The sequence below is a fragment of the Lithobates pipiens genome, unplaced genomic scaffold (genome assembly GCF_037356315.1).
Source record: "Lithobates pipiens isolate NorthernLeopardFrog02 unplaced genomic scaffold, aLitPip1_a1.2 Scaffold_23, whole genome shotgun sequence".
In the NCBI taxonomy this organism is placed as follows: domain Eukaryota; kingdom Metazoa; phylum Chordata; class Amphibia; order Anura; family Ranidae; genus Lithobates; species Lithobates pipiens.
Genome location: NW_027507785.1, coordinates 122534754 through 123688186, shown reverse-complemented (window position 1 = coordinate 123688186; position 1153433 = coordinate 122534754). Strand labels below are relative to the sequence as shown.

General features: G+C 46.3%; 2 protein-coding genes and 2 long non-coding RNA genes across 6 annotated transcripts; 1 reads left to right on the top strand and 3 right to left on the bottom strand.

Moving 5' to 3' along the window:
* Window positions 1-17495: 17495 nt before the first annotated feature.
* LOC143927869 (uncharacterized) lies at window positions 17496-30329 on the bottom strand. Its single transcript, XR_013262334.1, has 2 exons — window positions 29649-30329; window positions 17496-29562 (listed from the first exon to the last, which is right to left on the bottom strand). It is a non-coding gene; the product is annotated as an uncharacterized LOC143927869 (long non-coding RNA).
* An 11079-nt stretch (window positions 30330-41408) lies between these two features.
* DDX17 (DEAD-box helicase 17) lies at window positions 41409-72238 on the bottom strand. 2 transcript variants are annotated; one of them, XM_077452302.1, is made up of 13 exons: window positions 71969-72236; window positions 64526-64661; window positions 60327-60423; window positions 60097-60230; window positions 59063-59128; window positions 58845-58986; window positions 54983-55143; window positions 54380-54552; window positions 54030-54140; window positions 53221-53282; window positions 52608-52667; window positions 49606-49839; window positions 41409-42734 (listed from the first exon to the last, which is right to left on the bottom strand). In XM_077452302.1, the coding sequence occupies exons 1-13, from the start codon at window positions 72001-72003 to the stop codon at window positions 42322-42324; spliced, it is 1824 nt and encodes a 607-aa protein (XP_077308428.1). In that variant the 5' UTR covers window positions 72004-72236; the 3' UTR covers window positions 41409-42321. The 2 variants fall into 2 exon arrangements, with proteins under 2 accessions (XP_077308428.1, XP_077308429.1); XM_077452303.1 differs by lacking the exon at window positions 41409-42734 and having other exon boundaries at window positions 49689-51675; window positions 71969-72238.
* A 233664-nt stretch (window positions 72239-305902) lies between these two features.
* Window positions 305903-1097085, bottom strand: DMC1 (DNA meiotic recombinase 1). Of its 2 annotated transcripts, XM_077450999.1 has the most exons (14): window positions 1096970-1097085; window positions 1047356-1047414; window positions 956617-956661; window positions 839260-839406; window positions 758381-758463; window positions 733532-733584; window positions 726476-726517; window positions 697324-697396; window positions 649830-649921; window positions 619718-619791; window positions 490760-490874; window positions 434587-434647; window positions 330439-330555; window positions 305903-306629 (listed from the first exon to the last, which is right to left on the bottom strand). In XM_077450999.1, exons 2-14 carry the CDS (start codon window positions 1047407-1047409, stop codon window positions 306560-306562), a joined length of 1026 nt encoding a protein of 341 aa, XP_077307125.1. In that variant the 5' UTR covers window positions 1047410-1047414; window positions 1096970-1097085; the 3' UTR covers window positions 305903-306559. The 2 variants fall into 2 exon arrangements, with proteins under 2 accessions (XP_077307125.1, XP_077307124.1); XM_077450998.1 differs by lacking the exons at window positions 649830-649921; window positions 697324-697396.
* A 43426-nt stretch (window positions 1097086-1140511) lies between these two features.
* LOC143927867 (uncharacterized) lies at window positions 1140512-1145524 on the top strand. Its single transcript, XR_013262333.1, has 2 exons — window positions 1140512-1140826; window positions 1144773-1145524. It is a non-coding gene; the product is annotated as an uncharacterized LOC143927867 (long non-coding RNA).
* The last annotated feature ends 7909 nt before the right edge of the window (window positions 1145525-1153433 follow it).

Here is a 1153433-nt window from a genome sequence, read left to right as displayed (position 1 = left end):
TTTTCTTGGTGGCAGTGACGTCGGCCAAAAGGGTGTCGGAGTTGGCGGCTCTGTCCTGTAAAGAACCTTATTTGACCTTGCACCAGGATAGGGCGGTTTTGTGGACACAACCAGAAATTTTGCCCAAGGTAGTGTCCAGTTTTCATCTAAATCAGGATATTATTCTACCTTCCTTTTTTCCGAATCCACAGTCTGCAAGAGAGATTAGTTTATTCTCCCAACGTAGTACGGCTATCAGAGTATGTCTGAGAATGTCAGCTCAGATGTGGAAGCCTGATGTTCTGTTTTTATATTGCCAGAAGGTCCCAAGATGGGACAGGCAGTAGATCTGGCAGGTGATTGTTCAGGCGTATGGTTTAAGGGGTAAGGCTCCGCCTTTTCCAGTAAAAGCACAAGTTACCAGAAGAGTGGGTGCTTCCTGGGCAGTTCGTCATCAAGCATCGAAGGCTCAGATTTGCAAGGCTGCTACTTGGTCTTCGGTACATACATTCACTAAGTTTTATCAAGTAGATGTTAGAACTCAGGAGGATATTGCATTTGGACGCAGTGTACTGCAGGCAGCAATATAGATCCTGTTGTTATGAAGGTGTTTTCTTTGGTAATAATGGGTTCCCTCCCCTCAAAGAGCATTGCTTGGAGATGTCCCAGTTAGTTATGGCTGCTTTGTGTCTCGTGATGTATAGTAAAGGAATTAGGATTTTTACTACAGCTTTCCTGTAAAATCCTTTTTTTGGAGTGCATAACGGGACACAGAGATCCCTCCCCTTTTGTCTGGGAAGTTTATTGCTTGTTACAAAACTGAAGTGCTTCCTGTTTAGAAGGGGTTATATAAAGGGGGACTTCCTGACTTTTTTTGGTTTGCCAGTGTCCATTCACCTATAGGTGGCGTATAACCCAGTTAGTTATGGCTGTTCCGTGTCCCGTGATGTACTCCAATAAAAGGATTTTACAGGTAAGCTGTAGTAAAAATCCTAATTTCTTTATCGTACATCATGGGACACAGAACCATAGTTATTAACTTAATGGGTATATAGGCACCTTCAGGTGATGGACACTAGTATATCCATACAGGAAATTCACTCCCCTATATAACCCCTCCTCCTTCCAGGAGTACCTACGTTTTTTCACCAGTGTCTAAGGTGTTGGTCATGAGTGAAGATGTGCTCTGAAGAGCTCCAAGCTGGAGGGATCCCATGCTGGATTTAAACAGCCTCCATAGACCGGATCCATACAAAGTGCCACTACGGCCAAGGTGGATGGTACCTGGGGCTTGTATACGAAGCACGAGGTTTTGCCTTTAATGCCTCTCTTTGCAGGGCTGGACCCCAGGACCCAGGACTTTTTTGGTCATGCTACATTACCTAAAATTTTCCTGAAGGGTACTATACAGGTCCAAGGCAGTGGCCCCCCTATAATAGGGACACGGTCCTTGAAGGTTTCCAAATACAGCCCGCCGTGATGCGTGAAGTTTGGATCTGTCTGTTATGGCAGTATCCTGCAGCAAGGAAAAGGTAAGGGAAGAAGCCCAGGAACTATAAAATGTCCACCTATGCTTTTTTATTACATAAGTAAAAATGTTGTTATGCCTAAATTCTCCACTAGAGGGAGAAAATGCATACCTTAGTACATTGCTTCTCAGTCAGCTCAGAAGTCCCAGCTAAACAGTACGTGTGTGGTCTCAGCAAGCCAGGGGGATCCTAATCCTGAACATTTCCCCCTGGGAGAGGGAGGTACAACTGAAGCTTTTATCCCTCCCTCAGGGGGTGTGGCAGTGGCAGAAGCTTTTTCATTTAGAATTTATTTCTATTTCCCCACAGAAGGTTTTTTAAAACTTCCCGCCGCCCAGCCCTTCCTTGCCCCCCCTTGCTCAAAGAGCATGTCAGCTGTCCGCGAGTGCGCGGACTAGTGCTACTTAAAAACAGAGGGGGGTGTCCAAATGTGACCCGATAAGGACATGCTGGCAAAGAGCCCTGCTTATCCTGACACAATCCACAGCCATCCTATCCAAAGTACACCCTGGTGAGCCTCAAACTACCCTGTCTTCCCTGGGCATCCCCTGCCTCAGCCCCAGCCTGAATTTTGGAGCCCAGCCAACCAGCTGTGTAGTTATACAGCGCGCTGCCCTCTCCACACATCTGGGACCAGCTGCCATTTTGAGGCCTATGGAGCCTGCGGATCCCAGGTCCCAGACCACGGGACGGGCGGACGGGGGTTGAATGAATTAATGAATGACTTGTATAGCGCTACCTATACGAACTGAATCGCCTCAGGGTGCTTTTCTTGCCACCGGTGTCCATCTGCAGCTATTTATGTGGTCCTTTAACATGTGGAGTCCCAACACACTTACAACATTGACATACACATACACATGTTATGGCCAATTTTTTTTTGGACAGGGTCTAATTAACCTACCAGCATGTCTTTGGAGTGTGAGAGGAACCGGAGTACCCGGAGGAAACCCACGCAGGCACAGGGAGAACATGCAAACTCCAGGCAGATAGTGTCATGGTCAGGATTTGAACCAGCAACCCTACTGCTGCTAGGTGAAAGTGCTAACCACTACACCACTGTGCTGCCCCTTGATGGTTGATCGGGTGGTCCCCCCAACCTACGTGGTGGAAAGGGCCCATAGAGTCCCAACTGACCAGGGCACCAAGGCCCTTCCTAGCGAGGTTTCTCAACTACAGAGACCATGATCGCATCCTCCGTGAAGCCCACAAACATCTCCCGCTCCCCTTTGAGCATACAGTGGTGTATCTTTATCCTCACTTCTCCGTGGACCTGTAAAGACGTCGCAAAACTTTCACTGATGTCAGAAGACGACTCAGAGAATGCGATATGAAATACTCCATGCTCTCTATCCAAGTTGCCTGTGAGTTCAACATAGTAGTTCGGTGAATTTTTTTGAATCCCCCAATGAAGCAGACACCTGGCTACTATCTTTGCAGTAACTCTAGTGCTTATTCTCCAATCTACAATCCTGGCTGTTGTTGTTTTTGGCTCCAAGGTCAGTTTGTTTATGTTCCATGGATGTTGGCTTACCCCAGCATATTACAACGTGTGGTGAGTTGCTGCTCTCCCATGGAGGGGCCATACAGGGTAGACTCATCTACCCAACTGTCTACCATCCTCCTCCATTCCTGTGTCCACCTAGCGGGACTGCCCGGATGCCTTCTGAGCATGCTCCTGGGGTCTCACAGCAAGTTCTTTCCCATGGTAAGTGACTGTTGCAGATCACTTCCCTAATTGGGGCAAATTTACTCTTCTGTTCTTCCCTGATCCTAACTAATTGGAGCTACAGCAAGATAAATCAACACACCTTCCCAATGACAATTTGCCCACGTTGGGTGTCTATGGAATATCTGGTCTCCTACTGGATGTGATTAGACATACGTTCCCCCACCCTTGCCTTTTGTTACAGGCCGGACATCATCAGGGAATTTCCCTGGAACTTTGAGCCTCACGTAAGTGATTTCTGTTGGTATTAAAGTTTAGGGATTATCATTTCAGCATTTCCGGGGGCGTGACCGGATGGTGATGGCGGCGGCAGCGTGTGAGGAGTGTGAGGAGTGAGAGAGGTGTGTGCTCTCACCGCTATGCCGATGGCTGAAGCCTGTGCGTGGCTGACTGTATAGCAGCCTGTGGTGTACTGTCCTCGGGAAGGGAAAGAGAGAGGCTCATGCTGTTCTAGCCAAATTGCTTCCAGAACTTTATTTCATACCCCCTGAAGTCCTTGAAGCGCTGGCCGTACTTGGTGTGTGGAAACCCCTCGGTTGTCGTGGTGCGGGGGATGCCGGTCTGGCTCGGAGACCGTAGCGGCGCTGCTGGGAGGATCGCCTGAGGGTCTGTGCAGAGCTGAGAGCCCGGAACGCCGAGATCTCGCGAGACCTTGGTCTTGGTGAGAGGGAGACCAGGAGGTGAGAGATTGATGAACAAAGCAGTCCAGGCTTAGAACGCCGGCTCATGCATTAAATATCTTGGCCATCAGCAGATTAAACAAAGAAGGGAGACCTCTGGAGGATACTTGCATTACAGCCCGGCATTCAGTGTATGTATCGTTTTTTTCTACAGTAATACATTAATAATGTGGAAAGTCCCTGAGAGTCGTTTCTCCCTATCTTAGTTTCATATGACTGTGAGTTGCTTACTGTGCTTTAAGGGGAGGAAAGAACGCACGGAGGAGTGAAACCCGCATTGCACTGTTAATTCTTTTATATATATATATTTTTTTTTTTTTGTATCAACCTGCTAACCAGTGCTAACCTATGGATAATGTTTTGATCGAACTTTGAAAACCTGCTGCATTTGCCACAGCGGCTCCTGTTGATGAGAGGGAGGGACTTTGGCTGGACAGCGGAATTGCAGTAGTTATCGGAGGTTATATACTTATAGTAAACCCTCATTGTGGTACTGTGGTAACTGTGGTAACTGCGTCTGGGAACCATCTTTCCCTCCCCCCCCCTTTTTTTTTTTTTTTTGGACTATATATTGAATTAAATTATGGCAGCAAGAAGGAGAGGAGAGGAGACTGCAGGACAGGAGAATGTCGGGATACAATCCTTAAGGTCAGCTAAGGATAAAGATAAGGAGAAGGGCTCCCAGGCCACAGCAACAGGGACATCAGCAGCAGCAAAATTAGAAAAGTATGCTCATACCCCAGATCACACGCCAATTAAGGGAGCACAGGCAAAAACATCAATGGATAGAAAGAGCCAAGGGCAATCAGCACTGGCGGGAGGAAAGAATGTAGCCAAACCAATGGCAGGTGCAGTAGGAAGATCTGAAACAGTGCTTATACAGATCCCCCTGACTGATGGAGAAGAAGAGCCAACATTAAAGGAGGTGTTGGGGGCAGTTAATATATGTAAACAATCTCTGGTAGAGCTGTGTGACCAAACAAGAGGCATTAAGGAGGAGATAGCCTTGATGCGGCAAGAACTACAAAACACAATTGATAGAATATCAGCAGCAGAAGGGAGGATATCTCAGATCGAAGATGAGGTATACCCATTGAATCAAGAGGTCAAAGACCTAAAAACACAGATGGGGAAGTTCGTAGGGAAATTGGATGAAATGGAGAATCGACTCCGGAGGGACAATGTGAGGCTGGTAGGTCTCCCTGAAAAATGTGAAGGCCCTGACCTAATTATATTTCTGGAAAGATGGTTTGTTGAAATTTTTGGAAGAGAAACTTTTTCCCAACAGTTCGCAATAGAAAGGGCGCATAGAGTTCCGATTAGAATCCCGAACCGAGGGGGCAAGCCTAGATCTATTCTACTGAAATTCTTGAATTACAAAGACAAAGCAGCTGTGCTCCGAAAGGCCAGAGAAACGGGAAGTATCACTTATAAAGGGACTAAAGTTTCATTTTATTCTGATTTTTCTCCAGATCTGCAGAGGCGCAGAGCAGAGTTTATTGAATCTAAGCATAAACTTCAGAAACTGGACGTTACATATGCTCTGCTGTACCCAGCTCGGTTACGTGTTGTAGCATTGGGAGAGACCTTATTTTTTGACTCTCCAGCTGGCGTATTAGCCTGGGTGGAGGAGAAAGGGGACCGGTTGATAAGGAGATGATGGGTTAGAGGGGAAGGGGGATAACTTCAGCCCCCCTTCCCCTCCTCTTCTTTGTTCTTATTTTTTGTCTTTGTGTGTTTTCTTCTTTTTTTTTTTTTTTTTTTTTTTGCTTCTTTTTCTTTGCCCCTTCCCTTTCTCTCTCTCTTCTCCCCTGACCTCCCCTGTTGGGGGGAGGGGGAGGAGGGACAGGGGGATATAGCGGGTACAGTGCACTCGTATTTTGGGCACAATGTATATGTTTACGTATTAGTGGGCGGTGGGACACATACAGGATAAGGGAATATATGAATGAGATTAAGAAGGGGAAAAAATGAGATACAGGTTGAGTTTAAAAGTAGGGAGGAGGGGAGGGGGGTAGGGGAGAAAGTATGGGAGTGGAAGGGAGGGAGGGGGGAGTATGAAGGTATGGGTGGGGATGTTTCGGTCACAGGAAAAGCCCCTAGGGGTAACCTAGAAGGGTACAGGGGGGGGAGGGGGGGAGGAATAAGGAATAAATGGGGAAATAATGTACAGGAAAAGGAAGAAGTTTTCATAGATATAGAGGATAAATTAAAATTTGGAATATACAAAAAGTTTATATTTTTCTCACAGATGGGAAGTTTAGGTTGGAATGTTATCACAATATTTGAGAGGACACATAAAGACGTTATAATTTTTATTTTGAGTAAGTTTTTCTCTCTCCTTCTGTTCCCTCATATCTCTCATTTTCTTTTAGATGGGGCGCAGAGAATGTACCCATGAGATTAACTATAATATTGAGACATCTTCCTCTCTCTGTTTTTGCTGCCTTTTTGGAGAGGGTAGGGGGGAGGGAATAGGGAAAATGGAAGCACATAAACTTCAGGACAAGGTAAAGCGTAATACTTGCACAGTTATAGATGATAAATTAAAAGAAATGAGTAAACACGGGGGAATAGTTTGTATAGATAGAAAGTTTAGATCTCACCCTCACAAGGGGAGACTGAGAAGGGATGACACTATGAAGTATAAACGATTGTATAACTCTATTAAAGTATTCACTGAGTGGGATTGCACTTTTTTTTTTTTTTTTTTTTTTTTTTTTACATCCCCCTCTTGCACTCTCTTCCTCGTTATGAACTATAGGGGGAGATGCAGGGACTATTTCTGCTCAACGTCAGGGAATTCAGGGAATTTAAATGTTAAGTTTGAGCCTCCAGGTTTTATTCTTTTTACGCTCTTCATCTATCTTTTTCCGCACTTCCTAGAGTCATGCAGTCTAGAGTTTTGAATATCGGCTCTTGGAATGTCCGAGGGCTGGGAGCCTCTGTAAAAAGAGCAGTAGTGTTTGACACCCTGGAAAGATGTAAGGTAGGATTGATCTGCCTACAGGAGACACACCTAACTGAAGAAACCAAATTAAAAAGTCAGAGTAGGAAATTTCAAGCCCAGTACCATTCAGTCCACACCTCCTATTCGAGGGGAGTGGCCGTGCTGGTTAGGAGAGGGGTGGCGTTCTCCTGTCGGCAGATCAATATAGATAAGGAAGGGCGGTTTATCTTTTTACACTGTGTAATTGAAAATCAGGAGTATGTTTTTGCAAATGTTTATATTCCTCCCCCATTTAAAATGGAAGTTCTATACTGTTTGATGGAATTTATAGTGGATAAATCGGGGATCCCTGTTATAGTAATGGGAGATTTTAATGAGGTTATAAATAAAAACCAGGATAGGTTTCCGCCAGGAATATATATGCAAACGGAGGCTGAGACTCGGCTGTCTCGATTTTTGCTGGAGGGGGGCCTGTTTGACATATGGAGAATGCGTAACCCGGACCAGTTGCAATACTCATGCTTCTCAAGCTCATACTCCTCACTCTCAAGGATAGATTTAGTCCTTGGGAATGAGGAGGCAAGCCGTGTAGTAAGGGAAATAGTTTATCAACCTAGAGGGGTGTCGGATCACTCATTAGTGACAGTATCGGTAAACTTAGGGGGGATAAAACCCCCAAGAGTACGGAATATGAATCCAGTATGGTTTGAGTTAATCGGAGACCCCGATACGGTGCTATTTAAAGTGGCAGAGTTTATGGAGTTTAACAGTGGGTCTGCAGAAGTAGGAGTAATATGGGACGCATTGAAGGCCTATCTTAGGGGTATTCTTATTCAACAGGTAGCGAATGTTAAGAAAACATCTAATGAATTGGAGAACAGGGTTAAAAGGGACCTAGTAATAGCAGAGAGAGCATATATAGAAAACCCCACCCCAGAGAAAAAAAAAATATGGTTAGAGAAACAACAGGAACACAAGGTAGTGGTCACCAGGAAAATAGAGAATAAAAGATTGTTCCAGAAACAAGTGGAATATGGGGAAGGGGAAAAAGTAGGAAAGATGCTGGCACAGATTGTAAGAAGTAACTCCTCGCCATCCACTGTCCCAGTGATAAGGACTGAGAAAGGAGAAATTTCAGCACAGAGCTCAGTGATTACTGATACTTTCAGGGTATTTTATGCCAAACTGTATTCTTCTCGGGGGACAGAGGTTGGCGAGGATATGGATAGGTTCTTTGCGAATATCAAAATGCCGTCCCTAACAAAGGAGGAGAGTGAGATAATGGAAGCCCCATTAACAATTGAGGAAATCCAGTGCGCAGTAGCAGAAATGGCCAATAAGAAATCCCCAGGACCAGATGGTCTTCCTGTGGAAATTTATAAATATTATGGTAAAATATTGCTTCCAGAGCTCCTTAAAGTATTTAACTGGGCAAAAAAGGAGGGGAGATTGCCGACCTCAATGACTGAGGCAACAATAATAGTCTTGCACAAGGAGGGGAAAGATCCATTGGAAACACAGTCCTACCGACCCATTTCCCTTCTCTGTGCGGACGCTAAAATATTAGCCAAAGTATTGGCTATCAGATTGAATAAAATTATTTCCAGGCTGATACATCCCGATCAAACAGGTTTTATCCCGGGCAGATCTACAAGCACGAACATAAGAAGATTATACCTTAATATGCAGGTACCTATAGAGAACGAAGGTAATAAGGCAATAATGGCTTTGGATGTAATCAAAGCCTTCGATAGTTTAGAATGGCCCTATATCTGGCGGGTACTGGGGGAATTTGGGTTTGGCCCTAATTTTATTGCTTGGGTAAAAACCCTGTATAACGGCCCTAGTGCTAGAATTAGGGTGAATAATGAATACTCAAATAGGATTTTCTTAGAGAGGGGGACAAGACAGGGGTGCCCCCTGTCACCCCTGGTCTTTGCCCTGGCAATAGAACCATTAGCTATTGCAATTAGATCTAATAGGGATATGGTCGGTTTTCAAAGGAGGACGAGGGAAGAGAGGATAGCGCTATATGCGGACGATATTCTTCTCTTCCTGGGGGACACAGAGCAGTCCCTCAGACAAGGGATGAAACTTATTACAGATTTTGGGAGGTTCTCAGGCCTGGAGATAAACTGGGAAAAATCAGCTCTTATGCCATTGGATAAAAGTAGGGACCAAAGCCCAGGGATAGATGCGCAGCTGGAAGTAGTGGAGTGTATGAAATACCTGGGGATACACATACAAAGAGATCCTAATAAATATATAAGTGATAACGTGGTCCCATTAATAGCTAAATTTAAAAATAAAATCGAAATCTGGAAAAGACTACCATTATCGAATGCAGGGAGGTGTAATTTGATTAAAATGGTATGGATGCCTCAGTTATTGTATGTGTTACACAATTCCCCGATTTGGGTAGATATAATGTGGTTTAGGAAAATGGAGGTATTATTTCGAGAGCTTATATGGAAAGGGGGAGTATCCAGGATTGCTTTACAAACTTTGCAATCACCCACAAGAAAAGGAGGAATGGCAGTTCCACACCCAAGGAGCTACTTTTTGGCTGCTCAATTACAACACTTGGGAATGAGTGAGGAGATGGGTGGGGGAACTAACAGGGCCCTAATACTAATGGAGACACCCCATAAGAACATGGTAGAAGCCCTGGAGGCAAATTCATTTCCCAAAAAAAAAATACCTACAATAAAATTAGTAGTAAAAGTGTGGAAGGCAGTTAAGGCGATTAAAGGCCTGGGAGGCTTAACTCAGTATACCCCACTGTGGGATAATCGGAACCTACAGGAAATGGAAGAAATAGGGGTATATAAAGAATGGGAAGTTAAAGGGATAGATAAGCTGGCCCAGTTATACACAGGGAAAATATTAAAAACATTTAGCGCTTTAAGATCAGAGTTTGATATATCAAAACAATCTTTTTATAAATACCTCCAAATTAGACACGCTCTAGGGAAACAATTCAATAGGCAAGGTCCTGTGTGGAATAACTCCCCTATTTTTAGTAGATTAAATGCCCCAGTAAGTTCAAAAGGATTTATAGCGGATGTATATCCAGTCATATGTGAAGGTAGTATAGGAAGCCCAGAAAGGTTTAAATGCAGAAGGAAATGGGAGGAGGAGTTGGGAATATTTACGGACGAACAGTGGATGAAAATACTGGAGGATGGTTATTCAATCTCAGTCTCGCCTGCCCAGAAGATGTCTCACTTAATGCTGCTACATAGAGCCTATTATACACCAAAAAGACTGTTTAGGTTTGGACGTAGAGCAGATGACAAATGCCCTAGATGCCAAGAGTCTGGAGACCTGGCACACATGTTCTGGCGATGCCCAAAATTGTTTCGCTACTGGTCAGAGATTGTTATCATCCTGAATGAAACATTTGGTGTGGCGATCAAGGGGGATCCCAGGATATGTGTGCTGGGCCTGGGAGAAGCAATAGGAAGATCGCGACACATAAACAAAGCAATACTGAGATGTCTGTTTCAGGCAAGAAAATTGTTAGCTCAAAGGTGGCAAGCAAAAAATGCCCCTTCAGTAGCAGACTGGCAGTTAGTGATCATGGAAACAATATGGAAAGAGAGGGTGATATATTTAAGGAGAGGAAATTTTAAAGAATTTAAAAAGATGTGGAAACCCTGGCTGGATAGAATGAGATATCCAGAATGAGGCAAGGGAGAGGAGGAGGACGGGTAGAGAGAGAGGAAGTAGGAGGGGAGGGAGGAATATTTGAGCTATGAGTGAAAAGTGAGGTTAGATAGAAGAATTATTGACACATTATGGATAGGAATGTTTTCTAAAGGTTTTATTCCGTTCTATAGTATTACTGTATCTGTAACGGTGAAACAAGTGTTATACGTGTTATAGAGAATGTTTTTCCTGCTTTTATTATGTAAAAAAAAATGTTGAAAATGAATAAAGATTATGAAATTAAAAAAAAAAAAGTTTAGGGATTAAACTACAAGCCCGGTTACGTTCGGATATTGGCTAAGACGTAGGGAGTTTTTTTTACTAAGGTTATATCTGCTTGGTTGTCTGATTACTGTCATGTTTATCTTTATTTCATCTCCTTATCTACATCACTATACACTGGGGGAGTTTTTTCTGGGGCCATGACTGAAAGTTTTAACGATGGTCTCCACTAACTACCTGAAGTTATTGTACAATGGCTATGTCTGATGTTAAACTGGTTTCCTGGAACAAGGCCTGAATGACAATTTTAAACATTCGTTAATGTTCAAATTTTTAGCGTCCCACAAGCCACATATCCTATTTCTACAGGAGACTTATCTTGTGGGAAGTAAGATATTGGTTCTGCATAGATCTTGGGTGAGGCAAGCCTTTCATGCCACATACTCCACCTATGCAAGAGGAGTCGGAATCCTAATAAAGCCCTACTGTGAAAAGTTGAGAGAGTGATTTCGGACCCCAATGGCAGATATATAATTTTATTACTGGAACTCCATTCAGTTCTTTGGGCTTTTGTAAATGTCTATTTGCCCCCTCCTGTAGATCCCACTCTACTCTTCTCCATTAGCAAGAAACTAGCTCCCCTCCCCTCTACACACATCATCTTTGCTGGTTACTTCAATTCAATCCACGACCCAGCCCTAAATTCCTCTAACCCCCAGTGCACTGTTTCCCCTGACCTCGCTCAATGGGCGGACATCTTTGCTCTATCTGAGCTATGGAGATGGAAACATACTAACTCCCAAAGTTTTTTCACATCTGTCCACAACGCATAAATCTGTCTCCAGAATAGACTCCGCTTTTGGTAGGACCTCAGTGCTCACTAAAGTTTCTGGGGCCTTGTATCTCCCAGCAGGACTCTCTGACCACTCTCCACTTGAAATATGCCTCAGGTTGGGTAGACGGAAAGATTCAGGCACCTGGAGGCTAGCTCCCAGATGGATTAACAATGATAGTGTAGCTGAACTCATATCTCCGCAACTAGAAGACTACTAGTCTGGGGGCGTGGCCAGGAGTGCAATGAAGTAGGACGCATGTAGTGGGTGCTCCACTTGTCCATACTCCTTTACCAGCCATCCTGCATTAATCCTGCTAATCCTGCTCACTCTCTGCCCTTCATCTGGCCTACCGCTCTCCCTGCAGGATCCTAGGAGCCTTCCATCTGCTCTGGATGCCACTCGGAGCCGCTCCCGGAGGATATCCCCACCCGGGGACCGCCTGTAGGACAGACCGCGGCTCTGGCCTAGTTTCCGGAGTGGCAGCCATCTTGCTGCACCCAGCAGAGGCCTTTCCCTGGTCTGCCTGACTACCCGGAGACTATTTTTTACTTGCCGCGGCCACCGGATCACCTGTGGCCACCAGTGCGGTGCCTGTGTACACTGCAGTAGCCGGTGGGACGGTCTGCAGCTCCGGCCTGATCCCAGGAGCAGCGGCCATCTTGCTACACCTGGCAGCAGCCCTTACAGGTCTCCCTGGCATGCCTGACCACCTGTAAGAAACAACACAGCGCCTTTTTATCCCACAGTAACCGGGGGGGCAGTCTGTGGATCTGGCCTGGGCCTTGGAGTGGTGGCCATCTTGCTCCACCCGCCGTGGACCTGCACAGATACCGTACATCTCCCTGACCACCCTGGGCCCAGTTGTCTCCTGCTGCAGCCACTAGCCCTTACAGGTACTCGGCCATTACTTGTGGTTCCCTCTGCAGCACTCTACAACTGCGGTGGGAGGGGTCAAAGAGTTTGGCCTTGTGAACAGCAGCCATATTAGTTTAACCCGGGGTACCCTAGACCGTTTCTGGAACATGTCGCGACCTAAAAAGATCTCTGAAGCTACTGATAAGCTTGCCATGTACCGCCGCCTTGAGGGGGACTCTCAGGCCAGAGATGGTGCTGGCGCCTCCTCGGACGCGGAACACTCTATGGCGGCCACTAATAAAGTGCTTGATGCTATTGTCCTGTGCCAGAGCACCCTCACCACCAAAATTGAGGAGGTAAAAATTGACGTGTCCCTCATCCGACATGATCTCTCTGCCCTGCGGGACCGCATGGCAGAGACAGAGACCCGCATTAGCAGAACAGAAAACATCCTCCAACCACTACAACATGCTACTAAAGAGGTGCGCCGCCAGCTGCAACAGATCAGCGTAAAACAGGACGACATAGAGAACCATGTCCGGAGATGTAATCTCCGCTTTATCGGCCTCCCTGAGACAGCTGAGGGCAACGATCCGGCGAGTTTCCTTGAAAAACCCCCTGACATCCACCTTTGGAAGAGATGCATTCTCGGTGATGTTTCCAGTGGAGAGAGCTCATCGAATTCCTGCCTGTCCTCCTCCCCAGGGGGCCCCACCTCGCACTCTGATAGCAAAATTCCTCAACTTCAAGGACCGTGACAAAATCCTTCGTCTGACCAGGGAGAGGGGAAACATCCCCCATGCCAACGCGCACATGGCCGTTTTTCTGGACTTTTCCAACGAGGTACAACGACAGAGGTCCAGGTTTCAGGATGTCAAACAACACCTTTGAGTGCTACACCTGAAATACGCTATGTTATATTCTGGGAAGCTTCGTGTGGAATACGAGGGCCGAACCCATTTTTTCGAGGACCCTGCGCTGGCATCTACTTGGATTGATTAGAGGGAACGCCAGGACTGAGCATACCATCCCATCTACAAGTTGTGAATACTTCTCCTTCTTTCCCCCCTATTCACCCATGTGCCTGCGGTGCCGCCTTCATGGGCACACCACATGTATATGTTCTTTGCAGGTGCAGGGGACAGACCTGGGAATTCCTTCCTGCCCTATACTGGATCTTGCAGCATACCTACTGTCTCTGGGTGACCCTACTAACCCACGATCCCCGTCTCTCATACACTCGAGCAAAGCTTGCTAAAGATAGTAGCTCAAACGTCACTAACAATTTTTCAACCCTATTCTATCTACTATCCTTATGACAGGCGGAGCTTTTCCCTACATAGCCGTAATGGTGCTACACCTTTGTTGCTCCTGCTCCCCATGCACTTCTCAGAGAAGAAGTCGCCCCCTTAGGATCTATGTGTACTTTTTCATCCCCCATTTGCTGGACTGTTTGCTTCTCCCCTCTGTTTTTTTCTTTTTATTATGGGCATCTATACTCCTCTGAAATTAAGCTCCTTGCCTCCAATTGGTCCTAAAACTTTGGATGTCCCCCGTTGATACCTGGTTATGGGATACAATGTCCATGCCGATTTGAGGTGGCGCTGGACTGAGAGGGAGGGGAAATGTTGTGGTTATTGTTTTTTTCACACCACCATGCTTTTATTTATGATAAAGGTACTATGTTATTGTCATACATGCACTATTGTTATTGGTTGTTACTGTGTTTTATGCTATCCACTGTGGCTATGTCTGCTCTGCTGGTTCTGGTCCAACTATAGTCTATTATATATGCCCTATACCCGCCATGAGTTCTCTGAAGTGATAAAATAACCTGGTTGAGGCAGGAAGCGAGAATCTTAGCCAGTATTTTAATGTTGACCTATAGTAAGGAAATAGGTCTATACGATTCCGGATATTTGGGGTCCTTTCTGGGTTTGGAGATTACTACAATTTGAGCTTCTCTCATAGAGGGGGGCAGGATTCCTGAGTCAAATATGGAATTATACAGGTCATAGAGTTTAGGGATTAAAATTTCAGAGTAGGTGGCGTAAAATTCAAGTGGTAAGCCATCTGACCCTGGTGCTTTAGAAGCAGGCAGGCTGGAGATGGCCTCGGAAATATCCTCCTTAGTGATGGGAGCCTCTAAGAGTTCACGTTGGACGCCTGTCAGTTTAGGGAGAGGCATGCGAAATAAGATCAAACACACAGCCGTCCTGACTTTCCTCAAGTCCCAGCGTGGTGACATTATTACACTTGTTGAAACCCACGTTACAGGCCATCTTCAGTCCTCTCTCAAAAAGCCTTGGATAGGTTGAGCATATCATGCCACCCACACATCGCATTCCAGAGGAGTATCGGTTCTAATCGCTAAAAGGGTGCCATTCGACCTGGTGTTTCTCCAGATGGACCGGCAGGGCAGATATGTATTTATACACGCCACTATTAATGGATCCCCTATCCTGATATTAGCCTGTTATATCCCCCCTGCATACAACTCAGTTGTAATTAAAGAGGGCTTTGCCTTTATGGCACAGTACCCCTCTGTACCAGCAGTGTGGATGGGGGACTTTAATATGACCCTCACACCCGCACTAGACCGTATGGGCACACTGGACCCCCCCACCAACCCGCCAGCCCATACCAGACTGCACAGCATTTTGACCGACTTTGCTCTTGTAGACACTTGGCGCCACAAACACCCGCACGCTAAAGTCTTTTTGTGCTTCTCAGCCAGCCATAACGCAATGTCCCAAATCGACTTTATTCTCATCTCAAGGACCCGAACACCCAAGCTGGGAGATGTGGGATTCGCTCTGAGAATTCTCTCGGATCACGCCCTCTACTGGATTACGATGCAGCTCTTGAAGGCCTCTCCCCCCCCCTCCTTGGCGGCTGAACCCATTTTGGTTGACTGCTTTGCAGGACCAGGATGATATCCCCACGGAATTGCAATATTATTTTACAGCCAACAGGGACTCAGCTACGTACGACATAGTGTGGGAGACATTTAAACTCCACGCCTGCTCCCTGCTCTCCACATGTATTAATAGGCTCAAGTGGTCATCAAAACTTGTTGTCTAGCGGGCTGCGGAATACCTACAGGTGCTGGAGGAGGCGTTTTACTGGGACCCCTCCCCCAGCACTGCCAATAATCTCAAGATTCACTCGTGACAGGTTTCCCAGTTGCATATTGAGAGAGCCAAGCAGCGCATATTTTTCTGTAGGCAATGGATATTTGAATATGGAGAAAGATCGGGCAAATTGCTTGCGTATCTTGCCCATCTAGACTCACGTCCCCCGGTGGTGGTGTCATTGACAAATGCTCAGGGGAACGATATTGCGGATCCACAGCAAGTAGCGGAGGAATTTGAAGGATTTTATCGTACACTCTACACCTCTCGGGTCAACCACACTTCCCAAGATACCAGAGATTATTTAGCGAGAATTACATTTCCTAAACTGACAGACGTCCAACGTGAACTCTTAAAGGCTCCCATCACTAAGGAGGATATTTCCGAGGCCATCTCCAGCCTGCCTGCTTCTAAAGCACCAGGGTCAGATGGCTTACCACTTGAATTTTACACCCCCTACTCTGAAATTTTAACCCCTGAACTCTATGACCTGTATAAATCCATATTTGACTCAGGAATCCTGCCCCCCTCTATGAGAGAAGCTCAAATTGTAGTAATCCAAACCCAGAAAGGAACCCAAATATCCGGAATCGTATAGACCTATTTCCTTACTACAGGTCGACATTAAAATACTGGCTAAGATTCTCGCTTCCGGCCTCAACCAGGTTATTTTATCACTGATCTATCCTGACCAGGTTAACCAGCAATAACCAGGTTTTATGCCAGGAAAAAACATTGCTATGAACATTCGCTGCCTACTCATGAAGATTCAGGGATCCCACAATGAAGTCGGCTCGAGGGTCGTGGTGGCCCTAGATGCCGCCAAGGCCTTCGATTCCGTGGAGTGGAACTACCTGTGGGAGTGCCTCACAGGATTTGGACTTGGCCCCAACTTTATTCCCTGGGTTCAGCTCCTGTATCAATCCCTAAAGGCTAAGGTGTTTGTAAACGGCTGGCTCTCTGACCAATTCCCACTGGAGAGAGGGACCTGACAAGGCTGCCCCCTTTACCCCATGCTGTATACACTGGCTGTGGAGCCACTGGCTATTATGGTTCGTGCAGACACCAATATCCGTGGCCTTAGGATAGGGAATATGGACGAAAAGATTGGGATGTACGCTGGCGATACGCTCCTATACTTAGCCGACTCGGGTCCCTCCCTTGTTGCAGCCCTCCATTCCATAGAATGCATTGGTAGCCGCTCGGGTCTGAGTATTAATTGGTCTAAGTCCCAGATCTTCCCGCTTGATCATTTCTCCCCTGTACCCATGTCCCCCCTCTGATTCTCCCTAGGGTCTCTCTGATCAAGTACCTTGGAGTGCAAGTTACTAGATCACTTACGGACTATGCACCCCTGAATATTCAACCCCTGTACACCTTAATCAAGATGCAAACTTGTGCCAGACTACCCCTGGGTGTTATGGGACACATTAGTCTGGTCAAGATGATACTCCTCCCAAAGATACTCTACTTGGTGTGGCATGCCCCCCTGTATATACACCACAAAATGTTTTCAAAGCAATTGAATCAATTCTTAATTCGTTTATATGGGGTCATAGCAGACACAAATTATCTTGGAGGGCTCTGAAGAACCCAGTGAGTTTGGGAGGGGCTGCTCTTCCAGACTTTCAGGATTATTATCTTGCTTCCCAATTGTCCCACTTCTATTAGTTTGACAAGAACAAACTACTAAGAAAGCAGCTGTTACTCTGTAAGCACCCTCACGACCCAGCCCATACCCCACTTCAGTCAATTGTTAGGGCCCCACTGACAAGGCGCCCCTCCCAACACAAAGTAGACATGTTGACACACCATCAGAGGATATGGCGGAGGGCCCTGTCAGAAACCATGAAACAGACTGAGACAGAAGTACAATAAAATCACACTTGTTTATTAATAAATAAAAAAAAGGTAAATAGAAACAATAAAAAAATAAAATAAAAAGGTAAATAGAAAAAAGCGTAGCCAAGCATAGCCAGAGTCCTGTAGCCAGATCGGGTAGTCAGCCAGTCCAAAGTTCATTAACCAGATCGGGTAATCAGCCAGGCCGGAAGTCAGGGATCCAAGGAGAGCAACCGCAAGCAGGATAAGAAGCCAGGTGGGATGTCAGCAAGCCAGTCTTGAAACAAACAGCAGGAGATGGTTCCCTGTGATGTGACCAAATGTGAAGGCAAAGGAAAAGTAAGTTAGGAGGCTTTAAATAGGCAGGTCAGACAAGCATCATCGGGAACAGCTGGTAACTGTGGAAAGAGAAGAGAGCTGGCAATTAGCCGACAGTTGAGCGGCCAGCCCAGAGGAGGAAGGGCTAAGCCAGCCCTAGCAGTACCCCCCCCCCCCCCAATGACCCCTCTCCCTCGGAGGGCCACTGGGCTTGAGGGGAACCGTCTATGGAACTTGCGGAGGAGGACAGGGACCTGTACGTCAGAGGATGAAACCCAGGAGCGTTCCTCCGGACTGTACCCCTTCCAATGCACCAGGTACTGTATGCGCTCATGGAAACTACGGGAGTCAACAATGGATTATATCTCATACTCCTCATGATTCTCAACCTGAATAGGGTGAGGACGTGGCACCGAGGTGGTAAATCGGTTACAGACCAACGGTTTTAAGTAGGAGACATGAAACACATTTGAGATGCACATACTAGGAGGAAGGTCCAACGAATAAGCTACTGGGTTAATCCTGCAAAGGATATGGAAAGGCCCAATAAACTGAGGTGCAAACTTCAGTGAGGGAAAACGAAGCCGGAGGTTGCGAGATGACAGCCAGATCCTGTCCCCAACCTGGTAGGAAGGCGCAGGCAGGCGTCTGCGGTCAGCATGGAATCTGTACCGATCATTAGCATGACGCAAAGCCTCCTGGCCTTGTACCCAAGTGGAACGAAGTCCACGGAGATGCTCCACTAATGCAGGATTACTCTGCGGAACAAACGAGTCAGGCAACAAGGAAGGTTGGAAACCATAATTTGCCATAAATGGAGACAATCGGGAGGCAGAATTCAAGGAACTGTTGTGAGCAAACTCTGCCCAAGGTAATAGGTCAGACCAGTTGTTATGATGGTCATAAATATAGCAACGTAGGAACTGCTCCAAGGACTGATTGGCTCGCTCTGCAGCCCCATTAGACTGCGGGTGATACGCAGAAGAGAACGCAAGCTGGATTCCCAACTGTGCACAAAAGGCTCGCCAAAACCGGGAGACAAACTGACTGCCCCATCTGAGACAATCACCTTGGGTAGCCCATGTAAGCAAAAATGGAAGCCAGTTCCTTAGAGGTGGACAACTTCTTAAGTGGAATACAATGACACATCTTTGAGAACCGGTCAACCACCATAAGGATAACAATGTTGCCTTGGGAGTTGGGCAATTCCACAATGAAATCCATAGACAGGTGAGTCCAGGGCCTCTCTCCATTGGGTATGGGTTGTAGGAGGCCCACTGGAAGGTGTCGTGGAGTCTTACTCTGAGCACACACGGGATAGGCAGCTACAAAGGCAGTAACATCAGCCCATAGACTGGCCACCAGAACTGTTGGAGATGGCCCAAATTAAAACATAAAACCCACGGGTCGAGGCCACTGTAGGACTGCCGACAGTTTCTCTGGGTCTATCGAAAAACCAGCAGTGGAAATGACATAGCCCAGGAATGTAACCTGTTCACGATGGAACTCGCACTTCTCCAGTTTACAATAGAGATTGTGTAAACAGCATTTCCCCATTCTGCCTAGCAACTAGTGACGCTGATCTCTGCTCCATGCGATTGGAGCATAGATCAGTGTTCACTAAATTAAAGCCCAGCCCCCGCACAGTTAGTAACACACCACTAGGAACACTTAACCCCCTACACTGCCACCCACTGGTTAACCCCTTCACTGCCAGTGTCATTTACACAGGAATCACTGCATTTATATAGCAGTGCTATTATACAGCTATATTGCTGTATAACTGACAATGGTCCCAAAAATGTGTCAAAAATGTCCGATGTGTCCGCCGCAATGTCGCAGTCACAATAAAAAAATCGCTGATCGCCGCCATTACTAGTAAAAAAAAAAAATAATAAAAAATTATTAATAAAAATGCCATAAAACTATCCCCATTTTGTAAACGCTATAACTTTTGAGAAAACCAATCACTAATCGCTTATTGCGATTTTTTTTTACCAAAAATATGTAGAAGAATACGTATCGGCCTAAACTGAGCGAAAAATAATTTTTTTATATATTTTTGGGGGATATTTATTATGACAAAAAGTAAAAAATAATGTGTTTTTTTCAAAATTGTCGCTCTATTTTTGTTTATAGCGCAAAAAATAAAAACCGAACGGGTGATCAAATACCACCAAAAGAAAGCTCTATTTTTGGGAAAAAAAGGACGTCAATTTTGTTTCGGAGCCACGTCGCACGACCGTGCAATTGTCAGTTAAAGCGACGCAGTGCCGAATCGCAAAAAGTGGTCTGGTCTTTAACCAGCAAAATGGTTCGGTCTGTAAGTGGTTAAAGGACGCCACAAACTGAGGGTAACTCAAGACAACAGGTTTTTGCGTCTCCCATAGAGGGTTAGCCCAGGCCAAGGCTCTCCCAGAAAGCAAAGATATCACGAAACCTACTTTGCTTCTGTCCGTGGGAAACGCCTGGGGCAGCATTTCGAAGCATATCTCAACCTGATTGAGAAACCCTCTGCATTGAACTGGATCGCCCCCAAATCGCTGGGGAAGCGGAGCAGAACCAGACACACCTCTTAAAGAGGTAATACTCGAGGCGGGTGCCTGCACAGAGACTGGCGCAGCAGCAGGGACAGCCTGCAACTCAGGTTGTTCCGGAGCAGCCACCATGGGGGATTCCAGGTGAGCCATGCGATTCATAGTTACATAGTTAGGTTGCATAAAGACACCAGTCCATCCAGTTCAACGTGAGTGAGGTGTCTACAATTGTCCCTATCCATGTACATTGCACACTCACATCAGTCCCTACCCTCAAGGAGCCCACAATCCAAGGTCCCCATTCATATACTAGTGTCAATTTTGGACAGAGGCCAATTAACCTACCTGCATGTCTTTGGAGTGTGGGAGGAAACCGGAGTACCCAGAGGAAACCCACGCAGTCACAGGGAGAACATGCAAACTCCAGGCAGGTAGTGTCCTGGTTGGGATTCAAACCAGCGACCCTTCTTACTGCTAGGCAAGAGTTCTAACCACTACACCACTGTGCAGCCATCAATTTCAGGAGCGTAAGGCCAAGGCAAACTGATCCATGCGGTGATCTTGCTCATCCAATATGGAAAAAATATTACCAACAAGTGGATTGACTGTATCTTCTGAATTCATGGCCTTCGTGTACTGTCAGAAACCATGAATCAGACTGAGACAGAAGTACAATCAAATCACACTTGTTTATTAATAAAAATAAAAAGGTAAATAGAAAAAAGCGTAGTCAAGCATAGCCAGATTGGGTAGTCAGCCAGTCCAAAGTTCATTAACCAGATCGGGTAATCAGCCAGGCGGGAAGTCAGGGATCCAAGGAGAGCATCCGCAAGCAGGATAGAAGCCAGGAGGGATGTCAGCAAGCCAGTCTTGAAACAAACAGCAGGAGATGGTTCCTTGTGATGTGCCCAACGCGAAGGCAAATTAAAAAGTCAGCAGGAAGGCTTTAAATAGGCAGGTCAGACGAGCATCATCGGGAACAGCTGGTAACTGTGGAAAGAGAAGAGAGCTGGCAATAAGCAGACAGCTGAGCGGCCAGCCCAGAGGAGGAAGGGCTAGCATCCACCCTAGTATGGGGTTTGTCTTCCAGTAAAAGTCTGTCCTGTGAGTCTGGGGCTGCATACTCTGTCCTGTGATGCTGAGCTGAATACTCCTGACACTATGGGTGGAAGCAAGTGGAATACAGGGGATGAAGTGGGTGGATTCGAATAAGGGGGGCTTATGACACGTGGGGGGGTCAAAAAGGAAGGGTAGGGTCTGGCACTCCCTTCTTAAAACTTCACCTGCCACCACTGGTTTGTAGAACTGCCTTTGCTTATCTACTTCCTGAGTTGTGTCTGCGGGACAAATGTTATTCTTGCCACTCGGCCTTGCATGGTGGCCTACCTCGCATTGACCTTGGATTAGGTAATACTGCCAGGCTTTATGTACTGGATTGTGCATACAAACTTAGCCTCCTCTCAGGTCACTCTTCATTTTGGGTGTTTCTGGCTGCATCTGACTCATCTACTAGGCCCTTATGGCGAGTTAATCAATTTAAGTTACTACTGTACTGATTCCTGACACTGTCCTTAAAGCATTGGCTGAATTTCTCCAGCTTAATACGAGATCCGCTACGGAGGATATTATTTGAGACTCTCTCAAGGCGTTCTTAAGTGGTCTTTTCATTCAAGAAATTACCGGTATCAAAGGTCTTGGGCATGGGTGCTCAACCTGTGGCCCTCCAGCTGTTGCGGAACTACAAGTCCCATCATGCCTCTGCTCTTGGGAGTCATGCTTGTAACTGTCAGCCGTGCAATGCTTCATGGTACTTGTAGTTTCACAACAGCTGGAGGGCCACAGGTTGAGCTCCCATGGTCTAGGGCAGGGATATGCAATTAGTGGAGCTCCAGCTGTTGCAAAACTACAAGTCCCAGCATGCCTCTGGCTTTGGGTGTCATGCTTGTGGCTGTCAGAGTCTTGCTCTGCCTCATGGAACTTGTAGTTCTGGGAGTACCTGTGTATTGTCTTGCGTATTCGTGTCAGGAAGCTAGTTGTTAGGTAATTTGGACAGGGTATAATCCTCATTAAAATTTAATAGGTACGATGCCCAGCAGGTGTGGAGAGGCAACTTGTTGTACATCTTGCAGCATATATGCGTTCCTTGATCATCCGATCAAGAGTGAATACTGCTGTGCAAAATGTAAGCGCATTGTTTCCCTAGAAGCCCAGGTTCTGAATTTGGGGAAGCAACTGTCAGCACTGAGAAGTCCCTCAATACTAAAGGAACAATACAAGCCAGGAACGTACACGGCAGGTGCCGGCAGTGGCCAGCACAGAGGCGGGTAGTGACAAAGAGGTGCAGGCACTAGCAAAGAGTAGGGATGAGCCGAACACCCCCCGGTTCGGTTCGCACCAGAACTTGCGAACGACCCCCGCGTTCGGTACGAACGTTAGAACCCCATTGAAGTCTATGGGACTCGAACGTTCGAATTGGAAAGTGCTAATTTTAACGGCTAATATGCAAGATAGTGTCCTAAAAAGGGTTTGGGGACCTGCCTCCTGCCTCAGGGGACATGGGTCACTGCAAAAAAAAGTTTTAAAAACTGCCGTTTTGGCGGGAGCACTGATTTTAATGACGATTAAAGTGAAAAAAAAAAAGTGAAATATTCCTTTAAATATGGTGCCTGGGGGGTGGCTGTAGTATGCCTGTGAAGTGCCACGTGTTTCCCGTGTTTAGAACAGTCCCTGCACAAAATTACATTAAACGGAAATAACACCATTTAAAACTGCTTGCGGTTTTAATGTTATATCTGGTTCCTGCAATATGGTTGAAAATCATTGAGAAACATGGCATGGGTAGCCCTCCCTGCCCATTACCAGCCTATTTGGGTCTTGTACGCATATTAAGGGGAACCCCGTACCCATATTAAAAAAAGGAAATGCGTGTGGCCTCCAGGCCCTATATACTCAGAACAGCAGTATACAGGCGGTGCAAACAAGACAGGGACTGTGTAGGTTTGTTGTGTTAAGTTGAATCTGTTTGTCATTTTCAACCGGTACATTTTTAAAGTGTAGCTCCAGTCAAAAAAACTATCTTTAAGCTTTTTGGAAAACATAGGGAAGGGTTATCACCCCTGTATAATTTGTTTTGTCGTCCATCTTTTTTCATCTCACTTGCTGCTGTCTCCTTGCGTTTGCAAGTAGGAGATGTTTGTAAGTTGGATGTTTGAAAGTAGGGGCCTGCCCTATATTATAGCGGTATGTACTGGGTACAGAGCACGCAGACAGCACGCACTATCTCCTAACACTACTGACTGCAAGCTCTATTATTAACCACTTGTTAGCCCAATGTTTGCATAAAGTGAAAGATGAAGTTATGCTGAGTAAATAGATATCAAACATGTCACTCTTCAAAATTGCACATGCCCGTGGAATGGCGCCAAACGTCGCTACTTAAAAAATCCCCATAGGCGACGCTTTAATTTTTTTTTTACTGGTTACATGTTTTGAGTTGCATAGGAGGTCTAGGACTAGAATTATTGCTCTCGCTCTAACATTCTCGGCGATACCTCACATGTGTGGCACATGCGAGCACATGGGGACATGGGCGCTTTAATTTTTATTTTATTTTTTTATTGTTCATTTTACTTTATTTATGTTAGTTTGACATTTTTTTCCCAAAAAATATATTTTTGATCACTTTTATTCCTATTACAAGAAATGTAAACATCCCTTGTAATAGGAATATGGGGTGACAGGTCCTCTTTACAGTGAAATCTGGGGGGTCAATATGACCCCACATCTCACCTCTAGGCTGGGAAGCCTGAAATAAAAAAATAAAAAAAAGATTCTGGCTTTGATCGTACTGGCGAGTTGGTAGAAGCACCGGAGGGCGGTGAGGGGTGGGGGGCGTCTATGGCTGGGTATTTCAGGGTATCACCGAGTATGGCTGGGTATCTCTGAGTATGGCTGGGTATGGCAATTTATGGCAGGGTATTACAGAGTATTGGCGGGGTACTACAGAGTAATAGCAGGGTACTGCAGAGTATTGGGGGGTACTACAGAGTAATGGCAGGGTACTGCAGAGTATTGGGGGTACTGCAGAGTAATGGCGGGTACTGCAGAGTAATGGCGGGTACTGCAGAGTAATGGCGGGTACTGCAGAGTAATGGGGGTTACTGCAGAGTAATGGGGGTTACTGCAGAGTAATGGCAGGGTACTGCACTGCAGAGTAAGGGCAGGGTACTGCACTGCAGAGTAATGGCGGGGTACTGCAGAGTAATGGCAGGGTACTGCAGAGTATGCACTGGTATTGCAGAGTATTGGCAGGGAATTGAGGGGTTAAATTCGGTGAGCAGCGATGTGGGCACTGCAGATGCAGCCCACATCGCTGCTGACACCGATCTCTTTCCCCTCCGCTGTACCGATCGGTACAGAGAGGGGAGGGAGGAACAGGCGTCATAACATGACGCCGGTTTGTTTCCAAGTGATCACTCCGTCATTTGACGGAGCAATCACGTGGTAAACGGCCGCTATGAGCGGCCGTTTACCGTGATCCGTGATGCGACCCGGCGGTCACGGATGCTCTCGAGTGCGCACACCTCGGGGCACACGAGAGCAGAATTCTGGGAGGCCGTTAATTAACGGCCTCTCAGAGTTAAACAACCGCCCTGAAGCCGTTAATCGGCAATGGGCAGTTGTTAAGTGGTTAAAGCTAGATCACTAGCTATATAGGTGAGGTGAATATAGTGGTGTATACTGCAGTCAGGGCACAGACAACAACCACTACACAGCAGCAAGATAGGAAATCAGCCAAAAACGATTGGTGTGTACTGTGTTGAAGGTACACAGAACACCCACTGCTTCAGATGCATTGTGGTCCGCGCGCGCGTCACTCGAATTTTGACGCGAACGGCCCAAACGTTCGGAATTCGCCGAACGGCCGAACAGCCAATGTTCGAGTCGAACGTACGTTCGACTCGAACACGAAGCTCATCCCTAGCAAAGAGTAGATGGGTGACAGTCAGGAAGGGTAGAGGGGAAGTGCCAGGGAGGCCGATCCAGGGCTGGAGCATCCCAATAATTACGCTCCATTGAGTGACATTGGTGAAACCAGCACTGCTGTAGCTGAGGGACTCTCCTAGCTGCTAGGGGAAGAACTCCTCCAGTGAGAGTGGGGGGGGGGAGCAAAGGGAAAGGAAAGACAGATTCTTGTGGTAGGGGACTCAATTCTTAGAAGGACAGAGAGGCCAAGCTGTAACAAAGACCTGAAGCACCAAACAGTATGCCTATTGGGTGCTTGGGTTTGGCACATCATGGATGTGGTGGACAGATTACTGGGAGGCAATGGGGAAGACCCAGCAGCCATAGTGCATGGTGGCACCAATGACAAAGTCAGAGGCAGATGGAGTGTCCTAAAAAACGATTTTAGAGACTTAGGAGCTAAAGTGATGAAAAGGACCTCCAACGTAATATTCTCAGGAATACTACCGGTACATCAAGCCACACCAGAAAGGCAGAGGGAGATTAGGGAAGTAAACAAGTGGCTGAAGAGCTGGTGTAGTAAGGAGGGGTTTGGGTTCCTGGAGGACTGGGCCAACTTCTCAGTCGATAACCGGTACTATAGAAGGGACGGACTGCACCTAAATGAGGAGGGTGCAGATCAGCTGCGAATAAAGATGGCCGAAAAGTTAGAGGGGTTTTTAAACTAGGCGATGGGGGGAGGGTCCAGAGGTAGATAGTCAGCATGGAACATATTCCCAAGGGTGTAGTATTGGGGACATTATACAAAAACACAAATAGGAAACATAGAGGGGGAATACAAAGACACTGAATTTCAAAAGAGCCAACTTCTCTAAACTACAAATCTTACAAGAAGGCATAAAATCTTAAGAACAAAGAATGCAGAGGAGAGATGGGTTTTCTTTAAGAGCATATTAAATAAGGGCATTAGCCAATGCATCCCACTGGGTAATAAATTTAAAAGAGCCAACAAAAGTCCTGGATGGCTTAACTCCAATGTAAAAATGCATATAACAGCAAAGGAGAAGGCCTTCAAAAAATACAAGGCTGAGGGATCATCATCAGCATTCAGACTTTATCAAGAATGCAACAAAAAAAATGTAAGGGTGCAATAAGGACAGCTAAGATAGAACATGAAAGACACACAGCAGAGGAGAGCAAAAAAAAATCCCAAGAAATTCTTTAAGTATGTAAACAGTAAAAAAGGGGAGGACAGACCATATTGGCCCCATAAAGAACGAGGAAGGACATCTGGTTACAAAGGATGGGGAGATGGCGAAGGTATTGAATTTATTCTTCTCCTCAGTCTGCATAAGGGAATCGGGGGCTTCAGTAACCAAGACGGCACTGTTTATCCTCATGACACATCACAGGATGCACCTCCATGGTTAACAGAGGACAGAATAAAAATTAGACTTGGAAAACGTAACATTAATAAATCACCGGGACCAGATGGCTTGCACCGAGGGTACTTAGGGAACTCAGTCAAGTAATCTACTAACCTTTTATGAGGAGGTGAGTTGCCAGCTAAAGGAAGGCCCGTAGACATGGTGTATCTGGATTTTGCAAAAGCATTTGACACAGTTCCCCATAAATGTTTACTGTACAAAATAAGGTCCGTTGGCATGGACCATAGGGTGAGTACATGGATTGAAAACTGGCTACAAGGGCGAGTTCAGAGGGTGGAGAAAAATGAGGAGTACTTGGAATGGTCAGGGGTGGGTAGTGCTGGGACAATCCTATTTCATTTGTTCATAAATGACCTGGAGGATGGGGTAAACAGTTCAATCTCTGTATTTGCGGATGATATTAAGCTAAGCAGGGCAATAACTTCTCTGAAGAATGTGGAAACCTTGCAAAAACATCTGAACATGTTAATGGGGTGGGCAACTACATGGCAAATGAGGTTCAATGTAGAAATATGTAAAATAATGCATTTGGGTGGCAAAAACATGAATGCAATCTATACACTGGGGGGGGGGGGGAGAACCTCTGGGGGAATCTAGGATGGAAAAGGACCTGGGGGTCCGATAGATGATAGGCTCGGCATGGGCACTAGTCCTCAGGAAGGATATACTGAAAATGGAGCGAGTACAAAGAAGGGCAACAAAGCTAATAAAGGGTCTTGAGGATATTAGTTATGAGGAAAGGTTACAAGCACTGAACTTATTCTCTCTGGAGAAGAGCCGCTTGAGAAGGGATATGATTTCAATATACAAATACCATACTGGTGACCCCACAATAGGGATAAAACTTTTTCACAAAAGGGAGTTTAACAAGACTTGTGGCCACTCATTAAAATTAGAAGTATAGAGGTTTAACCTTAAACTACGTAGAGGGTTCTTTACTGTAAGAGTGGCAAGGATGTGGAATTCCCTTCCACAGGCGGTGGTCTCAGCAGGGGGCATTGATGGTTTTAAGAAACTGTTAGATAAGAACCTGAACGATTGCAACATACAGGGATATACAATGTAATACTGACATATAATTACACACATAGGTTGGACTTGTGTCTTTTTTCAACCTCACCTACAATATAACAGCTGGAGGTCTGCTAATTGCATATCCATGGTCTAGGGAGTGGGGAGATAATGTCCGGAATGAAATGCAGCATAGGGAGATGGAGCTAGTGGCCAACCCTGCTCCAGCTGTTTACAATAGATGAGTTGAAGCTCAGTCCCTGTACAACTAAGAGGTTTTGTCAGCAGCGGATAAAGAAAAAAAACCGGAAAATTTAATACTCACCTTTCCATAATTTTCCTTTCCTGGTGCCTACCCATGACAGCATACCAATGGTTGATGGCTCTGCCCTCGATCAACCCACAGGACCACGTAACTTTATAAAAAAAAGAGTTACTCCACCCTCAGGTATTCTTTGTAACTAGTCTTTCAGAACATTAAGGGTTATTAAAGGGAGGGTGTATGCTGCCACGGGTAGGTGCCAGGCATGGAAAATTACGGAAAGGGGAGTATTACATTTTCCATTTTCCTGGTGCCTCCATGGCAGCATACCTATGGTAAATAACTCGCTTACAGGGAGGGTACTGCAATAATGATTTTTAATGGTTTTACAGAGCTGATAATTCTAAGTTTTTTTTTGCCAAAATCTCGGGAGGTGAGGACTGCCGGATCTAGGCTATAGTGCGACATGAAGGTGTTGAAGGATGACCAACTAGCCACTCTGCAAATTGTCTCAGGGGAGACCCGTGCCAAGGCTGCCCAGGAAGGGGCCATTCCCCACGTCGAATGAGCATTCACCGCAACTGGGACCCCACTAGCCCAATATGCCCTCTGAATTAGTTTTACGATCCAGCTGGCTAAGGTCATCTTTGAGGCCGCCATTCCTTTCCTTGAACCTTGGGAATAATAAACAGATGTTGATCCTTGCGTAATTGCTGTGTCAACTCTAAATAATGCCTCAGGGACCTAGCCACATCCAATTCATGTAGTTTTGAAGAGGTTGGATCTTCTCCGAAGGCTGGGAGAACCCATTCTTGATTAAGGTGGTGAACTGATGGTACCTTTGGGACAAACTGATGAATAGGCTGCAGAACCACCCTATCTGGAAAAAAAAGTGACATAGGGTTCTCTAGCTCCTAAAGCTTGAATTTCTGACACCCTGCGCCCTGATGTAATGGCGATCAGAAATGTCGTTTTCCAGGTAATATCTTCCAATGTACACTCTTCAGTGGGTGCAAAGGGTGGACTGGCTAAAGACATTGAGGACAACCGTCAGATCCCACTTGGGGTAAAGAGTTTTCCTAGGAGGACGCAACCTTAGTACCGCTTTTAAAAAGCAGTCTACGAGGGGCTCCAGTGTCCAGCGTGTGTCTGTTAAGGCCGAAACCTGAACTTGGTTGGTGAGAGGGCCCCTCCTCCGCTCTTTCTTCCACAGGTGGAACTAATTGATCTTGAGACAGGGCTAATTCCCGAATGGACTCTTTGATTAAATCTTTAATTGAATCTATGGATCCCTGCTTAGCCGCTGTGGCTTCCAAGAGGCACTGACTGCATGCCAATTTATCCGGGAGAGCTTGCTTCCCACAGACCCAGCAGGCCTTCTTCCCTGGATGTGCCCACCTGCCCTGGGAATTATGCCTGCTTGAGACATGTTGGGGTGATCTCTGACTGCTGGGGGGGAAGCATGCGCAGAAGATAAGTGCAAATGTCCAGAGCTTCTGTGACCTCTTGGCACAATCTCTGTGGGAAGATCTGCAAGATGATTCTCGGTGCAGGCTGTGGAAATAAAAGAACAACGAGATATTTCCAAATGCCCCGAGAAAGCTCTTTTATGAGACTTACCTAAATGTTGCAGACCTTACCTAGTGGGATGTTAAGGATCTTTTTTATTATGCGGCATGATGATTTCAGGGGCAGCTAGGAATGGGAAGATAAAATAATAATAAAAAATAAATATATGCATGCGCATATGTGTATATATATATATATATATATATATATATATATATATACACACACACACACATACATACATATACATACACACACACACACACACACACATCAGGACTCTACCTTGGCCAGGGTCCATCTAGAGAGAAAAGGTGGATAAGACACTCAGAGATACCTACCCACTGACAGCTTGGCTAAAATGATACTTCAGGCTGTTTAACCACTTAACGACCGCCGCATGCCATTGTACGTCATCACAATGGCATGTACAGGCACAAGCACGTACATGTACGTGCTTGCCTTCCAGCGGGTGGGGGGTCCGATCGGACCTCCTCCCGCTGGATGCGGCTGTCCGGTTCGCTTCAGGAGCGATCCGGGATGAGGGGATGGCCATCCCCTCTCGATCGCTCCTGGCGAATGAGAAGCTTCCTCCCACTGTGTATTGTATACACAGGCAGGGAGGAAGTGATGTCATTCTCCTCGGGGCGGTCTTATTGACCGGACTACGAGGAGAGGACACAGTAAGTCTGCATCAAACACTACATTGACACTAACTAACACACAGGCACACAAACCCCCCCTCCCCCCCCCCCCCCAGTCACAGCGTCACTGATTGCAGTGATCATTTATTTACTGATCACTGCATTCAGTGTCAGTTGTAAAAGTAAACAGTGTCAGGGCAGTTAGTGTTAGGTCCAGGGTAGCCCCCTACCACCTCCCAATAAAGATTTAACCCCCTAATTGCCCTTAGAGTTAACCCTTTCACCCCCTTTTGCCAGTGTCACTAAGCAATCATTTTTCTGATCGCTGCATTAGTGTCGCTAGGTAGCTAGTTATTTTTTTTTAGGTTCACCGCCAGGTTTTTATAGTGCTAGGTACCCCGATATACTACCCAATAATGGTTTTAACCCCCTGATTGCCCCTAGTTAACCCTTTCACCCCCTTTTGCCAGTGTCACTAAGCGATCATTTTTCTGATCGCTGCATTAGTGTCACTAGTGTCGCTAGGTAGCTAGTTATTTTTTTAGGTTCACCGCCAGGTTTTTATAGCGCTAGGTACCCCCATATACTACCCAATAATGGTTTTAACCCCCTGATTGCCCCTAGTTAACCCTTTCACCAGCGATCACCGTATAAGTGTCACTGGTGACGCTGGTTAGCCAGTTAGTTATTTAGGTTCCCCGTCAGGTTTTTATATAGCGCCAGGGATCCCCATATACTACCTAATAAAAATTTTAACCCCCTGATTGCCCCTAGTTAACCCTTTCACCAGTGATCACCGTATAAGTGTTACGGGTGACTCTGGTTAGTTAGTTTGCTTTTTATAGCATCAGGGCACCCACCATTTATTACCCAATAAAGGTTTAACCCCCTGATCACCCGGCGGGTGATATCAATTAGGTTTTAGGGTCAGGGTCTGCGTCGCCCCAGGCAGCGCTAGGTTAGTGCCAGTACCGCTAACACCCACGTGCAAAGCATACACCTCCCGTAGTGGTATAGAATCTGAACAGATCAATATCTGATCTGATCTATACTAGCGTCCCCAGCAGTTTAGGGTTCCAAAAAAACCGCATTGTTAGCAGGATCAGCCCAGATACCTGCTAGCACCTGCGTTTTGCCCCTCCGCCCAGCCCACCCAAGTGCAGTATCGATCGATCACTGTCACTTACAAAACACTAAACACATAACTACAGCGATCGCAGAGTCAGGCCTGATCCCTGCGATCGCTAACAGTTTTTTTGGTAACGTTTTATATTTAAATCCGGAAGGCAGTGCTTGGTTTTCGGGGTCCAGTACGTGGCTAGGCTCCCAAAAAGTCCCCCACGTGTGGTATCCCCGTACTCGGGAGAAGCAGCAGAATTTATTTTGGGGTGTAATTTGACTTATGCCCATAGCATGTGTGAGCAATATATCATTTAGTGAAAACTTTGTGCAAAAAAAAAAATTGTAATATTCCTGCAACTTGTGGCAAAATATAAAATATTTCATGGACTCAACATGCCTCTCAGTAAATAGCTTGGGGTGTCTACTTTCCAAAACGGGGTCATTTGGGGGGGGGGGGTTTGTGTTATTTTGGCATTTTATGGCCTTCGAAACTGTGAAAGGTAGTGAGGAGTGAAATCAAAAATTTGCACCCTTAGAAACCCTGAAGGCAGTGATTGGTTTTCGGGGTGCCGTACACGGCTAGACTCCCAAAAAGTCCCACATATGTGGTATCCCTGTACTCAGGAGAAGCAGCAGAAAATCTTTTGGGGTGCAATTCCACATATAACTATGGCATGTGTGAGCAATATATCATTTAGTGACAACTTTTAGTAAACTTTTTTTTTTTTGTGTCATTATTCAATCACTTGGGACAAAAAAAAAATATTCAATGGGCTCAACATGCCCCTCAGCAATTTCCTTGGGGTGTCTACTTTCCAAAATTGGGTCATTTGGGGGGGTTTTGTGTTATTTTGGCATTTTATGGCCTCGAACAACTGTGATAGGTAGTGAGGAGTGAAATCAAAAATTTGCACCCTTAGAAATCCTGAAGGCAGTGATTGGTTTTCGGGGTGCCGTACGCAGCTAGACTCCCAAAAAGTCCCACATATGTGGTATCCCCATACTCAGGAGAAGCAGCAGAATATATTTTGGGGTGCAATTCCACATATAACTATGGCATGTGTGAGCAATATATGATTTAGTGATAACTTTTTGTAAACTTTTTTTTTGTGTCATTATTCAATCACTTGGGACAAAAAAAAAAATATTCAATGGGCTCAAAATGCCTCTCAGAAATTTCCTTGGGGTGTCTACTTTCCAAAATGGGGTCATTTTGGGGGGGGGGGGGGGGTTGTACTGCCCTGCCATTTTAGCACCTCAAGAAATGAGATAGGCAGTCATAAATTAAAAGCTGTGTAAATTCCAGAAAATGTACTCTAGTTTGTAGACACTATAACTTTTGCGCAAACCAAAAAATATACGCTTATTGACATTTTTTTTTACTAAAGACATGTGGCTGAATACATTTTGCCCTAAATGTATGACTAAAATTGAGTTAACAAAAAGTAGAAAATATCCTTTTTTCTCAAAATTTTCGGTCTTTTTCCATTTATATCGCAAAAAATAAAAATTGCAGAGGCAATCAAATACCACCAAAAGAAAGCTCTATTTGTGGGAAGAAAAGGACGCAAATTTCGTTTGGGTACAACATTGCATGACCGCGCAATTACCAGTTAAAGCAGTGCAGTGCGAAATTGTAAAAAGACCTCTGGTCCTTAGGCTGTTATTTGGTCCGGGGCTGAAGTGGTTAAATAGGAAATTTCAGCTTGGGGGTACCAAGATGGCCGCTGTCTGGCTACAGCAGGCTACTGGGCATGCTCCAAGCGTTCCGCTGTAGCCCAGCCCCCCCCTGGGGGAAGCAGGAAGAGCACTGTGATGGCTGCTGCTCATCCCAGGGAGCCAGCCATGAGGAGGAAAATAGCAGCATATTGGCCTGGCTGATTAGAAACAGGTATCTTGTGCTAAAGGCTCCCCCGCCGGGGGAATTCTGTGATAGGCAGAATGCTGCCTGGATCTCTCTGCCCCAAAAAGATCCACAGAAAAACAAACTCCTATACTTATCTGGTGCATTTAGCAACCCAATTAATGAGACTCCATACTTTGTCCCCCAGACCACTAGGGACAAAGGGGATGTGAAATAATTACATACAGCAATGTAATCTGTAAGATTACATTATACTGTATGTATACTGTGTGTTTCACCTTTTGAATTTGGTGCCGTTCTCCGTCCCCGTGCGTCGCAACGCTCACAGGGAATGGAGATCGGCTCCATGATGAATCGAGCGGAGGACGAGCCGCTCATAAAGCGGGGGGACATCGCTGGATCCAAGGGAAAAGGTAAGTAACCTCCTCCTGCATTCAGCGAAGAGGTCCCGAGTCTGGCTCGGGGGTTACCGCTTTTGGTATAAAACTTCCACTCCGAGACAGACTTGGGAACACCGCCAGGGGGGTTAATTCTGAAATAGTGTCCATATTTCATAGTTTTTACACAGCTCTGTATTGCCTCTAAAACTCAAGCTACGTCACTTGAAATTGCACTTTTTTACAGGACTGTCTCCTTCCCCTGTTGTTTGCATCTAAAAGGGCTTCACTAAATTCTCCCATTACCATTGAAGAATTAGGAGGAATAAAGAAAAAAAGGAGATCAGAAAATATTATCTATAAGAGTACCCCTTCTTCTTATATGAAATCATTTTTATTAAACCCAGATGGCATAAGAATCATCTCTTTATATAAAAATGATTAGCTCTCCTTAGATTGAATGTTCCATCTACTTATTATTTAGAAGTGTTAAATGCTGGATTCTTCTTTTTATTTTTATCTTTTGTTCTTCTTTTTCATTTTTATTGTAACCTTCATTTTATTTGATGTATTATTTTCATTTTTTCAATATATATTTATAAATATAAATTTTCTTATCTCTCATAATCTTGTTCACGGTTTATTATTTTTCATCCTTTTTTTTTTCCCACATTCTTTTTTCCAATTAACTTATCAGGAAGATGTGCGAAACATCTTTAGTGTTACCTTGTATTGTCATGGTCCACTTTTTTTTTTTTTTCAGCCAATACATTACATCTAGCCCATTCTTTGCTAATTGTTAGTTCTATCAGCCTATTACAATTCCCTTCCAGTTCTTTCCTTTATAAGACAGGCAGGTTTGTCCACCAATTAGGTCTGATGAAGCAGCAGTAGCTTCTAAATGCATTACCTCTCCAATAACGTCAGCACACAAAGAACTTTGTTCCTGTGACATCATGTCTGACCCAACGCCATCTTGCGGTCCACGCTAGTTACAGTGTGATTGGCTATGAACATCTGACTTCTAAGTACATCTTGGCTGCTGCAGCTTTGGACACTTGTTGTGTCATCAGGACGGTCTTGAGAGACTGTGGGGGTTATTTACTAAAATGGGAGAGTGCAAAATCTGGTGCAGCTCTGCACAGAAACCAGTCAGCTTCCACGTTTTATTGCCCAAGCTTAATTGAACAAACTGACGTTAGAAGCTGATTGGCTAAAATACACAGCTGCACCAGATTCTGTCCTGCATCCCAAGATGTAATTGAGAAAAAAAAATACAATTTACTGGCTGAGTTCAAACTTCTGCAAATTAGATGCGGATTTCACCGCAGCTTTTGGTCTGTTTCAGGTCCATATTCAGCTCAAAATTCAGACCTGAAAATGTGAATGGAGATGCACCGGACTCCTGCTGTGAGCCGCTGCATGTTCCAGTGATATCAAATAAGGGACAGGGGATGGACATGGACCTTTTGGTCAGTATTGCACACAAATAAACAATTTGTAAACATTCAAAAAGATGGCAAAAAAGTTTAAAAAGACACTCCTGGGATACCAGCCATGACACTTCAACCATGCAAGACACTAAACAGGTTAGTAAAGATGACACGTGAAAAGGGGGTCTAGAGGGGTCCTGGGAAACCTACAGGCCACTTGCAGCTACATGCTATGTGCCTACCTTTAGGAAATCCAGGCCCACTGTATACCCTGCGTCTCCGGTATTGGTAAAATCTATGCCGAACCTGCAATCATGTACATCTTATCCTGACAGTGTAAAAACGTAATGGATGACACCTACAAATGGGTCTGAAGGGCTCCTGGGAAATGCACAGGGCACTTGCAACTATGCTAGGCCCTACCTTGAGGGCATCCAGGCCCACTTATGCCCTGTCATTATTAAGTGAAAGGACGGAGTCCGTGGTGGACTAGCACACAAATACATTATATCCAAGTTCTGTGGTATTCACCAATTCAAAGCCACTGCTGTCTGCATGAACCCAACAAAGGGTAGCAACATAAGGGCCCAAAACCGAAATGGAGGGGATTCACTAATGTCACAAGATGTATGACACAGGGATGAATGATGCAAATAGTGATGGGGCAATTCAAGTGTTGTCACTGGGTATCAAAATGCACCTCCAGGCTATTCACATAGATTTGTGACACAATCTGTGATCACTGCTAGTGTCACCCCAGTCTGCAGGAAGCCCTCACTAAGATGCACAGGGCACCAACAATATTCCTCTTCAGTGAGGAGGTAGGACTCACATGTAGTTGTTCACCATCTTCCATGGTGGGGGGGGAGCCTTCCTCCTGCATCCACTTGTCGCTGTTACCCGCTGATATTGGTGCTGCCAGTCACTCAGGTTCCCCTGTTGCAAGCTTAGTGCACATCCATCTCCGGCCAGCTGCTCTCTTCTGGTTTTACGCGATTTTCACTTCCTGTTTGTCGTGATAGGATATTGGCAGATGGTAGATCGACTGGGCATGGTTGGATAAACGAGAGTGCGTGGGGCGCTACATGAATGCGTTTCACCCACCTAGCACATGGGTTTCATCAGCGTGGGGTGACACCAAATTCCCTGTCTCTTGAGCTTAGAAATGACCCCCTCAGGGGATATCCTGTGACATCACTTCCTGCCCATTTTGATTAGTCTAACCCCTCATTGGGGTTCTGGTTGCTGTCTTGGCTAGATAATGGTGCATACTGCCATCTTGTGACCAATTTTAAGATCAATTTGGCACACCCTCTTCACTATTTATCTTCTTGTTGTAGTAATCCATACTCCCCTCAAAAGTGTTCCTCTCCAGGGGTCAAGCAAATATAGCTGCTCTGTATACACAATCTGTGCCAGATGTATATATTCAAGCTGTATGTGCATTTAATGGTAGATATTTGATGTGTAACTCACTGTGCCAAAGTGATCACAAATTCTACCACAAGATGGCAGTATACACACTATTACTAAGCCAGATGTACATATTCAAGCTGTATGTTTGTTTAATGGTAGATGTTTGATGTGCAAGTCATTGTGCCAAAGTGATCTTAAAATTGGCCACGAGATGCCAGTATTCACCATTATCAAGCCAAGACCCCTGAGGGGGGTCATTTCTAAGCCTTTATAAGAGGCAGGGACTTTGGTGTCACCCCACCCTGATGAAACCCACATGCTAGGTGGGTGAAACACAATGGTGTAGCGCCTCACTCACTCCTCTTTATCCAACAATGCACAGGCGATCTACCATCTGATTGCCAATATCCAATCACAGCAAACAGGAAGTGAAAATCACAGAAACCAGAATTGAGCAGAAAAAAAACAGAAGTGAGCGGCTGGCTGGAAATGGACGTGCACAAACCATGCAACAGGGGAACCCGGGTGACTGGCTGCACCATCAGCAAGAGTGGATGCAGGAGGAAGGCTACACTACAGAAGACAGTGGACAACTACATGCAAGTCCTACCACCTCTCTGAAGAGGAATATGGTCAGTGCTCTGTGCATCTTAGTGAAGGCCTCTCTGCAGACTGGGGTGACACTGGCAGCGATGTGATCACCCATTGTGTCATGAATCTATGTGAATAGCCTGGAAGTGCACTGATACCCAGTGACAACACTTGAATTGCCCCATCACCATTTGCATCATTCATCCCTATGCCATACATCTTGACATTGAATCCCCCCCCCCCCATTTCGGTTTTGAGCCCTTTTGTTGCTGCTCTTTGTTAGGTTTGTGCAGACAGCAGTGGTTTGCACTTAACAGTGATGGCATAAGTGGGCCTGGATGCCCTCAAGGTAGGCACCTAGCATTCAGTTGCAAGTGCCAAGTGGGTTTCCCAGGAGCCCTTCAGACCCATTTGTAGGTGTCATCCATTAAGTTTTTACATTGTCAGAATAAGATGTCAATGATTGCAGTAAACATTTTACTAATACTGGAGACACAGGGTATTCAGGAACCTGGACGTCCTAAAGGTAGGCACATACCATGCAGCTGCAAGTGCCCCAATAGGTCTCCCAGGACCCCTCTAGACCCACTTTTCACGTGTCATCTTTACTAACCTGTTTCGTGTATTGTATGGTTGGAAGTGTCATAGCTGGTATCCCGTGAGTGTTTTGAGAAGGACAATATTGTAGTTATAAACTTTTTTGACATCTTTTGTGAATGTTTACAAATTTGTTTATTTGTGCGCACATTTTCAATAAATCTCATCTTAGGAGTACTCCGCTGTGTGTTCTCACCTCTCTTCTTGAGGGTACGGACCCTCAAGTAGTAATTTATCTTCATAGATTTCTTGAGGGATATGTCAATAAATATTTCTGTCCCAAGTGGAGGCGCTTCTCCAACCCAGTATTGCAGGAGGCCCCCATGCAGCAGATCATTCTCATCACAACATGAGAAACACAGAGTCAGGCATGGATCAATTCTCTGAATAGACAATAAAAGCTCCCCTTCTGGAGTGGATGGAAAGGTGAAAAAATAATCTTGTACAGGTTAACGGTCAGAGAAAATATGATGAAGGCAGATTGGATTGCAAAAGTCCCTCCCCTTGGGACAGAAATATTTATGAACAATCTCCCTTATTAAAATCTATGAAGAGAAATACATTTCACTTTTTCAGACTGCTTGAACATTGTATGAGTTTTGACTTGACTTAATGAGGACTTTTCTAGTGGGCAGATTATACAAGTGAAAGCCAAACACCTGAAAGACAGCATATGTAATGTACTTTGTATGTCAAGGGTTGTGAGCTTGTTGCTAGGCTGTATGAGGTGGGCTCACCAAATCAAAGCTTGCCTGGGTGCTTAGAATCTAATGAACAGCTGTTTAAAGTTTGCATTGTTTAGGATAACGTGATCAAGCTCTTATTGGATTTTGTGTGGTATAAATTGTTAACCACTTACCATCCAGGCCAATTCTGACATTCTCTCCTACATGTAAAATTCATTTTTTTTGCTAGACAATTACATAGAGCCCCCAAACCTTCTATTTTTATAGCAAAGACCCTAGAGAATACAGTGCCAGTCGTTGCAAGTTTTTATCGCGCACGGTATTTGTGCAGTCATTTTTCAAACACTTTAATTGGAAAATAAACCCAGTTTCATGCTTTAAAAAAAAAAAAACACACATTAAAGTTAGCCCAATTTTTTGCATAATATGAAAGATGAAGTTATGCCAAGTAAATAGATACCCAACATGTCATGCTACAAAATTGCACACACTCGTGGAATGACGCCAAACTTCGGTACTTAAAAATCTCCATAGACGACGCTTTAAAAAAAAGTTTACTGGTTGCACGTTTTGAGTTACAGAGGAGGTCTAGGGCTAGAATTCTTGCTCTCGCTCCAACGTTCGCGGAGATACCTCACGTATGGTTTCAACACTGTTCTCATATGTGGGTGGGACTTGCGTATGCATTTGCTTCTACGTACGGGGACAGCGACACTTTACAATTTATTTATTTTTTTATTGTCAATTTAACTTTTTTTTTTGTCTGACACCTTAAAAAAAATTGATCACTTTTATTCCTATTACAAGGTAAGGAATGTAAACATCCCTTGTAATAGGACTATGGCATGATCGGGTCCTCTTTGCAGTGAGCTATGGGGTCAAGCAGGGGGTGGCGAGCAAAGCGGCCTACCACAATACTCACACATAAATGGCTGCAGCACTGATCCCAGCTGCAGCTGGCACCTGTAGCCTCTAAGACCAAGAACTGAGGCATTATTAGCACTGCTAGCTCAACTCTCAGTCCTCTGCCTGATGAGAGCTCTTTCAGACAGAGCTGATCACAGTAAAAAGGGCCAATCACAGTGGCCCTTTACCAAATGATCAGCTGTGTCCAAACACAGCTGATCACTAAGTAAACACTTGCTGATTATCGGCAGTATTTCCCTCATGCGCTCTCCCAGCGTGAGCAAAACAGAGTCGGTAATTGGCAAGTGTCAGGGACATGTACACAGATAATCAGGGCACTGATTATCTGTGCAGGAAAAAAATGACTGGCAAAATTTTGTAAGAGAAAATGTTTATTTTCAGATTTTTTTTTTTTTCCTTCATTTGTTTAGCAAAAAAAAAAAAAAACCAATGACCATTAAATACCACCCAAAAGAAAACTATTTGTGTGGGGAAAAAATAAAAAAAATAAACAAACATTTTCATATGTATACAGTGTTGCAAGATTGCGCATTTGTCATTCAAAGTGTGTGGAGGGGCCTGGTCAGGAAGAGGGTGAAAGTGACGTCGTTAATGGCAGCACAGACAGCAAAAAAAAAAAATAAAAAAAAAAAAAAAAAAAACCCTGACAAAGCATTCTAATCCCTCTGAACTCCATCCAAAACTAAAATGAAAGTTTTGCATTTAGTTATATTTCAGAAAGGCGAAGAAGAATGTTTTTGCTTGCAACCAAGGCAGTCTATTAATCAAAGGATTCCGGAAAGCTAGTGTTGTATCCCAGTAAGAGAAGATGCAAATTCCTCCCCTTGACACAAAGAAGACGGAGAAAGGTTCCTGAGAACTAGTGTAAAGACCAGACCAGTGAGTGGAATCCAAGGTATATGGAACAAACTGACCCGAGTATACAGTGCAAGGGAAGCTCCAGTCCAGGTTCCTTCTTACATCAAGAAATATGGGAACGCTCTCCACCTTCTCTGGGTAGCCAGGGATGTGGGCTTGTTGACAAAGAAAATTGTGGGAAAATTGACAAAATATTACAAACTCCAACCAGCTCAAAAAAACATGGCCTACTCACAATACAGAATGACTAATACTAATGAGCAGCCTGTCAGCGGAGATATGTCTGTACCCTCAGAACAAGGTAGCAGCTTGTAACCCACTATGTCCTACCTTTTCTACCTGTGGTCCATCTCCCTGTAACAGCGGTGTACAGTAGTACTTATCCAATCCAAGATCCTCCACAGAGCACACTGGCTCAGTAAAACAGATGGTTCCGTTGTACTGGAAGTCAATATGGTGGCTGCTAGCCAACTCCACTACACCCGTAAAATCAATGGCTTGCACCGCAGCACCCTCTATGCTCCCAGCACTCATCTCCCTGCCTTTGGCAGCCAAGAACCTTCCAGACTGTACCTAAGCTCCACCACTGCGATTTGGAACACAAGAAATGTAAAAACTTCAGTGAAAGGAAGGGCGAGCGCACAAGGACATTTGGGACCAGGAAACAAGGGGACCTTCTTGTCTTAAAAAATAATAATACCATCCCAACTATGTATATCTTCAGTTTTTTTGCATACTATACATATCTTCAGTGTCCAACCAACTGAAGCCAGTAACAGCCTAACTCGTTAAAAGTATGACGATACCCAGTGTCCCTGGGATCTTCTATAAAGTAAACCATGCCCCTTACAAGTCTCCCATGTAGGGCCGTCATGCTGCTGGGAGTTTGTCCTCCAAGGTGATATCAGATACACAACAGTATTACACTGATCGTGTGAATGCAATTAAACAAATGCCTCAAAAAGGGTGTTTGGAAGCAAATTTTACAATAAAAGCTATTTTGAAGTATTCACACTGAAAGCGCGAGCCGTTAGCAGTAGAGCGCTGCTAGTTTTAGAAGCGCTTTTGGGCCGCTAACCGGGTGCTTTTAACCCCCCCCAAAAAAGGGGTTAAACTCCCGTGTTGCAGCATTTCCGAATCGCTTTTCAGATGCTTTGGAAGCGCTGCCCATTCATTGCATTGGGCAGGGTCATTTTGGGAGCACTGTATACAGCGCTCCCAAACTGCCCCAAAGATGCTGCTTGCAGGACTTTTCCAAACATCCCGCAAGTGCACAACCCTGGTGTGAAAGCACCCAAACCACACAAAACAAACCACACTTTTGGACATTTTATTTACAAAACCAATTGGCTGAACAAAGCTGAACCAAAAAAAAAAAGAAATATGAAAAAAAAAAAATATGAAAAGAAAAACTATTCTGCAGCAAGATGGAAATATAGAGAAATTGCTGTGTGGAACTTAGCACCCATTATATATAAAAAAAAAAAAAAAAAAAAAAAAAAAAAAAAAAAAAAAAAAAAAAATAAAAACACAAAAATAATATTATCGAAAGAAAAAAAAATAAAAATACTATGGGAGGGAAAAAAGGTCCCAAGAGAGCCATGGTATAAAGGGCCAAGCAAACAAAACACACAATAAATGGATGGACCTACCTGTGTATTTAGTGGGAAAAAGAAAAACCAACCCCCAAACCCCTTCTCCACCCGAGATATTGGTCAGGACACCACTGCATGGCAGGGTCTACTTCCTTAAAAATGTTACCAAGGTTTCTGCAATTCTTCTGTTGGAATGGTGATGTACTAAATGAACCATGAATACTAACAACAGCAAGATGGGGGGAGAATGTCAATGGGTTTCATTGTAACGAAGCCTTTACCTACCTGCAAAAGTTAAAAATGAAAATAAAAATCTTCTAAATATTGATACAACAGTCCTTGAATGCATCACACATTTGGCAGGACTGAGTGGGAAGGGGTAAGGTCAGGTGTATAAAGATCTGACCATTTACCATAATTCAAAAGATTTCTAGTGCAGATGATCACAATTACCAACAAAGCAAGCTATAAAAAGACTGGTCCTGAAACCCTGGATCACACTGAACATGAGGTACTGACAAACTGCTCCCTCAACTTCAGTTTCTTACTCAAGATAAAAAGGGAAAATTGACAAAGAACATTACAAACTGAAACCAGATTAAAAAAAATAAAATGATACAATCCAACTACAGGCTCACTTTCGAGAGGGGGGAGGTGGAGGGGGGGGAGGGGGTGGGTACTGATAACTAGTTGCTTGATTCATGTAGTTCAGTAAAGAGCCCCCGGGCGGGGCGAACTGCTGGGACATCAGCGGCTGTGGTGCTTGACTGTATGCTGCTGCACCATAGCTTGCCGGTGCCCCTGCCGTAAAAGCGCCCTGCCCGTAGCCATACTGGGTAGGTGGAAAGTTTGTATTCTGCCCTCCATAGCCATAGCCCTGTCGACCTTGGTCCCTTCCAGACCCATTGCTAGAAAGCCCAACATCTCTGTTGTTCCGCATATCACGTCTGCCCATTTCTTTGCCACGCATTCTTCTCTCGCATTCTTCTTGGTACATCATGTTTGGGTTGTTATTAGTGGGGATAGTGCGGTACCGAGAGCGGCCACCTAATGGGAAGAGGAAAAAAAAAAAGTAAAATAAAAAAAGGCACACACACACACTTTTTTTTATTTTTATATAAGATTTACTGTTGTAAGCTGGAATATACAAAGAAATTCACCGTAAAAAACAGTGTCTACCAAATTACAACAAAACATTAGCAGCTCAATTCTCTATGGTGAAAAGCAAGTCGTAAAACAGAATTCCAGCCTCATCTTGGCGTATAATTTGGAAATGGTGCTTGGTGGAAAATTTTGTTGGTCTCCCATTTCCCTCTAACGGGGTGCCTCTGAATTTACACTGAAGGAACTTGCGCACTGTGTCTCTAATTCCCAATCTCCCACAAGACCCACTGACTCTCAAGACGTTCCTCTGGGTTAAAGGGAGTGTCATTCACAGCTACTGCATCTTCTGTGGTGATCACAAAATCCATACAGGCACTTTCACATGGGTGCAGAAAGTAAAACCCACCCTTTATCCTGTTCATACTAAATCTCTGCATTCAGGAATTTCTGTACGCTCTCATTATTATCCATTGTAGGCTGTTTTGCTAGGTGTTCAGGGAGCAGAAAAACGTGCCCCCAAATGCATTTCTGAATGTTACGAATACTACACCTCGTAAGGTACATTTTCGTACATGGAGTCGGGCGAATCCTTCCCTTCTTGCAGCTGGGTCTGGACCAGTGTTTAACTTACAGCAGCCAATTACCTCTCACTCCTTGGATTTCCCCCATACAGTCCCCTGTGCCCACAGTGGGATCTGAATCTGGTTCACTGGCATGCGAGACATTACACACTCTGATCCACAAGCGGATGTTTCTTTTAACCATCAGCTCTGCAAGGCAAGTGTCTAAACTGGTGGTCTTGGCCTGAAAGAAAACTCTTATTTTGCCCAGGATCCAAGGTACTGTTTAACCACTTATTGCCCACCCACCGTCAAATGACAGAGGGACGGTGCGGCTCTTGCTCTGGGAGGACGTCCGCTCCCCAGAACATCCGCTATTGTGCGCCCCGTGGTGATTGTGTTGCTAGAACATGGCGTGGCCGCAGCTCTTTAACCATTTGATCAGCGGTGTCCAATTACAGCCGATCACATGTAAATACGGAAGTGCCATGAATCAGCAAGCCTACTGCCAGAGTGTGTGGCAAGGAGTACCGATTATCACCAGCAGGCAATCAGGGCACGGATCATCAGTGCTTTAAAAACAGGTAAGCCCAAGCAGTGCATATCAGTGATGCCACAACCTTCTGCATTTTCTTTTTTTGAAAAAAAAAACAAAAAAAAAAATTAATCCCAGCAGTGATTAAAATACCACCAAAAGAAAACTCTAGTTGTGTGAAGAAAAAAAAATAAAAAATCATTTGGGTACAGTGTTGCATGACTGCACAATTGTCATTCAAAGTGTGACAGCGTGAATGCTAAGAAATGGCCTGGGCAGGAAGGGGATGAACGTGCCCTGTACTGAGGTGGTCAAGTTCAGCATAAAAAAAAATATATATATAAAAAATATATATAATAAAATATAAATATATATAAAAAATATAAAAAAAAAAAAAAAAACAAACACACACACACACACACACACACACACAGTATCTCACAAGAGTGAGTAAACCCCTCACTCACATTTTTGTAAATCTTATCTTTTCATGTGACAACACTGAAGTGCCGCTTTGCTACAATGTAAAGTAGTGAGAGTACAGCTTGTATAACAGTGTAAACTTGCTGTCCCCTCAAAATAACTAACTCCACATACAGCCATTAATGTCCAAACAGCTGGCAACAAAAGTGAGTACATCTCTAAGTTGCACTCCTCCACCTTCCGTTTGAGGATGTCCCACAGATGCTCAATAGGGTTTAGGGCTGGACACATGCTTGGCCAGTCCATCACCTTTACCCTCAGCTTCTTTTGCAAGGCTTGGAGGTGTGTTTGGGTTCGTTATGTTGGAAAACTGCCCTGCGGCCCAGTCTCAGAAGGGAAGGGGGGTGATGCTCTGCTTTAGTATGCCGCAGTACATGTTGGCATTCGTGGTTCTCTCAATGAACTGTAGCTCCCCAGTTCCGGCAGCACTCATGCAGCCCCAGACCATGGACAATCCCACCACAATGCTTGACTGTAGGAAAAAGACACACTTGTCTTTGTATTCCTCCCCTGGTTGCCACCATACTCACACGCTTGACACCATCTGAATCAAATAAGTTAATCTTGGTTTCATCAGACCACAGGACATGGTTCCAGTAATTCATGTCCATAGGTCTGGTTGTCTTCAGCAAACTGTTTGCGGGTTTTCTTGTGCATCATCTTCAGAAGAGGCTTCCTTTTGGGACGACAGCCATACAGACCAATTTGATGCAGTGTGCGGCGTATGGTCTGAACACTCACAAGCTGACCCCCCCCCACCCCTTCAACCTCTGCACCAATGCTGGCAACACTCATACGTCTATTTCCCAAAAACAACCTATGGATAGGACGCTGAGCACATGCATTCAACTGCTTTGGTTGACCATGTCACAGCCTGTTCAGAGTGAAACCTGTCCCGTTAAACTGCTGTATGATCTTGGCCACCGTGCAGCAGCTCAGTTTCAGGGTCTTGGCAATCTTCTTATAGCCTAGGTCATCTTTATGTAGAGCAACAATTCTTTTTTTCAGACCCTCAGAGTTCTTTGCCATGAGGTGCAATGTTGAACTTCCAGCGACCAGTATGAGAGCGATAACAAAATTTAAGACACCTGCTCCCCAGTCACACCTAAAACCTTGTAACATTAATGAGTCACATGACACCGAGGAGGGCAAATGGCTAATTGGGCCCAATTTGAACATTTTTACTTAGGGGTGTACTCACTTTTGTTGCCAGCGGTTTAGACATTAATGGCTGTATGCCGAGTTATTTTGAGGGGGCAGCAAATTCACACCGTTATACATTCTGTATACTCACTACAGCCACGGCTCCTTCAGAGAAACCGATTCCTTTAGTATTCCAGATGGATCCCCATAAGGGTGGACCAGCCTTTCATCTTTAGGCGCAAATTTATGATTAGGTTCCAACCTTTCCCGTAAAGGCATATGCCACAAGATCTGCGAATACTTCTTGATCTTTTTAACATATAGCATCCTTTCCAAACTTGCATGGCTACCACCTAGTTTGTTATACCAGGCTGATTTTCAGCCCCCAGCCTATGCCAGCTTCATTCGTTGGGTCCTTCATGTGGATTCATGAGCTGCAGGAAAGATCAAGTTTTTTTTCTAGGGTAGGTTAGCCCTTGTTTCTATGCTGCCCACCCATTTGCTGCACTACTTTTGGACAGGTTGACAGTCAAAGAATTTCCTATATAGTAAATAGGATTTATTTTTTCCTTGGCAGCTACTCTGAGGGTTTATGCTCTTATCACCACTTTGCTACAAAAAAAACTGAGGTATGTTGGGAGTGGGTGGGGGTGATCCTGGTGGTGGCTAACTATTTTTGGAATAGGATTTTATGGAGTGCACAAAACTGAGGTATCTTCATTTTAGGTGGTGTAACTATAGAAACTGAACACTGAAATCTAAAGAGATTTTACAGTATAGGCAATTACATGTTATACTTACCTGATGTGTGAAATGGTTTTTCACAAAGCAGCCCCGATCCTCCTGGACAGTCCCCCCGCCAATGGAAACACAGGGCTGGCCCAGGGGCGAACATGCAGGGGTGCCCCCATAGCAAGCAGTTCCTCGGTGGCAGGAGCCAGGAGAGCTGGTGAGGGACCTGACAAATGGAGGATCGGGGCTGCTCTGTGCAATACCATTGCACAGAGCAGGTAAATAGGACAGGTTTATTATTTTTAAATGGAAAAAAAATAAAAATTTACGTTTACTATCACTTTAAGCTGAAGAATAATAATAATATGGTTGCATAAGTGTGCACATCCTAAAACTACTTTGTTGAAGAACCTTTGATTTTATTACAGCAGTCTTTTTGGATACGAGTCTATAAGTATGCCACATCTTGACTTGGAAATATTTGCCCACTTTTCTTTGCAAAAACACTCCAAATCTATCAGATTGCAAGGGCATCTCCCATGCACAGCCCTCTTTAGATCACTCCACAGATTTTCAATTGGATTAAGGTCTGGGCAATTCCAAAAAAAAAAAAATTTAATCTTCTTCTGGAGAAGCCATTCCTTTGTTGATTTGGATGTATGCTTTGGGTTGTTGTCATGCTGAAAGATCAAGTTCCTCCTTACGTTCAGCTTTCTAGCAGAAGCCTCAAGGTTTTGAGCCAATAATGATTAGTGTTTGGAACTGTTCATAAATTCCCTCTACCTTGACTAAGCTAAAGAAAAACAGCCTCAAAGCAGAATGCAGCCACCACCATGCTTCACTGTGGGTATGGTGTTCTTTTGGTGATGTGCAGTGTTTTTGTGACAAACATATCTTTTGGAATTATGGCCAAAAAGTTCAACCTTGGTTTCATCAGACCAGAACACATTTTCCCACATGTTTTGGGAGACAGATGTGCTTTTGCTAAATGTAGCCAGGCTTGGATGTTTTTCTTTATAAGAAAAGGATCCCGTCTTGCCACTCTACCCCATAGCCCAGACCATCTGCCCCCACTGCCACATATCAGTGCCACATGTCATCAGTGCCACATAGTGCCACATATTAGTGCCATCTGTCATCAGTGTCACGGGTCATCAATGCCAGGTATCAGTGCCATCAGTGTCACGTATTAGTGCCATCTGTCATCAGTGCCATGTCGGTGTCACGTGTCATTGTCCTGGTGCTCCAGGGCCTTCAAAAGTGTAATAGGTAGTCAACAAGTTAGATGTGTAATTTATGCTCCTAGAACACGTGACGGTGCTCCCTGCATGTTGGGCCTCTCTATGTGGTCAGGCTGTGGAAAAGTCCCACACATGTGGTATCGTAATACTCAGGAGGTGTAGCAGAATTTATTTTGGGGCATTATTTGTGGTATACACATGCCACGTGAGAGAAATAACCTATTACAATGACAATTTTGTGGAAAAAAAATGTAAATAAAAAAAAATATCTTCATTTTGCAAAGAATTGTGGGAAAAAAATGACAACATCAAAAAGCTCCCCATGCCTCTTACTAAATACCATGAAAGGTCATTTGGGGGGTATTTTTTACTTTCCTGACTTCACGAGAAATGAGATAGACCACCAGTACATCAGATGTGATCAATTTTGTGCGATTCGCACCACAGCTTGTGGACTCTCTAACTTTCACACAGACCAAATAATATCCACTCATTTGGGTTATTTTTACCAAAGATATGTAGCAGTATAAATTGTGGCCAAAATTTATGAAGAAAAATAATTTGAAAATTTTTATCACAGAAACAAAGAAAAATGCGTTTTTTTCTTCAAAATTTTCGGTCTTTTTTCATTTATAGCGTAAAAAAACAAAAAACAACAACACCACACAGAGGTGATCAAACACCACCAAAAGAAAGCTCTATTTGTGGGGGGGAAAAAAAAAAAGAAAAATTTCATTTGGGTACAGTGTTGCATGACTGAGTAATTGTCATTGAAAGCGTGAGAGCACTGAAAGCTGAAAATTGGTCTGGGCAGGAGGGGTGTTTAAGTGCCCAGTAGGCAAGTGGTTAATGTTGCTGTAGGCCTCTTGACAGCCTTCCTGACCAGCTTTCATCATGTCTTTTCCATCAATTTTGGAGGGATGTCCAGTTCTTGGCAATGTCACTTTTGATGGTCTTCACGTTACTGAAATTTTTTTGGACCCTTTTCCTGACCGATACCTTTTAACGAGATCCCTCTGATGCTTTGGAAGCTGTCTGAGGACCATGGCTTTTGCTATAGGATGCGACTAAAAAAAAAATTGTCAGGAAAGACCTACTAGAACAGCTGAACCTTATTTGGGGTTAGTCAGAGGCACGTTAAATGATTGCTTAATTCTGAAAACAGCTACATCCCCATTCTTAAAGGTGCACACTTATGCAACCACATTATTTTTACCCCCAAAATATTTCAGTTTGTTCTTCAATTGAGTTGTGCAGTTTTATAGGTCACATTAAAAAGGTGGAAAAAGAAATGATTTATCTTTGTCTCATTTTTTACATCACAGAAACCGGACATTTTATATCCACTGTATGTGAAAAAAACATGCATATCATCAACTCTCCATGTTGATATAAAAACAAAAAAAAAACACAAACAAAAGACACATCCTTAATGGCAGCACCTCTCACCTGTACGTGTTACGCTCTCGGATGAGCTTCTTCAGCAGGCTCTCTGAAGAAGCTCATCAGAGAGCACAATGCGTACAGGTTTAAGGTGCCGCCATTCAGGAGGTTTGTTATTTCATTTTTATATCAACATGGAGAGTTGATTATATGCATGTTTTTCACATACCTAAGCGAGTATTTTTATCCCCATGTATATTTTAATAAATATTTGAAGCAGAGCGCACTTTTATTTCCCCTTGTCATTCTATGGCCACACGTGATTGATCAAGATCCTAGGAGGAGGTCAATGTGGTCCAGGGACGCCGAGGATCCCCCCCCCCCCCCCCCATGGCCATCTGAAAGACATACTATCAGGCGTTTGGGACTCTGTAGTGGGGTCAATATCTGGAGGCGAGTAGGCATTCCAGCTAGAGATGGTGGTCACTGAATATTATGAATTATTAATTCTATAAACTATCACCTAGAGTTGCACAACGCTGGAACTTTCACATTATTGGGACTTTAAGTTTTGATTGTGTTTCATATTGGTTGCGCTACACTAGTTTTGTTCATATTTAAACGGCAGCAAATAGGTATTACATTAAACCTAAAAAATAAACATTGAATGTCTATACCTGGTCATAGTATTACTTTAAGTTTGAGACAGATGTCAATATCCACACTTCTTTACCTACCTCCTCCACCTCCACGACCATGATCCACCAGTTGCATAAGCTTAGGATTTATAGTTTGATTAGCTTCCTGTAAAACTTTGACCAACTCACGAGCTTGCTTCAAGTTTCCAGGGGTGAAAAATGTGTAAGCTGTACCCTTATTTGTACTACGAGCTGTACGTCCAATTCGGTGCACGTAATCTTCTGAGCTATTTGGGTAATCATAGTTAATGACGAACTTGATATCTTCCACGTCTGTTTATTGATCGGAAAAATTGACGTGTTTGAAAAAAACAAAAAACACATTGGGAAAGAAAACAAACAAACAAAAAAAAAAATTCAAGTTAGACAGAGCCAAAAAGTGGATTAAAAAATAAAAAATGTTTTTAAAAAAATAAAAAAAAAGTAAAAAAAAAAAGTTACAAAGTTTCTACAATATGGCAGTAGATCTAAACTTAGTGGGTACATAACCTAGAATGGGATAGTACAGATTTCCCCTGCATACTACAGCTGCCTTTTAAACATTTTTACTTTACTAAAATCAAATTACTGTACTCTGAAAACAGAAAGATTACTTTTTCACACTCATGTACCGAATAAAAAAAAATAAAGAAAACATTTTAAAATCCGGTGAAAGTTTTTCTAAATGTTGATCCAGAATTCTGGATTAAGATATGGGGAGCGAGGGAGAGTCTTTCCAAATAAAAGTTCACCGGACATATTTTCATAGGTTGGGGCATATATGCATAAAATATATATAATATATTTTTGAAATGCATGCTTAACCCATAACCATACAGTGGAATACCAAATGTTATATAACAGAAAAAAAAAAAAAAAAAAAACAGTTACAAAAGTTCACAAAAAAAAAAGAAAAAAAAAGAAAATAAACCAAATTTGAGCTACTTCATGGGATTCATCCTCGGGTGAGCTTATGTCCGGACCGATGCACACTCCCCTCAGCGAGGTGGGGAACCAGCTGTTGCCAATCCCATCCTTTTAGCGGTCTTACCGCCTTCATCCATGGACACAGGACCACCGTGGTGGGGAGCATGCATCAATGGTCCAGGCGCAGCAAGAGGTCCCATCACGTGCACTCGCTTGGCTAGACGATTCTGTGGAAGAGCCACTAGCTTCAACTTCTGAGAGCCTGTCAATGAGCAAAGAGAGACCCCATCCTCCAACACTTAACATCTGCTGTGAACAGTTAACTAAACTGTGAAGTGAAAACCCCAGTTTCATATGTCTTATTGTGGGAATGAACAAAATTATTACTTTGCATTAAGGAGGTCTGTTTCTTATTACAGAAGATCACTTAGCTGCAGGTAACGGGTTTCAGTGTATATAGTTTATGTGGGGAGGAAAAGTGGCCAGGGAAAAAATAAATAAATAAATAAATAAATAAATAAATAAAAAAAAAGTACAACATTTTGGGATATGAAAAAGAGGGCAAACTAGGCTTACAAAGTAGCTAGGGTGCAATAATTTGGGTTTAACCAGGTTAGGGCTGGGGATGTCAAATTGGACGTGACAAGAATCTAAAGACTTTATATGTTCATTGCTGTCCCAAATAAATAGGAAGTAAAACATACCTTGCATTTTAGCTCCCTCTATTTTTATCAAGAAGCTTTATTGGAAATAAAGTTAAGTCACAGTGGTCTGAGGACATACAGCAGAAGGGGCTATTCCTCTGCTTCAATAGCCAATAGACTTCCCAAAGTCTTCCATGGCTTGGGACTTCCCCACAGCTGCTCAGGGCATAGCATAGTGGGAAGCACCAGTTGATCTCCCTTCTAGAAAGGTGGTCCGTCTATACAATAAGACATGATATTCAAACCAGTAGCCATAAAGGTGAGGGGCTGTAGACCAATCTCGGTCCTCAGGATGGAAAGCACACATTTTGCACCCCAACGTAGAAAGGGAAAGTTTAGGGGGTTGGAGATGCAGACCGAAAAACTGCCTCTTCAGTACAAGACCTTTGCGAGGGAAGAGTGTGAGAAGCCAGTGCCCCTTAGGTGGGCAGCTTCCAGCGTTCAATCCCCTCTATTTTCGTCAGGCCCCTGGCCCTGTACTGAGAGAGATCTGCAGCTTCTGTCAAAAACAAACAACAACAAAAAAAAAGGTAAGATTTATTATTGCAAACTACTTTAAAAAAAAAAAAAAAAAAAAGGTATATAGTAAATAACCTAAATTGAGCACAGAAAACCTCAATAACGTAACAGCAACTTACCTGTCGCCTAATGCAAACTGACTGCAGGAAATGGTAATGCACAGCAGATAGCAATGCATTTTATAAATAAATCACAACAGCAATTGAGCGGTCAGCTGAAAATAGTTAATTACTCTTTTAAAAGGCCTCTAGTTCTCCACACACTGCAGGTATTAACTTTACATGTGGAAAGTCACTGCTACACACTGTTCAATACTAGTGAACCACCTTTCCATTGGGGAGAAGGAGACCAGGAAGTGTTCTATATTAGAATTGATATCTTTTGTCACTTTGACAATGGCAAACTTGAGCAAGCTCTCCAATGCCGAGAACATCTAATTAATAATAGCATCTTTTTACAACCTCCAACACTACAAGAATAAAGAAAACAAAACGAAGACTAGAATGGCTACAAGTAACAAGAAACAGACTGAGGGATTTTTTTTTTTTTTTTTTTACATTGCAAAAAGGCTTTGGTTGTAACTAGATTTTTTTTTTGAAGAAAAGCAGCATGTTAATATACATAATAAATTACTAATAACTTTACAAGATCAGAACAATGAAACCCAGTAAATGTATTAAAAAATGCAAATGAACGCAACAAAGTGCTCTGTATAAATGCAAAATATTTAAAAAATAATATTATAATGTTAAAAAACTAAATAATTTAACGGTGGTGGGGGACACCACACATGTAAGCAGCGTTCAACACCCTAGATTTGAAAACACCACCACTATCACAGAAACACATCCACTTCAATTGAACTTAGAATTTTTTTTATATATAAATACGCTGAACCTGAAAGTTACAAACCTAGACCTCGAGAAGCAACATCTGTGGCAATTAGAATTGGGGCTTTTCCACTGCGAAATTCTGGGAGGAAGGGAAAAAATAAAAATAAATACATTAAAAAAAAAAAAAATTAAAAAAAAAAAAAATTGCAGGGGCAGAGCAGTTGAAAAAGTGATACCCTTTCACAGAAAGCTATGTGGAATGGGTGTACGCAATATGGTTCAATCTAGAAACTATTAAAACATTTTTCAACCTGGCCACACCTAAACTCAAATTTATAATACTGTAACATAGAAAAGACTCTGTTAAACTTTACATTTAAGGCTTCATTTTTGCAACTTTGGACATCAAAGTCGCATGACAAGTCGCAGCTGATTCTTTTCAATGGCACCCATTCAAAAATCGGTGCCACTTTGAAAAAGTTGTGTGCACTATGGTGCGACTGGTCCAGGGAGCATAAAGTCAAATCAAAGTTGCACTGGAAGCCATGTGACTTTGGAGTCATTCTAGCATGAACATTGAAAATAGATTTTTGTGCAAGTATTATAATCATTCCTTTGCAACAATTCTATTGCAAAAAAATAAATAAAACAAGCTAATTACATGTAAATATAGACTTAAACTGAAAACTCACCATTCAAGACCCAGTCACGCTCCTGTTGACTCTTATCACCATGAATACACATAGCAGGCCACCTACAGATATGAAGCAAAACATAGGAAATTTAAACTAGAACTTACAAAACTGAAACAACGATTGCCTTACAAAAGGCAGCTTTTTCAGGAATAAAACCAAGGCCTCATTCACAGAGGTGCAGAGTCCCATACAGTGAGAATAATGCATTTGCTTACACATGTGGAGCCGCATATACACAGTCTATGTATAAAGACACACTGGCTGTATGGACACAGCCACACAGAGTTTGATGGGCATGCTGGGATGAGTCTCTGACCCCAAACATACACTGTCTGCATTCGAGGTAATGTTCCTGCCCACCTATCAAACTTGGATGTACAGCTAGCTGTGTCCGTACAGCTTCCGAGTCTTCATTCACTAACATAGGTTGCTGCCTGCATGCCACTCCAGAAAAAACATAAATTCACACGGTTTTGCGCCTGTGCGAAAATACCTAAAAAGAACTAATTTTCTACTTTCCAAAACAGGTACCTAGCAGCAAAAGAAGCCATGATTTTACATTACAACTTTAAAAGCACAAATTCACCTTTTAAATTAAACTAAATGCACATCTTTTAGCAGGGGGATAAAAATAATAATAATTAGGGTAAAGGCAAGCAATTACTGAATGACAGGAAGAACTAATGGACTGCAAGAGCATTTACCAGCATCCTTGCAGTTAACTGAAAACTACAAGCCATCAGCCGCAATGTCTGACGGTACTTAAAAGGCATTTATTCACAGGGTGGGGGCCATTAAAATCTTACCCGTCGCGTCTCATTCTGCGAGTTAGGTCGTCACACCGGCGTTTGGTTTCAACAAAAATAATAGTCTTATTTTCCTTCTCTGCCATTATTTCTTCCATAAGTTGGATAAGCCTGTAAGAAATAGGACATACATTAAACCAGAAACGGACAAAAGCAAATTTCTAAATGGGAACCAGTCTTGGGAAATGCTTTGACTAATGATGCGCTACAGCATATGGCAATTAACATATCAAGAGGCCCAGTCAATTATTTCATGCAGAAGACAAACATTCTAAAACATCAGCGTCAAAAAGTTATCAAAACTACATCAACTAATTTGCAACATTATAAATGCAGAGTAAGTGACATACTTGTGATCTTTTTCACTTTCCTGGCATACATCAACAATCTGGAGGATATTATGATTTGCAGACAGCTCCAAGTTTCCCACATTGATCTGGACATAGTCCCTTAAGAAGTCCTCAGCCAGTTGACGCACCTCTTTGGGCCACGTTGCACTCCACATCAGAGTTTGCCTATCAGGCTGAAATTGGCCAAATGTTAAAAAACAAAACAAACGGACATTAATCCAAAGATGAAACCATTAGGGCCGGTTCACACAGGGGGCGACACGAGGCGACACGACTTGCCGTGCCGCGATCTGACAAGTCGCCCCCGTTCTGTACAATGGAACCGTTCTAAGAGGAGCGACTCGAGTCACTCCGTCTTAGAAAAAAGGTTCCTGTACTACTTTTGGGCGACCTCGGGGCGACTTGCATTGACTTCTATACAGAAGTCATTTGCAAGTCACCGCTGAGGTCGCGGCGAGGCAAGTCGTGTCGCCTCGCATCGCCCCCCAGTGTGAACCGGCCCTTAGTTAAAATGACTAATTCTTGACTGTGAGCTTCCGCTCTCAGGGTACAGCAAAATTGTACTTTTGTTTTTGGCACAAAAATGTTAATAATAGTTCATACCCTGATCTGGTCAACAATCTTGCGAATCTGTGGTTCAAAACCCATATCAAGCATTCTGTCTGCTTCATCAAGTACAAGATAGGTACAACGTCTCAGGTTAGTTTTCCCAGTCTCCAGAAAATCAATAAGTCGTCCTGGTGTGGCAATGCATATTTCAACACCTTTAAAAAAAAAAAAAAAAAAAGGGGGGGAGTGGGGTGAATACATAAAATATCACAACCCAATAACCCATGCAGACTTTAATTTTGTCTTAGATTTGTTGTCTTAGTCAATCAGGAGAGAGTCTCGGATGGCTGACACTCTCGTGGACATCACTGGAGAGAGATGGGGCTCAGGTAAGTACTACATGTATGGTGGGGCGGCTGCTGCACACAGAAGGCTTAATTTAACTAACTTCTGACTTTACAACTCCTTTAATAGTCATTACTATATGGGTTATGCTGCCACCTTCAGGTGAAGACACTGACCATAAGAAAGAACCACCTAGGCTAGGCTGAGCTGGGAGGGCTTATGCCTCAATTTTGTAGCAAGCAATAAAGGAATACAAGTCAGAGGAGAGGGATTTCTGCACACCCTGTGATGTAACCTGAAGTAAATTTTACAAAAGGATTTATATAAAAATCCCAATTTCTTAAAAAGGTATATCACAGCGCACAGGGGAGTTAATGGCCATTACTTAATGAGATGTCCCAAAACAAATCTTAACCACTTTCAGACTGAACCATTTTTGCTGGCTTAAGACCAGACCACTTTCATATATATATATATATATATATATATATATATATATATATATATATATATATATATATATATATATATATATATATATATATATATATATTTTTTTTTTTTTTTTATTACACACACACACACTTTTTCCCCTCAGTTTAGGCTGATATGTATTCTTCTACATATTTAAAAAAAAAAAAAATTGCAATAATCGATCGGTTTGCGCAAAATCTATAGCGTTTACAAAATAGCGGATAGTTTTACGGCATTTTTATAAATTTTTTTTTCTTTTTTTTTTACTAGCAATGGCGGTGATCAGCGATTTTTATTGTGACTGCAACATTATGGTGGACACATCGGACATTTTTGGGACCATTGTCATTTATAAAGCAATCAGTGCTATACAAATGCACTGATTCCTGTGTAAATGACACTGGCAGTGAAGGGGTTAACCAGGGAGTGGCAGTGTAGGGGTTAAGTGTGTCCTAGGGGCGTGTTACTAACTGGGGGGGGCGTGGCTGTCTGATAGTGAACACTGATCTCTGCTCCAATCACATGGAGCAGAGATCAGTGTCATTTGTTGCTAGGCAGAACATGGATACGCTGTTTACAATGGCATCGCCCCGTTCAGCCTCCCATGAGATGATCGTGGGTATCCCCATACCCTCGACCAGACTACCTGTGTGTTCCCCCGTCGCGCGCCGTCGCATACAGCCCCTCCCCCTTGCTCGGGGAACTTTGATAGACAGATCCCCGTCCAGATTGGACGCGGGATCTGTCTATCAAAGTTCCCCGGACAAGGGGGAGGGGCTATACGCGACGGGGGAACACACAGCTTTTGAAATTAAAGCTGTGATGTTCCCGGTGCTCTATTGAAACAGATGGCAGAGGCGGCTCTCCTCTCTCTTTGCTGCTTCACTGGCGGCACGGGGGCATCACTGTCTACACAGGGGACAACACACTGGCTGCATGAGGGGACAACACACTTATCTTTTATCATGTCGCCAGTCTCTGTCCACCTCCTGTACCATGTCGCCAGTCTCTGTCCACCTCCTGTACCATGTCGCCAGTCTCTGTCCACCTCCTGTACCATGTCGCCAGTCTCTGTCCACCTCCTGTACCATGTCGCCAGTCTCTGTCCACCTCCTGTACCATGTCGCCAGTCTCTGTCCACCTCCTGTACCATGTCGCCAGTCTCTGTCCACCTCCTGTACCATGTCGCCAGTCTCTGTCCACCTCCTGTACCATGTCGCCAGTCTCTGTCCACCTCCTGTACCATGTCGCCAGTCTCTGTCCACCTCCTGTACCATGTCGCCAGTCTCTGTCCACCTCCTGTACCATGTCGCCAGTCTCTGTCCACCTCCTGTACCATGTCGCCAGTCTCTGTCCACCTCCTGTACCATGTCGCCAGTCTCTGTCCACCTCCTGTACCATGTCGCCAGTCTCTGTCCACCTCCTGTACCATGTCGCCAGTCTCTGTCCACCTCCTGTACCATGTCGCCAGTCTCTGTCCACCTCCTGTACCATGTCGCCAGTCTCTGTCCACCTCCTGTACCATGTCGCCAGTCTCTGTCCACCTCCTGTACCATGTCGCCAGTCTCTGTCCACCTCCTGTACCATGTCGCCAGTCTCTGTCCACCTCCTGTACCATGTCGCCAGTCTCTGTCCACCTCCTGTACCATGTCGCCAGTCTCTGTCCACCTCCTGTACCATGTCGCCAGTCTCTGTCCACCTCCTGTACCATGTCGCCAGTCTCTGTCCACCTCCTGTACCATGTCGCCAGTCTCTGTCCACCTCCTGTACCATGTCGCCAGTCTCTGTCCACCTCCTGTACCATGTCGCCAGTCTCTGTCCACCTCCTGTACCATGTCGCCAGTCTCTGTCCACCTCCTGTACCATGTCGCCAGTCTCTGACCACCTCCTGTACCATGTCGCCAGTCTCTGACCACCTCCTGTACCATGTCGCCAGTCTCTGACCACCTCCTGTACCATGTCGCCAGTCTCTGACCACCTCCTGTACCATGTCGCCAGTCTCTGACCACCTCCTGTACCATGTCGCCAGTCTCTGACCACCTCCTGTACCATGTCGCCAGTCTCTGACCACCTCCTGTACCATGTCGCCAGTCTCTGACCACCTCCTGTACCATGTCGCCAGTCTCTGACCACCTCCTGTACCATGTCGCCAGTCTCTGACCACCTCCTGTACCATGTCGCCAGTCTCTGACCACCTCCTGTACCATGTCGCCAGTCTCTGACCACCTCCTGTTTAAAAATATTTTGGGCTGCTTAAGAAAGGGGTGGGGCCACATGCACGTATTGGCCCGCCCAGATCCCATTGGCTGGTGTTGGATAGCTGGGTCCCGCCCAACCCCGACATCCAATTTTGACAGCTCCTCTCCACACACACAGTTTCACACAAAAGTTCTGCCTCTTAGAGTTCAGTTGCATCTTGATATAGTGCGGTCCTTTACCCAGCAGGGTCCCGACGTGCTTGCACACATTAGGGCCAATTTATAGACTGGATTTGATTAACCTACCAGCATGTCTTTGGAGTGTGGGAGGAAACCGGAGTACCTGGAGGAAACCCACGCAGGCACAGGGAGAACATACAAATTCCAGGCAGATGGTGTCATGGTTGGGATTTGAATCAGCTACCCTATTGCTGCTAGGTGAGTGCTAACCACTACACCACTGCGCTGCCCATATACCCCTTTAATCCTTTCTGCCACAAGATTGACGGGAAGCAGGAATTTCAAGGGCACTCATCAGCCCTATGATGAGATATAACCAGGTCCAGCATTCCAAAATCAGACTTAGGAAAAGCCCATCTAGATAGCAGCATAAAGACCCAGGCAGCACCTATGTAGAAGGAACCATCATTGAAGAAAGAAAAAAAATAGCCATCAAAAAAAAAAAAAAGTATGACTTTGTTTTTAGGACAGCAGAGCAAAGTCTTATACTAGGCTGGCCCTAAATTGTTTGCCAGTATCATAGGCTCCTGTAGGTTGCAATATTACCCAGTCTGAAATTCAGGTCTGTCAATGCACAGGAAAATAATTCTTGCAATTTCAACGCAGGCTGTAGTCTCACACAAAAGATTTACTTGTTCCAATTAAAATGTTAACCTTACCTCTCTCTAGATCTCTTATCTGTGGACCCTTGGGAGCTCCACCATAGATACATGTGCTTTTTAAACGGGATGACTTTCCATAATCATCAGCGACTTGCTGTACTTGCTGAGCCAACTCTCTGGTTGGAGCGAGAACTAAACACTGTAATGCAAAGTAGGATTAGCTTCAATTAAGCCATTTTGTCACAGGGCTACAATGATAATAAAACTATACTTACAATTGGTCCATCCCCACGCTCCAGATAAGGCTGGTGGTTAATGTGTACCATAGCAGGGAGTAAATACTTTAGAGAAAAAAAAAAAAAAAAAAAACAACATGAACCCACGATATTGAGAAGTGTGGCACTCTAAAGCTGACCTCTCTAGGTAAAAGCTAAATACAAAGCTGAAATACACAACAGCTTTTTAACCTACCAAATGATTTGTATTAATGAGAATCTCTTGTTCTTTAGTGCATACATCATTATTCATTTTGAATTGGTTGGCAAAGCACCTTAGCACGTGAACAGATTTACCTTCGCTAGTTTTGGAAACGTAATGCATCAAAGCACAAAATAATAACTTGTATTGTAGTAAGGTATAGTGCAGGTGTTTTCCTCCCAATTCAGAATGCCATGGAAACTCTTACTTGTTACCGCAACACACAAAAGTCTGCATTTGCCCCATAATGATCAAATAGCTGTAATAATGGTGCCGATTTAATAAAACTGGAAAGTGTAAAATTAGTGAAGCTCTGCATAGAAACCAATCAGCTTCCAGGATTTTTTGTCAAAGCTTAATTGAACAAGCTGAAGTTAGAAGGTTAGATTGGCTAAGATGCACAACTTAACCAGATTTTGCACTCTCCAGTTTTAGTAAAGCAACCCAAAATGTGTCCTGCCTGGGGTTGAGATCAGCTTCCAATGAAGCTTCTCTTAAAGTGAATCAAATATACTTGACTGAACTACAATTTCAAGTAATATTAAAAGTGGGCTTTTTCGAATGCGGTGATAGATCCTTACAGTGTATGGATCTTCTTCCCTTTCCAGAATCAGGGCAATTCCTTTCCATTACATAAGCCTATAGAGCCACTCTTACATGCACACTCCCAGCCTGGGACGAACGCTGTGTGCACCCACTCAAAATAACAGCCCCAAAGAAAGCCACTACTCTGTGCTAATTTGGCCAATGAGCGCATGTGGAAAATGCCAAAGTAATTGGTTAATACATTGCCGAATAGGAAACAGGTAGCTTTATAAGAATCATCACATACCGCAAGTGTTTTGCCAGATCCAGTCTGGGCTATGCCCACCATGTCTCGGCCACTTAAGGCAAGGGGAAATCCTTGGCACTGAATAGGTGTGGGTTCTTTAAAACGCTGGTCAAGGAGCGCATCCATAACATATTCTGAAAAAAAATAAAAAATGTATGTACATGTATACATTCAAAATGAAGTACGTAACAAATCTGTACAAAAAAAAATAAAAAAATAAGCTAACTTACGTGGAAAATTGGCCTGATGGAAATCATATATAGGTTTTGGACAGTTTATACCTCTGGTCGTAATTTCTTTCTTCCTGCGCAGTTCATCTACATCATGCTGCACAAGGGAAAGGCAAAATAAATAGACAGCAAAAATATTTCCCAGGCAATCCATGCTTTTTAGCCTAAAGGGTTATAATGTCACATTCTGCTATATCATAAACTTCAACAGTAGCCAACTGTTTTGCCCTTAACCCCTTCACTGCCAGGGATGTTTTTTGTTTTTTTTTGACACACGTGTTTAATCACTTAACGCCAAATCGTATACATGTAAGTCATTTGGCATTAAGTGGTTATTCTGGGATGATGTCTGCATCTACAGGCATCACCCCTATATTGTTTTTTTTCAGTCGGTGTTTGGTTTCTTGTAAAAGCAATCTTAGCAGTCAATTAGCTGCTGGGATTGCTTTTACATGCAGTGGGAGGGGCTGTTCCCCCTCCTATGACTCTCCTGTCCCACCAGGAGACCCGAGTGTTCAGCCGGCTTACAATAAAGCTTGTGGAGGATTGGAAAGCCTCTAATGAGCTCAATTCTATAGGAAACCGGAAGAGATAAGCAATTTCATCATCACTTCTGACTTCTCGGATGTAATTGGTGCCATTTTTTAAATAGTTTTTTACATAGTTTGTAGGTGCTATAACTTTTGCGCAAACCAATCGATATATGCTGATTGCGATTTTCTGTTTAACCAAAAATATGTAGAAGAATACATATTGGCCTAAACTGATGAAGAATTTTTTTTTAATTGGGGATATTATTTGTTTCAAAATTGTCACGCTTTTTGTTTAGAGCATCAAATACCACCAAAAGAAAGCTCTATTTGTGGGGGGGGGAAAAAGATGCAAATTTTGTTCGGGTACAGCGTCGCATGACTGTGCAATTGTCAAAGTGACGCAGTGCCAAATTGTAAAAAGTGCTCTGGTCAGGAAGGGGGTAAAATCTTCTGGGGCTGATGTGGTTAAAGTGTTACTAAACCCAGTAATATGAAAATAGATCACTAAAGTGCCCACAGCTTATAAATCTTTTTACATTAAAATAATGCCACCATATACCTTTTTGGATGATCTGCATACCACGATTGCATGATAAATTGCACAGTTACTCCAGTGCTGAAAGTTCAGGTAGATTTCCACGCCACACCCACATGTGTGATGTCAATATGTGACCTAGGGCAAGCTCTGAGAACAAGTAAATGTTCTCTCTAGAATAAGGCTGCTTTCACACTGGGGCGGGAGCAGCGTCGGCGGTAAAGCGCCGCTTTACCGTCGTTTTAGCGGCGGTGTGCGGGCGCTAGCGGGGTGGTTTTAACCCCCGCTAGCGGCCGAAAAGGGGTTAAACCCGCTGCAGCGGCGCTTTGCCGGCGGTATTGCCGCGGTGTCCCATTGATTTCAATGGGTAGGAGCGGTATAGGAGCGGTGAATACACCGCTCCTTCACCGCTGCAAAGATGCGGCTAGCAGGACTTTTTTCACCGTCCTGCCAGCGCATCGCTCCAGTGTGAAAGCCCTCCGGCTTTCACACTGGAGTTAAAGGGGCCGGTTTTTTTCAGGCGTTACACAGGCGCTATTTTTAGCGCTGTAACGCCTGAATACCGCCCCAGTGTGAAAGCAGCCTAAGACAACTGAGCATGTGCAGGTCGCCTACCCTGCCTGTATTACCTGGCCTTCCCCAGATAGACAATGCAGGAGGGGGGAGGATCTATGCATACAGGATAAAACAGTCTTTTTACACAATGCAGAGATTAACCCCTTAGATTCCACAGTGAGTATAATAAGCATGCTTTGATGCATATACAGAAGATTTCTCTGTTGGGGGTTTAGTATCACTTTAAGGTTTAAAAAAAAAAAAAAAAAAAAAAAAGCTTAGGCTTCAGAAAGACTTTAATCACTTCAGCCCCGGAAGATTTGGCTGCCTAATGACCAGCCATTTTTTGCAATACAGCACTGCTTTGCTTTAACTGAAAATTGCTCAGTTAGTCATACATTTCATGTCATGTTGTACCCAAACATTGACATTCTTTTTTCCCCACAAATAGAGCTTTCTTTTGGTGGTACTTGACCAGCTCTGCGCTTTTTATTTTTTGCGCTATAAAAAAAATTTTTGGGGAAAAAAAATAAAATAAACCACAATATTTTCTACTTTTTTCCTTAACCTCCCTAGCGGTAATCTCGAGTCTGGCTCAGGTTGGAATTTTACTAACAGGAGCGGTAACCCCGAGCCAGACTCGGGATCGCATCGCTGGATGCAGGGAGGACACAGGGAAAGTTACTTACCTTGTCCCCTGGATCTGGATGTCCTCCGCGCTGTGTGATCGAGCTGTCCTGCAGAGCGGGGAACGAGGGGGGCTTCGTTCCTCTGCATCGCTGGACCCTGGGACAGGCAAGTGCCCAATTATTAAAAGTCAGCAGCTGCAGTATATGTAGCTGCTGACTTAAAAAAAAAAAATTTCTAGGGGGCACCCCACTTTAACCGGTTCCAGACCAGCACACGCCGATGTACGTCAGCAGAATGGCACGGGCAGGCAAATGGGCGTACCTGTACGTCCCTTTAAATTTGCCGTCCTGCCATCGCACCGCCGGCGGCACGCTCGCGTGCTGGTCGGGACCCCCGTGAGTCGCGGGTCCCGCGGGCATACCTTCAATCGTCTCACGGGGCGGCTGAACAAGGAAATGCCGTTGTAAACAGCATTTCCCCGTTCTGCCTAGCAACGCTGATCTCTGCTCCATGCGATTGGAGCAGAGATCACTGTTCACTAAATTAAAGCCCAGCCCCCAACAGTTAGTAACACACCCCTAGGAACACTTAACCCCTTCACTGCCAGTGTAATTTACATAGGAATCACTGCATTTATGACAATGGTCCCAAAAATATATTATATATAATATATATAAAATCGCTAATCGCCGCCATTACTAGTAAAAAAATAAAAAAATTATTAATAAAAATGCCATAAAACTATCCCCCATTTTGTAAACGCTATAACTTATGCGCAAACCAATCAATCGCTTATTGCGATTTTTTTTACCAAAAATAGGTAGAAGAATACGTATCGGCCTAAACTGAGGGAAAAAATGTTATATATATATATATATATTTTTTTTTTTTTTTTTTTTTTGGGGGATATTTATTATAACAAAAAGTAAAAAAAAAAAATAAAAAAAAATAAATCGTTTTTTTCTTCAAAATTGTCGCTCTATTTTTGTTTATAGTGCAAAAAATAAAAACCGCAGGGGTGATCAAATACCACCAAAAGAAAGCTTTATTTGTGGGGGGGAAGGGACGTCAATTTTGTTTGGGGAGCCATGTCGCATGACCGCGCAATTGTCAGTTAAAGCGACGCAGTGCCGAATCGCAAAAAGTGGTCTGGTCTTTGACCAGAAAAATGGTCCGGGGCTGAAGTGGTCAATAAACATCCAATTTTTTAAAGCAAATTTTTATCCTCAGTTTAGGCCGATATGTATTCTTCTACATATTTTTAGTAAATCACAATAAGCGCATAGATTGGTTTGCGCAAAAGTTATAGCATCTACAAAATAGGGGGAAGATTTATGGCATTTTTATTTATTTATTTTTTATACTAGTAATGCCTGTGATCAGCGATTTTTAATCGGGACTGCGACATTATGGTGGACAGATCAGACACTTCTGGCACATTTTTGGGACCATTGGCATTTATACAGCGATCAGTGCTATAAAAATGCACTGATTACTGTGTAAATGTCACGGGAAGGGGTTAACAGGGGGCGATCAAGGTGTTAATTGTGTGTCCTAGGGAGCAATTGTAACTGTGGGGGGATGGGACTGTGAGACTGTTTGTTGTTCATACTTATGAACAACAGATTACTCTCCTCACCCCTGACAGCATGGAGATCTGTCTATTTACAAATCTTCGTTCTTTCTCTGTGTGGAGTGATCGCAGGTTCCCGGCAGTCGCTATGGCTCCGGTGTCACAGGCACGCACCCCTAGTGGTCAAAAGGCGAACCTACGCAAGTTAACATTGTTTCACCAACGAGAGCCAACCTGCCGCAGTACAACTGCGGTAGCTGGTAGGGAAGGGGTTAAGATATCAGTTGAAAATCCATATAAGAAAATAAAATCAACTGTCTTTTGCTTGCCTCTCAAATTTTTACAGAGTGCCAGTTGTTTCTTCCTAACTTACTATTGTCATACGTGAAACTTCTGGGTGTTCTTGGTAGAAGTTTTTCTCAAATTTTGGAAGTTCATTTAAATCCCATCTTTTTTTGCGAAGACGTTCACCTGGATTACCAAACTTTGGAAACCGGGGGCCACCCATGCTGGAAAACCAATAAAAAGAACAAAAAACAAACATTAAAATACAGACATTAAAGTGCAAGTCCACCCTAAAACGAAAATCCCTCCATCTACAGACATCCACATTCTAAGCCCTTGTACAGACGGTCGGAGATTCCGACAACCAAATCCGTCGGATCTTGTCCGAAACTGTTGCATACACACGGTCGGACAAAGTTGTCAGAAAATCGATCTTTCAGAGCACGATGACGTAGTTTCGTTACGATGGGACTACGTTCAGGCTAGTAGCCAATAGCTTTGATGTAGGAATTTGATCTGAGCACGCGTGGCACTTTGTCCGATCGGAATTCTCTACACATGATCGGAGTATGTCCGATCGGAGCATTGTGTCGGAAAATATTTCCGGCAAGTTGGAAAATTTTGTCTGACGGATATTCTGACGGAAACAGTCCGATGCAGACCACACACAGTCGGAATATCTGACAAATGCTCTGATCGGACACATTCCGTCGGAATCTCCGATCGTGTGTACAAGGGCTAAGACTAACCTATCTAGCCCAGCAAAGAAGAAATCAGTATACATACCCTTTCTGAAGGCGATCCAACCCGATTGCAGAATACTAATTTCTTCTTTGTAGTTAGATTATGTAGTTAGGTTAGGGTTAGATCGTGGATATCTGTATCTTCTGGGATTTTAGTTTTAGGATGGACTTCTACTTTAAGTTATTTCTTTATCGCAGACCTACAGTTTTTCATATTAAGTGCTTGCTAAGCAATGTTGAAAGTGTAACAAACGTATTTATTACCTTAAAAATAAGATAGGATTTTTGTACTCACCGTAAAATCCTTTTCTCTGTAATTCGCCGACCGACACAGCTCCTCTCTGTAACTAAATGGGTTTGTTAGCCTGCCATTAGGAGAACACAATACACAGAACTTTCAGTCCCGCCCCGGGGGGGCGGACCCTGTGCTAACAACCCTCCCTGCTGCCCCAGCAGACTCAGTACGTCAACAAGCAGTATAACGTAGAGAAAATGAGGGGTGGGTGCTGTATCGGTCGGTGAATTACAGAGAAAAGGATTTTACGGCGAGTACAAAAATCCTATTTTCTCCGACCGACACAGCTTTGAAGACACGTCGACCATGTGTGGAGGCACAGCCTGATCGCTCTCAATTCGAGCAGATCGATAACTTGGATTCGTCCGTCAACCAGAGGCCCCGAGCCGACTGAATCCCCATCACTCCACCCCAGCCCGATAGACTGGCGTCCACACAGTGATCACCGTCCATTTCAGAGGAAGGAAGAATTTTCCAGACTGAATCACCAGGAACCTCAACCACCAGATCAGGGAGTCCCTGACTGGCTGGCTCACCTGGATCTGTCGATCCAGGGACAACAGAGATTTGTCCCATTTTGTCAAAATCTCCTTCTGCAGGACTCTGGTGTGGAACTGGGCATAAAATACAGCCTCGAAAGAGGCTACCATGAGCCCCAGCACTCGCATGCAAAAGCAGAGCGACGACCACTTGCAGTTCATCAGTAGTTTGACTGCAGATCTGAGAGTCTGCAATTTGTCTGAGGGGAGAAAGACCCTCGCTTCCCTGGAGCCCAATAGTAAACCGACTTCTTTAGGTTCAACAGCCACCCAAATTCTCGCAGAGTCTGCATAGTGATCGCCACATCCTCCTCTAATTCTGAGACATAAGATGCTCTCAGGAGATTGTCTAGGTAACCCACGATCCTGCGTTGTCACAACAACGCCAATACTGGAGGCAGTACTTTGATAAAGACTCGGGGGGCTGATGCCAGGCCAAAAGGAAGAGCCACAAATTGGTAGTGGGCTTCCGACTGCCAAACGCAGAAATTTCTGATGCCGAAGGCATATGGGTATGTGCAGGTATGCATCCTGGATGTCCAAAGACGCCAGGGAGTCCCCTTGATGGAGTCCTGCGACTACTGAGCGAATCGATTCCATTCTGAACCTCTGCACTTTTACAAAGTGATTGAGGGCTTTTAGGTTCAAGATTGGATGTACCCCTTCCTTCTTGAGAACCACAAACAGATTTGAGTAGAACCCCTGGAAGTGTTCCGATTCCAGAACTGGTACAATCACCCCGATTCAGCAAGTCCCTCACCGCCCCTAACAGGGCCTCCCGGCAAACCGGGGACGCAGGTATGCTGGAGGGGAAGAATCTGTTCGGCGGCCAAGAGAGAAACTATCTTGTAGCCTGTGGAAATCAGGTCGCAGAACCATTGGTCGGATAACCGGAAGGACGGCCTCTCGGGCTGGGAACGTTTTGTCGAAGCACTGGGCGGACGAAAAAGCCGATTGTGAGCAGGAAAAAGAGGGCTCTTGCCTGCAGCGTGGCTCCTTAGCCTTCCTGGCCTGTGGGAGTAGTGTACTCTTACCACCCGTGGCGTTTTTAATAATGTCATCCAACTAAGCTCCAAAGAGTCGATCACCAAGGAAGGGAAGATCCGTCAGGGCTTTCTTGGATGCCTGGTCAGCAGACCAGCATTTTAGCCAAGTCAGGTGCCTCAGCACCATAGCTGACACTGAAGCCCTGGATAACGGGGGGAGAGTATCCAGGGACGCGTCACAGACGTACTTGAGGCCTTGCACTAGTTGATCTGCTAGTTCCACGCAGACAGGGGAGGCGTTTTGCTCTCCCAATTCGCAGTGCAAAAGTTTTGCCTACTCAGTCAGTGTCTGCGACACCAGTGCGGATGCCAGTACTGGTCGCACAGCTGACCCCACAACCGTAAACAAGGAATGAGCCACCGCTTCGGCCTTCCTATCCGTGGGTATGTGTTGCAGAGTATTGGCAGGGTATGTGTTGCAGAGTATTGCTGGGATGGCTGTGGCTGCTATCCAATTTCTCCCCTTCACTGTACAGCTCAATACAGAGAAGGGAGAGAGGAACTGGCGTCATCATGGCGCCGGTTTGTTTACAGGTGATCGCTCCGTCACGGAGCGATCACATTGTAAACGTCGACAAGTGTACCAAGATGGCCACCGCTCCGGAACTAGGCCGAAGCCACGGCCTTTCCTAAGGCCGAGACCGCCGAACGTTCCGCGGATCACGGCGTGTGCCGATCCGGGCGGGGTGACCCGTTCGGATCGGTGCCAATCCGTTGCACCCCTAGTACTTACCAGTCCTGAAGAGCTGGGAGACATTCCATCACAGACCCACGCCTGCGCAGTTACAGGGTGGCTGCTGGCCCAGTATACTGTGATCCAGACATCAGTAGCCCAGTCATATGTATACCCCGGAGTATTGAAGCTCACCAACCACCTCTGGAGCTGAGGTATGTCGTGGCCTGCCGAGCCTTAGCTGTGACCTGCACACGCTCGATGGCCAGACTGGGGGGGGGGGGGGGGGGGGACTACAAAAGGATAACGCAACCAGCCTGTCGCCCAGCCGGCAGTTGATGAAAGATCCTGGGATCTTCTATCTTGCGCAAAAGCATCAAACAAAATGGACCAAAGGGCCCGCAGGGTTCCTAGGTCATTCTCTTTCACTAGGCAAAATAAAACTGAGTCTGCTGGGGCAGCAGGGAGGGTTGTTAGCACAGGGTCCGCCCCCCAGGGCGGGACCGAAAGTTGTGTATTGTGTTACAATTTTGCCTAGTTCTCCTAACGTTTGCAGGCTAAAGCCTCATGCACACGAGACGCAGTTAAACGCGCGTTCAGATGCAGTTGGACAGTTTTTTCAACTGCACCTGAACTCATTCAATGTTATCCTATGTGTCCATGCACACAGTCTCGTTTTTTTCCGTTTATATGCAGTTGCGTTTAATCTCGTTTTTCCAGAAGCAAAAAAATGCGTTCAGAAACAAAAATTTCTGCGTTTCAGACGCAAAACGCGGCAAAACGCGGTAAAACGCGGCAAAACGCCGCTACCGCGTTTAGCCGCGTTTGCGTTTATATGCGTTTTTAAAGGTGACCTTTTTTTTTACATTAAAAATCTCAAAAATGATTGCAAATGATGAAAAACCATTAGAAAAATATTTTAAACAATTGCAATTGCAAGTGGACAATCCACAACTTGTGGCAAGTGACGTGGCAAGTGGACAATCCACAACTTGTGGCAAGTGACATGGCAGGTGGCAAGTGATGTGGCAAGTGGACAATCCACAACTTGTGGCAAGTGACGTGGCAGGTGAAGTGGCAAGTGACGTGGAAAGTGGACAATAGACAACTTGTGGCAGGTGACGTGGCAAGTGACCTGGCAGGTGACGCGGCAAGTGACTTGGCAGGTGACATGGCAAGTGGAAAATCAACAACATGTGGCAGGTGACTGGCATGTGACGTGGCAAGTGGACAATAGACAACTTGTGGCAGGTGACGTGGCAAGTGACCTGGCAGGTGACGCGGCAAGTGACTTGGCAGGTGACGTGGCAAGTGGAAAATCAACAACTTGTGGCAGGTGACTGGCATGTGACGTGGCAAGTGGACAATCCATAACTTGTGGCAGGTGACGTGGCAAGTGACGTGGCAAGTGACGTGGCAAGTGGACAATCCACTTGTGGCAGGGGACGTGGCAAGTGACGTGGCAAGTGGACAATCCACTTGTGGAAGGTGATGTGGCAAGTGACGTGGCGAGTGGACAATCCACAACTTGTGTCAGGTGACGTGGCAAGTGGACAATCCACAACTTGTGGCAGGTGACGTGGCAAGTGATGTGGCAGGTGATGTGGCAAGTAACGCGGCAAGTAGACAATCCACAACTTGTGGCAGGTGATGTGGCTGGTGACGTGGCAAGTGGACAATCCACAGCTTGTGGCAGGTGGCATGGCAGATGACGTGGAATGTGGACAATCCACATCTCGTGGCAAGTGACGTGGCAGGTGATGTGGCAAATGACGTGGCAAGTGGACAATCCACAATTTGTGGCAGGTGACGTGGCAGGTGATGTGGCAAGTGGACAATCCACAACTTGTGGCAGGTGATGTGGCAAGTGATGTGGCAGGTGATGTGACAAGTGGACAATCCACATCTTGTGGCAAGTGACGTGGCAGCTGACGTGGCAAGTGACGTGGCAGGTGACGTGGCAAGTGACATGGCAAGTGGACAATCCACATCTCGTGGCAAGTGACGTGGCAGGTGATGTGGCAAGTGACGTGGCAAGTGGACAATCCACAACTTGTGGCAGGTGACGTGGCAGGTGATGTGGCAAGTGACGTGGCAGCTGACGTGGCAAGTGGACAATCCAAAACTTGTGGCAGGTGACGTGGCAGGTGACGTGGCAGGTGACGTGGCAAGTGATGTGGCAAGTGGACAATCCACAGCTTGTGGCAAGTGACGTGGCAAGTGGACAATCCACAACTTGTGGCAGGTGACGTGGCAAGTGAACAATCCACAACTTGTGGCAGGTGACGTGGCAAGTGACGTGGCAGGTGAAGTGGCAAGTGACGCGGCAAGTAGACAATCCACAACTTGTGGCAGGTGATGTGGCAAGTGACGTGGCAGGTGATGTGGCAAGTCACGTGGCAAGTGGACAATCCACAACTTGTGGCAGGTGATGTGGCTGGTGACGTGTCAAGTGGACAATCCACAGCTTGTGGCAGGTGGCATGGCAGATGACGTGGAAAGTGGACAATCCACATCTCGTGGCAAGTGACGTGGCAGCTGACGTGGCAAGTGACGTGGCAAGTGGACAATCCAAAATTTGTGGCAGGTGACGTGGCAAGTGATGTGGCAGGTGACGTGGCAAGTGGACAATCCACAGCTTGTGGCAAGTGACGTGGCAAGTGGACAATCCACAACTTGTGGCAGGTGACGTGGCAGGTGACGTGGCAAGTGAACAATCCACAACTTGTGGCAGGTGACGTGGCAAGTGACGTGGCAGGTGATGTGGCAAGTGACGCGGCAAGTAGACAATCCACAACTTGTGGCAGGTGATGTGGCTGGTGACATGGCAAGTGGACAATCCACAGCTTGTGGCAGGTGGCATGGCAGATGACGTGGAAAGTGGACAATCCACATCTCGTGGAAAGTGACGTGGCAGGTGATGTGGCAAGTGACGTGGCAAGTGGACAATCCACAATTTGTGGCAGGTGACGTGGCAGGTGATGTGGCAAGTGGACAATCCCCAACTTGTGGCAAGTGACGTGGCAAGTGGACAATCCACAACTTGTGGCAGGTGCCGTGGCAAGTGACACGGCAAATGCAAGTGTACAACTGCTCTCTATGCTGCTGCTGCTCACTCTGATCAAAATAGCAGAAATAGTTAAAAAAAATGCTTTGAGAGCTTGGGGAGGGTCTACATGATGTTATCTTTATAAACGCGTCTAAACGCAAACGCGTCTAAACGCGTCTAAACGCGACATGCAAACGCGGCAAAACGCGCGTTTCTAAACGCGCGTTTCAGCTTTTTTTTAACAGAGGTTTCATCTGCGTCTCGTGTGCATGAGGCCTAACAAGCCCAAACCCATTTAGTTACAAAGAGGAGCTGTGTCGGTCAGTGAATATAAGAAAATAAAATGATGACAGTACTCCCCCTGACAATGCGATCTCAATTCAACCCCTCTCACAATCTTGTGTGGAGTGGATGTAAACCCAATTCATGAAATTTGAGCTGGGCACAACTGTAGTGTTTTCTTATATCTCTCTGTCCAGTAACTGTCTCTTCCCTCACAACTCTGTAATCAGCCTGATAACTTTTCACAATCAACTTGTATCCAATTAGGCAAGCCTCTTCCGCTAGTTGCTGGGAGATCAAAAGCTAGCTAGTCTACAAGATCTATCTTCAGACTTTACACAACTATAAAACATAAAGGGACAAAAACTAAATGCTTGCTATATTCAATTTGTTTTAAATCACACTACATGGTTGATCTAAAGATTACAGATTGTGTAGCGCATGATCAGGGATTGTAGCGTGTATACTCAGATCGTACAGTATATGGTCTGATTGTAGGATGTATGTGTGTTGGACGTTACATAGCCCCAGATGGCAGTCAAAAACCCATAGGAGTTCTAATTCTTTGACTCTAGAAGCAGAACACTAGTTTGACTTTAATTCCATGTACAGCACAGATGGGGATGTCGTTCTTCCGGTCTTGTCCCCCACACAGGATGGGCAATGTGATCGGACGATGCCAGGCCGCCTCTTAGGAGCTCCCAGCTGCAGGCAGATGTTACCGCCACAAGTCTCAGCATGGCTGACCTTGCATAGCACACAGTCGTCGTCATCCGGCCTACAGAATGGCCGCCAACACTCCGCACAACCGCACTCACCCTTCTACCAATACACCACTCTGAGACCACAACAAGCACACTTCCTACACAGACACCGCCATTTTACAAGAACACCTTCTCCTCACCCGCCTCGGTCCCGGTCCATGAAGCTTCCCCTCATTGTGTCGTCGCGCAGCACCCAACCACTTCACACGGTAAAGGTAAAGAACTGGTTACTATTGTGGTAAAATGAAGAGGACAGTTCTGACGTTTTTTCACGTTCTGAAGTGAAGTTGTTTTAGAGACAAGGACATGAACCCCAGGCCAGCTGATATCGTCCTGGAAAGCGCCAGCACAAAATGGCCGTCGTCGTCTTCTTCCCCTGTTCTCCGTCAATTGCTTGAAATGGCGCGCAACGCTATTGGCGTAGTGTAAGGTTGCTCTGCTGCGAAGAAATTCGTAAGTCGGGCGAAGAATAGGAATCCGCCCCAAAATTACGTCACCCGAAGCCTAGCATTGGCCAAAAGTGGGCGTTGCCAGATGGCGGTGAAAAGTTTCGTGGAGTGTGTGCTGGTGTGGTGAACGGGCGGGAATGCTGGACACTATTATGTAATCATTTCTAGCAAGAAACTCCATTCGTTGATTGTTATAAACTATAAAATAATGTTCATGTATAGAAAAGTTGTCACATTAAAATAACACTTGTCAAATATTACATAATACATACACGCCCAGGGGTCAAGTCCTGAGGGGAAAAAAAGTGTGGGAACTCACCCAAGATTCCCCACCCAACCTCAAAAATAAAAAAAGTGTGTAATATACGCACTCCTTTTTTAACAAATATAGTGCAACATTTATTGTAAAGTGACAGTTTACGAGGACACCTCCAAAATTCACATGCATGAAAAAAATAAATATAGAACAGATTTAAAGCGGAGCTCCACCCTAAAGTGGAACTTCCGCTCATTGGAACCCTCCCCCCCTCCGGCGCCACAATTGACACCTTTCAGGGGGGAGGGAGTGCAGATACCTGTATAGCACAGGTATTTGCACCCACTTCCGGCATAGATATCTGCAGATATTTACGCCACTTCCTGCGGATCCCCCGCTGTCTGCTGGGAAACACACGGATCCCAGAGACAGCGGGGACCATCCCTATTGCGCAGAGCGACTCGCGCATGCGCAGTAGGGAACCGGGAAATTAAGCCGCAAGGCTCCACTTCCTGATTCCCATACCCAAGATGGGGGCGGCAGCATCTGAGAGCCGATCGAGAGATCGGCTTCTGGTGCCAACATCGTGGGTGTGCTGGGTGGGTAAGTGTCCTTATTTTAAAAGTCAGCAGCTGCAGTATTTGTAGCTGCTGACTTTAAAAAAAAAAAACAATGGAACTCCCGCTTTAACAACAAAACAATTTAACCTGCATGCTATACCAAAAAAAAAAAACCACAATGTGTGATAATGGCTCAATGCAGCCTCACTATGCCCATCAATTCAGCCTCACCGTGCCCATCAGTACAGCCTCACCGTGCCCATCAATGCAGCCTCACTGTGCCCATCAATTCAGCCTCACCTGTGCCCATCAGCAGGGCTGTCTTTAATATAGATTGGACCCTGGGCATAATTTTTCTTGCCCCCCCCCCCCCCCCCCATGCAATTTCCCTCTCCACCTACTCTGAGACATACAATAAATAGAAGCTAGACTTAAAATCAGTTTTCTGTATCAGCTCAGGCAGCAATTGCGATTGATTCCCAGCAGTTACAGCATATCATTACTGCTTACTGACTAGTTTCTAGAGGTTACAGCACACATTACGGCTCACTGATTGGATGCTAGAGGTTACAGCACATCATCTCCTCACAGCAGGGGAGCATGATATACATAAGAATGCCGCCTTTATTTACATATCAATGCAGCCAGACGCAGCTATTTACTCAGTCTTGTCACCGCTATTTACATATGAATGCCGGTTATTTACATGTAAACACATGTCTGCAGGCGAGTCATCTGCACACAACAATAGGGCAGAGCTGAGCAGCATTAGTAACAGCACTTCACACTGAGATATCGGGACACAGCACAGGAATGAAACTTCAAGGGACAAGGAAATTTAAACCTGGATAGTTGGCAAGTATGAGGCAGCTGTTTTTGGCCCCACAACAATGACAGGGCCCAGGGCAGCTGCCCCTTTTGCCCTGACTTAAAGACGGCCCTGCCCATCGGTGCAACCTCACCTGAGCCCATCATTGCAGCATCACCTGTGCCCACCATTGCAGCCTTACTGTGTCCCATCAATGCAGCCTTACTGTGCCCATCAATGCAGCCTCCCCCCAAGCCCAAGGTGGAAAGCGCTGCAAGCCAATGGGAATTTGCAAAAATCTAAACACATGCTGTCCTTCTCAGTGGCGGAGTGTTGCTTGTGTAGTACTGCAGCAATGGTTAATAGATCATTGGGCACCCGCCAAGCTCATGCTGTTCACTGCCAGATTGTCAGGCTTGGACTGACCAACGCAGTTATATACCACCAGACAGCATTGACCACAGTGGGAGCGGCACCCGTAGTCCCATCCACCACTAGAGAGTAGTGGGCGGTACTACGGGCATCGTTTCCAGTGTGCTCAGTGCTGCTTGACAGGATGGGCAGGACTACGGGCGGCGCTCCTGCTGTGTTTAATGCTGCCTGGCAGTGTAGAACCATGTCAGTCAGCCCGAGCCCAACAATCTAGTAGTGAACAGCATGAGCTCGGCGAGTGCCCAATGATCTATTAAGGCCCCTTTCACACTACCGATCCGTTCAGATCCGCCTGTCAGTTTTTCAGATGGACCTGAACGGATGCTCCATAGAGCTCTATGGAGCGTCGGATGTCAGCGGTGACATGTCTGCTGACATCTCACCCACTCCGATCCGAAAAGCTATTTTTCCATCCGTCATCGGATCGGGTGACGACGAACACTGCAGTCGGTCGTCACCTGATCTCCCATAGGGGAGATCGGTGCTGTGACAGGTCCGTCCCTGCACAGTGTGCAGAGACGGACCTGTCCTTTCCTGCTCAGCGGAGATCGCGCCGGCGATCCCCGCTGAGCAAGCGGATATCCACAGGGCGGATCAGCACTGATCCGCCCGTGTAAAAGGACCCTAACCCTTGCTGCAGTTTTACACATGAGGAAGAGTTAGGGCAGGGTCGCCCCCCTGCAGCCACAGTGCAAAGGGAACGTCATTCCTGATGTAGAAAAAGTACAGGAACGACGTTCCCATGCGTTCCTGCAGGACTCGAGCCCTCTACATGCCCTCCCTTTCTCTGGCCCTATGCAATGGAATTTTAGGCTGCATTCATAGCCAGGTGTTTTGAGAATGCACAAAAAATTGTGCCAGGTTTGTGTGTATTTTTTGCAGGGTTGTCTTTAAGGCACTGCAAAAGGGGCAGCTGTGCTTGGCCCCATCATTCTTGTGGAGCTCAGAGCAGCTGCCTCATACTTGCCAACTATCCCAGTTTAAATTCCCTGGTCCCTTGAAGTTTTAGTTCCTTGCTGTGTCCCAATATTTTAGTGTGAAGTTCTGTTACTAATGCTGCCCAGCTCTGCCCTATTGCTGTGCACAGATGACTCACTTGTGGCACCTGTGTTTACCTGTAAATAACCTGCATTGATATATAAATAGTTGCGGCATTACTATGTAAATAGCCGTGGACCAGCGACAACGTTGATGTGTAAATAGAGGTGGCATTTATATGTATATAATTTCCCCCTGAGGTCATATCCACCTTTACTTTTGAATGCTGCCCACTGGGGAATTAAGGGGCATGCCTGAAAGTCCTGGCTACAACTATGGTCATTAAACTTAATACGCACATCTCGGCAGATGCATGAGGGTGGCATTAACAATTAACGCCACTGTTGTATATCTGCTAAAGGGCAGTATTTTTCTGTGGTGTCAGGAAAGCGATTTTTTATGCGTTGCAGACACAAAGGAATGTGAACACAGGCTAAATGTCTCAGTTACATTGGTGGTCAGTGTAACTCTTCTCATTACATTGGGGCTTGGTGTCTTTTCATTCACACCAGTGGCCAGATCTTCCAAATCTCGTCGACAATGATTGTCAGTGTAAATTCCCCCTTACATGGAGGTCATTGTATATCCCCCCCCCCCCTTACACTGGGGGATGATGTAAAAGCCCATATTACATTGGTGTCAGTGTAGAAATCGCTCTTTATATTTGAAGGGTGGCGTAAAATCCACTGTTACAAGGTTGTCAGTGGAAATTCCCCCTCACATTGGTGGTCAGTGTAAAATCCCCCACTATATACTTGCCAAACATTCCCAGCTTTGCTCTACATGATTCAGAATTTGCCACAGTGTACTGCCTCCTAACTAATCCCATCCCCTACCAATGCCACTGATCCTATCAACCCCCCCAGCATTTCCACTGAACACACACCCCTCCCCCCCAGCATTGCCACTGATCCCAGGAGTCCTAGGATCCCTAGGAGTTTTTAGTATATTGATGGGTCCCTTCACCTCCCTAGTCCATGGTGTGCAGGCAGTGAGGAGATGATGTGCTGTAACCTTTAGCAACCAATCAGTGAGCAGTAATGATGTGCACTAACCTCTTGCAACCAATCATTAAGTAGTAAGGATATACAGCAACCAATCAGTGAGCAGTAATAATGTGCAGTAACCTCTAACAACCAACTAGTGAGTGGTAAGGATGTCCAGGAACCTCTAGAAACTGATCAGTGAGCAGTATTGATGTACAGTAATCTCTAGCGACCAATCAACAAGCAGAAGTCATGTGCTGTAACCTCTAGTAAATAATCAGTGAGCCATAATATGTGCTGTAACCTCTAGCAGCCAGTCAGTGAGCAGTAATGATACACTGTGACCTCCACGAACCAATCGCAATCACTGCCTGATGTGATCCAGTAAACTGCTTTTGAGTCTAGCTGCTATTTATTGTATGTCTATTGTATTTATTGTATGTCTCAGAGCAGATGGAGAGCGAAATTACATGGCACGAGGGCCCAAGAAAATGTATGCCCTGGGTCCAATCAATATTAAAGTGGTTGTATACCATTTTTTTATTTTTTTTACCAAAGTTTTACCAAAGTTGTATACCTTTTTATATATATATATATATATATATATATATATATATATATATATATTTTTTTTTTTATATAGGCTTACCTGTAGGTAAAATGAATATCTCCTAAACCTGTATGGAGATATTCACTTTGCATGCAGACGCTGGTGGACCTTGCTGGAAAGAAATCTCCAGCTTGCATGCACGGGAGTGACAACATTGCGGCTCTGGCCACTCACAGCACCAGAGCCACGAACCCAGAAGACACACCGAGGGGAAATGTCAGCTCCCTCGGCAGTGACCGGGGGTCAAGGCTGGGCTCAGCCCTTTCTTCTCTGAGCTGGTCGCTCAGCTGTTGGCTAATTGCCAACTCCCATCTCTCTTCACAGTTACCCAGCTGTTGATCCTGCTTGTCAGTCTTGCCTGCTTAAGGCGTCCAGTCCAGAGGAGCTCTGCCTTCGCCTTGATCACATCACGTCAAGAAACTACTCCAGATCCTGCTTGCTGTTCCACTAATTTTATCCCTGACTTCTGCTTGGCTGACTATCCCTTCCGGTTACTCAACTTTGACTATGTTTTGATTACGTTTGTTGTTTTTACTTTTATTATAAACAAGTGTGATTTAGGGCCGGTTCACACTGCGAGCCGCGGCGAGGCGTCTCCGACTTCCTCGCCGCGACTTGCAGGGGGGGTCAGCGGCGACTTGCAGAGGACTTCTGCATAGAAGTCAATGCAAGTCGCCCCCGAAGTCGCCCCGAAGTAGTACAGGAACCTTTTTTCTGAGTCGGAGCGACTCGAGTCGCTCCTCTCAGAACGGTTCCATTGTACTCAATGGGGACGACTTGCGGGAGCGAGGCGAGGCGAGCCGTGTCGCCTCGCCTCGCGCCGCAGTGTGAACCGGCCCTAACTATATCTTCTGAATTCATGGCCTTTGCCTACTGTCAGAAACCATGAAATCAGACCAAGACAGAAGTATAGTTAAAGCGGAGGTCCACTCTAAAGTGGACCTTCCGCTCATTGGAATCCCCCCCCCTCCGGCGCCACAATTGGCACCTTTCAGGGGGGAGGGGGGTGCAGGTACCTGTACAGTACAGGTATCTGCACCTACTTCCGGCATAGCTATCTGCGGAAAGGGGCGTAGATTACACCCCTTTCCGAAAGTCCCCCGCTGCCTGCTGGGAAACACACGGATCCCAGAGGCAGCGGGACCATCCTTATTGCGCAGCGCGACTCGCGCATGCGCAGTAGGGAAGCGGGAAATGAAGCCGAAAGGCTCCACTTCCTGATTCCCATACCCAAGATGGCGGCGGCAGCACCCGAGAGACGATCGAGAGATCGGCTTCGGGTGCCGACATCGCGGGCTCGCTGGGCGGGTAAGTGTCCTTATTTTAAAAGTCAGCAGCTGCAGTATTTGTAGCTGCTGGCTTTAAAAAAAAAAACGGCGGAACTCCCGCTTTAAATCACACTTGTTTAATAATAAAAGTAAAAAAGAACAAACGTAGTCAAAACATAGCCAAAGTTTAGTAACTGGAACAGACAGTCAGCGAGGCAGAAGTCAGGGATCAAAGTAGTGTAACAGCAAGCAGGATCTGGAGCCAGAAGGGATGTCAGCAAAGCCAGTCTTTAGGCCCCTTTCACACTGCCACCATTTTTCAGACGCTACAGCGCTAAAAATAGCACCTGAAAAAAGCATCTCCTTTCACTCCAGTGTGCCTCTATTGCCAAAATAAAAGTCAGAAAACAAATAAATTGAAGTATCTGTGGATCACAGATTCCTCTATCACCATGTGTATTGCAGCCTCAAGTAAATCCTTTACTGCCACCATAGAAATGTCTCACTTACCAGATAGAAAGACCCCTTATTACATTGTATATGAAGGTCAAATGCTCTTGTACTACAATCATGCAGGGCTCGAGTCCTGCGGGAACGCGTGGGAACGGCGTCCCTGCACTTTTTTCACAGCAGGAACGCCGTTCCCTTTGTAGGACCAGAGCCGCCCGAGGCTCTAGCACAGACTGCTAGCTGTGTTGTCTTCACGGAGCTGACATCGGAAGAGCAGCACAGTGATACACGGAGGGCAGGGGCTGGCTCAGTTAACTGATTGGTTAATAGAACTGCTCTGCATTCTATCAACCAATCAGTTAACTGGGGCAGGTCCCGCCCTCTGTCCATCCCTTTGCTGCACTTCCGATGTCATCTGCTGTGCTGTGTCCTGTGTAAGGTAAGACAGGGAAGAGGGCACTGTTATGAAGGAGGGAGGGGGAAAGTATCAGAAACTGAAAGGAATGAGGAGGGGTGATATAAAAGGGAGGCAGGGCAGGAATGTGAAGGGGGGTTCTACAAAGGGGGTGAGGACAGGAATGTAAAGAAGGTGCCATAAAGGGGCTGAGGACAGGTTTACATTTTAAAACTGGCTACTTGGTCATCTTCCGTACTATGTCGCATTCACAGTCTGGTCATCTCCTATAGTCGCATTCGCAGTCTGGTCATCTCCTGTAGTCGCATTCGCAGTCTGGTCATCTCCTGTAGTCGCATTCACAGTCTGATCATCTCCTGTAGTCGCATTCACAGTCTGATCATCTCCTGTAGTCGCATTCGCAGTCTGGTCATCTCCTGTAGTCGCATTTGCAGTCTGATCATCTCCTGTACTATGTCGCATTCGCAGTCTGGTCATCTCCTGTAGTCACATTCGCAGTCTGGTCATCTCCTGTAGTCGCATTCGCAGTCTGATCATCTCCTGTACTATGTCGCATTCGCAGTCTGGTCATCTCCTGTAGTCGCATTCGCAGTCTGGTCATCTCCTGTAGTCGCATTCGCAGCTGGTCATCTCCTGTAGTCGCATTCGCAGTCTGGTCATCTCCTGTAGTATGTCGCATTCACAGTCTCATCATCTCCTGTAGTCACATTCACAGTCTGGTCATCTCCTGTAGTCGCATTCGCAGTCTGGTCATCTCCTGTAGTCGCATTCGCAGTCTGGTCATCTCCTGTAGTCGCATTCGCAGCTGGTCATCTCCTGTAGTCGCATTCACAGTCTGGTCATCTCCTGTAGTCGCATTCGCAGTCTGGTCATCTCCTGTAGTCACATTCACAGTCTGGTCATCTCCTGTAGTCGCATGTCTGATCATCTCCTGTAGTCACATTCGCAGTCTAGTCATCTCCTGTACTATGTCACATTCGCAGTCTGGTCATCTCCTGTAGTCACATTCGCAGTCTAGTCATCTCCTGTACTATGTCACATTCGCAGTCTGGTCATCTCCTGTAGTCACATTCGCAGTCTGGTCATCTCTTGTAGCATGTCGCATTTGCAGACACTGTATTTTATGTGAAATATATATATATGCATATGAGTGTATCTTTTTTTTTTTTTTTTGGTGGGGGAGTGGATCTTGGGTGGGAGTTCCCACACTTTTTTCCCCAGGACTTGACCCCTGCAATCATGGGTATAAAGGTAGCCGGAGAAAGATCATTCAGGGTTCAAATTCTCTCCTCAATCACTTTGGGATGTTCATTATGCCATATGACCCACTGGCGTGACAGTGATTTCTTATCATCATAATCTTTGTAGATGAAAGATCCTGCTTTTAATAACGAAAGTAAAGTTTTATGGATCAAAGATTTCTCTTTTTTACTTTGCCACTGGATGGTGCTCATCTCATCCTATATATATATATATATATATATATATATATATATATATATATATATATATATATATATACATATATACATATATACATATATATATATACATACATATATATATTGTAGACATGTCACTGGAGAAGTGATCGAGGGGGTGTACATCTCACCTAGGTTGCTACACAGTGTGAGATGGTAAATCCAGGATGGATCAGTTTCTCAGCAGCGATATGCTGCTGAGTTGTTATTTAATTTTGCCGGGCCTGGGTTTATATGGAATGGCAGGTAGGTTTGGTAGAGGGACCTGTCATTCCACATCCCCCGATCCAGTTCTGGGTTTGGGATCAGGTGAGCTTTGATCCTAATTAGCCTGGGAAGCTAAAGGCACTGCAGGGTCTGCAGGTGGTTGCTCTCAGCCAGGGAACGAACAATCTGTGTGTTGAAGGAAGCTGCAAGCACAGCCACTGCTGGAGCTAAAACTCACCCTGCGATATCCAGGCGAAAGACGCTGTGTTTGTAAGTGTCAGATAGGTGAGCAGAACCTGTTAGTAAGCGCCCAGCCGGGCTAGGACTTTTATTTTTGTTGTACTTAGAAAGCACGGTGTTGCTGTATATTTTGTTTGCTGGACTGTTTGTACCACGAATAAACGCCAAGATCTGCTTTATCAAATTCCAAGTCTGCTGTGAACTGTGTCCAAACACACCCTACCCCGGGAAGATCCCTTACAATTGGTGGAGGTAGCGGGCAACGCGGTTGCTAGGGGCAACGGTGTGGACAGACTTGGCTACAGCTGCTGATGCCCAGGGTAGATGAGTTGATTGAGAAGTTGGGTAATGCCAGGTACATAACCACTCTCGATCTCACAAAGGGCTACTGGCAGATTCCACTTTCTGGTGAGGCTAAAGAGAAAACTGCATTCTCCACCCCTGATGGGCTATTCCAGTATGTAGTGATGCCATTCGGGTTACATGGAGCGCCTGCAACTTTCCAGAGGTTGATGGACTTGATTCTGCGACCACATCGTGATTACTCAGCTGCCTACCTCGATGATGTGGTCATTTTTAGCCCTGATTGGGAAAGTCACCTCTGTAAGGTACAGGCCGTGTTGGATGCCATAAGTGATGCGGGGTTGACCATAAATGCCGAGAAGTGTGCTCTAGCCCTAGAAGAGGCCAAATATCTGGGCTACATTATTGGGAGAGGGTTGATTAAGCCACAGCTAAATAAAATTGAGGCAATACAGAATTGGCCTAGACCCCTGACAAGGAAACAGGTTAGAGCTTTCCTGGGTATTACGGGGTATTACCGTAGATTTGTGCCGAACTTTGCCTCAGTTGCTGCTCCACTAACTGACTTGACAAAGGGCGGAAAGACAGCAATGGTCACGTGGACCCCAGAGGCCGAGAAGGCTTTCCAAAGCCTTAAGTCTGCCTTGTGCCAACCACCTGTGTTAGTCACCCCCGATTTCAGGCGAGAATTTCTGGTCCAGACAGATGCCTCTAGCACAGGCTTAGGTGCAGTACTCTCACAAGTAGTGAATGGTGAGGAGCATCCAGTGACGTACTTGAGTAGAAAACTAACCCCGGCCGAGAAAAATTATGCCATTGTGGAGCGAGAATGTTTGGCAGTAAAGTGGGCCCTAGAATCGTTAAAGTATTACTTGCTAGGCAGGAAATTCAAGTTGATGACAGACCATGCCCCCCTAACATGGATGAAGTTAAACAAGGAGAGAAATGCAAGAGTGACTAGATGGTTTCTCTCCCTACAAAACTTTAATTTCACTGTGGAACACAGGCCAGGGAAATTACAGGCAAATGCTGACGCATTGTCAAGGGTAAGTTGTCTGTGGGGACAAAAGGCTCAGCCCTCCGGTCTGAAAAAGAGGGGGGGGGATATGTAGACATGTCACTGGAGAAGTGATCGAGGGGGTGTACATCTCACCTAGGTTGCTACACAGTGTGAGATGGTAAATCCAGGATGGATCAGTTTCTCAGCAGCGATATGCTGCTGAGTTGTTATTTAATTTTGCCGGGCCTGGGTTTATATGGAATGGCAGGTAGGTTTGGTAGAGGGACCTGTCATTCCACATCCCCCGATCCAGTTCTGGGTTTGGGATCAGGTGAGCTTTGATCCTAATTAGCCTGGGAAGCTAAAGGCACTGCAGGGTCTGCAGGTGGTTGCTCTCAGCCAGGGAACGAACAATCTGTGTGTTGAAGGAAGCTGCAAGCACAGCCACTGCTGGAGCTAAAACTCACCCTGCGATATCCAGGCGAAAGACGCTGTGTTTGTAAGTGTCAGATAGGTGAGCAGAACCTGTTAGTAAGCGCCCAGCCGGGCTAGGACTTTTATTTTTGTTGTACTTAGAAAGCACGGTGTTGCTGTATATTTTGTTTGCTGGACTGTTTGTACCACGAATAAACGCCAAGATCTGCTTTATCAAATTCCAAGTCTGCTGTGAACTGTGTCCAAACACACCCTACCCCGGGAAGATCCCTTACAATATATATATATATATATATATATATATATATATATATATATATATATATAAATGAGCACCATCCAGTGGCAAAGAAAAAAGAGAAATCTTTAATTCATAAAACTTTAATAAATGGTTTTATGGCATTTTTGGGCAACAAATGGTGGAGCTCTTTATTTATGCATGCTAGATGCTTATGTGGTCATTGTTTGCAGTGAGATTATCCTGCATGACCAGTGTTGCAGACTTTCGAGCAAGAGTTCAAGTGACATTTTCCCAGCGGATGACAAACGAAGCCCCCAGAGAATCTTCAAACAGCGACACAGGGGCTCACACTGTGAAGGCTATCCCATCCCAGCAGGGGCAGGGTATCTGGTGAGGGCAATATCAATATTTGTCACACGCATCGGGAAGATTTTCACTAGTGGTGACACATCTTCTGCACAGTCTACTTCTACATTCTTTGGGACTTTTTGGAATTTCCATCAGCGTTTTCTTGCATTTATATTATCGCATGTTTTCTGGTGATTTATTGACTGACTTTACCCTTTTCTATTATATGTATTTTTGTCACAAGTACTTATGTATAAGATTTTTTACAGTGTGATTTCAAAGGGGATCTATTTATATACACGTACACTAATATTATAGATATAAAATAATAAAAGTTTTTTTTTTTTGCTTTTCTTTTCACATGTGGTAATCTCACACTTAAATCAACCCCAATTTAGGGGATTTGCAACTATTGAGTTCTCTATTTGTATTGTGGATTTTCACCCCTCACCTCTCTTTTTATTTTCATTTCAATTTATTAGTTTTATTTTTCATTATATAGTTTTTGATATTAAATTGTAAGGAGCACAATTACCATTTAGTTGTACCATAGTTTATGGCTTAAAGGTATAGTGCCAGGTCTACTTTTCCTTTTTTTCACTAGTTTATTTTCATCCGTTGGGTGGTAATATTAGGTAGAGGCAGCTCATACCAACAATATATTTGCTTTATCCATAGCGCAATCCCCCTTTTTATTTTTTTCATATATATATATATATATATATATATATGTATGTGTGTGTGTATATTTTATATTTCCGATTTTATTATTATGATGCGAGTCCTTTTAATAAATTTGATCGAACACTATGGATGATTAGTATATACAGTGCCTTGCGAAAGTATTTGGCCCCCTTGAACTTTTCAACCTTTTGCCACATTTCAGGCTTCAAACATAAAGATATAAAATTTTAATTTTTTGTGAAGAATCACCAACAAGTGGGACACAATTGTGAAGTGGAACGAAATCTATTGGATATTTTAAACTTTTTTAGCAAATAAAAAACTGAAAAGTGGTGCGTGCAAAATTATTCGGCCCCTTTACTTTCAGTGCAGCAAACTCACTCCAGAAATTCAGCGAGGATCTCTGAATGATCCAATGTTGTCCTAAATGACTGATGGTGATAAATAGAATCCACCTGTCTGTAAACAAGTCTCTGTATAAATGTACCTGCTCTGTGATAGTCTCAGGGTTCTGTTGAAAGCGCAGAGAGCATCATGAAGACCAAGGAACACACCAGGCAGGTCCGTAATACTGTTGTGGAGAAGTTTAAAGCCGGATTTGGATACAAAAAGATTTCCTAAGCTTTAAACATCCCAAGGAGCACTGTGTAAGCGATCATTTTGAAATGTAAGGAGCATCAGACCACTGCAAATCTACCAAGACCTGGCCGTCCCTCTAAACTTTCAGCTCAGACAAGGAGAAGACTGATCAGAGATGCAGCCAAGAGGCCCATGATCACTCTGGATGAACTGCAGAGAACTACAGCTGAGGTGGGAGAGTCTGTCCACAGGACAACAATCAGTCATACACTGCACAAATCTGGCCTTTATGGAAGAGTGGCAAGAAGAAAGCCATTTCTCAAAGATATCCATAAAAAGTCTCGTCTAAAGTTTGCCACAAGCCACCTGGGAGACACACCAAACATGTGGAAGAAGGTGCTCTGGTCAGATGAAACCAAAATTGAACTTTTTGCCCACAATGCAAAACGATATGTTTGGCGTAAAAGCAGTACAGCTCATCACCCTCAACACACCATCCCCACTGTCAAACATGGTGTTGGCAGCATCATGGTTTGGGCCTGCTTTTCTTCAGCAGGGACAGGGAAGATGGTTAAAATTGAGGGGAAGATGGATGCAGCCAAATACAGGACCATTCTGGATGAAAACCTGTTGGAGTCTGCAAAAGACCTGAAACTGGGACTGAGATTTATCTTCCAAGACAATGATCCCAAACATACAGCAAAATCTACAAAGGAATGGTTCACAAATAAACTTATCCAGGTGTTAGAATGGCCAAGTCAAAATCCAGACCTGAATCCAATCGAGAATCTGTGGAAAGAGCTGAAAACTGCTGTTCACAAATGCTCTCCATCCAACCTCACTGAGCTCAAGCTGTTTTGCAAGGAAGAATGGGCAAGAATTTCAGTCTCTCGGTGTGCAAAACTGATAGAGACATATCCCAAGTAGGGATGAGCTTCGTGTTCGAGTCGAACGCATGTTCGACTCGAACATCGGTCGTTCGTGCGTTCGCCGAATTCCGAACGTTTGGGCCGTTCGCGGCAAAATTCGTGTGGCCCACAATGCACTGCGATGGCGCAATGCATTGCTGTCTCACGATTGGCCAAGCATGCACTGTGACCCGCATGCTTGGCCAATCGCAGCGCCAGTAGCGGGAAGAGCAATGGTTGGCCACAGGCATCTTGCCTGTGGCCAATCATAGCTCAGACTGTGTAGTGCACGCCCCACACTATATAAAGCTGCCTTTCAGGCGGCCTCGTGTAGTGTTTGTTAGCATCTGAAGCAGTGGGTGTTCTGTGTACCTTCAACACAGTTACACACCAATCGTTTTTGGCTGATTTACTATTTTGCTCTTGTGTAGTGGTTACTGTCTGTGCCCTGACCGCAGTATACACCACTATATTCACCTCACCTATATAGCTAGTGATCTAGCTTTAATAATAGAGCTTGCAGTCAGTAGTGTTAGTGCGTGCTGTCTGCGTGCTCTGTACCCAGTACATACCACTATATACACCTACATAGCTGTTCTCTATTTGAGCCCGATTGTCATTTGCTGGAGTTATTGGAAGTTGTGTGTGCCTCCAGCACAGCACAGTATACATCTGTATATACCCCTTTAACTCTGCTGTTTTCTTGTTATTGTCTGCGTGCCCTGACCGCAGTATACACCGTGATATTCACCTCACCTATATAGCTAGTGGTCCATCTTTAACAATAGAGCTTGCAGTCAGCAGTGTCACTCAGGAGATAGTGCGTGCTGTGTGCGTGCTCTGTACCCAGTACATACCGCTATTATCCACCTACATAGCTGTTCTCTATTTGGGCCCGATTGGCATCTGCTGGAGTTATTGGAAGTTGTGTGTGCTTCCAGCACAGCACAGTATACATCTGTATATACCCCTTTAACTCTGCTGTTTTCTGGTTATTGTCTGCGTGCCCTGACCGCAGTATACACCGTGATATTCACCTCACCTATATAGCTAGTGGTCCATCTTTAACAATAGAGCTTGCAGTCAGTAGTGTCACTCAGGAGATAGTGCGTGCTGTTTGCCTGCTCTGTACCCAGTACATACCGCTATTATCCACCTACATAGCTGTTCTCTATTTGGGCCCGATTGACATCTGCTGGAGTTATTGGAAGTTGTGTGTGCTTCCAGCACAGCACAGTATACATCTGTATATACCCCTTTAACTCTGCTGTTCTATAAAAAAGGCATCTGCAGGAGTTAGTGGGTGTTGTGTGCCTCCAGCACAATATAAACTACCCAACTACTGTTTTACCCAACTCCCTTCAGGCCATTACCATGTCTGGAAGGCCAGCAAGGAGAGGCAGACAGGCGCGAGCCGATAAAAGAGGGCAAGCAGGCTCTGTGTCTAGAGACAACAGTGCTGGTCGGGGACGCGGTGCATTGTCATCAGCACGTGGCCATGGGACATGCTTGTCCTTCTTTTCTGCAGCTGGACATGTTGAACCGCAACATGCCAACGACTTGGTAGAGTGGATGACCAAGCCCTCTTCATCTTCCTCATCCTCTCTCACCCAGTCTCAGGGTAGTAGAAAAGCAGCTGCCAACACATCGTCGTCCCTCCTCTCAATGTCATCATCAGTGACTCCTTCCCTAGACCCACCACGTCCTCCTGAGGAGTCTCCTGAACTCTTTGAGCACAGTGTTGGGTACATGCTCCAGGAGGATGCCCAGTGTTTGGTGGGCTCTGATGATGACACTCAGCTAGAGGAAGGCAGTAGCGTGAGCACAGAGAGAGGGGATGCTCAAGAAGGACAGCAATCTGGCAGTCATGTTCCACAAGCTGCAGCATACTGCCAGGTTTGCTACAGCGATGAAGAGGGAGGGGATGATGAGGGCACTGACTCCACGTGGGTGCCTGGAAGGAGGGAGGAGGAGGAGGAGGCACATGTCCAACGAGGCAGGATGCCCTCTGGGGGCCAGCTTAGGGGCAGCACACCGACTGAATCACACCGCAGAGCTCCGCCTGCGCAGAGCGCTTCCTCTGCGCAGAGCGCTTCCTCTGCGCGTTATTCTAAAAGTTCTTTGGTGTGGGCCTTTTTTGAGACGAGTGCATCAGATCGCACCGCTGCTATTTGCAACATATGTCTCAAGCGTATCTCACGTGGCCAAAACATCAGCCGCTTGGGCACCACATGCTTGACCAGACATATGTTGACCTGCCATGCAGCTCGTTGGCAAGCATACCTCAAAGACCCACACCAAAGAACAAAGCGGACCTCTCCTTGCTCCTCATCAGCTGGCATCTCCAACCCCACTAGACCTTCAGTCCTCTCTGAAACCTGCTCTGAGAGGAATGAAGGTGTAGAATTAGGTGTGTCACAGCCAAGTGCTTCCGGGAACTCTGCTAGTGGTACATCCACGTCCGATTATAGCAGACAAATGTCCCTGCCCCAGCTGCTGGACCGGCGGAAGAAATTTACTCCCAGCCATCCACATGCCCAGCGGTTGAATGCTAGCTTGGCTAAATTGCTAGCACTTCAACTGCTGCCTTTTCAGTTGGTAGACTCGGCCCCCTTCCGTGAGTTTGTACAATGTGCGGTTCCTCAGTGGCAGGTCCCCAAACGCCACTTTTTCTCACGGAAGGCAATTCCGGCTCTCTACCGGCATGTGGAAGGCAATGTCCTTGCCTCGCTGGACAAGGCGGTCAGCGGTAAGGTGCATATTACCGCTGACTCATGGTCCAGCAGGCATGGACAGGGACGTTACCTGTCTTTCACGGCCCATTGGGTCACTCTTCTGGCTGCTGGGAAGGATGCAGGACAAGGTGCAGTAGTATTGGAGGTTGTTCCGCCACCACGCCTCCAAAATGCTACTATTGGTTGTGACACACCTCTCTCCTCCACCCCCTCCTCTTCTTCTTCCTCCATGGCCTCTTCCAGTGCTCTGTCCTCAGAACCAGCGGTGCTCCGTAGGCATTGCAGGGGCTACGCAAGTACGCAGGCAAAACGATGCCATGCCGTGCTTGCGCTGGTTTGTTTGGGGGACAGGAGCCACACTGGGGCGGATGTTTTTTCAGCTCTGCAGGGGCAGGCCGAGAGGTGGTTGACGCCACGCCAGCTTAAGCCAGGAATGGTGGTTTGCGACAATGGCACCAACCTCCTCTCCGCCCTCCGACAGGGACAACTGACCCATGTGCCCTGTGTAGCTCACGTCCTTAACCTGGTGGTGCAGCGGTTCTTGGGCAGGTACCCCGGCTTACAGGATGTCCTGAAACAGGCCAGGAGAGTCTGTGTGCATTTCCGCCGATCATTTAATGCCTGTGCTCGGCTGGCTGAGCTCCAAAAGGAGTTGAACCTGCCCAAGAACCGCCTTATATGTGACATGCCCACCAGATGGAACTCAACATTGGCCATGCTGCAGCGGCTGCACACGCAGCAGAGGGCCATCAATGAGTACCTGTGCGACTACGGCACCAGGACAGGGTCAGGAGAGCTTGGTTTTTCCTCACCACGCCAGTGGGGCATGATCAGGGATGCATGCACTGTCCTGTCACCGTTTGAGGAGGCCACAAGGATGGTGAGCAGTGACAGTGCATGCATCAGTGACACTATACCTCTTGTCCACCTCTTGGAGCATACGCTGCGTGGAATAATAGACAGGGCACTTGAGGCAGAACAGAGGCAGGAAGAGGAGGACTTCCTTGCCTCTCAAGGCCCCCTTTATCCAGACAGTGTTCCTGCTGTGCCACCCATCACACAGGAAGAGGGTGAGGAGGAGGAAGAGGAGGAGGAGGATGATTGTGTCAGCATGGAGGTGGAGGCTGGCACTCAGCATCAGCAGCAGCAGTCTTATAGGGATGATTTACAGTCCCAAGAAACACGTGGACTTGTACGTGGCTGGGAGGAGGTAGCTGCGGATCATGTTGTCCTTAGTGACCCAGAGGACTCCGGACCGAATGCCTCAGCTAACCTACGCTGCATGGCCTCCCTGATCCTGCAAAGCCTGCGGAAGGATCCTCGTATTCTTCGGATCAAGGAGAGGGACCATTACTGGCTGGCCACTCTCCTTGATCCACGGTACAAGGGTAAGGTTGCCGACCTTATCTTGCCATCGCAGAGGGAGCAGAGGATGAGACATCTCCGGGAGGCCTTGCAGAAAGCTCTGTGCAACGCGTTCCCAGAGACTGGGAGGTCACAAACTCCTGGTCCTGGACAACGTGTTGCTGAGGCATCAGTCAGAAGGAGCGGTGGAGAAGGTGGCCGTCTGACTGATGCTTTCAGACAATTTTTTAGTCCGCAGCCCCAAGGTATGATTGGTTCCAGCACCCATCGCCAGCGTCTAATTTACATGGTGCAGGAATACCTAGGGGCAAGGTCAGACTTGGACACCTTTGCCACTGAAAATCCTCTGGCTTACTGGGTCTTGAGGATGGATCACTGGCCAGAGCTTGCACAGTATGCAATTGAGCTACTGGCCTGTCCTGCATCCAGCGTTCTTTCGGAACGCACCTTCAGTGCTGCTGGTGGCTTCGTTACCGATCACAGGGTGCGCCTGTCCACCGAATCAGTTGATCGACTGACCTTCATCAAGATGAATCAGTCTTGGATCACCCACAGCTACCAAGCACCTGAAGCTGATGTAACCGAATAATTTTTTTTGAAATACCACATCCCTTCAAGACTGCCTATGCTGATGCTGAGTGACTGTCCTGTTATGTTGATTGTCTATCCTCTTCCTCCTCCGCTGATATGTTGGAAGAACATTTTTGGTTCTGGGTGATGCCAACAGCCCAATTTTTCTACCCCTGTTTAACAGGGGCGTTTAAGTACAATTTTTGATGCAATGCTTTGCAGCAGGGCTAATTCCTGCAAAAAAACTAGAGTGTATGGCAGAGGTTGCAGTGTGATGGCACCAGTGCCTAAGGCCCAATTTTTCTGCCCCTGTTTAACAGGGGCGTTTAAGTAAAATTTTTGATGCAATGCTTTGCAGCAGGGCTAATTCCTGCAATAAAACTAGAGTATATGGCAGAGGTTGCAGTGTGATGGCACCAGTGCCTAAGGCCCAATTTTTCTGCCCCTGTTTAACAGGGCCGTTTAAGTACAATTTTTGATGCAATGCTTTGCAGCAGGGCTAATTCCTGCAATAAAACTAGAGTGTATGGCAGAGGTTGCAGTGTGATGGCACCAGTGCCTAAGGCCCAATTTTTCTGCCCCTGTTTAACAGGGGCGTTTAAGTACAATTTTTGATGCAATGCTTTGCAGCAGGGCTAATTCCTGCAATAAAACTAGAGTATATGGCAGAGGTTGCAGTGTGATGGCACCAGTGCCTAAGGCCCAATTTTTCTGCCCCTGTTTAACAGGGGCTGTCACGTACCTGGTAGGCGAGCCCGGAATGCAGGAAGCGGCCCCTCGTAGCCCCTGGCTAAAGAACCCCTGGAGATGGTAACAGAAGCTCAACAGTTCAGGGGGCACAAGTGCCTGGCAGGTAGATGCTGGTCCGGATGGGCAGCAGGACACCAACAGCAAGCAGATGAAGCTGAAGACAAGAGACTGGTGTAGGCAGGCACAAGTGGTAGACTGGCTGGCAGACGGACGTCAGCAGATACAGCAGTCACAGGATATCCAACCAGGTAGGTAGGAACAGCGGAGTCGGGTACAGGCCGGGTCAGCAGGTAGCGGTCAGCGTGGTACAAGAGGGATGAGGCAGAGGCGTAGTCAGGCAAGCAGGAGGTCGTGGGCAGGCAGCAACGGATCAGGGTCAAGGTCAAGCCGGGTAACAGGAACTCAGGTAGCAGATACAGGTATAGGGTAGTAGGATCTCCGAACGCGCTGTAGACTGGTCAGCACGAGTGGAAGGGAGCAAGTGCCTTAAGAAGACCGTAGGGCGCCAAACGGTCGCACGACGAGTCAGCGTGCGCGAGTGGACGTGCGCCCGTTCATGCCCCCACGTGCACGCATGCGTTCGTTCAGGGCGCGAGTGCGTCCGATCGCTCTAGCGCGCGTTAACGGAGCGCGACGGGTCCTTGACAACGAACTTCTCTGGGTAAGTCTCTCGTGCGCAAACGAGGCGCCAGGACGATCGTGACACTGCCCCCCCCCAAAGGGCAGCCTCCGGATGCCCAACCGAGCCATCTTACTCGGATGGGAGTTCTTAAAGGCACGGATGAGTCTTTTAGCATGAATATTAGATTCTGGCTCCCAGGAATTCTCCTCCGGGCCGTACCCTTTCCACTTGACCAGAAATTGGGTCTGGTTTCGCCTTTTCCTGCAATCCAGTATGGACTCGATCTCAAATTCAATTTCTCCATCGATCATCACGGGTTCTGGAGGGCCGGCCATCCTGTCAACGAAGGGGTCCGGGACTGCGGGTTTGAGTAGTGACACGTGAAAAACTGGGTGGATCCGGAAGGACTCGGGAAGCTTAAGTTCGAAAGCCACGTTTTTCAGCTTCCTTTTGATCGGAAAGGGGCCCACAAATTTCGGACCCAACTTCTTAGAGGGGCAGGACAATCTGAGGTTCAAGGTAGACAACCAGACCTGGTCCCCAATCTTGAGATCCAGCTCCCCCCTCCTTTTCCTGTCAAAAACTTCCTTGTTGTGCTCTTGGGACTTGGTTAGGGTCTCTTGTAGAAGCTTGTTGTTTGATTCAAGGAAGTTAAGACGATCCTGTACTGCTGGTACCGAACATTCAGGGAAGGTGCCAGGCAAGAATACTGGGTGGAAGCCGAAGTTCGCGTAGAAGGGGGACTGTTTGGTGGCAGAGTGGACCGTGTTGTTGTAGGCGAATTCGGCCATAGGCAGGAGAGAGGCCCAGTCGTCCTGGGAGAAGGAGGAGAAACAACGGAGGTACTGCTCCAGGGTCTGGTTCGTCCTCTCAGTCTGGCCGTTGGTCTGTGGATGGTAGGCTGAGGACAGACAAAGATCGATCTTTAAGGCTCCGCAGAGCGCTCTCCAAAATCTCGAGGTGAATTGCACCCCCCTGTCTGATGTGATGTTAACGGGAATGCCGTGGAGTCTTACGATTTCTTTGATAAAAGTGTTGGCTGTCTCTGTAGCTGAGGGAGTGCCCTTCATGGGCAGGAAGTGAGCCATTTTGGTAAGTCTATCGACTATAACGAAAATCGTAGAATAGTTCTCTGACGGGGGAAGTTCAACGATGAAATCCATGGAGATCATCCTCCATGGTCTATCAGGAACAGGCAGCGGTCTTAGCAGGCCCCAGGCTCTTGACTTGCTGCCTTTGCTTCGGGTGCAGATGACACAGGTTTCCACGTACCTCTTACAGTCGTCCTTCATGCGAGGCCACCAGAATGTGCGTTGGAATAGTTCCAGAGTCTTGAATACCCCAAAGTGGCCGGCCAGTGGGTGATCATGACAGGCGGCCAGGACTGGGGTCCGAACTTCTTGGGGAACGAAGATCTGATTCCCATGCCACAAAAGGTCATCGCTGGAGGACAACGGGATACCGGGTGGAGGTGTTAGGCCTACGGAAGCCTGCTTAATTTGGGCGAGCACATCCCCCTGGAGCAGAAGGAAGTTCCCCGTAGAGAGGATGGTGTCTGTGGATGGCGAGCTTTCCGATTGGTTGTACATGCGGGAGAGAGCGTCTGGTTTGGTATTCTTGGATCCGGGACGGTAGGTGATGTGAAATGAAAATCTGGAGAAGAAGAGTGCCCACCTGGCTTGACGGGGCCTCAATCTCTTTGCGGTTTTCAGATACTCCAAATTTTTGTGGTCCGTATAGACCAGGATCGGATGGGTGGCTCCCTCCAGCAGGTAGCGCCACTCTTCAAGTGCGGATTTTATCGCCAGTAACTCACGATCCCCGACGTCGTAGTTTCTCTCCGCCTCCGACAACTTACGGGAAAAAAAGGCAACTGGGTGGAGTAAGGACTTGGCCCCCTGCCTCTGGGAAAGTATCGCTCCTACTGCAATCTCTGAAGCGTCGACCTCGAGGATGTATGGAAGAGCAGGATTGGGATGTTTCAGGACAGAAGCGGATATGAACAAATCTTTTAGGGTTTTAAAGGCCTCTTGTGCTTCAGGAGTCCAATGAAACTTCCGAGACTGCTTCGTTAGTCCGGTGATGGGGGCGATAATTGCAGAGAAGCCCTTAATGAACTTGCGGTAGAAGTTCGCAAACCCCACAAATCGCTGAACTCCCTTCTTATCGGAGGGGGCAGGCCAATCCTGAATTGCGGAGATTTTCTGGGGATCCATCTCAATTCCCTTTACCGAGATAATCAGGCCGAGGAACTGGATGCTCGATTGTTCGAAAACACATTTTTCGGGCTTAGCGTATAGACCGTGAAGACGGAGACGGGTCAGGACCTTTCTTACGTGTACCCGGTGATCTGTTAGAGAGGGGGAGAAAATCAGAATGTCATCAAGGTAGACAATTACAAACAGGTCAAGGTAATCCCTAAAAATATCATTAACAAAGTGCTGGAACGTGGCAGGAGCGTTACACAGCCCGAACGGCATCACTCGGTATTCAAAGTGCCCGAAACGGGTACGAAAGGCAGTCTTCCACTCGTCCCCTTTCCTAATGCGGACGAGGTTGTAAGCCCCCCGAAGATCCAGCTTAGAGAATATTTTAGCGGAACCTAGTCTCTGAAACAGTTCGGGAACCAATGGCAAAGGGTAGCGATTTTTGATCGTGATTTTGTTCAACGCCCGATAGTCCACACATGGCCGTAGAGAGTGGTCTTTTTTTTCCACAAAGAAAATCCCCGCTCCAGCTGGGGAAGTAGAGGGCCGGATAAATCCCTTTTCAAGATTTTCATCCAGGTAGGTTTTCAGAGTGCTAAGTTCTGATTCAGACAGAGGGAAAATTCTTCCAAAGGGAATCTCGGCCCCCGGGAGTAGTTCGATAGGGCAGTCATAGGTCCTATGAGGTGGTAGGGTTTCAGCCCCTTTTTTACTGAACACGTCTAGGAAGTCGTGATATTCTCTAGGCACGGCTAGCCGGGTGTCATCATCTGCTTCCAAACAGAGGAGAGCCGGAGAGTCCCCGTTAATTGCTGGGTAGCAATGCTGGAGGCAGTAGTCCGAAGGGAATTCGATCTTTCCGGTGGCCCAGTTGATACGTGGATTATGTGCCTTCAACCAAGGCATGCCTAGAATGATGGGGAACAGGGGAGATTTGATGACGTCTAGGCACAGAAATTCTTGGTGGGTCCCGGCGATGACAGCAGAGAGGGGACTAGTCTCCTGAGTCACCGGTCCAGATTCTAGAGCGGACCCATCGGCCAGGTATACAGAGAGTCCCTTTTCTCTCGGTCTAAGGGGAATCTTGTTCTTCAGGGCAAAGGATATGTCCATAAACCCACTGCATGCCCCCGAATCAATAACTGCGTGGGTTGAAATAGTCCTTCCTGGAAGCTGCAAGAGAACAGGAACAGCCAGGTGAGAGGAGTTTTCAGACAGCACTGACGAAGGAACAGGTGGAACAGGTAGGCACTTACGTATCTTGGCTGGGCAGGAGCGAACAAAATGTCCTGATTCTCCGCAGTACATACAGAGGTTGTTGACCCGGCGTCGTTGGCGTTCCTCTGGGGTCAGTGATGGACGGAGTAGCCCTAGCTGCATCGGTTCTGGGGGATCCAGCGTGGCTGTGGCAGGAACTGAAGGAGCTGGGTGAGCGGAACTAGGTACCCGTGGCAACATCCAGACAGGGCGTGCGGTTGAAGAGGAACGTTCTTGGCGGCGTTCCCTCAAGCGCCTATCAATTTGAACGGAAATGTCTATCAAGCCCTCCAGGGTTTCGGGGATGCCAACACGTGCCAACTCATCCTTCAAAGGCTCGGACAGGCCCATGCGGAACTGATATCGCAGGGCGGCGTTGTTCCAGTCCGTGTCAGCGCTCCACCGACGGAACTCCGACACGTAGTCCTCCACAGGCCTGCGACCTTGCTGCAGAACGTGTAGGGCTGCCTCTGCGGTTGCTGCAAGTTGGGGATCCTCATAGAGTCTTGACATGGCCATAAAGAAGGTGTCTAAGGATGGATCCTTGCGTTCCAGTAGGCGATGTGCCCAGGCTTGGGGTTCGCTCGTTAGGAGGGAGATAACGAACCCCACCTTGGTCGCCTCGAGGGAGAAGGTCCTCGGTTGCAGGGCGAAGTAGAGCTCACAAGAGTTACGGAAGGCTCTAAACTTGTTCCGGTCGCCAGTGAACCGCTCGGGGGTTGGTACTCTGGGTTCAGGTGGCATCATGACCACTGAAGGCGGGGTGTGGCCCCCTGGAACAACGGGCGGAGAAGCAGATAGTGCTTGGACTTGCTCTTCCAGTCTGCCGTAGCCTTCCTGTAGGCTCTTTACTGCCTGGGTAAGGCCGGCCAAATGGCGGCACAGTTCGTCCATGGGGGAGGCTCCCTGCGCAGGCTCGGACATGGCTGACCAGTACTGTCACGTACCTGGTAGGCGAGCCCGGAATGCAGGAAGCGGCCCCTCGTAGCCCCTGGCTAAAGAACCCCTGGAGATGGTAACAGAAGCTCAACAGTTCAGGGGGCACAAGTGCCTGGCAGGTAGATGCTGGTCCGGATGGGCAGCAGGACACCAACAGCAAGCAGATGAAGCTGAAGACAAGAGACTGGTGTAGGCAGGCACAAGTGGTAGACTGGCTGGCAGACGGACGTCAGCAGATACAGCAGTCACAGGATATCCAACCAGGTAGGTAGGAACAGCGGAGTCGGGTACAGGCTGGGTCAGCAGGTAGCGGTCAGCGTGGTACAAGAGGGATGAGGCAGAGGCGTAGTCAGGCAAGCAGGAGGTCGTGGGCAGGCAGCAACGGATCAGGGTCAAGGTCAAGCCGGGTAACAGGAACTCAGGTAGCAGATACAGGTATAGGGTAGTAGGATCTCCGAACGCGCTGTAGACTGGTCAGCACGAGTGGAAGGGAGCAAGTGCCTTAAGAAGACCGTAGGGCGCCAAACGGTCGCACGACGAGTCAGCGTGCGCGAGTGGACGTGCGCCCGTTCATGCCCCCACGTGCACGCGTGCGTTCGTTCAGGGCGCGAGTGCGTCCGATCGCTCTAGCGCGCGTTAACGGAGCGCCACGGGTCCTTGACAACGAACTTCTCTGGGTAAGTCTCTCGTGCGCAAACGAGGCGCCAGGACGATCGTGACAGGGGCGTTTAAGTACAATTTTTGATGCAATGCTTTGCAGCAGGGCTAATTCCTGCAATAAAACTAGAGTGTATGGCAGAGGTTGCAGTGTGATGGCACCAGTGCCTAAGGCCCAATTTTTCTGCCCCTGTTTAACAGGGGCGTTTAAGTACAATTTTTGATGCAATGCTTTGCAGCAGGGCTAATTCCTGCAATAAAACTAGAGTGTATGGCAGAGGTTGCAGTGTGATGGCACCAGTGCCTAAGGCCCAATTTTTCTGCCCCTGTTTAACAGGGGCGTTTAAGTACAATTTTTGATGCAATGCTTTGCAGCAGGGCTAATTCCTGCAAAAAAACTAGAGTGTATGGCAGAGGTTGCAGTGTGATGGCACCAGTGCCTAAGGCCCAATTTTTCTGCCCCTGTTTAACAGGGGCGTTTAAGTACAATTTTTGATGCAATGCTTTGCAGCAGGGCTAATTCCTGCAATAAAACTAGAGTATATGGCAGAGGTTGCAGTGTGATGGCACCAGTGCCTAAGGCCCAATTTTTCTGCCCCTGTTTAACAGGGGCGTTTAAGTACAATTTTTGATGCAATGCTTTGCAGCAGGGCTAATTCCTGCAATAAAACTAGAGTATATGGCAGAGGTTGCAGTGTGATGGCACCAGTGCCTAAGGCCCAATTTTTCTGCCCCTGTTTAACAGGGGCGTTTAAGTACAATTTTTGATGCAATGCTTTGCAGCAGGGCTAATTCCTGCAATAAAACTAGAGTGTATGGCAGAGGTTGCAGTGTGATGGCACCAGTGCCTAAGGCCCAATTTTTCTGCCCCTGTTTAACAGGGGCGTTTAAGTACAATTTTTGATGCAATGCTTTGCAGCAGGGCTAATTCCTGCAATAAAACTAGAGTGTATGGCAGAGGTTGCAGTGTGATGGCACCAGTGCCTAAGGCCCAATTTTTCTGCCCCTGTTTAACAGGGACATGTAATTACAATTCTTGATATAATATTTCACAGGAGGGCCCCTTCCTGTGCCCACCCAGAGTAACTGTGAGGACTTATAGTGTTGTGGCACCAGCACCACAACCACCAAAGGTCAATTTTTCTACCACTGTTCAACAATGGCATGTAATTACAATTCTTGATATAATCGTTCACAGCAGGGCGCTCCAGCGGCCACCAAGAGTCACTTTGAGGGCTTACAATGTTGTTGCAAAACCAACACCTTGTTCCGCCATTTCTGCAGAGCATATAGGGCAGGCCCCTACTTGCAAACATCCAACTTACAAACATCTCCTACTTGCAAACGGAAGGAGACAACAGCAAGTGAGATGAAAAAAGATGGACGACAAAACAAATTATACAGGGGTGATAACCCTTCCCTATGTTTTCCAAAAAGCTTAAAGATATTTTTTTTGACTGGAGCTACACTTTAAAAATGTACCGGTTGAAAATGACAAACAGATTCAACTTAACACAACAAACCTACACAGTCCCTGTCTTGTTTGCACCGCCTGTATACTGCTGTTCTGAGTATATAGGGCCTGGGGGCCACACGCATTTCCTTTTTTTTAATATGGGTACGGGGTTCCCCTTAATATGCGTACAAGACCCAAATAGGCTGGTAATGGGCAGGGAGGGCTACCCATGCCATTTTTCTGAATGATTTTCAACCATATTGCAGGAACCAGATATAACATTAAAACCGCAAGCAGTTTTAAATGGTGTTATTTCCGTTTAATGTCATTTTGTGCAGGGACTGTTCTAAACACGGGAAACACGTGGCACTTCACAGGCATACTATAGACACCCCCCAGGCACCATATTTAAAGGAATATTTCACTTTTTTTTTTTCACTTTAATCGTCATTAAAATCAGTGCTCCCGCCAAAACGGTAGTTTTTAAAACTTTTTTTTGCAGTGACCCATGTCCCCTGAGGCAGGAGGCAGATCGCCAAACCCTTTTTAGCACACTATCTTGCATATTAGCCGTTAAAATTAGCACTTTCCAATTCGAACGTTCGAGTCCCATAGACTTCAATGGGGTTCTAACGTTCGTACCGAACGCGGGGGTCGTTCGCAAGTTCTGGTGCGAACCGAACCGGGGGGTGTTCGGCTCATCCCTAATCCCAAGCGACTTGCAGCTGTAATCGCAACAAAAGGTGGCTCTACAAAGTATTAACGCAAGGGGCCCGAATAATTTTGCACGCCCCACTTTTCATTTTTTTATTAGTTAAAAAAGTTTCAAAAATCCAATAGATTTCGTTCCACTTCACAATTGTGTCCCATTTGTTGGTGATTCTTCACAAAAAATAACATTTTTATATCTTTATGTTTGAAGCCTGAAATGTGGCAAAAGGTTGAAAAGTTCAAGGGGGCCGAATACTTTCGCAAGGCACTATATATTTAATTAATTGCAGTACTGAATATCTGTTGTATTATAATAGCAGTTTCACCAAAGTTGTTGTATACCCTTTTTTGTATGTATGTATATATATATATATATATATATATATATATATATATATATATATATATATATATATATATATATAAATATTTTTTTTTTTATAGGCTCTCTCCACAGTTACCCAGCTGTTGATGATCCTGCTGGTCAGTCTTGCCTACTTAAGGGGTCCAGTCCAGAGGAGCTCTGCCTTCGCCTTGGTCACATCACAAGAAACTATCGCCTGCGGTAGTCATCTGGTTAAGATGCATTTGTTTCCATGGTGGCAGTGAAGGATTTACTTGAGGCTCACACAAACAGTGCCTTGCAAAAGTATTCAGCCCCCTTGCCATTTTTTGTGTTTTGTTGCCTCGCAACCTGGAATTAACATGGATTGTTTGATGATTTGCATCATTTATTTTACACAACATGCCCACAACTTATGACAAAATAACAGAAAAGTCAATGTGCATAACTATTCTCCCCCCTAAAGTCCATACTTTGTAGAGCCACCTTTTGCGGCTATCACACCTCCAAGTCGCTTTGGGTAAGTCTATGAGCTTGCCACATCTTAACACTGGGATTTTTGCCCATGCCTCCTTGCAAAACTGCTCCTTCAAGTTGGATGGTTTGCGCTTGTGAACAGCAATCTTTAAGTCTGACCACAGATTTTCTATTGGATTGAGGTCTGGGCTTTGACTAGGCCATTCCAACACATTTACATGTTTCCCCTTAAATCACTCAAGTGTTGCTTTAGCAGAGTGTTTGGGGTCATTGTCCTGCTGGAAGGTGAACCTCCATCCTAGCCTCAAACCACACACAGAGTGGTACAGGTTGTGCTCAAGAGTATCCCTGTATTTTAGCACCATCCATCTTTCCCTCAACCTTGACCAGTTTCCCAGTCCCGACTGCTGAAAAAAATCCCCACAGCATGATGCTGCCACCACCATGTTTCACTGTAGGGATTGTGTTCTTTGGGTGATGTGATGTGTTGGCGAAAGACATAGCGTTTTCTTTGATGGCCAAAAAGTTACATTTTAGTCTCATCAGACCAGAGCACCTTCCTCCATATGTTTTGGGAGTCTCCCATATGCCTTTTCGCAAACTCAAAACGTACCAGTTTGTTTTTTGCTGAAAGTAATGGCTATCTTCTGGCCACTCTGCCATAAAGCCCAACTCTATGGTGCGTATGGATTATTGTCGTCCTATGTACAGATACTCCAGTCTCTGCTGTGGACAGGGTCGGTGCTGGACTATTTTGCACCCTAGGCAAGACCAGCTACTTGCGCCCCCCCCCCCCCCCACTCCAAAAAAAAAAAGAAGAAAACTACCATTTAAAAACAGTAGAAAATATTAAAACATCTAACTATAAAACTGCTACATGTCTTTCATTCAGACAGCCCAATCCAGCAAAAAAAAAGAAGAAAACAGCCCAATCAAGCAAAGAGACAGCTAAATCCAGCAAAGACACATCCCCATATAACAAAGACGGTCAAATCCAGCAAAGAGACAGCCCTATCCAAAGAGAAATCAAAATCCAGCAAAGAGACATCCCCATATAAAAAAAGACAGCCCAATCCAAAGAGACACCCAAATCCAGCAAAGAGACAGTCCTGTCTAGCAAAGAGACATCCAAGTGCGATAGGTGGGGGAGAGTGTGACAGGTGGGAGGTGGCAGGTGGAGGGCCAGTGTGACAGGTGGTGGATGGCAGTGTGACAAGTGGTGGTGTGGGACCAGTGTGACAGGTGGTGGTGGGGGGGGTTCATGTGACAGGTGGTGGTTGGAGGGCCAGTGTGGCAGGTGGTGGTGGGGGGCAGTGTGGCAGGTGGTGGTGGGGGGGCAGTGTGACAGGTGGTGGTGGGGGGGACAGTGTGACAGGTAGTGGTGGGGGGGACAGTGTGACAGGTAGTGGTGGGGGGGTCAGTGTGACAGGTGGTTGGGGGCCAGTGTGACATGTGCAAGAACTTCACTCACTCAAGACAGCCCAATCCAAAGAGACACCCAAATCCAGCAAAGAGACAGTCCTGTCTAGCAAAGAGACATCCAAGTGCGATAGGTGGGGGAGAGTGTGACAGGTGGGAGGTGGCAGGTGGAGGGCCAGTGTGACAGGTGGTGGGGGGCAGTGTGACAAGTGGTGGTGTGGGACCAGTGTGACAGGTGGTGGTGGGGGGGTTCATGTGACAGGTGGTGGTTGGAGGGCCAGTGTGGCAGGTGGTGGTGGGGGGCAGTGTGGCAGGTGGTGGTGGGGGGGCAGTGTGACAGGTGGTGGTGGGGGGGACAGTGTGACAGGTAGTGGTGGGGGGTCAGTGTGACAGGTGGTTGGGGGCCAGTGTGACATGTGCAAGAACTTCACTCACTCTATTGGCTGTTAGTGTCAGCTTCTCAAGAGGCAGTCACGTTGCATGGAATCCTAGCTCAGAAATAAACAGCCGTCAGAGCAGCCAATCATGGAGTCATATATGCTTGTGTATCCACGACCAATCGATAGCAGGGGCGGGCGTTCCGTGTGGTGGTGAGCGTGGCCAATAGCTACCAGTGTGCTTTTCTGTCCCAGGGCTCAAGTCAGCGTTGAGTAGAGGCAGGAGGGTGGCGGCGAATGTATTGTCACCTGTTAAGTGTTCCTGCCCCAGGGCGGGATGGGACGACCTCCCCTGTTATTGGGATGGGATGGGATTCCCACACTTCTCTCGCTTCTCCCTTTCAGTAAACAATGAGAAACGTCCCGAAGTGAAGGCAGACGGGAGGGGGAGCGGAGCGCCCACAAACATGCGGCTCTCTGTGTGTGAGTGAAGCTGACGCGGCCGGCCGTGCTAGTGTGCTGTCATTGTGCGCGCCCTCTGCATGCTGGACTATGGAGAACGAGGCACTGACAAGCTCCCAGCGCAAAGTAGGGAAACCAGCGGTCCTGGCTGCGCCTTAGGTGGCAGTGCGCCTTAGGCGGTTGCCTAGTCCGCCTAGTGGTAGCACCGGCCCTGGCTGTGGAACTCTGCAGCTCCTCCAGGGTTACCTTAGGTCTCTGTGCTGCCCATCTGATTAATGCCCTCCTTGCCCAGTCCGTGAGTTTTGGTGTGCGGCCATCTCTTGGCGGATTTGCTGTTGTGCCATGTTCTTTCCATTTGGTTATAAAAGATTTGATGGTGCTCCTAGGGATCATCAAACATTTGGATATTTTTTTATAACCTAACCCTGACTTGTACTTCTCAACCTTGTCCCTTACTTGTTTGGAGAGTTCCTTGGTCTTCATGGCAGTGTTTGGTTAGTGGTGCCTCTTGCTTATGTGTTGCAGCATCTGGGACCTTTCAAAAAGTTGTGTATATGTAATGACAGATCATGTGACACTTAGGTTGCACACAGATGGACATCATTTCACTAATTATGTGACTTCTGAAGGTAATTGGTTGCATCAGAGCTTTTTATGGGCTTCATAATAAAGGGGGTGAATACATACGCACACATGCCAATTATCAGTTTTTATTTCTGATAAATAGTTTTATGTATATATTTTTCTAATTTTACTTCACCAACTTAGACTATTGTGTTCTGATTCATCACATATTCAGATTTAAAAAAAAACATTGAACTAAAGGCTGTAATGTAACAAAATAGGTAAAAAGTCAAGGGGGTGAATACTTTTGCAAGGCACTGTAGTGGTTGAGGAATTTGTGACTCACAGATACTTCAATTTTATTTGTTTTTGTACTTTATTGAACTTTTCTTTTGGCAACAGTGACTTTTGTTTTGGCAATAGACACAAAATATCTATTTTTCCAGTAGTTGCACTGTGGACTTTGGAAAATTTTCGAATTTTATGTTTTTAATTTCTTGATTTTGTTTGTCCCAACATTGTTTTTTTGATTTTGTACTACAACAAAGCTATCACATTTAAAAAGGCAGCGCTATACATATAAGTATAAGAAAGTATTCCTGCGCCTAATCAAGGTAAAGAACTAAGGAAAGAAGCCGTACTGCTGCACACACTGGAGTGGGGTACCTGAACCCCTGTGGCGAAAACTAATAGACAGAGGTAGTGGTGCGCTGCACTATGACAGAAGGTCCAGCCTAAAGGCTGGTGGGCTGTATAGGCACTTGAATAATATAAAGTTATTAAAAGACTAGTTTGTCGTCAAATATGACAAAAACGTATATATAGGTCAGTGTGCGCTTTTGTGGGGGAGATAGTGGAGAACCCTCAAGAGCACTGTAACATTCCTTATAATATTAAAGGTATATTCAAATGTAAGTGAAAAATGCAGAACAAAACACAGTCAAAATATTTAAAACCGGGGCGCATGCGTGGCGCGGAGCGAGCAGGAGGCTAAACCTAGGAGCTCCGGGGACGACGGAGAATCTAAGCACTCCCCAGGACGATTTTGCACACCGATCTCAACACAAAGTGTCTCTCCTTCCTGTGGGACCATTTGTGCATGCCGACATCCAAGAAAGGCAAGCGGAAAACCGCCCAACGATCCCTTACTAACTATCTTTTGAGAGTTACTGAGCGGCCGGAGATGTCCCAAGATGGCGCCCAGGCCTACACAGACGCGGAGGCCTCGCGGTCGGCGGGCTCTCCTACAGGTACCGGGGACGCCCCCTTGACAAAAGCAGATTTGGAAGACAGTCTGGCCAGTATGTACGACAGATTGGCCAGGAAATTCCAGGCGGAATTACACAAATCTACTAGCACACTGTCGCAGGAGCTAGCGTCCCTGGGGGGTAGGACAGACCGCCTAGAAGTCAAGCATGACGAACTGCACTTGGCCTACACAGATCTCCGGAGAGACCATGGGGCGCTGGGGGACACGGTTGTCCAGCTCCAGAACCACTTGGAAGACCTGGACAACCGAAGGAATAATGTGAGGGTGCGGGGGTCCCCGAAAGGGTGACCGACATTTCGGCTGCAATTACTAAGCTGTTTCAGCAGCTTCTACCAGACCGCCCCGGGGATTCCTTCATTTGCGACCGCTTGCATAGGGCACTGAGACCCAAACCTCCTCCGGAGAGACCCCCCCGGGGACATTGTTCTGTGCCTCAAGGACTTCCTTGTGAAAGAAGATATCCTCAGGGCTTCCCGCACCACACCTCGCATTCAATTAGATGGGGCCCTGATTCAAATTTTCCCGGATATAGCCCCTGCAACGCTGGACAAAAGAAGAAGGATGCGAGAAGTCACCTCGGCCTTACAAACAGCGCAGATACGCTACCACTGGGGCTTCCCATTTAAATTGATTGTACTGCACAATGGGACCACTCACATCGCTACTACAGTCGCAGAAGGTAAGGAGATCTTGGTGCGGCTGGGCCTGCAAGAACGACAGCAAACGCCGAGACACCCCCCAACCCCTCGCCCGTATCCCATTTGGGCCACCCCATCGCCTCAGAGGGATAGACGTTCCCGTAGACTACAACCGCTGCCTGAAATTTGACCATACATCAATGCATACGGGGCTCATTTTAATGTCAGAACAATGACAGCAGGGTACTAGCGATTACCATTAAGACTAGAACCGGAGACATTTCCCCTTTTTCAGACTGGTGGGAGCCCCCTCTTCTACTACACTGAATGGATATGGCTATATTCACTACCTTGATTCTCCTAGTCCCCAGGGAGGATTTTGTTTTTGTTTTTTCCTTTTTTTTCCCTGGTACTCTTTTTCGATTCTTTTTTGGACTCGCCTCACTTCCCCCCCTCCAAACTTGCCCACCACTCTCCACCTTATCCTCTTTTCAGATTCTCAATTCTAACTTCCCCATTGGACTGGGGCTCTCTTATTTTTGTTTTTCTCACTTTTGTTTTTGACTGGCACTTTTTTGGCGGAGGGTCATACCCTCTTGGACCTTTTTCACCAACCACCTCGGTGGTGGGGTGTGAGTGGAGCAAGTGGAAGTACAGGCCGGAAGGCCTAGTTGGTTACACCGTTTTTGTCGGGATGGATTTTTCGTCTCGACCCCATAGAGTTATAAGTTTTGTTACCTTATGGTTTTTTTGTTCTCATGCTGACTTTACTGCTAGACGTTTTATAGATTTGAATGTACTGCCTATTGTTAACCCTTATTATTGTGGGCTCTTTGGCCGGGATCGGGGTCGGATGGGCCACTCCCGACTGGGGGTGCTGGTAGCTCCTCTGGCGTTGGACTCTGGTGTGCGATTCCGAACTCCCTTCAGATAATTCTCAGCTGCACTTATATACTAAATAGACATTATGGGTCTGCAGGTTATCTCCCATAATGTGAGGGGTCTAAATTCCCCCCAGAAGCGGAGGAAGGCCTTTCGCTGTTATAAACGAATGGGTGTTGACATTATTCTATTACAGGAGACCCATTTCTCCTCAGTGGCCTGCCCAAAATTTTTTGATAAATCTTATAGACTACACTATTGCACCACGTTTGAGTCCAGGGCCAGGGGAGTTGCGGTGTTTATCCGTAACTCTGTCCAGTTTGAACCTTTCCATATCTACAAGGATCCTGGTGGTAGATTTATTATTGTGCAGGGACTGATACAGGGCAAAGCGATAACTATTGCTAATTTGTATGCGCCAAATACAGCGCAAGGGGCCTTCTATAGTGCATTTTTACGCACGCTAGATAGATACATCTCCCCCCATTTGATCGTGGGTGGGGATTTTAATCTAGTGGCAAGCCCATCCCTGGACAGGAGCAAACCGTCACACAGTGCTAAAGCGTTCCCCAAATTTCTTACCAAATCTTTTGATAAATTTCAACTCATTGACACCTGGAGGGCATTGAACATTGGCGCAAAGGAATATACTCATTACTCCCATCCACACGATAGCTACGCAAGACTTGATTAAGTTTTTGCCTCACCTATTCTGTTAGCCAACTCAGCTCTGGCGACCATCCACCCGTGCCCATGGTCGGATCACCAAATGGTGGCCTTTCACACTTCCCATGTCGGCCTTTCCCCCGCAGTCGCCTCATGGAGGTTGAACGACTCTTTATTAACAGACCCTGACACATACACCCGCATAACAAGTCATCTAGATGATTATTTTAATATTAATGATATAGATAACATCTCCCCCCAAGTTCTCTGGACCGCACATAAGGCGGTGATCCGTGGCCATCTGATTGAGATCGCAGTCACTAAAAAAAAACAGAAACCCCAAAAGATTCGAACACTCACCCGGGACTTACGCACACTATATCAGGCCCATGCTAATACACAATCAGCAGATACGCTACTATCAATCAACCAAAAAAGGGCTGAATTAGACACTATACTCTCAGAACATACAGAAAAATCATTGCGTTGGTCCAAAGCCAAGTTCCTCTTGCATAGTAATACGGCCTCGGGCATGTTCTCACGCAAACTTCACCAATCATTGCAACCTACACACGTCTATAAATTGAGAAACGATTCCGGCCACCTGGTTACCCATCCTGGCGAGGTTCTGAACATTTTTAAATCCTTTTATCAACATTTATTATCCCCCCCCCTCGCAGCCTACCCCTCGTACTGCTGACCAATGGTTGTCTTCTTTATCCCTCCCTTCCCTTTCAGATGCTCAGCTGGCAACCTTAAACGCCCCCTGTACCGACCTAGAGGTTATGGCCACCATTAAGTCACTTAAATCTTCGACCGCACCCGGCCCTGATGGCTATACATCTATGTATTATAAAAAGTTCTCCCAGATACTGGTCCCTAGACTGACAAAACGTATTAACCAAATGTTACAAGGACATAAACTACCAGATGAAATGTTATGTGCTAACATGACATTGATCCCCAAGCCGAACAAGGACCACACCCTACCCCAAAACTATAGACCTATTTCGGTTTTGAATAACGACATTAAAATCTTAGTGAAAATATTAGCGAACAGATTGGCCCCCATCATTGGTACCCTTGTAGGCCCAGAACAAACGGGTTTTATCCCTGATAGGCAAATTACAGATAATATTAGATTGGCCACAAATATAATCCAAGACGCAAAACTTTTCTCTCGCAAAGTCCTGATTTTGGGGTTAGATATTCACAAAGCATTTGATAGTATTCTCTGGCCATATTTAGATTTGATTCTGACTAAGTTTGGTTTCTCAGGTGAATTTGTGAATGGGTTTAAGGCACTGTATCATAGCCCCCAGACTAAGATAAGGCTACCTGGCTGCTCTTCGGATTATTTTCCGGTGGGCAGGGGTACCCGTCAAGGGTGTCCCCTGTCCCCTCTGATATTCGCCCTGGCCTTGGAGCCCTTGGCTAGGGCGGTCGTGGCTAGTCCGGATGTCGGAGGGTATATAAAAGGGGAGGGGGAGTATAGGATAAGCCTCTATGCGGATGATGTCCTCATGTTTTTGCCCAATCCGGTGGTGTCGATACCTAACCTTCTAGGGATCCTTCGCTCCTTTCAGGGGTTCTCTGGGTTGGGGGTCAACCTAACTAAATGTTCTGCTCTACCAATTAATTTCACCCCTCTTGAGATAGATAACCTACAAAACTCATTCGGAATCTCCATGTCTAATCGCACATTACAATACCTCGGAATTCAATTGGCCCCTTCCCTGGAAGACATATATAGGGCTAATTACCCCCCCGCCTTTATTGCGGTCAGAAGATGGCTGAAATTATGGTCAACGTTTCGGATACCTTTAATGGGTAGAGTGGTAGCTATCAAGATGTCTATTTTGCCAAAATTATTGTATTTTTTCAGAGCTCTCCCTCTATATGTCCCCCGCCAATCCCTCACTACACTTCAGAGGGACATTAACAATTTTATTTGGCAAAACAAGAGGCCAAGGTTTGGGAAGCCCATGCTGCATCGCCCTATGCCACAGGGGGGCCTAGGATTGCCCGATATTTGGTTATATTATCTGGCGGCTAGATTGGCTCAGACGGCACAATGGCATGCACCCACGGGAGGGGTGACCTGGCTCAAATTTGAAACTCAATCCATACGCCCGTACTTTCTCCCGGGCCTCTTGTGGCAGGAGGGACTGAAGCCGGGAGAGCTGGCTCCTCTTAATACCATTGTCAGCCGTTCGTATTACCTATGGTCTCTTTATCGTCCCAAATTTAAATTAAGCCCTGATAGGCCCCGGATGGCATCGTTTCTAGGCGATAGGAGATTCCCTCTGGCTTTTGAATCTCCTGGCGCCTTCAGATGGTGGGTCCAGAACTCATTGGTCACCTTGCGGGATCTGCACATCAACACTGTCAACTTTATCTCTTTCTCGCAGCTTCGTGCACGATATGAGATACTGCACGGGGAGTTTTATAAATTTCTTCAAATTCGCCATTTTTTTCACACACACTATAGGACCCCCCAGGTTCCAGTCTGTGCACAGTTTGAATCTATATGTTATCGCCACTCAAGGGATAGAGGTATTATCTCTACTTTGTACAAATACCTTATTGAAACACAGCAACCGGGGAAGTCCAGGGCCATGATCTTGTGGGAAACGGATCTGGCCACGGAGTTCTCAGATGAGGAATGGCGAGCTATGTTTCAGAATATGCATAGATGCTCCAAATCAATGGCCATAAAAGACACTGTGGTGAAACTGCATACACGCTGGTACCTAACCCCCACTAGAGTTCATAAGTTTTATCCTTCGGTCCCTGACCTCTGTTTCAGAGGTTGCCCGACGGCGGGCACATTGATGCATATCTTTTGGAGCTGCCCCCTACTACGGCCCATCTGGGACCAGGTCGCTACCACAGTGACCACCATTCTAGGACATAGGATTGATCTCACGGCCACACACTGCCTATTATTTGCACCGATCCCAGGGATTCCGCTAACAGACCAGAGATGACTCCATACCCTATTCTGTGCCATTCATTGGACGGTAGCCCTACACTGGCGTACACATTTGCTTCCCTGGGCACAGGTTCTCCATAGGATGGATTCTATCCGCCTTATGGAGCGCATCCATCATACTATTATGGATACTATGCACAGGCATACTGCTAAATGGGCCAAATGGCCTACCAACAATGAACCTGCTGGAGTGGGGCCTCTACTCGGTCCCCCTCCGGAGGTTGTTTAAGATCTAGATGGAGTTGGCCTCCAACAGAGTTGAGATTGGTCTTCTCTTTCCACCGCTTCGGCCTCTGAATATACACTGCCAGTTGGAGAGGACCACCGATACACACTGAGCGGTATTCAGACGAGTTATCGAAGTGCAGAAAAACGATCCGAACAGGTTCCTACATGTATAGTCAGCGTTATAGTTTAACATTTGTTTCAAGTTAAGTTAATTTGATGCGGATAACCCGGCTATTTATGACTGATATTCTGTAATACGACTAGTCAGGGCTAGTCAGGAAGGATCTATAACGAGTTTTCCTTTTGCTCTTTCTTTGGTCTTTTTTTTCCTAACGATGCTGGATAATTTCTTTTGTTTCACCTATTTTGCATATCAATGGAATGTACCAGAATGTTAACCTATACTACAGCATTGTATCTGCTTTTGTTATTTTGTTTGCTACTTTACGACCAACAAAATAAAAACTTTTGTATTAAAAAAATATTTAAAACCAGTGATTCCCAATGCGATTTGTTATAGCTGCCAAAAATCGCATAAAGTGCCAGTGCCAGAAAAAAATCAATACTAAAATAATAAGTGCAAAATTCATCTACACCCTGAAGAATACTGAAACAATACAGATAAAACAATGAATAGAATATCTGTTCTACTGTGCAAACTGTGGCAATAACATCCAAAAAAATCGCATAAAGTGCCAGTGCTGAGGGAATAAAATATAAGTGCAAAATCCCTCTAAAATAATATTAAAACTATGCAAATACAATGGCAACAGAAAAAAGAAAAGATAAAATTACCAGAAAAATGTCCGTTACAGTAGTGCAAAAGGTGGCGATTATATCGAAAAAATCGCATAAGGTGCTAGTGCTTAAAGAGTAATAACATGTGCACAATATTAGTGAACACAATGCAATTGATGGTGATGCTGGTGATGGTGGGTATATCCCTTGTGATCCTGTGTGGTCAGGTTATGGGTGTCCCCTTACCTTACAGCTATAAGGTAACAGCATGTAACATGTATATCCTCGGTGTCCCTGGTGCTCTTTGCCTTTGAGGTCCTGCTGTGGTGTCCCCAGATCCTGATGTTAGTATCCTGACTATTGCGCTGTATGGTCCCTTTAAATGGTAACTCAGCAGCATTCAGCGTGGGGGTGCCTCAGCGATTGGTGTATATGTAGGGTTAAAGAGATGTGGTGGAAGGATGCCCCATAGTGTAGTAATTTTTAACCATAAACATTTTATTTTAAAGTCAGATAAAATACTCACAAACAAAAAAGATATTTCAAACGCTGTATAAACGAGCACCGAGCTCGATTTACGTCACTTCCGGTAGCTCTCGTCCCGACGCGTGTTCGCCACGGTCACGTGACTTCATCAGGGGATGACTAGTGCTGGTGGAAGTGTCTTTAAATAGAAGGAGCAATTAATTCTATGGCGGCCATTTTGGTGAAGACCCGAAAGTACCTCGGTGGCCATTTTGCAGTCTATCTTTATTATGTTTTTTACATGTTCTTTCACACGTACCCTAAGTGGTCTCTTGGTGCGGCCTATGTATTGAAGGCCGCAGCTGCATTCTAACGCGTATACGGCTCCGACAGTATTGCAGCAGATAAATTCTTTGATATCATAAGTATTGCCTGTACTGGTTGAGGTAAATTCTTTTTTCTTTTCGTTGGGGCGTCTTGTTCTGGTACATGCGTAGCATCTCTTACAGGGAAAGAACCCTTTTCCTGTAAAGAAAGATAGTCCTCTACCTGGTGGGTCTGGAATACTTTTCACTATTTTGTCCCTAATAGTAGGGGCTCGCCTGTAGACGAATTTTGGACGGGTAGGTAAGATATCTTTTAGGCGTATATCCGCTCGTAATATGTCCCAGTTCCGTTTAATGATCTTTTCTATCTGTTTAAATTGCACATTGAAATCCAGAATGATGGGGATATTGTCTTGTACTATCTTATTGTGAGGTTTGCTTTTAATGAGGTCTTTGCGATCCATCTCTGCTACTTCTGATATCTTCTTGTTGATGAACCCCTTTTCGTAGCCTTTTTCCATAAATTTCTGTTGCATGTTTCTAGCCTGATCAAAATAATGTTCTTCCTGTGTGCAATTGCGTCTCAAGCGCATTAATTGGCCTTTCGGTATGTTGTATAGCCAATTTCGGTGATGGCAACTTTCTAGATCACATTCATTTTTTACCAGGTCTCCGCTTGTTATTACAGACATTTCCATGCCCCGCTTTAAAATTGCCATGTTTTTTGCATATTTTTTATTTAGTAATATTTTATTTATTATTTTTTACCTTTTATTTTTATTTTTATCTTGTCTCCTTGCCTGACATCAATAGTCCTGTCCATAATTTACAGTCTTATGTAATCCTTCCTGCTCTAAGGTTTGTTATTAATAGAGTGTCCGCAATATAACTATAACAACCTTAGACAAAGGGGGCGGCAACATCTCCATAAAATCCGGATGTTGTCTGTGGAGACACTAATCAACAGCATCACCATCAATTGCATTGTGTTCACTAATATTGTGCACATGTTATTACTCTTTAAGCACTAGCACCTTATGCAATTTTTTCGATATAATCGCCACCTTTTGCACTACTGTAACGGACATTTTTCTGGTAATTTTATCTTTTCTTTTTTCTGTCGCCATTGTATTTGCATAGTTTTAATATTATTTTAGAGGGATTTTGCACTTATATTTTATTCCCTCAGCACTGGCACTTTATGCGATTTTTTTGGATGTTATTGCCACAGTTTTCACAGTAGAACAGATATTCTATTCATTGTTTTATCTGTATTGTTTCAGTATTCTTCAGGGTGTAGATGAATTTTGCACTTATTATTTTAGTATTGATTTTCTTCTGGCACTGGCACTTTATGCGATTTTTGGCAGCTATAACAAATCGCATTGGGAATCACTGGTTTTAAATATTTTGACTGTGTTTTGTTCTGCATTTTTCACTTACATTTGAATATACCTTTAATATTATAAGGAATGTTACAGTGCTCTTGAGGGTTCTCCACTATCTCCCCCATAAAAGCGCACACTGACCTATATATACGTTTTTGTCGTATTTGACGACAAACTAGTCTCTTAACTTTATATTATTCAAGTGCCTATACAGCGCTATACATATGTTTATACATAATGTTTGAATGTGTTTGTGGATTTTTATGTGAGTAGCTGCCTATATTATTATAAGAGCACTCTAAATTGTAGTAGTTTTTTTGACATTAGTGCGGAGTTCACTGGGGTTTAATATTTTATAGCATATCCTGGTCATAACTCAGGAATACAGTGACACATAGAAATCATACAGGATTACATAAAGGCCCTGAGTCATGTTCGCGCTAGGCCTCCCCACAGTGCATGCGCAACATAACATCATGCGCACACACTGCGGAATGACGAGACGCATGTGTGCCCCACTGGCATGGATGTGTCTCCAGGTAAACACTGAGCGGTTGCCCTGGAAACCAGATAGGAGTGGCCAATGTAGATGGAAAAACATGTCACTCCTGAAGAGCGCTCAAAAGAGAGCATCTTTGCCGTGATGGGCACACGTGATTGGACAATGGTAGTATGTCTTCCCAGGGCTAAATCAGGATTGCATGTCTGCATGCTCCTAATATGTTGGTAAGCTCATTTCCAAAATTTGAGATCTGTCTTACCGACATAGAAGCAACCACAGTCACATCTTAACAGATAAATCACACCAAATGTCCTGCAGTTCGCAAAAAAGGCTAGGGTTGAAAGCTCTACCATCCCGCAGGATTGTTTTTTGTTAGTATCCATATACTTACAGTAGCCACAAGAACCAAACATATATATATATACATACCTCTGTATTTACAGTATTCAACACCCAGGTCGCTTTTGAACTCACTCTTCAATAATTTGGAGGCAATGGAAGTTGCTCTCGTAAATGTAAAGAGGGGAGCCTCAGGAATCAAACAATCCAAAGAAGGGTCCATTGTTAAAACATGCCAAAATTTGGAAACAATTTTCCTAATCTTGAAATGCTGGTTGCAATATTTAGTAATGATTCTCAAAGAGTTATCTTGACTTGGGGGTTTATGAGAATACAGGAGATCCTGCCTAGTGCGTGAGGTGGCTCGTCTGAAGGCTTTCTTGAGCGAACTGTGGGAATAGCCCCTCTGCAACAGTCTGTCACGCAATCTGCCAAACTCTGCTGTAAACGTATCGTCATCAGTGCAGTTCTTTCTTACTCTGAGGTACTGACTGTAAGGTATAGATCTAACTAGAGACTGTGGGTGAAAACTTGAGGCATGTAATATGGTATTACCCGAGGTGGCCATACGGTACGGTAGAGAGTGCCTGTCAGAAACCATGAAACAGACAGAGACAGAAGTAAGAAGTACAATCAAATCACACTTGTTTATTAATAAAAATAAAAGGTAAATAGAAAAAAGCGTAGTCAAGCATAGCCAGAGTCCAGTAACCAGATCGGGTAATCAGCCAGGCCAGAAGTCAGGGATCCAAGGAGAGCAACCGCAAGCAGGATAAGAAGCCAGGAGGGATGTCAGCAAGCCAGTCTTTGAAACAAACAGCAGGAGATGGTTCCTTGTGATTAGGGATGAGCTTCGTGTTCGAGTCGAACATACGTTCGACTCGAACATCGGCTGTTCGCCCGTTCGGCGAATTCCGAACGTTATGGGCCGTTCGCGCCAAATTCATGTGGCGCTCACGGCCCACAATGCACTGCGTCATCGCAGTGCATTGCTGGCTCATGATTGGCCAAGCATGCACTGTGACCCCGCATGCTTGGCCAATCACAGCGCCAGCAGCGAGGAGAGCCATGATTGGCCACAGGCAGGATGCCTGTGGCCAATCATAGCTCAGGCTGTGTAGTACACGCCCCACACTATATAGGGCCGCCAGCGCGGCGGCCTAGTGTAGTGTGTTGGCGTCTGAAGCAGTTAGTGGGTGTTCTGTGTAGCTTCAACACAGTACACACCGATCGTTTTCGGCCGATTTTCGATCTTGCTGTTGTGTAGTGGTTGTTGTCTGTGTGCCCTGACCGCAGTATACACCGCTATATTCACCTCACCTATATAGCTAGTGATCTATCTTTTATAATAGAGCTTGCAGTCAGTAGTGTTAGGAGCTTGTGCGTGCTGTCTGCGTGCTCTGTACCCAGTACACACCGCTATATCCACCTACATAGCTCTTCTCTATTTGAGCCCACTTGCCATCTGCAGGAGTTATTGGAAGTTGTGTGTGCCTCCAGCACAGCACAGTATACATCTGTATATACCCCTTTATCTCTGGTGTTCTATAAAAAAGGCATCTGCAGGAGTTAGTGGGTTTTTTGTGCCTCCAGCACAATATACACCTGTATCTACCCTTTATTGCTGTTCTCTAATAGAGCCATCTGCAGGGCTTAGTGGGTGTTGTGTGACTCAATTACAGTATACCCCTTTATCTCTGGTGTTCTATAGTAAAGGCATCTGCAGGAGTTAGGGGGTGTTGTGTGACTCCAGCACAATATACACCTGTATCTACCGTTTATTGCTGTTCTCTAATAGAGCCATCTGCAGGGCTTAGTGGGTGTTGTGTGACTCCATTACACTGCTGTTTTACCCAACTCCCTTCAGGCCATTACCATGTCTGGAAGGCCAGCAAGGAGAGGCAGACAGGCGCGAGCCGATAAAAGAGGGCAAGCAGGCTCTGTGTCTAGAGACAACAGTGCTGGTCGTGGACGCGGTGCATTGTCATCAGCACGTGGCCATGGGACACGCTTGTCCTTCTTTTCGGCAGCTGGACATGTTGAACCGCAACATGCCAACGACTTGGTAGAGTGGATGACCAAGCCCTCTTCATCCTCCTCATCCTCTCTCACCCAGTCTCAGGGTACTAGCAAAGCAGCTGCCAATGCATCGTCTTCCCTCCTCTCAATGTCATCATCAGTGACTCCTTCCCTAGACCCACCACATCCTCCTGAGGAGTCTCCTGAACTCTTTGAGCACAGTGTTGGGTACATGCTCCAGGAGGATGCCCAGTGTTTTGTGGGCTCTGATGATGACACTCAGCTAGAGGAAGGCAGTAGCATGAGCGCAGAGAGAGGGGATGCTCAAGAAGGACAGCAATCTGGCAGTCATGTTCCACAAGCTGCAGCATACTGCCAGGTTTGCTACAGCGATGAAGAGGGAGGGGATGATGAGGGCACTGACTCCACGTGGGTGCCTGGAAGGAGAGAGGAGGAGGAGAAGGAGGAGGAGGCACATGTCCGACGAGGCAGGATGCCCTCCGGGGGCCAGCTTAGGGGCAGCACACCGACTGAATCACACCGCAGAGCTCCGCCTGTGCAGGGCGCTGCCTCTGTGCGTTATTCTAAAAGTTCTTTGGTGTGGGCCTTTTTTGAGACGAGTGCATCAGATCGCACCGCTGCTATTTGCAACATATGTCTCAAGCGTATCTCGCGTGGCCAAAACATCAGCCGCTTGGGCACCACATGCTTGACCAGACATATGTTGACCTGCCATGCAGCTCGTTGGCAAGTGTACCTCAAAGACCCACACCAAAGAACAAAGCGGACCTCTCCTTGCTCCTCATCAGCTGGCATCTCCAACCCCACTAGACCTTCAGTCCTCTCTGAAACCTGCTCTGAGAGGAATGAAGGTGTAAAATTAGGTGTGTCACAGCCAAGTGCTTCCGGGAACTCTGCTAGCGGTACACCCACGTCCGATTATAGCAGGCAAATGTCCCTGCCCCAGCTGCTGGACCGGCGAAAGAAGTTCACTCCCAGCCATCCACATGCCCAGCGGTTGAATGCTAGCTTGGCTAAATTGCTAGCACTTCAACTGCTGTCTTTTCAGTTGGTAGACTCGGCCCCCTTCCGTGAGTTTGTACAATGTGCGGTTCCTCAGTGGCAGGTCCCCAAACGCCACTTTTTCTCACGGAAGGCGATTACTGCTCTCTACCGGCATGTGTGAGGGCAATGTCCTTGCCTCGCTGGACAGGGCGGTCAGCGGTAAGGTGCATATTACCGCTGACTCATGGTCCAGCAGGTATGGACAGGGACGTTACCTGTCTTTCACGCCCCATTGGGTCACTCTTCTGGCAGCTGGGAAGGATGCAGGACAAGGTGCAGTAGTGTTGGAGGTTGTTCCGCCACCACGCCTCCAAAATGCTACTATTGGTTGTGACACACCTCTCTCCTCCACCCCCTCCTCTTCTTCTTCCTCCATGGCCTCTTCCAGTGCTCTGTCCTCAGAACCAGCGGTGCTCCGTAGGCGTTCCAGGGGCTACGCAAGTACGCAGGCAAAACGATGCCATGCCGTGCTTGCGCTGGTTTGTTTGGGGGACAGGAGCCACACTGGGGTGGATGTTTTGTCAGCTCTGCAGGGGCAGGCCGAGAGGTGGTTGACGCCACGCCAGCTTAAGCCAGGAATGGTGGTTTGCGACAATGGCACCAACCTCCTCTCCGCCCTCCGACAGGGACAACTGACCCATGTGCCCTGTGTAGCTCACGTCCTTAACCTGGTGGTGCAGCGGTTCTTGGGCAGGTACCCCGGCTTACAGGATGTCCTGAAGCAGGCCAGGAAAGTCTGTGTGCATTTCCGCCGATCATTTAATGCCTGTGCTCGGCTGGCTGAGCTCCAAAAGGAGTTGAACCTGCCCAAGAACCGCCTTATATGTGACATGCCCACCAGATGGAACTCAACATTGGCCATGCTGCAGCGGCTGCACACGCAGCAGAGGGCCATCAATGAGTACCTGTGCGAGTACGGCACCAGGACAGGGTCAGGGGAGCTTGGTTTTTTCTCACCACGCCAGTGGGGCATGATCAGGGATGCATGCACTGTCCTGTCACCGTTTGAGGAGGCCACAAGGATGGTGAGCAGTGACAGTGCATGCATCAGTGACACTGTACCTCTTGTCCACCTCTTGGAGCATACGCTGCGTGGAATAATGGACAGGGCACTTGAGGCAGAACAGAGGCAGGAAGAGGAGGACTTCCTTGCCTCTCAAGGCCCCCTTTATCCAGACAGTGTTCCTGCTGTGCCACCCATCACACAGGAAGAGGATGAGGAGGAGGAAGAGGATGATTGTGTCAGCATGGAGGTGGAGGCTGGCACTCAGCATCAGCATCAGCAGCAGCAGCAGCAGTCTTTTAGGGATGATTTACAGTCCCAAGAAACACGTGGACTTGTACGTGGCTGGGAGGAGGTAGCTGCGGATCATGTTGTCCTTAGTGACCCAGAGGACTCCGGACCGAATGCCTCAGCTAACCTACGCTGCATGGCCTCCCTGATCCTGCAAAGCCTGCGGAAGGATCCTCGTATTCTTCGGATCAAGGAGAGGGACCATTACTGGCTGGCCACTCTCCTTGATCCACGGTACAAGGGCAAGGTTGCCGACCTTATCTTGCCATCGCAGAGGGAGCAGAGGATGAGACATCTCTGGGAGGCCTTGCAGAAAGGTCTGTGCAACGCGTTCCCAGAGACTGGGAGGTTACAAACTCCTGGTCCTGGACAACGTGTTGCTGAGGCATCGGTCAGAAGGAGCGGTGGAGAAGGTGGCCGTCTGACTGATGCTTTCAGACAATTTTTTAGTCCGCAGCCCCAAGGTATGATCGGTTCCAGCACCCATCGCCAGCGTCTGATTTACATGGTGCAGGAATACCTAGGGGCAAGGTCAGACTTGGACACCTTTCCCACTGAAAATCCTCTGGCTTACTGGGTCTTGAGGATGGATCACTGGCCAGAGCTTGCACAGTATGCAATTGAGCTGCTGGTGGCTTTGTTACCGATCACAGGGTGCGCCTGTCCACCGAATCAGTTGATCGACTGACCTCTTATCAAGATGAATCAGTCTTGGATCACCCACAGCTACCAAGCACCTGAAGCTGATGTAACCGAATATTTTTTTTTGAAATACCACATCCCTTCAAGACTGCCTATGCTGATGCTGAGTGACTGTCCTGTTATGTTGATTGTCTATCTTCTTCCTCCTCCGCTGATATGTTGGAAGAACATTTCTGGTTCTGGTTGATGCCATCAGCCCAATTTTTCTGCCCCTGCTTTGCAGCAGGGCTAATTCCTGCAATAAAACTAGAGTATATGGCAGAGGTTGCAGTGTGGTGGCACCAGCACCAGTGCCTAAGGCCCAATTTTTCTGCCCCTGTTTAACAGGGGCGTTTAAGTACAATTTTTGATGCAATGCTTTGCAGCAGGGCTAATTCCTGCAATAAAACTAGAGTATATGGCAGAGGTTGCAGTGTGGTGGCACCAGCACCAGTGCCTAAGGCCCAATTTTTCTGCCCCTGTTTAACAGGGGCGTTTAAGTACAATTTTTTATGCAATGCTTTGCAGCAGGGCTAATTCCTGCAATAAAACTAGAGTATATGGCAGAGGTTGCAGTGTGGTGGCACCAGCACCAGTGCCTAAGGCCCAATTTTTCTGCCCCTGTTTAACAGGGGCGTTTAAGTACAATTTTTGATGCAATGCTTTGCAGCAGGGCTAATTCCTGCAATAAAACTAGAGTATATGGAAGAGGTTGCAGAGTGGTGGCACCAGCAGCAGTGCCTAAGGCCAAATTTTTCTGCCCCTGTTTAACAGGGACATGTAATTACAATTCTTGATATAATATTTCACAGGAGGGCCCCTTCCTGTGCCCACCCAGAGTAACGGTGAGGACTTATAGTGTTGTGGCACCAGCACCACAACCACCAAAGGTAAATTTTTCTACCACTGTTCAACAATGGCATGTAATTACAATTCTTGATATAATCGTTCACAGCAGGGCGCTCCAGCGCCCACCAAGAGTCACTTTGAGGGCTTACAATGTTGTGGCAAAACCAACACCTTGTTCCGCCATTTCTGCAGAGCATATAGGGCAGGCCCCTACTTTCAAACATCCAACTTACAAACATCTCCTACTTGCAAACGGAAGGAGACAACAGCAAGTGAGATGAAAAAAGATGGACGACAAAACAAATTATACAGGGGTGATAACCCTTCCCTATGTTTTCCAAAAAGCTTAAAAATAGTTTTTTTGACTGGAGCTACACTTTAAAAATGTACCAGTTGAAAATTACAAACAGATTCAACTTAACACAACAAACCTACACAGTCCCTGTCTTGTTTGCACCGCCTGTATACTGCTGTTCTGAGTATATAGGGCCTGGGGGCCACACGCATTTCCTTTTTTTAATATGGGTACAGGGTTCCCCTTAATATGCGTACAAGACCCAAATAGGCTGGTAATGGGCAGGGAGGGCTACCCATGCCATTTTTCTCAATGATTTTCAACCATATTGCAGGAACCAGATATAACATTAAAACCGCAAGCAGTTTTAAATGGTGTTATTTCCGTTTAATGTCATTTTGTGCAGGGACTGTTTTAAACACGGGAAACACATGGCACTTCACAGGCATACTACAGACACCCCCCATGCACCATATATAAAGGAATATTTCACTTTTTTTTCACTTTAATCGTCATTAAAATCAGTGCTCCCGCCAAAACGGCCATTTTTAAAAACATTTTAGGCATTGACCCATGTCCCCTGGGGCAGGAGCCAGGTCCCCAAACCCTTTTTAGGACAGTATCTTGCATATTAGCCGTTAAAATTAGCACTTTTCATTTCGAACGTTCGAGTCCCATAGACTTCAATGGGGTTCTAACGTTCGTTCGAATTTGGGGTCCGTTTGACAGTTCTGGTGCGAACCGAACCGGGGGGTGTTCGGCTCATCCCTACCCTCCAGTGTCCCTGTGTGTTTCCCTTTGTGTGTCCCTTCTCCCTCCAGTGTCCATCTGTGTGTTTTCCCTCCAGTGTCCCCCTGTGTGTGTGCGTGTCCCCCTGTGTGTTTGTCCCTTCTCCCTCCAGTGTCCCCCTGTGTGTGTTCTCCCTCCAGTGTCCCCCTGTGTGTTCTCTCTATCCAGTGTGCCCCTGTGTGTGCTCTTCCTCTAGTGTCCCCCTGTGTGTGTGTGCTCTCCCTCTAGTGTCCCCCTGTGTGTGTGTGCTCTCCCTCCAGTGTCCCCCTGTGTGTGTGTTCTCCCTCCAGTGTCCCCCTCTGTGTGTTTGTGTATGTTCTCCCTCCAGTGTCCTCCTGTGTGTGTGTTATCCCTCCAGTGTCCCCCTGTGTGTGTGTATGTTTTCCCTCCAGTGTCCCCCTGTGTCTGTTCTCCCTTCAGTGTCCCCCTTTGTGTACGTTATCCCTCCAGTGTCCCCCTGTGTGTGTGCGTTCTCCCTCCAGTGTCCCCTTGTGTGTGTGCGTTCTCCCTCCAGTGTCCCCGTGTGCGTGTGTTCTCCCTTCAGTGTCCGTGTCCCCCTGTGTGTGTGCGTTCTCCCTCCAGTGTCCCCTTGTGTGTGTTCTCCCTCCAGTGTCCCCCTGTGTGTCTGCGTTCTCCCTCCAGTGTCCCCCTGTGTGTATGCGTTCTCCCTCCAGTGTCCCCCTGTGTGTTCTCCCTCCATTGTCCCCCTGTGTGTGTTCTCCTTCCAGTGTCCCCCTGTGTGCGTTCTCCCTCCAGTGTCCCCCTGTGTGTGTGCGTTCTCCCTCCAGTGTCCCCTTGTGTGTGTGCGTTCTCCCTCCAGTGTCCCCTGTGTGTGTGTGTGTGTTCTCCCTTCAGTGTCCCCCTGTGTGTGTGTGTGTGTTCTCCCTCCAGTGTCCCCTTGTGTGTGTGCGTTCTCCCTCCAGTGTCCCCCTGTGTGTGTGCGTTCTCTCTCCAGTGTCCCCCTGTGTGTGTGCGTTCTCTCTCCAGTGTCCCCCTGTGTGTGTGCGTTCTCCCTCCAGTGTTTCCCTGTGTGTGTGCATTCTCCCTCCAGTGTCCCCCTGTGTCTGTGTGTTCTCCCTCCAGTGTCCCCCTGTGTGTGCGTGTTCTCCCTTCAGTGTCCCCCTGTGTGTGTTCTCCCTTCATTGTCCCCCTGTGTGTGTTCTCCTTCCAGTGTCCCCCTGTGTGCGTTCTCCCTCCAGTGTCCCCCTGTGTATGTTTGTGTATGTTCTCCCTCCAGTGTCCTCCTGTGTGTGTCTTATCCCTCCAGTGTCCCCCTATGTGTGTATGTTTTCTCTACAGTGTCCCCCTGTGTCTGTTCTTCCTCCAGTGTCCCCCTGTGTGTGCGTTCTCCCTCCAGTGTCCCCCTGTGTGTGGGCGTTCTCCCTCCAGTGTCCCCCTGTGTGTGTGCGTTCTCCCTCCAGTGTCCCCTTGTGTGTGCGTTCTCCCTCCAGTGTCCTCCTATGTGTGTGTGTTCTCCCTTTAGTGTCCCCCTGTGTGTGTGCGTTCTCCCTCCAGTGTCCCCTTGTGTATGTGCGTTCTCCCTCCAGTGTCCCCCTGTGTGTGCGTTCTCCCTCCAGTGTCCCCCTGTGTGTGTGCGTTCTCCCTCCAGTGTCCCCCTGTGTGTGCGTTCTCCCTCCAGTGTCCCCCTGTGTGTGTGCTCTCCCTCTAGTGTCCCCCTGTGTGTGTGTGTTCTCCCTCCAGTGTCCCACTGTGTGTGTGTTCTCCCTCCAGTGTCCCCGTGTGTACGTTCTCCTTCCAGTGTCCCTCTGTGTGTGTCCCCCTGTGTTTGTGTGTCCCTTCTCCCTCCAGTGTCCCCCTGTGTGTGTGCGTTCTCCCTCCAGTGTCCCTGTGTGTCCCTTCTCCCTCCAGTGTCCCCCTGTGTCTGTGTCCCCTTGTGTGTGTGTGTGTCCCTTCTCCCTCCAGTGTCCCCCTGTGTGTGCGTTCTCCCTCCAGTGTCCCCCTGTGTGTGTACGTTCTCCCTCCAGTGTCCCTGTGTGTCCCTTCTCCCTCCAGTGTCCCCGTGTGTGTGTCCCCTTGTGTGTGTGTGTCCCTTCTACCTCCAGTGTCCCCCTGTGTGTGTGTGCGTTCTCCCACCAGTGTCCCCCTGTGTGTGTGCGTTCTCCCTCCAGTGTCTTCCTGTGTGTGTGCGTTCTTACTTCAGTGTCCCCCTGTGTGTGTGCGTTCTCCCTCCAGTGTCCCCCTGTGTGTACATTCTCCCTCCAGTGTCTCTGTGTGTGTGTGCGTTCTCCCTCCAGTGTCTCCCTGTGTGTGTGTGTTCTCACTTCAGTGTCCCCCTGTGTGTTCGCATTCTCCCTCCAGTGTCCCACTGTGTGTGTACGTTCCCCCTCCAGTGTCCCCCTGTGTGTGTGCGTTCTCCCTCCAGTGTCCCCTTGTGTGTGTGCGTTCTCCCTCCAGTGTCTCCGTGTGCGTGTGTTCTCCCTTCAGTGTCCGTGTCCCCCTGTGTGTGTGCGTTCTCCCTCCAGTGTCCCCTTGTGTGTGTGTGTGTTCTCCCTCCAGTGTCCCCCTGTGTGTCTGCGTTCTCCCTCCAGTGTCCCCCTGTGTGTATGCGTTCTCCCTCCAGTGTCCCCCTGTGTGTTCTCCCTCCATTGTCCCCCTGTGTGTGTTCTCCTTCCAGTGTCCCCCTGTGTGCGTTCTCCCTCCAGTGTCCCCCTGTGTGTGTGCGTTCTCCCTCCAGTGTCCCCTTGTGTGTGTGCGTTCTCCCTCCAGTGTCCCCTGTGTGTGTGTTCTCCCTTCAGTGTCCCCCTGTGTGTGTGTGTGTTCTCCCTCCAGTGTCCCCTTGTGTGTGTGCGTTCTCCCTCCAGTGTCCCCCTGTGTGTGTGCGTTCTCTCTCCAGTGTCCCCCTGTGTGTGTGCGTTCTCTCTCCAGTGTCCCCCTGTGTGTGTGCGTTCTCCCTCCAGTGTTTCCCTGTGTGTGTGCGTTCTCCCTCCAGTGTCCCCCTGTGTCTGTGTGTTCTCCCTCCAGTGTCCCCCTGTGTGTGCGTGTTCTCCCTTCAGTGTCCCCCTGTGTGTGTTCTCCCTTCATTGTCCCCCTGTGTGTGTTCTCCTTCCAGTGTCCCCCTGTGTGCGTTCTCCCTCCAGTGTCCCCCTGTGTATGTTTGTGTATGTTCTCCCTCCAGTGTCCTCCTGTGTGTGTCTTATCCCTCCAGTGTCCCCCTATATGTGTATGTTTTCCCTCCAGTGTCCCCCTGTGTCTGTTCTTCCTCCAGTGTCCCCCTGTGTGTGCGTTCTCCCTCCAGTGTCCCCCTGTGTGTGTGCGTTCTCCCTCCAGTGTCCCCCTGTGTGTGTGCGTTCTCCCTCCAGTGTCCCCCTGTGTGTGTGCGTTCTCCCTCCAGTGTCCCCCTGTGTGTGCGTTCTCCCTCCAGTGTCCCCCTATGTGTGTGTGTTCTCCCTTTAGTGTCCCCCTGTGTGTGTGCGTTCTCCCTCCAGTGTCCCGTTGTGTATGTGCGTTCTCCCACCAGTGTCCCCCTGTGTGTGTGCGTTCTCCCTCCAGTGTCTTCCTGTGTGTGTGCGTTCTTACTTCAGTGTCCCCCTGTGTGTGTGCGTTCTCCCTCCAGTGTCCCCCTGTGTGTACATTCTCCCTCCAGTGTCTCTGTGTGTGTGTGCGTTCTCCCTCCAGTGTCTCCCTGTGTGTGTGTTCTCACTTCAGTGTCCCCCTGTGTGTTCGCATTCTCCCTCCAGTGTCCCACTGTGTGTGTACGTTCGCCCTCCAGTGTCCCCCTGTGTGTGTGCGTTCTCCCTCCAGTGTCCCCTTGTGTGTGTGCGTTCTCCCTCCAGTGTCTCCGTGTGCGTGTGTTCTCCCTTCAGTGTCCGTGTCCCCCTGTGTGTGTGCGTTCTCCCTCCAGTGTCCCCTTGTGTGTGTGTGTTCTCCCTCCAGTGTCCCCCTGTGTGTCTGCGTTCTCCCTCCAGTGTCCCCCTGTGTGTATGCGTTCTCCCTCCAGTGTCCCCCTGTGTGTTCTCCCTCCATTGTCCCTCTGTGTGTGTTCTCCTTCCAGTGTCCCCCTGTATGCGTTCTCCCTCCAGTGTCCCCCTGTGTATGTGCGTTCTCCCTCCAGTGTCCCCTTGTGTGTGTGCGTTCTCCCTCCAGTGTCCCCTTTGTGTGTGTGTTCTCCCTTCAGTGTCCCCCTGTGTGTGTGTGTTCTCCCTCCAGTGTCCCCTTGTGTGTGTGTGTTCTCCCTCCAGTGTCCCCTTGTGTGTGTGCGTTCTCCCTCCAGTGTCCCCCTGTGTGTGTGCGTTCTCTCTCCAGTGTCCCCCTGTGTGTGTGCATTCTCTCTCCAGTGTCCCCCTGTGTGTGTGCGTTCTCCCTCCAGTGTTTCCCTGTGTGTGTGCGTTCTCCCTCCAGTGTCCCCCTGTGTCTGTGTGTTCTCCCTCCAGTGTCCCCCTGTGTGTGCGTGTTCTCCCTTCAGTGTCCCCCTGTGTGTGTTCTCCCTTCATTGTCCCCCTGTGTGTGTTCTCCTTCCAGTGTCCCCCTGTGTGCGTTCTCCCTCCAGTGTCCCCCTGTGTATGTTTGTGTATGTTCTCCCTCCAGTGTCCTCCTGTGTGTGTCTTATCCCTCCAGTGTCCCACTGTGTGTGTACGTTCGCCCTCCAGTGTCCCCCTGTGTGTGTGCGTTCTCCCTCCAGTGTCCCCTTGTGTGTGTGCGTTCTCCCTCCAGTGTCTCCGTGTGCGTGTGTTCTCCCTTCAGTGTCCGTGTCCCCCTGTGTGTGTGCGTTCTCCCTCCAGTGTCCCCTTGTGTGTGTGTGTTCTCCCTCCAGTGTCCCCCTGTGTGTCTGCGTTCTCCCTCCAGTGTCCCCCTGTGTGTATGCGTTCTCCCTCCAGTGTCCCCCTGTGTGTTCTCCCTCCATTGTCCCTCTGTGTGTGTTCTCCTTCCAGTGTCCCCCTGTATGCGTTCTCCCTCCAGTGTCCCCCTGTGTATGTGCGTTCTCCCTCCAGTGTCCCCTTGTGTGTGTGCGTTCTCCCTCCAGTGTCCCCTTTGTGTGTGTGTTCTCCCTTCAGTGTCCCCCTGTGTGTGTGTGTTCTCCCTCCAGTGTCCCCTTGTGTGTGTGCGTTCTCCCTCCAGTGTCCCCCTGTGTGTGTGCGTTCTCTCTCCAGTGTCCCCCTGTGTGTGTGCATTCTCTCTCCAGTGTCCCCCTGTGTGTGTGCGTTCTCCCTCCAGTGTTTCCCTGTGTGTGTGCGTTCTCCCTCCAGTGTCCCCCTGTGTCTGTGTGTTCTCCCTCCAGTGTCCCCCTGTGTGTGCGTGTTCTCCCTTCAGTGTCCCCCTGTGTGTGTTCTCCCTTCATTGTCCCCCTGTGTGTGTTCTCCTTCCAGTGTACCCCTGTGTGCGTTCTCCCTCCAGTGTCCCCCTGTGTATGTTTGTGTATGTTCTCCCTCGAGTGTCCTCCTGTGTGTGTCTTATCCCTCCAGTGTCCCCCTATGTGTGTATGTTTTCCCTCCAGTGTCCCCCTGTGTCTGTTCTTCCTCCAGTGTCCCCCTGTGATTGCGTTCTCCCTCCAGTGTCCCCCTGTGTGTGTGCGTTCTCCCTCCAGTGTCCCCCTGTGTGTGTGCGTTCTCCCTCCAGTGTCCCCCTGTGTGTGCGTTCTCCCTCCAGTGTCCCCCTATGTGTGTGTGTTCTCCCTTTAGTGTCCCCCTGTGTGTGTGCGTTCTCCCTCCAGTGTCCCGTTGTGTATGTGCGTTCTCCCTCCAGTGTCCCCCTGTGTGTGTGCTCTCCCTCTAGTGTCCCCCTGTGTGTGTGCGTTCTCCCTCCAGTGTCCCACTGTGTGTGTGTTCTCCCTCCAGTGTCCCCGTGTGTACGTTCTCTTTCCAGTGTCCCTCTGTGTGTGTCCCCCTGTGTTTGTGTGTCCCTTCTCCCTCCAGTGTCCCCCTGTGTGTGTGCGTTCTCCCTCCAGTGTCCCTGTGTGTCCCTTCTCCTTCCAGTGTCCCCCTGTGTCTGTGTCCCCTTGTGTGTGTGTGTGTGTGTGTGTCCCTTCTCCCTCCAGTGTCCCCCTGTGTTTGTGTGTCCCTTCTCCCTAAAGTGTCCCCCTGTGTGTGCGTTCTCCCTCCAGTGTCCCCCTGTGTGTGTACGTTCTCCCTCCAGTGTCCCTGTGTGTCCCTTCTCCCTCCAGTGTCCCCGTGTTTGTGTCCCCTTGTGTGTGTGTGTCCCTTCTACCTCCAGTGTCCCCCTGTGTGTGTGTGCGTTCTCCCACCAGTGTCCCCCTGTGTGTGTGCGTTCTCCCTCCAGTGTCCCCCTGTGTGTACATTCTCCCTCCAGTGTCTCTGTGTGTGTGTGCGTTCTCCCTCCAGTGTCTCCCTGTGTGTGTGTGTTCTCACTTCAGTGTCCCCCTGTGTGTTCGCATTTTCCCTCCAGTGTCCCACTGTGTGTGTACGTTCCCCCTCCAGTGTCCCCCTGTGTGTGTGCGTTCTCCCTCCAGTGTCCCCCTGTGTGTGTGCGTTCTCCCTCCAGTGTCCCCCTGTGTGTGTGTCCCTTCTCCCTCCAGTGTGTCCCTGTGTGTGTGCGTTCTCCCTCCAGTGTCCCCGTGTGTGTGAGTTCTCCCTCCAGTGTCCCCCTGTGTGTGTACGTTCTCCCTCCAGTGTCCCCGTGTGTGTGTGCGTTCTTCCTCCAGTGTCCCCGTGTGTGCGTTCTCCCACCAGTGTCTCCCTGTGTGTTTGTGCGTTGTCTCTCCAGTGTCCCCATGTGTGTGTCTCCCTGTGTGTGTGTTTTCCCTCCAGTGTCCCCCTGTGTGTGTTTTCCCTCCAGTGTCCCCCTGTGTGTGTGTGTTCTCCCTCCAGTGTCCCCCTGTGTGTGTTTGTCCCTTCTCCCTCCAGTGTCCCCCTGTGTGTGTTCCCCCTCCAGTGTCCTCCTGTGTGTGTTCTCCCTCCAGTGTCTCCCTGTGTGTGTGCATTCTCCCTCCAGTGTCCCCCTGTGTTTGAGTGCTCTCCGTCCAGTGTGCCCCTGTGTGTGCGCGTTCTCCCTCCAGTGTCCCCCTGCGTGTGTGCGTTCTCCCTCTAGTGTCCCCCTGTGTGTGTTCTCCCTCCAGTGTCCTCCTGTGTGTGTGCGTTCTCACTTCAGTGTCTCCCTGTGTGTGTGCGTTCTCCCTCCAGTGTCCCCCTTTGTGTGTGTCCCCCTGTGCGTACGTTCTCCCTCCAGTGTCCCCGTGTGTGTGCGTTCTCCCACCAGTGTCTCCCTGTGTGTTTGTGTGTTGTCCCTCCAGTGTCCCTGTGTGTGTGTCTCCCTGTGTGTGTCCCTTCTCTCTCCAGTGTCCATCTGTGTGTGTGTTTTCCCTCCAATGTCCCCCTGTGTGTGTGTCCCCCGTGTGTGTTTGTCCCTTCTCCCTCCAGTGTCCCCCTGTGTGTGTTCTCCCTCCAGTGTCCTCCTGTGTGTGTTCTCCCTCCAGTGTCCCCCTGTGTGTGCATTCTCCCTCCAGTGTCCCCCTGTGTGTGAGTGCTCTCCGTCCAGTGTGCCCCTGTGTGTGTGCGTTCTCCCTCCAGTGTCCCCCTGTGTGTGAGTTCTCCCTCTAGTGTCCCCCTGCATGTGTGCGTTCTCCCTCTAGTGTCCCCCTGTGTGTTCTCCCTCCAGTGTCCTCCTGTGTGTGTGCGTTCTCACTTCAGTGTCTCCCTGTGTGTGCGTTCTTCCTCCAGTGTCCCCCTTTGTGTGTGTGTGTCCCCCTGTGTGTGTGTGTTCTCACTTCAGTGTCTCCCTGTATGTGTACGTTCTCCCTCCAGTGCCCCCGTGTGTGTGCGTTCTCCCTCCAGTGTCCCCGTGTGTGTGCGTTCTCCCACCAGTGTGTCCCTGTGTGTTTGTGCGTCGTCCCTCCAGTGTCCCTGTGTGTGTGTCTCCCTGTGTGTGTCCCCTCTCCCTCCAGTGTCCATCTGTGTGTTTTCCCTCCAGTGTCCCCTTGTGTGTGCGTTCTCCCTCCAGTGTCCCCTTGTGTGTGTGCGTTCTCCCTCCAGTGTCCCCCTGTGTGTGTGCGTTCTCCCTTCAGTGTGTCCGTGTGTGTGCGTTCTCCCTCCAGTGTCCCCTTGTGTGTGTGTGCTCTCCCTCCAGTGTCCCCCTGTGTGTGTGCGTTCTCCCTCCAGTGTCCCCCTGTGTGTGTGTGTTCTCCCTCCAGTGTCCCCTTGTGTGTGTTCTCCCTCCATTGTCCCCCTGTGTGTGTATGTTTTCCCTCCAGTGTCCCCCTGTGTCTGTTCTCCCTCCAGTGTCCCCCTTTGTGTGCGTTCTCCCTCCAGTGTCCCCCTGTGTGTGTGCGTTCTCTCTCCAGTATCCCCCTGTGTGTGTGTGTTCTCCCTTCAGTGTCCCCCTGTGTGTGTGCGTTCTCCCTCCAGTGTCCCCTTGTGTGTGTGCGTTCTCCCTCCATGGTCCCCCTGTGTGTGCGTTCTCCCTTCAGTGTGCCCGTGTGTGTGCGTTCTCCCTTCAGTGTCCCCTTGTGTGTGTGTGTTCTCCCTCCAGTGTCCCCCTGTGTGTGTGCGTTCTCCCTCCAGAGTCCCCCTGTGTCTGTGTGTTCTCCCTCCAGTGTCCCCCTGTGTGTGCGTGTTCTCCCTCCAGTGTCCCCCTGTGTGTGTTCTCCCTCCATTGTCCCCCTGTGTGTGTTCTGTGTGTGTATGTTTTCCCTCCAGTGTCCCCCTGTGTCTGTTCTCGCTCCAGTGTCCCCCTTTGTGTGCGTTCTCCCTCCAGTGTCCCCCTGTGTGGGTGGGTTCTCCCTCCAGTATCCCCCTGTGTGTGTGTTCTCCCTTCAGTGTCCCCCTGTGTGTGTGCGTTCTCCCTCCAGTGTCCCCTTGTGTGTGTGCGTTCTCCCTCCAGTGTCCCCCTGTGTGTGCGTTCTCCCTCCAGTGTTCCCCTGTGTGTGTGTGTTCTCCCTCCAGTGTCCCCCTGTGTGTGTGCGTTCTCCCTCCAGTGTCCCCTTGTGTGTGTGCGTTCTCCCTCCAGTGTCCCCCTGTGTGTGCGTGTTCTCCCTCCAGTGTCCCCCTGTGTGTGTTCTCCCTCTATTGTCCCCCTGTGTGTGTTCTCCCTCTATTGTCCCCCTGTGTGTATTCTCCTTCCAGTGTCCCCCTGTGTGCGTTCTCCCTCCAGTGTCCCCCTGTGTATGTTTGTGTATGTTCTCCCTCCAGTGTCCTCCTGTGTGTTTCTTATCCCTCCAGTGTCCCCCTATGTGTGTATGTTTTCCCTCTAGTGTCCCCCTGTGTCTGTTCTCCATCCAGTGTCCCCCTGTGTGTGCGTTCTCCCTCCAGTGTCCCCCTGTGTGTGTGCATTCTCCCTCCAGTGTCCCCCTGTGTGTGTGTGTTCTCCCTCCAGTGTCCCCTTGTGTGTGTGCGTTCTCCCTCCAGTGTCCCCCTGTGTGTGCGTTCTCCCTCCAGTGTCCCCCTGTGTGTGTGTGTTCTCCCTTCAGTGTCCCCCTGTGTGTGTGCGTTCTCCCTCCAGTGTCCCCTTGTGTGTGTGCGTTCTCCCTCCAGTGTCCCCCTGTGTGTGTGCGTTCTCCCTCCAGTGTCCCCCTGTGTGTGTGCGTTCTCCCTTCAGTGTCCCCCTGTGTGTGTGCGTTCTCCCGCCAGTGTCCCCTTGTGTGTGTGCGTTCTCCCTCCAGTGTCCCCCTGTGTCTGCGTGTTCTCCCTCCAGTGTCCCCCTGTGTGTGCGTGTTCTCCCTCCAGTGTCCCCCTGTGTGTGTTCTCCCTCCAGTGTCCCCCTGTGTGTGTTCTCCCTCCAGTGTCCTCCTGTGTGTGTGCGTTCTCCCTCTAGTGTCCCCCTGTGTGTTCTCCCTCCAGTGTGTGTGCGTTCTCACTTCAGTGTCTCCCTGTGTGTGTGCGTTCTTCCTCCAGTGTCCCCCTTTGTGTGTGTGTGTCCCCCTTCAGTGTCTCCCTGTGTGTGTACGTTCTCCCTCCAGTGTCCCCGTGTGTGTGCGTTCTCCCTCCAGTGTCCCCGTGTGTGTGCGTTCTTCCACCAGTGTGTCCCTGTGTGTTGTCCCTCCAGTGTCCCCGTGTATGTGTCTCCCTGTGTGTGTCCCTTCTCCCTCCAGTGTCCATCTGTGTGTTTTCCCTCCAGTGTCCCCCTGTGTGTGTGCTTGTTCCCCTGTGTGTTTGTCCCTTCTCCCTCCAGTGTCCCCCTGTGTCTGTTCTCCCTCCAGTGTCCCCCTTTGTGTACGTTCTCCCTCCAGTGTCCCCGTGTGTGTGCGTTCTCCCTCCAGTGTCCCCTTGTGTGTGTGCGTTCTCCCTCCAGTGTCCCCGTGTGTGTGTGTTCTCCCTTCAGTGTCCCCCTGTGTGTCTGCGTTCTCCCTCCAGTGTCCCCCTGTGTGTATGCGTTCTCCCTCCAGTGTCCCCCTATGTGTGTTTTCCCTCCATTGTCCCCCTGTGTGTGTTCTCCTTCCAGTGTCCCCCTGTGTGCGTTCTCCCTCCAGTGTCCCCCTGTGTGTGTGCGTTCTCCCTCCAGTGTCCCCTTGTGTGTGTGCGTTCTCCCTCCAGTGTCCCCCTGTGTGTGTGTGTTCTCCCTTCAGTGTCCCACTGTGTGTGTGCGTTCTCCCTCCAGTGTCCCCCTGTGTGTGTGCGTTCTCCCTCCAGTGTCCCCTTGTGTGTGTGCGTTCTCCCTTCAGTGTCCCCCTGTGTGTGTGTGTTCTCCCTTCAGTGTCCCCCTGTGTGTGTGCGTTCTCCCTCCAGTGTCCCCTTGTGTGTGTGCGTTCTCCCTCCAGTGTCCCCCTGTGTGTGTGTGTTCTCCCTCCAGTGTCCCCCTGTGTGTGTGCGTTCTCCCTCCAGTGTCCCCCTGTGTGTGTGTGCGTTCTCCCTCCAGTGTCCCCTTGTGTGTGTGCCTTCTCCCTCCAGTGTCCCCCTGTGTGTGTGTGTTCTCCCTTCAGTGTCCCCCTGTGTGTGTGCGTTCTCCCTCCAGTGTCCCCTTGTGTGTGTGCGTTCTCCCTCCAGTGTCCCCTTGTGTGTGTGCGTTCTCCCTCCAGTGTCCCCCTGTGTGTGTGCGTTCTCCCTCCAGTGTCCCCCTGTGTGTGTGCGTTCTCCCTCCAGTGTCCCCCTGTGTGTGTGCGTTCTCCCTCCAGTGTTCCCCTGTGTGTGTGCGTTCTCCCTTCAGTGTCCCCCTGTGTGTGTGCGTTCTCCCACCAGTGTCCCCTTGTGTGTGTGCGTTCTCCCTCCAGTGTCCCCCTGTGTCTGTGTGTTCTCCCTCCAGTGTCCCCCTGTGTGTGCGTGTTCTCCCTCCAGTGTCCCCCTGTGTGTGTTCTCCCTCCATTGTCCCCCTGTGTGTGTTCTCCTTCCAGTGTACCCCTGTGTGCGTTCTCCCTCCAGTGTCCCCCTGTGTATGTTTGTGTATGTTCTCCCTCCAGTGTCCTCCTGTGTGTGTCTTATCCCTCCAGTGTCCCCCTGTGTGTGTGAGTTCTCCCTCCAGTGTCCCCCTGCGTGTGTGCGTTCTCCCTCTAGTGTCCCCCTGTGTGTGTTCTCCCTCCAGTGTCCCCCTGTGTGTGTGCGTTCTCACTTCAGTGTCTCCCTGTGTGTGTGCGTTCTTCCTCCAGTGTCCCCCTTTGTGTGTGTGTGTCCCCCTGTGTGTGTGCGTTCTCACTTCAGTGTCTCCCTGTGTGTGTACGTTCTCCCTCCAGTGTCCCCGTGTGTGTGTGCATTCTCCCTCCAGTGTCCCCGTGTGTGTGCGTTCTCCCACCAGTGTGTCCCTGTGTGTTTGTGCGTTGTCCCTCCAGTGTCCCCGTGTGTGTGTCTCCCTGTGTGTGTCCCTTCTCCCTCCAGTGTCCATCTGTGTGTTTTCCCTCCAGTGTCCCCCTGTGTGTGTGCTTGTCCCCCTGTGTGTTTGTCCCTTCTCCCTCCAGTGTCCCCCTGTGTGTGTTCTCCCTCCAGTATCCCCCTGTGTGTGTTCTCCCTCCAGTGTCTCCCTGTGTGTGTGCATTCTCCCTCCAGTGTCCCCCTGTGTGTGCGTTCTCCCTCCAGTGATCCCCTGTGTGTGTGCTCTCCCTCTAGTGTCCCCCTGTGTGTGTGTGCTCTCCCTCTAGTGTCCCCCTGTGTGTGTGTGTGCTCTCCCTCCAGTGTCCCCCTGTGTGTGTGTTCTCCCTCTAGTGTCCCCCTGTGTGTGTTTGTGTATGTTCTCCCTCCAGTGTCCTCCTGTGTGTGTGTTAACCCTCCAGTGTCCCTCTGTGTGTGTGTATGTTTTCCCTCCAGTGTCCCCCTGTGTCTGTTCTCCCTCCAGTGTCCCCCTTTGTGTACGTTCTCCCTCCAGTGTCCCCCTGTGTGTGTGCGTTCTCCCTCCAGTGTCCCCTTGTGTGTGTGCGTTCTCCCTCCAGTGTCCCCGTGTGTGTGTGTTCTCCCTTCAGTGTCCCCCTGTGTGTGTGCGTTCTCCCTCCAGTGTCCCCCTATGTGTGTTTTCCCTCCATTGTCCCCCTGTGTGTGTTCTCCTTCCAGTGTCCCCCTGTGTGCGTTCTCCCTCCAGTGTCCCCCTGTGTGTGTGCGTTCTCCCTCCAGTGTCCCCTTGTGTGTGTGCGTTCTCCCTCCAGTGTCCCCCTGTGTGTGTGTGTTCTCCCTTCAGTGTCCCACTGTGTGTGTGCGTTCTCCCTCCAGTGTCCCCCTGTGTGTGTGCGTTCTCCCTCCAGTGTCCCCTTGTGTGTGTGCGTTCTCCCTTCAGTGTCCCCCTGTGTGTGTGTGTTCTCCCTTCAGTGTCCCCCTGTGTGTGTGCGTTCTCCCTCCAGTGTCCCCTTGTGTGTGTGCGTTCTCCCTCCAGTGTCCCCCTGTGTGTGTGTGTTCTCCCTCCAGTGTCCCCCTGTGTGTGTGCGTTCTCCCTCCAGTGTCCCCCTGTGTGTGTGTGCGTTCTCCCTCCAGTGTCCCCTTGTGTGTGTGCCTTCTCCCTCCAGTGTCCCCCTGTGTGTGTGTGTTCTCCCTTCAGTGTCCCCCTGTGTGTGTGCGTTCTCCCTCCAGTGTCCCCTTGTGTGTGTGCGTTCTCCCTCCAGTGTCCCCTTGTGTGTGTGCGTTCTCCCTCCAGTGTCCCCCTGTGTGTGTGCGTTCTCCCTCCAGTGTCCCCCTGTGTGTGTGCGTTCTCCCTCCAGTGTCCCCCTGTGTGTGTGCGTTCTCCCTCCAGTGTTCCCCTGTGTGTGTGCGTTCTCCCTTCAGTGTCCCCCTGTGTGTGTGCGTTCTCCCACCAGTGTCCCCTTGTGTGTGTGCGTTCTCCCTCCAGTGTCCCCCTGTGTCTGTGTGTTCTCCCTCCAGTGTCCCCCTGTGTGTGCGTGTTCTCCCTCCAGTGTCCCCCTGTGTGTGTTCTCCCTCCATTGTCCCCCTGTGTGTGTTCTCCTTCCAGTGTACCCCTGTGTGCGTTCTCCCTCCAGTGTCCCCCTGTGTATGTTTGTGTATGTTCTCCCTCCAGTGTCCTCCTGTGTGTGTCTTATCCCTCCAGTGTCCCCCTGTGTGTGTGAGTTCTCCCTCCAGTGTCCCCCTGCGTGTGTGCGTTCTCCCTCTAGTGTCCCCCTGTGTGTGTTCTCCCTCCAGTGTCCCCCTGTGTGTGTGCGTTCTCACTTCAGTGTCTCCCTGTGTGTGTGCGTTCTTCCTCCAGTGTCCCCCTTTGTGTGTGTGTGTCCCCCTGTGTGTGTGCGTTCTCACTTCAGTGTCTCCCTGTGTGTGTACGTTCTCCCTCCAGTGTCCCCGTGTGTGTGTGCATTCTCCCTCCAGTGTCCCCGTGTGTGTGCGTTCTCCCACCAGTGTGTCCCTGTGTGTTTGTGCGTTGTCCCTCCAGTGTCCCCGTGTGTGTGTCTCCCTGTGTGTGTCCCTTCTCCCTCCAGTGTCCATCTGTGTGTTTTCCCTCCAGTGTCCCCCTGTGTGTGTGCTTGTCCCCCTGTGTGTTTGTCCCTTCTCCCTCCAGTGTCCCCCTGTGTGTGTTCTCCCTCCAGTATCCCCCTGTGTGTGTTCTCCCTCCAGTGTCTCCCTGTGTGTGTGCGTTCTCCCTCCAGTGTCCCCCTGTGTGTGCGTTCTCCCTCCAGTGATCCCCTGTGTGTGTGCTCTCCCTCTAGTGTCCCCCTGTGTGTGTGTGCTCTCCCTCTAGTGTCCCCCTGTGTGTGTGTGTGCTCTCCCTCCAGTGTCCCCCTGTGTGTGTGTTCTCCCTCTAGTGTCCCCCTGTGTGTGTTTGTGTATGTTCTCCCTCCAGTGTCCTCCTGTGTGTGTGTTAACCCTCCAGTGTCCCTCTGTGTGTGTGTATGTTTTCCCTCCAGTGTCCCCCTGTGTCTGTTCTCCCTCCAGTGTCCCCCTTTGTGTACGTTCTCCCTCCAGTGTCCCCCTGTGTGTGTGCGTTCTCCCTCCAGTGTCCCCTTGTGTGTGTGCGTTCTCCCTCCAGTGTCCCCGTGTGTGTGTGTTCTCCCTTCAGTGTCCCCCTGTGTGTGTGCGTTCTCCCTCCAGTGTCCCCTTGTGTGTGTGTGTGTTCTCCCTCCAGTGTCCCCCTGTGTGTCTGCGTTCTCCCTCCAGTGTCCCCCTGTGTGTATGCGTTCTCCCTCCAGTGTCCCCCTATGTGTGTTTTCCCTCCATTGTCCCCCTGTGTGTGTTCTCCTTCCAGTGTCCCCCTGTGTGCGTTCTCCCTCCAGTGTCCCCCTGTTTGTGTGCGTTCTCCCTCCAGTGTCCCCCTGTGTGTGTGTGTTCTCCCTTCAGTGTCCCCCTGTGTGTGTGCGTTCTCCCTCCAGTGTCCCCTTGTGTGTGTGCGTTCTCCCTCCAGTGTCCCCCTGTGTGTGTGCGTTCTCTCTCCAGTGTCCCCCTGTGTGTGTGCGTTCTCTCTCCAGTGTCCCCCTGTGTGTGTGCGTTCTCCCTCCAGTGTTCCCCTGTGTGTGTGCGTTCTCCCTCCAGTGTCCCCCTGTGTATGTTTGTGTATGTTCTCCCTCCAGTGTCCTCCTGTGTGTGTCTTATCCCTCCAGTGTCCCCCTATGTGTGTATGTTTTCCCTCCAGTATCCCCCTGTGTCTGTTCTCCCTCCAGTGTCCCCCTATGTGTGTATGTTTTCCCTCCAGTGTCCCCCTGTGTGTGCGTTCTCCCTCCAGTGTCCCCCTGTGTGTGTGCGTTCTCCCTCCAGTGTCCCCCTGTGTGTGTGCGTTCTCCCTCCAGTGTCCCCTTGTGTGTGCGTTCTCCCTCCAGTGTCCCCCTGTGTGTGTGCGTTCTCCCTCCAGTGTCCCCTTGTGTGTGTGCATTCTCCCTCCAGTGTCCCCCTGTGTGTGTGCGTTCTCCCTCCAGTGTTCCCCTGTGTGTGTGCGTTCTCCCTCCAGTGTCCCCCTGTGTGTGTGCGTTCTCCCTTCAGTGTCCCCCTGTGTGTGTGCGTTCTCCCACCAGTGTCCCCTTGTGTGTGTGCGTTCTCCCTCCAGTATCCCCCTGTGTCTGTGTGTTCTCCCTCCAGTGTCCCCCTGTGTGTGCGTGTTCTCCCTCCATTGTCCCCCTGTGTGTGTTCTCCTTCCAGTGTCCCCCTGTGTGCGTTCTCCCTCCAGTGTCCCCCTGTGTATGTTTGTGTATGTTCTCCCTCCAGTTTCCTCCTGTGTGTGTCTTATCCCTCCAGTGTCCCCCTATGTGTGTATGTTTTCCCTCCAGTGTCCCCGTGTATGTTCTCCCTCCAGTGTCCCCCTGTGTGTGCGTTCTCCCTCCAGTGTCCCCCTGTGTGTGTGCGTTCTGCCTCCAGTGTCCCCCTGTGTGTGTGCGTTCTCCCTCCAGTGTCCCCCTGTGTGTGTTCTCACTTCAGTGTCCCCCTGTGTGTGTGCGTTCTCCTTCCAGTGTCCCCCTGTGTGTGTGCGTTCTCACTTCAGTGTTCCCCTGTGTGTGTGCGTTCTCCCTCCAGTGTCCCCCTGTGTGTGTGCGTTCTCCCTCCAGTGTTCCCCTGTGTGTGTGCGTTCTCCCTCCAGTGTTCCCCTGTGTGTGTGCGTTCTCCCTCCAGTGTCCCCCTGTGTGTGTGCGTTCTCCCTCCAGTGTCCCCTTGTGTGTGTGCGTTCTCCCTTCAGTGTCCCCCTGTGTGTGTGTGTTCTCCCTTCAGTGTCCCCCTGTGTGTGTGCGTTCTCCCTCCAGTGTCCCCTTGTGTGTGTGCGTTCTCCCTCCAGTGTCCCCCAGTGTGTGTGTGTTCTCCCTCCAGTGTCCCCCTGTGTGTGTGCGTTCTCCCTCCAGTGTCCCCCTGTGTGTGTGCGTTCTCCCTCCAGTGTCCCCTTGTGTGTGTGCCTTCTCCCTCCAGTGTCCCCCTGTGTGTGTGTGTTCTCCCTTCAGTGTCCCCCTGTGTGTGTGCGTTCTCCCTCCAGTGTCCCCTTGTGTGTGTGCGTTCTCCCTCCAGTGTCCCCTTGTGTGTGTGCGTTCTCCCTCCAGTGTCCCCCTGTGTGTGTGCGTTCTCCCTCCAGTGTCCCCCTGTGTGTGTGCGTTCTCCCTCCAGTGTCCCCCTGTGTGTGTGCGTTCTCCCTCCAGTGTTCCCCTGTGTGTGTGCGTTCTCCCTTCAGTGTCCCCCTGTGTGTGTGCGTTCTCCCTCCAGTGTCCCCTTGTGTGTGTGCGTTCTCCCTCCAGTGTCCCCCTGTGTCTGTGTGTTCTCCCTCCAGTGTCCCCCTGTGTGTGCGTGTTCTCCCTCCAGTGTCCCCCTGTGTGTGTTCTCCCTCCATTGTCCCCCTGTGTGTGTTCTCCTTCCAGTGTACCCCTGTGTGCGTTCTCCCTCCAGTGTCCCCCTGTGTGTGTGCGTTCTCCCTCCAGTGTTCCCCTGTGTGTGTGCGTTCTCCCTTCAGTGTCCCCCTGTGTGTGTGCGTTCTCCCACCAGTGTCCCCTTGTGTGTGTGCGTTCTCCCTCCAGTGTCCCCCTGTGTCTGTGTGTTCTCCCTCCAGTGTCCCCCTGTGTGTGCGTGTTCTCCCTCCAGTGTCCCCCTGTGTGTGTTCTCCCTCCATTGTCCCCCTGTGTGTGTTCTCCTTCCAGTGTACCCCTGTGTGCGTTCTCCCTCCAGTGTCCCCCTGTGTATGTTTGTGTATGTTCTCCCTCCAGTGTCCTCCTGTGTGTGTCTTATCCCTCCAGTGTCCCCCTGTGTGTGTGAGTTCTCCCTCCAGTGTCCCCCTGCGTGTGTGCGTTCTCCCTCTAGTGTCCCCCTGTGTGTGTTCTCCCTCCAGTGTCCCCCTGTGTGTGTGCGTTCTCACTTCAGTGTCTCCCTGTGTGTGTGCGTTCTTCCTCCAGTGTCCCCCTTTGTGTGTGTGTGTCCCCCTGTGTGTGTGCGTTCTCACTTCAGTGTCTCCCTGTGTGTGTACGTTCTCCCTCCAGTGTCCCCGTGTGTGTGTGCATTCTCCCTCCAGTGTCCCCGTGTGTGTGCGTTCTCCCACCAGTGTGTCCCTGTGTGTTTGTGCGTTGTCCCTCCAGTGTCCCCGTGTGTGTGTCTCCCTGTGTGTGTCCCTTCTCCCTCCAGTGTCCCCCTGTGTGTGTGCTTGTCCCCCTGTGTGTTTGTCCCTTCTCCCTCCAGTGTCCCCCTGTGTGTGTTCTCCCTCCAGTATCCCCCTGTGTGTGTTCTCCCTCCAGTGTCTCCCTGTGTGTGTGCGTTCTCCCTCCAGTGTCCCCCTGTGTGTGCGTTCTCCCTCCAGTGATCCCCTGTGTGTGTGCTCTCCCTCTAGTGTCCCCCTGTGTGTGTGTGCTCTCCCTCTAGTGTCCCCCTGTGTGTGTGTGTGCTCTCCCTCCAGTGTCCCCCTGTGTGTGTGTTCTCCCTCTAGTGTCCCCCTGTGTGTGTTTGTGTATGTTCTCCCTCCAGTGTCCTCCTGTGTGTGTGTTAACCCTCCAGTGTCCCTCTGTGTGTGTGTATGTTTTCCCTCCAGTGTCCCCCTGTGTCTGTTCTCCCTCCAGTGTCCCCCTTTGTGTACGTTCTCCCTCCAGTGTCCCCGTGTATGTTCTCCCTCCAGTGTCCCCCTGTGTGTGCGTTCTCCCTCCAGTGTCCCCCTGTGTGTGTGCGTTCTGCCTCCAGTGTCCCCCTGTGTGTGTGCGTTCTCCCTCCAGTGTCCCCCTGTGTGTGTTCTCACTTCAGTGTCCCCCTGTGTGTGTGCGTTCTCCTTCCAGTGTCCCCCTGTGTGTGTGCGTTCTCACTTCAGTGTTCCCCTGTGTGTGTGCGTTCTCCCTCCAGTGTCCCCCTGTGTGTGTGCGTTCTCCCTCCAGTGTTCCCCTGTGTGTGTGCGTTCTCCCTCCAGTGTCCCCCTGTGTGTGTGCGTTCTCCCTCCAGTGTCCCCTTGTGTGTGTGCGTTCTCCCTTCAGTGTCCCCCTGTGTGTGTGTGTTCTCCCTTCAGTGTCCCCCTGTGTGTGTGCGTTCTCCCTCCAGTGTCCCCTTGTGTGTGTGCGTTCTCCCTCCAGTGTCCCCCAGTGTGTGTGTGTTCTCCCTCCAGTGTCCCCCTGTGTGTGTGCGTTCTCCCTCCAGTGTCCCCCTGTGTGTGTGCGTTCTCCCTCCAGTGTCCCCTTGTGTGTGTGCGTTCTCCCTCCAGTGTCCCCTTGTGTGTGTGTGTTCTCCCTCCAGTGTCCCCCTGTGTGTCTGCGTTCTCCCTCCAGTGTCCCCCTGTGTGTATGCGTTCTCCCTCCAGTGTCCCCCTATGTGTGTTTTCCCTCCATTGTCCCCCTGTGTGTGTTCTCCTTCCAGTGTCCCCCTGTGTGCGTTCTCCCTCCAGTGTCCCCCTGTTTGTGTGCGTTCTCCCTCCAGTGTCCCCTTGTGTGTGTGCGTTCTCCCTCCAGTGTCCCCCTGTGTGTGTGTGTTCTCCCTTCAGTGTCCCCCTGTGTGTGTGCGTTCTCCCTCCAGTGTCCCCTTGTGTGTGTGCGTTCTCCCTCCAGTGTCCCCCTGTGTGTGTGCGTTCTCTCTCCAGTGTCCCCCTGTGTGTGTGCGTTCTCTCTCCAGTGTCCCCCTGTGTGTGTGCGTTCTCCCTCCAGTGTTCCCCTGTGTGTGTGCGTTCTCCCTCCAGTGTCCCCCTGTGTATGTTTGTGTATGTTCTCCCTCCAGTGTCCTCCTGTGTGTGTCTTATCCCTCCAGTGTCCCCCTATGTGTGTATGTTTTCCCTCCAGTATCCCCCTGTGTCTGTTCTCCCTCCAGTGTCCCCCTATGTGTGTATGTTTTCCCTCCAGTGTCCCCCTGTGTGTGCGTTCTCCCTCCAGTGTCCCCCTGTGTGTGTGCGTTCTCCCTCCAGTGTCCCCCTGTGTGTGTGCGTTCTCCCTCCAGTGTCCCCTTGTGTGTGCGTTCTCCCTCCAGTGTCCCCCTGTGTGTGTGTGTTCTCCCTTTAGTGTCCCCCTGTGTGTGTGCGTTCTCCCTCCAGTGTCCCCTTGTGTGTGTGCATTCTCCCTCCAGTGTCCCCCTGTGTGTGTGCGTTCTCCCTCCAGTGTTCCCCTGTGTGTGTGCGTTCTCCCTCCAGTGTCCCCCTGTGTGTGTGCGTTCTCCCTTCAGTGTCCCCCTGTGTGTGTGCGTTCTCCCACCAGTGTCCCCTTGTGTGTGTGCGTTCTCCCTCCAGTATCCCCCTGTGTCTGTGTGTTCTCCCTCCAGTGTCCCCCTGTGTGTGCGTGTTCTCCCTCCATTGTCCCCCTGTGTGTGTTCTCCTTCCAGTGTCCCCCTGTGTGCGTTCTCCCTCCAGTGTCCCCCTGTGTATGTTTGTGTATGTTCTCCCTCCAGTTTCCTCCTGTGTGTGTCTTATCCCTCCAGTGTCCCCCTATGTGTGTATGTTTTCCCTCCAGTGTCCCCGTGTATGTTCTCCCTCCAGTGTCCCCCTGTGTGTGCGTTCTGCCTCCAGTGTCCCCCTGTGTGTGTGCGTTCTCCCTCCAGTGTCCCCCTGTGTGTGTTCTCACTTCAGTGTCCCCCTGTGTGTGTGCGTTCTCCTTCCAGTGTCCCCCTGTGTGTGTGCGTTCTCACTTCAGTGTTCCCCTGTGTGTGTGCGTTCTCCCTCCAGTGTCCCCCTGTGTGTGTGCGTTCTCCCTCCAGTGTTCCCCTGTGTGTGTGCGTTCTCCCTCCAGTGTCCCCCTGTGTGTGTGCGTTCTCCCTCCAGTGTCCCCTTGTGTGTGTGCGTTCTCCCTTCAGTGTCCCCCTGTGTGTGTGTGTTCTCCCTTCAGTGTCCCCCTGTGTGTGTGCGTTCTCCCTCCAGTGTCCCCTTGTGTGTGTGCGTTCTCCCTCCAGTGTCCCCCAGTGTGTGTGTGTTCTCCCTCCAGTGTCCCCCTGTGTGTGTGCGTTCTCCCTCCAGTGTCCCCCTGTGTGTGTGCGTTCTCCCTCCAGTGTCCCCTTGTGTGTGTGCCTTCTCCCTCCAGTGTCCCCCTGTGTGTGTGTGTTCTCCCTTCAGTGTCCCCCTGTGTGTGTGCGTTCTCCCTCCAGTGTCCCCTTGTGTGTGTGCGTTCTCCCTCCAGTGTCCCCTTGTGTGTGTGCGTTCTCCCTCCAGTGTCCCCCTGTGTGTGTGCGTTCTCCCTCCAGTGTCCCCCTGTGTGTGTGCGTTCTCCCTCCAGTGTCCCCCTGTGTGTGTGCGTTCTCCCTCCAGTGTTCCCCTGTGTGTGTGCGTTCTCCCTTCAGTGTCCCCCTGTGTGTGTGCGTTCTCCCTCCAGTGTCCCCTTGTGTGTGTGCGTTCTCCCTCCAGTGTCCCCCTGTGTCTGTGTGTTCTCCCTCCAGTGTCCACCTGTGTGTGCGTGTTCTCCCTCCTGTGTCCCCCTGTGTGTGTTCTCCCTCCATTGTCCCCCTGTGTGTGTTCTCCTTCCAGTGTACCCCTGTGTGCGTTCTCCCTCCAGTGTCCCCCTGTGTATGTTTGTGTATGTTCTCCCTCCAGTGTCCTCCTGTGTGTGTCTTATCCCTCCAGTGTCCCCCTGTGTGTGTGAGTTCTCCCTCCAGTGTCCCCCTGCGTGTGTGCGTTCTCCCTCTAGTGTCCCCCTGTGTGTGTTCTCCCTCCAGTGTCCCCCTGTGTGTGTGCGTTCTCACTTCAGTGTCTCCCTGTGTGTGTGCGTTCTTCCTCCAGTGTCCCCCTTTGTGTGTGTGTGTCCCCCTGTGTGTGTGCGTTCTCACTTCAGTGTCTCCCTGTGTGTGTACGTTCTCCCTCCAGTGTCCCCGTGTGTGTGTGCGTTCTCCCTCCAGTGTCCCCGTGTGTGTGCGTTCTCCCACCAGTGTGTCCCTGTGTGTTTGTGCGTTGTCCCTCCAGTGTCCCCGTGTGTGTGTCTCCCTGTGTGTGTCCCTTCTCCCTCCAGTGTCCATCTGTGTGTTTTCCCTCCAGTGTCCCCCTGTGTGTGTGCTTGTCCCCCTGTGTGTTTGTCCCTTCTCCCTCCAGTGTCCCCCTGTGTGTGTTCTCCCTCCAGTGTCCCCCTGTGTGTGTTCTCCCTCCAGTGTCTCCCTGTGTGTGTGCGTTCTCCCTCCAGTGTCCCCCTGTGTGTGCGTTCTCCCTCCAGTGATCCCCTGTGTGTGTGCTCTCCCTCTAGTGTCCCCCTGTGTGTGTGTGCTCTCCCTCTAGTGTCCCCCTGTGTGTGTGTGTGCTCTCCCTCCAGTGTCCCCCTGTGTGTGTGTTCTCCCTCTAGTGTCCCCCTGTGTGTGTTTGTGTATGTTCTCCCTCCAGTGTCCCTCTGTGTGTGTGTATGTTTTCCCTCCAGTGTCCCCCTGTGTCTGTTCTCCCTCCAGTGTCCCCCTTTGTGTACGTTCTCCCTCCAGTGTCCCCCTGTGTGTGTGCGTTCTCCCTCCAGTGTCCCCTTGTGTGTGTGCGTTCTCCCTCCAGTGTCCCCGTGTGTTTGTGTTCTCCCTTCAGTGTCCCCCTGTGTGTGTGCGTTCTCCCTCCAGTGTCCCCTTGTGTGTGTGTGTGTTCTCCCTCCAGTGTCCCCCTGTGTGTCTGCGTTCTCCCTCCAGTGTCCCCCTGTGTGTATGCGTTCTCCCTCCAGTGTCCCCCTATGTGTGTTTTCTCTCCATTGTCCCCCTGTGTGTGTTCTCCTTCCAGTGTCCCCCTGTGTGCGTTCTCCCTCCAGTGTCCCCCTGTTTGTGTGCGTTCTCCCTCCAGTGTCCCCTTGTGTGTGTGCGTTCTCCCTCCAGTGTCCCCCTGTGTGTTCTCCCTTCAGTGTCCCCCTGTGTATGTGCGTTCTCCCTCCAGTGTCCCCTTGTGTGTGTGCGTTCTCCCTCCAGTGTCCCCCTGTGTGTGTGCGTTCTCTCTCCAGTGTCCCCCTGTGTGTGTGCGTTCTCTCTCCAGTGTCCCCCTGTGTGTGTGCGTTCTCCCTCCAGTGTTCCCCTGTGTGTGTGCGTTCTCCCTCCAGTGTCCCCCTGTGTATGTTTGTGTATGTTCTCCCTCCAGTGTCCTCCTGTGTGTGTCTTATCCCTCCAGTGTCCCCCTATGTGTGTATGTTTTCCCTCCAGTGTCCCCCTGTGTCTGTTCTCCCTCCAGTGTCCCCCTATGTGTGTATGTTTTCCCTCCAGTGTCCCCCTGTGTGTGCGTTCTCCCTCCAGTGTCCCCCTGTGTGTGTGCGTTCTCCCTCCAGTGTCCCCCTGTGTGTGTGCGTTCTCCCTCCAGTGTCCCCTTGTGTGTGTGCATTCTCCCTCCAGTGTCCCCCTGTGTGTGTGCATTCTCCCTCCAGTGTTCCCCTGTGTGTGTGCGTTCTCCCTCCAGTGTCCCCCTGTGTGTGTGCGTTCTCCCTTCAGTGTCCCCCTGTGTGTGTGCGTTCTCCCACCAGTGTCCCCTTGTGTGTGTGCGTTCTCCCTCCAGTATCCCCCTGTGTCTGTGTGTTCTCCCTCCAGTGTCCCCCTGTGTGTGCGTGTTCTCCCTCCATTGTCCCCCTGTGTGTGTTCTCCTTCCAGTGTCCCCCTGTGTGCGTTCTCCCTCCAGTGTCCCCCTGTGTATGTTTGTGTATGTTCTCCCTCCAGTGTCCTCCTGTGTGTGTCTTATCCCTCCAGTGTCCCCCTATGTGTGTATGTTTTCCCTCCAGTGTCCCCGTGTATGTTCTCCCTCCAGTGTCCCCCTGTGTGTGCGTTCTCCCTCCAGTGTCCCCCTGTGTGTGTGCGTTCTGCCTCCAGTGTCCCCCTGTGTGTGTGCGTTCTCCTTCCAGTGTCCCCCTGTGTGTGTGCGTTCTCACTTCAGTGTTCCCCTGTGTGTGTGCGTTCTCCCTCCAGTGTCCCCCTGTGTGTGTGCGTTCTCCCTCCAGTGTTCCCCTGTGTGTGTGCGTTCTCCCTCCAGTGTCCCCCTGTGTGTGTGCGTTCTCCCTCCAGTGTCCCCCTGTGTGTGCATTCTCACTTCAGTGTCCCCCTGTGTGTGTGTGTTCTCCTTCCAGTGTCCCCCTGTGTGTGTGCGTTCTCACTTCAGTGTCCCCCTGTGTGTGTGGTTTCTTCTTCCATTGTCCCCCTGTGTGTGTGTGTGTCCCTGTGTGTACGTTCCCCCCTCATTGTCCCTGTGTGTATGTTCTCCCTGCAGTGTCTCCCTGTGTGTGTGTGCTTTCTCCCTCTAGTATCCCCCTGTGTGTGTGCGTTCTCCCTCCAGTGTCCCCCTGTGTTTGTCCCTTCTCCCTCCAGTGTCCCTCTGTGTGTGTGCATTCTCCCTCCAGTGTCCCCCTGTGTGTGTTTTCCCTCCAGTGTCCCCCTGTGTGCCTGCCCTTTCCCTCCAGTGTCCCCCTGTGTGTGTTTTCCCTCCAGTGTCCCCCTGTGTGTGTGCGTGTCCCCCTGTGTGCGTGTCCCTTCTCCCTCCAGTGTCCCCCTGTGTGTGTGCGTTCTCCCTCCAGTGTCCCCCTGTGTGTGTGTATTCTCTCTCCAGTGTCCCCCTGTGTGTGTGTGTGCTCTCCCTCCAGTGTCCCCCTGTGTGTGTGTGTTCTTCCACTAGTGTCCCCCTGTGTGTGTGTGTTCTCCCTCCAGTGTCCCCCTGTGTGTGTTCTCCCTCCAGTGTCCCCCTGTGTGTGTATTCTCCCTCCAGTGTCCCTGTGTGTGTGTGTTCTCCCTCCAGTGTCCCCCTGTGTGTGTGTTCTCCCTCCAGTGTCCCCATGTGTGTGTTCTTCCTCCAGTGTCCTAGTGTGTGAGCATTCTCCCTCCAATGTCCCTGTGTGTGTGCATTCTCCCTCCAGTGTCCCCGTGTGTGTTCTCCCTCCAGTGTCCGTGTGTGCATTCTCCCTCCAGTGTCCACCTGTGTGTGTGCATTCTCCCTCCAGTGTCCCCCTGTGTGTTCTCCCTCCAGTGTCCCCCTGTGTGTGTTCTCCCTCCAGTTTCCCCCTGTGTGTGTTCTCCCTCCAGTGTCCCCGTGTGTGTTCTCCCTCCAGTGCCCCCCTGTGTGTGTGTTCTCCCTCCAGTGTCCCCCTGTTTGTGCTTTCCCCCCACAGTGTTCCCCTTTATTGGTATTTGGATTTTTATGTTACTTTGCAACTGTGTTTTGTCGCACATTATAGCCTCACAAGACACATTCCTCTTCTCTATGCCATTTAACCGCTTCCCGACCGCCGCCTATATATATTACGTTGGCAGAATGGCACAGCTGGGAAAAGTAACTTACCTATATGTTACTCTGAACTTCCTACCGCGTGCATGCGCGCCTGCAATCATGTCACGGAGCTGAAGAGCGGGGAGATGCCGATGTAAACACAGCATCTCCCCGTTCTGCCTAGTGACAGGACACTGATCGCCTGCTCCATCTTCGGGAGCAGTGATCAGTGTCGTGTCACTGCTAGCCCATCCCCCAGGACACACTTAACCCCTCTCTGCCCCCTAGTGGTTAACCCCTTCACTGCCAGTGTCATTTTTACAGTAATCAATGCAATTTTATAGCATTGATCGCTGTATTAATGCCAATGGTCCCAAAAATGTGTCAAAATTGTCCCATCTGTCCACCATAATGTCGCAGTCACCATAAAAATCACTGATCGACGTCATTACTAGTAAAAAAATATATATATTAATAAAAATGCCATAAATCTATCCCCTATTTTGTAGACGCTATAACTTATGCGAAAACCAATCAATAAACACTCATTGCAATTTTTTTTACCAAAAATATGTAGAAGAATACGTATTGGCCTAAGCTGTGCAAAAAAAATGTTTTTTTTATATATTTATTGGGGATATTTATTATAGCAAAAATGAAAAAAATTATAACATTTTTTCAAAATTGGCGCTTTTTTGTTTATAGCGCAAAAAATAAAAACCGCAGAGGTGATCAAATACCACCAAAAGAAAGGTTTTTTTTGTGGGAAAAAAGGACGCCAATTTTTTTTGATTTACAACATCGCTCGACCATGTAATTGTCAGTCAAAACGAGGCAGTGCCAAATCTTAAAAATAGCTCTGGTCAGGAAGGGGTTAAATCCTTCCGGGGCTGAAGTGGTTAATCTCTTTCCTCACATTTTTTTCTCTATCTTAAAATCAGCCTTCAGTTACTATACTCTCACTTTTTTATTTATTGTGACCTAATCATGTGTGCCCGACACGGCAAAGGCGCTCTCTTTTGAGCGCTCTTCAGGAGTGACATGTTTTTCCATCTACATTGGCGACTCCAATATTGTTTTCAGGGCGACCGCTCAGTGTTTGCCTGGAGACACATACATGTGCATGATGTTATTTTGTGCGCGCGCTATGGGGAGGCCAGGCGCGAATGCAATTCAGGGGGCCTTTATGGAATCCTGCATGTTTTCCCATCACACGCAGCTGTCCCTCATTGTTGGGCGATGCTCCAGACCTCAATATATGTATAAATACTCAGGTGTCACAGGCTCACAGGCATGGTCAACAGGTGGACACATCCGAAGATGCTGATGGGAGATTGAACACGTTCACAGTGAGTTATAAAGGAGAACTTTTTGATCTCCTTTCTCTTGCTATTGCAGTAGGGGCGGCTATTGATTATATTTTTGTTTCTTTGCGTCTTTTTTCTAATTTGGGACCTTGAACAGTCCTTCAATGCAACAGTGATTGGATCACTTTACAGTATCTTCTGATCTTTCTGTCCTTCCAAGCCTGGCTGCCGGTGTTTTGATGTAACCTCACATTTTAGGTACGTTTGATCATAGGATAACCTTTTTTTGGACTATGGATATACACTTACATCCCTCTTCTTTTTCTTATATATTTTTTATTACATATTTTTTACAGGATTTCTGTCACTTACCCGAAGGGAGACTGAAATGACGAGGTCGACCGGGTGTGCGCACAGGCGCACGCCAGGAGATTGCTACTGGTTTCCTTACATTGCCCACCATGCAACTCTTCTCAGGGTGGAGGCAAAGATAGGCTTGAACCAGTCGTGGAGCGTGCACATTAGAGGAAGGTTCCCAAGAATTATCTTCAGGGCCATAGCCCCTTCACTTAATGGCCCCTTCTCTTCCTGCAATCCAGGACAGCTTCAACCTTGAATTCCTCATTTCCTTCAACCAGCAGTGGAGCAGGTATCTCAGGTTCTCAATCAGGAAAAGGATTAGCCACAGATCGTTTCAAGATACACACGTGAAACACTTGGTGAATTCTTATGCCCCATACACATGGTCAGAAATTCTTATGGAAAAAGTCCAATCGGATTATGTTGTCGGAAAATCAAATCGTGTGTGGGCTCTATCGGACTTTTTCTGTCTGAATTTCCGACGGAAAAAGTTTGAGAGCTGGATCTAAAATTTTCCGACAACAAAATTCCCCCCCCCCCCAGAATGTACTTGCGGTTTTGTGCCTGTCCTGGTTGTTGCCCCTTTTCAAGCCGCGGGGCCATCCACCTCAGCTCCCGGTTGGAGCCATATCCCGGACCACCTGCAGGGTCCCATCACCACACCATCAATACATTTAATTCTAGTAAGTAAGCCCTGGTTATGGAGGTTTTCTACTCTACCCCTAACCTTGTCTTTCCATTCATATATTATAAATATATTTCCCCAAAAAAAGGTAGGAGGGGCTTGGTCGGATGTAAGCTGTGGAGTTATGTGAGATGAGAGGCGCTGTGTGGTTGTCCCTGCCCTGACCTGATATGCGGGCGGTAGCCACCGAGCGGTGGGAGGGGTGAGTGCTGTGGAGCCGGTGTTCTGCCGTATAGTGTCCGGCCATGAAATAGTGTCCGCCCCTTACTGCGCATGCGCAGTACGGAGCAGACGAAGCTTTGGAAAATTTCCGAAGCTGAACGGCGCCTGCGCCGTGAGTGGAGGTGGTAGCCCCACCATCCAAGCGGACATAGGGTTGTGAGTATTAAAGCGACCCTCGTGGGCGAGCCTCGCTCGCCACGCTTCAGGCTCGGCCTCGCTGCGCTCGGCTCTTTTTTATTCCTACTCTATGTCCACTTGGATAGTGGGGATAGAACCTGGACTCACGGCGCAGGCGCCGTTCATCCTCTGCAATTTTCGGAATCTGCTCAGTACACAGTGGATACTATCCGATGGAGGACGTTATTAGACAAGACACCGGCGAGCCCTGTACCTGAGCGGCATGGAGGGAAGTGACGGCATGCCCTCCATAGTTTTCCGGAGATTCGCAACCTGTTCCGAGGAGTCTCTAGCTGCTCCGAAGGTATCCGAGTGACATCACACGACACACGCTGCTGGAGAAGAACCCGGTGAGCAGCGAGCACTGTCCCACAGCAGCGGGAGACAAGGGGCGGCATCAGAGGGAGACAAGGAGGAGGCAAGGATCTGTGAGATCTTGGATTGGAGGCCCTGGAGGTACGGGTGTTGGACTGGAGGAGCCCCCCATGAAAAGATCAATGGTGGTGTGAAGGAGCAGAGCCTAGAGCCCAGAGCCCTATATTTTGGAGTGGCCAGAAGGTTATGTGAGTAGAGGGGAGTGTTGACTAGTTACACTTTCTTAAAAATATAAATGCTGATAAAGGCTGACCTAGAGACTGTGTATATTGAGAAGCTACAACTGCAATAGCTTGAGGTTAGTCTTATAGAGAGTTACAAAGACTTGGTTGAAAGGATCACATTAGTCTGAAATAGGCTGTGAAAGTACCTGTAATAAACCCAGGACAGTGTCACTTACCATTGATGTCTTGGATATAGCTATATATATATATATATATATATATATATATATATATATATATACATATATAATATCTTAATACATAGGACTGATTTTCTATACCTGGTTTGAAGGAAGTGGAGAAGTTTTTACTCCATGGATTTTTAGCAACCTACTGTGTGGCGCACTGTGCTCTTGGGGTGCTTGAGATTGCAGACATCAAATTGTTGTAGTCTTTTCCCTTCGCTTCTGCTACTTTAAATTTAGAGGCCAGGTGAATCCCTTGGTAATTAAAGAGTAATTAAAGAACATAAGATGCAGCAACTATGCTCCTCAAAGGAGAAGGAGAAAAACTCACAGAATATATCAGCAGCTGCAAAATTGGAGCAATATGCACACTCCTCTGCTCAGCCTCCACCTAAGAAGGGTTCACAGACCAAAGTACAACAGGGGCCCTCCCAGATAGAAAGAGCCAGGGTCAGCTAAAGCTGTTATTGCACCACCCGTTGTGGCAACAAAAACCCTGAGTAATAAGAGATCAGGACTGGTTGAGCAAAATGTAAATTAAATAACTGAGCCTCCCTTACCCATAGAGAATGAGCCGACAATAAAGGATGTATTTTTGGCAGTGAATGCATGTAATGGATCGCTAAAAGAACTTTGTGATCAAATGAAAGGGGTAAAGGAGGACCTGATATTGGTCAGACAAGATCTAAAAAAAACAGCGGAAAGAACAACTGCCCTGGAAGCTAGGACTAGTCAATTAGAAGATGACATAGCTCCATTAATAAAAGAGGTGAAAAGTATGAAAGAACAGATGACCAGATATGAGATAAAAATGGACGAGATGGAGAATAGGCTCCGAAGGGATATTTTGCGGATGGTGGGGCTACCTGAAAAGACTGAGGGGTTTAATCCTATTGAGTTCTTGGAAAAATGGCTGGTTGAACTTTTTGGGAGAGGCTCATTTTCAACAACGTTCTCTATTGAAAGACCGCATAGAGTTCCTTTTAGGGCCCCGCCAGGGGGTGGCTATCCTAGACCACTCTTGATGAAGTTTCTCAATTACAAGGACAAAGTGACATTGCTGCGAAAAGCAAGAGAGGCGGGAAATATTTTTTTTAATGGTATCAAGATATCATTATATTCTGACTTTTCACCAGAACTCCAGAGATGTAGAGCAGAGTTCATACAGACTAAGCGCACTTTGCAATAAATTAAGTTGACTTATGCCCTTCTCTACCCGGCAAAGCTACGTGTAAACGTGCTGGGGAGAACTCAGATATTTAGCTCTCCAGCTGAGGTAGAGAAGTGGTTGAAAAAAAAATAAGGAAACATTTTTCTAAATATATATAATTTAATAAATATTAGATAAATTAAAAGGTGATAGGAGGGTAGAGAAGTAACGTAGTGATTTTTTTTTAAATTTTTTTAAACATTATGGGGGGTGGGGGGGTAGAATCACACAGACATTGTATGAGAAGTGATGGATGGGAGTGAACAGGAGGAACAAATGGTGTGGGATAAGGTCACTAAAAAGCCCCTTAGAGTGCACCTAGGTAGGTGGGGGGGAGGGGCGGGAGTAGGAGGCAGTGGAAAAGGGAGTGAAATACAGGAAAAGGTAGACCATTAAAGCGTAGTTTCAATAATGGGAAAATTACTATGCAAGGAAATAGTATAATGCCGCATACACACGACCGGACTTTTCAAGGGACTAGGTCCGACGGCCTTTCCAACGGACTTTAGGCGGAGTTCCGACGGACTTTCCGAATGAACAGACTTGGCCACACAGCATCACACCAAAGTCCGACGGATTCGAACGTGATGACGTACGACTGGACTAGAATAAGGAAGTTCATAGCCAATAGCTGTCCTAGCGTCGGTTTTTATCTGTCGGACTAGCATACACACAAACGGATTTCTCGGTCAGGGCAGAGTTCCGGTGGAAAAATGTAAAACATGTTCTATTTCTAAAGTCCGCCGGATTTTTGGCAAGCAAAGGTCTGATGGAGCCCACACAAGATCGAATTGTCCGACGGACTCGTTCCGTCGGACCTTTGCTGTCAAAAAGTCCGGTCATGTGTACGCGGCATTAGAATCACTATAAGAAAATATATCGGTTGTTTACACGATAATACACAAAGCAATAATTATGGATATAGAAAAAATGGTGTTTGAAATTCGTTGAGTTCTTTTTTGGAAAGCATGCTCATGTTTGTTGGATATCTTGGTAAAAAGTATAAAAGGTAAATATAACACAGATGGAAGCATGGGGAGCTCAATACAAGGGTGTGGGAATAGAGATTAGGTAAGGTCTAATAATAAATGCAGCATGGAGTAGGCGTTTTCAACAGCTTTTTATATATTACCTGCCTATATATGCAATTTAAAACACTCAATGTAGGATCCTGGAATGCTAGGGGACTGGGGACATCAGCCAAAAGAGCAGCAGTGTTCTCTATGATGGAGGGTTGTGGAGCAGGGCTGGCCTGCCTATAGGAAACACACCTAACTAAAGATACAATAGATCAACTACAGAATTAAAAATATCAGTGTCTTGGCTGGGTGCGCAGGCTATGGCTACTCAGCTAACTCTACAGTTGGCGGAAAATAAGAGATTTTTTCTGCAACAAACACATTTTGAGGAGGGCGAATCTACTGGTCACATGCTGGCTGTGCTGGCGAGAGCACAGGGATCCGCTCCGATGGTTTCCTCCCTGTGTGATACACAGGGGGCACTCCACACGGACACTCCCTCTATATTGCAAATCTTTCGCTCATTTTATGCTGATTTGTATGCCTCCAAGGTTCATCCCGGCGCAGAAGAGATTGATGCTTTTCTGGCTCGGAGTGACCTACCTTGCTTATCTGCTTCAGATGCTTGTGAGCTGGATGCCCCATTAACTATAACCGAACTTGCTCTAGCACTGGAACAAACCCACAACAATAAATCTCCAGGGGCAGATGGGCTTCCTTCTGAGGTGTATAAGCGATATGCGGCCACCTTATTGCCAACACTTTTGAGAGTTTTTAATAGTGCATTGGAATCTGGCACGCTTCCAGATTCCATGAATGAGGCAATTATAATTGTGTTATTAAAGCCAGGTAAAGAGCCCACGTCCCCTGACTCCTACCGGCCTATCTCCCTACTTACAACGGATGTTAAGTTGCTGGCTAGAGTCATGGCGACCAGATTGTCTCACGTTATTCAGAAGTTAGTGCACTATGACCAGGCAGGTTTTATACCCACGAGATCCACGGCACACAACATACGACGTCTCTATTTAAATATTCAAATCCCTGTACTGAACCCTGGTAACCGAGCCATCCTTTCGCTGGACGCAGCTAAGGCCTTCGACAGTGTCGAGTGGCCTTACCTGTGGAAGGTTTTGGAAAGGATGGGCCTAGGCAAACGGTTTATTAGTTGGGTCAGACTACTTTATGCTAACCCTGTAGCTAGGATTTGGGTTAACTCTGCAACGTCAGAGCCCTTTCCCTTGTTTCGTGGTACCAGGCAGGGATGCCCTTTATCTCCCTTGCTCTTTGCCCTGGCTCTAAAGCCTCTTGCCGCTAGGATAAGGGGAGATGCTGGTATTAAAGGATTTATTCGTAACACGGGTGTGGATGTGGTATCGCTCTATGCAGACGACACTTTATTATACCTAGGTGACACACAGGGCTCCCTGACGGCCGTTATGACCCTAATTACGGACTTTGGCGCTCTTTCTGGCTTTTCTATTAACTGGAATAAGTCAGTACTCTTACCCCTAGACCCCATACCGACTCCCCTCCCTGACTGTGCAGCTATGATTCAAGTAGTGTCCACTTTTAGATATCTGGGGGTGCAGGTCTCCTGAGAGGTCGCACATTATGTTCAATTAAATCTGGTCCCCCTACTGACTAAATTTAGGGAAAAATGCAAGGCTTGGTACAAATTACTGTTATCAGTGGTGGGGCGGGCTAATCTTATAAAAATGGTCTGGGCTCCCCAATTACTATACGTTTGCCACAACTCCCCGGTGTGGATACCCAAATACTGGTTTGACAAAATAGATTCCCAATTCAGAGAGTTAATTTGGCGTAAAAAAGCTGCCAGGATTAGTTTGCGAATACTACAGTATGGTAAAGAGGCAGGGGGTTTGGCCGTCCCACATGCCAGGGCCTATTTTTTGGCTTCCCAACTACAGCAGCTGGGTGGATGGGGACTGGAAGATTCGCTGGACCCTATTCGCAAGTTGCTGAGCCATACGGCTCACCACCGTGTAGCATTCTCAAACTTAGAAGCGGGCTTCCCCTATCTTCCTAGGGGGGCTCCGACTGTGGTCTTATTGAACACACTCTGGAAATATGTTAAGCGGCTGTTGAAAATCCAGGGCTTTTTTTCTCTTACCTCTATTTGGGACAATGGTTCTTATCATCAGCTGCTGAGACTCAAGGGTTTCCGCAGCTGGCAGGTGAAAGGTCTGGAATATTTGACCCAATTATACAGTGGCTCTACACTTAAGTCCTTTTTGGAGCTACAGGGGGAGTTCGCACTACCACGCACTGATTTTTTCAAATACCTTCAATTGAGACACGCTTTACAGTCTCAGTCCAGAGCTACCCCACTTGCCTTGGTTGACCATGCGATCGTGCACTCTATCATGATGACAGCCAGTAGGAGGGGTATGATTTCTAAGGGGTATGCCATTATTACCGGGGCGCTCCAAGACTCGGCTATGTTGCCAAGCAGGCGTAAATGGGAAGGGGACCTAGGACCCCTAGATGGTGAGACCTGGGATCTCTGTCTTATATCTGCCCACCGGGTATCAGTGTCGGCCTCCCAGAGACTTTCACATCTTTATTTGCTACATAGAGCCTATAAGACACCGGCTAAACTGTATGATTGGGGCCTCCGGGACTCCCCCTTGTGCCCTAAATGTAAAAGAGACCACGGAGACCTTCTCCATATGTTCTGGAAGTGCCCTAAACTGACTCGTTATTGGACTGCGATTTTAGAGACTATTCATCAGGTGTTCAGAATCATGATTCCCACAAGCCCAGTGATCTGCCTGCTGGGGGCCCTGGACGAAGAGTCCCTTACCCCAGCCGTCCACACGGCAATTCTCAGGTTGCTTTATGTGGCTCGTAAATTGATAGCCCAGATGTGGATCACGCCCAGGGTACCCAGCAGGCAACAGTGGATTGATCAGGTTAATAGGATGCTGATACGTGAGAGGCTGGCATACCAACATAGGAACACCCCCCAAAAGTTTTATAATATGTGGCAGGACTGGTTGGACTTACCAGGCCTGGCACCGCACCAGTTGATTCAAAATAGGTTGCTGCAGGGCTGATCTGACCTCGACATCTGCCATGGGTTCTAACTTACCTGTTTAGAATGTTTGTATACAACTGTTGAAGCATGCTATTGAATGCTAATAGTTGTGGGTATTATGTACGGTACTACTTCCATGTATTCTGTCTCTCAGGGATCTCTGACTATCTCTCCCTCCCCCTAGTCTATTCTGCTTTCTTTTTTCTTTTACTCTTTTATTTTGTTTCTTTTGAATAGAAAATGGAAAATTCGAGTACTGTGACTGCACGGAAGATTTCTCCTTCTTCCCTCTTGCTTATTATGTTGATGTCATGTTTGCTGACACCCTGTCTATTTTGTTTGTACAACAAAGCTCCGGTCACCCTTATTCTCATTTACTGTACCTCCTGGATTTACTACTTATGGGAAGATTATGATTGTTAATCTGATTTCATAATGTGTGCGTTGTTATTGTGTGAGGCCATCGTCATGGATGTCTTGTACCATTATGTTTTCTAATAAAAACTTTTTCTGATAAAAAAAAAAAAAATATCAGTGTCAGTACCATTCGGTATACTACACGTATAGTAGGGGAGTAATTATTATGGTGAGAACTGGGGTGAATTTCTTTTGCAGACGGGCCAGCATAGATGAGAAAGGTCGATATTTTTTTTGCACTGTTTAATCGAGAATAGAATGTACATTGTGGCAAATATCTATATTCCTCCACCGTTCAAAATGGATATTTTGTTAGTTTAAACAAATTTCTGCCGATCATAGTAGTAGGAGATTTCAACGAGGTCCTAGACAAAAATCTGGACAGGTTTCCCATAAGGATAGTCTGCAGAGCAGCATCGATTGAGCCAATTTTTAGATGAAGTGGGGTTAAGAGATATTTGGAGAGCGCAGAATCCGGGAGTCCAGCAATATTCCTGTTTCTCAACCTCATATTCCACACTCTCCAGGATAGATATGGCGTTAAATAGATAGAGTGTCACAGATTATAGATAAAATTTAATATTGGCCAAGAAGGATATAAGACCATTCTCCAATGGTAATTACATTGAAACTAGAGGGGATAAGAACACAGAGGGTGTGGAAAATAAATCCATACTGGCTTGAATTGATAAAAAAAAGCAGACGGGATCCTGCCTAAATTGAAAGAATTCCTAGAATTGAATGAAGGTACGGCGGCAGCTGGGATATTGTGAGACACCTTGAAGGCATTTCTAAGCCCTTGTACACAGGGTTGGAGATTCCGACGGAATGTGTCCTATCGGACCGTTTTGTTGGATATTCTGACTGTGTGTGGTCTCCATCGGACTGTTTCCGTCGGAATATCCGACGGACCAACTTTTCCAACTTGCCGGTAAAATTTTCCGACAAAATGCTCCAATCGGACATACTCCGATCATGCGTAGCCTACTCCGACGGACAAAGTGCCACGCGTGCTCAGATCAAATTCCTAGACCAAAGCTATTGGCTACTAGCCTGAACGTAGTCCCGTCGTAATGAAATAACGTCCTCACGTTATGTACAATCGGATTTTCAGACAACTTTGTCCAACCGTGTGTATGCAACAGTTTCGGACAAAATCTATCGGACATAATCCGTCGGACAAAATCCAACAGATTTAGTTGTCAGAATGTCCGACCGTGTGTGCAAGGGCTTAGAGGTGTCCTAATTCAACAGGTGGCCAAATTTAATAAAGATGCCAGAGCATCGGAGGAAAATATCAATAGTGGGGTGGTAGAGGCTGAAAATAATTACATTACAGATCCAATACCCGGGAAGGAAAAAATATGGCTAGATAAATAGTGATGTAAGTAACTCAGTTAAAATAAACTGCGTTACTTAACGCAGTTATTTTAGAGGGTAACAAGTAATCTGATTACTCTTCCCCCTCATGGTAACACTGTTCCCATTACTTGGGCGGCGTTACCGCAATTACATCCTGTCTGAACCGCCCCATCCCGCCCCACCATGCCTATCCAGAGAGAGAGAATATAGGGAGGCAGGGCGGACACTGAAAAATGAAGTCAGCTGACCAGCTTCATTTTGAACGTTACTCCAGGTAGACGGGACTAGCGAAGGAAATGAATGTCGCCGCCTCCGGGGGATGCTGGGACTGTGACATCATAAGGGGCGGGGTCACCATGTGACATTACCCAGTGACCCCACCCCTTATGCCTATATAAGTCGCCGCACAACACGTCCCTGCCATTACGGCCGGAGAGAGCGTTGTGTCAACATCGGAAAGAATAAGAAGAAGAAAAGAAGAAGGCGGCGACAGCAACAAGCGTCAGCGACAAGACCGGACCACCATTAGTAAAAAAGCTTATTAAAGGGGACTCCCGGATTCTGATAAGCCCCCCGCCTGCAGACCCCGACAACCAACAGGCAGGGTTGTTGGGAAGAGGCCCTTGTCCTCATCAACATGGGGACAAGGTGCTTTGGGGTGGGGAGGCCGCAGGGCCCCATTCCGTAAAGCACCCCCCCATGTTGAGGGCACGTGGCCTGGTACAGTTCAGGGGGGGGGGCACTCGCTCGTCCCCACTCCCTTTCCTGACCGGCCGGGCTGCGTGCTCAGGTAAGGGTCTGCTATGGACTTTGGGGGGATCCCCACTGTGTTTTTTTCGGTGTAGGGGTTCCCCTTTAAATCCATACCAGACTACGGGGTTCGCGAGGTGTCAATCTCGCCGATGGAGGTGGCGACATTCACTTCCTTCGCTAGTCCCGTCTATAGAATATTAAAAAAAAGTCACAGTTACTTTGCTGAGTAACTAATTACTTTTCCAATGTAGTAACTGAGTTACTAACGCAATTACATTGTGGGAAAAGTAATTTGTAACTTAACTAATTACTTTTTTAAAGTAAGATTACCAACACTGTAGATAAATAACAAGAGTATAAGTTAGTAATTATGAAGAGGGTGGAGACTAGGCGACTCCTTCAGCGACAGTCTACCTTTGCAGAAGGTGAGTGTATAGGTAGGATGTTGGCGCAGTTGGTGAAGTCTAATGCGCCACCATCCACTTTTCCTACTATTAGATCCACTGAAGGTGAGATTATATCTAATACCACGAAGATAGTGCAGATATTTAGGGCCTAGTATAAAAACGTATGTAGCGGTGGGCTCCTGAAGAGCACGCGCTATGCGTTTTTCAAAATTAAACTCTACCTAAGCTGCAGTTAGGTTTGAGTATCATTTGTCTAAAGTTGACTTCTGTGTCAGTCTGACTGGACTGTGAAATATTCAGCCTGGCCACAGGGGGCACTGTCTCTTCTGGCAGGCGTGGAACTATGGTCTGGTCAGGTGTTTAAATTACTCTCTCCCTCAGAGCCAGGTCAGTGGGAGTAGCCCTCTCGCTGTGCCCTCTGGGAGAGGGTATTTAAGATGTGGACATCACGTAGTTCGGGGTTCCGGTCCAGTGATGTGCTGATTACATGGTCCTGGTCCTCCTGACCAGCCCCCAGGAAGGCTATGGCCTGGGGTGCGGATCCACTCGACTGTGATGACTCGGGGCTGGCTAGCCCAGGGTAAGGAAACTAAAGGAGGATTCTGAGGTGGTTGGGTGCCGTCTCCGGTTCGGGAGAGACCCATTGTAGTTTGAGCATTCCAGGGGAGGACTCTTTAGAAGAACACCACGTATGGGTTGGTTTTCTTATCAAGAGCCTGATAATGAAGTTACCGAGAGAATCCGGTTCTGTGGATATCACCAAGCAGGCTGAAAGATATCAGGTATCCTACAAGTGTTCTAAAGCTTAGTTTCCCTACATGTTCTGCAACAACTTCTGTGACAAAGACTTTGTTCCTGAGTAAGCACCTTGTTGGCTGCTAGGCCTTGTGAGAGAGGGACTGTCCAACCTGGGTGTTCATCCAGCTGTGAATGGCTATTTTCTGGATGCAGTCAAAGTAAGCAAGTTCTTAAATTTTTTTTTTTTATTTGACATTGAGTGTACCTGAACTTCCTTTTCCAACCCTCTGATCCCAAGTTGAAAGACTGTTCAGTGGTTTGAGTTTTGCAAATAAAATCCATTCAAGTGGATCTATTGTCAGTCTCAGGTTACTGGGTCATCTACCACGGGACATCCCCTAGACGTGCCACAAGGAGAACAGAAGGTAACGGTAATCCCAAAAATAACCAGCAGCTCCTTCGGGGGTTAGTACTACACTTATATACAGCTCAGAAGGTGGGGGTAAAAGGTGTAATGGAGGACTTCCTGGGAAACCTAGAAATAACTCCTATTACACAAAGAGAGGAGATGGACGCTACAGTAACCATGCTGGAACTCCAACAAGCAGTAGCTAGTATGGCAAACCAAAAATCTCCTGGCCCAGATGGCCTTCCCATTGAGGTCTATAAAAATTATGGAGGAATATTACTCCCGGAGCTATTAAAAGTATTGGAGGGAGTGGTCAGGCAAGGGTAAACTACCTGACTCAATGTTAGAAGCAACCATCATAGTGTCACCTAAAGAAGGGAAGGATCCTCTAGATGTGGCTGAACATAGGCCAATTTCCCTCCTATGCTCGCAAAGAAAAAAATTTTTGCCAAGGTTTTGGCGGCTAGGCTGAATAGAATTATCCCAAGACTGATACACCCAGACCAGGCAGGATTTATAGTTAATAGATCTACAAAAAAAGTTTTTTCGGGAGCAGTGATTTTAATGATGCTTAACCACTTAACAACTGTCCCATAGCCGAATGACGGCTACAGGGTGGTTGCTTAACTCTGAGAGGCTGTAATATGACGTCCTCCCAGAATTCCGCTCTTGCGCACCCCCTGGGCATGCACTCGAGAGCATCCGTGTCATGTTATGATGCCGGTTCCTCCCTCCCCTCTCTGTACCGTTCGGTACAGCGGAGGGGGAAAGATCGGTGTCAGCAGTGCTGTGGGCTGGATCTGCAGTGCTCACAGTGCTACTCACCGACAATTAACCCCTCAATTCCCTGCCAATACTCTGCAGTACCCAGCAATGCCCTGCCAATACTATGCAATACTCAGCAATGCCCTGCCAATATTCTGAAATACTCTGCAATGCCCTGCCAATACTCTGCAATACCAGCAATGCCCTGCCAATACTCTGCAATACCCTGCCAATACTCTGCAATACCCAGCAATGCCCTGCCAATACTCTGCAATACCCAGCAATGCCCTGCCAATACTCTGCAATACCCTGCCATTACTCTGCAATACCCAGCAATGCCCTGCCAATACCCTGCAATACCCAGCCATACTCGGTGATACCCTGCAATACCCAGCCATACTCGGTGATACCCTGCAATACCCAGCCATACTCGGTGATACCCTGTAATACCCAGCCATACTCAGTGATACTCTGCAATACCCAGGCATACTCTGTGATTTTCTGCAATACCCAGCCATGCCCGGTGATACTCTGCAATACCCAGCCATACCCGGTGATACTCTGCAATACCCAGCCATACTCGGCCATGCTCAGCCACACTCTGTGATACCCTGCAATATCCAGCCATACTCGGCCATGCTCAGCCATACTCTGATACCCTGCAATACCCAGCTATACTCGGCCATGCTCAGTCATACTCGGTGATACCCTGCAATACTCAGCCATACTCGGTGATACCCTGCATTACGCAGTGATACCCAGCCATGCTCGGCCATGCTTGGCTGTACTCGGCCTCTGTATGTTGCCAGGCTGTGGAAGTGTCACATATGTGGTATTGCCGTACTCAGGAGGAGTAGGAAAATCTATTTTGGGGTGTCATTTTTGGTATGTACATGCTATGTGTTAGAAATATTGTATAAATGGACAATTTTGTGTTAAAAAAAATGCATTTTAATTGCCCGCCAGCCGTCATATGATGTCCTTGAATTTGTGCGGGGATATCTGAATGATGCCTGTAGCTACAGGCTTCATTCAGATATCAGCTTTTTCAGCCGGCGATTCCCTACACCATAAGAACAATCATAGTGGCTGTTCCGCTGCTTGATCGTTCTTACAGGAGGCGAGAGGGGACGCCCCCCCCCCCGCTGCCCTCCGGTGCTTCTACCGACTCACCAATATGATCAAAGCCAGAATCGTTTTTTTGTATTTCAGACTTCCCAGCCTAGAGGTGAGATGTGGGGTCTTATTGACCCCATATCTCACTGTAAAGAGGACCTGTCATGCCATATTCCTATTACAAGGGATGTTTACATTCCTTGTAATAGGAATAAAAGTGATCAAAAAATTTATTTTTGGGGAAAAAAATGTCAAACTAAAATAAATAAAGTAAAATGAACAATAAAAAAAATAAATACATTTAAAGCGCCCCTGTCCCCATGTGCTCGCATGCAGAAGCGAACACATACGTAAGTCCCACCCACATATGAAAACGGTGTTCAAACCACACATGTGAGGTATCGCTGTGAACATTAGAGCGAGAGCAATCATTTTGGCCCTAGACCTCCTCTGTAACTCAAAACATGTAAAAAAAAATGACCACCATTGTATTCTCTAGGGTCTTTGCTAAAAAAAACATATATAATGTTTTGGGGTTCTATGTAATTTTCTAGCAAATAAATCATGATTTTTACATGTAGGAGAGAAATGTCAGGATTGACCTGGGTGCTCCAGAACGCCTGATGGTGCTCCCTGCATGTTGGGCCTCTGTAGGGATGAGCTTCGTGTTCGAGTACCACAGAGCAGCGGTTTGGCCCCATCTAACTCTCCAGCCCTGTGTGATTACTTCCGGAGTTCACCGGAGAGTAATCACGAGAGTTCGACTAGAACATCGGCTGTTCGCCCGTTCGGCGAATTCCGAACGTTATGGACCGTTCGTGCCAAATTCGTGTGGCGCTCACGGCCCACAATGCACTGCGTCATCGCAGTGCATTGCTGGCTCATGATTGGCCAAGCATGCACTGTGACCCTGCATGCTTGGCCAATCACAGCGCCAGCAGCGAGGAGAGCCATGATTGGCCACAGGCAGGATGCCTGTGGCCAATCATAGCTCAGGCTGTGTAGTACACGCCCAACACTATATAAGGCCGCCAGCGCGGCGGCCTAGTGTAGTGTGTTGGCGTCTGAAGCAGTTAGTGGGTGTTCTGTGTACCTTCAACACAGTACACACCGTTTTCGGCCGATTTTCGATCTTGCTCTTCTGTAGTGGTTGTTGTCTGTGTGCCCTGACCGCAGTATACACCGCTATATTCACCTCACCTATATAGCTAGTGATCCATCTTTTATAATAGAGCTTGCTGTCAGTAGTGTTAGGAGCTTGTGCGTGCTGTCTGCATGCTCTGTACCCAGTACACACCACTATATCCACCTACATAGCTCTTCTCTATTTGAGCCCACTTGCCATCTGCAGGAGTTATTGGAAGTTGTGTGTGCCTCCAGCACAGCACAGTATACATCTGTATATATCCCTTTATCTCTGGTGTTCTATAATAAAGGCATCTGCAGGAGTTAGTGGGTTTTTTGTGCCTCCAGCACAATATACACCTGTATCTACCCTTTATTGCTGTTCTCTAATAGAGCCATCTGCAGGGCTTAGTGGGTGTTGTGTGACTCAATTACAGTATACCCCTTTATCTCTGGTGTTCTATAATAAAGGCATCTGCAGGAGTTAGTGGGTGTTGTGTGACTCCAGCACAATATACACTACCCAACTGCTGTTTTACCCAACTCCCTTCAGGCCATTACCATGTCTGGAAGGCCAGCAAGGAGAGGCAGACAGGCGCGAGCCGATAAAAGAGGGCAAGCAGGCTCTGTGTCTAGAGACAACAGTGCTGGTCGTGGACGCGGGGCATTGTCATCAGCACGTGGCCATGGGACACGCTTGTCCTTCTTTTCGGCAGCTGGACATGTTGAACCTCAACATGCCAACGACTTGGTAGAGTGGATGACCAAGCCCTCTTCATCCTCCTCATCCTCTCTCACCTAGTCTCAGGGTACTAGCAAAGCAGCTGCCAACGCATCGTCTTCCCTCCTCTCAATGTCATCATCAGTGACTCCTTCCCTAGACCCACCACGTCCTCCTGAGGAGTCTCCTGAACTCTTTGAGCACAGTGTTGGGTACATGCTCCAGTAGGATGCCCAGTGTTTTGTAGGCTCTGATGATGACACTAAGCTAGAGGAAGGCAGTAGCGTGAGCGCAGAGAGAGGGGATGCTCAAGAAGGACAGCAATCTGGCAGTCATGTTCCACAAGCTGCAGCATACTGCCAGGTTTGCTACAGCGATGAAGAGGGAGGGGATGATGAGGGCACTGACTCCACGTGGGTGCCTGGTAGGAGAGAGGAGGAGGAGGAGGCACATGTCCAACGAGGCAGGATGTCCTCCGGGGGCCAGCTTAGGGGCAGCACACCGACTGAATCACAGCCTGTGCAGGGCGCTGCCTCTGCGCGTTATTCTAAAAGTTCTTTGGTGTGGGCCTTTTTTGAGACGAGTGCATCAGACCGCACCACTGCTATTTGCAACATATGTCTCAAGCGTATCTCGCGTGGCCAAAACATCACCTGCTTGGGCACCACATGCTTGACCAGACATATGTTGACCTGCCATGCAGCTCGTTGGCAAGCGTACCTCAAAGACCCACACCAAAGAACAAAGCGGACCTCTCCTTGCTCCTCAACAGCTGGCATCTCCAACCCCACTAGACCTTCAGTCCTCTCTGAAACCTGCTCTGAGAGGAATGAAGGTGTAGAATTAGGTGTGTCACAGCCAAGTGCTTCCGGGCACTCTGCTAGCAGTACACCCACGTCCGATTATAGCAGGCAAATGTCCCTACCCCAGCTGCTGGAGCGGCAAAAGAAGTTCACTCCCAGCCATCCACATGCCCAGCGGTTGAATGCTAGCTTGGCTAAATTGCTAGCACTTCAACTGCTGCCTTTTCAGTTGGTAGACTCGGCCCCCTTCCGTGAGTTTGTACAATGTGCGGTTCCTCAGTGGCAGGTCCCCAAACGCCACTTTTTCTCACGGAAGGCGATTCCGGCTCTCTACTGGCATGTGGAAGGCAATGTCCTTGCCTCGCTGGACAGGGCGGTCAGCGGTAAGGTGCATATTACCGCTGACTCATGGTCCAGCAGGCATGGACAGGGACGTTACCTGTCTTTCACGGCCCATTGGGTCACTCTTCTGGGAGCTGGGAAGGATGCAGGACAAGGTGCAGTAGTGTTGGAGGTTGTTCCGCCACCACGCCTCCAAAATGCTACTATTGGTTGTGACACACCTCTCTCCTCCACCCCCTCCTCTTCTTCTTCCTCCATGGCCTCTTCCAGTGCTCTGTCCTCAGAACCAGCGGTGCTCCGTAGGCGTTCCAGGGGCTACGCAAGTACGCAAGCAAAACGATGCCATGCCGTGCTTGCGCTGGTTTGTTTGGGGGACAGGAGCCACACTGGGGCGGATGTTTTGTCAGCTCTGCAGGGGCAGGCCGAGAAGTGGTTGACGCCACGCCAGCTTAAGCCAGGAATGGTGGTTTGTGACAATGGCACCAACCTCCTCTCCGCCCTCCGACAGGGACAACTGACCCATGTGCCCTGTGTAGCTCACGTCCTTAACCTGGTGGTGCAGCGGTTCTTGGGCAGGTACCCCGGCTTACAGGATGTCCTGAAGCAGGCCAGGAAAGTCTGTGTGCATTTCCGCCGATCATTTAATGCCTGTGCTCGGCTGGCTGAGCTCCAAAAGGAGTTGAACCTGCCCAAGAACCGCCTTATATGTGACATGCCCACCAGGTGGAACTCAACGTTGGCCATGCTGCAGCGGCTGCACACGCAGCAGAGGGCCATCAATGAGTACCTGTGCGACTATGGCACCAGGACAGGGTCAGGGGAGCTCGGTTTTTTCTCACCACGCCAGTGGGGGATGATCAGGGATGCATGCACTGTCCTGTCACCGTTTGAGGAGGCCACAAGGATGGTGAGCAGTGACAGTGCATGCATCAGTGACACTGTACCTCTTGTCCACCTCTTGGAGCATACGCTGCGTGGAATAATGGACAGGGCCCTTGAGGCAGAACAGAGGCAGGAAGAGGAGGACTTCCTTGCCTCTCAAGGCCCCCTTTATCCAGACAGTGTTCCTGCTGTGCCACCCATCACACAGGAAGATGATGAGGAGGAGGAAGAGGAGGAGGAGGATGATTGTGTCAGCATGGAGGTGGAGGCTGGCACTCAGCATCAGCAGCAGCAGTCTTGTAGGGATGATTTACAGTCCCAAGAAACACGTGGACTTGTACGTGGCTGGGAGGAGGTAGCTGCGGATCATGTTGCCCTTAGTGACCCAGAGGACTCCGGACCAAATGCCTCAGCTAACCTACGCTGCATGGCCTCCCTGATCCTGCAAAGCCTGCGAAAGGATCCTCGTATTCTTCGGATCAAGGAGAGGGACCATTACTGGCTGGCCACTCTCCTTGATCCACGGTACAAGGGTAAGGTTGCCGACCTTATCTTGCCATCGCAGAGGGAGCAGAGGATGAGACATCTCCGGGAGGCCTTGCAGAAAGGTCTGTGCAACGTGTTCCCAGAGACTGGGAGGTTACAAACTCCTGGTCCTGGACAACGTGTTGCTGAGGCATCGGTCAGAAGGAGCGGTGGAGAAGGTGGCCGTCTGACTGATGCTTTCAGACAATTTTTCAGTCCACAGCCCCAAGGTATGATCGGTTCCAGCAACCATCGCCAGCGTCTGATTTACATGGTGCAGGAATACCTAGGGGCAAGGTCAGACTTGGACACCTTTCCCACCGAAAATCCCATCCCTTCAAGACTGCCTATGCTGATGCTGAGTGACTGTCCTGTTATGTTGATTGTCTATCCTCTTCCTCCTCCGCTGATATGTTGGAAGAACATTTCTGGTTCTGGGTGATGCCATCAGCCCAATTTTTCTGCCCCTGTTTAACAGGGGCATTTAAGTACAATTTTTGATGCAATGCTTTGCAGCAGGGCTAATTCCTGCAATAAAACTAGAGTATATGGGAGAGGTTGCAGTGTGGTGGCACCAGCACCAGTGCCTAAGGCCCAATTTTTCTGCCCCTGTTTAACAGGGGCATTTAAGTACAATTGTTGATACAATGCTTTGCAGCAGGGCTAATTCCTGCAATAAAACTAGAGTATATGGAAGAGGTTGCAGTGTGGTGGCACCAGCACCAGTGCCTAAGGCCCAATTTTTCTGCCCCTGTTTAACAGGGGCGTTTAATTACAATTTTTGATGCAATGCTTTGCAGCAGGGCTAGTTCCTGCAATAAAACTAGAGTATATGGGAGAGGTTTCAGTGTGGTGGCACCAGCACCAGTGCCTAAGGCCCAATTTTTCTGCCCCTGTTTAACAGGGACTAGTAATTACAATTCTTGATATAATATTTCACAGGAGGGCCCGTTCCGGTGCCCACCCAAAGTAACTGTGAGGATTTATAGTGTTGTGGCACCAGCAGCAGAACCACCAAAGGTCAATTTTTCTACCACTGTTCAACAATGGCATGTAATTACAATTCTTGATATAATCGTTCACAGCAGGGCGCTCCAGCGCCCACCAAGAGTCACTTTGAGGGCTTACAATGTTGTGGCAAAACCAACACCTTGTTCCGCCATTTCTGCAGAGCATATAGGGCAGGCCCCTACTTTCAAACATCCAACTTACAAACATCTCCTACTTGCAAATGGAAGGAGACAACAGCAAGTGAGATGAAAAAAGATGGACGAGAAAACAAATTATACAGGGGTGATAACCCTTCCCTATGTTTTCCAAAAAGCTTAAAAATAGTTTTTTTGACTGGAGCTACACTTTAAAAATGTACCAGTTGAAAATTACAAACAGATTCAACTTAACACAACAAACCTACACAGTCCCTGTCTTGTTTGCACCGCCTGTATACTGCTGTTCTGAGTATATAGGGCCTGGGGGCCACACGCATTTCCTTTTTTTAATATGGGTACAGGGTTCCCCTTAATATGCGTACAAGACCCAAATAGGCTGGTAATGGGCAGGGAGGGCTACCCATGCCATTTTTCTCAATGATTTTCAACCATATTGCAGGAACCAGATATAACATTAAAACCGCAAGCAGTCATTTTGTGATGTGTCATTTAATGTCATTTTGTGCAGGGACTCTTCTAAACACGGGAAACACGTGACACTTCACAGGCATACTACAGACACCCCCCAGGCACCATATTTAAAGGAATATTTCACTTTTTTTTTTTCACTTTAATCGTCATTAAAATCAGTGCTCCTGCCAAAACGGCCATTTTTAAAAACATTTTAGGCATTGACCCATGTCCCCTGTGGCAGGAGCCAGGTCCCCAAACCCTTTTTAGGACAGTATCTTGCATATTAGCCGTTAAAATTAGCACTTTTAATTTCAAACGTTCGAGTCCCATAGACTTCAATGGGGTTCTAACGTTCGTACGAATTTGGGATCCGTTCGAAAGTTCTGGTGCGAACCGAACCGGGGGGGTGTTCGGCTCATCCCTAGGCCTCTGTATATGTGGCCATGCTGTATAAAAGTTTCATACATGTGGTATCGCCACACATGGGAGTAATAGCAGAATGTGTTTTGGGGTGTAATTTGTGGTATGCATATGCTGTGTGTGAGAAATTTATGACAATTTTGTGAAAAAAAAAAAAAAAAGGAAAAAAAAATCTTGATTTTGCATTGTGAGAACAAATGACAACTTAAAAAAACTCATCATGCCTCTTACTAAATACCTTGGAATGTCTTCTTTCCAAAAATGGGTCATTTGGGGGGTATTTGTACTTTTCTGGCATGTTAGGGTCTCAAGAAATGACATAGGCCATCACTACTTCAGGTGTGATCAATTTCCAGATATTGGCACCATAGCTTGTGGACTCTATAACTTTCACAAAGACCAAATAACATCCACCAATTTGTACTTATTTTTACCAAAGATATGTAGTAGTATAAATTTTGGCCAAAATTTATGAAGAAAAATTACTAATCTGCTAAATTTTATAACAAAAACAAAGAAAAAATAATTTTTTTACAGAATTTTCGGTCTTTTTTCTGTTATAGCACAAAAAATAAAAAAAAACAGCTGTGATTAAATACCACCAAAAGAAAACTCTATTTGTGTGAAAAAAAGGACAAACATTTCATATGGGTACAGCGTTGTATGAGTATTGTCATTCAAAATGTGAGAGCACCGAAAGCTGAAAATTGGTCTGGTTATTAACCACTTGCCGACCAGCGCACGACGATGTACGTCGACAGAATGGCACGGACAGGCAAATGGGCGTACATGTACATCCCTTTAAATTTGCCGCCCTGCCATCAGGAGCGCGCCGCCGGCGGTGCACTCCCGCGCTGGTCAGGACTCCCGTGAGTCCGGTCGCGGGACCTGCGGACTCGATCGCCGCGGGCATACCCGTGATCGTCTCACGGAGCGGCCAAATGAAGAAATGCCGTTGTAAACAGCATTTCTCCATTCTGCCTAGCAACTAGTGACGCTGATCTCTGCTCCATGTGATTGGAGCAGAGATCAGTGTTCACTAAATTAAAGCCCAACCCCCCCACAGTTAGTAACACACCCCTAGGAACACTTAACCCCTACACTGCCACCCACTGGTTAACCCCTTCACTGCCAGTGTCATTTACACAGGAATCACTGCATTTATATAGCAGTGATTACTGTATAAATGACAATGGTCCCAAAAATATGTCAAAAATGTCCGATGGGTCCCCCACAATGTCGCAGTCACAATAAAAAATCGCTGATCGCCGCCATTACTAGTAAAAAAATAAATAATAAAAAATGATTAATAAAAATGCTATAAAACTATCCCTATTTTGTAAACGCTATAACTTTTGCGCAAACCAATCAATAATCGCTTATTGCGATTTTTTTTTTACCAAAAATATGTAGAAGAATACGTATCGGCCTAAACTGAGGGGAAAAAATGTTTTTTTAGATATTTTTGGGGGATATTTATTATAACAAAAAGTAAAAATAATGAGTTTTTTTCAAAATTGTCGCTCTATTTTTGTTTATAGCGCAAAAAATAAAAACCGCAGGGGTGATCAAATACCACCAAAAGAAAGCTCTATTTGTGGGAAAAAAAGGAGGTCAATTTTGTTTGGGAGCCACGTCGCACGACCGCGCAATTGTCAGTTAAAGCGACGCAGTGCCGAATCGCAAAAAGTGGTCTGGTCTTTGACCAGCAAATTGGTCCGGTCTGAAAGTGGTTAAGGGTGTTTAAGTTTAAAAAAAAAAGTGAAATATTGCCTGTAAAGTGGCGCGTGTTTCCTGTGCTTACAACAGTCCCTGCACAAAATTACAGTTTTAAAGGAATAAAAGTCATTTAAAACTGCTTGCGGCTTTAACCACTTGCCGACCGTGCCATAGCTGAAAGACAGCTACAGTGCGGTCATGTTTTTCTGGGTGGACGTCCTCCCAGAATCTTGCTCTTGCATGCCTCCCACAAACATCCATGCGGATTGCGGTAAATAGCTGCTGGTAGCGGTTGTTAGCCGTTTACTACGTGATCGCTCCGTCAAATGACAGGGCGATCACTTGTAAACAAACCGGCTTCATGTCATGACACCGGTTCCTCCCTACCCTCTCTGTGCCGATCGGTACAGTGCGAGGGGAGAGCGGGAGAGATTGCAGCAGTGGGCTGGATGTGTAGTACCCACAGCGCTGCTCAGTGCCAATAATCTGCAGTACTCTGCACATACTGTGCAATAATCTGCCAACATTGTGCAATACTCTGCTGATACTCTGCAACACTGTGCAATACTCTGCAACACTCTGCCAATACTCTGCAACACTGCAATACTCTGCAAATACTCACCAATATCCTGCCAATACACTGCAATCAATTTTAACAGAAACAAAGAATTATTTTTTTTACCGAATTTTCAGTCTTTTTTGATTTATAGTGCAAAAAATAAAAAACCCAGCGGTGATTAAATACCACCAAAAGAAAGCTCTATTTGTTTGAAAAAAAGGACAAAATTTCATATAGCTACAGTCAGGGGCGTAACTAGAAATCACAGGGCCCCATAGCAAAAGGTTGCATGCCCCCCCCCCCCCCCCCCCCCACAAATGAACTAATGCCATTGAACAACAGATTACCACATTCATGTAGCACAGTGCCCAGGCGACAGCTTATATTAATTTCAACCAACAAAGTATACTGTATGCAGCCCCTGAAGGACACACATGCATACCCCCATCAGTGCAGACCCCCCTCAGTGCAGACACCACCCTCAGTGCAGGGCACCCCCAGCAGTGCAGGACCCCCCCAGCAGTGCAAACCTACCCCATCAGTGCACACCCCCTCAGTAGTACAGACCCCCCAGCAGTGCAGACACCCCCCTTAGTACATACACCCCACTTAGTGCAGACCCCCCCTTCAGTACAGACACCCCCCACCTCAGTGCAGAACCCCACAGCAGTACAGACACCCCTCATAAGTGCAGACACCCCCACCTCAGTGCAGACCCCCAGCAGTACAGACACCCCCCATTATAGACCTCCCTTCATTGCAGACACCCCCCCATCAGTACAGACCCCCCACCCAAGTGCAGACCCCCAATCAGTACAGACACCCCCACGTCAGTGCAGACCCCCATCAGTACCGATACCCCCAGCAATGCAGACACCCCCTTAGTACATACACCCCCAATAACAGACCCCCCTCAGTGCAGGGCCCCCCAACAGTACAGAGCCCCCCAGCATTGCAGACACCCCCTCAGTGCAGACCCCCCTCAGTGCAGACTCCCCCTCAGTACAGACCCTCCCTCAGTAGTGCAGACTCCCCTCAGTGCAGACTCCTCCTCAGTACAGACCCTCCCTCAGTAGTGCAGACCCCCCTCAGTGCAGACTCCCCCTCAGTAGTGCAGACCCCCCAGCAGTGCAGATCCCCCTCAGTAGTGCAGATCCCCCTCAGTAGTGCAGACCCCCCCTCAGTGCAGACTCCCCCCTCTGTAGTGCAGACCCCCCTCAGTAGTGCAGACTCCCCCTCAGTAGTGCAAACCCCATTGAAAACGTCACGTATGACGAAACCCGTATGGGGGGGCACGCTGTAACGTCACCACGTGTTACGAGAGGAGGACGGGCTCTCGTTTTTTGCCGGCCGGCTTGTTTTTACATGCGGAAATCGTTCGTTTTTATGTAAGTGCATTGAAGTTTTTTACACTATGGGAGGCTTCTTTTCTTTTTACATTATGAACGTGAAACTGGGTTACTAATGAAAATGTGGAGCGGCTTCAGTGTATGGATCGTTCGTTCCTGAGAAGACAGAGTGTTTGGTGAAGGCGAGGAGCTGTCGGTGGCTTGGTACTCTAAACGCTCCTTGTGCTTTTACCGTCTGGTAAGCGCACTTTTTTGTCGGTGGTGGGACACTATAGTGATAAGGAAGTGTGGAATCACTGTGGTGCGATCGTCTTCCTTCTTTGAACAACATAAAGTTTCCATGGACTTTTCTTTATAGTTGTATGGTTTACTGATTCATATTATTTGGCGCAGCTCTTTTTCTTTATTTTTTATCTATGACTGAGTAATTGTCATTCAAATTGTGAGAGCACTGAAAGCTGAAAACTAGTCTGGTTAGGAAGGAGGTTTAAAGAGGAAGTAAAGGCACTGACATTTTTAGAAAAAAAAATGCAACCTGCAAGGCAAAGGCATAATGAGCTAGTATGCATAGCATACTAGCTCATTATTAATAACTTACCTGAGAAGCGGTCCTCCTTCTTCATCTTCACCGCTGCCATGTATCCCGGAGTGACTTCCGGGTCTCGCTGCTCCGGCGCTGTGATTTGCTGGAGCTGCGATGATGTCACTCCCGCGCATGCGAGCCGCCAAGAGCGGCATAATCTGCGGCATGCTTAGTGCACCGCTGTCTACGGCGCATGCGCCGTAGACAGCAGTGCTTGTCTTTTTGTAAATATCTCCTAGACCGTGTAGGTATAGGAGATATTTCTTGGACCTACAGGTAAGCTTTAATCTAGGCGTACCTGTAGGTCAAAGTGGTTTGTAAGCCCTCTTACTAAACACCTTGGAATGTCTTCTTTCCAAAAATGGGTCATTTGGGGGGTATTTGTACTTTTCTGGCATGTTAGGGTCTCAAGAAATGACATATGCCATCACTACTTCAGGTGTGATCAATTTCCATATATTAGCACCATAGCTTGTGGACTCTATAACTTTCACAAAGACCAAATAATATCCACCAATTTTTACTTATTTTTACCAAAGATATGTAGTGGTATAAATTTTGGCCAAAATTTATGAAGAAAAATTACTAATCTGCTAAATTTTATAACAGACACGAAGAAAAATTCTTTTTTTTTTTTACAGAATTCTCTGTCTTTTTTCTTTTATACCACCAAATGAAAGCTCTGTTTGTGTGAAAAAAGGACACAAATTTCAAATGGGTACAGTGTTGCATGACTAAGTAATTGTCATTGAAATTGTGAGAGCACCGAAAGCTGAAAATTGGTCTGGTTATTAAGGGTGTTTAAGTGCCCAGTGGTCAAGTGGTTAAAAGAGCGTGTTTCCCCCTTTCCTGTCACGGCTCGTTCTACCGGGGCAATTGGAACCTCCTGGGCTTCCGGAAATCATCTGTCTGACTCCCAGGTGTGTAAGGTGGCGACTTGGTTAATTTTTTTACAGAATTTTCGGTCTTTTTTCTTTTATAGCACAAAAAATAAAAAAAAACAGCGGTGATTAAATACCACCAAAAGAAAGCTCTATTTGTGTGAAAAAAAGGACAAACATTTCATATGGGTACAGTGTTGTATGACTGAGTAATTGTCATTCAAAATGTGAGAGCACCGAAAGCTGAAAATTGGTCTGGTTATTAAGGGTGTTTAAGTTTAAAAAAAAAAAAAGTGAAATATTCCTTTAACCACTTGGGTACCGCGCTATTGCCGAATGACGGCATTAGCGCGGACCTAGATTGCCGGGACTACGTCTATTGACGTCGTCCCGGTTACGAGCGGCCTGCGCGCCCCCTGAGGGGCGCGCGCGGCGCGCTCTGTGATCGGCGAGTCCGTGAGACTCGCCTGATCACCGATCCGTGTAAGGGGTCGATCCCGACCCCTTATCACGTGATCAGCTGTCAGCCAATGACAGCTGATCATGTGATAAAACGGAGTCGGTAATCGGCTAGTATTCCTCCTCGCGCTGACAGCGCGAGGAGAAAAAAAAAAAGCCGATCGCCGGCGGCCGTGTTCGGGACATCAGTCCCGATCACGGCCAGCAATTCAAGCGGACACCTGCCCCCTGCCAGTGCCCACCTGCCACCCGCAGTGCCATCCTGAAATAAAGTAAGTGCCCCCCTGTCAGTGCCACCCAGCAGTGCCCATAGTGCCCACAGTGCCACCCAGCAGTGCCCACAGTGCCACCCAGCAGTGCCCACAGTGCCACCCAGCAGTGCCACCCACAGTGCCACCCAAAATCTGCCTCAAAGGTGCTGCACCCCAGTGCCGCCCATCAGTGCCCAGCAGTGCCGCCCATCAGTGCCCAGCAGTGCCGCCCATCAGTGCCCAGCAGTGCCACCTATCAGAGCCACCTATCAGTGCCACCTATCAGTGCCCATCAGTCCCATCTATCTGTGGTACCTATCAGTGCCCATCCGTGCCACCCATCCGTGCCACTTATCCGTGCCACCCATCCGTGCCATCTTATCTGTGCCCATCTTTGCCCATCAGTGCCGCCTTATCTGTGCCCATCGGTGCCGCCTTATCTGTGCCTATTAGTGCCCCCTTAACTATGCCTATCAGTGCCCACCAGTGCAGCCTATCAGTGCCCACCAATGCAGCCCATCAGTGCCCACCAATGCAGCCCATCAGTGCCCACCAATGCAGCCTATCAGTGCCGCCTAATCAGCGCACTTCAATGAAGGAGAAAAATGACCCGTTTGCAAAATTTTATAACAAACTATTAAAACATGATTTTTTTTTTTTTTTTTTTTTGCATCTTTTTTTGTTTGTTTAGCAAAAAATAAAACTCCGAGCTGTAACTAAATACCACCAAAAGAAAGCTCTATTTGTGGGAAAAAATGATAAAAATTTCATTTGGGTACAGTGTTGTATGACCGCGTAATTGTCACTCAAAGTGCATCAGCGCTGAAAGCTGAAAATTGGTCTGGGACTGAGGGGGGTTTAAGTGCCCAGTAAGCAAGTGCTTAAAAATCATAGCTTAAGGTGTCTATAGTATGCCTGTAAAGTGGCACGTGTTTCCTGTGCTTACAACAGTCCCTGCACAAAATTACAGTTTTAAAGGAATAAAAGTCATTTAAAACTGCTTGCGGCTTTAACCACTTGCCGACTGAGCCATAGCTGAAAGATGGCTACAGCGCGGTCGTGTTTTTCTGGGTGGACGTCCTCCCAGAATCTTGCTCTTGCATGCCTCCCGCAAACATCCCTGCGGATTGCGGTAAATAGCTGCTGGTAGCGGTTGTTAGCCGTTTACTACGTGATCGCTCCGTCAAATGACAGGGCGATCACTTGTAAACAAACCGGCTTCATGTCATGACACCGGTTCCTCCCTCCCCTCTCTGTGCTGATCGGTACAGTACGAGGGGAGAGCGGGAGAGATTGCAGCAGTGCTGTGGGCTGGATGTGTAGTGCCCACAGCGCTGCTCAGTGCCAATAATCTGCAGTACTCTGTCCCTGAAGGACACACATGCATACCCCTATCAGTACAGACCCCCCTCAGTGCAGACACCACCCTCAGTGCAGGACACCCCCAGCAGTGCAGGACCCCCTCAGTGCAGACCCCCCCAGCAGTGCAAACCTACCCCCCATCAGTGCACACCCCCTCAGTAGTACAGACCCCCCAGCAGTGCAGACACCCCCTTAGTACATACACCCCACTTAGTGCAGACCCCCCCATCAGTACAGACACCCCCCACCTCAGTGCAGAACCCCCCAGCAGTACAGACACCCCTCATAAGTACAGACACACCCACCTCAGTGCAGACCCCCAGCAGTACAGATACCCCCATTATAGACCCCCCTTCATTGCAGACACCCCCCATCAGTACAGACCCCCCACCCAAGTGCAGACCCCCCATCAGTACAGACACCCCCCACTTCAGTACAGACCCCCATCAGTACCAATACCCCCAGCAATGCAGACACCCCCCTTAGTACATACACCCCCAATAACAGACCCCCCTCAGTGCAGGACCCCTCAGCAGTACAGAGCCCCCCAGCATTGCAGACACCCCCTCAGTGCAGGACCCCCTCAGTATAGACTCCCCCTCGGTAGTGCAGACCCCCCCTCAGTAGTGCAGACCCCCCCTCAGTAGTGCAGACTCCCACTCAGTAGTGCAGACTCCCACTCCCCCTCAGTAATGCAGACCCCCCACAGTAGTGCAGACCCCCCACAGTAGTGCAGACTCCCCCTCAGTAGTGCAGACCCCCCTCAGTAGTGCAGACCCCCCTCAGTAGTGCAGACTCCCACTCCCCCTCAGTAATGCAGACCCCCCTCAGTAGTGCAGACTCCCCCCTCAGTAGTGCAGATCCCCCTCAGTAGTGCAGACCCCCCTCAGTGCAGACTCCCCCTCAGTACAGACCCTCCCTCGGTAAAGCAGACCCCCCTCAGTGCAGACTCCCCCTTAGTATTGCAGACCCCCCAGCAGTGCAGACCCCCCTCAGTGCAGACTCCCCCTCAGTAGTGCAGACTCCCCTTCAGTAGTGCAGACCCCCCTCAGTACAGACCCTTCTTCAGTAGTGCAGACCCCCCTCAGTAGTGCAGACCCCCCCTCAGTAGTGCAGACTCCCCCTCAGTAGTGCAGACCCCCCTCAGTAGTGCAGACTCCCCTCAGTAGTGCAACCCCCCCCTCGGTAGTGCAGAGCAGACCCCCCTCAGTGAAGACCCCCCTCAGTAGTGCAGAGCAGACCCCCCTCAGTAGGGCAGACCCCCCTCCGTAGTGCACTTCCGGGTCTCGCTGCTCTGGCGCTGTGATTCGCTGGAGCCGCGATGACATCACTCCCGCGCATGTGCATGGGAGCTGCCGAGAGCAGCATAGCGGCGTTATCTGCGGCATGCTCAGTGCGCCGCTGTCTACGGCGCATGCGCCGTAGACAGTGGTGCTTGTCTTTTTGTAAATATCTCCTAAACCGTGTAGGTATAGGATATATTTTTTGGACCTACAGGTAAGCTTTAATCTAGGCTTACCTGTAGGTCAAAGTAGTTTGTAAGCCCCCATACACACGGTCGGACATTCCGACAACCAAATCCGTCGGATAAATTCCAAAGGATTTAGTCCGGAAGTGGTGTTGCATACACACGGTCGGACTAAGTTGTCGGAATTTCCGGTTGCCAAGAACGCGGTGATGTAAGCCACGTACGACGGCACTAGAAAAGGGAGGTTCAGCACCACGTTCTGGCACCCTTTGGGCTCCTTCTGCTGATCTCGTGTTTATCGCGTGTTAGTAGAAGTTTGGTTAGAGACGATTTGCGCTTTTCAGATTTGTGCTTCAGTTCGTTACTGCTCTTCAGTTTGTGCTTGTTGGTGTGTGTCTGCTTATCAGTGTGTGTAGTCAGTTAGCATTTGTTGCTCATTGTGGACTATATCTTGGTATAGTATGCTTTGATTTTCATTGCTTATTTGTCATGGCTGGCCTAGCCCTTCCTCCTCTGGGCTGGCCGCTCAGCTGTCGGCTAATTACCAGCTGTTCCCGATGATGCTCGTCTGACCTGCCTATTTAAAGCCTTCCAGCTCACTTTTTCCTTTGCCTTCACGTTGGTCACATCACAAGGAACCATCTCCTGCTGTTTGTTTCAAGACTGGCTTGCTGACATCCCTCCTGGCTTCTTATCCTGCTTGCAGTTGCTCTCCTTGGATCCCTGACTTCCGGCCTGGCTTATTACCCGATCTGGTTTATGAACTTTGGACTGGCTGACTACCCGATCTGGCTACTGGACTCTGGCTATGCTTGACTATGCTTTTTCCTATTTACCGTTTATTTTTATTAATAAACAAGTGTGATTTGATTGTACTTCTGTCTCAGTCTGTTTCATGGTTTCTGACATTATTGTCTGCTCGTTTCTGGTTTTCAGGTCGTTCTTTCAGGCATTGCTGTTTATCGGTGATTTCTGTTGTCCGTTCTGACCAGCCAACCGTTTTCAAGCCATGTTTCATGTACGTACTCGTCGTAGAGTTTGTGCTGTGCAGGGGCTTGGTGTTGGGCTTTTAGCTTTGACACAAGCCTGGTCCATGAACAGGGCGAGGAGGAGTTTGTGGACCAAGAATTAGTTGCGCCAGCGTGCCAAGTTCTCGCACATGCCTTTGCTTTGTGAGACCCGGGAGAATAATTCTGATGATTTCAGGAATTATCTCCGGATGACGGACACAGTTTTTCACCATCTGCTGGCTTTGCTGTCCCCTTATATCAGCAATCAGGATTCCTGTATGCGGCAAGCCATCACTCCGGAGCAGAGGCTCACCTCCATGTTGCGCTACTTGGCAACAGGGAGAAGCCTTCAGGACCTGAAGTTCTCCACAGGCATCTCCCCCCAGGCTCTGAGGATCATTATTCCAGAGACCTGTTCTGCCATCATTCAGGTCCTGCAGAAGGACTATATGAAGGCAAGTTTTCTCCTTTAACATCCCATTCTATGTATTTAATGATTGCTAATGTATTGGATTTCTTTCCTCATTCCCTAATTACCATGATTGGAATATGCTCTAATTGATATGCTGTGCCCCTTTGTCCTCATGCATGCTGGAAGCTTTTCAATCCGGTGTGCCTAGAACCCCCAGAAAGCGAATCCCAGGATTACTGTGACAAACTGTCGGATTTTTTCATCGATAAAGTCAAAACCATCAGGGAAACAATTTGTCAGAAGAAAACATCCAACCTCAGCCAACAAATACATAAAGAGGATGTCTGCACCAACATACCGCAACCGCCAAAATTTTCACTATCTCCAATTACCGTAGACACCGCAAAAAACATCATTAATAAACTGCGTGACAGTACCTCACCTATTGACATCATCCCCACAAAACTACTGAAAGAATGCTCCGACATCGTGGCTCCAACCATAACCCACCTCAGAAACCGATCATTCCATGAAGGGATTGTTCCCAGCATCCTCAAACAAGGCATCCTCAAACCTCTACTCAAGAAACCAAACCTGGACCCTCAGGATCCAAACAACCGTAGGCCAATTACAAGCCTCAACATCATTTTTAAGATTATGGAGAAAGCTGTAGTACATCAGCTACAACTTCACCTGGATACTCACAAACTCCTGGACCCGCTGCAATCAGGCTTCCGCCCGGGTCATGGAACAGAAACAGCTCTCCTCAAGATTTGGGATGACGCCCTCGAAGCAGCAGATGACGGAGAGCCGTGTCTCCTCGTACTGCTAGACCTAAGTGCAGCGTTTGATAAAGTAGATCACAATACTCTACTCGTCCGCCTCACAGAAGTAGCCGGAGTCCAAGACATAGATCTCCAATGGTTCGCGTCCTTCCTAGGAAATCGGTCACAGACAGTGAAACTAGGAAAATTCCTCTCCGAAACTCGGGCAGTCACCTGCGGAGTCCCTCAAGGCTCTCCGTTGTCACCCGTTCTCTTCAACATTTACATTCGCCCACTCCTTCAAATCATCAGATGCTCAGATCTCTGCTTCCACTCTTACGCTGACGACACGCAACTTTATTTCCGGATCAATGGAAAAAAAGATCACCAACAACAACTTGAAAACTGCCTCAAATCAATAGAGGACTGGATGACCACCAACTCCCTCCAGCTGAACCAATCAAAGACAGAGCTTCTTATCTTACACCCAAATCATAAGCCCGCAACCAAAACCTCCTGGTCTCCACCAACCGTCTTTGGGCAGACTATCTCCCCAAAGACCAAAGTGAAGAGTCTCGGGGTTATTTTAGACGCACAAATGTCAATGGATGCGCAAATAGGATCTGTAGTCAGTCGATCTCACCATCTGCTGCGCATGCTTCGCAGACTCATCCCTTTTATCCAAAAGAATGACAAAGCAGTGGTAGTTGGAACAATCATTAATTCACGACTGGACTACGCAAACTCGCTTTACATAGGATTACCACAATATCAACTTGCACGATTACAACTGATCCAAAACACGGTGGCAAGGCTGATAACAGGAAAAAAACCCTGGGAATCCATTTCTCCTTCACTGAGGAGCTTACATTGGCTAACCGTAAAAAATCGGATCACGTTCAAGACCCTTTGCCTCACCCACAAATGCGTGCATAGAGAAGCTCCGCAATACCTAATGGAGAAAATAAATCATTACACACCAAACCGCAGTCTTCGATCAGCCAACAAAAACCTCCCCCTCGTGCCCAAAGCCCGGTATAAATCCAAGGGTGATCGGAGATTCGCTGTCCAAGGTCCTCGGCTATGGAATGCTCTACCAATCAACATCCGCCTGGAAGAAAATCACCTGGCTTTTAGGAAAAAACTCAAGACCTTCCTCTTTTAGCAGATGATCAAAGCTCGCCACAGCGCCTAGAGGCGATTCAGTTCGCATTGTGCGCTATACAAGTATTTCATTCATTCATTCATTCATTCATTCAAGTTCCTTTTTTGTCTTTCATGCATATTTGCCTTCACTAACTTCCCCAGCATGCTCTTCTGGGCCCATAAACCTATAGTCTATTCATTTAGCAATGTATTTTGTTAGCTCCATAGTATTGCTTTCCCCTAAACACCCCCTAAAATGTGTAAAAATGTTATGTGTGTGCTTAAATTCATGCAGAGTGACAGATTTTTTTTTTGGTTTGGGCCAAACTCATAAACTCATTAGGAACCCCCCCCCCCCCCCAACTGCTAGGTCAGCTGATAGCAATCCTCTATCTGCTGACTTTGCCAAACCCAATACACACTATACCTACCTTTTTTCTGGTCAGATTTATGGGTGAATTGACCAAAGCATGTAGTGCACGGGCCTGCCTCAATACTTTCGAATGCTACAGTTTTACGTTTTGTTTTTTTCCTATTATTATCTTGATAGGTAATAGCAGAATGTCAAAATGTGCTTCCATTTGTTCCTTTTTTTTGTATTATGACACTTCTTACCTGTCCGGTGGGCTGCCAATAGTGTAAGTAAGCAGGGGCTGGCCAAAGTATCACACATTATTTCTGCATTCAGCTCTCAATGAAGTGGAGAGGGTTACCTGTCCAAAACATCCCCCCCCTCATTTTTTGCAATGGCCCATCAGATGGGGGGGGGGGGGGGGGGGTGATGAATCTGATAAGGGGACCTTATACTTTAGACTTTAAATACTAATTTCCCAAATGGTTATATTGATATTGTCCAAAAACGTTTGTGTCTAATCTACTTGCAATGTTGATGTGCAAAATTACAAATTTTTTTCTTGTTTCACTCCACAGTTTCCTTCAAAGCCACAGGAATGGCAGACTGTGGCCTCCCACTTTGCAAGCTGTTGGGGCTTTGCCAATTGTGGAGGTGCAATTGATAGGAAACACGTCCACATCGTCCCACCCCCCAACTCGGGGTCGTACTATTATAAATACAAGGGGTTTAATAGTATTGTGATGTTGGCGGTGGTGTCAGCGACCTATGACTTCCTGTATGTGGACGTGGGGCAAAATGGCCGGATGTCAGATGGTGGAGTGTTAGCACGGACAGAATTCTACTGGCGTCTCCAGAGTGGCAGTCTCGGCTTGCCACCTCCAGAGGAGAATGTAGAAGAACTCCCGTTTGTTTTCGTTGCGGATGAGGCGTTTTCTCTGGCAAACCACCTGATGTGGCCTTTCCCGATGAGGACCCTCACCCCAGATCAGAGGATCTTTAATGTGCGGCTGGCCAGAGCCAGAAGAGTCGCGGAGAACACTTTTGGAATAATGGCCAGCCGGTTCCGCCTATTTTTGACGCCAATACACATGGCGGAATATAAACTAAATCACATTGTGCTTGCCTGCTGTGTTCTGCACAATTTTTTGAAACAACATTCATCAAACTGTGTGGTCTCAGTTGGCCCAGATGCAGACTTGCCGGAAAATGACAACCTCACGGCCCTTGAAGCTGCTCGTCCTGGCTCCCCCCCCCCCAAAGCGCCCACGAGGTCAGAAACCAATACATGGAGTACTTTGTGGGTAGGGGGGCCATTGATATGCCAGACAATGTCTGAGAGGCATTATTTTAATACATTTTTTCTTGAAACTCCAATAATCTTTGTTTTCATTTACTGCTTGGCTTTGTTTTAGGTGTCTCATAGGTATTTTTGCTGTTTTTATTTTATGGGCCTTTTTTAACAACAGTACAAACCAAAGTTCTGAGCAAGATGAGGCGACAGTTTCTTCTTCAGATAATTTTATTATGTTGTGGGTCTGCTACACACACACACCTTGTTTTTGTTGATAATGTATGTAGTGCATTACTGACAAAAATATTGCTAATTTTCAGCACCATTGCAGAAATATGTGGGGTCATGAAAATGGCGTGATTGGGGAAACTTAAACATCACTGTGGGTGGTATTTTCTAAAGGCACATCCACTATGCAGTACAAGTGCACTGCAAAAGTGCACCTGAAACTGCACTTGGAGTGCAAAGTGGATTTGCCTTTAGTAAATAACACCCATTGCCACAGAAAACATCAACTTTACTACAAATACTGCTTTTGCGCATTGAAAAAGGAAGCCACACATTTTTGATAATTTCACTTTTTACTCAAAGCACATTCACATGTGCGTTTTGAAAAGGGTTTTACAACAAACCAACATATTTTGTCTATAGAAAACATTATTTTGGTTAACATTTTTATAACTTGGCGTTTTTGTGTAAACAGGCATGTATCAAAGCATAACATACAGAACACAGGAACTTACAATATTCAACTTTGAAAAGTGAAGACAATATCAGACATGAGTATGTACAAACTGTGCTGATATTGCCTTCATCAGATGGGGTGTCACCCCTGGAAAAGCCAAATTTGGAAGATGCACACAAATTGAGAATCAAAAAGTGGCCAGTTTCCTTCTGATCCCATGCCTAATGTCAACATGTGCTATCTCCCATCATGGGGTATCAATGTACATGTTTTGAGGGTGCAACCTCTTCATCTCAGCCACTTTAGTAGCAAGGAAGGGGTTGCACCCACAAAACACGTACATTGATCCCCCATGATGGGAGATAGTACATGTTGACACACTGTGCGCATCTTCCAAATTTGGCTTTTTTTAAAATATAAAAGTGTTTTTGTAAATTTAAAAACTATGCTAGCTAGTTTGGGGTGTTTCAGACTCATTGTTCTTCATTTTTTATTGAACATTGATGTTTTTCTGTATATTCTCTAAATCGCGATTGCACCCCATTATCTCCCCAATGAGGATCTGGTCACTTTCACTGGTAAAATGTGATTCTTCTTCCACATCACCTAAAAAAAAAAAAAACACACCATGTATTATAAATATGCAGACATACATTGATTAGCTTACCAGAAGCTGTGGTCTCTGACCCTCACCTGTTGTGGTGACAATTTGGCCAACTTCAACAATCTCTCCTTCCTCCTCCTCTGCTTCTGTGTTGGTATTTCCCCTTCTTTGAGAGGTGTGGGGTCCTTGGTGTCCTGAGACGCCCCGAGTCTTCTCTCCCTTATGAGAATGTAAAAAAGGAATACTTGGCATACAGAGGGCAGAAATAGGAATATGAACCATAGCTTGGAAGTGTCCTACAATTGAGTTTTTTGGCAGAGTTCAAAGGTGAAAGCATTATTTTTGACACTTTCGAAAGCTGCAACACTTACCTGTTGTGTGAACAAATGTAGTGAAGTGCAATTTGGCAAAACATCGATTTGGTGTGGGCTAACGAATGAGGTTTATTATGAATGATTGAACCCATGAACTTGAAAATGGCCATTTTAAACTGTACAACATTAAATCAAAGCACATGGAGCAGTATGCAAGCAATAATAATAATATGAACACACTACAACTACTTACTTTTTTTGAAGAACACGCTTGATCCTTCAGTACTGATCGTGCTCCCTCAGTTTCAGGTCTGACCAGCGTTTTCTTAGTTGATCCTTGGATCGTTGTACCCCAAAATTCTTCTGAAGACTCTTCACAACTTTAGTCATGATCTTCAATATGTTCATCATCTCCAACATCTCTCCAAAAGACATATTTGAGGGCTTAAACTTCTCCTCCAGGATCAGGACGTTTCAGGCTCCGGGCTTTCCTTGCCCTCCTCCTCGTTAGTGGAGCTATTAGTGCGCACCTGCTGTGTCTCCGCCATGTGCTCTCCCCACTGCGCCAAAAGAGAAGGGGCAGGGAATAATCTAGAAAGAACGTCAGGGGTGGGCGGAGTTTCACGCATGCTCACTGTATATAAAACGCAACACGCGTGTGTCGTACATACGATCTGTGAGCAGAGTGAGGAGCTGAGGCGCCGATCATGCAAACGAAGGTACAATTTTTAACTTGGTACATCACTAGCCTATACTGCTTCTATATAGGCCTTTGTTGGGACAAGATTAGGAGAGTTTAGCCTGGCATTATTATTAAGGTTTTTCTTGTGTTTCTTGCAGACAAGATGGATCCCTTCAAGGAATCTAATTTTATGGGGCTATTCATTGATCTGCTCAGGGAGGTGCCCTGCCTGTGGCAGAAGAACAACCCCTTTTATAAGGACCTAATAAAGAGGAAGGCAGCGCTGGAAAAACTGCTTGTTTTGGTGAAGATTATGGTCCCCACGGCAGACATGACCTATGTGAAGGGCAAAGTTGGTGCCCTGAGGAGTATATATCTCAGGGAGCGAAAGAAGCACCAGAATTCCCTGAGATCATGAGATCCAGATGACATTTATTACCCCAGGATGGTGTACTACGAGAGGCTGCATTTTCTGGCAGACCAGGGGGAAACCACGCCACCACTCTACAGTCTTCCTTCAAGGCTTCCTTCACCCCCAGCTGAGGCTTCTGATGTCAAACCTGGGCCTTCCAGGCAGCAACATGTGGAGGGGCCCAGCTTGAGACAGGTATAGGATTGTTGAACATATTTCTTGTACATTTAATGATGTTAACTAGATGTTATTATTGATCAGTAAGTTGTGATTTAACAAAGTGGTTTACATATCAATAGACAGTAGTGACCAAAAATGATTGGGACAAGAATGAAAAATGCTGGGCTCAGAATGATAGTCTGTTCTATTTGGTAACATTCAATTTGCAACAGTCATGAGCACAAAATTGTGTGATTGATGACCAAAAAACGAAAACTATGTCCCATTTTCATACACAGGAAGACCTCAGCCGGGAGGAGGCTGTGGCAAGTGGCATCTGGGAGGTCGGCCATCGTCCTCCTCCTCCTGCCACAACTACAGGAACCGTGCCACAGCCTGGAAGGAAGTGCCCAAGGAAGATCAGAGAGCGATGGCCTGGGTTCAGTCTGGTCTCACAGAAGATGCAGCCTCTTATAGGACCACAGCCTGGGGACATAGATGTCATTTGCTCGTCCTGATCTCTTGGACTTCTGGACCAGACTGCTCTCCCTGAGATATGTACTCCTCAGGCCACCAATTTAGCATTTTCAAATTAGTTCATGTATGCCCTGGGGGCTAATAGCTTCGCCAAATTGACCAGTTTCTCCAGCGTTGCATTCCTGTTTATTTGTTACTGACACATAAATGAATGTTTTTTTTTTGGTTGAAGAAATACTTGCCTATGTGTTTTACTTCAAAAAGGACAGTTTGTGAGTAGGCAGGTACATTTCAAAAATACAAAGTCAAATGAATAACAAGGGGCACCAACACCAAAACAACCTCCTGTAGATTAAAAAAGAAAACAATACATTTAAAAGATAATAATGGTGTTGTTGTAAGTTGACACACAAAACACACAAAAAAAATTTCAAAGATGAGCAAACTGTCAAAAAAGGAGATGTTGATTAAAAAAAAAAACAACCACAAAATTATAAAGTGTGTGTGAATATGAGCAGCAAAACAACTTCATTCTTGTAGCATTGTAAAGAAAAAGAATGCACTGCATGAAAGAATTTTTAACATTGTACCGTTACGAATGTGCTATATCGATTACGAGCAGTAGTTTTACCTGACCGAGCGCTTCATCTCAGAATTTTATTGTGAGCATGCGTGGCACCTTGTCCCTCGGACTAGGCTACACACAATCGGAACTGACCTGATCGGATCATGTTGTCGGAAAGTTTTATAGCCAAGCTCTCAAACTTGGCCCGTCGGATATTCCAACGGAAACAGTCAGATGGAGCCCACACACTGTCGGATTATCCGACAACATGGTCCTATCGGACATTGTCCATCGGAATATCCGACCTTGTGTACAAGGGCTAAGGGTTTACAACCACTTTAAGTGCCCAGTGGTCAATTGGTTAATGTAATGTCTGGTCCCGGCAATATGGATGAAAATCAATGAGACAAACGGCATGGGTACCCCCCCTCAAGTCCATTACCAGGCCCTTTGGATCTTGTATGGATATTAAGGGGAACCCCACACCCAAATTTAAAAAAGGAAAGGTGTGGGGCCCCCAGGCCCTATATACTCTGAACAGCAGTATACAGGCGATGCAAACAAGACAGGGACTGTAGGTTTGTTGTTAAGTAGAATCTGTTTGTAATTTTGAACTGGTACATTTTTAAAGTGTAGCTCTAGTCAAAAAATCTATTTTAAAGCTTTTTGGAAAACATAGGGAAGGGTTATCACCCCTGTAACATTTCTTTTTTTTGCTGTCTGTGCACCTCTTCAGAAGATTTCATCTCACTTTCTGTCCCAATGAGAAATGTTTTTTGAAAATTTGGGTTTTTTAGTGAAACAAGGATTGGTGATAAAGCATCAGTGGAGAGGAGACACTTTTTTCCCATATCAACTCTTAGCCCTTGTACACACCGTCGGTCATTCCGACCACAAAATCCGTCTGATTTTTTCAGACGGATTTTGTCCGAAACTGGTGTTGCATACACACGGTCGGACAGAGCTGTCGGAAAATCCGATCGTTTGGAACGTGATGACGTTCGTTCGTTACGACGGTACTACGTTCAGGCTAGTAGCCAATAGCTTTGGTCTTGTAATTTGATCTGAGCATGCGTGGCACTTTGTCCGATCGGAATTTTCTACAAACAATCGGACAAAGTCAGATTGGATCATGTTGTCGGAAAATTTTATATCCAGCTCTCAAACTTTGTTGGTTGGACATTCCTATAGAAAAAGTCAGATGGAGCCCACACACGGTCGGATTATCCGACAACACGGTCTGATCGGACATTTTCCGTCGGAATGTCCAACCTTGTGTACAAGGGCTAACAGGAGAGAATTTCCCTTCCTGGGGTAGATTTCATCTCATTTCCTGTTGTCTCCTTCCGTTTGAAAGTAGGAGTCGTTTGTAAGTTGGATGTTTGAAAGTAGGGGCCTGCCCTATATGCTCTGCAGAAATTTGGGCCTAAGGTGTTGGTGTTGCCACAACACTGTAAGTCCTCAAAATGACTATTGGTGGGCGCTGGAACGCCCTACTGTGAACTATTATATCAAGAATTGTAATTACATACCATTGTTGAACAGTGGTAGAAAAATTGGGCCTTTGGTGGTGGTGGTGCCACAACACTGTAAGTCCTCACAGTTACTCTTGGTGGGTGCTGCAACGGGCCCTGCTGTGAAATATTATATCAAGAATTGTAATTACATGCACCTGTTGAACAGGGGCATAAAAATTGGGCCTTAGGTACTGGTGCGACAACACTGCAACACCTCACAGAAACTCTAGTTGGAGCGCAGGAATGAGCCCTGCTGCAAAGTATTGCATCAAAAATTGTAATTACACGCCCCTGTTAAACACTGGTGGTGGCACCCAGAACCTAAAATATTATTACAAGCTATCAGCATGATCATTGAGGAGGAAGAAGATAATCACTCAACATCAGCATAGGCAGTCTTGAAGGGATCTGACATTTAAAAAAAAATATTTGGTTACATCAGCATCAGGTGCTTGGTAGCTGGTGGTGATCCAAGACTGATTCATTTTTATGAAGGTCAGTCGATCTACAGAGCCGGTGGACAGGCGCACCCCGTCATCGGTTACAAAGCCTCCAGCAGCACTGAATGTGAGTTCCGAAAGAACGCTGGATGCAGGACAGGCCAGTAGCTCAATTGCATACTGTGCAAGCTCTGGCCAGTGATCCATCCTCAAGACCCAGTAAGCCAGAGGATTTTCGGTGGGAAAGGTGTCCAAGTCTGATCCTGCCCCTAGGTATTCCTGCACCATGTAAATCAGATGCTGGCGATGGTTGCTGGAACCGATCATACCCTGGGGCTGCGGACTTAAAAATTGTCTCAACGTATTGGTCAGACGGCCACCTTCTCCATCGCTCCTTCTGTGACTGACGAAGCCTCAGCAACATGTTGTCCAGGACCAGGAATTTGTAAACTTCCAGTCTCTGGGAACGCGTTGCACAGACCTTTCTGCAAGGGATCCTGAAGATGTTTCATCCTCTGCGACGGCAAGATAAGGTCCGCAACCTTACCCTTGTAACGTGGATGGAGGGTTGCCAGCCAGTAATGATCCCTCTCCTTGATCTGACAAATACGAGGATTCTTCCACAGGCTTTGCATGATCAGGGAGGCCATGCAGTATAGGTTATCTGAGGCATTCAGTCCGGAAGTCCTCTGGGTCACTAAGGATAACATGATCTGCAACCACCTCCTCCCAGCCATGTACAAGTCCACAGTTTTCTTGGGACTGTAAATAATCCCTAAAAGACTGCTGCTGATGCTGAGTGCCAGGCTCCACCTCCATGTTGACACAATCCTCCTCCTCGTCCTCTTCCTGTGTGATCGGCAGGCCAGCAGGAACACTGCCTGAATAAAGGGGGCTTTGAGAGGTAAGGAAGTCCGCCTGTTCCTGCCTCTGTTCTGCATCAAGTGCCCTGTCCATTATTTCATGCAGCGTGTGCTCCAACAGGTGGACAAGAGCGACAGTGTCACTGATGCATGCACTGTCACTGCTCACCTTCCTCGTGGCCTCCTCAAATGGTGACAGGACAGTGCATGCATCCCTGATCATGGCCCACTGGCGTGGGGAAAAAACCAAGCTTGCCTGACCCTGTCCTGGTGCCATAGTCGCACAGGTACTCATTAATGGCACTGTGCTGCATGTGCAGCCGCTGTAGCATGGCCAACGTTGAGTTCCACCTGGTGGGCATTTCACAGATTAGGTGGTTCTTGGGCAGGTTTAATTCCTTTTGGAGGTCAGTCAGCCGAGCATTGGCATTATATGACCGGCGAAAATGCACACAGACTTTTCTGGCCTGCCTCAGGACATCCTCTAAGCCTGGGTACCTGGCCAAAAACTTCTGCACCACCAAGTTAAGGATGTGAGCCAAACAGGGGCGTGGCCGGATGGAGGTGTGAGTGTGTGTGAGTGGTTACAGATGCACCGTCCTACCGCTCTCCCTGATGGAATCCGGGTGTGAGTGCTGAGCCACCCGATGAGCCCTGCCGCCTGATCCACCTGAGCCGCCTTGTACCTGCTCCGTCCCTGAATCGTGTGCCGAGAGGAGCTGAAACTGAGTACCGAGCGGGGGCTCGGAGGAGCTCAGAGGAGCTGAGGGAGATGTCGCCGCTGCTCGGGTTCCCACGAGGCTTCCGGAGCGGTGGAACGCAGCGTGGAGCGCAGAGTGCGGAAGTGTGAGAAGAGCGGTCCCATTGCTGACAGAGTTCGGGACTTCGGTGGGATACCCGGAGAGATTCAGCACAGTGAGGAGAAGGGCTGCGCTGTGGAGGACTGGACCTGTTTACTGGAGGTACCTGTGGGGGAGTGAGTGGGGGAGCCCCTGGGCTACTGGGGGCGCTATTGACAGAGCAAGTGGCACCTGGCCTGAGGGTAGAGGGGTGCTCCCCCCCCCTTTTTTTTGTGTAACCTTATTCAAAAATATACCCACTTATATCAAAGGAAAGGAAACCAGGTTCTGGATCTCCAAAAGGTGCTATGAGTAAAAAATCTTTACAAATAATGTGATACTCAGTGCGACTTGGATTTAAAGTCGCATAGGTATTTTTTTTTCCTCCTTTTACAGAGCTCGCAGCATTACAGGCTTTTACCCTTTTATGGATAGGCTGTCAGCCTAGTGAACTAGGGCATTGCATTTTTATACTGACACTAGAGAGGACGGATTGGAGGCTGTCTAAGTGGGAATAAGGTGTTGCTCCCCCCCACTTCCGGCGCTCCCTTTTTCAAAACCCCCTCCCTTTCTTTTTTGCTTGATTTTTTTTTTTTTGCAATATAAATTTATATTTATGCTAAGCAAGAGGTCCACCGAAGACATGTCGCATGGTGAGGGGAGCCATAAAACGCGGGCAGCAAAGGAGAAAGCGAACCAGGTCTCTGCGATGGCAGCAGCCGCAAGACTTGAACGCCCATGCAGCCTCACCACCAAAAGGAGGCCATCATCAGCTGGCGGGGCAAACAAAGGTGCAGGCTGCAAGTTCAGACAGGAGAAGTGCAGGTCAACCTGTACCAGGCTCCGCTACCCCAAGCACCAGGAAAAATGCGAGCAATCTAGGCTCAGGGGATGGTAAGACTGCCTATGGTATAAGCAACCCAGTAGAACCTCCAGAAATTGAGGATGGTGAACCTACACTGCGGGATATACTCCTAGCGGTAAATGAATGTAAGGACTCTATCTCTGGCCTTAATAACCAATTGAGTGGTATAAAAAGTGAATTACAATCAATGAGCCAATTGCTGAGCGATACCATTGAAAGAACTGCTGCACTTGAAGGTAGACTAAGCTCGGTTGAGGATGAGCTACCACCACTACAACAAAAAGTTTTGGTACTACAGAATCAAATTGCTAAGCAGGCATATAAGCTTGATGAAATGGACAATAGAAATCGCAGGAACAATGTGCGTTTGATTGGGCTGCCGGAGGGTAACGAGGGCTCTAACCCCATAGCCTTCCTAGAAAGCTGGTTGAAAGAACATTTAGGGGATACCTCTTTCTCTCCATTATTTGCAATAGAAAGAGCGCATAGAGTCCCTGCTAGGTCTCGGCAGCCAGATGAACGCACTAGGCCAGTGATGGTGAACCTTGGCACCCCAGATGTTTTGAAACTACATTTCCCATCACCCTCATGCACTCTGCAGTGTAGTTGAGCATCATGGGAAATGTAGTTCCAAAACATCTGGGGTGCCAAGGTTCGCCATCACTGCACTAGACCATTATTATTTAAACTGTTGAATTACAACGACCGGATGATTCTGTTGCAAAAGACCAGAGATATGACAGACATCTTCTATAAGGGGACTAGAGTATCGTTCTATTCAGACTTTTCACCGGAGTTGCAAAAAAAGCGGGCAGAGTTTATCCCTGTTAAGCGCATCCTTCAGAAATTTAAAATAACTTATGCTCTGTTGTATCCGGCCCGACTACGGGTGACTGCCTTGGGCTCAACCCTCTTTTTCAATACCCCAATTGATGTTGAAAGATGGCTGGAGGAACATAAAGGGGACTTCTAATGATTGTTACGTTCCAGAAATTGTGATCTCTCCCCCCCCCCCTTTTTTTTGTGTGTTGTTTTGTTTGTGCTTTGAAAAAAGCAGAGGGGAGTTGTTAATTAGAAGTTGCTAAAGCATTGGGTGTGGTGTGTTTAGTTGTCAGTTAGATAGCGATTAAGCAGGGGTCGGGGGGAGGTGGGTGGGGAATATACACGAGGTATTATTTTATAGGGTAAGAATGTACACCACATTTGTTTATGCAAAAAATGTTAAGAATCAATCCAAAACTTGTTTATTTATTCTATTCCTTCCACGTGAGGTGTAGGAACATGGGCACTTAGAAAAATTTGCAAAAAGAACAAAAGAAAGGGAATATAACAAAAAAAATTATTTTGGTTTTATTAAAGGTATTGAAATGCACTGTATTGAAAATGTTGGTATGAGGGGTGCCACATTATGTCATGTCACGAACCGGAAATGTATCACAAAGGGGAGAGGGGTGGGGGGTGAGGGGTTTGTGATAGGCGGAAATTTTAAATATGCATAATTATGGTATATTAACATATATGGTGAATGGGGGGGATGAGCTGTTTTTTTACCTCCTCCCCTCCATTGGAATTTTTTTTTTCTTTCTTTTCTCCCCCTGTTTTTTTTTTTTTCTTTTATTTGTATCCTTGGTTTCATTTTGGTTTTATTAACGGTATTGAAATGCACTGTATTGAAAATGTTGGTATGAGAGGTGTCACGCTATGCCATGTTATGAACCGGGAATGTATCACAAAGTGGAAATTTTAAATATGCATAATCATGGTATACTAATATATATGGTGAATGGGGGGGATTAGCTGGGTTTTTTTTCTCTCCCCCTTCTCTCTCTCTTCCTTTTGGAGGGGATGAGGGATCAGCGCTAAAGGGGGTGGGAATTTGATGTTTAATAGTTTGATTGATTTTGGGCAGGTGGGGCTTATAAAAGAGGGGGAGGGTGGAAGGATGGGACGGTGCTCTGGGATTAGGGTGTATAGAGAATGCGAGGGCCATGGCAGAGACCCCTAGGGGAGACCCAAGTGGGTAGGGTTGGGAGGGTGGGGGGGTGGGTGGGGAAAGCTAGGGCACACTGTTCGGGTCAGGAGGGGTGGGGATGTGATGGGGATTGGGAGGCGGGGGTACGGGCTGTGCAGCTATTAAACGGGTGCTGTTCCCCTTCACCGCAGTTTTTTTTTCCCTCTCTCTTTTTGCTTTTCTTGTTTGCTCTTTTGCCTTTGCTTGATTTAGATTTTTTTTATGCAAGCAAACAAAGTTGACATCATCTCATGGAATGTGAGGGGACTGGGCGATGTAAATAAAAGAGGTGTGGTGCTGGCTGTGTTGGAGGGGAGGGGTCCTGGCCTGCTTCTCTTGCAGTAGACACACTTGACCCCTAATACAGCCTCCCAATTAACAAATCGTAAATTCCAAACCTATTATCATTCCTTCCACTCCTCCTACTCAAGGGGAGTGAGTATTCTAGTAAAGAGGGGGACAGACTTTTCTTGCAGGGAGTCCTCCATCGACACGGAAGGTAGGTACATCTAAGCAGAACTATATCTTGGCAAATGTTTATATACCCCCTCCTTTTAAATTGGAGGTGATGTATAAGCTTTTTGCATTTAGCCTGGATAAATCAGGGACTTCAATAATAATTCTGGGAGATTTTAATGAAACATTAGATAGGAATTTGGATAGATTCCCTGCACCGGGTGGGGACAGGGCTGTAAGGGCTGGCCGTCTACAATAATTTTTGATGGAAACAGGATTAAGTGATTTATGGCGTGCACGATATCCACGGGAAAGACAGTACTCCTGTTTTTCAAGTACGTACCATACTCTTTCGTGGATAGATATGGTCTTGGGGAATAGGGAGGCATCAGGGTTGGTGCAGGATATTAAATATGGGACAAGGGGGATCTCAGACCATTCTCCCTTGGCCATATCGGTAAGGATAGGTGATGGAGCCACTCGTGGGGAGTGGAGAATAAACCCTAGTTGGCTGGAGCTCATTGGAAGCCCTAGTCTCTTGATATATAAATCAGAAGGTGAATACGAAAATAAAATGAATAATCAGAGAAATCAGAAATAATCACCTTGTAGCGCTAAACTGCTAATAAACTGGAAAAAAGTTGTGCACATTAATTGCAAAACTATAACACCCCCAAAAATTATATACCTTCACGTGTGCATAATCAATGATACAATAGTAATAAATTATACTGTGATCCAATGCAAAATGTGAAAAAATAGTGAGCTAAATCCAAAGCAAAGAATATATATATAGTCCAAAAACAGAGTACAGAAAGCTCTCTTTTACGTGAAAAATAAAGTGTCCATATATCAAAAAGCCTTCACCACACCCTTGGTGTTCGTGACCCCGCTCGTTTGAAGCACTCACCAGCTGTACTGCTTAGCACTCTCGTGTTGAGCCAGAAAAGCGTTTTTAAGATCTTATGAATGGTGTTGATCAGTATCCAGCAATCACTTGCAGTTTAATTCCCATCAGATATTAATAGAATTTCATCTCAAACATACCTCGGGGAGACAGAAAGACTTTCCATAGTGTAATATTCTAAAACTCTTTTAATCTCAATAAAAACCAATCATTATCTCACTCACATGAACCAAACTTGTAAGAAGGCACTTCAGAAAAAAACACTTCACTTCTTAACAACAGCTTCCTTTCCTCAGAGGCCTCGGTGAGCACACTGGATACTGGCAGATTTAACAGTATAAGCACTGTCTCTATTAATGATTGCTGTGTGGTACCTGACAGCAGGACATCAAATTGAAATCAGCGCCAAACAATCACGTCCAGTCCTCTCTCCTGTGTCCTCCTCCCTCCGCCTTAGCTTTGCTCCTTAGTGTATAACAAGATAGTTGCCAGATAGCCACGCCCCCTCACGTGTGTGCAATCTCCAAACACGTACATGCAGATTAGTTGTTAAACATCCACCGATCACCTGTACGATGTGCGCATCCACCGCGCATGCGCGGACTTCCGGAATTGCCCTTTAACCTCACATCATCATTGGCCCTCTCGCTCATCTCCTATACGCTGTGCGCGTTTACCGCATCGATCGCGTGGAGTTCCGGACCCGCCCACTACACCCAAATCACACTCGGTACTCAACACCTGCGCAGGCGCCATCCATCTCATTGCACCAGCCCACAGCCAGCGCAACACAGCGGAGCTCCTGGCCTCCTCCTCACCGACGTCACCAGTCATCTACATACGATCCCCATTCGCCAGTTGACGCAAAGGGGCAGGTCTACCTCTCGATCCAACTCCTCTCAGTGACTGGGTTCTAAGCATCTCCCTCCCCCCTTAACGGGCGATCAACCACACATACTTTGCCCAACCTAGCAGAGCAATACACATCGCCACCATCCTAGACATCATTCATCAGCCAGGTTGAATGTTTATGTGTGATTGTGATGCTAACCCTCGTGTCTGGGTAAATGTATTGGAACCCACAACATACGTGAGGCGAGTACTTAATATTTCAAAAATGTAAATCCGCATATCGACCAGAACCTGAATATTTACACAATACTGTGAGTAAAAATTCAAAAATTCAAAAACAAAAACAAAAGGCAATATTGCGGTGAAGGATATCCCACAGAAGAATATGGTGAAAGCTAGCTTTCTACCCCCTCCACTCATATTATAAATATTCCAAAAAGCAATATCCATAAAGCTTATAGCTAACTCCACCAGCTGCCATATCCTTATGCCACCAATGCCTGAGAGTTTACATTAAAATAAATGCCTCCACATATACTACTATTTCCTTACATCTCTGAGGACGCATTTTCTCCCACACAAATTAAAATGCACTCTCAGAACAAAAAGCGGCAAATCTCAATACAGTTATACAACTGATAACATTCATGTGAATTGATTACCTCAAACACATCTAATTATTTGTACATACTAAATGTGCATATTATTAAAAATACCAGATGTGTAAATTTATACATCTATCTAGCTCCACAGCTAAAAATATCGCTAAAAAATTAAATTAAATAATCCAATGATTCATACTGGTTAATAAAAATTATATTATCAACGGATTGTAGAAACAGATGAACGTGGCAAAAATGCCATAAATAGAACCCCCAAATTACTCATAATACCCATCTTTATATCAAGGACCTAATTATTATGTATTATTAAAATAATACCCACTATGTACTCAAAGCAGGGAAGAGAATATTATCCCTATTAAATGGCTATCAAGAATTGTTAATGAAGCTATTAACATCCAATTCGATGTTCATTCCCATTGGTGTCAAGCTCCTCATCAAAAATATCCATTTCGTTTCCCTTTGGGACAAGTCCCTTATTCGGTTTGAGCCCCTCCAAGAGGGATGGACCTGATCTATGCCACAGAACTGTAAAAGGCTTGGGTCCTGCTGATGACATTCCTTAAAATGCATAGATACACTATGGTATTTGTACCCCTTCCGTATATTGGCTAGGTGTTCCGAAATCCGAATCCTCAGCAACCTCTTGGTGCGTCCCACATAAAAGAGGTTACATGGGCACCATAGCAAATATACCACATATGGCATGTTACAGGTCATAAATTCCTCTATCTTAAAGGATTCCCCCACTCCATTAGTAACTGAGGTAATACCTCTATTTATTTGTTGAACAGTTCTGCAGCAAATGCATCTTCTGCATGCATAGAATCCTTTTAAATCTCCTGAAATAGTTTGTCTTACCGGGGGGTCTAATACCTTCCTGACAATTTTATCCCCAATATTGGGTGCCCTTTTATAGATAAACTTGGGACAGGATGGTAGAATTGGACCCAGATGCTTGTCCCTACCTAAAATATGCCAATGTTTGGCAAAAATCTGTTCTATATCTTTGTATTGATGGTGGTAACCTGATAAAAACTTAAATTGATGTTGTGTCTCATCCCTCATCTTAGCATGTCCCTGAAGGCATACATTCCTAGGAATATTCCCAACTTCCTCTATAATAGTGTCAAGACAGGTGACATTGTATCCCTTTTGTAAAAATCTATCCTTCAATACACCAGACTGGGCCACAAAGTCCATGTCTGTAGTACAGTTACGACGGACCCTCAGAAATTGTCCCTTCGGAATGTTCCTTATCCAAGTGGGGTGATGGCCACTCCTCGTGGACAAGTAACTATTTCGGTCTGTGGTTTTGAAGAACACAGTTGTCTTCAATTGATCCACATCCCTTTCTATAGTGAGGTCCAAAAAATTGACACTTTTAGGACTGATACTGAAATCCAACCTGATGTTGTTAGAGTTGGAATTCAATCTCTCCATAAACATTTTAACTGTTTGTTCAGTGCCCACCCAAATAAACAACACATCATCTATAAATCTCCGATAGAAGATCAACTGTTGAGGTTTGTTTAAAAAGACAGCCCTATCTTCCCACTCCGCCATAAAGAGGTTGGCGAGGCTCGGGACATACTTAGCCCCCATTGCGACGCCGACACTCTGGGAATAGAATATTCCCCCATACCAAAAATAATTGTGGGACATACAAAAATCTAACGCATGGCCCACAAACACCTTCCGGGCATGAGGGATATCATCCCTTCTGCTCATGGCCCAATTTAAGGCCAGTAACGCATCCTGGTGTTGGATAATGGTATACAGACTCGCCACATCAGCTGTCACCAAATACAGTTCAGCTTCAGGGGGGACCTTTATCTCACTTAATGCTTTTAAGAGATCAGTTGTGTCCCTCAAGTATGCCCTCGTGTTTCTTACACTAGGTTGAAGAACTCTGTCCAGATACTCCCCTAACCTTGCCGTTACTGATCCTATCCCATTGACAATTGGACGTGGTGGAGGGGTCACCTGGTCCTTGTGTATCTTAGGTAGGGTATAGATCACTGGTATCCTACAAGCACTCGGAACTAGGTATTTAGTGTCTTTCATATTTAAAACCCCTTTTCCATATCCCCATTGAATTAGGGCCTTCAATTGATTTTGATATTGATCAGTAGGATCTATATCTAATCTTTTATATGTAGTCGTGTCACTAAGTAATGCCTTTAACTGGTTGTCATAAAAAGATCTGTCCAAAATAACAACCCCCCCCCCCCCTTATCAGCGGGGCGTATAATGATTTCTTTCTTGTCCTCAAGGGACTTAATCCCATCTTTAAAGTATCGGGCATTAACAGCTTTCTTAAGGGGTAATGCATCTAAATCATTTAGTACTAGATTTTTAAACACTTCTACAAAGTGGTTACTAGGAATCTGAGGGTTAAATAAGGATCGATTCTTTAATCCACTGTCACTTTGAGTGACAGTTGATCTATCAATTGGGCATCTCTTAAAGGGATGCATCAAGAAATGCTTCTTGATGTTCATAGTTCGTACATATCTATGCACATCCATCTAACTTCAAATTTATTCATCACTTTTCTCGGGGCACATTTAAGACCTGCCTTTAAAATGTTTAACTCATTGGTATCTAATTGAACCTCACTTAAATTAAATATACCACCATCTACATGTCCCTCATTCTCTTTCTTGGATTGTTTGTATTGTTTATGCCTTCCTGCCCGGCATCCTCTCCGTTTCTTCCTATTGGGCCATTGTGCTGAAGAGGTACATTCCTTTGACCAGTATGTATCCCTGAGCCCCGTCCCCTCGGAGTCCCTCCTCCCCGTCCTTCTCTCCCCCTCTGATTTAGAAAAGGTGGAGGAGGAGGGTGGTAAGGCGGGTACACATTGTCACTATACCTTCTACCCACGTCTTCCTGTCTTAATGGTGCAAACCTATTATACAGTGGTAACGGAAAACCCCTACTATTCTCAAATCCTTCTTGTGACCACCTTTGATCACCATAAGGTGAATATGGTGTTGGATGTGGGTACCCACTCATCTGCGGTGGTTGAAAGTCATAATGTCTTGGTGGAAACCCATCCAATCTTTCCATCGGTGCTACTCTCGGTGAAAAATAACACCCCTGGGGAGCTGATCTTCTCTGATGATCACTACTCTCTCTTGAATCCATAACCTGAGGTGTGGGTACTCTGTTGTTGACCTTAGTATTGATCTTTCCTTTTCCCTCTTTCACTTTAGCACCTTGTTTAAGTTCTTCCCCTCCCCTGTTTCCCCCATCAGGGTTTCCTTGAACATTTCTTTCAACTAGGGCATTAGCCTGCCATGCATAGACTTTATTGTTCTTAAAATCTGATGCATCCCTATTATATTTTTTAACTTTTTTCTTTTGTGTTTCCTTGTCCCACTTTTCTAATTTCTTCTTCATCATAACATTAAAATCCTTCATCTGGTTAGTTTCACCTAGGGGTTCTAATTTAATCTTTATTTGTTCAATCTGTTCCTTCAACTTCATTAATTTAATCCCCTTTCTTTTCAATATCAAAGCCTGTAACTCTATTCCCATTTTATTAAAAAATGTCAACCATTCATCCAACCTGGCTGATGAATGATGTCTAGGATGGAGGCGATGTGTATCGCTCTGCTAGGTTGGGCAATGTATGTGTGGTTGATCGCCCGTTAAGGGGGGAGGGAGATGCTTAGAACCCAGTCACTGAGAGGGGTTGGATCGAGAGGTGGACCTGCCCCTTTGCGTCAACTGGCGAATGGGGATCGTATGTAGATGACTGGTGACGTCGGTGAGGAGGAGGCCAGGAGCTCCGCTGTGTTGCGCTGGCTGTGGGCTGGTGCAATGAGATGGATGGCGCCTGCGCAGGTGTTGAGTACCGAGTGTGATTTGGGTGTAGTGGGTGGGTCCGGAACTCCGCGCATGCGCGATCGATGCGGTAAACGCGCACAGCGTATAGGAGATGAGCGAGAGGGCCAATGATGATGTGAGGTTAAAGGGCAATTCCGGAAGTCCGCGCATGCGCGGTGGACGCGCACATCGTATAGGTGATCGGTGGATGTTTAACAACTAATCTGCATGTACGTGTTTGGAGATTGCACACACGTGAGGGAGGGGAATTGGGCGGTACCGGACGGTGAGTGATTCGACGTAAGGGGCTGACACCCAATCGGCTTTAATGATAGAGGTGGAGTTTTTTTGGGATATTATGGGATGGTTGCCTGTCAATTTAAATAAAATGGTTGATCTGAGAGCTGGATAGCCAATCCCATGGGGAAGTCTTGTGACGAAACATGTTGGGGGCGTGGCTATCTGGCAACTATCTTGTTATACACTAAGGAGCAAAGCTAAGGCGGAGGGAGGAGGACACACAGGAGAGAGGACTGGACGTGATTGTTTGGCGCTGATTTCAATTTGATGTCCTGCTGTCAGGTACCACACAGCAATCATTAATAGAGACAGTGCTTATACTGTTAAATCTGCCAGTATCCAGTGTGCTCATCGATGCCTCTGAGGAAAGGAAGCTGTTGTTAAGAAGTGAAGTGTTTTTTTCTGAAGTGCCTTCTTACAAGTTTGGTTCATGTGAGTGAGATAATGATTGGTTTTTATTGAGATTAAAAGAGTTTTAGAATATTACACTATGGAAAGTCTTTCTGTCACCCCGAGGTATGTTTGAGATGAAATTCTATTAATATCTGATGGGAATTAAACTGCAAGTGATTGCTGGATACTGATCAACACTATTCATAAGATCTTAAAAACGCTTTTCTGGCTCAACACGAGAGTGCTGAGCAGTACAGCTGGTGAGTGCTTCAAACGAGGGGGGTCACGAACACCAAGGGTGTGGTGAAGGCTTTTTTATATATGGACACTTTATTTTTCACGTAAAAGAGAGCTTTCTGTACTCTGGACTGTTTTTGGACTATATATATATTCTTTGCTTTGGATTTAGCACACAATTTTTTCACATTTTGCATTGGATCACAGTATAATTTATTACTATTGTATCATTGATTATGCACACGTGAAGGTATATAATTTTTGGGGGTGTTATAGTTTTGCAATTAATGTGCACAACTTTTTTCTAGTTTATTAGCAGTTTAGCGCTACAAGGTGATTATTTCTGATTTCTCTGATTATTCATTTTATTTTCGTATTCACCTTCTGATTTATATATTTACACTTTTAAGTAGCAGTTGGAGGGAGGGGTGGCTGAGCGCTGTGATGATACACTAAGGGGTCGGTTTGTAAAGGGTGTATCCAGGTTTTTATAATTTATTGTTTAACCACTAGCAGCTGGGGAGGATACGTTTATTTCATTGAGTGATTACACGTTAAGGGCTGTATGATGGAGGCTATTAACTATCTTGCGTCACGACAGATTAATCCTGAAAATATCTTCTCTAATAACTATGAAATGATGGAGGAGGAGGAAGACATTTCAGGACTCCTTAAAAGCCTCGATCACTTATTAGAGAAACAGGTTAAAACGTGGTGGGATGTACTCACCTTTGAACAATATTTGAAGGAGGGCCTGATTTTTAGAAGCCTTAGGTGGGATGTCCCCCCACAGGATGGTTTAAATGACCAACCACTAGTGGATGAATGGTTGACATTTTTTAATAAAATGGGAATAGAGTTACAGGCTTTGATATTGAAAAGAAAGGGGATTAAATTAATGAAGTTGAAGGAACAGATTGAACAAATAAAGATTAAATTAGAACCCCTAGGTGAAACTAACCAGATGAAGGATTTTAATGTTATGATGAAGAAGAAATTAGAAAAGTGGGACAAGGATACACAAAAGAAAAAAGTTAAAAAATATAATAGGGATGCAGCAGATTTTAAGAACAATAAGGTCTATGCATGGCAGGCTAATGCCCTAGTTGAAAGAAATGTTCAAGGAAACCCTGATGGGGGAAACAGGGGAGGGGAAGAACTTAAACAAGGTGCTAAAGTGAAAGAGGGAAAAGGAAAGATCAATACTAAGGTCAACAACAGAGTACCCACACCTCAGGTTATGGATTCAAGAGAGAGTAGTGATCATCAGAGAAGATCAGCTCCCCAGGGGGGTTATTTTTCACCGAGAGTAGCACCGATGGAAAGATTGGATGAGATTATGACTTTCAACCACCGCAGATGAGTGGGTACCCACATCCAACACCATATTCACCTTATGGTGATCAAAGGTGGTCACAAGAAGGATTTGAGAATAGTAGGGGTTTTCCGTTACCACTGTATAATAGGTTTGCACCATTAAGACAGGAAGACGTGGGTAGAAGGTAGAGTGACAATGTGTACCCGCCTTACCACCCTCCTCCTCCACCTTTTCTAAATCAGAGGGGGAGAGGAGGACGGGGAGGAGGGACTCCGAGGGGACGGGGCTCAGGGATACATACTGGTCAAAGGAATGTACCTCTTCAGCACAATGGCCCAATAGGAAGAAACGGAGAGGATGCCGGGCAGGAAGGCATAAACAATACAAACAATCCAAGAAAGAGAATGAGGGACATGTAGATGGTGGTATATTTAATTTAAGTGAGGTTCAATTAGATACCAATGAGTTAAACATTTTAAAGGCAGGTCTTAAATGTGCCCCGAGAAAAGTGATGAATAAATTTGAAGTTTATATGGATGTGCATAGATATGTACGAACTATGAACATCAAGAAGCATTTCTTGATGCATCCCTCTAAGAGATGCCCGATCCTTATTTTTTTTTTTTTTTTTTTTAAATTCTTTTTATTGAGTTTGCAATTAAAACATAGAACAACTTACAGCCTATTGGGCATACCCAGGCTGATTACTACTACAACCCCCTGAGTCAACAATAACAAACAACCCCCCCCCCCCCAATAACCGCCACCGGCGTATACAACCAAAGAAAGAGAAAAAAAAACAAAAAAAACAAACCCCCCCCCCCCCCCCACTGTACACTCTAGCACCACTGCTCACTTGCTCAGGACAATCTTCTAGTTCACTCATACTCTACTGCAGGCCATAGGCCATCCCAGGAGGAAACATGCAAACCCCCACCCCCCCAACCAACCCCTCACCGCCCCTGTACGGAGGACCCAGGGCTACAGACATGTTAATACCCTAGAACGCCACCACTAAGTCCTAATGAAACCTTGTCAGTCGGCACTCGAGTCAGCATTGGTGTCTCTTGACTCCGTCCAGATATCCCATACTTTATGAAATTTAGCTCCGCAGCCACGTGAAAGATAGGTGGCCTTGTACAGTGGAAGAGCCGTGTTCACTAAGCTCTTCCAAAAATTTATAGAGGGGGCCAATGGAGCCTTCCACTTAAGAACAATAGATTTACGGGCATAGTATAACAATAATCCCAGGAGTGTCCTGAGCGCTCGGCGTGGGGCCAGCGATCCGACCAAACCCAAAAGACATATTTCAACAGACAGAGGTACCGTTACGGTGGTAACCGACCGAATAAAGTTAGTCACCTCCACCCAAAAATTAGCTATTTGAGGACAGCCCCAGAATACATGTATAAAATCCGCTGAGAGTGAGTTGCATCTCCAACAGGAGGCAGGGACAGACTGGTAGATTCTATGGAGACGTTGCGGAGTATAATATATCCTATGCACTATTTTAAATTGCACTAATCTATCCCTGGCTGACACTAACTGCAAGAAAGGATACTCCCAGACGTCCTCCCAGTCCTCTGTGTCCAAAGAGGAGGAATCCGCCTCCCACTTTGCCCTCAGGATTTCAAGACCGGTGTGAACATTCGGGAGCAAAACCTTGTATATGGCCGACAGAGGTTTAGAGAGATCATCATCCCTGAGTAGTGTTTCTAGCCTCGAAGTGTAGAACGCCACTGGGGCATTTCCAAACTGTGTTCGAAAGGCATGGTTAAGTTGCAGGAATCTGAATAAATGTGAGTTAGGCAAAGCGTACTGTTGCTTCAGCCTGTCAAAGGTCTGTATTTTACCCTCAAAACAAAGTTGCTCGATATATTTGATACCCCTGTTGGCCCACACACCCGGATCAGGAACAGAACCAAATTCCGGTAAGTTTGGGTTAAACCAAAGAGGACTATGCGGGGAGATGTGCCCCAAAGGTACGGGGCGCATCGAGCTAGCTACGTTCCATGCCCTCACAACCGCTCGCATTGCGGCAGTAAGAGGGAATGGGGCCCGAAGACCACGATACATCAAGTTTCTCAGTGCTTCATACGACCCCAACCACGCCGCCTCCAGAACCACCGCTGCATTGGACTCATCCGAAACCAGCCAATTGTGGGCATGGGACAGAAGGGCCGCCATATAATAGGAGTGTAGGTCCGGGCACGCCAAACCACCCTCCCCCCAAGGCCTCTGCAACACCGCCAGTCGAAACCTCGGCTGACCCGCGCCCCAGAGAAACGACACCAGGAGAGAATTGATCATGCTGAATATTTTTTTGGGAATCCAGATCGGAGCATGTCTGAGAACATAGAGGAAGGCAGGTAAAAGCTTCATCTTAAATAAATTAATCCTCCCAATCAAGGTGAGAGGGAGATGTGACCATGCCTTCAGTCTAGTCCTCATCTTCTGCACCAATGGATCCAAATTAAGGGCACAAAAATCAGAGGTAGAGGAGGAGATATAAATCCCCAAGTATTTGATTGTGTCCGTCCACACCAATGGTAGGTCGGGATCCGCTGCCGCCTTAGCCTCCCTGTCTATGGGCATGATTTGAGACTTATCCCAATTTACCTTCAACCCTGAACACTCAGTGAAGTGGGAAAGAATGAGTAGTGTCTCCCGGAGAGACTGGGCAGGGTCACTTAAAAAAAGTATGAGATCGTCTGCATATAAAGCTACCTTTTCGTGTATGGAACCCACCCGTATCCCACGAACCCCCTCCGCCCTCCTGAGGGCCGACGCAAGCGGCTCCATCGCCAGGGCAAAAAGAGCCGGTGACAATGGGCAACCCTGCCTCGTTCCCCTCCGGACCGCGAAAGGTGCCGACAAGGCGCCGCCTATCTTAATCTGTGCCAAGGGCTCCCTATATAAAACGTGAATCCATCTACGAAATTCCTCTCCAAAACCCATAACCTCCAGCACCAGGGACATAAACTGCCATGCCACAGAATCGAAAGCTTTTTCGATATCCAATGACACTATTACCCTCGTGGAAGACTCAGTGGTTGGCAACTGCAAATGAGTAAAAACTCTTCGCAAATTTATATCTGTGGACTTCCCTGGCATAAATCCGGTCTGGTCTATATCAATCAGGGAGGGCAGGACCGTTCGTAACCTGGTGGCCAGCATTTTTGTCAAAATCTTCAGGTCAAAATTTAGCAGGGAAATCGGTCTATAGGAGGCACAAAGGGAGACATCCTTGCCAGGCTTGGGGATAAGCACTATGTGTGCTTGATACATGGACGGAGGGAGTGCCATCTGAGTTTTGCTGTCAGAGAACACTTTCAACAATTTGGGAGCGACCAGCGGGGCGTACAACCTGTACCACTCGCCAGGTAGGCCATCGGGTCCAGGTGTCTTCCCGCCAGGGAACGAGCAAATTGCCTCTTCTATTTCCTCCAAGGTAAAATCCTGGTCTAGAAATGCACAATCCTCTTGTGATAGAGTGGGCAAATCCAGAGAGGAAAGAAACTCCCTCTGCTCCTCCACCGATCCCCCTGGGACTGCTGCATACAGTTTTTCATAAAAGGTTTTAAATTCAGTAAGTATCTGATCAGGTGCGGACACTAACTGACCATCCGACCCTCGGAGCTCCGAAACCACTGTCTGAAATTTAGAATCAGCCACTAAATTCGCAAGAAGCTTACTGTTTTTGTCCCCGGATTCAAAGATTTTCCCCGCCAGGGACTTCAAATCTAAGTGAGTAGCCTCAGCAAGGTGAAGGGACAAGGCCCGCCGTGAGTCAGCCAATCGAGTAAAGCGCTCCAAGGTCGGCGAGTCGGAAAACGCCTCAGCCGCCTCAGCCTCGCCCCCCTCGAGCGTCCGCAACTGGGACGACAGCTCAGAGCGGACCGCCTTGATAGCTGAAATATATTCTCCTCTGGTGTTGGCCTTAAAGGCGTCCCAAACCATCTGTGCCGAGGTAGAACCTTCGTTCAACTCCCAGTATTGTTTCAGTTTAGGGGTGACCTCCTCCTCCACCCGCAAATCCTGCAGCCATTTGGGCGCCAGGCGCCAACAAGCATTACCTCTGACGTTCGACAACTGTAAGGTAACCTCCAAAGGTGCATGATCAGAGAGACCTGCAGGCAAATACAGTGCCCCCCTCACCGATGTCAGGGCCCCAGAGTTGCCGAAGGCCATGTCTATCCTGGAGCCCGATTTATGTGTGAGAGAGTGGAAAGAGTAAGCCCTAGCACCCGCATGCTTCCATCTCCAGATCTCAGTATAGTTAAAAGTTTGAGCCCATTGCAGTAGCTCTGGCGAAAATGCCCTATTCGGGTTGGACGAATCCAGAGATGGATCCAAGATGGAATTAAAATCCCCTGCTATATACAACCTGGAGAATTGGAGGGGAGCCAGCAGTTCACTAATCCTATACAAGATCTGCGGATGGAAGGGGGGGGGCAGGTATACATTAACAAAGGCATAAACCACCTGTTCAATCTCTAATAACAGGATAAGGAATCTGCCCCCTTGATCAGTGTGCAGGTGAACAACTTTATAAGCCAAAGACTTACTTAGCAAGATGGCCACACCCCTCGCATAGCTAGAATACGTAGCATGGAACGCTTGTCTCACCCAGGGCCTGCGCAATGCTAGTATTTTGTTCCCCAGAAGGTGAGTCTCCTGGAGAAAAAGGACATGGGGTCTATGACTATTCAGGTATTTAAACATCAGGGCCCTTTTAACCTTATCATTAAGACCCCGAACATTCCAAGACACCAATCTCAAATCCATTGAAACAGCTGGGAACATGTTATAACATAGCAATACCTACACCATAACCCCGTAACCCGCCAGTGAGCATGACACATGGAAGTAAAGCATACAGAACAGATGCGATAAACAGTGGATTCAGAGTGCACATTGAAAAAAAAGAGAAGAAAACAAGGGAAATTAAAATAACAAAAGAGAGGAAAAAAGGAAAACCCACAACTCCCTACCGGCCAAGAGTGCCCCAATTGGGGAAAAACAAAAAACAATTGGGCACTAAAAAACATGGCCAGTTTGATACCCAAAACCTAACCAAAACTTAAACCTCCAGACTTTAAAACAAAAAAAGTTCCGAAGCAGCGGCCACTCTAAGCCGCTTACACCTGTCCAGGTCAAAAAACCCTGTAATGAGGGGAAGAACTGATAAGTCCTCAAGTGTCCCGCGCCCGGGGAGCTCCGAGCTAAAAGGAAGTAGCCAAAAAGACAAGACCTGTAACTAAAAAAACAAAAAACAAAACAAAAAACAAAGCGGAGTCAGGATGGCTCAGCTCGAGCAGTAGCAAAGCACCGCAGGCGCCCTAGGAGAGGCGGAGGTCAGTACGCCATCCGCTGGCAGGAAGGATGAAAAAAACGCCCACCCATCCAGTGGGTAAGTAATATCCCGTGAGTTCCGCAGCAGCAGTATCAACAACCCGCCAGCAAAAACAAAAAACAAAAAGAAAAAGGCCGGGAGCCCATGACAGGATAATAATCCAGACAATTAGTACCCCCCATCAACGTAGGGATAGCTGTAGAAAATCAACGTAGAGTGATCAGCCAGTCATTGGCTTCCTCAGGCGTGTCAAAGAATTTCACCGATCCATTATAAGGCACCCGAAGGCGACTGGGGTATAACATACTGTATTTAATATCCTTTTCCCGTAGGCGCCTGCGGACATCATTAAAGGATCTCCTCTTGCGCTGCAAGTCAGCCGAGAAATCCGGGAACAGTAGGATGGAGGAGTTTCCATATGGTAGAGAAGGGAGCTTACGAGCTGCGGAAAGGATTCTATCCCGGTCCCTAAAGTTCAAAAAGCGGACCAGGAAGGGTCGGGGATTTGCCCCTGGGATGTAACGTCCTGTAGGAACCCGATGAGCACGCTCGACAACATATGTCGGGGAGACTTCCGGGAGGCTCAACAGCTTCTTGAAAAAGTCCTCAGCAAACTCCGCTGGTCGGTCACCCTCCTCCCCCTCCGGCAGACCTAAGACACGGATATTGTTGCGTCGTGCTCTGTTCTCCGCATCATCAGCCTTAGCGACGAGCAGTTGCACCGTGCGTTGCAAGTCCGCTATATTGGTGGTGTGGGTAGCCGTAAGGTCCTCAGCGGCAGAGATACGTGATTCTGATTCAGTCAGCCTGCCCCTGATCTTGTCCAGGTCATTCCTAATAAGATTACATTCTTCTGCAAGGTGGTCCATTCTTACCAGCATAGAGGTTTTACTCTGTTCAATAGCAGCTAGTATCACCGCAGTACCGTCCTGGGATGAAGGGACAGGCAAAGCCACCCCGGAGGAAGAACCAGACTCCATGGCCAATTCCGCAAGCAGCGACTGCACCCTCCCAATAAGAGAGGGATCTGGTTGAGCGGGTGGATCAGGAGCAGGACAGCTCAGTGCAGAAGAGCTCTTAGGCCGGTGTTTAGGGCCCATGAAGGGATGTGGGCTGCAGGCGTCCGTGGGCCTCCGCTCCTCACAGTTGCAAGCCCACGGCAGCAAGGCTCAGTCAGTGACACTATATAACAGGGCCCAGGGAGCTGGATGGATGGATGCAATGCTTGTCAGAGAAGGGTGATTGCTGGGACTCTCAGACTGTGCACCAGAACAGCCCCCCTAAAAGGGGTAGCAGTGTCCAGGAAGAGAGCAAGGGAGCCGGTTAGAAAATTGCAGGGATCAGGCCGACCACAGCACTCCACCTCCAGCCACAGGGTAAGGGCTAAAATGGACTCCCAGGCTGCGTTAGGCCAGGCTAGGCCGGGGCAATTATGATGTCTCCACAGCCCCCCCCCAGGATGATCATGCAGGTGAGGGTCCCCCACCAGCCAACAGCCCCCTCCGCCGCTCCGCTGGCCGATCGCGGCGCTCCCCCGCCGGCCGGCCGTCCAGGAAAGTCCGGTCCGCGGCAGGCTTCACTAGGCCGCGCTAGGCCGCAGGCCCAAAACTCAGCGCCGGCCTTCCCCGGAAAAACAGGAAAGTCCAGGGACACAAGGGGGCAATGGATGGATGGAGAGGAGCTGCCTACCTCTCCCACAGGCCTCGGATCAGCCCCGATTGTCCCGCACAGGCCGGGAAGATGGCGTCCGGCACGAGGAGGATGAGCGGCCGAATCCTGGGCTCCACGGTCCCCTCACTCCACAATTTCCCCGCAGGGTAAAGCACAGTAGGGCAGTAGTTCCTCTGGCCAGAAAATCTTTCAGTTTGGGCCGACAACTGAGCAGGATGGCATAGGATGATGAATCGGACGGCCGGAGCTCCCCAGACACACGTCCGCTCTCTCTTACATCCGGACACGCCCCCGCCCGATCCTTATTTAACCCTCAGATTCCTAGTAACCACTTTGTAGAAGTGTTTAAAAATCTAGTACTAAATGATTTAGATGCATTACCCCTTAAGAAAGCTGTTAATGCCCGATACTTTAAAGATGGGATTAAGTCCCTTGAGGACAAGAAAGAAATCATTATACGCCCTGCTGATAAGGGGGGGGGGGGGGTTGTTATTTTGGACAGATCTTTTTATGACAACCAGTTAAAGGCATTACTTAGTGACACGACTACATATAAAAGATTAGATATAGATCCTACTGATCAATATCAAAATCAATTGGAGGCCCTAATCCAATGGGGATATGGAAAAGGGGTTTTAAATATGAAAGACACTAAATACCTAGTTCCGAGTGCTTGTAGGATACCAGTGATCTATACCCTACCTAAGATACACAAGGACCAGGTGACCCCTCCACCACGTCCAATTGTCAATGGGATAGGATCAGTAACGGCAAGGTTAGGGGAGTATCTGGACAGAGTTCTTCAACCTAGTGTAAGAAACACGAGGGCATACTTGAGGGACACAACTGATCTCTTAAAAGCATTAAGTGAGATAAAGGTCCCCCCTGAAGCTGAACTGTATTTGGTGACAGCTGATGTGGCGAGTCTGTATACCATTATCCAACACCAGGATGCGTTACTGGCCTTAAATTGGGCCATGAGCAGAAGGGATGATATCCCTCATGCCCGGAAGGTGTTTGTGGGCCATGCGTTAGATTTTTGTATGTCCCACAATTATTTTTGGTATGGGGGAATATTCTATTCCCAGAGTGTCGGCGTCGCAATGGGGGCTAAGTATGTCCCGAGCCTCGCCAACCTCTTTATGGCGGAGTGGGAAGATAGGGCTGTCTTTTTAAACAAACCTCAACAGTTGATCTTCTATCGGAGATTTATAGATGATGTGTTGTTTATTTGGGTGGGCACTGAACAAACAGTTAAAATGTTTATGGAGAGATTGAATTCCAACTCTAACAACATCAGGTTGGATTTCAGTATCAGTCCTAAAAGTGTCAATTTTTTGGACCTCACTATAGAAAGGGATGTGGATCAATTGAAGACAACTGTGTTCTTCAAAACCACAGACCGAAATAGTTACTTGTCCACGAGGAGTGGCCATCACCCCACTTGGATAAGGAACATTCCGAAGGGACAATTTCTGAGGGTCCGTCGTAACTGTACTACAGACATGGACTTTGTGGCCCAGTCTGGTGTATTGAAGGATAGATTTTTACAAAAGGGATACAATGTCACCTGTCTTGACACTATTATAGAGGAAGTTGGGAATATTCCTAGGAATGTATGCCTTCAGGGACATGCTAAGATGAGGGATGAGACACAACATCAATTTAAGTTTTTATCAGGTTACCACCATCAATACAAAGATATAGAACAGATTTTTGCCAAACATTGGCATATTTTAGGTAGGGACAAGCACCTGGGTCCAATTCTACCATCCTGTCCCAAGTTTATCTATAAAAGGGCACCCAATATTGGGGATAAAATTGTCAGGAAGGTATTAGACCCCCCGGTAAGACAAACTATTTCAGGAGATTTAAAAGGATTCTATGCATGCAGAAGATGCATTTGCTGCAGAACTGTTCAACAAATAAATAGAGGTATTACCTCAGTTACTAATGGAGTGGGGGAATCCTTTAAGATAGAGGAATTTATGACCTGTAACATGCCATATGTGGTATATTTGCTATGGTGCCCATGTAACCTCTTTTATGTGGGACGCACCAAGAGGTTGCTGAGGATTCGGATTTCGGAACACCTAGCCAATATACGGAAGGGGTACAAATACCATAGTGTATCTATGCATTTTAAGGAATGTCATCAGTAGGACCCAAGCCTTTTACAGTTCTGTGGCATAGATCAGGTCCATCCCTCTTGGAGGGGCTCAAACCGAATAAGGGACTTGTCCCAAAGGGAAACGAAATGGATATTTTTGATGAGGAGCTTGACACCAATGGGAATGAACATCGAATTGGATGTTAATAGCTTCATTAACAATTCTTGATAGCCATTTAATAGGGATAATATTCTCTTCCCTGCTTTGAGTACATAGTGGGTATTATTTTAATAATACATAATAATTAGGTCCTTGATATAAAGATGGGTATTATGAGTAATTTGGGGGTTCTATTTATGGCATTTTTGCCACGTTCATCTGTTTATCCGTTGATAATATAATTTTTATTAACCAGTATGAATCATTGGATTATTTAATTTTATTTTTTAGCGATATTTTTAGCTGTGGAGCTAGATAGATGTATAAATTTACACATCTGGTATTTTTAATAATATGCACATTTAGTATGTACAAATAATTAGATGTGTTTGAGGTAATCAATTCACATGAATGTTATCAATTGTATAACTGTATTGAGATTTGCCGCTTTTTGTTCTGAGAGTGCATTTTAATTTGTGTGGGAGAAAATGCGTCCTCAGAGATGTAAGGAAATAGTAGTATATGTGGAGGCATTTATTTTAATGTAAACTCTCAGGCATTGGTGGCATAAGGATATGGCAGCTGGTGGAGTTAGCTATAAGCTTTATGGATATTGCTTTTTGGAATATTTATAATATGAGTGGAGGGGGTAGAAAGCTAGCTTTCACCATATTCTTCTGTGGGATATCCTTCACCGCAATATTGCCTTTTGTTTTTGTTTTTTAATTTTTGAATTTTTACTCACAGTATTGTGTAAATATTCAGGTTCTGGTCGATATGCGGATTTACATTTTTGAAATATTAAGTGCTCGCCTCACATATGCTGTGGGTTCCAATACATTGGCCCAGACACGAGGGTTAGCATCACAATCACACATAAACATTCAACCTGGCTGATGAATGATGTCTAGGATGGTGGAGATGTGTATCGCTCTGCTAGGTTGGGCAATGTATGTGTGGTTGATCGCCCATTAAGGGGGGAGGGAGATGCTTAGAACCCAGTCACTGAGAGGGGTTGGATCGAGAGGTGGACCTGCCCCTTTGCGTTAACTGGCGAATGGGGATCGTATGTAGATGACTGGTGACGTCGGTGAGGAGGAGACCAGGAGCTCCGCTGTGTTGCGCTGGCTGTGGGCTGGTGCAATGAGATGGATGGCGCCTGCGCAGGTGTTGAGTACCGAGTGTGATTTGGGTGTAGTGGGCGGGTCCGGAACTCCGCGCATGCGCGATCGATGCGGTAAACGCGCACAGCGTATAGGAGATGAGCGAGAGGGCCAATGATGTGAGGTTAAAGGGCAATTCCGGAAGTCCGCGCAAAGAGTTTTACAATATTACACTATGGAAAGTCTTTCTGTCTCCCCGAGGTATGTTTGAGATGAAATTCTATTAATATCTGATGGGAATTAAACTGCAAGTGATTGCTGGATACTGATCAACACCATTCATAAGATCTTAAAAACGCTTTTCTGGCTCAACACGAGAGTGCTGAGCAGTACAGCTGGTGAGTGCTTCAAACGAGGGGGGTCACGAACACCAAGGGTGTGGTGAAGGCTTTTTGATATATGGACACTTTATTTTTCACGTAAAAGAGAGCTTTCTGTATTCTGGACTGTTTTTGGACTATATATATATTCTTTGCTTTGGATTTAGCTCACTATTTTTTCACATTTTGCATTGGATCACAGTATAATTTATTACTATTGTATCATTGATTATGCACACGTGAAGGTATATAATTTTTGGGGGTGTTATAGTTTTGCAATTAATGTGCACAACTTTTTTCTAGTTTATTAGCAGTTTAGCGCCACAAGGTGATTATTTCTGATTTCTCTGATTATTCATTTTATTTTCGTATTCACCTTCTGATTTATATATTTACACTTTTAAGTAGCAGCTGGAGGGAGGGGTGGCTGAGCGCTGTGATGATACACTAAGGGGTCGGTTTGTAAAGGGTGTATCCAGGTTTTTATATTTTTCTAGTCTCTTGATAGATGGGATCAGGGAATTTCTCCAATTTAATAGAGGCTCAGCAACACCTGGAGTGGTCTGGGATTCGCTAAAGGCCCATCTCAGAGGGGCATTAATCCAGCAAGTAGCAAAAATTAAGAGGGAATCTCGGGAACAGGATAGAGAAATAGAAAAGGCTGTTGCTTACACCGAAAAAGCATATATTGATGACCCGACCCTCGAAAGACAGAAGGAATGGCTGGATACTCAGCGGGGGCATAAAATGATGCTCATGAAAAGGGCCGAGAACAAACGAATATTCCAACGCCAACATTACTTTGGTGAAGGGGAGAGGGTGGGGCGTGCCCTCTCACTTCTGATTCAGGCAAATAATTCCTCTGACTCGATCCAGGTAATAAAAGCACCGAATGGGGACCTGGTATCTAGCCCACCAGAGATCATGAATGTACTCGCTGATTACTGCGAAAACCTATATAAATCGTCTACAAGGGGTCGAGGTAGAATAGCAACTGATTTTTTGCATCAAACAATAATTCCAACCCTAGTAGATGAGGGTTGGAATGTAAGCCTTGATGCGCCTCTTACACTGGAAGAATTGAAAAGTGCAGTGATGGGAATACCTAACTACAAATCCCCCGGCCCAGACGGGCTACCAATAGAGATCTATAAGCGCTATGGGGATGTACTCCTACCGGAACTTTTGGAAACATTTAATTGGGCATTGGATGAGGGTAAGCTCCCTACTTCCTGTTGGAAGCCAATATTACCTTAATTCTTAAAGAGGGGAAGGATTATCAGGAGGTCTCCTCATATCGCCCGATTTCTCTATTGTGTTGTGACGTTAAAATCTTAGCTAAAGTCCTGGCGACCCGTCTAAACAAGTATATTTGCAAATTAATACACCCAGATCAGTCTGTGTTTATTCCAGGTAGAACAACCAGTACCAATATTAGAAGAGTTTTTGTCAATATACAGATGCCAACTGATAACGAGGGCCCCAGTGCGATATTAGCCCTGGATGTTAGTAAAGCTTTCGATAGCTTGGAATGGGACTATTTATGGGGAGTGCTGGAACGATTTGGATTTGGCCCACTATTTATTAGATGGGTCAAACTGCTCTATAGTAAACCTAGAGCAAAAGTTAAAATGGGTACTGCACTCTCTAGGACATTCCAGCTGGAAAGAGGGACGAGACAGGGATGTCCCTTGTCTCCCCTCTTGTTTGTGCTGGCCATGGAGCCCCTGGCTGTCCTGACGAGAGCACGCCCGGATATCCAGGGTTTCCGTTGTAGGTCGGGGGAAGAAAAAAAATCGCTCTGTTTGTGGATGATATCCTCCTTTTCATTGGGGATATAAAGTCTACCCTGAATAAGGTAATGCAGATGATGGGTGAGTTTGAACAACAGTCGGGCTTGGGAATTAATTGGAGCAAATCAGCACTGTTACCACTTATTAGAGCAGGGGACCAACCGATACCAATGATCCCTGGTCTGGCAGTGGTAACCAAGTTAAAATATTTAGGTGTTTGGGTTTCTGGAGATGTAAATTATTATGTTAGTGAGAACTTGGTACCACTATTGGCCAAGCTAAAACAAAAAACGAGTATTTGGTGCTGCCTCCCCCTTTCGGTGGCGGGGCGCTGCAATTTAATTAAAATGATTTGGTTGCCGCAAATATTATACATTTTACATAACTCCCCGACCTGGATTAACCAGAAGTGGTTTAAGAAATTAGAATCGTTATTCCGAGAATTGATCTGGAAGAAAGGTCAAGCTCGGATTAGCCTTCAAACATTGCAGCTCCCGGTAAAGAAGGGAGGGATGGCAATACCACACCCAAGGCTATATTTTTTGTCAGCCCAGCTTCAGCATCTGGCTGGGGCTGGTATTAATGGCAGAGAATATTCAAGCAATAAAATTATGATTGAGAAATCACCTCATAAGCTAGTGGTTGAGACCTTGGAGGCTAATTTGTTCGCTTATAAATGTCCTACGACTATCTTATTGAGGAAAGTGTGGCAGGCAACTAAGCTAATCATGGGATATAATGAGGTGACTGACTATACCCCTTTGTGGTATAATGAAAACCTAACAGAGTTAAGCAGTATTGATAGATCTCTATTGATAGCAATGAACTGGCAGGCTAGGAACCCCCCCGCATTTGAGGCATGGGTAAATGCTATTGATAATACAATCTGGTGGGAAAGAGTGGTGTACATAAAACAGGGTAATCTAAAGAAATTTGGGGAGCTATGGAGCCCTTGGTTGAGCGAGGAGGGTTGCCCGGTGGGTGTCAGCGGAGGGGTGGGGGTAGAGGTTGTGGTTTGACCGACTCCCCCCCTGTATTACCCCCTCGGCCTCCCTCCCCTCTGGTCGTTTTCCTTTCTCGGTTGCCTCCCTTCCTCTCCTAGTCAGCCAAACAATATTTGGCGGGACTGCCGGCGCGAACAGTGTGCACGGGGGTGGGGGGGGGATGGGTGTAATGGGTTGATTTAAGGGTAAGGTTGCAATAACTTGAATGTGGCACATGACTCCTATGTTTGTTTTATTTATTTTGTTGTTGCTGTTAACTTTGATTGGGACAACGGCGTCAGTGTGCTATGTATACCTTCCTTGTTGTCATTCTAATGGTTGATAATTGAATTAAAAAAAACAAAAAAGGATGTGAGCCAAACAAGGCACATGGGTCAGTTCTCCCTGTCAGAGGGCGGAGAGAAGGTTGGTGCCATTGTGCCTGGCTTAAGCTGGCGTGGCGTCAACCACCTCTCAGCCTGCCCCTGCAGAGCTGACAGAATCTCTGCCCCTGTGTGGCTTCTGTCCCCCAAGCACACCAGTGCAAGCAACGCATGGCATCTTTTTGCCTGCGTACTTGCATAGCCCCTTGAACGCCTATGGAGCACCACTGGTTCCGAGGACAAAGCACAGGAAGAGGCCTGGAGGAAGAAAAAGAGGAGGGGGTGGAGGAGAGAGGTGTGTCAGAATCACCAGTAGTAGCATTTTGGAGGTGTGGTGGCGGAACAACCTCCAACACTACTGCACCTTGTCCTGCATCCTTCCCAGCTGCCAGCAGAGTCACCTAATGCACAGTGAAAGATAGGTAACGTCCCTGTCCATGCCTGCTGGACCATGAGTCAGCAGTAATATGCACCTTACCGCTGACTGCCCTGTCCAGTGAGGCCAAGACATTGCCTTCCACATGCCGGTAGAGAGCCGGAATCGCCAAAGTGGCATTTGGGAACCTGCCACTGAGGAACCGCACATTTCACAAACTCACAGAGGGGGGTGGGCAGAGTCTACCAACTGAAAAGGCAGCAGTTGAAGTGCTAGAAAATTAGCTAAGCTAGCATTCAACCGCTGGGAATGTGGATGGCTGGGAGTGAACTTCTTTCGGCTGTGCAGCAGCTGGGGTAGGGAAATTTACCTGGTACAATCAGACATCGGTATACCAATAGCAGATTGCCCGCAAGTACTTGGCTGTGACACACCTAATTCTCCATCTTCATTCCTCTCAGTGCAGGTTTCAGAGAGGACTGAAGGTATAGTGGAGTTGGAGATCCCAGCTGATGAGGAGCAAGGAGAGCTCCGCTTTGTTCTTTGGTGTGGATCTTTTAGGTATGCTTGCCAATGGACTGCATGGCAGGTCGACATATGTCTGGTCGAGCATGTGGTGCTCAAGCGGCTGATGTTTTGGCCACGTGAGATACGCTTGAGACATATGTTGCAAATAGCAGTGGTGCGATCTGATGCACTCGTCTCAAAGAAGGCCCACACCAAAGAACTTTTAGAATAACGCACAGAGGCAGTGCCCTGCACATGTGGAGCTCTGCGGTGTAAGGCAGTCGGTGTGCTGCCCTTAAGCTGGCCCCTGGAGGGCATCCTGCCTTGTTGGGGATGTGCCTCCTCCTCCTCTCAGGCACCCACATGGAGTCAATGACCGCATCATCCCCTCCTTCTTCATCACTGGAGAAAACCTGGCAGTATGCTGCAGCTGGGGGAACATGACTGCCAGATTGCTGTCCTTCTTGGGCACCCCCTTTCTCTAGGCTCACGTTACTACCTTCCTCTAGCTGGGTATCATCATCAGAGCCTTCAAAACACTGGGCATCCCCCTGGAGCATGTACCCAACACTGTGCTCATACAGTTCGCGGGACTCCTCAGAAGGACATGGTGGGGCTAGGGAAGGAGTGACTGATGCCATTGAGCCGAGGGAAGAGGCCGCCTTGGCAGCTGCTTTGCCAGACAAAGTACCCTGAGCCTGGGTGAGAGAGGATGAGGACGGCTTGGTCATCCACTCTACCAAGTCTGTAATTACTGCAGCTGCCTGTGGTATAGGATCAGAAGAACACCAGCAATTGGGGTAGCTTTAAGTGCACACTGTGCCAAGTACACCAACTGTAATTACTGCAGCTGCCTGTAGTATAGGATCAGAACACCAGCAATTGGGGTAGCTTTAAGTGCACACTGTGCAGAGTACACAGTACACCAACTCTATTTACTGCATCTGCCTGTGGTATAGGGCAAGAAGAACACCAGCAATTGGGGTAGCTTTAAGTGCACTCTGTGCAAAGTCACAGTACAAAGGAACAAATCTAGCTAAACTGAATACAGTGTGTATATATATATATATATATATATATATATATATATATATATATACACACACACACACACACACAACACCTATGATGCATATATATACATAATACAGCAGCTAACTGACTCGCCTCCTGCCTGTTCCAACTCAAATTAAATTACACTGCCTATCTCTCTATCAGCACGCCAGAACACACTACACCAGGCGCCACGTAGGCGGCCTTATATAGTGTGGGGCGTGTACTAACCCTCCTGAGCCATAATTGGCCAAAGCCACCCTGGCTTTAGCCAATTACAGCTCGCTGTACAGACGGGCACTGTGATTGGCCAAGCATGCGGGTCATAGTGCATGCTTGGCCAATCATCAGCGGGCAATGCACTGCGATGCCGCAGTGAATTATGGGTCGTGACGCGCCACTCGAATTTGTCGCGAAAGGCCCATAACATTCAGAATGCGCCGAATGGGCAAACAGATGATGTTTGAGTCGAACATGGGTTCGACTCTAACACGAAACTCATCGCTAATCTTTAGCATAGAGTGTTTTTTTGATTTCTGATTAATCATTAATTCTATTGCGAAGATGAGATGATGGTTAATTGCTTTCTCGTTCCTTTGTTTTTTTTTGTATTGTATATTTTTGTAATTGTGATGGAAAAGAATTTAAAATATAAATATATTTCTTCCTATCTTACCTTTATAATATGCTTCTATAGATTTTGCATGCACTTTCTCCTGACGAGTGGCATGTAAGCCACGAAACCCGTAGAGCTACCAGTTGCCGTGTCTTTACCAACTTCATCGAGACTTTCAGGTTCAGTGAGGCCATAGGTCCAGCAGGGAATTTCAAGATTTCATACCATGTGATTTTACCATTCATTTTATTGTTACTATCTTGTTTATTATTATCACATGTTTATACGGACTGTGTTAATGATCTAATTAATATTTGTACTATTATATGTATGTTACCATGTACCATCGTTAACGACAATTGTATGCTTACAAATTTGTTTCCTAATAAAATTCCTTTACATTCACCCAATTATCCTTTTGCTGCTATGTGCTTCATACAAAGTCCCACCTTCCCTGTAAATAAACCCCTTTTCTTTCTAGGAATACCATGTAGATGCACCACTTCCTTGACAAAAGAAGAGTCAGTCTCTGCAACAGAAGGGGTACCCTTTAGGGGCACAAATTAGTCATCTTGGACAAGCGATCTACTATTACAAAGATGGTGGCAAATCATGCTCCATAACTTATCTGGTACAGGAAGAGGCTCCAATAGACCCCAATTCTTAGTTTTAGCAGACTTATTCAGTAGGCATGCTGTGCAAGACCTCACATAGTCCCTGCAATCTTGTATCAAATCTGTCCACCAGAAAGAATGAAGGGCTAGTTTTGAAGTTTTATGTACTCCAAAATGGTCTGCCAGGGAATGATCGTGGCACATGTAGAGTACTGCTGTCCATAACTGTTCCAGAACAAAGATCCGCCCACCATGGAAGTAGAGACCCTCCTTAAGTTGGAGGTGAAGTTCTTGAGCAGGAGGACGATCCAGGACTGTTGTCTTGATTTGGGAGACGAGATTGGTCTGTAATAAAAAAAGTTTTTAGCAGGTAAAATGGTATCAGATTTAGGGAATACTTTGGTGTCTTGAAACATGCATGAGAGAGCATCCGACTTCCCATTCCTGGATCCGGGCCGGTAAGTGATGTGGAAGCAGAATCTTGGAAAAAAGAGGGCCCATCAGGCCTGGCAGGGTGTTAATCTTTTGGCTGCTCTCAAATATTCTAGATTCTTGTGATCAGTGAATACAAGAATGGGGTATGCGTCCCCCTCAAGCAGATAATGCCACTCTTGAAGGGCTGATTTAATGGCGAGTAATTCTCGATCACGACATCGTAGTTCCTTTCAAGGGTACTTCGTTTCCTAGAGAAGAAAGCAACAGGGTGAAATAGAGATTTTGTCCCTTGTTGTTGGGACAATATGGCTCCTACAACAATTTCAGAGGCATCAACCTCAAGGACAGGATCTGGGTGTTTCAGAATGGGTGCGGATGTAAACAGACCCTTCAGTTTCTCAAATGCTGTTTGAGCCTCTGAGGTCCATGAGAAGGTCAGTTGTAGCTTGGTTAATTGAGTGATAGGGGATATAATACTGGAAAAGTCCTTAATGAATTTCCTGTAAGTTGGCGAACCCCACAAATCGCTGCACAGATTTTTTTTTAACAGTGGGCGCAGGCAAATCGAGTACTGCATCTTCTGTGGATCCATGGAAATCCTGTCTGCAGAGATAATGAGGACCAAGAACTAGATGGTGCTTTTCTCAAACTCACACTTTTCTGCCTTGGCATAGAGATGTTGTTTCCTCAGTCTGCTTAACACCTTCTTCACATGGACCCGAAGGGACTCTAGAGAAGCAGAAAAAATTAGGATGCCATCCAAAATACAATAGTAAACAGATCAAGAAAGTCCTGAAACGCATAGTTTACAAAATGCTGGAAGGTGGCTGGTGCATTACAGAGTCCAAAGGGCATCAACAGGTACTCAAAGTGCCTAAAACAAGACCTAAAGGCCATATTCCATTCATCACCTTCCCTTATTCTGATCAAGTTGTAAGCTCCTCTTAAGTCTAACTTGGAAAATACACAAGCTTCTCGTATTCTCTGGAACAACACAGGGATAAGAGGTAAGGGGTACAGATTTTTAATGGTCACTTTATTTAAGTCCCCATAATCAATACAAGGCCATAGAGAGTGATCCTTCTTTTCAACAAAGAATATTCCCGCTCCAGCAGGGGATGAAGATGGCCGGATAAACCCCTTGTCAAGATTTTCATCAATGTATTTCCGTAACTCCTCTAGTTCAATTTCCGAGAGCTGGTAGATCCTGCCAAAGGGAATTTCTGCACCAAGTAAGAGTTTGATAGGACAATCGTAAGGTCTGTGAGGAAGAAGAGTGTCAGCATTCCTTTTATTTAAAACGTCCAAAAAATCATGATAAACAGAAGCCACAAGTTTAACTGTTTCAGAGTCCATATTGATGCAGAGAAATGATTCTCCAGGACTGGGTGTAGGAGGAAGGCAAAATTCCCTGCAGTAACTCCCCTGTGGCCCAATTGACGAAGGGGTTATGTGCCTTCAACCAGGGCTGCCCAAGGAGGCCAGTGAATAGAGGGGATGTAATGAAATCCAAACGTAAAAGCTCCCGATGCCCAAAAGCTGTGAGACACAGGATAGGTTCAGTCTCTGAGGTGATCGGTCCCAATTTGATACCTGAACCATACGCCAGTTGGAGCGTGAAGCGGTTTCTTTTACCACACAGGGGCAGTTCATGCAGGGTTGTGAAGGAAGAGTCCACAAAACAGCTACAGGCCCCAGAGTCCACAATGGCGGAAACGGTGTTCTTCCAGCTAACTGAAAAGAGACTGGCAGCAAGATATGGTTTTTGCTGGAATTTAGTGCGCTAACTGTAGGAGGAGGCAGAGAAGGTCTCCTACAATGTCTTCAGGCACAAGTCTGTAGAAAATGCCCCTCATTGCCACAGTAGAGACAGAGAATATTGTAGTGACATTGGGACCGTTCTTGTTTGGACAGAGGAGGTCTAGGAAAACTGGTATGTGGAATCCTCTTGAGGTCAGAAGCATTTTTAGGCATGGTCGAGAAGGAGGCAGGCGATGAGTCCACGGAGCGGACAGGCATTAGGTGAAGGTTCCCGGCGAAAAGGGTCAGCATATAGTTGAGCCATGGCAGCAAAAAAAGGAGTTGACTGAAGCCAGGATAGGGTCATGCTGGTCCCAAATCTGATATGCCCAGGCCTTGGGTTCTTCCAGCAACAGGGAAATGAGAAATCCTACCTTCACTTCCTCAGTAGGGAATGTGCAATGCAGCAAGGAGAAATACAGTTCACAGGCATTCTGAAAAGTCCTGAATTTCTTACGGTCCCCAGAAAAATGCTTGGGCAATGGTACCCTGAGCTTAGGAGGGTAAGGTAAGTAAGCTTGGGCACAGGTCATGGTTTGAACAGAGGAATCCTTGACTCTAGAATTCTCAGAGGTGGAGGTCAAGCTGGATGCACGCTGTAGTTGGTCATGGATGCAAGCAAAATCCATATGCAACCCTTGCACTACATGGGACATTGCGGTAACAGTCTGGCAAAGGGTTGATAGCAAAGATCCTCCCTTTCAGACACCATCACTGGCTGACTGGTACTGTCATGAACTTGAAGGGAGACTGAAATGATGAGGTCGGCCTCTCTTGTATCTCCAGCCCAGGTCCCACTGAGAATGGAACAAATGGAGCCGGGGGTCAGGAGGAACATGAGTGCCTGTAGGTGAAGAACCGGAAACTTGTTGCAGGAAGTCGCAGGACTGTAGTTGCAGACACTCGGATGGAAGTGCTGAGCCAAACAAGACACAGGAGCAAGATCACAAGGATAGCCGGGTTCATTAACAGACAGGCAGTAAGGTATCAGGACCATCAGGCAGAGGCAAGGTCAGATGGTAAACCAGGATCAGAAACCAGGGATCAGGTATAACACAGTCCAGAAGCAAGGTAAAAAGGAGAGCCGCAATCAGTAGCTAGAGATCAGATATAACAGAATCCAGAAGCAGGGTCAACAGGAGCCAAGGTCAGCAATGGGTAATCAGACAGGGAAATCACAAGATTCAGGGTATCAGGAGCACAGCTGAAAGACCAGTCAGCACTGATCAGTGGTTAAGGAATGCTTTAAGTAGGTCGTCTAGCTCCAATTGGTACTAGGGTCACACTCTTGCACATGCACGCCGCGCATGTGCATAAGAGCGTACGGGTATTTGCAGTCGCCCGTGTGTGTGCGCGTGTGCGGCAGGCGATTACTACTGGTTTCCTTACAATTCCCGTGCTGTAGGCCCCAGTATATGTGGCCTCGCCACAATTAGGGACAAGCCCCTCTCTATTGATTAGGAGCATAGTCCTTATATATATTCTTTCATTATATGTTCTGGGCTGGAGATACCTCTTTCATAGAGATTTACTTCAAGCAGTGATAATGTGGGCAGGATGGTTGGATGATTCCATGTGACAGTGTCTCTCTTTTTAAAATGAATATGGATGATCTCATGTATGTGCAATTGAATAAGATATAAGTCCCCGGCACTTTAGGCCTTTTTTGGCTATGCATTTTGGGATGACTATAATAACTTACTATTGATTATTTGTATTTGAATTTTATAGATTATATTTTTCCTGTTAACCCCTGATGGAAACAACATTCATCACAGAAACGCGTTGGGTATAGGATCTTTGTACCATCAATTTGCATATCTTGATTTTCCAATGTGCATGAGTTTGTTTAATATTTAATGTATTTTTGTACAAAATGATTATTCTTAATTTTCATTTGTCTGTTGGTAGTGCCTAAAAAATCCCACCCCCAGGGGCTATATTTCTATTTTTCATGCAATGTGGCACACAGTAATCAGTGCAAGTGTGCTTTCAAGTTGTGTGCAAGAAAGCGAATTGGGATGCAGGAAGCGGCGCGTCAAGGGCAGAGTCTGTACATGTGCTGGGAGAGGAAATGTCTGCCATGCAGCTAGCAAAAGTGGGACAGTTTACAGCAGCAGTGAAAAAGTGAGGCTGGCATGTGAACAAGAGAATGCAGCCAGGGCTCAAGTATCAGCAGATGAGTGTATGTCTGTGGCACTACAGTACCATTCATGGAAGCTAGGCAACATGATAGCAGCAGTGAAGGGGTTACTGTACCGTGCAGGAGAGAGCGAGCTAAAGAGATCTGCCTAGCAGCAAGAGCCATGGCCAGAGAGTCAGCTAGTCTGGGCCCATGGGCGGAGTTGCCACTCATGGGCAGCCAATCACAGGAGGGGAAGAGCGCTAGGATGTCACTTCTGCCTTTGGGTGTTGCTGCAGAGAAGACACGTGCGAGGAGTAGCAAGATGGCGAGACCTGGAGCGTGGATACTATCGCACGTGTTGGTGGGGAGCCTGCAGAGTGAATTGAGTTGCAGAATCCAACCATGTGGGTTACAGGGGTCCGATTAATGCCCAAGGGAAAACTGGCGCTGTGCAGCGAAGCAGACACAGAACATCTTGGGTTGGTATGTAGCAAGTGCCTGAATGTATACGCGAGGCTGTGAGTGTGGAGCCAGTGTGGGCACTGCAGTAAAATGTTGCTGCAACTGGAGCAGAGTGATTGTAACTCCAGGAGGCTGTATGTGAACTGAGAACCACTTCGGAGACACTGACACCTATAGTGGCTGTTCCATTTGGGAGAGGGCAGGGAGTGCCAAGAACACTGCCAGGGGACGGGACCAGTGTGTCAGTACTAGAATCCCTTTAGGACCCAGCACAACTCACCTGACACAGCCTGTGTCTGGGAAACAACAGTGATTGGCCAGCTCACGTTTAAATCACCTGTATCAGCATTCAGTCAGTGCTCGTGTTAGAGTTCACTCGTGTTTGATCCAGCTGATATTTGCTCTGTGACTTTCGTGTTTGACCCGGCTTGTTTGACCCTTCTTACTCGCTTCTGATTCTGTACCGTTTGGATTCTGATCTGCCTGTGTATGACCCAGCTTGCCTAGACTACGCTTTGCCTGATTCTACTAGTACCCTCTGTTAGAATATTAAAATTTATATATGGTTTGGGTCTTGAGTATGATTGACTTGCTAGTGTATATCATTATATATTCTAGATATGGATAAAGTGAAATGGGTGTATATGTGTATATATATGTATGTGTATGTGTGTGTACATATATATGCATATATATGTATATTTACATATATTTATGTAAAAGTGTTTTTAAAGCTTCATATGCATTTCATGGGAAGTAGTTCTATGTACATTTCACATATGGCTGTAATTTAGAGCCAGTTGATCATTCCCCTCCCCCATTTTAAGAGGTAATGTTACATTATTGTTCAAAGACAGAGTTTCAGTATGATACATGTTATTTCTTTATATTACAGTATTTCCTGATTAGGATTATCATTACGTACATTGCATTTTAAACGTATATAATCTATTTACTGATATATGTAGAATTTGGTTTAGAAGATAGGAAACTTGTATTGTATAACTTAAATGGTTTAATACATGGCAGTTTTGCCATCTCAATTGAATGTTTTGATTAGAGACGGTTTTGTATTTCAACATCCTGTTGGATGAGGTGGGAGGGAATTTGCTCATTCAGAATTCGCGGGCTTTCCCTGTGGTACAACAGAGCTCAGAAATTGTTAAACCATTCTTAATTGGTAAAAGGGTGGGGGTTTTTAGTTTTAGGGGTAGAAAATACAGACAGGCAGTTTCTAGAGAGCAGACTTGCAGAGACACAGACTGACACAGACTTGGAAGGAGAAGCTGACAAACTTTCTCATACACACACACAAGGATAAATTTATACAATCTTCATTTTAAGAATAAGAAACTTATCGATGCTATTTTATATTCTACATTTTGACACTGTCCTTGTAATATTGTGCTATTTTTATTATTAAATCAATTTTGGTATTTTTACACGAGAACTGAACGGATTTTCTTGGAACTTTCCTCATCAATATGAATTATTGAAATATAGTTATTAATACAGTAATAACTCAATTTCTACATTTTTGGCGAGCCTTGCCAGTGTCAATTTATCCGAATATCGAACTTTTTTTGAAAAATTTCTACTTTCGCTTGACGAGAGGGAATAGAAGCACAAACATTGACTATTGAGTCAAGCTTCAGAAGAAATCGAAAAAGCACATTTTCGGCATCAGTGAAATTGAACTTGGAAGAAAAAGAATTATCAAAATTGGTGAGACGTTTGCGCACGTGCAAGAAAATCTGTTTCTTGATGAAGTAATTTCCCGCCAAGAGAGGGAACACGTGTTACATGAATGAAGCTTATCCTACATTGGTAAGTATGAATCTTATTCATGAATTGTCTGATGAGAGTGAATTAGAATTTAAAAATCTGTCAAAGTTTGTTAAAGACGATGAATTATGGTGTTACATGTTCAATGAATGCTTACAAGCTAATATCAAAATACAAAAGTCAAAATTTACTTTTAAGAAATTCAGCAAACAGGTTAGGAATTTGATTAAATTGATTAAAGTTTATGATACAATGATATCAGGAGTTCCTGAAAAAAATGTAGTTTGTACTAAGGGGAAAACAGAGACTCAGGTATGTTTGTCTGAGCGGATAGATGATTTGCAGAATGCATTCAAATAAAGGATATTCAGTTGTCTGAGTTACAGAATAATGTAAAGTTTAAAACAGAGTCAAGCAAGAGTTTAGAGATTAATAATGCAGACTCTATGAATGTTAATGCGGATTCTATGCAGGAGTCTTTTGTACAAGATAAGCGGTCTATCAAGGTTGATGACCAAGAACAGAAAGGTTTGTTTAAACCAAAATTATCTTCGGTACCAGTTAAGCGGTCTATAGGAAAATATGACCAGGAACATGAAGTTTTGCTTAAAAGAAAAATATTAAATAAAGTTTCAGCATGTAGACATATTTTAGACAAACAAAGAGAAAATGGCATTCAAAGAGTTGCCACGTGTGATGCCACACCCAGAGATGATGAGCTACACGTCACAGGCGGAGCTAAAGGTTCAGAGCAGACAGGAAATGTTATTCCCATACATAGTACACAAAGGAAAACTTTGGAAGTAGAAAATACAGAACATATTTCTGAGCAATTTATTCTTTCTTCTTCAAACAATAGTTTGATTGATTTGCCTTATGCCTCAGAAGTCAAACAGATCAGTACATTGACTGTGAATGACAGTTCAATCAATATGACAAACAATGATGAAAATGAGAGGGATGGATTACTTCCATCACCATCAGGATTTAGGGAAAAAGGTTCTGAGTCACCTCCATGATTAAAATATGTGACTTCACTTTTAATAGATGAAAGTGGAAGGCCATGGTTACATGGTTTATTAAATGGTAAGAATACTAAATGGTTAATAGATTTAGGATCTGAACTCAGTTTAACTAAACACAAATTAGCTGTGAATATTGATTCTCCAAAATGTAATTTAATTGATTTCAATGGAAAAGAAAATACAGTTGCAGTTAAAGTTTCTGATGTGACTCTCGAAATTCCCGGAATTTTAAAAACAAATATAGACATATGGTGTTGCCAAAATACAGAGAATATTTTAGGCATGGATGTGATTAGTAAATTAGATTGGATTATTGATTTAAGTAATTCTACTATATGGAAAGATTCATCTAGGCCCAAATCTATGTTAATAGATTCCTCAAAGTACAGTAACGTTGGAAGTATTTGTACAGCAGTCGCTGACATGTCTTCAGATTTTAATTGGCCACACACAGGAACCAATCTCGAATTGGAACAATCAGTTAGAGCACATAAAAGTCTTTGGAGTCAGACCAAAATGGATACAGGTTTGTTTAAAGATATTGAGATAGAAATTGAGGGAAGAGATCCGAAGCCCCAAATTCAAAATAAGTTGCCACAAGAATCAATAGGTCCTGTTTTTGACATTGTACAATCATTTTTACAGCAAGGAATATTAAGGAAGGCACAATCAGTAGTAAATAATTGTATTTGGCCTATCAAGAATGCTGATGATTCGTATTCTATATCAGTTGATGTAAGATCACTGAATAAATGCATTACAAATAACAAATTTATTGTTCCTAATTTAAATTTTATGTCACAAATGGATGCCAAGGCCAAAGTATTTTCAGTACTGGAAATAGCCAATAGTCATTTTTCAGTACCTTGACAAACAGCTGTCATTATAAACTTGCTTTCAGCTTTGATAAAGAAACTTATGCATTCACTAGAATAATTCCAGGATTAGATATCAGTGATGGTTTAGTACACGAGTGCTTGGAGAAAGTTTTATCAAAATTTTCTAGACCAAAATGTATTTTCCAACATGTGGACAAAATTTTGCTGTCTACACAAAATACAGAGGAACATGTCACTCTGTTGATGGAGTTATTTACTTTGTTACAAACAGCAGGGTTGAAATTGAACACAGAGTCAGTTCAGTTAATGAAAAATAAAGTCAATTTTCTTCATATGCAAATTAGTCAGGGACAGAGACAGTTATCACAGGAAAAAGTTAGAAACATTTCTGCTATTCCAATTCCAACATCTTACAAGGCATTATATCAATTTTTGAGTGAAGTACATTTATGTAAAGAGTTTTTACAGGAATATGATGATAAAGTTAAACTATTAATGGATTTCTTGAAACAAAAAGATGTGTTTGATCAATGGACTCAAACCCAGACAAATGCCTTTGAAATGTTGAAAAAAGATTTGCAGAATGCTGTCTCATTGCATGCAATTGAAATTGGAATATCTACACCTGTTCTAATGTCTACTAAGATATCTGAGAATTCCATATCAGTGATTTTGTCCCAGGTAAAAGATGGTGAACCGGAAATAATAGGTTTTTTCTCCAGAGGATTGACGAATATGGAAAAGATTTTTGACACAAATATGAAGCAATTGTTAAGTGTTTATTTTGCAGTCAAAGTAACCGAAAAGATTGTGAGATCTAGTAGGATCATATTACAGACACCTTATCGGTCAGTAAAAATTCTTTTAAAGAGAATTCATTCAGGTGAATTATGTGACAAATATTGCCCATTTTTTAAAACTTTACAATCTAAACCCATACAGGTAGATGTGATAACAGAACATTCTCAGTTAAATGTATTTAGAAAGCCTGTAAATGGTATTGTTAGAACAAGTGCTGAGAGAGGCTTTGAGCCAGGATTTGTTAATGCTATTAAGAATTGTTCATCAGGTATGTGTTACCCAAAGCATGGTTATACTATTCAGCAAAAGTTCTACAGAAAATGCTGAATTGGAAAATGCTAGAAGTACAGTACAACACGCATTACTCTGAAATATTAAAGAGGAGAAGTAAATATATAGTTTGCTTCAATCTTCTACGGTTGAATTAAAACCTTTTCTTTCGTTTGATAAAACAAAGGTTTTATATCATGACAAAAAAAGAGAAATTGCGTCTTGTTATAGTTTAAATACACAAACTAATAAATTAAGGAGTATTGGTCAGTTTAAGAAAAATAGAGCAAAGTAAGGTAATTAGAAATGTTATTATTAAAATATGTTTAGTATGTCATAATAAAATATTAGAATTTTGGTATGTTAAATGAATAAATAAAAGAAGGTATATTTTGCATTTATTTAAATTCAAAATAATGATACTGCATTCTTTTTTAGGATCTGACTTGTAAGTCACCAAAAGAAAGAAATTTTATATTTCTAGACCTTCCAGATGAAAACAAAATATTGAAATTTAAGAATATCAGTTCTGGGAGAAGAATTGACAGAAGAGATTCATTCGTTATAATTATTGTTGTCTTTCTATGTTCAATAAAGTTTTTCAACTTTACAGAGTGCAGCAAGAAGAAGAAAAAAAACCCTCAAGAGAACCTCTGATAAGAGAGGACATTTTAAAAACAATGGACTTTTGATTTTTTGACTACTGATGAAATAATTTATCCATCAGATATTGCAGTTTTTTATATATTATTTTTATGTGACAAAATATGGTTCTCATATCAAGATGAGATATTTTTTACACATCGATTTTTATAAACACATGTAGTGTATTTTCAGAGTTGAAAGGGTTAAACATCCTTACAATAGAGTCATTCTAGTTAAAGGGAACATCTGGTGTTAATTAAGACAGAGTGCATTTTTCTTAAAAGTCATATAGACAAGTTAGGAGTAACTTTTACATTGTAATATGTAACTATTTAGTTTTGAAATCATCTCACATATATGAACAAATTGAAGTTAAAGCGGGAGTCCACCGGGACTCCGCGTTTTTTTTTTTTTTTTAAAAAATACTGCAGCTGCTGACTTTTAAATAGTGACACTTACCTGTCCAGCGCGCCCGCGATGTCGGCACCCGAAGCCGATCGCTCGCTCGGCTGCCGGGTCCCGCCGCCATCTTGGGTATGGGAATCAGGAAATGGAGCCTTTCGGCTTCATTTCCCGGTTCCCTACTGCGCATGCGCGAGCCGCGCGGCGCAATCCGGACGGTCCCCGCTGCCTCTGGGAGCTGTGTGTTTCCCAGCAGGCAGCGGGGCACTTGCTGAAGGGGGCGGGCGCTTGCGGAACGGGGGCGTAACGTACGCCCCGTTCCGCAGAGAGCTAGCCCGGAAGTGGGTGCAGTTACCTGGATTATCCAGGTAACTGCACCCCCCTCCCCCCTGAAAGGTGCCGATTGTGGCGCCGGAGGGGGGGGATTCCGATGAGCAGAGGTCCATTTTAGGGTGGACCTCCGCTTTAAGAAACATATTTTATGTTTAATTTTGACAAGGTTTATGCTAAACATAATTTGGAGGGAAAAAATATGAATCATACATTTTTGAAGTGATATTCATATTTCAAAGTATTGTACAACAATGTTACATTTATGAATTATGAAATTAAGGGGATTGATTTATTTGGTAAAAGAATAAGAAAATAATAAGGGTGAAAATATTTTTTATGGTATATGAAGCAAAAGGTTTATGAAATTCACTTTTCCTTGTATAGAATCAAAATTTGAAAATATACATTTAAGTCAATTATCTTAAGATCTAATTGTATGGATGAATACAAATGTGATGCGTTTGAGGTATGAATGGATTTAGAAATGGATTTAGATTTAGATTCAGATTTAGATTCAGATTCAGATTCAGATTTTGATAACAGATTTAAAATGAAAAGATTGTTTAATCATTCATTTTGAGAGGGAATTGTTAGAATATTAAAATTTATATATGGTTTGGGTCTTGAGTATGATTGACTTGCTAGTGTATATCATTATATATTCTAGATATGGATAAAGTGAAATGGGTGTATATGTGTATATATATGTATGTGTATGTGTGTGTACATATATATGCGTATATATGTATATTTACATATATTTATGTAAAAGTGTTTTTAAAGCTTCATATGCATTTCATGGGAAGTAGTTCTATGTACATTTCACATATGGCTGTAATTTAGAGCCAGTTGATCATTCCCCTCCCCCATTTTAAGAGGTAATGTTACATTATTGTTCAAAGACAGAGTTTCAGTATGATACATGTTATTTCTTTATATTACAGTATTTCCTGATTAGGATTATCATTACGTACATTGCATTTTAAACATATATAATCTATTTACTGATATATGTAGAATTTGGTTTAGAAGATAGGAAACTTGTATTGTATAACTTAAATGGTTTAATACATGGCAGTTTTGCCATCTCAATTGAATGTTTTGATTAGAGACGGTTTTGTATTTCAACATCCTGTTGGATGAGGTGGGAGGGAATTTGCTCATTCAGAATTCGCGGGCTTTCCCTGTGGTACAACAGAGCTCAGAAATTGTTAAACCATTCTTAATTGGTAAAAGGGTGGGGGTTTTTAGTTTTAGGGGTAGAAAATACAGACAGGCAGTTTCTAGAGAGCAGACTTGCAGAGACACAGACTGACACAGACTTGGAAGGAGAAGCTGACAAACTTTCTCATACACACACACAAGGATAAATTTATACAATCTTCATTTTAAGAATAAGAAACTTATCGATGCTATTTTATATTCTACATTTTGACACTGTCCTTGTAATATTGTGCTATTTTTATTATTAAATCAATTTTGGTATTTTTACACGAGAACTGAACGGATTTTCTTGGAACTTTCCTCATCAATATGAATTATTGAAATATAGTTATTAATACAGTAATAACTCAATTTCTACACCCTCATCTGCAGCGGTGAACTACAAGGTCCAGCAATCATCTATCCTCATCTACAGCAGTGAACTACAAGGTCCAGCAATCATCTATCCTCACCTACAGCAGTGAACTACAAGGTCCAGCAATCATCTACCTTCGTCTGCAGCAGTGTACTACAAGTCCCAGCTGACCTGCTCTGCCTAGACCTGCTCATGGTATGTGCTTTGAACTCTTTGTATAATCAGCACACCTGAACTGTTACTTGTTATCTGCACCTAGCCTGACATTAACACGAGCCAATACATAAAGGGAAACCTATCATGAATCCTGAACAGGCTCAGTTGTTTACACAAGAACTTTGCCGTTTATCACATCAAGTTCAGGAAATGGCCACAGAGCTCACCAAGGTGCAATCTTCTTCTACTACCACCATTACTAAAACCCCATCTGAACCAAAAATTCCTTTGCCCGACCGGTTTTCTGGTGACCGTAAAGCGTTTTGCAACTTTAAAAACAGCTGCAAATTATATTTCAAGTTGAGGCCATCCTCGTCTGGCCCTGAAACTCAGAGGGTTCAAATCATTATCTCTCTACTACAGGGTGACCCCCAGGCTTGGGCCTTTAACCTGGAACCTAACCATCCAGCCTTACTAACAGTAGATGCCTTCTTTGAAGCCCTTGGGTTGCTATATGATGATCCAGATCGTGCTGCTACTGCAGAATCGACCCTGCGTAACTTAAAACAAGGAACTACCACAGCTGAAATGTATTGCTCAGAGTTTTCGCAGGTGGGCCCCGGAATCTGGCTGGAATGATGCAGCTCTCCGCAGCCAGTTTAGAATTGGCCTTTCAGATGCTATTAAAGACGCTCTGGTCAACTTCTCCTACCCAGCCTCACTGGAGGAGGCTATGTGTCTAGCTATTAGAATTGACCGCCGCCAGCGAGAGAGAAGGCGAGAACAAACAATGGCTGTGGCAAACTGTATACCTTCCTTACCACCTGATTATTCCATCTCCAGTGCCAAATCTGAGGAAGAACCTATGCAGTTAGGCTCCACCCGGTTATCTGCCCAGGAACACAAACGCAGGCGTAATATGGGACTCTGCTTATACTGTGGCCTCAAGGGTCATATGCTCTGTTCGTGCCCTACACGTCCGGGAAACGCCAGGACCTAGGTGATTGCGGGGAGGTCACCTTAGGTCTACTCTCATCTCCCCAGGGGGACAATCGTATACTTTTACCCGCTGTCATTCACTTTGGGACAGGGGCTTATGAACTGCTGGCCTTGGTGGATTCTGGAGCAGCCGAGAATTTTATTGATAAAACCCTGATCACCTCTTTGTCCCTGGAAACTCATGCTCTAGATTGTCCAGTCCGCCTGATCTCCGTGGATAATCGGCCTCTCTCACAAGACCTAGTGATCGAATCCACCAACCCTTTCCAGTTACAATTAGGGGCTTTGCATTGGGAGAAGATTTCTTGTCTTGTCATTGACTCTCCAGCCACTCCTTTGATCCTAGGCCTTCCTTGGCTTCAGAAGCACAATCCTGTAATTGACTGGCCAACAGGAGATATTCTGGCTTGGTCCAATCAGTGTAAAAAGAGCTGCATCCAACACCTTGTTCGACTTGATACCTGTCAAGTGGGAATAGAACAGATTCCACTTTGTTATAAGGACTTTCGGGATGTGTTTTCTAAAGGAATTGCTGACACTTTACCTCCTCATCGCAGTTATGATTGTCCCATTGACCTCTTGCCTGACACTACACCTCCTCGAGGGAGAGTCTTTCCACTGTCTGAACCAGAGAATCTTGGTTTGCAAGAATACATCCAGGAAAACCTAGCTAAGGGTTTCATCTGTCCCTCCACTTCTCCCGCAGGAGCAGGATGCTTCTTTGTCCCGAAGAAGGATGGAGGACTGCGACTTTGTGTTGATTACAGAGGTCTAAATAAAATAACCGTTCCCAATCGGTATCCTCTCCCTCTCATCACAGAGTTGTTCTCTCAAATCCAGGGAGCCAAAATCTTCTCCAAACTGGATTTAAGGGGAGCCTATAATCTGGTGCAAATCCGTGCAGGCGATGAATGGAAGACGGCCTTTAACACCAAGGATGGTCATTACGAATGTCTTGTCATGCCCTTCGGCCTCAGGAATGCACCAGCCGTCTTTCAGAACTTCATGAATGACATTTTCCGTGACATGATGGGTCGCTTCATGCTTGTTTATTTAGACGATATTTTGATTTACTCTCCCAATCTTGAAACACATCAGAAGCATGTCTGCTCGGTATTAGCCCGACTAAAGACTCACTCCCTTTTTGTAAAGCCTGAAAAATGTCTTTTCCATGTTAAACAAGTACCTTTCCTGGGTTACCTAATTTCTGACACAGGCCTCACCATGGACCCAGCCAAGGTTCAAGCCATTTTAGACTGGGCACCACCTTCAGACCTGAAGGCAGTTCAACGCTTCCTGGGCTTTGCAAATTTCTATAGAAAATTCATTAAGAACTTTGCCACCATTGCACATCCCATCACCTCTCTCACCAGGAAGACTCCTAGTACATTTAAATGGACTACTGAAGCCCAGGCAGCCTTCACCCAGTTAAAGAAAGCCTTTACCTCTGCACCAATTCTACGCCATCCTGTTCCTGAGCTACCTTTTATTGTAGAGGTAGATGCATCTGAAGTAGGAGTGGGGGCGCTTTTGTCACAAAAAGATCCTGTAAGTGCTGCCATCCACCCTTGTGCCTTCTTGTCCCGTAAATATTCCCCAGCAGAGCGCAATTACGATATAGGCAACAGAGAACTTTTAGCCATAAAGCTAGCTTTAGAGGAGTGGAGACATTGGCTGGAGGGAGCTCGCTATCCATTCATAGTTCTGACTGACCACAAAAACCTTGAATATATCCGTTCTGCTAAAAGACTGAACTCGCGTCAAGCCAGGTGGTCATTGTTCTTCTCCAGATTTGACTTTACAATTTCTTATTTACCAGGTCCAAAAAACATTAAGGCCGATGCCTTGTCTCGCAGCTTTTTATCAGAGTCTCCTCCTCCGCTTCCTCCTCAACCCATTATCTCTGAGGATAGGATTTTGGCTTTTACCCAGACTGACATCTCTGAGGCCTTGTTACCAGCACAGGCTGAAGCCCCTCCCTCCACTCCCTCTGGTATGCTCTTTGTGCCCCTGGATCTTCGTTTGCAGGTATTGCAACAAGTACATGCATCAAAACCTGCAGCACATCCAGGGTTTAGACAAACTTTTGAGATTGTCTCTCGCAACCTCTGGTGGCCATCGCTTAGGCAGGATGTGTTAGCCTTTGTCCAGGCCTGTGAAGTTTGCGCCAGAAGCAAGAGCAGTACCTCTAAGCCCCCCGGTCTCCTTCGTCCTCTACCAATACCTACCTGTCCCTGGACCCATTTATCTATGGACTTTATCACAGACTTGCCTCTGTCCCAGGGATTTTCCACGATCTGGGTGGTGGTAGACAGGTTCAGTAAGATGGCCCACTTTGTTCCGCTTCCGAAGCTTCCATCTGCTAAAGAACTGGCATCTTTATTCATTAAGCACATTTTCAGGCTCCATGGGGCACCAGTTAACATTGTCTCTGACCGTGGCTCTCAGTTTATAGCCCAGTTTTGGAAGGCCCTTTGCTCTCAGCTGGGGATTAAATTATCATATTCTTCAGCATATCATCCTGAGACTAATGGCCAAACAGAAAGGACTAATCAGACTCTAGAGAAGATGGTACGTTGTCTGATGGCCAAAGATGAGGTGGAGTGGGTCAACATCCTTCCATGGGCAGAGTTTGCCTTTAATAATTGTGCCAGCACATCTACAGGGACCTCTCCTTTCTTTTGTGTTTACGGGTTGCATCCTCGTGTGTGCTCCTTTGATCTTCCACCCTCTGATGTTCCAGATGCCAACACCACGATTGAACATTTCTCCAAAATCTGGTCCGATGTAAATCATGCTATTTCCCCGCTCTGTGCAGGCTTTTAAGAAAACTGCTGACAAGAAGCGCTCAAAGGCACCAGGATATAAAGTTGGTGACAAAATGTGGTTATCATCTCGGAATCTGTCCCTGCATGTTCCATCTAAAAAGCTTGGCCCAAAATTCATCGGGCCTTATGAAATCTCGGAGATTGTTAATCCTGTGTCCTACAGATTAAAACTGCCCCCATCCATGCGCATTCCAAATGTCTTTCATGTTTCATTGTTGAAACCTGTTCATTCCAGCCTTCTAGTAAATGAACCAGAACCTGTGGATGTGTTGGACAGTCAAGAATATGAAGTGGCATTTATTCTTGATTCCAGACGAGTGCGCAATTCCTTACAATATCTTGTTCATTGGAAAGGGTTTGGCCCAGAGGATCGATCTTGGGTACCAGCTCGCGATCTTCATGCTGATCGACTTAAGAAGAAGTTCCATCTCCGTTATCCAAGTAAGCCTGGGGGTGCAGGAGCAACCCCTCGAGAAAGGGGGGGTACTGTCAGTACTAGAATCCCTTTAGGACCCAGCACAACTCACCTGACACAGCCTGTGTCTGGGAAACAACAGTGATTGGCCAGCTCACGTTTAAATCACCTGTATCAGCATTCAGTCAGTGCTCGTGTTAGAGTTCACTCGTGTTTGATCCAGCTGATATTTGCTCTGTGACTTTCGTGTTTGACCCGGCTTGTTTGACCCTTCTTACTCGCTTCTGATTCTGTACCGTTTGGATTCTGATCTGCCTGTGTATGACCCAGCTTGCCTAGACTACGCTTTGCCTGATTCTACTAGTACCCTCATCTGCAGCGGTGAACTACAAGGTCCAGCAATCATCTATCCTCATCTACAGCAGTGAACTACAAGGTCCAGCAATCATCTATCCTCACCTACAGCAGTGAACTACAAGGTCCAGCAATCATCTACCTTCGTCAGCAGCGGTGTACTACAAGTCCCAGCTGACCTGCTCTGCCTAGACCTGCTCATGGTATGTGCTTTGAACTCTTTGTATAATCAGCACACCTGAACTGTTACTTGTTATCTGCACCTAGCCTGACACAGTGGTGCGCATCCGCACTACCATCTCTCAGACCAGGGAGATTCATGTGTCTGAAGTACAAAGTCTGCAGGCCACGAGGGCCGAGTCACAGCCACAGGGTGCTTCAGTAACAGGCGCAGCAGCTAAAAGTCCAGCTTTTAAAGAGGCAGATGGATGTCAATGGATCCAGAAGTGGAAGTCCTCCAGCTCAGTCAGTGAGGAGGCAGGGATCATTGAAGTGGGGACACTCCAATTTGAGCACCCATTTGGGTCTCTGGAAGAGGGAATTGGTGATTGGAGATCAGAGGCAGAGACTGAGTGGGATTGAGGTCAGGAGGGAAGAAGCCCCTCAAGCTCTAGTTCCCTCAGTGAAGACACAGAGGCGGCCCTTGTTCACATAAGGTGTGCAAGGAATCTGGGGTTCTGAAATGCCAATGCCACAAAGGTCCCAGATCTATCCCCACCCCGCACCTATGTTTAGGCTCTAGCACATAACGACACATATGTAAGTCTGATCATCAAGGTGGAGACCCCCTATACCCCACGTGGGAGAGGGGATAGGCAGAAACTCCCAAGGTACTCCCATTTTCAACAACACATACAGAGAAAGGTGGCCATGGAATATGGATACGACTATCCATATGCCCCAAAGAAGACCATGGAGGAGATTGAGAGCAAGAGGGATATCTGGTGTGATGAAGCTTTCTGGGACTTCCTATATATCCCCAAGCCACACCGGAACTTGTCCAGATCACCTCTATGGGATACCGTCTTTTCCATCAAACAGAACTGGAATCTGGGACGGTCGATACGTATTGACCGAGTAGAGATCAATGCCCAGATGGGAGAGGCATAAATCCGGAAGGCAAGGTAGTGCAGATCTCTCATCCAGACCACTATTATTGAGGAATACCAAGTCCAAGCCAGATTCAAGAACTGTCAGAAAAGGGGCTGTTGAGCCTGAAGAATTGCCACATTTGGCCTGTTATTCACAGGGTTAAAGGCCCTATTCATCCCAGTTTCCCCTTCCCTTCTATCCCTGCAAATGAAGGAGGGAACTATTGAAGCTACAAATGTTTCATCATCTGGGAGGAAAATCCTTTTGCCACAGAGGATTCCTCCTGATAAAACCAGGTGCTGCTACCTGGAGGGGGTAAACCCCTAGTTCACAAAGACACTTTGCGAAGATACTTTGCTAAGGACACTTTGTGAAGATTTTTGGGCAAAAGGGCCCTTATGTCTGCTCAAGTGTTCAGAAAAGAAAGGGAAATGACACTTTGCAAAGATTCCTTTGGGCCAGTGTAATGTGTACGAGTTGCTACCCTGTAAAAAGGGGGGTAGTGGCTCATTGTTTCTTCAGAGAAGGAGTGCCAGAAAGAAAGGGCTCCCTTGAAGAATTTCTGCAAACTTTCACAAGTAGGCCCGCTATTGCTTGGGCTCCAACAATAACAGCCAGCCACCAGAAGAAGTGTGTTGCCTCTGTGCCACAGAGGAAGGGACATTGCATACATCAGTCAGATGGACTCTGCACCTCTTCATCCTAACTTGTGGATCTGTGATAAAGGGTGCTCCCAATACAATCATTAAAAATACAAATAGTGATTTATACAAATAGTATGTATACATTCAAAACTGTGTGTGAATGGCTTTGCTTTATACATGTGCACAAATGTTTCAGAAAAAAATAATATATTTGTACTCGGAGTCAATCTGTGGATAGTATGGAAAGGAACAAAGAGCAACAAAGAACATAGACCTGAAGTGTGCCGGGGTCACGTGGTCAGTATGCCTAAAAGGGGGCATACCCAAGTATGAAATGTAATAAAAGAAATGGAAAGAAAAAGGGAATGGGTGGGTGGGACACAAGAGCCAGCATATAATGAGAGGAGGAGGCAGAGGAGGGCAGGCTTTATGCAGCCTGACACCTCCCGCAAATACAGGCTGACCTGCGGTCAGCCTTACACTTGTACTCTGAGTCAATCTGTGGATAGTATGGAAAGGAACAAAGAGCAACAAAGAACATAGACCTGAAGTGTGCCGGGGTCACGTGGTCAGTATGCCTAAAAGGGGGCAAAAATAACACAGTAGGATGAAAGCTTAACAACTAGCTTACACAGTGAATTAACATCTAACCTTGGGCGGCGGCAATGAAGTATATACTTCGCTGCAGAAAGGGGAGCACTAGGAAAAGGCAGAAGAGGACCATCCCAGGGTTTGACAAAGTAAACACTGACAAGCCGGTATAACCAACCCCAAGCACCACACCTTGCCAGGCTCCAAGAACCTGATAACAGTGCCGCCCCCGAATTCTGCATCTTTACGAACATGCAGCTGTAACAGAAAAGGCTGGGGTGCCAACCAGTTGATTGGCTAAAGTAAGCGAGACCCTTGGCCAGAAGCCCACTCCCCTGACCTTAGGAACCACAAAAAGTCAGCTTTAGCACTGCCTCGAGTCCCAAGCTGGTAGGCAATGTAAAAGGAAACCTGCGGGCATGTCAGATACATCACAAAAATAAGACTCACAATGGGAAGTCAGCTGAGCACAGCAGCGGGTCCACTCTGCTGGAACCCTGAGGATGGCTTCAATCGAAAGAACAGAAAATAAAACAACCTGATAGGTCATCCAAACCGGCACGTCCTGAAAGTTCTGTGCGCTGATACGAGCTGGAAGAGGCAAAAAACAAATAGGAACTGGATATTAACCATCAGGACTGAAACCTAGACCGGAAGCCTGAAAAACATGCCAAGCAGTGTCATGATCCTTCCTGGTATACAAACAAAACCTAATGATCAGGGCTGCTGCGTCTGCCAAAAGGAAAACCAATCCATCAAAACAAACTGTAACTAAAAAGAAAATGTTTTTTTTTTTTTTTTTTTTTTAATATATGGATGTTGTTTTGTCTGTTTTGAATCTTATACACACCGCATTTGGATGTAATTAATAATTAATGATCTGGCTGATCAATTCAAACTCGATCTGCCTCTTTGTAACAGTCTAATTTGCTTAAAAAGAATTATGTATATTTTGAGTTCACTGTAATTATTACTTCATCAATGCTTAGGTTTTTTTATTTTTTTTTTTTTTTTTTTTACTATTCCTTGACCACAATGTGCGACCACGCGAGCGCGACCCCTAATTACCCCATTTGGGATATGGGGTTTGGCGCTCTACCATAGGGACTTGTGGGCTGTTCTCACAGTCCCTTCTGGTACTGTCCCCATTCGCTGCATCGGAACGAGGCCCCCCACTCCACCTCCGCAGATCGGGGAGGAACCTTTAAGGTGCTCCTCCCCTATCTGGTGCACGTCTGTTCGTTACATTGGCCAGACGTAGGTGTTTTCTTTGGCCTCACGAACGTACACACGTGCTCTACGCGAGGACGTTGCACGTTCGTGTGTAACGTCGGTATCAACCGAACGCATCGTAGGAGACGTTGGTCGGGTAGATGAACGTCACTTCCGTCGAGTGCGGATTGGCGTCACTACCGGGACGGATGTATATAAAAGGACACACGTGGCTGGTGTCCATGAATGGCGGCCATCTTCTACACACAAAAAACAATATGAGAGGGGTGAATGGGCCGATTAGTCTGCCTCTTTGATTCCCCCTTTACTTTCCTCCTTTACCCAGTGGGAATTTGATCCGTTTTTTGCAACTTGAGGTAATTGGTTTACACACTTTTATATATGCTTTTATTTGATATATTTTTTTCATCTCTTCTAAATCCATTATGGTGTAGGCACTATTAATAGCTTAGCTTTAGCATACACTGCACAATTCCTCCTTGCTGGCCCTCTTTCTTTCTTTGCTGTTTAAATAATTGATGTTTCACTTATATAGTGAGTCCATATATATATATTTTTTCTTATCCTTATGGATATATTTTTTTATGTTTTTGGATATTATTTATATATTCTAAAAATCCCCACTTTTCTATGGTTTTTTTTTATCTCCTAATTATACAGCTCAGGAGATACCAAAGAGTATCCATCACGGATTTATCTGTGTTCACTTACGCCTCAAGAATTTTTACTAAACACACTGAAGATTTAATCTTTATGAGGTGAATACACCTTTATAGCGATTTCACTAAGTTCAAAAAATATATTTCTTTATTTAACTTTTGTTTATATACTTGCTCAACAATTGTTTTTCTTTTTTCTTCCTCTCCCCCTCCTTCTCTTCCCTTTCTTGTTTCCCTCTGTGGAGAAAAGTTTTGTGTAATCAATCGTACCAATTTCCTCCTTTGGAAACGGTGATCTCCCTATTTGGGACACACTTTTAAGGAATGTAAGTATCGAGTGGCTGATACTATATGGCATTAAATAGGAATGTTATACCCGCCCCCACATTGTGGTCTCAGGAAAAATCCCCCTCTCCCCCCCCCCCCTTTTTTTTTTTTCTACACCTTAGTATCTTGATGGGTGATATAACGAAATTTGTTGGATATATGTATGTTATTTATACGAATGTTTATAGATGTATGTTTTTTCTTTCTAGTATTTTATACACATATCTGTTTTTCTTTTACTCATTTATATTCTCTCCTTAGAATTCAGAACATTATTATCAGCTCCTGAAGAAGTGTCACTGTAGACACGAAACATGTAGAGCACCAAAAATATATGTAACCGTTGACTGTATGATTGATATCCTTGATCCCTCATTTGTATAGATATATACTTTGGTTTTTTTTTTTTCTTTTCCTTTTGGAAATTTGAAATGGTTGTTATTATGTTTAATAGGATGTCAATTAGGTCTTAATTGTGCAATTTTAAGGAGGAAACTTTTTCCCTTTTTCTGTGTAAAAGGGAAATTGAACTTTTTCCTGTTCTTTTTAAATTGTCTTTTTTATTTTGAATAAATAGAAATAATTATTTTTTATACCGGTTGTGTTTACAACTTTCTTTATGCCTAAAAAGTCCAACTGAACCCACAATTTTTTTTTGAGGTCTTTTTGTGTGAAGGTTCTTTTATTTCCTTTTTTTTTATTTTTTTTCCCTCATTTTCCCCTTTTCCCTGTCAATATTTACATTTAAAAAGAAAATGTGATGCCGTCACCTGCTTCCAAGACCCAAGCCTACTGATAACGGCCTAGGCCCAGAGAGAGTTCTGGAATCCACCAAAGCCCCTGAGCCAGTAGAAGCTGCAAAAGGCTGACTTATCAATCATCCCATACCATAGCGCAACTCCTGGCCGGATGCAGCTAGGAAATAAAAGGTAGTGAGGAACAACACCCCACTGGTCAGGAACACAATTGCGAAAAAATGTGAGCAGACCAAAGAAACCTGTAACCAGAATGTACCCTGCGAAAAGGAAACGTGACTGAATGGGAAACATGAGTAGTGCAAGCTGATACAAACGTGACCAGCATAAAACCGAGGCTGCAAGAACACACCACCTGCACAAGAAACGCAGGTTGCATGAGAACGTGAACAGATGAAACCACGAGAGAAAGCCAGGGGACACAAGAGAAACCTGGAAAGCAAGAGAAACCTGGAAAGCAAGAGAAACCTGGAAAGCAAGAGAAACCTGGAAAACGAGAGAAACAAAAACTGCGTGAGAAACGTAACATTGCATGAGAAAACGTAACATTGCATGAGAAAACATAACATTGCATGAGAAAACATAACATTGCATGAGAACCGTAAATTGCACAAGAAACGTAAATTGCACGAGAAACGTAAATTGCATAAGAAACTTACCTACATAAGAACTAACCTCATAAGAAACGTGACTTAGAATAAAATGTGAGTGGTGAAAGAACAGATGAGGAGACTTGCCACCGAACAAGCCAATTAAAAACAATCACCTCAATCTGTTAACCCATAGGCGTGATGGGTAACCCACAGTGGAAGAACATGGCCAACCCAGCTGTGTGAAACAACCAGAAAACATAAGACAACCCCCCCCCCCCGTGACATAACAAACCTCCGGGTACCTGACAAGTTTAAGAACATGGGTGCCGAAATGACAGGACCAGCAGCGCATGAATGCGAACCTAATGACAACACCACCCTAGTGTATGCAGAAGTGAGCCCGAGCAACCTGCGGCGCCCAGACAGGAAATTAAAAATGAACACTCAGGGCTAAAGAAACCACAGACCGTGGTGGGTAGAAGTAAAGGTATAATGGTGAACGTATGACGTATGGACTACAGGCGAGAAGATTGTGGGACGACAATCAATTACCAACAAAAATCTCAGCCCGTATGGACCTGTAGACGTGACAGATCCTGGATGTAAGCACCAACTAATGAAAATGCAGCGAATGAAGGGCAAAAACATGAAAGGCATATTGTCACGGTCCCTACCGTGTATTTTGGACAGCCAGGTGTAGTCACGCCTCAAGTGGCTCTGGGTGGTATTGAACTCATGACTGCAAGTAGTTGTTCCCGTTACCTTACCTCTGAGCCACACCTCAGTTCTATTCTGCCTGCTTTCCAGCCATGTCTAGTTTTGCATAAGTACTGTGGGCAATTCTGTTTGTACCTGTCACTCTTGGATCAGCTGTGGCAGGTTACCTAATCAGCTAGGGTATAAAACACTGCCTCACTCTGAGGGCTTTGTCAGTTCATTGTCTCTTGTTGCCAAAGGTTCCTGAGTTCCTGAGTTCCAAGACTGACCCCGGCTACCGACCCTGGCTTGTATATCGTTTATTCTGTCTTCTGGAATCCCTGACTACGGCTTTACCTGGACAATCCTTTGGCAAATTCCTGTCAAGCCCCCGTGCACAGATTCACAGCCCAGGTAGCTTATCTGTTTGTTACTGTGGGCTGTGTTTATTTGCAAGGGTGAGCCTACATCTCTGCAACATGGACTCCAATCTAGGTAAGCCCTTACATAATGAACTGACCAACAGGGAGTCCGCAGAGATGTACAGGATGCTCACCTCCCTTGCTCTACAAATCTCCAGCTTGGGCCAGACCATTGCTGAGCTGCAGCAAGAAGTCCGTTTGTTTAGAGGCACAGTACACCCAACCCTGGAACCTGCATGTCCAGAACCGTTTGTTTTGATGCCTGAGAAGTTTGATGGTAATCATGCATCCTTCTTTTGTTTTAAGATGGATTGTGAGCTGTTGTTTGCCCTTAAGCCTAGGACCTATGCCACTGACTTTATTAAGATTCGTGCTTCCATCAACCTGCTCACTGGACAATGCAAAACATGGGCTCATCAGCTTTTACAGGAAAGGAGTCCAGTCTTGGATAGCTGGGAGGCATTCATGTTTGCTCTGGATTCTTACATTCGTGTTTCTAAGACCAGAGTTCCCAAGTCTACTCTTTGCTCACGTGGCCTGCGGGAATCCAAGGACAGAAGTACCCGGTACAGATACGACTCCATGCCATCACAGTATGTTCCAAGTCATGAAGCTGAAGTCCTTACCCCACAAAGCCTAGACGCTCCTAAGGTCACACGCACACCTTCCCTGGGAGACGTAGAACCCATGGAGATAGGGGCCATCCGGCTCAAGCTATCCCAAGGTGAAAGAGAGCGGAGGAGAGCCTGTGGTCTTTGTTTTTACTGTGGGGGGAGAGGGCATCTTATATCTCTCTGTCCAATTCGCCCACCTCGGTCTAAGGTTCTCCAAGTGGGTACTTCTAGGATCCTTCCTGCTGTCCCTGAATCTCTGCCTGCTATCCAGCTCGAAGTGTCGGTGCCTGTTTCCCCAGTTGAAGTGTCGGTGTCCCCGCTTGAAGTTCCTGTGCCGGTGACCCCGCTTGAAGTTCCTGTGCCGGTGACCCCGCTTGAAGTTCCTGTGCCGGTGACCCCGCTTGAAGTTCCTGTGCCGGTGACCCCGCTTGAAGTTACTGTGCCGGTGACCCCGCTTGAAGTTCCTGTGCCGGTGATCCCGCTATCTCCTGACTGTACGTATGCCTCAAATGGCACCATAGTCCGTAAGCAGGACCTGAAGACTTTCGAAAGAGCCTTGCGAGCGACGAAAGCCTACCCAACTGGAACTTCTAAAACTAAGAAAGCCCAAAAGAAATAGGATGTTCCATGCTCTGAGGGCATTCCTAAGGGGAGGGAACTGTCACGGTCCCTACCGTGTATTTTGGACAGCCAGGTGTAGTCACGCCTCAAGTGGCTCTGGGTGGTATTGAACTCATGACTGCCAGTAGTTGTTCCCGTTACCTTACCTCTGAGCCACACCTCAGTTCTATTCTGCCTGCTTTCCAGCCATGTCTAGTTTTGCATAAGTACTGTGGGCAATTCTGTTTGTACCTGTCACTCTTGGATCAGCTGTGGCAGGTTACCTAATCAGCTAGGGTATAAAACACTGCCTCACTCTGAGGGCTTTGTCAGTTCATTGTCTCTTGTTGCCAAAGGTTCCTGAGTTCCTGAGTTCCTGAGTTCCAAGACTGACCCCGGCTACCGACCCTGGCTTGTATATCGTTTATTCTGTCTTCTGGAATCCCTGACTACGGCTTTACCTGGACAATCCTTTGGCAAATTCCTGTCAAGCCCCCGTGCACAGATTCACAGCCCAGGTAGCTTATCTGTTTGTTACTGTGGGCTGTGTTTATTTGCAAGGGTGAGCCTACATCTCTGCAACATGGACTCCAATCTAGGTAAGCCCTTACACATATGACATAAAAACGTGCGAGACATGGGAAAACGTGCGAGACATGGGAAAACGTAAGAAAGCATGGGAAAGCGTAAGAAAGCATGGGAAAGCGTAAGACAACATGGGAATGCGTAAGAAAACATGGGAATGCGTAAGAAAACATGGGAATGCGTAAGAAAACGGGAATGCGTAAGAAAACATGGGAATGCGTAAGAAAACATGGGAATACGTAAGAAAACATGGCAAAACGTAAGAAAACATGGCAAAACGTAAGAGACATAGGAAAACGTAAGAACACATGAGAATACGTAAGAAACCATGAGACTACGTAAGAAACATGGAAAAACATAAGAAACAAACCATACCTTGCACGAGAAACCATAAATTGCATGTATGACCTATCGGACCACAAGCGAGAAGATAGTGGGCCAACCATCAATATATAATGGCACCTCAGCCCTATGGAACTGTAAACGTGACAGATCCTGGACGTGAGCACTAGCTAATGGAAAAGCAGCAAGCTAAAGCCATGTGACACAAAACATGAGCATCATGGGAACCGCGAGCAAACATGGGAACCGCGAGCAACGTGAGAAAAAAACGCAAGCAAACATGAGAACCTGAGACACACGGGACACGTGAGAAACACGGGATACCTGAGGGGACACGCAAGAAACACGGGACATGCAAGAACATGTGAAAAGTAAGAAAAACATGAATTGGCGTTAGAAGCGAGAAAAATAAATAAATACAAAACTGCATGAGAAACCGCAACCCACATGAAAACCACAAGCTGCATGAGAACTGCAAATCGAAAGTGAACCGCAAATAGCCAAACTGCGAATTTCACGAGAACCGTGCATTGCATGAGAAACGTGAATCGCATGAGAAACCATGCATCGCATGAGAAACCGCGCATCGCATGAGAAACCGCGCATCGCATGAGAAAACGCACAATTGCATGAGAAAACGACGATGCAACAAAACCCCAGGCAAGCATGATCATTCCACCCACACAAACAGGCACACACGCAGGACAGACACCGAGCCAAACCCTTCCTGGCAGTGACTCAATCCCTCACCCCTGGTGGCATGAGGTATATGCAACCCACCACCAATGAGGCCCTGCCATTCTGCCCCAAACATATAGATCTCCCTGCCAGACCAATCCACCCAACAAAAATACACCCCTCACATCCCACGTGCACCGAACACATCCAAAGCATGCCTTTTTTTTTTTTTTCCTTTTTACCAACGGTTATGTTAAAACATGAAAATGTTCTGGCTTTATAGCTGCTGACAATAAAGGTAACATAACATACATATATATATATATATATATATATATATATATATATATATATATATATATACATATATACTTGACATGATAACTTTCTGGATAATCAAATGCACAATTATCTTACTGCCATAGCTGTTGAAATACCTTGCCCAACCTCACTCGTGCAGCCACACCCCCCCTACCAGACAGCCGCAGGGCGAAGCAGGGGGGCAGGAGAATCGGCTCCCTCGGAGACAGGAGCCCCCAGGCAGTCAAACCCCACCTCCCAGGGAGAAAACACTGGGAGAAGCAGGCGGCTGTTCCCCCCCGGCAGAAACCCCGGAGACCAGGAGGCGGGCGGGAGAAGTGGCTCCCTTGTGGATGCAGGAGCTGCCACACAGACCAACCCCCCCCCCTCTCCCGGCAGAACGCCGGGAGAAGCAGGTGGGTGGAAACAACGGGTGGGTGGAAACAACGGGCGGGCAGGTGGGAGAAGCGCCCCCCTCGCGGAGATGGATGAGATGCCAGGCACCCGAAAACCCCCCTCTCCCGTGAAAAACCCCAGAAGAAGCGGGCAGCCGAGATCCCCTCCCAACGAGCGGAGCCGGCGGGGGCCGAAACACCCCCCCTGCACGAGAGCCAGCGTCCAATGAGAGGAGGAGGCAGAGGAGGGCAGGCTTTATGCAGCCTGACTCCTCCCACAAATACAGGCTGACCTGCGGTCAGCCTTACACTTATAATTGCTATAACAAATATATCATGAAAAGTTCAAAATAGCTCCAAAATTCTTTCTAAATAATTCCACTCCAACACCATGTGAGAAATAAAATCTGTGTTCCAAATAATATTTGTAACTTTTCACCCAAAGTGACAACAAATTGCGCTCACCAGGTGGCTCTGGCCAGCAAGTGACCATAAGACACGAAGGAAGTACCTCCTCAATTCCTGGAAACCATTCAACAATGATTTTTCCAATCAATCATTCACATGTATGGTGAAATTGGTCAAATAAGCTCGGGAACAGCTAGATCAAATCTTTGTTATCTACCCTGCGTCCCAATCTCCTACATCTCCTCAAGTCCTGGAAACCATGCAACAATCTTTTTCCAATCAATCATTCACATGTATGGTGAACTTGGACGAATAAGCCCGGGAACAGCCAGATCAAATCTTTGTTATCTAACCTCCGCTCCAATCTCCCACATCTGAAAATCAAGCTCCGCCAAAAAGAGCCAGGGAAGGCAGATATAGTGTAGTATCATTTGTTTATTATTAAAAACTGTCTCTTCCAATATTTCCAGCAGGGGAGTGCATCAGTATATTGGAAATGCCTGCTGTGGTGAAAGTCCATTCAGACAGCCCTATCTGACCACCAGTGTATGCTATGCATTAGGCTACCCCCCAGAGAAAGTAACATGCAGTGCGTGTCAGACCTAGATTCTATGCATTTCGCATTCCAGCACGCATCATCAGGAAGTTGTGTTGCCTCTGTGCCACAGAGGAAGGGACATTGCGGACATCAGTCAGATGGACTCTGCACCTATTCATCCTAACTTGTGGATCTGACTAGGATAGAGAAGAGTCAGTACCCTGGTAAATGAGTGGGGCTGAGTCTATTGCTAGTCATATGGTTCAAATGTGAAATGTGTCCACTTAGTCAGACTAGGGCCGCGTACACACGGGCGGATTGTATGGCCTACTTAGTCCGTCATACAATCCGACGGACAGTCCGTCCTACTTTCGAATGAACGGACTTGACCACACACGGATGCACAAACAGTCCGTCGAAAGCTTGCGCGATGACGTGTACAGCAGGTACGACGGGACTAGAAATAGGAAGTCCAATACACAGCAATGCAACCTTTCGTCGTGTAAATCCTTTCTGAGCATGCGCCATTCTTAGTCCGTCGAACTAGCCTACTCACGAGCGGATTGTCCGCTGAAACCAAAGTATGACGGACAGAATTACGGAAATTCCGAAATACTTAGTACGCCAGACTGCACGCTGAAAAAGTCCGCTGAAGCCCACACACGAGCGGACTGTCCGCTGAAATGTGTTTCGTCGGACTAAGTAGGCCATACAGTCCGCCTGTGTGTACGCGGTCTAGGATGTTGTTCTGTTTTATTCATTACAGGAATACTACAGGACGACGAGTCAAGAGTTGCCCTTAGGGGGCTGGATACATATGTAATTTTTACGTGATGATTAGTGATAGGGATTGGTAAAAGTGAGAAGATTGCCTGAGGAGAGGGCAATCTCACTGTAAGTGTATAGGGTGAGGGATGCTACATACTTGTGTTTCTTTTCTTTGCGGTCCTGCAAGAAATCTACATCTGTCTACGTAATTTTTGTGATAACTGCCCCTTGGCACTGTACATATGTCATTTCCTCTTTCCAAATTTGTGGGCTACTCGTATATTTTTGTACAGGTATTTTTGTAGGGGCAGATGCCCGAAGCCAAAAAGGACATGGCTTGTTTTGGTGGGGGGTGGATGTAGAACCCTCCTAGGTAGGTGCTAGAAGAGAGTATTGTTTTTGGTCTTTCTGCTTACCAGGAAGATGGTCAGGTAAATGTGCTCTCTGCCTACCAGAGAGCAGGATCTATTGGTTAGGTCTGCTCATTGTACTCAGGTGCAGCTCAGCTTGTTCTGTCTGTCAGGGCTGGCTTAGCCCTTCCTTCTCTGGGCTGGTCGCTCAGCTGTCGGCTAATTGCTAGCTCTCTTCTCTCGCCACAGTTACCAGCTGTTCCTGATGATGCTCGTCTGACCCGCCTACTTAAAGCCTTCCAGCTCACTTCACCTCTGCCTTCGCCTTGGTCACATCACTAGAAAGCATTGCCTGCGGTTTGTTTAAAGACTGGCTTGCTGACATCCCTTCTGGCTCCTTATCCTGCTTGCTGTTGCTCCACTTGGATCCCTGACTTCTGGCCTGGCTGACTACCCTATCTGGTTACTGGACTCTGGCTATGCTTGACTACGCTTTTTCTATTTACCTTTTTATTTTTATTAATTAACAAGTGTGATTTGATTGTACTTCTGTCTCAGTCTGATTCATGGTTTGTGACAGTAGGTGAAGGCCATGAATTCAGAAGATACTGTCAATCCACTTGTTGGTACTATTTTTTCCAGATTGGATGAGCAAGATCACCGCATGGATCAGTTTGCCATGGCGTTACAAACGCTCCTGTATCGCACGGCTCACCTGGAATCCCCTACGGTGGCTGCTCCGGTACAACCTGAGTCGCAGGCCGTCCCTGCTGCTGTGCCAGTCTCTGTGCAGGCACCCTCCTCGTGTATTACCTCTATAAGGGGTATGTCTGGTTCTGCTCCGCTTCCCCAGCGATTTGGGGGCGATCCAGTTCAATGCAGAGGGTTTCTCAATCAGGTTGAGATATACTTCGAGATACTGCCCCAGGCGTTTCTCACAGACAGAAGCAAAGTAGGTTTCGTGATATCTTTGCTTTCTGAGAGAGCCTTGGCCTGGGCTAACCCTCTATGGGAGACATAAAAACCTGTTGTCCTCAGTTTGTAGCCTCCTTTAAAAAGGTATTTGATGTTCCTGCACGCTCTGCTTCTGCTGCGAAGTGCCTCATGTCCATCAAACAGAGTACGAGAACTGTTGCCGACTACGCCATTGAATTACGTACTCTGGCAGCAGAGGTTGCTTGGAACAATGAGGCCCTCGTGGCTGCTTTTTCTTATGGTCTCTCGGATTCCATCAAGGATGAGATGGCAGCCCGAGATATACCCACTGAGCTGGAGAGCTTGATCTCGTTTGCCTTTGCCACGCTTTTTCTATTTACCTTTTTATTTTTATTAATAAACAAGTGTGATTTGATTGTACTTCTGTCTCAGTCTAATTCATGGTTTCTGACACTGTCCCCCGCTGGTCCGATAGGGAAGCATATTGGATATTGGGAGGGGACTTGACAAGTGAGTGCACAGGCTTTGTTACAGCCCTGGCAATTGGCTGAAGGAGAGTGCTGCTTTGCATTGTGGGATACCGTGTATATATAGCCAGAGTACATGTGCTCAGAGTTAGCTGAGCCGGGGAACAGAGCACAGGAGGGAAAGGAGCGGCTGCCCTCTCCACTGCAAAGGCAGTCATGCAGCCCTGAGTGGTCGACCCATGGGCCAAGAGAGAGAAGCTGAACTCAGAGGTCCTGCAGAGCTGGAGGGGAGGACCTAATTCTGCCCCTTCAGCTAGAAGAGTTAGTGGACGGGTGTCAGTAAAGGGGATGCTAGAGAGTGCCCTGAAGATAAAGTAGTTCATCAAGTCTACTGCTAGTGAGAGCAAGAAGATTTAATTCCTCCATACATGTGGCTGTATGGTTAAAGCATCTGCTTCCACAGATAATCCAATGAGGTCAAGTGAGAGTTGTCCTCATCCATTGTGAATAGATCAAGTTGGAATATCCCACTTATCCCTTCTCCCATCCAAGAAGGGACATACCCCGAAAGCTTTTTTCTGAAAAATTGTAAGTTAGTGCAAATAAAAAAAGTATCACGGACAGTACTGAATTTTCCAATCCAAGTTCCAAATAAAATACAAAAACCCAAATACTCTGGACTGGTCATTGAGTAACAAGCAAGGGGGAGTAAGGGTGGGACAACTGAGAGCTCCTAGCAACCAAGCGAGAACCCCTAGCAACAGAGATGGGAAATCCTAGCAACCGAGTGGGAACCTTAGCAACACAGTGGGAGACCCGTAGCAAATAAGTAGGAACCCTCTGCACCTGAGTGGGGACCCTCAGGAACTAAGTGGGAAAACTTGGCAACCAGATGCAGGTAACCAATCAGAGAGAGGTCTATGAAGTCAACACTTGGCAAGCCGTACGGGGACAGTGCTACACTAAAAGGATGAAAACACATATTCTCCAGCTTGGTAATCTCTTCTAATTGCTCTCACCTGCACCAGCACTAGAAGAGGAGATACAAGGATTGTGGAACATATTGTTTCTTTACAGAAAGTGTTAGTTCTTAGACTACAGTCAGAAGTCATGCATCAACCTGAACAGTGCCATTCTGCATGCCTCATGTTTCAAACAAATGATGATACTATAGGCTGTGCGTATGGAGCAACAAATAACACCATGAAACCACATGATAAGTGCACGGCTTATTCAGGTAGGAAGGGTTATAATGCCTTTAAAAACAGTTTATATCTCAATTTAGAAATGGATGAAAGCGGGGGGTGTGGCCGGATGGAGATGGGCGTGAGTGAGTGAGCAGGAGTGCGAGTGTGTCCGAGCTCCTAGCCTCCGCCCTGCGATGCGAGGAACGTAGCTCGCTGGTGGATACAGCTGCCGCTCCCTGGCTCCCTCTATCGTAGCTCCGTAACGAACGATTGACTTGGAGCGTGCGTTATCACGACGGCTGCACAGCACGGACGGAGATCATTGGAAGAACCCGAGGAGGATTCCGTGCTGGGTTTCGCTACCGCGGGAGCCCGGTCGGAGATCCGACCGGAGATCCGAGGATAGACGAACGCTTACAACGCCGCACGAGGGCACGCGGAGAGAGCACTACGATCGCCTCGGACGAGCAAATCTCCCGGAGACATCCGCCAGCTATGGATGAAAGAACTTTGGTTGCAGTGTGGTGAGAAACGCTATATAACTTAGTGGGATGAAAGTTAAGAACCTGTGTAGTAGAGACTTGGTTACTTCTTAATGTTTGCCTCTCCCTATCTGCTTTACTTCTGATAATCGCTGGCTGAAGCAAGTCTACCCCATAAATGTAAATATAATTAATCTAGGATCCAGGTGCCACGCGCTTGGTGAATTGACTGGCCCTCCCTCAAGGTCCTTTTGCTGAAAAATCAGGCCTTTTTGTTGGGAGAATTGATTTAGCGATACAAACTGCTTTATTACTACCTTCCGCTGGTTTGGTGACTCCTTTACGTGGACTTTACCATGCTTAGCAAAAGAGCGATAGAAGATACATCCCATGGAGAGGGACATCAAAAAACACGTGCTGCCAAAGAAAAGCTAAATCAAGCCTCCGCGGCCTTGAAACTCGAGCGCTTTGCTCATGCAACTTCTCCAGGCAGGAAAGTTCAACATCATCTACCAGGTCAATTTAAAACGCAGGGGCCAGTGGGGGACAGAAGGAGTGCAGGTCGCCCCTCACTGGATCCTGGTACCCCACTGCCGGGAGGTGGGGTAGGTGAGCCATCCCAGGAGGACAGTAGTACGGCCCAAAAACCTGGGGGGGGTGGGGAACCGACTTTACGAGAGATACTGCTGGCGGTTAATGACTGTAAGAATTCTATTTCTGGGCTGGACAGTCAACTGAGTAATATCCAAAATGAACTGCACGCTATGAGTCAACAATTAAGCAATACCATCGACAGAATAGATGCCCTAGAGGGAAGATTAAGCACGGTGGAAGATGAACTATCTCCCCTCCAGGAAAAAATAGCCACTCTCCAGAAACAAATTGTCGCACAGGCATCCAAAATTGATGACATGGACAATAAGAACAATGTGCGACTAATTGGCTTGCCAGAGGGAAGCGAGGGTTCAGACCCCGTAATTTTTTTGGAAACTTGGTTTAAGGAATTACTGGGAGATGTCTCCTTCTCCTCGCCCTCCAGCATCGAAAGAGCCTACAGAGTTCCTCCTAGATCTCATTTCTCGGAGGGACGCTGTAGGCCAATGATATTGAAATTTATCAATTATAACGATCGAGTGATCTTGATGCGGAGGGTTAGGGGATTGGGAGACATCTTCTACAAGGAGACTAGGGTGTCATTCTATCCAGATTTTTCACCGGACTTACAGAAACTGAGAGCGGAGTTTATTCCTGTTAAACGCACCCTGAAATTGCATAAGATAATGTATGCCCTATTGTATCCAGCCCGACTCCGAGTGTCTGCTTTGGGCTCAACAATTTTCTTTAACTCCCCGCAGGAGGCCGTGAACTGGCTGGAGGAACACAAAGAGGCCCTTTAATGATACTTAGAGTCGGCCTGTATTAGCCCCCTTTTTTTTTTTTCTTCTTTCTATTATTGGGGGGGGGGAGAGGAGAGGTTGTTTTTTCTGGAGAGGCGGGAGAGGGGGGTGTGGGGGTTGGGGGGGGGTTGTAAGGGGGAAGGTAAATTTTTGTGTATGTATTTTTGAAAATACGAACACACGCTGTGAGTAACGGTGCAGCGATGAGGGGCAGGTTGAGAAGGGGAGTGGCGATGGGGGGAGGAAGCGGTTCCCTCTCCCCCTACCCCCTCCCCTTCATGGGCATATTAACCACTGGAGTCGATGAGTGGGAGGAATATCATTGGAGTCGATGGGTAGGTGGAATATAACCTCGTGGAACGTGAGGGGCTTGGGAGACCCTAAGAAACGGAGGTCTGTGATGTTGGAGTTGGAGGGTAGAGGACCTGGTTTACTCTTTTTGCAGGAAACCCATCTGACTCCACCTACGGCCCCTCTGCTCCATGATCGGAAATTTCAGGCATACTAACACTCCTTTCATTCATCGTACTCCCGCGGCGTGAGTGTGTTGGTATGGAAGGGCACGGATTTTTTATGTAAAGAGTCCCAGATAGATGGGGAGGGGAGATTTGTTTTCTTGCACTGTCAGGTGGCTGGGCAAGAATGTATACATCTATATACCCCCTCCTTTCAAATTAGAGGTTATGGATACATTTCTCATGTTCAGCCTGGGTAAAATGGGTGTCCCATGGATAATTGCTGGGGATTTTAATGAAACTATAGATAAACGCCTAGATAGATTTCCTTGTCCAACTGGGAATAGAACAGGTCGATTACACGAACTTCTTATGGAAGTTGGTTTAAGAGACATCTGGCGTATGCGACATCCCCAGGATAGGCAGTACTCCTGTTTCTCCAGTACCCATCAGACGCTGTCAAGAATAGACATGGGTTTGGGAAACAATGAGGCAGTGGGAGTGGTGGTAGACATAGAATATGGGGTACGGGGGATCTCAGATCATTCCCCTTTGACTATAATTTTGAACACGGGAGAGTGCGCCCCACTGAGAGAATGGAGAATAAACCCCGCTTGGCTGGAACTAATTGATAGATCCAATCTTCTGGGAGATCAAATAGGGGAATTTCTCCAGACTAACAGGGGGACAGCGGCACCTGGAGTGGTTTGGGATTCCCTAAAAGCCTTTCTTAGAGGAATACTCATACAGAATATTGCAAGGACAAAACGGGAATCCCGAGACCAAGAGGGGAAAATCCGAAATGACGTTATTCAGGCTGAGAGAGAGTTCGTGGAGGATCCATCGCCGGGGAAACAACAGATTTGGGAGGATAGCCTACAGATATATAAAATGGCACTTCTAAAAAGGGTAGAAAATCAACGCATTTTCCAACGCCAATATTATTTTGGTGAAGGGGAGAAGGTGGGTCGAGCTCTTTCTTTATTGACTCGTACCAATAGCTCCCCCACAGGAATACAGGCAATTAAAACACAGAAGGGTGACCTTGTCTCTATGCCCTCCGAGGTCATGAAGGTGCTGGGCGAGTATTACAGAACCTTATATAAATCAAACACACAGGGATGGGAGGCTCTGGACACTAACTTTTTGCAGCAAACAGGTATTCCCGTGCTTTCAGACCAGGATAAATTGAATTTAGATCTACCACTTACTTTGGAAGAACTAAAAGGTGCAATGAATAGTATGCCCAATTGTAAATCTCCTGGTCCCGATGGCCTTCCAGTTGAAATTTATAAGCGATACAGCGAACAGCTGATCCCGGCACTACTGGAAACGTTAAACTATGCACTAGAGGCGGGGGAACTCCCCGCTTCAATGAGCGAGGCTAATATCACTTTATTCCTTAAAGAGGGGAAGGACCAATATGAGGTCTCGTCATACCGGCCGATATCTCTGCTATGCTCAGATATCAAAATCCTAGCCAAGGCCCTAGCAATTCGTTTAAATAGTTGTATACATAAATTAATACATCCAGACCAGTCTGGGTTTGTCCCAGGCAGAACTACTAATACTAATATTAGAAGGGTTTTTCTAAACCTACAAATACCTAGAGATAGTGATAACCCAGGTGCCATACTAGCGTTGGATGCCGCTAAGGCTTTCGACAGCCTGGAGTGGGACTATCTTTGGGGTGTATTAGAACGTTTCGGCTTTGGCCCCCAATTCATCCAGTGGGTAAAACTACTATACAGGGGACCCAGGGCCAAGATTAAAATGGGGACCCTATTTTCTGAAGTGTTCTATCTAGAAAGAGGTACGAGACAGGGATGCCCACTGTCTCCCCTCCTGTTCGTGCTAGCTATGGAACCCCTGGCTGTGATGGCGAGAACACGCCCGGACATCCGGGGATTCCGGCGCGGACTAGAGGAGGAGAAGCTGGCTTTGTTTGCAGACGACGTCTTGTTTTTTCTTGACGATGTGCGCTCCACTCTGAATAGGGTAGTACGGCTGATGGACGAATTTGGGCAGCAATCAGGTTTGGTCATCAATTGGAGTAAATCAGCCCTTATGCCACTATCGGAGTTTGAAGACCAAACATCGTCTATAGTTGAGGGACTAGAAGTGGTACCCAAGCTGAAATACTTGGGTGTCTGGATTTCCAGAGAGATAGACCAGTATGTTGAGGAGAATCTGGTACCATTATTGGCAAAGCTGAAACAGAAGGTTAATAGCTGGTGTCGCCTCCCCCTGTCGGGGCGTTGTAATTTAGTAAAAATGATTTGGCAGCCACAGATCCTATATATCCTCCACAATTCCCCGGTCTGGATCAACCAGAAATGGTTTAACAGACTGGAGGGATTAATTCGAGAATTAATATGGAAAAAGCGACAGCCTCGGATTCGGCTGCGGACGCTGCAGCTCCCGGTGGAAAAGGGAGGAGTAGCGCTGCCACATTTAAGAACATACTTTCTATCAGCCCAGCTCCAGCATTTGACTGGGGCTGGACTGGAAGAGGGTGGCTGTCCAAATCATAAATTGATGATTAATAAGGCATATCATAGAACTCTAGTTGAAGCTCTAGAGGCTAATTCATTCGCTTGTAAATGCCCCACCAATACCTTGGCGAGGAAAGTATGGCAGATAGCTAAGCAACTCTTGGCCTATGGGGGGGTAACTGAGTATACCCCCCTATGGAACAACGGAGAACTGGCTGAACTAAACTGTATAGCCCGGTCCCAGGAGTGGGAGAGGAGGGGGATTAGAAGACTGGTGCATCTTTACCAGGGGAACACTATGAAATCTTTCGAAGATCTCCGCCAGGAATACGACATCTCCAATAAAACATTTTATATATATTTGCAAGTGAGGCATGGGATACATTCACAGTTTGGCACACTTACTATCGAGAGGACAAAGAACCCCTTGTTACAGAGATTTCTTGAGCAAGGACAAACAAAGGGCCAGATCTCTAGCTTGTATACAAAACTCAGGGATAAAGTTTTGAATGGAGAAGGACTGGACAAGAGCAGGAGGGGATGGGAGGAAGACCTGGGACTAATTGAGCAGGAACAATGGGACGAGATCCTAGCACAGGGGAATTTGGTGTCTATCTCCCCATCGCAGCGTATGTCCCATAAGCTTTTTTTATATAGGGCATACTATACCCCCAAAAAAATGCGGAGGATAAGCAATAGGTCCAACGGGGAGTGCCCTAGATGTAGAGCACCAGGAGACCTGCTCCATATGGTATGGAAGTGCCCAAAACTGTATCGGTACTGGATAGAAATTGTGCACAGAATAAATAGAATTTTTAATACCACCTTAGAACCTGAAGCTAGGACTTGTCTATTAGGGATTATGGAAAGGGGTGGAATCTCTGCTGCAACAAAAACATCTATATTAAGATGCCTGTACCAGGCCAGACGCTTAATCGCGATGAATTGGCAGGCAAAGAATCATCCAGCACTGCAAGCATGGATAAATGCCATCAATTCCATAATTTGGTGCGAATGGGCAATGTATATTAGACAAAATAACCTTAAAAAATTCAAGCTGCTATGGAATCCATGGTTGAGGGACATCGGCTTCCCCCCAGATGAGATAGTGGAGGATGGGACCTAGAGGGCACCTATCGGTCTCAGGCCGGGGGCGGCCTGGGAGCCTACTGGAAGCTCCTTATTTCTGTCCCTGAATGGATTCGCCACTTCGTTATCGGCTATCCAGATAAGCTTGTTTGGATTTAGCAGCGTGTGTTCGAAGAACAGGGGTAAGGGGGGGAGGAGGGGTTAGCCCTACAGGGGCGTTAGTGATAATTAGAGGGATAGATATGACTATGTCATTGGTGTTAAGCAGTCTCTTTTGAAGAAAAACTCAGTATTTTTGGCTGACATGTATACCCCCTCTATGTATGTAAAACTATGTTTTATTTATGCATGTATAAGTGAAACTCTTTTTTCAATAAAAAACAATGAAATTAAAAAAAAAACTGTTTTATATCATTGTACACAGCAAAAGCAGTTGGCCACCCTGAGTTTTGGTTTAAATTACCAGTATGATGAATTGTATCCTTCTGCATTGGTTTAATCACAACTGTAAGGCAGACTTCAAAATTTCTACTCACCTGCTCGCATTTCGCTAGTGAAAATTAGTTGGGGCTGAGTGTGGAGCAGGAGCGGACTTGGCTGACAGTTTCCTGGCTGATCGCTTCTGGCAGAAGCGCTTCAGTCTTTTTTACAGGACATCAGAGAAGCCCAGGGGTAATTGCCTCCCTGCCCCCTGGGCTGCTCTGAAAAAAGGCCACACCAAACCTGATAGAAGTGATCAGCCAATAAACTGTCGGGAGGATTGCTGGTTGGATCACACAGAGAGGATCTCCCGCTGTGACACAGCTTGGATATGAAACGCCAGCCGCTGTCAAACAAAGTCCTGCCTCCTATGATAGACAGCACACTGGTCCAATGCGGGTCCAGGAGGTGAAACTTTGACAGCGGCCTACAATTTATATCCAAGCTGTGTCACAGCGGGAGGTCCCTGCTCTGTGTGATCCAGACAGAAATCCCCTCTGTGATCCCTGCTGCACTTATGGGCACTGATAGGCTGCATTGATGGGCACTAAAAGGCTACACTGATAAGGCAGCACTGATGAGGCTGCACTGATGAGCACTGATATGTTTATGTTAATATTGTTAAAGTTGTTGTTGTTAATATTCATTTTTATAACTTAAAGAGGAAGTAAAGTCTTCGGCCTCTTTCACACTGACGTCCCGTTCAGGCCCGCCTGTCAGTTTTTCAGGCGGACCTGAAGGGTGCTCCATAGAGGTCTATGGAGCGTCGGATGTCAGCGGTGACATGTCCGCTGACATCCGACCCGCTCCGATCCGAAAAAGTGTAACGGAGGAAAAAGCTATTTTTACATCCGTCTGCGGATCGGATCGGGTGACGACGGGCACTGCGGTCCGTCGTCATCCGATCTCCCATAGGGGAGAGCGGCGCTGTGACAGATCCGTCCCTGCGCAGTGTGCAGAGACGGACCTGTCCTCTTCCTGCTCAGCGGGGATCAACGGAGTGATCCCCGCTGAGCAAACGGATATCCACGGGGCGGATCAGAACTGATCCGCCCCGTGTGAAAGGACCCTTCCTCTTTAATTGTATTTACAGGTAAGCCTACAATACGGCTTACCTGTGGGTACTGTAAATATTTCCTAAACTTGCACAGTTTAGGAGATATTTACTATATACGCTGACACCAACATCATCGGCGCATGCGCACTGACGGAACGGCCCGCTCGTGCTGTTTCTTCAGGGCCCGTGCCGTGACTGGCGGCACCTGTGGGAGTGACGTTGTCGCGGCTCCGGCCAATCAGAGCCAAAGCCCATGAACCCGGATGTATCTTTGGGAAACATATCATCCATGTTAGTGGTGTGCCGGCGCCGATCCAGGGCTTCGTTCCAGGTAAATATTTTATAATGAGCTAGTATGCAATGCATATTAGCTCATTATGCCTTTGTCTTGCAGGGTTTGGGGGGGGTTGGAGGTTTACAACCTGTTTAATTCTGCATAAAACATTTTAAGTGTAATTTAATGGGATAATTTACGAGGGCGTGTTTAGGGGTGGAATTAGGGGCAGGGTAGGGGTTGGGTGGGGTAACTGATGGTATCTCTTAAGGCCTGGCTATTTGCTCAGTACTTGAAATTTTGAACGCCACTGTAAGGTATGCATTGCCTACAATTTTGTTTGCATATCTGTACATCCTCACTGGTGCTGTTATAATATTGACATTATTAACTTGCCTACTGGGCTAATTCGGACCTTTCTTTCATACATGTAAAAATCAAAATTTTTTTTTTTGGCTAGAAAAATACTTAGAACCCCCAAAGAGAAAAAAATTGAGGGTGTTGTAATTTATTTTGTCACATGGTATTTGCACAGAAGTTTTTCAAATGCAGTTTAAAAAAACAAAAAAAAAAAAAAACAGGGTTTTTGTACTCGCCGTAAAATCCTTTTCTCTGAAGTTCATTGACGGACACAGCTCCTTTAAATCTTGACCTTAGGGTTATATCGCCACCTTCAGGAGAGGACTAGACAGAACATGTAAAACATGTATAAACAGCAAAACTGCATAGCACCGCCCAGGGGGTGGTCCCACTGGCTATAAACCACTCACCCTGCAGCTCAGTTTGTCAAAAAGCAGTACAACCAGAAACAGGAGGGGTGGGTGTTGTGTCCATCAATGAACTTCAGAGAAAAGGATTTTACGGTGAGTACAAAAATCCTATTTTCTCTTTCATTCATTGACGGACACAGCTCCTTTAAAGCTTGACCATATGGACCTCCCCAAGCACTGTCGAAAAAACGAAGGGTGGAAACAGCAAAAAAACTATTTCACCCACAAAGAGGAACTTCTCAAACAGAGGAGTTACCACCTTAAACCTGCGGCCATGTATGCATCCAAGGATGCATTCATAACAACTTGTAACTCAATGAAAGTGTAAATTGCAACTTTACACAGCCGTCTGCAAAAACTTTGCGGCCAAAGCAAGTATCCGAAGATGCGCTCACATCAACCTTGTAAGATTTAGTGAAAGTGCGAAACGACGACCAAGTCGCCACCTTACACACCTGAGTCAGACAGATGATTTCCGGAAGCCCAGGAGGTTCCAATTGCCCCAGTAGAACGAGCCATGACAGGAAAGGGGGAAACACGCTTTTTTAACCACTTGACCACTGGGCACTTAAACACCCTTAATAACCAGACCAATTTTCAGCTTTCGGTGCTCTCACAATTTGAATGACAATTACTCAGTCATGCAACACTGTACCCATTTGAAATTTGTGTCCTTTTTTCACACAAACAGAGCTTTCATTTGGTGGTATAAAAGAAAAAAAGACAGAAAATTCTGTAAAAAAAATGAATTTTTCTTCGTTTCTGTTATAAAATTTAGCAGATTAGTAATTTTTCTTTATACATTTTGGCCAAAATTTATACTACTACATATCTTTGGTAAAAATAAGTACAAATTGGTGGATGTTATTTGGTCTTTGTGAAAGTTATAGAGTCCACAAGCTATGGTGCCAATATCTGAAAATTGATCACACCTGAAGTACTGACGGCCTATCTCATTTCTTGAGACTCTAACATGCCAGAAAAGTACAAATACCCCCCAAATTACCCCTTTTCGGAAAGAAGACATTCCAAGGTATTTAGTAAGAGGCATGATGAGTTTTTTGAAGTTGTCATTTTTTCCCACAATTCTTTGCAATATCAAGATTTTTTTTTCCTTTTTTTTTCACAAAATTGTCATATTATCAGGTTATTTCTCACACACAGCATATGTATACCACAAATTACACCCCAAAGCACATTCTGCTATTACTCCGATACCACATGTGTGAAACTTTTACACAGCCGGGCCACATACAGAGGCCCAACATGCAGGGAGCACCATCGTGCGTTCTGGAGCACCCAGGCTAATTCTGACATTTCTCTCCTACATGTAAAAATCATCATTTATTTGCTAGAAAATTACATAGAACCCCAAAACATTATATATGTTTTTTTAGCAAAGACCCTAGAGAATACAATGGTGGTCGTTGCAACTTTTTTATCTCGCAATTTTTTTTTGTGCTTAAAAACAAACAAACAGTAAAGTTAGTCAAATGTTCTTGCATAATGTTAAAGATGAAGTTACGCAGAGTAAATAGTAGATACCTAACATGTCACCCTTCAAAATTGCACAGGCTCGTGGAATGGTGCCAAACTTCTCTACTTAAAAATCCCCACGCTTTAATTTTTTTACTAGTTACATGTTTTGAGTTACAGAGGAGGTCTAGAGCCAAAATTATTGCTCTCGCTCTAACGTTCGCAGTGATACCTCACATGTGTGGTTTGAACACTGTTTTCATATGTGGGCGAGACTTACGAATGCCTTCACTTCTGCATGCGAGCACATGGGGACAGGGGCGCTTTACATTTTTTTTTTTATTGTTCATTTTACTTTATTTATTTTAGTTTGAAATTTTTTTCTCCAAAAATAAATGTTTTGATCACTTTTATTCCTATTGCAAGGAATGTAAACATCCCTTGTAATAGGAATATGGCATGACAGGTCCTCTTTACAGTGAGATGTGGAGTCAATAAGACCCCACATCTCACCTCTAGGCTGGGAAGCCTGCAAAAAAAAACAAAAAACGATTCTGGCTTTGATCGTATTGGCGAGTCGGTAGAAGTACCGGAGGGCGGCGGTGGGGGGGGGGGGTCCACTCTCACCTCCTGTAAGAGCGATCAAGCAGCGGAACCGCCGCAATGATCCTTCTTATGGTGTAGGAAATCGCCGGCTGAAAAAGCTGATATCTGAATGATGCCTGTAGCTACAGGCATCAGTCAGATATCCCTGCACAAATTCAAGGATGTCATATGACAGCCGGCGGGTGGGAAGTGGTTAAAATGCATTTTTTTTAACACAAAGTTGTCCATTTATACAATATTTCTAACACATAGCATGTACATACCAAAAATTACACCCCAAAATAGATTCTCCTACTCCTCCTGAGTATGGCGATACTACATGTGAGACTTCCGCAGCCTGGTCACATGCAGAGGCTGAGTACAGCCAAGCATGGCTAAGCATGGCCGAGCATGGCTGGGTATCACTGAGTATTGCAAAGTATCACCGAGTATAGCTGAGCATGGCTGGGTATCACTGAGTATGGCTGAGCATGGCTGAGTATGGCTGGGTATTGCAGAGTATCACCGGGTATGGCTGGATATTGCAGAGTATCACCGACTATGGCTGGGTATTGCAGGGTATCACCAACTATGGCTGGGAATTGCAGAGTATGGCTGGGTATTGCAGAGTATGGCTGGGTATTGCAGGGTATCACCAAGTATGGCTGGGTATCACCGACACCGAGTATGGCTGGGTATCACCGAGTATGAATGGGTATGGCAATTTATGGCAGAGTATTGTCAGGGTATTGCAGAGTATTGCTGGGTATTGCAGATTATTGCTGGGTATTGCAGAGTATTGGTAGGGCATTGCTGGGTATTGGCAGGGCATTGCTGGGCATTGCAGAGTATTGGCAGGGCATTGCAGAGTATTGTCAGGGTATTGGCAGGGCATTGCTGGGTATTGCAGAGTATTGGCCGGGTATTGTAGAGTATTGGCAGGGCATTGCTGGGTATTGCAGAGTATCGGCAGGGCATTGCTGGGTATTGCAGAGTATTGGCAGGGCATTGCTGGGTATTGCAGAGTATTGGCAGGGTATTGCAGAGTATTGGCAGGGGATTGCTGGGTATTGCAGAGTATTGGCAGGGCATTGCTGGGTATTGCAGAGTATTGGCAGGGGATTGCTAGTTATTGCAGAATATTGGCAGGGCATTGCTGGGTATTACAGAGTATTGTCAGGGAATTGAGGGGTTAATTGTTGGCGAGCAGCGCTGTGGGCACTGCAGATGCAGCCCACAGCGCTGCTGACACTGATCTCTCCCCTCTCACTGTACCGATCGGTACAGAGAGGGGAGGGAGGAACCGGCGTCATAACATGTTTGTTTACAAGTGATCGCTCCATCATTTGATGGAGCGATCACGTGGTAAACGCCTGCGATGATGCCCGGCCGCAATGATGCCCGTCGGTCACGGATGCTCTCGAGTGCGTGCCCCAGGGGGGCGTGCCAGAGCGGAATTCTGTGAGGACGTCATATGATGGCCTCCCAGAGTTAAGCAACTGCCCTATAGCCATCATTCGGCTATGGGCCGTTTGTTAAGTGGTTAAGGCATAAACCTGAACCACGATCTGTCTGTTCCACCGAGCAACAGTGGTTGACGAGACCGCCAGACCTTTTTCAGACCAGCCACCTAGACAAAGAGTCTGACCTCTGGAAGGGAGCCGTAACAGACAGATACACCCTTTGAGCCCAGTCCATGACCCGGGAATGTAAAGCAACTTCTATCGGATGTGTAGGACATAGTGATGGCAACACAATGTCTTCATTTAGACGAAAGGCCGAAACCACCTTTTGAAGAAAGGAGGGCTGCAGACGTAGCACCGCCTTATCCTTGTGGAGAACCAGGTAGGGAGGCTTGCAGGACAAAGCTGCCAATATAGAAACTCTCCTGGCAGCTGTAATTGCCACTAGAAAGACTACTTTGTGAGAAAATAGTCAACGAGGGATTTTCCCTAATAATTTTCAAATGGCGGTTTCTGAAGAACCGATAGTACTAGATTCAGATCCCACGGAGGTAGCGGTGGTCGAACCGGGTGGGGGGGGGGCTACGTGTCAAAATCCTTTGCACAAATGTACTCACCAGTGAGTGAGTCACCAAGGCACGTTGAAAGAAGACAGCCAAGGCTGACATCTGCCCCTTGATGGTGCATAAGGCAAGTTTCTGATCCACTCCTCGCTGTGCGCAGATGCCACCCTATCTCCTCACACATGGAGATGTAGGTCTTCTACGTACGATGATAAATCTTCCGAGAAGATGACTTCCGTGCCCTCAGCATAGTGGAAATGACTGAGTCTGATAGACCTCGATCCCTTAACACCTGGCTTTCAACAGGCATGGCGTTAAAAACAGTGACGGTAAAGCAGGATGAAATATCGGACCTTATGACAGAAAGTCCTCTTGCATCGGCAGCCGACAAAGAACATCCGCCACCAGTCGTACTAGGTTGGCGTACCAAGGACGCCGAGGCCAATCTGGGGTAATCAGAATCACCGGAAGCCACTCGGCCTCCATTCTGCATAGCAGGCATGGCAGTAGTTTTTTGTGGGGGGAAGGCATGATCAGCTGATAACGCAAAGGTAAGAGAGAGAGGTGCCTCTGAGTGTAGACTGTAAAATTCTTATTTAATGCACAGGTGGTTAAAAACACTCACATTAAGTAGTACATTAACAGGCAATGTGAAGATTCCAAACCGGAGGGAGACCCTCGATGTGTCATCTGTATCCCTTGCGCTGGAGGAGTCCAGAATTTAGTGGCCTCAATAATGAAGGAAGCCTGACGGGCATTCATTAGAGGATCACTGGTCAGAAAATGTTCGAGAGCCGTAATGCCAAAGGAGTGTGGGATTGATGTGTATAATGAGCTAACATCTAGGGACACCCACATGTATGTGGGTTCCCAGGTGTATGAGGACAAAAGTTCCAGGAGGTGGGTTCCGTCTCTGATGTATGACGGAAGGGATTGGACTAAAGGTTGTAGAAATTGACACAGGAAAAGGCGCTTGTAGGAGCCTCTCTCTCTTATCTTTACAGTACTAATTGGGAACCTGTTTCAGTTTCCACTGGATGGCTGCCGTGTTTGGACCGTACTTTTACCCCCCTGAGAGTGATTAACCCCTTCCCTGTCGGATTTTAGACCTAGTTAAGGAAGGGGTCCTCTCCTTACTTCCGCCCCTTTCACTCCCATTCCCCTCGTCCCTTTCCATTCCTCCTCTTGTGCTGATTGCACCTATAGCATTATTACTTGCAGCATTATCATTATGCCTTCTAAATATGTTTTTTAAATATTGTGTTTATTAAGTGTTTTTCACTTCTTGAAAAATAGTGATAGGCGGGTGGGTGTTTTTATGAGCGCCATAATACTTGTATATATCAGCTGATAATGCCCCTGTGGAGCCACCAACGCATCTGACACTTCCCCCCCAAGGGTCTCTTGTCCCAGAGACAAACCTCTGTACCTTCCGATTGAGCCGAGAGGCCAAGAGATCCACATCTGGTGTGCTCCACCTTTGGTGAATGAGCCGAAATACATCCGAATGTGACGACCATTCCCCAGCATTTGACGACACAGGTAGTGTCAGGAACTTACCAGCAATAGACAGGTACAGCTGCGTGCACACAGGCGTCGGCGTGTGTCTTCTGCGCGTTCGCGTACGCGTTCGCGTGCGCGTTCGTTTACGCGTTAGTGTGCACGTTCGCGAGTGGCGTTCGTACGCGCGCTCGTCCACGTGGTCGTGCGTGGCGTGCGTGCGCTCCTTCCCGCCACTGAGCGTTTAAAGGACTCTCAAGTGCGCCGGTGCGGCGCTGTTTCGTCTCAGCTTCCGTGTGTCTGAATATCTGATCCTGAACCCGGTTACCTTTGAATACCTGATCCTGAACCTGATTACCTGCTACCGTTATCGACCCGGCTTGCTTGACTTCTCTGCCTTCTCCAATCCCGACCCGGCCTGCCTGACCTCGAAACCTCTTCTGCTTGTGATTCCGTTGCCGACCTCTGCCTGCTTACCGACACCTCTTCTGCCTTCCGTTACCATCAGTCTGCTTACCTTCTGACCCGGACCGTCTGACTCTTCTCCAGCCTGCTGCCAGTTCCAACCTTCGGTCTCTGAAGCTACTGCCTGCATTTCTCAGCTCCCAGCAACCCGCAGTCCACTCAGCCTTCAGAGGGATCTCCGCTCTTCTACCAGCTCCAGCGGCTCTATCCAGCAGGCCCTCCTACCCACTGTGCTCTCGAGACCGCTGTTCCCATTCCAGCGGCTCCTGAACCAGCGCTGTAAGAGAGGTCTCCTCCTACAAGTCGGGCTCCACATCTGGACTCTAACAGTACGAAACAGCCATGACTGAGCCCGCAGGAGAGACCTCTCCCATGAAGGAGATCTGCACGCACCTGTCGGCCCTTACCCAAGCGGTAAAATCGCTTCAAGATAGCTACGCCAGGCTTGAAGGACAGGTCCAGGACCTTACAGATACTGGTCACATGGCCTCTGCTCCTGCCTCCTTATCGGCACCGCCCGTCGCCTCACCATCCGTTGTCATGCTTCCACCTGAACCAAGGGTACCCATTCCGGAAAGGTTTTCTGGGGATCGAACCAAATTTCGGGCTTTTTGGAGCGCCTGTCAACTCTATTTTGCCCTACAACCACGGACCTTCTCCCTGGAAGCCACGAAGGTAGGATTTGTAATCTCCCTCCTACAAGGAGAACCGCAGACCTGGGCCCACCGTTTACTTGAAGGAGATTCACTCGCAACCTTCTCTCTGCAATCCTTCTTTGAGGCCATGGCTCAGCTTTACGAGGACCCCCAAAAGATTGCCATGGCTGAATCTGCTCTGGTTGCGCTCCAGCAGGGCCGCAGACCGGCTGAGGATTATGTCTCGGACTTTCGACGCTGGAGCGCAGACACGGAATGGAATGATGCGGCTTTAAGGCATCAATTTCGCATGGGGTTATCTGAAGGACTTAAGGACGAACTGGCTCGAGTCGGTATACCAGAAACCCTGGAGGCCCTGATCTCCTTGGCAATCCAGATTGATCGCCGTCTCAGGGAGCGAAGATCAGAGCGCTCCGCTCAGCAAGTCCGTCCAGTCTGGATGACAGCGAGAGCCCCAATGCCTGCTTCTCGCTATGTATCTCCGTCCAGCCCTATTCCGCCCTGCACGGCTCCTGACACCTCCGAGCCCATGCAATTAGGACTACTGCGCCCCGCTTTGCTTCCAGAAGAGCGTGCACGTCGCCGGCAGCAGAATCTCTGCCTCTACTGCGGTGGTTCGGGTCACTATGTCTCTAATTGCCCTGTCAAGACAAGTAAGTGTCTACCTTCTGCTTCTACCAGTCTCTCTGCATTGACTGCCAATTCAACCCACCTTGCTGTTCCTCTCTCACTACAGCTCCAAGGAAGGACGGTGACAGTCAACGCTATCATTGACTCCGGGGCATGCCGCTGCTTCATAGACTCCACCTTTGCGGGCCGACAGGGCATCCCGTTACGAGGCAAGGCTCATGAACTCTCAGTTTTTCTGGCCGATGGGTCTAGCATCAGTTCTGGAAAGGTAACTCAAGAGACTCTCCCTCTACCTGTCATTATTTCCTCTCAACACAAGGAATTCCTGACGTTGGATGTCATCTCCTCTCCAATGTTCCCAATCATTCTGGGCATACCCTGGCTCCAGGCCCACAACCCCTACATCAATTGGGTTACCAGAGAAGTCACATTCCCATCTTCCTATTGCTTGAAACACTGCCTAACAGATTCCACCAAGCCTTCCGCCACCCTTTTATGTGTAGACTCTGATCAAGACCTACTGCAGACTGTGCCCAAGCACTATCATGACTTTATTGATGTGTTCAGTAAAAAGGGAGCAGACACTCTGCCTCCTCATCGTCCCTATGATTGTCCGATCGAACTACTCCCTGGGGCCGAGATTCCTTTCGGACGCATATTCCCTTTATCAGAAAAGGAGCAGGGGGCACTGAAGACCTACTTGGACGAGAACCTAGAGAAGGGGTTCATCCGTCCTTCAACTTCCCCAGCAGGAGCTGGAATCTTTTTTGTCACTAAAAAAGATCAGTCCCTCCGTCCATGTGTGGACTATAGAGACTTAAACAAGATTACGGTTAAGAACCGCTACCCCTTACCCTTGATACCCGAACTCTTTCAGAGACTGAGATCCGCTAAAATATTCACCAAGTTGGATCTAAGGGGGGCGTATAACCTAGTTCGCATCCAGGCCGGGCATGAATGGAAAACAGCCTTCCGGACCCGATTCGGTCATTATGAATATTTAGTGATGCCCTTTGGGCTCTGCAACGCCCCGGCCACATTTCAACACCTAATCAATGACGTGTTTAAGGATTTCCTCGACGTGTTCGTGATTGTCTACCTGGACGACATTTTAATATTTTCCAACTCTCTTGATCAGCATCGAGAACACGTCCGTAAAGTCCTAGACCGCCTTCGCCAGCACCGACTCTACGCAAAGGCTGAGAAATGCGAATTTGAGTTACAGAGCATCCGATTCCTGGGACTAGTGATCTCTCCAACGGGTATCAGGATGGATCCCCAAAAGGTGTCTGCTGTACTAGATTGGCCAGCGCCTCTGGATAAGAAGGGTGTACAACGCTTCATCGGTTTTGCGAACTTTTATAGAAAGTTCATAAGAGACTTTTCAGCTATAATTGCGCCCATCACGCAACTGACCAGACAAAACTTCCGCTTCTGCTGGACTCAGGAGGCCCAGAGTGCTTTCGAAAGACTTAAAAAACTCTTCACGTCCGCCCCAATTCTCAGCCATCCGGACCCGTCTCTACCCTTCATCCTCGAGGTAGACGCCTCTGAAGTGGCCGTAGGAGCGGTCATCTCCCAACGTCAAGGCAACAAGGACCTAATGCATCCCGTGGGGTTCTTCTCCAGGAAACTCTCTTCCGCGGAGAAGAATTACGACGTAGGCGACCGAGAGTTGCTCGCCATTAAGGCCGCCTTGGAGGAGTGGAGATACCTATTGGAGGGCGCTGCTCACCCGGTACTAATATACACAGACCACAAGAACCTAGAATATCTTCGGTCTGCCAAGCGACTGAGACCCCGACAAGCCCGCTGGGCCCTGTTCTTTTCACGTTTCTCCTTTCACATCACGTACCGACCCGGATCGAAGAACGTGAAACCGGATGCGCTGTCACGGATGTATGACAATCCTAAGGACTCATCTGTTCCTGACACCATTTTACCTGCCGGGAATTTTTTACTTTTACAGCCTGACCTCCTCTCTCTGATCAGAGAAGCATCCTCTGACTCCTCAAGACCCCCCGGAATCACCTTAATGTCCAGAGATGGCTTGTTCTGGAGGGGAAGTCAAATTTTTGTCCCCAAGAATGTCCGAGTTAAGGTGCTGTCCCTTCTTCATGACCACCCACTGGCAGGCCACTTTGGGGTCCGTAAGACCCTTGATCTGGTACAACGCACGTTCTGGTGGCCCAATTTGAAGGACTTTTGCGAAAAGTACATCAGCTCTTGCCCCGTCTGTATCCAGAACAAGACACCCAGGAACCGGGCTTGGGGACTGCTGAAACCCCTACCTGTACCCGACAGACCCTGGAGAATGATTAGTATGGACTTTATTGTCGAGCTTCCATGTTCTGAGGGATGTTCAACTATTTTTGTGGTTGTAGACCGGCTATCCAAAATGGCCCACTTCTCACCCTTAAAAGGCACCCCATCTGCCGTGGAGACTGCCCACGTGTTCATTAAGGAGATTGTGAGGCTACACGGGATTCCAGCGAATATAGTCTCCGACAGAGGAGTGCAGTTCACCTCACGCTTCTGGAGGGCCCTGTGCGAGATCCTGAAAATTGAGCTGGCACTGTCCTCGGCCTATCATCCCCAAACTAATGGGCAGACAGAAAGGACCAACCAGACTCTTGAGCAGTACATTAGGTGCTTCACATCATTCGTACAGAATGATTGGGTGTCCCTGCTGCCTTTGGCAGAATTTGCCTACAATAATGCTTGTCATTCGGCCACCGGTCAGTCCCCTTTTTTCGCCAATTATGGCTTTCATTTAACCTTTTTGCCTGATTTTCTTCCAGAAACCTCAGTTCCAGCGGTCCAGAAGACAGTGGATTTCCTCAGCCACAATAACCGGGTGTTGCAGGAAGCAGTGGCCAAGGCCCAGGCAGACAGTAAGAGAGCCTTTGACCGGAGAAGAAGAGGGGAACTGATCCTACAACCTGGCGACCAGGTATGGCTTTCTACCAATAACATTAAAATGGCTTGTCCCTCCAGGAAACTTGCACCTAAATTTATGGGACCATTTCCGGTTAAGAGGAAAATTAATGAAGTTTCCTACGAGCTAACCCTGCCTGAGTCGCTTAGGATTCATCCTGTGTTCCATGTGTCACTGCTGAGACCTGCCACCCCTGATCCCTTTCCTGATAGAGGAACTAGACCTCCAGAACCCATCTTAGTGGATGGAAACGAGGAGTACGAGGTGGAGGCCATCCTCGATTGCAGAAGAAGACAGGGACGCATCCAATTTCTGATCAAATGGAAGGGATTTGGGCCAGAGAACAATTCCTGGGAACCAAACAGCAATATCCATGCCAGGCGGTTAATTCACGCATACTTGTCTGCCCATCCAGAAAAGAGGAACCTGTTGGGCATCCGGAGGCTGCCCCTTGGGAGGGGGCAATGTCAGGAACTTACCAGCAATAGACAGGTACAGCTGCGTGCACACAGGCGTCGGCGTGTGTCTTCTGCGCGTTCGCGTACGCGTTCGCGTGCGCGTTCGTTTACGCGTTAGTGTGCACGTTCGCGAGTGGCGTTCGTACGCGCGCTCGTCCACGTGGTCGTGCGTGGCGTGCGTGCGCTCCTTCCCGCCACTGAGCGTTTAAAGGACTCTCAAGTGCGCCGGTGCGGCGCTGTTTCGTCTCAGCTTCCGTGTGTCTGAATATCTGATCCTGAACCCGGTTACCTTTGAATACCTGATCCTGAACCTGATTACCTGCTACCGTTATCGACCCGGCTTGCTTGACTTCTCTGCCTTCTCCAATCCCGACCCGGCCTGCCTGACCTCGAAACCTCTTCTGCTTGTGATTCCGTTGCCGACCTCTGCCTGCTTACCGACACCTCTTCTGCCTTCCGTTACCATCAGTCTGCTTACCTTCTGACCCGGACCGTCTGACTCTTCTCCAGCCTGCTGCCAGTTCCAACCTTCGGTCTCTGAAGCTACTGCCTGCATTTCTCAGCTCCCAGCAACCCGCAGTCCACTCAGCCTTCAGAGGGATCTCCGCTCTTCTACCAGCTCCAGCGGCTCTATCCAGCAGGCCCTCCTACCCACTGTGCTCTCGAGACCGCTGTTCCCATTCCAGCGGCTCCTGAACCAGCGCTGTAAGAGAGGTCTCCTCCTACAAGTCGGGCTCCACATCTGGACTCTAACAGGTAGTCCGCGTGCCAGTTTTCTACGCCCGGAATGTATACAGCCGACAAGGCCGACACACGGCGCTCTGTCCACTGTAGGATGTGAGCGACCTCCTGTGCTGCAGCCGAGGCCCTTGTTCCTCCTAGATGGTTGACATATGCCAACGCTGTGGCGTTGTCCGACTGGATCCTGACCGAACGCCCCTGCAGCCTCTTTGACCATGTCGAGAGGCACCGTCTGATCGCCCGAAGCTCGAGCACATTGATCAGCAGGTGGGATTCTTCCCACGTTCAAAGGCCCAGGGCTGACTGTATGGCAAAACTCCTCCCCAAACGGTCAGGCTGACATCTGTTGTGATCACCATCCAATGGAGGGGAAGGAATGATTTTTCCCGGGTCGGAGACTTCAGCCACCAGAGCAGGGAATCCCTGACTAGCTGGCTCACCCGAATTTGACATTCCAGGGATGGGGGAGATTTGTCCCATATTGACAGGATCTCCCTCTGCAAGATTCGAGTGCGTAATTGAGCATACGGTACCGGCTCGAAAGTGGCTACCATGAGACCCAGCACTTGCATGCAGAAACGCAGTGACGACCACCTGTGGGACATCAACAACTTCACCGCAGCTTGAAGAGTCTGCAGCTTGTCCGAAGCAAGAAGACTCTCGCTTCTGAGGAGTCCAGTAGTAAGCCCAGGTACTCCAGACGTTGAGTCAGCACCAACCCCAAATCTTTTAGGTCCAGTACCCAACCAAACTCCCGAAGAGTTTTCATGGTGATCGTAAATCCTCCCTTAATTCTCAGGTGGAACCTGCTCCCAGAAGGAGGTCGTCCAGGTAACCTAGGATTGAGATCCTGCGTTGCCTTAACAATGACAGAATGGGGTTAACACCTTTGTGGCAAAGGGAGAGCCACCAATTGGTAGTGCTCTTCCCCAACTGCAAATCGCAGAAACCTCTGATGCCTGAGGCATATGGGTATATGTGTCCCTGATGCCCAAGGACGCCAGGAAGTCCCCCTGATGGAATGCAGCGACCATGGAGCGAACTGATTCCATCCTGAGCCTTGCACTTTCACAAAGCTGTTGAGGGCTTTAAGGTCCAGTATTGGATGGACCCCTTTCTCTTTCAGTACTACAAACAGATTGGGGTAGAATCCCTGAAACCTTTCCAGCGTCGGTACAGGAACTATCACCCTGTGCAGAAGCGGGTCCTGTACAAGCCCAAACAGGGCCTCCCGATGAGCCAGAAGCAGATGAAGGTTGGTGGGAAAGAATCTGGTGGACAAGAAAGAAACTATCTTGTATTCCAATGAAACCAGGTTGTAGACTCATTGGTCAAACCGTAGGGGGGTCCACCAAGCTACAAACTCTCGAAGTTGACCCGTCACCCGAGAGTCAGGCGGGGCAACCTTCATGTGGTAACATCTTTGCTTGCAGAATTTGTTTGGCTTGTGAAACCTGGAGCGCTTTCGTCCCTCTGCATGCGCCTTGTCAGGCTGGGAGTGCTTACCTACCAAACCCGGACATGCAGAAAAGCCACTTCAGAGTGAAAAGAGAGGGCCCATGCCCACGGCGTGGCTCCTTACCCTTCCTGGACTGTGGGAGCAACGTGCACTTCCCACCGGTGACATTCTCAAAAATGTCATCCAGCGAGGCTCCAAATAGTCTCTCACCTTGGAAGGGCAAATCCTCCAGTGCTTATTTGGATGCCTGGTTCGCAGACCAGCATTTCAGCCATCAGGCGCCGTAGCACCACTGCTGATACTGATGCTCTAGAGAGCGGGGGACCATATCCAGGCCGCATCACAGATATACTTAAGGCCATGCACCAACAGGTCTGCCAGTTCTACACAGACCGGGGAAGTTTGTTGCTTCACTTCCCGTTGCAGCAATTTTGCCCATTCAGTAAACGTCTGCGACACCAAGGCCGCGGCCAACTCTGGTCGTAACGCTGACCCCACTACTGTACACATGCAATAGAGAGGGCTGTCAATGGGTCAAAAGGATCTGGTGAGGTGGTCCCATCCCTAATGAACTACAGAAAGAAGAAGGACCCCCCTATTGGAGTGGGATTTAAAATGACCACCAACATCAAACACCAATTAAAACATATACATACTTTATTGATAATTACAAAACAAATACAAAATACAACCAAAGAGACACATAAGCTGCCAGTGTCTCTGTGGCATATCTACAAATGTACAAATACATGGGTAAATACGATAAGCCAACCAATGAATGATTAAAATACTCTTCTCTTATAACCCACACCCAACGCGTTTTTATCAGGGGTGAAGAGCTCACACGCCCTGCACGAAGGAACACCTGTCCACCAGGAAGCAGGCTCACGGGCTTCATTCTCAGCTCCTCGTCTGGTTTACTCTTTGAGGAGGGACGAGGTAACTCTGGGTCCAGTGAGGATATTTGCTATTTTAGTTTTAATCTGCCATAAAGAGAACAGAGACAAATGTGTATACATGAAGCAATCCTCTCCCTTCCATAGATACCATTGGGTAAGGTGGATCTGGATGTACATATGGACCGGGCCACCACCTCAGCCCTCCTATCGGTAGAGTCCTTGGAGACAATTTTACTGGAATACCGGAATCCCGGTTACTTTATTGAACCTGGATACCGGGGGTCAATGATTGGAGGAGATGGCAATTTTTTCAGGAGGCTCTCCATAAAGGGGTAAAGCACCGCCATCCTTCTCGGGACCATTGCGGTTCCCCCATTCCTTGTATATAAACTTCTCAAAATAAGTTAAATATGGAAACACCTGAGCAGTGCGGGTCGGTTTGCAGGACCTAAAAATGACTGTCACCTTTGTAGATGCCCGGCGGTATCCTGTCTGTTCAGGGTACCCCGCACTGCTGTGATAAGTGCTCCTACAAGCGCCTTTTCCTGTGTTAACCTGGACACTGTTATTCTCACTCTCTGCATGGTCTCGGTCCACATCCTCTGACACGTCAGAACAGGGGCCGCCTGTCACCATGGTGCCTGAGTCTGAATCAGAGCTTTTCCAAGAAGACGGGGTAGGGGGCGTTCTTTTACCCCCCTTGCGCCCACACACTGCTTCCACCCTGGCAACGAAAATCTCCAGGACCACCGACAAAGCGCCCATGGGCACCACAGGTGCAAGTGAGCCAATTGCAACAACAGGGATGTCTGCGGAAGAAGCGCCAGCTTCTGACACTATGCTGACCCTCACTTGCCTGTCAGCACTCAGGGACCTAAGGCAAGGCACACAAATCCCACCCTCCTAGCTGCTTCACAGACTGAGGGACGCCCCTGCAGGACTCACCACCCTGACCCAGGTACTGTGCCATGCCGTTGCTGTCCGCTCTCCTCTGTGCCAAGCTTGGGGTGTACTGAGTAAAAATTGAGCCATTGCAGATGCAGTCACCAGCGCTAAGGTAAAAACAAGCTGAGGCTACAAGAAAATGGCCATGGCCTCTGGAAAATGGCGGCGCCCCCCCGCCCCCATAGCAAACGTCCGAACACCTCACCATGACCAGAAAAAACAGGGAAAGAAGGAGCGGACCCTAACAGCCAGCTCAGCCCCCCGCCAAGGCCCGGAGCCCCCCCGGCCAGGTACGTACAGCGCACCTCATGGCCAGTCACACAGCAGCCCATAGCATGGGGAGGAGGGAAAGAGGGACACGGAGTGAAGAAAGGGAACATGAAAGACCCCCTAGTCGACCTCCCAGAGAATACCCAGCTGCTCCATCCTGCCGAGACAGGTGGAGCCGTACTTACCCCTCCTGTCAGGACCACTGGACGCATTCCACCACAGACCCATCACCCCAGCAGTACGGGGTGTCTGTCGGCCACAGCACACTGTGACACGGACAGCAGTAGCCCGGTCATATGTGTGCCCCGGAGCATATAGTTCACCGGCCGCCCCTAGATCAGAAATGGGCATGTCGTGGCCAACCCAACACGTAGCTAGGGTCTGCTCATGCTCGATGGCCAGGCTGGGGAGACCACAAGGATCTATATTATCCAGCCTGTCACGCAGCCCAGCAGTTGATTGTAGATCACATCAAAAAATGCTGAAAAAATGAAAAATTTGCAAGACCAATAGTCCCCTCAGGGAGCCAAGTCCTTCTCTGAGCTGCAGGAAGCAGCGTGAGGGGTTATAGCCAGTGGGAGCGCCCCCTAGGCAGTGCTATGCAGTTTTGAATGAGTTTTGGCAGCCCTGAAGATGGCAATATAACTCTAAGGTCAAGATTTAAAGGAGCTGTGTCCGTCAATGAACGAAAGAAAAAAAAAAACACTTTAAAATATTTTTTTTTTTCAAATAACGTTTTATTAACTATCAGTGAAAGCATGGGTATATAAACAGTACAGAAGTACAATGAAAGGCAAACAATGGTAGAGCTGTGCCAAAGTAAATATAGATATGCGACTGGCAGCAACAGATCACAGGCATGTGTAATAGAATCCAGTAGTTCGGGCGACAGAGTGCTAGGGGGCGGAGGACACCAGAAGTCCGCCGCCCACCCCACAACCCCCATGGCCCAGTGTGAGCTGCCATGTGGCCCATGCAAAACACAAAATGCATAGCAGATAAGATCCGCTATAAAAACAGAAGAGGTGAGAAGGGAAAAGAGAGAGGAGAGAAAGAAAAGAAAGTGCCAGAGATCCAGGTCGCCATACCTTAAACACTTCGCCCCTAGTCTTCCCGCAGCCGCCATCTCTCCCATACTCGGTCAAATTCCTCCAGCCTGTCCCTCACTCTGGCCGTCATCTTCTCCATTAATTCCACGTTTTTAATCCTGGAGTAGAGGGCCTCCATAGATGGGGCCAGTCGACTCTTCCAGTTAAGGGCTATTAGACAGCGGGCTGCGGTAAGAATATGCCGCAGGAGCTGCCGGGACGGCTTAGCCATCCGCGGTTGGGATAGGCCAAATAGAAAGAACTTGGGCACAAACGGGACAGGCACCTCAAATACCCGGACAAGGAGCTGTTGGATTGATGTCCAGAATGGGGCAATCAAAGGGCAAGTCCAGTATATATGGAATAAGGTACCCCTGTCCTGTAGACAGCGCCAGCATCGATCAGAGGCGGAGGGATACATTTTTTGGAGCACAGCTGGGGTCTGGTACCAGTGGTAGAGAATTTTATAAAAGTTTTCTTTATACAGGGAGGATTTGGCCGCCTGCCTCCATATCCCCTGCCAAGCTTCCAGTGGAAGTTCCTCACCCAACTCTCTCTCCCATCGCAGCATATACTTGTGCTTGCCTTTTGCGTGAAAGTGGTGCGAGTTAAGGATGCGGTAGAGGTCTGATATCATTCCCCTGCGGTTCCGTCCCTCGAGTATAATCAGTTCGAAGGGGGTGGGCGGGGAGAATTGAAGTCTCGGTGCTATTGTTTGCGCAAAATGTCTGATCTGTAGGTAGCTGTAGAGCATCCGCTGGGGGAGGTCGTGTTTAGTCTGCAGCTCCGAGAAAGACAACAGTTTTCTCGATCTGGGGTCCACTAGGTGTCCCAGATGAAATAAACCCCGGGACACCCAGGGCCAAGACATCTGGTGGGTAAGGCCGTCCGGGAGTTTTGGGTTACAAAGAAACGAGGTTAGCAAGGATGCCTCCGAGTGGAGCCTGTGTTCCCGGGAGAGTTTCCTCCAGAGCTGATTAAGCTGAGCCATCGGCCCCAGTAAGCGGTTCGTATCAATCTGTGTTTCTGTGCCCCAGAGCAGGCTATTCGGGTGCACCGGTGCCAACCATAGCTTTTCTATCTCTGACCACTTGTTGTACGACCGCTGCGTGAACCATGAGACTATAGCCTGTAATTGCGTCGCTTGGTAGTACCTAACCAGGTCGGGAAACGCCAGGCCCCCGTCCGAGCGCAAGGCAGTCATAACGGAGGCAGGAACCCGGTGTTTTTTGTGATTCCACAGGAACTTCAGCAAGTCCCTCTGGAGCATACGGAGGTGCGCGTAAGGGATCGGGAGCGTCTGGAACAAGTAAAGGAGTTTGGGGAGAATTACCATTTTGATAGACGCGAGCCGCCCTAAGAGCGATATTTGGTGAGCCTTCCATTTATGGAGAAGTGCCCTGATCTCCCTATAGAGGGGGGGAAAGTTGGCCTGGTAGAGGGTATGGTAGGACGGGGTAATGAAAACCCCCAAGTATTTAAGAGAGGAGTTCACCCATCTGTAGGGAAACACCGAACGTAGGTGAGTTATATTAATCGGGAGGGCCACTGATTTGGAGGCATTAATTTTGTAGCCCGAGATCTCCCCGTATCGCCGCAGCTCCGCACTTAGGTTGGGCAAGGACGTCCTAGGCTGAGTCAGGGTGAGGATAACATCGTCCGCGAATAAAGATATTTTAAATTCCCTATCCCGAACCAAAATTCCCTTGACATCCTGATTGCTTCTAATGGCCTCCGCCAGGGGCTCCACACAGAAAGCAAACAGCAAGGGAGATGGGGGGCAGCCCTGGCGGGTGCCATTGGCAATAGAGAAGATCGGAGATGCAGCATAAGGGGTTTTAACTTGCGAGGTGGGGGTGGTATAGAGGTGTTGTATTGCTTGCATGAAGGGACCCTGAAATCCCATGTGGCGTAGAGTCGCCGTCATGAATGGCCAGCTCAGGCGGTCAAATGCCTTTTCTGCGTCTAGACTCAGGACCAGGGAGGGGAGAGCAGTCTTGTTAGCTACGTCAATAAGGTCAATGACTTTCCTGGTGTTATCGCCCGCCTGTCTGTAAGGTACAAAGCCCACCTGGTCCTTATGGATCAGGGCCGGAAGAATCGCGTTGAGGCGGTTCGCTAAGATTTTTGTAAAAAATTTTAAATCTGAGTTCAATAGAGCAATAGGCCTATAGCTGGCACAGAGAGTCGGGTCTTTATCCGGTTTCGGGATGACAGAAATAAAGGAGGCCAGCATCTCAGTCGGGGCCGGGGAAAGTGTAAGTAAGGAGTTGAACAGCTTGGTCATGTAGGGACTCAGAATAGGTAGAAATGTCTTATAATACTCGTACGGGAATCCGTCAGGTCCCGGGGATTTGTGAGCCGGGAGTGCTTTCACAGTCACTAGCAGTTCCTCATCTGTAATTTGGGCGTTAAGGTCTAGGAGGTCCGAGTCCTTCAGTCGGGGCAGTGTCACGCTGTCCAGATACCTATTAATGTGGGCAGTCAATGCGGGGGATGGTGGATTGTGGGATATATCCTGCTTATAGAGATCAGTGTAAAAGGCTGCAAACGTGTCCGCGATGGCCTGCGGGTGAGACAAAAGGTCTCCTTTATTGGTTTTGATTTGGGAAGGTGTAGAAGCTTGTGTTTGATCAGCCAGTTTCCGAGCCAACAGGGTCTGCGCTTTATTCCCCTTATCATAATATAGCTGTCGCAGACGGATAAGCGCCTTCTCCACTGATCCCAGAGCAAGATCCCTTAGAGTCATTCTCGTCTGTACAATTTCCTTAATCAGTGTCAGGGAAGGGGCTCCCTGAAGCCTAGCCTCAAGGGTCTTCAATCGACCCTCGGCCAGCCGCTTGGCGGCCTGTGCGTCTCTCTTCAGTGCCGAGGAGAGGGCAAGGCAGCGGCCCCGTATAACGGCTTTGTGGGCAGCCCACAAGGTGGGGAGAGTAACGTCTGGAGTATCATTTTCAGCGAAATACAGTTGGAGCGAAGATTCCAGCTCCGCTTTGGAGGGGAGATGTTGCAATAGGTAGCTATTCAGTCGCCAGTTACAGGGCTTGCGAAGTGGGACCCCAATGTCTAGCGTCATGGTTATCGGGGCGTGGTCAGACCAGGAGATAGGCAGAATGTGTGCGGAGCGGACAGCCCTCAACGTGTTATTGTTTACAAAAAAGTGATCAATGCGCGAGTGAGTGCGGTGGGGGGCCGAGTAGAACGTATATTGGCGATCCTGGGGGTGCAGGGTTCGCCAAACGTCAAACAAAGCCCGTCTTCTGGTGATCTGGCGGAACAACTTAGAGTCCCTCAGGACTCTGGGCTGGAGCGCCTGCGGGTTCCCCACATGGCGATCCTGTGTGACTGACTGAGCAAGGTTAAAGTCCCCCCCTATCACCAGAAGCTCGGAGGGTGTCCTAAAGAGGCGGGACAAGACACTGGACAGAAAACGGTGCTGGCGTGCGTTAGGGGCATAAAGGGCACAAAGGAAAAGGGCCTGCGTGTGCCAGGTACCTCGGAGTATAACATAGTGGCCCTGAGGATCTAGGTATGTCGATGTGCACGTAAAGGGGGAACCCTTCCGGACAAGTATGGCCACCCCCGCCCGCTTGCGTGTGCTAAAGGCCTGAAATGCCTGAGGGAAATGTCTAGAGGCAAACTTAAAGGAATCACCCCGGTTGAAGTGAGTTTCCTGGACCATCACTATGTCTGCCCCGGATTGCCTGAATTCCCGAAGCGCAAGATGGCGTTTTTTGTTGGAATTTAGACCATGGACATTGAGCGACAGTATCTTAGCCATAATCGGGGGGATGGTCGGGGATAGTCATACTTAACTGAAACCGATGGAGAGAAGCATGTCCCGGGGAGAGAGGCGACTGTCGGAGAAGGACTGGCGACCTAGACGACCTCTTAGCGAAATCCACACAGAGGGCGGGGTAGAGAGAGAATCTAGAAAAGAGAGAGAAGAGAGAAACATAGACAAAAAACATAACTAGTAATAACTGTAACATGCGCTAGGTCCGGATGCCCTATAGGGACACCGAGCCTGAACGGTTCTGGTAGGTCTCCTGGCCCAGGAAAAAAAAAAAAGCCGGGCAGGTAGACACCAACAGTTTATAGTCTCTGAAGGAGCCAAGGGGTGGAATGAACCACAGGGGGGTCAGTAACCTGGGAGTCGATCTGTCCTCGGACTCTACCTAGGCCAGCCCTGGGTAAAAGACAGTTCAAAGTAGAAACCTTGTAAAGCTCAGGCCCTCGGGGGAGGGAAGGGGGAGCAAACCCCATAATGGGGGAAAAAAAAACGAGAGAGAGCACTCCGGGGAGAGCAAAAAAAAAAGAAAAGAGAAAGGAGAAAACCGGGTCAAAAATAAACTGCAGGGAGTTCCACCGGTGGAGGTATCCATGTCAGTTGTGCGTAGGCGGTCTGCGGTCCGGATCCGGTCCTCTGTGTCTCTTGGCCGAGGGTACCTTCTGCCAGAGCACCGGCGGAGGTGGCGGGGAGGCTATCAAATCCCAGGCAGGGAGTTTAGGGACAGGTATGCCCAGAGTGTCACAAAAGGAGTCAAGGTCCTCGGGGTAGCGAAGGGAGGCCGATTTCCCTTGATGTCTGGCCGTGAGGCAGAAGGGGAAACCCCAACGGTAGGGCATATTTCTGTCTTGCAGGGTGCGGAGGAGAGGCTGCAACATACGACGTTTTTGGAGGGTTATCCAGGAGAGGTCCGGATACACCTGGACCGGGGCGTTATCAAACATAAGGTTGCGAATAGAGCGGGATTTAGTCATAATATCTTCCTTAAGGGGGAAGGAGTGTATCCTGCAGACAACGTCCCTTGGTTTGGAAGCGGGGCCTTTGGGACGGAGGGCCCGATGTGCTCTGTCCATCTCAATATGTTTGGCCGGGTCCTCTCCTAGCATTTCGTTAAATAGCGCTTGCAATGAGGCCTGTAGGTCCTCGGGTCCATCCGTCTCCGGGAGGCCCCGAACACGAATGTTGTTCCTCCGACCTCTATTATCGAGGTCCTCTACATGGCGCTGCATGTCCCGCAGAAGGAGGCGGTGATCCGAGTTCTCCAGTTGAGTGCGGTGTACTGCCAGCTTAGTCTCCTGAATCTCCTCCTCCGCCATCTCGACCCTTTCAGCTAGGTGTTTGAGGCCAGCATGCAGAGTCTGGATTTCAGCTCGGCAGGTGGCTTTCACATCCGCCACCAGTTGTTTAAAGTCATCTTTAGTTGGGATAGCGGTCAGATATGCGTGCCAAGGAGGGTGACCATCCCCATGTTGCTCTGTGGGGGAGTGAGGGTCCGAAGGACGGTGGGGGGAGCCTCCCTGCGGGGGTCCAGTGGCCTTGGAGGGGGGCCAAGAGGACACGGGGTGCCCGTGGTCCGGCCAAGACGTGACATGGGGAGAGTGGGTCAAAGGGTCCGGAGAGGCCCCCTGGGATCGCGGGGAGCGAGGGTGGGCTACCTGGGCGTAAGAGAGACGGCCGGCCTCCTGGCCTCTGGAAGTGCTGGCTTCCCGGGAGCGGGGCTGTCTCTGGGCCTTGGGAGGTGCGAGTGGTCTCCAGACATCTTGGGCCCTCATATCAGACAGGGGGAGAGCCGCTCCCTCCGCTCGGCTGGGAAGGCTTTGGGGGTCTCCTGGGGCGCCTAACAGGGTGGGGATAGGGGACCCACCTAACGCCGGGTCTGAGGCCGTCCGCAGCAATCGAGGAAATGCGTCCGAGCATTGTGTGGAGGGCAGAAGGGGCTGCAGAGTGACGGTTTGAGTCCCTGGAAAGGTGGGGGGCGAAGCGGGGGGGGGGGGGATTGGTCACTCACCCCCCGTGCTGATCCGGCATGCAGATGCTCCTGTTGGGATCTCCGTCCATCCCAGGATCCCGTGTGGTCCGGGAAGTGTAGCTGCTCCGTGTGTCTGCGCTGGGCCTCCAGGCCTGCAGGCTCCATACTGTCCATGCGGCCTAGGCCGGATCGCGGCCCGCGCCCGGAATCATGCTGCTCACACGGGGGGCAGCCCAAATCCTCCACCCCTCGGAGGGGCTCCACGGCAGACGGGTGCGGGTGCTCCGCTCGGCGGTCGCACATCAGCAGCGGTGGCGGAGGGAGGTCCCGCGGCAACGCGGTCGGACTGTCCGGCGCCATCTTGCGGCCTTCGCCCGGCGGAAGCACGGGCGGCTGGAAGTAGGACTTGAGTGAGGAGGACGAGCCCGATGGCGGCTGAGATAATCCCCGGGTGGACGAGGACCTGGTGGCTCGTGATCTCCCCATCGTGCGGTGCTGTAAACCCCCGAATCAGGCCGTTGTAGTGCTGGGCTGGAGGAGAGCTCTCACTCACAGCGTCCTTCCAGCTCGGCTTCCGGTCACGCCCCCTTTAAAATATTTTAGTGCACACAAACACAATAAAATACCGGATTTATTTGGTAAAATATAAAAGATGATATAATTCCAAGTAAATAGATACCAAACATGTCATACTTTAAAAATGTGCATGCTCGTGGAAAGGCGTCAAACTATAATACATTAAATTCTCCATAGGGGATGATTTTACAAGCCTTTACAGGTTACCAGTTTAGAGTTACACAGGAGGTCTGGTGCTAGAATTATTGCTCTTGATCTGATGTTTGTGGCGATACCTCACATGTATGTCACTACTGCCATTTACATATGCAAGCGAGACGGGCACTTGCGTTTACCTTTGCGCATGAGCACAGGGGTGCTTTAAAAAAATAGATATATTTATTAATTTTACACTGTACCTTTATTTTTTTTATCACTTTTATTGGTATCATAAGGCATGTGTCAGGAAAGGTTCCCTCCGCTGGTAATATCAATCATTTGGCATGCAGTACTGCGATCCACCAGCAGGTGTCTCCTGCTGGAATTATGTCATCTTTGGTCCGCAGTACTGGTGTCCACCAGCGGAGGGATCCTGGCAGTATGGAGCAGGTATTGCCCTCTGCAGTCAGGCGTCACATGACTGACAGCAGCCATTATAAATACCCGGCAAGTTCATATACACTTCGCCTTGGTATTGTCCTTGAGCCCTGACCTGCAGCCTGTTTGATCCCTGATCCCTGATCCCCGATCCCTGTTTCCTGCCTCTTGTACCTGTTCCCTCTCTCCTTGTCCCCCTATTCTGCTTACCTCCTATTTATGACCCCGGCCTGGCTTGACTACGATTCTGGTTCTCCCTTTTGTTACATTATACTGGTTTACTTGCTTATCTGCACTGTTTGGTTGTTAGTTTGTTCACTTAGTTTGTATTGGTGGTGTGTTCACATTTATATGCGTTTGCTTAATAAATTTACCTTCACTTATTTGTGTCTGGTTCACTTGTCGCAGTCACACAGTTCTGGTCACATCTTGTTCATGACAGAATACCAAGGCCATTCCTGACCAGAAGTGGCTGCACAGGGGAACCATTTGCTTTAGTTTGGTTGCAAACATGAATGCTGATGAGATCTTTTATTTTTCTCTGCTGGCATCTGAGAGTGGTGATTATTGCCGCCAGGTTTTGAAAGAATGGTCTAGTGACCAGTTGTTTGCAGCTATGCGTTTGGCTCACTCCCTGGTCGATCAGGGTTATACATTGTTTGAGGAGGTGCAGCCTTTGATAAAGATCTGTACTGAGCTAGCCTTGCCCTGTATCCCAGATGGCCGTGATGATTTCACTCCTCCTTTTGATATGAATCAGGTTGTATCTTTAGTATGGCTTTTTGAAGATGATCCTTCTGATTTTTGTGAACACTACTCAGCCTGTTCCCCACAGGTGATTGCTGAGTGCATTGTATCTGCTCAGTCTTTGGTTAGACAGGGAGGCTTAAAACTTCAGTTTGTACAACCCATACTTTCAGCATGGTCTGACATGGTGCAATCAGCCCCAGCCAAACAATCCACCTCTGCCATCAGGTATGAGCCTACCCAAAAGTATGTTTCCCCACCAGCCATGTCAGCCTCAGTTGCAGCCCAGTACACGCTGCTCCCAACCAAATACTCCTATCCAGTCTCTACTCCCTGTACTTATCCTGCATTCAACCCACCTGCTTCCTCTCCGCTGTCTACAAACCCACAAGTTCTTTCCCCAGCTACTGGTACCTCTTCTCTGCCATATCACAATCCTCCTTTCCAGTCTGCTGCACCCCTTATTTACAGTCCTGTAGTCACCTACAGAGCTTCAGTGGCTAAGCCAAAGAAAAAACGAAAGTTTTCCCAACCAAAATGGTCTTACCATTAACCCAACCTGCCTCCACACCTACCAATCTGTCCCAGCCCGGAGCGCCAGAGCCAGAGCTCCAGCCCGGAGCGCCAGAGCCAGAGCTCCAGCCCGGAGCGCCAGAGCCAGAGCTCCAGCCCGGAGCGCCAGAGCCAGAGCTCCAGCCCGGTGCGCCAGAGCCAGAGCTCCAGCCCGGAGCGCCAGAGCCAGAGTTCCAGCCTGACGCCTTCCAGCCTGATGTCCCGGCCTTCCAGCCTGACGCCTTCCAGCCTGATGTCCCGGCCTTCCAGCCTGACGCCTTCCAGCCTGATGTCCCGGCCTTCCAGCCTGACGCCTTCCAGCCTGATGTCCCGGCCTTCCAGCCTGACGCCTTCCAGCCTGATGTCCCGGCCTTCCAGCCTGACGCCTTCCAGCCTGATGTCCCGGCCTCCCAGCCTGACGCCTTCCAGCCTGATGTCCCGGCCTCCCAGCCTGACGCCTTCCAGCCTGATGTCCCGGCCTCCCAGCCTGACGCCTTCCAGCCTGATGTCCCGGCCTCCCAGCCTGACGCCTTCCAGCCTGATGTCCCGGCCTCCCAGCCTGACGCCTTCCAGCCTGATGTCCCGGCCTCCCAGCCTGACGCCTTCCAGCCTGATGTCCCGGCCTCCCAGCCTGACGCCTTCCAGCCTGATGTCCCGGCCTCCCAGCCTGACGCCTTCCAGCCTGATGTCCCGGCCTCCCAGCCTGACGCCTTCCAGCCTGATGTCCCGGCCTCCCAGCCTGACGCCTTCCAGCCTGATGTCCCGGCCTCCCAGCCTGACGCCTTCCAGCCTGATGTCCCGGCCTCCCAGCCTGACGCCTTCCAGCCTGATGTCCCGGCCTCCCAGCCTGACGCCTTCCAGCCTGATGTCCCGGCCTCCCAGCCTGACGCCTTCCAGCCTGATGTCCCGGCCTCCCAGCCTGACGCCTTCCAGCCTGATGTCCCGGCCTCCCAGCCTGACGCCTTCCAGCCTGATGTCCCGGCCTCCCAGCCTGACGCCTTCCAGCCTGATGTCCCGGCCTCCCAGCCTGACGCCTTCCAGCCTGATGTCCCGGCCTCCCAGCCTGACGCCTTCCAGCCTGATGTCCCGGCCTCCCAGCCTGACGCCTTCCAGCCTGATGTCCCGGCCTCCCAGCCTGACGCCTTCCAGCCTGATGTCCCGGCCTCCCAGCCTGACGCCTTCCAGCCTGATGTCCCGGCCTCCCAGCCTGACGCCTTCCAGCCTGATGTCCCGGCCTCCCAGCCTGACGCCTTCCAGCCTGATGTCCCGGCCTCCCAGCCTGACGCCTTCCAGCCTGATGTCCCGGCCTCCCAGCCTGACGCCTTCCAGCCTGATGTCCCGGCCTCCCAGCCTGACGCCTTCCAGCCTGATGTCCCGGCCTCCCAGCCTGACGCCTTCCAGCCTGATGTCCCGGCCTCCCAGCCTGACGCCTTCCAGCCTGATGTCCCGGCCTCCCAGCCTGACGCCTTCCAGCCTGATGTCCCGGCCTCCCAGCCTGACGCCTTCCAGCCTGATGTCCCGGCCTCCCAGCCTGACGCCTTCCAGCCTGATGTCCCGGCCTTCCAGCCTGACGCCTTCCAGCCTGATGTCCCGGCCTTCCAGCCTGACGCCTTCCAGCCTGATGTCCCGGCCTTCCAGCCTGATGTCCCGGCCTTCCAGCCTGATGTCCCAGCCTTCCAGCCTGATGTCCCGGCCTTCCAGCCAGACGCCTTCCAGCCTGATGTCCCGGCCTTCCAGCCAGACGCCTTCCAGCCTGATGTCCCGGCCTTCCAGCCAGACGCCTTCCAGCCTGATGTCCCGGCCTTCCAGCCAGACGCCTTCCAGCCTGATGTCCCGGCCTTCCAGCCAGACGCCTTCCAGCCTGATGTCCCGGCCTTCCAGTCTGACGTCTTGCAGTCTGATGTCCCGGCCTTCCAGTCTGACGTCTTGCAGTCTGATGTCCCGGCCTTCCAGTCTGACGTCTTGCAGTCTGATGTCCCGGCCTTCCAGTCTGACGTCTTGCAGTCTGATGTCCCGGCCTTCCAGTCTGACGTCTTGCAGTCTGATGTCCCGGCCTTCCAGTCTGACGTCTTGCAGTCTGATGTCCCGGCCTTCCAGTCTGACGTCTTGCAGTCTGATGTCCCGGCCTTCCAGTCTGACGTCTTGCAGGCTGATGTCTCGGCCTTCCAGTCTGACGTCTTGCAGGCTGATGTCTCGGCCTTCCAGTCTGACGTCTTGCAGGCTGATGTCTCGGCCTTCCAGTCTGACGTCTTGCAGGCTGATGTCTCGGCCTTCCAGTCTGACGTCTTGCAGTCTGATGTCTCGGCCTTCCAGTCTGACGTCTTGCAGTCTGATGTCTCGGCCTTCCAGTCTGACGTCTTGCAGTCTGATGTCTCGGCCTTCCAGTCTGACGTCTTGCAGTCTGATGTCTCGGCCTTCCAGTCTGACGTCTTGCAGGCTGATGTCTCGGCCTTCCAGTCTGACGTCTTGCAGTCTGATGTCTCGGCCTTCCAGTCTGACGTCTTGCAGTCTGATGTCTCGGCCTTCCAGTCTGACGTCTTGCAGTCTGATGTCTCGGCCTTCCAGTCTGACGTCTTGCAGTCTGATGTCTCGGCCTTCCAGTCTGACGTCTTGCAGTCTGATGTCTCGGCCTTCCAGTCTGACGTCTTGCAGTCTGATGTCTCGGCCTTCCAGTCTGACGTCTTGCAGTCTGATGTCTCGGCCTTCCAGTCTGACGTCTTGCAGTCTGATGTCTCGGCCTTCCAGTCTGACGTCTTGCAGTCCGATGTCCCGGCCTTCCAGTCTGACGTCTTGCAGTCCGATGTCCCGGCCTTCCAGTCTGATGTCTTGCAGTCCGATGTCCCGGCCTTCCAGTCTGATGTCTTGCAGTCTGATGTCCCGGCCTTCCAGTCTGATGTCTTGCAGTCTGATGTCTTGCAGTCTGATGTCCCGGCCTTCCAGTCTGATGTCTTGCAGCCTGATGTCCCGGCCTTCCAGTCTGATGTCTTGCAGCCTGATGTCCCGGCCTTCCAGTCTGATGTCTTGCAGTTTGATGTCCCGGCCTTCCAGTCTGATGTCTTGCAGTTTGATGTCCCGGCCTTCCAGTCTGATGCCTTCCAGTCTGATGCCCCGGCCTTCCAGTCTGATGCCTTCCAGTCTGATGCCCCGGCCTTCCAGTCTGATGCCTTCCAGTCTGATGCCCCGGCCTTCCAGTCTGATGCCTTCCAGTCTGATGCCCCGGCCTTCCAGTCTGATGCCTTCCAGTCTGATGCCCCGGCCTTCCAGTCTGATGCCTTCCAGTCTGATGCCCCGGCCTTCCAGTCTGATGCCTTCCAGTCTGATGCCTTCCAGTCTGATGTTCCGGCCTTGCAGTCTGATGCCTTCCAGTCTGATGTTCCGGCCTTGCAGTCTGATGCCTTCCAGTCTGATGTTCCGGCCTTGCAGTCTGATGCCTTCCAGTCTGATGTTCCGGCCTTGCAGTCTGATGCCTTCCAGTCTGATGTTCCGGCCTTCCAGTCTGATGCCTTCCAGTCTGATGCCCCGGCCTTCCAGTCTGATGCCTTCCAGTCTGATGCCCCGGCCTTCCAGTCTGATGCCTTCCAGTCTGATGCCCCGGCCTTCCAGTCTGATGCCTTCCAGTCTGATGCCCCGGCCTTCCAGTCTGATGCCTTCCAGTCTGATGCCCCGGCCTTCCAGTCTGATGCCTTCCAGTCTGATGCCCCGGCCTTCCAGTCTGATGCCTTCCAGTCTGATGCCCCGGCCTTGCAGTCTGATGCCTTCCAGTCTGATGTTCCGGCCTTGCAGTCTGATGCCTTCCAGTCTGATGTTCCGGCCTTGCAGTCTGATGCCTTCCAGTCTGATGTTCCGGCCTTGCAGTCTGATGCCTTCCAGTCTGATGTTCCGGCCTTGCAGTCTGATGCCTTCCAGTCTGATGTTCCGGCCTTGCAGTCTGATGCCTTCCAGTCTGATGCCCCGGCCTTCCAGTCTGATGCCTTCCAGTCTGATGCCCCGGCCTTCCAGTCTGATGTCCCGGCCTTCCAGTCTGATTCCTTCCAGTCTGATGTCCCGGCCTCGCAGTCTGATGCCTTCCAGTCTGATGTTCCGGCCTTGCAGTCTGATGCCTTCCAGTCTGATGTTCCGGCCTTGCAGTCTGATGCCTTCCAGTCTGATGTTCCGGCCTTGCAGTCTGATGCCTTCCAGTCTGATGTTCCGGCCTTGCAGTCTGATGCCTTCCAGTCTGATGTTCCGGCCTTGCAGTCTGATGCCTTCCAGTCTGATGTTCCGGCCTTGCAGTCTGATGCCTTCCAGTCTGATGCCCCGGCCTTCCAGTCTGATGCCTTCCAGTCTGATGCCCCGGCCTTCCAGTCTGATGCCTTCCAGTCTGATGCCCCGGCCTTCCAGTCTGATGCCTTCCAGTCTGATGCCCCGGCCTTCCAGTCTGATGCCTTCCAGTCTGATGCCCCGGCCCTCCAGTCTGATGTCCCGGCCTTCCAGTCTGATGCCTTCCAGTCTGATGTTCCGGCCTCGCAGTCTGATTCTTTCCAGTCTGATGTCCCGGCCTTGCAGTCCGATGCCTTCCAGTCTGATGTCCCGGCCTTGCAGTCCGACGCCTTCCAGTCTGATGTCCCGGCCTTGCAGTCCGACGCCTTCCAGTCTGATGTCCCGGCCTTGCAGTCCGACGCCTTCCAGTCTGATGTCCCGGCCTTGCAGTCCGACGCCTTCCAGTCTGATGTCCCGGCCTTGCAGTCCGACGCCTTCCAGTCTGATGTCCCGGCCTTGCAGTCCGACGCCTTCCAGTCTGATGTCCCGGCCTTGCAGTCCGATGCCTTCCAGCCTGACGTGCCGCTGCCCGCCTTCCAGCCTGACGTGCCGCTGCCCGCCTTCCAGCCTGACGTGCCGCTGCCCGCCTTCCAGCCTGACGTGCCGCTGCCCGCCTTCCAGCCTGACGTGCCGCTGCCCGCCTTCCAGCCTGACGTGTCGCTGCCCGCCTTCCAGCCTGACGTGCCAGCTTCCCGGCCCGATGTGGTTCTGTCTGCTGCCCAGCTTGAAGTGTCTGTTACCCAACCTAATGTGACTTTGCCCATAGCCCAGCTTGACGCAGTGGACTTTCCCCAGCAACTGCTAGTTGGAGCGTCCGGAGGTCGCTCCTTTGAGGGGGGGTACTGTCAGGAAAGGTTCCCTCCGCTGGTAATATCAATCATTTGGCATGCAGTACTGCGATCCACCAGCAGGTGTCTCCTGCTGGAATTATGTCATCTTTGGTCCGCAGTACTGGTGTCCACCAGCGGAGGGATCCTGGCAGTATGGAGCAGGTATTGCCCTCTGCAGTCAGGCGTCACATGACTGACAGCAGCCATTATAAATACCCGGCAAGTTCATATACACTTCGCCTTGGTATTGTCCTTGAGCCCTGACCTGCAGCCTGTTTGATCCCTGTTACCTGATACCCGATCCCTGTATCCTGCCTCTTGTACCTGTTCCCTCTCTCCTTGTCCCCCTATTCTGCTTACCTCCTATTTATGACCCCGGCCTGGCTTGACTACGATTCTGGTTCTCCCTTTTGTTACATTATACTGGTTTACTTGCTTATCTGCACTGTTTGGTTGTTAGTTTGTTCACTTAGTTTGTATTGGTGGTGTGTTCACATTTATATGCGTTTGCTTAATAAATTTACCTTCACTTATTTGTGTCTGGTTCACTTGTCGCAGTCACACAGTTCTGGTCACATCTTGTTAATGACAGCATGGATCGAGACAGCTCCTCTTCGTAGTGGGGTCTATTTAACTCCCTGTTTGTCTGCGTTCACACTGATATATAAGCAAGTATTTCTGGACACAATTACATCATTACTCCTGTCAACCATTTGAAAGTGTTCCCCGCTTTTGTCCTCAGTCAACTGTAGAGAACTCTATGCTCAGGCATGGTTTGCACTCACAATGAAGTTAACCATAGCACACCACAATTGTCCAGAAGCACCTCATCCAAATGGTACCAGGTACGGCATACCATTCTCAAGCATGGTTTGGAGCACACACACTACACAAACAAACCATACCAGGGAGGTAAACCGCACCCGGTTAAAACTGCCAGAGTGCAACCTTATTTTACTCCATGTGTTATTTTATTTAATCAAAACAAATGTGTGCAATCTCCTAAAGTTAGTTTAGCTTTAGAGAGCAGCCTGAATAGAAAAGTCTGTCACCTGCCTGCATGCTGCAAAGCAGGACCTTTGCTCTCTGTGTGTAAGCAGTGGTATCACTGCAGAAGTCCAAAACAATCCTGACTAGAAGCAGAAGCTGTTCAGAAAATCATTTTATATACAGCCCTTTGATTTTTCCATCAAAGGATGTCAGGAATGAGCGTGCCAATAGAGTAATTTTTGATCGGTATTGAACAAAGATTACTCTGTGTATGGTCAGCTTTTCTTTTGGTGCCCACTTTACACAGTAACTTTTCTGGCACAGTGTCAGGGCCCCTAAAAGATCAGATAGAAAATCTGTGTGTCAATTGCCAGCAGTTTCATCCAGCTGTTTTTACTCAGTGCAACTTAGAACATCCAAGTGAAAAATATAACACCAACATGTAAGGAAAAAAAAAAACAAATCAAGACCAGAATCCCTGAGTTGGAAAAAGGATCACCCCTTCGTGTGAGCATTTTGTTGAACCACTGTTTGCTTTAATTACAGCCTTTAGTCTGTTGGGATATGTCTCTAACTTTGCCCCTCTCAACTTTATAATATTTGCCCACTCTTCTTTGAAGAACTGCTCAAGTTCAGTTAAATTTGATGGTGACCGTTCATGGACTGCAGTCTTAAAGTTATTTCACAGATTTTCTATGGGGTTTAGGTCTGGGCTCTGACTAGACCATGCAAATACATTCAACTTTTTTCTCCTTCAACCACTGTGTGGTCACTTTTGCTGTGTGCTTTTGGTCATTGTCACGTTGGAAGGTAAACCTTCTTCCCATTAACAACTTTCTGGCAGAGGGCAGCAGATATTCCTCAGGAATTTGATGGTATTTTGCCCCATCCATTTTTCCTTCTATCCATACAAGTGCTCCAGTCCCTGCTACAGAGAAATGACCCCATAACAGTATATTACCACCTCCATGCTTTACTGTAGGTATGGTGTTATGTGGATAGTGAGCTGTATTGGATTGCTTGGGAGGGTCTCCTTTATGCCTTGATAATCTTCGTTTGAACAAAACTAGTCAGGAGGAGCTACAGCGGTGAATTTATAACACCCATTGGGATGTCTGCATGTGATTGATTGCTTTATATGTGATTGTACTCCTGCCTTCTAGTAAGTAGTTTTAACCTTCACTAAAAAGCCTGGATTTTCAATCACTAAACTATGAATTCCTCCCTTGTCTCTAACTTTTGCTGACTCCACTGTTGAACATTCTGGTTGTATGGTAACCCAATCTGGCATCTTGGCTCCTGATATCCATCCATCCCATGGAGATACTGGGATAAAGTGCAGCCAGACCCCCATCTTGGGGTCAGAGTAGCTGGTAAGCGGCTTGAGAGTGGGGTGTGCACTCTTAGGTGTGAAGATTTTGCTATCCACACTGAAATATGGATTTTTGTTGATACCATAGGCGTATATATATATATATATATATATATATATATACACACATGCACGTGAACTTTAATGCCATCTCAGTCTTTGTCCATAGGGTTCAATATTGAGTTGGCAATTTTTTATTTTGAGAATCTTGCAAACAAGAAACACATTCCAACTTTTTTATACAAAAATAAATAAATATTATATATACATTTTTTTTTTTTTTTTTTTTTTATATATACATATACACATATGCATAACATCTTGTATACACGACCAAACATAATAATAAAGGCTTACTTCAACCTATAATACGAGAAACAAAAAGGTTTTTCCCAACCAAGAGAAATATCTCTGTATTATACCATATATACACATACACATTATATATACATACACACACATACCCATTACTCAATTTGATTACCATTCAGACCAAGAAACATAGATTATCATGTGCATGTAGCCTTTCTTCAAAAAAATATGTTTAACTTTGAAAATCTAAGGGAGTGTCCAGAGAGAAAACAGGGAAAGAACCCAACACCCAGAGATCAACAAACAGCAGCTACTGGCCTGATATTCCTCCACGCCTTTATCCAGACCCTTTGCCGCCATCTGTCTTTCTCAAGACCCCGAATTTTCCCTACCTCACCAAGAATCTCACACACCACCACCAGAACAGGAAGGACTTTCTGCCGAAGTGATACCTGACACCGTGCATTCCAGGTGTAATATCGGACTACTAAGCTGACTAAAAAAAGAGTGTCCAAATCAAATCCCTTGCGATTCTGCAATGCTCCATACACCCACTCAGCATAAGACATGCTAGCCAGGAAAGGAATATTCAGAGCCCTTCCCACCTTTTTATAGACCTCTATATTGAAAGGGCACTGAAGCAAGAAGTGGTCCATGGTTTCCACCTCACCCTGACACTCCGCTCTTGGACAACCACGATTGTCCAAAGAGCGGCACTTCACGTTCCCCCTCACATAGAGCCTACCGTGAAAAGCGAGCCAGGCCTGGTCCCTAAATTTCAAGGGAATCCGCTCAGAATTTATTAAACGTAAACCCTCCCTCATAATATGACCTGGGCAATCCCTTAAGGCCAGTGGCGCATGAAAGACAGTACCCACGATCTTCTCACCCAGGAGTCTCCTAGGAAGGGACCTGATATCCTCCACTGTCACATGCCACCGTCTAAGAATTTTCAGGCACGGGGCAACATAAGCCGGGAGCTTACCATGCTTGATCCTCAGGCTTTTCACTGGGCCGCCACTCTCCCAACAGCCCAGAAAAGGTCTAAACCAGATCTGGAAAATACCTACCCATCCAGGCGGTCTCTCTGCTAGCATGTTACCAAAATTGTGCTTCAAAAACATCAGAGAGAAGAATACAACCGGGTTGACCATCCCTAGGCCACCCTTCTGCCTAGATAGGTAAGTCACATTCCGTTTCACAAGATTCAGCCTGTTCCCCCATAATAACTGGAAGAAACAACTATAAATCCTGGTATAGCAAGACTCTGGCAAGATGCAAACAAAGCTGACATACAGAAAGGTAGGAATCAGGTAGGTCCTAATCAAGTCCACCCTTTCCCTCAAGGAGAGCCGCCACCCCTTCCAGCATTTCACCTTGACATCAGCATCATTCAGCCTGGCTTCCCAATTTGACTTACTGTAATCATCAGGGCCAAACTCGATGCCTAATACTTTGACTTTCTGCTGAGGCCTGGGGAAGGTGTCCGGAAGTGCAAAGCTCTCACCTCCCTCGCTCATCCAAAAAACTTCACTCTTATCATGGTTGACCTTGGAGCCTGATGCCTCAGAATACTGCTCTATAACTGAGACAACCTCTTGCGCCTCCTCTGTCCCAGAAACAAAGACAGAAACGTCATCAGCATAGGCTACAACCCTCAAGGGCGGCTCACCGGTAATGCCCACCGGCACCCCGCACAACGGTCCGCTCTCTAGTCTTCTGATGAAGGGGTCGATTGTGAACACGTATAGCAAAGGGCTCAGTGGACACCCCTGGCGCACCCCCGATCCAACCCTGAAGGGCCGTCCAACCCAACCGTTAACAAGCATGAAGCTCTCTGCCTCTCTGTATAAAGTCTTAAGCCATCCAATAAACCCACCCTCCAGGCCATACTTGTCAAGGAGAAGCCAGAGGTACTCATGATTGACACGATCAAAAGCCTTTGCCTGATCCAATGCCAGCAAATACTTTCCCCAGCCTTCAGCCCTGCAATGTTCCAGAGCCTCCCGGACAGCTAAAACCGCTGAAAAAGTGCTTCTGCCCTGGACCGAACAGTGCTGCTGACGAGAAAGAAGTTTGTCTGCTACTGACGACAAGCGCCAGAAAATTATCTTTGCCAGAATCTTTCTATCGACATTGAGAAGGCTAATGGGGCGCCAATTCTCAATCATCGAGGGATCCTTGCCTTTTGACAACAGAATCACAGCAGATTGTCTCATGGAGGGAGGGAGTGAACCCTCCTGCAGACAGCCATTAAATACCTCCACAAGATAAGGTACCAAGCTGGATTTGAAAGTCTTATAAAATTCAGCCGTCAATCCGTCTGGCCCCGGGGTTTTCTTAATAGCCAGACCATCTATAGCTTTGACTACCTCTTCTGCTGTGATTTCCCCTGTCAAACTTGCCAACGGAATGTTATTTCCCAGACCTGGTGTAGAATCCAGAAAACTCGACATCCTTGCCCGATCGAGGTACTTCTCTCCCAGAAGATCTACATAAAAAGACCTTGAGACCTCCAGGATCCCTGACCTGGATTTTGTCAAAGAGCCCGTACTGTCCCTTAGCCCAACAACCGTCTTAACTGCTGCGCTTTGTTTGCAGTTCTGATAAGGGTCGGGCGAGTGATATTTCCCATAGTCCCTTTCCAGAACCAAAGAAGCGTGCCGGTCATACTGATACTTTCTAAGGAGAAGTTTCACCTCAGAGATTGCCCCTGAATCTCCACCACTCGAGACAAGGCGATCAAGTTTTCTCCGCAGCTGCTGGTAGGCAATGTACTTACCAAGCTGTTTCCTTTTTCCTATGGCCTTGAAAAACCCACTAATCTGGCTTTTGGCAAGCTCCCACCACTCCGACTTACTGCTGCAGAAATCCAGGACGGTTACCTGAGCCTGAAAAAAAGCCTCAAAGGATTGTCTTACCTCCTCATCATCCAGCAGAGCCGAATTCATCCTCCAAATACCCTTTCCTTTAGGTGGCATATCTGAAGCATTGAGAATAACAGACAGCAAAAGGTGATCAGAGAACTCCACCATACGACACTCAGGAGCCGAAAAGGCAGAGTCCCCCTTAAAAAAAACCCTATCTATCCTGCTCTCACAACTGCCTCGCTTAAACGTGTACCCCGTGCTGTCTGGGCAACGCTTAATATGCGCATCTTCCAGACCTGCTTCCCTGGCTATCGTATTGAGAAAGACGCTATCATATCTCAGACTGTCAGTGGAGCCTTTCCTGTCTTTGGGCCTAGTAACGGTGTTAAAATCACCTCCAAAGACAACTTGCCGAGATGTAAAAAGGAAAGGCTTAATCTTTGTAAAGAGGCATTTCCTCTCCCATCTAGTTTGTGGTCCATAAATATTTATTAAACGCAGATCATGCCCCTTCACAGAGACGTCCAGGACCATACACCTTCCAATCTCTACCTCGATAACCCGCCGACACGTTACCATGCCAGTAAAAAGTACTGCAACTCCGCTGTAAGGCTCAGCCGCAAGAGACCAGAAGGAGGGCCCACGCCTCCACTCCCTCTTTGCCAGTTGGACATCGGCAAGGCTGTTTAGCCGGGTCTCTTGCAAAAATAAAATATCGGCATCCATCTCGCTGAGCAAAAATAAGGCCATATCACGAGCCCTTACAGATTTTATGCTGGCAACATTAATCGTTGCCACCTTTATCGGAGTGGGAACTGCCATCAGGATGATTGAGGTAGGCGTTTCTTAGCCTGAGCTCCCTCCCCCCTTACTGGAGACCTTAATCTCTTTAAGGAACACTCTACCTCATCCTCCTCCATCTGAGACACGGAAGACACCTCCTCCCCCTCAGATAAGGACCCAAACTTGTTTCCCAGAGGTAGGTCATCTACCTCTAAAGAGGAAACCGAGGAAGCAGAGGTCAGGACTACCTTATTCCTCCTTCTCCCCACCTTGGTCCACTCTCCCTCCTCCCCTGAAACATTACCCTGAAAGACCTCATCTAAGTCATTAGCAGTGACAACTTCCCCCTTCTTCACCTTAGAACCCCCACTAGAGGTCTTACGCTGCCTTAGGGAAGGCCCAGATGAAGCTGCCACCTCAGATCTGCATGAATCTGCCCCTTTGGCAGCCTCAGCCAATCTGGATGACTTGTTTACATTCGGAACACTGGGCACCTGAAACACTGGGGAAGAACACACAACAGAAGTAGACACGGACACAGTAGGGAGCACAGACTGGGGAACAGACACAAGAGGGGTCACACCTTCAGGTTGGGAAACTGACTCCTGGGGGGGGCCCTCAGGACTAGCTGAAACAGTTCCACCAACCCCTTGCTGCTCCCCACGTTCCTCCTCCTCCATCCTCAGCAGTTCTTCCACAACCTCCGGCTGATTATGGAGGGCTTCAGGGCAAAGGCTATAGGGGTGACCTAACTTGTAACAAAGATTACAACGTATTCTATTGCAGTCCTTTGCAACATGCCCTAAGCCCTGACAGAGGGAACATTTCTGCACAGAACATGAACTGGAAAAATGCCCCTTTTCTCCACAGCGATGGCACAGCTTTGGTTGGCCTGCATAAAAGGTAATAATCCTGTCACGACCTATAAAGGCAGAGGAAGGGATGTGCTTAACAACATTACCCGTGACATGCAGTTTTACCAACACTGTCCATCCTCCTGTCCATATCCCCCTATCATCCACAACTTTCCTCAACGGGGCTTGGACATCCGCATATCTCCCCAACCACACCACCAGATCCGCAGCAGGAATAGACTCATTACATACTAGAATGGTGACGTTCTTATATAATGGCTGGCGAGAAATTACTTTGGGTGACAAACCTGCCCATCTTGGGGACTCCTTCCACCTCTGCTCATACCTCTCCCAAAAGATATCTAACCCTTCCGCCTTGACAAAGGAGAGATCATACTCATATGACCCAACCGGGCTGATAAGTGCAAAAATCTCCTCCGCTTTGAACCCCATCCCCAGAATACGGTCCACCACATCTCTCCTATTTGGGGGGGGGGGGCCTTCTCCAATCCACCTCAATTGGACCACATTGCGGCGTTTAAAGGAGCTACCAGATGGTGTTAGATTAGCTGGACCTTCACTCACATCACCCCTAGCAACTGCAGAATAACTGGCCCCACTTACCCTTGGGACAGGTGCAGCCAGCGCTGCAGCATAGGAAATAATCGCACTCCTTGCAACATCCCCTACATCACTTTTAGATAAAGCAGTAACAACGTTATTGTCAGGAACAGATGGAGTAGAGACTTCTGACAAAGAAATATTTACATTACCCTTGGTAATTCTTACTTCATTACCAATAACTAAAGGGTTACCAACAGTGGAGATGTCCTTATCAGCACTCTTCACAGCAGAGTCTGCACACCCTTCACTGACTGGCTGTACACAGGTGGAAGTCTCAGCCAGGAGATGCGCTTGCTCTCCACTGCCCTCTACTGCACCATCCATAGAAACTACACCTCCATTATGTTGTACAGGCAAGTCATGAACAAAACCAGATTTTTCTGTCATCTGATGTTTCAAAGGTTTTGGGGGGACATCATTATCCTCTTCTTCATCCTCGGATGATCCAGACATGGCACACTTGCAACCATGCAAAGGTGATTCCATTTCTGAAATGAACTTTAACATACCTGTTCCCTTCACAGGCTCAGATGGATCATCTTGCTCCATAGCCTCCTGCTGCGGTGAGAAGGGCACAGAACTTCCTTGGCCTGATGACAGATTACCAGTCAAAACATTTGACTGCTGATCACCTGCAACTTGTGCACCAGAGCTTTCCCCATTTTCTGCCGGCATATTCATACTTGGCACAGGAAGCAAAGATTTTCCAGCATGCTGGCCAGAAACACAATCCAAGCCCACAGAAATGTTTTTGGTTTGCACTGACCTTGGATCTTCACACTCTGGTGATGCCTTCCCTCCACTGGCCTCTATGGCCCCTCTGCGCATTGTACGGAAGCGATCATCATTGCCATACTTCTCCTTGAAAGCACCGCTGGTTTCTTTTAATGTGGCCACCAGCCGACTCTGTTTTTCTATTTTGGCCTCCAAAGCCATCAACTCAGGCCGCATCTGTCTTCTCTTAGAGCTGTGAAGCCGGTCATTTGCAATTTTTTTATGCTTGAAGTCCAACTTTAACTTCGCCAAAACCTCTTCCTCCTTGGCGATTCTCGCAATCCTAGCACAGACTTTCTTTCTGTAGGCCGACAGGCTTTCACCTTTAGCTGGGCCATTTCCCAGGTCCTCAAACACTGGTATGGGAGGACCGGTACTCTGGCCATCTGGGGGATCCTCCCCTGGGTCCACCCCAGGTTCCTGCATCCACTCTGGGTATAGGGAGTAATCAAGCTCCCTGGATCAGTAGGCCTCACTGGAGCTCAGGAGATCAGCAGTAGTGCAGCCACACCCTTTGCAGCTATAACAGCTTCAACTCTTCTGGGAAGGCTGTCCACAAGGTTTAGGAGTGTGTCTATGGGAAAGTTTGAGCATTCTTCCAGAAGGGCATTTGTGAGGTCAGGCGCTGATGTTGGACAAGAAGGCCTGGCTCGCAGTCTCCACTCAAATTCATCACAAAGGTGTTCTAGTTCGGGTTGAGGTCCGGACTCTGTGCAGTCAAGTTTTTTCACCCCAAACTCACTCATCCATGTCTTTATGGACCTTGCTTTGTGCACTGGTCCAAATAATTTGGTGGAGGGGGGGTTATGGTGTGGGGTTGTTCTTTGGAGGTTGGGCTTGGCCCCTTAGTTCCAGTGAAGGGAACTCTTAAGGCGTCAGCATACTAAGACATTTTGGACAATTTCATGCTCCCAACTTTGTGGGAACAGTTTGGGGATGGCCCCTTCCTGTTCCAACATGACTGCGCACCAGTGCACAAAGCAAGGTCCATAAAGACATGGACTTAGCAGGGGTGGTGGGATAATTTACATTAAGATTCTAACCGTAACTAAAGCATATATAATTAAGTGTAACACTCTAAAAAATAAAAATTCCAAGATGCTATAATGGTGTGAACCTCCCAACTAAAATGTTGTTGCACTTGAAGGTAATTTGTATTGCTATTATCTGTAGAGGGGTTTCCACCATCCCTGCTAAGGCAGCACTGATGGGCACTAATAGGCTGCACTGATTGGCAGCATTGATGGGCACTAATTGGTAGCACTGATGGGCAGCACTGATATGCATCACTGATGGGCTCTGATTGGTAGCACTTATGGGCACTGATAGGCTTTGATGCGCAGCATTGATGGACACTGATTGGTACTGATGGGCGCTAAATGTCAGCACTGACTTGCACTGATGGGCGGCACTTACGGGCACTGATGGGCAGACGAAAAAGCCTACGGCGTGGCTCCTTTGCCTTCCTAGCCTGTGGGAGTAGTCTACTCTTACCACCTGTGGCATTCTTAATAATATCATCCAATTAGGCTCCAAAGAGCCGCTCACCAAGGAAGGGTAAACCCGTCAGGACTTTTTTAGATGCCTGGTCAGCCGACCAGCATTTTACCCGAATCAGGCGCCTTAGCACCACTGCTGACACTGAAGCCCTGCTTAACAGAGGGAGGGTATCCAGGGCCACGTCACAAACGTACTTAAGGCCTTGCACTAACTAGTCTGCTAGTTCCACGCAGACAGGAGAAGCCTGCTGCTCCCCCAATTTGCGGTGTAAAAGTTTTGCCCACTCAGTAAGTGTCTGTGACACAAGTGCGGATGCCAGTACTGGTCGCATTGCTGACCCCACAACCGTAAACAAGGAATGGGCCACTGCCTCTGCCTTCCTGTCCGTGGGGCCCTTAAAGGCAGGAGTCCCCTCTACCAGGATCGTGGTTACTTTGTTTAACCTGGATACTGGGGGTCCACGACCAGAGGAGCTGACCACTTTTTGAGAAGGCTCTCCTCAAAGGGGTAACGCACCGCCATGTATTTGAGGACCGAAAAGGTCAGTTGCGGTCGTCCCCATTCCTTGTATATGAACTTATCGAAATAAGTCAGATACGGAAACACCTTAGGTGTACGGGTTGGCTTACGGGACCCGAAAGGGACCACTACATCAGCAGAAGGATCTGCTGTATCCTGAATTTTCAGGGTATCATGCACAGTTGTGATAAGTGCTCCAACAAGTGCTTTGTCGCGCGCAGACCTGGACAGGGACTCATCTTCACTGTCCGATCGGTCCTGGTCACTGTCATGTGAAACAACAGAGCAGGGGTCACCAGCCTCAGTGGGGCTGGAGTCTGCGTCAGCGCTCTCCCTGGAGGGGGGGGGGCGCTTTTTACCACCTTTGCGCCCACGCACCGCCTCCATCTCGGCAACGAACGTGTTAAGGACCACCGACAAAGCGCCCAGGGGCACTTCACTGTCTGCAGGCGAACCGGTTGCAATTGCCTGAATTTTGGGGGAAGAAACACCAGTTTCTGAAGCCATGCTGACCCTGCCCTGTCTGCCACCTGTTGGGGACTTAAGACAGTGATGGTCCCACCCTCCTAACTGTTGCAGGCTGAGGGGCCCCCACTGCAGGACTCACCACCCTGACCAAGTTCTGCACTGTCCAGCTAGGTGTGCCTGTGTCAGTTCCCAGATGCCTGTGAGAGAAAACCGTGCTGTGCTGAGTATCAGAGAACAGCTCTGAGCCTGAAAAACATGTTTAGGCTTCAACAAAATGGCCGCCGAGCATCCAATACATAGGACATAAACACAGGGAAAATGGCCAAAAGACTACAGCAAAATGGAGTCTGACCAGCTTCTGCCTGGTCACACCAAAAATGGCCACCGAGCACTGTATACATGAGAGATAGTGAAAAAAACAGGCAGAGGAAATGGCGCCAAACAGTGCTCCAGCGATCAGCAGACACAGACCTCCAGGGGAGAGACATTACAGACATCTAGGGCACAGCCACCCAGCGAAGCTCCCACCTAAGGTGAGAGACCCCCCAGGGGCCCCTGTCTATGTGGCACACACACCGCTCAGCAGCCCATGCAGCATCCCCCCACGGGGGGAGGGAAGATAGGGACAGGGAGAGAAGAGAGGGAGGTGAAGGACCCCCGAATCGAAATCCCAGGGAATGCCCAGCTGCTTAGCCACATGAGGCAGGGAGAGCTGTACTTACCAGTCCTGAAGTCCTGACGAGCTTGGGAACATTCCATCACAGACCCACTCTCTGATCAGTACAGGGTGGCTGCTGGCCTGGCACACTGTGACGCAGATGTCAGTAGCCTGGTCATATGTGTGCCCCGGAGCTTTACGTTCACTGGCCGCCCCTGGAGCCTGGGGGGCATGTCGTGGCCGACCCAGTGTGGAGCTCTGGTCTGCACGCACTCGCTGGCCAGGCTGGGGAGACTACAAGGATAAGGGTATTCAGCCTGTCACCCAGTCGGCTGCTGATAGCAGATCACAGGATCAAAATCTTGCACAAAAGGCAAACTTCTGCAGAAACAAATCCATGGACCGATGAGCCCGCAGGTCCTTCTCCTTCACTAGGCAGAAAAAAACTGAGGCTGCAGTATGCAGGCTGGGGGGGGGGGTAGTTACTGAAGAAACCGACCCTTGGGCGGAACTAGAAAGTTCTGGTTTTGTTGTACATGTTAACATGTTCCTCCTAGTCCTCTCCTGAAGGTGGCATAACAACCCGATGGTTTAGGTAAAGGAGCTGTGTCAGTCAGTGAACGTAAGAGAAAACTTTCTGCCTCAACCTTTCTAGCTAAAAGAAAGATCTCCTGGATCATGAACCAGGAGAAGATGGCAGGTGTAATTCTGGACCGCGCCAACAAATTGAACCAAATATGGGAAGCCTGGGCAACATTTGTAGTAGTCAACCTTTATCATTAACTTCAAGAGTAATTATTTCTCACTCATACCCTCCCAGTGGACTACCTCTCTGAAGGGATATTTAGCTTAACCGCTTTCATTCTTTAATAAATTTGGTTTCCATTTTGTGTCTCTCTCTAACATCCACCTCACAAAATGTATGCTCAAGTTTTGCTAGTCTAGTTTCGTTTCCCATGTTACTGTTATCTTATTTAGTTGTTTTGTTTCTTGGAAAGAACATGATTTTAAGGAATTGCTAGTTTCACTTTTATTGTAGGCTGTACTTGTATATGATTGGATAATCTGTATGACACGTTCAAAGGGCGGAACTTTCTGAAAGCCCCCTTTAAATATTCACACCAAAGAATAAAGATTTAGATTTGCTCGGAGAGACTTTGTTGTTTTGTGTCATTGTCTCAATGGGCTAATCTCCCAGGCCTGTGTGGGGATTGAACATCACACTTTGACAGACATGAAGGGGTTAAGAAATCACCTTTAGACAATCTACATTTCCTTCAGTTTGGGGGCTCGTCCGGGGTCCGTTATAATATATGTCTATATGGTGAGTTGAATTGATATATGTATCTCTCACTGTGACATCTATTTAGAAATCATTCTTTGAACCTGTAATTTATGTAGACATTGTTTTTCAGACCTCGTTGATAAGCAGTAAAAAAGGCTGTTCTGAGTTAACAGTGATAAAGCCTTGGGTGGGCTTTAATGGACTCTGAGAAGTTCATTTAATAAGACTGCTTTAAGAAGCAGCACCTGTTCCCGTGTGAACAGGTAGAGAAGCCTTGGGTGGGCTTTAATGGACTCCGAGAAGTTCATTTAATAAGACTGCTTTAAGAAGCAGCACTTGTTCCCGTGTGAACAAGGAGAAAGCTCTGGGGGGGCTTTCACGGACTCTGAGAAGTTCGTAGGAAAATGATTTATACAGTACTGTAATTATAAAAAAAAAAGTCTGCTAAAGTGTGACTGACAAAACCCAACTCTTTGCTTATCTTCCTATCGCCCGTAGAAGTTTATAAGATGATTTAACTGTTTGTGTGGAATTTGTCAGCGTTGTAAGGTAAGACAACGCTTTCCACTGCACTGTGTTATAAGGGTACGTAAATAAAAGGCGACAGACGCATCTTGCGGTGAACTCCCGCCTTCTTTTTGTGATTGATGGAAGTTCCCCAACCGAAACGTAGAGCGATGCTACAGTATCCGGTGATGTATTTATGTTTTCTCTTAATGATTTACATATGAATGTTTTGACTCCAATGTATGAGATAGTGAGCATAGTAGCAGTGTTAATAACACTCTCTTAAGGTAATACATAAATTGGCATAGTCGGTAGTATACTCTGAGGCTAACTTTTGATCAAAACATGCTATTTGAATAATTCTTTTTGCTACTGACATCTCTTGCACAGGGGAAGCCAGGTGCAAAATTTGGACATTTGGCTTTTTGCCAACAGGGTTCAAGTGCTAATATCTCACTGACCGTAATAGAAAGTGAGGAATTGTTTGCAACATTGGTACTACAGCAATTGAAAGTACTGTTTGAACCTGTTGGCACTCTGCCAAAAAAAATTGAAATATAAATAAAAATTGTTTGGTTATAAAAATAAGAAAAGTAATAAAGCACAAAGCTTGCTTGTGATCAGGGGAACCTGTGGCCATAAGGAGTGCATATTGGCATTTTGCCAAGAAAAAAGTAAAGGAAATAAAAGTCAGAATGTTTAGAAAAATAAATAAAATAAGGATGAAAATAAACATGCTGTGGAGATCCCCGGCTGGACCGAGGCTCCCTATAGCATCCTAGCCAAAACATTGTCCACGATGGGTTTAACAGAGACATGAGATGGTGGATTTAAGGGTTAAATCAACGTTTTCTATGCATGTACCATGCGCCCCCCTCCTCCCCCTTACATTCCACAACCAGATAAGAGTTTCACGAAAGACTTCATTACATGAGGACACACTGCAAATATCAGAGTGGGCTACAAGCACAATAACTGATTTCTGACAGCGAAGGATGCTGCAGGATGTTTTGACATCCTTAAGCAAACACCAGTGCAGACACATTAGCAAAATGGTTTCTCAGGAAATAAAAGGGGTAACTTTTATAAAAGGGAGGGGGCAAAGGCCAAAGAGGGGGTTACACACAGAGACAACCAAGAGGGAAATTGTCTCACCCTACATTAACATTAACCCAGTAAGAAGGCAAATGGTGACTATAGGTTTGTACAAGACCTAAGGGCCATCAATAGCCTAATGGTACAGATTGCCCCAATAGGGCCTGATGTGTCATCAATACTGCCATACCACAGGATGCAGAGTATTTTACTGTGATTGATTTATTGAATGCATTTTTTTATTTCCGTCCCTGTGGATGAGGAGACACAGCCAATCTTTGCTTTCTAACTAACATACATGGTGTAGAATGCCCCAGGGCTATGTAGACTCCTCTGCAGTTTATCCTATTGTCCTCCAAACTACTCTCAGAGCTTGGATACCAGGACACTGTTCATCCCCGCTGCAGTATGTGGCTCCTCATCTTCAGTTCTACTCGGTGGCCACCCTGGAGGATGGGAGGGATCTTCTGAAATGTTTTTTTGAAAGTGGTCACAAAGTGTCAAAGAAATTATTGCAATGGTGTCAGGAAATGGTTGTATATCTTGGTTGTGTACTCTCAAAAGAAGAAAGGAAAGTCAATCACAAAAGAGCTATGGTTCTTGTGGGTCTGCCCCGCCCACTTACTAAGAAAGACATGCTTACCTTTCTTGATATGATTGATTACTGCCGCTAATGAATACCTGACGGTTCCTACTATGACAATCTCCTGAGACAAGCCACAGGTTCAGACATGCCAGACTGTATAAAATGGTCAGATGCAATGTGCAATGTTTTTGTGTATTTGAAAAATGCTATGGTAATGGCTCCAGGGCTCGGCCTCCCTAATTATGGAAAAAAATGTTTCATTTGTTTGCAAGGGAAAATTGTAAGACTTTGTCAGGTGTCCTCGCTCAGGAGCATGGAGGCAAGTTGTGCCCTATTGTTTTTTTTTTCCTCAAAGATGGTTCCGGTGCAGGTTCAGGGCATGCCTGTGTGTCTCAGAGCTCTCGCGTCCTGTGCGATGATGGTTTAGATGACCACTTCTTTCACTCTGGGGCACGACACCACACTTCACACCACCAACAATGTATCAATCCTATTGAAAAATGTACATACACAGCACATGTCTGCTCAGAGGTTGAGCAGCTATGAGGTGATCGTGCTGTCTAATCCAAAATTGCACATCAAATATGCTTCTCCCACTGCAGGAGTAGCACCAATCTTAAATGCCCTTTAGAATTAAAAAAGGAGAGCAGGATGAGGTTGTGCCACAACATGATTGCATAAACCTCATTCACCAAGACACATCACCCAGGTCTGATTTATCTTTCACAGCACTGCAGAGCACACACAGGCCAACAAACAGATAGCCAAGGGAAATGCTCTGGCTGGTTTAGCTGCTAAACAAGCTGCTATTTCACAAAATGCACAGATCTAAATGCCCATGCTAGCCCCAGAATTGCCCTTCTTTGACCAGGTTCTTTCAGATTTGCAGGGATGTGCAGAAGAAGCTGATCTCAGAGATTGGGACAAAATAGGTGTGCAGAAAGATCCAAAAACTGGACTTCTCTGCAAAGAGGGGAAGCCATGTATACCAGTAGCTAGTGCATCACTTTTTATTTCCCAGTACCATGGAATAGGTCAGAGAGGCTGGAAGGCCACTTGTGAACTATTGGAGAAAGATTTTTATTTTCCAGAACTTTTCTGGAGGGTTAAAGATTATGTATCAAGATGCATCACATGTATCAGGAGCAACCCACACGAGGCCAAACACTCCTTTTACACATTTGCAGATTGACTTCACACACATACCCAAACTAGGCAAAAGACAGAAATATCTTTTGGTAATTGTGAACATGTTCTCAAGATGAGTTGAACTTTTTGTAACCACAAAAGAAGATGCACAAATAGTAGTGAGGATCCTCATTCAGGAAATCATTCCTCGATGGGGATGCCCACTTCAAATAAACTCAGACAATGGACCTACATTTGTATCAAGGGTCTGCCAGGACTTGGTAAAAACTCTCAAGATAGAATGGAAGTTTCACATTCCCTACCACCCTCAAAGCTCAGGGATAATAGAAAGAATGAACAGAACAATTAAAAAAGACAAAATAATAAAGGCCACAGGAGGAACCTTTGCCAATTGGAAGAAGGTCCTCCCAGCAGTCCTGGCAGAAATAAGAATGACCCTTCCAAGACAACAGGGTATTCACCTTTTGAAGTCTTGATGGGTCTACCTTTCCCCACCCCATAGGCCAGAGCACATTTAATGATAGAAAAGGGAGATTTAGACTTAATACAGGAAGAATATGAAAGGAAATTGGTTTAAACATTGGATAAAGTTGAGAGAAATGTTGTTTGCACCTCTCCTTTTTCTTCACAGGAAGCTACTCACCCCTTCAAGGTGGGAGATACTGTGGTGGTCCAATAGCTGAACAGAAGTAAGAAGCAAGAGTATCCCTTTGGACCTCCTACCACAGTGGTTGCAGTGACCAGAACAGCCATCCTAGTGGAAAATTGCCAGTCCTGGATCCATGCCAACAGAGTGAAAAAGGTTGCCCAAAGCCCCAAAAGCAGGAAGGAGATTTTGGATACAAGAGGCCCTCAAGCAGAAGTCCAAGCACAGGAAAGAGGGGTTTTTGGGAAAGCAGGTCCGGCCAGAGAAGATGACCTTGCTTATTTCACCACAGACTTCTGGCAAGGCATTTTGCCTCCTGATCCTGATCTCTCTGACAGTGTTCCTACCCACCTGAAGATTTGAGTGCAATTAAAAGTATCTGTGGGAACACACACACACACACATATACACACAAGAGAGCATTACAGTGACACAAGCTAGAATCAAGAGAGAGACTGGAGATAGTTTTACTGATAAGATGCTTTTGCTAAAATTTAAGTATGCTTATGCTCGGAAAAAATCAGGGTGTGAAGAATGTAGGATATATAGCAAATTACATCCTAGCACTGCCCTAATTTCCCTTTTGTCTGTACCTTTAAATATTTCCTCCTTTCTCAATGAGACTCCTCCTGTATTACTGACTAACATATCCACTCTGTACATAAACAACTTTGTTACCTTTCCAATAGCAGGTAGAAGTAATTCCCCTGATTGGTGTTTTAATTTAGGGAATGAGACACAGACTAACCCTTCTTTCTGCAGCAGGTCAATATTTAACATCAAGATGTGAGAATGCCTGCTCACTGTTTCAAGTATCTGACCCAGGGCTAAACTGTACTTTGCATAACTTTTCTTCTTTCCCTAAAAATGTAGGTGAAATATTGCAACAATTTATCGTGACACAGGACAAGTACACTCATGAGATTGTTGCTAAGAGACCTTTTGCACTAGGACAAAGTATTTATGTATGTTGTGGGAAAGTGTGTTATCCCTGGGTGCCCCTTCGTGTTAAGGGATGGTGTTACCTTGCATACTTGGTACCTGTCATGGGAGTGGTAGGGGATGATAAAAGGGGACATCCCTTAGAGGTCAGCTCCAGCAGGAAGCTAGGGACATTGCTAAAACATGGGCTTGGAGGTATATTTTAATGGTTAAAAGACATTGTCCTTGTTATTGTTATGATATTTATCCTTGCTCTGATTCTTTACCTCTGCTTTAAGTGTTGCACTTGCATAGTTGCATGCCTTCAATCTCCTAATGATAAGGTTCTATCCTACATGACATACATGAAGAGTCATCAGGCAATCAATGCCACAATCCCAAAGAAGTATTAAAACACAACACAGAATGTAGAGATCATCTTATATGATCTAAGAGGGGATTGAAGGGATATTTAGCTTAACCGCTTTCATTCTTTAAGAAATTTGGTTTCCATTTTGTGTCTCTCTCTAACATCCACCTCACAAAATGTATGCTCAAGTTTTGCTAGTCTAGTTTCGTTTCCCATGTTACTGTTATCTTATTTAGTTGTTTCGTTTCTTGGAAAGCACATGATTTTGAGGAATTGCTAGTTTCACTTTTATTGTAGGCTGTACTTGTATATGATTGGATAATCTGTATGACACGTTCAAAGGGCGGTACTTTCTGAAAGCCCCCTTTAAATATTCACACCAAAGAATAAAGATTTAGATTTGCTCGGAGAGACTTTGTTGTTTTGTGTCATTGACTCAATGGGCTAATCTCCCAGGCCTGTGTGGGGGTTGAACATCACACTTTGACAGACATGAAGGGGTTAAGAAATCACCTTTAGACAATCTAAATTTCCTTCACTCTCCTATCTACTTCCTTCTTCATCTCTTTCTTCCTTTCCTTTTTTTCTTTCTCTCTCTCCTACCTGTTCATTTTAGCTTCTGGGCCTAGGCAATTTTCCAATAAGATCTAACAAAACCAAGGTCACTTGTAGCCCCGGACTCAGTCTGTACATATCCTTCTTAATTTAGAATCTCCCTGATAACCTTAAAACAACAGCTATAAGCTGCACCTCCTTTTTTTCACCAGGATTTAATAATTAATAGTTTTCCTACTTTGAATCAGACCAGATGTTTTCTGCGAGCCCAGAGACTACTTGACACGTTTAGTCATTTGATGTTTTTTAGGCCTGGCCGGGGTAATCTCAAGTGTATATATTTCTCAGTAATGTTAGGGTGGGGGTAATGGAATCTGCGGAGACCTGCCAGTGTGATCCCTTTTGGGTGGCGGAGCTTCCCCCCCATTACCCCCTTCTCAAGACATGGTTATTAATTAACAGACACCAAGACGATACAAGCTATCCTGAAATTCTGACAATTTTGCACTGCAGATTGTGTATGTTACTTGTATTTTTACTAGCTTAGTCCGTCTTTACCTGTATGTTACCTGTGTAACTATGCCAGTCGATTAGGGCCGCTGGCCTTTATTGTATTGTATTGTTTTATTTACATCTCTGTTTACTGTTATTTCTATCATGTGGTAAGTAAGATTTAGGCCTCTTGCACACAGTACTGATGTTTGAATATCTGCTTTTTTGGCCGTAATTTCAGGCATTTGTTTTGCGTGTATTTTTGCACATATTTGCAAATACAAATACGTGTAGAATACATTCCTAAAGAAAATTAATCAATATTCATGCTCATATACCTGTATTTGTGTCCATGGAAACAAAATACTGACCGGGAAAGCAGATTTTTCCTTTTAATCAAGAATACACAGCGCTTGTTTATGCACCTGTGCGTACATAAAAATTGTAAACAATGGGCTGCATTTTAGATCAGTTTTGTACTGAGCTTTTTCAAGCTGCAGTGTGCAAGAGGCCTTTGTATGAGAGAATGATGAGAAGGCAAGAATGAGTAGGCAGGTGTCCCAATTTATTATGATATACATGCCTACTTACTTCCTAACTTAGGTTACAATTTGGTGCAAATCCTCATAATATAGAGTCATTTACAGCTGCATAGATCACGTGTTGCCAACACCAGCTACGACAGTAGGAAAAAAAAAAAACAGAGCAACTGTTTATCTTTTAATACATGTATTATATCATTCTTCCAAGAATACATCCATAGAAATATATTAAGTGAACATTAACTTAAAAAAGAGGATTCTAAAACAAGAATGTTTCCTATCACATGCTTTCATTATTGTAAATTATAGATCTAAGCCCCAACACTAGGTAACATTTTGTTTGCCAAACCTTTGCTTAACATAAACACTTAACCTTTTTTTTTTCATGAAATATGTTTTTTCCTTTTTTTCACATAAGTGCTGTTGACCTAATCCAAACTTTTTCAGTCTAAATTCATCAACTGTACAACATTGCTCTGGATTGGATTCTGGATACTGAAAAAGCTGAACCACAGCTGTGTAACGTGTAAGAATACAAACCCTAATAATCACAATCAGGGGCATATGTGACAGTGTGACAATGCAGGAGAACATTTGGCTGACAGTTGCCAAATCATTAAAGCAAGTGCATAAACAAGAATTTTCAAGGCTGGGTTACTTAAAGCTACATATTTAAAAAATTGAAAGACAACTTTTAAATTACACGTACATGTTATTTAGTGACTGAGATTAGATCTACTTAAGTAAAAGCATAAACTGAAAAAAAAAAAAATGTTTTTCTAAATGTTAAACCTTATGAATAAAAATTCTTTGAAAGCTCGTAGTAATCACTCTTTTGCATCACTAATACCACCAGCTGTGATAGCGAATGTGGCTTCATTTTCTGGCATTTCTGGGCTGTAAGGGTGAAAAAATATAAACATTATATATAAGATGAAATATGGGATGTACTTGTTTTATATTGAATAACAATTTGTTAATTAAATGGGAATAAGAAAATGTATTATTCAAGCGTTACCTGTGGCTATAGGGATGAGTGTACTATATACATTATAATATATATAGTGCAAGTGATAAAAGTGACAAAAGTGACATATAATCTTCAGACTGAATAGATAAACGCACACAATTAATATTGCCCAAATATAAAACTCTTCAAGTGAATATAAAAGTGCTCCAAGAAGATAGTGTCCATATAGATGAGTAAACTGAAGCTGTGAAGTGCTGCTCCAGTAAGCACTCTGTGCGGAGAATGTAAACAGTGACTTAGTGGTTGATTTCTTCAGTGCACTTGCACCTTTGTGTGAATTAGCCCCTTACCTTACTGCTGTAAGGTAACATTGTGAAAGAAAAAATAGGATTTTTTGTATTCACTGTAAAATCCTTTTCTCTGTAGTTCACCGACTGACACAGCTCCTCTCTTAGATCATTGGGTTGTTACGCCACCTTCAGGAGAGGAATAGGCATAACATGTTAACATGTAATATAAAAACTAGAACTGCCTAGTTCCGGCCAAGGGGTGGTTCCTTAGGGAACAACCCCACAGCCTGCATTGCAGCTTCAGTACGTCAACAAGCAGTATAACGTAGAGAAAAATAGGAGGGGCGGGTGCTGTGTCAGTTGGTGAACTACAGAGAAAAGGATTTTACGCTGAGTACAAAAAATCCTATTTTCTCTTACGTTCACCGACTGACACAGCTCTTCTCGTAGACCATCGGGACGTCCCCAAGCAGTGGCAAAAACGAAGGGTGGGAAAACAGCATAAAAAAACTTCACCCACCATGGCATGTGGGAACTAGTATAAAACTTTACCCACAAAAAACAGTGTGTGGGAAAACAAAACCTTTTGTACCCACAAAAAACAGAGTGCTCCTCATCTGGGAGTCACTACCTCCAAAACGCCTCAGAACTGCGGTAACAAATGCAACAGTGCATTTACATAAGGTACTGTGTTTTTACCAAAAAAACTGAAAAAATATACTTTGCAGCCAAAACAGGCATCAGCCGATGCACTGACATCTACCTAGTATAATTTTGTAAAGGTGTGAACAGACGACCAAGTCACCGCTTTACACACTTGAGCGACAGACGCTTGATGTCGGAAGGCCAAAGACGTTCCGATTGCCCTTGTGGAGTGGGCCATGACTGGAAAGGGGGGCACCTGCCCCTTCAAGGCATAGGCCCATACTACTATCTGTCTGATCCATCTGGAAATGGTGGCCAACGAGACCGCCATGCCTTTTTTCGGACCAGCCACCAAAACAAACAAGGAGTCTGACTTCTGAAAGGGAGCCGTGGCAGACAGATACACCCTCAGAGCCCTACCACATCCAGGGAATGGAGGGCCACTTCTTTAGGATGTGTCGGTTTAGGACACAGAGATGGTAGCACAATGTCTTCATTGATGTGGAACGCCGAAACCACCTTCGGCAAAAAGGAAGGTTGCGGACGCAACACCACCTTATCCTTGTGGATAACCAGATAGTGCAACTTGCAAGACAAGGCCACAAGTTCCCAAACCCTCCTGGCCGAAGTAATGGCCACTAGAAAGACCACTTTCTGGGAAAGAGTCAACAGAGGGATCTCCCTGATATTCTCAAATGGCGGTTTTTGAAGTGCCGATAACACCAGGTTCAGATCCCAAGGGGGTAACGGTGGATGCACCAAGGGACTACATGTCAGACCCCCCAAAAGTGCTCACTAGGGAGTGAGACGCCAGGGGTCGCTGAAAAAAGACAGCCAAAGCTGATATTTGTCCTTTAATGGTGCTTAAATCCAATTTCTGGTCTACTCCTTGCTGTAGAAACAGCAGGATCCTGGATATAGAAAAGGAGCGAAGACGCCATCCTTTCTCCTCACACATGGAGATGTAGGCCTTCCAGGTACGATGATATAGCTTCCTAGAAGATTTCCGTGTGCTCAGCATAGTTGGAATCACTGAGTCCGAAAGACCCCGGTTCCTCAACTCCTGGCTTTAAATAGCCATACCGTTAAAACCAGCCATGGTAAAGCAGGATGAGGAATCAGACTTTAAAAAGTCTCGTAACGGCAGTCGCCCTGGGGCGTTCGCCACCAGGCGTACTAGGTCTGCGTACCAGGGATGCTGGGGCAAATCTGGGGCAATCAGTATTACTGGAATCCCCTCGGCCTCCACTCTGCAAAGCAGACGTGGTAACAGTTTCAGCGGAGGAAAGGCATAGATCAGCTGGTACTGATTACACGGAGCCAACAGCGTGTCTGATGCGTCTGCCCAAGGTTTTGCAAGACACCGGCTGGACGGACCTCTTATCCTCTTCCACAACTTCATATCCCTAAGTGTAGTTCTGGGTAAAACAACTATTAAAGTTCCAGCTCATTTGAACTTCTTCCCCAAGAGGGGACTGCAGATTTCTCTTCACATTACCTCTGCAGGACTTCTACAATTTCTATTGGAGTATAGACAGACTGGGGGATGTACCTCAAGCACTGGTGGAGTTAAACATACCTATATGGTCCTGTATAATTACTTGTTTTTATCAAATGGTGCCCAGAGGCTATTGCCATACCTGTTAGCAGTATTATTCTACAAAAACTTTGTATTTACACACCCCTGAAGAAGGACATGCTTTTACAAGCTCCGAAACGCGTTGGGTAATTCTTGTTCAAATGAATGATACGACGTAATCAAACATAGCATCAATACTGGTTGTATATATACCTGTTGGTGTACTTTTTAATGTATACTGTATACTTAACTGCTTTTTGTCTGTTTTATGTAATAAAATAATTTGTATATCATTATAATTTTTACGTGCCTTAAAAGTCCACCCCCAGGGGACCCTTTCTTCTGTGCCCAAGGATCTCTTGTCCTGGATACGAATCTCGTCACCTTCCGATTGACTGGAGGCCAGAAGATCTACGTCTGGCGTGCCCCATCGCAGGCACAGTAATCCGAACACCTCCGGATGCAACGTCCATTCTCTTGGGTCCAGCATCTGGCGACTTAGGTAGTCTGCCTGCCAGTTCTCCACTCCCGGGATGTAAATGGCTGGAACGTGTCGCTCTGCCCACTGAAGGATATGAGCAACCTCCCGTGCGACGGCTGAGCTTCTTATTCCTCCTTGGTGATTGACGTTAGCCACCGCCGTGGCGTTCTCTGACTGAATCCTGATCGGACGCCCTTGAAATCTTATTAACCATGTGGAGAGGCATAGCATGATCGCTCTCAGCTCGAGCAGATTGATTGGCAACTTGGATTCCTCCACCGACCGAAGGGCCTGGGTCGACTGAACTCCCATTACTCCACCCCAGCCGGTTAGGCTGGTGTCCGTTGTGATCACTGTCCATTTCAGAGGTAGGAACCACTTCCCGGACCTCAGCCACCAGAGCAGGGAGTCCCTGACTGACTGGCTCACCTGAATCTGTCAATGCAGGGACAACGGAGATTTATCACATTTTGTCAAAATCTCCTTCTGCAGGACTCTGGTGTGAAACTGGGCATACGGTACTGCCTCGGTACACCTTCAGAGCCCTACCACATCCAGGGAATGGAGGGCCACTTCTTTAGGATGTGTCGGTTTAGGACACAGAGATGATAGCACAATGTCTTCATTGATGTGGAATGCCAAAACCACCTTCGGAAAAAAGGAAGGTTGCGTATGCTCCAACACCTTATCCTTGTGGATAACCAGATAGGGCGACTTGCAAGACAAGGCCACAAGTTCCCAAACCCTCCTGGCCGAAGTAATGGTCACTAGAAAGACCACTTTCTGGGAAAGAGTCAACAGAGGGTTCTCCCTGATATTCTCAAATGGCGGTTTTTGAAGCGCGGATAACACCAGGTTCAGATCCCACGGGGGTAATGGTGGACGCACCAAGGGACTACATGTCGGACCCCTTGAACAAAAGTGCTCACTATGGAGTGAGATGCCAGGGGTCGCTGAAAAAATGATATTTGTCCTTTAATGGTGCTTAAAGGGGAGCTCCACCCTAAGTGGAACTTCCGCTCATTGGAACCCTCCCCCCTCCGGCGCCACAATTGGCACCTTTCAGAGGGGAGGGGGGGTGCAGATACCTGTATAGTACAGGTATTTGCACCCACTTCCGGAATAGAGATCCGCAGAATCTGCGGATATTTACGCCACTTGCCGTGGGTCCCCCGCTGTCTGCTGGGAAACACACGGATCCCAGAGACAGCGGGGACCATCCTTATTGCGCAGCGCAACTCGCGCATTGCGCAGTAGGGAACCGGGAAGTGAAGCCGCAAGGCTCCACTTCCTGATTCCCATACCCAAGATGGCGGCGGCAGCACCCGAGAGCCGATAGAGAGATCTGCTTTGGGTGCCGACATCGCGGGCGAGCTGGGCAGGTAAGTGTCCTTATTTTAAAAGTCAGCAGCTGCAGTATTTGTAGCTGCTGACTTTAAAAAAAAAAAAAACGGCGGAACTCCCGCTTTCAATCCAATTTCTGGTCTACTCCTTGCTGTAGAAACAGCAGGATCCTGGATATAGAAAGGGAGCGAAGACGCCATCCTTTCTCCTCACACATGGATATGTAGGCCTTCCAGGTACGATGATATAGCTTCCTAGAAGAAGATTTCCGTGCGCTCAGCACCCCGGTTCCTCAACTCCGGGCTTTAAATAGCCATACCGTTAAAACCAGCCATGGTAAAGCAGGATGGAGAATCGGACCTTGAGACAGAAAGACCTCTCGTAACGGCAGTCCCCATGGGGCGTCCGCCACCAGGCGCACTAGGTCTGTGTACCAGGGATGCTGGGGCCAATCTGCGGCAATCAGTATTACTGGAATCCCCTCGGCCTCCACTCTGCAGAGCAGACGTGGTAACAGTTTCAGCGGAGGAAAGGCATAGATCAGCTGGTACTGATCTCACAGAGCCACCAGCGTGTCTGATGCACCTGCCCAAGAATCTCTTGTCCTGGATACGAATCTCGGCACCTTTCCAATTGACTGGAGGCCAGAAGATCCACGCAAGGCGTGCTCCATCGCAGGCACAGTAACCGGAACACCTCCAACCACCAACGCCCATTCTCCTGGGTCCATCATCTGGCGACTTAAAGAGGGATTCCACCTAAAAAAAAAATATTAAAAGCCAGCAGCTATAAATACTACAGCTGCTGACTTTTAATAAATGGACACTCACCTGTCCCGGGTTCCAGCGATGCCGGCAGCCGAGGCCGATCGATCGCTCGGCTCTCGGCTGCTGCCATCACCATTCTAGGTGAGGGAATCAGGAAGTGAAGTGAATCGGCTTCACTTCCCGGTTCCCTACTGCGCATGTGCGAGTCGCGCAGCGCAATAGGAATTGTCCGCGCTGTCACTGGGACCCGTGTGTGTCCCAGCAGACAGCGCGGCAGGACAGGAAATGACATAGACTCCCACGGGAGTCTATGCCCAGAAGTGGGTGTAAATACCTGTCTTTGACAGGTATCTACACCCCCCTCCCCCCTGTAAGGTGCCAATTGTGACACCGGAGGGGGGGAGGGTTCCGATCAGCGTAAGTTCCACTTTAGGGTGGAACCCCGCTTTAAGTAGTCTGCCTGCCAGTTCTCCACTCCCGGGATGTAAATGGCTGGAACATGTCACTCTGCCCACTGAAGGATATGAGCAACCTCCCGTGCAGTGGCCGAGCTTCTTATTCCTCCTTGGTGATTGACGTATGCCACCGCCGTGGCGTTGTCTGACTGGATCCTGATCGGACGCCCTTGAAATCTTATTGACCATGTGGAGAGGCAAAGCTTGATCGCTCTCAGCTCGAGCAGATTGATCGGCAACTTTGATTCCTCCACCGACCAAAGGCCCTGGGTCGACTGAACTCCCATTACTCCACCCCAGCCGGGTTAGGCTGGCGTCCGTTGTGATCACTGTCCATTTCAGAGGTAGGAACCAGTTCCCGGACCGAAGTGCCGGGGACCTCAGCCACCAGAGCAGGGAGTCCCTGACTAACTGGCTCACCTGAATCTGTCAATCCAGGGACAACGGAGATTTGTCCCATTTTGTAAAAATCTCCTTCTGCAGGACTCTGGTGTGAAACTGGGCATATGGTACTGCCTCGAAGGAGGCCACCATGAGTCCCAGGACTCGCATACAGAAGCGTAGTGACGACCACCTGCGGTTCACCAACAGTTTGACCGTGGCTCTGAGAGTCTGCAGCTTGTCTAAAGGGAGAAACACTCTCGCTTCCATGGAGTCCAGCAGTAAGCCTAGGTACTCCAAACTCTGAGACGGTACAATCACCAACTTTTCTAGGTTCAACAGCCACCCAAATTTCTGCAGGGTCTGCATGGTGATCGCCACATCCTCTAACTCTGAGGCGGAAGATGCTCTCAGGAGAAGATCGTCTAGGTATCCCACGATCAAGATCCCGCGTTGCCGCAGCAACGCCAAAACAGGAGCTAATACCTTGGTAAAGACTCGGGTTGATGCCAAACCAAAGGGGAGAGCCACAAACTGGTAGTGGGCTTCCCCAACTGCAAATCGCAGAAACCTCTGATGCCTGAGGCATATGGGTATGTGCAGGTACGCATCCTGGATGTCCAAAGACGCTAGGGAGTCCCCTTGATGGAGTGCAGAAACTACTGAGCGAATTTCTATTCTGAAACTCTGTACTTTTACAAAGTAATTGAGGGCTTTCAGGTCCAAGATTTGACATACTCCTTCCTTTTTGGGGACTACAAACAGGTTTGAGTAGAAGCCTTGGAAACGTTCCGATTCTGGAACCGGTACTATCACCCCGCGACTGAGCAGTTCCCTTACCGCCCTCAATAGGGCCTCCCTGTGAACCGGGAGTACGGGTATGCTGGAGGGGAAGAATCTGTTTTGTGGCAAGGAGAGGAATTCTATCTTGTAGCCTGAGTAAATCAGATAGCAGATCCATTGGTCGGACAGCCGAGAGGCCCACCGGGCTGCAAACTCCCGAAGGCGACCCCCCACCCATGTTGCGGATGGGGGAAAACCTTCATGCGGTAGCACGTTTACTCGCAGGCTTGCAGTTCCAGCGACGCTTTGGTCCTTCAGAGGTTGTCCTGTCAGGCTGGGGCCGCTTGGTCGAAGCCCCGGGCGGACGAAAAAGCCTACGGCGTGGCTCCTTTGCCTTCCTAGCCTGTGGGAGTAGTCTACTCTTACCACCTGTGGCATTTTTAATAATGTCATCCAATGAGGCTCCAAAGAGCCGGTCGCCAAGGAAGGGTAAATCCGTCAGGGCTTTTTTGGATGCCTGGTCAGCACACCAGCATTTTAGCCAAATCAGGCGCCTCAGCACCACTGCTGACACTGAAGCCCTGTATAACAGAGGAAGGGTATCCAGGGCTGCATCACAAATGTACTTCAGGCCTTGCACTAGTTGGTCTGCTAGTTCCATGCAGACAGGAGAAGCCTGTTTCTCTCCCAATTTGCGGTGCAAAAGTTTTGCCCACTTGGATAGTGTCTGAGACACAAGTGCGGATGCCAGTACTGGTCGCATAGTTGACCCCACAACCATAAACAAGGAACGAGCCACTGCCTCAGCCTTCCTGTCTGTGGGGTCAGCATAGAGACCGACCCTGTTCACCTGTCTGCTTAAGTAATTTTCCCTCAAGCATGGCTCCACCCCAGCCTCTAACTGGGAACACTATATTAAGCACCTAAGCCCCGGACCATGCCCTTTGCGGTGAGCCACTGCGTCGCTTTAACTGACAATTGTGCGGTCATGCAACGTGGCTCCCAAACAAAATTGGTGTCCCATTTTTCCCACAAAAAGAGCTTTCTTTTGGTGGTATTTGATCACCTCTGGTTTTTATTTTATTCGCTATAAACAAAAATAGAGCGACAAGTTTGAAAAAAATTCAAAATTTTTTACTTTTTGCTATAATAAATATCCCCCAAAAATATATAAAAAACATTTTTTCCCTCAGTTTCGGCCGATATGTATTCTTCTACATATTTTTGGCAAAACAAAAAAAAATCGCAATAAGCATTTATTGATTGGTTTGCGCAAAAGTTATAGCGTCTACAAAATAGGGGATAGTTTTATGGCATTTTTATTCATTATTTTTTTTTTTACTAGTAATGGCGGCGATCAGCAATTTTTATTGTGACTGTGACATTATGACAGACATGTCGGACAATTTTGACACATTTTTGGGACCACTGGCATTAATACAGCGATAAGTTCGATTAAAAATGCATTGATTACTGTAAAAATTTCACTGGCAATGAAGGGGTTAACACTAGGGGCAGTGAAGGGGTTAAGTGTGACCTAATGTGTGTTTCTTACTGTAGGGGGGCATGGCTTAGCGTGTGACATCACTGATCGTCGTTCCCTATGACAGGGAACAGACGATTAGTGACAGGCAACTAGGAAGCATGGGGAGAGGTTTGTTTACACTTACCTCTCCCCGTTCTTCAGCTCTGTGACCCGATCGTGGGACACTAGTGGCAATCGGGTCCACGGGTCCTGCGGCCGCAGTCACGGAGCTCTGGACCGGGTTGCGAGCGTGTCGTCAGTGGCGCATTAGCGACCCACGGCTGGGCTCTTAAAGGGCAATGTACACGTACGGTACGTGCTTGTGCCCAGCCATGCCATTGTGCCGACGTATATCGGCGTCAGGCGGTCCTTAAGTTATTAACCTGTGTACTGCAGCCAAGCCTAGCTGATCATTATTGTGTGTGTGGCTTCCTGTGTGCTTCTTGTCGTGTGCTCTATGTCTGATTCTGTTTAAAATCCTTGACTTTCCTTGTCTGCTTCATACCCTGACTTTTAGCGTGTTCCTTGACTACTCCTGTCTGCTTGTTGCCCCGACCTTTTGGCGTATCCCCTGGCTATCCTTTGTTGTGCCGGTCTGCTGCTTGCTCTCTATCCTCCAGTAAGCTACGATGAGCGTGAACTGGGAGACCCTGGGGGCCGTGACCTGGAGGCAGTTGCAGCAAAGTCCATACCAACCACTAGGGGCTCTGGTGAACATCTGCTGGCTCTTAGACTCCGTGCCCTGGGGAATGTCATGCTCTAGCTCCCAGTGGGATCCGTGTTGGTGCTCCAGAAGACCTGCTTTCCTGAACCACTCTGGTGCATCATCCGCGGCAGTCAGCCGTAAGGTCTACTACCTTAGCAGTGCACTCCTGACCCCAATGGCGTGCATGTGCCATCTGGCCCCAGGTGACCTGACACAGTCACCCTGGCAGATGACACAGGCTCACCTGAGGGGCGGAGTCTAAGTACTAACCGGTGTTCGCCAAAGCTCATGATGTTGGAGATGGATTTAGCTGCGTGCTAGTACCAGGTCGCGGTCCTCAGGATCGTCCCACCAGGAGGGACCCCAGTGAGCTGGGGTCCAGTAGCAGATAAGGATCAAACAGAAGCGTGGTCAGTAAACAAGCCAAAAGGTCGGTAACGAGTAGTTGCAGGTTGGGATCAGGCAGAAGAGTAGTCGAGGAACAAGCAAAGGGTCGATATTTAGTGGTAGCAAAATATGGACGGCAACAGGGAAGACAAGAGCAAGACACTGACTGAGAAAGCACAATAACCTGGCAAAGAGGAAGTGCAGAGACAGAGGAGCAAGGAGTTCAAGGTTCAACAGCAAACAAAACACAGGGCAGGGTTGTCAATGGATCAGGCAGGATTGTCCAATAAATCAGGCAGGGAGCTGTCCAGCATTCCAGATAGCTAAGTGAAAAGAGTCAATGACGAACATAGACGAGGCCAGGGGTTGGGTCCAGATCCTGACAGGTTATTTACATTTTTGCATATGTTCAGTTTTCACCATTTAGCTAAAAGGCGTGATTTAAAAATGACACATATTTGTTATTTGTTAATTCAATACAGGTTAGGCTTTTATATTTAGTATGAATTTTGTAAAATGTGCTATGTTTTTATCTGCTAATAATGATTTTAGTGTATTTTTAACAAAAATATTGTTTTGATAAACCTTTGTGCAAATATATTTGGGCCCTAAAAATCAGTAGCACCTTATCTGTATTCTACTGGTCATGTGCTTTCAAGCTGTAAGGCAAAAATATAAAAAGCAAAGTCAAAATTTCAAAAATGGCCTGGCTATCTGAGTTTAAAAGTGGAGCACAGGGCCTGGCAGCAAAAGGATTAATGTGAGCTACATGACTGCACTAACCTATCATTAACATTGTGCATTTATTCTTTTGCAATAAATTACCCCACATGTCCAACTACAGCTGCACCATTCTGAATGAAATGAGAATCACAATTTTTTTGCTTAGAATAAAGATCACAATTCACTTGCGATTCTCGGTGTAACATCTTCTTTCCCATAATACAAAAAAAATTGGGCTAACTTTACTTTTCTTTTTTCATATTCATTAGAGTGTATTTTTTCCCCAAAAATTGCATTTGAAAGACCACATTTTATGTCACACAGCAAATGCAGTATATGCAAATATTGCAATGTCCACCATTTTATTCTCTAGGGTCTGCTAAAAAAAATATATATATGTTTGGGGTTCTAAGTAATTGAAAAAAAAATACAGATTTTTACTTGTAAGCAACAAGGTTTTAAGTCTTTAATTGGTTAAACTGACCTCATTTGCAGACCCAAGTTCATTCCTTTGATCTAAAGCAACCAAATGATACAATGTTCCTTTTTATCTCTCAGCGATGAAGAATGTTGTGTTAAACTTTACCCTTTTTTTTGACAACTCTGAGCAGAGAACGCTCTGCAATTATTACATGAATCGTGAAAATAACAGATTAACCGCTTCAGCCCCGGAAGATTTTACTCCCTTCCTGACCAGAGCACTTTTTGCGATTCGGCACTGCGTCGATTTAACTGACAATTGCACGGTCATGTACATTGCATCCAAACAAAACTGAAGTTCCTTTTTTCCCACAAATAGAGCTTTCTTTTGGTGGTATTTGATCACTTCTGTGGTATTTATTTTTTGCGCGATAAACAAAAAAAGAGCGTCAATTTTGAAACGCATTATTTTTTACTTTTTGCTATAATAAATATCCCCCAAAAATATATAAAAAGTTATTTTTTTTACTCAGTTTAGGCCGATATGTATTCTTCTACATATTTTTGGTAAAAAAATAAATCGCAATAAACGTATATTGATTGGTTTGCGCAAACGTTATAGCGCAGCTCCATTGACCTTGACCGTAGGGTTATTATGCCACCTTCAGGAGAGGATTAGACAGAACATGTAAGACATGTGAAAAACAACAGAACTGTACTGTGGCGGTCCCTCTGGTAATAACCCCTCAGCTGCTTCCAGCAGCTCAGTACGTCAACAAGCAGCATAACGTAAACCAATAGGGCGGCACAGTGGTGTAGTGGTTAGCACTCTCAGCTAGCAGTAAAAAGGGTTGCTGGTTTGAATCCCAACCACGACACTACCTGCCTGGAGTTTGCATGTTCTCCCTGTGCCTGCGTGGGTTTCCTCCGGGTACTCCGGTTTCCTCCCACACTCCAAAGACATGCAGGTAGATTAATTGGCTTCTGTCCCAAATTGGCCCTAGTATATTAATGGGGACCCTGGGTTGTTGGATCCTTGAGGGTAGGGACTATTGTAGACACTCACTCAGGTTGAACTGGATGGACTGGTGTCTTTATTCAACCTTACTAACTATGTAACTATGTAATAGGAGGGGAGGGTGCTGTGTCCGTCAATGAACTTCAGAGAAAAGGATTTTACGGTGAGTAAAAAAATCCTATTTTCTCTTTCATTCATTGACAGACACAGCTCCATTAAAATTGACCGTAGGGACATCCCCAAGCAGTGTCATAACGAGGGGTGGGAACAGCAACATAAATTCACCCACAACCAGAGGTGCTCCCTAATGGGGGAGTCACCATCTGAACCAACCACATCAGAACTTGCGGTCAACATATGTGCATTGACAATCAAAGGTAACTTTCTCTTAACAAGAAGAAAGAATCTAAAATTGCAGCATTACACGGCCGCCTGCAAAACTTTGTGGCCAAATCAGGCATCAGAAGATGCTCTTATGTCAACTTTGCAGAACTTTGTAAAATTGTGAACGGACAACCAAGTCGCCGCCTTACACACCTGAGCAACTGACGCTTGATATCGGAAGGCCCAAGAGATCCCAATTGTGACAGGAAAGGGAGGCAACTGCCCCTTCAAGGCGTGAGCCTGGACCACGATCTGTCTGATCCACCTGGAAATGGAGGACGACGAGTCCGCTAGTCCTTTTTTCGGACCAGCTACCAAAACGAAAAGAGAGTCTGACTTCCGGAAGGGACAGATATACCTGTAGAGCTCGGACCACATCCAGGGAATGGAGGGCCTCCTCCTTAGGGTGTGTTGGTTTTGGACACAGAGATGGTAACACAATGTCTTCATTGAGGTGAAAAGCCGAAACCACCTTCGGCAGAAAAGAAGGGTGCGGACGCAACACTACCTTATCCTTGTGGATAACTAGATAGGGCGACTTGCAAGACAAGGCCGCCAGTTCAGAAACCCTCCTGGCAGATGTAATGACCACTAGAAAGACCACTTTCTGAGAGAGCATCAACAAAGGAATTTCCCTGATGCTCTCAAATGGCGGTTTCTGAAGCACCGATAGCACCAGGTTCAGTTCAGGTAAAGGTGGACGCACTGGAGGGACTACATGCCTGACCCCTTGTACAAAGGTGCTCACTAAAGAGTGAGACGCCAGTGGCCATTGAAAAAAGACAGCCAAGGCTGATATCTGTCCCTTGATGGTGCTTAAGGCCAACTTCTGATCTACCCCACGCTGTAAGAACAGCAGGACCCAAGTAGGTGTGTGGATGCCACCCCATCTCCTCACACATGAAGATATAAGCCTTCCACGTATGATGGTATATCTTCTGAGAAGAAGATTTTCGTGCCCTCAACATAGTGGAAATTACAGAGTTAGACAGACCCCGATTCCTTAGCACTTGGTTTTCAACAGCCATGCTGTTAAAACCATAAAGCAGGATGGAGTATCGGACCTTGTGACAGAAGGTCTTCTAGCATCGGTAATCACCAAGGAGCATCCACCACCAAGCATACCAGGTCGGCGTACCAAGGATGCTGAGGCCAATCTGGGGCAATCATTTAGACTGGAATCCCTTTCGCATCCACTCTGTGGAGCAGGCGTGGTAACAGTTTTAGCGGAGGAAAGACGTAAATCAGCCGGTACTGCTCCCATGGAGCCACCAACACGTCTGACGGGATCTCTTGTCCTGGACACGAACCTCCGCACCTTTCGATTTAGCTGAGAGGCCAGGAGATCCACATCTGGTGTGCACCACCGCAGGCAAAGAAGCCTGAACACCTCCTGATGCAGTGACCACTTTCCTGGGTCCAGCATCAGGCGAGTTCGATAGTCCGCCCACCAGTTTTCTACTCCCGAGATGTATATATGGCCGACATGGCCGGTACATGTCGCTCTGCCCACCGAAGGATACGAATGACCTCCCGTGCTGCAGCCAAGCTTCTTGTTCCTCCTTGATGGTTGACATATGCCACTGCCGTGGCGTTGTCTGACTGGATCCTAAACGGACATCCTCGTAGTCTCATCGACCATGTGGAGAGGCATAGCCCGATCGCTCGAAGTTCGAGCAAATTGATCGGCAACGGGGATTCCTCCCTCGACCAGAGGACCTGGGTCGATTGTACTCCCAGTACTCCACCCCAGCAGGTCAGGCTGGCATCCGTTGTGATCACTGTCCAATGAAGAGGTAGGAACGATTTCCCAGACTGAAGGGCCGGAGATCTCAGCCACCAGAGAAGAGAGTCCTTGACTAACTGGTTCACCTGAATCTGCTGATCCAGGATTAACGCACATTTGTCCCATTTTGCCAAAATCTCCTTCTGCAAGACTCTGGTGTGAAATTGGGCGTACGGTACCACCTCGAAGGAGGCCACCATGAGGCCCAGGACTCGCATGCAGAAAAAGAGCAGCGACGACCACCTGCAGTTCATCAACAGCTTCACCGCGGCTCTGAGAGTCTGCAGTTTGTCTGAAGGGAGAAACACTCTCGCTTACACGGAGTCCAACAGTAAGCCTAGGCACTCCAGGCGTTGAGTCAGCACAAGTACCGACTTTTTGAGGTTCAACACCCACCCAAATTCCTGCAGGGTTTGCATGGTGATCGCTACATCCTCCCTTAATTCTGAGGCGGAAGATGCTCTCAGGAGGAGATTGTCTAGGTAACCCAAGATTGCGATCCCAAGTTGTTGCAACAATGCCAAAATTGGAGCCAATACCTTGGTAAAGACTCGGGGTGCTGAAGCCAAGCCAAAGGGGAGAGCCACAAACTGTTAGTGGTCTTCCCCTACTGCAAATCGCAGAAACCTCTGATGCCTGGGGCATAATGGGTATGTGCAGGTATGCGTCCTGGATATCCAGAGATGCCAGGGAGTCCCCCTGTTGGAGTGCAGTGACTACAGAGAGAACTGATTCCATTCTGAACCTCTGAAAGCAATTGAGGGCTTTTAGGTCCAAGATTGGACGTACCCCTTCCTTTTTGGGGACTACAAACAGATTGGAATAGAATCCTTGAAACCTTTCTGTTTCTGGGACAGGCACTAACACCCTTACTGCCCCAAACAGGGCCTCCTGGCGAGCCAGGAGTAAGGGTATGCTGGAGGAGGAGAAAAATCTGTTTGGTGGACAAGAGAGGAAATCTATCTTGTAGCCCAATGAAATCAGTTGACAGACCCATTGGTCAGGGAGCCAAGAGGCCCACCGGCTGCAAACTCCCGAAGGCGACCCCTCACCCGTGTGACGGGCAGGGGGCAAACCATCATGCAGTTGTACTTTTGCTCGCTGGCTTGCGAGTCCAGGGACGATTCTGTCCCTCAGTAGGTGCCATGTCAGACTGGGAGTGTTTTGCTGAAGTCTCGGGCGGACGAAAAATCCTCTTTTGAGGGAAAATGAGGGCCCTTGCCTGCAGCGTGGCTCCTTCCGCTGACTGGACCATGGGAGCAAGGTGCTCTTCCCACCTGTGACATTCTTAACCACTTCAGGACCGCCGTATTGCCAATGTACGTCAACACAATGGCACAGGCAGGCACAATCACGTAGATGTACGTGCCTGCCTTCCAGCGGGTGGGGGGTCCGATCGGACCCCCTCCCGCTGGTTACGGCGGTCCGGTTCGCTCCAGGAGCGCTCCGTGATGAGGGGATGGCCGTTGGTTTTCGGCCACCCCCTCTGGATCGCTCCTGGCCAATGAGAAGCTTCCTCCCACTGTGTATTGTTTACACAGGAAGGAGGAAGTGATGTCATTCTCCTCGGGGCGGTCTTTTTGACCGGACTACGAGGAGAAGACTAATAGTAAGTGTGCACCAACACTACACTGACATGTAGGAACACACAGGCACACAAACCCCCCCCCCGATCCCCCCCCGCCCCCCCTCCCCCCCAGTCACAGTGTCACTGATTGCATTGATCATTTCTTTACTGATCAATGCATTCAGTTCAGTTGTGACAGTAAAAACTGTCAGGACAGTTAGTGTTAGGTCCAGGGTAGCCCCCTATCACCCCCCAATAAAGATTTAACCCCCTGATTGCCCCTAGAGTTAACCCTTTCACCCCCTTTTGCCAGTGTCACTAAGCGATCATTTTTCTGATTGCTGCATGTGTCGCTAGGTAGCTAGTTATTTTTTTAGGTTCACCGCCAGGTTTTTATATCGCTAGGTACCCCGATATACTACCCAATAATGGTTTTAACCCCCTGATTGCTGCTAGTTAACCCTTTCACCCCCTTTTGCCAGTGTCACTAAGCGATCGTTTTTCTGATCGCTGCATTAGTGTCGCTACAGTCGCTAGGTAGCTAGTTATTTTTTTAGGTTCACCGCCAGGTTTTTATAGCGCTAGGTACCCCGATATACTACCCAATAATGGTTTTAACCCCCTGATTGCCGCTAGTTAACCCTTTCACCCCCTTTTGCCAGTGTCACTAAGCGATCATTTTTCTGATCGCTGCATGTGTCGCTAGGTAGCTAGTTATTTTTTTAGGTTCACCGCCAGGTTTTTATATCGCTAGGTACCCCGATATACTACCCAATAATGGTTTTAACCCCCTGATTGCCGCTAGTTAACCCTTTCACCCCCTTTTGCCAGTGTCACTAAGTGATAATTTTTCTGAACGCTGCATCAGTGTCGCTAGTGTCGCTAGGTAGCTAGTTATTTTTTTAGGTTCACCGCCAGGTTTTTATAGCGCTAGGTACCCCGATATACTACCCAATAATGGTTTTAACCCCCTGATTGCTGCTAGTTAACCCTTTCACCCCCTTTCACCAGCGATCACAGTATAAGTGTCACTGGTGACGCTGGTTAGCCAGTTAGTTATTTAGGTTCCCCGTCAGGTTTTTATATAGCGCCAGGGACCCCCATATACTACCTAATAAAAATTTGAACCCCCTGATTGCCCCTAGTTAACCCTTTCACCACTGATCACCGTATAAGTGTTACGGGTGACTCTGGTTAGTTTGTTTTTTATAGCATCAGGGCACCCACCATTTATTACCCAATAAAGGTTTAACCCCCTGATCACCCGGCGGGTGATATCAATTGGGTTTTAGGGTCAGGGTCTGCGTCGCCCCAGGCAGCGCTAGGTTAGTGCCAGTACCGCTAACACCCACACGCAAAGCATACACCTCCCGTAGTGGTATAGAATCTGAACAGATCAATATCTGATCTGATCAGATCTATACTAGCGTCCCCAGCAGTTTAGGGTTCCAAAAAAACGCATTGTTAGCGGGATCAGCCCAAATACCTGCTAGCACCTGCGTTTTGCCCCTCTGCCCAGCCCACCCAAGTGCAGTATCGATCGATCACTGTCACTTACAAAACACTAAACACATAACTGCAGCGATCGCAGAGTCAGGCCTGATCCCTGCCATCGCTAACAGGTTTTTTGGTAGCATTTTATATTCAAATCCGGAAGGCAGTGCTTGGTTTTCGGGGTCCCGTACGTGGCTAGGCTCCCAAAAAGTCCCCCACATGTGGTATCCCCGTACTCGGAAGAAGCAGCAGAATTTATTTTGGGGTGTAATTTGACTTCTGCCCATAGCATGTGTGAGCAATATATCATTTAGTGACAACTTGGTGCAAAAAAAAAAAAAGTTTGTAATATTCCTGCAACTTGTGGCAAAATATAAAATATTCCATGGACTCAACATGCCTCTCAGTAAATAGCTTGGGGTGTCTACTTTCCAAAATGGGGTCATTTTGGGGGGTTTTGTGCTATTTTGGCATTTTATGGCCTTCGAAACTGTGATAGGTAGTGAGGAGTTAAATCAAAAATTTGCACCCTTAGAAATCCTGAAGGTGGTGATTGGTTTTTGGGGTGCCGTGCGCGACTAGACTCCCAAAAAGTCCCACACATGTGGTATCCCCATACTCGGGAGAAGTAGCGGAATATATTTTGGGGTGCAATTCCACATATAACCATGGCATGTGTGAGCAATATATCATTTAGTGACAACTTTTTGTAAAAATTATTTTTTTTTTTTGTCATTATTCAATCCCTTAGGACAAAAAAAATTAATATTCAATGGGCTCAACATACCCATCAGCAATTTCCTTGGGGTGTCTACTTTCCAAAATGGGGTCATTTGGGGGGGGATTTGTACTGCCCTGCCATTTTAGCACCTCAAGAATTGAGATCGGCAGTCATAAATTAAAAGCTGTGTAAATTCCAGAAAATGTACTCTAGTTTGTAGACGCTATAACTTTTGCGCAAACCAAAAAATATACGCTTATTGACATTTTTTTTACTAAAGACATGTGGCTGAATAAATTTTGCCCTCAATGTATGACTAAAATTTAGTTTATTCGATTTTTCTTATAACAAAAAGAAGAAAATATCTTTTTTTTTCAAAATTTTCGCTCTTTTTCCATTTATATCGCAAAAAAAAAAATCGCAGAGGCAATCAAATACCATCAAAAGAAAGCTCTATTTGTGGGAAGAAAAGGACGCAAATTTCGTTTGGGTGCAATATTGCATGACCGCGCAATTACCAGTTAAAGCAGCGCAGTGCGAAATTGCAAAAAGACCTCTGGTCCTTAAGGTGTTTATTGGTCCGGAGCTGAAGTGGTTAATAATGTCATCCAGCAAGGCTCCAAATAGCCGCTCACCAAGGAAGGGCAAATCCATCAAGGCTTTTTTTAGATGCCTGGTCTGCAGACCAACATTTGAGCCAGATCAGGCTCCGCAGCACCACTGCTGATACTGATGCTCTGGAGAGCAAGGGAAGTGTTTCCAAGGCCGCGTCACAGACATACTTAAGGCCGTGCACTAACTGGTATGCTAGTTCCACGCAGACAGGAGAAGACTGCTGCTTCTCCAATTCACGGTGCAATAGTTTTGCCCACTCAGTAAGTGTCTGTGATACCAATGCTGTGGCCAGTACCGGTCGTATCACTGACCCCACTACAGTAAACATGGACCGGGCCACTGCCTCGGGCTTTCTGTCAGTAGGATCCTTAAAGGGGTTGTAAAGGTAAATGTTTTTTCACCTTAATGCATTCTATGCATTAAGGTGAAAAAACATCTCACACTGCCGGCGCCCCCAGTCCCCCCGTTTTACTTACCTGACCCCTCGAAAATACCGCGCTCGCCCCCGCCGTCCTCTTCGCCGCTCAGCCTGGCCGCTGATTGGCTGGAGTGGATGGATTGAAAGCAGCGCAGCCATTTGCTCGCGCTGCTGTCAATCACATCCAATGACGCAGCGCGCCGGGGGGCGGGGCCTTGTGATAGAGCGAGCGGCTATAGCCGCCGGCTGTATCACGGGAGCGCGCCCGCAGTGCTTCTCACCAATGCGAGGGAGCTCGCATTAACGTGAGAAGCACCTGCGGGAGGAAGCAGAGACAGCCGCCGAGGGACCCCAGAAGAGCAGGTTCGGGGCCACTCTGTGCAAAACGAGCTGCACAGTGGAGGTAAGTATGACATGTTTGTTATTTTAAAAAAATAAAAAATTTTACTTTACAACCCCTTTAAATGCAGGAGTCCCTTCTGCCGGGATCGTGGTTACTTTATGTAACCTGGATACTTGGGGGTCCATGACCAGGGAAGCCAAACATTTTTTAAGAAGGCTCTCCTCAAAGGGGTAGCGCACTGCCATTCTTTTTGGGACCGAAAAGGTCAGTTGTGGGCTTCCCCATTCCTTGTATATGAACATATCTAAATAAGTCAGATACAAAAACACCTTAGGTGTACGGGCTGGCTTACGGGACCCAAAAGGGACAACTACCTCAGCAGAGGATCCTGCTGCATCCTGTATTTTCAGGGTAATACAACTGTGATAAGTGCTCCAACTATCGCTTTGTCCAGAGTGGACCCGGAATCATCCTCGCTGTCCAATCGGTCCTGGTTAGCATCCTCTGACACTTCAGAACAGGGGTCGCCGGTCACTGCAGGGCCTGAGTCTAAGTGAGAACCCTCCGCAGAGGACGGGGGAGCAGGTGCTGCTTTTTACCGCCTTTGCGCCCACACACCACCTCCACCCTGGCAACGAACGTTTCAAGGACCGCCGACAAAGCGTCCAAAGACACTGCACTGTTTGCAGATGAGCCCGTTGCAATTGCAGGGAGATCTGGGGAAGAAACGCAGTTTCTGACATCATGCTGACCCACCCTGTCTGCCACCCTTGAGGACTTAGGACAAGGTGCTCAATCTCACCCTCCTAGCTGCAGCAGACTGAGGGGCCCCCACTGCAGGACTCACCATCCTGAATGAGTGCTGTGCTGTTACAGATGCCTGTGCCCAGTGTCAGCTCCCAGGTGTCCAGAACAAAAAAAAGCGCTGTTCTGAGGTACAGGAACTAGCGCTGTGGAGAAAAAACACTCTGAGGCTACAAGAAAATGGCCCCGGGCGCCTTATATAGAGAAAAATCACAGGAAATATGGCCGCCGAATTTCAACAAAATGGCCAACGAACAACTGTACACAGAGAATGTACACAGATAATGGCGGCAGCACACACAGAGCACACAGACACCAGCAGAGAGACCAAAGACAGCCCAGGGACACAGACAGCCAGCGCAGCCCCCAATCAAGGATCAAAGCCCCCCGGAGGACCCCTGGCTTAGGCACACACACCGCTCAAACAGCCCAGTCATGCAGCATCCCCCAGAGGGGGGAGGGAAAACAAGGACAGGGAGAGAAGAAAAGGAGGAGAGGGACCCCCTAATCGACCTCCCAGGGAATGACCAGCTGGTCTATCCTACCGAGGCAGGAAGAGCTGTACTTACCATCCGGATGAGCTGGAGGCACCCCATCACAGACCCACACCTGAGCAGTACGGGGTGGCTGCGGGCCATGGCACACTGTGACAAAGACATCTGTAGTCCGGTCACCTGTGTGCCTCGGTGCATTGCACTCACTGGCCTCCCCTGCAGCCTGAGGGGCATGTTGTGGCAGACCCAGTGCTTTGCTGTGATCTGCACACGCTCGATGGCCAGGCTGGGGAGACTACAAAGATCTATATTATCCAGCCTGTCACCCAGCCTGCTGTTGATAGAAGATCACAGGATCTTAAAATCTTGCACAAAAGGCAAAAATTCTGAAAAAATCCCCAGGACTAATGGTCCCGGCAGGGAGCCTAGGTCCTTCTCCTTCACTAGGCAGAAAAAAACTGAGCTGCAGGAAGCAGGCTGAGGGATTGTTACCAGAGGGACCGCCCCCCTGGGCGGAACTGTACAGTTCTGTTGTTTTTCACATGTATTACATGTTCTGCCTAGTCCTCTCCTGAAGGTGGCGTAATAACCCTATGGTCAAGATTAATGGAGCTGTGTCCGTCAATGAACGAAAGAGAAATAGGGGATAGATTTATGGCATTTTTATTATTAATTTTTTTTTTACCAGTAATGGTGGCGGTCTGTGATTTTGGTGGACAAATCGGACAATTTTGACACCATTGGCATTAATACAGCGATCAATGCTATAAAAATGCATTGATTACTGTAAAAATGTCACTGGCAGTGAAGGGGTTAATACTAGGGGCGATCAAGGGGTTAATGTGTTCCCTAGTACGTGTTATAACTGAAGGGGGGAGGGGAATGTGCAGGGGAGATGACAGATCGCTGTTCATACTCTGTATGAACAGACGATCTGTCTGTTCTCCCCTCAGAGAACTGGAAACTGTGTGTTTACACACAGATCCCAGTGCTCCATGTGACAGCGGCATTTGCGGGAGCTCGACGGCGATCGTGACCGCCAGGCACTTGCATCAGCTCTGGGGGCGTGCGCCCCCTACTAGCCACAGGGCAAAGCGACGTTACATAATGTAGTTTCTCCCAGACGTGCCATTCTGCCGCAGTATAACGCCGACACCTGGTCGGCAAGTGGTAAAGATTGTGAGAGGGGTTGAATCAAGGTCGCGATTTTTTAATGATTAATCGTGCAGCTCTATGTCCAGCCTAATAATATTCTGGAGGAAAGCTTCTTATCCAAGACCCTTCTTAGCTCAGGATATAAAAGAATATAACCCATGCATTTATATATAAAAAAGAAATGTAGGCATTACTTTTTATGTCGAAGATGCCTTTTAGCTTATCCAAACCACTTCTTCAGTTCTAATGTGTCAGGAACCTCAGCATATACATCCACACAGATAACACAGGCACCTTAAAGCTGTATTAAAGCCAAAATGGATTGTATTGCAGCTTAGCAATTTTTAGATGTGGTGGCTGCATTTGTTTTCTTTTTGGGGCTTTCTATCCTTTATTTTCACCTGGTGATCCTGGCAGTAAGTCTAAAAGAAATAAAAATCCTGTGAGCCTCACTGTACCCTTGTGCCTAATGGACACCACTGCTTAGCTGCATGCGTTTAAACACGTCTCATACATTCGTGCAAATGACAAAGTAAATAGATAAATTTAACGCCACGCTAAAGCGCACTACAACATGGTAGCCTGTATTCTGGACTATCAACTTGTGTACCTACAGGACCATGTACTAATAAACAAACAATCAGTGAAAGATGCATATAGACAATTATTAACCTTATGTGAATAATTTTAAATAATAAATAATAAATCACTCCTATAATCCTAAATAACCTGTGATACTTGTATGGTTCACTGGGGGCATACACAATCCCCCTATAACTCAATAAATGATTTCATGATAAATAAATAAATAAAATGTGCCAAACTTATTGTGAAACCATAAAAAAACATGTATGAAGTGCATATACAAAAGTCAATTCCATAAAAATATTAAATTCCAAAAAAGTAGTAAATTCAAAAATAGGTGCTTCTGTGCCACAGTCCTTATTGTGAACATTTTGTAACAATCCTGTGAATAGTTCAATCGAAAGAACGTATCAAAAGTGCTTGTGCGTGAAATCCAGTTATATTGTCATCAATATGCTCTTATATTCCTTCATGCTGCAGATCATGCATTGGTGCAATCCGGTGACCCCTTAGTAATGCACGCTCACCTTAAAGCGTGTAGCAGTAAGTCTGTTGCTTTTCAAAAGAACAAGTTCTCTTGTAGATGTAGCAGTTAGAGGACTGAGACAAACCATTTACTTCTGAAAGAAGTGCTTGCAATGATCATCTTTTATTTATTTGTGTATACCTTTACCACAAAAGGAAAAAAACGGTTGCTGTAACTGCTTAAAAAGTGTTAGCTGAAGTTCAGTTTCAACTTGTTTTACGTATCTTAATCAGCTATTCCATATAACACACCTCTCCCCCTAGTCTGACAATGCTGCTGTCCAAAGGTGCCCCTGTGCTCATTCATCTAGAGTGGGGGCACTCTAATACAGGAGGTGTGTCACTGGCTAGATCACCAGGTGAAAAAAGCCTAAAAAATAAAACAAATGATTGCTAAGCTGCAATATATTACATTATTAGTTTTGAGTTTAGTACCACTTTAATCCAATCACCATGGAAAGACAGATTTTGATTGTCCGAAAACAGGAAGTGTGAAAATTGCAGAACCACCCTGTTCTAGTTACTCAGTCCCATCCCTTGGGGTTTGGAAGTTTACATGGGTGCTAATCAATCGATTTACATGGTAAAAGGTGTAATTTATTGTTAATTTGGGATGGAATATGTAACTAGAAAAAGAGTGGTTACTTCATTTTCACACACCCTGTTCTCGGACAATCAACATCTGTCTTGACACATTCTATGCTGACTGGATTAAGGTGATTGTGCTGTGTGCATAAAACTGCTGGGCTATGTTCCTGACACTCATTATGCCCCGTACACAGAATGTTGGGAGACATTTGCTGGTACAAAAAATACCAGCCGACATTCTGCCCGTGTGCATGTCGGTCTGTCGTCAGAAGCTGGACATTCAGCCGTCTTCTGTCGGACGTGCATGTTAAAAAACCAGCAGCCGCCCCCCTGTCAGAACACAACTGCTCAGCGGGAGAGATCGCTGTACTAACCTTGCATGGTTAGTACACCAGCTCCCGATTGGAGCTGCCAGCTTTTTCCGTGCAACCCACAGGGTTGCATGAAAAAAAGCCTGTAGTGTGTACCATGCTTTAATATCGAAGAAGTGGCTTGTAAAAGCTGTGAAACATCTTCAACATTACAGAACAAGTTGATTTGATTGTGATTCATACCATCTGTGCCATGACCTGGATGAATGAGAACCTTCACAGACATACAGTATTTTTTTAATACTATTATTTAGAAAAGTATTTAGCATTTAATGCATTTTTTTCATACAATAGATTGGGGGGGTCGGCAATGAACAATCTGAAACATTTGTGAAAGGGTTGATGAACTGAAGAGTTTGGAAACCCCTGCATATGAAATTACCTGTCATAGATTTTAGCAATGCGTAGCTCCCCTCTACCTTTTCTTAAGCTGATTCTTGTTGTGGAAGCATGTGCAAGTATATGACCTCCAATTGGCTTTTTTGGGTCAGCTTGAAAACTATAAATGAAACAAAACAAAAAAAACTTCTGCGACTTAATGATATATAATTTTATATTTAGAGAGTGAATTTAGACAGAGCAAAGAGCTGTGTAGAAGAAGATTGTTGCTTAGCAGTCTAACAAAAGGTCCACTTTGGGTTTCCTGGCACACACGTGTATTTTTTTAGTAATGCAGTACATGCAAGTCTTCCCAAACAGCGTTATATATACGACAGAACCACTGCCAGCACTGCATTCATTCTCTTAAAAGGTGTAAGTGTAGCTAAAATGAAAAAAACAAACAAAAAAAAAAACATTCAAATTAGCACTAGAAACATAACTTATAATCAGTAGGATGTTTCCCTTGTACTGATTCCTCTTCTTTTATTTGAAGTTGTTTTCCACTGAGCTACTCCATTTAAAGAAGCCATTACTACAGCTTCTATGAAAGTAGGATCTCTGAATAGAGGGCGTGAGGCTATCAATCATCTGAATACATAAAAATGAAATAGAATATGGGGCCCACTATCCACTGAAAGTGTATCAGTATTTAATTAAATGACACCGATTCGTCCCTGAGGACCGGACGAGATGTCTTCAAAAAGAATAGCAAAAAGGAGGATCAACCACAGTATATCAAAAAGTGACCAGGCTTTATTGAAAGACAGTACTATTATTACTATTGGTGATATTAGCACCAATTAAGTGGGATCAACCCCCCAGTGTACCCAAATATAAAAACCACATACAAAATGACAATGTTGTTACAATATGGCACCAACACCTGGGCCCCACACACACTTCATGCATTACCACATTGAAAGGGCTGATGCTGCTCAGAGTCACTAATCCAAGAGTATAATGAAAATTATTGAACTTCATTTTAGGGCCATCTAGTGGTGACAGATCATGTTGTAACTATTCATAGACGGGGAAAGAGGAAAAGGAATTGTACATGGCAAATTAAATATCCAATATGCAAACAGCATATATAAAAAAAATGTATATATATATATATATATGTGTAGCTCCCTGCTCCTGATGAGCAGACACTATTGTTTTTTTAATTTAATTATCTGAAGCTGTAATTTGGCTCAGACTAATTTCTGCACCAGTCCAGTTGGGTTGCACTGATTCCCAACTGACCGTAGGTGTCGCTGTCACCGTCAGTGGGTGTGGAACAGCAGCAGGCTGGATGTATTGAATACCGCTTCTTGCTCAGAAATGGTTCAGTGGGTGTGGTTTCCCTGCTGTGCATTCTGGGAGAGGGTATTTAAGATACCGACGTCATTTTTCTGTGTTCGTTGTTTTCCGGGGTCCGTGATCCCGACCCCAGGGCCCTCCTGGCTTGGGGTCTGTGTCGCATGGTCTTGCGCCTCAGGGTCTGCTGGCCCGAGGCTCTGCAGCTGAGAGTATGGGCCCAGGAATGTCTTGGGACCTACTGATCCAGGGGTGATCCTGTGCTGTCTCACCTGCTGGGAGAAGCTGAGGAAAGCTGAAGGATCCAGGGGAGGATTTTTCCAGTGGAGGACTAAGCGCAAGGCTGGTGTCTCTGGAAGAGCCTGGAAACTCAGTTTGAGGACACATCCCGGATCAATATCCTTACAGTATCGCTGGGTGGGCTGAAAGAATCAGGTACTGTATGGTAGTTCTTCCTAAAAACTCTCAAGAATCTCTAAGTTTAATTAACAAGTCTGTGGCAGAGACTTTGTTGTGCATCTACTCTCAAGAACCACTAAGTTTCCCTAACAAATCTGTGGCAGAGACTTTGTTTGGCATATCATCGGCTGCTAGGTCAAATGAGAGGGGCCTATCTGGTGACTGCTGGATCCAGTCTGTGGAGCTGTTTTGTCCTCTGGATCTGACTGATACCTCTAACCCGCAATTACTAGGTGCCTGAACTCCCCTTATCCTCTAACCCTCTATTGAAGGACTGTGTCTCGTGTCTTTCTTTGGTGTTACTCCTCAATAAATCTTCAAAAAGGACCACGTGTCTGATATATCTTCATTTGGGCTACTTTCCACGGGACCCCCCTAGGATGAAGAGCCGAGCAGAAGAGGTAACAGTAAGCCTGAATAAAACCAGCAGCTACTTCGGCTGTTAGTGCTACATGTGGGGGCTCGTACATCCAGGATTTGCCGTTACTCTCGTAATTGGAGGAAACTGTTTAAAGTCTACACAATAGAGGGTTTTTGACTGTGCCATGTTTTATTTATAAGGGGCTAATTGCGGGTTACTACCTGGCATGTGAGCTGTGGGTGGAGTCAAGAAAAGCCCACGAGTTACGTGACCAGAGGAGCCAATAGGAGGAGCTTCTCTGTCTATTTGCTGCATGAGGCACCGCGTTTCTGTGTGGGACACTGAAGAGAAGAGTCCATAATGTTGCTGAGAAAATGTTCAGAGTACCAGGATTACCATCTGTTATGGGACCCAGGATGCCTTCTGGGGGTACCACTATGAGTATCAGACTGCCTGAAACTCTGCTGACTGATACAGGAATTCGCTTGAGACCGCAGGGGCGTTTCATCCTGTATACTACGGGAGATGTTGAGGCCTCAGGCATGCTGTGCAACAGGTGCAAGGGACTGGTCGCCAACCCCCGCCCGTATATTTCGATGTCTGCATTGCGGGGAGTACCTGTTCGCAGTGGAGCAGCCTACCGTGCCACCTCGTGCCTATAGAATGGACTGGGCTACGGGCATCGCCACTGAGGAGACCGCTACATTTGCTCCTGTGGCCGGGCCTACATTTACTAAACCTACCCGCTGCAATCAGTGTTCCTGAGGGAGGTGGTACTGTGACTGCCCTCGGAGGAACAACCGTGGATATCGTGAAATCTGTTTCTTCCACCACCACTCACCTTCCTGAACTCCCCTTATCCTCTAACCCTCTATTGAAGGACTGTGTCTTCCTTTGGTGTTACACCTAAATAAATCTTCAAAAAGGACCACGTGTCTGATATATCTTCATTTGGGCTACTTTCCAGGGGACCCCCCTAGGATGAAGAGGTGAGCAGAAGAGGCAACGGTAAGCCAGAATAAAAACGGATGCTCCTTCGGGGGTTAGTGCTACATATATATATATATATATATATATATATATATATATATATATATATATATATATATATATATATATATATATACACATACACAGGATATGGGTGTAAGTTGTGGCGATTAATGCAAGAATGGCAGGTTATAAAATTTACTTAAAAATAGCCGTTTCATAAATACTTTTAACATTGTGCATTGTGATGTCATCACATTATACTAGGGTTCAAGAAAGATCTTGAGGCTTAACTCGTTGTTTAAGCCTCTAGGTGACAGACTGCCCAGCCAGAATATCCAGGACTTTTCTCTCCTAAGTAGAATAGTGTCAAAGTCACTGCTATGATTATTCAAATTCAGAACAAAGAACCTCTTAACTCCCAGGCCAGTGGGTTTCCCACCATGGTACGCTACAAAATGTTGTGATACGTGGGTATTCTCTTTTTGCTTAATGCTCTCTTTAGGTGTTCACCAGATCTGACGTGCAGCTGACGTTTAGTTTTACCTAAATACAGCTTTTTACACAGGCATTCCATGATGTAGAGAACCCACTTTGTAGCACAGTTAATAAACAGTTTGATCTCACACTCCTGTAGTCCTTCGAAGTCTGTGAAAATCCTAGATCGATCAACAGCTACACATTCTTGTTTTGTGGGCGATCAAACTCAAACTGAACTAGGGTGTCATTAAGATTCCTGGCACATCTTGCAACCATTTGGGGTCTTGAGCCAACTATGGCCTCCATAACATCAGAGCGTGCAAGTATGTGCCAGTGATTTTGTAAGATCTTACCAATTTAATCTCACTATGCACCATACTGAGTGCGGCAGGAGTAAACTCTTTCCCTAAAGCGTCTATAGAGTCCCTCTGCCTCACATCTATAATCTACCTTAGTGGAACAGTTCCTACGAATCCTGAGGAACTGTCCCACCGGAATCTCACGAATCAGTGGTTCTGGGTGGTGGCTGTCAGCAGAAAGGAGGAGGACTATTAGCTCCTTTTTTCTTCCTATACGTTTTGGTTACTAATTTCCCCATCTCCAGCCTAATGGAGAGGTCAAGGAATGAGAACTCATAAGAGTCCATCACATATGCCAAACTGATATTGTGACCAAGTTCCTCCTCAAATTCCCTGAATTCTATTCTGGAGCCCTCCCACACCATCAGGACATCGTCAATGTACCTTAGCCAGGTGTAGGTATGGCCCAGGTACATTGACGAGGCATAGACCACCTCCTCCTCCCACCATCCCAAGTAAAGGTAGGCTTATACCGGTGCCCAGGGTGCACCCATTGACGTGCCTCGTATTTGTTGGTAATTAAACCCTACAAATTGGAAAAATAGGATTTTTGTACTCACGTAAAATCCTTTTCTCTAAAGTTCACTGTCGGACACAGCATCTTCATCTTGACCTTAGGTTATATCGTCCCTTTAGGAGAGAACTAGGCAGAACATGTTAAAAAACAGCAAAACTGCACTGTACCGCCCAGGGGACAGTCCTACTGGCTATAACCTCTCACACTGCATCCAGCAGCTCAGTTTGTCAAAATCAGTACAAACATAAATAGGAGGGGTGGGTGCTGTGTCCATCAATGAACTTCAGAGAGAAGGATTTTACGGTGAGTACAAAAATCCTATTTTCTCTTTCATTCATTGACGGACACAGCACCTTCATCTTGACCTTAGGGACGTCCCCAAGCAGTGTCAACAAAACAAGGGGTGGGAACAGCAAGAAAATAACTTCACCCATAACAACCAGAGCTCCTCAACGGAGGAGTTGCAACCTTAAACAGCCGCCTGCAAAACCTTGCGGCCGAAGCAAGCATCCGAAGATGCGCTAACATCAACCTTGTAAAATTTAGTGAAAGTGCGGGCGGGCGACCAGGTCGCCGCCTTACACACCTGAGAAACAGATGCTTGATGTTGGAAAGCCCAAAAGGAACCAATTTCCCTGGTAGAATGTGCTGTGACAGGAAAGATAGGTGCCCAGGACAGGAAATGGTGGCCGACGAGACCGCCAGGCCCTTCTTCGGACCAGCCACTGATACAAACAGCGAGTCCGAACTCTGAAAAGGAGCCATAGCAGACAGATACACCCGCAGAGCATGGACCACATCCAAGAAATGCAAAGCAACCTCTTTGGGGTGTGACGACCGAGGACATAAGGACGGAAGCTCTCAGGACCTGGACTTAAACCTGGGACCTCAGCTGTGTCTGGCAATTAATCTTCTCACTGAGCTATCTGAGATGCTGGAGAGTGCCCTGTCAGATCCTTTAGACAACCCTGCCTTGTACCTTGATTTCAGCTGAACCTTGAACTCTTTGTATCAGCAAAGAGGTACTCACCGATGGCCAAGATGCAGAGAGCGTTGGCTGTTGCGACTCAGCGTACACCACCCCTGGAGGTGATACAAGGAGTGGGTTGCACCAAGAGGCACAAGCCTCCAGCGGGATACCTGACTTGTGTGAAGGTCTGGAAGAGGACTTGTGCAGGATGGACTGGACCAGAAGGTAAGTAGCCAGCAGGTCTGTAAAACAGGTAAAGAAGGTGTAGAAACAGGCTGAGGGTCAAACACAGCAAACAAAGTCAAACAAAGTAATCAGTCCTGGAGCCAGCAAGGCTGAGTGCTGAGGTTAATCTGGAGGCAGGCCGAGGGTCAAACACAGGTATCAGTCCGAGAGCCAGCAAGGCTAAGTGCAGAAAGTCTGTTAAACAAGCCAGGGGTCAGGTCAGGAGAGAATCAGCATAGTCTTCAGGCAATCCGGCTCACAACAGGAAGTGGCAAACAGGAAGCAGAGGAACACAGGTGAGCTGAGACAAACCAGCAACTTGTCTGTGTGCTAAGGATCCTTTTATAGGCTGGTCAGGGAATTCACGTTATGCGTGTGCTTGTGCGCACCCGGGCACGCCTCTCAGTGGGGCTGCGAATGTGCGTGTGCCGGAGCGCCGATCTATGGCAAATTTGTGTGCGTCTTTGCGCAGGGAGATGGTGAGTTTGATACAAATTACTTCCCTGATACTTTGCCCCCCCCCCAAGGGGTGGCCTCCGGACGCCCAAGCTGGCCATCAACTCCGGATGTTCCTAAAGAAAAGCTCTAATCAATCTTGGAGCATGAAGATTACCAGAAGGTTCCCAGGAGTTGTCTTCTGATGGGTACCCTTTCCATTTTACTAGGTACTGAAGTTGTCTGCAAAACAAACAGAAATTTCACCGCTCCAAGTCAAAACCACTGACAGGCTGCTAACTCTCCAAATGGATGGGGGTTCCAGGTGCAGGCTGATTGCATAAGCCAAATGTGTAGAAACAGAACGAAACTCTGGATAGCCGCACTCCGGATTGTGTAAAAATTAGATGCCTTTATTTCTTCAAAATGCAAGTGCAAAACTCCGTTGAACAAAACATCACAGCAAAAAGGGAACAAAAAAGGATTTTTGACTAAAATTTCTAACGCGTTTCATGCTACAAACAGCGCTTACTCATAGCTCATGAGTAAGCGCTGTTTGTAACGTGAAACGCGTTAGAAATTTTATTCAAAAATCCTTTTTTGTTCCCTTTTTGCTGTGATGTTTTGTTCAACGGAGTTTTGCACTTGCATTTTGAAGAAATAAAGGCATCTAATTTTTACACAATCCGGAGTGCGGCTATCCAGAGTTTCATTCTGTTTCTACACATTATACTGAAGTTGTCTGCCCGACTTTCTGCAGCTAAGTATGGCTTCCACTTCAAATTCGTCCTCCCCATCTATTACAACTGGAGGCGGGGGAGGCTCCTCTCTTCCGGGAAATGGACTAGGTACCACTGGTTTTAAGAGAGATACGTGAAAAACCGGATGTATTCTGTATGATCTGGGTAAGTCTAACTCGAAGGCCACAGGATTCACCATTCTCTTGATTGTGAATGGGCCTATAAACCTAGGACTTAACTTACGTGAAGGGCAGGGTAGTTTGAGATGAGTAGAGGCTAGCCAGACCTTCTCGCCAATTCCAAGAGCTGGATTCTCCTTTCTCCCTTTGTCGTAGTACTTCCTGTAGTCGTCTTGAGCTCTTTGCATGGTTTCTCAAATCTTTTGAAAATTTGATTGGATAGAAACTATCCGATCCTGAACAGCAGGGACTGACGTTTCAGGGATGGAGTTGGGGAGGAAGGAGGGATGGAATCCAAAATTCAACCAAAACGGTGTTTGGTTAGTAGCCATGTGTACAGAATTGTTGTATGCAAATTCTGCACAAGACAGAAGGGAAGACCAGTCATCCTGGGAGCCGGAACAGAAACAGCGGAGATATTGTTCTAGAGATTGATTTGTCCTTTCTGTCTCACCGTTGCTGTGAGGATGGTATGCGGATGAGAGACAGACCTTGATTTCCAGGGCCTTACAGAGTTCTTTCCAGAATTTAGAAGTAAACTGAGCACTCCTATCTGAGACGATACTGTTAGGTACTCCATGGAGTTTGACTATTTCCTTAATAAAGGTATTGGCAGCGTCCAAGGCAGAGGGAGTACCAATCATGGGCAAGAAGTGGGCCATCTTTAAAAGACGGTCAACCATGACCAGGATGGTGGTAAACCCTTCTGAGGGTGGCAGGTCCACAATAAAGTCCATAGCGATGTCTGCCCATGGCCTTTCAGGGATAGGTAGGGGTCTCAGTAATCCCCAAGGTTTGGCTTTAAATCGTTTGTTGCGTTGGCACGGAATGCATGAGGAGAGAAATTTCTGACAGTCCCGCCTCCAACCAGGCCACCAGAAGGAATGGGAAATCAATTCTGACGTCTTCCGTATTCCGAAGTGGCCGGCCAACTTGTGGTCATGAAAAGTCTTTAAGATTGCTGGCCTTACTTCCTGAGGGACAAAGATCTTATCCTGTGCCCAAAGTAGATCATTGCGTTTCTTCAATGAAGACACTACGGGATCGGTACAGTGGCTTGAGGCTGTTTTAATGGCGGTTACCAGGTTGGTTTGTGTAAGCAGGAGAAAATTTTGCGGTGACAGAATGGTGCTGGGCTCAGTAAACTGGGGGGATTCAGGGAACATCCGGGAGAGTGCATCCGCTTTGCCATTTTTGGACCCGGGACGGTAGGAAATGTGGAAGTTGAACCTAGAAAAAAAAGTGCCCAACGGGCTTATCGTGGTCTTAAGCTCTTGGCTGTTCTGAGATATTCCAGGTTCTTGTGGTCCATAAAAATTGCAATAGGATGAGTTGCGTCCTCTGTGCCCTTGTACACACGGTCGGAGAATCTGTCGGAATGAGTCTTATCGGACCGTGTCGTCAGATAATCCGACTGTGTGTGGTATGCATCCGACTGATTCCGTCCGAATCTCTGTCCGACCCAATTTTCCAACATGTTGGAAAGATTTCCCGACCAACTGGGCCGGACGGACCTAATCCGATCATGTGTAGAGCATTTTCATCGGACCAAGTGCCACACATGCTCACATTCAAATTCCGACACGGAAGTGCTCGTTCAGGTAAAACTACTGCTCGTAAGCGATATAGCACATTCGTCACGCTGCAATGTTAAAAAATCATTCATCAAGAGCATTCTCTTGTTCTTTACAATGCTGCAAGAACCAACTTCTTTTGATGCTCATAGTCACACACACTTCTCCCGAACGGATTTCATTACTTTTTTTTAACCATTTCAGCAATACAATTTTAGTTTAAGTCCCATGTACACAATGTTTTTTTTTTTTATTAATTTTTTTGGATGTTTTTTGGGGGGGATTCCCTAAAAATTTCCTTTAAAGACACTGCTCATTTCTCCTATTTTTTACTTTTTATTTTTGTGTGTAAACTTACAACAACATTATTGTATTTTTTAGATTTTCTTTTGCTTTTTTAATCTACAGGAGGTTGTTTAGTGTTGGTACCCCTTGTTATTTATTTCACTTTGTATTTTGGAAATGTACCTGCCTGCTCACAAATAAACTCTACTTTTTGAAGGAAAACACATTACACAAGTATTTCATCAAACAAAAATAAAATGTATTTTTTTTGCTCGAAAATAAAACTAGGAACGCTGGAGAAACTTCCTTTGGTGTAGCCTTTGGCCCCCAGGGCAGACATGACTAAATGAGATATAAAAAAATTGGTGGCCTGAGGAGTAGATATCTCAGGGAGAGAAGTCTGCTCCTGAAGTCCTAGAGAGCAGGAAATTCAGATGCCATTTCTGTCCCCAGGATGGTGATCTTGAACAGGCTGCATCTTCTGGCACACCAGACTCATCCCAGGCCATCACTCTCTGGTCTTCCTTTGTGACTTCCCACCAGGCATCCTTCCAGGCTGTGGCTGGGCTCCTGTAGCTGGGGCAGGAGGAGAAGGAGGGCGTTGTTGGATCTCCTGGCTGCCACTTGCCACAGCCTCCCCCGACTGAGGTCTTCCTGTGTATGAAAAGGGGACATAGTTTTAGTTTTTTGATCATCAATCACAACATTTTGTGCTCCTGGCTTTTACTATTTGACTGTTACCAAATAGAACAGACTATCATTCTGACACCAGCATTTTTCTTTCCCCGTCCCAATCATTTTTGGTCACTACTGTCTATTGAGATGTAAACCACTTGGAGAAATCACAACTTACTGATCAATAAGAACATCTAGTTAACATCATTAAATGTAACACAAGAAATATGTTCAACAATGCCATACCTGTCTCAAGCTGGGCCCCACCACATGGTGCTGCCTGGAAGGCCCAGGTTGGACATCAGAAGCCTCAGCTGGGGGTGAAGGATGCCTTGGAGGAAGCCTGGAGAGTGGTGGCCTCAGTGGTGGCCTGGGTACCCCTTGGTCTACCAGGAAATGCAGCCTGTCAAAGTGCACCATCCTGGGGTAGTAAACAGCATCTGGATCTCCTGCTCTCAAGGACTCCAGGTGCTTCTTTCTCTCCCTGAAATATGTAAGCTTCATGGCCACAATTTTGCGATTCAGATATGTCATGTCTGCTGTGGGGACCCTGATCTGCACCAACACAAGCAGTTTCTTAGGTGCTGCGTTCCTCTTTGATCTGTCATAATAAAATTTGTTGTGGAACTGCCACAGGCAGGGCATCTCCATGTAGAGCTTGAGGAAGAGCCCCATAAAGTTGGGATTGTTGAATGGGTCCATTTTGTCTGCAAGACACAACACAAGACAAACCCTCAAATACTAATAATGCAATTAAAATCCCTCCTAATCTTGTCCCAACAGCGGCCTAGATACAAGCAGTCTAGTCTAGTGAAGCACAAATTTAAAAATGTTACCTTCGTTTCGACGTTCGCCGCGTCCGTGACTCACACTCTCCTCCCAGATCGTACGGACGATACACATGTGTGGCGTTTTATATACAGTGCGCATGCGTGAAACTCCGACCGCCCCTGACGTTCTTTCCGGACTATTCCCCGCCCCTTTGCTTCCCGCGCAGTGGGGAGAGCACATGGCGGAGAGAACGCAGGTGCGCAATAATAGTTCCACTAACGAGGAAGAGGGTGAGGAAAGCCCGGAGTCTGAAACGTCCCGATCCAGGAAGACAAGATTTAAGGCCTCAAATATGTCTTTTGGAGAGATGTTGGAGATGGTCGACATATTGAACAGGACCGACTATGATGGGAAGTATGGACCTTACCCAAACCCAAATATCAGAAAGGCCAAGATCATGAATAAAGTTGTGAAGAGTCTTCTGAAGAATTTTGGGGAACGCCGATCCAAGGATCAACTGAGAAAATGCTGTTCAGACCTGAAACTGAGGGAGCATGAGCAGTACCTAAGGATCAAGCGTGTTCTTAAAAAAAGTAAGTAGTTGTCGTGTGTTCATATGATTATTTTTGCTTGCATACATGCTCCATGTGCTTTGATTTCATGTTGTGCATTTTAAAATGGCAACTTTCAAGGTCATGGTTTAGTTCGTTCGTAGTAAACATCGTTCTGCAGGGAAGTATTCCAGCTTAACAAAGTGGCCCCAATAATGTTCTCACCTTGTAACTTGGCCCAAAAAAACAATTGTACAACACTTCCAAGCAATGTTTCATATTCATATTTCTGCCCTCTGTGTGCTAATTAATCTTTGTTTACATTCTCATAGGGGAGAGAAGACTCGGCAAGTATGAGGACACCAGGGACCATGAGGACACCAGGGACCACACCCCACCCAAAGAAGGGCAACTTCCAAAAGAAGAAACAGAGGAGCAGGAGCAGGAGGAAGAGGAAGAAGGAGAGATCGTGGAGGTTGGCCAAATTGTCACCACAACAGGTGAGTGTCGGAGAACACAGCTTCCGGTAAGCTCATCAATGTATATCACCATATTTGGATTACATGGTGTGTTTGTTTGTTTTTTTTCTAGGTGATGTGGAGGAAGATTCCCGTTTTACCAGTGAAAGTGCCCAGATCTTGATCAGGGAGATAATGGGGTGCAATAGGGATTTGGAAATTGTACAACAAAACATCAATGATGTTAAAAATAAAATGAAGAACATCATTGATGTTTTGGGGAGAGTGTGAAAACGAAAAAACTAGATAGGGTTTTATTTTTTTTAATTTTTTTAAAAAAAGTGTATTTTGCATAATTCCAAATTTGGAAGATGCACAGAGTGTGTAAACATGCGCTATCTCACATCATGGGGATCAATGTACATGTTTTGTGGAAAGTGTCTGAGATGAAGGGGTTGCATCCCCAAAGCATGGACATTGATCCCCCATGATGGGAGATAGCACATGTTGACACACTGTGTGCATCTTCCAAATTTGTATTTTTCAGGGGTGACACCCCATGTGATGAAGGCAATATCAGCCCAGTTTGTACATACTCATGTCTGATATTGTCTTCACTTTTCCAAGTTGAACTTTGTAAGTTCCTGTGTTCTGTATTTTACGGTTTGATACATGCCTGTTTACACAAAAAAACAAGTAAAAAATAAATATGATTAAACTGGGTTTTGGATACCCAAAATATCTTGGTTTGTTGTAAAAACCTTTACTAAACGCACATATGAATGTGCTTGTATTAAAAAGTTGAATTCTCAACAATGTGTGGCTTCCTTTTTCATTGGGCTTAAAATGTATTTGTAGTGAAATTTTAGTTTGTGCTGAGAAGGAGTGTGATTTACTAAAGGCAACTCCACTTTGCACTCCAAGTGCGGTTTCAGGTGTACTTTTGCAGTGCACTTGTAGTGCATAGTGGATGTGCCTTTAGTAAAAAGCACCCAGAGTGAGGTGTAAATTTGGACAATCATGCCATTTTCCTGCCATGGTGCTGAAAATGAGCATGATTTAGATTAGTAATGCACTACACATTAGTTAACAAAAAGAAGGTGTGTGTGTAGCAGAGCCACAACATAATAAGATTATCTGAAGAAGAGACTGTCCCCTCATCTCACTCTGAACTTGGGTTTGCACTGTTGCTGAAAAAGGCACAACTTGATGAAAAATGGCAAAGTGGGAGGCCACAGTCTGCCATTCCTGTGGCGTTGAAGGACACTGTGTAGTGACACAAGAAAAAAAACGAGTAATTTTACAAATCAACATTGCATGCAGATTAGACACACACATTTTTGGACAAAATTAGTATAACATTTTTTAAAATGAGTATTTAAAGCCTAAAGTATAAGGTCCCCTTATGAGAGTCCTAACCCCCCCCATCCCCCCATCTGATGGACCCTTGATAAAAAATGAGGGGGGATGTTTAGGAGAGGTAACCCTCTCCACTTGATTGAGAGCTGAATGCCTAAATAATGTGTGATACTTTGTGAAGCCCCTCCTTAGTTACACTATTGGCAGCCCACCAGACAGGTAAGAAGTGTCATAATAACAAAATGGAAGGACATTTTGACATTCTGCTATTACATAGCAAGAAAATTAATGTGTTAAAAAAATAAAACTAGCATTTGAAAGTATTGAGGCCCTTACACTACATGCTTTGGTGAATTGTTCCATAAGGCCCCTTTCACACTGGGGCGGTGCGGGCGTCGGCGGCAAAGCGCCGCTATTTTTAGCGGCGCTTTACCGTCGTTTTAGCAGCGGTCTGCGGGCGCTACCGGGGTGGTTTTAACCCCGCTAGCGGCCGAAAAAAGGGTTAAAACCGCCCGCAAAGCGCCGCTGCAGCGGCGCTTTGCCGGCGGTATTGCCGCGCTGTCCCATTGATTTCAATGGGTAGGAGCGGTTTAGGAGCGGTGAATACACCGCTCCTTCACCGCTCCAAAGATGCGGCTAGCAGGACTTTTTTCACTGTCCTGCCAGCGCACCGCTCCAGTGTGAAAGCCCTCCGGATTTCACACTGGAGTGAAAGGGGCCGGTTTTTTTCAGGCGCTACACAGGTGCTATTTTTAGCGCTGTAACGCCTGAATACCGCCCCAGTGTGAAAGCAGCCTAAATGTGATCATGAAAAAGGTATTTAGAGTGTGTATTGGGTTGGGACAAGTCATCAGACAGAAGATTGCTATCAGCTGAGGTAACAGTTGGGGAGAGGGGGGTTCCTAATGAGTTTGGCACAATTCCAAAAAACAATAAAAAGGTCACTTTGCATGAATTGAAGCACACACATTACATTTGTAGAGATTTTAGGGGGTGTTTAGGGGAAAGCAATACTATGGTGCTGCCAAAAGACAATGTCAAGTCTAGAATTGACTAGACTATAGTTTTAGGGGCCAAGAAGAGCATGGTGGGGAAGTTAGTGAGGCAAATCCGCATGAGGACAAAGGGGCAGAGCATATGAATTAGAGCATATTGCAATGATGGTAATTAGGGAATGAGGAAAGAAATGCAAGACATTAGCAATCATGAAATACATAGAATGTGATGTTTAAGGTTAAAAAATAGCATAATATAGTCCTTCAGCAGGAGCTGAATGATGGCAGAACAGGTCTGTGGAATAATGATCCCCAGAGCCTGGGGGGAGATGCCTGTAGAGAACTTGAGGTCCTGAAGGTTCGTCTACATACTCATCGTACAGTTTGTGCTGTGCAGGGGTTCTTACTTTGACTTTGACACAAGCCCTTTGGCTGGGGTCAAAGTCAAAGTAAGAACCCCTGCACAGCACAAACTGTACGATGAGTACGTAGACGAAACATGTTTGGAAAACGGTCGGGTGGTCAGAACGGACACCAGAAAGCAACGCTAAACAGCAAGGCCTGAAAGGACGACCTGAATAGCAGAAGCAAGCAGACAATAAAAAATGCCTTTCAAAGCGTACTATAACAAGATAGAGTCCACAATGAGAAGCAAATACTTAATGACTGCACGCACTGATTATCAGATACGCAAAGATAAGCAGAAACTGAAGAGCAGTAGCGATCTGAATCACTAATCTGAAAAGCGCGAATCGTCTTTCACCAAATTTCTACTAAAACACGAGATCAGCAGGAGCCAAAAGGGTGCCGGACGTGGTGCTGAACTTCCTTTTTCTAGTCCCGCCGTACGCGGCTTACGTCACCGCGTTCTTGGCAACCGCAAAATCAGACAACTTGGCCCGACCGTGTGTATGCAACAGTTTCGGACACAATCCGTCGGACTAAATCCGACGGGCAAAATCCAAAGGATTTGGTTGCCAAGATCTCCGACCGTGTGTACGTGGGCTAAGAGATACCTGCATTCTTCTAAGGCAAACTTAATGGCCAATAGCTCTCGGTCACCGACATCATAATTCTTTTCTGGAGGATTTAGCTTTCGGGAGGCAAAAGCTACTGGATGCAAAAGGGCCTTGGGGCCCCGTCTTTGTGAAAGAATGGCTCCAGTGGCGGTTTCAGAAGCGTCAACTTCCAACACAAATGGCAAAAGTGGGTCTGGATGCTTTAGAATGGGTGCTGAAGTGAACAAAGATTTCAGTTTAATGAAGGCTTCCTGAGCTTCCTGGGACCACTGTAAGCGTCCATGTTGACGGGTCAGCTGCGTAATCGGAGAAACAATGGATGAGAAGCCGGCAATGAATCTTCGATAGAACTTAACAAAGCCTATGAATCTTTGCACAGCTTTTTTGTCCCCTGGAGTGGGCCAATCAAGAATCGTCTTGACCTTTTGGGGGTCCATGGCGATCCCCTGAGTGAAAATGATGAATCCGAGAAATTGGACAACGGTCTTCTCGAATTCGCATTTTTCTGCCTTAAGGTATAGTTTATGTTTCCTAAGAATGGCAAGGACCTTTCTTACATGGTCTCGGTGTAGTTTGAGGGTGGCAGAAAAAATGAGAATGTCATCTAAATATACGACTACAAAGTTGTCAAGGTAGTCTCTGAAAATGTCATTCACCAGGTGTTGAAAGGTGGCCGGGGCGTTGCACAGACCGAAGGGCATCACTAAATACTCAAAATGCCCAAACCTGGACCTGAAGGCTGTTTTCCATTCGTCATTGGTACGAATCCGGACAAGGTTATAAGCGCCTCGTAGGTCAAGTTTGGAGAAGATCTTGGCAGTCCGGAAGCGCTGAAATAGTTCTGGGATGAGCGGGAGTGGGTATCGGTTTTTGACAGTTATTTTATTGATTTCTCTATAATCGATGCAGGGTCTGAGGGAGCCATCTTTTTTCTCATCTTTAGTTCAGTCTCGGATAGAGGGAATATGCGCCCAAAAGGAATTTCAGATCCAGGTAACAATTCGATGGGGCAGTCGTAAGACCGATGAGGTGGTAGACAATCGGCCTTCTTCTTATCAAAAACAGCCTTAAACTCAAGATATACTGGAGGGACATGCTGAAGACTGTCGGATGCAGGAACAACTGCCATACAAGTAGCTGGAACTGGAGGAAAACAGTGCTGAGAACAGTAAGAGGATGTAAAAGAGACCTTCTTTCTGCCCCATTTAACTTGGGGGTCATGGGCCTGCAACCAAGGGAGTCCTAAAATAATAGGGAACATGGGAGAAGAAATCAAATCAAAGCGTAGGAACTCCTGGTGGCCCGAGTCCGTGATGGTGAGATGGTGGGTCTCTTGTGTAACTGGTCCGGAGCGAGGTAAAGACCCATCAGCCAAGTGGACAAGAAGATTTTGTTTTTTGTCTTGGAGAGGGATGTGAAGTTTTTGAGCCACAGAGATGTCCAGGAAACAACTGCATGCTCCGGAGTCAATTACGGCCGGTAGTTGAATCCTCTCTTCCGCCAGCTGCAGAGAAACAGAAAGAGTAACATAAGACTGGGAGAGGTTTGTGGCTTGATAGTTCATAACAAATTGCAGAGGTGGCTTACAGGGTCTCACTGGGCAGTTGCGAAGGTTATGGCCAACCCCTCCGCAGTACAGACATAGGTTGGCCTGTCGTCTTCGTTGCCTTTCATCTGGGGTGAGACGAGGGCGAACAAGTCCTAGCTGCATGGGTTCCCCTTCTGCGGCCAAGGGGCCGGCAGGGACCGGAATTGGAGGGTAACGAGTGGTCGACTTGGGGAGCATCCAGCTGGGCCGAGGGGTCTGAAGGCGCTCAGAGCGACGCTCTCGCATGCGCCTGTCCAGCTTGGTGGCTAATTGAATCAGGTCCTCCAAAGAGGCGGGGGTCTCCACTCTAGCTAATTCGTCCTTCAAAGTTTCGGAAAGGCCTTGTCGGTATTGGTACCTGGGCGCGGCCTCATTCCAACCGGTGTCAGCTGACCACTTACGGAACTCAACGGTATAGTCTTCCACTGGTCTCTTTCCTTGTGTTAAGGTGTGCAGAGTGGCTTCAGCTGTAGCAGTACGTTGTGGGTCACATATAACTGACCCATGGAGCTAAAGAAGGACTCCACAGAGTTCTGGAGAGGACTTCTTTGTTCTATAAGGCTATGTGCCCGTGCCTGGGGTTCTTTGGATAGTAAGGAGATGATAAATCCAACTTTCACTATTTCAGAAGAAAAAGTCCTTGGTTGCAGGGCCAGATATAAGGAGCAGGCATTTTTAAATGCTCTGAATTTTTTTTTCGGTCGCCCGAAAATCGCTCGGGCGTAGGTACCCTTGGTTCAGGAGTCGCCATCATCAGGGCAGGTGGTGAATGGGCCTGTGGTAGGGAGGCCCCGCCAGGGGGTGCTGGTGCTGCGCTAACTGGTGCAGGTGTTCCTGCTAATTGCTGAAGATGGCTGTCGATTTGGGTGTACCCTTCTTGCAATTTCTGCACAGCGTCTGCAAGGGCTGTAACTTGCTGGCACAACATCTCCAAAGGTGAACCCACTCTGTTGGCCTCTGACATGGCTGGTTTGTACTATCAGCAAAGAGGTACTCACCGAGGCCAAGATGCAGAGAGCGGTGGCTGTTGCACCTCCACCGCACACCACCCCTGGAGATGATACAGGGAGTGGGTTGCACCAAGAGGCACAAGCCTCCAGCGGGATACCTGACTTGTGTGAAGGTCTGGAAGAGGGCTTGTGCAGGATGGACTGGACCAGAAGGTAAGTAGCCAGCAGGTCTGTAAAACAGGTAAAGAAGGTGTAGAAACAGGCCGAGGGTCAAACACAAGTAATCAGTCCTGGAGCCAGCAAGGCTGAGTGCAGAGGATAATCCGGAGGCAGGGCGAGGGTCAAACACAGGTATCAGTCCGAGAGCCAGCAAGGCTAAGTGCAGCAGACAGAGTATAATCCAGAGGCAGGCCGGGGGTCAAACACAGGTATCAGTCCAGTGCGCAGCAAGGCTAAGAGCAGAAAGTCCGTTAAACAAGCCAGGGGTCAGGAGAGAATCAGCATAGTCTTCAGGCAATCCGGGTCACAACAGCAAGTGGCAAACAGGAACAGGAAGCAGAGGAACACAGGTGAGCTGAGACAAACCAGCAACTTGTCTGTGTGCTAAGGATCCTTTTATAGGCTGGTCAGGGAATTCACATTATGCGTGTGCTTGTGCGCACGCCTCTCAGTAGGGCTGCGAATGTGCGTGCCCCGGAGCGCCGATCTATGGCAAATTTGTGTGCGTCTTTGCGCAGGGAGATGGTGTGTTTGATACAAATTACTTCCCTGATACTTTGCTCCTCCCATGAACTTTCTGATATAAGCCATTTCTCTGCACTTCCCCCTTGCCAGAATATTGTGCTATCTCCAGCCTGTATCTCGCTCCTGTCTTCCCTGCTGCCGTTTAGATTTGCTACTGCTTGTTATCGACCCTTGGCTTGTTGCACGACTACGCTTCTGCCTGATCCCAACCCACAACAACTCGTTACCGACCTTTTGGCTTGCTTACTGACCACGCTTCTGTTTGATCCTTACCTGCTCATCTGCTACTGAACCCCGGCTTGCTCACCTCTTGGTGGGGCGATTCTGAGGACTGCGACCTGGTACTAACACGCAGCTAAATCCATCTCCACCATCAGGAGCTCTGGTGAAAACCGGTTAGTACTTAGACTCCGCATCTCAGGTGAGCCTGTGTCATCTGCCAGGGTGACTGCCTGTGTACCTATCCTGCTTGTTAGTGGTAGTCCTGCAACTGCTATAGCAATTGGTCTTCGAGCCTAACCCCTGATCGTAACAGAAAAATCAGTTTGGCAGACAAGAAAGAAACTATCTTGTATCCTGATGAAACCAGTTCGCAGACCCACTGTTCGGAAAGCAGGGAGGTCCACCGAGCTGCAAACTCCCGAAGGCGACCCCCCCACCCGAGAGTAGGGCGGGGGCAAACCTTCATGCGGTAACAGATTTGCTCACAGACTTGTTAGGCTTCTGAACAATGGAACGCTTTTGTCCATCAGCAGGCACCTTGTCGCACTGGGAACGCTTACCTACCGACCCAGGCGGATGAAAAATCCACTTCTGAGCGGAAAAGGAGGGCCCTTGCCTAAAGCGTGGCTCCTAACCTTTCCTGGACTATGGGAGCAACACTCTTACTCCCAGCAACATTCTTAATAATGCCATCCAGCGAGGCTCCAAATAGCCTCTCTCCCTGGAAGGGCAAGTCCGCCAGTGCTTTCTTAGATGCCTGGTCCGCAGACCAGCATTTCAGCCAAATCAGTCAATGTAGCATTACTGCTGATACTGAGGCTCTAGAGAGCAAGGGGGAATCACAGACATACTTAAAGTGGTTGTAAACCCTTACAAACCACTTTGACCTACTGGTAAGCCTAGATTAAGGCTTACCTGTAGGTCCAAGAAATATCTCCTAAACCTACATGGTTTATGAGATATTTACTAAAGACAGTCACAGCTGTCTACGGCACATGAGCCGTAGACAGCTGCATGCAAGCGCACTATTGGCATGCTGCTAACGGCAATATGCCTTTAGTGGCAGCTCCCGTGCGCATGTGCGGGAGTGATGTTATCGCTGCTCCGGCGCTGTGAGTGGCCGGAGCAGCGATACCCGGAAGAAGATGGACGCTCCGTACTACAGGGGACAGCGGCGACATCGCTGGCTCCTGTGTCAGGTAAGTGACACATGCGATGCATAGCAGCCCATGAGAACATGGTGAAGGCTTTAGCAAAAAGGATAACTGCAGGAGGAGAACCACCCCATCCCGAAGAAGAACCAAAAAACAACAAACAGCAACTAGCTCCAACACCTTGCATGCCGAGGTAATGGCTACCAAAAAAGCCATCTTCTGAGAATGCATTAACAAAGAAATTCCCAAATGGATTCAAAGGGAGATTCCTGAAGGGCAGAAAGAACCAAATTCAGGTCCCATGGCAAGAAACAGGGTCTAGAAAGGGGGACAACCCAAGTAACCCCATGAAAGATGGTACGAAGACAGGTCAGTTGGTGTTAATATTGGACAAACAGGGCAGAAACCTGACCTTTGTGGTGCTGAGGGCCAGACGTTGGTCCTCTCCATGTTGTAGAAAAGCCAGAATCTGAGGTACATAAAATCTGCAAAGATCAATACTCAGTGATTTGCATCAGGCGAGGCAGGCTTTTCAGGTAAGATTGTAAAGGAATCAAGAGGTGAACTTTCAGGCTTAAAGCATGGTGGAAATTTCATTTGAGGAGAGACCACTGACCTTCAAAACATGGATTTCAAGAGCCAGGCAACCGTAAAGCAGGCTGAAATATCGTGCCTTGAGATAGGAGGTCGAGGCAAAGTGGAAGGTGCCACAATACATCACGGACCAGACGTATGAGGTCTGTGAACCATCTGGAGCTGCCAGGAGCCCATAATGCCCCCCCTTTGTAGCCTCCTTAGAAACTGCAGGAGCTTCTGCATCTGCTGGATCCCTAAAAGAGAATGTTCTCCACAGAAATAAAGGTGTACAAGTTAAGTCTACCGATAGGGGGATCAACCACCCCGTGATTAGACTAACTTTTTCTGTCATTGTCAGGATCAGAGACCAATAGTTATAGCAGTAGAGATACTTCCACCAACCAGCAGGATAGTTATACAAGCAGGTCACCCTGGCGGATGATGCAGGCTGGCCCGAGGTGCAGGGTCTAAGTACTAATCAGTATTCACCAGAGCACCTGATGGTGGAGATGGGTTTTACTGCATGTTAGTACCAGGTCGCGGTCTTCAGGATTGCCCTACCAGGAAGCTAGCAAGCCGGGGTCCAGTAGCAGATATAGCAAGTAGGGATCAAGCAGAAGGATAGTCAGCAAACAAGTCAAAGATCGGTAACAAGTGGCTGAAAGTTGGGATCAAGCAGAAGAGTAGTCAAGAAACATGGCAAAGATCGGTAATAAATGGTAGCAAAGATACAGCGGCAGGAGGAGTAATAAGAGCGAGATATTGCCTGGAGAGAGCACAATAATCTGGCAAACAGGAAGTGCAAAGGCATGGCTTAAAAAGTAAGCTCATGGGAGGACCAAAGGGTTCAAGCTTAAAAAGAAACAAGACATAAGGCAAGGTTGTCTAAATAATCAGGCACAGAGCTATCCAGCATCTCAGGTTGCCAGACACAGCAGAAGTTCAGGTCCAGTTCCAGACCCAGACAGTGTCTTTCAAAGAGTAGCGTACATGCAAAGCATTTTGGTAAGGTAAATGGCTTAGCCAGAAATTCATCCAAACCTTGTGAATTAAATAATCAAAGAAGGAATCACAGGGGAAAACCTTAGAGGATTACCCATGCTTATGGGTCTCAGAAGAGAAGTTAAATCCATGGAGCTTAACGGAAACTCTTCAATCTTTAACACTTTAGTTGCCAGAGCCATTTTTGCATTTTTTTGCACACATTTAAAAATAGGATTTTTGTACTCACCGTAAAATCCTTTTCTCTGTAATTCACCGACCGACACAGCTCCTCTCTGTAACTACATGGGTTGTATAGTCCGCCATTAGGAGAAACTAGGCAAAATTGTTACACAATACACAGAACTTTAATCCCGCCCTGGGGGGGGCGGGCCCCGTGCTATCAACCCTCCTCCTGCTGCGCGTGCTATCAACCCTCCTCCTGCTGCTAGCAGCTTCAGTACGTCCACAAGCTGTATAACATAGAAAAAGGAGCGGTGGGTGCTGTGCCGGTCGGTGAATTACAGAGAAAAGGATTTTACGTTGAGTACAAAAATCCTATTTTATCTTATATTCACCGATCGACACAGCTCCTCTCTGTAACTACACGGGACGTCCCCAAGCAGTGCCAAACAAAGAGTGGGAAAAAACAGCATTAAAAACTTCATCCATGAGGGGGCGTGGCCGAGCAGAGACCCGAGTGGACGTGCCTGGGGTGAGCTCCGGCTATTAGAGCGCACACCCAGAGCCTTCCCGTCCACCATCCCCATGGAGGCCCTGGGCACATCAGGAGGAGCTGGGGATACGGTTGCCCGGCAGGACAGTCCGAGACTTCAGCCTGCATCGAGGAGTGGCGGCCATCTTGCTCCACCCGGAGGCCGTGCTCCGGCAGACTGCAAAGCCCAGGGGCATTTTCTTCACCTGCAGGTTGCCGGGGACATCCAGCCTGCCACCTAGAGCCCGAAGTCCTCCCTGAGTCGCCCTGGGATCATCCAGAAGGGTCCTAGTAATTCCGTCCCCATCCACCCTCAGGAGCACTCTAGCCTGATCACCAGAGACCCCCAAAGGGGTTATTAAGGGGGCATGTACTTTTATCTGGCTGTATTTGCTGTCGGGGCCCTGGCTTCAGAGAATTAGATGGGCGGCCATCTTGCTACACCTTCGTCTCTTCTGGGCCCCATCCTAGACTCACTAACCCCCTGGAAATCCTGGCCTGGTGGCCTGCAGAATTAGACCAGGATACCCTCGAGGATCAATCAGCCCTTAATACACGGGCTGCTGATACTGTGCCAGAAACAAAGAAAGGCGACCATCTTGGTTCACCCAGGCTGCTGTATGCACACACACTCCTGAGCTCCCTCATCCCTATGAACCTGGATCTCTACATACACAGCCACAAAAGCAGTCCAATCAGATAAGTGCCCACCTGGGGTCTCCATCCGTTCAACTCCGCAGAGAAGAGGAATGATCATGTCTGGCTAAAGAAATGTCCGGCTGAGCCCTGTGACCGCCCGTAGCGGACAGGCTATACCTCAGACATTGCACATCCCTGAAAAGCATGTCCACGCACAGCTCTTGATCTACCGAATCAGCGGATCTCCAGCGATACCTGCTCCGCACATCTCAGTCCGATCCCCGCACTCCCAGAGACAAGATGGCACCAGCGAGTAATCCAGGGAAGCGCAAACTTCCTCCTCCTACTCAACCGACAACGGACAGCGGCGAGGAATCAGATGATCAAGTGTTGCGTCCAGATCTAGCACCTCTATTGTCCTGCTTCCAGATGCAGGCCCTGGAGCCGTGGCCCCTCCAACATCAGGAGAATTACCTAGGTCTGAAGCCTCGACTCTTCTAGTGGCCTTCCGAGCGGAGTTTGAGTCCTGGGCAGTCAAAATGGAGTCCTCACTCCACAAAGACCTTCAGGCCATCCAACAGCAGGTCTCTACCAATCAGACCGCAATCTCTGCCCTAACTGATACTCAATCTGACCATGCAGCCCGCATCACATCCCTTGAGCGGGCCTCCAAGGAACACCTGCACCGTATACGTCAACATCAACTGCGCATAGAAGACGGGGAGAATAGGAGCCGCAGGAATAATATACGACTACAAGCCATACCGGAGGCCATGGCGGATACGGACTTGAAAACAACTGTCACTGCCATCCTCAATCTAGTCCTGGGAAGAGAGACTTTGTCCCCTATTGAGATAGACCGGGTGCATAGGGTGGGGGGCCCAGGAGGGAACATAGTGACCGCCCACGTGATGTCCTATGCAGGGTTCATTATTTCACCCTTAAAGAAGAAATTATGCGCAAAGTGTGGCGCTTGGGTCCTGTGGACTTTGACGGTTCATCTATCCACCTATACCCAGACCTTTCTCGCAACACTCTCCACATGCGCCGAATGGTCCGCCCACTGCTAGACCCGATACGCCAAGCCAGATCATCATTATTACAGGGATTGATCTCGGGCCCCCTGTTGGGGTATGTGGATAACATATGTTGAAAATGTTTGCTCCCTTCCTGTGAGGTGTCTCACGGACTGATGTCTCCTCTGTGGAAGGGGGAGACTGGGCTGGTATGGAGCTATTTGCCCATGCGGACCGTCGCCCCTTTCATGGAGGATCTGATGTGTGCTCTGTATTACTATCTTGCTATACTAATGTGCCTCAGTGAAGTTTTACATGCCTGTCGTGCTACTGGGCTCACGGCTCTGGTTCTCCGCTTCGGCCCTCCACCCTCAATAGGCCGGGCACGAATAGTGCCTGTTTACGTGAAGTTTCACGTGGTGTCCCATTCTCGTGGACCCCTTAGATTTGCCAGGCTCCTTACCTAGGTGCCCTCCTTCTTTAATTTTGTACTAGTACACTTTCTGCTACCTTATAAGTTCCCCCTTCCCTTCTCCTCCTTCCCCCCCCCCCCCCCCCACTGTCTATAACCTGATTTTCTTATCCTCATTCCACTATGGCCCACACAGTACTGTCTCGTCCTCGCCTGAAGTGTTGCTCGTACAATGTAAATGGCCTCAATATTGCATCCAAGGGAGGACAAATCTTTTACCAAATGCACAAACAGCAGGTCAACGTATTACTGTTACAGGAAACACATTTCCACACAAACTCCACCCCTTCCTGCTCCAACAGGTACTTTAACCACTTTCAGACCGGACCATTTTGCTGGTAAATGACCAGAGGTCTTTTTACACTTTGGCACTGCGCTGCTTTAACTGGTAATTGCGCGGTCATGCAATGTTGTACCCAAACAAAATTTGCGTCCTTTTCTTCCCACAAATAGAGCTTTCTTTTGATGGTATTTGATTGCCTCTGCGATTTTTATTTTTTGCGATATAAACGTAAAAAGACCGCAAATTTTGAAAAAAAATGATATTTTCTACTTTTTGTTATTAGAAAAATCCAATAAACTCAATTTTAGTCATAAATTTAGGCCAAAATGTATTCAGCCACATGTCTTTGGTAAAAAAAAAGTCAATAATTGTATATTTATTGGTTTGCGCAAAAGTTGTCACATCTACAAACTAAGGTACGTTTTCTGGAATTTACGCAGCTTTTAGTTTACGACTGCCTATCTCATTTCTTGAGGTGCTAAAATGGCAGGGCAGTACAAAACCCCCCCAAATGACCCCATTTTGGAAAGTAGACCCCCTAAGGAAATTGATAAGAGGCATGTTGAGCCCATTGAATATTTTATTTTTTTGCCTCAAGCGATTGAATAATGACAAAAAAAAAAATTTTTTTTTTTTTTTACACAAAGTTGTCACTAAATGATATATTGCTCACACATGCTATGGGCGTATGTGAAATGACACCCCAAAATAAATTCTGCTGCTTCTCCTGAGTATGGGGATACCACATATGTGGGACTTTTTGGGAGCCTAGCCGCGTACGGGGCCCCGAAAACCAAGCACCGCCTTCAGGCTTTCTAAGGGCGTAAATTTTTGAGTTCACTTCTCACTACCTATTACAGTTTTGAAGGCCATAAAATGCCAAGATGGCACAAAACCCCCACAAATGACCCCATTTTAGAAAGTAGACACCCCAAGCTATTTGCTGAGAGGCATGTTGAGTTCATGGAATATTTTATATTTTGCCACAAGTTGCGGGAAAATTACAAACTTTTTTTTTTTTTTTTTTTTTTTAACAAAGTTGTCACTAAATGATATATTGCTCATGCATGCCATGGGCATATGTGAAATGACACCCCAAAATAAATTCTGCTGCTTCTCCTGAGTACGGGGATACCACATATGTGGGACTTTTTGGGAGCCTAGCCGCGTACGGGGCCCCGAAAACCAAGCACCGCCTTCAGGCTTTCTAAGGGCGTAATTTTTTGATTTCACTCCTCACTACCTATTACAGTTTTGAAGGCCATAAAATGCCAAGATGGCACAAAACCCCCACAAATGACCCCATTTTAGAAAGTAGACACCCCAAGCTATTTGCTGAGAGGCATGTTGAGTCCATGGAATATTTTATATTTTGCCACAAGTTGCGGGAAAATTACAAACTTTTTTTTTTTTTTTTTTTTTTTCACAAAGTTGTCACTAAATGATATATTGCTCACGCATGCCATGGGCATATGTGAAATGACACCCCAAAATAAATTCTGCTGCTTCTCCTGAGTATGGGGATACCACATATGTGGGACTTTTTGGGAGCCTAGCCGCGTACGGGGCCCCGAAAACCAAGCACCGCCTTCAGGCTTTCTAAGGGCGTTACAGTTTTGAAGGCCATAAAATGCCAAGATGGCACAAACCCCCCCCAAATGACCCCATTTTGGAAAGTAGACACCCCTAAATTTAGGGGTACACTAGTGAGACTAGGTAATAAATGGCGGGTGCCCTGAAACTATAAAAAAATAACTAACCAACCAGCGTCACCTGTAACAGTTATATGGTGATCACTGGTGAAAGGGTTAACTAGGGGGCAATTAGGGTGCTTTATGCGGTAGTATATGGGGGTCCCTGGCGCTATAAAAAGCTGCAGCGAACCTAAATACCTACCTGCCTAACTAGCGTCACCTGTGACACTAATACAGCGATCAGAAAAACGATCGCTTATTAGGCTGGGTTCACACTGGAGCGATGCGGGAACGCCACGAATGCGCGGCGGGTTCCCGCATCGCATGCCTCCCGGCGGCAGTTCACACTGCCCTATGCGAACTGCTGGGAGTGTCAGTGAAATGTTACTGACACCCCCAGATCAGTTCGCATATCGCAGTGCGATCTGCAAACTCGGATCGCATGGTGTGAACACCCATGCGATCCGATTCTGCTGCGGGCCAAAAAAAGGGTCCCGTGCGAATTTGCGGCGGGTGCGGCGGGTGCGGCGAATGGCTGAACTCGAATCGCACAGAGATCGGATGTGATTTGCACTGCAGTGCGGTGCGAATCACATCCGTTCTCATAAACCGCTGCAATGTGAACCCAGCCTTAGTGACACTGGCGACAGGGGGTGATCACGGGGTTAAACCTTTATTGGGGGGGTTAGGGGGGTACCTTAGAACTAAAGGGGGCTAACCCTAACTGCCCTAACAGTTATTAGTCACAAATGACACCCGCCGGGTGATCAGGGGGTTAAACCTTTATTAGGTAATAAATGGCAGGTGCCCTGAAACTATAAAAAAATAACTAACCAACCAGCGTCACCTGTAACAGTTATATGGTGATCACTGGTGAAAGGGTTAACTAGGGGGCAATCAGGGGGCTTTATGCGGTAGTATATGGGGGTCCCTGGCGCTATAAAAAGCTGCGGCGAACCTAAATACCTACCTGCCTAACTAGCGTCACCTGTGACACTAATACGGCGATCAGAAAAATGATCGCTTATTAGGCTGGGTTCACACTGGAGCGATGCGGAAACGCCGCGAATCCGCGGCGGGTTCCCGCATCGCATGCCTCCCGGCGGCAGTTCACACTGCCCTATGCGAACTGCTGGGAGTGTCAGTGAAATGTTACTGACACCCCCAGATCAGTTCGCAAATCGCAGTGCGATCTGCAAACTCGGATCGCATGGTGTGAACACCCATGCGATCCGATTCTGCTGCGGGCCAAAAAAAGGGTCCCGTGCGAATTTGCGGCGGGTGTGGCGGGTGCGGCGAATGGCTGAACTCGAATCGCACAGAGATCGGATGTGATTTGCACTGCAGTGCGGTGCGAATCACATTCGTTCTCATAAACCGCTGCAATGTGAACCCAGCCTTAGTGACACTGGCGACGGGGGGTGATCACGGGGTTAAACCTTTATTGGGGGGGTTAGGGGGGTACATTAGAACTAAAGGGGGCTAACTCTAACTGCCCTAACAGTTATTACAGTCACAAATGACACCAATGCAAAAAAAAAAAAAAAAAAAAAAAAAATGACATTGGTGTCACTGTGACTGGGGGGCAGGGGTAATTGGGGGGGGTGATCGGGGGGTAAAGGGGGGGTGTGAGTGTGCCTGGCATGTTCTACTGTGTGTGTGAGTGTTGGTGCAACTTACTGATCCGCTCTCCTCCGTGTCGGAACGAAAAATACCGACACGGAGGAGAGAATACATCACTTCCTCTCCTGTGTTTACATTACAGGAGAGGAAGTGATGTCACCGGGGATTTCTATTCGTCGGGAGCGATCGCGAGGGGGTGGCCATGAATGAATGGCCGTCCCCTCGTCCGGGATCGCTCCCGTACGAATACCGACCGCCGCAGGCACCGGGCGGGGGCCCGATCGGGCCCCCGACCCGCGGGAGGCAAGGGACGTACATGTATGTCCTTATGCCTGCCCGTGCCATTGTACCGACGTACATCGGCGTGCGGCGGTCGGCAACTGGTTAACAGATGGTTCCACAGTACAAACCCCTCTCAGAAAACTAAAGGCGTTTCTAGTGCCTTCCACAAAACGCTCCCGATTGACCTGATAGACCAGCTATCGGACCCTCAGGGAACGTATGTGTTCGTAAAGTTCTCCCTATGGGGCACCAAATTCACTATGGCGCTTATACCTATATGTGGGGACTAGTAGTGTGTTGGTGTATAAAATGTATTGTATTGTATAGGTCAATTTTCACATGTGTGGCAATATATAATTCTTAAAGTGCTGACTAATTTTGGGCCAAAGTGTATATAATATATATTTTCCAGCGTGCTGGTTCAAAACCCAAAATTTTAAAATTAAATGAAAATTAAATAAAAATACAATAAACTCAAAGTGCACGCCAATGGCAACAGGTTACAATGTAGCAAACCATATAACTTATTAATCTAAATAGCAATATGCAGTTATTAAAGTATTAATCTAAATGGCAATATGCAGTTATTAAAGTGCGCGTGCAAATAAATTCTTACAGACCTATAGGTGAAGACTAATTGTGATAGCTGGTGGATTAGTCGTGAAAAAAGAATATTAAAGTATATTACGTATACTGTGGTGCCAAACTATAATAAATAAACATATATGAAATATCACGGTGGTAGCATAAACTGGTCTGATAGTGATGCTTTACATAAATTAGTATAAAATTAATAAAAATTAAAAATTAAAATACCATCTACATGAAGCATAAATGTGCTAAAATGATAAAACACAGAAAAATTAAAAAATCCAAAAAACGTGCAAAATTAGTGCAAGAAAATGTGCAAACAATGCAGGCAAATTTTAAACATTGGACGTGATGGAGCAAGTCTCTATTGGGTGGCGGAAAAAACCGCAGGTGCAGAAAAGGAGGGGGGTGATGTTTTCCAACTGTGTTCTTCACATTCGGTGGCTTAAAAGGGTGTTAAAATTATTATGCTCTCACCAGAAGGAGGACCCCATCCGGGGTGGATCAACATTCACAATATTAGCTATTGTGCGGCTCTCTGGCTTCCTTCCACTTTAAAGATTAGGGATCCCTCGTTCCTCCGTGAGTAGCAATAAGCCCCGTTTATATGGAGTAGAGAAGAGGCACAACCATAGTGTGATACCGTTTTTAAAGAATTTTATTGCAGAAAATAGTTAAAAAATTACTCACAAACAACTGGTTTAAAAGTGCGGTGTGTACAGCTTTTAAAATTCCCGCTGTTGCAATCTCCGTCTGAGCTCGAGGTGTACGCTGCCTGGCCACGCCCTACGCGTTTCGTCACACGGACGTCATCTGGCTCCAGATGACGTCCGTGTGACGAAACGCGTAGGGCGTGGCCAGGCAGCGTACACCTCGAGCTCAGACGGAGATTGCAACAGCGGGAATTTTAAAAGCTGTACACACCGCACTTTTAAACCAGTTGTTTGTGAGTAATTTTTTAACTATTTTCTGCAATAAAATTCTTTAAAAACGGTATCACACTATGGTTGTGCCTCTTCTCTACTCCATATAAACGGGGCTTATTGCTACTCACGGAGGAACGAGGGATCCCTAATCTTTAAAGTGGAAGGAAGCCAGAGAGCCGCACAATAGCTAATATTGTGAATGTTGATCCACCCCGGATGGGGTCCTCCTTCTGGTGAGAGCATAATAATTTTAACACCCTTTTAAGCCACCGAATGTGAAGAACACAGTTGGAAAACATCACCCCCCTCCTTTTCTGCACCTGCGGTTTTTTCCGCCACCCAATAGAGACTTGCTCCATCACGTCCAATGTTTAAAATTTGCCTGCATTGTTTGCACATTTTCTTGCACTAATTTTGCACGTTTTTTGGATTTTTTAATTTTTCTGTGTTTTATCATTTTAGCACATTTATGCTTCATGTAGATGGTATTTTAATTTTTAATTTTTATTAATTTTATACTAATTTATGTAAAGCATCACTATCAGACCAGTTTATGCTACCACCGTGATATTTCATATATGTTTATTTATTATAGTTTGGCACCACAGTATACGTAATATACTTTAATATTCTTTTTTCACGACTAATCCACCAGCTATCACAATTAGTCTTCACCTATAGGTCTGTAAGAATTTATTTGCACGCGCACTTTAATAACTGCATATTGCCATTTAGATTAATACTTTAATAACTGCATATTGCTATTTAGATTAATAAGTTATATGGTTTGCTACATTGTAACCTGTTGCCATTGGCGTGCACTTTGAGTTTATTGTATTTTTATTTAATTTTCATTTAATTTTAAAATTTTGGGTTTTGAACCAGCACGCTGGAAAATATATATTATATACACTTTGGCCCAAAATTAGTCAGCACTTTAAGAATTATATATTGCCACACATGTGAAAATTGACCTATACAATACAATACATTTTATACACCAACACACTACTAGTCCCCACATATAGGTATAAGCGCCATATCTATTACCCCCCTTTGTCTTTGCATCGTTCCACCCGCGGGTGGAAATCAATAGAGGCTGCTCTTACCTTTTAACTTTTCTTTCCTTTTCCTTTCTACATTCACTCTTAAGGATCCATAGCGCAACCCACCCCCCAGTTATACACCAAATTCACTATAGCCAACCTCTACCTACCAAACACTAACCAAATCTCGACTGCTCTGCGATACATGAAGATCTTGTCAGAATTCGCAGAAGGTAAACTACTCATAGGCGGGGATTTTAATGCCCCCCTAGACCCACTCTTAGACTCGTCCACCTCTCGCTCATCCATCTCCTTTACTAAGTTGAGGGCTTTTAAAAGGGCTATATACGACCTCCGTCCACTCGACATATGGTGGGTTCTGTTTCCAACAAATCGCAATTATACCCATTTCTCACAGGTCCATCACTCCTATAGTCGTATGGACTACTTCCTTCTTGACCATAGCTGCTTAGATTGGTCACCTGAATGTGACATAGACTCAATGGTCTGGTCTAACCACTCACCTATATATCTGACACCATCTAGCCCTTCCACACCGGTGAGGGAATGGACATGGAGGCTGAATGATTCCCTTCTCGCAAACCCTGAGTGTTCCTGCAAGGTCTCAGAAACTATCTCTAATTTCTTAATAGATCATGCCACAGACACCACCTCGCTACCCTTCCAATGGGAGGCGCTTAAAGCTGTCCTGCGAGGGATCTTCATTCAGATGGGAACCCGCTTGAAAAAGACTCATTCAGCTGCAATAACCTCAGGAACACAAAAGCTTCAGGACCTTGAGATCCAGCATAAACGAGCCCCTACGCTGGTGACTCTGACAGAGGTCTCATTGGCCTGATCCCAACTCAAGGACCTGTACGAGGCCTCAGCTCGTACTTATGCGGACAAACTTGCTTTACATCACTACCGATTTTGAGATAAATGTGGTAGACCGTTGGCCCACACCCTCCATCCAAACACGTCTTCCACATTTATACCTCATATTCGGGCCCCTTCTGGAGAAATGCTTAACGGGCCCTCCAAGATATCACAAACATTCAGAGATTTCTACCAAACACTGTACAACATACAGACCGGCGTCACCTCTAGCCCATCCCACACTCCTGCACCCGACGGACAGTCCTATATCGAGGAAACTGAGCTCCCTATACTAGATGGCGATACTGTAGAAGAGCTAGAGCAAGTAATCACAGCGGGCGAGGTAGTGGGATCAATAGTGGCCACCCCTTCCAGTAAAAGCCCAGGACCCGATGGTTTTACCCCTAAATTCTACAAAACATTTGCTCCTCTACCGACCCCCTTTATGGCTAAGGTGTTTAACTCTCTATCGGAAGGCTCAGCGTTTCCTCCACAAACGCCTGAAGCCCACATTACCATTATCCCAAAACCAGACAAAGACTCTACCTTGTGTGCAAATTATAGGCCCATATCATTAATTGGAGTGGACCTGAAAATATATGCCAAAATATTAGCTACTAGAATGCAACCGCTACTCCCCTGCCTTATACATCTGGACCAGGTGGGTTCTGTAAGTGGCCACGAGGCAAGGGATAACACCCTGAAAACCCTGATTCATACCGACTATGCTCGCACCCATGAAATCTCTCTATGCCTTTTGACGGTCGACGCCGAAAAGGCATTCGCCCGGGTTGACTGGCAATTCCTTTGGATGTCTCTACAACAGATAGTCCTGGGTCCCAAAATGCTATCCCGAATTATGTCCCTTTACTCCTCACCTTCCGCCAGAATTCTGGTGAATGGTTCACTGTCACCTACATTTGACATTCATAATGGGACACGACAGGGCTGTCCTCTATCTCCCCTTCTATATGTCCTTGTCATGGAACACCTAGCAATAGCCTTATGCAATAACCCCAACATCTCAGGTGTATCGATAGGCCCCATTCATTCTAAGCTGGCGCTCTTTGCGGATGACCTGCTATTGTTCGTAACCCAACCCCACCTATCTTTACCACATATATTGCAGGAATTCATGAGGTTTGGCATGCTGAGCAATTTCAAAGTAAACCATACTAAATCAGAAATCCTGAACATCTCACTGTCCCAGGAGGTCCTCCGCCAGATCTCCACTAGGTACCCATTTAAAAAACAGGCTCTACCTCCATCCGCTACCTCGGAATCCAAATACCCATGGAAATATCCCATTTATTCTCTTTGAATTATGCACCCCTGCTGCTTAGAACCAAGACAGATCTATCAAACTATGCAAAGAAATGCCAATCATGGCTAGGCAGAGTAAATGCCCATAAAAATGGACGCCCTCTCTCGGTTTCTCTATTTGTTCCAAACAATTCCCATTTCCATATCCTCCTGTTTTTTTAAGAAGCTCCGCCAACTATTCTCCTCCTTTATTTGGGGAGGGGCTCGTCCCCGGATACGCTATGAGACCTTATCGCTCCCCAAGATTCGTAGCGGAGCAGGAGCCCTGGATGTCTCCTTATACTATAGAGCAGCTGTGCTCATGCGTATGCTTAACTGGTTCCATCATTCCCTCTCCAAATTGTGGGTACAAATAGAGAGACATATTAACCCAATAGATCTCTGTGCGTTGCCGTGAACACCTACTGAATTCCTGAAAGGAGAGATACCCCTGAGCGACCTCACCTGACAAACCATACAAATCTGGACCCGAACGAATTCCTCCAAGACCCTATCTCCCCTGAAGGGACCCATGACTCCACTGTTTGGGACTCCGGCTTTTCCATCGGCCCTACAGGGAGCGAGTTTTGGACCTTGGTGTAAGGAGGACCACAGACGACTTGCCCAAGTCCTACGTTCAGACCCCTCTCTGACTCATGACGTTCCCTCTGACCCATCTTCTCATGCCTCTACGCATTGGCTGCAGAGGCAACAGGTGATTTCCTTCATTTGCACTTTCCCATTGTTACCTAATGTACTCACTGACTTAACAGACTTGGAGGGCATGCTGCTCCAGGCCACTCCTCCTACACATGTAGTCTCTCAATTATATTCTCTCTTACATATGGCTTATAATCCTGACCTTCCCCCATACACACAGGCATGGAAAGAAGACCTGGGCCACTCCATCTCACCTGTAGACTGGCAAAAGTGCTTCATACTGACTCACAAAATGTCCCTAGCCTCCAATTCTCAAGAAAAGGGGCTCAAGCTGTTAACTTGTTGGTACAGATGCCCTTCGACTTTGCACCGAATAAACTCAGCGCTTCCGGGTACTTGCTGGCGTTGCTTGTCATCTAAGGGAACCTTACTTCACTTGGTGGGGATGCCCCCCTGTGAGGAAGTTCTGGCAAAAGATCCTCGACTTGTACTGCAGACTCATGGCGACCTCAATCACACCCTCTCCTGAGGTGGCTCTGCTATCTCTGCTCCCGGGACCACTTAAGTCAGTCAAAAAAGACGTTCTGCGTCACTTTTTGGCGGCTGCTAGAACGGTGTTGCCCAGACATTGGAAGTTGACGAGCATGCCTTCCCTGAAGGATTGGGCAATTGAAGTGGACCGAATTAATAGTTTGGAAAGAATGTTGTCGCAGGAAACGGGTAAGGAGGAACAATTCTCCAAGACCTGGACTATGTTTCGATATTCCTCAGAGTTTATCTCATGGGCCACAGAGGACTCTACCGATACACCTGTGTGATCAGGGTGGAATGTCTACCTCTTGATCCCTAAGCTCTTTACTGTCCTGACCCCTCTTTTCTTACTCTCTTCCCCCTTTCTTCCCTTCCTTATACATTTTGCAGTAATACCCGATTATTTAATTTATGACCTCCAGTCTCAGACCGGAATGGTGGCACATACAGAGCTTCCTCCCCCCAGAGAGAACGTAGCCAGAATAGGAACAATAGCCCTAGCCTACTTGTAATGAGTGGGCATCACTCGTTGAGAGGATAGTGGTGCGCACACACCCACTTTACCTTGGACTAAACATTGTAGGAATACAGGCTCTTCTACCATACTACACAAATCAAAGCTCAAAAATCATTTTAACCTCGTGATTGTTTGACACCACTGTAGTAGAGTTGGATTTTTTTGTTTATGTATCAATGTAAAACGAATATGTTGGATTATTCTGTACCTCTTTTTTTTCCTACCTTGCTTTATATCTCAATAAAATAAGATTGAATTAAAAACTTCATCCACCATGGCAAGTGGGAACTAGTGAAACTAAACCCACAAAAAAACAGCGTTATATGGAAACCAATCCACCACAAAACTGGGCATTTTCAACAGGAGTGATCCCCCAGACCGCAACCTTGCGGAAGTAATGTAACAGTGCGATAACGAAACAGTACTGTGTTTTTATCGAAAAACCAGGGAAAAAAACTCAATAACAACTACACGGCCGCCTGCAAAACTTTGCGGCCAAAACCCACATCAGCCGATGCACTGAAGTCTACCTTGTAAAACTTGGTAAACGTATGGACAGACAACCAGGTCGCTGCCTTACACACCTGAGCGACAGACGCTTGGTGTCAGAAGGCCCAAGACGTTCCGATTGCTCTTGTAGAGTGGGCCGTTACTGGAAAGGGAGGCACCTGCCCCTTCAAGGCGTAGGCTTGGACTACAATTTGTCTGATCCACCTGGAAATGGTGGCCGACGAGACCGCCATACTCTTCTTAGGATCAGCCACCGAAACAAACAGTGAGTCTGACTTCCGAAAGGAAGCTGTGACAGACAAGTACACCTTCAGAGCCCTAACCACATCGAGAGCAAGAAGGGCCACCTCTTTGGGGTGCTTTGGCTTAGGACACAACGATGGTAATACAATGTCCTCACTGATATGAAATGCCGAGACCCTGTGGATGACCAGATAAGGCGACTTGCAGGACAAGCCCGCCAGTTCCGAAACCCTCCTGGCTGATGTGATGGCCACTAGAAAGACCACCTTCTGTGAAAGGGTCAACAGAGGAATCTCCCTGATATTCTGAAATGGCGGCAACACCAGGTTCAAAACCCACGGAGGCAATGGAGGACGCACCGGAGGGACTACATGGCTCACCCTGAACAAAAGTACTCACTAGTGAGTGAGATGCTAGGGGTCGCTGAAAAAAGACAGCCAAAGCTGAAATTTGCCCCTTGATGGTGCTCAACGGCAACCTCTGGTCTACACCTTGTTGAAGAAAAAGCAGGATCCTGGATATAGAGAAGGAGCATGGATGCCACCCTTTCTCCTCACACATGGAGATATAAGCCTTCCAAATACGATGGTATATCTTCCTGGAAGAAGATTTCCGCGCTCTGAGCATAGTCGGAATCACAGAGTCCGACAGACCCCGGTTCCTCAATACCTGGCTTTCAACAGCCAGGCCGTTAAAGCCAGCGATGGTAAAGCAGGGTGAAAGATTGGACCTTGAGATAGGAGGTTCTCTCGCAACGGCAGCCGCCAGGAGCGTCTGCCACCAGGCGCACCAGGTCTGCGTACCAGGCCCGCTGAGGCCAAACTGGGGCAATCAGGATTACCGCAATCCCCTCAGCTTCCACTCTGCGAAGCAGACGTGGCAACAGTTTCAGCGGAAGAAAGGTGTAGATCAGCTGGTACTGATCCCACCGAGCCACCATCGCGTCTGACGCGTCTGCCCATGGATCTCTTGCCCTGGACATGAATCTCTGGACCTTCCGATTGAGGCGGGAGGCCAATAAATCCACATCTGGTGTGCCCCATTTCAGGCACAGCAGCCTGAATACCTCCAGATGCAATGCCCATTCTCCTGGGCTCAGCATCCGTTGACTCAGATAGTCCGCCTGCCAATTTTCCACCCCCGGGATGTAAATGGTTGACAGGGCCGGAACATGTCTCTCTGCCCACCGAAGTATGTGAGCGACCACCCGAGCAGCGGAGGAGCTTCTTGTTCCCCCTTGGTGATTTATGTATGCCACAGCCGTGGCGTTGTCTGACTGTATCCTGGTCGGATGCCCTTGAAGACACGTTGACCACGCGTGGAGGCACAGCCTAATCACTCTCAATTCGAGCAGATTGATCAGCAACTTGAATTCTTCCATCGACCAGAGGCCCTGAGCCGACTGAATCCCCATCACTACACCCCAGCCGGCCAGACTGGCGTCCGTAGTGACCACCATCCATTTTAGAGGAAAGAACGATTTTCCGGCCGGAATCACCGGGGACCTCAACCACCAGATCAGGGAGTCCCCGACTGGCTGGCTCACCTGGATCTGCCGATCCAGGGACAACGGAGATTTGTCACATTTTGTCAAGATCTCCTTCTGCAGGACTCTGGTGTGGAACTGGGCATAAGGTACTGCCTTGAAAGAGGCTACCATGAGCCCAGCACTTGCATGCAAAGCCGAGTGATGACCACTTGTGGTTCATTAGTAGTTTGACCGCAGATCTGAGAGTCTGCAATTTGTCTGAGGGGAGAAAGACCCTCGCTTCCCTGGAATCCAATAGCAAACCCAGGTACTCCAGATGCTGGGTTGGCACAACCACCGACTTCTTTAGGTTCAACAGGCACCCAAATTCTTGCAGAGTCTGCATGGTGATCGCCACATCCTCCTCTAATTCTGAGGCGGAAGAAGCTCTCAGGAGGAGAGCTCTCAGAAGCTCTCAGGAGGAGATTGTCTAGGTAACCCACGATTCGCGATCCCGCAGCAACGCCAATACTGGAGCCAGTACTTTGGTAAAGACTCGGGGGGCTGATGCCAGGCCAAAGGGAAGAGCCACAAACTGGTAATGGGCTTCCCCGACTGCCAAACGCAGAAATTTTTGATGCCGAAGGCATATGGGTATGTGCAGGTACGCATCCTGGATGTCCAAAGACGCCAGGGAGTCCCCTTGATGGAGTGCAGTGACTACTGAGCGAATTGATTCCATTCTGAACCTCTGCACTTTCCAAAGTGATTGAGGGCAAGATTGGACGTACCCCTTCCTTCTTGGGAACCACAAACAGATTTGAGTAGAACCCCTGGAAGTGTTCTGAGTCCGGAACTGGTACAATCACCCCCTGATTCAGCAAGTCCCTTACTGCCCCTAGCAGGGCCTGCCGGCGGACCAGGGAGGTGGGTATGCTGGAGGGGAAGAATCTGGCGGCCAAGAGAGAAACTTTATCTTGTAACAGATCGCAGACCCATTGGTCTGATAACCGGGAAGTCAAACGGCTGCAAACTCCTGAAGACGATCCCCCACCCGAGACACGGGTGGGGGCAAACCTTCATGCGGTAGCACTTTTGTTCATAGGCTTGTTATGCTTGCGGTTCCAGGGACGCTTCTGACCATCCGTGGATGTCCTGTTGGGCTGGGGTTGTTTTACCGAAGCACCGGGCGAAAAAGCTGCTTGTGAGCGGAAAAGGAGGGCCCTTGCCTGCGGTGTGGCTCCTTAGCCTTCCTGGCCTGTGGGAGTAGTGTGCTCTTACCATCCGTGGCGTTTTTAATAATGTCATCCAACGAGGCTCCAAAGAGCCGTTCGCCAAGGAAGGGAAGATCTGTCAGGGCTTTCTTGGATGCCTGGTCAGCAGACGAGCAGCCAAATAAGGCGCCTCAGCACCACTGCTGACACTGAGGCCATGGATATCAGAGGGAGAGTATCAGACAGGGATGGCATGCTGCTCTCCCAATTCGCGGTGCAAAAGTTTTGCCCACTCAGTCAGTGTCTGCGACACCAGTGCGGATGCCAGTACAGGTAGCACGGCTGACCCCACAACCGTAAACAAGGAACGAGCCACTGCTTTGTCCTTCCTGTTCGTGGGATCCTTGAATGCAGGAGTCCCCTCAACCGGAATCATGGTTACTTGACCGGAGGAGCCGTCCGCTTTTTCAGAAGGCTTTCCTCAAAGGGGTAACGCACTGCCAAGTTTTTGGGGACTGAAAAGGTCCGTTGCGGGCGACCCCATTCCCTGTAGATGAATTTGTCAAAATAAGTCAAATACGGGAACACCTTAGGTGAACGTGCTGGCTTGTGGGACCCAAAAGGGACCGGAACATCAGCAGAGGAATCCGCTGGCTCCTGAATCTTCAGGGTATCATGCACAGCTGTGATAAGTGCTCCAACAAGCGCCTTGTCATGCCCGGACCCGGACGGGGAATCACTGTCCGAACGGTCCTGGTCAGCCACGTCTGATAGGTCAGAGCAGGGGTCTCAAGCTACAGCGTCTGCATCAGAGCTCTCCTCAGAGGACAGGGGCCTCTTACGTGCACCTTTCCTGCCACATTCTGCCTCTATCTTAGCAACATAGAAGTCAAGGAATGCCGTCAGGGTGTCCATGTGCACCGCACTAACCGTAGGTGACCCGGTTGCTATAGCCTGGATTTTGGGGGAAGAAACACCAGTTTCTGAAGCCATGCTGAACCATCCTGTCTGCCACCTGCAAGGTGACTTAGGACAGTGAAGGTCCCACCCTCCGGCTGCCACCGCGTGGGGGGGGTACTTATCGCTAGACTCACCACCCTGGGGCGATCTGTGAATGCCAACAATAGTGCCTGCAGTCCCTAGGAGGTTCCTAGATGCAGAGAGGAGAAAAAACGGTGTCAGCAGCAGCAGCAGCAGCAGCAGCAGCAGCAGCTCTAACAGCGGTGTAATGATCTGCAGAACAGCTTCAGCGCTCAGCACAGAGCCATCCAGTGTCCCACACACACACAGTGGATACAGGAAGTAACAAGAGAAAACACATGTCATGCTGTCACAAGAGGCCAGCGGTGAAGAAAGCATTCAGGCTTTCACAAAATGGCCGATAATCAAATCAATAGGAATCCTAAGGAAAATGGCTGCTGAAGCTCCCAAGGGGAATCTATAGCTTTCCCAAATCCAAGATGGCCGCCGGAACGGCGCCATGCGGTGAAGAGAGCAAAAATAAAAACAAGCTGCCTGCTGACAGCAGACAACCTCCACAAAAACTGCTTTTTTGGGACCCCCAGACCTGGATCAGGACTGAACAGTAACCGCACAGAGCCCCCACAGGTGAGAAACAGCGACCCCACATCAACACATACACCACCCGCAGCGCATGCAGACATCCCCCTCAGAGGGGGAAGGGAGTTGGGAGAGAAGATAAGGAGGTGAGGTGGCCCCCGAATTGACCCCCCAGGGAATGCCCAGCTGCTCCCCCCACTGAAGCAGGGAGAGCCGTACTTACCAGTCCTGAAGAGCTGGGAGACATTCCATCACAGACCTACACCTGCGCAGTTACAGGGTAGCTGTTGGCCTCGGTATACTGTGATCCAGACATCAGTAGCCCAGTCATATGTATACCCCGGAGCATTGAAGCTCACTGACCACCTCTGGAGCATGAGGTATGTCGTGGCCTCCCGAGCCGTAGCTGCGGCCTGCTCACGCTCGATGGCCGGACTGGGTAGACTACAAGGATATCATTAACCAGCCTGTCACCCAGCTGGCAGTTGATATACGATCTCAGGATCTCTCATCTTGTGCAAAAAGCAGCAAACCTGCAGTAAAAATATGGACTGAGAGGCCCGCAGGGTTTCCTAGGTCATTCTCCTTGCTAGGCAAAATAAAAACTGAAGCTGCTAGGGTTCTTCAGCCAGAACATGTCGGTGCCACGCACGCCCTGAGTGAGACTCCTCACTCACTTCTGCTGCGGCTGCCAATACACAAGCCCGCCTAGAGAGTGACAGTCTGAGCAAGCAACTCTATGGGCGTCTGCACACTGTATCCTCCGCCGACCAAGCGCATGAGGGGAGGAGGGATCTCCACTAATGGAAGGGGGTCTGCACTGATGGAGAGGGGTTATCCTGAGGGAGGTCTGCACTGATGGATGGAGGGTTGTCCTGAGGTCGGGGGGTCAGCACTGACGGAGAAGGGTTATTCTGAAGAGGGGGTTATCCTGATTGGGTCTAAAATGCCTGGGCAGCTGCTGTAACAAAGTTCTGCCTCTTAGACCTGCTATTGTGATAGATGGAACACTGGCGGCAATTCAAATCCAAGCTCCGTGACACAGTGGGAGATCGTGATCCAGACACTGGTAGGCTGCATTTGGTGAGCATTGCACTGATGAGGCTGCATTTGGTGGGCACTGCACTGAGACTGCATTTGGTTGGAACTGCACTGATGAGGCTGAATTTGGTGGGCACTGCACTGATGAGGCTGCATTTGGTGGGCACTGCACTGGTGGGGCTGAATTTGGTGGGCACTGCACTGGTAAGCTGAATTTGGTGGGCACTGCTCTGATAAGCTGAATTTGGTGGGCACTGCACTGATGAGGCTGCTTTTGATTGGCACTGCACTGATGCGGCTGAATTTGGTGGGCACTGTACTGATGAGGCTGCATTTGGTGGGCACTGCACTGAAGGGGCTGCATTTGGTGGGCACTGCACTGATGAGGCTGCATTTGGTGGGCACTGCACTGATGAGGCTGCATTTGGTGGGCACTGCACTGATGAGGCTGCATTTGGTGGGAACTGCACTGATGAGGTTGCATTTGGTGGACACTGCACTGATGAGGCTGCATTTAGTTGGCACTGCACTGATGAGGCTGCATTTGGTGGGCACTGTACTGATAAGGCTGCATTTGGTGGGCATTGCACTGATGAGGTTGCATTTGTTGGACACTGTACTCATGAGGCTGCATTTGGTGGGCACTGCACTCATGAGGCTGCATTTGGTGGGCACTGCACTCATGAGGCTGCATTTGGTGGGCACTGCACCGAAAAGGTTGCATTTGTGGGGCACTGCACCGAAAAGGTTGCATTTGTGGGGCACTGCATTGATGAGGTTGCATTTGGAGGGCACTGCATTGATGAGGCTGCATTTGGTGGGCACTGCACTCATGAGGCTGCATTTGGTGGGCACTGTACTGATGGGGCTGCATTTGGTGGGCACTACACTCATGAGGCTGCATTTGGTGGGCACTGCACCGAAAAGGTTGCATTTGTGGGGCACTGCATTGATGAGGTTGCATTTGGAGGGCACTGCATTGATGAGGCTGCATTTGATGGACACTGCATTGGTAGGCTTCATGTGCGTGCATGTGTCTACCTGTGTGTTAATGTTGGTTTGTATGCCTGTCTGCAAGTGTGTTAAACTGGAATTTTGTGCGTTTGTATGTCTGCCAATGTGTTAATTTATGATTTTATGTTTGTCTGCTAGTGTACTAATTTGGGATTATGTGTGTATCTCTGAGTGGGCAATGTGTGTGTCTGGCAGTCTGTTAATTTAGGATTTTGTGGGTATTTGTGTGTCTGCAAGTGTGTTAGTTTGGGATTGTATGTGTGGGTGTCATTGTGTTCATTTGTGAGTTTATCTATCAGAGTATATATATATATATATATATATATATATATATATATATATATATATGTGTGTGTGTGTGTGTGTGTGTCACACAAAAACAAACAAACAAATACATACTGACATACACACACACACACATAGAAACCATGAAACCTAAACAATAGAAAAAGGTTAAGAAACACTGCCATAGAGAATAAAATAGTGGTAGCTTAATTTTTTTAGTTCACATAATATTACCATGAAGGTCTAGGAAACGCAATTTTTCCCAAAAAAATACACTAACGTTAATTTTAGGGCATACAAACATAAAAAAATCACCCTTTTTTTGATAAAATATAAAAGACAAGGTTGCACCGAGTAACTTGATACCCAACATGTCTAGCCTTAAATTTGCGTGCTTCCATGAAATGGCAACAAACCTCAGTACCCTAGATCTGGCTGCTCAATGACCAGGCCAATTTTTTGTGATTCAGCACTGCGTCGCTTTAACTGACAATTGCACGGTCGTGCGACTCTGTACAAGCGAAACATTACAGAATGCCAACCACATTGATACCCTAATACGTTTCAACCCATGTAGTCATGGTCTTCCTCAGGGGGATTATTTATTCTAAAAAGAGATATCAAGATACTCAGAATTCAAACATATCATAATATATAGACATCTACAAATGTAGTAATGGTATATTTACTGCTAGAGAGTAGAAATTGAAAAGAGATCCTATAACCAGAGACTTAAAAGAAGTTGGGCGATTTTCCACGATAAATCCAAACTACGGGCCTGGCCCCGTCTGCCGCTGGGGGTTTGGGGCCGGATAAACCTCATCAAAATGGTCCTCCTACCCAAGGTATGCCATATTCTCTGGCACTCCCTGGTATATTTACCCCTGAAGCATTTTAAATCCCTTGAGGCCCTGCTCAAACCCTTTGTGTGGGGAAACAACAGACACAAATTATCTTGGCAGGCGCTTAAAAACCCCACGGACCTGGGGGGCACAGCCCTCCCTGATTTTAATCTCTATTATATTGCGTCACAATTATCCCAACTGTATCATATTGACAAGATGGTCAGGGGGCGGTTTCTCCAGCTGCTCTGCCCGAGGTGGGCTCGACGCAATGAGAACTCAATTTACGTGCTGGGCTCTAGTGGTGCGAGTCAGGGGGACAACAGACAGACCCTGTTATACCATTACAGACGTATATGGGACTTAGCTTCTGCCAAGCTAGGGATACCACTCTGTAATGATTATACTCCATTATGGTATAATAAAACTCTGCCAGAATTCCTGCAACTTCCTGATACAGATCTCTGGTCTACTCATGGTATTCTCTGTATGCACCAACTGTTTATCGACGGAACCCTTAAAACCTTTGCCCTGCTTAAAGAAGAATTTTCACTTCCCAGGTCCATGCTCTTTCGATTTTTACAGGTGAGACATGCGGCCCAGGCTCAGTTTTCGGAATCCACCCCACAGTCTGCCCCTAATGCACTAATGGCCATAACCAAGAGTTATGACCCCCGTAAATTAGGCTCGGTTCACACAGGGGGCGACTGCGATCCGACTTCAGGTCGCTCTAGGTCGCCTCAAGTCGCCTCCAAGTCGCGCTGTAGAAAAATGAATGTGAGTCAATGGAGCTGTCTTCATATACGCTACTGCAGTAGCTCCGACTTTAAAAGTAGTACAGGAACCTTTTTTTAAAGTCGGAGCTACTGCAGTAGCGTATATTATGACAGCTCCATTGACTCACATTCATTTTTCTACAGCGCGACTTGGAGGCGACTTGAGGCGACCTAGAGCGACCTGAAGTCGGATCACAGTCGCCCCCTGTGTGAACCGAGCCTTAACCTCATCCTTCTACGGCGTGCTCACTAACCCCATTTCCACTAAATTGGCATATAAACGCAAAAACCTCGATGGGAGAGAGCGATAGGCCCTCTGGGGGACGTGGAATGGGAGGAGGCTTTGGAATCCTGCAAGGCTGTCTCACCCAAGCTCGCTGACAGACTGACTCAAATTTATATTATCCAGGCATATCTCACCCCGCTTCGGGTTGCCAGATATACCAGAAGCACTCATCTACCCTCTGTCAGATGTATGGGAGGGAGGTGGGTACGTTCTTTCACTTAATATGGTCATGTCCCAAAATACAAGGCCTGTGGCCGCAAGTTGTAACCTTCCTACACAATCACATGGACTCTCCGGTCACATTAGACCCAAAACAGTGCTTACTTGGGGTGCTTCCAGATACCAGACAAATACACAAAGACATTTCTGCACAAGACCTTGTTCTCAGTGCGGAAGGTTATTGCCCGGAATTGGATGCGACCCATACCCCCTAAGCTGGTGGAGTGGAAAGTGGAGGTCAATAATAATTTACCATATAAAAAGGTTATGTATATTAACAGGGAATGCCCGGCCAAATACGACAAAGTATGGGATCATCGGTTACAAGACTCTGCGATACCCGCACGTAAGGCGCCTTGAATCTATGCTGCCAGATGGGTGGTTTGCCCCTAGCTATGTGTCTTGTTAGAGGTCGAAATTACCCAAATGGTTGGCCCCTTCCCTATTTTTGTCCTTTTTTTTACATATGTTGTTACTCATGACACCGGTTTTGAAATATCTGTACTTTACTCACTGTACACCCTTCTGATATCAGTGACACTTTGAATGTATGTAATAATATGTATGCACTTCTTTCATGTTTTTTTTTTTGTTTTTTTTGACCCAGAAGTCTCCACGATCCATCCCCATCCTCCCAGGGGGAATTCAGCTCCAAGTGGCTTGCAAGAAGCCACACTCTTAGCACCTTCAGAGGGAGAGACAGACAACACCCGCAATGCAATTCTCCAAATGTTAACAGTAAATAGGTAAAATGTAGATCACATTACTTTAGTAAATGTTGACAGAATAGAAGATAATGCCAGACTAGCAAGAGAATGTTGATTATATTGTTCATATTAATTCATTTTCATTTATAAAATACTATCATGTGATATACATATAGATTTTTGCCATTATCCCCTTCCCGCCGAGCGTACGCAGATCTGCGTACTCGGCTTCCGGGGGGTATACCGGGATGATGCCCGCACCTGCAGGCGTCATCCCGGTACCGTTTTTTACAGCGGGCGATTGGCTTTCCAGCCATAACAACCGATGCGGCTAAAAGCCGCTCGGCTGTTATGCCGGAGGAGCGGGAGGGGACGTCCCCCCCTCCCGCCGCCTCTCGCCGCTGTTACCGGTGCTCCCGCTCGATCGGGAGCACCGATTAGCGATCCGTCGGCTCTGGCTGCTGGGGAGGAACTGGAACAAAGCCGTAATCGGCTTCGTTCCAGTCTCCTCATCGTAAACACGGAAGCGACGTCATGACGTCACTTCCCGTTTACTCTGCTGCCAATGGCGCCGGTTTAAAAAAAATATCCGGTATTCAGAATCGCCGTTTTCGGTGATCTGAATACATTGAAGTGTAAAGGAGGGGTGGGGGGTCTTTTAGACCCCCGATCCCTCCATAAAGAGGACCTGTCACCACCTATTACTGTCACAAGGGATGTTTACATTCCTTGTGACAGCAATAAAAGTGATCAAATTTTTTATTTTTTTTAAAAAACAATTTAGTCATTTTAAAATAAATAAAAAAAAAAAGAATTAAAAAAAAAATTTCAAAGCGCCCGCCGTCCCCGCGAGCTCGCGAAGCAAAGAAAACGCATACGGAAGTCGCGCCCGCGTATGTAAACGGTGTTCAAATCACACATGTGAGGTATCGCCGCGATCGTCAGAGCGAGAGCAATAATTCTACCAGTAGACCTCCTCTGTAACGCTAACCTGGTAACCGTAAATTTTTTTTAAAGCGTCGCCTATTGAGATTTTTAGGTACCGTACTTTGTCGTCAATCTACAAGTGCGCGCAATTATAAAGTGTGACATGTTTGGTATCTATTTACTCGGCGTAACATTATCTTTCACATTACGCAAAAAAATTGGGCTAATTTTACTGTTTTTTTTTTTTTTTATTCATGAAAGTGTCCCTTTTCCCAAAAAGTTGCGTTTAAAACACCATAAAATATTGCAACAATCGCCGTTTTATTCTCTAGAGCCTCTGCTAAAAAAATATATATAATGTTTGGGGGTTCCAAGTAATTTTCTAGCAAAAAATATGGATTTTAACTTGTAAACACGAAATTCCAAAAATAGGCTTAGTCATGAAAGGGTTATTTTTCTTTTATATCATTATTTGTCTTTTATGTGCATCTTATTCAATGTAAAATATGTATATATAAAAAGTATATGTGAAAAAGAGTTGAAGAGTTTTCTTGAATGGTTTGTTTGTTGATTAGGAGGGAAACCCTCAACTTGATTAAAATAAATATGTGAGTAAGGGGGTGTAAGCAATATCCATAGTGCTTGCAATAAGGGTAAGGCCAAAATATCATGTGTGAATAAGTGAAAAACTTTCTAAGAAGCCAAGAATGTGAACAATTTGTGACTGATGTAACCTACTAAAATAAAGCCATAAATTACTCTGCTGAAAAGTAGGAAAAAGAGTATTTAACCACTTCAATACAGGGCACTTTCGCACCTTCCTGCACAGGCCAATTTTCAGCTTTCAGTGATGTCACTTTTTGATAATTGCGCGGTCATGCTACACTGTACTCAAACTAAATGTTTTATTATTTTGTTCCCATAAATAGAGCTTTCTTTTGGTGGTATTTGATCACCTCTGTGATTTTTTTTTTTTGCTAAACAAATAAAAAAAGGGGGCGTGGTTTGCCGTGAGGAGAAATGGCCGCCTGAATCCAGGGCTCCGTCAGACCTTGGCCGCTTATTGAGCTTTGTTCGGGGAACACAGCTTTTTCTCTGCTTCCCGTCATGGGCACCTCGTCCCGTGGGCACTCGACATCCAGGTCCCTCTCTGCGAGGGAAATCAACAACCGTAGCGCCCAGAATATACCGGAGATATTCCGGTCTCAGAGATCTAACATGGCGGCCCCCCCTCCCGCAACACAACCTCCTCACAGCCACACCGGGATCACACTAACGCCGACAGATCACTGTCCTCCCCCTGGGGGAGATAACCAGCCATCACCCCAGGCTCCAACCTTGAATGACTTACGAGCAATAGCTACGGACATCAAGGACACTCTCTCTGCAGCCATAACAGATCTTCGTCATGAGATGCAGGCTATTGTAGGAAGAGTGCAGAGAATTGAGCTGACAACCAAGCAGCATCAGACGGCAATCACCCAGATACACTATACAGTGGATGAGCACACTCTGCAACTCCGTGACATGCAAAGACATGTCGAAGAATTGGACAATAGTGGGCACCGCCATAACCTGAGGGTGAGAGGTCTCCCCAAATCCGTCGAACAGGATCAACTTCTCCCGACGATCACAGCCTTGTTTAACTCCATTCTCGATCAACCCCGTCAAACCCCTACTGCCATGGAACGTATCCATCGGGCCCTCCGGCCTAGGGGTAGGGACACAGACCCCCCGAGGGACATCATCTGTCATGTAGATGATTTTGCGACTAAAGAGGACATCCTCCGCAAAGCCAGAGACAAGCAACGACTGGAACATGAGGGACATATCCTCCACATTTACCAGGATCTCTCCGCAATTACTGTCCGCCACCGCAGGGACCTCCGCCCACTCCTAGAGGTACTGCGCGGTAGAGGAATAAAATACCGCTGGAAATTTCCATTTGGTCTCCTAGCAATCCATAGAGGCCACTCCACCCTCCTAAGAGTCCCAGAAGAACTAGAAGATTTTTGCCAAACACTGGACATACCGTACGTAGCGGTCCCAAATTGGTATGAGGATTTCCAAACTCCCAACCGCGGCCAACATTCACCTAGGGAAGAGCCGATGGAAGCCCAGGACGCCAGAGGCCGCAGACTACGCTCTCCTTCATCCCCCAGATCCAGTCCAGCCTCGACACAGCGCTTCCAACATCTGCATTCACCCTCCGCTCCCCTGCCTCGCAGGGCTCGGCGCGATCGTTAGGATGCCATTGATAGAAGTCGCCAGGGACTAGTGGACTGTGACCCACACATGGAAACCCAAGCGATACTCCACGCACCCAGCTACTTCCTACCGGTATAAAATGACTACAGAAAGACCAGTTATGCTGATTATCTCTTTTCAACGAGACCAGTTTTCTGTAGCCAGGTACTTCTCATATACTTCCCACGCACGATGCAAGTCTTAACCTTCACCATTCCCAATGAACAGATAGACTTATGATGACTATACACTCAGGTGACACGAAATAACCCAATACTACTGGTCATTTACCTCATACCACGGACTGAGCTGGACTAAAAGAGGCTCATATTGCCCATCTGTCTAACGAGATGTATACCCCCTCCTTTGCCTCAGATACAGTGGTGTGAAAAAGTGTTTGCCCCCTTCCTCATTTCCTGTTCCTTTGCATGTTTGTCACACTTAAGTGTTTCGGAACATCAAACCAATTTAAACAATAGTCAAGGACAACACAAGTAAACACAAAATGCAATTTGTAAATGAAGGTGTTTATTATTAAAGGTGAAAAAAAATCCAAACCATCATGGCCCTGTGTGAAAAAGTGATTGCCCCCCTTGTTAAAACATACTACAACTGTGGTTGTCCACACCTGAGTTCAATTTCTCTAGCCACACCCAGGCCTGATTATTGCCACACCTGTTCACAATCAAGGCATCACTTAAATAGGAGCTGCTTGACACAGTAAGGTCCACCAGAAGATCCTTAAAAGCTACACATCATGCCGAGACCCAAAGAAATTCAGGAACAATTGAGAAAGAAAGTAATTGAGATCTATCAGTCTGGAAAGGGTTATAAAGCCATTTCCAAAGCTTTGGGAATCCAGCGAACCACAGTGAGAGCCATTATCCACAAATGGCAAAGACATGGAACAGTGGTGAACCTTCCCAGGAGTGGCCGGCCGCCCAAAATTACCCCAAGAGCGCAGCGACGACTCATCCAAGAGGTCACAAAAGACCCCACAACAACGTCCAAGGAACTGCAGGTCTCACTTGCCTCAGTTAAGGTCAGCGTTCATGCCTCCACCATCAGGAAAAGACTGGGCAAAAATGGCCTGCATGGCAGAGTTCCAAGGAGAAAACCACTGCTGAGCAAAAAGAACATCAAAGCTCATCTCAATTTCTCCACAACACATCTTGATGATCCCCAAGACTTTTGGGACAACATTCTGTGGACCGATGAGACAAAAGTGGAACTCTTTGGAAGGTGTGTGTCCAAGTATATCTGGCGTAGAAGGAACACTGCATTTCATAAAAAGAACATTATACCAACAGCAAAATATGGTGGTGGTAGTGTGATGGTCTGGGGCTGTTTTGCTGCTTCAGGACCTGGAAGACTTGCCGTGATAAAAGGAACTATGAATTCTGCTGTCTACCAAGAGATCCTGAAGGAGAATGTCCGACCATCTGTTCTTGTACTCAAGCTGAAACGAACTTGGGTTCTGCAGCAGGACAATGATCCTAAACACACCAGCAAGTCCACCACCGAATGGCTGAAGAAAAACAAAATGAAGACTTTGGAGTGGCCTAGCCAAAGTCCTGACCTGAATCCTATTGAGATGTTGTGGTATGACCTTAAAAAGGCCGTTCATGCTCGAAAACCCTCTAATGTAACTGAATTAGGACAATTCTGCAAAGATGAGTGGGCCAAAATTCCTCCAGGACGCTGTAATAGCCTCATTGCACGTTATCGCAAACGCTTGGTTGCAGTTGTTGCTGCTAAGGGTGGCCCAACCAGTTATTAGGTTTAGGGGGCAATCACTTTTTCACACAGGGCCATGATGGTTTGGATTTTTTTTCACCTTTAATAATAAACACCTTCATTTACAAATTGCATTTTGTGTTTACTTGTGTTGTCCTTGACTATTGTTTAAATTGGTTTGATGTTCCGAAACACTTAAGTGTGACAAACATGCAAAGGAACAGGAAATGAGGAAGGGGGCACACACCACTGTATATATCTCCACAAGAGGTTTGTTCTGTTAACGTTGTATTAATTGTTATGTTATTGACCTTCTGCGTATTGACTTTCACTCCCATTAGAACTCACGGTGACCAAACGACTGATCTACGACCCACACGACATATACCTATATTAACCTGCTGACCCATACAAAACAACTGATCAGGCACCTTTCAGACACAACATCTGGCCAGCTCCATACCGCGGAGAAGATAGTTAAGGACAAAAGACAAAGATGGAGGTAGCCGACACCCAATAGGAAGCACCCATGTTGACAATATCTCGCTGGCTCATTATAGACACCTATATGGCCCACCCCACCTATAGCTATATTCGGACTAACACACAGACACAAAGGACTATTGGTCACACCACACCAAAAGACGTAGCTATTTACCCCCGGGGTCACGACAGAATTTTTAAACACCCTATGGCTACCCCACCACGATGTGAGACCCTCTCTCAAACCCGATACGTTGACCCAGACAACCCGGAGGACTTGCACTTCTTATATGATCCACATGCACTACCTCCGAGCTGACTTAGAGATTGGTTTATAATTTTACAACTAACTTTTTATGGTTTATGGTTTACTTTTATTATACTGTTGATGAAGTTTGGTTGAATGTGTTAATGTACAGACTCACTACACTGAAGCGGAAACAAACTCGCACAATGATGTGTAACCTATAATTAACATTACACCCCACACATTGTTCCCTCATGTGAAGGTCCCCAGTAAGCCTCATTAGCACCGCATGCCACATCAGCACTACTCACCTCACTCGACAACGTATGACATCCGTTTCTTACTCATAGTCCACGCATATACAGTCAGTACCTCATCCTGACCTACCCAACCATTGCCTATAGATGTCTTTCGCATTCTTTACCCACCTCATTGGTGATGTTTCCACATACATGCCCTTATCCCCGTATTCACCTCTTAAACCAAATATGGGCAAAGGTCTGGCGGACCAGATTCCTCGTTCACTCTTCTTAGACACACCACCCCCACACAGTGGTACATTACCACTGACTCCTTCCGGTACACCCGACGCGGCCCTACCCCCCCTTTGAGTCAAGTGATCCATTTCTCACTTGCCACCGGATTACCCCCCCTTCCCCCCACCAACCTCATTTACCCCCACACACGCCTCTCCACGTAGCATACTGTATACATATCCGCTCCCTTATCCAATACCCACACCACCCCTGCTCATCCACTATACCCAATCCCACAACTCCGTCTCCGTTGCAGTCCCGTGGAGCCCCTTCATCTAATACGGAGGTAAAATCTCTTGGCACAGAACCAATTATGGTCGCTCAATCTCCTAGTCCACCCGCACACACACTCAAAATAATCTCACTTAACATTAAAGGACTCAACATACCGGAAAAAAGATCCCAACTCCTTTTAGCCATGCACCGTGAGAAAGCCGACATTATATTCCTACAGGAAACTCATTTTCGCACAGACTCGCTCCCTAAAGTACAGAATTATCACTTCCCTACGGCCTTTCATGCAACAAATCCCCTTTCTAAATCAAAAGGGGTGTCAATTATTATTGCTAAGCACTGCCCATTTCAACCTACCGACACAGTCTTTGATGACTCTGGCAGATACATCTTCTTAAAAGGCTCATACCTGGGTAGAAAACTTACTTTGGCCAACATTTACGCACCTAACACAGGCCAAGTGCCTTTCTTTCACACCATCTGTGATGCTCTGACCACATTTCAGGAGGGTACTTTAATACTAGGAGGGGACTTCAATGTTCCCCTCAACCCCACACAGGACACATCCACAAATGCATCGTCCCTCCCCTATAAAGCCTTACGGAAAATCAAATCTCTCCTCCAGAATCGATTGCTTCACGACACCTGGCGTACCCTACATCCCAATGGCCGGGATTATACATTTCTCACCTCCTCACAACAAGCACTCTCGAATAGATTATCTGTTCCTATCACAAAAGGACCTCCCCATGCTCCAATGCGCCTCCATCAACCCTACATTCCTTTCTGATCACAACCCCATCTCTTTGCAGCTGAAATTCCCAGTCTCAACCCCCCGAACACAGATATGGAGACTTGATACCTCCCTCCTAACCGACGCTTCCATAGAGGCGGAAGTTAGACTCCGCATTTCACAATACTTTCAGGAGAACAAACCTTCAGACACCTCTCCACTCATGACTTGGGAAGCACACAAATGTGTGATCCGGGGAATCCTCATTGCAGCGGCGGCCAAGCGCAATTGTGAAAAACAAAAATGTTATAAGGATCTCACAGACAAGATCAGACGTTTAGAACAAGTTCACAAGCAATCGCAAGCTCTTGGTAACCTATCCGACCTGATACAAGCCAGATCCGACTTATTAGAAATGCTAGGTAAACAAATAAGACGCAAATATATATTGACAAAAAAAACGTTTTATGAATATGGAAACAAGGCCAGTAAATTACTTGCGAAAGCATTGCAAGCGAACAAGGCTAGCACAACGGTACATTCTGTGACCGACTCGTCGGGACGTAAACACACTTCAACCCCGGACATAGCCGCGCAATTTGTGAAATATTTTTCACAACTGTACAATCTACCAAAAATGGACTCCTCCATTCCAGATACTATGAGAAAACACATGATTATGGAATTTCTAAAACAATATAGCCCAACCCCTATTTCTGAATCTATGGCTCAAACACTAGACTCTCCCCTTACGCAACCAGAAATAGACCTTGCACTAAAACAATTGAAAACGGGTAAAAGCCCTGGCCCCGATGGATTGACAGTAGCCTATTACAAAACATACACAGACCTCCTCTCCCCATTCTTCCTAAAAGCTTTCAATTCTTTTATGACACCCACGATACCTCCACGGGACCTCCTATCCGCACATATCACCGTTATACCAAAACCAGGAAAAGATCCTGCAGCTGTCACTAGCTACAGGCCAATTTCCCTACTGAACGTAGACCTCAAATGGTATGCCAAAACACTAGCGAATTGTCTCCTTCCCCTCCTGCCCCAACTAATTGATTTGGACCAAGTGGGCTTCATTCCCGGCAGGGAGGCGAGAGATAATACTCTCAAAGCCATCAATATCCACCACTGGCTCACATCCTCCCAGAACCAAGGATTCCTGCTTTCTCTTGATGCGGAGAAGGCGTTCGACGGAGTGGCCTGGGACTACATGACAGAGACCCTGAAAGCGGTGGGCATTCCCCCTAAAATGCTCAACTTCATTCTAACTCTATACTCTAACCCCACTGCAAGAGTCCGCGTTAATGGCCACCTGTCGGACGCCTTCTCCACTTCAAATGGAACCCGCCAGGGGTGTCCTCTCTCTCCCCTCATATTCGTCCTTACCCTAGAACCCCTCTTACGCAGGTTACGGGCCAACCCTGACATAAAAGGCATAGATATCCAACACCGCACCTACAAAATAGCCGCTTTTGCGGATGATATACTACTTTTTCTCAAAGATCCCATTACGACTATCCCCAACCTACTGAAAGACTTTGGCACATTCAAAATATTGACCAATTTACAAATCAACTTCACAAAATCCACTGCCCTAAATATCACCCTACTCCCGGCCATACTTACCCAATGTCAAGCCAATTTCCCTTTCACATGGAAAAAACATGCTATAACTTACCTAGGCATACAACTCCCGGCCTCCTTGCTAAACCTATATGCCTTAAATCACGCAAAACTAATACACACCATCTTACAAGATTTAAGGAAATGGTCGACGAAACTCTTCTCCTGGTTCGGCAGAGCAGCCATTATCAAGATGAATATCCTCCCTAGGATCCTCTACCTCCTTCAAACGATCCCAATAAAACTACCACCCACATTTTTCTCGACTTACCGAAAGGCATGCTCAGAATTTATTTGGGATAAAAAACGCCCTCGGCTTAGTTTCTCTAGACTCAATGCCCCTAAACTTAAAGGAGGTATAGGTTTACCAGACATACACAAATATCATCTGGCAAGTCATCTTACTAGAATCATAGACTGGAACATTCATTCCCAACATAAGGACTGGGTCAACTTAGAACACGCTCTGACCTCTATCCCAATAGCACAACTCCCCTGGACGTCCCCAAAACATATTCCGCCCGAATGTCGACTCCACCCGCTCATATATCCGACAATCCTCTCCTTCAGAGAGGCCTGTACCAAACACGGAATATCCTCATTACTAGGTCCAATGACTCCGCTACGTTATAACCCTGATTTTTTACCGGGGATGCATAAATCTTTCTTGGCTGATTTCTGGCCCTACCCCCTCATTAGAGCACACCAATTTTTTGACAAAGGTTGTCTTCTCTCCCAACATGATCTGACCACTAAATTGTCCATCTCTTCATTTCCCTTTTGGACCTATTTCCAAATCAGACATTTTTTGGCCACCACTACTCCCAAACCTGAGTGGTCCAGAAACCTTACTACTTTTGAATCACTCTGCCTGCAGATGGAACCACAAAGACACCTCATCTCTTCTACTTATGTATTGTTATTCTCAGAACACACTCCAAAACTACACTGGACTTTCCAGCGGTGGGAACGTGAACTTTCAATCAATCTTACGGATGCAGAATGGGAAACTATTTATCAACATATACATAAGGGCACGGTAAACACACAAACGCAAGAATCTGGCTTCAAAATACTCTCCCGATGGTATAACACCCCCCTCAAACTTCACCACATATCCCCTTCAATCTCCCAACAATGTTGGAGATGCAACAAAGATGTAGGCTCCTTTCTTCATATCTGGTGGACATGTGACAAAATCCAACCCTTCTGGGAAAAAGTTCACAAGCTCATCTCCAAAATCACCACTTACACGCTTGATTATACACCAGCCCAATTCTTGCTCCATCATATGACTAATCCCACACGCTCCTACTATCGTTCTTTAGCAATGCACATGGTCAATGCAGCTAAGATGTGCATTCCATGCAAATGGCAATCCACGGACCCACCATCAATCTCACAGTGGTTTAAACGCATACAAAAAACAGCAGAAATGGAAGAACTGATTCATCAAGTCAAAGATACACCTCACAAATATACCAATACTTGGGCTTGCTGGACACATTTCACTACCTCTGAAGAATACAAATCAATACTATGTTAAGAAGGCTCAGTGGACTGCAGTGGAGACGGAAAACACCCCCACCCCTATCTCTACTTCCCCTCACATTTTCTCCCTCCCCCTCCTCCGTCCCATAGACTTTTTTAATAACATTTACTCAAACACCTTACATAGATTACACACCCACGATGATACATCTCCTCACTATTAGCCCCCCTTTCCATCTTGTACCCCTCTCCGCATTTATGGGCTATGCACAATCATCCCCACTCACATACCTCAATGTGAGATAAACATTAACACAAGAAAACAACATATCTGCTCCGCCAAATGTTATTGACGCCTACCATTGGTATGCAGGAATGTCCCCCCCATACACATATCAATTTACATTACCTTAGACAGCCTTGGAATTGCACTGTTTATCCTGCTCTGTACACACATATTTTATTAAGTATACGTATGCTTTTATTCAATAGCGGCTGCGACCACATTTCCTTATTTCCTGATACCCTGTTTTGATTTTTGTTCCTTTGATTTGTTTCTTTATAATCAAATAAAAACGTTTGGAACAAAAAAAAAAAAAAAAAGACCGAAAATTTAGAAAAAAAATTATTTTTCTTTGTTTTTGTTAAAAAGTTTTGTTAATAAGTATGTTTTCTCCTTCACTGATGGGCACTGATAAGGTGGCACCTATGAGGTGGCACCAATGAGATGGCACTGATGGGCACTCATAGGTGGCACTGGTAGGCACTAATGGGCACTGATAGGTGACACTGCTGGGCACTGAAAGGCTGCACTGATGGGTGGCACTGATAGACAGCACTGCTGGGCACTGAAAGGCGGCACTGATGGGCATTGATGGCTGGCACTGGATTTCAGTGATAGGCATCACTGGAAGGAATTTTTCAATGACACTGATTGGCAGCTGCCTGGGCACTGATTGGCATTTCCTTGGTGGTCTAGGGTGGCATACCTGGTGGTCTAGGGTGGCATACCTGGTGGTCCAGAGTGGTGGCCAAACCTGGTGGTCCTGGGCAGGTATCTGAGGAGGGACTGTGCTGATAAACAATCAGCACAGACCCCCCCCCCGCCAAGAGAGCAACCGATCGGCTCTCCTCTACTCACATCCGTCAGACGTTAGTGAGGAAAAGCCAATCAACGTCTATTCCTGTTTACATCATGATCAGCCATGATTGGACAAGGCTGATCACATAGTAAAGAGTCTCTGTCAGAGACTCTTTACCTAGATTGGAGTTACAACGAACGCTGTGATGCATGCCCCCAGGGCGCACAGTGGCTTGATATCTTGGCGACGTCATATAACGTATTGTCAGGAAATCCCAACCGCTTTGCCGATGTCATATTGCTATATGGCGGGCGGGAAAGTGGTTAAGCACCAAGTTTCCTGTGGATCAGTAGATGGTTCCATGGGCGCTGTTGATACAGGCGGTTGACACATATTGGTGGTACAATGTAGGTACAGATTTTCGGAAATGCCAGACTAACTTGTTCAAACCTGTATGCCATTGCTATAATATATTGAACCTTTAGAGCAGTTCATATGACTCTCTGGCTCTATTTTTACTTTCAGCGTATCACCCAAATTGCACACTGCAGTACGGTGTCAATTTATATTCAATTGTTGGTTATAAGAGCCACTTCACTTTTTAAGATAATTGAGTTCATTTTTCCTTTGTTTGCACTGTCAATTTTTTTTTCACTTTTTCCCTGCTTTTCGGTGGGGTAATTTGCGGCTTTATTTGGGTTAGTTACATCAGTCACAAACTGTTCACAGCACACAAACCCATTTATTTTTAGTTGAAGGTTTCCCTCCTAATCAACAAATACACCAATTTTTTTTTCCTACACTTTTTCACATATACTTTTTATATATACATATTTTACATTGAATAAGATACACATAAAAGACAAACAATGATATGAAAGAAAAATAATAAGAAAAATCTATACGTATATCACATGATAGTATTTTATAAATTAAAATGAACTAATATCAACAATATAAATCAACATTCCTTTGCTAGTTTGGCATTATCTGCTATTCTGTCAACATTATTAAAGTATGATCTTCTACCTTTTATTTATTTACTGTTAACATTTGGGAACTGCATCGCAGGTTATGTCTGTATCTCCCTCTGGAGATACTTAGCCCCCGTACACACGGTAGGACATTCCGGCAACCAAATCCGTCGGATTAATTCCGACGGATTTAGTCCGGAAGAGGTCCGGAAGTGATGTTGCATACACACGGTCGGACTAAGTTGTGGGAATTTCCGGTGGCCAAGAACGTGGTGACGTAAGCCGCGTACGACGGCACTAGAAAAGGGAAGTTCAGCACCACGTCCGGCACCCTTTGGGCTCCTTCTGCTGATCTCGTGTCTATCGCGTGTTAGTAGAAGTTTGATGAGACGATTTGCGCTTTTCAGATTTGCGCTTCAGTTCGGTACTGCTCTTCAGTTTCTGCTTGTCTTTGCGTATCTGATTATCAGTGCGTGTAGTCAGTAAGCATTTTTTTCTCATTGTGGACTATATCTTAGTATAGTACGCTTTGATTTGCATTGCTTATTGTCATGTTTCGTGTATGTACTCATCGCAGAGTTTGTGCTGTGCAGGGGCTTGGTGTTGGGCTTTTAGCTTTCACACAAGCCCCGTCCATGAACAGGGCGAGGAGGCGTTTGTGGACCAAGAATTGGTTGCGCCAGCGTGACCAGTTCTCGCACATGCCTTTGCTCCGTGAGATCTGGGAGAATAATCCTGATGATTTCAGGAATTATCTCTGGATGACGGACCCCGTTTTTCACCGTCTGCTGGTTTTGCTGTCCCCTTATATCACCAGGCAGGATACCTGCATGCGGCAAGCCATCACTCCGGAGCAGAGGCTCATCGCCACGTTGCGCTACTTGGCGACAGGGAGAAGCCTTCAGGACCTGAAGTTCTCCACAGGCATCTCCCCCCAGGCTCTGGGGATCATTATTCCAGAGACCTGTTCTGCCATCATTCGGGTCCTGCAGAAGGACTATATGAAGGTAAGTTTTCTCTTTTAACATCACATTCTTTGTAGTTAATGCTTGCTAATGTCTTGGATTTCTTTCCTCATTCCCTAATTACCATGATTGCAATACGCTCTAATTCATATGCTCTGCCCCTTTGTCCTCATGCATATTTGCCTCACTAACTTCCCCACCATGCTCTTCTGGGCCCATAAAACTATAGTCACTTAACAATGTCTTTTGTCAGCTCCATAGTATTGCTTTAACCTAAACACCCCCTAAAATGTCTACAAATGTTATGTGTGTGCTTCAATTCATGCAGAGAGACCTTTTTTTTTTTTTTTGGTTGGGCCAAACTACTTAGGAAGCCCCCTCCCCCCCAACTGCTAGGTCAGCTGATAGCAATCCTCTATCTGCTGACTTTACCAAACCCAATACACACTCTACCTACCTTTTTTATGGTCACATTTATGGACGAATTCACCAAAGCATGTAGTGCAAGGGCCTGCCTCAATACTTTCAAATGCTATATTTTTTTACCCTATTACTATCTTAGGTAATAGGTAATAGCATAATGTCAAAATGTGCTTCCATTTTGTTTTATTTTTGGTATTATGACACTTCTTACCTGTCCGGTGGGCTGCCAATAGTGTAAGTAAGGAGAGGCTTCCCAAAGTATCACACATTATTTAGGCATTCAGCTCTCAATCAAGTGGAGAGGGTTACCTGTCCAAAACATCCTCCCCCCCTCATTTTTTGCAAGGGCCCATCAGATGGGGGGATGGGGGGGGTTAGGACTCTCATAAGGGGACCTTATACTTTAGGCTTTAAATACTCATTTTAAAAAATGTTATACTAATTTTGTCCAAAAATGTGTGTGTCTAATCTGCATGCAATGTTGATTTGTAAAATTACTCGTTTTTTTTCTTGTGTCACTACACAGTGTCCTTCAACGCCACAGGAATGGCAGACTGTGTTTTATTTTTGGTATTATGACACTTCTTACCTGTCCGGTGGGCTGCCAATAGTGTAAGTAAGGAGAGGCTTCCCAAAGTATCACACATTATTTAGACATTCAGCTCTCAATCAAGTGGAGAGGGTTACCTGTCCAAAACATCCTCCCCCCCTCATTTTTTGCAAGGGCCCATCAGATGGGTGGGATGGGGGGTGGGGGAGGCATGGGGGGGTGATGACTCTGATAAGGGGACCTTATATTTTAGGCTTTAAATACTCATTTCCCAAAATGTTATACTGATCTTGGCCAAAAATGTTGGTGTTTAATCTGCTTGCAATGTTGATTAGCAAAATTACAAATTTTTTGTCTTGTTTCACTCCACAGTTTCCTTCAACGCCACAGGAATGGCAGACTGTGGCCTCCCACTTTGCCAGTCCTTGGGACTTTCCCAATTGTGGAGGTGCAATTGATGGGAAACATGTCCGCATCGTCCCAACCCCCAACTCAGGGTCGTACTATTATAATTACAAGGGGTTTAATAGTATCGTGATGTTGGCGGTGGTGTCAGCGACCTATGACTTCCTGTATGTGGATGTGGGGCAAAATGGCCGGATGTTGCATGGTGGAGTGTTCTCACGGACTGAATTCTACTGGCGTCTCCAGAGTGGCAGTCTGGGCTTGCCACCCCCAGAGGAGAATCAGGAAGGACTCCCATTCGTCTTCGTCGCGGATGAGGCATTTGCCCTGGCAAACCATCTGATGCGGCCTTTCCCGATGAGGACCCGGACCAGAGGATCTTTAATTTCCGGCTGGCCAGAGCCAGAAGAGTGGCGGAGAACACTTTTGGAATACTGGCCAGCCGGTTCCGCCTTTTTTTAATGCCTATCCACATGGCGGAATATAAAATCAATCACATAGTGCTTGCCTGCTGTGTTCTGCACAATTTCTTGAAAAGACATTCAGCAAACTATGTGGTCTCAGTTGGCCAAGATGCAGACTTGCCTGAAAATGATAACCTCACGGCCCTTGAAGCTGCTCATCCTGGCTTGCCTCCCCAAAGCGCCCATGAGGTCCGAACCCAATACATGGAGTACTTTGTGGGTAGGGGGGCCATTGATATGCCAGAGAATGTCTGAGAGGCATTTTGTATACATTTTTCTTTGAAACTACAATAATCTTTGTTTTCATCTACTGCTTGGCTTGGTTTTAGGTGTCTCCTAGGTAAATTTCTGATTTTTGATGTTGTGCCTTTTTCTACAACAGTGCAAACCCAAGTTCTGAGCGAGATGTGGGGACAGTCTCTTCTTCAGATAATCTTATTATGTTGTGGGTCTGCTACACACACCTTGTTTTTGCTAACTAATGTATGTAGTGCATTACTGACAAAAATCTTGCTCATTTTCAGCACCATGGCAGAAATATGTGGGCTCAGCAAAATGGCATGATTGTGAAAATTAACACATCACTGTGGGTGTTATTTACTAAAGGCACATCCACTATGCACTACAAGTGCACTGCAAAAGTACGCCTGAAACTGCACTTGGAGTGCAAAGTGGAGTTGCCTTTAGTAAATAACACCCATAGTCACCGAAAACAACAATTTTACTCCAAATACAGCATTTGCGCATTGAAAAAGGAAGCTACACATTTTTGATAATTTAACTTTTTAATCAAAGCACATTCACATGTGCGTTTAGAAAAGGGTTTTACAACAAACCAACATATTGGGTGTATCAAAAACATTATTTAAGGTAATTTTTTTGTAACTTGGTGTTTCTTGCGTAAACAGGCATGTATCAAAGCGTAAGCAGAACACAGGAACTTACAAAGTTCAACTTTGAAAAGTGAAGACAATATCAGACATGAGTATGTACAAATTGGGCTGATATTGCCTTCATCACATGGGGTGTCACCACTGGAAAAGCCAAATTTGGAAGATGCACACAGTGTGTCAACATGTGCTATCTCCCATCATGGGGGATCAATGTACATGTTTTGGGGCTGCAACCCTTTCATCTCAGCCACTTTCCACAAAACACGTACATTGATCCCCCATGATGGGAGATAGGGCATGTTGAAACACTGTGTGCATCTTCCAAATTTGGCTTTTTGTAAAATACAAAAGTTGTTGTTTCAAAACACAAAAATAAAACCCTAGCTAGTTTGGGGTGTTTCAGACTCTCCCCAAAACATCAATGATGTTCTTCATTTTATTTTGAACATCGTTGATGTTTCTCTGTATATTTTCTAAATCCCGATTGCACCCCATTATCTCCCCAATCAGGATCTGGGCACTTTCACTGGTAAAATGTGATTCTTCTGTCACATCACCTACAAAAAAAAGCAAAAAAACACACCATGTATTATAAATATGCCGACATACATTGATTAGCTTACTGGAAGCTGTGGTCTCTGACACTCCTGTTGTGGTGACAATTTTTCCCAACTTCAACGATCTCTCCTTCCTCCTCCTCCTGCTCCTTTGCTTCTGGTGTTGGAATTTCGCCTTCTTTGGGAGGTGTGGGGTCTCTGGTGTCCTCAGACTTCCCGAGTCTTCTCTCCCCTATGAGAATGTAAAAAAATAATACTTAGCACACAGAGGGCAGAAATAGGAATATGAAATATTGCTTGGATGTGTGGTACAATTGTGTTTTTTGGCCGAGTTCAAAGGTGAGAACATTATTGTGGACACTTTGTTAAGCTGGAATACTTACCTGCAGAACGATGTTTCTTACGAACAATTGAACCCATGAACTTGAAAGTGGCCATTTTAAAGCGGTCCTCCACCCTGAAGTGGAAGTTCTGCTCATCTGATCCCCCCCCCCTCCGTTACCACAATCGGCACCTTTCAGGAGGGAGGGGGGTGCAGTTACCTGGATAATCCAGGTATCTGCACTCACTTCCGGGACAAGACCCCCGCAGATGCCCCGCCACCCCCGTTGTGTTCTGGGAAACATACAGTTCCCAGGACACAGTGGGGACCAGCAGAGATGCGCAGCATGACTCGCGCATGCGCAGTAGGGAACCGGGCAGTGAAGCCGCAATGCTTCACTTCCCGATTCCCTGACAGAGGATGGCGGCGGGGCAGCAGAGAGACGAGGGACAGGTAAGTGTGAATTTATTAAAAGTCAGCAGCTGCAATATTTGTAGCTGCTGGCTTTTAATATTTTTTTTAAAGGTGCAGAACCACTTTAAACTGTACAACATGAAATCAAAGCACATGGAGCAGTATGCAAGCAAGAATAATCATACGAACACACGACAACTACTTACTTTTTTGAAGAACACGCTTGATCCTTCTGTACTGATCGTGCTCCCTCAGTTTCAGGTCTGACCAGCGTTTTCTCAGTTGATCTTTGGATCGTCGTACCCCAAAATTCTTCTGAAGACTCTTCACAACTTTAGTCATGATCTTGGCCTTTCTGATATTTGGGTTTGGGTAAGGTCCATACTTCCCATCATAGTCGGACCCCTTCAATATGTCCACTATCTCCAACATCTCTACAAAAGACATATTTGAGGCCTTAAAGTGGAAGTAAACCAATGGATTTAAACAGTTAAAAAAAAAGGCATGCCGGGAATGCTAACTGCACATTGGCTGTGCTCTCAGCCAAACTATCAAACCATCCAATGGCTGGTGTCATAACGAATCACATGTGCAGTACCATAGCAGTTGAAGATTAAACAGAGGCAAAGATGGCAGCTTCCTTGGCTGAAAATGATAGGGGAGTTTACTTCCACTTTAAATCTTCTCTTCCAGGATCGGGACGTTTCAGGCTCCGGGCTTTCCTCGCCCTCCTCCTCGTCAATGGAACTCTGATTGCGCACCTGCGTTTTCTCCCCCATGTGCTCTCCCCACTGCGCCGAAAGAGAAGGGGCGGGGAATAGTCTAGAAAGAACATTAGGGGCGGGGTGGAGTTTCACGCATGCGCACTGTATAGAAAATGCAACGCGCGTGTGTCGTACGTACGATCTGTCAACAGAGTGAGGAGCTGACGCAACGATCGTGCAAACGAAGGTAAAATTTTAACTTGGTACATCACTAGACTAGACTGCTTCTATCTAGGCCTATGTTGTGACAAGATTAGGAGGGTGTATGATGGCATTATTAGAATTTTAGGGTTTGTCTTGTGTTGTGTCTTGCCGACAAGATGGATCCCTTCCAAAACGCCAATTTTAGGGGGCTATTCATTGAACTGTTCAGGGAGCTGCCCTGCCTGTGGCAGATCAACAACCCATTTTATCATGACCGAAGAAAGAGGAAGGCAGCGCTGGAGAAACTTCTTGCTTTGGTGCGGATCATGGTCCCCACGGCAGACATGACCTATGTGAAAATTGGTGCCATGAAGAGTACATATGTCAGGGAGAGAAAGAAGCACCTGGAGTCCCTGAGATCAGGAGATCCAGATGCCATTTATTACCCCAGGATGGTGTACTTCGAGAGGCTGCATTTTCTGGTAAACCAGGGGGTACCCAGGCCACCACTCGACCGTCTTCCTTCAAGGCTTCCTTCACCCCCAGCTGAGGCTTCCAATGTCCAACCTGGGCCTTCCAGGCAGAAACATGTGGAGGGGCCCAGCTTGAGACAGGTATTGCATTGTTGAACATATTTCTTGTCGTACATTTAATGATGTTAACTAGATGTTATTATTGATCTGTTGTGATTTAACAAAGTGGTTTACATCTCAATAGACAGTAGTGAGCAAAAATGTTTGCGACGAGAATGAAAAATGCTGGGCTCAGAATGATAGTCTGTTCTATTTGGTAACATTCAATTTGCAACAGTCATGAGCACCAAATTGTGTGATTGATGACCAAAAAACTAAAGCTATGTCCATTTTCATACACAGGAAGACCTCAGCAGGGGGGAGGCTGTGGCAAGTGGCAGCCAGGAGGTCGACCATCGCCCTCCTTATCCTCCTCCTGCCACAACTACAGGAGCCCAGCCACAGCCTTGAAGGATGTCTGGCGGGAAGGGCCTAAGGAAGACGAGAGAGTGATGGCCTGGGTTCAGTCTGGTCTGACAGAAGATGCAGCCTCTTGAAGAACCACATCCTGGGGACATAGATGGCATGTGCTCTTCATGATCTCTAGGACTTCTGGACCAGACTTCTCTCCCTGAGATATGTACTCCTCAGGCCATCAATTTTTCTTTTTCTAATTAGTTCATGTCTGCCCTGGGGGCCAAAGGCTTCGCCAAACTGACAAGTTTCTCCAGCGCTGCCTCCCTCTTTTTAGTTGTTTGACACCTAAATACATTTTTCTTTTGTTTGAAGAAATACTTGCGGATGTGTTTTACTTAAAAAAGGACAGTTTATTTGTGAGTAGGCAGGTACATTTCAAAAATACAAAGTGAAATGAATAACAAGGGGCACCAACACCAAACAACCTCCTGTAGATTATAAAAGAAAAACAAAATACAAAAAAGATAATAATGGTGTTGTGGTAAGTTGAAACCCAAAACACACCCCAAAAAATGCAAAGATGAGCAAACTGACAAAAAAAGGAGATGTTGATGAAAAAACCAACCACAAAATTCCCCCCCAAAAAATTGTGTAGATGTAACGATTTAAAATATTGTATTGCTGAAATGAGTAAAAAAAGACTCAAGAAATACGTTCGGGAGAAGTGTGTGTGACTATGAGCATCAAAAGAAGTTTATTCTTGCAGCATTGTAAAGAACAAGAGAATGCGCTTCATGAAAGAATTTTTAACATTGCAGCGTGACGAATGTGCTATATCGATTACGAGCAGTAGTTTTACCTGAGCGAGCGCTTCCGTGTCCGAATTTGATTGTGATCATGCGTGGCACCTTTTTACCGACCAGTTGGAAAAGTTGGTCCGTCGGATATTCCGATGGAAACAGTCCGATTCACACAGTCGGACTATCCGACAAAACGGTCCGATAGGACACATTCCGTCGGAATCTCCAACCGTGTGTACAAGGGCTAAGAGGGTGGCTTCTTGCCAGCCTCTTGGAGCTGGATTCCCCCCTGGGAGGATGGGGACGGATCGTGGAGACTTCTGGATCATCCAGGTTCTTTTAAATCTCTGGTTATAGGATCTCTTTTCAATTTCCATTCTCTAGTGGTAAATATACAATTACTACGTTTGTAGATGTCATATATTATGATATGTTTGAATTCTGAGTATCTTGATATATCTGTTTAGAATAAACAATCTTCCTGAGGAAGACCACGACTACATGGGTCAAAGCTTGTTGGGGTATCAATCTAGCTGGCATTCTGTAATGTAATGTTTTGTTCCACTGTGGTAAAATTGCTATGTTTAATGGAATGTGTCCCTCAATGCATAACAAGAGCTCATATTTTAATCCTAGTCATAATTTTGAATTCTTTTTTGTACAATAAAAAGTTTTTTATATAAAAATTATCTTTTTTGATCAAGTCAAGTTGCTCCTAAAAACCCCTTGGGGGAACCATATCATATTGCAATTTTCCAGGGTGAGCAGCTCCACTATTTCTCATACGCGTTTCTCCATTATTGACACTTTAAAAGAACACTTGCCCTTCAGTCAGAGGCCAGAGACCTGAAAAGCACAGCAGCAGTACTCTTGGCTCCAGATCTGATTTTGTCCATGCACCATGTAGAACTGCCCCTCCAGCACCCCAGCATGCAGCGCTTCCAGGGTAAATACACTGGGAACATGGCAGCCACAGTGAAAACCCACCCAAAACTCAGTAGTAGTACAGAGCTCTATAGCATCACCTAGTGGTCACTACATTAGAACTGCAGCAAAGTTCTGATGGGATGGGAGCACAGCCTTGGGACAAAGGAAATCACAGAAAATCAGATGTACCCAATTCAGGGAGAGCATATTCACGTAAGCCATGCTGGTATATGTAGTTCTACAGGATCTTCTGATGGCCGGTGTCTCCAAGGATTGCAAACTTCTCCTGGTGTTGATCTGCCCATCCATGGCATTGCATGCCTATTCATGGCACAGTGACAGAACAAGGCTAGAAGAACCATCGTACATGTCCACTGAGGGTAGGTAGCCTCTGAGCACTCTGCTTCCGCAGAGTTGTTGCAGCTGATCCCACCAGCACAGAGAGCTGCATACGTTCAGGGCGGTGTTGGGGGGGGGGGGCACCTGGATCTACAGTATATACTGTATATCTAGCCTTTTACCCAGCATTGCATTTGATTAACCACTCGCCACCAAATCACCTACATGTACGTGATTGACTGCAAGTGGTTATAACGGGGTTATGACTGCAGCTCTACAAAGTACAAGAAATCCTAGCTTCTAATTAGCTGCTGGATTGCTTTTACAGGTGGCAAAAGCCCCCCCCCCCTCCTGCCACCCTCAGGTGCCTCCCTGGGTTCTATCATCCAAGTAGGAAGCCTGGCATCCGATCTAGTAGTAGCGTCAGCTTACAATAAAGGTGAACGAAGACTGGATCATCTCTGATCACCTCTATGGTCTAGGAGACTAGAACAAGAATTTTCATCACTTCTGGTTTTCCAGATGTAAACAACACCATTTTTAAATAATGAAAGCATCTGATCACACCGATCTTGGCTCGATCAGATGCTTTTAAGACTTGTCAAGCTTCACAAGTTTGTTGCACAATTGCAGCAAGTCCGCATTGCCTAAATCCAGATCAGCTTTCTTTGCAAACATTCTGCAAATCTGCTGCAAGTTCTGGTTCAGTTATGTTGTGCAATAGTCATCCCACCACAGGGGTCACTGTGGGGGAATTTTCATGCTTTAGACTTGCAGAACTCTTGCTGTACTCACCACTGCAACTTTGCTCTTGCTAGAGACTTGCCACGCAAATTTGCTACAAATTGGAAAAGTATCAAGTAGAACTTGTGCTTCAAGTGCTCTGCCAGTGGAAATGTGCAGCAAGTTAACAGACTTACAATTCAACACTGCCACAAATTTGTGGCAAGTTATCCTTGTTATCTAAACTTTCTAGCAAAAATACCTGATTTTTACATGTAAACAAAAAATGTCAGAATAGGCCCGGTCTTCAAGTGGTTAAAGACAAAAAATAGTTTGACAGGGACAGTAAAGCCTGAAAATAGGTGGAGAAAATATTTCTGGGTCCTAGCTCCTAAGTGCTAGTAAAAAATTATATGCGTGTTGCAGATGGGGGTGTTTGACCACCAGCAGGGGCTGCCCCTGGGTTGGATTCATATTTTTTGCTTTTACCTAGCGTCCCAATCTTGCAGGTGGTCTAGAAACCCAATGGTCTACCGATACAGCTGTGTCCTTCAATAAACGAAAGAGAAACACTAATACATCCCTAATAAAACAGTTAAGATCAATGCCAATAATTTCGTTTGAAAAACTGCACTTTGATTCTCTCTTGCTTAAAGTGATACTAAGGCCCCTTTCACACTGGAGCGGTAGGAGTGCCGGCGGTAAAACGCCGCTATTTTTAGCAGCGCTTTAACCCCAAATTTGCGGCGATATTCAGCTGCTTTTACTCCCCCGTTAGTGGCTGAGAAAGGGTTAAAACCAATGCAAAGTGCTGCTGCACTGTGAAAGTGTGAAAGCCCCGACACAGCAGCGGCTTTCAGGGTGCTTTGCAGGTGCTATTTTTATCGCTGGAGCACCTCCAAAGAGCCCCAACATGAAAGGGGTATAGCCTATTTTTTCCTTTAATTCAAAATAACAAACATGTTATACCCACCTGCCCTGTGCAGTGGTTTTGGATAGATTATGTTTTTTATACCCTATCTTTATTGTATACACGTGTTCTCTCACGTCTTTTGCCAAAGTCCTCAATGTACTGTATGCCCCACATACTGCAATCAGCATTTTGCATTTGCTCCTTAAAATATTATTAACCCCATTCTTACATGTACCACCACGCACACAGAAATCTTTCCCCTCAAGCAATGATATAATTGATTTCTTTACAGAGCCCATTATATTAAAAAAAAAAATAATAATATTTGTTAGGCATGATCAATAAGCTTTTGTTGGTAGGCACTTCAGTTATTTACATATTCAGTTCACTGAAAAAAAAACTTTGACTGCAGAATTAACCAGTCTTTGTATATCCTTCAGTCTACGGAGGAAAGATCTTTGCACCTGAATCATCAACTCTACCCAATGACTATTAAGAAGGGTCCTATCTGTTTTTTTTTTATCTACTTTACCATTCAAAGAATGCAGCAGACTGAATGAGAGTTCATAAGGAAAGAGAATAGAGCTGTGAATCTATTGAGATTCCACTGCTATAGTTGCTGCGAGAGATTGAAAAACCTGTGCATGATTTAGCCCATGAGTATCCAACCATAACTGAAATATTTGTTTAAGGCGGAAGCTTTAACCACTTACTTACTGGGCACTTAAACCCTCCTGCCCAGACCAATTTTCAGCTTTCAGCGCTGTCACACTTTGAATGTCACGGTACTACTTACAGCGAACCCTCAGGGGACACGGGATCCCCCAGGGCGTGAATCTAAGTGTCAGCCGGTGTTCTGCCAGTGACCCTCTCACAAAGGTTTGGACTTAGCTACGTGCTGACTCCAGGTCACGACTCCCGGGTTCACCCTGCTCGCTAGGGAAGTACCCGAAGACACTGTAGACAATGATGGATGAATGAAGCAAGGAAAGCCAGGTAGTGAGCCAAGGTCAGGGCGGGCTGCAGACAACGTAATCAGAACAAGCCGGGTCGGTACACAGAAGATCAGATCACGAGAAGACAGGTAAACAGGTTACACAGGGGAGCTAGGAACAAACGTTGCTCAAGCAACCAGTAGCAGGTTTGAAAGGGGTTTAAATAGAGAAGCAGGACATGAGGGCTGGACAGGAAGTAGCAGGAAGGAATCATATATTAGGCAACAGGTGAAGGGCGTCGACACCCATAGCTGGAGAGTGCACAGAGCTGAACACCAGACAGTGGACAACAGATGCCAGCTGACCCACTGCAGTAAAGGTGAGACACAGATCAGCTCCGCAGCTGATCTGTGACAGTACCCCCCCTCTTACGAGGCCTCCCTACACGTCTGGGGGCTGGCTTGAAAGGAAATTTCTGATGGAAACTGGTCACCAGACGTGGGGCACAGACATCAGTGGGAGGGACCCAAGACCTCTCCTCTGGACCATAGCCCTTCCAATCAATGAGATAGAATAACTTCCCCTGGGAGTACTTGGAGTCCAATATTACTTTAATCTCATACTGATCCGAGGTATCAGACACAGGAGCAGGGTGAGAAGAAGGGCGAGAGAAGCGATTGAGGACCAGTGGCCTGAGCAGGGAGACATGGAAGGTGTTGGGTATCCTGAGATGAGAGGGTAGACGGAGCTTGAAAGCCACTGGATTGATCTGGTGGAGAATAGGAAATGGACCAATGAAATGAGGGGCAAATTTCATCGAGGGTACCCGGAGTCGGATGTGCTTGGTAGAGAGCCAAACTCTATCGGCAGGCAGGAACTTAGGAGCTGGACGGCGATGACGATCTGCCGCCATTTTATGCCTGGAAGCAGCTAGATGAAGATTGCCAGAGACTTCTTTCCAGATAGAGTTGAAGGACCTTTAGGTCTCGGCTGCTGCTGGTACCACAGGAGAAATGGGAACAGGAAAGGGAACTGATGGATGCTGCCCATAAACTGTGAAGAAAGGAGATTTCACAGAACTGGCATTGGCGTGATGGTTTAAAGCAAACTCTGCCCAGGGCAAAAGGTCCACCCAGTCATCTTGGTGAGCAGAAATGAAGGCACGGAGAAGACGTTCTACATTTTGATTGACACGTTCCGTTTGCCCATTGGACTGGGGATGAAAGGCAGATGAAAAATCCAATTTAATCCCAAAAGAGCTAGCCAGGGCTCTCCAAAACCAAGCAGTAAATTGAACTCCTCTGTCAGAGACAATATGGGAAGGCATCCCATGAAGATGAAAGATCTCCTTTATGAAAGTTGTGGCAAGACTGGGAGCAGAAGGTAGGCCTGGGAGAGGAATCAAGTGACACATTTTGGAGAACCGATCCACCACTACCCAGATGACTGTAGCACCTGTTGAGGGAGGCAGATCAGAGATAAAGTCCATGGCAATACAACGCCAAGGTACATCAGGCACTGGTAAGGGCAAAAGCAACCCAGCAGGGGCGGACATGGAAGATTTGGAAAGTACACAAACCGAACAAGCTTGAACGTATTCCTTGACATCCTTACGAAGAAAAGGCCACCAACAATGACGCTGAAGAAGGTCACAAGTATGAGGAATGCCAGGATGTCCAGAGAACTTGGAGTCATGTGCCCAAGCAAGGAGTTTGGGACGAAGTGCAGGGGCTACAAAAGTTTTACCAGGAGGAGGCTGCGTAGACTGGAGCTGAGTGATGGCTAGAATACGATGCGGAGGAATGATGGGACCAGGATCTAGGTGATTCTCAGAATCATTGACATCAAACGCCCTGGACAAGGCATCGGCTCGAAGGTTCTTGGCACCTGGACGGAAAGTGTTAAAATTGAAGCGGGCGAAAAAGAGGGCCCAGCGAGCTTGACGTGGGTTCAAGCATTTTGCGGATTGTAAATACTGCAGATTTTTATGATCAGTATAGATGGTAATACAATGGGGAGAACCCTTTAGAAGATGTCGCCATTCTTGAAGAGCTAGTTTAATGGCAAGTAGCTCACGGTCCCCAATGGTATAGTTTTTCTCAGCATCAGAAAACTTCTTGGAAAAGAATCCGCAAGGTTGAGACTTGCCCTGCTGAGCTTGGAGTAGGACGGCCCGACTCCTACAGAAGAGGCATCTACCTCCAAAGAAAAGGGTTTAGTAATGTCCAGGTGTAGAAGAATAGGGGCAGAGAGGAAGGCTGCCTTGAGTTTGCAGAAAGCTTTAATGGCTTCAGGGGACCATAGCCGAGCATTTGCACCTTTGCGGGTGAGCGATGTAATAAGAGCCACCAAGGTGGAGTAGTTGCGAATGAATTGGCGGTAGTAATTGGTGAAGCCCAAAAAGCGTTGGGTGGCTTTAAGACCAGAGGGCTGAGGCCACTTGGAGATGGCCCGAAGTTTGGCTGGATCCATGAAGAGACCTTGTGACGAGATTATATAGCCCAGGAATGGAACTTGTGTTTGTTCAAATAGACACTTCTCCAATTTTGCATATAGACAATTGTCCCGTAGACGCTGTAGCACAGTTTTTACGTGAAGACGATGGATAGGTAAGTCTGGCGAGAAAATTAGAATATCATCCAGATATACGATAACACAGACATACAGAAGGTCATGAAAGATCTCGTTAACAAAATTTTGGAAGACCGCTGGGGCATTGCATAAGCCGAAGGGCATCACAAGATACTCATAATTCGTCTCCTTCCCAGATTCTTATTAAATTGTAGGCCCCTCTAAGATCCAATTTAGTAAAGATATGAGAACCTCGCAGTCTGTCAAAAGCTGCGTACACATGACCAGACTTATGTCCGACAGACTTTCGAAGGAGTTCTGACGGAGTTCCGGCAGAGTTCTGACGGACTTTCCGAATGAGCGGACTTGGTCACACACAATCACACCAAACTCCGACGGATTCGAACGTGATGACGTACGACTCGACTTGAATAAGGAAGTTCATAGCCAGTAGCCAATAGCTGCACTAGCGTCGGTTTTAGTCCGTCGGAATAACATACACACGAGCGAATTTCTCGGTAGGAACTGGGTCCGGCAGAGTTCTGTCAGAAGAATTTGAAGCATGTTCCATTTCAAAAGTCCGTTGCAGCCCACACACGATCGAATAGTCTGATGGAATCATTCCGTCAGACTTTGGATGTTGAAAAGTCCGGTCGTGTGTACGGGGCAAAAGAGTTCGGAAATTAAAGGAAGAGGGTATCGGTTCTTCACGGTGATGGTGTTTAAGACCCCTGTAGTCGATGCATGGACGGAGTGAACCATCTTTTTTCGCTACAAAGAAGGACCCGGCTCCGGCAGGTGAGTTAGATTTCCTGATGAAACCCTTTTGCAGGTTTTCCCGAATGTATTCAGACATGCGGTCCCAGGTAAAAGCTCAATGGAGCAGTCAGTCTCTATGAGGAGGAAGGCGATCGCTGCCTTTTTGCAGAAAACATCTTGGAAGGATTGATATTGGGCAGGCAACATGGGAGTAGTGGAGGTCTCAGCAAGAGGAATGGAAGAAGGAGGTAGCACCCTGGAAATACACAGATGTTGGCATGGAGGGCTCAAAGCCAATACTTGTCCAGAATTCCAGTCCAGATGTGGGGAGTGTTTCTGCAACCATGGGAGGCCCAGGATGATGGGACTGGAAGATTTAGGCAATATTAGAAAAGAGATCTCCTCTCTATGCAAAGCCCCAATGCGTAATTCTATAGGAGAGGTTTTAAAACGGATTGGCAAGAAGGAGCCATCTACTGCGGGCACAGAGAGAGGCATAGCCAAGGCAACAAAGGCGATGCCCAACTCGGAAGCTACAGACTGTTCAATGAAATTCCCGGCAGTTTCTTGCTGACGAAGACGAAGGAGGGCCCCAGCAGATGAAGACGCTCTGCCAGGCTCATCAAAAGTTTTCCGAAATGCATCCAAAAAGAGCTGGAGGTCAGAGGTGATAGGAGCGTGTGATTCCCAGAGTGGAGAGGCCCAAGCTAAAGCATCATCGGAGAGGAGAGAGATGATGTATGTGACTTTGGTGTGATCAGTAGGAAAATGGTGGCTGGAAAGTTTGAAGTGGATGGAACACTGATTAATGAAGCCCCGACAAGCCTTAGGATCACCGGAGAACCGAGGTGGTGATGGCAGATGCAGGCAGGGATTGCCAGGTGCAGCAGGTAAGACCAGAGCAACTGAAGCGGGAGCAGGAACGGGAGGAGCTGAAGTTGCAGCGAGTTGCAGACGATCCAGACGAGAGCCCAGATCCTGGAGAACCAGCATTATTTGCTCTTGATTAGCTTGCTGGGAGTTAAGTCTCTGAACTAGATGTTGCATGGGATCCTCGGTCAATGGTCGATTCTCAGAGACGCTCATGGCTTGAGCAAACTGTCACGGTACTACTTACAGCAAACCCTCAGGCGAGCAGGTGACACGGGATCCCCCAGGGCGTGGAATCTAAGAGTCAGCCGGTGTTCAGCCAGTGACCCTCTCACAAAGGTGTGGACTTAGCTGCGTGCTGACCCCAGGTCACGACCCCCGGGTTCACCCTGCTCGCTAGGGAAGTACCCGAAGACACTGTAGACAAGGATGGACTACACTAATAGTACACTAATTGTGTGAAAAAAAGCTTTCTTTTGGTGGTATTTAAGCACTTCAATACCCACCTATTGAAACATGACGTCCACAGATGGGATCTCCAACCCTGAGCTGGTGTCATATGACGTCCTCGGCTTCCTGGTGGTATAGAGGGTGCGTGTGAGCCACAGTGTCACCGAAGAGCTGATGCAGGTGCCCGGCGGCTGCGATGTCCGCCGGGCACCCGAGATCGTTTGTGACAGAGCAGGAACCTGGATCTCTGTGTGTAGACACAGAGATCCATGTCCTGTCAGGGGAAAGGAGACAAATCATGTGTTCCTAGTATACAGGAACACCGATCAGTCTCCTCCCCTTGTCAGTTCCATTCCCCCCCAGTTAGAATCACTTCCTATGTAACATATTTAACCCCTTGATCGCCCCTAGTATTAACTCCTTCCCTGCCAATGACATTTATACAGTAATTAGTGCATATATATATATAGAACCGATCACTGTATAAATGTCAGTGGTCCCGAAATAAATGTCACAGTCATGATAAAAATTGCAGATCACCATCATTACTAGTAAAAAAATTAAAAAAAATGACATAAATCAATAACCTATCTTATAGGCGCTCTATTTCTGGCGAAAAAAATTATAAAACATAAATTTCTGTACAGTGTTGCATGACTGCGCAATAGTTATTCAAAATATTACAGCACTGAAAGGTGAAAATTGGCTTGGGCAGGAAGGGGGTGAAAATGCCCTGTATTGAAGTGGTTATTCACTACTGGGGTTTTATTTTTTGCTAAATAAACAAATAAGGCACCATTCACACCAGGCAGATCCGCTGCCATGGAGTCCGTCAGCTCAGCGGGAGATCTCTCCGTTGATCTCCGCTGAGCCAGCGGATGACAGGTCCCTCTCTGCTCACTGAGCGGGGAGGAGCTTGTCGAGCGCCGCTGCTTGCAATGGAGAGATCGGACGAAAATGGACAGCATGTCCGTTTTCATCAAAACTCACCCGATCCAGTTGGGACGGATTCAAACATAGGGCCATCCATCTGATTTTAGCGGATTGGACTGGGTCGGATGTCAGCGACATGTCACGGCTGACATCCGTTGCTCCCGAGTGCCCGTTCAGGTCCACTGACAAAATTGACAGGTCAGACAGTGTAAAAGGGGCCTAAAGATGGAGAATTTAGAAAAAAAAAAACATGTTTCATAGTTTGTTATAAAATTTTGCAAACAGGTAATTTTTCTCCTTCATTGATATGCGCTGATGAGGCTGCACTGATGGGCACTAATAAGCACAGATAAGGCGGCACTGATGCCCACCGATAAGATGGCACTGATGGGCCCAGATAGGTGCCACTAATAGGCACTGGTAGGTGGCACTGATGAACATGGGTAGGTGGAACTGATGGGCAGCACTGGTGATGAGGCACTGATTGGTGACATTGATAGGTGGCACTGTGGGCACAGATGACACCGCAGCTGTCTCCTTGATTGGGGCCGATGTCCCTCTGACAGCCACCGGTGATGGACTTTTTTTTTTCTCCTCAAGCTATCAGCGCGAGGAGAAAAGATAGCCAGTTATCGGCTCTGTTTACATCACATGATCAGCTGTCATTGGCTGACAGCTGATCAAGTGGTAAGGGGTTGGAATCTGTCATCAGTCGAATCTCACAGACTCTCCGATCACAGAGGGCACAGGCCGCTTGAGCATAGGAGGACATCTATTGACGTCCTCCCAACAAAGTAGGTCTGCGCTGTAGCTGTCATTCGGCTATAGTGCAGACGGGAAGGGGTTAATATGCATTATTCAGGTCATTCGTATACATATATTTTTTAATAAAGGAGAAATAAGTTTACGTTTGATGTATGGATGTATCTCTTTAACCTCCCTAGCGGTAATCCCGAGTCTGGCTCGGGTTGGGATTTTCATTACAATAGCGGTAACCCCGAGCCAGACTCGGGTTTGCACCGCTCGATGCAGGGGAGGACACAGGGATCGTTACTTACCTTGTCCCCTGGATCCAGCGATGTCCGCCGCGCTGTGTGATCGAGCCGTCCTGCGCTCGATTCACAGTGCCGAATGCCGCCGAGCTCCGTTCCCTGCGACGTTACGACGCACGGGAGCGGAGAACGGCGGCAAATTCAAAAAAGTAAAAACACACAAAACACACACAGCACTGTAATCTTACAGATTACAGTGCTGTAGTAAAAAATACACACCCCCTTTGTCCCTAGTGGTTTGTGCAATGCCCTGCATGCACTTTTATATTATAAATACTGTTTTTTACTGCTTGGAATTTGGAGATTGTCCATAGCAACCAAAACATGTCCCTTTTTCAGTTTTTTTTTGGATTTGATTACATTATTGAATAATTTTTATTATTCTTTATTATATTATAAACGTTATCATACCCGGGATGTCCGCTAGACTCTGGTTTGAAGAGATTTCAGAGCGTTATTCCTAAGAATTACAGGACTACAAAATAAAAGCCAGATTTCCATGCAAAATAATTGTACCGCTTTCAGCACCTTATTCCAGACTGAATCATACCGCCAGGGAGGTTAAAAAAAAACAACTGATTATTTAAAGTAGAAGCACAGTCAAATGCTAACTATACTTAAACCGGCTCCCACTCCCAGAGGTGTAACTAGAACTTTCAGGGCCCTGCTGCATGAAACCATGAAGGGACCCCCTGGCCTGGGGTCTTTACTACTGATCCCGTGGGCCTTTACTCCTGTTGCAGGGTCCTTTATTACCCTTTCACAGGTTCTGCAGTGGGCCCCCTTCCTGCCCTCACATTAGCGTCCCACCTTACATCAGAGTTCACAGAGCCCCCTTTACATCAAAATTCCCTTTTACATTAAATCAGAGTCCTTGGGGTTCTCCCTTACAGTGAAAGGGTTAACTCTATGGACCCTACACTGACTTACAGAGAAACTCTGGAGAGCCTGATGTAAAGGGGAACACTGTGGACTGTGATATAACGGGGAATGTGGCAGACACCGGGGTAAAAGAGGAACTCTGATGTAAGAGGTTCTCTGGTTACCAGAGCCCCCTTTACCTCAGAGTGTGCAAAGTTTCCCCTTGCACTGTGAGGGTGAACGCTGCTGACTCTGATTTAAGGGGGGATGCTGGGAGCTCTGGTCACCAGAGACCCATTTATATCAGAGTTCCCCTTTACACCAGGGTCTGCAGAGTGAATGCACTAAGGTAAAGGGGTTCACTAATGTAAGAGGGGAGTGGGGACACTGATATAAGGGGGAACCTTTATATCAGTGCCTCCCCTTACCGTAGGGTCTTTACTTCCCCCTACATCAGTGACCACCCCCCCCAATAGAGTGACTGACTGCCCCACATACATAGCACATGGTGTGGCACGATTTTACAAAAATGTTTTTTCTTGCGGATAGGGCAGCCCAATAAAATGAATGGGCTGCCCTACCCACGATGTGCATGCACATATCTGAACCCAGCCTCATATCAAAATCACGTTCTTACATGAGCACCCTCTGCACCCCTTTCACATCGCAGTCACTCCTCTTCATCTTACTGTCCTTAGCCACTCCGTTACTGTCCTTAGCTCCCCCCCCCATTAATGTCCTGAGCCCCCCATTACTGTCCTAAAAGCCACCATTACTGTTCTTAGCCCCCCATTACTGCCCACAGCCTCCCATTACTGTCCTGAGTCCCTCCTATTACTGTCCTAAAACCTCCCATTACGGTCTTTAACCCTTCCATTACGGTCCTCAGCCCCCCATTACTGTCCTCAGTTTTCATACCATTACTATCCTCAGTCCCCCCCATTAATGTACTGAGCTCCCACTACTGTCCTAAACCCCCCATTACAGTCTTTAAACCCCCATTACTGTGCTCAGCACCCCCTCCCCCCATTACTGTCCTCAGCAACACCATTAATGTTTTCTGTCCCCCTCCATTACTGTCCTCAGCCCCCCTCTATTACTGTTATCACACCCATTACTATCCTCAGCCCCCCCCCTACACCCCTTTGCTGTGCTCAGACCACCATTACGAATCTCAGTCCCCACTACTACTGTCCTCAGTGACCCCAATACTCTCATAAGCCCCCCTTATTAACGCCCTCAGCTCCACACATTAATTTCATTAGTGACCCCTCCATTACTATCCTCAGCAACCCCTTTAATGTCTTCAGCCTCCCCCCCATCACTGTCCTCAGACTCCCCATTAATGTCCTCAGCTCCCCTATGACTGTCCTCAGTGATCCCATTACTGTCCTCAGTAGGGTTGAGCCGTATGTTAAGGTCGAACATGAGTTTGACTCAAACATTGGCTGTTCGATCGTTTGTTGAAATACGAACATTATGGGGCGTTCGCGCCAAATTCGAGCAGCGCATCATGCCCCATAAGGCACTGCGACATAGCAGTGCTATTCTGTCTTATGATTGGCCAAGCATGCACTATTACCTTTGGCCAAGTCCACGCCCCACACTATATAAGGCTGCCTGCACGTTGGTCCTGTGTAGTGTGTTGCTGGCATTGACCGAGAGAGAGCGTCAGATCATTTAGATGAGTAGGCAGGCGATTCAGTTAGCTGCAGTGTATCCAGTATATTATATATATACATCCAGGCTTGCATATATTATATATATATATATATATATATATATATATATATATATATATATATATATATATATCCGTTCCTGGTGTACTGTTTCTAATATACAATATACTTCAGGCAGGCAGGTGATTCAGGGAGCTGCAGTGCATAAAATATATATATAGTCTCCTACACACACATATATATTGTAAGGGATCTTCCCGGGGTAGGGTGTGTTTGGACACAGTTCACAGCAGACTTGGAATTTGATAAAGCAGATCTTGGCGTTTATTCGTGGTACAAACAGTCCAGCAAACAAAATATACAGCAACACCGTGCTTTCTAAGTACAACAAAAATAAAAGTCCTAGCCCGGCTGGGCGCTTACTAACAGGTTCTGCTCACCTATCTGACACTTACAAACACAGCGTCTTTCGCCTGGATATCGCAGGGTGAGTTTTAGCTCCAGCAGTGGCTGTGCTTGCAGCTTCCTTCAACACACAGATTGTTCATTCCCTGGCTGAGAAGCAATCACCTGCAGACTCTGCAGAGCCTTTAGCTTCCCAGGCTAATTAGGATCAAAGCTCACCTGATCCCAAACCCAGAACTGGATCGGGGGATGTGGAATGACAGGTCCCTCTACCAAACCAACCTGCCATTCCATATAAACCCAGGCCCGGCAAAATTAAATAACAACTCAGCAGCATATCGCTGCTGAGAAACTGATCCATCCTGGATTTACCATCTCACACTGTGTAGCAACCTAGGTGAGATGTACACCCCCTCGATCACTTCTCCAGTGACATGTCTACATATCCCCCCCCTCTTTTTCAGACCGGAGGGCTGAGCCTTTTGTCCCCACAGACAACTTACCCTTGACAATGCGTCAGCATTTGCCTGTAATTTCCCTGGCCTGTGTTCCACAGTGAAATTAAAGTTTTGTAGGGAGAGAAACCATCTAGTCACTCTTGCATTTCTCTCCTTGTTTAACTTCATCCATGTTAGGGGGGCATGGTCTGTCACCAACTTGAATTTCCTGCCTAGCAAGTAATACTTTAACGATTCTAGGGCCCACTTTACTGCCCGCATTCTCCACCAATTGTAAGGGATCTTCCCGGGGTAGGGTGTGTTTGGACACAGTTCACAGCAGACTTGGAATTTGATAAAGCAGATCTTGGCGTTTATTCGTGGTACAAACAGTCCAGCAAACAAAATATACAGCAACACCGTGCTTTCTAAGTACAACAAAAATAAAAGTCCTAGCCCGGCTGGGCGCTTACTAACAGGTTCTGCTCACCTATCTGACACTTACAAACACAGCGTCTTTCGCCTGGATATCGCAGGGTGAGTTTTAGCTCCAGCAGTGGCTGTGCTTGCAGCTTCCTTCAACACACAGATTGTTCATTCCCTGGCTGAGAAGCAATCACCTGCAGACTCTGCAGAGCCTTTAGCTTCCCAGGCTAATTAGGATCAAAGCTCACCTGATCCCAAACCCAGAACTGGATCGGGGGATGTGGAATGACAGGTCCCTCTACCAAACCAACCTGCCATTCCATATAAACCCAGGCCCGGCAAAATTAAATAACAACTCAGCAGCATATCGCTGCTGAGAAACTGATCCATCCTGGATTTACCATCTCACACTGTGTAGCAACCTAGGTGAGATGTACACCCCCTCGATCACTTCTCCAGTGACATGTCTACAATATATATATATATATATATATATATATATATATATATATATATATACACACTGCATTCCTCCGAGTCTGCCCCTGCAGAGCTGACAGAATCTTTGCCCCAGCGTGGCTCCTGTCCCCTAAGCAAACCAACTCGAGCACTGCATGCCATCTTTTTGCCTGAGTGCTTGCGTTAGCCGCTTGAACGCCTACAGAGCACTCTGCAGAGGAAGAGGCCATAGAAGAAGAAGAAGAGGAGGGGGTGGAGGAGAGAGGTGTGGCAGAATCACCACTACTAGCATTTTGGAGGCGTGGTGGCAGAACAAGCTCTAAATGTACTGTACCCTGTCCTGCATTCTTCCCAGCTGCCAGAAGAGTTACCCAGTGCTTTTTGAAAGAAAGGTAATGTCCCTGTCCATGCCTGCTGGACCATGAGTCAGCAGTAATATGCACCTTACCGCTGACCGCCCTGTCCAACGAGGCCAAGACATTGCCTTCCACATGCCGGTAGAGAGCCGGAATGGCCTTCCGTGAAAAGAAATGGTGTTTGGGAACCTGCCACTGAGGTACCACACATTCCACAAATTCACGAAAGGGGGCAAAGTCTACCAGCTGAAAAGACAGCAGTTGGAATGCTAGCAATTTAGCCAAGCTGCTGAGCATGTGGTTGGCTGGTACCGAATTTCTTTTGACAATTTAGAAACTGGGGTAGGGAAATTTGCCTGCTACAATCGGATGCTGGTTTAGCGATAGCAAATTGCCCGCAAGTACTTGGCACATCTAATTCTACACCTTCATTCCTCTCAGTGCAGGTTTCTAAGAGGACTGAAGGTATAGTGATGCCACGCCAGCTTCAGCCAGGAGTGGTGGTTTGCGACAATGGCATCAACCTCCTCTCCGCCCTCCGACAGGGACACTTGACTTATGTTCCATGTTTGGCTAACGTCCTTAATTTGGTGGTGCAGCGGTTCTTGTGCAGGTACCCAGGCTTACAGGATCTCCTGAGGCAGGCCAGGAAAGTCTGTGGGCATTTAAACCATACATATAATGCCAGTGCTCGGCTGGCCGACCTTCAAAAGGAATGCCACCTGCCCAAGAATTGTCTCATTTGTGACATGCCTAACAGGTGGAACTCAATGTTGGCAATGCTGCAGTGGCTGCACACACAGCAGAGGGCTATCAATGAGTACCTGTGTGAGTATGGCACCAGAACAGGGTCAGGGGAGCTTGGCTTTTTTCACCATGCCAGTTGCTACTGATCAAGGATGCATGCACTGTCCTGTCACCATTTGAGGAGGCCACGAGGATGGTGAGCAGTGACAGTGCATGCATCAGTGAAACTGTTCCTCTTGTCTTCTTGTTGGAGCACACGCTTCGTGGAATAATGGACAGGGCACTTGAGGCAAAACAGAGGGAGGAAGATGAGGACTTCCTTACCTCTCAAGGCCCCCTTTAACCAGAAAGTATTCCGGCAGGCCCGCCAATCACACAGGAAGAGGAAGAGAAGGATGAGGATTGTGTCAGCCTGGAGGTGGAGCCTAGCAATCAGCATCAGCAGCAGTCTTTAAGGGATTGTTTTCAGTCCCCAGAAACCCATGGACTTGTGCCTGGCTGGGAGGAGGTGGCTGTGCATCATGTCATCCTTAGTGACCCAGAGGACTCCGGATCAAATGCCTCATCAAACCTTCGCTGCATGGCCTCCCTGATCCTGCAAAGCCTGTGAAAGGACCCTTGGATTTGTGGTATCAAGGAGAGGGATCATTACTGGCTGGCAACCCTTCTTGATCCACGTTACAAGGGTAAGGTTGCAGAACTTAGAAATGTAAAGATTAGGTTATGGCGCTAAACCTAAAATATTATATACCTGGTATATTATCACCTGTCTTGGAGAAGGGAATAATACTAGTTCATGTAGTGATCTATGTGCAAAACATATTCATGTGTGGATATGCTAGTGTCTCAAAACTATAATAAAATATTAATTAGACAATAAAATATTAATTAAATATTAATTAAATAGTGGTGATAATTAAACATGTGCTAACACAAATGTGCCAATAAAAATTAATATAGATAAATTATATGTAACCATTATAAAGTCCATTCAAAATTATTGTGAAAAAACTATTACGTGTGAAAAAAACATTCAGACACACGTCCTAGGATCACTGAGAAAATGTCCCATGTAACAACGTCCCATGTAACGGTGAAATAAAGTGACAAGTGCAAACGTGCTAATATCTTCAATGTAGAGAAAACACTCTTCCCCGGTGCGCCACTTAGTGCTGTGGTATTGTGAATGCTCTCACCAGAACTTATACCCCTGCGGGGTTGGATGGGCTTTCACAGTATGAGCCACTGTGCTGCTATCATGCCTCTGCTGCTGGGGCACTGGGGGGGATGTTCGCTCTTAAATTTATATTGTCTCCATTGGTGTATGCATTGAGAGAAGTCCAGAAGACATCACTCTGACGAAACGCGTAGGACGTGGTCACGTTACGTGCATCTTCCCCACAGTCAGCAGCGGCCGGCGGATGTTTTGTATTCAGAGCGATCGTTCTATTTTCCACATGTGAGTAGGTTTTTTTGCATTTTAAATAAAGTAATTGCTCATACATACTACACCTTGGATGTCTTTCTTCCCTCAATGCATACACCAATGGAGACAATATAAATTGAAGAGCGAATATCCCCCCCAGCGCACCAGCAGCAGAGGCCAGATAGCAGCACAGTGGCTCATACTGTGAAAGCCCATCCAACCCCGCAGGGGTATAAGTTCTGGTGAGAGCATTCACAATACCACAGCACTGAGTGGCGCACCGAGGAAGAGTGTTTTCTCTACATTGAAGATATTAGCACGTTTGCACTTGTCACTTTATTTCACCGTTACCTGGGACGTTGTTACATGGGACATTTTCTCAGTGATCCTAGGACGTGTGTCTGAATGTTTTTTTCACACGTAATAGTTTTTGCACAATAATTTTGAATGGACTTTATAATGGTTACATGTAATTTATCTATATTAATTTTTATTGGCACATTTGTGTTAGCACATGTTTAATTATCACCACTATTTAATTAATATTTAATTAATATTTTATTGTCTAATTAATATTTTATTATAGTTTTGGGACACTAGCATATCCACACATGAATATGTTTTGCACACAGATCACTACATGAACTAGTATTATTCCCTTGTCCAAGACAGGTCATAATATACCAGGTATATAATATTTTGGGTTTAGTGCCATAACCTAATCTTTACATTTCTAATTCCAGTACCCCCCCCCCCTTTTTTTAGAGTGGAGGTTTCTAGGTAGAGGCAGCTCTAACCCATTTTTATTCATTTTTACAAATTTTCGTTCAATTTTACCCACTAAGTGGGCTGTCCGTAGCGCAACTTTATTCATTTGTGTAAGGTTGCAGAATTTATCCAGCCTTCGCAGAGGGAGCAGAGGATGAAACATCTTTGGGAGGCCTTGCAGAAAGGTTTGTGCAATGCGTTTTCAGAGCCTGGGAGGTCACAATTTCCTGGTCCTCCTGGACAACATGTTGCTGAGGCTTCAGTTAGTCAAAGAAGGAGCAGTGGAGAAGGTGGCCGTCTGACCGATGCGTTCAGACAATTCTTTAGTCTGCAGCCCCAAGGTCTGGAGCCCCAGAAACCATCACCAGCATCTGATTTACATGGTGCAGGAATACCTAGTGGCAAGATCAGACTTGGAGACCTTTCCAATCGAAAATCCACTGGGTTACTGGGTCTGGAGGATGGATTACTGGCCAGAGCTTGCACAATATGCAATTGAGCTACTGGCCTGTCCTATGTCCAGTGTTCTTTCTGAATGCACATTCAGTGCTGCTGGAGGCTTTGTAACCGATCACAGAGTGCACCTGTCCACAGACTCAGCTGATCAGCTCACCTTCATAAAAATGAATCAGTCATGGATCACCAGCTACCAAGCACCTGATGCTGATGTAACCGATTTTTCAATGACTGTGAGATCCCTTGAAGACTGCCTATGCTGAGTGAATATCCTGTTTGCTGAGTGACTATCCTATTCCTCCTCAATTTTCACGTTGATAGCTCCTAAGAACATATTTGTTTCAGGGCGCCACTACCAGTGCCTAAGGCCAAATTTTTCTGCCCCCGTTTAACAGGGGTGTATAATTATAAATTTTGCTGTAATATTTCGCAGCAGGGCTCCTTCTTGTGGTCAACTAGAGTGAGGGGTTGCAGTGTTGTGTCACTAATACCAGTGCCTAAGGCCCACATTTTCTGCCCCTGTTTAACAGGGGCATGTAATTACAATTGTTTCTCTAATATTTCACAGCAGGACTCATTCCTGAGCTCAACAATAGAATCTGTGAGGGGTTACAGTGGCCCTAGGCACTGATGGTGGTGCCACAACACTGCAACCCCTCACAGATACTCTAGTTGCGTGCAGGAACAAGCCCTGCTGTTAAATATTTGATCAACATTTTTAAAAATGTTTACAGTGTTTTACAGTGTTGTGGCACCACCACCACGCCACCACCAAAGGCCCGATTTTTTGCCCCTGTTCAACAGGGGCATGTAATTACAATTCTTGATATAATATTTCACAGCAGGGCCCATTCCAGCACCCACCAGGAGTAACTGTGAGGGCTTACTATGTTCTGGTACCACCAACACCTAAGGCCTAATTTTTTGCAGAGTATATAGGGCAGGCTGAATAGAATATATACTACTATATATATACTACTTTCAAACAACCGACTTACAAACGACTCCTGCTTACAAACTGAGGGAGACAACAGGAAGTGAGAGGAAATATACCCCTAGGAAGGGAAATTCTCTCATGTAAGAGTTAATATGGGAAAAAGGTGTCTCCACTGATGCTTTATCACCAATCCTTGCTTCCCTAATAAATCCAAATTTTCAAAATCCAATTGTCATTGGGACAGAAAGTGAGGTGAAATCTTCTGAACAGGGGCACAGACAGCAAAACAAATGTTACAGGGGTGATAACCCTTCCCTATGTTTTCCATTTTTATTTTTTCACTTTAAGCATTTTTTTAAATCACTGCTCCCGAAAAAACAGCCGTTTTAAAAACTTTTTTTTGCATTGATACATGTCCCCTGAGGCAGGACCCGGGTCCCCAAACACTTCTTAGGACAATAACTTGCATATTATCCTTTAAAATTTGCACTTTTTCACGCTCGGGTCCCATAGACTTTAACAATGTTCAAACAAACTTTCGGTCCATTCGCATGTTCTGCCACAAACCATGGAGTGTTCGGCTCATCTCTAGTCCTCAGCACCCCCAATTAAGGTCTTCAGCTCCCCCAATTACTACAGCTATCCCATTACTGTCTTAAGTTCCCATCCATTACTGTCCATCAGTGACCCCATTACTGTACTCAGCCTCACCATTAATATCCTCAGCCCCTCCCCCATTAATGTCACCAGCAATTTCATTACTGTCCCCAGTTCTCACTGCTCTCAGACCCCCCATGAATGTCCTCAGCGACCCCATTACTGTCTTCAGTCCCCCCCATTAATGTGCTCAGTTCCCCCTATTACCGTCAGCTCTCCAATAATGTCCTCAGCCCCCTCTCCATTACTCTGCTCAGTGACCCCTGTCAATTTTCCACATTGCCCCCTCCTCCTCCATTCGTACCTTACACAGACAGTGTGGAGGGCTTTGGACAGAGGGCGAGAGCTACAAGCTGGTGATTGGTTGCTAGGACCGCCCTGCATCCTAACAACCATTCACCTGCTTGTTAACTTGGGCAGCCCCCGTCCTCCATCCAGAGCTATCCTGCCTCCCACTAAAGTGACTAAGAGAATGACAGTGGCTCATAAATGGCGGGACTGTGGCCCATGGCCCATCATGATGCCTGGTCTAAAGCTACGTGACATGGAGGCTGCCCGGGCCCCCTAGAACATGGGAGGGGTTGCAAATGTGACCCCTGATGCTATGCTAGTGCCCACCTGAAGCCCTATTTTAACTTCCCTGTAAAGCAGGACTATCCAAGCTTTTGACCTTTCTGGGCCACATTGGAAAAAGAGGAATTTTCTTGGGCCACAAATAAAATGTGAGAAAGAGAGAGCCACCGCTCCAGGCCAATCCACCAGAAAAATGGTTTGATTTCCAGGCGAAGGAGTCCCAGGTGCTGGCTATTTGCACAAGCAAATAGATAGGAAGAGAAGAAACTCTGGACAGCCACACTCCGGATGGAATTTGTAGTAACTTGTGCCATTATTTTTTAAGTAAAAATTACATCACACGAATCACAGCAAAAGAGAACATAGAACAAAAACTGGCGCGTTTCACACTGAAATCAGTACTTACTCATAGCTAATTATCAATCCAAATAGGGGACAAATATATACTCTATAGGTGGTATCATGTGACCTTGTAATCAATGGTGAAAATCTATGGCAGCTGCCAGACCATTAGCTTGAAATCTCCACACATGTGATCCCTATATTAAGTCCCTAATTTAAACCAGTGATCATGTTTTATAAAACCAGTGAAAAAATTATGAATTAAAGAAAAAAAAAAAAACTAATTTGAATTGAAAAGAACCTCAAACTAAACAAATTGCTCAAAGATACATGTGTAAAAAAAAAAAATCTGATATATATATATATATATATATATATATATATATATATGTGTGTGTGTATCCAGAATTAATCATGATCTGTTATATGTGCTAAAGGATATATATAAATGTGTGCAGTGATAAAAATGCCACGTGTGAAAGCAAACACACAGAAAACAAATACATACACAAAATGGTGAGTGAATGGGAAAAAAGAAAAGAGAAAAAAAAGAATTATCATATGAATGAAAATTGTATCCATATGATGCTACTTAATGTTGGACCAATATGTGCATAAGAACCATGTGTGCACGTGCTATGTATAGTGAAAAATGGTGATTGAATGTGTGATGTGAAATATGGTCTCTAATAAGTGCACTAAAAATTTGAAAAGAAAAAAAAAAAAATATAAAAAATGAATGCCTACTATATATATATATATATATGTGTGTGTGGAAAAAAAGAAAAAGAAAAGGGGGGGACAAAGTAAAAAAAATCTTAAAATCGAGTGTCATAAAATAAATATTTGTTTAAACGTTCATAATAATAATATCATGATAATGGCAGGTTTATTATTAAAGTGTCTACATGGACTCATATGTGGATAGTAGTACAATTATGAATGAGACTGAGGAATGTGTAACAAAATATGACGGGGGCTGTCTCATAGAGTTAGCCCCATAAAGATGTCCAACATGCCCTTCATTTAATCCCATAAAAAAGTTTTTGTTGTTTGTATTAACTACTATGTAATCACATATTATATATCGACATCTACTCAGGGTGAAACATCATGAAAGCTAAAGTTAACGGTTCACATGTCTGGAGATCTCCATACGCTTAATAAACAGTAATCACTGACAGCTGTTTACACATCCCCACATACAAGGGCCTACTCTAAGGCTGCTTTCACACTGGGGCGAGAACAGCGTCGGCGGTAAAGCGCCGCTATTTTTAGCGGCGCTTTACCGTCGTTTTAGCGGCGGTGTGCGGGCGCTAGCGGGGTGGTTTTAACCCCCGCTAGCGGCCGAAAAGGGGTTAAACCCGCCCGCAAAGCGCCGCTGCAGCGGCGCTTTGCCGGCGGTATTGCCGCGGTGTCCCATTGATTTCAATGGGTAGCAGCGGTATAGGAGCGGTGAATACACCGCTCCTTCACCGCTGCAAAGATGCGGCTGGCAGGACTTTTTTCACCGTCCTGCCAGCGCATCGCTCCAGTGTGAAAGCCCTCCGGCTTTCACACTGGAGTTAAAGGGGCCGGTTTTTTTCAGGCGTTACACAGGCGCTATTTATAGCGCTGTAACGCCTGAATACCGCCCCAGTGTGAAAGCAGCCTAAATCATTTTATATAACAGGTACAACCAAACCTAGCCGTGCGTGTAGCACGATCGGCGTGGACATGAAAATATTAAAAGAACATTTAAACGCAAGTGACTTGATAGTAAATAACCCAATATTGCACATAAAACAGAAGAAAAACATTTTGTATCAAAGTTAAATGAACATTAAATGGGGGCATGTCCGGAATGGCCGACTGAGAGGACGCACAGTGAGTGAGCTCCGGCTGAGTGCCCCGTTCTATTGACTTAATCCCTGCAATCTAGCTGCCCTGCTCGGTGTACCACCGCACGATCGCTCCCTGAAGGGGATGACCAAAGGACAGAGCTCATCGAACACCCGGAGGAGCTCCGCGGCGGCTAAATCTAAACCCCGGACTAAGTCGGGCCCTCTCTCAGGCCCGCAGCCCCTGCAGCACATGGCGTCTCAGACGGAGTGCCCGGACCCTGCCCTGACAGAGCAATCCAACTTCGCTGCACTTATGCAGGCGATCGCGACTTGCCAAACCGCCCTGACGGGTAAGATAGAGTCAGTACAGATGGATGTCGGCTTAATCCGCCGCGACATGGACACTTTTCGCGCCCGGCTGACGGAGGCGGAGCGCCAGGTGGGGGACGCGGAGGACACCCTGCGGGAGCACTCCGGTGCCGTGGGGGTTTTGGTCATGATCTTGTTTGCAGAGTATGGCTTATTTATGCATTATATGTCATGTCTCAATATTGTTTTCATTACCTAGCGGATGGAATATCACTCCTTATGCTACACTGGTGGGGAGGGGGGTTCCGGTATAGAGTGGGTCCTGGGGTCTTTTTGATAGGGGTAGGGGTAATGAGTAGGTCCCCTGTAATTATGTCCACTGACTTGCCATGGTACCCCTGAAGGTTCTTTCCTGGAATGTTAGGGGGATGAACTCTAAACACAAGAGGTCCTTGGTTTTTACATATGTTAAGAAATATGCACCCCACCTCTGCATACTCCAGGAGACGCATTTAGTGGGGAGCAAGATATTGGCCCTCAAAAAACCCTGGGTGGGCTCCTACTATCATGCCACCTACTCTGCATATTCTAGAGGGGTTAGTGTTCTCGTGCATAAGTCCCTTCGCTTTACTCTCCTAGATCTCCATCTAGACCCGGGGGGTAGGTATGTGGCCCTGCACGCGGTGTGTGAGGGCACAGAGGTGCTGCTTATTGGACTTTAAGCTCCCCCCGGGGCTACCATGGAGCTCATGCATAGACTGACCCCCGTTATGGCGCTATACCCGGGGGCCGGGGTGCTGCTGGCCGGAGATTTTAACATGGCGCCTGCTCCCTCTGTAGATAGATTACAGGCTGGCGGAGCGGGAGACTCTCCCTTGCTGAGGTGGATGGGGACGTACGGGCTAACTGATGTATGGAGATGGAAGTGTCCGGGTGTTAAGTAATTCACGTGCCACTCTGCCACACATGCTACTTTTTCCAGAATTGATTTAATGTTGGCTTCGGATATGTTGATCTCTCGCACCCTTGGGATAGAAATCCTTCCTAGAGGCATATCAGATCATGCACCCCTGTTGTTACAGCTGGAGATGGGTCTTCCACCTGGGATGGCCTTATGGAGGCTTTCGGGTTACTGGGTGACTGATGAACGGGTAGCCCCGGAAGTGGCGGTGGAGTTGGGGGCCTTCTGGGGACATAACAAAGACACAGCTGGGCCGCCTATATTATGGGACACATTTAAAGCCTATGTTAGAGGGCAGTATCAAACGTCCATTGCCAGAGCTAGGAGGGACACCAGACTGGCATTGGAGGTGGTGGAGGGGCGGGCGTTGAGGCTTGAGTCCAGCTATGTGCATGGGGGAGATGGAGCGACTTATGCGGATCTCCTGAGAGCACATAGGGAAATCTCGCTGCTCCGCACCGAAGCCACTAGAAAAATCCTTCTCAACCAGTCACAACGCATATTTGAGCAGGGTGAGAGGACGGGTCGGCTTCTGGCTTGGTTGGCCAAGAAGCGATCGACCGCTTCCCATATTGCTCATATTAGAGGGGAGCAGGGGGAGCTGATTTACAATCCGCAGCTAATCAATAGTCGTTTTGCGGACTACTATCAGGCCTTGTACACATCTAGGGCCACGGCCGCCCCTGAGGCACTGGAGGATTTTCTGAACCGTATGGCCCTTCCGGCGCTCTCTGAGGCGAACCGTATCAGATTGGATACCCCCATTACGCTTAAGGAGGTACAGAGGGCGGTGGCTACACTCCAGTCGGCGAAGACCCCGGGCCCGGATGGGATTCCCGCGGAGTTTTATAAAACTAACGCTGAAGTGGTGGTGCCCCAGCTACACGCCCTCTTGCTCTCCATGCTGCGGGAGGGGGAGCTACCGGCTACGATGTCCGAGGCGATCATTGTGGTGATTCCCAAACCTGGCAAGGACCCGAGTCTGTGCTCCTCATACCGCCCAATCTCACTACTCAATGTAGATGCTAAAATTGTCACTAAAATCCTAGCTACTCGACTCAATTCGGTCATTTTAACACTGATTCAGGGTGATCAGACGGGGTTTATGCTGGGTAAGGGCACCGACATAAACCTCAGACGTTTGTATACTCATATTTCCCTTGCTGCCGCTGAAGATTCACAGAAAGTCGTCGCCTCCTTAGACGCCGAAAAGGCGTTTGACTTGGTTGAGTGGCAGTTCCTTTGGAAAGTCCTGGATAGGTTTAACTTTGGACCCCAATTTATTTCCTGGGTTAGACTGCTCTATAGGGCTCCCACTGCCAGGGTGCGCACCGACGGCCTACTATCTGAAGGCTTCTCATTGGGTAGGGGTACTAAACAGGGATGCCCTCTTTCCCCGGGCCTGTTCGCACTTGCCATTGAACCCCTGGCGGTGCTGTTGCGTGACTCAGTGGAGATGGGGGGGCTGTGGGTGGGACCGGTGTGTGAAAAGATTTCGCTTTATGCGGACGACACACTCCTTTATCTCCCAGATGCTTCCTCGACATTGGACACTGGATGACCTTTCTCCTGAAATCTCTATATGTCTTTCGTAATACCCATGTCCCGATCCCAAATTCCTTTTTCAAGAAAATAGATCAGGTGGTGTCTACCTTCGTATGGGCTGGGGCGACCCCCAGGATAGCGCAAGCTACCCTCCAATTACCCCTGTCCCTTGGAGGCCTAGCCCTTCCCTGCCTTAAAGAATACTACTGGGCGGCTGTACTGGTCACAGTGCGGTGGTGGTTCAAGCAGATCCGCTCTAACCCATCTGTCAATTTGGAGGCGGCGATTTTAGGCTCCCATGCTGAGTTGAGTACCTTGGTATACAGAGGGCCGAAGGCTCGCCCTGAGGTCACTACCCCTATGTGAACCACGCTTCGGGTTTGGGCTCAGGTTGCGGCTCGATTGAACCCGCCCGCCGCACTGTCGCCACATACCCCATTATGGGGTAATCCACGACTGAAGCATCTCCAGTCGGTCCCTGATCCTGCTTTATGGACTAGATATGGTGTCACTACTCTGCAGCAGGTGATGCCTGGGGGCTCGCTTATTCCCTTTGATTCCCTTAGAGAAGAATATCAATTCCCCTCTAGAATGATTTTTCGCTATATACAACTACGCCATGCCCTAAGAGCGCAATTTCCTGCAGGAGTAAGCCTACACTCCAACAACGTTGAGAGATTTCTCATGGCCCAGGATGCGGATCGTGTCCTCTCATCTCTTTACCTTAGGATTTCAACGGAGTCGCCCGGGGTGGGGGGGGGGATCTAGCCTCTTCCAGAAATGGTTGGAGGACCTCCCCACCCTGGCGACTGATGACTGGGAGGAGGGGCTACAACAATACTTGCCACTGATGATATCAGCTAAGGACAGGTTCATACAGTTGAAATTTATTCACAGGGCGTACTATACCCCGCAACGCCTGTCTAGAATATACCCGGGACACTCGGATAGATGTCCGAAGTGCACCACTGCAGTGGGCTCTTTTTTGCATGTGGTGTGGGAGTGCCCGGTTATACGACGATTTTGGGAAGGTGTGGTGCGGGAGATCAACGAAGTTGGGGACCTCTCGGTGGGCTTGGATCCGGTAGTCTTATTATTGGGTGTGTGTGACAGGGTGGCACCGAATATACATAGACAGCTGTTTGTGTTCTATGCAGCATTTTACGCCAGAAAGGCTATCCTTATGCAGTGGAAGAAGTCGGACCCACCTAGTATAACCCATTGGAAGGCCTTAATAGATTATGCCCTTCCGCTGTATAAGCTTACTTATATGAGTCGTAAATGCCCTAAAAAGTTTACTAAGATTTGGGGTTGTTGGGTGCAGGAGTGAGGCAAAAGCCTGTCCGCTCCTGCTGGAATAGTCCTCAGTTTTATGGATCCCCCCGTTTCTAGAGGCCCCCCCTCCCCTCGCCATGACTTAGTGTAGAAGTCCGAATATCCGACTTAGATTACGTGGCCTGGAACTCTGCAACAGCCAAACTAAAGTGTTGTCCCCTCTGGATACTGGATCAGGTGGGGGGAGGATGTACTCTGCAGACTGTGAATGCTAAGTTTGTCTATACGCTATGAGCTACTGAATGATTTTGCTCTGCTGATTTGTGAGTTTTCTTTTTTTTTTGTTCTCTATGCAACTCTTGTTATGCTGTATTTTATATGTAAAAACAAGCTGTGATGTATTGCTGTATCCGTTCAGAGACCAATAAAAACATTTCTGTTAAAATGAACACTAAATGTAAAACAACTTAATTTGCACAGGGATCTTAACCACTTAAGGACCGCCGCATGCCAATGTACGTCATCACAATGGCATGTACAGGCACAAGCACGTACATGTACGTGCTTGCCTTCCAGCGGGTGGGGGGTCCAATCGGACCCCCTCCCGCTGGATGCGGCGGTCCAGTTTTGCTTCAGGAGCGATCCGGGATGAGGGGACGGCCGTTGGTTTCTGGCCATCCCCTCTCGATCGCTCCGGGCGAATGAGAAGCTTCCACCCGCTGTGTATAGTAAACAAAGGCAGGGAGGAAGTGATGTCATTCTCCTCGGGGCGGTCTTTTTGACCGGACTACGAGGAGAAGACTGAAAGTAAGTGTGCACCAACACTACACTGACATGTAGGCACACACAGGCACACAACCCCCCCGATCACCCCCCCGATCGCCCCCCGCCCCCCCTTCCAGTCACAGTGTCACTGATTGCAGTGATCATTTATTTACTGATCACTGCATTCAGTGTCAGTTGTAAAAGTAAAAAGTGTCAGGGCAGTTAGTGTTAGGTCCAGGTTAGCCCCCTACCACCCCCCAATAAAGGTTTAACCCCCTGATTGCCCCTAGAGTTAACCCTTTCACCCCCTTTTGCCAGTGTCACTAAGCAATCATTTTTCTGATCGCTGCATTAGTGTCGCTAGTGTCGCTAGGTAGCTAGTTATTTTTTTAGGTTCACCGCCAGGTTTTTATAGCGCTAGGTACCCCGATATACTACCCAATAATGGTTTTAACCCCCTGATTGCCCCTAGTTAACCCTTTCACCCCCTTTTGCCAGTGTCACTAAGCGATCATTTTTCTGATTGCTGCATTAGTGTCGCTAGTGTCGCTAGGTAGCTAGTTATTTTTTTAGGTTCACTGCCAGGTTTTTATAGCGCTAGGTACCCCCATATACTACCCAATAATGGTTTTAACCCCCTGATTGCCCCTAGTTAACCCTTTCACCCCCTTTTGCCAGTGTCACTAAGCAATCGTTTTTCTGATCGCTGCATTAGTGTCACTGGTGCCGCTAAGTAGCTAGTTATTTTTTTAGGTTCACCGCCAGGTTTTTATAGCGCTAGGTACCCCCATATACTACCCAATAACAGTTTTAACCCCCTGATTGCCCCTAGTTTACCCTTTCACCCCCTTTTGCCAGTATTACTAAGCGATCATTTTTCTGATCGCTGCATTAGTGTCACTGATGCCGCTAGGTAGCTAGTTATTTTTTTAGGTTCACCGCCAGGTTTTTATAGCGCTAGGTACCCCGATATACTACCCAATAATGGTTTTAACCCCCTGATTGCCCCTAGTTAACCCTTTCACCCCCTTTTGCCAGTGTCACTAAGCGATCATTTTTCTGATCGCTGCATTAGTGTCACTAGTGTCGCTAGGTAGCTAGTTATTTTTTTAGGTTCACCGCCAGGTTTTTATAGCGCTAGGTACCCCCATATACTACCCAATAATGGTTTTAACCCCCTGATTGCCCCTAGTTAACCCTTTCACCAGCGATCACCGTATAAGTGTCACTGGTGACGCTGGTTAGCCAGTTAGTTATATAGGTTCCCCGTCAGGTTTTTATATAGCGCCAGGGACCCCCATATACTACCTAATAAAAATTTGAACCCCCTGATTGTTACGGGTGACTCTGGTTAGTTAGTTTGCTTTTTATAGCATCAGGGCACCCACCATTTATTACCCAATAAAGGTTTAACCCCCTGATCACCCGTCGGGTGATATCAATTAGGTTTTAGGGTCAGGGTCTGCGTCGCCCCAGGCAGCGCTAGGTTAGTGCCAGTACCGCTAACACCCACGCGCAAAGCATAAACCTCCCGTAGTGGTATAGAATCTGAACAGGTCAATATCTGATCTGATCAGATCAGATCTATACTAGCGTCCCCAGCAGTTTAGGGTTCCAAAAAAACGCATTGTTAGCGGGATCAGCCCAGATACCTGCTAGCACCTGCGTTTTGCCCCTCCGCCCAGCCCACCCAAGTGCAGTATCGATCGATCACTGTCACTTACAAAACACTAAACACATAACTACAGCGATCGCAGAGTCAGGCCTGATCCCTGCGATCGCTAACAGTTTTTTTTGGTAGTGTTTTATATTTAAATCCGGAAGGCAGTGCTTGGTTTTCGGGGTCCCGTACGTGGCTAGGCTCCTAAAAAGTCCCCCACATGTGGTATCCCCGTACTCGGAAGAAGCAGCAGAATTTATTTTGGGGTGTAATTTGACTTATGCCCATAGCATGTGTGAGCAATATATCATTTAGTGATAACTTTGTGCAAAAAAATTTTTTTTAATATTCCTGAAATTTACAGAATAAAATATTTAAATATAAAATATAAAATATTTCATGGACTCATCATCAGTAAATAGCTTGGGGTGTCTACTTTCCAAAATGGGGTCATTTGGGGGGGTTTTGTGCAATTTTGGCATTTTATGGCCTTCGAAACTGTGATAGGTAGTGAGGAGTGAAATCAAAAATTTGCACCCTTAGAAACCCTGAAGGCAGTGATTGGTTTTCGGGGTGCCGTACGCAGCTAGACTCCCAAAAAGTCCCACATATGTGGTATCCTCGTACTCAGGAGAAGCAGCAGAATATATTTTGGGGTGCAATTCCACATATAACTATGGCATGTGTGAGCAATATATCATTTAGTGACAACTTTTTGTAAACTTATTTTTTTGTCATTATTCAATCACTTGGGACAAAAAAAAAAAATATTCAATGGGCTCAACATGCCCCTCAGCAATTTCCTTGGGGTGTCTACTTTCCAAAATGGGGTCATTTGGTGGGGGGGGGGGGGGTTTGTACTGCCCTGCCATTTTAGCACCTCAAGAAATGGGATAGGCAGTCATAAATTAAAAGCTGTGTAAATTCCAGAAAATGTACTCTAGTTTGTAGATGCTATAACTTTTGCGCAAACCAATAAATATACGCTTATTGACATTTTTTTTTACTAAAGACATGTGGCTGAATAAATTTTGCCCTAAATGTATGACTAAAATTGAGTTTATTCGATTTTTCTTATAACAAAAAGTAGAAAATATCTTTTCGGTCTTTTTCCATTTATATCGCAAAAAATAAAAATCGCAGAGGCAATCAAATACCATCAAAAGAAAGCTCTATTTGTGTGAAGAAAAGGATGCAAATTTCGTTTGGGTACAACATTGCATGACCGCGCAATTACCAGTTAAAGCAGTGCAGTGCGAAATTGTAAAAAGACCTCTGGTCCTTAGGCTGAAAATTGGTCCAGGGCAAAAGTGGTTAAGCTATGCTTGTTCCTCGGCTGTAAACTCTAATCCTCCTTAGAAGGTACATATGCATATGTAAAATGATGAAATCCCATTTATAAAATACTGTATTTATTGGCGTATAACACTCACTTTTTCACCATGAAAATCGGGTGCAAATAGCGTGTGCGTGTTATACGCCAATACAAAAATTTAAGTTTTTCCTGAAACTTCCCTCTTAAAATAAACGTGCGTGTTATACGCCGATAAATACGGTACATTATCATATAATAAACCACTATAGACCATATGTCTGTGCTTATAAGGAAAGTTATTATTATATATATCCATGTATAAATAATCGGGTGAGAGAAACAGCCATATAAAGAAGCAGAACCCTTACAGGCAGTAAAGTCAAGACAAATGCAGGCATTCAAAAACAAAAAGTAAAAAGTAAAATCAAGACAGATGCAGACAGTCAAAAACAAAGACAAAAAATGTACAAAGATCAATTATCTTGTATATATTAGTCCAATTCAGGTGATGAGAAAAGTTAAAGAAATGTCTTGATTTAAGGCATTAGTTTTAAAACCAATCCTGGAATGAGTGTCTAAGCGTAGGGAGGACATGAAAAACAGATAGTAAAGTATGAACATATATGCTAACCTCCATATTAGTGTGACATATGGAATGACCATGACCCATATAAATGCATGCATATAAACGTGTTTTCTTGGTCGATGTGTACGTGCATTGACAATAGTCCGCACAATAGCAACATCGATGCATGTAATAGCAACGGGTCGTTCAGAGCCAAGCCATTTGTAAACTCATGTTAATGCATGTGTATATATATATATTTTTAAATAATTGATGTGAACATGTATGGACAAATCCACATAACAACTACACCAATATATGAAACAAAATCGGGTCACTCAGATCCAAGCCACACAAGACAAAGCAAATATGTTTAAAGTATTTTGACTTTTACAGAGATATGTAAATAAAACAAACACATAAACCTCTATGTTAATATAACATGTAACAAATGTCAAAAAATTCAGAATAGATGAGAACCATGGCCAGTTTTGGAGTACATATGTGAACGTACATAGGTAACCGATAAACCAGTGCATGAATAGTAATCTGCACTATGACTGCATCGGTACACATAACGACATCGGATCAAATCGGAACCGATGTTGTTGTACCACACAAGACCAAACCGATATCCCTCTGTGCTGCTACAATTCTAAATACAAGGTATATGTGTGGGACATATGACTCTAGGGACCTTGAAGGCCATGCATGCAAGTATATATATACAACTCACCGAACCATGAGTCCTGTTAGTTGTATATGTATACTTTATCGGTTACCTATGTACGTTCACATATGTACTCCAAAACTGGCCATGGTTATCATCTATTTAGATTTTGTGACAATTGTTACATGTTATATTAACATAGAGGTTTATGTGTTTGTTTTATTTACATATCTCTGTAAAAGTCTCTCATATTGCACCAGATGCTGGGCTAACTGTCCGGTCACTTCAGGCTGGTACATTAATTACTGCCTTAATGGCAGCATTATTGGTCAGTCTTCCTTGGCTCACCAGGTTGTTGCTGTTGTTAGGCAGCCTGGACTTGTGGTTCTTCGGTTAGCTGCTTGAAATAGATATATTGTAGCCATAGTTGTCTGCTGGAAGGGCTACTTGTGGTTCAGCACTCAGGGTTGTCATGACCTCTACTAAAGTCATTGGGGTCTGAGCTGTCTTTTGGGGGTGGGTGTTCAGGCCAAAAGCTTCCTTCACCCAGGATGGGTTGGGTTGGGCTGGGATTTGTAGTTCCACAAAGTATGGCTGCTTAGAGCTCCTCATTTCTTTAGTATCGTCCATCCGTGCAGCTACGGTTAGGAGGGGGTGGGAGTAGGCACAGCTTAATTCTTAGTTCCCAGAATAAGGGGGGGGGGGAATGGAGGGGGAGGGTTCTCAACATTTTATAGCTCAGGTAATGTGAGGATGTCAGTTCTGGTGGGTCCGTTGCTACACTTGTACTAGCGTACTAGCTTTCTGAGTCTATCGCTGTTTTATTATGTAATTTATGTACATTTAACAGTGTCCTTTTTCATATTCATTTAATTTCCATGTCTTATCATAACCTTCAAGGTTCCAGTGGTTGGGGAAGGGAGGGAAATCACTGAGAGTAAGTACGAAGAAGGGAGGGCTGATTGATGATTGATGGGGAAGCTCCACTGACGTGGTTATTTTTTATGTGACTCCATGCCATCACTTCTGTTGAACCATTTCTGTCATGTGGGGGTTGCATTTGGTGTTGGGGGCTCATGCAGCTCACTTCCATTCACCTCTAGATGGGGGGGGGGGGGGGGCGTATCAGCATTCCAGGACCCGCTAATGTAGGGCTGGTATACGGGTAGGCCAACTTCTCATTGGGAGCAAGAAAAAGTTAGGGTCTGGAAAAACCATTCTACCACCTCCATCCTTACAATAAACAAAAAAGAACAAGAGCCCTAGGACTTTGAGTGAGGTGGGAGAAATTTGGCAAACGTTCACAAAAAAATGCAATAAGGTCAATTTATTAATTACAAAATGTTGCATAACCAATGGGAACAGCAATAAATGTGCGTTACCCGGCATAGTGGCCCAGTTAAGAACACAAGCAAAGATAAATATCAAGTCATTACATTGAATACACATCCATTAAATAATAAAATTGATTTACATTGGTAAAAACAATTGATATATATACATCATCATAGGAGGTAGAAATTGTACATGCGTAAATAAAACACTATGTAAACAGTAGTAACACACTGCAAAAAGTGCCCAGCAGTGTAAACATAACAGGAAGCATCGATCGTGCCCTACGCGTTTCGCGAGTCTATTGCTCGCTCTTCAGGGGCAGATGCATTATTCTCTGAAACAAAAAATATATATAATGCAGAATTAATATAAAAAATAAAAATTGAAAAGGGGAAGGTTTGGTTGGCAGGAGGGGTCAAAAAGACGAGAGCCTCCTACTTACCAATCCGCTGGGCTAGGTCTCCAAAAACTGATGACAAGACGGCGGCAGTAGAAAGTGTCCAAGTCGGGGACTGAGGGGACGCAGCAAGTGAACCGCAGAAGGAAGGAACCAGGACGTCCAGCACAGGCTGCACAAAGCACTCGGTCAGCGGTCTCTAGTATATCAAACACGTATCTAGAAGGTATGTGTATATAGATGTATAAGGGTATGAATAGATATGCACATGTCTAAAGAGACAGAATGAAACCATAGAGAAGCATAACATACTAAACTTCAATGATAGGAGTCAACATACTTGTCTAGGTTCATACAGGTTAAAATGCTCCATATCTCTGTATGCATATAGTAGTCAATACTCTAAATGGTATGGGGGCTGTGCTAAATTAAAATAAATTAAACAAACAGACAATACAATATGGGTGGATAGGTAGTATTGAAGTAAATCCATGAGTCTGCTTGATGTATTACCTTGAGAAACTAAAAAGAGCCACAGCACGGGACGTGCATGCCTAAACCTGTGACCACTACATCAGACCGACATCCCGCAAATGCAAGTTGCAGCCGCGCCGGACATCCGGATATACCCACGGCAAGTCCACAAACTCCGCCCCCAGCGTCATGTACGGATAGTGATGTGCTGGCGTCAATGGCGCCAACCATCACAGGGGGTGTGCACCTGCAATCACCCAACCTCCATCCGAGATGTTCCACACAGCCCACGGTAATGTGAAATCGAAGGACATCACAGTGTGGGCGTGGAAAACATGTTCCCATTGGTTATGCAACATTTTGTAATTAATAAATTGACCTTATTGCATTTTTTTGTGAACGTTTGCCAAATTTCTCCCACCTCACTCAAAGTCCTAGGGCTCTTGTTCTTTTTTGTTAACTTCTCATTGGGCGTATTTCATCTCTAGGTTTCGTCACTTTGGGTATCATGTAGTTACGGCACACACTAGTATTCTTTTCTATCCTCATAAGCATGTCTATTTCTACCTTTTGTTTGGTTATTTTCTTCACATATACATGTGATATTGATTTAGGTGGTTCCCAGCTTATACGCAACGCCAGCAAGGGGTGTGTGTTCCTTTTGTCACAGGTATAGTTAGCTAGTGCTCACATCTCAGGATCTGTCACATCTACAGATCCATAAAAGCTGAGGTTTAGTTTTGAAATTATTGTTGGACCACAATCTTCTCGCCAGTATACCATATGTCATACAATGCACTTTCACCTCATCACACCTTTACAACTACTCACCATGGTCTGTGGGTACCTTAGCCCTGAGTGTCAGTTTTTAATTACCTGTCTTTGTGATGCAGGTTCCTCAAGCTCATGTACTGCATACACTAGGGTGGTGTTTGTCATTCGGTTAATATTCACGCGCTGTTGGTCTTGTCATTTCTGTACCTACAGCCATATAATTAGTTTTGCGTTTTGTTGTTTTTCATGTTTCTGGTAGTTCTCATTTTCTCTAGTTTTTGTTTCCTTGGATCAGGGCATGTCGCACATTTCAGAAAGCAACAAATTCGCAATCATCCCTCTAACCCCGCGTGGGGATTCAAAACATGGTAGCACCCCATCGTTAAGGAGTTGGACTATTCCTAAGCTCATAGCTGAGCTTCATCACAGAGATATACAGTGGTGTGAAAAAGTGTTTGCCCCCTTCCTCATTTCCTGTTCCTTTGCATGTTTGTCACACTTAAGTGTTTCGGAACATCAAACCAATTTAAACAATAGTCAAGGACAACACAAGTAAACACAAAATGCAATTTGTAAATGAAGGTGTTTATTATTAAAGATGAAAAAAATCCAAACCATCATGGCCCTGTGTGAAAAAGTGATTGCCCCCCTTGTTAAAACATACTATAACTGTGGTTGTCCACACCTGAGTTCAATTTCTCTAGCCACACCCAGGCCTGATTATTGCCACACCTGTTCACAATCAAGGCATCACTTAAATAGGAGCTGCTTGACACAGTAAGGTCCACCAGAAGATCCTTAAAAGCTACACATCATGCCGAGACCCAAAGAAATTCAGGAACAATTGAGAAAGAAAGTAATTGAGATCTATCAGTCTGGAAAGGGTTATAAAGCCATTTCCAAAGCTGTGGGAATCCAGCGAACCACAGTGAGAGCCATTATCCACAAATGGCGAAGACATGGAACAGTGGTGAACCTTCCCAGGAGTGGCCGGCTGCCCAAAATTACCCCAAGAGCGCAGCGACGACTCATCTAAGAGGTCACAAAAGACCCCACAACAACGTCCAAGGAACTGCAGGCCTCACTTGCCTCAGTTAAGGTCAGCGTTCATGCCTCCACCATCAGGAAAAGACTGGGCAAAAATGGCCTGCATGGCAGAGTTCCAAGGAGAAAACCACTGCTGAGCAAAAAGAACATCAAAGCTCGTCTCAATTTCTCCACAACACATCTTGATGATCCCCAAGACTTTTGGGACAACATTCTGTGGACCGATGAGACAAAAGTGGAACTCTTTGGAAGGTGTGTGTCCAAGTATATCTGGCGTAGAAGGAACACTGCATTTCATAAAAAGAACATTATACCAACAGTAAAATATGGTGGTGGTAGTGTGATGGTCTGGGGCTGTTTTGCTGCTTCAGGACCTGGAAGACTTGCCGTGATAAAAGGAACTATGAATTCTGCTGTCTACCAAGAGATCCTGAAGGAGAATGTCCGACCATCTGTTCGTGTACTCAAGCTGAAACGAACTTGGGTTCTGCAGCAGGACAATGATCCTAAACACACCAGCAAGTCCACCACCGAATGGCTGAAGAAAAACAAAATGAAGACTTTGGAGTGGCCTAGCCAAAGTCCTGACCTGAATCCTATTGAGATGTTGTGGTATGACCTTAAAAAGGTCGTTCATGCTCGAAAACCCTCTAATGTAACTGAATTAGGACAATTCTGCAAAGATGAGTGGGCCAAAATTCCTCCAGGACGCTGTAAAAGCCTCATTGCACGTTATCGCAAACGCTTGGTTGCAGTTGTTGCTGCTAAGGGTGGCCCAACCAGTTATTAGGTTTAGGGGGCAATCACTTTTTCACACAGGGCCATGATGTTTTGGATTTTTTTTCACCTTTAATAATAAACACCTTCATTTACAAATTGCATTTTGTGTTTACTTGTGTTGTCCTTGACTATTGTTTAAATTGGTTTGATGTTCCGAAACACTTAAGTGTGACAAACATGCAAAGGAACAGGAAATGAGGAAGGGGGCAAACACTTTTTCACACCACTGTACCTTTCCTGGCTACAACCAGGGAGGCAGTACCCTTTAGATTGTTATTCTCAACTCCGTCCCAACCTCTTCCATCCACCAGCGCAAAACATGTTTCTGTGCATAACTTAACTCAGATTCACATGGTGCTTAATACACTCTTAACACCCATGCTACAAGTGCAAAACAGTATGAAGGTGATGAAACCCCGCTCCACCTCCACGCTAGAGCTGAGGTGTCAGCTGTGCCCCCAGCTCCTGCTCTTCCAAGTGCTCTGGCAGGTAATTTTGTAATTTCCTTACCTGTGGTAGCTCCTTCACCGTCACATACCGGCACATGCACTGCGAATGCGCAAGTTTTTGTTTTTATCGATACAAGCAGAGCTTTTATCCTATCCTTGCAAGGAGTTATTTTATACAATTGGAATTTGTTTGATACGTCAATAAACTTTTAAAGGAATCTCTGCACTATTGGATTTCCTTTTCTTTCCATATCCTTTATGGTGAAGTTATCAAGTGCTGTGGAGGTACCTATTTTGTTGCTTACCTGCAAGTGCGTTATGGAAGGCGTCTCTCACTTCTGTCTACCGGCCATCTGGAAGTGAAATTACTGTAATTCCATACAGCGTTCCTGGTTTCCCTCATCTAAGCCTGTTTTGACCCCCCAGAACAAGGGCGGTCGCAGGCTTTCCGGTAAGCCTCCATTGCTTATTGTAAGGTGACAACACTAGTGGTGCAAAATATAGATCTATGGTTTTGCACCAGAAAAATACTTCCAATATTCTTCGTTTGGACACTTTCACTTATGAACACTTTGTGATCACAATTTTGTGTGTATATGCATGTATTTTGGTAATATATCGTTTATTTTGGATATTTTTTTGATGGTTGTTTTACACTTGACTACACATGGACTATTTTCAATTCATGTTTTTTTTTTTTACATTTGATTATGTACACTAATGCTTTATTGTAAATTCATTGTTTATGTTGTTATTATATTTGGTACATATATTTTTTATTAGATGTCTTATCCAGCGTTGCACTACTTTTTTTACTTAATGGCATGGTATAACATGGTACAAAAGTTATTTGCCTCTTGCCATGAGAAGCATTCCTACCAAGGGTAGAGCTGTTGTTCCAGGTTACTGGTCCTTCCCCTGTATCAGGACTCTGACTCAGTTGTCAGATTACAAAGAGATGCATGAGCCAACCTAATCATGTGGGACCAGTTCCCACGTATCTAGAATGGCATCTCCATGTTCATTGCACAACCAACGAGCAGGTCCCCTACAGTGTTTTTCAGATGCTGCTGCCTTAGTCGGTTTGTAGCCATCTTTGGAAGTGAGTGGTTGGCTTTGTCTGCCCAAGTTTGTGCATATTTCGGCATTGTTTGTTATTTACCATATAATGGCAGTTACAGTCACATGGGGACTGGTTGGTCAAGGAGCTCAGTGCTGTTCTTTACAGATGGTTTGGCCACAACCTAATTATTAATAAGGTAGATCAGGTCCCTTCTCATCATGTCCTTCATGCGAAGGTTGACATGGCTAGGCCTGACGTACAAGTTTCATTATCTAGAATACTCTGAAGGCAAATACCAAGGTTTGGAAGATTTTTCTCAGGTTCATGACTCTGGCTTTTGCTGTATATTGCCACAGCAAATTGGCCTAATCCGTCAACACTATCAAGTATCGATCAGGTGTCCAGCACTTCAGACCCCTGCAAACTCCTGACAATCTGTCCATTTTTGCAGCTCCCCCTCTCTAAGCCATGCTAAGGAGTATTCAGAGAAATCAGGGATGATCACATTTGTCACGGCTACCAGTTCCCATTTTGGCGCAGGACCCAGTTAGTGCTCAAGGCAGTTCCCTCTTCACTACGTTTCACTGTAACAATTTTCAGAACTACAGTAACTGGTGTCCGATTGAAATGTTTGACCTTCTCAGCAATCATTTTGCAGTGGCTCCTCTGGACAACCCTTTGCTCCCTTTTCTCATGCACCCTCTCACTGCAAAGCAGTTCGTTCTCATGTCTGGATTTACTCACCAAATTAGGCTTCAATCCAAAACCATTTTCTGGATATTTGTTTAGGTTCGGGGTAGCTTTCGCAGGTTCCAAACAGGGGGTCCCTTTTTTATCATCAAGTTCATGGGAGTTCATCCTGTTATAGCAGTTACGTACCGGAACCCTACACTGAAGTTACCCTGACATTCGCTACTTTACTAGACTGATGATTTTTATCTGCTCTTCATCAAAGCTTTCATATCACACCTACTTTTGTGTCTTTTTGCCCTCTTTTAGGTGTACTGCCCAGCTAGGCCAAGGCACACCTCAGGTCTTGGTAATTAGAGTTATTGCACTTCCAAGAAGACTCTGATTACAAGGTAAGAAGGCTGGCCTCTGTCAAAGATCCGTGTCGGCTCGTCTTCATGGTTCCAACCCACCTGTTTCCCCCAAAACCTTGAAATATACATATACACATCACACACTTTTCATATTCATACATTCTGGGTATGCCCTCTTTTAGGCGTACTGATCAGCAAGGCCAAGGCACACCTCAGGTCTTGGTAGTTAGGGTTATTGCATTTCCAAGACTTTGACTACAAAACTTATAAAAGTCCAGTAAAGAAACACTGTTGAATCTTTTTTTGGTACCCTGTGTTCACTAAATGTAAATGCATTTTTACAAAAAAATTTAAACAAAAATCAACATCTACCCAGTGACCGGCTTCAGTGAAGTGGAGAGATCAGCTGCAGAGCCTGGGCGGTGATGTCACCCATATGCTTACAATTGGGCATCTGTTGTCGGCTGTCCCTCCTCTACACTGAAGCTAGTGCTGGGGGTGCCTTCAGAATAGTTAAGTATAGACATCTTTCCTCTACGGGGTAGTTAGACTAGGGCTTAGAATGAGGGTGGGAGTAGGTTTAGGAATAGTTAGTATTTGACTGGACTTCCACTTTTATACTCTACAAGACTAAGTTTATAGAATTTACATTTATATATATATATGTCATATAGCTTACGTCATTGTTGCACCAGGGTCAGAAGTCATTTGATTAGTGATAAAAACAGCAACATTGTATTCTGAAAAGAGAGAGAATAATAAAATACCTGTTTTAAAGTTAATTGTTGAGGTTAGAAGCAGACATAAGTTGACATATTTTTCAAAGTAAGAAGAAAAAAAAAAACGTTACAGATTCCAGCAAGACTGAAGTATAGGAAACCTGTACAGAATAGAAATATGAGGTTGCCATTTCTGAACTCTTCTACTGAAAATACTTTCTACATGGATTTCTTTAATACTTTCTGAGTCTGCGAGTGAGCCCTCGTGGAGGGCTTTATGCTTCCTTTTCCACCATTGTATGGTTGATCAGGCAGCTAATTTCCAGAGAGGTCAGCAGGTCAGCTTGGCAACTAACATTTGCAGAATAACAAGACAGTAAAAACTTCAGATATGGATAGGTCACATTTGTGGTAAGGTATACATATCCGATAACACCACAGAAATAAAGATTTAACGTTGACCAGAATGCAAGGACATAAAAAACAAGCAAGACTTATTTTTGCACATAATGCAAAATTCGCAATTCGCAAATAATTAGCTAAATTCGCAAATAGTTATCTCCACTTTACAAGTTCACATAACCAACCTGTACTGAGCCCGTCAAATGCCTTCTTAACCACTTGCTGACGCCGATATATGTCAGCAGAATGGCGCTCCTGTGCAAACTGACATATCTGTACGTCAGTCTATAAAAGCAGTATAGCGGGTGCGCACGTGCCCGCCGCAGGTCCCGTGGACCCGATGTCTGCCGGCGGCCCGTGACCGTGGCGAGGAGAGGCAGAACAGGGAACTGCCTATGTAAACAGGGCATTTCCCTGTTCTGCCTAGTGACATGACAGGGATCTACTGCTCCCAGTGATCTCTGTCATGTTTAAGTAAGCACACCCCCCCTACAGTTAGAACACGCTGAGGTACACACTTAACCCCTTGATCTCCCCCTAGTGTTAACCCCTTCCCTGCCATTGTCCTTTTTACATTGATCAGTGCATTTTTATATCACTGATCAATGTAATAATGTAACTGGTCCCCTAAAAGTGTAATTTGGGGTCAGATTTGGCTGCCGCAATGTCGCAGTCCCGCTAAAAATCGCTGATCTTTTTTAGCAAAAATATGTAGAAGAACAGGATTTTTAAAACAGCTTACCTGTAAAATCCTTTTCTTTGATGTACATCAGGGGACACAGAGCCATAGTAGTTACTATGTGGGTTACATGGACCACTGATAGGTGGTGGACACTGGCACGCACCTAAGGCAAGACGTGTACTCCCTATATAACCCCTCCCACTACTGGGAGTCCTCAGTTTTGTAGCCAAGCAATACAAGTGTACACCAAGAAGGGATGGACCTCTGTGTCCCCTGATGTACATCAAAGAAAAGGATTTTACAGGTAAGCTGTTTTAAAAATCCTGTTTTCTTTTCTTACATCAGGGGACACAGAGCCATAGTAGTTACTATGTGGGATGTCCCATAGCAATGGCAACTGAAGGGGTGGGAGACATAACAAAAAACAGGAGGCCAGAGGACTCATACTGCAGCCTGCAGTATACTGAACCCAAAGGCAATATCCTCCTGACCTTTAATATCGATTTGATAAAATCTGATAAACATATGAACCGAAGACCAAGTCGCGGCCTTACAGATCTGAGCCATAGAGGCCTGATGATGCACCCCCCAATAGGCACTAATTGCCCTGGATGAGTGTGCTCTAGCATAAGAAGGAAGAATTTTCTTCTTAAGTCGAAGCTTGCACAATCACTTGACAAATCCATTTGGAAAATAGTAGATCTTGACACTGCCTGTCCACATTTTGGACCTTCTGGCAGTACAAACAAAATGTGTTTTGCGAACCTGAGCGGTAGCCTTTAAATAGACTCTGATCATTCTTACTACATCAAGGGAATGTAGTGCTTTCTCTTCCCTAGATTGAGGCTCTGGGGAGAAAGAAGCAAGAATAATATCTTGGTTTAAATGAAAAAATCATCAACCTCATCCTTATGCATGATCAAATATGGCTCTTTACAAGACAGAGCCGCTAGTTCCGATACTCTTCTAGTAGAAGAAACGGCAACCAGAAAGATTATCTTTCTTGTCAAAAGAACCAAGGAAATTTCTCATAAAGGTACAAGCGGCTGATTCAGCAAAGCCGATAAGTCCAAATTTAAATCCCAAGGATTTAGAGGTGCCTTGATAGGGGGAATAATCTGTGTTACCCCCTGAATAAGCTACGCACCAAGATTGGGAAGCAAGAGGCCATTGAAAAAACACTGACAAGGCCGGGATCTGGCTTTTGATAGAAGTCAAGGCCAGCTTCATTTCAGATCCCATATGCAGGAAATCCTGCCTATGACATACTTCCTGGGATGCCAACCCCTGGATCCACACCAAGAAAGAAATGCCTTCCAGACTCTATAGTAAGCTATTCTGGAAGCCGGCTTCCTGGTATTAATCAAAGTAGAGGGGGCGTGGCTTGGCGCATGGAGGAGACGGCAGCTTGAGACCTCAGCTCCCGCTCCACACCACGAAACGGCGCACAGCCATCCATCGCCTCGCAGCCTTTCCACATGACCAGGAGAGGGACCGGAGACACCCCCCGTACCTCGGGGAACCACAAATCCGGGGAAATCGGCAGTTATTTCGCCACAAAAGGTCCCGCAGGCCGGACCACGCCGGCTTCCAAGATGGCGGCGGCAGCACAAGCGGCCCTCACTGCCTCACAGGTACTCGCTCAGCAACCTGCACCCTCCCCTCCCTCACCGCAATCCCCCGGGCCAGGAAATCAAAGCCCCCACAGCCCGCAGTGTCCCGGGAGCCTTCCGCCCCAATCACACACTCAGCCAGGGACATGGGATATGGAGAGTTACATTAAAGCCCTCCCCACTAAAGGGGACATTGAGGCCTACATCAGCAGGCTAGAGCGCTCCTATAAGCGTGAAATCACTGACCTACGCCACGATATAGGACAGCGCTTTGATGATATTGAAGCTACTGTGGAGGAGTCTGTGACCAGAATCATTGAACATGATCGCATCCTACAAGAACATACAAATCAGATCCAACAACTGTTTTACGGTCTCGACGACCAAGAGAACAGAAGTCGCCGCAATAATATTCGCATCCGAGGGGTACCCGAATCGGTTGAAAACAAGGACCTTGCTAAAGCAGCCACTACAATGTTTAATCAGCTACTGAACAAGCCTAAGGAAGATCATCTGGAAATTGACAGAATTCATAGGTCCCTGGGCCCCCGCAAACCGAACCCCGCTTACCCCAGAGACATTATCTGCCGCATTCACTTCTTCCATACCAAGTCTGAAATCATGCAGGCCGCCCGGAATCAGGAATCCATCTTGTTCAATGGCTCTCCCATCATGCTTTTGACAGATCTCTCACGGCAGACTCTACTTATGCGGAAAGCCCTGAAACCGCTCACGGATGTACTCCACTCCAAGCAAATTAAATACAGATGGGGCTTCCCTTTCCACTTGCTTGCATCTCACGAGGGTAAATCAGCCACCTTTCGCACCCTGGGAGATTTACCTAACTTCCTAGGAGTATTTGAACTGCCGCAGATTAGGATTCCAGACTGGCCATTGGAAGCGGCCACTCCAGGGTTCCCTAAAGCCCCTAGATGGGAAAAGCAATCCAGGAAGAAGAGATCCAGATCTCGTACATCTAAATCTCCACCGGGATGATTCCCTTGTCTCTTTTTTATGGGGGTCCCCCCCCTGAGTTTTTTCCTTTACTGTTGTTGTTTTGAAGTCCTGGCCCTCCTTTTCACAGTGGCCGACGGTGGGTGATTCCTCCTCTCCTTTCCTAGGAGACCATTGGACTGGCCTATGAACTCTGACGATACGTTACAGCCTGAGAAGCTTTGCCTTCTCTACAGGACTACCTCCCTGCCTACTAGTTCTACCTGTTTCTGCCAACTCTTTGGAAAGCTAGACTCGACATAGGCCCCTCTGTTGGCCACTTAGGCCACGGTCGGGTACCTGCTTTGAACACGGACATGGGCTGTAATTCAGTCACTTTGTTACTAAGTTTGCACTGTTAACTATTGGTTTAAGCTCTCTCAATGCACTGTGCTGTGCGCTTTAGACAAGCATTTTTTTTCTATTGTTTGTTTTGCCATGTTGGGGCGGAGCCCCTGAGAATCGCCTTACCAGGTTCCCCACGTTAGGGCGTGCAGAGTCTTTATTGCCTCTGTTTCTTGATATTTCCTAGAAATACTGCGTAGTGTTCATTCCCCTTCTCCCCATTGAATACTAGAGGGTGTGGTTTGACTGCACCCTACCTACCCTACCCGAGGGCACCATATCCCAACATATTCACACGGGCTCACCGGGGCCCTCTTGAGGGTGACGGTGCCCCTGTGTGCTTCCTCTGGACGTTAGTACCAGGCCCCTCTGCTGGAGGTGGTAACTTTTAATTTTTCTTGACGCCCTCCCCTCTCCTGAACCTACACTCCACTCACTGACCCTTTGCTTCTCAAGTTGGAGGCTACCTCCTCCGGCTCCCTTGACAGGAACCCTAGCACCCCCCTCCTGTCCCCCCCTTCTGCTATGTCTCCCTTAGAAATTAAAATCTCCTCTCTCAACTGTAGAGGGTTCAACACCCCAGAGAAGCGTAGACAGCTTCTACATCACTTTCACAAAGCTAAAACGCAAATTTTATTACTGCAAGAAACTCATTTCAGGTCAGATAAACTCCCTTCCATCTCTGACAAACGCTACCCGGCTTGGTTTCATAGCACCAATCCTGACGCTAGAACAAGGGGGGCCTCCGTGGCCTTCCATAATTCCTTTAACCCAACCGTACTTGATCAGGAAATAGACCCTAGAGGTAGATATGTGTTTTTGAAACTACAGGTTCAACAAACTGTTTTAACCATTGTTAATGTTTATTTCCCTAACCAGAATCAGTACCGATTTCTTTCCTCCGTGGCATCCCGCCTCTGTGTATTTGGAACTCACAATTTGATCCTAGGAGGTGATCTGAACGTACCACTAGTACCGAGACTGGACTCTTCCACTGGTAAGTCAAACATACCACCTTCCACACTGACTAATATACGCTCCGCTCTGAAAGACCTGTCCCTTGTAGACCCATGGCGGGTACTCCATCCGTCTGAGCAGGATTACACTTACTACTCTCCTGCACATAACTCTTACAGTCGGCTCGACTATATTCTAGTCTCCCAATCACTATTGGACTGTGACCCTACCTGCGAGATCGGCCTGAAAATCTGGTCTGACCACGCCCCGGTGCATTTGACACTAGGGAATTGAACTGAATGACTGAATGACAATCTCCTGCATGACTCTGTGTGCAATGCGGCGATAAACGCGGCGATCACGGAGTTTAATCTGACCCATGCTCATGACGAAACCTCAAATTTAACCAAATGGGAGGCACTTAAATGTGTTCTACGAGGCATTTTGATACAGCATGGTTCTAGATTAAAAAAAGCCCGCACAGCCGAAATTAGCCGACTGTTCACATTGATATCTACTCTCGAAGATTCCCATAAACGTTCCCTGGACTCTAGGACACTGGCAGAACTCTCTAACGCACGTAGGGACCTCAAACAGATATTCATGGAACGATCTGTGAATGCCTGTACTAAGGGCAGACATGTCTACTATGCTCACGCAAACAAATGCGGGAGACACCTAGCTCGCACAATCCACCCCCAACAACGTAGACAAAATATCTCCCACCTTATATCCCCTTCCCACGTAAAACACTCCAAAAACTCGGAAATAGTTTCGGATTTCCATGACTTTTACTCATCTCTGTACAACCTCCCAGCAGCCAACACGCCCACCCCCTCCTCGCAATTAGACCTCTTACAATATATACAAGACACAGCATTACCTCAGATAACCGGAGAAGCGGCAGCAGACCTGGAACAACCACTGACCACGTCTGACTTTTTAAATGCCATAAAAGGGCTTAAGAAGGGCAAAAGCCCTGGCCCTGACGGCTACACACCTCTGTTTTTCAAGCAACACGCCCAACAATTAGCCCCATTGATGGCAAAGGCATTTGAGGAGGTAGACGACAATCACCCACTATCCCTCGCACTTCTGCAAGCCCAAATAGTGGTGATCCCCAAACCCGGGAAAGATCACACATTATGCGGTAACTATCACCCTATATCTTTATTGAACGTCGACCTGAAGCTTTACGCTAAAATTCTAGCTACACGCTTAGCCCCCCTTCTTCCTTCTTTGATACACGGGGACCAAGTGGGGTTTTTCCCGGGCCGAGAGGCCAGGGACAACACCACGAAAACACTCCACCTAATTTCTTATGCTAAAAAACATAATATTCCTACCTGCCTCTTGGCCTGCGACGCTGAAAAGGCGTTCGACAGGGTGAGCTGGCAGTTCCTCAAAGCATCCCTGCAACAAATAGGCTTAGGTCCCAAATTACTCTCGAAGGTCATGGCCATGTACTCCCAACTTACCGCTCGAGTTACAGCTAATGGGGAATCGTCCGCACCATTCCAAACTAGCAACGGTACAAGACAGGGCTGCCCTCTTTCGCCCTTGTTGTTCGCAATCACGGTGGAACACCTGGCACAGGCTATACGTAACAATGCTTCTATTCATGGTATCCCCACTCCCGCGGCTCCCCGCAAGCTGTCACTCTATGCCGATGACTTACTTCTGTACGTCACGAAGCCCCACACTAGTATACCGCTTATTCTAGCGGAGTTAGACCGCTTTGGTAGCTACAGTAATTTCAAACTTAACATCATGAAAACGGAAGCCCTAAACATTTCTCTACCCCAGCAGGAATTGACGGCCCTCCAAGGATAATTTCCGTGGTGGCAATCGCGTTCAGTTAAATACCTAGGGACCGCCATCCCTAGGGACTCTCAGGACATCTACTCCTTGAACTTTAGCCCACTGTTGACTAACCTTAGGCGCTCTCTCGAATAGTGGCACAAATTGAAACTTACTTGGTGGGGGAGGATGAACGCTATTAAAATGGATATACTGCCCAAAGTTTTATATTTGTTTCAAACACTTCCCATACTTCTCCCCAGGGCTTTCTTCCTCTCCCTCCGCTCTTCGATAATTAAATTTATATGGCTACACCACCCTCCCAGACTGAAACATAAAGTCCTCTGTGCCCCCAAGGTTAGAGGTGGTACTGGCTTACCCGACTTTCAATTGTATCACACGGCGTCCTTATTATCCAGACTCCTGGAATGGTTCCCGAGACCCCTGTCTAAACCCTCAGTAGCTATTGAACAAGACATGATCCCAATTGACCTTAGAGCCCTTTTATGGGGACACCACGCTAAATTTCGCTCGCTTCGACGGATTTCTCCACTAACGGTCGCGGTTCTGACCAAATGGTATGAAGTGTCTTGTAAACTGGGCCTGTCTACGGACCCCAGCCCTCTCTCCCCCCTCTTTGATAATGCACAGCTACCCACTTTCCTCTCAGCAACCCATGCTGGGGCATTCCGTAGAGAGGACTGGCCCACGGCTAATCAATTTGTTCACCCTTCCACAGGTCAACTAAGGGAACCGTCAACATCATTACCCTCGTCCAGCTTGGACTGGCTTTCCAAGCGATCCCTAAACCAATTTTGTAAATCGCTACATATCTCCGGTAATATCCATAGGCCGCTCACCCTGTTTGAGGAATTTTGCACCCTCCCCCACACTCCTAAACATACTCTATCTCTTCTTTTTAAGGAGATCCAATCATTCACCTACACCTCTCTTCCTCTATACACTAACAAGTGGTCCAGTGATGTTGACGCAGAGATTACCCCAACACAATGGCATACAGCCTTTATACTTACCCATCAATCCTCCAGATCAGGATTCACTCAGGAGAAGAATTACAAACTGATGTCACGGTGGTACAGAGTTCCAGTCTCGGTGCACAAGATGTTCCCCCGGATCAACGGATGTGAGCATTTCTTCACATATGGTGGGAATGTGTCAGGGTCCGTCCTTTCTGGGATAAGGTCTTTGAGATGTATAATGCTATGTATCAAACTGCCATGTCCCCTTCGCCCTTGGTCGCTCTCCTGTCCATCATACCGGGCTCCATTAAATCGCACAAAAATTGCCTCCTTAGATTCCTTCTTTCCGCTGCCCACCATAACATCACCCTTTATTGGAAAAAAGATGGAAAAAAGATCGTACCCTGTCTGTGATTGGCTGGGTCGACATTCTTAATGATATGATGACCATGGAGGAACTACAGGCGAAGGTTGATGACAGGTATGACAAGTTCGTCACCCTGTGGTCCATATGGCACCATCACTCAGCCTCGCTAAGCTTCCTAGATGGTTTACACTCAGGAGGCGAATCGAGCTGAAATTAAGTGTTTATTTTGAGAATTATCTAGAGGGCCACACGGCTCAGATGTCGGCTCTCTTGGTTTCCCATACATACTCACTTTTACTGGCTTTTTCTCCCCGTCTTTGAGACAATCTATGCTAGCTGTTAGAACACTGCCCTGAGCCTGTTCCGGGGGTGGACAAAGTTTATTGCAATTATGCCACAAGACGTATGATATCTGTTTTTTTTTATTTTTTAAATCAAATAAGTTTTTATTGCAAAACACACATGGTACAAATCAAACGTAGAAACAAAGTACAGTCGTACAGCAGCATTGGTTGTTACATCCAAAGGTATACAAGGAGCACAAAGTACAAATTGACCCGGTTTGTAAACCACTGAGACATAGAAAATGTCAACGAAACTAAAAAAAAAAATAAGAAAAATGAACCAAGAATAGAAATAAAAGTAGAAGTCTCTCAGAGATCACATTGCGTCAGGAGACAACCATATAATTACAATGACTATGCACTGCGATCAGCGTCCCCCCACCCAGTCCTGCTGGTGTCTCCCTACACCCCTTACAAACACCGGGTGAGGGAGAGACTTAGAAGTAGCCCCTTAACGAGGTCAAGAGTGTTTATGTGCCACCATGCATATGGCCCTGGACCGTATGATATCTGTTATGTAGTTTTTTTTTTTCTTTTTCATTGTCACAAGGTATTGGGCCCTAGGTTCACTGATAGTGTCCCCACCAGTAATTGCAGATGCCACAGGGATGTAGGGCCCACACCTTGTTTCTGTGTTCTCAAGCACTCACCATCTCTAGGGTTCCTGTCTACCTTGCTTTTCCCCTTCCCCCTTCCCACCCCCCTCCTCCCCTCCCTCCCTGCTAACCTATCTCTCCCTCTATATGTGTTTAAAAATGGATGTTAATAAGTTATGTTACACACAAGGTTCTCCATATTTATGTACCTCGGTACTTGTGTATTTTTGTAATTTTGTATTACTGAACTTTCATTAATCCTGGAAATAAAAATATGTTCAACCTTAATCAAAGTAGAGACTACCGAAGGAGATCACCCATGATCTTTTATAGAGTGGGATTCAACAGTCAAACCTGTTAAATTTTTGGTCCGTAAGGTAGAATGAAATACCGGACCTTGTGCGAGAAGGTCTGGCTATAATGGCAGCCTACTGCCCTCTTTATGATCTCGGTAAATCAAGATTTTCTGGGACCCACTGGGGCTGCCAGAATTCCCTCCTTTTGTTCCAGCATAATCCTGTGGAGAAGGCAGGGAAGTAGCAGAACTGGAGGAAATGCATAGATCAGTGAAAACTGATCCCATTGGAAGACTAATGCGTCTCTTCTACCTGTTAGCGGATCCCTTGTTCTCAACACAAAGTTGTCGACTTTGTTGATGAATCTGGACGTGAATAGGGCCATGTCCGGAATACCCCATCTCTGACATATCGCTAGGAAGATGTCGGGGTGAAGAGATCATTCTCCCCCAGAAATAATTGTTGGCGACTCAAGTAGTACGCCTGCCAATTAGCTATTCCTCAAATGAAAATTGCCGCTAGGCAAGGAATGTTGTGTTCTGTCAAAGCTAGAACATTATTCACCTCTTTTTGGCCTGCACGGCCTCTCGTGTCCCCCTTGGTGATTGATGTAAGTCACAGCCATGGCCTAGTCAGACTGAACCCTGACAGGACAGTCCCGTAGTCTGACCGTCCCAGATTCTAGGGCCAGACGTACTGCCCGAATCTTCCAAAAAAGTTGATAGTCAAGGTCCTCTAACCTAGACCATCTCCCCTGGACAGAATCTTCTTCCAGGGCTATTCCCCAGCCTAGAAGGCTGGCATCTGCTGTTAACACCTTGCAGGATAAAGATTTTCCCTTCTGCTGGATAACAACCACCAATTTAGGCTCTGACTTACGTTGGGAGCCAAGCATATTGGAAACAAACAAGGCCAGAATCTTTTTATTCCAAGCTGGCAGGATGGTGTTTTGAAGCAGTTTTTGAGTAAAAACTTCACGTAAGGGACGGCCTTGAGGGAGGCCACCTTTTCCCCTAAAAATCTCCTGTACAGCCAAATAGAAGGAAATTTTCCTTTGTTTTGATAAGTTAAATTAGTCCTACAATGGAACTGATTCTTGTCTGTGGTAAGAATACCTTCTGCTGTATGGTATCTATAACCAGCCCCCAAGTACTGTAATCTCCTTGATGGTTGTAAGGAGAATTCAGAAATCCATCTGTCTTGACATTGTGCCTGCCAGATCTTGAGAATCGCAGGACCTTTCCCCTCACCCAAACAAGTGGGGATGCTGCTTCATGAGAAGGCTTTAGCATTCTGCTTTGTGGGATTTCTGCACCAAGATCTCTTCTGACCCTGGTGCTGCCCTTGGGGACTTTCCTTTGAACCTGACAGTTGAGGCCATCGAGACTGCCTAGAGGCAGATGCCCCATGGCATAGGAGAGGCAGCACGATAAAAGGAGAAATGTTTGAACCTTTTGTTTACTAGTAAAAGAGAACTTTCCCCATTAGAGGTCCTTTGGATGTACTTATCCAGATCGTCTCTAAATAGCCGTACCCCATGAACGGGAAACAAACTGGCTAAGAGTTTTTTACACGTGCTTCAGCAGATCAATATTTCAGCCACAGAACTCTGCGAAAATGCACTAGTCCAAGCATAAGCCATAAGGCTTAAATGATAGAGTCTTTCATAGCATCTACTGTGAGACATAGTGCGTCAGATACACCAGCCCATTGCCAGGCCTGCTGATCAGGCAGAATTTCAGGTATCTCCACAAACTGTTCCTTAATGGACTGAGAAACACCAATTGCAGAACCGCTACTGCGCTACTGAACTTGCAAAAGACATATTGTCTTTAAAAAGACATTATCCACCGGACATGTGAGACTCTGCTCATTGAGGTGATTGCAGCATCAATTGCTGGACCCCCCCCCCCCTCCCCATTTTCTTCATAGAAATCCTCTTTCATAGATAAAGTGTGGAGAATTTCTTAGGAGGATAGTATTGTTTATCTGGATGTTACCATTCAGAATACATAAGCTTTTTTAGCCATGCATGAATAGGAAAAAGCATCCCCAGATGGGGGAGGTTCTAATGAACCCAATTAGAGGTAGGTACCTCAAGAGCCTGTACTGCAGGCAGCAAAAAAGGTTGAGTAAGGGAGTACACAAGCAACCTGTCTTGTGATGCTACTCCTTCCATATTAGGATCCTCCAAAGAGGATAAATATGTATCTTCCAAATATTTGGGAAGATCTACCTGATCCCCAGCCTCCTGCCCCTCAACAAGAGGGTCATGAAGACTAGATTGGAATCTGCTATGTTTAGTTCCACTATGGAGAGACATCATAGCATTAATATTCTTTCTAATTTACAAATGGTAGAAGAAAAAAACCTTTTGTATGCAACAACAGTTTCCCTCTATACCCCCAAGGGGGAAACCAATTTTGGGGGCAGAGGAAGAGAGGAAGAGAAGCAGACCCCCCTTCTTACCGGAGGATCTATTGCGGCTGGAGGAGAGGAAAATGAAGGCTTCTGTGCTGTTTCCAGCATCAGGACAGTGAGTGCTCAATACAGGCCCCAGTGGTGACACATAGGCATGTCAACATTATACATAGAAGGAGAAATCCCTGTGAAAATCTCTCTTACCTTATCCTCGCAGCAGAGTTTTATCAGAGATAAAGACCCAATCTTCACCCTTCACGGTGGGCTCCGAAACCTTTTAGGAAATCTTCAGGAACCAGGGAACCTTGGGTTACCCACAATGCTGGACCTGCAACAGCACCCTGCCAGTAAAAACTTTATGGCCTTACTACCAAAAGTACTGGATCCTAGGGCCCAGCTCTCAAAGAGAAAACGCTCGCAAGCAAAACCTTGTTTCTTCAGACACGAGGCCCGGGTACCATTCATTTAGCCCATGAAATGACATTAGAACAGATCCGGTCAGCATGGCTAGCCCCAGCAAGGATTGCTTCCAGTGGAGATCAGCACAGCATATCTTTATTTGTGACCAACACCTTAGACACTGGCGAAAAAACTGAGGACTCCCAGTAGTGGGAGGGGTTATATAGGGAGAAAGTATTTTTCAAAATTGTCGCTCTTTTTTGTTTATAGCACAAAAAATAAAAACGGCAGAGGTGATCAAATACCACCAAAAGAATTTGTGGGAAAAAAAAGGAAGACAATTTTGTTTGGGTACAGTGTCGCAGTTAAAGTGACGCAGTGCCGTATCGCAAAAAATGCTCTGTCATTAAGGGGGCAAATTCTTCCGGGGCTGAAGCGGTCAAGAAAGTCAGTAACATCAGTCTCCGTGTTTATTAGATCAAGTAAGACGATAAAGAGTTCTGATCTCACTTGGTATATATTCCCCGGGTCAGTGATTCAAAGTCACAGTCAGCAATCGTTTTCAGAATGAGATCAGCAGTGGCAGCTTATATATATCTCCCAGCACATGTTTCTTGTAGACTGGGATAACACTGATGTGATGCATCACACTGCATGTGATTCGCACAGGAATCACACCATATTCCTGTGCATATTACATGCTATTCTGTGCATAATTTTGGCTCAAGACGCACCACGTCCACAAGAAAAAGGTGCAGGTTCCTTTTTTTGCTGCACTGTCCGATTGTAGAATATGATATGCACTGTATTCTGCGACTTGCTTTTGGGGCGTCGTTAACTTTTAATTGACACCCACAGCAGATCGCATGAAAGTGCAATTGCTATGCGGTGTGATGTAGGAAAAGTAGCCATTCCTGTGCATTTCCCGCATCGCAACAGTGTGAACTGAACCTTAAATTAAAATAAGGACAATTCACTAAAGCCAAATAGGCTTTTTACATTGCAAGGGAAGTTGCTCTAGAGCTTAGGTGAATGAGGCAAAGCTCTGCTGACTTCATCCATGTGATTGGGCATTTATTGCAAAGCTCATCACCACTTTCATTAAATGGGCGTTCTGGAAGCTATTTATTTTTTTTTAAAGTTGGGGCAGCCCGCCAAAGAGGAGGAAGAGCTACGGAAAAGGAAGAGGCAGATTAGGAAGACTGTCTAGTAACAGCGGTTTCAGGTAAGTTAAAAAAAATTTTTTTTTTTATCATTTTTTTTTTTTTTATGTAAGAATTTTAATGCCATTTTTTGTTTAAAGAAAAAAAAGGGGGGAAAACTGCGCTAAGGTGAAAAAATAAATGTGTGAATATGTGAAATATATAAAGTAAATATGAATTTCTTATATATGAAGATATTCAGCTGCGGCTTTACTATGTCACATACATGCAGAATAGGTAAACGAAAAATCATAAGCCGCGCTAAACAAATACAAAAGCAAATACAACCAACTACTCGTGCAGTAATATTGGAATAAATGTTAGAATAAATATTATATAGGGTATAGCAACCCTATATATATATACACGTGATACAAGACACATAAAGCCGCGTACACACGGGCGGACTGTATGGCCAACTTAGTCCGTCAGACAATCCGACGGACAGTCCGTCCTACTTTGAATGAACGGACTTGACGTCACACGATGAACAAACAGTCCGTCGAAAGCTTGCGCGATGACGTGTACAGCACGTACGACGGGACTAGAAAAATGACGTCCAATACACAGCAATGCAACCTTCCGCCGTGTAAATCCTTTCTGAGCATGCGCCATACTTAGTCCGTCCAACTAGCCTACTCACGAGCGGATTGTCCGCTGAAACCAAAGTCTGACGGACAATATTACGGAAATTCCGAAATACTTAGTCCGCCAGACTGCACGCTGAAAAAGTCCGCTGAAGCCCACACACGAGCGGACTGTCCGCTGAAATGTGTTTCGACGGACTAAGTTGGCCAGACAGTCTGCCCGTGTGTACGCGGCTTAAGTGTTAGAATTTCAAACCCAAAGTCTCGCCACTGCAATTTAACACATACAATAAGAGTCCATGACATAAACCTATAAGTACAAAAAATATATATAAAACATAAACACCCAGTGTATAAACAATGAATCCGTGTATGAAACACCAAAAGTAATTGACGTGAAACTGTAAATGAAAGTCCTCTAAAAATAAACCGCAATGTTCCTAGGAATCCAAATATGGGAAGAGTTGTATTCAATCCACCACCAACATACGATAAGATTTACTGCTTACCAGATAGACATGACCCCCCACTACAGAGGGTCACACAGGACTTTATGAAAATAGACGCCACTTCCAGCTGTGGGGGGAGGGGGTTTCTAGATGTCCTTCTGGCTTCACTGCTTCAAGGAATCTTGGGAAGGAAACTCACTCCCGGACACTCAACTCAAAGGTCCAAGGAAAGGACTCAGAGTCAGGGGCAGCAAAATCATAGAGGAAAAATAAAACTCAAAATAGTGTAAAACCCTTTTTTATTGTAAGGATAAAAATATAAAAATACACTTACAAGTGTGTAAAAGAAAACACGCCTTAAGTCCGTGGCGCCGGCCGGACGCACACGGACAGACCCGTTCTCCTGGAACCCGTCACAAATACGAGGTGATAAGTAGCGTACCGCTCAGCCCTACGCGTTTCGCAACAAAATTGCGTCATCCAGGGGCACGAGCGGCACGCTCTGTCACCTCCATTTATATGTCTCCAATCATCCAAACCTCACTCTGGGCACCTGGCTTTTCCCGCCAAAACCAAGCCTCATCCTGAAATCAGCACCTGATTTGTCAGGCAATGACTCCAAAGGCCAATCAAAAAGCTGAACCCACCCATATGACAGCCCTCATAGGTAGCCTATCATGTCAATTCTAATAGTCAGCTAAATTAAATTAGACAGATGAAACTGTATCCCACTGTGCTATATGGGCCATGCATCCCAACTGCACAAATGCATACCTCTGTACTAGCAGAGAAACAAGGAAGGAGGGAGAAGAATGCACGTGGAACGCCCAAAAAAACAAAAACAAAAAAAAAAACATCTCTGGCCCCACTTCCGGTTCGTGACCTTCCCGGATATCCAAGCCTCACTGTCACTCCCATGTGACTTCCGGTCCTGCGTGGCCCGGTTAGTCAACTCTTAGTATTTGACACATAAACTCCCCAATATACTTCCCCCTCCACACAGATACAAGTCACCAGCCTTTCCAAATGGCACAAGTCGGAAAACAACATCCGATGCGAGCCCGGGCACCCCGTCGAGATTACCCATGCCCCACTTCCGGTTCATGGCTCTCGGACGTATGCCCCACTTCCCGTTCTCGCTGACTTCCGGTCCCGTGTGCCCAATCAAAAGCTGCGCCCACATCAACCAAGCCTCATTCGCGCCACATGAGGTCACTTCCGGTATGCGACTGCAATGGTCCCGCCCACACAGCTCCACGCCGCATCCGGCACCCGGCCAGACGGAGCAAAACTCCCAACAACTCAACCTCATCAGCCCACATCCTCCCCCGTGCATGCACAGGGCCGCTGGCAGTATCAGCAACACACCATATCAATCCCAATCGCAACAGCCAAAACTGCGCCCCCCAGTGTACTGATGCCGGAACCGCACCCACCACACACAACAAACCCGCATCACTGATCCACATTGATGGTATCTAAACCCCTACACTGGATAATTAATCTATAGTGTTCAATGCTCTCTAAAAGATCGTTCAACAGTAAATGGTGGGTTTCTACGTTACAGCACCATGCGTCTCCTACGTCATAACTGCGAACTCAGGATATGTCAGAGATTCACCATACTTATGACTATAGGGACACCATCAGAGATGTCCTCAAAGTTGTCTTAAAGCCACCGGCCCAGAGTGCGAGTCTGATGAAAAGAGCTCACAATAAATGAAACAGAACAATAAAACAAAATACCTAATGGCTGACATTGGTGGACTGGTGGTAAAAATTACGTTCATCATTCTTAAAATCATATCCATCAAAGAACATAATAAAGTTGTTTTTAAATATTTTCATAATAAATATCCATAATGGATCTGACACGGTCCCCCATACAGACTTCACACTACATGGGACACCTAACTCCCTCGAGGGCATCCATGGAGTGACCAAGAACTAGAAGTATGTAGCAAGGACGTGGGCGCCCTCACGAATTATTTATGAAGGCGTTCACATCCGTGTCAACATTCAAACCAAAGGGCACATAAGTTTTGAGCCTGTAAATTCAGGCCATTTCTTGTCTAGAGATCTCCCTGACAAGTGACCCACCCCTCCAATGGGGTCTATACTTGTCAATACCCACATACAATGTGTTGGAGGGGTCTCTATTGTGTGCTTGGTCAAAATGGCGTGACACCGGATGCTTGTCAAAACCTCTCCTGATATTACCAATATGTTCATTGAGCCTCGTCTTCAGTGCCCTTTTGGTCCTCCCCACATATTGGAGGCCGCAAGGGCACTGTATCAGGTACACAACTCCCTCAGATGAACAAGTGATAAATGATTCGATATCATAGGATCTTGATGTACTCGTAGATGAAAACTTGTAAATCCTCCTGTCCTTGCAACTATTTAAAGTACAAATCTGACAGTTTCTACACTTATAGTAGCCTTTCATATCCTGAAAGAAAGATCTAACCGCCCTTGGTGGGTCGTGTACACTTGGTGCCACGCGACTCCCCAAGGACGATGCTCCCTTAAAAATCACTTGTGGTTTAGGTGGTAGAATAGTACCTAGAACCGGATCGCTTGTTAGCAGGTGCCAATGTTTTTGTATCAGTTGTTTAATGTTACGATGCTGTACTGAAAAAGTGGTAACAAATGGGATTCCATTTGTTGCCACTGTATCTGCAGATCTACTCTCCTCTAACAGTTCTGCCCTATCTTTTTCTCGAACCAATTTGAGGGCTTTTGACAAGTTCTCATCACTGTATCCCTTTTCCAAAAATCTGTTTGAAAGAAGGATTTCCTGATCTTCAAAAACACTCATTTCAGTACAGTTACGTCTCAGGCGCGTGAACTGTCCCTTAGGTACGGCCCTCAACCAAGGTTCGTGGTGACAACTGTCTAAGGGGATATAGGAATTCCGATCAGTTGTTTTAAAGAAAGTTGATGTTATGAAGCGGTCATCCTCTATCTTAATTCTGAGATCCAGAAAACAGATCTCTGTTTGACTGGCCTCAAAATTAAACTTAATGCCCCTATTATTAACATTAAGATTGGCCATAAAAGATTGTAATTCGATCTCTGTTCCGTCCCACAGGAGGAGGACGTCATCAATGTACCGTGTCCATAGGACCACTTCCGGTCTCCTAGGGGCATCGATGACGTCCTCCTCCCACTTGGCCATGAACAGATTGGCCAAACTGGGGGCATATTTAGCCCCCATGGCCACTCTCCTATCTTGACGGTAGAATTGGTTATCGAACCAGAAATAGTTGTGGCTTGCTGCATATTCCAAAAGTTCCATGATGAACTCGATCTGTGTGGGTACGAGACCCGATCCCCTCTCTAGGTATAGTCTGACCGCTTCCAGGCCCAGTTGGTGTGGGATAATGGTGTAAAGTGACGTCACGTCAGCTGTTACCAGCCACAAGCCCCTCTTGGGGGTCAGGCCGGCCAAGGTGTTAATAACTTGTTTCGTGTCCTTAATGTAGGACGGCATGGTGTGAACCAGTGGCTGCAAAAAATGATCGATGTACTTGCCCACCCGGGATGTGACGGAGTCGATACCGCTCACTATCGGACGTCCCGGGGGGCAAGTAACACTTTTATGTATCTTAGGGAGATAGTAAATAACGGGCGTACGAGGAGCCCGTGGTACCAAAAACAACCTCTCCTTCTCGTTAAGAATCCCTTTTCGAAAACCCTGGGCGACAATATTTTCAAGAGTCTTTTTATACTGTAGGACAGGATTTCTATTTAAAATAGTATAGGTCTCGTTATCCTCTAAGATACGGTGCATTTCCTTTAAGTAATCTTCACGGTCCAACACCACAATCCGCCCCCCGTATCTGCTGGTCTAATGACCAAAGATTTGTTGGTGCACAATGAATCTAGCCCGGCCTCAAGGTCCCTCTGCATCCTGACCTTCCTCACTTTAAGGGAATCCAGGTCACGCAGCACCACATCCCTAAAAACCCTGATGTTGGGCGGTATGGGGCCTGGGGGGTTGAAAAGAGAAGCGTTGGAAAGATTAGAGTGTTGAAACTCAGACCTAGTTCTTCCTCCATCAGAGATTGGGTTATTAAGCATATACCTTTTGATATTGAGTTTACGAACGTATTTATGAATGTCCATATAAGTCTGAAACTTACTTATATTCCTTGGTGGGGCAAATTTTAAACCTTTGTCTAATAATCTTTTCTCAGGGTCTGACAGAGCCTGTTTACTCAGATTAAAAATCCCAGACCCTATGGTCTCCTTCTTTTTAGCTGACTGGATTCTCCTCCCCCCTCTGCTTCCTCTCTTCGTTCTACGGGCCTTTTTATGCCCCCTGTTGTCCCTGGGAAAATCCAAATTGTGGCCGCCTCTCCTTCTGGGGGAGTCTGGAAATTGCGGGAGCCTACAGTCATCCTGTCTCCATCCAAATCCTCCCCTTCCCAAAGAATCTGGGTGATGGGGAGGTCCCCTACCTCTGGCATCCTGTGTGTAACCCGAATAATGGTGAATTCTAGGATTATCACTATACCCCCCTCTATTACTTGGACCATCGGTCTGTCTGACATAGTCAGATGTTTCTAGATCGGACAGGGGGAAAAAATGATTTTGAGTATTGATCCCTACATCGTAACCGTCACTCTCCCTATTATGAAATGGCACCTGAGTCCGATCAAATCCCTGTGTCAGATTACGTGGGGGGCGTCTATTTTGAGGACCACCATGCATCCACCTCATATTTGGATGTTGGTATAAGTCAGGGCCATAGGCCATGTCCCTTCTCCCTTCCCATTTTTTGTTTAAGGCTGGCCTGCCACTTTAAGCTCTGGGGCAAATACCCTTTCCCTTGCAAAGTGAACAACCTATCTGAATTTTTCCAACCTATCTTGGAATGTCAACCCCTTTGTTCAGGTCTCTCTCTCATTTGTGCAGAATAGAGTCAGTTGCAAGTTACATCATACAAATTAATAATTATCTTCACTTTTCGTGTTCACATAACAATCCTTGGCTTATAAAGGTACCAATGACAAAACAAACTAAAAAGAATCAAGAGAAACTGTACTGAAGCCGTAAAATGCTGTTTTACAGAAGGTTGGTAACAGTAGTCTCTGTGTTCTCTCAAAGTTTCCTTTAAAGTTTATATAAAGGCAAAAACACAGTCATAATTACCTATAATGTACACTCTTTAAATCTACCTATTTTGAAAAGAAATAGCTCAACATTCTGTTGAAAAAATAGGAGGATCATTCGTATAATAGGACTTTAGTACTCACCATAAATCATTTCCTTTTTTGGCACCAGGGACCAGTTTCAATATTCCCAGGGAGCAGGAAGGGGGGTTTGTGGTGGACAGGTCAGGGGACGGGATATTCACAGAGTCTGTCCACAGTCCCCCTTCACATCCCAACCCTCCTTTACAACACAGCCCCCCCTTTATATCAGTGTCCACAGTCCCCCTTTACATCACAGTTCAGTCTTTAAATCAGTCCCACAGTGCCCTCAGTTCCCAATCAGATCGCACCCCTTTACATTAATGTCACAGGGACTTCTCTGTAAAGGGGGCACTGTAATGTAAAGGGGGGCTGTGATGTAAAAGGGACTTCACTGTAAATGGCACACTGTGATATAAAGGGGACTGCACTGCAATGTAATGTAAAGAGAGGCTGTGTTGTAAAGGGGACTGACCTCTAAAGGGGGCACTGTGATATAAAGGGGAACTGTAATGATTACAGTGTCCCTTTATAGTGCAGTCCCCTTTATAATACAGAGCCCCTACCAATCACAGCCTCCTCCTTCACAGTGTCCCTGCAGTCTGCACTCCTCCTTCTTTCCTTTCTGCCTCCGGCGGCCAGGGGCCCGCAAGCCACTGGTCCCCGAAAATAGCAGAGAAGCCTACCGAAGCGGCGGCATCCGAAAAAACCCTGGGGGAATCTGACGTAGGAGCATGAATGAACAAAGAAATCCCATTCCAATCACACAAGAACCAATCCCACATGAGAGGATCGGCCCTAGCATCAGCCCGCAACCGCACTACCGAATCTGCTTCTCGGAAGAGCGGGAGGAGGGCCAGGAGTCTAGACACAAATGACCTGCCTTGAGGAATGATCCTCATGGCAAAATTGAGCATACCCAAAAGCGACTGCAGCTCTTTTTTTGAGCACACCGGAGACCTGACCAACTTGTGAATGAACTCGCGGATCCTCACCAGCTTGTCCTGCGGTAAGCTAGCCATCATATGGACAGTGTCCAAAGTGATCCCCAAAAAGGTAATCACTGTGGATGGTCCCTCGACCTTGTGGGTAGCCAAGGGGACATTCAGATCCCCGAATAGCTCGGTGAGAACCGCGAGATCCTTGGGTGGCTGAGCAGGGAATTCCAGCAGCAAGAAATCATCCAGGTAATGAATAACCTTGCCACACCCCAACTGCGTAGACAAAACCCAATTGAGCGCAGAAGCAAATTTGTTGAAAATCCAAGGGCTACTATTGGAGCCAAATGTAAGCTTGGTAGCGAAGTAAAACTGCCCCCGCCATTTGAAACCATGCCACTGCCAGAGCGATGGTCTGATCGGGAGGAGCTTGAAAGCATCAGAGATGTCTGCTTTCGACAACCATGTCCCCCTGCCTGACTGCAAGATATGTTGAATGGCACAATCCACTGATGCGTACTGCAAGGAAAACTCCTCAGATGGGATAAGAGAATTTAAACTAGGAATATGAGAAGAATGAGGAGCTGACAGATCGTAAATCAAACGATATTTATTGGAAAATTTCCCTTTTACAATACCAATGGGGCTGACCCTCCACATACTGAATGGCGGGGACAAAAAAGGCCCAATCACAAACCCCTTAGACAGCTCCTCCTGTAACAGCCGGTCCACCACACTGGCATTGTCGGCAGCAGAGACCAAATTGGCACATTCGTGAGACTGCAACGGGAGGGTGATTAAACCCGTGTGAAACCCCTCTGAAAACCCATCCACCAAAAACCACCTGAAACCCGGGGAAGGATGATGGCACCACCAGAAATCCAACCTGGGAATATTGACCCGGCTCAGTCAAGACGCCCCGGATGGCTTGATTGGACAAGCGGTTTTAGGATGAGCCCTAAAGCAGTTGGCACACACATGCAGCAACCTACATTGATTGTAATTACAGGTTGTATAATTGAAATTGTTACAAAGCTGAGCTTTACCCAGCAAATGGATGGGCCTGCCGAGCTTGTCAAACTGCCCCGAAGGCCCAGAGGAAGGACCACTAAAACCTGACCTGTGAGTCCCAGAAACCCCTGGGTGGTCCAGATTGCGACACGAATTGGCGGTGTGGGCCGCTGATTGACAGTTAGCACAAGTAGGAGATTTCTGACTAGCAAAGTGCCTACAGAACAACTCTGTGTCAATGTTACTCTAACATGTGACCAACTGGAACTGAGCCCACATAGCCGCCACTTTGGAAGAGAAAGACCTATGATAATCATAGAACGTGGAACCACCATATTTGTGGGCCAAATCAACCACCTTGTGTAGGTAGAGGTCCAGCTCCTCCCTCCTGCCGGGACTAACCGTGCAGATGACATCCCTAAAAATACCGAAAGCCAGTACGAATTCAGCAATGCTCAGCTTGCGGTTAAGCCTGGGATCACGGGTTCTGAGGACCACCGAAACTTCCCCGCAAGCATAAGCTTTGTTCTCTACCACATCCTGCGATGCAATGAGTAGAGACGCCAGATTGACATCTTTCCCCTCCAAGATGTCCTCCTTCAGATTGGCCGGAATGAAATGAGCAGGAGAAACTGAGGGCAACAAAGCAGAAGCTGAAGGAACTACCAAAGGAACAGGCCCACTGCTGTTACCTGCAGATGGCACCAGACCAGGGGAAGCCACCGGCAACACCACACTGACTGGACGGGCCTCCAGTACATCCATCATGTCCTGCAACAGCTGAACAGAAGTGGACAAGGTATTCAATACCGCATGGATCTGCACTAGTGACCTGACCAGGGATGCCTGATCCGCGCTGGCGGCGGGCTGTGGCTGGGAAGGAACTGGAAAGAGGAGTCTAAATAATTCCGCTTTCCTGGCTGAGGCTGGGAAAGGAATGTCTTTGCCACAGAGTCCAGCCATGAGCCTAGGAACAGTCCAACTCCTCAAAGATGGTGTACTGCCGTGCTTCCGAAGCCCTAGCCGGAGTGGATGGGATTAACGCAAATTCGTCACTTTCAGACACGTGTGACATGATCCAATCTGTAGAAAAACCAATCAAAAACATCAAGCACAACCTGACATGTCCAAACCTACCTAACCTAACCGATATGGTGAGTGGTGCTGAAAACACAGAACATAGTGCATAAGATGCTAGTGACCATGACCCCCTGCGTGAGTGTAGCACGAGCCCGAGCAACCTGTGGCGCCAGAACAGGAAATTAAAAACGAAAAACTCAGGGCTTAGTACCCACAGACCGTGGTAGGTACAAAATAAGAATGTAAGTGACGTGCAACGTATGACGTATGAGAGTACAGGCGAGAAGATTGCAAATACAATCAATTAAAAACGAAACCTCAGCCTGTACAGATCTGAAGACGTGACAGATCCAATTATGTAAACACCTAACTAACCCCTGGGCAAGAAACAAGTGAACACACCTGACGTTCCTGAAAGAACAGAAGAATCCACCCGCGACATCACTATGAAAAGACCTGAAAACAATAACGAAAATGCAAACGACATTACCCTAACCAAAAATAACCGAACCCCAAGGAAAAAACCCACCCGAACAGAGAAAACGTGCTCTGTGGTGGGAAAACCCCAGGGTAAGAACAGCGGCAACAGAGCCCCTGAAACAAGAGGCCAAGAGCCAACCCAAACCCACCAGGCTGGAACAACCCCCAGCCCCCCACACCTGCAACCACCGTGACCCCCAGAGCCGTGGTCCTCCCGTGAGAGCTGAGTGGCAGCCCGAATGAGGGGCTAACCGTGCCCACACAGCTGAGGAATGCCCGAACCCCATGGAGAAACCTGTGCACCCCAACTCATGTGCACTTAAACTTGACAGAACTGACCCCAGCCTGTGCCAGCACCGATTGGACCCAGAGCAACAAAAACCACGATGACCCCCCCCCCCCCCTCCAGCCAACCCATGGACCTACTAACAACAACACCAGAAACCCTGAACCCCCAAAGGGATAGGTACATGAACTCCGCTACTCACCCCCCTGTTTATTTATTTATTTTTAAAACCGTTTTTTTTTCCCCTCACTCACCTTGACCAACAAACTGTATACCAATTGATACTCCTGTGAAGAAAGAAAAACACCCTGTGTGTGGGGTGGAAACACCAATGAACCCCTGCAGCAGATTAACAGACACAAAAAATGAACAGGACAGACATGATTGACCTCACACCTGTAAAAACCGTCAGAAACCCAGACCAACAAATGCAAACACCCTCCCCTCCCCACCCCATCCACCTGCACAACCCGCAAGCTGTAACCCCTGCCCAGAGGCGACCCCCCATCCCCAGCACAACCAGCAACCCCTGCCCAGAGGCAACCCCCCCAACCCCTTGGCCCCAGACCTACCTGCACCGCTAGCAGAGTCACTACCCACCGCAGCTGAACCCCCTGCACACAGGAACTGCACCACTAGCACCGACCAGAAGACTGGAGCGACCTGCCGTTGATCCCTGGAACGAGCCTGCATGAGGGGCGATAGGAGAGTGAGCATCTCCCCCGACCGATCGATGAGGCAAGGACAACTGCAGACACCCACCGACCCCCCAGGAGGACAGCGCAGAACGTCCACGCTGTTCGGCCGACTACCGCACAGAGCTGACCCGGAACCGGAAATGACGCTACGCTCACCAACGACCTGGAAATGCAGCCGACGAGATCATAGGGGGAGAGGAGGGGATTAAGAAGCCCCACACTCCTCCTACAAATGCAGGCTAACCAATGGCCAGCCTTCTAACTTGTCACCACCTTCCAGGACATGTGAAGACTTGAGGTTCACCAAGTTCAGAAGAGGCGAATGATTTCTGCCCTGGACCTGCTGATCGGTTCTGGTGAATAAAATGCCTCCCCTGCCTGTGTAATTGTAAACACAGGCAGGATAAGCGCTTTCATCTGCCCTTGTGGAACTCTTTTTGGTTCCAGAAAGAGGAGAGAGGACGTCTAAGCCCTTGTACACACGGTCGGAGATTCCGACGGAATGTGTCCTATCGGACCGTTTTGTCAGATATTCCGACTGTGTGTGGTCTCCATCGGACTGTTTCTGTCGGAATATCCGACGGACCAACTTTTCCAACTTGCCGGTAATATTTTCAGACAAAATGCTCCGATTGGACATACTCCGATCATGTGTAGCCTACTCCGACGGACAAAGTGCCACGCATGCTCAGATCAAATTCCTAGACCAAAGCTATTGGCTACTAGCCTGAACGTAGTCCCATCGTAACGAAATAACGTCATCACGTTGTGTACAATCGGATTTTCCGACAACTGAGTCCGACCGTGTGTATGCAAAACCACTTCCGGACCTCTTCCGGAATTAATCCGTCGGAATTACTCAGACGGATTTGGTTGTCGGAATCTCCGACCGTGTGTACAAGGGCTTACTTACCCCCCCCCCCCCCCCCGAGTTAACCCCGTCACTGTGTACAAAGTGCAGTTTTCTGATTTTTCACTGTACTGGTACATTTGTGACACTAATCAGCATTAGGGCAGTTAGTAGTAGGCCCAGGTACCCCCTAACCCCCCCAATAAAGGTTTAACCCCTTGATTGCCCCCCAGTTAACCCTTTCACCCCGTCACTAATATAGCGTACAGATCTAATTTCTGATCACTGTATTTAGTGTCTCGGATGACACTAGTTAGCTAGTTACTGTCACCGTCAGGTTTTTATAGCGTCAGGGTACCGCCATATATTGCTGAATAAAGGTTTAACCCCCTGATCGCCCCCAGTACAGGTCTTAGCGCCAGGGTCAGCATCAGCCCCAGGCAGAGTCGGATTAGTGCCAGTAGCGCTAACACCCACTCACACACAATACACCTCCCTTACTAGTATAGTGTTTGAACGGATCAATATCTTTGATCTGATCAGATCTATACTAGCTTCTGCAGTAGTTTAGAGTTCCCAAAAATGCAGAATTAGCAGGATCAGCCCAGACACCTGCTAGCACCTGCGTTTAGCCCCTCCGCCCAACCAAGTGCAGTATCAATCGGTCACTGTCACTTACAAAACACAACGCACATAAGTGCAGCGTTTGTACGGTCAGGCCTGATCCCTGTGAACGCTTTGGTAGTGATTGAAGTAGGCTCTGACAACCAGCTGCTTTTCTTTGCCTGCGAGTCACACTAGCTGTACCTGTAAATTTAGAAGCCACAATGTCCAAACGAAGGTACACTAGTGAAGAGGCCTACACGTTTCTGAGCATGACAGATGAGAGTGAAGAGGAAGTCACCCATCTGTCAGATTCAGGCACAGAATACAATCCAGTAGACAGCAGTGGCACCCTGACAGAGAGCTCTGATGACGGAGTAGTGGTCCCTGCCAATGTCAGGTTTACCTTACCCGTTCTTCTTCTGCTGTTGAGGTGCAAAAACCACAGGGCTCTCGTATGGAGCAGAGAGCCAGTACTAGTGCCGTTCATCCTGGTGAACTGGCAAGAACCAGTGGCCTAGTACATAAGTGCAATTCAAGCTGGTGCAGTGGCTAGTACAAGTAGCGTCCTGCAGCCACCAAGAAGACAAACACAGGCCCATTGAGCCCATAGTGTCCTTCCCGCTGCATTTGCCAATCCTAATTGGTAGCCCACCACTTCTGCAGCGCCGTACTTCCCCGATTCACTGGCCAAACCAGAATTCAGGTGGAAACAGTTGATTTTACGTTGCTTGATTTTTATTTGCTGTTTTTCACAGAAGATCTATATAGATCTATTGTGGACCAAAGCAACTTGTATGCTGGTCAATTCATCGCCGCTAATCCCCAGTTGACCCTTGCCAGAGAATGGAAACCTATGACGGTTTCTGAATTTAAGACCTTTCTGGACATATCCCTCCTCATGGGCATACTTTAAAATGTGAGTTGCGGTCCAATTGGTCCGCTGAACCACTTCAACCAAGTTTGCAGCCTTGTTTACTCCTGATCAAGTTGTCTGCATTGATGAGTCCCTTATTACATTTTCTGGCTGCTTGTCTTTCAAACAGTATCTTCCCAGCAAGCATGCCAGATATGGGGTGAAGTTGTATAAGCTCGACAACTGCCCAAACTACATAGGGAACGCTGGTAAGATTGTGTGGGACTTGGTGTCACCTTTATTCAAAAAGGGGTACCACTTGTACGTGGACAATTATTACACAATCGTGCCACTTTTTAGTTGCTTGTTTGATCATAGAATTGGCACATGTGGTACCATACGATCTAATCACCAGGGCTTACCCCAGCGGCTTGTAGTATCCCGACATAGACTGGGGAAGAGAGCCTGCTTGAAGTGTAATAATTTGCTCGCAGCGAAGTGGAGGAATAATTGGAATGTTTTTGTTCTGTCCTCCCTTCACGCAGATACAACTGACCAAATTCAGACAGCGACTGGGGGTGTGGAGAAACCCCTCTGTGTCTACTAATACAACTTAAATATGGGAGGAGTGGACTTCCTCGACCAGTTGTTGGTACCGTACCTAATTGCCCATAAGGCCAGACGCTGGTACAAAAAAGTGTCTGTATACCTATTTCAATTGGCTCTGCTGAACGCTTATGTGCTATATACAAGGCGTCAGGATTACTAAATCCTTCCTTAAATTCAAAGAAGAGATCATCACAGCCCTTCTGTTTCCAGATGGTGCTGTGGCCCAACTTCCCAATGCAAATGCAGTGAGCCAGCTGCATGAGAGGCACTTCCCAGAAGTCCTCCGTGGTACCTCAGGCCAAAGAACACCCCCAAAAAGATGTTGTGTCTGTAGGAAACGCAGATACGGGCATGACACCCGCTTTTATTGTCCCTCCTGTCCTAACCAACCTGGTCTCTGCATCGGTGAATGTTTCCAGTTCTACCACACACTAGTGGAGTATTAGCATAGGGTACAGCACTGCACAGTCATAGGACACACTTTCGCAGGGTCTCCAAATATACCATCGTATTTCTAGAGACCTGAACCTGGAACCTTTACAGTAACAAATAAAAGTGTAATTAAAAAAAATTATAAAATAAAAAAGCCAAAAATAGCTGTTGTTTTTTGTTCTCTCTCTATTCTCTCTCTATTGTTCTGCTCTGTTTCACTGTAGTTTATAACTGAAAAGTTTTAATGTTACTGTTTTATCATGTTTATTTTGCAAGTATGTAAGTGTTTTAAACTTTCCTGTTTACTGTGTTCTATTGTTAACTATTATTTTCTTTGTAGGTACACCATTCAGCTGCAGCACTGATTTATTTATCTTGACAGCAACAGCGTTTGCTCTGACCATATGTAAATCAGCGGCTGTAGGAGGTAATTTCACCACCACAGTTAAAAAAAAGAGCATGGAGGGCGTGGCTTCGGCATGAAGGAGTGAGGACGCACATTTTCAGAGCTCCCGGGCCGTGACCCCTCCACAGCCCTATTTCACAGTCTGGCCGCATATTTTGGCATTGCCGACATCGCTACGCACCAGCGGAACACAGCCAGCCCGGCGGGGATCGTTGTTACCGGCATGGACAAGTACCTGGTCCCGCTGCAGCCTCCGGCCTCCACGCCGGATCCAGCCAAGATGGCGCCCGCGGCCTCCGGCGCTCCCGGACTAGCAACACCAAGAGAAGGTGAGCGGACCGCTGTGCAGGGGCACGACATGCCCCCGTTCTCCCCGCCTAGTGACTTGTCCCCATGTCTCCCCCGCTCGCTATCCATGGCTTTGCTGGGCAGCCCAGACCATAGCGGCCTGCCACCCTGGTTCCCCCACAACTCCCAACTATCCCAGAGACCCTCCCGCGGTGGAACCCTCACCCCAGAGCCACACAGCCAGGCTGCATTTGCCTCAGGCACCCAGAGGGACCCACAGCCGCCACCAGCAACAGCATTATTGGGAGACAGGACCATATGGACTTTACTCCAAAACATTCCTACTAAGGAAGACTTTAGCTGCATGGCGGCCAGGATTGAGACGACCCTCAGACATGAAATCGCAGGGGTCAAACGAGAAGTGTCGGCCATGAACGAACGGGTGGCTACCCTAGCATCGGATGTGACTTCCCTGACCACTGATGTTACGGGCCTGAAAGACGCACATGATACCCTCACAGACAGAGTCGCACAGTTGCAACTTTTAGTGGATGACCTTGAGAATCGCAACCGCAGGCGCAATATAAGGATCAGAGATTTGCCACCGGTCAGGCCGACCTCAAGGCTACAGTCACGGCCATATTTAACGCCTGTCTGGACCGCGCTGCTGACACAGAAATAGCCATTGATAGAGTCCTCAGGACCCTGGGTCCCAGGAGCCCCACAGAAAACCGGCCACGTGACGTTTTATGCTGTCTCCACAATTACTCAGTGAAGGAGGATGTCTTGCAAGCAGCATGGCGCAAAGGCAGCATTGACTTTGACGGGGCCCAGGCCACCCTGCTGCCGGATGTCTCCCGGAAGACCCTTCAAATGAGACGCTGTCTGCAGCCCCTTCTGGAACAACTAAATGAACGGAGGATCTCCTACAAGTGGGGTCACCCTTTTCACCTTATAGTGCGCAAAAATGGCAGGCCCCTTGCGCTACGACATCCTTCGGAGGTTCCGTCCTTTTTGGAAGCCATGGGCCTACCCCCGGTTCATGTCCCCGACTGGTTGGCTCTTGTTGTCCCCCAGGGAGCTGTGGCCCCGATGAACAACCCACCGACCAGACCACAGAGAGTGAGGCGAAACCGTCGATCCCAACGTCAGAGGTCGCAAGCCCTTCAAGATCATGAACCCTGAGAGAGTACAGCTTTTTTTTTACCAGCTTTGACAACTGGAATATACAGCCTTTTGTTACTTGTTATACCCAGGGACATCGACCCCACCCTCCCCGCCTCGGGGGAGAGAGGACAAAGGGAGAGCAGGCTTGGACTCTGCACCCCCTGGAAAAGGCTCTGAGCTGATGACAGTGCTATATGACCTGTTAATTACTGTTTATCTGCAGGCCCCCTAAGACGTCTGTGTTGAAAGGTTTAATACGTTTGTCTACTTTTACATTGTTATACTGTTGTTAACTGTCCGATACTGGCTGTCCGATACTGGCTGAAGTGATGTTTTATGCTGCATATGATCCCGCAGCTGAGATGCCAAAGAAGTTCCGTGCACGCCCGATTGAGGCTGCATGGACCATGGGCTGCTGGAGGGGTACTGCACTGGCGAGTTCCTCCCTCTGCAGTGCCCTACCTCTTCCCCCACTAGGCCCCTCTGCCCTAACCGGCAGGTTCTCTCCGATAGGAGCATTAGAAATTCCCCGACCCATCCTCACCCCTCTTGCCCTCCCCCCTCCCAACTAGCCTGAGACCTTCTCCACTTCTTTACCACTTTTCTTTTCTTACCTACCCTTCCTTTGTGCTTGGGCTCTATTTTGACCCCTGACTCTGGTGGGGACCGTCAGACGGGTACGGCGGCCATCATGGCCCTGAAGCTGGTTTCCTGGAATGTGAAAGGGCTGAATGTACCTGAGAAAAGGTCCAGCTGCCTAAAAGAGTTGTGGCGGATGAGGCTCCAAATAGTTTTCCTCCAGGAGACCCATTTCAGGACAGATCAAATACCGCGGCTTTACAGTAAGCACTTCCCTCTGGCCTACCACAGCACATCCCCTACTTCCAAATTGAGAGGAGTTTGTATCCTTCTTGCTAAAAACTTGCCGTGGCGCCTGTTAGCTATCCAAACCGATAGTGAAGGGAGATATCTCTTCCTTAAGGGAACTCTCCACTCACAAACATTTACTCTTGCTAACTTATACATGCCGAATGTGGACCAGCTGCCGGCCCTAGAAGCATGCTTGGATGCCCTGGCTGCATTCTCGGAGGGTACCTTGATCGTTGGAGGGGACTTTAACCTCACCTTGGACCCCCGCAGAGGCTCATCAGCGGGCACCTCCACGGTATCTGCGAGAACACGTACACACATAAGAGAATTGTTACACTCTCACCGACTGATAGACGTGTGGCGTACGCTTCACCCACAGGAAAGGGACTATACATTCTTTTCCACCGATCATGGTTCCTACTCACGTATAGACATGTTTTTAATCGCCCATAATGCTCTACCGGCGGTCACTGACGCTCGGATAGGACATATAGCCCTGTCCGATCATGCCCCGATTTCCTTGATACTGAAGCTGCAACAGGAATCGCGTGGCCAGTCCTGGTGGAGGCTGAATGAGTCTCTCCTGAAGGATCCTGAGACCCACTGAGACCTACTTAGGGAACTAGAAAGTTACTTTGATAATAACCGTGATTCGGTCTCAAACCCCCTCATGATATGGGCATCTCATAAATGCTACATTAGGGGCATTCTTATTAAACATGGTCATAGACTCAAAGTTGCCAAAACTGAGGCTCTCTCCCAACTTATCGCCAAATTACATGCGTGTGAACAACGACACAAATCCCAGCCGACTGATGCTCTGGAGGTGAGGGATCTTAGAGAGAAAATCAGAGATTTCTCTCTCTTTCAGGCAAAAAACAGACTTATGTGGGTTCCCAGAACAGACTATGAATACGAGGACAAATGCAGTAGGTCTCTAGCGAACTCCCTACGTAGCCAACGCAACGCGTCCTTTATTCCAACCATTACCTCCCCTTTGGGAGCCAAACTTCACGATTCGCGAGAGATAGCGGAGTGCTTCCGATCTTTCTATGAAGTCCTCTATAACTTGCACCCCCCAGGACTCAGGAGACGCCCTCCAGGCCGGTTCAGCGTCCATCGACGCATATCTAGCTTCAGCAAACCTCCCTTCGCTGACATCGGAGGAGATTGAGCTGCTCTCGCAGCCAATCTCCCCGGAAGAATTGTCGGCGGCGTTAGTGGACTCACCCAAAGGCAAAGCACCTGACCCAGATGGGTTTACGGTCCCTTACTATAAGACCTTCCTCTCCTTGTTGTCCACGCCGTTTGTGTCGGCTTTCAACGACCTATTGGAGGGTCAGACCATTCCGCCAGAGCTCTTACAGGCAAGCATTTCGGTCATACCCAAGCCGGAGAAGGATCCGCTTCTCTGTGCTAGCTACAGGCCCATCTCCTTATTGAATTGCGACCTTAAACTCTTTTCCAAAATACTGGCGGAACGGATGGCGCCCATTCTCCAACGCCTGATACCCTTGGATCAGGTGGGATTTATTCGTAACAGGGAAGCCCGAGACAACACTACCAGGACAGTCAATGTCATAGAACGCGATAGGCGCCTTAAATTACCGATTATGTTTCTATCTGTAGACGCAGAAAAAGCGTTTGACAGGGTGAGCTGGCCTTTTTTACTAGCCACCCTGCGACGCCTGGGATTACCCCCCATGCTATCATGGATCACAGCTCTTTATTCATCACCCACGGCGGTGGTCAGGGTCAATGGGTTCGCCTCGTCACGTTTCACTATTGGCAATGGAACGAGGCAGGGATGCCCATTGTCCCCCCTTCTGTTTGTGTTATCTCTCGAACCCTTGCTACACCACATCAGACAGAACATAGACATTAAGGGGCTGGAAACCCCCTCACACCACCACAAAGTCGCTGCCTTTGCAAATGACCTCTTGTTCTATGTCTCGGGAGCCACACATTATGTTGCCGACGTTACGGAATTCTATCAGATTTTAAAATTAACTTGCAGAAATTGGAGGCACTTAACGTCTCCCTGTCTACCAATGCTCAGAGGAGTCTAAGTACTAATTTTCCCTTTCGCTGGGTAACTAATGCTATACAATATCTGGGAACCAAGATTCCCCCAGACCCACATCTTGTTTTCCAACTGAATTTCCAGCCCCTCCTGAAAACCTTTACCGTGGATCTAGAAAGATGGTCAAAGTTGGCAACCTCATGGTTTGGAAGATGCAATGTGCTCAAAATGAATGTAATGCCAAGGCTCTTATACCTTTTGCAAGCCTTACCGATAAAAATCTCCCAATCGTTTTTTAAAGCCCTGCGCTCCGTCTTTATTCGATACGTGTGGCAGGGCAAACCTTCAAGACTCAGCCGTGCCTTACTGCTCAGACCGAAGGACAGGGGAGGGATTGGCCTCCCGGACCCGGCATGGTACTATACAGTGGTACACATGAACAGGGTAGTGGACTGGTGCAGGCATCTGGAGGATAAGCTGTGGGTCTGTCTGGAACATGAATCCATACCATTCCCACTTGAAGGTTTGCCCTGAAGTGGACCGGCTGGTCAGGAGTAACACGGGCGCACCCTCTCATTGAGCCAACATTGCAAGAGCTAGACAGATATTTCACACTGGCGGGTGTGCCCAGTTTCCCTTCGCCCATGACCCCTATTATTGGACAACCGCGTTTTGAACCCGGCATGACAGACAAGTCCTTTCGCATTGACCCCAAACGGGACCTGGTGCGAGCCTCTTCTTTCCTAGGCCCAAGGACATGGAAGACTGTCTCAACTATGTACGAGACGTTAGAAAACACGGCCCTGGGCAAGTGGAAGCTTGCCCAACTCTCTCATTTCCTAAAATCTTTACCAAATAGTGGCGGATTCCGCAGACCTCTAACGTCGTTTGAAGAGTTGTGCTCAGGAGAGGGACCGACCCGGGGGTCTCTTTCCCTTTTCGATCGCATCCTATTGGACCATCTATCCCAAGGTGATCTGTTGTTCATGGAAAAATGGGAGCGGGACCTGAACGTCAAGCTCTCGTCAAACCAGAAGAATCGCGCACTTCTTTTTGCGCACAAGTCATCCTTATGTAGTAAATACCAGGAAATCGCTTATAAAATTTTGACCCGCTGGTACAGGACTCCCACTGTCCTGGCAGCTATGTTTCCCGGTCACAGCCCATTGTGCTGGAGATGCGGTGAACAGACCGGTACGTTACTACATATCTTCTGGGAGTGCCCTCAACTGACCCATTTTTGGAGACAAGTTCTCAATATTATTTACGACCTCACAACTATCGATCTTCGGAACAATTCGGCGTTGATCTTTCTCAATCTGACCCCGCTGTCGAGCAAGAAGTACCATAAATCTCTATTAAAACACCTTCTGAGTGCGGCCAGGGCATGTATACCTAGCATGTGGAAGCAGCAGGCCGCTCCGACAGTGTCTCACTGGTTTGCAAGAGTTTGCGACATCTACCGCATGGAACAGCTCACATCGGCGTTGGGCGACAGGGAGGAAGAACACACTACTCGATGGTTGCCTTGGAGCCTATTTAGGTTTTCCGACGCATACAGAACCTATATGTAAGCTCTGGCAAGAGAGCAGAGGGAAGGACCCGGCCGTAGGAAACCACCAGAGTCCTTTTTCTTTCTCTCCCTTCTCATGGACCACTCTGGCCCACTCTCACCCCCTTGACCCCCTCCTGCCTCTTGGCATTATTAACCCGCTCTTTCTTTCTTTCTTTCTACCCCTATCCCCTTCTCCTGCCCATTTGCTCCCCCCCTCTTTTTTCCTTTCCCCTAACCCCCAAGTATAATTAAAATAATTGGTGATTGCCAGGACTTTACCATTCTGTTCTCTCAGTTTCCCAGCCAGGGATTGGCGGCCCTTGAGGTGATCCCGGTTGGGCTCCATAATCTACAGAATGAAGGCGACTGATGATGGAGGCCCCTCAGATTGGGCCTGGAGAGGGATCGCCCCGGGGACCGCCCTGGCTAATAAGTGGTCACTGGGGAGAAGGATCATTGACGTGAGATAATGTAGTGGCCTAGACATGTTTAGGGCCACTGCTGCCGTAATGTAATAGGTTTCCTCCGGTCCCCCACGATGTACTAACTGTGTATTTTTGATATATTGGAAAACGGAGTGATTTGTGTCTTCTACAGTTTGTCTCTGTATTACCTGCAATCCGTAAATAAAGAATTAAAAAAAAAAAAAAAAAGAGCATATGTGCCGTAGCATGGGGGCAGGGGTGGAGGGGCTATTTGCTTAAAACATTAAGGGAGGATTGCCCCCATGCTTTGGCATATATTTTTTAGGCACAGATTGCAATAAAAAAATAAGTTATTTTATTGAGTTAATGTTTTATTGTTACTATTGTTTGCTTTTCAGGCAAGCCATTCAGCTGCAGCACTGATTTATTTATCTTGACAGCAACAGGATTTGCTCTCACAATATGTAAATCAGCAACTCCAGCGCTGTAGGAGGTGATTTCACCATCACATTTAAAAGAGAACAGTGCGGGACGTGGCCTGGACATGGCCGAGTGAAGCAGGTTCTTTACAGAGCTCCCAGTTCTGACCTTCCTCACCCAGCATCTCCGTGGCTAAAAACCGGTATGCTACCTGCCAAGAAACATAGAATGAGAGCAGCAACCCGAGGGACCCCTGTCGCCAATAATTCGGGCAAGATCTACTGTTTTTTTAAGCAATTACAGAGCCCTTCATCGGGCACCCTGGTCGCGGCTCCTCGAGGCACTGCAGTGACGCTCTGCAGATGACCCGACCACAGAGCAGCGGTTTGGCCCCATCTAACTCTCCAGCCCTGTGTGATTACTCCCAGGGTTCACCGGAGAGTAATCACGAGAGTTCGACTCGAACATCGGCTGTTCGCCCGTTCGGCGAATTCCGAACGTTATGGGCCGTTCGTGCCAAATTCGTGTGGCGCTCATGGCCCACAATGCACTGCGATGGTGCAGTGCATTGCTGGCTCATGATTGGCCAAGCATGCACTGTGACCCCGCATGCTTGGCCAATCACAGCGCCGGCAGTGAGGAGAGCCATGATTGGCCACAGGCAGGATACTGCCACGTGGGTGCCTGGTAGGAGAGAGGAGGAGGCACATATTCAACGAGGCAGGATGCCCTCCGGGGGGCAGCTTAGGGGCAGCACACCGACTGAATCACACCGCAGAGCTCCGCCTGTGCAGGGCGCTTCCTCTGCGCGTTATTCTAAAAGTTCTTTGGCGTGGGCCTTTTTTGAGACGAGTGCATCAGATCGCACCGCTGCTATTTGCAACATATGTCTCAAGCGTATCTCGCATGGCCAAAACATCAGCCGCTTGGGCACCACATGCTTGACCAGACATATGTTGACCTGCCATGCAGCTCATTGGCAAGCGTACCTCAAAGACCCACACCAAAGAACAAAGCGGACCTCTCCTTGCTCCTCATCAGCTGGGATCTCCAACTCCACTAGACCTTCAGTCCTCTCTGAAACCTGCTCTGAGAGGAATGAAGGTGTACAATTAGGTGTGTCACAGCCAAGTGCTTCCGGGCACTCTGCTAGCAGTACACCCAGGTCCGATTATAGCAGGCAAATGTCCCTGCCCCAGCTGCTGGACCGGCGAAAGAAGTTCACTCCCAGCCATCCACATGCCCAGCGGTTGAATGCTAGCTTGGCTAAATTGCTAGCACTTCAACTGCTGCCTTTTCAGTTGGTAGACTCGGCCCCCTTCCGTGAGTTTGTACAATGTGCGGTTCCTCAGTGGCAGGTCCCCAAACGCCACTTTTTCTCACGGAAGGCGATTCCGGATCTCTACCGGCATGTGGAAGGCAATGTCCTTGCCTCGCTGGACAGGGCGGTCAGTGGTAAGGTGCATATTACCACTGACTCATGGTCCAGCAGGCATGGACAGGGACGTTACCTGTCTTTCACGGCCTATTGGGTCACTCTTCTGGCAGCTGGGAAGGATGCAGGACAAGGTGCAGTAGTGTTGGAGGTTGTTGCACTACCACACCTCCAAAATGCTACTATTGGTTGTGACACACCTCTCTCCTCCACCTCCTCCTCTTCTTCTTCCTCCATGGCCTCTTCCAGTGCTCTGTCCTCAGAAACAGCGGTGCTCCGTAGGCGTTCCAGGGGCTACGCAAGTACGCAGGCAAAACTATGCCATGCCGTGCTTGCACTGGTTTGTTTGGGGGACAGGAGCCACACAGGGACGGATGTTTTGTCAGCTCTGCAGGGGCAGGCCGAGAGGTGGTTGACGCCACGCCAGCTTAAGCCAGGAATGGTGGTTTGCGACAATGGCACCAACCTCCTCTCCGCCCTCCGACAGGGACAACTGACCCATGCGCCCTGTGTAGCTCACGTCCTTAACCTGGTGGTGCAGCGGTTCTTGGGCAGGTACCCGCGCTTACAGGATGTCCTGAAGCAGGCCAGGAAAGTCTGTGTGCATTTCCGACGATCATTTAATGCCTGTGCTCGGCTGGCTGAGCTCCAAAAGGAGTTTAACCTGCCCAAGAACTGCCTTATATGTGACATGCCCACCAGGTGGAACTCAACGTTGGCCATGCTGCAGCGGCTGCACACGCAGCAGAGGGCCATCAATGAGTACCTGTGCGACTACGGCACAAGGACAGGGTCAAGGGAGCTCGGTTTTTTTCTCACCACGCATGCACTGTCCTGCCACTGTTTGAGGAGGCCACAAGGATGGTGAGCAGTGACAGTGCATGCATCAGTGACACTGTACCTCTTGTCCACCTCTTGGAGCATACGCTGCGTGGAATAATGGACAGGGCACTTGAGGCAGAACAGAGGCAGGAAGAGGAGGACTTCCTTGCCTCTCAAGGCCCCCTTTATCCAGACAGTGTTCCTGCTGTGCCACCCATCACACAGGAAGAGGATGAGGAGGAGGAGGAGGATTGTGTCAGCATGGAGGTGGAGGCTGGCACTCAGCAGCAGCAGTCTTGTAGGGATGATTTACAGTCCCAAGAAACCCATGGACTTGTACGTGGCTGGGAGGAGGTAGCTGCGGATCATGTTGTCCTTAGTGACCCAGAGGACTCCGGACCGAATGCCTCAGCTAACCTACGCTGCATGGCCTCCCTGATCCTGCAAAGCCTGCGGAAGGATCCTCGTATTCTTCGGATCAAGGAGAGGGACCATTACTGGCTGGCCACTCTCCTTGATTCACGGTACAAGGGTAAGGTTGACGACCTTATCTTGCCGTCGCAGAGGGAGCAGAGGATGAGACATCTCCGGGAGGCCTTGCAGAAAGGTCTGTGCAATGCGTTTCCAGAGAATGGGAGGTTACAAACTCCTGGTCCTGGACAACGTGTTGCTGAGGCATCGGTCAGAAGGAGCGGTGGAGAAGGTGGCCGTCTGACCGATGCTTTCAGGCAATTTTTTAGTCCACAGCCCCAAGGTATGATCGGTTCCAGCAACCATCGCCAGCGTCTGATTTACATTGTGCAGGGATACCTAGGGGCAAGGTCAGACTTGGACACCTTTCCCACCGAAAATCCTCTGGCTTACTGGGTCTTGAGGATGGATCACTGGCCAGAGCTTGCACAGTATGTAATTGAGCTACTGGCCTGTCCTGCATCCAGCGTTCTTTCGGAACGCACCTTCAGTGCTGCTGGTGGCTTTGTTACCGATCACAGGGTGCGCCTGTCCACCGAATCAGTTGATCGACTGACCTTCATCAAGATGAATCAGTCTTGGATCACCCACAGCTACCAAGCACCTGAAGCTGATGTAACCGAATAATTTTTTTTAAAATATCACATCCCTTCAAGACTGCCTATGCTGATGCTGAGTGACTGTCCTGTTATGTTGATTGTCTATCCTCTTCCTCCTCCGCTGATATGTTGGAAGAACATTTTTTGTTCAGGGTGATGCCACCAGCCCAATATTTCTGCCCCTGTTTAACAGAGGCGTTTAATTACAATTTTTGATGCAATGCTTTGCGGCAGGGCTAATTCCTGCACTAAAACTAGAGTATATGGGAGGGGTTGCAGTGTCGTGGCACCAGCACCAGTGCCTAAGGCCCAATTTTTCTGCCCCTGTTTAACAGGGGCATTTAATTACAATTTTTGATGCAATGCTTTGCGGCAGGGCTAATTCCTGCACTAAAACTAGAGTATATGGGAGAGGTTGCAGTGTCGTGGCACCAGCACCAGTGCCTAAGGCCCAATTTTTCTGCCCCTGTTTAACAGGGACATGTAATTACAATTCTTGATATAATATTTCACAGGAGGGCCTGTTCCTGTGCCCACCCAGAGTAACTGTGAGGACTTATAGTGTTGTGGCACCAGCACCACAATCACCAAAGTTAAATTTTTCTACCACTGTTCAACAATGGCATGTAATTACAATTCTTGATATAATTGTTCACAGCAGGGCGCTCCAGCGCCCACCAAGAGTCACTTTGAGGGCTTACAATGTTGTGGCAAAACCAACACCTTGTTCCGCCATTTCTGCAGAGCATATAGGGCAGGCCCCTACTTTCAAACATCCAACTTACAAACATCTCCTACTTGCAAACGGAAGGAGACAACAGCAAGTGAGATGAAAAAAGACGGATGGCAAAACAAATTAACCTTCCCTATGTTTTCCAAAAAGCTTAAAAATTGTTTTTTTGACTGGAGCTACACTTTAAAAATGTACCAGTTGAAAATTAGAAACAGATTCAACTTAACACAACAAATCTACACAGTCCCTGTCTTGTTTGCACCGCCTGTATACTGCTGTTCTGAGTATATAGGGCCTGGGGGCCACACGTATTTCCTTTTTTTAATATGGGTAAAGGGTTCCCCTTAATATCCGTACAAGACCCAAAGGGGCTGGTAATGGGCAGGGAGGGCTACCAGTGTCATTTTTCTCAATTATTTTCAACCATATTGCAGGAACCAGATATAACATTAAAACCGCAAGCAGTTTGAAATAACGTTATTTCCGTTAAATGTCATTTTGTGCAGGGACTGTTCTAAACACGGGAAACACGTGGCACTTCACAGGCATACTATAGACACCCCCCAGGCACGATATTTAAAGGAATATTTCACTTTTTTTTCACTTTAATCGTCATTAAAATCAGTGCTCCCGCCAAAACGGCAATTTTAAAAAACATTTTAGGCATTGACCCATGTCCCCTGGGGCAGAAGCCATGCCCCCAAACCCTTTTTAGGACAGTATCTTGCATATTAGCCGTTAAAATTAGCACTTTTAATTTCGAACGTTCGAGTCCCATAGACTTCAATGGGGTTCTAACGTTCGTACGAATTTGGGGTCCGTTCGAAAGTTCTGGTGCGAACCGAACTGGGGGGTGTTTGGCTCATTCCTACACAGAGTACACAGGGAGTGACGATGGCTGTCAGCCCAACACCCGACCTTAATTTAGTGGACCAAGACATTAGAACTCTCCTCCAGGCCCTCCCCACCAGATCTGATATTGAGGCATTGATTTTATGCCTCAAGTAAACCCACCGGAGAGACATCCAGGAGGTGAGGGGAGAGGTCTCGAATCTTTCGGAATGGGTGTCAATGGGGGAAGCCTTGGTTTCCTCGTTGGAGGGCAGGGTATTAGTGCTGGAACGGGCAAGAGACCAACATCGGGACACCGCCATTGCTCTCCAGCTTCATCTCGAAGACATGGAGGACCGTAGCCACCGTAACAATCTGTGGCTCCGCAGGATCCTGGAGTGCTCAGATTCTGAAGATCGTGAATCCTTGGTGCAGAGAATCTTCCGCACAGTAACGGCAAACCCAGAGCTGATATGTGAGTTGGACAGAGTCCATAGATCGCTGGGACCAAAGCTGACAGACCCAAGCAGACCCCGTGATGTAGTGTGCAGAATTCACCGCTACGCCCAAAAGGAAAACATCCTGCGACGAACATGGGAGCACGGCGATGTGGATGTGGAAGGTTCAAGTGTGAAACTTCTCCCGGACCTATCCAGAGCAACCCTGAGACACAGGGCTTCACTTCACCCCCTTCTGGATTTAGCGAAGCAGAGAGGATTCACCTACCGTTGGGGCTATCCCCTCTCTGTGATCTTCCGTAAGCATACTAATGCCTACAGACTGAAAACCCCCGCGGACCTGCCGGCCCTCTTCCAGCTCTTGGACACCGACCCGATTCCAGTCACTAACTGGCTGCAGATTCTCCCTCGTCTGACTGGCAGATCGGGTGCTTTCCTGATCCGTGGCCCGCTGCCGCACCACCAGCAGAGAGCTGGACGAAGGCGCGATCAGCCTCAAGAGAAGTTCCACGTGAGTAGCCTCACTAACTTCCATTTCTGCCTACCACCACACGCCCTAACGTTATCAATTGTCCCCCACGTATATTGCCTTTGATGTAGTCCACATGTTGCAGATCCTGGGGTTTTTCTCTTTTTTCCTTTTTTTTTTTTAGCCTTGGCAGAACTGACCTCAGTCATGGACATCTCCTCCTATGGTGCTGCCTCCCCCACACCTTCACCCCATACTAACTCTGCAGTCCTAACGGTATAGAGTCCACTTCTCACAACCAGCGGGGAACCATGTCACTGATCAGAGTCGCCCCCCAGGGTTCCGGCTCCTCTGGGATGCTTTGAGGTAATAGCCGAGTGTCTGGATGCTACGTTCCCACCCTAAACTTTTGTGGCTTGACAGTCTCCGCTGGCCGGCTGGTTCAGGGAGGGTTGGGGGTTTTCCTTTTTTTTTTTGTTGTTTTTTGTCCGCCCCTCCCCTGCCCCCGTGCATAGCTTAAGTCAGTGGTGTGCTGTCCGCTAATGTCCCCCCGGGCTTTGACCGAACGCTCCGCACTGCTACCTGGGGGATTCCTCCTCCTTACTGTGTGGAAGAAGAAAGGCAGAAATCTCCTAACACGCAAACAGTGTATTCCCCCAGTTTGAATGGTCTTGGAGTCTTTGGACGCTCTCATCCCTACCACAAAAGCCAGGTGTGTAGTTTCTTAGACTAGGGGGCCCGGGGTGTGGGGAGGGGGGTGGCTACCTACACATTTACCTGATGGCATATTGAAAACCCTGGATAAAGACCGACACAGAGACTAGTGCCTAACCTGCTCCTGGGACAAATTATCCTTTTTTTTTTTTGTGTTGTGTTATTTCTCTTGAAGGGTCTGCCATATGTTGTTGCGGTGGGGCTTAACTTTTGGTTCGTTATAATGGGCGGTGGGAGGAGAGGTGACTTATAAAGCTGATTAAGTTTATATATGTGATCGGCCCTTATATTTATCTTTTGGCTAGTTGATGTTACAATGGTAAGAGAAATCTTTGAGACAGATAGTCTTGGATTTTCGGTTTTCTCCCTCAGATGCTTAATATTCTCTACAGTTAAGTCGTGGGATTTATTTTCTCTGTTTTTGTTGCTAGTTCTTTTCGGTTTACCGGCACATGAGGGGAAAGGATGCGGGAGTTCGCTCTCCGTCTCCGTTTGTCCACCAACCCACATAGGAACACGCTCAACATCCAATAGTTTACTGGCGAGTGCATTAGCAGTTTCCTGCTGTTTTAGTACTCCCTTAGCCACACACTCTAGTGACGGCTATCTGACTTTTTCCCCTTCCCTATTGGGCCTACTACCCTTTACCCTACATCTCTCCGTTCCCCTTCCCACCTTCCCCCCTCTGTTATGCTCCTAGATACTGTCCACCCTCTAATTTTCCTGGAGTTCTTAGCCTCCCCCCCACCCCCTTGAGGCGCGATGGCAGATTCGATCACAGAGACCTCCCTTAATACGAGGGGACTGAAGACCCCAGAAAAAAGACGTATGCTAATGAGAGACCTTAAGTTGTTACACATCGACGTGGCCTTCATACAAGAAACTCACTTTAAAGACGATAAGCTCCCCCGACTCCAAACCAGACATTTCCCCCAGGCATACCTTTCCACTAATCCTATTTCCAAGACCAAGGGAGTGTCCATTCTGATCTCTAGCAGATTGCCATGGCGCTACCAAGACGTACTGGCTGACCCTGGGGGTCGATACATCTTCCTTAAGGGTCAGATTGGGGATGCACAATTCACACTGGCAACGCTATATGCCCCCAACGTTCACCAAGACAAATTTATTAAGACGACTCTAGATTGTCTGATGGAATTCAGGGAGGGTCAATTAATACTGGGAGGAGACTTTAACCTCCCATTGACCCCCTCAACTGACTCCTCCACAGGTAGCTCCTCGATCCCAGTGGCGAACAGACAAGGAATAACACAATCTTTACTTAAGGCCCAATTTATTGATATTTGGTGCTTACAACACACTGGGGAAAGGGATTACACCTTTTATCCCCCCCCACATAAGTTGTATTCCAGGATAGATCTTTTTATGATACCACATGACCAACTTCACTTAGTGAGCTCCTCCTCCACTGGACTAATTTATGTGGTCAGACCACGCACCCATCTCTCTCATTTATACCCTTTCCGCTAGTCCCTCACCCAGATCCATGTTCTGGCACTTGAACGAAAGTCTCCTCCAAACAACTGATGTCTTGACAGATGTGACTAAAGAGATAGATAATTATTTCAGAGAAAACGCCACGCAGGGTTGCGACCCTGGGATGTTATGGGAGGCTCACAAGTGTGTCATCCGGGGATCCTTATCAAACATGGAGCACGGATTAAAAAAGCTTGGAATGAACAACTTGCTTCACTACTCTCGAACCTGGCTTCTCTTGAAGCTAAACACAAACATGCCCCCTCACGTTCCCTAGACATAGAGGTGGGGACCTTACGCACACAGATTACAGATCTGTTACATTATAAAGCAATTATCTACAATCCTCCAGGTGGGTAACATTCACTGCAAAATATCGGCTTATGCTGACGATATGCTGTTTACTCTAACAAAACCCAGAATCTCCCTTCCGAATCTCCTTTGTGAATTTAAGACCTACGGAACTCTCGCACACTTAAAGATACATTTCTCCAAATCTGAGGCCATGGGGGGTGGCAATGTCCCCTCAAACATTGTTGGATATGCAATCTAATTATCGCTTCAAATGGACCGCTTCTGCCCTAAAATACAGGTCCTTCTAAAAAAATTAGCATATTGTGATAAAGTTCATTATTTTCTGTAATGTACTGATAAACATTAGACTTTCATATATTTTAGATTCATTACACACAACTGAAGTAGTTCAAGCCTTTTCTTGTTTTAATATTGATGATTTTGGCATACAGCTCCTGAAAACCCAAAATTCCTATCTCAAAAAATTAGCATATTTCATCCGACCAATAAAAGAAAAGTGTTTTTAATACAAAAAAATTCAACCTTCAAATAATTATGTTCAGTTATGCACTCAATACTTGGTCGGGAATCCTTTTGCAGAAATGACTGCTTCAATGCGGCGTGGCATGGAGGCAACCAGCCTGTGGCACTGCTGAGGTGTTATGGAGGCCCAGGATGCTTCGATAGCGGCCTTAAGCTCATCCAGAGTGTTGGGTCTTGTGTCTCTCAACTTTCTCTTCCCAATATCCCACAGATTCTCTATGGGGTTCAGGTCAGGAGAGTTGGCAGGCCAATTGAGCACAGTAATACCATGGTCAGTAAACCATTTATCAGTGGTTTTGGCACTGTGAGCAGGTGCCAGGTCGTGCTGAAAAATGAAATCTTCATCTCCATAAAGCTTTTCAGCAGATGGAAGCATGAAGTGCTCCAAAATCTCCTGATAGCTAGCTGCATTGACCCTGCCCTTGATAAAACACAGAGGACCAACACCAGCAGCTGACATGGCACCCCAGACCATCACTGACTGTGGGTACTTGACACTGGACCTCAGGCATTTTGGCATTTCCCTCTCCCCAGTCTTCCTCCAGACTCTGGCACCTTGATTTCCGAATGACATGCAAAATTTGCTTTCATCCGAAAAAAGTTCTTTGGACCACTGAGCAACAGTCCAGTGCTGCTTCTCTGTAGCCCAGGTCAGGCGCTTCTGCCGCTGTTTCTGGTTCAAAAGTGGCTTGACCTGGGGAATGCGGCACATGTAGCCCATTTCCTGCACACGCCTGTTCACGGTGGCTCTGGATGTTTCTATTCCAGACTCAGTCCACTGCTTCCGCAGGTCCTCCAAGGTCTGGAATCGGTCCTTCTCCACAATCTTCTTCAGGGTCCGGTCACCTCTTCTCGTTGTGCAGCGTTTTCTGCCACACTTTTTCCTTCCCACAGACTTCCCACTGAGGTGCCTTGATACAGCACTCTGGGAACAGCCTATTCGTTCAGAAATTTCTTTCTGTGTCTTACCCTCTTGCTTGAGGGTGTCAATGATGGCCTTCTGGACAGCAGTCAGGTCGGCAGTCTTACCCATGATTGCGGTTTTGAGTAATGAACCAGGCTGGGAGTTTTTAAAAGCCACAGGAATCTTTTGCAGGTGTTTAGAGTTAATTAGTTGATTCAGATGATTAGGTTAATAGCTTGTTTAGAGAACCTTTTCATGATATGCAAATTTTTTGAGATAGGAATTTTGGGTTTTCATGAGCTGTATGCCAAAATCATCAATATTAAAACAAGAAAAGGCCTGAACTACTTCAGCTGTGTGTAATGAATCTAAAATATATGAAAGTCTAATGTTTATCAGTACATTACAGAAAATAATGAACTTTATCACAATATGCTAATTTTTTGAGAAGGACCTGTACCTCGGCACGTACATCCCAACGGACATTTCACGTACATTTGAGCTGAACTTTCCCCCATTGCTGATCAAGACACGCAGCTTGCTGGAGAAATGGCATACCGGTCTCCACTCTTGGTTCGGGAAGTGCAATCTCATTAAGATGAGTATACTCCCTAAGTTCACCTACCTCATTCAGGCCCTCCCAGTGCATATCCCGTCCTAATTTTTTAAGCGAGCACAAGCCCTGATCACCCACTTTATTTGGGCCCACAAAAAACCCAGACTTAGACGTTCACAAATGAGACTCTCTAAACAACACGGAGGGCTAGCGCTACCTGACTTTCGACGATATTTCTTAGCTTCCCACCTTGGTCGTATTCTTGATTGGAACCGTAATATACCCTTCAAGCTTTGGGTATGGATTGAACAATCTCAGACACGCATACCGTTGAAAAGCGCCTTGTGCTTTAAAGACCTACCCCCAACACTGAAATCTCACCCGACCATTGGTAATACCGTGAAACATAGCCACCAGGCGGCTATTCAAGCAGCCCTCATGTCCCCCTCCTCCCCTTTACTCCCCATACTCGGCCACCCGAAATTTGAACCAGGATTACTTCTTTCTGAATATGCCTCTCTCAGAAACTCCAATCTCAACCACACAGCAGGGTTTATTACCGAGGGGAAGTGGCCGTCCATTCCAGCCTTGACCGACTTAACGGGCACCTTTAGAGTACCTTTCTGGGGGGCAGTACAATTACACCATTTTCTCCATTCCATCCTCAATCCCCAAGCCTTCACTTGACAACAGACGACGTTCGAGGATCTCTGTACGGGCACAGGCCCACTGCCTCATACCCTCTCCCAAATGTACTCCCTTCTGAACACACCATCAGACCAGCCACAACTACCCTGCCTGTCCAAATGGGAAAAAGATCTAAATTGCACGTTTTCCCCTGCACAGGGACAGCGTATACCTTGGCACTTAAAACCTCACTGTGTACTAAAATTCAAGAATCAAATTTTAAGCAGTTCTCCCGCTGGTACCTGACACCTTCCAGACTACATAAGTGCTTCCCCTCTTCCTCCGACCGGTGCTAGCACTGTGGAGACGAGGAGGGCACTTTGTTACATATTTTCTGGTCCTGTCCTAAGGTGACGGACTTCTGGAGGGATGTCCGCTGTATCACGCGGAGATTTATGGAGCTTCCTATACAGGAAGAGCCCGCATTTTTCCTCCTGCACCTCTCTCAGATTCCCATTAAAACGTATTAAAAATCGATACTAAGACACCTATTGAACGCAGCTAATTCTTGCATCCCTCTTCTGTGGAAACAATGCTCTTCCCATCTACAACACTTTGGATTCGGAAAGTTGAGGAGATAAAGAAGATGGAGGATTTAATCCTCACATCACAAAATAAACAAGAAGTTTTTAAAAAAAAACTTGGGACAATTGGAATCTCTTTATCCTCTCAAGTGAGGGTCGCCGTCTTATGCAGACTTAGAGTCCCTTGCTAACCCGCTTCAGTCCTTGTTCTCTAGCTGCCGTCATGTCTTTTGCCCCCCCTCCGGCCTCCCCCCCACACCCCTCTTCTCTTCCTTCTTTACCTGTCCTTTCCCTCTCTACTCCCCCTGAGAAAAGGGAAAGGTTGGGAGTAAGGGCCCTTACTCTCCCCTAGACGGAAGTGAATTGATTCCGTTAGAGAAGTCCCTAGGCGTTCTGGGCTTCTGAAGGTGGATATTATGTATGGGAATACTGTGATTTGTTTATTGCGTTTTTTTGTGGTAACTGTATTAGTCCTATTACTGGAATGTGATGTAATCTTTATTTGTACTGTGGGGACCCTCTCTCCCTTGTGTTGGAGCTGAATAAAAATTATATTTAAAAGAGAACGGTGCATGTATGCCCATCATTAGAAGTGGATGGATGCAGGGCGGTATTCTAATGATGGGAATACCCACCGATCAATCTATTTATTTTGTCCAGCCCAAAGGCTGCATGAAAAAAAGAATATTACAATATATGCCCAACAAGGACCAGCCACGTACTGGTATGTTGCTGGACTTTGAGTGGTTATACCAAATTGATGCCTGCAGGTTTAGGTATCATCACTGTATCATTCTTTTCAGCCAGTGGGTGGCTTTCATGTAAAAGCAATCCTCGTGGCTAATTAGCTTCTAGACTGCTTTTACAAGCAGTGGGAGGGAACAGCCCTCCTCTCCCGCCATCTTCCATGGTTTTCTTAGGCTCTTATGTCCCACCGGGAAACCTGATAATGCAGCTGGTGGTTTAGCCAGCTGACCATAGAGCTGATCGAAGACCGGAATGGCTCCAATCATCTCTATGGCCTAAGAAACCGGAAGCTATGAGCATTTCATGACTTAGGTTTCACCGGATAAAAACAGCACCATTGGGAAATTGGGAAAGTATCTGATCACACCAATCTTGGTGTGGTCAGATGCTTTGAGGGCAGAGGAGAGATCTAAAGTCTAATAGACCCCAATTTTTTTTTTTTTTTAAAAGAGTACTTGTCACTACCTATTGCTATCATAGGGGATATTTACATTCTATGTGATAACAATTAAATTGATTAAAAAAAAAAAAAAAAAATAGGATTTTTTGTACTCACCGTAAAATCCTTTTCTCTGTAGTTCACCTACTGACACAGCTCCTTTCTTAGACCATTGGGTTGTTCCGCCACCTTCAGGAGAGGACTAGGCATAACATGTTAACATGTGATAATAAAACTTGAACTTTCTAGTTCCGCCCAAGGGGCAGTCCCTTAGGTAACAACCCCTCAGCCTGCTACTGCAGCTTCAGTACGTCAAAAAGCAGTATAACGTAGACAAAAATAGGAGGGGAGGGTGCTGTATCAGTCGGTGAACTACAGAGAAAAGGATTTTACGGTGAGTACAAAAAAATCCTATTTTCTCTTAGGTTCACCTACTGACACAGCTCCTTTCTTAGACCATTGGGACATCCCCAAGCAGTGCCAAAACGAAGGGGTGGGAAAACAGCATAAAACTTCACCCACAATGGCATGTGGGAACTAGTATAAAAACTTTACCCACAAAAACAACAGTGTGTGGGAATCAGGGAAGTCAGGGAACCCAATCTGGGGCAATCAGTATTACTGGAATCCCCTCGGCCTCCACTGTGGAGCAGATGTGGTAACAGTTTTTGCAGAGGAAAGGCATAGATCAGCTGGTAATGATCCCACAGAGCCACTAGCGCCTCTGATGCGTCTGCCCAAGGATCTCTTTTCCTGGACACGAATCTTGGCACCTTCTGATTGAGACGGGAGGCCAGAAGAGCCATGTCTGGTGTGCCACATCGCAGGCACAGTAGCCTGAACACCTCCAGATCCATTGTCCTGGGTCCAGCATCTGGTGACTTAGTCCACCTTAGGTAGTCCGCCTGCCAGTTCTCCACTCTTGGGGTGTAAATGGCCAACAGGGCCGGTACATGTCACTCTGCCCACTGAAGGATGTGACCTCTTGTGCGGCGGCCGAGCTTCTTGATCCTCCTTGGTGATTGACGTATTCCACCGCTGTGACGCTGTCTGATTGAATCCTGATCGGGCGCCCTCGATGTCTTATCGACCACATGGAAAGGCATGATCGCACTCAGCTCGAGCTGATTGATCGGCAACTTGGGTTCCTCCACCGACCAGAGGCCCTGGGTCGACTGGACTCCCATTACTCCACCCCAGCCAGTCAGGCTGGCGTCCATTGTGAGCACTGTCCATTTCAGAGGTAGGAACGACTTTCTGGACCGAATTGCCCGAGACCTCAGCCACCAGAGCAGGGAATCCCTGACTAACTGTCTCACCTGAATCTGCCGATCCAGGGACAACGGAGATTTGTCCCACTTTGTCAAAATCTCCTTCTGCAAGACTCTGGTGTGAAACTGGGCATACGGTACTGCCTCGAAGGAGGACACCATGAGTCCCAGGACTCGCATGCAGAAGTGTAGTGACAACCATCTGCGGTTCATCAGCAGTTTTACCGCGGCTCTGAGAGTCTGAAGCTTGTCCGAAGGGAGAAACGCTATCGCTTCCAAGGAGTCCAGCAGTAAGCCTAGGTACTCCAAATGCTGAGTTGGTACAATCACCATCTTCTTTAGGTTCAACAGCCACCCAAATTCCTGCAGGGTCTGCATGGTGATCGCAACATCCTCCTCTAACTCTGAGGCGGAAGATGCTCTCAGGAGGAGATCGTCTAGGTAACCCACGATCGCGATCCAGCGTTGTCACAGCAATGCCAAAACAGGAGCCAATACCATGGTAAAGACTCTGGCTGATGCCAAACCAAAATGGAGAGCCACAAACTGGTAGAGGGCTGCAAAACACAGAAACCTCTGATGCCAAAGGCATATGGGTATGTGCAGGTACGCATCCTGGATGTTCAAAGACGTCAGGGAGTCCCCTTGATGGAGTGCAGCGACTACCGAGCATACTGATTCCATTCTGAACCTCTGTACTTTTAAAGTAATAGAGGGCTTTTAGGTCCAAGATTGGACGTACCCCTTCCTTTTTGGGGACTACAAACAGGTTTGAGTAGAACTCTTGGAAACTTTCTAATTCCGGAACAGGTACTATCACCCCGCGACTCAGCAGGTCCCTTACCGCCCCCAATAGGGCCTCCCGGCGAGCCAGGAGTATGGGTATGCTGGAGGGGAAGAATCTGTTTTTCGGCCAAGAGAGGAACTCTATCTTGTAGCCTGAGGAAATCAGATCACAGACCTATTGGTCAGATAGCCGAGAGGCCCACCAGGCTGCAAACTCCTGAAGGTGACCCCCCACCCATGTTGGGGCAAACCTTCATGTGGTAGCACTTTTGCTCGCAGGCTTGTGGTTCCAGGGACGCTTTTGTCCTTCAGAGGTCGTCCTGTCGGGCTGGGGACGCTTAGCCGAAGCCCCGGGTTTATGAAAAAGCCACTTGTGAGCAGAAAATGAAGGCCCTTGCCCACGATGTGGCTCCTTAGCCTTCCTGGCCTGTGGGAGTAGTGTACTCTTACCACCTGTGGCATTTTTAATAATGTCATCTAATGAGACTCCAAAGAGCCGGTCGCCAAAGAAAGGAAGATCAGTCAGGGCTTTTTTAGATGCCTGGTCAGCCGACCAGCATTTTAGCCAAATCAGGCGCCTCAGCACCACTGCTGACACTGAAGCCCTAGATAACAGAGGGAGAGTATCCAGGGCCGCGTCACAAATGTACTTAAGGCCTTGCACTAATTGGTCTGCTAGTTCCACGCAGACAGGAGTAGCCAGTTGCTTTTCCAATTTGTGGTGCAAAAGTTTTGCCCACTCAGTAAGTGTCTGTGACAAGTGCGGATGCCAGTACTGGTCGCATTGTTCACCCCACAACCATAAACAAGGAACGAGCTACTGCCTCGGCCTTCCTGTCCGTGGGATCCTTAAAGGCAGGAGTCCCCTCTACCGGAATTGTGGTTACTTTGTTTAACCTGGATACTGAGGGGTCCACAACCGGAGGAGCCAACCACTTTTTGAGAAGGCTCTCCTCAAAGGGGTAATGCACCGCCATGTATTTGGGGACTGAAAAGGATTGTTGAGGTCGACCCCATTCCTTGTAAATGAACTTATCGAAATAAGTCAGATACGGGAACACCTTAGGTGTACGGGCTGGCTTGGACCCAAAAGGGACTGCTACATCAGCAGAGGGATCTGCTGGCTCCTGAATTTTCAGGGTATCACGCACAGCTGTGATAAGTGCTCCAACAAGCTCTTTGTCGCGCACGGACCCAGACGGCGACTCATCCTCACTGTCCGATCGGTCCTGGTCATCGTCATCTGAAATGACAGAACAGGGGTCACCAGCCTCAGCAGGGCCCGAGTCTGCATCAGAGCTTTCCCCCGGAGGACGGGGGGGGCAGGGGGCGTTTTTTTACCACCTTTTGCGCCCATGCACCGCCTCTATCTTGGCAACGAACGAATTGAGGACTGCCAACAAAGCGTCCAGCAGCCCATGCAGCATCCCCCACAGGGAAGGGGGGAGGGAAGATAGGGACAGGTAGAGAAGAGAAGGAAGTGAGGGACCCCCGAATCGACCTCCCAGGGAATGCCCAGCTGCTCAGCCCCACCGAGGCAGGAAGAGCTGTACTTACCAGTCCTAAAGAGCTGGGAGACATTCCATCACAGACCCACTCTCCAACCTGGTCATATGTGTCCCCTGGAGCATACACGCTCACCGACCACCCCTGGAGCTGGGGCATGTCGTGGCTGCAAGGATAAGATTATCCAGCCTGTCACTCAGCCGGCTGTTGATAGCAGATCACAGGATCTTTGATCTTGAAAGCAAAGATTCTGCAGAAAAATTCACGGACCGATGGGCCCGCAGGGTTCCTAGGTCCTTCTCCTTCACTAGGCAGAAAAAAACTGAAGCTACAGTAGCAAGCTGAGGGGTTGTTACCTAAGGGACCGCCCCTTGGGTGGAACTAGAAAGTTCTAGTTATCACATGTTATGCCTAGTCCTCTCCTGAAGGTGGCGTAACAACCCAATGGTCTAAGAAAGGAGCTGTGTCAATTGGTGAATGTAAGAGAAAATTAAAGTATTAGTGCAAAAATAAAATAAATAATTAAAATAATAATAATAATAATTGTCCCCCTGTACTCCCACGCAAAGGTGAACACAAGTGTCGGTCTCGTATCGTATGTAAACAGCAATTGCACCATGCATGTAAGGTATCACCGTAAATGTCAGATCAAGGGCAGTAACTTTAGCAGTAGACCTACTCTGTAAATCTAAAATGGTAACCTGTAAAGACTTTTAAAAATGTATGTAGTTTGTTGCCGCTGCACAGTTGTGTGCAATTTTAAATCATGTCATGTTTGGTATCTATGTACTCGGCATAAGATCATATTTTATATTTTACTCAAAAATTTGAAAAAAGGGTTGTTTCCCCAAAACATTGCATTTGAAAAAAATCGATGTGCAAATACTGTATGAAAAAAGGGCCTTTGCTTTAACATATATATAATGTTTTGGGTTCAAAGTCATTTTCTAGCAAGAATTTTTTTTTGTCATGTAAACAAAATTGCCAGAAAGGGCTTTGTCTTTAAGTGGTTAGAAGAGTTGGTGATGTGTGGCATACGCTTCTAACATTGTGCATAAAATACCAGGACAGTTCAAAAAACCCCAAATGACACCTTTTTGCAAAGTAGACACCCTAAGCTAATTGCTGACAGGCATGTTGAATCCATGAAATATTTTATATTTTGCCACAAGTTTTGGGAAAACTAAATGATATATTGCTCAAACATGCCATAGGCGTATGTGAAATTACATCCCAAAATACATTCTGCTTCTTCTCCTGAGTACGGGGATACCACATGTTTGAGACTTTTTGGCAGTCTAGCCGCGTACAGGACTTCGAAATCCAAACACCGCCTTCAGGATTTCCAAGGACGTAAATTTGTGATTTCACTCCTCACTACCTATCACAGTTTCTGAGGCCATGAAATGCCAAGATAGCACAACTCCCCACCCCCAAATAAGCCCATTTTGGAAAGTAGACACTCAGTCAGTAATCTCAGTGACAAATTTGTGTAAAATGTATTTTTTTGTTGTCATTTTTCAATCACTTGACAAAAAAATATAAAGTATTCAACGTGCTCAACAAGCCTCTCAGCAAATTCCTTGGGGTGTCTACTTTCCAAAATGGGGTCATTAATGTTTTATTTATTGTTTTTTAAACATAACAAGTATACACAAGACCCAATGGGCCACACACAAAACAAACTATTTACATTTCTTCAGTATTGATTATTCCTGCTTCTAGACCCTCACTCAGTGAAAGGATCAAAATAATGATAAGGTCCCCCTTTTCTAATGACAGTCAATAGTACATTCCAATATGTCAAATAGTTACATACATGTTAAATCTCACAACAGGTGCATGCCATTAGGTGCCACTCAATCCGTCTCTGTAGTTTCACTATTCATTCAGCTGCCCCACACGTTATCAATTTTCTGTGGTATGCCCCTGCTAATGTATGCAGCCTTGTATAAAGGTGCAGTCCTATTAACCACACCCTTCCATGCTGATACAGATGGAGGATTGGGCTTTTTCCATGATAACACTATCATCTTTCTATCAGAATAGATTAGGATCATCACTGGCCTGCCATTTTAGCACCTCAAGAAATGAGATAGGCAGTCACAAACTAAAACCTGCGTAAATTCCAGAAAATGTACCCTAGTTTGTAGACATTATAACTTTGTGCAGAAAATGAATATACGCTTATTGAATTTTTTTTTTTACCTGAGACATGTGTCTGAATGCTTTTTAGCCTAAATGTATGACTAAAATTTTGAGTTTATTGTATTAGTAAATATCAGTTCTTTCAAAAAAAAAATTAGTTTATATCACAAAAAATAAAAATCGCAGAGGTGATAAAATACCACCAAAAAAAGCTCTATTTGTGGAAAAAAAGGACGCAAATTTAGTTTGGGTACAGCATTGCATGACCACACAATTACCAGTAAAAGCAGAGCAGTGTCAAATTGAAAAAAAAAAGTGCTCTGGTCAGAAGAGGGGGGAAACCTTCCAGGGATGAAGTGGTTAGGGATGCGCTTAGGCATGTTCGCAGCTCCACATGCCCGAGCCCACCAGGAAGCTTACACTGTGCAGTGCTAATCACAGGCAGTGAGACATTTCCCGATCTGCGGCTGCACAGACCAGGAAATGTCTCACTGCCTTTGATTAGCGCTGCACAGTGTAAGCTTCCTGGCAGGCTCGGGCATGTGGAACTGCGAACACGCCTGAGCCCATCCTTACAATGATTGTTCTTACGGTGCAGGGAATCACCAGCTCTAAAAGAAGATATCGGAATGATGCCTATAGCTGCAGGCATCATTCAGATATGCCCACTCAAAGTCGACAACGTCATTGGATGTCATTGGGCGGGAAGTGGTTGAAGATATAAATACATGGTCTGTTCCCAGTTTCTGTGTTTAGCTACATTTATCTGGTCTCCCAGCTGCTAAATCCTAACACAGAGTTTGGCAAACCAAAGTCACAGCTAAGAAAGAATTAAAAGCAGGACCTGCCAGTGTCAACAGAGCTCTAGAGGGGGCTTCAAACTGCTTATTAGTTAGGTCCTTAAAGTGGAATATCACCCAGAACAGGAAGTTTAGCTCCTCCGCCTTCCCCCCACAATAACCCTAGACAGTTGCGTACTAACGAGAGGGGTGGTCCTTACTGTGGGGGTGGCCGGTACCCCTAGCACCCAGGGTCGACTGCCAGATTGACTCCACCGCTCATAGCAGAGCGGATCAGGAGAATGAAGACACTACACTTCTGTACAGCAGGGGAGAGAGACAGAGGAACAGCGCTGAATAGAGGATGGGAAATGCCGGTGTTCACTTTCCAAGTTAACCAGCAGGTGCTTGGTTGATAGGTGGTCATAGCAACCAATCAGCTCGCTAATATGAAAAATTACCTCCAGCAGCTCCCGCCCTATGTTCAGCGTTGTTGTGTTTTTTTTCGCTCTGCATGCCTGAGTAAGATAGCAAGGGGCAAAGCTGGACCCATATAATGCCCAAGGACTCAAAGGTGCACGGACTATGTAATGTAAAGAGGACCAGAGGTGCAGGGGCTGTGTAATGTACAGGGGTCAAGAGCTGTGGGGTGGCTATGTAATGTAAAGGGGTCCAGAGATGCAGGGTTGTGTAATGTAAAGGGGCCCAGAGGTGCAGGGGGCTGTGTAATGCAAATGGGTTCAGAGGTGCAGGGGCTGTGTAATATAAAGGAGTCCAGTGATGTGGGGCTGTGTACTATAATGGGGGTTTTCCTACATTTTACCTGCAGTTATAGCTGCAATCCTATAGATTTCTATTAGGTTGCATGTTTTTTTTCTGCATTTTCTGAAAACGCACCGGGCCTGTGGGGTATGCATGTGCAGAGCAAAGGGGGTGGAGTCAGGGGCAGAGCCAATGGGCGGCAAAATTAGGTTTTGCCTAGGGTGTCAAAAACCCTTGCACCAGCCCTGCTTAGGGGTTTCAGGCCAGGGCTGCTTATTCACTTGCAGTGTCTGGGCTGGCACCTGGCCGGATATATTTATTTTCCCTACCTGTGTTTTGGTCGCAGCATTGCCTTCATTTGTTTAGGAGACTGTGGGCAGGCCTGCAGCCAGACTCAAATCCTTGTAGGGAGCCGGCACAAAACCACGCACTGACCCCGCCCCTCCATCAGCGGCACAGCATGCTTTGCTGGGTATATATTGTCTGTGGCAATTTACTTCACAGGATGGTGGCACGGCTGCAAGAAGAACTCTGCACTGTGAGTACAACAGTAATTGCAACAGAATTGTGTTACAGAGTTGGTGAGTATTGGTGGCAGAGGGGTACAGCAGGAGTGTTTTTGTGGAGAGGGGGTACACAGGAGTGACAAAGAGATATTAGGGGTGCAGAAGTATGCAGGGGGCACAGTGGGGTGTTTTTACATTTTAAAGTTGGGGGGTGGTGCCAGATATAGGATCCTCCCCGGGTGCCAAATGCTATAGGGAAACCCCTGCCCCTAAGCGATCTGAGTGGAAGTTTAGTCCCCTCACCTGCATTTTTCTGGGACATGTCAGGAGGACCATTCACAGGGCACAGCGTGGCTCGCACATGCACAATAGGAAGCCAGCTGTGCAGCCACAAAGAGACACAGCTGGCTTACCACAGTTAACATGCTGGTACCAAGGAAACCGAAGGTCGCTGAAGAACCAGTCCAGATGAGGATAGCGCAGGATCCCTGGACAGGTGAGTGTCTCTTTATTAATGGTCAGTAGCTACAGGTTTGGTAGCTGATGACTTTTAATTTTTAAAACCTGGCTGAAGAACCTCTTTAAAGACAGGTACATCCTCCACCGGAATGGTGGTCACTTTGTTAAGGTGGGACACTACTGAATATACAGTGACGGCAGACCACTTTTTAAGTCTTCTTCAAAGGTATACAATGCAAATAAGTATTTGGTGGGAGCAAACATCCTGTCAGGGTGTTTCCAATCTCAAAACAGCAGACGCACCAAGAAAGTATTTGCAGTCTCACAGGCTCTAAAGTACCCAAGACTGGGAATAGCACTGGTAAAAGAAACAGGTACTCTCATTTCTGTGTGGTGTTCACTGGATTAATAGGAGCCCAAACAATCTCTTTTAACCTGACCTGACTTAACCTTAGATAGCAGTATAACACAAAGGTTAAAGACTTGCTGTGTCCCTCATTAGATGAGAATGAAATATATATATCTTTGGAATAGACTATATGAGATAAACAAATATCCTTACCTTCTGAGATTTTTTGAAGCCTAGACAGCATCTGAGCTAGCTTTTGCTGTCTCTCAGCCAACTCGCCCCTACCACTGAAATCCACTCGAAAAAGAGCCATAATAGAATCAATAATCTAAACATATAAGAAGAAAAATATATTATGATTAGTCTTCTTTCTCTGAGATTAATTGTAAATTCTGATTGCAATTCCAAACTTTAGTCACAAAGGTTAGTCAAGTTAATATGCCAGAATAAAAAGAGAAACTAAAGAGAAACTACAATTCTTCATAGTTACATATATAGTTACATTGCTGAGGTCAAAAAAAGACACAAGTTCATAAAGTCCAAACTATGTATGTGATTATATGTCAGTATTACCTTATATATCCCTGTGGTCGTTCGTGTGATTATCTATTCATTTTTTGAAACTATCGATGCTCCCTGCTGAGACCACCGCCTATGGAAGGGAATTCCACATATTTGATATTTGCCACTCTTACAGTAGAGAACCCTCTAGGTAGTTTAAGGTAAATCCCTTTTCTACTAACTTTAATGAGTGGCCACGAGTCTTGTTAAACTTCCTTTTGTGAAAAAGTTTTATCCCTGTTGTGGGGTCACCAGTACTGTATTTGTAAAATTAAATCATATCCCCTCTCAAGCGTCTCTTCTCCAGAGAGAATAAGTTCAGTGCTCGCAAGCTTTCCTCATAACTAATATCCTCCAGACCCCTTATTAGCTTTGTTGCCTTTCTTTGTACTCGCTCCATTTCCAGTACATCCTTCCTGAGGACTGGTGCCCAAAACTGGACAGCATACTCTAGGTGCAGCCAGACCAGAGTCTTGTAGAGCGGGAGAATTATCGTTTTATCTCTGGAATGAATCCCCTTTTTAATGCATGCCAATATTCTGTTTGTTTTGTTAGCAGCAGCTTGGCATTGCATGCCATTGCCGAGCCTATCATCTACTAGGACCCGCAGGTCTTTTTCCATCCTAGAAAAAAAAACTAAAAAACTAAAAATGTATTGTTGCAGGTTACCAATCATTAGTTATGGTGACTGCATCAGTGTTCTTTTCTTTGGCTTTTTTCCCTTTTTTTTTACCAGGTGGCCCTATGTTATAACAATGAGACACCCCCAATATGAGGTTACCACCCCCAACTCCGTTTCTCTACAGCCCCCAGCCCTATAGTTCACAATCAGGCCTTAACTCAGATTTAAGTAACGGTCATAATTAGGGTTGGGGCTATCCCACCCGCCACCCCTTTCCCTGAGCCAGTTATGGCGGGGGTCAGGGAATTGCCCTTTTAATGATGTTGACTGACATTATTTTTGTTGGTTACCTTATGGCATGATCATTTGTTACCCGTTTAGTATGTTACACACAGTATCTCTATATACAGTATCTCACAAAAGTGAGTACACCCCTCACATTTTTGTAAATATTTTATTCTAACTTTTCATGTGACAACACTGAAGAAATAGCACTTTGCTACAATGTAAAGTAGTGAGTGTACAGCTTGTATAACAGTGCAAATGTTCTGCCCCTCAAAATAACTCAACATACAGCCATTAATGTCTAAACCGCTGGCAACAAAAGTGAGTACACCCGTAAGTGAAAATGTCCAAATTGGGCCCAATTAGCCCTTTTCCCTCAGTGTCATGTGACTCGTTGGTATTACAAGGTCTCAGGTGTGAATGGGGAGTAGGTATGTTAAATATGGTGTTATCGCTCTCACTCTCTTATACTGGTCACAGGAAGTTCAACATGGCAAAGAACTCTCTGAGGATCTGGAAAAATTGCTGCATAAAGTTGGCCTAGGCTATAAGAAGATTGCCAAGACCCTGAAACTGAGCTGCAGCATGGTGACCATACAGCGGTTTAACAGGAAAGATTCCACTTAGAACAGGCCACGCCATGGTCAACTAAAGAAGTTGAGTGCACGTACTCAGCGTCATATCGAAAGTTTGACTTTGGGAAATAGTCGTATGTGTGCTGCCAGCATTGCTGCAGAGGTTGAAGGAGTGGGGGGTCAGTCTGTCAGTGCTCAGACCATACGCTGCACACTGTATCAAATTGGTCTTCATGGCTGTCATCCCAGAAGGAATCTCTTCTAAAGATGATGCACAAGAAAGCCCACAAACAGTTTGCTAAAGACAAGCAGACAAAGGACATGGATTACTAGAACCATGTCCTGGGGTCTGATGAGACCAAAAAAAAATAATTTGGTTCAGAAAGTGTCAAGGGTCTATGGTGGCAACCTGGTGAGGAGTGCAAAGACAAATGTGTCTTGCCTACAGTTAAGAATGGTGGTGGGAGTGTCATGGTCTGGGGCTGCATGTGTGCTGCCGGCACTGGGGAGCTACAGTTCATTGAGGGAACCCTGAGTGCCCATATGTACTATGACATACTGAAGCAGAGCATGATTCCCTCCCTTCGGAGACTGGGGCGCAGGCCAGTATTACAATATGATAATGACCACAAACACATCTCAAAGACAACTGCCTTGCTAAAGAAGCTGAGGGTAAAGGTGATGGACTGGCCAAGCATGTCTCCAGACCTAAACCATCTGTGGGACATCCTCAAATGGAAGGTGGAGGAGCGCAAGGTCCCGAACATCCACTAACTGCATCATGATGTCATGAAGGAGTGGAAGAGGACTCCAGTGGCAACCTGTGAAGCTCTGGTGAACTTCATGCCCAAGAGGGTTAAGGCAGTGATGGAAAATAACTTTGGGCCCTATTTGGATGTTTTCACTTAAGGATCTACTCACTTTTGTTGCCAGCGGTTTAGACATTAATGGCTGTGTGTTAAATTATTTTGAGGGGACAGTGAATTTACAGTTATACAAGCTGTACCCTACTTTACATTGTAGCAAAGTGCAATTTCTTCAGAGTTGTCACATGACAAGATATAACAAAATATTTACAAAAATGTGAGGGGTGTACTTTTGTGAGATACTGTACAACGTTGTATTCTGAGCATTGCAACTCCCTATGTTTGATTTATTTGAGGTGGCAGGGCACCCTCCATCACACCCACTGCTCATGATCACCTGCTCCCTACAGGGTCTTTGTCCTTTTCTCTCCACATTGGGGGAGGGAGTGGGAAAGTCTTCTAGTTTTATATGCTGTGCCTTGGAGACTTTACGTTCTGTTTTAATTTGTTTCATGTTGGCCCCGTTTCTAAAATAGAGTTAAACATCCTCCCACTGAGAGTCCCAAGTGGGCGTACAGACCAGCCGATGCCCCATAAGCATATACAGGCACAAGCCTTTCATTTTGTAATATACTGAAAATCCTTGTGGGAGGCCCTTGTTCCCTCTTAGTTTCATCCATCTTCTTTTACTTTACCCAGATTTCCTTGGTTCTTTTTCCTTATGGCTACTGCACATTTAATGTAAAAAGTTTCAACCAATCCAAAAAGTGCTCAAAGATCCTTTATCAGGCCCATAAAAAGAAGGTAAATATTCTGGTCATGCAGAAAACACACAGACCCACATCCCCTACCTTTTGCAGTAAATAATTATTCTTAATTGATCCACTGCTCCAACCCTGGTTAATAGGAGGTGTCTCTTCATTTTTCTCAGAAGATAGTCTTATACAGTATATTTTACAAATATTTTTATAGGATATATTTTTATGTAGAGGCATAAACGGCTTCCATGCTTTATGTATGGATAGAGTCTAGATATAAAAATGCCCCGTACACACGATCAGACATTGATCGGACATTGAGACAAAAAAATCCATGAATTTTTTCTGACAGATGTTGGGTTCAAACTTGTCTTGCCTACACGTGGCCACACAAATGTTGTCGGAAATTCCGACCGCCAAGAATGCAGTGATGTACAACACGAATGACGAGCCAAGAAAAATGAAGTTCAATAGCCAGGGTGGCTCTTCTGCTTGATTCCGAGCATGGGTGGAAAATGTCCGATGGAGCCTGCACACGGTCGGAATTTCCGACAAAAAGCTGCCATTGAAAATTGTCAGGGCTGGCTTAGCCCTTCCTCCCCTGGGCTGGCCGCTCAGCTGTCGGCTAATTGCCAGCTCTCTTCTCTTTCCACAGTTACCAGCTCTTCCCAATGATGCTTGTCTGACCTGCCTATTTAAAGCCTTCCAGCTCACTTCTTCTTTGCCTTTGCGTTGGTCACATCACAAGAAACCATCTCCTGCTGTTTGTTTAAATACTGGCTTGCTGACATCCCTCCTGGCTTCTTATCCTGCTTGCAGTTGCTCTCCTTGGATCCCTGACTTCAGGCCTGGCTGATTACCCGATCTGGTTACTGGACACTGGCTATGCTTGACTACGCTTTTTCTATTTACCTTTTTATTTTTATTAATAAACAAGTGTGATTTGATTGTACTTCTGTCTCAGTCTGATTCATGGTTTCTGTCAGTACGTAAAGGCCATGAACTCAGAAGATACAGTCAATCCACTTGTTGGTAATATTTTTTCCAGATTGGATGAGCAAGATCACCGCATCAGTTTGCCTTAGCGTTACAAACGCTCCTGAATCGCACGGCTCACCTGGAATCCCCCACGGTGGCTGCTCCGGTACAACCTGAGTTGCAGGCCGTCCCTGCTGCTGCGTCTGTCTCTTTGCAGGCACCCGCCTCGAGTATTACCTCTATAAGAGGTATGTCTGGTTCTGCTCCGCTTCCCCAGGGATTTGGGGGCGATCCAGTTCAATGCAGAGGGTTTCTCAATCAGGTTGAGATATACTTCGAAATGCTGCCCCAGGCGTTTCCCATGGACAGAAGCAAAGTAGGTTTCGTGATATCTTTGCTTTCTCAGAGAGCCTTGGCCTGGGCTAACCCTCTATGGGAGATGAAAAAACCTGTTGTCTTTAGTTACCCTCAGTTTGTGGCCTCCTTTAAAAGGGTTTTTGACGTTTCCGCACACTCCGCTTCTGCTGCCAAGTGCCTACTGTCCATCAGAGTACGAGAACTGTTGCCGGCTACGCCATTGAATTCCGTACTCTGGCAGCAGAGGTTGCTTGGATCAATGAGGCCCTCATGGCTGCTTTTTCTCATGGTCTCTTGGATTCCATCAAGAATGAGATAGCAGCCCGAGATATACCCACTGAGCTGGAGAGCTTGATCTCATTTGCCATCCTCATTTACTCCAGACTCAGAGAAAGACTTTCTCTTAAGGAGCGCTTGCAGAAGCCTCCTGTACGTGGCCAGGCAGATCACTTTTTGAAGTCTTGTCCTATCCGTCCAGGACAGACCTTAGGTGGCGTTGTTTCGTCCCCAGTTATCCAGAAGGATAAGCCCCTGCTTTTGGTCACCCTTTCTTGGGCTGAGTCATCCATCGAGATACAGGCTCTAATCGACTCTGGGGCTGCAGGCTTGTTCATTGATGCTGCATTTGTTTCGCAGCACTCGATTCCGCTGCAGCTGCGTGACACTCCACTTGCCATTTAAGCTCTTGATGAGAGACCTTTACAGCCTGCCCATGTGACTCATGAGACGGTTCTGTTTTCCATGGCCGTAGGGGCTCTTCACCATGAGATAATCAAATTCCAAGTTATTTCCTCACCCAGATTTCCGCTGGTTATTGGTTATCCTTGGTTACAGAGGCACAACCCCTCTTTTGATTGGCTCCGTGCTGAGGTTCTCTCCTGGTCACCACAATGCAGTGAGACATGCTTCTTGAAGGTATCCAAGGTCCTGTGCACCGCTTCACTCCCCTCCCTGCCGGAGGAGTACCGTGATTTTGGTGATGTCTTTGATAAAGGTCAAGCCAGTAGTTTGCCTCCACACCGGCCTTATGATAATGCAATTGACCTTCAACCAGGTGCCATACCTCCTCGTGGCCGGGTTTACCCTTTGTCATCTTGGAGGATAAGGCCATGGAGGAGTATGTTGCTGACGCACTTTCTCGAGGTTTCATCCGCAAATCCTCGTCTCCTGCTGGTGCTGGTTTCTTCTTTGTGAAAAAGAAGTGCGGTGAACTGAGACCTTGTATAGATTATAGGGGTCTCAATCGTGTCACGATTAAGAATGCCTACAGATTCCATTGATTACAGAGTTATTTGACCGCCTCAAGGGAGCAACGGTTTTCACAAAGCTTGACCTGAGAGGGGCATACAATCTTGTGCTCATTAAGGAGGGCGACGAGTGGAAAACTGTGTTTAATACCAGAACAGGCCATTATGAATACCTGGTAATGCCGTTTGGCCTTTGTAATGCCCCGGCAATTTTCCAGGAATTTATTAACGATGTCCTCCGAGATTTGTTGCAATTGTGTGTGGTGGTTTATCTCGATGATATCCTCATATTTTGCAAGTCCCTGGAGAGCCACCACACAGATGTCTGTCGTGTACTTCAGAAACTAAGAGAGAACCATCTCTATTGTAAACTGGAGAAGTGTGAGTTCCATCGTGAACAGGTTACATTCATGTCATTTCCACTGCTGGTTTTTCGATGGACCCAGAGAAACTTTCAACAGTCCTACAGTGGCCTTGACCCATGGGTTTACGTCCTCTGCAGCGTTTCCTGGGCTTTGCCAACTACTATTGGAAGTTTATTCGTAACTTCTCGTCTCTGGTCAAGCCTCTGACTGATATGACCAGAAAGGACGGTAACCCACAGAGTTGGTCTCCGGAGTCTATTAAGGCCTTTGAGACACTCAAGGTTGCCTTTGTTTCTGCTCCTATGTTGGCACATCCTGATCCTACGTTGCCTTTTATCCTAGAAGTTGATGCTTCTGAGACTGGAGATGGCACCCTTCTATCTCAACGTCCTAACTCTGAGAGCGCTATGCATCCGTGTGGTTTTCCAAGAAATTGTCACCTGCTGAGTGCAATTATGAGATTGGTGACAGAGAGCTATTGGCGATCATTTTAGCCCTGAAAGAATGGAGACATCTCCTTGAAGGTTCCACTGTGCCCGTTCTTATTCTTACTGACCATAAGAATGTTCCATTCTTGTCTGAGGCTAAGCGACTCTCTCCCAAGGGTGCAATGGGCTCTTTTCTTGTCAAGCTTTAATTACATTGTCTCATTCTTACCCGGTACTAAGAATGTAAGGGCTGATGCCTTATCACGACAATTTTCCTCCACTTCCAATTCGGAGTCGGTTCTGGTTCCTATGATTCCTCCTGATCGTATCTTGGCTACGATTCACACCAGTCTTACTTCTCCTTTGGGTGACACAATTCTTGCTGCTCAGGTCCATGCTCCTCCTGATAAACCTTGTGACCGCTGCTTTGTCCCAGAGAGTCTCCGTACTGCAGTGCTCCAGACTTACCATTCTCCCAAGGCAGCTGGCCATCCTGGGAAGAATCAACTCATTTGGGCCATCTCCCAAAAATTCTGGTGGCCGAGTCTACGGGCTGATGTTACTGCCTTCATAGCTGCCTGTCCCGTGTGTGCTCAGAGTAAGACTCCACGACACCTTCCAGTGGGCCTCCTACAACCCATACCCAATGGAGAGACTCACCTGTCTATGGATTTCATGGTGGAATTGCCCAACTCCCAAGGCAACATTGTTATCCTTATGGTGGTTGACCGGTTCTCAAAGATGTGTCATTGTATTCCACTTAAGAAGTTGCCCACCTCTAAGGAACTGGCTTCCATTTTTGCTAGGGAGATCTTTCGCTTACATGGGCTACCCAAGGTGATTGTCTCGGACAGGGGCAGTCAGGTTGTCTCCCGGTTCTGGCGAGCCTTTTGTGCCCAGTTGGGAATCCAGCTTGCGCTCTCTTCTGCGTATCACCCGCAGTCTAATGGGGCCGCAGAACAAGCCAATCAGTCCTTGGAGCAATTCCTACGTTGCTATATTTCTGACCATTATAACAACTGGTCTGACCTATTACCTTGGGCAGAGTTTGCTCACAACAGTGCCTTGAATTCTGCCTACCGATTGTCTCCCTTTATGGCGAATTATGGTTTCCAACCTTCCATGTTGCCTGACTCGTTTGTTCCGCAGAGTATTCCTGCCTTAGAGGAGCATCTTCGTGGTCTTTGTTCCACTTGGGTACAAGTCCAGGAGGCTTTGCGTCATGCTAATGATAGGTACAGACTTCATGCTGACTGCAGGCGCCTGCCTGCCCCTTCCTACCAGGTTGGGGACAGGGTCTGGCTGTCATCTCGCAACCTCCGGCTTCGTGTTCCCTCCTGAAGTTTGCACCTTGGTTTGTTGGGCCTTTCCGTATCCTTCGCAGGATTAACCCAGTAGCTTACGGGTTGGACCTTCCTCCTAGTATGCGCATCTCTTTTTTTTTTTTTATTAATTTCTTTTTATTACATTTTTAAGCACGAGTTAACAATAAATTTCACACTTTATAAAAACCTTCAACTCATGCATAGATAACACAAAGGCAAAACTGTATTCAACACACAAGTTGTCGCAGACTCGCAATATAATTATCCCCCAACCCCCCCACCCCCCTCTTCGAATACACACTGCTAGCTCCAGCCACTCCAATAATGGTTGACTGGTTGGGCAGTAAAGGATGCCGGCCAGGAGCAGGGGAAAAAGGGGTAAAGGGCGAACCCCCCCACCCCCCGAGCGACACACCCATGGGATAGTCCAACAAGGGGAGAGCGGCAGAAGCCCCCCCACCCGGACGCAAACCAGCCAGATGGGTACTAAGCCTGCCCCTCAGTGGCCCCACCGAGGGGGTAGCCCATGTCGCTCAGCCAAGGGTTCCACAGCGCTCCCAATTTCTTTAAGTTGTTTTGCTTTATAAACATCACTCTTTCACACCAAATTGTGGAACTAATTGCATTGGCCCATATTTCAAATGCAGGGGGATTTCTGGCTTGCCAGTTTATTGCTATTAACCTCCTAGCCTGATACAGGCACCTTAGTACAGACGTCCTTATTGGGGAGGGAACTCCACCCTCTAAAATCCCCAGTAGGCAGATCTTAGCTTCTGGTTTCAAGGTAGTCTTAAAGATCCTATTTATTCTATCTACTATTTCTATCCAGTACCTATATAATTTTGGGCATTTCCACACCATGTGGAGAAGGTCCCCTGACGCTTCACATCTGGGGCAATCATCACTAGGTTTCCTGACCATTTTCCACATCTTTGAGGGGTGTAATATGCCCTATAGGTAAAGAGCAAGTGGGACACTCGCTGTGATGGAGATATGGATACCAAGCTCCCCTGTTCTAGGATTTTATCCCATTGTTCCATAGATATCGGCCCTACATCCCTTACCCATCCCCTCCTGCTCTTTTCAGGTCCCTCTCCCTTCAGGAGTTTGTCCCTAAGTTTAATATATAGCCTAGAGATCTGACCTTTTACTTACCTCTCAATAACCTCTCAATAACTAATGACCCAAGCTGGGCTTGAATTCCATGCCTTAACTGTAGGTATTTATAAAATGTCTTGTTAGAAATACTAAATTCTTGCCTAAGGTCTTCAAAGGATTTCATTAGGTTCCTTTCATATAATTGCACTAGCCTACTAATCCCTTGCCTCTCCCATTCCAAGGATCTGTCTATGCTATTTAATTCAGCCAAATTTCTATTATGCCATAAAGGGGTATAGTTTGCCACTCCCGCATATCCCATAAGTTGCTTTGCTGTCTGCCACACCTTCCTCATTAATACACTAGTAGCACACCTATGGGTAAATGAATTGGCCTCCAAAACTTCAGCCAATACTTTATGGGGTGCATTCTCAATCATCATTTTGTGATTTGGGCACCCTCCACCTTGGAGCCCAGCCCCAGCTAAATGCTGGAGTTGGGCTGACAGAATGTATGATCTCGGATGTGGTATCGCCACTCCTCCCCTTACGACGGGGAGCTGCATTGTCTGTAGTCTAATCCGGGCTTTCCCCTTCTTCCAAATTAGGTCCCGAAATAGCGATTCCAACTTCTTAAACCATTTCTGGTTAATCCAAATTGGAGAGTTATGTAGAATATATAACAACTGTGGCTGCCAGATCATTTTAATTAAATTTCAGCGCCCCGCCACGGAAAGAGGAAGGCAACACCAGGTGTTAACTTTCTGTTTCATTTTCATCAATAGTGGTGCCAAATTATCATTGACGTACTGATTTACTTCTCCGGAGATCCAAATCCCCAAGTACTTCAGCTTAGATACCACCTCTAGGCAAGTAATTATAGGCGGTAATAGATCCCCGGGTCTGATCAGCAGCAGGAGGGCTGATTTGCTCCAATTAATTACCAGCCCCGATTGTTGCTCAAACTCCCCCATCATCTGCACCACATTGTTTAGGGTAGAGTTCATGTCCCCAATAAAGAACAGAACATCGTCCGCAAACAAGGAGATTTTATCCTCCCCCACTCCACGTCGGAATCCCTGGATGTCCGGACGCAATCTCGTCAGGACGGCCAGGGGTTCCATAGCCAGAACAAACAGGAGGGGAGACAACGGACACCCCTGGCTCGTCCCTCTCTCCAACTGAAACGCCTCGGAGAATGCAGTTCCCATTTAAATTTTTGCCCTAGGTCCATTATAGAGTAATTTTACCTATCGAATAAACGAAGGGCCAAAACCAAAGCGCTCCAACACTCCCCATAAATAACTCCATTCCAGGCTATCAAAAGCCTTAATGGCGTCTAGAGCTAATATAGCTCCAGGTCCATAATTATTCCTGGGTATTTGAATATTAAGAAAAACTCTCCTGATATTAGTACTAGTTGCCCTGCCCGGGATAAAGCCAGACTGGTCTGGGTGTACTAGCTTATGGATATAATTGTTTAAGCGGGCCGCTAGGGCCTTAGCTAGTATTTTAACATCGGTGCATAGTAGGGATATTGGCCGATATGATGAGACTTCCTGTTGGTCCTTCCCCTCTTTAAGTATTAGAGTGATGTTAGCCTCCAGCATTGAAGCGGGAAGTTCACCCACCTCTAATGCATGATTTAGTGTTTCCAGGAGTTCTGGCAACAACGCTTTGCCATAGCGTTTATAGATTTCTATTGGTAGCCCATCCGGGCCTGGGGATTTGTAGTTGGGCATTTCAGCAACTGCGTTTTTTAGCTCTTCCAACGTAAGTGGTAATTCAAGACTCATTTTATCGTGTTCTGATAAAGTTGGGATTGCTGTTTGATGTAGAAAATCAATAGCTGGACTACCCTGGCCCCATGTAACTGATTTATATAGCTTTTTATAATAGTCAGCAAGTACCTTCATAATCTCCAAAGGGCTGGAAACAAGATCCCCATTCGGTGTTCTAATCACCTGTAACGCTGTAGAGGAGCTATTAGTTTGAACCAAAAGGGAGAGGGCACGACCCACCCTCTCCCCTTCGCCAAAGTAATGTTGGCGTTGAAATATGCGCCTATTTTCCGCCTTCTTCAAGAGTGCCATTTTGTATACTAAAATTTTGGGGGGTTGACAGAGTGCACCCTAACTGGCGTGGATCAAATATGGTCCGAGAAATTTCTAAGAAAGAATCTCAATGGATATACCGATTGAACACTTTAACTCCCAATGGATTGAACTTCGAATTAGACGTAAATTGTTTCATTAGTGATTTTTAGTATAATAATGAAATATTGTGGGTAGATCTATGAAATACAGTGGCAGATAAATATTTAAAGTAAGGTCGCTATTTATCCTAATAAAATAAAATAGATTTCTATTTTGGGGGAGAGAGGAGTGATTTTTATAGAATAGTTGGGGTAATACACAGTTTCAGATATCAAGTGTAGTATAACCTCTATGATTATGGTGTAGAGGCTTGATCTAGTTGAATGTCGGTGCTTTAGTGTAGGCATATTTATGTATATATATATAGGGAGAATTTATTTTTATATATATTATTAGATTTTTTAGAAATACTTTTATATAATTTTATAATTTTACATACTTTCAATATATGGGTCTAAGTATATAGTCGCTTATATATATATATATATATATATATATATATATATATATATATATATATATATATATATAGGTAAGAACTAGTGTTTCTTTGATGCAGCTTCCCCATTGGGGTTCAGTATAATTGTATTATTATCTCACTTATTCGATTAATGTGTATGATGGCTCTTATGAATATGTACATATGTATGTCAAGGGGAACCAGCTGATTATTGAACGAGATGGTTTTTTTATATAACCAAAACGCACCTTTTCCTTTTAAATTAATGAGGGAGATCGTTTTAACATACGGATAGTTTTAAATTTAATCCCTTCCTCATTTTGTCGGTATTTTTTATAATTTTTATTCATCTTTTGTTTACTATTATTTTTTACTTTTTATACTTCAGTAGATTAAGATAAGTGGGGTAAATGTAAAAATATCTTGATTTTATGTAGTTTTAAAATATCTAATTTGAGATACATCGGCTGGGCATAGTCATTTTAGAGAAATATACAATTGTCACAGTCTCCGCTTGCTAAGAAATCTAATTCAAGATGAGCTACGAATACCTGAATCCGATCCAGTTTTATGTGGTGTCTATAATAGACCCCGAGGAGAAACGGATTAATAGATTAAAGGACTGATATTCAAGGTGTAGCCCACTACAATCAGTATGACCGCTAATCGGAATTCCCCACTTACAATTGCGATCGGGCAGTGTATTGTCCAACTCTAAAGAAGATGAACGAGTGCTCAGCGGAAGTCTTCGGGTGGAGGCTAAGTATTTGTCTCTAGCGATAGGGAAAGATGAATGAGTTATTCATTGATGGTGATAGGATTGGATTGCCACCAAATAGTTAAAATCTCACAGCGTGTGTAAAGCTGGATGAGAAGTTGAACACAGTCAGGCTTTACGCTGTTTCCCATATAAAGACTCTACTAAGGTGATTATGCGCCTGAGTATAGGTTGTACATAGTTACATAGTTAGTCAGGTTGAAAAAAGACACAAGTCCATCCAGTTCAACCAAAAAAAATAAAATAAAAATAAAATAAAATAAAATATACTATACATATATATATATACACACATACATACATATATATACATATATACATATACCAGCCCATATACCCAATTCTATACCCACAGTTGATCCAGAGGAAGGCAAAAAACCCCAGCAGAGCATGATCCAATTTGCTAAAGCAGGGGAAAAAATTCCTTCCTGATCCCCCGAGAGGCAATCGGATTTTCCCCGGATCAACTTTACCTATAAATTTTAGTACCCAGTTATATTACGTACACTTAGGAAATAATCCAGGCCTTTCTTAAAGCAATCCACTGAGCTGGCCATAACCACCTCTGCAGGGAGTCTATTCCACATTTTCACAGCTCTTACTGTGAAGAAACCTTTCCGTATTTGGAGATGAAATCTCCTCTCCTCTAGACGTAAAGAGTGCCCCCTTGTCCTCTTTGTTGACTTTAAAGTGAATAACTCGACACCAAGTTCCCTATATGGACCCCTTATATATTTGTACATGTTGATCAAATCCCCCCTTAATCTCCTCTTATCAAGAGTGAATAAATTCAGTTCCTCTAATCTTTCCTCATAGCTGAGTTGCTCCATGCCTCTTATCAGTTTGGTTGCCCTTCTCTGCACTTTCTCCAGTTCCCCGATATCCTTTTTGAGAACTGGTGCCCAAAACTGAACGGCATATTCCAGATGAGGTCTTACTAATGATTTGAACAGGGGCAAAATGATATCTCTCTCTCTGGAGTACATACCTCTCTTAATACAAGAAAGGACTTTGCTCGCTTTGGAAACCGCAGCTTGGCATTGCATGCTATTATTGAGCTTATGATCTACCAAAACCCCAAGATCCTTCTCCACTATGGATTCCCCCAGTTGTACTCCCCCTAGCGTGTATGATGCATGCATATTCTTAGCCCCCAAGTGCATAACCTTACATTTCTCAACATTAAACCTCATCTGCCACATAGTCGCCCAAATAGACAGAGCATTGAGGTCTGCTTGTAAATTGGTGACATCCTGTAAGGACGTTATTGCACCACATAGCTTGGTGTCATCTGCAAAGACGGAAATGTTACTCTTGATCCCAGACCCAATATCATTTATAAAGATATTAAAAAGTAAGGGTCCCAGCACTGAACCTTGGGGTACACCACTCATAACCTTAGACCATTCAGAGTAAGAATCATTAACCACTACTCTCTGAATTCTGTCTTTTAGCCAGTTTTCTATCCATCTACAAACTGATGTTTTCAAACCTGTAGACTTTACCTTACACATGAGCCGTGTGTGCGGAACAGTATCGAATGCTTTTGCAAAATCCAAATATATTACGTCCACCGCCACCCCTCTGTCCAAGGTTTTACTTACCACCTCATAAAAAGAAATCAGGTTTGTCTGACAACTCCTGTCTTTCATGAATCCATGCTGTCTGTTGCTCAAAATATTTTTTTCCTGCAAGAACTCATCTATGTGGTCTTTTATTAATCCCTCCAGTATCTTCCCAACTATAGAAGTTAAACTAACGGGTCTATAATTACTTGGTAAAGACTTTGTTCCCTTTTTAAATATAGGCACCACATTGGCCCTGCGCCAATCCAGTGGTACTATTCCTGTCATTAATGAGTCCCTAAAAATTAGATACAATGGCTTTGAAATTACAGAGCTCAATTCTTTTAGAATCCGTGGGTGGATGCCATCAGGTCCAGGTGCTTTCTCCACCTTTATTCTGTCCAAATATTTCTGGACCATATCACTTATGAGCCATTGTGGATTAGGGGCTGCGTCAGTACCACCCCCATTGTGGACATGAGCTCCCCCATGCTCCTTTGTATACACAGAGCTGAAGAAAGTATTTAATAAGTTAGCCTTCTCTTTGTCCCCAGTCACCCACTCCAGATTATTTTGCAAAGGGCCTACATGCTCAGACTTAACCTTTTTACTATTAATATATTATATATATACATATATTTCTGTGGAGTAAATATTTTGTTTCACACAGAACACATGTGTAGCGAATACATGGGAAGTGAATATGTGTCTATGTAGTGTTGTTTCATATATATATATTTCTCTGAAGTGATTACCTTTTTTGCACGCAGAACATTTTCTGTGTGCGATACTCTAACCACATATAATTGGTAGCATGAGCGGTATGTCTCCAATTATGTGATCCAATATCTCCGTATCGGTAAATGAGTGAGGGCATAGGGTCGGGATTAATTGTTTTAATTGAAGTAAATGAGAATTACAATTTTTAAGTGAAGCTTGCCACGTCCTGTGTCTGTTAGTTAGTGAGAGAGCTGAATATGCAGTAGAGAGGTGCAGAGAACATTTAATGATAAAATTTTATGAAGGGTTAATAACATGGGCCCTAGATACGTATAAAAAAGTGATGGGACCGTAGTACTCCACCCTCAGATGATGTCAATACGACGAAACGCGTCAGCGTGGAATCATACAATACGAGCAGAGTGGAATTGACAGGAGGAAAGAAAGACAACCAGCCAAAACCGTGAGCCATTAGTGGTAACAACTTGGAGCTGTGAATGATAGAATTGTCTCTCATCCTGATCGATTCAACTAACCATTTATTCAGAATGGAGGGGAGGGGAGTTAGATTGCGCTATGGACCACTTAATTTAAAAAGTATTGAATTTATGATGTAGGAAATGTATAAATTGAAAAAAATATATAAAACATGAAATATGGGAAATTAGGTAAGAGCAGCCTCTATTTATTTCCACCTTGACAGGTGGAAAGATACTAAAAAGGGGTGAGGAAAAATAGACCTGGCGCTATACCCTTTCCTACTGGGAATCTGTACGTTAGGATTCTATGACATATAATTTCCAGTGTGCTGGCAATTAAATGAAAATAGTGAATATAATGAAAACAATAAAAACCACTAAATAGCAAATGTTTACCATAAATAGTTCTAACAATATGTTATTATTATTAAGTAAATAAAGTGCAAGTGCCAATAAATTACATGTGCCACAATCTATATACTGTCATACATAGAAAAAACTATTAGGATAAAAGTGAATAGGAAAATGAAATTAAAATTAAAATTAAAACAAGAAGTGATGGCTTGGTCTTGCCTTTGAATATAGTGACTGTGCTTAGTCTATTAGAAATTTTGCAAAAAGTGTCATGCTGAATATAATCAAGATAGAATAGCGTGATGGCTAGCACACTGTGAATAAAATAAACGTGTGCAGTGCAAATTAAAAACAGTATTGAGATTAACATTCACAGTGAACCATATACATTTAAATTGTGAATAGTCTCTAGTGAGTGGCGGAATCTTCCGTGCGTGAGGGAAGAGGAGGGGGGTGATTTCCAATAATGTTCCCCGTGTTCAGTGGTTACTTCTATAATATGATCTCACCGGAAAAAGTACCCCACCCGGGGTGGATCGACCTTCACAATATCAGCTATTGTGTCGCTCTCTGGCTTGCTTCAGATGCAATGCTGGGGATCTCTCGTTTTTCCGTGAGTGTAGTGTACCACGTTGTGTATGTCAAAAGAGAGGCATATCCATAGCGTAATAACGTTTAAAAGTTAATATTTATTTGAAAAAATGGATTAAAACTACTTACAAACGTAGATATTGCAATTGCGGTTGTGTTACAGCTTTAAGGCAGGTTTAAAAGTCCCGCTCAGCTTCCTGGTTTGTGCTAGAGGTGTACGTCGTCTGGCCACGCCATCACGCTATTCTATCTTGATTATATTCAGCATGACACTTTTTGCAAAATTTCTAATAGACTAAGCACAGTCACTATATTCAAAAGCAAGACCAAGCCATCACTTCTTGTTTTAATTTAAATTTTTATTTCATTTTCCTATTCACTTTTATCCTAATAGTTTTTTCTATGTATGACAGTATATAGATTGTGGCACATGTAATTTATTGGCACTTGCACTTTATTTACTTAATAATAATAACATATTGTTAGAACTATTTACGGTAAACATTTGCTATTTAGTGGTTTTTATTGTTTTCATTATATTCACTATTTTCATTTAATTGCCAGCACGCTGGAAATTATATGTCATAGAATCCTAACGTACAGATTCCCAGTAGGAAAGGGTATAGTGCCAGGTCTATTTTTCCTCACCCCTTTTTATTTATTCAGAATGAACCAATGTTTTTAAAGTCTTTACGTTTGTTAAGGCAATATTTTTGGGATCTTTTTTTAAATTAAATAAAATTTTGTGCCCTTCACAAAAAGGATTTGGACCCTGCTGTTTTTGTTCAGCTTTCCAATGCCCGCAGGGACCTACTCCAGCTCCTAGACGCGCACTCCCTGATCGCCAGGGATAAAGCGCGGAACCACTTCTACTCACTGGCAAACAAGTGTGGTAAGCACCTGGCTAGGATCATTCATCCTAGACCCCCGCGACATTCTATCCCCTTCATCGTTCAATTGGACCATATGAAAACATTTAACACCTCTGGGATATCTGCATCCTTCAGGCAATACTACTCACAGCTCTATAACCTTCCGCATGCAACCCCCCCAGTTAGGTCCCCCCCATCTTCTGACCCCACGCAAGCTTATATCCTGGAGACCGCTCTACCTACTGTTGATACTGTGGACGCGACGACCTTGGATGAGCCCCTAACTACCTTTGAATTTTTACAGGCTATTAAAGTCCTTAAAGTGGGAAAATGCCCGGGCCCTGACGGCTTTACACCCCGGTTTTACAAAACTTTTGCCCCCCAGCTTGCACCCCTTCTGACAAAAGCCTTTAACTCGGTAGACAGTTCTAACCTCCCATCCAAGGAATCTTTATCTGCTAACATCTCTATTATCCCTAAACCAGGCAAGGACCCATCCCAATGCAGCAGCTATCGGCTCATCTCCCTGCTCAACATAGATATTAAGCTATTCGCAAAAGTCCTAGCTACCCGTCTGTCCCCTCTATTACCTAAAATTATTCATAATGATCAGGTGGGGTTTGTCCCTGGCAGGGAGGCAAGGGACAGCACCACCAAGACGATACATCTCATATCCCTGATCCAACGTAAAGGCATGAGAGCTTGCCTCTTATCTTTCGACGCTGAAAAGGCCTTCGATAGGGTCAGTTGGAGGTTTCTACAGCTGTCTCTAGAACAACTTGGCCTCGGAGCTCCCTTCATCTCTAAAGTTATGTCCCTATACTCCCGACCCTCAGCTGCGGTCCTGGTCAACGGTACCACATCAGCTCCCTTGGACATTGCAAACGGTACCCGACAGGGCTGCCCCCTGTCCCCCCTCCTCTTTGTCATCATCATTGAACATTTGGCCTGTGCCATACGACAAAACCCCTCCATTCTCGGTATTCAAACTCCGTCTGCACATCACAAACTTTCCCTGTATGCTGATGACCTCCTTGTGTATATTCAGAATCCACACATCTCCTTACCATCCCTACTCAGAGAATTTCAACGTTTTGGTATCTATAGTAACTTTAAGATCAACATCTCTAAGACAGAAGCCCTCAACATATCCCTCACCCCCTCCACACTGTCCCTTCTGAAATCCAACTTCTCATTTAAATGGCAGGCCAAGGGGATCTCTTGCCTAGGGGTCATTATACCCTCCAACCTAGCTGATTTGTTGTCCCTGAATTATGTCCCCCTGCTTAATCGTATACGGAAGGACCTTGAGGAGTGGGGAGGATCTCCCTTGCCCTGGTTCGGACAGATTAATATCCTAAAGATGGACACTCTACCCAAGTTCCTGTATTTATCTCAAACAATCCCCATCCACGTCCCCAAATAATTTTTTATCTCCCTATGCTCGCTGGCAATCAGATTCATGTGGAACAGGGGCCTCCCCAGGGTTAAATTTAAACTGCTAACGCTCCCGAAGACTATGGGAGGAACAGGCCTCCCTGACTTTGAGACTTACCATACAGCTGCTCATATGACTCGCATCATAGAATGGTTCTCTCGTCCTCCCTCTGTGTCTGTTGAACAGGACCTTTCTCCTGTAGATCTCCGAGCTCTTCTATGGGGTTATAAACAGGACTACTCTCGTATGACATCCTTATCCCCACTGACTTTGGCCTCCTTGAAGATGTGGTATAAGACAGGGCTAAATACCACCCTCTCCTCTGATCCGGGCCCCCTGACGTCCCTCTTTGACCATCCTGCTTTACCACAAAGCACAGGGGCAGCCTCCCTAGGACCCTTTAAGCGTACGGAGTGGCCGCAAGCCCGCACATTTGTGCATCCTTCCCAGGGGACCCCGGTCTCCATGGCAGACTCCGGAGATTGGCTCACGGCCCTACATGTGTCCACATTTACCAAACGCCTACACTCTGTGTCTGTTGAACAGGACCTTTCTCCTGTAGATCTCCGAGCTCTTCTATGGGGTTATAAACAGGACTACTCTCGTATGACATCCTTATCCCCACTGACTTTGGCCTCCTTGAAGATGTGGTATAAGACAGGGCTAAATACCACCCTCTCCTCTGATCCGGGCCCCCTGACGTCCCTCTTTGACCATCCTGCTTTACCACAAAGCACAGGGGCAGCCTCCCTAGGACCCTTTAAGCGTACGGAGTGGCCGCAAGCCCGCACATTTGTGCATCCATCCCAGGGGACCCCGGTCTCCATGGCAGACTCCGGAGATTGGCTCACGGCCCTACATGTGTCCACATTTACCAAACGCCTACACTCCTCCTCTCAAATACATCGCAAGCTTACCAACTTCGAGGAACTGTGCTCGCTTCCAGAAACTCCAAAACACTTACTATCCTCCTTATATAACCTACTACAGACTTTAGCACATGATCAACTCCCACATTACACCAGGCTGTGGTCTGCGGATTTGGGTGAAGACATCTCTGTGCCGGAATGGCAAACCTCTTTTCATTTCACACATAAGTCAACCATCTCCTGCTACTCCCAAGAAAAGAACTACAAACTATTGTCCAGGTGGTAAAGGGACCCTGCTACTTTGCGCAAAATTTTCCCGTCTACCCCAGCCACCTGCTGGCGCTGTGAAGCTTCAGTCGGAACTTATATGCATGTCTGGTGGGACTGTGAGAGGATCCGCCCCTTCTGGTTTTTGATTGTTATAATCTCTTAGCTGATACTCCGGTTCCTATCTCTCCGAAAATTGCATTACTCTCTATACTGCCCGGGTCTATTAAATTGCAGAGACAAAGATTGCTCCGTTTCTTTATGTCCTCTGCTAGACAACTGATACCTGCTTATTGGAAGACGACGAATACTCCCCCATTGTCACGGTGGGTATCGATTATGAATGACACCATGAGAATGGAGGAGATGTTGGCACTGGACAATGACACTTACGCCAAATTTATTTCTCAATGGTCGATCTGGCTCCACTTCTCTTCCTCTGACACCTTAAGGAACCAAATCTTGAACGCATAGGGACACTGTGGGCTCTTTCTTACCCTACCCCCCTACCCATCTTCCTTCCCCCCCCCCCCTTCCCTCCCCTCTCCTCTCCTCTTGCTATTCAGCTTTCCCCTCTACCGCCTTGCTCCTCTTTACTTTGCTCCTCTCTTCCCTTCCCTCTTCTCTCTATCTTTTTTATGTTATTGATTAAATATTGTCTCATGTAGTAACCCATGAGTATTTCTCGCTACTGTGGCCTCGTGGATCGGTGAGCAGGTCGTCTTCCCTACTCTCCAAGCTTCCCGTCAGGGACCGGCTGTGGCCGATAGTCATTAGCCGCCCCCCGTAAATGTACTCCTGTTACTGTTCCTGCTTGCATTTGCCTCATGATGGTTACTGTTTTATTGCCTTTACTTGAAATGTTTCAATAAAAATATTTTCAACACTAAAATTTTGTGTATAACGGAATTACACTATGTGTGCTTTTTAAAATTGCCCTTCTCCGAGATTCCGAACACCTGCGGTCTATGATGTTGACGGAACCCAGCATTAGGAACCAGCAAAAGTGATCTGTAAAGGCCTGTGAAACCAGCTGAGTCTGGTAAGAGCAACACCAAAGGGGGATCTCCTCACTTTCACATATCCCCCAGTGTGGTTTTTGTGTATACTTGTGCACATGTGGAGGTGTATTCCTGGTAGAAAGGCTATATAATTGATGAATATTGAAGTGGAACCACAAGTTGGATACATGTGCCGCTTTTATGAAATGAATGCACACTAAGGACTTATACCGGACTATTATATATATATATATATATATATATATATATATATATATATATATATATGATTTGATACAGAGGATCGCACCTTACCATTATTTATTGCAAACGTAGTGATACGCGCTGTTTTCTATTGGTGGATTGATTTATCGTTCGATATATTTATTCATTTTATAGATTTTTTTTGCATTTTGTATACTTGTTGACTATCCAGCCATACCTTCTGCCTATCAAATGATGGATCTTCTATATACGCTCGCTCTGCATGAGTAACATCGCTTCTTATTGCCTTCTCCTGCTCTCGAGTTTTCCTCTTAGTTATTGCAATTTGCTGTATTAATATACCTCTGATATAGGCTTTTAGGGAGTCCCAGACTATTCCAGGCATTGCTGAACCTTTATTGATTTGAAGAAATTCCCTAATCTTATCCAAAGAGGCACTTGAACTGCTGATCAGTTCCAACCAGGCAGGGTTTACTCCCCTGGGCCAATTCTATCTCCCATACTCACAGTGATAGACAAAGGGGAATGATCTGAGATCCCCCTGACACCATATTCTATTTCCTGTACCAGCCCCGAAGCCTCCTTATTCCCAAGGACCATGTCTATTCTTGATAAGGTATGGTGGGTGTTGGAGAAGCAGGAGTACTGCCTCTCCTGGGGATGTCGCGTTCGCCATAAGTCACTCAGTCCTATTTATGATAAAAATCCTTGTAGCCGACCTACCCTAATCCCGTCGGGGCTAGGAAATCTATCCAAGCTCCTATCCAATGTTTCGTTGAAGTCGCCTAATATTATCCACGGCACACCTGGTTTATCCAAGCTGAACGCGAACAGTTTATACATAACCTCCAGCTTGAAAGGAGGGGGTATATAGATATTGGCTAGAATATAATATTGCCTACCAATCATACAGTACAGAAAGACAAATCTACCTTCCTCATCAACAGAGGACTCCTTAAGGAAATCCATTCCCTTCTTTACTAGGACACTCACTCCCCTTGAATACGATGATTGGAAAGAATGGTAATATGCTTGGAATTTCCGACTATTTAACTGTGGCTGTATTAGGAGTCAAATGCGTCTCCTGTAGAAAAAGTAAGCCGGGTCCACTTCCCTCTGTTTCTAACATAACCGCAGCTCTCTTATTTGAGTCTCCCAAACCCCTCACATTCCAAGATATAATACTTGCTCTACTCATTGACGTTAATATTTGCTAAACCAGCAGGGAGCAAAGGGCGGCGGGAAGAGGGCCGCACCCCCTCCCCCGCGTCCGCCACTCCCCCATTGCATACAGCGTGTATTCGAAGACCTGCCCACCCCCCCTAGCCACCCACCCACCCACCCCTACCCATCAGAGCGTCCCCTAGGGGTCTCTATTGTGGCCCTCTTGCTCAATGCACATCCAACATCACCCGGACACTACACCCCCCTAGTTGGGCCGTAGGCCCAACCTCCCTAAACTAGGAACAACACCAAATGTCATGGCCATTTTTATGGCATTTAATTAATCCCCCTTCTTCTCTAAATCACTAGAAGGAGAGGAAAGGGGAGAAGAAGGGAGAGGAAGAAAAAGAGAAAGGGAGAGAGAAGAAGAGTGGGGGAAAAAAAAAAGAGGTGAAAAAGGGGGGGGACACCCCCCATCCGATAAGTGAGAATCCCCCCACTAATCAAAGTCCGTCTGTGACGTCCTTCACAGCTTGAGTATACCATGTAGTTCGCACTACATAGTCTCTCATTTCATACCTAACACCCAATGATCAGTAAGATATTCACCTTCCCCAATCTATTTATCCCCAGCATCACTCAGATGTTGCATTCCTAAAAAAAAACCATATATAATATTATTTGTGCCTCAATTCTATCCACATCTCCCCCCCCCCGCCCCATAGTAAATACCGGTTGATAACGCGACATGCTCCATCAATTAATTACAATTATTTGTGAAATCAATATTACCGATAGTGCAAAAAAAATAAAATAAAAAATAAATAAAAGGGGGGTAAAACCCCCTGTCCAAGATATGAAAAAAACCCCTCCCAGTCAAAATCCAATGTAATTCACACTATTTAATCTATCATTTCGTAGCTAGCGCCCAATTATCAAAAAATAATAAATTAAATGTTCACCCTCCCCAATCTAATTGCCCCCCGTGTCACCCAAATGTTACGTTCTTAAAAGACATATATAATGCTATTTGTGCCACGATTCTATCCATTTCCCCCTCCCCCCACCCCATAGTAAATACCAATTAGTGACATAACATACCCTATCAAATAATCTCAACTATTTGTAAATTCAAAAGGGAAACCACCCCCCCTCTCCTCCTCCTCACTAAGATTAACTTTATAAGCAAAACATTTCTACATAGCTCTACAAGGTCCCTTTATGTTCCTCCAACCAACTTGCAGCCTCAAGTGGTGTATTAAAAAACAGGGTTGAGCCCAAAGCAGACACTCGTAGTCGAGCAGGGTACAATAATGCATATGTTATCTTGTATTTTTGCAAGGTGCATTTGATAGAAGTAAACTCAGCTCGGTGTTTCTGCAAGTCCAATGAATAATCCGGATAGAATGATACTCTAGTCCCTTTATAAAAAATGTCTCCCGGTTTTCGAGTTCTTCGCATTAAGATCATTCGGTCATTGTAACTGACAAATTTCAATATCAAAGGCCTACAGCGTTCCTCTAATGACCGAAAACCTAGAGGGAATTATGTGGGCCTTTTCTATGGAGAAGAGTGGGGAAAAAGGGGTATCTCCCAGTAACTGCTTAAACCAACTCTCCAGAAAGGCTATGGGGTTAGAGCCCTCACTTCCCTCTGGCAGGCCAATTAAACGCACGTTGTTCCTGCGATTTCTATTGTCCATGTCATCTATTTTTGATGCCTGTATAGCGATTTGTTTCTGTAGTCCAGTTATTTTTTGCTGTAATGGGAAGAGCTCATCCTCCACCGTGCTTAATCTTCCCTCGAGTACAGTCATTCTATCAACAGTGTTACTCAACAATTGGCTCATAGAATGTAATTCATTTTTGATATTGCTCAGTTGGTTATCAAGACCAGAAATAGAGCCCTTACACTCATTAACTGCCTGCAATATCTCTTGCAGCGTGGGTTCGCCAGCCCCCATCTCGGGGGGTTCTGGCGGTTCCACGGGGGTATAAAGCGTCTTATTCTCCCCTAGGGGTAAATTGCTTGCCTTACTTCCTAAGGATGGAGTAACAAGATTTAAGGGCAAATGACCAGTACTTCTCCTATCCCCAGTTGTCGCCTGTGGCTTTGTTTGCCCTGCTGGATTGGAGTGTCCTTTCCTGCTTGGAGAGGTCGCATTGGGCAAAACGCTCAAGTTTAGCTGCTGCTGCAGAAGCTTGATTTAATTTTTCCTTAGCAGCTCGTGTTTTATGGTTCCCTTCCCCATGCGATACATCCTCAATGGCTCTTTTGCTAAGCATGGTGTTATCAGCGTAATATAGGCGGATCAATAATGTAGGAAAATAACAGTGTAACAAGCCCTCACAGCAGAAGAGAGCACAACCAGTAATAGGGGAAAGGGAAACACAGCAGCTGTTCCTTCCTTGATTTTACTCAGTTCCTCACCTGCCCCAACTATAATCAATACAATGATACAGTCAATGAAATATAGAATACTTGATCAAAAAAAAAAAAAACTCCCACAAGCTGGCCACTAAAGGGGGGAAGAAGGGAGGGGGGAGAACATTCCACCAGGAAAGAGAGAGTACCAGATCACTTTCCTTCTTCTCAGGTGTTAATAGTATCCATAGTCCCAGCTTTCACCTCTCCCCCACCTCGCTCCCCCGGGTTACCGTTCGCCTAGACTGCTGTCTTAGGCTGTTCGCTGTCCAAGCGCTCCACTGCTCCCATCCGTTCTTACTCGCGGGTCATACGAGGCTCAGGGCTCAAATGGTGTCCACCATAGCGCATAGGCCAGCTGTATAGCAGAGGCGGCCCCGCTCCACTGGTCTCCGCGAGGCGTCCTGCATCAGCTCAAGTCGGCAGTTGCCTTCGGGTATTTACTCGGGATCTCGCGATAACCCGAGCCGGCAGCGAGACCTCCTTTGGATGCTTTCGGCTGTGTCCGCAGAGGTAGGCGGGGATAAGCACAGCAATCGTCCCGAGGTTCGTGGGGCTCAGTGGAGAGCGAGGACGGAAAAGTCAGGCTGCAGGAAAGATAGTCACACGAGCAGCGTACATTTTCCCAGTCAAAGGGAGAGGGGAAATACAGAGGCAGAGAGCCCGGGTGCTCTCGTCTCGCTCTCACTCACTCACACATGCCTCCATTCCCGCCACGCCCCTGCGCATCTCTAATGTGTTTCATGTCAGGTCTGTAACCGATTTACCCCCTTGGTGCCATGTCCTCACCCTATTAAGGTTGAGAACCACGAGGAGTATGAGGTACAATCCATTGTTGATTCCCGTAGGTTCCGTGGGCGCATACAGTACCTGGTGCATTGGAAGGGGTACGGTCCGGAGGAACGCTCCTGGGTTTCATCCTCTGACGTACATGCCCCTGTCCTCCTCCGTGAGTTCCATAGACAGTTTCCCCTTAAGCCCGGTGGCCCTCCGAGGGAGAGGGGTTATTGAGGGGGGAACTGTCAGGGCTGGCTTAGCCATTCCTCCTCTGGGCTGGCCGCTCAGCTCAGCTTTATTTTTATTAATAAACAAGTGTGATTTGATTGGACTTCTGTCTCAGTCTGATTGATGGTTTCTGACAAAAATATTCCGTCAGAAAATCTGACCGTGTGTACGGGGTATAAGATGTTTTTTAGAATATATTAGAAATACAGCTTTATTGTTTTATGTGCATCTTATAGAGCAGGGATATGCAATTAGCGGACCTCCAGCTGTTGCAAAACTACAAGTCCCATCATGCCTCTGCCTCTGGGTGTCATGCTTGTGGCTATCAGAGTCTTGCTATGCCTCATGGGACTTGTAGTTCAGCAACAGCTGGAGGTCCGCTAATTGCATATCCCTGTTATAGAGGATGTTTTAGAAACTGTATTTTAAATATGGGTTTGTGCAATCAAATGGCATGCATGGATTTATAAGTATGTTTAACCACTTCAGCCCCGGAAAAGAATTGGCCCCTCAATGACCAGAGCACTTTTTACAATTTGGCACTGCGATGCTTAAACTGGTAATTGCGCAGTCATTCAATGCTGTACCCAAACAAAATTTGCTTCTTTTTTTATCCCCACAAATAGAGCTTTCTTATGATGGTATTTGATTGCCTCTGCGATTTTAATTGTTTGCAATATAAACGGAAAAAGACCGAAAATTTTGAAAAAAAAAAGATACTACTTTTGTTATAAAAAAAAAATCCAACAAACATAATTTTAGTCATACATTTAGGCCTAAATGTATTCAGCCACATGTCTGGTAAAAAAAATTTTGATAAGCGTATATTTATTGGTTTGCGCAAACGTTATAGCGTCTACAAACTAGGGTACATTTTCTGGAATTTACGCAGCTTTTAGCTTATGACTTTTTCATTTCTTGAGGTGTTAAAATGGCAGGACAGTACAAAGACCCCCCTCCCTATGACCCCATTTTGGAAATTAGACACCCCAAAATTGGGAAATTGCTGAAAGGCATGTTGAGCCAATTGAATATTTGATTTTTTTGTCACAAGTGATTGAAAAATGACAAAAATAGGATTTTTGTACTCACCGTAAAATCCTTTTCTCTGAAGTTCACTGACTGACACAGCTCCATTATTCTTGACCATAGGGTTGTTACGCCACCTTCAGGAGAGGACTAGGCAGAACATGTTATACATGTAAAAAAAAAGGAACTTTCGAGTTCTTCCCAGGGGGCGGTCCCTTCAGTAATAACCCCCCAGCCTGCTTCCTGCAGCTTCAGTACGTCAACAAGCAGTATAACATAAATAAACAAGAGGGGAGGGTGCTGTGTCAGTCAGTGAACTTCAGAGAAAAAGATTTTACGGGGGGGTACAAAAATCCTATTTTCTCTTTCCTTCACTGATTGACACAGCTCCATTATTCTTGACCATAGGGACGTCCCCAAGCAGTGTCATAACGTGGGGTGGGAACAGCATAAAAAAACTTCACCCACAACCAGAAGTGCTCCCTAACAGGGGAGTAACCACCTCATCTATCCGCATCAGAACTTGCAGTTAACAATGCGACAGTGCATTATACACAAAAGTAACTGTATTTTTAGAAAAAAAAACAGAAAGAAATGCAATTGAAAAATCACACGGCCGCCTGCAAAACTTTGCAGCCAAAGCAAGCATCTGAGGATGCGCTGACATCCACTTTGTAGAATTTGGTAAACATGTGAATGGACGACCAAGTCGTCGCCTTACACACTTGAGCAACTGGCGCTTGATGTCAGAAGGCCCAAGAGGTTACAACTGCCCTGGTGGAATGAGCCATGACAGGAAAGGGGGACACCTGACCTTTCAAGGCGTAGGCCTGTACTACGATCTGTCTGATCCACCTGGAAATGGTGGTTGACGAGACTGCCATACCATTTTTTGGACCAGCTACCAAAACGAACAGAGAGTCTGATTTCCGAAAGTGAGCCGTAGCAGACAAATACACCCTTAGAGCCCGGACCACGTCCAGAGAATGAAGGGCCACCTCCTTAGGATGTGTCGGTTTAGCGCACAGAGATGGCAACACAATGTCTTCATTGATGTGAAACACCAAAACCACCTTCAGCAGAAAAGAAGGTTGCAGACGCAACACCACCTTATCCTCATGGATACCCAGATAGGGCAACTTGCAAGACAAGGCCGCCAGTTCCGAAACCCTCCTGGCCGATGTAATTGCCACCAAGAAGACCATTCTCTGGGAAAGATTCAGCAAGGGAATTTCTCTGATGTTCTCAAATGGTGGTTTCTGAAGCGCCGATAACACCAGGTTCAGATCACATGGAGGTAACGGTGGATGCACCGGAGGAACTACATGCCGGACCTCCTGAATAAAAGTGCTCACTAGAGAGTGAGATGCCAGGGGTAGCTGAAAAAAGACAGCCAAGGCTGATATTTGTCCTTTAATGGTGCTTAAAGCCAATTTCTGGTCTACTCCTCGCTGCAGAAACAGCAGGATCCTGGAAGCAGAATAGGTGCGCGGATGCCATCTTTTCTCCTCACACATGGAGATGTAGGCCTTCCAGGTACGATGGTATATCTTCCGAGAAGATTTCCGTGCTCTCAGCATGGTTGAAATCACTGAGTCCGAGAGGCCTCGGTTCCTTAGCACCTGGATCTCAACAGCCATGCCATTAAAACCAGCGATGGTAAAACAGGATGAAGAATTGGACTTTGAGACAGAGGGTCTGCTCGCACCGGTAGTCGCCAGGTAGCATCCGCAACCAGACGTATTAGGTTGGCGTACCAGGGACACCAAGGCCAATCTGGGGCAATCAGAATTACTGGAATCCCCTCAGTCTCCACTCTGCGGAGCAGACATGGTAGTAGTTTTAGTGGAGGAAAGGCATAGATCAGTCGGTACTGATCCCACGGAGCCACCAGCGCGTCTGATGCATCTGCTCAAGGTCTTCGTCCTGGATATGAATCTCGGCACCTTCCGAATTGAGATGGGACGCAAGAAGGTCCACGTCTGGTGTGCCGCATCACAGGCACAATAGCCTGAACACCTCTGGATGCAACGACCACTCTCCTCGGTTCAGCATCTGGCGACTTAGGTAGTCCGCCTGCAAGTTTTCCACTCCTGGGATGTAAATGGCCAATAGGGCCGGTACATGTCGCTCTGCCCACTGAAGAATGTGAGCGACCTCCCGTGCTGCAGCCGAGCTTCTTGTTCCTTCATGACGGTTGACATATGCCACCACCGTGGCGTTGTCTGACTGGACCCTGATCGGACGCCCTTGAAGTCTCATCGACCATGTGGAGAGGCATAGCCTGATCGCTCGAAGCTCGAGCACATTGATCGCCAACTTAGATTCCTCCCTCAACCAGAGGCCCTGGGTCGACTGTACTCCCAGTACTCCACCCCAGCCGATCAGGCTGGCTTCCATTGTGATCACTGTCCAATGTAGAGGTAGGAACAAAGTGCCGGGGACCTCAGCCCCCAGAGCAGGGGGTCCCTGACTGACTGGCTCACCCGAATCTGCCAATCCAGGGATAACGGAGATTTGTCCCATTTCATCAAGATCTCCTTCTGCAAGACTCTGGTATGAAACTGGGCGTACGGCACTGCCTCGAAGGAGGCCACCATGAGCCCCAGGACTCGCATGCAAAAGCATAGCAATGACCACCTGCGGTTCATCAATAGTTTTACCGCAGGTCTGAGAGTCTGCAGTTTGTCAGAGGGAGAAACACTCTCGCTTCCACAGAATCCAGCAATTGGCCTAGGTACTCCAAGCGCTGAGTTGGTATAAGCACCGACTTCTTCAGGTTCAACAGCCACCCAAAATCCTGCAGGGTTTGCATGGTGATCGCCATATCCTCTAATTCTGAGGTGGAAGATGCTCTCAGGAGGAGATCGTCTAGGTAACCTACGATCGCGATCCCGCGTTGTCGCAACAACGCCAAAATTGGAGCAAGTACCTTGGTAAAGACTCGGGGGGGGGGGGGGGCTGATGGCAAACCAAAGGGGAGAGCCACAAACTGGTAGTGGGCTTCCCCAACTGCGAATCACAGAAACCTCTGATGCTGGAGGCATATGTGTATGTGCAGGTACGCATCCTGGCTGTCCAAAGATGCCAGGGAGTCCCCCTGATAGAGTGTAGCGACCACTGAGCGAACTGATTCCATTCTGAATCTCTGTACTTTTACAAAGCAATTGAGGGCTTTTAGATCCAAGATTGGATGCACCTCTTCCTTTTTGGGGACTACAAAACAGATTGGAGTAGAACCCCTGAAACCTTTCCAACTCCGGAACAGGTACTATCACCCCGCGACTTAGCAGGTCCCTTACCGCCCCCATGAGGGCCTCTCGGCGGGCCGGGGGTAAGGGTATGCTGGAGGGAAAGATGTTTGGTGGCCAAGAGAGGAACTCTATCTTGTAGCTAGAGGAAATTAGTTCGCAGACCCATTGGTCGGACAGCCGAGAGGGCCCCCCCCGGCTGCAAGCTCCCGAAGGCGACCCCCCACCCGAGAGACGGACGGAGGCAAACCTTCATGCGGTAGCAAATTTGCTTGCAGGCTTGCGGTTCCGCTTTTGTGCCTCAGAGGTCATCCTGTCGGGCTGGGGGTGCTTAGCCAAAGCTCCCCCAATTAGTGGAGCAAAAGTTTTGCCCACTCAGTAAGTGTCTGCGACACAGGTGCCGAGGCCAGTACTGGTCGCATTGTTGACCCCAGAACCGTAAACAAGGAATGGGCCACTGCCTCTGCCTTTCTGTCCGTGGGGTCCTTAAATGCAGGAGTCCCCTCTATTGGGATCGTGGTTACTTTATTTAACCTGGATACTGGGGGGTCCATGACTGGAGGAGCCGACCATTGTTTTTAGAAGGCTCTTCTCAAAGGGGTAACGCACCGCCATACTTTTTGGGACCAAAAAGGTCCGTTGCGGTCTTCCCCATTACTTGTATATGAACTTATCAAAATAAGTCAGATACGGAAACACCTTGGGTGCATGGGCTGGCTTACGGAACCCAAAAGGGACCACTTCAGTAGAAGGATCTGCTGTATCCTGAATCTTCAAGGTATCACGCACAGCTGTGATAAGTGCCCCAAATAGCGATTTGTCGTGCGCAAACCCGGACGGGGAATCATCCTCACTGCCCGATCGGTCCTGGTCAGCGTCATCTGAAATGACAGAGCAGGAGCCGCCAGGCTCAGTAGGGCCCGAGTCTGCGTCAGAGCTCTCCACGGTGGACGGGGGAGCAGGGACCGCTTTTTACCACATCTGCGCCCACACACCACCTCCATCCTGGCAAGGAACGTATCAAGGACCGCTGACAAAGTGCCCAAAAGCACTGCATTGCTTCCAGACGAGCCGGTTGCAATTCCCTGGAGTTTGGGGGAAGATACACCAGTTTCTGAAGCCATGCTGACCCACCCGGTCTGCCACCCTCGGAGACTTAGGATAGGTGCACAGTCCCCCCCCCCCCAGGTGCTGCAGACTGAGGGGCCACCACCGCAGGACTCACCACCCTGACCGAGTTCTGCGCCGTTCAGCTACTAGTGCCTGTGTCCTGTGTCAGCTCTCAGGTGTCCTGAGTGAAAAACCGCGCTGTTCTGAGCAGCAGGGACCAGCGCTGAGCATAAAAACCGCGCTGAACTACAACACAATGGCCGCTGAACGTCCAGTATAAGGGACATAATCACAGGGAAAATGGCTGCCTAACTACAGTAAAATGGTTCCTGACCATGCTTCCCACTGAGGCACACCAAACATGGCCGACAAACAACTGTACACAGGGGAAAGGCAGTGAATAGATAGTGAAAATGGCGGTAGAACAGCACTATGGCGATCAGCACATGCAAACCTCCTGACACCCAGCGGGGAGACTACAGGCACCCAAGGACACAGCCACCCAGCGCAGCTCCCATCCAAGTGAGAGCCTCCCGGTGAAACCCTGGCTATAGGCACACACACCGCTCAGCAGTCCATCTGCAGCATCCCCCACAGGGGAGGGGGGAGATAGGGACAGGGAGAGAAGACAGGGAGGAGAGGGACCCCCGAATCGACCTCCCAGGGGATGCCCAGCTGCTCAACCCCGCTAAGGCAGGGAGAGCTGTACTTACCATCTGCACGAGCTGGGGACATTCCATCACAGACCCACTCCTGAAGAATATGGGGTGGCTGCTGGGCACAGCACACTGTGACGCAGACATCAGTAGCCTGGTCATATGTGTGCTCCGGAGTGCTGCACTCATCAGCCACCCCTGGAGCCTGAGGGGCATGCCGTGGCTGACCCAGCGTGTAGCTATGGTCTGCACACGCTCGATGGCCAGGTTGGGGAGACAAGGATCTAGATTATCCAGCCTGTAACTGTCAGAAACCATGAATCAGACTGAGACAGAAGTACAATCAAATCACACTTGTTTATTAATAAAAATAAAAAGGTAAATAGAAAAAGTGTAGTCAAGCATAGCCAGAGTCCAGTAACCAGATCGGGTAGTCAGCCAGTCCAAAGTTCATTAACCAGATCGGGTAATCAGCCAGGCCTGAAGACAAGGATCCAAGGAGAGCAACTGCAAGCAGGATAAGGAGCCAGGAGGGATGTCAGCAAGCCAGTCTTGAAACAAACAGCAAGAGATGGTTCCTTGTGATGGGACCAACGCGAAGGCAGAGGAGAAAAGGCTTTAAATAAGCAGGTCAGACGAGCATCATTGGGAACAGCTGGAAACTGTGGAGAGAGAAGAGAGCTGGCAATTAGCCGATAGCTGAGCGGCCAGCCCAGAGGAGGAAGGGCTAAGCCAGCCCTGACAGTACCCCCTCCTCAATGACCCCTCTCCATCGGAGGGCCACCGGGCTTGAGGGGAAACCATCTATGGAACTCGCAGAGGAGGACAGGGGTATGTACTTCAGAGGATGAAACCCAGGAGCGTTCCTCCAGACCATACCCCTTCCAATGCACCAGGTACTGTATGCGCCCACGGAACCTACGGGAGTCAACAATGGATTGTACCTCATACTCCTCATGGTTCTCCACCTGAATAGGGTGAGGACGTGGAACCGAGTTGGTAAATCGGTTACAGACCAACGGTTTCAATAAGGAGACATGAAACACATTTGAGATGCGCATACTAGGAGGAAGGTCCAACGCGTAAGCTACTGGGTTAATCCTGCGAAGGATACGGAAAGGCCCAATAAACCGAGGTGCAAACTTCAGCGAGGGAACACGAAGCCGGAGGTTGCGAGATGACAGCCAGACCCTGTCCCCAACCTGGTAGGAAGGGGCAGGCAGGCGTCTGCGGTCAGCATGGAGTCTGTACCTATCATTAGCATGACGCAAAGCCTCCTGGACTTGTACCCAAGTGGAACTAAGACCACGGAGATGCTAATCTAATGCAGGAATACTCTGTGAAACAAACGAGTCAGGCAACATGGAAGGTTAGAAACCATAATTCGCCATAAATGGAGACAGTCGGGAGGCAGAATTCAAGGCACTGTTGTGAGCAAATTCTGCCCAAGGTAATAGGTCAGACCAGTTGTTATGATGGTCAGATATATAGCAATGTAGGAATTGCTCCAAGGACTGATTGGCTCGTTCTGCGGCCCCATTAGACTGCGGGTGATACGCAGAAGAGAATGCAAGCTGGATTCCCAACTGTGCACAAAAGGCTCGCCAGAACTGGGAGACAAACTGACTGCCCTTGTCTGCCAATGTAAGCGAAAGATCTCCCGAGCAAAAATGGAAGCCAGTTCCTTAGAGGTGGGCAAATTCTTAAGTGGAATACAATTCCACATCTTTGAGAACCGGTCAACCACCATAAGGATAACAATGTTGCCTTGAGAGTTGGGCAATTCCACAGTGAAATCCATAGACAGGTGAGTCCAGGGCCTCTCTCCATTGGGTATGGGTTGTAGGAGGCCCACTGGAAGGTGTCGTGGAGTCTTACTCTGAGCACACACGGGACAGGCAGATACGAAGGCAGTAACATCAGCCCATAGACTAGGCCACCAGAATTGTTGGGAGATGGCCCAAATGAGTTGATTCTTCCCAGGATGGCCAGCTGCCTTGGGAGAATGGCAAGTCTGGAGCACAGCAGTATGGAGATTCTCTGGGACAAAGCAGCGGTCACAAGGTTTATCAGGAGGAGCATGGACCTGAGCAGCAAGAATTTTGTCATCCAAAGGAGAAGTAAGACTGGTGCGAACCGTTGCCAAGATACAATCAGGAGGAATCATAGGAACCGCAACCGACTCCGACTTGGAAGTGGAGGAAAATTGTCGTGGCAAGGCATCAGCCCTTACATTCTTAGTACCGGGTAAGAATGAGACAATGTAATTAAAGCTTGACAAGAAAAGAGCCCATCGCGCCCTTCTGGGAGAGAGTCGCTTAGCCTCAGACAAAAATGAAAGATTCTTATGGTCAGTGAGAATAAGAACGGCACAGTGGTATCTTCAAGGAGAGGTCTCCATTCTTTCAGGGCTAAAATGATCGATCGATGGATGCATAGCGCTCTCAGAGTTAGGACTTTGAGACAGAAGGGCGCCAACTCCAGTCTCAGAAGCATCAATTTCTAGGCTAAAAGGCAACGTAGGATCAGGATGTGCCAACACAGGAGCAGAAACAAAGGCAGCCTTGAGAGTCTCAAAGGCCTTAATGCACTGCGGAGACAAACTCTGTGGGTTACCGTCCTTTCTGGTCATATCAGTCAGAGGCTTGACCAGATGAGAAGTTACGAATAAACTTCCGATAGTAGTTGGCAAAGCCCAGGAAACGCTGCAGAGGACGTAAACCCATGGGTCAAGGCCACTATAGGACTGCCGAAAGTTTCTTTGGGTGCATCGAAAAACCAGCAGTGGAAATGACATAGCCCAGGAATGTTACCTGTTCACGATGGAACTCGCACTTCTCCAGTTTACAATAGAGATTGTTCTCTCTTAGTTTCTGAAGCACACGACAGACATCTGTGTGGTGGCTCTCCGGGGACTTGGAAAATATGAGGATATCATCGAGATAACCCACCACACACAATTGCAACAAATCTCGGAGGACCTTGTTAATAAATTCCTGGAAAATTACCGGGGCATTACAAAGGCCAAACGGCATTACCGGGTATTCATAATGGCCTGTTCTGGTATTAAACACAGTTTTCCACTCGTAGCCCTCCTTAATGAGCACAAGATTGTATGGCCGCGTACACACGCGCGGACTGTTCGCCCAACTTTGTCCGTCCAACAGTTTCGGCAAACAGTCCGCTCAAACTTAGCATGGACGGACATGGCCACACACGACGGACGAACAGTTTGCTGAAACCGTGCGCGATGACGTTTCGGCACGCACGACGGATCGAAAATTTCGACGTCCAATACACTGCAATGCAACCTTCCGACGTGGAAATCCTTTCTGAGCATGCGCGAGACTTAGTTGGCCGAACAAGCCTACACACGAGCGAACAGTCCGCTGAAACCTTGTTTCAGCGGACAGTTTTTCGGAATTTCCGTAAGACCTTGTTCGTCCAACTGTCCGCTGAAGCCCCACACACGAGCGGACTGTCCGCCCAAACACTGTTCAGCGGACAAGGTTGGGCGAACAGTCCGCCCGTGTGTATGCGGCCTATGCCCCTCTCAAGTCAAGCTTTGTGAAAACCGTTGCTCCCTTGAGGCGGTCAAATAACTCTGTAATCAATGGAATCTGTAGGCATTCTTAATCGTGACACGATTGAGACCCCTATAATCTATACAAGGTCTCAGTTCACCGCACTTCTTTTTCACAAAGAAGAAACCAGCACCAGCAGGAGACGAGGATTTGCGGATGAAACCTCGAGAAAGTGCGTCAGCAACATACTCGTCCATGGCCTTATCCTCCAAGACCGACAAAGGGTAAACCCGGTCACGAGGAGGTATGGCACCAGGTTGAAGGTCAATTGCATTATCATAAGGCCGGTGTGGAGGCAAACTACTGGCTTGACCTTTATCAAAGACATCGCTAAAATTGCGGTACTCCTCCGGCAGGGAGGGGAGTAAAGGGGTGCACAGTACCTTGAATACCTTCAGGAAGCATGTCTCACTGCATTGTGGAGAGAACCTCAGCACGGAGCCAATCATAAAGAGGGGTTGTGTCTCTGTAACCAAGGATAACCAATAACCAGTGGAAACCTGGGTGAAGAAATAACTTGGAATTGGATTATCTCATGCTGAAGAGCCCCTACGGCCATGGACAATGGAACCGTCTCATGAGTCACATGGGCAGGCTGTAAAGGACTCCCGTCAAGAGCCTCAATGGCAAGTGGAGTGTCACGCAGCTGCAGCAGACTCGAGTGCTGCGAAACAAATGCAGCATCAATGAACAGGCCTGCAGCCCCAGAGTCGATTAGAGCCTGTATCTCGATGGACGACTCAGCCCAAGAAAGGGTGACCAAAACCAGGGGCTTATCCTTCTGGATAACTGGGGATGAAACAACCCCACCTAAGGTCTGTCCATGACAGGACTTCAAGGTTCGGGCGCTCCTTAAGAGAAAGTCTTTCTCTGAGTCTGGAGTCAATGAGGATGGCAAACGAGATCAAGCTCTCCACTTCAGTGGGTATATCTCGGGCTGCTATCTCATCCTTGATGGAATCCAAGAGACCATGAGAAAAAGCAGCCACGAGGGCCTCATTGTTCCAAGCAACCTCTGCTGCCAGAGTACGGAATTCAATGGCGTAGTCGGCAACAGTTCTCGTACTCTGTTTGATGGACATGAGGCACTTGGCAGCAGAAGCGGAGCATGCGGGAACGTCAAAAACCCTTTTAAAGGAGGCCACAAACTGAGGGTAACTCAAGACAACAGGTTTTTGCGTCTCCCATAGAGGGTTAGCCCAGGTCAAGGCTCTCTCAGAAAGCAAAGATATCTCGAAACCTACTTTGCTTCTGTCCATGGGAAACGCCTGGGGCAGCATTTCGAAGTATATCTCAACCTGATTGAGAAACCCTCTGCATTGAACTGGATCACCTCCAAATCGCTGGGGAAGCAGAGCAGAACCAGACATACCTCTTATAGAGGGAATACTTGAGGCAGGTGCCTGCACAGAGACTGGAGCAGGAGCAGGGACGGCCTGCGACTCAGGTTGTACCGGAGCAGCCACCGCGGGGGATTCAAGGTGAGCCGTGCGATTTAGGAGCGTTTGTAATGCCAAGGCAAACTGATCCATGCGGTGATCTTGCTCATCCAATCTGGAAAAAATATTACCAACAAGTGGATTGACTGTATCTTCTGAATTCATGGCCTTCACGTACTGGCAGAAACCATGAATCAGACTGAGACAGAAGTACAATCAAATCACACTTGTTTATTAATAAAAATAAAAAGGTAAATAGAAAAAGCGTAGTCAAGCATAGCCAGAGCCCAGTAACCAGATCGGGTAGTCAGCCAGTCCAAAGTTCATTAACCAGATCAGGTAGTCAGCCAGTCCAAAGTTCATTAACCAGATCGGGTAATCAGCCAGGCCTGAAGACAAGGATCCAAGGAGAGCAACTGCAAGCAGGATAAGGAGCCAGGAGGGATGTCAGCAAGCCAGTCTTGAAACAAACAGCAGGAGATGGTTCCTTGTGATGTGACCAACGCGAAGGCAGAGGAGAAGTTAGCTGGAAGGCTTTAAATAGGCAGGTCAGACGAGCATCATTGGGAACAGCTGGTAACTGTGGAGAGAGAAGAGAGCTGGCAATTAGCCGACAGCTGAGCGGTCAGCCCTGACAGTAACCCAGCCAGCTGTTGATAGCAGATCACAGCATCTTAAAATCTTGCGCAAAAGGCAAAAATCCGAGATTCCCAGGACAGATGGTCCCGCAGGGAGCCTAGGTCCTTCTCCTTCACTAGGCAGAAAAAAAAACTGAGCTGCAGGAAGCAGGCTGAGGGGTTATTACCAGAGGGACCACCCCCTAGGTGGAACTGTAGGTTCTGTTGTTTTTCACATGTATTACATGTTTTGCCTAGTCCTCTCCTGAAGGTGGCGTAATAACCCTAAGGTCGAGATTACTGGAGCTGTGTCCGTCAATGAACGAAAGAGAAAATTTATTTTTGTTCTTTAAGAGTATAAGAGTATCCAGCCTGTCATCCAGCCGGCTGTTGTAGATCACAGGATCCAAAATCTAGCGCAAAAGACAAACATCTGCAAAAAAATCCCAGGACCGATGGTCCCGCAGGGTTCCTGGGTCCATCTTCTTCACTAGGCAGAAAAAACTGCCTAGTGAAAAACTGAAGCTGCAGGAAGCAGGCTGGGGGGGGGGGGGGGGGGGGTTGTTACTGAAAGGACCGCCCCCTGGGCGGAACTAGAAAGTTCTTTTTTTTTTTTACATGTATAACATGTTCTGCCTAGTCCTTTCCTGAAGGTGGCATAACAACCCTATGGTCAAGAATAATGGAGCTGTGTCAGTCAGTGAAAAAAAAAAATTACAAAAAGTTGTCACTAAATGATATATTGCTCACAAATGCCATGGTTATATGTGGAATTACACCCATAAATACACTGTGCTGCTTCTTTTGAGTATGGGCATACCACATGTGTGAGACTTTTTGGGAGCCTAGCCACATACAGGACCCCGAAAACCAAGCACTGCCTTCAGGATTTCTAATGCCCCGTACACACGATCGGATTTTCCAACAACAAAACTGATGGATGTTGGCTCAAACTTGTCTTGCATACGCACGGTCATACAAATGTGTCAGGCCACCTGAGACCAGGTGACAGATGCACACCGTGGGATCAGGAGTGCACAGCAAGGTAGTGGACCCTACGGCTGACTGCTGCAGATGGGAGTCAGCGTGGTAAAGGAAGGCAGGGCCGCTAGAACACCAACATGGATCCCACTGGGGTTAGAGTGTAAGATTCCCTAGGGCGCGGAGTCTAAGAGCCAGGTGTTCACCAGAGCCTCTAGTGGTGAGGATGGACTGGGCTGCAAATGGCTCCAGGTCACGACCCCCTGGGTCCCCTAACTCTCGTCCACAGTTGGCAACAGGAGGATAGGGATAGTAAAGGAATAATCCAAGGTCGGGGTGACTAGCAGACAAGGACAACAGAGTACACACCAAAGGTCACAGGCAAACAGGGATAGTCGGGGACATGCCAAAAGGTCAGGGTCACGAGAAGACAGGAATAGTTGAGAACACACCAAGGTCGGTAACCATAGAACATACGGCAAGCAGGAAACAGAAGCCAGGTCAAGAACGCGGTGATGTACGAGCTGAGAAAAAGGAAGTTCAAGGAAGTACAATAGCCTGTGCGGCTCCTCCTGCTTGATTCAGAGCATGCGAGAACTTTTGTGCGACAGACTTGGTACACACAATCGGTCTTTCTGACAACAAGTTTTGTTGTCGGAGAATTTGAGAGCCTGCTCTCAAACATTTGTTTGCGGAAATTCCGACAGCAAATGTTCAATGAAGCATACACACGGTCCGACTTTCCGACAAAAAGCTCACATCGAGGATTTCCCGTCGGAAATTCAGATCGTGTGTACGCAGCATAAGTGTGGAAGTTTTTTATTTCACAAGATAGCACACAAACCCCCAAATGACCCCATTTTGGAAAGTAGACACCCCAAGCTTTTTTCTGAGAGGCACGTTGAGTCCATGGAATATTTTATATTTTGCCGTAAGTTGCGGGAAAATGTATTTTTTTACAAAATGTTGTCACTAAATGATATATTGTTCAAAAATGGCATGGTTATATGTGGAATTACACCCCAAAATACATTCTGCTGCTTCTCCTGAGCACGGACATACTACATGTGTGGGACTTTTTGCAGTCTAACTGCATACAGGACCCCCAAAACCAATCACCGCCTGTATGTAATGTTCCCGAAACTTGTGGCAAAATATAAAATATTCCATGGACTCAAGTGCCCCTCAGCAAATAGCTTGAAGTGTCTACTTTCCAAAATATCATGGAAAGTAGGTGTCATTTGGGGGGTTGTGCTATCTTGAAATTTTATGGCCTCCGAAACTGTGATAGGTAGTGAGGAAGTGAAATCACCATTTTATGTCTACTTTCCAAAAATGGAAATGGTGTTATGCACAACATCAGAAGCATATGGCACACATCACCCACTCTTCTAACCACTTAAAGACAAAGCCCTTTCTGACACTTTTTGTTAACATTAAATTTTTTATTTTTTTTGATAGAAAATTACTTTGAACCCCCAACATTATATATATTTTTAAAGCAAAAGCCCTACAGATTAAAATGGTGGGTATTGCAATTTTTTTTTCACACAGTATTTGGCAGCGATTTTTCAAACGCAATTTTTTGGGGAAAAAAAACACTTTTTTAAATTTGAATGCACTAAAACACACTATATTGCCCAAATGTTTGATCAAATAAAAAACATGATCTTATGCCAAATACATGGATACCAAACACGACATGCTTTAAAATTGCACACAAACGCGCAGCGGTGACAAACTACATACATTTTTAAAAGCCTTTACAGGTTACCACTTTATATTTACTGAGGAGGTCTACTGGTAAAATTACTGCTCTCAATCTGACATTTGCGGTGATACCTCACATGCATGGTGCAATTGCTGTTTACATATGACACCAGACCGATGCTTGCGTTCCCGTTTGGCATAAGCAGGGGGGGGGGGGCAGGGCTGGTTTTTTTATTTTTTTTATTTTGCTTTTTTAGTTTAATTTTTTTGCTGTTGTTTTTTTTTTTTTAAATCAATTTTATTGTTATCTCAAGGAATGTAAATATTCCCTATGATAGAAATAGATAGTGACGGGTACGCTTTTTAAAACAAATTGTGGTCCATTAGACTATAGATCTCTCCTCTGCCCTCAAAGCATCTGACCACACCAGGATCTGTTTGATAAAATGCTTTCCTGACAGACTCCATGCCAGCCTACATGTAGGTTAACTCCGCCTCCTTTGCTATGCGACCCCATTCAAATAAATGAGCACTCACCACTAGGTACTACGTTCCATTTTTGTCCTCCTCCAATGGAAAATACACATGCTGTTCGCGTCCAGTCGGATGGATTCTGAAGATGTTAGCATACCTGTTGCAGTGCAGCTCAGAAGCCCAGCCATGGGCGGCGAGTAGCTTAGAGGCCATTGATACCCTGGTGGTGTGGGGTGGTTGCCTCTGTATGCATGATGGATGGACGAACGGACAGCGGGATGCACAATGGCTGGCAAGGTCTGGAAATCATCTGCTTTTCTCCATGGCAGTCACCTCTTTGTATTACATGTCTTTGTTTGTCTTTTCCCTATCATGCAGAGTGTCTCTATTCCCCTCATGGCGTCTGGAATGCTTCTGCGTTCCAGCTCACCGTGGCTTCCGGGTAGCAACCGTCTATGCCGCTCGTGCATGTGCAGTAGCTTCCTCGAGATCGAGGCTTGGCTTGAGCATGCACGGGCCGGACGTTTTTCGCCGATCGCGCAGGCGCCATTTGGATACCCCCTTCTGCGCAGATGCGCAAAGGGGACCTCTCCCCTTTGCGCATCTGCGCGGAAGGGGGTATCCAAATGGCGCCTGCGCGATTGGCGAAAAACGTCACGGGCGGGGGGATTTAAAAGCTGCTTCCAGCTCCTGTCATTCGGGTTTCCTTGACAGTGAGCGTAAGCAAGTGGATTCCCCCAGCCCTGTGCTCGTTTGAATTGATGAGTGTCCTTATGTTATTTCAGGCGGAATGGTTCATTTTTTTATTAAAAAAATTAATAATAATAATAATAGTAATATTCTTTTTCTTAGCCCTTTTCTTTATTTTAAATTGCTATAATTTTAATCATTAAATTATTGGGCGCTTATTCTGAGGGTGATATTAGGGTCTACTTACCATTTCTCTCTGTAGACTGCACAATTGGTATTTTTTTGTCCAGAAAACTATGGACAAGTCACCGCCCTTAGGTGGCCAGCCCTCACTCACAAGGTATGTGCAGATGAGGGGTGGGGATTGCCGTTCAGTCGCAAGTTTGTTCCTTGCGCTCTCTGATGCATGTCGCTGTCCCCTCCCCACTTTCTTTTGCAGCCCTTCCAGATAGGATAGTAGAGACCTTGCCAGACCACATCATCATTGGTCTTCAAGATCTAGACGTGGTTCTCCATCGGAAATACACCACCAGAGGAGACGCTCTCATTCCTCCTCCAGACACCGCTCCCACCGCCAGGACAGCCGCTCTGATCGCAGAGCTTGCTGGGGATGTGGGACACGAGTCCCGGAGGGCAAGTCCTTATGTGATGGTTGCTTTGCCCAAGCGGTTGGGAAAAAGGAGACAGAAAACCAGAGTTTGGAGTCTCTCGTGAGGCAGGTGGTGCACCAATCTTTGAAGGAAGTGGAAGCACCTCATACTCTGAGCCAATCTACTCGTTCGGGCTCCCCGGTTGCTGAGTCACATGAGGTGGCAGGCCCCTCTCAGCCTTACGTCTTCACAGACTCTTCGGATGATGAAATTGACGGTGAAGAGGATATTGTAGTTTTGATTTTTCCTTGGTCTCTCCTTTAATCAAGGCAATTAAAGAAGCCCTTAAATGGGAGGATCCATCCACCCCCCAGCCAAGCAGAAAAAGTTTTTTAAACAGCAGGGAAAAGAGCGCGCAAACTTCCCGCTCCTTACTAAATTAAAGGACATTATTGAGGAAGAATGGGGCAAGGTGGACAAGAAGTCTTCAATGTCTAACAAAACATCCAGACTATGGCCTTTCAAAGTGGAAGAGGTGAAGAATCTGGAAAATGCCCCTCTTGTGGATGCGTCTTTGATGCGCTTAGCCAAGCATGTTACTCTCCCTCTGGAAGATGCTGTATCTTTTAAGGATGGTCTTGCAAGGAAGATAGACCAGGATGTCAAAAAGATCTAGGGGCTTGCTGGTTTAGCCTGCAAACCTACCTAGGCCTTAGCGGCCATGTCCAAGGCCATGGAAGCCTGGACAAACTGACCTACCTCAACAAGTTCATAAAACATGGGAAGTTCAAAATGGAGACTCTGTCAACCATTCAGCAAGCCGTACAGCTAGGAGATTGGCTGATTTCAGTCGACTTAAAGGACGCTTACTTCCACGTCCCAATAGAAAGAGTTTCACAAGTTTCTCAGGTTTCAAGTAGGGGAAGAAAATCTACAATTCATCTGCCTTCCCTTTGGGCTAACAACGTCCCCTAGCGTATTCTCAAAGGTGCTGTTGGCCGTAGTGGCTCTCATCAGACTAAAGGGTATACGGCTTAATGCCGCGTACACACGACCGGACTTTTCGAGGGACTAGGTCCGACAGACTTTCGACGGAGTTCTGACAGAGTTCTGACGGACTTTCCGAATGAACGGACTTGGCCACACACAATCACACCAAAGTCCGACGGATTCGAACGTGATGACGCACGACTGGACTAGAATAAGGAAGTTCATAGCCAGTAGCCAATAGCTGCCCTCGCGTCGGTTTTTGTCCGTCGGACTAGCATACACACGAGCGGATTTCTCGGTAGGAACTGGGTCCAGTGGAGTTCTGCCGGAAAAATTTGAAACATGTTCCATTTCTAAAGTCTGTCAGACTTTTGCAAATCAAAAGTCCGCTGCAGCCCCCACAAGATCGAATGGTCTGCCGGAATCATTCCGTCTGACTTTTGATGTTGAAAAGTCCGGTCGTGTGTACGCGGCATTACCATTACCTCGATGACCTCCTAGTGTAAAAGAGCAGTTACTGCTCCACAGGGAATAGGTCATTTCCACTTTGTCCAGTTTCGGGTGGCTTCTGAATTTGGAAAAAAGTCACCTAGTGCCAACTCAACATCTATTCATATATGGGAGCTCAATTCGACACTGTAAAGCCCCATACACACTATCAGATTTTCTGCTGATTTTTGTCTTCAGATTTACCAAAACCATGTAGTGCAAGGGCCTGCCTGATTGCATACACATTGAAACTCCTAAGGTTTGACCTCATATTATATGGTTTTGGTAAATCTGAAGGAAAACATCAGCAGAAAATCTGATAGTGTGTATGGGGCTTAAGAAATACCATCTCCCTCCCACTAGAAAAAATTCCAGTGATCCGGGAGAGAATGTTGCGGGCATTACACACGTCACATCTGAAGGCCTCTCAGTGCCTGGAAATCATAGGCCCAATGGTCTCTACGACTCTGATGGTCAAGTGGGCCCTGTGGAGGTTACATCCTTTCCAGTCAGGATTCCACCTTCAATGGAAGTCAGGAGACAAGAACAAGTTTATTCGGATATCCACAGCAATGAGGAACAGCCTATTCTGGTGGCTTCTTCGCAGCAACCTGTTGAACTGCCACTCTATTGCCTCCATCTACTGGGTTACGAACAACGCCAGCGGTATCGGTTGGGGGGCCTTATGCGGGTCAGCCCTTGGTCAATGCAAGTGGGACACTCATCTGCTCGATCCTGGGTCGAATGTTCTAGAGCTTCGAGCAGCATGGTATGCTCTCCAGTCCTTCTCTCACCTTTTGAAAAGAGAATTGGTGTTGTTAAGGATGGACAACACCACGGCGGTATCCTATGACAAGGAGGTACATGGACCTCCACACTCCTTTGAGAAGTCAAACCCATCCTTTTGGCCCAGAAGAATCTGGCCTGCATCTCGGCAGTGTTTGTTCCCGGGGTCTAGAACTCTCAGGTGGATTTTCTTTCATGCAATCAACTAGACAACGAGTGGTCTGCAAAGAAATTGGAGTGGGTTCTGGCGATAGGATTCATTCCAGAAGTGGATCTTTTTGCCTCTCCCTGCAACTTCAAAGTAAAGAAATTTTACACTCGAGGTCGTTGCAGCCAGGTGTTCGGAACAGATGCCCTTACGGATCACTTGGAGTCCATCAGGAAAGGAAAATTACGGTAAGTATTTGACAATAAGTTTCCTTTTTCCCAATCACACTGTTTATATCTGGCGAAACCTAAGTCATGAAATGCTTGTATCTTTTGGTTTCTTAGGCCAGATACAAGCCAGGTCTCCGATCAGCTCTATGGTCAGCTGGCAGAACCACCGACAGCATTCTCGGGTTCCCTGTTGGTACAGGAGAGACAGAGAAAACCATGGAAGATGGGGGGGTTCCCTCCCACTGCTTGTAAAAGCAGTCTAGAGGCTAATTATTAATTAGGATTGCTTTTACATGAAAGCCAACCGCTGGCTGAAAAGAATGATACCAAGATATTGTAATGTTCTTTTTTTCATGCGGCCTGTGGCCTGAACGAAAGAAAGAGAGTGATCAGTGGGTATGCCCGGCATTAGAATACCACCCTCGATCCACCCACTTCTAAGGATGGGCATACATGCACCATTTTTTTTTTATAACTGTGGTGGTGAAATCACCTCCTACAGCACTGGAGTTGCAATTAACTCAATAAAACAACTTGCTTTTTTAACGCAATCTGTGCCTAAAAAATATATGGCGAAGCATGGGAGCAATCCCCCTCTAATATTATGAGCAACTCGCTCCCCCACCCCTGCCCCCATGCTTCAGCATATACAGTGGGGATGGAAAGTATTCAGACCCCCCCAAAATTTTAATATTTTTCTCCAGAATAAATAGGCTAAAACGAAAGTCTACCACTATACAACTCACATCTGACAAACTGTGGGACTTAGAAGAGGCCTATAGCTCCAGCCCAATCCTTGAAAACCTGGACAGAGTGAAACTGCAGACCTGCCTAGTCACACAACTGCACACAGAGAAGGCGTGTTTTTTTTCGGTAGGCAGAGGGTGTATGAACAGAGAGAAAGGGTTGGGAGACTGTTGGCCTTTCTGGCTCACATGGACGATAAGCCCCCAGTCGACTGACGTAACATAACAGACCCAGGACAGATGACAGCTCAATTTAGGCAATTCTATGGCAACCTATACAAATCCCAGAACACGTACACACAAAGCGAGATTTGCTCGTATTTATCTTCCATACAGTTCCCCTGGCTGAATTGAGAGCAAGTTGAGCATCTTGATGCACCTATTACAGAACATGACTTTGCAGAAGCAATCGCACACCTAGCCAAATCTAAAGCTCCAGGGATGGACGGACTGCCTCTGGAAATTTATGCAACTTACTCAGATATCTTGGTCCCCAAGCTGAAAGCCTTATACCAGTCTATTTTTGATCAGAACTCACTCCCCGCGTCTATGCGAGAAGCCCAATTCATAGTTCTCCCCAAACCAGAAAATACTCGCACTTCCCTGAATCCTACAGGCCTATCTCACTGCTACAGGTAGATATTAAAATCTTAGCTGAAATCCTGGCCTCTAGGTTAAACACTGCTATCTTACCTTTAATTAAAAGGGGCCAAACGGGCTTTATGGCGGGGAAAAACACAGCCATAAACATCAGGCGACTATACATGAATATCCAAGCCCAACACAATAACTCCGTAGAATAGCCATATTTGTGGGAACGTCTGCATAACTATGGTTTTGGGTCGCGCTTCATAAAATGGGTACAGCTCTTATATCAGACACCAAGGGCGAGAATCTTTGTGAATGGATGGCTCTTGGAGCAGTTTCCATTAGAGAGGGGTACCCGACAAGGATGTCCCCTCTCTCCCTTACTGTATGCGCTGGCTGCTGAACCACTGGCCATTCCCATCAGAGCACACCCTGATATTCAGGGTCTGCGCCGAACCCCCACGGTCGACAAAATAGGAATGTATGTCCATGACACCATATTATACCTAGCGGACCAGGGACCATCACTCCAAGCTCCATTAAAAGACTTATTAAACAAATGGGTGGATACTGGGGCCTGCGTATAAATTGGGACAAGTCCCAGATTCTTCCAATCGATGTGTTCCCCCCCCCCTTTCACAACCCCCCTACTACCGCTCGCTAGGGTATCCAAGATTAAATACTTGGGTGTGGAGGTGACCAGGGACCTGGTTGACTACACACCCCTGAATGTAGCTCCTTTGTTTGATTTACTAAAAAGCAAAATGCAGAAGTGGTCCAGATTGCCATTAGGGGTGATGGGGCGTGTAAATTTAATAAAAATGATCATACTGCCCAAGATTCTATATCTGGTGTGGCATGCTCCCCTATACATCCCCTTAAAATTCTTTAAGCAGATGGAAGCTATTCTAAATGTATTTGTCTGGGGGAATAGTAGATACAAACTAGCATGGCAAATCTTAAAAAAAACACAGATATATGGGGGGTATCCCTCCTGGACCTACAGGACTATTACCTAGCCTCACAACTATCCCACATGTACCACTTCCACACTTTGGCAATGCAGCGCTACAGATCTTTGGTTTGTGACAAACCAGGACATCCGACATATACACCCATTCAGGCTATCCTTCGCAGGAAAAAAGCACCAGGTCCAATTGGCGGTACAACTCGGGCATGTTGATACATCGCCAAAGGGTATGGGAAATATCTCTTAAAAAGCAGAATGTGGTGAAATTTCATTCTCAGACCCAGTGGCGTAGCGTGGGGGGTGCAGGGGGTGCTGTGGCGCCGGGCGCGACATTTAGGGGGGCGCCAGTATGTGTCACTTCTGGCTGCCTCTCCTCACTCTGGCCACCATATTTAATGTCTGGCACCCTGTGATTGGGAGTATGGGGGTCATGTGAGGCGTAGCACTGGCCTGTCCTGTGGTTGCTCCTGAAGTCGCACCTCCGTACATGACCCCCATACGCCCAATCACAGTGCGCCAGACATTGAACATGGCAGCAGCAAGAGCGCGGGGGACATAAGCAAAATTTAAGCCTCCGCGGCTGCTGTCTTTTGAGAAGACTCTTCTCCTCCAGACCGATGAAGGCCAGGACTGCGGACAAGAGGGTGAGTGAGACTCCCTGGTGAGAGTCGTGTTACTTGGGGGGGGGGGGGGGCAGAGAGAGATGGTCAGTGTAGTGTAGTGTAATATAGTGGTCAGTGTAGTGTAGTACAGTGGTCAGTGTAGAGTAGTACAGTGGTCAGTGTAGAGTAGTACAGTGGTCAGTATAGTGTAGTGGTCAGTGTAGTATAGCATAGTGGTCAGTGTAGTGTAGTACAGTGGTCAGTGTAGTACTGTCTGGACTGCCCCGTCTATCCAGAGAGAGAATGTAGGGAGGCGGGGCAGACACTGAGAAATTAAGTCAGCTGACACCAATTGAGTGAAGAGGAGGGTCTCTTTCTCTCCCCATGAGGAAAGGCATCCCTGGAGGCATTCAAGTAAGTGACTGATGATTCGAATTGCACTGCAATCGATCCATCCCAAGTGCTCCACCACCTCTGCTTCTTACTGATCCCATCCCTACCCACCCACCATCACTTCTACAACAGAGGTGATGGGGGGGTAGGGATGAGATCGTGGTGGTGGGGGATGGGATCAGTAAGAGGCAGAGGTGGTGGTGGTGGGAGAGGATGGCACCACCACCGCTGCCACCACCCCAAGTACACCACCACCGCCCCCCAAGTACCACCGCTGCCACCCCCCCAAGTACACCAGCACCACTGCCACCCCCCCAAGTACCCCCGCTGTCACCCCCTCAAGTACCACCACTGCCACCCCCCTCAACATTTGGGTTCAAATAAATACCAAATGTTCTAAAACACTGTATATAGTGTTTTTATTCTTCAATCAGTTAATATAAACATCTTTGATATTAAAGATGTTATAGAACGTAATTGCATTATAGAATAAAAGTCACGGTTACTTTGATGTCAGACGGGGAACAGTGTCCATAAAGTGGTTCATTTGGTCACCCTGCTACAACACCACAAAATCCCTGGCTTCCTCCTTTCACTTGATCTTTACAAAGCGTTCGACTACCTACTTGCGATACATGCTACAACGTTGGGGCTTTGGGGACTTGATTCTCATATGGTTGGCAGCCCTTAACTCGTCTCCCTCTGCCAATGTTAGCTACGCTGGTTGTCTCCAAACCTCATTTCCCTTTTACAGAGGAATTAGACAGGAGTTCCCCTGTCCCCTGTCCTCTTCATTTTTGCCTTCAAACCCCTGACCATTACTCTGAGAACTAGACAGGTCACACTATTCATTCAAACCTGCACTGGTTCTGGTCAGAAACTTTTGGCTCTCTTACCTTCTGTTTGGGGATGCCCCCATTGGGGCTCTTTAGCAATTTGCTGGATGTTTATTATAACATTCCCCATCATATATTGATCTGACTTCATGGGCAGCAGCATACACATCATTTTTTCGTCATTCTTTCGTGTTGGAAAATACTTGGGAGACTTTCCTTTGGGCGGTATTATCCTACTCTGAACCTCTATAGAGAAAGTGTTACCATACTTTGGGGCTGTTATATGACGCTCCCACCACACATACCTTTACAAAGAACTGCTTGGATATACCTCTCTCCACAGCCCTGATGAAAGTTCTGCCATTGCGGAGACTGGAAACGTGTCGGGGTTTGGGATATATTGAGAGTTACTTTGTACATGTATTTTCTGTGTATGGGTTTGGGACATTTTGTGAGTTATTCTGTATATACGTCTTTTCATGTATAATTATTTGATATTTTATCAGAGATACTATGTGTCTGTAAGTTTCTCTTTTTTTAAATTTTGTTATATGAAATAAATCACTTATTTATTTTATAATTTATTGGTATTGATGGTCCATTTAAAGTCCCACTAAAAAACAGGTGGAATCTCTTTTGTCTATATATTCCAGGGATGGGACCACCCTACCTGATCTTTCTGACACACTGATAGCCCCGCACCTTTTTGTCTTACTCTGAGAACTGATCCCAACTTTAACCACTTAACAACCGGCCCATAGCCGAATGACGGCTACAGGGCGGTTGTTTAACTCTGGGAGGCCGTCATATGACGTCCTCCCAGAATTCCGCTCGGGCACGCACTCGAGAGCATCCGTGACCGTCCTGTGGACCCGGCGCATCACGGATCACGGCAAACGGCCGCTCATCGCGGTCGTTTACCAAGTGATCGCTCCGTCAAACCGGCGTCATGTTATGATACCGGTTCCTCCCTCCCCCTCTCTGTACCGATCGGAACAGCGGAGGGGGGAGAGATCGGTGTCAGCAGCGCTGTGGGCTGCATCTGCAGTGCCCACTTTGCTGCTCACCGAAAATTAACCCCTCAATTCCCTGCCATTACTCTGTAATACCCTGCAATACTCTGCAGTACCAGCAAATACTCTGCAATACCCGCAAATACTCTGCAATACTCTGCAATACCCACAAATACTCTGCAATACTCTGCAATACCCTGCAATACCCTGCAATACTCTGCATTACTCTGCAATACCCTGCAATACCCTGCAATACTCTGCATTACTCTTCAATACCCTGCAACACTCTGCAATACCCTGCAACACTCTGCAATGCTCTGCAACACCCGCCAATACCCTGCAACACTCTGCAATGCTCTGCAACACCCGCCAATACCCTGCAACACTCTGCAATGCTCTGCAACACCCGCCAATACCCTGCAACACTCTGCAATGCTCTGCAACACCCGCCAATATCCTGCAATGCTCTGCAACGCAATACTCTGCAACGCCATACTCTGCAACGCCATACTCTGAGATACCCTGCAATACCCAGCCATAGACATCCCCCCCCCCCCTCCCGCCGCCTTCCGGTGCTTCTACCGACTCGCCAATACGATCAAAGCCAGAATCTTTTTTTTTTTTCAGGCTTCCCAGCTTAGAGGTGAGATGTGGGGTCTTATTGACCCCATATCTCACTGTAAAGAGGACCTGTCATGCCATATTCCTATTTCAAGGGATGTTTACATTCCTTGTAATAGGAATAAAAGTGATCAAAAAATTTATTTTTGGGGAAAAAAATGTCAAACTAAAAATAAATAAAGTAAAATGAACAGTAAAAAAAAAAACTAATTTTTAAAGCGCCCCTGTCCCCATGTGCTCGCATGCAGAAGCGAACGCATGCGTAAGTTCCGCCCACATATGAAAACCGTGTTCAAACCACACATGTGAGGTATCGATGCGAACGTTAGAGCGAGAGCAATAATTCTAGCCCTAGACCTCCTCTGTAACTCAAAACATATAACCAGTAAAAAAAAATTTTAATCGCCGCCTATGGGGATTTTTAAGTAGCGACGTTTGGCGCCATTCCACGAGCGTGTGCAATTTTGAAGAGTGACATGTTAGGTGTCTATTTACTCAGCATAACTTCATCTTTCACATTATGCAACAATTGGGCTAACTTTACTGTGTTTTTTTTTTTTTTAAGCACAAAACTGTTTTTTTTTTAAAAAAAGCATTCGAAAAATTCCTGCGCAAATACCGTGCGAGATAAAAAGTTGCAACAACCACCATTGTATTCTCCAGGGTGTTTGCTAAAAAAAACATATATAATGTTTTGGGATTCTATGTAATTTTCTAGCAAATAAATGATGATTTTTACATGTAGGAGAGAAATGTCAGAATTGTCGTGGGTGCTCCAGAACGCCTGATGGCGCTCCCTGCATGTTGGGCCTCTGTATGTGGCCACACTGTGTAAAAGTCTCACACATGTGGTATCGCCGTACTCGGGAGTAATAGCAGAATGTGTTTTGGGGTGTAATTTGTGGTATGCATATGCTGTGTGGGAGAAATAAACAGATAATATGACAATTTTGATTTTGCAAAGAATTGTGGGAAAAAATTACAACTTCAAAAAACTCATCATGCTTCTTACTAAATACCTTGGAATGTCTTCTTTCCAAAAAGGGGTCATTTGAGGGGTATTTGTACTTTTCTGGCATGTTAGGGTCTCAAGAATTTAAATAGGCTTTTAGTACTTCAGGTGTGATCAATTTTCAGATATTGGCACCATCGCTTGTGGACTCTACAACTTTCACAAAGACCAAATAATATCCACCAATTTGTACTTATTTTTACCAAAGATATGTAGTAGTATAAATTTTGGCCAAAATTTATGAAGAAAAAATTACTAATCTGCTAAATTTTATAACAGAAACAAAGAAAAATTCATTTTTTTACAGAATTTCTTGTATTTTTTCTTTTATAGCACAAAAAATAAAAAACCGAGCGGTGATTAAATACCACCAAAAGAAAGCTCCATTTGTGTGAAAAAAAGGACAAAAATTTCATATAGGTCCAGTGTTGCATGACTGAGTAATTGTCATTCAAAATGTGAAAGCACCGAAAGCTGAAAATTGGTCTGGTTATTAAGGGTGTTTAAGTGCCCAGTGGTCAAGTGGTTAATGGAATTCCATATGCAGGCAGATGCCATAAAGTAATATGTTTGCAGACGACCCCACCCCAACCTGCAAACTTTTTTTACCCGGATCACCGCCATGCTGGGCTCCGAGTTAACCCACACAAAACAACTGCCTTGAACATCACCCTCCCAGATTCCCTACCATTAATCAAGCTTCCTATACCACTGGGGGAGCTCCTCTCAACAACCTGGGGATTAAACGGACTTCTTCCTACTCCTCCCCTTTGCCACCAACGTTAATCCTCTCCTAGGCACCATCACAATCCTTATGGCATCTTAGCAGTTTCCAACACTATCTTGAATTGGCCCCATCCATGCAGACAAGACGACCACCCTCCCAAAGATTTTATACTTTTTATGGACCCTACCAGTCCGGGTCCCTACGTTCTACCTATGGCTTCTCCAGAGTAAACTCCTCTCCTTTATTTGGGCCTACAAGAGCCCCAAGGTCTCCCACTCTACCCTATATACCCACAGGTTGCATGGCAGCACAAATCACTCACCATGCTCAAGGCTACAACTGACATTCCACTCTGGGTCCTATTGGATCTTCCCAATTATGCACCGGTTCCTGTCTCTGCTCTCCTGTGGCTCCCACCTAAACTGCGCCCCCTCCGTCAGCCCTTTCATGGCACATAGCATGAAGCTTTGGGACTCCAGCAGGCTCATGTCACCGTTTCTCCCCCTCTTCCTTTTCTTGAACAATCCAATGTTCCCACCGGGCCTGGAACAACCACACACTTTCTTGTAGGGGTGCAGCGGATCAAAAACTCACAGATCGGATCGTTCCTCGGATCAGCAAAAGAAAAAAAAGACAAGACAAATCTTGTTACACCCACCAGAGTTTGAGATTTCAGTTATTTTCAACACAAAACAGAGCTTATATGCTTAACCAGTTGCCGACCGCCGCACGCCGATGTACGTCGGCAGAATGGCACGGGCAGGCATATTGGCGTACAAGTGCGTCCATGCCTTTCCGCGGGTGGGGGGCCCGGTGCCAGCGGCGGTCGGATTCCGTGCAGGAGCGATCCGGGATGAGGGGGCGGCCCACTTTGCTGCTCACCGAAAATTAACCCCTCAATTCCCTGCCATTACTCTGTAATACCCTGCAATACTCTGCAGTACCAGCAAATACTCTGCAATACTCTGCAATACCCGCAAATACTCTGCAATACTCTGCAATACCCACAAATACTCTGCAATACTCTGCAATACCCTGCAATACCCTGCAATACTCTGCAATACCCTGCAATACCCTGCAATACTCTGCATTACTCTTCAATACCCTGCAACACTCTGCAATACCCTGCAACACTCTGCAATGCTCTGCAACACCCGCCAATACCCTGCAACACTCTGCAATGCTCTGCAACACCCGCCAATACCCTGCAACACTCTGCAATGCTCTGCAACACCCGCCAATACCCTGCAACACTCTGCAATGCTCTGCAACACCCGCCAATATCCTGCAATGCTCTGCAACGCAATACTCTGCAACGCCATACTCTGCAACGCCATACTCTGAGATACCCTGCAATACCCAGCCATAGACATCCCCCCCCCCTCCCGCCGCCTTCCGGTGCTTCTACCGACTCGCCAATACGATCAAAGCCAGAATCTTTTTTTTTTTTCAGGCTTCCCAGCTTAGAGGTGAGATGTGGGGTCTTATTGACCCCATATCTCACTGTAAAGAGGACCTGTCATGCCATATTCCTATTTCAAGGGATGTTTACATTCCTTGTAATAGGAATAAAAGTGATCAAAAAATTTATTTTTGGGGAAAAAAATGTCAAACTAAAAATAAATAAAGTAAAATGAACAGTAAAAAAAAAAACTAATTTTTAAAGCGCCCCTGTCCCCATGTGCTCGCATGCAGAAGCGAACGCATGCGTAAGTTCCGCCCACATATGAAAACCGTGTTCAAACCACACATGTGAGGTATCGATGCGAACGTTAGAGCGAGAGCAATAATTCTAGCCCTAGACCTCCTCTGTAACTCAAAACATATAACCAGTAAAAAAAAATTTTAATCGCCGCCTATGGGGATTTTTAAGTAGCGACGTTTGGCGCCATTCCACGAGCGTGTGCAATTTTGAAGAGTGACATGTTAGGTGTCTATTTACTCAGCATAACTTCATCTTTCACATTATGCAACAATTGGGCTAACTTTACTGTGTTTTTTTTTTTTTTAAGCACAAAACTGTTTTTTTTAAAAAAAAAGCATTCGAAAAATTGCTGCGCAAATACCGTGCGAGATAAAAAGTTGCAACAACCACCATTGTATTCTCCAGGGTGTTTGCTAAAAAAAACATATATAATGTTTTGGGATTCTATGTAATTTTCTAGCAAATAAATGATGATTTTTACATGTAGGAGAGAAATGTCAGAATTGTCGTGGGTGCTCCAGAACGCCTGATGGCGCTCCCTGCATGTTGGGCCTCTGTATGTGGCCACACTGTGTAAAAGTCTCACACATGTGGTATCGCCGTACTCGGGAGTAATAGCAGAATGTGTTTTGGGGTGTAATTTGTGGTATGCATATGCTGTGTGGGAGAAATAAACAGATAATATGACAATTTTGATTTTGCAAAGAATTGTGGGAAAAAATTACAACTTCAAAAAACTCATCATGCTTCTTACTAAATACCTTGGAATGTCTTCTTTCCAAAAAGGGGTCATTTGAGGGGTATTTGTACTTTTCTGGCATGTTAGGGTCTCAAGAATTTAAATAGGCTTTTAGTACTTCAGGTGTGATCAATTTTCAGATATTGGCACCATCGCTTGTGGACTCTATAACTTTCACAAAGACCAAATAATATCCACCAATTTGTACTTATTTTTACCAAAGATATGTAGTAGTATAAATTTTGGCCAAAATTTATGAAGAAAAAATTACTAATCTGCTAAATTTTATAACAGAAACAAAGAAAAATTCATTTTTTTACAGAATTTCTTGTATTTTTTCTTTTATAGCACAAAAAATAAAAAACCGAGCGGTGATTAAATACCACCAAAAGAAAGCTCCATTTGTGTGAAAAAAAGGACAAAAATTTCATATAGGTCCAGTGTTGCATGACTGAGTAATTGTCATTCAAAATGTGAAAGCACCGAAAGCTGAAAATTGGTCTGGTTATTAAGGGTGTTTAAGTGCCCAGTGGTCAAGTGGTTAATGGAATTCCATATGCAGGCAGATGCCATAAAGTAATATGTTTGCAGACGACCCCACCCCAACCTGCAAACTTTTTTTACCCGGATCACCGCCATGCTGGGCTCCGAGTTAACCCACACAAAACAACTGCCTTGAACATCACCCTCCCAGATTCCCTACCATTAATCAAGCTTCCTATACCACTGGGGGAGCTCCTCTCAACAACCTGGGGATTAAACGGACTTCTTCCTACTCCTCCCCTTTGCCACCAACGTTAATCCTCTCCTAGGCACCATCACAATCCTTATGGCATCTTAGCAGTTTCCAACACTATCTTGAATTGGCCCCATCCATGCAGACAAGACGACCACCCTCCCAAAGATTTTATACTTTTTATGGACCCTACCAGTCCGGGTCCCTACGTTCTACCTATGGCTTCTCCAGAGTAAACTCCTCTCCTTTATTTGGGCCTACAAGAGCCCCAAGGTCTCCCACTCTACCCTATATACCCACAGGTTGCATGGCAGCACAAATCACTCACCATGCTCAAGGCTACAACTGACATTCCACTCTGGGTCCTATTGGATCTTCCCAATTATGCACCGGTTCCTGTCTCTGCTCTCCTGTGGCTCCCACCTAAACTGCGCCCCCTCCGTCAGCCCTTTCATGGCACATAGCATGAAGCTTTGGGACTCCAGCAGGCTCATGTCACCGTTTCTCCCCCTCTTCCTTTTCTTGAACAATCCAATGTTCCCACCGGGCCTGGAACAACCACACACTTTCTTGTAGGGGTGCAGCGGATCAAAAACTCACAGATCGGATCGTTCCTCGGATCAGCAAAAGAAAAAAAAGACAAGACAAATCTTGTTACACCCACCAGAGTTTGAGATTTCAGTTATTTTCAACACAAAACAGAGCTTATATGCTTAACCAGTTGCCGACCGCCGCACGCCGATGTACGTCGGCAGAATGGCACGGGCAGGCATATTGGCGTACAAGTACGTCCATGCCTTTCCGCGGGTGGGGGGCCCGGTGCCAGCGGCGGTCGGATTCCGTGCAGGAGCGATCCGGGATGAGGGGGCGGCCATTCATTCATGGCCACCCCCTCGCGATCGCTCCTGACGAATGAAATGCTAGCACTACATCACTTCCTCTCCTGTATTGTAAACACAGGCAGAGGAAGTGATGTAATCTCTCCTAGTGTCGGTCTTTTTCATTCCGGCACCGAGGAGAGAGGATCAGTGAGTTGCACCAACACACTACACTAACAGTAGAACACGCCAGGCACACTTTCACCCCCCCTTCATCCCCCGATCACCCCCCCATTCACCCCTGCACCCCCAGTGACACCAATTGTATTTTTTTATTTTTTTATTATTGCATTGGTGTCATTTGTGACTGCAATAACTGTTAGGGCAGTTAGGGTTAGCCCCCTTTAGGTCTAGGGTACCCCCCTAACCCCCCCAATAAAGGTTTAACCCCGTGATCACCCCCCGTCGCCAGTGTCACTAATAAGCAATCGTTTTTCTGATCGCTGTATTAGTGTCAGGCCGCGTACACACGCGGGGACTGTTCGCTCAACTTTGTCCGTCAAACAGTTTCAGCGGACAGTCCGCTCAAAATTAGCATGGACGGACTTGCCCACACACGACGAACGAACAGTCCGCTGAAACCGTGCGCGATGACGTGAACGGCACGTACGACGGTACTAGAAAACGACGTCCTATACACTGCAATGCAACCTTCGGCGTGTAAATTCTTTCTGAGCATGCGCGAGACTTAGTTTGACGAACAAGCCTACACACGGGCGGACTGTCCGCTCAAACCAAGTTTCAGCGGACAGTTTTTCGGAATTTCCGAAAAACTTTGTTCGTCAGACTGTCCGCTGAAACTGTCCGCTGAAAGCCCACACACGAGCAGACTGTCCGCCGAAACACTGTTCAGCGGACAAAGTTGAGCGAACAGTCCCCGCGTGTGTACGCGGCCTCACAGGTGACGCTAGTTAGGCAGGTAGGTTTTTAGGTTTGCCGCAGCTTTTTATAGTCAGTAATGGCTGTGTGTTGAGTTATTTTGAGGGGACAGCAAATGTACACTGTCATACAAGCTGTATACACACTACTTTATATTGTAGAAAAGTGTAATTTCTTCAGTGTTGTCACATGAAAATATATAATAACATATTTACAAAAATATGAGGGGTGTACTCACTTTACGAGTTAAAAAGTTTTGAGACCCGCCAACAGATGGCAGCACAAGGCTGCATGCAGTGTCACAGGGAGCACCAAACTTTGTAAGTCTGTGTGTCAAAAGACATTGTCCTGTGTACATTGAGAGCTGTGCAACTGGTAAGTAAGTTAGAACAAAGAGCATACATGAAATTCTGCGTGAAACTGGGCAAATCTACCACAGGTAGACATTTGACATTATTCGGCATGCTTTCGACGATTCTGCAATGAGTTGAAGATCCAGCTTAAAGGTTGATGTTTCTACACCATTGTGGAGATCCAATGGAAATAGCAGAAGGTGCTTGAGACTCTTCCAAAAGACGACTTCCAGGACACATTCCTGAAGTGGCAGGAATGCTGGGAGCGCTGTATTGCTGTGCAAGGGGACGGTTTTAAATGTGATAGCCTGTAAACATAGATAAAGTGCTTTGTTTTAAAAAGAGCTAGCCTCCAAACTTTTTGATACCACCTCAGTTTCTATTACTGCCAAGTGCGCAATTGCCAGGGCCTGGAGAAAGCCTGCCGTTTCATTTTCAGAGGTGAAGAGCATCCTAACGACCCTTATGAGTAATGCAAAGATGACCAGTACCCTCCACAATTCCCATGCCAAATTTCTTAAGGTGTGGACCCCATGGCGGCCCTATGCTCTTCCAACCTTGCACCCAACCAGCTTGGTCCTCCCTAATTGTTTTCCACCCCCCAGCCTGAGGGAACTCTTTATCCTCTTTTCTTTCCTTTTCCTCCCCTCTTTCTCTGTGACTTTGCATCCTTCCTTCTACTTTTCATTTCGTTATCTTGACCGCTCCTCCTCCTTTCTCTCCCCTCATCCTAAAACCCTCCTTTTTTCAGATTTTTTTCTTTTTGTTTGTGTTCGGTTTATTTTTTAAGTGGACCCCTCCACTCCCATTGCCTATTTCAGTCTCTGGGCTCAGGCACCCTGTGATGACCTCCTGGCCAAGGTCGGAAGATCATTGTTGCTTGATCATTCATACTCGTAGGCACATTCTGTTTGTGGTCTTATGTAGTTCTACAACATACTTACTGTTTATACCCCTGCGTGGGAATATTGTGGTTGTAATTTTCAATATACTTTAATAAAAAAATATTATACCATAACTCCAAAACATATATATTCTTTAGCAGAGGCCCTACAGAATAAAAGGAGGGGTTTTGAATTTTCTTATGTCACGCAGTATTTGCGCAGCGGTATTTCAAACGCAAAATTTTGGGAAAAAATTGACTTTCATGAATTTCAATGCACACAAACAAATTATAATATCAAATTTTTTGGTAAAGTATAAAAGATGGTGTTACGGAGAGTAAATAGAGTAAATAGAGTAAATAGATACCTAACATGTCACACTTTAAAATTGTGCATGCTCGTGGAATAGTGACAAACTATGGTATTTAAAAATCTCCATAGGCGATTAGTGGAAATACCTAGCATATGTTTACATTTTTTTTTTTACACTGTTTCTTTACATTTGTTAGACACTTTTATTACTATCACAAGCAATGTAAACATCCCTTGTGACAGCAATAGGCACAGTGACAGGTACTCTTTATGGAGAGATCTATTAGACCCCCGATTTTTCTTCTGCCCTGAAAAGAATCTAATCGCAACACATAGCGAGAGCCATGCGCCCAGCTGAGGATAAGGGGGCTGGCAGCACAAACCCTACCACTAAACTGATCTGCCATACGGTAGAAAGGTAGAGGTGGTAAGTGGATTGGAGGGCCTGTCATTTAGTAAATCAAAGAGGTTGGCCTGATGCAAATAACTTGGAACAAAGACAGACAGTTGCAAGTAACGGGATTCAGTCGCTTTAGCCCAATTTACGGCAATACCCATTAGCCTGAGTTAGCTCTCTTGCAATATGGGTAGGTGGATACGATATGCTGTCAGTCACTTGCGACATATGTTCTCTAATGGTGCATTGCGATCCTTTTTGGAACTGCAGACCATGTTTCACCAGCCCAGCTCTATGCAGTTCTATAACATACAGCTGCAGCATGCGTAACAGGAGCAATAGGGGGCTGACCTCTGGACACAATTGCCTACCCCAATATTTAATTATATGTCGGAAGTGATCTCTGGCACTGTCCCGCTGGGAAAAAGATGTAGGGGCATTTGAGGATGAACAATGGGAGTAGACCTTGCTAGCGATTCAACAATGCTCCTTGAATGTGGCTCAACACCTTTCACAACTATACCTGCTTCTAAGAGTACACTACACCCCAGCGAGATTGTTTTGTATGGGAATTAGAGATAGCCCCACGTGTACTAGGTGTAGTAGGGATCATAGAGATTTAATCCATTTGATGTGAAGGTGCCTCAAACTTCATAAATATTGGAAGGAAGTTATAAAGATCATAAATACAGTCTTTCAGACCTCTCTACTGGAGGACCCAAAAGAGTGTGTGTGAAATTTTGTGTGATCCCCCATAGAAGATGGGCAATAGCCAGAGCTCTTTTCCTGGCCCGCACATTTATTTTAAGGCATTGGACCTCCACTGATCCCTCTACAGTGAAGGAGTGGATATCTCTAATGGGAGACACCCTACGTCTTGAATGGTATACTGTATATGGCAACACAGGGGCTGTTCTGGGAATTTTTTAAAACTGTGGGCCCCATGGCTAGCTACTCCGGGTCTAGCCCTAGTTGAACTTGTTCTGCATCGTTTACTGATTTGATAATATCTACACTACTATTGTTTATACCTATGCATGTGGGGATTGGTGGGTGTTATTTCTGGTTTATGTTACTCCACAGTACAAACATAAATAGTAGGGGTGGGTGCTGTGTCCGTCAATTAACTACAGAGAAAAGGATTTTACGGTGAGTACAAAAATCCTATTTTCTCTATCATTCATTGATAGACACAGCAGCTCATCTTGACTTTAGGGACGTTCCCAAGCAGTGTCAAATGAGACCGCCAGGCCCTTCTTTGGACCAGCCACTGATACAAACAGTGAGTCTGACCTCCGAAAAGGAGCCATAGGAGACAGATACACCCACAGAGCCTGGACCACATCCAAGGAATGCAAAAGCACCTCTTTGGGGTGTGACGGCAGAGGACATAAGGACGGAAGCACAATGTCCTCATTTAGATGAAAGGCCGAAACAACCTTTGGAAGAAACGAAGGCTGCGGACGCAGCGCCGCCTTATCCTTGTGGAGGATCAAGTAGGGAGACTTGCAAGACAAGGCCGCCAACTCAAAAATCCTCCTGGCAGATGTAATGGCCACTAGAAAGACTACTTTGTGAGAGAGTGTCAAAAAGGGAATCTCCCTAATGTTTTCAAATGGCGGTTTCTGAAGCACTGAGAGCACCAGATTCAAATCCCATGGAGGTAGCGGTGGTCAAACGCAGGGGCCACATGTCGAACTCCCTGAACAAACATATTTACCAATGAATGAGTCGCCAAGGGACACTGAAAAAAAGACAGCCAAAGCTGATATCTGCCTCTTAATGGTGCTTAACCACTTCAGCCCCAGACCATTTTGCAGGTCAAAGACCAGACCACTTTTTGCGATTCGGCACTGCGTTGCTTTAACTGACAATTGCGCGGTCATGCAACGTGGCTCCCAAATAAAATTGACGTCCTTTTTTTCCCACAAATAGAGCTTTCTTTTGGTGGTATTTGATCACCCCTGCAGTTTTAATTTCTTGCGATATAAACAAAATTAGAGCGACAATTTTGAAAAAAACTCATTATTTTTTACTTTTTGTCATAATAAATATCCCCCAAAAATATATAAAAAAACATTTTTTTCCCTCAGTTTAGGCCGATACGTATTCTTCTACATATTTTTGGTAAAAAAATCGCAATAAGCGATTATTGATTGGTTTGCGCAAAAGTTATAGCGTTTACAAAATAGGGGATAGTTTTATGGCTCTTTCATTAATATTTTTTTTTACTAGTAATGGCGGCGATCAGCGATTTTTATTGTGACTGCGACATTATGGCGGACACATCGGACATTTTTGGGACCATTGTCATTTATACAGCAATCACTGCTATACAAATACAGTGATTCCTGTGTAAATGACACTGGCAGTGAAGGGGTTAACCAGTGGGTGGCAGTGTAGGGGTTCAGTGTTCCTAGGGGTGTGTTACTAACTTTTGGGGGCTGGGCTTTAATTTAGTGAACACTGATCTCTGCTCCAATCACATGGAGCAGAGATCAGCGTCACTAGTTGCTAGGCAGAACGGAGAGATGCTGTTTACAACGGCATTTCCTCGTTCAGCCGCCCTGTGATACGATCGCGGGTAAGCCTGCGGCGATCAAGTCCGCGGAACCCGCAACCGGACTCACGGGGGTCCCGACCAGCACACGAGCGCACCGCCGGCTGCATGCGAGCGATGGCAGGGCGGCAAATTTAAAGGGACGTCCAGGTACGCCCATTTGCCTGCCCGTGCCATTCTGCCAAAGTACGGCGTGCGCTGGTCGGGAACCGGTTAAGGCAAGTTTCTGATACACTCCTCGCTGCAAAAACAACAGGATCCTGGAAACTGAATATGTACGTGGATGCCACCCAATCTCGTTACACATGGAGATGTAGGCCCTCTGCGTACAAGGATAAATCTTCCGAGAAGATGACTTCCGTGCCCTCAACATAGTGGATATTACCGAATCCGACAGACCTCAGTCCCTTAGCACCTGGCTTTCAACAGCCATGCCATTAAAGCCAGAGATGGTAAAGCAGGATGAAGTATTGGACCTTGCGACAGAAGGTCCTCTCACATTGGCAGTCACCAAAGAACATCCGCCACTATTCGTACTATGTTGGCGTACCACTGACGCCGAGGCCAATCTGGGAAAATCAGAATTACTGGTATCCCCTTGGCCTCCATTCTGCGAAGCAGACGTGGTAGAAGTTTGAGTGAGGGAAAAGCATAAATCAGTCAATAATGCCCCCATGGAGCCACCAATGCATCTGCCACGTCCACCCAGAGATCCTTTGATCTGGCTACAAGCCTCCATATCTTCCGATTGAGTTGAGAAGCCAAGAGATCCAGATCTGGTGTGCCCCACCTTAAGCCAAGGAGCTGAAATACATCCAGATGTAGCGATCATTCCCCTTGGTACAGCATCTGATTACTTAGGTTGTCATAAGATGCGCAGGGGTAAAGCGCTCTGGCGCACAGTTGTGTGCAATAGGAATGCGCTAAAGCACACACACACACACACACACACACACACACACACACACACAGAGTGTGACCCCTCACTGACCTATAAAGGAAGTGAGGTCATCCAAACACACTGCTGGTTCGTCTTCAGCTTCCTATGATTCCCACGTCTGCTCTTGTGATCTGTATTACCCGTTGTGACCCGAATTGCCTCGTCGACCTCGCTGATCTTCTCCTGACCCACTGGTCGGAAAGTAGGGAAGTCCACCGGGCTGCAAACTCCTGAAAACAACCCCCCACCTGAGAGTCGGGCGAGGGCAAACCTTCATACAGATTTGCTTGCAGGCTTGTTTGGCTTGCAAAGCCAGGGACACTTTTGGCCCTCAGCAGGCACCTTGATGGACTGGGAACGCTTACCTGCCAACCCAGGCGGACGAAAAATCCGGTTCTGAGCGGAAAAGGAGGACCCTTGCCTACAGAGTGGCTCCTTCCCTTTTCTGGACTGTGAGAGCAACGTACTCTTACCCCCAGTAACATTCTTAATAATGTCATCCAGCAAGGCTCCAAATGCCCTTCCAGGGAGAGAGGCTAAGTCCGCCACTGCTTTCTTAGATGCCTGGTCCGCAGACCAACATTTCAGACAAATCAGGAGATGTAGCACTACTGCAGATACTGAGGCTCTAGAGAGCAAGGTGGCCATATCTAAGGCTGCATCACAGACATACTTAAGGCCCTGCACCAACTGGTCCGCCAGCTCCACGCAGACTGGGGAAGCCTGTTGCTTCTCTAATTCACGATGCAACAATTTAGCCCATTCAGTAAGCGTCTGGGACACCAGTGCCGTAGCTAACACTGGCCACAATTCTGGCCCCACCACCATAAACATGGACCAAGCAACCGCCTCGGGCCTTCTGTCGGCCGGGTCCTTGAAAGCAGGAGTCCTTTCCACCGGAATCGTGGTTACCTTATTTAATCTGTATACCAGGGGGTCAACAACTGGAGGAAATGTCCTATTCTTCAGGAGACTCTCCTCAAAGGGGTAAGTAATGCACTGCCATGCATTTCAGGAATGACAAGGCCCGCTGCGGTTTTCCCCACTCTTTGTAAATAAACTGATCAAAATAAGTTGGGTAAGGAAACACCTTAGCCGCGTGGGCTGGCTTGTGGGTCCCGAAAGGGACCGGCACCTCTGTAGATGCCCCGCTGTATCCTCCATTTTTAGGGTAACCTGCACCATTGTAATAAGTGCTCCTACAAGCGCCTTTTCCTGCGCTGACCCAGACACGAAGTCATCCTCACTGTCTGAACGGTCCTGGTCCGCATCCTCTGACACATCAGAACAGGGACCACCTGTCACAGCGGCGCCCGAGTCTGAATCAGAGCTTTCCACAGAAGACGGTGGGGGAGGGGCGTTTTTTACCCCCCTTGCACCCGCACCCTACTTCCACCATGGCAACAAAGGCCTCCAGGACCGCCGATAGAGCGTCTATAGGCACCGCAGGTGTAGGGGAACCAGTTGCAATAACAGGGATGTCTGGGGAAGAAGCGCCAGCTTCTGACGCCATGCTGATCCACACTCGCCTGTCACCACTTAGGGACCTAAGGCAAGTCACACAAAAAGTCCACCCTCCTAGCTGCCACAGACTGAGGAGCCCCCCCCACAGGACTCACCACCCTGACCCAGGTACTGCGCTGTGCTGCTGCTGTTCGCTCTCCCCTGTGTCATCCATGAGGTGTCTGTGTGGAAAGCGCACTGTTCTAGAAAGAAACAAGCACCCAGCGCTAGAGGCAAAACTACCAGAGTCTACTAGAAAATGGCCGCCTGCCTCCTCAGCAAAAACATCTGAGAGTGCCAAGAAAATGGCCACCGAACTACTAGAAAATAGCCGAAAGTCAAAAAACTGCCTGTGGCTACCAAAAAATGGCGGCGGCCCCAGGAAAATGGCTGCAGAGAGCGCGGCAGCCTCCCCATATGTCACACACAGCACAAACACCCTGTAACGATATCACGTCCGAGACAGGAGATATTGTAACTAGTTGCCATTTTGTGTGGAACGCAGCCATGACAGCTTGGCTACCTTGTAAACTTACAGAAGAATCTAAAATCCCCCTCCCTGTATTAGGAATCCAAAGCTTTTAACATTTTCAAAAGGAAAGAAAGGTTATCTCAGCAGAGAAAACAGAACCAGGCTAGGTCAATAAACAAGGCTCAAGTTGCCTGGTAAGATATTCCGGCCTGTTGTAAAACTGTCACTTTCTCCATTCAGAGAACCAACAGATACCCGTCGTAAATTCCTCATACCACATAGCGTGCAGACAGATTAGTAAAGTTTTGAAACTTCAAAATTTTTTATAACTTTCAAAGTAATCATAGCACAGCCATAATATGGATATATTTAGTTTCCTCAGATAATTCTAACATTTCAAGTCTAGACACCCCTATGTCAGGTCATATGGGAAGCCACTGGGACCCCTTACTCCTCCTAGGTAACCCTGAAATGGGAAACCTGTCATGTGTGGACTTGTTTTGAAGCAAATATCATGCTGATCACTAAAATGGATATCTGCAGTCTATAAACAATAGAGAGGCAGAGATATGAATATGTATCACAAAGTGTTCCTGGGACAGGGTCATGAGTGTAGACACCTTCCAGCAACCAAGCCCTAAACAAGATGACCAGACGATTGGTCACTGGTCGCTGTCAACACCCCCTTTGATTTGACAGAAAAGACGAGAGGCCAAGGCAATGGTCAGTTCTCCTTTTACCATCCAGGCAGGAACATCTGCCAAGTTTGAGAATCGATTACCTTTGCTCATCAATCGAACTCTGATCAACCCTCGGACATTAATTGCAAGTATTCTTCCTTCCCAATTCTACCTTATTTCTTTGTGGCTGTATATTTTCTTTATTTTTTGAAACATCCTTTTTCTGTAAATGTTTTATTCGCACCAACCTTGACCTTTTCATAATAAATCCTTATGTTGAAAAGTGTTAACCTTGTCTTTAAAGCTCTTGATGCAAACTATAAACGAACCTGTCTCTTAAAAGGGCGCTACTGTGGTAGAGTAAGGCACTGAGCAGACCTGTCTGTGGTGGCAGTGTGTGTTGCAGGCTCTTATTCTAAACTTATAATTGGTATTGCTAAAATTACGAGTCCCCCGGCTCTGTCTTTAAACGGGGGTGGTGGCAGTTAAAGGGTTGATTGTGTAATTAGCCCAGTGACAATCGCTCTCAGGCTGCCCGCACCTAGATTGTGGTCCCGCAAGCTGGAAAATCTTTGTGCTGGGTGCAGCTGAGTGTGGCATTGTTACATAAGTGACAGCGTGGTGTGAGGTCGGCCGTTCCTTTGTCGTCAGTTAGCGAGGAGGGCAGGGATCTGACACCCGCGTTCGTCACACACCCCACCGTGGCCCAGAAACGGAAGGGGACGAGTGGACCCCCCAATACCCAGCGCAGCCCCCTGCCAGGACCCAGAGCCCCCCTGGAAGACCCCCGGCAAGGTATGTGCACCGCAACCCCGTGTGCCCAGTCACACAGTGACCATAGCATGGCGAGGAGGGAAGGGAAAGGGAGAGAAGAAAGGGAGAGGGAGAGACCCTCTAATCGACTTCCCAGGGAATGCCCGGCTGCTCCATCCTGCTGAGTCAGGTGGAACCATACTTACCCCTCCTGCAGGGACTGCTGGACGCATTCCACAGACAGACCCATCACCCGAGCAGTACAGGGTGGCTGCTGGCCATGGCACACTGTGACACAGACAGCAGTAGCCCGGTCATATGTGTGCTCCGGACCATATAGCTCACTGGTCGCCCCTGGAATAGACAGGGCATGTTGTGCCCAACCCAGCGTGTAACTTGGGCCTGCTCACGCTCGATGGCCAGGCTGGGAAGACTACCAGGATCTATATTATCCAGCCTGTTACCCAGCCCGGCTGTTGATTGTAGATCACAGGAATCAAAAAATGCAGAAAAAAGAAATTCCCAGGACCAATGGTCCCACTGGGAGCCAGGTCCTTCTCCTACACTAGGCAGAATAAAACGAGTTGCTGGATGCAGTGTGAGGGGTTATAGCCAATAGGACCGCCCCCTGGGTGGTACTGTGCAAGTGTTGCTGTTTTTAACACTTTCTGCCTAGTCCTCTCCTAAAGGGGTGATATAACCCTAAGGTCAAGATGAGCTGCTGTGTCCATCAATGAACGATAGAGAAAAAAGAATCTGATCACACCAAGGTCAGTGTGATCAGATACTTTCCAAATTTAACCACTTGACAACTGGGCTAACCCCCCCCCCCCCCGCCTCGTAACTAGACCAATTTTCAGCTTATAGTGCTCTCACACTTTGAATTACAATTACTGAGTCATGTAATACTGTACCCAAATTCATTTTTTGTCCTTTATTTCATAATAGAGCTTTCTCTTGGTGGTATTTGTTCACCTCTGGGGTTTTTATTTTTTGCGCTAGAAATGAAAAAAGACTGAAAATTTTGAAAAAAACATTTTTTTTCTTTGTTTCTGTGACAGAATTTTGCAAATTATTAATTTTTCTTCATAAATTTTAGACAAAATTTATACTGCTACATATCTTTGGTAAAAATAACCCAAATTAGTGGATATTATTTGGTCTTTGTGAAAGTTAGAAAGTCTACAAACTATGGTGCAAATCATAAAAAAATTGATCACACCCGATGAACTGATGGCCTATCTCATTTCTTGCGACCCTAAGGCTGGCCATACATTATACAATTTTCTTCTATAGATTTCCTTTAGATTTACCAAAACCATACAATATGAGGTCAAATCTAAACACTTTCAGTTTGTATGCAATCAGGCAGTCCCTTGTACTACACAGTTGAAGGTACATTTAAAGGAAATTGAATAAGAAAATTGTATGGTGTATGGCCAGTGTAACAAGCCAGGAAAGTACAAATATCCCCCAAATGACCCCTTTTTTGAAAGTAGACATTCCAAGGTATTTAGTAGGATGCATGGTGAGGTTTTTGATGTTGTCATTTGTTCCCACATTTCTTTGCAAAAATACGTATTTTTTCCCCCCAAAAATTGTCATTGTAATAGGTTATTTCTCCCCCATGGTATGTGTGTACCACAAATGACACCCCAAAATACATTCTGCTACTCCTCCTGAGTATTATGATACCACGTGTGGGACTTTTTCATAGCCTAGCCACATAGCGAGGCACAACATGCAGCGAGCACCATCAGGTGTTCTAGGAGCATAAATTTCACATTTAACTTGTTGACTACCTATTACACTTTTGAATGCCCTGGAGCACTAGGACAATGACACATGACACTGATGTGGCACTGATGGCATGTGACACTGATGTGGCACTGATGACAGATGGCACTAATATGTGGCACGGATGACAGATGGCACTAATACGTGGCACGGATGACACGTGGCACTGATGACAGATGGCACTAATATGTGGCACTGATGACATATGGCACTGATACGTGGCACTGATGACAGATGGCACTGATATGTGGCACTGATGACACGTGACACTGACAGGTGGCACTGGGGACAGGTGACACTGGGGACAGATGGCACTGTGTTGTGTTAGTGTAACAGATTTTTTTCACTCCCTCTGCAATGCGGAAGCTCTCCCTCCTCACACACTGTCTGTGTGAGGAGGGAGAGTTGGCGATGAGAAATGATCTCATATATTTACCACTTCCTCAAACTTAATCTAAAACCAAGCTCTTAATATTTCCTCCTCCATGTGCCCCTTCCCCTGCCTTCTCTGTCAAGATCAATGGCACATCTATCAGTCCGTTCCCACATGTCAGGGTGCTAGGGGTAACCTTAGACTCTGAACTGTTCTTTCAGGCCCACATATAATCCCTGTCCAAATCATGGTGCCTTAGGCTCCGCAACATTTCCAGAACATGCCCCTTTTTAACTAATGACACCACCAAGCTTATAATTTATTCCCTGGTCATCTCTCGCCTCAACTACTGCAACTCCCTCCTCATTGGATTACCTTTACACAGATTATCCCCCCTTCAGTCCATAATGAATGCCGCTGCCAGACTCATCCACCTTACCAGCCATTCAGTGTCCTACACCCCTCTCTGCCAATCCACTGGTTTCCACTCACCCAATGAATAAAATTCAAAGTACTAACAATAATTTACAAAGCCATCCATAACTCTGCCCCTAGTTACATCGCTAACCTAGTCCCAAAATACTAACCAAGCCGATTTCTTCGGTCATCCCAGGATCGTCTGCTCTCTAGCTCCCTTGTCACCTCCTCCCACAATCGCCTTCAGGATTTCTCCAGAGCTTCTCCCATCCTTTGGAACTACCTACCCCTACCCCAATCTGTCCGACTGTCCCCTAATCTATCCATCTTTAGGCGATCCCCAAAAATCCTTTTCTTCGCCTATCCTGCTTCTAACCAACACTGTTTTACTTCCTCCATCAGCTCATCCCCCCCACAGCTATTACCTTTTGTATCAATTGACCCTTCCTTTTTAGATTGTAAGCTCTAATGAGCAGGGCCCTCTGATTCCTCTTGTACCAAATTATAATGTAACTGTAATGTCTGCCCTCATGTTGTTAAGCGATGCGCAAACTGTTGGCGCTATATAAAACCTGTATAATAATAATAATAATGATATGAGATTATTTCTCATTGGACACTCTGATCGAGTGCTAAATGGCCACTGTGATTGGTCATTTAGCATGATCTGTGATTGGCTGTGTCCAAGGGACACGGCCAACACAGATTTCCCCTGCCGTGCGCCCAGAGACGCCCTCCCAGCAACTGAGTGCCGTGCTGTATCTGTCTTTCGACGATAGCGCGGGCGCAAGGTGGTTGAAAATAGTGCTGTTTACATCCGGGAAACCTGATGTGATGAAAATGATTGTTGCTTACAGTTTCCTATACCATAGAGCTCATCTGGGACCTTCTGGTTAAGATTTATGCTAAGCCAGTGGAACCAACAATAATAAAAACAATATTGAGATGATGCCTATAGCTGCATCCTGGTATAATCACTTGAAGTAATCACGTACATCTAGGTGACTTGGCTGCAGGTGTTTTATATAATATTACAGGAAAGTATTTTAGCCCGAATCAAATCCTACATTGAACACAAGTTCCTACCTACCCTACCCTTGGAAACTATTGACGAACTAGAAGCAGTTTTCCAATACAGAGTTCTGACTTGTGATATCTTCCATCCTGACCAAGAAAAGTCAAGAGTCCCGACGGCTACTTTTCCAGGTTTTATAAGGCCCTTCATTTAGCACCTTTTCTCCTACAAACGTTCAACGCCATCTAGCCGCAATTCCTATTCCTCCCCCAGACCCTAGAAGTGCAGATCACCCTTATCCGCATAGCGGGAACAGATCCAATGAATTGAGGAAGTTATTGGCCTGCCACGCTCATCAATATAGATGTCAAATATTCTCCAAACTGATAGCCAATTGCAAACAACTTCATTTGCCCTCCTTGGTCCATGGTGACCAAGTAGGATTCATTACAGAGAGGAAAGTGAGGGATAACACCTTGAATGCTGAATACCTTTATGCCACATTCATGCCCACCGTCTGGCTTTATGCCTCCTGACCAGAGATGTGCGCTCTACAAAAACAATATTATCACAAAGTCTCTCTTTATATGTGGACTTTGTGATAATATTGTTTTTGTAGAGCAACAGATGGACTACACATATGCGTTTATGTTTATTCTTTTTAACAGATTATTTGTTATGGACTATTTGAAATAATTAGATTTATTCCCCATATACTCATACAGTATATAGATCACACTGTTTGAATCTTTGTTTTTTCACAGAAAAGAATTAGATACACAAACCAGGGGAGGGCTGGCAGCCTTAGGCCAGGGGGGCAAGTCCAGTCAAGTGGCCCATTGAACCACCGAATTAGCTCACTGAGGGCTCCATTCAAAGCAGAAGAACCAAAATGCAATGCAGGCCCATTAGGGGCACCAGGGCGCCGCCCCTCTCTCCTCTCCACCCCCTATATGCATCTTGCTGCAATTCCCCTGCTGCCTGACCCACCACTAAAATAGGGTAAGTGGCAGGCATGCAGCGGGCGGGTGTCCTCCCAGATCAGTCCGCTCCACTGACCGGGGGGGTCTAGGGGGGTGGCTGTGTGCATCTGTGCTGCTGGTCGTGCGTGCAGGAGAGGGGGGGTTGGTTGGGCTAGTCCGCTGGTGGGGGGGTGTTAGATAAGTCCGCTGGTGGGGGAGGGAGGGTGTTAGATAAGTCCGCTGGGGGGGGAGGAGGGTGTTCCGCTGGTGGGGGAGGAGGGTGTTATCTAAGTCCGCTGGTGGGGGAGGAGGGTGTTATCTAAGTCCGCTGGTGGGGGAGGAGGGTGTTATCCAAGTCCGCTGGTGGGGGAGGAGGGTGTTATCTAAGTCCGCTGTGGGGGAGAAGCGTGTTAGATAAGTCAGCTGTGGGGGAGGAGCGTGTTAGATAAGTCCGCTGTGGGGGAGGAGGGTGTTAGATAAGTCTGCTGTGGGGGAGGAGGGTGTTAGATAAGTCCGCTGTGGGGGAGGAGGGTGTTAGATAAGTCCGCTGGTGGGGGAGGAGGGTGTTAGATAAGTCCGCTGGTGGGGGAGGAGGATGTTAGATAAGTCCGCTGGTGGGGGGGAGGATGTTAAGTCTGCTGGTGGGGGGTGTTAAGTCCGCTGGTAGGGGGGTGTTAAGTCCGCTGGTGGGGGGGAGGGTGTTAAGTCCGCTGGTGGGGGGAGGGTGTTAAGTCTGCTGGTGGGGGGGTGTTAAGTCCGCTGGTGGGGGGGTGTTAAGTCCACTGGTGGGGGGGAGGGGGAGGGTGTTAAGTCCGCTGGTTGGGGGGTGGGAAGACCTCAGAAAGACATATCATGCACACAGAGCTTTCCAGCATACAAAGGGTTATTCCGCCATTTTAGACAATAGAAGTTACATGGAAATAACCTTAAATCTTTCATAAGACAATTTTTAAAGATACGAATGATTATTATTGTACTATTTTTTGTAAGTTTTCTTTTCTATTTAAATGTGTACAAATAAATACACATTTTTGAATTACGCTGACTCAGAACTAATTAAGGAAATTCGTCTCACAATTATCAATCGATCTCACCATATATACTTAAGACTTTGAAATATTTATTCATTACAAGCAATATTTTTACATTGGCTCAGCCATCCAGTCAATCATAAGTCGGAAGTTTTTTTTTTCAACTTCCATCCTTTGATCAGAGGGGAAGTGATGAACAGAGATTAAACTTCGCAAAGATTGAAAAGAACCTAGAAGAAAAATCGATCGATTGATTGTGAAAGACCGTAGAATTTCAGATATACAGAAGTCTTGAAAGACGGTGGACAGCGGGAAAACTGACGAGTTTTATATTTGGTGAGTAGAAAAGTAATATGGAATTTGTAGATGTTTTAGCCGATGAAAGTACATTAGAATTTAAAGGTTTATCGAAACAGGTCTCTGATGCTGTTTTATGGAAATCAATGTATGATCAATGCTTTCAGGCAAATGCTGACATTGAGAAGGATAGATTCTCATTAGTTAAAACAAAGAAAAAAGTACGTAATATAATGAAGCTTGTTAAGAGTTATAATACTATGGTGTTTGATATGCCAGGAAAACAAAGTCAAAGTGTAACTGAAAATGTACTTTTTGAACCTTGTTGTTCAAGTTGTGAAACTTTTTGCACGTATATTGAGCATTTAGAGAATGCAATAGAAATTGCAGCAAAGCAGGAGAAGAAATATACTGAACAATTATTGACTGAAAAAATTGAATTGGAACATAAAATTGATGCATTATTGCAATCTCTTAAAGAAAATGAAAATCAAATAGTTTTTTTGACTCAGGAAAAGGTTGAACATGAAAATATTCTAATTATGCTTAAAACCCAATTACTGCAAGCTGAGTTTTTTGCACATGCTCAGTGCTCAAAAATGGAGGATGGTGAACATGTGACAAAGGCAGACGTGAGCGTCATATCCTGTGATGAGTCAAATGTTAATATTTCCTCAGACAATGAGAGTGGGAAGTCAGTTGACTTCAATAATACTGATATTAAGCAGAAATGTAAATTTTCATCGCCATATGCTCAGAGAAAAGTTTATACAAAGTTGACAAATAATAATAATAATAATACACAAAAGAGGTTGTATTATCCGAAAATTTTGCCCAGGCGTCAAGAGGTTTATTCTGTACGTTGGCACAGTAATCTGAGGTATAGTGGTCATAATAAGCAAATTTATTTTTCTTCTAAGACCCAAAGACAAAGATTGCAAACTGAAAATAGTACATTAAGACAGGAAAGGTCTCATTATGTAGCATATAACACTCTGAAAACAGTTAGTAGTTTTTAAAATTAACTGCAGATATGGTAAGAATTTTCTGGTTGATGTTTACTGGCTATGAATAAAGGATTGATTTGAGTTTAAATGATTTGGTATTGACGTTTGGAATATTATTGAGGACTTTGATATAATTTTAATATTTTCAAGGATAATCTATTGGATTATTATTTTTTTTATCAATGTTTCATTGTCATGAGTATTAAGTTTTTATTTTTGTTTTGTTCTGGCTGAACATTGAAAGGTTTAGTTCACTTGAAAAGAAGAGTAAAAAATAGTTTTGTATTCAGTAACTGAAGACATTTTCAGCATGGTACTCAATTAGCAACTGAATGAATAAGACAACAAAGAGAGACAGAGAAAATTGATGAGCTTGTATTTGTTAATGGTTCAAAATATTGTATGTCAGGCAATTATTGCAGTAGGTATTCAATTTGGTATTCTAAACTTAATTTTGCCATACAACATAAGTTGCCAGGACATTTTTCAGCTCAACGAGCAGAACTTGAAGCAGTAAAAACTGCATTGATTATTGACAAGGAAGAGAAGAAAGGTTCATTAAAGCGGAGGTCCACCCTAAAATGGACCTTCCGCTCATCGGAATCCTCCCCCCCTCCGGCGCCACAATTGGCACCTTTCAGGGGGGAGGGGGGTGCAGTTACCTGGATAATCCAGGTAACTGCACCCACTTCCGGGATAGCTCTCTGCAGAAAGGGGCGTAGATTACGCCCCTTTCCGCAAGTGCCTGCCCCTTTCCGCAAGTGCCCCGCTGCCTGCTGGGAAAACACACAGATCCCAGAGGCAGCGGGGACCGTCCTTATTGCGCAGCGTGGCTCGCGCATGCGCAGTAGGGAACCGGGAAATTAAGCCGAAAGGCTCCATTTCCTGATTCCCATACCCAAGATGGCGGCGGCAGCACCCGAGAAACGATCTACAGATCGGCTTCGGGTGCCGACATCGCGGGCGTGCTGGACAGGTAAGTGTCACTATTTTAAAAGTCAGCAGCTGCAGTATTTGTAGCTGCTGGCTTTTAAAAAAAAAAAAAACGCGGAGTCCCGGCGGACTCCCACTTTAATGATTTATAGTGATAGTTCATATGTTGTACGTTCTCTCACTGATCATTTACCTATTTGGAAACGTAGAGGTTTTGTGGATTCATCCAATAAGACTCTTGTGCAGAAAGAGACATTAGAAGCAGTTTTTGACCTTGCAGAGAGTAATTCTCTTGTATATGCTATTGTAAAAATTCCAGCACATAAAAAGATGATAGTGAGTTATCTGTAGGTAATAGAACAGCAGATTTATTGGCAAAGGAAGCAGCTTTTGCATGGAGAGTTAGTAGTTCAACCTGAAATGGTATCAATTAATGTTGTGAAGAAAATAAACACACATATTCCTTTAATTTCAGAGGAAAAAAAGGTTACGACGTTTTTTGTCCTCATCGGATGTCACAAAATTATCATTTTGGTCATTAGACCATAAGTTTGTGTCATGACTAAAAAGGATTTTCGTGTTTTTTATATATCACAGCACCTACAGGTGGGATTCACTAATGATGATGCTTTAACTATTGTTTAGATGTTGATTAATCATGTTTTTCTAGTTTGGGGTATATCAGCAAACACCAGTAGTGACAGAGGATGTGTAATATCTTAGGAATAGAACAGAGATTTCATGTATGATAGCATCCACAGTCTGCAGGTATTATTGTGAGGATGTATTGGACAATTAAATCTAGGATTGAAAATAAATGTGGTTGGACAAAGGAAATATTTGGGTTGATGTTGTTCCAGTTATTTTTAATGGATGTAAGAAGCACAATTTCTGTTGCTACAAAGTATTCTCCTTTTGAGTTTAAAAGAGAGAGGAAAATGGCGTTTGTGTTGCCTTGTGAAGTCAAAATTGGTTGCAGATGTTATACAAAATGGTTTCTCTATATATTTTCAGTGGAGAAAGTAAAATGGCGTTTGTGTTGCCTTGTGAAGTCAAAATTGGTTGCAGATGTTATACAAAATGGTTTCTCTATATTTATTTTCAGTTGAGAAAAGAAGTTAATTCATGATAAAAAGTGTCTTTGTTCTAGCTAAAAACATAAGTTTTTATATTACAATGTTTCTTGATTAAGAGATTATTAAGAAATAATTTGTATATATATTGATAAGGTAAAAAGGTTTGTGTATGTTTAAAATGTTTTTATACAAAGGGTTATTCATAGCAACCCTTAGGAATTTAGAATGAGTAACACCCATTGTTTTAGAAAGGTGGGAGGGAAAATGCTCATTCTGTGGAACTGTCCTGCTCAGATGAACCTTTGAAAGGAAAATAAGGTGGGGGCTGTTTTTTTGTTTTAGGAGTGATACTCAGACAATTAATGGAGTACACACATTCCATTGAAATTTTCATTCCAGTACACATAAGACATATATATATATCATGAAGAATGGTTATTAAATCCACGCATATATTGGATTTAGTCTTCATAATATTCTACAATTGATATTGTTTTTTTGTAACATTTTGTTATTTTGTTGTTAAACCAAAATTATCTTTTATACAAGATAAGCGGTCTATCAAGTAGACCAGGAACAGAAAGGTTTATTTAAAATAAAATTAGATATTGTTGACACAAGTCTAAGACAGAAAAGATAAAGATGATTAAAGAATTGTTACATGTGAGGTCACACCCAGAGATGGTGAAATGCACGTCACAGAGTTTCAGGAGTTGAAACATGGAAAAGTAATTGGGAAAGTTCATGGACATTTTGGGATGTTCAAGGGGTACAAATACGTTCTCAAGTTCAGTGAAACATGTATGTAGAAAAATGTGGGTATAACAAATGTTATATTCCGAGATAATGATGCTGCATTCTTTTTTTCAGGAATGAATCATAAAAATCTAATCTGGAGGAATCATGGATCCCAAAAAGATGAAAAGATGTCGGATCAACAAAAGAAAAGTTTTAAAGAGAGAAAGTGTATCATCATTACAGGATGCATCTTTTCCCTAGTGACAATTTTATTTGTGATAAGATATATCAAGTTATGCAAAGACTAACAGGAATGAAGAATTACACAACAAAGATCATATGTTATTCAGAAATAAGAGAGATGTAGACATTGATATCAATGCAGATGAACTGAAAAATAAGAACATTGATATCATTACAAAGGACAAAAATGATAGAGTTATTGATATTAGTGCATATGATAAAAATCATAATTTTAGAGATGTTGATATTAATACAGCAGAAGATTTGTATGGATTTTTATGTATAGGAGACGGATATCATTGTTGTTTACAATTGTATTTCATTCACAGCAATAATATTGAAATCAAAGTTAAAATAGAATCCAAAACAAAGTTTGTTAAAATGCAGGGATCTTATAGACTAAATAACAAAACCGGAACTTTTAAATGGAACATATTGTTGAGGAGTTTCTGGTCTATATATTTAAAAGGTAATGAGTCAACAATTTGGTCTGGAGATGTGGATAATAGTATTTCAAGATCTGGAAAATCACTTTATCCATTAGATCAATATTTTTATCTTTTTCAAAGTTTCGTAAAAATATTAGATCCAGAACATCTAAACATCATTGGAGATGAAAAAGGAGACGTTGTAAGAACATGGGATTTTAAAGTAACAAAGAAATTTACTCAAATAGGTGTCAAAATTGATATCTTTATAGTTGATAAGATTGTTCCAGAAATTAATATTTTCCCACAATCTTTGAAAATTATGGAAGATAAAGATAATTTGCATTTGATATGTGATACAAAAATATCTTTACCTCAAAATTCATTGTTAACTTGGAAAAGGAATGATGAGTTTTTGGGTAGTTTTCTTTATAGTTCTACTATCATAATTCATAAAGGAATTTTTGGTAGTGTGAATTGGATCAATGATACATTTGTTTATCAACAAATGAGAGTATCTTTGAATGATACTGGCATATATGAATGTTGCATATCAATAGAAAATTATCCCGTGAAATGTGCAAAGGAAAGTGTTATTGTTATGTCTCCAAGGAAAACTCCATGTGTCAATAAGAAAAGTTTCTCTGCAAGCCCTTTTCAGATTAACCATTTCCAATCCAGAACTCTTTTGAGAGAAGGAAAATTTGTCATTATTTTGTGGAACTTTAATGTTTCAGAATGGAAAATTTCTACAAGGTTTCCACAATGTCAAGGACATCTGGTTAATATGGAATTGGGTATTGAGAGATGGTTTGGAATTAATAATAGAAATCATAACAGAAATAAACGTGGTATTGTTGAAGGTATTTTAGGAGGGATTGGCACAATCGGGAGTATAACAAATAGTATGGATATTAATACTTTAAAGTCTGATCTAGAAACCGCTGGTTTAGTGGGAAGTAATGGTATTAAAATACAAAGACATTTAAATCAGATTTTAGAAAATATGGTAATTAAAACTGCTAATATCATGGGTCCATCTATTTTACATCTTCAAAATATTACTCTTGATTTGATGAGAAGTGAACAACATTCTCATATAGCCAGAGCATGCTTAGAGATTCAAACGGAATATTCCACTAATTTTAAAATAATTGCGCAAGCATTTCAGAGTGGAATAACTCCTCTTGGCATTTTACAGTATTTGCCCAAAGAATATTTATATGCGATAAATCAAACAGATTTATGGGTAAATAAATGGATAGGATGCAAGCAGGACATATGTTATAGTTCTTCTATGATTCCAATAGCCGGAAAAGAACAAATTTTGGTTCCAATCACTGTTTTGGGATTACCTGTCAGTAATACAAAATTATTATACTATAAATTACAGTATACAGATTTTGTATTTAACAATGAAAATTCTGAATTAGAACAATTAGATTTGTCATCATGTTTACAATTCCAGTCTAAAATTATATGTTTACCTAATCAAGATAAAAGCATATTTCATTCTTGTTATCATAACCACACATTATGTTCAGCAAGAATTGAAAATAGAATAAGTTCTGAATTAATTACTCGTGTAGATAAAAAGAAGGTTTGTTTTCAGATTATGTCAGATACAGAAAGGGTTAAAACTTTTCTCTTCTTGTACAAATACAGAAAACCTAAATCAAGGGTTGTATTGTATAGAAGGAGACATTGTTGCAATAAGTATTAATGGGTTGAGAATAAATTTAACAAATATGTTTATGAAAAATATTAGCGCTCTTCCTACACAGTATAATATTTCCCAAATAGATGAATTTCCATGGGAAAAATGGGCAAATATAATTCAAAAGGATCAAGGTTTATTAATAGCTTTGGCTAAGGAATTGCAGAATGCAGAAGTATTGTTTAAACATGAACAAGGTAATTTGCAAGAAATATCGCATCAATGGTCAGAATTTTCAGGAAGTAATTGGTGGAAAAAATTTAGTAATAGTGTATCCATGTGGGGAAAAACTTCGATAACTTCAGCAGCAGGAAATATTTTATCACATCCTATTGTAATTATTTTTATTATTATCATGTTATTTCTTATATTCCAGTTATGTTTGATGTTTAGAATGAAAAAAATTATATTATCGAATTAGAAGTGATATTAAGAAAGGAGATGATTTGTTACAAAGTAAGTTGAAAAGGAAAATTGATTTTGAAGGTACGAATTCAATTGTACATGACAAAACATTTGGAGTTATTGAATCAAAGTCTGTTTGAATGTGACATGAATGGTGATGAATGAATTTTTAATCTGAAAAATATGATTAGTATTCATATTTCAGAGGGGAATGTTATATTCTTAATATCTAAATTTTAATTGGCTTTATTATACTTTATTCAGAATATAATTTTTCCATATTGTGTGAAAGAGAACTCTGAATCAATTAATTCTATGTTATGACTTGCGATAATTGAAGAAGTAAACATTTAAAACCTGTCAGAATTTTGAGGAATATTGTATATTTTATATAAGCTTTTCTTAAATGTAAGTGAAAGTTTGCATAGAGTCTGAAATTCTCCCTTCCCCCTACATCCTGTCATTTTAGGCTTTGGAGCTGTGTTAAGTGTTAACATATGGTGACTTGACTATAGTAACCACTCATTAGCTCACACTTTTGTAAAGGAGGAGCTATCTTTCGGCGCCAAAATTAGGAATCTCGGCTGATATAGTCATAAGATTTGGGGTCTGGCCTTCTCTTGAACATTTCGCCTGCTAGAGGGAAGACCTCAGAAAGACATATCATGCACACAGAGCTTTCCAGCATACAAAGGGTTATTCCGCCATTTTAGACAATAGAAGTTACATGGAAATAACCTTAAATCTTTCATAAGACAATTTTTAAAGATACAAATGATTATTATTGTACTATTTTTTGTAAGTTTTCTTTTCTATTTAAATGTGTACAAATAAATACACATTTTTGAATTACGCTGACTCAGAACTAATTAAGGAAATTCGTCTCACAATTATCAATCGATCTCACCATATATACTTAAGACTTTGAAATATTTATTCATTACAAGCAATATTTTTACAAGCAGCACCATCGAGCCAGCCAATCGGCGGTGGCTGCGGGGGAGGCTGTTAAGAACTGTGTGACCCAGGCCACTCCCGTCACAGCATTAAAAAAAAAAAAAAAAAAGAACAAACAGCAGCCGTTTAAACATAATGTAGATGTCGGCCTGGGGGGGAAATTTCCACCCTGCCCCCCGGCCCAGCCCGCCCCTGACACAAACAATTAATTAGCACTGCTAAATCTGTGTGTTTAGAGATTTATGTAAAATATTAAGTATAACATTATTCTTGTGAATGTGTTTGTAAGCAGCATCTGGAATTGTTTTTTAGTTTTTTGAGTTTCTCTTCTTTTGGCGTCTGTATTTATAGAAAACAGGGCGAGAGTTGTCTTATAAATTATTTGAGAGATATTCGATCAGGTGAGTTGGCCATTTCTTGAGGCTTCCCTGAGTCAAACTGGCCTGTGAGATACTCTCATGCAAAAATGATGGTGCTTTAGAACAACTCCTTGGCGAGGATATGTGCAAATGGAACTCTCTCTGAACACTTCTCGATCTACAACACCCATCAGGGGTGTCCCCTCTCTCCTCTACTGTATGTCCTCATTATAACACCTAGCAGTGGCCTGGCAAGCAAATTATGCCATCAAAAGAGTCCAAATTGGCACTGACACCCATAAATTGGTGTTCTTCGCTGATCATCTTCTCCCTTTCCTCAGTCATCCAGCTATCAGTCTCCCCAAGGTCATGGCCAAATTTGAACAGCTTGATTGTCAAAGTAATTTAAAAGTGAATGCTTCCAAATCTGAGATACTGAGCGTATCCCTTCCCCTCCAAGTAAGAACCCAACTCCAACATGACTTTCTTTTTGTTTCAAATTTCTTTTTATTTCTATCTAAAAAAAACATACATTAACATTTATCCACTAATAAGTCTCACAACATATTGACATTTATCCAACACACCAAAGCGCTTACCCCGACTTGTTCAAGCCCAGACTTAGTTGGGGTAGGCGGAACACTTTGGTGGGGGTGGGTCAGCCTGACACTTGACCTTTGGGGACACGCCCCCTGACCTTTGGGGGGAGGTCCCTATTTAAATCCCTGAGTCCTAACCTTGTTCTTCTAGGGGAAACCCTAACCCGAAACCCTAACCCTAAATAACCTTTGACATATGAACTTTAACCCTAACTCTAAGTGTATCTCCACTTTATGACTCCCCCACCCTAAAACCCCTACCTTTCCCTGATCACGTTCGGTTTGTCGGAAAAAGGGTAAAACAATTTTTTTTAGGCTCGGTCGCTAACGCTCCCTCGCCCCGTAGAAACTCACTTCTTTATGCCCTGACTTACTTGGGGTAGGGCGGAACACTTTGGTGGGGGTGGGTCAGTCCGACACTTGACCTTTCACCTCTAGGGACACACCTCCTAACCTTTGACCTTTCGGAGAGGTCCCTATTCAAATCCCTGAGTCCTAACCTTGTTCTTCTAGGGGAAACCCTAACCCGAAACCCTAACCCCACATAACCTGACATATGAACTTTAACCCTAACTCTAAGTGTATATCCACTTTATGACTCCCCCACCCTAAAACCCCTACCTTTCCCAGATCCCGCTTGGTTTGTCGGAAAAATGAAAAAAAAAAAATTTTTAGGCTCGAACGCTATCGCTCGGCAGCCTTTTTAAAAACACATTTGCGCTAAGCGCAAATGCGTACAAAAAGCGCTTACCCCGACTTGTTCAAGCCCCGACTTGTTCATGCCCCGACTTAGTTGGCGTAGGCGGAACACTTTGGTGGGGGTGGGTCAGCCCGACACTTGACCTTTGACCTCTGGGGACATGCCTCCTGACCTTTGAAGGAGGTCCCTATTCAAATCCCTGAGTCCTAACCTTGTTCTTCTAGGGGAAACCCTAACCCGAAACCCTACCCTAACCCGAAACCCTAACTCTTAACACTGACCCTAAGTCTTAACCCTAAATAACCTTTGACATATGAACTTTAACCCTAACTCTAAGTGTATCTCCACTTTATGACTCCCCACCCTAAAACCCCTACCTTTCCCAGATCCCGCTTGGTTTGTCGGAAAAAGGGTAAAAAAAGTTTTTAGTTGGTCAGTGAAGATGAACCCATGCACCTGGGCTTCACGCGTCTCTCTGTGGATAAGAGAGCCTCTAGGAGGAGGGAGAGATTGTGGCCAGGCAGGCCACTTTTTGAAGATGGTTCCGTTGTCCATGGCCGTAGGGGCTCTTCGCCATGAGATAATCCAATTCCAAGTGATTTCCTCACCCAGGTTTCCGCTGGTTATTGGTTATCCTTGGTTACAGAGACACAACCCCTCTTTTGATTGGCTCCGTGCTGAGGTTCTCTCCTGGTCACCACAATGCAGTGAGACATGCTTCCTGAAGGTATCCAAGTTCCTGTGCACTGCTTCACTCCCCTCCTTGCCCGAGGAGTACCATGCTTTTGGCGATGTCTTTGATAAAGGTCAAGCTGGTAGTTTGCCTCCACACCGGCCTTATGATTGCGCAATTGACCTTCAACCTGGTGCCATACCTCATCGTGGCTGGGTTTACCCTTTGTCGGTCTTGGAGGATAAGGCCATGGAGGAGTATGTTGCTGACGCACTTTCTCGAGGTTTCATCCGCAAATCCTCGTCTCCTGCTGGTGCTGGTTTCTTCTTTGTGAAAAAGAGCGGTGAACTGAGATGAGACCTTGTATAGATTATAGGGGTCTCAATCGTGTCACGATTAAGAATGCCTACCCAATTCCATTAATTACTGAGTTATTTGACCGCCTCAAGGGAGCAACGGTTTTCACGAAGCTTGACCTAAGAGAGAGGCATACAATCTTGTGCGCATTAACCACTTGCCGACCGCCTCACGCCGATGTACGTCGGCAGAATGGCACGGGCAGGCATAAGCACGTACATGTACGTGATTTGCCTCCCGCGGGTCGGGGGCCCGATCGGGCCCCCGCCCGGTGCCTGCGGCGGTCGGTTTTCGTTCGGGAGCGATCCCGGACGAGGGGACGGCCATTCATTCATGGCCACCCCCTCGCGATCGCTCCCGACGAATGGAAATCCCCGGTGACATCACTTCCTCTCCTGTAATGTAAACACAGGAGAGGAAGTGATGTATTCTCTCCTCCGTGTCGGTATTTTTCGTTCCGACACGGAGGAGAGCGGATCAGTGAGTTGCACCAACACATCCCACACACAGTAGAACATGCCAGGCACACTCACACCCCCCCTTTACCCCCCGATCACCCCCCCAATTACCCCTGCCCCCCCAGTCACAGTGACACCAATGTCATTTTTTTTTTTTTTTTTTTTTTTTTTGCATTGGTGTCATTTGTGACTGTAATAACTGTTAGGGCAGTTAGGGTTAGCCCCCTTTAGTTCTAATGTACCCCCCTAACCCCCCCAATAAAGGTTTAACCCCGTGATCACCCCCCGTCGCCAGTGTCACTAAGGCTGGGTTCACATTGCAGCGGTTTATGAGAACGAATGTGATTCGCACCGCACTGCAGTGCAAATCACATCCGATCTCTGTGCGATTCGAGTTCAGCCATTCGCCGCACCCGCCGCACCCGCCACACCCGCCGCACCCGCCGCACCCGCCGCAAATTCGCACGGGACCCTTTTTTTGGCCCGCAGCAGAATCGGATCGCATGGGTGTTCACACCATGCGATCCGAGTTTGCAGATCGCACTGCGATATGCGAACTGATCTGGGGGTGTCAGTAACATTTCACTGACACTCCCAGCAGTTCGCATAGGGCAGTGTGAACTGCCGCCGGGAGGCATGCGATGCGGGAACCCGCCGCGGATTCGCGGCGTTTCCGCATCGCTCCAGTGTGAACCCAGCCTAATAAGCGATCATTTTTCTGATCGCCGTATTAGTGTCACAGGTGACGCTAGTTAGGCAGGTAGGTATTTAGGTTCGCCGCAGCTTTTTATAGCGCTAGGGACCCCCATATACTACCGCATAAAGCCCCCTGATTGCCCCCTAGTTAACCCTTTCACCAGTGATCACCATATAACTGTTACAGGTGACGCTGGTTGGTTAGTTATTTTTTTATAGTTTCAGGGCACCCGCCATTTATTACCTAATAAAGGTTTAACCCCCTGATCACCCGGCAGGTGTCATTTGTGACTAATAACTGTTAGGGCAGTTAGGGTTAGCCCCCTTTAGTTCTAAGGTACCCCCCTAACCCCCCCAATAAAGGTTTAACCCCGTGATCACCCCCCGTCGCCAGTGTCACTAAGGCTGGGTTCACATTGCAGCGGTTTATGAGAACGGATGTGATTCGCACCGCACTGCAGTGCAAATCACATCCGATCTCTGTGCGATTCGAGTTCAGCTATACAGATAGTATGGCTGAATTCGTGTCGCACCCGCCGCACCCGCCGCAAACTCGCACGGGACCCTTTTTTTGGTCCGCAGCAGAATCGGATCGCATGGGTGTTCACACCATGCGATCCAAGTTTGCAGATCGCACTGCGATATGCGAACTGATCTGGGGGTGTCATTAACATTTCACTGACACTCCCAGCAGTTCGCATAGGGCAGTGTGAACTGCCGCCGGGAGGCATGCGATGCGGGAACCCGCCGCGCATTCGTGGCGTTCCCGCATCGCTCCAGTGTGAACCCAGCCTAATAAGCGATCGTTTTTCTGATCGCTGTATTAGTGTCACAGGTGACGCTAGTTAGGCAGGTAGGTATTTAGGTTCGCCGCAGCTTTTTATAGCGCCAGGGACCCCCATATACTACCGCATAAAGCCCCCTGATTGCCCCCTAGTTAACCCTTTCACCAGTGATCACCATATAACTGTTACAGGTGACGCTGGTTGGTTAGTTATTTTTTTATAGTTTCAGGGCACCCGCCATTTATTACCTAGTCTCACTAGTGTACCCCTAAATGTAGGGGTGTCTACTTTCTAAAATGGGGTCATTTGGGGGGGGGGGTTTGTGCCATCTTGGCATTTTATGGCCTTCAAAACTGTAACGCCCTTAGAAAGCCTGAAGGCGGTGCTTGGTTTTTGGGGCCCCGTACGCGGCTAGGCTCCCAAAAAGTCCCACATATGTGGTATCCCCGTACTCAGGAGAAGCAGCAGAATTTATTTTGGGGTGTCATTTCACATATGCCCATGGCATGCGTGAGCAATATATCATTTAGTGACAACTTTGTGAAAAAAAAAAAAAGTTTGTAATTTTCCCGCAACTTGTGGCAAAATATAAAATATTCCATGGACTCAACATGCCTCTCAGCAAATAGCTTGGGGTGTCTACTTTCTAAAATGGGGTCATTTGTGGGGGTTTTGTGCCATCTTGGCATTTTATGGCCTTCAAAACTGTAATAGGTAGTGAGAAGTGAACTCAAAAAATTACGCCCTTAGAAAGCCTGAAGGCGGTGCTTGGTTTTCGGGGCCCCGTACGCGGCTAGGCTCCCAAAAAGTCCCACATATGTGGTATCCCCGTACTCAGGAGAAGCAGCAGAATTTATTTTGGGGTGTCATTTCACATATGCCCATGGCATGCATGAGCAATATATCATTTAGTGACAACTTTGTGAAAAAAAAAAAAAAAAAAAAAAAGTTTGTAATTTTCCCGCAACTTGTGGCAAAATATAAAATATTCCATGGACTCAACATGCCTCTCAGCAAATAGCTTGGGGTGTCTACTTTCTAAAATGGGGTCATTTGTGGGGGTTTTGTGCCATCTTGGCATTTTATGGCCTTCAAAACTGTAATAGGTAGTGAGGCGTGAAATCAAAAATTTACGCCCTTAGAAAGCCTGAAGGCGGTGCTTGGTTTTCGGGGCCCTGTACGCGGCTAGGCTCCCAAAAAGTCCCACATATGTGGTATCCCCGTACTCAGGAGAAGCAGCAGAATTTATTTTGGGGTGTCATTTCACATACGCCCATAGCATGTGTGAGCAATATATCATTTAGTGACAACTTTGTGTAAAAAAAAAAAAAAAAATTTTTTTTTGTCATTATTCAATCGCTTGAGGCAAAAAAATAAAATATTCAATGGGCTCAACATGCCTCTTATCAATTTCCTTAGGGGGTCTACTTTCCAAAATGGGGTCATTTGGGGGGGTTTTGTACTGCCCTGTCATTTTAGCACCTCAAGAAATGAGATAGGCAGTCGTAAACTAAAAGCTGCGTAAATTCCAGAAAACGTACCTTAGTTTGTAGATGTGACAACTTTTGCGCAAACCAATAAATATACAATTATTGACTTTTTTTTTACCAAAGACATGTGGCTGAATACATTTTGGCCTAAATGTATGACTAAAATTGAGTTTATTGGATTTTTCTAATAACAAAAAGTAGAAAATATCATTTTTTTTCAAAATTTGCGGTCTTTTTACGTTTATATCGCAAAAAATAAAAATCGCAGAGGCAATCAAATACCATCAAAAGAAAGCTCTATTTGTGGGAAGAAAAGGACGCAAATTTTGTTTGGGTACAACATTGCATGACCGCGCAATTACCAGTTAAAGCAGCGCAGTGCCAAAGTGTAAAAAGACCTCTGGTCATTTACCAGCAAAATGGTCCGGTCTGAAAGTGGTTAAGGAGGGCGACGAGTGGAAAACTGCGTTTAATACCAGAACAGGCCATTATGAATAACTGGTAATGCCTTTTGGCCTTTGTAACGCCCCGGCAGTTTTCCAGGAATTTATTAACGATGTCCTCCGAGATTTGTTGCAGTTGTATGTGGTGGTTTATCTCAATGATATCCTCATATTTTCCAAGTCCCTGGAGAGCCACCAAACAGATGTCTGTCGTGTACTTCAGAAACTAAGAGAGAACAATCTCTATTGTAAACTGGAGAAGTGCGAGTTCCATCGTGAACAGGTTATATTCTTGGGCTATGTCATTTCCACTGCTGGGTTTTCAATGGACCCAGAGAAACTGTCGGCAGTCCTACAGTGGCCTCGACCCATGGGTTTACGTCCTCTGCAGCGTTTCCTGGGCTTTGCCAATTACTATCGGAAGTTTCTTCATAACTTCCCGTCTCTGGTCGAGCCTCTGACTGATATGACCAGAAAGGACGGTAACCCACAGAGTTGGTCTCTGGAGTCCATTAAGGCCTTTGAGACTCTCAAAGCTGCCTTTGTTTCTGCTCCTGTGTGGGCACATCCTGATCCTACGTTGCCTTTTATTTAGAAGTTGATGCTTCTGAGACGGGAGTTGGCACCCTTCTGTCTCAACGTCCTAACTCTGAGAGCGCTATGCATCCGTGTGGCTACTTTTCCAAGAAATTGTCACCTGCTGAGTGCAATTATGAGATTGGTGACAGAGAGGTGTTGGCGATCATTTTATCCCTAAAAGAATGAAGACATCTCCTTGAAAGTACCACTGTGCCCGTTCTTATTCTTACTGACCATAAGAATCTTACATTCTTGTCTGAGGCTAAGCTACTCTCTCCCAGAAGGGCGTAATGGGCTCTTTTCTTGTCGAGCTTTAATTACATTGTCTCATTCTTACCCCGTACTAAGAATGTAAGGGATGATGCCTTGTCACGACAATTTTCCTCCACTTCCAAGTCGGAGTCGGTTCCGATTCCTCCTGATCGTATCTTAGCTATGGTTCGCACCAGTCTTACTTCTCCTTTAGTTAACAAAATTCTTGCTGCTCAGGTCCATGCTCCTCCTGATAAACCTTGTGACCGCTGCTTTGTCCCAGAGAGTCTCCGTACTGCAGTGCTCCAGACTTATCATTCTCCCAAGGCAGCTGGCCATCCTGGCAAGAATCAACTCATTTGGGCCATCTCCCAATAATTGTGGTGGCCTAGTCTATGGGCTGATGTTACTGCTTTCGTAGCTGCCTGTCCTGTGTGTGCTCAGAGTAAGACTCCACGACACCTTCCAGTGGGCCTCCTACAACCCATACCCAAGACAATATGAAAAAACATGCTCCTCTGGGGGGAGGACTTTAACATGGGCAGGTGGCCATACAAAGTATACAAAATTGGATCAAAATAACAATACGTAGTTTAATAGTAGTAATTAAAAATAAACAGTATGAAGATACCATACAAATCACATATATTTACAAACATGAAATAACAATGTGTACAAAGTGCATATCCTGTTATATTGTATATTTCCTTGGTCCAACCGTATGGCGATACCCTACAGTGGACGAAGGGCAAAAAAACCCAACGCGCTTCGAGATCATAGGTGTACTCTCTTCATCAGGGGTATGAATACATTGCATTGTACAAAAAACAGGAGATCTAAAAACAAAGTGACACAAAATTTCGATATCTAAAAAATATACATATAAATAATAATAAGTAAGAACTAAGGAATTACCAATTTGAAGAAAAAAGAAAAAAAAAAAAAGGGAGGGAGAGAGGGGAAGAGACATAACTCACCACTATAATAACCAGAGTCAATGCACCGGGTAAAATAGGGGATATAAGAAGGTAAATGTCGGAGCCCTCTATCCAAAAGCTCGGAACTGGATAATGCACAAATGGAGTCATCGACCATCACTCTAGTGACCCGTAAGACAGCGTACTCACAAAGGACAATCAATATAACCCTATAGGATAAGTAATACATTTTAGTACGAGATGGTATATTTGGTACATTGCAAATGAATATTGCGATATACCAAATGTGTATAACAGTGTATAAATATAAAAAAAAAAACATCTCCTGTAAAGGGATGAGGATGATCATACACATAAAAAAAAAAAAAAAAAAGAGATAACAGCTCATCCAGGGAAAGATTAGCAAATGCTAAATCCACCCAACATTGGTAGCATGTATGTAACAGATTCATAAATTGAAAAATAGAAACATGTCAAATATATAAATTGGTTCAAACTAAGACATGGAAACGAAATGCCTCCAATATATAGCAAAATGTGCAAGATAGGCATATTAAAGTAGAAGATATAAATGTGAATATATACCTAGTCTTTAAGTGTTAACCAAATAGGTGAATGAGGGGAGCCCGAATTTCGTTCCTTTGCACCCAGCAATATACCGCCCAACATGGACAGCCGGCACCAACTGGCAGGTTTGATGTGTAGTACAAGCAAGCCCTGAATGACAGAAAGCATGTATAGGTACTCACATCTCAAACATTAAGTACTGGTCCTAAAGTGCATGCATGAGTTAATAGCCTCAATGGCTATACATGGACTGCTATAAAAATTATTCATACAGGATTCAAATGTAACTCACAGCACAGAAAGCATATGCACACGCCGGGCTCACGTCCTAGAGCTTCAAGGACTGAGCACCGACTAAATACGGCCAGTGATTAAAAGGCAGGCGGGTCAGGGGGTGGTGCCATGTCATAGGGACGGCCAGTGAGGAAAGCTGGGGGGCGATTACAGACAAACTGGCGCGAAATAATAAGAGCCACGCCCACCTTAGTTATGGCAACGTATAAAGCGTCTGAATCTGATGCATAAGGTCCGATGATACCATCACACTGCGCACGGCGTGGCACGCAAGCCCGCCATCGCCGTGGATACGAATGCACCATAAATGAATTGGACACATCACCGGGTGGATCGTCCCTCGGGGCGGAGGTGTCCAGCGACACGATCACTACAACAAGAGTAGGCGGCCGTCTCCTGAAGCCCAGACAATGCCAAGTGTGGCGGTGGGAGTGCGACAGCAACATATGTTGGACAAACACCGCCCCGCGGCGCAACTACATCAGGGTGTGCGATCCAAGACAGCTCGATCGCACAACCGGATGATACAAGGAGGCAACCATGTCAAGAGAAGAGGCTGCCTCACGTGCGCCGAGTGAGGACGGTGCCGCGGGTCCAAACAACGAGGCCATTGAAATCCATTGGGCAACATCAAAACCCAGAGCAAAAATGGGGAGAGGGGGAAAAAAAAAAAGAGAGATTGTATCTCTTCATTACCCCTCTCTGCCTAATTCTAATTACCTCCAACCCTTCACTGCTCATTAGTAGGTTCCCATTCACAACCACCCGAAGCAAAACCCTCCAAAAATGGTCTAAAATATAAAGTACCATTTAACCCAGGAGGGTGGGTGGCTTTCAAGCGAAAGATCCAACGCTGTTCACGCTGGAGTAATGTCCGATTGGGATCACCTCCCCGTATTTCAAAATGAACACGGTCCAGAATGACAAAGGAAACTTTGGCACATACTCCAGCGTGAACAGCAGTGACATGTCTCCCCAGGGGGAGAGTGGGGGTACAAGATTGTAGAGAAATTAAATGCCGATAATCCCTTTTCCAAAACTCTTGGATCGTTTTCCCTACATAAAAGCAGTTGCAACTGCACAAAAGTAGGTAAACAACACCTGGTGTCTTACAATTAGCATAATGGCGAGGTCTGTAACGCTCGCCATTAGGTAATATCAGATTAGGGGTAGTATTCATGAACCGGCAATAATTACACCCGCCACATGTAAAAGTGCCAAAAGGTTTGCATTGATCCCCGCGGTTCTCACCCCTAAATTCGCTTGATACTAGTTGGTCTGGCCTTCCTAAAAGTAAAGGATGGAGTCTTTGAGACAAATTGACCAATGGTCGGGTCCATGGTAAGGACATGCCAGAACTTGCCTATTATGGCCTGAACTCTTTTAGACTGATTAGAATAGGTTGTAATAATGGATATTGGATTCGATTTTTTGATTTTTGAAGAAGGGTTATCAAGTAAATCTTTTCTAGTTCTCCCACAAGCCTGTCTGAAAGCCTTCTTGAGACAGGTATTAGAATAACCCCGTTCCAGAAGGCGGGCTTTCAGAGAGTCCGCCTCCTTCTTGAAAACATGATCGTCTGAACAATTTCTCCTAATCCTGAGATATTGGCCATACGGAATGGAATTAATGAGTGTAGGTGGGTGGAAGCTCGATGCATGCAAAATAGAATTGCCTGCCGTGGGATTTCTATAGAGGCTACTGGTAAGCAGTCCCTTTTCATCTTTGTGGATGGTTATGTCTAGAAATGTGATACTGTGCCGATCAGAGGTCATAGTAAATTTGAGATTAAACTGATTCTGATTCAGTTTCATAATAAATGACTGTAATAATTCAGTCGGGCCATTCCACACCAATAAAATGTCATCGATGTAACGTGCCGACATGGACACATTCATCATGAGTGGGCTAAGATCCACATCATTATTGATGGCCTGTTCCCACTCCCCCAGGTACAGATTGGCGTACGAAGGGGTACACAAAGTCCCCATCGCAACGCCCTGTACCTGGAGGAAGTGGGAACCATTAAAAACAAAATGATTATGGTGGAGGATGAAATCAAGAGGAAGATCATTCTCCCAAGGCAGCTGGCCATCCTGGCAAGAATCAACTCATTTGGGCCATCTCCCAATAATTGTGGTGGCCTAGTCTATGGGCTGATGTTACTGCTTTCGTAGCTGCCTGTCCCGTGTGTGCTCAGAGTAAGACTCCACGACACCTTCCAGTGGGCCTCCTACAACCCATACCCAATGGAGAGAGGCCCTGGACTCACCTGTCTATGGATTTCATGGTGGAATTGCCCATCTCCCAAGGCAACACTGTTATCCTTATGGTGGTTGACCGGTTCTCAAAGATGTGTCATTGTATTCCACTTAAGAAGTTGCCCACCTCTAAAGAACTGGCTTCCATTTTTGCTCGGGAGATCTTTCGCTTACATGGGCTACCCAAGGTGATTGTCTCGGATAGGGGCAGTCAGTTTGTCTCCCGGTTCTGGCGAACCTTTTGTGCACAGTTGGGAATCCAGCTTGCGTTCTCTTCTGCGTATCACCCGCAGTCTACTGGGGCCGCAGAATGAGCCAATCAGTCCTTGGAGCAATTCCTACGTTACTATATTTCTGACCATCATAACAACTGTATTATTGTGCCTCAAATACTTTAAAGAAAATATAATAAAATATATGGTATCCTCATCCTTATATATTTGGTGTAGAGAAAAGAATTATAGGGGAGGGAGGTCTATACGTGGAACACTATAACCACGACCGACCATACATCCCCCAGTAAAGTGAAGGACTGTCTTGATACCCAAAGATTATACCAAAAAGTAATTAAAATGATTTTTATTAAATACAATTTAAAGAAAATATATATAAACAACAATTAAAAGTTTTGATTGATACACGGTGTGATTATAACATATACATGTATATTACGGCAGTATTTAGTATCCGATTCGGTCTTTATTCTACTAGTTTTGCGACTTTTCTGTCGCTTCTTCAGGAGACCTTGATATTATCTAAAATTAAACATACCATGTCAACATTTTTTATATCCACATTAATACAATTCCAAACATATAGTGTATTACTGTTCAAAGAAAATTGGAGAGTGAGTAGCTCACCACTATGGAAAAACCGTATTGCAGAAAGACCTTAGAGCCAGGGCGGTCCCTGCCTACCAGGCTTTGACCACCCTTGGGGCGGACACGGGAGATAATAAGAGCCAGCTGAAAAATAAAGAAAAAGGCATTTTGCCAAATAAATAGATAGATAAATAGATGGGTAGCTCATTTTGTCACTGGACATAAGTCCATTATTGCTGATATATAAATACACACAGCCGTGACATTAGTGTCCCCAACATTTAATCTCAACATCTACGTACCAATATATTTAGCAATTTTCAGGCAATACAGTGGGGATGGCCATGCACAAAATCCATAGGGGTAGAGACGGAATGTAAGTGGTTATATGCAGAGAGAAATCCTGTCATCCATCTAATTCAGGATAGGTTTGGTTTTAAACACCTGACAGTTGATCCTGGCAAAAACATAAGCCATATCAAACACTGCCAGATATAGGCAAAAAATAAGACAGATCAAATTATGTAAAGGTAGCCAGGAGTTATAGTTACCAGGGTATAGGATTTCACCTCGTTCCCAGTCGTCTAGTTCAATCAAAAGACCGTTCTAGCAGGGGATTTGCTGGTCATCCATTGCGCCGCTCTAGAAGGACGCCATAATGGCACCCTTTTAACCTCCAACCCGGCGGCGTCAGAATATCGGCGCCAGGCGCCGAGTTACGTCGTCGCCGGGTCCGCCGCTCCATGTGCGCATGCGCCACGACGTGGCAACGCGCCCAAGCTTCAGGTCACCGTGGAAACCACCACGTGACTCACTGCTAGCAGACCGGGCCCCTCCCTTTGACCGGAGCTGTCCAGGTCCGCTGGAGAGGCGCGTGCCCGCCCCTAGGAGTTTCCTCCTATGCTCCACAGTCCGCATAGGGATTCCATAGCGTGTGGCCGCTACACTCACCATTACATAAAAAAACATGATAAAGAATAAGTAAAGAAAAAATAAACATTAGAACATTTAAACACATACAAAGTGGCATTTATTTGTGGTCTCACCATATTCTTAGACATGTCTGGAAGGAGATATACAGACAATATTAGGAATGGATTAGATTGTAGCAACATAGTTATATCATTAAAGAACTATTTAACCAAATATTGGAAGAGTAAATAGTACCATTAGAAAGTCGCAGCAAAATCAATGCAGCTGAGAAGTCAATTTGCACAGTCCATTTCTACCAGCAAAGTGAAAGAAGGGAGAAGGAAAAGAAAAAGAAGAATTAGAAGAGATAGGGAGGGAGGGAAAGGGAGGGGGGGGGGGAAGAACCCATACAAGGTTATTCTCACTTAAGGAAGTATTTGTATGTTTTAGTTTCATTTAACCCAGGGGGTATTAGAGCGTCTAATCGTTCTATCCAATAAGTTTCCCGTCTTAACCACTTGAGATCCGCGCTATAGTCAATTGACGGCTACAGCGCGGATCTCCTTTTCTGGGACTACGTCTATTGACGTCGTCCCGTGTATGAGCGGCCTGCGCGCGCCCTGAGGGGCGCGCGCGGCACGCTCTGTGATCGGCGAGTCCATGAGACTCGCCTGATCACCGATCCGTGCAAGGGGTCGATCCCGACCCCTTATCACGTGATCAGCTGTCAGCCAATGATTCCTAGTATTCCTCCTCGCGCTGACAGAGAGAGGAGAAAAAAAAAAGCCGATCACCGGCCAGCAATGCAAGCGCCCACCTGCCCCCTGCCAGTGCCCACCTGCCCCCTGCAGTGCCACCCTAATAAAAAGTAAGTGCCCCCCGTCAGTGCCACCCAGCAGTGCCCATAGTGCCACCCAGCAGTGCCCACAGTGCCACCCAGCAGTGCCCACAGTGCCACCCACAGTGCCCACAATCTGCCTCAAAGGTGCTGCACCCCAGTGCCGCCCATCAGTGCCGCCCATCAGTGCCCAGCAGTGCCGCCCATCAGTGCCCAGCAGTGCCACGTATCAGAGCCACCTATCAGTGCCACCTATCTGTGCCCATCAGTCCCATCTATCAGTGGTACCTATCAGTGCCCATCCGTGCCACCCATCCGTGCCATCTTATCTGTGCCCATCTTTGCCCATCAGTGCCGCCTTATCTGTGCCCATCGGTGCCGCCTTATCTGTGCCTATTAGTGCCGCCTTAACTATGCCTATCAGTGCCCACCAGTGCAGCCTATCAGTGCCCACCAATGCAGCCTATCAGTGCCCACCAATGCAGCCCATCAGTGCCCACCAATGCAGCCCATCAGTGCCCACCAATGCAGCCTATCAGTGCCGCCTAATCAGCGCACTTCAATGAAGGAGAAAAATGACCCGTTTGAAAAAATTTATAACAAACTATTAAAACATGATTTTTTTTTTTTTTGCATCTTTTTTTGTTTGTTTAGCAAAAAATAAAACTCCGAGCTGTAATTAAATACCACCAAAAGAAAGCTCTATTTGTGGGAAAAAAATGATAAAAATTTCATTTGGGTACAGTGTTGTATGCCCGCGCAATTGTCATTCAAAGTGCATCAGCGCTGAAAGCTGAAAATTGGTCTGGGACTGAGGGGGGTTTAAGTGCCCAGTAAGCAAGTGGTTAAAATTTCCCTGTCCCAATCCCCTCCACGTGTATCCTCACGGATCACCTCAAGAACAAAAAACTTCACCACTTCTGGCTGGTATCGATGGTGGATGCCGATATGGTGACCCACCGCGGTAAGTTTACCACCCGAGGAGTAATAAAGATGGTCCCCTATCCATTGGCGCAGCTCCCTGATGGTCTTGCCCACATAAAATGTGGGCAAGACCATCAGTTTAGACGCTCTAATACCCCCTGGGTTAAATTAAACTAAAACATACAAATACTTCCTTAAGTGAGAATAACCTTGTATGGGTTCTTCCCCCCCCCCTATCTCTTCTAATTCTTCTTTTTCTTTTTCGTCTATTTTCTTTTCCTTCTCCATTCTTTCACTTTGCTGGTAGAAATGGACTGTGCAAATCGACTTCTCAGCTCCATTGATTTTGCTGCGACTTTCTAATGGTACTATTTACTCTTCCAATATTTGGTTAAATAGTTCTTTAATGATATAACTATGTTGCTACAATCTAATCCATTCCTAATTTTGTCTGTATATCTCCTTTCAGACATATCTAAGAATATGGTGAGACAACAAATAAATGCCACTTTGTATGTGTTTAAATGTTCTAATGTTTATTTTTTCTTTACTTATTCTTTATCATGTTTTTTTATGTAATGGTGAGTGTAGCGGTCACACGCTATGGAATCCCTATGCGGACTGTGGAGCATAGGAGGAAACTCCTAGGGGCGGGCACGTGCCTCTCCAGCGGACCTGGACAGCTCCCGTCAAAGGGAGGGGCCCGGTCTGCTAGCAGTGAGTCACGTGGTGGTTTCCACGGTGACCCGAAGCTTGGGCGCATTGCCACGTCATGGCGCATGCGCACGTGGAGCGGAGGACCCGGCGACGTCATAACTCGGCGCCTGGCGCCGATATTCTGACGCCGCCGGGTTGGAGGTTAAAAGGGCGCCATTATGGCGTCCTTCTAGAGCGGCGCAATGGATGGCCAGCAAATCCCCTGCTAGAACGGTCTTTTGATTGAACTAGACGACTGGGAACGAGGCGAAATCCTATACCCTGGTAACTATACCTCCTGGCTACCTTTACATAATTTGATCTGCCTTATTTTTTGCCTATATCTGGCAGTGTTTGATATGGCTTATGTTTTTGCCAGGATCAACTGTCAGGTGTTTAAAACCAAACCTATCCTGAATTAGATGGATGACAGGATTTCTCTCTGCATATAACCACTTACATTCCGTCTCTACCCCTATGGATTTTGTGCATGGCCATCCCCACTGTATTGCCTGAAAATGGCTAAATATATTGGTACGTAGATGTTGAGATTAAATGTTGGGGACACTAATGTCACGGCTGTGTGTATTTATATATCAGCAATAATGGACTTATGTCCAGTGACAAAATGGGCTACCCATCTATTTATCTATCTATTTGTCAAAATACCTTTTTCTTTATTTTTCAGCTGGCTCTTATTATCTCTCCCGTGTCCGCCCCAAGGGTGGTCAAAGCCTGGTAGGCAGGGACCGCCCTGGCTCTAAGGTCTTTCTGCAATACGGTTTTTCCATAGTGGTGAGCTACTCACTCTCCAATTTTCTTTGAACAGTAATACACTATATGTTTGGAATTGTATTAATGTGGATATAAAAAATGTTGACACGGTATGTTTAATTTTAGATAATATCAAGGTCTCCTGAAGAAGCGACAGAAAAGTCGCGAAACTAGTAGAATAAAGACCGAATCGGATACTATATATTGCCGTAATATACATGTATATGTTATAATCACACCGTGTATCAATCAAAACTTTTAATTGTTGTTTATATATATTTTCTTTAAATTGTATTTAATAAAAATCATTTTAATTACTTTTTGGTATAATCTTTGGGTATCAAGACAGTACTTCACTTTACTGGGGGATGTATGGTCGGTCGTGGTTATAGTGTTCCACGTATAGACCTCCCTCCCCTATAATTCTTTCATCATAACAACTGGTCTGACCTATTACTTTGGGCAGAGTTTTCTCACAACAGTGCCTTGAATTCTGCCTCCTGATTGTCTCCATTTATGGCGAATTATGGTTTCCAACCTTCCATGTTGCCTAACTCGTTTGTTCCACAGAGTATTCCTGTGTTAGAGAAGCATATCCTTGGTCTTCGTTCCACTTGGGTACAAGTCCAGGAGGCTTTGCGTCATGCTAATGATAGGTACAGACTCCATGCTGACCGCAGACGCCTGCCAGCGCCTTCCTACCAGGTTGGGGACAGGGTCTGGCTGTCATCTCGCAACCTCCGGCTTCGTGTTCCCTCACTGAAGTTTGCACCTCGGTTTATTGGTCCTTTCCGTATCCTTCGCAGGCTTAACCCAGTAGCTTACGCGTTGGAACTTCCTCCTAGTATGCGCATCTCAAATGTGTTTCATGTCTCCTTATTGAAACCATTGGTCTGTAACCGATTTACCACCTTGGTGCCACGTCTTCACCCTATTCAGGTTGAGAACCATGAGGAGTATGAGGTACAATCCATTGTTGACTCCCGTAGGTTCCGTGGGCGCATACAGTACCTGGTGCATTGGAAGGGGTACGGTCCGGAGGAACGCTCCTGGGTTTCATCCTCTGACGTACATGCTCCTGTCCTCCTCCGCAAGTTCCATAGACGGTTTCCCCTTAAGCCCGGTGGTCCTCCGAGGGAGAGGGGTCATTGAGGGGGGGTACTGTCAGGGCTGGCTTAGCCCTTCCTTCTCTGGGCTGGCCACTCAGCTGTCGGCTAATTGCCAGCTCTCTTCTCTCTCCACAGTTACCAGCTGTTCCCGATGATGCTTGTCTGGCCTGCCTATTTAAAGTCTACCAGCTCATTTCTCCATTGCCTTCACGTTTGGTCACATCACCAGGAGCCATCTCCTGCTGTTGTTTCAAGACTGGCTTGCTACATCCCTCCTGGCTTCCATCCTGCTTTCAGTTGCTCTCCCTGGATCCCTGACTTCTGGACTGGCTGATTACCCGATCTGGCTTATGAACTTTGGACTGGCTGACTACCCGATCTGGCTATTGGACTCTGGCTTGCTTGACTATGCTTTTTCCTATTTACCTTTTTATTTTTATTAATAAACAAGTGTGATTTGATTGTACTTCTGTCTCTTTTATGGTTCCTGACAGGTTCTCCCCATTGTAGTACCATCTATACTGATCATAAAAATTTGCAGTATTTACAATCCGCGAAACGCTTGAACCCACGTCAAGCTTGCTGGGCCCTCTTTTTCACCCGCTTCAATTTTAACATTACTTTCCGTCCAGGTGCCAAAAACTTTCGAGCCGATGCCTTGTCCAGGGCGTTTGATGTCAATGATTCTGAGAATCACCTAGATCCTGGTCCCATCATTCCTCCGCACCATATTCTAGCCACCACTCAGCTCCAGTCTACGCAGCCTCCTCCTGGTAAAACCTTTGTAGCTCCTGCACTTCATCCCAAACTCCTTGCTTGGGCACATGACTCCAAGTTCTCTGGACATCCTGGCATACCTCGTACTTGTGATCTTCTTCAGCGTCATTATTGGTGGCCTTCTCTTCGTAAGGATGTCAAGAAATACATTCAAGCTTGTGCGGTTTGCATACTTTCCAAATCTTCCACGTCCGCCCCTGCTGGGTTACTTTTGCCCTTACCAGTGCCCGATGTACCTTGGCGTTGTATTGCCATGGATTTTATCTCAGATCTGCCTCCCTCAACAAGTTCTACAGTCATCTGGGTAGTGGTGGATCGGTTCCCCAAAATGTGTCACTTGATTCCTATCCCAGGCCTACCTTCTGCTCCCAGTCTTGCCACAACTTTCATTAGGAGATCTTTCGTCTTCATGGGATGCCTTCCCATATCATCTCTGACAGAGGAGTTCAATTTACTGCTCGGTTTTGGAGAGCCTTGACCAGCTCCTTTGGGTTTAAATTGGATTTAATCCCAAAATTGGATTTAATTGGAGTCCAATGGGCAAACGGAACGTGTCAATCAAAATGTAGAACGTTTTCTCCGTGCCTTCATTTCAGCCCACCAAGATGAATGGGTGGACCTTTTGCCCTGGGCAGTTTGCCTTAAACCATCACGCCAATGCCAGTTCTGGAAAATCTCCTTTCTTCACAGTTTATGGGCAGCATCCATCTGTTCCCTTTCCTGTTCCCATTTCTCCTGTGGTACCAGCAACAGCTGAGGCCCAAAGGTCCTTCAATTCAATCTGGAAAGAAGTCTTTGGGAATCTTCATCTAGCTACTTCCAGGCATAAAATGGAGGCAGATCATCATCGCCACCCGGCTCCTAAGTTCCTGCCTGGCGATAGAGTTTGGCTCTCTACCAAGCACATCCTAGTCCGGGTACTCTCAATGAAATTTTCCCCTTGCTTCATTGGTCCACTTCCTATTCTCCGCCAGATCAATCCAGTGGCTTTCAAGCTCCGTTTACCCTCTCATCTTAGGATACCCAACACCTTCCATGTCCCTGCTCAGGCCACTGGTCCTCAATCGCTTCTCTCGCCCTTCTTCTCACCCCATCCTGTGGCTGATACCTCGGATCAGTATGAGATTAAAGTAATATTGGACTCCAAGTACTCCCGGGGGAGGCTATTCTATCTCATTGATTGGAAGGGCTATGGTCCGGAGGAGAGGTCTTGGGTCCCTGCCACCGATGTCTCTGCCCCACGTCTGGTGACCAGATTCCATCAGAAATTTCCCTCCAAGCCAGCCCCCAGATGTGTCAGGAGGCCTCCTAAGAGGGGGGGGGGGGTACTGTCACAGATCAGCTGCGGAGCTGATCTGTGTCTCACCTTTACTGCAGTGGGTCAGCTGGCATCTGTTGTTCCACTGTTGGGTGTTCAGCTCTGTGCACTCTGCAGCTATGGGTGTCGCCGCCCTTCACCTGTTGCCTAATATATGTTTCCTTCCTGCTACTTCCTGTCCAGCCCCTCATGTGCTTCTTTATTTAAATCCCTTTCTAACCAACTACCATTGCTTGAGCAACGTTTGTTTCTGAAGCTCCCCTGTGTAACCTGACTTCTCGTGAACTGATCTTTTGTGTACCGACCTGGCTTGTTCTGATTACGTTGTCTGCAGCCCGCCCTGACCTTGGCTTACTATCTGGCTCTCCTTGCTTCATCCATCCATCCTTGTCTAACAGTGTTCTCTGGTACTTCCCTAGAGAGCAGGGTGAACCCGGGGTCGTGACCTGGGGTCAGCATGCAGCTAAGTCCAAACCTTTGTCAGAGGGTTCCTGGCGAACACCGGCTGGCTCTTAGATTCCACGCCCTGGGGGATCCTGTGTCACCTGCTCGCCTGTGGGTTTACTGTAAGTAGTACCATGACACTCCCCCCTCCTCTTACATATATTCTTTCAAATTCCCTGAGGTACATAACTCCTCCCATCTTTTCCAAAATTTTGAAATGTGATTTTCTACGTAACCCTCTTCTCTTATTTTTTTCTCCATATAATATACTTCGCTCATCTCACATTCCATTACTGTTGGACCATTTATTTTTTTACATTTACGTGCTATTACTACCTTTGCTACTGAGGTCATATGATGCAAAAACTCTATCTCCTTCTGTTTTAATATTTTTGGAATAAGGGAGAATAACACCATATTTGTATCTGGTTTTAACTCTATTCTTGTCACCTTCTGGTATATTTACATTATCTTATCCCAGAATCCTCTTATCTTACTACAGCCATACCATATATGTTCTAATATTCCCCTTTCTACCTTACAACTCCAGCAGTTTTCAGAGTTCCCTTTATTTATTATATTCATTAACACTGGGCTCCTATACCATCTTATTGCAATCTTATAATTCTTTTCTTGATGTTTGGATGCTATCGATAATTTATGTATTCTTCCGAATATTTCTTCCCATTCTTTCTCCAGGAGTTTTTTCCCTGTTTCTTCCTCCCATTTTTTTATCTTTATCTTTATATATTACTATTTGTTCAAATTCGGTTATTTGCCTATTAATTATCATTACAATTGGATCAATAAATGTTCTCAACTGACAATATTGTAGCCATTTATTTTTATACTCATGTCCCAATTCCTGGAACATTTGCATTTTCCCATCAACTAAAATTTGTATTATCCGTTCATGCTCATTCCTATTCCATTTTAAGTAATTTGTGACTTTCAGAGCTCGCTGAAAAATCGGGATTAGCAAATAGTGGAGTCATAGGACCTATCATAGAAGATAGGTTTCCTTTTTTTATTATAACATCCCAGATTTTTTATGTATTTTTTACAAAGATAGGTAACTCCTTCTCTTCTGGTCTTAAGTTAGGTTTTATCAACGGTAAATATTTTAATTTCACCCCTATCATATCTTCTTCTAACTTAACCCATTGCTTATTTTTCGCATTATGCTGCCAATCTATTATTCTCATTAACGAGGCTGCTTGTAGGTATTTAAATAAATCAGGTAATGCCAATCCTCCATTTTTTTTGTTCTAATTAATATTTCTCTACCTACTCTAGGCACCTTATAGGACCATATAAAACTTTCCACTATTCTTCTCAATTCCCTCATTAGTTTATTTGATGGTATAATAGGTACTGTTTGAAAAATATACAACATAATTGGTAATATCGCCATCTTTACATTACTTATTTTCCCTAACCATGAATATGTTATTTTATCATATTTTTCTAAGATTTTTTTTATCTTATATACTGCCACATTATGATACATATCTTGTAAATACTTTAAATCTTTTGGAATATAAATTCCCAAGTATTTAATTGCATCTTGTTTCCATTTAAATGGGAAATCCTTTTTGTAAAGTTTTTTGTATATTTTCTTCTAACGCAATGCTCATCAATTCAGATTTATCATAATTTACTTTAAAGTTGCTCAATTTCAAAAATGTCTATCCAGTTCTTTTATTAAATTTGGTATGGTTATTATAGGGTTAGTTACGTATAGTAAAAGATCGTCTGCATATGCAGACAATTTATATTCCTTACCCTTAACCTTTATCCCTTTAATATCCTTATTTTCTCTTATAGCTTCTATAAGATGCTCCATTACTAATACATGCAGTAATGGGGATAAAGGGCCACCTTATCGGGTCCTGTTTGAGATTTTTATATACTCTGATAGTATTCCATTTGTTCCCACTTTAGCTCTAGAGTTTTTATATAGTGCTACAATCCTTCCTAACATTTTTGGCCCCATTCCTGCTTGCTTTAATACTTCCTCTAAGAACTGCCATCCCACCCTATCAAATGCCTTCTCGGCATCTATAGCCAAGAGGCATGCTGGGACGGCAGTTCTCTGAGCGTATTCCATCAGCGTGCATGTTTTAATGATATTATCCCTTGTTTCTCTCCCTTTCATAAATCCTGTCTGTTCCAGGTTTATATGTTCTGAAATGATCGCTTTCATTCGTTTAGATAAAATTTTTGAATACATTCTTATATCTATATTTGTCAGAGATATGGGTCTATAGTTCTTACATAATGAGTTGTCTTTTTCAGGTTTTGGTATTAATACAATATGGGCTTCTGTACTTTGTACCACAAATGGCTGCATTTCAGATATAGAATTATATATATTTTTTAAGTATAGGTATAATTAAGTTCTTAAGTGATTTATAGAATCTAGCGGTATACCCCTCTGGGCCTGGGCTTTTCCCTAGAGCTAACTCTGTAATTGCTTGTTGTATCCCTTACGTTGAAATTTCCTCCTCCAAATCTTCTGTACTTTCTTTTGGTAATTTAGGTATGGCTGTTTCCTTTACATATTTTCGTATTTCTTCTCCCTTATCCCCTTTTTCCTTATATTCCTGCTGCTCTTTTATATTGTATAATTTGGAATAATAAGTATGAAAAGTTTCATATATTTCTACTGGGTCATATGTAATTTCCCCATTTGATTTTAATATTTTTTCTATATGATATAGAGGCAGCTGTTTTTTTAATGTTCTAGCTAAGATTTTTCCAGATTTATTTCCAAATTTATACCATTGTGCTCTATTTTTATCTCTTATCTAAAGGGATTCTTCGCCAAGCACCAGTTGCATCTCCATTTGTTTTTCCTTTAATTTTATTCTATCATGCTCTGCTTATGTATCTTTATTAGTTTTTCAATCTCTGATTCTAGCTGAAGTTTTCTTTGTGCCTTTTCTTTCTTTATTCTTGATCCGTGCTTGATGAATACTCCCCTCAAAACACATTTTAATGCTTCCCATTGAATTGGGGGTGAGGTTTCATCTCCTTCATGGATTATTAGGAACTCCTTTATAATTTGATGAATCTCCATCTCACATTTTTTATCTTTAATTAGATTATCATTTAACCTCCATACTCCATTCCTTTTCTTTATTTCATTTACAAATCTGGGGCATGGTCTACAAATATTCTACAAATATTGGGGCATGGTCCGACCATAAAAACCCCCCAATCTATGTTACTGGTTTCATCATCAGACCATGCTGGTTCACAAAAAAATAATCTAATCTGTGATAAGAGTTATGAATATTCGAATAATATGTATAAATTTTTTCGGTTTGATTCTGTTCCCTCCATATATCAATTAATTGATATTTTTTCAATAATTTTTTTAATTCCTTTATTTTAAGATTATTTTACCTTTGAGTGTTAGTTGTATCTTTTTTTAAATCCATTAAAAAGTTTAAATCTCCACCCACAACTACTGTTCCCTCCACTTTCTCTATTGCGTCCGATAGGGCTTTCATTCGAGCCTCTATTTGCCCATAATTAGGTAGGTAAAGGTTAATTATTGTAATTTTTTTACCATACAGCATCACTTTTATTATTAAAGACCTTCCATTCTTACCTTTGTATTCTTGTATTATTTGGCATGGTAGATCCCTATGGAACGCAATCGATACTCCTTTTGATTTGGAATATGAAAATGTATCATGTATCCATGTACTATAGTTTCTATTATTTATTTTGGGTATGTGATCTGAGCGAAAGTGAGTTTCTTGAAATAAAGCAATATCTACTTTTTGCTTATGAAGAAAATGTAATATTTGATTTCTTTTGGGGAGTTAAGACCTCATTAGAGGAACAAAATTTTACAATTCCCATAGAATAAGAAGAAGGGAGGGGAAAAAAAAACCCGACACAATAAAAAAAGAAAAAAAAACCTTTCCAATCTACTTCCCTCCCACCCACACCACTCTCTCTATCTCGTTCACATTCATATACCCTACCCTTATCACACCTCTTATGCCCTATCTATTGACTACAGTAGTCAAACTTACTAAAAGTAAGATCCCTATTGAGGGGGGAACAGGAGCTACCGATCCAAATCTGCTACCGCTCGGCTTTCTCATGCTGTTTTTCCTCTTTTTATAATTCTTCTTCACTCTCCCTTCTCTCTCTCTCCCCACATCTCCTCCATCCTTCTATTTGCTTTTACCATTCAGATTTATTTTCCCTATTTGATTTAATCCAGCTAATCTTTCACCTAAGATAAGTAAAGACAGGGAGAAAGGGAGAGAGGAGGACTGGGAAAAAAAAAGGGGAAAAAAATAATAATAAAAAAAAAGTAGAAGGGGGGGGGGGGAGAAGAGTGCCCATATAACTATATACATTATATACATTCCTATGATTAGTGATCTATTAAGATTATAAAGTTAATAATTTTATTTATGTAAGTAATAAAGGTGATTCTCCCCATATTTAATCTTTTATAATGTCCTCCTCACCCATGATTTATAAAATATGCTGTGCTATATACAATCAATATCATAAAATATTATATCCCTTTATGTGTTAAAATATTAATAATACCATTCCCTATTACATTCCGTGAAAATTAACTATATATTTTTTATAATCCATAATTCATCTTGAGATGTGTAGATATTTTACCTCCTCTTTTACCCCTTCTCCTCTACCATCCCTTTCCCCCACCCATCTCCCACCCTACATTACCTTCTCTCACCCCTCTCTACTGCCCCATGATCCCCCACACCCCAGTCCATTCTCTTAATTTCTTTAAGATTTTTTTATAATTTCTCTTAAGTTCCTTAGGCCACTCTAGTATATTTACTTTTGAAAGCTGCAGGGTTTTCTGAAAATCCACTAGATCGTCCAAATCCCTAAGAATTACGGTTTGACCTTCATTCTGTACCTGTAGTTGGAAAGGAAATTTCTATCTATATTGTATATTCTTCTTTATTAATTGTTCCACTAGGGGCTTTAGCGCTCTTCTTCTGTCCAATGTGAGTTTAGATAGATCCTGAAAAAATAATCTTGATCCTTCATACTCTATATGATTACTTTTCCAGACGGGAGACATAATTTTATAAATTTACATCTCTAGGCTTGCTTAGATCTGCTTTTCTTGGCCCCATAACTCTGTGTACTCTATCAATTACTATTTCTGGTTTAGATGGATCCTGTATTATATCTTTAATTATCTTCTGTATTACTTCTGGTAATTCTTCTGTAGTCACACTTTCCTTTAATCCTCTTATTCTTATATTATTCCTTCTGCTCCTATTTTCCTGCTCATCCATTAGCTCATTATCTTGCTCTTGCATTTTTTTCTTTACCTGCATCATTTCCTTTTCCAGGTTTTTCATTCTTATATCCATGTTTTCTATCTTTTCCTGTGTCTTTAAAGTAATTGCTTTTATTTCTTGAATTTCTGTTTTATATGTTTTTTCCAGTCTTTGGACATAATGATCCATATCTGCCCTAGTGGGTAAAGAAGCTATATACGTTCTCATGTCCCATTTTTCTTTCTCTTTCTCTTTCTCCTTTTTATCTTTTCTTTCTATATCCAAAATGTTTATTGGAGAGCTATTTATAGGATGACTTATCACTTCCTCTCCTGATGTTCCCGAAACTAAGGATGACTTCCCTGAGTTTATTACATCTTGAGAAAACTGTAGCGCATGTATTGTCTGTGATGATTGCAATTGTGATTGCAGTTGTGAGTGAGGTTGTAGTTGTTGAAAAAATTCTTTAATGTTAGTAGTTTGTGTAGCTTGAGTTCCATTGGCGCTTTTGCTTATACTATCCTTTTTTTCTTTCTTACTCCCACTCACATATGATGGTTTATTCCCCTTTTTTGGTGCCATCTTTTTTTTCTTTACCTATAATATATTTTTTCTTCCCTTTCTTCTTCCTCCTTATCAATCACAGTCTCTATCTCACTATTTTTTACCACCGTACAGCTCCCCTAGTGTGTCTTATCCAGTTTCACCATCCTTTATTCATCCTATTATCTAATAGACACAGCTCCTTTTCCTTTCCTTTTCCCTTTTTTTTTTTTCTCCAACCAAGAAATACATAGGAGTATGCAGGAAGCAGATCCAGGTTATCCTTACATTGGCGTGTGATTAAATACGCAAAAAGGAAAAAAAAAGATATACAGTCTATCTCCTATTTGATATGCATATTAACCACTTGCTTACTGGGTACTTAAACCCCCCTCAGTCCCAGACCAATTTTCAGCTTTCAGCGCATTTTGAATGACAATTGCGCGGGCATACAACACTGTACCCAAATGAAATTTTTATCATTTTTTTCCCACAAATAGAGCTTTCTTTTGGTGGTATTTAATCACAGCTGGGAGTTTTATTTTTTGCTAAACAAAAAAAGATGCAAAAAAAAAAAATCATGTTTAATAGTTTGTTATAAAATTTTGCAAACATGTCATTTTTCTCCTTCATTGAAGTGCGCTGATGAGGCGGCACTGATAGGCTGCACTGGCGGGCACTGATGGGCTGCATTGGTGGGCACTGATAGGCTGCATTGGTGGGCACTGATAGGCACAGATAAGGAGGCACCGATGGGCACAGATAAGGCGGCACCGATGGGCACAGATAAGGTGGCACTGATGGGCACAGATAAGATGGCACGGATGGGTGGCACAGATGGGTGGCACGGATGGGCACTGATAGGTACCACTGATAGATGGGACTGATGGGCACTGATAGGTGGCACTGATAGGTGGCTCTGATAGGTGGCACTGCTGGGCGGCACTGCTGGGCACTGGTAGATTACACTGATGGGCACGGATATGTGGCACTGGGGTGCAGCACCTTTGTTGAGGCAGATTGTGGGCACTGCGGGGTGGCACTGTGGGCACTGCTGGGTGGCACTGCTGGGTGGCACTGTGGGCACTGCTGGGTGGCACTGATGGGGGGCACTAATTTTTTATTATGTATAGTTATGAGGGGGCAGGTGGGCACTGGCAGGGGGCAGGTGGGCACTGGCAGGGCTGGCCGTGATCGGCTTTTTTTTTTCTTCTCGCTCTGTCAGCGCGAGGAGGAATAATAGCCGATTACCGGCTCCGTTATATCACATGATCAGCTGTCATTGGCTGACAGCTGATCATGTGATAAGGGGTCGGGATCGACCCCTTGCACGGATCGGTGATCAGGCGCGTCTCATAGACTCGCCGTTCACAGAGCGCGCCGCGTGCGCCCCTCAGGGGGCGCGCAGGCCGCTCGTGCACGGGACTACGTCAATAGACGTAGTCCCGGCAAAGGAGATCCGCGCTAAAGCCGTCATTCGGCTATAGCGCGGGTCTCAAGTGGTTAAAGAGGAGTTCACAGGGTAATATATCTATTTATAAGATTATGAGCTTGTGAGATTATGCATCAATTTCTCCTTACTCTATGAGCTTACAGTTGCTTCTCCAGGGGGTTTCCTTTTTTTTCAACAAGTGTACAGATGTATATAATTCATAAAAAGAAGAAAAAAAAATCATTCACTCACCCCTGTTTCTTCTGAGTTTTTCTTTTATGAATCAGAAAATATTTACTCACATATTCCTAAGCGAGTTCAATACATCTTTGCCATTTTTATAATCCTCTGAACCTTTGGCTCACCGCCTGTATTACTGTGCAGAAGTATCTTCAGCACAACTCGGTATGCCACCTATTTTATTTCCTTCTCCCCTCTTCACGAAAATCCGCTCTTCTCTGAGCTTTCCGGGGCTTTCCAATACCTTTTCCATGGTTTACCGAAGGTTACCGAAGCTTTCCGATGATCTCCCGATCATTGCCGATCTCTGCCTGACTCCTTTCCGATAGCTACAAGGAATACCAGGAGGATCACGACTGTCGGATCTGTCTCCGATCTTAGCTGACACGGAGAGACGGACAGACGCTCAGATCCACTCCTAACTCCGTCCTCCCTCGGTCAGGCGGCCTCTTCAACCTACGAGATACGGCACCCCACGGGCTCACGCCTTCATCCACGCCAGGCTCCTCACTTCAGGTAAATGAGAAAAAAGGTGGCAGGTCTCGTTCAGCAACTTATCTCCGCCAATGACTCAGCTAGATAGTTCCATGTCTATAAATAGATTATCCAGCTCAAACAGCGCACACTTGTTCAGGTATTCCCTGCCTTTAAAGATCTGAATGGCAGTCCTTTTAAAATCCTTTCCACATATATACTCGTTTATAAGGAGAGAGAGATAAGCTCCATCTGCAGCAGCATGTCAGCGTGCCCCAGGACTTTCTTTTTAAGGTCAAGAGTGACCATATTACCTATTTGGGTACCCATATCCCCAGAGACCTCTTGGTCCTTTACCGCTTGAATTATATGCGAATACAGAATTCTTCAAAGTTTTAGGATCAGCGGAGAGCGTCCCACATCTAATGGTTTGGTCATAACAATACACTGAAAATGGATATTGATAAGAAATACGCAAAGAATTACAGGTGATATCGATGTTTGCCTTGTTCCTTGTGTGTACTTTGTGTAACTGAAAAGGCCCTGGCTTATTGTTTATGCAACTTTTTCAGGTCCTGACTAGGGATGAGCCGAACACCCCCCGGTTCGGTTCGCACCAGAACTTTCGAACGGACCCCAAATTCGTACGAACGTTAGAACCCCAGGGTTGGGGGACCTGGCTCCTGCCCCAGGGGACATGGGTCAATGCAAAAAAAAGTTTTAAAAATGGCCGTTTTGGCGGGAGCACTGATTTTAATGAAGATTAAAGTGAAAAAAAAAAGTGAAATATTCCTTTAAATATCATGCCTGGGGGGTGTCTATAGTATGCCTGTGAAGTGCCAGGTGTCTCCTGTGTTTAGAACAGTCCCTGCACAAAATTACATTTAACGGAAATAACGTTATTTCAAACTGCTTGCGGTTTTAATGTTATATCTGGTTTCTGCAATATGGTTGAAAATCATTGAGAAAAATGGCATGGGTAGCCCTCCCTGCCCATTACCAGCCCCTTTGGGTCTTGTACGGATATTAAGGGGAACCACGTACCCATATTAAAAAAAAGAAATATGTGTGGCCCCCAGGCCCTATATACTCAGAACAGCAGTATACAGGCGGTGCAAACAAGACAGGGACTGTGTAGATTTGTTGTGTTAAGTTGAATCTGTTTGTAATTTTCAACTGGTACATTTTTAAAGTGTAGCTCCAGTCAAAAAAACTATTTTTAAGCTTTTTGGAAAACAAATCACCCCTGTATAATTTGCTTTGCCGTCCGTCTTTTTTCATCTCACTTGCTGTTGTCTCCTTCCGTTTGCAGTAGGAGATGTTTGTAAGTTGGATGTTTGAAAGTAGGGGCCTGCCCTATATGCTCTGCAGAAATGGAAGAACAAGGTGTTGGTTTTGCCACAACATTGTAAGCCCTCAAAGTGACTCTTGGTGGGCGCTGGAGCGCCCTGCTGTGAACGATTATATCAAGAATTGTAATTACATGCCATTGTTGAACAGTGGTAGAAAAATTGACCTTTGGTGGTTGTGGTGCTGGTGCCACAACACTATAAGTCCTCACAGTTACTCTGGGTGGGCACAGGAACGGGCCCTCCTGTGAAATATTATATCAAGAATTGTAATTACATGTCCCTGTTAAACAGGGGCAGAAAAATTGGGCCTTAGGCACTGGTGCTGGTGCCACGACACTGCAACCTCTCCCATATACTTTAGTTTTAGTGCAGGAATTAGCCCTGCCGCAAAGCATTGCATCAAAAATTGTAATTAAACGCCCCTGTTAAACAGGGGCAGAAAAATTAGGCCTTAGGCACTGGTGCCACGACACTGAAGAAAAATTGGGCTGATGGCATCACCCAGAACCATAAATGTTCTTCCAACATATCAGCGGAGGAGGAAGAGGATAGACAATCAACATAACAGGACAGTCACTCAGCATCAGCATAGGCAGTCTTGAAGGGATGTGATATTTCAAAAAAAATTATCCGGTTACATCAGCTTCAGGTGCTTGGTAGCTGGTGGTGATCCAAGACTGATTCATCTTGATGAAGGTCAGTCGATCAACTGATTCGGTGGACAGGCGCACCCTGTGATCGGTAACAAAGCCACCAGCAGCACTGAAGGTGCGTTCCGAAAGAACGCTGGAAACAGGACAGGCCAGTAGCTCAATTGCATACTGTGCAAGCTCTGGCCAGTGATCCATCCTCAAGACCCAGTAAGCCAGAGGATTTTCGGTGGGAAAGGTGTCCAAGTCTGACCTTGCCCCTAGGTATTCCTGCACCATGTAAATCAGACGCTGGCGATGGTTGCTGGAACCGATCATACCTTGGGGCTGCGGACGAAAAAATTGCCTGAAAGCATCGATCAGATGGCCACCTTCTCCACCGCTCCTTCTGACCGATGCCTCAGCAACACGTTGTCCAGGACCAGGAGTTTGTAACCTCCCAGTCTCTGGAAACGTGTTGCACAGAGCTTTCTGCAAGGCCTCCCGGAGATGTCTCATCCTCTGCTCCCTCTGCGACGGCAAGATAAGGTCGGCAACCTTATCCTTGCACCGTGGATCAATGAGAGTGGCCAGCCAGTAATGGTCCCTCTCCTTGATCCGAAGAATATGAGGATCCTTCCGCAGGCTTTGCAGGAATCAGGGATCAAGGATCAGGGAGGCCATGCAGCGTAGGTTAGCTGAGGCATTCGGTCCGGAGTCCTCTGGGTCACTAAGGACAACATGATCCGCAGCTACCTCCTCCCAGCCACGTACAAGTCCACAGGTTTCTTGGGACTGTAAATCATCCCTACAAGACTGCTGCTGCTGAGTGCCAGCCTCCACCTCCATGCTGACACAATCATCCTCCTCCTCTTCATGTGTGATGGGTGGCACAGCAGGAACACTGTCTGGATAAAGGGGACCTTTAGAGGCAAGGAAGTCCTCCTCTTCCTGCCTCTGTTCTGCCTCAAGTGCCCTGTCCATTATTCCACGCAGCGTATGCTCCAAGAGGTGGACAAGAGGTACAGTTGAAGTCTACACGACGTAACGCATAGGAACCCGGAAGTGACGTCCATATCCGGTCTGCTGCTGTATCTTTGTGCATTGTTTTAAGCTTCGTTTGTGAGTAGTATTCACCTTCTTTTAAATAAACATTACATGTTTTAAATACTACACTATGGCAGTCCTCTCTGATCTATTCCTTTGAGTGTACCCTATATCACATACAAGGAAGCTGGTGGAATCTCTAAGAGCCTGCTACATAGCCACCCCCGTGATCGTCCCTGGTTACCTGATTGCCCTGTACTAATTTCGCTGTCTACCTCACAGCGTTGAGGTAATTGCATTTTATTAGCATCACTTGCACGGACCATCGCAGAAGGATTGCCGGCTCAGCACATTGCACTTTAATTTAGTGTGTTTATTAAGCCACATTATTTGATCATGTATGGGACACTTTTATGTGCTTCACTATAACCACGCAGATCTGGTTTTCTTTACATTTGTCACCTTTTGTTATTAACTATTTTTTTGTTTGTTTCCACGGAATTAACTACCTTTTACACTATACCTGCGTTTATGTATTTTTGGTGTATGTAGCATAACATATGCACCTAGTCACTTTCGAGACATTTTTATTTTTATACTTTATAAACATTATGCACCCGATCACTTTCAGCAATATTAATGCACGTTTGCACTTTTAATATTGTATAATTTTTTTCCTCATTTTATATCTGCACTTTATGAAGTGTTTCTTATTTAGAAGGTTTAGTTCACTTATCCACTATTGTTTTATATGTATGGCTGGAAATTAGCGCAACACACCTCTATTTTGTTTTATCCCTACAAGACTGCTGCTGCTGAGTGCCAGCCTCCACCTCCATGCTGACACAATCATCCTCCTCTTCATGTGTGATGGGTGGCACAGCAGGAACACTGTCTGGATAAAGGGGACCTTTAGAGGCAAGGAAGTCCTCCTCTTCCTGCCTCTGTTCTGCCTCAAGTGCCCTGTCCATTATTCCACGCAGCGTATGCTCCAAGAGGTGGACAAGAGGTACAGTGTCACTGATTCATGCACTGTCACTGCTTACCATCCTTGTGGCCTCCTCAAACGGTGACAGGACAGTGCATGCATCCCTGATCATGCCCCACTGGCGTGGTGAGAAAAAAACCGAGCTCCTCTGACCCTGTCCTGGTGCCGCAATCGCACAGCTACTCATTGATGGACCTCTGCTGCGTGTGCAGCCACTGCAGCATGGCCAACGTTGAGTTCCACCTGGTGGGCATGTCACATATAAGGCGGTTCTTGGGCAGGTTCAACTCCTTTTGGAGCTCAGCCAGCCGAGCACAGGCATAAAATGATAGGCGGAAAGGCACACAGACTTTCCTGGCCTGCTTCAGGACATCCTGTAAGCCCGGGTACCTGCCCAAGAACCGCTGCACCACCAGGTTAAGGATGTGAGCCACACAGGGCACATGGCTCAGTTGTCCCTGTCGGAGGGCGGAGAGGAGGTTAGTGCCATTGTCGCAAACCACCATTCCTGGCTTAAGCTGGCGTGGCGTCAACCACCTCTCGGTCTGCCCCTGCAGAGCTGACAAAACATCCGCCCCAGTGTGGCTCCTTTCCCACAAACAAACAAGCGCAAGCACGGCATGGCATCGTTTTGCCTGCGTACTTGCGTAGCCCCTGGAACGCCTACGGAGCACCGCTGGTTCTAAGGACAGAGCACTGGAAGAGGCCATGGAGGAAGAAGAAGAGGAGGGGGTGGAGGAGAGAGGTGTGTCACAACCAATAGTAGCATTTTGGAGGCGTGGTGTCGCAACAACTTCCAACACTACTGCACCTTGTCCTGCATCCTTCCCAGCTGCCAGAAGAGTGACCCAATAGGCCGTGAAAGACAGGTAACGTCCCTGTCCATGCCTGCTGGACCATGAGTCAGCGGTAATATGCACCTTACCACTGACCGCCCTGTCCAGCGAGGCAAGGACATTGCCTTCCACATGCCAGTAGAAAGCCGGAATCACCTTCCGTGAGAAAAAGTGGCGTTTGGGGACCTGCCACTGAGGAACTGCACATTATACAAACTCACGGAAGGGGACGAGTCTAACAACTGAAAAGGCAGCGGTTGAAGTGCTAGCAATTTAGCCAAGCTAGCATTCAACCGCTGGGCATGTGGATGGCTGGGAGTGAACTTCTTTTGCCGGTCCAGCAGCTGGGGCAGGGACATTTGCCTGCTATAATCGGACGTGGGTGTACTGCTAGCAGAGTGCCCGGAATCACTTGGCTGTGACACACCTAATTGTATACCTTCATTCCTCTCAGAGCAGGTTTCAGAGAGGACTGAAGGTCTAGTGGGGTTGGAGATCCCAGCTGATGAGGAGCAAGGAGAGGTCCGCTTTGTTCTTTGGTGTGGGTCTTTGAGGTACGCTTGCCAACGAGCTGCATGGCAGGTCAACATATGTCTGGTCAAGCATGTGGTGCCCAAGCGGCTGATGTTTTGGCCACGCGAGATACGCTTGAGACATATGTTGCAAATAGCAGCGGTGCGATCTGATGCACTCGTCTCAAAAAAGGCCCACACCAAAGAACTTTTAGAATAACGCGCAGAGGCAGCGCCCTGCACAGGCGGAGCTCTGTGGTGTGATTCAGTCGGTGTGCTGCCCCTAAGCTGGCCCCCGGAGGGCATCCTGCCTCGTTGGACATGTGCCTTCTCCTCCTCCTCTCTCCTACCAGGCACCCACGTGGAGTCAGTGCCCTCATCATCCCCTCCCTCTTCATCGCTGGAGCAAACCTGGCAGTATGCTGCAGCTTGTGGAACATGACTGCCAGATTGCTGTCCTTCTTGAGCATCCCCTCTCTCTGCATTCACGCTACTGCCTTCCTCTAGCTTGGTATCATCATCAGAGCCTACAAAACACTGGGCATCCTCCTGGACCATGCACCCAACACTGTGCTTAAAGAGTTCAGGAGACTCCTCAGGAGGACGTGGTGGGTCTAGGGAAGAAGTCACTGATGATGACATTGAGAGGAGGGAAGACGATGCGTTGGCAGCTGCTTTGCTAGTACCCAGAGCCTGGGTGAGAGAGGATGAAGAGGGCTTGGTCATCCACCAAGTCGTTGGCATGTTGCGGCTCAACATGTCCAGCTGCCGAAAAGAAGGACAATTGTGTCCCATGGCCACGTGCTGATGATGACGATGCACCGCGTCCACGACCAGCACTGTTGTCTCTAGACACAGAGCCTACTTGCCCTCTTTTATAGGCTCGCGCCTGTCTGCCTCTGCTTGCTGGCCTTCCAGACATGGTAATGGCCTGAAGGGAGTTGGAAAAACCAGCAATTGGGTAGTGTATATTGTGCTGGAGGCAAACACAACTTCCACTAACTCCTGCAGATGGCTAAAATAGAGAAGAGCTATGTAGGTGGATATAGCGGTGTATACTGGGTTCAGAGCACGCACAATCTCCTAACATTGACTGCAAGCTCCATTTAAAACGAGCAAGATAATTAGCTATATAGGTGGATATAGCGGTGTATACTGGGTTCAGAGCACGCAGACAGCATGCACAATCTCCTAACACTGACTGCAAGCTCTATTTAAAACAAGCAAGATAGTTAGCTATATAGGTGGATATAGTGGTGTATACTGGGTTCAGAGCACGCAGACAGCACGCACAATCTCCTAACACTGACTGCAAGCTCTATTTAAAATGAGCAAGATAGTTAGCTATATAGGTGGATATAGCGGTGTATACTGGGTTCAGAGCACGCAGACAGCACGCACAATCTCCTACCACTTGAGTATATATCAAAGGTGGTAGTAAAGGCGCACACCTGCTATTGTTTAATTGTACTTGCTGCAGGCACCTGCTATTAAGTACATTTTATATTTACAAGAATCTGTGTAAATGTGTGGGAGAATAGAAAGTGTGACATAAAAATGTCTACGTGATAATGTCTCTCATGAAATTATGAAAAGATTCTAATAACAGATGATAAACCAATATAAGTATGAAGAAACCAATGATGTGTGGAAAAAACGCACAACAAATATTCTGCAAATATGAATCGCTGACAATATGCGCAGGGGTATTATGAAAGCCCTACTACACGTATGAAAATTCTAATATACTTAGTGCAAAATGTACTTTAGTGCAAAACATTCAATGCAAAGTGCACAGTGCTTAAAAAAGTGCTGGAATGACAATATCTTAGTGGAAAAGTGCTGTGTGCTATTTAAAGTGCCATGATTTATATGTATTTACAGTCCTTATGCATTTATAAAATCGCCAAATGGAAGCATGCGGTATAAAAGTTAATATAAAAAGTCCAACGGCAGAAAAGACAATAAAGCTCCAGTAAAAAGTTCTTCTAAAACAAAGGTGACAGTGTGCTTCAGTTCCCACTGGATTCCTGGATTGCAACCGGTGCAATTTTCGTGTAAAAAGACAATAATCCGCACTCACCAGCTCCCCCTCCCCTTAAGGGGTTAATGCGCCTCCACAGTGTGAGCCCCTGTACCGCTATACTGAGCTGGTCCAGTTAATTATCCAGTGACAATCCAAGGATTTCCAGTTTCTGTAGAAAGTCTAGTGCTGGTACTTCTCTTTTCAAATATCATAGCAAGAGATTTTCCTTGTAGCAGCGGCAAATACTCTCCCTTTTCTTTTATCCTGTTTTCAAATCAGCTGCAACCCAAAGAAGATACTTGATTTCTTCAGCACAGTAGTTTTTAAGGGTTAATAGATCACGTCCTTTCAACTGTGAATGAGTTTGGGAAAATCGACTTCTTGTGTACAGATTCACTTCTGGGCCAATGTATATTGCTTCCTGCTTCAGTGTTTGTGTGTATATATATATGGATATAGCTATATATATATATATATATCAATAGATGTAGGGTCTTGTGTCAAAGCAAGTACAATTAAACAATAGCAGGTGTGCGCCGTTGCTACCACCTTTGATATATACTCACGTTATTCACCTTTGGGTGAATTTAAATGGTAGTGGCAGGCCCTTTTTCTTACCACTAGGGTTTTATTTTTATTTTTTGTAGTTTGGATTGTTCACCTCCAGGTGTAGTTTTATTAATAATCTAAGGTCCATAGCGCACCTTTACCCCTTCTTCCTTTTTTTCAATCTCCTACCACTGACTGCAAGCTCTATTTAAAATGAGCAAGATAGTTAGCTATATAGGTGGATATAGCGGTGTATACTGGGTTCAGAGCACGCAGACAGCACGCACAATCTCCTACCACTGACTGCAAGCTCTATTAAAAAAAGAGAAATATAGCTAGCTATATAGGTGAATATAGCGGTGTATACTGCGGTCAGGGCACGCAGACAGCACGCACAATCTCCTACCACTGACTGCAAGCTCTATTAAAAAAGAGAAATATAGCTAGCTATATAGGTGAATATAGCGGTGTATTCTGCGGTCAGGGCACGCAGACAACAACCACTACAGAAGAGCAAGAATGAAAAATCGGCCGATAACGATCGGTGTATACTGTGTTGAAGGTACACAGAACACCCACTTACTGCTACAGACGCCAACACACTACACAAGGCCGCCGCGCTGGCGGCCTTATATAGTGTGGGGCGTGTACTACACAGCCTGAGCTCTGATTGGCCACAGGCATCCTGCCTGTGGCCAATCATGGCTCTCCTCGCTGCCGGTGCTGTGATTGGCCAAGCATGCGGGGTCACAGTGCATGCTTGGCCAATCATAAGCCAGCAATGCACTGCAATGGCGCAGTGCATTGTAGGCCGTGAGCGCCACACAAATTTGGCGCGAACGGCCCATAACGTTCGGAATTTGCCGAACAGCCGATGTTCGAGTCGAACGTATGTTCGACTCGAACACGAAGCTCATCCCTAGTCCTGACCAAGGCCTGGGGCAACACTTAAGAAACTAGCAGATATTACCAAATTAGGAAAGCTTGTGAAGGCACTCTGGCTTTGGCAATAAAGCTGACAATGCACCATGAGTCACCAGTGTGCCTTAGCCGATGGCAGGTTGCCAAATACTACTATAAAGTAACTATGTACATATTTCCTGGTGTGATTTTTGCTGTGGATCTTCTGCTGGAAGGGTCCCTCATCCGTTTGTACTGTACATCTGTAATAAATCTGTCTTCTAATCAACATGACTGGAGTTGACTGATCAGTAAGAGGAATGGAATTTTACTGACATCATGGTCCTTTCGAGCCGGAAGCAAGGATTAGGTGGTGGATCGAACGGTTCCGTCCAAAATATCGGTGAGTATCAGACTCCCTCTCGCCGAGACCTAGGGCGCCTCCCACTCACGTTAAGTGGTAAAAAGAGGCTGGTCGGTTCCGGAACCACACCTAAGCTCTGCTACTGAACTTATTCGATCCAGTCCTCCGTCTGTGAAAGGTAAGACAGATCTGTTCTTTTCTCTTCTACTCAAGGTGATTTGGGTTTTTCAATTTATTGAGTATGCCGGCACTGTGGTTAGGTGACACAGGGGCCGAAGACAGAGGCACTTGGGGACGTTGCCTATGGTAGACGTAGCCCACTGTCCGAGACAGATTACAAAAAATATAAGGTACCGGAAGATGATTGATAATTGTTGTGAATAGTGACTACAAGTATTCTGTATAGATTACAGAGAGTCACGGTGGCCATTTCAGGTTTTTGATGATTGGGACATAAGAGGAAGTGAATGTGTGAGTAGGAACTTTCTCAGCAACACTTCCCCCCCCCCCCCCCCCCATAGATCGATTCTTTTTCTCTCGAGAGCAATATTTACAGCACTGTTCCTTTTGCTGCATTTGTTAACACATGAGACTAACTCTCTTGGTCTTTCTTCCTCATGTTTAACCTTACTGCAGCGATTTTTTTTTTTTGGATTCTCTAATGAGTGTGGAGTGTCTTGATATTTTTGCTTTTCTTGTATTCTTATTGTTCATGATCCAAGGGTTGCTAGTCTGGTGGTTTACAAATTGATAAAAGGCCCGCTTAAATGCTAATGGTAGGGAATTTGTTTGCTAAGGCACTTCCCTTTTTTGTGTGTGTGTGTAAAAAAAAAAAAAAAAAAAAAAAAAGAGAGAGACATGGGGAATAGACTCTGCAAAGGTATTTCTTGCGCTTGTTTGTGTTGTTGCTGTGTACCAAATGTACCATTAGAAGGTGATAAGAAATTTATGCATGGTAAAAGTCCAAAGAATGTTAAATATTGCCGTAAGTGGGAAAAGGACTGTGGGTTTAATGGGAAACTAACAGTGAGGGGTTGTCAAGCTTTAGTAGATAGAATTAAAATGTTTGGACCAAAGGATCAGAGGCGATATGGACTTCAAGTAGCAGAGGAATGGTTGCACCAAGCGCAGAGTAGAGCAGAAAGTAAAGCTAAATCAAACCAAAGGAATAAATCCCAAATGCAGTTGCCTTTGGTTGATGGAGAAGATGATACTATGTATAGTGCAGCAACCACCGCCCTATCATGCCCCGCCCCCTCCACAGCCAACATATCCCACCCTGCCGCAGGGGGCTGGAACTAACCCCTTCATCCTGCAGTCACACCCTCTTCCCCTGCAAGCTTCCACCCCCCAGAAGGGACCCAACCAGCCCCCACAGGAAGGCTTGGGCATATCCCCTATTGCACAAGCAGCCCATGACAGCCCTAGGTTAAACAGATCCATCATAGAGACATTAATGGAAGCCATTGCTAAGGGGTGGGCACAGGCGGGGGAAACAGCCCGAAATCGAAGAGCTCCCACAAGATACCCTGGGGAGGACGAGGAGGAGAATATGTGCCCTCTGATTGAGGTCCCTAATCCAATGGCAGGTCAAAACATAAATGGACAAGTCCAGCCTCTTACTATGACCATATATCGGCCCTGGAATGAAAGTGATGTACAAAAAGCCACCGAACATATTAAGCACCCCAAATTAGGTCCAGCAGAATTTGTTGAAAATATTCAAGGGCTACGAGATAGCTATAAACTAAATGGGGTGGAGGTAGAGCGGGCAATCAGACGTGTATTGGGGCCAGATTGGGTCTCAGTAAAAGGAGACTGGGAACCATGTGCAGTGGACCACCAAGGGAATAGGGGACTCCTTGCTCCAAATCATGCAGATTTAAATGCGAGAGTAAATAATCTTCTCCAACGAATAACTAATAGATTCATCCAGCGCACAGATTGGCAAAAGATCAATATGACTGCATAAGAGGATAAGGAAAACGTTAACGATTATTTAAATAGATTAAGGGAAATTTTCAAATCATACTCCGGGTTACCGGAATCAGAGGACATTAATAGTGCATATCAGCAACAGCTGAAGATTACTTTTGTTAATGGATTAAAACCAGAGCACAAAGAGTATATCACAAAAAGTATGGTCACATATAGAACAGCTGGAGTGTTAGACACATTACAATGGGCAAAACATAATGAAAGGTGGCTTAAGGAGAAAGGAAAGAAGAATGTGAAAGTGAAAGTTTTCTTGCAAGGTGACAATAATGAGGATGATGGGGAGGAATATACTGTTGATGCCGCGCCCGAGAACAGAGGGAGAGGTCGGGCGGCAACAGGGGGAGAGGAAGGGGCAGGTATAGAGGAAGAGGTAGGAATGAAGGGAACAGAGAAGGATGGCAAGATAGGGAATGGGTAAAAAAAATAGAATGTTGGACATGCCCCCGACAGGGACCTCTGGCCAGAGACTGTCCAGAGGGAGGACAGAATGACTAGACATCGAGAGCATAAGTCACCTGGGTAGGGTAGGATATGTGGATAACCTACCGCAGGTGACCCTGAAGATTGTTTTTGGTAGATTCTGGAGCATCCAGGACATTAATACATCCAGAGGACATACCACAAATAAAACAATCCACAAAATCAATTTTGGTACAGGGAGTAAATGGTACACCAGTAAGAGAGGCCCTGTCTGAATATGTCACAGTAGAACATCCCAGGATAGGGATGCGAGTAACTACTAGGGTAATCCTATCAACTGTATGCCCAGTAAACTTGCTAGGAAGAGATTTGATGTCAGCAATACACATGTCAATACATGCACAAGACACGGGGTTCACAGTGAAGGTGGGGAAAGAACTTGTTCTCCACCCATGGGATGAAAACTATTACTATTACTCACTAGATGCATACCTTAAAGACAAAATTAAATGGTTAAACATACAAGGGAAGTCATGGGGTCTAAAAGGTCAGTAGATTTCCAGCCAATGGGCAGAGTGCATTGCACTATGTGGGTTAAAAAGACACCAGGACCGGACAGAGACTATACCTCACACTTCTTTTTGAAAAAGGAAGTGGTGTTACAGTTAACTAATGTCTATTGGAACAATGAAGGGTTTTGTGCATCATCTTGTGCTCTGCCACCAGAGGAAAAAGGATTTGTTTAAGGAAACCCCATCTGTCCCTCAGTAAACCGAAAGATAGGGCTTGGGTGGATTGTGGGGATTTTGTAAAACAATGCCAGGAATTGCAAGACTGGAAGCAGACAAGGATACCAGACATGTATGAAAGTTATTCTACTGGCTACTTCTGTCAGCGACCCAGGGGAGATGAGGTCACCACTACACCATCTGCCCATGTGCGAAAGTCCATAACACCATGATATTTGGTGACTGATGCTGATCCTTTGGACCTGGTTCCAGAGAAACTCTGGACCAAGGGACCGGCAGATGTAGGACTTATTAAGGGAGTCCAGCCAGTGACTATCACTCCAAAATCACACCACAGACCCCATCAAAGACAGTACCCCCTGAGGAAGGAAGCAGAGGAGGGCATATCCCTGGTGATACAGGACCTTTTAAAAGCAGGGATAGTTATACCCTGCCCAGACAGCCCTTGCAATACCCCTTTGTTTCCTGTGAAGAAACAACCACCCTCTGTGGGGTGGAGAATGGTACAGGACCTTCAAGCTGTAAATCAGGCAGTGATACCCCGAGCGCCAGTGGTGCCAGACCCCCATACTTTGCTCAATGACCTCTCTCCAGACAGCAAGGTATTCTCAGTTATAGATATCAGTAATGCCTTTTTTAGCATACCAATTCACCCAGACCATCAGTTTTGGTTTGCTTTTACCTACAAAGGAAAAAGATATACCTTCACAAGATTATCACAGGGGTATTGTGAATCGCCCACTATTTTTGCACAGGCAATGTCAGCGAATTTAGCACAGTTTGAGCCACCAGGAGGCAGTCAGCTTCTACTTTATGTAGATGACATTCTCCTGGCGTCTCCAACAAAAAAAAATTGTGCATTAGACACCATAGACCTTTTGCAGTTTTTATGTGAGCAGGGCCATAAAGTAAATAGGAAGAAATTGCATTTCTGCCAGGATAATGTTAGATACCTGGGATATAACATTTCAAAGGATCGGAAACATTTAGATGATGAAAGGATACAAGTAATTCTCCAAGTGCCAAAACCAAAAACAAAGAAGCAGATGATGTCATTTCTGGGTATGGCAAACTTCTGTAGGACCTGGATTCCCAACTATTCAGTCTTGACTGCACCTTTAGTGCAGGCAATACATGGGGAACCCATGGCCCCCCAGGATGACATACAGTGGAATGAAGAAAGTGAGACAGCTTTTACTGAATTAAAAAGAACATTAACAAGCACCTCAGTGCTGGGACTACCCAACTATGTGAAACTGTTTGAGCAAACTGTAGATTCAAGAGATGAACACATGACATCAGTACTGACACAGACACATGGGGGTAAACAAAGACCAATCGCATATTACTCCACTAAACTTGATAATGTGACAAGAGCACTTCCCCCATGTGTGCAGGCAGTGGTCGCAGCAGCAGAAGCGATTAAGGCTTCAGCCTCCATTGTACTGTATCACCCGCTCATATTAAAGGTCCCACATGCTGTATCAGTAATATTACTACAACAGAAAATTTCACACCTTAGCCCAGCAAGACACTTATCCTGTATGACTGTGCTTTTGACACAACCGCATATAACCATCCAAAGGTGCACTACTTTAAACCCATCCACACTTCTGCCAATACCAACAGACGGTGAAAAACATGATTGTACGGCTGCTATTGCTGAGAATGTATTACCTAGGAGTGACCTTAAAGACACCCCATTACCATATTCTGACATGACACTTTTTGTTGATGGATCCAGCAGAAAGAATCCTGATGGCACAAATGCTACTGGATATGCAGTCGTCACACAGAGGTACTGGAAGCTGAAATGTTACCTAGACATTACTCAGCACAAGTGAATGAATGAATGAATGAATGAAATACTTATATAGCGCACAATGCGAACTGAATCGCCTCTAGGCGCTGTGGCGAGCTTTGATCATCTGCTAAAAGAGGAAGGTGTTGAGTTTTTTCCTAAAAGCCAGGTGATTTTCTTCCAGGCGGATGTTGATTGGTAGAGCATTCCATAGCCGAGGCCCTTGGACAGCGAATCTCCGATCACCCTTGGATTTATACCGGGCTTTGGGCACGAGGAGGAGGTTTTTGTTGGCTGATCGAAGACTGCGGTTTGGTGTGTAATGATTTATTTTCTCCATTAGGTATTTCGGAGCTTCTCTATGCACGCATTTGTGGGTGAGGCAAAGGGTCTTGAACGTGATCCGATTTTTTACGGTTAGCCAATGTAAGCTCCTCAGTGAAGGAGAAATGGATTCCCAGGGGTTTTTTTCCTGTTATCAGCCTTGCCGCCGTGTTTTGGATCAGTTGTAATCGCGCAAGTTGATATTGTGGTAATCCTATGTAAAGCGAGTTTGCGTAGTCCAGTCGTGAATTAATGATTGTTCCAACTACCACTGCTTTGTCATTCTTTGGGATAAAAGGGATGAGTCTGCGAAGCATGCGCAGCAGATGGTGAGATCGACTGACTACAGATCCTATTTGCGCATCCATTGACATTTGTGCGTCTAAAATAACCCCGAGACTCTTCGCTTTGGTCTTTGGGGAGATAGTCTGCCCAAAGACGGTTGGTGGAATTAATCGCTCTTACAAGAATTAATCGCTCTTACAAGAACGTGTACCCTAGCTGAAGGGAAAAAGGCCACCATCTACACAGACAGCCAGTACACATTTTCTACAGTGCATGTATTTGCCCAGCAATGGAAAAACAGGGGAATGGTCACTTCTGGGGGCAAACCCATTTCACATACTGATTTCATTTTAGGATTACTCAATGCTATCCAGCTTCCAATGGAGCTGGCAATATGTAAATGTCAGGCCCATACAAAAGGCAAAGACCCAATATGTGAGGGGAATAAAAAAGCAGAGAAAGCTGCTAAACAAGCAGCTAATCAATCTACACAAATCTTAGTACAACAGGAAGATATACAATTAGATCACAAAATTTTGAAGGATATGCAAAGTTGTGCACCCCCATCTGAAAAACAACTTTGGGTCACAAAAGGATGCACCCTCCAGGAGGACATATATATCTCTCCAGAGAACAAACCAGTCCTGCCAAAGTCTTTATTTAAGTATGCAGCATTCTTGACCCATGGAGTAACACGTGTCAAACAGCAGGATGAGTGAGATACTAAACAAAGTGGTAGCAGCCTATGGCTTTACAAACTACTCAAAAACTTTTTGTTCTCAATGCATTATATGTGCAAGACACAATGCTCAGGGAGGCATAAGACCATGGAAAGGGAAGTTCCCCACACCTCAATATCCATTCCAACACATTTGCATGGATTTTATTGAATTAGACAAATGTGAAAGGAAGAAATATTGTTTGGTAATCATTGATGCATTGACCAAATGGGTAGAGATATTACCCACAGGAAGTGCTGATGCCTTAACAGTATCCAAAGCCTTACTAAAAGATATTCCACGATTTGGGATACCAGAGAAGATTTATAGTGATAATGGTCCACATTTTGTAAATCAGACCATAAAACTTTTAACAGAAGTGATGGGTATAGAAGTAAAGAATCACTGTGCATATCACCCTCAGTCAGCAGGGCTCGTAGAAAGACATAATGGGATATTAAAGAGCAAGCTAAAAAAGGCTATGGCAAAGACAGGGAAATATTGGATGTACTGTCTCCCACTAGCTATTTTAAGCATGCACATCACACCCACTAAGGAGGGGCTGAGTCCATTTGAAATGATGTATGGTAGACCTTATAAAATACCTTTATTACCAAATTAAACCCACATAGAGGAAGTGGAGAGAACCTTAGCAGAATACATGTCAAGGTTATTAAAACAGAAACAAATTAACCAAGTGTGTTCCATTCCAGAAGGAGAGCCTATAGGAGAAGACGAAGTACAAATCGGAGACTGGGTCCTCATCAAGGTGATCAAAAAGAAGCACTGGCACTCCCCTAAGTGGGATGGACTATATCAAGTACTCCTTACTACTCCCCCCGCAATAAGAATTGCTGAAAGGACTACCTGGATTCACCAATCCCACTGTAAAAAGGTAAACATAGGCAGAGTAGGGACAGAAAGACTGAAAGAGGGGGAATGTCCAACTACAAAGGGAGGCAGATAAAAGGTCTGCTTGTCTCAACCTTGGTGAAGAAAAGGCCCTATTTAGGCCCCCCTCACTTCAGATAGGATGGTAGGGATTTTGTTCCTCATGGCAGCATTGGTGACTCTAGGTGAGGCCTCTATATGGGGAGGTAGGAGACATGGGAGGATAGTGGAACCAATCAATTGGGAAGAGACAGGAAGAGCATTGAACCTCACCTTTGTTGAGGGAACCACCAGTACTATACAGGTGGATTTCTGCCAGATGACAGATTGTGGAGATAAAGTAGAAGCAGGTAAGCTGACCTGCGCAGACAAATACGTGTGCTACTTGGCTGGAACTACCGGGTGTACTACTTGGGATTCAGTCATGTGGACAACTGCAGCCCAGGATTGGGGATATGAGATCCCAGCAGCAGGAGATTTAAAGAATAGATTAACCATAACTAAAGCGGCCCACTCTCCCTGTACGGAACCAAAGAATTGCAATATATTATTGATTTCCCTGAAGGAGCCTAAACTAGAAGATCATAGGTTATACCGTATAGGAGCTTGGATATCAGGAACTGACCCTTTGGGAAAATTCTTCCTTGAAGTCAAACCCAAGAATGAGACAAACAAGAAGAAAGAATTAGCTAATGAGGACCAACTTACAGTAGAGGTATTAGGACCCACAGTGAGATTCACCAATCTCACAGTGGAAGAAACTATAATATTAGAAACAGGATACCAGGATAAGAATGAATGGCTTAAATGGTCACTATATACTGCTAATACCCTTAAAAAAGAGAACTGCTTGGTCTGTGCAGGGGCCAGACTCCAGCTAGCTACAGTGCCCTTTCCCTTAAATAATAATACAGATCCAGATGGCTTAGGGTGTATGCTAAAGCTGTATCAAAAAACATACAAACCTGACACCACTTCCTGTCACACGTTAAGTTTGTTGTTTCCCCAGGTTCAGAGACCTCAGATACCCCCAGCTGTCATGGCATACCCTGGCAACTTTAATTGTTTTGCACTTCCGGGGAATGAGAGTGGCACAGATTTGGGGTCTTTACCGGATGACTACTGCATGGAGAGGATTAACAAAATTGTAAAGGGAGAGGGTGACGACTGGGTTGAGCACGATACGCAGAGGGTGGACGTCTGGTGGTTATGCAGAGATAAGAGTCTCAGAGCGAGAATCCCAGCCAATTCCCGAGGGGATTGTGCCCTGGTACAGCTGGCAATGCCTCTGCGCTTACTGTCAGAGTCCCCTTGGAAGAAGGGTCACCAGAGGAGCAGAAGGGACACCTCTCCTGCAGGGTCTTTTGACCCCCAGATCTACATGGATGAGATTGGGGTTCCACGTGGAGTGCCGAGCGAGTTTAAGGCTAGGAATCAAGTGGCAGCTGGATTTGAGTCTCTTCTTTGGTGGGTGACAGTAAACAAGAATGTTGACTGGATTAACTATATATACTATAACCAACAAAGGTTTGTAAACTACACCAGGGATGCAGTTAAGGGATTAGCAGAGCAATTAGCCCCTACCTCTTTGATGGCATGGCAGAATAGGATGGCATTAGATATGATCCTAGCAGAAAGAGGAGGGGTCTGTAAAATGTTTGGTGGTATGTGTTGCACCTTTATTCCTAACAATACAGCTCCTGGAGGAACCGTGACTAGAGCCCTCGAAGGATTGACAGCTTTATCAAATGAATTCGCAGAAAACTCGGGTATTAATGATCCATTCACAAATTGGCTTGAAGGTTGGTTTGGGAAATGGACTGAACTTGTCACCTCATGTTTGATTTCTATCGCCGTGGTTTTAGCCATCTTAGTCATTTGTGGATGTTGTTGTATTCCCTGTATTCGAGGACTCTCTCAAAGATTAATTGAGACAGCCATGACCAAGACAATGTACCACACAGTTCCCCAAGGAGAAGATATCTATGATGATGAGAGTACTCCTCTGAATGAAGTAAGGTCTGAAAACCCAGTTGTGGAACGGACCTGCACTGAAATAATAAATTGAGGAGGCAAATATAGATATCAGAGGAGGGAATGATAATAAACACGCAAAGAATTACAGGTGATATCGATGTTTGCCTTGTTCCTTGTGTGTACTTTGTGTAGCTGAAAAGGCGCTGGCTTATTGTTTATGCAACTTTTTCAGGTCCTGACCAAGGCCTGGGGCAATATTTAAGAAACTAGCAGATATTACCAAATTAGGAAAGCTTGTAAATGGCACTCTGGCTTTGGCAATAAAGCTGACAATGCACCATGAGTCACCAGTGTGCCTTAGCCGATGGCAGGTTGCCAAATACTACTATAAAGTAACTATGTACATATTTCCTGGTGTGATTTTGCTGTGGATCTTCTGCTGGAAGGGTCCCTCATCTGTTTGTACTGTACATCTGTAATAAATCTGTCTTCTAATCAACATGACCGGAGTTGACTGATCAGTAAGACGAATGGAATTTTACTGACAGATATCCTCCCCTGCATCTTTTACAATGCCTTAAAAAAGTATTCATACCCCTTGAAATTTTCTATATTTTGTCATGTTACAATCAAAATCGTAAATGTATTTTATTGGGATTTTATGTAATAGTCCAACACAAAGTGGCACATAATTGTGAAGTGGAAGCAATTTGTTAAATGGTTTTCAAAACTTTTTACATAGAAATATGTGAAAAGTGTGGCGTGCATTTGTACTCAGCCCCCCTGAGTCAATACTTTGTAGAACCACCTTTCCCTGCAATTACAGCTGCAAGTCTTTTTAGGGATGTCACTCCCAGCATTGCACATCTAGAGAGTGAATGTTTTGGCCATGTGAGCAGCAATTTTTAAGTCTTGCCACCGATTCTCAATTGGATTCAGGTCTGGACTGTGATATTCTAACACATGAATACGCTTTGATCTGAACCATTCTATTGAAGCTCTGGTTGTATGTTTAGGGTCGTTGCCTTGCTGGAAGTTGAACCTCCCCCAGTCTCAAGTCTTTTGCAGACTCCATCCATCTTCCCATCAACTCTGACCAGCTTTCCTGTCCCTGCTGAAGAAAAGCATCCCCACAACATGATGATGCCACCACCATGTTTCACGGTGGGGATGGTGTGTTCAGGGTGATGCGCAGTGCTAGTTTTCTGCCACACATAGCGTTTTGCTTATAGGCCCTCACATGGCTTCTTGCAAACTGCAAACAGGACTTCTTAAGGCTTTCTTTCAACAATGGCTTTCTTCTTGCCACTCTTCCATAAAGGTCAGATTTGTGGAGTGCACGACTAATAGTTGTTCTGTGGACCATATAGTTATGTATGCACATTTTATGTATGCACTTTTAATCCTGATGCCCATATGTGTACAATGAGAACCATTTTTTTTATTATTTACTTGCTTGTTCATAGCTCATGCTCAGATCGCTTTTCGGAGGCATTTGACAGCCAGTAAAGAGGCAATATGTTGCCTACTGACCACCTGGTTTAACCCCTTAAATGCATCATCGCTATGCTGCAGGTGCATGCAAAGCACACAGTTGCAGGGTGTTTGCAGTGCAGCCCCATTCACCTAGTGGTATACTTCAAGGGAGCCCTGACTGGAAAACGATTGAAAAACACAGACATAGAGAAACCGATTTCTCAATTTTCCTTTTCAGCAGCCGCTGAATGCCTGTGGAAGGGAGAGGAGGAGAAGTGGGAGGAAGTGGAGAAATAGGTTCCTTTATATGCAGCCACCCACTTGTGACTAGGCCCTGGTGTTCCGCCATTGGGCTCAGAGGAAAGGGCCCTGTCCGGGGGTCAGGGAGGCCCTCCATGGTTTTTTGCATCGGGGCCCTGAGGGTTCTAGTTAAGCCACTGACAGGTGGATTCTATTTACTAAATAGGTGACTTCTGAAGGCAATTGGTTCCAGTAGATTTTAGTTAGGGGCATCAGAGTAAAAGGGGCTGATTACAATTGCACGACACACTTTTTAGATATTTATTTGCAAAAAATAAATAAAGTGAAAACCATTTATTGTTTTCCTTTCACTTCATAATTATATGCCACTTTGTGTTGGTCTATCACATAAAATCCTAAAAAAATACATTTATATTTTTGGTTATAACATGAAGCAGTATATGTATAACTTTAAGGGTTTTGTAATACACAAAAGATCCCAAAGGAACAGATCTTTTTGTATTCTTTTAAAAGTGGCACACCTCCTATCTTTAACCACTTAAGGCCATTTTTTGCAATATGCCACTCAGTCGCTTTAACTGACAATTGCGTGGCTGTGCGATGCTGTACCCAAACAAAATTGACATACTTTTTTACACAAATAAAGGTTTTTTTTTGGTGGTATTTGATTACCTCAGCGATTTTATTTTTTGCACTATAAACAAAAAAAGGCCGACAAAAAAAAACAATATTTTTTGCATTTTGCTATAATAAATATCAAAAAAAAGTTTAAGCCAAAGAAAAGAAAAAAAACGCAATAAGCGTATATTGATTGGTTTGCACAAAAATTTATAGCGTCTACAAAATAGGAAATATATTTATGGCATTTAAATTTTTTTTACAAGTAAGGGCGGTGATCAATAAATAAATAAATAAACAATAAATGGTTTTCACTTTATTTTATTTTTTTAGCGGGACTGTGACATTGCGGCGGAAAGATCAGACATTTTTTGGGACCAGTGACATTTATACAGCGATCAGTGCTATAAAAATGCACTGATTACTGTATAAATGACACTGGCAGGGAAGGGGTTAACACCAGGGGCGATCAAGGGGTTAAGTGTTCCCTAGGGAGGTGTTTCTAACAGTGGGGGGGGAGTAGACAGAGTACAGAGAGATCACTGTTCTTGATCACTAGGAACGATCACTCTGTACTCCCCTGACAGAACGGGGATCTGTTTGTTTACATTGACAGATCCCCATTCTGACTCTTTGTGGAGCGATCGCGGGTGGGAGGCGGACATCGCGGCCGATGGCCGCACACATCAGCTCCCTCCACCGTCCAGTGAGGGCGTGTGCGTGCCTGCTATAGCTGTTAAAGGGACCGCCATAACAGTACGGGGATTAGCGGGAACGAGCAGACCTGCCACAATGTAATGACAGTGGCTGGTCGGCAAGTAGTTAAATAATGCTTAGATACAGGTTTCATCAGCAAGTTGTAATTTTGTGTTCTAATCTTTAAACACGGATATACATTTCTGTGTTAGTATAGTAAATATAAATACAAAAATGTTATACATTTCTAAGCAGTTATTAGTTATGGCAGAGTATTTACCAAGAGTTTAAAAACACCAGCATTCCTAAATAATGCTTAGATACGGGTTTCATCAGCAAGTTGTAATTTTGTGTTCTAATCTTTAAACACGGATATACATTTCTGTGTTAGTATAGTAAATATAAATACAAAAATGTTATACATTTCTAAGCAGTTATTAGTTATGGCAGAGTATTTACCAAGAGTTTAAAAACACCAGCTTCCTCGTGGAATTTAGCTGCTACATAATCCAAAAGCTCCATCTGATGTTCACCTAAAACGAAAAAGTAGGTGAAATCAAGACCTTCTCATGTGAGCAATTTGATTTTAGAGTTGAACGTGGCAGAATATTATAGCCAATCCTTCAGGGTGATGGTAATAAATGTATAATATGAACATATGCTTTATTTAATGTTTCCAATATTTGTATATCTTTTTTTTTTTAATCACACACATCATAAATCAAAGTGTGCAGTATTGATGAAAGAGATCCAATAGTCAGTATAGTCAGTATTACAAGCGTCAGGAAGATACCTCATCATTTACTGTATATCCTGTATATACAAGGCTTCAAAGTTGTCAGGAGGAGGAAATAATCTCTCCAAGTTTGGCCAATTATTGTATAAGGCCCAATAGAGTAGGAAAGGGCTTTCTACAGAAAGCCACTTTTTTTAGTTAATGGTAACCAACATATGGCAAAAAGATCAGAAAATAACTTATGTAGGTTATGGTTTTTAATATCTTGAGTCGCTTCTGCCAGAATGTCTATATCCTTTTGGATTCTGCAAAATAGCATGTCAGGGCCTGGGCCACCTGCTGGTGGCACTATGCTTCCCAGAACGGAAGATTGTAATTTTAGTGTCCCTCAGCAGATCCCATTAATCAGTTTCCACTTGATGTTAGCTGCTGGTATTTAGATCTCATCTCCCCCCTCCCCCTACTACTGCCCTTTGCGCCACTGTCTTACTGCTGCCAGATTCTGTTTTCCATTGATCTTCTTCTTCCTACTGCCTGTATCTGCTCTCTCTTGTTCCTGATTCCAGTTAAGGTTCCCCCTTTCCATCTGCTCCCTGCGTTACCCATTTTTTGTATATATTGTATATAATTAGTTGTTAGGCGTTCTGTTAGTTAGGTTGATTAGTTAGGTATTCTGTCACTGGGTTTAATCCGTGTAGAAACAGAGATACCGTAATTTTTCAGAGTATAAGACGCTACTTTTTCATAAAATAGTTAGACTGAAAATTGAGCAGCATCTTATACACGGTCAGTCAGCCTGGGAGAGCCACGTGAGTGTGTAGCTGCCCATAGCTTGTCAAATGGCTTCGTCCAATCATGAGCCGTATGTTATGTCAGCTGGAGGTGGAGAGTGCGCAGATGCGATCCCATTGGAGGTGGAGAGTGCGCAGATGCAACAGAGACCGATGCGTTCTGAGCTCAGGATGTCAGAAAATAATAAAAGTATGTGATTGTCTTAGCCCCTGTACACACGGTCGGACATTCTGCCAACCAAATCCGTTGGATTTTGTCCGAAACTGTTGCATACACACGATCGGACCAGTTTGTCGGAAAATATTTCCAACAAGTTGGAAAATTGGGTCCGACGGATATTCCGACGGAATCAGTCCGATGCATACCACACACAGTCGGATTATCCGACAACACGGTCCGATAGGACACATTGCGACGGATTCTCAGACCGTGTGTACAAGGGCTTACTCTGCACAATTCAAACTGAATGTAGTAAGCTATGCAAAAGAGCATGGAAATAGAGCTGCAGAGATACAGTTTGGACCCACTGAATGTATGATCATACAGTGGAGACAACAGGAAGAACAACTCCTTAAGATGCCAAAAAAGAAGGGGGCCTTAAGAGGAAAACCAGCAAAATAGCCAAATTTGGAGCAAAGGCTTAAGACTTGGATTATGGAGCAGTGCCAGAGTGGCTAATGTGTGTCAACCAAGCTTATTCAATGTCAGGCAAGAATGTTTGCAAGCAAAATGAACATTGTTGATTTTACAGGAAAGGCAAATTGGTGCTTCAATTTCATGAGGAGAGAAGGGTTTCCATGAGAATATGAACAAAGTTAGCTCAGAACATGCCACCAGTTTATGAGGATAAAATCCAGCAGTTTCACTCCTATCTCATACAACTTCAGAAAACATATGCATAATTTAATGTAAACATTACCTGCTGTAATAATTAAATAAAAATGGGTTCTGTTTAACCTATGTTTAAAAAATGTATTTCTTAAAGTGGAATTCCACCCCCCAAAAATATATTATTACTGTTAAATAATAATATTACTGTTATAATAAATAAATAAACATTTGGATACATTTTTTTTACTCACCTCTAAATGCCTGTTACTAGGAGGTCCCTTGTCTGCCTCCTTCGGCGCCTGGGCTCCTGACATCAAGTTCCTTGGAGCAGGAAGGGAGATTGCCTCTCTCCCCTCCCTCTTGTCAATCATCTGGGACATGTGACAGGTCCCAGATGATTGTGCGGGCAGTCACGGTGCACGGCATGGCTCGCGCATGCACAGTGGGTGCCTGGCTGTGAAGCCACAGCCAGGTGCCCACAGTTAAAATTCCGGCGCCGCCGAGCAGATGGGGGGGGGGGGGGGCGAGCGGGGTTTTGATCCAATTATTAAAATTTAGCAGCTGCAGTATTTGTAGCTGCTGACTTTTAATTTTCTTTTTTAAGCAGAACACCACTTCAATTATGGGTTGGAAAAGTGGGGGTGTCTTTTATAAATAGTGGCGTCTCGTATACAGAAAAAATTGTATTTTTGTAATCGCCATAAAATCCTTTTCTCTGAAGTTCACTGACTGACGCAGCTCCATTATTCTTGACCATAGGGTTGTTACGCCACCTTCAGGAGAGGACTAGGCAGGACATGTTACACATGTACAAAAACAGAACTTTCTAGTTTCGCCCAAGGGACGGTCCCTTCATGTACAACCCCCCAACCTGCTTCCTGCAGCTTCAGTATGTCAACAAGCAGCATAACGTAATCAATAGGAGGGGAGGGTGCTGTGTGAGTCAGTGAACTTCAGAGAAAGGGATTTTATGGTAAGTATAAAAATCCTATTTTCTCTTTCGTTCACTGACTGACACAGCTCCATTATTCTTGACCAGGGTTGTCCCCAAGCAGTGTCATAACAAGGGGTGGGAAACATCATAAAAAACTTCATGCACAACCAGAAGTGCTCCATAACAGGGGATTTATCACCACCTTATCTCACCGCATCAGAATTTGCGGCTAACAATGCAACAGTGCATTATACTCAAAAGTAACTGTATTTTCTTTTCAAAAAACAGAAAAAAATAAGTGCAATTGCAACATTACATGGCCGCCTGCAAAACTGTGGCCAAAACAGGCATCAGAAAATGCGCTTACATCCACTTTGTAGAATTTGATAAAAGTGTGAAAGGTCGCAGCCTTACGCACCTGAGCTACTGATGCTTGATGTCGGAAAGCCAAAGAGGTTCCAATTGTCCTGGTGGAATGGGCCGTGACAGGAAAGGGGGGCACCTGCCCCTTCAAGGCGTAGGCCTGTACCACAATCTGTCTGATCCACCTGGAAATGGTGGCCGACAAGACCGCCATACCTTTTTTCGGACCAGCTACCGAAACAAATGAGTCTGACTTCCGAAAGGGAGCCGTGGCAGACAAATACACCCTTAGAGCCCAGACCACGTCCAAGCAGTGAAGGGCCACCTCCTTAGGATGTGTCGGTTTAGGACACAGAGATGGTAACACAATGTCTTTATTGATGTGGAACGCCGAAACCACCTTCGGCAGAAAAGAAAGTTGCGGACGCAGCACCAGCTTATCCTTATGGATAACCAGATAAGGCGACTTGCAAGACAAGGCCGCCAGTCCGAAACCCTTCCGGGCAGATGTAATAGCCACTAGAAAGACCACTTTCTGAGAAAGGGTCAACAAGGGAATTTCTATGATGTTCTCAAACGGCGGTTTCTGAAGCGCTGATAACACTGGGTTCAAATCCCAAGTGGGTAACGGTGGACGCACCGGAGGAACTACATGTCGGACCCCCTGAATAAAAGTGCTAACTAGTGAGTGAGACGCCAGGGGTCGCTGAAAAAAGACAGCCAAGGCAGATATTGGTTATATTAGATATTTAATGGTGCTCAAAGCCAATTTCCTGGTCTACTCCCCGCTATAGAAACAGCAGGATCCTGGAAACAGAATAGGTACATGGACACCATCCTTGCTCCTCACACATAGAGATGTATGCCTTCCAGGTACGATGATATATGTTCCGAGAAGATCAAGAAGAACATAGCTGATATCACCGAGTCCGATAGGCCCCGGTTCCTTAGTACCTGGCTCTCAACAGCCATGCCATTAAAACCAGCGATGGTAAAGCAGGATGGAGAATCAGACCCTGAGACAGAAGGTCTTCTCGCATCGGTAGTAGACAGGGAGCGTCCGCAACCAGGCGTACTAGGTCAGCGTACCAGGGGCGCCAAGGCCAATCTAGGGCAATCAGAATTACTGGAATCCCCTCGGTCTCCACTCTGCATCGCAGACGTGGAATTAGCTTTAACGGAGGAAAGGCGTAGATCAGTCGATACTGACTCCATGGAGCCACCAGCGCGTCTGCCCAAGGATTTCTTGTCCTGGATATGAATCGTGGCACCTTCTGATTGAGACGGGAAGCCAGGAGATCCACATCTGGTGTGCCCCACCACAGGCACAGTAGCCTGAACACCTCTGGATGCAGGGCCCATTCTCCTAGGTCCAGCATCTGGCGACTTAGGTAATCTGCCTGCCAGTTTTCCACTCCCGGGATGTAAATGGCCGATAGGGCCGGTACATGTCGCTCTGCCCACTGAAGGATGGGACTCTGGTATAAAACTGAGCATATGGCAATGCCTTGAAGGTGGCCACCATGAGCCCCAGGACTCACATGCAGAAGCATAGCGGTTCAGCAATAGTTTCACCACGGCTCTGAGAGTCTGCAGCTTGTCTGAAGGGAGACACACTCTCTCTTCCTTGGAGTCCAGCAGTAAGCCTAGGTACTCCAAGCGCTGAGTCGGTATAAGCCCCGACTTTTTTAAGGTTCAACAGCCACCCAAAATCTTGCAGGGTTTGCATGTTGATCGCCCCATCCTCCTTTAATTCTGAGGCGGAAGATGCTCTCAGGAGGAGATCATCTGAGTAACCTACGATCGCGATCCCGCGTTGTCGCAACAACGGCAAATTTGGAGCCAATACCTTGGTAAAGACTCGGGGTGCTGATGTCAAGCCAAAAGGGAGAGCCACAAACTGGTAGTGGGCTTCCCCAACTGCGAATCGCAGAAACCTCTGATGCCGGAGGCATATGGGTACATGTAGGTACGCATCCTGGATGTACAAAGATGCCAGGGAGTCCCCTTGATGGAGTGCAGTGACTACTGCACGAACTGATTTCATTCTGAACCTCTGTACTTTCAGCAATTGAGGGCTTTTAGGTCCAAGATTGGACATACCCCCTTTCTTTTTGGGGACTACAAACAGATTGCAGTAGAACCCCTGGAACCTATCCGACTCCGGAACAGGCACTATCACCCCGTGAATTAGCAGCTCTCTTACCGCCCCCATGAGGACCTCCCAGCGAGCCAAGAGTAAGGGTATGCTGGAGGGGAAGAATCTGTTTGGTGGCCAAGAGAGGTACTCTATCTTGTAGCCAGAGGAAATCAGTTTGCAGACCCATTGGTCACACAGCCGAGAGGCCCACCGGCTGCAAACTTCCGAAAGCGACCCCCCACCTGTGTGACGGGCGGGGGCAAACGTTCATGCACTTTTGCTCGCAGGCTGCGGGCGTTTAACTGAAGCCACGGGCGGACGAAAAAGCCACATATGAGCGGAAAATGAGGACCCTTGCCTACGGTGTGGCTCCTTAGTCTAAATACAAAAACGAAGAGAGGGGCGCCTCTGAGTGCAGATTTTTTTAAAACTTCATGAATTTATTAATAAACAAACAATTTTGCACTCACATATTCCACGAGAAAAACGGACATTAAAATTAGGGTCATATGATTCATTCCGTCATATAGGTGGTCCAGTCCGCAGATGTCCTGTTGCTCCTCTGGGCGTCTCCACTGTTTGTTGTTGAATTTGCCGGCTACAGTGGACGCAGAGTGTGTTATCCTAGGTATCGCCACATTTACTGATATCAGACACTGTGGCGGGTAAAGTGGCTCTAATCTATATCTTGGATGTGTGTATGTAGCCGAGTGTCCGGAGTTCCTCTTTAGGTTGATGGATGTTCCTGGAGGTGTCAGTGTATCTCTTCCCTCCCACATCTGCTTTCCTCTCCAGAAGGACTGCACCATCTGTGTTCAGGCATCATCCAGTGTCACCTGGACTATAATGTTAATAACCCAATAATTCTGTGATCATCTCACGTCATAGCTCCGCGTCTTGCTTGTCACAGCGTTCCAAGCCTCCCTTTAGGATAACACACTCTGCAGAGAACCAGCTTCAGCGGGGCCCGCGTCTGCATCAGAGCTCTGCCAGGAGGACGGGGGTTGGGGGCAGGGGCTGCTTTTTACCACCTTTGCAACCACACACCGCCTCCATCCTGGCAACGAACCTATCAAGGACCGCTCACAAAGCGTCCAAAGGCACTGCACTGTTTGCAGATGAGCCGGTTGCAATTGCCAGAATTGCCAGGAGTTCGGGGGAAGAAACACCAGTTTATGAAGCCATGCTGACCCACCCTGTCTACCACCTTTGGGGACTTAGGACAGGTGCACAGTCCCACCCTCCTATCTGCTGCAGGCTGAGGGGCCCCCACTGCAGGACTCACCACCCTGACCGAGTTCTGCGCTGTTCAGCTACTAGTGACTGTGTCCTCTGTCAGCTCCCAAGTGTTCTGAGTGAAAAAAACGTGCTGTTCTGAGCCTCAGTGACCAGCGCTGAGCATAAAAACCGTGCTGGGCTACAACAAAATGTCCGCTGGCCATCCAGTATAAAGGACATAATCACAGGGAAAATGGCTGGCGAACTACAGTAAAATGGTTCCTGACCATGTTTCCCACTGAGTCCCACCAAACATTGGCCCCTGGAGCCTGAGGGGCATGGCGTGGCCAAACCAGCGCATAGCTATGGTCTGCACACGCTCGATGGCCAGGCTGGGGAGACCACAAGGTTAAGAGTCTCCAGCCTCTCACCCAGCCGGCTGTTGATAGCAGATCACAGGATCTCATATCTTGCGCAAAAGGCAAACTTCTGCAAAAAAAGTAAATCTCCTTCACTAGGCAGAAAAAAACTGAAGCTGCAGGAAGCAGGCTGGGGGGTTGTTACTGAAGGGACTGCCCCTTGGGCGGAACTAAAAAGTTCTGTTTTTGTACATGTGTAACATGTTCTGCCTAGTCCTCTCCTGAAGGTGGCGTAACAACCCTATGGTCAAGAATAATGGAACTGTGTCAGTCAAAGAACGAAAGAGAAATACGGTATGTCAAAAGATAGCTCTGGGAGTTGGAAATAGGCATCCCTATGAGCAACAATAGTACTCCTCTTAAAATCATATCTGCAGGAATTGAAATTGCCGTCCCTAGAGACGGTAAGAACGATGTAGGCTAGCAGGACTTGCTTATTGTTGCTGGAGCAAAGGATTCCTCCGGGCACAGTTAGAAGCTTGAAGGTGACTGAATGACCCACATGGCCTGAAGTGCTTGACCTGAGGGTCCAACCATCTGACACAAAAGCTGTATCTTCCTATCAGAAGAGGAGAAATCAGGTACCCATAAGATATGAATGGGTGGCACAAATATTAACCACTTCAGCCCCGGACCAATTGTCAGAGGTCTTTTTACAATTTCGCACTGCACTGCTTTAACTGGTAATTGCGCGGTCATGCAATGTTGTACCCAAACGAAATTTGCATCCTTTTCTTACCACAAATAGAGCTTTCTTTTGATGGTATTTGATTGCCTCTGCGATTTTTATTTTTTGCGATATAAATGGAAAAAGACCGAAAATTTCGAGAAAAAAATATATTTTCTACTTTTTGTTATAAGAAAAATCGAATAAACTCAATTTTAGTCATACATTTAGGGCAAAATTTATTCAGCCACATGTCTTTAGTAAAAAAAATGTCAATAAGCGTATATTTATTGGTTTGCGCAAAAGTTATAGCGTCCATTTAGAGTACATATAGAGTACATTTTCTGGAATTTACACAGCTTTTAATTTATGACTGCCTATCTCATTTCTTGAGGTGCTAAAATGGCAGGGCAGTACAAACCCCCTCAAATGACCCCATTTTGGAAAGTAGACACCCCAAGGAAATTGCTGAGGGGCATCTTGAGCCCATTGAATATTTTTTTTGTCCCAAGTGATTGAATAATGACAAAAAAAATAAAAATAAAAAGTTTACAAAAAGTTGTCACTAAATGATATATTACTCACACATGCCATAGTTATATGGGGAATTGCACCACAAAATATATTCTGCTGCTTCTCCTGAGTACGGGGATACCACATATGTGGGACTTTTTGGGAGTCTAGCCGCGTGCGGCACCCTGAAAACCAATCACTGCCTTCAGGATTTCTAAGGGTGCAAATTTTTGATTTCACTCCTCACTACCTATCACAGTTTAGAAGGCCATAAAATGCCAAAATAACACAAACCCCACCCCCAAATGACCCCATTTTGGAAAGTAGACACCCCAAGGAAATTGCTGAGGGGCATCTTGAGCCCATTGAATATTTTTTTTGTCCCAAGTGATTGAATAATGACACAAAAAAAAAAGTTTACAAAAAGTTGTCACTAAATGATATATTGCTCACACATGCCATAGTTATATGTGGAATTGCACCCCAAAATATATTCTGCTGCTTCTCCTGACTACGAGGATACCACATATGTGGGACTTTTTGGGAGCCTAGCCGCGTACAGCACCCCAAAAACCAATCACTGCCTTCAGGATTTCTAAGGGTGCAAATTTTTGATTTCACTCCTCACTACCTATCACAGTTTCGAAGGCCATAACATGCCAAAATAGCACAAAACCCCCCCAAATGACCCCATTTTGGAAAGTAGACACCCCAAGCTATTTACTGAGAGGCATGTTGAGTCCATGAAATATTTTATATTTTGCCACAAGTTGCAGGAATATAACAATTTTTTTTTTTTTTTTGCACAAAGTTGTCACTAAATGATATATTGTTCACACATGCTATGGGCATAAGTGAAATTACACCCCAAAATAAATTCTGCTGCTTCTCTCAAGTACAGGGATACCACACGTGGGTGACTTTTTGGGAGCCTAGCCACGTACGGGACCCCGAAAACCAAGCACTGCCTTCTGGATTTAAATATAAAACGCTACCAAAAAAACTGTTAGCGATCGCAGGGATCAGGCCTGACTCTGCGAACGCTGCAGTTATGTGTTTAGTGTTTTGTAAGTGACAGTGATCGATCGATACTGCACTTGGGTGGGCTGGGCGGAGGGGCAAAACGCAGGTGCTAGCAGGTATCTGGGCTGATCCCGCTAACAATGCGTTTTTTTGAAACTGCTGGGGACGCTAGTATAGATCTGATCAGATCAGATATTGATCTGTTCAGATTCTACACCACTACGGGAGGTTTATGCTTTGCGCATGGGTGTTAGCGGTACTGGCACTAACCTAGCGCTGCCTGGGGCGACGCAGACCCTGACCCTAAAACCTAATTGATATCACCCGCCGGGAGATCAGGGGGTTAAACCTTTATTGGGTAATAAATAGTGGGTGCCCTGATGCTATAAAAAGCAAACTAACTAACCAGAGTCACCCGTAACACTTATACGGTGATCACTGGTGAAAGGGTTAACTAGGGGCAATCAGGGGATTCAAATTTTTATTAGGTAGTATATGGGGGTCCCTGGCGCTATATAAAAACCTGACGGGAAACCTAAATAACTAACTGGCTAACCAGCGTCACCAGTGACACTTATATGTTGATCGCTGGTGAAAGGGTTAACTAGGGGCTATCAGGGGGTTAAAACCATTATTGGGTAGTATATGGGGGTACCTAGCGCTATAAAAACCTGGCGGTGAACCTAAAAAAATAACTAGCTACCTAGCGACACTAATGCAGCGATCATAAAAATGATTGCTTAATGACACTGGCAAAAGGGGGTGAAAGGGTTAACTAGGGGCAATCAGGGGGTTAAAACCATTATTGGGTAGTATATCGGGGTACCTAGCGCTATAAAAACCTGGCGGTGAACCTAAAAAAATAACTAGCTACTTAACGGCACCAGTGACACTAATGCAGCGATCAGAAAAACGATCGCTTAGTGATACTGGCAAAAGGGGGTGAAAGGGTTAACTAGGGGCAATCAGGGGGTTAAAACCGGTTTTGGGTAGTATATCGGGGTTCCTAGCTCTATAAAAACCTGGCGGTGAACCTAAAAAAATAACTAGCTACCTAGCGGCACCAGTGACACGAATGCAGCGATCAGAAAAATGATCGCTTAGTGACACTGGCGAAAGGGGGTGAAAGGGTTAACTAGGGGCAATCAGGGGGTTAAAACCATTATTGGGTAGTATATCGGGGTACCTAGCGCTATAAAAACCTGGCGGTGAACCTAAAAAAATAACTAGCTACTTAGCGGCACCAGTGACACTAATGCAGCGATCAGAAAAACGATCGCTTAGTGACACTGGCAAAAGGGGGTGAAAGGGTTAACTCTAGGAGCAATCAGGGGGTTAAACCTTTATTGGGGGGGTAGGGGGCTACCCTGGACCTAACACTAACTGCCCTGACAGTTTTTACTGTCACAACTGACACTAAATGCAGTGATCAGTAAATAAATGATCACTGCAATCAGTGACACTGTGACTGGGAACGGGGGGCGATCGGAGGGGGTGATCGGGGAGGGGGGATTCGTGTGCCTACATGTCAGTGTAGTGTTGGTGCACACTTACTTTCAGTGTTCTCCTCGTAGTCCGGTCAAAAAGACCGCACCGAGCAGAATGACATCACTTCCTCCCTGCTTCTCATTCGCCAGGAGCGATCGAGTGGGGATGGCCAGAAACCAACGGCCATCCCCTCATCCCATATCGCTCCTGCAGCGAAACGGACCGCCGCATCCAGCGGGAGGGGGTCCGATCGGACCCCCCGCCCGCTGGAAGGCGAGCACATACATGTACGTGCTTGTGCCTGTTGGTGCCATTGCACTGACGTACATTGCCATGCGGCGGTCCTTAAGTGGTTAAAAAAGGCTAGTAAGCAACCCCTCCCCCGGAAGTGGAGCTCTTTGCTGACTACTTGTTTGAGGACTTGCTCTCTTCACTTCTTTCTGGACTCCAGGCCAGAATGTCAGGAGCAAAACTTTTTGGAGTTAAACACTGACTCTTGAACCACAATCCTCTTTCATTCAGCGCAGACATGTACTCTGAGGCAGGAGGCCAGACTAAACACAGCTTTTAGCGTGTCAAATAAAGCTAGGCCTTGAAGGAGACTTTTTAGACTCTCACAATGCAGACAAGATTGTCCCACTGGTAGAATTATTCCCAGCTAATTGCTATCAAATGAAGCTAGCCCTTTAAGCGTACTGCTAGACTCGCAATGCAGACATGATTATTCTACTTGTAGAATCATCTCCACCTATTTGCTATCAAGATAAAGCTAGCCCTTAAAAAAGGGCCATTTTAACCACTTCAGCTTCAGAAGGTTTTACCCACTTCCTGACCAGGCCATTTTTGCGATACTGCACTGCGCTGCTTTAACTGACAATTGCGCTGTTGTGCGACATTTTAATCAAATAAAATTGATGTCCTTTTTTTTCCTACAAATAGAGCTTTTTCTTTTGGTGATATTCGATTGCCTATGCACTTTTAATTTTTTGAGCTATAAACAAAAAAATACAGATAATTTTAACCACTTGCTTACTGGGCACTTAAACACCCTTCCTGCCCAGACCAATTTTCAGCTTTCGGTGCTCTCACACTTTGAATGACAATTACTCAGTCATGCAACACTGTACTCAAATTAATTTTTTGTCCTTTTTTTCCCACAAATAGAGCTTTCTTTTGGTGGTATTTGATCACCTCTGAGGTTTTTATTTTTTGCGCTATAAATGAAAAAAAGACCGAAAATTTTGAAAAAAAACGCATATTTCTTTGTTTCTGTGACAGAATTATGCAAATTATTAATTTTTCTTCATAAATTTTGGCCACAATTTATACTGCTACATATTTTTGGTAAAAATAACCCAAATTAGTGGATATTATTTGGTCTTTGTGAAACTTAGAGAGTCTACAAGCTGTGGTGCGAATCGCACAAAATTGATCACATCTGATGTACTGGTGGCCTATCTCATTTCTTGCGACCCGAACAAGCCAGGAAAGTACAAATACCCCCCAAATGACCCCTTTTTGGAAAGTAGACATTCCAAGGTATTTAGTAAGAGGCATAGTGAGCTTTTTGATGTTGTCATTTTTTTCCCACAATTCTTTGCAAAATTGAGATTTTTCATTTTTTTTATTTTTCTCCACAAAATTGTCATTGTAATAGGTTATTTCTCTCACATGGCATGTGTATACCACAAATAACACCCCCCAAAAAATTCTGCTACTCCTCCTGAGTATTACAATACCACATGTGTGGGACTTTTTCACAGCCTGACCACATAGAGAGGCCCAACATGCAGGGAGCGCCATCATGTGTTCTAGGAGCATAAATTACACATCTAACTTGTTGACTACTTATTACACTTTTGAAGCACCAGGACAATGACACGTGACACTGATGACAGATGGCACTGATACGTGGCAATGATGACACTTATACGTGGCACTGATGACACGTGGCACTGATGATAGATGGCACTAATATGTGACACTGATGATACGTGGCACGTATACGTGGCACTGATGACACGTGGCACTAATACGTGGCACTGATGATACGTGGCACTAATACGTGGCACTGATGACAGATGGCACTAATACGTGGCACTAACACGTGGCACCGATGACAGATGGCACTAATACGTGGCACCGATGACAGATGGCACTAATACGTGGCACCTATGACGCGTGACACTGATGACAGATGGCACTGATAAGTGGCATTGATGACACGTGACACTGACAACAGATGGCACGTGACACTGACAGGTGGCACTGATGACAAATGGCACTGATACGTAGCACTGATGACAGATGGCACTAATACGTGGCACTGATGACAGATGGCACTATGTGGCACTGATGACACGTGGCACTGATGACAGATGGCACTGGGGACAAATGGCACTGGGGACAGGTGGCACTGGGGACAGATGGCACTAACAGGTGGCACTGGGGGCAGGTAGCACTGGGGTGGATGGCACTGGGGCGGATGGCACTAGGGCAGGATGGCACTGGGGGAGGATGGCACTTTTTTTTTTTTCACTGACGGCCGCTGCAGCCGTTCATCTCTCCCCTCTCACACTGTCTGTGTGAGGAGGGAGAGCGGCGCTGAGAGATGATCTCATATGTTTACATATGAGATCATTTCCCATTGGACACGCCGATCGCGCTGTAAACGGCCGCTGTGATTGGCCGTTTACAGCGATCTGTGTTTGCCTGTCCCCGGGGGACACAGCAAACACAGTACTTCCCTGATGCGCGCCCGCGGCGGCGCGCATTGCGGAAGTAAACATTAGGACGTCCAGGGACAGCCTCCTGGACGAAAGCGCCCGCTCTACGGCCGTCATTCGGCTATAGGGCGGGCGCGAGGTGGTTAAATAAAATACAATATTATTTACTATCTGCTATAAAACATTCTCAATAAAAAAAAATCTAATTTCTTCATAAATTTAGGCCAACATGTAGTCTGCTACATATTTTTTGTAAAAAAAAAATCCCAATAAGTGTATATTGATTGGTTTTCCCAAAAAGTTATAGTGTCTACAAAATAGGGGATAGATTTTTTTTTTACTAGTACATTTTTAGTGGGACTGCGACATTGCGGCGGACAAATCTGGCACTAAGTGATGCTTTTTGGGGACCAGTGACACCAATACAGTGATCAGTGCTATAAAAATGCACTGATTGCTGTATAAATGACACTAGCAGGGAAGGGGTTAACACTAGGGGTGATCAAAGGGTTAAATGTTCCCTAGGGAGGTGTATACTAACTGTGTAGAGCAGTGTCACACTGAAGGAAAAGAGAGATCTGTGATTGAGCTTAGAGGAATCAGAAGATCTCTTTCCCTTCCTGACAGATCCACCATTTGCCTTGTTTACACAGGCAGGCGGCTGATCCGTCTCTTTTGTGAATGATCAGTAGGTCACGACGGCCATCACTGTGTTCAATCACAACGGGAGCGGCGCAAGCGCGACCCAAAAACCACAAGCAAGAAATCACGTACCTGTACGTGATTTTGCGCAGCCAGGCCGCCCTGCTGCAGTATATATGCTGTAGGTGGTCCAGAACTGGTTAAACTCTTGCAGTGCAGACCAGATTGTCACACCAGAATGTTTCTTTAGGATAGAATTAACATTTTTGATCCCAACTTCCATTGCATTGAAAGAGAAGCAAGGGTTAAGGCAGGCTCCCAGGCTGCAACTGCAGACAGATATACCCCGTAGGGTACATTTTCAGGCGTTTTTGAAAGAGAGGGGGGCGAGGATTGGGTGGTCCATCTGCCTCTCCTGGCCATGGGACAGCGCTGCCAGGCCAACTCCAGATAACATTACTGCCGGGCGCCTCCCACACACACCCTCCCCCATGCCATTGTATGGCAATTCAAACCCCTCCACCAATGCCGCTCTCCTCCTCCCGCTCCGCCCCTTCCTCGAGTGTAGCTTTTGATTGGAGGAGAGCGGTCATGTGACCGTCAATGATTCAGAGCAGAGATATGTCACATGACCGGGTCCACGGCGCCAATGGACGTGTTCAAAAGATCCACAGGTGACACAGGAGGAGCGGCGCAGGAGAAGGGGCCGGCAGCGCTGGCAATGCAGGTATTCAATAGCTCCGATCCAGACTTGGGGGTCTCCTGGGAGTGCAGAGGAGGAGGAGGGGGGGCTTTATAATGAAAGGGGCCTGTGTACCATGTGGGGGCTCAGTGTGTCATGCAAGGGGCTCAGTGTGTCATACAGGGGGCTCAGTATACCATGCAGGGGGCTCAGTGTACCATGCAGGGGGTCTGTGTGTTCTGAAGGGGGTCTGTGTGTTATGCCGGGGGTCTGTGTACCATGCAGGGGGCTCAGTATGTTATACAGGGGGTCTGTGTGTTATGCCGGGGGTCTGTGTACCATGCAGGGGGCTCAGTATGTTATACAGGGGGTCTGTGTGTTATGCAGGGGGCTCAGGGGTCCGTGGAAAGTTTTTTCCTGAAACTTCCCTCTTAAGGTTAAGGTGCGTGTTATATGTCGGTGCGTGTTATACGCCGATACATACGGTAAGTATTTTTGTGTATAATAGATGTGTATAATTTAGTTAATATGAAGAGTTTAAAAAAAAAAGGCAATTTATTCTTAAATATCTATATGCAGTGGTAAATATAAATAACCAACTATATGGTTAGAGAGCAAAATATCTAATCCACTAGATATTAGACATTAGAATAATAAACAGAAGAGATATACTGTATATATACTATTAGAGGTTGGGTCCAGTAAATATCATTGGACTCAGAGATCTAATTTTTTATTTAAAGAAAAAAATAAATCATAGATTGTTTTACCAATTTTCAGACAGAACTGTAATATATAAGACAGACTCCCTTGTCATAGGCAGGTGGCTTGATAAAAGCTAACTGTACCTGTGTCGAGTGTAGCTTGTGATTGGAGGAGAGCGGTCATGTGACCGTCAATGATTCAGAGCAGAGATATGTCACATGACCGGGTCCACGGCGCCAATGGACGTGTTCAAAAGATCCACAGGTGACACAGGAGGAGCGGCGCAGGAGAAGGGGACGGCAGCGCTGGCAATGCAGGTATTCAATAGCTCCGATCCAGACTTGGGGGTCTCCTGGGAGTGCAGAGGAGGAGGGGGGGGGCTTTATAATGAAAGGGGCCTGTGTACCATGTGGGGGCTCAGTGTGTCATGCAAGGGGCTCAGTGTGTCATGCAGGGGGCTCAGTATACCATGCAGGGGGCTCAGTGTACCATGCAGGGGGTCTGTGTCTTCTGAAGGGGGTCTGTGTGTTATGCCGGGGGTCTGTGTACCATGCAGGGGGCTCAGTATGTTATACAGGGGGTCTGTGTGTTATGCCGGAGGTCTGTGTACCATGCAGGGGGCTCAGTATTTTATACAGGGGGTCTGAGTGTTATGCAGGGGGCTCAGGGGTCCGTGGAAAGTTTTTTTCCTGAAACTTCCCTCTTAAGGTTAAGGTGCGTGTTATATGTCGGTGCGTGTTATACGCCGATACATACGGTAAGTATTTTTGTGTATAATAGATGTGTATAATTTAGTTAATATGAAGAGTTTAAAAAAAAAAACGCAATTTATTCTTAAATATCTATATGCAGTGGTAAATATAAATAACCAACTATATGGTTAGAGAGCAAAATATCTAATCCACTAGATATTAGACATTAGAATAATAAACAGAAGAGATATACTGTATATATACTATTAGAGGTTGAGTCCAGTAAATATCATTGGACTCAGAGATCTAATTTTTTATTTAAAGAAAAAAATAAATCATAGATTGTTTTACCAATTTTCAGACAGAACTGTAATATATAAGACAGACTCCCTTGTCATAGGCAAGTGGCTTGATAAAAGCTACCTGTGCCTGCTGTCACTTATGCTGACCATACAAAAACAATGTCTTCCTTCAAAAAAAATAAAAATCATTTTAAGAACGTTTGTTCAATTTTCGAATCATTAGTGGGGTCCAATCAATGTTCGTTTTTGACCACAGTGATGGGAAAATTTGAAAGAGAATAATAGAAAACGTTTTGGTCAAAATAATCTTCAGACAGTGTATGTGGTTTTCGATCAGAATTGACATTCATTTTAAAACTGAATGTTAAAAGCAAGTGAAATTTTCAAACAACATTTTTTCGTTCAGCAAATGTACAAAGAATTTTCATATGAATATTCTCATCCAAAAATGAATACCTGTATGGCCAGCATAAGGCTTGGTTCACACCTATGCAGTTTGCTTTTGATCCGTTTCTGCAATGTTTTTGTTGTGCAATTTTGCACACACTATTTTGCTGCAAATTGCGTTTTGCATTCTTTATGCTTTTTTTGGGCCAATTTGTTATTAGGCAGATTAAAAACCTGCAAATTGCAGCAAAAATGCACTACATGCTTTTCTGAAGCTTCTCCATCAAGGTCTATTGAACCAAAAAATGCATACGTACAGTAGGTGCGAACCAGGCCTAAGACATTTAGTAGCAGCAGCATGCTTTTTTTGCATCACCTGTTATAATAACAGCTAAAATTATATATAGTATAAAAAATAAAACAGATAATCGCTACTATAAGGGGTTCATTTATACTGTGAAACAGTGAAAGTAATAATATATATTGTGTTACTCGTGCTTTCAATAGTCAGACAAGGGAACTGTAACTTTGTCAAGCCTCTGCTCCAAGCTGTGTCAAAGATAACATCCCCAGTTTCAATTGATTCATATCAATTAAGATCTGCCGCTAAACATCAAGACTTTATTCCTTCATTACCCTTAAGCCGCGTACACACGGGCGGACTGTCTGACCTACTTAGTCCGCCGAAACACATTTCAGCGGACAGTCCGCTCGTATGTGGGCTTCAGCGGACTTTTTCAGCGTGCAGTCTGGCGGACTAAGTATTTCGGAATGTTGGAAATACTGTCCGCTGGACTCGCATTTCGGCGGACAATCCGCCCGTGTGTGTTCCAGTCCGCCGTACTTTTGAAATGAGCGGACTTTTCCCGCCCGGAGAAAAGTCCGCTCATTTCGAGCGGGTATCCAGGTAGGCGGGGCCCGCGACGGACCTTGTCCCCATGTTGATGAGGACAAGGGCCTCTTGCCGACAACCCTGGCCGTTGGTTGTCGGGGTCTGCGGGCGGGGGGCTTATCGGAATCCGGGAGCCCCCTTTAATAAGGGGGCCCCCGGATACCGGCCCCCCACCCTATGTGAATGAGTATGGGGTACAATGTACCCCTACCCATTCACCTGTGGAAAAAAAAGTACAAAAAAAACACAACACAGGGTTAAAATATTTTATTGCACAGCTCCGGGGGTCTTCCATCTTCGGGGGTCTTCTCGCATGGCTTTATGTCACATGGGTTGGTCACATGGTGACCCCGCCCTCTTACGATGTCATAGTCCCCATGTGACATCAACCCATGTGACCAACCCATGTGACATAAAGCCATGTGACACCGCCCCATTGTCCCTATATAAGTGGCAGCGGAGCGCGTCCCTGGCATTCCGGCCGGAGAGATCGTCGAGGCAACATCTCCTGGAGAAGAAGAAGAAGAACGGAAGGCGGCGGCGACAGAAGATCGGGCCACCGCCTGTAAAAGAGCTATAAGAAGGCGTGGTGGCCCGGCAGAAGAACCGAAGAGGGGGACAAGACCCCCGATGTCGGGAGAAGAGGCCGGCGGTGAGGAAGAAAGCCGGACTCCTCCGCTAGCAAAAGAGCTACAAGAAGATAGCGGAGGAGTCCGGCGAGAAGGCCCCCGAAGACGGAAGACCCCCGGAGCTGTGCAATAAAATATTTTAACCCTGTGTTGTTTTTTTTGTACTTTTTTTCACAGGTGAATGGGTAGGGGTACATTGTACCCCATACTCATTCACATAGGGTGGGGGGCGGTATCCGGGGGCCCCCTTATTAAAGGGGGCTCCCGGATTCCGATAAGCCCCCCGCCCGCAGACCCCGACAACCAACGGCCAGGGTTGTCGGGAAGAGGCCCTTGTCCTCATCAACATGGGGACAAGGTGCTTTGGGGTGGGGGGGCCGCGCGGCCCCCCCTTCCCCAAGGCACCCCCCCATGTTGAGGGCACGCGGCCTGGTACGGCTCAGGAGGGGGGGCGCTCGCTCGCCCCCCTTTCCTGGCCGGCCGGGTAGCGTGCTCGGACAAGGGTCTGTTGTGGACTTGGGGGGGACCCCCACGCCGATTTTTTTCGGCGTTGGGGTTCCCCTTTAAGTCCATACCAGGCGGCGGGGTCAGCGACGTCTCCTTCGCGGGCCCCGCCTACCTGGAGACGCGCTCGAAATGAGCGGACTTTCGTCCGCGTGTGTGGGCGAGTCCGTTCATTTCAAAAGTAGGGCGGATAGTATGGCGGACTTAGTCCGCCGTATTAGTCCGCTCAAAAAGTGCCGTGTGTAGGCAAGTCCGTTCATTCGAAAGTATGACGGACTGTCCGTCGGATTGTCTGACGGACTAAGTTGGCCAGACAGTCCGCCATGTGTGTACGTGGCTTTAGCAACAATGGCTTCTTACAACCTTTATACAAACTGCACTTTTCCTGCATTTAACCCACTGACAGCTCCTCCTACAGTTCCTTTACTAATTGTAACCTCTGTACTGTTACTACTTTTCCACTAGAAGAACAATCTGGTCAGCCCCCTGCAACTACTTGCAGGATGCTAGAATTTAAATTGAAAGAGGAAAAAAAGTTGTTTCCTACTCATACAACTCTGCCACTATCCATGCAGCCTGCTGATGGGATCCAGTCCACCCCTATGCTGCATATTGATGGGGTCCAGTTTGTCTCCATACTGCCTTCCAATAGGGTCCAGCTGGCCTCCATGCTGCCTGCCGATGGGGTCCAGTTTGCCTCCAAGCTGCCTGTCGATGGAGTTTAGTCCATCTCCAAGCTGCCTGCTAATGGGGTTCAGTCTGCCTCAGTACTTGCCGATGGGGTTCAGTTTACCTCAATGCCTGCTGATAGGGCTCAGTCTACCTCAATATCTGCTGATATAAATTTTGACCCAATGCCTGCTTCTGGAGGTCCTCTGTATGCTGCCAAGCCTGCCACTGGTGATCCACTGTTTGCTGTCAAGCCTGCTTCTGGTGATCCGCTGTCTGCTGCCAAGACTGCCTCTGGTGGTCCACTATCTGCTGCCAAGCCTGCCTCTGGTGGTGCGCTGTCTGCTGCCAAGCCAGCCACTGATGGTCCACTGCCAGTTGTCAAGCTTGTGATGATCCGCTGCCAGCTGTCAGATGGTACTGATTCCCTGGTCGCTGCTTAGCCAGACTTTGCTGATTCCCTGGCCGCTGCCCAGCCAGACTTTGTTGATTCACTGGCCGCTGCCCAGTCAGTGAATTTGCTGATTCCCTGGCCACTGCTCAGCCGGACTTTGCTGATTGCTAGGCCGCTGCCTAGCCAGACTTTTGCGGTTTCCCTACCTGCTGCCATGTTAGACTCTTAAGGGGATGACCAATTAGCTTCTGGACGCCGTCTGGGGCTACAATAGTGCATGCAGAGGCTGCTTCTTAAAGGAGGGAACTGTCAGGACCTGTATCACTTGCTGGTGGCACTGTACTTGGGATGTTGTATCTTTGGTGTCCACCAGCGGGTGTCTTCCAGCAGTAATAATAATTTTCTACCTTATGCTCGCTGCTGGGAGGGTTTAGATCCTCCCCTATTACTGCTTCTTGCACCAGTATTTTGCTGCTGCCAGTTTTCTGTTTGCCATTGACACTGATATTGACACCTGCCCTGTAGTCTTGTATCTGCTCTCCCTTGTTCCTGATCCCAATGTTGGTTCCCAATTCCTATCTGCTCCCTGCACCTCCAGTTTTCCCCTGATTTTCTGCGTTCCCTATTTTTGTAGTTGTTAGTAAACCCTTGTACACACGGACTAAAAATTGGCAAAATAGGAACCGGCAGACTTTAGGCCCAAGTGTATAGCTGTCTGTTCTACAGAAGCCAGTCTCACAACAGCCTTCTGTCAAATAGGGAAGCTGGAAAACAGCATCAAATCAGCCTGGCAGCTCCGATCAGTGTGTTTTGGTGGGGAGAGTTCCACTGTCAGAACACAAAGGCACAGCAGGAGAGATAACGTCACTAACATTGCTTGAGTTAGTATGGCAACCTATCAGTTTTTTTCATTCAGTCTACTGGGTTGAAAAAAAAAAAAAAATTCTAGTGTGTAACAGGCTTTAGGCTTTCTGTTTATTACGTTGAATAGTCAGGTATTCTGTCACAAGGTTTTTTGGTTAACTTATATGTTTATATTTGCTGTGTGTTGGTGTTTGGATGGATGGATGGATTTTGTTGCGCTGTAAAAAAAAAAAAAAATCTAACTTCATAATCAAAGCATACGCAGACCCAGCCATCCCTGCTGCTGATTCCTGACAGTGGGTGTGCCAGGCAATTCTGGTGTTAGACCAAGAATATATAGCTGTAAATTCTGCAGTAGTCAGATGGTAGTATGTTGAGCGTCCATGAGGGAGCAGGAGTCAAGGGATGGAACAATGTTGGTGTTGAACCCTGCACTAGATGGGGGAACTATGATCAACTTGTTAGGAACTTTAAAGCGGGATTCCACCCTAAAGTGGAACCTCCGCTGATCGGAACCCCCCCCCCCTCCGGTGTCACAATTGACACCTTTCAGGGGGGAGGGGGGTGGAGATACCTGTCAAAGACAGGTATTTTCACCCACTTCCGGGCATAGACTCCCACGGGAGTCTACGCCATTTCCTGCCCTGCCGCGCTGTCTGCTGGGACACACACGGGTCCCAGTGACAGCGCGGAGATCTCCTATAGCACGGCGCGGCTCGCGCATGCGCAGTAGGGAACCGGGAAGTGAAGCCGATTCGCTTTACTTCCTGATTCCCTCACCTCGAATGGCGGCGGCAGCAGCCGAGGCCCGAGCGGTCGATCGGCCTCGGCTGCCGGCATCGCTGGAACCCGGGACAGGTGAGTGTCCATTTATTAAAGGTCAGCAGCTGTAGTATTTATAGCTGCTGGCTTTTAATATTTTTTTTTTGGGCGGAATCCCTCTTTAAGTTTCCTTAGGGCCTTCCCTACAATCAGCTGTTAAAGCTTTCCTCATTGAGCTCTGCAGACTTTAAATTCAGCTCTCCAGCCCCTTTTTTCGAACAGTTCAGACAAGCTTTATCAATTCTGGACTTTAAACGGATGTAGAGAAAAGAAGACTGCAAATAAAAAAGGTACAACTTGTGTAGGAGGATCTGTTTAATCTGTCTACCACCTGAACCCAGTGACTTCACTGGGTATATGTAAGGGTTTACAACCACTTTAAGCATGGTTGTGATAACAGAATCTTAAATGTTCCTTTATTTTCTGAAATTCAACATCCAGTCCAGCAAAGCCAGCAAATGAGACGCAGAGGGAAAGACTGTCCCTTGAAATATCAGATCTGGCTGATCTGGAAGAGACCACAGAGCGCTTGCTAACAAAGTCAGCATACAACACCCTTGGAGGCCAGTCTCGAGCTATGAGAATGACTGGAATACCTGCAGCTTCAAATTAGATGAGGTAGAGATTTCAGCAGAGCAAAGGTATAACTTAGGGCATATTGAACCTACAGCAGCACTAGGGCATCTGCTGCATCAGGTCCTACATTCTGAAGACAAACCTATCCAGTTTGTTGCTGAACCGAGTTGTTGGACACACATCTAGCTTCCCCAATGCGGGCAGAAAGGAGGTCAAGAGAAATAACGGATGAATTGTTTGTTACTCTAGGATGTCTAGTGCCGCGTACACACGATCAAACAAGCGGGTGGAAAAGTCCGGCAAACTGAAGTCCACCAGACAATCCCCCCGTGTGTAGCCTGCGGCATACTTTTTTGACCCGAAAGTACGGGTAGTTTTACACTCCAATCTTCCCGCCGGACTCGCATTTCGGCGGACAATCCGGCCGTGTGTGTGCCAGTCCGCCGTACTTTTGAAATGAACGGACTTTTCCCGCCCGGAGAAAAGTCCGCTCATTTCGAGCGGGTCTCCAGGTAGGCGGGGCCCGCGAAGGATACGTCGCTGGACCCGCCGCCTGATATGGACTTAAAGGAGAACCCCAACGCTGAAAAAAATCGGCGTGGGGGTTCCCCCCAAGTTCACATCAGACCCTTGTCCGAGCACGCTACCCGGCCGGCCAGGAAAGGGGGGACGAGCGAGCGCCCCCCCCCCCCTCCTGAGCCGTACCAGGCCGCGTGCCTTCAACATTCGGGGTGCCTTGGGGAAGGGGGGGCCCCGCGGCCCTCACCCCAAAGCACCTTGTCCCCATGTTGATGAGGACAAGGGCCTCTTGCCGACAACCCTGGCCGTTGGTTGTCGGGGTCTGCGGGCGGGGGGCTTATCGGAATCCGGAAGCCCCCTTTAATAAGGGGGCCCCCGGATACCGGCCCCCCACCCTATGTGAATGAGTATGGGGTACAATGTGGGATGTTGATTGGAAGCTTTGATCCCTCTTGGGACAATTGGCGTGTAATAATTTTAAATATACAGAATAGGTATACCACATAAAAGATGCTTTTGCAATAATATTGTATTCAGCTCATAAGCACAATTATACAATAGATACAAATATCTAAGCTATAAGAACCTTGAAGAAGCTTGAGCACCACTTAGTCATATAACAGCTGATTTACAGGAATTTAGTAGTTTACCTTTTAATTTTTTGTGAAAAGGTGAAAGAATACAGCATCTACTACAGGAATGGTCAAAGCTTTATTTATGCAAGACACAGGTGGGTCAACTATAGGAGGAATAGAATGACAAACTCCTCTGCAAGGAGACAGAGTGCCAAGAACCATTTAGGGGCATAGTGCAGATAGAGTTTACAGATGCATATGCGTGCGCATGCCAGGAACTGGCCAAACAGATGTGCACACACCGCGGACAAAGACTGTATAGGATGTAACATGCGTACAGGGGGAGGAGCTATATTGTGGCCATGGGCATCCGCAGGTAGGGGCAAGGGGGGTCCAGTGCCCCCCCCCTGAATCAGGGATCGGATCTTAAATTCAGCACAGTTGCGTTGCTATCAGGGTGCGGGCAGCCAAGGTGCTGTCAAGCCCCTCCATCAGTGAAGTGTGACTTTGGGCTCTTTTCCCTGCTCAGTCCAGGAGAGAACTCGGCGGCACTGTGAAAGGAGAATGGCGAGCTCCGGGCTATCAGAGGTTTCCCCTGCTCACCCCCCTTTCTCCTGTCAGGGAAAAGAGACGATGGCTCTCACCAGGTTCCCTGCCCAGTTTCCTGCCTGCTCTGTTCCTTTCCTATTGGCCATAACTGAGGGCCAATCAAAGGAGACTAGGAGAGGAGAGCATCATGGGACATGCAGTCCCAAAGATTGGTGGCCCCATTTTCCACAGGGAGGAGGCTACAGCTTGATCTAGAAAGAGATTGAGAGCCTGGAAAAAAGCTGAGGGAGAGAGTGCTACAGGGCAAAAAATAAGGAGTGTGCTGGGCGGAAGCCAGAGAGAGAGCCACACTGCCCAGCGCTACCAGAGAGAGAGCCATGCTGCCCAGTGTCACCAGAGAGAGAAAGACAGAGCCACTACCAGGGTACAGACATGCTACACTACTGACCAGAGTCGTCCCCGGGGAACCCAGAGTCAGCAATTGTCCAGCCAGAGGGATCACTGCTGTAGTTTCTATGGGTCTGGTAAGTACATTGTTGAAAAGGGGAGGTGCATGGGTGACGCTGAAATGATGCCCCCACTGAAAAAAGTTCTGTGGATACCCATGGTTGTGGCCGTTGCCCGCTGTCTTACCATTTTTAAACTATAGTGTCACCTTGCGGCTATTTACATTTACAGAACACTATTCAGATTTTTGTGTTTCCGTGGTATTTATATTTGCTGACTGTTACCATTTTATTGAGCCGGGAACTGTTTTATTCAATAAATGATCTATTAAGGCTACATTTAGATTTTTCTCTTTGTTCATGCTGGGGGTTCCTTGCTGCTGGAGTAAGCTCTTTGTACGCATCCTGCCTGTATTGCTAGATTGGTGCTACTGGATTTATACGTCAATCTCACCCCATGTGCAGTACAAGATTTATATGTCAATCTCACCCCATGTGCAGTACAAGTGTATTTGACCACCAGATCATACAGTGGATTTTATGGTTCCGTGCTGTTGGAGGGATTTATCTTACCACAGCCTGTCCTTATCTGTGGATTGGTGCTGCTGGATCCATTCATCATCCTATGTGTGGAAATAAGCCTATTTGACCATTTGAACATTCAGTGGTCCATCAATTAGGGTAAGAGTACCCTATACTGACGGTGGAAGGATTGGTCACTTTGAATATTGTATATCAGTGGAAGATCTCTTTCTCACGTGGTGGCTTCATCTCTTTTTTCTGTACAACATCTGACTATATATTGTATGGACTTATTTTGCGCTGCACTATTTTTATATTTTTTGTTACATATGCACACACGCATATCCACGCACGCCTGTCACCAATACTGGCACCAAACAGCTAATTTAAATGGGGCTGCTGTCCCGGACTAAATTCTGTTTGGTCTACAGTGATCTGTGGTTTTGTTCTCAATTCCTGTGCCTGGCCTCAGATCTTGGCCTGGCTTGCTCCTGACATTTGTCTGCTAACTACCTTGACTTTGTCCCCAGATTCTGCCTCACCGACTACTCTTCTGCCGGCGTGTATGCCAGATCTGCCTGTCTGTTACTGACCCAGCTTACTTGAACCCGCATTCTGCTCATCCGGCCTGTTCCATTTTCTTCAGTTCTGCACGCTTCAGCTGGCTTCAGCTTCCTGCTCTGCATCCGCAGCCCGCTGCCAGCCAAGCACCATGCCAGTGTGTCACTGGCCAGTCCAGCCTGCTACATTCACCTGCTGTCAGCTGCTCCTGTTTCCTGGCATTCTCACAGTGATGTATTGGCTACTACCAGCACAGACTTCTGAACTGATCACAGGCACCATATCTCACTGTGCTTTAGTGGCTACTGTTCCACTATCAGTGGCCCCAGAGCCAGAGCTGTAAAAGAGGCCTTCCTCTTCACGTCAGGCTCACCAACCAAGTACATGACAAATTGTCTGTATGGGTGTTACAAAGCTACAAAATCCAAACACTAGAGATAATGAGATAAATCCTTGGTGGAACATTTGGGTCTATGAGAAACAGATAATGTGTTAAGAAAAAGTCTCTTCTAGGAAGGTGGACGCAGAATCTGACAACAAATTACTTGGAGGATCCCCAACAGAATCAGAGATTTTAGACATCTCTGTGTCAGACTCCACCAGCTACGGTGGGTGTTTTAAACCCATGTGATTATGGGGAGTCAAGTTGCACCAACTGAATCATAAAGCCATGCATAACAGAAGAAAACACCTCTTTTGGCCATTGATGCAATAGATGAGTATAGCAAAAGCTAAACAATAAAGAGGAGGTTTACCCATTCTTCTAATGAAATTGACAGGTAAAGTGATATAATAGCGATAGAGAGGGATTTTAATCCCTGGCAATAGTGCCTAGCCAGATTCAGAACTTCATTAACAAACACTATACACATAGCCTCAGGTTTAAAAACAGGAAATATCCTCAACACAGCAAGTCGGCTGCTAACCACTTTAAACAGTATGTCTTCAGAGATGGCGACATATGAAACCTAAAAAGTGGAGTTCTGTGCCAACTGGAACACAGACTGGTTATTACTAATAACTGCAGGACTGCTGAAGAGAGAACACCAGTATACTTAATGATCTGTAACCTGTTCTTATTGGCTAACTGGAAATACAGCCTGAATCTAACACTAAGTAAAATTGAGCAGGTGTGGCATAATAGGCGAAATGGCCTTAAAGAAGCTTGCCTTCAGTTTTTTTGTTCCCAGTGTCTATTTTTCCTGTCAACAGCAATATACAGTACTAGAATTCTTAATAGCAAGCTGTGTCCCTCAGAAAACAAACAAGTTAAAATGTGCTTTGTGATATAATCAGGGAATTTTTTCCGATACGGCACTGCGTCGCTTTAATGGACAATTTCACAGTCATGCGACGCTGTACCCAAACAATATTGACGTCCTTTCCCCCCCACAAATAGAGCTTTCTTTTGATCACCTCTGCGGTTTTTATTTTTTGCGCTATAAACAAAAAAAGAGCGACAATTTTGAAGAAAAAAAATCTTTTAATTTTTGCTACAATAAATATCCCCAAAGTGTTTTTAAAAAAACTAATTTCTTTCTCAGTTTTGTCACTGGCAGGGAATGGGTTAACACTAGGGGACTAAGGGGTTAATTGTATTCCCTAGTTAGTGTTTCTAGTGTATCGGGATAGGACTGACTGGGAGAGGAGACATATTGTTGTTCCTACTTAGTAGGAACAAACAATATGTCTCCTCTCCCCTGAAAGAAGAGGGATTTGTGTGTTCTCACACACAAATCAATGTTTCAGCTCTCATGCACGTGATCGTGGGTGGCCGGCGGCGATTGCGCCCACCGGCCACGCGCATCGGGGTTCCCCGCCGTGCAGCGGCACGCACGCGCCTGCTATCCCCTTTAAAGAGACAGATGTACCCATTTGCTGATTTACAGTAACGAACTACTTCGCCGACGTATATCGGCGTGAGCCGATCAGCAAGTGGTTAAATTGTTACTACTACCCTGCATTCACTATATCTGGTCTCCCACAGTACGCGGAAATTATTTTAGGAAATATAAACTGTTAAATAACTTTTCTGATCAGCAGTATATAACAGTCTTGTGACTTTGATTGTGTATGGTTAAAGCTTGTAGGAGTTTTCATTCTACTCTGTCTGTGTGAGGCAGCATGACCCCTGAACCTCTGTGGACAGTGTTATATGGGCCCTGTGCTGATCACTTGCACTCTCCAAAGAAAAAGAAAAAACTCTCTAGCAATACACACCAAACTGAACATGTGGAGAGTGCCCCCAATACTCTGTACTATCAGGAGAGGTGGATTGGGGACATTGAAAGGTAAAATCAGAGAAGACAGGATCAAACAGCCTTTTTACACAATGAGGGGGATTAACCCCATTTAGGTACCACAGTGAGTATAGATGCATGCTTTACTGCATATACATACTGATTTTACTGTTGTGGATTTAGTAACACTTTAATTGATAATAATACATTTTTTTATGTAGGTGGCCGCAGATGCAGTGAATAATACAGATAGCAAATACTTTAGGCAGTTATTGGAGGACCTTAACATTAATCTAGATGGAAACTGACCAAAGGAAGTACATATATATGGCTTTATTAGTCGCCATTCATTAGGTTTAACTTTTCATTAAAACAATTAATAATTTTTCTGAAAAATAATACATGAATTAAATTGTAAAAAAAAAAAACACAAGGAAATTACAATTTTTGATGCTTAGCTATAAGAATTGCACTTCTCATGTACCAATTAAATATGAAAAAAAATCTGGTCTGCACGGTTAGGCTCCGCTTGATCCACTTATCTCCTCCCTCCATGTCCCCATGACGCTGGCTGCTGAAACTACTTAAAGCGGATTTCCACCCAAAAATGTAACTTCCGCTTTAAAGGAGATGACCCCCTGACATGCCAAATTTGGCATGTAATTTTTTTTTGGGGTGGGGCCAGGACCCTCTTTTCAGAGGGTCCCAGATCCCACTTGTTCCTGGAGCACCACTGCGCCGGGAGACCCCCTTCTCCCCCTTCCCTCTCGGCAATTATTTGGGACATGTCACAGGTCCCAGATGATTGCCTGGCCAGTCACGATGTGCTGTGCGGTTCACGCATGTGTAGTGGGTGCCCGGCTATAAAGCCACAGCTGGGTGCCCACACCTACAGTGCCATCACTGCAGAGAGGAGGGGGAGAGTAGCGGGGCTTCACTCCCCCACATCGCTGGACCCTGGGACAGGTAAGTGTCTGATTATTAAAAGTATTTGTAGCTGCTGATTTTTCATTTTGATTTTTTTAGCAGAACTACACTTTAAGTCTCTTCTGCAGATGCTCCTTTCTTCAGTGTTTTGCTTTGTCAGATGTAAATGCCATTTATTCTGCTCGTTCTCTTGTCCTGCATCTTGCTGCCTTATATCTACCCCCCTTATTTCTGATCCCAGCTCTGATTCCTCCCCATCTTTGCTTGGATCTCTCGTATTCCCTGCGACCTGTGCTCCTCCTCTTGTATATCCACTTGCTTACCGGGCACTTAAACCCCCCTCCTGTCCAGACCAATTTTCATATTTTAGCGCAGTCACTCTTTGAGAGATAATTGCGCGATCATACAACACTCTAACTAAATTAAATTTTTATCATTTTTTTCCCCCACAAACGGTGCTTTCTTTTGGTGGTATTTGATCACCTCTGCGTTTTTTGTTTTTTTGTTAAAAAAATGTAAAAAGACAATTTTTTTTATATTTTGTTATAAAATTTTGCAAACAGGTAATTTTTCTCCTTCATTGATGTACGCTGATGAGGCGACACTGATGGACATTGATCAGCACTGGTTGGTTATCCTGATAGGCACCACTGATTGGCACCACTAGTGGGCATTGATAGGTAGCACTGGAGGGCACTGGCAGGGGGTACTGGTGGCACAGATGAGGCAGAATTACCCTTTCGGGACCGATGTCCCTTGCACATAAGCTGGTGATCGTCTTTTTTTCGACAGCTTGAGGAGAAAAAAAAGATTACCAAGCTTTTGTTTACATCATGTGATCAGCTGTCATTGGCTGACAGCTGATCACGTGGTAAGGGGCCGGGATCGGGCTCGGATCTGTGATCACCCGAGTCTCAGTGACTATACATAGTTTGAAGTTAGGCTGCCTGTTAGGTTTGTGGTAAACTTTTATTTTTATGTTCACTGTTTGCTGGTGCGCGCATGTCTTTTCTTTTACTAATAAAACATTTTCTTTACTATATATAGACTGGTCTCAGTTTCTAAGTGTAGCCACGCAGATCTGGCCATCTCTGCTGTAGATTCCTGAACACGAACTGTGGAGACAATATTCACTCTTGCTGATATATTGTATTTTGTAATCTTTTAAGGCAGTAGTAACGCAAAAAAAAACCCCCAAAAAAACATGCAAGACAATAGCATAATGTGCTAGTATGCACAGCATACTAGCACATTATGAAATACTTACCTTAGAACAAAGCCCCCCGCAGCGGCGCCCAGTCACTGCTGAGGTGGCTATGTTCCCCTGGTGTCTCTTCTGGGTTTCGCAGGCTCTGGTGCTGAGTGGCTGCAGCCGCGATGACGTCCCTCCCGTGCATGCATGTGGGAGCCCTCTGTTTCAGCAAAGAACTCTAAAGTTCCGACCTTTACAGTGCATGCATGCAAGGTGAATATCTCCTAAGCGGTGTATGTTGAGGAGATATTCATTTTACCTACAGGTAAGCCTTATTAAAGGTCACAAAGCAAGGTATAAAGCTGCTTTAATAAAAATGTTTATGGTTAAAAAAAAAAAAATCACTAAAAAATTACAGGTTATCACTTACTTGTGTATGCTCGGGCATATAAAACATTGTCTAACATTGCATCATGATCCACACCAAATCGGTCGGCTATATCTCGGAGACGATCTGGGCGGCTGAAGTCAATAGTTTCAAGGAAGCAATGTGTGATTTTTATTTTTTTCTCCTTTTGGGATAAATACAATATAAAAGTAAGGCTGGGTTCACATCTCCTTGAGGAGCAGCTCACAGTAGGACTCCAGCACGTCCCTGTTGACAAATTTGGGTCTGATTTCGGTCCGAATGTTTGGCTGAATTTGGACCTTAAACAGACCAGAAGACGCACAAGACTCCTGTGCAATTTGCTTCACAGCAGTTATGGAGCTATGTGAACCAGCTTCATTGACATGTGAATTTGCAATAGAAACCTCCATTGTATGGGTTCACTTTAGGAAAAATGTCTGAAATGTATTTAGAAATATAGTGCCTACAATAAGTTTGTAAAAGTAAACAAAATCCTTTTCTAATGTAGCAACTGGAGGTCACAGCACTTCTATAACTTTCTGCCTGTAGATATACAGCAACCTTGCCAAGTTTGAGCACTATGCCAGCAAATAACAGACTAGCTCCCTCTAGTGTCTCTACCCCTGTACATATTATACAGTTCAGCTGTATCAAGAAGTAAAAAAAAGGAGAAGGGAACCATCGCTTTCAGGCCTCATGTACACTGTAGCTGGTAAACTGAAGTTTAGGAGTAGTTTAGTGGGTTTTTTTTTTAGTAGCCCCTGAATTCTCCTCTATGTTATCTTATCAGTACATGTACACAGAGTTGTTTATAGCAGTTTCTAGGCAGTTAAGTTTAGAAGCATTTTTTTTTATAAGCAAAAAAATGTGTTCAAAAGCATTTGAAACGCTGAATGCTTGTAACAGCGCAAAATGCTTGAGAGAGAGAGAGATCTCCCATTGCAAATGGTCAGAAAAGATTTCCCATTGAAAACGCTTCTAAACTAAAATGTTCATTACTGCAATGTGGCATAACTGATGTTTTTGAATGTCGGTTAATAGCTGTCAAGTTACAACGTTCAAAAGAGGTTTTGAAACATCCAGTGTACATGAAGCCTAAGGGCACTTTCACACTGGGGCAGGGGGCGGTAAAGCGTTGCTATTTTTGGCTTTTAACCCCCACTAGTAGCTGATGAAGCCTGCAAAGCACTTCAGAATCAGTGCTTTGCGGCACTATTGATCACACGGCTGCCTGCAGGACCTTATGTCTGAAACTAGCATCCACTGATGTATCCACATCTACCCTAGCAATCAAAAGCTAGGCAACAAATGCCAAATGGCTAAATAGTTACATAGTTACCCAGGAATGCCCAGAAAGTGTCCATCACTATGAAAGAATGGAGAGTAGCGACAGGAAACTGAGACTCCCAATGTTTTAAGGCATCAGTCTTAGGAATGACCTGACACATCTATTGGGATATGGTTATACTAGAAGCATACATCTGGAATGACGCAAACAGGGAATCTGTCTTCCTAATGTAGAGTGCAACTTTCCTAAGATGAACTAGACTTGGACATAAGGAATGAAGTATAATCTCTACATTAAAATGAGGACACTACCTTGGGCAAAAAAAATGTCTGACTCAGGACAACACTACCTTAACTTTAAAGGGGTTGTAAACCCTTGTGTTTTTTTACCTCAATGCATTCTATGCACTGAGGTGAAAAACCTCTTGCAGTGCTTCAGCCCCCCCCCCGTGCCCCCGTTTTACTTACCTGAACCCTCTTTTTTTCGCCCCGGGGACGAGCACACCAGCTCTAGCTGGTGTCTTGTGTCCCGATTGGCTAGATTGATAGCTGTGCAGCCATTGGCTCCCACTGCTTTCAATCAAATCCAAAGACGCGGACGCCAGGGGTTGGGGCCGAGTTCAGCATTCGTGTCAGTGGACGCAAATGCTGGACTCAGGAGCATGCTCGCAAGGTAACCACCTCGGGGAAGCGCTTCCCCTAGGGGGTTATCTGACATGGGGAGGAGCCGCAAGAGAGCCACCGGAGGACCCCAGAAGAGCAGGTTCGTGGCCACTCTCTACAAAACGAGCTGCACAGTGTAGGTAAGTATGATATGTTTGTTATTTTAAATAAAAAAAAAACCCTTACAATCACTTTAATAACATGAATAAGTACCTATCAAGACAGGGATGTATTTTCCAAATCCATTGGAGCTCAAGGGATAGCTACAAGAAAAGCAACCTTCTGGGACAGAGCCAGCAAAGACAATTCCTATACAGGTTTGAATGGAGGCTTTAGAAGAAAATGTAGCAGGCAGAGGTTTCACAGAAGAAAAAAAAATGTGAATGGCCCAATGGACAAACATATGCGCCAAAGATTAATTCATCTGCCAGTGGATCCCTGAATCTGATGCCACGTACACACGATCGGAATTCTCGTCGGAAAAAGCTCTGATGGTTTTCCCAGCGGAATTTCAACGGAATTCGGCTCAAGCTGTCTTGCCTACACACGGTCACATCAAATTCCGATCGTTTATAACGTGGTGACGTACAACACGTACGACATGACTAGAAAAAGGACGTTCAATAGCCAGTAGGCAATAGCTTCTGTCTCATAGTTGAATCTGAGCATGCGTGATTTTTGGCATGTCGGAATTACATACACACGATCGGAATTACCGATAGAAAGTTTTTCCGTCTGGAAAATTGAGAACATGCTATAAATTTTTGGCTGGCGAAAATTCGGACAGCTAAATTCCGATGGAGCATACATAGGGTCGCATTTTCCGATGAAAAGCGCTCATCTGTCTTTTTCTGGCCAGAATTCTGATCATGTGTACGCGGCATTACAGTTAAATCATCTACATTATCATTGAGAAGAATAGCCTTCGGGTTCACACCTCTAGTCTGCTAGCCATGAAAAATCTGCTAGAACTCCTGGTGGAGAGATCACTCTCACAGATCCATACTTTGACAATTAAGGAAGTCTGCCTACCAACTGTCTGCTCCTTGAATGTGGACCACCATCACAGCCAGAACCAGATGTTCTGCTTATCAAAGAATATTTTTAACTTCTTGATTCACATGGAGACTTCTTGTACTGCCCCGTTCATGTATACCACCACCATAGCAGGGTTAAGCCGCGTACACACGGTCGGAGAATCCGTCGGAATGCGTCTTATCGGACCGTGTCGTCAGATAATCCGACTGTGTGTGGCATGCATCGGACTGATTCCGTCCGACCCAATTTTCCAACATGTTGGAAATATTTCCCGACCAACTGGGCCGGTCGGACGTAATCCAATCATGTGTAGAGAATTTTTATCAGACCAAGTGCCACGCATGCTCAGATCAAATCAAAGCTATTGGCTACTAGCCTGAATCTAGTCCCATCGTAACGAAATTACGTCATCACGTTCTGAAAGATCGGATTTTTCCACAACTTAGTCCGACCGTGTGTATGCAACAGTTTCGGACACAATCCGTCAGACTAAATCTGACGGACAAAATCCGACGGATTTGGTTGGCAGAATCTCCGACCGTGTGTACAGGGGCTTAGACTGGACTTACCACATTGTCGGAAGATACAGTGCCTTGAAAAACTATTCATACTCCTTGAAATTTTCCACATTTTTCATGTTACAACCAAAAACATAAATGTATTTTATTGGGATTTTATGTGAGAGACCAACACAAAGTGGCACATAATTGTAAAGTGAAAGGAAAATGAAAAATTAAAAATGGTTTTCAAAAAGGTTTACAAATAAATATCTGAGAAGTGTGGCGTGCATTTGTATTCAGCCCCCCTGAGTCAAAACTATGTAAAACCTCCTTTTGTTGTAATTACAGTTGCAAGTCTTTTTGGGTAAGTCTCTACCAGCTTTGCCCAACTATAGAGGGACATTTTTGCCCATTCTGCTTTGCAAAATAGTTCAAGCTCTGTCAGATTGGATGAAGAGCATCTGTGAACAGCAACTTTCAAGTCTTACCACAGGTTCTCTATTGGATTTAGGTCTGGACTTTGACTGGGCCATTCTAACACATGAATATGCTTTGATCTAAACCATTCCATTGTAGCCCTGGTTGTATGTTTAGGGTCGATGTCCTGCTGGAAGGTGAACCTCTGCCCCAGTCTCAAGTCTTTTGCAGACTCACTTACAGGTTTTCTTCTAAAAAATTAAAAGAAGTTCCTGGAGGGCCTCACGTCAGAGAAATTGCATCTTTATTGGTCAATAAAATCCAAATGCAGTTACATATCATCTTTATTGGTCAATAAAATCCTAATGCAGTCACATATCAAATATGGAAAAACAGGATAAAATAGCTAACGCGTTTCACACCTTGTTATGACGCTTATTCATAGCTAAGGATAGAGAGCGAAATCACAATAGCCAATCAGACATCACAAAATTAATTGCAGGCTAGAGTATGCACGCCTCTATTATACTTCACCTGGAAAATAGAGTACACCTGAGCCAAAAAGAAAATAAAGGGAAAAAAATCCATAAAGATACTTATATACAGGCTTTGTGTAAACATCTATGAACCAGGAAGAAGCAAACAGTACACAAAAATAAATAAAAAACAAAAGACACACACAGCATCCTAAGGCATGTTGAAAAGGGTTTTCTTCTAAGATTGTCATATATTTGGCTCCGCCTCTGACCAGCTTTCTGGTCCCTGCTGAAAAAAAGAATCCTCACAACATGATGCTGACTCCACCATATTTTACAATGGGTGATGTGCAGTGTTAGGTTCCCCCCACACATAGCATTTTGCTTTTAGGGCAAAAGGATACATTTTGGACTCATCTGACCAGAGCATCTTCTTCCACGTTTGTGGTTTCCCCCCACATAGTTTCTCACAAACTGCAAATGGGAATTTTTATGGCTTTCTTTCAATAATGGCTTTCTTCTTGCCACTCTTCCATAAGGGCCACATTGGTGGCGTGCACGACTAATAGTTGTCCTGTGGATAGATTCTCCCACCCGAGCTGTAGATCTCTGCAGCTCCTCCAGATTTACCATGGGCCTCTTGGTTGTTTCTCCGATTAATGCTCTCCTCGCCCAGGGTGTCAGGTTAGGTGGTCGACCATGTCTTGGTAGGATTGCAGTTGTGCTATACTCTTTCCATTTTCGGATGATGGATTGAACAATGTTCAAAGCTTGGGGTAACTTAACACTGCTTTAAACTTCTCCACAACTGCATCCCTGACCTGTCTGGTGTGTTCCTTGGCCTTCTTGATGCTGTTTGTTCACTATGATTCTCTAAAAAAAAAACCTTTGAAGGCTACACAGAACAGCTGTTCTTATACTGAGATTAAATTATACACAGGTGGACTCCTTTTACTAATTAGGTGACTTCTGAAGGCAATTGCTTCCAGTAGATTTTAGTTAGGGGTATCAGAGTAAAGTGGGCTGAATACAAATGCATACCACACTTTTCAGATATTTATTTGTAAAAAAAAATTGAAAACTATTTATGAAATTTTCCTTCCACTTCATAATTATGTGCCACTTTGTGTTGGTCTATCACATAAAATACCAATAATATACATTTACATTTTTGGTTGTAACATGACAAAATGTGGAAAATATTAACGTATATGAGTACTTTTTCAACGCACTGTATGTCCAATCCATCAGTGCTAAATTAATTTCCTGCAGCTCCAACAGATTTATGGGCAATCTAGTTTCTGTTATGCTGCGTACACATGATCGGACTATCTGGCGGTTTGCAGCGGAGGTCCGCCGGACTTTTTCCGAATGAGCAGACCTGCCCACACACGACCGGACTTTGCTGGGACTGTGACGCCATAAGGGGGCGGGGTCACCATGTGACATCACCCCGTGACCCCGCCCCTTGTCCCTATACAAGTCCCTGCACAACGCGTCCCTGCCATTGTGGCCAGAGAGAGTGTCGTGTCAACATCTCAAGGGAGAAGAAGAGAAGGTGGCGGCAACAGAAGACCGGGCCACCGCTAGTAAAAGAGCTATAAGAAGATAGCGGAGGCACGGAAAGAAGATCCAAAGAGCGGGACAAGACCCCAAAGAGGGGGACAAGCCTGGCCTTTCCTGACCGGCCAGGCTACATGCTCGGATAAGGGTCTGATATGGACTTTGGGGGGACCCTCACACCTTTTTTTGGCATAGGGCTTCCCCTTTAAGTCCATACCAGGTGGTAGTGACGTGCCAATCTCGCTGATGGAGTCGGTGACATTGGATTTCCTTCGCTAGTCCCGTCTACCTGGAGCCACATTCAAAATGAACGGACTTTTCTCAGTGTGTGGGCAACTCTGTTTATTTCAAAAGTCCGGCGGACTAGCGCACAGACGGCCGGATTGTCCGCCGGACTGCCGAGTCTGGTGGACAATTTTGAGTCAAAACCGCTGGACTTTTGAGGGAAAAAAAATTAGCCGGAGCCCACACATGGGCGGATTATTCGGCGGACTCTGGTCCGCCAGATAGTCCGATCGCGTGTACAGGGCATTATTAAAGCTGCACTGAATGAATGCACTGAGTGAATGGGCTATCTCCCCAGCCAGACAGATGCCTCTCAGGTAAAAATCCTTATCACGGGAAGTGAAAGAAAGACTTGCACAAGGTCACGATCGGAAACACCTGGGTAAAAGCAAATTCCCTGGCAATAAGGATTGGTCCCTTTTGCTGAGATCTCACTCTAGAGAGATCTAGTGTAGAACTAAACTAAGCAACAGAAGCTGCCTCAAAAATGTCAACTATCAACCGCAGGATCCAAATACAGCACCAGAGATAATTTCTATTGTCTTCAAAGCAGTAGAATGTAAAGTATCAGCATTCTCCTTTGGTAGAAATAACTTCTCAGGGATGGTATCCAGAATCAGCCTAAGTATTTCAGATATAGGGTTGGGACGAAAGAGGCCTTTTGTATGCTTAGAAGCTACTGAAAGTCCTCCAGATACTGTAGAGCAATTCGATTTTTGGCTTTATACACCTGAGACAGCAATGTCCTGAGCAGGAGGTTGTCTATATAGTCGATCACTGAGATGCCCTTGAACTGCAATAGTGCCTGTACCAGGGCCAAGGCCTTGTTTAACATTTAGAGCAGATGTTGTCTCACACAGTGGAAAGTGCCACAGATTAAAAGTGATATTGACTTACTGCAAAGTACAGAAAGCACCGGTGTCTGGGAAAGTTAATGAGCACAACCCCCTCACCAATATGAGTGTAGGTGGGGCAGGCCTTCATGCAGAAGAGGCCTGGTTAGTGGATAATTAAAACTTTTGAACTCCAGGGCTGCTTAAAGCCAGTCAAGGGGCTGTCTTTGGTATCCTGCAAGATATGGAAAAGTCCTTTCCTACACTTAGTCTTTGCTGAGAGCGATAAGTACTTTTTGAGTGAGTACTCACTGCTGTTTTAGTACTGTCCACTGCAGCATTCTAATTAATCTCATTAAGGGATTATTATTATAATACAGGATTTATATAGCACCAACTGTTTGCGCAACTCTTTTCAACATGAGGGCAGACAGTACATTTACAATACAATTCAATACAGCAGGAATCAGAGTTCCCTGCTCATTACAGCTTACAATCTAGAAGGCAGGGTAGTGTGAAACAAAAGGTAATAACTGTGGGGGTGAGCTGATGGAGAAAAAGAAAATACAGTTAGGTGTAGGTAGGATAGACTTCTCTGAAGAGGAGTTCCATAGGATTGGAGAGGCTCTGGAAAAGTCCTGGAGGCGAGCATAGGAGGTGGTGAAAAAGGAGCTAGAGAGCAGGAGGTCTTGAGAGGAACAATGAGAACAATTATGCCGCATACACACGACCAGTTTTCCGCTGAAACTGTAGTGCGTACACATGGTCACACCAAAGTGTCATACAGCAGGTACGACGGGACTAGAAAAAGGAAGTTCAATAGACAGTAGCCAATAGTTTCCGTCTCGTACTTGCTTCAGAGCATGTGTCGCTTTTGGTCCCTCAGAACAGCATACAGAGGAACGGTTTTCCCGATAGGCGTTGGTTCCGTCGGAAATATTTAAAACATATTGTATTTCTAGGTCCATCAGGAGTAGCAGACACAGAGCAACTGGTAAGGTGTATGAGTCTGGCAGCATGACAGATTGAAGGGGGGGGGGGGGGGGCAGACTATGTAGAGGTAAGCTAATGAGAAGGGAGTTGCAGTAGTGGAGTTGAGAGATGACCAGACAGTGAATTAAGAGCTTTGTTGTGGCATTTGTTAGAAAGGGGCATATTTTAGAGTTGTTGCAGAGGTTGGGGAGGCAAGATTTGGACAGTGATTGGACGTGAGGCTTAAGGGAGAGTTCAGAGTTCAGGACTACACCTAGGACCTTGGCATGCGGGGATGTGCAGATAGTTGTGCCATCAATTTTGTCAGAGAGATCAGGGGAAGGGGCACATGGGGGAGGAAAAATTATAAGTTTAGTTGCTGTAAACAACAGGTACCCAAAGAAGGGAAGATGGATTAGAGACTTCTTGGAAATCTGGTCAACCTTTCAGCCAAAGTACCCTAAGTATAAACAAAAAGCCCAAAGATGTGGGCTACCAGATATTTTACCACCTGCACAATCTGTTCTGTCAGGAATATGAAACAGTGGGAAGTGCTTTCTTGACCCATTTCTTTCTAGAAAGAACATCAGAACCCTAGGACACAAATGTTAGTGATTATGGCACAGGGAGGCTACCTGTGGGTGCCCCCAAAGGTTCAAGGGCTGGTTTAAAGTTGGAAAAGATGCAGGCACATCATAGGAGTATCTGCAGGCATAACATCACTGAGACTACACTACAGACTATCAAGGACCTGGTAATCTAGCTGTCGAAAACTGCTTGATAGGAACATTTTCTGAAGATTTATATAAAAGTTATCATACCTTCTCAAAATACTAAGCTAAACTGAGCTCTAACGCATGTGTACAATAATAGCCAGAAGAGGAAGATGGCCCATGTTTTGTTGGCATAGAGTCTAAACCTCTTAAAGGTGGCAGTATATTCACAGGTAGAAGACAGAAGTGCTCTATCCTCCCTAAAACATTGGAGTAAACCGTTTGCAGTTTACCCGCCACACCAACATTTGCAAAACTAGCCCATACACAATAAAATTACTCAATTATAATAATTTACACAATATCTATCATTATATCCTCTTCACAAAAATACATAAGTTTACCTTAAATAATCATACTTAATGCTGTAATTATAAACTTGCACCAAAAATGTATGAAAACGTATTCATAAATGTTGCCCCAATATTTTCAAGAAAATTAGGGCCTAAGGTACTTGAGCAGAGTTGTCACCCTCTCCCTAGCATGCTTTCCATCAATGGCTGCATGACATTTTTATAGGCAGGTCTCCTGACTGCAACAATAGTGGAACATATCTGTAAAATGTCTTGAAATTGCCACCTGTAAGCTTCACTGGAAGCCTATGTGACAGGATGACAATACATTACCACCAAAGGGAAGCGGGGCAGAGTGTTATCACTCATAAAACAGGAAAAGTCCAAACAAGGACCTTAATAGCAGGATAACCAGGTATTATTTTAATAAAACCTGCAGATTTAAAAATAATTAAGTTAATTTTGAAATTACATTTACATGCTTTTAAGATAATTTTTACTGTTTGGGAGTTCTTACAGCGAATAGAGTCCTTTATCTGAATTTTAATGAGCAACTTGTGAAATTTCACCCCTAAGTTCATGTTTTTCCCAAATTATTGTATTCAAGGTTCTCACTACATATTAATATTCTGAATTTAAAGATAAATCTGCTTAAAATACAGGCAATACTGTGTTAATAGGATTACTGCTGTACTGTGCATGCTCACTCTACTTCTTCCTAGCACTTAGAGATATTCTGAAAATCTTGTCTTGTAATGCTCAGCTAATGTATGTTGTCTCTCCTCTGTAAACAGGTCATGCTCCCATGAGACACACCGGAGGGTTCAGGATTGGTGTGGAAATTCAGTGGTGAATTCAGCAAAGTGTGTGCACACACAAGCAGGAAGTGCTGAATATACAGGGAAATTGGAATATGGCTTCAAAATGAGGGAAAAAGTATTGTCGTGAGGGTTATAGAGGATGTTAACCCTCACATTTACCCAGTGAAGTGAACAGCCTCAGATCATACACAGAGATGAAACAAATCTCCCCACATACGTTTTACAAAAATATCTGCTCTCTTCAGCCAGCTATATTTTTTAGAAAGTGCACATCGTTAATTGGATGAAGGGAAGATTCTGGACTACCTATCACATTTTTGAAGGCCCTGTGGCACCAGGACAATGGAAACACCAACAAAATTACCACATTTTGGAAAGAAAACACCCCAATGTATAGTCTATGAGGCTCAATTAATCTTTTGAACATGTCATTTTTTTTCCATACGTTTTTGGAAAACGTGGAGGAAAAAAATTAAAACTTATTTTTTTTACACAAAGTTGTAAATTTTTTAAATATTTCTAGCACATAGCATGTACATACCAAGAATGACACCCTAAAATACATTCTGCTACTCCTAGGTATGGCGATACCATACGTGTGAGACCTTTACACAGCCTGGCCACATACATAGGCCCAATATGCATGTAGCACCTTCAGGTTTCTAACACATAGCATGTACATACCAAGAATTACACCCCAAAATACATTCTGCTTAGCAAAGGGTAATAAAAAGGATTACCAGTGATTTTAACAGGCATAGGAAGAATCTTGATTGCTGGCAATATATTGGCCGGAGTAAAGATTACACCGCTCCGCAATATAATTCAGCAGATCATCCATGAAAAATAAATGGAAATAATAAATTGGAGTTACCGTATATACTCGAGTATAAGCCGAGATTTTCAGCCTCTTTTTTGAGGCTGAAAGTGCCCCCCTCGGCTTATACTCGAGTCATCGCTGTCTGCCCGCTCGATCAGCGTGTCGAGCAGACAGACAGCGGCCATTCTATTCAAAAGCCGCGCCTCCGGCTCCGCCTTCGCCTGTGATAGGCGGAACACTGAATTTCCCAGCAGCCTGTGTTCCGCCTATCACGGACATCGTATCATCCTCGTACTACGGACGAGGATGATACGACGTCTGTGATAGGCGGAACACAGGCTGCTGGGAAATTCAGTGTTCCGCCTATCACAGGCGAAGGCGGCGGCGCAGCTTTTGAACTTTACAATGGCCGCCGACGAAGAGGGCACGGGACGGAGGCAAGGGAAGGCACGGCACGGGACGGGACGGGACGGCGGCGGCAAGGCACGGCACGGCACGACACGGGACGGATGCAAGGAGGCAAGTCACGGCACGGGACGGAGGCAAGGCACGGGACGGAGGCTCGGGACAAAGGTAGGCTGGACACACACACACACACACACACACACACACACACACACACACACGGATGGAGACACACACAGGGATGGATGGATGGATGGATGGAGACACACACACACACAGGGATGGATGGATGGATGGAGACACACACACACAGGGATGGATGGATGGAGACACACACACACAGGGATGGATGGATGGATGGACACACACACACAGGGATGGATGGACGGACACACAGGGATGGACGGACACACAGGGATGGACGGACACACAGGGATGGACGGACACACACACAGGGATGGACAGGCATGTCTCACCCTCGGCTTATACACGAGTCAATAAGTTTGCCAGTTTTTTTGGGGGTAAATTGGGGGCCTCGGCTTATATTCGGGTCGGCCTATACTCGAGTATATACGGTACACTTTCTGTTTGTTTCTAAGAGCCTGGCTGTGCTGTAAAAGGGGGAATTACTGCCGAAGTAGCGGGCAGCCATGTAGGATACAATAGAACGTCTGGGATGCTAGTGTGGGCCCTGCCTCATTGTGGATGGAATGCTCTTTTACTAGCATCTGGAAATGTTGCTCCTCTTGCCACTGCACAAGGACTTGCAGAACTACTGGTGGATGCCTGCCTATTATCTTGGAGAGCTGTGCTGCTGGTGGATGCCACAGGTTTTATTGAGATGCTGGTGGATGCATGTGCCTCCTCAAATCTCCTCAGCCTCTTTGTTAGGATTCTGTCCCACTCAGTTTCCATTTCAGAGCTACTGCTTTCTTTTGCTCACACTTGCTATCCGAGTCTGACGGAGAGCGCTCCCTGCTACTCTTGTCCGACATACTCTGGAGTATATGTAAAGCCTCCTCACAGCTGAATAATTTGTTTTAGCCATGTTGACAGATTACAGCAGATGTGACAGATGTTGATCACTGGGACAGATGTGTGCAGATAGGCACTGGAACTGATGTGGCAGATGTTCACTGGAACCGATGTGGCAGATGTGGACAGATGATCACAGACAGATGTGGCAGATATAAAGGCACACATCAGAAGGAATGGGATTTTTAAGGTGTGTATAAGACAACCAAAAAGATATATATACAAATATCAAATTTTTATTAAGACAGACAGACAGACAGACGTCTTAAAATTCAACATACTACTGTCGAAAACAGATCATACAGTACATAGGAAGATACATCTGAATACATCTCTACATGTTTAACTAGCGATGGCTTCTTCAGGAGTATATACATATTTTTTCAATAAATGTTTATTAAAATTTTTCAGACATACATTAAATCCCAGATATCAGGTATACAATCAATAAGTCGTACAATAAACATGTATAGCAGAAATATAATAACAAGTTCAGAACATGGCCAACTGAGCCTCTTACTAGGTCACCTCTGCAATGGTGGTGCAGGTGAAGGTCCGACCCAGTAAAGTCTGCCTCTGGTAAAGCGGGAATACAATAATTAACAAGTGTATTAACTGAGGATCATTAAGCATCTCTGTGTGAGGGAGAAAGGGTGGGGGTAGGGGTCAAATCGGGGTAATGTTATGTATCGATCAAAGCCACCCTTGAACCCATTCACCCCTAAAGGGTTCCAACTGTGAATGGGTGGGGGTGAAGGAGTTACGTTGGTATCAAGTTGAGAGGGTGTGGAGACCACCTAAGTAGGATCGGTGAGGATCAATTGCGTAAGAGGAAGGGTATGCACAGGAGGGAGGACACGATAAGCCAGACACTATGACGCTTCAGAGACAGATCAGCATCTATCATGGCTGAGAGGTTGGGTCACCGGGCGGAATGATCTGCGTCGAGGATACTCTAAAGTGCAACCAGCAAGCCCATGTTGTACTAAATTTTGTCAGATTGTCTTTTGCTTGGTAAATTAGTTTTTCCATCTCGGCCGTTCTATCGTCTCTTTTGAACCATTCAGTCACTGTGGGTGGTGTGGAGCTCCTCCAGTGAACCAGGACACAGATTGGCTGCATTGATAAGGTGTAGGGTAAGGGATTTTTTGTAGAAGGAGAGGGGCATAGAGGTCTGATGGAGCATATATTGGGCCGGAGTGAAGTCTGGGGAGTAAGAGGTAATCTGGGTGATAAGACAATGAATTTCTGTCCATAACGGTAGGATAAGAGGACACTCCCACCAGATATGAATGAGGGTGCCATTGCAATGCCAGCATGTCGGGGGGACCGAGGGGTGCATTTTGTGGTTTTGCATTTTGTGCATTTTATCAGGTGTCCTATACCAGTTGGTGAATATTTTGTATCCGTTTTCCTGGGTGGATACATTAATAGAGCCCTTATGAATAACGTTGTGTACAGTGCCTTGCGAAAGTATTCGGCCCGCTTGAACTTTTCAACCTTTTGCCACATTTCAGGCTTCAAACATAAAGATATAAAATTTAAATTTTTTGTGAAGAATCACCAACAAGTGGGACACAATTGTGAAGTGGAACAAAATCTATTGGATATTTTAAACTTTTTTAGCAAATAAAAAACTGAAAAGTGGTGCCTGCAAAATTATTCTGCCCCTTTACTTTCAGTGCAGCAAACTCACTCCAGAAGTTCAGCGAGGATCTCTGAATGATCCAATGTTGTCCTAAATGACTGATGGTGATAAATAGAATCCACCTGTGTGTAATCAAGTCTCTGTATAAATGCACCTGCTCTGTGATAGTCTCAGGGTTCTGTTGAAAGCGCAGAGAGCATCATGAAGACCAAGGAACACACCAGGCAGGTCCGTAATACTGTTGTGGAGAAGTTTAAAGCCGGATTTGGATACAAAAAGATTTCCCAAGCTTTAAACATCCCAAGGAGCACTGTGCAAGCGATCATTTTGAAATGGGAGTATCAGACCACTGCAAATCTACCAAGACCTGGCTGTCCCTCTAAACTTTTAGCTCAGGCAAAGAGAAGACTGATCAGAGATGCAGCCAAGAGGCCCATGATCACTCTGGATGAACTGCAGAGAACTAAAGCTGAGGTGGGAGAGTCTGTCCATAGGACAACAATCAGTCGTACACTGCACAAATCTGGCCTTTATGGAAGAGTAGCAAGAAGAAAGCCATTTCTCAAAGATATCCATAAAAAGTCTTGTCTAAAGTTTGCCACAAGCCACCTGGGAGACACACCAAACATGTGGAAGAAGGTGCTCTGGTCAGATGAAACCAAAATCGAACTTTTTGCCCACAATGCAAAACGATATGTTTGACGTAAAAGCAACACAGCTCATCACCCTCAACACACCATCCCCACTGTCAAACATGGTGGTGGCAGCATCATGGTTTGGGCCTGCTTTTCTTCATCAGGGACAGGGAAGATGGTTAAAATTGAGGGGAAGATGGATGCAGCCAAATACAGGACCATTCTGGATGAAAACCTGTTGGAGTCTGCAAAAGACCTGAAACTGGGACGGAGATTTATCTTCCAACAAGACAATGATCCCAAACGTACAGCAAAATCTACAAAGGAATGGTTCACAAATAAACATATCCAGGTGTTAGAATGGCCAAGTCAAAGTCCAGACCTGAATCCAATCGGGAATCTGTGGAAAGAGCTGAAAACTGCTGTTCACAAAAGCTCTCCATCCAACCTCACTGAGCTCGAGCTGTTTTGCAAGGAAGAATGGGCAAGAATTTCAGTCTCTCGATGTGCAAAACTGAGAGAGACATACCCCAAGCGACTTGCAAGGTGGCTCTACAAAGTATTAACGCAAGGGGGCCGAATAATTTTGCACGCCCCACTTTTCATTTTTTTATTAGTTAAAAAAGTTTCAAAAATCCAATAGATTTCGTTCCACTTCACAATTGTGTCCCACTTGTTGGTGATTCTTCACAAAAAATAAAAATTTTATATCTTTGAAGCCTGAAATTTGGCAAAAGGTTGAAAAGTTCAAGGGGGCCGAATACTTTCGCAAGGCACTGTATATGTTCCCTATGGCCGCCACAGGGTTCTCAGGTGATAAAGGAGAGGAGGTTTTAGAGAACATATTTTCTGGGGGATATATAATAGGGCAAGGGGAACTCTCAAAGAAGCGGGAGCGCTGGGTGGTGGGATTTGGGTGCGTAAATGCATCATTACAAAAACAGTATGTAAGAACCATCATATAGAAACATTGGGAGTTCTGAAACCACCACTCAGCCCCAACACCGGAAGGCACCCAAATCGCCATCAAAGACTAACCCGGCTAAATCCAGGATTTGTAAAAGTGGGTGTCCTCTCATGGGCCAAGTGTTGGCCTCAGAGCATGTGAGGTATTTAAATAGAGGTCATTTATAGGGCATAGAAACATCACAAAAATCTCAAAAGAGGGATTGAACACGTTAAACGGAGTAACCTGTAAATAAAAAAGTAAATCAGTCAGCAAGCTGACCATGCATTCAGTGACAGATTTTCGACTAGAAAGTCTGAGTATTACTAGACTTGTAGACTAGAAGCTTTACCGTAGAGTAAGTGCGAAATATACCTCATACCTCGCCATGTAGTCTTATATGCCAGCAAGTGTGATTGGGTACAGTTACAGGGCAGTTGGTGCACTCTGCATTATCTTTCAGGTAGGTACAGCAGCAGTTCCCACCGGATAGTGCTTGGATGGGGCATATAGACGGAGGGGGGTAGTCCGTGTAGCTTCCTCAGGAAGTACACGAGTCATTGCAGCCAGAGATGGGGTGGAAGAGGAGACTGTGCGAGACACGGCTGTGAAGTCAGCATTGAGTGCGATGATCTGTGTGAGGCGTTGTCCGGGTAAAAGTCGCATCATTCGTCTGACATTCTGGAGGCGTTTCCCCAGTGTCAGGGAGCTTTTATGCAGAAGTGACACTGTACAGATGTCTGGGTAACAGTCGCAGCATTCGTCGGATGTTCTTGAGGTGTTACAGACCGCAGGGTGTTGTGGCATATGTCGTTTTAGGACACTCCACTAGACATATGGGCGGTGTTCCTTCTTTGGTTGAGTCCTACTGCTTTCCATCTAATCTTGCAATGTCCATGACAGGGACACAATCCGAACCCAGTACAGGAAGAAAAACGATTGTCCTGAATATCTCTTGAAGAAAGTCAGTCACAAACATTGAAATCCAGGTTAACAGTGTGAAAGAACTGATTAAAGTTGAACAGGGAAAACTGAGATTGCATTGTAGTGGGTACCTGGGGCTTGTTAACGGTGTCTGTGAGCTCTCCTGAGCCTCAGCAAGTTTGTGGGGCTGCCCTCCTGATAGTGAGTGCGGGCACCAGTAAGGTGTCTGGGGGCAGATGGAGACCTTCGAATACTGTACCTGGAATCTTGCGCCTCCATAGGTTCTTCTTGAGGTGCTTTGCTTGTCACTGAGCAGCGAAACTCTGCATACCAGTTAGGGACATCTAAAAAAAATAAAATGCCCAGGGTTCCGCAGAAGTGTGGGAGATCCTCTGGTACTCTCAGGAGATCCGTGCGGCCCTAGGTGGAAGCAGAAAGGCAAAACGGGAATTTCCATTTATATTGAATAACTTTCATGCAAAGGGCGTCCAGCAGGGGCTTCAGATCACGCCTGTGCTGTAAGTTGAATCCTGAGAGGTGCTGATAGAGTTGAAGTGCTCTCCCCTCATGGAGTATTTGAGGCCTGCTTCTAGCTTGTCTGAGAATTTCCTCCTTCAGCTTGAAGTCTATTATGCAGCAAATTATGCCCCTCGGGGGATCCGTCTCCTTTCCCTTGGGATGTAAGGCTCGGTGGATCCTTTCAATGTCAATGGGCATATGAGGTGGTCTATTAAGCAGAACATTGAAGATTCCAGTCACAGTGGGGGTTATTTGTTCTCCCTCGATGGCATCTGACTCTGAGATTATGGCGCCGACCTCTGTTGTCGAGGTCTTCCAGATGGTGTTGCATATCTCTCATTTGTAACGTGTGGGAGCCAATGCGATTTGCAGCTTTGTAAATAGTCGCATCATGGCGTTCAGTCACGCTTTCAACTGTAAGGACTCTGTCACCGAGTGCACGGATATCGAGCCCAAGCTCCGAAATGGCAGCAAATAAGGTGTCTTTGATATCCGCTGCGATGGTCCGCAGGTCCTGCATGTTTAAGTGCGGCTGAGGTGAGAGTTCAATGACATTTCTATCTGTGTGAGGGCTTGGAGATCCTGCGTGTGGCGGTTCTGTCAGTGCCGCCTCAGAAGCCTGAGAGAAAGAGTGCCTGTGGTGGAAAGGCGCCATGTTCCCTTTGCCGGTATAAAGCATTTCAGGAATATTATGACCCCTATTTGTTCGCAGGGGGAACGGGAGGCGGAGGAATTCCGTGATGCAGTCCCGAGGATTTGGAGGTGTTCATGGGCAACCTCAGATTCCAGTCAGCTTCTCCCTGTGGCGACAGTAGCTCAGGGATTAGGTATCCATCTTGCTGCTAAGTCAGGTCATGCCACCCAGTCAACTGTATATATATGATCACTATAAACAATACAGCGCCTTGCAAAAGTATTCACCCCCTAGGCATTTTTTGTGTTTTGTTGCTTCACAACCTGGAATTAATATGGATTGTTTGAGGATTTGCAACATTTAATTTACAGAACATGCCCACAACTTTAATGTTTTTTTTTATTCTGAAGCAAACAACAAATAGGACAAAATAACAGAAAAAGTCAGTGTCCATAACTATTCACCTACCTGAAGTCAATACTTTGTAGAGTCAGCTCTTGTGGCAATCACAGCTCCAAGTCGCTTTGGATAAGTCTCTATGAGCTTGCCACATCTTATCACTGGGATTTTTGCCCATTCCTCCTTGAAAAACTGATCTGGCTCCTTCAAGTTTGATGGTTTGCACTTGTAAACAGCAATCTTTAAAGCCCTGTACACACTATCAGATTGTCTGCTGAGTTTTTCCTTCAGATTTACCAAAACCATGTAGTAGAAGGGCCTGCCTGATTGCATACACATTGAAACTCCTAAGGTTTGACCTCATATTATATGGTTTTGGTAAATCTGAAGGAAAAACTCAGCAGACAATCTGATAGTGTGTATGGGGCTTAAGTCAGACCACAGATTTTGTATTGGATTGAGGTCTGGGCTTTGACTAGGCCATTCCAACATATCTACATGTTTCCCCTTAAACCACTCAAGTGTTGTTTTAGCAATGTGTTTGAGGTCATTGTCATGATGGAAGGTGAAAATCCATGTATTTAGCACCATCCATCTTTCCCTCAACTTTGACCAGTTTCCCAGTCCCGACTGATGAAAAACATCCCAACAGCATGATGCTGCCACCACCATGTTTCACTGTAGGAATGGTATACTTTAGGTGATGTGATGTGTTGGGTTTTTGCCAGACAGCGTTTTCTTTTTCAATTTTAGTCTCATCAGACCAGAGCACCTTCTTCTATACATTTTGGAAGTCTCCCACATACCTTTTCGCAAACTCAAAATGTGCCATTTTGTTTTTTGCTGAATGTAATGGCTTTCTTCTGGCCACTCTGCCATAAAGCCCAACTCTATGGCACTTGCGGCTTATTGTCGTCCTATATACAGATACTCCAGTCTCTGCTGTGGAACTCTGCAGCTCTTCCAGGGTTACCTTAAGTCTCTGTGCTGCCTCTCTGATTAATACCCTCCTTGCCCAGTCCGTGAGTTTTGTTGTGTACGGCCGTCTTTTGGCAGGTTTGCTGTTGTGCCAAGTTCTTTCCATTTGGTTATGATAGATTTGATGGTGCTCCTAGGGATCATATAACATTTGGATATTTTTTTTATAACCTAACGCCGACCTGTACTTCTCAAAAAACATTATCCCTTACTTGTTTGGAGAGTTCCTTGGTCTTCATGGCAGTGTTTGGTTAGTGACTATATAATGACAGCATATGTGACACTTAGATTGTACACAGGTGGACATAATTTCACTAATTATGTGACTTCTGAAGGTAACTGGTTGCACCAGAACTTTTTATGGGCTTCATAACAAGGGGGTGAGAATACATACGCACATGCCAATTATCAGTTTTTTTTATTGCTGAAAAATTGTTTTATGTACATATTTTTCTAATTTTACTTCACCAACTTAGACTATTGTGTTAAGATCCATCATATATAATTAGGATTAAAAAACAAAAAACATTGAACTAAAAGCTGTAATGTAACAAAATAGGTAAAAAGACAACGGGGGTGAATACTTTTGTAAGTCACTGTAACATAGTTATTAGACTCAAATAGTACTCAATACATAAATCCAAATATAAACATATCACATTCTCAAATGTAATTGCCCTGAATGAGTGGGAAAAGGAGGGGACCAAACCCCGGTTCCAAATTACCTATAAATTTGATGAGGCTCAAATCATATATGAGAGGGCAAGCAAAGGAACATTTGGTAGAACCACAGAGGTGGTGTCAGGGCTGGGCTCAGCCCTTCCTTCTCAAAGCTGGCCGCACAGCTGTCAGCTAATTGCCAGCTCCTGTCTCTCCACAGTGACTCACCTGTTGATATCCTGCTCGTCTGCCCTGCCTTCTTAAGCCATCCAGCCCATATGATCTCTGCCTTCGCCTTGGTCACATCTCTAGAGACGCTCTCCTGTGTTCCTGGAAGACTTGCTTGGCTGACGCTGCTCTCCGGCTCTCTGATGTTTTGGCTTGTGTTTCGGTTCCTGAACTCTGGCTATGTTTTGATTATGCTTACTCTGTTTACCTTTTTTTTTATTATTATTAAACAAGTGTGATTTAACTGTACTTCTGTCTTCGTATGATGCATGGTTTCTGACAGGAGGCTAAAACCACCTCCTATAGGTCCATCTATATGGAAGATGAAGTACATGCTAATGAACAACGGATCAGAAAGACCTATAGTTTATAAACAAGATCATTTCAATAGCTGCATACCTGTGGGTGGCAAGCGGCAGGAACAACATCTTGTAGGGCTATAAAAATGTTATGTCCATTGGAAGGTTTCCCTTTAGAGAAACCAAGGGTAGAGTAGGGATTCCAACAAAAGTTTCCAAATTGGCTTCCAAAAATTGACATCCACCCAAAAACAAGGGGTCTAAATAAGCCCAAAAGGGAATAAGTCTTATAGGTATATTGGCCATGGATATGCAGTTGTACATCAAAAGTCAGCTAAATTGCATTATACTTACACAGGTCAGTACTTGAGCTTGCACTCCCTCTCCCGTCCTGGACCATGACAAGTATGTCACAATGGGCGTGCCGAAAAGCCCCCTCCACATTTGTTAATGACCAATGGCACTGACCGAGGCATGGACACCAAAATAGAGGCACGTGCGCATGCATTGGGTCGCACTGGATGTGACGGACAATGCCAGCAGCGTGTCAGATGTTGCGTCAAAATACAGTGCCAAGCTGGAAACAATGCCCTTAGAAGGGTGGGGCCAAAAGGCAACACACCAAGGCGAACAGGTAATTGGACGATATTTCATCCAAGCAATAGTCATCACTAAGGGGTCCATATACAAAAGGAGTCCAAAGACCACAAGATGATGGCACCCTGGGCGTCTATGTGGTCACCTGATCCCATTTCATCTCTCCCGTTTCTAATATAATTTTAGCAATACTAAATCGATTTTGCCTCTGAAGAATAAATTCTTCCAATAAGGGGTAATAGGAATATATTGAATTTATATAGAATACAATTCAGTTAAAGGAGCCTTGAAGTGGGTGAAAAAAATCATCCTATATCCAAGGGAACTAGAAAAAAAGGGGGAAAGGAGCCAGGGTAAGTAAATTAATAGATGACTATCTACATTCCCATTAGCTCGTATATCCAAGACATAGTTGACCTCTTGAGAGCTCTTAATGGGACTGTGCCAAAAGGAGCCTGGCTGGTGGCAACCGATGTTGAGACCCTCTACAACTTAATTCCCCACCAATTTGGGGTATGGGTTGTAGAGGGCTTCATTTTCGAGAGAGACTTGAGAGCAGACTACTACAACAAATTCATCTTGGACCAGCTTTACTTCATCCTCACCACTAATATCTTTCTGTTTCACCGCTCCCACTACCTCCAGGTGCAGGGCGTTGTAATGGGGACCAAGTGTGCTGCGTCGTAAGCCACTCTGTACCGGGGGGGGGGGGGGGGGAGCATGAGATTTTCTCATCAGATGATCTACAGGAAGACATTTTCAAAAAGTTTTAATTTGGCGTTGGTTTATCTACGATATTTATATCATCTGGACAGGATGAGAGATGAACTTCTGGGGCTGAGCATGCAGCATCCCCCCAGGGAGCGGGGGGGAGGATAAGGACAGGGAGAGAAAAGAGGGAGGTGAGGGACCCCCGAATCGACCTCCCAGGGAATGCCTCACCTCCCTCTCTTCTCTCGCGGGAGTGACGTCATCGAGGCTTCGCTGAATGACAGCGGCGGAGCTGCGAGACTCACCGAGCAGATGGATGCGCCGGACAACAGTGGACAGCGGTGACTTCGCTGGCTCCTGTGTCAGGTAAGTGACACATAATGAGCTACTATGCGATGCATAGTAGTCCATTATTCTTTGCCTTTGCAGGGAATGAAAGAGGAAGTAAACCCATCAGGGTTTACTTCCTCTTTCAGGACTCCCCACCGAAGCAGGGAGAGCTGTACTTACCAGTCCTGAAAGAGGAAGTAAACCCTGATGGGGTTTCCAGCCTGTCAACCAGCCGGCTGTTGATAGCAGATCACAGAATCATTCATCTTGCGCAAAAAGCCAAGCTTCTGCATAAAAAAAAGCATGGACCGATGGGCCTGCAGGGTTACTAGGTCCTTCTCCTTCACTAGGCAAAATAAGACTGAGGTCTGTTGGGCAGACTGGAGTGTTTTTGTCCAAGGGACCGCCACCTGGGCGGAACTGAGAGTTCTGAGTGTTGTGTTACAACTAATGCCTAGTATCTTCTAGTAATAGGGCAAACAACCCAATGGCTAAGAGAGGAGCTGTGTCGGTTGGTGAATATAAGAGAAATATACATTTTCTTGAACATCACCATCTATGTTAACCCTGATGGAAGTATAGGTTCCCTCTTTATATAGAAAACCCTTGGCAGGAAATACGATCCTCCATGACCCCAGCTCCCATCCAAAACCTCTAGTTCAAAACATACCCTTCAGCCAATATTTGAGGCTTAGAAGAAATTGTAGTCCTGATGCCAACTTTGAAGTAGAAGCTAAAGCTCTACAGACCCATTTATTAAACAGAGGATACAGTCGATCATGCCTAAAGAAAGCTGATCATACAGCAAAGTCAAACAATAGAGAGAATGTAATACATTCTTAAAAACAAAAATTGGTAGATCAAGAGGTCAGGCTAATAATGCGGTATGCAGGTCAAAACAGTAAGGTTCACAATATTATTATTAAGTACTGAAATTTATTGGTCACGGATGAGGTGGTGTCAAAATATGTGAGCCCATACCCTCAAATTACCTTCAGGAGGTCCAAGTCTCTGAAGGATAAGTTGGTACATAGCCACTTTGACACCAAAGGAGGAGCGAGTGCGCAACGGGGTACTGCACCCTGTGGTACTAGTGGGTATTGCAGATTTTTTATGAACTCATTGTCTGTAGGCCCCCACCAAATGGGGAGGAATATAGACTAAAGTTCTTTGGAACCTGCCAGTCAGTAGGAGTGGTCTACGTAATGAATAAGCGTACCTGTTAGTGTGTGAAACGTGTCTACCATTTGAACTGTTTGTAACATTTGGGATGTTTGTTTATTAAATAATTTTGATGGATCTTGGAGTGCAGCCATTTCTTCAGTGTTGGAGGAGTGGTCTACTACATGGAGTGTGATTGCAAAGCATTCTATGTAGGAAAGTGTCAGGGCTGGCTTAGCCCTTCCTTCTGTGGGCTGGTTGCTCAGCTGTCGGCTAATTGCCAGCTCTCTTCTCTCCACAGTTACCAGCTGTTCCTGATGATGCTGGTCTGACCTGCCTACTTAAAGCCTTCCAGCTCAATTCACCTCTGCCTTCGCTCTGGTCACATTACTAGAAACTATCTCCTGCAGTTTGTTTAAAGACTGGCTTGCTGACATCCCTTCTGGCTCCTTATCCTGCTTGCTGTTGCTCTACTTGGATCCCTGACTTCTGGCCTGGCTGATTACCCGATCAGGTTACTGCACTCTGGCTATGCTTGACTACGTTTTTTCCATTTACCTTTTTATTTTTATTAATAAACAAGTGTGACTTAATTGTACTTCTGTCTCAGTCTGATTCATGGTTTCTGACAGTAGGCGAAGGCCATGAATTCAGAAGATACAGTCAATCCACTTGTTGGTAATATTTTTTTCCAGATTGGATGAGCAAGATCACCGCATGGATCAGTTTCCCATAGCATTACAAACGCTCCTAAATCACACGGCTCACCTGGAATCCCCCACGGTGGCTGCTCCGGTACAACCTGAGTCGTAGGCCGTCCCTGCTGCTGCACTAGTCTCTGTGCAGGCACTCGCCTAGAGTATTACCTTGTTAAGAGTTATGTCTGGTTCTGCTCCGCTTCCCCAGCGATTTGGGGGAGATCCAGTTCAAAGCAGAGGGTTTCTCAATCAGGTTGAGATATACTTCAAGATGCTACCCCAGGCGTTTCCCACGTACAGAAGAAAAGTAGGTTTTGTGATATCTTTGCTTTCTGAGAGAGCCTTGGCCTGGGCTAACCCTCTATGGGAGATGCAAAAACCTGTTGTCTTGAGTTACCCTCAGTTTGTGGCCTCCTTTAAAAGGGTATTTGACGTTCCCGCACGCACCGCTTCTGCTGCCAAGTGCCTCATGTCCATCAGAGTACGAGAACTGTTGCCGACTACGCCATTGAATTCTGTACTGCTGCATTTGTTTCGGGGCACTCGATTCCGCTGCAGCTGCGTGACACTCCACTTGCCACTGAGGCTCTTGTATGGGAGACCTTTACAGCCTGCCCATGTGACTCATGAGACGGTTCAGTTGTCCATGGCCGTAGGGGCTCTTTCCCATGAGATAATCCAATTCCAAGTTATTTCCTCACCCAGGTTTCCACTGGTTATTGGTTATCCTTGGTTACAGAGGCACAACCCCTCTTTTGATTGGCTCCGTGCTGAGGTTCTCTCCTGGTCACCACAATGGAGTGAGACATGCTTCCTGAAGGTATCCAAGGTCCTGTGCACCTCTTCACTCCCCTCCCTGCCAGAGTACCATGATTTTAGCGATGTCTTGATAAATGTCAAGCTGGTAGTTTGCCTCCACACCGGTCTTATGATTGCTCAATTGACCTTCAACCTGGTGCCATACCTCCTCATGGCCGGGTTTACCCTTTGTCAGTCCTGGAGGATAAGGCCATGGAGGAGTATGTTGCTGACGCACTTTCTCAAGGTTTCGTCCACAAATCCTCGTCTCCTGCTGGTGCTGGTTTCTTCTTTGTGAAAAAGAGCGGTGAACTGAGACCTTGTATAGATTATAGGGGTCTCAATCGTGTCACGATTAGGAATGCCTACCCGATTCCATTGATTACAGCGTTATTTGACCGCCTCAAGGGAGCAACGGTTTTCACAAAGCTTGACTTGAGAGGGGCATACAATCTCGTGCGCATTAAGGAGAGCGACGAGTGGAAAACTGCGTTTAATACCAGAACAGGCCATCATGAATACCTGGTAATGCCTTTTGGCCTTTGTAACGCCCCGGCAGTTTTCCAGGAATTTATTAACGATGTCCTCCGAGATTTGTTGCAGTTGTGTGTGGTGATTTATCTCGATGATATCCTCATATTTTCCAAGTCCCTGGAGAGCCACCACACAGATGTCTGTCGTGTGCTTCAGAAACTAAGAGAACAATCTCTTATGTAAACTGGAGAAGTGTAAATTCCATCGTGAACAGGTTACATTCCTGGGCTATGTAATTTCCACTGCTGGTTTTCGATGGACCCAGAGAAACTTTCGGCAGTCTTACAGTGGCCTCGACCCATGGATTTAAGTCCTCTGCAGCATTTCCTGGGCTATGCCAACTACTATCGGAAGTTTATTCGTAACGTCTCGTCTCTGGTCAAGCCCCTGAGTGATATGACCAGAAAGGACGGTAACCCACAGAGTTGGTCTCCGGAGTCCATTAAGGCCTTTCAGACTCTCAAGGCTGCCTTTGTTTCTGCTCCTGTGTTGGCACATCCTGATCCTACGTTGCCTTTTATCCTAGAAGTTGATGCTTCTGAGACTGGAGTTGGCGCCCTACTGTCTGAGAGCGCTATGCATCCGTGTGGCTACTTTTCCAAGAAATTGTCACCTGCTGAGTGCAATTATGAGATTGGTGACAGAGAGCTGTTGGCGATCATTTTAGCCCTGAAAGAATGGAGACCTCTCTTTGAAGATACCACTGCGCTTGTTCTTATTCTTACTGACCATAAGAATCTTACATTCTTGTCTGAGGCTAAGCGACTGTCTCCCAGAAGGGTGCGATTGGCTCTTTTCTTGTCAAGCTTTAATTACATTGTTTCATTCTTACCCGGTACTAAGAATGCAAGGGCTGATGCCTTGTCACGACAATTTTCCTCCACTTCCAAGTCGGAGTTGGTTCCGGTTCCTAAGATTCCTCCTGATCGTATCTTGGCTACGGTTCGCACCAGTCTTACTTCTCCTTTGTGTGACAAAATTCTTACTGCTCAGGTCCATGCTCCTCCTGATAAACCTTGTGACCGCTGCTTTGTCCCAGAGTCGCCGTACTGCTGTGCTCCAGAATTACCATTCTCCCAAGGCAGCTGGCCATCCTTGGAAGAATCAACTCATTTGGGCCATTTCCCAACAATACTGGTTGCCTAGTCTAGGGGCTGATGTTACTGCCTTCGTAGCTGCCTGTGTGCTCAGAGTAAGACTCCACGACACCTTCCAGTGGGCCTGCTACAACCCATACTCAATGGAGAGAGGCCCTGGACACCCCTGTCTATGGATTTCATTGTGGGGTTTCCCAACTCCCAAGGCAACACTGTTATCCTTATGGTGGTTGACTGGTTCTCAAAGATGTGTCATTGTATACCACTTAAGAAGTTGCCCACCTCTAAGGAACTGGTGTCATGGTTATGCAGTGATCTTCCTCTGTTTGCTTACCTCCCCTCATGTGTTCTGACTAAGAGGCCAGCCACTTCCACCTGGTGGTTTTTATAACCTCTCCTCTAAGCATGGCTCCACCCCAGGCCCTATCAGGGAACCCTATATTAACCTGTGCACTGCAAGCCAGCGGTGCTGATCAACCATTGTGTGTTTGGCTTCCTGTTTGCCGTGTGCTCTACGCTTGACTCTGTTACCGACCTTGGAGTGTTCTCTACGATTCCTGTCTGCGTGCGACCTTGACCTTTTGCATGTCTCCGACCATTCCTGTCTGCCTGTGACCCTGAACCTTTGGTGTGTACTCTGTTGTTCCTGTCTGCTAGTTGCCCTGACCTCTGCCGTATCCCCTTACTATCCTTGTCATTCCAGCCTGCTGCTTCCTTCTCCTGTAGTCTACTGTGAGTGTGAGCTGTGAGACCCTAGGGGTCGCGGCCTGGAGCCAGACTGCTTCGAAGTCCATCCTCACCACTGGAGGCTCTGGCGAACACCCGCTGGCTCTTAGACTCTGCGCCCTGGGGAATTTATGCTCCAGCTCCCATTGGGATCTGCGTTAGTGATCCTGTAGACCTGTGTCCTGAATCTCCCTGGGTACAATCCGCAGCAGACAGTCCTAAGGTCCACTACCTAGCTGTGCACTTCCGACTCCTACGGAGTGCATCTGTCACCTGGTCTCAGGTGACCTGACAACTGGCTTCCATTTTTGCTCGGGAGATCTTTCGGTTACATGGGCTACCCAAGGTGATTGTCTCAGACAGGGGCAGTCAGTTTGTCTCCCGGTTGTGCACAGTGGGGCCGCAGAACGAGCCAATCAGTCCATGGAGAAATTTCTACATTGCTATATTTCTGACCATCATAACAACTGGTCTGACCTATTACCTTGGGCAGAGTTTACTCACAACAGTGCCTTGAATTCTGCCTCCGGATTGTCTCCATTTATGGCGAATTATGGTTTCCAACCTTCCATGTTGCCTGCCTCGTTTGTTCCGCAGAGTATTCCTGCGTTAGAGGAGCATCTCCTTGGTCTTCGTTCAACTTGGGTACAAGTCCAGGAGGCTTTGCGTCATGCTAATGATAGGTACAGACTCCATGCTGACCGCAGACGCCTGCCTGTGCCTTCCTACCAGGTTGGGGACAGGGTCTGGCTGTCATCTCGCAACCTCCGGCTTCGTGTTCCCTCACTGAAGTTTTCACCTCCGTTTATTGGGCCTTTCCGTATCCTTCACAGGATTAACCCAGTGGCTTACGTGTTGGATCTTCCTCCTAGTATGCGCATCTCAAATGTGTTTCATGTTTCCTTATTGAAACCGTTGGTCTGTAACCGATTTACCACCTCGGTGCCACGTCCTCACCCTATTCAGGTTAAGAACCATGAAGAGTATGAGGTACAATCCATTGTTGACTCCCATAGGTTCCGTGGGCGCATACCGTACCTGGTGCATTGGAAGGGGTACGGTCCGGAGGAACGCTCCTGGGTTTCATCCTCTGACGTACATGCCCCTGTCCTCCTCCGCGAGTTCCATAGATGGTTTCCCCTCTGAGGGAGAGGGGTCATTGAAGAGGGGGTACTGTCAGGGCAGGCTTAACCCTTCCTTCTCTGGGCTGGCCGCTCAGCTGTCGGCTAATTGCCAGCTGTCTTCTCTCTCCACAGTTACCAGTTGTTTCTGATGACGCTCATCTGACCTGCCTACTTAAAGCCTTCCAGCTCACTTCACCTCTGCCTTCGCCCTGGTCCCATCACCAGAAACCATCTCCTGCGGTTTGTTTAAAGACTGACTTGCTGACATCCCTTCTGGCTCCTTATCCTGCTTACAAATAAATATTGTTGCGCTCAAAAAAAAAAAAAAAAGCCAGCTCGCACTATATTGCAGGGAACAATATGCACAATATAAACAAAGAAAATGCGGCGCACAAAACAAAAAATATAAACGCATTCATGTGTAAAAGTCCAAAACAGGTACTGAAAGTTCAGTGAATCTACAACAGATCTCCCTCCACCTCATTCAGCAGAGATAAGGATAGTAGGGGTCCCATCACCATCACCCAACACGACAGATCCTTACCATCAGTGCAACGATAATGCACAAAATAGAAAAGCCACTTTGCTCCACTACTTCTCACAAGCAGTACACTGGAACCAGAAATCTCTCCAATCATGAACAGGTATTAAGATTCCCATGCAGTTCAGCAGTCATGTGGATATAGAAAAATAACAACGCTCATTGCGCAAATATCTTAAACGATGCCCAATTTATTAAGAAAAAAACAATTCCACTCACATTTAAAGTGGAGGTCCACCCTAAAGTGGACCTTCCGCTCATTGGAACCCTCCCCCCCTCCGGCGCCACAATTGGCACCTTTCAGGGGGGAGGGGGGTGCAGGTACCTGTACAGTACAGGTATCTGCACCCACTTCCGGCGTAGATTCTGCAGAAGGTACGCCCCTTTCCGCAGAATCTACGCCCCTTTCCGAAGGTCCCCCGCTGCCTGCTGGGAAACACACGGATCCCAGAGACAGCGGGGACCATCCTTATTGCGCAGCGTGACTCACGAATGCGCAGTAGGGAACCGGTAAATGAAGCCGAAAGGCTCCACTTCTTGATTCCCATACCCAAGATGGCGGCGGCAGCACCCGAGAGATGATCGAGAGATCGGCTTCGGGTGCCGACATCGCGGGCGCGCTGGGCGGGTGTCATTATTTTAAATGTTAGCAGCTGCAGTATTTGTAGCTGCTGGCTTTTAAAAAAAACAAAAAAATAAACGGCGGACTCCCGCTTTAAGTTGATTAAAATAGCAAAACAACTGAAGTGTCCAGCGCTTCAGTGATAGTCGCTGTAGTGCAGTCTGTCCAGGTCCCTCGTTAAGCCAGGCTCTTCCCAACGTTTCGTCACTTCAAAGTGCATCATCAGGGACATGGCTAAAGCGTCTATAGAGACAATGTTATATAGACAGACTGACCCGGAACAGGAAGTGCCCTGTGTTCCACACATCAAACAGGAAGAACCAGCAAGACAGGAAGCGATCTCAATCAAGGGTCACAGTTGTTCCACCGCAAAAAAAAACCCAAATAATAATAAAAAAACGAATAAAAAAACAAGGTACCATAAGTACTCAGTGATAAACTTAACACATGCCCCATAAAAATGAAGGCGTCATGTATAAAGTTCTTTTAAATTGCTTAAAAACTTTGTCAAAACAACCAGATTAGCATGAGGTATAGACTGACCACAGTACAGCGAAATCTTGTGGTGAAATAGTAAATTTATACACAAAACATTAATTACCAACAGATTATATATATATATATATATATATATATATATATATATATATAAACAGAGCATATAAAAAAATGGAAATATTCCACTAAAACAATATGAACACAATATAAGTACGTCAAGAAATTATACATACTACAAAAGAAAATCCTAAAAAATGAATATAAAGAGGAAAAAATAATAACAATGATACTGAGGGGAAAAAAAAAAAAGGTACAAGAATAATAATACATAATAATAAACAATGCAACTGAAGTGAACACCATAATAATGAGAAAAAAAACAACAGGGCTAATATAGACAAAATCCATTAATAACATACCATCACACATGGAAAAAAATTCAGCTATTATTGATGAAGGCATTTAAATCCCATTCAATGTTCATTCCATGTGGATGGTATGTCTGGGCCTGATAGATCCACTTGGTTTCTAACTGTGAGACCCCCCGAATGTTGCTGCCACCCCTCCAATGACCAACAAACTTGTCAATACCCAAAAAGGTGGTACCCTCCGGGTTATGTTTTAGCGCATAGTGTTCTGACAAGCTATGCTTCGGGTATCCCCTCTTATTACCCACATGTTCACCAAGCCTGATGTGTAACATGCGTATCTTGCGTCCAATATATTGCAATCCACAGGGGCACCTAATCACATAGAAAACATTCTTTAAAGTACATGTAATGAAGGGTCTTATAGGAAAGGTCTCCTGAGTGGAAGTGGCAACAAAAGACTGGGTACGCCTACATTTGTTGGCGTTAATTTTACAAATAGGGCACTTCCGACAAGGAAAGAAACCCTCCATATTCTGAAAAAAATAAATGTTTTGTTTAGGTGGATCCACAACATTCGGGGCTATTTGTAAGCCCAATGAGGAAACCCCCCTATACACAATCCGGGGTCTATCTGGTAAATTAGGGCCTAAATAACGATCCCCCTTCAAAACTCTCCAATGCCTCTGTATGATCTTGTGAATATCATAGTGTTGAGCGGAATAGGAAGTTATAAATGAAAATCTAAATGAATCGTCAGCCTTTTTGGGCTTAATAGTTAACAGAGAATCCCTATCTGTGGCAAACACGACCGCAGCATCCAATGCCTCTACAGTATACCCCTTTTCCAAGAGCCGGTCCCTGAGAACCAGAGATTGAGATACAAAGTCATCAAAGTTAGTGCAATTTCGTCTGAGTCTCAGGAACTGCCTCTTGGGTATTGACGCTAACCAAGCATTATGGTGACAACTTTTAGTGTTAATATAACCATTTCGGTCTGTTTCCTTAAAAAACGTGCAGGTAACTAATCATCCTTCTATAATCCTAATTCTCAGGTCGAAGAAATGGATCTCAACCTTGCTTGCCTCACATGTCATGCAATTACCCCTATCATTTGAATTGAGGCTGGAGATGAATGCAGACAGAGAGTCCGAATCGCCATCCCATAGGAGGAGGATGTCGTCTATATATATCTTTTCCAGAGTACCAGTTCCTCCCGGGACTCATGATAGACGACATCCTTCTCCCATTTAGCCATGAAAAGGTTGGCCATACTAGGGGTAAACCTATTTTGAACATAATACGATCCCTTATACCAAAAATAGTTGTGTTGCATTGCATAATGCAACAAAGTGAGTATGAAGAATTGCTGCTGAACATGAAGTGTGTCTGTTTTCAAAAAATGTTCAACTGCTTCTCTACCATGGGCATGAGAGATGACAGTGTACAGTAAAGACACGTCTACAGTAGGGAGTATATACGAATCTTTCCACTGTATGTCTTTCAATAAGTAAATCACCTGTGTGGAGTCCCTCAAATATGATGGAGATTCCACAGCGAGTGGTTGCAAATAATGGTCTATATATTTGCCCACCCTGGAAGTAAACGAGTCTATACCACTGACAATCGGCCTTCCAGGGGGGCAAACCGGATCCTTATGGACCTTCAGAAATGTGGATTCACTGAACTTTCAGCACCTGTTTTGGACTTTTAAACATGAATGCGTTACTTTAATTTTTTGTTTTGTGCGCCGCATTTTCTTTGTTTACCTTATCCTGCTTGCTGTTGCTCTACTTGGATCCCTGACTTCTGGCCTGGCTGACTACCTGATCTGGTTACTGGACTGTGGCTATGCTTGACTACGCTTTTTCTATTTACCTTTTTATTTTTATTAATAAACAAGTGTGGTTTAATTGTACTTCCGTCTCAGTCTGATTCATGGTTTCTGACAGAAAGACCAAAAGAAATTTTTTTCACAGGATCAGAGATCATGTTTCCCTTGTAATAAAGAAAATAGAAACCCCAATCAGTAGGCACGTGGGTTTATTCCACTCTTTCAAAGTGTCAAAGATGAAATTCTTTGCATTTTTGCATGTTCCCACACATGAAATGGGGGGGGGGCGGGGGGGTGTAGACAAAATTCTTGTACAGCGGGAGACAAAATGCATTTATACCCTGTCAGCTATTAGTCATCCAGGGATGGACAAATCTATCAGCTTCAAGCCCTTTCTATAGTGTTCTGGTTTCTTTACTGGGATATAGACCATTATAATTATTATTTTTCTCAAGTATTATTTTTGTTACATTTGTCTCTTAGCAAAAAAAAAAAAAATTTTACCTGGATTTGTGGGGAGGGGTATACCTCACCCTAGTTCCTTTTCCCCTTTTTTCAAGTTCCATTGGATATAGGATGATTTTTTCACCCACGTCAAGGCTCCTTTAATTGAATTGTAGTCTATAAAAATTCTATATATTCTTATTAGCCCTTATTGGAAGAATGTATAGGCAAAATTGATTTAGCATTGCTAAAATTATATTAGAAACAGGAGAGGTGAAATGGCATCAGGTGACCAAATGGACATCATCATCGTGTGGTCTTTGGACTCCAGGGGGTAGTGCCAATTGGCTGTGCTTTTTCATATGGACCCCTTAGTAATGACTGTTGCTTGGATCAAATATTGTCCAATAACCTGGTCGCCCCTTGTTCTTGGGTGGATGTCAATTTCATGGAAGTCAATTTGGAAACTTTTGGTGGAATCCCTACTCTACCCTTGGTTTCTCTATAGGGAGACCTTCCAATGGACATAAAATCTTTGTAGTCCTACAAGATTTTCCTGCCGCTTGACACCCACAGGTATGTAGCTATCGAAATAACCTTGGTTATAAACTATAGGTCTTTCTGATCCGTTGTTCATTAGCATGTACAATATAGATGGATCTATAGGAGGCGATTTTAGCCTCCTCTGTGGTTTCACCAAATGATCCTTTGCTTGCCCTCTCCTATATTTATTTTATTTATTTAAGGTACTTAGATAGCACCGTCAATTTATCTAGCACTTTACATATAAATTGTACATTCACATTGGTCCCTACCTTCTAGGAGCTTACGCTCTAAAGTCCCTATAACTCACATTCATATACTAGGGCCAATTTAGACAGAAGCCAATTAACCTACCAGCATGTCTTTGGAGTGTGGGAGGAAACTCATGCAGACACAGGGAGAACATCCAAACTCCAGGCAGGTAGTGTCGTGGTTGGGATTCAAACCAGCGACCCTTTTTACTGCTAGGCGAGCATGCTACCCACTACACCGCTGTGATTGGAGCCTTATATTCAGATCTGCGGTTTGGTCCCCTTCTTTTTCCTCTCATCCAGGCCAATTCAGTTTTTAGATTGTGATATGTTTATGTTTGGATTTGTGTATTAAGTACTATTTGAGTCTAATAATGGGATTTTTATATACAGCTTACCTGTAAAATCCTTTTCTTGAGAGTACATCACGGGACACAGGAGCTTCATTACATAGTGGTTATATAGGCACCTCTGGTAATTGGACACTGGTTAACCCCAATTAAGGAGAATTCCTCCCCTATATAACCCCTCCCATATGGGAGGCACCTCAGTTTTGTAGCAAAGCAATAAGAAACCACGTAAAACCCAAGAGGGACGGGAGCCCTGTGTCCCGTGATGTACTCTCAAGAAAAGGATTTTACAGGTATGCTGTATATAAAAATCCCATTTTCTTGATCATACATCATGGGACACAGGAGCTTCATTACATAGTGGGATGTCCCAAAGCAATGCTCAGATTGAGGGGAGGGAGACACAGATCATAATTATAGACCGCCAGGGAGCGGAGGACCTAAACTTCAGCCTGCAGTACACTGCGCCCGAAGGCGATATCCTCTTGCCCTCTGACATCCACCTGATAGAATCTGGTGAATGTGTGGACTGATGACCAAGTTGCAGCCTTACAGATCTGAGCCAGGGAGGCCTGGTGATGCACTGCCCAAGAAGCACTTACAGCCCTAGTAGAGTGCGCTTTCACTTGAAAAGGAGGAATCTTCCCTTTTACACTATAGGCCTGAGAAATAACCTGTCTAATCCACCTTGAGAGAGTGGATTTTGACGCCGCCTTGCCCTTCCTAGGGCCTTCCAGCAAAATAAACAAGCAATCAGTTTTCCTTATCTGAGCAGTTGCCCGAAGATATATACTGATTGCTCTAACCACATCCAAAGTGTGCAAAGATTCTTCTTCTGCGGACTGTGGGTCTGGAAAAAAGGATGGTAGGATTACGTCTTGGTTCAAATGGAATCCCGAAACCACCTTAGGTAGAAAGGACCTGTAGGGACGCATGACCACCCGGTCCTTATGAATAATTAGATATGGCTCCTTGCTGGAAAGAGCTGCTAGCTCTGATACTCTTCTAGCCGTAGATATGGCTACCAAGAAGACCAATTTTTTAGTCATGAGAACTAATGAAGCCAGATGCAAAGGTTCATATGGTTGCCCCTGCAAAGCCGAGAGAACCAAATTCAGATCCCATGGGCATACCGGAGGTTTGACTGGCGGTCTCATCCGCATGGCCCCCTGGATGAAAGCCCGCACCAGGGAATGCGATACAAGTGGCTTCTGAAAATATACTGACAGGGCCGAAATCTGCACCTTGATAGTGCTTATGGCCAAATTCATTTCTAGGCCTGACTGGAGAAAGTCCAAGATCCTGCTAATGACATACTTTCTAGGATGCCATTTCCTGAGTTCACACCAGGAAACATATACCCTCCAGATTTTGTAATAAATAAGCCTGGAGGCCGGCTTTCTGGCATTGATCAGATTAGAAAGGACTGGCCTCCGAAAGGCCACGGTCTCTCAAAATGTGGGCCTCAGCAGCCAAACCGTCAAATTCAGACTGCGTAAAGCAGGATAGGGAGGCCGGAGAGGGAGGATCCATGGCCTGCCTACTGCCAACTTCATGATCTCTGCGTACCACGGTCACCTGGGCCAAGCCGGGGCCACCAAAAGGACTGATTTTTTTCTCCCTCTTGACTTTTCCCAGGAACCGCGACAGAAGCGGGCTCGGGGGGAAGGCATAGATCAGATTGTACTGATCCCAGGGAACTGTCAGAGCATCTAACCCCTGAGCAAGTGTATCTCTTGTCCTTGACACAAAATTGTCCAGTTTCCTGTTGAACCTGGACGCAAACAGATCTACGTCTGGAGTACTCCACCTGTGACATATGTTCCGAAACACGTCGGGGTGCATAGCCCATTCTCCTGGGCACAACTGCTGGCGGCTCAGAAAATCGGCTTGCCAATTTTCCACTCCTGGAATGAAGACTGCAGAAAGACACGGAACATGCTTTTCTGCCCAGACAAGTATGCGATTCACTCTTTTTGGGCCACAGACTCCTGGTACCGCCCTGGTGATTGATATAGGCCACTGCTGTGACATTGTCGGACTGAACCCGAACAGGGAGACCTTGTAGTCTGTTTGAGAGCCATATAAATTGCCCGGATCTCCAGGACATTTATGGATAATAGCTTCTCGATCGCAGACCATTTCCCCTGTGAGCACGTCTCCTCCAACACTGCTCCCCAGCCTGTCAGGCTGGCATCTGTCGTGATAATCTTCCATGGAAGAGGAAGAAAAGTTTTGCCCTTCAGCAAATGCTTGGTTTGTAACCACCAGATGAGACTCCTGCGTGTCCCTGGGGATAGACGCATAGGAAGATCCAAGGATTGGGGCTTCCTGTTCCAAGCCACAAGGATGCATCTTTGCAGAGGCCTTGAGTGGAACTTGGCGAATGGGACGGCCTCGAAGGAGGCGACCATTTTCCCTAACCGTCTCATGCACAACCGAATGGGGGAAGTTCTTCTGCCCAGAATTAGGCGCACCAGATCCCCAATGGCCAAGGCCTTTGGTCTTGGAAGAAACACCTTGCCCTGAGCGGTGTCGATGATCATACCCAGGTATTTCAACCTGGTGGCAGGCTGTAGGGATGACTTTTCTAGGTTTATGATCCAACCTAGGCGTTCCAGGTGTTCTAGCGTTCTGGTGACGCTGTGGTTCAGGAACGCTACTGTTTTCTCCATGAGAAGCAAATCGTCTAGATAAGCCATGGCGACTATACCCTGAGCTCTTAGGTTTGCCAAGAGAGGGTCCAGAATCTTTGTGAAGACTCGAGGGGCCGTAGCAAGCCCGAACGGCAAGGCCACAAATTGAAAATGGCGCCGCTCTACCGCAAACCTTAGAAATTTTTGGTGTGTGGAAAAAATTGGCACATGGAGATATGCATCCTTGATATCTATTGATGCCATAAACTCTCCCCCTTGCAGGGAGGAGATCACAGTGCGGATTGACTGCATTCGGAAGGACCGGATGCGTAAAAAACGGTTCAGATCCTTCAGATCTAGGATAGGTCTGACACTTCCATTTGGCTTTGGAACGGTGAAGAGATTTAAGTAAAACCCTGAACCCTGTTCTTTTGGGTCCACTTCTACTATCACCCCCTGGGATAGTAAGTGATCTAAGGCCAGAAATAGCGGTTTTTGCTTTACTGGATCCCTGGGGATCCTTGACCTTAGAAAGCGAGAAGGTGGAAACTCCTGAAACTCTAGCCTATAGCCCAGAGATACCGAAGAGATCACCCACTTGTCCCGGATCTCTTCCCGCCAGGCTCCTGCAAACTGAAGGAGCCTTCCCCCCACTCGGCCGAGTGGGGGCACCCCTTCACAAGGAAGCTTTTGGGCTCTGCTTGGCAGGCTTTCGCCCCCAAGTCTTTTTCTGCCCCTGGGCCCGGCCCTGAGCCTTTCCTGTAGAGGAGGGTTGAGAAGGCCGTCGCCACTGCTTAGAGCTTGATGCTCCGGGAGAGAGAGCACGCCTGAATGAAGGACGCTTGCTCCTTTTGACTGGAAGGAGAGTAGATTTACCCCCTGAACTTTTTTGGACGAATTTATCTAATTCCTCTCCAAACAAACGTTCCCCTTTAAACGGGAACCCAATCAAATGCTTTTTGCATGACAGCTCAGCTCATAGGGCCCTTCGCATGTGTACCAACATGAGGGACAAACGTGATGCTTGTTGGACAGAATCCAAAATCGCATCAATCATGAAACACAGAATATGAGGCATCTCTGCATACTTCTCTACTTCCTCGCTGGGAAGGATCCCAAGCATCTGCTTAACCTGTTCCTTGAGGAACTGGCACAACCCCACGGCTGCGACTGTAGGTTGCACTACAGCGCTAGCCATGGAAAAGGAGGCTTTTAACAAGGTTTCCAGCTTCTTATCAGTTGGATCTTTAAATACCTGCGCATTATCCAAAGGACAAGTCAGGTTTTTATTCACGCAAGAAACAGCCGCATCAACAGATGGGACCCCCCACTTCTTGGTGAAACTTTCCTCCAGAGGATAATGCATAGAAAACCTTTTAGGGGGAGCAAACAGTTTATCGGGATGTCCCCAATCCTCATACAACAATTCATCCATTAAGGGATGAATTGGAAAAGAATAGGCAGTCTGTGGGGCTTTCCTGACTCCCAGGGAAGAAACAGAGGACGTAGCGACTTCAGCAGCAGGCATTCTGAATGTGGTACGCACCAATTCAGTATAATACTGCACCTGTTTTCTGAGCGCCTGGGAGGAGGGGACTCTCTCCTCTTCCTCTGAATCATCCGACTGCTTCTGATCCCTGTCCCAAGACAGGGATCTCTCCTCATTTTCAGAAGAATCATCTGAGAGAGGAATTTCAGCAGAGGGAGGGAATCTACCCCTTTTCCTGCTATCTTTCAGGGAAGCAGAAATAAAATTCATTATTCTCCCTTCAAAACCCTCCAATGCAGCCCTAAGGGAGTCCTCAGTGACAAACGGGGGCTGGAACATTAGGAGAGGCTGCAAAACCTGACAGGGGCACTGACTCGTCTTGAGAGGCTGGCTCCAGTCTTGCAGGGGGGGATGGTAACTTACAGGCACTTTTAGAACCCCTGGACCTAGGTGGTGATTTACCAGTGTCCTTGCTACCTCCCCCTGAGACCCTCTTACGAGGAGACATAGTCCTAAGCTACAAAGCAGAGGTACTAGTACAAGTGCAATCACTGTTGTGCTTAAAGTCTCACAATAAATATATATGCCTAAACTGCACAACCTGATGCTGAGTAGGTGTCTAAGGTTTGCCTGGATCCAATCCCCTCGGATGCTTACTGCCCACAGCTCCTGTGTCTCTCACTTAGTCCCCTGACGCTCTGGGCTTTTTAAATCTGCCGCCCGGCGCCTGCGCAGTACAGCGCCGTGCACGGCTCACAACCACACCCCCCCTCCTCCATGAGGCCGGGAACGCGCCCGGCGCGTGTGCGTGCACGAGGACCGCGGGATCCAGGGGGGAAAGGAGAACTCCACAGGAGCTGCGTGGGACCCCTGTTTTACCTTGATGTGGCAGGGACTGCAGTGGAGACATGAGACAGCTGGAGAACCAGGCTTCACTGAGCGTGTGTACTGAAAGGCATGTAAGTATGCATCAGGCTGCTCTTACTCCCTCTAGTGGTGGAAACCAGGTAAGACAAACAGCTACTCAAAATGAAGAAATCCATCATATAATTATATATATATATAGGATTAACTTCCCTTACCTGTCCTCGCCGCAGGAATTGCTGAAACAGACAAATTCCAGCCTTCACCCATCACGGCGGGCAGTGTTAGCCAACCTTCAGGCTTATCTGGGGCTCTTTCTAGGAAAAGAGCCTCCTACCTGGACCATGTAAAAGACTCTGCCAGAAACTTTTGTGCGCTCTGTATAAACAGTACACCAAGTCTGGTTTTCCCAGAGCCCAGTCTTCCAATAGGAGAGGACTTACAGGCCAAACTTCGTTTCTTCGGCTGACGAGGCCCGGGTACCATTCCATCTTGGGAGTCAAATATCGGCCTGAGGTATGGATCTGGTTTGTTGTAGCCCTTAGGCCCCCGCAGGGACCTGCACAGAGCTAAAGTTTAACGTGACCAACCACCATAGACACTGGCAAAAAAACTGAGGTGCCTCCCATATGGGAGGGGTTATATAGGGGAGGAATTCTCCTTAATTGGGGTTAACCAGTGTCCAATCACCAGAGGTTCCTATATAACCACTATGTAATGAAGCTCCTGTGTCCCGTGATGTATGATCAAGAAAACTGTTATTCTTTATAGTGATCATATATAGAGTTGACTGATAAGGAAGTCTCCTGAAGAAGTCATTGCTATGGCGAAACATGTATAGATGTATTCAGTTGTATCTTCCTATGTACTGTATGATCTGTTTTCAGCAGTAATATGTTGAATTTTAAGATGTCTGTCTTAATAAAAAATTTTTATTTTTATATACAGTATCTCACAAAAGTATACCCCTCACGTTTTTGTGAATATTTTATTATAACTTTTCATGTGACAACACTGAAGAAATGACACCTTGCTACATTGTAAAGTCGTGAGTGTACAGCTTGTATATTAGTGTAAATTTGCTGTCCCCTCAAAATAACTCAGCACACAGCCCTTAACCACTTCAGCCCTGGACCAATTTTCAGCCTAAGGACCAGAGGTATTTTTATAATTTTGCACTGCACTGCTTTAACTGGTAATTGTGCGGTCATGCAATGTTGTACCCAAACGAAATTTGCGTCCTTTTCTTCCCACAAACAGAGCTTTCTTTTGATGGTATTTGATTGCCTCTGCGATTTTTATTTTTTGCGATATAAATGGAAAAAGACCGAAAATTGAGAAAAAAAGATATTTTCTACTTCTTGTTATAAGAAAAATCGAATAAACCCAATTTTAGTCATACATTTAGGGCAAAATTTATTCAGCCACATGTCTTTAGTAAAAAAAAATTTCAATAAGCGTATATTTATTGGTTTGCGCAAAAGTTATAGTGTCTACAAACTAGAGTACATTTTCTGGAATTTACACAGCTTTTAATTTATGACTGCCTATCTATTTCTTGAGGTGCTAAAATGGCAGGGCAGTACAAACCCCCCCCCCCCCAAATGACCCCATTTTGGAAAGTAGACACCCCAAGGAAATTGCTGAGGGGCATGTTGAGTCCATGAAATATTTTTTTTTGTCCCAAGTGATTGAATAATGACAAAAAAAAAAAAAAAAGTTGTCACTAAATATATTGCTCACACATGCCATAGTTATATGTGGAATTGCACCCCAAAATATATTCTGCTGCTTCTCCTGAGTATGGGGATACCACATATGTGGGACTTTTTGGGAGTCTAGCTGTGTACGGCACCCCGAAAACCAATCATTGCCTTCAGGGTTTCTAAGGGCGCAAATTTTTGATTTCACTCCTCACTACCTATCACAGTTTTGAAGGCCATAAAATGCCAAAATAACACAACCCCCCCCAAATGACCCCATTTTGGAAAGTAGACACCCCAAGCTATTTACTGAGAGGCATGTTGAGTCTATGAAATATTTTATATTTTGCCACAAGTTGCAGGAATATTAAAATTTTTTTTTTTTTTGCACAAAGTTGTCACTAAATGATATATTGCTCACACATGCTATGGGCATAAGTCAAATTACACCCCAAAATAAATTCTGCTGCTTCTCCCGAGTACGGGGATACCACATGTGGGGGACTTTTTGGGAGCCTAGCCACATACGGGACCCCGAAAACCAAGCACTGCCTTCCGGATTTAAATATAAAACTCTACCAAAAAAAACTGTTAGCGATCGCAGGGATCAGGCCTGACTCTGCGAACGCTGCAGTTATGTGTTTAGTGTTTTGTAAGTGACAGCGATCGATCAATACTGCACTTGGGTGGGCTGGACGGAGGGGCAAAACGCAGGTGCTAGCAGGTATCTGGGCTGAACCCGCTAAAAATGCATTTTTTGGAACCCTAAACTGCTGGGGACGCTAGTATAGATCTGATCAGATATTGATCTGTTCAGATTCTATACCACTACGGGAGGTTTATGCTTTGCGCGTGGGTGTTAGGGGTACTGGAACTAGCCTAGCGCTGCCTTGGGGCGATACAGACCCTAAAACCTAATTGATATCACCCGCCGGGTGATCAGGGGGTTAAACCTTTATTGGGTAATAAATGGTGGGTGCCCTGATGCTATAAAAAGCAAACTAGCTAACCAGTCACCCGTAACACTTATACGGTGATCACTGATGAAAGGGTTAACTAGGTGCAATCAGGGGGTTCAAATTTTTATTAGGTAGTATATGGGGGTCCCTGGCGCTATATAAAAACCTGACGGGGAACCTAAATAATTAACTGGCTAACCAGCGTCATCAGTGACACTTATACGGTGATTGCTGGTGAAAGGTTTAACTAGGGGCAATCAGGGGGTTAAAACCATTATTGGGTAGTATATGGGGCTACCTAGCGCTATAAAAACCTGGCGGTGAACCTAAAAAAATAACTAGCTACCTAGCGACACTAATGCAGCGATCAGAAAAATGATCGCTTAGTTACACTGGCAAAAGGGGGTGAAAGGGTTAACTAGGGGCAATCAGGGGGTTAAAACCGTTATTGGGTAGTATATCGGGGTACCTAGCGCTATAAAAACCTGGCGGTGAACCTAAAAAAAATAACTAACTACCTAGCGACAATAATGCAGCGATCAGAAAAATGATCGCTTAGTGACACTGGCAAAAGGGGGTGAACGGGTTAACTAGGGGCAATCAGGGGGTTAAAACCGTTATTGGGTAGTATATCGGGGTACCTAGCGCTATAAAAACTTGACACTAAATGCAGTGATCAGTAAATAAATGATCACTGCAATCAGTGACACTGTGACTGGGGGGGGGGATCGGGGGGGTGATCGGGGGGGGGGGGTTGTGTGCCTGTGTGTTAGTGTCAGTGTGGTGTTTGATGCAGACTTACTGTGTCCTCTCCTCGTAGTCCGGTCAATAAGACCGCCCCGAGGAGAATGACATCACTTCCTCCCTGCCTGTGTATACAATACACAGTGGGAGGAAGCTTCTCATTCGCCAGGAGCGATCGAGAGGGGATGGCCAGAAACCAACGGCCATCCCCTCATCCCGGATCGCTCCTGAAGCGAACCGGACCGCCGCATCCAGCGGGAGGGGGTCCGATCGGACCCCCCACCCGCTGGAAGGCAAGCACGTACATGTACGTGCTTGTGCCTGTACATGCCATTGTGATGACGTACAATGGCATGCGGCGGTCCTTAAGTGGTTAATGTCTAAACCACTAGCAACAAAAGTGAGTACACCCCAAAGTAAAAATGTCCAAATTGGGGCCAATTAGCCATTTTCCTTCCCCGATGTCATGTGCTACAAGGTCTCAGGTGTGAATGGGGAGCAGGTGAGTTAAATTAGGTGTTATCACTCTCACTCTCTCATATTGGTCACTGGAAGTTCAACAAGGCACCTCATGGCAAAGATCTCTCTGAGGATCTGAAAAAAAAAAAAGAATCGTTGCTCTACATAGAGATTGGCAAGGCTTTAAGAAGATTGCCAAGACCCTAAAACTGAGCTGCAGCATGGTGACCAAAACCATACAGTAGTTTAACAGGACAGGTCTCACTCAAAACAGGCCTCGCCATGGTTGACCAAAGAAGTTGAGTGCATGTGCTCAGCATCATATCCAGAGGTTGTCTTTGGGAAACAGACATAGGAGTGTGGCCAGCATTGCTGCAGAGGTTGAAGGGGTCAGCCTGTCAGTGCTCAGACCATACACCACACACTGCATCAAATTGGTCTGCATGGCTGTCAACCCGGAAGGAAACCACTTCTAAAGATGATGCAAAAGAAAGCCTGCTAAAGACAAGCAGACTAAGGACATGGATTACTGGAACCATATTCTGTGGTCTGATGAGACCAAGATAAAAGTATTTGGTTCAGATGGTGTCAAGCATGTGTGGTGGCAACCAGGTGAGGAGTACAAAGACAAGTATGTCTTGCCTATAGTCAAGCAAGATGGTGGGAGTGTCATGGTCTGGGGCTGCATGAGTGCTGCCGGCATTGGAGGGATACAGTTCATTGAGGGAACCATGAATTCCAACATGTACTGTGACATACTGAAGCAGAGAATGATCCCCTCTCTTCGGAGACTGGACCGCAGAGCAGTATTCCAACAACCCCAAAAACACCTCCAAGATGACCACTGCCTTGCTAAAAAAGCTGAGGGTAAAGGTGGTGGACCAGCCAAGCATGTCTCTGGGACCTAAACCCTATTGAGCATCTGTGGGACAACCTCAAATGGAAGGTGGAAAAGTACAAGGTCTCCAACATCCACCAGCTCTGTGATGTCATCCTGGAGGAGTTTAAGAGGACTCCAGTGGCAACCTGTAAAGCTCTGGTGAACTCCATGCCCAAGAGGGTTAAGGCAGTGCTGGAAAATAATGGTGGTTACACAAAATATTGACACTTCGGGCCCAATTTGGACATTCTCACTTAAGGGTGTTGCCTGTGGTTTAAACTTTAATTGCTGTATGTGGACTTATTTTGAGGGGTAAGCAAATTTACACTGTTGTAAAAGCTGTACACTCACTACTTTACATTGTAGCAAAGTAATTTCTTCGGTGTTGTCACATGAAAAGATATAATAAAATATTTACAAAAATGTGAGTGGTGTACTCACTTTTGTGAGATACTGTATATATTTTGTTTGGCTGTGTTATACGCACCTTAAAAATCCCATTCCTTCTGATCTGTGCCTTTATATCTAAACAAAGAGATGCGGTGCCAATGAATACCCAGACAGTCAATAACCTTTGCTTCAGATGTGGCAGATAATCATGAACAAATGTGGCAGATGATCATGGACAGATGTGCAACAGATGTACGCCGATGATCACGGACAGATGCGTGCAGATGGTCATGAACAAACGTGGCAGATATCCACAGACTGATGTACACAGATGACCAAAGATAGATGTGGCAGATGATTACGGACAGATGTGGCAGATGATCACAAGCAGATGTTCACTGGGACAGATGTGGCAGATTATCACTGGGAAAGATGAGGCAGGTAATTACAGACTAATATGGCAGATGATCGTGGACAGATGTGCACCAAACGATCACACAGATGTTGCTAATGATCACAGACAGATGTGGTAGATGATCATGATCAGATGTGCGCAGATGTTCACTGGGACAGATCATTTTACTGGGACGGTTGTTTTTTACTGTGTGGGGACACGGTTTTGGGGACAGTAGCTGGGTGATCAGTGTGTAAATAGCTGTAAAGAACAGCTCATACACACTGATCTCTGGCTTGAAGCATAGATTCACTCTCCTCAGTGACAGACTCTGTGTGAGGAGAAGGAGAGCCGATAGCCTGGCAATGGCTCTCTATTTACATTACATGATGGTTGTGATTAAACACAGCCATCATGTGATCAGGAGGGCCAATCACAGAGCCCTCCTGCCAATCAGAGATGCGCTATGGCTGGAGAATATGAGTGCATCAGGATCACGTGACTGCGCAATCCCGCTCCTTCTGAGAGGAGTTCAGGAACTTCCACTCAGAAGGACGGCATGCCCACCCGGCAGTATATATGCAGTGGCTGGGTGGAAAGAAGTTAAAGGGACTGCTCCTAATCTCAGCTTGTTATCTGTATAAAAGACACTTGTCCACAGAAGCAATCAGACTATGGCCAAGACCAAAGAGGTGTCCAAGGATGTCAGGGGCAAGATTGTAGACCTTCACAAGGCTGGAATGGGCTACAAGACCACCACCAAGCAGCTTGCTGAGAGGATGGCAACAGTTGGTGCGATTATTCGCAAATGGAAGAAACATAAAATAACTGTCAAAGACCCTGGTGTGGGGCTCCATGCAAGAGCTCACCTTGTGGCGTTTCAATAATAATGAGAACAGTGAGGAATCAGCCCAGAACTACAAGGGAGAATCTTGTCAATGATCTCAAGGCAGCTGGGACCATAGTTACCAAGAAAACAATTGGTAACACACTGCGCTGTGAAGGACTGAAATCCTGCAGCACCCGCAAGGTCCCCCTGCCCAAGAAAGCACATGTACAGGCCCGTCTGAAGTTTTCTAATGAATATCTGAATGATTCAGTGTAGAACTGGATGAAAGTGTCAGATGAAACCAGAATCAAGCGATTTGGCATTAATTACACTCACCATGTTTGGAGGAGGAATGCTGCCTATGACTCCAAGAACACCATCCCCACCGTCAAACATGGAGGTGGAAACATTATTCTTTGGGGGTGTTTTTCTGCTAAGGGGACAGGACAACTTCACCGCATCAAAGGGACTATAGACAGGGCCGTCAAATCTTGGGTGAGAACCTCCTGGATTGGATTGTGGGCTCCTTGAGGGTAGGGACCAATGTGAGTGTGTGAGTGTGATGTATGTGTGGAGCTCTGCGTAAAAATTCACGGCACTATATGGATACCTTAAATAAAATAATAGATGAGCATCTTAATGAGACACAATGTACAGGGATAGGGACAATTGTAGACACACACCTACACTCACTCAGGTTGAACTGGATGGACTGATGTCTTTATTTAACCTTACTATGTAACTATGTGGCTTCTCAAGTCCCCATATGCGAACATTGTGACCTAGCCAGTCACCAGCCCCTATTCCCATAGAAAATACAGTATCTCACTAAAGTGAGAACACCCCTCACATTTTTGTAAATAACTTGTTATATCTTTTCACCTGACAACACTGAAGAAATTACACTTTGCTACAAAGTAGCGAGTGTACAGCTTGTATAACAGTGTAAATTTGCTGTCCCCTCAAAATAACTCGACACACAGCCATTAATGTCTAAACTGCTAGCAACAAAAGTGAGTACACCCCTAAGTGAAAATGTCCAAATTGGGCCCAAAGTGTCAATATTTTGTGTGGCCACCATTATTTCCATGCTCTGCCTTAACCCTCTGGGCTATGGAGTTCACCAGAGCTTCGCAGGTTGCTACTGGAGTCCTCTTCCACTCCTCTGACATCATGGAGCTGGTGGTCGTTAGAGACCTTGTGCTCATCCACCTTCCGTTTGAGGATGCCGCACAGATGCTTAACAGGGGTTAGGTCTGGAGACATACTTGGCTAGTCCAGCACCTTTATCCCCAGCTTCTTTAGGAAGGCAGCAGTCGTCTTGGAGGTGTGTTTGGAGCTGTTATATTGTAATACTGCTCTGGGGCCCAGTCTCTGAAGGGAGGGGATCATGCTCTGCTTCAGTATGTCACAGTAATTATTGGTATTCATGGTTCCCTCAATAAACTGTAACTCTCCAGTGATGGCAGCACTCAAGCAGCCCCAGACCACGCAACTCCCACCACCATGCTTGATTGTAGGCAGGACACACTTGTCTTTGACCATCTCACCTGGTTGCTGCCACACACGCTCTGAACCAAATAAGTTTATCTTGGTCTCACCAGACCACAGGACATGGTTTGAGTAAGCCATGTTCTTAGTCTGCTTGTCTTCAATATACTGTTTGCAGATTTTCTTGTGAATCATCTTTAGAAGAGGCTTAATTCTGGGACAACAGCCGTGCAGACCAATTTGATGCAGTGAGCAGCACATGGTCTGAGCACTGACAGGTTGATCCCCCCCCACCCCTTCAACCTCTGCAGCAATTCTGGCAGCACTCATCTATTTCCCAAAGGCAACCTCTGAATAAGACGCTGAGTGCATGCACTCAACTTCTTTGGTCGACCATGGCGAGGCTCAATCTGAGTGAAACCTGTCCTGTTAAACGGCTTTATGGTCTTGGCCTCCGTGCTGCAGCTCAGTTTCAGGGTCTTAGCAATCCTCTTATAGCCTATGTCATCTTTATGTAGAGTTCTTTGCCTTGAGGTGCCATGTTGAACTTCCAGTGACCAGTATGAGAGAGTGAGAGCGATAATACCAAATTTAACACACCTGCTCCACATTCACACCTGAGACCTTGTAACACTAAGGAGTCACATGTCACCGGGGAGAAAAAATGGCTAATTGGGCCCAATTTGGGCATTTTCTCTTAGGTGTGTATTCACTTTTGTTGCCAGCAATTTAGACATTAATGGGTGCATGTTGAGTTTTTTTGACAGCAAATTTACACTGTTATACAAGCTGTACACTCACTACTTTACATTGTAGCAAAGTGTCCTTTCTTCAGTGTTGTCACATGAAAACATAATAAATTGTTTACAAAAATGTGAGAGGTGCACTCACTTTTGTAAGATACTGTATGTGGAGGGAGCTGAAGGTTCGAAACTTTAATGGCTTGGAGACAATCTGCAAAGGATTGGGACAAAACCCATCCTGCGATATATGCAAACCTGGTAGCCAACTACAAGAAATGTCTGACCTCTGTGATTGCCAATAAGGGCTTTGCTACCAAGTACTAAGTCATGTTTTGTAAAGGGGTCAAGTACTTATTTCACTCATTAAAATGCAAATCAATGTATAACTTTTTTTTAATGATTTTTTTCTGAAATGTTTTTGTTGTTATTCTGCCCTTCTCTGTTAAAATAAACCTACCATTAAAATTATAGGCTGATCATTTCTTTGTCACTGGGCAAACGGTACAAACTCAGCAGGGGAGTAAATACCTTATTCCCTCACTGTATTCTATCTTTCAAAGCTTTGTCACTCATTAAATGTCATCCTCCTTTTTCTTCTATAGCTTGATATAGCTTAATGTATTTCCTAAATGTAATGTCCTTGCTAGAAAGGATACAATGTGTTTTCTGTATCAACAAATATCACCTTTCCTCCAGAATATCCATTTTGTCCAGAAAGTTGTGCAGTTACTAAAAGAAACAGGTATATGTTCTGTTACATAAATTAATATCAAATCAAATGGAAAACTGCAGTCAAAACTGAGAAAAAGTTGATCTTTGTTTTACCTATAAAATATTTTTCTTGGAGAACATTAAAGCGGTGTTCCAGTTTTTGTGTTTATTACGTTAGCAGCTGCCCCGGTGGCGATGATCAGAGGTGTGGGACGGGTCTCACAGCCCTTTTATTTGTACAGAGGCACATGACAGGGGTGTCCTCTGTCCCCCCTCCTCTATGCTCTCGCCATCAGCAGCCATGATCCCCTCAAACTCCAGTATCTGTGGATTCCAATATGGAAGGTTACAGAAGTAAATTCTGCTGTAAGTTAATGGCATCATGCTCCTTTTGGGAGACACCTCTGAATCTCTGAGAGAAGCAATGTCGGTTCATTTTAGCAATTGGAACCTACTCAGGATTAGTTATTAATTGGACTAAATCCTCTATTATCTTATTGGATGCTACTCCTGATAGTAGGGTAACTACCTTGCAAAACATCCCAGTGACTATGTCTATTAAATACTTAGGCATTTATGTCACTCCTAAACCCCTGAAATATGTCTCTCTCAACATGTCCCCTCTTCTAGGGTGCATTATAGATAAAGCCAAGGTATGGTCCAAACTCCAGTTATCAGTGGTTGGGAAAGTCAACCTTATTAAGGTTTTTATGCCCCAGCTTCTTTACATTCTACACAATGCTCCAATGGTAATTCAATTAAAATTGTTTCACGTTATTAAAAGAAAAGTATGTTTTTTTTTTTTTGCACATTTATATTTACCTAGGTAGATGTAGCATCATACCCATGCTGCAACTGTCCCCCTGCGCCTCTTTACTGAGAACCGAACCACTGAACACCGCCAATGGCTCAGTTCTCTCACCTCCCCGAGCGGAGAACTCCTGACTGTCAATCAGCATCTCTCCTGCTCTGCACCTCCACGCTCACTGGAGCGATGAGCTGGGGAGGGGCATGGAGTAGCTGTCGCAGCGGCCACTGAGAGGCTGAGACATCAGTCCAGTCAGGTCCATAATTCCTACGTCGGGATGATGTGCTGCCTGGACTGATTCCAGTGACGTCGGCAAAGAGCTTCAGACCGCTCTCCGCCAAAAATGAGTCACAGGAGCGCAAAACGAATTGCACTCTTGTGACCCATAGGAGAAGCCCAGCCTAAAAAGCTCAGGCTGGACTTCTCCTTTAATCCAATATTTCAATCCTTCTTGTGGTTAACCAGACCTCTGTGAGTTAAACTGGAACTTCAGAAGCCCAAAGATGCGGGGGGACTGGCCTTGCCCAACCCATAGTTATATTATCTGGCAGCTCAGTTACAACACTATGCTTGAGTTCTGACACTGGATCGGGTAGAGGTGGAGGGGAGTGAGGATTCCACTACCGTCTTACTGGGTTATGTGACTGGGACTAGTGATGGGGCTAGAGGCATTGGCATACGCCAAATCTAATAAGCGATTTCCCACGTTTTTTTTATGCAAAAGATATGGAACAAGACCAGACAATTGCAAAATTTCACTGGCTTCACTAAACTACAGTCCCATTTGGGACAACAAATATTATCCTGGACAGTAGACCCAGGTGGAAGAAATATGGGATTGCTCGTCTGAAACATATCATTAGCAATAGCAAGTTATCCTCTTTCTCTGATTTACAACACAAATTCAATTTACTGCAATCTATGTGTTTTTACTATCTGCCGCTGCGACATGCTATTAGGGCACAATCTGAGGGGGAACTGTGATTACAATCCTCGACTCCTATATTTTACTATATGGCCGAGGTCACCCAACTCAAAGGGTTTAACTCCAATTGCTACGTGATGCATTCCTCTATTTTCTTATGCAGTTTCCCTTCTGCAGCTATGAGTAAATGAGAAAGAGATGTAGGTATGTTTGAGGATGAACAATGGGAGGAGTTTATGCAGGCAGTGCAAGAATGCTATCTTAACGTAATACAGCGATTGTCCCAGTGCTACATAGTCCTGTGGGTGCACTTAACGCCTGCTCGGTTGTGTAGAATGGGGGTGAGGGATGACTCTACGTGCACCAGGTGTTCTAGAGACCACGGTGATTTAATCCATCTACTATGGCGATGTCCAAAACTCCATCTATATTGCTCTGGGGTATTATCCACCATTAATAAGGTGTTCCAAGTTACGGTCCTTGCTGACACAAAACATTGTATAGTAGGTATCCTAGATGGGTTTATAATTGAGGACCATTCTAAACAGACCAGGGCACTCTTTCAGGCCCACTTATACTCAGGCACACAAAGAATGGATCTCGCAGATGGGCAATACTTTGTGGTTGGAAAAATAGGATTTTTTGTACTCAGCGTAAAATCCTTTTTCTCTGTAATTCACCGACAGACACAGCTCCTCTCAGCCATTGGGCTGTTATGCCACCTTTAGGAGAAGACTAGGCATGACATGTTATGAAAAACTCAGAACTTTTAGTTCCGCCCAAGGGGTGGTCCCTTAGGTAACAACCCCCCAGCCTGCCATGTACGTCAACAAGCAGTATAACGTAAAGAAAAATAGGAGGGCTGGGTTAATTACAGAGAAAAGGATTTTACGGTGAGTACAAAAAATCCTATTTTCTCTTATATTCACAGACTGACACAGCTCCTCTCTTAGCCATTGGCCCATGTCCCCAAGCAGTGCCAAAACGAGGGGTGTGAAAACAGCATAAAAACTTCATCCACGAGGGCGCGTGGCCGGAGACGGACATGTAGACAGCACGCCTTAAGAGCTCCTCCAAAGCACAGCATCCGAGCAGTGTGACCTGTCTACACCTACGCAGACTGCTCCGGTAACGTCCCTACAACCACCGGGACCCGAGAGAATGGGTTGGAACGAACCGGCCGGCCACAAATCCGCGATGGAATGAGCGACGTCGCAGGCCGCGAACAGGGCCAAAGATGCCGCCGGCTCGTCTTCCTCCAGTAAAAAGCTGCCGAAGGACAAGCCGCAACTCAGGGGTGAGTCTAGCTCTCAGGCCTGCTCACAAAAGTCCTCAGGTACTGTTACAAAGACTAAACCACAGACCACCATTAGAGAACACTTTGCAGGCTCACCGCACAGTCAGCACACACCAGCGCTGGTGGTAACCCATGCGGTGGAGGGATCAGAGCCATGGGAGGAAGCAGGAGCCTGGGAGGAGTATAGTGAGTTAGGAGAACTCTCACAGAGCGCTTACCAGAAGGCAAGGGCGGAAGCGGAGCTTGAGGGCGAGGAAGAACATGTAATGGAGGCTATTCATCAATGTCAGACCACGTTAACGACACAGATAGAATCAGTCAGATTGGATCTATCCATTGTTAAACATGATATGCAGAAGATCCGCTCTAGGATCTCCACTGCAGAACAACGAATCAATGACATGGAAGACAGCATACAACCCATGTCTGCTACCATCCGTACACAACAAGATATCAAGGAACATGCCTTGAAATTGGGAGACCTGGAGGACTGCATACGCAGGAACAACCTGCAGTTTGTAGGCTTTCCAGAAGGTGTAGAAGGCAAGGATACTGAATTTTTCTTGGAGCAATGGCTGAGAAACCTGCTTGGAGGAGAGTCCCTATCACCTTTATTTGCGATTGAACGGGAGCACAGAGTGCCTATGCGACCCTTGCCCCCGGGAGCTCCACCAAACCCTATATTGGCGAAATTGCTCCATTTCAGGGATAAGGAATCCATAATGCGCACTGCTCGCAATCTCCAAGACATTCAGTACAATGGCAATAGAATTTTGATTTTCCCTGACTTTTCTTCCACTACTCAGAAATAGAGAGCAGCTTTTACTACTGTGAAGAAGCGATTGCAAGATAAACAACTTGCTTACAGCATGTTATATCCTGCTAAACTGAGAGTTGTTAATTATGGCAAGGTCCAATTTTTTCCCTCTCCTGTGGAGGCCTCGGAGTGGCTGGATGGTCTACAATAAGTTTCTTTGCCCACAGTAAAGAGTAGACAGTGGCAGTGTCTGCTCTGACTGGTGATGCAGAGCTGTTGTACTATTTCCGTGTTACTGTATATGATTAACAAGTCATGCTTCTGATATCCTAGCTGGGAGGAAGAAATTACTGTGTAATATTGAACTGTCGATAAGTCAACTGTGACCCTCTTAGATGGATGGCCCTCCCTTCACCCCCCCCCTTCCACCCCCTTTTTTTTATCAGGGAGGAGTCTCCTAGATTGATATGATGCCTCTCGGGCACCCTCTTACGGCTGACTACTGGAGGAGTATCTCCATTGGACCAGCAGCTGTATGCTAAAATCCAGAATAGGATGCACACTTGACAACTTTGAAATCCCCCTTACAGGTGCCTCTATTGCTCAATATGACTTTCTGATTCTTTAGTTGAACTACTAAGTTTACGATACTAACTTACCTAGGAGATACGTCTGGCCACTCCTCAGTTTAGTTTTCTGTTTTTTGGGATGAAGCTCGCTACACTTTGGGGCAATGAGCAGGGAAGGGAAAGTTTACATGTTTAAGTTTGGTTCTTCTTTTTAATTTATATTGCATGTACACTGCACAGATAAACCGGATGGGGGTAAGATCAGAAACAAATGCACCCAGTATTCAGTTAACTTAATTATTATCATTGCTATATCAACAACAGGGGTAATGTGGGGGCCATATAAACAACGGGAAAGCCTCCCACCCCCCACTGAACCATGGTCTCTCCATCCTATAGATGAGTTTTAATTGTATTACCTGGAATATTAGGTCTAAATTCAAAGATTAAGAGATCTCTCATCTTTGATTACCTAAAACGTACAAAAGAGCAAATTATTTTTCTCCAACAAACTCATCTAGTGGGATCCTGAATCGGCATTAAAGAAACGCTATATTCCACATGCTTTTCATGCAACCTATTCTAGTTACTCTAGAGGAGTTTCTATACTCATATTGAGGTCTTTGCCGGTCCAAGTATTGGAGGTCAAAACTTACCCACAAGGTTGTTACATTGCTGTGGTTTTTAAATGCCAGGGAATATTGTACACAATAGTGAATTTATATGTTCCACCACCCTTTGGCTCACAAAAGGTTGGAGGATTGTATGTCTATAATACTCCCCATGGTACAAGGTCACCTCATCATTGGAGGTGACTTTAACAAGGTTATGAATGCCGAGGTGGATAGGCTCCGATGTGCCGGACCACAATCCCCTGCCTTTAGAGACTGGGCGAATGCCTATGACTTAACGGACATATGGCGCTGGAAACAGATAGGAGAGAGTTTTCTTGTGCATCGGCATCCTATAGGTCTCTGTTTAGGTTGGACATGTTTTTCCTGTCAAGAGATACGTTGCAGAGGGTGAAGGAGGTTTCCTACTTACCGAGAGCAATCTCTGATCACTCTCCCCTGCAATTGACCATAAGTGAGTCTAGAGCGTCAGGTAATCAGGTAAGGCAGATGAGTCCTTATTGGCTGCAGGAACCAATGGTGCTTTACACATGTAAAGATGCTGTGCCTAGGTTCTGGCAGGAAAATGTGGCAGAGGTTTCAGAATTAATTACATGGGACGCCTTTAAGGCAGTGTCCAGAGGGGCTTATATGAAGGGGGTCCTCGACCTGCATAAAGCAAATGGGGAGCGAATACAAGGGTTGGCCTCTAACTTAAAGGAGGCAGAGAATCACCATGTTAGAGATCCTTCCCCAATTTGTTGCCAGCACCTAAAAAGAGCCAGTAGGGAATATGACCTGGCACTTCTATCGAAAACCCAGAAAAAGGTACTGTACCAACGTCAGAGGATTTTTGACATGGGAGAGAGGAGCGGAAAGCTGCTGGCATTTCTAGCTGCGCCGGTTCCTGATCCCATAGTTATCCCTTGCATTTACGATGACTCTAACACAATTAGAGACTCCTAGGAGGAGATTATGGGGACCTTAATGAAATTTTATACAGACCTGTATTTATCCCAGGCTCACTATACCCCCCCCCCCCCCAGAATTATATGAATACATAGACGCTATTGACTTCCCCGGGCCCAGACGGATTTCCAATCAAATGGTATTTGGAATACCAGGAAGCCCTAGTCCCAAGGCTGCATAAACTTTTCTCTACTATTTTCAAACAGCACTGTCTGCCCTTATCTATGAAAGAAGCTCTAATTGTACTAATTCTCAAGCCCAATAAGGACCCTCTTCACTGTGAATCCTATAGGCCAATCTCCCTAATTAACACAGATTTGAAAATTCTATAAAAATGTTTAGCCTCCCGTATAAATTCTGTAATCCCCACCTTAGTAAACCCGGATCAAACTGGGTTTATCCCGGGGAGATCTACATATAGTAACATCCGTAGATTATTCACAAATCTTCAGGCCCCAAATACACTAGCAGTCCCCAGAGCAATAGTGTCTCCTGACGCTCATAAGGCATTTGATTCAGTGGAATGGAATTATCTCCTCTACATTATGGAAAAATTTGGATTGGGAGACAACCTTATTACCTGGATTAAAATATTATATGATCAACCAACAGCCCGCATTAGGATTAATGGTACAATATCTAGGCCCTTTAGAATTTGCAGAGGCACTAGGCAAGGGTGTCCTCTATCCCCTCTATTTGCGTTGGCTGTGGAACCCCTAGCCAGATTAATCAGAGCTTCACCTGACCTACAAGGGATGTGGATAGGCTCGTTGGAGGAGTGTATATCATTGTATGCAGATGATATGCTGCCTGCTTTATCTATCGGATCCAAAACATACGATCCCCAAACTTCTCAACCTAATCACTGACTTTGGTGCATACTCCAGTCTTAAAATTTATTGGACTAAATCCAATATATTCCCTATAGACTCTGACTTACCCTCTGATCTCCCACAAAACTGCTCACTACAGGTTGTCACAATGTTTAAATACCTGGGAGTTACAATTCAATTACCAAACACTATATTCCAAACAACTTTCTACCCTGTATAGACTCCCTTAAAACCAAACTGAATAGTTTGGTCAACCTACCATTAACACTGATGGGTAGAGTTAACCTATATAAAATGGGGTTTCTCCCCAAACTTTTATATATTCTACCAAATTGCCCGGTTTACGTTCCAAAGAAGATTTTTCAGGAGATTGATTCCTTACTATCCACATTCCTTTGGTTCCCTAAAGTCCCAGAATAGCGCTGACTACCCTACAATTACCCGTGACCAAGGGAGGACTGGCCCTACCAAATTTGAGACTTCATTACTATGCCTCGCAATTGGTCTATATCCACTGTTGGCTTTTCCCACAGCTGAACAACGCTGCTACCACAGCAGAGGCGGCACTACTCTGCTCCTACGAAGCTCTGACTAATATAATATTTAGGAAGACAGTTCGGGGAAAAGGCATGGACATAATAAAGGTCTCCCTCAAAATATTTAAACAGTGTCAGTCTCTAGTCCCAGAAGACCAGCCCTCCATATCGCCCAACCAGCCCATCTGGTATAACCCCACATTCCCACACTTCTATGACTTGCCTAAAGCCTGTATGTGGGCAATGAAGAGCTTAAAATACGTGCATCAACTGTATGAGAAAGGTATCTTTAAAACATTCCCCATACTGCGACGGGAGTTGGGGATAACTGAGAATTGGAGTTTCAGAAATCTTCAGCTAAAACATGCCGCCGGAACCCAACTGGGACTTAGAAATGTCTCTTTTCAGAACTACACGCTAGAAGGGGCACTGATACGACCAGAACACACAAAACTGATTTCCACTTACTATAAATTAATAGGTGAGACTAGGTCTACTCGACTGCAAACTTTAAAGCACCACTGGAAGACAAATATACCAGACCTTTCAGATGATAATTGGGAAGAACTTCTTAGTACATACTTTGTTACTGCTATTTCAGCCAGAGGTAGAATGATACAGATACATATATACTATAACCCACAACGACTCTTCCAGATGCGGAAAAAACCTAGCCCACTGTGCCATAAGTGTGGCAGGAGTGTGGGGAACTTGCTTCACATGCTTTGGAGCTGTGAGAAAATAAGACCATTTTGGTCCCAGGTGACTCACTTTTTTGCAACTACCTTTAACCTACCCAATATTTGCAGTCCTAAATGGTGTCTGCTTTCAGTTTTTGAAGAGGTGGAACTCATACTTATCTCGTACTTGTACTTATCGCAAACAGTTCCTGCGCTTCCTGTTACACTATGCTAGGAAATCCATACTACTACAGTGGACACAATCAGCAACAATCTCCCTAAATCAATGGAAAACTCTGATTAATCAAGCCATACCGATGTACAAAATCACATAAGAGACCAGGGGATGTGCAGGGATATTTTTGAATATATGGGGAGAATGGGTTGAGAAGGTAGAAACATGTGAAGTAGAAGAATATTAAGGAAGGTTAAATGTAATGTGGCTCTACAGAAGGTCCCTTGCTACTTATGGAGACTGGAACACAACTACTGGTAATAGGAACCAGACATCCGGGCTGTACATGCAAGTGTTTAGTTGTTTAGACTTGTTTGGGGAGGGTAGGGACGGGGAAGAAAATGACCATAAAGTATGCTTATTTTTTAGAGATTATACGATTTGATTTCTCAACAAATAGCAGGTACAGCAAAACGCCAGAAGTATGTTGATATGTTAATGGTACAGCATTTATTCTATTGAATTGTTATAAGCACAATGCTAATATGTAACATGTATATTGAATGTCACCTGTATACGATTGTTAATAATAATAATAATCGTTTTTTTAAAACTTCATCCACCATGGCAAGTGGGAACTAGTATAACTTTACCGACAAAAACGACAGTGTGTAGGGAAAAAAAACACCACATAAAACAGAGTGCTCCTCAACAGAGAAGCACTAACCTCAAACCTCACCAAAACTGCAGTAACAAATGCAACAGTGCATTAACTTATAGGTACTGCGTTTTTACCCAAAAACCAGGAAAAATGAAAAATTGCATATGCAATTGCAACCATACAGCTGCATGCAAAACTTTGCGGCCAAAACAGGCATCAGCCGACGCACTGACATCTACCTTGTAGAACTTTGTAAAAGTGTGAACAGACGGCCAGGTCGCCGGTATACACACTTGAGCGACAGGTGCTTGATGTCAGAGGGCCCAAGACGTTCCGATTGCCCTTATGGAGTGGACCGTGACCGGAAAGGGGTGCACCTGCCCCTTCAAGGCATAGGCTTGTACTACAATCTGTCTGATCCACCTGGAAATGGTGGCCGACGAGACCGCCATGCCTTTCTTTGTACCAGCCACCGAAACAAACAGGGAGCCTGACTTCCGGAAGGGAGCTGTGGCAGACAAAAACACCCTCAGAGCCCGAACCACATCCAGAGAATGGAGGGCCACCTCCTTAGGATGTGTCAGCTTAGGACACAGAGATGGTAACACAATGTCTTCATTGATGTGAAACGCCGAGACCACCTTCGGCAGAAAAGAAGGTTGTGGACGCAACACCACCTTATCCTTGTGGATAACCAGATAGGGTACTTGCAGGACAAGACCGCCAGTTCCGAAACCCTCCTGGCCGATGTAATCGCCACTAGAAAGACCACTTTTTGGGAGAGAGCCAACAGAGGGATCTCTCTGATATTTTCAAATGGCTGTTTTTGCAGCGCCGATAACACCAGGTTCAGATCCCACGGGGGTAACGGTGGACGCACTGGAGGAACTACATGCCGCACCTCTTGAACAAAAGTGCTCACTAGAGAGTGAGATGCCAGGGGTCGCTGAAAAAAAAAAGACAGCCAAAGCTGATATTTGTCCCTTAATGGTGCTCAAAGCCAGTTTCTAGTCTACTCCTGAAGAATCGCTGAAGAAACAGCAGGACCCTGGATATAGAAAAGGAGCGCGGATTCCATCATTTATCCTCACACATGGAGATGTAGGCCTTCCAGGTACGATGATGCATCTTCTGAGAAGAAGATTTCCATGCTATCAGCATAGTTGAGATCACCAAGTCTGAAAGACCCCGGTTCCTCAACACCTGGCTCGCAATAGCTATGCCGTTAACACCAGCCATGGTAAAGCAGGATGGAAAATCGGACCTTGAGACAGAAGGTCTTCTCGTAACGGCAGTCGCCAGGGAGTGTCTTCCACCAGGTGCACTAGGTCTGTGTACCAGGGATGCTGGGGGCCAATCTGGGGCAATCAGTATTACTGGGATCCCCTCGGCCTCCACTCTGAGAAGCAGATGTGGCAACAGTTTTATTGGAGGAAAGGCATAGATCAGCTGGTACTGATCCCACGGAGCCACAAGTGCGTCTGACACGTCTGCCCACGGATCTCGTCCTGGACACAAATCTCGGCACCTTCCGATTGAGACGGGAGGCCAGAAGATCCACGTCTGGTGGGCCCCACCACAGGCACAGTAGCCTGAACACCTCCGGATGCAACGCCCTTTCTCCTGGGTCCAGCATCTGGCAACTTAGATAGTCCGCCTGCCAGTTCTCCACTTCCGGAATGTAAATGGCCAACAGGGTCGGTACATGTCGCTCTGCCCACCGAAGTATGTGAGCGACCTCCCACATGCAGCGGCCGAGCCACAGCCGTGGCGTTGTCTGACTGGATGCTGAACGGATGCCCTCGCAGACTTATCAACCATGTGGAGAGGCAAGGCCTGATTGCTCTCAGCTTGAGCAGACTGATCTGCAACTTGGATTCCTCCGCCAACCAGACGCCCCGAGTCGACTAAATTCCCATTATTCCACCCCAGCCAGATAGGCTGGCGTCTGTTGTGAGCACTGTCCATATCAGAGGTAGGAACGACTTCCCGGACTGAAGTACCGGGGACCTCAGCCACCAGATCAGGGAATCCCTGACTAACTGGCTCACGTGTATCTGTCGATCCAGGGATAACAGAGATTTGTACCATATTGTCAAAATCTCCTTCTGCAGGACTCTGGTGTGGAACTGGGCATATGGTACTGCCTCGAAGGAGGCCACAATGAGTCCCAAGACTCGTATGCAGAAGCGTAGCGTCGTCCACTTGCGGTTCATCAGCAGTTTTACCATGGCCCTGAGAGTCTGCAGCTTGTCTGAAGGGAGAAATACTCTTGCTTCCATGGAGTCCAGCAGCAAGCCTAGGTACTCCAAAATGCTGAGTCGGTACGATCACCGACTTCTTTAGGTTCAACAGCCACCCAAATTCCTAGTTCCATGCAGAAAGGAGAAGCCTGTTGCTCTCCCAATTCATGGTGCAACAGTTTTGCCCACTCAGTGTCTGTGACACAAGTGCTGATGCCAATACTGGTTGCATTGCTGGCCCCACAACCGTAAACAAGGAACGAGCCACTTCCTCGGCCTTCCTGTCCGCGGGATCCTTAAATGCAAAAGTCCCCTCTACCGGGATCTTGGTTACTTTGTTTACTGGGGGGTCCACGACCGGAGGAGCCGACCACTTTTTGAGAAGGCTCTCCTCAAAGAGGTAATGCACCGCCATGTATTTGAGGACCGAAAAGGTCCGTTGTGGTCGACCCCATTCCTTGTAAATGAACTTGTCAAAATAAGTCAGATATGGGAACACCTTAAAAGGGACTGCTACATTAGCAGAGTTATCTGACGGCTCCTGAACCTTCAGGGTATTACGCACAGCTGTGATAAGTGTTCCAACAAGCGCTTTGTCGCGCACGGACCCGGACGGGGACACCTCACTGTCCGAACAGTCCTGGTCAGCGTCACCTGAAACGACAGAGCAGGGGGTCACCAGCCTCAGCAGGGCCAGAGTCTGCGTCAGAGCTCTCCCCAGAGGACAGGGGGGGGGGGGGGGAGGGGCCGCTTCCTAGCACCTTTGCACCCACGCACCGCCTCCATATTGGCAACGAACGAATTGAGGACAGCCGACAAAGCGTCCAGGGGCACTGCACATTCTGCAGGCGAACCGGTTGCAATTGCCAGGATTTCGGGGGAACACAGCCCAGTTTCTGAAGCCATGCTGACCCTACCCTGCCACCTGAAGGGGACTTAGGACAGTGATGGTCCCACCCTCCTAACTGCTGCTGGCTGAGGAGCTCTTTCCCTCAGGACTCACCACCCTGACTTGTTCTGCACTGTCCAGCAAGTAGTGCCTGTGTTTCTTGTCAGCTCCCAGGTGCATAGGAAATCACACTGTGTCATCCAGAGCTGCTGCTTATGGCGCTGAAACCGATCTACAGTGTGCTCAGGCTTCAAGAAAATGGCCGCAGAGCGTCCAGTATAAAGGACAAAACCACAGGGAAAATGGCTGCCAAGCTACAGGAGAGCATGCTGCTCTTTGCCCTCACCTAAGATGGCTGCTGAACATGGAATACCATGAGGGACAGTGGCAGAAAATGGCGGTGAACAGTGCTGCAGGGATCAAAGACACAGCCTCATCAGGCACACCCAGGCAGAGAAAAACACAGGGCACAGCCAGCCAGCACAGCCCCTCCCCAGGTGAGAGCCCCAAGGAGAGCCCCTGCACATGACACACACACCGCTCAGCAGCCGCATGCAGCATCACCCACAGGGAGGGGGAGGGAAGATAGGGACAGGGAGAGAAGAGAGGGAGGTGAGGGACCCCGAATCGACCTCCAAGGGAATGCCCAGCTGCTCAGCCCCACCGAGGCAGGGAGAGCTGTACTTACCAGTGCAGAGCTGGGATACATTCCATCACAGACCAACTCTCCGATCAGTACGGGGTGGCTGCTGACTTGGCACACTGTGACGCAGACATCAATAGCTCGGTCATATGTGTGCCCCGGGGCATTAAAGCTCACGACCACCTCTGGAGCTGAGGTACATAGTGGCCGACCCAGCACGGAGCTCTGGTCTGCTCACGCTCGCTGGCCAGGCTGAGGAGACTACAAGGATAAGGGTATCCAGCCTGTCACCCAGCCAGCTGTTGATCACAGATCACAGGATTTATAGTCTTGCGCAAAAAGCAAAGCTTCTGCAGAAATAAAATTCGGACCGATGGGCCCGCAGGGTTCCTAGGTCCTTCTCCTTCACTAGGCAAAATAAAACTGAGTGTTGAGTGCTGCATGGCAGGCTGGGGGGTTGTTACCTAAGGGACCGCCCCTTGGGCAGAACTAAAAGTTCTGTGTTTTTCATAACATGTTATGCCTAGTCTTCTCCTAAAGGTGGCATAACAACCCAATGGCTAAGAGAGGAGCTGTGTCAGTCGGTGAATATAAGAGAAAGTACATTTACCAACACAGAGGGAGTCCGCTCAAGTTTAATAGCCTATGGGACCCATGGCTGGGTACCCCTGGGCTATCCTCGATAGATCTAGTTCTGGATAGATTGTTGTGGTAACCCTCTTGTGCATAAATATGTCAGAGTTTCTTCGGGTACAAGATCAATGCCTTGTTTTATACTACTTCATATGTGTTGGTCCACCGGAGGGCAATTGACTATTTGTTGTATTAAGGGAAAGGGCATATATTTCATGCAACAGACTGTCTGAATTCTGTAATGCCGTTTCTCAATCTTGACTTCATAATAAAACTTATTCTTGATTAAAATAAAAAAGAAAAGTCAGCAGCTACAAAACGTGTCACTGCTGATTTTAAACAACCAACCACTCACCTGTCCCAAGATCCAGTGGTGCACTCACCCCAGCCGTTTTCACCCTGTGTCCAGCGGCACCAGCATCTTCACTATGGGCACCCGGCTGTGACAGCTTGGGTCTTCACAGCCGGGTGCCCACTGCGGCGTGGCGCTCTGTGACTGGTTTCCTTCAGGAATCAAAACTTCCACTTGCCTATGGTGACTGGTACGGAAGTGGGAGGGGAAACCTGACAAAATCGGGTACCCGCACCCCCCTCCTCCCCAAAAGCTCAGTTTCATACAACAGGAGCTGGGGAGGAGGCCTTAAAGAGGAAGTAAAGGTTATTTTTTTTTTTTAAATGCAACCTGCAAGGCAAAGGCATAATGAGCTAGTATGCATAGCATACTAGCTCATTATGAATAACGTACCTGAGAACTAAGCCCCCAAAGCGGTCCTCCTCCTTTATCTTCGCCGCTGCCATGTATCCCAGAGTGACTTCCGGGTCTCGCTGCTCCGGCCCTGTGATTCGCTGGAGCCGCAATGACGTCACTCCCACGCATGCGCACGGGAGCCAACACAAGCGGCATATCGCCGTGATCTGCGGCGTGCTCAGTGCGCGCCACTGTCTACAGCGCATGCGCCGTAGACAGCAGTACCTGTCTTTTTGTAAATATCTCCTAAACCGTATAGGTTTACGAGATATTTCTTGGACCTACAAGTAAGCCTTAATCTAGGCTTACCTGTAGGTCAAAGTGATTTCTAAGGGTTTACAAGCACTTTAAAGCGGAACTTTCCTTTTTGGGTTGAGCTCTACTTTAAAGGACACGATAGTATTATTACCGACACCTTCAGGAGAATTGAACACTGGCAAAGCAAAGTTGTAAGGGCAGCTTAATATAATCTCTCTCACTCCCAGCATGCCTAAGTTTATTGCCTCAGTTTAGTAGCAAGCAATGACAGGAGTAATGTCACGATTATGCAATAGAGTTGGTCTGTCTCCATGTGTTCATCTCTAGAGACCAGCCGACTCTAAACTGACTGCTTTTATAATCCCTCCTCTAGCATAGCGCCACCCTAGCTCCTATCAGAGAACTCTATATTAACCTGTGCACTGCAGGCCAACCCTGCTGATCAACTTTTGTGTGTTTGGCTCCCTGTTTCCTGCCTGCCGTGTGCTCTACATTTGTTTCTGTTAGCGACCTTGGTGTGTTTTCTAATATTCTTGTCTGCTCATGACCCTGACCTTTTAGCGTGTCCCTGACTATCCCTGTTTGCCTCTGACCCTGAAACTTTGGCGTGAACTCTGTTGTCCTTGTCTTTTTGTGACCCCAACCTTAGCTTATTCCCTTACTGCTCGATCCTCCTGTTGCCTACTGTGGGCGTTAGCTGGGGAACCCTGGAGGTTGCAAGCTGGAGCCAGTTGCAGCCCAGTCCATCCTCACCACTAGAAGCTCTGGTGAACACCTGCTGGCTTAGTGTCAGGGCTGGCTTAGCCCTTCCTCCTCTGGGCTGGCCGCTCAGCTGTCGGCAAATTGCCAGCTCTCTTCTCTTTCCACAGTTACCAGCTGTTCCTGATGATGCTCTTCTGACCTGCCTATTTAAAGCCTTCCTGCTCACTTTTTCATTTGCCTTCGCGTTGGTCACATCACAGTGAACCATCTCCTGCTGTTTGTTTCAAGACTGGCTTGCTGACATCCCACCTGGCTTCTTATCCTGCTTGCGGTTGCTCTCCTTAGATCCCTGACTTCCGGCCTGGCTGATTACCCGATCTGGTCAATGAACTTTGGACTGGCTGACTACCCTATCTAGCTACAGGACTCTGGCTATGCTTGACTACGCCTTTTTCTATTTACCTTTTTATTTTTATTAATAAACAAGTGTGATTTGATTGTACTTCTGCCTCAGTCTGTTTCATGGTTTCTGACACTAGACTCTGCCCCTAGGGAATCTTACGCTCTAACCCCGGTGGGATCCATCTTGGTGTTCCAGCGGCCCTGCCTTCTTTACTACCTTGACTCCCATTCACAGCAGTCAGCCGTAGGGTCCATTACCTTGCGGTGCACTCCTGATCTCAAAGGTGTGCATTTGTCACCTAGCCTCAAGGTGACCTGACAAGTAAATCATAAGAACGTAAGAGAAGTATTGGAGTCCTGTGATTTACTCCTAAAAAAAGATTTTTCAGGTACAGACAAAAATCCTATTTTCTTAGTCATGCATTATGGGACACAGGATAGTATTCTGAAACACTGGGACATGCAAAAGTAGTCCGACTGAAGGGTGGGCATCTGCAAATGAAAGGCTAACAGGTCCACAAGGAAAACACTATTAGGTAACAAGGGAGCCTACAGAACCATTTGAAGAACCTTACAACCAAAGGTAGCATGATGAATTCACCTAGTCAAAGTGGAACAAGAAGCAGACTGTCCTTTATGGGGACCTTCAGGGACAAGAAAAAAGAAGTCAGACTGATGAAAGAGCTGTAGTTGTGCGATAAACCACATTCAGACAATGGAGAGAAATCTCATTAGAATGCTTAGGAACAGGCAGGACAGATATATATCCTGGTTAAGTGAAAAAAAACAAAAAAAAACAGAAAAAGGGTCCTGGGCATCAAAACAACCTTGTGTTTTGTGTAGCACAAGAAAAGATTTTATCTCCAACTCAAACTCCCCTTGCAGAAGTGATGGCAACAAGAAATAAAACCTTGCACTTAAGGATAGCTAGAGGAATATCCCTAATGGTTTCAAAGTGTGTTTTTGTCAACAGAACTAGGTTGAAGTCCCACTGAGTCATTAGGGAATGTAGAGGGGGAACAATGTAAGCAATACCCTGCACAAATGCCTTCACACGGAAGTGATAAGAGGTTTCTGAAATCTCTACGGCTGACTGTTGATGGTACTCATCAGACTAGAGGAACAACAAAGTTTATCCATAGAGTACTTTCTGGTATGGAAATTTATGGCAATACAACAGAAATACACTTTCTAGGTGCCATGGTAAAATTTGCAAAAGGTCAACCACTCTCTGAAGTCCAGACATCGATTATTGATGAAGAGACGGCCAAGGCACAGAGGGCTAGAACATGACTATCTGTAGAGAGATGGAACACGAGACCTTCACTGCTACCGCATCCTGGTTGAATGACCTCGGAGTCATGAGGTCCAACATTAAAAGGAGAAGTGAATCGACCTGTGCCCTAGATCGATAGGGATGATCAGGAGACAAGTTTTCCCTCGTGACCAAGTCCCTTGCATTGAGAGACTATCAAGGACCTTCCAGACCATCAGGAGGAAGGATTTTTCTTTCTTCCAGCAACTTGTGATCCACCAAGCCAACGCAAGCCTGGTTTTGGAGGTCAGACAGGTATGGTAGTCCAGAGACTGAACCTGCCTGTCCCATTCTGCTACAGAGCATTGTGGAGGTTGCCACACTGGAGATAACGTTTAGGAAATAAGCATGTAAATTGTCCTGGGAGAGAAGATGGCCATGAAGGACAAAAAACTCTGCGCCCCCCCCCCCCCCCCCCGATAGATTTGGTCTTTTAAATTGTTAAAGGAAGAGAAGTATAATCCCTTCACCAGTATTCAGCGCGTAGAAACAAGCACACCACACCACATTAAAATCCAATCTGCTTACCAGAACTCAGCATATAATAGGCAATGGTTAACAACTTCCCAAGGGATCGCAGCTTCACTCCTCAATCACTGAAATCACTGATATGTAGATGTCTCAATCATAATAGAAAGCTTGCATCCGTTTACTTTTCCCAGAAAGCAAAACAGCAGCAAACATCCAACAGTCAGTGGGCGTCGAAGTCTGGAGCACGGGTGTCAGAAACCATGAATCAGACCGAGACAGAAGTACAATTAAATCACACTTGTTTATTAATAAAAAATAAAAAGGTTAATAGAGTAAGCATAGTCAAAGCATAGCCAGAGTACAGTAACCAGATCGAGTAGTCAGCCAGTCCAGAGTTCAATAACCAGATCGGGTAATCAGCCAGGCCAGAAGTCAGGGATCACAGTGGAGCAACAGCAAACAGGATAAGGAGCCAGAAGGGATGTCAGCAAGCCAGTCTTTAAGCAGGAGATGGTTTCTTGTGATGTGACCAAAGCAAAAGCAGAGATGAAGTGGGCTGGACAGGTTTAAATAGGCAGGTCAGATGAGCAAGATCAGGAACAGCTGGTAACTGTGGAGAGAGATGAGAGCTGGCAATTAGCCGACAGCTGAGCAGCCAGCCCAGAGAAGGAAGGGCTAAGCCAGCCCTGACAGTACCCCCTCCTCAAAGACCCCTCTCCCTTGGTGGGCCACTTAGCTTGAGGGGAAAACGTCTATGGAACTCACAGAGGAGGACAGGGGCATGTACATCCGAGGATGAAACCCAGGAGCGTTCCTCCGGACCGTACCCCTTCCAATGCACCAGGTACTGTATGCGCCCACGGAACCTACCGGAGTCAACAATGGATTGTACCTCATACTCCTCAACCTGAATAGGATGAGGACGTGGCACCGAGGTGGTAAATCGATTGCAGACCAACGGTTTCAATAAGGAGACATGAAACACATTAGAGATGCGCATACTAGGAGGAAGGTTCAATGTGTAAGCCACTGGGTTAATCCTGCAAAGGAGAAAGGCCCAATAAACCGAAGTGCATACTTCAGTGAGGGAACACGAAGCCAAAGATTATGAGATGACAGCCAGACCCTGTCCCCAACCTGGTAGGAAGGGGCAGGCAGGCGTCTGTGGTCAGTATGGAGTCTGTACCTTTCATTAGCAAGATGCAAAGCCTCCTTGACTTGTACCCAAGTGGAATGAAGACCACAGAGATGCTCCTCTAAGGCAGGAATGCTCTGCGAACAAACAAATCAGGCAACATGGAAGGTTGGAAACCATTATTCGCCATAAATGGAGACAATCGGCAGGCTGAATTCAAGGCACTGTTGTGAGCAAACTCTGGGTATAGGTCTGACCAGTTGTTATGGTGGTCAGAAATATAGCAACGTAGGAATTGCTCCAAGGACTGATTGGCTCACTCTGCTGCCCCATTAGACTGCGGGTGATACACAGGAGAGAAAGCAAGCTGGATTCCCAACTGTGCACAAAAGGCTCGCCAAAACCCGGGAGACAAACTGACTGCCCCATCCGAGACAATCACCTTGGGTAGCTCATGTAAGCGAAAGATCTCCTGAGCAAAAATGGAAGCCAGTTCCTTAGGGGTAGGCAACTTTTTAAGTGGAATACAATGACACATCTTTGAGAACCGGTCAACCACCATAAGGATAACAGTGTTGCCTTGGGAGTTGGGAGACTCCACAATGAAATCCATTGACAGGTGGGTCCAGTGCCTCTCTCCATTGGGTATGGGTTGTAGGAGGCCCACTGGAAGGTGTCGTGGAGTCTTAATCTGAGCACACACGGAACAGGCAGATACAAAGGCAGAAACATCAGCCCTTAGACGAGGCCACCATAATTGTTGGGAAATGGCCCAAATTAGTTGATTCTTCCCAGGATGGCCAGCTGCCTTAGGAGAATGGTAAGTCTGGAGCACGGCAGTACGGAGACTTTCTGGGACAAAGCAGCGGTCACAAGGTTTCTCAGGAGAAGCATGGACCTGAGCAGCAAGAATTTTGTCACCCAAAGGAGAAGACTGGTGCGAACTGTAGCCAAGATACAATCAGGAGGAATCACCGGAAACGACTCCGACTTGGAAGTGGAGGAAAATTGTCGTGACAAAGCACCAGCCCTTACATTCTTAGTACTGGGTAAGAATGAGACAATGTAATTAAAACTCAAGAAAAGAGCCCATTGTGCCCTTCTAGGAGAGAGGCTCTTAGCCTCAGACAAGAATGCAAGATTCTTATGGTCAGTAAGAATAAGAACCGGCACAGTGGTAACTTCAAGGAGATGTCTCCATTCTTTCAGGGCTAAAATGATCACCAACAGCTCTCTGTCACCAATCTCATAATTGCACTCAGCAGGTGACAATTTCTTGGAAAAGTAGCCACACGGATGCATAGTGCTCTCAGAGTTAGGACGTTGAGACAGAAGGGCGCCAACTCCAGTCTCAGAAGTATCAGCTTCTAGGATAAAAGGCAACGTAGGATCAGGATGTGCCAAAACAGGAGCAGAAACAAAGGCAGCCCTGAGAGTCTTAAAGGCCTTAATGGACTCCGGAGACCAGCTCTGTGGATTACCATCCTTTCTGGTCATATCAGTCAGGGGCTTGACCAGAGACGAGAAGTTACAAATAAACTTCCAATAGTAGTTGGCAAAGCCCAGGAAACGCTGCAGAGGACGTAAAACCCACAGGCAGGGGCCACTGTAGGACTGCCGAACGTTTCTCTGGGCCCATCGAAAAATCAGCAGTGAAAATGACATAGCCCAGGAATGTAACCTGTTCACGATGGAACTCGCACTTCTCCAGTTTACAATAGAGATTGCTCTCTCTTCGTTTCTGAAGCACATGACAGACCTCTGTGTGGTGGCTCTCCAGGGACTTGAAAAATATGAGGATATCATCGAGATAAACCACCACACATAACTGCAACAAATCTCGGAGGACATCGTTAATAAATTCCTGGAAAACTGCCGGGGTGTTACAAAGGCCAAAAGGCATTACCAGGTACTCATAATGGCCTGTTCTTGTATTAAACGCAGTTTTCCACTCGTCACCCTCCTTAATGCACACAAGATTGTATGCCCCTCTCAAGCCAAGCTTCATGAAAACTTGAGGCAGTAAAAAAACTCTAATGGAATCGGGTAGGCATTCGTAATCGTGACACGACTGAGACCCCTATAATCTATACAAGGTCTCAGTTCACCACTCTTCTTCTTCACAAAGAAGAAACCAGCACCAGCAGGAGATTAGGATTTGCAAATGAAACCTTGAGAAAGTGTGTCTGCAACATACTCCTCCATGGCCTTATCCTCCAAGACCGACAAAGGGTAAACCCGGCCACGAGGAGGTATGGCACCAGGTTGAATGTCAATTGTGCAATCATAAGACCAGTGTGGAGGCAAACTACCGGCTTGACCCTTGTCAAAGACATCGCTAAAATCGCAGGGAGGAGAGTGAAGAGGTGCACAGGACCTTGGATACCTTTAGGAAGCATGTCTCACTGACCAGGAGAGAACCTCAGCACGGAGCCAAAAGAGGGGTTGTGCCTCTGTAACCAAGGATAACCAATAACCAGCAGAAACCTGGGTGAGGAAATAACTTGGAATTGGATTATCTCATGGTGAAGAGCCCCTATGGCCATGGACAACAGAACCGCCTCATGAGTCACATGGGCAGGCTGTAAAGGACTCCCGTCAAGAGCCTCAATGGCAAGTGGAGTGTCATGCAGCTGCAGCGGAATCGAGTGCTGCGAAACAAAAGCAGCATCAATGGCCAGGCCTGCAGCCCCAGAGTCGATTAGAGCCTGCATCTCAAAAGACGACTCAGCCCAAGAAAGGGTGACCGAAACCACGGGCTTATCCTTCTGGATAGCTGTGGAAGAAACGCCACCTAAGGTCTGTCCATGACAGGACCTCAAGGTTCGGGCGTTCCCTGGACGGGTAGGACAAGACTTCAAAAAGTGACCTGCCTGGCCACAATAAAGGCACAATCTCTCCCCCCTCCTAAAGGCTCTCTCATCCGCAGAGAGACGCGTGAAGCCCAGGTGCATGGGTTCATCTTCACTGACCAACTCTGTACCAGGAGGCAAGGGAGCCACGGGTGGGACTGCAAAGCTGCGGAGGCAAACGTACAGGAGGCTTCCGCAAGTGCTCCTTAAAAGAAAGTCTCTCTGAGTCGGGAGTCAATGGGGATGGCAAACAAGATCAAGTTGTCCAGCTCAGTGGGTATATCTCGGGCTGCTATCTCATCCTTGATGGAATCGGTGAGACCTTGAGAAAAAGCAGCCACGAGGGCCTCATTGTTCCAAGCAACCTCTGCTACCAGAGTACGGAATTCAATGGTCGGCAACAGGTAGTCGGCAACAGTTCTCGTATTCTGTTTGATGGACATGAGGCACTTGGCAGCAGAAGCATGCGGGAACGTCAAATACCCTTTTAAAGGAGGCCACAAACTGAGGGTAACTCAAGACAACAGGTTTTTGCGTCTCCCATAGAGGGTTAGCCCAGGCCAAGGCTCTCTCAGAAAGCAAAGATATCATGAAACCTACTTTGCTTCTGTCAGAGGGAAACGCCTGGGGCAGCATCTCAAAGTATATCTCAACCTGATTGAGAAACCCTCTGCATTGAACTGGATCACCCCCAAATCGCTGGGGAAGTGGAGCGGAACCAGACCTACCTCTTATAGAGGTAATATTCGAGGTGGGTGCCTGCACAGAGACTGACGCAGCAGCAGGGATGGCCTGCGACTCAGGTTGCACCGGAGCAGCCACAGTGGGGGGTTCAAGGTGAGCCGTGCGACTCAGGAGCATTTTTAATGCCAAGGCAAACTGATCCATGCGGTGATCTTGCTCATCCAATCTGGAAAAAATATTACCAACAAGTGGATTGACTGTATCTTCTGAATTCATGGCCTTCGCCTACTGTCACAAACCATGAATCAGACCGAGACAGAAGTACAATTAAATCACACTTGTTTATTAATAAAAAGGTAAATACAGTAAGCGTAGTCAAAGCATAGCCAGAGTCCAGTAACCAGATCAGGTAATCAGCCAGGCCAGAAGTCAGGGAACCAAGTGGAGCAACAGGATAAGGAGCCAGAAGGGATGTCAGCAAGCCAGTCTTTAAGCAGGAGATGGTTTCTTGTGATGTGACCAAGGCAAAGGCAGAGATGAAGTGAGCTGGACAGCTTTAAGTAGGCGGGTCAGACGAGCAAGATCAGGAACAGCTGGTAACTGTGGAGAGAGATGAGAGCTGGCAATTAGCCGACAGCTGAGCAGCCAGCCCAGAGATGGAAGGGCTAAGCCAGCCCTGACAGTGGGTCCGCATTGTTTTTCCTGAACATCTAGAGCCCTGCAAACTTCTCGAAAACCCTGCAGCACGCTCACGTGAGGGGAGTTACGTGCATGACTCAGCTTCTCCTACGCATTCACCGTGGTTGACGCCGAAGCTCGAGTGGCCATCTCTGAGGGGGGAACCAGGAGCCAGAACTTGGTCCAGAACTTATGGCAGAACTGGGATTCAGTCTAATGCCCCGTAGACCCGATCGGACTTTCCGACAACAAAACCGTGGATTTTTGTTTCCAAGGATGTTGGCTCCAACTTGACTTGCATACATACGGTCACTCAAATGTTGGCCAACAATTACAAACATGGGAACGTGGTGACGTACAGGACGTATAACGAGCCTGGAAAAATTAAGTTCAATAGCCAGTGCAGCTCCTTCTGCTGGATTTCGAGCGCACGCAAACTTTTGTGCGTCGGACTTCTGTGCACACGATCGGAAATTTCGACAACAACGTTTTGTTGGCGGAAAATTTGAGAACCTGCTAGCCAACATTTGTTGGCAGAATATGACAAAATGTTCGATGGAGCATACATACGGTCGGACTTTCAGTCAACAAGTTTACATCCAACATTTGTTGTCAGAAAATCTGATCGTGTGTACGGGGCATAAGCTTTAGAAGACTGAAATAAGTTTTTTCATTTAGAACTGGAGCTTTAGCCACTTGAGTTTTTCCTTCTTTTTTGGAGCAAAAGGGAACTCTACTTCCCTGTGATTTCCTTGATAACATTGTCAAGGAATTAGCAAAAAAAAAAAAAGGCTTTCCCCAGAAGTTTTTTGCTCTGTAGACCTTTCTTTTATTCACAAATTCTTTATTTAGGAAAAGTAGCAGTACAAATCAGTAGCATACATGGTATCACAAAGTATCAGTTAAAGAGGGATTTCACTGTGAAAAAAAATATTAAAAGCCAGCAGCTACAAATACTGCAGCTGCTGACTTTTAATAAATGGACACTCACCTTTCCCAGGATCCAGTGATGTCGGCAGCTGAGGCCGATCGATCTCTCGGCTGCTGCCGCCACCATTCTAGGTGAGGGAATCAGGAAGTGAAGCGTTGCGGCTTCACTTCCCGGTTCCCTACTGCGCATGCGCGAGTCGTGCAGCGCAATAGGAATTGTCCGCGCTGTCTCTGGGACCCGTGTGTCCCCCAGCAGACAGCGCGCAGGGACAGGAAGAGGCATAGACTCCCGTGGGAGTCTTGTCCCAGAAGTGGGTGTAAATACCAGTCTTTGACAGGTATCTGCAGCCCCCTCCCCCCCTGAAAGGTGCCAATTGTGACACCGATGGGGGGAGGGTTCTGATGAGCGGAAGTTCCACTTTAGGGTGGAACCCCACTTTAAGTTGTCTTAGAACAAGCAAGTCAAGGGGGCTTGTAATGCTTAATGTACATTAGCTGCATGATTCTGGAAAAAAATGTAATCACAATCACCCAAGGTTGCAGGAAAGAAATGTGTTGCGTGTATGACCGGTGTAAATGATCTCTTAATTCTAAACAGCAAAAGACTGCAACTCAAGGATAATCTCCTTAGGTAGTGATTGGGACGGCTCTGAATCAACACTAAAACTAATTGCTCATAGCCATCTAAAGCTGGGGGCAGATCAGCTATAAGATCTAACCAGCCAGAAAGTGGGTAAAGTGGACCACAAAGTATCATAGACAAAGTCACAGAGACACTGGCTGACAGGACTCTAATGATGAGTTAGACCCTTTAATAGTAGGGTAACAGGATATCAGTTTGATGGGGATGTTTGCACGGAGCAAACATCCCCGAAACTGTTAAAGGATTGTGAGCTGGAGTCACCCATCATAGTGGGAACATCCTCTCTCTGACTAAAAGCAAACATATTGTGACCATAAAGCAAAAAAGCTCAGGCTTCGAGTACTCACAAAACCTTGACAGCTGGCCGGAGGTGGCCACAGTTGGTTAGATGCTTCCTTGATGCAAAATGGTGGAAAGGAGGGTACAGAGTGTGAACGTAAAACTTCAGAGGCTGACATCAGAGCTTACCCCAATAATATTAACCCCTTTTTCAGAAGATAAAGACAGAAAGCGAAGATGTTAAAGGCTCCCAGTGATTCAAACAAATAAGTTCAATTTGTGTGCTCAACCGGATTTAGCTACAGTGCCTTGAAACAGTATTCATACCCCTTGAAATTTTTATTGGGATTTTATGTGATAGACCAAGGATCCTCAAACTACGGTCCTTCAGTTGTTGTGGAACTACACATCCCATGAGGCATTGTAAAACTCACATTCACAGACATGACTAGGCATGATGACAATTGTAGTTTCTGAAAAACTGGAGGACCATAGTTTGAAGACCCCTGTAATAGACCAAGACAAAGTGGCACATAATTGTGAAGTGGAAAGAGAATGATACATTTTTTCACATTTTTTTACAAAAAAATATGTGAAAATTGTGGCGTATATTTGAATTCAGCTCGAGTCAATACTTTGTAGAACCACCTTTTGCTGCAATTACAGCTGCAAGTCCTTTTGGGTATGCCTCTACCAGATTTGCACGTCTAGGGAGTGAAATTTTTGCTCATTCTTTGCAAAATAACTCAAGCTCTGTCAGATTAAATGGAGAGTGTCTGTAAACACCAATTTTCAAGTCTTGCCACAGATTCTCTATTGGATATAGGTCTGGACTTTGACTGGGCCATTCTAACAACACATGAATATGGTTAAATCTAAACCATTCCATTGTAGCTCTGGCTGTATGTTTAGGATCATTGTCCTGCTAGAAGGGGAACCTCCACCCCAGTCTCAAGTCTTGTGCAGACTCTAACAGGTTTTCTTCTAAGATTGCCCTGTATTTGGCTCTATTTTCCCATCAACTCTGACCAGTTTCCCTGTCCCTGCTGGGGAAAAGCATCCCCACAACATGATCCTGCCAACATCATGTGTCACAGTTGGGCTGGTGTGTTCAGGATGATGTGCAGTGTTAGTTTTCTGCCATACATAGCATTTTGCTTTTAGACCAAAAAGTTACATTTTGGTCCCATCTGACCAGAGCTCCTCCTTTCACATGTTTTTAGTGTCCCCCACATGGCTTCTCGCAAACTACAAACAGTATTTCATATGGCTTTCTTTCAACAATGGTTTTCTTCTTGCCACTCTTCCATAAAGGCCAGATCTTTGAAGTGCATGACTGATAGTTGTCCCATGGATAGAATCTCCCACCTAAGCTGTGGATCTCTGCAGCTCCTCTCCTTGCCCAGCCTGTCAGTTTAGGTGGATGGTCATGTCTTGGTAGGTTTGCAGTTGTGCCATACTCTTTCCATTTTCCCAGTTGCTTGGGATATTCTTTTTTTATAACCTAACCCTGCTTTAAACTTCTCCACAACTCTTTTCCTGACCTGTCTGGTGTGCTCCTTGGCCTTCATGATGCTGTTTGTTCACTAAGGTTCTCTAAAAAACCTCTGAGGGCTTCATAGAACAGCTGTATTTATCCTGAGATTAAATTACACACAGGTGGACTCTATTTACGAATTAGGTGACTTCTGAAGGCAATTGGTTCCACTAGATTTTAGTTAGGAGTATAAGAGTAAAGTGGGTTGAATACAAATGCACACCACTCTTAACATATTTATTTGTAAAAATTTTTGAAAAACATTTATCATTTTCCTTCCACTTCATAATTATGCGCCACTTAGTGTTGGTCTATCACATAAAATCCCAATAAAATACATTTACGTTTTTGGTTGTAACATGACAAAATGTGGAAAATTTCAAGGGGTATGAAGAAAGGGCAATCATTGAGGTAGTGCAAACAGCTCTGGACCTAAGAAACGCTCCTCTGCTAACTTGTTACCAGAACAGGTTCTGGAAAGCACCTTGTGCGGAGCCCAGTGCCCAAGATCACTTCCAAGCTAGTCCTGCAATATCCAGTCCAGGCTGAGGGTAGGCTACGACAGAATGCTGCAGTCATATATATACCAGCTCTAGCTGCTATATAGAAAAGTATCTTGCTTGAAAAAAAAAAAATGCAAGCTACAAATAGGTTCGTTTTTTTCCTGGATATGCTGAAGGCCATCCTGCCACTAGCAAAAAAAAATGATTGTAACGGGGGATCTTTGGTTTCTGTTTATGCCTCTGGTACTGCTTGCTACACAACTGAGGTGTGTTGGTAGTAGAAGGGGTTATCCTGGGCTGGCCTACAGTTTTTTTTTTTTGCCAATGTTCAATCCTTCTGTAGCTGGCAGTATAAACCTGAAGGTGAAAGTATTCCTGTGTCCCTCAAACAAAGCCCAAACACCTGTATGCCTGTGTTACAAGAATGTACTTCTTATCCCCACATTCAATGAGATGTCCTTCACTGAAAGGTTAGAAATGATCCACTTTCAGCCAGCATATAATGAAAAAATGATCATATATCACTGTCCCAAATCCCATGTGACTTGAGTTACAAAGTAAGATATGTATTGTAACATATCTCTGATCATGAATGTCGGTTGGAGCATTTCGCAAGGCGAGTGAAGACTGCTGAAGACCCAGCCCACTATCTTGTGTGTGAGAGCAGAAGTCCAATTGTTCATGACATACTGCCAAGACATGGTATTTTAACCCTTGCTGTAGCAGTAAGTATGTAAAAAAATAAAAAGAAAGGCATAGTAGTAGTAGGCCTGACTGTCTAAGGCCGCGTACACACGCGCGGACTGTTCGCCCAACTTTGTCCGTCCAACAGTTTCGGCAAACAGTCCGCTCAAACTTAGCATGGACGGACATGGCCACACACGACGGACGAACAGTTTGCTGAAACCGTGCGCGATGACGTTTCGGCACGCACGACGGATCGAAAATTTCGACGTCCAATACACTGCAATGCAACCTTTCCGACGTGGAAATCCTTTCTGAGCATGCGCGAGACTTAGTTGGCCGAACAAGCCTACACACGAGCGAACAGTCCGCTGAAACCTTGTTTCAGCGGACAGTTTTTCGGAATTTCCGTAAGACCTTGTTCGTCCAACTGTCCGCTGAAACTGTCCGCTGAAGCCCCACACACGAGCGGACTGTCCGCCCAAACACTGTTCAGCGGACAAGGTTGGGCGAACAGTCCGCCCGTGTGTACGCGGCCTTATAGTAACAAAAATTATGACAAGAAAAAAAATACCTTAGACCCCAGTTTCCAGTCTGTTTTCACATGCAAAGATGTAATTACCGTATTTGTCGGGGTATAACACGCACCGGCGTATAACACGCACCCCAAGTTTAGGAGGGCATTTTAAGGAAAAAAGTTTTAGGAGGGAAGTTTAAGAAAAAAAACAACTTACATTTAAATGCCCGTCAATGCAGCCTTATCAGTGTGCATCTGCAGCCTTGTCCATCATTGCAGAATGATCAGTGTCATTTGCAGCTTGCCCACCGCTGTTTGCAGCCTTGCAGAGTGTCATTTGCAGCTTGCCAGTGCCGTTTGCAGCCTTCCATGTTTAAATATCCCGCCGCCGAGACAGACCGAGCGAGCGCCGCCGAAAAATACTGAGCGGCGCCGAAAAAGACCGAGCCGTCTGCTCGTAGTCCCGCCTTCCCTGCTGTTTCTGGAGCGAGCGCTGCTGAAAAAGACCGAGCCGACTCTACTGTGTATTCGGCTTGGCTCGGCTCGCAGTCCCGCCCAGTATGGGCGGGACTGCAAGCCGAGCCAAGCCGAGTACACAGTAGAGTCGGCTCTGTGTTTTTCGGCAGCAGTCGCAGAAACAGCAGGGAGGCGGGACTACGAGTGGAGCCGAGCAGACGGCTCGGTCTTTTTCGGCGCCGCTTGGTCTTTTTGCCTCACAGACAGTGGGGATCGGCGTATAACACGCACCCACGACTTTCCCCCGATTTTAAGGGGGAAAAAGTGCGTGTTATACGCCGATAAATACGGTATGTGCCTTTATCAAGAAGCACATATGCGATTTCTCATGAGATTTGTAATCCTCAACTTTCCAAGGATCCTGTGAGAAGGCCATATGAGGGCACCCTCATCTAGGGTGAACAAGCCAATAGCCAGGCTATAAGGTAAGTATTTTCTAACTTTTTTGGTAATTATCTTTCTTTCAAATTGTGGACAGACAGGGGGAGGCATCAAAGGCTTGGTTATTGCACACTGTGGAATCCACTTCTAATGCCGCATACAGACAATCGGAATTTCTGACAACAAATGTTCAATGTGAGCTTGTTGTTGGAAATTCCGACCATGTGTAGGCTCCATCGGAAATTTTTTGTCTCCGACCAACAAAATTTGAGAGCTGGTTCTCAAATTTTCCAACAACAAAATCCGATCGTGTGTACAAAATTCCGACGCACAAAATTCCACGCATGCTTGGAATCAAGCAGAAGAGCCGCACTGGCTATTGAACTTCATTTTTCTCGGCTCATTGTACGTTACCACGTTTGGCATTTCTGATAACATTTGTGTGACCGTGTGTATGTAAGACAAGTTTCAGCCAACATCCATTCAAAATAAATCCACGGTTTGTTTGTCGGAAATTCGTCTGTACGCGGCATTAGACTTTAATGAGCTTATGTTTTAGGGCAGGGTGTTTTATATGTAAAAAACACAAAACATTTCTTGTTAGAAGCTATAAGTGTAGAATAATTTACATACCACAAAGTGTATGAGACAGCTGGGTTTTTCCAGTTCGGAATTCTAAGCATTAAGAAAAATATGTGTGTGAATATGTGGTTTTGCAGCTCGTTCATAATTGTAACAAAATCTAAAAGAATGCTAAAGAAAGAAAGTCTAAAATGTCATGCTAAATGTCTTACCTGATTTGTATTTCAATCTAATTTTATTGTAAATTATTATACAAACAAGTTCAGACATACAAAAATACATACGTATATAGAAAGCATAGTTGTTTCATCCCACAAATTATGGATACTTTTTCACACAACCATCGAAAGGGAAAAAAATAAAAAATATCTTATATTGAAAATTTGCCTAGCACATTCATAGTCCATTTTTTTTTTTCCTAGAGGTTTTTCTAACTTCTCGTTCTTTCCCTATACCGCCTCCAGGGCGCCCACATCCGGAGACATCTCTCGTGTATATCTAATTCATGTGCTAAAAGTGTCTCCATTCTTTCTATACTATCCATTTCTAAGGCCCATTCGTTGACCGATGGAGACTGTTGACCGCCAGTCTCGCTGCTGTCAACCAATGTCCAAGAAGACTCCTTTTAATGTTTTTATATGGTCCTGGTAGCATAGAGAGAAGGGTAATTTGAGGCGTATTAGCAATTAACTCCCCAGTAACTGCAGTATACAATTGCATAATCTTTTCCCAGAAGCAAAAGATTTGGGGGCATTCCCACCAGATTTGAAGCAGAGAACCCTTATCTGCATGGCAACGCCAACATATATCTGATTTATCTGTATATATACGCTGGAGTGATAGTGGACTCCAGTACCATCTTGAAAGGAGCTTATAGCTCATCTCTTTTGCTTTAGTTGTTGGTGACAGACAGTGTGTTAGGTCGAATGCCTTCTCCCGTTCCTCAGCCTCAATTTGAACATGGATTTCATTCGCCCATTAGTTTATGTATTCCGGGGGCTCAGGATGGTTTTTAATGATAAACATCTTATATAATGTTGATAGGACATGTTTTGGTTTAGGGTCTTGTATCAAAAGAGTTTCAACTTATGTTAAATCTCTACCCAAGGATTTACTTGAGGGGATAGAAGACCAAAATGACAGTAATTGTCAATATTCCAACATTTACGTAGATGAGGGTCGCTGTGTAGGGAATAAGTTTAATAAAGACGGGACTGTTCCTTGGCATAGAATCTGGCTCTATCTGTGATGAAACTCTTTGTTCCATATGAGGAAGTTTGTCCGGTTTAATGCCGGTGGGAAGTAGGGGTTACCAAATAAGGGTGTCATAGGTCCTACAAAAGAGGACAGTTCTAACTGAATAGCTGTTTTAGCCCATGCATTTAATAGATGAGATGTAAGAGAAGGCATAGTATCTAATAACTCTCGATGAGTATTGCTGGTAGATAGGTCTAACCAGGGCAGCACCTTAAGATCAAGTGGGTTCAACCCTTACTCTATTATTACCTATTGTTTAGTGTCGGGATAATGAAACCAGTTCACCAGTCTAGTCAGAACTGTTGAAGCGTAATAGAAGTACAAGTCTAGTGCGCCCGCACCTCCTTTCATTTTTGGCAGTGATAATTATTTCTTATGTAATCTGGGTTTCTTATATCCCCAGATAAAGAGACAAAAACAGGAATAGTTTGAAAAAGGTACAAAAACCATGGTATTATATCCATTTTCAGTACATTAATCCTCCCAAACCATGAGTGTTGGTTAGCATCATATTTTTTAAGATCCTGTAGAGTACGTTGCAAAAGAGGGATATAGTTCGTTGAGTATAAGTGGCTTGGAAATTATAACACCTAGATATTTTAGTGCCGAGGAACAAATTTTAAACTAAAAGTTATTTCTCAGTACCATAACTTGTTGTGATGTAAGTGACACATTAAGGATTTCTGATTTTAATACATTTACTTTAAAATGACTCAAAGTCCCAAAACGCTGAAATTCAGATAATATAGAGGGTAGCGAAATATGTGGGTTAGTAACAAAGTAATAAATCATCGGCAAACAAAGATAATCTTATTTCCTTTTGCTTTATCTGTACAGTATGCCAGCAATGTAAGGATTCTGTCTAAGTAATGGAAGGATTCTGCTAAGTGCTCCGTTACTATGACAGAGTAAAGGGGATAGTGGACATCCCTGGCGGGTACCATTTTGTATAGTAAAACTTGTTGCCAATGATCCATTAATCTTTATTCTAACCACTGGTTTAGTATATAGCGCCAAGATCTTATGAAGTAGATTTGACCCTAGGCCTATTTGCATCAAAGAGTGTTTAAGAAAGGGCCATCCAACCCTGTCAAATGCCTTCTCTGTATCGACTGAAAGAAAGCATACTGGTATTTTAGCCTTTTGAGCATGATTCATTAATAAGAAAGTTTTTATTGTATTATCGCGTGCTTCTCTTCCTTTAACTAATCCTACCTGGTCAAAATGTATTAAGCTCGGAAGAAGAGGTTGAAGATGGAGCGCAATCAATTTAGCATATATTTTTATAGCTATCCCAATCAGGGATATAGGTCGATAGCTAGAGCAAAGTGTTAAATCGTTTTCTGGTTTCGGAATCAAGGAGATATGGGATTCTAGAGTCTGTGTTGGAAAATTGGTTGTTAGGGGAAATAGAGTTAAACACTTGAAGCATAAATGGGGATAAATGTTCTTTATAAGTTTTATAGAATTTTGGGGTGAATCCATCTGGGCCCGGACTCTTGTCTGTTGGAATATTGGCAATTACGTCTAATAGTTCTTCATGCAAGAAAGGAGAACCCAAGGATTTCTTGGTATCATCATCATCTAATGTCGGGATAGCATTTTCCCATACATAGTCTTCAATATATTGATTTCCAGCTCCTTTATCCTCCAAAGATGGTGGTGGAGCCAAGTTATAGAGGGCCGAAAAGTATTCCCTAAAAGTTTGTTGAAGGGATTGTGGGTCTGATGTAAGTTCTCCCGATTACTTCTTTATACTTGGTATAAAGGTCTGGGAGGGGTGCGGGTGCAGTATGCCAGCTAACAATCGCCCACATGTTCTCAAATCTTTACCTTCCCACAGCGCGTCTTTGTTGTTATGTGCTATAGGATGTTTCAAAAAGCTGTAATAGAGACGTCCTTGTAGATGATATGTTAGTTGATGTTTCTACAGAGAGGTGGGCTTTGTGTAAGGTTTCTAGAGTGTGGATTTTTAACAAGGTATTTTCAGTGGTTTTGGATTTTTCTTTTTTTAAGGCACAAACCATGTTGAATAAATACCCCCCGTATTACCGCCTTTAAGGCTTCCCATTTTAAAGGCAGTGCAGTTTCGTCCTGTTCATGATCAGAAACAAAACCGTTGATTGCCTCCACAATTGCCTTATGACAGATTGGATCATTCAAACACTAGGACCAATTTGTACCCTTAATCTGAGGAGGAGTTATTGTTAAAAATACTGGTGAGTGGCCAGACCATATGAATGATCCTATTTCCATTAAGGGATTCTATTCTAACATCTTTGGGCCTGTTAGAAAATAATCTAGCCTGCTATATGATTTATGGGCTAATGAAAAATATGTATAGTTGCGATCTTTAGGGTTTAGGATACACCATAAGTCAAGTAACCTATGTTCAAAGAATACATTTTTGAGTGCCCTCAAGCGAGAGTACGAGATATTCGATCGTTGAGCTGAGGTGTCTAGTGTAGGATCCAAGGCTAGATTAAGATCTCCCCCACAAGTATAGTACCTTCTGAAAAGTCTGCTAAAAGATTTTGTCGTGGTTTGATCATAGTTTGGAATATAAAAGTTTGCGATTGTAAAGATTTTATTCCATAACCTGATTTAAAGAAAAAGATATCTACAATTCGGATCAGCTTTATGTTTCAGGTACTGTATCGGTAAGTGTTTATGAAAAGTGATGGATACCCCTCTTGCTTTAGAACTAGGCATAGTACTATGAAACCATTGAGAATAATGTTTACACAAACACACTGGAGTATTACCACTGCGGAAGTGGGTCTCCCGGAGGAGTATATCTACCTTAGCTTTATACAAGTTGTATAAAATCTGACCTCTTTTTGATTCATTATTAAGGCCTTTGGCATTGTAGGTACAGAGTTTCAATGATGCTGGAGAAGAGAAATTTGTTGCCAGAATAAAAAAAATTATAAGGAAAAAAGGATAAGGTAGTAAAATTAGAGAGGCTCCCTCTCTCAAGTCTCTGGGCTACCCAGAGAAACGTAGACTAGTAAAACTAGGAAAGAAAAAAACGAAGGGGAAAAATACCCCCCAAAAAAACCAAAACAAAAACACAGCAGGATATGGAATGTATCCAAAAAAAACACACCAAGCCCTACCAGAGGGCTGGTGTACCTACAAGGGGAGAAAGTTGGTGAGCAATGAGGGTACCTCACCGCAGGAACTCTGAGCAGTCAAAAAAAAAGGTGAGTACTATATTTGAGTACTACTATATATATTTTTCCTCCTCCACCTTCCCTCCCCTCCCCTCAAGTAGAGAGAACAGTGCCATAAATCATGTCCTTCATAGTAAGCGATAATAGGAAAAAAATATATATAAACCATAAACCCAGGGCTTGCATTGAGGCCACGCCCTCGTGCGTCCCAGAAGTTGTGGTCACATGTCAGACCGCATAGGAAGTCGCATAATAGATTGCAACCTATTGAAGGTAATAGTGCAACTCAAATTTTGATAATTCTATTTTGATATTACATAGTATAATTCCTGTTCTATCTTTTACAGTGGCCCCAATAGGCCTCCGGGTTTAAAGCCACACAGATGTCCATCTGGCAGTTCACGAGTCTACGCTACACTGACCTCTTCTGAGTCGCAGCAAGTCAAATATATTAACACAACTTTTAGGAGCAGCGCCAATGCGAGCCCTGGCGCAGATCAGCAAGCTGACAAATAAATGATTCCCCCATTATGGGCAGTAATTAGATATCAAATAAATTGTTTATCCACACCTCTACAACATTTACCTCCCAACAATTCTTCAATACTACTACTAAAAAAAAAAAAAAGGAAGGGAGGTGGGAATGATAGAAAGGAAGAAGGGAGGGGGGAAAAGGGAAAGAGGGAGGGACAAGAGGAGAGCCCAAGAGAGCTCAAAGCTCAGAAACCCAGTAGAAACCCTAAGAAGAAAAAGAAAAGAAAAAAAAAAAGGAAAGAAAAAAAAAATTCCAAAAAAAAAACATATATTTTTTTATTTTCTCTTTTGCATTGTTCATTTTAGATGTAGCTATCTCATCCTTTACCCTTTCACTTATCTGCTTATGAAATAAAATACTAATTTTCGAATTCATCCACTGCATCTCATGCACAGAACACGTGATAGATTTTAGGTATCATTAGAACTTGCTTACAGCTACCAAGCAGATTCAATCCAAAAATTGAGGTTTGAATGTTACTGGTGATACACCAAGCGGGGAGAAAAAGGGCATTACGCAACACAGATTCGCATGCACACCCAACCACTCCAAATGTGAAAAGTTTTCTGGAATCTTGCTGCTCCATGAAACTCAGGACTGTAATAACCTGACTGTACTTTAGGGTCCTTTCACACTGATACGTTTTTTCCTGTGTTTTTCTTGAAAGGTAAAAACGCAGGAAAAATATTTCCCTTTAAATCCTATGGGGCTTTTCACACCATTTCACTGTGGGTGCGGTATGTTTTGAAAAGTGCTGCATCTTTGGTGCAGTTTTAAAAGCTGCAGCTTCCCATTGAAATAACGGTAAAAACGCACCTTCAATTTGAATTTTTTGTGCAATTTTGAGTCACATGTCCATTTTTCATAGGTGTGGACGCAGGAAAAATGCACCAGAAATGCAGGAGAAATGCATCTCAAACACAGCAAAATCGTTGTAAAACCGCATATGCGATTTTACCAATAGCGAAGTTTGACTTTAATGCAGCTTCAGTGTTTCCTGGATAGCATTAGCACTATATAGACTGATTGCATTAATGTTTCTCCAGGCAGAATCAAAAGCACCCAATGATGGAATAATACATTCATTTAAAAGTATTAATACTTTTCAGTTGGTAAAAGTACCTGAATTGTTATCAGCTTTCTGTAATTAATTTAGCGAAAAGGGGCAGCAGTGTTAGCCAGTCAGACTCTACTGTGTAGACAGCACTGTCAATTTAACACAAGGAACATTCTTACAGTAGTGGAAGACACACAGATACACATGCAATGCCCCATAAAATAATATTTGATGGAAAAAAATGCAATGCATTGCATTTTTTTATTTTATTGATATTTTTTGAGGGAAAAAAATGCAATGCATTGCAGCACATTATGTGTTACACTGCACACCAACACAAAAATTTTATGCACACAATATCATGCGTGCTGTGGTTTGAATGAGCAAGCAGGTCCTTAATCTATAATCTTCACAGAAGAAAGGTGTAAAATAAAAAAAGTGCACCATTCCTAGCCTTACGCAAGCATCATTACTAGTGATGCACCGAAAATTCGGCCACCAAAAATTGTCGGTGGAAAATAGGGTTTTCAGCGTTTGGCTAAAAGAGAAAAAGGTGACAATGGTTCCTGAAAACGCCCACAATTTTGTCGCGTTTATGGTGTGTTTTTCATAGATGTGACTCAAAAAATGCATCAAAAATACAACACAGGTGTATTTTTTATGCATTCTTGCTGCGTTTTCAATGCATTTCATTGGGGAGGTGCATTTTTGGGTTTGTTCTTTTTTTTTTTCATGACCAAATATGCACCAAAAATGCAGCAAGCAGGATTTTTAACACCACATCAAAAGGTGTTGATAATGGCTGAAAATAAATCCATAATAATTTATATTCATGATATTAATTAAAAAGTCGAATATAATACAATTATTTATAAAAATATATATATATTTTTTAAAAAATATTAGTTTTGGTTTCAGTTTCAGTCAAGTACATCCTGAATTTTCAGTTTTGGTACTGGAATTTTCTATTCGGTGCACCACTAATCATTACAGGTCCCTCCGCCCATGCAATTAATTCTAAGACAGCAGATATTTCCAGTCCAGTGTTAGTTCTTATATACAGTTAAATTTTGAAGAATTACCTCCAAAGGTCTCTGTTATTGCCATACTTTCAATTCCTCCTCCTAAAAGCTTGCTGGAAAATAAAGGTGCAGACTTAAAATTATTGTTTTTACTGCTTTATACATAGTCTACAGTGCTGACAATGTGAGGACATAATGCTGTAATAACGACATAAAATTTATTTGGATGTCTAAACAAGCTTCTGATCTACAAGAAAACGTGATAACTATAATAAATAGGATTTTTACTTGCTATAAAATTTTTGTTTTGGGTCCATTGAGGACACACATTTATGGATAACAAGCAATCAAAGGAACCGCCACAGTTACCTACTGCCGAGCTACGGAGGTACAGTCGAGCCTCACTCACCCCACACCGACCACACAGCATGGGGACAGCCTCCGGTACCTCGTCAGCATTTCGGTCCCGCTCCCCCCACGAACAGAGCGGGGGAATCAGCCAGAACATCCCGGAGATGTTCAGATCACAGAGGGGCAATACAGGCACCCTCCCGACACCCCGTCAGCCGCCATTTCAGAGCTCCGGCTGGACATACACACTCTGGCTGACAGGGTTCAGGTAGTGGAGACTGTCACAAAGCAGCATGACACGGTCTTCCGCAGAGCCACTTAGTGGGTAGACACTCACAGCCTTCAACTCGGGGAGCTGCAGAGGCATATGGAGGACTTGGACAACAGGGGGAGACGCCACAACCTCAGAATCCGTGGCATGCCTGAATCCTTTGAATCCGATCAGCTCTCCTCCACTGTTGTGTGCCTGTTCAATGACATCCTTAACAGAACATCAGAGACGCAAATTGCTATGGAACGGATCCACAGAGCCCTTAGACCTAAAGGTAGGGATACCAATCCCCCCAGAGATATCATCTGCTGCATAGTAGACTATAAAGTTAAAGAAGACATACTGATGCAGGCCAGAAGTAGAACACAGGTACTCCATGCAGGAGTACACATCCAGATCTTTCAGGATCTCTCCAGCATCACCCTGCAACACTGTTGAGACCTGAAACCTCTGCTAGAAATACTACTCACTCAGGGAATACCTTACAGATGGACGTTCCCCTTCTGTCTTTCTGCTACCGCACAGGGCCGTACCGCATTGCTGAAGGTACCTGAAGACAACACCTGCAACACCCTAGGCATCCCGCTGATTGATTTTCCTAACTGGTACTCACAATTCCGTCGTACAGTGACCAGGAAAGATCCGCAACCGGAGGAGCCCATGGATGCACAAAACACCCGGTACCGCAGACGCCGATCCCCCTCAGGAACACTGAGCCACCCAGGCACACACAGTTCCTGCCATGATGCAAGCCCAACCGACTTGCCGAGAACAAGGAGGGCCCGACGTGGCCGCTAGCGCCAAATCGGGACCCCCTGAATGACTGGTTCTACAAGTTCCTATTGACTGTTTTAATTGACTTTGTCTTCTTAACAACACTCTGTTTTGGTATTGCGGACCATAGTACTCTTAACTATGCTTGCCTTCACTCCTCACTAATTTTTCTCCACGTTACGGCCGCCCACATACACGGACAAAAACCACTGAGATCCTGCAGTGAACGGCCGAAACTACAATTTCCACAAGACCCTGCGGCCTGCCACCGGTCCTATGCAGGAAGAACTGAGCGCACCCTACCTCAGGCTTTGCACTCTCCAGGAAACAACACAGCGCAAGGACCATCTCTCCCACATCGCCACGAATATGGACAGGGGAAGGGATGTTTCTACCCAGAGCGCAACCTTGACAACACCTGCATGGACGGAAGCGAGACTCATCGGCCCTCTATCCTAAGGTACCCCAACGACTATGCTAATTACGAATCTTCATTCTCCCAGCAACTGTAATAGTGACATCAGATAGCGGGTAGAACTGGCAACCCTCACACCCAATTTACCAATGGAAGCTTTACTATAATGCCAACCCTACCAGCCTTCTTCTTACTGTCACTAGGCTTACCTGACTGAGATCATCGGCTCCTTCCGCAGCTTCTCTTGGTTGCCCCTAACCTCTGACACTTTGTGGGAGAATGATCTAACTACATAGCGTGAATACCTAACCTGCTAATGTGGTATATGCTATATAGTCAGGAAACAGGTATTTAGCCTATTTGGCACAAACTGTGGGCTGCATAAACTTTTTGTTAAGGTATTGTGACCAGGTACTTCTCTTTTGTCATCTTAATAGTTTAAAGTTATTGTAGTTTCATGAAGCTGTTTGACTGTTAGGTCAAAAAAACGTAGGTTTTTGGCATCCAAGTTTTAAGTTTATGGGTTACTAGGTTCTTGCTCTGATATCACCATACAGCCCACACCCTGGACTTTCCGCTGAAGACTTTCTGGATGCTCAGTGGCAACTCCTGAGGTTATTCCCCTACCCCAGCAAGACAGGGGTATGCAATTACAGTAAGCGCTCATATAACATTGACATAGGTCACTCCTCCTCCCACCTGTGTCCCTCTAATTCTACACTCCAACTTAAAGGAGCAGTGCCAATCCCACACACTCCCATAGGGAACTATCTCTATCCTCCTCCATAGCTATCCCATGACATGTGACGGTGGGATACCCGAGATCTACAGACACTTTCCCTTGCTAGGAACTAGCCAACCACCACACAGCAGTGAAACAGTGTGTGCACCCCGATTTAGGGTGCGCACACCGCTTTTGCTCTGTAAATTACCGATTCTACTAGATAATGAGGCAGGCAGACAGATTCCCCTTCGCCTCATTGGTACTCCTGTAGTTTTACTACACCCGACTCAAATCTACAACCAATACAACAGGACTCCCCCCTTGTTTTTATTTTCTCTCCCTGACTACCCCCTATACACCCCCCCACACCCCTCCCCTCATGGCGGAGAACATTGGTCCACACACCACGCTTCACAGCGCGACTCAACCCCACACACAACTCAAGATTTGCTCTGTAAACAACCGTGGACTCAACACCCGTGAAAAGAGAACACAATTACTTTACTCTCTCCAGAAAACTAAAGCGCACATAGCTCTTATTCAGGAAACCCATTTTAGAACAGATATTATATCCAAATTGCACAACAAACACTTTTCAGCGGTCTATCATGCGTCAAATAAAGACACCAAATCTAAGGGAGTATCTGTTCTAATAGTCAAACATTGCCCAATCCAAATATCAGAAGTCCAAAGGGACCCACAGGATAGGTTCTTATTTTTCAAAGGCGCATTTTATCATAGGCCCATCACGATTGTAAATGTTTATGCCCCAAACACTCAAGTTAACTTCTTCCACAAAACATTCCGGCAACATCTAACATTCCAATCAAGCACTCTAATCGTCGGTGGTGACTTTAATGTAGCCCTAATCCCCTCCATTGACACATCTAATTGCCTGTCATCCCTAAATTACAGACTCCTCCGAGCAATAAAATCACAATTCAGCAACCTAACGCTACATGACACTTGGTGCACACACTGCATCCTAACGATAAAGACTTCACCTTTTTTTCCCCACCACATAACAAGTACTCCAGACTTGATCACCTCTTCCTCTCCAAAAATGACCTAACCTTTCTTGCTAAAGCCTCTATTGAACCCATGATACTTTCAGACCACAACCCCATCACCATGACACTAACTCTCCCTATGACACGTCAGATCTAATAACTGGCGCCTTGACACTTCCCTCTTAACGGATCTGGAATGATTAAGAGCCTTTCCCATTACTTTACGGAAAACTTAGCGGCAGACTCCTCCCCGGCAACAATTTGGGCTGAGAACAAGTGTGTAATTAGGGGTGAATTCATCTCTTTGGCCACCAAAAGCAGTAAACTCAGGAAGGTGCGAATTGATGAACTCACTAAACGTATCCACAAATTGGAACAAACGCACAAATATTCTTTGGCCGCTAACTCCTTGACTGAACTGATACAAACCAGGGAAGAACTCCTGGGAGAATTAAACAAAATGCTAAACCGTAAATATGCCCTTACCCAAAAATGATTTTATGAATTTGGCAACAAATCTGGGAAGCTGTTAGCAAGAGCCCTACAGGTCAAAAAAGCGGCCCACACTATCCACATGATAAAAGACCCCTCTGGCAACACCTTGGCGACATCAAAAGACATTGCAGATCAATTTGTACAGTACTTCTCCAAATTGTACAATCTCCCCATCTCACAAACGACAACCACCCCCAATGACTGGACGGCAGCAATTAAGGACTTCCTACAACAATACAGCCCAACTCCTCCCCCTATTGAAGAATCGACAGGCCTAGACCTCCCACTCTCTGTAGAAGAGACCCTGACAGCATTGAAACAATTAAGACAGGCAAAAGCCCAGGCCTGGATGGCCTGACTGTGAGCTATAAGTCTTTCCCCGACGCCCCTCATCCCCCAGCTGGTTAAGGCTTTCAACAACCTCTCACCCTCTAACATCGCCCACAGAGATATACTAAAGGCCCACATTACCCTAATTCCAAAACAGGGCAGAGACGCCACGTTGGTATCAAACTATTGCCCCATATCGCTTCTTAACGTAGACGTGAAACTTTATGACAAAGCTCTAGTAAACCACATTCTTCTTCTGCTCCAGAGATTAATCTCTCTGGACCAAGTTGGTTTTGTCCCTGGTAGGGAGGCCAGACATAACACCACTAAAGCTCTAACTATTCACCATTGGCTATCAAATACATCAAATGTGAAATGTGTATAAGAACTCCGTGCCAAAACTCATTAAATAACAAATAAATCGCAAATAATAATTGAGCTGCTCCTCTGATTGCACAATGTGGTCAATATGAAATAGTGATGCATGGAGGGTGCTGGTGTGTAAAGTGATAATACTAGCAATAATGGATAATACTATAAAAGTGCTAGCGATTGTACATATTGAAAAAATGTATATATAAATTAGTAAACAATGAAACATGCTAAATAAATCTTATATATATGATCCCAACACGTGAAACTCCAAAAAAAGTGCTACTTAGAGATACAACAAAATGTGCAACAACGGTGATAGTTCACACTACTGCGGAAAAAGTCCCAATAACGTTAACCACAAAAAATGTGGACACTAAAGTCTTCTGAATACATGTAAAATCTTCTACGTGGATAGTAGAAATTCCTTCACCATAAAGAGAAAGACGTCACCCCACAGTGCTAGGTAAAAGAACTGCTTACCAGATGCCAATGACTTATTTAATTAAAAAGAAAGTCATAATGGCTTGTATAGGATTGTGCCTGTTCACATATGCAGATTAGAAAAACAACTCCTCCCCAGATGGTTAGGAATGGGATATAAAAAGACAATAGATGCTTCCATAGCATAATACAGTTTAATAATATAGGTTTAAAAACAAGCTAAAACGGCCAAATGGCCCCTTACATTTGTAGGTGCCCACCCGGCACTGAGGCTGCTCGCTTGTCAGTAATGGTACTAAATATATTGGCCGTGAACCACCAGCGTGCGTTCCACCAGACGATCGCAAAAAGCCAGAGATACCGGAAGTGAGGCAGAATCAGCATCTTCAGGGATGGGAGGAGTTGTTTTTCGTATCTGCATATGTGAACAGGCACAATCCTGTAGCCACTATGACTTTCTTTTTAATCTTTTACCTAGCACTGTGGGGTGAAGTCTTTCACTTCATTGTGAATGAATTTCTACTATCCACATAGAAAATTTCAGTGTCCACATTTTTTGTGGTTAACATTATTGGGACTTTTTCCGCACTAGTGTGAACTATCACCATTGTTGCACATTTTGTTGTATCTCTAAGTAGCACTTTTTTTGGAGTTTCACGTGTTGGGATCATAACGAGCAGGGCCCTCTGATTCCACTTGTACCAAATTGTAATGTAGCTGTAATGTAATGTAATGCCCTCATGTTGTAAAGCGCTGCGCAAACTGTTGGCGCTATATAAAACCTGAATAATAATAAATATATATTATATATACATATATACAGTGTCTTGCGAAAGTATTCAGCCCCCTTGAACTTTTCAACCTTTTGCCACATTTCAGGCTTCAAACATAAAGATATAAAATTTTTATTTTTTGTGAAGAATCACCAACAAGTGGGACACAATTGTGAAGTGGAACGAAATCTATTGGATATTTTAAACTTTTTTAGCAAATAAAAAACTGAAAAGTGGTGCGTGCAAAATTATTTGGCCCCTTTACTTTCAGTGCAGCAAACCCACTCCAGAAGTTCAGCGAGGATCTCTGAATGATCCAATGTTGTCCTAAATGACTGATGGTGATAAATAGAATCCACCTGTGTGTAATCAAGTCTCTGTATAAATGCACCTGCTCTGTGATAGTCTCAGGGTTCTGTTGAAAGCGCAGAGAGCATCATGAAGACCAAGGAACACACCAGGCAGGTCCGTAATACTGTTGTGGAGAAGTTTAAAGCCGGATTTGGATACAAAAAGATTTCCCAAGCTTTAAACATCCCAAGGAGCACTGTGCAAGCGATCATTTTGAAATGGAAGGAGTATCAGACCACTGCAAATCTACCAAGACCTGGCCGTCCCTCTAAGCTTTTAGCTCAGACAAGGAGAAGACTGATCAGAGATGCAGCCAAGAGGCCCATGATCACTCTGGTTATACTGCAGAGAACTACAGCTGAGGAGGGAGAGTCTGTCCGTAGGACAACAATCAGTCGTACACTGCACAAATCTGGCTTTTATGGAAGAGTGGCAAGAAGAAAGCCATTTCTCAAAGATATCTATAAAAAGTCTCGTCTAAAGTTTGCCACAAGCCACCTGGGAGACACACCAAACTTGTGGAAGAAGGTGCTCTGGTCAGATGAAACCAAAATCGAACTTTTTGCCCACAATCCAAAACGATATGTTTGGCGTAAAAGCAACACAGCTCATCACCCTCAACACACCATCCCCACTGTCAAACATGGTGTTGGCAGCATCATGGTTTGGGCCTGCTTTTCTTCAGCAGGGACAGGGAAGATGGTTAAAATTGAGGGGAAGATGGATGCAGCCAAATACAGGACCATTCTGGATGAAAACCTGTTGGAGTCTGCAAAAGACCTGAAACTGGGACGGAGATTTATCTTCCAACAAGACAATGATCCCAAACATACAGCAAAATCTACAAAGGAATGGTTCACAAATAAACGTATCCAGGTGTTAGAATGGCCAAGTCAAAGTCCAGACCTGAATCCAACCGAGAATCTGTGGAAAGAGCTGAAAACTGCTGTTCACAAACGCTCTCCATCCAACCTCACTGAACTCGAGCTGTTTTGCAAGGAAGAATGGTCAAGAATTTCAGTCTCTCGATGTGCAAAACTGATAGAGCCATACCCCAAGCGACTTGCAGCTGTAATCGCAGCAAAAGGTGGCTCTACAAAGTATTAACGCAAGGGGGCCGAATATTTTTGCACGCCCCCCTTTTCATTTTTTTATTAGTAAAAAAAGTTTCAAAAATCCAATAGATTTCATTCCACTTCACAATTGTGTCCCACTTGTTGGTGATTCTTCACAAAAAGTAAAAATTTTATATCTTTATGTTTGAAGCCTGAAATGTGGCAAAAGGTTGAAAAGTTCAAGGGGGCCGAATACTTTCGCAAGGCACTGTATTTAGGATTTATTTTTCATTGTTTACTAATTTATATACATATTTTCGATATGTACAATCACTAGCACTTTTATAGTATTATCCACTATTGCTAGTATTATCACTTTACACACTAGCGCCCTCTATCCATCACCATATCAAATACATCCACTCAGGGCTTCTTCTTATCACTAGATGCGGAGAAGGCATTCAACAGAGTGGACTGGGACTATATGGAGGCGACACTACGCGCGATGGGACTACTTCAGATGATCCTAGCTCTTTACTCCTACAGCTAAAATCAGAGTTTACGGCCATCTGTCGAACACCTTCTCCATTTCAAATGGCACTCGCCAGGGATGTCCCCCTATCCCCCTTAATTTTCATACTCACCATGGAACCTTTACTCCGCAAACTGAGAGATAACTCTGACATCAAAGGCATTGATATCAACGATAAAAGATATAAAATAGCGGCCTACGCGGACGATATTCTACTCTTTTTGACGGACCCTTTAACCACTTGCCGACCGCCGCATGACGATGTACGTCCTATTTTTGAAGAGGGATATCTCGGCAACGGCAGCAGCTGCTGCCACAACCGAGATATCCATCTCTTCAGGCGGCGGTCGGCTGTACGATAATGGTGGTCTCCGCGGCGGATTTGCCGCGAGATCACCGCTATCGGCGGCGGGAGAGGTGCCACCCCCCTCCAGCCGCCCTCCCGCACCTTCCGCCGCTTACCGGAGCCGTCGGTAGCGGCGGAGGCGATCGGGTCCTCTTCAAAGCTGGGGATAGAGACAAGTAAGGCTAAGATGGCCCCCACTCGTCTCTATACCATAGGAGGGCAGAAGCGACGTCAAAACGTCACTTCCGCCCATACCTCTTAAAGGCATATTTTTCTTTTTTTTTTTTTTTTTTGCATTTTAGCCCAAATATGAGATCTGAGGACTTTTTGACCCCAGATCTCATATTTAAGAGGATTTGTCATGCTTTTTTCTATTACAAGGGATGTTTACAAGTGATCCATTTTTTTTTTTTTAAAACAGTGTAAAAATAAATAAAATCAATTAAAATAAATAAGAAAAAAAAAAGTTTTTTTAAAAACACCCCGTCACGACGAGCTTGCGCACAGAAGCGAGCGCATACGTGAGTAGCGCCCGCATATGAAAACGGTGGTCAAACCACACATGTGAGGTATTGCCGCGATCGGTAGAGCGAGAGCAATAATTCTAGCACTAGACCTCCTCTGTAACGCAAAAAATGCAACCTGTAGAATTTTTTAAATGTCACTTATGGAGATTTTTGAGGCTAAAAGTTTGACGCCATTCCACGAGCGGGTGCAATTTTGAAGCGTGACATGTTGGGTATCAATTTACTCGGCATACCATTTTCTTTCACAATATAAAAAAAAATGGGCTAATTTTACTGTTGTCTTATTTTTTTATTCAAAAAAGTGTTTTTTTTCCAAAAAAAGTGCGCTTGTAAGACCGCTGCGCAAATACGGTGTGAAAAAAAGTATTTCAATGACCGCCATTTTATTCTCTAGGGTGTTAGAAAAAAAACAATATAAAATGTTTGGGGGTTCTAAGTAATTTTCTAGCAAAAAAAACTGTTTTAAACATGTAAACGCCAAGTCTGAAAAAGAGGCCTGGTCCTTAAGTGGATAAACACCATCCCCAACCTCCTCAAAGACTTTGCGCTTTTCAAGACACTCTCTAATCTGCAAATTAATTTTGGCAAAGTCTAAAGCTCTGAACATCACCCTCCCGACTGCACTTGTTACACAATGGACAGTAAAAGCAATTTCCCCTTTTGCTGGGAACCCCAGGCTATCACTTGAGGATCAAAATCCCTACCAGGCTAAATGACCTCCATGCACTAAACTTTCAACCTGTTCTCCAAGCCATCCAGGTCCAAGACTTCTCTATCTCTTTCAAGCAATCCCCATCAAACTCCACTCCTCCTTCTAATCTTACAAAAAAATGTGCAGAAACCTCATTTGGACCCCTAGAACACCCAGACTAAGCTGGGGAAGATTGACTCTCCCCCAAACTGCAAGGGGGACTAGGCCTTCCAGATATACAAAAATATCAGTGGGCATGTCACCTGGACTGGATTCAGCTTGAGAGTTCCTTTGCTCAGATCCCACTATCCCATTTGCCTTGGATTAACAACATCCATATCCCTAAAAAATTTGCGTCACACCCACTAATTAATGCCACCCTGCTGCACTTCAGAGCTGCCTGACAAAAACTGAATTTAAAGCCTTCACCAGGACCCATGACCCCTCTAGACAATAACCCAGATTTTCCACCGGGCCTGTCCCTACACAACCCAACCGGCGTACCACACAGACCCCATGTAAAAGCTCAGGAATTATTCAAGAACAACCTCAATCCTACCAAACAATATCTTCTAAATTCCCAGACTATAACTGTCATGGTTATGCAATAGAGTTTGTCTGCTTACCTGTTTCCATGTGTTCATCTCTAGAGACCAGCCGACCCTCACCTGACTGCTTTTGTAATCCATCCTCTGGCATGACTCCACCCTAGCTCCTATCAGAGAAGTCTATATTAACCTGTGCACTGCAGGCCAACCCTACTGATCAACTATTGTGTATTCCTTTGTGTGTTTAGCTTCCTGTTACCTGCCGTGTGCTCTTCTGTTGTTCCATTACCGCCTTTGGCGTGTCCTTGACTATCCCTGTTTGCCTGTGATCCTGACCTATTGGCGTGTCCCTGACTATTCATGTCTGCTTGTGGCCCGACCTTGGCTTTATCCCTCATTATCCCTGTCCTCCTGTTGCCTACTTTGGGTGCGAGCTGGGGGACCCTGGGGGTCGCGACCTGGAGCCAGTTGCAGCCAAGTCCATCCTCACCACTAGAGGCTCTGGTGAACACCTGCTGGCTCTTAGACTCCGCGCCCCAGGGAATCTTATGCTCTTACCTCGGTGGGATCTGTCTCCCGTCCGCAGCAGTCAGCCTTAGGGTCCACAACCTTCGGTGCACTCCTGATCCCTTCGGTGTGCATCTGTCACCTCGCCTCAAGGTGACCTGACAATAACATCCCCTTCTTTAAATTCCTACAACTCCGACACTTCTTCCAAAATACCAAACCCAACAACGTGGCATCGGGGATGCGCACCATCCGAGCTACTGTGTAACAGTGAAGAACCCCAAAGACACCTAATCTCAACTATGTATGCGCTCCTCTTCTCGAACCACAACATCAAAGAAGACAAAAATTGTCCCACAATGGGAATCAGATCTCTATATAGATCTATCCAATGAGGAGTGGGAACGCATATACAGTCAGATCCACAAAGGTTCCATCAATGTTTCTACCCAAGAAAGCAGATACAGTGGGACAAAAAAGTATTTAGTCAGCCACTAATTGTGCAAGATCTCCCACTTAAAAAGGAGGGAGGCCTGTAATTGTCATCATAGGTATACCTGAACTATGAGAGACAAAATGTGGAAAAAAATCCAGACAATCACATTGTCTGATTTTTGAAAGAATTTATTTGTAAATTATGGTGGAAAATACCGTATTTATCGGCATATAACACGCACAGGTGTATAACACGCACATTCATTTTAAGAGGGAAGTTTCAGGGAAAAAAATTAAATTTTTGTATTGGCGTATAACACGCACACGCTGTCCTCCACTCATTACCTGTATTAATGGCACCTGTTTGAACTTGTTATCAGTATAAAAGACACCTGTTCACAACCTCAAACAGTCACACTCCAAACTCCACTATGGTGAAGACCAAATAGCTGTCGAAGGACACGAGAAACAAAAATTGTAGACCTGCACCAGGTTGGGAAGACTAAATCTGCAATAGGCAAATAGCTTGGTGTGAAGAAATCAACTGTGGGAGCAATAATTAGAAAATGGAAGACATACAAGACCACTGATAATCTCCCTCAATCTGGGGCTCCATGCAAGTTCTCACCCTGTGGGGGTCAAAATTATCACAAATCCTAGAACCGCAAGGGGAGACCTAGTGAATGACCTGCAGAGAGCTGGGACCAACGTAACAAAGGCTACTATCAGTAACACACTACAACGCCAGGGACTCAGATCCTGTGGTGCCAGATGAATCCCCCTGCTTAAGCCAGTACTTGTCCGGGCCCATCTGAGGTTTGCTAGAGAGCATTTGGATGATCCAGAAGAGGATTGGGAGAATGTCATATGGTCAGAAGAAACCAAAGTAGAACTGTTTGGTTGAAACACAACTCGTCCTGTTTGGAGGAGAGAGAATGCTGAGTTGCAACCAAAGAACACCATACCTACTGTGAAGCATGTGGGATGGCAACATCATGCTTTGGGGCTGTTTTTCTGCAAAGGGAACAGGACGACTGCTCCGTGTACATGAAAGAATTTATGGGGCCATGTATCATGAGATTTTGAGCGCAAACCTCCTCCCATCAGCAAAGGCATTGAAAATGAAACATGGCTGGGTCTTTCAGCATGAAAATGATCCTAAACACACTGCCCAGGCAACGAAGGAGTGGCATTATAGAAAATTTTAAGGTCCTGGAGTGGCCTAGCCAGTCTCCAGATCTCAACCCCATAGAAAACCTTTGGAGTGAGTTGAAAGTCCATGTTGCCCAGCGACAGCCCCAAAACATCACTGCTCTAGAGGAGATCTGCATGGAGGAATGGGCCAACATACCAGCAACAGTGTGTGACAACCTTGTGAAGACTTACAGAAAACATTTGACCTCTGTCATTGCCAACAAAGGATATATAACAAAGTATTGAGTTGAACTTTTGATATTGAAAAAAATACTTATTTTCCACCATAATTTGCTAATAAATTCTTTAAAAAAAAAAAAAAAAAAAAAATCAGACAATGCGATTGTCTGGATTTGTTTCCACATTTTGTCTCTCATAGTTGAGGTATACCTATGATGACAATTACAGGCCTCTCTGTTGGTGACTAAATACTTTTTTGCCCCACTGTACAAGGTATTAACCAGGTGGTACAGGACACCCGATAAGATCCACAAATTTCATCCCAGTCTTCCCCACTACGCTGGAGATGCAATTAGGCACAAGGCTCCCTATTACACATATGGTGGGAATGTTCGCTCATAAAACCATTTTGGATAGAAATCCACTGCCCAATTACCCAAATCACTACATACACCCCAGACTTTACGCCTGCACAATGTCTACTTCACTACACTTCCATTCCTCTGTCAACATACAAAAAAAATCCCTGGTTCTACACCTAATGCGGCCAATCAATTTATCCCGGTCCACTGGAGGGGTACTTCACTCCCTACGGTTACTGAATGGTTCCAACAGGTTGATAGAACAGCAGAGATGGAAAACCTCATACACCAAGCCAGAGACAACGTGACTAAATACAGGGAAACATGGACATGCTGGACATGCTTCAGAGAATCCAGAGAGGCTAATAATAATAATAATAATAATGATTCACCCTCCACAACACAGAGATATCCATCTCTAGACCCACCATGGATCTCCAACCCCCCACCCCATCCTCTGACCCCCCCCCCCCCCCAATTTACTGTTGACAGACTATTTTTACCAGACATCTGACCAACAATTTTATCGGCCTCCACAGCTAGTTATACATACCTACCTGGTTTTTAGAGCTCTGCACCGCATACCTCTCCCAGGCTTTTTACACCTGGGCCCCACTCACTTATAAATCGGGCTAATCTAAACAATGCAGTATTCTGAGCTTACTCACTTCACATATACACATGCGTACAGCCCCCACCCAGTCACAGTCAGATCCCTTTAGCGGTGACTGTGGACAGGGCCAGTTGCCTTCGGTATAAATCTCTCCTTGGCTCCAAGCCCAACACACAATAAAATAACATCACCATAACCTTCCAATACGGGGTTACATTGAACACCTCATAACCACATCCATAACGGCCAAACTACCGACACAGGGATACAGACATAACTGACTACGATAGTTCAATTCACCTCATGTGTCAGGACTGTCAAGATGTTAACCAACCACTCCTTTCTTTTCTCAGTTTCTTTGCTGACTATTTACTGTACTCTATCCCTCCGATTACTGTAAACCTGTAAAACTTTTTTTTTTTTCCAAAGAAATTTTAATAAACAATCAATCTGTTACAATTGCCTAGTGAAATGGACACAGAAACCAAAAACCAGCCCCTAGAAGCTATAACTATTCCCACCTCACACCTGCTCAGATTGTAGCAAGCATTATAAGGCCGGGTTCACACTGGTATAACACGACAGTCACCCGACTGTGGATCCGACTTTGCCCTGCGACTTGAAGCCCGACATCCATCAAACTTCAATGAACGGGGGATCTGACTTTGAACCCAACAATGCCAGGCACTTTGTGTCTGGTATAAATATTTAGGGGAAACTCCATGCCAAATTTAAAAAGAAAATATGGCATGGGTTCCCCCTCCAAGACCATACCACACCTTTCGGTCTGGCATAGATTTTAAGGGGAACCCCACACTAAAATAACGGAATGGGGTCCCACCAAAATCCATACCAGACCCTTATCCGAGCACACAGCCCGGCAGGTCAGGAAAAGGGAGGGAACAAGCTTCGCTAACCATACCTGGCCACATACCCTCAACACGGGAAGGTGGATGCTTTAGGGTAGGGGGGCCTGCGCACTCACCCCAAAGCACCTTGTCCCTATGTTGAGGAGAACAAGAGCCGCTTTCCAACTACTCTGGCCAGTGGTTGTCTGGGTTTGCGGGTGGGGGGGGGGCTTATCAGAATCTGGAAGTCCCCTTTAACAAAGGGGGCCCAGATCCTGGCCCCCCTCCCTATGTAAATGAGTATGGGGTACATTGTACCCCTACCCATTCACCTAAAAAAAAGTGTAAAAAATAAAAACGCAGTACACAGGTTCTTAAAGTAATGTTTAAAGGCAGCTCCGGCGTCGCTTCTGATTTCTTCTGCCCTCTCCGGTTCTTCTCCCTCCTCCGCTGATGTCTTCTGCCTCTGCCAATTCTTCTCAGCTCTCTGTTCTTCCTCCGATGTTGACTCAACTCTCTCTCCCGCTCTAATTCTGAGTGCATGGTGTGCCGCTACTTATATTGGAATGGAGCCGGGTCACGTCACCCGGAGGCCCCGCCCCTATTGACATCACCGCCCCATCGTGGCCCAGGCAGTGACATCATAAGGGGGTGGGCCTACAGATGGCGTCACGCAGTCACCCTGCCCAATGCCAATATAAGTAGTGGCACACAGCACACCCAGCATTAGAGCGGGAGAGAGTGTTGAGTCAACATCGGAGGAAGAACAGAGGGAGAGTGCAGAGAGGAGACCCGGCAGAGGCAGAAGACAGCAGACAGAGGGAGAAGACATAAGCAGAGAAGACCCGGAGAAAGGAGAAGAACTGGCTGAGGGCAGAAGGTATCAGCCGAAAAGGCAGAAGAAGAAGCCGGAGCCGGAGAGGGAAGAATAAATCAGAAGAGACGCTGGAGCTGCCTTAATTAATTTAAAAATCTGGCAGAAAGGGTATAAATACCAGAGCCATATTTTTTTCATTTCTTTTTCATCATTTTTATTTTATTTTTGTTTTGAATTTTATTTCGATTTTTATATTATTCCTTAATTCTTACTATCATTATTATTAGTATTTCTTATTTTCCTATTTATTTTCATTTCATTTTATTTCATTTTTATTTCTATTTTTATTTCAATTTATGTTCTTTTTTTATTCTATTTTGGTTGTTTTTTGGTTATTAATTCAATGTTGTAGTTATTCTATTTTTATTCCCACATGTGCTTTAATGATAATTGACTGACCTGTCAGGGTTTTTATATTGGTAATGTAAGACAGTCATTCCCTTTATGGGTGTGTTTGAAGTCGAGTACACCCAAGGGAAATGAGGTATGGTTATGTGAGAAGCCTGAGACAAGAAATGAGGAAACGTTTCCTATTTGGATGTATTCAAGGCAGGGTACACCCAGGGGGAAATAGTGTCATGGGCATGTGAGTGGGCGGAGCCCGCACTTGGCTATAAGTATCACAGCGATGCTGTGAGTCTCGTCTTTGATAACGCCTTGCTGGTGGGGGGAAAGCACAGCTTGCGGCACCGCGGTGACATCACATCTATTGTTTGTTTGATTAGAGTTAGATTGTGAGAGAACCTATTGATCAATGGGCTGCTAATTGATGTTTCATCCGTTTGCCCTCCACTTTGGAACCCTGTAAAGATTGATTTTAAGACTGGAATTCTGATTGATTTTAATGAATTAAACAAGACATACTTCACTATGCAGCTCCTTCTCCATATGTTTGTGCCTGAAAACACCCCAGGAAGGATTGCACCCAGGAGTTGGCGTTTCCATTATACTGCTCACAATATTAAACCTGTTTGGCCTGCAACAAAGTACTGGGGTGGATCCAGTGTGCACCATTGCATGTTTTTTAGCACAGCAGCACTTTTGTAAGGAACTTGGGAAAGGAACTTATCAATTGAGAACTATTATATGCTTATTTGCAGGTCGTTTTGACCTTTCATTGGCCACATGCTTAATATTAATTTGCATTATTTCATAGCACAGTAGCACCCATGGAAGGCACCTGCGAAAGGAACATTCCAACAAGTTTATGCTTATTTGCACGTGTTTTTATGTTTTTACTGGCTACATACTTGATATTTTTTGTACTGTTGGATTCATTTTGCACTTAATTTTTTATGCACAGCAGTTGCACTTTATTATATTCATTCAGGCCCGTCAGCGCTGTGGTATTTAAAGTATCTCACAAAAGTGAGTATACCCTCAAATTTTTGTAAATATTTTATTATATCTTTGTGTGTGACATCACTGAGAGCCCATTCACACAGGGGCAACACGACTTGTAGGCGACTTGAGTCAGGCAACTTGGACACGACTTGAGTTAAGATCACAGCGCGACTTGGGACGACTTCAAAACGACTTGTGATGACTTCAAGCGCGACTTGGGACGACTTACAAGTCGCCCCAGGCCAGGCGACTTTTGCAGAGGCCAAGCAGAGAATGAGCTCAAGGGGGAACTCCACGGCAAATTTCTGAAAAAAATTTGGCGTGGGTTCCCCCTCCGAGAGCATACCAGGCCCTTAGGTCTGGTATGGATTCCAAGGGGAACCCCCTACGCTGAAAAAACGGCGTGGGGGTCCCCCCCAGATCCACACCAGACCCCTATCCGAGCACGCTACCCGGCCGGCCAGGAAAGGGGGTGGGGACGAGCGGGCGGCCCCCCCCTCCTGAGCCGTACCAGGCCGCGTGCCCTCAACATGGGGGGGTGCCTTGGGGGAGGGGGGGCGTGCGGCCCCCCCACCCCAAAGCACCTTGTCCCCATGTCGATGAGGACAAGGGCCTCTTCCCGACAACCCTGGCCGTTGGTTGTCGGGGTCTGCGGGCGGGGGGCTTATCGGAATCCGGGAGCCCCCTTTAATAAGGGGGCCCCCGGATACCGGCCCCCCACCCTATGTGAATGAGTATGGGGTACAATGTACCCCTACCCATTCACCTGTGGAAAAAAAGTACAAAAAAAAAAAACACAACACAGGGAAAAAATATTTTATTGCACAGCTCCGGGGGTCTTCCGTCTTCGGGGGTCTTCCGCCGGACTCCTCCGCTATCTTCTTGTAGCTCTTTTGCTAGCGGAGGAGTCCGGCTTTCTTCCTCCCCGCCGCCGGCCTCTTCTCCCGACTTCGGGGGTCTTGTCCCCCTCTTCGGTTCTTCTGCCGGGCCACCGCGCCTTCTTATAGCTCTTTTGCAGGCGGTGGCCCGGTCTTCTGTCGCCGCCGCCGCCTTCCGTTCTTCTTCTTCTTCTTCTCCAGGAGATGTTGACACGACGCTCTCTCCGGCCACAATGCCAGGGACGCGCTCCGCTGCCACTTATATAGGGACAATGGGGCGGTGTCACATGGGTTGATGTCACATGGGTTGGTCACATGGGTTGATGTCACATGGTGACCCCGCCCCCTTACCATGTGACATCAACCCATGTGACCAACCCATGTGACATCAACCCATGTGACACCGCCCCATTGTCCCTATATAAGTGGCAGCGGAGCGCGTCCCTGGCATTGTGGCCGGAGAGAGCGTCGTGGCAACATCTCCTGGAGAAGAAGAAGAAGAAGAAGAACGGAAGGCGGCGGCGACAGAAGACCGGGCCACCGCCTGCAAAAGAGCTATAAGAAGGCGCGGTGGCCCGGCAGAAGAACCGAAGAGGGGGACAAGACCCCCGAAGTCGGGAGAAGAGGCCGGCGGCGGGGAGGAAGAAAGCCGGACTCCTCCGCTAGCAAAAGAGCTACAAGAAGATAGCGGAGGAGTCCGGCGAGAAGACCCCCGAAGACGGAAGACCCCCGGAGCTGTGCAATAAAATATTTTTTCCCTGTGTTGTGTTTTTTTTTTGTACTTTTTTTCCACAGGTGAATGGGTAGGGGTACATTGTACCCCATACTCATTCACATAGGGTGGGGGGCCGGTATTCGGGGGCCCCCTTATTAAAGGGGGCTCCCGGATTCCGATAAGCCCCCCGCCCGCAGACCCCGACAACCAACGGCCAGGGTTGTCGGGAAGAGGCCCTTGTCCTCATCGACATGGGGACAAGGTGCTTTGGGGTGGGGGGGCCGCACGCCCCCCCTCCCCCAAGGCACCCCCCCATGTTGAGGGCACGCGGCCTGGTACGGCTCAGGAGGGGGGGCCGCCCGCTCGTCCCCACCCCCTTTCCTGGCCGGCCGGGTAGCGTGCTCGGATAGGGGTCTGGTGTGGATCTGGGGGGGACCCCCACGCCGTTTTTTCGGCGTAGGGGGTTCCCCTTGGAATCCATACCAGACCTAAGGGCCTGGTATGCTCTCGGAGGGGGAACCCACGCCAAATTTTTTTCAGAAATTTGCCGTGGAGTTCCCTCTTGAGAGCTGATAGTTCTGTCAAAGTCGCCTCCGTATAGACGGAGATCCGACTTGGAGGCGATCTCCATTGAAATCAATGGGTACCGGTCGCCTACAAGTCGGATAGAAGTAGTACAGGAACCTTTTCTGAAGTCGGAGCGACTTCAGTAGTGTGCATTAAGACGGCTCTCATTCACTTACATTGCTTTTTAAATGTTGTCCGACCTGAGGCGACCTGAAGTCGGATCAGGAGTTGCCCCTGTGTGAATGGGCTCTGAAGAAAGGACACTTTGCTACAATGAAAAGTAGTGAGCGTACAGATTGTATAACAGTATAAATTTTCTGTCCCCTCAAAATAACTCACACAGTAATTAATGTCTAAACCGCTGGCAACAAAAATGAGTACACCCCTAAGTGAAAATGTCCAAACTGTGTCCAATTAGCCATTTTCCCTCCCTGGTGTCATGTGTCTCAGTGTTACAAGGTCTCAGGTGTGAATGAGGAGCAGGTGTTTTCGCTCTCACTCTCTTACTGGTCACTGGAAGTTCAACAAAGCACCTCGTGGCCAAGACCATACAGCAGTTTAACAGGACAGGATCCACTCAGAACAGGCCTCACCATGGTCAACCAAAGGATTTGAGTGCACATGCTCAGTATCATATCCAGAGATTGTCTTTGGGAAATAGACGTACGAGTGCTGCCGGAATTGCTGCAGATGTTGAAGGGGTGGGGGCGGCGGGGTGTCAGCCTGTCAGTGCTCAGACCGCACGCCGCACACTGCATCAAATTAGTCTGCATGGCTGTCGTCCCAGAAGGAAGACTCTTCTAAAGATGATGCAAAAGAAAGCCCGCAGTTTGCTGAAGACAAGCAGACTAAGGACACGGATTACGGGAACCATGTCCTGTAGTCTGATGAGACAAAGATAAACTTATTTGGTTGAGATGGTGTCAAGCGTGTGGGGTGGCAAACAGGTGAGGAGTATAAAACAAGTGTGTCTTGCCTATAGTCAAGCATAGCGGTGGGCGTTTCATGGTCTGGGGCTGCATGAGTGCTGCCAGCACTGGGGAGCTACAGTTCATTGAGGGAACCATGAATGGCAACATGTACTATGACATACTGAAGAAGAGCATGGTCTCTTCCCTTCGGAGACTGGATCGCAGGGCAGTATTCCAACAGGATAACAACCCCAAACACACCTCCAAGATGACCACTGCCTTGCTAAAGAAGCTGAGGCTTAAGATGATGGATTGGCCAAGCATGTCTCCAGACCTAAACCCTATTGAGCATCTGTGGGGCATCCTTAAACGGAAGGTGGAAGAGCGCAAGGTCTCTAGAATCCACCAGCTCCGTTATGTCATCATGGAGAAGAAGAAGAGGGCTCCAGTGAAGCTCGGGTGAACGCCATGCCCAAGAGGGTTAAGGCAGTGTTAAAAAATAGGATTTTTGTACTCACCGTAAAATCCTTTTGTCTGAAGTACATTGACTGACACAGCTCCAGTAATCTTGACTGTAGGGTTATTACGCCACCTTCTGGAGAGGACTAGGCGGAACATGTAATACATGTGAAAAACAACAGAACTTTACAGTTCCGTCCAGGGGGCAGTCCCTCTGGTAATAACCCCTCAGCCTACCTGCTGCAGCTCAGTACATCAACAAGCAGTATAATGTAAACCAATATGAGGGGAGGGTGCTGTGTCAGAGACACACAGAAAATGGCCAACAAGCAACTGTACACAGTGAATGAACAGAGATAATGGTGGCAAAACAGCATTATGGTGACAGCATATGTAGAGCCTCCAGACACCCAGTGGAGAGACCACAGACAGCCAGGGACACAAACAACCAGTGCAGCCCCCAATCCAGGGTCAGAGCCCCCTGGAGGACCCCTGGCTCAGGTAAACACACCGCTCAGCAGCCCAGCCATGCAGCATCACCCACGGGGGGGAATAGGGACAGGGAGAGAAGAGAGATAGGAGAGGGACCCCCTAATCGACCTCCCAGGGAATTTCCAGCTGCTCAATCCTGCCGAGGCAGGAAGGGCTGTACTTACCATCCGGACGAGCTGGGGACATCCCATCACAGACTCATTCCTGAGCAGTATGGGGTGGCTGCGGCCACAGCACACTGACAAAGACATCGGTAGTCCGGTCATATGTGTGCCCCGGAGCGTTGCGCTCACCAGCTGCCCCTGGAGCCAGAGGGGCATGTCGTGGCAGACCCAGTACGTAGCTAGGGTCTGCACGCGCTCGATGGCCAGGCTGGGGAGACTACAAGGATCTAGATTATTCAGCCTGTCACCCAGCTGGCTGTTGATAGCAGATCACAGGATCTTAAAATCTTGTGCAAAAGGCAAAATTCCGAGAATCCCAGGACCGATGGTCCCGCAGGGAGCCTAGGTCCTTCTTCACTAGGCAGAAAAAAACTGAGCTGCAGGAAGCAGGCTGAGGGGTTATTACCAGAAGGACCGCCCCCTGGGCGGAACTAAGTTCTGTTTTTCACAATTATTACACGTTTTGCCTAGTCCTCTCCTGAAGGTGGAATAATAACCCTACGGTCAAGATTACTGGAGCTGTGTCCATAAATGAACGAAAGAGAAAATTATTATTATTTTTTTTTAATGGGATATTTATTATAGCAAAAAGTAAAAAATAGTGCTTTTTTTTCCAAAATTGTCAGTCTTTTTTTTTGTTTATAGCGCAAAAAATTAAAACCGCAGAGGTGATCAAACACTACCAAAAGAAAGCCCTATTTGTGGGGAAAAAAATGATCATATGGGTACAGTGAGCATGGCCGCACAATTGTCATTCAAAGTGTAACAGTGCTGAAAATTGGTCTTGGCAGGAAGCGGGTGAAAATGCCCAGGGTGGGGGGATAAAGGGACGGAAAAGAACACAAACCAGGGAGGGAAAAAGTGTAAATAATGGAGATTGGAAAGGGGGGGGGGGAAGAGGGAAAGCGGGGGTGGGGGTGGGGGAAGGGAAACAAGGGGGGAGAAAAAGGAAAGGAAAGGGAGGCAGGAGGAGGGAAAGGGCATAGTATATACTTGATATGCAGATACAAATGGTTTAGGGGTCCTGGCAAATGAAAGCCCGCTGGAGATGGGGGTACTCATATTGAGCAGGATTTACACCACTACAGGGGAGAGGTAGGAAGTGGGGGTGCGTGTAAGCACACTTCTACCCACTGTATACAACCTAGAGGGAAGAAGACAATGGCCACAGATGGATTAGAAAACATATTTGCAGCTCCATAGATAGGAGCAACAAAGTAGCTGTAGTGAGAGGCTGTAACTGTGAGACATTCTTATGCCCCGTACACACGGTCGGACTTTCCAACAGAAAATATGCGATTGGATCATGTTGTCCGAAAATCCAATCGTGTGTGGGCTCCATCTGACTTTTTCCATCGGAATTTCCAACACACAAAGTGTAAGGATAGGAAGAGACACCTTTTAAGTTTATACTCCTCTTATTACATTTAGAGTCTGCTTGCAAAAACAGATATATTTAAGAGACAAAACTGCTCTACATGCTATACTTTGCAAGTTTCTTCTGAAGTGCAAGTTTGCAAGAAGCAGGATGCGCTTGCGGTCGCAGCTGACATTTGGGTTTTGCGTACTTAGAACATATAGGGCGAAGTAGAAACATTGGCCTGCGGTTTTATGTTCCAAATATGATAAGAGCGTAAAGGTTAAAAAACATATTTTGCTTACTGTATGGCTAACATATATGTGGATGTATATGATTGGTTGTCCAAGGGGCCTTCCCCCTTCTACTTTGTGTAATCTCTAAGTGCATATATTCAATGTTCAGGAAATAAAGAATTGTACTCTTGATGAACCATACATCGTGCATGGTGTCTTGATTACCCAACCGGTTAAAGAGTCTTTCCAGTGACCACTAAAGTCCAGCTCGAGCAGAACCAGAGGGGCGCACCTTACAGTAAGTTTGAGAGCTGGATCTCAAATTTTCCGACAACAAAATCTGATCGCGTAAATTCTGATCGTGTGTAGACAAGTCCGACGCACAAGTGCCACACATGCTCAGAATAAATTGTAAGGAGGAAGCGCTCGGTCTGGTAAAACTAGCATTCGTAATGGATATAGCACATTCATCACGGTGCAATGTTAAAAATTATTTCATGCAGCGCATTCTCTTTTTCTTTATAATGCTAGGAGAATGAAGTTGTTTTGCTGCTCATATTCACAGACATCTGACAAACTTCTTTCTTATTATCTTTCACGATTTCATGAATATAATATTTTTGTTTGTCAGATCTCCCCTGAATAATTATTTTAGTTTTATGTTTTAATATTTTTAAGTATTTTGTGTTTTTTTTAATTCAAGATCTCTATTTTTTTGGTCATCAGGACCCCTAAACCATTTGTATCAGCATATCAGGTATATACTATGCCCTTTGCTTCCTCCCGCCCCCCCCTTACCTTTTTCTCCCCCATGGGCCCCCCCTTCCCCTCCCCCTTTGCAATCTCCTTAATTTCTACTTTTTCCCTCCCTGGTTTGTGTTCTTGTCCTTTCCTTCCCCCCCCCCCCCCTTTTTTTTCTCCTTTTTAAACCTTTATCTTTTCTTCTTCCCTTTTCTCCCCTTTCTTCTCCACCCATACCGCCCTCTCCCATTCTCCTTTGCTTTTCCCTCCCTCAAATTTCCCACTGACTCCACACTTCCCCTTTCCCTACACAACGTTTTTTTCTCCCCTTGTCCTTTCACTTTCTCACCCATAATTTCCCAACCCTTTCCTCCCCTCTCCCACTTCTTCACCACAGTCACACTCATCTACCCACAGCTCTTTCAAGCGCATGGTCCACTCATTTCAACTGTTTCACCCTATCTATTCAGATACCAGTCCATTGATTTGCATGCCCCCCCCCCCCTAGTCGCCACAGGGGAACTTTGGTGACGTCCTATGTCCTGTGCCTGCCAGGGTTATAGGTAAGCAGCTCTGCTCTTTCTCCATACATACCGTATCATTGTGTGAAATGTATTACTTTGGTCAATTGTATTGTTATTGATCACCTGTCAATCAAATTACAGGTATCCTCCTGACGAAGTGGCAAAACTAGTTGAGATGTTATCCGTGACCAACTATCCCACTGTGATCCTCCCCATTTGGGGACCATTATATTGGTGATACACATGGATTGTTAGCTTTCTTTTAATCTGTATTTGGTTATTTGTCATGTTTTATTGATTGTGTACTAATAGTTACATTTCTTTATATTTTTCTATATATTTGTTAATTTGTTTGGTGCGTTTTATTTTTGACACTTTTTTTTCTAAGGTGAATGGGTAGGGGTAGGATACTCATTCAAATAGGGTGGGGGGGCGCCTGGGCTCCCCTTGTTAACGCTGTGTCTCGCCCGATCTGTGACAGCGCGGGGATCCGTTCCCTGTGAGCGTGGCAAGGCATGGGGAAGGAGTTCGGCGCCAAATTCAAAAAGTAAAATACACAGTATATATACAGTATACCGTTTACATCAAAAGTGGTTATAGAACAGCTAGAAAACAGCGATAATAAATTAGAATCACTCGCAGAATTGAGCGATAGTAATTTGTGGGCAAATTTGTCATCAAACACTAAAAGTAATGACAGCGACAATTCAGCAGCTCAGAATATCTCAGTGTTTTTGATTTGATTACATTATTGAATAATTTTTATTATTTGTTATAATTATTTATAGTTATTTCTTTTATTATAGTTATAATTTATGATTTCATATTTCAAATTTTATCATACCTGGGATGTCTATTAGACTCTTGTTTGGACGGATTAAATGAATTATTTCTAAGAATTACAGGCCTACAATATAAAACGACAAATTTCCATGCAAAATAATGGTACCCCTTTCAGCGCCTAAAATCTGAAATAATCATACCGCCAGGGAGGTTAAAAGAGAAGATTGGGTATTGAGGTTTCTCCATAATCATATTTGGGTGGATCTGTCCCCCGGCGCCTCTACACTGAGAACCGAGCAATTGAACAACCCAGATGGCTCGGTTCTCACAGCAGAGAGCTGCTGACTGTCAAAAGTAGCTCTCCATTCTGCTTCTCCTCGCTTACTGGTGCTCTGAGATGTGGAGGGGTGGGGTGCAGCCGCCTCAGGCTCTCAGCGGCCTGCTGAGATGAGTGTCAGTCCAGGCACCTGACAGATCCAGACTCCCACTGTTGGGATGACGTGGTGTCTGGACTGATTTCTGTGATGTCAGCAGACAGCGGATTTCAGCCCGCTCTCTGGTGAAAACAGGTCACAGGAGTGCAAAGCGAATTACACTGCTGTGATCCATAGGAGAAGCCCAGCCAAATGAGCTTTGGATGGACTTCTCCTTTAATACACATAACATAACATGCTTTAACAACAAATATATTTATGTAGCCATTAATAATTTACTCAAGTTCCTGGCTTCCTGTAGAGATGTGAAACACCATCTTCCTCTTGATGCTATAATCAAATGCTGTCAGGAACCCAGGCTCCTAAAGAGTATATAAGAAGATAATCACCATAGAGATCATTATTTATTACACAACTTTATCAGTTTAATTTTAGTATCTTCTCATCTAGACTTCTGAAGTGCAAGACTGCAATCTGTCGTAGCTGGGAGCAACAAGGAATACCATGTTAGTAAACACTGTGCCATACACCATTATATTTTATTTCTTGTTGCAAAGGTGATTTAAAGCGGGAGTAAACCCAGTTTAAAAAAACCACTTACATTCCCGGCATGCGGGAAATGCTAACTTTCACATTGGTTGTGCTCTCAACCAAACCTTCAAACCATCCAATGCTGGTGTCATAACTGATCACATGTACAGCATTATGTCAGCTGAAGAATTATTAGAGGCCAAGATGGCCGCTTCCTTGACTGAAACCGATAGGAGGGTTTGCTTCCACTTTAACCACAATAAACGGTGGACTTATTACTTAATATTATTCTAGGCAACATCATTGCAATACAGCTACGAGGCTACAGTAATTTTGAATTTTATACAGGGAATAATGGGTCCACAGCAAAAAAGATTTTTTTGTCCTGACTGTAAAATCCTTTTCTACAGTGATTTGTAAAAGTATTCACCCCCTTGACATTTTTTTGTGATTTGTTGCCTCACAACCTGGAATTAACATGGATTGTTTCAGTATTTGCATCATTTAATTTACAGAACATGCCCTTTTGAAGATTTTTATTTTTTGTATTAAGAAGCAAACAACAAATAGGACAAAATAACAGAAAAAGTCAATGTGCATAACTATCCCCCCCCCCCCCCCCCTAAAGTCAATCCATTGTAGAGCCAGCTTTCAAAGCTCCAAGTCACTTTGTATAAGTCTCTATGAGCTTGCCACATCTTACCACTGGGATTTTTGCCCATTCCTCCTTGCAAAACTGCTCCAGCTCCTTCAAGTTGGATGGTTTGCACTTGTGAACAGCAATCTTTAAGTCTGACCACCGATTTTCTATTGGATTGAGATCTATGCTTTGCCTGGGCCATTCCAACACATTTACATGTTTCTCCTTAAACCACTCAAGTATTTCTTTAGCAGTGTGTTGGGGTCATTGTCCTGCTGGAATGTGAACCTCTGTCCTAGCTTCAAATCACACACAGAGTGGTACAGGTTTTGATCAAGAATATCTCTGTATTTAGCACCATCCAGCTTTCCCTCAACTCTGACCAGTTTCCCCCCGACTGATGGTGTTCTTTGGGTGATGTGATGAGTTTGCACCAGACATAGCTTTTCTTTGATGGCCAAAAAGTTCAATTTTAGTCTCATCAGACCAGAGCACCTTCCTCCATACATTTTGGGAATCACCCACATACCTTTTCGCAAACTCAGAATGTGCCATTTTGTTTTTTGCTTAAAGTAATGCCTTTCTTCTGGCCACTCTGCCATAAAGCCCAACTCTAAGGCGCGTACGACTTATTGACGTCCTATGTACAGACACTCCATTCTCTGTTGTGGAACCATGCAGCTCCTCCAGGGTTACCTTAGGTCTCTCTGCTGCCTCTCCGATGAATGCCCTCCTTGCCTGGTCCATGAGTTTTGGTGTGCGGCCGTCTCTTGGCAGGTTTGCTGTTGTGCCATGTTCTTTCCATTTGGTTATGATAGATTTGATGGTGCTCCTAGGGATTATCAAAGATTTTTTATAACCTAACCCTGACTTGTACTTCTCAACAACACTGTCCCTTACTTGTTTGGAGAGTTCTTTGGTCTTCATGGCAGTGTTTGGTTAGTGGTACCTCTTGCTTAGGTTTTGCAGCCTCTGGGGCCTCTCAAAAAGGTGTGTATATGTAATGAAAGATCGTGTGACACTTAGATTGCACACAGGTGGACATCATTTCACTAATTATGTGGCATTTGAAGGTATTTGGTTGCACCAGAGCTTTTTATGGGCTTCATAACAAAGGGGGTGAATACAAAGGCACATGCCAATTATCCGTTTTTTATTTCAAATAAATAATTTAATTCAATCTTAATTTTATTCAGGAGAAAGGTTGAGAAAGAGAAGTTAAACATTACAAACAATAACAAGATACACCAACAATATGCATCATATGTGTCTTAACAAAAACATGTCCATGGTACAGATAAAAGGATTGAGAGCATGCATAGAAAGCCTATCAAGGGGGGCGTGACCGGAAGCCGACCTGGACGGACGTGTGGCTTGAGAGCTCCTGTCCAGCCCAGCGATACACAGGCCACAAACGGGGGCAACAATCAGCATCTATGGGTCGATCACGGACCACCCGCTCTGCATCCACCCGGGGGTCATCGCAACCGCCCCCGGGCTCCTCGGCAGCATTCCGGGGCTACTTTATCCTGCCCGAAGACTCCCTGGATGGGAGTAGCAAGATGGCGCCAGCCGCTGCCACGCTACACCAGCCTTCTCAGATGCCGCCGCTCTCCACCGCAAGCTCCCCGCGGCGCAGCGGGGATACCGCCCGCGGATCCCTAACGCCGGCTGAAGTGCTCCAGGGGGTGAGTCTTCTGCATGACCCCCCCTGCTCCCCCGGTTCCTCATCCGACCATCCGAGGGACAAGGCCGCACCACGACCTCCGGGGAGTCCCAAGATGGCGCCGGCCGCCGCAGCCACACACCATGAGCGCTGCACGCCGCCACCCGCTGGCCCCCACAGCTCCCCAGGGGGAGACACCTATCCCGGGCGCAGCTTTTTGGCCCCAGCCGACCCACACCGGGGGGTAGACCCTCAGCATCCATCCCCCTGCTCACCCGGCCCTCCATCCACCCATTCGGAAGCTAGGCTCCCATACACACAGTGTACTGCAGGTTACCCCCAGCTGTTCCATATCTGCTCGGACCCGGGGGCCCTTGCTGCGAGCAGCCCCCCCTCAGATTTGTCCGCAGAGCTGGAGGATTTCCTGGAGCTGATACACCCCAAGCACCCCCCGCTGACGTCTGCTTCGACAGGGGGATGGGGGCAGTTTTCTGAGGGGCCAGGCCCCACTGCTCCTAAGGTCCAAAGGCCCCAATGCTCCAGAGACCACAGTGAGTCAAGGGGGCACGCGCTTACACCCCCCTCCTACGCACGGATGGCACAAGCTCCCCTTTAACTAGAGGAAGAGACCCCCCTGAGCCATCGGTGCTATCTTCTTGCGGAGAGGCCTTGTCTGAGCCGTGGGACCCCCGACCCTCTCCATCCCACCTCCAGCACCGGGGTCCCCATGCTCGGGTCCCCCAGATGCCTCCTCCCCCTACCCCTGCGACCCGGGGTCAGACCGTAGGAATGGACTCTCACTGGCAAGCTTATTTACAAGCGATCCTGACTAAAGACGATTTTAAGCAACTTATTGCTGACGTGCAAGCCACATGTCGAGCGGAAATCCAATCTTTACATGCCGGCCTCAAGCACTTAACAGACCGGGTGGAAATGGTAGAAGAAGAATTACAAGACATGAAACTGACAGTCCACCAGACCCAAATGCAGGGATCTGACCACCGCCTTATGCTCCGGGAACTACAGCGCCAAGTGGAGGACTTGGACAATAGGGGGCGCAGAAACAACATCCGCGTCCGTGGCCTCCCAGAATCGGAAGGTTCTGAAGACCTCCAGTCTACGCTACAGGAGTTGTTTAATGGAATGCTGGGAGAGCCCGCAGACAAACCTATCGAAATGGACAGGGCCCACCGAGCCCTCCGCCCTACAGGCTCCTCATCGCAACCCCGGGACATTATCTGTCGGGTCCACTCTTTTCCCCTGAAAGAAGATATCATGCGGAAGGCACGTACCATCCGTAACCTTACCTTTGATAACTCCCCACTGCAGATATACCCAGATCTATCCTGGATCACGCTCCAAAAGCGCAGACTACTGCAGCCTCTCCTGCGCACACTCCAAGACAAGAGTATTGCCTACAGATGGGGCTACCCCTTCAGCTTGACCGCTAAACACCAGGGGAAGATGGCCATCCTACGTTATCCGGAAGATCTGGACTCCTTCTGTGACGCCTTGGAGATCCCCGCCCCCAACTTGCCTGCCTGGGACCTGCTGGCCACGCCGCCTCCACCGCCGCTGGTCTGGCAGAAGGTCTCTTCCACTAAACGCTCCAGGGGCCCTGAGCACCCGCGCAGACCCCCCCAAACACAGCATGAGATGAGCCCGCAGGAGGAGCCACACGGAACACTGCTTTTTCTGCCCTCCCAACCAGACATCGATCACAATGACCCTGCCCTCCTGAGTTCCCACGAACACCACTACGTCTCTTTCCCCCCCCCCCTTTTTTTTTGTCTTGTTTTTTCTCTTGTGCCCCCCGTTGGCCTATAGCCTACCTAATTCCACTACACGAACTGGGCTGGCCCTGGACTCCTCTTGGACAGGCCGGTTTCGGAGTTACCCACCCTCCGTGGTTAGCCACCTGATAGTTCCCTGCCTCTCCCCCCCCCCCTTTTTTTTTTGGCGTTTTTGCCACCTGTTTTTGCATTTCCTTATGGACTCCTGTTTTTCCAGGCCTCCCTGTCTGGGACCTGCCTCCCCGGATTTTTCTACCCCCCCTTATTGTTTGGGAGGGAGCCCGGGGAGCCCAGCCGGGGAGCCCAATTGGAACTTGGCCCTGGGACACCTCGGTTCCTGTAGGTCAGACTGTCAATGACTATGTTATTATTTAATTGTATATGTTTTCTAACTCTTTTTCTTCACCCTAGGCTTCTACCCCCTCCCGCTCTATGGTCCTCCTTATCTGGCACGTCGCCTGACTTCCTCCCCTGGATGCCGCGCTCCCGGATCACGCTTTGCTACTGTTGGCCTCAGCTAAGTATGCTTTTTACCCACTCCCTATATGGCAATGGCTAAGGTACTATCACTAAATGTCCACAGGCTTAACTCAAACAAAAAAAGACGTCTGGCGCTCCGGGAGTTCCGGCAATCACGGGCCGATATCATTATGGTTCAGGAAACACATTTTGACAAGGGGGACTCTTTTGCATTCGCATCCAGTTACTACCCACAGGCCTACCAAGCTTTTAACCCGCGAAAGAGAGCGGGGGTCGCTATCCTTTTTATAAAAGGGGCCCCCTTTACCTGCTCTAGCGTATATCTTGACCCACTTGGACACTTCATTATTCTCAGAGGCACCTGGCAAGCGCAGGCCATTACCCTGTGCGCCCTGTACGCACGCCAACACAGCTTTCTGGCCAAGGTTCTTACCCGCCTATCCCGCACGCCCTCAGACCTTCTTGTGCTAGGAGGAGACTTTAACCTATCCCACTCTGCTGTCCATGACCGTCTGGCAGTGGCCCCTCAAACCCCACAGACAAGGGTCCTTAGGGACTCCAAACTATTCCACCAGCTGACTAGGAGACACGGTCTTTTTGACGTTTGGAGGGCACTTCATCCGACCGACCGCCGCTATACCTTCTACTCTGCCCCCCACCAGACCCACTCCCGTATCGATTACTTTTTTGTAAACCACAACGCACTACGTATTGTCGATTCGGCGCAGATTCTCCCCATCTCATGGTCGGATCATGCCCCCATCGCTCTCTCGCTGAACTTCGGTACCCCCTATACGACGGCTATGTAACTGGTGGCTAAACAACTTTCTCCTACAGCACCCCCCATCCAAAATCGAACTAGAATCCACTCTGGAACACTACTTTAGGGAAAACGGCACCCGACGTCTCGCTCCAGACCTTATGGTCGGCCCATAAGGCTGTCCTGCGGGGTCGCTGTATTGCCCTTTCTTCGGCTATGAAGAAGGATGCCAGGGCAGCCGAACAGGCGGCTACCACAAAACTGAAGTCCTTGGAGGCGAAACTCCAAGTCTCCCCCTCTATCTCACTCCTCCGACGGATCGTTCGTGTACTGGCAACCCTTCGGGACTTAGCCATGAGCCAGGTGGAAAAAGCCCTGGTCCGCCTGAAGCAGGTGTACTACGACAAGGGCAACAAGGCACAGTCACTCCTGGCCCGTAAACTGGCGGAACGAACTCATATGTCTGTGCCCCACCAGATTAAGGACAGGCGAGGTGTTCTTTTGACCCATCCCCAGGAAATTGCGAACGCCTTCTCTGACTATTACACGGATCTCTATAATAAAGCCGAGATACCGCACAATCCCCCGTCACCTGATCTGACGGACCGTATCGCTCGTTACCTAGAGCACGTGCAATTGCCCCGACTGCGGACGGAAGACTTGCTAGGTCTTAATGCCTCTATTACGGCGGAGGAGCTGGAGGAGACGGTGAAAGGCTTGCCCGCCCATAAGTCCCCCGGTCCGGACGGGCTACCGTATGAATACTACAAGGCCTTCCTTCCCCTACTTAGCCCCCACATGACTAAACTATACAATGCCTTTCTCCACCAAACTCCGGTCCTTGCCGACATGCAGAGATCCTTTATATCCCTGATCCCGAAGCCGGACAAAGACCCAGCGCTATGTGCCAGCTACAGACCCATCGCCTTGCTGGACTCTGACTTGAAAATATTCACTAAGATCCTTTTGAATAGATTGAGCGCACTCCTCCCCGCTTTAGTTCATAAGGACCAGGTGGGTTTTGTCCCCTTGCGCCAGGCGGGGGACAATACTCGGAAAATCATTGACTTAATTGATGTAGCCAATAGGGAAAACATGGCATCGGTACTCCTGAGTCTCGATGCCGAGAAGGCGTTCGAACGCCTGAGTTGGCCCTTTATGATAGCCACACTGCGGCACCTGGGCTTCGCGGGACCCTTTCTGCAGGCGGTAATTAATCTCTATACAGCTCCTACATCTCAAGTTAAAACCCCCTTTGCTACTTCACCCGTATTCCGGGTGACTAATGGTACCCGCCAGGGATGCCCTCTTTTTCCCTTGCTTTTTGCACTGTGTGTGGAGCCGCTGGCGACGGCCATTAGGGGCAACCCGGATATTAGAGGGGTGTCGGTGAGAGGCGAGGAATTTAAGGTGTCCCTGTTTGCGGACGATGTCATTCTGACGTTGACCCACCCTAGGATCTCCCTGCCCAATCTTTACACGGAATTGGCTGCATATGGAGCACTTTCAGGGTACAAGATAAATGCGACGAAATCCGCAGCCCTCCCCTTGAATATTCCGGCAGCGGAGGTTGATCACCTACAGTCCACCTTCACTTACAGATGGGAAACCGCCTCCCTTAAATACCTAGGGGTCTATATCACTCCCTCCTATAGTACTTTATACCACGCCAACTTCCCGCCCCTGTAGAGTTCGATAAGAGCCTTTCTCCAAAAATGGAGGCCCCACCGGATCTCTTTACTGGGCAGGATCGCATCTATTAAGATGGTTATCTTGCCGAAGCTTCTTCATCTCTTTCAAACTCTACCCATCCCCGTCCCCTATGCCCACTTGCGGAAGCTTCAGGGGGACGCGTTGAGCTACGTATGGAACCATCGGAAACATAGAATACCAAGCTCCGTTATGACCGCGTCCCGGGCTGATGGGGGCTTGGCATTCCCGAATCTAGTGAAATACTATCAGGCATCCCAATTACGGGGGATCCTTGCGTGGTTCCCGCAGCGGTCCTACAATAAATGGTCGCAAATTGAGAAATTCTGGTTGGCCCCAATTCACCCTAACAGCCTTTTATGGAACATGCAGGTAACGGTGCCTCCCGACCGACTGTTAGGTCCGATGTCCCACCTTCGGCAGCTCTGGCGCAGGTTGTCTGGCTCCGGGCTGCTGCAGTCTAAATGTTCGGTCATGAACTCGTTTCTCTACAATCCCGAAATCCTGGTCAGCCTCACTCACCAGATGTCCTGGCCCTGGGCCTATAGAAATCGGCCACTTGGTTCATCCTGTAACCCGCAGGCTGCTGCCATTCCCGGAGCTCCAGACCAAATTTGACCTACCAAGCCGAACCCTCTTTAATTACCTCCAGATCAGACACTTTGCCCAGACTATAGCCCCCACCCTGCAATTTTCCCCTCCAACTCTGTTTGAACGGATAATACTCGAGGGACGTAACCGTAGGGGTCTCATATCTGACATATACCAACTTCTTAATGCATTCCCAATGGACGCGAAGGGCAAACACGCATACATGTTGAGATGGGAGAGAGAGCTGGGGGAGGTTCTTCCGATGGAGGCATGGCAGACAGTCTGGAGACAGGCAGCCAAAAGCTTGATGTGCACTCTCTATAAAGAAAATTCTTATAAGATCCTTTATTTTTGGTATCAGACTCCGGACCTCCTCCATAAAATATACCCCTCCACCTCCGACCGGTGTTGGCGCTGTCAGCGTGACAGGGGCTCTCTCTTCCATATCTACTGGATGTGCCCCCTAATAGCTTCCTATTGGACTTCGGTCCGACACTTATTGACCCGCCTCTTTGACGCACCTATACCCTTCACGCCACAATTTTTCCTGCTTGGCCTATCGCACCCGAAGATGGCCAAGCCGTCCAGGAAGTTGCTCCGGCACATACTCACGGCTGCCCGCTGCCTGATAGCTCTAAATTGGAAAAAAAATACACCCCCGTCCCAAGAGGACCTGTACGCTAGAATTAAGGATGTTGAACTGATGGAAAAGTTGACGGCTAGGGTAAGGGACAAGCTGGACGAGCATGGTGTGGTCTGGGAGCGCTGGCATCTTCGGGAGGACACGAGGTGAGAGGCCCTGGAAGCAGGGATGCTAATCTACCTAACCTTCTATTCTCTTCCCCTCCCCTTCTCCTCCTGCCCCCCCCCCCTTTTTCCTCTCTCTCTTCTACCTCCCCGTTCTTTTCTTCCTCTTCTCTTGTTACTTCTGTTTGTAACTAACGCCGTGAGCTACAAGTTGGTACTCGGTGTTCCCTGCCTACTGTTTCGGTAGGGCCTGCTGTGCCAGTGATTGCTGATTTTTTCTCTTTAACCAGGCACAGTGGTGTCCATATCTGACAGTTCTATTTTGTATGCCCATCCTGCCGCTGTGCCCTCGGCATGTAATGTTTCTGATTTTGTTGTTGTATATTCTAATAAAAAAACGTTAATTGAAAAAAAAAGAAAGCCTATCAGGAAACCTTTAATGATAATAATCCTTGTTTGGGGGAAAAGGGGGCAAAGAAAATGAAAAAAAAAAAGAAAACAACATGTAATTAATATATATATATATATATATATATATATATATATATATATATATATATATATATATATATATATATAGACTAAAATAGATAAAGCATATAAGCTAAAGAACCCTTCGTCTTCCGTTCAGCCAGGGGGGATCAAGGCTGACCACTGCGCAGAGTAACAGACGAAATTATATAGAAATCTGTAGGAAAATATTACGTGGGGTTCTTACATCGATTCAGGAACAACAGATAAGCCGAAGCCATGGTACATTAGCTAGATGGATTCCTAGGGGTGTATGGAAATATACAGAAAAGAAAAAGGATCAAGGGCATATAAGAGGGGGCATAGAGATAGGGGACAAGGGTCACTCTATCATGGTCCCAGGGCGACGTCATCCAGGCCATGTTCAGCCCAGGAGATAAACTCAGAGGAGTATCGGAACATGGACCATGATGTCCAGGTGAGAGTAAACTGTTAATTTTTACCACATTCCTCTGCCAACAGACGTTCCAGGTCCCTTATGCGGTCCACCTCCGTCGCCCAGTCCCCCAGGGAAGGCATGACCGTCGATCTCCAATGATGGGGAATCACTACCCTGGCCGCCACCAGGAAGTGTCGTAAAATATCTCTTTTGATGGATTTGAATGTACCAGGGAGTATAGATAAGAGAGCCACCTCAGGTGAGGGGTGTAAAGAGGTCGCCATCAGCTTGCAGTAAAGTTTGAATATCTGTTGCCAATACCTTTGAACCGGAGGGCATTCCCACCATATATGGAGCATGGTTCCCCGGGAGCTAAGACACCGCCAGCAGGTATCTGGTACTTCCGGGTTGAAATGGTGTACAGTCGATGGGCATCTGTACCATCTCGTTACCAGTTTAAATCCCTTTTCCTGGGTCTTAATGGCCTGGGATATTTTGTGTGTCAGGATAAAACTTTTTTGCCAGTCAATAGGGGAGATAGGGTGTTGTAGTTTCCCAGGCCACGGTAAACGGAGGGAGGTCAGGGAAAGAGATATTAAGCAAGAGGGAGTAAAGTTGAGATACCACATGTGTTGGAGGTTCTGCCTGCAAGATCAGTTCCTCAAACCCTGTCGGTTCAGCAAGGATATCTGGAATGGATGGGAAAGTGCGCATGTAGGAGATAGTCTGTTGTCTCTGCATCCACTGCATGGGATGTCGGGAGGTTAGACTGGTAGGGGTATCTGTCCTTAAAGTGGGATCCGCCCGAAGGACTTGGGCAAGTCTCCTATGGTCTTCTCTTTGCCATGGTCCGAATTTTGATACCCCCATAGCTGGAGGAAAGGCCGGGGTCCCAAAGAAGGGAGTCATAGGTCCCATGTATTTTGATAAGCCCATTTTGGTCAGCATACGGTCCCAAATCTGGATTGTGTGATAAGTAAGGTTGTTGAGGGGGCCCGACCCCCCCCGGACCATGGGCAAGGTCCATGGGAGGGCGGAGAGATCTATTGGGTTCATATGACTTTCCAACTGAACCCAAAGCTTGGTGGAAGAGTGGTGGAACCAATCTAGTATGCGCGTGAGCACTGCAGCTTTATGGTACAGGGAGGCGTCCGGGGCTCCGGCCCCCCCCCCCCAAACCCTTGGACGAGATAATGTTTCATACCGTATTCTAGGGCGAGCAGCATTCCAAATAAATTTGGAGAACAGTTGGCTTAATTTCCTAAAGTACGAATTAGGTATGTGGATAGGAACGGTTTGAAACAAATATAGGAAACAAGGAAGAACGTCCATTTTCAAAGCATGCACTCTACCTAGCCATGAGAGCCGTTTGGACGTATATGTAGCTAGATCTGCCTGGGCCCTAAGGAGTAGGGGGGAAAAATTCTGAGCAAAGAGCTGGGACGCGTCCGCCGGTATTTGAATTCCGAGATACCTAATGGAAGAAGAAAAAGTTTTAAAGGAGAAAGTAGTCGAGAGTCTTCGTATGGCCGACTTAGGCATGGATATGTTAAGGATTTCTGATTTACTATAATTAACTTTGAAGTTGCTAACCGCTCCGAATTTTTGGAATTCTTGCAGTACTGAGGGTAAGGATGTGCGTGGGTGAGTCACGTACAGGAGCAGATCATCTGCGAATAGGGCGAATTTCGTATGAGTGGGTCCGACTGTTATGCCTTGGATAGAAGGATTGTTGCGTAGAGCAATAGCCAAGTGTTCCATAGTTAGGACATAGAGGAGGTGGGACAATGGGCACCCCTGACGTGTCCCGTTGGAGATAGAAAAGGCTGGAGATAATGAACCATTCAGTCTAATCCTAGCATACGGAGAGGAGTATAGGGACATTATTCTCGCTACCATATTAGTTCCCAACCCTATTTGTTGCAGGGATAATCGGAGGAACTGCCAGTCTACCCGGTCAAATGCCTTCTCCGCATCAACTGTTTAGAGGCATAGTGGAATATTATGGGACCGGGCATAATTAGTCAGAAGGAGGGTCTTTAGAGTATTGTCCCTAGCCTCCCGGCCGCTCACAAAGCCAACCTGGTCTAAGTGTATTATTTTGGGCAGCAATGGTTGCAATCTATTGGCTAGGATTTTGGCAAAGACTTTCAAATCGACACCAATCAAGGATATCGGCCGATAGTTTGCACAGAGAGTGGCGTCTTTGTCTGGTTTTGGGATGAGGCAGATGTGGGCCTCAAGCGTTTGTGGAGGGAACTTAGATCCCTCTGTCAAAGAGTTGAACATCCTAGTTAGAAAGGGTGTGAGGAGGGTGGCGAAAAGTTTGTAAAACTTAGGAGTGAAGCCGCCGGGGCCTGGGCTCTTTCCACTTGGCGTTCCCGCTATGGCTTTGGCAACTTCGTCCTCAGTGTTAGGGGTTTCCAGGTCTGCAATGGTGTCACCATCTAATGTAGGGAGCGCGGTTTTCGAGACATAGGATAGTTTGTCTGCCAACTCGATAGAAGGGGAACCTACTTGTCGAGACAGACGGATATTGTACAAAGATTGATAGAAGTCCCTAAATTCCTCAGCCATCTTAGAGGCTGAGGAGACCAATTCCCCCCGCGCCCCCTGAATATGGGGCACAAAAGCGGAAGAAGCTTTGGGATGCAGGGATCGAGCCAATGACATACCACATTTATCCTGAAACTTGTATTGGTGGAAAGCAAGCTTATCCGAATATGTACGTGCGGAGGTCTCATAGTTCTCAGAGTTGAGATCGTGCCCTAGAAACGTCCGCCAGCGTGGTCACTGTCGGGGATCGTTTATGTTCAGTTTCTAGGTTTCTAAGAGTTTGGATTGCAGCCGTGATAGCGGCCGAACGTTCCCTCTTTAGGCGTGTACCGAGTTGGATGAAGGTTCCACGTAGGACTGCTTTTAATGCCTCCCATTGAAAGGGCAGCGACGTCGTATCAGAGGCATGGTCAGCAAAAAAGTTAGATATGGTATCCGTAACCCTCGCCACACACTCCGAGTTTGTAATCAACGAATCGTTCAATCGTCATGTCCACTCCCTAATCGGAGTGGAGGGGATTGAGAATGTCATGTGAATGGGAGAGTGGTCAGACCAAACCATAGGGTCTATGGTGCATTCAGGGGACCAAACTAGGCAGCTGTGGTCACACATTAAGTAGTCAATGCGACTATAAGTGTGATGTACGTGAGAGAAGTGGGTATAGTTACGGGATGTGGGGGTGTAGCACCCTCCAAACGTCAACAAGACGCAGATCGTAGACTGCACGTTTCAGTGCCCTCAGTTTGGGGAACGAGAGACATGATCGCTAGGTGGAGGAATCCAAGAGAGGTTCTAGAGGTGTGTTAAAATCCCCTCCCAAGACAAGCTTACCCTCCAGGAATCCTGACAGAATCTTCAGGTACTGCAACGCAGATGATACTGGATTGACATTTGGGAGGTAAATATTAGCTATCGTAAATTTGGTGCCCCATAACATGAATTTCACGAAAACATACCTTCCCTGAGGGTCAGACAGATGATCAAGCACTTCTATAGGGAGCGTCTTATGAAAGGCAATAGACACTCCCTTGGTTTTCTGGGTCGGGTTAGTACTATGGAACCATCTGGTGAAGTATCTGCTGGAACAAGAAGGAGTGGAGGCAGAGTGAAAATGTGTCTCCTGTAGCAGAAGCACATTAACTAGGCGTTTGGGCATCTGGTAAAGGATTTGCCCTCTTTTAGCGGCAGTATTGAGGCCATTCGCATTGTACGAACAAATGTATCCTGGGTTGAGACGTCGCTGTGTGGGCCATGATAGAGCGACAAACAAAAAAAATAAAATAAAAAAAAATAATAAAAAATAAAAAACAAAACAAAAACAATTACGACAACAGGAAGGGTAGCAGAGCACAGGAAGAGATGTCCAAAGACAGACGGGGAGGGAGAAAGGAGGGGGGAGAGATGGAAAAGAGGCAGGTCAGAGAGAGCCCCTGGGGTAAGGCGGCTCCAGAAGAATCCTAGAGTGTCCGTGAAAACGTAACACTTTTGTGAAACGAATTGTGCCAATCCTATTTAGGGGGAGAGAACGAGGTTAGATTAGCTGAGTTGTGATCCCGACAACTTAGCAGGCATATATAGCATAAGTGTAACATACCCAAGGACCATGGCGTCTAATGCTCAACTTCGTAGGCACTAAAAAAATAGAATGTATAGCTAATACCATGGTACCCTCGGGCTACAGAAACATTATAGGAGTATAAACAAAAAACAGCAGTGAAAAACAAGGTAGGAACTGGCTGGGGACAACATAAAGGCTCAGGTATTCCCATGTGGTCCCGAGGAGGTTGAACACACCAATTACCACAGTCATAACAGCTTTATCCAAAATCGTTGTCTTAGTCTAGCTCAGATAACGGTGTAAACGTACATCAGTTGCCCCTGACAAAGGCTACTGGGCTCGAGCCCCAGATAAATTTAGGGTTGGTTCTGAGGAGAGACTTGGAATCCCCAGGACAAACCAGGGGACCGTAATTGAGGCATGTCAAGTCAATCCGCAGGCCCAACATTGTAAGGAGACATAATGAGTGTGTCCACTGCAACTCAATAAGCAACATCAGTGGTAATGTCCACCCTTCCATAGCCCCAGCAGTACAACTGCACCAGTGGAGGGCAATGGAAGAACCCACGAGCCTAGCCAGACAGCTAAACCACCCATAGCATTCAAATTACACAGTTAGCAGGAGTCAATGGCAGGGGAACAAACGTACAAAGGGGAGGAAAAAACCAGAGCGTAGGGAACATTGTTAAGGCAAACCCGGCCTGTATCAAGGACAAGACCCGTAACCTCCTAGTGGAGAGAGAGAGTTCAGGTTAGTCTTCTGGTGATGTGGCTCTCCGTATTCTGGGACTGTCTCCGGCATTGCAGAGGAGGACCCGGTAGTTGCTGACGGTCATCTGGAGGATCCAGCCAATTTGGGACGGTGATAGGGTCTCGGTCCAGGAAGAGAAAGAAGGCAGGAAGCTGGTCTGGGTCTGATAGGACAAATTTGTGGTTGTCCTCCCGGGTCACTTTGATGCTGAAGGGGTGGCCCCACGTGTACGTTGCACCTACTGGGCGACTCAATTCCAGCAGTGGGCAGACCACCCGCCGCATGTACAGCGTGTTGCGGGAAAGATCTGGGTACAGGTGTATGGAGGATCCATGCAAGTCCAGTGGGCCCAGGCGCCAGGCCCTGCGTAAGATCTCCTCCTTCAGAGTATAGTAGTGTACCCGGCAAAGGACATCACGAGGGCGATCCCTGCCGTCCCCACCCCCACCCCCAACTCTGTGCACTCTATCCAATTCGATAGGGGACGTAACTTCACTCTCCAGGACCTGATTTAGGATAGCAATAATAGTGGGTTTGAGGTCAGTACCCGAGGTTGCCTCCAGGACACCCTGCAGCCGGATGTTATTCCAGCGGCTCCGGTTTTCACTGTCTTCTATTTCGGAGCTGGTGTTGCCGCAACCGGGAGAGGTGAGCCGTAGATGCAAGTTCAAGTGCCATTATACGGGCCGTATGGTCTTCTTGGGGGTGGCCATTGTGGTCTCCGATGCCGAAACTCATTGTTTGAGGGCATTCAGCATTCAGTTCACTTTGGAGAGAAATTTCCATTTTGGAGGCCCAGGAATCAGTCAGCCCTGAAGGCAGAAAGTAGGGCAGTGGATGTGGAGCCCGGAGCCCTGCTCAAGGCTGAGGAAGACATCTCTTCTGGAACAACTTCTACATTTGTGGTAGGGGACAGTGCAAATCCGGCCAGGGGATCCGGAGGGTCCATCGGGGGATTTGGCTGTACAACCGAGTTGTTCCCAGTGGTAGGGCAAGCCACTGTAGTCGGTGGAGGATGCTTCAGTTTGCCTGGGGTTCGGCTCGTCGAGAGCCTGTCTTTCCCTGCATGGGAGTCTTGTGAGGTTGTACGAAGTAGGTAACGTTGGATAGAGCCTTGTTTTAGTTCAGCAAAGTCAGCAGGATGAGAGCTGGAAGCCGCCATCAGCAAGTTGGGTATGATTAGTGGGGAACACAGCCTGCAGTTGTCAGGATATCACAGAGCTCAGCGGTACATATCGTCAGCCGGCCATCAACAGCCACATGCACCCATAGGTGAAGTGGGAAAGCAGCTAATGCGGTCCGTGTTGGCGGTGGAAGTGGGCTCTTGTTGCAGTGTTAGTGTCCGGGTGGAGCAAGATAGCCACAGGATTGGAACTGGGAGCAGCCCTCCTTCCAGGCATTTGTAAAAGCAGGGGGGAGCAGGGGAGAGCTGGAATAAGTGTTGCAGGGCAGCGGTATGACAGTCTGGGGTGCTCTTGGGGCCGAGGAGGGGGGCGGACTATGGCTAGGCATGAATAGCAGCACTGGGTGGAGCAAGATGGCCGCTATAACAGCAATGAGCCAGAAGCCAGGTGGAGCAAGATGGCCACTGCTAGTCCAGGGGCTGTGTTACCTTTTTGCAGGCACTTTGGGGACTGAGGTATAGATGTGCCACACTATAGACAGTGGTGTGGCAGCCTGGGCATCTCCATCAGGCGAGGGAGGGGCGTGACCTGGCTATGGGCGAGCTGCAGCCCCACGCCCGGGTGTACCAAGATGGGCGCTATACCACCCAGCCACAAGCATTCGGCTGCTTTATTAGGCCTGGATCCGTCCCCCGTCCCTCCCAGTACTGTATATACCTGGGATGGAGCCTTGTTCGGGCGAAGAGAGGGATGGCCCACTCCTCCGAGCCAAGGCCGGTCGCACCTCCGCGGGATGACCGCTGTAGGACACACCGGGGATCCGCAGGCCCTACTAGGCCGCACTAGGCCGGACCAGGCCTCCACGAGCGTCCCCGGAGCTCAGCCGGGCCACCGGAGGGTACAGAGAGGATGCAGGAGAGGGATATGAGGGTGGATGAGGATCCTCTACCTCCCGGTTTGCGTGGATGAAGGCCGGTGTTGGCAGGCCTCGGAGCTGCAAAATGGCAGCCGCAATTGTCCAGGAAAAAGGGCTCTCAGGCCGTCCAGAGCAGGATCTCCGGGCAATATTGTCTCCAAACCCCACAGGGCACCCAGATGGTCAGCTGGGTAAGGTGTCTGGCTCCCAACAGGTCCAAGTAAGTGCGGATGGCAGCGGATTAGGTTGCAGGATTAGCGGAGCTCTCACAATAGACGTCCGCCACTGTTTACATCCGGACACGCCCCCCCCCCCTCATATAAATAATTTTATGCATATATTTTTCAAATTTTACTTCACCAACTTAGACTATTATGTTCTTATCCATCACATATAATTCAGATTAAAAAAAAGCATTGAACTAAAGGTTGTAATGTAACAAAATAGGTAAAAAGCCAAGGTAGGTGAATACTTTTGCAAGGCACTGTAATATTTAATTGGGAGACACAGGAGGTCTTCTACTGTTGGGTTATACTGCGGTCTACAGGAGGTTTGAACACTGGCAAACAAATTATAGGTCAGCCCAGGACAGCCCCTTTAACTCCCAGCACGCTTATGTGGCAAGGCAGTACCATGAACATAATTATAAACACAGTGAGGTGGGCCCCTCATGGGATGCCAAGGAAAGGATTTTACAGTGTGTATAAAAATTGTGTTTTATTTTTTGCCTATTGAAGGAAATAGGCAGTTTTGTACTTTCTGGATGCCTAGAAGCAGTCTTCTGGGGTGGACAACAGCAAACAAAATGCTAACAGGTCCATAAAAAAACAAAAAAACTGGACACTGGTTGCAGCTCAAAAATCCACCTGAAAGACCTTGTTCCTGTACCTAGCATCTGACGATGTTTGCACTTCTGCCCGGTAAAACAAAGAGAATGTTTAAACAGAAGACCAGGTGGCAACCTTGCAAATATGAAAACAGTAGCAAGTTGAAGAGCCCAAAAGGCACTTGCATATCTAGTGGAGTGTGCTTTGACAGGAAAGGGTGGCATCCGATCTTTAAGACTGAGCATGGATGGACAGTCTGTCTGAGCCACAAGGAAATGGTTGAACAATTAGCTGCTCCACCTTAAGGGGGACCATCAGATATGAAGTTAATCTTTCAAAAGAAAGTGGTGGCTGTAAGATAAACTCTCACAGCCAGATCTACAGTACATCCAGGCAATGGAGGGAAATTTTCCGAGGAACTGAGTCAGAGGAACAGAACAATGTCATGATTGAGACGAAAGGCCAAAACTATCTTACGTAGGAAGGAAGTTCTAGACCTTAAAACCAATTTGTCCTTGTGCAAGAAGGGTTAATGCCACCAGCAAACACTTACCTTGAAGAGGTTATGGCAGCAAGAAACACAGCAAGAGTGGAAGAGGTAAATCCCTGATAAGTACAAAAGGCATTTTTTGAAGAGTCAAAATAACAACATTCACAGTCAGGGGAGCAAACAGAGGGAGCCACATGGGTGACAACCTACACAAAGGTCTTTATCATAGAATAAGGAGCCAGGGGTCTCTAGAACAAGACTGCAAGTGCAGAGACCTGATCCTTGATGGTGATGAGGGACATGTGCTGGTCCAAATCCACAGAGAATTTCTCAAGAGTGAAAGCGTCTCACCCTGCACTAAGTAAAGTATGCTTTCCACATATATCCTCGTGATAGACCCTGGGAGAAGTAGACTTCCTAGCTTTAACTATTGCGGAAACTACCAATTCAGAAATGCTTTTGTCTCTCAGAACCTGGGCCTTAAGGTGGTGGTAAATAAATCAGCAGGGTGGTAAGTAAATCAGCCCTCAAGACAAAAGATCTGAACCATCTTGAAAAGCCCACAGAGCATCAGCTACAAGTGGTGTCAGGTACCACATTTGTCTGGGGCAGATTGGAGCTATGAGGTTGGAATACAATATCCGCCTAGGTGAGCCTGAAGCAATGAGGATTACCAGAATTCTCTCCAATCCGACCCTGTGAAGCAGACACGGAAGAAGTTTCTTTTACAAAAGTTTTTCTTTTACAAAAGCGGAAGAAGTTTCAATGGAGAAAAGGTGTAGATCAGGGTGCACTGATCCCATGGAGCCACCAGAACATCCCTTGCTTCCGCTAATGCAGACATGTCCAAAGTCTAGCCCGCAGGCCAATTGTGGCCCGCTTTCCGGTTTACAACAGCCCCATTGGTAATCTGGCTTTGTGGCCCCCAACGGATCCCGGAGCGCCGCAGGGGCCACAAAAGAAACATACCCGTATTTATGTGTGTCATATATATATATATATATATATATATATATATATATATATATATATATATATATATATATATATTTTGTACTCACCGTAAAATCCTTTTGTCTGTAATTCACCAACCGACACAGCTGCTCTCTGTAGCTAACTGGGTTGTATAGCCTGCCATTAGGAGAAACTAGGCAAAATTGTTACACAATACACAGAACTTTATTCACTGACAGACACAGATCCTCTCTGTAACTAACTGAGACGTCCCCAAGCAATGCCAAACGAGGGGTGGGAAAAAACAGCATAAAAACCTCATCCACTATGGAAAGTGGGAACTAGTGAAACTAAACCCACAAAAAACAGCAGTGTGTGGAAAAACACCACTATATAACAGGGTATCCTCAACAGGCGTGATCCCCAAGACCGCAACATTGCAGAAGTAATGCAACAGTGCATTAACAAAAACAGTACTGCGTTTTTATTGAAAAACCAGGAAAAAATTAAATTGCAACTACACGGCCGCCTGGAAAACATTGCGCCCAAAACAGGCATCAGCTGATGCACTGACGTCTACCTTGTAGAACTTGGTAAACATATGGACAGATGATCAGGTCGCCGCCTTACATACCTGAGTGAGACACGCTTGGTGTCGGAAGTCCCAAAACTTTCCGACTGCTCTTGTAGAGTGGGCCGTGACTGGAAAAGGGGGCACCTGCCCCTTCAAGGCGTAGGCTTGTACTACAATCTGTCTGATCCACTTGGAAATGGTGGCCGACGAGACCGCCATGCCTTTCTTAGTACCAGACACCGAAACAAACAGTGAGTCTGACTTCCGAAAGGGAGCTGTGGCAGACAAGTACACCTTCAGAGCTCTAACCACATCGAGAGCTTGAAGGGCCACCTCGTTGGGGTGCTTCGGCTTAGGACACAACGATGGTAATACAATGTCCTCATTGATATGAAAAGCCAAAACCACTTTCGGTAGAAAGGACGGTTGCGGATGCAACACCACCTTATCCCTAATGATGACCAGATAAGGCGACCTGCAGGACAAGGCCACCAATTCTGAAACCCTCCTGGCCGATGTGATGGCCACTAGAAAAAACACCTTCTGTGAAAGGGTCAACAGGGGACTCTCCCTGATATTCTCAAACGGCGGCTTCTGAAGCGCCGACAACACCAGGTTCAAATCCCATGGGGGAAACGGAGGACGCACCGGAGGGACTACATGTCGCACCCCCTGAACAAAGGCACTCACTAATGAGTGAGATGCCAGGGGTCGCTGAAAAAAAGACAGCCAAGGCTGAAATTTGCCCCATAATGGTGCTCAACGCCAATTTCTGGTCTACTTGCTGAAGAAACAGCAGGATCCTGGATATAGAAAAGGAGCGCGGATGCCACCCATTCTCCTCACACATGGAGATGTAGGCCTTCCAGGTATGATGGTATATCTTCCGTAAAGAAGATTTCCACGCCCTCAGCATAGTTGGAATCACCGAGTCCAACAGACCCTGGTTCCTCAGCACCTGGCTCTCAATAGTCATGCGGTTAAAACCAGCGATGGTAAAGCAGGGTCAAAGATTGGACCTTGAGATAGGAGGTCCTCTCTTAGTGGCAGTCGCCAGGGAGCATCTGCCACCAGACGCACCAGGTCTGCGTACCAGGGCCGCTGAGGCCAATCTGGGGCAACCAGGATTACTGGAATCCCCTCGGCTTCCACTCTGCGAAGCAGACGTGGCAATAGTTTCAGTGGAGGAAAGGCGTAGATCAGCTGGTACTGATCCCAAGGAGCCACCAGCACGTCTGTCGCGTCTGCCCACAGATCTCTTGTCCTGGACACGAATCTGGGCACCTTCCGATTGAGACGGGAGGCCAATAGATCCACATCTGGTGTGCCCCACTTCAGGCACAGCAGCCTGAATATCTCCGGATGCAATGCCCACTCTCCTGGGTCTAGAATCTGTCGGATAGTCCACCTGCCAATTTTCCACCCCCGGGATGTAAATGGCTGACAGGGCCAGAACGTGTCGCTCTGCCCACCGAAGTATGTGAGTGACCTCCCGAGCAGCAGCTGAGCTTCTTGTTCCCCCTTGGTGATTTATGTACGCCACAGCCGTGGCGTTGTCTGACTGTATCCTTATCGAATGCCCCTGAAGACACATCGACCATGTGTGTAGAGACAGCCTGATAGCTCTCAATTCGAGCAGATTGACCGACAACTTGGATTCTTCCGTCGACCAGAGGCCCTGAGCCGACTGAATCCCCATCAATCTACCCTAGCCGGATAGACTGGCATCCATAGTGATCACCGTCCATTGCAGAGGTAGGAACGATTTTACGGCCTGAATCACCTCAACTACCAGATCATGGAGTCCCTGACTGGCTGGCTCACCTGGATCTGCCGATCCAGGGACAACGGAGATTTGTCCCATTTTGTCAAGACCTCTTTCTGCAGGACTCTGGTGTGGAACTGGGCATAAGGTACTGCCTCGAAGGAGGCTACCATGAACCCCAGCACCCAAGCTACTCTCAGGAGTAGATCGTCTAGGTAACCCAGGATCGCGATCCCACGTTGTCTCAACAGCACCAATACTACCGCCAGTACTTTGGTAAAGACTCGGGGGGGCTGATGCCAGGCCAAATGGAAGAGCCACAAACTGGTAGTGGGCTTCCCCGACTGCCAAACTCAGAAACTTTTGATGGCGAAGGCATATGGGTATGTGCAGGTAGGCATCCTGAATGTCCAAGGACGCCAGGAAGTCCCCTTGATGGAGTGCGACTACTGAGCGAACCGATTCCATTCTGAACCTCTGCACTTTTACAAAGTGATTGAGGGCTTTTAGGTCCAATATTGGACGTACCCCTTCCTTCTTTGGAACCACAAACAGATTTGAGTAGAACCCCTGGAAGCGTTCCGATTCCAGGAACCGGTACAATCACCCCCGGATTCAGCAAGTCCCTCACCGCCCCTAACAGGGCCTCCCGGCGAATCGGGGACACGGGTATGCTGGAGGGGAAGAATCTCTTTGGTGGCCAAGAGAGAAACTATCTTGTAGCCTGTGAAAATCAGATCGCAGACCCATTTGGATAACCAAATTGTTATGACTAGTTTCTGATTGCGACTCTAAAATAAATCTTTTATCCAAATGTTAAAATTGTATGCAACCCATAGCAACGCTAGTGACTGCTGGGTGTATTCTCACTTACACCCCCAAAACAGGAACAATACCTATGATAGCAATGCCTCTCAAATTCACTGATCTATACAGGACCAGAATAAATGGCTCATACATAGTCTCCACAGCTAATGAGCACATATCAGTAACTTTGATGGTTTCAAAACAGAAAGACACTCCACAGATTTGTTTAAACATTACATGCCCATTTAACACTAATGCCGCGTACACACGATCAAACAAGCGGGTGGAAAAGTCCGGCAAACTGAAGTCCGCCAGACAATCCCCCCGTGTGTAGCCTCCGGCATACTTTTTTGACCCGAAAGTAGTTTTGCCCTCCAATCTTCCCGCCGGACTCGCATTTCGGCGGACAATCCGGCCGTGGGTATGCCAGTCCGCCGTACTTTTGAAATTAAAGGACCTTTCCCGCCCGGAGAAAAGTCTGCTCATTTCGAGCGGGTCTCCAGGTAGGTGGGGCCCGCGAAGGAGACGCCGCTGGCCCCGCCACCTGGTATGGACTTAAAGGGGAACCCCAACGCCAAAAAAAATCGTCGTGGGGGTCCCCCCTAAGTCCACAACAGACCCTTGTCCGAGCACGCTACCCGGCCGGCCAGGAAAGGAGGGGCGAGCGAGCGCCCCCCCCCCCCTCCTGAGCCGTACCAGGCCGCGCGGCCCCCCCACCCCAAAGCACCTTATCCCCATGTTGATGAGGACAAGGGCCTCTTCCCGACAACCCTGGCCGTTGGTTGTCGGGGTCTGCGGGCGGGGGCTTATCGGAATCCGGGAGCCCCCTTTAATAAGGGGGCCCCGGATAACCGGCCCCCCACCCTATGTGAATGAGTATGGGGTACAATGTACCCCTACCCATTCACCTGTAAAATAAAGTACAAAAAAAAACACAACACACAAGATAAAATAGTTTATTGCACAGCTCCGGGGGTCTTCCGTCTTCGGGGGTCTTCTCGCCGGACTCCTCCGCTATCTTCTTTTGCTAGCAGAGGAGCCCGGCATTCTTCTTCGTCGCCGCGGCCTCCTCTTCTGACTTCGGGGGTCTTGTCCCCCTCTTCGGTCTTCTGTCGCCGCCGCCGCCTTCCGTTCTTCTTCTTCTTCTCCTTCTCCTGGAGATGTTGACTCAAAGCTCTCTCCGGCCGCAATGCCAGGGACGTGCTGCGCAGTGACTTATATAGGGACAAGGGGCGGGGTCATCGGTTGATGTCACATGGGTTGATGTCACATGGGTTGACGTCACATGGCGACAGTCCCAGCATCCTCCGGGACTGTGACATCGTATGGGGGCGGAGTCACCATGTGACATCAACCAATGACCCCGCCCCTTGTCCCTATATAAGTCACCGCGCAGCACGTCCCTGGCATTGCGGCCGGAGAGAGCTTCGAGTCAACATCTCCAGGAGGAGAAGAAGAACGGAAGGCGGCGGCGGCGACATAAGACCGGCTGTAAAAGAGCTATAAGAAGGCGTGGTGGCCCGGCAGAAGAACCGAAGAGGGGGACAAGACCCCCGAAGTCGGAAGAAGAGGCCGCGGCGACGAAGAAGAATGCTGGGCTCCTCCGCTAGCAAAAGAGCTACAAGAAGATAGCGGAGGAGTCCGGCGAGAAGACCCCCGAAGACGGAAGACCCCCGGAGCTGTGCAATAAACTATTTTATCTTGTGTGTTGTGTTTTTTTTGTACTTTATTTTACAGGTGAATGGGTAGGGGTACATTGTACCCCATACTCATTCACATAGGGTGGGGGCCGGTTATCCGGGGGCCCCCTTATTAAAGGGGGCTCCCGGATTCCGATAAGCCCCCCGCCCGCAGACCCCGACAACCAACGGCCAGGATTGTCGGGAAGAGGCCCTTGTCCTCATCAACATGGGGACAAGGTGCTCTGGGGTGGGGGGCCGCCTTCCCCAAGGCACCCCCATGTTGAGGGCACGCGGCCTGGTACGGCTCAGGAGGGGTGGCCGCTCGCTCGCCCCTCCTTTCCTGGCCGGCTGGGTAGCGTGCTCGGACAAGGGACTGTTGTGGACTTAGGGGGGACCCCATGCCGATTTTTTTCGGCGTTTGGGGTTCCCTTTTAAGTCCATACCAGGTGGCGGGGCCAGTGGCATCTCCTTCGCGGGCCCCGCCTACCTGGAGACGCGCTCGAAATGAGCGGACTTTCCTCCGCGTGTGTGGGCGAGTCCGTTCATTTCAAAAGTAGGGCGGATAGTACGGCGGACTTAGTACGGCGTATTAGTCCGCTGAAAAAGTGCCGTGTGTGGGCAAGTAGCCCGTTCGGAAAGTCAGACGGACAGTCTGGCGGGAAGTCCGCCAGTCTAAGTCCGTCGGATGGTCGGCTACGTGTGTACGCGGCATAAATGTACACGGTTGGGCAATTCAGATTGCACCGAAGCAAAGATTACAGTTCATGGAGGAAACCATGGTTATTATATCCCAGATCCAGAACTAAATAGAACCCTTTATAGTACAAACTGCTCACAGTTCCTAATATGTGAAAATTTCGGTTACCTGAGATTTCATGTTATTGCTTCTAGTTTTTTAGGAGCAGGTATACCATCCATACGTAGAGGGTTATATTATATATGTGGAAATAAAGCTTACACCTGGCTTCCTACTAATGTTACAGGTACATGTTTTATTGGGAAGTTAGCACCTGCTTTGGCTGTTCACAAAGATACAGTGCGACCAGATCAAAATCCAGAATACCCTTTAGTGTTCAGAAGAAAGCTGTTCACTGAAGGCGACATGGCACGGTCATTGTTCCCTTCCTGGACAGGATGGGGAATTGAAGCAATGAAAAGAATAAATAATTACACTAGAATTGTAGATGAGATTATTAAGAGGTCCACCGGGCTGCAAACTCCCGAAAACGACCCCCCACCCGAGACATGGGTGGGGGCAAACCTTCATGCGGTAGCACTTTTGTGCGTAGGCTTGTTAGGCTTGTGGTTCATGGGGCGCTTCTGACCGTCCGTGGGCGTCCTGTCGGGCTAGGGGCATTTTGCCGAAGCACCGGGCGGACGAAAGAGCCACTTGTGAGCAGAAAAAGAGGGCCCTTGCCTGCGGCGTGGCTCCTTAGCCTTCCTGGCCTGTGGGAGTAGTGTACTCTTACCACCCGTGGCATTTTTAATAATGTCATCCAACGAGGCTCCAAAGAGCCTTTCGCCAAGGAAGGGAAGATCCGTCAGGGTCTTGGATGCCTGGTCAGCAGACCAGCATACGAGGCACCTCAGCACCATGGCTGACACGGAGGCCCTGGATAACAGGGGGAGAGTATCCAGGGCCACGTCATCAACATACTTAAACCTTTCGCCAAGGAAGGGAAGATCCGTCAGGGTCTTGGGTGCCTAGTCAGCAGACCAGCATTTCAGCCAAACGAGGCACCTCAGCACCATGGCTGACATGGAGGCCCTGGATAACAGGGGGAGAGTATCCAGGGCCACGTCACCAACGTACTTAAGCCTTTCGCCAAGGAAGGGAAGATCCGTCAGGGTCTTGGATGCCTGGTCAGCAGACCAGCATTTCAGCCAAACGAGGCACCTCAGCACCATGGCTGACACGGAGGCCATGGATAACAGGGGGAGAGTATCCAGGGCCACGTCACCAACGTACTTAAGGCCATGCACTAGTTGGTCTGCTAGCTCTACACAGACCGGGGAGGCGTTCTGCTCTCCCAACTCGCAGTACAAAAGTTTTGCCCACTCAGTCAGTGTCCTCGACACGAGTGCGGATGCCAGTACAGGTCGCACGGCCGACACCACAACTTTAAACAAGGAACGAGCCACTGCCGCGGCCTTCCTTTCCGTGGGATCCTTGAATGCAGGAGTCCCCTCAACCGGAATCGCGGTTACTTTATTTAACCTAGACACTGGAGGGTCCACGACCGGAGGAGCCAACCACTTTTTGAGAAGGCTTTGCTCAAAGGCGTAAAGGCACCGCCATATTTTTGGGGACCGAAAAGGTCCGTTGCGGGCAACCCCATTCCCTGTAGATGAATTTGTCAAAATAAGTCAAATACGGGAACACCTTAGGTGAACGTGCTGGCTTGCGGGACCCAAAAGGGACCGGTACATCTGTAGAGGAATCCGCTGGCTCCTGAATCTTCAGGGTATCACGCACAGCTGTGATAAGTGCTCCAACAAGCGCATTGTCGCGCCCGGACCCAGACGGGGAATCATCCTCACTGTCTGAAGCTCTAGACTCACTTCCCTGGGGCGTTCTGTGAAAAGCCACAAGCAGTGCCTGTAGTCCCTAGGAAGTTCCCAGTTGCAGACAGGAGAAAACTGTGTCAGCAGCAGCAGCTATAAACAGCGGTGCAACGATCTGAAGAGCAGCTTCAGCATTCAGCAAAGAGCCATCCAGCATCCTGCACACACAGTGGACACAGGAAGCAGCAAGTGAAAGCACATGTAATGCTGTCACAAGAGGACAAAGCACTCGGGCTTTAAGAAAATGGGCGCCAATGTAATCAATAGGAAATCCTCAAGAAAATGGCTGTTGAAGCTCACCAGGGGAATTTACAGCTTTCCCAAATCCAAGATGACCGCCGGAATGGCACCATGTGGTGACGGAACAAAAATAAAAACGTGCTGCCTGCTAACAGTTAGAACAACCTCCGCAAGCATGTTTTGGGACCCCCAGACCTGGACCAGGACTAACACCAGCCACACAGACCCCCCACAGGTGAGAAACAGCGACCCACACACCACACCACCCGCAGCACATGCAGACACCCCCCTCAGATGGGGGAAGGAGGGGTGATAGGGAGGTGAGGTGGCCCCCGAATCGACCCCCCCAGGGAATGCCCAGCTGCTCACCCCACTGAAGCAGGGAGAGCCGTACTTACCAGTCCTGAAGAGCTGGCAGACATTCCATCATAGACCTACTCCTGTGCAGTTACAGGTTAGCTGTTGGCCTCAGTATACTGTGATCCAGACATCAGTGCCCGGTCATATGTATACCCCGGAGCATTGAAGCTTACCAACCACCTCTGGAGCTGAGGCATGTTGTGGCCTGCCGAGCCTTAGCTGTGGCCTGCTCACGCTCGAAGGCCGGACTGGGGAGACTACAAGGATATCATTAACCAGCCTGTCACCCCAGCCGGCAGTTGATAGAAGATCTCAGGATCTTACATCTTGCGCAAAAAGCAGCAAACCTGCAGCAAAAATATGGACCGAGAGGCCCGCAGGGTTTCCTAGGTCATTCTCCTTGCTAGGCAAAATAAAAACTGAAGCTGCTAGGAGCAGTGGGAAGGGTTGATAGCACAGGGTCCGCCCCCCTGGGGCGGGATTAAAGTTCTGTGTATTGTGTAACAATTTTGCCTAGTTTCTCCTAATGGCAGGCTATACAACCCAGTTAGTTACAGAGAGGAGCTGTGTCAGTCGGTGAATATAAAAGAAAGTGCTGCGGCCAGTGTGTAAGCACATAAACGTAACAAAACTTCACCACAGCATAAAATAATTAATATAAAGTGCAAATCAATTTCAAAAGTGCAAACAATAGTGCAATATAAAATTTGTTAATGTCCAATATTCTCATAAAGTGCATACAACATAAAGTGCAATGTCCAAGAAGTGCAGTCAAGCTCCAATAGGGCTGCAACTAACGATTATTTTCATAATCGATTAGTTGGCCGAGTATTGTTTCGATTAATCACCTTTAAAAAAAAAAAAAAAGTGCGTCAAATTGATGTTCATTTTCAACCACAGTGATGGGAAAAATTAGAAATAATAGAAAACTTCTTAGTCAAAGGAATTTTCAGACAGTGTATGTGGTTTTCGTTCAGATATTACATTTGTTTTAAAAAATGAATGTTAAAAACAAGTGACATTTTTGCATTTTTTTTTAGGCAGATTAAAAAACACAAATTGCTGCAAAAACGCATTACATGCTTTTCTGCTTTTCCATTGAAGTATATTGAACCAATAAAGCACCATTTTGCGTTAAAAGTCCCTGACCCTTTCAGATGTGAACGTGTCCCATAGGAAACCATGTAAATGAACTGTAGTGCATTTCTGCAAAAAGCACCAATAAATACATAGATGTGAACCAGGTCTAAGACGTTTACTAACATAATGGGGTTAAAAAAACTAAAATTAGCCCTTTATAGTAGAAAAAAGCAAATAATCACTACTGGAAGGGGTTCATTTTTTTTTTACTGTAGAACAGTGATTAATATTTACAGTAGTGATTATTAGGGCTGAAACAACTAATCAATTATGAAATTAATCGATTACTATTTTCATAATCCATTAATCGGCCAGTAGCATAATGGGGTTAAAAAAACCTAAAATGAGCCCTTTATAGTACAAAAAGAGCAAATAACCGCTACTGTAAATAGCACTTTCACTGTTCTACAGTAAAAAATTAACCCCTTACAGTAGTGATTATCTGATTTTTTTTTGTACTATAAAGGGCTAATTTTAGTTTTTTTTAACCCCATTATGTTACTAAACTTAGTCTTAGATCTGGTTCACATCTATGTGTTTATTGGTGCTTTTTGCAGAAATGCACTACAGTTCATTTACATGGTTTCCTATGGGACACGTTCACATCTGAAAGGGTCAGGGATTTTTAACGCAAAATGATGCTTTATTGGTTCAATATACTTCAATCGAGAAGCTGCAGAAAAACATGTAATGCATTTCTGCAGCAATTTGTGTTTTTTAATCTGCCTAAAAAAAAAGCAAAAATGCAAATTGCAGTAAAATCACATGCGCAAAAATCATTGCAGAATCAGATCAAAAGCAAACTGCATAGGTGTGTACCGAGCCTTATGCTGGTCACATGGATCAATTTTCAGATGAGAATATTCAGATGAAAAATCTTTGTACATTTGCTGAATGAAAGAATTTTGTTTGAAATTTTCACTTGTTTCATTCTGTTTTTAAAATGAATGTAATATCTGAACGAAAACCACATACACTGTCTGAAAATTCCTTTGACTAAGAAGTTTTCTATTATTTCCAAATTGTCCCGTCACCGTGGTTGGAAATGAATGTCAATTTGACCCACTTTTTTTTAAAGGTTATTAACCGATTAATCGAAACAATACTCGGCCAACTAATCGATTATGAAAATAATCGTTAGTTGCAGCCCTAGTGATTATTTGCTCTTTTTGTACTATAAAGGGCTCATTTTAGTTTTTTTTAACCCCATGTTACTGGCCGATTAATCGATTATGAAAATAATAAATCAATGAATTTCATAATCGATTAGTTGTCGATTAATTGATTAGTTGTTTCAGCCCCAAGCTCCATATAATTGTTCATGCAAAAAAGAAAAGAGAAAGTGCATGTGCAATAAATTTGATCGGTGTCCACTTCTTCCAATCAATAACACCATTCACAGTGCCCCACTTGTTTCCCCCAGTTTTTAGTGACGCGTTACATCACTGAACACGTGACTTCATCAAAGGGTGATGAAGTCACGTGTTAAGTGACGCAACGTTTCAGGGAGGAGCCAGGTGTCATCATTTCCGGTCACAGCCCGAGACCGGAAAACTGTTGTAGCTGGAAATAGGAATTTTAAAATGTAATTACTGCATTTGTTTTTTTAATAAAATTGTTTGAAATACTGCCCAATGGAGCTCCCCCTTTCTACTTCATGTCATCACCGCATTGGTTAAGCTGGAAGCCATCTTCCAAAACCCCTCCATTGCCGTGTCGATCATTGGAAGTCAATTGATTGCTGGTATCTGGTTCCATTTCATATAAAGGCTCGATTTGACCCGCATGGGTCTCTATTAGAGGTGAGAGGCTGGGGGAAACGAGTGGCGCACTGCGGATGGTGTTATTGATTGGAGGAATTGGACACCGATCAAATTTATTGCACATGCACTCTCTTTTTTTTTTTTTGCATGAACTATTATATGAAGATCTGCTCCCATTTTATTGGAGCTTGACTGCACTTCTTGGACATTAATTGCACTTTATGTTGTATGCACTTTATCAGAATATTGGACATTTAGACCCATTTCACACCAGGACGTTTTGCAGGTGCTATAGCGTTAGAAAGAAGCGCCCTAAAGAAGCTGCACCTTTGTTTGTAGTGTGAAAGCCCGAGGGCTTTCACACTACAGCGCTGCGCTGACAGGACGTCAGGGAAAAGTCCTGCCAGCAGCTTCTTTGGAGCAGTGAAGGAGCGGTGTGTTTACCGGTCCTCCACCGCTGCTCCCCATTGAAATCAATGGGGCAGTGCAGTATTACCGCCGGCAAAACGCTGCTATTGTGGCGTATTGCCGGCGGTTTTAACCCTTTCTCGGCCGCTAGCGGGGGTAAAAGCGCCCCGCTAGTGGCCGAAATGCACTGCAAATCCTCTGATGCTGCAGATGGGCATCGATCAGGCTGCACTGATGGCAATGGTGAGGCTGCATTTGTGGCAATGGTGAGGCTGCATTTGTGGCAACGGTGAGGCTGCATTTGTGGCAACGGTGAGGCTGCATTTGTGGCAAAGGTGAGGCTGCATTTGTGGCAAAGGTGAGGCTGCATTCGTGGCAATGGTGAGGCTGCATTCGTGGCAATGGTGAGGCTGCATTCGTGGCAATGGTGAGGCTGAATTCGTGGCAATGGTGAGGCTGCATTCGTGGCAATGGTAAGGCCACAGATGAGCACCTATTTGACTGCATTGATCAGCACTGACCCTTATTTTGCTTCACAGTTCTTTATTTAAAATTTAAGTTATTTCCTGCCAGGGCTGGGCTCAGCCATTCCTTCTCTGAGCTGGCCGCTCAGCTGTCGGCTAATTGCCAGCTCCTATCTCTCCACAGGTACTCAGTTGTTGATGATATCCTGATTGTCAGTACTGCCTACTTAAGCTGTCCAGCCGTGAGGATCTCTGCCTTCGCCTTAGTCAACATCACAGAAACGCTCTCCTGCATTCCTGTTTAAAGACTTACTTGGCTGACCTCCCTTCTGGCTCCAGATCCTGCTTGCTGTTTTACTACACTCATCTCCAGCTCCCTGACCTTTGGCTTGTCTGACTATCTGTTTCAGTTTCTGAACTCTGGCTATGTTTTGACTACGTTTGTTCTATGCGCTGACAGGATGTCAGGGAAAAGTCCTGCCAGCAGCTTCTTTGGAGCAGTGAAGGAGCGGTGTGTTTACCGGTCCTCCACCGCTGCTACCCATTGAAATTAATGGGGCAGCGCAGTATTACCGCCGGCAAAACGCCGCTATTGTGGCATATTGCCGGCGGTTTTAACCCTTTCTCGGCCGCTAGCGGGGGTAAAAGTGCCCCGCAAGTGGCCGAAATGCACTGCAATTTCGGCGGTAATACGCTGCTATAAATAGCTGCATTTTACTGCCCACGCTATGGGCGGTGTGGTGTGAAAGGGCTCAAACAGACTTTATATTGCATTGTTTGCACTTTTGAAATTTACTTGGACTTTATATGAAATTTATATGAATTATTTTATGCTATAGTGAAGTTTTGTTATATGCATTTTTGAAATTTACTTTCACTTTATATGAATTCTATGCTCTAGTGATGTTTTGTAAATTTGTGAAGTTATGTGTTTATACAATGGCCGTGGCACTTTTTGGTAGTGGCTTGCCGTCATTGTATATATATTTATATTTTTTTCATTTTAGTTAGCGCCAAATAATTTTTATTTGCATCAATTCTTTGTGTGGGAACATTTCTCTAAGTTGGCGGCTTCTCACATCCTTTAATTTATCCATCCGAGCGAGTTTGGTCTTGCGCATTAATTCCCCCTTGTTTTATATGTATACAGTGGTGTGAAAAAGTGTTTGCCCCCTTCCTCATTTCCTGTTCCTTTGCATGTTTGTCACACTTAAGTGTTTCGGAACATCAAACCAATTTAAACAATAGTCAAGGACAACACAAGTAAACACAAAATGCAATTTGTAAATGAAGGTGTTTATTATTAAAAGGAAAAAAAAAATCCAAACCATCATGGCCCTGTGTGAAAAAGTGATTGCCCCCCTTGTTAAAACATACTATAACTGTGGTTGTCCACACCTGAGTTCAATTTCTCTAGCCACACCCAGGCCTGATTATTGCCACACCTGTTCACAATCAAGGCATCACTTAAATAGGAGCTGCTTGACACAGTAAGGTCCACCAGAAGATCCTTAAAAGCTACACATCATGCCGAGACCCAAAGAAATTCAGGAACAATTGAGAAAGAAAGTAATTGAGATCTATCAGTCTGGAAAGGGTTATAAAGCCATTTCCAAAGCTTTGGGAATCCAGCGAACCACAGTGAGAGCCATTATCCACAAATGGCGAAGACATGGAACAGTGGTGAACCTTCCCAGGAGTGGCCGGCCGCCCAAAATTACCCCAAGAGCGCAGCGACGACTCATCCAAGAGGTCACAAAAGACCCCACAACAACGTCCAAGGAACTGCAGGCCTCACTTGCCTCAGTTAAGGTCAGCGTTCATGCCTCCACCATCAGGAAAAGACTGGGCAAAAATGGCCTGCATGGCAGAGTTCCAAGGAGAAAACCACTGCTGAGCAAAAAGAACATCAAAGCTCGTCTCAATTTCTCCACAACACATCTTGATGATCCCCAAGACTTTTGGGACAACATTCTGTGGACCGATGAGACAAAAGTGGAACTCTTTGGAAGGTGTGTGTCCAAGTATATCTGGCGTAGAAGGAACACTGCATTTCATAAAAAGAACATTATACCAACAGTAAAATATGGTGGTGGTAGTGTGATGGTCTGGGGCTGTTTTGCTGCTTCAGGACCTGGAAGACTTGCCGTGATAAAAGGAACTATGAATTCTGCTGTCTACCAAGAGATCCTGAAGGAGAATGTCCGACCATCTGTTCGTGTACTCATGCTGAAACGAACTTGGGTTCTGCAGCAGGACAATGATCCTAAACACACCAGCAAGTCCACCACCGAATGGCTGAAGAAAAACAAAATGAAGACTTTGGAGTGGCCTAGCCAAAGTCCTGACCGGAATCCTATTGAGATGCTGTGGTATGACCTTAAAAAGGCCGTTCATGCTCGAAAACCCTCTAATGTAACTGAATTAGGACAATTCTGCAAAGATGAGTGGGCCAAAATTCCTCCAGGACGCTGTAAAAGCCTCATTGCACGTTATCGCAAACGCTTGGTTGCAGTTGTTGCTGCTAAGGGTGGCCCAACCAGTTATTAGGTTTAGGGGGCAATCACTTTTTCACACAGGGCCATGATGGTTTGGATTTTTTTTCACCTTTAATAATAAACACCTTCATTTACAAATTGCATTTTGTGTTTACTTGTGTTGTCCTTGACTATTGTTTAAATTGGTTTGATGTTCCGAAACACTTAAGTGTGACAAACATGCAAAGGAACAGGAAATGAGGAAGGGGGCAAACACTTTTTCACACCACTGTATATATATATATATATATATATATATATGTGCCTTGGAGGGGACAGGAAGGGGGCATGACGAGCGCTGACAATATATACAGTGCAAATTTCCTGTTTACACAGCGGCCTCTGTAATATGAAGTCCTGTCTCCTGGGCTGCCATTGGATGACTGTTCTGTCAATTACAGGAGGCGGGTCTTTGTATAAAAGTGGCCGCCGAGAAAACAGGAGATTCTTGTGTATGTAATCTGTTGGCGTTCGTCTTCCTCCCTCCTTGTCCCCTCTGATGCTGCAGATGGGCATCGATCAGGCTGCACTGATGGCAATGGTGAGGCTGCATTCGTGGCAATGGTGAGGCTGCATTTGTGGCAAAGGTGAGGCTGCATTTGTGGCAATGGTGAGGCTGCATTTGTGGCAATGGTGAGGCTGCATTCGTGGCAATGGTGAGGCTGCATTCGTGGCAATGGTGAGGCTGCATTCGTGGCAATGGTGAGGCTGCATTCGTGGCAATGGGGAGGCTGCATTCGTGGCAATGATGAGGCCACAGATGAGCACCTATTTGACTGCATTGATCAGCACTGACCCTTATTTTGCTTCACAGTTCTTTATTTAAAATTTAAGTTATTTCCTGCCAGGGCTGGGCTCAGCCATTCCTTCTCTGAGCTGGCCGTTCAGCTGTCGGCTAATTGCCAGCTCCTATCTCTCCACAGGTACTCAGTTGTTGATGATATCCTGATTGTCAGTACTGCCTACTTAAGCTGTCCAGCCGTGAGGATCTCTGCCTTCGCCTTAGTCAACATCACAGAAACGCTCTCCTGCATTCCTGTTTAAAGACTTACTTGGCTGACCTCCCTTCTGGCTCCAGATCCTGCTTGCTGTTTTACTACACTCATCTCCGGCTCCCTGACCTTTGGCTTGTCTGACTATCTGTTTCAGTTTCTGAACTCTGGCTATGTTTTGACTACGTTTGTTCTATTTTTTTTTATTATTAAACAAGTGTAATTTAACTGTACTTAACTTTACTTAACTGTGTCGTCTTCTATTTTGCTAGCTCTTTTACTAGCGGATGACCCCGTCCCTTATGATGTCACAGTCTCAGCATCCTCTGAGACTGAGACATCATAAGGGGCGGGGTCACCATGTGACATCACCCGGTGACCCTGCCCCTTGTCCCTATATAAGTCGCCGTACAACTCGTCCCTGCTATTGTGGCCAGAGAGCGTTGTGTCAACATCACAAGGAAGAAGAAGAGAAAAAGAGAAGAAGGTGGCGGCGATAGAAGACAGGGCCAATGCTAGTAAAAGAGCTATAAGAAGATAGCGGAGGCCCGGCAAGAAGAACAGAAGAGCGGGACAAGACCCCGAATTGGGAAGAAGACCCCCAGACGTCGGCGACGAAGAAGAAAGCCGGGCTCCTTTGCTAGTAAAAGAGCTAGCAGAAGATAGCGGAGGAGTCCGACAAGAAGACCCCCCAAGACAGAAGAAGAGAAGACCACCGGAGCTGCCTAATTATTTAAAAAACTTGTGTTGTTTTTTTAATTACACGTTTTTTCCACCAGGTGAATGGGTAGGGGTACATCGTACCCCATACTCATTCACGTAGGGTGGGGGGCCGGTAACTGGGGAGCCCCCTTAGTAAAGGGGGCTCCCGGATTCCGATAAGTCCCCCGCCCTCAGACCCCAACAACTAATGGCCAGGGTTGTTGGGAAGAGGCCCTCGTCCTCATCAACATGGGGACAAGGTGCTTTGGGGTGGGGGGGGCCTTTCCTGCGTGCTCAGATAAAGGTCTGCTATGGACTTTGGGGGGACCCCCACACCTTTTTTTGGTGTCGGGCTTCCCCTTTAAATCCATACCAGGTGATGGGGCTAGCGAGGTGTCAATCTCGCCAATGGAGGCAGCGACATTCACTTCCTTCGCTAGTCCCAGCTACCTGGAGCCAAGTTCAAAATTAATGGACTTTTCTCCGTGTGGGCAAGTCCGTTCATTTCAAAAGTCCGGCGGACTAGCACACAGACAGGCGGATTGCCAAGTCCAGTGGACAATTTTGAGACAAAACTTCTTTCCAAGTCCGCCGGACTTTTGTATAGAAAAAGTCCGCCGGAGCCCACACACGGGCAGATTGTCCAAGTCCGCCGGATAGTCCAATCCTGTGTACGTGGCATAAGCCTCACTGTCACTCTGCTATGATCTTAGATGTGACCTTCCCAACTTTTCTACCGAGTGCATTTCCATAAGCACTTCCTCTCCTGAAATTTGAATGGGTTACCGCTGATCTTTCTACCAACCCTTCTGCCTCCAAGCTTCAGGTTCCCAGGTTTCCCAACAACTTTGGACACCATATTATCATATACCTTCAACAAATTATTTGGTTCATCATTGACCGACATATTTAAACCAACATTACACCTCTCAATGTTGCCCAGGTCACCAATGCCTTTTTTTTCAGCATTTGCTAGGGCAGTGTCTGAAGAGGGCACACATACTTCATCACCCACGGGAACCTCACAGGATGTCACCCCCCCCCCCCCCTCCCGGGTTCCCCCACTCTGCAGGCAGCTGTCCTACCACTTGACCTGTTCTGATGCCTTCTGTATTTTTATCCACCTGAACAGACAAGCTCTCAACTGATCCACATACAATTTTTACCGTACTCCTCATCTGTTCCCCTGTCTCTGGGACCTTATTAGGTTTGTCACCTAAACAAAACATTGGACGGGGGACCCCAGTCTCTTTAACCACCTTCATTTGAGCCTCGGTCAGGATCTCTGCTGCTTTCGGGTCCAGACTTGGCCCTTCCCTCTCGTGTGTTTTCTGCACTGGTGCAGTATATGTGCCCTTCACTGACAACTGACCAGCACTACCCTGGACCATAGCAACAGAAACGCTTTCCATCTGGCTGTTAGTAGGAGAAACCACAGACATTTTAGGCTTATTTCCCATTTCTCCAAAGTTTTTCTCAACAATTATTTTTTCTGGATGTAATCCAGCAGCATACACAGTGGCAACTTTTAACAAAAGTAACACATTCAGGAATAAACCATTACTGTCCTTTGTTCTGTACAGCCTGCCATTCAGTGCTCCACCTAGTGGTACTCCGCAGTACCAGACCGTTAGACTATGGAGGAGATACACTAGTATAGATTGGCTAAATATCCCAAAGTTCAAGCATCTCTTTTAAAGCTTTGGTTATAAACCAGGCCCTTGATTCCAGACCCAAATCCTTCCTGGGGACTTTCATAACACTGGCGATGAAGACAGATTCATTTGCTGAGACTTGAGAAGTTGCAACTTTCAAACGAACATCCTCCAAGCTGGAGGTAACCACAGCCTGGTGCTCAGGATCAATGAACTGCTCCAGATTATCCTTTGCAACAATATCACTTGGACACTTCATGTCAATCTCAGTTTTGTGGGTCACAGACAATGTCTCTGCTGTGCGCTCGCCATTATTTTTATTGTTACCCATGGTAACCAAACTACCAAAAATTGCCAATGCACTACATTTTTCATCATGGTCAAAAATAAATGCATTTGTTATATTTCATTTCCCCAATGTTCGGCAGGGCAGTGTCTGGAGAGGAACTGCACCCAGCGGAGTGGTCGTCTACGGCAGCTTCAGTATACACCAACTCCACTGGCATGGGATCCTTTGCCAGCAACTGTCCTGACCCCCGACGACCATCACATAAAACATTTGGACCTGTGACTACAATCACTTCATGTATTTCTGTGCTGTCTGGCACTTCCACCAACCCTAGCTCGTTTGGCATGGCATCAACCATTACATCATTAGGCCCTATGTGGATCACAGACATGACCTCTTCTGTGCATTCGCCCTTACTTGGCGTTTCCATCTTGTGAGCAGCATCTGCAGTAGCAAGTGCACCCTTGTATACAAGTTGCTCTGCAGGTCCTTCATCTGGCCCTGCAGAAAACATGTCTGCTACACGCTTACCAACAGAGGCCTTTTCCAACAAAGCCAACAGGCTTTTGCCCACCTGTACCAGTCTGTTATCTCTGCGCTCCCAGAGGGACAGAGTGGCTCAGCAACAGACACATTGCACATGTCATTTTTGTTCAAACCAGACTGTTGTAACACATTTTTAACCAGAGTAGGCTGCAATACCACACTCTCACCACCTCGCTCTGGTGGCGTTTCATTAAATGCATAAACGCTTTCATACCTGTCCCTGCCAGACTGCAATAAACCATTTCCACCATGATTGTTTTCAAACATTTCAGTTTTAGCATTTAACATCCTGTTGTAGCTAGGTTCAGGTACCCTCTTATCCCTCAGAGTGGCACCATAGCTGTCCCAGGCAACCTCCGGCTCCAAAATGCAGAGTTCCCGGGGGGTTTCTAGGGACACCTCTGTGGCCTTCGTCACCATTGCTATGGGAGATAGCACATCTTTAACCGCATTCATAGCAATGTTATTACCTCTAGTGAGCTGTACTAGCCCATTAGCAACTGGACCATCAACTTTAGCCAACACAATATTAGCAGTTTTACCCATCACATTGTCATATTAAAGTTTACCACTTGCCTCCCCACTGGACACTGCAGCGAGGCAAGTCTTTTTCCACACAGACAGTGGATCTCTCATTTGGTGTCACCTCTACACTAGTGTGCACGGCCACATAATCAGTCTCCTTCATGCATTTACCAGTAACAGTCTTACCCACCGCAGTAGTTGGGGTCACCATCTTCATTTGAGTATGGCGTCTCAAGAACCAGTCCTCTGCTGCACTTTTACTGGCCAACTCCCCCTGGTGGCCACGGGATGAAACTACAGCTGGTATCTCCCACTGTTTAGCACCCCCTGCGGACACAAAAGGAAACTCCTTGTTGCTAGGGGTGACTGCAAACATACAGTGCCTTGCGAAGGTATTCGGCCCCCTTGAACTTTTCAACCTTTTGCCACATTTCAGGCTTCAAACATAAAGATATAAAATTTTAATTTTTTGTGAAGAATCACCAACAAGTGGGACACAATTGTGAAGTGGAACGAAATCTATTGGATAATTTAAACTTTTTTAGCAAATAAAAAACTGAAAAGTGGTGCGTGCAAAATTATTAGGCCCCTTTACTTTCAGTGCAGCAAACTCACTCCAGAAGTTCAGTGAGGATCTCTGAATGATCCAATGTTGTCCTAAATGACTGATGGTGATAAATAGAATCCACCTGTGTGTAATCAAGTCTCTGTATCAATGTACCTGCTCTGTGATAGTCTCAGGGTTCTGTTGAAAGCGCAGAGAGCATCACGAAGACCAAGGAACACACCAGGCAGGTCTGTAATACTGTTGTGGAGAAGTTTAAAGCCGGATTTGGATACAAAAAGATTTCCCAAGCTTTAAACATCCCAAGGAGCACTGTGCAAGCGATCATTTTGAAATGGGAGTATCAGACCACTGCAAATCTACCAAGACCTGGCCGTCCCTCTAAACTTTCAGCTCAGGCAAAGAGAAGACTGATCAGAGATGTAGCCAAGAGGCCCATGATCACTCTGGATGAACTGCAGTGAACTACAGCTGAGGTGGGAGAGTCTGTCCATAGGACAACAATCAGTCGTACACTGCACAAATCTGGCCGTTATGGAAGAGTGGCAAGAAGAAAGCCATTTCTCAAAGATATCCATAAAAAGTCTTGTCTAAAGTTTGCCACAAGCCACCTGGGAGACACACCAAACATGTGGAAGAAGGTGCTCTGGTCAGATGAAACCAAAATCAAACTTTTTGCCCACAATGCAAAACGATATGTTTGACGTAAAAGCAACACAGCTCATCACCCTCAACACACCATCCCCACTGTCAAACATGGTGGTGGCAGCATCATGGTTTGGGCCTGCTTTTCTTCAGCAGGGACAGGGAAGATGGTTAAAATTGAGGGGAAGATGGATGCAGCCAAATACAGGACCATTCTGGATGAAAACCCGTTGGAGTCTGCAAAAGACCTGAAACTGGGATGGAGATTTATCTTCCAACAAGACAATGATCCCAAACATACAGCAAAATCTACAAAGGAATGGTTCACAAATAAACGTCAAAGTCCAGACCTGAATCCAATCGAGAATCTGTGGAAAGAGCTGAAAACTGCTGTTCACAAACGCTCTCCATCCAACCTCACTGAGCTTGAGCTGTTTTGCAAGGAAGAATGGGCAAGAATTTCAGTCTCTCGATGTGCAAAACTGATAGAGACATACCCCAAGCGACTTGCAGCTGTAATCGCAGCAAAAGGTGGCTCTACAAAGTATTAACGCAAGGGGGCCGAATAATTTTGCACGCCCCACTTTTCATTTTTCTATTAGTTAAAAAAAGTTTCAAAAATCCAATAGATTTCGTTCCACTTCACAATTGTGTCCCACTTGGTGATTCTTCACAAAAAATAAAAATTTTATATCTTTATGTTTGAAGCCTGAAATGTGGCAAAAGGTTGAAAAGTTCAAGGGGGCCGAATACTTTCGCAAGGCACTGTATTTGAACAGGAACCAGGGCTTGAAGAAAAATACTTTTGCCCGGTAGCGCTATCACCGGTAGTATTCCACAACCTGGGACAAGAAAACATGCCATGCCCCAGCTGGCCACATTCCAAGTGTGGTACTGGGTGATTTTTTTCCAAAGCAATTCCCTCTTGGAGATTCCCAGCTGGCTGGATCTTCATTGCAGCTCCTCCTTTCAGGCACAACTTTCACTCCTATTGCCATGGGAGATCGCACTCTCCCAGCGGAGCTTTGCTGGATCTCTTAAACATGCTGTATTGGCTCCTCCGGAAGCCACTTGCCATGATCTTTGTTAGACATACCCCATGGACAGCCCGACTCGCCTCCTTTGCGTTGCTATGGGCCACCACTCTCAATCCTGGCCTTTGGTCAGCCTCTCTTCTGGCACATAACACAAGCTTCCCTCCGCTGGCCCCTCACTCAAGCTGTGTCACTTTCACACTTTTCGCAACAGCTGCTGGTTTAACTACAATAGTGTTGCCAGGGGCAACAACACCCCTCTCCTAGGTATGAACATCTGGCAGCTCTCTCTTTGTAACGAAGGTTGGCTTGCCTTCCACTGTAGCTTGGTCCATTCCTGCCAGGTGCCGCTTGCACCAATCCACTACCGATTCAAACAGTGGTGGACTCTCCATATTTGCAGTCACTCCACTGCACAGAGCAACAACAGGAGTAGTGTCCGTTTAAAGGGACTCTGCCTGTGCTCTGCAGTGTGTGCAACAGGTGGTGTACCTGGAAGGGAGTTTCTGGCAATAGCTCACTGGTATATGCGAGGATCTTCAGTTATGCCCATATTCTCCACCACTTGTGATATTTATATTGTGATATATATGTGATTTATATTTATATTGTGACATTAGGGTTGCCCACACAAGGGTATCAGCTTTCGACAGCAAACACTGTAAGTTGAACAGAAAATACCAAGCCATCTGGCTCTTTAGCAGCACTGCTGCTCAGGCTTATGCTTCAGCCCTCTCGGCTCTATAACGGAGTTCCTGTACACTCTGTACCTCAGCACTCTTCCAGCTTCCTTGCTGTTCCAGCCCACAGGCTTGGACCCTCTGTCTGCTCTCCCTTGCTTGCCTGGACTCCTCTGGAGGGTGGAGCCCAGAACCCTGGTCTTGGCTCTGTTATAAGCCCAGGACCCACCTGTTCAATCAACCACCCAGACTCCTGGCTGTTCCCAAAACCCAGTCCCAGGATTGGAGATTCTGTGCCACCCATAACTCTATGGAATTTCCAGGCTCCAGGTCCCCAACTGGATTTTAGTAACCAATGAGGAAACTGAAAAGCCAGTTTCCTCCCAAACAGCAAAAGTCCATAGTAATAGCAATCATGTGTTAATGGTGTCTTCATGTATGGTGCACACACAACCCCCACCGGGTAAATAATAAGCCTGTAATAGATAGCAGTAGCCTGCAGAGATCCTCCTTTACTTCCTTTATCCTATACGGGTTCGTGGAACACTAATATGGAACACAGGACACTTGCTCCTTCCGATGATAACCCAGCTCAGAAGTCTCTATTTTCTCCTGGTATGTTTCAGAAAATCTCCTCATACATCACATGTGGGAAATGACAGAGGCAGGCAATCACATGATACCGTTTAAAAAAAATTTAATTGCGCATAAAACTCCACATAACTGACATTTCAAATAAATAAAAATGCCTTTTAAAAGTGCTATAGTGCTAAGGGGTAATAGAGTCGCCTGTGGTCTGGCTCTTCAGCCCCGGTTTTCATGGCATTCCCCCTGTCTTATGCCAGCTTTTGTGCACTTCCTGGTAGCTCTCTCGTCAGCCGATCAAGCTCCCAGAGGAAGTCACAAGAGTGACGAAACCGGTAGGAGAAGCTTGATAAGAATATGCATGCATAATATATGCAAGGGGGAGTACAACTGGGGGAATTCGTAGTGGAGAAGGAGGGGGTTTTGGTAGATCATAAGCTGAATAATGGCATGCAATGCCTATCTGCAATTTCCAAAGCAAGCAAAGTTCTTTCTTGTATTAAAGAGAGGTATGGACTCCAGAGAAAGAGAGAGATATACAATTTTGCCCCTGTTCAAATCATTAGTAAGACCTCATCTGGAATATGCAGTTCAGTTTTGGCACCAGTTCTCAAAGAGGATATTGGGGAACTGGAGAAAGTGCAGAAAAGGGCAACCAAACTGATAAGAGGCATGGAGGAACTCAGCTATGAGGAAAAATTAGAGGAACTGAATTTATTCACTCATGAGAAGAGGAGAATAAGGGGGGATATGATCAACATGTTCACATATATAAGGGGTCCGTATAGTGAACTTGGTGTTGAATTATTCACATTACGGTCAACATACAGGACATGGGGGCACTCTTTACGTCTAGAGGAAAAAATATTTCATCTCCAAATACGGAAAGGTTTCTTCACAATAAGAGCTGTGAAAAAATGGAATAGACTCCCTCCAGAGGAGGTTCTGGCTAGCTCAGTAGATTACTTTAAGAAAGGCCTGGATACTTTCCTAAAGGTAGGGAAAGTTGATTCAGGGAAAATCCAATTGCTTCTTGGGGGATCAGGAAGGAATTTTATCCCCTGCTGTAGCAAATTGGAGCATGTTCTGCTGTTTTTTTTTTTTTGCTTTCCTCTGGATCAACTGTGGGTATACAATTGGGTACATGGGATTGTATGATATTTTTTAATTTATTTTTTTATTTTTTTGTGGTTGAACTAGATGGACTTGTGTCTTTTTCAACCTATGTAACTATACTGTATATGTTATAGATATCTTTGCTATATATAATTTATTACATTTATTATTTACATTAGAGCTGCAGTATATATATTTTTTGTCTTATCACAATGTGGGGAAGTGTGGGTAGTGCAGGCAGCTGATTATTTTGTGTTTATTCAGGATATTTAGGTTTAGGGTGGCAGCTCACAAGCTTTCACCTATTGGTTTCTCATATTTACCAAGTCCCTGGAGAGCCACCACACACGTCTGGCGTGTGCTTCAGAAACTAGGAGAGAACAATCTCTATTGTAAATTAGAGAAGTGCGAGCTCCATCGTAAACAGGTTAAATTCCTGGGTTATGTCATTTCCACTGCTGCTTTTTCGATGGACCCAGAGAAACTTTCTGCAGTCCTACAGTGGCCACGGCCCGTGGCTGCCTTTGTTTCTGCTCCTGTGTTGGCACATCCTGATCCTACGTTACCTTTTATCCTTGAAGTTGATGCTTTTGAAACTGGGAGTTGGCGCCCCTTCTGTCTCAACGTCCAACCTCTGGGAGCACTTTGCATCCTTGTGGCTAATTTTCCAAGAAATTGTCACCTGCGGAGTGCAATTACGAGATTGGTGACATACCTGTTGGCGATCTTTTTAGCCCTGAAAGAATGGACACGTCTCCTCGAAGGTACCACTGTGCTGGTTCTCATTCTTACAGACCATAAGAATCTCATGTTCTTGTCTGAGGCTAAACGCCTCTCTCCCAGAAGAGCACAGAAGGGCGCAATGGGCTTTTTTCTTGTCAAGTTTCAATTACATTGGCTCATTCTTACCCGGTACTAAGAATGTAAGGGCTGACGCCTTTTCATGACAATTTTCCTCCACTTCCAAGTTGGATTCGGTTCCAGTTCCTGCGATTCCTCCTGATCGTATTCTGCCTACGGTTCGCACCAGTCTCACTTCTACTTTGGGTGACAGAATTCCTGCTGCTCAGGTCCATGCTCCTCCTGACCAAACCTTGTAATCGCTGCATTGTCCCAGACAGTCTCTGTACTGCTGTGCTCCAGACTTACTATTCTCCCAAGGCTGCTGGCCACCCTGGGAAGAATCAACTTTTTTGGGCCATTTTCCAACAATTCTGGTGGCCTAGATTATGTGCTGATGTAACCGCCTTTGTAGCTGCCTGTTCCATGTGTGCTCAGAGTAAGACTCCACAACAATGGGGCGTGGCCTGGAAAGGGGGCGTGGCCGGAAGGGACGTGGCCTGAGGGGGCGTGGCCCGAAGCTGCATGGCGTAGGGCGCATCTAGTGAGAGCTCCGGCTGCCTAATATCCTGCTTTTATCCTAGTGGACTGATTTTGACCCCCTTGAGGGCAATTCCTACTGCCTCCCTTCAGTGTGCACCCCGGGGGCATGTCGCCGACCAAGAGGGCCCAGAGCGCGATTGCGAAACTCGGGAAATTCCGGGCAGACGGCCCGGACCTCGTGGAGGAAGATGGCGCCGCATCGGGTCCGAGCGCAGATACTCCGGCATTGGATGACACCGCGCGTATCCTGGAGACTGTTATGCTGTGCCGCACTACTCTTACCTCCAGAATTGAGGAGGTTAGGGTAGACATGTTCCTTATCCGTCAGGATCTACACAAATTGCGGGAACAAGTCGGCGAAACAGAACGCAGAATCGGGCAGGTGGAGGATGACATCCCTCCCCTCCAAGTCACCACCGAACGGCTGCAGCACCAGCTACAGGTCGTACTGAGCAAACAAGATGACATCGAGAATAGGCTGCGCCGGTGTAACCTCCGGTTTGTGGGGCTGCCAGAGAGGGCCGAGGGCTCGGACCCCCCCCGCGTTCTTGGAGCGCCTGCTCATAGCCACATTCGGTAGAGAGGCCTTCTCCACCACCTTTGCAGTGGAGCGAGCGCACCGCTTGGCCTCTAAACCCCCGCCGGCTGGAGCCCCTCCCCGTACCTTCATTGCGAAGATGCTGAACTACCGCGACCGGGATGCGGTCTTGCGCCTCACCCGGGAGAAGGGTAATATCCCCTATGAGAACCAGCGTATCGCAGTGTTTCCGGACTTCTCCGCCAAGATTCAGCGGAGGAGGGCACAGTTTTCCGAGGTGAAGCGCCGGCTTCGTGCCCGACATTTGGTTTACGCGATGCTGTTCCCTGCTAAGCTACGGATCAACCGAGATGGTAAGGCGCATTTTTTTGAGGATCCCAGTGCGGTGCTCTCTTGGCTGGAACAGGCCCCTGCAGATGTCCAAGTGTGAACCGCTGCTCCTAGGGTGTTTTAGCTCATATGCTGCCCTCTGCCCTTAGGATGTTGAGGGAGATGTCTGCTGCCTAACCTGTGAGTTACCCGTGACTGTTGCCCCCCGGGGATGGAACTATATGGAAGCACTGGTTCCTGGTGTTGACTGTCCATTTGTTATGTGCACCACGGTACTTACCTCTTCCCTCTGCTTATGCGGGGGGTTTTTCTTACCTTTTTTTTTTACATTCTTTTTGATTTTTACATTTTCATATCTTGGATCGGTCCCTTCTTTCCATAGACGTTTCTGGCAGCCGGATTCTTGCACCCCGTCCTTTGTTGGTGTTGGATGTTGTACGCCTCCACCTGGCTGTGCAGCACAGTTAACTCTTGTTCGTCACTTTTGCAGGTGGCGGACGCACCCGGCCTTCATTTCTACTTGTCATCCTGTGCCTTCCATAAAAGTTGTAGTGGCCGGATGCGGGCGCCACTGACTGTTCAAGATGAGTTTCCCTGGCCGGCCTCGGCCCACGAGGAGAAGGAGGGTGGCGTGGAGCTCGGGTTGTTTTGCCGGTCCAGAGTAGATACCGTTATTTTTGCACTGTTTAGTTATTATATGTCTGTTTTTTTCCAAATCAATGTGTCTGACTGCTGCTCAAGTGTTATGTGCTTGCTGTATTGTTTTATTTGGTGTGGGAGAGACCTCGGGAGGGGGGTGGTCTGGTTGGCTCCCTCTGTTCAGGTGAATTTCTGGGCCTCGACTTGGGGTGACCCGCAGTTGGAGTACAAGTTCTGTGTGAAACACCTGGATGGCGATGGGAACACTTAAATTGGCCACCTGGAATGTGAGGGGTTTGGGGACCAGACAGAAACGTGTGGCTGTCCTGTCGTGTGTTAAGCAGATGCGTGCAGATATTGTTGTTTTGGTTGAAACTCACATGACGGGCCAGCTACAACTGTCCCTTAAAAGACCGTGGGTGGGGTGGATGTACCATGCTCCCTACACGAGTAATTCTAGGGGGGTGGCTGTTCTGGTGGCCAGGGGTACTCAGTTTTATCTACACAGCCTGCGATCGGATAGGCAAGGGAGATACCTCTTTTTACATGTTACGGTGGGGGGGTTGGAGTTCCTCCTGCTTGCTTTTTATATACCCCCCCCTTTCCATTTTGGAGTACTTCGGGAGGGGGTCCAATATATGTTGCAGCACCCTGCGTTACCTGCTATATGGGTGGGCGATTTTAATGCGGTGATTGATCCCGTCCTTGATGGGGTCACTTACTCTGCTGGGCATCTGCCCCGCCCCTCACTCACTAGATTTGGCAAATTCCTCTCTGAGCTCGCGCTGACGGACACCTGGAGGTATAAACATCCTACTAAAAAGGCGTATTCCTGCTTTACAGCGGCACACAATGCCATGTCCCGTATAGATATGGTCCTGCTCTCCCCTGCCCTGCTCCTGTATTTACGGGAGGTGGGTTTTGGAGTCAGGGCCCTGTCAGACCACTCGCCCTATTGGGTCCGTATCGGACTACCAACTGTCCCCACTGCTCGCCTGTGGAGGCTGAGCCCATTTTGGTTGACGGTCCTTCCGGATCTGGACGCTGTTCAGCGGGAGTGGGCCTACTATTTCCAAACCACCGTGGGATCGGTCTCGTTTGGCTCAGTTTGGGAGGCCTTTAAATTGCACGCTCGCACGATTTTATCTACTCGTATTAGCCGTCACAGGGCCTCCTCGCGTCTGGTTATAAAGCAGGCTGAGGAGACGCTGGGGGAGCTGGAAAGGGAGTTTGTGGCGGATCCCACGCCCTCGAACTCTGCCAGGCTGCGTCTACATTCCAGGCTTACGGATCACCTGCACTATGAAAAATCTGACAGGACCATATTCTATAGTAAACAAAAAACCTATGAATATGGGGAGAGGGCGGGGAAGATACTGGCCTACCTGGCCCGAATGGACCATAGCCCTCCTGTGGTTGTTCAGTTGACCTCAGCTGCGGGGGAACTATTGTCTGATCCAGTGGAGGTGGCGTGTGAGTTCCGTCGCTTTTACATGGATCTCTATGCTTCGGGAGCTAGCGGCTCTCAGGAGCAGTTGGGTGCCCTGTTGGACGAGATAGATTTCCCTGTTCTCACGGACTCTCAGGCTGAGCTCCTTGATGCCCCCATCACCGAGGAATGCATTGCGGAGGCCATGGTGTGCTTGGCGCCAGCTAAGGCTCCGGGCTCCGATGGCCTCCCTCGGGAGTTTTATTCCCAGTTCCAGGAGGTGTTGATCCCTAAGCTCCAGATGCTCTATTCCCATGTGTTTGCAGCCGGATCCCTCCCCCGTACCATGAGTGAGGCCCTGATTATTCTCATCCCGAAACCTGATAAAGACCCCCTTTGCCCCGAATCGTACAGACCGATCTCCCTATTGCAATTGGATGTTAAAATATTAGCCAAAATTTTAGCCCTTAGACTTAATAAAGTAATTCTCCATCTTATCCACACAGATCAGACTGGCTTTATGCCCACGAAAAACACAGCGTTTAACCTGCGGAGGCTCTTCATGAATTTACAGGCTCCCCATGATAACTCTGGTGCCAGGGTGGTGGTTAGCCTGGACGCCGCTAAGGCGTTTGATTCAGTGGAGTGGGAGTATTTGTGGGAGTGCCTCCGCAGGTTCGGATTCGGCCCTAAATTTGTGCGCTGAATTCAGCTTCTTTATCAGGCCCCCACTGCTCGTATATTGGTAAATGGCCAGATATCCGACTCCTTTCCACTATCACGCGGCACGCGCCAGGGTTGCCCTATCTCGCCTATGTTGTATGCGCTGGCTGTGGAGCTTCTGGCTATCGCTATCAGAGCTCACCCAGACATTCGGGGTCTCTGTAGGGGGCGGGTGTCGGAGGTTCTCAACCTCTACGCTGACGACATGCTGTTGTACCTGGAGGATGCTGGCCCCTCATTGACAGCGGCTTTGGAGTTGATCCAGAGATTCGGCAACTTTTCGGGCCTACGAATAAATTGGTCTAAGTCCCAAATCCTTCCCATAGATGTGACTGCTCCCACGTCGTTGCAAGCGGCGCTTCCCCTTGTGCGGACGGACCGGATCAAATACTTGGGAATACAGTGCTCCCGCTCCATTGCGGATTACATCCGTTTGAATATACAGCCACTCTTCCCCATTCTAAAATGTAAGACTCAGGTTTGGTCTAGATTGCCTCTTGGGGTCATGGGACGGTTGGGGCTCGTGAAGATGATTCTTCTTCCCAAATTGCTTTATATCTTCTGGCACGCTCCGGTATCTATCCCAGCCCATATCTTCCGTGACATGGAGTCTATCTTAAACTCATTTATTTGGGGGTCTTCCAGGCATAAGTTGGCTTGGCAGACTCTCAAATGTCCTGTCCACTTGGGTGGGGCAGCATTGCCGGACCTGGCAGCTTATTACATGGCTTCCCAACTGTCCCACCTTTACTATATTAACACCTATGATAGGCTTCGATACTCTACTCTGGTATGTACGTCAGTCACGGATGTGGTTGCGCACCCCTTTCAGATCCTATTTTGTAGTCATCGGGGGCTTTCGCGCTCGGAGATGGGACATCCCATGCTTCTACACCATAGTAGAATTTGGAGTGGGGCGCAGAAATTGACTGCGGCCCCCATCCTGCATGCCCACACGCCTCTGTGGGAGAACCCCTCTCTACCCGAGATGCTGAAGGTGCCGGATTACAAACTGTGGATATGTAGAGGGATAGTATATTTGTCCCAGCTGTATGGGGCTCAGGGCATGAAAACTTTTCAGCTGCTCAAGGAGGAGTATGACCTTCCAAATCATATGCTGTTCCGCTACTTGCAGGTCCGTCACGCAACTCAGACCCAATTCGGGCGCTCCTCTCCACCACTGGAATCCACAGCCTTGGCGGACCTGGTGTTTGGAGACGACTCGAGGAAATTGATCTCTTGTTTTTACCAGCTTATCATTACCCCCCAAGCCACGGCTAGAGCTTACAGGCTGAAGGCACGCTGGGAGGCTGATGTTGGGAGTATGGAGGATGACCAGTGGAGTGATATTCTAAATGTATCTAGGGTGTTATCTCCTAAGCTGTCAGATAGGCTCACGCACCTCTACATGCTCCATCGCACATATCTTACCCCTGGCCGCCTGTCTAAATTCAAGCTAGACTCTAATCCCACTTGCCCCCGATGTGGTGACGCCAACAGCTCTTTTTACCACCTCATCTGGGCCTGTCCGCCTGTCCAGGGTTTCTGGGAGCAAATAGTCAAGTTTCTGCATGACCATATGGGCTCCCCCCTCACATTATGCCCGTGGCAGTGTATCCTTGGTCTTCTTCCTCTTCCTGAGGAGGACAAACACTTTAGGACGTTTTTACAAGAGGTCCTCTTCACTGCTCGGATGCAGATAGCCTTGTTGTGGCTTAGGCCTAATTCCCCTACGATCCAGCAGTGGAAGAGGGCTGTGAACAGCGTTTTACCGTTTAAAAAAGTAATCTATGCCAACCGAGGGTGCCCAGAGAAATTTTGTAAGGTGTGGGATAGGTGGATGGGGAGCATAAATAGCTGCTCAAGCTGAAGTGCAGTTACCACACCGTAGCAGAGTCCGACCTCCCCCTCAGCCACTCTCGATGCCCTGGCTTCTTGGGGTATTTGTTCCTGAACACACCTGCATGGGATGTTCGTATGTGCGGCAGTCAGGATGTTTCGCTTTCATATGTCAGACATAGGATGTATATTTTATTATTCTATGTATATATTGGTGCTTGTTGCACTAGTGTTTATGCATATGTATGATGACATTCTTATTTCTATGCTCAATAAACTTGATTTTGGTTTAAAAAGACTCCACAACATCTTCCAGTGGGCCTCCTACAACCCATACCCAATGGAGAGAGGCCCTGGACCCACAGATTTCATTGTGGAGTTACCCAACTCCCAGGGCAACATAGTTATCTTTATGGTGGTTGACTGGATCTCAAAAATGTCTCATTGTATTCCGCGTAAGAAGTTGCCCACTTCTAAGCAACTGGCTTCCATTTTTAAAGAAGTGTAAACTCCCGCGCTTATGGTATAAAAAACAAAGTATATAAAAAGATCTGCAGCCTCGATAAATAAATTCACCCTAGGGTGGAATTAGAATAATATGGGAAGAGAGGGATAGAAGTTGTGCTGTTCTTACTATGAGTTATTCAAAAAACTCTAAATGCTAGAGGGATTCTTTTAGTATGTGCAAATGTGCAAAGAATTAGTAGTAGAAACACAAAAAAAAAAAAAAAAATACAAAAAACACTAGTATCCACACTCTTATATCCTACTGTGTGGTGGTGTATGTAAGCCTCCTAATCAGAGCACCACTATCTGTGATGAATACTCATAAAAAAACGAAATCAGAAAGAACATATGTGCATTCAAATAGTAAAAATATATATTCCTGTGTAAAACCCACAATATAACCAGAGTATAACGCTGTGGTACTGGACTCAACATGCATATGAAGTCCTTGGTTACTGATGTGTTAAAAAGTCCAAAATAAAGTGACAATGTGCTCCTTCAAATTATTCTGTGCTTCTTAGAAAAGGTGCCCCATAGGAAATGCACTCACCGCTATTATTTACCCCACAAGGAGGTAATTCACTTTCACAGTATGAGCCACTGTGTAGCAAGCGGAATAGGAAAGCCTCATGTCCTATGTCCGCAAAGTGTTTGTGTCTGCAGGGTAAGTGGTCTCCTTGCGACTAGCCCAGGGCTCGACAAACCCCAGGCGCCAGGTCGCCAATGCGACCAGAAATCGCGACCTGGCGCCTAAGCTGCCACCAGCCCACTCACTATCGATGCCCCAGACATGCAGCAGCATTAACACTGACTGCCGTCCTCCTCCCTCCTTCACACTCGGCAGCACTGCGCTGTGTGTGAAACTGACACGCAATGGAGAGAGGAGGATCTGTCAGCCTGAAGTCGGGGTGGGCGGGACCCGGCCGGGGTGGGGGCGGGACCCAGCAAGCTATCAAACACCAGCCAATGGGATCTGGGCGGGTCGCTACGTGTATGTGGCCCGCCCCTTTTCTTAAGCAGCCCAATCGTTGGCTGGTGTTTGATAGCTGCTGAGTCCCGCCCACCCCGACATCAGGCTGAAATCTGACATATCCACCTCTCTGTTACTTGTCAGTTTCACACCCCGGCAGGGTCCCGCCAGCTCCTCTGTTACATTTCAGTAACAGAGTGCTCCGTGTGAAACCTGCCAGTGCCAATCAGTGCCACCTGCCACCAATCAGTGCCAACCAGTGCCACCTCCAATCAATACCACCTGCAACCAACCAGTGCCACCTGCCAGCGCCAACCAGTGCCACCTGCCAGCGCCAACCAGTGCCACCGCCAATCAATACCACCTGCCACCAACCAGTGCCACCACCAATCAGTGCCACCGCCAATCAGTGCCACTTGCCACTGCCAATCAGTGCCAGTGCCAACCAGTGGCACCTGCCAGTGCCACCACCAATCAGTGCCACCTGCCAGCGGCAACCAGTGCCATCTGCCACCGCCAATCAGTGCCACCTGCCACCACAAATCAGTGCCACCTGCTAGTGCCAACCAGTGCCACCGCCAATCAATACCACCTGCAACCACCACCCAGTGCCACCTGCCACCACCCAGTGCCAGTGCCAATCAGTGCCACCTGTCAGTGCCACCTGCCAGTGCCGAGTGCCACCTGCCACCGCCAATCAGTGCCACCGCCAACCAGTGCCACCTACCAGTGCCACCTGCCACCACCTACCAATGCCACCACCAACCAGTGCCACCTGCCACCGCCAATCAGTGCCACTGCCAATCAGTGCCACCTGCCAACACCAACCAGTGCCACCGCCAATCAGTGCCATCTGCCAGTGACAACTAGTGCCATCGCCAACCAGGGCCACCTGCCATCACCAACCAGGGCCACCTGCCATCACCAACCAGGGCCACCTGCCAGTGCCAATAGTGCCACTTGCCAGTTCCAAACCAGTGTCACCTGCCAGTTCCAAACCAGTGTCACCTGCCAGTTTCAAACCAGTGTCACCTGCCAGTTCCAAACCAGTGTCACCTGTCGGTGCCATCTGGCAGTTCCACGTGCCTTCCAGTGGCAACCAGTGCCACCTGCCAGTGCCAGCCAGTTCCATCTGTTGCCAGCCTTACTCTTTCTGGTCAGCCCATACCCCTGATGTAACAGCGTTTCAATGGAGTTATTGACTGGGTGTTCCATTGTGAGTTAGGGATAGGGGGTGAAAATGAGTGGCCTTACCCCGGGAGCTGAAAAAAAAACTGGCTCCTAACTTTTTTAACTGGCTCCTAAATTCAAAGCAAATTTGTCAACCCCTGGACTAGCCTCTTATATTGCCCACATATAGAGAAGAAAGAAGCTCCATAGTGTATTACTGTAAAAACATCTAAGTATTTATGCACATAGTTGATGGGTACTCACATTATTAGGAAATTATAAAGCAAAACGTTAAAATCAGGAAGCCGGGACGATCTGCGCTCCCCGGCCCAAAAACCGGAAGTAATGCAATGGCGCTGTTAGCCCCACGCTACGCATTTTCGTCACTGGGATGTCATCTGGAGTGGCACCATCTTGCTACACCATCCGTTTTTTATGGTATGGGGTGTATCCCAATTAGTGGCCATGTGACCGCGGCCATTTTTGGTTAGTCCAGACTTCGGCATGGCGCTTCCTTTTTATAGTAGTGTGATTCAAGGAGCCAATATATAAACAACACTACTCCGCAGCATGACGAACCATAACTTTTTAAAAAGGACTACTTAATCCAAATTGAAAACAGACACACTGCATATTAATATAATAATGAAAGCAATGTTACATAATCTTAATACAATTTAAAATAAATGAAATAAAACCGTAACGGCATCATTGCCAAGATAAAACATTAATGGCTTCATTAATATATATATATATATATATATATATATATATATATATATACACACACACACATACACACACATACACACACACATATAGCAACATTTTTTTTTTTTTTAAACACAGAAAATTGCGAAAATCGCAAAAACTGCAATCATCCAAAGAAAATCGAAGGAAAGTTCTGAAGGAATGCAAAGAAAGGACATATGCAATAAAAATTCAGAGACAGAAGGTTGAAAAAAATGCTGTCTATAATTTGGAAACCTTTAATATAAAAACTTCCAAAAGGCGAGTTAATGTGTCTAAAGTAAAGATCTACCTGGTCTCATTTTGAGAGATTTTTTGTTCTCTTATTATTGCTGCTCCAATGTCCTTTAATCTTGTCTATACCATAGAAAACAAGACCGGATGGATCCCCATTATGACACCCTTTGAAATGTCTGGATATCCCATGTTTTGTAAAGCCTGTTTTTATTATATGTGTGTGTGTGTGTGTGTGTGTGTTCCCCAATTCTGACAAATAGGGGTCTGGTGGTTCTACCAACATACTGTTTTTGGCAAGGGCATTCCAAGACATATGTAACGTCTGCTGGTGCACGTTATTAAGTCCCTAATTTCGTATTCTTTCCCTGTAACAATGGATCTAAAAGGGAATATTTAGACACCTTTCTACAGCCACTTGTACCAGAGGACAAATCCTACTTGAAGGATAGTAAACAGTTAATTTCAGATTTAAAAAATATGGAGGTAACAGATCAAGATTTTCTAGTAACAATCAATGTAAATTCACTGTATACCAACATTATACAAGAAGATGGCATAAGTAGTCCAGAATGGGCCTTGCAAACTTAAACAGGCCGAAATTAACTACATTTTAGAAGACCTAAGGATGGCAATGAGCCATAACTTCTTCTGGTACAAGGGAGAATACTACATGGAAACTAAGAGAGTATCTATGGTGGCCAAATATGCCCCCAGTGTAGCAAATCTATTCCTTAATAGATAGGCAGAGGAACAAATTTACGGAGTGAGAAGAGACAACCTGAAATTGTACAACGGTACATTGATGATATTTTTATTATCTGGAGGGACACAGAGGATGACCAGAAGAGTTTTCTTGAGGAAATAAACCAGAATATTTATGATATTACATTCACAGGAGTGTGGGATAAACAAAGTATTGATTATTTGGATCTCCAATACGAACAGCTGTCATCACCCTAAATGAGTAGTATATGTACCATAAGGTCAACTTATGTGTATCTGCCGGAATTGCAGTACCCTCCAAGATTATGACAGTCAGGCCAATGTACTCATTGAGAGAGTCGTGAAAAAAGGATACAAAAAAAGAACCTGAAATCCCTAAACAATCATTCAACATTAAATTAATGGCTAGAAACATGATAAAACAGAAGAAGAATGAGGAAAAAAAAACAGTACAATGAGATTGCCTTTCTTACAAGATTTAGTTGTCAACACAAATTAGTAGAAAAGGTTCTGAAGAAACATTGGGCGATTTTACAGTCTGACAATATTTTAAAAAATATATACTTCCAAGTAAACACTCTTATCTATAGAAGGGCTCGCACTTTACGAAATAGGTTGGTGCCCAATGCATTAGATCCTCCTAAACAAATCAAGATTTTCAGAGACCCAAAAGATTTTTTCTAAATGTGGAAAGTGTCTTCCTTGTAGAAAAAGTTAAAACGGGAACAGAAAAAGGTGGCTTTTAGATCCATTGTTACAGGGATCGAATCCGAAATTAAGGAGTTAATAACGTGCACCAGCACACAATACATGTGTCTTGGAATGCCCCTGCCAAAAACAGTATGTTGGTAGAACCACCATACCCCTATTCATCAGAAGTAGGGAACATATAAATAATATAACAACAGGCTTTACAAAACATTATTATTATACACGATTTATATAGCACCAACAGTTTACGCAGTGCTTTACAATGTATAGGGGGGACAACACAATTATAGTACAGTGAAAAAGGTACAGGAGGGCCCTTCTCGTAGAGCTTACCTTCTAAAGGGAGGGGGCGGTGGTGCAAAAGGTAATAGCTGCAGAGAATGATTTGATGGGGTGGCTCGGGGACAGTTGTTGGTGGGTGTGGGATAGGCTTCCCTGAATAAATGAGTTTTCAGGGATCTCCTAAAGGTGGACAGGGTAGGGGCTGATCGTACAGACAGGGGCAGAGTTCCAGAGGATGGGAGAGGCTCTGGAGAAGTCTTGAAGGCGAGCATATGAAGAGGTAACAAGGGAGCTAGAAAGCAGGAGGCCCTGGGAGGAGCGGAGGGGACGATTTGGGCGATATCTGCAGATGAGGTTGGTGATGTAGATGGGGGCGATGCTGTGGATGGCTTTGTATGTTATAGTTAGCATTTTGAATTTTACACGATAGGGTAGAGGAAGCCAGTGAAGGGATTGGCAGAGAGGGGTGGGCAGTCGAAGAAAGATTAGTGAGGTGTATTAGTCTAGCAGCAGCATTCATAATAGAGTGATAACATGGGGTATCCAGACATTTCAAAGAGTGTCATAATGGAGATCCATCCGGTATTGTTTTCTATGGTATAGGCAAGATCAAAGGACATTGGAGAGGCAATAAGAGGATAAAAATCTCTCAAAACGAGACCAGGTAGATCTTTACTTTAGACACTCTTCAGCCTAAAGGCCTGAACAATGACATTGATTTGAACTGCTTCCTCACTAGCTTTTAATTCTCAGTAATGTAGTTTTTACCATCTGTAGTTTATCTCCTATATAAATTAACTCACCTTTCGTAAGTTTTTATATTAAAGGTTTTCAAATTAGACAGCATTTTTTTCAATCTTCCGTCTCTTTGAATTTTTATTGCATGTCTTTTGTTTGCATTTATTCAGAACTTTCCTTTAGATTTTCTGCAGAGGATCTATATATATATATATATATATATATATATATATATATATATATATATATATATATATATATATATATATATATATATATTTTTTTTTTTTTTTATATATATTTTTTTTTTATTCTGTAGATCTTTAGTAAGGGCATTTATGTCTACTCTCGGGTGGATATTGAATACATTTCATATACCGCCTCTAGTTTCATCCTAGTAATGAAGCCATTAATGTTTTATCTTAGCAATGACGCCATTAATGTTTTATTTCATTTATTTAAATTGGATTAACATAATGTAACATTGCGTTCATTGTTGTATTAATATACGGTGTGTTCGTTTTCAATTTGGCGTTAAGCAGGCCTTTTTAAAAGTTAGATTTCGTCATGCTGCTGAGTAGTGTTGTTTATATATTGGCTTATGGAATCACACTACTATAAAAAGGAAGCAGATAGAGGGTAAAAAACTGTGCTAATCAAAAATATTTAGGTGAACCAACCCTACAGCAGAAATTAATGTGGGATAAACACAGATAAAAATTAAAAGGAGAAAATTGTGCTATTATAGTCCAAAATGAAAAAAATTATAACTATAATGAATATGGTATTCAAGATGTTTGTACAGCTAGAAATGAGTCCAACGTTCCTAGTAAAAAGAACACAAGGGAGTGTGTCATCAACTTATGAAACATGCTCACCAGATTGTAAGCCAAATGCGCGGGTGGCTTTAACCCAGCCCGGGCTAGTGGTCTAGGAAGACAGTCTACTGTGATGCTGCGACGTATGGTTCTAGGCCTCTTAGCGTAGATTGGCATTCAGTCCATAAATCATAATTTCATATCACCCGAAAAAAGGAAAAATATGCACTATAGCGTAATATTTCCAAACTTAATTGAAAAAAGGAGGCCCAGTAACCACTTGCTTACTGGGCACTTAAACCCCCCTCAGTCCCAGACCAATTTTCAGCTTTCAGTGCTCTCACATTTTGGATGACAATTACTCAGTCATGCAACACTGTAACCAAATGATTTTTTTGTCCTTTTCTTCATACCAATAGAGCTTTCTTTTGGTGGTATTTGATCACCTCTCGGTTTTTTATTTTCTGCGCTATAGATGAAAAAAGACCGAAAATTTTGAAAAAAATTAATTTTTCTTCGTTTCTGTGACAAAATTTAGCAAATTAGCCATTTTTCTTCATAAATTTTGGCCACAATTTATACTACTACACATCTTTGGTAAAAATAACCCAAATTTTTGCATATTATATGATCTGTGTGAAATTTATAGAGTCTACAAGCTATGGTGCAAATCATAAAGATTTGCAAAAAAAGATCACATCTGATGTACTAAGGCCTATCTCCATTCTTGAGACCCTAACAAGCCAGGAAAGTACAAATGCCCCCCAAATGACCCCTTTTTGGAAAGTAGACATTCCAATGTATTTAGTAAGAGGCATGGTTAGTTATTTTAAGTTGTCATTTTTTCCCACAATTCTTTGCAAAATTACGATTTTTTTTTTCCCCCCCACAAAATTTTCATTGTAATAGCTTATTTCTCCCACACGGAATGTGCATACCACAAATAACACCCCAAAATACATTCTCCTACTCCTCCTGAGTATAACGATACCACATGTGTAAGACTTTCGCACAGCCTGACCACATACAGAGGCCTAATTTTGAAGTAGCACCTTCAGGCATTCTAGGAGCATAAATTACACATTTCATTTCTCAACCACCTATTACAGTTTTGAAGGCCCTGGAACACCAGGGCAATGGAAACGTCCAGAAAATGACCCCATTTTGGAAAGCTAACACCCCAACGTATAATCTATGAGGCATAATGAGTCTTTTCAATGGTTCATTTTTTTCCAGAAGTTTTCGGAAAATGTGGAAAAAAATGAAAACGCATTTTTTTTTACACAAAGTTGTTCGTTTATAAGATATTTCCAACGCATAGCATTTACATAGCAAAAATAACACCCCAAAATACGTTCTACTACTCCTCCTGAGTATAACGATACCACATGTGTGAGACTTTTACACAGCCTGACCACATACAGAGGCCTAATTTTGAAGTAGCACCTTCAGGCATTCTAGGAGCATAAATTACACATTTCATTTCTCAACCACCTATTACAGTTTTGAAGGCCCTGGAACACCAGGGCAATGGAAACGTCCAGAAAATGACCCCATTTTGGAAAGCTAACACCCCAACGTATAATCTATGAGGCATAATGAGTCTTTTCAATGGTTCATTTTTTTCCAGAAGTTTTCGGAAAATGTGGAAAAAAATGAAACCGCATTTTTTTTTACACAAAGTTGTTCGTTTATAAGATATTTCCAACGCATAGCATTTACATAGCAAAAATAACACCCCAAAATACGTTCTACTACTCCTCCTGAGTATAACGATACCACATGTGTGAGACTTTTACACAGCCTGACCACATACAGAGGCCTAATTTTGAAGTAGCACCTTCAGGCATTCTAGGAGCATAAATTACACATTTCATTTCTCAACCACCTATTACAGTTTTGAAGGCCCTGGAACACCAGGGCAATGGAAACGTCCAGAAAATGACCCCATTTTGGAAAGCTAACACCCCAACGTATTATCTCTGAGGCATAATGAGTCTTTTCAATGGTTCATTTTTTCCAGAAGTTTTCAGAAAATGTGGAAAAAAATGAAAACGCATTTTTTTTTACACAAAGTTGTCCGTTTATAAGATATTTCCAACGCATAGCATTTACATAGCAAAAATAACACCCCAAAATACGTTCTACTACTCCTGAGTATAACGATACCACATGTGTGAGACTTTTACACAGCCTGATCACATACAGAGGCCTAATTTTGAAGTAGCACCTTCAGGCATTCTAGGAGCATAAATTACACATTTCATTTCTCAACCACCTATTACAGTTTTGAAGGCCCTGGAACACCAGGGCAATGGAAACGTCCAGAAAATGACCCCATTTTAGAAAGCTAACACCCCAACGTATAATCTATGAGGCATAATGAGTCTTTTCAATGGTTCATTTTTTTTCCAGAAGTTTTCGGAAAATGTGGAAAAAAAATTAAAACGCATTTTTTTTTTTACACAAAGTTGTCCGTTTATAAGATATTTCCAACACATAGCATTTACATAGCAAAAATAACACCCCAAAATACATTCTACTACTCCTCCTGAGTATAACGATACCACATGTGTGAAACGTTTACACAGCCTGGCCACATACAGAGGCAAAACATGCAAGAAACACCGTCGGCGTTCCAGGGACACATAGCCGGCACATACCAAGAATTACACCCCCAAATACATTATGCTGAGCAAAGGGTAAAGAAAAGATTACCTGTGGTTTTAGAAGCGCAGTTGTCCACAGGAGGATATCACTGGTCCAGGCAGCAGGCAGGGACTTGGTCAGCAACAGCGAACACAGTTTTTTAGGCAGCAGGCAGGGATACTGTCCATATTACAGTCCAGGGTTAGTGCAGAGATGTCAGCAGTGCCAAAAATATTGGTCCTGGTAGTAGGCAGGTCCTTGTGGTGTGGTCAGTGCGGCATGATGGCAGTAAGTCCTACAGGCAGCAGACAGAAGTAGAGCCTCGTTCAGGACAGAATGGGGATAGGGGTAGAGGCTTCTCCTTCCCAAATCTCTTTGAAGCCTCCGAGTCTCCAGACCCTAATCTAGGAATAAGAAAACAAAGAAAATTGTTTTCTTCTTCTAGAAAAACTATACTGGAGCCCCTCACATATGTGAGACCCCGTGTTGAATGCCACTAGTCCAGTTGCAGAATACAAGATCAGTCCAAGAGGCAGGCAAATATCGTGGTCAAACAGTCCAAGGTCAGTTCCAGATCAGGCAGAGATATGTACAGAATCGTTAGACAGAAGCATGGTCGAATAACAGTCCAGGGTCAGTTCCAGATCAGGCAGCGGTATGTACAGAATCGGCAGGCATAAGAGTGGTCAAATAACAAGCCAGGGTCCGTTACAGAGCAGGCAGTGGCATAAGGGGTGTGAAGGTGTATGAAGGCAGGAACTGAGGATTATGTTTACCATACTTCACTAAAAATTTATTGAAGTATGGTAACGCCGAAAACAGTCGCCTATACAGAGGCCTGGTTGGGAAGGACATTGTGCACAATAATAAGATGTGTCTCTTCTGACTCCTGCTTTGGTACACACCTTACATCTTTTTTGGCGTCTTTTGCCTGTTGGTGTGGGGGGGATTTTATCCGGAAAGTGGCGCTCGGAGAGTCGACTAACAACGTCTGATCTAATATTTTCTGGTGGGCCGTTTGGGAAAATAAGGGCTGTGAAAACTTCCTCCTGGTAGCCAAAGAAACGTTTGGGGTTTTGGGTGGCGTTGCGGTAAATGACATATGAATTATAAATGGCCAATTGAAAAAAATAAATTGTTACTTTTTTGTACCAATGATATGTCCGTCTTGTGACCAGATATGGTTCCATCATTTGGTCGTTGAAGTCGACTCCTCCCATGAACAAATTATACTCGGAAATGCTTTGGGGTTTCTTTACGGGGCCATTCCTTCTGGGGATTTCCACGAAGGTATCGTTGTGGATAGAAGACAGCATATACACATCCCTTCTGTCCCTCCACTTCACTGCCAGAACCTCCTTGTTTCTTAGACTTGCGGTTTCTCCTTTCCGCAGCTTCTTGTTCACCAGACTTTGAGGAAAGCCCTTCCGATTCTTTTTTACAGTGCCACATGCTGGCGTCTTCTTCCGGTGAAGGTTGTGGAACAGGGGCAGAGATGTGTAGAAGTTATCTACATAGAGGTGGTAGCCTTTATCCAGTAGGGGGTATATGAGGTCCCAAACAATTTTTCCGCTGGATCCCAAATAGTCCGGACAATTAGGGGGCTGTAGCTGGGTGTCCTTCCCTTCGTACACCTTGAAGGAATATGTGTACCCTGTGGCTCGGTCACATAATTTGTAGACCTTCACCCCATAGCGGGCCCTTTTGCTGGGCATAAATTGCTTCATCCTAAGCCTGCCACTAAATTTAATAAGGGACTCATCCACACATATGTGTTGGTCCGGGGTAAACAATTTGGGGAATATTTCTGAAAAATAATTTAGTATTGGTCGAATTTTGTAAAGGCGGTCATAATTTGGATCATTTCGTGGAAGGCACTGGGAATTGTCACTGAAATGTAAGAACCTCAGGATCATCTGATATCTGGTTCTGGGCATTACCGCGGAGAAGAGCGGTGAGTGGTGGAGGGGGTGGGTTGACCAGTAGGTACGTAATTGATTTTTTTTGTTGAGTCCCATATTAAATGTGAGGCCTAAAAAAAGCTTGAACTCCTCCACCGTTAGGTCTCTCCATTCGTAGGGACGGGCATAATAGGAGGTCGGATTTTGAAAAATAAATTGTTGTGCATACAGGTTGCACTGGGCCACAATTGACGCCAACATGTCCTCCGTAAAAATTAAATTAAAAAAATCGATAGGGCTAAAATCCTCCGTGTCCACCTGGACTCCTGGCTGGGCGGTGAAAGGGGGAACATTGGCCTCTCCTGAATTAGGAGGAAGCCACAAGGGGTTCTGAAGGGCATAGGGAAGGCCAGCATGGCTCCTAACCCTTTGGGGCTGAGATGACACCCCACTGGTACTTGGCCTTTCTTGCTGGGGCACTGCGGTGCTGGTGGACGGCACTGCGGTGCTGGTGGACGGCACTGCCTCACTAGAACGCCTTCGCTTAATGGGCCGGATATCTTTCTCCTCGGATTCATCAGTCAGTGTTTCACTGCTGAGGACTGGCTCATAATTTACGTTGGCTTCAGAATCCGAATCCGAAAAGGAATCTGAAGAGGAGAGCTCCCCGTTGCTCTCGTCGGCCGCGGAAATAATTTGGTACGCCTCCTCAGCGGAAAAGACACGTTTAGCCATGGTAGCACTGATGGGCACTGATGAGGTGGCACAGATGGGCGCTTTTGAGGTGGCACAAATGGGCACTGATGGGTCGGCACAGATGTGCACTGATTTATTGCACAGATGTGCAGATTTATTGCACGGATGTGCACTGATGAGGCGGCAGATGGTCACTGCTGAGGCGGCAGATGGGCACTGCTGAGGCGGCACAGATGGGCACTGCTGAGGCGGCACAGATGGGCACTGCTGGGTCGGCACAGATGTGCACTGATTTATTGCACGGATGTGCACTGATGAGGCGGCAGATGGGCACTGCTGAGGCGGCAGATGGGCACTGCTGAGTCGGCACAGATGGGCACTGCTGAGTCGGCACAGATGGGCACTGCTGAGTCGGCAGATGGGCACTGCTGAGTCGGCACAGATGTGCACTGATTTATTGCACGGATGTGCACTGATAAGGCAGCAGTTGGGCACAGACGGGCACTGCTGAGGCAGCACAGATGGGCACTGCTGAGGCGGCACAGATGGGCACTGAGGTGGCACAGATGGGCACTGCTGAGGTGGCACAGATGGGCACTGCTTAGGCGGCACAGATGGGCACTGCTGAGGCACAGATGGGCACCGATTGGTACAGATGGGCACCGATTGGCACTGGCGGGCACTGACGGGCACTGGCGGTGCACAGATGGGCACTGGCGGGCACTGGTGGTGCACAGATGGAGCACTGGCGGTGCACAGGTGGGCACTGGCGGTGCACAGGTGGGCACAGGTGGCGTAGATCTTATTTTGCATTGTGTTTGCATTGTAGCCAGCCGGCTGTGCAATTTTATGCAAGATTTTAAACATCTGTTTGTAAGTGTATACATTTTTATTCTATTAAAACAAATTATCTAAAGGTGTGATGCGCTAATTTCCAACCATACATATAAAACAATAGTGAATGAATAAACTAAACCTTCTAAATAGACAAACGCTTCATACGGTGCAGATATAAATGCGAAGAAAAAATTATTATTTATACAATATTTAAAAGTGCAAAACGTGCATAAATATAGCTAAAAGTGATCCAGTGCATGATGTATTATAAAGTATATAAAAATAGCTCCAAAGTGGCTAGGTGCATATGTTATGCTACACACATCAACAATGCATAAACGCAGGTATAATGTAAAGATACCGTGAAAAGAAAAAAAACTGTTTATACCAAAAAGTGACAAAAATGATATGCAAAGAAAACCAAATCTGCGTGGTTAAAGTGAAGCACATTAAAGTGTCCCATACATAGTCAGATAGTGTGACTAAATAAACACACTAAATTAAAGTGCAACGTGCTGAGCCAACAATCCTTCTGTGGTGGTTCGTGCAAGTGATGCTAATAAAATGCAATTACCTCAACGCTGTGAGGTAAACAGCGAAATTAGTACAGGGCAACCAGGTAGACCAGGGCGATCACAGGGATGGCTATATAGCAGGTTCTTAGAGATTCATCCAGCTTCCTTGTGTGTAATATAAGGTGCACTCAAAGAAATAGATCAAAAGAGGGCTGCCATAGTGTAGTATTTAAAACATGTAATGTTTATTTAAAAGGCTAAATACTACTCACAAACGAAGCTTTAAAACAATGCACGAATATTACAGCAGCAGACCGGATATGGACGTCACTTCCGGGTTCCTACGCGTTACGTTTGTTGACGGTATTACGCTATGGGTTACTATATCCTTCTTTGGGTCATTACGATTGATACCTATGGATACGTCTTTCTGCTGAGAGTTCCTCTTCTTGTCAAATTGCAAGCCATTTTCCTGCTGAGGATTTATTCTCTTAAAGTGATATCTGCCTTTTTGGTCCGACATCTGGTAAGGAGGCCCTCTGTGTGGCGGCAGTATACACATATTGCTTTATAGCCACTGGGTTTTTTTTTCCGTGCAATTTTTGTTTCACACATTTTGCATGCCTGGTTCCTGCTCAATTTTTAAAGAGACATCTGCCTTTGTGGTTTTGGCATCTGGTAAGGAGGCCCTCTGTGTGGTGGTGGTGGTGGTATATTTAATTGTTATTTATCCACTGGGTGGTTTTTGTTTGTGAAAAAAAAATAAAATAAATTTACACTTAAGTGGTACTGTACATATTGCACTTTTTCAATTAAGTTTGGCAATATTACGCTAGGGTGAATATTTTTCCTTTTTTCGGGCGATATGAAATGATGATTTATGGACTGAATGCCAATCTATGCTAAGAGGCCTATAACCATACATCGCAGCAGCACAGTAGACTGTCTTCCTGCAAAAACCACTAACCTGGGCTGGGTTAACCCTTTCATGACTAAGCCTATTTTTGACATTTGGTGTTAAAATCCATATTTTTTGCTAGAAAATTACTTGGAACCCCCAAACATTATATATATTTTTTTAGCAGAGACTCTAGAGTATATTGTAGATTGTTGCAATATTTTATGTCACACGGTATTTGCGCAGCGGTGTTTTAAACGCAACTTTTTGGGAAAAGGGACACTTTCATGAATTAAAATAAAAACAGTAAAATTAGCCCAATTTTTTTGCATAATGTGGAAGATAATGTTACGCCGAGTAAATAGATACCAAACATGTCACACTTTATAATCGCACGCACTTGTGCATTGACGACAAAGTAGGGTACCTAAAAATCTCAATAGGCGACGCTTTAATTTTTTTTTTACAGTTAACAGGTTAGGGTTACAGAGGAGGTCTAGTGCTAGAATTATTGCTCTCGCTCTGATGATCGCGGCGATACCTCACATGTGTGATTTGAACACCGTTTACATACGCGGGCGCGACTTCCATATGCGTTTTCTTTGCTTCGCGAGCTCGCGGGGACGGCGGGCGCTTTAAAAAATTTTTTTATTTTTTTATTTATTTTATTTATTTTAAAATGACTAAATTGTTTTTAAAAAAAATAAAATAAATTTGATCACTTTTATTGCTGTCACAAGGAATGTAAACATCCCTTGTGACAGTAATAGGTGGTGACAGGTACTCTTTATGGAGGGATCGGGGGTCTAAAAACGGCGATTCTGAATACCGTATATATTTTTAAAACCGGCACCATTGGCAGCCGAGTAAACGGGAAGCGATGTCATGACGTCGCTTCCGTGTTTACTATGAGGAGACTGTAACGAAGCCGATTACGGCTCCTCCCCAGCGGCCGGAGGCATCGCACACGGAATCGGTGCTCCCGATCGAACGGGAGCACCGATAACAGCGGCGGGAGGCGGGGACGTCCCCTCCCGCATAACAGCCGAGCGGCTTTTAGCCGCATCGGTTGTTATGGCTGGAAAGCCAATCGCCTGCTGAAGAAAACAGTACCGGGATGATGCCTGCAGGTGCGGGCATCATCCCGGTATATCCCCCGGAAGCCGAGTACGCACATCTGCGTACGCTCGGCTGGAAGGGGTTAAAGCCACCTGCGCATTTGGCTTACAACCTGGTGAGCATGTTTTTCATAAGTTGATGACACACTGCCTTATGTTCTTTTTACTAGGAATGCTAGACTAATTTCTAGCTGTACAAACATCTGGAATACCATATTCATTATAGTCATAATTTTTTTAATTTTGGAATATAATAGCGCAATTTTCTCCTTTTCATATAAAACGGAAGCACCATGCCGAAGTCTGGACTAACCAAAAATGGCCACTTTCACATGGCCACTAATTGGGATACACCTCATACCATAAAAACCAGATGGTGTAGCAAGATGGCGCCACTCCAGGAGACGCCCCAGTGACGAAACGCGTAGGGAGGTACTAACAGCGTCATTACACCACTTTCAGTTTTTGGTGCCGTGGAGGGCAGATCATCCAGACTTTCTGATTTTAACTTTTTGCTTTGTAATTTCCTATTAAATGTGAGTACCCATCAACTATGTGAATATTTGGATGTTTTTAAGGTAATACACTATGGAGCTTCTTTCTGCTCTATATCTGGGCAATATAAGAGGCTAGTCGCAAAGAGACCACTTACACCGCAGACACGGAAGCACTTTGCGAACACAGGACAAGAGGCTTTCCTATTCCACATGCTACACAGTAGCTCATACTGTGAAAGTGATATACCTCCTAGTGGGGTAAATAATAGCTGTGAGTGCATTTCCTATGGGGCACCTTTTCTAAGAAGCATAGAATAATTTGAAGGCGCACATTGTCACTTTATTTTGATCTTTTTAACACATCAGTACCTAAGGACTTCATATGCATGTTGAATCCAGTACCACAGCATATACACTGGTTATATTGTGGATTTTGCACAGGAATATATTTTTATTATTTTGTGTTTGAATGCACATGTTCTTTCTAATTTCGTTTTTTACGAGTATTCATCACAGATAGTGGTACTCTGATTAGGAGGCTTACATACACCACCACACAGCAGGATATAAGAGTGTGGATATTAGTGAATTTTGTATTGTTTTGCTTTTGTTGTGTTTCTACTACTAATTCTTTACACATTTTGCACATATTAAAGGAATCCCTCTAGCATTTAGAGTTTTTGGAATAACTCATAGTAAGAACAGTGCTATTTCTATCCCTCTCTTCCCATATGGCTTCCATTTTTGCTCAGCAGATCTTTCGCTTACATGGGCTACCCAAGGTGATTGTATCGGACAGAGGTAGTCAGTTTGGGTCCCGGTTCGGGTGAGCCTTTTGTGCACAGTTCAGGGAATTCAGCTTGCTTTCTCCTCTGCGTATCACCCGCAGTCTAATGGGGCTGCAGAACGAGCCAGTCCTTGGAGCAATTCCTATATTGCTATATTTCTGAGCACCATAACAACTGATCAGACCTATTACAGTGGGCAGAGTTTGCTCATAATAGAGCCTTGAATTCTGCTTCCCCCATTGTCCCCATTCATGGCGAACTATGGTTTCCCACCTTTCACGTTGCCTTACTCCTCATTTGTTCCGCTGAGTATTCCTGCATTAGAGGAGCATCTCCTTGGTCGTTTCACTTGGGCACAAGTCCAGGAGGCTTTGCGACATGCTAACGATAGGTACAGACTCCATGCTGATAGATACCTGCCTACCTGCGCCTTCCTACCAGGTTGGGGACAGGGTCTGCCTGTCATCTCGCAACTTCCGACTTCATGTTCCCTCACTGAAGCTTGCACGTCGGTTTATTGGGCCTTTCCATATTCTTCGCAGAATTAACCCAGTGGCTTACGCATTAGACCTCCCTTCTAACATGCGTATTTCAAATGTATTTCATGTCGTCTCATTAAGACCTATGGTCTGCAACTGCTTTACCAGCTCGGTGCCTCGTCCTCGCCCTGTACAGGTTGAGAACCATAAGGAGTGTGAAGTACAGTCCATTCTTGACTCCCTTAGACGCATACAGTACCTGGTGCATTGGAATGGATACGGTCCGAAGGAAGGCTCTTGGGTCTCATCCTCTGACGTACATGCCCCTGTCCTCCTTGATTTCCATAAACGTTTTCCCCTCAAGCCCTGTGGTCCTCCGAGGGGGAGGGGTCATTGAGGAGGGGGTACTGTCAGGGCTGGGCCCAGCCCTTCTTCTCTGAGCTGGCCACTCAGCTATTGGGTAATTGCAAGCTCCTATCTCTCCACAGGTACTCAGCTGTTGATGATATCCTGCTTGTCAGTCCTGCCTACTTAAGCCGTCCAGCACAGAGGATCTCTGCCTTCGCCTTAGTCAACATCACAGAAACGCTCTCCTGCCTTCCTGTTAAAAGACTTATTTGGCTGACATCCCCTTCTGGCTCCAGATTCTGCTTGCTGTTTTACTACGTTCATCTCCGGCTCACCGACGTTTGGCTTGTCTGACTATGCATTCCGGTTCATGGAATTCTGGCTATGTTTTGACTACGTTAGTTCTATTTTATTATTATTATTATCATTAAACAAGTGTGATTTAACTGTACTCCTGTCTTGGTCTGATTTCATGGTTTCTAACATTTCCTCATTTGTTGGGGGCCACAAAAGAGAATGAATATTATATATATATATATATATATATATATATATATATATATATATATATATATATATATATATATATATATATAATTATTTTTTTCTCCAAATAACACACCTGAACTCATCTCTTCACCCCACACAGCCACAAAGGCAAGAGAATTATTGTTGGGCAGTGTATTAGTGTTTAGACCTGAATTTTAATGGTTCAAAGAATGTCAGGCAAAATGGTTGGAGTTCACACATGTTCACTTCATCAAATATGGCCCTCTTTGAAAAAAGCTTGGACACCCCTGCGCTAGTGGATTCTTGCACCTGGAAACAAATCTGCTCAGTTTGCTGTTGAATCTTGAGACCAAGAGATCCATATCTAGAGTTCCCCCTGTGACACAGGTCCTGGAGGTCCTGGAACACCAGTACAGGAACCATTGGCCTGTAGTCAGACGCTGCTGACTGAAGTAGTCTGCCTGCCTATTCTCCATGCCTGGGGTGCAGATGGCGGACATGGCTAGAACATGAACATCTGCACAGAACATGATTGTGTTTACCCATCTTGCTGCAGGGAGACATTTGGTTCCTCCCTGATAGTTAATATAAAGTACTAAACCTTGTCTGATCAGATGATCCAACACCTGGGAGGTAAAGTGTTGCAGAAGCAACCAAACTGCTCCACGTTCAAGAATGTTCATCAGAAGATGAGATTCCTCTGACATCTACATACAGTGCCTGCACTGACAAGGTGGCATCCAACATAAGGACCTCCCAGAAGACCAGAAGTAACTACTTTTCCCGAGCAGGATTTATGAGCCACTAAGTCATGGAAAATCTGGTCTTTGATGCCAGATGAATCGTCTGTTATACTGACTTGTCTCGTGATGACAGGATGTTGTGTTGTAAGGGTCTGGGGTAGAACCAGGCAAAAAGGACTGCCTTGAAGGAATCTACCATCAGCCATGGGACGTTAATGCAGAAGCAAAGAGTCTGGCAACTCCTGGAGTGAAAAGTTCAAATTTAGGGGCAGAGAATTTAAATGATTAAACCCAAAAGCAGACATTATATTTCAAGTTACCAATTCTTAGATGCATTTGTTTTCTTTTTTAGGCTTTCTTTCTTCTATTTTCATCTAGTGATCTAACCAGCAAGCCTGTTTCTCAAAAGAACAAGCTCTCTTGCAGTGGAAAAGAAGTATTCCTGCGCCACGTCAGGGAAATAGAGGGAGATAGGGTACTGCTGCACACACTGAAAGGGAAATATCTGAACCCCCGGGGAATAATGAATAAGAAAGGTAGTGGTGCTCTGTACACAAAGAGGATATATCTATTGATAAAAGCAGTATATAAAATTCGCAATGGGGGGATATCCAGTAAACAATACAGGTCTGGGTATGTCTATGTGACTAGTTTAAACAGCAACACTCATTTCTACTAATAGTCCACAACATAAATACATAAAATAGTGAAAATTCATATAAAATCCAAAGTGCAACGTGTTGCGATCCTGTAGTCGCATAAAAGTGCAAATATTCCAATGTGCCGCTGTGGCTGATAAAACAATAATGCTCGTTGCTATTAGTGTAAAATCTACAACATGAAACCGTGAAACAAGAAAAAAGAAAAAACACAATATAACATTCAAAAAAAGTGCAGCGTGTTGCGATCCTAAAATCGCATAAAGTGCAAGTGTTCAGCTGTGGTGCACATAGGCAAACCTTCAAACATAAATGATAATTAAGTGACAAAAAATATGAGTGTATCAGACACAAAGTCCATTTTCAGTGCAAAGTGCTGCGATTAAACCCAAAAGCAGACATTATATTGCAAGTTACCAATTCTTAGATGCATTTGTTTTCTTTTTTAGGCTTTCTTTCTTCTATTTTCATCTAGTGATCTAACCAGCAAGCCTGTTTCTCAAAAGAACAAGCTCTCTTGCAGATCTATTAATTACAGGGATGGCACAAACACTGTCAGGGGTACTTACAATGAGCAGCTTTTATATATTTATGTAAATATGTATTTATCCCAAAAAGAGAAAAACTGTTTACCGTAGCTACTTATAAAGTGTTGGCTGGAGGTCATCTTCAATTTGTTAATGTATTTAAATCTGCTAGTACATACAACACCATCCTCCCAGACCAACAATGCTGCTATCCAAGGGTGCTCCTTCATCCAGAATGGGAACACCATAATACAGGAGGTGTGTTAGTGGCCTGATCACCATGCGAAAACAGAGGGGAGAAAAAAACTAAAAAAAGATAACAAATGCAACTGCCACATCTAATGATTGCTAAGCTGAAATATATTACATTTTTGGTTTAATACCGATGTAATGTTTCTTTTGGGAAGAAAAACTATGGTTTGAGCTGTGCCTAGGACTAGACCCAGATATTTCAAACAATGAGTATTTTCCAAAGCCGATTTCTGAAGGTTAAGGATCAGCCACAACCTATGCAAGGTCTAGGTGGTCAGGGCTACATTGTCAAACAATACTTGTGCTGACTATTCCCTCAGCAAGAGGTCATCTAGATATCCAAAAATAGGAATGCCCAAAAAGTGAAGAAAGTCTAGCATAGGGGCCCTGCCAACACCTTAGTAAACACCCGAAATGCAATAGATAGGCCGAATGGGAGGTCCCATAGAAAAGTGTTGATATCACTGAAGCGCTGGAAAAGTGAGGACACGCAAGAATGCACAGAGGCCAGGAAGACTCCCAGATGAATGGAGGCTATAAAAGCCCTGGTGGATCCCATGCAAAATTGGGACCAACTAAATACATTTTTGCCCTGGAGATCTAAGATGAGTCTGATGCCACCTTTGTTTGGGTTCTGTAAACAGGTTGGAGTAGAATTGCTGGAACTGTTCTGCCGCAAGGACTGCCATATTGACCCCCTACTGTTGACTGCATGGAGATCTGATAATCTGTTCGATGACACAGGCAAGTTGGGATTAATGGGGGGCTAGCAGAAACTCTAATTTATAGCCCCTGGAAACCACCTCTGCACCCAAGCTTCTGAGATGCAGGCTGTCCAAGTGTCTGCAAAGACAGATGTCCCTCTACTTTGGAAAGTGAGGGTGCACCCTCATGCTGAAGACTTATTTTAGGGTTTGAAGAACTTATAAGTCCAAGATGTGCAGGAAGACTGGATGCCAGGCGTGGGATTTGGACTTGTAGTCTGAGGCCATAAAAACAACATAAGGGCTTTTCTTGGACTCTGACGAGGGGTTAGTCTTCCCAGACTGAGCCCTAGACTTCTTTTGTTGAAGAAAATGGGTACTGTTGAAACTGGAGGCATCCTAATGAGGGCATCTAGGGAAGCCTGAAAAGGCATGTGGAGTAAGTGCATTTTCAATGCATGCTCCACAGTCGAACGCTTTAGTCAATAAGCCTGTCTTATTTTGACTGACAGGAGATTCATACAGGAGATGAGGCAGTAGACCCCCAACATCTTGTCTATGCTGTAACTCAAGGCTGGTAATCAGAGGTTTTTTATTTTCATTCAACCTGCTGGTTGAATGGGAAAAAAAAGTCAAGAGTGTATACCATGCTTTAGAAGGTCAATTAAAGTTTGACAGATGAAGGTCACAGCCAAAGTTGTCATGGAAGGCCTGACAAAGAGAACAAAGATCTAGATAGGGCCCCAAGCTGTTTGTTGATGGAAACATTGAAGACAGGTGAATCCTTCACTGGGATGGTGGATTCTTTGTTAGGACAGGATACTGCCAGATACACATTTTAACAAAAATAAATAACTAAATACACAATCCATAGAAGGTCCACTTTTTAACAAATTTGTCCTCAAATAGATAAAAGGCGCTTGGGAGGTAATAACATCCTGTCAGGATTTATTCAGCCCCATAGACTGTGGAGAGTGGGTGTACTACAAAAGTCCTGGCAGCCTTATCTCCATAAAGGAACCTAGACCAGGACAGGACAGCAATGGTAAAGGCTGCTCCCTAAGTTTTGAAGTGGTGTGCGTACCACATCAATAAACTAATAATCTCTTTCGGTTTTAAGTAGAATGAAACAGGGGTGTTTTATGCAAGCAGTGGGCCTGTTTGAAGAATTCTAAATTGGGACCTGCTGAGAAAGAAAAAATAGGATTTTTATAACAGCTTACCTGTAAAATCCTTTTTTTGGAGTACATCATGGGACACAGAGCCACAGAAATTACTGTATGAGTTATATAGGCACCTTTAGGTGAGGGACACTGGCACACCCTAGACAGGAAGTTTAGCCCCTTACTGGGAGTACCTCAGTTTGGAGCAAAGCAATATACGTGTATTAGAAGAGGGGAGGGAACTCTATGCCCCATGATGTACTTCAAGAAAAGGATTTTACAAGTAAGCTGTTCTAAAAATCCTATTTTCTTTATTGTACATCATGGGAAACAGAGCCACAGTCATTACTGTATGGGATGTCCCAGAGCAATGCTATTTGATGGAAGGGAGACAAAAACAAAAGTAGGGTGCAATCAGACCTGAGGACCTTTACTGCTGCCTGCATCACACTGCGCCCAAAGGCAATATCCTCATGCCTTCTTACATCCACCTGGTAGAATCTGCTGAATGTATGGACTGAAGACCAAGTTGCAGCCTTGCAGATTTGAGCCATGGAGGCTTGGTGATGCACTGCCCACGAAGGACTAACAGCCCTGGTGGAGTGCGCTTTGATTTGAAAAGGTGGCACTTTCCTCTTCAAACCATAAGCTTGAATAATTATGCCGAATCCACTTAGCAATAGCAGATTTAGACAATGCCTGTCCTTTTCTAGGACCTTCAGGTAACACAAACAAAACATCAATTTTCCAAATCTGAGCAGTCGCCTCCGGAATAGATTTTTACTGCTCTCACTACATCCAGAAAATGTAGTGACGTTTTGTCATGGTTATGCAGTGATCTTCCTATGTTTGCTTACCTTCCCTCATGTCTTCAGACTAAGAGGTCAGCCACTTCCACCTGGTGGTTTTTATAACCTCTCCTCTAAGCATGGCTCCACCCCAGGCCCTATCAGGGAGCCCTATATTAACCTGTGCACTGCAGGCCATCAGTGCTGATCAACCATTGTGTATTCCTTTGTGTGTTAGCTTCCCGTTTCCTGCCGTGTGCTCTGCTTCTGTTTTCCGTTACCGACTTTGGCGTGTCTTGACTATCCCCGTTTGCCTGTGATCCTGACCTTTTGGCGTGTAACCCGACTATTCTTGTCTGCTTGTGGCCCCGACCTTGGCTTTGTCCCTCACCATCCCTATCCTCCTGTTGCCTACTGTGGGTGTGAGCTGGGGGACCCTGGGGGTCGTGACCTGGAGCCAGTTGCAGCCAAGTCCATCCTCACCACTAGAGGCGCTGGTGAACACCTGCTGGCTCTTAGACTCCGGCTTCTTGTTCAGCACCTTCGGTGACCTGGCCTCACCCTACTGCTACTATGTCCGTTCAAACCCGTTTAAGAGGCTCAATTCATCTTTTGGATAGAATACCTCATTCGGCCAGGAGGGGTTTTCAATCTTTTTCTCAGGGTTCTCTGCATTCTGTTTGTGTAGCAGCTATCCAGCTTGACTCTTGTGACATGTCACTTTCTAACCAACCTGACCTCAGGGATCCACTGACCTCTGCCCAGTCTGGTGGTCCTGTTATGGATGCCTAGCTCATCTTTAAGGGTGTGGGGGACCCTGCTCAGACTCCTGATCTTCTCATGCCCTTACCCATTCCTAAAAAGCCTTTAGTCCTCAAGTCCTCTCGTCCTCTCCCTACCTCTGTTTCGGTCTCTGAGGATAATCTAAAATACGAGGTTAGTCAAGTTTTGGATTCCCGGCTCCGTAAAGGCATTCTTCAGTACCACGTACTTTGGAAAGGGTTGGGTCCTGAGGAGAGGTCTTGGATCACTGCATCTGAGGTCTTTGCTCCCTGTCTGTTAAGGAGGTTCCATCTGGAGTTTCCCTTTAAGCCTGGACCCAGGCGGGGGAGGGGGAGGCCTCGTAAGAGGGAGGGTACTGTCATGGTTATGCAGTGATCTTCCTGTGTTTGCTTACCTTCCCTCATGTCTTCAGACTAAGAGGTCAGCCACTTCCACCTGGTGGTTTTTATAACCTCTCCTCTAAGCTTGGCTCCACCCCAGGCCCTATCAGGGAGCCCTATATTAACCTGTGCACTGCAGGCCATCAGTGCTGATCAACCATTGTGTATTCCTTTGTGTGTTAGCTTCCTGTTTCCTGCCGTGTGCTCTGCTTCTGTTTTCTGTTACCGACTTTGGCGTGTCTTGACTATCCCCATTTGCCTGTGATCCTGACCTTTTGGCGTGTACCCGACTATTCTTGTCTGCTTGTGGCCCCGACCTTGGCTTTGTCCCTCACCATCCCTATCCTCCTGTTGCCTACTGTGGGTGTGAGCTGGGGGACCCTGGGGGTCGCGACCTGGAGCCAGTTGCAGCCAAGTTCACCCTCACCACTAGAGGCGCTGGTGAACACCTGCTGGCTCTTAGACTCCGCACCCCAGGGAATCTTACGCTCTAACCCCAGATCTGTCCCCTGTCTGCAGCAGTCAGCCGTAGGGTCCACAACCTTGCGGTGCACTCCTGATCCCTACGGTGTGCACCTGTCACCTCGCCTCAAGGTGACCTGACAGTTTGATCAGCCATGGACCCAGCTGACGTGCCGCTTCCTGCAGATGATCCATTGCAGAGCTTAGTTCGGCGACTTGAGACCCAAGGATCGCATCAGACCCAGGTGATGCGATTCCTTTAGGATTTGGCATCCCGTGTTGAACAGGTTCAGGCCTCAACTGCTATCTGCCGCTGCACCTATTGCATCAGTCGCAGCCACACATTCATTACAACTACCAGCTCCGGTCCGTTTCTCTGGGGACTCCAAGGCTTGCAGGGGGTTCCTTAGCCAGTGCACTATTCATTTTGAACTTCTGCCCCAAAACTTCCTGTCCGATCGGGCAAAAGTCGCATATATTATATCCCTCCTGTCCAGCGAGGCGTTAGCTTGGGCCGCCCCTCTGTGGGAACTGAATGATCCAGTGGTTTCTAGCCTGTCTGATTTCTTGAAACTTTTTCGGAATATCTTCGAGGAACCGGGTCGTGTCTTCTCAGCGGCTAGCGCTCTTTTATGTCTCCGTCAAGTCTGTGTCTGTGGGATCTGTATCTGTCCCCCGTCTGCAGCAGTCAGCCGTAGGGTCCACAACCTTGCGGTGCACTCCTGATCCCTATGGTGTGCACCTGTCACCTCGCCTCAAGGTGACCTGACAAGTTTCTTCCTTAGAACAGAGTTCTGGAGAAAATGAAGGTAGAACAATATCCTGGTTTAGATGAAAACCTGAAACCATCTTTGGCAGAAAGCTAGGATGAGGACACAATACTACTTTATCCTTAGGAATAATTAAATATGGCTCTTGACAAGAAAGAGTAGCCAATTCTGATACCCTTCTTGTGGAAGATATGGCTACCAGAAAAACTAGCTTCCTTGTCAAAAGGACCAAGGGGATACGTTGTATCAGCTCAAAAGGCCTGTTGAATGTTGATGGACAAGGTTCTTTCAGTTCTGGACCATTTCCCTTGGACAGTCTCTTCCAGGACTGCTCCCCAACCCCAAAGCCTGGCATCTGTTACCACCTTCCAGGTAACTGGTAACAAGGATTTCCCCTTCTGCAGATTCTCGGGTATCAACCACCAACTGAGGCTCTGGCGCACTATTGGCGACAAACGCATCAGAAAATCTAGCGCTGGGACCTAATTGTTACAGGCAGACAGGAAACTTTTTTTGCATCAGTCTCAAATGAAACTGAGGATAGGGAACCACTTCGAATGAAGCCACCATCTTTCCCAAAAACCTCATGCAAAGGCGAACAGAAGGACCCTTCTTTGCCCTGACCACTTGAACCAGCTCCTTTATGGCGCTGATCTTTGCCTGGGCTAAAAACACCCTCTTCTGACAGATTCTCTACTAAGTATAATTATGGGAGAGGGCCGCTCTAAACTCATATCGAACCAGTACTATGCTCTCAATAGGCAGAGGTCGCTAACCAATGCACAGAAGGCAAAAGTAGATTGGGAGCAGGATGCAGGCCAAGTAGAAGACAAAGACTGGGATGAAATACTGGGAGGAACTAAAACAGCATCCTCCAAGCTATCGGACAGACTGACACAACTATATATCATACATAAAGCTTACCTGACTCTGGTAAAAAAGGCAAAGTTCCTAAGTACATATGATCCAAAATGTCACTTGTGTCACGCAGCCCTGGGCATTTTCTTTCATCTAATATGGAGTTGCCCAATTGTTCAAGCATATTGGATACAGATTGTCCAATTTTTACATGACAAAATGGGATCCCCTGCAGTCCTAGACCCTAAATTGTGCCTGTTAGGACTACTACCAGGTGTAGAAATTGACAAATACCAAACTACATTTTTACATGAACCTTTGTTCATAGCACGCAAGGTAAGAGCAAAGGTATGAATGCAGGCCTTGCCTCCTACGATATGCCAATGGAAGGAGGACGTCAATGATGCACTACCATTTAAAAAATTTGTATATGCCCATAGAGGATGTGCCCATAAGTAGTCAAAAGTCTGGGGTAGATGGCAGGAGGAAACGTGTATGAAACTTCCCAAACCTTAGATTTAGGCTGGCCTTAACAATAGTAGGGAGCTAATGTTTTATGAAGGTGCAAAACTTGAAAACCATAGCCAGGAATCTTTTGGTACTGAGATACAGAAAGTCTCTTATGCATATAATTGTCACATATACACAAACCTATGCCTTAAAATGTATGTACACTGAAACACACATAGAATGTTTTGTGAAAAGTATTTTTATTTCCATTTGTAAACAATCACTTTGTAAAATGTGCTTTATCCAAAATAAAGTTGGCTTTTTCCAATAAAAATAAAAAAAACACCCTCTTATAGGTTGTATATATAACCAGACCTAAGTACTCTAGACTTCTTACTGGCTTTAAAGAAGATTTCTTTAGGTTGAGGACACAGCCTAGGTTTTCCAGGTAGTTGACTGTGGTGACCAAGCAGGTCGTCTAGGGAAGCTATAATCGTACATACTTTTTCGTATATACTTTGGGCTCTAATCTGGCCAGAGGACGGACTAGGACCTTTGTAAACATCCGAGGTGCAGTAGCTAGACCAAAAGGCAGAGCTACAAACGGAAAATTACGCTTTTCCACTTCAAAACGCAGATATTTCTGATGAGCGGGGAAAATATGTGCATGCAGGTATGCATCCTTGATGTTGATTGATGCCAGAAGTTCTCCTCCTTGGTGGATGGAGACTACTGACTGGAATGATTGCATGCGAAAAGATAAATTTTTCAGGAGCTGGTTTAGATTTTTGGAGATCTAGAATGGGTCAGACATCTCCATTTGGTTTTGGCACCGTGAAAAGGTTTGATTAAAACCCCAACCCTGTTCTTCCATGGAGACCACCATGATCACTTTCTGTGACAAAAGCTGGTCTAAAGCTTGAAGGAGAGGCTTCTTTTTCTCTGGATCTTTGGGAACATTTGACCTGAGGAAACAAGGAGACAGGCATTCTCAGAACTCTAGTTTGTAACCTAGAGCTATTGTAGCGACCACCCATCGGTCTTGAAAATCCTCCTGCTAGACCCTTAAGAACTGTAGCAATCTTCCATCCCACTCGAGCGAGTTGGGGCGCCCCTTCATAAAGAGGCTTTAGCGTTCTGTCTTGTAGGTTTCCTCCTCCAGCACTTCTTTTGTCCCTGGGGTTGACTCTGAGGTTTACCTCTTGAACCCGACGGTGGAGGGACGTTTGCTCCTTTTCTTAACTGGCAAAAGGGTACTTTTCCCACTTGATATCTTTTGGATATAATTGTCCAAATCATCCCCAACCAGCCTTTCACCGTGAAAAGGAAACCCAGCCAAGAGCTTTTTGCATGGTGCTTTTTTCAACCAAAAGATTCTATGCATATGCACCAACTCAAGCGCAAGGCGAGAGGCCTGAAGGATAGAATCTCTGATTGCGTCAATTGCAAAACACAAAGCCCCTGGCAGCTCGGCTAAATCCTGGGCCTGTTGTTCAGGGAAACCTTGAGCACCTGTTTCAAGTGGTCTCTCAAGGTGTTACACACTCCAATTGCCACCATTGCAGATTGAACTATTGAAACTGCCAAAGAAAAAATATTTTTTAACAGGAATTCCAACTTTTTATCGGTTAGATCCCTAAGCATTTGAGCGTTGTCAACAGGACAAGTCAAACGTTTATTTACAGAGGATATAGCAGCGTCAATTGCTGGTATACCCCACATTTTTGTAAAATTTTCCTTCATAGGATAAAGTATTGAAAACATTTTAGAAGGGAGAAAATGCTCATCTGGGTGATCGCACTCAGAATTTATAAGCTTTTCCAGCAATGAATGGACAGGAAAAGCACGAAAAGCTTGAGGAGGCTTCAGTGAACCCAAACAAGAAGTGGGCTTTTCAACCGACTCAGTTACGGGTAACTTAAATGTAGAGCGGACCATTTCAGTAACAGATTGCACAGGCAATTGTTCAGCCTGTGAAGCTGAAGAAGGTCCATCTCCACTCGATTTCTCGGAAGAGAAATAATCAGTCCCTTCACGGTCCCCTGAGGGAGCATCATCTTCCCTCTCCCACTGTTCCTCTGTTTGAACGTCCTGTCCTGGGTGGTAGAAGTGGACCTAATGCCTTTTCTTCTCTGTGAAGATGCAATTAAAGCCATTAATCTTTCCTCAAAGCACAAATGCAGAGGTACTACCAGAAAATGCACCCACTGCTGAGCAAAACAGTCCAGTAACTGCCGCTGCTATCAAGGCGCGGTCTGATCCTAAGTAAACGTGCCCTGGGAATGTCTGTCACCCACACTCACATGCCATCCGTCTGCTCTGTGCCGCTCCTTCAGTTGTATGCACCTGCAAAAAGTGCACCTTAAAGCTTTACACAGCCCGCGTTGTGGATGCTAGGAGGCCCCGCCCTCCCTTCCTCCAACCTGCCCCCCCCCCCCCCAATCATCTTTTTGAAAAAAAGAGACTGTTTTCCGGTATGAGCGGAGCTCCTATCTGACCGGATCACACGTGGAGGGGGGGGGGGGGGGGGGCTGGGGTGGAGGAGAGGAGGAGAGCTGCTGTATGGAGAACCGCTGTAATGGCGTCAGCAGCCGGAGTGGTGCAGCATGCCGCCAACTGACCCGCGCTCCCTCTGCCTGCTGGAAAGAAGCTGTCCAAGTGGGAGGACATTCAAATGGAAAAAAAACCCTTCCCACATCCTATGTGGGATCTTCACTACTCAAGGTGGGCTCCATTACAAAACCTTCAGTCAGAACCTCGTTTCTTCCGACACAAGGCCCGGGTACCATTCAATTCGGCCTGAAAATTTTGAATGGATCCGGTTGCATGGCTTGCTCCAGCAAGATTTTTCCGTGGAGCCCAGCGCAGCACATCTTTACTCGTGACCAACACCTAAGTCACTGGCGAAAAAACTGGAGGTACTCCCAGTAAGAGAGGGGTTATATATACAGAGCTAAACTTCCTGTCTAGGGTGTACCAGTGTCCATTACCTAAAGGTGCCTATATAACCCATACAGTAATTTATGTGGTTTTGTGTCCCGTGATGTACAAGAAAGAAAGTGTGGCACACACAGCGAGCCGCAGAAAAAAATAAATGGGTGTGTTTGGCTGAATATTGGCTGTGGCCAACAGGGAAACAGAGATCAATAGTAAGTGACACAAAGTTCAGAGATCAGTGGGAAGTTATGGAGAATTTAGAGAACAGTAGGATGTGACACAGAGTTCAGAGATCAGTAGGAAGTGACGCAGAACTCAGGGTTCAGTAGGAAGTGAGGCAGAGTTCAGATCAGTAGAAAGTGACAGAGCTCAGTAAAAAGTTATACAGAGTCCAGAGATAAGTAGGAAATGACACAGAGTTCAGACATCATTAGGAAGCAATGCATAGATCAGTATGAAAGGATTCAGAGTTCAGTGTTCAGTAGAGAGATTCCAGCAGCATCTCTACAATGTAATCAGAGGGCGCTACTGAAGCGAAGCTGGTTACCTGACAACGATCATCTGGAGAGGAAGGAATGTTTTTAAATGATCCTCTCCCCCGACACCTGATCTTCTCCACATAACAAGCACTAGAGCTGCAAAGATTAACATAGCAGCATAGTGCTTGTGATGTGGAGGAGATCAGGCACAGGTAGGGGGGCAGGGAGAGAGAATCTGGTGAAACATTCTCACCTCTCCAGATGACAGCTATTAAAGAGGAAGTAAACCCTGATGAGTTTACTTCCTCTTTTTTTCCCTGCAAAGGTAAAGCATAATGGACTACTATGCATCGCATAGTAGCCCATTATGTGTCACTTACCTGACACAGGAGCCAGCGAAGTCGCCGCTGTCCCCTGTAGTCCACCGCATCCATCTTGCTGGTGGCGTCTCGCAGCTCCGCCGCTGTCATTCGGCGAAGCCGTGATGACGTCACTCCCGCACATGCGCACGGGAGTCGACAAATGCGGCAGCTCCATTCTTGGAACTGCCGCGCTCAGTGCGCCTGCGCGCCGCTGTCTACGGCGCATGCGCCGTAGACAGCGGTGCCCGTTTTCGGGCAAATATCTCCTAAACCATATAGGTTTAGGAGATATTGCTTGGACCTACAGGTAAGCCTTAATCTAGGCTTACCTGTAGGTCAAAGTAGTTTGTAAGGGTTTACAACCACTTTAAGCAATCAGCTGGCAATTCGGTAGCACCTGCTGGTTATATAGTATAGTTGTGACTAGCTGCTGAGTGGTTTGGCTTCCCTGAGCTCCATCTCCAGCAGGTGAGGCTTAACTGTTATGCACAGCCCACTTCCTTGCCTAGACAAGAAAAACTGGGAACTGGCATTTCCCCATGTTGTACAATGTGTAAGGGCACAGTGGGCCCACAGTTCTACACATACACACCGTGGATGAAAATAGTCTCTGGTTGTAAAGGCAGTTTGAGGGTAATGGCAGAAGACTGCAACTTCTCAGATGCAGGATGCATATTGCTGCATACACTGGAGTAAGAGCAATAATTTCACAATTAAATAAATGGAAGACCTGTAGGGGCTTCTTAGAGCTTATGAATAATATATGGTATCTAATCTAGGGGTTTCATGTGTAAAGCTTGAAATTTTAGGTATCTATTTGATCTGGGGTCTCTGCTTTCAGAAAATATATAACGTTTGGGGGGTTTTATGTTCAGGTCCAAAATTAATTTCATACCTGGGTCCCAAAAACACAAAAACCTCTCTAGAAGCCAAAGGGTTAAATAATATTTTGAAAATTACCCCGTGTATCTTAAACTACCTTGGGTCAGTTTGTGCAGAAGCTGAAACATGTTACTATGAGTGGAAAATGTAACATGTTCCCATGGTGAATAGCTGTTAAAAAAACTATATGGGCCTTCTGTATTGTTTTTAAGTAGAATTAAAACCATGTTAATTTTGCAAAATCACTACTCAAAACAAATAATTTAGAAATTGCTATCAGTTTGCAACTCACTATTAACTTGTTTGCAGCTTCTTTGATCTTCTCCACTTTAGCCTCAGACAGACCTTTTATGTTACACAAGGCCTTTTTGGTGGTCATCTGAATACCTTTTATGGTGCATATCCCCACAGATTTTAACTTCTTAATGTCTGCTACATTCTATTGGATAAAAACAAGATGGTTATAAGTACTGTAGGATGATTAATATTATACTACTACATTTTATGTATTTATTTTTATTTTCATAAAAATTTGTATCTGAAGTGCTCTGTAGAAGATGGCCTGTAACCTCAAAATGCCTCAGCAGTAGTTTGATTCATGTGAGGACCCTGTGTGTTCTATCTTTTGGATCACCGCTCTGTTTCCTGGGTTGTGTACTACAGTTTAATACCGCGGCTCTTGTGGGTATGTACTCGCTTGTTTTTACATTAAAAAAAAATGTAACAGACAGTGGTAGGTTTTTTAGCTTAATGCAAGAGAGTGTGTTAACCACTTCCCGGCCAGCGCATGCCAATGTACGTCGGCAGAATGGCACGGGCAGGCATATTGGTGTACAGGTATGTCCAATCTTAAATGCCGCCCTGCCATTGCGCCACAGTCAGCGCGCTCGCGTGCTGGTCGGTACCCCCGTGAGTCCGGTCGCGGGTCCCACAGACTCAATCGCCGGGGGCATACCCGCGATCGTCTCACGGGCGGCTGAACTGGGAGATGCCATTGTAAACAGCATCTCCCCGTTCTGTCTAGCAACAAGTGACGCTGATCTCTGCTCCATGTGATTGGATCAGAGATCAGTGTTCACTAAAAGAAAGCCCAGCCCCCAACAGTTAGTAACACACCCCTAGGAACACTTAACCCCTACACTGCCACCCACTGGTTAACCCCTTCACTGCCAGTGTCATTTACACAGGAATCACTGCATTTGTATAGCAGTGATTGCTGTATAAATGACAATGGTCCCAAAAATTTGTCAAAATTGTCCGATGTGTCCGCCATAATGTCGCAGTCACAATAAAAGTCGCTGATCGCCGCCATTATATTATGTATATATATTACTATCCCCTATTTTGTAAACGCATTAACTTTTGCGCAAACCAATCAATAATCCCTCATTGTGATTTTTTTTTACCAAAAATATGTAGAAGAATACGAATCGACCTAAACGGAGGGGAAAAAAATGTTTTTTTTATATATTTTTGGGGGATATTTATTATAACTAAAAGTAAAAAATAATGTGTTTTTTTCAAAATTGTCGCTCTATTTTTGTTTATAGCGCAAAAAATAAAAAACGCAGGGGTGATCAAATACCACCAAAAGAAAGCTCTATTTGTGGGAAAAAAAGTACGTCAAATCAGATTGTCTGCTGAGTTTTTCCTTCAGATTTACCAAAACCATATAATATGAGGTCAAACCTTAGGAGTTTCAATGTGTATGCAATCAGGCAGGCCCTTCTACTACATGGTTTTGGTAAACCTGAAGGAAAAACTCAGCAGACAATCTGATAGTGTGTAAGGGGCTAAAGTTTAGCCAGCCCTGACTGCTGCTGTAATGTAAAAAAACCTGGGAGCTGCTATGAACTAAAATATATTCGGTTAGACCCTCCAGCTGCTAGTACCCACCCACACTCTCAAATGTAACTCAAAACAGTTTAAGACCCCATTCACACCTGAGCGTTTTGTAGCTTGACGCCTGAAGCTACAAAACGCTGGAGGGGAAAAAATCCATTCTCAATGGAGATGGTTCACATCTCCACTCCAAGTCGCCTGAAGCCCTACGCCTGAAGCTCAAACAAGTTCCGGACCCTTTTTTGTCACGCGAATCGGGCTGATTTGGGCGTTTTTCTTCTTTTAACATTGGTGACCTTTTGCCCTGATCAAATTCACGGCAAATCGCGGTAAAAAACACCACAAATCGCGGTAAAAAACGCTGCAAAAAACACTTGAAAACGCTACGCTCAGGTGTGAATGCAGCCTAACCACTTCTCGTCCATAGGCCGTCATATGACTTCCTGGACTTTGGGTACATCTGAATGATGCGTGCAGCTAAGGCAACTGCCAGATATCTATTTCAACCAGAGATTCTGTGAACCGTAAGAACAATCATAGCGGCAGTTCAGCAGCTTGATCATTCTTACAGGCGGCGGGAGGGCCCTCTGGTGCCGCTGGAAGTTGAGCATAGAGATTTCTGGTGACCAGATGGTCCCGTCATCTCCCCGCGTGCACAGAAGCGAACGCATATGTAAGTAGTGCCCACATATGTAAACATATGTTACAGCGAAAGCAAAAATTCTAGCCCTAGACATCCTCTGTAACTCTAAACAGGTAATCTGTAAAAAAAAAAAAAAAAAATGTAAGTGTCGCGTATGGAGATTCCTATGGAGATTTTTAAGTACCAAAGTTTGGTGCCATTCCACAAGTGTGCGCAATTTTAAAGCGTGACATGTTGGGTATCTATTTACTCATCTAACATTATACGAAAAAATTGGGCTAACTTTATTTTCTTTTTAATTTATTATACTGTTTTTTTTTCTCCCCAAAACACTTCTTTCAAAAATTGCTGCGCATATACCGTGTGACATACATGTGTAACGACTGCCATTGTATTCCCTAGGGTCTCTGCTAAAAAAACATATCTAATGCTTGGGGGTTCTGCGTAATTTTCTAGAAAAAAATTATGATTTTTACATGTAGGAGCGAAGTGCCAGAATTGGCCTGGATGGGAAGTGGTTAAACACACAAAAGGTACAACGCTTTAAGGATAAGTTCACCTTTGCTCACTTTTTTTTTTCATTTTTATTTATTATATTTATTTTTTTATTCCAGCTCCCCTATGTACCAATATAGCATTAATGCAAAAATATCAAAGCTTTCCATTAAATCTACAGACACTAACTTCACTTGTCCTCATCCATGTTTCCAAATGTATCCATTAATTTTGCCTTACTTCCTGGTCTGACTATTGGTCATGATACAGGAAGGAGTTGACCAGCTGACCCTGTATCATCCACCCTACGACCTACCTACCCACTCCCAGCTGCATGTTTTTGAAATGAAAGGCAATCAATCATTGATTGCAATTACTTCACTGTCCTCATGGATGTTTGTACAATCAGATCGTATAATGTATGGTCATCTTTATACACCTAAAATTACTAGTTGCGCTTTCAGTGCCATTATTATCTATTGACACAGAAAGCAGGACTCAGCCCCACCCCCCGGAGCCTGCATCATTGGATTTGATTGACAGCAGTGGGAGCCAATAACTGCGCTGCTATCAATCTATACAATCAGGACACAAGACACAGGGCAGAGCTGGTGTGCATTAAGATGAAAAAACACAAGGGTTTACAACCCCTTTAATATTATCTTGATACACAGGGGAGCAGGAATTTAGGGGAAAAAAAAAAAAAAAGTGAACTTTTTCTTTAACTCTCTTACGGCTCAAACGCATATGAAAATGCAACACCTTCCATAAAACAATACAATACAATATTTCAAACAAAAAACAAAACAATAAAGTATCTTGAAATCAAACTTTGTGGAGTTTCTTGTTTCCAAGAAGCTCAATAGATCCAATGTTTTTTATGCAAAATTAATGCAGTTGTTATAATACCTGATTGAAGCTGTGCCAGTCATATGACTAAAAAAACCAAAAGTTTCAGAAGAGCACCTCAAAAATTATAAATCTCAAATAACTGTTTTACAGTTCCCTATGAATATTTATTGAACAAAATGTATATTTTTTATACATTAAAGACCACCTACTGCAGATACACTGGATAAGGGCGGCTCTATTGCGCGAAACAACGTACCTGTACGTCATTTCGTGCAATAGACAGTGGGTGTGATTGGACAGAGGGGGAGTCAATCAGCAGGTCAGGCAGACCCAATGTTCGCCGGTCACCCACGATCGCTCCACAGAGAGGCAGATTGGTGATCTGCCTATGTAAAACAGGGCAGATTGCCGTTCTGACAGGCATAAAGATAGAGAGCTTGTGTTCCTGATAAGCAGGAACATCAATCTCTGTCTTTATCCAGTCAGGCCATCCTCTACACAGCTAGCAAGCATCACCTAGGGACACACTTAACCCTTTGATCATCCCTGATGTTAGCCCCTTCCCTGCCAGTGTCATTAGTACAGTAAAAGTCCATATATTTAGCACTGATCCCTGTAATAATGTCACTGGTTCCCAAAGAATGTGTCAGGTGTCCCCTGCAATGTCGCAGTCCCGCTATAAAATCGGCATTACTAGTAAAAAAAAAAAAAATGCCGAACATATATACCATAGTTTGTAGACGCTATACATTTTGCGCAAACCAATCATACACTTATTGGACTGGGATGGCATTAAAATTCATATGCCCCAATACTTTTGGTAATGAAGTGTACAATTACCTCCCAGTACCAGTGAGCCAGTTTCAGAGCCTTCTCAGGCCAATCTAGCCCTTTCAGGCACTTCTGAAAGTCAAAATTATGATGAGGATAACCTTTATGCATGTTTTTATTTTCCACATATTCCTCTCTTTATTAGGGCTCCTAAAGATGCCTTAAAGGGGAAATCCTTTCTACAAAACTTTTGCAGCTGTTTGACTGACCCCTTACTACAAGTCTACAATGTTGTCAGATAGGAGCACTATCTTCCCGGAGACACACCTGGAGAAAATATTTCAACCTTTCCTAAGGAAGGCAGGGATATGACTCGCTGCACAAATTTTCATCCAATCTCATTACCTAACCACTTCAATACCGGGCACTTTCCCCCCTTCCTGCCCAGGAGAATTTTCAGCTTTCAGCGTTGTCGCACTTTGAATGACAATTGTCATTGTCAGTCATGTAACACTGTACCCAAACAAAATTTTTATTATTTTCTTCCCACAAATAGCGCTTTCTTTTGGTGGTTACTTGATCACCACTGGGGTTTTTATTTTTTGCTAAACAAACTAAAAAAGACCGACATTTTTGGAAAAAAAACTGATGGGCACTGATAGGTGTCACTGATGGACACTGATAGATGGCACTGGATAGGCAGCACTTATGAAGAGCTACTGACAGGCATTTCTGAGTGGCATATGAAGGGCACTGACAGGCATTACTGATGGGGCAATGATTGGCACATTTATGGGCAGTGATTGGCACTTTGATGGGCACTGACAGGCGTTGTTTATGGGGCACAGGCTGGCAGCTGATGGGCAGCGATTGATAGCCGATGAGCACATCTGATGGGGGCTGTGCAGATAATCATTGTGCCGATTATCAGTGCAGACCCTCCCTCTGACAGGGAGAGCCGCCGATCAGCTCTCCCTGTCAGCGAGAACCGAGAAAAGCCGTTTACTGGCACTTCCTGGTTCACATGATGATCAGCTGTGATTGGTCACAGCAGATCACATGGTGAGCCTCCGTCAGAGGCTCCACACAACAATCAGAGATTCAGTGTGTCAGACTGACACAGCACCCTGATCGCCGTGCTGCGCTTCTGTTACCCTGATCACTTTTTTACTAAGATTCTGGCCAATAAACTTCATCGATACATTCAAAACTTGATCCACCCAGACCAGGGATGCTTTGTACCTTATAAAGAAGTCAAAGATAATACAACCAGGGCCCTAATTGTAATGCCACCCAGACACTATCTACAGATGCTGAGAAAGCATTTGACTGGATGGACTGGTCTTTATGACCATGGTCATTCAACACACTTCAGCAAGGTTCAGAATCAACTATCTACTCTCGGAGGAATTTCATATGCGGAATGGTACCAGAAAGGAGTACCCTCTGTCCCCCCTAATATTCATCATTATGTTGGAACCCCTTCTAAGTCAGATAAGAAACAATTAAAAAAAACGGATGGCTGTAGGTTTCTCAAGGAGACCATGAAGTTGCGGGGTACGCTGACAATCCCCTCTTCTTTATTACCCTGTCCTCTAACTGCCTTTTTCGAATTTCAAGATCAACTTTCACAAGTCGGAAAGCACTCAGCTCCGATCTCCCGCAAGCCACTGTAGAAGTGGTCAAACCCACATGACGTTGGTGATAGGATATCTAAACTTTCTTTCAGGACATTCCAATTACTCTTTTCAGGCGTTTGTTTGAAATTGCCAATCCCGCCTTGACTCATCCTTATCTCCTTTTAGATTTAAGTCCTTAGTGGACCTTCAGGGCAAGGTTGAATCCTCTAACTTTCTGAAAAGACCTACAACTAAGGTACTTCCTATACACCAATGGGGAAACGTTTCCATCTACTTCCTCCCTTAACTATTTTTGAGCAACTCTGTACCTCAAGGACTCCACTTAGACACAGTTTAACATCTTACAAAATTCTTTCATCATCCCCGGTATTGGGCTTATTGCCCCATATTACTAAATAGGAGACGGAACTGGGCAACACATTCTTGGACAAATAGAGATACTGCATTATACGCATTTTGCTTCTATTTCCAGGTTGAAGTACCACATCTGCTCGGGCCAATTCAGAAACAGAAGCTTCACCAGAATGCCTTCCATTTATATTATGCAGGTCAGACAAGGAAGGAGCTTCAGGGAAGGAAAGGTGTAGATCAGGTTGTACTCATCCCATGGGGTCACCAGAGTATCCACTGCTTCTGCCATAGGATCTTTATACCTGGAAACTAGTCTGTCTAATCTGATGAACCTGGGGGCCAGGCAAAACACATTCAGCATCCCACACCTCTGACACAAGTTCTGGAACACTTCTTGGTATAGGGACCATTCATCCAGAACCAGACAAAGCTGGCTGAGAAAGTCTGCTTGTTGTCTATGCCTGAAATGTACACAACAGACAAGGCTGCAACGTGAATTTCTACTGAGGACAAAATGCAGCCAATTTCACTTAATGTGGCAAGACTTCTGATGAATCCCTGATGGTTGCTGTAGGCCACTGATGCAGCATTGTTCAATTGGATCCTAAACAAATGGCCATGCAGCCTGGCTGTCCAGTGTTGTAATGACAACCAAATCGCTTAAAGCTCCAGAATGTTGACTGGGAGACAGAATTCCTCTAGAATCCAAGTCCCCTGAGCTGACAAGGTGTCTAGGGCTCCTCCTGTCAGGCTGGCATTCCTTCTAATGATTTTCTAAAAGATCAGACAGAAGGATTACCCCCAACTCCTTAGCTCAACTTCTGAGCCCCTACCAGGTTCTTGGTGATAGATGAACTGGTTTGACCAGAAAACACAGATTTTTCCTACGATGACAGGATGTTGAGACTGGCTTGTTCTTCCAAAAAACTGGGTCCCAAGTACTTTAGCCCATTTCCTGAAAAAAGGAGAATTAAATCGGACAGTCTATGAATTTTCGCTACCAGAAATGTATAAAATCAATCCAGTTTTTCACGTGTCCCTATTGAAACCTGCTGTTAGATTTGTTTCCTGGCCATAACCCAGGTCCTCCAGCACCAACAATAATTGACAATAAGGAGGAATACGACATTGAGACCATTGTGGACCACAGAAAGAGGAAAAGCCTCATTCAGTATCTAATTAAGTGGAAAGGCTATGGTCCAGAAGAAAACTCTTGAGATCCAGAAGACAATGTTCATGGCCCAAGACTGGATATGAATTAGCGTGCGTACTTGGTGCCCCAATTTAAACTGGCCTGTCACCATGAGCAGTTTGTCAGGAAGCAGCAGCCAGGAGACCCGATATATGTGGCTAAACAAGGAAACTGGGACCAGACCATGTATGTATATCTTTAACCACTTGCCAACCAGCCGCCAACATTGTACTGCAGCAGGTCGGCTCGTTCCAGTGAATCGCTATCATTGTATGTTGGCTCAGGAACTCTATTTTGTAGCCAGCGGGGAAGCCAATCAGTGGGTGGGGTGGACTTGATGTCCGCCAGCCACCCACGATTGTTCCCCGCAGTGACAGAACGAGGATCTGCCTGTGTAAACAAGGCAGATCTTCGTTCTGACAGGGGAGATCACAAAGATCCTGTCTTTTTGCTATGCAAAAAGACAGATGTGTGTTTCCCTAGGCAGCCCATGCCCCATACAGTTAGAAAACATCTGTAGGAAACACATTTAACCCCTTGATCGCCCCTGATATTAACCCCTTCCATGCCAGTGTCATTAGTACAATAAGTGCATATTTTTAGCACTGATCACTGTTATAATGTCACAATGTCAAAATGTAAAAAATTTCAAGTGTCCAATCTGTTCGCCGCAATGTCACAGTCCTGCTCAAAATCGCAGATCACCGCCATTACCGTCCATTTTGTAGATGCTATAACTTTTTGCGCAAACCAATTGATATACTCTTATTGTAATTTTCATTACCAAAAATATGTACACTATTATATATCGGCCTAAACTGAGGAAGAATTATTTTTATAAATTTTTTTTGGGGGGATCTATATTATAGCAAAAAGTAAAAAATATAGTATTTTTTTTTCAAAATTGTTATTTTTGGGTTTATAGTGCAAAAAATAAAAAGGTGATCACATACCACCAAAAGAAAGCTCTATTTGTGGGGAAAAAAAAGACATAAATTTTGTTTGAATACAGCATTGCACGACCGCGCAATTGTCAGTTAAAGCGACACAGTGGGTGGTGTGTCCATGATGGCAACTTGAAAGGACGCACAATCCAGTGCTCTGCTGGTTATAAATGGATCGATCTTTTGCCCTAAAACGTCCCTGCCTTGCTCCGGATGTCATACAGAACACGGCAGAGGGGGAAAAAGCTTAGTTTCCTGCTGATTGTGGAGGATACAGCCACGCAAGCAGATCTCCACGTGTCAGAGCTTCCTAGAAGAGTAAACAATATGGCGTTGCAGACTGAGATGGAGGGCCAGATGGCTGAGACCCGGCTTGGATTTCAGGAGGTGATGGCAGCGATCGCCTCCTGCCAGGGTGGTGGCGATCGCCTCCTGCCCTAACTAACAAGAGACGGTGCAGCTGGATGTTGGTCTCATCCGGCAGAACCTCGACAAGCTCCGCTCAAAAGTGTCGGAGGTGAAGCAGCACATCGGGCAGACTGAGGACACCATTGTAGAGCACGCAGCTTCTATCCGTACCATTCAGACCAAGGTCCAAGCCTTGGAATACAAGGTCGACGACTACCCTGAGAATAGAAACTGGAGGAATAACCTTCAGATTGTGGATATGCCTGAAGAAGTAGAGGGAAGAATCCGACGGCGTTTGTGGAAGAGCTCCTGAGAGCTTTGATGCCGGCTGCGCAGTTCTCTCCATACTTTACAGTGGAGCATGCTCATCAGATTCTTCCTGCCCCTGGACCACCAGGTTCTAATCCACGCACCCTGAAATTCCGGATGCTCAACTTCAGGGACCGCGATGCAATCCTCCGGGCCGCACACAGGGCAGGTGAGTTGAAACACCAAAATGCTAGCCTGCTATTCTTTCCTGACTATTCCCTAGAGACACAAAAGATCCGCAGGTCTTTCGACTAGGTAAAAGTGGGACTGCGGGCATGAAATATCAAGCATAGTGTCCTTTTTCCTGCCAAGCTGAGGGTCCAGGATGGAGAGACTGTCATGTTCTTTACATCCTCCCGAAACGCTGCTGCCTGGCTGGAATTGTTACCTCCCCTCCGTTAATTAGTGACTGCCATACTGCTTTCAAGTTCGTCAGTTCTGTTCCTCGTTCATTGCTAGGCCTGCTGTGGAGTACCGCATAATGTTTACTCCTTGCTGCTGGCCTGCCGACGTTAGTACCCAGTATCTTCTGCCTTGGATGTATCACTGCAGCAGCTGGATGCCTTGGCCTCTGGTTCTCCCTTGCCTGTGCTGTTGGGACCGGTACTGCACCTGTCTCCGTGGCTGCCTAATGCCTTGAACACACGGTTGGAAAAACGACGGAAAAGGTCAGATCGGATTATATTGTCGGAAAATCCAATAGTTTGTGGGCTCTACTGGACTTTATGTCAGAAATTGCGACGGAAAAAATTTGAAAGCAGGATCTCAAATTTTCTGACAAAAAAAAAAACTCCGATCTGACTTTTTCCGATCGTCTGTAGAGAATTTAGATCGGACAAAGTGCCACGCATGCTCAGATTAAATTACGCGACCGAGGCTATTGGCTACTAGCCTCTACGTAGTCCCTTCATACGTAACGAACATCACCTGGTTCCGAACGATCTGATTTTCCAACAACTTTGTCCAACCGTGTGTATGCAATAACAGTTTCGAACAAGATCCATCAGAAAAAATCCGACGGATTTTGTGGTCGGAATGACCGACCCTGTGTACAGGGCATAATACTCCTACATCTCAATACTACCAGTGATGTAACATCACCGGCATCCTGTTATTGGGTCTGGCTGCCCCACATACGTATATGGTCACTACTGGGTATGACTTGGAAACTGACCAGTGGCTCTGATCATGGCGCACACTACTGGACCTTGACTATGTTGTTTTGTCTATTCACACACATTGCCTGATGCTACGACACCATGTTTTTCTACATGTCAAAGTTATGCGTGACATGTTCTCTTATGTTGGCTACATGACCTGCTGCAAGCACCTGACTACAATGACCCAGAAATGCTGGATTGGGAGCCACCCTTGGCCTGTCTGGTGCCAGGAGGCCAATGTTTCTCAGGTTCATGTATTTCTTATTACCAAATCTGACTACTGCAGTTTTGCCTCTGTGACTAGAATGGGGATGTCTTTGATCTTGTATTTTTTTTTTCTTTTTTCCAGTTCTGAGACTCACAGTATGTGCGGGTTCTTTAGCAGGCTCACATGTCTGGGTCGTATGTGCCTGTTCTGAGGTTTAACTGTTTTTATGCAACTAAGTTATGTACCCTGACGATATATGTATTTTTTCAACCAGCATCTCTGTTGCTCTGGTTGGCAACAGCCCTATGCTCTAAGTTCACGCCCTCCTCAGAATTGTAATAGTTGGGGGTTAAGGGATATTATGCATCACCAGTCTTTACCGGAGATGTGGGGTGGGGGGCTCCGTTGCAGATATTGGGGGGACAATTTTTGTTTTTTTTGGAGTTGTTTTTTTACGACAGGAGACCGGTTGTCTCTTATGTGCAATGTCTTTTTTGTACTGCATTATATGACATATTTTTCACCACAATGTATGTTCGATTGGTGGGTGGAGCAAGGGGTGCGTGCTGAGTCGGTTTTCTGCCCGCCGGGTCCTGACTGCCTAGAATAAGGATACACTGATCATGGCCATTTTTATACAATCAGTAATTAATGACCAATATATCCACCACCTCATTGAATGTCAGGGGTCTAAACTCTGCCACTAAAAGGTCCCTGGTCTTTAAATTTCTGCAGCAATCTAACCCACACATATTTCACAAGAGACTCGCCTGATTGGGTCCAAGATTCTTGGTCTCCGAAGGGCATGGGTGGGAGCCCATTGTCACTCTACGTACTCAAACTATGCTAGGGGAGTAAGTATATTGATCTGTAGATCCCTCCCATTGCAGGTTTTAGATATACAAATAGACCCTGGGGGCAGATATGTGCTCTTACACACTCTTGTCTATGCTAAATGGCTGATGTTGGTGGGCCACAATGCACAGGAAGTTTTCCTGTTTGGAGATTTTAACTTGGTGCCCTCACAGGACCTGGACAGACTGCACGCTGTGGCTTGCCCCTCCCTAGATCTGCAACACTGTGCACATACATTTACACTGACGGACGTGTGGCAGCACTTCCATCCTCATGACAGGGAATACACCTGCCAATCTACCTCATATCGAGCCCTCTCTTGTATAGATCTTGCCTGTGCCTCCTCCGGGGCTTTACGCTGGATGAGGGAGGTTAAACATTTGCAAGATGAATTTCGGACCACGCCTCCCTTAACCTTACTATTTCCCTTGCCAGATCCCCTGGCCTGAGGCTGTGGCCTCTGTCCAGGTTCTGGGAGTATGTTTCCCGCATTTCTTCCGTGCAGAGAGAGGCCTTTCAGTCACTGGAGGCATTCGAGGGGAGGCTGGCAGATGCGAGGCGCCACCTCATATGGCAGTGAGCCCTACGGTAACTCTCCTTGTACAACACAGAACAAACCAAAAAATCGATGCTACATTCCACACAGAGGATATTTGAATACGATAATAAAAATGGAAGACTGTTGGCTTGGTTGGCAAGGGGTCAGATAGCCTTCACACACAGCGAGCATTCAAGATGCACAGGGGTTGCTGCTATCTTCTCCTGAGGACATTAACTCCCGGTTCTATGAATTCTTTTGGGAGGTCTACACCTCTAGGACCTGGTTCTCCCCTTCCGAATTACAGGAATACCTACTGGGCAGCGATGCTGGATATGGTCTATTGGTGGTTCAAGGGGAGGCATTCTAACGCTGCTGTGTGTGTGGAGGCAGCTTGGCTGGGCTCCTTGCAGGGACTACAAAATTTACTATACAGGGGGGTAAGGGCCTATGCGGAACTACCTGCCCCAAGGGCGACGGTACAGGTGTGGATCGTGGCTTGACGCCATTTTCTTCAAGCAGAGCGCTGGTCCCTTGTCCCACTCTGTCCCATTTTAGGACAATTCCAGACTCTCAAGTGTGGGTGAGATTTGGCATCAAGACCCTAAGAGATATCATGCCTGCAGATACATTACTGGCATTTACCCAACTAGCCAAAACGCATAACCTACCCGGTTGGATGTATTTCCGATATGCCCAACTCCGCCAAGCTGCTGGGTCTCAATTCCTTGAACTTCCCCTGCTTCAATTAGACCTGGTGGAGGATCTTCTGTCCTGTAGTGATCTAGAGAAGCCTCTCTCTGCTCTATATGGTACCCTGTTAACCACAGATTCCGCTAAAATGGATAAGTTGTGGGATATGTGGAAGCTAGATATTCCTGCCTTGGATAGGGAGGATTGGGTGGACTGCTTAGAACAAGGTCCTAAGCTGGTAATCTCCTCAGGCGATAAATGAATACAAAGTTTCTACATAGAGTTTATTTTGTCTAGAATATATCCCGACAGGGACCCACCGTGTCCCCTGTGTCAGACAGACTTGGGTACATATCTACATATGTTTTGGGACTGCCCTGCTCTTTCGACCTTCTGGTCAGGGATATTTAAACAACTAAATTTCCGGCTTTAACTGTCTGTCCCCAAGTCACGTGAGCTAGCCTTGTAAAGTATTCACAAGGATGAACAAAGACCTCACAATAGCAAACGGTTGATCTCGTATCGTTTCTTCTATGCCAAAAAGGAAATCCTCTGTAATTGGTCCTCTCCTGCTCCCCCTACTCTGTCATCCTGGGAAAGAAAAATAAATGCTGCTCTGCCTCTCTATAACGTACATTAGTCGTGGCTGTCCCTGGAAGTTTGACAAAGTGTGGTTGCCTTGGACATCTCAATGAGGCTGCCACAGCCACTCGGCTTCCTCATCTTCCTGTCTGACAGATGACCAATATTTTGAAAGCTATCGTGCCTTCTCCCCTTCCACTTGGACCTGACCCCTGAATATGGTATCTTCTCTGTACAGGATCTGCCTTACTACCTCACTGTTCCTTATGTTGATTGGACAATGACTATGTATTATCCAATGCACTGATTTGCTGTAATATACCATGTCTGTTATATAAGATGACTGAATACTCTATAGTAATGTAACTACATCCTTCAATAAAGCACTCCTGATTGTTTAAAAAAAATAAAAAAAAAATAGACACAGCTTGGTATCGCAAAAAATGGTCATTAACCACTTGCCAACCGTGTCAGGTAAATTTACTGCGGCACAATAGCACTGCTACGCGAAATCCCATACCTGTGCGGGGCACGCTCTGGACACCAGGGGGGCGCGCAAGCAGCGACAATCATCTTTAACCCCTTGATCATCCCGTCACCAGTGATCACGGTATTAGTGTTACGGGTGACACTGGTTAGTTAGTTTTTTGTTTTTTTTATAGCGTATGGGTAACAGCCATATATTACCTAAATAAAGGTACAACCCCCTGATCACCCATAGCGTATGGGTAACAGCCATATATTACCTAAATAAAGGTATAAGCCCCTGATCACCCATTGGGCGATATCAGTTAGGTTTTAGCGTCAGTTAGGGTCTGCGTCACCCCAGGCGTCATATTAGTGCCAGTAGCGATAACACCCACGCACGCACCATACACCTCCCTTAGTAGTATAGTGTCTGAACTAATCAATATCTGATTAGATCTATACTAGCGTCCCCAGTAGTTTAGGGTTCCCAAAAAACGTAGTGATAGCGGGATAAGCCCACATACCTGCTAGCACCTGCATTTAGCCCCTCTGCCCAGCCCAGCCCACCCAAGTGCAGTATCAATCGATCACAGTCACTTACAAAACACTAAATACAATACGGCAGCGTTTGCAGAGTCAGGCCTGATCCCTGCGGATGCGAACAGTTTTTTTTGGTAGCGTTTGAAGCAGTCACTGACAGTCAGGTGCTCTTTTTTCCTGTGAGTTTCACAAGTTGTACCAGTAAATTTGGAGGCCAAAACGTCCAATCAAAGGTACACTAGTGTAGAGGAATACAGGTTTTTGAGCATGACAGATGAGAGTGAAGAGAAATTCAACCATCTGTCAGGCTCAGAATACGATCCTGTAGACAGCAGCGGCCCCAACATATAGCTCCGACGAGTAGTGGTCCCTGCCCAGGTCAGATGAACCCAACCCCGTTCTTCTACTGTTGTTGAGGTTGTTGTGAATTCATTAAGAAAAAAAAATAATAATAATACATTTAATATTTACTGTCAGAGGGGTGAGATTTGTTTAGGCCTCAAGAACAGATGAACCACGATTTTGCTATCATTGAACTGTTACCCTCTTGGAGAACGCAAAATACATGATCTCATGTTTACTACATCAACTATTGAAAACGTTTACAAGCATGCATTGAGACAGAAACTCGCTGGAACAATGGTGTATCTCGTCACAAAACAAGGAGATATTTACCTGGTGTTAATGGATAAATAGAAGCGACAAATAACAGCAATGAAGACAAGATTAAACTATCGTGTTAGAGTAGCTAACACAACTCATTGTGTGAATTCTTAACAACTGTTTGGACAAACTAAGTCATCTTTAAACATCCATGGGACTGCTCAAAGTCCATCTCTACACATGGTGTTAGAGAGATGTGAAAGGAAGATACAAATCAGACCTATTTCAAAAATACTTCAAGTGATTCAAAGTGTATGTGATATTTGTGGGTCAACAAGGAGATATTGTGGTTTGGTATCTAGTGATCTGGGGAACGTTGTCATGGAGAGATTATATATGAAAGTGTGATCATAAGTAGAAGTGTAGCAACAAATTAGTATTATGAAAAACATATAATCATGATTATAACTGTATAAGAATTTAACCTGTGTACATGTTTAGATAAACAAATATTGATTGGATACCCAAATTATACATGTATCCATATAGATAATAATTGTATGTGATATTGTTTGATATATATCTAACCTGGGTCCTTTCTAAATGGACTAAAGATTAACAGATATACATTGATATACATATATATCACCATTTTATGCAAGTGATTATTCAAAATTATGTTAAGCGTATTTTATATTATGCCATCATTCCTGAACACTTGAGATATATTCGTTAGAACATATATAAACAACGAACGCATATTATAGAAATAAAAATATTAACTTAAAGAAATAAAACACCAAACACATGTGAGACACCTGGTGGTTGAAGGTGCTATTACCTTAAAATCACGAGACTACTGGGAAAGGTGATCATTAAGTCTGCCTGCCAATAGGAAAGGGACACATACCCTCTGGGCAGAACTTAGTATAATTTTATGATCTTTTTGTTTAAGAGGATATTTAACCACTTGCCGCCCGCCCTATTACAAATAGACGGCGGCAAAGTGGTTTCATAATCCTAACCGGACGTCATATGACGTGATCAGGATTATGAGCCGCTGCGCACCCCCGGGGGCGCGCATCGCGGTGATCGTTGTTGGGGGTGTCAGTCTGACACCCGGCAACTACGATCTCGGTAAAGAGTCTCCGACGGAGACTCTTTACCACGTGATCAGCCGTGTCCAATCACGGCTGATCACAGTGTAAATGGGAAGAGCCGGTGATCGGCTTTTCCTCACTCGCGTCTGTCAGACGCGAGTAGAGGAGAGCCGATCGGCTGCTCCTCTGACAGGGGGGGGTCTGTGCTGATCGATTATCAGCACAGCCCCCCCGAGGATGCCCACACTGGACCACCAGGGACGCCACCAGACCACCAGGGATGCCCAGCAGAGGTAATCCTCCCTAGACCACCTGGGATGCCAGTCAGGCACAATGGATGCCAATCAGTGCCCATAATGGATGGCAGTGCCCACAATGGGCATCACTGATTGGCATGCATTATTGTTTGGCACTGATTGGCATCCATTAGTACAGTATAACACCTGTGTTGCTAATGAGTGCCCACCTGTGCCGCTAATGAGTGCCCACCTGTGCCACCTATCAGTGCCCACCTGTGCCACCTATCAGTGCCCACCCATGCCCATCTGTGCCGCCTACCAATGCCCATCTGTGCCGCCCATCCATGCCAATCCGTGCCAGCTATCAGTGCCAATTTGTGCCACCTATCAGTGTCCATCCGTGTCGCCCATCCGTGTCGCCTATCCGTGTCGCCTATCCGTGTCGCCTATCCGTGTCCATCAATGCCACCTCATCAGTGCCACTTCATTGGTGCCCATCAGTGCCGCCTTATCAGTGCCCATCAGTGTAGCCCCATCAGTGCCCATCCGTGAAGGAGAAGACGTACTTATTTACAAAGTTTTGAAACTGAAACAAAAAAAAAAACATTTTTTTTTTCAAAATTTTTTTAAAAACCGCAGAGGTGATCAAATACCACCAAAAGAAAGCTCTATTTGTGGGAAAAAATGATAAAAATTTCATTTGGGTACAGTGTAGCATGACCGCGCAATTGTCATTCAAAGTGCGACAACGCTGAAAGCTCAAAATTGGTCTGGGCAGGAAGGTGTTTAAGTGCCCTGTATTGAAGTGGTTAAGAAACTAAAAAGATGGTCGAAAGGGGAAAAAAAAAAGAGAAAGAGCTCGGAGGAGAGCTGGGGGGAGAGAGTCAGGGGGAAGCTTAGGGACCCCCTCTGAGAAGGGACACAGGAAGACTCCCAGACAGACTGACCCTCATGCACCATGCATGAATACCCATTTTTACATTCATGAAGATCCCTGCTCCTTGGAACTCTGAGGTCACACAATTCCTCTGTAAAAGGATCCATGTTGAAGCCACAGCAGCCATCTTAAAATTCCTGGTAACCAACACTCCACACTAATAGCCATATTGGAAATGGGTAAATATATGTTTATCATCTATTCTATGTTCTCTTAAATATTGAATTTTTTGAATATTCTATTATTATTGAAAATATTTCTCCCGAATCAATAACCGCCTTTTAGATATTTTTTTCTCTAAATTTAATTTTTCATTATAAATTTATTTTTGCATAGATGCCAATTTTATTGACAAACTAATGTCTAATTTATTTCACATTGTTAACCACTTACTTACCTGCAGTATATTAACGGTTGGACGTGTGAAATACAGACATTCTGTTTAATTGTCAAGTATCAAAAGGTTATTGATTCTACCGAGAAGTGATAATGGTGATAATTGTGTCCAAGGTACTACTACGCCCAGTTTGAGGGTGTTTCCATTAATTGTCGAAATGATCAAGTAATGCAATGTGTATTTTAATATTTCATGTAAATATTTGTTTTTTGTCAACCAATAAATGTAGCTATTTTGTATGATCACTCGTCTCCGTGAATAAGTTTCACATGTATAGACTGTCATATAGATTGATTCTGTATCTTAAAAATATCTTCGTTAAAAAAATTACTTAATAAATATTGTGCGGGAAAATGTCCTTAAAAAAGCACAACTGCAGGGCTCTCGTATGGAGCAGAGAGCCAGTACTAGTGCCGCTATTCCTTCTGGTGAACTGGCAAGCAGCAGCGGCCTAGTACATCCTAGTCGTACATCCAGCACTGCAGTAACACTTGGTGATGTGGCGAGTCTCATAAGTGCATTTCAAGCTGGTGAGGGGTGGCTAGCACAAGTAGCGTCCCACTGCCACCAAGAAGACAAAGACAGGCTGTTAAACCCATAGTGCCCTTCCTGCTGCATTTGCCAATCCAAATTGGAAACCCACCACTTCTGCCGCACCCATACTTCCCCATTCACCAGCCAGCCTGGAATTCAGGTGGAAACAGTTGATGTTACGTCACTTGATTTTTATTCACTGTTTTTCACGGAAGGTCTCTATAGAACTATTGTGGACCAAAGCAATTTGTATGCTGGTCAATTCATCGCAGCTAATCCCGGTTGACCCTTGCCAGAGATTGGAAACCTATCACGGTCTCTGAACTTAAGACCTTCCTGGGCCTATCCCTCCTCATGGCCATAACTAAAAAAAGAATTGCAGTCATATTGGTCCACTGACCCAATTCACCATATGCCCGTGTTCTCTGCTTGCATGACCAGGACACGACATGAGAAGATCTTGCAGTTCATGCATTTAAATGACAATGTACTCTGTCATCCTTGGGGTGAACCTGAATATGATCGGCTCTACAAAATTCGGCTCCTTGAAAACCACTTCATCCAACAGTTCGATGCCTTGTTTACTCCCAATCAAGTTGTCTGCGTTGATGAGTCCCTGATTAAGTTTTCTGGCCGCTTGTCATTCAAAGTGTCTTCCCAGCAAGTGTGCCAGACATGGGGTCAAGATGTATAAGATCTGTGACAGGGCAACAGGCTATACATATAGTTTCAGGGCCAGTTCACACCACAGAAACACAGCCCGGATGCGTTCCAGGTGCTTTTCCTCATGCGTGTTTTTGATGAGTTCCCGTGCGCTTTTGATGCAGTCCAGTGCTTTTTTTCACCACTCTTTTTTCTTAACCTTAAATAAGGACAAGTGTGTTGCAGTGTGTTTTTGGTGCATTTAGGTGCATTTTTCAGCGTTCCAGTACAGTTCAGTGCAGTGTAATTACTGATGGGTTATAGGGTATCACTAGGTGATTGGACACTGGCACACCCTAGACAGGAAGTTCAATCCACCATATAACCCCTCCCCCCACTGGAGGTACCTCAGTTTTGTAGCAAAGTAATATAAGTGTATTAGAAGAGGGGAGGGACCAATACTGTTTTGCAGCAGCCTTGAATGAAACTGAGCGTAGGGAAATGCTTCGAATGAAGCCACCACCTTCCCCAACAACCTCATACAAAGACAAATAGGACTCTTCTTTGCCCTGACTACCTGAATCAGTTCTCTTATAGCACTGATCTTTGCTTGTGGTAGTAATACCCTCTGCTGGGCTTTATCTATGACCACACCCAAATACTATAATATTCTTACTGGTTTTAAAAAAGAATTCTCTAAGTTGAGGACCCAACCTAGGCAATCCAGGTAGTTGATTGTGGTGACCAAATTTTGGTCCAGGCGGACTACCGACCGGTCTATCAAGAGCAAGTCGTCTAGGTATTCTATTGTTATACCTTGGGCCCTTAATCTGGTCAGAGGAGGGGCCAAGATCTTTGTAAACACCTGAGGTGCAGTAGCTAGCCCGAAAGGCAGAGCTACAAACTGAAAGTGGCGTTTTTCTATTTTGAAACGCAGGAATTTTTTGATGAGCAGGGAAAATAGGTACATGCAGGTACGCATCCTTGATGTCTATTGATGCCAGAAGTTCTCCTCCTTGCACAATGGATACTACCGATTGGATCGATTCCATGCGAAAGGACTGTATCTTTAGAAATCGGTTTAGATCTTTGAGATCTAGAATGGGTCGGACATTTCCGTTTGGCTTTGGTACAGTGAAAAGGTTTGAATAAAACCTCATTCCCTACTCTTGCATGGGAACTACCACAATAACTTTTTGCGACAATAGTCGCTCCAACGCTAGAAGGAGAGACTTCTTTTTCTCTGGGTCCATTTGATCTGAGGAAACGAGGAGAAGGGAATTCTCAGAATTCTAGTTTGTAACCTAGAGTTATTGTGGAGACCACCCATTTGTCCCGAAATTCCTCCTGCCAGAGCCCTGAGAACGTTAGTAGTCTTCCCCCCATTCGAGTGAACGGGGGTGCCCCTTCATAAGGAGGTCTTAGCGTTTTATCTTGAAGACCTTCTCTCCCAGGACTTCTTTTGTCCCTGGGGTTGACTCTGAGTTTTAACCTTCGAGCCTGACGGAGGAGGCCGTCGTGACTGCCTAGAGGCCGATGACCCTGGCACTGGAGAAAGCGCCCGTTTAAAGGAGGGACATTTACTCCTTTTCTTGACTGGTAAAAGGATGCTTTTCCCACTAGAGATCCTTTGGATATAATTGTCCAAATCCTCTCCAGTTTTGCACCACGAAAGGGAAATCCCGCCAGGAGTTTCTTACATGGTGATTCGGCTGACCAATTTTTCAGCGATAAGATTCTACGCATGTGTACCAACCCAAGCGCAAGGCGAGAGGTCTGAAGAATAGAATCTCTGATAGCATCAACAGCAAAACACAAAACCGCTGGTAGGTTAGCTAACCCCCCGGGCTTGCTGTTCAGGTAAAGCTTTAAGCACCTGTTTAACATACTGAACCTGCCAAGGAGAAAACATTTTTTAATAGGAATTCCATTTTCTTATCAGTTGGATCTCCAAGCATCTGAGCATTGTCAACAGGACAAGTCAGGCTTTTTTTTTTTTACGGAGGAAATGCCGGCGTCCACTGCCGGTATACCCCACATCTTAGTAAATTTTTCCTCCATAAGATAAAGTGTAGAAAACGTTTTAGGAGAAAAAAAATGTTTATCTGGCGGATCCCAGTCAGAATAGATAAGCTTTTCTAGTAAACCATGAACAGAAAAGGCATGTGCAGTTGGAGGAGGTTTCAGTGAACCCAGAGAAGTTGGTTCTTTAACGGACTCCGGTACGGGTAACTTAAATGTGGAACGGACCAATCCAGCAAGAATTTGCACCAACATCTTCTCATCCTGAGAAGCTGAAGAGGGCCCTTCTCCACTAGATTCCTCAGAAGTGAAATCATCAGTCTCCTCCCGATCCTCTGAGGGGGATTCTTTTCCTTTATCCCAGAGTTCCTCACTCTGAGGATCCTGGGTGACAAAGAGGGGCCTAGTGCGTTTTCTGTGAAGATGTGATTAGGGCCACTAATCTTTCCTCTAAACAGTTTATGGTTAAGGAAAAAACCTCCTGTGCAATGTATACAGGGGCTGAAGTGCCAGAAGCAGCTGCAGCCCCTGACCCCGATGGCTCTCCCTGGCCAGCCTCCCCGGGACCTGCAGGGGAGGGTGCTGCAGAGGGGGGTCCTCAGAGCCTGAAGGGGACCCCTTTGAGCCCCTATACTTCGGGTACTTGTACCTCTTCTACCCATAGTGGAAAACAAAAGGTAGAGGTACCACAAAAAAATGCACTGACTGCTGAGCACTGTACTTCAGCAACTGCCACTGCTACCAAGACTCAGTCTGGTGCCTAAGTAAATGTTGCCTGGGAATGCCTGTGTTCTCCACACTCACATGGCCTGTCAGCTCTGTGTCCCTCCATAGGCTGTGTGCATCTGAAAAAGAGTGCACTTTAAAGCCTGTGTAGTCTAGTGCTCCGCCCCCCCCCTCCTCTGACCACTTCCACCCCCCTCCCACTTGTTTTTTTAAAAATGAGCGCTTCCCACGCGAGCAGAAGCTCTAACCCTGCTGACAAGCATGGAGGGGAGGCTGGGGCAGAGGAGAGGGAAGAGCCGGTGGACGTGAAGCCTCTGTAATGGTGGCGGAGAACAGCGGTGGACGGCAGCAGGTGGTGCAGTATGTTACCGCTCTCTACCCAGGCCTGCCTCAGTCCCCTAATCCATGGAGGGAGAATCCCAGAACGAAAAAACACCCTTACCTTCATCCTTCCTGGAGCATGGCTGGAGGAGCATAGAGCGTGGAGACCAAGCAGACAGATCAGGCATGAAAGGTATGTGCTCTTGGCAGCCCCCGGTGGCGACTATAGGCATAGCATACATTCACTTAAAAGGAAAAAACCGACTAGAATTAGAAAAAACTATTGAGGAGTCTCCCTTATCTTATCCAGCTGCAGGGTTTGAATAACAGGCCCAATCTTCACCTCTCACGGTGGGCTCTGTTAGGAAAAAAACCTTCAGAGATTGGGGCCCCTTTGAATAGGGGGATCCGCAGATCACCTAAGACACTGGCGAAAAAATTGAGGTATCTCCAGTAGGGGGAGGGGTTATATGGGGGATTGAATTTCCTGTCTAGGTGTGCCAGTGTCCAATCACCTAGTGATACCCCATAACCCATCAGTAATTACTGAGTCTCTGTGTCCCATGAAGTACGAGAAAGAAAAATGCAGCATATTCTACTTTTTTTTCTGTAACTGGAACGCACGGGAACTGCAAGCACTGGTGTGAACTATGCCATTGAAAACCATATAATCTACTTTCCTTTTACAAAAGTTTTTATTATAAAGTGTAATGGAAATTTGTAGGTTCTGTATATAATTGTATTCTATTTTATATGTATTGCACAATGCCCTCACTGTGCACACGGCACTAACAATGTTTTCAGTACATGTTTTGCATTCTTTCAAGTCCAGATTAGAATTAGCCTGCCTATGTAACGCCCCTTGTTACCATAAGCGTACAATTGTAATATTAATGTGATACCTACGTAATCATGTGTATAAAAGCCTTCAAATGCGTCATAATAAAGGAGAACGGTTATTTGGAAAGATGCTGAGCGTATCTTTTGTGTCTGTTCCCTACTGCAGTAGTTATTAATTTGGAACCACTAATCAATATGAGGATAGGAGTTGCCTATCATCAAAATATCAATTTCAGGTGGCGAAGCCAGCCCAGCAGGGGTTATCAGGTGACCCTGAGTATCCGAAACGAGGAGTTTGAGACGATCCGGGAATTTCTGATAATCAGCCGGCTGAGGTAAGCCTTTTGCTTACATTTTGAGTTATCAGACTTCCTTGATCGGTAAGGCATTTTCGGGACAAAGGGTACCTATTTTACTCCCCTTAATCGAACTGTATTGATTAGTGGTTATATGTTATGTTGTCACTGTCTACTGTCCATCAGAGTGTTATAGAGAAAGGAAAGAATAGTGCTGTTCACAGGTATATGTAGTACATCTGCTAGATAAAGTAGTTTAGAGGCAAAAGGGTATAGGCACACGTAGAGAAGACTGGCCAGTCATTATGGGCATTAAATTAAGTAAGGGAATGAAGGGTAAGAGACCCTCAAAAATGCCCAGCGCAAGAGGAGCGCTATATATGAACCGAAGGTGCGGTTCCGCCTATACTGAGCCCCTAGATTAATGGTTAAAGTGGACAGGGATCCACAAAGGGTAACTGGGTTACCACCAAAGTCCACAGGGACAAAGAATCATGCAGATTATACAGCTAGAGAAACAGCTATTTATGTGAGCAGGATGGATCAAGAGTGACATTAACACTAGACAGAAAGGGACATTTTGATGTTAAGTTGTGGGATGAATTTGGGGTCAGGCACTACAACTAGTAAAGTCAAGAAACAGTAATGAGAGTTAAAACAGAATGCTTTATATGTTGTCAGAGAGGGAAGATGGGATGAGCACTATGGCTGCCCGTCTGATCATAGAAGGTACAGTATGTGAAGTATGGAATTACAATACATTGGATGCAAAGGATATCAGAACAAAATAAAGCAGAAATGTAAGCAAGGAAGTATTAAAAAGCGTTAAAAGAAAGTGAGAGAATGATATGCATGTGTTGTGTACAAATGGGAATAATGTAAGCGATTTTAGAGATATATTTGAGTATGTTTGTGAATGCTGGAACCTTTAGTTCGCTCGTTTGTGTCATGTACGCAGATGTGACCCCCTCCTTTGTGCTCTCCTGAAAGAATGTGGCTGACATGAGAGATTGGTGATAAGCTGGGAGGACACCATGCCAATTTCAGTTTTTTAGACAAAACATTTATAACAAAATGTGCCGGGTTAACGAATCTAATGATAAACAATGTGATCACAATTATTTTTGAATCTGTTTTCCAAACATGGTAAATTGAAGGTTACAAATTAACCATGTCTTACACAATTTGAATATCCTGTGATAGTGGAAACAGTGCATTAAAAAAAAAAAAAGAGAGAGAAATTGAGTAAAATGAAGTAATATGTCCCCCATTTATCTGTGTATATATATTAGTGTGTGATATTGAAATTATCATATGAGTATTAATTTCTAATATGAGTTTAACAATTTTATTAATAAATATAGATATATTGAAACTGGTTTAGACAACCTTTGGTTGGAAATGAAATCCAGGTTAATGGGGAAATTGGTAAAAATGGAATTAGTTTAGATTAAGATTAAGATTTTATATTTATTGAGTGGAAAGAGAAAAAATTAAGATGAGGTTGTTAATTTGAATACAGCTGCAATAATGTTTAACAAAGCCAAGATGGATGGGATACATAAGGAAGTTTTTCTACAGAAATTAAATCTTAAAGTCTGATAATAACTTAATGTGCGGTCCATGATGTGAGAGTAATAATAAAATTTAAATATAACAGACCCATCACATCAAGTCCATACATCCTGTTAGGATAGATGCTGCCTGCAGCCAGTTGGTTTATAGTTTTTGATGGCCGAGTGCTTTCTGGTCCGTCATACATATGGTTGGTCCTTTTGTTTTTACTTCCACGACTACTATATGGCAGTCATACTGACGCAACTGCGAGAATGGATCACTCCTACTCAAAGCACTCTTTGGGGACAGTAATGCCCCGTACACACGAGCGGACTTTTCAACATCCAAAGTCCGAAGGACCGAGTCCGTCAGACTATCCGATCGTGTGTGGGCTGCAACGGACTTTTGATTCGCCAAAGTCTGACGGACTTTAGAAATGAAGCATGCTTCAAATTTTCCCGAAGGAACTCCGCCGGACCCGGTCCCCTTCGAAAACTCCGCTCGTGTGTATGCTACTCCGACGGACTAAAACTGACGCTAGGGCAGCTATTGGCTACTGGCTATGAACTTCCTTATTCGAGTCGGGTCGTACGTCATCACGTTCGAATCCGTCGGAGTTTAGTGTGATCGTGTGTGGCCAAGTCCGTTCGGCCGAAAAGTCTGTCAGAACTCCGTCGGAACTCCGGCGGAACTCCTTTGGAAGTCTGTCGGACATAAGTCCTCTCGTGTGTACGGGGCATTAGAAGCATCGCTTACCCTGGGCCAACATCTCCTTGTCTGGCTATTATCCCCCACACCCCCTGTTTTTAAGAACTCGCACTTCCCCCCCCACGATGCTAGCCACTCTCAGGATCTGGAAAAGATTCTTACATCTAACCACCAATTACACCAACAGAGCCACCCTTAAAACCCCACTACTAGTTCTCCAAAAGAATATCGACCTGGTATCCTTTACATCTTGGCACTCTAGGGGTATAATACATATAGAAGACCTCTTCTCAGAGGGCTAGTTAAACCCTTCCCCGTCCTTCAACGAGAATACAGCCTACCAGACACGGATCTCTACTTATACCTGAGGACCAAACATTACCTCCAAGCCTCCCCTAACTGGACATGTAAAATCCCCCACCCTGCGTGGACTTTTCTTACAATCCCGACTTGCAAACACAAGGGCATCTCGCTCTTCTATACCCTACTCCAACAAAAACACATACTTGATAAATCTTCTCCTATGCTCAAATGGGAGAGAGATCTAAACAACACGTACACTACTGAGCAATGGTCCACAGCTATCAAAGCCACCTACCATCACACTAGATGCACCACCTTGTGGGAATTCACTATTAAATTATCTCAACGATGGTATCTAACCCCAGATAGGGTGTCTAAATTTTCTGCTCAGCACTCCGCAAACTGTTGGAGGCAATGTGGGAACAAGGGGGATATGCTCCATATTTTCTGGAGCTGCCCCATGCTGACTTCCTTTTGGGAATCAATATTCCAATTAATATCCGATGTATCCCAAGTCACAATCTCCCCTCGTCCTGACCTAGCTCTACTATCCCTGACTCTGGATCAATATCCGTTGAAGGTGAGACACTCTATTTCACACATCCTGTTGGCCGCGAGATTAGGCATCACCAGAAGGTGGAGGAATCCCGCTCCACCGACCCTCTCAGAGGTGATCAGTACCACGCATCTACATCACATATATGAACTGTTAATAGCGCGTAGTAGTCCCTTTAAAACCCAGGCCCTCCAAAAATGGAGTCCCTGGGCCACATGGATCGCACTTACCAATACTCTTTCATTGGGAACTTGACCCTCTTTACCCTGATATATTTAGACGCCATTTGACAGTGTTTCGACAGGTTTTGTCCGTTCCACTACTAGAGAGTTGAACTGTTAGATTGTTGTTCTTAAGTAACTACCGTAATATGGTTTACTAACATGCTGTTTCTCAAACGGTTGGGTTCTCAGACCACACCTTGGGGGGGGTCTGCTCTCCCCCCGGACACAGAATAGATCCCGTAAGGGGTGTCTGGGGGGAGAGGAGGGTCCCGCCGAGGCCAAGAGGTGTTCTCTAGTTTTACTCCTAGAAGGAAAATATTTAAGGAGGCTTCATATGGTTGCCTCCACAGTTTTATCTATACTGCTCATTCAGCTACTGATCTACGATGTTACTCTGTATCTTACGATTGATATAAAATGTATTATTGTATGCACCATGCGATTTTGTTATCTGTAAAAAACGAATAAAAATTTACCTTTAAAAAAAAAAAATATCCATTTCAAAAGTAACAAGATTATGGGTCAATACAATAGGCTTACAGTGGGATGTCGGTACAGGAAGTTTCAGTTGAGTACAATTCAAGCAGAATTCCAGGTAACCATGTACACATTCCCTGGATCAGAACAGATCCTGGGTTTGACATATATGTAACTCAAACACGGCCTGGAGTATGCCCAAAGCCTATAATGATCATATCTGGTGTAGTGGAAAGATGAAAAAAGGAGGGAAGGAAGGAAGGAGGGGGAAAGTTAAGGGACAAGAGGAGATTGGAGGGGACAGATGGTGTGGAGAGCCACAGAGGAACAGGGGGGTCTGGAGGGAAGAGAGGGAAGTCAGAAAGAGGAGGGGGGGGAATTGGAGGGGGGGATGGGCCCACGAGGTGCGCCCCACCGGGCTCCTACAGCGACAGCAAGGTGGTATCGAATCTAGGAGAATGGTGGTACTCTATCCAGGGTTGCCAGACTCGAAGAAATTTGGTATGAGTGTCAGAGAGAACAGAAGACAGTTTTTCATTGACCATGACATCGTTCAGATGGTTTTTGACTGCCTCAAAGCTGAGGGCCAGGGTTCTTCATGCTCGCGCTATAGTCAGCTTAGTCACGGTAAACAGATGCTGTGCCAACTGCCGTTCTGGGCGTAGTAGTTCTGGTATTGCTTTGCCAAGAAGAGCCTCGAAAGGATCCCTTTTTAGGTTCACCCAGAGTAGACTGCGGAGTAACGCGTAAACCCTGACCCATAATCTGCACACCTTCGGGCACGTCCACCAAATATGGGCCATTGTACCCTCCTGGTCGCACCCCGATACAGAGAGGGGAGCAGGTGGGAACGAAACGGGCTAAGCGCGTCGGGGTGTAATACCACCGGTATAGGACCTTGTAGGCGTTCTCTAGGATCGTGACGTTGCATGAGCATTTGGACAAGGTTAGGGTCATTGCCTGCCAATCCTCCGGATCTAGCTGTTTCCCCAGGTCCTTCTCCCACTGCAGGTGAGCGTGCTCGGATAAGGGTCTGTTGTGGACTTGGGGGGGACCCCCACGCCGATTTTTTTCGCCGTTGGGGTTCCCCTTTAAGTCCATACCAGGCGGCGGGGCCAGCGGCATCTCCTTTGCGGGCCCCGCCTACCTGGAGACCCGCTCGAAATGAGTGGACTTTTCTCCGGGCGGGAAAAGTCCGCTCATTTCAAAAGTACGGTGGACTGGCATACACACGGCCGGATTGTTCGCCGAAATGCGAGTCCGGCGGGAAGATTGGAGTGCAACACGGCATTCTAAGTCCGCCGTACTTTCGGGTCAAAAAAGTATGCCGGAGGCTACACACGGGGGGATTGTTTGGCGGACTTGAGTTTGCCGGACTTTTCCACCGGATTGTTTGATCGTGTGTACGCGGCAAAACTGGCGTCCCAGGTGGTAAAAAGAAAGTTTAAAGGGGAATCCCCATCGATAGCGAATGTTCCTGGTTTGTAAGATTTGCAGATAGGGCTTCATATTTCGCCTCTTAGCAATAGTGACCGGGGAAAGATCCGCAAATAGTTGAAGGGGGTTTCCTTGAAACGATATGTCAGGCAGTTCCCTGGCGGCTTGGAGGAGTCGCTCTTTGGTCCTGTAGAAGTGAAATTTTATAATTACATCTCTGGGCGGACCCTCCGTGGGCTTGGGAGCGAGGGACCTGTGTATTCGATCAAATTCAAGGCGCTCAGTCAGGATATCGGGTGCAAGCTCCTGAAAGAATGCCGTTGCTGTACCCTGAAGGTCTATAATGGTCTCCGGGAGGCCGCGGATACGGAGGTTGCCCCTGCGGGCCCTGTTTTCAGAGTCCTCAAGTTTGTCTTGCAGAACAAAGAGTTCCGCGTTCAGCTTTTTTACCTCCTCCTCGTGACCTTCAAGCACCGTGGTCGTCAGGTCCATCCTCTCCTCCAGCTGATTTGTGCGGTGTCCCAGTTCCTTGAGACCCTTCACCAGTTCCGCAGATAATTTATGGGAAGCTGCGTTGATCTCATCCCTTACTATAGTGCGGAATTTCTGCAGCAGGGCATCCGAGCCGGTGTCCACCAGGCTTGTTAGGTTTGATGGGAATTGTGACAGACTATCATCCGAATGCTGAGTGGTGTCGTCCGGTTCTGGGGGTTCGGGCGCCATCTTGCCTTTCCCTTTTGCCTTCCCAGGGGCCGGTGATATTTTCTGCTGTGACCTGTTGTGGGGACGATTCCGGGGCATACAGCCAGGGCAGTAGTGGCAATGAAATATAACTGGGTATGCCTTATATGTCAAGTGGTATTTTCCGACGGCGCGACACTAAGGGACTACACTGTCATCCTCCTAGCGTCCGTGCAAACACCCCCACACAAGTTTGTCAGTCACTCTCAGGGGCCTCCGGGGCCACTGACATACATTGGGTGCTGTAGATAATTAGTGGTTATTGGGGAGGGGGGCCTGGTCTCAGCCCAGGGAGCATAAGGTGCCTGCAGTGGTGTGGAGGGTGTACCAAGATGGCCGCCTACCTCTGCTTCAGTTGTTGCTTCTCCTTGGCTTGCATCCCAGCAAGGTTGGGCTGTCACCTCCAAGTTGGGGCCTCAGGCCGCAGGGGTCCCCTTATGTCCAGGGCGAACCAATCGCCGTGCTGTGACCGCTGAGCGGTACTCCCGGGGCAAGATGGCGGCCGGGGCTCGAGTAAAGAAGTAGGCCGCAAGCCTGATCGCAGGGCCCGCGGGTAGAAATTGCGGCCAAAACACTCCAGGGATGTCCCGCTAGTGTGTATTGTCAGGGCTGAGACTACCGCCGGCCGAGAACCAGCCCGATGAGGGCGGATGGTGGTGGATAAGGATTTGGCCGGCGGAGCTCAGCTTGAACATGTCCTCCTCTCGCTGCATCCGGCCACGTCCCCCCATATAATCTACTTTCCATGCGTTTTTGATTCAGAAAAAAAACGCATTGGACTGAATCTGGTGTGAACTGGCCCTTATGGTTTACGAGGGAAGAGAGTTACGTAGAGCGCTGGTAAGATTGTGTGGGACTTGGTGTCATCCTTATTCAGAAAGGGGTACCACTTGTATGTGTACAATTATTACACAAGGGTGCCACTTTTTAGTCACTTGTTTGAACATGGAATTGGCTCATGTAGCAACGTGTGACCGAATCGCCCAGCGGCTAGAGAGAGGCTGCGTAAGATTAATAATTTGCTCGCTGTGAAGTGGAGGGATAATAAGAATGTTTTCATTCTGTCCTCCCTTCACGCAGACACGATGGTCCAAATTCAAATGGTGACTGGTGTTGTGGAGAAACCTCTCCTTGTCCACCAATACAACCTTAATATGGGAGGGGCGGACCTCAATGACCAGTTGATGGTGCCATACTTAATTGCTTGTAAGGCCAGACGCTGGTACAAAAAAGTGTCTGTATACGAATTCCAATTGGCTCTGCTGAACGCTTATGTGCTAAACAAAGCTTCAGGACGAACTGGATCCTTCCTTAAATTCCAAACAGAGATCATCACAGCCCTTCTGTTTCCAGACGGTGCTGTGGTCCAACTTCTGAATGTAAATGCAGTGAGCCAGCTGCATGGGAGGCATTTTCCGTATGTCCTCCCTGGTACCCCACCAATCGATCACCCCAAAAAAGATGTTGTGTCTGTAGCAAGCGCGGATTTAGGCGTGACACCTGTTGTCACTCCTGTCCTGACCAACCTGGTCTGTGCATCGGTGAATGTTTTGAACGCTACCACACACTAGTTGAGTATTAGCATAGATTACAGCCCTGCACAAACTAGGACACACTTCCACAGCATCTCCAAAGATGCCATTGCATTTTTAGAGGCCCAAACCTGGAACCATTATGCCCCATATACACGATCGGACTTTCCGACAACAAAACAGTGGATTTTTTTGTTCGAAGGATGTTGGCTCCAACTTGTCTTGCATACACACGGTCACACAAATGTTAGCCAACAATTACAAACGTAGTGACGTACAAGACGTATGTAATATCTTCATTACAAACATTAAGAACCTGCTAGCCAAGAAAGTCAAAAGTTGGCAGAAAGTCCGACAACAAATATTCAATGAAGCATACACATGGACTTTCTGCCAACAAGCTCACGTCCAACATTTGTTGGCAGAAAATCTGATCGTGTGTACGGGGCATTACAGTTACAAATAAAAGTGTACAAAAAAGTTTAAAAAAAATATATATATATAAATATATATATATATATATATATATAAAAATATAACAGGCAAAACTAGTTGTCCTTTTATTCTTGCTTTACTCTTTCTCAATTGTTCTCTCTCTATTGTCCTGCTCTGTTTTACTGTATTTTTTAACTGCAATGTTTTATTGTTACTGTTTTATCATATTTGCTTTTTCAGGTATGTAAATCTTTTATACTTTACTGTTTACTGTGTTTTATTGGTAACCATTATTTTCAGGTACACCATTCAGCTGCAGCACTGATTTATTCATCTTGACAGCAACAGCATTTGCTTTCACGATACATAAATCAGCGACTCCATTGCTGTAGGAGGCGATTTCACCACTACAGTTAAAAGAAGAAAAAAAAAAAAAGGAGCATATATGATCCATGCTTCGGCATACATTTTTTATTCATTTATTTTGGCACAGATTGTTGTTGTTTTTGTTTGAGTTAATGTTTTATTGTCACCATCGTTTGCTTTTCGGGTATGCCATTCAGCTGCAGCACTGATTTATTTATCTTGACAGCAAAAGTGTTTGCTCTCATGATACATAAATCAGCGACTTCAGTGCTGTAGGAGCCGATTTCAACACCACAGTTAAAAAGAAGAAAGAAGAAAAAAACAGTGTATGCCCATCATTAGAAGTGGGTGGATACAGGGCGGTATTCTAATGGTGGGCATACTCACCGATCAATTTTTTTCCTCCAGCCCACAGGCTGCATGAAAAAAGAAAAAAAAAAGGACCAGCAACGTACTGGTATGTTGCTGGACTTTGATCGGCTATACCAGAATGATGCCTGCAGGTTTAGGTATCATCTTGGTATAGTTCTTTTCAGCCAGCGGTCAGCTTTCATGTAAAAATTTTGAACACGTTTATTCGGCCTATCCAAGAGATCGGTCTATTACTTGCTCTTCTGAGTTCAGTCTTTGTTTCATTTAATAAAGGGATAACATTTAAGCGGTATATCTTATCCAGAGTATTTGCCAATTTTATTCCAAGATATTTCAAATCTTTAGTCCATTTAAATTTACATTGTTCTTGGATTAGTTGTGCTTCCAGCAAACCTACATTTATATTGAGGATTTCAGATTTTGTTTGGTTAATTTTGAAATTTGATAGTTTCCCATACTCATCCAGGGCCTTTGTTATCTTAGGCAGAGAATCTTCAGGGTTACTTATATAAAACAGTACGTCATCTGCATATGCTGCAAGTTTATGTTCCTCCTGCCCTGCCTTAATTCCGATTATTTCCGGGTTGTTTCTGATTGTCGCGAGTAGGGGTTCCAACAAGAGCACAAAAAGAAGGGGTGACAGCGGGCATCCCTGTCTGGTCCCATTTTCCATTTCAAAGGAAGAGGAGGGCAACCCATTAATGTTTACAGTCACTGTAGGGTGATCATACATCATTTTAATCCATTTGACCATCCTGGGGCCAATGCCCATTTTATCCATTGTCTGGAACATGAATCCCCAATCGACTCTATCAAAGGCCTTTTGGGCATCTGTTGACAATAATAGAGCCGGGGGGTTCCGTCTTCTTCCTTTGAGATAGAATCAATCAGGTTCTCACCCCATTGTCCTTTCCCTCTCTCCCAGGGATAAACCCAGTCTGATCCGGGTGTACCAGTATATTCATTACTTTTTTCATTCTATTTGCTAACACCTTAGCAAACAGTTTAGTGTCCTCATTTAGGAGTGATATTGGTCTATAACTGGCACACTTGGTCTCATCTTTTCCTTCTTTTCGTATGATAGTTATTGAGGCAGATAGCGCCTCTTTACTCATGGCGTACTCTGTCCCAATCCCGTTCATATACTTACAGAGTTTCGGTATCAGAATATTCTTGAACCTTTTGTAATAACTGATTGTCAGACCGTCTGGTCCAGGACTTTTCCCAGGGGCTGATTCCGCTAATGCCTCATTTATTTCTGCTTCCGTTATGGGGTTTTCTAGATATTCTTTATCAATTTCACTAATCCTGGGGAGTCTCGCCTTGTTGAAATATTTATCAATTTCTTTTGGTTTACCTTCTTTATTTATCAAATTGTTTTTTACCGCATATAATTTCCCGTAGTATGTTTTAAATGATTCGGCTATTTCTTTTGAAGAGTATACCATGTCCCCGGTTTCTGTTTGAATTTTCTCTATATAGTTCATAGCTTTTTTTCTTTTGAAGCATCCTAGCTAGATATTTAGTGGGTTTGTTTTCTTCTTGATACCTCACTTTATTAAGTTGGTTATAATATTTTTTAGTTTCTTGTTCCATTAGCCCACGTAGTTCTTCTCTCCTGGACATTAATTTTTGGTATAACTTTTTATCTGCAAACCCCACTTTATGTTGTTGTTCTATTCTAAGAATTTCCTCTCTGAGTTTATTACCCCTTTCTACGCGTTCTTTTTTTTTCTGCGAGCCTCGTGCGATCAAGATCCCTCGGATATACGCCTTGTGGGCATCCCACAGAGCCTGCCCGGAGATTCCTTCGGTCTCATTAATCAGAAAGTACTTCTCTAATTCCTTACTCACTGCTTCCCCCCCCCCCCTCCTTATCAAGAATCAGCGTATCATTTAATCGCCACCTAGAGGCACATTTACTTTGTCCGGGAATCTGCATTTTCATTTTTATAGGCGCATGATCTGACTGTGTTCTTATTTCTATGCTTGTTTCCAGTACCATCTCTAGGGCTCTGTGTTCTACAAGAATATAATCAATCCTTGAGTACGTCCCATGTACTGGGGAGAAGAATGTATAGTCCATTATTTTGGGGTGTTGTGCCCTCCATACATCTACTAATTGGTTTTTATTTAAGTTTTGAATTAACCTTTTTAATTGGGTACTACTCCTTCCCAGTACCCAGGACGTGCTATCAAGTACGGGATCTAAACAGAAATTCAGATCTCCCATTATGACTACATGGCCACTTTTAAATTCTTGTATTTTGGCCAGTATTCCCCTCAAAAAATGTATAGGATTTTTATTTGGGGAGTAAATATTAGACAATGTATACCTAATATTTCCTAGTTTTCCTTTCAAAAATAAGTATCTTCCTTCTGGGTCTGCTTCTCTTCCTTCTACAGTAAATCGAATATCTTTCCCAAATCCTATCGCTACTCCTCTTGCCCTCTTTGAGATCGTATCCCCATAGTACCATTTCGGATGGTCTTTAGAGTAGAGCCTACTCCTTGACGTATGTGATATATGCGTCTCCTGGAGAAAGATCACATCTGCCTTTAGCTGTTTTAATTCTACCAGGATTTTATGCCTCTTTTTTGCTGTATTGAGCCCCCTGACGTTATAAGACAGGAAATTTAATTCCATTTTCTTTTTATCCATATTCTCTATCATAACTATAATTTCTTTTTTTTTTTTCCCCCCTCAGGGTTTCACTACTGACATCTCCCTCCCTCCCCTTCCCTCCCATAACCCACTTTCCCTCCCACATCCCCATCCTCCCCACCCCCTCCCCCCCCCCTTGTTTTGGCCACCATACGGCCCTCGACTTATCAATTGGCCTCAAATCTCTGGCCATTTCTAAGTCTTAATGCTCTAAGGTGGGGTTCGCCTATTGCCTCCTTTCCCTCCCTTCTTTGATGTATCTCCTCATGGGGGGGGAATGGGACTGCCCCCCAACCGGTCAAACATCATACATCCCCTTCCCTCTCCACCCCTCCCCCCCATCTCCCCCGAGATTTTTATCTCTTCCTCTTCTATTTTAACATTTAAGTTGAGTGACATTTAAGATATTTCCTCAAGCTCATCTGTCCAGCCGGGTAGACTTGGAGTTTGAATCTCCAGTTTTTCACAAAATTCTCTTAACTCTTCAGGGAAGCTTAATTTAGCTGTTATTCCATCTTTAAATGCCAACAGGCAAGCCGGAAAGCCCCATCTGTATCCAATATTCCGTACTCTCATCTGTTCCAAGAGAGGTTTCAGAAGACGTCTTCTGGATAAGGTCTCAGATGCTAGGTCCGGGAAGATTTGTATTTCTGTTTCCACATATTTTAATGGGGGTTTTCCCCTTAATTTCCTCCAGATCTCCGCTTTATCTTCATAGTGTTCAAACCTTACGATAATGTCGCGGGATCTTCCCCTTCCTGTTTCTTCAGATCCTATCCTACCGACCCGATGCACCCTCTCTAACATAGGGAGTGCCTCCTCTGCATTACCTAGTATGGGGCGAAATATATCTTTCAAAACCTCCCTTAAATCTTCTTTCTTGTTCTCTGGGACATTTCTTATTCTCAGATTTAGTCTTCTATTTCTATTTTCCTGGTCTTCGAGTCGATAAAGAATTCTTCTCTGGTTCTGAAAGATTAATTTGACTTGCGTCTGTACTTTGTTTAACTTCTGTTCTTGATTCTCAGTTCTTTCTTCCACGGCTTCAACTCTCGTTAGCATATGACCAAGGTCACTTCTTGGCATACTAATATCTGATCTTATAGAGTTCTCCAATTTTTGGAGCATCTCCCTCATGACCCCTTTTGTTATTCCCAGATCATCCATCCTATGATCTTCATTTTTACTTAGTTCCAATTCGCTCTCCGTTGTCAGTTCGTCTCTAGATTGATCCGGGGTCTCCCCTACTGTTTTTTCCGCCCCCCTATTTTTCCCATGATTTGGAGGTACCTTTTTCTTCCCTCCTCCTCTTGGGCTAGCTCCTTGAGTCATGTATTGTTTTATGGTACTTTCCGTGGTGGGATTTCTTAAGGCCCCCCTTAGCAGTTTGCTTTGAGGCTCTACTCATTTTGCTTTTTTTTGTTTCCCATGGTCGTCTCCCCAATTTGCTGATCTCCTCACGTCCTCTTTCCACGGCTAGTGGTTTTACATCAGAGATTTCCCTCCGATCAGCCCCTTAAATATATCTACCAGGGTAGAACCCCTTGGATATAGCTGAGCGATTTCCCCCCCTGAGTCTGTCAGCCTTATACTTCTATAAATGTTTCTCCTCCTAATTTGTGGTCAGTCAAGGGCAAATAATTTCTGTCCAAAACATTTATTATTATTATTTTTTTTTTTTTTTTTTTTTTAGAGACAAAGAGAGAGGTTTCAATAAGAAAATATGTGGCGCCACAGTCAGATTTATCTATTATGCAGTAGTGTCCTCCGTCCCTATTTCCTTAATATACACCTATAGGTCACATACCATAATATTACATTTATGGGTTAATAGAGGTTTTCCCCCGCTGTTGTGCTTCTCCTGGTGTTTTACCTCTATGCTAGCAGGTCATCAAATTCTATAGGGACATACGCACTATATATAGTTATGTTTACTCCTGCTGGGCTCCATGGAAAATAAGAAAATGGAAAATAGGATCACTTTCCATGCATATGGTGTCCTTCATGTAGTTTCCTGCAAGCTGTATCTGTGTTGCTCAACCGAGTTACACCACTGCTCATATGTTGGAAAATGTGCGATTTTTAAGTGACTATGCAGGGGTGCCATACGATTCTTTCAGGGGAATTACCTTATATTATCCTCCTGTCGTTGCATTTAAAGATCCAGATTGATTTTCTGAAAATAAGCAGCTAAGGAGATGTTCGTTCATTCAATCATGTATGTCATATATCATGCTTATTTCATTCCCACTGACCGCTTTCAATATGGTTAATAATATTCATACAACTTCCCTGGGCGTTTCCTTCATTCCCACCTAGTATCTTATATCTGTTTGCAGAGAGTCTTAGCAGCAAGCATAGTGTTAATCTGGATTATATGTCCCAGGAAAAGCGTATGTCATCATTCATGCTATCTCTTTACTTTTACTCCAGTTTTATTAACCATGGTAGTTTAAGCATGATCTTATTTAAGACAACTATGTTTTGCAGAGATATATAGCACTTATCTTATCTGTTGCACTCGTTTATCTTCCTCAGTTCATCCCAGCCTGCAAATAACCCTCCGAGTTCTGTTAAGCTGCTGTTATGCTGCTTCCGAAGAGGTGGGGGGGCGGAGGGGAGAAGTCTGATATCATGCTGACCACTTTCAATGCATTAATGGTATTCATACAATTTCTCTAAAATATTGCAGCCTGGTGTCTTTATATCTTGTATCTATTTACAGATAGTCCCAACAGCAAGCACAGTATTGATCTAAATTATATGTCCCAGAGAGAATATGTATCATCCTTCATGCTGTCCCTTTACTGCTGTTACAATCCTTTCTTTACCCCTGACAGTTTAGACATGCTGTTATTTAAGACAACTAAGACTTGCAGAGGTATGCAGCACTTATCTTATCTGTTGCTTTCAGTTATCTCCCTCCGGTTATCCCAGCTAGCCTGCAAGCATCCTTCCACGTTCTTTTGAGCTGCGCGTTCCAGAGAGGTAGGGGGGGGGGGGCGGCGGAGAGGAGACGAGGTATCAGCTGTTATTTCCGACCGGTGGGTAGGCAGATTCCGGAGCGGCGTCTTGCGGCGGTGTCTTTCATTGCCGGAGCCTCTCACCCTCCGCCATATTCCCGCTCTGCATTCCTCTTCCGCACGCCGCATGCCTTCTCCTACTCAGCCTCCTCGTAACCCCTCCCTCCCGATAGAGCGTTCCTACGTCATCCCCAGCCCAGCGCTCGTGCTCCTGTATTCCTGTGCTCCAGTTACAGCGTTCCAAGACTGACTCCGGCTTCTGACCCTGGCTATGCTTATTGTTTATTGGATCTTCCGGAATCCTTGCCTACGGCTTTACTTCGACTATCCCTTGGCTATTCCTGTCAAGCCCCCGTGCACAGATTCACAGCCCAGGTAGCTTATCTCTTTGTTACCGTGGGCTGTGTGTATTTGCAAGGGTGAGCGTACATCTCTGCACCATGTACTCCAACCTAGGTAAGCCCTCACAGACTTCCTCTGTAAATCTAAAGTGGTAACCTATAAAGGCTTTTAAAAATGTATGCAGTTTGTCGCCACTGCAAAGTTGTGCGCAATTTTAAGGCACGTTGTGTTTGGTATCTATGTACTCGGCTTAGGATCATCTTTTACATTTTGGGGGGGATCAACGTAATTTTCTAGCAGAAGAAAATGTATTTTTTAATGTAAACAAAAAGTGTCAGAAAGGGCTTTGTCTTCAAGTGGCTAGAAGAGTGGGTGATGTGTGGCATAAGCTTCTAATGTTGTGCATAAAATACTAGGACAGGTCAACGTAGTAGACACCCCAAGCTATTTGCTGATAGGCATGTTGAGTCGATGGAATATTTTGCCACAAGTTTCGGGACAATGAGAATACTTTTTTTAACAAAGTTGTCACTAAATGATATATTGCTCAAACATGTCATGGGAATATGTGAAATGACATCCCAAAATACATTCTAGTTAGTGTGCCTCCCGAGTACGAGGATACCACGTGTCGGACTTTTTGGGGGCCTAGCCATGTACAGGACCCCGAAAATCAAAGGGTGTAAAATGGTGATTTCACTTCTCACTACCTATCACAGTAACGGAGGCCCTGGAATGTCCAGATAGCAAAAAAAAATAAAAAATTACCCCATTTTGGAAAGTAGACATCCAAGGTATTTGCTAAGAGGCGTGCTGAGTATTTTGCAGCTCTATTTGTTTTTGAAAATTAAAAAATGTACCCCTTTAGAAAGCCTGAAGGCAGTGATTGCTTTTTTGGGGTCCTGCATGCGGATAAGCCTCATACACACGATCGGACTTTGTACTAACTTTCCCGTAGACTTTTGAAGAAAGTGCTTTGGCCATAAATTTGTATTGCATACACACGATCTGACTTTTTAGGCAACAAACACGAACGTAGTGACATTTCAACGTACTGACGACACTTCAAAAGATGACGTTCAATTACTCCAACGCCACCTTTGGTCAACTTCTGTATTGTTGTCTGATCTTTTGCATTGATTCTGAGCATGCGTGTTTGTACCTTGTACAAAAGTCTAATGGTTTTGTGTACATGCGATCGGACTTTGCTCCATCGGACTTATGTTGTCAAAAAGTTTATCTATTCACACAGCCAACAAAAGTCTGATGAAAACCGAAAAAGTTTGTCCGATGGAGCATACACAAGGTTGGATGTTGCTCCAAAACAGCTAGTTTGCATGTTTGTTGTCAAAAAGTCCGATCGTGTGTATGGGCCTATAGACTGCCAAAAAAGTCCACACATATGCTATCCCCATAATCAGGAGAAGCAGCAGAATGTATTTTGGTGTGTAATTTCACATATGCCCATGGCATCTTTGAGCAATATAGAATTTCAGTGATAACTTTGTGTAAATTTAAATTTTTTGTAATTTTCAATCAATTTTGACAAAAAAATGTAATATTCAATGTGCTCAACATGCCTCTCAGAAAATTCCTAGTGGTGTTTACTTTCCAAAATTGAAAATTTGGGGGGGGGGGGGGGGGTTTGTACTGCCCTCCCGTTTTAGCACCTCAAGAAATGAGATAGGCAGTCATAAACTTAAAGCTGCGTAAATTCCAGAATATGTAATATGTAGACCATAGAACTTTTGCGCAAACCAATAAATATAGGCTTACTTAACTTTTTTTCCTGAGACTTACAGATGAATACATTTTGGCCCAAATGTATGACTAAAATTTAGTTTATTGTACTGTTTTTATAACAAACTAGAAAATATCTTTTATTTTTTTTCATTTTCGATCTTTTTTCATTTATATCACAAAAAAAGCAGAGGTCAAATACCACCAAATTAAAGCTCTATTTGGGAAAAAAGAGACACAAATTTAATTTGGGTACAGCATTGTGTGACTGCGCAATTACCAGTTAGAGCAGCGAAGTGCCAAATTGTAAAAAGTACTCTAGTCAAGAAGGGGGTAAAACTTTCCGGGGCTGAAGTTAAGGGGTTAAATCCTTCCGGTCCTTTAGTGGTTAAAGTGACATTTATTTACAGTGAACAATAACCACACACCAACAGCAATAAACATGAGAGAACGCATGAAAATCAAAATCAAAACGAAATGACAAAATGCCTAACCAGCAATCCTAACTACACTTAACTAAATATTTACACACACACACACACACACACACACACACACACTGTCAGGGCTGGCTTAGCCCTTCCTCCTCTGGGCTGGCTGCACAGCTGTCGGCTAATTGCCAGCTCTCTTCTCTTTCCACAGTTACCAGCTGTTCCCGATGATGCTTGTCTGACCTGCCTATTTAAAGCCTTCCTGCTCACTTTTTCATTTGCCTTCGCGTTGGTCACATCACAGGGAACCATCTCCTGCTGTTTGTTTCAAGACTGGCTTGCTGACATCCCACCTGGCTTCTTATCTTGCTTGCGGTTGCTCTCCTTGAATCCCTGACTTCCGGCCTGGCTGATTACCCGATCTGGTTAATGAACTTTGGACTGGCTGACTACCCGGTCTGGCTATGCTTGACTACGCTTTTTTCTATTTACCTTTTTATTTTTATTAACAAACAAGTGTGATTTGATTGTACTTCTGTCTGTTTCATGGTTTCTGACAATACGGGAAGGCCATGAATTCAGAAGATACAGTCAATCCACTTGTTGGTAATATTTTTTCCAGAATGGATGAGCAAGATCACCGCATGGATGAGTTTGCCTTGGCTTTACAAATGCTCCTGAATCGCACGGCTCACCTGGAATCCCCCACGGTGGCTGCTCCGGTACAACCTGAGTCACAGTCCGTCCCTGCTCCTGCTCCAGTCTCTGTGCAGGCACCTGCCTCGAGTATTACCTCTATAAGAGGTATGTCTGGTTCTGCTCCGCTTCCCCAGCGATTTGGGGGCTATTTAGTTCAATGCAGAGGGTTTCTCAATCAGGTTGAGATATACTTCGAAATGCTGCCCCAGGCGTTTCCAGCAAAGTAGGTTTCGTGATATCTTTGCTTTCTGAGAGAGCCTTGGCCTGGGCTAACCCTCTATGGGAGACACAAAAACCTGTTGTCTTGAGTTACCCTCAGTTTGTGGCATCCTTTAAAAGGGTTTGACGTTCCCGCACGCTCCGCTTCAGCTGCCAAGTGCCTCATGTCCATCAAACAGAGTACGAGAACTGTTGCCGACTACGCCACTGAATTCCGTACTCTGGCAGCAGATGTTGCTTGGAACAATGAGGCCCTCGTGGCTGCTTTTTCTCATGGTCTCTTGGATTCCATCAAGGATGAGATAGCAACCCGAGATATACCTACTGAGCTGGAGAGCTTGATCTCGTTTGCCATCCTCATTGACTCCAGACTCAGAGAAAGCACGCTTGCCTCCGAGCTTTGTACTCCCACCCATGCCTCCCTCACCTCCTGGTACCGACTTGGTCAGTGAAGATGAACCCATGCACCTGGGCTTCACGCGTCTCTCTGTGGATGAGAGAGCCTTTAGGAGGAGGGAGAGATTGTGCCTTTATTGTGGCCAGGCAGGTCACTTTTTGAAGTCTTGTCCTACCCGTCCAGGTAATGCCCGAACCTTGAGGTCCTGTCATGGACAGACCTTAGGTGACGTTGTTTCATCCCCAGCTATCCAGAAGGATAAGCCCCTGGTTTTGGTCACCCTTTCTTGGGCTGAGTCATCCATCGAGATACAGGCTCTAATCAACTCTGGGGCTGAAGGACTGTTCATTGATGCTGCATTTGTTTCGCAGCACTCGATTCCACTGCAGCTGCACGACACTCCACTTGCCATTGAGGCTCTTGACGGGAGACTTTTACAGCCTGCCCATGTGACTCATGAGGCGGTTCCGTTGTCCATGGCCGTAGGGGCTCTTCACCATGAGATAATCAAATTCAAAGTTATTTCCTCACCCAGATTTCCACTGGTTATTGGTTATCCTTGGTTACAGAGGCACAACCCCTCTTTTGATTGGCTCCGTGCTGAGGTTCTCTCCTGGTCACCATAATGCAGTGAGACATGCTTCCTGAAGGTATCCAAGGTCATGTGCACTGCTTCACTCCCCTCCTTTCCGGAGGAGTACCGTGATTTTGCCGATGTCTTTGATAAAGGTCAGGCTGGTAGTTTGCCTCCACACCGGCCTTATGATTGCGCAATCGACCTTCAACCTGGCGCCATACCTCCTCGTGGCGGGGTTTACCCTTTGTAGGTCTTGGAGGATAAGGCCATGGAGGAGTATGTTGCTGGCGCAAGTCCTCGTCTCCTACTGGTACTGGTTTCTTCTTTGTGAAAAAGAAGAGCGGTGAACTGAGACCTTGTATAGATTATAGGGGTCTCAATCGTGTCACGATTAAGAATGCCTACCCAATTCCATTGATTACGGAGTTATTTGACCGCCTCAAGAGAGCAACGGTTTTCACAAAGCTTGACCTGAGAGGGGCATACAATCTTGTGTGCATTAAGGAGGGCGACGAGTGGAAAACTGCGTTTAATACCAGAACAGGCCATTATGAATAACTGGTAATGCCTTTTGGCCTTTGTAACGCCCCGGCAGTTTTCCAGGAATTTATTAACGATGTCCTCCGAGATTTGTTGCAATTGTGTGTGGTGGTTTTCAATGATATCCTCATATTTTCCAAGTCCCTGGAGAGCCACCACACAGATGTCTGTCGTGTACTTAAGAAACTAAGAGAAAACAATCTCTATTGTAAACTGGAGAAGTGCGAGTTCCATCGTGAACAGGTTACATTCCTGGGTTATGTCATTTCCACTGCTGGTTTTTCGATGGACCCAGAGAAACTGTCGGCAGTCATACAGTGGCCTCGACGCGTGGGTTTACGTCCTCTGCAGCGTTTCCTGGGCTTTGCCAACTACTATCATAAGTTTATTCATAACTTCTCGTCTCTGGTCAAGCCTTTGACTGATATGACCAGAAAGGACGGTAACCCACAGAGTTGGTCTCCGGAGTCCATTAAGGCCTTTGAGACTCTCAAGGCTGCCTTTGTTTCTGCTCCTGTGTTGGCACATCCTGATTCTACGTTGCCTTTTATCCTAGAAGTTGATGTTTCTGAGACGGGAGTTGGCGTCCTTCTGTTTCAACATCCTAACTCAGAGCGCTATGCATCCGTGTAGCTACTTTTCCAAGAAATTGTCACCTGCTGAGTGCAATTATGAGATTGGTGACAGAGAGCTGTTGGCGATCATTTTAGCCCTGAAAGAATGGAGACATCTCCTTGAAGGTACCACTGTGCCCTTTCTTATTCTTACTAACCATAAGAATCTTACATTCTTGTCTGAGGCTAAGCGACTTTCTCCCAGAAGGGCGCGATGGGCTCTTTTCTTGTCGAGCTTTAATTACCTTTTCTCATTCTTACCCGGTACTAAGAATGTAAGGGATGATGCCTTGTCACAACAATTTTTCTCCACTTCCAAGTTGGAGTCGGTTCCGGTTCCTATGATTCCTCCTGATCATATCTTGGCTACGGTTTGCACCAGTCTTACTTCTCCTTTGGGTGACAAAATTCTTGCTGCTCAGGTCCATGCTCCTCCTGATAAACTTTGTGACCGATGCTTTGTCCCAGAGAGTCTCCGTAATGCAGTGCTCCAGACTTACCATTCTACCAAGGCAGCTGGCCATCCTGGAAAGAATCAACTCATTTGGGCCATCTCCCAACAATTCTGGTGGCCGAGTCTACGGGCTGATGTTACTGCCTTCGTAGCTGCCTGTCCCGTGTGTGCTCAGAGTAAGACTCCACGACACCTTCCAGTGGGCCTCCTACAACCCATACCCAATGGAGAGAGGCCCTGGACTCACCTTTCTATGGATTTCATTGTGGAATTGCCCAACTCCCAAGGCAACACTGTTATCCTTATGGTGGTTGACCGGTTCTCAAAGATGTGTCATTGTATTCCACTTAAGAAGTTGCCCACCTCTAAGGAACTGGCTTCCATTTTTGCTCGGGAGATCTTTCGCTTACATGGGCTACCCAAGGTGATTGTCTCGGATAGGGGCAGTCAGTTTGTCTCCCGGTTCTGGCGAGCCTTCTGTGCACAGTTGGGAATCCAGCTTGCATTCTCTTCTGCGTATCACCCGCAGTCTAATGGGGCCACAGAACGAGCCAATCAGTCCTTGGAGCAATTCCTACGTTGCTATATTTCTGACCATCATAACAACTGGTCTGACCTATTACCTTGGGCAGAGTTTGCTCACAACAGTGCCTTGAATTCTGCCTCCCGATTGTCTCCATTTATGGCGAATTATGGTTTCCAACCTTCCATGTTGCCTGACTCGTTTGTTCCGCAGAGTATTCCTGCCTTAGAGAAGCATCTCTGTGGTCTTCGTTCCACTTGGGTCCAAGTACAGGAGGCTTTGCGTCATGCTGATAGGTACAGACTCCATGCTGACCGCAGACGCCTGCTTGCGCCTTCCTGCCAGGTTGGGGACAGGGTCTGGCTGTCATCTCGCAAACCTCCGGCTTCGTGTTCCCTCACTGAAGTTTGCACCTCGGTTTATTGGGCCGTTCCGTATCCTTCGCAGGAATAACCCAGTAGCTTACGCGTTGGACCTTCCTCCTAGTATGCGCATCTCTAATGTGTTTCATGTCTCCTTATTGAAACCGTTGGTCTGTAACCAATTTACCACCTCAGTGCCACGTCCTCACCCTATTCTGGTTGAGAATCATGAGTAGTATGAGGTACAATCCATTGTTGACTACCGTAGGTGCATACAGTACCTGGTGCATTGAAAGGGGTACGGTCCGGAGGAACGCTCCTGGGTTTCATCCTCTGACGTACATGCTCCTTTTCTCCTCCGCGAGTTCCATAGACGGTTTCCCCTCAAGCCCGGTAGCCCTCCAAGGGAGAGGGGTCATTGAGGGGGAGGGGGGAGCTGTCAGGGCTGGCTTAGCCCTTCCTTCTCTGGGCCGGCTGCTCAGCTGTTGGCCAATTGCCAGCTCTCTTCTCTTTCCAGTTACCAGCTGTTCCCGATGATGCTCGTCTGACCTGCCTAGTTAAAGTCTTCCTGCTCACTTTTTCATTTGCTGTCGTGTTGGAACCATCTCCTGCTGTTTGTTTCAAGACTGGCTTGCTGACATCCCACCTGGCTTCTTATCCTGCTTGCGGTTGCTCTCCTTGGATCCCTGACTTCCGGCCTGGCTGATTACCTGATCTGGTTAATGATCTCTGGACTGGCTGACTACAGGACTCTGGCTATGCTTGACTACGCTTTTTTTCTACTTACCTTTTTATTAATAAACAAGTGTGATTTGATTGTACTTATGTCTCTGTCTGTTTCATGGTTTGACACACACACACACAAACACACACATATATATATATATATATATATATATATATACACACACACACACACACACACACATACACCATATTTATCGGCGTATAACCCGCTGAAAATCGGGTGTGCGTGTTATATGCCGATAATAAAAAAAAAAAAAAGCTATAGCGATCGCATGGTGAGTGGACCTGATCGGAGACAGCCTGGGGGAACTCGGAGTCCCGGACAACTCAGCCTTCACATTGCAGAGCTCCGGCAGCCATCCCCCACGCAGCACACACATAGGAAACATTCTCGCTCACTAACTCTTGCGGCCGTCAGAGCGCAACCATGGTAACCCTCTGCATGGCTCGCGGGAGTTGAGCTCTGACTGAAACGAGGAAGCAGGTACAAAATGTTTTTCTGATGACAGCATGGGAAAAACTCTGAGGGGGGAGGTGGTTGAGAAAACACAATATACACACTTCCTGACACCCTTGCCCCAGCCCTGAATACACCCCTTCCAAGAAATTAAACCAAAATAATGTAAAAGGATTGTTAGTTTTTACATTCTCACTTCATTAATGACAGATTCTCCTATCCATTATTCATAACTATCTCAGTGCTGGTTCACACTTGTGCACTCTGCGATATTGCATGTGATTTACACTGCACCGCAGTGTAAATCACATGCCATGTCAGTGCGATTTCAGCCAAACTGATTGTATAGCTGATATCGCATCGCAAAATGGCCAAACTCGCACAGGACCCTTTTTGTGTTCCACACCAGAATCGGATCACACTCATGTGATCCGATTCATGTCTGAACTGTCAGTTTTCAGTGCAATATGTGAGCTGAAATGGGGGTGTCATTAACTTTGTATTGACACGCCCCGCAGGTCGCATAAGGCAGTGTGAACTGCTGTGCAAGTCGAGGTGCAATGCAGGAACCCGCAGTGGATTCGCAGGGTTCCCACATCGCACAAATGTGAACCGAGCCTTAAACAAATACCAGTATATACGATAACTGCTGAGTGACAGAGAAATATTATACAGTCTCAAGCACTATTATATAAAGGATGAGTGCCGGTTCACACTTGTGCGATGCGGGAACCCTGCAAATCCACTGCGGCTCACACAGCAGTTCACACTGTCTTATGCGATCTGCGGGGCGTGTCAATACAAAAAGTTAATGACACCCCCATTTCTGCTCACATATTGCACTGCGAACTGACAGTTCAGACATGAATCGGATCGCATGGGTGTGAACACCAATTCTGGTGTGGACCAAAAAAAGGGTCCTGTGCGAGTTTGGTCTGAATGTGATGCAAATTCAGCCATACAATCTGTATGGCTGAAATCACATAGCTAGGACATGTGATTTGCAGTGTAATGTGAATCACATGCGATCTTGCAAAGCAGAGTATTGTGAACCGGGACTAAGCATATCTTTCAAATACCGGTATTTCAATTGGCAGTGTACAGGGCAGGCATCAGTGTGTGTGCAATGGTCTTAAAGGGAGCCAGATGCCTGCAAGGAGGGGGGCAAAGAATTACACTGCCTTACAGCAGGGAGGGGAGGTAAGAAATGCACACTCCCTGCTCCCCCATCCCTACAAAGCAGAGTTTGCCCCCTGCCCATCAGGCACTGCGGGATGTCCTGAACTTGTACCCTTTTAGGTACAAATGTTTTAAAGGCGGACAAAGTGACAAAGAGCCTGACGGTGTGTTTCTTCTTAGCCCCCCCTGCAAAGCGACACACACTGCCTGGCGAGAGCAAAGAGATTTGGGGGGGGGGGGGCAGACAGAGACACAGAGGGGCTGGGGTTTTTAGCCCCTACTAGTCCACTAGGGATCTTACACCAGTATGATAACACCAGTATTACCGCATTACCATACCATACTACAAACAGCCAACCTGCAACACACAGATAGTACAACAGAGTGCTGGTAAATTTACGCACCCAATACTACCTTACATTTTTTATTTAAATTTAGGTAAAAATAGTACCACTGACTCATCCCGACGATGCACTCTGCACTATGAATGAAGTGCCCTCAGTTAAACAACTGCATTCATTACTGTACTTACACTATTTCACTACTACTGGTATCCCTAATGGAATCAAAACAAAAGTGTGGAGCATATACAGCTGATTTCAAGTTAAAGGTTGTGGAATATGCCAAGCAACATGGAAATAGGGCTGCAGCAAAGCATTTTGGAGAGCCATCGACAGAATGCACAATACGAGAGTGGTGAAAAATGGAATGAAAAATCCAGACATTAGCAAAAACAAAATGCAATTTTCGCAGCGGCATTGTTGAATGGCCAACATTAGAAGAACAGGTGAAAGAATTTGTACTAAATCATAGAAAAGCTGGCATTGCTTTATCAACAAAAATTATCATCATTGAAGCAGTGAAAATCAGCAAACAGTTGCAAATACAGGATTTCAAAGGGACAACATCATGGTGCCAAAGATTTATGAAGAGGCACGAGCTTCGGATGCGAACAATAACCAGGATTGCCCCGCGTATGCCGGATAACTATTAAGAGAAGATAATACAGTTTCATTGCTTTATTATCAAACAAAGGAAAATACACAATTTTGAAATTGGTCAAATCGGCAACATGGACGAAGTACCCCTCACTTTTGATGTTCCTTCACATAAAACTGTGGAAGCAAAAGGTACCAAGACCGTAACGATCAAAACTTCAGGGCATGAAAAAAATCATTATACCGATGTCCTTGCCTGCACCGCAGATGGAAACAAGCTGCCACCATTAGTAATTTTTAAAAGGAAAACTCTTCCAAAGGAGGAAATTCCAAATGGCATAAATGTGCATGTTCATCCTAAAGGTTAAGAAAAAAAGGAAGAGAACTGCGCAATCCCCAATATTTCTATTAGGATTTAAACCAAACTACCTTAAACAGGTGTATCTTGTGATCTATAACTCTAACACACCAAACTTATGGCTAAATAAACCAAAAACATTACTTATAATTATATACAGTGAATATATATATGTTCCCTCATAGGCTATGAACCAAAAAGGAAAAAGACATGTGTAATTCAAAAAAAAAAAAAAAAAAAGGCATATGAAGTAAACTCAAATGGTTCTCAAACTATATGTGATAACATAAAGTCCATAAACAGTCCAACTGGAGAGCCACCCTGTGTGGAAAGGATCTATTCAATCGTAAAGCTTATCGATCAGCGTGAAGCAAAACCAGGTGCACCTCAACCAGACAAGTAATAATAGCCCCTTACCAGATGTCCCGGTAGGGAGCGCATATTCACAAAATGGGTCTGCAGATGGATCAAACTTGGGCCCTCCAAATGGAACACTCCCGTAAGGCAGGTTTAGGAGATACACCAGTCATAAACCGTCAAGCATGGGAAGACGCTGTTTGAAGCGGGACTCAGATGTATGGCATTGTAGAGTCAAGGAGGGTTCACCATAGGGAGGAAAAAAAGCGCTCCAAATAGTGTAAAATCATTTATTAAAACAAATATAAAAAACAAGAGATGCACTTACAAACATGAAAGAACATCGGGCATATCATCAAACTGGGCAAGCGTCGGCCGATCGCGAACACCAATCGATATCCCTTCTAGTACCGGTTCACATGAGGCAAGTAAGCGTGTCACGCCACCCAACGCGTTTCGTGAAAAATTCACGTCATCTGGGGTATGGGTGACACGCCATATTGCCTCCATTAAATAGTGAATGTTGGAACAAGCCACCTCCTCCACTGTTTGAAAGCCTCTTTCACTTCCGGGGTCAGAGGGCCAAGCCTCACTCCCATATCCAATAGAATGCGAGGTCAAAGGGCCAAGACAGCGGAAGTGATGCTCCCATGTCCAATGACGTGCAAGATCAGGGGGTCAGGGCGGCGGAAGTGATCCATGCAATCACCCGCCCATCTCTATTTCCGTCTAAAAAGGCGCTCAATACGACGGCGTGACAACACGCCGTACGTAACGAGCGGATGACGTCACGTCGTGGATCACGAGCGGATGACACCACGACGTGCGTAGCGAGCGGATGGGCGGCGCACAACACCCACTACAAGGAAGTGTGTGCGCTCCATCTGATACCATGTCTCACTTTCAATGTAATGGGCGTGACGAACGGATGACATCGCGCCGTACGTAGCAGACGGATGAACGGCGCACATCACCCCTTACATGGAAGTGTGTGCGCTCCATCCGGTGCCACGTCTCACTTTCAATAAAGCGTGGTAATAACTACGGGCCTCCATAGCCAATAAATCTTCCTACTTATCCCAAAGGAGGAAGACATATATAGGAGGAAGATGTATATACCTCAAACAAAACTAAATTGAGACGGGAGGAGGGGACTGGTCCAAACACAAAAATTAAAAATTATTAACTGACAAGTAATAGTCAAAATAGATAAAACATGCAAGGCACTTTATAGTGCATATCTAACTAATTATGTGGTTAAACACTTCGTAATGATAGAATGGCGGTATTGGATCAGCTACAAAGTTCACCCACAACAAAAAGTGGAAGAGACATACATAACTGTATTATATGGGACTCAATGTATTATGAAATATAAAGTATTTCCCTCTTAGAATAGAAAAATGGGAGCTTGCAAGAACAACCATCAGACGCTAAAGTAAGGTAAGGAAATCCACAGATATCCAGATCCCACAATGTCTAATGGAAAAGTCATATCTGTTTAGCGTCTATACCTAGAACACTGACATAAACAACACGCTAAGCATTATTAATGAATGCATTAACGTCTGTATCTGTATTCATACCATAAGGGGTGTAAGTTTTTAGTCTATGGATCCAAGACATCTCCAACCGTGAGATCTCTCTGACCAAAGCTCCCCCCCTCCAGTGGGGTTTGTACTTATCAATCCCCATGTACAAGGTGTTGGACGGATCCCTTCCATGTTTCTCGTCATAGTGTCTAGAAAGGGGATGTTTGTCAAAACCCCGTTTAATGTTGGCAATATGCTCATTCAATCTGACCTTGAGGGCTCTCTTAGTTCTCCCCACGTACTGAAGCCCACAAGGACATTGAATGAGATAAACCACTGCTTCTGACGAGCATGTAATGAACGGCTCTACTGTGTACTTTCTATGGGTACTGGTGGAGACGAACTCAAGGATTTTAGAATTTTTGTTCTTATTATAGGAACATACCTGACAATTCCTACATCTATAATACCCTTTAAGGTTCTGAAAGAAGCATCTGTCTTTAACAGGGGGGTTCTGTACGCTAGGGGCAATCATATTACCTAGTGAAGAGACTCCTTTAAAGATCACTCTGGGGACTTCCCGTAGGATAGTTCCAAGAGTTTGGTCACTGGTCAAAATATGCCAGTGTCTGCGGATAAGCTGTTTGACCTTCTGGTGTTGCATCGAGAAGGTAGTGACGAAGGGTAATAGGGACTGATTCGCATCAACCTCACGCTCCCTGTCCGCCAGCAAAGCAGATCTGTCTCTCTCCCGTGCTTTTGTATACGCTTCGGTCAGCAGGTCCGCTGCGTAGCCCTTCTCCGCAAACCGCTGGGATAGAAGCTTAGCTTGCTCATCAAACTTGTTGGTATCAGAACAGTTTCTCCTGATACGTAGGTACTGTCCCAAAGGGACCGACCTTAACCAGGAGTCCAAGTGACAGTTGCCCATAGGAATATAAGAATTCCTATCTGTAGACTTAAAGAAGGTGGAGGTGACAAAACTCTCACTGTTAACCTTGATGTTTAAATCTAGAAAGTTGACACCTTCCTGGCTGGCTTCATAGCTGAATTTGATGCCTCTCGTGTTGTTATTTAGCCCTTCCATAAAGGCATGGAGTTCGTGTTCGTCACCGTCCCAAAGGAGGAGGACGTCATCGATATACCGTGCCCACAGCACTATCTCCGGTCGTCTGGGAGAATCGATGACATCCTCCTCCCATTTGGCCATAAATAAGTTAGCCAAACTGGGGGCATATTTGGCCCCCATGGCAACCCCTTTATCTTGACGATAAAACTGGTTGTCGAACCAGAAGTAATTGTGCTTGGCTGCAAAATCTAAAAGGGCCAAAATAAAATCAATCTGGATCTGTGTTAAACCAGAGTCTCGCTCCAGATAAACCCTGGCGGCTTCAAGTCCCAGTTCATGGGGAATAATGGTGTAAAGGGATGTGACATCGGCTGTCACAAGCCATAAACCTGGGGTTGGTTTGTAGGCGTTTAACATGTTCAGGATTTGCTTGGTATCCCTCACGTATGATGGGATTTTCTTTCCAACATTCACTATTTAATGGAGGCAATATGGCGTGTCACCCATACCCCAGACGACGTGAATTTTTCACGAAACGCGTTGGGTGGCGTGACACGCTTACTTGCCTCATGTGAACCGGTACTAGAAGGGATATCGATTGGTGTTCGCGACCGGCCGACGCTTGCCCAGTTTGATGATATGCCCGATGTTCTTTCATGTTTGTAAGTGCATCTCTTGTTTTTTATATTTGTTTTAATAAATGATTTTACACTATTTGGAGCGCTTTTTTTCCTCCCTATGGTGAACCCTCCTTGACTCTACAATGCCATACATCTGAGTCCCGCTTCAAACAGCGTCTTCCCATGCTTGACGGTTTATGACTGGTGTATCTCCTAAACCTGCCTTACGGGAGTGTTCCATTTGGAGGGCCCAAGTTTGATCCATCTGCAGACCCATTTTGTGAATACGCGCTCCCTACCGGGACATCTGGTAAGGGGCTATTATTACTTGTCTGGTTGAGGTGCACCTGGTTTTGCTTCACGCTGATCGATAAGCTTTACGATTGAATAGATCCTTTCCACACAGGGTGGCTCTCCAGTTGGACTGTTTATGGACTTTATGTTATCACATATAGTTTGAGAACCATTTGAGTTTACTTCATATGCCTTTTTTTTTTTTTTTTTTTTTTTGAATTACACATGTCTTTTTCCTTTTTGGTTCATAGCCTATGAGGGAACATATATATATTCACTGTATATAATTATAAGTAATGTTTTTGGTTTATTTAGCCATAAGTTTGGTGTGTTAGAGTTATAGATCACAAGATACACCTGTTTAAGGTAGTTTGGTTTAAATCCTAATAGAAATATTGGGGATTGCGCAGTTCTCTTCCTTTTTTTCTTTGTCTCTATATGTATATTACACTTTGGGTATATATAAGAACTGCTGCATCACACATTTTTTCGTTAAGTACACACTGTAGCGCAGATTTCCTCTCCTTTTTTTCTCATCCTAAAGGTTGAATGGACGAAGGAGGCATGAGGCTTTGGATTAGAAATGTGTGGGAGAAGCGCCCGGGTGCTTTGTTAAAGAAGCCATCCTTCTTAGTACTGGACTCATTTAGATCTCATCTTACAGAAACAACAAAGAATTTAAAATGTGCAAAACACAAATGGCCGTCATTCCAGGACTTACATCATAACTACAGCCATTAGATCAGGGCTCGACAAACCCCGGGCGCCAGGTCGCATTTGCGACTAGAATTAGCGACCTGACGCCTGGGGCAGCACAGCTGTGGGTATCCTGTCTCCTCCCCCCCGGCGTGATCGCGTCAGGCCGCGCCACCGCCGGCCGGTAATTGAGGCCGCGGCTTTGAGGCCTTCTGCGGTCCTATATTTCCATCTGTAATCTGGCGCCATCTAGTGGTGGCTGTTGGTATGACAGCCAGCAATGCTAATGGAGCTTTCACTGCCCGCCCATCTCCTCACCGTTACTTAGAATAAAGAATATGTATAATGTTTAGGAGTTCTAACAACCTAGAGAATAAAATGGTGGTCGTTTCAATACTGTCTGTCACACCGTATTTGTGCAGCGGACTTACAACTGCATTTATGGGGAAAAATTCTTTATTTAATTAAAAAAATAAGACAACAGTAAAGTTAGCCCAATTTTTTTTTATATTGTGAAAAATAATGTTACGCCGAGTAAATTGATACCCAACATGTCATGCTTCAAAATTGTGTCCCCTCATGGAATGGCAACAAACTTTTAGCCTTTAAAATCTCCATAGGCGACGTTTAAAAAATTCTACAGGTTGCACGTTTTTGGGTTACAGAGGAGTTCTAGGGCTAGAATTATTGCTCTCGCTCTACCGAACGCAAGCAATACCTCACGTGTGGTTTGAACACCGCTTTCCTATGCGGGCACTACTCACGTATGCGTTCGCTTCTGCACGCAAGCTTGGCGGGACAGGGCACATTTTAACTTTTTATTTTTTCACGGTTCTTTTAAAAAAAAAAATTTATTCACTTTTATTCCTATTACAAGGAATGTAATAGAAAAAAGCATGACAGGTCCTCTTAAATATGAGATCTGGGGTCATAGAGACCTCAGATCAACCAGGTACCACTGATAGATGGGACTGATGGGCACTGATGGGCGGCACTGCTGGGCACTGGTAGATGACACTGATGGGCACGGATATGTGGCACTGGGGTGCAGCACCTTTGTTGAGGCAGATTGTGGGCACTGCTGGGTGGCACTGACGGGGGGCACTAATTTTTTATTATGTGTAGTTGTGAGGGGGCAGGTGGGCACTGGCAGGGGGCAGGTGGGCACTGGCAGGGCTGGCCGTGATCGGGACTGATGTCCCGATCACGGCCGCCGGTGATCGGCTTTTTTTTTTTTCTCCTCGCGCTGTCAGCGCGAGGAGGAATAATAGCCGATTGCCGGCTCCGTTATATCACATGATCAGCTGTCATTGGCTGACAGCTGATCACGTGATAAGGGGTCGGGATCGACCCCTTGCATGGATCGGTGATCAGGCGAGTCTCATAAACCTCAGACCTCAGGGGGCGCGCAGGCCGCTCGTGCACGGGACTACGTCTATTGACGTCGTCCCGGAATAGGAGATCCGCGCTGTAGCCGTCATTCGGCTATAGCGCGGGTCTCAAGTGGTTAAGTTATTTCCTTTACAAGTGGTATAAATATTTTTAAAAAAAAGTTCTGAGCTACCCTTATTTTGCTTCAAAGTTCTTTCATTTCAAATTTGAAAATATATATATTATTTATTATTTATATTATTTATTAATTCTGATTCCTGTTTCCTGGCTTGTCTCTGACCATTCCCTGATTGCTGCCAGCCTCCCCTCCCAGCCTGTCTTGACACTTCTCTTGCCTGCTGCTTTGGTACTGTTCCTCCCCACCAGTGTATGACCCAGCTTGCTTCACGACTACGCCTTGCCTGCTGCTTTGGTACTGTTCCTGCCCGCCAGTGTTCGACCCGGCCTGCCTGAGCTTGTGACCTCAATTACAGAACACCTCCTGATTGCCGCTGCCTCCAGCTTCCAGTCTGGTTGTTCCTGCTGTTCCTGTTGCATGGCCATACCACCCTGCTGTCTGCAGTCTTTGGCTTCCGCTCTTGGACTATGGTGCACCTCCCTCTCCGGTCCAGCTCTCAGTTCTCCTGCTGGTCCCAGCTCCAGTCCGCATCTGGGTTCCTCTTAGCTCATCGAAGTCCGGATCAGCCCTTACATCTGTGATCTGTTAGGCACTTGAACCTTTGCACTCCTGAGCCCCTGTCTGCTCTATCAGGGTTTCTTGAGCAAGAGGAATATATGAGAAGCTGCTCCCTGCATAGGTGGGCTCAACCACCAGGTACGTGACAGCAGGATACTGGATTCAGGGCAAGAGCAGGATCTAGAGTAAATAGCAATAGCAAAGGTGTAACTTAAGTACCCTGGCCAGGTGGAGCTGATTGCTGAAACCTGCTGGTTGCTGGGAGACACCTGCTGGTGAAAACTAAAACTGCAGCTTTCCACCCAGAGCACCACAGTGCCACAAGGAAGCGAACTCGGTCCTAACATGAACGGTCTTCAGCTTGTACCTTTATTCCTGTGACATGATCCGGCTTATCCGTTTATGACTCAGCTTTCTCATGGACTTTGGCTTTGCTCCTGCATTAACCTTGTTCATCTGATCTCTCTGACCTCGGTCTGTTTACTGGACTTGTTTTTGTCTGCTGATCCTGTACTGCGCCACCCAGTTGTTACCGACCCTGGCCTGCTTCCTGGACCTGCTCTGCCTGTTGACTCGGTCCCTTTAAAATCCCAGGACCTGTGAAGAGGCTTTTCACTGTCTGGCAGCAGGGGATCGGCAATATGGTATAGCGGGACCAGGGGAGATGGACTGGAACTGCTGGAGGCTGGGGGGAGAAAGCTATTGGAGAGGAAGGAGGAGCCCAAGCCACAGCCGCTGATGTCCACGGTGGGATTTAGGAGCCAGAGATAGTGGAACCCATCATGCTAGGATTCCTGCACCACTACTGTGTGAAGTCACTATGACAAGCCTGGGTTCACACAGCTGTGTGGGAAACTGCATGTGATTTGGAAAGGAATAGCACCACATTGCTGCTCAAATCGCATGCAATTCGTTGCACTGCAATTAGAGCCGATCCATTTTGTAAGAGCTCAAGTCGCGAGGTAAAGGTATCGGCCAGTACTTGACCGAAAGTATCGGTACATGTATGTCAGGGCTGGGCTCAGCCCCCCCTTCTCTGAGCTGGGAACTCAGCTATCGGCTAATTACCAACTCCCATCTCTCTCCAGTTAACCAGCTGTTGATTCTGCTCGTCTGTCCTGCCTACTTAAAGCCATAGAGCTCACTTGATCTCTGCCTTCGCTTTGGTCACATCACAAGAAACCATCTCCTGCATTCCTGTTTATAGACTGGTTTTGCCAACATCCCTCCTGGCTCCTTATCCTGCTTGCTGTTCCTCTACTTGGATCCCCGACTTCTGGCCTGGCTGATTCTCGATCTGGTTACTGAACTCTGACTTGGCTGACTACCCGATCCGGTTACTGAACGCTGGCTATGCTTTGACTACACTTACTCTATTTACCTTTTTATTTTTATTAATAAACAAGTGTGATTTTACTGTACTTTTGTCTTGGTCTGGTTCATGGCTTCTGTCAGTAGGCGAAGGCAGAAGGCCATGAATTCAGAAGCTACAGTCAATCCACTCGTTGCTAATATTTTTTCCAGATTGGATGAGCAACATCACCGCCTAGATCAGTTTGCCAGTGTTACAAACAGTCCTGAGTAGCACGGCTCACCTGCAAACTCCCACTGTGGCTAATCCGGTAAAACCTGAGTTGCAGGCCATCCCTCCTGCTGCGCCAGTCTCTGTGCAGGCACCCACCTCGAGTATTACCTCTATAAAAGGTATGTCTGGTTCTGTTCCCCTTCCCCAGCAATTTGGGGGGCGATCCAGTTCAATGCAGAGGGTTTCTCAACCAGGTTGAGATTTACTTTGAGATGCTGCCCCAGGCATTTCCAACGGACAGAAGAAAAGTAGGTTTTGTGATATCTTTTCTTTCTGAGAGAGCCTTGGCCTGGGCAAACCCTCTATGGGAGACGCAAAAACCTGTTGTCTTGAGTTACCCTGACTTTGTTGCCACCTTTAAAAGAGTATTTGATGTTCCCACACGCTCCGCTTCTGCTGCCAAGTGCCTCATGTCCAAACAGTACGAGAACTGTTGCCGATTACGCCATTGAATTCCCTAATCCGCAACAGGTTGCTTGGAACAATGAGGCTCTTGGGGCTGCTTTTTCTCATGGTCTCTCGGATTCCATCAAGGATGAGATAGCAGCCCAAGATATACCCACTGAGCTGGAGAGGTTGATCACATTTGTCATCCTCATCGACTCCAGACTCAGAGAAAGACTCTCTTTTAAGGAACACTTACAGAAGCCTCCTGTACGTTTGCCTCCGAGCTTTGCAGTCCCACCCGTACCTCCCTCACATTCCATGCCTCCTGGTAATGAGTCGGTCAGTGAAGATGAACCCACGCACTTGGGCTTCACGCATCTCTCTGCGGATGAGAGGGCCTTTTAGGAGGAGGGAGAGATTGTGCCTTTATTGTGGCCAGGCAGGTCACATTTTGAAGTCTTGTCCTACCCGTCCAGGGAACGCCCAAACCTTGAGGTCATGTCATGGACAGACCTTAGGTGGCGTTGTTTCGTCCCCCGTTATCCAGAAGGTTTTGGTCACCCTTTCTTAGCCTCATTCGTCCATCGAGATACAGGCTCTAATCGACTCTGGGACGGCAGGCCTGTTCATTGATGCTGCCTTTGTATTGCAGCACCCGATTCTGCTGCGTGACACTCCACTTGCCATTGAGGATCTTGATGGGAGACCTCTACAGCCTGCCCATGTGACTCATGAGACAGTTCCGTTGTCCATGGCCGTAGGGGCTCTTCACCATGAGATAATCAAATTCCAAGTTATTTCCACACTTAGATTTCTGCTGGTTATTGGTTATCCTTGGTTACAGAGGCACTACCCCCCTTTTGATTGGCTCCGAGCTGAGGTTCTCTCCTGGTCACCACAATGCAGTGAGACATGCTTCCAGAAGGTAGCCAAGGTCCTGTGCACCGCTTCACTCCCCTCCCTGCTGGAGTACCGCGATTTTAGCGAAGTCTTTGACAAAGGTCAAGGCGGTAGTTTGCCTCCGCACCAGCCATATGATTGCGCGATTGACCTTCAACCTGGTGCCATGCCCCCTCATGGCCGGGTTTATCCTTTGTCGGTCTTGGAGGATAAGGCCATGGAGGAGTATGTTGCTGGCGCACTCTCTCGAGGTTTCATCTGCAAAACCTTGTCTCCTGCTGGTTCACCACAAGAAGAGTGGTAAACTAAGACCTTGTATTGATTATAGGGGTCTCAATCGTTTCACGATTAAGAATGCCTACCCGATTCCATTGACAAAAAGATCAGCCTCTAGTGTCGGGTAAAAGGTAGGAGAACTGAATCACGTTGCCGCTGCACAGATCTGGCATGGATTAGCATCAGCTTCTGTGAGATCTCCCTACATATAGGCTTGTTCGATTGTTAACGAATGCCATCTTGCCCAGGTACTGCTAGAGATATGAACCCTTACTTTTTTGGAAGGAAACCCCTTATTGACACATGAACTAAAGTTCAAAGGAAGATCCCACGAGGGCCTACAATGAGTAAAGTTTGATCCTACTTGGAAACTCCAGACCTAACACTGCTCCAGCTGCCAAAATGCCTCCAAATCTCAGGTAAGTGGAGCATAAAATATAATCTTAAGGGATCCCTCTTAGTAGCCAGACCACCCAGTTCCCAGACGCTTCAGGACAGAGAACAGTGGTCCTTTAAGCCAGTGTGATACAATGACAAAGACCGAAGTGTTCTATGCCCACCAGTAAGACTGTGGGTGGGCAAGATGGCAAAGTACCCGGCGTAAAAAGCCAGTTCTGAGCGACGGCATCTACCCAGGAACACCAACAACTTCTTCTTATCCTCCTGCAACCACCTCCTCTAGAGAAATTTTGTAATGAGGGGTCTACTGGATTCACCATCCAGGTCTTCTCCCACTTCTGAACAAGTGTTCTAGAAACTTGTGCATCTTACTAGGGTCTGGTCACCTGAAGGCCTTTAACAATATGTGATGCCATACAGGGGGCCACCCCCTGATATTGGAAACCAGAGATCCCCTGATTAGTTTCCTATATCAGGTGCATACATGTGATGTGGCCATCAGGCACCATCCGACATCAACCCTGTAACAAAACACTAGTGAAACATGCAGGGTGCTAGCTTGGTTGGGATTCAAACTCATGACCTCAGGATTTAAGGCACAGTTTAGGTGCCACACCTTCAATGCAAGCTCTTTTTCCTCACTGTTTCTGAGTCGGCCAGGAGAACCTGAAGACCCCTGCCTGAAAATTTTAGGCAAGCTGGTTTGCTGGTCCTACACAGGAAAAATGTTTTCACTGGAGTGTCTATAGTGCAGACTCTGAGCTGACCCTTCTGGACACATCAAATGCCAGCCTGAGTTTGGGGCATGTAGGATATCCTACTCAAAGGGAGAACCCACAGCTATATGCAAGCACTAGAATGTTAGGGAGATCTAAACGAACTACCCCAGTGTTGCCAAGCAGAAGTGTCAGCCACCCAGGCTTTCGCCCCTGGCTGGACACGCCCGAGTCACCAGGAGACTGCTCAGGGAACTGACTCTCAGCCCCATCAAATCAGTGACCCAGAGCTTAAATGTTAACCGCTGAGTTACTTCATAAAGTGACTTGTCAAAGGTCAATAGGAGCTGACATGAGGACAAGATCCTAGATCTACAGGCAGACTCCCATGGTTGCACCGATTGTGAGCCATGATTTGCCTTTCAATGGCCCGCCTCACGTTTTCCCACACAGTACGATTTCAGCCATACCCACTCCATACACCTCGTGCAGGAGGGAGAGAAAAAAAAAAAAAAAAAAAAAAAAAAAAAAAAGATTCCCCTTCACCCAGTCCCTACTGGTTACAAGGGGGAAAAACCCAAAAGGATATGCATGGAAAGTACAAACACTTCAGGCTTACCTGTGAGGTGCTGGGGTCTGCTTCCGCTGCCTGTGCAGGTGTCGCAGAAGAGTCCATCCCACCACTTTGGTGGTCCGCAGCCACTGCTGGGTCTTCCCCTTTGAAAACCAGACCAGCAGGGATGCCAAGCCGAAGTTCTCACCTCTAGGCCACAGAGCTGCCACATGTCCAGTAAAAGTTGCAGGTGCTGTGCAGTACCTAGGATACGAACAGCTTTTAAACTCAGGTCCCAGAAAACAATCAGAGCCCTTAGCCTCTGACTACCATCCAAGCTTCCTGTTTGCACCATATGGAGAGAGACTGTAACCGGCATCTCCGGTGCCCGTTGATGACATCATACGCTCCGGAAGTGACCCCGCTGGATGCTTCTTGTGGGCCAGCTTGGAGCGCAATAGCTTTGTCCCCTCACACGATGCGGCTTCCTTCTTTCCCCTAGACATACCAGCCATGCTGTCGAAAGGGAAAATATGCCGCCATGTCGCCTATGCGATCATGCTAATGGGGCCGACTTGTATGCAACAAAAAATGGAAACCTCCGGTCCCCCCATTCTCCCCAGAGGGGGTGACTGTAAGAAAAGGGTACGGTAACTTACCATTGGTGAGGTACAGACTGGGGCTGTGGGATTTACCACCTGCCCCCTGTTTCTGTTAGGCAGTCCAAAACCCTGGGGCCGTTCCCCCTCCACCAGCCAGACCCATAGGCACCACTCCCCTAAAGAAAAAAAGTTAAATTTAAATGCCCATCAATGCAGGCTTATATCAGTGTCCATCTGCAGCCTTGTCCATCATTGCACCCTTGCCACGTGTCCATCTACAGCCTTGCCCAGTCTCTTTGCAGGATTGCCCCGATTTAAATTTGGCGTAGATTTTCGCTGACTGAGCAGAGAGGAGCCGAGATACACAAAGCCGAAGTACACTCGGCTTTACTCGGATCCTCTGGCAGTCCCGCCAACCTCCACTGATTGCAAGAGGAGTGAGCACCGCTGGCATAAAGAAAGCCGAGTGTACTTCGGCTGGACTCGGCTCTGCTCACAGTCAGGGGCTGGACTGCGAGAGGAGCCGAGTCTAGCCGAAGTACACTCGGCTTTCTTTATGCCAGCGGCGCTCACTCCTCTTGCAATCGGTGGAGGTGGGCGGGACTGTGAGAGGAGCTGAGTAAAGCCGAGTGTACTTCGGCTTTGTGTATCTCGGCTCTGTTCGCTCCTTCCCCCACAATCAGCGGGAGATCGGCGTATAACACGTACCCACGATTTTCCCATGATTTTAAGAGGAAAAAGTGTGTGTTATAAGCCGATAAATACGGTACTTGTTCCTCTCGCATAAGCCGAGTATACCGAGTGATATTGAGTAAGATTTTTTTTAATTCTGTAATAAGCTAAGGGTATCCTTAGTTAGATGTGTTTCCTGCAGGCAAACTTTCAGAGGACCACACTAGGCCAATTCATCAACCATAGCATGTTTCTTCATAGGATTCTTAATCCCTCTAATATTCCATGACCATATCCCAAACTCATGTTTATATGTCCTACTGCACATCTTATCCAAGTATTCGCCATAAAAAGATATAAACAGAATAAGAACTCATAACAAAGATCCTTATTCCATATTAATGTAAAGAAATAGGAAACAAATCCTGACCAACCCACCATTCAGATAGTAACTTTAGCATGTCATAATGTAGCAGGGTCACATAGAACTGTATCATACAATTAAAAAAAAAAACCCACACAAAACAAAAACAGAAAAAAATAACTTCTAGGAAATGCCCGACAGTAATACATTAGTTAAGGCTACAGAAAAATGGCCGTGACACAGACAGCAGTAGCCCGGTCATATGTGTGCCCCGGGGCATATAGCTCACCGGCTGCCACTGGACCAGAAAGGGAAATGTCATGGCCGACCCAGCGCGTAGCTAGGGTCTGCTCATGCTCGATGGCCAGGCTGGGGAGACTACAAGGATCTATGTTAGCCAGCCTGTCACCCAGCTCGGCTGTTGATTGATAGATCATAGGATCAAAAAATGCTGAAAAAAATGAAAAATTCCCAGGACCAATGGTCCCCTCTGGGAGCCAGGTCCTTCTACACTAGGCTGAAAAAAAACTGGAGCTGCAGGAAGTGAGGGGTTATAGCCAGTGGGTCTGCCCCCTGGCATGCAGTTTTGCTGTTTTTACATGTTCTGCCTAGTCCTCTCTTAAAGGTGGCAATATAACCCCAAGGTCAAGATTTAAAGGAGCTGTGTCCGTCAATGAACAAAAGGGGGGGTCAGCATGTCAGTGCTCAAACCAAAGGAATAACACTGCATTAAATTGGTCTGCATGGCTGTCGTTCCAGAAGGAAGCCTCTTCTAAAGATAATGCACAAAAAAGCTTGCAAACAATTTTCCGAAGACAAGCAGACTAAGGACATGGAATACTGGAACCATGTCCTGTGATCTGATGAGACCAAGATAAACTTATTTGGTTCAGATGGTGTCAATCTATTAATCAACAACTAATCGATTATGAAATTAATCAATTACTATTTTCCTAACCGATTCCTAAATTAATCGGCCAGTAACATAATGGAGTTAAAAAAAACAAAAATGAGCCCTTTATAGTAAAAAATATAATCAATACTGTAAATATTACTTTCACTGTTCTACAGTAAAAAAATGAACCCCTTCCAGTAGTGATTATCTGCTTTTTTGTACTATAAAGGACTAATTTTAGCCTTTTTAACCCCATTATGTTACTAAACGTCTTAGGCCTGGTTCACATCTATATGTTTATTGGTAGTTTTTGCAGAAACGCACTACAGTTCATTTACATGGTTTCCTATGGCACACGTTCATATCTGTGCTTTTTTCAGCCACTGCATATTTGGAAAGGGTCAGGGACTTAACGCAAAATTGTGTTTTTTTTGGTTCAATATACTTCAATGGAGAAGCCGCAGAAAGGAATGGAATGCGTTTTTGCAGCAATTTGTGTTTTTTAATCTGCCCAAAAAAAAATATGCAAAAAACGCAAATTGCCGTAAAATCACGTGCGCAAAAATCTAAAATGTACAGCAAAAAGCACTGCAGAAACAGATCAAAAGCAAAAACTGCATAGGTGTGTACCGAGCCTTACTTATGCTGGCCTTGCAGATCAATTTTTTAGGTGAGAATATTCAGATCAAAAATCTTTGTACATTCACTGAAAGAATTTTGTTTAAAATTTTCACTTAATTTCTGAACAAAAACCACATACACATTCTGAAAATTCCTTTGACTAAGAAGTTTTCTTTTTTTTAAAGGTTATTGGCCAATTATTGTTTATATTAATCGGTTAACTAATCGATTATGAAAATAATCATTAGTTGCAGCCCTAGTGTCAAGCATGTGTGGCAGCAACCAGGTGAGGAGTACAAAGTGTGTCTTGCCTACCAGTCAAGCATGGTGGTGTCATGGTCTGGAGCTGCATGAGTGCTGCTGGAACTGGGAAGCTACAGTTCATTGAGAGAACCATGAATGCCAACAAGTAGCGTGATATACTGAAGCAGAGTATGATCCCCTCCCTTCAGAGACTGGGCCGCAGAGCAGTATTACAACATCATACAGGGCTCCAAGATGACCACTGCCTTGCTAAAGAAGCTGAGGGTAAAGGTGATGGACTGGCCAAGCATGTTTGCAGACCTAAGTACGCATATCGTCCGCATATAGGCTGATCACCTCATGCAGACTGCCACATGCCACATTTCTATTGCATTTTAGTGTAAATGAGATCCGAGGTCTTTTTGACCCCAGATCTCATATTCAAAAAGGTCATGCTTTTTTTCTATTACAAGGGATGTTTATATTCCTTGTATTAGGCATAAAAGTGACTTTTTTTTAGGAACAGTGTAAAAAAATAAAAATAAAAGGCAAAATAAATACGAAATTAAAAAATTTTAAGCACGCCCCATCCCGCCTAGCTTGCGTGCAGAAGTGAACTCATACATGAGCAGTGCCCGCACATGAAAACGGTGTTCAAACCACATGTGTGAGGTATCACCGCAAAGTTAGAGCGAGAGCAATAATTCTAGCTCTAGACCTCCTCTGTAACTCAAAACATGCAACCTTTAGAATTTTTTAAAACATTGCCTATGGAGATTTTTAAGCGTAAAAGTCTGTCACCATTCCACAAGCGGGCGCAATTTTGAAGCATGACATGTTGGGTATCAATTTACTCGGCGTAATATTATCTTTCACAATATAAAAAAAAACAATTGGGCTAACTTTACTGTCTTATTTTTTAATTCAAAAAAGTGTATTAATCCAAAAAAAAGTGTGCTCGTAAGACCGCTGCTCATATACGGTGTGACAAAGTATTGCAACGACCTCCATTTTATTATGTAGGGCAGGCATGTCCAAAGTCCGGCCCGCGGGCCAATCGCGGCCCGCGGTCTGGTTTTGAACGGCCCGCCTGGTTGTTTAAACACATATATCTTTTGTGGCCCCCGGCGATCTCCCAGCGCCGGGGCCACAAAAGATATATAGTCCGGCTGCCTCGGAGGGAGGAGGCGGGACGAGTGCTGTGCACACAGGAGGAGAATTTCCTGTTTACACGGCAGCTGTAATAGGAAGTCCCGTCTCTGCCATTGGATGACTGTGCTGTCCATCAAAGGAGGCGGGACTTTCTCTTAAAGAGGCCGTTGTGTAAACAGGAGATTCTCCTGTAAGAGGTCTTTGGCGCTCGTCCTGCCCTCCATGGCTGCACTGATGGTAATGGTAGCTGCATTCCTGGCAATGGTGAGTGAATTCCTAGCAATAGTGGCTGCATTCCTGGCAATGGTGGGTGAAATTCCTGGAAATGGTGGGTGAAATTCCTGGCAATGGTGGCAGAATTCCCGGCAATGGTGGCAGCATTCCCGGCAATGGTGAGTGAATTTCTGGCATTGGTGGGTGCATTCCTGGCAATGGTGGGTGCATTCCTGGCAATGGTGCCTGCATTCCTGGCAATGGTGGCTGCATTCCCAGCAATGGCGGGTGAATCCCTGGCAATGGTGGCTGCATTCCCGGCAATGGTGGCTGCATTCCCGGCAATGGTGGGTGAAATACCTGGCAATGGTGGCTGCATTCCTGGCAATGGTGGCTGCATTCCTGGCAATGGTGGCAGCATTCCCGGCAATGGTGGCTGCATTCCCGGCAATGGTGGCATTCCTGGCAATGGTGGGTGAAATTCCTGGCAATGGTGGGTGAAATACCTGGCAATGGTGGCTGCATTCCTGGCAATGGTGGCTGCATTCCTGGCAATGGTGGCAGCATTCCCGGCAATGGTGAGTGCATTCCTGGCAATGGTGGCTGCATTCCCGGCAATGGTGAGTGCATTCCTGGCAATGGTGGCTGCATTCCCGGCAATGGTGAGTGAATTCCTGGCAATGGCGGGTGAATCCCTGGCAATGGTGGCTGCATTCCCGGCAATGGTGGCTGCATTCCTGGCAATGGTGGCTGCATTCCCGGCAATGGTGGCTGCATTCCCGGCAATGGTGGCTGCATTCCCGGCAATGGTGAGTGAATTCCCTGGCAATGGTGAGTGAATTTCCCTGGCAATGGTGGTTGCATTCCCGGCAATGGTGGCTGCATTCCCGGCAATGGTGGCAGCATTCCCGGCAATGGTGAGTGAATTCCCTGGCAATGGTGGGTGAATTCCCTGGCAATGGTGGGTGAATTCCCTGGCAATAGTGGGTGCATCCCTGGCAATGGTGGGCGCTGCATTCCTAGCAATGGTGAGTGAATTCCTAGCAATGGTGGCTGCATTCCTGGCAATGGTGGGTGAAATTCCTGGCAATGGTGGGTGAAATTCCTGGCAATGGTGGCTGCATTCCTGGCAATGGTGGCTGCATTCCCGGCAATGGTGGCTGCATTCCCGGCAATGGTGGCTGCATTCCCGGCAATGGTGAGTGAATTCCTGGCATTGGCGGGTGAATCCCTGGCAATGGTGGGTGAATCCCTGGCAATGGTGGGTGAATCCCTGGCAATGGTGGGTGAAATTCCTGGCAATGGTGGGTGAAATTCCTGGCAATGGTGGCTGCATGCCCGGCAATGGTGAGTGAATCCCTGGTAATGGTGGCTGCATTCCCGGCAATGGTGAGTGAATTCTCGGCAATGGTGAGTGAATTCCCGGCAATGGTGGGTGAATTCCCTGGCAATGGTGGGTGAATTCCCTGGCAATGGTGGGTGAATTCCCTGGCAATGGTGGGTGCATCCCTGGCAATGGTGGGCGCTGCATTCCTAGCAATGGTGAGCGCTGCATTCCTAGCAATTGTGGGTCTGCAGATAGACACTGACCCTTGTTTTGCTTCACAGTTCTTTATTTAAAATGTTAAGTTTTTTTTTCCTGAAGCTTCCCTCTTAAAGTGAAGGTGCGTGTTATACGTCAATAAATATGGTGTATCCAAATAATACACTTGAGTTCATCTATTCACAACACACAGCCACAAAGGCAGGAGAATTCTTGTTGGGCCGTGTATTAGTGCTCGGATGGACACGCTTAGACCGAATTTTAATGGTTCAAAGAATGTCAGGCAAAATGGTTGGCCCTCGCGCATGTTCAGTTCATCAAATCTGGCCCTCTTTGAAAAAAGTTTGGACATCCCTGATGTAGGGTGTTAGAAAAAAAAATGATTTATATATATTTTGTGTGTTTATTATTTTCAAATGATAATAATTTGAGCCCAAAAAAAATCTATATGTGCCAACATCTGAAATCAAAACATAATTCCCAAAAATCAGAGGGTAACATCACTATTCTACACTCACAGCCCAAGAACCACCAAATAACACAGAATAAATCAAGCAGAAAAACTCCCAACTAATGTAATGACTAATGTAATTCCACCACCAATATGTCCAAAGAAATGCAGTATTTATGTGTAGGAGTGTTTCACATGTGGCAGCACAATGGCCAGCAGGTTAGCACTTCTGCCTAGCACTGTTGCTGGTTTGAATCCCAAACATGTCACTTCATGTAGAGAAGTTGTCTGTTCTCCCTATGTTAAACATAACTCCTAACTCAGATCCGTACATAAATGATGCCTAAATGTAGTATTTGTGTGTAGAAGGGTTCCACCACCACTGCAAAATGTGTGATATGTTTTCCATGGGCAAGGACTATAATCAGCCTGAACATTTCCCCACCAGCACTAACTGCAGACTCTTACCAAGCCTAAACCCACAAAATTACAGCCGTTTATCTCCCAGCATGCTGACAGTAATCAGCCATAACCAGCCTTCAAAACTGATGGCCTATGCCAGAAATAGGTTGTTCAGTGTCTCTCTGCCCTTCCACAGTACATCTGCATTGATTAACTTCTTCAAACCGGTGCTGCCTACAAACACATGGCAGCCCAGTGTTTAACTGGTTAGCACTTCTGCTTAGCAGCACTAAGGTTCTTGGTTCAAATCCCAATCCTGCTCCCTGGCTAGGGGTTTCTAGGTTCTTCCTTTGTTGTGCTGTAAAAGTTTCTTTCAGAAATGATGACATTTTTGATGGGTTTCACCTAATGGAACCCCAAGAAATTACATTATAATTCAAGCAAGTGTGGGTTTGCACCAAATCTACAACTGGGGTGTTTTGGCCTAGATATGGATGTGTAAGTCCAGTGTGATCCTGCACACATATTTTAATGTTGTATGCTTATGATGAATGACAAATGCCCTTTGTCACCAATGTGTGTGAAGCAGCCCTCAAAAAGTTGTAATTTCCTGTTTTGGACCCTCTACATGCCCAACAATGTTCAGGTTTGATTTGGAGATTTTTGGGTCACTGATCATGGCCATGGCCTTGCACATTTGTTATTTTGAGGTTTACCCTGCACAGATATCTATGCTAATGCATTTTTTTCATTTGTAAAGAGTGTGTATTCCTAAGGAACAGGTGTGAGCACTTGAGGCCTACATGAGGAGACAGAATCAATTACACTGGTGGGTGTCTCCTTTATTGTGTGGGTGTGCGAGCACTCCCATCTAGGTTAAAGGCCTGCATTTGTGGTGGGTATTTGGCCTAAGAATGGACCTGAATTTTTCTTTTCAGTGTGTATATTTGGTTACAAATAGATCTGTTTTTTGTGGGGTTTCTTTTGGGGGGGGTGCATAATTCCTGACCCACACCCCACTAAGGCTATTTGATGATTGCTTCTAAATCTCCCATTTTAGACTTACAACTGCTATGTAATGGTTTAGATGTCAATGTAGTTTGTGCGCTGCCTTTCTGTCTTTTGTAGAAATGTTGTCTGTTTTTGCTTATGATAATCCTTCCATCTAACTTTTTAGGGATTTGGGGCGAGGATTTCTGATCACAAAGGTTTCTCAAGGTTATTAGCTTGATATATATCCCTGCTTTTCTAATGTGATCTGTTTAATGTCTCTAATTTTTAGTGTCCTACCCTTATAGATTATATGCTCTTTTGAGCAGGGTCCTTCTAACTATATTTTAAAACGCTGGAGCATCATTTCCATTCTTTTTTTATTTATTTTTTGGCCTTAAAGGACTTGTCAAATACCAGCTGTTTTTTTTTTACATTTCATTGCTTTTTTGGTGAATGTAGGGGTACGATGTACCCGATACATATTCACATGAGGAGGCAGGATCTGGGGGTTTCCATATTCCGATAAGCCCCCCACCCGCAGCCCTGATAACCACAACCCAGGTTGTCAGGAAGAGGCCCTTGTCTTTATCGACATCGGAATAAGGTGCTTTGGGGTGGGCACAGAGCCCCCCAACCCCAAAGCAACCATCCCTCCCCCACATGTTGGGGGCATGCGGCCTGGTATGGTTAAGGGGGGGGGGGGGGGGGCTCGATCATCCCCTCTCTTTCTTGACCTACAGGCTGCATGCTCAGATAAGGCTCTGGCATGGATTTTGGATGGACCCCACGTACATTTTTGTGTGGGTGGGTCCCCTCCGAATCCATACTAAACCTGAAGGGCCTGGTATGGACCTGGGGTGACTACACTCAGTTGTTTTTTTGTTTTTTTTGTTTGTTTTTTTTAAGTTTTTTGCATTCAGCGGTCAGTGGGGAACCCTGCTGACAGCTGATGACTCACTGGTTTTTAAGGACGCCGTGGCTGGCTTCCCGACACCTTACTTAGCAACCAGCTATATACTGTGAAAAATTGGATGTTTGTACTCACCGTAAAATCATTTTCTCTGAAGTTCATTGCCGGACACAGCATCTTCATCTTGACCTTAGGGTTATATTGCCCCTTTAGGAGAGGATTAGGCAGAACATGTTAAAAACAGCAAAACTGAAAATCACCGCCCAGGGGGGTGATCCTACTGGCAATAACCCCTCACACTGCCTCCAGAAGCTCAGTTCGTCAAAAGCAGTACAGACATAAATAGGAGGGGCAGGTGCTGTGTCCGTCAATGAACTTCAGAGAAAGGGACTTAACGGAGTACAAATATCCTATTTTCTTTCGTTCATTGGCGGACACAGCATCTTCACCTTAGGGACGTCCCAAAGCAGTGTTTAAAAAAACAAGGGGTGTTAACAGCAATAAAATAACTCCACCCATAACAACCAGAGCTCCTTAATGGAGGCGTTGCAACCTTAAACAGGCGCCTGCAAAAGTTTGCGCCGAAGCAAGCATCACAAGATGCGCTCACATCAACATTGTAATATTTAGTGAAAGTGTGAACGGACAACCAGGTGGCTGCCTTACACACCTGAGGAACAGATGCTTGATGTCGGAAAGCACAAAAAGCACCAACTGCCCTGGCAGAATGTGCCGTGAAAGGAAAGGGAGGCGTCCGCCCCATTATGGCATAAGCCTGAACCACAATTTGTCTGATCCACCAAGAAATGGTGGCCGACGAGACCGCCAGGCCCTTCTTGGGACCAGCCACCAATACAAACAGTGAGTCCGACCTCTGAAAAGGAGCCGTAGCAGACAGATACACCCGCAGAGCCTGGACCACGTCCAAGGAATGCAAAGCCACCTCTTTGGGGTATGATGGCCGAGGACATAAGCACGGAAGCACAATGTCCTCATTTAGATGAAGGGCCGAAATAACCTTTGGAAGAAACTAAGGCTGCGGGCGCAGCACCGCCTTATCCTTATGGAGGACCAAGTAGGAAGACTTGCATGACAAGGCCGCCAACTCAGAAACCCTCCTGACCGATGTAATAGCCACTAGAAAGACTACTTTCTGAGAGAGTGTCAATAAGGGGATCTCCCTAATGTTTTCAAACATCGGTTTCTGAAGCACCGAGAGCACCAGATTCAGATCCCATGGAGGCAGCGGTGGTCGAACCAGAGGGGCCACATGTCGAAGCCCCTGAACAAACGTACTCTCCAATGAATGAGTCGCCAAGGGTCACTGAAAAAAAAGACAGCCAAAGCTGATATCTGCCCCTTAATGGTGCTTAAGGCAAGTTTCTGATCCACTCCTCACTGCAAAAACAGCAGAAACTGAATATGTGCACAGATGCCACCCCATTTCTTCACACATGGAGATATAGGCCTGCCATGTACGGTGATAAATCTTCCAAGAAAATGACTTTCGTGCCCTCAGCATAGTGGAGATTACTGAATCCTTCAGACCTCGGCCCCTTAGCACCTGGCTTTCAACAGCCATGCCATTAAACCCAGCGATGGTAAAGCAGGATGAAGTATTGGAACTTGCCACAGAAGGCCCTTCCGCATCGATAGCCGCCAAGGAACATCCGCCACCATTCATACTATTGCGGCGCACCACAGACGCCAAGGCCAATCTGGGGCAATCAGAATCCCCTCGGCCTCCACTCTGCGTAGCAGACGTTGTAGAAGTTTGAGTGGGGGGAAAGCACAATTTAGCCGATACTGTGAGTGACCTCCAGTGCTGCAGCCAAGCTCCTTATTCCTCCTTGATGATTGACATATGCCACCGCCCTGGCGTTGTCCGACTGGATCCTGACCGGATGCCCCTGCAGCCTCTGTGACTATGTGGAGAGGCACTGCCTGATCGCCCGAAGCTCTAGCACATTCATCTTCAGACGGGATTCTTCCTGCGTCCAGCGAACCTGGGCCGACTATACGCCTCAAACTTCCCCCCAACTGGTCAGGCTGTCATCTGTTGTGATCACCGTCCAATGAAGGGGAAGGAACGAATTCCCAGACCAAAGGGCCGAAGACCTCAGCCACCAGAGCAGGGAATCCCTGACTTGCTGGCTCACCTGAATTTAACAATCCAGGGACTAGGGAGATTTGTCCAAATTTGGACAAGATCCCCTTTTGCAAGACACGAGTATGGAACTGAGCATACGGTACCACCTTGAAAGTGGCATGAGACGACGACCACCTGCCGGACACCAACAGCTTCACCACAGCTTGAAGAGTCTTGCAGCTTGTCTGAAGGGAGAAAGACTCTTGCCTCTGAGGTGACCAGAAGCAAGCCCTGGTACTCCAGGTGTTGAGTTGGCACCAACACAGACTTCTGGAAGTTCAGTACCCAAGCTCCTGAAGAGTTTGCATGGCGTTTGCCACATCCTCCCTTAATTCTCAGGTGGAAGCTGGTCATCCAGGTAACCCATGATTGCGATCCCTCGCTGCCTTAGCAAAGCCAGTATTGGGGCTAGCACCTTGGTGAAGACCCTCAGTGCCGATGCCAGGCCAAAAGGGAGAGCTACAAATTAGTAGTGCTCATCCGACTGCAAATAGCAGAAACCTCTGATGCTTGATGCATATGGGGACATGCAAGTATGCGTCCTTGATGTCCAGGGAAGCCAGAAAATCCCCCTGATGGAGTGCAGTGACCAGTGAACTGATTCCATCCTGAACCTTTGTACTTTCACAAAGCTGTTGAGGGCCTTGGGATTTAGGGCCGGATGGACCCCTTCCTTCTTCGGGACTACAAACAGATTGGAGTAGAATCCCTGAAACCTTTCCGGCATCGGTACAGGCACTATCACCCCGCGCAGCAGCAGGTCCTGTACTGCCCTGAACAGGGCTTCCCGATGAGCCGAAAGAAGGTTGGAGGGAAAAATGCAAGTTAGACTTAACGGTAACTTGTTTTTGTCAGAAACCATGAAACAGACTGAGCCAGAAGTACAATCAAATCACACTTGTTTATTAATAAAAATAAAAGGTAAATAGAAAAAAGTGTAGTCAACCATTGCCAGAGTCCTGTTGCCAGATCGGGTAGTCAGCCAGTCCAAAGTTCATTAACCAGATTGGGTAATCACCCAGGCCGGAAGTCAGGGATCCAAGGAGAGCAACCGCAAGCAGGATAAGAAACCAGGTGGGATGTCAGCAAGCCAATCTTGAAACAAACAGCAGGAAATGGTTCCTTGTGATGTGACCAACGCGAAGGCAAATGAAAAAGTGAGCAGGAAGACTTTAAATAGGCAGGTCAGACGAGCATCATCGGGAACAGCTGATAACTGTGGAAAGAGAAGAGAGCTGGCAATTAGAGGACAGCTGAGCGGCCAGCCCAGTGGAGGAAGGGCTAAGCCAGCCCTGACAGTTTTCCAGTAGACTTTCAGGACAGCCACCCGAGAGATCATGGCTCCACCTCCCAAAGGAAACACCTCCTCCATCAGAGCTTTTTAAGGGAAGCCTCCACGTAGCCTCCTCAGTTTGTAGAGACTGTCCAACCTCTGCTGCAACACATAAGTGACAGTTATATCATAGTATTACAGCAATTAACATACAAAAACAGGTTGGGTTACTGCTGTCCTGAAAGTCTACTGGAAAATAAGTTACCGGTAAGTCTAACTTGAATTTTCCAAAACGACTTTCAGGACAGCCACCCGAGAGGATTACCGAGACTTACCATTCCATTCAGGTGGGACAACAGCCTGTAAGACTTTCCTTCAAAAAGCCTGATCCCCAGACGTCATGAGATCTAATCTATAATGGCGGGCAAATGTCGTCAGACTTGACCAGGTAGCAGCCTTACATATCTGTTCGGTGGTGGCTCAAGCTATCTCTGCCCAACTCACCGCTGTAGCCCTTGTGGAATGAGCCCGGACACTCACTGGACTCCTCTGGCCAGCACAGGAATAGGCTTCCGAAATTGCAATCCTTAGCCATCTGGCTATGGTCCCTTTGGAAGCTTGCTTTCTCTTTTTACTACTGGAAAATAAAAAAAACAGTGCATCCGTATGTCTAAAGTCTTTAGTGGCTTCTAAATAACTTAGAACTACTCTCTTAACATCCAAGAAATGGAATTCTTTTTTGATACCCGATGGATTAGAGCTGAATGTAGGGAGAATTATCTCCTGGGATCGATTTTGAATTGACGCCACTTTGGGCAAAAAAAAAAAATTAGGATCCGTTTTAAGGACTATCCTGTCCGGAAAAACAAAAAAAGAACGGACCACTGATTGACAAAGTCTGCAACTCACTGACTCTGCGAGCAGAAGTAATGGCTACTAAAAAAAATGTTTTTAAATGTAATCCATGTCAGGGAGGCTGAAACAATAGGTTTGAATGGATCCTTGGTCAGGGCCTGCAGAACAGTAGACAGGTCCCAGCCTGGGCAGTTTTTAGATACAACAGGCCTAGATCGAGAAAGAGCTCTAAAGAACCTGACTACTAGGGGGTCTGATGCTATAGGTTTCTCCAAGAAAATCCCTAGAGCGGCCACTTGCACCTTGAGAGTGCTGATTGCCAACTTATTACCTGCCCCTTCTTGTAGAAATTCCAAAACTGAAGCAATTTGTCTAGTGATCTAGCCGAAGTCCTGCACCAAGAGTTGAACACCTTCCAATATTTGAAATATATTGCCCTGGTGACTTTCTTCCTACTGGACAACAGGGTAGCCACCAACCTATCTGAGAACCCTTTCTCTTCAAGAGCTGCTCCTCAGAAACCAGGCCGTAAGCCTTAGTTTCACTAGATCTTGATGGACGAGCGGGCCCTGCCGGAGGAGATCTTGTCTTAGAGGAAGATTCTAGAATGGTTTTTGCTGCATCTGTAATAGGGCCGAGAACCAAGGTTTTTTGGGCCAAAAGGGAGTGATCAGAATTACCCTTGCCTCCTCTCTTCTGATCTTGCTTAAAACCCAGGGAATCAGCTGAAACGGGGGAAAGGCGTAGCATAGATGAAAATTCCAGCTGTGTGCCAAGGCATCTACTCCCAACGACTTCTCGTGCCTGTTCAGGGAGAAAGATGGACCTGGGCATTTTCCGGAGTGGCAAAGAGATCCACATCTGGCTGACCCCAGCTTTCCCCAATCAGCCTGAAGATCTCTGGATTTAACTGCCATTCTGCCTCTAAGACCTGGTTCCTGCTGAGGAAGTCTGCTTTTTCGTTTAGAGACCCCTTTAGGTGGATCGCTGACAAGGATAGAGTAAACTGCTCTGCCCACATCAGGATACCTTTTTCTAGATCCTGAAGTGTGCTGGTTCTGGTTCCTCCCTGCCTGTTTAAGTATGCCACAACAGTGGCATTGTCCGATAGGACTTGGACGTGCCGCTTCTGAATAACATCTGAGAAGGCCAACATCGCCCTCTCCACTGCTTTCAGCTCCCTCCAATTTGAGGACCTCCCTGCCTCTTCCGCGGACCATGAGCCCTGAACTCACTGGGTGTCCATGTGAGCCCCCCCCATCCCAAGGAGCTGGCGTCGGTTGTCAGCCACACCTGGACCGGGAATGACCACAACAGGCCTTCTAAAAGTACCTCTCGGTTTTTCCACCACCAAAGACCTCTCTTTACCGAGGTGGGGATCCTCACCAGAACATCCAGCGAACACTGCCAATGATCCCAAACCTTCAATAAGAAAGTCTGAAGAGGCCTGAAGTGATACCTTGCCCACTGGACCGCCGGGATGGAGGAAGTCAAAGTTCCCAAAGCCGACATAACCTTCCTGATGGACAGGGGCTGATTGGATTGAAGTTGGGCAATCCACTGTATCAGCTTCTCCTTCTCCTTCCCTTCCGGTAGGAAGATATTTTAGTCTGGAGAGCTGATACGAAACCGCAGGAACGTCACTTCCTGAGCGGGCACCAAATTTGACTTTTGCAGCTTTATAATCCATCCTAACTCTCTTAGGTGGATGCAGGCTCTGTCCAGATCCTTTCGCAAACCCTCCCTGGTCTGGACAAAAAATAACAGATCGTCTAGATAGGGAATCACTGAGATTCCCCCCAGGCAGAGGGGAGCTAAAGCTTCGGCCATAATGTTGGTGAACACACTTGGGGATGATGACAGGCCGAACGGGAGGGCTCTGAACTGAAGGTGAACAACCTTGCTCCCTTCCTTTAGTGCCAACCTCAAGTATCTCTGAGACCCGACCCAAATCGGGACATGGAGATACACATCCTGCAAATCTATGGATGCCATATAGCCCCCCTCATTCAGGAGGTTTCTTACGGAAAAAATAGAGTCCATCTGAAACTTCGCAAGTCTTCAGGTCATGAAATCATCCGTAGCGATCCTCCTATAGTGCTCATCCCACGAAAATAGGGGGCTCAGGTATCAAAGACCATGGAAGTAGAAAACTAGCATAGCGTGATACCGTTTTAACATCCAATTTATTAAAAAATAATAATAAAATTACACTCACATTTGGTTCAATCGTAATAACATAGTCAGAAAGTAGCGATGTCTGTAAGGGGGTCCACCCGACGCGTTTCAACTAAACAGCCGTCCTCTGGGGTTTAGTTGAAACGCGTCGGGTGGACCCCCTTACAGACATCGCTACTTTCTGAGTATGTTATTACGATTGAACCAAATGTGAGTGTAATTTTATTATTATTTTTTAATAAATTGGATGTTAAAACGGTATCACGCTATGCTAGTTTTCTACTTCCATGGTCTTTGATACCTGAGCCCCCTATTTTTGTGGGATGAGCACTATAGGAGGATCGCTACGGATGATTTCATGACCTGAAGACTTGCGGGAGATTACATACTAGATCTACGATTATCTGGTTTGCTTACCTACAGGCCCATATGACTCGAGAGGCGTAAGCCTTCATCTGAGTCCACGTCATTTGGTAAGCCTCCTCTCCCCTTCTTTATCACGGTGGTGGTCGTATTATTCTACACATCAGAAGTTGAATTTCACCTTTTTTCACGTCACCTCAAGTTTGGAATTGTGATTGATATCACACATTTCAAGGACTGTTAGACGTTCACTTGATGGACTGTATATGTTAAATTAATTTTATTTACCTTAATCTTTTGTGTGCATGAGGTTCATGCACTCTTCCACCTGGGAGTAAGATCTCTTAATATACAACAGAATTTACACATAATTTCTTTTTTTTGAAGTGTATGTAATTTTCTTTTGAATTAGTGCCTTACTGGTTCATGTGGTTTGTTGCCACCTAAGCGCCACACTTTTTTGTTTTAATTTTTGTATGTTACTGTGTAGTCTTCAGTAGTGTTGGCAGCTGGGTAGAACACATCTTTTCACAGCGCAGTATTTTTTTACACCTTTATTCGTTTGATAGATTAGACCTGAACGCCTGAAAAGTAGCCTTAAGCTCATCTTTAATGGTTGAAATTAAGTCACCACACAATGGGATTCCTCCCTAACCAGGCTTGCGATACAAGACGCACAAAATGTTTTTCCTTGCAGACAGGACATCTTCTCTTAACTGGATGGGCAGCACTTTTTGTCTAAACAAACAGAAAGAGACAAAGAAAAAAAAAAACCACGCTATTTTTTTCTGCAAACAAAATGCAGCTATCACCCAGGTGCAACTAAGGAAAAAACACACCATTTCCCAGTGCCCTAGCAAGCCCGGCACCCCCTAAAACTTCCACCACTGCAACACTCAGCAAGGGAGGAAGAGAGGGAGGGGGTACGGGGAAAGTGGGGGGGCAAGGGTGATCACCCCCCCCCCAGGAGCATAGGATCCGGCTATTCAGAACACTGCTCCTACCTTCACCTTGCTGGCGCATTGGCTTGCCCCCTTTGTCTGTATCGCTCTCCATCGCTGGCCACCCGACACACCGCCGCCGGTCCCGGATTCAAAATTGCCGATGTGCCGACCGAAAATAAGGTGGCAGTTGGTCCTCCTCTCTCCCCCTGCGTTCCAGCGGCAGGAAATGATTTGGCGCGCCGCCGGAAGTCCCGCCCCTTTCCCGAAGGACGCGGCCGAAGACTCTCCTGACCGCCCGGAAGAGGGTGACTGCTTTTCCCGCAAAGAAGCGCGCGCTGCATGTGGGAAATCCGAACGCTGCGGTCGCCACTCTGATGGAGAAAACAGGGGCACAGGACCTCCGACGTACTGGCTCTCCCCCCGAGCACTGAAGGGGGAGGGAGAGCTCATGGGACCATCCCAACAGGGAGGCAGATGGGAGGACCAGCTTTTCAGAAAAAAAAAAAGCACAGGTTAGAACCTACCCTTAGGACCACCTGAGAGATCGTGGTTCCCACTGGAGGTGTTCTTCCCGTTTGAAGGAAACACAAAAAAACTGAGGAGACTGCGTGGAGGCTTCCCTTAAAAAGCTCTGATGGAGGAGGTGTTTCCTTTGGGAGGTGGAGCCATGATCTTTCATGTGGCTGTCCGGAAAGTCGTTTTGGAAAAATACGTTTGGTGGACAAAGAAACTATCTTGTATCCTGATGAAACCAGTTCATAGACCCACTGGTCGGAAAGTAGGGAGGTCCACTGAGCTTCAAACTCCTGAAGGCGACCCCCCCAAACCTTCATGCGGTAAGAGATTTGCTCGCAGGCTTGTTCAGCTTGCGAAACCAGGGATGCTTTTGTCCCTCAGCGGGCACCTTGTCGGACTGGGAACGCTTACCTGCTGACCTGGGCATACAAAAAAAATCAGTTTCTGAGTGGAAAAGGAGGGTCCTTGCCTACGGCGTGGCTCCTTACCTTTCCCGGACAGTGGGAGCAACGTACTCTTACCCCCAGTAACATTCTTAATTTCATCCAGCGAGGCTCCAAATAGCCTCTCTCCCTGGAGGGGCAAATCCGCCAGTGCTTTCTTAGATGCCTGGTCCACAGATCAGTATTTCAGCCAAATCAGGCGACGTAGCACTATTGCTGATACTGTGGCTCTAGCTCCTCCAGCTCCACGCAGACTGTGGAAGCCAGTTGCTTCTCCAACTCACTGTGCAACAGTTTAGCCCATTCAGTAAGCGTCTGCGACACCAGGGTCATGGTTAACACTGGCCACAATGCTGACCCCACCACCGTAAACATGGACCGGCAACCGCCTCGGTCCTCCTATCGGCAGGGTCCTTGAAAGCAGGGGTCTCTTCCACCGAAATTGTGGTTACCTTATTTAACCTGGATACCGTGGGGTCAATAATTGGAGGAGATGTCCATTTCTTCAGGAAACTCTCCTCAAAGGGGTAACACACCGCCATGCGTTTCGGGACTGAAAAGGCCTGCTGAGGTCTTCCCCACTCCTTGTAAATAAACTTATCAAAATAAGTTGGGTAAGGAAACACCTTAGCCGTGCGGGCCGGCTTGTGGGACCAGAAAGTGATTGACACCTCTGCAGATGCCCCTGCCCTATCCTCCATCTTTAGGGTATCCCACACCGCTGTGATAAGTGCTCCTACAAGCGATTTTTCCTACGCTGACTCGAACATGGAGTCATTCTCAGTGTCCAAACGGTCCTGGTCCGCATCCTCTGACATGTCAGAACATGGGTCGCCTGCCACAGCGGGATCCGAGCTTGAATCAGAGCTTTCCCCAGAAGACGTGGGGGCGTTTTTTACCCCCGTTGCGCCTGCACGCCACTTCCACCCTGGCAACGTACGGACAGCCGTAGCCCTGTCATATGTGTGCCCTGGAGCATACAGCTCACCGGCCACCCCTGGATCAGACGGGGCATATCGTGGCTGACCCAGCATGTAGCCAAGGTCTGCTCACGCTCGATGGCCAGGTTGGGGAGACTACCAGGATCTATATTATCCAGCCTGTCACCCAGCCCGGCTGTTGATTATAGAATCAAAAATGCAGAAAAAAAATCCCAGTACCAATGGTCCCACCGGGAGCCAGGTCCTTCTACACTAGGCAGAAAAAAAACTGAGCTGCTGGATGCAGTGTGAGGGGTTATAGCCAGTAGGACAGCTCTCTGGGCAGTTGTTGTGCAGTTTTGCTGTTTTTAACATGCTCTGCCTAGGTTTTCTCCTAAAGAGGCGATATAAACCTAAGGTCAAGATGAAGATGCTGTGTCCATCAATGAATGAAAGAGAAATAAAAAACACAAAGCTTACATCTTAAATCAGCAGCATATGCTGACAATAGGCAAATGCCTAATAACCAATGCCACATGAGCATGGCTGTTACCATAATATCAATGCTTCAAATGCAAAACATTATTGTATAGAATTAAAAGAGTCAAACATTAGTACATGCGTAGTGGTGTGCTCTGAGTCAGATGCTGGTATGAGGCCCAGATGCTGGGAGGGCTCCCCTGGTGGCTGAGTGCAGTACACCCATGGAAGTGGTACAGGGAGTGTGGTGCCCACAGAAGCACAAGTTATTTGATTGTTGAAGGCTGGTTGCCAGGAGTTTGCTGGAACGGAGTTTACAGGAGCCCATGCCAATCTCCAACTGGCTGATGTTTCTCCCCCGGCCAGCAGGACGTGCTTGGTGGTCTGGTCAATCTTGACCTCAGAGATCCAGAAGGAGATCCTGATTACGGTCACAAGATGATTTACGCGAGTCTTAAATTTGAACTAAATGTCTCCTAATGCCAACCTGATCCAGACTTATTATAAGGAAACCACTGTTGGTGCCTCCCTGGATGCTTCCCTGTGCCATGATGATAACCTCTGACATACTGCTGCGCCTCCTGGGGGATAAAGACGGATGCACTCATACATCACCCTCATACTCAATACCTAACTGTGACTCCAGCTATTTAAGCTGACCCCCCATACCTGCTACCCTGTAAAATGATTGGGACATGCCTCACTGCTTTTACTATTGGCTCCCCCCCCCCCACCTTCTGGAGGCATCTGCGGGAGCGCACTGCCCCCAATTCTTGCTCGCATCACGCTTCATACCCTGCTTCCTTTTGCTCCCCGCGAGTGGTCTGGTCATATCCTGCCCCCTCTGCTGTTCTTCTCTGACTGGCTGGGGCACCGGGACCATCTACCCCTCTCCAGGTGGATGCCCAGGTTGTGCGGTTGCATTATGCACCCATGGCTCACGCCCCGGTCCCCTCACTGATGTATTCAGCGCTACCTAAACGTATATGTTCTATCCTGCCATATTCTACATCTGCAATGATTTTTATGCTTTATAATGTCGATGTGGAGGCATATATGTTGATGACTAGATGGCTAAAGCCGCACGTGTAACTACTACTCTATCGGGGGTAGAACGTGTTAACCGTGCCCACCGCTGCATAGAAGGATGAGGTAGGAGGGTCCTAGTGTGCTTGAAAAACTGAGTTAGACTTACCGGTGACAGTATTTCTAAGAGCCTTTCAGGACAACCCCGGAGAGAGTGTAGCTCCACCTTCTTCTCAGGAAACACATGCCCACTTTAAAAACACCTCTTCTTCCCCCATGGCTTCAGTTATTGTGGCCTTCCGACACTGGAAAAACAAAGCACAGAAAGCACAACACCATGGTAGAACTTAATACATTTACTAAGCATAACCTAGGGAGGGAAGTAACGGTTGCCCTGAAAGGCTATTAGAAATACCGTCACCGGTAAGTCTAACTCAGTTTTTCTTAAATCGCCTTTCAGGACAACCCTGGAGAGGATAACCGAGAAACTTACCCTAGGGTGGGATTACTGCCTGTAGTACCTTCCTGCCGAAGGCCTGATATGCCGCAGACAGTAGATTTAATCGATAGTGCCGGAGAAAAGTCGAATAACTGGACCAAGTTGCAGATTTGTTCAGGCGTTGCACCAGCCCTTTCAGCCCAGGAAACTGCCATGGATCTAGTAGAGTGCGTGGCAATACCCGAGGGAGGTATTTCTACTTTTGCTTTATAAGCTTCCGCTATAGCCAGCTTAAGCCACCTACCCAGCGTACTCTTAGACGCTTTCTCCCCATTGTGTGATCCTGAAAATATCACAAAAAGGGTGTTTGATCTTCTAAAGTCTTTAGTCATCTTCAGAAACTGCAGTAAGCATCATCTCACATCCAATGTGTGGAAAACTTCCTCTCCTGCATTAGCTGGGGTTGTTGAGAATGTAGGTAACACCATTTCCTGCGATCAATGAAAAGCTGAGGATACTTTCGGTAGGAAAGCTGGATCCGTCCTCAGCACTACTCTGTCCGGATAAACTCTAAGGAAGGGTTCTGTAATAGCTAAGGCTTGGAGCTCGCTGATCCTTCTGGCCGAGGTGATGGCCACTAAAAAGATTGTTTTCAAAACTACCTTCTGTAAAGAGGCTTCTTGTAAGGGTTCAAACGGTGCTCCCGAGAGACCCTGCAAAACTGTTGACAAATTCCAACTGGGAAAGTCTTTGAGGGCTACTGGTCTACTTCGAGCGAGAGTCCTAAAAAATCTAAAAATTAAAGTCTCTTTAGATAAAGTCTTTTCAAAGAAAACTGATAAGGCTGCCACCTGAGTCTTCAGGGTGCTGGCTGCTAGCCCCTTCTCCATTCCTTCATGGAGAAACTCCAAGACGGGCACCGTGCTCTTGACCTTGAGCTCTCTAGAACTACACCAGGAGTTGAACTTCTTCCAGACCTTCATGTAAATTGCCTGGGTAACTGCTTTCCTGCTAGATAGCAGGGTTTTTACTACTTTATCTGAGAGCCCTTTCATTTTTAAGAGGTCCTCCTCAGAAACCAGGCAGTTAGCTGTAGAAGTTCCACCTCTGGATGATTTACTGTCCCCTGGGATAACAGATCTTCTCTGGGTGGTAACCTCCATGGAGGCTTTGAGGCTAGGTTTCGAAGTCCCGCGAACCAAGGTCTTTTTGGCCAAAAAAGGGTGACTAGTATTAAGTCCTATTACCGTCCTTTCTTCTCTGAATTTCCTCAGAACTAGTGGAATTAGAGGAAAGGGGGGAAAAGCGTAGCACAGCTGGTAGTGCCTGGGGTGAGAAAACGCATCCAGCCCTACTGCTGCATTTCCTCGGTGAAGAGAAAAGAATCTGTCCACCTTTGAGTTCTGCTGGCTGGCAAAAAGGTCTACCTGTGGAACCCCCCAGGCCTCGGAAATCATCAGGAACACCTGATTCAGGCTCCATTCTGCTTCTAACAAATTTCATCTGCTTAGGAGATCCGCAAGTTCTGAGAGCCCTTCAGATGCACTGCCGATAGCGAGGCCGTGTTCTGCTCTGCCCAGGCTAACAACATTCATTATGTAGGTAACCGCTCTTGTATTGTCTGACAACACCTGGACATGGTGACCTCTCAAATTCTGCTGAAAGGCCACTAAACCCAGAAAGATCGCCTTCAACTCCCTCCAGTTGGACGATCTTTGGGCTTCCTGCTTGGACCAGACCCCCTGAGATGTTTGACCATCCAGGTGGGCCCCCCAGCCCCAGGCACTTGCGTCTGTTGTCAGTCGCTTGTCCAAGGGAAAAGTCCACACCAGACCCCTTGAGAGGTTTGCTTGGTCTCTCCACCACCAGAGAGCCCTTTTCGTCCTTGACGAGATCCTTAACTGTTTCTCCAAAGGATCCTGATAGGACCAGCTTGACAGAATCTCCCTCTGAAGGGGTCTGGAATGGAACCTGGCCCACTGAACAGCCGGGATTGCTGCCGTAAGCAGGCCCAGAACTGCCATAGCCGTCCTGACCGAGACTGCCTGGTTGCTCTGTATACGCTGTACTGCTAGCTGCAACTTTTCCTGCTTCTCCAGCGGCAGGAAAACTTTCTGGAGAATAGAGTTTATCGTAAACCCCAGAAATGTAATTTCCTGTGAGGGGATCAGGTTTGACTTCTCTAGATTTAGAAGCCACCCCAGGCCCTCGAGGTGAGACTGGGCCATCTGGAGATTGACTAGGACCTGCTCCCTGGAATCCGCAAAAAACAAAAGGTCGTCCAGATAAGGGACGACTGAAATCCCCTTTAACTTCAGGGGCTCCAGAGCCTCTGCCATAATCTTTGTAAAGACTCTGGGAGAGGACGAGAGTCCGAATGGCAGAGCCCTGAATTGGAGGTGCCACACCGAACTCCCCAAATTCAATGCCAGGCGCAGGAACTGCTGCAACGCCTGATGAATGGGTATATGAAGGTAGGCATCCCTTAGATCCAGGGATGCCATGAAACAGTCTGGGGTCAACAGCTTTGTGATGGAAAAAATTGTATCCATCCTGAAACGCTTGTACCGTATAAACCCATTCAGAACTTTTAGATTCAGGATCAAACGGTACTTCCCTAAGGGTTTTTTTCACCAGAAAGATATGGGTGTAAAAACCCTTGCCCTGCTGGATTACTGGGACTTGAATTAGAACCTCTTTCTGTATCAGCTCCTGCAATAAAAGCTTCATTGCAGAGGCCTTCTCCTGATCCCTTGGCAACATTGTCACATAAAACCTGCTCGGGGGTGGTTCTGAAAATTCCAACCTGTACCCCTGATCGACAATACTCTTCATGAACAGATTTGGAGACAGCCTGTCCCATTGTTCGCGAAAAGCTGAAGTTTCACACCCCACTGGGGAGAGATTGTCACGTGCTCTTGGAGGTTCTCTGGGGGAGATCTAAAGAGGACTCCACCCCTGCCTCTGCCCTTCTGCGAACCCCATCTGCTCTTGCGATCCTGGTCTTTTTTATGGGATTGCTGAAGAGCACGAAAATTCATTTTGGTAACCTCCTTCTTGGCTGGAAAAGCTTTCTTTTTATCAGCCGTCCTATCCAACACTGACTCTAAATCGGGGCCGAAGAGCAAGTCACCTGAGAAGGGCAGACCACAGTTTGACCTTAGAGGCCGTGTCTCCAGACCATGTCTTCAGCCAAACTGCTCTCCTGGCTGAATTTACAAGAGCCGAGGACCTGGCGGCCAGTTTGACAGATTCTGCTGATGCATAAGCCATATATTTGACTGCATTCAGAATTAGTGGGAAGGACTCTAAAAGAGGGGTGTCCCCGCTTCAATATGGCTCTTCAGTTTCTCTACCCAGCACTCCAGGTTCCTGGCCACTACCGTAGCTGCCATAGCTGGCTTCAGACTGACGCTGCATCCCAAGCCTTCTTGAGGATGGAGTCAGCTTTCTTGTCTATAGTGTCCTTTAGGATCCCCATATCCTCAAAGGCTAGATCCGTTCGTCTAGATACCTGTGAGAAAGCTGCATCGACTCTGGGTTTTTTGTTCCACGCCTCTGAGTCTTTATCCTCGAAGGGAAACCTTCTCTTGAGAGCCTTAGAGAAAAAGGGGGCTTTTTCTGGGTCCTTCCACTCCTTTCTCACCCTATCTGAGAGGACCCTGTGGACTGGAAAAACTCAGTTTTGTTTCGTCCAGCCCCTGGTACATTTTGTCATGAACTGACAGCTCTACCTTTTCTTCTTGAATTTCTAGAGTTGCGTAGATTGCTTTAAGGATGTCATCCACCTCCTCTAGCGATAGCTTGTACCTAGAGCCCCTGCTATCTTCTTCCTCTTCCTCCTCCTCAGAATCCCTGATGGAGATGAGAGTACTACCCCCTTCGTCTCCAGAATCCTCTGTCTCCACCTGTCTGGACGATGCCCTGGGGCTGGGTGGCAAGTTCTGAGGCTCGGTCTGTGCAGGAGGGTTTTGTATCAGGATGGACCTGACTGAACTCAAGGAGTTTGTCAGCTCTTTAACCCGAAGAAAACAACTCCTTATACTGCTGGGATGTTTCCTCTTCCACCAACTCCCTGATACAAGTTCTTCACATTGCCTTCTGCCACGATTCTCTGAGGGGGTTCTTGCAAGGACATTTTCTCTGGCTTGGTTTAGCTTTTTCTAGTAACTTTTCCTGAAACGACATGCAGGTTCAACTCACTAAAAGCTTTCAACAACCAGCTGCTTAACACCAAGCCAGTGCAGAGACCCATCACCAAACAGACCACTAGTGAGACCCCAGGACTAGGCTGCAAAGGTCAGAGCGAAGTCACCTCTGACCTGCAGCGACAGGCCCCCAAGAGGGGGGAACAGACAAAATCACAAGCATAGCCCAATAGTGAAGCAGAGGGTGCCGCTGCACCTTACATACCTGGGCTGGACCGGTGCTTGGGCGCCTGTCTCCACCATAGCTGGCTTACACTCCTCCATTTCGCCGAGTAAAGCAGCATATTTCAAACAGTTCCGCCATTCTTTTGAATTTTCCAGGCTGCCGCGTCATCAGGGCTGGCCGGAAGTGGAAGCACTCGGTCACCTGACCCGCCCCATGATCCCTGCGTTCCAGGCGCTTGACACACGGCGCCACGCCCCCTCAGAGCGCCCGCGCGCCACCGTAACGACACTGTCGCCGCCCGGGCCCCGATGCTGACTGGCAGCGACCTCCGCCAGCGACAGAGCCCTCCCTGCGCTTGTCCAGCAGACACCGGGCACTCCCGTGAGATGGCGGGACCAGGAGCTCCAGGAGTCCTCTCCTGCTGGAGATGCTGCTGGGGGCCAAGAAATAGACAAACAACACCTTTAAGGTAAGCCTTACTCTCCTTCAGAGAGTGTAGCTTTCCCCTGGTTCAGGCACATGCTTCCCCCATGGAAGAAACACAATAACTGAAGCCATGGGGAAGAGGAGGTGTTTTTAAAGTGGGCATGCGTTTCCTGAGAAGAAGGTGGAGCTACACTCTCTCCGGGGTTGTCCTGAAAGGCGATTTGAGAAACAAAAAAGATACCCATGGCACCACTTACGAGAGAGGGAGGGGAGACTATGGAAGAGACGTTGTTCTAGCCTCTGCAGGGAGGGCTGCCTTTTTTGGGCTCTCTCCCCACGCTCAGGGTTTATGGGGGGGTGGATGGAGCCGATGGGTCATATCTCACCAAGAGTTAGCTGGGAGGTTATGAAGCTACTCCCCAACCCTGAGGTTGATGGGGTGGGCCTGGGGGAGCTGTCCCTCCCCCTGCGGACATGGCTGTTCTGGTCTGGACATTTTCGACAGCCAGGACTAATGCACAACCTATCACGCAGGCACCCTAGGTACATTAGCAGGGGTAAAGGTTGGCCCCCCGACTCCTCTGCTGATTGTGTTGATATAAGTTGAACAAGAAGCAAATGATGTTTAAGCTGCCTATGTTATTGTTCCTGTTATATATATTTGGTTGAAGTTTTCATGCATATTTGCCGAGTTGGGTGGGAAGGACTGGAGCCAACCCCCTGTTGAGCTTCTAACCTCTCCCGTACATAGGCTTGTAAACCTGCCGAGGAATTCCCTCGGTAGGGGTGCACTATTGGCAATATTTTACCACCACAGGTCAAAGGCAGTAGACCTTAGTTATCCCCCTCTGGACCTACCTATTGATTTGAATACCGCTTCTCCTTCATTTCCTCCCTCCTTCCCTCTGCTCTAACCACTCCTGCCCTACCTTTTTCCCTCTGATACCCGACTCTCCTTCTCTTCTCCACTTTACCCTCTTTCTCCCCATCCTGGGATGGACTCTGTTAAAAGAATTTTGCTTGACACCAAGGGGCTCAATATCCCTGAAAAAAGACGAATGTTGTTGAATGATCTGAAGCGAATACATGCAAATGTAGCGATCATTCAAGAACCTAATTTCAGAGACGATAAACTTCCCATCATGAAAAATAGGTTTTATCCAGTTAACTATCACTACACTAACAATCTCGCTAAATACAAAGGCGTCTCCATACTATTATCCAACCAAGTGCCTCGGACGTGTCAACATACCCTTGCAGACCCTACTGTTTATTAAGGGCTTAGTTGGGGAAGTGAAAGTTACGTTTGCAACCATTTACACCCCTAATGATCATCAAGATAATTTTCTGGCCCACACGCTACACCGACTTCTAGATTTTTCTGACAGTCAGTTGATATTGGGAGGAGATCTTAATGTTCCGTTGTTTCCTTCTGCAAATACTTCCCCTGGCTTGTCAACCCCCCCCCCCACACACACACAAACGCGTGCTGCAATCTCTACACAAAGCACAGCTGATTGATATCTGGTGGCTACAACACCTGGGTAGAAAGACTACTCCTACTATTCCCCCTCCCCACAAAGTCTACACTCGCATAGACAATTTTTTCATGAGGTAACCAGCTCCACAATAGGCTCAATCACATGGTCAGACCATGCACCGACTGAACTAATCTACAAGCTCTCAGATCCAAACTCCTCCAAACCTAGGTTTTGGAGAGTAAATGAAAACTTACTCCAAACCCCTGAAGTGGTAAAAAAAAAAAACGTCCAAAAAGAATTAACTCTTTCAGACCAATGATCAACCTGACTGCGATAGAGGAGTTCACTGGGAAGCCAATAAGGAGGTTATCAGAGGAATCCTTATTAAACGAGGGTCCAGACGTAAACGGCAACGGGAGGAGAAGCTTACCTCTCTCCTTAACGATATCCATAAAATAGAACACCAACATAAACAAAACCTGACCCCTGCACTCGAACTCCCATTCCTTCACAAGCAAATATTGACTCTTCTAAAGTTCCAGGCCAAAGAGGAGATATAGAGAAGCCGCAGGCTCAGCTATGAGTCAGGGGACAAATGCGGGAAATTGCTAGCCCGCTCGATCAGGGCCCAAAAGTTGGCCTCCTATATTCCTCAAATCACCACCCCCCAAGGAAGCAAAGCTAAACTTCCCCAACAAATTGCTGAAAGCTTTTTTTTATTCCTCTCTATATAACCTGCCAGACCAATCTTCACCTCAGACTCAAATAGAAGACTATATTACAGCATCTCGACTTCCTCAATTAACACCTGAGATATGGGAAGACCTAGAAACCCCAATAACATTAGATGAACTCCGAACTGCAATTAATCTCACTAAAACAGGCAAAGCCCCAGGTCTGGACGGCTTCTCACTGCAATACTACAAACTATTCCTTCCTCTTATAGGTCCCCCATCTAGAACATTTCAATGCCCTACTTGCAACAATTCCCTTCCCAAGAGACTCCCAAAAGCTCATATCACAGTGATCCCTAAGGAGGGGGAAAAAAGACTTGATGTGCTGCTGTAGCTACAGACCTCTCTCACTTCTCAATTGTGATCTTAAATTATTCACAAAGATAATTGCCATACACATGGCACATCATTTACAACCATTGATCCATTTAGATCAAGTGGGATTCATCCCAACCAGAGAAGCCCGCTACAACACGCTCAAAGTAATAAACCTCATCCATGTAGCAAATAAGACTGGCAGCCTATGAATATGCATCGGAACGGACGCGGAAAAAGCCTTTGACCGCATTAATTGGCATTTTATGCTAGCGTTATTACATCATATTGGCCTGGGAGAGCATATATTCACACCCATCAGCACAAGTTAAGGCTAATGGGTTTCTCTCAGACTCCCTCCTCATTACAAATGGGACCCGGCAGGGATGTCCACTATCTCCATTACTATTTGCCCTCTCTCTAGAACCTTTCTTAGCACTATTCGTCTAAACCCGGACATTAGAGGAGTTACAGTAGGCAACACACAGCATAAAATCTCGGCATACCCGGACAACATGCTCTTTTCCCTTACTAATCCAGTAGTGCCTCTGCCAAACCTTATTCAAGAATTTGAGGTCTATGGACGATTATCAAATCTGAATTTTTTTTTTAGTAAATCCAAAGCCATGGGAGTGGGATTGTCTCCCCCACTACTTCAGTCATTGAAATTTTACTTTAAATTCAAATGGACAGATTCAGCCCTAAAATATCTTGGGACATATATCCCCTCAGACCTGTCGCAAATTTTTGAACTCAACGTCCCCCTTCTCCTCACTAAAACCCGCATCTTACTAGAGAACTGGCACCAAGGACTGCACTCATGGTTTGGTAGATGCAATCTTCTTAAGATGTGTATCCTACCTACAGTGCCTTGCGAAAGTATTCGGCCCCCTTGAACGTTTCAACCTTTTGCCACATTTCAGGCTTCAAAGATATAAAATTTTTATTTTTTGTGAAGAATCACCAACAAGTGGGACACAATTGTGAAGTGGAACGAAATCTAGTGGATTTTTGAAACTTTAATAAAAAAAATTAAAAGTGGGGCGTGCAAGATTATTCGGCCCCCTTGCGTTAATACTTTGTAGAGCCACCTTTTGCTGCGATTACAGCTGCAAATCGCTTGGGGTATGGCTCTATCAGTTTTGCACATCGAGAGACTGAAATTCTTGCCCATTCTTCCTTGCAAAACAGCTCGAGCTCAGTTAGGTTGGATGGAGAGTGTTTGTGAACAGCAGTTTTCAGCTCTTTCCAGATTCTCGATTGAATTCAGGTCTGGATTTTGACTTGGCCATTCTAACACCTGGATACGTTTATTTGTGAACCATTCCTTTGTAGATTTTGCTGTATGTTTGGGATCATTGTCTTGTTGGAAGATAAATCTCCGTCCCAGTTTCAGGTCTTTTGCAGACTCCAACAGGTTTTCATCCAGAATGGTCCTGTATTTGGCTGCATCCATCTTCCCCTCAATTTTAACCATCTTCCCTGTCCCTGCTGAAGAAAAGCAGGCCCAAACCATGATGCTGCCAACACCATGTTTGACAGTGGGGATGGTGTGTTGAGGGTGATGAGCTGTGTTGCTTTTACGCCAAACATATCGTTTTGCATTGTGGGCAAAAAGTTCGATTTTGGTTTCATCTGACCAGAGCACCTTCTTCCACATGTTTGGTGTGTCTCCCAGGTGGCTTGTGGCAAACTTTAGACGAGACTTTTTATGGCTATCTTTGAGAAATGGCTTTCTTCTTGCCACTCTTCCATAAAAGCCAGATTTGTGCAGTGTACGACTGATTGTTGTCCTATGGACAGACTCTCCCACCTCAGCTGTAGTTCTCTGCAGTTCATCCAGAGTGATCATGGGCCTCTTGGCTGCATCTCTGATCAGTCTTCTCCTTGTCTGAGCTGAAAGTTTAGAGGGACGGCCAGGTCTTGGTAGATTTGCAGTGGTCTGATACTCCTTCCATTTCAAAATGATCGCTTGCACAGTGCTCCTTGGGATGTTTAAAGCTTGGGAAATCTTTTTGTATCCAAATCCGACTTTAAACTTCTCCACAACAGTATTACGGACCTGCCTGGTGTGTTCCTTGGTCTTCATGATGCTCTCTGCGCTTTCAACAGAACCCTGAGACTATCACAGAGCAGGTGCATTTATACAGAGACTTGATTACACACAGGTGGATTCTATCACCATCAGTCATTTAGAACAACTTTGGATCATTCAGAGATCCTCGCTGAACTTCTGGAGTGAGTTTGCTGCACTGAAAGTAAAGGAGCCGAATAATTTTGCACGCACCACTTTTCAGTTTTTTTATTTGCTAAAAAAGTTTACAATATCCAATAGATTTTGTTCCACTTCACAATTGTGTCCCACTTGTTGGTGATTCTTCACAAAAAATTAAAATTTTATATCTTTGAAGCCTGAAATGTGGCAAAAGGTTGAAAAGTTCAAGGGGGCCGAATACTTTCGCAAGGCACTGTAAATAAATATTTATGCCTCTTCCAAGCCTTACCAATCAAAATAACCACTATTTTCAACAAGTACACTCCCTCTTTATTAAATTTGTATTGGGTACACAAGCGACCTAGCATTCCCAGAAGCCAGTTAACCCTACCTAAACAGTATTGAGGAATCGCTCTCCCAGATATACTAAAATATGGGCCTAAATTGAACAAGCCTAAACAAATATTCCTCTAAAAGGAGCATCTTGGTGCATAACCGACCTACCGCTGGCACTGCAAAACGCACCCCTTAATCGGCCCCACTGCTACTTTATGCTCAAGAATATTCCCACAAACCCCCCTTTTAACGATGGACTCGCCTGTACTTCCTATTCTCGGGAACCCAAGTTTTGTCCCAGGCCTTGAAAATCCACACTTTCACGCTCTATGGTAGAACAATTATGTTCGGACTTCACACTTCCTGATGTCAAGAAATTGGCCCTCCATACCCTATTTAACAGACCCGATCGGTCCCTTTCAACTACCATTCCGGAATGCCTTACAACTTCACCACTTTCTCCACTCTATACAGAATCCCGGAAACTTTGGACGCCACAAGTACTCTCTAAAATGTACAATTTATTAAGTACCCCTATAGAATTGCCACACCTATCTTGGTTGACTAAATGGGAAAGGGAATTGGACTGTATGTTCTCACCCGGCCAAAGACACATTATTAGGTTCTCTTTGAAATCCTCCATTTGCACAAAAATTCAAGAAACCAACTACAAAATACTAACATGGGTGGACCCGCACCCTGCAGATATTACACAAATATTAACCCGAAGTAGCAGTTCTCTGCTGGAGATGCCAGGGGGGGGGGCACAATGCTACACATCTTTTGGTCCTGACCTAAGCAAATAACTTTCATGGATTACATCATTCCATATGATCCAGCATTCTTCCGGTTACATTCTACCACTAATCCGGCCAAGAAATACAACAGATCAATTTTACGCCATCTATCGAACGCCGCTAAATCATGTATCCCCCTTAAATCACCTCCGACTATCAGCGGCTGGTAGCGGAAAGTGGAAGAGATCAATAAATTTGAAGATCTTACACTGTCAGCACAGTATAAACAAGAAATATACTCCAAGCTGTGGAGACTATGGACATGCACATCCTCTGAGGGCCTTGCCTTAATTGGCTAGGCAGAATAACCGTATCCAACCAAAGAAACCCCCCCCCCCCCCAGATGTCAGCCAAGCAAGAAGCAAGTCTTTAACCAGGAATGCAGGAGAGCATCTCTGATGTTGACAAAGGTGAAGGCAGAGATCCTCTGGGCTGGACGGCTTAAGTAGGCAGGACTGACGGGCAGGATATCACCAACAGCTGAGTGCCCATGGAGAGATACGAGCTGGCAATTATCCGACAGCTGAGCGGCCAGCTCAGAGAAGGAAGGGCTGAGCCCAGCCCTGACAGGACCCCCTCCTCAACGACCCCTCACCCTCGGAGGACCACCAGGCTTGAGGGGAAAAAGTCTATGGAAACTACGGAGGACGACAGGGGCATGTACGTCCGAGGATGAGACCCAAGAACGTTCCTCCGGACCGCACCCCTTCCAATGCACCAGGTACTGTATGCGCTCATAGAACCTACGGGAGTCAACAATGTTCTGTACTTCATACTCCTCATGGTTTTGAACCTGTACAGGGTAAGGACATGGCACCAAGGTGGTAAAGGGGATGCAGACCAAAGGTTTTAATAAGTAGGCATGAAATACATTCAAAATACGCATGTTACAAGGAAGGTCTAATGCATAAGCCACTGGGTTAATCCTGTGAAGAATAAGGAAATGTCCAATAAACAGAGGTGCGAACTTCACCAAGGGAACACGGAGTCGGGAGTTGCGAGATGACAGCCAGACCCCGTCCCCAACCTGGTAGGAAGGCGCAGGCAAGCGCCTGCAGTCAGCATGGAGTCTGTACCTATCATTAGCATGTCCCAAAGCCTCCTGGACTTGTGCCCAAGTTGAACAAAGACCACAAAGATGCTCCTCTAACGCAGGAATACTCTGCGGTCAGGCAACATGGAAGGTTGGAAACCAAAGTTCGCCATAAACGGGGACAATCGGGAAGCAGAATTCAAGGCACTATTGTGAACAAACTAACCAGTTATGATGGTCAGAAATATAGCAATGTAGGAATTGCTCCAAGGACTGATTGGCTCGTTCTGTGGCCCCATTAGACTGCGGGTGATATGCAGAGGATAAAAGCAAACTGAATTCCCAACTGTGCACAAAAGGCTCACCAGAACTGGGACACAAACTGACTACCCACCTCGGACAATCACCTTGGGTAGCCCATGTAATCGAAAGATCTCCAAAGCAAAAGCACACTAGAAGATGTCGTGGAGTCTTACTCTGAGCACACACGGAACAGGCAGCTATGAAGGCAGTTGCATCAGCGCGTAGACTAGGCCACCAGAATTGTTTGGAAATGCCCCAAAAGAGTTGATTCGTTACAGGGTGGCCAGCAGCATTGGGAGAATGGCAAGTCTGGAGAACAACAGTATGGAGACTCTCTGGGACAAAGCAGCGGTCACAAGGTTTCTCAGGAGGAGCATGGACCTGAGCAGCAAGAATTTTGTCACCCAAAGGAGAATTGAGAGACTGGTGCGAACCGTAGCCAGAATATGATCAGGAGCAAACACAGCAACTGGAACTGACTCTCAACTTGGAAGGTGAGGAAAATTGTTGTGACAAGGCATCAGCCCTTACATTATTTAGTACTGGGTAAGAATGAGACAATGTAACTGAAACTTGACAAGAAAAGAGCCCATCGCGCCCTTGGCAGACAAGAATGTGAGATTCTTGTGGTCAGTAAGAACGAGAAACGGCACAGAGGTACCTTGGAGGAGATGTCTCCATTCGTCCAGGACTAAAATGATCGCCAACAGCTTTGTCACCAATTTCGTAATTGCACTCCGCAGGTGACAATTTCTTAAATAAGTAGTTACAAGAATACAAAGCTCTCTCAGAGGTAGGACGTTGAGACAGAAGGGCACCAACTCCAGTCTCAGAAGCATCAACCTCAAGGATAAAAAGGTAACGTGGGATCAGGATGTGCCAACACAGGAGCAGAAACAAAGGCAGCCTTGAGACTCTCAAAGGGCTTAACGGACTGCACAGACCAACTCTGTGGGTTACCGTCCTTTCTGGTCATATCAGTCAGGGGCTTGACCAGAGAGAAGTTACGAATAAACATACCATAAAAGTTGGCAAAGCCCAGGAAATGCTGAAGAGGACATAAACCTACAGGTCGGGGCCACTGTAGGACTGCAGAAAGTTTCTCTGGATCGAAAATACAGCAGTGGAAATTACATAACCCAGGAATTTAACCTGTTCACGATGGAACTCGCACTTCTCCAGTTTACAATAGAGATTGTTCTTTTAGTTTCGGAAGCACACGGCAGACATCTGTGTGGTACTCTACGAAGAAAAATTCCCCCTAAATGGGTGGGATTTTGAATGACCACCAACACCAGACAAAGGTTCACAATGTATACAAAATTTTATTAATAATTACAAAAAATACCTAGTACCGCCAGAGGGGCATCTAAACTAGAGCATGTCCCAATTGCTTTTGACGGATGGACAATTACATAAACGAAACAAATAAAATAAAAAATTGATAAATGATTAAAATACTCTTCTTATATCACCCACACCCCATGCGTTTTCAGTTGCTGGTATCACAGAACTTTCATCAGGGGTGAAAGAACTTGATATATTGATACAATGATCTACAATGTAAAGAACCAATCTTTAAAAACACATAAAATTTATGTACCAGGCAGAAAAAAAAAACAAAAAAACAACCCAAACCCAAATGGCTAACCGAGCGGCCCATCTGAGATTATTACCTAATGAGATGTATACTCGAAGGTCAACCAAAGATACGTATCACTTTAGAGTATGGATATATCTGCAGGCTGGTTTAAATATAAAGTATCATGCAGGTGCATAATGTCCTGCATATTCCTTACATATGTGTTTTATCTAGACCGGTGGACAGAACGATATATTGGATTCTAGATTACTTTTATACCTATTTCCAAACCTCTGTGTAAAAAGGTGGTCCTATATTAATAAGAAGCATGCAAGCGGGTGCTTAGATGTGAAGAGGTATCACCATAACCCAAGAGGATGAAGACAGGCAGTATATAGAAAGGTACAGTGACTACCATGAATAGAATACCACCTCCACACCTCAAAGGGTAGAACAGAAAACATAAAAACCAAGAGCGACGTATCTGCCGAGAACCAAATGCCCCATAGATAAGATACTTCCCCCATGTAGCATGAAATACAAAGGTACATCTGTAAGCCTCCAGTGCCAATAGTACCCAGTGTGTGGGAAAGATAAAAACATATAGCCCCATACTTACTAATTACCCAAAGGGGGGGGGGGGTTTGTCCTTAAACAGGAAGCATGGTAGATGCCCGGGTATCTCAAGTCCGCTTGCGTCTGTGTATGAGGCTAAATTAGCACATGTGCGACTTGCACCCAAAAAGGCCTTATCTCATCCGCAAGGGGTAAACACAGAAGAGGGACTGGAAGATGAAGTCCAACCACCTATTTCCTATGAAAAGGGTTAAATAGTTTGTTTTGTCCCCAGTTTAATAGAGCATCATTTATGAAACCCAAACTCTAAGGCCTCATGCACACGAGACGCAGTTAAACGCGCGTTCAGATGCAGTTGGACAGTTTTTTCAACTGCACCTGAACTCATTCAATGTTATCCTATGTGTCCATGCACACAGTCTCGTTTTTTTCCGTTTATATGCAGTTGCGTTTAATCTCGTTTTTCCAGAAGCAAAAAAATGCGTTCAGAAACAAAAATGTCTGCGTTTCAGACGCAAAACGCGGCAAAACGCGGTAAAACGCGGCAAAACGCCGCTACCGCGTTTAGCCGCGTTTAGCCGCGTTTGCGTTTATATGCGTTTTTAAAGGTGACCTTTTTTTTTACATTAAAAATCTCAAAAATGATTGCAAATGATGAAAAACCATTAGAAAAATATTTTAAACAATTGCAATTGCAAGTGGACAATCCACAACTTGTGGCAAGTGACGTGGCAAGTGGACAATCCACAACTTGTGGCAAGTGACATGGCAGGTGGCAAGTGATGTGGCAAGTGGACAATCCACAACTTGTGGCAAGTGACGTGGCAGTTGAAGTGGCAAGTGACGTGGAAAGTGGACAATAGACAACTTGTGGCAGGTGACGTGGCAAGTGACCTGGCAGGTGACGCGGCAAGTGACTTGGCAGGTGACGTGGCAAGTGGAAAATCAACAACTTGTGGCAGGTGACTGGCATGTGACGTGGCAAGTGGACAATCCATAACTTGTGGCAGGTGACGTGGCAAGTGACGTGGCAAGTGGACAATCCACTTGTGGCAGGGGATGTGGCAAGTGACGTGGCAAGTGGACAATCCACTTGTGGCAGGTGATGTGGCAAGTGACGTGGCGAGTGGACAATCCACAACTTGTGTCAGGTGACGTGGCAAGTGGACAATCCACAACTTGTGGCAGGTGATGGGGCAAGAGATGTGGCAAGTGGACAATCCACTTGTGGCAGGGGATGTGGCAAGTGACGTGGCGAGTGGACAATCCACAACTTGTGTCAGGTGACGTGGCAAGTGGACAATCCACAACTTGTGGCAGGTGATGTGGCAAGTGATGTGGCAAGTGGACAATCCACTTGTGGCAGGTGACGTGGCAGGGGACGTGGCAAGGGACGTGGCAAGTGGACAATCCACAACTTGTGGCAGGTGATGTGGCTGGTGACGTGGCAAGTGGACAATCCACATCTTGTGGCAGGTGACGTGGCAGGTGACGTGGAAAGTGGTGTGGCAAGTGGACAATCCACAACTTGTGGCAGATGGCATGGCAGGTGACGTGGAAAGTGGACAATCCACATCTTGTGGCAAGTGACATGGCAGGTGATGTGGCAAGTGACGTGGCAAGTGGACAATCCACAACTTGTGGCAGGTGACGTGGCAGGTGATGTGGCAAGTGATGTGGCAGGTGATGTGACAAGTGGACAATCCACATCTTGTAGCAAGTGACGTGGCAGCTGACGTGGCAAGTGACGTGGCAGGTGACGTGGCAAGTGACATGGCAAGTGGACAATCCACATCTTGTGGCAAGTGACGTGGCAGCTGACGTGGCAAGTGACGTGGCAGGTGACGTGGCAAGTGACATGGCAAGTGGACAATCCACATCTCGTGGCAAGTGACGTGGCAGGTGATGTGGCAAGTGATGTGGCAAGTGACGTGGCAAGTGGACAATCCACAACTTGTGGCAGGTGACGTGGCAGGTGATGTGACAAGTGACGTGGCAGCTGACGTGGCAAGTGACGTGGCAAGTGGACAATCCAAAACTTGTGGCAGGTGACGTGGCAAGTGACGTGGCAGGTGACGTGGCAAGTGATGTGGCAAGTGATGTGGCAAGTGGACAATCCACAGCTTGTGGCAAGTGACGTGGCAAGTGGACAATCCACAACTTGTGGCAGGTGACGTGGCAGGTGACGTGGCAAGTGAACAATCCACAACTTGTGGCAGGTGACGTGGCAAGTGACGTGGCAGGTGAAGTGGCAAGTGACGCGGCAAGTAGACAATCCACAACTTGTGGCAGGTGATGTGGCAAGTGACGTGGCAGGTGATGTGGCAAGTCACGTGGCAAGTGGACAATCCACAACTTGTGGCAGGTGATGTGGCTGGTGACGTGGCAAGTGGACAATCCACAGCTTGTGGCAGGTGGCATGGCAGATGACGTGGAAAGTGGACAATCCACATCTCGTGGCAAGTGACGTGGCAGCTGACGTGGCAAGTGACGTGGCAAGTGGACAATCCAAAACTTGTGGCAGGTGACGTGGCAAGTGACGTGGCAGGTGACGTGGCAAGTGATGTGGCAAGTGGACAATCCACAGCTTGTGGCAAGTGACGTGGCAAGTGGACAATCCACAACTTGTGGCAGGTGACGTGGCAGGTGACGTGGCAAGTGAACAATCCACAACTTGTGGCAGGTGACGTGGCAAGTGGACAATCCACAACTTGTGGCAGGTGATGTGGCAAGTGGACAATCCACAACTTGTGGCAGGTGATGTGGCAAGTGTTGTGGCAAGTGGACAATCCACTTGTGGCAGGTGACGTGGCAGGGGACGTGGCAAGGGACGTGGCAAGTGGACAATCCACAACTTGTGGCAGGTGATGTGACTGGTGACGTGGCAAGTGGACAATCCACAGCTTGTGGCAGGTGGCATGGCAGATGACGTGGAAAGTGGACAATTCACATCTCGTGGCAAGTGACGTGGCAGGTGATGTGGCAAGTGACGTGGCAAGTGGACAATCCACAATTTGTGGCAGGTGACGTGGCAGGTGATGTGGCAAGTGGACAATCCCCAACTTGTGGCAAGTGACGTGGCAAGTGGACAATCCACAACTTGTGGCAGGTGCCGTGGCAAGTGACACGGCAAATGCAAGTGTACAACTGCTCTCTATGCTGCTGCTGCTCACTCTGATCAAAATAGCAGAAATAGTTAAAAAAAATGCTTTGAGAGCTTGGGGAGGGTCTACATGATGTTATCTTTATAAACGCGTTTAAACGCAAACGCGTCTAAACGCGTCTAAACGCGGCATGCAAACGCGGCAAAACGCGCGTTTCTAAACGCGCGTTTCAGCTTTTTTTTAACAGAGGTTTCATCTGCGTCTCGTGTGCATGAGGCCTAAAGTGAAAGTACTTACAAGCAGAAGGACATTCCTCTGTGTGAGGCATGTGGATGACGCTCAGATGCCCTGCAGCTGGTGCACTTTAAATATAGACCAATTACCATTTTATTGGCTAGTGGTGATTGCGTATGGAAGGGGGTGTGTATTGTTTAGATGGAATGGCCACTAGAGCTGCAACTAACGATTAATTTGTCTGTCGACTAATCTATCGATTATTTCTTCGATTAGTCAACGACTATCCGATTATTATTTTTATTTTTATTTTTTAATGAATCTAGTGGTTTTTTTTTTTGATTAGCTAATTAATCCTTTGGATAACCTTGAGAGTATTGTATTGGCGGGCAGCGTATTGGCGGGCAGCATATTGGCGGGCAGTGTATTGGCGGGCAGTGTATTGTACTGCATTGGCTGGCAGAGTATTGTATTGCAGAGTATTGCATTGGCTGGCAGAGTATTGTATTGCAGAGTATTGCATTGGCTGGCAGAGTATTGTATTGCAGAGTATTGCATTGGCTGGCAGAGTATAGTATTGCAGAGTATTGCATTGGCTGGCAGAGTATTGTATTGCAGAGTATTGCATTGGCTGGCAGAGTATAGTATTGCAGAGTATTGCATTGGCTGGCAGAGTATAGTATTGCAGAGTATAGTATTGCAGAGTATTGCATTGGCGGGCAGAGTATGGCAGAGTATTGGCGGGCAGAGTATTGGCGGGCAGAGTATTGCATTGGCGGGCAGAGTATTGGCAGGGTATGGAGGGATGGCTGCATCCATCCGACCTCTCCCCTCCACTGCACAGATCAGTACAGAGAGGGGAGAGAGAAACGGTTTGTTTACAAGTGATCGCTCCATCGGAGCGATCACATTGTAAACGCCTGGGTGTAGAAAGATGGCCGCCGCTTCGGAGCTAAGCCGAAGCCGCGGCCTCTCCTAAGGCCGAGACCGCGGAGCGCTCCGCGGATCGCGGCATGTGCGCACGGATCGGTGACGATCCCTTGCACCCCTAGGGACGGCGGCACGGAGGGGGAGAAGAGAGGGGGACGGCAGCACGGAGGGGAGCGGTAGATGCTAAGCACTGCCCCCACTGTGACGCATCGACGCCCTGCAAGCACGTCAACGTATTTTCTTAGTCGACGTAGTCGACGCGTCGTGGCAGCTCTAATGGCCACCAATCCTATTATACAGCGGTAGATGTGGTCAGCATGTTTCCATGCCAACGCGATCTCGGCCAATCATATTGTATAAGGGCTTAAAGCCCAACACTGCCTCGGACCACCCTGAAGCGCAGCGCACAATACGCGGGCAGCGCCAGTGCTCAACACGCTCGCAGCGTGTATTGGAGCGCGACGTCCCCTACGGAAGTGACGTCATTCTGTATGGACGGTTTTCCCCACACGCCCAACGGAAATGACGTCATGACGTGTACAGTCATGGCCAGTGCTGGAACGCATCGGCTACAACAATACAAGCGGAAGTGACGCTCTCATACAAGCGTCATAGGCTGTGGCAGCGCATAATAGAATAACACCTACCAAATAAAAATAAAGCCACAAATATAATAAAAATAAAATTAAAATTAAATTAGAAAAAAAATAAATAAAGAATGAATGAAGAAAAATCACCTGGGCATTTTTATCCAAATGAACAGTGAAGGTGTTATTCTGTCCCACAAAGGACACAAAAATGTAAAAGGGAAATGCCAGTTCATTATATTTCATATATATCATATATATCATGGGCCGCGGTTAGCCATAAAGCCAGGAGGGAAAAAAAGGGGGGGGGGGGGGGGGGGAGACCAACATATCCCCTCAACCACCCCGCACAACCCCACAGAATATCATATATTGATAATGATACTAAAACAATCGGATATACAGTGGTGTGAAAAAGTGTTTGCCCCCTTCCTCATTTCCTGTTTCTTTGCATGTTTGTCACACTTAAGTGTTTCGGAACATCAAACCAATTTAAACAATAGTCAAGGACAACACAAGTAAACACAAAATGCAATTTGTAAATGAAGGTGTTTATTATTAAAGGTGAAAAAAAATCCAAACCATCATGGCCCTGTGTGAAAAAGTGATTGCCCTCCTTGTTAAAACATACTATAACTGTGGTTGTCCACACCTGAGTTCAATTTCTATAGCCACACCCCGGCCTGATTATTGCCACACCTGTTCACAATCAAGGCATCACTTAAATAGGAGCTGCTTTACACAGTAAGGTCCACCAGAAGATCCTTAAAAGCTACACATCATGCCGAGACCCAAAGAAATTCAGGAACAATTGAGAAAGAAAGTAATTGAGATCTATCAGTCTGGATAGGGTTATAAAGCCATTTCCAAAGCTTTGGGAATCCAGCGAACCACAGTGAGAGCCATTATCCACAAATGGCGAAGACATGGAACAGTGGTGAACCTTCCCAGGAGTGGCCGGCCGCCCAAAATTACCCCAAGAGCGCAGCGACGACTCATCCAAGAGGTCACAAAAGACCCCACAACAACGTCCAAGGAACTGCAGGCCTCACTTGCCTCAGTTAAGGTCAGCGTTCATGCCTCCACCATCAGGAAAAGACTGGGCAAAAATGGCCTGCATGGCAGAGTTCCAAGGAGAAAACCACTGCTGAGCAAAAAGAACATCAAAGCTCGTCTCAATTTCTCCACAACAGATCTTGATGATCCCCAAGACTTTTGGGACAACATTCTGTGGACCGATGAGACAAAAATGGAACTCTTGAAGGTGTGTGTCCAAGTATATCTGGCGTAGAAGGAACACTGCATTTCATAAAAAGAACATTATACCAACAGTAAAATATGGTGGTGGTAGTGTGATGGTCTGGGGCTGTTTTGCTGCTTCAGGACCTGGAAGACTTGCCGTGATAAAAGGAACTATGAATTCTGCTGTCTACCAAGAGATCCTGAAGGAGAATGTCCGACCATCTGTTCGTGTACTCAAGCTGAAACGAACTTGGGTTCTGCAGCAGGACAATGATCCTAAACACACCAGCAAGTCCACCACCGAATGGCTGAAGAAAAACAAAATGAAGACTTTGGAGTGGCCTAGCCAAAGTCCTGACCTGAATCCTATTGAGATGTTGTGGTATGACCTTAAAAAGGTCGTTCATGCTCGAAAACCCTCTAATGTAACTGAATTAGGACAATTCTGCAAAGATGAGTGGGCCAAAATTCCTCCAGGACGCTGTAAAAGCCTCATTGCACGTTATCGCAAATGCTTGGTTGCAGTTGTTGCTGCTAAGGGTGGCCCAACCAGTTATTAGGTTTAGGGGGCAATCACTTTTTCACACAGGGCCATGATGGTTTGGATTTTTTTTCACCTTTAATAATAAACACCTTCATTTACAAATTGCATTTTGTGTTTACTTGTGTTGTCCTTGACTATTGTTTAAATTGGTTTGATGTTCCGAAGCACTTAAGTGTGACAAACATGCAAAGGAACAGGAAATGAGGAAGGGGGCAAACACTTTTTCACACCACTGTATGATTGATATGATAAATCACATATCCTCAAGGCCATCCCACATACCTGAAGAAAACCCCCTTCAGGAACGGTCTAAAGCTGACACATTCATTGAGACTCGGTGGCGCACAGGTCCATTATCCATCTTGTTTCTCTTTGTAGTAAGATTTTGTCCCAATCACCTCCTCTGGGGTTGGGATGGACCCGGTCTAATACCGTGTTTTTTTGTTTTGTTTTTTCTGCCTGGTACATGAATTTGTGTTTTTAAAGATTGGTTCTTTACATTGTAGATCATTGTATCAAAATATCAGAGTTTTTTCACCCCTGATGAAAGTTCTGTGATACCAGCAACTGGAAACGCGTCGGGTGTGGGTGATATAAAAAGAGTATTTTAATCATTTATCATTTTTTTTTTGGATTTGTGTCGTTTATGTAATTGTCCATCTGTCAATACGCCATTGGGACATGCTCTAGTTTAGATGCCCCTCTGGTGGTACTTTGTATTTTTTGTAATTTGTGATTAATAAAATGTGTATACATTGTGAACCTTTGTCCGGTGTTGGTGGTCATTCAAAATCCCACCCATTTAGGGGGGATTTTTCTTCATAGTCTAATAGGGATGGGACCACCTCACCAAAATTAGACCCATTGGTAGTTCCTTTCTTTGTTTTGACATCTGTGTGGTGGCTCTTTAAGGCTTGGAAAATGTGAAAAAAAGCCAGGTACTCATAATGACCTGTTCTGGTATTAAAGTTTTCCACTCGTCGCCCTCCCTAATCCTCACGAGATTGTATGCCCCTCTCAAATGAAGATTCATAAAAACTGTTGTTCCCTTGAGGCAGTCAAATAACTCTAATCAATGGAATCAGATAGGCATTCTTTTATTCGTGAAACTATTGAGACCCCTATAATCAATACAGGGTCTCAGTTCACCACTCTTCTTCACAAAGAAGAAACTAGCACCAGCAGGGGACGAGGATTTGCAGATTACACCTTGAGAAACTGCATCTGAAACATACTCCTCCATTGCCTTATCCTCCGAGAGTGACAAAGGGTAAACCCAGCCACAAGGGAGTATGGAACCAGGTTGAAGGTCAATTGCGCAATCATACGGCCGGTGTAGAGGCAAACTACCAGCTTGATCTTTGTCAAAGACATTGCTAAAATAGCGGTACTCCTCCAGCAGGGAGGAGAGTGAAGAGGTGCACAGGACCTTGGCTACCTTCTGGAAGCATGTCTTACTGCATTGTGGTGACCAGGAGAGAACCTCACCACGGAGCCAATCAAAAGTAACCAAGGATAACCAATAACCAACGGAAACTTAAGTGAGGAAATAACTTGGAATTGGATTATCTCATGGTGAAGGGCCCCTAAGGCACATGGGTAGGCTGTAGGGATCTCCCATCAAGAGCCTCAATGGCAAGTGGAGCGTCACGCAGCTGCATCAAGTGCTTCGATACACAGGCAGCATCAATGAACAGGCCTGCAGCCCCAGAACCAATCAGAGCCTGTATCTTGATATCAGCCTAGAGAAAGGGTGACCGAAACCAGGGGCTTATCGTTCTGGATAAGTGGGGATGAAACAATGCCACCTAAGGTCTGTCTATGACAGGACCTCAAGGTTTGGGCTGGACAAGACTTCAAAAAGCGACCTGCCTGGCCACAAAGGCACAATTTCTCCCTCCTCCTAAAGATTCTCTCATCCGCAGAGAGACGTATGAAGCCCAAGTGCATGAGTTCACCTTCACTGACCGACTCAGTACCAGGAGGCATGGGAGGTGAGGGAGGCACGGGTGGGACTAAAAAGCTCAGAGGCAAACTTACAGGAGGTTTCCGCAAGCGCTCCTTAAGAGAGTCTCTCTGAGTCTGGAGTCAATGAGGATGCCACACTTGATCAACTTCTCCATCTCAGTGGGAATATCTCGAGCTGCCATCTCATCCTTGATAGAATCCGAGAGACCATGAGAAAAAGCAGCCATGAGGGCCTCATTGTTCCAAGCAACCTCTGCTGCCAGAGTACGGAGTTCAATGGCATAATCGGCTACAGTTCTTGTACTCTGATGGCCATGAGGCACTTGGCAGCAGAATCGGAGCATGTAGGAATGTCAAATACCCTTGTAAAGGAGGCCACAAACTCAGGGTAACTCAATACACAGGTTTTTGTGTCTCCAATAGAGGATTTGCCGAGGCTAAGGCTCTCTCGCAAAAGCAAAGATATCATGAAACTTACTTTGCTGCTGTCTATGGGAAACGCCTGGAGCAGAATCTCAAAGTATATCTCAACCCGGTTGAGAAACCCTCTGCATTGAACTGGATCACCTGCAAATCGCTGGGGAAGCAAACTGGAGCCAGACATGCCTGAGGCAGCATTTCAAAGTATCTCTCAACCTGGTTGAGAAACTCTTGGCATTGAATTGGGTCGCCCCCAAATCGATGGGGAAGCGGAGCAGAACCAGACATACCTCTTATAGAGGTAATACTCAAGGCAGGTGCCTGTACAGAGACAGGCGCAGCAGCAGGGACGGCCTGCAACTCAGGTTCTACCGGAGCAGCCACAGTGGGAGATTCCAGGTGGGCCGTGTGACTCAGGAGCGTTTGTAATGACATGGCAAACTGATCCATGCCGTGATCTTGCTCATCCAATCTGGGGGAAAAAAAAAAATGAAAAATCAGACCAAGACAGAAGTGCAGTTAAATCACACTTGTTTAATAATAAAAGTAAATAGAACAAACGTAGTCAAAACATAGCCAGAGATTAGGAACCGGAACGGATAGTCAGACAAGCCAAACGTCAGGGAGGCAGAGATGAGTGTAGTAAAACAGCAAGCAAGATCTGGAGCTAGAAGGGATGTCAGCCAATCAAGTCTTTAAACAGGAGAGCATCTCTGTGATGTTGACTAAGGTGAAGGCAGTGATCCTCTGGGCTGGATGGCTCAAGTAGGCAGGACTGCCGAGCAGGATATCACCAACAGCTGAGTACCTGTGGAGAGATAGGGGGTGGAAATTAGCTGACAGCTGAGCAGCCAGCTAAGAGAAGGAATGGCTGAGCCCAGCCCTGACATGGTACACCTCTTCTTTCCCTGAAAATGGGCTAGAAATAGCCAGTTTAAGCAAGGCGATATGGAACAAGGGGTTAATCTTATAAGAATTTGGCAATTTAAGTTCAAATGCTACTGGGTTAACTTCACATCTTATTTCAAATGGAGTGACAAATTTTGGTCCCAGTTTCCAAGACAGACATGGCAGTTTGGGGTTTGTTGAGGAGACACACACCTTATCCCCAATTTTAAAGGTAGGGTTTTTGTCTTCGCTTTTTGTCATATTGCTTCTTGTAATCTTCTTGGACTTTTTGCATCTTCTCCTGGAGTGTTTGGTAATTTGTTTAAATGTAAATGATTCTGTAATGGACTGACAGGACTGAGGTCTCAGGAATGATGTTGGGTAGAAATGAGGGATGGCACCCATAATTTGCCCAAAAGGGTGACTGGTTATTGGCAGTGTATACAGAGTTGTTATATGCAAATTCCGCACATGGCAATAGGGAAATCCAGTTGTCTTGAGGGAAAGAACAAAAACATTGTAGATATTGTTCTAATGTTTGATTGGTTCTTTCAGTTTGACCGTTGCTATGTAGATGATAGGCGTAAACAAGCATATTTCAATTGACAACAACTTGCAGAGACTTCTCTGAAATCTAGAGGTAAATTGCACTCCTATCAGACAAAATGTTGTCTGGTATGTAATACAATCTAACTATCTCCTTTATAAAAATGTTTGCCGTGTCCATGGCAGAAGGTGTGCCATCTTGGACAGTCGGTCCACTACTACCAGGATGGTTGTAAACCCTTCTGGGGGGGTGACAAGTCCACTAGAAGATCCATGGATATCCTCTTCTAGGGTTGTTCTGGGACTGGCAACGGTCTTAACAGGCCCCATGATTTAGCATGGACCCCTTATTACGCTGGCATGTAGTACGGAGTAATTCCTGCAGTCAGATCTCAGAGTGGGCAACCGCAAGGAACGCTGAACAAGTTTGGTTGTTTTTTGGACCCTGAAGTGCCCTGTAAGCTGATGGTTAGGGTTGTCTCAATACCACTTAAAGACTGAGTATAAGTACCGATAGTTTTTTTCAAATACTCGCCGATACCGATTCTTTTTTTTCAAATAGTTTTAATAGTGTGCCACTGTCACACTATCCTGTGACAGTGGCACTAATATGCAGTACTGATGACGCTTTTTTTTGGTGGAGGGGGGGAGTGGACAGTGTCAGTGTGCTTTTTATTTCATTTTTAATTCTTTATTTTTATTTATCAGCCCTGTTTGGTGGGGGGCTTTAGTGAGATATTGGGGGTCTTAACGGACCCCCGTCATCTCTCCTTTGAGACAGAGAAAGGGACTAACGGCACAGATTCCCCAGTCCCTTTCTCTGCTGCCTCAGCTGCACTGAAGATGAATGGAAAGGAAACAGGCTCCTCTCCATTCATAAACTGAGGCATTGTAATAGTTACTATGCTCACTTCTGAATGGACAGTCAGTGATCACTGACTGTTAATTCGGAAAAGGGCTCCTTCCTCCGCTCTCCATCTGGACAGAATGAGGACAGAGGGGGCAGAGGAGCATGGAGGGGGACCAGAGTAGTACATGGAAGGTGAAAGGAGTGGAGCGTGGTGGGGGACAGGAGTGGAGCATGGAGGGGGACAGGAGTGGAGCATGGAGGGGGACAGGAGCACCCCTGACTGTCCAAGTATTGTATTAGGCATCGGAGCATTTGCCAAAGTACAAGTACTCAGGCAAATGCTTGGTATTGGCACCGATAGTAGTATCGGTATTGGGACAACTCTACTGATGGTCATGAAAAGTTTTCAGAACTTGAAGTCTGGCTTGCTGTGGGACAAAGATCTTGTCTTGATGCCAAAGGAACCTCTCCTGACTTCTTAGGGAGGAGACTTCTGATTATGTGCACTGGGTAGATGCCTGCTCAACTGAAGCCCTTACAATCAGGTTGGATCAAAAGAAAATTGAGGGGACAAAATCATACTAGACGTGATCTCTTCAGGGGTATCGGGGAACATTCGGGACAGGGCGTCAGCCTGGACGATAGGTAAAATGGAATTTTAACTTGGAAAAGAACAGGGCCTATCAAGCTTGTCGGGGTCTCAACCGTTTGACAGTGTGAAGATATTTCAGGTTTTTGTGGTCTGTAAAAATAAATAAAAAACAGATAGGGTGAGTGGCACATTCAAGGCTATATCTTCATTCTTCCAAGGAAGTTTTAATTGCTAACAGTTCTTGATCCCCTACACCGTTGTTTCTCTCCGGCTTGCTCATTTTCCGTGATGTGACAGAGTGGAAACCCCCCACTACGTGTGTGAAGTAACGCATTTGGGCCTTGCCGTTGTGATAAGACTGCACCTGTGGCTACTTCTGAAGCGTCGACTTCCAGGACATAGGGCAAAGCAGGATCAGAGTGCTGTAGGATCAGTGCAGAGGTGAAAAAAAAAAAAAAGACGTTAGTGTCAAAGGCAGGTTAGGGCTTCTAAGGACCACTGGAATTTGTTAGGCTGGTGGGTTACTTGGGTAATGGATGATATGATGGTATAGAAATTCTTTACGACTCTCCTGTAGAAGTTTGCAAAGGCTACAAACCTCTGAATGCCCTTCTTATCAGATGGAGCCAGCCATTCAAGGATAGCTCTAACCTTTTGAGGGTCCATATCGATTCCATTGATAGAGATGATGAACACCAGAAACTGAAATTTACTTTTTTAGAAATTGGATTTCTCAGCTTTCCATGCGTTCGTAGGATGCACAGCACTTTTTTTTTTAAGTGCGTTCTGTGGAACTCCAGGGTAGCTGAGAATAGGAGAATATCATCGAGGTAGACGATGACAAAGTTGTCCAAACATTTCCAAAATCGTCATCTGTCTTCTTTTTATTAAAGACATCTAGGAATTCCAGGTAAGCTGCTGACATTTTTTGGCCCTCACTGGATGTTGGTAGAACTCTCAGGCAGCTGGTAAAGTCTCTGGATTCAGGAACAAGGCAATGCTGCCGGCAGTAGGAAGAGGTGAAAAAAACCTCCTTCTTGGACTAATCAATCTGAGGGTTATGCGCTTGTAGCCATGGAACTCCCAAGATGACCAGGAACATAGGAGAACTCAGGGCATCAAAGAGTATAAACTCCCAGTGGCCTGACTTGAGGTGAAGATCGTTGCCATTTCTTGTGTAACAGGCCCAGAATTGGGCATTGAACCATCAGCCAGATGAACTGTCAGCTTTTGCTTTTTGCAATAGAGGGGTGTTGGATTTAATTCATATAATACTTCTGGTATTTGTTCCTGATTGAGGCAGCCACTTATCCTCAGTTGAAATGAAGCACATGAAAGCTTTGTAATCAGAAGAACAATAGCTGGGCTCAGACCCACCTGCTGTGACATGTGTGATTGCAGGCTTCAAAGGGAATAAGAGCTAGCTAGACAGCTCAGGGCTAATAGAGACACTGACCATAGTGGACAATACATCATGCTTCCTAAAGAATGGGCAGACATGTGAAGGATTACCTCTTGGTGAAATCTATTAGATGGAAGGTAAATGAGGGTGGCTACGAGTGGGCGTGTACGTTTGAATGAAAGGCTCACACACAGACAATGTTCTCTCTCTGTTTGCTGCAAGAGCCTGCCACGTGTTTCTGCTAACCTGATGATTCAGCCATCTTGAGGCCTACTCTGGGTGATGGCTCTGGCCTAAACCTCATGATGAAGGCCCTCTCCTGGTCTGAGCCTAGCCGATGCAGCAAAGCCTCACGGAGGGCTCTGTGATGAGTATCTTTTATATTCTTGTATTATATGTTCTGATTGTAAGCTTTGTGATATTGTAATATCTTTTTAATACTTTATGTTAGCTTTCCTAATATCTTGGGAAATAAATAAGATAGTGTTTTACTAGCAGCAGTGTGTGTGTTTTCATAAGTAACTTTATATCAGTGTGACTAGTAGGGTTTTATAAACTAGATAACTATGGGAAGAGACAAGTTAATAGTAGTTTGTAGAGTACTTCATGTCCTTCAAAGGGAATAGTGAGTTTCTTTGTTAAGGTCAGATCCAGGAAACAGCTACATGCTCCAGTGTCAATTATTGCCCAAAGCTGGGCTTCCTCTCCCGCCACCTGAAACAAGACAGGGAGAATAATATGAGTTAGAGAAGACCAAGAAACCTGAAAGTAGACTGGAGTGCGTGAAGTTGACTTACTAGGTCTTATGGGGCAGTTGCAAAGTCAAGTTCCCTTGCATTAAAGGCAAAGGTTCGCCTTCCGGCATCGAAGTCTCTCATCTGGAGTCAATCCTGGATGGACCAAGCCAATCTGCATAGGTTCAGCTTCAGGCATGGATACAATAAGAGGCAGAGCTTTAGGCAGCATCCAGGTAGGTCGAAAGGTTTGGGAACGTTCGGACCGGCGTTCCCGCAGGCCTCTGTCAAGCTGTATTGAATTGAATGAGACCTTCTAGAGTAGTGGGGGGTTTCCACTCTGTCCAACTCATCTCTGACGGGTTCAGACAATCCCAGACGGTACTGATATTTTAGGGCTGTTTCATTCCATCCTGTGTCTCCGATTACAGGAGGTCTCCAATTTACAAGCCGACCTCAATGCACTGTCTAACTGGGCGACCATGTGGCAGATGTGGCAGGTTTAATGTTGATAAATGTAAAGTTAAGCACTTGGGTGCTGAGAATATGCATGCATCATACATACTAGGGGGAGTACAATCGGGGGAATCAATGGTGGAGAAAGATCTGGGGGTTTTGGTAGATCATAGGCTCAATAACAGCATGCAATGCCAAGCTGCAGTTTCCAAAGCGAGCAAAGTCCTTTCATGTATTAAGAGAGGTATGGACTCCAGAGAGAGAGAGAGAGAGACATAATTTTGCCCCTGTACAAATCATTAGTAAGACCTCATCTGGAATATGCAGTTCAGTTTTGGGCACCAGTTCTCAAAAAAGAGATCGTGAACTGGAGAAAATGCAAAGAAGGGCAACCAAACTGATAGGAGGCAGCTATGAGGAAAGATTAGAGGAACTGAATTTATTCACTTTTGAGAAAAGGAGATTAAGGGTGGACATGATCAGCATGTATAAATATATAAGGGGTCCATATAGTGAACTCAGTGTTGAGTTATTCACTTTAAGGTCAACACTGAGGACAAGGGGGCACTCTATGTCTAGGAGGAAAAGAGATTTCATCTACAAATACGGAAAGGTTTCTTCACAGTAAGAGCTGTGAAAATGTGAAATAGACTCCCTCCAGAGGTGGTCCTGGCCAGCTCAGTACAATGCTTTAAGAAACGACTGGATTCTTTCCTAAATGTACATAATATACAGTGGTGTGAAAAAGTGTTTGCCCCCTTCCTCATTTCCTGTTCCTTTGCATGTTTGTCACACTTAGGCCGCGTACACACGGGCGGACTGTCCGCCCAACTAGGTTCGTCAAACAGTTTGACAAACAGTCCGTTCAAAATTAGCATGAACGGACTTGACCACACACGACGAACGAACAGTCCGCTGAAAACTTGCGCGATGACGTGAACGGCACGTACGACGGGACGAGAAATTCGGCGTCCGATACACTGCAATGCAACCTTCGCCGTGTAAATTCTTTCTGAGCATGCGCGAGACTTAGTTTGCCGAACAAGCCTACACACGAGCGGACTGTCCGCTCAAACCAAGTTTCAGCGGACAGTCTTACGGAAATTCCGAAAAACTTTGTTCGTCAGACTGTCCGCTGAAACTGTCCGCTGAAGCCCACACACGAGCGGACTGTCCGCTGAAACACTGTTCAGCGGACAAAGTTGGACGAACAGTCCGCCCGTGTGTACGCGGCCTTAAGTGTTTCGGAACATCAAACCAATTTAAACAATAGTCAAGGACAACACAAGTAAACACAAAATGCAATTTGTAAATGAAGGTGTTTATTATTAAAGGTGAAAAAAAATCCAAACCATCATGGCCCTGTGTGAAAAAGTGATTGCCCCCTAAACCTAATAACTGGTTGGGCCACCCTTAGCAGCAACAACTGCAACCAAGCATTTGCGATAACGTGCAATGAGGCTTTTACAGCGCCCTGGAGGAATTTTGGCCCACTCATCTTTGCAGAAGTGTCCTAATTCAGTTACATTAGAGGGTTTTCGAGCATGAACGGCCTTTTTAAGGTCATACCACAACATCTCAATAGGATTCAGGTCAGGACTTTGGCTAGGCCACTCCAAAGTCTTCATTTTGTTTTTCTTCAGCTATTCGGTGGTGGACTTGCTGGTGTGTTTAGGATCATTGTCCTGCTGCAGAACCCAAGTTCGTTTCAGCTTGAGTACACGAACAGATGGTCGGACATTCTCCTTCAGGATCTCTTGGTAGACAGCAGAATTCATAGTTCCTTTTATCACGGCAAGTCTCCCAGGTCCTGAAGCAGCAAAACAGCCCCAGACCATCACACTACCACCACCATATTTTACTGTTGGTATAATGTTCTTTTTATGAAATGCAGTGTTCCTTCTACGCCAGATATACTTGGACACACACCTTCGAAAGAGTTCCCCTTTTGTCTCATCGGTCCACAGAATGTTGTCCCAAAAGTCTTGGGGATCATCAAGATGTGTTGTGGAGAAATTGAGACGAGCTTTGATGTTCTTTTTGCTCAGCAGTGGTTTTCTCCTTGGAACTCTGCCATGCAGGCCATTTTTGCCCAGTCTTTTCCTGATGGTGGAGGCATGAACGCTGACCTTAACTGAGGCAAGTGAGGCCTGCAGTTCCTTGGACGTTGTTGTGGGGTCTTTTGTGACCTCTTGGATGAGTCGTCGCTGCGCTCTTGGGGTAATTTTGGGCGGCCGGCCACTCCTGGGAAGGTTCACCACTGTTCCATGTCTTCGCCATTTGTGGATAATGGCTCTCACTGTGGTTCGCTGGATTCCCAAAGCTTTGGAAATGGCTTTATAACCCTTTCCAGACTGATAGATCTCAATTACTTTCTTTCTCAATTGTTCCTGAATTTCTTTGGGTCTCGGCATGATGTGTAGCTTTTAAGGATCTTCTGGTGGACCTTACTGTGTCAAGCAGCTCCTATTTAAGTGATGCCTTGATTGTGAACAGGTGTGGCAATAATCAGGCCTGGGTGTGGCTAGAGAAATTGAACTCAGTTGTGGAAAACCACAGTTATAGTATGTTTTAACAAGGGGGGCAATCACTTTTTCACACTGGGCCATGATGGTTTGGATTTTTTTTCACCTTTAATAATAAACACCTTCATTTACAAATTGCATTTTGTGTTTACTTGTGTTGTCCTTGACTATTGTTTAAATTGGTTTGATGTTCCGAAACACTTAAGTGTGACAAACATGCAAAGGAACAGGAAATGAGGAAGGGGGCAAACACTTTTTCACACCACTGTAACTGGGTACCAACATTTATAGTTAAAGTTAATCCAGGGAAAATCCGATTGCCTCTCGGGGATCAGGAAGGAATTTTTCCCCCTGCTGTAGCAAATTGGATCCTGCTTTTCTGGGGAGTTTTTTTTGCCTTCCTCTGGATCAACTGTGGGTATATGGGATTGTATGATATTTTTTATTTAATTTATTTTTATGGTTTGAACTAGATGGACTTGTGTCTTTTTTCAACCTGACTATGCAACTATGTCTGCGGACCACTTGCGGAAATCCCACTGTGTAGTCTTCCACAGGGTGCCAACCCTGCTGTAAAGTATGCAGAGTAGCTTCAGCAGTGGCCAGACGTTGGGGGTCATCGTACCGCTGTGCCGTGGTTTCAAAAAACAAGTCCACAGAGTTAATGACTGGGCTTTTCTGCTCCAATATGCCATGGGCCCATATTTGGGGCTCATCCATCAGTAATGATATGATGAATATACTTCCACAGTTTCAATGGAAAAAGTTTATGGTCGCAGAGCCAAGTACAGTAAATAAGCAGCCAAGTACAGTAAATAAGCATTTTTGAAGGATCTGTACTTCTTCCAATCCAGAAAATCATTCAGGTGTTGCCACTCACGGTTCTGAAGGGGGTACCACCACAGTATGAGTAGCCGCAGTGCATTCTTGGGTTAGTGCAGCAGCAGTAGAGCCAGTCTATCAAAGCAGGTGTCACTGACAAGTGTTGCAGCCGACCCTCTAATTGGAAGTTACCTTCCTGAAGTCTTTGGGTGAGAGCCATAACTTACTGACATAAGGCCTCCAGCGGGAAAGAACCTCCGTCGGCCTTTGGCATGGCTGGTTTATACTGTCAGATGCTGGTATGAGGCTGAGATGCTGGGAGAGTTCCGCTTGTGGCTGAGTTCAGTACACCTCTGGAAGTGGTACAGGGCACGTGGTGCCGACAGAAGCAGGAGTTGCCTGATTTCTGAAGGCTGGTTGAGAGGAGTTTGTGGGAACAGGCAGGATACACTAAGGTAGGCATGATTGGATGGCCGGATAACAGTCGGGAGCCAGGCCAGGGGTCATACACAGTAAGACAGTCCAAGATAAGAGTAAACAGGAGCAAGCCGGGTCATGCACAGGAGACAGGTAATAGAGTCTGTGAGCCAGGCCGATATCAGATACGATGGAGCAAGCAGGAGCAAAGTCAGCAAACAAGGCGAAAGGTCAAGCTGGGAGATCAGGATGAGCAGGTCAAGGCAAGCCAGGTCGGTAAACAGGAAGTCCGATAAGTAGGATACACAAGGCACAGGAACAGAGGGGAGCTAATGATAAAACAGCAATGCACAATTCCCAGCAGTGGGTTCAAATGGACCATTGGTGTCACTGTCACGCTGTGCGTGTGCCGTTGCGCATTCGCCTGTTTGCAGCGATGCACATCCCTGTGCGTTGATTCGCGACGGTGTTAATCTGCATATGACGGTTCACGATCCCTGCGCGTGGAAATATGCCTATTTCCCTTACACCCGGCTAGCTTCAAAAGTTCAAGCCATAGGTTTGAACCCCACCAATGGTATTACCTATTGAAAACTTGCATTGTACTCAGCAGCATATTCAAAAAAGCACACACTAGTTAACGTGAAGAGTGTTGGTTTACTTTTTTTTTTTTTTTTTTTTTTTTGGGGGGGTTTAATTCGCTGCACTAGAAAAATCAACACAGCTTCCTTAGGTGGGTGGTAAGTTGGCTGGGATTTGAACTCCTAACCCGAGTGCTTTGTAGAAATCAGTGCACACCACCACGCGATTGCACCAAATACACAGAGACCTGCATAATAGTTTAGTATAGTTAAGAGGATACAATTGCCTGCACCCGGCAATTTAAAAAATCCAGACCAAAAACTGTGTGCGGTCAACACCCCCCACAGTCCATACCAGACCCTTATCCGAGCATTCAGCCCGGGAGGTCAGGAAAGGGAGGGAACGACTAAGCGCCACCCTCCTGAACCATACCAGGCCACATGCCCTCAACAGGGGGGGGAAGGGGTGCTTTGGGGTGGGGGGTCTGCCCCAAAGTTGATGAGGACAAGGACCTCTTCCCGGCAACCCTTGCTGGTGGTTGCCAGGTCTGTGGGCAGGAGGACTGTCGGAATCTGTAAGGGGGCCCCCAGATCCCAGCCCCACCACTATATGAATGAGTATGGGATACATTTTACCCCTACCCATTCACCAAAAAAAGTAGTGTAACAAAAGACAATAGCCTTTAAGACAAGTCCTTTATTAAAAATGTCTTCTCCTTCCCCCGCTTCTTCCTCCTATATTCTTCTTCCGCTGCTGCCACCAACCAGCTGAAGATACAAAAACGACCCGCAGTCGCTGTGGCCCATCGATCGGTCTGCTTCCATGGCGCACGTTTCATATATAACTTTGGGGTGTGTCCACCGGATGGCGTACCCCATACTCATTCACATGGGGGGGGGGCAGGATCTAGTTAAAAGGGGCTTCCATATTCTGATAAGCCTCAAACCCTGACAACCACCAGCAAGAGATGTCAGGAAGAGGCCCTTGTCCTCATCAATATGGAGACAAGGTGTTTTGGGTGGACTCTAAAGCACCCTGCCCATGTTGAGGGCATGCTGCCTGGTACAGTTCAGGAGGCAGCTCACTCGTCCACCCCCCCTTTCCTGACCTCCAGGTTGCATGCTCGGATAAGGGTCTGGTATGGATTTTGGAGGGGACCCCATGCCAATTTTTTCTTAATTTTGGCAAGGGAATCCCCTTAAAATACATCCCACGCCCAAAGGGCCTGGTATGTACTGGGGGGAACCCACGCCTTTTTTTTCCCTCCATATTGCCGCGAGGTGGCAAGACATTACAGCCGCCATCAAGTTTAAATTACATTTTTCTTTAGAAATCCAATTATTGCTGCGGCATGTTCTACACATTGCACATATGCGCCACTTTACAGGAGGACTAAGGAGACCCCCCAGGCATGATATTTAAAGAAATATTTCATATTTTATCATTACACTTTAAGTATTATTAAAATCACTGTTCCTATAAAAAAAAAAATTATAACTTTTTTTGCATTGATTCATGTCTCCTAGGGCACTACCCAGATCGACAAATATTTATGGCCAATAATTTGCATACAAGCCTTCAATGAGGACTTTGCAGGTTCGAGCTCCATTGACTTCAACTATTCCCCCATATGCCAATATGACAGGCATGTTCGACGGCAATAGCGCGCTTGCCATTTTCATGTCTGTACAGTTGAAGTCTTAATTGGCTTTAATTGGGCGCTATTAAGTGTAGAGCGCCCATACTTGCTGTGAATCTTAGTAAATTATTACCCTAATACAGGGGTTGACAAATATGCTTTGAATTTAGGAGCCAGTTAAAAAAGTTAGGTGGGGATTGTCAGCTCCTGGGGTAAGGCCACTCATTTTCACACCCTATCCCTAACTCACAATGGAGCACCCAGTCAATAACTCCATTGAAAACGCTGTTACATCAGGGTTATGGGCTGACCAGAAAGAGTAAGGCTGGCAACAGATGGAACTGGCTGGCACTGGCAGGTGGCACTGGTTGCCACTGGCAGGCACATGGAACTTTTAGATGGCACTGGCAGGTGACACTGGTTGGCATTGGCAGGTGACACTGGTTTGGAACTGGCAGGTGGCACTATTGGCACTGGCAGGTGGCACATGGCCCTGGTTGGTGATGGCAGGTGGCCCTGGTTGGCGGTGGCACTAGTTGTTACTGGCAGATGGCACTGATTGGCGGTGGCACTGGTTGGTGTTGGCAGGTGGCACTGGTTGGCGGTGGCACTAGTTGGCACTGATTGGTGGTGGCACTGGCAGGTGGCAGTGGCAGGTGGCACTGGTAGGCGGTGGCAGGTGGCACTGGTTGGCGGTGGCACTGGCAAGTGGCACTGCTAGGCTGTGGCAGGTGGCACTGCTAGGCAGTGGCAGGTGGCACTGATTGGTGGTGGCAGGTGGCACTGATTGGTGGTGGCAGGTGGCACTGGTTGGCGGTGGCACTGATTGGCGGTGGCAAGTGGCACTGGCAGGTGGCACTGATTGGCAGTGGCAGGTGGCACTGATTGGTAATGGCAGGTGGCACTGATTGGCAGTGGCTGGTGGCACTGGTTGGTTGCAGGTGGCATTGATTGGCGGTGGCACTGGTTGGAACTAGCAGGTGGCATTGATTGGCGGTGGCACTAGCAGGTGGCACTGGTTGCCACTGGCAGGTGGCACTGACACAGGCAGGTGGCACTGATTGGCGGTGGCAGATGGCACTGGTTGCCACTGGCAGGTGGCACTGGTTGGTGGTGGCAGGTGGTACTGGTTGGTGGTGGCACTGATTGGCGGTGACAGGTGGCCCTGACTGGCGGTGGCAGATGGCACTGGCAGGTGGCACTGATTGGGGGTGGCAGATGGCACTGGCAGGTGGCACCGACACTGGCACTGATTGGCAGGTGGCACTTGTTGGCGCTGGCAGATGGCACTGGTAGGTGGTGGCAGGTTGCACTGGTTGGCGGTGGCAGGTGGCACTGATTGGCGGTGGCAGGTGGCACTGATTGGCGGTGGCAGGTGGCACTGATTGGCGGTGGCAGGTGGCACTGGCAGGTGGCACTGACGGTGACACTGGCAGGTGGCACTGATTGGCGGTGGCAGGTGGCACTGGCAGGTGGCACTGATTGGCGGTGGCAGGTGGCACTGGCAGGTTGCACTGATGGTGACACTGGCAGGTGGCACTGATTGGCACTGGCAGGTGGCACTGATTGGCAGGTGGCACTTGTTGGCGCTGGCAGATGGCACTGGTAGGTGGTGGCAGGTTGCACTGGTTGGCGGTGGCAGGTGGCACTGATTGGCGGTGGCAGGTGGCACTGATTGGCGGTGGCAGGTGGCACTGGCAGGTGGCACTGATTGGCGGTGGCAGGTGGCACTGGCAGGTGGCACTGATTGGCGGTGGCAGGTGGCACTGATTGGCACTGGCAGGTGGCACTGATTGGCGGTGGCAGGTGGCACTGATTGGCGGTGGCAGGTGGCACTGGCAGGTTGCACTGATTGGCGGTGGCATGTGGCACTGGTTGGTTGCAGGTGGTATTGATTGGCGGTGGCACTGGTTGGCACTAGCAGGTGGCACTGACACTGGCAGGTTTCACACGGAGCACACTGTTACTGAAATGTAACAGAGGAGCTGTGAGAATTGAGCTTTATGACGGAATGGGCGGGACCCAGCCGGGGTGTGAAACTGACAAGTAACAGAGAGGCGGATGTCAGATTTGAGCTTGATTTCGGGGTGGGCGGGACTCAGCAGCTATCAAACACCAGCCAACGATTGGGCTGCTTGAGAAAAGGGGCGGGCCACATACATGTAGCGGCCCACCCAGATCCCATTGGCTGGTGTTTGATAGCTGCTGGGTCCCGCCCACCCCGACATCAGGCTGAAATCTGACAGATCCTCCTCTCTCTATTGCTTGTCAGTTTCACACACTTAGCGCAACGGCGCTGAGTGTGGAGGAGGGAGGAGGACAGCAGTCAGGTGTTAATGCTGCTGCATGTCTGGGGCATCAATAGTGAGTGGGCTGGTGGCAGCTTAGGCGCCAGGTTGCGATTTCTGGTTGCATTGGGGACCTGGCGCCTGGGGTTTGTCGAGCCCTGCCCTAATATGTTAGAAAATTTAAATATTATACAGTTAGTGTTTGCGTCTGCTTAGAGGAGGATGAAAGCACCAAACACTAGAAGGCCAGCTAGTGCCACAACACAGCAAGTGGGTTTATGGGTTGCAAGAGTGCATGCATCATTTTACCCTCCTAATAAATGGTGTAACAGTCCATATACAGGTGATTCAAGTATGTATTTAGCATTTTGCTTTTAAACACATGATCACTATTTAAAAATATTTATATATTTAAAGAGTAAAAACCCTTGCAAAATTGTCTGGCACATGATCTACAATATTACTGTCCATAAGCTCTTATACTTACAATGCCATGCTTTTGTAACATGTCAATATCTTGAAAAAAAGATTCCTAAGTTAATAGAAGATATAAATAGGAAATATGAATACACAGTTCATGATATATACAGTATATTATACTAACATTTATTGTACGACATCATTTATAATATATATAGTTTCAACAGGTCTGAATTATGGCCAGATCTTAGCGTAAAATAAAAAGACAGTCTATTAAAAACTAGGAGTGTCACCTGTATCGCAAATAGATTTTACATAATACGTTTTTTTACATAGAATAGAAGTTTGGGAGTCTTGTCCCCAAAAAAGACCCACCAAAAGAAAAAAGCATGCGGACTATCTTGGTACAGGTTGAAAATGATGTACAAATGAATGTATAAACAAGAATAAAAATTTAAACAGTTATTTATTAATACAAAAACAAATTTAGAGAATTTGTGTTCTTTTAAATAACTGTTTAAATTATGTTTGTTTATACATTCATTTGTACATCATTTTCAACCTATACCGAGATAGTCCGCATACTTTTTTTCTTTTGGTGGGTCTTGGTTGGGGACCAGACTCCCAAACCTCTATTCTACTTAATTCGGATGATGGTACATTCGGTATTCTTTGTTTTTTATTTTTGAAAAATGTGGCACTATAACAATAATCATTTTCAATATATCATCATACTCAAATCATGCAAAAGCTATCATCATGTAAATAAACAGTTGTACAATAATGAAATGTTTACTATCATAATTGTTGCCATCTCTTCCAACAAATTAAAAGGATATGAAAATGAATTAGAAAAGAAAAAAAGAAAAAAAAAAAACGTAAAAGGCGTCCAATAAGGTATAAAACAGCCAAGCTTCCAAATTTATACACATGCACATTGATATCTTGTAACTTAGGGTGTCTGACCAAGAGGGTCGACCAACTATGGCAATGGGGGGGGGGGGGGGTAAGTATCCCTTTAACCACTTTTCGACCGCCGCATGTACATTTACGTCGGCAGAATGGCACGGCTGGGCAAATAAGTGTACAGATACATCCCTTTGAATTTGCCGCCGTGTGGTCACGTGTGCGCACGACCCTGCTGGGAGCTCCATGAGTCAGATTGCGGGTCCAGCGGACTCGATCACCGCGATCGTCTCACGGAGCTGAAGAATGGGGAGAAGCTAAGAGTGCGCCACAAAAAATAAAAACCGCAGAGGTGATCAAATACCACCAAAAGAAAGCTCTATTTGTGGGAAAAGGATGTAAATACCTGAATTTTAATCAAATATTCGTTTTTATCTACTGTTTTGTAAGTACAACCTTTAACTGCTTGCTGACCTCCAGCTGTCAAATGATGGCCAGGCAGCGCAGTCTAGTAGGGGGGGGGGGCGTTATATGACGTCCTCTTATTTAACCACTTGCTTACTGGGCCCCTCAGTCCCAGACCAATTTTCAGCTTTCAGCGCTGATGCACTTTGAATGACAATTGCGCGGGCATACAACACTGTACCCAAATGAAATTTTTATCATTTTTTTCCCACAAATAGAGCTTTCTTTTGGTGGTATTTAGTTACAGCTCGGAGTTTTATTTTTTGCTAAACAAACAAAAAAAGATGCAAAAAAAAAAATCATGTTTTAATAGTTTGTTATAAAATTTTGCAAACGGGTCATTTTTCTCCTTCATTGAAGTGCGCTGATTAGGCGGCACTGATAGGCTGCATTGGTGGGCACTGATAGGCTGCACTGGTGGGCACTGATAGGCATAGTTAAGGTGGCACTAATAGGCACAGATAAGGCGGCACCGATGGGCACAGATAAGGCGGCACTGATGGGCAAAGATGGGCAAAGATGGGCACAGATGGGTGGCACGGATGGGTGGCACGGATGGGCACTGATAGGTACCACTGATAGATGGGACTGATGGGCACTGATAGGTGGCACTGATAGGTGGCACTGCTGGGCACTGATGGGCGGCACTGGGGTGCAGCACCTTTGAGGCAGATTGTGGGCACTGTGGGTGGCACTGTGGGCACTGCTGGGTGGCACTGACGGGGGCACTTACTTTTAATTAGGGTGGCACTGTAGGGGGCAGGTGGGCACTGGCAGGGGGCAGGTGGGCGCTTGCATTGCTGGCCGTGATCGGGACTGATGTCCCGATCACGGCCGCCGGTGATCGCCGTTTTTATTTTTACTCCTCGCGCTGTCAGCGCGAGGAGGAATACTAGCCGATTACCGGCTCCGTTATATCACATGATCAGCTGTCATTGGCTGACAGCTGATCACGTGATAAGGGGTCAGGATCGACCCCTTGCACGGATCGGTGATCAGGCGGGTCTCATGGACTCGCCGATCACAGAGCGCGCCGCGCGCGCCCCTCAGGGGGCGCGCAAGCTGCTCGTACACGGGACTACGTCTATTAACGTCGTCCCGGAAAAGGAGATCCGCGCTGTAGCCGTCATTTGGCTATAGCGCGGATCTCAAGTGGTTAAACAGGGAATGTGCGCAAACATGCGCGCGCATCCCTGTTCCTATGGTGGCTGCTGTCACGGAAACACCACTTGCCACCAAGGAGGGGGTAAACAGCCATTGGATATGGCTGTTTACCACGTGATCGGCCGTGACTTCATCACGGCCGATCACAGATGGTTCCACCCCCACTGTGCATGGCACATGCGCGCGAGCACGTCTGTGGTGGCGTGTTCCCGGGAACACTGCTCATCACCGACGCTGGTAAAGAGCCATTGGCCGGCTGTTTACCCACGTGATCGGCTGTGATCCTTTCACAGCCGGTCATCACTAAATGTCAACAAACCGCGGTAACAAGACGTTACCGGGTCTCCTCCTCACACACCGATCATGTTTAAGAAGGAGATTGCGGTAACATCTCGTTACCGCTTACAGTACACACCAATCACACTGATTGCCCGCCCCCCCCCCCCCCCCCCATAAGAGGATCTGTCACCACCCATCATAGTACCTGTCACTTACAGTCCATCAGAGTACACGAGTACCTGTCACAGTCCATCTAAGTACCTGTCACAGTTCATCCGAGTACCCGAGTACCTGTCACAGTCCCTATGAGTACCCAAATACCAGTCACCAGGCCATCAGAGTACCTGTGTACCTGTCACCAGGTCATCATAGTACCCGAGTACCTGTCACCAGGCCATCAGAGTACCCGAATACCTGTCACCAGGCCATCAGAGTACCCAAGTACCTATCTGCAGCCCATCAGAGTACCCGAGTACCTATTTGCAGCCCATGTCTCATAGAATATACGTTTGGGTGTTTGCTTTCCAAAATGGGGTCACTTTGTGGGCAATTCCATTGTCCTGGTGCTCCAGGGCCTTCAAAAGTGTAATAGGTGGTTGAGAAATGAGATGTGTCATTTTTGCCCGTAGAACACCTGAAGGTGCTACTTCAATGTGGGTGCTCTGGATGTGGCCAAGCTGTGTAAAAGTCTCACACATGTGGTATTGCCATATTTGGGAAGAGTAGCAGAATGTATTTTGGGGTGTAATTTGTTGTATGCATATGCTGTGTTTGAGAAATAACCGGATATGACAATTTTGCAAAAAAAATAAAATTTTTAAATTTTAATTTTGCAAAAAATTGTGGGGAAAAAATGACAACTTAAAAAAAAACTCACCATGCTACTTAATACCTTGGAATATCTACTTTCTAAAAAGGGGCGATTTGGGGGGTACTTGTACTTTCCTGACTTGTTAGTGTCTCAAGAAATGAGATACAGCTGATGTACAGAAGGCCTGATCAGATGTGATTAATTTTCAGTGATTGGCACCATAGTTTGTAGACTGTATAACTTTCACAAAGACCAAATAATATACACTAATCTGGGTTATTTTTACCAAATATATGTAGCAGTATAAATTTTGGCCAAAAAGTATGAAGAAAAAAAAACTAATTAGCAAAATTTTATGACAGAAACAAAGAAAAAGGCATTTTTTTCATAAAATGTATTTTTTTTATTTATAGCACAAAAAAAACAAAAACACTAGTGATTAACCACCTTGCGCCCGCCCTATAGCCGAATGACGGCCGTAGAGCAGGCGCGTTAGTCCGGGTGGCCGTCCCTGGACATCCTAATATTTACTTCCGCAATGCGCGCCGCCGCGGGCGCGCATCGCGGAAGTTCTGTGTTCGTCGTGTCCCCCGGGGACAGGGAAACACAGATCGCTATAAACGGCCAATCACAGCGGCCGTTTACAGCGTGATCGGCGTGTCCAATGGGAGATGATCTCACATGTAAACATATGAGATCATCTCTCAGCGCCGCTCTCCCTCCTCACACAGACAGTGTGAGAAGGGAGAGAAGAACGGCTGCAGCGGCAGCCGTTCTGCCTCGAGTTAAAAAAAAAAAAAGTAAAAAAAAAAAAAAAATGTGCCATCCTCCCCCAGCAGTGCCATCCTCCCCCAGCAGTGCCATCCTCCCCCAGCAGTGCCATCCACCCCAGTTCTACCTGCCCCCAGTGCCATCCACCCCAGTGCTACCTGCCCCCAGTGCCATCCACCCCAGTGCTACCTGCCCCCAGTGCCATTTGTCCCCAGTGCCATTTGTCCCCAGTGCCATTTGTCCCCAGTGCCACGTGTCATCAGTGCCACGTGTCATCAGTGCCACATAGTGCCATCTGTCATCAGTGCCATGTATTAGTGCCATCTGTCATCAGTGCCACATATCAGTGCCATTTGTCATCAGTGCCACCTGTCAGTGTCGCGTGTCATCTGTTGTCAGTGTCACGTGTCATCAATGCCACTTATCAGTGCCATCTGTCATCAGTGTCACGCGTCATCGGTGCCATGTATTAGTGCCATCTGTCATCGGTGGCATGTATTAGTGCCACGTATTAGTGCCATCTGTCATCGGTGTCATGTATTAGTGCCACAAATTAGTGCCATCTGTCATCAGTGCCAAATGTCTTCAGTGCCACGTATTAGTGCCACGTGTCATCAGTGCCACATATTAGTGCCATCTGTCATCAGTGCCACATATTAGTGCCATCTGTCATCAGTGCCACATATTAGTGCCATCTGTCATCATTGCCACGTGTCCTGGTGCTTCAAAAGTGTAATAAATAGTCAACAAGTTAGATGTGTAATTTATGTAACCCAAAAAAATACAGCGCTATTCTTAAATGTGATTAGTGTAACAATAATAAAACGTAACAAATAAAATTTGTGAAACTTATACTGTACGTGCAGCAGCAACTTTAAAACGTGAGATACCCACAAATTAGATACTAGTTTCAAATATTAGTCCATATTCCCCATCAGCAAAGATTCTGATTGTAGTCTCCAATGTGTAACACACCACACCAGTAAAGGAAAAGTGTCATCAGAGTTGCAGAGACAGGCTTCCACCACCAACACTACTGCCGCTTACCAGCTAGACTGATCCCATCACAGAGACCAGATATCGCCACAAGTAAAACACTCCCTCTGCACATGGACCGCCTGGAGGATGTATCCCTATTAGGCACTCGGTTCAAGTAGTTGGAAAGATCCTACGGCCACACCACTCATTGCCCTGCTGTGCCCAGTCACGCCACTGCCAGTAGTCTGTCAAACTCTATGGCTCCTTTCACACTGAAACACGATGTGTAAGATGTGTAATTTATGTTCCTAGAACACATGATGGCGCTACCTGCATGTTGGGCCTCTCTATGTGGCCAGGCTGTGAAAAAGTCCCACACATGTGGTATTGTAATACTCAGGAGGAGTAGCAGAATTTTTTGGGGGGTGTCATTTGTGGTATACACATGCCACGTGAGAGAAATAACCTATTACAATGACAATTTTGTGGAGAAAAAAAATGAAAAATCGTAATTTTGCAAAGAATTGTGGGAAAAAAATGACAACATCAAAAAGCTCACTATGCCTCTTACTAAATACCTTGGAATGTCTACTTTCCAAAAAGGGGTCATTTGGGGGTATTTGTACTTTCCTGATTTGTTCGTGTCACAAGACGCGAGATAGGCCACCAGTACATCAGATGTGATCAATTTTGTGCGATTTGCACCACAGCTTGTAGACTCTCTAACTTTCACAAAGACCAAATAATATCCACTAATTTGGGTTATTTTTACCAAAGATATGTAGCAGTATAAATTGTGGCCAAAATTTATGAAGAAAAATTAATAATTTGCATAATTCTGTCACAGAAACAAAGAAATATGCGTTTTTTTTCAAAATTTTCTGTCTTTTTTCATTTATAGCGCAAAAAATAAAAACCCCAGAGGTGATCAAATACCACCAAAAGAAAGCTCTATTTGTGGGAAAAAAAGGACAGAAAATTCATTTGGGTACAGTATTGCATGACTGAGTAATTGTCATTCAAAGTGTGAGAGCACCGAAAGCTGAAAATTGGTCTGGGCAGGAAGGGTGTTTAAGTGACCAGTAAGCAAGTGGTTAAATACCACCAAAAGAACACTATTTGTGTGGAAAAAATTATGCAAGTTTCATATTCATAACAGTGCTGCATGACTGAGTAACTGTCATTCAAACTGTGAGAGTGCTGTAAGCTGAAAATTGGTCTGGACAGGAAGGGGGTGTAAGTGCACTGTATTGAGGTGGTTAATAAACTTTTTAACATTCCTCTATGGGCTTCACTTTGTGGTGCTTTTTCATTTGTTGGTGACACCGGTCTCATGGTTGGGGGGAATGTTATGAACTTGGATGTCCTAGCCGAGTTCGATTTGGAAAGAGGAGATTGATGTAAGCCTGTCCTGCGATACTGCCACAGCACACATCCATCCATTGAGCATTTGATGTTGGAGTTGCTGACAGATCCTGTTACATGCTCGTATTTACGCTTTCTGGTAAAGAGATTGGATTTGCCACTATGGTGTTGTGTACTGTAATTTCACACTGAAGCTGGTGCAGGGGTTTTATCTCTTCCTTTTGTCTAACAAAAAGACTGTTCAACAATTATCTTTAGTGCTGCATGTGAACTTTTTAAGATGAAATACAGTTGAACAGTATGGTTTTATTACCAGGCAGGACCACCACATGTTTAGATGTGTACCACCGGGCTCACCACATCTCCAACATCGGTCTTGTAGAGCCGGATTAATTGTATTTAATAAGGTCGGACAGCGATACCATCTGGTTACAATTTTATAATTTGGTTCCTGCAAATGGGATGCTAGAGTTGATTTAAATCTAAGAAAGGAGATTTTATCCCATTCCTCAGGTTATTGCCTAGTTCTCGTTCCCAGTCTTGAGTGTAAAAAGGGCGATGGGGGAATGGAAGCGACAGGAGGATTCCATATATTTTAGAAAGAGCATGTGGACATTTTTGATCAGAAGAAAACAACTCCTCAAACATAGTAAGATCCCCACAGAGCTGCTCTATGCTTAATCCATCATAAAAATGGAGTAGTTGGAAATATTGAAGCCAATCTCCTCAGTTGGCACAAGAGTGGGAAATGAGATCGCTCGGTTTCAGACCCCTCAGAGTGAGCGCGTGTCGGATAGGATATAGATGTGGTGCATGCCCTTGCTTGACAACCCCGGATTACCCAAAATTGAGCTACGAAGATATACTGTATGTAGTAATGGCCTTGTGCCAGACATACGAGAGAGGAAAGCGAGTGTTAGCTGTGTAAGGGGCGGTCGGTCCGTGGGAAGCAACCATGGAAGAGAAGTCAGTGGTACTGGCAATAAGTCTGACTCAAGAGTGACCCATTGCTTGAGCGTTCTACTAAGTACCACCGCAATATGATATAGTTCCAAATGGGGCAGCCTTGCTCCACCAGTGTCTCGCCTCCTCACCAGGATATCATACCTATATCTAAGGGAAGACCTAGACCAAAATAATTTAAGGTAGAGTGCGCCGATCAAAAGAGAAAAGCGTGGGACTTGAATCAGAACTGTTTAAAAGATATAGTGAAATCTAGGGCGGATATCCATCTTAAAGAGGGGCATCTATCCCAACCAGGAGTGTCGCATTGATGACCATGTCTTAAAGCACTGCTGCATGGTGGACAAAAGCGAACAGTAATTTAACTCATACAGTTTATGAAGTTGCAAAGGTAATTATTTGTACTCCTAGGTATTTGATAGAGTGCTATGCAACCTGAAATGGAAATGTACCTGCGATGGAGTCCTGGGTGCCTGCAGGAAGTGATATATCTAAACAATACAATTTTGCCGCTTTCATTTTAAAATTACTTAATGTCAAATAATTTCAGTTCCCTTAATAGCGAAGGAAAAGCTATTAGCGGATTGGTAACATGAAGCAGGAGGTCCTCTGCAAATAGGCTGATCTTATATTGCTTACTGGCAATGTCCACACCTTGCATTGAATTATTAGAAAGCAGAGCTATTGTTAAGTGTTCCATTGCTAGTATGTACAAGAGGGGTGAAAGCGGGCATCCTTGTCGAGTCCCATTTGATATATGGAGCGGATCCAAAAGTAAACCATTCACCTTAATATGAGCTGTTGGGCAGGAGTACAGAGCCATTACTTTATAAATTAATTCTGGGGAAAGAGCAATTTGCTCCAATGTTGCTTTCAGAAATGCCCAGTCTAGATGATCGAGCGCTTTTTCAGTGTCAAGTAAAAGAAAAAGAGGGACCTTATGTGACTGACAATGAAAGATAAGAGATATTATTTTAATAGTATTATCTTGTGCTTCATGAGTAGAAACAAAGCCAACCAATCTAGACTAATGATAGAAGGAATAACTGACTGAAGTCTGTCCGCTAATAGTTTGGCATATATTTTAAGGTCGATATTAAATCAGAGAAGTTGGACGGTAGCTTGAACATGCTGCAGGATCGTTCTTTTCTTTCTTTTTTATGGATAAGAGTAATATGGGCTTCCTGCAATTGGTGGGAAAAAGAACATGAGTCCAAGATTGAATTAAAGGTAACATCCAAGATAGGGGCTAAAACGTCTTAAAAATTGTTTATAGAAGACGCCTGAAAGGCCATCTGGGACCGGGCTCCTGCCAGACTGAAGTGCCCTAATCTTTTTCAAAATTTCCTTGATAGTGAATGGTATATTTAATGAAGCAGCAACAGACTGATCTAATCTAGGTGAAATATATTGGGAAAGATTTTTGCATCCCTATGTATTAGTGGAGGCTGTAAGAGGAAATGTTATAAAAAAAAGAGTCATGTAAAACTCATGTCAAAGCAATATCCTCGGAGGATTGCACTAACCCCACTTAGGACATCGAATTTTTGGCATATATGTGCATCCAAAATTTGTACGTAAAGAGGTAGCCAACGGTCTACTAATCTTGTTGCCAAACTCAAATAGTTCTGTATATAACGTTTTTATGTCGATAGTACACCTGGTCAAGTAGCTGATGAAGATACTTACATTTCCTTTCCAACTGCTGGAAAATATTAGCCACAGGTGTGTGTTTATGGGCAAGCTTGATGCTGAATCATCCAGGAAGCACTGACACTTCTAGTTGAATGGCCCTGAGGGGGAAAGGAGGAACATTGGTCTTTAAGACCGCAGGCCTAAAAAAGGAAGGGAACAAATCCACTTAGAAATTGTGGATTGAGAAGCAACCTGACCCTTGGCAGGACCTTCAGATAGAACAAAAAGGGAATGAGACTGTGAAAACAAAGCTGTAGAGACTTCAGATTAATTCAAACAGCCGAATGAATCCCACAGTAAATAATTTTTTTCTTAGAATGCTTAGGATGACAAAAAGACACAATGTACTGATTCAGGCAGAAACAAGCAAGCCCAAAAGAGGGCCGAAGCCTCAACGCCATCTAATGGTGAAGAATTGGGAAAGATTACTTGCAGGAAAAGAAGTTCCAAGACTTTAGGAGCTGAAGTAATGGTAACCAAATAAGATAACTTGCACGTAAGAAGCCAAGGTATGAAACGTGACAGCTTTCTGAAACAGAATAACCAAAGCGGAGATTTGCCCTTGATGATTCTGCAGGTCAGAGACCTCTCCACAGGACCCCACCAACCTGTTGGGGATAAAACGTGCGAGTCTCACAACGTGCAGAGAAAAGTCTTCCATGTAAGATGGCATACCTTCCTAGAGTTTGATTTCCTTGCCTAGAAATGGTCTCTGCTAACACCTTTGTGTGAAGGGCCCACTATCCCGGATTCAGCTGCTGATAGCTAAGAAAGTCAACCCTGGGAATGTATAAAGTGTAGAGCAGGAGTATGAAGTTCTGCCCAGGATAAGATGGGGTCCACTTCTTCCTGAGAAGCATGGTTTTTGGATCCTTCTTGATGTATGCAACTGCCATGGCATTGTCTGACTAGCCTGATAGGGAGACGCTAAAGGCAGATAGATCAGTATAAGACTCAGCCAAATCATCCAAAGTTCCAGAATTTTGATCGGCTACCTCTGCTCCTCTGATGACCACTTTTCCTGAACCAAAAGGTTCTCTAGAACACCTCCCCAGCCCGACAATGTGCCATGCTTCACCAAAATCTTCAAAGTCACCGGAAGAAAAGATTTTCCAGCATCTACATAGAAATTCATCATTCCCGACCAACCTGGTCTCATGAATTAGCAGATCGGTTAATAATATTGACAGGATACCAAGTTGTAAAGCGCTGGCATGAAACTGGATATACGGGACCATATCAAACAAAGCTACCCATCTTCAACAGGATGTTCATGCAGACTCAAATTAGCGACTTACCAGTGACTTCAGAAACTCCACCTGGGAGTAAAGACATTTTTCCTGAGGAAGCAGCATTTTTTCCTGTGCCATGTCTAAGACTAAGGCTAAATACTTCAGATATTTTGTCAAAAGAAGTGCCAATTTCTGAAGATGAGATGCAGCACCCAAACATCCAGGACCTGCACCAACAGATGGACATTTGAAGCCAAGGTCTGAGCTGATTGCTACCTGATAAGCACATTGTCTAGGTACCCTATACAGTGGGAGGACCCTGAGCCATCAACATTCCTAGAACCAGAGCCAAGACCTTGGTAAACACTCTGAGAGCCTTGTAAAGACAGACTGGTAAAACCACATTCTGGCAGTGGCACTCCTTTGGGATGTGCAAGTAGGCATCCATGATATCAACTGATGCCAGGAAGTTCTCCTGATGAAGCAATCACCAACCAGGTAGATTTCAGTGTAAAATTGAGACCCTAGAGGTCCAAAATGGGCTAGACTTCCCAGTTTGGCTTGGCAACAGTAAACAGGTTGGAGTGGAATCCATGAGACTCCTCCACCTCAGACAGATGGGATGATTGCCTGAGACAGCAGCTTTTATAAAAAAAAAAAAAAAAAAAAAACACTTTTGTGGCTCTGAAAAGATCCTTTCATGCATAAAGCATGGAAGGGAAAACAGCAAAACTTTAGGTTGTAACCTCAGGACTTTCTAAGTCCCGAGTATGAAGAGGGCTTGCCAGTGGACCCGGAGGACTTGGCATTTTTTTCTTAAGGAACTGGAATGTAGACTTCTGCTTAGTGCCTGACGCTTGCTGCTTGCAAAAAGAATTTTGCTGCCTTTTTAGGGCTAAGAGCGGTCTTATATCCACAGTCACTTTCTGGATGAAGACACCAAAGGATGGTCCAAGCAAGATCTCACTCTCAAAGGGAAGCACCTCATGTTGCTTCTTAAGCCGCGTACACATGGGGCGGACTGTCTGGCCAACTTAGTCCGTCAGACAATCCGACGGACAGTCCGTCATACTTTCGAATGAACGGACTTGACCACACACACCACTTTTTGAGCGGACTAATACGGCGTACTAAGTCCGCCATACTATCCGCCCTACTTTTGAAATGAACGGACTCGCCCACACGCGTGGAGGAAAGTCCGTTCATTTCGAGCGCGTCTCCAGGTAGGCGGGGCCCGCGAAGGAGACATCGCTGGCCCCGCCGCCTGGTATGGACTTAAAGGGGAACCCCAACGCCGAAAAAAATCGGCGTGGGGGTCCCCCCCAAGTCCACAACAGACCCTTGTCCGAGCACGCTACCCGGCCGGCCAGGAAAGGGGGGCGAGCGAGCGCCCCCCCCTGAGCCGTACCAGGTCGCGTGCCCTCAACATGGGGGGTGCCTTGGGGAAGGGGGGGCCGCGCGGCCCCCCCACCCCAAAGCACCTTGTCCCCATGTTGATGAGGACAAGGGCCTCTTCCCGACAACCCTGGCCATTGGTTGTCGGGGTCTGCGGGCGGGGGCTTATCGGAATCCGGGAGCCCCCTTTAATAAGGGGGCCCCCGGATACCGGCCCCCCACCCTATGTGAATGAGTATGGGGTACAATGTATCCCTACCCATTCACCTGTGAAATAAAAGCACAAAAAAAAACACAACACACGAGATAAAATACTTTATTGCACAGCTCCGGGGGTCTTCCGTCTTCGGGGGTCTTCTCGCCGGACTCCTCCGCTATCTTCTTGTAGCTCTTTTGCTAGCGGAGGAGTCCGGCTTTCTTCCTCGCCGCCGGCCTCTTCTCCCGACTTCGGGGGTCTTGTCCCCCTCTTCGGTTCTTCTGCGGGCCACCGCGCCTTCTTATAGCTCTTTTACAGGCGGTGGTCTTTTACAGCCGGTCTTCTGTCGCCGCCGTCGCCTTCGGTTCTTCTTCTTCTTCGTCTTCTTTTTCTCCAGAAGATGTTGCCTTGACGATCTCTCCGGCCGGAATGCCAGGGACGCACTGCGCGGCCACTTATATAGGGACAATGGGGCGGTGTCACATGGCTTTATGTCACATGGGTTGGTGTCACATGGTGACCCCGCCCCCTTACGATGTCATAGTCCCCATGTGACATCGACCCATGTGACCAACCCATGTGACATAAAGCCATGCGACACCGCCCCTTGTCCCTATATAAGTGGCCGCGCAGTGCGTCCCTGGCATTCCGGCCGGAGAGATCGTCGAGGCAACATCTCCTGGAGAAAAAGAAGAAGAAGAAGAAGAAGAAGAAAAAGAAGAACGGAAGGCGGCGGCGACAGAAGACCGGGCCACCGCCTGTAAAAGAGCTATAAGAAGGCACGGTGGCCCGGCAGAAGAACCGAAGAGGGGGACAAGACCCCCGAAGTCGGGAGAAGAGGCCGGCGGCGAGGAAGAAAGCCGGACTCCTCCGCTAGCAAAAGAGCTACAAGAAGATAGAGGAGGAGTCCGGCGAGAAGACCCCCGAAGACGGAAGACCCCCGGAGCTGTGCAATAAAGTATTTTATCTCGTGTGTTGTGTTTTTTTTTGTACTTTTATTTTACAGGTGAATGGGTAGGGGTACATTGTACCCCATACTCATTCACATAGGGTGGGGGGCCGGTATCCCCGGATTCCGATAAGCCCCCCGCCCGCAGACCCCGACAACCAGCGGCCAGGGTTGTCGGGAAGAGGCCCTTGTCCTCATCAACATGGGGACAAGGTGCTTTGGGGTGGGGGGGCCGCGCGGCCCCCCTTCCCCAAGGCACCCCCCCCATGTTGAGGGCACGCGGCTCAGGAGGGGGGGGGGGCGCTCGCTCGCCCCCCTTTCCTGGCCGGCCGGGTAGCGTGCTCGGACAAGGGTCTGTTGTGGACTTGGGGGGGGGACCCCCACGCCGTTTTTTCGGCGTTGGGGTTCCCCTTTAAGTCCATACTAGGCGGCGGGGCCAGCGACGTCTCCTTCGCGGGCCCCGCCTACCTGGATACCCGCTCAAAATGAGCGGACTTTTCTCCGGGCGGGAAAAGTCCGCTCATTTCAAAAGTACGGCGGACTGGCACACACACGGGCGGATTGTCCGCCGAAATGCGAGTCCGACGGACAGTATTACGGAAATTCCGAAATACTTAGTCCGCCAGACTGCACGCTGAAAAAGTCCGCTGAAGCCCACACACGAGCGGACTTGTCCGCTGAAATGTGTTTCGGCGGACTAAGTAGGCCAGACAGTCCGCCCGTGTGTACACGGCTTTATAGGAATGTTCAACTAACCAGCTATTGAACCTTTGGATTCTCTTAATATGGATAGACATGGTGCCCAACCTGGAAAGTTGCAGTATACAGTGTTCAATGGCATCCACAGAGATACGAGGCTCTCTGAAAATGACCCAGGAACTACAAAATGGCTAAGATAATCTGGGTGAGTTTCTGTAGAGCAAAGCATGCACTTTGCTCAAACTTTTTGGCAAGCTCACACTAGAGCCATTACTGCCTGCAGAGAAAAGGCCATCTTAAAGCTGAACGCTAGGAATTCAGCCATTCTGTAAAATGTGCTTGCATACTATGAGTTAAATCCAATGAGGTGCATGCCACCTCATGGACTTATCTCTTTAATTTACATCTGAATCTGAGAGTATAGCTATCATTACACTCACAGAGACTATGGCAGGAGAGATGCTACCATTGCGCAACCTCCCACCAGCTGCCTATTCACAGGAGCCTTTGTATTATATGAATGACTTTATATAACACAAAAGCACTTTGTGATTGGGCAGAATGAAGAGAGGTGGGCACAGTGGCAGCTGCTGGAGCTGAGACCGCTAGGAACAGCATTGGAGTGCCAAAAGTATAGCAAGAACCATGCTCCCAGTGCTTCAAAAAAAGGATTTTTTGTTACTCACCGTAAAATCCCTTCCTCTGAGTTCACTGACAGACACAGCTGCTTCTTTTTTATCCATGACCAAACAGGGTTTTATAGCCCCCCCTACAGGAGTAGGACACTAGGCAAAAAAAAAGGCTTGGCACCTCCTATGGCCAGTCCTCCCTGGGCATAAAACCCCATCTTTTCTATAGGTCTCCAGGCAGTCACAAGCAGTGTCAAAGGAGACTTTCCATAGAGGGGTGGGTGCTGTGTCTGTCAATTAACTCAGAGAACGATTTTACAGTGAGTAACAAAAAAAATCTTGTTTTTTCTTACATTCATTGACGGACACAGCTGCTGCTTCTTTATCCATGACCAAACACGGATGTGCCCAAGCAGTGCCACAATGAGGGGTTGGCAAACCAACAAATGTCAAAACAAAACCCAGATCAATATGCCAACACTCTGAATCACTTCGAAGGGTGCCTAAGAATCCTAAACAGCGGCTTGCAATACCTGGTGACCAAAGCTAGCATCTATGGAAGCCAACATAGCAACTTTTTTTTTCTTCTTTTTTTTTTAAAGTTAGTAAAGTGTGCAGAGACAACCAATTAGTCACTTTGTAGACTTGAGAAACAGACACCTGCTGATGGAATGCCCAGGAGGCACTAACTGCCTTGATGGCGAGCTCCTTAACAAGGAAGGGAGGCTCCCATCCCTAACGGCATACAGTTGTGCTCATAAGTTTACATACCCTGGCAGAATTTATGATTTCTTGGCCATTTTTCTGAGAATATGAACAACACAAAAACTTTTCTTTCACTCATGGTTAGTGTTTGATAATAAATGGCTTCAGCCAAATCAACTGTGTTTACTCTTTATAAATCAGAATTACAGCAGAAGCTACCCAAATAACCCTGAGCAAAAATTTACATACCCTAGTTCTTAATACCATGTATTGCCCCCTTTAACATCAATGACGGCGTGAAGACTTTTGTGTTATTTGTGGATGAGGCTTATCAGATGGTAAAGCTGCCCATTTCTCTTTGCAAAAAGCCTCCAGTTCCTGTTAATTCTTGGGCTGTCTTACATGAACTGCACATTTGAGATCTCCCCAGAGTGGCTCAATATTGAGGTCAGGAGACTGAGATGGCCACTCCAGAACCTTCACTTTATTCTGCTGTAGCCAATGACAGGTCGACTTGGCCTTGTGTTTTGGTTTATTTTCATGTTGGAATGTCCAAGTACGTCCCATGTGCAGCTTCCTGGCTGATGAATGCAAATGTTCCTCCAGTATTTTTTGATAACATACAGTACTGCATTCCTCTTCCTGTCAATTTTGACCAAATTTCCTGTGCCTTTGTAGCTCACATCCCCAAAACATAGCAGAAATGGTATACCTTTCATAGGCCTTGACTCCTCTCCAAATGTAGAGTTTATAGTTCTGGTCAAAAAGCTCAATTCTGGTCTCATCACTCCAAATGACTGTGCCAGAAGGTTGGAGGCTTGTCTCTGTACGGTTTGGCGTATTGTAAGCTGGATACTTTGTGGCATTTGCGTAGTAATGGCTTTCTTCTGGCGACGCGACCATGCAGTCCATTTTTCTTTAAGTGCCTCCTTATTGTGCATCTTGAAACAGCCACACCACATTTTCAGAGAGTCCTGTATTTCACCTGAAGTTATTTGTGGGTTTTTCTTTGAATTCTGAACAATTTTCCTGGCAGTCGTGGCTGAAAATCTAGTTGGTGTACCTGACCGTTGGTTTGGTTTCAGCAGAATCTCCAATTTTCCACTTCTTGATTAGAGTTTGAACACTGCTGATTGGCATTCTCAATTCCTTAGATTGTTTTTTATTTTTTTGGTTTAATAAATTTTTATTAAAAAGACAAACAACAAACATTTACAACAAAATCAGCATACAACATCCAAGCCCTAAATCTAGAGAACAGGATTACCAAGTACCGTCCAATCATCCAAAATCAGAACATATTGGAACTTAATACAGAGAAGAAAAAGTGTAAATGCCAGTAAAACAAACATTTTGGAGGGTATGGGTGTATTACACAGCTCAAGTTCAAGGACTAGGCTTCAAGTTGTCTTTCATAGAAGCAGAGAAATACTGTTAGTAGAGCAAGGAAAGATGAAAGAGTGTGAAGGGGGGGAAAAGGAAGGGGAGGAGGATCACAAGGGAAGGAAGGGGAGGAGGATCAAGAGGGGAGGGAGGGAGGAGGTGGTTTGCGCAGTAACACAGAGAATCAATGTAACGGAACCTTCACTATTCAACAATTAAGCCAGGGGTAAGGTAAGACCAGTCCACATGAAAAGAAGAGAACGACTCCTCTGGTAGATGTAGCTGTCCTGGAGGATTTGTGAGGGTGTGGACTGCTCAATGGGATTGTGTTATAAGAACCTTATAAAACAAAGTGGTGGTGAATTTCCTCCAGCAGGACCACGTCAAAGAATTTCTTTGTAAGGTATTCTTATTGGTGTGAGTGATGTCCTCCATGAGGTGAACGGCCACAATTTTATGCATCCAGCTTTTCAGTGATGGAATCTTGGGTTGGTCCCAAAGAGCAGGTATTAGTGCCTTGGCTGTATTCAACAAGTGGGGAATCATGGAGCGCTTGTACAAGCCAACAGGATCCATAGTAGCGTGGAAGATAATGGCCCAGGGATCATTGGGAACGCTGAGGCCCGAGATCAGCTGTATGATTTGGATAACGCTGGACCAAAACAGTCTGATAAATGGGCATGACCACCAGATGTGTACATGAGTGGCCCTGGACCCACAGTTCCTCCAGCATAACAGGGAGTTTTCGGGGAACATCCGGTGTAGTTTCGCTGGAGTATAGTGCCACCTGGTAAGCAGCTTGTAATTGACTTCAGCCATTTTTGAGGCAAGTGATGAGACGTGGGTTAATTGCAGTACCTTTCCTTTTTGTAGGTCCGTAAGACATGCGTTTAAGTCCTCTTCCCATTTAACCAGATAAGGCGGGTGTGAGTTGTGAAGGAGTTTGATAAGGGCGAAGGGGGATCCTTTGGGCAAAACAAATCTTCGATTTCATTTAGATTCTCAGGACCTCTTAGTGGTCGAGGAAGGGCTCGCAGGAAGCACTGTAACTGAGCATACCTCCACCTGTCCAGGAACGTAATTGGTTTGGCGCCGAAGATATCCGATAAAGGCTTAATGGTAGTGGTCCGGAGAACCTGGTGCAGTAACAGGGGTCGGTCTGGGGACCAAGCTCGAAATCCTGGGTCTAGTAGTCCTGGTAAAAAGTACCGATGGTTAAGAAGTGGTATTAAAGGGGAGTCGTAAGACCAGGAGAACTTCTTGTGTAGGTTGTCCCATACATCCAAGGTAGAGGGTGAGCGAAGAGGTTTTGTGGCTAAGATGTCTGCGCGTGCAGGGGATCCATGGTACAACCGCAAGGTCTGCACCACAAAGTATTCCACGTCAAACCACAGCTTAGTGTTAGTGGCGTACTTCCAATCCGCTATCCTGAAGAGTATGGCAGCATGATAATATGCCCTAAAATATGTTAGGGCCAGACCCCCAGCATCCTTGGAATGGTGTAAGACGTTCCTAGACACTCTGGGGTGACTGTTCCTCCATATATAGCAGGAGATCATGGTCTGTTATGCGGTTAAAAACCCTATGGGTACCCCTGTGGGAATCATTTGGAATAGGAATAAAACTCTAGGCAATATGTTCATTTTGATAACATTAACCCTCCCCAGCCAGGAGTGCGAGAGGCTCTTTCAATTTCTCAGGTCTTCTCTGATGTTGTTCAGTAGAGGGAGGTAGTTATACCGAAAAAGGGAATGAATAGTATGCGTAAGATAGATTCCTAAGTATTTCATGGTTCGTGGAACCCATCTGAAAGGGAAGAGGGGGCGTATAGAATCTGTTTCTCGTCTGGGAAGGTTAATGTTCAGAATTTCTGACTTAGAAAGGTTAATTTTGAAGTTGGAAAGCTTTTGATAGGTAAGAGGGCCAACATTAAATTGGGTAGGGAGATGCGAGGTCGCTGGACAAAGAACAAGATGTCATATTTATGGATTGCAGAATCTATCTGGACCCCATGGATATTGATATTATGTCTAATGGTGGACAGGAAGGGTTCAAGGGTGAGAGCAAAGAGAAGAAGGGATAGGGGGAAGTCCTGCCTGGTCCCGTTATACAGTGAGAATGAGTCACTTAAAGAGCAGTTTATGCGGACACGTGCCGTGGGAGTGCAGTATAGGGAGGTTATGCGGTAGAACATTTTGGGACCAAGTCTCAGGTGATGCAGAGTCGCTTTGAGGTAGTCACAGTCCACTCTAATGAACGCTTTTTCGGCGTCGGTGGAAACAAGTAGGGTGCGCTGGGAGCACCGCCGTACGTATTAATCAGGGATATGGTCCAGAGGGAGTTATCCCTGGCTTCCCTGCTCGGTATTAAGCCAGCCTGATCCTTCGAGATCCAGCTAGGGATAAGCGGAAGTAACCAATTGGCCAGAACCTTGGAATAAAGCTTAACATTAAGCAGGGAGATTGGCCTATAACTACTGCATAATGTAGGGTCCTTACCTGGTTTAGAAATAACTGTGATGTGGGCTGTGAGAGAATCCGGGCGCAAACAGGATTTGCGTGAGATTGAGTTGGCATATGCCGTGAGGTGGGGGAGTAGGATGTCACTGAATGTTCTATAGTAACAGATGGTGTAGCCATCGGGGCCAGGGGCCTTTCCCATGGGCGAGGACTTTAGGGCAGCCCGGAATTCCTCAACAGTGAATTCCCCAACAGTGAATTCCCCTTCTAGTGCCTGGAGTGCGGAGGTGGAAAATGTGGGCAAATTGGCCTCTTTTAAATACGACTGTATGCTGTTTGCGTTTTTCCCCCGGGGTTAGCGAGGGCGTTTCACTCTGCATGTTATACGAGTCAGCATAGTAGTCCCTCAATGCTGCAGCTATGTGTGGAGTAGCGTGTACTAAATCTCCATTGGGAAGTTTTATTTTGAGGATAAAAGACCTGGTTTGTTTCGCCTTGAGGGATCTCGCCAGCTGTCTACCGGGTTTATTACCCCACTCATACATTGTCTGAGCGAATCGTTGGAACTTCCTTTTAGTGTCTAGATCCAGGAGGGTTTTTAATTCTTCCCGCTTCAGAGTGAGAGCTTTTATGTGGGCTATATGTAAAGTAAGTTTATGTTTGTCCAAATCCGCAATTTGACCAAGGACCTTGCGCGACCTGCTGATCATGCTCCTTTTTTTTCCCCTTGAGCCTAGTTCAATGAGTCGGCCCCTCTTGGTAGTCTTGTGAGCTTCCCACACAATGGAGGGGGAGGACTCTGTTGTGAATTCATGAAGAGATACATTTAATATTCACTGGCGGAGATGAGAGATTTCAGTAGCCAAAAAAATAAAAAAAATAAAAAAAAAAGGTGGATGAACTATAGTGTTGATATTACTGAACTGTGACCTCTTGGAGAACTTTAACCACTTGCCGCCCGCCCTATTACAAATAGACGGTGGCAAAGTGGTTTCATAATCCTAACCGGACGTCATATGACGTGAGCAGGATTATGAGCCACTGCGCGCCCCCGGGGGCGCGCATCGCGGCGATCGTTGTTGCGGGGTGTCAGTCTGACACCCGGCAACTACGTTCTCGGTAAAGAGTCTCCGACGGAGACTCTTTACCACGTGATCAGCCGTGTCCAATCACGGCTGATCACAGTGTAAATGGGAAGAGCCGGTGATCGGCTTTTCCTCACTCGCGTCTGTCAGACGCGAGTAGAGGAGAGCCGATCGGCTGCTCCTCTGACAGGGGGGGTCTGTGCTGATCGATTATCAGCACAGCCCCCCCGAGGATGCCCACACTGGACCACCAGGGACGCCACCAGACCACCAGGGATGCCCAGCAGAGGTAATCCTCCCTAGACCACCAGGGATGCCAGTCAGGCACAATGGATGCCAATCAGTGCCCATAATGGATGGCAATCAGTGCCCACAATGGGCATCACTGATTGGCATGCATTATTGTTTGGCACTGATTGGCATCCATTAGTACAGTATAACACCTGTGTTGCTAATGAGTGCCCACCTGTGCCGCTAATGAGTGCCCACCTGTGCCGCTAATGAGTGCCCACCTGTGCCGCTAATGAGTGCCCACCTGTGCCGCTAATGAGTGCCCACCTGTGCCGCTAATGAGTGCCCACCTGTGCCGCTAATGAGTGCCCACCTGTGCCGCCTATCAGTGCCCACCCATGCCCATCTGTGCCGCCTACCCATGCCCATCTGTGCTGCCTACCCATGCCCATCTGTGCCGCCTACCCATGCCCATCTGTGCCGCCTACCCATGCCCATCTGTGCCGCCCATCCATGCCAATACGTGCCAGCTATCAGTGCCAATTTGTGCCACCTATCAGTGTCCATCCGTGTCGCCTATCAGTGCCGCCTATCAGTGCCGCCTATCAGTGCCGCCTATCAGTGCCGCCTATCAGTGCCGCCTATCAGTGCCGCCTATCAGTGCCGCCTATCAGTGCCGCCTATCAGTGCCGCCTATCAGTGCCGCCTATCAGTGTCCATCAATGCCACCTCATCAGTGCCACTTCATTGGTGCCCATCAGTGCCGCCTTATCAGTGCCCATCAGTGTAGCCCCATCAGTGCCCATCCGTGAAGGAGAAAACGTACTTATTTACAAAGTTTTGAAACTGAAACAAAAAAAACATTTTTTTTTTCAAAATTTTCGGTATTTTTTTATTTGTAGCACAAAAAATAAAAACCGCAGAGGTGATCAAATACCACCAAAAGAAAGCTCTATTTGTGGGAAAAAAATGATAAAAATTTCATTTGGGTACAGTGTAGCATGACCGCGCAATTGTCATTCAAAGTGCGACAGCGCTGAAAGCTCAAAATTGGTCTGGGCAGGAAGGTGTTTAAGTGCCCTGTATTGAAGTGGTTAAAGCAAAGTACAAGATCTCACAGGTTTTTCCAAATGTTAAAGGGATTAGCTATCTTTTAAAGTTCTACAAGCCTGTATTGAGACAACCTGAACAAAAGGGGGATTTTGTCATAACATATACCTCAAAATATCATATTTTGTTATTTTTGTTTTAGTCGGGTAAAATTTAAATCAGGGATACCAAAGGACCACTTTCCCCTCCCATCAGAATTAGGTGACCAATTTATATGACCCATTGAAAAGCTGGGCTGCGACAAACAAAAGTCTCAAGCTGACTCAGACTGAAGCCACAATAACTTTTAAGTCAAGGAAGGTTTAAATAAATAAACCTATTGTATCAGAGAGTGAACAGATATCCTAAAGTCAACCTCAGATGTCAATGAGACAATGACTAAGATACAAAGTTCATTTGAGACGCTGCAAGGAAACATTGAAAATTGTGTATATTTTTACATCATGAATATACGTATATTAGAAGCAGGGATATGATAGTTTACTATAGTACAAATGTCTCAAAACATGGTGCGAAAGGAATATACAGGCAGACATATTTCAAAAATACTTCAAGTGATTCAAACTGTATGTGATATTTGTGGGTCAACAAGGAGATATTGTGGTTTGGTATCTAGTGATCTGGGGAACTTTGTCATGGAGAGATTATGTGTGAAAGTGTGATTATAAATAGAAGTGTTTTAGCAACGAATTAGCATTATAAAAACATATAATCGTGATTATAACTGTATAAGAATTTAACCTATGTTTAGATAAACAAATATTGATTGGATACCCGAATTATACATGTATCCATATAGATAATAATTGTATGTGATATTGTTTGATATATATCTAACCTGTGTCCTTTATAAATGGACTAAAGATTAATAGATATACATTGATATGCATATATATCACCATTTTATGCAAGTGATTATTCAAAATTATGTTAAGCGTATTTTATATTATACTATCATTCCTGAACACTCGAGAGATATTCGTTAGAACATATATAAACAACGAACGCATATTATAGAAATAAAAATATTAACTTAAAGCGGGAGTCCGCCGGGACTCCGCGTTTTTTTTTTTTTTTTTTAAAAGCCAGCAGCTACAAATACTGCAGCTGCTGACTTTTAAAATAGTGACACTTACCTGTCCAGCACGCCCGCGATGTCGGCACCCGAAGCCGATCTCTAGATCGTCTGTCGGGTGCTGCCGCCGCCATCTTGGGTATGGGAATCAGGAAATGGAGCCTTTCGGCTTCATTTCCCGGTTCCCTACTGCGCATGCGCAAATCGCGCTGCGCAATAAGGACGGTCCCCGCTGCCTCTGGGATCTGTGTGTTTCCCAGCAGGCAGCGGGGCACTTACGGAAAGGGGCGGGCACTTGCGGAAAGGGGCGTAATCTACGCCCCTTTCCGCAGAGAGCTATCCCGGAAGTGGGTGCAGAATACCTGTACTGTACAGGTATCTGCACCCCCCTCCCCCCCTGAAAGGTGCCAATTGTGGCGCCGGAGATGGGGAGGGTTCAGATGAGCGGAGGTCCACTTTAGGGTGGACCTCCGCTTTAAAGAGAAAAAAACACAAAACACATGAGACACCTGGTGGTTAAAGGTGCGATTACCTTAAAATCACGAGACTACTGGGAAAGGTGATCATTAAGTCTGCCTGCCAATAGGAAAGGGACACATACCCTCTGGGCAGAACTCAGTATAATTTTATGATCTTTTTGTTTAAGAGGATATTTAAGAAACTAAAAAGGAAAGAGCTCAGGGGGAAGCTTAGGGACCCCCCCTGAGAAGGGACACTGGAAGACGCCCAGACAACTGACACTCATGCACCATGCATGAATACATATTTTTACATTCACGAAGATCCCTGCTCCTTGGAACTCGGAGGTCACACAAAGTAATTCCTCTGCAAGAGAATCTAGGTCGAAAGCCACGGCAGCCATCTTAAAATTCCTGGTAACCAACAATCCACACTAGTAGCCAATCGGAATGAATAAATAAATCCATATTAACAAGTATATGTTTATCATCTCTTCTATGTTTTCTTAAATATAGATTTTTTGAATATTCTATTATTGAATATCTTTCTCCAGAATCAATAACCGCCTGTTAGATTTTTCTCTAAATTGAATTTTTCATTATAAATTTCTTTTTGCATAGATGCCAATTTTATTGACAAACTAACATCAAATTTATTTCACATTGTTAACCACTTACTTACCTGCAGTATAGTAACGGTTGGACGTGTGAAATACAGACATTCTGTTTAAATTGTCAATTATCAAAAGGTTATTGATTCTACTGAGAAGTGATTATGGTGATGATTAAGTCCAAAGTACGACACTCCCATTTTGAGGGTATTTCCATTAATTGTCAAATGATCAAGTAATGCAATCTGTATGTTAATTTCATGTAAATATTCATTTTCTGTCAACCAATAAATGTAACTATTTTTATGATCACTTGTCTCCGTGAATAAGTTTCACATGTATAGACTGTGTCATATAGATTGATTCTATATCTTAAAAATATCTTCGTTAAAAATTACTTAATAAATATTGTGCGGGAAAATGTCCTTAAAAAGCACAACTCGGAAGAAGTATTTTCATTGAAATACTGTTTTATATGTGAGGACAACTCGGATACCTCTACTTGGTTAGAGAGGAGAGAATCACTGAGTTTCCAGTTATTGGAGCGATGCGCTAAGGAGGGCATAGTCATACACATCGACACTGGTGCATGGTCAGATATGGTGGCCGTTCCTATTTGGGCAGACCGCAATAACTGGAGATGGTGATGATCTAAAAAGATATTATGAATGAGCGAGTACGACTGGTGTGTTTTAGAAAAGCGAGAAAAATCCCTGTCTCTGGGGTGGCGCATCCGCCAGACATCGATCAGTTGTAGATCGAGGAGCCTGCGTTTGAGTGAGGACAGTCTTTTAAACGGGATATTGGAACGGCCCTGTGAGGTGTCTAAGACGGGGTCTAAAGGCATATTGTCACCCACGAGGATAGTTATGCCATTGGCAAATTGTGCCAATTTAGAAAGGGTCTGGGAGAGGAAGGCTGGTTGGTGTCGGTTGGGGCAGTAAACGTTTGCCAGAGTGCAGCGTGTGTTACCCAGTAATCCCTTTTAAAAAAAAAAAAAAAAAAAAAGATACCGACCATGATCGTCCGCTACCATATCAACAAGACGGGGAACACTGCCGTTGAAACCTATGGCCACTCCCTTCGCTTTGTTAGTATCAGACAAGCTGTAGTACCATTGCGGAAATTGGGGGGGGGGAGTCAATTTGACCGATGTTTCATGAGTCAAGTGCGTTTCTTGAAGAAAGGCAATTGAGCATGCGGCTCTTTTCAATTCACGGGTAATTTGGTGTCTTTTTGCGGCAACATTCAGACCCCTTACGTTATACGTGGTAATTGTTAGTGAGGCCATAGCATCAACAGAGTGTAACCCTTATTCTTAAATTTCCACGCAAGCCAACCAAGGGAGGGAGAGAAAGGGGAGAGATAGAGGGAAGGAGGAGAAATTGAGATAGGAGAGACAATCTGAAGTATCGAGAAATCACTTCTGAAAATGAACCATTGGGAACAATTAACAAGTCACGCATTAATCTGCCGTGATCCCTGAGGGGAGAGCAGGCGGCAATCCCGACCTCAAACAAGGAGTCGGGAGTCATAACACGAATGCCATCTGCTCCCTCTAATCCCAAAAGGGGGGGGGGGTAGGGGGTTTACTGAGCGAAAGGCACATGGGAGCAATGTGCCCCGCCAGCGTTCAGCTAAGCGTTAGGATAAAAGAGAACACAAACATGTAACGATGAAACATATACATGTACATATACAAATACATGGGTATCAGCAACTGAAACACTCGGCAGCACTGGAGAACCATTGAACCAAACAATGTCCAGGCAAACAGGTATTAATACTTACAGGACCGCTCCATTGGTCTGGAAAAGGAAAAAGGCCCCATGACAGGGGGGCCCCTTGAGTTCACTGATGTAGCGTGAGGCAATTGCACTGTCCAGAGTTGCGATCCTATTTTCAGTAATTAGGTGCGTCCACTCTAAGCATGGGCCTTAAATGTCCAGTAGTGATGAAAAAGTGATTTGGAGCGAGGAGAAAAAAGAGACAAAACAAGAAAAAAAAGTGAACACCAGAAAGCATTAATCAGCCTTTTTTTGTGTAGATCCTGGGTTGGATGTGCGCCTTTTTTTGACGGGGTTCTCCGCCATTGAGGATCCGGAGCAGAGGCGAACTGGGGAATCTGGACCTGCTATCCCGAGAGATCTACTTGTGGCAAACCGAGTTCCTTCAGAATTGGAGGCAAATCTTCCTGGAACCGTAAGGTATGGGAACGGACGTTTTTATTGGCGATTAAACACGCTGGGAATCCCCATCTGTACGTAATCCCATCTGCGTGGAGGAGATCCAGAAGGGGTTTAAGAGCTCTGCGACAGTCCAGCGTGTCCTTAGACAGGTCTGACAAAATGCTGATGGTGGCCCCATCAAAGTCTATGGTAGGCATGCTCCGCATTTTGGTCATTATAGCATTTTTGTCTGAAAAGTAATGCAGGCGGCATATAACGTCCCTCAGCTAATATGAGGAAAAATTTCGGGGGCGAAGAGCCCGATGTACTCGGTCGAACCGCAATGGCTCGGTGACCGGATTTCCTAAGATTGTGTTAAGGATGCCACGGATCGATGGTTCGAGGTCGTTGTCACCAGTGGCCTCCGAGAGACCCCGTACGCGCAGGTTATTTCTGCGGTTTTCTGTTCTCGAGATCTTCGCGTTTATAAGATGAGGTCTGCTGGGCAAACGCTAGTTGTGTAACCGTCTCTTGCAACTCTTATGGCGGATGCCTGCGATTCCGGTCGGAGCTCCGTCTCCTCCACTCTATCCAGAATATGCGCCATATCCGCCCTGACTCCAGTAATCTCCTTTATGGATTTTTCCAGTCCATGGAACATTCCCGCCAACTCTTTAAGACCGCTTACTAGGTTTGACATGTCAGAGCCCCCCGGGGAGCCGGGGTCATCCATAAGGTCAGATCATTCGGATGAAGCAGGAGAACTTTCCCTAATGGAGGCGGCTAGAGAGGAGGGAGAGAAGTAGCGTTTAGGGGTTCTGGCTTGGCTGCCTCGCTTGCCCAACACCGACTTCCCTGCGGCAAGAAAGTGCTGTATTGAGCCGGATTGGGTTTGCACTGGCTCCTTTCCAGATCGATTGTTAGTTGTGGAACGAGATCTAGGTTTCTTTGCTGGCATAATTGTGCCGGTGAGGCTGAACGCTGGACGGGACTCAGGGTCACTCACATTTAATTAGGAACAACATGTGTGGTTTGCAGTGGCACAAACAGCTGACTTGGGGAACTCAGAGGGATCAGTATATGTGGCAGTTCACCCCCCGGACTGTTTTAGCCTCCCAAAACAAACAGTTCCCTGGAGATTCCTAGTGGCGCTTTTGCAGCATTTGCAGACGGTCTCTGGGGACCTGTGCCCGCTAGCAAGGGGGGGGGCGAATCCAGGAGTGCTGTCACTGGGAAGCAGGGCTAAGCTGCCTGGAGAGAAGTCCGCTGCGGGTAGGCCGTAGATGGCGCCTGGAGGCCGCATTGCGGGCCTGAGCCGTGTGGTCGCGGTAAAAGATCGCAAATAAGACCGCAATCACCTCACCCCCAGACGCCTCCTGGCTCGCTTGGTGGACAAGATTAGCTGCCTGGATCGGCGGATGGCCGCGGATTGTACTCGGCGGTGAGGAGCTCTGTCTCCACATGTCCGCTCAGTATCACGTCCGGCCACGCCCCCCCCAGATATCTTTTTATGTCCCTTTCCTGTTTTATACAGTTCAACTACCTTTTCCCACAGATCCTTTGACATTTTGCTTTCCCCATGACTCAGAATCCACAAATGTCAGTGCAGCAATGGATGATAGATGCAAGTGTCCATCAGGAGCCAAGAAACTCATTGACCTTTTATACGCACACGCTAATTACAAGCAAACAGATCACAGGTGTGGATGGTTACCCTTAATAGACATTCAAATCTCTTATGTCAACTTGTGTGCATGTTATCAGGCCAGAATCAGCATTTTATGTAAACTTTTTGATCAGGGTCATTTGGGTAGATTCTGTTATCATGATTTAAAGAGTCACAGTTGATGGATAATAAATGGCTTCAGCCAAACACTAACCATGAGTGAAAGGAATGTTTTTGTTATTCATATTCTCTGAAAAATGGCCAAGAAATCATAAATTGTGCCAGGGTATATATACTTACACTATACCTACTCAGAATAGGTATGCACCCTTGGATAATCGAAAACCGGATTCTAATTATTAATACTACAACCAAGGTCCCAACCCCCACGAGGACATTTTAGGGGAAAGTTACAGAGGGAGACCCCCTATGTACCAAAATCAATACCACTAGGGGGGGGGAATCCATGGGGTGGAAAGAACTATACAGGACCCCGCTCACCATACCTCAATACCACAGAGAGTACTTAGAAAGAGAGGCAGAAGGAGAAAGAAAAAGAAAGCGGAACAATTAGATACGGGAATATTCAATCTTACCGATAATTTACAGCAGAGGAATTGGAAGTATTGGCACAAGGGTTAAAATTTGCACCAGATAAAAACGTCAATACGTTTGAATTATTTATAGACATAGAAAAATACATTAGGAAACTTAAGATCAAGAAACAAACATGCTGATCAGCCTAGTAGTGTACGGTCACCAGGAGTGGTCTGAGTACCAACACAGTGGCCTAAAAAACAATTCAATCTTTAATCCAAGAAAGTGTCCCACCATCATATTGAAGTGTTTAAAAACATGGGGCAGGATGAACTTAAAACTTTGCACATTAAAAGGAGTAGGAATAACCAAACAATATGGGAGGGAATTAAAAGACTAGAGGCAAATAATCAAATAGTTGTGGACCAGCGGACAAGGGGGGAGGGGGATTTTGATCCTTACAAAGGATAACTATAACAAGGAAATCCAGAGGTTGTTAGGAGATTCCACTACTTATAAGCCCCTGAGGGGAGATCCCACAGTTCGACTCAAAACAGAACAGCGTGGGGTAACAAAAGGCAGTACCCAAAAAATTCTAGATGGCAAGGAGGCCAGATATCTTATTCCTGAGGTCCCCCGTATTCCGGTACTATATATAGTGCCCAAAATCCACAAAAGTTGAGATAATACCCCAGGCTGACCAATTATCAGTGGGATAGGGTCTCTCTATTCCCGCCTGGGGGAATATCTCGATATGTATTTGCAGCCCTTGGTTGTCAAGGGCAAATCCTATTTGAAAGACAGTTGTGATCTTATCAAAGCATTACAAACTATGGAAGTGGACGAACATACAATACTGGTGACAGTGGACATAGAATCACTCTATACCAATAGAAGACAGACAGATGCCCCTTTTAGCAGTCCAATTGGCTCTTCTGGACTGAGTAGATCACAAATATTTTTTTTTGGTAGAAGGATTACAACTAGCCATGGGCAATAATTATTTTTGGGCTCAGGATACCTACTTTAAATCAAATAAAGGGGGTGGCGATGGGGGCTGGATATGCCGCCAGCGTAGCCAATATAGTACTTACAAATGGGAAGGGGAATCCATCTATAATATATTCAATCAATCTTTATTGTACTATAAAAGGTACATTGATGACTTAATCATTTTGTGGGGGGTCCCCCTAATGAATTAGAAATGTTTCTAGCCAATATGAATATTAATGAATATGGCCTAAAATTTACAGCAACCAGTAGTTTGGAAACTATCAACTTTTTGGATCTTACTTTGACAAAAAAAAAACAACAGAATCAGCACTAAAACCATTTCAATGTCACAGACAGAAATGGGTTTGTGCCGATAAGCAGTTGTCACCACCCTAAATTGTTGGGGGTTGTTCCCAAAGGACAATTTATGCGTGTCCAGCAGAACTGTGACAATCTGGCAGATTTCCGCATACAAGCTGAAGTACTAATCAAAAGAATTGAGGAAAAGGGCTACTCCAGACAGATTCTTATTTCAATCAAAAATCAGGTGTCACAAATGGATAGAGAACAGTTACTTACTTATAAAAAGAAATCTCCCCTTTCACAAAGAGGTGTAGCTTTTGTCTCTAGTTATCATAGACAGTATAAAGACAAAGAAAGTTTTTAAAAAATATTGGCCAATACGGTTAAAAGATAGGGACTTGCAAAACTCATTACCTGCAAGCTTCAAGACCCCAATTCATCTATAGACTAGCACCACGTATTAGACATACCATTGCACCCAATGTACCAGAATCCCCCCAGGAAGCCCCCCACGTTATTCGTTGGGTCAGGGTTCTACCATTGTACCCGGTGTAAAGCAAGCCGTACCACCTCACAACAGAATAAGAAAATTACTAAATTTAAATCCAATATTACCCATCAGGATTTTAACATAAAACCCCTGATTACGTTACTCCAAGTGTCACATACATTCTGGAGTGCCCTTATTCCATACAGTATGTGGGTAGGACTACCCGGGAACTAAGGGTATGAATCAATGAACATGTGACCAACATCAAAAAAGGACTTTTGAACCATAGTGTCTCACAACATTTCTGGATTTTTCATAATAGAGATCCACGGTTGTTAAGGTTTTATGGCATAGACAGAATTTTCTGGAGAGGCACAGATCTTAAGAGGGCCATTTCTCAAAATCAGACCCAATGGCTGTACCATCTTAATACGATGCAGCCCTTGGGACTCAATATAAAACTAGATCTTAATTGTTTCTTGACCAATCACATACATACATAGGATGGGGGTCCGTGGTTGGGTTATGGGAGTATGGTTTCCCCATGGCTTCTTTATAGGACATGATTTTTATTATGATTTTTATTTTAAAATATTGTAAAAAAAAAAAAAAAAAAAAAAAAAAAAGCAGGGTGAATATCTATTAAAATATAGAAAAATTCATTATAAAGTTACACTGGTAATTGCCAGCGGTGTCACCCTGCCTGTTTTCAGTTTTCTACACTTAATTTCAATATTTGTATATTATATAAATATATATAGATATAAATATATATATATATATATATATATATATATATATATATATATATATATATATATATATATATATATATATATATATTTTTTTTTTTTTTTTTTTATGGTTCAGAGCCCTATGGCCGGTACGGATAAGGATGACATACAGAGTTAACATAAACTCACTACTTGAAATGGACCTGAAAGTGTGCCCTGGTCTAACGTACGGTATACCAAAATAAGGGGGCAAAAACATTCAGGTAGGGATTGTGCTTTGTTTGACTTTAGTTTAGTTACTGGGTGAGTTTGACGAAGGCCTGGGCCATCTCAACTTGTGGATTGGGTATGTAGCGGGCAAAACAGGTGGATTTCCATCTGCCCAACTTCTTGATGACATGGTCCGGGACCCCTTGGCGGGAGGCTGTTGAGGCTGCCCCGATACGGTACGAATGTCCGGAGTAGTGAGCAGGGTTGAGCTGAAGGATACGTAGAAGTATCCTGACGTGTTCAATGAACCGGGCAGCGTTTAGAGGTTTGGTATGGAATGGCAGGAGCGGGCTCGTGTCTGGTTGATCAGCCAGAAGGGACAACAAGCGGGTGAGAGTGGAGACCGGGCACCAGCTGTTGTCAGTTTTATAGAAATGGATGTCCGTACCAGAGCCAACCTGCTAAATTTTGGACACTGCTAGGTGTAAAATGAAATGGTCTTCGTAACGGACCAGGTGGCGTTTGCAAAGCATGCGTTCTGCGGGGTTGTTACAGGTAAACTCGCCTGGCCGTAAGAAGCCGTAGAAGGCCAGATGTATGGCTGCTTGTAAGATGATGCTAGGACGTAGACCGAAAGGTGACGTGGCCAGGATATCAGACATATTTCTGAAGATATCTCCTGTGATAGGCAGACGTCTGGTGCTGGCCACTGGCTGGCGCTTCTGGACGCCGCGCATGACAGCCCGAAGGACATGGTAAGAAAATAATGAAGGTTCAGCAGGGTCCTGGAGGGACGTGAAATGTTGGACACCGGCTAGATACAGCCGGATCGTATTTTAGGATAATGCGAGCTCCGAGTGGCAATAATAGATGAAGGCCAGGACTTGTTTGACACGGGATGTCTCAGTGCTGTGATGTGTCATGAAGCGGTTGAAGGCCCTCCAGGCCGTTTGGTAGGCCTTGAGGGCATTACGCGAGAGGGAAAGATCGATGAGCTGGGTTGCTGCTAGGAGGTGTGGGGCTAGTCCAGGGTCATCTGAGACCAGTCCGGGATAGCTGCTGCTATTGGTTCGGCTTCGGGCACCTGTTTGAAAAACAAGACAAAATTAAAGCGGGAGAGGGCGTCCGCTGCCCAATTGGACTTACCGGGGATAAAAGAACAGTGGATGTTTAATTGAAACAATAATGAGAGCTGAACCAGCCAACATAGGAAGGACATCATCACTAGAGACCTGGACCTGCCTTTATTAATGATCTCTGCAGTGGCCAAATTATCTGTTGAAAAGGCTACAGTTTGGCCCGACCAGCTGCGGCCCCAAGTGTATGCTGCTGCTACGATGGGATATAATTCGAACAGGGAGGATGTTTCGGAGAAGCCGGGTATTGCCAGTATATGGGGAGGCCAGGGAGATGCGAGCCAGAGGTGGCCAAAAATTGCGGCAAAGCCTGTGGAGGCTGCCGCGTCGGTCACCACCTGGGGTGAAAGGGAAGATATGGAGGGAATGAACAGGGACACGCCATTCCAAGATGACAGGAATTCCTCCCACATAGAGAGGTCTGCTATTGCCGCGGGATCAAGGCTGAGGACCTGCTCCGGATCCTGTGTGAAGGACAGTAAGACCAGTAGGCGTGACACGAAGGAGCGACCCTGAGGGATGATACGCATGGCAAAGTTCAACATGCCGAGAAGGGATTGCAGCTGTCTCTTGGTGCAAGTTCTGGAGCGGGTGAAGTCCCTCAGGACCACCCTGATGTGGGCCAGTTTATCCGGGGGGAGGCTGGCCTGCATGGTGTTGGTGTCTAGGTTAACCCAGAGAAAGGTGATGGACTGCTCTGGACCATCCACCTTGTGTTCAGCAATGGGGACATTGAGGTTCCTGAAAACCACCCTTAATTTATCCAGGTCTCCTGGCGGTTAGCCGGGTGGCTCGATCAGCAGGAAGTGATCCAGATAGTGTATGACTCCCTGACACCGGGCCACGTGTAGCAGGATCCACGTGAGTGACTGCGCAAAAGTGTCAAAGAGCCAGGGGCCGCTTTTAGACCCGAAAGTCAGTTTGGTGGCAAAATACAGCTCCCTCCACTTGATGCCATGCCAGCACCAGAGAGATGGATGGATGGGAAGGAGCTTGAAAGCATCCGAGATATTGGCCTTGGAGAGCCAGGTGCCCATGCCTGTCTTGAGAATGGCCTGGATGGCCGTGTCTACGGAGGCATACTTAAGAGAGAACTCCTCGGAGGGGATGAGGGAATTTAGACTGGGGATAGAAGAGGAATGAGGCGCTGACAAATCGTACACCAATCTCAGTTTATTTGAGAACTTGCCCTTGACAAGCCCAATAGGGCTGACTGTCCAGGTGTTGAAGGGGGGCTGGGTGAAAGGGCCTATGATAAAGTCCCGGTCTAACTTTGTCTGTAGGAGTTGATCTATGGCTTGTTCATCGATAGCTGCTGACCGTAGGTTCCGGCACTCGTACGTGAGATGAGGGAGAGAGATAAGTCCAGTGTGAAAGCCTTGGGTGAAGCCCTGAACAAGGTAGATGGACAGTGAGGGAGTGGGATGAGCAGCAAGGTAGAAGCTGAGCCATGAGAAGTCAACCCGGCTCAGTCATGATTTTTTAAGCTGTTTGACCTCGCACATAAGCCTGGGACGAGCCCTTTGGCATAGAGTGCATATGTGGAGCAGCCGGCATTGACTAAAATTGCATGAACCGTAATTATAGTTGTTGCAGATTGCTGCACCTCCTACGGTCTTGACCGGGCGCCCAAACCTATCCATCTGCGACAGGCGTGCAGGCGCCTGTTGGCCCTGAGCAGTACCCGAAGTAGAAGGGTTGTCTGAGGGCCGGGCTGCTACTGAGTTAGGGCACCATGTGGCAGTATGGGTAGCCGACTGGCAAATTGCGCAGAGGGGAGACCGTAGGCCCGTGAAGTGGCGGCAGAACAGCTCAGTGCCTATGACGCTCCAGTCAGTAGGCGTCTGGAATTGGAAGAGCATGGCGGCCACTTTAGCGGAGCAGCGGTGGTAGTCATAAAAACCGAAACCGCTGTACTTGTAGCCCAGATCTACAACTGCGTGGAGGTCCCGATCCAGCTCCTCTCTCCTGCTGGGGGAGGTTGAGCAGATAACATCCCTCAACATGCCGAAGACCAACGTGAATTCTGTGACCGAAAGCTTTCTGTCCGGCCTGGGATCTTTGGCCTTGAGGACCACTGACACATCCCCCCATGTGTACGTCTAAGATCGTGGATGGAGATGAGTAGAGAAGCCAGATTGACAGAAGGACTCTAAGATGTCCTTCCTGACGTTGGCCGGTCACCGCCTGGGCTGCTGGTACTGGAGGAGAAACGGGCAGGCGGGTCTCGAGGAGGGTCACCCGATTCTGGACCTCTGAAACTGAGGTCACCAGGGAAGATACCAGGGTATGGAGCTGCGAAATCGAGGAGGTGATAGAATCCAGGGAGGCCTGCTGGGCACTAGACCCTGCCGCAGCTGGAGGAGGAAAGAGGAGCTTGAAGAGCTCGGCCTTTCTGGCTGTCGCCGGAAAGGGTACACCTGTGCGCCTCAGCCCAGTTGTCAGTCTGGGAATAGTCAATGCTCTGGGGGACTGCAGGCTGCCACTCTCTGAAACTGGAGATGGAGATAATGGGGCTGTGAGATCCTCACTGCCGGCCAGGGACATGGTGGCGTAATCCAGGCCTAGGCGAGCCTACTTGTCCTCGGGGTTGGGTTCTCTCTGAGCGGAACCTATATGAGGGTGACATGGATTACAAGACTTGCTGGTGACTCCTGAAGATATACATACTTAATGAGAAGGACACTCCCGCTCATGTGCGCCTTCTCTATTTTTTTTTTTCCTTACCTACGGAGGCACCGTCCGAACAGGTGCAGGGTGGACCTACTGAAACTCGACTGACCTGAGAATATGAAGGCAAAGTTTGTTGAGAATTCTATACCTGATTACAGATAGCTAGCTAAAAATAGTGACTTCGTTGGGGTGGTGAGTTTTGAAATGAAATGAAATGAGACAAACAAATGAAATGTTGCCTTTAAACGAAACATCTGCCATGACAGAGGTGCGATTCGGTCGTGTCGCGGATGCAACTGACAGCGAACCGGACTCTGGAGCATGTATTGAAATGAGGCAATTTAGTGAAATGAGGCCGATGAGCAAGGCCCCCGGCAGGAATCGGAACATTGAAGAAACAACCGGATTCGAACCGGGAAGCAGTACGTGACAGTGAAATGAGTGAATCTGCCATGACAGAGGTCCGGATCGCCATGCCGTAATCTTGCGACTGAGCACGAAACGGACTCTGGAGCATGTACTGAAATGAGGCCTGTCCTAGGGCACGCCGAGACGAATTTGGTACACAGGTGTGACTATTCATACCGGAGTGTGATAGGCGAGATGAAATGATACCCATGACAAAGACAGAAATCAGAGGGTGAGCCCACAATTGACAAATGAATCCTGTCTCTGGAGCATGTACTGAAATGAGGCGAAAACAGCTGGGCACACCGGAACAAATCGGTGCATCAACAAATGCGACAGGATTCGAATCGGAGCGTAATAAGTGACAGAAATGATATGCCATGACAGAGACAAGAATTAACGACTGGACCGATGGTTTAACAAAGAATCTGTCTCTGGAGCATGTACAAAAATGAGGCCGACAACTGGGCGCACCAAGGCAAATCGGTGCATACCTGAAATGCGACTGGATTCGTATCGGAGCGTAATACGTGACAAGAAATGAAATGCCATGACAAAGACGAGAATCAGGAACTGCGCCTGAACCTGGGAGTGACTCAGTCTCTGGAGCATGTACTGAAATGAGGCCGAAAACTGGGGCACACCGAAGCGAATCGGTGCATCGGGGATGCGACTAGATTCGAATCGGAGCGCGGTAAGTGACAGAAATGAATGAAACGATTCGAAATGATATGAAATGACATGAAATGACTTGAAATTATTCGAAATGATACGAAATGATTTGAAATGACTCGGACTGCCTAGAGTAGGACATGACGAGCAGCCGCCTGTGACTCTAGAAATTATTCGAACGATTCAAATATTTTTTAGAAATGATTAGGGAGTCGTCCGATTGAAATGAAATGTCTACGAAATGAGGTGCCTGATGTGGCATGACCGATATGTCACGAACGAGTGACAACTTCTCTTGAGAAGAAAAGGAGTAGTGACATTTGAGGTAACGAGTACGTGACATGATTTTGAAAAATACATTTGTGAAATGTAATGCGAGTGGTTCGTGAGTTTAGGATATCGTGTTTAGTGACATAGTAAACATGAAATGAAAAAAATGGGAGCCGAAGCCCTACCTGCGAAAGCCGGCCCAGATGCGTTGTACGACAACGACAATTTTTTGAGTATTGTGACACTATGACAAGGAAAACACACGAACGCTTACGAAGACAAGACGACTGACAACACGGACACACGATCGGGACTAACGAACACGGGAACTCACTGTTGGAATTGAACAAGAAGTAATGTTATATATCTAAAAGGTATAGAGGAACGTGGCACCAAACAGAATCTGCATAGCAAAGGAGTTATCTTCAGCCCACCTAGTGTGCACGAAGCTTCAAAGAGATTGATGACGAAGACGGTCCATAGAAGCCAAGTATGGCAGGACAGTCAGTAATATAAGGAGGGCTGTCATGTGAACACTGATTGGTCCAAAGCAAATGGGACTGGCAGTAGGATGCGGTTTGGATGGTGTGTGTTTATCAAAAAGGGTTTTTCATCAAAGAGAGCTCTCTCTCCATCATGAGGCTCAGCCGCGAAGATCTGATAAGTATCGCTTGTATTGTATTCTGATTGTATGCTATGTACTCTTGTAACTTCTATTGATACCTTATGCAATCTTTCTTATTTCCTTGGGAAATAAAGGAGATTTGATTGATCCTAGACCGTGTATTTGGTTTCATAGCTAATTGTTATAGTATTGTGATATTAACGATAGCATGTGCTCAGAGTATAGATAGACTAACTAATCTATAGGGACTAGACAAAGTAATACATAACTGATGATAATAGGTTGTATTGATCAGTTACTTCACTCACGAACACTGAACTCACAACGTTTGGTCTCGAATAGTCGGCCCTAGATCTGACGTAACCGATATCGCGCACAGGAACAGACAAGGAAGACAGCCGAACGGGCTGGTTATATACCCCTCCGGGCTCCTCCCATAATTCCAGGCCACCATACTGGCTAGATATAGATATAGATATATATATATTAGTAAGGATATACCAATCCCCTTTGAAATCCAAAAAAATATAGAATAAAGTAATACTGATCATAGATTAGCCCAAGAACATTTAGGACCTCTCGCTGTATTGATACCCTTGTATTGTTTTATTGTTTTTATTTGTAGGTTCATTAAATGTACCGATTTTTTATTATATTTTACTTCTATTGTAATATGGATGTAATTATTTTTAATGTAATACATTAATACATTGTGAGATCGTAGGGGCTAATGTTTTAGATATGGCTGTGCTGGTCTTACCGCAGATGAACGGTGTTGGGGCTAGAATTTATTTAGAGAATTTGTACAGAGGACATTTTTTTTTTCAGGACTGCACAAACTTCCCATACAGGACTTTATTTGACTGGATTTTAGTTATTGTTTATAGCACCATTGTTTGGTTGGTTTTTTTGGAGTCACTGTGGGTGACTATAGTTTATTATTTTTATTACGATCATCACTTTTTGGCATTTATAAATAGCTGCAGTCATTATTAGTAGTGGTAACATATCTGTCTCAGTGCCCCTCATCACATTTTTTACACTTTATCTAGATCTTTTGTCTAGCACGAGGGTTAGCAGCTGTAATTAAATATTTTTATTATTTTTTCAGTTTATATTTAATATAAAAAAAATTTGGCGCAAAGTTTAAAACAATTTTTCCATATAAACTTATGAGCAAAACTGTATGCTTACACAAACTAAAAATGCCAAGCCTCTTTTTGTACAATCCCTGAGCACAAGGAGCACAAAGAGAAATGGACCTCTGAAAAGCAGCCGTCACTGAAAGTTACATGCAAATCGCACAAACCGCATTCAAGGAGTGTAAGGTCACCTCCCTAGGTTGTTACGGCTGAGGACACAGAAAAAAGACCAATGTCCAAGTGGAAATCCAACACCACTTCAGCAGAAAAGAAGGGGCAAGTCAAAGCACCACCCTTTCCTTATGCAAAGTCAGAGAAGGCGGCTAACAAAACAAAGCCCCCAACTCTTGCACCCTCCATGCCCAAGTGATAGCGACTAGAAAGACAACTTTTTTATGAAAGCGTAAGCAGGGGAATATCCCATATGCTCTTAATAGGTAGGCTTCTGCAGAGCTGACAACACCAAATTTAAGCCCCACAGTGGCAACAAAGAACACACAGAGGGCACCACACGACAACCCCCCTGAATGAAATTGTAGACCATAGAGTGCGTTGCTAAAGCATGTTCAAAGAAAACAACCAGAGCAGAGACTTGACCCCAGATAGGGCTCAAAACAAGCTTCTGTTCTACACCACGTTGCAGGAAAGCCAACATCTGAGCCACCAAGGAGCAAGGATGAAACTCCAGGATTTCCCACCAAACAATATAGGCTTCCCAGGTGCCATGATAAATCTTCCATGAGGTAGACTTCCGAGCCTTCAACAGAGGCAGGATCGCCAAAGCAGACCGCCCCGTCCTTCAGAACCTGGCTTTCAACAGCCACCCCATCAAAGCCAGTGACAGTAAAGCAGGGTTGAACAACGGCCCCTGGGACAGCAGGTCCTCTCGAAGAGGCATCAGCCAGGAAGCTTTTTCTTCACCAACTGTACCACGGTTGGGCGACAAGACTAGTCTGGAGCCACCAGGATCCTTTCGGCCTCTAACCTGCACCACAGGTAAGGTTTGAGGCAAAAGGGCGGAAAGGTGTAGATGAGACGGAACTGAACCTACAGCCCCACTAGTGCATTCGTCACACTCACCAGGGGATCCAATGATCTCTTGTAATAATAATGGTATTTTTGTACTCACCGTAAAATCCTTTTCTCTGAAGTTCATTGACGGACACAGCTCCTTTAATTCTTGACCTTAGGGTTACCACGCTACCTTTAGGAGAGGACTAGGCAGAACATGTAACACATGTAAAAATAGCAAGACTGCAAAGCAACGCCCAGGGGGTGGTCCCTCTGGCTATAACCCCTCACCCTGCTTTCTGCAGCTCAGTTCGTCAAAAAGCAGTACAGACATAAATAGGAGGGGTGGATGCTGTGTCCATCAATGAACGTCAGAGAAAAGGATTTTACAGTGAGTACAAAAATCCCATGTTTGCTTTCATTGATGGACACAGCTCCTTTAATTCTTGACCTTAGGGATGTCCCCAAGCAGTGTAAAAAAACGAGGGGTGCAAACAGCAAAACATAACTTCACCACAACAAAAGGAACAACCCAACAGAGGAGTTGCCAACTTAAATGGCCGCCATAAAAACCAGCGGCCAACTATGCATTTACAACAAACTTGTAACTTAAAGTGTAAATTGCAACCTTACACAGCCGCCTGCAAAACCATGCGGCCAAAGCAAGCATCCAAAGATGCGCTTACATCAACTTTGTAGAATTTAGTGAAAGTGTGAACGGATGACCAAGTCGCTGTCTTACACACCTGGGAGACAGACGTCTGATGTTGGAAAGCCCAGGAGGTTCCAATTGCTCTGGTGGAATGAACCTCGACAGGAAAGGAAGGCAACTGCCCCTTTAAGGCATAGGCCTGAACCATGATCTGTCGGCCACCCCGAGAAATGGTGGATGACGAAACCGCCAGACCTTTTTTCGGACCAGCCACGAGACAGAGTCCGACTTCCGGAAAGGAGCCGTAGCAGACAGATACACCTGTAGAGCCCGGACCACATCCAGGGAATGTAAGGCAACCTCTTTCAGGTGTGTCCTCATTTAGATGGAATGCCGAAACCACCTTTGGAAGGAAAGATGGCTTCGGACGTAGCACCGCCTTATCCTTGTGGATGACCAAGTAGGGAGACTAGCATGACAAGGCCACCAACTCAGAAACCCTCCTGGCCAATGTAATAGCCACTAGAAAGACTTGTTTCTGGGAAAGAATTAACAAGGGAATCTCCCCAACGTTCTCAAGTGGTGGTTTCTGATGCGCCGATAGCACCAGATTCAGATCTCATGGAGGTAGCGGTGGTCAAATCGGAGGGACTACATGTCGAACCCCTTGCACAAAGGAACTCACGAGTGAGTCGCAAAAGGACATTGGGAAGAGACAGCCAAGGCTGACATCTGTCCCTTGATGGTGCTCAAGGCAAGTTTCTGATCCACTCCTCGCTGCAAAAACAGCAGGATCCTGGAAACTGTGTGTGCACGGACGCCACCCCATCTCCTCACACATGGAGATGTAAGCCTTCCACATACGATGGTAAATCTTCAGAGAAGATGATTTCCGTGCCCTCAGCATAGTGAAAATTACAGAGTCCGACAGACCTCGGTCCCTTAGTACCTGGTATTCAACAGCCAGGCCGTTAAAACCAGAGATTATAAAGCAGGATGAAGTATCAGACCTTGCGACAGAAGGTCTTCTCACATTGGCAGACTCCAAGGAACATCCACCACCAGTCGTACTAGATCGGCATACTAAGGACGTCGAGGCCAATCTGGGGCAATCAGAATCACCGGAATCCCCTCGGCCGCCACTCTGCGCAGTAGACGTGGTAGAAGGTTGAGCGGGGGGGGGCATAAATCAGCCGATAATGCCCCCATGAAGCCACCAACGTCTAACTCATCCACCCAAGGGTCTCTTGTCATGGACACAAACCTCTGCACCTTACGATTGAACCGAGAAGCCAAGAGGTCCACATCTGGTGTGCCCCACGTTAGGCAAAGGAGCCGGAATACCTCTGTCTGTAACGGCCATTCCCCTGGGTCCAGCATCTGACAACTTTGGCAGACAGACTACCTGTTTTCTACACCCAGAATGTATATGGCCGACAGGGCCAGCACATGCCGCTCTGCCCACTGGAGGATGTGAGCGATCTCCCATGCTGTGGCCAACCTCCTCGTTCTTCCTTCATGTTTGACATCTGCCACTGCCGTGGCATTGTCCGATTAGATCCTGACTGGATGCCCCTGTAGCCACCTGTACCATGTGAAGAGGCACCGTCTGATCGCCCAAAGCTCGAGCACATTGATCGGCAGTTGGGATTCTTCCCGTGACCAGAGGCCCTGGGCTGACTGTACACCCAAAACTCCCCCCCAACCGGTCAGGCTGGCATCTGTCATGATCACCGTCCAATGGAAAGGAAGGAACGATCTCCCGGACCTAAGGGCCAGAGACCTCAGCCACCAGAGAATGCAATCCCTAACTAACTGGCTCACCCAAATTCAAGGGCTAATGGAGATTTGTTCCATTTTGACAAAATCTCCTTCTGCAAGACTCGAGTGTGAAATTGAGCGAAGTGTACAGCCTCGAAAGTGGCTACCATGAGGCCCAGAACTCGTATGCAGAAGCACAGCAATGACCACCTGCTGTTCACCAACTTCACCACAGCTTGAAGAGTCTGCAGCGTGTCTGAAGGGAGAAAAGCTCTCGCTTCTGAGGAGTCCAACAAGCCCAGGTAATCCAGGTGTTGAGTCGGCACTAACACTGACTTCAGCACCCAACCAAACTCCTGGAGAGTCTACATTGTGATCGCAACATCCTCCCTTAATTCTTCTGAGAGCAGCTTCCGCCTCAAGAGGTCGTCTAGGTAACCCACGTTTGCAATCCCACGTTGCCTTAACAGAGCCAGAATCGGAGCTAACACTTTGGTAAAGACTCGAGGTGCTGGCGCCAGGCAAAAAGGGAGAGCCACAAACTGGTAATGCTCTTGCCCGACTGAAAATCGCAGAAACCTTTGAGGCCCAAGGCATATGGGTACATGCAAGTATGTGCCCTGGATATCCAGGGATGCGAAGAAGTCCCCCTGATGGAGTGCAGCGACCACGGAGCGAACTGATTCCATCCTGAACCTTTGCACTTTAACAAAGCTGTTGAAGGCCTTCAAATCCAGGATTGGACGTACACCTTCCTTTTTGGGGACTACAAACAGATTGGAGTAGAATCCTTGAAACCTTTCCAGTGTCGGAACAGGTACCATCACCCCTCGCAGTAGCAGGTCCTGTACTGCCCCGAACAGGGATTCCCGATGAGCCAGAAGTAGAGGTAGGTTGGAGGAAAAAAAAATAATCTGTTTTGTGGACAAGAATGAAACTATCTTGTATCCCGATGAAACCAGTTCGCAGACCCATTGGTCGGGCAGTAGAGAGGTCCACCGAGCTGCAAACTCCCAAAGGCGATCCCCCACTGAGAGTCAGGCGGGGGCAAACCTTCATGAAGTAATATCTTTGCTCGCAGACTTGTTTGGCTTGCAAAACGAGGGACACTTTTTGTCCTTCAGCAGGTGCCTTGTCGGACTGGGAATGCTTATCTGCCACCCCTGGGCGGGCGAAAAAGCCGTTTGAGTGGAAAAAGAGGGCCCTTGCCTATGGCGTGGCTCCTTACCCTTCCAGGACTGTGGGAGGAACGTGCTCTTCCCACCGGTAACATTTTTAATAATGTCATCCAGCGAAGCTCCAAAAAGCCTCTCACCTTGGAAGGGCAAAGTGATTTTTTAGATGCCTGGTCTGCAGACCATAATTTCAGCCAAATCAGGCCCCGTAGCACCACTGCTAATACTGAAGCTCTAGAGAGCAGGGGGACCGTATTCAGGGCCGCATCACAGACACACTTAATGCCATAAATGAATAAAGTCGCGCTATGGACTTCCCACTATTTATGTGGTTGAGACAAATAAAAATTGAAATGAAATAAAATTAAAGTTGCAAAAACTGCTGTGAATTATAAGGCGTGAAATTTTCAAGGTTTAGAGCTGCCTTTGCCTAGATCCTCCAACCCCTAAAATAGGGGGGGGGGGGGTTTAAATGTAGAAATTAAATAGTGGGCTATGACGTTAAACCCGATGTGTTTAACCTATAAGGGTCTATTTGTAAGAATATATGCAAAATTACTAAGTGTTGTAATACAAAACTATATTTCAGTGCTAAAATTTATAAAGGAAAAATATTATAATCAATGTGTGCAACTATGTGCTGACACTACTGTGACCCATAAATATAATTCGCTTATAATAGCAATATCAAAAATACAAAAAAATCATTCAAGAGTATGTGTAAAATAATTAATCCCAAAAAAACATTCAAGAAATTGTACAAAAAATTATTAATCCCAAAAAACGTCCTTGTGCATAGAAAAAAAACTTTCAAAATCGCATTCTGGGATCGCTGGAAAATCCCATACAGTAATGTTCCAGGTGGTTTTAACAAGATAAAGTGACTAGTGCAAAGGTGCCAATCCTCAATGCAGAGAAGAAAAACACTCGTCCCTGGTGCGCCACTCAGTGTTGTGGTATGTGAATGCTCTCACCAGATCATGTACCCCTATGGGGTTGGATGGGCTTTCACAGTATGAGCCACTGTGCTGCTAACTGGATACTGCTGCTGGTGCGCTGGGGGAATGTTCACTCTTCACTTTGTATGCTCTCCGTTGTTATATACATTGAGGGAAGAGAAACATATCCATGGTGCAGTACGTTTAAACAGCTCTTTATTTAATTATGTAAAAGAAAATTACTCACATTTGCTCGTGAAAAACGTTCTCATTTATAAACAGATTAAAACAAACTCCGCCGGCTGCTGCTGGCTGTAGGAAGGGTGCACGTACGTAGCCACGCCCTACGCGTTTCGTCAGAGTGACGTCTTCTGGAGCAGCCATATTGGTGCACCTTCCTGTTTAAGTAGGGTGCAGTGCTCCATTGCGCTTGCGCGGGGTCGAACAGCGCCATTTTGGATGTGGGAATCCCCTATGTTACAATCCAATTACTCCTCCTCCTGTGTGTGCATCACACTTACTTTTTATTGGAGGAATATTGCTGTGTTATTTTTTTTATATATAATGACATATCCCCCACAACTAATGGTTATGTGTATATACGTGGAGCACTGTGACCTGCTTTTTATACCTAAATAAGCCTGATACTGACCAGACATCCACTATTCATGTGATATTCCTGACGTGGTGAAACCCTGGTAGGAGTTGTTATGTAAATGTACACTAAATAGAAAAATAGAAGCATGAAGAGTAAAATCCAAACGGATAAAATTAAAATTACAAATGGAAACATGTATTGATGAAAATAAGGATTAAATTAAAGTAAAATTAAATTAAAATTAAGAAATATTAAAATAGAATAAAAATAAAATTGTTCACTTATATCATGTATGGGTGTTGTTGTTTACTTTAACCGGTTCCCGACCAGCGCACGCCGATGTACGTCGGCAGAATGGCACGGGCAGGCATATTGGCGTACAGGTATGTCCAATATTCAATGCCGCCCTGCCATCGCGAGCGCACTGCCGGCGGCGCGCTCTCGTGCCGGTCGGGACCCCCGTGAGTCCGGTCACAGATCCTGCGGACTCGATCGCCGCGGGCATACCCGCGATCGTCTCACGGGACGGCTGAATGGAGGAAATGCCGTGTAAACAGCATTTCTACATTCTGCCTAGCAACTAGTGACGCTGATCTCTGCTCCATGTGATTGGAGCAGAGATCAGTGTTCACTAAATGAAAGCCCAACCCCCCCACAGTTAGCAACACACCCCTAGGAACACTTAACCCCTACACTGCCACCCACTGGTTAACCCCTTCACTGCCAGTGTCATTTACACAGGAATCAATTATATAGCAGCGATTACTGTAGAAATGACAATGGTCCCAAAAATGTGTCAAAAATGTCCGATGTGTCCACCACAATGTCGCAGTCACAATAAAAATCGCTGATCACCGTCATTACTAGTAAAAAATAAAATAAAAAAATAATAAAAATGCCATAAAAACTATCCCTATTTTGTAAACGCTATAACTTTTGCGCAATAGACTAGTCTGAGGTCTGGACTAGGAAAAAATCTCTTCTATTAAAAGTTGGTCAGAAAGCAGTTGAGGTCCAAATCCACATTCATTCCCCCTGGTTGGAGGGTGTCTAGGTTAAAAATCCATTTGGTCTCGTTTCTAGATACTTGAATTGTTTTATCCTCTCCTCTCCAATGACCTCTTATTTTGTCTATTCCATAGAACACCATCTGCCCTGGGTCACGATTGTGGAAGTCCCTGAAATGTTTGGAGACACTATGTTTGTGAAACCCCTTCTTGATGTTTGTAATGTGTTCCCCTATTCTAATTCGTAACTCCCTTGTGGTTCTCCCTACGTATTCTTTGAGGCAGGGGCACTCAATGACATAGGTGACATGAGAGCTGCTACAAGTAATTAGCTTGTTTATTTTATATTATTTCCCATTGGAGGTTGACTTGAAAATGGTTTTCTTTTTATTGGTCTTTTTGCTAACTTTACAAGGAAGACACTTTCCACATTTGTAGAATCCTTTCAAGGTCCCCGCAATTCTTATCTCCTTAGGTGGGTCCACTGTATTTTTTACTAATTTATTGCGGAGTGTTGGTGCTCTTCTATAGATGAACCATGTTTTTTTTGGTAGTATGGTGCGGAGTGAACTATCCGCCTGTAAGATGGGTCAATGTTTCTTAATGAGGTGTTCTACATCTTTATACTGTCTGTTGTACCCAGTGAGGAAGGCGACTTGCAGATTGTTTTGCTTCTCCTTTTTTGTCTTCTAGTAATTTGTTTCTTTCCATATGTTTTGCTTCTTTCTTCAATTTCCGGAGGTCCTTCTCCTCATACCCTTTCTTCCTGAATCTTTCAATAATAGTTTCTGCTTGTTGGTCAAAATCTGCACTGTCGCTACAATTCCTGTATAATCACATAAGTTGACCCTTCGGAATATTCCCTAACCACCTAGGGTGGTGGCAGCTGTTTGTGGGGATGTAGCCATTACGGTCAGTGGCCTTAAAATAGGGAAGTGTGCTCAAGCTGTTTTCTTGTTTGTAAATCTGTAGGTCAAGATAGTTCACACTCTGATCATTGTAATTCCCTGTGAATTTGATACTGTATATGTTATTAATTTCATCGAAAAAAATCTTGCAGTTGTTCCGGTGTGCCCCCCAAACTATTATGATATCATCTATGTAACGACGGTACATTTTTAAATTTTTTCTATGTACCCCGTATATTTGTTGTTCTTCCCACCTGTTTAGGAACAGGTTCGCTACGCTCGGGGCATACTTGGCCCCCATTGCTACACCTTTTGTTTGTGTATAAAAAGTTCCTTTATACCAAAAATAGTTGTGGTTCATTGCCATCCTTAAGCCCTCCATCAAATATTTAATCTGCTCCTGTTTTAGGTCTGACTGCTGTTGCAGTGCCCACTCAACACTACTGAGTCCATCTTCTTTTTCAATGTTCGTATACAGTGATTCTACATCAATTGTGACCAATATGTCATTTTCTTTCATTGTCAAACCTCTTAATTCTCCGATGAGTTGCTTGCTATCTCTTGGGTACGATTTTCCTTTTGTCACCAATGGTTGTAAAAAACTATCAACGTAGGCCCCTAGCCTGGAAAACGGGGAGTCAATCCCATTGATAATTGGTCTTCCTGGTGGGTGAGATTGGTTTTTGTGGATCTTGGGAACATAGTACATGACTGGGGTCTTCGCTGCTTTCGGTGTTAAATACCTTGCTTCTTTTTTATTCAAGATGCCCAGGGGTTTAGTCATACTAAACAAACAGGATTATGAGAAGGAAATGGAAAATTTACTAAATATACCTAACACTTAGAAAAAAAACTGAAGAAAAACCCAAAAGTGGAATATGAAAAAAAGCTTAAGAAATACGTGGAAAAAGGAAAGGACCTGGGCATCTTGAATAAAAAAGAGGCAAGGTATTTAACACCGAAAGTAGCGAACACCCCAGTCATGTACTATGTTCCCAAGATCCACAAAAAACAATCTCACCCAGCAGGAAGACCGATTATCAGTGGGATTGACTCCCTGTTTTCCAGGCTAGGGGCCTACGTTAATAGTTTTTTACAACCATTGGTGACAAAAGGAAAATCGTACCTAAGAGATAGCAAGCAACTCATCTGAGAATTAAGAGGTTTGACAATGAAAGAAAATGACATATTGCTCACAATTGATGTAGAATAACTGTATACGAACATTGAACAAGATGATGGACTCAGTAGTGTTAAGTGGGCACTGCAACAGCAGTCAGACCTAAAACAGGAGCAGATTAAATAATGGATGGAGGGCTTAAGGATGGCAATGAACCACAACTATTTTTGGTATAAAAGGAACTTTTTATACACAAACAAAAGGTGTAGCAATGGGGGCCAAGTATGCCCCGAGCGTAGCGAACCTGTTCCTAAACAGGTGGGAAGAAGAACAAATATACGGGGTACATAGAAAAAAATCTAAAAATGTACCATTGTTACATAGATGACATCATAATAGTTTGGGGGGCACACCGGAACAACTGCAAGATTTTTTTGATGAAATTAATGATAACATATACAGTATAAAATTCACAGGGAATTACAATGATCAGAGTGTGAACTATCTTGACCTACAGATTTACAAACAAGAAAACAGCTTGAGCACACGTACCTATTTTAAGGCCACTGACCGTAATGGCTACATCCCCCCAAACAGCTGCCACCACCCTAGGTGCTTAGGGAATATTCCGAAGGGGCAACTTATGTGATTATACAGGAATTGTAGCAACAGTGCAGATTTTGACCAACAAGCAGAAACTATTATTGAAAGATTCAGGAAGAAAGGGTATGAGGAGAAGGACCTCCGGAAATTGAAGAAAGAAGCAAAACATATGGAAAGAAACAAATTACTAGAAGACAAAAAAGGAGAAGCAAAACAAAACAATCTGCAAGTCGCCTTCCTCACTGGGTACAACAGACAGTATAAAGATGTAGAACACCTCATTAAGAAACATTGGCCCATCTTACAGGCGGATAGTTCACTTCGCACCATACTACCAAAAAAAACGCGGTTCATCTATAGAAGAGCACCAACACTCCGCAATAAATTTGTAAAAAATACAGTGGACCCACCTAAGGAGATAAGAATTGCGGGGACCTTGAAAGGATTCTACAAATGTGGAAAGTGTCTTCCTTGTAGAGTTAGCAAAAAGACCAATAAAAAGAAAACCATCTTCAAGTCAACCTCCAATGGGAAATAATATAAAATAAACAAGCTAATTACTTGTAGCAGCTCTCATGTCACCTATGTCATTGAGTGCCCCTGCCTCAAACAATACGTAGGGACAACCACAAGGGAGTTACGAATTAGAATAGGGGAACACATTACAAACATCAAGAGGGGGTTTCACAAACAGTGTCTCCAAACATTTCAGGGACTTCCACAATCGTGACCCAGGGCAGATGGTGTTCTATGGAATAGACAAAATAAGAGGTCATTGGAGAGGAGAGGATAAAACAATTAAAGTATCTAGAAACGAGACCAAATGGATTTTTAACCTAGACACCCTCCAACCAGGGGGAATAAATGTGGATTTGGACCTCAACTGCTTTCTGACCAACTTTTAATAGAAGAGATTTTTTCCTAGTCCAGACCTCAGACTAGTCTATGTATTATAAAGTTCGGATTGGACGTTATGCATACAATAACAGGATTCAAGTAGGATAGAATAAACACTAACATATATTCCCTCAATTTCCTACGAGTAGATATGGGCCCTTAATGGTTTCTAGACTAATTATTAGGGAGTCTACCATTTCAAATAAATATTTTTTTTTTCTCCATCTTGGGCCCCGGAATAATCTAGGCTGCACAGTATTTAGGGTCGAAGGTTATGCATTCAACACACACCCAGGTAAAATGTCTCTTCAGTTTCCATAAATATTAATACAGACTAATATGATGGTAGAAATTATATATCGGCACTCGGCTGATTAACTGCAACCAAGGTAATTTGTTCAGGTTAGACAAAAACCCCTTGACCCTCCCCAGCCTCTATTTTAATAATAATAAAGACCAATAACCTACCATAAGAGACCAGGCCTCTAATGAATGAAAATCATGAAATTGATGGTGGAAGCCATGTAACCAAGCTAAAAATGGCCATATAAAAAATGCAGGTCAAATGCCTAATTAATTAATAATGGTGAAAATCCCTATGTTCCTATCTCCTTTTTCATATAATTAACAACAATTCTCCATGGGATATAACCCTCCCATTGTGACAATGAAAATTCCCCTCTTTTCACATTTCCTAATTTTAATTTTAAGTTTTCTATTACATATAAAAAATCAGGACCTCCAGTCCTCCCCTTCTGACTCATTATAAACACAATCGGTGTTCCTTCATTAAAGTAAACAACACCACCCATACATGATATAAGTGAACAATTTTAATATTTATTCATTTTAATTTTTATTTTATTTTATTTTACTTTAATTTAATCCTTATTTTCATCAATACATGTTTCCATTTGTAATTTTAATTTTATCCGTTTGGATTTTAATCTTCATGTTTCTATTTTTCTATTTGGTGTACATTTACATAACTCCTACCGGGGTTACACTACGTCAGGAATATCACATGAATAGTGGATGTCTGGTCAGTAGCAAGCTTATTTAGGTATAAAAAGCAGGTCACAGTGCTCCACGTATATACACATAACCATTAGTTGTGGGGGATATGTCATTATATATAAAAAAAGAACGCAGCGATATTCCTCCAATAAAAAGTAAGTGTGATGCACACACGGGAGGAGGAGTAATTGGATCGTAACATAGGGGATTCCCACATCCAAAATGGCGCTGTTCGATCCGCGCAGGCACAGTGGAGCACTGCACCCTACTTAAACAGGAATGTGCACCAATATGGCCGCTCCAGAAGACGTCACTGACGAAACGCGTAGGGCGTGGCTGCGTACGCGCACCCTTCCTACAGCCAGCAGCGGCAGGCGGAGTTTGTTTTTATCTGTTTATAAATGCGAACGTTTTTCACAAGCAAATGTGCGTAACTTTCTTTTACATAATTAAAGAGCTGTTTAAACGTACTGCACCATGGATATGTTTCTCTTCCCTCAATGTATACAACAACGGAGAGCATACAAAGTGAAGAGTGGACATTCCCCCAGCGCACCAGCAGCAGTATCCAGTTAGCAGCACAGTGGCTCATACTGTGAAAGCCCATCCAACCCCATAGGGGTACATGATCTGGTGAGAGCATTAACATACCACAACACTGAGTGGCGCACCGAGAACGAGTGTTTTTCTTCTCTGCATTGAGGATTGGCACCTTTGCACTAGTCACTTTATCTTGTTACTACCACCTGGAACATTACTGTATGGGATTTTCCAGCGATCCCAGAATGCGATTTTGAAAGTTTTTTCTATGCACAAGGACGTTTTTTGGGATTAATAATTTTTTGTACAATTTCTTGAATGTTTTTTGGGATTAATTATTTTACACATACTCTTGAATGATATTTTTGATATTGCTATTATAAGCGAATTATATTTATGGGTCACAGTAGTGTCAGCACATAGTTGCACACATTGATTATAATATTTTTCCTTTATAAATTTTAGCACTGAAATATAGTTTTGTATTACAACACTTAGTAATTTTGCATATATTCTTAAAAATAGACCCTTATAGGTTAAACACATATCGGGTTTTAGCGCCATAGCCCACTATTTAATTTTTACACTTAATGCCATGCACTAACTGGTCTACCAGCTCTACGCAGACCGGGGGAGACTGTTGCTTCTCCAATGGTGCAACAACTTTGCCCATTCAGTAAGCGTCTGTGACACCAAGATTGTGGCCAGCACAGGTCGTAATGCTGACCCCACTACCATAAACATGGACCGGGCCACTGTCTCGGCCCTCCTGTCAGCAGGGTCCTTGAAGACAGGAGTCCCTTCTACCGGAATCGTGGTTACTTTATTTAACCTGGATACCGGGGGATTAACGACCGGAGGAGGCGTCCATTTTTTCAGGAGGCTCTCCTCAAAAGGGGTAAAGCACCGCCATTCTTCTTGGGACTGAAAAGGCCCGCTGCGGACTTCCTCATTCCTTGTAGATTGAGGGAGAGGTGCTAGGGTTGGTCTGGAGTATGTTTAACCACTTGCCGCCCGCCCTATTACAAATTGACGGTGGCAAAGTGGTTTCATAATCCTGACCGGACGTCATATGGCGTCCTCAGGATTATGAGCCGCTCCGCGCCCCCGGGGGCGCGCATCGCGGCGATCGTTGTTGCGGGGTGTCAGTCTGACACCCGGCAACTACGATCTCGGTAAAGAGTCTCCGATGGAGACTCTTTACCACGTGAAAATGGGAAGGGCCGGTGATCGGCTTTTCCTCACTCGCGTCTGTCAGACGCGAGTAGAGGAGAGCCGATCGGCTGCTCCTCTGACAGGGGGGGTCTGTGCTGATCGATTATCAGCACAGCCCCCCCCCCCCCCCGAGGATGCCCACACTGGACCACCAGGGACGCCACCAGACCACCAGGGAAAAGGTAATCCTCCCTAGACCACCAGGGATGCCAGTCAGCACAATGGATGCCAATCAGTGCCCATAATGGATGCCAATCAGTGCCCACAATGGGCATCACTGATTGGCATGCATTATTGTTTGACACTGATTGGCATCCATTAGTACAGTATAACACCCGTGCCGCCTATGAGTGCCCACCTGTGCCACCTATCAGTGCCCACCCATGCCCATCTGTGCCACCTATCCATGCCCATCTGTGCCGCCCATCCATGCCAATCCGTGCCAGCTATCAGTGCCAATTTGTGCTACCTATCAGTGTCCATCCGTGTCGCCTATCAGTGCCGCCTATCAGTGTCCATCAATGTCACCTCATCAGTGCCACTTCATTGGTGCCCATCAGTGGCGCCTTATCAGTGCCCATCAGTGTAGCCCCATCAGTGCCCATCAGTGAAGGAGAAAACATACTTATTTACAAAGTTTTGAAACTGAAACAAAAAAAAAATTTTTTTTTCTAAATTTTCGGTATTTTTTTATTTGTAGCGCAAAAAATAAAAACCGTAGAGGTGATCAAATACCACCAAAAGAAAGCTCTATTTGTGGTAAAAAAAATGATAAAAATGTCATTTGGGTACAGTGTTGTATGACCACACAATTGTCATTCAAAGTGCGACAGCGCTGAAAGCTCAAAATTGGTCTGGGCAGGAAGGTGTTTAAGTGCCCTGTATTGAAGTGGTTAACCCACATTCCAGAAGTTACTGTATATATGGAGTTTATTCCTCTTGGGGTTTTTTAGGGAAAAGACAACTACTCTGTGTTATGCTACGTTGTTCAATATTTATTAGAGAAGTAAAAAATGAAGTGCGTAGGTCAACAACCTACATACGTGTGTAATATATATATATATATATATATATATATATATATATATATATATATATATATATATATATATATATATATATATATATTCAAAAGCAATACGAGAAAAACATAGCAGTACGTTTGTAAAAACAACCGCAAACAGTGGAATGAGAGCATCTCATATACAAGTTGAAACATGTATACTGACCCTGTGGTGTATCTTACAGTAATCATAATGCATCCAAACTTAAAACCAAAAGAGAGAAGGAGGGTCCTTAGTGCGACAGGCATGAAGGTAGAAAAGGTCACTGCTCGCCACTCATGTACCTGGACCCGGAGCGGAAGGCGAAGCCTGTCCGCCTGACCACCACGGGAGGTCCTCAGAGGGCTCCTCAAGAATCCCCCAAGGTGGGGGGGCGTGGCCTGACACGAATGGCGGCGGATGTGTTTGAGCAGAGCTCCGTCCAGCCAGGGGACAATCTACCGGCATCCGTGCCCTAGCAAGCTCATCCCGACCAACATCTACCATTATCCGGATCAGTGCAGCTGGCTCCACAATCCCAGTAGGTTATTTCGACGCTAACCAGTCCGTGGACGCCCGGGATTCGCCGCCGCAGTCCTCTCCCGGCCGCCACCATCTTGCCTCCCTGGGGCCTCCTGAATTAAAGAGTCTCGGACCGCTTTAGTGAGGTAAGGGACCACCATTGTCCCCTCCGTGCATGCTCCTTCCCTCCTGGGATACTCCGGTGCTATTTCCAGCCTATTTCATCGCCCGGGGCCGGCTCCGGCCTAGTGAGGACTAGTCAAGCCTGTGGATCCCCAGTGTTTCCTGCGGCGGCTGCCCGGGAGAGCGTGCCGCGGCGGGTCAGGCCCTCCATCGCAGCAGTGAACTACAATTAAATGCCGTGCTGGCCCCACAGTTGCTGCCCCCTTGCTGTGGTGAATGCTGCAGGTCATTACTGTATTTAAACAGGCCTCCCAGATCCTGCTACCACCAACTTGTACCTCCTAATTCAATACCCCAGGCCATCACAATACTGGAATCCCCCTCAAGTGTTTAAGTCCATGTCTTAGGTTTTTACCTGCTTTTAATGGACATTCTCTGGCTGGGTCAGTACAGGGGCCATACACCACACAGTTGAGCCTGTGGCACTAGCACCATCAGCCAAGATCTGACTTTTCTTTTGGATCCCCACGTCTACTCTTTTACAGCCCATCCGTTCTTTCCGCTATACTACTTCACTACCACTTACCTTATTTTTGACCTGCTAAAATGAGCTAAACTCTCCCCCCAGACCTAAAGGGGGCGCATACTAGACGAGATGCAGACCAGCTATACTCTTTAAATACTTTACCAGTTCAACGAAGATTCTACACACTCTGCAAGAGGTTTCATCACCGCTTTAACTGCCTCCTTTGCAGACCAACGCAGTGCATGCCTTCGGGCAAGAAGGCACCCCATCGCCACTCTCAGCAACATTTAACCTCATATCCTCTGCACAACAAGGACCAGAAAAAAATGGCTCAAAAAGGAGCTGGCCCCTCAAAGGCTAAGCATTCTCTTTTGTCGGCGGGTACCCCCCCTCAGGAGATGGCCTCTACTCAAAACAATAACGACCATTCGGCACAGATCACAAAAGCCGACCTAGATGACAGCTTATCGAAAATTTATGAAAGATTTGCAGACAAAATCCAAACTGAGCTCCAAAAAACAAGTACTCTCACACAAGAGATAGCCTCCCTCGGGGGACGCACAGATATCCTTGAAACAAAACATGACAAGCTATCCTTGGCTCACAATGACCTCAGGAAAGACTTTGAGCTTCTGGCGGAGAACTACTCATACCTGCAATCGCAAGTGGAAGATATGGATAACCGTAACCGCAGGAACAATCTTAGGATTCGCGGTCACAGACCTAATGCCTGCGGTATCAAAATTGTTCCACATCCTCCTGCCAGAGGTTCCACCTTCATCATTTGCCTGTGATAGAATCCACAGGGCCCTACGTCCCAAACCACCACCGGACAAGCCACCTCGAGATATCATACTGTGCATGAAGGATTTCATCACTAAAGAGAACATACTAAGAGCTTCCAGAAACATGCATAACATTGAATTAGATGGCACTAAAATCTAAATATTCCCGGACATTACCCAGGCCACATTAGAAAGAAGACGTAAAATGAAGGAAATAACCTCGGTCCTACAATCGGCGCACATAAGATATAGATGGGGTTTTCCCTTTAAACTTACTGTGCCCCATAATGGCACCACCTACACCGTTAATGTTTCAGAAGGCAAAGAACTACTAGTAAAGTTGGGTCTTTTGGATGCAGCCGCAAGACCCTCTACTCCCCTTGCCTCACCCATCTGGGCTACCCCTTCTACACGGAGAGACCAAAGAAGATGGCGACAATCCTTTAGAAACCTGGATGCCTGATTAAACTATCTCTCTTTGAAAGTTGCCATCCATTCCTCCCTCCCTGAATGCTCACTAGATAAGGATTATCCTCTAAAGAAATTATGTTGAGGCTTTTCTACTTTCTTTATCCGAGTTAAATAGAGGGGGGAAAGGGGTATTGAAAAATAATAATAGCATGTTATAATGTTGCACAATTGCAAGTTTGCTTAGTAGCTCAAAGCAAACATTTGTTGCACCCCCCATTGGGGCTCTCAGTTGTTTTGTTTATATCTCTTGTTTATATGAGTTTTTTTTTCCTCCTTACCTTGCAAATTTATTCTCCATTTTTGACGCACTGTTTGCCTATAACCTTCTTTTTTTTTTTTTATTGTAGAGTCTTCGCTGAGGCTGATCTTATCCGTCTCAGTTAGATTGTCCCCCTGCTCACCTGGGGTTGCCAACATTATGGCTCGGTTCGCAACTTATTTTGCTCTCCTGGCCATGATACCTATTATTATAGATTGGGCTCTCCTCGTGAGTTCTGGACATATTTGTCCACTTTAAAACGTTTTTTGGTCAGGTAGTATTTTTCACCCTGACTCCCTACCCTACAGTAAATGTTGTCACGTTTTTTTTTTTTTTTGAAAAAAGGTCAATTATAATAAACTAATTTCTAGGTTCATTGCACTTATTATTGTTGTACACTAATGACAGCCCACTTCACAATGTTATTGTACCATCTGTTATTTTCTTAATGCTTTACGGGCCAATGATTTTGGTAGATGCGGACTATGCCCTGTGCATCGTGAACCCTTCCTTACACCCTATAACCATTATAGTCTCACATCATCTGTCCTATGGGACTTAGGGTGATTTCTCATAATGCCCAGGGCATTAATTCTCCTCACAAGAGGAAGAAAGCTTTCCGACACTACAAGAGATTGGGGGCAGACATTATCCTATTGCAAGAAACTCATTTTGCATCTGATAAGTATCCGAAATATTTGACAAAAGTTATAGCCAATTCTACTGTACTACGTTTAATACCAAATCTAGAGGTGTTGCTATTTTTATAAAGAATTCTGTTGCATTTGAAACCTATAGCATATTTAAAAGATCCTGATAGCCGATATTTGATCCTGAAGGGCTCAACTGAAGGTCGCTCAATTACTATAGCCTCAGTATATGCCCCTAATGATGCCCAAACAAGCTTTTTTCTAAATTTGTTGACACTTTAGATAGATTTCACTCCACTCATCTCATTGTGGGCGGTGACTTCAATCTAGCTGCGCACTCAGCTCTAGATAGAAGCAGAGTGGTTCCATCCGCTAAAGCCTTCCCCAAATCTCTAAACCGTTCATTACACTCTCATCAACTAGTAGATACCTGGAGAGCTCACAATGTTGGCATCAAAGCCTACACCTTTTATTCTCACCCACACGATAGCTACGCACATCTAGACTATATTTTCTGTACCCCTATATTGTTGGCTAACTCCTCTAGTGCCGAGATCCACCCTTGTCCCTGGTCAGACCATCATATAGTCTCCTTTAATACCCCACACATAGGCCTATCTACTACAACACACATATGGCGAATAAACGATTCCCCATTGACTGATCCAACAATCACAAAAGAAATCCTCTCCCACCTTGAACTGTACTTTGCACTTAATACATCCCCAGATACACTACCCACAACCTTATGGATGGCACATAAAGCAGTCATGAGAGGCCACTTGATAAAAATCGCCTCAATTAAAAATAAAAATAAACTGACAGATATAAGATCTCTAACCAAAGATTTGGACACCTTATATCACCACAACAACCATAACCCTTCTAGTGATCTCCTCAACCAAATACAAGAAAAAACACACAGCTTTGGACTTGCTACTTACATCAGACACTGAAAAAGCCCTTAGATGGTCTAAAGCAAAATTTCTGCTTAATAGTAAATCTTATTCAACTAGGTTTGCTAGGAAATTAAATCAAACTACAAAACCCCCTCACACCTATAAACTACGCAACTCTTCAGGTAACTTAGTATACCACCGTAAGGAAGTTAGCAACATATTTTTAGAATTCTATAAGAAGCTCCTCTCCACCCCTCCTTACATACCCAAACAATCCTCTCTGAACTGGCTCCAAGATATCACTCTACCCTCCTTGTCTAGTCAGCAAATAGAGATGATAAACGCACCCTGCACAGACTTATAAGTTAATAGAATCATTACTTCCTTAAAAACATCTACTGCTCCAGGCCCGGGCGGGTATTTCTCTTCGTATTATAAAAAAATTCTCCTCCATATTAACCCCACACTTAACAAAATTATATAATCACATTCTACAAGGAAACCAATTCCCATCAGAAATGCTTTTAGCGAACATGTCCCTTCTTCCCAAACCAAATAAAGATCATTCCCTACCTCAAAACTATCGCCCATTTCAGTCATAGATAACAACCTTAAAATATTTGGTCGTCTGTTAGCCAATAGACTTGCCTCAGTTATCCCTCAGTTAGTTAATCCAGATCAAACAGGATTTATCCCTGACAGACAGATAGCTGATAATATAAGACTGACCACAATCATCATCCAAGACTCTAACCTAAACTCTACTCCCACACTTCTGCTCAGCCTGGACATCCATAAGGCTTTTGACAGCGTCAGCTGGTCATATTTGAACATTTTACTCCCCAGATTCGGCATTAACAAAGAATTTCTTCACGGCTTTAAAGCTTTATACCATAACCCACAAACACGCATTAAACTACCCGGTTCCAACTCTGACTTTTTCCTTTTGAGCAAGGGTACTAGACAGGGATGCCCACTTTCCCCACTCCTCTTTGCCCTTGCAATAGAGCCACTCGCTTGCGCAATCAGAAACAATACTGATATTAAAGGGTACACTAAAGGATCCAAGGAATTTAAACTTAGCCTTTATGCGGACGATGTCCTCCTATATCTAACGGATCCATTCATCTCCTTAACGAATCTGACCAAAAAGCTGGATATTTTTCATGACCTGACCGGCCTAAGTGTAAATTTGTCCAAATGTTCTGCCCTTCCTATTAATATTCCATCAAACATGATTACAACGCTTAAAGACAAATTCCCTTTCATATGGTGCTCTGACTCTTTTAAATATCTAGGTATCCATATCACACCTTCCTATAAATCACTATTTCATGCTAACTTTCTTCCAATATTTAACTACATTAAAAACTTAAGGAAAACATGGTCATCATACCAAAATGTCATTCTCTGGTAGAATAGTGGCTACAAAAATGGTTATATTACCCCAGACTACTTTTCCTTTTTAGAGCCCTTGTAGCGTTATATTTTGCTCCCCATCACAGAATGCTCTGGAAGTGACGTTGCAGCCAGAAATTTAGCACTGTGCATGCGCAATGCGTTCCAAAACACTTACGCCATGCGTTCCAAATGATTTGCAACAATGCAGACCAGTGAAACAGTCAGATAATATCAGAGAAGTGAGGGGAGGTAATCCCCTCCCTGAGCCACAGTTACCTGCTCTCTCTCCGCCGCTCTCTGCTCTGTCTAAAGTTAATGTCACGATTACCTCCCCTCACTCCCGTGACATTATCTGACGGTTTCACTGAACTACATTGTCGGAGACCCTCTGGAACGCATGGTGCAAGCATTTGGAACACATCGCGCATGCACAATGCTAAAATTCTGGCCGCAACGTCACTTCCAGAGCATTCTATGATGGGGAGCAAAATATGACACTACACCCTTCCTCTCACAGTACCCAACAACACTCTAGACTCTCTCCAAAGAGAAATCAACAAATTCATATGGCTAAACAAAAAAACAAGATTCAGCTATTCCTTAATGGTCAGGCCTCAACTGAAGGGAGGTCTTGGTATACCCAATCTATGGTAATACTACCTGTCAGCTAGACTTACTCAGCTTGCACAATGGTATGCCTTTTCCTCCGTAATCCCTTGGCTCCTGTTTGAGGAACAATCGGTCCTCCCATACCACCTCCAAGGACTATTATGGTCCAAGTCCATCTTGCCTCACAAAATAAGATCATTGAACATTCTTGTGACACATACCTTACAATTGTGGTACAGACCTAATACTAAATTCAACTTGTCCTCTGCCCCTCCACCACTAGCTTCCTTTTTAGGTGACCCCCACTTCACTTCTTCAGATTGTCTTCATACCTCACTGTCCATATGGAAACATCATAATCTAATGCACTTGAAGGCTTTTATTCAAAATAATATATTTTACTCCTTCTCTGATTTACAATTAAAATACAACCTTGCTCCTACAGATCAAGTAATGTTTTGGAAGATAAAACAATTCTACCAAAAATACTACTCCCTGACCCTTCACAACCCCCCATCTCAATTTGAGCAGATTTGTATTTCCACTCCAAGAGCAAAAGGATTAATTTCCAAAATCTACAAAAACCTGAATGAATTCGATATGCCTGTGAAATCACACCCCATGCTCAAATGGGAAGCAGACTTAAACACTTCATTCTCTCCTGAACAATGGGACACCATTTTTGAGAACTTACACAAATCCACCAAAACTACCACGATCAGAGAATCCGCCACTAAACTGCTCTATAGGTGGTATCTTACCCCCTCCAAACTCAATTCTTTTTACCCTTCAACATCCTCACTTTGTTTCAGAGTTTGCCCCACACATGGGACATTGCTTCACATCATCTGGGATTGCCCCCTCATTAAGGATATTTGGCACATTGACAAGCTGTTGACTGAGCGTATCTTGGGTAGATCAATCCCTCTAACCCCCCCCCCAGATGTGCCTATTATACTTCCCCATACAAGACATCCCACTTGCAAGTTCCAGACTTATACATACTCTGTTTAGCTCTATTCATTGGTCCATTGCCATTAACTGGCGTGCATCAGTCGTTCCATGGCCTCAAGTTCTCAACCGTATGTCCAACATTAAGTTCTCAGAGAGAATTCACCACACGTTGTATGACTCTATGCATATTTACCAGAAAAAATGGTCGTTATGGAAAGCTTTATTGCAGAGGTAATATCACTGTCATTTTTGTTTTTTCTTTCTCTCTTAAGCATTAACACAAACCATTTTCTACCAATACCTTTGTGACTCCTTCTCTAATCTGTGATTTCCGACACTAGAAATGTTATCAAATAAGCAGCATTGAATTATCAATGTATATCTTTACTTCACTGTATATCGTTACTTACACTATTCATGCTACTGTAAATTTTTTGTACTTTGACCTTATTCATAATAAAAACCGTTTATAAACAAACAAAAAAAAAAAAAAAGAATCCCCCAAGGTGGCCAAGGGGCAACCACAAAACAGGACGTGGATGACAAAAAAAATAAAATAAATAAGTGTGGGGGTGGAAATAATATATATATTTTTTTATTATTAGCCACCAGGATGCGTCCCACCTGCATTTTTCCAGGGATATATGGGGGTCAAATACAATAATGGTCGTTTGTCATCAAGGGGAGTAAATAAGAGAGAAGAAATATTCAAAAAAGCAAAGCAAAAGCATGTACTCGATATGTGAACGAAGATACAGTCAAAAATTGTTGCACAGTGCAATTGGGGCAGCCTGGATCATCAACACTGCTGGTGTGTCGTAGGGGAGAAAAAAAGCTGCAGGGGGAGCTAACCAGAAAGCCAAAAGGCACCTAGAGGGGTGATAATATACACACAAAAGGGGTATATATGATGAAACATATATGGTGTCTGAATATATTCATACACATAAGGGTACCTGATGCAGGGGTCCAGCTGGGATAAAAGTACGTCTGAACATTGGAATAACCCACCTCAGCCAGAGGGCATGGGGTGCCTGGTAGAGATGTTAGACAGACACCTAGAGATAAATGGCAATGTTACAGATCTGGGAAGCACCAAAAGCAAAATTGTACCTGGGATGTGTGTTCAAAGACCAGGAGATGGATACAGCCATCCAGCGGTGATGAGTGGTGATGAGCCAGCCAGCGAGAGCACACATAATGCTGCAAACAGCCATAAATAGAATAAGTAGGCAGGGTTACCTGTGATAGCAGGGGAAGGGGTGACGCCCCCCAAGCCGGTGGTGCACGAGCCAGTCCCCCTGTGCATAGGGACTACACAGGAGATGGAAGTCGCAGCCGGAGTGTGTGTGTGAAAACACACCTCCTCCAGGCGCGGTGAATGGCAGAGCCCTGTGTCCCCATCAACGCCGCCGGGAGGAATTTCGCTGTCGGAGTGTGCAGGGAACACCACTTCCGGGTGCACAGCAACCGGCATGGTGATGTCAGAGTGTGCCTTAGGCAGGGACTGGCACCCGCGTCATTGGCTCGCAGCACAAAGTGAGCAGAGAGACAAGGGACAGAGAGATATCCCTGCCTCTCCGCAGAGGGAGGGCCGTTGGAGCCATGGAGACGCATCCGACGCCCCCCCCCCCCCCCCCCCCCCCCGTGTGCTGAGTGAGAAACACCAAGGGGGATTGAGCCCACGGCAGGTCACCCAGGTAAGCTGAACATGGGGGTGGAGCAGTGAAACAGAGAATGCAACAGGAAAAGGGGCAGCAAATGGAAATGAAAGAACACTACAGAGTTAAAAATAATAAAACTTTCACAAACCACATCAAAAATCCCGTAAAAACATTATTGATAGGCACATATGTACAAAATACCGATAAGTATGTGTTAACCAAGAATTAATTTTTATTTATTTTTTCAAAAAAGGGAAAGTGGGGGAGAGAGAAGGCATGCTACTCAGGGGGGTTGCCATTCTGAGCCCCCAGAGGTGAAGCCCTCCAAGAAGGGTTTGAAGGATATGGCACCATTCAACCCAGGTGGTTGGGTGGTCTTTAACATAAAGATCCACCTCTGTTCTAGTTGTAATAATATTTTGTTGGCGTCTCCTCCACAAATGCCATGATGCACCTGATCAAGGATCAGAAAGGAAACTTTTGGGCAGATACCTTCATGTACCCTGGTCACATGTCTGCCCAGGGGTAGTTTGGGGTTGCATGTTTTCATCTAAATAATATGTTTATGCGCCCTGCGCCAAAATTCCTGAATAGTCCTGCCTACATAGAAGTTGTTACATTCACATACGAGAAGGTACACAACCCCACAATTCTGGCAATTGGCAGTGTCTTGGTTTGAATTTTTCACCGTTAGGCAGCGTGATATTTTGAGATGTATTAGGGAATCTGCAGTAGTTGCAATCACCGCATGAAAAGGTCCCCCTATTTTTTACAAGGGTTACGTTTGCCGCCACCCCTGTACTCGCTACAGACAAGTTGATCTCGAAGAGAACGAGCCCGCCTGTACGTGAACACCGGAGCCGCCGACTGATCTGAGAGTCCATTACCAACATATGCCAATATCTGGTTATGGCCCATTTGATGGCCCGGTGTCGGTTGGAGAATGTGGTGATTATAGAAATGGGATGAGGTTTACTCTTTTTGGGTGAGGGGTTATACAGTAAGTCAGTACGGGTTCTCACAAGAACCCTTTTGTGACAACTTATGTTGAGTATCCACATGCCAATAGTCGGGATTTCAGCAAATCCGCCTCCTTCTTGAAAACATTGTCATCCGTGCAATTACGCCTGATGCGCAAGTATTGGCTGTAAGGGATTGAGGAGATGAGAGACTGACGGTGAAAGCTGCAGGCATGAAGTATTGAATTACCAGCAGAGGGTTGCCTAAATAAACCTGTTGTGAGTAAACCATGGGTATCTTTTTGGATAGTTGTATCGAGGAAAGTAATAGCTTCCTTATTCCAAGTCATAGTAAAGGACAAAATTAAACGCGTTGATGTCAAGTTGTTCAAGAAAATTGGGTAGTAACTCTGAGGGTCCATTCCATATTAGGAAAATGTCATCAATGTATTAAAACCACACTGACATTCTTCATGTATTGGGCAAGTGGTGCCGAGTGCTGAATCATTTGTTCCCACTCCCCAAGGTACAGATTTGCGTATGATGGGGCACAGGAGGTCCCCATTGCAGCGTCCTGCACCTGGAGGTAGTGGGAACCATTAAAGGTAAAGTAATTAGGAGATAAAATGAATTCAAGAGCAGCCAGGAGGAACACCTTGGTCTTGGGGTCCAACTGGCTATTTTGAAAAAACGTGTCTTATGCATGCAAGGCCTTTGTCATAGGGGATCGAGCTGAATAAGGCCTCAACGTCCACAGCAACTAGTACAGAGATTGTAGGGATAATCAGCTCATCTAAATTTTGGAGTAGATGTGGGGTCTAGTTAGACCCATTATCTCCAGGAATGGCTCCTTACGTGCTCATGTTCTCAAACTTCCTAGCTACATCCGTGACACCCCCCCCATCTACTCCAAAATTTAGATGGGTTGAGTATCCCTCCAGATACGCCGATTCCACCCTGGCAACAAAGGTCTCCAGGACTGTCGACAAATCGTCCATAGGCACTGCATTTTTTGCAGGTGAGCCGGTTGCAATAGCAGGGATGTCTGGTGAAGAAGCTCCAGCTTCTGAAACCATGCTGACCCTCACTCGCCTGCCACAACTTAAGGACTTAAGGCAAGGTACACAAATCCCACCCTCCTAGCTGCTCACAGACTGAGGAGCCCCTCAGTAGGACTCACCACCCTGACCGAGTGCTGCGCTGTGCTGCCGATAACCGCTCTGCCCTGTTTCAGTCACAGAGTGAAAACCGCGCTGTTCTGAGGTACACAGACCCAGCACTAGAGGTAAAAACATGTTGAGGCTACAAGAAAACGGCCGCCGAACCTTCTAGAAAAAGGTTGACATCCCATAGACTGCACCTCCCAGGGAATGTCCAGCTGCTCTATCCTACCAAGGCAGGGAGAGCCGTACTTACCCTTCCTGTCGGGATTGCTGGACGTATTCCACCACAGACCCAACACCCAAGCAGTACGGGGTGGCTGTTGGCCACAACACACTGACACAGACAGCAGTAGCCCGGTCATATGTGTGCCCCTGAGCATATACGGCCGCCGAACCTTCTAGAAAAAGGTTGACATCCCATACACTGCATAGACTACAGGAAAAATGGCCGCGGCTTCAGCAAAATGGTTGCGGCCTTTCCTGAGGTAATTTTTTTCTTAGGCACCTCACAGCAAAGAAAAAAACTGACAGAAAAGTAAAAAAAACGGACCCTAACAGACAGCGCAGCCCCCCACCAAGGCCCAGGGCCCCCCCCCCCGGCCTAGGTACATACATCTTACCATGTGCCCAGTCACACAGTGGCCCCAGCAGAGAGAGGAGGGAATGAGGGATAGGGAGAGAGGAAAGAGTGAGAGACCCCCTAGTCGGCCTCCCAGGGAATGTCCAGCTGCTCCATCCTACCAAGGCAGGGAGAGCCGTACTTACCCTTCCTGTCGGGATTGCTGGACGTATTCCACCACAGACCCAACACCCGAGCAGTACGGGGTGGCTGTTGGCCACAACACACTGACACGGACAGCAGTAGCCTGGTCATATGTGTGCCCCTGAGCATATAGCTCACTGGCTGCCCCTGGAGCAGAAGGGGCATGTTGTGGCAGACCCAGCGTATAGCTAGGGTCTTCTAACAATTGATGGCCAGGCTGGGGAGACTACAAAGATCTATATTATCCAGCCTGTCACTCAGCTGGCTGTTGAATGTAGATCACAGGATCAAAATTTGTAGAAAAAAAAATGAAAATGAAAAAAAATCCCAGGACCAATGGTCCCCTCAGGGAGCCAGGTCCTATGCTGGGCAGAAAATAACTGAGCTGCAGAAAGCAGGGTGAGGGGTTATAGCCAGAGGGACCGCCCCCTGGGCGGTGCTGTGCAGTCTTGCTGTTTTAACATGCATTACATGTTCTACCTAGTCCTCTCCTGAAGGTAGTGTGATAACCCTAAGGTCAACAATTAAAGGAGCTGTGTCCGTCAATGAACTAAAGATTTTGTTTTTTACTTTATTTCTGGTGTTGAGTAGCAGCAGTTTCATCATATAGACCAGATTTCCCATTTAAACACTGATCCAATGACGTTCCGGTAGAAGTACGCTAGGTGATCCCCATTCAGTGTCCCCAGCGAAGCCAGAGCTGATGGAACACCTCCGGGTATAGGGGACCACTCGCCTCAATCCAGCGTCTGATGGGTGAGGTAATCCGCTTGCCAGATTTCGACACCTGGAATATGCATTGACTGACAGAGCCAGAAAAAAACCTCTGTCCATCGCAGGATGTGATTTGCTTTCAGCTGCCCTCCTTGTGCCCCCTCAATGATGGACATACACCACTGCAGTGGTGTAATCTGACTGGATACTGGTTGGCTGACCCTTTAGACGATCTGTCCCATGCGTCAGCGAGTACCCACTTGTCTGAAGCTCCAGGACACTGATGGGTAAGGAGGCTTCCTCCAGGGTCCAGAGATCCTGAGCAGAATTTGATCCCAGGGCTCCTCCCCAGCATGACAGGCTGGCCACCCCATGACCACAGTCCACCGAAAGAAAAAGGAAGGACTTTCCATTCCTAAGGGCCGGAGACCACAGCCATCTGAGTAAAAGGCCCTCGGCGACCGTTCCAGTTGAGTCTGAATGTCTAAAAGGTAGAGACCTGTCTCATTTGGATTGCCGCCTGCAGTGCTCTCGTATGGAACTGTGCATAGGGAACCGTCTCCAATGTAGCCATCAGGGCTAAAACCTGCATGCAAAAACGCATTGAGGGCCACCTGCAAGCCAAGAGCTGCCAAATCGCAGACCGAAACTTCAGGAGTTTGTCTTGTAAGAGAAATACCTTGGCCCGCTACGAATCGAGAATCAGCCTCAGATACTCCAAGTTCTTGGATGGAGTCAACAGAGACTTCCTGAGTTTCAGGCACCACCCAACATCCTAGAGGGAATGCATAGTGATCTCCACGCTGTCCAACAGGGACGAACAAGTCCCTGCCCACAAGAGCAAGCCATCCAGGTCACTGATCACAGCAATCCCCTGTTGCCTCAGCAAGGCCAGGCCTGAGGCCAGGACCATGGTAAACACCCGGGGAGCAGAAGCCAGACTAAAGGGCAGTGCTATGTTTCCCCAACAGCAAAGCATAGGAAATGCTGATGTGCCTCGCAGACAGGGATGTGCAGGTAGGCATCCCCAATGTCCATGGATGCCCAGAAAATCCTTCTGGTGACGGGAGGCTGAGCAAATGGATTCCATCTTCTAGAGCCGCACAAAGGCCCTCAGGGACCTTAGATCCCAGATCAGGCAAACTATGGACGTCTTGGGGAGCCTGCACATCCCTGTACAGAGCCAGAGGGTTTGCAGAGAGCTGCAGATTAGTGGGAAAGGCGTTAGAAGATTTTGCAAACCCATCGGACAGGAATGAGAGAAGTCCACAGGCATGGAAATCAGCAAAGGTCACTCCCCCCTCCCCACACACACACCTTGGTAGGGTTGGGGGCAACCCTCCATGCTGCGGAGGACTTATCCGCAGGCTTAGAGGGAGATTTTTTTTATTTTTGACGTTTACTATAGCTGTAAGCATGTGTGCAAAATAAATGCAAAACGGGCTCTGGCAGCGAAAAGGTTAAAGACCGAAATCTCATCCACCGGGACCATCAGCATCTTCTTTAAGTAGGGAATGGCTGGATCCATAGCCAGGGAACCCCATTTCTTGTAGAATTCCTCCGCCATGAGGTACCACTGAGTGAATAGTTTAGGATGAGGGAACACTTTCTCTAGGTGAGCTCAATTATCATACATAACTTCCTGCAATGAGGATGCACAGGAAATGTTTTGCGATTCTTTGGCAGCCACCAGAACCCAAATCCAGTGACGACGGGAGAAGAGGACTCAGGCAGCAGTAATGTAAATTTTGCTCACACCACATTCTCTGAAGTCCACTGTCGTCCTTTGTGTCTGACACAACACCGGTCCCCGAGATGTCTCCTGAGAGGACTCATCCAAAGAAGAACCCAAATCCTCAATGGCTCATTATCCACTTCATAAAGATGATGTTCCTCTAACACCTCATCTCAATGAAAATAGGTGGGGAGGGGAAAGAGTGCCTATGTTTCTGTCCCAGGCGTTGCAACCCACAAAGAGCCCTGAGAGCTGTTTACACAAACCAGAAATGGCTGCCGAAAATCCCTAAGCACAAAGGAACTGGGAGACTGTACCCCTGAAATAGTGAAAATACCAGATAAGAGCAGGGATTCAGAACTAATAACTGTAGGTTAGCAATTCAAGGGGAGAACATAGATATGTGCCAAGGCCAGACACCCTGCCTCACAAAATAAGTGTTCCAATACTTGCAGAAGCACCAGTGTCAGTGTTTCTGCTAGATGACATCTAAGGCTGCTGTGCTAGGGTTGTGCAGCACCTCTGAGAAGTGCTGATGTGAGATCACAGTCCACCACTTTTGAACCCCACTACAGCGGTGTATTGATCTACAGTACACACAAAAAACACCAGGTGCCCCAAGCAGAAGGGGATATATGGCACTTAGTAAGAGCAAAGAAATCCATGTGCCACACTCCTATTACCCAGTGTTAAAATTGAACAGCCCAATCTAATCAAAGACAAAAACTGATATTTGATCACAATCCCAAGTTTTGGTTAAACACACGCTTTCTAGTCCCACTAGTACTAAGGTGTAGGAAATCCTTATATCCTCATTCCTCCTTCCTTGATGCCATTGCCTCACATCATGATAGCCTGTGTGACTGAACCATCCAGCACCCAGCTTCCATCAGTATATAGCTTCCTCCAGTCTGGAACCAGGAACCAGATGATATAGCTGACCATCCAAGACTAGCTAACAAATAACTTAGATGCAAACTGGAACTCTTTATTTAAGTAAATAAATCAGTGTAGCGCAGCAAGATAAATAAAGCATAGAATATGTAAACGTGAATATGACTCATAAGTAGTTACAAAATAAATTTATGAAAAAAGTCCCCCGTGACTAGATGAATTTCTCCAGTGTGTACCATGCCTGATCACAAAGCAATGAGACAATCCTCCACCAAGAAAATTGCCTGCTCACCTCTGTGTAAGTGAATGAACAATTGGCTCTTATCTCCTCACACATGACTCCACTTCACCTCACCTAACGGCATAAGGATTCTGTCCTCACAGAGCTCACTGTGGATAGGAACAGGCTGCCGTTTCCTCACTACCCAGACAAATGGCTCCAATCCTTCTCTCCTCCTTATTGGGCTATGAAATCCCGTGCTCACAACTCTCCTCAGAATATATATATAGAATGAAGTGGAAAGGACAAAACAGCGTATTCAGTCTAGATCATTTATTTGCCAAACCCCGTTTTAAAATACACTTACAAGAAATAAAAAGATGAACTCGTATATATCAACAAATCTGGCTCACTACCTCACTAAGGCTGCTTTCACACTGCAGCGGGAGCGGCGTCGGCGGTAAAGTGCCGCTATTTTTAGCGGCGCTTTACCGTCGTTTTAGCGGCGGTGTGCGGGCGCTAGCGGGGTGGTTTTAATCCCCGCTAGCGGCCGAAAAGGGGTTAAACCGCGGGGTATTGCCGGGTATTGCGGGGTATTGCCGCGGTGTCCCATTGATTTCAATGGGTAGGAGCGGTTTAGAAGCGGTGAATACACCGCTCCTTCACCGCTGCAAAGATGCGGCTAGCAGGACTTTTTTCACCGTCCTGCCAGCGCATCGCTCCAGTGTGAAAGCCCTCCGGCTTTCACACTGGAGTTAAAGGGGCCGGTTTTTTTCAGGCGTTACACAGGCGCTATTTTTAGCGCTGTAACGCCTGAATACCGCCCCAGTGTGAAAGCAGCCTAAGTGAGACTCAAGTAAACCTCACAGAATTCTAGTCCTCTCCCAAGATGTTTACCGACGTCTTACCTAGTGAGGTGGTGAGCCGGATTTGTTGATATATACCAGTTTATATCTTTATTTGTTGCAAGTGTATTTTAAAGCGAAGTTTAGCAAATAAACTAACTATCTAGCCTGAATACACTATGTTTTGTTCTTTCTACTTCATTCTATATATAATCCGAGGAGAGTTGTGAGCACAGGATTTCATATCCCAATAAGGAGGTGAGAATAATTGGAGTCGTCTGTCCGAGTAGTGAGGCTACAGCAGCCTGTTCCTAGCCACACTGTGCTTGGTGAGGACAGAATCCTTATCCCATTAACCAGGAGAGGTGGAGTGGAGAGCAGTGGTATGTCCGGGAGATAAGAGTGGATTGTTCACTTAGGCCCCTTTCACACTGGGGCGGTATTCAGGCGTTACAGCGCTAAAAATAGCGCCTGTGTAGCGCCTGAAAAAAACCGGCCCCTTTAACTCGTGTGAAAGCCGGAGGGCTTTCACACTGGAGCGATGCGCTGGCAGGACGGTGAAAAAAGTCCTGCTAGCCGCATCTTTGGAGCGGTGAAGGAGCGGTGTATTCACCGCTCCTAAACCGCTCCTACCCATTGAAATCAATGGGACACCGCGGCTATACCGCCGGCAAACCGCCGCTGCGGCGCTTTGCGGGCGGGTTTAACCCTTTTTCGGCCGCTAGCGGGGGTTAAAACCACCCCGCTAGCGCCCGCAGACCGCCGCTAAAACGACGGTAAAGCGCCGCTATAAATAGCGGCGCTTTACCGCCGCCGCCGCTCCCGCCCCAGTGTGAAAGCAGCCTTACACTGAAGTGAACAGGCAATTTGCTTGGTGGAGGAGGATTGTCACATTGCTTTGTGATCAGGCATGGGGACACAATGAGGGAAAATATCTATTCACGGAGGACTTTTTTCACTTATTTTGTATTTTCTTATGTATCCTATTCACTTTTACATATTAGGTGCTTTATTCAGCTTGCTGCGCTACACCGATTTATATACTTTGTTTCTTTGAGGTGTTGTGAAACCACTTATACAGTGGTTGGTGGGTCAGCATTTATATTTAATTAGATATAGATTTACTTAAAGTGGAGGTTCACACAAAAATTGAACCTCCACTTTTCAAAACAGGCAAGACAGGCATTTGCACCCACTTCCGGGCATAGATTCCCACGGGAGTCTATGCCTCTTCCTGTCCCACCGCGCTGTCTGCTGGGACACACATGGGTCCCAGAGACAGCGTGGACCATTTTCATTGCGCTGCGCGCCTCGTGCATGCGCAGTAGGGAACCAGGAAGTGAAGCTGCAAGGCTTCATTTCCTGATTCCCATACAGAAGATGGCGATGACAGCATCCCAGAACTGAGTGACAGTTCGGCCTCGAGTGCCAACATCGCTGGATCCAGGAACAGGTAGTGTCCTTTATTTTAAAAGTCAGCAGCTGCAGTATTTGTAGCTGCTGACTTTATAATAAAAAATTTGCGGAACTCACTCTTTAAATATTTTCTGCGCTGATTGCTACATTTCACTTTATATCTTTATTGAAAACACACAGACAATTTATATACCACACAAAATCAGATAAAAGCTTGATCACACTATCGTACGCAAAGGAAACTGTATATAGGAAAACAACCAACATAACTAAGGCACAACCAACATATAGTATATGCTAATCCACATCTAGCAACTAATAGCAGACAGTGATTTAATTAACCCATAAGTTAAAGAGGAACTGCAGTCTGCTCACATAAATTGTAGTAAAAACATCTTTGCCAGTCTGAAACTTCCCTCCAACCACTTTGCATATTATTTTATATATACTGTGATTCTGTATAGGGCTGCAACTAACAATTATTTTCATAATCGATTAGTTGGCCGATTACTGTTTTGATTAATCGGTTAATAACCTTTAAAAAGGAAAAAAAAAAAAAAAAAAAAGTGGGTCAAATTGACGTTCATTTTCAACCACAGTGACCGTAAAATTTGGAAATAGAAAACTTCTTGGTGAAAGGAATTTTCAGACAGTGTATGTGGTTTTCGTTCAGAAATGACATTCATTTTAAAAACAGAATGTTAAAAACAAGTGAAAATTGCAAACAAAATTCTTTCATTCAGCGAATGTACAAAGATTTTTCGTCTGAATATTCTCATCTGAAAATTGATCTGTGTGGCCAGCATAAGGCTCGGTACACACCTATGCAATTTGCTTTTGATCCGTTTCTGCAGTGCTTTTTGCTGTGCATTTTGCGCACGCGATTTTACTGCAATTTGCATTTTTGCATTTTTTTTTTTGGCCAGATTAAAAAACACAAATTGCAGCAAAAACACATTACATGCTTTTCTGCGGAATCTCCATTGAAGTATATTGGACCAATAAAGCACCATTTTGCTTTAAACGTCCCTGACCCTTTCAGATGTGAACGTGTCCCATAGAAAACCATGTAAATGAACTGTAGTGCATTTCTGTAAAAAGCACCAATAAACACAGATGTCAACCAGGTCTAAGACGTTTAGTAACATAATGGGGTTTAAAAAAAAAACTAAAATTAGCCCTTTATAGTACAAAAAAAAAAAATTATATATAATCACTACTGAAAGGGGTTCATTTTTTTTACTGTAGAACAGTGAAAGTAATTACAGTAGCAATTATTTGCTCTTTTTGTACTATAAAGGGCTTATTTAAATTTATTTTTAACCCCATTATGTTACTGGCCGATTAATCGATTATGAAAATAGTAATCGATTAATTTCATAATCGATTAGTTGTTGATTAATCCATTAGTTGTATCAGCCCTAATTCTGTATTTCCAAATATGCTGCAGAAATCTCCTTCCACTGAGTCTGGCTGTAACCATTTTAAATGTGGGAAAAGACTTCCGGCTCCGGCACCACATGGAGTATCTGCATCACCCCTCAGCTCCCGAAGCACGATCCTCAATTCGGCCTGAAAATACCTGCCCGACCCCCACCTGCAACATACTAGGGTGCCTCTCTGACCCCCTACGAACCGGTCAGGGTACAAAAACCAGCACGGGCTATTATACGGCCATAACGCTCCACCCGGCCTAACCGCTAATTGAGACCACGGCCTTTACAGACAGCGCCATCCGACCCCTAGGGCATGTAAGCACCGTCCCAACTCCCTCCCGCCACCGCCTGCAGCCTCAGCGGATGTCTCCCCACCCTCACACAAACAGTTCTGGATTCCAGAACTGGCGCAACCTCATACACGGCTGCGCCGCTCCAACCGGCATAGCCGCAAAGCGAGGCCCCAGCCTGACTCCACCCCCCCAGCACTCAGTGGCCTCCTTGGGGGCCCCACACCCGCATATGGACCACTTTGTGGAGAAGACTGGTGCACGCCCCCACGCGGCCGCAACGAACAACCCGGCTCAATCCCAAATAGAGGCCCCGGTCTCGGCCTCCTCGGACAACACGGCGGACGAACCAGCCATGGAGGTGAGCACCCACACAACATCTCCCTCCTCACTTCAGACCTCTCTCCCCACATGCCGCTTCCTCATCCTCAAGCCTGGGGGACAGCAACACTGAATGTATAGCTCAGGCTGTAGCTGCTCTCCTGTCCCCCATAACTGCCTCATTGGAAAAGGCGGTGGATGCGGGGATGAGGCAAATCAAAGCACAATTAAGGGAACATTGTACTAGAATCAGTGAAGTTGAACACCGCCTTTCAAGCTTGGAGGAAAAAGTTTATCAGGTGGAAGCCACCGAACAAGCACAGGACAAGACAAGTCAATACATACTCCAAAAACTGGATGATTTAGAAAACAGATCCAGAAGGAGCAATTTGAGATTCGTGGGGATATCAGAATCAATACAATCATCAGCTCTTGCGGAATTCTGTTCCATACGCATCACAGAGGCGCTGGGCCTTTCTGGCCCTTGCACGGTTGAACAGGCCAACCGCATGGGAACCTTTGCCCCTGACTGCAAATCTCCCCAGCCGATCATTGCGAAGAACCTCAATTACACTGACAAGACCACCATCCTGCAAAAGTTCAGGCAAGCCAGATCTCTCCAAATTGATGGTGTTAAAATCCTGATCTTCGCAGACTATTTCTTGGAGGTCTCCAAAAAGAGGAAAGCATTCGAGCACATCTGCACAGAGCTGCACCAGCGACAGATGAAATTCACGTTGGCCCTCCCCGCGACTCTCCATCTCAAAGCCCCCAATGGGGATCAGCTATCCTTTCAGGACACCTCTGAAGCGGAAGCTTTCCTGCGCTCACTGCGATCTGATGCACAGACTGACTCCCCGCTCAAAGCCTCTCGAAATAACCGCCTTCTGGACCAGCGAAGCCAGAGGAAGGACTCCCCAAAACGCTTCAGGTCGTCTGGACCTGTTCATCGCAACACCCAAAGCTGACACGAAGTTCAGTTTCCGTCATGTTTTCCTTATGGGCACGAACAATGCTTGTTAAATGACACCTAAGCCAACTTTGACTGTCAACGCAGTTAACTGGCTCGTTAACAAGTGGCTGTGCTTTTTGTTCGTGCTTATGTTGTTATATCTCACTTCCTCCATAACTTATTATTCTGCTTCACCTCCTATAGCCTCACTGTGTATGCCCTCCTCCTGATCCTACGCCTATGTGCGGCCCGTCACCGCGGCTAATGACACAGAGCCATCAAGGGCATGTACCCACTACAGCGCCTGGGTCGTTAAGGAGCGCTAGTCTACACAGGGACTCTATGCAGAAAAAAAAGAGAAGTTCTCCCATTGTTTTGTGATGGTTATGTTACTTGCTCCTGCCTTCCCTGTTTCCCACCCCCCCCTCCCCTCCTCTAATCCCTCTTGAGCTGCACCATTCAAACACCAGACACTCAGGCATCACCACTATCTCATAGTCAGTCCACCCTGGTATGCACTGACCCTTCTCCTCGGGTCTCCACATGATATGTATAGTACACCTTCCCATAACACACGCACAAAGTCACCCACATGAAAGTCACCTCCTAGAATGTGAATGGGTTTAGGTCTCCCTACAAGAGACTTAAAACGGATATTGTCCTGCTCCAGGAGACTCACCTGACTCCCCCTGAATTCCACCACATTAAAAAACTCTGGGTGGGCACTGTCCTGGGCTCAAGTGCACTTAATCGCAAAGCAGGGGTTATTCTGATCCACAAAAACCTCCCCTGTGAGGTGCTGTCCATAGACACCGCTAGCCAGGACCGCTTGATCTCAATACACAAAATTGGGAAACAGAACTGATGATCTCCAACATATATGCCCCCAACAATCCCGGCTAGCAATTTCTCAGTGAGATGTCCACCTGGTTGCTACGTGCTCCGCACCTACCACATATATTTGGATTTTAACACTACCCTGCACCCGTCAGAAGATAGATCTCCCCCAAACGATTGTGACCTCCACCCACATCCTCTGAACTTACACACTTTGCATCCACTATGGACTCTATTTACTTCAAAGACGTTTGGCGTCTCTTCCACCCAGCGGATAGAGACTACACTATTTATTCCAACCCCCACAACATTTTCACTAGAATCGACTACCTCTTTTGCACTGACAGCCTTATCCCAATGATCTCAGGGGCAGATATACAGTACACGACATCCCCATATCAGACCATTCCCCCACCTCAATATCACTAGTCACTAGACACCCCTGACTTGCATCCCTCTCCCCAGCTATGGCGCTTTCCCTCCTATATCTCCAAAATAAAGCAGATTTTCAACACTACATGGAGGCAGCTTGGTCTGAATTCTCTACAGTCAACTCTCCTCGTGCGGACAACCCAAAACTTTTTTGGGAAGCTAGTAAAGCCTTCCTCTCTCTTAAGAGAAACACCTTGGCAAACTAAAGAAAGCCAGTGCTGATTTGCGCATCGGTCTATTCTCTATACTAGGGACTCCCCTGAAAAAAAGACAAAACGTGGCAGGCAGCAAAAAAGCCTTTTGACACCTGGGCGGATACCCTCGAACGAACACATAGGGTCCACTTGGAAGCCACCCTCCATAAATTTGGCAATAAAGCCGGCAAACTGCTAGCAAGACTCTGAAAAGGCCCTTTCCACCCAAAACACATCACCACCCTACTGGACTCAGGCAACAGAAAATCCTCAACAGGATACAAACAAAGTTATGTTACAATACTATTCCTTGCTCTATGACCCCATAGACTTGAACGCCACCAAATCCTTCCTAGACAGACTGTCTATGCCTACAGTTTCTCCCTCCCAACTTGAAGCCCTCAATGCACATATCTCCCTAACCAAAATATCTAACGCCATGCGGAACCTAGCTCTCTCTAAATCCTTGGACCCATCAGGGTCCACAGGGGAATTTTATAAAACCCTACACTCTATAACCGAGCCTGCTCTCTTCACAGTCTGATGGTATATGGTCCGGCGGCCTTTACCTGCCAACCGGGAATCAGGCTATCATCAAACTACTTTCAAAAAAGGGCAAAGACCCACAGGAACCAGGCTCGTACAGACCCAGCTATCTCCTCAATTTGGATGTAAAGATACTCTCGAAAATAGTAGCTTCCAGATTAGCCACCATTCTCCCCTCTTTGATTCATCCAGCCCAATTAGGCTTTGTGAAAGGGAGAACGGCCACAGTAAACACCTGGAAGGTCATGATAGCCCTGGAACATGCCAAAAACAACCCGGGGGGTGATGGTGATCATGCCACGGACACGGAAAAAGCTTTTGACAATGTCAGCTTTGAATGGTTATCATTGGCCCTATCAAAAATGGGCTTTACAGGCCCTTTCCAACACCTCATACATGCCATGTACGCCTCCCCCGCGGCCAGTTGGTGGTGGCTGACCTCCTCTCCGATGAATTCCGTCTATATAAAAGGCACAAGACAGGGCTGCCCCCATCCCCTCTTCAACATTGCACTAGAACCCCTCTCTAGCTAACTCACACAAAAGGACCCACTACATGGAATCAAAATATATAAATATGAATAGGGTCCCAGGCGCTACCTCAAAAATATAGGTTATAGGGTATGCCCTTATTATATAAGGTTATCTGATGCCTGTCTGCTATGTTGAACCTATACCCCGTGAAAGACGGGAAGAAATCGCAGAGTCCTCCACAGTATAAGAAGTACAAGAAACCGAACTATATAGTCCAAAGCAACTGGAAAGATTCTCTGTACTTATATGTAGCTTGGGTGTATAGTAATAATCACAGGGTATGGTCCAAAAGAACTCCCCATTATCTATATACACCTACTTGATCTAGGAGGGTACTATGTAATAGGGATAGTATGAGTTGATGAGGTATATTGCATCATTGATACATAATTAAACATAAAAAACATTTAGAAATTGTAAAACGGAGCAGTAAAGTTAAGAGGACAGTGATTGACCTATGTAACTCAGTATAACTTCACACTTAACTAAATCGATATAATTCGTTCAGTCCTCATTAAGTATGGTTCAATCAGTCCACATTAGGTATCTCCAAACAAGTATAACAGGTATCACAGTCCGATCCACTGGAATCGTTGGATACTAAATAAAGTCCACACCAAATGTGAGAAAATTGCAAAAAAAAGGATAAGTGTGCAAAGATGCAAAAAATGTGCAAAATTGCAAGAGATCAAAAATGTGCCTGCAAAATTCAGTGCCAAACAGCAAGCTTACAAGCGGACCCTGCTCCTGCATGCAGGATCAGGGCACAATCTTTCTTGGTCCTATTTTCTCTATTGGTTGAATGTTCTTAGGGCTCATTTACACTTGAGTCAAAACATGGCTTCAGACACACTTTAAAGCTCTCTGAACGCCAGGCAAAGCTCCTTTCATTAAATAAAATGATTAGCTTACAGTCCTGTTTACTCCTTGCGTTTGCTTTGCTTCAAAAATTATACCTCATGTCACCTCTGTGTTATGGAAAGACTACAACTCTCAGCATGGCCCTGTAGTGGGCCTTATTTTTTCTTATTTATTCTCAGTTTTTGAGAATCCCGAGAGAATCGTGATCGTCATTCTAAGCAAAAGAATCGTGATTCTCATTTTTCCCAGAATCGTGCAGCTCTACCGAGTACCTGTACCAGCCCATCAGAGTACCCGAGTACCTGTACCAGCCCATCAGAGTACCCGAGTACCTGTCCCAGCCCATCAGAGTACCCGAGTACCTGTCCCAGCCCATCAGAGTACCCGAGTACCTGTCACCAGCCCGTCAGAGTACCCGAGTACCTATTTGTACCTATTTGCAAACCATGCCTCATAGAATACACGTTGAGGTGTTTGCGGTTTTCAAAATGGGGTAATTTGGGGCGTTATTCCATTGTCCTAGTGCTCCAGGACAGTGTGATAGGTAGGAACGAAATGAGATGTGTAATTTATGCTCCTAGAACGCCTGAAGGTACTACTTCCATGTTGGACCTCTGTATATGGCCAGGCTGTGTAAAAGTCTCACACATGTGTTATCACAATACTCAGGAGGAGTAGCAGAATGTGTTTTGGAGTGTAATTTTTGCTATATACATGCTGTTAGAAATAGCTTATAAATGGACAACTTGTGTGTATAAAAAAAATAAAAAAGATTTTCATTTTCTTACCACGTTTTCTGAAGACTTTTGTAAAAAGATTAACCGTTCAAAAGACTCATAATGCTTCATAGAATATACTTTGGGGTGTTCGTTTTCCAAAATGGGGTAATTTCGTGGGCAATTTCATTGTCCTGGTGCTCCGGGGCCTTCACAAATGTAATAGGTCGTTAATAGGTCGAAATTAGAGGTGTCATTTATGCTCCTAGAACATCTGACGGCGCTCCCTGCATGTTGGGCCTTTGTATGTGGCCAAGCTGTGTAAAAGTCACACACATGTGGTATCTCCATACTCTGGATGAGTAGCAGAATGTATTTTGGGGTGTCATTTTTGCTATGTACATGCTTTGAGTTCGAAATATCTTATAAACTAACCACTTTGTGTAAAAAAAAAAAAAAAAAATATATGTTTTAATTTTATTTCCACGTTTTCCGAAGACTTGTGGAAAAAAAATAACTGTACAAGAGACTCATTATGCCTCATAGAATATACGTTTGGGTGTTTGCTTTCCAAAATGGGGTCATTTTGTGGGTAATTCTACTGTCCTGGTGCTCCAGGGCCTTCACAAATGTAATCGGTCGTTAGAAAATTAGAGGTGTCATTTATGCTCCTAGAACTCCAGACGGTGCTCCCTGCATGTTGGACCTCTCTGTGGCCAGCCTGTGTAAAAGTCCCACACATGTGGTATCGCCATACTCGGGAAGAGTTGCAGAATGTATTTTGGGGTGTAATTGGAAGTATGCATATGCTGTCTATGAGAAATAACTTATGACAATTTTGTAAAAAAAAAAACAATAAAAAAAAAAAAAAAAAACACATTCCCTTTTCCCCAAGAATTGTGGGAAAAAATTACAACTTAAAAAAAACTGACCATGCCTCTAACTAAATACCTTGGACTGTCTACTTTTCAAAAAGGGGTCATTTGGGGGGTATTTGTACTTTGCTGACATTTCAGAGCCTCAAGAAATTAGATAGGCCATCAGTGTATCAGGTGTGATCAGATGTGATCAATTTTCAATGATTTGCACCATAGCTTGTAGACTCTATAACTTTCAAAGAGGCTAAATAATATCCACTAATTTGGGTTATTTTTACCAATGAGATGTTGCAGTATAAATTTTGGCTCAAATTTATGAAAAAGATGACTTATTTGCAAAATTTTATCATAGAAACTAAAAAAAGTGTTTTTTTTCAAAATTTTCGCTCTTTTTTCACTTATGTCGTACAAAATAAACCCAGTGGTGATTAAATACTACCATAAGAAAGCTCTATTTGTATGAAAAAAAATTATAAAAATTTTGCTTGGGTACAGTGTTGCATGACTAAGTAATTGGCATTCAAAGTGTGAGAGTGCTGAAAGCTAAAAATTGGTCTGGGAAGGAAGGGTGTATAAATGCCCTGTATTGAAGTGGTTAACCACTTGCTTACTGGGCACTTAAACACCCCTCAGTCCCAGACCAAATTTTCAGCTTTCAGCGCTGATGCACTTTGAATGACAATTGCGCAGGCATACAACACTGTACCCAAATGAAATTTTTATCATTTTTTTCCCACAAATAGAGCTTTCTTTTGGTGGTATTTAATTACAGCTGGGAGTTTTATTTTTTGCTAAACAAAAAAAGATGCAAAAAAATAAATAAATCATATTTAATAGTTTGTTATAAAATTTTGCAAACAGGTCATTTTTCTCCGTCATTGAAGTGTGCTGATGAGGCGGCACTGGTAGGCTGCACTGGTGGGCACTGATAGGCATAGTTAAGGCGGCACTAATAGGCACAGATAAGGCGGCACCGATGGGCACAGATAAGGCGGCACAGATGGGCACAGATAAGATGGCACTAAGGGGCACTGATAGGTACCACTGATAGATGGGACTGATTGGCACTGATAGGTGGCCCTGCTGGGCACTGATGGGCACAGATATGTGGCACTGGGGTGCAGCACCTTTGTTGAGGCAGATTGTGGGCACTGCTGGGTGGCACTGTGGGCACTGCTGGGTGGCACTATGGGCACTGCTGGGTGGCACTATGGGCACTGCTGGGTGGCACATTTTTTATTCATGTGGCACTGGCAGGGGGCAGGTGGGCACTGATGTCCCGATCACGGCCGCCGATGATCGGCTCTTTTTTTTCATCCTCGTGCTGTCAGCGCGAGGAGGAATAATAGCCGATTACCGGCTCCGTTGTATCACATGATTAGCTGTCATTGGCTGACAGCTGATCACGTGATAAGGGGTCGGAATCGACCCCTTGCTCGGATCGGTGATCAGGCGAGTCTCATAGACTCGCCTGATCACAGAGCGCACCGCGCGCGCCCCTCAGGGGGCGCGCAGGCCGCTCGTGCACGGGGCGACGTCAATAGACGTAGTCCCGGCAAAGGAGATCCGCGCTGTAGCCATCATTCGGCTGTAGCGCGGGTCTCAAGTGGTTAATCTTGACCGTAGGGATGTCCCTAAGCAGTGTCTTAACAAGTGTCTTAACAAGTGGTGGAAAGAGCAAAAAACTTCACCCACAACCAACAGAGTCACCATCTTAACTAACCGCATCAGAACTTGCGGTCAACAAATGCAACAGTGCATTAATACTCTAAAGTAAATGTTTCTTTAACCACTTTCAGACCGGACCATTTTGCTGGTAAATGACCAGAGGTCTTTTTACAATTTGGCACTGCGCTGCTTTAACTGGTAATTGCGCGGTCATGCAATGTTGTACCCAAACAAAATTTGCGTCCTTTTCTTCCCACAAATAGAGCTTTCTTTTGATGGTATTTGATTGCCTCTGCGATTTTTATTTTTTGCGATATAAACGTAAAAAGACCGAAAATTTTTTTTAAAAAAATGATATTTTCTACTTTTTGTTATTAGAAAAATCCAATAAACTCAATTTTAGTCATACATTAGGCCAAAATGTATTCAGCCACATGTCTTTGGTAAAAAAAAAAGTCAATAATTGTATATTTATTGGTTTGCGCAAAAGTTGTCACATCTACAAACTAAGGTACGTTTTCTGGAATTTACGCAGCTTTTAGTTTACGACTGCCTATCTCATTTCTTGAGGTGCTAAAATGGCAGGGCAGTACAAAACCCCCCCAAATGACCCCATTTTGGAAAGTAGACACCCTAAGGAAATTGATAAGTGGCATGTTGAGCCCATTGAATATTTTATTTTTTTGCCTCAAGCGATTGAATAATGACAAAAAAAAATTTTTTTACACAAAGTTGTCACTAAATGATATATTGCTCACACATGCCATGGGCATATGTGAAATGACACCCCAAAATAAATTCTGCTGCTTCTCCTGAGTACGGGGATACCACATATGTGGGACTTTTTGGGAGCCTAGCCGCGAACGGGGCCCCGAAAACCAAGAACCGCCTTCAGGTTTTCTAAGGGCGTAAATATTTGACTTCACTCCTCACTACCTATTACAGTTTTGAAGGCCATAAAATGCCACGATGGCACAAAACCCCCACAAATGACCCCATTTTAGAAAGTAGACACCCCAAGCTATTTGCTGAGAGGCATGTTGAGTCCATGGAATATTTTATATTTTGCCAAAAGTTGCGGGAAAATTACAAACTTTTTTTTTTTTTTTTTTCACAAAGTTGTCACTAAATGATATATTGCTCACGCATGCCATGGGCATATGTGAAATGACACCCCAAAATAAATTCTGCTGCTTCTCCTGAGTACGGGGATACCACATATGTGGGACTTTTTGGGAGCCTAGCCGCGTACGGGGCCCCGAAAACCAAGCACCGCCTTCAGGCTTTCTAAGGGCGTTACAGTTTTGAAGGCCATAAAATGCCAAGATGGCACAAACCCCCCCCCCAAATGACCCCATTTTGGAAAGTAGACACCCCTAAATTTAGGGGTACACTAGTGAGACTAGGTAATAAATGGCGGGTGCCCTGAAACTATAAAAAAATAACTAACCAACCAGCGTCACCTGTAACAGTTATATGGTGATCACTGGTGAAAGGGTTAACTAGGGGGCAATCAGGGGGCTTTATGCGGTAGTATATGGGGGTCCCTGGCGCTATAAAAAGCTGCGGCGAACCTAAATACCTACCTGCCTAACTAGCGTCACCTGTGACACTAATACAGCGATCAGAAAAACGATCGCTTATTAGGCTGGGTTCACACTGGAGCGATGCGGGAATGCCACGAATCCGCGGCGGGTTCCCGCATCGCATGCCTCCCGGCGGCAGTTCACACTGCCCTATGCGAACTGCTGGGAGTGTCAGTGAAATGTTAATGACACCCCCAGATCAGTTCGCATATCGCAGTGTGATCTGCAAACTCGGATCGCATGGTGTGAACACCCATGCGATCCGATTCTGCTGCGGGCCAAAAAAAGGGTCCCGTGCGAATTTGCGGCGGGTGCGACACGAATTCAGCCATACTATCTGTATGGCTGAACTCGAATCGCACAGAGATCGGATGTGATTTGCACTGCAGTGCGGTGCGAATCACATCCGTTCTCATAAACCGCTGCAATGTGAACCCAGCCTTAGTGACACTGGCGACGGGGGGTGATCACGGGGTTAAACCTTTATTGGGGGGGTTAGGGGGGTACCTTAGAACTAAAGGGGGCTAACCCTAACTGCCCTAACAGTTATTACAGTCACAAATGACACCCGCCGGGTGATCAGGGGGTTAAACCTTTATTAGGTAATAAATGGCGGGTGCCCTGAAACTATAAAAAAATAACTAACCAACCAGCGTCACCTGTAACAGTTATATGGTGATCACTGGTGAAAGGGTTAACTAGGGGGCAATCAGGGGGCTTTATGCGGTAGTATATGGGGGTCCCTGGCGCTATAAAAAGCTGCGGCGAACCTAAATACCTACCTGCCTAACTAGCGTCACCTGTGACACTAATACAGCGATCAGAAAAACGATCGCTTATTAGGCTGGGTTCACACTGGAGCGATGCGGGAACGCCACGAATCCGCGGCGGGTTCCCGCATCGCATGCCTCCCGGCGGCAGTTCACACTGCCCTATGCGAACTGCTGGGAGTGTCAGTGAAATGTTAATGACACCCCCAGATCAGTTCGCATATCGCAGTGCGATCTGCAAACTCGGATCGCATGGTGTGAACACCCATGCGATCCGATTCTGCTGCGGGCCAAAAAAAGGGTCCCGTGCGAATTTGCGGCGGGTGCGGCAGGTGCGATGCGAATTCAGCCATACTATCTGTATGGCTGAACTCGAATCGCACAGAGATCGGATGTGATTTGCACTGCAGTGCGGTGCGAATCACATTCATTCTCATAAACCGCTGCAATGTGAACCCAGCCTTAGTGACACTGGCGACGGGGGGTGATCACGGGGTTAAACCTTTATTGGGGGGGTTAGGGGGGTACATTAGAACTAAAGGGGGCTAACCCTAACTGCCCTAACAGTTATTACAGTCACAAATGACACCAATGCAAAAAAAAAAAAAAATGACATTGGTGTCACTGTGACTGGGGGGCAGGGGTAATTGGGGGGGTGATCGGGGGGGTGATCGGGGGGGTGTGAGTGTGCCTGGCATGTTCTACTGTGTAGTGTCGTGTTGGTGCAACTCACCGATCCTCTCCTCGGTGTCGGAACGAAAAATACCGACACGGAGGAGAGATTACATCACTTCCTCTCCTGTGTTTACATTACAGGAGAGGAAGTGATGTCACGGAGCATTTTCATTCGTCGGGAGCGATCGCGAGGGGGTGGCCATGAATGAATGGCCGTCCCCTCGTCCGGGATCGCTCCCGAACGAATACCGACCGCCGCAGGCACCGGGCGGGGGCCCGATCGGGCCCCCGACCCGCGGGCAGGCAAGGACGTACATGTAAGCCCTTATGCCTGCCCGTGCCATTCTGTCGACGTACATCGTCGTGCGGCGGTCGGGAAGTGGTTAAAACAGCGGAAAGAGTGCAAAATTGCAACACTACACAGCCGCCTGCAAAACTATGCGGCCAAAGCAGGTATCAGACGATGCACTTACATCTACTTTGTAGTATTTGGTAAAAAAGTGTGAACAGACGACCAAGTCGCCGCCTTAGGGCCGGTTCACACTGCGAGCCGTGGCGAGGCGTCTCCGACTTCCTCGCCGCGACTTGCAGGGGGGGGTCAGCGGCGACTTGCAGAGGACTTCTGCATAGAAGTCAATGCAAGTCGCCCCCGAAGTCGCCCCGAAGTAGTACAGGAACCTTTTTTCTGAGTCGGAGCGACTCGAGTCGCTCCTCTCAGAACGGTTCCATAGTACTGAATGGGGGCGACTTGCGGGAGCGAGGCGAGGCGAGCCGTGTCGCCTCGCCTCGCAGTGTGAACCGGCCCTTACACACTTGAATGACTGACGCTTGATTTCGGAAAACCCAAGAGGTTCCAATTGCCCTGGTGGAATGGGCCGTGACAGGAAAGGGGGACACCTGCCACTTCAAGGCGTAGGCCTGTACCACAATCTGTCTGATCCACCTAGAAAAAGGAGGCCATACCTTTTTTCGCACCAGGTACCAAAACAAACAGAGTCTCATTTCCGAAAGGGAGCCGTGGCAGACAAATATAACCTTACAAGGTAACCTCCTTAGGATGTGTCGGTTTAAGACACAGAGATGGTAACACAATTCCTTCATTGATGTGAAACGCAGAAACCACCTTCGGCAGAAAAGAAGGTTGCTGACGCAACACCACATTATCCTTATGGATAACCAGATAGGGCAACTTGCAAGACAAGGTCGCCAGTTCCGAAACCCTCCTGGCCACTGTAATGGCCACGGGAAGACCACTTTCTGAGAATGAGAACATCAGGGAAATCCCCTTGTTGACTCTAACGGCGGTTTCTGAAGCGCCACTAGCACCAGTTTCAAATCCCACGGGGGCAAAGGTGGAACTACATGTCGGACCCCTTGAACTAAAGTGCTCACTAGAGAGACGCCAGGGGTCGTTGGAAAAAAACAGTCAAGGCTGATATTTGTCCCTTAATGGTGCTCAACGCCAACTTCTAGTCTACCGCTCGCTGTAGAAACAGCAGGTTCCTGGAAACGGAATGGGTGCGTGGACGCCACCCTTTCTCATCACACATGGAGATGTAGGCCTTCCAGGTACAATGGTATATCTTCCGAGAAGATTTTCATGCTCTCAATATAGTTGAAATCATAGAGTCCGACAGGCCCCCGGTTCTTTAGCACCTGGCTCTCAACAGCCATGCCATTAAAACCAGCAATGGTAAAGCAGGATGGAGAATTGGGCCTTGAGACAGAAGGTCTTCTCGCATTGGTAGTCGTCAGAGAACATCCGCTACCAGGCGTACTAGGTCGGCTTCCCAGGGGTGCCGAAGCCAATCTGGGGCAATCAGTATTACTGGAATCCCCTGGCCTCCACTCTGCGGAACAGATGTGGTAGCAGTTTTAGTGGAGGAAAGGCGTAGATCAGTCGGTACTGACTCCACGGAGCCACCAGCGCATCTGTCCGAGGATCTCTTGGCCTGGATACAAATCTCTGCACCTTCCAATTGAGACGGAGGCCAGGAGATCCATGTCTGGTGTGCCCCACCGCAGGAACAGTAGCCTGAACACCTCAGGGTGCAACGCCCAATCTCCTGTGTCCAGCAACTGGTGACTTAGGTAGTCCGCCTGCCAGTTTTCTACTCCCGGGATGTAACTGGCCGACAAGGCCGGTTCATGTCACTCTGCCCACTGAAGGATGTGAGTGACCTCCCGTGCTGCAGCCAAGCTTCTTGTTCCTCCTTGATGGTTGACATATGCCACCACAGTGGCGGTGTCTGACTGGATCCTGATTGGACGTCTTGTAGTCTCATCGACCATGTGGAGAGGCATAGCCCGATTGCGCGACTTTTTTAGGTTCAATAGCCACCCAGATTCCTGCAGGGTTTACATGGCGATCGCCAAATCCTCCTCTAATTCTGAGGTGGAAGATGCTCTCAGGAGGAGATAGTCTAGGTAACCTATGATAGTGATCCCGCGTTGTCGCAACAATGTCAAAATTGGAGCCAATACCTTGGTAAAGACTCGGGTGCTGATGCCAAGCTAAAGGGGAGAGTCACAAACTGGTAGTGGGCTTCCCCAACGGCAAATCGCAGAAACCTCTGATGCCCGTTACACATCCTGGATGCCCAAAGATGCCAGGGAGTCCAGCGACTACTGAGCGAACTGATTCCATTCTGAACCTCTGTACTTTTACAAACCAATTGACGGCTTTCAGGTCCAACATTAGACATACCCCTTCCTTTTTTGGGGCTACAGATTGGAGTAGAACCCCTGGAACCTTCTGACTCCGGAACAGGCGCTATCTACCCGCTGCTTAGCAGGTCCTTTACCGCCCCCATGAGGGCCTCCCGGCGAGCCGGGAGTAAGGGTATGCTGGAGAGGAAGAATCTGTTTGGTGGCCAAGAGAGGAACTCTATCTTGTAGCCAGAGAATATCAGTTTGCAGACCCATTGGTCGGATAGTCGAGATGCCCACCAGGCTGCAAACTCCCGAAGGCGACCCCCCACCCGTGTGACAGGCGGGGCAAACCTTCATGCGGTAGCACTTTTGCTCGCAGGCTTGTTGGGCTTGCGGTTTCAGGGACGCTTTTGTCCCTCAGAGGTTGTCCTGTCGGACTGGGAGCATTTAGCCGAAGTCCCGGACAGACGAAAAAGCCTTGTTTGAGTGGAAAATGAGGGCCCTTGCCTGCAGCGTGGCTCCTTAGTCTTCCTGGCCTGTGGGAGCAAGGTACTCTAGCCACCTGTGGCATTCTTAATAATGTCATCCAATGAGGCTCCGAAGAGTCGCTCACCAAAGAAGGGTAGATCGTCAAGACCTATACGGGAGTAGCCTGCTGCTTCTCCAATTTGCGGTGCAAAAGTTTTGCCCATTCGGTAAGTGTCTGTGACACGTGCTGTGGCCAGTACTGGTCATATTGCTGACCCCACAACCGTGAACAAGTAACAGGCCACTGCCTCGGCCTTCCTGTCAGCGGGGTCCTTAAATGCAGGAGTCCCCTCTACCGGGATCATGGTTACTTTGTTTAACCTGAATACTGGGGGGGTCCATGATGGGAGGAGCAGACCATTTTTTAAGAAGGCCCTCCTCAAAGGGGTAACACACCGCCATGCTCTTTGGGACCGAGAAGGTCCGTTGCGGGCTTCCCCATTCCTTGTATATGAACTTATCGAATTAAGTCAGATACTGAAACATCTTTAGGTGTACAGGCTGGCTTACGGGACCAAAAAGGGACCACTAATTCAGCAGAGGAACCTGCTGTATCCTGAATTTTCAGGGTATCCCACACAGCTGTGATAAGTGCTCCAACTAGCACTTTGTCATGCGCGGACCCGGATGGGGACTCATCCTCACTGTCCAATCGGTCCTGGTCAGTGTCATCTGAAGCAACAGAGCAGGGGCCATCCGCCTCAGCGGGGCCCCGAGAGCTCTCCCCGGAGGACAGGGGGGCAGGGGCTGCTTTTTACCACCTTTGCTCCTGCATACCGCCTCCACCCTGGCAACGAACATTTCAAGGACCACCGACAAAGCGCCTAAAGGCACTGCACTGTTGGCAGACGAGCCGGTTGCAAATGCAGGGAGTTCTGGGGAAGAAACACCAGTTTCTGAAGCCATGCTGACCCACCCTGGCTGCCACCCTTGGGGACTTAGGACAAGTGCACAATCCCACTCTCCTAGCTTCTGCAGACTGAGGGGCCCCCACCGCAGGACTCACCACCTCGACTGAGTGCTGCCGCGTTGAGTACAGGTGCCTGCGTCCAGTATCAGCTCCCAGGTGTCCTGAGTGAAAAACCTGCGCTGTTCTGAGCAGCAGGGACCAGCGCTGAACATAAAAACCGTGCTGGACTACAAAAAAAAAAAAAGGCCATCGGCCGCCCTGTATAAAGGACATAGTCACAGGGAAAATGGCCGCCGAGCTACAGAAAAATGGCCCCTGACCATGCTTTCCACTGAGGCACACCAAAAATGGCCAACAAACAACTGTACACATTGAAAGGACAGAGAAAAAGGTGGCAGAACAGTGCTATGGCGATCAGCACATGCAGACCACCAGACACCCAGCGGGGAGACCACAGACACCCAGGGACAGACACCCAGCGCAGCCCCCCATCTAAGAGGAGAGCCTTCCAGGGGACCCCTGGCTACAGGTACACACACCGCTCAGCAGCCCATCATGCAACATCCCCCACGGGGGGGGGGGGAATAGGGACAGGGAGAGAAGAGAGGGAGGAGAGGGACCCCCGAATCAACCTCCCAGGGAATGCCCAGCTGCTCAATCCCACGAGGCAGGGAGAGCTGTACTTACCATCCAGACAAGCTGGGGATATCCCATCACAGACTCACTCTCCGAGCAGTGCGGGTTGGCTACTGGCCATGGCACACTGTGACAAGGACATCGGTAGTCCAGTCATATGTGTGCCCCGGAGCGTTGCGCTCACCGGCCGCCCCTGGAGCCTGAGGGGCATGTCATGGCTGACCCAACACGTAGCTAGGGTCTGCAAACGATGGCCAGGCTGGGGAGACTATAAAGATCTAGATTATCCAGCCTGTCACCCAGCCGCTGTTGATAGCAGATCACAGGATCTTACATCTTGCTCAAAAGGCAAACATTCAGCAAAAAAATCCAAGGACCGAAGGTCCCGCAGGGATCCTAGGTCCATCTCCTTCACTAGGCAGAAAAAAATTACTAGTGGGACCACCCTTCGGGCGGAACTTTGAATTTCTGTTTTTCACATGTACAGTGCCTTGCGAAAGTATTCGGCCCCCTTGAACTTTTCAACCTTTTGCCACATTTCAGGCTTCAAACATAAAGATATAAAATTTTCATTTTTTGTGAAGAATCACCAACAAGTGGGACACAATTGTGAAGTGGAACGAAATCTATTGGATTTTTGAAACTTTAATAAAAAAATGAAAAGTGGGGCGTGCAAAATTATTCGGCTCCCTTGCGTTAATACTTTGTAGAGCCACTTTTTGCTGCGATTACAGCTGCAAGTCGCTTGGGGTATATGTCTCTATCAGTTTTGCACATTGAGAGACTGAAATTCTTGCCCTTTCTTCCTTGCAAAACAGCTCGAGCTCAGTGAGGTTGGATGGAGAGCGTTTGTGAACAGCAGTTTTCAGCTCTTTCCACAGATTCTGGATTGGATTCAGGTCTGGATTTTGACTTGGCCATTCTAACACCTGGATACGTTTATTTGTGAACCATTCCTTTGTAGATTTTGCTGTATGTTTGGGATCATTGTCTTGTTGGAAGATAAATCTCCGTCCCAGTTTCAGGTCTTTTGCAGACTCCAACAGGTTTTCATCCAGAATGGTCCTGTATTTGGCTGCATCCATCTTCCCCTCAATTTTAAACCATCTTCCCTGTCCCTGCTGAAGAAAAGCAGGCCCAAACCATGATGCTGCCACCACCATGTTTGACAGTGGGGATGCTGTGTTGAGGGTGATGAGCTGTGTTGCTTTTACGCCAAACATATCGTTTTGCATTGTGGCCAAAAAGTTCGATTTTGGTTTCATCTGACCAGAGCACCTTCTTCCACATGTTTGGTGTGTCTCCCAGGTGGCTTGTGGCAAACTTTAGACGAGACTTTTTATGAATATCTTTGAGAAATGGCTTTCTTGCCACTCTTCCATAAAGGCCAGATTTGTGCAGTGTACGATTGATTGTTGTCCTATGGACAGACTCTCCCACCTCAGCTGTAGTTACATAGTTCTCTGCAGTTCATCCAGAGTGATCATGGGGCTCTTGGCTGTATCTCTGATCAGTCTTCTCCTTGTCTGAGCTGAAAGTTAAGAGGGACGGCCAGGTCTTGGTAGATTTGCAGTGGTCTGACACTCCTTCCATTTCAAAATGATCGCTTGCACAGTGCTCCTTGGAATGTTTAAAGCTTGGGAAATCTTTTTGTATCCAAATCCAGCTTTAAACTTCTCCACAACAGTATTACGGACCTGCCTGGTGTGTTCCTTGGTCTTCATGATGCTCTCTGCGCTTTCAACAGAACCCTGAGACTATCACAGAGCAGGTGCATTTATACAGAGACTTGATTACACACAGGTGGATTCCATTTATCACCATCAGTCATTTAGGACAACATTGGATCATTCAGAGATCCTCGCTGAACTTCTGGAGTGAGTTTGCTGCACTGAAAGTAAAGGGGCCGAATAATTTTGCACGCGCCACTTTTCAGTTTTTTATTTGCTAAAAAAAGTTTAAAATATCCAATAGATTTCGTTCCACTTCACAATTGTGTCCCACTTGTTGGTGATTCTTCACAAAAAATAAAAATGTTATATCCTTATGTTTGAAGCTTGAAATGTGGCAAAAGGTTGAAAAGTTCAAGGGGGCCCAAATACTTTCGCAAGGCTATGTATAACATGTTCTGCCTAGTCCTCTCCTGAAGGTGGCGTAATAACCCTACAGTCAAAATTAATGGAGCTGTGTCAGTCAGTGAATGAAAGAGAAATTTAATTTCCTGCTTGTGTGAAGAATTCTACATTAAAAGGCAAGTTGGGTTTTAGGCATCCTCTGCAACTAAAATTTTATTTTGGTGAGGTACTTGCAAATGATAAAAGGATACAGACACTGCTTTTCTCATCAGAGCACTCCAAGTGCCCCAGCTGATTACAATGAAATAGTCACTCCCATTCAAAACCATATCCAAAAGACATACCGTATTTATCGGCGTATAACACACGCCGGCGTATAACACGCACCCCAAGTTTAGGAGGGAATTTTAAGGAAAAAAACTTTTAGGAGGGAAAAAAAAAAAAAAAAAAAAAAAAACTTACATTTATAGTGTCATCTGCAGCCTTGTCCACCATCGCAGCCTTATGCAGTCTTGTCCCCCATTGCAGCCTTATGCAGTCTTGTCCCCCATTGCAGCCTTATGCAGTCTTGTCCCCCATTGCAGCCTTGTCTATTTATTTTGCTATTTGTATTTTTATTTTTTTTAAATGCCGCCACCGAGATACAGAGCCGAATGTGTATCTCAGTGGCGTGCGGTAGTTCACGGCGGGCCTTCGGCTCTTCTCGGCAGCTTTCGCCCGCCTTCGGCCATTCTCGGCAGCTTTCAGCCGCCGAGAAGAGCTGAAGGCGGGCGAAAACTGCCGAGAACGGCCGAAAGCTGCCGAGAATAGCTGAAGGCGGCCGACAGTTGCAGAGAACGGCCGAAAGCCACCGATAATGGCCGAAGGCGGCCGAATAGTCGCCTTGAAGAGCCGAAGGCGGCTGAAAGCCGCCCAGAGGCTCAGAATTTCGGGGGAATCAGCGTATAACACGCACCCGCGATTTTCCCCTGCTTTTAAGGGGAAAAAAGTGAGTGTTATACGCCGATAAATACGGTAGTTGGAAAAACAGCTCTCTTTAGAGCAGCAAAAGGTAGAAATCTGTAACAAAGTTTGTTAAAACCCTTACAATTTACATTGATCGCCCATCGGGGAATGTCTTTTACTCAACAAAAATGAAGTTACTCTTTAAAGGGGAAGTCCACCCTAAAACCAAAATCCCTTTATCTACAGACATGCACATTCTAACACTAACCTATCTAGCCCTGTAAAGAGAAAATGAGTACACATTACACAGAGGACACAGCTGTGAAATCAATGGGAAGTGATGTCACCCATAGAGATACTATGGGGGCTTTCGTTGTTGGGACGTGTCCTTTGCACTCGCCTACACAGCAAAGCCGCAGCTGACAGCCCAGAGTGGGATCGGGTCGGATCGCCTGCAGAAAAGGTATGCATACCAATTTTTTTCTTCACATGTTTAGATGGTGTTAGATAGTTGATGACAGTAGCTCGAGAGATTATAATTTTAGGGTGGACTTCTAATTTAACTTAGGCACAGACATTTATTGCCTCATGCAATTATTCTGATTTTATTAATTTTTTTAAATTGCAGGATTACTTGCCCTGCATTTATTATCAAGTGGTGTCTTACCTCATCATCAAACCCTGCTTCTTCGTCCACTACTCGGTCCTCCGCTGATCTCATGACAGCTACAAAAAGCACACAAAACTTGTATAAGATTATAATAGCATTTAACAGATTCTTAAATTTACATTATCAAAAAAAAAAAAACCCATGCCGAAACCACGGGTCGCCTTTTGGCCAAGATGGCAAACTCACAGAAACAGTCCCCAGTAATTGGGGCAATCAGAACATCGGAAGGAAAAATAGTGAGCTTCCCAGATAAAATTTTGCAGGAACTGGCAGGATTCTATGAGAAACTGTATCTACCAACCGGGGAGTATACCTTGAAGGAACTTGAGATACCTACAGGGCATTCATTTTCCACAAATCACAAATGAACACAGGGAGGCCCTGGACGCCCCACTTACAGTGGAGGAGTTACAAACAGCGCTGGCGGAGTTCCTAACTGTAAGGCTCCTAGGTCGGACGGGCTCCCCATAGAAATCTATAAGCAATATGTTGATATTCTTCCTAAATTGGTGGCGGTGTTCGAGGTGGCCAGGGAGAATCGGACCCTGCCCCCCCCCCATGTCCACAGCTAATATTGTTCTTATACTAAAGCCTGGGAAAGATCCTCTTGATCCAGGATCATATAGACCCATCTCTTTTTTACAGAGCGGTATCAAACTGCTGGCTAAAATTCTTGCACTTAGACTGAATAAGGTCATTACAACTATTGTACACCCAGATCAAGGAGACTATCTGAATATTCAGTCCCAGGCAGATAACATGGGACAGAGGGCCCTGCTCTTGTTGGATGCTATGAAGGCCTTTGATAGCATCGAATAGGAATATTATTGTGGTGTTCTCCAGAGGTTTGGATTTGGGGAAACGTACATCTCCTGGGTTTGTTTGCTTTTGCTGGAAAAAGGCAGTGGCAAGGCCGTGGCAAAGATGCTTTTCCGCCGAGGAGGTGTACCAAATTCTTTCCACGGCCGACAAGAGCAATGGGAAGCTCTTTTTCAGATTCCCTTTCAAATTCTGATTCTGAATCTGACAAATTATGAGCCAGTCCTCAGTAGTGAAACACTGAGTGACTCAGAGGAGGAAGATATCCGGCCCACCAAACGAAGGCGTTCTAGTGAGAAGGCAGTGGCATCCACCAGCACCGCAGTACCTCGGCATGAAAGGCCAAGTACCACTAGGGTGTCACCTCAGCCCCAAAGGTTTAGGCCCCATACCAGCCTTCCCTATGCCCTTCAGAACCCCTTGCGGCTTCCTCCTAATTCAGGAGAAGCCAACGTTCGCCCTTTCACTGCCCAGCCAGGAGTCCAAGTGGACACAGAGAATTTTACCCCAATAAATTTTTTTCATTCAAATTTTTACGGGGGACATGTTGGCTTCAATTGTGGCCCAGTGAAACCTGTATGCACAACAATTTATTTTGCAAAAGCTAACATCCTTTTATGCCTGTCCCTACCAGTGGAGGAGTTCAATTTTTTATTTTTTTTGGCCTCACATTTAATATGGGACTCAACAACAACAAAAAAAAAAAATCAATTGCGTTCCTATTGGTCAACCCACCCCCTTCACCACATGCCACTCTTCTCTGCGGTAATTCCCAGAACCAGGTATCTGATGATTATGAGGTTCCTACATTTCAGTGACAATACCCAGTGCCCTCCCCGAAATTATCCAAATTACGACAGGCTTTACAAAATTCATCCAATACTTATTAGAAACATTCCCCCAATTGTTTACCCCGGCCCAACACATGTGTCTGGAGGAGTCCCTTATTAAATTTAGCAGCAGGCTTAAAATTAAGCAATTTATCCCCAGCAAAGGGGCCCGCTATCGGGTGAAGGTGTACAAATTATGTTACACAGTCACAGGGTACACATATTCCTTCAAAGTGTACGAAGGGAAGGACAGCCAGCTGCAGCCCCTAATTGCCCGGACTACTTGGGATCCAGCGGGAAAGTTGTTTGGGACCTCATATACCCCCTACTGGATAAAGGCTACCACCTGTATGTAAACAACTTCTAAACATCTCTGCCCCTGTTCCACAACCTTCACTGGAAGAAGACGCCAGCATGTGGCACTGTAAAAAATAAATCGGAAGGGCTATTCTCAAAGTCCTGTCAATAAGAAGTTGAGAAAAGGAGAAACGGCAAGTCTGCGAAACCAGGAGATTTTGGCAGTGAAGTGGAGGGACAGAAGGGATGTATACATGTTGTCTTCTAACCATAACAGACCCTGGCTTGTTATTTGACCGTGCTTATGCCTGCCGAATTTGTACATACTTCTGCCTGATCTGGAACTGACCTTGGACTGTTTGACCATGATATTTGCCTGCCTCTTGGACTGATCTTGTATCCTGCAACTGGACTAGTGGGATTCGACACAGGGGTCTCACATATGTGAGGGGCTCCAGAATAGTTTTTTCTGGATGAAGAAAACAATTTTCTTTGTTTTCTCATTCCTAGATTAGGGACTGGAGACTCAGAGGCTTCAAAGAGATTTGGGTGGGAGAAGCCTCTACCCTTGTCTCCATTCTGTCCTGAACGAGGCCATACTTCTGCCTGTAGGACTTACTGCCGTCATGCCTCGGTCTGTCGCACTGACCACACCACATGGACCTGCCTACTACCAGGACCAATATTTTTGGCACTGCTGACAATATCTCTGCATTGACCCTGGACTATATATGGACAGTATCCCTGCCTGCTGCCTGAAAAATTGTGTTCGCTGTTGCTGACCAAGTTCCTGCCTGCTGCCTGGACCAGTGCTATCCTCCTGTGCACAACTGCCCTACTAAAACCACAGGTAATCTTTTGTTTACCCTTTGCTCAGCATTATGTATCGGGGGTGTAATTCTTGGTATGTGCATGCTATGTGTCCCTGGAACACCTGACGATGTTCCTTGCATGCTTATTTATAGCGCAAAAAATAGAAAGACGTAGAGGTGATCAAATACCACCAAAAGAAAGCTCTATTTGTATGGAAAAAAAAAAGGAGGACAAAAATAGTATTTTTTGTACTCACCGTAAAATCCTTTTCTCTGTAATTCACCGACCCACCGACACAGCTCCTCTCTAACAAAACAGGTTGTCAGCCCTATCACTGGATATTACTAGGCAAAGTTGTAATACAACACTTCAGAACTTTTAGTTCCACCCAGGGGGGCGGTCCCTAGGCTACAACCCCCACAGCCTGCCCTAGCAGACTCAGTACATCAACAAGCAATATAACGTAAAGAGAAAAAGGAGGGGCCGGTGCTGTGTCAGTAGGTGTATTACAGAGAAAAGGATTTCTTTACGGTGACTACAAAAAATCCTATTTTCTCTTATATTCACCGACCGACACAGCTCCTCTCTGTAACAAAATGGGATGTCCCCAAGCAGTGCCAAATGAAGGGTGGGAAAACAGCATAAAACTTCATCCACTATGGCAAGTGGGAACTAGTGAAACTCTACCCACCAAAACAGTGTGTGGAAAAACCACCACAAAAATCAGGGTATCCTTCAACAGGAGTGATTACCCAAAAACCGCACCAAAACTGCGGAAATAATGCAACAGTGCATTAAAATCAGGGAATCCTCAACGGGAGTGATCACCCCAAAAAAACAGTACTGTGTTTTTATTGAAGAACCAGGAAAAATTATAATTTTGCATTTTTAATTGCAACTACACGGCCGCCTGCACGGCCGCCTGCACGGCCGCCTGCAAAACTTTGCGGCCAAAACAGGCATCAGCCGATGCACTGACGTCTACCCTGTAAAATTTGGTAAACGTGTGGACAAAGTCGCCACCTTACACACCTGAACGACAGACGCTTGGTGTCGGAAAGCCCAAGATGATCCAATTGCCCTCGTGGATTGGGCCGTGACCGGAAAGGGGGGCACCTGCCCCTTCAAGGCGTAGGCTTGTACTACAATCTGTGTGATCCCCTTGGAAATGGTGGCCGACGAGACCGCCATGCCTGCCTTTGGACCAGCCACCGAGACAGTGAGTCTGACTTCCGAAAGGGAGCCGTGGCAGACAAATACACCCCAAGAGCCCGAACCACATCCAGAGTGTGAAGGACCCCTCCTTAGGATGTTTCGGCTTAGGACACAACACCCCCTTATCCTTGTGGATAACCAGATAGGGCGACTTGCAAGACAAGGCCGACAGTTCCGAAACCCTCCTGGATGATGCAATGGCCACAAGAAAGACCACTTTCTGGGAAAGAGTCAACGGGGGAATCTCCCTGATATTTTCAAACAGCGGTTTTTGAAGCGCTGACAACATCAGGTTCAAATCCCAAGAGGGCAACGGTGGACGCACCGGAGGGACTACATGACGAACCCCCTGAACAAAAGGTACTAACGAGTGAGATGCCAGGGGTCGCTGAAAAAGACAGCCAAAAGCTGAAATTTGTCCTTTAAATGGTGCTCAAAGCCAATTTCTGGTCTACTCCTTGCTGAAGAAACAGCAGGATCCTTTCTCCTCACACATGGAGATATAGGCCTTCCAGGTACAATGGTATATCTTCAGAGAGGAAGATTTGTGCTCTCAACATGGTTGGGATCCCCGATTCTGACAAATCCCGATTCCTCAACACCTGGCTCTAAATAGCCATGCTGTTAAAACCAGCTATGAACGGAGAAAGCAGAACGGAGAATCGGACCTAAAACTAGAAGGTCCTCCTGCAATGGCAGTCGCCAGGGAGCGTCTGACACCAGATTTGCATACCAAGGACGCTGAGGCCAATCTGCGGCAACCATTATTACTGGGATCCCCTCGGCTTCCACACTGCGAAGCAGGCGTGGCAACAGTTTTAGTGGAGGAAAGGCGTAGATCAGCTGGTAGATATATGGAAATAGCCGCGCTTATGCAAATGGATAAGAACAGCAGAAAATAAATAAATATATATATATATATATATATATATATATATATATATATATATATATATATATATATATATATATATATATATATATATATATATATATATATAAGGAAGGGGATAGGTGCTACTGCACAGAGAAAAGAAGATATAAACAGGTTGCAGCCGCCCCTAAGTACATGGGCTTTTGTTAAAGTCCGTGTCTAAAAGTTAATATAAGTGGTTATTGGGGGCTATTGGCGCTACCTCAAAGTGATAATTATACTGTTAAACCTCCGGTAAGTGACCAGTATCAGTACTCAAAGCTAATTTTGTAATATAGGTACAGAACTATCCCTATTGTCTGTCTGTCTGTCATATATATATATATATATATATATATATATATAGACAGACAATAGGGATAGTTCTGTACCTATATTACAAAATTAGCTTTGCAGGAGGACCTTCTAGTTTAAGGTCCGATTCTCCGTTCTGCTTTCTCCGTTAATAGCTGGTTTTAACGGCATGGCTATTTAGAGCCAGGTGTTGCGCAATCAGGATTTGTCAGAATCGGGGATCCCAACCATGTTGAGAGCACAAATCTTCCTCTCTGAAGATATACCATCGTACCTGGAAGGCCTATATCTCCATGTGTGAGGAGAATATATATATATATATATATATATATATATATATATATATATATATATATATATATATATATACACACACACATACATACAGTGGTGTGAAAACTGGCAGGCGGGCTGAGTCGCCAGATGCTGGACCCAGGAGAATGGGCATTGCATCCGGAGGTTTCAGGTCACTGTGCCTGAGGTGGGGTGCACCAGACATGGATCTTCTGGCCTCCCGTCTCAATCGGAAGGTGACAAGATTCGTGTCGAGGACAAGAGATCCGTGGGCAGACCCGTCGGACGCGCTGGTGGCTCCGTGGGATCAGTACCAGCTGATCTACTCAAAGCTAATTTTGTAATATAGGTACAGAACTATCCCTATTGTCTGTGTGTATATGTATATATATATATATATATATATATATATATATATATATATATATATATATATATATATAATAAACACCTTTGCTTTGAGTAACCTCCGCCCGTTGACCAAGCAAAATAAAAGCGCTAGCACTAAATAGTGTGCTTCCTAACTGGGAGCTGTGGAATTTAAGCAGCTGTATTAAAAGGCTTTAAATGAATAAAAACCACTGAAAATGTCAAAAAAAAAAAAAAACATCTACGAGGTAAATGAATGGATCAATTCACCCACAGAAAAAACAGCGCATATTACTCTATAGCAGAAAAATTGTTCTGGTGCAAACTCTTATGTTTTCCGTAGAATATGTATATACTCCAAAAATTGATCATACAAAATTATTATTGTCCATAATAACTATCCATATGTCCAGTTTATGCTAAATGCTCAAGATAGTTTCAGTGAGAAAAGAACTAAAACAGTTATCTATTTCAGTCCATAAGAGGCATAGGAAGCAAAACTGAAACAAAGTTTTCTGTCACAGATCATCACAGATCACAGGGGTATACAATGCAATCCTTGCTTAACGTGATTAGACTTCCAGCAATGCAATGCAGTGTTCCCAAATTTGCTGGGGGGTAATCCCAAGCACGAAGCGACCCCCTTTAGTTTTATTCTTACCGGATCTGCCTGGTTAAGCGAGCATTCAAATATCACTCCTCATCGGCTGGATCTCATCCGCTTCATGAGCACCAGGTAATTTCGAGATCTCGGAAAAAAAGCAATTGCGGAAAACACACATAGCGTAATACTGTCTCGTAAAAACACAATTTATTTAAATGAAAAATATTGCACTCACAAAAAACAATCCTCTCAAAACATTGGTTCACTCTACATGCATAGTTCTTTACGATAGTCTGGTGCAGGGAGATATATTAACATCAGCCGCTACAGATTGTCGCCATATAATAGCTCACGGTTTTAGCTGTGCGTCTTTTCCTCCCTCCTGTCAGTTACTCTATGCTGCTAACGTGTACTACCACTCTGATGCGTTTCGTCGTATTGACATCATCTGAAGGTCGACCCTCAGATGATGTCAATACGACGAAACGCGTCAGAGTGGTAGTACACGTTAGCAGCATAGAGTAACTGACAGGAGGGAGGAAAAGACGCACAGCTAAAACCGTGAGCTATTATATGGCGACAATCTGTAGCGGCTGATGTTAATATATCTCCCTGCACCAGACTATCGTAAAGAACTATGCATGTAGAGTGAACCAATGTTTTGAGAGGATTGTTTTTTGTGAGTGCAATATTTTTCATTTAAATAAATTGTGTTTTTACGAGACAGTATTACGCTATGTGTGTTTTCCGCAATTGCTTTTTTTCCGAGATCTCGAATTACCTGGTGCTCATGAAGCGGATGAGATCCAGCCGATGAGGAGTGATATTTGAATGCTCGCTTAACCAGGCAGATCCGGTAAGAATAAAACTAAAGGGGGTCGCTCCGTGCTTGGGATTACCCCCCAGCAAATTTGGGAACACTGCATTGCATTGCTGGAAGTCTAATCACGTTAAGGAAGGATTGCATTGTATACCCCTGTGATCTGTGATGATCTGTGACAGAAAACTTTGTTTCAGTTTTGCTTCCTATGCCTCTTATGGACTGAAATAGATAACTGTTTTAGTTCTTTTCTCACTGAAACTATTTTGAGCATTTAGCATAAACTGGACATATGGATAGTTATTATGGACAATAATAATTTTGTATGATCAATTTTTGGAGTATATACATATGTTTTCCGTAGAATAAGAGTTTGCACCAGAACAATTTTTCTGCTATAGAGTAATATGCGCTGTTTTTTCTATGGGTGAATTGATGCATTCATTTACCTCGTAGATGGTTTTTTTTTTTTTGACATATATATATATACTGGTGACACCAATAGTGTACATCTGCCATACGTATATGATAGCCTCCACATATATAGACGATATACAGTGGTGTGAAAAAGTGTTTGCCCCCTTCCTCATTTCCTGTTCCTTTGCATGTTTGTCACACTTAAGTGTTTCGGAACATCAAACCAATTTAAACAATAGTCAAAGACAACACAAGTAAACAAAATGCAATTTATAAATGAAGGTGTTTATTATTAAAGGTGAAAAAAAATCCAAACCATCATGGCCCTGTGTGAAAAAGTGATTGCCCCCCTTGTTAAAAACATACTAGAACTGTGGTTGTCCACACCTGAGTTCAATTTCTCTAGCCACACCCAGGCCTGATTATTGCCACACCTGTTCACAATCAAGGCATCACTTAAATAGGAGCTGCTTGACACAGTAAGGTCCACCAGAAGATCCTTAAAAGCTACACATCATGCCGAGACCCAAAGAAATTCAGGAACAATTAAGAAAGTAATTGAGATCTATCAGTCTGGAAAGGGTTATAAAGCCATTTCCAAAGCTTTGGGAATCCAGCGAACCACAGTGAGAGCCATTATCCACAAATGGCAAAGACATGGAACAGTGGTGAACCTTCCCAGGAGTGGCCGGCCGCCCAAAATTACCCCAAGAGCGCAGCGACGACTCATCCAAGAGGTCACAAAAGACCCCACAACAACGTCCAAGGAACTGCAGGCCTCACTTGCCTCAGTTAAGGTCAGCGTTCATGCCTCCACAATCAGGAAAAGACTGGGCAAAAATGGCCTGCATGGCAGAGTTCCAAGGAGAAAACCACTGCTGAGCAAAAAGAACATCAAAGCTCGTCTCAATTTCTCCACAACACATCTTGATGATCCCCAAGACTTTTGGGACAACATTCTGTGGACCGATGAGACAAAAGTGGAACTCTTTGGAAGGTGTGTGTCCAAGTATATCTGGCGTAGAAGGAACACTGCATTTCATAAAAAGAACATTATACCAACAGTAAAATATGGTGGTGGTAGTGTGATGGTCTGGGGCTGTTTTGGTGCTTCAGGACCTGGAAGACTTGCCGTGATAAAAGGAACTATGAATGCTGCTGTCTACCAAGAGATCCTGAAGGAGAATGTCCGACCATCTGTTCGTGTACTCAAGCTGAAACAAACTTGGGTTCTGCAGCAGGACAATGATCCTAAACACACCAGCAAGTCCACCACCGAATGGCTGAAGAAAAACAAAATGAAGACTTTGGAGTGGCCTAGCCAAAGTCCTGACCTGAATCCTATTGAGATGTTGTGGTATGACCTTAAAAAGGCCGTTCATGCTCGAAAACCCTCTAATGTAACTGAATTAGGACAATTCTGCAAAGATGAGTGGGCCAAAATTCCTCCAGGATGCTGCAAAAGCCTCATTGCACGTTATTGCAAACGCTTGGTTGCAGTTGTTGCTGCTAAGGGTGGCCCAACCAGTTATTAGGTTTAGGGGGCAATCACTTTTTCACACAGGGCCATGATGGTTTGGATTTTTTTTCACCTTTAATAATAAACACCTTCATTTACAAATTGCATTTTGTGTTTACTTGTGTTGTCCTTGACTATTGTTTAAATTGGTTTGATGTTCCGAAACACTTAAGTGTGACAAACATGCAAAGGAACAGGAAATGAGGAAGGGTGCAAACACTTTTTCACACCACTGTATATCGTCTATATATGTGGAGGCTATCATATACGTATGGCAGATGTACACTATTGGTGTCACCAGTATATGTATATATATATATATATATATATATATATATATATATATATATATATATATATGTATGTATGTGTATATATATATATATATATGTATGTGTATATATATATATATATATATATATATATGTATATATATATATATATATATATATATATATATATATATATATATATATATATATATATATATATATATATATATATATATATATATATATATATACACACACACACACACACAGACAATAGGGATAGTTCTGTACCTATATTACAAAATTAGCTTTGAGTAGATCAGCAGGTACTGATCCCACGGAGCCACCAGCGCGTCCGACGGGTCTGCCCACGGATCTCTTGTCCTCGACACGAATCTTGTCACCTTCCGATTGAGACGGGGGGCCAGAAGATCCATGTCTGGTGCACCCCACCTCAGGCACAGTGACCTGAAACCTCCGGATGCAATGCCCATTCTCCTGGGTCCAGCATCTGGCGACTCAGCCCGCCTGCCAGTTTTCCACTCCGGGAGTGTAAATGGCCGACAGGGCCGGTACATGTCGCTCTGCCTACCGGAGTATGTGAGCGACCTCCCGAGCAGCGGCTGAGCTTCTTGTTCCCCCTTGGTGATTGACGTATGCCACCGCGGTGGGGTTGTCCGATTGGATCCTGATCGGACGTCCTTTCAGTCTCATTCATCATGTGGATAGGCACAGCCTGATCGCTCTCAATTTGAGCAGATTGATCGGCAACCTGGATTCTTCCGTCGACCAGAGGCCCTGAGCTGACTGAACCCCCATCACTCCACCCCAGCCGGATAGGCTGGCGTCCATTGTGATCACTGTCCACTTCATGAGGTAGGAAAGAAAGATTTTCCCGACTAAATCACCAGGGACCTCAACCACCAGATCAGTGAGTCTCTGACTGACTGGCTCACCTGGATCTGGCGATCCAGGGACAACTGAGATTTGTCCCATTTTGACAAAATCTCCTACTGCAGGACTCTGGAATGGAACCGAGCAAATGGTACCACCTCGAAGGAGGCCACCATGAGTCCCAGGACTCGCATGCAAAAGCGAAGCGACGACCACTGGCGGTTCATCAGCAATGTACTCGCTGATCTGAGAGTCTGCAGTTTGTCTGAAGGGAGAACACTCTCGCTTCCAAGGAGTCCAACAGCAACCCTAGGTACTCCAGACGCTGGGTCGGCACAATCACTGACTTCTTTAGGTTCAACAGCCACCCAAATTCTTGCAGGGTCTGCATGGTGATAGCTACATCCCCCTCTCATGCTGAGGTGGAAGATGCTCTCAGGAGGAGATCGTCTAGGTATACCCCGATCTCGATCGCATGTTGCCGCAGCAACGCCAAAACTGGAGCCACACCTTGGTAAAGACTGGGGGGGGGCTGATGCCAGCCCAAAAGGGAGAGCCACAAACGGATAGTGGGCTTCCCCGACTGCAAATCGCAGAAACTTCTTATGCCTTAGGGTATGTGCAGGTACGCATCCTGGATGTCTAAAGATGCCAGGAAGTCCCCTTGATGGAGTGCAGCGACTACCGAGCGAACGGATTCCATTCTGAACCTCTGCACTTTTACCAAGTGATTGAGGGCTTTTAGGTCCAAGATTGGACATACCCCTTCCTTTTTGGGAACTACAGACATATTTGAGTAGAATCCATGGAAACGTTCCGAGTCAGGAACCGGTACAACCACCCCGCGACTCGGCAGGTCCCTTACTGCCCCCAAGAGGGCCGCCCGGCGAACCGGGTAAAATGGGTATGCTGGAGGGGAAGAATCTTTTCTGTGGCCAAGAGAGAAACTACCTTGCAGCCGGAGGAAATACCAAACCCATCGGTCGGACAGGCGAGAGGACAACCGGGCTGCAAACTCCCGAAGACGGCCCCCCACCCGAAAACAAGGGTGGGGGGCGAACCTTCATGAGGTAGCACTTTTTGTCGCAGGCTTGTGGTGCCAGGGACGCTTTTGTCCGTCCGTGGCCGTCCTGTCATGCTGGGGACACTTTGTCGAAGCTCCAGGCGGACGAAAAAACAGTTTGTGAGCGGAAAAAAGGGCCATTGCCTAGAGCGTGGCTCCTTGGCCTTCCTGGCCTGTGGGACAAGTGTACTCTTACCACCAGTGGCATTTTTAATAATGTCATCCAAAGCGGCTCCAAAGAGCCGGTCGCCAAGGAAGGGAAGATCCGTCAGGGCTTTTTGGGATGCCTGGTCGGCAGACCAGCATTCTAACCAGATTAGGCACCTCAGCACCCCAGCTGACACTGAAGCCCTGGATAACAACAGGAGAGTATCCAGGGACGCGTCACAGATGTACTTAAGGCCTTGCACTAGTTGGTCTGCTAGTTCCACGCAGACGGAAGAAGCCTGTTGCTCTCCCAATTCATGATGCAAAAGTTTTGCCCACTCAGTCAATGTCTGCGACACTAGTGCGGATGCCAGTACTGGTCGCATGGCGGACCCCATGACCATAAACAAGGAACAAGCCACTGCCTTGGCCTTCCTGTCCGTGGGATCCTAAAATGCAGAAGTCCCTTCTACCGAGATCATGGTTACTTATTTAACCTGGATACTGGGGGGTCCACGACCGGAGGAGCCGACCCCTTTTTGAGAAGGCTTTCCTCAAATGGGTAATGCACCTCCATCTTTTTGGGGACCGAAAAGGTCTGTTGCAGTCGACCCAAATCCCTGTAAATGAACATGTCAAAATAAGTCAAATACAGTATTTCTACCACCTGCTGATATCCCTAGAATCTCACAGGACACCTACTTTTATCCGCAACTGGGAGCTAGATTTGGATAAGGAACTCACTCCTGCCCAAGTATCTACCATTCTTCACAGGGCGCACGCCACTTCGGGGTCCGCCAGAACAGCTGAGATGTCCTACAAGCTTCTGACCAGGTGGCATTATACGCCTGTAACACTGCACCGGTTTTTCCCCCAGACCTCACCGCTCTGCTGGAGAGAGTGCGGTGAGCGAGCCTCCCACGCTCACATCTGGTGGTACTGCCCACGAATACGCCCGTTTTGGCTCGCAGTTTAATATTGGATCCAGCAAATTCAGGGTCGGGAGGTTCCTAATGATCCATGGCATGTGTTGTTTCACTGTTCGGGTCAGCCAGCAGGCTCATATAAACGCTCTATTACGCCCCATCTCCTCAATGCGGCAAAGACTCTTATCCGAGATATTGGAAACAGAGGAAGATTCCCACGCTCCGTTGCTGGCTGCTCAAAGTTGATCAACTATACTACATGGAAGACATGACACTCTCTCTGAGAGGCAAGTCTGACCTTGCAAAAAAGATATGGGCCTGCTGGGTCGCCTTTAAGTATACACCTCCGTATGCGGATATGGTATCACGACCTGTGTAATGTGCTGTAGCCATGTTTGGGTTTTGTTTTGATTTGTTTTGATGAGATATGTATATCCTGTTTTATTCTCTGAATTATCAGTCTGGCGGTTGGGACCCCCCCCCCCCCCCTGCTTTCTTCCTTCTACCTGGACTTTCCTTTTCTCTTTTTCCTCTTCTGGTTAAAATTGAGGGGAGTCATGTACATTTTTTGAGCTACTCATGTTGGAGTCTAAGTATTTCTCTGGGTGGTTGTTGCTTACTGGTTGTACCGCTCCTCCTGTTGTTATGTATGCAATGACTTGTATGTACTCCTTCTCTTTAATAAAAACTAATTTAAAAAAAAAAAAAAAAAATAAGTCAAATACAGGAACACCTTAGGTGAACGTGCTGGCTTGCGGGACCCAAAAGGGACCGGTACATCAGCAGAGGGATTTGCTGGCTCCTGAATCTTTAGGGTATCACGCAAGGCTGTGATAAGTGCTCCAACAAGCGCTTTGTCACGCACGGACCCGGACGGGGACTCATCCTCACTGTCCGAACGGTCCTGGCCAGCATCGTCTGACAAGACAGAGCAGGGGTCACCGGTCGCAGCAGGGCCTGAGTCTGCATCAGAGATCTCCCCAGAGGACGGGGGGCAGGGACCTCTAATGCACCTTTAGTCCCACGCGCCGCCTCCATCTTAGCAACAACGAATTGAGGACCGCCGTCAGGGTGTCCATGGCCACTGCGCAGTCTGCAGGTGACCCGGTTGCAATTGCCTGGATTTCAGGGGAAGAAACACCAGTTTCTGAAGCCATGCTGACCCTACCCTGTGAGCCACCTGAAGGGGACTTAGGACAGTGAAAGGTCCCACCCTCCTGCTGTCGCTGACTGGGGGGCTCCTACCTGCCTGACTTACCACCCTGAGGAGTTCTGTGCTGAATACAAAGCGATGCCTGCAGCCCCCAGGGGTTCCCAAGCGCAGAGGGACAAAAAACAGTGTCGGCAGCAGCTGTGGAAATGAGCGTTGAAACGATCTGTACAGCATGCTCAGGCTTTAGGAAAATGGTCGCCCGGCGTCCTGTACACATACAGGAACCACAGGAAGCAAGGCTGTGAAAGCACATGTCATGCTGCTGCTAGAGAACACTGAACAAACGTGCTCAGGCCTCCGGAAAATGACCGCCAGTGTCCTGAATAGGAAAACTCACAGAAAATGGCACCCACATAGACAACCTGCTCTGCTCATACCCAAAATGGCCACCAGACATCGCCATGAGGTGAAAATAAAACACCCCCTGCAGAGTCACAGCGCTGGCCCAACACAGTAAACCTCACAGGCACCATCCAGGGACCCCCACACAGGACCCAGGACCACCGCTATCCGTTCAGCCGCCCCATGACAGGTGAGAGTCCACAGAGAGCCCCTGCATAGGTTACACACACCGCTCAGCAGACACATGTAGCGACCCCCCCCCCCCAGAGGGGGGATAGAGGTAAGATAGGGACAGGGGGGGGAAGGAGAGGGAGGTGAGGTGGCCCCCCGAATCGATCTCCCAGGGAATGCCCAGCTGCTCAGCCCCACCGAAGCAAAGAGCTGTACTTTCCAGTCCTGAAGAGCTGGGAGACATTTCATTACAGACCCACTCACTGATCAGTACATGGTGGCTGTTGGCCTTGGCATACTGTGAGCCAGACATCAGTAGCCCGATCATATGTATGCCCGGAGCATAAAAGCTCACCGACCACCTCTGGAGCTGAGGTATGTCGTGGCCTGCCGAGCCGTAACTGCGACCTGCACACGCTCGATGGCCGGACTGGGGAGACTACAAGGATAAGTGAACCAGCCTGTCACCCAGCCGGCTGTTGATAGAAGATCACAGGAGCATTCGTCTTGCGCAAAAAGCAAAGCTTCTGCATTAAAAAACATGGACCTATGGGCCCACAGGGTTCCTAGGTGCATCTTCTTCACTAGGCAAAATAAAATTGAGTCTGCTAGGGCAGGCTGAGGGGGTTGCAGCCTAGGGAATGCCCCCTGGGCGGTACTAAAATTTCTGAAGTGTTGCATTACAACTTTGCCTAGTAATCTCCAGTGATAGGGCTGACAATCCATTTTGTTACAGAGAGGAGTTGTGTCGGTCGGTGAATATAAGAGAAAAAATCATTTGGGTACAGCGTTTCATGACTCAGTAATTGTCATTCAAAGTGTGAGAGCCCTTAAAGCTGAAAATTGGTCTGGGCAGGAGGGGGTTTAAGTGCCCAGTAAGCAAGTGGTTAAAGGTGCTGTGTCCGTCAATGAATAAGAGAGACAATACCTTGTTTTTTTCAGGACAAATTGATCTTTGATCTGCGCTGGCAGGACGCAAAAAAAAAAAAGTCCTGCTAGCAGCATTTTTGGAGCGGTGTATACATTTCAATGGGGCAGCGCGGCTATACCGCCGGCATAGCGTCGCTGCACTAGTGGCTGACTAGCGCAGCGAATTTGAAGGTAAAAGTCCGCTAAAAATAGTGGCGTTTTACCGCCGTCGCACCCACTGCCCCAGTGTGAAAGGGGAAGGGGAAAACTGGACCAAAATAGAAAAAAATAAAATAAAATAAAATCTTAAAAAGGTCGCTGAATATTTCAGTCCAAAAAAATACTGAACCTGACCCAAACACTAACCCCGGGGCTGACCTAGATCAAGCCTAGCTTTATCTTTGAAGATGTATTTCCAAAAGTATGTGCCAGTAGAATGTAGGAAAAAATACTGTATATATCTTCAATACAGCGAATACATTCACTTTTAGAGTGAATAACACCTCACAATGAGGGTGATTTACTAAAGTTGAAGAGTGTAAAATCTGATACAGCTCTGTATAGAAACCAATCGGCTTTGAGATTTTTTTTTTTTCTTGTCAAAGCTTATTTGAACAAGCAGAAGTTAGAAGCTGATGTTTTCCCATGCACAGCTGCACCAGATTTTGCACTCTCCAGTCTTAGCAAATCCACTCCAGTAGGTCATTGGAACAGTATGTGAATGAATACCTAAAAGGAAATCGGCTGCTCTATTCAAAGCTAAAAAGGAAAATATTTTGGCTAAAGATACATTTTAATCCCACTTAGCAGGACATTTTTCATAGAGTAAAGAATGGTGCAACGCTAAAAATTGCATAATACTCCATTCCTCTAACAAACAAATGCAAAATAACTGGACTTTTTAGTTACAGTACCTGTAAAATCAATTTCTTGGAGTACATGACAGGACAAGAGATGCTTGAGAGGGGATATGATTTAAAAATGTACAAATACCACACTGGTGACCCCACAATAGGAATAAAAACGTTTCCTAGGAAGGGAGTTTAATAGGACACGTGGCCACTCATTAAAATTAGAAAATAAAGAGAGGATAAAACCTTAAACTGCATAGAGGGTTCTTTACTGTAAGAGTGGCAAGGATGTGGAATTCGCTTCCACAGGCGGTGGTTTCAGTGGGGAGCATCAAAAATTTAAAAAATCTATTAGATTAGCACCTAAACTACCACAACGTATGGGGATATACAATAGACTTGTGTCTTTTTTTCAACCTCGCCTACTATGCAATTATGACACAGAGCAGCCATATAAATCCTTACTCATAGGATTATGTGCCTTCTAACGGTGATTGGACTGGGGGGCGTGGCTACCATCAACATGGCCAGACGTGTCTGAGGACAGCTCTGCCAGCCACCCATAGAATCCACATCAATTCTGCATATTACTACCCCGTTCCCCCGAAAATAAGACCCATCGTGATTGTCGGAGATGGCTGCAATATAAGCCCTACCCCCCAAATAAGCCCTACCCTGCTTCCCTGAAAATAATCCCTACCCTGAAAATAAGACCTACAAGGACTTTAACTAGGGCTTATATTGCAGCCATCACCACAATCACGCTAGGTCTTATTTTCTGGGAAACAGGGTAGTAGCTCTCACTCTACAAATTGCTTGAGGTGGCCAGACGTTATAAAAGCATCACAGGCTTATATTATGAGAAAGGCTACCCTCTCTACACCAGCGAATAATCTTAAAGAATTTGCCCGCATAGAGAGACAAGAAGGCATCAGCAGTCCTCACACATGGAGCAGCAAGGCGGCGGCTACCAGAGCTACTCTGAAAATCAGACAGACATCGGCGATGGAGAAGAGTATGCACATGCCCAGATTCTTGAGGCGATCACCTCCAGTAGCACCCCCCATCAGGCAAGATAGAGGCGATCACTCTGGACATAGGCCTCACGAGACATGACTTGCAGCATGTTAGGGAAAGGGTGTCAGAAGAGGAGAATTTCCACCTTGTAAGAGAATTTCTCCCTTTTCCTTGGTCGGGTGACAGCTGCTGAGAAACAAATCTTTCTGGCTCCAAAAAGCTGATGACCTTGAAAATCACCTTAGACGCAACAACCTCAAAATAGTGAGGCTCCCTAAAAAGGCTGAGGGCCAGAACCCAAGGGACTTTGTGGAAACGTGGCTTAAAACTACCTTTCCTTATGCCAAGTTTTCTGCTGCCTTTGCTGTTGAGTGGGCTCACAGAGTCCCAGCAAAACCCCCTATCCCTGGTGCAGCTCCCAGTCCACTGCTGGCCAGAATGCTCAACTGTAAAGATTGTGATCTGGTGCTTCGTAAGGCCCGACAGAAAGGCATGATCAACTTTGAGAAATCCGGAAAGATGGAGATCTGCAAATTTTCAATCGAGTTGCAGAAGCCAAGAGCCACGTTCACAGAGGTTGAACGGAAGATTAGGGAAGATAGGATCATCTACTCTACGGCTTTACCTGCTCGGTTGAGAGGTAATGATGGCGGTTGTGTGCTCTTCTTCACTACCTCTGCTGCAGTTCAAGAGTGGTTGAATGTAAAACGACATCTGTCCTGGTTATTCTGGAATAGCTTTGTTGTTGGGGAGATTCCTTTACCCTGCTTGCCCTAGACCTACATTTTTTTCCTGCAACAAGTGCTTGATAGTAATCCTATTACATGCAAACTCCCTTTGTTTTTTTTCTTTTGTTATCAAGTAAATGCCTTTGCTGCACTGGCAGTGAATGTCTGCAATTTTTCTATTTCCTTTTTCCACTGTTTGGAGCAAATAATACTGAACTACATAGACTACCATTTCAGTTTAAGACGGGGTTCTTAAATTTTTCACCACTGTTTTTTTTCTGCATTGCCCTTTTTCAGTAGATTTTCTGAGTTTCAGACTTATTCTAGTCATACCTGTGTGTTGCTGCCCTGTTCTGGACGAACCTGGAACCCCTTATCCAAATAGCTTCTGTTGTCTACCTACTAACCATTGGGCTAGAAGGCTCTGAACTCTGGTAGTATTATACGCACTGCAATACAGGTATTGTGTGCATTTTACACTGTTTAGTCGGATACTGTTTATTTAATCTAAAAATAGCAATACAGAATGTATCCTTTATTTTTTTGCGTTAGAGCTTAGGGGGATGGCTACTACCACAAATTACCTTCACATATGCTGTTGCAATGTGCAGGTAATGCCCCGTTGATACTTCTTATCTACAAAATCAAGTCAGCAGTTACTAGCTACATCATTATTATACACCAGCACCCCCCACCCCCCACAAGCGTTCCCAAGTGTTTACCACGATACCTAAATCCAATGCCATCTGAGACGCATTTGACTCCTGAAGACATGGATCATCTCAAGAAGTCTTGGCTGCAGTGGACAAGCAATTCCTGTTATTCCTCTTATTCTAGAGGGGTATCAGAATTGGTGCCCTGCTCAGTCTCATGGGAGTGTGTGAAGGTTCAGGCAGACCCCCATGGGAGGTATGTCTTTATCCGGACAAAGCTACATACACTCCCATTTGTGATTAAGGGTATTTACAACCCCCCTCCTGCTAACCTACAGGTGGTGAAAGAGGCAATGGTTTTTGCTGCAATGTATCCAGAAGCCTATGTTTTATGTTTAGAGGATTTTAACCTTCTCTTGGACCTGGTCGTGGATAGACATGGTGACCCTCTGGCCACACAGTCCCAGACATTGTCTGCTTTGGGTTCCTCGGTCTCCGAATTCGGTTGGAGTGACTAATGGCGCATATACAATCCCAATACCAGGGCATATTCATGGTCCATCCTCAGCAGAGGCCGTCTCTCAAGAACTGATTTGGCATTAGATAATAAGTTTCTCACCAAATTGTCCTCCATCACATATCTGCCTAGGAGAGTGTTGGACCATTCGTCTTTGTCACGGTTGATTGATATTGAGGCCACTGGAATCTGCAGACCTTGGCGGGTTCAGCCCTTTTGGCCCCGATTGGGTCAAATTACAGGATACCAGATCAACTAGCAGCTTTCCTGGAAGCCAACAGCTCTGAGCGCGATTTAATGTTTTGGGACACCTTGAAGGTGCATTTGAGATGGGCTCTTAAAGAGGAAGTAAACCCTAATGGGTTTACTTCCTCTTTCATTCCCCGCAAAGGTAAAGCATAATGGACTACTATGCATCGCATAGTAGTCCATTATGTGTCACTTACCTGACACAGGAGCCAGCGAAAGTCACCGCTGTCCCCTGTAGTCCGGCACATCCATCTTCTCGGTGGGTCTCGCCGCTCCGCCGCTGTAATTCGGTGAAGCCGCGGTGACGTCACTCCCGCACATGCGCACGGGAGCTCGCAGCATATCGCCGTTGACCGCAGCGCGCCGCTGTCTGCGGCGCATGCGCCGTAGACAGCTGTGCCTGTCTTTCGGAAAATATCTCCTAAACCGTGTAGGTTTAGGAGATATTTCTTGGACCTACATGTAAGCCTTAATCTAGGCTTACCTGTAGGTCAAAGTTGGTTGTAAGGGTTTACAACCACTTTAAATCCACTATATCATTTATTAAAACGTTCTTCCCGACAAGATGAGGAAGATCTAGCAAAAAAGTACCAAAACAGCTGAAGCGACTTATTTCACAGCCCCAACTAAAGCTAACCATATACACTGGGAGTTTATGTCTTGTTTATATTCAGACCATATGTCTGCCGCTGCAAAAAAATAGGATTTTTGTACTCACCATAAAATCCTTCTCTCTAAAGTTCACTGACTTACACAGCTACATTAATCTTGACCATAGGGTTGTTACGCTACCTTCAGGAGAGGTCTAGGCAGAAAATGTTATACATGTGAAAAAACAGAACTTTACAGTTCCACCCAGGGGGCGGTCCCTCCGGTAATAACCCCTCAGCCTGCATCCTGCAGCTCAGTACGTCAACAAGCAGTACAACGTAAACCAATAGGAGGGGAGGGTGCTGTGTCAGTCAGTGAACTTCAGAGAAAAGGATTTTTCTGTGAGTACAAAAATCCTATTTTCTCTTTTGTTCACTAACTGACACAGCTCCATTAATCTTGACCATAGGGACGTCCCCAAGCAGTGTCATAACGAGGGGCGGGAACAGCATATAACCATCACCCACAACCAGAAGTGCTCCTTAACAGGGGAGTCACCACCTTACCTAGCTGCATCAGAACTTGCATTCAACAGTGCATTATACTCAAAAGTAACTTTTTAAAAACAGAGTAAAGTGTGCAGAATTGCAACATTACACGGCCGCGGCAGGCAGGCGATGCGCTAACATCCACTTTGTAGAAATTGGTAAAAGTGTGAGCACCTTACACACTTGAGCGACTGATGCTTGATGTCGGAAAGCCCAAGAGGTTCCAATTGTCCAGCTGGAATGGGCTGTGACAGGAAAGGGGGCACCTGCCCCTTCAAGGCATAGGCCTGTACCACAATCTGTCTGATACACCTAGAAATGGTGGTAGATGAGACAGCCATATCTTTTTTCGGACCAGCTCCCGAAACAAACAGTCTAACTTCCGAAAGGGAGCCGTGGCAGACAAATACACCCTTAGAGCCCGGACCACGTGCAGGGAATGAAGAGCCGCGTCCTTAGGATGTGTCGGTTTAGGACACAGATGTTAACACAAGGTCTTCATAGATATGAAAACGCCAAAACCGCCTTCGGCAGAAAAGAAGGTTGCAGACGCAACACCATCTTATCCTTATGGATAACCAGATAGGTCGACTTGCAAGACAAGGCCACCAGTTCAAAACCCTCCTGGCCGATGTAATGGCCACTGGGAAGACCACTTTCTGTGAAAGAGTCAACAAGGGAATTTCCCTGATGTTCTCAAACGGCGGTTTCTGAAGCACCGATAGCACCAGGTTCAGATCCCACGGGGATAAAGGTGGATGCACTGAAGGAACTACATGCCGGACCCCTTGAATAAAAGTGCTTGCTAGAGAATGAGGCGCCAGGGGTCCTTGGAAAAAAAAAACAGCCAAGGCCGATATTTGTCCCATAATAGTACTTAAAGCTAATTTCTGGTCTACTCCTGTAGAAATAGCAGGATCCTGGAAAACGTTCTCCTCACATGGAGATGTAGACCTTCCAGGTACGATGGTATATCTTCCGAGAAGATATGGTGGTCTCAACATAGTTGAAATCACAGAGTCCGACAGGCCCCAGTTCCTTAGCATCTGGCTTTCAACAGCCATGCCGTTAAAACCAGCGATGGTAAAGAAGGATGGAGAATCGGACCTTGACACAGAAGGTCCTCCCGTAATGGTAGCCGCCAGGGAGCGTCCACAACCAGGCGTACTAGGTCGGCGTACCAGGGACGCAGAGGCCAAATCTGGGGCATTCAGTATTACTGGAATCCCCTCAGCCTCCACTCTGTGGAGCAGACCTGGTAGAAGTTTTAGCAGAGGAAAGGCGTAGATCAGTCGGTACTGACCCCACGGAGCCACCAGCGCATCCAACGCGTCTGTCCAAGGATCTCTTGTCCTGGATACGAACCTCGGCACGTTCTGATTGAGTCAGGAGATCCACATCTGGTGTGCCCCACTGCAGGCACAGAAGTATGAACACCTCCGGATGCAATGCCCATTCTCCTGGGTCCAGCATCTGGCGACTTATGTAGTCCGCCTGCCAGTTTTCTATTCCCGGAATGCAAATGGCCGACAAGGCCGGTACATGTCGCTCTGCCCACTGAAGGATGTGAGCGACCTCCCGTAGTGCAGCCGAGCTTCTTGTTCCTCCTTGATGGTTGACATATGCCACCACCGTGGCGTTGTCTGACTGGATCCTGATCGGACGCCCTCGTAGTATCATCGACCATGAGGAGAGGCATAGCCTGATCGCTCGAAGCTTGAGCACAACTCGGCAACTTGGATTCCTCCCTCGACCAGAGGCCCTGGGTCGACTGTACTCTCAGTACTCCACCCCAGCCAGTCAGGCTGGCGTCCGTTGTGATCACTGTCCAATTTAGAGGTAGGAATGATGTCCCAGACCGAAGTGCCAGGGACCTCAGCCACCATAGTTAGTAAGGTTGAATAAAGACACCAGTCCATTCAGTTCAACCCGAGTGAGTTTCTACAATTGTCCCTATCCCTGTACATTGCACACTCACATCGGTCCCTACTCTCAAGGAGCCCACAATCCAAGGTCCCCATTCATATACTAGGGCTAATTTTGGACAGAAGCCAATTAACCTACCTGTATGTCTTTGGAGTGTGGAAGGAAACCGGAGTACCGAACTGTCATAGGATGCGCACGGGTAAAGCGCTCTGGTGCACAGCTGTGTGCAATAGGAATAAACGAAAGCACACAAGCACACAAGCACACACACACAGGGTGTGACCCCTCGCTGACCTATAAAGGAAGTGAGGTCATCCAAACACACTGCTGGTTTGTCTTCAGCTTCCTGTGATTCCCACGTCTGTTCCTGTTATCTGTATTACCCGTTGTGACCCGGATTGCCTTATCGACCTCGCTGATCTTCTCCTGACCCGACCTCTGGCTTTATCTTGGACTCCCGCTTTCTAAACGTGTTTGACCCTCAGCCTGCATCTGGACTTACCTGCTGTCTCCTGTGTTCGACCCCCGGCTTGTCTTGGATTATCCTTCTGTCTCAGCGTTCCTGGTACTTGTCTTCTGATCTGGACTGTGTTTGACCCCTGGCCTGTCTCCTGGATTCTGTCTTTGCCTTACGGACTTGCTACCTTTGCTTCTGGACCTTCCCACGGGACATCACCTTTCAGCTGCTCAAGCTGCCTGCTGATCTGCTAGCAAGTGACTGTCCTACTGGTAGCTTGTGCCTCTTGGTGCAACCACCCTCTGTGCCACCTTCAGGGGTGGTCTGCGCCGAGTCGCAACAGCGACCGCTCTCGGCATCTTGGCCTCGGTGAGTACATTTATATGATAGTACAAACCAGCCATGACAGAGGCCAACAGAGCGGGTTCGCCATTAGAAGTCCTGTGCCAACAAGTCTCTGCACTCACAGAAGCAGTACAGAGACTACAGGATGGCTATGCGCAGATCGACAGCAGGCTTCAGCGACTAGCCACAGCTCCGGCACCCACAAATCCTACGCAGGCCTCAGTCAGCGATGCCTCCACACTTCATGTCCAGCCTCCACCCGGTATGATGATGGCAGTACCCGAACCACGAGTACCCACGCCTGAGCGATTTTCAGGCGACCGAAAGAAATTCAGAGCCTTTAAAAATGCATGTTCCTTGTACTTGGCTTTGCAACCCAGGACCTTTTCTTCAGAGATTGTCAAGGTCGGGTTTATTATCTCTCTTTTGGCTGAGGAACCCCAGGCCTGGGCCCATAGCCTTATGGAACACCTTCTTTGAGGCCATGGGACAATTATATGATGACCCTCAGCGTACTGCCACGGCTGAGGCTACCCTGCATGCTCTCTCACAGGGGAGAAGACCGGAGGATTACACCGTTGAGTTTCGCAAGTGGTCAGCTGACACCGGCTGGAACGAGGCGGCCCTGCGTTATCAATACCGGTTAGGGCTCACCGAGAACCTAAAGGACGAGTTGGCCCGAGTAGAGACTCCTGCCTCCCTGGAGGAATTAATCCAGTTGGCTACAAAACTGGACAGACAGATGCGCGAGCGGCGCTCCGAACGCCTCCAGGCCCCTCGGCCTAGTTGGATGTTTCCTAAGGCCACTGTCCCGTATCCGCCCATCCCGGTTCCTTCGGGTCCCTCAGCTTCGGAAGGGGAGCCCATGCAGCTAGGTTTGGTCCGTCCTCGTCTCACCCCAGAAGAGCGACAACGAAGACGCCAAGCCAATCTGTGCTTATACTGTGGGGGGCTTGGACATTTCATTCACAGCTGTCCCGTGAGACCCCGTAAGTTGCCCCCACGGTGTATAATAAGCTACCAGAGTGTTGGTCCTGCTCAAACTTATGTGACTCTCTCTGTTTCCCTACAGCTGGCAGAAGAGAAGATCCCACTCCCAGCCGTGATTGATTCAGGGGCATGTAGTTGCTTTTTGGACATCTCCCTTGCACAGCAACTACGCATTCCAAGCCAGAATAAAGCAACACACCTTCTAGTCCATTTAGCAGATGGATCTCTGCCACTCTCAGGTCCAGTAACACAGGAGACACTACCTTTGCTCACTATTACAGACTCTGGCCATAGAGAACTTCTACGCTTTGACCTAATATCATCTCCCATGTTCCCTATCATCCTGGGACTTCCTTGGTTGCAGGCTCATGATCCCCAGATCAGTTGGAACAAGAAGGAAGTGTCCTTTACATCCGCCTACTGTATGCAGCATTGTTTTGATTCTGTTCCAGCTCCTTGTATGACCGTGGCCCCCACCACTAACCACCTTCAGCACATTCCTCAGGTCTATTCCGAGTTTAAGGACATCTTCGATAAAAAGAAGGCTGACCGTCTACCACCACACAGACCATATGACTGCCCCATTGAACTGTTACCCGGCTCTGAGATCCCTTTTGGACGAATATTCCCCTTATCCGAGACTGAACTAAAGGCTCTCAAAGCCTACATTGATGAAAATCTTGAAAAGGGGTTCATTCGCCCATCTTCTTCGCCAGCAGGGGCAGGTATTTTCTTCGTGGGAAAAAAAGGACGGATCCCTTAGGCCATGTGTTGACTACAGGGAACTTAATAAAGTCACAATCAAAAATCGCTATCCACTTCCACTAATCCCTGAGTTATTCCAGCGCTTAGGATCTGCCAAAGTATTTTCCAAACTAGACTTGCGGGGGACCTACAATCTCATTAGAATCCGTGCTGGGGATGAATGGAAGACAGCCTTCAGATCGAGATTTGGCCACTATGAATATCTTGTTATGCCCTTTGGCCTGTGCAATGCCCCGGCCACATTTCAGCATCTAGTAAATGACATCTTCAGAGACTATCTTGATGATTTTATAGTGGTATATTTAGAGGATATCCTTATTTTCTCTGCTTCTCTTGAACTCCACAGGGTCCACGTGCGGAAAGTCCTCACCATCCTCCGACAACATCGGCTGTACCTTAAGGCGGAGAAATGTGAATTTGAGATAACTACAGTTCAATTCTTAGGATTCATCATTTCTACTGAGGGCATCTCCATGGACCCCCAAAAGATCAAGGCAATCTTGGAATGACCTGCTCCAAGGGATAAGAAAGCCGTGCAAAGGTTTATAGGCTTCGCTAACTTTTATCGCAGATTCATTGCCGGGTTCTCTTCAATAGCCGCCCCCATTACTCAGCTGACCCGCCAACACACCCGATTTCAGTGGTCTCAAGAAGCCAAAGTAGCCTTTACCAAACTAAAGACCTTGTTCATCTCAGCTCCTATTTTACGGCATCCCGATCCAGTATTACCATTCGTACTGGAAGTAGATGCCTCCGAGACAGCCACAGGCTTTCGCATCTCGGAAGCTAACCCCACCGGAGAGGAATTATGACGTAGGCGACCGAGAACTATTGGCCATCAAGTTCGCTCTGGAGGAGTGGAGATACCTCTTGGAAGGAGCCACTCATCCCATCACAATATTCACAGATCACAAGAATCTTGAATATCTGCGGACTGCCAAACGCTTAAGACCCAGTCAAGCCCGTTGGGCGCTTTTCTTTTCAAGATTCCAGTTCCATATCTCGTACCGGCCCGGATCCAAGAACAACAAAGCGGATGCGCTCTCTCGCGCATGTTCCCTGAGTCTTCCCAGGTAACGGAGCCTAGTACGATCTTGTCTCCTCACAATTTCCTTCTACTCCCACAGCCTGACTTACTTACGGCCATCAAAACAGCTTCAGTCCATTGCAATGACCCAGTCCTATCTACCTTGGAAAAACGTGACAATCTGTTTTGGGCCCGAAACAAGGTCTTCGTTCCCCTTGAGATTAGGACTCAAGTTCTAAGGACTTGTCATGATCACAAATTGGCCGGCCACTTTGGGACACAGAAAACAGCGGAACTGATCTCTCGTTCTTTCTGGTGGCCAGGTTGGAGACAGGACTGCCAGACTTACATTGCCTCTTGTGTACCGTGCCAGCATAGCAAGGGTCCCGAGATCAAGCCCTGGGGCCTGTTAAGGCCTTTGCCCATTCCTGACCGACCTTGGGCAGACGTGTCAATGGATTTTATTGTGGAGCTACCGCCCTCGGAAGGTTTCACCACAATTCTGGTAGTAGTCGACCGTCTTTCAAAGATGGCCCATTTCCTACCTATGGTCGGTACTCCCTCTGCTCTGGAAACTGCCAATCTCTTTATTAAGGAGGTTGTCAGGCTCTATGGGGTTCCCAGCAGTATCACGTCTGATAGAGGTCCACAGTTTACCTCTAGATTTTGGAGAGAACTCTGCAAGATACTGGAAATCACGATCTGTTTGTCATCGGCATATCATCCCCAAAGTAACGGGCAAACTGAACGGACAAACCAAACCCTTGAGCAGTATCTTCGCTGCTTTTGTTCAGGATCTCAAAATGATTGGGTCAGCCCTATTGCCATATGCAGAATTCGCCTACAATAATTCAATTCATACAACTACCAACCAGACTCCCTTTTGGATCAACTGTGGGTTTCACCCTTCTTTCCTCCCCAACTCCATCCCAGAATCCACTGTTCCTGCGGTCCAAGATCGGATAGCCGCCATCCAATCTAATTTCCAAAGGATCCAGGAGACCATACAGAAGGCCCAGGATGATTACAAGAAATACCATGATAGGGGAAGGGAGGAGAACCCTACCTTTAAAATTGGCGAGGAAGTCTGGCTATCCGCCACTAATCTCAAACTTCCTTGTCCCACACGCAAGCTGGGTCCCAGATTCATAGGACCATTCAAAATCAAAAGGGTAATAAATCTTGTAGACTTTGAACTAGCTCTCCCTGAATCATACAGGATACACCCTGTTTTCCATGCCTCCCCTTTTGAAGCCATTGGTTCCTAGTCCTTTTCCTGGAAGGGAAGTGCCTCCTCCTCCACCCATAAAGATCGATGGAGAAGATGAATTCGAAGTAGAAGCTTTACTAGGATGCAGGAAAGTCGGTAGACAAATACAATACCTGGTAAAATGGAAGGGGTATCCTTCAGAAAATAACTCCTGGGAACCATCCAAGAACCTTCACGCTCCCAAATTAATAAAGACATTCCATCAGCAACATCCGGAATTGATGGCTAGCTTGGGCGTCCGGAGGCCGCCCCTCGGGGGGGGGGGGGGGGGGGGGGCACTGTCATAGGATGCGCACGGGTAAAGCGCTCTGGCGCACAGCTGTGTGCAATAGGAATAAACGAAAGCACACATACACAGGGTGTGACCCCTCGCTGACCTATAAAGGAAGTCATCCAAACACACTGCTGGTTTGTCTTCAGCTTCCTGTGATTCCCACGTCTGTTCCTGTTATCTGTATTACCCGTTGTGACCCGGATCGCCTTATCGACCTCGCTGATCTTCTCCTGACCCGACCTCTAGCTTGATCTTGGACTCCAGCTTTCTAAACGCGTTTGACCCTCAGCCTGCATCTGGACTTACCTGCTGTCTCCTGTGTTCGACCCCCGGCTTGTCTTGGATTATCCTTCTGTCTCAGCGTTCCTGGTACTTGTCTTCTGATCTGGACTGTGTTTGACCCCTGGCCTGTCTCCTGGATTCTGTCTTTGCCTTATGGACTTGCTACCTTTGCTTCTGGACCTTCCCACGGGACATCACCTTTCAGCTCTGCTCAAGCTGCCTGCTGATCTGCTAGCAAGTGACTGTCCTACTGGTAGCTTGTGCCTCTTGGTGCAACCACCCTCTGTGCCACCTTCAGGGGTGGTCTGCGCCAAGTCGCAACAGCGACCGCTCTCGGCATCTTGGCCTCGGTGAGTACATTTATATGATAGAAACCCACGCAGGCACAGGTAGAACATGCAAACTCCAGGCAGGTAGTGTCGTGGTTGGGATTCAAACCAACAACCCTTTTTACTGCTAGGCGAGAGTGCCAACCACTACACAACTGTGCCGCCCAGAGCAGGGATATAAGTAAATGAATAAAGTTGCGCTACGGACTACCCAAAATATTGGTAAAAAATGGGTTAGAGCTGCCTCTACTTAGAAACCTCCACCCCAAAAGAGGGAGGGGGTACTATGATTAGAAGTGTAAGAGGGTAGATTATGGCGCTAAACCCAAAACTTTTATACTTGGTATTTTATGTATTATAACCAATCCTTAACAAAGGAATTATACTAGTTTGAATGATAATCTGTGTGCAAAACATGTTCATATTCAAATATATTAGTGCCCAAAAAATCCCCAAAAGGGTGCCCAAAAAACTAATAATATATTAAAGAGGAAGTAAACCCTAATGGGTTTACTTCCTCTTTTTTTCCCTGCAAAGGTAAAGCATAATGCACTACTATGCATCGCATAGTAGCTCATTATGTGTCACTTACCTGACACAGGAGCCAGCGAAGTCGCCGCTGTCCCCTGTAGTCCGCCGCATCCATCTTGCTGGTGGCGTCTCGCAGCTCCGACGAATCACAGCGGCGAAGCCGCGATGACGTCACTCCCGCGCATGCGCACGGGAGTCGCGTCTCGCAGCTCCGCCGCTGCCATTCGGCGAAGCCGCGATGACGTCACTCCCGCGCATGCGCACAGGAGTCGACAAATTAGGCAAATCCATTCTTGGACTTGCCGCATTTAGTGCGCCTGCGCGCCGCTGTCTACGGCGCATGCGCCGTAGACAGCGGTGCCCATTTTCGGGCAAATATCTCCTAAACCATATAGGTTTAGGAGATATTGCTTGGACCTACAGGTAAGCCTTAATCTAGGCTTACCTGTAGGTCAAAGTGGTTTGAAAGGGTTTACTTCCTCTTTAATTAAATAATGATGATAATTCATATACTAGACATGTGCTGACACAAATGTGTTGACAAGTGTGCCGATGAAATTAAATTACAAGTGACCATTAAACATTATAAAGTTCATTCAAAATCACTATACAAAAACCATTGTGAATGATAAAATTCATTCAAAAACACATCCAAAGATCATTGAGAAAATGTGCCATATAGCGGTGAAGATGCACGTATAGGCGTGGTCACGTTACGTGCATCTTCCTCACAGTCAGCAGCGGCCGGCGGACTTTTGTAAACAGAGCGAGTTTTCACTTTTGATATGCGAGTAGGTTTTTCGTTTTAAATAAAGTGGATTGTACATACATACTACACTATGGATATGTTTCTTCCTTTAACCACTTCAATACAGGGCACTTAAACACCTTCCTGCCCAGACCAATTTTGAGCTTTCAGCGCTGTCGCACTTTGAATGACAATTGCGCAGTCATGCTACACTGTACCTAAATGACATTTTTATCATTTTTTCCCCACAAATAGAGCTTTCTTTTGGTGGTATTTGATCACCTCTACGGTTTTTATTTTTTGCGCTACAAATAAAAAAATACCGTAAATTTTGAAAAAAAAATGTTTTTTTTGTTTCAGTTTCAAAACTTTGTAAATAAGTAAGTTTTCTCCTTCACTGATGGGCACTGATGGGGCTACACTGATGGGCACTGATAAGGCGGCACTGATGGGCACCAATGAAGTGGCACTGATGAGGTGGCATTGATGGACACTGACATGTGGCACGGATGGGCGACACGGATGGACACTGATAGGTGGCACAAATTGGCACTGATAGCTGGCACGGATTGGCATGGATGGACGGCACAGATGGGCATGGATAGGCGGCACAGATGGGCATGGATAGGCGGCACAGATGGGCATGGATAGGCGGCACAGATGGGCATGGATAGGCGGCACAGATGGGCATGGATAGGCGGCACAGATGGGCATGGATAGGCGGCACAGATGGGCATGGATAGGCGGCACAGATGGGCATGGATAGGCACTGATAGGCGGCACAGGTGGGCACTCATAGGCGGCACAGGTGGGCACTCATAGGCGGCATTGGTGTTATACTGTACTAATGGATGCCAATCAGTGCCAAACAATAATGCATGACAATCAGTGATGCCCATTATGGGCACTGATTGGCATCCATTGTGCTGACTGGCATCCCTGGTGGTCTAGGGAGGATTATCTTTTCCCTGGTGGTCCAGTGTGGGCATCCTCGGGGGGGCTGTGCTGATAATCGATCAGCACAGACCCCCCCTGTCAGAGGAGCAGCCGATCGGCTCTCCTCTACTCGCGTCTGACAGACACGAGTGAGGAAAAGCCGATCACCGGCTCTTCCCATTTACACTGTGATCAGCCGTGATTGGACACAGCTGATCACGTGGTAAAGAGTCTCCGTCGGAGACTCTTTACCGAGATCGTAGTTTCTGGGTGTCAGAGTGACACCCCGCAACAACAATCGCCGCGATGCGCACCCCCGGGGGCGCACAGCGGCTCATAATCCTGATCACGTCATATGACGTCCGATCAGGATTATGAAACCACTTTGCCACCGTCAATTGCCTTTGGGCGGGCGGCAAGTGGTTAATATATATATATATATATATATATATACACACCAACGGAGGTCTAATACAAACAGAAGAGTGAAAATCCCCCCAGCGCACCAACAGCAAATGCCAGATAGCAGCACAGTGGCTTATACTGTGAAAGCCCATCTACTCCAAGTTCTGGTGAGAGCATTCACAATACCATAGCACAGAGTGGCACACCGGGGAAGATTGTTTTCTCTGTACTGAAGACACCAGCACCTTTGCACTAGTCACTTTACTTCACCGCTATATGGGACATTTTCTCAATGATCTTTGGAGGCGTTTTTGAATGAATTTTATCATGCACAATGGTTTTTGTATAGTGATTTTGAATGAACTTTATAATGTTTAATGGTCACTTGTAATTTAATTTCATCGGCACACTTGTAAACACATTTGTGTCAGCACATGTCTAGTATATGAATTATTATCATTATTTAATTAATATTTTATTATAGTTTTTTGGGCACCCTTTTGGGGATTTTTTTGGGCACTAATATATTTGAATATGAACATGTTTTGCACACAGATCATCATGTAAACTAGTATAATTCCTTCGTTAAGGATTGGTTTTAATACATAAAATACCAAGTATATAAGTTTTGGGTTTAGCGCCATAATCTACCCTCTTACACTTCTAATCATAATGCCCAGAGCAGGGAGTCCCTGACTGACTGGTTCACCCAAATCTGGCGATCCAGGGATAACGGAGATTTGTCCCATTTTGTCAAGATCTCCTGCAAGACTCTGGTGTGAAATTGTGCGTACGGTACCACCTCGAAGGAGGCCCAGGACTCGCATGCAGCGACGACCACCTGCGGTTCATCAATAGTTTTACCACAGCTCTGAGAGTCTGCAGTTTGCCTGAAGGGAGAAACACTCTCGCTTCCATGGAGCCCAGCAATAAACCTAGGTACTCCACTAGTACTGGTAGTGGGCTTCTCCAACTGCAAATCGCAGAAACCTCTGATGCCTGAGGCATATGGGTATGTGCAGGTACGCATCCTGGATGTCCAAAGACGCCAGGGAGTCCCCTTGATGGAGTGCAGCGACCACTGAGCGAACTGATTCCATTCTGAACCTCTGTACTTTTACAAAGCAATTGAGGGCTTTTAGGTCCAAGTTTGTGGTCCCAAGAAAGGAAAGGGTACATCCAAACAGATTTGAGTATAACCCCTAGAACCTTTCCAACTCCGGAACAGATCACCCTGCGGCTTAGCAGGTCCCTTACCACCCCCATTAGGGCCTCCCAGTGAGCAAGGGTATGCTGGAGGGGAAGAATCTGTTTGGTAGCCAAGAGAGGAACTCTATCTTGTAGCCAGAGGAAATCAGTTCGCAGACCCATTGGTCAGACAGCCGAGAGGCCCACCGGGCTGCAAACTCCCGAAGACGACCCCCCACCCTTGTGACGGGCGGGGGCAAACCTTCATGCGGTAGCACTTTTTTTCACAGGCTTGTTAGGCTTGCGGTTTCAGGGACGCTTTTGTCCCTCAGAAGTCGTCCTGTCGGACTGGGAGCATTTAGCCGAAGTCCCGCACGGGCAAAAAAGTCTCTTTCGAGCGGAAAGTGAGGGCCCATGCCTGCAGCATGGCTCCTTAGTCTTTCTGGCCTGTGGGAGCAAGGTACTCTTCCTACCTGTGACATTCTTAATAATGGTATCCAACAAGGCTTCACCAAGGAAAGGTAGATCCGTCAAGGCTTTTTTTTTTTTTTTTTTTTTTTTTTTTTTTTAGATGCCTGGTCCGCAGACCAGCATTTTAGCCAAATCAGGCGCCTCAGCACCACTGCTAACACTGAAGCCCGGGATAGTAGGGGAAGCGTACAAAACAAACATACTTAAGGCCGTGCACTAACTGGTCTGCTAGTTCCACGCAGACGGGAGTAGCCTGCTGCTTCTCCAATTCACAGTGTAAAAGTTTTGCCCATTCAGTAAGTGTCTGTGACACAAGTGCTTTGGCCAGTACTGGTCATATTGCTGACCCCACAACCGTAAACAAGGAACGAGCCACTGCCTCGGCCGTTCAGTCAGTAGGGTCCTTAAATGCAGGAGTATTTAACCTGGATACTGGGGGGTCCACGACCGGAGGAACTGACCATTTTTTAAGAAGGCTTTCCTCAAAGGGGTAACACATTGCCATGCTCTTTGGGACAGAGAAGGTCCGTTGCAGGCTTCCCCATTCCTTGTATATGAACTTATCAAAATAAGTCAGATACCAAAACACCTTTAGGTGTATGGGCTGGCTTACGGGACCCAAAAGGGACCGCTACATCAGCAGAGGAACCTGCTGTATCCTGAATTTTCAGGGTATCACGCACAGTTGTGATAAGTGTTCCAACTAGCACTTTGTCTTGCGCGGATGGGGACTCATGCTCACTGTCCGATCGGTCCTGGTCAGCGTCATCTGAAGCAAAAGAGCAAGGGTTGCCAGTCTCAGCGGGGCCCAAGTCTGCGTCAGCGCTCTCCCCGGAGGAGGGGGGGCAGGGGCCGCTTTTTACCACCTTTGTGCCCACACACCGCCTCCACCCTGGCAACAAATGTTTCAAGGACCGCCGACAAAGTGTCCAAAGGCACTGCACTGTTTGCAGACGAGCCGGTTGCAAATGCAGGGAGTTCTGGGGAAGAAACCAGTTTCTGAAGCCATGCTGACCCACTCTGTCTGCCACCCTTGGGGACTTAAGAATCCCCAACCCCTCAGCTGCTGATGACTGAGGGGCCCCCACCACAGAACTCACCACCCTGACCAAGTGCTGCACCATTCAGTTTCAAGTGCCTGTGTCCAGTATCAAGTCCCAGGTGTCCTTAGTGAAAAACAGCGCTGTTCTGAGCAGCAGGAACCAGCACTGAGCAAAAAAATAAAATAAAAAATAAGTGCTGGACTACAACAAAATGGCTGCCGGCCAGCCTGTATAAAGGACATAATCACAAAGAAAATGGCCCCTGAGTTTGCTTTCCACTGAGGCACTCCAAAATGGGCGACAAACTGTACACAGTGAAAGGACAGATAAAATGGCGACAGAATATCGCTATGGCGATCAGCACATGCAGACCTCCAAACACCCAGCGGGGAAACCACAGACACCCAGCACAGCCCCTCCATCTAAGGTGAGAGCCTCCCAGGGGACCCCTGGCTACAGATACACACACCGCTCAGCAGCCCATCATGCAGCATTCCCCACAGGGACCCGGGGGGGGGGGGGGTGGAATAGGGACAGGGAGAGAAGAGAGGGAGGAGAGGGACCCTCTAATCAACCTCCCGGGGAATGCCCAGCTGCTCAATCCCGCCAGGGATTACTTACCATCAGAAAGAGCTGGGGACATCCCATCACAGACCCACTCTCCGGTCGGTACGGGGTGGCTGCTGGCCACAGCACACTGACAAAGACATTGGTTGTCCAGTCATATGTGTGCCCCGGAGCATTTCCTTCACCGGCCGCCCCTGGAACCTGAGGGGCATGTCGTGGCCGACCCAGCACGTAGCTAGGGTCTGCACACACTCGATGGCCAGGCTGGGGAGACTACAAGGATCTAGATTATCCAGCCTGTCACCCAGCCCGCTGTTGATATCAGATCACAGGATCTTAATGTCTTGCGCAAAAGGCAAACCTTCAGCAAAAAAATCCCAGGACCGATGGTCCCGCAGTGATCCTAGGTCCATCTCCTTCACTAGGCAGACAAAAAAACTGAGCTGCAGGCTGTGAGGTCATTACTGGAGGGACTACCCCCTGGGCGTAACTGTAAAGTTCTGTTTTTTTACATGCATAACATGTTCTGCCTAGTCCTCTCCTGAAGGTGGCGTAATAATCCTATGGTCAAGATTAATGGAGCTTAGTCAGTGAACGAAAGAGAAAGGAAATATTTTGAATGTGGGAACCAGTCTAGTCAGTTACTAGCCCATATGGCTCGACAGAAGTCAGGTAGCTCTGTATTGAATAAAATAACACGTCTTAACGGTGCGGAGGCCCGTTTGGCTGGAGATATCCTTAATTGCTTTCATGAATTCTATACAAGTATGGATGACTCTAGCCTTACATTTACCAGTCAAGACATTGAGGTATACCTTTCCGATTTGATATTCCCTACATTAACTCAGAAAGAGGGAGGACTTTGATGCAGCTATCACTGAAGATGAGGTCAGAGAGGCAGTAGTGTCTATGGCTAAGGGAGAGGCCTCGGATCCCAATGGTCTACCCTTGGAAATATATTGCAGATACCTGGATACTCTTGCCCCACAGCATTCCGAGATGGGAGACTGCCACCATCTATGTACTCTGCCACGGTGGTCTTTATTCCTAAACCTGAGAAGGACCCAACTGATTGCACATCGCATTGGCCAATTTCTTTATTGAATATTGACTATAAAATACTAGCAAAGATCCTGGCCAAATGTCTCAATGCTGTCTTTTTTAGTATAATACATCCAGACCAAACTGGCTTTATGTAAGGAAAATCTACCTCCATTAACATATGTAGGACCACACAGTACAACTATAAGTTAATAATATCAGCACTCAGCAGTCATGTGACACACTGACAGAGCAGAGCTGTGCGAGTTGTGCTGTGTGAATGATTATCCCCATTGCTAAAGATCATAGGGCACAGTGAGGATTTTATTAACACCAAGGACCAGGCCTATTTTTTTTCAAACTTGTTCTTTACAAGTTAAATCTCACATGTGTGATCTCACATGTGTGGCTTGAACACGGTTTACAAATGCGGGCGCGAACTGCGTATGTGTTCACTTCAGCACGCAGTTTCTAGTTTCGTTTTTTCACTGTCCCTTTAAAAACAAAAATATTGGATCCCTTTTATTCCTGTAATAAGGAATGTAAACATCTATTTTTTTTTTATTTATTTTTTTATTTTTTTATTATTATTACAAAAGGAAAGGAAAAAAGAAAAATGAAAGGACATCTTTAATGAGAGATATGGGGTCAAGAGACCTCAGATCTCACATTTACACTTAGGTGTAATAAAAAAAATTAAAAATAAATAGAAAGAAATAAAAACTAAAAATAAATATAATATGTCCCTTTAAGGCCGTTGGGAAAAAGTGACATTTGACATCACTTCCGTCGTCCAACGTCATTGAGTCAAGGGGGGGGGGGCCATTATTTCCTCACTTGACACAGTGCCTCTGTGGGGAAAGGATCGGATCGTCTTCGCTGCTACCGACAGCTTCGTTAAAGGCGGAGACGACCAGAATGCGGCAGGACGGGGTGGGCCCCTCTCCCGTCGTCGATAAAAGTGATCTTGCAGTGAATCCGCCACGGAGAACACTTTTCTTTTCGACTGCCCACAGTTTCAGAAAATCCTGGGGTTATGGCCATCTGCTGCCATAACAAATGGTATTCAATGTCAAAGTGCCGACATAAAATTACGGCAGATGGTCCAGAAGAGGTTAAAGCGGAACTCCGGGATCAGCAAAAATATCCCCCATTAGTACACTCCCTACCCAAAACAGTTATTAAATTTGTGAAATTCCTTACCATTGAAGAGAAAAATAGGATTTTTTTGTACTCACCTTAAAATCCTTTTCTCTGTAATTCACCAACCGACACAGCTCCTCTCTAACAAAATGGGTTGTCAGCCCTTTCACTGGAGATACTAGGCAAAGTTGTAACACAACACTTCAGAACTTTGTTCCGCCCAGGGGGGCAGTCCCTAGGCTACAACCCCCACAGCCTGCCATAGCAGACTCAGTACGTCAACAAGCAGTATAATGTAAAGAGAAAAAGGAGGGGCGGGTGCCGTGTCGGTCGGTGTACTACAGAGAAAAGGATTTTACGGAGAGTACAAAAAATGGTGGAAAAACACCACCATATAACCGGGTATCCTCAAAAGGAGTGATCCCCAAGACCGCAACATTGCGGAAATAATGCAACAGTGCATAAACACAACAGTACTGCATTTTTGTATCGAAAAACCAGGAAAAAAAACGAAGCTTGCATATCCAATTGCAACTACACGGCCGCCTTACACACCTGAGCGACTGACGCTTGGTGTCGGAAGGCCCAAGACCTTCAGATTGCCCTTGTAGAGTGGGCCGTGACCGGAAAGGGGGGCACCTGCCCCTTCAAGGCGTAGGCTTGCACTACAATCTGTCTGATCCACCTGGAAACGGTGCCCAACGAGACCGCCATACCCTTCTTTGGATCAGCCACCGAAACAAACAGTGAGTCTGACTTTCGAAAGGGATGCGTGGCAGACAAATACACCTTCAGAGCCCTAACCACATCAAGAGCATGAAGGGCCACCTCTTTGGGGTACTTCGGCTTAGGACACAACGATGGTAATACAATGTCCTCATTGATATGAAAAGCCGAGACCACCTTCGGTAGAAAAGATGGTTTCGGACGCACCAACACCTTATCCCTGTGGATGACCAGATAGGGCGACTTGCAAGACAAGGCCGCCAATTCCGAAACCCTCCTGGCCGAGGTAATGGCCACTAGAAAGACCACTTTCTGGGAAAGTCAACAGGGGAATCTCCCTGATATTTTCAAACGGCGGTTTTTTAAAGCGCCGACCACACCAGGTTCAAATCCCATGGGGGTAACGGTGGACGTAACGGAGGGACTACATGTCGTACCCCCTGAACGAAGGTACCCACTAAGGAGTGCGCTCCCAGGGGTCGTTGGGGAAAAAAAAAAAAAAATAAATAAAAAAAAAAAAAAAAAAAAAAACAACGACGACACCTGGATGGTGCTCAATGCCAATCTCTGGTCTACTCCTCGCTGAAGAAACAGCAGAATCCTTGCTATGGAAAAGGAATGCGGATGCCAACCATTCTCCTCACACATGGAGATGTAAGCCATCCAGGTACAATGGTATATTCTTCCTAGAAGAAGATTTCCGTGCCCTCAACATAGTTGGAATCACTGAGTCCGACAGACCCCGGTTCCTCAACACCTGGCTCTCAACAGCCATGCCGTCGGACCTCGAGACAGAAGGTCCTCTCGCAACGGCAGTCACCAGGGAGCGTCTGCCACCAGACGCACCAGATCTGCGTACCAGGGACACCGAGGCCAATCGGGGGCAACCAGTATCACTGGGATCCCCTTGGCTTTCACTCTGCGAAGCAGACGTGGCAACAATTTCAGTGGAGGAAAGGCGTAGATCAGCTGATACTGATCCCACGGGGCCACCAACGCGCCTGCCCACGGATCTCTTGTCCTGGACATGAATCTTGGCACCTTCCGATTGAGACGGGAGGCCAATAGATCCACATCTGGTGTTCCCCACTTCAGGCACAGAAGCCTGAATGTCTTCGGATGCAATGCCCATTCTCCTGGGTCCAGCATCTGCCGACTCAGATAGTCCGCCTGCCAGTTGTCCACACCCGGGATGTAAATGGCCGACAGAGCCGGAACATGTCGCTCTGCCCACCGAAGTATGTGAGCGACCTCCCGAGCAGCAGCTGTGCTTCTTGTTCCCCCTTGGCGATTTATGTATGCCACCGCCGTGGCATTGTCCGACTGAATCCTGATCGAACGCCCTTGAAGACTCACCGGCCATGTGTGGAGACACAGCCTGATCACACTCAATTTCAGCAGGTTGATCGGCAACTCGGATTCTAACGTCGCCAGAGGCCCTGAGTCGACTGAACCCCCATCACTCCACCCCAGCCGGATAGACTGGCGTCTGTCGAGACCACCGTCCACTTCAGAGGAAGGAACAATTTTCCAGACTGAATCACCAGGGACCTCAACCACCAGTTCAGAGAGTCCCTGACTGGTTGGCTCACCTGGATCTGTCGATCCAGGGACAACTGAGACTTGTCCCATTTTAACAAGATCTCCTTCTGCAGTACTCTGGTGTAGAACTGGGCGTAAGGTACTGCCTCGAAGGAGGCTACCATGAGCCCCAGTACTCGCATGCAAAACCGGAGTGACGACCACTTGCCATTCATCAGCAGTTTCACTGCGGAACTGAGAGTCTGCAATTTGTTTGAAGGGAGAAACTCTCACTTTCCTGGAGTCCAACAGCAAAGCAAGGTACTCCAGATGCTGGGTTGGCACAATCACCGACTTCTTTAGGTTTAACAGCCACCCAAATTCTTGCAGGGTCTGCATGGTGATCGCCACATCCTCCTCTAATTCTGAGGCGGAAGATGCTCTCAGGAGGAGATCGTCCAGGTAGCCCACGATCGCGATCCCACGTTGTCTCAGCAATGCCAATACTGGAGCCATTACCTTGGTAAATACTCGGGAGGCTGATGCCAGACCAAAAGGAAGAGCCACAAATTGGTAATGGGCTTCCCCAAATGCAAAAACGCAGAAACTTTTGATGCCGAAGGCATATGGCTATGTGCAAGTATGCATCCTGGATGTCCAAGGACGCCAGGGAGTCCCCTTGATGGAGTGCAGCGACTACCGAGCGAACTGATTCCATCCTGAACCTCTGCACTTTTACAAAGCGATTGAGGGCTTTTAAGTCCAAGATTGTGGTTCCCAAGAAGGAAGGGGTACGTCCAAACAGATTTGAGTAGAATCCCTGGAAGCATTCCGGCTCCGGAACAGGTACAACCACCCATCAATTCAGCAAGTCCCTTACATCCCCCAACAGGGCCTCCCGGCGACCTGGGGCATACGGGTATGCTGGAGGGGAAGAATCTGTTTGGCGGCCAAGAGAGGAACTCTATCTTGTAGCCTGTGGCCATTGGCCGGATAACCGGGAGGACCACCGGGCTGCAAACTCCCGAAGGCGACCCCCCATCCGAGCCAAGGGTAGGGGCAAACCTTCATGTGGTAGCACTTTTATTCGCAGGCTTGTGATTCCAGGGACGTTTGACCGTCCGTGGGCATCCTGTCGGGCTGGGGACATTTAGTCGAAGCTCTGGGCGGACGAAAAAGCCGTTTGAGTGGAAAAAGAGGGCCCTTGCCTACGGCGTAGCTCCTTAGCTTTCCTAGCCTGTGAGAGTAGTGTACTTTTACCACCAGTGGCATTTTTAATAATGTCATCTTACAAGGCTCCAAAGAGCCGGTCGCCAAGGAAAGGAAGATCCGTCAGGGCTTTTGTGGATGCCTGGTCAGCAAACCAGCATTTTAGCTAAATTGGGTGCCTCAGTACCACAGCTGATACTGAAGCCCTGGATAACAGAGGGAGAGTATCCAGGGCCGCGTCACAGACGTACTTAAGGCCTTGCACTAGTTGGTCTGTTAGTTCCACGCAGACAGGGGAAGCCTGTTGCTCTCCAATTCGCGGTGCAAACGTTTTGCCCACACCGTCAGTGTCTGCGACACAAGTGCGGATGCCAGTACAGGTCACACGGCTGACCCCACGACCGTAAACAAGGAACGAGCCACCGCCTCGGCCTTCCTGTACGTGGGATCCTTGAATGCAGGAGTCCTCTCAACCGGGATCGTGGTTACTTTATTTAACCTGGATACTGGGGGGTCCACAACCGGAGCCCACCACTTTTTGAGAAGGCTTTCCTCAAAGGGGTAACGCACCGCCATGTATTTGGGGACCGAAAAGGTCCGTTGCGGGCGACCCCATTCCTTGTAAATGAACTTGTCAAAATAAGTCAGATACAGGAACACCTTAGGTGAACGTGCTGGCTTGCGGGATCCAAAAGGGACCGGTACATCAGCAGAGAGATCCACTGGCTCCTGAATCTTCAGGTTATCACGCACAGCTGTGATAAGTGCTCCAACAAGCGCTGTGTTGCGCACGGACCCGGACGGGGACTCATCCTCACTGTCCGAACGGTCTTGGTCAGCGTCATCTGACAAGACAGAGCAGGGGTCACCGGCCTCAGCAGGACCCGAGTCTGCGCGTCAGAGCTCTCCCCAGAGGACGGGGGGGGCAGGGGCCGCTTTTTAGCACCTTTCTTCCCACGTACCGCCTCTAGCTTGGCAACAAACTAATTGAGGACCACCGTAAGGGTGTGCATAGGGACCGCGCAGTCCGGAGGTGACCCGGTTGCAATTGCCTGGATTTCGGGGGAAGAAACACCAGTTTCTGAAGCCATGCTGACCCTACCCTGTCTGCTATTCAAAGGGGACTTAGGACAGTGACAGTCCCACCCTCCTGCTGCCGCTGACTAAGGGGCTCTAACCCGCTGGACTCACCACCCTGGGCAGTTCCGTGCTGTATTACCGCAGTGCCTGATGATCCCCAGCGCTCCCAGATGCAGAGATAGCAAAATGTTGTCGGTGGCCAGCCAGTCGCACGATCGGTGAACGATCGGTGCGCGATCTGACACACATGTCCAGATTCACAAAATAAACCTCCCAGCGCTCTGTGATGACCAAACAGGAAGCTGAGGGCACAGGGGCTGCTGCTAGAGCACAACAAACATGGTCCAGCTACAAGAAAATGGCCACCAGTGTTTTGTCTGACCCTTGCCCATACTTAAAATGGCCACCAAACAGCGCTATGAGGGCCTAAAGAGAACACGTGGCAGACACAGCGCTGCACCAACACAGGGGCAGACTACACAGGCATCCAGCGGGACTAAGCTGCAGGACCCAGGCAACATAAATCACACTGGACTGGGTAACCGCCTTGGCCCTTCAATTGGCAGGGTCCTTGAAAGAAGGGGACCCTTCCACCGGAATCTTGGTCACCTTATTTAATCTGGATACCGGGGGGTCAACAACCGGAGATGTTCATTTTTTCAGGAAGCTCTCCTCGAAAGGGGGTAAAGCACCGCAGTTCGCAATTCGTCTTGGCATTGAAAAGGCCCGCTGCAGGGTTCCCCACTCCTTGTAAATAAACTTATCAAAATAAAGTAATTAAGGAAACACCTTAGCAGTGTGGGACCCAAAAGGGACTGACACCTCTGCAGATGCCCCCACCGTATCCTCTATTTTTTTAGGTATCCCGCACCACTGTGACAAGTGCTCCTACTAGCGCTTTTTCCTGCGCTGACATGGACGCGGAGTCTTCCTCCTTACTGTCCAAATGGTCCTGGTCCACATCTTCTAAAGTATCAGAGCAGGGGCAGTCTGCCACAGTGGGACACGAGTCTGAATCAGAGCTCTCCTCAGAAGACTGGGGGGGGGGGGGGTGGATGTTTTTTACCCCCCCTTGTGCCCGCACGCCGCTTCCACCCTGGCAACAAATGATTTCAGGACCGCCGACAGAGCGTCCATAGGCACCGCAAGTGCAAGGAAACCGGCTGCTTTAACAGGGGTGTCTGGAGAAGAAGCACCAGCCTCTGACGCCATGCTGAACCCACGCTTGCCTGTCACCCTTAGGGACCTAAGGCAAGCAAAGACAAATGTCCATCCTCCTAGCTGCCGCAGACTGAGGGGACCCCCGCAGGACTCATCACTCTGACCCAGGTGGTGCAGTCGTCCGCTCTCCTCTCTGCCTGCCGCAAGGTGTCCCGTGTCCTTTTCTCGCTGTACAAGTCTAAACAAGCCGCCCAGCACTAGAGCACAACCGACCTGAGGCTACCAGAAAATGGCCGCCTCAGCAAAAGACGTCTGAAAACGCCAGGAAAATGGCCCCCGGACTCCAGGAGAAAGGCCGCAGTTACAAGAAAATGGCTGTGGTTCCCGCGGCGACCATTCCCCCCACATGGCAGCACACAGACACTCAAAACGGCACCAAAAACAGGAGAAAAAAATATATAAATAAAACACACGAGCGGACCACCAACTGCCCAGCGCAGCCCTCTGCCAGGTACGTGCTCCGCACCCCCTACACCCAGTCACACCACAGCGACCCCTTAGAATGGGGAGGAGAGCGAGAGAGACACCCTAGTTAACCTCCCAGGGAATTGCCCAGCTGCTCCATCCTGCCGAGACCGGTGGAACCATACTCACCCCTCCTGCAAGAGCTGTTGGACGCACTCCACAGACAGACCCATTACCCGAGCAGTACGGGATGGCTATCGGCCACGGCACACTGCGACTCGGACAGCAGTAGCCCAGTCATATGTGTGCCCTGGAGCATATAGCTCACCAGCCACCACTGGACCTGAACGGGCCTGACGTGCCCGACCCAGGGTATAGCTAAGATCTGCACGCGCTCGATGGCCAGGCTGAGAAGACGAACAGGATCTATATTATCCAGCCTGTCACCCAGCCCAGCTGTTGATTGTAGGTCACAGGAACCAAAAACAGCAAAAAAAAATTCCAAGGACCATTGGTCCCCACAGAGAGGCAGGTCCTTCTAGACTAGGCAGAAAAAAAAAACTGAGCTGCTGGAAGCAGAGTGAGGGGTTATAGCCAGTAGGACCGCCCCAGGGTGTAGTATAGTGGTCAGTGTAGTGGTCAGACTAGCGTAGTACAGTGGTCAGTGTAGCGTCACAGGTGACCTACAGCAGTAAGACTCCGTCGCTGATCTGTGACATGGGGGGTAAGGGTTTTTATACTGTACTAGTCGAAGGGACTCATTGAGTGCTAAAAGTCCACACCTTGGGGGGGGGCGCAAATTACTTGCCTTGCCCCGGGCGCTGACAACCCACACTACGTTACTGCTCATCAGAACCCATCAGTGGAGAAGAAAAATAAATTGGATTTTTTGTACTCACTGTAAAATCCTTTTCTCTGTAGTTCACTGACTGACACAGCTCCTTTCTTAGACCATTGGGTTGTTATGCCACCTTCAGGAGAGGACTAGGCAGAACATGTTAACATGTTATAATAAAACTAGAACTTTCTAGTTCCGCCCAAGGGGCGGTCCCTTAGGCAACAACCCCTCAGCCTGCTACTGCAGCCTCAGTACGTCAACAAGCAGTATAACGTAAACAAAAATAGGAGGGGAGGGTGCTGTGTCAGTTGGTGAACTACAGAGAAATGGATTTTACGGCAAGTACAAAAAAAATCCTATTTTCTCTTACGTTCACCGACTCATACAGCTCTTTTCTTAGATCACTGGGACGTCCCCAAGCAGTGCCAAACGAGGGGTGGGAAAACTCTGGGAGTCACTACCTCCAAACCGCCTCAGAACTTGCGGTAACACATAACGTGCATTTCTTAAAAGGTACCGTGTTTTTACCAAAAACCAGGAAAATATAAAAAAATGTAAGTGCAATATCACGGCCGCCTGCAAAACTTTGAGGCCAAAACAGGCATCAGCCGATGCACTGACATCTACCTTGTAGAATTTTGTAAAGGTGTGGACAGACCACCAAGTCGCCACTTTACACACTTGAGCGACAGGCGCTTGATGTCGGAAGGCCCAAGACGTTCCAATTGCCCTGGTGGAGTGGGCCATGACTGTAAAGGGGGGGAACCTGCCCCTTCAAGGCGTAGGCCTGTACTACAATCTGTCTGATCCACCTGAAAATGGTGGCTGACGAGACCGCCATGCCTTTCTTTGGACCAGCCACCGAAACAAACAAGGAGTCTGACTTCCAAAAGGCAGCCGTAGCAGACAAATACATCCTCAGAGACCGAACCACGTCCAGGGAATGGAGTGCCACCTCTTTAGGATGTGTCGGTTTAGGACACAGAGATGGTAACACAATGTCCTCATTGATGTGTAACGCCGAAACCACCTTTGGCGGAAAAGAAGGTTTGCGGACGCAATACCACTTTATCCCTGTGGATAACCAGATATGACGACTTGCAAGACAAGGTCGCCAGTTCCGAAACCCTCCTGGCAGATGTAATGGCCACTAGATAGACCATTTTCTGAGAAATAGTCAGAGGGATCTCTGATATTTTAAAATGGCGGTTTCTGAAGCGCCGATAACACCAGGTTCAGATCCCAGGGGGGTTACAGTGGACGCACCGGAGGAACATTAGAGAGTGAGACGCCAGGGGGGGTCGCTGAAAAATCACTGATATCTGTCCCTTAAATGGTGCTTAAAGCCAATTTCTCGTCTACTTCTTGCTGTAGAAACAGCAGGATCCTGAATATAGAAAAGGAGTGCGGACGCCATCCTGTCTCCTCACACATGGAGATGTAGGCCTTCCAGGTACGATGATATATCTTCCAAGAAGATTTCCGTGCTCTCAGCATAGTTGGAGTCCGAAAGACCCCGGTTCCTCGACACCTGGCTCCCAATAGCCATGCCGTTAAAACCAGCGATGGTAAAGCAGGATGGAGAATCGGACCTTGAGACAGCAGGTCCTCTTGTAACAGCAGTCGCCATGGGGCGTCCGCCGTCAGGCGCACTAGGTCTGCGTACCAGGGATGCTAGGGCAATCAGAATTACTGGAATCCCCTCGGCCTCCACTCTGCGGCGTAGACATGGTAACAGTTTCAGCGGAGGAAAGGCATAGATCAGCTGGTACTGATCCCACAGAGCCACCAGCCCGTCTGCCCAAGGACCTCTTGTCCTGGACACGAATCTCTGCACCTTCCGATTGAGACGAGAGGCCAGAAGATCCACATCTAGTGTGCCCCATCGGAGGCACAGTAGCCTAAACACCTCCAGATACAACGCCCATTCTCCTGGGTCCAACATCTGGCGACTTAGATAGTCCACCTGCCAGTTCTCCACTCCTGGGATTTAAATGGCTGATAGGGCCGGTACATGGCGCTCTGCCCACTGAAGGACGTGAGCAACCTCCCATGGGTCAGCCGAGCTCCTTGTTCCTCCTTGGTGATTGACGTATGCCACCACAGTGGCGTTGTCTGACTGGATCCCGAACGGACGCTGTCAAAGTCTTATCGACCATGTGGAGAGGCATAGCCTGATCGCTCTCAGCTCGAGCACATTGACTGGCAACTTGGATTCCTCCACCGACCAGAGACCCTGGGTCGACTGAACTCCCATACCTCCACCCCAGCCGGTTAGGCTGGCATCTGTTGTGATCACTGTCCATTTCAGAGGTAGGAACGACTTCCTGGACCAAAGTGCCGGGGACCTCAGCCACCAGAGCAGGGAATCCCTGACTAACTGGCTCACCTGAATCTGCCGATCCAGGGACAACAGAAATGTGTACCATTTTGTCAAAATCTCCTTCTGCAAGACTCTGGTGTGCAACTGGGCATACAGTACTTCCTCAAAAAGGAGGCCACAATGAGTCCCAGGACTCGCATGCAGAAGCGTATCGTTGACTACCTGCAGTTCATCAGCAGTTTTATCGGGGCTCTGAGAGTATGCAGCTTGTCTGAAGGGAGAAATACTCTCGCTTCCATGGAGTCCATTAGTAAGCCTAGGTACTCCAAAATGCGGAGTTGGTACAAATCACCGACTTTTTTAGGTTCAACAGCCACCCAAATTCCTGCAGGGTCTGCATGGTGATCGCTACATCCTCCTCTAACTCTGAGGCTCTCAGGAGGAGATCGTCTAGGTAACCAACGATCGTGATCCCGCGCTGTCGCAGGAACGCATGCCAAAACAGGAGCCAATACCTTGGTAAAGACTAGGGGGGGGAGGGGGGGGCTGATGCCAAGCCAAAAGGGAGAGCCACAAACTGGTAGTGGGATTCCCCGACTGCAAATCGCAGAAATTTCTGATGCCGCAGGCATATCGGTATGTGCAGGTATGCATCCTGGATGTCCAAAGACGCCAGGGAGTCCCTTTGATGGAGTGCAGCTACTACTGAGCGAACTGTTTCCATTCTGAACCTCTGTACTTTTACAAGGCAATTGTCCAAAATTGGACGTACCCCTTCCTTTTTGGGGACTACAAACAGATTTGAGTAGAACCCCTGGACGCGTTCCGACTCTGGAACAGGTATTATCACCCTGCGACTCAGCAGGTCCCTTACCGCTCCCAATAGGGCCTCCCGGGCGAGCTGGAAGCACAGGTATGCTGGGGGGGGGGGGGGGGGGGAATCAGTTTTGTGACCAAGAGAGAAACTATATTGTAGCCTGAGGAAATCAGATCGTAGACCCATTGGTAGGACAGCCGAGAAGCCCATCGGGCTGCAAACTCATGTTGGGGGGGCGGGGGCAAACCTTCATGCGGTAGCACTTTTGCTTGCAGGCTTGAGGTTACAGGGACGCTTTTGTCATTCAGAAGTCATCCAGTTTGGCTGGGGACATTTACCGAAGCCCCGGGCAGACGAAAAAGCCGTTTGTGAGTGGAAAAAAGAGGGCCCTTACCTACGGTGTGGCTCCTTAGCCTTCCTGGCCTGTGGAAGAAGCCTACTCTTACCACCTGTGGCATTTTCAATAAAAAGCCGTTCGCCAAGGAAGGGTAGAATCCGTCAGGGTTTTCTTAGATGCCTGGTCAACCGCCTCAGCAACACTGCTGACACTGACACTGAAGCCCTGGATAACAGAGGGCTGCGTCACAAACGTACTTAAGGCCTTGCACTAACTGGTCTGCTAGTTCCACGCAGACAGGGGAAGCCTGTTGCTCCCCCAATTCACAGTGTAAACATTTTGCCCACTCAGTAAGTGTCTGTGACAAGTGCAGATGTCAGTACTGGTCGCATTGCTGACCCCACAACCATAAACAAGGAACAAGCCACGGCCTCCCTGTCCATAGGGTCCTTAAAAGCAGGAGTCCCCTCTACCGGGATCATGGTTATTTTCCTTAACCTGGATACTTGGGGGTCCACAACCGGAGGAGCCAACCACTTTTTGAGAAGGCTTTCCTCAAAAGGGTTAATGCACCACCATGTACTTGGGGACTGAAAAGGTCCGTTGTGGTCGACCCCATTCCTTGTATATGGACTTAACAAAATAAGTCATATACGGAAACACCTTAGGTGTACGGGCTGGCTTACAGGAGCCAAAAGGGACCACTACATCAGCAGAGGGATCTGCTGGCTCCTGAACTTCCAGGTTATCACACACAGCTGTGATAAGTGCTCAAACAAGCGCTTTGTCACGCACGGACAGGGACAGGGACTCATCCTCACTGTCCAATCGGTCCTGGTCAGCGTCGTCTGAAATGGCAGAGCAGGGGTCACTAGCCTAAGCAGGGCCCGAGTCTGCATCAGAGCTCTCCCCAGAGGACAGGGATGGCAGGGGCCGTTTATTACCACATTTGCGCCCACACACCGCCTCCATCTTGGCAACGAACGATATAAGGACCGCTGACAAAGCGTCCAGAGACACTGCACTGTCTGCAGGCGAACCGGTTGCAATTGCCTGGATTTCGGGGGGAAGAAACACCAGTTACTGTCTGCCAACTGTTAGGGACTTAGGACAGTGATGGTCCCACCCTCCTAACTGCTGCTGGCTGAGGGGCTCCTCCTGCAGGACTCACCACCCTGACCGAGTTCTACAGCGATCAGCAGACACAGCCTCCAGACACCTCAGAGAAGAGACATACACACATCCAGGGCACAGCTATCCAGTGCAGTCCCCCCCCCCCATGTGAGAGCCCCCCCCCCCCAGGAAGCCCCTGTCTATGGCACACAAACCGCTCAGCAGACCATGCAGCATCCCCCACAGGGAAGATAGGGACAGGGAGAGAAGAGAGGGACGTGAGGGACCCCCGAATCGACCTCCCGGGGAATGCCCAGCTGCTCAGCCCCAACCGAGGCAGGGAGAGCTGTACTTACCAGTCCTGAAGAGTTGGGAGACAGTTCTTCACAGACTCACTCTCCGATCAGTACGGGGTAGCTGATGGCCCAGCACACTGTGACGCAGACATCAGTAGCCTGGTCATGTGTGTGTCCTGGGGCTGGGGGAATGTCTTGGCCGACCCAGCACAGAGCTCTGGTCTGCACACGCTCGCTGGCCAGGCTGGGGGGACTACAGGGATAAGGGTATCCAGCCTGTCACTCAGTCGGCTGTTGATAGCAGATCACAGGATCTTTAATCTTGCGCAAAAAGCAAAAACTTCTGCAGAAAAATCCACGGACCGATGGGCCCACAGGGTTGCTAGGTCCTTCTCCTTCACTAGGCAGAAAAAAACCGAGGCTGCAGTAGCAGGCTGAGGGGTTTTTATCTAAGGAACCGCCCCTTGAGTGGAACTAGAAAGTTCTAGTTTTGTTATAACATGTTAACATGTTCTGCCTAGTCCTCTACCGAAGGTGGCATAACAACCCAATGGTCTAAGAAAGGAGCTGTGTCAGTTGGTGAACGTAATAGAAATTACTTATTTACAAAATTTACTGACAGAAACTAAGAAAAACAATATTTTTTTCAATTATTTTTTTTTTTTTTTTTTTAAGGGAAAAACAAAAAAATCCAGGAGTGATTAAATACCGCCAAAAGAAAGCTTGATTTGTGTGAAGAAAATGATAAAAATTATTCAAATTGTGACAGCACTGAAAGCTGAAAAATGGTCTGGGCAGGAAGGGGGTGTAAGTGCCCTGTGTTGAGGCGGTTAAAGCGGGGTTCCACCCTAAAGTGGAACTTCCGCTCATCGGAACCCCCCCCCCCCCCCCCTCCAGTGTCACATTTGGTATTTGCACCCACTTCCGGGGCATAGACTGCCACGGGAGTCTATGCCTTTTCCTGTCCTGCCACGCTGTCTGCTGGGACACACACGGGTCCCAGAGACAGCGCGGACCATTCCTAGTGCGCTGCGTGACTCGCACATGCACAGTAGGGAACCAGGAAGTGAAGCCACAAAGCTGCACTTCCTGATTCCCTCAGCTAGAATGGCGGCGGCAGCAGCCGAGACCCGAGCGATCGATCTCGGCTGCCGACATCGCTGGACCCTGGGACAGGCGAGTGTCTATTTATTAAAAGTCAGCAGCTGTAGTATTTATAGCTGCTGGCTTTTAAGATTTTTTTTTGTAGGTGGAATCCCTCTTTAAGCACAAGCTTTGTCTATATGGCAGGGGCCATAAAATGGATGAATTTTTTAAGTTTGTTTACTAACACACTGGGCCAAAATGACGTTCTTGTCATCTATTTAGTAGACATGCCTGGCTTCGTTTATTCCTAATTACCATTCGTTTTCTGAAAATTAGCCACTCTGATATAAAGGTTGGAATAGTAAGCACACAAAAATGAATATACATTTTTACATCACCCCTACAAGAAAGACAATTAAGACTAAATAGGAACTGAGAAATTCGGCTCCAAAAATAAGGGGCTTTCCTTTCAAGGGTGGGCCAGCTGACTGTTCCTGTAGCCGATTGTCAGCACAGTGATTCATATGTGAACCTTTATCCGGTAATTCTATGGACTACAGCGATATATCTATAATACACACAAACCGAGAGATCCGCAGCAATCTCCTCACAAGTCACTTCTCCTCAGAGTACAGCCGCGCTTTCCTCGCCTCACAAGAACACCCGCGTTTTTTCCCGCAATCTGATTGGCTCCTACACATTCGGTGCCTTCCTACCTCACACGACCTTCTGCGGCTTGTTATGCAATCTGATTGGCTACTCCGCGCCAGACGGCGACTGGTAAGAGTTCCAGCTGTAGCAATAGTATGGTGCTCTGCCCATAATGGACAGGGAAATACATGTAATTCAGCAGCCTTTCCCGAAAGCAGCACCAAAACAAGGCTGCATATATTAATTTGAACTGAAATGATTGGTTAAAGGGTTAGTTCACCTTTCCGCAAAAAAATGAAATGATTGATCCTCCTCGCCCGCCAAGCATTTAGCTGCTTTGATGATTGTTGCTGCTGTCCATACTAGCCAATAAATTAGGAATTTGGAAATTGCTCCTGGCTGCTTCCCTCTTCCAGGACTGTGGAAGTTATCATTGGTTAGGTGGTCACAAACTGGTGCTGACTAATGACTTGCAATGACAAGTTCTGGGCTAAATACTGGATTTGTTCATGGATGGCAAAAAGATAATCATTGTAATAGTGCAGCCAGTGAAGGGGTGTGAGGTAGTTTTAGAGGGTGACGTGAGTTAGGCTGAAGTAATTAGAACTTTCGCCCAGCAGCACTAGGGTTGTCGGTTCCAATCTCAACCATGGCACTGTCTGCTTGGAGTTTGCATGCTCTCCCTGTGCTTGCATGGGTTTCCTCCCACACTCCAAAGACATGTGGGTAGATTAACTGGATCCTGTGTAAATTGGCACTAGTATGTGTATGTATGAATGTGAGATAGGGACCTTAGATTGTAAGCTCCTTGAGGGCAAGGACTGATGTGAATGTACAATATATACAGGTGCATCTCAAAAAATTAGAATATCATCAAAAAGGTAATCTATTTTTAGTTACATAAGTGAGGTTGAAAAAAAGAGTCCAACCTATGTGTGTGATTATAGGTCAGTATTACATTGTATATACCTGTATGCTGTGGTCAATCAGGGGCTTATCTAATAGTTTTTGGAAACTATCGTTTTTTTTTTAAATTTTTGATCCATTAACTAGTTGCTGACCGCCGGCCGTCAAATGACGGCCAGGCGGCGCAGCTATTGTGGCGGGAGGCCGTCATATGACGGCCTCCCGTTTAAACAGGGATGCGCGCGATCGTGCGCGCGCATCCCTGTTTCTTCGGTGGCGGCGTGTCACGGAGACACCGCTCGCCACCGAAGGGGGTGAACAGCCATTCGTTATGGCTGTTTACCACGTGATCGGCCATGATGAAGTCACGGCCGATCACAGATGGTCACACCCCCTACGTGCACGGCGCATGCGCGCGAGCGCGCTGCGCGTGCACGTCGGTGGCGGCGTGTTCCCCGGGGACACTGCTCGTCACCGACACTGGTAAACAGCCATTGGCTGGCTGTTTACCCACGTGATCGGCTGTGATCCTTTCACAGCCGATCACTAAAATGTAAACAAACCGCGGTAACGGGATGTTACCGGGTTCTCCTCCTCACACACCGATCGTGTGTGAGGAGGAGATTGCGGTAACATCTCGTTACCGCATACAGTGTACACCGAACATACTGATTGCCCCCCCCCCCAATAAAGAGGACCACCCCTCATAGTACCTGTCAATCACAGTCCATCAGAGTACCTGTCACAGTCCATCAGAGTATTTGAGTACCTGTCCCAGCCCATCAGAGTACCCGAGTACCTGTCCCAGCCCATCAGAGTACCCGAGTACCTGTCCCAGCCCATCAGAGTACCCGAGTACCTGTCCCAGCCCATCAGAGTACCTGTCCCAGCCCATCAGAGTACCCGAGTACCTGTCCCAGCCCATCAGAGTACCCGAGTACCTGTCCCAGCCCATCAGAGTACCCGAGTACCTGTCCCAGCCCATCAGAGTACCCGAGTACCTGTCCCAGCCCATCAGAGTACCCGAGTACCTGTCCCAGCCCATCTGAGTACCCGAGTACCTGTCCCAGCCCATCTGAGTACCCGAGTACCTGTCACAGTTCATCTGAGTACCCGAGTACCTGTCCCGGCCCATCAGAGTACCCGAGTACCTGTTACGGCACATCAGAGTACCCAAGTACCTGTCACGGCACATCAGAGTACCCGAGTACCTGTCACGGCACATCAGAGTACCCGAGTACTTGTCACGGAACATCAGAGTACCCGAGTACCTGTCACGGCCCATCAGGGTACCCGAGTACCTGTCACGGCCCATCAGGATACCCGAGTACCTGTCACGGCCCATCAGGGTACCCGAGTACCTGTCACAGTCCATTAGAGTACCGAGTACCTGTCACAGTCCATTAGAGTACCGAGTACCTGTCACAGTCCATTAGAGTACCGAGTACCTGTCACAGCCCATCTGAGTACCCGAGTACCTGTCACAGTTCATCTGAGTACCTGTCACCGCCCTTCAGAGTACCCAAATACCAGTCACCAAACCATCAGAGTACCTGTCACCAGGCCATCAGAGTACCTGAGTACCTGTCACCAGGCCATCAGAGTACCCGAGTACCTGTCACCAGGCCATCAGAGTACCCGAGTACCTGTCACCAGGCCATCAGAGTACCCGAGTACCTGTCACCAGGCCATCAGAGTACCCGAGTACCTGTCACCAGGCCATCAGAGTACCCGAGTACCTGTCACCAGGCCATCAGAGTACCCGAGTACCTGTCACCAGGCCATCAGAGTACTCGAGTACCTGTCACCAGGCCATCTGAGTACCCGGGTACCTGTTCCAGTCCATCTGAGTACCTGAGTACCTGTCACAGTCCACCTGAGTACCCGAGTACCTATCTCCAGCCCATCAGAGTACCCGAGTACCTATTTGCAGCCCATGTCTCATAGAATATACGTTGGGGTGTTTACTTTCCAAAATGGGGTCATTTTGTGGGTAATTTCACTGTCCTGGTGGTCCAGGACCTTCAAAAGTGTGATGGGTAGGAATGAAATAAGATGTGTCATTTATGCTCCTAGAACGCCTGAACGTACTACTTCAATGTTTGGCCCATCTATGTGGCCAGGCTGTGTAAAAGTCCTACACATGTGGTATCGCCATACTCGGGAGGAGTAGCAGAATGTATTTTGGGGTATAATTTTTGCTATATACATGTTATGTGTTAGAAATATCTTATAAATTGACAATTTTGTGTAAAAAAAAATGCGTTTTAATTTTTTTCCACATATTCCAAAAACTTCTGGAAAAAAATGAACCGTTCAAAAGACTCATTATGCCTCACAGATTATACGTTGGGGTGTTTGCTTTCCAAAATGGGGTAGTTTTATGGGAAATTCCATTGTGCTGGTACTCCAGGGCCTTCAAAAGTGTAATAGGTGGTTGAGAAATGAGATGCGTAATTTTTGCTCATAGAACGTCTGAAGGTACTACATCAATGTTAGTGCTCTGTATGTGGCCAGGCTGTGTAAAAGTCTCACACACGTGGTATCGCCGTACTCGGGAAGAGTAGCATAATGTATTTTGGGGTGTAATTTTTGCTATATACATGCTATGTGTTAGAAATATCTTATAAATTGACAATTTTGTGTAAAAAAAAAATGCGTTTTAATTTTTTTCCACATATTCCAAAAACTTCTGGAAAAAAATTAACCATTCAAAAGACTCATTATGCCTCACAGATTATACGTTGGGGTGTTTGCTTTCCAAAATGGGGTCATTTTATGGGAAATTCCATTGTCCTGGTACTCCAGGGCCTTCAAAAGTGTAATAGGTGGTTGAGAAATGAGATGCGTAATTTTTGCTCGTAGAACATCTGAAGGTACTACATCAATGTTGGTGCTCTGTATGTGGCCAGGCTGCGTAAAAGTCTCACACATGTGGTATCGTCGTACTCGGGAAGAGTAGCAGATTGTATTTTGGGGTGTAATTTGTTGTATGCATATGCTGTGTGTGAGAAATAACCTGATAATATGACAATTTTGTAAAAAAAAAATAATAATAAAAAAGAATCTTCATTTTGCAAAGAATTGTGGGAAAAAATGACAACTTAAAAAAACTCACCATGCTACTTACTTAATACCTTGGGATGTCTACTTTGTAAAAAGGGGTCATTTGGGGGGTATTTGTACTTTCCTGACTAGTTAGAGTCTCAAGAAATGAGATACACCTGATGTACTGAAGGCCTGATCAGAAGTGATGAATTTTCAGTGATTGGCACCATAGATTGTAGACTCTATAACTTTCACAAAGACCAAATAATATATACTAATGTGGGTTATTTTTACCAAAGATATGTAGCAGTATTTTTTTCACAAAATTTAAGTTTTATTTTATTTATAGCACAAAAAATAAAAAACCCACTAGTGATTAAATACCACTAAAAGAAAGCTCTATTTGTGTGGAAAAAAGGACGCAAGTTTCATATGGATACTGTGTTGGATGACTGAGTAATTGTCATTCAAAGTGTGAGAGCGCTGAAAGCTGAAAATTGGTCTGGTCAGGAAGGGGGTGTAACTGCACTGTACTGAGGTGGTTAAAAAAAAAAAAAATACTTAAAAAAAAAAAAAAAAACTAAGATGGAAAAACACTAAAAAACGCTATTGCAAAAACATTGCAAAAAGTTGAAAAATTCACTGCAAAGCTACTGACGTTTTTATAATGTTATTTTAATGTCCAGTGTGCATGAGACCTAAGGTTAAACCTCTTTTCTTCTAATTTTAATGAGTGGCCAGGTGTCTTATTAAACTCCCTTCTGCAGGGGGCATGTCCTGAGCATGAGACAGTGAAGACGGGTCTGGTCCGCGCTCTGCTGCCACCGCAACTTTATCAGCAGAAAACCCGCGATCCTGAGCCCTAACACGGCTCAGGACGTGTCCCAGAGGAGGCGGAATACAGCCCGGGGACAGACAAGTCGAGGCAGGGACAGCTAGACACATATTTTCCTGGGACCCAGGGTAAGGCCCAGGAAAAATCCTAGATGGCGACGGCCAGCAAAGCCACGAAGCAACATGCAGCGGCACAGAAGCAGCCCAGACAGCCTGCCATGTCTCCGCAGCCATCACCCGGATCGGTGGGTGTTTCTGCACCCCCCGCCTCCCCTGGATCCACTACTTCCTGGCCTGAAAGATCCAATATTGTGGACCTCATGGATGACGGGGACATTAAGAGACATATATGGTACCTAGCAGAGAGGACCTAGAGAGATTCACAGCAAGGGTGGAAAAAAGCATTTAAGGAGGATATTGCCCAGCTCAAGGAGGACACTACACACCTGCGCACACGGGTGGAGACACTGGAACAAAGGCTAGATGAAGCTCTCCCTTCCATATCAGCCTTGCATATGAGATGTGCACCCCAGGACCAAAAGCTAGATTCACTGTTATCACAACTTGATGATTTAGAAAACCGTAGCAGATGGGCAAATATCCGAATCTGAGGCTTGCCTGAAGCTATAGCCCCCAAAGATATCATCCTCTCATTGCAAGGGATATTCTGGGAAATTCTGGAGCTCCCAGACACAGCACCCATCGAGATCGATCGAGCCCACAGATCTCTGAGGCCCCCATCCTAGGATGCTGACAACCCCATAGACATAATATGCAAACTGCATAAATATACTGCTCTCCCCCCCCCCCCCACCTGCCTTTTGCTCTCTCTCCTCTTTGATTTCAACAGGATCCACCCAGATTGTCATACCCGGTGCCGGACCTTGCCACCAGGATCACTGCCGGCTCCCAACACCATGCCTTGATGGCAAATATCAAGGCAATCTCATATAATGTTTGTGGTTTCTGCTCCCCCTGTAAACGTAGCAAATTATGGTGGGAACTGAAAAAGCTGAGAGCACAGGTAGTCTACTTGCAGGAGACGCACTTCACCCATCAATCCATACCTAAATTGCCCACTCACTTATATAGCCAGTGGTACATCAGCACCTCCCCGGTCAGCTCCAGGGTACTGCAGTGGCCGTCCACAAAAACTGCCCCTTCCAGCACACAGGTGACTTGATTGACCCCCTGGGAAGATACGTTTTTCTGAAAGGGACCATAGTGGGTGCAAAATACACCTTCGCATAATGTCTCTCTCTGACTCTCCCCTCATGTGCCCTCCTTGCTTCCTGCTCCATGAGGTCCTTGAGTTCCTCTCTCTTGTTGATCAATAGGTGAAAGAGTTCCTGCTGTTGGCCCTTTTGTTTTTTATGCTCTTGTTCTAATCTGTGAACTTCTTTTATCAGATTCTCCCTTTTCTCTATTCTAACTTTTTTTTTATTTGCGCCTATGGAGATGAGGATACCCCTGATGTATGCTTTACGTCCTTCCCATAGGGAGGCACCCGAAATTTCACCTGTATCATCCGTCAAGAAGTAGAATTCTAATTCTTTCCGAATTATCTCTACGGTTTCTTTGTCCTGTAAGAGATTTTCATTTAATCGCCATGTAAAAGGTTGTCTATGTATTCCAGGTACCCTCATCTTCATTATCACTGGAGAGTGATCTGACAGAGACACTATTCCTATCCTTGTTTCTGAGACTTCCTCTAACAGCCTGTGGTCCACCAATATGTAGTCCAACCTGGAATGCGTCCCGTGCACGGGGGAATAGAAAGTATAGTCTTTCATTTTTTCATGTTGAATCCGCCATACGTCCATCATTTGATGTTGTTTCAGGCGATGTTTAATTATTTTCAGAGTCCTCTCATTCATCCCTCTTGCACGGGACGTACTATCCATGGCCGGATCCATACAGAAATTAAAATCCCCTGCTAAAATTACATCACCTGATTTAAAATCTGCTAATCTCCGTAAAATCTGTTTCATATATCCTAAGGGATTTTTATTTGGACAATATACATTTGCAAGAGTAAACACCCTATTTCCTAGTTCTCCCTTAAGGAACAAGTATCGGCCCTCAGGGTCAGTCAGCCTATCGAGCAGAATGAATCTTGTGTGTTTCTCAAATCCAATCGCCACTCCCTTAGCCCTCCTTATTGGGGAGTCCCCATAAAACCAAGTCGGAAAGCTATCTGAGTATAACTTAATATTCGTATCCTGGGTTAAGTGGGTCTCCTGCAAAAATACCACTTCTGCTCTGTACTGCTGCAGTTCCTTTAAGAGTTTGTACCTTTTGTTAAGAGAATTTAATCCTTTTACATTGTATGACATAAATTTTACCTCGGTCATCCAAGACTGTCTGATGACATGCTTAATCGACACCTTTTTACCATACCCATAATTTTCACTTTTCTTTCGTTCCCCCCCTCTGCAAGGCATTTCTTCTCCCACCTCTCCCCCCTCCCCCCCATCCCTCCTCCCTCCACCCTCCCCATCCTCTGGCCCAATCCTGGCCTTTACTTGACATTGGGGGGCACAGCTCCCCTCTGCAAGCAATACCTACTAGGGTGTGACTCCAACTGCGGTCTTCCACTTCTGTACCCCTTATCCCCCTACCCCTAGGGAAAAGGAGTCACCCTCTCCAGACAAGGAGTGGTGGAGCCCGGGTCGGCCCATCCAATCCTTCCTCCTGTCCGACCCACCCCCGCCCCCCTCCCCCCCAAGATCTCCCTCCCCCCTCCACCCCCATCCAAAAAAAAAACAACAAAAAAAAACAGCACAAACTAGAACCAGAGCGAGAAAAACTATCATCCTCCTCCCCTCCTTATTGACCAGCGACCATTGACATTAAGTTTCACGTGAGTCTCGGGGGATCTTGGGAGGTGAAATTCCCAGTTTGTTACAAAAGTCCTCTAGTTCATCTAGGAACATTAACTTGATAGTCCTTCCCTCTCTCTGAACTAACAGAGCTGTCGGAAACCCCCAGCTGTATCTTATGTTTGCTCTTCTCAATTGTTCCAATAGAGGTTTTAATTGTCTTCTCCGTGCCAGGGTCCCTGCAGAGAGGTCTGCAAAGACTTGTAGAGTTGTCCCCTCATATTGTAATGAAGGCAGTCCTCTTAGTTTGCTCCATATCTTGGCTTTATCCTCATAGAGGTGAAATTTTATAATCACATCTCTTGGTACCTCTTCCCTTAATCCTGGAGGTTTCCTCACTCTGTGTACACAATCTATCTTTAATTCTTCACCTTCCTCTCTTCCTAGTTTAGGGTTAAATATCTTCCCCATTTTTGCTCCTAGGTCTTCTCCCTGTTGTTCAGGTAGGGCTCTAATCCTCAGGTTCTGACGTCGGCTCTGGTTCTCCTGTTCCTCCATTCTATATAAGATATCCCTGTGAGCCTCTTGCATCTTTCTAGACTGCGCTTTTAACTCCAGTATTTCCTGGGCCTGTTTACCCGTTAGTTCCTCTGTTTCTTCTATCCTCCTTAACAGGTGGCCCATATCCGCCCTTAGGCTAGGTTCACACTATTGCGATGCGGGAACGCCGCGAATCCGCGGCGTTTTCCCGCATCGCTCACCTCCCGCCGGCAGTTCACACTGCCCTATGCGGACGGCTGGGGGTGTCAATGTTATGTTAATGACACCCCCAGATCCGTCGGCATATCGCAGTGCGATCTGCCGACTCGCACAGGAATCGGATCGCATGGTGTGAACCCCCATGCGATCCGATTCCGTTGCGGACCCAAAAAAGGGTCCTGTGCGAGTTTGCTGCGGGACAGCTGCGAGTTCAGCCATACTATCTGTATGGCTGAACTCGCAGTGCTACGGAGATCGGATGTGATTTGCTGTGCGAATCACATCCGGTTCTCCCCCCGCAGCGGTGTGAACCCAGCCTTACGGTTGAAATCTCCGCCTTAATTATATTTTCCAATTTCATAAACATTTCTTGTATTTCGCCTTTTGTTGGTATTTGGGAGGTATCCCTCTGCTCCTTTCTTTTGCCTTCCTTGTCTGACTCCATCTCCTCACCGGAGGTGTCACCCTGTGTCCCGGTTGATTTTCCTGCCTCCTTCCTCCTCTCTCGTATGCCCTGCTGTTTTTTTTCTATGCCAGGACTTTTTTGGCTTGTTTCTTTAAGGTACTTCTGGATCGTGCTTGTATTTAAACTCTCTTTAGGGGCTTTGGGGTCATTAGCTTTTGGGTTTCTTCCCCTCATGTTGTCCCTCTTTGTCTTTCTCCTCCCCAGGGTTCCCCTTTCGCTTAATTGTAACTGAGAAATAAAATACGGGAATAGAGGGAAAGTACCAGGAGGCAAAATAAAATAAAATAAGATACTCCTTTCCTTTATGCCCGCCGTTAACCTATATAGGTATCAGGAATCTCTTCACTAATGGTCAACCAATGGAGCACTCTGATCACAGTAACAGTGGGAGAGACCACCTGTTCTTCTCCGAGACCTAAAGTATCTCCCTTATATGTCCATGCCTTAAGCAGTAGGGGCCAAAAATATAAAAAAAAAAAAAGGAGAGAAAACCCCCTTTTCCTTTGTCACATTAGTGTATTCCCCAAATGAAGATATGTTCAAGGGACTAAAGGTGCAGTCTTCTTATACAGAGGAATTACTCAGCGCTATATTTGATACCTTCGGTCCCTCCTACAATAAGGGAACCCTGATGCAGCTCTCAGTCTTTATCATCCTCGGCTTCTCCTCTCATTCTATACTAGGGCATAAAGTCTGGACTGCGCCGACCTTAAACACAGTGGGTACCCTTAAACTGGGCTATCTTGTTTTAATTCAGGCCATTCAGAGGAGAAAAAAGAAAGGGAAAAAGCACCATTCAAAAATGTTTCAAAGTTCAAGGCTGTACTTTTCAAGGCTTATTTAGCATGTAAATATTGACATATATTTTCAGGGAAATACTTATCAAGAGCTCAGCTTAGTTTTCAAGTCCGTCAGCTACCTCCAGCCAATTTGCTCCTGAACACGTGTTTTTATAAATGCACGTTTCCACTCCATGTAGCGTAGGTCTGCAGGCTTCCTATTAATGCTTGCTCTCCTGTTTTACTCCTGTATTGCTACTGCTATGTATTTAACTGGTCATGATATAACAGTCCGGATAAATGAAATGCTTGGATCTGACCTGTTTGTAGTCTTCCTTGCTAGCAGGCTCCTCAGCTCACAGGGATATCACAGCATCACAGCATCCGGTGGATGAGTATGGGGGGGGGAGAACCGGGGGCTCCGTTCGCTCCAGCGAGATCCTCCGTGCCGTCTGCCGGCGGTGTTCCTCCGAGTCTCGCTGGGGGAGTTCTCAGGCTCGTGCGTGCGGACGTTCGAGTGCGGGCGATGGGGTCAGAGCAGGCATCATTACGAAGCGCTGCGCTCTCTCACCGCGCTCAGCTCCGGTTGGTACGGCGGATCCTCCTCCATCCACTCGCGTGGAATCCGCTGTCAGGCCCCTCCCCTCTCACGTACGCCGCATGACGTTCCTCAGCCTCTCAAAAAAAAATTTGGAGACAAAATACACCTTCGCCAATATCTATGCCCTTAACTCGAATCAACTGACCTTCCTTGACACCACTATGGAGTGTCTGGAGGGGTTCCTGATTTTGGGGGGCAACTTCAATGTGACCCCCGACCTGTCCTTGGACACCTCACACAGCCGACCTTCACACTCACATGCATTCCTTAGGAATTTCCGTAAGTCCCTCCAAACCACAGGTTTAGTGGATAGCTGGAGGGTCCTCCACCCCTCGTACAGAGACTACAGTTACTACTCTACGGTACACAACGTATACACACACATAGACATGCTTTATGTTGACCGCGCCACTTTGGTGCTCCTACATCGGACGCATTACTATCTCAGACCACGCTTTGGTCGCCATCACTCTCACCCTACCTGTGGGCTCCCATAGAGCCTGGACGTGGTGTCTCAACGAAAATCTGTTGGAGGACCCTGTGGTGGAGACAAAGATCTCAAATGCATTATAAAACTATTTTCGGGAAAATACCGAAGAAGACTTAAGCGAGGGCACGATCTGTCACAAAGCAGTAATACGGGGAGAGTTTATCTCCCTGGGCACCAAACTGAAAAAGGAACAGCAGGCGGACTACCACAGAGTCTTTTCCGCACTTCAACAAGCAGAACTCAAACACAAAACTGAGGGAGACCTAACAGAGCTTGGTAAACTATTTTCACATTTACTAGAACGTCAGGTGCGGAGACAGCTGAGTTATTTAACACATATGTACTATGAACATAGTAACAAGTGCGGCCGCATGTTGGTGAGAGCCTTGCGAGCAAAACAAGCCCAAATGCAAATACATAAACTCCGCTCCTCCACAGGGGAAATTATGTTTCAGTCCTCCAAGATAGCAGCAGGGGTCAGAGACTACTATGCCAACCTTTACAACTTAGATGTCAACATAACCCCAGGTGCCAGAATAGCCAGACCAGCAAAAATCCGTGACTACCTATCCATTAATGGACTGTCCCCCCGACTGAGGACCAACAAGCTGACTTAGAAAACTCCATCACCACTGCAGTCATCGTATCCACCATCAAATCACTGCCCAATGGGAAAAGCCCAGGCCCTGACAGGTTTACTAAAGCGTACTACGCAAATTCTCCCCGACACTCGTGAGCCATATGTGCAGATATTTTAACTTCCTAGCGAGAGGTCACAACATCCCACCTAGCACATATATTGGTATGAGGGTAAAGACCCCACAGCGCCACAGAGTTACCGCCCCATATCCCTCTTGAACACTGATGTAAAGATACTGGCGAAAAGCCTGGCAAATCGACTGAAGCACCTCATACCCCACGTAATACACCCAGACCAAACAGGTTTCATCACAGGACGCAAGGCTAAAGACAACTCAATACGAGCGACGCTCATACACTGGGCCAAGAACAAAGAATATCCCCCCCACCTAATACTTTCCACTGATGCCAAGAAGGTATTCAACCGTATTGACTGGTCCTATCTACGAGAAGTCCTGTCCAACTTAGGGTTAGGCTCAAACATGTTAACCTGGATACTAGCCCTCTATTCAGAGCCTAGTGCACAGGTTAAAGTCAACAGCATTTTTTCATCTAGGTTCTCGATCAGGAACGGCAGAAGACAGGGATGTCCCCTCTCGCCCCTCCTCTTCGCACTGGCTCTTGAACCTCTACTGCTCAGAGTGAGAGCGAATACCGATATCAAGGGCCTGACAGTAGGCACATGTGGAACTTAAACTTTCCGATTACGCAGACAACGTACTGTTCCACTTGTCTAACACCCTGATCTCGTTGCCAGTCCTGATGCGGGAACTTCAATATTTCAGGACACTCTCAAATTTTAATATTAACTATAATAAATCCGAGATCCTGCCCATACACCTATCTACATTTATGACATATAGCTTAACCACTTCAGCCCTGGACCATTTTGCTGGTCAAAGACCAGACCACTTTTTGCGATTCAGCACTGCGTCGCTTTAACTGACAATTGCGCGGTCATGCAACGTGGCTCCCAAACAAAATTGACGTCCTTTTTTTCCCACAAATAGAGCTTTTTTTGGTGGTATTTGATCACCCCTGCGGTTTTTATTTTTTGCGCTATAAACAAAAATAGAGCGACAATTTTGAAAAAAATGCATTATGTTTTACTTTTTGTTATAATAAATATCCCCCAAAAATATATAAAAAAAACTATTTTTTCCCTCAGTTTAGGCCGATATGTATTCTTCTACATACTTTTGGTAAAAAAAATCACAATAAGCGGTTATTGATTGGTTTGCGCAAAAGTTATAGCGTTTACAAAATAGGGGATAGTTGTATGGCATTTTTATTAATCATTTTTTTTTTACTAGTAATGGCGGCGATCAGCGATTTTTATTGTTACTGCGACATTATGGGGGACACATTGGACATTTTTGACACATTTTTGGGACCATTGTCATTTATACAGCAATCGCTGCTATATAAATGTAGCGATTCCTGTGTAAATGACACGGGCACTGAAGGGGTTAACCAGTGGGTGGCAGTGTAGGGGTTAAGTGTTCCTAGGGGTGTTTTACTAACTGTTAGGGGCTGGGCTTTAATTTAGTAAACACTGATCTCTGCTCCAATCACATGGAGCAGAGATCAGCATCACTAGTTGCTAGGCAGAACGGGGAGATGCTGTTCACAACGGCATTTCTTCGTTCAGCCGCCCCGTGAGACGATCACGGGTATGCCCGCGGCGATCGAGTCCGCAGGACCCGCGACCAGACTCACAGGGGTCCCAACCAGCACGCGAGTGCGCCGGCAGCAGCGCGCTCGCGATGGCAGGGCGGCAAATTTAAAGGGACGTACAGGTACGCCCATTTGCCTGCCCGTGCCATTCTGCCGACGTACATCGGCGTGCGCTGGTCGGGAACCGGTTAAAAGATGAATACCCTTTCATATGGACTAAAACCTCCCTACGCTATCTAGGTATACAACTAATGGATAGTTTTGATAAGTTATACACAACAAACTACCCCAGATTACTGGCTGTAGTCCGACAAGACTCCACTGGACGAAAACCTCCTTCATATGGTTGGGAAGACTGAACATAATAAAAATGAACGTCCTCCCTTGGTTATTGTTCTACATGCAAATGCTCCCTATGCCCCTGCCCAAGACCTTTTTTAGACAAATGTCCAACATTTTTACTACTTTCATATGAAACTCACGGAAACCGCAAATAGCTATGAACGTTCTACAGGGTCCTAAGCGCTACGGGGGTTTGAGTGTCTCAGATTTGCAAAGATACAACCAGGCCATTGCCCTCCAGAGGATTCTGAATTGGTGCTTCCATGATCGGTCTAAATTATAGCAGGGAAGAACCTGTCCTACGCCCCGTGGCCTTCACGGGAACACAGGAACTAAGTCCCCGCTGACGAATTCCACTCTTAAAATGTGGGATTGACTCAACTGAGGACTGAGCTTGGCCCCCCTGTGTCCCCGCTGACGCCGGTGAGAGGATTCCTTTGGTTTCCACCTTTGGAGCTTGGGTGGAAGATAAGAATGCCAACTGTGGTAAATTGCTGAGAGACGGCAAAATGATACCTTTTGAATCTCTGGTAGGGATGAGCCGAACACCCCCCGGTTCGGTTCGCACCAGAACTTGCGAACGACCCCCGCGTTCGGTACGAACGTTAGAACCCCATTGAAGTCTATGGGACTCGAACGTTCGAATTGGAAAGTGCTAATTTTAACGGCTAATATGCAAGATAGTGTGCTAAAAAGGGTTTGGCGACCTGCCTCCTGCCTCAGGGGACATGGGTCACTGCAAAAAAAAGTTTTAAAAACTACCGTTTTGGCGGGAGCAGTGATTTTAACCACTTCCCACCCGGCCGATGCATATATACGGCCGGGTGGGAGCCGTCTACTCCTGATAGGACGTTCAGGAACGTCATTCAGGAGTAGCGGGATCGCGCGCGCGACCGCGCAGCGGCGCGATCCCGATGTGCTCGTGTCACCCGGACACGGCACATCTCAGATCGGCAGGAGGGCTCTGTGATTGGCCCTCCTGATCACATGACGGCCGTGTCCAATCACGGCCGTCATGTGATGTAAACAAACAGCCGGTTGCTAGGCAATCGGCTCTCCTCTCCTCACACGGAAGTCACCGCTGAGGAGAGGAGAGCAGAACGCTGCAGCCGGCTGATGATCAGTGAGTATGGGCTGCTTTTTACAGCTTTTTACTCACTGATCATCAGTGTAGTGTAAACACACAACACACCACACAGTATAAACACAGTCCCCACATATGTCCCCAAAACACACATGTCCCCAAAACATACATGTCCCCAAATAATAAAAACACATGTCCCTAATAATAAAAACATGTCCCCCACATATGTCCCACTAAAATCACATGTCCCAATGATTATCTGCACACATATGTACGTGATCGCCTGCACACATATGTACATGATCATTTGCGTACATATGTCCGTGATCACACAAACCAATTATTATACACTTAACGGAATTTTTTTTACCAAAAACATGTAGCAGAATACATTTTGGCTTAAATTTATGACAAAATTTGATTTTATTGGATTTCTTTTCAAATAGAAAAAAGAAAATATTGTTTTTTTTCCAAATTTCCGCTATTTTTGCGCTTATATCGCAAAAAAAAAAAAAACGGAGTCGTGAATAAATAACACCAAAATAAAGCTCTATTTGTGCGAACAAAATGATAACAATTTCATTTGGGTACAGTGTAGCATGACCGCGCAATTGTCACTGAAAGCGCTAGAGCACTGAAAGCTGAAAATTGGGCTGGGAAGGAAGGGGGTGAAAGTGCCCTGTATTGTAGTGGTTAATGACGATTAAAGTGAAAAAAAAAAAGTGAAATATTCCCTTAAATATGGTGCCTGGGGGGTGTCTATAGTATGCCTGTGAAGTGCCACGTGTTTCCCGTGTTTAGAACAGTCCCTGCACAAAATGACATTAAACGGAAATAACACCATTTAAAACTGCTTGCGGTTTTAATGTTATATCTGGTTCCTGCAATATGGTTGAAAATCATTCAGAAAAATGGCATGGGTAGCCCTCCCTGCCCATTACCAGCCTATTTGGGTCTTGTACACATATTAAGGGGAACCCCGTACCCATATTAAAAAAAGGAAATGCGTGTGGCCCCCAGGCCCTATATACTCAGAACAGCAGTATACAGGCGGTGCAAACAAGACAGGGACTGTGTAGGTTTGTTGTGTTAAGTTGAATCTGTTTGTCATTTTCAACCGGTACATTTTTAAAGTGTAGCTCCAGTCAAAAAAAATATCTTTAAGCTTTTTGGAAAACATAGGGAAGGGTTATCACCCCTGTATAATTTTGTTTTGTCGTCCATCTTTTTTCATCTCACTTGCTGCTGTCTCCTTGCGTTTGCAAGTAGGAGATGTTTGTAAGTTGGATGTTTGAAAGTAGGGGCCTGCCCTATATTATAGCGGTATGTACTGGGTACAGAGCACGCAGACAGCACGCACTTCTCCTAACACTACTGACTGCAAGCTCTATTATTAACCACTTGTTAGCCCAATGTTTGCATAAAGTGAAAGATGAAGTTATGCTGAGTAAATAGATATCAAACATGTCACTCTTCAAAATTGCACATGCCCGTGGAATGGCGCCAAACGTCGCTACTTAAAAAATCCCCATAGGCGACGCTTTAAATATTTTTTTACTGGTTACATGTTTTGAGTTGCAGAGGAGGTCTAGGACTAGAATTATTGCTCTCGCTCTAACATTCTCGGCGATACCTCACATGTGTGGCACATGCAAGCACATGGGGACATGGGCGCTTTAATTTTTATTTTATTTTTTTATTGTTCATTTTACTTTATTTTAGTTTGACATTTTTTTTCCCAAAAATATATTTTTGATCACTTTTATTCCTATTACAAGAAATGTAAACATCCCTTGTAATAGGAATATGGGATGACAGGTCCTCTTTACAGTGAAATCTGGGGGGTCAATATGACCCCACATCTCACCTCTAGGCTGGGAAGCCTGAAATAAAAAATTAAAAAAAAGATTCTGGCTTTGATCGTACTGGCGAGTTGGTAGAAGCACCAGAGGGCGGTGAGGGGTGGGGGGCGTCTATGGCTGGGTACTTCAGGGTATCACCGAGTATGGCTGGGTATCTCTGAGTATGGCTGGGTATGGCAATTTATGGCAGGGTATTACAGAGTATTGGCGGGGTATTGGCGGGGTACTACAGAGTAATAGCAGGGTACTGCAGAGTATTGGGGGTACTGCAGAGTAATGGCGGGTACTGCAGAGTATTGGGGGGTACTGCAGAGTAATGGGGGTTACTGCAGAGTAATGGGGGGTACTGCAGAGTAATGGCGGGGTACTGCAGAGTAATGGCAGGGTACTGCAGAGTATTGGGGGGTACTGCAGAGTAATGGGGGTTACTGCAGAGTAATGGGGGGTACTGCAGAGTAATGGCGGGGTACTGCAGAGTAATGGCAGGGTACTGCAGAGTATTGGGGGGTACTGCAGAGTAATGGGGGTTACTGCAGAGTAATGGGGGGTACTGAAGAGTAATGGCAGGGTACTGCAGAGTAATGGCAGGGTACTGCACTGCAGAGTAATGGCAGGGTACTGCACTGCAGAGTAATGGCAGGGTACTGCACTGCAGAGTAATGGCGGGGTACTGCACTGCAGAGTAATGGCGGGGTACTGCACTGCAGAGTAATGGCGGGGTACTGCAGAGTAATGGCGGGGTACTGCAGAGTAATGGCAGGGTACTGCACTGCAGAGTAATGGCGGGGTACTGCACTGCAGAGTAATGGCGGGGTACTGCAGAGTAATGGCGGGGTACTGCAGAGTAATGGCAGGGTACTGCACTGCAGAGTAATGGCGGGGTACTGCACTGCAGAGTAATGGCGGGGTACTGCAGAGTAATGGCGGGGTACTGCAGAGTAATGGCAGGGTACTGCAGAGTATGCACTGGTATTGCAGAGTATTGGCAGGGAATTGAGGGGTTAAATTCGGTGAGCAGCGATGTGGGCACTGCAGATGCAGCCCACATCGCTGCTGACACCGATCTCTTTCCCCTCTGCTGTACCGATCGGTACAGAAAGGGGAGGGAGGAACAGGCGTCATAACATGACGCCGGTTTGTTTCCAAGTGATCACTCCGTCATTTGACGGAGCAATCACGTGGTAAACGGCCGCTATGAGCGGCCGTTTACCGTGATGCGCCGGGTCCTATGGACCCGGCGGTCACGGATGCTCTCGAGTGCGCACACCTCGGGGCACGCGAGAGCAGAATTCTGGGAGGCCGTTAATTAACGGCCTCTCTGAGTTAAACAACCGCCCTGAAGCCGTTAATCGGCAATGGGCAGTTGTTAAGTGGTTAAAGCTAGATCACTAGCTATATAGGTGAGGTGAATATAGTGGTGTATACTGCAGTCAGGGCACAGACAACAACCACTACACAGCAGCAAGATAGGAAATCAGCCAAAAACGATTGGTGTGTACTGTGTTGAAGGTACACAGAACACCCACTGCTTCAGATGCAAAGTAACACACTACAGGAGGCCGCCTTAAAGGCGGCCTTATATAGTGTGGGGCGTGCACTACACAGTCTGAGCTATGATTGGCCACAGGCAGGATGCCTGTGGCCAATCATGGCTCTCCTCGCTGCCGGCGCTGCGATTGGCCAAGCATGCGGGGTCACAGTGCATGCTTGGCCAATCATCGGACAGCAATGCACTGCGCCAACGCAGTGCATTGTGGTCCGCGCGCGCGTCACTCGAATTTTGACGCGAACGGCCAAAACGTTCGGAATTCGCCGAACGCACAAACAGCCAATGTTCGAGTCGAACGTACGTTCGACTCGAACACGAAGCTCATCCCTAATCTCTGGAGGACAAGCCTGGGAGACCTCAGTTGAACTTCTGGAAATATAGACAGTTACACCACTTTTTTGAAGTACACTTGAGAGACTGTTCGTAGTGGAGGAGCCAATCCCATGCGTGATTTCAGAACTCTGTCTGCTGCTGGGGTCTTCTGCCTCAGCCTCCAAACCCATATGTATACGTGCCTGGGAGAGAGACTTAGGAAAGGAATTTTCTGGGTCTCAGTTAACGCACCTTTACCAACTTACCCACTCCAGCTCAGCAGACTCTAAGATGCAGGAGACCAACTATAAGCTATTGACATGCTGGTATAGGGTCCCCTCAGATCTAGCACGGATATACCCAGCTGGCTCTGATCTGTGCTGTCAGGGATGTGGAGGCTGAGGAACCCTGTTGCACCTGTGGTGGGAGTGCCCCCGGATAGGAGCCTACTGACAAGATGTTAGAGACCAGATCAAAGAAGTTCTTGGGTTAGATGTTCCCCTCTCCCCAAACCATTTCCTCTTGCATATCCCTCCCATGCCAGTCAGCCGCTACAAGAAGAGCAAGCTGCCCCACTTACTAAACGCCACCAAATGGCTACTTCCTATTTACTGGAAGAAGGCACGCAAATTAAATGAGATAAGAGAAGCAGAGGAATGGGTTGCAACAAGTAAAGGTACTAGAGATGAACATACCGCTATATGGTCACTATGGACGGAACACTTTTATGATCTCACCCATGAGTGGACCCATCATTAGGCCAACAAGCCCAACCTAAGTGATGATCACCAGTATATTCCCCTAGACCAGAGCACAGACCGCGTGCATTGCACATTCACTTTTTACAGGAAGGGGTGGCGGCTGACTGTCCGGAGTGGGCCAAGTGAGACCCTCATAAATTCAAGGTAACATCTTGTCTTTCTCCCCCACCCCACTACCCCATCTTTTCTACCCCCCTTTTTCTATGAACATTGTCTGGCCCCCCCTCCTTCTCTCTTCTCTTCTTTTCTCATCTTGTCAGAAACCATGAATCAGACCGAGACAGAAGTACAATTAAATAACACTTGTTTATTAAATAAAAATAAAAAGGTAAATAGAGAAAGAGTAGTCAAAGCACAGCCAGAGTCCAGTAACCGGATCGAGTAGTCAGCCAGTCCAGAGTTCAATAACCAGATCGGGCAATCAGCCAGGCCAGAAGTCAGGGATCCAAATAGAGCAAAAGCAAGCAGGATAAGAAGTCAGAAGGGATGTCAGCAATCCAGTCTTTGAACAGAACCGCAGGAGATGGTTTCTTGTGATGTGACCAGGGCGAAGGCAGATATGAAGTGAGCTGGACAGCTTTAAGAAGGCAGGTCAGACGAGCTAGATAAGGAACAGCTGGTAACTGTGGAGAGTAATGGGAGCTGGCAATTAGCTGACAGCTGAGCAGCCAGCCCAGAGAAGGGAGGGCTAAGCCAGCCCTGATAGTTCCCCCTCCTCAATGACCCCTCTCCCTCGGAGGGCCACCGGGCTTGAGGGGAAAATGTCTATGGAACTCACGGAGGAGAACAGGGGCATGTACCTCCGAGGATGAAACCCAGGAGCGTTCCGCCGGACCGTACCCCTTCCAATGCACCAGGTACTGTATGCGCCCACGAAACCTACGGAGTCAACAATGGATTGTACCTCATACTCCTCATGGTTCTCAACCTGAATAGGGTGAGGACATGGCACGAGGTGGTAAATTAGTTGCAGACCAATGGTTTCAATAAGGAGACATTAAAAACACATTTGAGATGCCCATACTAGGAGAAAGGGCCAACGTGTAAGCCACTGGGTTAATCCTGCGAAGGATACGGAAAGGCCCAATAAACTGAGGTGCAAACTTCAGTGAGGGGACACGAAGCTGGAGGTTGCGAGATGAGAGCCAGACCCTGTCCCTAACCTGGTAGGAAGGCGCAGGAAGGCGTCTGCGGTCAGCATGGAGACTGTACCTATGATTAGCATGACGCAAAGCCTCCTGGACTTGTACCCAAGTGGAACGAAGACCACGGAGATGCTCCTCTAACTCAGGAACACTCTGCGGAACAAAAGAGTTAGGCAACATGGAAGGTTGGAAACCATAATTCGCCATAAATGGAGACAATCGGGAGGCAGAATTCAAGGCACTTTTGTGAGCAAACTCTGCCCATGGTAATAGGCCTGACCAGTTGTTATGGTGGTCAGAAATATAGCAACGTAAGAACTTCCGGCCGGATGTGATTGAGGTAGCAGCGTGTCTCCACAGCTCCGCACCTCCGGACCATTATCCGTCAGTTTTGGAGCTGCCATCCGCTCCCGAGCACCACCATCGGTTAGGGGAAGGTGAGCTGAAGCCGGGGATGCCCTCTTCTGCCGCCCGGAAAGGGGCTAGAGCGCGCAGGGACCAGCGCCATTCACACTCCGCGGGAGTCACGAAGCTTAGCCCCGCCCCCGCCATCTTGTCTTCTCCACCATCCTCGCAGCGCGCGGGACATACAGGAGAGGGGATGGCGCAGCATAGGGAGAAGGAGGGAGCTGAGCCCCTGCTCGAGACAGCCTCAGCGGTGGATACTGACGCCATTACCAGGCCAATATTGGAAGCAATCAGCGCCAGTAAGGCTGAACTTGTGGGTCGCATAGATCATCTCTCATCGGAATGCAATTTGATCAGGCATGACCTAGACAAGATAAGGGGCCGCCTAACGACTGTGGAAACGAGAGTATCAGCGGTGGAGGACACTTCGCACAGTTATGGTGCTCAGCTAGCAGAACTCAGGGAGCAGGTAAGAGTGCTGCAACACAAGTCTATTGACGCTGAGGACAGACAGAGGCGTAATAATATTCGTGTGGTGGGGCTACCGGAGGGAGCTGAAGGTGACCATCCTGCGCAATTTGCAGAGCAATTCTTTAAGCAACTGTTGTCTATTGCTGATGTGCCACCTACATATGTGGTGGAACGGGCGCACAGAGTCCCTATGGGTCACCGACCTCCAGGAGCCTTCCCTCGGCCGTTCCTGGTCCGGTTTCTGAATTTCCGCGACCGGGACTTGATCCTGACACGTGCCAGAAAAGTCCCAGAACTGCGCCATGGTAATGAAAGGATCATGCTCTTTCCGGATTTTTCTGCGGCCACGCAACAGAAAAGGAGGTCTTTCACTGAGGTGCGCCGTCGACTGCGGGACAAGGAGATAAAGTACAGTATGCTCTATCCCAGCAAGCTCCGGGTACAACACAAGGGCGCTGTTAAGTTCTTCGAACATCCTGAGGAGGCCAGTGACTGGATGGACAAGGAATTGTGAGTGGATTTCTCTTCGGCTGGTGAGGCAGTTTTTTTCTCGGTACTGTTATGTCCTGGTGGTGATCTCCTATCCGAGTGCACGGCAGCACGCAATTACGGTGCCCTAAACTACTATAAATCCTTCACCTTGTTTTTACCCCCTTTTCGTTTCCTTTTTTATTCCTGTAACATGCCACAGGCCCCTTGACTTGCTCATTTGTGGTTTATGGGCCAGAATCCAGTTGGGGGAATTTTTTTTGAGGCCTGGCCCTGTGGGTTCTAAATTCGCGGCTGCACATGTTTTTCTCCTGCTGTTTTGCAGCTGGGCTAGCCTTGATCGACTTACTTATCCTGCCCCGGGGAAGCTCAAGGGTATGAGGGCCCGCCTGACATTGGGGTATGAGTATGGGGAGGGAGTAGCTCATGTGCCCTGCATCTGACAGCGGGATTCTTTGTGAGGGTGGCACCTGTTTGCTGGCCGGGGCGGATGCTCACTGTACCCTAATACATGGCTCCTATCTGTGATGGAGCGTCAACGTGGAGTGGAGGAAGACTGACTTCAGTGCTGCAGGACTACCGATCACTGCGGCGTGGCGGTGCCACAGCCACACAGGTTCTTTTGGTGGTGTTTTTGGGGTTTGGGATGAAGCTGAATACCGGACTAGTTGGGGTGGTTACAGGTATGCAAGCAGGGGTGGGATGTCAAGGAGTCACAGCTCGACTGGGGAAATTTTCTGTGAGGTATCATTGTAAGATTTGTGTGTTTCATGTCTGGATTCCGTTTATCCTAATTCTTGGCAGGTGCCTTGGTATATGTATGAACTACATGCTTAATGACGGATGATGTAAAAATTGTCTCCTGGAATGTACGTGGGTTGGGTCATCGGATAAAGAGGGCTGCTGTGTTTAAATTTCTTAGACTGTCCAAGCCACACATCATCCTCCTGCAGGAGTCCCATCTTGATGGTAGTAGGGTCTTAGCTTTACGCAAACCATGGATTCAAAGAGCATTGCACTCAACGTACTCCACGTTCGCCAGGGGCGTCTCGATCTTGATTAATAGGAATGTTCCTTATAAAATTCATCAGGTTATCTCTGACCCAGGAGGCAGATTTGTGGCTGTGGTTCTAGATGTCTTTTACAAACGCATGGTGTTGATTAATGTGTATGTTCCGCCACCTTTTCAGGTCAAGGTGTTGTACGATCTCTTGGCCAGGCTTGCACCATATGCTCACCTCCCTGTGCTATGGTTGGGGGATTTCAATGCCGTTCTTGATGCGGCCTTGGATACCACCAACCCGCACAGGGGGGTATCGGCTGATTTGCTCGGCTGGTGCTCGGTGGCGGAACTTGTGGAATTATGGAGGTGGAAACATCCACTGGAGAAAGGGTATTCGCATGTGTCGTCGACTCACAAGTCGGCGGCGAGAATTGATTTAGCATTTGGGAACCAGTTAATGCTGCAATATGTAACTGGGGTGACTTATCAAGCGGGGGGATTGACGGACCATAACCCTCTTGAGGTTACCTTGACACTTCCATCGGGGGGAGGAGGGGGGGCTGGAGACTTTCCCCAGGTTGGGTTCAGAATGACTTGGTCCGGGACCAGGTGACAGGAGAGATGCAAGTATACTGGTCTGTAAACGCTGACACGGCTGACCCTAGGGTGGTGTGGGATGCGTTTAAAGTGGTGACGCGAGGGCACTTTATTTCGGCCATAAAAATGGCCAGGGTGGCTGATGGGAAAGAGGTGGACGACTTACTGCAACATGTCAGTCAGGAAGCCAGGGCGCACGCGGACTCTCCATCGGGTGCAACATATGAGGCCCTGCTGGAGGCAAGCCGCACGCTCTCACTGCATTTTACGAACCAATCCCGCGCGGACACAATTAAACAAGCCCAGACGGTCTTTGCAGAGGGTGACAAAAATGGGAAACTCTTGGCAATGCTGGTGGCAGATCATGGCTCTCTCACCTGTGTTCCGGTTCTTCGGGAGCAGGGTGGGGGTCTGATTAGGGATCCGGGGGCTATAATGCAGGAGTTTGTCAAATTTTATTCTGCATTGTACTCCCCCATACCTCCATATGACCAGTTAGCATTGAATTCACTACTGGGTGGCTTACCTATTCCTAGACTTTCTGATGTGGACCGGGACCTGCTGGAAGCCAAGATAACACTTATGGAGGTGCAGACAGCGATTTTCGCATTCCCCCCGGGTAAAGCCCCTGGCCCGGACGGGTTCCCAGCAGACTTCTACAAGGCTAATGTGGACCTGGTGGCCCCCCGTCTTCATGCCCTTCTGGGACACTGTCTCGAGCAGGGCTCCCTCCCGAATTCAATGATGGAAGCATACATGGTCCTCTTATTGAAGCCGGGAAAGGACCCCATGGAATGTGCGTCCTACCGACCAATTGCCTTGCTTAATATGGACTTAAAAATTCTCACTAAGATACTGGCCAGACGTTTAGCTGAGGTGCTTCCCTCGATAGTTAATATTGACCAAACTGGCTTTATGCCGGGTAAGTCAACAGACACGAATTTACGACGACTTTTCACTCATCTACAGATTAGACAGGATGGGGACGCGTCCAGGGTGGTGGTCTCCATAGACTTTGAAAAGGCCTTCGACTCTGTGGATTGGATGTACATGAACACAGTGTTGGAGGTCATGGGGTTCGGTCCACAGTTTCGAAGATGGATTGCGATGTTATATACCCAGCCGAGGGCGGCGATTAAACTGGGTTCAGCCACGTCCGATTTCTTTGGGGTGGGCAGGGGGACGAGACAGGGTTGTCCTCTCTCGCCCTTCCTGTTCTCCTTGGCTCTGGAGCCGCTTGCTGTAGCGTTGCGGTCCTCGGGTGACATTGGCCATATTAGAGTGGGAACAATTGACGAGACTCTTGCATTGTACGCGGACGACATGTTATTATTCTTAAATGACCCTGGGGAATCCTTGACAGTGGCCTTGGGGATTATAGATCATTTTGCTCAGTTTTCCGGGCTAAGGGTAAACTGGGGGAAGTCCTCTATTTTGCCCATTGATGCGGCGACAAAGAATGGTGCGGACCCCGGGATGGCTTTACAGTGGGTTGAGTCCCTCAAATACTTGGGGGTACAGGTTACGGCGAAGGTGGAAGACTATGTGGCCCTTAATCTGCTACCTCTGCTACAGCTCCTTAAGAGGAAAACACAGGCATGGATTAAGCTCCCGTTGTCTTTGATGGGAAGGATTAGTTTGCTGAAGATGAAATTTCTCCCAATAGTGTTATATTTTCTTAGGCACGCCCCGGTTTGGGTACCAAGGTCCTATTTCCGTAAACTGGACAGCATAATTTCATTGTTTCTTTGGGCTCCAGGAACACCCAGAGTGGGGATTAAAGTACTGCAGGAACCCAGGGAAAGGGGTGGCCTAGCTCTACCCGATTGGTATAAATACTATCTGGCCGGACAGCTGGTGTTTGCACGCCGGTGGTTGACGGTTGATGATGGGGATTCGGCTACAGTGTTGGAGGCGGCTCACCTGGGGGCGTATGACAGTTTGCGATTCGCCCTGTTTAGAGGTACCAAATCGGAGCTACCATTGATGCTGTCCATAAAGGCTACTATAAGGGTGTGGGGGGTAGCGGTCAAATTAACATGTCCCAGTTTTAGAGGGGTGTCCCCTTCCACGCCTTTGTGGATGAACCAGACTTTGCCGCACTTCTACAATCTCCCGGATCCCATGGTGTGGGTGGTGAAGGGTATCAAGACCGTGGGGGATATCACTAGATTCTGGGAATTGCAGACCTTTCCTCAATTGCAAACCAGACATGACTTGCCAAATGGTTATTTATTCCGGTTTCTACAAATTAGGCATGCCTTTCAGACACAGTTCCGAGAACTGAGGGTGGAGTCTATGCCTTCGGCCTTGGAGAGGTTTTTGTTGGGGGAGGACCTGGTCAAACCCCTTTTCGGTGGCCTACAAGGAAATGTTCCAAATCACACCTCAGGCTATAGCAAAGTGTAGAGAGAGGTGGGCAACGGAGGTCCCTGATGCCCGGGGGGAGGACTGGGATGATCTGTGGATCAAGCCGTTCCAACATCTGGTGTCCGCTAGGGACAGATTGATCCAGTTCAAATTTTTGCACAGGAGCTATTATACTCCGGCCCGGTTGGGCAGAATTTTCCCTGGCATCTCCTCGGAATGCTGGAGGTGCTCTCATTCCCCGGTGGATGCCAATCATATTTTTTGGGACTGCGCACTTGTGCAGGATTTTTGGGAAGACATAACTCTGTGCATCTTTGAACTGATTCAAGTACCTATTCCAAAAACTATTAGGCCGCGTACACACGGGCGGACTGTTCGCCCAACCTTGTCCGCTGAACAGTGTTTGGGCGGACAGTCCGCTCGTGTGTGGGCTTTCAGCGGACAGTTTCAGCGGACAGTTGGACGGACAAAGTCTTTCGGAAATTCCGAAAAACTGTCCGCTGAAACTGTGTTTGAGCGAACAGTCCGCCCGTGTGTGGGCCTGTCCGCTGTACTTTCGAAATGAGCGGACTGTTCCCGCTCGGAAAGTCCGCCCATTTCGAGCGCGTGTACAGGTAGGCGGGGCCCGCGAAGGAGACGTCGCGGGCTCCGCCGCCTGGAATGGGCTTAAAGGGGAACCCCAACGCCGAAAAAAATCGGCGTGGGGGTTCCCCCAAAGTCCACACCAGACCCTTGTCCGAGCACGCTACCCGGCCGGCCAGGAAAGGGGGGGGAGCGAGCGCGCCCCCCCTCCTGAGCCGTACCAGGCCGCGTGCCCTCAACATGGGGGGGTGCCTTGGGGAAGGGGGGGCCGCGCGGCCCCCCCACCCCAAAGCACCTTGTCCCCATGTTGATGAGGACAAGGGCCTCTTCCCGACAACCCTGGCCGTTGGTTGTCGGGGTCTGCGGGCGGGGGGCTTATCGGAATCCGGGAGCCCCCTTTAAGAAGGGGGCCCCCGGATACCGGCCCCCCACCCTATGTGAATGAGTATGGGGTACAATGTACCCCTACCCATTGACCTGTGAAATAAAGTACAAAAAAAAACACAACACAGGGAAAAAATATTTTATTGCACAGCTCCGGGGGTCTTCCGTCTTCGGGGGTCTTCTCGCCGGACTCTTCCGCTATCTGTGTGTAGCTCTTTTACTAGCGGAGGAGTCCGGCTTTCTTCCTCCCCGCCGCCGGCCTCTTCTCCCGACTTCGGGGGTCTTGTCCCCCTCTTCGGTTCTTCTGCCGGGCCACCGCGCCTTCTTGTAGCTCTTTTACAGGCGGTGGCCCGGTCTTCTGTCGCCGCTGCCTTCCGTTCTTCTGTCGCCGCCTTCGGTTCTTCTGCCGGGCCACCGCGCCTTCTTGTAGCTCTTTTACAGGCGGTGGCCCGGTCTTCTGTCGTCGCCGCCGCCGCCGCCGCCTTCCGTTCTTGTTCTTGTTCTTCTTCTTGTTCTTCTTCTTCTTCTTCTCCTGGAGATGTTGACTCGACGAGCTCTCCGGCCGGAATGCCAGAGCCGCGCTGTGCGGTCACTTATATAGTGACAATGGGGCGGTGTCACATGGTATATGTCACATGGGTTGGTCACATGGGTTGATGTCACATGGGGACTATGACATCGTAAGGGGGCGGGGTCACCATGTGACCAACCCATGTGACATATACCATGTGACACCGCCCCATTGTCACTATATAAGTGACCGCACAGCGCGGCTCTGGCATTCCGGCCGGAGAGCTCGTCGAGTCAACATCTCCAGGAGAAGAAGAAGAAGAACAAGAAGAAGAAGAACAAGAACAAGAACGGAAGGCGGCGGCGGCGGCGGCGACGACAGAAGACCGGGCCACCGCCTGTAAAAGAGCTACAAGAAGGCGCGGTGGCCCGGCAGAAGAACCGAAGGCGGCGACAGAAGAACGGAAGGCAGCGGCGACAGAAGACCGGGCCACCGCCTGTAAAAGAGCTACAAGAAGGCGCGGTGGCCCGGCAGAAGAACCGAAGAGGGGGACAAGACCCCCGAAGTCGGGAGAAGAGGCCGGCGGCGGGGAGGAAGAAAGCCGGACTCCTCCGCTAGCAAAAGAGCTACACACAGATAGCGGAGGAGTCCGGCGAGAAGACCCCCGAAGACGGAAGACCCCCGGAGCTGTGCAATAAAATATTTTTTCCCTGTGTTGTGTTTTTTTTTGTACTTTATTTCACAGGTGAATGGGTAGGGGTACATTGTACCCCATACTCATTCACATAGGGTGGGGGGCCGGTATCCGGGGGCCCCCTTCTTAAAGGGGGCTCCCGGATTCCGATAAGCCCCCCGCCCGCAGACCCCGACAACCAACGGCCAGGGTTGTCGGGAAGAGGCCCTTGTCCTCATCAACATGGGGACAAGGTGCTTTGGGGTGGGGGGGCCGCGCGGCCCCCCCTTCCCCAAGGCACCCCCCCATGTTGAGGGCACGCGGCCTGGTACGGCTCAGGAGGGGGGGCGCGCTCGCTCGCCCCCCTTTCCTGGCCGGCCGGGTAGCGTGCTCGGACAAGGGTCTGGTGTGGACTTTGGGGGAACCCCCACGCCGATTTTTTTCGGCGTTGGGGTTCCCCTTTAAGCCCATTCCAGGCGGCGGAGCCCGCAACGTCTCCTTCGCGGGCCCCGCCTACCTGTACACGCGCTCGAAATGGGCGGATTTGCCTCCTCCTTACGTGGGCGAGTCCGTTCATTTCAAAAGTTGAGCGAACTGTTTGCCCAACATTGTTCGTCAAACAGTCCGCTCGTGTGTGGGCAAGTCCGCTCATGCAAATTTTGAGCGGACTGTTTGCCGAAACTGTTTGACGAACAAGGTTGGGCAAACAGTCCGCGCGTGTGTACGCGGCCTTAGAGTATGCCTGTTTGGCCTGGTTGACGAGGTGGTGCCTTCACGGGCACTGCGAACAATGCTGAGTATCCTGTTGTTTTACGGTAGAAAATCCATTCTTCTGCATTGGAAAAAACAAGGGCCCCGACGGTTTCCTTTTGGAAAAACCTGGTAAACATGATGCTGCCATATTACAAACGCACATATGAGGCCAGAGGATGTATGAAAAAATTTGATAAGGTCTGGCACTCCTGGCTTAATTCCAGCACCACTGTAGGATAAATCGGTTGGGAATGTGGTCGGGTTGAGAATAAAGGAGGTACTTGCTGATGTGAACCATTGCTGATACATGACAGTATGGGGAAGAGTCCTGTGGGTACCCTGTTAATACTATTCTATAGTGGGATTCAGACACTGAATGTATAAGGGAAAGAAGATGTGTTTGGTTCACGGGTTCCGGTCGGGCTGTGACTTTGGGTTGGGGGGGGGGGAAGGGGGGAGGGGGGTGGGGGGTTTCGGTTGGATTAGCTAGTTGTTGATGTTAGTTAGCAATGGCCTATGGCCTGTGGATGCGTCCATATGATGCGTCCAATGTTGTTTGTATGTTCTGCATAAAATCAATAAACAGAATAAAAAAAAAAAAAGAAATATAGCAACGTAGGAATTGCTCCAAGTACTGATTGGCTCACTCTGCAAAGAGAACGCAAGCTGGATTCCCAACTGTGCACAAAAGGCTCGCCAGAACTGGGAGACAAACTGACTGCCCCTGTCCAAGACAATCACCTTGGGTAGCCCATGTAAGCGAAAGATCTCCCGAGCAAAAATGGAAGCCAGTTCCTTAGAGGTAGGCAACTTCTTAAGTGGAATACAATGACACACCTTTGAGAACTGGTCAACCACCATAAGGATAACAGTGTTGCCTTGGGAGTTGGGCAACTCCATAATCCAGGACAGTTTTGATTTAAGCAAATAAAAGGGTATTACTGGTGACCTCCACGATTTAGCTATAGAGACCCTTGCCGCCACAAATATGAAAGCTATAAACGTTCTCATTGGCCTCGATGCCCCTTCCACGGGGCGCCCCAGTAGCGCATGCAACGGCGACTTCCGAAGGTTCACTCCGGTCAAAGAGTAAATAAAATTGTACGTGCGTATCCAGAATCTTCGCACCTTGGGGCATGACCACCATATATGATACATGGTCCCATCCGCAGTGCAACCTCTAAAGCACCGTGGGGACGCCCCTGGAGCAAAAGCAGCCACTCGAGCTGGAACCATATACCACCTCAATAACACCTTATAGTTTGCTTCAATCAAAGAAGTATTAATAAGTGCTCTAGATGCACTTTGTGCTACCTTGTTCCACTCCTCCATTCGCAAGGTACATTGCATATCTCTTTCCCATCTCTCCATATATGGCAACTTCTGAGAGGTCGGGAATAAGATATTATATATCATGGAAATATGACCTTTGTGGTTGTCGTATGTCCTGCACACGGTTTCCATTGGGGTACATGTAGTGAGGTCAGAAGTGCGACTTAATGTTGCCAGAAAGTGCGCTATCTGAGTAAAGCGAAAAAACTCTGACCTCGGGAGCTGATATCTGTCCTGTAAGGATACTCGTGACAAGGCCCCTTTATGGTCGCATAGGTCAGCTATGCGCAGCATGCGCAGCAAACCTTTATTAGTCCACCATAAAAAATCTTGAGGCCGTAAACCCGGGGTAAACAGAGGATTATCAAGCAGAGGGGCTAACGGGGCATGCCTAGATCTGAAGGCGTGGGTGGTCGACAATCTATCCCACAAATTTAGAGAGTATGACAGGGTCGGGCACATCACCTTGGGCCTATCTTTTGCTTTCATCCAGATTAAATGGCTAATCTCTCTTCTAGGGAATTGGGAGGATTCCAACAGCATCCAGAGTGGTTTGTCTTGGCGTGTATGGAACCGAATTAATTGTGATAACACTGCTGCCTGATGGTATTTAAACAGATCCGGCATGCCCAGGCCACCCCTCGCTTTGGGTGTGTACATTGTTTGTCTGTTCACCCTAGGTCTACCATGTCCCCATACATAATCTAATAATTTTGCTTGAAATTTCTGGAGCTCCCGCCTATCAATAGAAATCGGGAGAGTCCTGAATAGGTAAAGCACCTTTGGAAGAACCGTCATCTTAACGGAGTACAACCTGCCAAACCATGACGGGGGGTTATTCGACCAACGTTTAAGATCTGCAGTTATTTTGTTAAACAGTGGAGGGAAGTTATGTTTGTAGAGCGTGGTCAGAGATGGGGTCAGCACAATACCCAAATAGGGCAGGGACTTGTCTTGCCATTGAAAGGGGAAGGAACTCCGTACAGCTCGGACTATATGGGGTTGTAAGGACACGTCAAGTGCTTGGGATTTAGAGTGATTCACCCTTAAACCTGTAAATGATGTGAACTGTTGTAATACCGCATGGAGGTTGGGCAGGGAAGTAACTGGAGAGGAGAGGAGCAATAGTATATCGTCCGCAAACATTGCGCATTTGTGTTCCCGACCCCCACTCGTGACTCCCAATATATCCGGATGTTCACGGATCTTGATGGCCAGTGGCTCTAGGGCCAGGATAAATAAAAGGGGAGACAGAGGACACCCCTGGCGGGTCCCTCTGTGAATACAAATGTTTGGTGAGTGATGGCCTTTAATTACTAGTGTCGCCATGGGGCCGTCATAAATCATTTTAAGTATAGTCAAGAAGCTGGGCCCAAAACCATATTTGCTCAAAATAAAGAATAAGTAATCCCATGACAAAGAATCGAACGCCTTATGCAGGTCGAGGGAGACCAGTAATGCACCCCTCCGTCCCCCCCCGTCCCAACCCGAGTTCAAAGCGGAGATAATATCAATGATACGTCTAGTCTGGTCCTGGGCCTGTCTAGTGGGGACAAACCCCGACTGGTCCGGATGAATGTACTCCGCCAAGAATCCATTCAGCCGTGTGGCCATTATCTTCGTCAGCAATTTGAGATCTACATTAATCAAAGATATGGGACGATAGTTCGTGCAGTCACCGTGGTCTTTGTTCGGTTTCGGTATAACATGTATATAAGCCCGGTTCTCATGTGGAGGTAGAGGGGAACCCCTTCGCAGGTCATTGTAAAAAGAGCAGAGATGTGGGGTCAGAATCTCTCTAAACTTGCGGTAATAGTGGCCCGAGAGGCCATCAGGGCCTGGAGATTTTGACGGATTCATAGATTTGATGGCCCCCTCAATTTCTCTCTCAGTAAACTCTGCCTCCAACAGCTCTGCGTGTTCCTTAGACAATGTGGGGAGTTGTAAATCCTGCAAGAATGTTCCCGCCTCCTGCGCCTCAAAGTCCTTGGGAGATTCGTACAGCTTAGAATAGAATGCATGAAATTCTTCTATTATGAGCTGCGGGTTTTGGGAGGTTTGGCCATTCCGTAATCTCAGTTTGGGAGGTGCTGAGTTAAAAGGTCTAGGATTAAGTTTCCTAGCTAGTAGAGTGTTAGGTTTATCCCCGAGGGAGTAAAACCGGTGCCTATTCCATCGGACGTACTTTTCCGCTTTAGTCGTGAGGCTCATATTCAGAGCCAATCGCGCCGTGTCTATCTGTGTTCTAAGGTCGATTTGTGGTTTTAGTTTTTGTGCCCGGGTCAAGTCTAGTAGTTCTTTCTCCTGCTGCTGTATCACCTTATCCCGTTCCCTTTTGCTTCTAGCAGACAACTGTATCAATGTCCCCCTAATCGTGGCCTTGTGGGCCGCCCACACCATGGAAGGGGAGGTGTCTGAATAGGGATTGTCTTGAAAGTATTGACGCAATGTGTTTTCTATTTCAACAACAAGAAGTGGATCATTCAAAAGGGACTCATTTAATCTCCATGCCGATGAACGTGGCTTGGCCCATAAACCTGTAAGAGTTGCTTGAACCAGAGAATGATCAGACCATGCTACTGGGATAATTTTTGACCCCGATACCTGCGGTAATAGAGGGGACAGGGTAAACAAGTGGTCGATACGGGAGTATGTTTTGTGCACCGAAGAGTAAAAGGTAAATTCCCTAGTAGAGGGGTGTACGTTCCTCCATAGATCAATAAGGTCGTAGCTATGCAGTAAGCGTGCTATTTCGCAACTTTGTTTTGGGGCGTGTTTCAGGATGGGTTTCTCCAGATTAGATCTGTCCAAAATCCGATCTAGTGAGGTATTACTATCGCCCCCGAACACCACATGTCCCTCCACATGGGTCATTACCGTCCTCAGCATTTCGCGAAAAAAGGGAAGTTGGCCCACATTAGGGGCATAATAAGAGAGGAAGGTGACAGCTCTGTCATCAATCTTCCCAACTACCAGGATGTATCTACCTTCCCTGTCCTTTACAACATTAGTTGGGGTAAAAGGGACTCGTTTTGCAAAACATATGGCCACTCCCCGTTTCTTGTCGGGTCCACTAGATAGATAAACTGTGGGGTATCTGGCATTCAAATACCTGGGGGTTGAGGTCCGTGAAAAGTGTGTCTCCTGCAACATTAAAATATCCACCCCCAATTTATGATATTGATGAAACGCCTTCGCTCTTTTGGTTGGGGAATTCAAGCCCTGCACATGTGTCACCACCGAGTAGGTCATTTGGGAGTCATTTGTCATGGTAATTTGGCAGGTTGTACTCACTGTGCATCAACTGAAAGAATTCACCCCGACCGCCATCGAAAGTATTCGTACGGATTCCCAGCCAGAGCCGGAGCGCATCCAATGTAAGAGAGGTATGAAAGGAGAGAGAAGAAAAAGAACAGTGTAAGTTAAAGGTATAACAACAAAAATAGAACAGCATATTCATTGTCGCCTCTAGGACGACAAGGTATCAAAATTGTAACTTAAGATAACCTGTGTACTGCCAAGCAGTACACCTACTGGGGCGCTAAGTCCCCCTTGTTCGTTGTGAAGTTGTCTCCACCAACCGTGTAAAGACAAGTTCACCACAAGTGGCGTGCGCCCTCCTCCGGCCCTGTGTCTACATTAATTATTGAGCGGGTCCGACCAGGACGACCGCAGGGTCAAGGCATCTGGAAATAATAGTAGGCAGCAATTAAATGGCAGAACCTCTAATAGGCATAAACTCAAACTAGCCCTTACGGGCAAGCCCTCCCCCCGGGCTCCAGTAGTAGGCTAATTAACCACATAAAATAAAAAGGAAGGGGAGGGGGGGGGGGGTCCGGACCTCTAAGGCCTCAAAGCAAACCAAGTTCTTTCCCGCAAAGAAATCCCTCTTGGGACTAAAGAAGAATATAGGGTTTATCAAGTTCAGTCCAGTCAAGTAACCGACGGAGTCTTCCTGGCCCTGGATCTGCCCTGTTGGGACCACAAGGGGGAGACCGGTCGACTCGCTTCCATGGAGGCATTGGGAGCCACAGGCTCCAAGGGAAGCAGACCCAGGTTCTGGAGTAACAGCTCACCGGAGTGGAAATCTGAGAAGTAGTGGGTTTTGTTCTTGTAAGCAAATGTCAATCGAAATGGGAATGACCATCGATACTTTATGCGGTGTTCAATCAAATGATTCAGAAGCGTTTTCAGTGATCTCCTCTTTTGGATTGTCGACTGGGCTAAGTCCGCAAAAATCTGGATCGTGTGCCCCGCTAGAGATATGTCACCCCTCTGTCTCGCCTCCATCATTATTTGCTCTTTAATCCGGTAATAGTGAGGCTTGACTATCACATCTCGCGGAAGTCCATCTGGTCTTGGGGCCGTCAAGGCTCGGTGAACCCTATCCAATTCAAGTTGGTGGGGGGAGATGTCTGGCAACAATTGTTTCATCAGAGCGTGTATAGATTCCTCCAGGTTCACCTCGGTTTCTGGGAGTCCGCGTACCCTGAAATTGTACCTGCGAGACCTATTCTCCAGGTCCTCTATCTTTGCGTTTGCCTGATCCAGCTGGTCCTGGAGAGATGTAATCATTCTAGAGTTTTGATTCACTCTTTTCACAGTACTGTCCATTTTTGACTCTATGGTGTCCAACCTCTCTCCTATATTTTGAAAGTCTTGCCTCATGCCCGTGGTGATTATAGTACATGCTTTGGACAGTTCTTGTTGTAGTAGAGCAGAAAATCTAGCCAGGAGGACCGCGTCCCCTGAATAAGTAACCGCTGGGAGGGGGTGCTGGCCAGGTCCGCTACTATTTTGACTCAACGCCACTTCAGCCAACTCAGCCATCTGCCTGTCTGTGGAGGAGGCCGGAGAGTCAGCAAACATAACGCAGTCAGGGGAGCCCGACCCAGGGGATAGTTGTCTTTGAGGAGAGAAGAGCTCATCTTGAGACTGGGATGAAAAGGGGTCTCTATGAACCTCAGCTTGGGTGACAATGCTAGAGCGAGGTAATGGTTTCTGCTGGTTCAGTTCCCCTCTGCTTGCTATGTCCCCCCTCTCCTTCCCCTGAACAGCTTGTGGGGAATTGTGCTCCTGCGAATAACCGCCCGTCGCTGTGTGCTGAGGTGGGGAGTGGGATCGCTGGGCGAGTAAACCGTCAAGGTCTGTGTCCTCTTCCCCCTGTTGGCGCTCGTCTAGAGGAGCTGTGTGTAGCTGGAGAGGTCCTGGGCTGCCACGCTGCATGTCTCCCCTCCCGGGCGCCATCTTGGCTCGCTGTGAGGCCTGCATGGAGCGGGACTTACGGGACTGCTGGAGGTGCTGCTTGTGGTGCGATCGGCTCCCCGCCGCCCTCCGCGGCATTCTCCGCTCCCAGTACACTGCCTGCTGGTCCGGTGTCGTCCCGGTCGGCTCCCGCCGCTTCTTCTAGCTTGTTTTGGGCCGGAGGCTAGCGGAGCCCGATCAGATCATGTCCGATCTCGGCGCCTCGCGCATGCGCACTTAGAAGCAATCTTTTAACCCCTTCGATGTCTGTTAGAGTGTGATGTCCAATCCCCAAACAGGCCTGGAAAATTAGCCCATTGAGACAATGACAAAAAACAGCAAAGTCTCTCAGAGCAAATCTAATCTTTATTCTTTGGTGTGAATATTTTAAAGGGGGCTTTCAGAAAGTACCGCCCGAGGGGCGTGGCCGGACGCAGCGAGAGGAAGACGTGTTCCAGCTGAGCTCCGCCGGCCGAATCCTTATCCACCGCCATCCGCCCTCATCGGGCGGTTTCTCGGCCAGCAGAAGCCTCAGCCCCGTTGCTTAACGCCAGCGGAACATCCCTGGTGTGTTTTGGGCGCATTTTCGAGCCGCGGGCCCCGCGATCAGGCTTGCGGCCTACTTTTCTCCTCGAGCCCCGGCCGCCATCTTGTGGCCTGCGGAGGCACCGGAGCCTCCGCCCGGGAGTGCCGCTCAGCGTCCACAGCACGGCGATCGGGTCGCCGCGGTCATCAGGGGACCCCTGCAGCTTGAGGCCCCAACTCGGAGGTGACGGCCCCACCATACTAGGACGCCAGCCAAGGAGGAACACTAACAGGAGCAGAGGTAGGCGGCCATCTTGGTACACCCTCCACATCACTGCAGGCACCCTATGTTCCCTGGGCTAGGACCAGGCCCCCCCCCCAATAACCTCTATCTACAGCACCCAATGTATGTCAGTGGCCCCGGAGGGCCCTGAGAGTGACTGACGAACTTGTGTGGGGGTGTTTGCGCGGACGCTAGGAGGATGATAGTGTAGTCCCTTAGTGTCGCGCCGTCGGACAGTACCACCTGACATATAAGGCATACCCAGTTATATTTCTTTGCCACTGCTACCCCGGCTGTGCGCTACTGAGTGAGCGGCGGGGATGTATAATACGCCCCGGAATCGTCCCCGCAACAAATCACAACAGAAATCATCCCCGGCACCAGGGAAGGCAAAAGGGAAAGGCAGGATGGCGCCCGAACCCCCAGAACCTGATGACACCACTCAGCATTCGGACGATAGTCTGTCACAATTCCCATCAAACCTAACGAGCCCGGCGGACACCGGCTCGGATGCCCTGCTGCAGAAGTTCCGCACTATAGTAAGGGATGAGATCAACGCAGCTTCCCGTAAATTATCTGCGGAACTGGTGAAAGGTCTCAAGGAACTGGGGCACCGCACAAATCAGCTCGAGGAGAGGATGGACCTGACGACCACGGTGCTGGAAGGTCACGAGGAGGAGGTAGAAAAGCTTAACGCAGAACTCCTTGTTCTACAGGATAAACTTGAGGACTCTGAAAACAGGGCCCGTAGGGGCAACCTCCGCATCCGAGGTCTCCCGGAGACCATTATAGACCTTCAGGGTACAGCAACGGCATTCTTTCAGGAGCTCGCACCTGATATCCCGACCGAGCGCCTTGAATTCGATCGAATACACAGGTCCCTCGCTCCCAAGCCCTCGGAGGGTCCGCCCAGAGATGTTATTATAAAATTTCACTTCTACAGGACCAAAGAGCGACTCCTCCAAGCCGCCAGGGAACTACCAGACATATCGTTTCAAGGCAATCCCCTTCAACTATTTGCGGATCTTTCCCCGGTCACTATTGCTAAGAGGCGAAATATGAAGCCCTATCTGCAAATCTTACAAAACAGGAACATTCGCTATCGGTGGGGATTCCCCTTTAAACTTTCTTTTTACCATCTGGGACGCCAGTTTCATGCTTCTTCCCTGCCGGACCTGCGACGGCAATTCCAGGAACTTCAGTTTGACCTTCCCCCCTCCCAGCCTGAGCCCGCCATGGCCCGCCCGGGCCCTTCCAGAGTCCCACTGCATTCCTCACAAGCATCTCAGAGTGGACCTCAGGCCCTCCGTTCCCTCAAGGCTCAGAAATTTCAAGAGGCCTCCTCGGGTGGACATCGCTAGAAGTCAGAAAGGATCCTGTCTCTTGCTTTGACTTGCTTGACTGCCCCCTTTTTTTTTTTTTTCTTTTTTTTTTTTCATTTTTTTTTCTTTTTTTTTTTTTTTCTACACGCTGCCGACACGCGTCCTGCAGGCCGGTATTGAGAGAGTTTGCTGCAATTTAGACGCCCGGGCAATATTCTTTTTATGACTCAAGTGGAAGCCACACCGAGCCCCCCCTTTATGCCTTGGATGGACTAGGGCTTCCTACAACTCCAGTTTGCTGCAGCCTATCATTTCCATGAACATTGGTTTTTCTCAGGGAGCGTTTGCCCTTTTTTTTTTTTTTTTCTTCCCCCCCAGCAACAAAAGCCTAATCCTCAAATTTTTTTTTTTATTTATTTATTTATTTTTATTTTTTATTTTTTTTTTCTCACATATAGTCTCACGTCTATCCATTACCCTTCTAGAAGTGTATATTTGTATTTTTTATAACTCTGTGTGCTCCCCTTAGGCTTTACCATGGTATATCACCCCCCTCCCCTTTTTTTTTTTTTTTTTTTTTTTTAATTTTTTTATTTATTTATTTATTTATTATGTTTGTTGTTGCTTTTTCCTATTTTTGCCCCTCCAGGTAATGGGCGGTTAGAATTTATGACTCTCGCCCTCACGAACCGGAACCCCCCGTTGCCGCCCGGGAATCACTAGTCCAGGGGGTCTATTACCGTGGCCACCCGGGGACTATGTCCCTGCTCTTACGCTCTCACTCTATGGGCCTTTACGTGGAGAGTTTCCTTCCAGACAGGGCACGGCCCGGCCTATAGGTTTCTTATTTTTGTTTTTTGTTTTTTTCTGTTTCACGTGTCCGGTGCCTTTCGGGCTGGACTCAGACGGTGCTAACTTCAGGTTGCATGTTTGTTTTTTTTTGTTTGCACAGGGACTTACCGTCTAACCAAAGCAATTTTTTATAGGCCTTAGCTTACGGGCTCTATGTTCCTTATGCCAGTATTTTCTTTTTGTTTATTCTTATTATTGTTCGTATTTTTGTTTTATGCAGTTATGCCACTATTGTCATGTTTTTTGACATTTGCAATAATTGTTAATGCTAAGTCAGGTGGCTTCCGACGGACCACCGTTCCCCCATGTGTTGGTTCTTGGCTCGGACTCCTGCCCGAGACAAATCCCAACCGCGAAGTGGGTTTTATATCCCACGACCGATAGCAATCTTGCTGTGTAATAAATATTGGTACCTAGCACTGCATGTCTCTACCATCCATGCTATAATGATGCTCTTTATCCCTTCTCTATCCCCCTCTTTACTTCATTCCTTTCTCCCTCTCTCCTCCGGGCGCACGGGGTGTGATCTTCGGCTCCAGGTAAGCGTTTTTCTGTTACTCTATCAATGACGATTAAATGGCTGTCCCTGAATGTTCAGGGAATGAATTCCCCCCACAAGAGAGTTAAAGTATTTAAGTACCTTCGCAGACAACACATTGATATTGCTTGCTTGCAGGAGACGCATTTTTCTGAGACCTCTCATCCTAAGTACTTTGATGCTCACTTTCCTCAAGTCTTTATGGCGAATGCCGCAACTAAACAGCGGGGGGTTCTCGTGGCGTTCCGCAAATCAGTTCCATTTAGTTGCGCTAAACGGATAGCTGACCCTGACGGCAGATATTTACTACTTCAAGGCACTGTTCATGACACAGAAGTGACTATACTGACGTACTATGCCCCCAATGTGAGCCCGGGACCCTTTTTGACCCATGTCTGCGCGCTGCTGGCTTCCCACGGCAGGGGCACCCTTCTACTGGCGGGAGACTCTAACTTGATTCTTGACCCTAAAGTTGACAAACACCCACCGGGGAAAAACGGCCCGACGACTAGCGCCACTTCATTCAACCGCGCCCTGCAATCTCTGGACTTAGTTGATCTATGGAGGGACTGTCATCCACGGGGCAGAGATTATACCCATTATTCCCACCCCCACCAGGTTCATTCACGGATTGACCACATGTTTATGCTTAGGCGACACCTACCACTGGTGGAAAGGGCCTCAGTCTTGGCCGTACCGTGGTCGGATCATGACCCTGTCTTGATTGTCTGCCGTTCTATCCTGGATAGACCCCACCTTTCCCCCTGGGTCATGAACGACTCGCTCCTTTCCCATTTGGAAACTACACAGGAGATTATTCGGGCCTCTGAGGACTATTTTCGCGAAAACCTGGGCTCAGTGAACTCGCCGGTGGTCCTCTGGGAGGCCTATAAAGCAGTGTTGCGCGGACGTATAATCGGCCTAGCCTCGGTCCGGAAGAAAACTAGAGAGAAAAAACAAAGGGAGATTGAGTCCCGATTGGCAGATATATCCGAGAGGTTCAAGCAGTTCCCTACCCAGAGCAACCGCAAGCTACTGGAACGAACCAGATCTGAGCTTGACTTGTGCCTCACTGAGGAGGCCGAGCGGGCACTCCGCTGGTCCCGCCAACGATGGTACCAGAGAGCGAATAAACCGACGCGCATGCTGGCCAACAGACTCCGTACATTTGCCCCCAAAATGACCCCAATTACGCTGAGGGATCGCAATAACGTCCTGTCCGGGAACCCAAAACATGTCTTAGAAGAGTTTGGGTTCCGCCTAGCGAAGCTGTATACGGCATCGGGGGGGGCCTCAACTCAGAGAACGGCGGACTTTCTTGCGGGCCTGTCGCTCCCATCCTTGACGGGGGCTCATGTCACCCTTATGGATAGGGACTGTCACGTACCTAGTAGTTGAGCCTGGAATGCAGGGAGCGGCCCCTCGTATCCCCTGGTTAAAGAACCCCTGGAGGTGGAGACAGGTATTCAATAGCTCAGGGGGCACAAGTGCCTGGCAGGTAGTACTGGTCCGGAGAATCAGCTGGGCACCGACAGCAAGTTGGCAGAGCAGGAGGTGCTTGGCTGTAGCGGGCAGGCACAAGTGCGGAGACTGGCTGGAGAGCAGACGTCCGGTAACACAGGAACTCAGACAGGCAACAGGAACAGCGGAGTCGGGTACAGGCCGGGTCAGCAGGAATCGGTCAGCAAGGTACAGAGGATGAGGCAGAGACGTGGTCAGACAAGCAGAGGTCGTAGGCAGGCAGCAACGGATCAGGGTCAAGGAACAAGCCGGATATCAGGAACCAAGGTAACAGGTACAGATACTGGAAGCAAGATCACGGACACGCTGTAGACTGGACAGCACGGGTAGGAGGGAGCCAGTGACTAAAGAAGGCCTTAGGGCGCCAAACGGACGTACGACGGGTCAGCGCGCCCTTGCACGTACACGTGCACCCGTTCGTGACCTGCGTGCGTGTGTGTGCGCGTTCGCGTCGACGCGAAAGCGTTCGTTCGCTTTAGCGCGCGTCCAAGGGGAACGACGGACTCTCCACGACGGGTTCCGACGGGTAAGACTCCTGTGTTTGGCCGAAACGTCAGAGTGGTCGTGACAGGGACATCCAACCCTCAGAAGTTCTACAAGCCATAAAAGAACTTAAGGTGGGTAAGCGACCTGGGCCGGACGGCTATACCGCGCTATATTATAGAAAATTGGCACCAGTAGTGACGCCCCATCTGGTGGCTATGTACAACTCGGTGAAGAGAGGCTGTTCTCTTACCCCGGATCTTTTGACGGCAAATGTAGTAATGATTCCAAAACCTGATCGTGATCACTCATCTTGGGCCAATTTCAGGCCCATCTCACTTATCAATATCGATATGAAGCTTCTGACAAAAATCTTGGCGACACGCCTAAACTCATTTCTCCCTCGTCTGATAAAAAAAGATCAGGTCGGTTTTGTGCCCCAGAGACAGGCTGGCGACGCAATCCGCCGTATAGTGCAACTCCAACACCTAGCTCACACTCGCTCTCTCGAATCTATGCTTCTCTCCCTCGATATGACTAAGGCTTTTGATACCTTGTCGTGGCCCTACCTTATGTCGGTTCTGAGACGTTTTGGCTTCGGGTCCCCGTTCATGTCCTGGATGTCGGCTCTATACGACTCCCCTAGAGCAAGAGTAAAATATTACGGGTTTGAATCCCCCATCTTTGATATTCGTAGAGGGACCCGCCAGGGATGCCCATTGTCACCCCTTCTTTTTGTACTGGCGCTGGAACCCTTGGCGGAAGCGATAAGAACGCACCCCGACATCAAAGGCATTGAAATAGCCGGTTCTCCCCATAAGATCTCCCTGTTTGCTGATGACATTCTCCTTTTTGTCACTTCCCCTAGAACCTCCCTGCCTAATCTGCACGCCCTACTACGGACTTTTGCATCACTCTCGGGGCTTCAGATCAACCCGTCGAAATCAAAAGCGTTGTCGACCAACCTAACCCAGGATCTCCTGAGGGACTTGCAAGCGGCCTTTCCCTACCAATGGGTCTCCTCCTTACCCTATTTGGGAATTTACATCACCTCCACATATCAGGCCCTATATCAGGCCAACTACCCACCACTGTTCAAGCGCTTATCGGATATGCTGACATCATGGTCATCTTTTCCCCTCTCATGGTTCGGGAGGATATCGGCCATCAGAATGGCATATCTCCCGAAGCTACTATATTACTTTAGGGTCCTCCCAATCCCGATTCCTTCACACATCCTTAATATTCATCAGCGTAGGGTCCTACAATTTATCTGGGGGTCATCCCGCCCCCGTATCAATAGACAAATCATGTTCGCTAAGAGAGCGAATGGAGGCCTTGCAGTCCCGAACCTAAAAAGCTACTATATAGCAGCCGCCATAGCACCCCTCTCTCATCTCCATGAGACGTACCAGCTCCCATTGTGGGCTACTATCGACCTACTCGACGTGGACCCCATCCCTATATCCTCCTTACCCTGGCTCCCACCAAAACACCGCCCCACGATTACGGGGCCCTGTATGCTCCACACTTTGAGAGTTTGGGACTCAGTGAAGTATTCGGCAGGGCTGGCTTCCCCCCACCTCCCGCTGCTGCGGCTCCTTCGTTGCCCCCTTTTCCCCCCGGGTCTTGGTAACTCAGCACAGTTTAAATGGTGGACCCTCAATGGTTTCGTAGACGTTCATTCCTTACTTACTCCTACTAGAATACTACCATTTGCAGCCTTGCGCTCATCTCACGATATACCCTTAAGGGAGTATTTTAGATATCTCCAGATTCATCACTTTCTGCAAAGCCTCATCAAGTCCCAGGACGCCCCTCACCGGTTGTCATCGTTCGAGAGCATCTGCAGATCCAGACCTCATTCTCCTGGTCTGATTTCTTTAATATATTCAGCCTTGATCTCCGGGAGGAAACCCCCGGTGCGATCCTATCACCAGCAGTGGGAGAGGGACCTGGGGAAACAGCTAGATCCGGAGGATTGGCAGGCGATGACCCTAACCTTGTCAAAATGCTCCTGCAACGTTATAATCCTAGAGAACGCCTATAAGGTCCTGTACCGGTGGTATTACACCCCGACGCGCTTAGCCCGCTTTGTTCCCACCTGCTCCTCTCTCTGTTTCAGGGGGTGTGGCCAGGAGGGTACAATGGCCCATATTTGGTGGACGTGCCCGAGGGTGTGCAGATTGTGGGTCAGGGTTTACGCGTTACTCCGCAGTTTACTCCGGGTGAACCTAAGAAGGGATCCTTTCGAGGCTCTTCTCGGGAAAGCGATACCAGAACTACTACGCTCAGAACGGCAGTTGGCACAGCATCTTTTTACCGCAACTAAGCTGACTATAGCGCGAGCATGGAGAACCCCGGCTCTCAGCTTTGAGGCAGTCAAAAACCGTCTGAATGATGTCATGGTCAATGAAAAACTGTCTTCTGTTCTCTCCGACACTCATACCAAATTTCTTAGAGTCTGGCAACCCTGGATAGCGTACCACCACTCTCCCAGATTTGATACCACCTTGCTGTCACTGTAGGAGCCTGGTGGGACACACCCCGTGGGCCCATCGCCCCCCCTCCTCTTTCTGCTTCCCTCTCTTCCCTCCTGACCCCCCTATCCCTCTGTGGCTCTCCACACCTTCTGTCTCCTCCAATCTCCTCTTGCCCCTTGACTTTCCCCCTGTTTCCTTCCCTCCTTTTTTTTCCTTTCATCCTTCAACTACACCAGATATGATCATTATAGGCTTTAGGCATACTCCAGGCCGTGTTTATGTTACATATATGTGAAAACCCAGGATCTATTTTGATCCAGGGAATGTGTACAAGGTTACCTGGTAATTTGCTTTAATTGTACTAAACTGCAACTTTCTGTACTGACATCCCACTGTAAGCCTATTGTACTGATCCATAATATTGTTACTCTGCAATAAAAACTTTTGTAAAAGAAAGTACCGCCCTTTGATCGTGTCATACAGATTATCCAATTGTATACAAGTACAGCCTACAACAAAAGTGAAACTAGTGATTCCTCAAAATCATGTGCTTTCCAAGAAACAAAACAACTAGAAGAAGATAACAGCAACATGAGAAACAGAACTAGATTAGCAAAACTAGAGCATGTATATTTGTGAAGTGGATGTTAGAGAGACACAAAATGGAAACCGATTTTCTTAAAGAATGGAAGCGGTTAAGCTAAATATTGCTTCAAGGAGGAGCATGGACCTGAGCAGCAAGAATTTTGTCTCCCAAAGGAGAAGTAAGACTGGTGCGAACCGTAGCCAAGATATGATCAGGAGGAATCATAGGAACTGGAACCGACTCCGACTTGGAAGTGGAGGAAAATTGTCGTAACAAGGCATCAGCCCTTACATTCTTAGTACCGGGTAAGAATGAGACAATGTAATTAACCACTTTCAGACCGGACCAATTTGCTGGTCAAAGACCAGACCACTTTTTGCGATTCGGCACTGCGTCGCTTTAACTGACAATTGCGCGGTCGTGCGACGTGGCTCCCAAACAAAATTGACGTCCTTTTTTTCCCACAAATAGAGCTTTCTTTTGGTGGTATTTGATCACCCCTGCGGTTTTTATTTTTTGCGCTATAAACAAAAATAGAGCGATAATTTTGAAAAAAACGCATTATTTTTTTACTTTTTGTAATAATAAATATCCCCCAAAAATATATAAAAAAACATTTTTTTCCCTCAGTTTAGGCCGATACGTATTCTTCTACATATTTTTGGTAAAAAAATCGCAATAAGCGATTATTGATTGGTTTGCGCAAAAGTTATAGCGTTTACAAAATAGGGATAGTTTTATAGCATTTTTATTAATAATTTTTTATTATTTTTTTTTTACTAGTAATGGCGGCGATCTGCGATTTTTATTGTGACTGCGACATTGTGGGAGACCCATCGGACATTTTTGACACATTTTTGGGACCATTGTCATTTATACAGTAATCACTGCTATAAATGACACTGGCAGTGAAAGGGTTAACCAGTGGGTGGCAGTGTAGGGGTTAAGTGTTCCTAGGGGTGTGTTACTAACTGTGGGGGGGTTGGGCTTTAGTTTACTGAACACTGATCTCTGCTCCAATCACATGGAGCAGAGATCAGCGTCACTAGTTGCTAGGCAGAATGGAAAAATGTTGTTTACACAGCATTTCCTCCATTCGGCCGCTCCGTGAGACGATCGCGGGGATGCCCGCGGCGATCGAGTCCGCGGGTCCCGCGACCGGACTCACGGGGGTCCCAACCAGCGCGGGAGCGCGCCGCCAGCGGCGCGCTCCCGATGGCAGGGCGGCATTGAATATTGGACGTACCTGTACGCCAATATGCCTGCCCGTGCCATTCTGTCGACGTACATCGTCGTGCGCTGGTCGGGAAGTGGTTAAAGCTCAACAAGAAAAGAGCCCATCGCACCCTTCCGGGAGAAAGTCGCTTAGCCTCAGACAAGAATGTAAGATTCTTATGGTCAGTAAGAATAAGAACAGGCACAGTGGTACCTTCAAGAAGATGTCTCCATTCTGTCAGGGCTAAAATGATTGCCAACAGCTCTCTGTCACCAATCTCATAATTGCACTCAGCAGGTGACAATTTCTTAAAAAAGTAGCCACACGGATGCATAGCACTCTCAGAGATAGGACATTGAGACAGAAGGGCGCCAACTTCAGTCTCAGCCCTTGTACACACGGTCGGAGAATCCGTCGGAATGTGTCCTATCGGACCGTGTTGTCGGATAATCCGACTGTGTGTGGTATGCATCGGACTGATTCCATCGGAATATCCGTCAGACCAAGTTTTCCAACATGTTGGAAATATTTTCCGACCAACTGGTCCGGTCGGACATACTCCGATCATGTGTAGCCTACTCCGACGGACAAGATGCCACGCATGCTCACATTCAAATTCCGACACGGAAGCGCTCGTTCAGGTAAGACTACTGCTCGTAAGCGATATAGCACATTCATCACGCTGCAATGTTTAAAATTCTTTCATCAAGCGCATTCTCTTGTTCTTTACAATGCTGCAAGAATTAACTTCTTTTGATGCTCATAGTCACACACACTTCTCCCGAACGTATTTCATTACTCTTTTTTAACCATTTCAGCAATACAATTTTAGTTTGCGTCACATCTACACAATTTTAGATTTGGTTTATTCTTTTTTGGATGTTTTTTTATTTTTAATTCCTAAAAATCTCCTTTAACCACTTGAGATCCGCGCTATAGCCAAATGACGGCTACAGCGCGGATCTCCTTTTCCGGGACTACGTCTATTGACGTAGTCCCGTGTACGAGCGGCCTGCGTGCCTCCTGAGGGGCGCGCGCGGCGCGCTCTGTGATCGGCGAGTCCATGAGACTCGCCTGATCACCGATCCGTGCAAGGGGTCGATCCCGACCCCTTATCACGTGATCAGCTGTGAGCCAATGACAGCTGATCAGGTGATATAACGGAGCCGGTAATCGGCTAGTATTCCTCCTCGCGCTGACAGCGCGAGGAGAAAAAAAAAAGCCGATCACTGGCGGCCGTGATCGGGACATCAGTCCCGATCACGGCCAGCAATGCAAGCGCCCACCTGCCCCCTGCCAGTGCCCACCTGCCCCCTGCAGTGCCACCCTAATAAAAAGTAAGTGCCCCCCGTCAGTGCCACCCAGCAGTGCCCACAGTGCCACCCAGCAGTGCCCACAGTGCCACCCACAGTGCCACCCACAGTGCCCACAATCTGCCTCAAAGGTGCTGCACCCCAGTGCCGCCCAGCAGTGCCGCCCATCAGTGCCCAGCAGTGCCACCTATCAGAGCCACCTATCAGTGCCACCTATCAGTGCCCATCAGTCCCATCTATCAGTGGTACCTATCAGTGCCCATCCGTGCCACCCATCCGTGCCATCTTATCTATGCCCATCTTTGCCCATCAGTGCCGCCTTATCTGTGCCCATCGGTGCCGCCTTATCTGTGCCTATTAGTGCCGCCTTAACTATGCCTATCAGTGCCCACCAGTGCAGCCTATCAGTGCCCACCAATGCAGCCTATCAGTGCCCACCAATGCAGCCCATCAGTGCCCACCAATGCAGCCTATCAGTGCCGCCTAATCAGCGCACTTCAATGAAGGAGAAAAATGACCCGTTTGCAAAATTTTATAACAAACTATTAAAACATGATTTTTTTTTTTTTTTGCATTTTTTTTTGTTTGTTTAGCAAAAAATAAAACTCCGAGCTGTAACTAAATACCACCAAAAGAAAGCTCTATTTGTGGGAAAAAAATTTCATTTGGGTACAGTGTTGTATGCCCGTGCAATTGTCATTCAAAGTGCATCAGCGCTGAAAGCTGAAAATTGGTCTGGGACTGAGGGGGGTTTAAGTGCCCAGTAAGCAAGTGGTTAAAGACAGTTTGCTCATTTCTCCTTTTTTTGGGGTGTTTTTTGTGTGTAAACTTACCACAACAACATTATTTTATTTTTTATCTTTGGTTTTTCTTTTTAATCTACAGGAGGTTGTTTAGTGTTGGTACCCCTTTTTATTCATTTCGCTTTGTATTTTTGAAATGTACATGCCTGCTCACAAATAAACTGGCCTTTTGGAAGGAAAACACATTACACAAGTATTTCATCAAACAAAAAAAAACGTTATTTTGGTCGCTATAAAATAAAAATAGGAACGCAGCACTGGAGAAACTTCTTACTTTGGTGCAGCCTTTGGCCCCCAGGGCAGACATGAACAAATTAGAATAGCAAAACTTGGTGGCCTGAGGAGTAGATATCTCAGGGAGAGAAGTCTTCTCCCGAAGTCCTAGAGAACAGGAAATTCAGATGCCATTTCTGTCCCCAGGATGTGGATCTTCAAGAGGCTGCATCTTCTGGCAGACCAGACTGAACGATCTTCTATTTATGTCCCCAGGCTGTGGTATTATGACAGAATGCAGTTTCTGTCAGACCAGGCTGAGGTCAGAGAATCACTCTCTACTCTTCCTTCCACGCGTCCTATGCTACATTCCACACCCAATGAGTCTTCCGACGCCCAACCTGGGCCTTCCACTCAGGAAGAACTGGGGGAGCCCAGCTTGAGCCAGGTATAGTATTGTTGTACATATTTTGGGAGTATAAATGAATGATGTTAACTTGATTTTTGCTCACTAATTGCTGAGTTTAGAAAGTGTTTCACATATCAATAGACAGTAGTGGCCAAAACCTTTGGGACAAGAAAGAAAAATGCTGGGCTCAGAATGATAGTCTTTTCTATTGGTTAACAATTTGCAACAGTCTTGATGTGAAAATTGTGTGTGTTTGATGAACCAAAAACTAAAACGATGTCCCTTTTTCATACACAGGAGGAACTCAGCCAGGAACAGGAGGGTGTGGAATGCAGCAGCCAGGCGGTGGCTGTGGAAAGTGGCAGCCAGGAGGAGGCAGGGGTAAGTGGCAGCCAGGCGGTGGGTGGGCAAAGGAGCCTCACAGAATGCCAGGTCCCTCCCCTCCGTCTTCCACGCAAAAGGGCAAGAAAGGGGGGGAATGTTGAGGAGTCAGCCCTGAGGCTGATTGGGGAGGCATCAGCGGCCCTACAAGCAAAACCCACCTACCAAGAGGTCTTTGCCGCCTTGGTTGCATGCAAGCTTGAGAAAATGGAAGAGGGGCAACAGCTCTTGTGTGAGGAGGTTATTATACACACCCTCAAGAAGGGTCTGTTGGGCCAAATGACACAAGAAACACACTTGTGTGGTTTGGCCCATGCCCCTCCTCCTCCTCCTCCTTTTGCCACAGCCACAGCCTGGAAGGAAGCGTGGAAGGAAGACCAGAGAGTGATGACCTGGGTTCAGTCTGGTCTGACAGAACATGCAGCCTGTTGTAGTACCACAGCCTGGGAACATAGATGTCATCTGCTGCTGTTCCGGGTTTCATGGACTTCAGGACCAGACTTCTCTCCCTCAGACATGTACTCCTCAGGCCACCAAGTTTGGCATTTAAATAGTTGATGTGTGCCCTGGGGGCCAAAGGCTTCGCTAATCTCCCCAGTTTCTCCATCGCTGCCTCCCTCTTTATCTGTTACTGACACCTAAATAAAGGTTTTTTTTGTTTGAAGAAATACTTGCGTATGTGTTTTCCTTCCAAAAGGCCAGTTTATTTGTGAGCAGGCAGGTACATTTCAAAAATACAAAGTGAAATGAATAACAAGGGGTACCAACACTAAACAACCTCCTGTAGATTAAAAAAGAAAATAGAAAAAATATAATAATGTTGTTGTGGTAAGTTTACACACAAAACATATCCCAAAAAATGGAAAGATGAGCAAACTGTCAAAAAAGGAGAAGTTTAGGGAAAAAAAATGCAGCCAAAAACGAATAAACAACATATAAAATTGTGTAGATGTGACGAATTCAAAAATTGTATTGCCGAAATTAGTAAAAAAGAGTCAGAAAATACGTTCGGGAGAAGTGTGTGTGACTATGAGCATCAAAAGAAGTTCCTTCTTGCAGCATTGTAAAGAACAAGAGAATGCGCTTCATGAAAGAATTTTTAACATTGCAGCATGACGAATGTGCTATATCGATTACGAGCAGTAGTTTTACCTGAGCAAGTAATTCCGTGTCGGAATTTGATTGTGAGCATGCGTGGCACCTTGTCCGTCGGAGTAGGCTACACATGATCGGAGTATGTCCGATTGGAGCATTTTGTTGGAAAAGTTGGTCCGACGGATATTCCGACGGAAACAGTCCGATGCAGACCACACACAGTCGGAATATCCGACAAAACGCTCCAATCGGACACATTCCGACAGAATCTCCGACCGTGTGTACAAGGGCTTAGTTTCTGAAGCACACAACAGACATCTGCGTGGTGGCTCTCCAGGGACTTGGAAAATATGAGGACATAATCAAGATAAACCACCACACATAACTGCAACAAATTCTCGGAGGACATTGTTAATAAATTCTTGAAAAACTGTTGGGGCGTTACAAAGGCCAAAAGGCATTACCAGGTATTAATAATGGCCTGTTCTGGTAATAAATGCAGTTTTCCACTCGTCCGTTGCTCCCTTGAGGTGGTCAAATAACTCTGTAATCAATGGAATCGGGTAGGCATTCTTAATCGTGACACAACTGAGACCCCTATAATCTATACAAGGTTTCAGTTCACCGCTTTTCTTCTTCACAAAGAAGAAACCAGCACCAGCAGGAGACAAGGATTTGCGGATGAAACCTCGAGAAAGTGCGTCAACAACATACTCCTCCATGGCCTTATCCTCCAAGACCGACAAAGGGTAAACCCGGCCACGAGGAGGTATGGCACCAGGTTGAAGGTTGAAAGAAAACACGTAGGGAGTAGATGCAGTAAAAATTACATACACTACATTTCCTAGTAAAATACATATTACTCTAGTATTCTACTATACTTACAGGGGGCGTTTCTGAATGAATAGTAAAGTCTTTGTGTAATATGTGAATCAGTATCCCTTCTCCTAAAGGGTGTGTAGCGGAGATATGTATGTCTTTATCCAAGGCCGCATTTGCAACATACTTTCAGCAGTAGAAATTGAAGAATCATTTGTTCGTTCAATACTTCAACAATAGTTGTTTTATTGTTCAGAAAGATAAGCAAAGACAAGACTGACATCTGGTAACATATGGCATCGTTATAGTCTCCGAAGGAGGAAAGGGGCATTTGATCTACATTCTCCAAAGTTTAAAGTTCTTTCTCTTCCCAGCTCTTTCCTAACTCTCATAATCCTACTCCATTCTTATACTGTTTCATAATGTTATGTCAGCATATCCTAATAACACCCATATTTGCATATATACCTAATATGTGTCAGTCTATAGATAAGTAGCATAACTCCACCCATTGTCCTGACATAGTAACTCAAAAATAGATGTACCTTCTCAGCAAAACCACTCCTCTGTGTACTCTGTGTTGTTCTGTGACCTGCAGAGACCATCACTTATTACCATACATATAACTTACATATATTTTCAGAAACTTTTATCATTTAAAATATTAATTAACTCAAAAACTTCTAACAATTCCCCCTCAATGCACTATATTCAACAAATATAATAAGTGCATTCATCTTAAATAATAAATGTCTCTGATTCTCTTTTTTCAATACAAACAATACAATAAACATTAACCACTTGCCTACTGGGCACTTAAAGTGGAGGGCCACCCTGAAAACCCAAAAATGTTAAAAATGACAAAAAAATCAAAAAAAAATAAAATTAGAAAAATTATTTTTTTTTACTTACCAGAAATGCCTGTTGCTAGGCACTTTATCCTAATCTTCCTCTTCCTCCTCCGCGGAGATCTTCTGTCTTCGTCGCGGCGTCTTCTGGGTAATGGGTCGCGCTGTGTTCTGGGAACTGTGTGTTCCTGAACACAGCGCGTCCCATTCAGAAAGCGCTGCGGGACTCGCGCATGCGCAGTAGTTCCGGGACTCGCGCATGCGCAGTAGGAAACGGGCAGTGAAGCCGTAAGGCTCCGCTGCCTGTTTCCCTTACAGGGAATGGCGGCGCCGGGACCCGAGAGCCGAGGGACGGCTCGGCCTCAGGCGGCCGACATCGCGGGCGCCCTGGACAGGTAAGTGATTTTATTAAGTCAGCAGCTGCAGTGTTTGCAGCTGCTGACTTTTTTTTTTTTTAAACTGGCCCTCCTCTTTAAACACCCTTCCTGCCCAGACCAATTTTCAGCTTTCGGTGCTCTCACACTTTGAATGACAATTACTCAGTCATACAACACTGTACCCAAATGAATTTTTTGTCCTTTTTTTCCCACAAATAGAGCTTTCTTTTGGTGGTATTTGATCACCTCTGGGGTTTTTATTTTTTGCGCTATAAATGAAAAAAGACCGAAAATTTTGAAAAAAAACGCATATTTCTTTGTTTCTGTGACAAAATTATGCAAATTATTAATTTTTCCTCATAAATTTTGGCCACTATTTATACTGCTACATATCTTTGGTAAAAATAACCCAAATTAGTGGATATTATTTGGTCTTTGAGAAAGTTAGAGAGTCTACAAGCTGTGGTGCGAATCACACAAAATTGATCACATCTGATGTACTGGTGGACTATCTCACTTCTTGCGACCCGAACAAGTCAGAAAAGTACAAATACCCCCCAAATGACCCCTTTTTGGAAAGTAGACATTCCAAGGTATTTAGTAAGAGGCATGGTGAGCTTTTTGATGTTGTAATTTTTTCCCACAATTCTTTTCAAAATTAAGATTTTTTTTTCCACAAAATTGTCATTGTAATAGGTTATTTCTCTCACGTGGCATGTGTATACTACAAATGACACCCCCAAAAAAATTCTGCTACTCCTCCTGAGTATTACAATACCACATGTGTGGGACTTTTTCACAGCCTGGCCACATAGAGAGGCCCAACATGCAGGGAGCGCTGTCACATGTTCTAGAAGCATAAATTACACATCTAACTTGTTGACTACCTATTACACTTTTGAAGGCCCTGGAGCACCAGGACAATGGCACGTGACACTGATGACAGATGGCACTAAAACGTGGCACTGATGACACTTATACGTGGCACTGATGACACGTGGCACTGATGACAGATGGCACTAATATGTGGCACTGATGACAGATGGCACTTATATGTGGCACTGATGACAGATGGCACTTATACGTGGCACTGATGACACTTGGCACTAATGATAGATGCACTAATACGTGGCACTAATACGTGGCACCGATGACAGATGGCACTAATACGTGGCACCAATGACGCGTGACACTGATGACAGATGGCACTGATGAGTGGCATTGATGACACGTGACACTGACAACAGATGGCACTGACAGGTGGCACTGATGACAAATGGCACTGATACGTGGCACTGATGACAGATGGCACTAATATGTGGCACTAATGACAGATGGCACTATGTGGCACTGATGACAGATGGCACTTATACGTGGCACTGATGACAGATGGCACTGGGGACAAATGGCACTGACAACAGGTGGCACTGGGGACAGATAACACTAACAGGTGGCACTGGGAACAGATAGCACTAACAGGTGGCACTGGGGGCAGGTGGCTCTGGGGAGGATGGCACTGGGGAGAGGATGGCACTGGGGGGAGGATGGCACTGGGCGAGGATGGATATGGGGCGAGGATAGCACTGGGGCGGATGGAACTGGGGGAGGATGGCACTGGGGCGGATGGAACTGGGGGAGGATGGCACTGGGGCGGATGGCACTGGGGAGGATGGCACTGGGGCGGATGGCACTGTGGGAGGATGGCACTGAGGCGGATGGCACTTTTATTTCTTTTTTTTTTTAACTTACGGCCGCTGCAGCCGTTGATCTCTCCCTTCTCAAACGCTGTCTGTGTGAGGAGGGTGAGCGGCGCTGAGAGATGATCTCATATGTTTACATATGAGATCATCTCACATTGAACACGCCGATCGCGCTGTAAACGGCCGCTGTGATTGGCCGTTTACAACGATCTGTGACTGGCTGTGTCCGAGGGACACGGCCAGCACAGAATTTCCTCGATGCGCGCTCGCGGGAGCGCGAATTGCGGAAGTAAACATGAGGCCATTCAGGAACGGCCTCCCGGCAGTTAGCGTCCGCTCTGTAGCCATATTTCGGCTATAGGGAGGGCGCAAAACGGTTAATACAATACACATTAATACATTTTAGTGTATCAGATATTGTACATAAACATTTTCCAAAACTCTGAGATATTTCTATGAAAAATATTTAACTATTTCATTCCATTGAGAAAGTATAAATTATTATATTTATTAATTTTAATTCTCCATCTACATCATGTAATATTAAAGATTTTCTTCTTTGAACTTCATAAATTTATTTAACTTCTTGTGAAACTCTTATTACTTTAACCATATCATATAACCATTTTAACCACTTCCCGCCCAAGGTACGTCCAGGGACGTCCTTGACTTCCCAGAGAGATATCTGAATGATGCCTGAGGCCACAGACATCATTCAGATATCGGCATTTTCATCCGGCGATTCCCTGCACCAGAAGAATGATCATAGCGGCTGTTCCACCGCTTGATCGTTCTTACAGGCGGCGGGAAGGGACGCCCCCCTCCCGCTGCCCTCCGGTGCTTCTACCGACTCACAGGTCACAGGATCGGTCACAGGATCCGCCGGCCCCCGGATGATACCATAGAGATTTCCGGTGGACCAGACGGTCCCCGGAGTCTCTATGATCGTTCGGAGGCCGGGCGCGATGTTATGACATCACGCCCGGCCTCTGCATTCAAAATAACAGCGCCGATTTGGCTGGGAAGCCGTGATCGTTTTTTTATTTTAGGCTTCCCAGCCTAGAGGTGAGATATGGGGTCTTATTGAAAGCGGGGTCTTAGTGACCCCATATCTCACTGTAAATAGGTCAGATCGTGCCATATTCCTATTAAAAGGGATGTTTACATTCCTTGTAATAGGAATAAAAGTATTTTTTTTTTTAAGTGTCAAACTAAAAAAATAAAAGTAAAATTAACAATAAAAAATAAAAAAAGCGCCCCAGTCCCCGTGAGCTCGTACACAGAAGCAAACGCAACTACACATGTGAGGTATCGCCGCGAACGTTAGAGCGAGAGCAATAATTCTAGCCCTAGACCTCCTCTGTAATCCAAAACATGTAAACAGTAAAAAAAATTAAAGAGTAGAGTACGTGCAATTTTGAAGCGTGACATATTGGGTATCTATTTACTCAGCGTATCTTCATCTATCACACTGTGCAAAACAATTGGGCTAACTTTACTGTTTTTTTTTTTTTTTAAGCATGAAAAATTGTTGCGCAAATACCGTGCGAGATAAAAAGTTGCAACAACCGCCATTGTATTCTCTAGGGTCTTTGCTAAAAAAAAATATATACTGTTTGGGGGTTCTAAGTAATTTTCTAGCAAAAAAATTATGAATTTTACATGTAGGAGAGAAATGTCAGAATTGGCCTGGATGCGAAGTGGTTAATATAAAGAGATATCAAATTATATTTCTTTGTAATATAAATTATTAATTAATAAATAAGATTTCTTCCATTCCTGGAAATTTCAATAACTAAATAATTTCTACAATATAAGTTTTTATACATTATCCTTGACACTAAACAATTTTAAACATAATAAGTAATCTACTTGTCTGTAGATACAGTACATAAAAAACATAAAACGTTCCCATTATTTGATTGTCATATTTTTATATATTCTATCTATCGTTCTATTTATTTTTCAATTTATTTATCCATCTATCCATGACCAGCAAGCAACTTTTTCTATTTTTTTTTTTAACATTCCAAAATTATTTAATTCAACAATAACTCTGTTTAGACACATTAAATCCTTTTCTTCATATACTATAATTATACCTTTTTGTCTTTCCTATTATCTAATCACTATCATCATTATTCAGATAATTCATAAAAAAAATTCTTATATGAGAATCACATCCTAACTCCCCCTCACATAATGATCAACCGATCAATATGTCGCTTTTGATGCAAGTTCACCAAAAAAATGATAGTCCTTCATAACATAATCAAAAAAATAATAATTGTTGAAAAAAACAAGAAATAGTAACAAATAGAAATTTAGTTGTGCTTGTTGCATTGTCATGGAAGAATTAATTTTTTTTTTTAAATAAAATTGTTTGCTTTAAATGTAGAAACAAAAGACATATCTATAAAAGAAAATGAAAACAAGTATCAAATTCTTTAAAAAAAATATGTTTTCCTAAATAATTTCCATTTATCAATTTAAACAATTCTAAACTGATAATCCTGTCTGTGTTTACCCATTTTATTCTTATTTTTACCAATTATTTTTATTTTTACCAATTATTTTGAAACAAAACACTATAATCCCAATTTACCTTAGAAATAACAAAATAATCTTCCCAATTGATATCCCAGTTGACATCTCTATTGGCATCCCTGGTACCCTCAGATCTATAATTCTTAACCATAACTTTAGCTACTAGAATAAATTACTAAACATACTCATTAGAAGTAGAAATCTCATCATTTCTATTTAAATTTAGCAAAGGCCTAGCCATGCTTTGTGAAAAAACTTCTGAAATACCTATACTTGTTTGCAAAATTTGAAACCACACTACTTTCTATACAACAAATTATATAAAAAAAATAAGTATGCTAATATCAAAAGACTGTCATTAACTCAAAGTTCTAGAAAAAAAATTGGGGGACTTAATGGACTTTATAGGCACTGAGGGGAAATCAAGTATTTCATTCATATTTTTATTAACAAACAAACAAAACAAATTTATATTAAAAACACATAAAGGGAAAATGCTTCAAAGCACCAACAACAGCATATCAAGTTCGTTGGTATTCACATAGGATACAAGTCCTTGACTAGTTGACCATAGTCAAGGATTTGTATCTTATGTGAATACCTACGAACTTGATATGCTGTTGTTGGTGCTTTGAAGCATTTTCCCTTTATGTGTTTTTAATATAAATTTTGTTTTGTTTGTTTGTTAATAAAAATATGAATGAAATACTTGATTTCCTCTCAGTGCCTATAAAGTCCATTAAGTCCCCCAAATCTTTTTCTTGCATTTAACGATGTTGGACGTTGGCACTCCCTCTTTTCTTGTTTCAATTTGTTTTGGGTATCCACTATGGCCACTTAGTGTTTATTGATATCCTTCTTTCCATTCCTTATTCTCAAATTAACTCAAAGTTAACAAACCCTATGTTTAGAAAATAATAAAGTTTTTAACTTAAACTATAGCAGGTAAATAAGTCACCAAATATTTACCTTATTCTTGAATCATCTTACCCAATTCTATTCATACGTTCTACAATACCTGAGTACTTAAGATGATAAGAAACAAAAACTTTATTAAACCTAACATTGCATACATGTCCTTCACTACCTGTCCTATAAAATTTAAAATCATTAACTGATTCTATGTTTTGAAATCCAACCCCAATGGAATATGACATAAGTTTACAACAACTTAGCTTATATTAAAAATAT

Excerpts from the sequence above, each read along its gene's own strand:
- DDX17 (XM_077452302.1), bottom strand. The coding sequence starts at position 72,003 with ATGAGGGGAAGCTTCATGGACCGGGACCGAGGCGG. Across the intron at positions 49,840-52,607 it reads TGTTGCTTCTCGAGGTCTAG|ACGTGGAAGATATCAAGTTC; the intron begins GTTTGTAACTTT and ends ATCAATAAACAG. Across the intron at positions 42,735-49,605 it reads TGGTCGTGGAGGTGGAGGAG|GTGGCCGCTCTCGGTACCGC; the intron begins GTAGGTAAAGAA and ends TCTTCCCATTAG.
- DMC1 (XM_077450999.1), bottom strand. The coding sequence starts at position 1,047,409 with ATGAGATCAGCGGAGGACCGAGTAGTGGACGAAGAAGCAGGGTTTGAT. Across the intron at positions 434,648-490,759 it reads GCTTCAAAAAATCTCAGAAG|AATACAATGTTGCTGTTTTT; the intron begins GTAAGGATATTT and ends CTCTCTTTTCAG. Across the intron at positions 306,630-330,438 it reads ATTGCTAAAATCTATGACAG|CCCAGAAATGCCAGAAAATG; the intron begins GTAATTTCATAT and ends TCACCCTTACAG.